A 1,007,995-nucleotide genomic window follows, 5' to 3' on the forward strand; every position below is an offset into this window, starting at 1 on the left:
ATTCATCCTAACAATTTTACAGCTGCGCTCCCTTGCTTATAGTGCATCTCTCTGCATGAGAAACCTCTTTTATCATCTTTGCCTCTTGCTCAATTGGTAATTCTCCTGCTGGGATGGGCAGGAGCACTCAGGCATTGCCAGGGTGGAGATTAGATTTTCACTTTGCACTATTCTGGTAGCTCAGAACATTTAACTCATGTGCTGATAATGCCATTATTTGTGTTTCACCTGCAAAGCCGGTTGGGAAGTCGAGTCCCCATCACTCAGCGTTGTAAAACACAGGCATAGAATCACAGAATCACAGAATGGTTTGGGTTGGAAAGGACCTGAAGATCATCCGGTTCCAAGCCCCTGCCATGGGCAGGGACACCTCACACTAAACCATGGCACCCAAGGCTTTGTCCAGCCTGGCCTTGAACACTGCCAGGGATGGAGCATTCACTACTTCTCTGGGCACCCTGTTCCAGCTCCTCACCACCCACACAATAAAGAACTTCTTCCTTAGATCTAACCTGAACTTCCCCTGCTTCAGTCTGAACCCATCACCCCTTGTCCCATCTCTACAACAGTCCCTGATGGAGAGTCCCTCTGCAGCATCCTTGTAGCCCCTTCAGACACTGGAAGCTGCTCTGAGGTCTCCATGCAGCTTCCCTTCTCCAGGTTGAGAAGATAAATATAAAGCATGATAAATAATCATATTTTACAGCTTGTCAAGGAAACCAGCACAATTTTAAAAGGAAAATTAGAATGTTTTCTTTAGCAGATTTTAGTGGAAAAGTCTTTTCCCCCCTGTTTTTAATCCCACAGTGTGGTTCACATTATCTATGGAATTCTCAGCTCTGCTGGGTTTTCAGAGATTTTGGTCAGTAGGGAGCGGTTCAGCTACTGGAAGCCAGGATCATCTTGAAGTGCTTTGCTGCATCAGAGCTCCCATTATCAAGATATTGGTCACACCAGCACTGAGATCCGGGAATATTTCTTGTTCAGAAAACACCATTTTGACTAAAATTGTTAACTTTGGGGTAATGCAGCTGCAGAAGGGAAATGTATGACAACTGGAGGCTGTGAAAACAGAGTGGGATCACCAAACACATCTGGAAATGCTTTAATTACTGCGCATTCAACTTTGAACTGCTTGGTTCCTATGTAAACACAAGGCTAGTAATTAAAATACAAGCTTTAGCTCATGTGGATTGCCATCTTTTCACTACTGATTTGGAGAAGGGAGGGAAAGAGAAGGGGTAATTTTATGTTTGTAGATTTGGAGGCCAAAAGGACTGTTTGATGTGACTGGATGTATAACAGAGCGCTCAATTCCACTCTGTTACTCCTCTTTTAAGCCCAAAACCTGGTGGTCACAAATGTATGTTTTCCTGAAGACATTTAATCTTGAGAGGAGAACATCGAGTAATGATGTTACACCTTGGAGAGCGGAGGGAATACTTGTTTAATGAGTTCTAAGAAAGCATAAAGATAATGTAAAGCTTTTCAAGTCCATCTTTTAAACAGTCCAAGGATGGATGACATTTCCATTTGATTTGCAATGAACCAGTTACAAAAAGCCATGGCTTTATCTGTAATGAATTGTATATTTCATTTAAGATGTGTTAATATAAAACTAATGGAGGTCCAAAGGAGATACAGTCAAAAAGCAGTTGACTTGGTAAATTATTCCAAGGAATTACTTCGAGTAAGCTTGAATTTGCCGACTTGCCATGAAATCTTGTGCACGTGGCTCAGGATGATAAATTAACTGCACTGTAAAACTGTTTTAAATACCTTTTTGATTGCATTAAGGAAGCTGCATGGTCATAGAAGGCTTTTTGCACAGTATTAGGGAGTGCCTCATCCACTGGCCATCATTTTGAGGGAGCAAGTCCTTTCTGTCTCTGGGTGGCTGGGTGGTCTGTGTGAAGGCAGAGCAGCTCTCCACAGTGCATGCTTCAGACCCCATCAGGCCACCTGTGGGCTGCGTGAAAGCAATGCCAAGCTGCAGATGATGTTATTGCAGAGCTTGCCCTGAAATGCTGCACGCTTTGGCTCTTCTGGATCTGCTTCTGTGCTCAGAAGATATCTCTGTGCTATGCTGGTGGAAGCTACACCACTGTCATAAACAGGGAAGTGCAGGTTAGATACAAGGTAGAAGTTCTTCCCTGTGAGGGTCCTGAGGCGATGGTACAACTTGAAGAAACTGTAATGCTCCATCCCTGGCAGTGTTCAAGGCCAGGTTGGACAGAGCCTTGGGTGCCATGGTTTAGTGTGAGGTGTCCCTGCCCATGGCAGGGGGTTGGAACTGGATGATCTTAAGGTCCTTTCCAACCCAAGCCATTCTATGATTCTATGATTCTATGATTCTATGCCTTTGGCTGGTTCACTGGGATGCTCACAATTGGGCTTGGCTGAAGAGAGCTCTGTGGTTATTTGAGATTAGACCAATCCCTCTTCTAAGTGTTTCTTCTCTGCTTGCTGTGGAAGATGTTCAAGTAGCTAATTATGACCCAATATATGGTTAAAATCCAGTGCATAAAGCGGGGGGATGCAAAGCTGGAGGGGGACTTTTTGTAAAAGCAAGCAGTGACAGCACTGGAGCCAGGCTGAGAGAGCTGGGCTGGGTCAGCCTGGAGAAGAGAAGGCTCCTGAAGGGGAGACCTGAGAGCAGCTCCAGTGCCTAAAGGGGCTGCAGGAAAGCTGGAGAGGGGCTTGGGACAAGGGCCTGTAGGGACAGGCCAAGGGGAATGGCTTTAACCTGCCCGAGGGGAGACTGAGCTGAGCTCTTAGGCAGAAGCTCTTCCCTGTGAGGGTGCTGAGGCGCTGGCACAGGGTGCCCAGAGAAGCTGTGGCTGCCCCATCCCTGGCAGTGTTCAAGGCCAGGTTGGACACAGGGGCTTGGAGCAAGCTGCTCTAGTGGAAGGTGTCCCTGCCCGTGGCAGGGGTTGGAACTGGATGGGCTTTAAGGTCCCTTCCAATCCCAAACAATCTGGGATTCTATGAATGTTATGTAAGGTAAATCAGATTCCTTATTGTTGAAGGTAACTCCATGGTTACACCATGACCCAGGTCGTCCATCTATGGCTAAACCCAAGGAAGCCTCAGGATGAGCAAAGTCTAATTCTATGCACAAAAGCAGCAAGTCTTTTAGGAATCAAATTGTCCTTGGAAAGCCAGGACTAAAGAAGCCAAGGAGCCTGGACTGACGACCTAGTGCTGCACTGTATTGCCGGTAGAGATGGAAAGAACCTGACTTCTGCATTTTCTCTTCTGACTGCCTTTAGTTTCCTGCCGGTTTCTAATGTAGAAAACTTGAAAATTTGGGGAAATGAAGAAAAACCACTTGGTGTGAAATATAACCTTCTGAATAAAACCTGGAAACTTTTAGAGTAACTATTATGACACTACTGCACCTTTTACTAATAAATATTCTGAATTATGTCAGTGTATATCAAAATGTATAATATTAGTAGTAATGATTTCCAGCAATTTTAGACTTTACTACTGGTACTTACAGAGCATTGTTATACTGAATTATACTGAATATATATAAAGGTGCCATTTTCCCCAAGCTTTCTTCCAGAGCGATGAAGATTTTCCTCCCCATTTGCATGACAATGTGAGAGGATGTAACCTTTCTTTTTTGCAAGTCAACAATATTGATGCTTCTTATTTTCAAGTTTGTAATTTCCCTACCTGTTTTATCAGGGTTTATAAAGATAAAACGTATGCAAGCGCTTCAGTCTGCAGCACCATTGCATGTGTGGGGTGTATCTGCATTATTGGGAAGTAAACAATTGGAAAGGAAAACAGTACAGATAAAACCAGAAGATTCCATTGTGCTGTTGGGCAAAACCCTCTGAAGTCCTGTGTTCTGCTTCCCTTGTCTCAAAACTGATTTACTACAGGTAGAAAAGGCAGAAAGGAGAGCAGTGAGGATCATAGAATCATAGAAAGGTTTGGGTTGGAAAGGACCTTAAGATCATCCAGTTCTAACCCCCTGCCATGGGCAGGGACACCTCACACTAAACCATGGCACCCAAGGCTCTGTCCAACCTGGCCTTGAACACTGCCAGGGATGGGGCATTTACCACTTCTTTGGGCAGCCCATTCCAGTGCCTCAGCACCCTTACAGTAAAGAACTTCTGCCTCATCTCCAACCTGAACTTCCCCTGTTTAAGTTTAAACCTGTTACCCTTGTCCTGTCACTACAGAGGATGATGAAAGGTATGGCATGGTTTCTGTATGAACAGCTGAGAAGGAAACAGGAGTCTATAAAATCATGAGTGACAAGGAGAAGCTAAATAGGGAATAGCTAATCGTGTTTTCCAATGCAAGAGTCATTACACTGGAATAACAGGAGCATTTTACTGTTTAAAATGAAATGAAAAGGAGCCAGATGAGGAATGTTATGTATAAGTTCACAGGTTCTAGCAAAAACCTGACTCTGGACATCTTATATTCACAGCACCAAAGGGACCGACTGATATCTCTTCTGTAATACAGAGGTTGCAGTTTCAGTGTCAGATGTAGGGTGTGAAGCAGAGGATCAACCAAGAAAACTGTTGATAGTTGATATGCTCCTGAGAGTATTTGATGAGGCTGTACTTGAAACTGATACAGGGATCAGTGTAATACAAGCATGTTTGATCAGAAAGAATCATCCTGTTTCAAAACCACCGTGGAATAAATTTACATCAGAGGGTGAGATGGAAACCATCACGGTTGGGATTGTGTGCTGGCCAGAGAGTTATACACCTAATTGGTATTTCCAGTTCCACTGTGGTAATTCATGGCAAATGGTCTGAAGATAACCACATTGGCTTCAGAGGTGCTGCGTCCTTTGAAATGCTTCAGAAAAACACAGGAATTTTAAGTGGATATACTCAAAGATTCTAAATAAGAGCCTAAAATGAACTTTTGAGGCCAAAAAATGAAAAATGAAACATAGAGAAAATTTTGAAATGTGTGAAATTTGATGAAAACTGCAGTGCGGACAAGAGCTTGTCCTGATCATAGAATCATAGAATAGTTTGGGTTGGAAAGGACCTTAAGATCATCCAGTTCCAACCCCCTGCCATGGGCAGGGACACCTCACACTAAACCATGGCACCCAAGGCTCTGTCCAACCTGGCCTTGAACACTGCCAGGGATGGAGCATTCAAAACTTCCCTGGGCAACCCATTCCAGTGCCTCACCACCCTCACAGGAAAGAATTTCCTCCTTATATCCAATCTAAACCTCCCCTGTTTCAGTTTAAACCCGTTACCCCTTGTCCTGTTACTACAGTCCCTGATGAAGAGTCCCTCCCCAGCAGCCCTACAGGCCCCCTTCAGACACTGGAAGCTGCTCTGAGGTCTCCACGCAGCTTCTCTTCTCCGGGCTGAACAGCTCCAACTTCCTCAGCCTGTCTCCATACAGGAGGTGCTCCAGCCCCTGATCATCCTTGTGGCCTCCTCTGGACTTGTTCCAACAGTTCCATGTCCTTTTTATGTTGAGGACACCAGAACTACAATCAGAACTTTTTCAAGTCATGTTCTACATACATGGATCAGTGACTGTCTCTTAGTTTTGCTTATTCACCATGCCCTAGGATTGCTTTAGTGGAAAATCTAACACCAAACCCATCATCACTCATGTTAGTCTGATATGTGCCAGATAGAAGAACCCAGCAATAATTACAAGCTTGAACAACCTGCTGGTTCAGTGGACAAGACTTCAAACATGTTGTATTTGCTCATGGATTTGAGTTCTTCTCTGCCCAAAACCATGCAGAAAGCCTATCTGCAAAGGTCGATGTCTGCAGTGTGGACCCCAAAATCTGATCAGAAGAACCCAGGGGTTCAAAACCCTGCAGCTGGTGAACACATTGGTGTTGCAGAGAGTCAGCTGGCTGCAGAGGATTAGGGAGATAGAAACTCCTAAGGAAGATTTGTGGAAGGACCTGAGTGCAGTTGCAAGCTATTCTGAGTAAGAGCAATAGGGTTATGAAACCTGCAGAAATAGCCCTAAAAGTAAAGTTAAAAATGAGAACGTTGCAGAGCTGTAAAGGAATGAGCGGAGAGACAGAGATGGATGGGCCTCTTAGAAGAGCAGCCAGCACACACAGTGCTTCTGGGAGCTCCTGAGAGACTCACCGAGTGCTGTTAAAACAGTTAAAGTGGAGCTGAATGTGGGTTTCTTTTTCCCTAAGTGCTGTAATACAAATTGCAATGTGAGCTAATTTGCTGCTAAAAAACAAGGGGTTGTGCTGTTACGAGGATATTGACTGTTTCCAGAACACGAAACAAGGTGATACTGCCCAGATATGCCCAAAAAAGCAGCTGGGAGGCTTCTGGAGTCGGGTTAATGTTTGGACCGCAACTTGACTTTTCTACTGCAAGTTCAGCATTAGGCTGCCCTCCTGATGGGACCCTTAGTGCCTTGGGCTCCTTCCTCCATCAAATCCATGGTCCAAAACTTTCCTTTTGAGCATCCCAGGCAGGACACGGCCTCTGGTTTCCTCTATTCTGGTTGCAAGTCATGTAATCCCACTGTAGGTGTCTGGAGTGGAGGTGCTACTGGTTCTTTTAGCTTACCTTTGCAGTCAGAGGACAGAAATATGCTGCTTTGGTGGTGTTCCTTTGCACATCTTGCTGCCCTGGCGTGATGCTGAGCTATATGGTGACAAGAAAATTGGTGCTGGACCCGATGTCACGTGAGAGAATGAGCACTGGTGTGGACAAGATGAGACCCACAAGACACAGACTATGAATTCTTGAGATAGGGGAATATCTTCTTAAGTGGGACAAGTCCTGTGAGCTCAGCCTGAGACTCACCATCTATGGATCTTCGCTTATCTACAGCCGTGGGTGGTAAGATACTTGCATGCTATTTCACCTCCTTCTTATTCATCTCCTTCTTCTTCACCTCTTGACAACATGCATGTGCTCTTCGCCTGCAAAAAGACACACATCACTCGAGGAAGAAGCTCAGGGATTCTCATCTGTGCACCCTCCTACCCCAAATTACTGTGGAGCAGTTTAGCACACTCCGTGCCCCATTAGATGTGCATTGATTATTTGGCTTTAGCACCATCAATATTCAGTCCATCAATGTGCAAATGCTTCCCTGGGAAATAAATATCCATAAATCATTTTGCTAAAACCTCCAACCAAAATAAGGGCAGATGATGCTGCTAAGTGAACTGTACAACTGATTGGAAGTAAGAGCTTCTGAAAGAGCTTCTTGATTGAGAATATATGTCTCATTAATCTTTTAAACAGAACAGTGTGAGCTGAGCACAAGAAGATAATGGAGTCCCTAGCAGCATCCTTGGCCCTGCCCTTAGGATGAGGGCTGCAGTGCTTGGGCCTCATTAAACAAGTCACTGAGGAGAAGGTGTCATTTTTTGGAGGTGCTTGAAGTACCAAAGGCTATGGTCATTGAGGAGCATGACTGCCTTGCAGGCAATGGGATGCAAGGTGGAGATCATCCTCTTGCCCTGCTTGGTTGCTTCTCTTTCTGTAGGTGGCTCTGCTCTTCACAGACTTGTGTTTTTGCTACTTAACCTCCCCTTACACCCCAAATCTGGCCCTGGCCTAAAGCTCCTCAGTATTAGGGGTAGTGACCTGAGGTTGAGTGATGATGTGGACCTTGTGCTGCACATCGAGCAGGGCTGGAGAAGTAGAGTATCCCTACTTCCAACATGCGGTGGTTGGTGCACCTTTCCAGAAAGACAGAGTTGCATTAGGTTCCTCTTCCAGTGGGTTTTGCATTTGGATTCTTCGCTGTCATCATTGTGCCAGGGTTAGTGGTCTCAGCACCTCTCACTGAGGTTGTTCCATGAGATGTGGGTGCATTGTGTTATCCAGCCTGAGCAAAAATGTGGATTAACCTGTAGCCTTGCACCAGGAGAGCTCCTGGAGAGCCAAGGGCCTGGGCTGTGCTTCAGCAAACATTACTCTGTTGTGTAGTGTTGTCTTCGCAGCAGAGACCACAACCAGGTCATCCCTCTTGGGGTGACTCTGGGTTCTTGATCACTCCTGGCTCTGAGTGTTTCAGCTGAAATCAGAAGTGAGATAAGCTCCATCCACAAAACATCCAGAAACCTGGTGTCTAGAATAGCCATTGAGGCACCACGGTTTGGATAGTGGGAGAGCAGAAGCTGGCTTACTACAGCTTGGATGAATAAATAGTAGCACTGCTGTGTATAAGAGAGGACACAGCATCCTCCCAGAATGTAAATACAAGCAGGGCTTGGCACTGTCATGGGAATGTTTAATTCCCTGGTGTAAGTAATGCGTCAGAGGTGTTTGGTGGTTTTATACTCCTTTCTCATCCTATTATAAGGCCAGGAACATTTCAGAACCACTTGGTCACCTTGTGACTATCTCTGTTGGCCATAAGCTCCCATGGCACTGCCAACAGCTCACAGGAGTCTTGGCAAACCAGACGACTTGCCTTTCATTCCCATTTACACCAATGAGTCATGTTATCTTTGGCTGGTTTGATCACTTTGATGTTTCTTCACTCAGGTCCTTGCACTCGATAGCCTAAATGTGGTATATACATCAAATTACTGACCTCTGTGCTTGGTTGTCCTTAACATGAATTCAGACATAAACACTTTACAGGTTAGTACAGAGCAAACAGAGCCAGGTTAGAAGAAGAGCTGAAGCTTTTCCTCTCTTCGTGTTTTTGAATTGTGGTTTAGCAAACTCAATTCTAATCCCTTTTGTAAAGCACGATGCCAATAGCAAAGTCCTTCTGAACTTTAATGACTATTTCCCATATACGACTGGGAAACTCCTGCTATTTCCACTTGAACAGGGAGTTTGGCAGCAGGCTTTGGTGGAAATAGATGAAATATTCTGATCATAACCAGCAAGGGATAAAATAAGGATCTTCTAAACCAGACTGAAAGCTGACTGCTCTGCAGTGCAGCCAAGAGGCTAATGTTTGATGAAGGTTGCCTGCAGTGCAAGCCTGTCGGGCTATCATTTCTTAAATCATAGTGGTTTGCTTGATTTTCTTTGGAGGGAAGAGAAGGGAATGTGTAAAATTAATGTCAGCAGACCCCTGGTCTCTACCAGCAGAATGGGTTGCAAAGTGCATCTTTGCCGTTCTCCATCTTCCCTCTGGAAATGGAAGATATTATTCTCCCTTTATTGCTGGAAAACCAGTTTATTTTGCAATTCATCACCAGAGTTTTTTTCCTCCCTTTACTTTTATTTTTATTGCCCTGTGATGGCACGTTGCAAAACCATAACATTGTCCCTTTGAGGCACTGTGGGGAAGGTCTAAGTGCCCCATGGGTATTTGTACATGGACATGTTTGCTATTCTGCAGGATTCCGCTCGTTACCACCATAAAGCATTTGACCCAACACCATTTCTTTCTTAAAAAAGCCTCTTTCAGTATTTTAGCCCTAAATGTGGCCCTGAATTTGCTGATGCCATCAATTACAGTTACAGATTGGGCCATGCTTCCAGTTCACGGCCTGTTGTGAGAGCCCTTAAAGGACCCAGGAGCAACTGGACAACGTGGTGTGTCCGGTAGATCAGTTTAAGTGTGATGGAGGACCTGTCTTCAGTCATGCTGCAGCACAGGGTGTTGAGCTTAAATGGAAAGGAAATAAGCAGAGACCAGACAGAAACGCTGGATCAAATCCTGCAGGTGATGAGGATTTACATCCATGGAGGAATTACACCACTGTGGGCTCTTCTCAACCCAGGCAGAAGAGTGCGTGGTTCCGCATCAGGATCAAAACATCATCTGGGGCTTTTCCACTGATTTCAGGAGATTTTAGATCATCATGGGGTTAAGATTGCATCCTCTTTGTGTCTGATGGAGATCACCTTCCGTTTTCATTCATGCCTGTTCCATCTTTCTTCCTAACTTCTCTTCCCCAGGCCGGGGATGTTAGGATGCAGGGAAGGGAAGGTCAGGGCACTTCAGCCTGCTGTAGAGTTGGCTGAAACTTGCCAGATTCAGAAAGAACATTCATAGATACTTCTCATTCAAGCCACAATCAGTGTAACAGCCAAAAAAAAGCCCCAACCCTGCAGATATCTAACATTTAACCATTCTTTCACCAGTTGTGAAGCCACTGAGATTTTGGGAATTCTCATCAGAAATTCTAAGGGAAAAAAAAGAGGAAGGGGGGGGGGGCTGTGATTTTGTGGGGATGCTCTCCTACCTCTGTACTTCCTGTTGTCTTAAGATCTTCTTTTTGTCTTAAGATCCTTGTTCGCTTCCTTACTGCGAGGGGAGATCTCAGCCCAATGGCATCAGATAGACCCTGACACTGCAAAGCCACACTCGGGCCATAAAGGCAAGGAGAAGGACAGTTGGTCTTGTTGTGGTCCTTCTCCCTTGTAAAAGCCTTATTTCTACTGATTTCATTGCTTTCTAAACCTTGTGGTTTGCTGGATGTGCAGGACAGGGTCTGCTGAGGACCTGCAGGCTCCACCTCATGTTCTCCTTGACCTCCTATGAGCCCTCTCACTGCACACCCTATCCTCCTCACCCAAGCCAGTTAGGCAGTAATACCTAGCACAACAGGATTTGGAAGGCTGCTGTACTAACAGCAACCACATAATTGCATTTGTTTGTCACAGATCTCCTTTTAGCTAGTTTTATTAAGGCTCTTGGGCTTAGGTGCTGATAAATTAACATAAATTGCCATCTTATTAATGGCTCCCACTCTAATCTTCCTTGAGATGAGAAAGATTGGGGTGAAAATTCTCAGCAGAAGTTGCATTTGCTGGCAGGTTGTTTTATTATTATCCTGGTGTGGTTGGCTTTACTTTCTGCCTTATTGTAATTAACTAACAGTGGAGAAAGTCAGCCTTGCTGTGTCACTTGCAATTGCTAGGGTCCAAGCTGCAGCTGTAATTTAGAGGGCTGGAATAATCACATAATTACTCTGCAGTGATTACGGGAGACTTGCATGGTCAGTGGATGAGAGAGATTAAGTGGCAGTGGGAAAAAAGATGCAGACATATGTTGCTAGTTAAGTAAACTGCTTTATATTAATCCGAGCCCACACAGGGAAAGTGCCATACTTATACCACAGGACTGGATGCACTAAATCCTTGTCCAGACTGCGGGGGGCATAAAGCCCTGGTGTCCTGGTTCCTGTGAGTGGGAAGATTAGTTTTAAAAGAGGAAAATAGGCAGTAGGAGGATTAAGTCCTGGAGGTAATCTGCTTTATTTTGCTTTGGCATTGCTAAAGCAGCCTTATATGCATTTTCCTTGGGATGGCAACTCAGATCTGGTGAGCAAATTGGTCTGGTCACCAGTGCAGCCTTAGCAGCCTTACATGCGTTTGCCTTGGGATGGCAACCCAAACGTGATGACTAATTTGGTCTGATGGCCAAATCATGTTGCTGTTTGCTGTAACAAGATACTTTAAATTAGTCCTGCATGCTTGACAAGGCAGGTTGGAGGGTTTTGAGCCAGAAGGGGGCTTCCCAAGTTGTTTCCCATGGGTAGGGAGAAAAGTGATTTATGGCTGTTCCTGATTCTCCATTAAAAGAAAGCCTGAACATTGAGGTTGTTTGTGTCAATGAAAAAAGGGATACTGGTGAGATTGCAAAGGGATGCTGCAGCCCTTCTTTCCCTGTGAGAAACTGTTAGGGGCATGTTTGTTCCCAGCCCAGCTGGGCAAATGGGTCCATCAAATCAAGGTGTGGTGTGGGCTCATCATTCCCATTTAGTTGTACTGGGGCTCATCCCCAGGTCTGATCCTGCATGCAAATGCATGTCTTAGCTGAATGGCTGTGTGGCAAGTTTAGGTCCAAGGTGGCCTTCGTGTCCAAAAGGCATTTACGGGCACAGTATTGAAGCTGTGTTCTCCAGACATCCTTGGCTGCTGCAGGGTAATGTAGCATAGAATCATAGAATAGTTAGGGTTGGAAAGGACCTTAAGATCATCTGGAATAGAATGGAATAGGGTAGAGCGGAGTGCGGTGGAGCGGAGTGGAGTAGAGTGGAGCAACATAGAGTAGATTAGAGTAGCGTAAAGTGGAATAGAGTATTTCAGTTTGAAGTGACCTACAGTGATAATCCAGTCCAACTGCCTGACCAATTCATGGCTGACCAAAGTTAAAGCATGTTATCAGGAGTATTGTTTGTCCAAACACCTCTTTAAACACAGACAGGCTTGGGACACCCCTCTAAAAAGCCTGAAGATGTGAAGCATCCCCTCCTGGCTCCTCTGCTCCTGAGATGATTTCCAGGAGGGTAAATCCAGTCGTGGAAGTGTCCAGCTGAAGCTGCCATCAGGGGTGACCTGGGAAAGCACTAGGACAGGGCTTCATTGAGTGTGGGATGTTCCAGCCACCACACAGAGGTGACCACTGGAGATGCTGACAAAGGCCGTGTTTCCCAAGGAGGTGCTTTATTGCTCTGCAAGTCTGGGGCAAAAAAGCTTCCAAAGAGATAAAAATCATGCTTTAAAACGTTGTTGGATGGGCTCCCTTGGTGTGGAAGGGAGGTTGTCTGAAATCTGCTTCCCAAACACTGCTGTGTTATCAGTTGCACGTGTACAGTGTACACGAGGTTAATAAAGACAGGATAGGAAGGGATTAGTAGCAGATTGCAAACAAGTTTGTGCTAAGTGGCTTGGGGTTCATCCTGTCCTGCTTCTAAATACTGATTTCTGCTGTTTTCACCTTCCAAAACACATAAACTGTTGATTTTGATTAGTAAATGAATTTATACAGATAAGCTTTAGCCATCTGCTAACAGGAAGGTGTGCTCCACCACCTCGTCCTTTGACATTCAGAACTGAACTTGTGGGGTTTAGTGCAGGGCGTCCATGCTGATGTGCATCTGAATGGCCAAACACCACCCCATTCCTAGGTATCCCATCCATGATATGAGAGTGTGTAGCACATTTCCCTGCTCTGAAAATCTATCCCAAGGCCTATAATTCATGCTTGTAATTCTTGACAATGAACATAGTACTACTATGCAGAAAAGGATGGAGAGAAGGGAAGGGCCCCTTAGTTCCCATTGCTTTGTCTCTCTTTCTGCAGATTCTCTGCAACCATTTAGATCTGGAGTAACTAATAATAGAAGAATAACTATATATAACTATATATAACTATATATAACTATATATAACTATATATAACTATTCCAGAAGAATAGAAGAGTAACTGATAACAGAAATCAACTAATGCTGCACTGGCACAGTTCATAGGGGGGAAAACAGCTGAATCTGAATCTTGGCTTGCAGTGATTTTCTTACTCGGTTTTCAATGAGAAAGGGGAGTTGCATCACATCTAATATTCAATGGGAAGCCTGAAAATACTCTTAAACTCCATATCAAGCCTTCTGCATGCCCTGGGCCCTGCTTGATTTGATTATCCAAATCCACCCAACCCTCAGCCACACAGTAGATGCAGAAGCAATTTAAGAGCTCATTACCTCTAATTTGTTTTTAATTCTTCTCTCTGAAACCCAGAGGGCTGCTAGCTGTTTCAGAGTGATTATGGGGGTCTGCCTCTGGTAAGTAAAACTCCTTGGATGGAGGCGGAAACTTATTTGTAGGACATGGAGGACATTTCATGCTACCGCTTCCAGACTGACCCCTTGCAGCATCCCATTCAGGTTGTGCCTATGCGAGATAACAGCAGCCAACAGCCTACAAGTAACTCAGGCATTTCCCATTTTATAAAGACATTTGGGGCCTATGAGGTTTTCTGTCCTTTGCAGAAAGGGATCTGATTGCTTTTGACCTCCTAACAGGCTTTCAGCACCTTTGTCTACTATGTGAAGGAAGACAAAGCATCAGTGACATGCAGGAGAGGGCCCTAGTTGACCAAATGATCCTCTTCTGATCATGAACTTGGGTCTTTCCCACTCCTAAGGTCACGGGAAGATCTTCACCTTTTAATACCTGTTCATGTGCAGGGTAGGGGGACGCTGCTCCTGCACTAAACTGATGCCTTTACACTCCTAAAATGGATCAGCATCCATTCTGCCCTGTGCTAAGGATAACACCACCATCCCCAGACACAAAGCTTGCTCTTTGCACAAGGCCATGGAAAGGGGCCCCAGACTGGTCCCATCCCTGTGAGAAATGGCTGGAGTCAATCTCCTCCTCTGGCATGGAGATGTTCTGACCCACATTGATGGACTCAGAACACTCAGAGGATACCATGAGCTGCATAGTCACAGCAGGTAATGGCACATCACCTCTCATCTTCTCTCTCTCACAGACCATCTGCTGTACTCTCAATATCCACCTCTGTGGTGCCATCAGGAGACTCTGGTAGCAGGGGCAAAGCAGACATCACTGAAAATGGGCTGGTGAAGCTGTAATGGGAGTAAAACCACGTCAATAAAACAGCAGGACCTGTAATAAGTGGGGAAATGTGTAGATTTCCTGTTGAAATGCAGCATTCCCTGCTTCCCCGCATCGCTTCTTCAAGTGCTAATGGCATCATCTGCCCTCTCTGCTCCTCACCTTAAGCTCCAATCCCCTTCTTAGAAACCTCTCCACTTGCTGTGAAAGCTGTGGATGGAAGCATCAGTTCACCTTCCCCAGCCAGGGGATCATTCCTGGGCTTAAAATACCAACTCCAACCCAATCCCTGATGGATGCCCTGGCACCGGTGCTGCCCACCCCAGGAGGTGGCAGCCTCGCACAGCGCAGGGCTCTGATCCCTGTTTAGGAAGGGTGTGAACTATTTCTCTGCAGATGTCTTTGGATCTGATTTTCTTTCTTTCCACCCTCTTTGTATTGGAACCATCTCTTTCCAGCCTTGCGTGTTTCCCAGAAAAATAAGACCTTGCAATCTTGTCTGCTTCCTGACTTAAAGCCTGCAGGGTAATGGGGTGGTTTTTTGCTGTTTCACAACAAAAAGAGAAAGAAAAAGAAGAAACTACATTACTGCTAAATGCTTCAAAGCTAATCTGAGGTCCCTGGTAAATAGAAATCATTAAAATCCAGCATGTTTTACAACAGAAAAGGTGAAGTGAATTTGCAGAGTGTGTGTTTTTCCTTCCCCCTGCTCATATTAAGGCTTGCTCATAATATTGAATGAGCCTTTTGGCCAAAGACGTGCTGAGCCTTGCCCCGTTGATCAGCAGGGATTAAAACAAGACACCTGGGACTGCTCACATGGAGGCAATGAAACAGGAATCCGAGGGCTCTGGAGAGCAATTTGGGAAGTTTCCTTTCTTACAACTAAGGCTGGGGCTGGATTTTCCCCAAATTTATTATTCTGCCTGGGAGAATATAAAATAATGAGACTCCTGCTGCTTCCTAGGGGAGACTCTTGAATTGCCTTTGAGACATCACTGTCAGCCTGAGGTTTGTTCCTGTCTGTTGCTGACCTGAATAAAGGGGCAAAGAAGAAAGCAAAGAGAATGGGTTTTGATGCTTTCTGGTGGGCAAAAATGACTTTCATGATTTATTTTAAGGGGGGGAGCTGTTTGTTGGTTGATACCGTGTAAGAAACGTCAGGATAATGGAGTTTGCTATGGAAAAACCTTTCTCTTTGCAAAATGAGAGGAGAGAAACGGGATTGCTCTGCAATCACAGAACAGCTGGGGTTGGAAAGGACCTTAAGATCTTTGAGTTCCAACAGCCCTTGATGGGGAAGGAATGCTATGAGGCTGGAAAAGCACAGGATGAGTTGCACTGAAGGGAACAAAAGCTGGATGATGAAAAGGAGAGAGCAGCTTTGGAGCAGGTAGGGGAGGAGAGCTGGGCTGTGAGATGCTGAGGTTTACAACAAGGAATGCAAACGCCAAGGAGGCGATAGGAAAAAATCTCACCAGTGTATTCCTTGGAGAAGGAAAACCAAAGCGTCCCATTAAGAGGGCTGGAAAATAATAAGGAAAAGCAGGTGCTGGCAGGACCCGGCTGAGGTTTTCCAGGATAAATGATTGCTGTGAGCTGGAAAGAGGAGAGAATTGAACATGAAGAGCACAGGGATAACTCCAACACTGTATTGTTAGCATGCTTACCTATAAAGCTGCCCTGTGCTGAACATGGACCTTTTGTGCCTCTGATGTTGCACCTTGGGCTTGCACCGCTGGGCTGCAAACACCAATGGTCCCTCAGGAAAGGCCATAATTCATGCATTTATGGCATACTGGGGGCTGCTCTGCAGAGCAGAGCTCTGCCTGCCTGCAGCTGGGCTTGCAGACAAGGTGGGAAGGACAGATGTGCCTCCGTGGTGGGCTTTTAATGGGGCCCTGTGCGCAAATTAACCCTGCCACACAGCCACTGACCCCCAACCGTGAGGAAGAAATGTGAGAGGTTTAGAAACCATCACTGCTGACAAGGTAAGTGAAATATCATACAATCATGGAACGGTTTGGGTTGGAAGGGGCCTTTAAACACCACCTAGCCATGGGCAGGGACATCTTCAACTGCATCAGGTTGCTCCGAGCTCCATCCAGCTTGATGTTGGATGTCTCCAGGGATGGGGCATCTACCCCATCAACCTCTGCCAGTGCCTCACCACCCTCATCATAAAAGTTTTCTTCCTTATAATAATGGCCCAACTTCTTTCATGCATTTCTGCTGGTCATTTGGTGTCTGGAGATCGCTCATCTTCCACCTTCGGTAGACCTGGAGGTTCAGGCACTTGCAGCTGCAGTTGTAGGAAATGCCACCCAAATCTGTCTGCTTTTGGGAAGCTGGTCCCTGGTGTTTGTGGTGGGAGGAAGTGTGCTGGGGGACACCAGAAATAAGCAGTGGTTTCAAAGGGGGTTAGGAGGGTGGATCACAGGCCAGGGATGAGCTAACAGACAATGGGAAAAGTTAAGAACAGAGTTCGCTGGGGACTCAGTGAAGGAAAACCCAAGGATAAATCCCCTGTGAGAGCTGCTTCCCAGCCTCTGTATCTCTCTGCTTGCAGGTGAACCTTTCCACTTTCATCCCATTGGGATACTCTTAGGAGCAAAACCTGCTATGAGGCTTGTAAAGGATGGATATCCAGGCTTTCTGCTGGATACCCATCTTTGTTATGGCTGGCACAGGGCTGTCACATCTCTCTCATCACCCTGGATCCTTTCTGAGCTGCTCTTTTATTTGCCAGAACAAAAAAAAGAGGTCTCATTTGAGGGCAGCTGGGGCCACCATCTGAAAATAGAAGGCCCCAGGGAGAAAGGAGAGCTCGTGCAGCCCTGTTTCACACAAAGGGGGAATAAACATATGGAATAGGTTAACAAGTGAGGTGGCTGAAGCCGCGCTATAAATAAGACTATAAATAAGTTCAAGAGGCACGTCGACAGGCTGCTGGGGAAGAAAAAATAGCTGGTGGGGAGGAAAGGATTGAGGATATTAGGATGGGGGTGGAGGGACCTGAAAGGCAAGTTTATGATAAAGGGAAAATAAGGTGGAGAAGCAGTCTGGTCACTTCTTGTTCCAGCTGTGCTGTGTGCTGGAGGAGAGAGCTATCTGAACCAACGTGTCCGAACCAGCAGTGATGGGTCTGTTCAGCATAAGGCAGGTTTTACCTATGAAACTGGAAGGTGTTGAAGAGAGTCGACAGGGTTGTGTAGGAAATTGGGTGTTACATGTCTTTGGAGCTGCTCTAAGGGGTGAATGCTCCATTCCTGGCAGTGTTCAAGGCCAGGTTTGATGGGGCTTGGAGCAACCTGCTCTAGTGAAAGGTGTCCCTGCCCATGGAACTGGATGAGCTTTAAGGTCCTTTCCAACCTGAACCGTTCTAGGATGCTACAATCCTATGTGTAGCAGATGTTTTTTGGTGGCCTTGGCCATCCAGCTCCTAGGGAATAAAGTGTGACCAGAGCCCACCAAAGCCACCCTTCTCCAAGATTTTAAGTAATCTTTTTTGCTGAGTAGCAGACGTCTTTAATAACTCTGCACTGGAAAACCCAAGTGCTTAAATCAAACAAGAGACATGCCCTGAGCTTTGCAAAGGAAGAGGTCTCTGAAATCCTCACATGGACCAGCATCCCCATGCTAAATGAGGGAAGCATCCAATGCTGTGGTACTCATAGATCCAGCCAAACTGATTGTATTAGACATAGCAGCCAGTCTTCTGATTGATATGGTGGGAAATGAGATGGGAATGTCCAGAGTGAGAAGCCAAGGTTTGTTAAACTGGGATTTTAAGTTATATTTAAGTGGTGGGTTGCAATTACAGGCAATGCAGCTGATAGCTTTAGGGGATTTCTGATGCTTCTCCCGACAAGAAACTCTTGATGTCTGCTCTAAACTGCTTGGAGCCTGGCACCATTCACCACAGCAAAGAGACATTAGATGCCCTGCATTGCTCTCTTTGAAAATGAAGCTCTCTTGCTACCCATATGAATGCTATGGAGATCTGCCCAGGTTGCAGAGGTGACAGAGCATCTTTGCTTCTGTTGGGTTGGCCCTTCTCTTCCACACCATGGACGTAACAGGCCTTTCCCTGTACATGTCCAAAAAGTAACCTAATGTGATGGTAACCTGTAGACATCACAGCCGAGTGAAAGCATCATGAGATGGTTCCTCAGAGTTAATTCATCCATTCATTATTAATGTGTGCCTGGAATTTCAATTTACTCTCATTATAATGTGATTGATGGTAAAGATCCAGCAGATTACAGTCACACAGCACCGGCTCTTTCTTTGTACTCAGCAGAATGAGCCAAGTGCTGCTTCATGGGCAGAATCACAGAATCCCAGACTGGTTTGGGTTGGAAGGGACCTTAAAGCTTCTCCAGCTCCAACCCCTGCCATGGGCAGGGACACCTTCCACTAGAGCAGCTTGCTCCAAGCCCCTGTGTCCAACCTGGCCTTGAACACTGCCAGGGATGGGGCAGCCACAGCTTCTCTGGGCACCCTGTGCCAGCGCCTCAGCACCCTCACAGGGAAGAGCTTCTGCCTTAGATGTAACCTAAATCTCCCCTGTTGAACCCGTCGCTCCTTGTCTTATCAGGCCTTTTACTTTGCTTTCTGTGCAAAAGTGGGACTTTGCGGGTCTCTCTCTCTAGTAACTGTCTTTCCTTTGCTTCTTTTAAAGCAAAAACTGCTGCTACTTTATTGCCATGCTGTAAATTGTCAACAATGGAGAGGAATAGAGAGAAAACGCACGAAAACTCACTACTGGGCTTGCACTTGTAATGCAGGCACAGTAAAGAGATGCTCAAGGGGGTGATGCTGACGCTCCGATGCCTGAAGCTGGCGATGAGGACTGCGCTATTAAATGGAGCAGTCCCACTATGCCACACGGTCACTACCACCCTTGTCCTCCTCCAAACACAGGCAGTGATTTCCCGTGTAGCCTGGCCAGGCTCCAAGCTATGCTCTGAGCCAAACCCTGGCCTGTAGTTATACAGGAGTTAAGGCCTCATTAGTTTCTTATTCCCATGTCAGCAGGCTGTTAGCAGGCTCTGAATTGGCCAGCCTGGAGGTGAGCCAGCCAGCAGCAGCACAGGGTCTGGTCCCCCACTGCAGGCATAGGGACTATTGGAGAGATGTGTTTCACACGTATCCCATGATACCAGTCCCAGCTCTTCTCCTCCCAGGGGATCCTGCTTGAGTTAAGTTGCGTAGTGGAGCATCCCAGGAGCTCCATTGCCAGACTCCACTGTTGATCCAGGCTCCTGGGGACACGTTTCTCCACCAGCTACTTTTCTCTTCATCTGTCCTCTGCTCTCCAAATCCCAAGGTGCCCTCATGCAGAATAAGTGCCTCTTGATTGCTTGGCTCCCCGGAGAGCTGTCTGTAATCCTGCGTGTTGTGTTGGATGGTGCTCTCCTCTCTGAAGCAAACATCTAAAGAGTTGGCTACCCTTTTCATCTCTAGAGCCAAATATTCAATGCTAAGTCAGTCAGCAGGGTCTAACCAGGTCTTCAGATCTTCTTCTGGCCAGCTCCAGCCGCAGATTGCAAAGAGCCACTCTTTTCATCTGGTACTAGATGCAAAATCCATTGGCGATGGGGTTTTTGGATGGGGGGGAGAAAGCGGTGTTGCAAATCATGCTGAAAATTCAAGCTGGCAGCAGAGCTCTGAAAATGCCTTTGAAAAGCTGAGCAAAACATTTATGTAAGGCTGTGTGGCCCATCCCTGGAGGAAGGAGAACGGCTGGTGTCCCAACACGACTGGGTTATTTCACCTGGCCCCTCTTGATCTCCTTCGGCCCTTAGATCTCCTCGGTAATAAGGTCCATATGTTTATTATCCTTCCAGTGTCAGAGACTCTCACACCGCACACTTCTACCTTGCGGTGTTTTCCCAGCGTGCAGCAGTTTGCTAGGAGGAATGTGAAGCCTTTTGATAGCTTCCAAAGGTGGCAATTAGATCACTACCTCCCAACTGCCTCTCGCAGTGAAAATAAACTCCCATTTCCTTTACTCTCCCTCATACCAACACTCAGGAATTTCTGAATGCTTCATGGCGTTCCCCAAATCTCTGTCCCCCCAGGGTGATTGCAGGGTGTCTGAGACAAGGTCATGGATCATATATACAGCTCTCTAGGTGAGACGTGGCCATTCTTTTGCAAAGCAAATCATCTCATTGCCCCTGATTTATAAACTATCCCCCTTGCAGCTCGACACTGTCTCAACCATTTCTTTTCTACACCATTAAAGATGGGAAAGGTTTTCTGCTCTGGGAAATCAACTGCTTTAGATGCTGTGCGAATAATATGGGTGTCTGGGTCCTTTACTTCCCTCTTTATTGTCTTTCCATTTCCCCATGGTTAAGCAGGAGATGGGATTGCTAAGCACTGCCTGGTCCTCTGTACATTACAGGTGCTGAGGTGGGTCTGTTAAAGATGGGAAATGAAGTTCAGAAATAGAGGGGCATTTTCCAGGCTGACTTTGGTGTCATCAAGGACTATTAACCAAGTGCCTCACTTAGGTAAAATTCCATCTCAGGACAGCAAGCTTTGACAGCCTTACCTTTTACTGTATCCCACCTTAAGGGTTATACTCTGCAAGGGTGTGAACTTACAAGGGTGTTTCTGGGTGTCTCAAGGCATTCAGTGCCATTCTCTGAGATGCTGTGAAAGGTCAGCAGAGATTACATCAGGCTTACCTCCAGGAAAAGAAAGAAATACAAAGACTGTAGGAGCTAAGCAGTTAAACGGGAGGAGAGAATCCGAAGGGCCTGTTTCAGGTTAGATATAAGGAAGTTCTCTACTGTGAGGGTGGTGAGGCACTGGAACAGGTTGCCAGACAAATGGTAAATGCTCCATCCCTGGCAGTGTTCAAGGCCAGGTTGGACAAAGCCTTGGGTGACATGGTCTGGTATGAGGCATCCCTGCCCATGGTAGGGGGTTGGAACTGGATGATCTTAAGGTCCTTTCCAACCCAAACCATTCTGTGAGTCTATGAAGAAGTTTTTCCAATCCCACTTAGAAAACTACAGTAATATTTTGGGGTAGGTGAAACAGAGACTTCATAGGAAGAAAATACACCACATACCGGGGAGAAACTATTCCTAGCCAGAAATCTTGAGCAGAGGGGATCAAGTACAGCATTTCAGAGTCAGAGGAAATTGCTGCTGAAAGCAAAGATATCAACAGTCTGTCTGAGTAGCCCTATGGATTACTGTTCATCCATGCTAACAACTTTGAACACGGAATTCAACGGGAATTTCCCCAGCAAGTGGCACTGCTTCCATATCCCTGCTGTCCGGCAGGAAACTCAATGGAGATTCGAGATGTTTGACATCTGAAACTTGAGTCATACAGAAGACCTAATGGCCTTCCAGATTCTCTGGCTACTTCTGTGACTTCAGGTAAGCCAAATTTTCATTAACTGTTTCTTTAGGCTCTTTACATGAGCTATCATGCTCTGAGATGGAAGCATTATCCCGATGCCTTCATTTTGAAGATCTGACCCATCTTCTTTCTTTAACAAAAGAAGAAGCTGCATAGTTGTCAAGATGATGAGCCCTACATTTGGGCAATTTCTGTCCTAATTCAAGAGGTTTTTGGTGGTTGTTCTCTGAATTTTTTACAGGTGGGTAGTAAATATACAGTTTTTCACTTCTTTCTTGAGTGTAGGAGCTCTAAGATCAGGATAAACGGCTTTCAATGTCTTGATAAGATGCTTTTTTTTATATATGATAATGAACTTTGGCCTCATACAAATGGAGGCCCCATGACCAAAAACGTGATAGATTTCCTTCTCCTCAAGTTATGACTGTTAATGAACCAACCTCGTGTTGGGTATAGCACCAAACCAGAAATTACATGCAATGGCATTGACTGGTTTGCTATTTCAATGGCAATTCTGATTTAGGCCCTTAGAAGGTCTTCTTTACTTTCATGCCCATAATATCCAATAGTAACATATCTCTACCACTTCCATGCTTAGGAAGGCTCTACTAAGGTAGAGCCGAACTCTTTGGGCAATGAGGTGATGAGGATCCCACTTAGAATTTAGTTTACCTCGACACACTTGTGAGGTGGGCTGATGCCAACCACATGAAGTTTAACCATGCCAAGTGCAAGGTCCTACACATGTGTCGGAGCAATCCCAGGCACAGCTACAGGTTGGGCAGAGAAGAGATTCGGAGCAGCCCAAGGAGAAGGACTTGGGGGTGTTGGTTGATGAGAAAATGAACATGAGCTGGCTTCAGTGTGTGCTTGCAGCCCAGAAAGCAACCGTATCCTGGGCTGCATCAAAAGGAGCGTGACCAGCAGGTCGAAGGAGGGGATCCTGCCCCTTTACTCTGCTCTGGTGAGACCTCACCTGGAGCATTGTGTGCAGTTCTGGTGTCCTCAACATAAAAAGGACATGGAACTGTTGGAACAAGTCCAGAGGAAGCCATGAGGATGATCAGGGGCTGGAGCACCTCCTGTATGGAGACAGGCTGAGAAAGTTGGAGCCACTCAGCCTGGAGAAGAGAAGCTGTGGGGAGACCTCAGAGCAGCTTCCAGTGTCTGAAGGGGGCTGCAAGGATGCTGGGGAGGGACTCTTCATTAGGGACTGTAGTGATAGGACAAGGGGTAACGGGTTCAAACTGAAACAGGGGAAGTTTAGATTGGATATAAGGAGGAAATTCTTTCCTGTGAGGGTGCTGAGGCAGTGGAATGGGTTGCCCAGGGAGGTTGTGAATGCTCCATCCCTGGCAGTGTTCAAGGCCAGGTTGGACAGAGCCTTGGGTGCCATGGTTTAGTGTGAGGTGTCCCTGCCCATGGCAGGGGAGTTGGAACTGGGTGATCTTAAGGCCCTTTCCAACCCTAGCTATTCTATTCCACTGTAGCACTCTTAAGCATTTATTTATGCCATCATGGAAAAGGAAATTTGTCTAACTCGAAGAGAATGTCTAGGGAAAGGACACGTTTCGTGTTTCAGGTGGATTCTGCATGTGGCTAAAAAATATTTGCTGACCTCAAGAAAATATATCTCATTGTCATTGCAATGACTCTGCAGGCCAAGGACCAGAGGAAGTGAGATGTGGCTTGTGCTGTTACAAAGGAACGTTTCATTACCCACTTACTGGAACTGATTTCCCAAAGACCAGCATCTTCACTGAATTGCACAAACAGGTATCTCCTACACTTGCACCTTCACTTCCAAAAGGAGTCTGGAATAAACCCAGTTCCCAAAAGTACAGATAGAAGCTCTGGATGCTCAGTCCCATACCTGATTTTATGCTTGAGGAATATTTCATTCTCCTCATGGACATTTTATATCCATGGAGTGTGGGTTTTCAGTGCTATAGCTGTAGGTGAACATTGATTTTGTTGTGCTCTCTAACAAGTTCTGGTGCTGGAATGGGTTGCTCAGGGAGGTTGTGAATGCTCCATCCCTGGCAGTGTTCAAGGCCAGGTTGGACGAGGCCTTGGGTGCCATGGTTTAGTGTGAGGTGTCCCTGCCCATGGCAGGGAGGGTGGAACTGGATGATCTTAAGGTCCTTTCTAACCCAAACCATTCTATGATTCTATGATTCTAAGTTGCATTAGTCCTGCACTTTGGAGAGGAAAAGTCCCAGATTAAAGTTGCTATAAGAAACTTCACCCATGCAACTTGTGTGCATATGGGCTTGTACACATTATGACTGTGTTTTCTCTCCTCAGTTAAAGCCTTCTTCCTTGGCATGAGAGATGACTGCAAAGGAGACACACAGGAGGGTGTGTGAATGCATGCTCGCAGTCAACTTGTTTTGTTGCTGTCTCACCATAGTGCATTCTGCCTTCACACACAAGGCTGTGTCTGTGCATAGAGAAAGTCAGCTGGCAAAGGGAGGAAAACCTAACCCTGCATAAAGACTTAAATGCTTCCTTGGAGCATGCCAGCTCCAAGCAAGCTGGCAAAGCTGCCCTCTCATTTTGGACTTTGGCATGCAAAGAGACGTCTCATTCCCTGCAAATGGAGAAGCTTTCCTTTGGTCTAGGTGTCAGTGGCATGGGAATGAATACATGGGATTGCTGTTTCCATTTGCTTGGGGATGTGCATGAAAACCTGAAACAACACCTGCTGACTGTCAAATATGAATGAACTTACTGGGGATAGGAAAGAAGTGGAAGAGAAGAGATCGACTCCTGCTTTTGCCCATATTTTGCCTTTGTCACTCATCTATTTGGTAGAATCATCAGCTGTCTGGGAGTCAGCCTGTTGCTTAGCAGCAGAACAGCTCTCCTGTTGCTCTGGAGGACTCTATCCAGGGACACCACAGAGGAAAGGATTGGGCCATCTTTGCTCTCAAACAGCAGGTTTCCTGTTTTTCCTTTATCCGTGAATTATAGCGGCAAATCATGTACAGAGAAAATACCTTGTTCCCCGGTAATTCAGTTTAAGGATGTATAAAACCAGTCTTGATGTCTTATTTAGAGTGCTGTGTTACTCACTGGATTTATCTGGCTCTTCTTGCTGCCAATGCTGTCATGCACAGATGTTTGCCCATTGAATAAGACATATGTACCCTTCTGGTTTGTTGATAGCCTCACGGATCAATAGCTGTCAGTGGATTATAGATAATCTGTGCCTTGCACTGTTGCTTGTGGAGGGGATGTGTGTGTGTGTGTGTGTGTCCAGAAATTCGCATAACACGATAAATAAGTAGGCATGTGGGTATTTGTTTTGCTCTGCATTGACATCCAGCTGAGACAGAGGTACTGCTTCATGGTTTACTGTGCAGCACTGGGTGATCAGCTGTGAGGATGGCACAGAAGATATAGTGCAGAGTTAAGTGCTACTTCTCAGAGCAGTGCTCCAAAGTCACTTACACCATCATCCTGTTCCTGAGCACCCCAGAACAGACATGTGTGCTTAACTGATTGCAAATCCTTCTGTGTCTTCATGGTCCTGTCTGGCCAAGCCCCATTTTGGAAGGTATACAAGCTTTCACTCAACACAGCTGGATCTAGCAGTTCAATAGCTGAAAGTAACTGATGCTTGAGCAGGTGATCTACAGGTGAATAGTTCAGGGAAGACACAAGACACATGGGACTGGATAGGAAGAGAAATTCAGCCTTCACAAAGTGACCAAGTCCTTATGAACACCACTAAAATCATGTCCTTTGTGCTCTGCTCTGTTCTACCACCTCCTCTTGGAAAACCTCATCCAGCTTCATCCAGTTGCCTTGTCCAGTGCAGCTGCTACAACTTCTGCTTGCAAATTCCTGTTGGCTGATCTCAGCATAAGAGATGCTCTTCCATGAGGTCTTGTGCCTGATGGCAGGACCACCACAGCTCTGATCACACCACCTCTGACTCCTGTTGTGGCCAAGCACCACACTGGCCCACAGTGTCTTCTTCAGCTCAGCTTCCCCTCCTGCTGAGTTCAGTGCCAGGAGAATTAGGGAATCCAGTGACTTGCCAACAGGTCTTTGAGCCTTCAGCACAGCTTAGCTGTGGATGCTGTCAACCGCATTTACCTTAGGGACCAAAAGTAACAGAGCCCTGGCCCAGCCTCAGCCCCTCCTCTGCATTGCAGCCCCATTGCAAGGAGCCAAAATCTGCTTCTCAGGTTCCCTGCTGTGTCCTGTGCCTGTTTCCTATCTACTCTCTGCATGTGACCTTCATCATTTGGAGCAGACCTTCATGGGCTGCCTCCCTGCTATCCCACCACTAATCCAGGAGCCAGTGCCAGCGCTGTGCTCCAGCTCGCATCAGTCCCAAAGTACCTCCAGTTGCCTTCCCTTGGAATAAGACCCCATGACCTCCTTTCTTCCACTTGACTTTTTAAATGCATGCCCCAGACTCATCATTGGTTTGGCTTTGCTGGCCAGCACACACCTTCATGTCAGCTGTGGTGCAGCAGAGCAGATAGGGGGTGAATTTAGACCTGGCATGCAACAGACGGGGTGGATGGTCACCAGCTTCTCTGGGATGTGTTGGCAACTGTTCAAGCAATTTCTTGCTCAATCTGGAAATACCTATCTATTGCTGTAAAGGTAATGGGTAATGTTAAGCAGCACAAAGGATAAATTCAAGGCCCAAATGGTTCCTGCGTCGTAAAGAGGTATTTTGAGCTCATGGCGCTAGATGTGACTGATGGCGCCCGCTTGAACTGATGCGTGTTTTGCTGCTGTACACCAAAGATCACCTCTTCCAGCTGGCACGGGGAGATCTGGCTGCGTTTCATCTGCTTCGCACCTCATCAGCGGCGAGGATGATGCTGGAACCAATTTAGGTGGTGATGTGGTAGACAGCGCGTGAGGCAGAGCAGGATGTTGGGAGTGGCTCCGCATCTGTCTCCCATCACGGGGTCTGGCTGGGATTTCTCAGCTGGCTGTGAGAAGAGCAAAGCTTAGGGAGTGAGGAGCACATGTGCCCTGAGTGCACAGACACAGCCAGCGAGCAGCCCTTAATGAGTGAGGTTATGGCATGAGGTTGCAATAGCTGGGTCTGTGTCACACGCTTGTAACATCTGGATTTGTTGCTTCAGCCCAGCAGAGCTTTAAACTCTTCCTGCAATGGTTAAAATGCACAAAATAGGGTGTGGAGCAGCTTAGTGTTTGGAAAGAAGTGTAAGGCTGGTTTATGGGTGAAAGGAGCCTTAGGAAAGCCAAAGCAGCATCATAACCCTATTCATAGTGTGGTGGATGTTGGAAGGGACCTCTGGAGGTCACCTGTCAACCCCTTCACACTCAAAGCAGGGTAATGCTTGCTTGTTGGACTGTAGCTTGCAGCCACTTTACTGGTTGTGCATGGTTGAGTTTCTGAATACTCCTTGCAGAATTCCTTCCATTGCTTGCCTCGTGTGCACGTCTTCTGTGAGAGCTGTTTGGGTTGAATTGTGCCAAACTGCAGAGTGGAGCCTTTCCTCCGCGCACCCTCTGCTCCATGGACAAATGCCTGGAAAACAGTCTGATTCAGAGCAGATTTCAAGCCTGTGGATCCGCAGAGGGATGGGGTTTATATCAGAGGGCTCTGATGCATAAGGGGAGATGGCACCTACGCACACAGAGATGGCTGAGCCACAGGAGGGCCAGCTCCTAAACTGGAGCAGATGCCACCCACTTGGCTTTGCCATCTATTCTGCTATCAGCAGCCCTTAGTTGAGCACATGGACACGGAGCAGCAGAGGTGAGCAGCTGGAGGAGGTAACATCAACAGCCATAACTCTGTCCACCACAACTGCAATAGCTTACAATGAGACCCGTTGAGCAATGCCCTTGGTTAGAGAGGGTCCTCTTGGACAGCCTAGGCTGAGATGGTTGGGGCAGGCTTTTACCCTCTTCTTCACAACAGTTTTTCCTGGCCTTTGCAAACTTTCCTCCAGCCCACACCCTGCTTAGAAACCCTCATCAATTCCTTTGCCCCCAGTTTAAATAACAACACAACCTTTCTGGTGGTTATCTGTGTCCTACCCAGCACCTCATCAACAGGGCATAGAGCTTATGTCTGCCTCACGTGGGCAGGCACCCTCTTTCTTTTGCAATCTATGAAAGGCTAACAGAAGAAAGCTGGTTGCTATCTGTTCTGTTGCTTAATCCTCAGTCTCCAATTCCCGCTATCAGCGCTATCAGTGAGACTTTTCTCTCTGCCACCATGTTGCAGAACGGCAGATAACATAATCCTAAATCCCAGGTACAATTTTGACCCTTCCGCCGTACCGACCTTATATTTGAAAGCAAAATCTCTTGCATCAGATGAATCACAGCTGGTAATATTCTTCTTCGGCCTCTATTTCCTTAGTATCAAGCCAAGCCCCATGTGCTTTCTGCTGTCTTATTTTCCTAAGCCATTTTCAGTTTTCATTTGAAAACGTCGTTTAATGTGGCCATGTGTGGAAGGCTTTCTGGTAAGAGGAATCAAAAACCCATTCACGATACATCTTTCCCTCCTGAAGAGCATTGATTTATGACTAAGAATTATTCTCGCTGCCCATAAAGTAATTTTTTCCAGCATGCTGGTTACACACAGGGTAAGATTAGTTCCAAATCCAGATAGCTGTGGGTTTATCAGGCCATCAAACATGCACATATGCTTAAAAATGATTCAGTGGCCATTTTTTTTCTGTTGCATACAGTAAATTCAATCAAATTCGTTACATTGTCTTGGCTTATTACTGATGGAGTTGGCACTGGGATGTGGTGCAGGGGCTGCACCTGTGTGGGTATTACCATGATCACCTGTGCTTGTCTTAGACAGAACTTTGTGTGCCTCTTGCCAAGCCATAGTAATATTATCTGGTTTATTTGATATTAACATACTCTCACAATCACAATGTCTGCTTTACTTGCACATAAAAATGTCTTCTAGGAAGATACTTTCATCCTTAATTACATTACAGTAAAAGCATGGGGTTCATAATGGCATTTCTTGGAATGGCCCAAGTTATTTGGATTTAAGCTGTATGGAATGTTATTGTGAGCCAAGCTCCAGACTCCTATGGGTATTCATGGCACATCTATTCATGGAAAGACTGTGACTGGACTCTGTGGGTTAATGCATTAAGTAGAAAGGTTTCCCTTTTTCCAGGGAACGAGCAACTGCAGCACTGGGTTTTCACGGAAGCAGTTGTAGCCTGGCTTGGAAATGGCAAGCATTATTGGCCTTTATGTGTATGTGGGTGTAAACCCTTTTCCCCACATCCTGAAAGTGTGTTTTATCTCCTCCAAGGTTAGGGCATGATCATTTTCCCCCCAACATCTCCAAGTTATCATACCCCTTTGACAGCGTGACTCCAGAGGCAGGAGCTAGAGGAAAATCCACACACATCACAGGATTAGGATTAAGGATCCTACCACCACGCTGTTACCTCTGAGCCCCCCTTGCCCCAGGCTGCTGCTCCTTAAACGGTTCATCCCATCTGCACAATGTGGGCTGCAAGGAGCTCAGCACATCCTGACTGCCGTGTTTCATCCTGGAAGTGCCAAGGACCTGACCTGTGTTGTATCCATTGTACCAAACAGAACAGGGGGAAAAACCTGAGAAACCCATTCCTTTCCCAAATGAACATGGATATCTGTGCAGTGTGACCTGTAAATTCAACAGTGATTTAGAGAAAACCTGGGCCTCTTATTCCTTAATGTGGCCACGTGCTGCTAATGGGGAGCTGTGCTCTGTACGTGCTGCAGTGCTTGATGGCACCTCCTGCTCCTGCAGCTTCCCAGTGTCAGTGGCTGCTGGAAAACCCTTTCTGAACCTTGAGCCAGCTCCATAAACTGGGAGCCAAATTTGGCTGCTTTAGGAAAAGCACCCAAAATGCCTTCTGCATCCTTCTCAGTATAGAATGCTTACTTACATAGTTTGAACCCATCTTTTGAGTGCAAATAAAGCACCAGGGCTAACCTAGAGCCAGGGTTTTCCAAACACGTTTCAGGTATTTCTAGTTTTGGGTACCTGATGTGCAGTCTCTGCGTGGACCAAAAGCTATTAGCATGTGCCAGGTTGTTCACACAAAGACCCCTAACATGGAATGGAAGGTCTTGCTGCCTGCTTCTCAAAAGGAGTTTGTCAGTAAATGCATAATACATGATTATACCCCCCCTACCTTCTCTTTTGGGTCCTTTAGTGTGGAATTAAACCAAGCCACACACAACAGCATCTCTCTGGGACATCATACTTAAACCTTATTATTTTCCCCTGTGGCAGCAGGAGAGGAAGAGGCAGCAACAACTGAGGACAGAGGAATCAGAGCAGCTGCAACAGGATAAAATCCAAGAAAACAGTGAATTTGGGTGGAATTTTCTCCCCTCCCCAGAGTCTGAATAGTTTTTCCACCCCACAAAAAACATTCATGGAAGCGAGGTGCTTTCCTCCCTGTTTAACTGCAACAAGGAGCATGCTGTGAATAAAAGGTGCTTCCAAAAGCATCTGGAAATATTTCCCACTCTGAGCAGAGACTGTGGCTCCTGCTGCGAATGCTTTGCAGCGTCCAAAGAAAGAGAGAGAAAATGTAGGGGAGAAGAAACTCAAATAGGGCATTTTCATGGCAGGTGGAGGAAACAAGGGCTGGATGCTGGGGAGCAGTGAGTGCCCCATGGTGATACTAGTGTATTGTGCTGTGAATGCAATGACACTGAACCTCTGTGATTTGTTCCCAGCTGTCCTGGGGGTTCCCATGATAGGAACTACCTAGTTAGGAGCAAAGCTTGGTCTGTGGAACCTCTTGCAATGGGGGTGATTCCCACCGGTTACCAGGTACCCTGGCTGGCAGCAGAGGGGATCACCCTGGCTTTTAGTCACCATTGGCTGGGTTGCCATTTCTATGATGCTCATTTATTGGTGATACCAGACTGTGGCCAGTGCACAAAGTGGACAACACCCTTCTGAAACGATGGTGAGGATCACTTTGGTGTGTATGATAGATTCCACATGCAAACCACCTCTGCCATGGGCCCCTTAGAACTGAAGATGCAGTGCGATCCTGGAAGTGTGCATTCCTAAGCAGGGAGTTTAGGAAGGGCTCTGTCTCTCTCCTGACCTCTTTTACTTTGAGGGGTGGAAGGATTTGTAGTCAGTGTGTGAAGCTGCAAGAACTTGGTGCTCAGTTGCCATGCTCTGACACAGCTTTTCTGTATGACCTTGGTCCAGTTCCTTGATCTCTTGGTTTTCAGTTTCCTATGGGAATATTAAGGTTTCCCTTACTTTGAGGATGTGCTTCGTATTGTCTGTGAGGGATGATGGCAGAAATAGATGATGCCTATTGGCACCTATGTGTGCTATAAACAGCTCTAAGCAAGATGCTTCTCCCTTTCCATTTGCAAGCACATACCTCACTCATGAAGCTTGCTGTTAGTCAGTCCTGCTTGCAGTGTTTTCTTAAGAGCTGGTAAATATGGCCATATAATGATGCCATTTTGACAGAACAGAAGCTGCACAACCCAACTGCAGACTCATCAGTGGGTCACAAATCTTGACCATGCGGGCACAGTTCATTTACCCCAAGTACTAGAGGTGCTCCAATATCATCTCGTGCTCCAATCCTTTCACTTGCTGCCCCTCTGACCAGGGTGTGTTGGGTGTATTGCTCATTGGTGGACAATGTCAGCTGAAGATCAGAGGGGTTTTTATGACTTGCTTCATAAAAGGCTGGGATTATCTGAGCTGAAGACAGAATAGCTCCTGTAACCTAATGGAGGCTGCTCAGAACAGGCTCTTCACTTCTGCTGGCTTCTTAGTGGCAAACTCCCAATGAGAGCCTCAGAGAGTGATATGTGGAGAATAGATAAAGACATAACAGGGCAGAGAAGAGAACCTGAAAGTTTTCTCATGCGGGTGTCTGTCTGTTGAGATGTATTTATTATCAGTTCCATATCATTTTATGTTTTCCAACGTTTTTCAGATATATGGGATGATATAAAAATATGGACTCTCACGATGGTGTTATAAATGATTGGAAATTACCATCTGGGAAGTTTGTCGTCTGTAATATATAACACAATGGAAGCATGTTGTGTGTATATATATATATACACAAAAATCTATATTAAAAAAAAAGTAAAATAATAAAAAAGCATCCCTTGTCAGAAGCAATCTGTTTTCTGGGAATATTCCGGGTATAAAGTGGAGATTTACAAACCCTGCAGCCTGTGCACAGAAAATGGATGAAAACATGAGCTGCTGGTTGGTGTTAAACTGCAGAGGCATTCCTGCAGCTCTCTGCATCCAAGCCATGTGTGCAGCGTGGATCACTTCCAGCCGGGGATCCAGCAGCGCTGCCTTCCTCCTTTCCAATACTTTGGAAGACTGCACTTCCCTGGTGGGGTTTGCATGGGGACAGATGTTTGTTAGTCAGCAATTGGCCTTGAGAGGCTTTGGACAGGATTATGCACCTTTTTGCTGTGCTTTTCCTTTTTCTCCCCAGATCCTAGGAAATAAATGGATTTAATTCAGATTGAGGATGGGAAGAGCTGCTGCTGCTCATCACAAAAGTGGATGTTTGCTTGTAACTCGATTTTTGACGAGCATCTATTTCAACACAATTGTGCATCCATGGGAATACAATTCACGTTTCTTGTGCTAAATAACCAGGCATCTGTCAGCTGAAATAAAACTGAGTGTGTTTGACTTAATAAGCAGCAGGCTGCTGTTGCTGGGACTTGCCACCTAGAGAAGCCGTGGCAAATGCTGTGCATTTGGCTATTGGTAACTGTTGATCTATGTGCCAATAGCAATAATAAGGATGACTGAACTGGCTCATGGAAAGATGAACAAATTCCCAGGCTTGGAACTAGATGATCTTAGGGTCCTTTCCAACCCAAACCATTCTATGATTTTATGATTCCATGACTTTGACCCTGGCTTTGGAAACAGGCGATATCTATCGTTCTGATGTTAGCCAGCACACAGAGGGCTGTGGAATGAGAGTCTAAAGGGCCAGAAGTGAGGCAAACCATGGCTCACATTGCATTTCTGTGAAGAATCGCCTATGGGAGTGTGGTGGTGGGAGAAACAGGCCCAGTGACCTCTCCAGAAAAAACTCACATGGGTAGCAGGCAGGGGCTTGGGATATGAACCTGCTTGTCTTGGCCTGAACAAATCAGAGCTGGTGAATCCCATTCACAAGCAAAGGAATGCCTAATATCTTAATTCAGTGGGCAGCCTCATGTGAGAGTCATTCTATTTTATGTCATCCTTGAACTATCCGTTTTTCTCAGTCCCTTCACCATCTGCTAGCCATTAATATCCCTTTGGAAAGCTAGGAATTTCTTTCCCCCCCCAAAGGCACATAAGTTTCCATTCTTCCTTGACTCTTCCCAAAGCCTCCAAGAAAATCTCTCCCAGCTACTTGCTAAAAACTACTTTTAGGGAATAGATTTGCTGCTGAAGGATAATTCAAGCTTTTCCTTCAATGCAGACACCTTCCGTGAGCCTCAGCATCAGTCTCTTCACTTGGGTGGAATAAGTGCGCAAGGCCAAGGTTCACCTCCAGCAGCTGGGGAGGGTGAGACTCATGGCAGTTAACAGCAACCACCATCAGCTTCACCTCCCTTCATAGTCACTGAAGAGAAAGAGTCACTTCTATGGTGTGTGGCGTTTGTCCTAATGCACCATCTGCCTTAGGATGAGATGGATCGTGGCCCAATGCTCTTGGTAGACTATAATGGGAGAGTAGCACAATTGAATGGATAGCGTGAGGTGTCCGTGCCCATGGCAGAGGGGTTGGAACTGGATGGTCTTAAGGTCCTAACCCTAACCCAACCCTAACTATCCTATGATTCTATGATAGTACCTGGTGGTGGACAGGATGGGCACCTCCTTTGATCACTTCTGCTGGAGGTGGAGCTATGTCTATTATATATCAGACAAAGAAAAGGATCAGTGAGAGATTTGGGTGGAAGTGGGCATGAAACTTCACCTATGCTCCTGGGTGGCTGGTGGCACAGTGACCTCAAGGCTGGAACAAAACCCCCATGCCAAATAAATACCTGAAAACGGACAAAGACTTTAATTGTGGGGCTGAGAGTGGATTCGTTCAATCCTTTTGAATTTACTAAAAATACACACAAACACTAATGGCCTCTTCAATGCTTAGGAAGATATTATCCTCAATGGACTTCTATCCTCACTGACCACCCTGTGCCTAAAATATCTTTGGTGTCATTGGCCAAAGGCAGACAATGCTGTCCAGGCTGCTTCTGTCTGAGCTAATAGACAACATGGGTACTCCTCTAGGGATTTCAGGTGGCAAAACTGTGAAATATTGAGTGAGACAAGGCCTGATTCTGTTTCAGAATAGTCCAAGGAAACACATCAAAACCAATGTTTGAAACGCCAGAGCTATGCCCTTTCATTACTGCTGTATTTTCAGCACACACTTCCCTGCTTTTTGTTACAGAAATAGTTTTGGGAGGGGGGAAAAAAAGGAGAAAACCCACAAAAGTCAAAAGCAGGAGGATTTGGTGCATCTTTATAAACCCCACATTGGTTCAATCTCATTGCCTTTCTTGTCTGGAGATGGAAAATGTTCTTGCAATTTCTAATCTTCCAATCTTCCCTCTGTGCAGAACGAGGGAAGGTGGAGGGAAGAAGGTGGGGAACGCATTGCTTGTAATGCCTAGCTGCTTGCATTAGATCATAGGCTAATTCCTAATCTTTGTGTTGCGCAGCCTTATTTACATTACATTATCATTTCATTTATGGGCCCCTCGGAGCTCTCCATCACTTTGGGGAGCTCTCTAAATTTGCCTTTCATCACGTATTAATGAGGTGTTAATAGCTCACCCAAGCCATTTTTGAGCAAATACCACATGATGTGTGTGTTCTGTGCAAACAGCCCTTGTGCTCTGCTAATATATGACTGGTGGGGACAAGGCGTATGCCACCTCACTGCTAATTTCTTCTTCCATATGCTTTGCTTGCACACAATGTCCCAAGCCCTTTGGAGGCCAATGTGGAGCTCTGCAGCAAACTGAACTCCTTGAAGGTCTATGTACTGTGTCTGGTGTTAAAGGGGAGGAGAATGAGACAGAGTCCTTGAGGATGGGGCAATTTCTAGAGGCTGGTCCAAGGCAGATGTGCTACATCTGCACACATCTGGCTTGCTGGGTGTCCATGTATCAGGTAGAGCGTTGCCTGCACTAGCAAGGGTGGTGGATGACCTCCTGCTGTCCAATTTGGTGGGGCTGAAGGTCTGAATCCTTGCCATGCTCTTCGGTGTGCTCAGGGAGTTGGGGATTTTTGACTTGCCTGTCCTTTAGCAGTCAATTCTGTCAGCGTGTTTGCTCCTGGTTATTGATTTCTGGTGTGAGCTTCCACCCAGACCAAGAGCACTTTTTCTTCTTTCTTTTTTTCTTTCTCTTTCAAATGACCATCAGGAATGGATTGGGCTGGGTAAAAAGAAAGATTTGAATTTATGAGCAACTTTATTCTTTGCTAATTATATATATATCTGTGTGCGTGTATATTGGTATATATATACACATTATACATATATGTGTGTGTATGTATAATATATTATATAGACTGTACATATATATAATACTATATATATTTTATATATATTTTTACCCCCTCCTAAAATGAGCAAGTTCCAGATGCAGTGGGAGAAATCCAAGGTGTTTTCACCTAGTAGTCAGGAAACATCAATTTTCCACATTCTTTTCCATGCTACAGTCTGCAGTTCAGCCAGGTTGGCTGAAAAGGAGCAAAAGGGTGAGGAAAGAATAAGAAACTACATAAAATCATAGAATCCCAGACTGGTTTGGCTTGGAAAGGATCTTAAAGCTCATCCAGTTCCAACCCCTGCCATGGTCAGGGAACTCTTCCACTGGAGCAGCTTGCTCCAAGCCCCTGTGTCCAACCTGGCCTTGAGCACTGCCAGGGATGGGGCAGCCACAGCTTCTCTGGGCACCCTGTGCCAGCGCCTCAGCGCCATCACAAGGAAGAACTTCTGTGTTACACACTCATGCAAGTGATGGGAAAAAGCGTGGTGATGTATCTTAAAACCAGGTTAATAACCAGCTTATTGACTGGTCCCTAAGAAATAGGTACCATGTAAGAAGGAGGATGCTAAAGCTTCTGCAGAAGGTTTTATTGTCCCTAAACCAGCCCTTCTGGAGCAATCCCCAGCATCCCCCTGTAGGACCTGTGCTACCCGTGTTACCTGTGTTACCTACAGGGAGCTGTGATAGCTAAAGTGGACACTCTTGTTCCGTATAATGGACCCTGATCACGTTGAATGACACTTTCCTGATGAGCAGACCTTGTTACCTTGTTCAACATTCACCATCCAGAGGACAGGGATGTGTTTCCGACAGCCTTTGCAGCCCTGCCTGGACCAGGCTGTGTTGTAAGACCCATCATGGAGCTCAGCTGAAGGGATGTGGTGCAGCCTTTCCTTAATGCACCTCCCATGAATTCTCTGGGATACGTGACAGGATGAGACCCTCTTACAGCTCACCTTTTAATAACAATGAAATCACTCAGTGGTGCACTTTATGTTAATTAATCATTGCACAACATAAAGGGATTGTATATCAGAGGAGTCACTAAAATGATAAGACTAATAAGAAGAGACCACAGGAAGATGGGGAATAACTGGAAGAAGTTTCACTGATATTTGCAGTCAAAAGAGATAGGAAACCATGGCTTATCTTGAATGGCCACGGGAGGGATGTTTTTTCTTCTTCCTGACAGCTGAAAATGAAGAGATTATGTCAAAACAGGCTATGCAGAATCTATCTCCAATAACTGGAGTTCTGGACACTTTCTGTAGGCTTCAACTATGCTATTTTTTTGCATTAAAATTATTTCAAAAAGGAGATTTATTTAGAGCCTTCATTTATTTTGGTTTCTTTTCTTTTTTATTATCAGGGCATTTTGGTCCATTGGCATAACAAATACTGAAAGTTAGGCTGGCAAACACTTAAAGGTCTCTTTTAAGAGAAGGAGTTAAGAGAAAGAGGAACGATTGCCCCTTTTTAATGAAAGGGGTAATAATTCCTCAAGAGCTGCTAATTCATGCCCCTTCCTAATGTTGTGAATAAATATTTTCATTCCCCAACAAGTGTTTTGTATAGAGTTTGCTGCTGGGAAGAGATTCCCAGCTAAGGTGGAGTGATTCCCATTGTCTTTGGTCTTGCATCAGGGCGTGAGGACCACGACTGCATGGGTCTTTCCAGTGGATCTTGGTGTAGAGCACCACTTGTTTGTGCTGGTATTGGTGGTTGTCCATCTCTTAGCACCAACATCCACTGCTGGGTCTTTGGGCATGGTGTGGAGCATCCTTGGAGTGCCAAGGAAATGACTTAGAAGGAAACACTAAGTGAGCCCCTTAGATTTGGACTGATGTGGAGCTCACAGGCGTTCAACATTTTCCATCTTTCAGTGTTTAAAGGGTCCCACAAAGAAGATGGAGACTCCCTTTTTACAAGGACTCACATAGAACAGACAAGGGGTGATGGGCACAAGTTCCTCCTGGGGACATCCCAGTTGAACACAACAGGAAAATTTTTCCCAATGAGAACAGCCATCCATTGGAATAATCTCCCCAGGGAAGTGGTGACTTCCCAACATTGGACACTGTTAAGGTTCATCTGGGCAGGGTACTGGGATATCTCGTTTGGGTCATGCTTTGCCAAGAAAGGTTGGGCCAGATGATCCTTAAGGTCCTTCCAACCTGGAATTCTGTGATCCTATGATTCTATGACTTGTTCTGTGCTCTCAGAGCATGCGTCATTGCGCATAGAGAGTGCAGACACTGAGCCATACATGGCAATCAGAGATACCCCAGCAAGTCCCCCAGCTTCAGTGCATGTGATGGTGAGCCAAGACCAGGAAAAGAGCTTGTCCCAAGGTAGACCCATAAAAGCCAGTGTGCTCTACCAGCCTCCTTTTGCAGGTAAGAGGCTGAAGCAGCCAGATAGCAACCACTGTTTAACCCAAGAATACCCTTGTCAAAGTGACATGCATGGCAACTGAAATGATTTGTGGATATGAGTTATGTTTGAATAGATTCAGTAAAAGATGCCAGGAAAAACTGTGGAAGTGTCAAAACATGCCTTCTTTCCCCTTTATGGATTGCTGAAAGTGCGTGTTTCACATTTTTAAGTGTTATTTAAAGAAAATCTCATTCCATAGCAGTCTTCTGGTTACAAAAATGGACCTAGGTAAAAGAAGAAAACTATTTAAAACATGCCCGAGTCATTCTGTATGAAACGAAAGGTGTGGAACGAGCTCTTTGTCACTGTGCAGCCGAAAAGCAGTTCAGATTCTCCCTTCCAGTTCTACCTGACCTCCTTTGTCCTCCACTCTCTTCATCAGAGCAGCTAGTGCACCAGGCAAGGGCTGCTACCGGAAGGCTAAAATTCAGCTCATCACTGTGGATGTGGGAGGTCACCTTCTCCAGCCTCTTTCCTCTATTCTAAGCCTTAGAAATTACCCAACATTAACATTTCATCAGTCGAGGGATTTGGATGGCAGCTTGCACAGTAGCTGCCTAAAAGCAGCATTGGCTGTGCTGCAAGCCAGCCCTTCCCAGGGTATTTTGGGTGCTGCTGCTGTGGTTCATTCAAGTGTTGGTTATGACTGTAAGGTCATGTACGCCACTGATGGGGACTCCAGTCCACCGTGTGCCTAGGAAGATGTAAATCCAACAGAGGCTGTGAAAAGAAGGAAAACTGAACAGGAATTAGGTCTTAAAGCACAAGGAAGAAAGTTTTGTAAGGAAGAATATGAACAAATATATATAAATAAGGGCGTAGCATGGTATTTCGTGGGCTTCTGACTTTGACAAAGTGTCAGTGGGGTGCTGGGAGATCACAGACACTGGTGGATGAGGGTTAGGGTTAAGGCTAGGGTTAGGGATAGAGTTAGGGTTAGGGTTAGGGTTAGGAGTGTGCACCAGTGGGTTCTTTATGTGTTTCAGCTAGAAATTTACATTTAGGAGGAAGGATTTGTCTGTCTAGAAGTAGTTTAATGTTGCCAGATGTAAAACCAGGACTGTTTTTAATGCCTTCCCAAGGGTTTTCATAGTCAAGTCTGCTTTGCCCTGCTCGATCATAGAACGCTTTAAAAGCATCCTTGGGCCCGGATCACTCTCTCGCACAGGTTCACGGCCAGAGCCTGAGCTTGTGCCTGCACAGATGGTATTGTTAGACATGCGAGAGGAGCACAGAGATAAAAGACAAGGAGGAAAGCGCGCTTCAGGAGTGTCAGCCCTCCAACTTTGAAGTGCCAGGGCACGTTTGCTGCAGTCGTTCCTCAAGGTCCCCATAGAATTGCTGAGAGGAAGAAAGCCGTGCTTCGAAAAGCTGCCAGATGACAAGACCCGGGGATGTAGGGCACTGAGCAATCAGGCGCTGCTTTGCTCGCTCAAAGGGTACCTGCAGGGAGGAGAGAGGGATGGGGCTGTGTGTGTGTCTTTGTGGGAGTAGGGAGGAGAGCAGGAAGGGGTGGAGAAGTCTCCTAAATGCTTGTAAATACCTGAAAATCCATCTTGTGGTTGCTCCTCTTAAACATACACACATTATATATAAATATATGCGTATTTTACATGTATATACACACATTATATATATACATTATATATACACATGTATAGATATATAGAGATAGAGATACAGATAGAGGTATATATAGATACAGATATAGGTATAGTTTGATATAGATATATAGAGATCTAGAGATAGATATATATAGATAAATATAGATAAAGATATATAGATGATATAGATATATGCATATATGTATGCATATACGTACACATATAGAGATAGGTATGCATATACTTACGTATATACAGATACATATGCATATACATACACATGTAGGTGCACATATACATATGCACATATATATACACATACATATACACACACACATAAATCTATTTCTATGTGAATATACTATCCCTTTTGAGTTGTGGGCTGTGAGCAACCCACCAAGCTCATGTAGCTTGATGTGCCTGGATGCTGTGTAAGTGTGAAGCTGCCCAAAGCCATGGGCATACAGGAGACCTTTCTTGGTGCTGTCGCACCAAATGCTAGGGGTGGCTCTTTCTGGTGTGACATCCAGAGGCAGGCAACCACTGGGAAGGGAGCCTGAGGGTTTGGAGGAGATGCAAAGCCATGCCCTTCTGCAGCATCCTCTTGACCCAACTTCTTGCCCCAAAACATGAGCATCCACCATAAACAGAGGAGGATGTTAGGTCTAGCACAGAACATGTCCAAGGTCCATCCTCTTATAGATGCTCTTTTAGAGTCCTGGACCAAAGCCTTGGCATGCCAAGTTCCATCAGTAACATCCAACTCTAGGAGCTGCATGAAAAAAACCCTTCTGTATCCTGGTGTCACCTCCCTGTTGGGCCCTGAAGGTCTCAGTAACAAGCTGGTGAGATCCTCAGGGTAGTAGCCCCCTTGGGCCACCCTTGGGACCTGCTCCTTGACCGTTCGTTCAAGGCTTGATGTACTTTCTACCTGCCCCAGGAATGCTTATCCTGGGCAGTATAAATACAGAGCTTTCTAGGTATAGAAATAGCTAACTCCTGACTGACCCTTAGTGATCTCTTTGCTCCAGTATCTCCTGCCATGAGCTTGTCTGTGGCTGGTTGATGGCCACATGCTGATGGGGACTGCCATGTGATGGATTTGGACATGTATTATGAGGTACCATGTGCTGGGTTTGGACATTTAATACAATGTGCTATTCGAGCATCTTCTGCAGCTGTCTGAAAACCAGAAACTCCTGATTATTGCTGCTGAGGAGCCCTTTGCTCCTCTTTATCAACTAGCTCCATCTTACAGCAAAGATTATACACAGTAAACCAAAACCAGCCACTTCTTACCCCAAGACTAAGGGCAGTTCTGAAATGCAGCAAACCCTGGTTTTCAGCCCCATCCTGCTGTGTAAAGAGCCTCCTCACCTCCAGTGATGAGAGACCACCAATGGGCAGCAGCGCTGTTCCCAGATGCTCTTTGATCCTCGCAGGCTGACATCACCCCTCCCTTTGAAATACTACTTTATCATGGGAATGTGGGACCAGCTCTAATTAAAACTGCCATGACTGAGATAGCAAAGTAAGGCAACGAGAGGAAAACTCAGCCCAGAAGAGGTCACACCAGCGAGAGGGTGGCACAAGGGCCTTTGAGTCACCCAGGACAAGCTATTTCATTATTTATCCCCCAACTGTGTGATCTCAGGCCAAGCATTTAACCTCAGTGCCCCACTAGTCCTGCTTGTGAAATGCAGGTAATATTTCCTATAGCTTTAAAGAGATTTCTAGGGGGAAATACAGCACAGGTGCAGAGCACAGTGAGTGTAAATGACCACAAAGTCCTTATTTCTTTATAAGCTTCATTTGAAAATCACTTTTCCTCTGTTTTTTTTCCATTAAAATCCAGGCCCACAGATTACATGGAAGAAGATTTGTAGAAGTGATTTCATCAGCTCCTTTCTGGCTGCATTGTGGGGTGTATTCACACAATCTTCCACCAGCCTGTGACCTGCCATGGCTTACTAACCCTCTGCCTTGATTATGTCTGCACTGCTGATGAGCAGTCCTGCTTGCTAGGGATGCTTTCCTACCAGGCTTGTCATGCTCTGGCTTCAGATTTAGACCTTGAGGGTTTTGGAGCTCAGATTGGTGGTGGATGGAAGGTGGATGATGAATGGTGGATGATGGGTGGTGGATGATGGATGGTGGATCATGGCCTCAGATTGCAGCAGGAGAGAGTTTTATTGGGTATTAGGAAAACTTTCTTCCCCAAAAAGGTGCTCAGGCATTGGAACAGGCTGCCCAGGGCAGTGCTGGAGTCACCATCCCTGGAGGTATTGAAAGCAAGTGTAGTGGTGCTGCTTAGGGGCATGGTGGACTTGGCAGTGCTGGGTTAACCACTGGACTTCAACTTAAAGGTCTTTTCTAAGCTGAACAATTCTATGATGAGGTTTGGTTATGGAAAACTAGAGGACACAGACAGAGAATAGCAGCATAATGATGAGCTAATGGTTTCATGTGCTCCTCTTGAAGGCAGAAATCAAAGCCATTGTGTGGTCCTGCGGGCTTGCAGCGTCTCACTTGTGGGACTGCCTTTGCTGAATGAGCTCACTGGGGTGACCTGAACGACTTCCCCTGCCCGAGCAACTGTGGGGTAAGAAAAGCTTGGGGTTAAAAACCTCCACTTTGTGTCTCAGGAGGTGGACTTGTAACTGCTCGAGCAGCCCGAGCAACGTGGCAGGCCCAGGTCCAAACTCGGAGCTGTGTTTTGGCTGCGGTTCTGTTTTATTTCATTCAGAGAGTGGGAGATAAACTGGTATTAAGCCCAAGCATGCTGGGTCGTGAACCACACAGATGCAGTGCTTGCCCTGTTCCTGCATTCCTCCTCATCCTTCACCAAATAAATCCTGACAAGGATGTGCTGGCAGGGCTGAGCCAGGCTTGTGTTTTACAGACAATATGCTGGAGGAGAAGGAGGTGTCAGGGCTTGTGGTTTGCATTGTGGGCTGGTGTTGGAGCAGAACCCAAGGAATGCTTTTACAGCATCCAAAATCACAGTAATTCCTGTGATTCCCTTGCCTGGGCTGCTGCCGTTTCAACAGGCTGAGGGACCTGGGGGGTTCAGTGTGGAGAAGAGAAGGCTCAGGGGGGACCTGATCGCTGCCTACAAGTGCCTGACAGGAGGATGGAGCCAGGAGGGGCTGGGCTCTGCTCCCAAGGAACAAGGGATGGGACAAGAGGAAACGGCCTCAAGCTGCACCAGGGCAGGTTTAGATGGAGCTGAGGAACAATTCCTGCCCCAGAGGGTGCTCAGGCATTGGAACAGGCTGCCCAGGGCAGGGCTGCAGTCACCGGCCCTGCAAGGGTTCACACCCCGTGGAGACGAGGCCTCAGTGCCATGGGGCAGTGGTGGCCTTGGCAGTGCTGGGAATGGTTGGACTGGATGAGCTTAAAGGGCTTTCCCAACCTGGTTGGTTCCATGGAAATTTCCCTACAAATGATCACCATGTAAAAACAATTTGTCCAACCCAGAACTGTTGTGTTTTGACAAAGACCCAGCTCCATTGTTTCAAAGGGACCCACGAAAAACCAGATAACTTTGTACAGCAGGTCACTCTTTGTGAAAGACTCCATCCCTGCTCTCAACAGTGACTCCACCTTTCTGCATCTCAAACCTGCATCTTTCTGGAGGAGAGCTGAAGGCATTGAGAGCATTAGATTGGAACCCTGGACTTTCTCCAGCCTGCAGGTGCAGCATTGTCCCATCCACACAGCGTGGTGCAGGGATGGCAGGATGACCCCACGCACCAACCAAGCTAAAAAGTCCTACAGGGACCAGCATTTCAAGTGGGCTGTGTGATGTGGTTTTGCCTCTAGGAAGGACCATCGGGCAACGCTTGGACCTGTGGGGATGACCCACCTGAAGCCGCATCGCTACTGTTCTGTATGCATCCATTTTTCCTATTGGAATATAATCACTATTCCTTATTGCTAGTATTTTCCAACTATATATGAGACGTGGCCTGTGGTTGAAGCACTGGTTGCTTTCGAGGAGGAATGCAGAAGAGGGCAAATCCTTCTGTGCTCCTATCTTATAAGCAAGGAGAGTGTCCTTGCAGTCTCCTAAAAGATAAGCCTCTGGCTACGGCCCCTGTTAAAACCATGATGTGATAAGTCTCCTCTGGCCTCTTGAACTGGCATGGCAGGGCTGCTCTCCCGAAAGCACTTGATTTACTACCCATAATATTGTGATTAAAACATTGCTCTTATCTGGCAGGACCACATGAGGCAGAGCCAAACCTGCTTCGCCGACAGCTTCCAATGTTGCTGTTTCCTTGGCTACCCTTGGGGATTAGTCCTTGGTCCAATGCATTTCAATGCAGTTATCAATGATTTAAAGCAGGGTCTTTGCCAATGATAAACGATGACGAGTGATGGACGGTGGGTACCGGTGAGGGCAGGTCACTGTCACAAGGTGATCTGAGTCCTCTGGCTAAGCACTGCCTGAGATACTGCCTGTGAATAACAGCGTGATGCAAGCCAATGCATCTACCTCGGAGCAAAGGCTGCAAATCAGACCCAGAGGAAAATGGAGGCTCAAGGGAAGACATCGAGTTTGCCCTGTAGTTATCCCAATAGGCATTTTCTAAGGCAAGAAAGGGGCCAACTTTGTCCTTCTTGGAGATAAAGATGTCCCGTGATCAAGGGAGAGAGGGACCCTGCCTTTATGCACAACTCTTGTGCTGAAGAAAGGGTGAGCAAACACGCCACTTAAAACTACCCAGCAGATGGAAAGTAGACTTTGTGCCATGAGGCTGAAGGAGTTTATCTTCCTTGGGGTAGCAAAGGGACAGCAAAGAGGGAACCTGGTCGGTGTCAAGGGGACATTTGTTCTGTGGGATGGCTGGAGGAGCTGCTCCAGGTCTGGTGGTTGGAAGTTGAAGGCTAAGCTTGGTTCTGAATCAAAGCATGCATTGCTGGTGAGAGGCCAATATCCCACCTGGAATGGCCAAAATCAGGCAGAAACCTTGGGGAAACCTCATACAGGATAAGACCCACCAGCAGTTGGACTCCTCTCACCTAACTTAACATGGATGCAATGAGAGCTGGTCCCTCTGTTTCGTGCCAAAGGAGGAGAGGTGTCATTTGTTTGCCCTATCACAGAGACCCACCTTCAGAGGAGAGGAATTACCCCCAGCAGTGCTTGCCTCTATTTTTTGTCCTAAAAGACCCAATTTCATGTGGTTTCAGAGAGCACAGCCGTGTCCTGACAGTAAATCTGGCTCCATCACCCAGTCCTATGCATTCTTTTGTAATAAAGAGGGGGAGATTTAGGCTGGATGTGAGGAAGAAATGCTCTACAATGAGGATGGTAAAACACTGGCACAGGTTTCCCAGAGAAGTGGTGGATGCTCCATCCCTGGAGACATTCAAGGCCAGGCTGGATGTGGTTCTGGGCAAGCTGGTCTAGTTGAAGGTGTCCCTGCTCATTGCAGGGGGTTGGAACTGGCTGAGCTTCTAAGGCCCCTTCCAACCCAAACCATTCTTCGATTCTATGGTCTTCCCCTTAGGTTGTCCCCAAGGGCCATGCAAGAATATTTTCCTCAATATGCCTCTAACCATGCTTTCTGAAGTTACTTTCAGTCTTTTCCTGAAGCATCAGAACAAGCCACCAGAGGAGCTGGACCAGGCAGCGTCAAGGATCACAAGAGGGTTTCCCTAGATCACTATGGCAAGTGCCGCAGCAGTTTTAATTCTCCCTCTGATGAACAAGGGTCAGATGCACACATCTCTGCTGGATATGTCACTAAATTCAATGATATCTTGATAGTTTTGCATTTCTAGGAGGATGACTTGATTTTTGTGGGCAATGTAGTTCATATTATGTAGTTACATATTACGGGGACTTCCACAGTGCCTTAAGGATGTTCTGAATCCCTGGCACTGCCTCCTGGAATCAGCAAAGCCCTGGGGTCATCCCTGATCCTGCACCCCATATATAGGCAGGGGATGTTCCTGAAGGTGTGATTTTGAGTAGTAGGGGGACATTTTGGTCAAGTCATAGAATCATAAACTCAGAATAGTGTCAGAAGGACCTTAAGATCATCCAGTTCCAACCCCCTGCCATGGGCAGGGACACCTCACACTAAACCATGGCACCCAAGGCTCTGTCCAACCTGGTCTTGAACACTGCCAGGGATGGAGCATTCACAACCTCCCTGGGCAACCCATTCCAGTGCCTCACCACCCTCACAGGAAAGAATTTCCTCCTTAGATCCAATCTAAACTTCCCCTGTTTAAGTTTTAACCCGTTACCCCTTGTCCTGTCACTACAGTCTCTAATGAAGAGTCCCTCCCCAGCATCCCTATAGGCCTCCTTCAGATACTGCAAGGCTGCTCTGAGGTCTCCACGCAGCTTCTCTTCTCCAGGCTGAACAGCCCCAACTTCCTCAGCCTGGCTCCATACAGGAGCTGCTCCAGCCCCTGATCATCCTCGTGGTCTCCTCTGGACTTGTTCCAACAGCTCCATGTCCTTTTTATGTTGAGGACACCAGAACTGCACACAATGCTCCAGGTGAGGTCTCAGGAGAGCAGAGCAGAGGGGCAGGATCACCTCCTTGGACCTGCTGGTCACGCTCCTTTTGATGTAGCCCAGGATACGGTTGCTTTCTGGGCTGCGAGCGCACACTGAAACCGGCTCATGTTCATTTTGTCATCAACCAACACCCCCAAGTCCTTCTCCACAGGGCTGTACCAGGTCCACCTCCCATGTAAGGACCAAACAGGTGAAGAAATTCAACATTTTCACAGGAAAAAAAGAGGAAAAAACCCACAATTTAAACACAAAATATTCTTTTATTTGTCACCGAAGGCTACACACGGTCACTTCTGTCTGTTTGCTTCCGTTGTTTTCTAGAAGGTATCTACATCTGCACGTATATACAGCCCGGTTGTATTTACACAAGTCAAGAAGACAGTCTTAGAAACACAAAGTGTCGAGAAAAAAAATTTCCTCAAGAAATTAGTTCCAGACTTCAGGAATTACACAGGGTAATGACAGGAGTCTTCAGTGCTGGCCTTACAGATGCAGCTGGGGTACAAAGTCCTTTGCCGGGCCGGAGCTGCATTGCAAGTCCTCACACATAATAAACCTTTTATTCTTTGAATAGAAAAAGTGTGATTCTTTGATTGATTATTGAAACAACATCCATGAACTGCCCAAAAGTTCTATTGGAAAGGTCTATTGAACAGTTTCTGAGGGAAAAAAGAATTATATATATATATATATGTATATATCCTTAGTTAATTTTCACTTGTGGTTTTCTATGCTCCATTGCCCAGAAAGCATCGACCTCTGGGATGGGAATTAACAGTTGAGCCATGTAATACTTTGTCAGGAGCACAAAGTTTTATGGCCATTAAAGGAAAGCAGGCAAGAGACACAAAAGGTTTCCCTCAGGTGGGCCAGGTTCTGGTATGTGGTGTCCCTGCCCATGGCAGGGGGTTGGAACTGGGTGAGCTTTAAGGTCCCTTCCAACTCAAACCATTCTATGATTCTATGAACCAAGGATGGAAGAGCCTCAGGGCCACCCCATGGCCCTTTATACAGGAGAGAAACAGGGATGCTGCATGTCCCCGTGGTGTCTGTTTAAAATCTGCTCGGCAGTCATCAGTAATTCTATTTAAATACACCCAAGAGATGAAAATAAACCCCACAAAAAAATGGTTTGTTTGGGTTTTATACAAAACTCATGAAAATCCTTTGGCGTACGGGGGGAATTCAGGTATCTATTTATTGATCGTAATAAAAAGCGATTATAATAAAAAGAGATGCTGAAAAACGTGCTGTCCTACTGAGGACTGTAAAAAAAAAGGGAGCAAAAGTGCCCCAAGCCATGACGATGGAGGATGCTGCTGGCCAAATGGGAGCCAGATTTTATCCCACCAAACCCCAGCCCCAGCACTGAGGCACAGCGTCCAGGTTTGGCAGTGCCACCAGAGCAAGAAGATAATGCTAATAAGAAATAACAAGCAAAGCAATCTTTTTAGCTCCATTATTAACATGGTATGCCTCCTCCCTGTTTAAAAAGTGGCCATAGGACTAAGCGAGGTCCCTGGCTCTGGTTTCAATTACACAGAGATGGAATCAGACCAGGCTGCTGTGCCGTTAATACAAGGGGGGCCCTCCCTCTAATATCATAAAATTGGATCCCAAAATCTCATGTAAAGAGCCTTGTCTTTGCATAATGGATTGGGCTGCCATCCATCACCGTGACACTTACAAGTCACAGCTGAAAAAGTCCTTTATTAAGGGTTTTTTATATATATATTTCCTTTAACAATTTTGATTGATTCTGGTTACGCTGCCTGTGTAATAGACCGAGCGGAATCTCACACCGATCCCCTACGCTCAATAAAGCAACTACAGATAGATTACAGAAATCCTTCACTGTTTCTAAGTTATGGCCAAATGGTGTCTCAGGGACTGCTCCCAATCATCTGTGTCTTTTAAACTCGAATCAAGCACCGGGGGCTTAGAACGACCTTTGTCTCATCGGCTCTCGCCTGGTGCTGTTTAGAGTTGTTGGCCCATTTTCAGCGTGGCTCTGATCAATAGCTGTGATGACAAAGATATGATGAGCTGCGTGATTCCCTCCGGTTACTGCTGCTTAATGATTTTTCCAAGCTCCAATCTTCAGTTGAAAGGGGAAAAAAACCTGAAATCAAATCAAGAGCTCGGAGGAAACAAACATTGAGGCATTTCTTGTGCCAAGTCAGTCTTGATCCTCTTCTCACAGGATGTCTACACAGGACATATTTTAGCTGCAGAGGCCTCATGGCACTGGTTCCTGTCTGGATGCCACAGAAAGTTGGTCCCATCACTGTTGCTCCTTCAAATAGAGGATGTTTTGGTACCAGCACCGGCTACAGAGGACTTGCGATGTTGGTCCTTGCCCATCGCTCACATTGAGAGCTTCAGCCCCTGCTCCAGACTGTTGGACTTTCTTCTCCAAGCTGTAAGACCTGGCCACAATGTTCCCACCATCCTTTGGACTGGAGACAAGCCCATTAGTTCATAGTAATTTAAGCTACACCTTTGCATCTTGCAGGGGAACTCATATTGGTGGAGGGGTGATTCCTCTTCTTGGGAGTCCAGAAAAATAGCTAACTTCTCAAAGTCAAGCCATAAAAGCACATGAGACCGCTTTGACATTACCCCTTAGAGATGGTCTGGCACGCAACTGGCCTCTGAAAGAGCATCTAGAACAACGGGATATGGGGTTAGTGACATGGGATTTCCACCCAGGACCTTCCAATCTTACAGAAGCAAGGATCTGCTACCCCTCTGCCCACGGGCAAAGGAAGAAGGGTCGGTCAGGCCTGGCTTGTGGACAGCAGAGTGCAGTCCCTCATGGATCTTTGTGTCCACAGCCCGTTCCTGCAGCTTCCACAGGAATGCCCTTGAGATCCGGTATTAAAATCATTTTTCACTAGCAAAAGGGTAAATTTAGGACTGAAAATACTTGTTTCTTCTCTAGCCATCAAGTGGAAAGCTTTCACCGAGGCTGAGGATTCAGGAACATAGGATCTGTCTTTGGACAAGTTTGTCCCCCGCACTAGACAGTCATCCCTTTCAACTTCTGGGGTTTGATAAAGAGAGGAGCAACACATACATATATATATATATACTTCTATATATATTTTTCCCCCTTTTTTGACATAATGTCCATAATTCCTGTGCTGGTGCAGATCCATGAGAAGACCTCCATGGACCTGTCAGGCAGATGGGTGCAGTCACATCCCACTGCTGCTTGAGGATGCTGACAAACACATTTCGAGCTGCCTTCACCATGGTGCACAGCGGGATGGCTCCCAGGTCTAGGAATGCCATACATGTACAATGGGACCAAAAGACTCTTGAAAACTGGGCGCACTCCCCAAAGTCATTATCTCATGTAATAACCTGAAGAGTCTGTGTAAGGCTGTAGAGGTGCCATCTCAGGCTGGCAGGGTTCCAGTAGGAATATTTCACACTCGAATCCCTTTCCTTGGCTGCGTGGAAAGGTGGCCCATTTACTTGTGCAGTACTCCTCTTAGCATTGTAACACATGGACAGGGAGGGATACAGAAGCACCACTTCTCTTCGGAGCCACTCAGAGTGTAAATGGGATGCACATCAAGCTCTTTCTGCATTGCAGGCCTCCACCAGGAGTTGATACCAGCTTCCCGCAGGTGTTTTCTGCTCCATGGATGCTGTTTTAGACATTCAAAGCCATTACAAAGTTGAGGTTCTGGGGGGGATTTGTCCCTGGTGTGACTCGGGAAGGGGAAAGCAGGGAGCTGGGTAGCCCTGGGATGAGGGTGCTGCCTCCTTCAAGTAGGTGGTGACTGCTGGTTCGGCTGACACTGCCCCTAATCCCCACTGGTGCATCCTCAGGGCAACCAAGGCTTGCCAAGAGTTTGATACCAGCATGGCAGGAGGTAAGGCCATGGCTTTTTAACCATCCCTGGCAGGCAGCTGCATGAAGCAACTGCTTCCTTTCCAAAGCCTAGGGCTGTCCCAGCCAATGCATCTCCTCCCAGCTGGCTCTACCAGAGCTGGATACCCTTTCCAGCTGCCTGCGAGATTCACTCCTGCCGAAGTAATAAAGGTTTCCTGCTGCAAGGGGTGGTTCAGAGCAGGGGCACAGAGCACCAGCAGCGTCACCCTTGCTGCAAGCAGGAGGGACCACCAGAAAATCAGGACCATACAGATGGGTACGGGGAGTGGGAACTGGAGGAAGAACAGTCTGTTGGGGGAATTTCCATCCCATCACCTTCCTCCTGGCAAGCACCCTGGAACAGACAAGCAAGGCAGACGGAGCTGGCGGACAGCATCTACGGGGAAACCAGGATAGCATGGGGCTGCCAACGTTTTGCTGCTTGAGGATCCGATGTCCAATGTGCACCCCTGCTTTATCCTGGGGGGTAGAGCCTGCAGAGCTGTGTTGGAGGATGCCAGTGGTGGGGACACGGGTGCATTGAAGGGCTCCGAGTAAGGAAACAGCCTTGGCATGGATTTGCACGTGTCCGGTTATCTCTCTGCAGAACTGGGAAGCCAAAACCAAAGCGGATGGAATAAAGAAAACAACAAATCAGGACTGAGATGTTCCCAGAGAGACACGGTGCGAGCTCCTAGAGCCGGGATACGTGCAGGTGGCAGTGTGATAGAGACGTCAGTTTGGGACCAGGGTTGGCCATCTCCAGCCGGAGCTCCAGCGAGATGCGGGGTGACAACCTCTGCCCGCAGGAATGGCCCTTGCTAGCACAGGAGTGGTTCAGGCAGGGAAGAGGATGCTAAACTCATCTCCTTGTTCCCTTGAATTTCAAGGACTCTTGCAAATACCAGAGCAGGGAGGTTTTGTGAATACAAATTACAAGAGCACGCTGAGTAACTCTGTCAGCAGTTTCGTGTTAAAGCACTCGGTCCCCTCTGCAGTGGGCATTTCCATTCAACCTCCCCCTCTCTTCACTGCTAACAGTCAACTGGGCTCTCTGTTTAACTTGAGCTCGGGTAAGAAACAGGGAGAGGATCGATTCCAACATTCTCCTTCTTGTCCCACCACGCACAAGCTGTTGCTACTTATTAAACATTTTAAAATCCCTGCTGCCAAAGTCCCCAGGAGATGTTTCTCTGCCATAGCCATAAAGGACTTTGCCAGCATGCTACTCAAAACTGTGTTTTCCAGCCAATAAATACAAGCTCCAGAATGAGGAAAAGCAGGGTTTGGCTCGCTCTCATTTTCAGTGGTATGTCACTGGGATACTCTAACTACTTTTAAATTCAAATCAGCTTCCTACAAATTAACTGCTTTTATCAGATACAGCACAGTGGACTGTTAAACACGTAGCCTCATGTACTGAAACACTATACATTTAATGAAGTTATGCCATTAGCAAATGTACAACATGGGTGCATTAAATCCACCTATAGAACAGCTCTACGTATGAGAGAGAGGATTGATTTTAGCTTTTCTCAATAGAGCAGGAGTCCCTTTCTTGGCTTTTACTAGGATTTTTTTTAACTAAAACCAGGATTTGCACACAAAAAAAAAAACCCAACCCAAAAGTATCTACTCTCATAATGAAAAAAAGACTGTTTTTTTTTCCTTTCTTTATTCCAGTTCAGGAAGGAAGAGAATCATCTTGCAAGTCAATATCATCAGCTCCTTTGCCTTTAGAATCTACTTCTGCTCAGCTGGAGCTCCCCCCCAAAAAAACCCCACTTTATGTCCCAAGTGAAATGGGAAAACTACTTGTAAGGTCTCTTTTGAGGCACATGATTCGGACGGTCACTTTCGGAGTATTGGAATCAGCGTTGTCTTCCATCTCCTTTCTTTCCAGGAAGAGTTCTCCAGCGCGCCGCGGGCTCCCTGTGTTTCGGGTGGAAGGCTATCGGCCCCTGCCCCATCTCAGAAAGGGTTAGGATGACACAAGTTAGCACAGACACCCATTTCGCACTTCACACCTAAAGGATGGACGTTGACGATTCCCCACTTCAAATTCCTCACATAGAGGTGTGTGTGGGGAAACTAAAAAACCCAACAAAAATAAGGACAAGAGACAGTAAATTTCACTGTGATCACACTACGGCAAAATATGCCTTCTGTTCATCGCAAAGAAACACGTGTGAAGGCCAAATTAAAGAGAGGGGAAAAAAAAGGGATGTTGCATGAGTTACAGTGCAACCGTGTTATTCCTTCTCTTTCTATTCTCCTTCCCTCCCCCCACCCCCCTGCCTTGTTCAGTTTAGAAAAAGGATTGAGTACAACACAGTCAGGTTAAGTGGCCACAAAAGAGTAGCTGTCTTTGGCAAGAAGTCACCTCATCGCCCCTCTCTGTCACCTTCTGCCCATCTCGCTCTGTCTCATGAAGTGGATGTTGTTGGCGCTGTCTGAGAGTTCGGGGTACTGCTCCACTGAGATCACGAAATAGCCATCGTAGCCCTGTACCCGGCCCGTGTTTAGCACTTGTTGCTTCTCCCCTTCTGTCCACGAGCGAACACCCTCCTCCCCATCCCGCAGTCTCTGCTGTTCCCGGGACCAAGCTTGGGCCACAGCGCGCTGTCGGGCCAGCTCCAGGACGCGGGTCTTCTCCTCGTCCAAGGTGGTCCCGTAGCGGGTGTTTAGACACAGCGCGCCGTACTGGAGCTGGATGTCCGTGTAACGTCTAGTCCTTCCATTCAGCACTGTGTTGATCTGGGACACCGTCACGTTCACGCCGTTCTCCAGGGTCCTCCGCCCGCCGCTGAGGCCCAAGATGGACAGGTCACCCTCCGACGGCCCTTGCTTAATGAAGTAGTGCGTGTCCACCCCGTCGATGGTGAAGTGCAAGTTCTCCAGGTAATGGGCGTTGTTTAGGATGGCCGCGATCCTCCTCCCATCCTCGTTGGCCACGCTGATGATGTCGGTGGCCACGCGCCCGTCCTTCATGGCGAACTTGACTCCTTTGCCGAAGATAGAGCCTCCAGAGGCAAAGTTCTTGTTCTTCTTGACCTGCCGGCACCCGGCGATGCTGGAGCTGTAGATCTGCTCGAAGCGCTCCAGAGTGACAAAGGCCTTCAGCTGCTTCTGCACTTCACACTGGACACCCAGAATTGACTGAGCAGGGAGAGAAAGGAGAGAAAGATGTGTTAGAAAGGCATTATGATGACCCAAAGGTATTATTAGCATGCTGGAGACCAGCAGGGCATCTTGGTGGGGAACATCTTCTCATCTAATGAGAAGCTCGGGGTTTTTTTCCCTTATCACACTTTTTCAGATGTTTAGTTCTTTTTAATGGAAGAGAGATTTTGTCAGGAACTCTTCGTCAGGGGCTGCAGTGATAGCACAAGGGGTGACGGGTTCAAACTGAAACAGGGGAAGTTCAGGTTAGATATAAGGAAGAAGTTCTTTGAGGGTGGTGAGGCACTGGCACAGAGTGCCCAAATAAATGGTAAATGCTCCATCCCTGGCAGTGTTCAAGGCCAGGATGGACAGAGCCTTGAGTGACATGGTCTAATGTAAGGCATCTCTGCCTGTGGCAGGATGGTTGGAACTGGATGATCTTAAGGTCATTTCCAACCCAAACCATTCTATGATTCTATGATTATCCCCCCTTCCTCTCATTGTTTCAAGAAACTGAACTGTATCTTATCTCAAATAATGATGTACAGGTGAAAAAGGTGTGAGGGTCACCATCTGGACAATGTAATTGCATTCTGCTTCAGTGTTCTTCACCTGCACATAAGAAATCATTCATGTTGTGGCCACAATGCTTTACAAAAGGCTTTCAGATTTTCTGTGAAAAAGTCTGGAAGTACTTGTAAATGTTCCCTCTATTTTCACTTTGTAACTCCTTATGCTACCTTCCAAAGCCCTGCATTACAGGTATGACCCTCAGAGTGGCCATAAACCTTCTAGATCTCATTTTGACCTGGCCAAAGCAGGTTTTTCAAGTCAAGGAAGACCCTAAATCCAAATCCTATTTCCTGTGAACCCTTTAGGATGTGTCAGGCTCCCTGAGCTAAGGCCAGCCACACCTGATGCTCGAGTTCTGGCTTACACTGAATCAAAACTGCAGAAGGACAACAGCGTGGATCATCTGCAGTCAGGTACAATACAAAGTTGCTTTTGCTGTTAGTGTATAATGGAGCCAGCACACAGCGAGTGAGCAGCTCATCATTACTGCAGAATGTCTTTGGAAATGCTCTCATCAATTCATGGCAGCTCCAGCTTCTCACAGACCCCTATTCATGAACAATCATTTCCTCAAATATCACAAAAGCAAGAGGATGCTAAGACAAAACTCTCCTGCCACTGCCAAAGACTCAGTTCGATAAGGGAATGAGATCCGGGATTAAAAACAGGCTAAAAAGAGAAGTTTGCTGCATTCCCAATTGTTTTGAGGGAATTTAACATCCATGAAGGATATTGCCTTAAACTGTCCACAAGGTAAAGGCTCAGGTGAGAACATTGCACCAGGGCAGGTTTAGATGGAGCTGAGGAACAATTCCTGCCCCAGAGGGTGCTCAGGCATTGGAACAGGCTGCCCAGGGCAGGGCTGCAGTCACCGGCCCTGCAAGTGTTCACACCCCGTGGAGATGAAGCCTCAGTGCCATGGGGCAGTGGTGGCCTTGGCAGTGCTGGGGAACGGTTGGACTGGATGAGCTTAAAGGGCTTTTCCAACCTGGTTGATTCTGTTACTCTAAGACAATTCAGATAAAGCAGGCATTTCAGTGTGCTCCTCCCAACTGAGACTTGTAGCATGGCATGGGAAAGGAAATAAACCCTCATTTCCACAGTGGCTATTTCCAGAGAAAGGTCTCAAAGCATTAAATAAAGAGAGGATTCAGCACTGCAGCTCACTCAGAGGTTTGCCATTGACTTTGCTATTCATTCAGGATGGATGCTAGCCTGGTTGGTACATGCTTTGATACTACAGGTATCACAGCCAAGAGCTGGGCCATGATCTACCTTACTCAAGCTCAATGACCTGGGACCTTCTGGCCTTAGGGAATTTTCAGTTTTCCATCTTATGGTATAATTCTACATAGCATTGAATTTCAGATATTTGCCCATTATAAAAGAAAACCTTATTATATTTTTATGTTATTTTATTATTTTATTTTATTTTATGTTTTTTATTTTATTTTATTTTATTAGAATTTATGACCCAATGATAGAATACTGGACCTTCCCCTGGTCTAGCTGCATACTGCTTTGTGATACTATATGAACTCATACAATTTCCACTACTTTACTGTTCATCCAGATGCCATTTAGAGAGAAAACAAACAGCACCCACCCTGCAACTGGCAGGACTTGGAAGTTTAAGGATTACACATGATCTAGATCATCTGTATTAGGCACTGCCGCCTCCTGCCTCAGGAGACACACACAGGGTACCAGGCTAACCGCCTTGTTGATGTCCTCCTGGTCTCCATTCAGGTTGTCTCCTTCTTTACACTGGGAATGCATTTCTCCTGCTGCATGTACAACTGTAGGACTGACACTGGCACTTCCTGGTGGCTAAAACCAATGGTTGACCAAAGCCACACAGTTGGGAATCTCTTGATTGGGCATGGAGGACCCAGTAGGTGGGAGATTTGTGAAGTTGAGAGCTTGAACCACCTTAGTTGTCAAAGAAACTGAGCAGTTACCTGCCCATGGCAGGGGGTTGGAACTGGATGATCTTAAGGTCATTTCCAACCCAAACCAGTCTGTGATTCTGTGATTCTATGAATCTGTAACTGGTGGACAGCCCTTTAAACGAGCCCCACTGACTGCATGAACTAGACACTGGAAGACTACAGTGGGGGCACACATATAGCACACACCTAGACATCTACATATCTAAGTCTTGCATTTGCTCGTAGCTCTTAACAGCTGACAATCTGAACAGTCCTTTGGGCTTCACTGACAAGTCACCTAAATGGCTGGTGTTGAACATTAACACTATGGGGAACCCTGCTGGGCCACCAATTGTTGCTCTAGAAGAGTGTAGATAATCCATGCTGTAGTTATGAGGAAGTCCAGGAATATGATATGAGGATATTGATATGAGGATAGATACGAGGAAACTCTAGGTTGCTGGATAGGGCTTTGAACAACCTGGTCTAATGAAAGGTGTCCTTGCCTGTGGCAGGAAAGTTGGATCTTCAAGGTCCCTTCCAACCCAAACCATTCTATGTTTCTATGATTCTATAATCTCAAATGGCATCAGCAGCTGAGTTCACTGTAGATCTCTGCTGGCTATAATAAGTGCTTGGATACCAAGTTCACAGGCAGAGACCTAAACTTAGGTGTCTTAATCAAGAACAAAATCACATCCAAAGGGTTTTCCACTGGGGACTGGTTATAGGCCTTCTGGGCTCTCCCCATTTTATATCACATTGGGAAGTAAGAAATCAGACACGTGCAAAGCTGTAATGCTGAACATCATCATCACTTAACTATTACAATAACTAACCACATCTCTATTATCTTGAAAATGAGGCCAGGATGACTTTGAAATGACTTTTTCACTGCATTTCTTTGATAAAAAGTATATCTGGAAACATCACCTTTTAAAAGGAAAAGCAAACACATCCAACTGAAACAATAAACCCAATAAATCGAGGCACACCAGTGTGCAGCTAGCTTGTGTGCTTTGCTGTGAATAGAAAGGGGGTGGAGGCAAACAGATTACATGTAGTTCAAAGAGGCAGTGTGTCCCTGACTTGGAAATTACCATTTCTGTTTCATTTTAGAACTCATTTTAACGAACTGGCAAGGAAAAGGAACAGAAAATGCTGCAATGGCATGTGGTACTCTCTAAAATAATGCTGCTGCTTTTAGCAAGGTATCTATAAAACCAGTTTTAGGGCAGGAAGCAGGGAACTCACAGTCATTTCAATGTTTGTTGCTAGATGTGAGTGACAAATATGCTGGGTTTGTTTTTCCTCACAGCCTTTTTTTAACCAGATGTCCTTAGGTGACATTTCACTTTATCTACTAACAACCCATTGGAGAGAAGGGAACGACCTTCATGAGTTGCTTGCTGCTGCACGGAACTCAAGAGAACAGCACATTACAGAGATCTCTGAATAGCCTCTTGCATTTCATTTTGCCAGCACCTCTTGAGGATTCAAAATACCATAGCCAGATAGCATCATCTGTTGTTTTTAAATACCGCCTTCCAGTGTGAGACTGAAAGCTTTAATTTCCCATCAAGGATCCAAGATGTGAAATAAGTGAACATGTTTCCAAGTTACTTTACATCCCTGTGCCGTTATACACAGATAGGTGTTTCTCTTGCCACCATATGGCTTACAACACAGAAAGCCACTTCTTTAAAAGACTTGGGAGTTATGATTTCTCTGAAATAAACTCCTTCCTATTTATCCCAACCTTTCTGTTAACAAAATCACTCTTTGGAAATCAGCTTCTTTGCTTCATTCAACCCGGCCATCACCTGAAGAGAGTGAAGGTTGGACTTGGTGATCTTAAAGGTCTATTCCAACCTAGCTGACTCTATGATTCTAAGATGAGTCCCCATTCAGATGGGGATCAATCACAGCAACCTATCAAGCACCCATCCATCAGCATGGCTGCACTTCGTGCTGAGGGGCAATGGGCTTGCTCAGGAACCTGCCAACCACGAAGTGGGACAATGGCAGTGAGCAACTGGCCAGCAAGGCCAGTGCTGCAGATGCTGCTTGATTAGCAATGAATGGAACACTCTTGGGCCTAGAGGACAGGTCTCTTCTCCATCTCTCCAGTGTACAGCTGCAAGGGGATAATGAAGTTGAGCTCATCAAGCAGGTTTCCATCTGTGGGGAAATAAGAGGATTTGCCTTCTTTTCTTGCTCATCTATTTTCATTAAGATTCAAGAGTTTAATGTCTTTGAGACTTAAACTCCCTTCCTTGCATTAGATCCAGTAAAAACTGGCTACTGCTTTTGCATAACATAACTAGGGGCTGATGGACAGAGGTGCAGACAGTGTGATGGCCCAATACCAGGACAAAGCACCCTCAGCATCAGGATGCCCACTCTGAATGATGAACACTGGCAGAGCCAGCCCCTCAAACAGCTTGTCCTTGGGAGAAGCTCTGCCAGAAAGCACAGCCCTGAAGCTCACTCCCTGCCTGAGCATCCCAGAGCTCCAAAATGCTGTTCCCTAAGGGGTACCAAAAGCTGCTCCTCCAGCACAGCCTGGAATGAGCACTGCAGAAAACAGAAGCCTTTCTGGAGGCGCAGTGCTCATGGGATGGGGAGAATAATACGATGTAGTTAACAATATAAGCTCCTGCACCAAACCACTCCTCCCTGCAAGTAGAGTTGTTCTAGCTCAAGCAATTACCTGTCAGTTCAACAAGAAAAAGAGAAGGGGGAAAATAAAGAGGGCAAAAAGAAGAAGAAGAGAAATTGGATTCAGGTACATCAGCTCCACAATGCGCCAGAGGTCACCCAGAATCCCCTGGTGCCAATAACACTGAACTTGTTCAACAAACAATTTAGTGACAGCCTCATGGTCACAGAGAAGAGGGCGGGGGGGGGGGGAAGTGCTGCCCAACAGAGTATTGGATTTTCAATGTCACTGCAGAGCTGCAGGGGGTTAGAGCACGGTTTATGGCACGCTGCCTCTTTCTGAGCTGGTGGATGCTCACGGTCAGAATTATCCCTCCCACCTTGCAGCCCTGGAAGGCAAGAACCAACAGTGTTTTGGATGGAGAAGCCAGGGCCCTGTGGCTACGCGCTCCGAAGAGAAACAACACAGCCATTTATGTGGAGTTAGTTGCTTTGCTGCTGTGCTCCTGTTATTCATTCCTCTCTGATAAAAGCTGGGCTACAGATCAGAGAAGCCAGTGGAGTAGCTCAAATTAACTATGGTTTATCTGCGTATGTGACCCAGAGAAACCTGGGATTGGAAGACATAGAATCATAGAATAGTTTGGGTTGGAAAGGACCTTAAGATCATCCAGTTCCAACCCCCCTGCCATGGGCAGGGACACCTCACCCTAAACCATATCACCCAAGGCTCTGTCCAACCTGGCCTTGAACACTGCCAGGGATGGAGCATTCATAACCTCCCTGGGCAACCCATTCCAGTGCCTCAGCACCCTCACAGGAAAGAATTTCCTCCTTAGATCCAATCTAAACTTCCCCTGTTTCAGTTTTAACCCGTTACCCCTTGTCCTGTCACTACAGTCCCTAATGAAGAGTCCCTCCCCAGCAGCCCTACAGGCCCCCTTCAGACACTGGAAGCTGCTCTGAGGTCTCCACACAGCTTCTCTTCTCCAGGCTGAACAGCTCCAACTTTCTCAGCCTGTCTCCATACAGGAGGTGCTCCAGCCCCTGAGCATCCTCGTGGCCTCCTCTGGACTTGTTCCAACAGTTCCATGTCCTTTTTATGTTGAGGACACCAGAATTGCACTCAGTACTCCAGGTGAGGTCTCACAAGAGCAGAGTAAAGGGGCAGGCTCACCTCCTTCGACCTGCATCTAGTGAACATCCCCGACTGCAAGGATGGGCACTGTTCTGTGCCTTGTGCAGGCTACTTTTAAATGACAAAAGATCTGCAGCTTACTCCATATGCTCTGGAAGATCATTTCACACTTTGATCAGTCTAAAAATATTGTTAATATTTCTAAATATTACTAACATTTATTAAAATAGTCTTAATATTTCTATTACATTTATCTATTTATCTATTTATCTATTTATCTATTTATATATATTATATAATAGATAATAATATATATTTATATATAATATTAATATTATCTAAAAATATTTCCTGTGCTCCCATTTACCTTTGTTTAATTCTGAATTTTCAAAAGTTTCTATTTTCCTCCACATGCTTCATCCATAAATACAGAGAGAAGCAGCAGGAAGGAGGGCTGGATCGTGTATGGAAGTGTGTATATATAGCTGGAAGGGCTGGGAGTGAACAGAACTTCCTGTGAAACATCAGTGTCGGCTGCACAGACAGGCTCAGGAACAAACATATTTTCAGGTATCATATTGTGAATGGGGTTATTTGATGCAAATACATGCTACGATATGCTGGGTGTGCCAGAAAGGAAGGGGATCCTGCTCTATTACATCTGAGAGCCACTTGCTATCACAGCATGATCCTGCAAGTGTAGTCTACATTAAAAATGCTCTTGTTTTGCTGCTGTCATAACACAGGGAAAGGGTATGAAACAGCCTGAAACGGTTAAAATCCACTTTCAACACTTGACTGTAAAAGTGACTCATCTGGAAGCCCCATGGCTGTGTAAAGCACTCTTTTAGCAAGCAGGTCCCTGCGTGGTCCTCACTGCAGCTTTTTGCTTTAAAAACCTGAAAGGGACATGGAGATTTCCTTTCTTTCTTATTGCTCATTCAGGCAGATTCATCTAAAATGGATGGATGGAAGGAGGGGGATCCTTGGTTTTATTCCCAGCTCAGCTGCCTGCATGAGCAAGCATCAGTCTTCATCTCAAGCTGTCAAGTTACTTGGCTATTCAATAAATCTAATAATAATAATAATAATAATAATAATAAACTAATGATAGAATAATGATATAGTAATAATGATAGCAACACCAATGATAACAATTTCTATAGCAGCTCTATGAGAGTTATTATCTACTGCATGTAATGATTCAGAGACAATCTTTTGTGCAATCTCTGAATGAGCTTTCCCCGTTTGCTTTCTCCTGTACAGCTTTGCCTGGGGAACCTGTGTCACATCAGAGAGGAGGAAAAATCCTCAGCCTATTTCTCATTACAGAAATAATCTCTATTAGCATCTTATTGTTTAATCCAAAGAAGTGAGAAGCAAAAGAGGAGTCTCTGAGCTCCAAAACGCAACTGAGTTCTTGTGGTGTTTTCAAGCATCAACTCAGCCATTGTAGCAAAAGGCACAGTTCTTTCTGTCCCCCTCTATTATAAAGTGATAAGGCTTAATATAAATCTCTTGTTGAAGTTGAAGCTGGTACATTCTAGCTTGTCCTCACCATAGCTATAAGGCTGAGTGCCAAGGATGGGCTGACACATGACTATTCTATTAATACTCAGTATCTTGTTCATACCTCTGAGTGGTTCGGGAAATGTGACACTGTATTTTTACCCTCCTGGTGTAATATGTGTACAAGACCTCAAGAATCTGCTGCAGGACAGTGAGATTTCGGTGAACTCGTAGATAAAGAGGCCAGGAGAACAGCTGGAATCATTTCCACTTCCTACTGTTATCATTTTATTATATGTTAAATGTTACATCCTGATCTCCCTATGCACATCGGTGCCTCGCTGCTCCCGTGATGTTTGAATACACAGCAAGCAGGAATTCAGTCTAACGAGGATCCAGACTAAATACAGGACGGCAACCCCAGAATAAACCAAGCTAGGAGATTAAAGAGTATCCTGAGGAGTAATTGACTTTTGCAAGGTCATACAACCCATAAGCAGCAGGGCAGGGAGTAACACAGGGCTCTCGGATCCTGACCCAGTGTGCAGACCTTTAACAACTCTGCCTCTATTTTTCAGCTAAGTAATTCCCAACAGGAAGAGAGGGGGAAATGATTGGGCTGGAAAAGCTTTCATTCTTGCCAATTTCATCATTGAATTTTGTGCAAGCCTCAACTGAACTGGCTTGTGATGCAGGCCTGTTCTTAAAGTGGGACATGATGACTTGGGATTAAACACCATCAGGTAAGATGAAAATTAACTCTCACCTAAAACTTCTTCCTGGTGAGACCCACTGCAATGCAGAACAGTTTCCTAGGCAAGTACTGTGACTTGTTTAAGACATTTTAAACCAGAGTGAATAAATTTCTAGCAAAAATATTCCATAGAAACTATTTCTGTATCAAGATTTGCTTTTTTTAAACTTCCAAGCATCCTTGGTGCAAAGGCATTTGAACTGAGCCTGCGATATGTGGTAACAGGGCCTCTTGTGGGAGGAAGAAACTGGAACACACCATTCAATTGAGCAACCACCAGAAAACATCACAGCAAAAACCACCATGGCAATAAGGACCATAAAATGTGATTATTCAGTCAGATTCCATTGCTGTAACGGGGACTGAAGCGCTTTTAATCTCCCAGTTCATCTGGGAGCACATGCTGCTAGAGGGTTTTTAATAAAGACTGCAACTGTATAGTTTGCTTATAAGGGTGTGAGGTAGAGTATGGAGTTGCATGGATCACCTTGCTATTGTCCCATTCCTGGGTTTTCATCTGTGTGTGGATTAGCTCATAGGATGGCTCCATCGCATCCATGTCTGGTTTGGGGTAGCCGGGGATAACGTTGTGTAGCTGGAACCCAAAGGTGAGCAGCCAACTGTTGACATCTGGAAGGGAAGAGAAGCATAAATAGATTACCTGATCTCTCCAGCAGCATTGCCCAGGAGAAGGCACAGAGCAGGACCCTGTGTTGATGGCACTGTAGCAGGACTGGCCAAAAAGATGAGTGTCTATTTACTGTGAAGAGCACAAATCTTAATGGTCTTTGAAAGAACCATGTGTCAAAGCGAGGCTTTCCACATCCAATCACAGTCCAATTCTGCATTTTCCAAGCATTGGCAGTGACCAAATGGCCCAAATCAAAGCCAATGCCACATCTAACCTTCAGCATCAGGGACCTGGCACTGCTCTAAGGTATGCAGGAGAAGCACAGGAGCACCACCGCAATAATGGAGGCTGAGATGCTCCAGCTGAATGGGAAGTGTTGTGCAGTCCTAAAGTCACCTCAGACACAATATTCCTCTTCTGATGACTCTCAAAGGGCCTGCAGGCTGAAGACTAAGTTTAGAGATATGTGAGCCAGAACAGTAGGACATCCATGACAAACATCAGAGCCATTTATCAGGTGCTCATGGACATATCCTCTGCTTTTTTCCATGGCTTTTCCACCTCAGTCCTGAGTTTCTTGGCATTTTTCATAAGAAGGTGTAGTTTGAGTATTAAAACAGTGTAAAGTCACATCATCTTTTACATTTAAAATCAGCCTCCACACTACCTGCAAGGTACATTACAGTGAAAATCAGTGTATATGCCCCATCCCTGGCAGTGTCCAAGGCCAGGTTGGACACAGGGGCTTGGAGCAAGCTGCTCTAGTGGAAGGGGTCCCTGCCTGTGGCAGGGGTTGGGACTGGATGAGCTTTAAGGTCCCTTCCAAACCAAGCCAAACCTATGAAGTTCAACTAATATGTGCTCCATGGGATCTTAAGTATTAGGATGTAACTGGGATTGGGCTGGTGCTGGATGTGCAAGAGGCTTGATTTTCATTTTGCTAAACAAAATAAACGTTAAAACAATCTGAAGAAGGGATTGATTTAAATAACCAAATATGCATCTTCTAATATTTCCTCCTTATTGCCCATGAGACTAAAGGAGTGTGTTGAAGAGCTGGTCAAGAAAGGACATTATGGATGAGAGCGGCAAATAAGGTGCTTCCAGATGACTGGAGAACCAGGAGCCAAACAAACACTCTATATCTGTTGCTTGTTTTCTTACAGGCCAAAACATTGCCATTGGGCAGATGCCCAAGAAGCCCTTGTGACGATCCATGTGGAAGGGGGAGGATTTCTGTAATAAAACCACTTCTGTTCATTCAATGTAGAGATTATTTCTGGAGTGTCTTCTGGAAACAGAGAGGTTGAGGGGGGAGGGAAAGAAATTAAAAGGCTCATTTGATTGTATTTCCTTGCTTAGTGCTAAGCCAGCCTGCTTCCAAATCCTTCTCATCTGAAATAGAATCATAGAACCATAGAATGGTTTGGGTTGGAAAGGACCTTAAGATCATCCAGTTCCAACACCTTGCCACGGGCAGGGACACCTCACACTAAACCATGTCACCCAAGGCTCTGTCCAGCCTGGCCTTGGGCACTGTCAGGGATGGAGCATTCACGGCTTCTCTGGACAACCCATTCCAGTGCCTCAGCAACCTCACAGTAAAGAACTTCTTCCTCAAATGAAGACCTGTGATGCACATATTGTAGACCTGGTGCTCAGTAAACCAGTGAAGGCTGGCATTGGTGCAGGAACCATTTCCCAAGCACTTCACAGCTGTTAAAAAGACCACACAGCAGTGATGCTGAACAGCCAAAACCCATGTAATGTGTCTGAAAGATTCAAGACAAGCCTTCTTTCTTTTGATACCAAACTGACTTTCAAAACATTTGCAAACAGGAGTTTGTTCTTTTTGGGAAGAAGTGTTGGACTCCCCGGAACACACACACAGAAAAAGAAGCTATCCCAAAACATGGGAGGAAGGTGTGGAGCTGAGAAACCAGAGGGGATAATATTAATTTGCCAAGAGGCAGTGACAAGTTTTTTGACAGAAAAGTGCATTTCACATCACTGAGGGGCTTTTTTCTTCAGCTACAGTAACCCTGCCAACACATTTCACAGCAAATTCATTTGAGGGCAAAGAAAAAAGAGTGCTTAATGCAGACACATGTAATGGAAATGTCAGTTCAATCCATCAGGATTGCTGAAGCTGGCAGCAAAGCTCTGTGCCATGAAGTGTACAATCACTAAAACACTAATGTTTAACAATGGGCCTCTCAAAACATAAATACCTGCTTCTCTGTTGTCCCCTCTACATGTGTCTTCAATTTGTACCTATGAGCTCAGAAACCTCATCACTGGAGAACACAGCATGTGCTGTTTGCCTTTGTCCTGGGTGCTGAGCTCCCATAAGGACATAAGGATCAGGATGGGGATGTAGGGTCAGAAAGTGGTTCCCTGGGCACATTTGGTTGTGATGACAAGGCCACTCTCGTCACAGGTCCTGCCCATGAGTTGCCTGAAAGCTTCAGCAGGAAGAAATGCCAGAGCAGCAGCTTTGCATCACGGCACTCATCCCATCTGGTCACCTGCTTCTTCCATGCACTGGGAGTGGAGAGACTTAAAAAGGGCATTTGAGCTCTGTACTCTTGAAAGAAAGAAAATGGAACTTTTAAGACCATGGAAAAATTATTCAGTGCATATACAATATCAAAGTATTGGGTTTAAACATCTTGATTTCATCATCAGAGCTGGGTGGGAACCTGCTCACCTGCACCAAGACAGGCCTGGAAATTTCCTCTTGTCTTAACTTGAGCAGGAAAACAAAACTCTGCTAATACATCCTGAAGGAACTGTTAACAACTAGTTCTGGTGTCCTCAACGTAAGAAGGACATGGAGCTGTTGGAGCAAGTCCAGAGGAGGCCACGAGGATGATCAGGGGCTGGAGCACCTCCTGTATGAAGACAGGCTGAGAGCACTGGGGCTGTTGAGCCTGGAGAAGAGAAGCTGCGTGGAGACCTCAGAGCAGCTTCCAGTGTCTGAAGGGGGCTACAAGGATGCTGGGGAGGGACTTTTTATCAGGGACTGAAGTGATAGGACAAGGGGAGATGGGTTAAAACTTAAACAGGGGAAGTTTAGGTTGGAGATAAGGAAGAAGTTTTTCTCTGTGAGGGTGCTGAGGCGCTGGCACAGGGTGCCCAGAGAAGATGTGAATGCTCCATCCCTGGCAGTGTTCAAGGCCAGGTTGGACAGAGCCTTGGGCAACATGGTCTGGTGTGAGATGTCCTTGCCCATGGCAGGGGGTTGGAACTGGATACTCTTAAGGTCCTTTCCAACCCAAACCATTCTATGATTCTATGATAGACAAGCTTAAGGCAACAACTGCAAATACTGATCTTCCATTTTGGTTTTGACTCCTTAATTTTTCCTTTCCACTTTTCAATCATTAGTTTACATGTAACTTGCAAAGGTTGAAAAACAAGAGGGAAGTTTTCTTTTAGGCTATGCTGGAATTTGTCATTGAGGCAATTCTGAGAGCTGTTTACAGCATTTCTGCTGAGAAATCGCTCAAGCTCAACCCCCTCCCATTAACAAATGCAGTTTTGACAAATAAGCATTTTCTGATAGAAGTTATCTCAAAGTATATTCCCTGACAGCCTTAATTATCAGAGTGAGGCCATCACACAGGATCTTTGTCTGCATCTTTTGGCATACTTCACTTCCCTCATGGCATCAACTTCTCAGCTCTGGAGAAAACAGCTTTTCATTAAAAAAAACCCAAAACAATCTAATCCTTATGATTATTGCAGAAGAACCTGGAAGCACAAATCCTAATGGCTGGAAAACCAAGTGGAACAGAGCAACCCAGGATTTATATCCTATAACATCTTAGCTTATTTTTTTTGCTATTGATCCAATCTCACAACTTAGGGGAACACAAATATTGTTGCATACGGGGAGGCTGTGATAGATGTATCCTGGGCTGCATCAAAAGGAGTGTGACCAGCAGGTCGAAGGAGGTGATCCTGCCCCTCTACCATGTTCTTATGAGACCCCACTTGGGAGCATTGTGTGCAGTTCTGGTGTCCTCAACATAAAAAGGACATGGAACTGTTGGAACAAGTCCAGAGGAGGCCACGAGGATGATCAGGGGCTGGAGCAGCTCCTGTATGAAGACAGGGTGAGGAAGTTGGGGCTGTTCAGCCTGGAGAAGAGAAGCTGCGTGGAGACCTCAGAGCAGCCTTTAACTGTATGAAGGGGGGCTATAGGGATGCTGGGGGGGGACTCTTCATTAGGGACTGTAGTGACAGGAGAAGGGGTGATGGGTTCAAACTGAAACAGGGGAAGTTTAGACTGTATTTAAGGAAGAAGTTCTTTACTTTGAGGGTGCTGAGGCTCTCTCACAAGTAGCATATCCAAAGAAGAGCAATGTATCTTGTGAAGGGTCTGGGGCACAAGTCCTGTGAAGAGGGAACTGGGGTTATTTAACCTGGAAAAAAGGAGGTTTAGGGGAGACCTTATCACCCTCTACAATTACCTGAAAGGAGGTTACAGTGAGGTGGGGGTTGGTCTCTTCTCCCATGTAACAGGCAGTAAGACAAGAGGAAATGGCCTCAAGCTGCACCAGGGCATGTTTAGACTGGAGATTAGACAGGGTTGTCAAGCAGGAACAGGAACAGGCTGCCCAGGGAAGTGGTGGAGTCACCATTCCTGGAAGTACTCAAAAATCATGTAGATATGGCACTCAGGGACATGGTTTAGTGGTGGCCTTGGCAGTGCTGGGTTAATGGTTGGACTCAATGATTTTAGTAGTCTTTTCCAACCTAAATGATATTACCATTCTAGGATGCTATGAATATACGAAGGACATTTAACCCACAGAATGATTTTCTGTATAAAACCCCCACACATAGAACTCATGTTATTGCCATTTAACAAAGTCCTGAGGAAGCAGTTCAGAACTTACGTCAAGCTGTGGGGTAGGTATGGCCTAAACGTGGCTTTTGAGTCTAACCCACCTGCATTTATTGACTTTTAGTAGAAACTGTTAAATCTGTGGGGCAGATTAACTATGATTAACTACATGGTTAGTGTAGGCTGACTGTAATAAAAGGTTTAAATTGCTGTTGTCATTCTGCTAAAACAAATCTGCATGTCATTTGTTTAGTTACAAATAGATCTCTAGCCAAAACTGTGCAAACAGAGCTGCCCCTCTACAAAGTGAAAGGTTATCAGCACATTAACTGGTAGCTAAACTTGGGATATCTGAGGGGGTGAAAATCTGGAAGCAAAATAAAGAGAACACCAAACAAAAGGAAAGGAAACAAGTTTGGGAATTACCATCTCCATCTATGCTAATGAATTAAAGATACTCTGGACATAGGCATCAACTGGCAAAGAAAAGCTTGCGCCCATTATATTAAACATTGGAAAACCTCATGGTGACCAGGATACTAAGAGGGAAGAAACCTGTTGTGTTGGTTTTGGCCAGGATAGAGTTAATTTTCTTCATGGTAGCTAGTATGGGGCTATGTTTTGGGTTTGTGCTGGAACGGGGTTGAGCACACAGGGATGTTTTCACTATTGCTGAGCAGTTCTTATACAAAGTCAAGGCCTTTTTGCTCCACCAGTGCGTGGGTTGGGGTGGGCACAAGGAGTTGCTTATGTGGCTCTTGCTTTGCTTATTAAACTGTCTTTATCCCAACCCATGAGTTTTCTCATTTTTACTCTTTCAGTTCTCTCCCCCATCCCACTGAGGGGACTGAGGAAGCAGCACTGTAGGGCTTAGCTGCTGGCAGGGGTTAAACCATGGCAAGCTCTAGAATACATTAATGAATTTAAATGTCTTACCTGTCATGTAGCATTTGATGTCCTGAGAGTTGCTAATGGGATTGTTGTTTTTGAACATATACAGGTTGAAAGGCATTATGTTATTGCTACTCAGATGCTTCCACATATCATGGTCTGGACTTGTCCAGCGACCCGCTAGCACATCATAGTCTCTCCGTCCCATGTGGATAAGCTTTGTGAGTGGGTCATACAGCCCTCCATGGTAGCCAATGATGATCTGGAAGTTGGGATTGGTGTCCATATAGATCTCCCCATATGCTGTGTACAGTATCTGCTTAATCATTAAGCCAGTCCCACTGAAGACAGCCAAAGGAGTGCCAATGTTATCACAAGCTATGTAGAATTCATCACCGCTGCTGAGCTCCATTGCAAAGAGGTGGCCTTGGAGGTCATAGTAGAGGGAGGTGATCTCGGAGCTCGAGTGGTTGTATAAGTGGGTGACCTTGGTTGGGTTGGTCAGGTCTGCGTAGAAGAACTGCAAGTGATGGCCATGGCTGGTTTTACTAGACACTCTCCTTCCTAGGCCATCGTAGCGGTATTTCACACTCCATCCACTGGCTTTATTGTAGGCTTTGATGAGCAGGCCAGCTGAATTGTACTCAAAAACGTCATTGCCCCTTTGCTTCAGGAAGCCGTCTTCATCCATTTTGTACTGCACATCCCCAAGTCTAGTAATCCTATCCCTGAGGTCGTACCTGAGCGGTGTAAGCCGGGCACTATTCCCTGGACTCAACAAATGGAGGTTTCCATTTAGGTCATAGCTGTAACGCCAGAGGGGTTTGTCATTGATAGACACTGTCTGCAACTGGCCATCAGCATCGTATTCGTATGAGTACCTTGTTGTGTTGGCATAAGGCCCAACCTTCAGCTCTTTCTTAACCACTCTCCCCATGTTGTCATACTGCACAGTCATCCAGTACATGAGAGACCGGAATATCTCGTACTGGACCTCCTTCATCCTGCCATAGGCATCAAAATGTTTAGTGTGAGTCATGACAGCAGTGGTAATAATCTGGTTGATATCGTAGTAGATGACTCCAAATTTACCAAACTGCTCAGTTTTGCCTGACACATCATCATACCTGTAGAGATCAATGGGTAAAGGTGTCTCGTTGATGACTGCTTGCATGCTGGTCACCCGAAAGCTGTTGTCATAGTTGTAGTCAAAGCGTGCATTCACCATGCCTTCCTCAGTGAAGCGGAAGATCTGCCGATCGATGAGGGGTCCTATCTGCCTGTATCTGATTGTACAGGTGAACCCTTCGTTCTGCAAGTTTATGGTCTTCAGCATGCCAGCAGTTTCATCGTAAGTGAAACTGATCTTGGTGGTGTCGTAGAGCATCTCGGCTAACTTGGACAACTTGCCGTACTTGTAGATGACCCGTCTCCCCGTGCCCAAGTACAACGTGTGGAGGAGCTGCTCATCCTCTGTGAAATCCTGAATGACCGAGGCGTTGCCTTCTGGTGGCCTGTAGATGTTCCTGTAGTAACCAATGGAACGAATGGTTTCTAAAGTCTGGCGAGCAACGTTGGGCATGGTCACCGATGACAACCGGTCGTTCTTATCGAACTCAAAGATATACTGCCTCTGGCTGTGAAGGAGCAGCACCATGGACTGGATGGGAGGGAGAAAAGCATAGGTTATCTTCCTGGTTTGCAGTCAAAATGCTACTAAACTCTTACAAAGCATGCAAAGTTCTCCAATCCAAAGAGTAGGGCGAGTGACATAAATCTCTGCACCCACAGGGTTAAATGGTGAGAGGTGTGCCCAGCACATCGAGGGTCCCCAAGTAGGAGTGGGTCACATAAAAAATGCACAGAGGAAGGTCTAAGTTCAGAATGCTCAGCTGTTTCAATCAATACCCTGCAGCTAATTCCCAAATTCCTCGTGCCAATAGCTTTTCCACACTAAATGAATAAAATTGGTAGAGCTACTTAAACAGTGCTTGAAAAAGCATCCCCTGACACCTTCCAATGCCTAATTAATTCACTGTGTCTCCATATCGTCTATTACTCTCTTACTCCAAACTTCTGCCTGCCTGCTTATTTCCTGTTCTGGGATTCTTTTTGCATATAACAAACAATCCACATGGATTGTATAATACAAAGAGCAAGTCAATATTTTCTGCTTTTTAAAAGTTACTTTTAAAAGTAAGTCCTTCCTTAAACTGTTGTAGGCATAGGCTCTACGCAAAACTCAGGAATAGAACATTCCAGCCCCAGGTATGCCACGTATGGATCTATAGAACACTGGGCAGTGTAATGATGAATGGTAATGCCCAGAAGGATTTAAGTCCCATGCCAACCTACAGAATGCAGACTACACACAATGCTGCAGTGTGCTACAGTAATCTGACTGGATTCATGCCTCAGACTTAATTACACGTATTTCCTACGAAGCAGGAATGGGCCCCTAGAAGAAGGCTACACGTCAGAGTGTACGGGTTGTTTTCACATGGAAAATCCTATTGGAAATTCCTACTGTTCACTCCTGTGACTTCAGCTGGAGATATTTTATATTGCAGCTGACTCAACAAAGGAATGTCGTGCTTAAAAATTCAAATGCCAAAGCTTCACAGCATTAAGACAAGAGCTCAGTGTGGCTGGGAAGAAAGTTCTCAGGCTGTTTTCAACTGCTCTTTGGTGGTCTGGCATCAAAGTCAATATGTGCACCTTAGAGCATAGGACCATAAGAACCATAAATTAGCTGGCGTGAAGGAGCACTGCTCTACTAAAGTCAAAGGAGTAAAGCCCATTTGCACCAAACACACCATCTCTAATTGATAAGAGGATTCTTACCTTCTCTAAGTAAGTGTAGCTCCATGATTTGCCATCAGCAAAGATCCTGGATGTAATCCTGCCAGACTGATCATACTCCATCCTTTCTGACATTGTGCCCCTCTGAATCCCTGCAATATGTCCTCCTGGGGAGTAGGTGACATTGACCCCATTCAGTCTGCTGCTGGGTGACCACAGGCTGGGCCTCCCTGCCTGGTCATAGAGGATGCGGAGCGTGAACTTGCGGTGGTCATCATAGATCTTCTCTGTCCTTGTCACACGGTCAAAGTCGAGGGACAGCAGGTTTCTGTTGTGAACCTACAGGATAAAGAGGGAGAATTAGGAAGCTGGAAAGAGTTCAAGTTACAAAGACCACCCTTTTCTTCACCAAATACCTCTTTAGACCATACTGGAGAGTACCCGTTTGTAATCCTACATTGCTTCTGTTGACTTCAGTGAGGAGTGAGGCAGAAAACCAGGGTAATTCTGAAACATCACCATGGTGAAGGAATATCGCTCATATCCCAAACCTAGGCTTAGAACTGCTACAGCAGGTGTGATTACAGCCCTACAGAAGACAGAGTGACAACTTGTTGCAAGGAATATTTGCGAAGTACTCTGCTTCTCAAACCTAGGTTATACAGTCTTGCTGCCATGCACATCAAAAATAATGCTTGTAGAAAGAAGATGTATGTTGTGTCAACATAGTAGAAATCAGAGTTTTTCTCTGAGTCTATATACTCAGAGAATATACTGCAGGCACTGGAGGTTGAGCCTTTCCCCTGAGATGAAGTATGGAGGCTTCGACCACTGTAGATGTTACACAGAGCGGGAGGTTTTGTGTGAGAGTTGCAGCTTTAGCTTCATTGTCCTGGGGTTATTCGGTGTTGCATAATTACACTCCTGTTCCCTCCACTGCCTCTGCATTTCCAAAGATCAAAGGTATCTACTTCAAAGCTAGGAGCAGGAATACATCCTCATTCAGGGACTGTAGCACAGAGCAACAGAAAAAGAACCTGATAATACAACTTGTGTGCAAGGAGATTCACAAAGGCACATTGCCACAGCAGCAAAGCACTGAGCAAGGATGAAAACCCCACATTCCCAGTACAAGCTTCCCAATGAAGAAAGCTGTTTTGCCATCCCACCACTTTTAAACCTCTTTCATTTGCTGAACCCCTCTTCTCTAGAAAGAGACTCTTCCTGGGTAAATTTCAAACTCCCTTTGCAGCCCTTTAGCTGCAGGCAATAAACCAGGGTTTGCTGCTTGCTGCAGGGTCTTCAGACCAAGTTATAACACTACCTTATGCCCCTCTGGATAAAGCCAACACTCCTGACCTGAGCACTGTTCTCAGCCCTGGTTTGGCTTTGATCTTGGCCATGGCTTTAGGGTGTATGATTGAATTCCCGCTATATTTTGAGGGATGAGGGAGTATCTGAGTGCTAAACAGCAAGAGAAAGGATGGGGTAGAATAAAGAAGGGATTCCTCGGCCCTGGAGGAACAGGAGAGGGAGAGGCAGGACCACTGCAGTGCTTTTGTGCTGCGTGGGTCCTTTCCAACCCTAACTGAAGCTTAGAGACACCACAACGTTGGAATTCAAAAGAAGGCACCTCAGGAGCTGGGGAATCAGTGCCCATGATGTAATTACAAGGATGATGTAAGAGGAGGCAAGTGCAACAGTGGTTTTCAATTAATGAAGAACAATGGTAAAAGGCAGGTATGAGTCAAGGGAAGAAGCGTTGTGGAAAACAGATAATGTTCTAATTAAATATGTGCAAAATAGAATGTACATTTGTGATGGAAGAAGGAATCAGCCAACAGCCCGCTGTAACAGGCGAGCTGGAAAATAACTACAAAGCTATCAAGACTCTAAGTACAGATGCACACATAGAGCTAAGAGCATTTTGTTCTCTCAGTCGGCTCTTGCTGCCATAAATAGGGTAACAGAAGTGGCAATGGTTTGCAAAAAAATCAAATCAGGAAGGAACAGCATCTCTGCCTTCCACCTCTTTGCAGAGCAGATCCAGCCCAGCAGCTGCAGTTTCTTCTGCTCCTGGTCTCTGCCAAGAGAGCTGGAGACAGCTCTTCCAGGGTTGGGATTGATGTCCAGGCTGAAAGTGGTCCCCTGACCTGTGTGCCAGCAGCAGTGCCATTCTCTGTGCTGGAAGGACCAAATAACAGGTCCTCGGATGGCTCTCCAGCTTAGTCCAAATCCCTGTATCCCATTACTGGTGCCCTAAGTCATCCCACTCTCCCCATGCTCTGGCAAGCGACTTCTGCAGGACTAGTTGGAACCAAACTTCCTTTCTGTGAGCTTTTAATGATTTGTATTCTCAAATATGGAACCCATCCTTGTTCAACGGCATGTCTTGAATAGAAGGGAATTTTCCACAGCAGAACTGAAAGGGCCGCGGGCTTCAGTCCAATAACCATGTGTTATGGTGAGCAGCTAAATAAGGTGATACATCCCCGAGTCCTTAACCTGGAACAGGGTCTGAAAAGCTCCTGCAAAAAGCTTTTGCCCCTCAGAGCATTTGACAAGGCTTGTGATCAGCACAGGATTGAGACAGGGAAAATCTAAATCCCCGGTTCACAGTGTATTTGACATCCCTCTATAATATACGAGAGACTAAATTTAACCCCAGACTCATGTTCCATAATACTTCATTCAATCCCTCAGCTTGCTTTGGGAAAGCAACAGCATAATCACACCACCATCTCTGAGTTCTCCAGTGTTTCCTAGGGAGCTCCTTTAGCTTAAATGATAATTAAACACCATGCCCTGATCTCCCTGGGAGCACAAGAGCACAGAAAGGGAAGCTTTCTCTTGCAAACACTCTGGCAACCTTCAGCAGAGGAGGGCAAACAATACTTCTGCAATGAGAGCTCCTGGAGCCAACAACATCCATGTGATAAATGGTTGCCTACAAAGCAATTTCCCCAGTGAATTGCTAAAGCTATTGAGGTGAGCATCTCCAGACCTCAACACCTTGTGGAGGTGATGCTGGGCTGTTCTCATTAGTCAACACACCAGGAGCAGTAGCAGCACATCCCTCCCTGGTCACGCTGGTCCTGGGGAGTGTCTGGTCTTGATGCTACCATTAACCTGCTGCCAAGGTCTTGGGAAAAACAAAGTGACTTACAACAGGAGTTTCCATGGTTAAGGGAATAAAAGAGCTGAGCCAGCAGCTCTCTTTTGGCTGTCCTGTTTGCTCCACTGTCAGAGATTACTTTATGTCCTTCTTCATTGAAAAACATCAAGTTTGTTTAAAAAGGAAGGAGTCTGTTCCTTGGAGCTGAATGCACTCACTGCAGATGGACTCTGTGTTGCTGTTGGCCAGTGATGGATTGAATTCATAGCCAGCCAGTTTATGGAGATGTCCCACTGCTGGGGACAGTGGATCAGAGCATCACAACTTTCCATAGGGTGTGTGGTATAGAAGAGAAAGGGTCTGCTTTAACATGTAAGAATAAGAATACCCCACAGCTGTGAGAGGAAGGGCCACAGCTCATAAGGTGTAGAACTGCTGGAATAAATCCAGAGGAGGTCATGAGGATGATCAGGGGCTGGAGCAGCTCCTGTATGGAGACAGGCTGAGAAAGTTGGGGCTGTTCAGACTGGAGAAGAGAAGCTGTGTGGAGACCTCAGAGCAGCTTCCAGGGTCTGAAGGGGGCCTATAGGGATGCTGGGGAGGGACTCTTCATTAGGGACTGGAGTGACAGGACAAGGGGTGATGGGTTAAAACTTAAACAGGGGAAGTTTAGATTTGATATAAGGAAGAAGTTCTTTATGTGAGGGTGCTGAGGCACTGGAATGGGTTGCCCAGGGAGGTTGTAATGCTCCATCCCTGTCAGTGTTCAAGGCCAGCTTGGACAGAGCCTTGGGTGCCATGGTTTAGTGTGAGGTGTCCCTGCCCATGGCAGGGGAATTGGAACTGGATGATCTTAAGGTCCTTTCCAACCCTAACTATTCTATGATTCTATGATTCTATGTGGATCCATGCGATGGCAGAACAAAGAATGTTGGTTTCAGGGAACTCCCTTTTCTATAGTGGCCAGATCCTGTTCTCATCTCAAAGGCTTCACAGAATGGTGCTGCAGCCTTTTTGGGTATGTTCTTTCCCCATGGAGCACCATGTCTTTGCTGCTGTCTCATGTGGGCAGTGGGGGTGAGGGGAGAGGGAAAGCAGTGATTTACTCACACATGGCTGAAAACGATAACATGTCCCCAGATGAACAAAAAACACGTTGAACTTAATTTCCCTCAGCTTCTCCCTTGCCAGGGAAAGCAGCAATTACTGGGAGGAGGGAAGGGGAGAACATGACACATTAAACGTCAGGCAATCCCCAGGGAGGCAATTAGCACCTTGCAGGTTTATGTCTTAGGGGTGCAGATGCTGCCATGCAGGTACAGACAAGCAGCTTAAAACATCTTGTACACCCTCAGCTATTTTGAACCCCTGAACAGAGCCATAACTGAGTCCTTCAACCATGTAAGATGCTCTTCTGCTTCACTAGAAGGGTCCCGATAGGCTCAAAATGTGAATAAATGCTGGCAGATTTATAGGGACATCATTAACCAGCCTGAAAACTCATTTTGCAATGCAGTTTGCAACTGCAGGACAATATTAAAGCAAAGACACATTCTGCTTTTGAATCTACTGTGAGAATTTGGGAAGATAAAACTGACATGGGCAGCTGAGCTGTGGCTAAGTGAATGGAAACTGCTTTGAACACCAAATAGCTGTGGCAGATTTCAGCAGGGTCACTCCTTTCAACAGAAAACCTGCCTGAAAATTCCATTCGTTTTTAAAATGAAATAATAAAATAGAATGAAAATACCCCAGACAAACCATTGCAAAGGGATCTGCAGGTACAGAGCAGTTCCCACTGAAGGACCAGCTTCAGTTTTCTTCTGATAGCAGAATAGAGCCTATTGAAACAAGGGGAAAAGAGCAGAGGCTGGGCTGGGGAGGGTGAAGAGCAACACTTGACAAGTGTGAGTGAGGAGAGGTGGGAGAAATCACACCAAGATGCCAGGGGTCACGCAGCAGGGAAGAGGGAGAGGTGAAGAGCAAGGACTGGGAAACATATATCGAGAAACCAGAGCATTAACCCTAACCATTCTACGATTAACATTTGCTGCAAAGCTGAAGTGCAACTGAATAGCTGCAATCCTTTTACAGTGGTGGCATTGCGCAGCACTAAGCATCTTTCCCCAAGGCTCTGAATTTGCCAGGTGCTGAGCAGCTTCCCAGGAACCGTTCACCAGCTCATGACTGAGACCAGCAAGGTGCAGGGTGAGTGCACAGGACAGGTTACGAGCCTTGCCAAGCAGTTAGCAGGGGGAGATCTTTAAAGAGCCCTGACAAGTCTGCGGTGCAGTGTGTGGAACAAGGTTTTCAAAACACATCAGTCTCAAGCACGGAAAGGGCCATTGGGTTGTAGCTGTTTGTAACACTTCACTTAGGGGAGCAATGACAATTGCAACGCACGGCCCTGAGAGCCCAAGTTCAACAGATCAGGAAGCATCAGGAATCTAGATATTATTCTGAGGCTTCCCTGGAAACATAATCACAGAATGGTTTGGGTTGGAAGGGACCCTAAAGCTCATCCAGCTCCAACCCCTGCCACAGGCAGGGACCCTTTCCACTAGAGCAGCTTGCTCCAAGAACCTGTGTCCAACTTGGCCTTGAACACTGCCAGGGATGGGGCAGCCACAGCTTCTCTGGGCACCCTGTGCCAGCGCCTCAGCACCCTCACAGGGAAGAGCTTCTGCCTAAGAGCTCAGCTCAGTCTCCCCTCGGGCAGGTTAAAGCCATTCCCCTTGGCCTTTCCCTACAGGCCCTTGTCCAAAGCCCCTCTCCAGCTTTCCTGCAGCCCCTTCAGGCACTGGAGCTGCTCTCAGGTCTCCCCTTCAGGAGCCTTCTCTTCTCCAGGCTGACCCAGCCCGGCTCTCTCAGCCTGTCCTCATATGCTTAGAAAACTTTTGGTGCTCAGGTCTATTACTGCCAGCAGCACGGATAGAAAATACCTGCACTAATTGATGCAGTATTTTGTAGTTATGATTGTCTCTCACTTGCTTAAACAGCCTATCATGATAGTTACACCTGTGATCACACATGGGAGGTCACACAATTCCAGTGATGCAAAGGACTTGTAGGCAAATCATCAATCCTACCTGTGACGGCCAAGAGAACATCAGCACAGATGTGTATATTCAAATCACAAAGGTTGTGTCACTGATAGTGAACAGCTAGTTCTGTGTTCTGCAGCCTCATCCCTATCGCAGACAACACAATCCCTGACCCTTTGTGTCAAGAGACTGAGAACTGCTGAGATGGGAAGCGCAATGCAAAACACTTCTCACTCACCCTCAGCCGACGTCCGAAGACGGTGACCTGCCCTCTCGCTTGCTCCTTCCTCTGCCTCCACTCCACGAGATTGAGGCCGTTGTCGATGGGCAGGGTGACGTTCCTCTTCCCCACCGTGGGGTTGACAGTGCCCGCCAGCAGATGTGGCTCGGTCTGCAGGGCCACCTCCATGCCGTTGGCGAGCATCAGTCTGAGAGAGCCATCGGCGCCAATGTAGTAGCTGTTTCGAACTTGGTCTGAAGACAGAAAAGAGATCTTTTGAAACCCAGTGATAGAGCCTCAGCTTTTCATTAGCCCCCTCAGTCAGGCTTCATCAGCATTTCTGATGGCTGTCACCAAATGCACCCTGTCACTCACCTGTCCCATTCACAGTGAACAGAACATTGGTTTCATCAGTGACGGACAATCTCTTTCATTCTGATGAGGTTCTGCACCTCAAAGCTTTGCAGAAAGGTCTTGCACGAGTTAAAAAAGGCACCGATATAAAATCCATGTAATACCCTAGCAAAGGACACAGCTTCAAACCTTTTCCTCTAGGCTAAACCACTGGGTGGGGGGATGCGCGCTTTAAATCACAGTCTGGATGAAAACTTTCCACGCTTTCATATCCTCAAGATCCCAATTCCACCACAAGAGATGAAAAAATGGGGCCACCTCCTTGTCTCACCAGTGACAGGAAATTGCACAGTGAGTTAATGCTCACCAGTTCCCCAAACAACAGCCAAACCCCTTTCACTTGGGAAAGCTTTCAGGAGGCAACCAAAGCCCTCGTGTTTAGAAAGAAAGCAGAGGCACTAAGCTCCCACACATCTCCATACGTCTGGCCTCTGCTAGCTCATGAGAGATCAGCAGCATTTGTAGCCAGGATTTGGGACTTCAGGAGTGGAAGAGGAGAACTTTATCCTTTCCACATCCTTCAGGAATGAGGCAGGCTGAAAGCGCATCCTTTGAATCCCCAGCTGGCATTTCCCTCTGCAGAGAGAAGGGTAAGAAAGCACAAGGCTTGCTCAGTGCAGAACAGCTTTAAAAGCACATTATACAAAGACTGCCTTATCTGAAGCTCCTCAAAAGATGGAAAATATTACCATTTCTGCCTCCCAGGCTTCCATAAATACCTAATTGTGAATAAAAACACCCATTAAAAATTCATGTCAATTGTTTTTCCATTCTGAAGCAAGTTGGGGTTTGTTCACTCCTTGCTCTGCCCCAGCACAGCAGGAAACGTGATCACAGTGGTATTATCATCTCTTGTCTGGACAAAATAGATCAGCAAAGAGCACAGTTTGGTATCATTAGGAAAGGAAATCTGAAACCAGTTGGTCTTTGCTTATAGTGAGTCTGATCCTGCTCCTGTTGTAGGCAGCTGGAGTCTTGCCACACTGATCTCAGCAGGATCACAACTCACTGTACATAGCAGTAATAGTGTCAATCTGCAGTGACACTGGATTTTGCCACTATAAACATACAGCAGTGACCCATAGTGTAGAGCCAAGTATTTTAGCTATGCCACTGAGTACTGAAGTTGATGGGTTTTCAACATAGACTCCAGCAGGATCAAACCCACTGCATGCTTGGCTCTGCAAACGGAGAGAAGGGGCTGTCACTCTTAGATGCTTGGTTTGTTGAGAAAGTGGCAGGAGATGTGCTTTAAATCAAATCAATGAAATATCTCTGCACAGTTAACATATTCCTCCCTCTGTCACCAGGAAGCAAGGGAAAGCATGAAGGCCACCATGAAATTCACTGAACATGTGATGCTCCCTTTGTGTCCCATAAGCAGCACAGAGGGGTTATGGTGGATTGTCACCAGCACTGTGGGGAATTTAAACCCTCCACTTCCAACATTTTCCCAAGAGAAGACTCTTCCCTGGCTTTGGAAGCAACTCCTCAAGGGCTACATGAAATCCAGGGGCCATTGGATGTTGTATTTTATGTTGCTTTGGCTCTAGGGCACTACTGCCTATTTTGGCTTTGAACAAATGCTCACTTTGTCATTAGTCCAGAGGACAAAATCCCACTGAGGTGTTGAGGTGCCTGCGAGCTGCAGAGGCTCCTAAATCCATCTGACAGGAATCTGTGACCTTCTGAAAATGCCTTCTCAGATCTCACCCATTCACAGTGTGATCCAGCATTCCTGAGAGGTTCACCGAGGATTTGGGAAAGCTAGACAGAGCCGAGTCCATAAGGAAAATGCACGAGCAAAGGGAATCTGCAACATGCATTTTGCTTGGAGAACAGTGGAGAGGGCAAGATGCTCACAGACCTTTAGAATGCCTCCAACTCCATCCCTGGAGAAGCACTTGGAAGGCAAATTACATTTCAGCTGTGCTTAATACACCCCTGGGCAACTCTTGTTTCAGTTTCTACAGCGCTGCCATGAACAAACAGCTACCCTAGTTTGGGAATTCACAGTCCCTAGTGCCTGTGGGAAAGCCAGCCTCAGCAGGTCACAGGCCACCTCTGCAGCGTTATCCAGACCTTCACTTTAAATGAGTTTCTTCAGATCCAAGCATTTCCATAACTGTGTACTTCTAAGGACAGTTGAGCTGTTTGTGATGCCACATGTCCTGATGGTAAGAGTGGCCCCGTGCTGGAGGGCAGCACAATGAGGTAATTGACTGTGGCACCATTATCTAACTGTGCCTTCAGCTCCGGGTGTATAAATCACATCACAGTCAATTATGTCACTAAAGAGCCCCCAACAGTGGGCTCTATTGCTTAATTAGGCTCTTGAGATGAAGCCAACCTCATGCCTGTGCAGTCGCCAGACGTTTCAATGTGAGTGGATGGATGGGGCAGGGTAGAGGTTGGATCTGCTTTGCAGGCTAGAAGTAAAGAGTAAGAAAGACACTGTGTTCCCTCCAGGAATAGTGAGGATGGTTTGAAGGGGTTGGCACCCTCCCAGCTGTCCTTTCCAGAGGCAGGAAAAGCAGTGTTCAGGCATAGGAGGTACTTGCTTTTAAGAAAAGACAAGGGGAGGGATATGCCAGTGATGTGGGAACAAATATGACTCTGGAACACATTGGTCTCACTTGGAGCACTTCATCCCTCATAAGGAGAAATGATGTTTGACACCCCACGGCCATTAGGCACAGGCTAAGAGTGAATGAGAGCTGGGGGGGTGAAGAAAGTGGAGTCTGAAAGTCTCCTTTTCTCCAGGCTCTGGGAACAGGAGTGATAGCTCACGCTGACCCTAAGGAGCCTACAGAACTTGCAGATCCAGGCTGGTGTGGTTTGTGCACTACAAATTCTGCTCCTACCAGTATTTCAGCACCTTTCCCCCCTGCTATCAATTCCTCTTTTATTTCCCATTTCAACACCTTTCCTTCACCTCATCAGTGCTCCGCTTCCCCACTTTACCATCACTGGTAGAACTGTGCTCATTTCCAACAGCCACAAACTGGTCCTATGAGTCCTACCCTGACTGCCCATCTCTGTTTCCTCCTTTGTGCCTCTGCACACCAGCCCTTCAGCTCAAACACAGACCTTCTGAGGACAGGGATGGGCATTTTCCTGGATGCTTCCTTAGGGATGCTTGAATAGCCAGGCAATAAGGAATCACAGAGATTCCAGCACCCAGCTAGAAGCCTGTTCCAGGAGAAGAGCTACTGCTAAGTTGGAAGCCATTAAGAGAATAAAGCAAAGGGGTTGGCTGAAAGTGCAGCTAGATTTATGCAATCCTTTTTGTTATAACAGGAATGGTGATGATGATGGAGGACTGTACTGCATGAGGGCTGCATGGCAAGGGGACCAGTTGAGAACGAAGCACAAAACAACTGCAGAGCAACCACAGAGTGAGGGAATGTGGCTAAATGTGTGAGTGGGCATCTGCAAGAGCATGTAGCGGTGCTAAGGATGCAGGTGAGTTTGGCATTATCAAGATGATGCCTGTTTCCTGATCACAGAATCCCAGACTGGTTTGGGTTGGAAGGGATCTTAAAGCTCATCCAGTTCCAGTCCCCTGCCACAGGCAGGGACCCCTTCCACTAGAGCAGCTTGCTCCAAGCCCCTGTGTCCAACCTGCCCTTGAACACTGCCAGGGTTGGGGCAGCCACAGCTTCTCTGGGCACCCTGTGCCAGCGCCTCAGCACCCCCACAGGGAAGAGCTTCTGCCCAAGAGCTCATCTCAGTCTCCCCTCGGGCAGGTTAAAGCCATTCCCCTTGGCCTGTCCCTACAGGCCCTTGTCCCAAGCCCCTCTCCAGCTTTCCTGCAGCCCCTTTAGGCACTGGAGCTGCTCTCAGGTCTCCCCTTCAGGAGCCTTCTCTTCTCCAGGCTGACCCAGCCCAGCTCTCTCAGCCTGGCTCCAGAGCAGAGCTGCTCCAGCCCTTGCAGCATCTCCGTGGCCTCCTTTGGGCTTGCTCCAACAGCTTCTTATCATTCTTATGTGGGGAATCCCAAGATGATGGATAATCCGTTGTTTCCAGCTTGGCTGGGAGGGCGACAGTGTCCCAACTCACCTTGGAGCAGGGTGTAGAAGGCTCCTGATGCTGACAAATTGGTTGTTATTGTAACATCATCCTTGCTGGAGGTTTCCACCTGGACGTGCACGGAGCTGTCTGTATCGCTGCGGAAGCTGCTCACTTGGCCAGTAGGGAAGGTCACGTTGGTGAGGCGGCCGAAGCTGTCGTACCTGAAAGGGAGGAAGGAGTGAAGTCAACAGCATCAACAGAGGAGTGGGATAAGGGAATCATGCTATAAACCAGACACCAAGTCTTGAAGTCTTCACCCAGATTTTTTCCCAGAGAAAAACACATTGTCACTGTCACACTGTGATGAATTTTTGGCTTCATGAGAAGAAAATCACAGCTTTTAGCTGAAGAAAATCAAGCACAGAACAGAAAATGACTAAATAAGCATTAGCTTCTATTTTAACAACATTTCTCCCTTCTCTGCACTGTGCTTCTTGTTTACAAGAGTAACTTTATTTCCTATCTATTGTGATGTGACTTATGGCAAAGCACTGGCCTGTGCACCCTGTCTAGCAAGAGCTAGGAGTTTATGGAGGACACCAACTGTTTTCTCTGGTTGTGTTCTGAGCTCTTCAGCATTTGTCCCCCTTATTTTAGAAACTAATATTAAAGTAGGAGCAAGAACCTGTCAGATTGGCCACATCAGACAGAGAACTGTCCTTTGTGGACATGGTGCAGAGCCCTGAGCACAGCTGATACCCCAGTGTCTGCCTTATACTGTTCCTAGCACCATCTAGAAGGGCTGACTTCAAAGTGTAAAACGGCAGCTCAGTTTTCACCCCTACTGTGTCCTTGGCTTTTCCAATGAGGGAATCAATATAAGCACCATCTGGGATGGTTTCTGTGATGCGGACACTCCTGTACCAGGACCCAGATGAAATAAGCTGCATACATTCAGGTCCCACAGCAGTTAACAAACTCGGGGGAAGTACTGAACAGCAAAAAGGAGGAGCAGAAACTTGTGTCTAGAGGCCTTCTGAGCCAACAGAGCCAACAGATCCTCCTGCCTCCCATTTGTGGCACTGCCAAAGTGTGCCTTTGGGTCACAGACTGAGCTCAGAGCAGAGGGCTGGCAAGGGACCTTTGCTGTGAGGCTGTTGTAGATGGAATTCGAGAAGAGCAGGATGCTCTACTGGCTTATCTCTGCAGAGCTGCTGGATCTTCAGATGAGACGGACCTTCATGGAAGGGATATTTATATAGTTTTGGAGAAACAGGAGAAGAATTCCAGCTAAAGCAATCAGTAATGAGTGTTTGACTTCTTCCATATCATTTAAGAATGATTTATATGATATATAAGAAGATCATATCAAGAAAACGTATCACTTGGGGATACCAAGTGACTGGTGGGTGAGCAGAGAGGACTCAATCTTCTGCAATACCCACTGGGGAGCCTTTGATAGAGCGCAGTGTCCAGTGAAGGCAGCAGTCCTCAGAATGATGAACTAATGTAAATGATACATTAGGGATACAAGGGAAGATGACACCCTGACAATGCTTGCTCTGAAGAGGATTATAATGAATCCCTCATCACATCTACTGAGGATGTGACAAGAAGTAATCAGCTTCAATGGAAACAAGGAAGATTCAGATCAGAAGCTGGAGAACATTTTCCAGGCCTCTGGTTGCTCCAAGCAATAGATGGAGCACTGGAAACCCCATTGCTCAATGGTTTTAAGGATAGAGGAGAGAAATGTGTTAAGGAGGGTCTGGGTATAGCTGGTCAGACTTTGGAGGGAGCAGATGGTTGAGGAACTCTTGATCCTCCTCTTCAGGATTACTCTGAGGTGGGGAATAAAACCCCAGCTAATAACAAAAACCCCTAAACAAACAAGGGAAGGGAAAAGGGAAATGGAAGGGAAAGGAAAAGGTGAAGAAGGGGAAAGAAATGCACTCTTGAACTGCAATCTGTGAGGGACTCAGGTGCAGCCATTGGACTGACTGCAATACACATGAAAAGAGATCCATCTCCTCTTCCATTCTCAATCCATTTCCAGATCCATACACAGTGCTGGTACTCTGCTTCCGACAATACATTGTCAGTGCCTTAGTGTGAGGAAGGGCTGGTTGAAAAAGTGATTTTTGCCCAATTTTAATACTTAGTGCATAGTGACTAAGGGGGTGAGCTCATTGCAAGTGTCTCCATCCTTTGGGTTTGGAGCTTTTCCTGCCCATTGGGCAGAAGGGGAGGTAGGAAGGTAGAAGAAAGCATCTGGCCCTCCATGGTGTCAGCCTATCAGTCAAAGGATTATCTAAGCATGGGGGACAGGGCAGCCTTGCCCTTTCCCTCCAAGCTCTTGGCAATCAATCAGCCACTTGTGCGATGGAAAAGAGGGAATGGGATGAATTCAGGACTGCATTGCAGGAGTTTGGCAGAGACCAGTTACAGCTTTTCCAAGCGTCCAGCAGCACATAGCTTGGATTCAAACTGAATCTCCTTGCAAGAGCCAGGACTAACGTGCTCTCAGCACCGAACGCTTTGCTCCATGCTTGTGGGTGTCCTGTTTGCACTGACATGGTATGTGCTTTGATTGTGCTTTCTCCACAGCCATCTGCACATCTCTTCCCAGAACAGTGAGTTTTAAACTGGAAACATCACAGGTGATGATATCTTTACCCCTTCTGCTGAAACAGGACACAAGGGACATGATTTAGTCTCTCCTTCAAGCTGAGAAAACATTGCTAAAGGTGTGCTGTGTAACACCCCAAATTCTTTCTACCATGACATTAAGAGTCCTATATATAAACCAGTCTGAACTGAAAAGGTTCACATGCTCCGAACGTTAAGGAGTATGGATATGAATTTGGCACCTTGGTGGTATCAGCAGGACTTATTTATCTTGCTCTATTTATACTTTAAATAATGAGCTGCTCCTGAAATGGAGCCTGATTCACCCCTTAAAGTCATAGCACAAAACCTGCATGTGCTGCACTGAAGTCTAAGGGCCGACTTTGGTGTAATTCAGGTGCAAGTGTGAAAGGAGGTCTGCGGATGAGGGAAAGAAGGAGAGCAACAGCCAGGATGGGGGCAGAGAGCTTGTCCATGGGAGCTATTTCATGTAAGTGTTGAGTCAATGCCTTGTGAGTCACGTTTTATCCTAACTGAATGACACTCAGCACCATGCTGAGAGTCACCAGAAACCCTGTACGCTATTCAAGCCCTCCTTTGGTGCTCCAAAGAAAGCCTCAAAAACCTGTGGATGCCCACTTTAACAGCCCCAGGCATGAAAGAGTGTGATGGTGCCTAGCCCTCTGCGCACACATTTCTCTTTTAAAGTCAAAATAACCAAGTACAATACATTTATTTTACACACTTCCATTTTTACAGCTGTACAACACTTACACTATAGGGAAGAACTTCACCAAGCAAGGACTTCCATTTGGGACTTTAGATCCTGAGAAGCAAGGCTCTTTTTGGGCCAGAACAGCCTGGAATGGTGTGCTGGAATTGGTTTAAGGTGTCTGCACATGTACCTTAGACTTTTGGCACCTATTTAGTCACCCCATTAGCCTCCATCACAAGTAACCTGGACCATCTGTGTTTTATGCCTTTGCAAGAGCTGCTGCCCCTCTGCCAAGCAGCGAAGAAGGGACTCGCTTTGCGGGTGACAGCTCCCCTATTTGCAGCTGCAAGGATGTCATATGTTACACAGGCAGGAATGGGAGAAGGCAGCACAACTGCAGTGTTCCCATTGCTGTTATTATTCTTATCTGGTGGCAGATGAAGTGTAAAACACCCATGTCCAGAGAAAAACCTCCTTTTAGCCAGCACAATGGAAAAGGAGCTGTGGGAAGCCAGGTAGCATGGATACACACAGCATTTTCCTCTTGGCAAGCAGCTCCTTTTCTCTTTCGCTCAGGACTGGAGCATTTCCCCCTTTTCCCTTCATTTAGATCACACAGCACATACCTGATATCGTCTGTCACATACCCCCAGTCTCTCTGGATGCTTGAAGGCTTGCACATCCCAAAGAGATAATGTGCTTCATGAGTTAAATGAGGTGGTTCCTTCTACCTCTGCTTTCAGCCCTGTAAAGGCATTTCTAGGGCACATTCTTAGCTTGGAAAGGCCAAGTGCCTGGCTCATATATAGCTGCAGGTGTGCCCTGGTATTTGCAGTGAGATAAATCTCTCCTAGTCACCTCATTTTGCAGCTAAGCTGCCTAGGCCTGTTTCCACCGTGTTGGGATTTAGGAGTTGGGCTGGTTTTCATCAGAGCCCAAGACTTCTGTGTTCTCCAAATGCTCTGAAAGCACCAGAATTAAGGAATATCTGAATCAGGGGAGCGCACGCAGCAGCCACTACGAGCAATGAATTCATCACCTGCTAACACAGCTGCTGCCTCCCATTCCAACCTGCTGCACAGGCTCAGCGCTTACCATTACAGTGGCAATTATTAGGCCAGCAAAGGAAGCAGTTGCCATCCATTGCCCATTGGAAACGTATTTAGCTAAGGTTCAATGCACAGAATTAAAATGGTATTCGGTGCTTATGAGCCCTAATTGTAAGCTTGTAAACATCCAGAGCTTTCATTTATCACATTACCATTGTGTAGAGACTTGGGTCTTGGGAATTAAAAGACAGCAATTCCAAGTACCATCTATTCAGAAATCAATTCCTTGCCTGAGTCTCTGGGTTTCTTCATTTTAGCTTTTTTTCCTATTTCATCAGCCTTTTAAGAGTACAAGATAAGAAAAACCCCACTATGATAATATTGCATTTAGTGCCAAAGTGTCCTTTGCAAACTCTATTTTGAATGTAATTATACAGATGTGCACCCACTGCCTCCTTACCCGTTTTCAAACGACATTACACACAGCACTAAGAATGAATCTATAACAGACAAATACACATGGAGGCAAAGTCCCTAATAACACAAGGCCAGGTTGCAGCCACCATCTATAGAATCTTCTGACTGCCCAGATGTGCTGAGGAAGATAGGAAGATCTCGCTCTAGCTTTTATGATACTTCTGGTTCCCTTGGGTCTTAACTAAACTCTGACACCACTAGGCATTCATTTCAGGCCAGGCCAATGGATCAAGACATGACCTCACAACTCAGTGAGAGTACTGGAGAGGTACTATTTTATCATGGCACTTACTGGAGTAACTTCCTCAGAAGAACAACAAGAATCTGATTATTTTATCATGAAGAAACTGTGGAGCAAAGAAATCTTGCTAAAAGGAAAGGGAGAGCCAAAGACAAAAGTGATTCTCATACCCCAGCCTGCTGCAGGAGCAGAAAGAGACCCTCACTTGAGTGACTAAACCAAGGACACCCCCAAAACTCAAGTGTTTGACTTGAGATATCATCAGGTGCTAAAGGGATGTTAGCAATGCAGTAAGCAAGCTTTTCTCAGTCAAGTGGTTGATCCTCTGAAGGCAATAAGGGTTATTTATCTCTGGGTTCCACTAAATGGGAACAAAATTCAAAGCCTTTATGTCAACCGCAAGGCAGACCGAGTCTGCACTCACCCCGTGGTAGATCCTGACCACAACACCCAGTTCTGCTACCCCAATTGCCCAGACCAAGACACTGGTTGGTGCACCAAACACCGCTGATGCTGGGGTGGGAGCTCTCTGAGTCCTGGGGGTCACTGGGAAGCCACCCAAGGTCCTCCTGCATGCTCAGTCCAGCTGGCTCCTACCTTGCACCCATTACAGTGTGTGAGGTTTGGCAGAGCTTGCTTCCCTGTAAAACAGCATGCCCTGTTACGGGTCAAAGCTCCCTTTATTGCCCATCTGAAGATCTGGCTCCACAAGACCCTTTGCCCTCCAGGCAGCTGTGAGCCACATCTTGGGCAGTCCATGAAAAGGTTTTGAGTTTCTGGGCTTGGCTGCAAGTGATGTGAAAGGATTTAATTCCATATGGGAGGAGGTGACCTTTGAAACTAATTGGGCACACAAAGGACCTAAGCAAAAAAGGCTTCATTTGGGCTCAATAATGCAGCAAAGGTTTGACTTGGGCTCAGGGGGAAACTGAATTACCATACAGTGATACCATCTCAATGAGCTAATCATGATAATTGCTGTGTTCTTGATTTAAACAAATACATTAATAAGAATTCCCAGACTCTGGAGCACACAAACAGCAACTGCTTAGGAACTTTGTGAGAGCCGGTAGCAATTTTATCAGGTCGAGTGAGAAAGCAGCAACAACAAAGACGCGAGTAGTCACATACCACCCTTTGTCTTTGACTTGAGGAGTGGAACAACAAGAAGCTGTTCCCCTGGCAGGGTTTCCAGATCAGCCTCCTCTGCTGCTGATTATCACTGTCACAAGTTCAATGGGAAGGCAAGGCTTTAATCCAGTCACTGGACAAGCTGAGCTGCATTGCATTAATTGACAGCAAATGTCAAGCTCTCTGCAGAGGCAGAGAAGGTCTCTATAATGCTAAAATCATCAAAGAAGTCCTAGATGGGCCTTTGGGGACAGGCTAATTACTGCAGGGAGCGAAGTTTCACTCTCAAGGAAAGGGAAACTTCACCATTATGCACTGAACCTTACTCAGCACTCAACCCAATAAAGCAGGATTGGTACAGCAAGCTTTGGTGTATGATGTGTGAAAGAAAAGCTGTGCTGTGAGCAAGTCTGCTGCTGCCTGCAGACAGCACTTATCTCCTTCCACTATGGAAATGAAGGGACAATGGGCCAGTCCAGCCTGAACCCTTGCAGGACCTGGATTCCCTGGTGTGCCCTAGAGATAGACCTCCAGTATCAGTGTATCCTGCCTCCTTCCCTTCTCTCCAGAATCACAGCAACATTCCCCTATGTCACAGCTCTTTGCAGCCTTATGATAAAGGCTGAGAACAACCCAGGTTGCTCAGATTGCTGCTCTAGGGGAAGGTGTCCCTGCCTGTGGTTGGAACTGGACGAGCTTTAAAGTCCCTTCAACCCAAACCATTCTAGGGTTCTATGATTCTATGAAATGCCCTGGTGAGAGCAACAAACAAAGGGGAAACAGAGATGCTGGATGTGTATACATGTAGAGTTGCCGCTCTTGCAACACCACTGCTCTTTCGTGTTGGATGTCTGGTTTATGGATGTGTGTGGACAGTCAGGTAAAGGTAAATCTTAGAAGCACGTTCTTCATGGGACCACTAGTGAAGTGTAAAATTGCCAGGTGATTTACCTTTACTCTTAAGTTCTTATACAGTGGTGTCCAGCTTGCCCTGACCCATAAACCACTATTATGTGCTGCGAAAAAGATGAAGTTTCTCCTCAGAATCAGATATGATGTCTTTATTTCTTGGCCATGAGCACAACAGAAATAGGAGCTTCACCTTTCCCCTCAGCCATGACTGAAAACCCTGAGGAGAGCACTTCCCAGCTGCTTGTGATTGGAACATTTACCTAAATCACTTAAACTTACAGTAGATTTCCTGATGTTCTGATACAGAAACCAATAAACTAAAGGCATTGAATGTTGATTTGGTTCACATCACCTTCTTCAGTTTCTTGGATACCAAGGAACTCAGATTCCACCCTGCCTTGCCTGCACTTATCCCTGCAATTTGTGTTTGACTCATGCAAATCTTCTATCTGGTAAAGAATATGTATTAAGAAAGGCCTCTAGAGCCATGATCTAAGATACTAAGATACTGCTTCTCATGCTTGGGCACTCCAATCTCAGCCTGAAAATATCCTGCCTTCCTATCAACTTGAGGTTCTCTGGGTTTGCCTTCCAGCCCCTTACCCTTCTCAAGCCTTTCTGTGCTAGGAATTCACTGTAGGTGACAGTTTTTTGCTGACATGCTGTGACCTAGACATTTTTCAGTCTTTTTCACATTAAGATATGCAGATCAAGCATCTTCCTCCCCACAAATGTATTTTGGTAGTGTTTTTCTGCACACACAGGTTGCCCAAGGAAGTTGTGAATGCTCCATCCCTGGCAGCGTTCAAGGCTAGGTTGGACAGAGCCTTGGGTTCCATGGTTTAGTGTGAGGTGTCCCTGCCCATGGCAGGGGGGTTGGAACTGGATGATCTTAAGGTCCTTTCCAACCCTAACTATTCTACGATTCACTGTGCTTCATAAACCACAACCATCAGAACTGACAGTATTAGTCTCATTGATGCTGTACAGGGATAAAATCAGCTTTCTACTACCCACTACAAGAAAAGCAGGATGAGTATATGTGTTTGTTTTATTTGTCCATCCAAGCAACAAGTTTGACGGATTTGCCATGGAATTATGCTGAGGATCACACTGAATGACTTGATGCTTTGCTCACTGCAACCTCTAGAGTCAATGCTCAGCGCAGTTCTTTAGATGTGGCCTGTTACATGTGCACCCTGGTACTAGAGGGTGTAAGAACATATTTTGTTTAAATGAAACCTACTTTATCAAGCAGTAGACGTCTCCAACCTTCATTTACTGATCTTTGCATTTTATTGGTCTGATTTTATATATTTTTCTCACATTACACGCAAAACCTGGGTAGAATCAATCTCTGCTGATTCACCTGAAACAATCCCATTGGATCATAGGAACCTAGAATGGTTTGGGTTGGAAGGGACCTTAAAGCTCATCCAGTTCCAGCCCCTGCCACGGGCAGGGACACCTTTCACTAGAGCAGGTTGCTCCAAGCCCCATCCAACCTGGCCTGGATGATTCCCTACTGATTACCTTTGAGAGCTATCACAGAGCAAGTTCTTGAGCCATTTGATGTGTACTTTTAACAGTGGAGAAGAGCAGGCTGATCTGCTTTCCAAGTCCCTAGTGGATAGGATAGGATAGGATAGGATAGGATAGGATAGGATAGGATAGGATAGGATGAATAGTGATGTTCTCCAGTTCAAGCAAGGAAGATTTAGACTGAGCAAGTAAAAAAGCTTTCTAGCAATAACAGTAAGATAAATACATTGCTATCAGTAGCAATATTTATGAGTAACTTAGATGACTTTGATAGGATCCATATGACCAAATCATAGACATCTGCAGTGTAAATATCTGTATCTGAGGTAATCATTCTGGACTACCTTTACAGAGAGAAACCTTCAGAATCCAACTCATGTCCTAAAGCAGATACCTGACATAACTCATAAGTAACACACCTTGAAAGTGCCTGCTTCTCTCCATTAGCTATAAAAGGAGGCTGAGGTAACATTCAGATATAGACTTCTGCCCTGTAGTTCTGTCAGGTTGCATCAGAATCTGTCAGGACGAGTTAGATGGAGATAACTGATCACAGGTTTGGATGAGGTATCTCTGAAGACACATTCCCAGATCTGATTTCAGTGATGCTGTGCTATCATCTAGTGCTGACTCGCTCTAGTCAAGATTTCCATAGCCCAACCACTGGAGAATACTGTCTTCCATTTAGCTCTAAAAAGCTTTCTTATGACTCTTCTGAAGTGCATTAAAGGACCACAATGATGACTTTCACAAATGCTCTATTTTGTTGGATAGCAAGAAATAATGGATCACTGTTATAAATATATCCACAGAAATAAGTTGGATTTTAGCTTCTGTCTCTTTTTATCTCCTTTATATTTTCAGTCACACTTTAAAAAGAAAAGATGATGTTTGAGGTATAAATCTGACCATTATTAGCTGTAATGTTTAGTTTGCTTTACTCTCCATGGCTACATCTGTTTTCAAGCACAGAAACTATTGGGTTCTTTGCAAAAAGACAATACAATACCTCCTTAATTCAGCACAATGGTCCTGGCATATAGCAGGCTTCCACTGCTATAGAGAAAAACACCCTATCTTTCCTCCCTAAAGCCCCCCTCAAGCAAATTCACTGTAAGAGATGGAAGGGTATTAACTTTGATTCACTGAGGAATATCGCTCTAGTAATTGCAAGCAGAACATTGATGGAATGCAAATAAACCTTTCAAAAGATTCATCACAGAGTTTCCATCAGTTCTTTTTTGAGGCAGGAGCACTAATGGTGAGTATTAAGCAAACTTTGCAACTGGGCCTGGAACATTTTAAAGGAAGACCCAAAGTATGTGCATGTCTAACATAGGAATATGTGGGTTTAGGCAGCTTTACTTCCCTCAGCCTCTTTATTTGACAGCTTTTTTCTTTGTAATCTTGGGAACTGTCTATTTAAGCCAAATTGGACTCTTACAATGGGTCTATTATGGTAGCTGAACACTTCCATGTACCCACTCAAACCATATGGGAAATTATGCACTAAAAGGAGTGTTTCAAAGAGGTTCGACTTGAAAACATAAATGAAACTGAGGAAGAGGGAGGTAAAAGGCTTCTCAGCAGCAGGATGAATTTGCAGAGCCTCCTTCTAGGTGCCCTTCATTCGGTTATCTATCTTTTTCCAATTTGAATCAGAAATGTGTTGCCTCCATGGTAGTTATAAGCAGGGAATTGCTAAGAGTAATATAGAGAAGTACAAATCTTCAAGCCACTGCCATCGCTGGGTTTTCAATACATCCCATCTTCTCTCTGCTCAAAAACCTCTTTGGGGCAGGGATGGTCTTGAACAGCTCTGAGGCTATTTTTAAAGCTTAGTGAGGCCAATGACAACAATAGAGATCAAGCAGCCCATTAATTACAGCCTCACTGTCTGAGCAAGCTGTCATTAGTCATTGCCAGTTGTCATTCTACATCAGCCCTTTTACCGAAGCTCAAAAAGGACACTACAGCATGGGAAGGAGGTGAAAAGCTGTGGAAAAAAGAGGATCTGATGGAACTTTGACACTTCCAAAGCTTTCAAAGCCAAGAAAAATTCTCTGACAGCAACCTAAATACCCAGGCCTGACTGCATGCAAGGAGAACCAGGTGTCCAAATGACTTAGCTGATTTAAAACTCAGCAGAAACTGCCTGACTCTTGACTTGATAGAGGGAGGTTATTCAAACTCTAATGTACTTCTTTCCAGTATTTAGTGTTTGATCCAATTTTCTCTGTTCTGGCCATTTTATTTGGACTATAATTCTGTCCAGGGAATTAAATTCTATCAACCTTTCATGGTTCAGAGAGCACAGAGTGAAGTCAGCAGCACAATATTCCTAATGTACTTACTCATAAAACGTTGTCCAACCATTTTCATTGCTTTTAGTGGCAAGGAGACCAGAGTTGCCGTGGTAAGTCATCATGGCCACTTCATGCCCCTGTGTTGTTACACTCTTGAGTGCGCTGTTGGTACCAATTGTCACCCAGTAGACTTGGCCATCAGGCACCACCAGCCAGAGGGGCATCCCTGTGGAATCTCTTCGGATATTGACCAAGTTGCCATTATTGTCAGTGATCAGGGTTATATCTCCATCTCCAGAGTAAGTAAAATTGTAAAGATAATCCCCAGTGGTAAGGCTCTGAGTATAAAGGTGCTTCCCACTGGTGTCAAACAAGTAGAGTTCCTGGTCTATAGGTGAGGATAACTCATATAGGTTTTGTGTGTTGAGGAACGGTTTGTTTTTCCGAATAAAGCGGATTCGGATATTCCCAAGATCAGCAACATAGAGCTCCCCATCCGCACACACGGCGAGGGAGGATGGCGCATTGAGTTTGGCATCCTTGGCATAGCCATCATCCCCCGAGAAGCAATCACAGTTAGCATCGTTCTTGCAGTCACAGCTGCTTGGTGCGCCGGCAACGAGGGATATCTCTCCGTTGGTGGTGACCTGCCTGATGCGGTTGATCTTCTTCTCATCAGTCTCAGCAATATACAGGACCCCGTTATGTGAGACAGCCAGGGCGGTGGCAGACTCCAGTGTGGCATGGATTGCCACCTTGCTAAGGAGGAAGTGATCCATGCCTGGCACTTGGCAGTGCATGGGCCTCCCTGCCACGATGCGTACTTGGTGGTTCTCAGATATCTGCAACACAACGTTATTGTCCAGGACGTAGAGTGAGTTATCCATTGGATTGACTGCCAGATCCGTGGGCCATTCCAGACGAACCTTAATGGCAAAACAACACAAGGAAATTACTATAGCAAGACCCGGCATCATTGTCATAAATCAATTGCAATGAGGATGTTTCAACATGGGTAAAAGAAACACAGCTGCTTGATATGGTGGCCGTAGGTGACACAACCCTGGTATGAGTGAGGGGTCTTAGCTCCCAGTCACATGTAGCAGACACCTATGGACACCCACACTCCACACTGCAGCAGTGGTGGGAGCAGGGTGATGGACAGAGGCAGACTCACCTCAGCTCTTTCTTCACCTTGGTATGAGGAGTCAGGGGCTGTGGAAGGGGCATCAGTGCCCAAAGAATGAAGAATTAAACCAGAAGATCTGAAGATTCATAGAACCATAGAGTTCCAGACTGGTTTGTGTTGGAAGGGACCTTAAAGCTCATCCAGCTCCAACCCCTGCCACAGGCAGGGACACCTTCCACTAGAGCAGCTTGCTCCAAGCCCCTGTGTCCAACCTGCCCTTGAACACTGCCACGGATGGGGCAGCCACAGCTTCTCTGGGCACCCTGTGCCAGCGCCTCAGCACCCTCACAGGGAAGAGCTTCTGCTTCAGAGCTCATCTCAGTCTCCCCTCTGGCAGGTTAAAGCCATTCCCCTTGGCCTGTCCCTACAGGCCCTTGTCCAAAGCCCCTCTCCAGCTTTCCTGCAGCCCCTTTAGGCACTGGAGCTGCTCTCAGGTCTCCCCTTCAGGAGCCTTCTCTTCTCCAGGAGGGGGATTCAAGGGGATTTCTCCTTTTCAAACAATGCTTCTTAAATTGGTGGAGCCTGGACCTGATAGCAAAGAGCCAGGACTGGGCATTTTGCTGTGTGAAGTGCTATGAAATCAATCAAACAAAAGAGCGATCCTTTTACTAAAGGATATTCCAGACAAGTGGCCAAGCTCCTCTGGGTAAATGACGGGGAGGGATAGACACAATAGGGGTAGCTGTGGCAGCATGTGTGTGCGCTGAGTTATAACCACAGATTTTCTTCTTGATGCTGCAAAAATGCAAAATAGCAATTCACAAGGAATTCAGACAATTTCAACTCAGGGATTAAAAACCTCCTGTCTTCAGAGTGGTTTGCACTTTGGTTTTAGCATAGTGGAAGAATGGGTTCAAGCAATAGTGACACATCACAGTCCTGTTGCCCAGTGAAGCTCTGAATGCTCCATCCCTGGCAGTGTTCAAGGCCAGGCTGGACAGAGGTTTGGGTGACACGGTCTAGTGTGAGGCATCCCTGCCCATGGCAAGGGGGTTGGAACTGGATGATTTTAAGGACCTTTCCAATCCAAACCATTCTATGGTTCTGTGATTCTATACTGACAACCCATATACACAAATAAACTGAAGAAGTGACTGGTAACACCATGAGTGAGTGAGCAATAGAAGGTCTCTAGCTCTACTTCTGCAGTATACCGTCTTTTCAAGTGAGACTAATCTTTTAGTCACCAAACCATAAGAAACAGTTAGCAACAGAATTCAGGGCAATTGAACTGTATTTGTTTTTATAAATACATGTAAATTGTGCATTTAAAAGTTATTTCATTTTACTTCATGTTTACATAGGAAAAAAGGAGTCAATATTGTGTTGACGGCAACCATGCAATGCTTATATGTTTTCCTAATGTTCCATCTTCCCCATGGTAGAGGTGTGGAGGGTAATTGAATGGAACAACTGACTGCACCCATGTGGTTTTAATCTGTACTCAACACCATAGAATAGAATCATAGACGAGTTTGGGCTGGAAGGAACCTTCAGAGTTCATTTAACCCAACTCCCCTGCATTGAGTGGGGATATCCTCAACTGGATCAGGCTGCCCAGAACCCCATCCAGCCTGGCCTTGAATGTCTCCAGGGATGGCGCATCCACCACCTCTCAGGGCAGCCTGTGCCAGTGTTTTACCAACCTCATTATAAAGAGTTTCTTCCTCGCACCCAGCCTGAATCTCCCTTCTTCTAGTTTAAAACCGTTCCATGGTGTGCTCTGGGATCTTGGCACGTTCAACATGGATGTGCAGCGCCAGGATCTCCCTGTTTCTTTGTTTCAGACATCCAGTTTGGAAGAATTTGTCATCCATCTCAGTTGCTGCTGCTTCTTATTTGTTTGAGGTGACTAAGTTTTGGGGGGGGGGGGGGGGTATTTTGCATCTATAAATATTATATTTGCAAGCTTCTTGGAAGAAGGAGGAGGAGGAGGTGGCAGCAGTCTCAGGTCCAGCAAACCATCTCTCAGTGTGATTTTACTTAAAACCAAGAACAAGAAGGGACCAGAGGAAGACAGGAGATTCCTACTTTTAAAGCCTGGAGTTGAACATCTCTGCCACAGCCATGTTTTACTTTTGATGCTTTTAGTCATGTTTGAATCCCTTTTCAAATTTTATTATATTTTTATTTAGTTTTATTTTATTCTACTTTATTCTATTCTGTTTTATTAGCATTGGACACAAGGTATTTAATCCATTGAGCCTTCCAATGGCAGGGCTTCCGAAGCTTGTTTTCACGGCTAAGCAGCTGCTGTGCTCTGCCTACTCTAGTTCTCTATTTGCACAATCTCCCTTTCCTCAGTTCCTGGCCTATTTTAACCCTTCCTGTAGTCAAACATCATAGCCTGTGGTTTTCTCTTTAATAATGCATGCCTCCATCCCTTCCAGTGGTCTTTAAGCTCCGCAGCCTTGAGTTAGCATCAAGAGCAGGGTTTATTCTGAACCGACAAGGGAATCTTCAATTTCTGAAAGACCATCCCTTGTCAACATTGGCAGCTAAATATTTCATGTCCTCATGTCCCAGGGAGCCTCAGCAACCTGACAGAAAAGACCCTTCTAGCCACTGCAAATGATGAAAAGCTACTTCTCAAGCTGCTTTTTGGTCTGGTTTTCTTTTGAAGTTAAACCTGGCTTGGGTGCATTTGTCCAGACCACCAGTGGTTAATCTGCCCATCTCGGGACAGGTTCATCTAAAATCAGCTCCTGTCATTTTATAAAGGGAAAAGAAAGTTTTTAGCTGGCACATTTTAGCTCATCTCAGAAGTATTTAAACATGACAGGCTGAGAAAGTTGGGGCTGTTCAGCCTGGAGAAGAGAAGCTGTGTGGAGATCTCAGAGCAGCTTCCAGTGTCTGAAGGGGGCTATAAGGGTGCTGGAGAGGGACTCTTCGTCAGGGACTGTAGTGATAGGACAAGGGGTGATGGGTTCAAACTGAAACAGGGGAAGTTTAGATTGGATATAAGGAAGAAGTTCTTTACTGCGAGGGTGGTGAGGCCCTGACATGGGTTACACAAAGAAGTAAATGCTCCATCCCTGGTTGGATGGAGTCTTGGGTGACATGGTCTAGTGTGAGGTGTCCCTGCCCATGGCAGAGGGGTTGGAACTGGATGATCTTAAGGTCCTTTCCAACCCAAACCATTCTATGATTCTATGGTTCTATGACTTTGTTATATATACATATATAAGCAATGTAACCTACTAGAAAATGGTTTTTAAAGCCTTAATCCTCAATGGTCTTGTGGTAACTGCCCTTGAAATTCAGCTAAAGAAAGTACTATGCCGGTAAGATGAGAAACATACTACAAGATGGCCTTCAACCAGCAAAATTTGCTTCTATAGAAGGCATGATGGCTTTTAAACTCATAATTTCAGCTTGTTCATAAATTGCGGGCAGTGGGAAACAGCTGCAAAGAAGCAAGAATAATCTGTTCAAATTAGAAGGAAAAACAAGAAGAACAGATTCCATATGGGAGCACAGAAATTATCTAGGTAGTTACAAAAAGGAAACCCCATTGACATCTATTGTGGCTGAATAACAGTACTTAGCCCTCCAGCTATGATCTGTATTTTCATAGGAGAGGGCAACATTCCTATAGCCAGGCAAACAACAAGTGGCACAAAGGTTTCAAAGGACACCATCTCTAAACTGGCACAATTTGACAGGTTGGCCAATGCCCCACCAAAGCAAGTGCTGGGCTGTAACAGATTTCTTTTCTGTGCCATGCAGAAGGAAAGCAATCATCAAACTGAGATTTTTATATTCTCTCTTTCTTTTTCTCTGCACCCCTAAGCAGCAGGACTTAAAAAGCCCAGCGTGATGGTGGCTGCAACCAATTTGCAATCTGATGCAATTCAAGATTCTTGTTTTCCTGCTGTTGCTAATTCTGGCACCACGGCCTCCAATCAGGATTTCCTAGATGTTAATTTCATTCAGGTCTAAAATTGTGCTGGGCCAAATTAGGATGGAGGGAAGCAAAGAAAAACACCCCATGGTTAGCTGAGTTGTAATAACAGAGCACGGCACACAGGGCTAGTAAAATGAGTACTGCTGTGCCTGGTCTTTTTAGCCTAAAGCAACTAGTTTCCTGAGAAGTGAGCCTAAGGGAACCTGCCTTCCCAGGAATCTGTGCCTCCTGTTCATTGGGAGTGCTGAAACAACTCTCTTCTGTGGCTGGGACATCTTTGAACCTCAGAGATGTCTGAGTTCACAGACATCATTAGGGTTGGAAAGGACCTCTGGAGATCATCTGGCCCAATCCAATGCCAAGGCAGGACTACCCAGAGCAGGTTACACAGGGATGCATCCATGGTAGGTTTTGAATGTCTCCAGAAAGAGAGACTCCACAATCCCCCTTGGACAGCCTGTTCCAGTGCTCTGCCACCCTCAGCATAAAGAAGTTCTTTCTCATAGAATCACAGAATGGTTTGGGTTGGAAAGGACCTTAAAATCATTCAGTTCCAACCCCCTGCACCTTAATAAGATCATTCATTTCCAAACCCCTGCCATGGGCCAGGACACCACACAGTAGACCATGTCACTCCATCATGTTGGGGCAAGAGCTTCTTGAGGTTTAGTTTATGGCCATTGCTCTTCATCCTGTCACTGGGCACCACTGAAAAGAGTCTGGCACCATCCTCTTGGTACCTGCTTTTGAGACATTTATATGCATTAATGAGATCCCCTCTCAGCCTTCTCTTCTCTAGACTAAACGGGCCCAGCTCCCAAAGTCTCTCCTCACAAGAGAGGTGTTCCAGACCCTGATCATCTTTGTGTTAGGTCAGTTATGTCTTTCTTTCAGTCTCCATAGGATCTTTCTTTTTCACCCAGTCATTTTCATACCATAAACTATGTAGAGATGTAATTCTCCTTGAGCCCTTCCCCCTTTGTCAAACATGGGGAGGCACAGACATGCAGATAGGGTGAAGGCATAGGCTCCTATTTCGTAGAAACCCAACCAAACCATCATCTTACCTGAGAAATGTCCATGACAGAGTCACAGCTGAGAGGCCGAGCAGAGGTCAAGTCATTGGAACCCAACACTGTTGAGATGATCCCATTCTGATCAATCCTCCTGATCATGGTGCCATCCACAAAGTAAATCAGCCCAAACTTGTCCACGGTGATGCCTGGGGAGGGCAAAAGCAAGACAGTCAGAGAGTAACAGCAACCTGACAATCATGGGATGAATAGAAGTTGGTGCCTGGTTTGACGTTCATGAAGCAGTAAGGTTGGGAGCAATGTATGTTATGGCATTCAAAAGGGATGAGATGAGAGTTGGACATGGGGGACTCCTGGTTATCAGGAACCATTCCATGGAAGGCACTTCCAACTGGCACGTGATGCCATTTAGAATTCCCTGTTCACTTGGAAAAGGGCATGGCATTTGGTGAACCACTGAAAGGAGAAGGTTTTCTAATAGCTATATGTCTTCCTAATAGCTGTATTAGAAAGTCTTATATTATATTAGTCTTACATGTTCAGAAACATGGTGCTATTGCTCATAGTATGACTGGTAAGCCATGCACATGAACATATTACACTGGTGAATCTTTCAGAAATGGTGATGAAAAAGGCTGTGAAAGACCCATCAGGTGAATCAAATTCCAGGCGGATAAATGTGGATTCCTGTAGTATTTCACCTATCTCTGAACACTGCTCAGTGATTCAGTTCATTGTCCAAACCTCCTTTGTAGACACACTCCCATCAGTGGGTTTGAGGTCTGCTGACAGCAGCCACGGGCTGCTGATCCTCAGTTCCTCACCTGTAGACATGTGTCATTTCACTTCCCCCTAAGCATCATTTCTCAAGTGCTTATCTTGGCACAACCTCCTTTAATCCTCTTTATCCCAGGCTAGCTACACTCTGCATCTTCCATCAGAGGCTTCCATAGTGCTTTACACTTATTAATTAGACCTCATAGCAGTGTATGAGTGTGATCATCCTAATTTTACATATCAGGAAAATAACAGATAAAGCCATTTGCACAAGGTCACAGAGAAAGTCCATGGCTAAGGAAGGAATAAAAAGTTAAGGGCCCCATTCACCTCTCTTTTATGCTAGTATAAATTAAAAATAACTCCACAGAAACTAATAGAGTCATCCATCTCATCTGCCCTGCGGAATTCTGCTCAGTGTAATGTTTGAGGGGCTTAAAGACATTAAAAGAGCTTAAAGGAACAGTAAAAGAATGTAGAAGCCTTTAACACGCTTTTCTATGCAAGCAAAAATTCTGCCTGGGATAGACACTCACCACTGGGATAGTGGTGAGGCACTGGAATGGGTTGCCCAGGGAAGCTGTGAATGCTCCATCCCTGGCAGTGTTCAAGGCCAGGTTGGACAGAGCCTTGGTGGCATGGTTTAGTGTGAGGTGTCCCTGCCCATGGCAGGGGAGTTGGAACTGGATGAGCTTAAGGTCCTTTCCAACCCTAACTATTCCATGATTCTATGAGAATATTGGGATCTTCCTGTTTGGTTTCTTTGGCTAGCAGGGTAGCAATCACTTGGCAAAAAGCAGACATCTGAATTGTGCATCCTAGTAAGCATCTGGAGCTTTTCCAATCAGTGGAGAGCAAGACCTACTTCTAGGGTGCAATTCCTATCACCCTACAGCAGATACCCAGAAGAGATTACATGAATCCTGCCAGAAACACCTTTTCCTCCCCACTGACTCTAAAAGGAGAGTAAAGCAAATACCTCTAAAGGGAATGTTTATACTGCAGGCAGATGAAATGAATCCTCACCCTAGTGTTTTTTTGGCTGTCATCACAGTGACATAAATGATGGGCACCCTGTTTCAGACAGAAAGCTTTGAGGCTCTTCCTGAGGAAGCAATGAGACTGTGTGTTTCTCCACAGCGCTGTTTTACAGCCAGATCCCCTTGTTTGAAACATTTACCCTCAGTCTCCATCCACTGTGAGCTCTGCTGTGAAGTACAGATGCAGCAGTTCACAGATCAAACATTTGAGAGTTACACGTGGCAGGGACTAATCCCCTGATTGCTTTGGCAATTAAAATCATGGCCTTCAGCCAGCGCTGTAACTATTGCATGGAGGTGGATGATACGTTGAAAAACATCACGTTTGGTCACACAGAAAGCCACAGAAGATGCCTGGAAGGAATGGCAGGGAAACCTTAGGACTAAGTCATTGTTTGGGACTAAAAACAAACTTCTCTGTTGAACTGAATAAAGGAAGGGATTCAGCCATGGTTGCAACCTCTGCATTCAAAGTCAATCAGGAGTCAGGAAAGTGCTGTTTCAGATCACTGAGTTGAATGGGAGCGGTGTATTTGACGCTAGGAGGTCAACCCAGCATTTTCCTTAGTTCTTCACAGCATCTCCCTGTCTGAAGGGCAGCATTTTGACCTGGGTTAGATATTGGACCATCAAAGAAGTGAGGTTTCAGAACAGCCTCTAGGGCAGTGAGGAAAATTACTTGCTGCTTTTAAGATGAAGTTCATTAATTTTGGAGGGGATTACATGGCAGGATTGCTGAGATAATGGATGACAGGACTAAATGACCCAAAAGATTGCTTCTGGTCCTACATTCCAATACCTGTGTTTAATTCACGCTGAGATAGGGCTGATCTTTGCAGGACCATGAAACAAGAACCTCGAGGAGGAGCAGAAAATACCTGTTGCACGTCTGAATGCTACCGGAGCACTGGCGGCCATTTATTCTCTCTATACAAAATAAACACATCAGTTGCATCTTAGCACTTTGCCTAAGGCTTGCAGAGGGATCTGGTGGTAAAGGCATCAATATCTCACTGGCATCCATGGCTTTCTGGAGGTTGTCTTCACCTGCCATGAGATCTGTCAGCACTGTGCCCCAGTTAGTGCCCTGTTCAACAAGCCATCCAGGATGTTGGCGCATGTCTCCTCTCATCGGTGTCTGCTGTTGAAGTGAAGGTTACTGCTCCTCTAAGTGAATGGCAAGTTCTTTAATGCTTGCTTGACAATCAGGAATGCAGTGGGGCTCTTTAAGCAGTATGGTAGCTGTGCTTTTTCAGAAGAGGCATGATGGAAGGTTTAGTTGATCTTAATTGGCTTTTGTCAAGCACAAGAAGCTCTCCCCCGTTCCTCAGTTCACGAGGAGTATTTTTCAGGGTGCCCGTCCATTACTCTGCGTGACAGGCCAAAAGCCAGTGAAGGGTGGCAGGCTGGATAATGTGATTTTAAATGAGGCAGAATTTTCTCTCTCAGCTAGTTCCATATGGATTGGATTGGACTTAGCAGCAGCGTGTGCTGACAGTCGATCAGGGTGCTCAGTGCTGGGGTCTGATGGCTGGTCTGATTAACCAGTTACAGCAATAATAGCCTGTACGTACTTTGGCTCTCCAGCCAGCCCTGATCAGTTGATAGAGGACAACTTTAGTTTGCATTCTAGCTTAGACAAAGAGCTGCACACCCAAAGAAGTGAAAGCGGGACAGCAAAGTTGCCACTTATCATCCTGCTCCAGGGCAATGTGCATGTGTTCTTATCACAGAGCACTCCTCTGCTTATCCCTCTTTCATGGAAGCTAAGCGATCTCAATTGCCTTGCATTTCCTAAGATGTTCTGCAGGGTAACAGCATTTGCACTCTGTCAAAGCCCGAAATTCCCATTTGCACGTGCTCCTCGCATGGCAACTGCTCCAATCCCTTCCTGACTTGAGCTGATTGCCTTGGAATCGAATCTAATTATGGAGAAGGAGCCCTGCTCTCCCACAGACAAGTGTCTTTGGATGGATGACTTCTACAGAGAGGGAAAGAAGCATCTCACAGCTTCTTTACAGCAGACTGCAGAGGTTAGATTGGACTTTTCTGTGTTTCCTCCCTGAAAATGGCACGGTTCCAGGACCAGGAGCTGGCTCCTGCAAATGGGCACAGAAATGGGTAATTCACGTTACGCACATCAAGCCAAAGGCCTTGGCTCACTTTGGCAGAAGGTTCCTCTCATGTCTCCATAGGAACATAAGGGAACTAAAGGATTTCAGCACATAGCTCTTAGTTTGATCTCACAGTTACTGAGAGAAAGCATCTGCTGCACTACCCAGGTAGTGTTGCAGATTCAAACTTCAAGCTCTGAGATGTGAAATACACACGTTCTAAGGTCATTCCGGCTCCTCTTGGAGAGATGGAGAGCCCATAAGGAACAAGGGTGCATCTCACCAGTGAGTTGTGCTGATAGGAAGTTGTGACGTGATGACATTAGCTTGAAACGTCAGGACCTTGTAGTGTGAGGAGGTGACAGCACAACGTCACACTGCAAATAACTACTGGGGGTTTGTTCTGGAAGATGAACTGCTGAAAGTGATGGCATTGCTCTACATAGATGCTGCTTAAAACCCCTTTTAAGTAAAAAAAATAGGTGCTAAAGGAATCTATATTTGGAGCTTTCTGGTCTGGCTGGCTGCTGAATGACTGAGTGATAAAATGCCAGCTGAAAATCAATGTCAATAAGTACAGAGGAATTGGCAGGGGATGGAGTAAGCCTAACTAGTCATATGCAATGACAAGCTGTAAAACAGCTCACAGGAAAAAAGATTTCGGACTGCCTATGAAAAGTTCTCTGCAAAGATCAGGTTTGTGCTCTGCAGTGGTCAAGGAGGCAGCTAGAAGACAGCAGTGGATTGGAGAGGAGAACAGAAATCTCTGTTCTGGCCTCAAAAAGACCATCCTTTTGCCTGCTGTGGCCAAACAACTTGTGGAAGTCATTAGCACAGGGTGCCTGGAGGAACAAAACTAGGTGTTGAGGGAGGTTTATAGACCTAATGATGGTGGCATCTAAGCACAGAGGTGCACCCTCTTCAGAAAGTCCCTTAAATGTTGATGAGTAGAATCTGGAGTGTTAGCAAGGAAAGACTATCACTGCTCCTTTCCCTATGTGCTTTTCCCAGCTACAGTGAGAGACAAGATGCTTTGTTCAATCAGCCTCTGGTCCTCCCTGACATTATTATTTGACAATAAAGCCCTTAACAGCTTGTGGAGGTGGAGTTTCTTCTTCTAATCCTGTCGAATTCATGACCACTTAGTGAACAACTGAGATTCTGTTTACACGTTCAGCAGGACACAGTGAAGGAAGCAATCTGTCCCCACACTAATTACTTCATTTTGCATTGTTTTCGTGGTGCTAAATGAATTAGACGTCCCCTCACATAGACACACACACACACACATCCCTTCTGAACTCTTCTTCCTATTGTGTCAGGCTTGTCACTGCAATCTCTCTTAATTGCAGGCTCCTTGGTAATTTCTCTGCCACAACATTTTCCCAAGGAGAACCACTGGTGAGTGCTCAGATGAAAACAAATGCTCTGACAAGCTGGAGTTTTAATTTTGCCTTTAGATTGCTTGTAGAAGAGGATCATTATTAGCAGATGATAATTAGAAAGTGGTAACACTTTAATTTGCAAGGATATATTGAAATTCATTAGCAGCTGCAAGCTTTGCTGTGCTTTGGGGCAAGTGAATTGAAAGTATCAGACCAGGTCCTAATAGCAATGAGAAATGACCCAACCAAACAGCTGCCACTACTATTTCATCTCTTGATTGACCTGGCCTGTATTTGTATAGCCTGGCTTTATCACAGAAGCCAAAGACAGGGGAAGGATGAAATTCCTGGGGTGGGCTCTATCCCTCCTAATATCTTGTCTAAGCTGATCATTTAAAGGCAGTTCTTTCTTGTGCAACAGAGAGAGAAGAACCTCAGCCCAGAAGGAACTTCTGAGAAATGTATGGATGGGACCCGGGATAATGGTTTTGAACTGAAAGAGGAGAGATTTAGACTGGCTAGAAAAAGGATTTTTATTGTTACAAGGGTGCTGAGGAGCTGGAACAGGGTGCCCGAAGAAGCTGTGGCTGCCCCATCCCTGGCAGTGTTCAAGGCCAGGTTGGAGCAAGCTGCTCTAGTGGAAGGTGTCCCTGCCCATGGCAGGGGGTTGGAACTGGATGAGCTTTAAGGTCCTTTCCAACCCAAACCCTTCTATGATTCTATGAGTCTATTTTATGTCCTTAAAATACAGAAGTAATTCTCTTCAGCCAAAAAATTATCTTTAGCCTTAAAAAGTAGAGTCCTGTGACAAGTGGTGAGACTTGAAGAACTGAACATTCCAAGTCCTTCCCTGGCCGGCTGATATCTCTATAGCTACAGAACAGTTCTCTAATCTCCTCTGAGCATTCACTTAGGATCATTTCTTCCCCCGCCAAGACAGGGAAGCAGAAGGTAACCTGAGGACTCCTGGTTACTTGTACAATGAAGCATTCCTATTTGGAGCTATTATGAAATACAGTCACACGAAGAAAGAGCATCTGATGGATTCTTCTGCCAGGATGAGCCACCGTGAAGGTACAAACAATGCTGACGTTACATTGTCAGTGTCATTTTTCACTGTTAATCATTTATTGAGGTGAATGGGAAGAGCTTCACACCTGCCAAAGCTTTTGCCTCAGCAGCCTTTGCAAACTCAGCCTGGAACCAGATCAGGGAATGCTATTTATGAATTTTCCATTGGCATTGCGGGCTTTCTGGATTATTATTTTCTTGTTACCATTTTGCTTCGTGTCGTTTCCTCTTTCACCCTCAATTTACTGCTGTTTTGTGGGATTTCAGAGCTGAGAGGAATGAATGCATGCGTTTTGCCGTTATACGATTGAGGTGGAAAGAACGGCCTCCTGAGAGCTTGAATTGCCAACAAGAAGGATTTCAGTGCTTTTCAGCACTGAAAGTTCAAAGCTTTCACTATGAACTCCAGAGCTCTGTTTGCTATAGCAAAGCAGAAACGTAACAAATAGAATCATAGAATGGTTTGGGTTGGAAAGGACCTTTAGATCATACAGTTCCAACCCCCTGCCATGGGCAGGGACACCTCACACTAAACCATGGCACCCAAGGCTCTGTCCAGCTTGGACTTGAACACTGCCAGGGATGGAGCATTCACAACTTCTTTGGGCACCCTGTGCCAGCACCTCAGCACCCTCACAGGGAAGAACTTCTTCCTTATATCTAACCTGAACTTCCCCTGTTTCAGTCTGAACCCATCACCCCTTGTCTTACTACAGTCCCTAATGAAGAGTCCCCCCCCCAGCATCCTTGTAGCCCCCTTCAGACACTGGAAGCTGCTATGAGGTCTCCATGCAGCTTCTCTTCTCCAGGATGAACAGCCCCTACTTTCTCAGCCTGGCTCCATACAGGAGGTGCTGCAGCCCCTGAGCATCCTCGTGGCCTCCTCTGGACTTGTTCCAACAGTTCCATGTCCTTTTTATGTTGAGGACACCAGAACTGCACACAATGCTCCAGGTGAGGTCTCACAAGAGCAGAGCAGAGGGGCAGGATCACCTCCTTCAACCTGCTGGTCACGCTCCTTTTGATGCAGCCCAGGATACGGTTGTTTTCTGGGCTGCAGGCGCACACTGAAGCCGGCTTAAAAGTCATCAAAACCTTGCAACATCCATCCATGTAGGGAAATAAATAATATTCCTCTTATCTTGCACAAGGGAGACTGGAGGAACAACAGAAGTTGTGGGGTGGTTTTTGCTCTGGTTGAACATGAAAGTGGTGCAGAAAATTGGATTACAGCTTTCTGGACCCCTTGAGCTCATGACTCATCTGCTGGGCTGCCCAAACCTCTCTGCCCAATTCACTTTATTTCCTTTTCACTCAGCCTCCTCATATCAGTGAGACAATTCCTACACTGCAACCTGACCACGGGTGGCTGTTCCCTTTCTATAGCTGTGCCTTCGGCAATACTTTATCCCAATACAATGGTCACCTCGCGGGTGTCTGGAGTGCTTGGAAGCCATGCTGGGACCTTTGAACATTACAAGGGAAGCAGTTTGGCTTTCAGTGTTTATTGGCACAAACCAGGTCTCCCAAGGTATATTTTGCTTCATCCTGCCAGGAAAAAAACAACATATAACCAAGAAAGAGATTACAACTAGAGCTGACACAAAAGGTTGCTAAATCAGTTTGGGTTTCTCCGGTTCAGTAATAATAATGTCATCTCTATGTCAAGAAAAATAACTTCCTGAGATTCATAGAATCATAGAAAGCTTTGGAAGTGTCAAAGTTCCATCAGATCCTCTTTTTTCCACAGCTTTTCACCTCCTTCCCATGCTGCAGTGTCCTTTTTTGGCTTCTTTTAAAGGGCTGATGTAGAATGACAACTGGCAATGACTAATGACAGCTTGCTCAGACAATGGGTCTGTAATTAATGGGCTGCTCGGGCTCTGTTGTTGGCATTGGCCTCACTAAGCTTTAAAAATAGCCTCAGAGCTGTTCAAGTCCATCCCTGCCCCAAAGAGGTTTTTGAGCAGAGAGAAGATGGGATGTATTGAAAACCCAGCGATGGCAGTGGCTTGAAGATTTGTACTTCTCTATATTACTCTTAGCAATTCCCTGCTTATAACTACCATTAATTATAGAATCTCAGACTGGTTTGGGTTGAAGGGACCTTAAAGCTCATCCAGCTCCAACCCCTGCCACGGGCAGGGACACCTTCCACTAGAGCAGCTTGCTCCAAGCCCCTGTGTCCAACCTGGCCTTGAACACTGCCAGGGTTGGGGCAGCCACAGCTTCTCTGGGCACCCTGTGCCAGCACCTCAGCACCCTCACAGGGAAGAGCTTCTGCCTAAGAGCTCATCTCAGTCTCCCCTCTGGCAGGTTAAAGCCATTCCTCTTGGCCTTTCCCTACAGGCCCTTGTCCCAAGCCCCTCTCCAGCTTTCCTGCAGCCCCTTTAGGCACTGGAGCTGCTCTAAGGCCTCCCCTTCAGGAGCCTTCTCTTCTCCAGGCTGACCCAGCCCAGCTCTCTCAGCCTGGCTCCAGAGCAGAGCCTAGCCAAGAACAGCAACAACAGCACAGCTGACTTCACCTTGCTGCTTTTTGTGAAATAACCTGTTAAAGATCCCCAGGTTTTGCTGAGGGGTTGCTTTACAAAGAAGCTGGGATAGGCTTGGAAACTGGGAGAGGGAAGATCCCACTCCCAGATGCAAGTCAAAAGGAAACCTGCAGCCCATTGATGGTGGAGCCAAGAACATCTAACTCCTTGCAATCCCAACAGCTATGCAGTAAGACATACAACAGGTGAAAATGCCAGATTCCTGACAGCATTCCTTGTCCCTCTTCACAAACACTGCAGAAGGTGTGTGTACTTACAGGGCTTCTACCTCATCTCTATTCCAAGGAGCTGTGGACAGCTGGGGGGAGCGACATCCTCCATATGCAGAGCTTGTTACCTTGAGACTGCCAGACTGAAGTCTTGGCTCCACGCAGGACTGCATATGTTTGGCTAAACCTGTTTTGCACAATTTAGTTCACAGTCATGAAGGCTGTGTGATGCTTTTATGCTGATGTGACTGTGCTTTTATCTCAGCTGAGAAGGCTAATCAGGAGCCAGGTGAAGTCATGATGAATTAAACCATTCCCGTATCAAAATCAGTGTCCACCCCCCACAGCTTTTAAGCTGGATGCTATGATATGTAATGTCAATGTATAAATCTCAGTATCTCTGAGCTGTATGATGGTTTTGCTGCTATTATATATAGTATATTATAATATACATCATATTCATTAAATAGATATATTTTATATTTGAAATATTATATATTATATATACATATGTACATTCTATATACATATATATACACACATATATATATCAATGCTTATAGAGCATTTACTTTTGTAAAGCCAAAAAAGTCTCAGTGAACTGAAGTGAACCCAGTCCAGATTGGGAAGGACCAAACACTGTTATTTGGTAAGGAGGAGTAGTGGCTAAATGGGTATCAAATTGATGGGTGGATTTATTCTATTGCCCTTTGGACACACGGCCATCATTACACCCCTCTGGTTTGGCACTCCCCCCAGCCACCTCAATAAGAAGAACCAGGACTGAGGGTGAGACATACCCGCTTATTTACAGAGGCAAGCCCTTAGGATGTGCTTGTGGGTTAACTGGGGAAGGTCTGCAATATCCAAGGGCATTGAAGAGGTCTCCAGCATCACTAAACAAGCCCCTTTGTAAAAGACCCCTTTAGAAAAGCCTGTGGAGAAGAAGCAGTCTCACCCCTGGGATTTGTAAGGGTAGCATCAGTGCCTTTGCCTCCATCTCCGCAGCGGGTATCATCAAACGGGAGGCACTGATCCCCAGTTCCAGCCAAGACCTCGGAATTCTTCACAATGTCTTTCACTGATGTGGTTGACTTGATTTTATAGATACGTCGGCTGTTGGTGTCGGAGAGGTAGATGGAGCCAGTGATTGGATCTGTGGTCAAGTAATACTTATGGGCTGGGCTGTGGCTGAAAAACAAGGGTTTGATGTTATTATTTCCTTGGATGATTTGTTTCTTTAAGTCAACAACAGGCAATGCAAGCACTTTAGAGGATAAAAATGCATAGGGCAGACAGACTGTGAAAGTGGAGCAGTGCTGTACTGGACAATGTTAGTGCACAGTGTGTTACAGCACAGGATCCTGAGCTAGAGCTGTCACCAGTCCCAGTGCCTGGGGTGATCTCTGGCATGGAGAGCAGCTATCAAAGGGAAAGGCTCACTGACTTTAGCTAAAATCATGCCAGGAACTACTAGAGGTTGAGTCCCAGTGCCTGAGATTGCTTAATTTACTTAATATAGACATAGTCCTGAAACTGGTGTTAGTGCAGTGCCAGAATGTGAAGGGAAAGCACAGTACATAGTACACTAGGGGCAGAAAACACAGGAAAAAATGAAGTTGAAAGCAAAAATCTACCCTCCCCAGGAAAACCCCAATGCGAAACCCAAACGCAAACTCCCCAGTATAAAGCACTTGAAGATACACTCTTCGAGATCACTGTGTCAAGGCTTATCCAATGCTACTGCTGACTCCAGCAAAGGCTCTAGAGTCCTGTCCTGCCCTTATGGGGGTTAGGGGAAGTCCTACCACTGAATTCAGCTGGACCTCAGTGAAGAGAGGAACAAAATGGTTCTTGGAGTGCCATACTTTGCCCTATACCAAACATGACCAAGGAGGAGAGCTGAGGAACCCTAACATCAGTATCCTGTTAAACCCCACTCACTCATTGCTGCCTTGAAAAGGAGAAAGGGTGGCTGAGAAAAAGGGCTGAGCAGACAGGAAAAGCTTTTAGCTCTATGACTACAACACTAAATGAGCCCAGGACTGAAGAAATGAATGAACTAGCACCACTTCATGGAGAGCATTCAATGGGACTGGCCAGGGAAACAACCAGATGAGTTCAGACACAGTTTTAATCATCGTCTTTCAAGGATTCTCTCTATAGTCTAATACTAAACTTATTAACTTCCTTTATTAGAAGTATTTACTACTAGTGTGTATTGAACTGCACCTCTTCTAAGCCTGAAACCAATGTATTAAACTTGTAACACCTGCTGCCTGAACACAGTTCTCCTTCCTGCTATGAAAGGCTAAATAGTAATTAGAACAAGGATGAAAAAGTCTCTCCTTTCCTCCAGAACACCTTCAAGCTGTCTAAACTCATCAGGTTCCATGAATTCATATTAATCATAGAGGCCATAGTTCACAATTTCCCACTTAGTGGAATTGTTCCAGGAGAAGCTGGTTAGAAACCTGAGTGTCGATCACAGTTGACTCCATCCCTCATAATAAGAATTTTCCTCTCTCTTTCAACTTTTCTGTTAGGAAAATTAACCCCTCTTCAGACACTATGAAATCATTCTCTGCTTAGAAAAGCTCTAAGTTGGTTCTCCATTTGAATTACTTAATACTTTTTTTTGGGGGGGGGGAAGCCTTTCTGATTTATTCCGGAGTATCCCTTGTGATTTATCCTATTAAAGCCTGAACGGATTTCACCTCCACAAATGACACTGATTCTTGCTAAATAAAATGCTCTGACCTTCAAGACAGCTCCAGCCTGACAGTTGAGTCTCCATCTGTATTCCTTCCCAATGACAGCAGGCTGGGAGGGTATTATTTCATTTACCTGCATGTCACTCACACTAAGCAAGTGGCTTCAACCCTGGTGGAAGAAGTTCCCTGTGGGAATCCATCATTCATTCTGATCAGGGCTTTGTGTTTTCTGCTGGCTGTCCTAACAGAGCCCAGCTGAACGTCAGGCAGCTTTTGAGCTGTTCATAATCTCTGTTTTGCATGAGAGGCGGGCAAGAGGAGGATGTTTTTAATGGCACTTTGCAATTCCTCAGCATCTTTGCACACACACAGCTTTCACCACATCTCAGAGCAGGCCATTTGCAGATGGAGAAAGGCAAATGACTTCCTTAAAGATGGAGAAAAATGGTGTCAGAACTGGAAGTTCCTGCTCCCCTCTCCTTTTTTGGGTTTAATAGCCTCACTCTGGTGCATTTTTTTATTGATTATAACCTTTTCTAATCCCAGCTCCTGTGTCGAATGGACACTGAAATAAATGCTGATTACTTTTAACCATGGATCAGAGAACCAGGTAAAAGCAAAGCATTCATCCAGCAGAGAAGCTGAATGGTACCAAATTTACTAAGTAAAAACCTGTCATGTTAAGGTCATACTTTGAGTTGCTGCTGGTAACCCAAGTGAAGTTTTATTAATGGGGTCCTGAATCCAGATGCTGCAAAAAGGTAGGTGTGACTTCAAAGTTCACAATCATTAAAACATTAGCTCTGACTGATTAAACCTTTCATCCTCTTCATAGCTGGATGCCACAGAGGCACACACACGTTGACTGGCAAACGTGCCTTGGAAGAGGTAGGGTAGGAACTGATTTTGGTTAACCTACCCATGGCATGGTAATACTCTTGGGTCACTTGGGTCTGGATTTCATCTGGCGAGTTGCAATTACCTTTCTAAACCTAATGTTATTCATGGTATGGGCACTCCCAACACACAAACTTTATCTTGGCTGCTGCATGGCTCTGTGTGAGCGATAGGAAGTGCTGGTTCAATGTTATTAGCTAGACTACTTATTTGTGCAAGCATGGCTTATCGTGGTGTCCTACACCTCACTCCATGTCTTTTGTGGGTATCCTGGGATAGCATAGGCAATGAAGTGCTTAACCTGGAATGCTTTGGGGAGGTAAAACACAAACCGTTAAGGATTGTCAAGCTGCCTCTGCCAACAGGTTTCAGCACTGGATTGGGAAGATGTCATGCTCTGCCCTTGTCCAAATTGCAGTGTTACACACTGCAGCTTTTGTTTAACACTTTCTTTGCGATGTGTCAGGATGAGAGATGCTAAATAAGTAATGTAAAGGTCCCAAACCGCTTCCCTTCACCTGTGATAATTCATGAGCACTGGAGATGGGAACGCTGGCACTTTGCTGTTTATTTAAAGCCACAATCAATAGGCAAATCCAAGTGGTAAATTGGACTGAACTGAACAACAAGTGAAACAAACCTGCCTGGGGCAAAGCAAGAAGAAGCAAAGAGAAGATTCTTTTCCCTTTCATCCTCTCTCATTGCTCAGTTAGATAACAGACCAAAACAAAAGACAGGGCTCCTTACTGTCCAGAAGACTTAATCAGGTACAGTATTTGTAGTCTTAGAATATACATCCCCCACATTGACATTGCCTCCACTAGCGGCTGTGGGTGCAGAGCTCATTACCCATTCAGAGTGTTCCTTTAGCAATGAAAGCTCTTTATAAGAAACCCTGAGGACTGCATTGATATTTGAAGCCCCTGAAGCAACAAACCCAAGTTGCAGGGTTCGGGAGGGCTGGTTCCTAGCCAAGAACAGATACTTTGGTGGGCATTAGTTGGCAATGATGGTGTAGTCGCTGGGAATGAGGACAGTTTCATAAGCAGAAGCTGTCCTGTAGCCCCAGGTGAACTGGAGGTGATACTGCTTCCTTGAATGATGTGATGTGCTGGGAAAACACAGGGAAATCTTCCAAGTCCACAGTGACCCCAGCTGTTTGGGGTTGTATGGGGTTACATGTATGTTCTCCCATACACTTGCCTTGTCCCCTTCCTTTCTTCATTCTCATTCTTTGGACAGGATAATGCCAGCACTATGGGGAGCTCTGCAGATATGTGAAGAGATTCAAACTCCATTTTAAAGAGCTTTACAGGATTCTTTACACACAGGCATAAGGAAGGACAGAGATGAGTGAATAGGCAGACACAGGACACTCACGGATTGCTTTTGGTATCATGTAATAGAGGCACAGGCTTTAAGCAAAGGTTGATAATATCCCCTTATTTTGGAGGAGTCTGAGGAAGGAACGTCCTGCTCCAGAGTGGGAAGCCAGTATTTAAGCAATAAAGATGAGAATAGGGAGATGATCCCTGCTTTCAGTAGGCTGGATATAATATGTCAGCACAGTGGACTGCACCTTTTTACTGGCTTCTATTCAATACCAGGGATTCATCTCACTGAGCTTTAGATAGGTATAGGGTGAATGCTAACATCTGAACTCACTGCCTTAAGTCCCTTTATAGGCAGTAGAGAGAAGCAGCATCATTAAGGGGGTGATTTGGATGACTTACTTTAAAACATTCATCCTACAAGACGAACTGCACCTTAGCTACCCAAATGCAACGGCATCTACCGCCTACTGTACAGGACAACTTCTGTTAATGGCACCAGTATGGCTCTGGCTTCCACAGACACCAAGGTTAGTTACCCATCACATCTGACCTGAATAAACCCCTGGGGCTTCATTGGCTCTGGTGTGCCTGTTTAAGGACACAAAACCACCTCTGTAAACGCCCTGAGCCTTGCTGCCCGCATGCATTTGCTGGTGACTGAAGAACCACCAAATTCCTGCAGCCAAGTGCTTTACGTTGAGCAGGGCTGTGTTTCCATGGCTCCATAGGAAGCACCCTGCAGCTCACAGACAGAGGATTTTATTATAGCTTGTGTGAGGTACTGGTCTTTTTCTTTTTCCCTGGGAGACATTCAATAGATTAATACATAAGGAGGCCACGCAGTGCAGTTGAGCTGAATTTACACTTGGCCTTTTAGTGTTTTCAGTCTGTGTGCGATGCCCAAAGCTCTTCTTAGTGTCACAGGCTGGATAATAAAACTTCATAGCGATGCCATAAGCCAACCCAGGGACTGCAAAGGACTTTTGATCTGATCCCAGAGCAGTTTTCTGAGATGCTTCTTTGCCTCTAATGGTAGATTTGTCTCCCTAAGGTATGAATGGAAACAAGAAAGGAAGAATCTAGTTAAGTGTGGCCACCTTTTGTGTATTTACAAGGCAGAAATGCCTCAGTGCCTCCCGTGTTCCTGCAGGGAAAAGATAATGAGAATTAACTGCAAAGTTTCATTTCCATGCTTGGAAAGAGTCATCAACTTCTCTAAGCCCATCTAGACAAGTCCATACACAGACACACTGGAGCTGGTTCCTATTCATCTAGCAGTGAATGCCAGATGGGTGCAAACTCGGGAGGCAGCACAATTTGGTGATGCTTTTTGGTCTAATGTCCCCAGTGTTCTACATACAGCTATGCTGGAGTTAGACCTTGGTGACCTATGCTGGACTGTACAGCCAAGCCTCTTAGCTGGTAGCTCCAGAGCCTCTGGAGATCAGGCTCACCACAGGCTATGCAGTGAGGAATTCTTTCCCTTGAAGTAAGGAAGCTTTTGCACATGGATTGCAGCTTTTCCAAGCCACTAGGATTCAGTCCTGTGGCTCTCACCCTTTGTCTGTCAATGGTGGAGCTCAGAGCACTAGAGCTAAGGATACACTGACTCATTTCCCTAAGGCTCAGGAGTGAAGAGGCTTCCTAACAGGAAGTATTATGGCAAATCATAGAATAGTTAGGGTTGGAAAGGACCTTAAGATCATCCAGTTCCAACCCCCCTGCCATGGGCAGGGACACCTCACACTGACACAGAAATGATGTCAGCTCTTAGGGATGACTCCCTTAATGCACTCACAGCTGGGAATATTTGATCTCCCCTCCTTCCTCCCTCACTGGTTCCCTTTGGATGCACTGGAGCAGGCATGTCTGGGCTTTCTATCATTTCATTCCTTAGTCTTTAGGAATTGCCTGAAGGCTGAAATCCTGCCAGCTTAGTAAGGCTCTAGTGGCATCTGCAGCCTTTGTGGCCAGTCCATACATCTTCACTCAGTTATTGCCTTCATATATAAAAATTCCTCTTGTAACAGGTATTTGGCTGCTGCTTTTTGCTGTCAGAGCAGGTGCAGGTTGGTGGCTGTGTATTTCTAGGGCGTTAAGGACACAACCTGGCTGTTCTAAAGAGAAATGAGTTTTTCTATTGCCTTCAAATGATGTGAAAGAGGGAGCCGGGGGGCTGGAACTCAGCCTGATGAAGACAAGTCAGTGCAAAGGTTCTGTGTACCGACCTCCCAGCCCTGCTAATAGATGCTTTGAGCCAGCCCATTATGCTGTGGAAGCTCAGCCCTTTATTAATGTTCTGGCAAGAAGACAAAACTCCAGTTTCTACTCCATTGCATTTCCAGACATGCAGATAAAATGAACGTTTCTGGGTTTGCATAGCCTCTATGAAGTCAAAGAAACTGCAAATAAAAAGCATGTAGCAAGAAAAATCCCAAATGCAAAAAGAAAACAGTATATATATATATGGTTTAGTTCATATATATATATAAAAGCATAAAATAACTCCAACTCCACAGTCTAAGTTTCTAATTTAGAAAGCAACCAGAGAGAAGGATGGGAAACTTGTCAGAGCCAGAGCAATCCTTGCAAACACAGAGAGTGACAGGAGGTTGACATCTTCCTGAATGCAACTGATTGGATCAAACCCACTGAAACTCCGGTGAACCCAAGTGACAAACATCCTTAGTGACAAAGCTCCGGTTTAGGAGTTTCTCTTCCATCTTGTTTTCTTGTCACTACTCCTTCTCTTTCTTTACCGCATCTCCTGGCTGAGGTTTTGAGTTGCACTGCCTCCAATCTGAGCCTGGCACACTCCGTGTGAAGGGCTCAGACTAACCAAAGTAACAAACACTTGCTTCCCTAGGTGGGTGGTGCTGGGGTAGATCTGACCCTCCTTTATGCCTGTTCAACTCCCCAAACCTCAAAAGAAAGGCATGTCACCATATAAGAATGATTTGCCCATCCTACCTATTCCAGTGATCTGTATCCTGACACTGTCCCCATTTCACTTTCTTGGCTAATTCCCACCCGTTTTTCCTTCCACCCTCCTCCTCTTGTTCCCCTTGTGTCTATACTTCCCCTGCCTACAGCTATAACAGCTCAAGCAGAAATCTGTGTGACTCTGCTCTGTGATTAATGGCTCCCAGTTCTGATGACTGATTGCCTATGCCAGTTTTAATCACGGCAGCTTCATTTGCTCTTGAATCATCTGGAAATGGCACTTGTGGATCACTGTGTAACAACATGCAACGAGACAGGGAGTGGCAGAAGAATTCTCTACTGGTTGGCTTACCTATGTCTGAAATCTTTATTTCTGACAGAAGACAGGAAAGCAGGGAATAGAAGAAAGAATGAGGCGTTAGCAGCTCAGTTCGATGCATTATTAGCAGATTGAAAACTTGACAGTAACTGTATCATACAATGCAATAATAAATAAAGACTTAGCTGGAATGACACTGATATATTTTATACTGGATATTACTTGGCAGTGAGCTCACTTATGTACCGCTGCATACCACAAAGGAAGTGTGATCTCACCTGCTTGGAGTTACTCACTTAGGACCAGGCAGAGTGGATCATTCAGAGCAGTACTGAGCACATGCAGATATATTTACAGGTTTTTCCACTCAGTCAAAGCAATACCTTGTGTGTGACAAAGGTAACTTTAGAGTTGCGCAGCTATGGGTGGCAGCTCATTGCCAAAATCTCATGAACTTTAGCCCAAACGACTGAACTAATGCTGAGCTGGGTATTTCTCATGGGTCTATTACATGCCCATCTGCTGTTACCTACAACCCACAGCGCGTTTGCTTTCCTCTCCACAAAGAACACTACACTCAGAAGATGCCCCCCCAAACAAAACCCAACACCCAGACAGTGAGGGTGTAAATCCACGAGGAGATGCTGATGTGAGAAGACACAAGCAAACTCTATGGCTTTCCTCCATAGCTCTCAGTCAGCTGGCATCTGAACCCACTTACTTTATGGCACACCAGAGTGAAGAAATGTTCATTAGATCCAGTAACCTAAGTGTCTGCACAGATGAAGCAGCAATTGCTCCGGCAGATTTAACTCTGTAGTGAATTTCACTCTGTGGCTCTGCACAAAAGCCAACAAGGCCACTCTGTCAAGGCTTCCAATTCTCTCTTGCCCAATGAGGAAATGCTATGCAAAACCTCCACTTGAGTCTGGTATTTCCACTGACAATGAAACAGGGATAGCGTTCTCAAACTTGTACTTCTGGGAATGAGATATTAATCCCACTCAGTTGCACTAGGATTTGGGTCCCAAATCACCTAGGCTCTTGTGGAAATCTCACCTTTGGTCATTACAGTAACATTTTGGCACTGGAAGAATATTACATTCTTTAACATGGATCAGGTCTGAAGGTTTATTGCAGCTTCCCACCTTACAAACATGAGAGTAACGATGTTCTCGTGTACCACAATGCAATAGCAAGAATCAGGTTCTTGCTTATTGACTCAAAAGGTATCCCAGGCCTCTGAGAGGTAAATGTCTCACTGTGGGCTTTCTAACTCAATGACAACTCCTGATTCCCTTATTGCCCTGTGAGCATACCAAGACAGCTATTCTGTATGTGCCAGCCTTGTGCTGACTGTTTGGACTTTGTTTTCTCATACACAGTGATCTAAGATTATGGTTCTGAGTGCCAAATAAGACCTTCAGCAAGGTCTAAGGACTCTGGAGTGTCTGTAAATGAGGGACTAGTGGGATCTTGCACCAGTTTTTATGCAGATCAGCTCTTTTTATATGTGGCCTTATGGAGCAAATGGAAATACAAAGCAATACTGTATAGGACACTGCTGCTCTAGGAAGCTGTGGAGTAAGCTTCTACATGGCAGTCCTTGCAGAAAAGAAGCCTTACTTTTGTCCTTAGTAAGCAGGACATTAAATGTGAGTCGAGCAGGGGGGTTCCTACTTTTGGGAACATTCTGATTTTCAGGCCAGGTCTTGAGAGGCAAACGGGAACATGAACCTTCCTACCATGCTAGCCTCATATCGACCTCTCAGGATGTTAGGCTGAGCCTTTCAAGCAGAGACAACACATTCAGAAACACTCATTTAACTCTACTGACTTTCCTGGAGTCAGTCATGTCCAGCCACACAGAGTCTAGAATCAGGCTCTGGTGCTTTGAAGTGGGTAATTGTATTTGTTATAGATAGATAGTAAAATTATCCCCAATGAAGTCAGTTTGCAATTTTCAGTCACCATCTATTTAATTTTGCCAGAACTTAATGCAAATCTTTATTTTTCCCTCTCCCTCCTTGTTTTTAATGGATGTTCCTTCCCCATCCTCCCTATTTCTCCTAGTATACGTATTTTCTCCTTTGTAATTTGGGGTTAAAAGGAGACACTTCACTTCCTTTCAGATGATCCACCTATATGTCCACCCTGACACTGCTGTTCAGGTAGGAACTGAGGGGGGCTGATGAATTTGTCCCCATGAAACACAACTAGAAAGACCCAGTCTGTGACTACTTTGAGTGACCATCCTGTCTTAATTATGAATGACCACCTGCCCTGATTAACCTCTACATATCATAATCGTGCTTTGGCCTTCCAAGTCATCTCATCATTTTAGGTCATCTCTGGGGCTGATTGTTAATGTTAAGGATTCCCACTGGTCTCTAGCTACACAAAAGGCAGACTTCAACACAGTTTGATTTAGCAGCACAATAATGTGCCAATATTTTTGGGGTGTGATATATTTCTGTGTTTCTGTGGTGTAAATCAAAGCAGAGTTGCAGAAGAGGCAAATCTGGACAGCTTCCTGCTTTCCTATGGGGTTTCTTTAAGAGTTTTGCTCATTTTCCTTTTGGATACATCAGATTTCTGCAGAACTTAAGGGCATAATTATAATGGGCACATTCAGTAGAGCATACCTCAGCTCCAGTATGTTGGTGACATTGCCAGAGGGAAAGATCCTTCGGATGTAGTTGAAATCTCCAACATAAAGACTTCCATCAGACCCACATGTTAGGGCAACAGGAGCCAGGAGTTTGTTCCCATCTGCAAGACCATTGCAGCTTGGACAAGAGATGCTACGTCTGCGGCCGTTGCCCATAATGCTTCCAATTACAGGCGGCTGCTGGGAGATAAACTGGTTTTCCCCATTTCCTTTATGCAAGATGCCTAAGGAGAGAAAACAGTAATGAGGACATTAAAGAGAGACAGGGAAACTGAGACCAAAGGGAGCACAAACTGGCAATCCCAGAAGGGGAATTTGTCATGTAGCAAAGGAGGTTTATCATCTATCATAGCGCTGTTTTGTGATGGTTTCAAATGAGGAGGCCCTTATCTGGAGTACCTTTTATAGACCCATTGCATTTTTGGCAGAACAAAAGTATTTTGGGAGAACAAGACTGCCTTTAACATTGAAGGAAATAGACTTTTCAGCATCTCATGACTTTATACCTGTCTTTTCTGTCCCTGCTTGCCCTGTAATTTGGAGCTTACCAGGTAAAAGGAAATCACAGAGCTCATGGAAAGATAAGGGACAGGAAGCGCATTCTCTAGAGAAATGTTTCATCTACAAAGCTTTAGAGAAGCTCTGCTGACATTCCCTGTAAGTGCAGTGTTTTCAGCAGCGATGTGGGCTGAATTAGATGTTTGCTCCCACATCACTGCTACCATCCAGAGGGACACAGTGCTTCTGTCTTTTAAACATGTTCTGATCACCCTCGGTCTTGAGCAGCCTTCAAGGACCCTAACACCTTCCACTTTCCCTTATGTCCCGTGAAGCCTCTCACTTCTGCAAGTACACTCGCACATTGGAGGATGTGTCTGGGTGGAATTATGCTCAATGGTATTATCTTAGGACTATTTTCCTGTTAATACCCTTCTTTTAAGACACGACAAAGTAAGACATGCCAACATTCTGGCCAGCTGCTTTTGCATTTACACACACCAAATTGCTTCTAAATGTAGGACAATACTAGAAATAATAAGTTGGGAAAATGTATGTGAGGGTATGTTTGTTGTTCAGATTTCTTTTCTTTCCTTTTCTTGAATTCTTAGTGATAAGCAGCAAGTAGGCCTTGCAACAGCACATAATTCCTGTCATGTGTTACAGACAACCTACCGCTCTGTATGTTGAGGGCATGGTGTTTATCCAGGGACCATCCTCCGAGTTTGGAAGCATCGATTTCATAACCCTGAAGCACGGCTGTCCTCTTCTCCCACAGGATCAAGTCAGGACAGGATTCATACTCATAACCTACTGAAACTAGGAACAAGAGAGAAACAAAAGACCCCCCAGATTAGTAACCCAGCAATGCACACAGAGTTTCAACTGAGAAGGCATAAGAGCATTTGTACAGGCAACTGCCAATTCCATTTAAATGTCCTCACCATAATGCAGAGTCCTAATAGTTTTCCCTTTAAAGGCCATCCTGCATTTATAAAGGTCAATGCAGTTGCAGGTGTTGGGTAAATGTGCTAAATATTAAAAAGGCACTGGTTTAGAGACATGTTTGAAACCAACAGGGATTGCAGAGTGTAAAGCACTGCCTGGACTCATGGGGAGCATTTTACTATCTACTATCTTTGATCAAAGTCTGCATGTCAGGCACTTGCTAAAAACCATGTCCTTTCTTGGAAAGTAAAGACTTCTCCAAACGGGTCACGGGGCAGCAAGTCCCTCAGAGGCAGCAGTCTTAGACCAGGCTGACTTGTGGTCATCATCAAAGTCAATAGCATTTGCTTGTCATGATGTCTCATCAGAACCTATAAAGAACACACTGGAGTTAAGAGTAAGATGTCAGTAAAAGGAAAATCGTGTTTTTGACAGGATAATGACCCCTTGATGATTTTCTCAGAAGCAGCAGGAGCAGTCTCATTGATCTGCTTTTCTTCTGCCCTACCTGATCTTTTCAGCACTAACAGCTGAAGCAGAGCAGAGCTGCAAGTCCTACACAATGAAAAGCAATTACATAGCTCATTTTTTATTACTAGACCAAAAAAAAAGGTCTGATTTTTACAAGTTTCTCAGCCTCCTTGAAAAGCGCTGAGCACTGAGTGAACTCAGGATCCCCCCCCAGACACAGCCCTTTACCAGATCAGACAGTATCACAGGAAGATGTAATTTAGGAAATGAAGGCTTGCTATTTTCCACTCTTCTAGTGAAGGACATCACTGAAAGCCTGAATGATGAAGTCCTCAGATGTGGTGGAGTATTCTCAGGCTGCAGAGCTACATCATGGAGCACGCCAGGACCCAATGCTGATTTTAAAGATGCAAACACAGCCTTTCAGGATATGCCACCAGCATGTTTCCCAGTGTGGACTCCCAACTGGATAAGGCTCAGCAGGTTGTATCATCCAGCCTGCTCAAGGTAGCTGAGCCTGAGTGAGAGGAAGGCACCCATTCTTCCTCCTAGAAAACAAGGCCCTCTAAGGCTCCTCTAAAAAGACTTATCTTCAGTTGGCTATGAGGCATCAGTCAACATCCCTTCTGTCAACAAGAGCTCTATTTGCTCATTTGGCATCTCTCCCATTTTGCTGGTACTGTCTTCTTGGCAGCCTGAAAGGTCCAGTCTAGACTATCAAAGACCTGTAAGTGAATGTCCTTTGGTTGCTGACCAGATGGGAAGCAATCACTGCAGAGCTGCATCACCCCTGCTCACTGTACTCAAGGTACACTCTTCTCTCCACCACATTCACACAGGGCTCACTGGCTGAGGTCTGAGATGGAAGCAGAAAGAGGAATGGAGTGTGTCTGCATTCATTCACAGCACAACTTCCTGCCCCACCATGGACTTCAGCTTCTGCCCCTGTAGAGTGGGTGGCAGGGGCCACAGTGCTTACAGCAATAAGCACATTGATTATGCAGAGCCTTCTTACTCTCTGCCTTGCAGCTTCTGACAGTCTTTTGCGGATGTAAATCAATGCACAAAGTATAAGAGCATCATGGTCCAGTTTGGGATAGTGTTCTTGAATGGGTAACAAAGAGGAAACTAAGATTAGAGCAATCCCGAAAGTCAGGCACAAGGAGGAATGAAGACAGGGCTCAGCTCTAGGCATTTCTCTCAAAGCAGTACTGACAGCTTTTGGCTATAGGTAACAGGTAGCCAAATGCCTCTAATCCCAGTTCATTCCTTCTGCATGAGTATGAGGGCAGCAGCTCAGGATGTATGTGCTGGGCCACGAGCCAGAGAACAGAGCAGTATTCATCTGCTTGGGGAAATGTGTGCTGTCTGAGCAGCTGGGCCCAGTCCTCTCCAAGGAAACAGCAGTGAACCGGGGGGGACCACTTCATGTGTTAGCAGGATGGACCGTACCGATCTGCTGATGATAGAATTACAGCTGGACGGGGACAACAAGGACTACAAGAAAAGCTTCTATAGGTATACTGGTAATAAAAAGAAGACTAAGGAAAATGTGGGCCCTGTCTGGAAGGACACGGGAGACCTGGTTACCTGGGACATGGACAAGGCTGAGGTACTCAACTTATTTGCCTCGGTCTTCACTAGCAAGTGCTCCAGTGACACTGCCCAAGTCACAAGAGGCAAAGGCAGGGATGGGGAGAATGAAGAGCTGCTGTATGAGATCAGGTTCAAGACCTTCTAAGGAACCTGAAAGTGCACAAGTCAATGGGGCCTGACAAGGTGCATCTGCAAGTCCTGAGGGAACCGGTGTATGTAGTTCCCAAGCCTCATCCATCAGATTTGAGAAGCTGTGACAGTCTGGGGAAGTTCCCACTGACTGGAAATGGGTAAATATAAACCCCATTTTTAAAAAGGAAGACTAGGGGGACTACAGGCTAGCCAGTCTCACCTCAGTGCCTGGCAAGATCATGGAGCAGATCCTCCTGGAAACTATGCTAAGGCACATGGAAAATAAGGAGGTGGGTGATGACAGCCTTGCTTCACTAAGGGCAAATTGTGCCTGACAAGGACAGGCAGACACTGGATGGAGCAGCCTGAGGAGAAGGACTTGGGGTGTTGGGTGAGAAGCTCCCCATGAACCATCTTCAATGTGCACTTGAGCCCAGAACCCCCCGTGTGTTGGGCTGCACCCCCAGAGTGTGAACAGCAGCTCAGGGAGGGGATCCTGACCCTCTGCTGTGCTCTGGGGAGAGACCCCCCCCCCTGCAGTCCTGATCCAGCTCTGGGGCAGCAGCACAAGAGGGATGTGGAGTTGACAGAGGAAGCCATGGAGATGCTGTGAGGGCTGGAGCAGCTCTGCTCTGGAGCCAGGCTGAGAGAGCTGGGCTGGGCAGCCTGGAGAAGAGAAGGCTCCTGAAGGGGAGACCTGAGAGCAGCTCCAGTGCCTAAACGGGCTGCAGGAAAGCTGGAGAGAGGCTTTGGGACAAGGGCCTGTAGGGACAGGCCAAGGGGAATGGCTTGAACCTGCCTGAGGGGAGACTGAGATGAGCTCTTAGGCAGAAGCTCTTCCCTGTGAGGGTGCTGAGGCGCTGGCACAGGGTGCCCAGAGAAGCTGTGGCTGCCCCATCCGTGGCAGTGTTCAAGGCCAGGTTGGACACAGGGGCTTGGAGCAAGCTGCTCTAGTGGAAGGTGTCCCTGCCGGTGGCAGGGGTTGGAACTGGATGAGCTTTGAGGTCCCTTCCAACACAAACCTATGATCAAGGACAAGGCCTGTGCATTGCCACCCAGCTGCTTCTAAAAAGAGCACAAAGCCCTGGGGTCACTTACCAAAGGCTTCTGAGAGCCCATACACCTTCTGGCTGTAGACGTCCGTCTTGTCCCAGATGAAGTAATAGGACAGGTCTGGTGCTGCTGCAAACCACTTTCTGAAGAGGCGTCCCTCAACGGCCACCATGAGGTGGACTTTCATGAGGTTGAAGGGGATGGTGGGGTGGGTCATGCTGATCCTCAGCACTGATTTGTAGCCAGCTGTGCGGCTGCTCAGGTAACTCACTTTTATTTTACTGCCGGAAACATTAATCTCCTCCTGTAGAGCCTGTGGAAAACCAATGCAGGAGGTGTTAAATCAGCAGCGAGCAGACAGGAAAAGGCAGGGAAGCTGCAATTTATCAAACACACCTTTACAACAGCTCTGGTAGACACGTCTAGAAAAGCAGCCCATTAGGCATCAAGTTTAAACCATATATGTAATTTATAGGATTAATTGTGGAAGCAAGGAATGCCCCACTCTTTCTCCATCTCTCTTACATGGGACAGAGAGGCCAAAGTATTTCATTGAAGTCATTATTCACAATGGGACTCACTGTCCAAAGGAATCCCAGCACCCATGGCTAAAGGACATTGGAGTCTGAGATAATCCCAGCCCATCAGTTTAGCTTCCATTTTCTGTCTTATTCTTCTAGGTTTCTATGGCTGCTAATTTTTGCCTCCTGGCTTCTTTTTTCCCAGTAAAACATCAAGCCCTACTTGCCCTGTATCCTTATGGATGTTCCCTGGCCCCGATCATAACCTACCATTCTCTCCATGTCATTGGTTAATCTTGCTTCCAACCTCCCTCCTCTGACTTGCCCATTTCTTCTTCTGACCCTGCTCCTCTCCTACCTCTGACCCTCTTTGCCTGATCTACCTCCAGCCTTTTCTTTCCTGTGTCCTGATCATTATTTTTTTACCTCATATTTGCTCCTGCTTACAGAATCATGGAATGGTTTGGGTTGGAAATGACCTTAAAATCATCCAGTTCAACCCCTGCCATGGGCAGGGACACCTCACACTAAACCATGGCACCCAAGTCTCTGTCCAACCTGGCCTTGAACACTGCCAGGGATGGAGCATTCACAACTTCCTTGGACAGCCTGTGCCAGTGTCTCATCACCCTCACAGGGAAGAACTTCTTCCTTATCTCCAGCCTGAACTTCCCCTCTTTCAGTTTGAACCCATCACCCCTTGTCCTATCACTACAGTCACTGATGAAGAGTCCCTCTCTGACATCCTGGTCCCTGCTTAAAATTCCTTCCCCTTTGACCTGTGTGATGAAGCTCTTGGCCTGACCTACCACCATCAGCCCCCTTCCCTTCCCTTGTTGCTTCCTTCCCTTTCCCAAATTCCTCTATATTCCAGGTGAGTTACTTCATTTTCTCCTCCAGCAATGAGTGTGGGTATATCTGCCTGACTGGGACAGTGATCTCACAGGTCTCTATTCCAGTACAGAGTTTCACAAGAGTGGACAAAGAGCAGGGGAAGTTCTGTCTGCCCCTATTCTGCTTTGAGAACGGAGAGGTCTCAGTAAAGATGGAATTCTCAGCTAATTTACTTGCTAAAGTACAACCACATCTTAAAACTTCCTACACTTGTAGCTGGAGCAGTGCAGGGAAACTTTCTGGAAGTCATCCCGGACCCCATGCAAACTACTGATAAAAAAGGACATTTCTGTCTCAAGTCTTAGGAGAAACATATTTAGTTGTCACTTCCCAGAAAATGCCACTCTTAGCTTAGCACCCAACATGGACATTGTCAGCACAAGCCAGGAACCTTTGGCAAAGTCTGAGAGATGAAGGCAGAAGCTTTGCAGTGAGCTGCAAAAGAAAACGTGGTCTAACTGGAAGGTCACAATTGGCACTGTTCCCTCCTGTACCACTTCTGAGATACTTTAGTGTGCTGGACCCTAAATGAGCTGTGAAAATACTTCCCTACAATTAATGGCTTCCATAATATTAAGGGCATGGAGGCTCGAAGGCACGTAGGTCAAGAGATCCAGCCAGCCAGCCAGCCACCCATCCTAGTGTTATCCAAGCTACATGGCTCCTATACTCAGCTCCTACATGGGAGCAGCAAACTGCCCTGGCATGACAAGTTGCTCATCCCTCACAGGTTTTCTGCTTAGTGTTATCAATACTGACAAATCTCGTTATCTGCCCCCTGAAAAGACCTCTTCAAAGCTATTACCCAAGGCCCAACACTTGTTCAAGGGATAACTTACACCTCGGAGTGCTGCAGCACTTGACAACCGGACACATCCAGAAGTTAAAGCACTATTCCACTGTGCTCATAAATATTTACTTCCCCATATGCAGCCTTTTCAATTTACATATCTCAGTGCTTAGGAGGCTCCAAAATGACAGAATTGGGAAAAACCCAGGATTTCTGAAGTGCATTTTATGAGCTCAGCAACAAGCTGGGCTGGGACCAACGTCAACCAGAGACCAACTGAGCCAAGCTGCAGTAAAGGTGGTCCCTTGTATCAAATCTGTCTTCATATGTAATCCCTCTAGGAAAAAGCCAGGCAGAAATAATTGTCATGGAGTTACTATTTGCAGTGTCTGGTTCAAATCCCTGTCAGATATAATTATTCCTTTCTGTCATGATCTGTCTCTGCTGTCTGCTAGTCCAAAGGAAGGGTCAGCACTGCAGTACCAAGGCGCTGAGCAGCACGAGGGGCTGTGTTTAAAGACTTGAAGAGAGGTTTCAAATGGTAATTCAGATTATCCAAAACGCATTTGTAGCTTGTAAGTAGTGATAAACTAGCAACAAAGCAGGGCGGTGGTGGGGAGAGTATAATCCAGTGGACATTGGTGGAAGAAGAGGGGAAGAAGAAGCTTTAAAATACTTGGAGTGCACCAAAAAGTAACAACAGCTGACTTGTGCCCTTATTTCTATTTGATAATTGCTGTTTGGCCCACATGGTGCATCTGGGGTCCTGGTGAAAGATAAGGGCTCCTGGAATTCATTGAAGCCTCACCAATATGATCTCTAAAAGTGGTCCTGCTACCAGGCTGGTCAGGAGAACTGGTTCTTCAGGCTTACTAGGGATCTTCACAACTTCCCCATTTCCATGTCCCCTTCACTGCTGGGTGTTGATCTATGGCTCTGTCAGTACCAATTCTTCCCCTCTTTGCATGAGACAACGTAGAAAATCTTAATTCTGTGTGTGGGTTACACATTTCTCTTACAGTTTCTCTTTGCCTGCCAGCAGACAAGGCAAGGAACAAGCTTTTCTTCTAGTATGATGCTCAGAAGGAATTGTGAGGCAGAAAAGCATTTAGGGTCTGATTCAGGGGCTTAACACAGACATGCAGCAGTTTCAAGGTGTTCTATGGTATCTAAAGCCTCTGCAAGGGGATGACAGATCTAACATGGAACTTCTTGAGATCTCTGTCTTTATGAAGCTACAGCCTGGAGGCCTGAAGGGACACATCAGAGCGTCTTAAATGGCACCAAATCTGCCTTTAGGCACCTGAATCAAACACTTAAAATGCGTTAGTTTGTCTTTTGATTGCATCCAGGTAGAGGATGCTATTTGTTGGAGTGCATGAAGCTTCTATGTGCCCACTTGTCAAAACCTCAGCCCTGCCATCTGCTTGGCACCTCCTCCCAGCCTTTTCCTCACACCTTTTGCACTTCACATTTCTCCACTGTGAACTGCCTATTATAAAATGCAGCTGCAGAAACTGTCATAGAGTCACAGAATCATTGAAGGGTTTGGGTTGGAAAGGACCTTAAAATCATCCAGTTCCAGCCCCCTGCCTTTCCACTAGACAAGGCTGCCCAAGGCCCATTCAGTTTGGCCTTGAACACTGCCAGGGATGATCATTTAGGTTATTTTTTATATATAGGAATGTAAAGTAGTCCATTTATGGACTGAAGTACTCTGCCATAAGTCAGATTGCATTGTATATGTTGTATACTTCTACACCACAAACTCTGTTAACCTTCAGCTTACATTTGAGGTCCAATACTACTTTACTGAGGTTTTGGCTCAATCATTTGGCTTGTGCAAAAAACACTGTTCATCATTCATGGGATTCATCATCTCTAAACTTGGCTAGGAGTCTCCTCTGAACTGTTCTTCTAGGGCTCTTCATGGCAAGCAGGCAGAGATAGGCTCTTCAGAAGGTTGATGTGGCAACATTAGCTTAAGAGTGGGGTTCAATCCAGTCTAAGGCATCTAAATTCAGATGCTGGCATGTAAGTGTGTGAAGTGATGTGGGCATGTAATCATCAAGTAGTGTCAATGGAGATCTAACTGATACCATGAGTGGGAACCAGACACCTTCAAAATGGTCAGCTTAGTTAGTCTATAGGCTGCATTAATGATATTGATTAGGTTTCTTACAGCTTTCATGGGAGCTTGGACACCTAGCACACATCCAGATGACAACACATGAGCACCTTATTTAGGTGCCATAGTCTCAAAATTACTCCCACTTAAGTCTTAATTAGATCCCATAACTACAGGTGTTTGGTGCAATTTGGGATGTCCAAGTTATCTGACATTCACAAGGGTTTGGCAGGTACAAAGCTGGTCACTGATAGGGGAAACATCCTGGATTGGCAGTTGGAGGCCAAGCAGTGTATCTGCAGGACATTTCAAATGGCACTAAACGTCTATGATGAGGGTCGTGAGTCGCTGGCACAGGTTGGATGCTCCATCCCTGGCAGTGTTCAAAGCCAGGTTGGATGAGGCTTGGAGCAAGCTGCTCTAGTGGAAGGTGTCCCTGCCCTGACAAGGGGTTGGAACTGGATGAGCTTTAAGGTCCCTTCAACCCAAACCATTCTGTGATACTTTGACATGCTGAATGCTGATATCTAAAACCCAGGGAAAAACATGCCAAAAAAGGAAAGGTGAAAGTGCTGTTGCATCCATGTATTCCAACACAGGAAGTGTTTATAAGGAAAATAATACTCTGCTCTCGTGAGACCTCACTTGGAGCATTGTGTGCAGTTCTGGTGTCCTCAACATAACAAGGACATGGAGCTGTTGGAACAAGTCCAGAGGAGGCCACAAGGATGATCAGGGGCTGGAGCAGCTCCTGTATGGAGACAGGCTAAGAAAGTTGGGGCTGTTCAGCCTGGAGAAGAGAAGCTGCGTGGAGACCTCACAGCAGCTTCCAGTGTCTGAAGGGGGCTACAAGGATGCTGGGGAGGGACTCTTCATTAGGGACTGTAGTGATAGGACAAGGGGTGATGGGTTCAAACTGAAACAGGGGAAGTTTAGATTGGATATAAGGAAGAAGTTCTTTACTGTGAGGGTGGTGAGGCACTGGGATGGGTTGCCCAGGGAAGTTGTGAATGCTCCATCCCTGGCAGTGTCCAAGGCCAGGTTGGACAGAGCCTTGGGTGCCATGGTTTAGTGTGAGGTGTCCCTGCCCATGGCAGGGGGGTTGGAACTGGATGATCTTAAGGTCCTTTCCAACCCAAACTGTTCTATGATTCTATGAAAATGGATAATTCAGTTGCTTGTCCTATTCAGTTTAAAACCTAACTTTCCATTTGGCAAAATACTTTGAATCCACAGCAGGTTGTTAAAAGTACTTTATCTGACTCACGCTTCCTTAAATAAGGAAAAAGGGGGATGAGGAATTAAAAGTAACACTCTTGCTTTGCTTCCAAATGCCAGGAAATGCAACCAAACCCTGGGTGCTCCGCAGGCTGGCTGTTGGCCAGCCATCTGCTGGCTGCTTGCACATCTCAGCAGCTTTGGAGAGTGAGGGGATTGCCTTCAAACCCTGAGGAAGTTCACACCCCATCCTCCACCGCTGAGCTCTGTAATGCCCAGTGCATGAAATCAGCCCCCCAACAGAAGAAAGGCACTAGAGTATAAGCAACCCATCAGTCAAAGGGCTGCCTGAAGGCTTGATGCGGGTCACACGAGGGTCCCAGCCCACCTCCTGCGGATGAGAGGTGAAAGCAAAGCAGAGCCAAACGAGGTTTTTGCTGTTGGCCACAGTGCTTTGCTTCCATCTCTGAGGGATGAGGGAAAATAAACCTTCTGTGTGTGCTTGTGAGTGAGTGCTCCTGGCAAACATCTGAAGACGGTGCAACAAACATGGAATGCTTTTTAGGAAAGCAAGGGAATACTTGTGTTTGTTTTGCTCAAAGAAAGCAAAAGCAGCACAGAAAGGAGATTATTTTCTCCTCGGTTCAGATGGTTCATACCTGGATTTCAGGAATAATAGGACCTTTCTCCGAGCAGGAACTCGCAAAAGCTGTTAGTGGAGATGGGGAGACCACAGGGTTGGGCCGGGCGAAGTTACTGAGGTCACAGCTTGGGATCTCATTCTCCTCGTGCCTCATGACGATGGTTTCCATCACGAAGAAGCGATCCCACGGCAGCCACAGCGTGTGCTCCTGGGTGATGAAGGGAGCCCGCTCAAAGTGCAGGATGATGGAGATCCCACCAATGGTCACGAGATCAAAGCTGTTTAAAGAGAGGGGATACGAAGTGAGCGTTCCATAACACTAGTTATGGCACCAGTTAGTACCATCCCGTCTGTCTGTAACAATTCCCTAGCAAGGATCCCCTGCAAAATCACTGCAAGAAGCATCAGCCACATCTCACAAGCCTAAAACCTGCAGCCCACAGGAGCTTTAGCTGAGTAAAAGCAAGCTGCAGAGGCAGGAGTACAAACTCAGCTTCTTCACATGTTGTCTTTGTGTATATTAAAACCATACCTATCCCTTTTTTGGAGACAAATGTTCATCCTTGTTAGTGCTTTTCTGGTGTTATTTGACCATACATTTGCTTTTCTTCTTTCTTTTTAAAGTATTTATCATCCAAACCCAGTCACAGATTGGATCAATTCCCATGATGAAGGAAACCATTTGGAAAGTGGTTTCTCTGACACACCACCATATAAATTGTCTTGGCATCACTGCTAACCTGAATAATACCTAATGCAACCCAGTAAACATGTGGAACCCAGGCATGGACTAAGCTCAGTGTACCAGGGAAAGAAATGAACACCATGCAGGCAGCCTCTGTACCATAGCACTCAGTGTTGCCTTTTGTGACTCTTAAGCGATGAGAACAGGGCAGATAATTCACTGCCTGTGGTCTGCAACTTCACCCTATGAAGGGCTTTTCTGCCTGTGTTAGCATTGGGTAAGGTTACGGCAGACCTCCAGCATGGTATGAAAGGATGTTACCCTGATAAAGAAAATAACTCAGCCCTTGGATGTAAAAATGTTGGGATAAGGGTTAGGGTTTTTGCTTCATTTTGCATTCAAACTCCCCATCTTGCCAGAGATGGAGATTGTCTGAATTACAAGATGCATCTAGTATGCATAGACTCAAAAAGGAGGTGTTAACTGAGAAAGGAAGGGATTTCACCACAATGTGAAGATCTCCCTGTTTTCTTCTTTGTTTTCCTTCTCAGTATCTACTCAGTGGCAATGCCAAATGCGTGTTCCAGGCAAAGAAAGTTTTCCCACCCTTGCTTCTCACTTTCGATGCTTGACGCTCATGTATGACAGTCACACAGCTTTGAAGCATGTGAACAGGCTTGCTGGCTTCAGCAGAGCTCCTCATGCACTTCAGTACCTCTCTGTGCATAGGAACTAGGATCTGAAAGCACTCTGAGTGCCCCAAGCCAGACTCAATGCACCTTGCAATCACAAGGTAAGAAAGAAGCTGAAAGAGGCATTCAAAGTCATTTTTAAATGAATTATGAACCTTTTAGATAGGCTGCAAAAATCCCAAAGGAGCAACAAGGGGTCTGAACTGTTTCTCAAACCCCAAATCTTTGTCAAACAATCATACAAGAAGAACCCATTTTTTGATGGCTGAGAGACTGAAGACCCATTTAGTAAATGTAACAATGAAAAGCAACTTATTCAGGAAACAATGTGCAATTGAGTCCAGGGGAGGGAGTGGAAAGCATTTGAAAAAGCTAAAGACATGTTTATTCTATCACTCAAGTGGGGGCATCAGCTTCCCAGACCTATGGAGCTTGGCTCGCAGCAGCCTGATGGAGGAACGTGCCGGTCCTTGCCAGCAAAGCTGCTCAGCATTTGTACTTTGATGAGAACATTTTTAACAGTCAATTAGCATTTGGCAAAGCCTTCAGCTGGGAGGGAGAAGCTTGCTCTGCAGGAATCCGGGCACTGAAAGGGGCAACGGGAGGGAAGAAACAAGCAGTACAAATGATGCTCAACAAGTTTTTAGGCAAGTGGGAAGAGGGTTTTTTATCTGGAAACGCCTCCCTTTACCTCCTTTGTGAGAGGTTCTTGGCTCTGTAGAGCCTAGGGCAGGGATGGGAACCTTCCTGGGGGGGAAATGACCTCGCATCTCCTGCATCCCCAAAGCAGGATGCAGAAGGGAAAGCACCACCTCCTCATCAGGCTCCAGCAGCTGTGAAAACAGACACAGGGCAGTGATTTTTTTAGCAGCCTCTGTTGTTATGAGCCTGTTGTTCCAGAGTCACAGGGTCCAGCTTTGAAGTTACCTTGATGAACTGAAGGAAAGCTTAAACCCCAAACCCAACAGAAAACCCCAAACTGAAAACACCTTCCTCCCAGCTTCCTTTAGTGCAATTCGATTCAACAAGAGCATCTTGGGATTGAAGGAATGAGATAATTTCATTTCTGGTTTTGCTGCCGATCTCTGATGTCTTTTTTATCGCTCTGGAAACAAATCACACTTGTTGTACAGTCATATTGGTCTGTTTTGCTTAAAAGACTCTGGAGAGACAGGCCAAAGAATGAGATTCTGTCTTTATTGACAAAGCAGGCTCAAAGAAATACACCCCACAGGAAAGCGTAACCCTTTCTCATCTCCTTGGCTCCAAAAGCTCATGGATTTGGTCTGAGTTTCAGCACGTGATGGCAGATGCACCACACTGAAAGAGTCTGGAGACTTTCCTGCTGTTATTAACACCGTGCCTATAGCCATGAGGACTTGCAGCCTTTATAAACTACCAAATTGAAATCAAATTTGATTCAGATTTCATCAAATTTGAAGCTTTATGTAAAAATATGGTTTAGAATCCAGTATGGATTAACTTCGCTTTACGGAGAAATGCATAAAACAGTGGTTTGAGAGTTGCCATTTTACCTTCATGCCTTGTTAATCTGACAAAAGGCTGTGTCCCAGTAATTAGGCTAAAATCATGTGCAAGCCTTGAATTTATCAAAGCTCAGACTAAGTAATATGACTTAAATAGGACCAGGATTAGGGGTTGTATGTGAGGACTGTAACAGGAGCAAAACCTACTTGCAGAGACCTGGAATGCAGTGAACCCACTTACAGGGGTGAAAAATGCAGTTCCCTCTAATTCTGAACCAGAAATTTTACTTATGATGCTCATTTTGAAATGTGGTCATGCCAAAAAAACCCACCCCAAAACCCCAAACCTGAAGCAATTAAATCAGTTTAGGAACCAATCTGTGCAATCTTTTAAACCCCCTTACTTTACAGCCACACTTACTGCCCTGCTATCAGTGAACTGACTTGCTAAATCAATTTAAGGTAACTCAGCACACGTTTTCAAGCATAGATATTCCTATAGTTAATATGCCAGATAATAAAGCCAGTGGGTTTAATCTCATAACCCTGGAACAAGGTAACTGCTTGCATGTGTGCTCCCATTTTTCCTCCAAACCAGAATGACACCGAAGAGGATCCAGGTGACCCCAAGTGACTGTGCACTGCTATGGGCTGGGGATGCATGGAGCCTGCTGCTGTAGCTCAGGTGAAACTCCTTCTTGCTTAAGAGCATCCCCTTCTTAAAACAAAGTGACTCCATCACATGAAAACTGCAGTGTGCAAAAGCTGATGAGAAGTCGTGCGTTTTGATGGGTTTCAGTTAATTTTCCGAGTAGAGCACAATAGTCACTGGAATAGCAATAATTCTTTACTTGATTTTGAAAGTGCTTTACAAATAGTATTTCATAAAGGCCATAACAATCAGTAAGGAAGACAAGTGAGTGTTATCTCCCTTTCACAGGCTGGTTGGCTAGCCTAGGAAGGTTAAGAGATGCATCTAATGCTCCTCGCTACATCAGCAGGATTAGAAAGGAGGGATGTCGACATCCTTTTCTGCCCTGACAGTTTTAGTGTGAATGCTCTTAAATACTCGAAGGCAATTTTTAGAAGACCTGGATTTTGGTGTTCTTTAAGAGAAAGGCTTTCACTTGTCCATTTATTACCTCCAAAGTACACTGTGTACTACAGAGGTAATGATTCCAGAAACTCAGCACTGCAACTGGACAACGCGTTGGATGTTGGTCATGCACCAGGTGTGCACAAGGACTCTGCAGAAGCAGACTGGTTGGAAAGGAAGGTGACTAAAGTGAGCTGACACCACGCAGTCTGAGCTTTGACTGACCACCGGCAGCTGCTGACAGAAATCCCAGCTTCAGGATGAATCCCTCTGCTGCAGGTTCCCTGCTCTAAGACAGCTGATACTGGTCATGTTCGTCATTCGGAGCTCAGTGTCTGTCAGCGACTGAGTCAGCAAACTGCAGCTCCTTGAAACTAATCTCATTTCTGGAGGCTGGCAGTCAGCCCCGAGGAACCAGAAGCCCACTGAAGACCGGTGGAGCATACAGCTGCTCCAGCTGCATCGCTTCCTGCCCTGCTCAGCTGGAGGCTGTGAAAGACGTGGCGTGAAAGAAACATCCCTAGTTTGAACTGCCAGGAGAATATAGAATCATAGAATCCTGAACTGGTTTGGGTTCCAGTTCCAACCCCTGCCACAGGCAGGGACCCCTTCCACTAGAGCAGCTTGCTCCAAGCCCCTGTGTCCAACCTGGCCTTGAACACTGCCACGGATGGGGCAGCCACAGCTTCTCTGGGCACCCTGTGCCAGTGCCTCAGCACTCTCACAGGGAAGAGCTTCTGCCCAAGAGCTCAGCTCAGTCTCCCCTCTGGCACGTTAAAGCCATTCCCCTTGGCCTGTCCCTACAGGCCCTTGTCCAAAGCCTCTCTCCAGCTTTCCTGCAGCCCCTTTAGGCACTGGAGCTGCTCTCAGGTCTCCCCTTCAGGAACCTTCTCTTCTCCAGGCTGACCCAGCCCAGCTCTCTCAGCCTGGCTCCAGAGCAGAGCTGCTCCAGCCCTTGCAGTGTCTCCATGGCCTCCTCTGGACTCACTCCAACAACTCCACATCCTTTTTATGTTGGGGACTGCAGAGACAGATGCAGTAGGGGGGATTTGCCTTTCACCACCCAGGAACTAGAAGGAAATTGTTATTCAAGTATTAGAAAGGTCTGGAGCTTGGACATCAGCACTCAGCTCCCTGCCCTGTCCGTGTTTAGCTTACTTGTATGTTTAAGATAAAGCCCCTCTGTGCTAGGCACAGCACAACTGCAAAGCAAAGAGGCATCCTTCTCCAAAGGAGACCACTAGTTTTCCTGGGATGACTCTTTATTCCCCGGATTTCATTGTCATGTCATCCCAGAGGTGGAGCATCACTCAGAAATCCTCCCAGTCACCATCAGTAGGTGCAAACACCGCTGAGCATGAACAAGGCAGCATTAAGCACACATTACTAGCATATGTTCCTCTCTTTCATTATAATTTTATCATCTTTGGCCAAATCAAACCTTTAATGAAGGTCATCGAATCACAGAATCATAGACTGGTTTGGGTTGGAAAGGACCTTAAGATCATCCAGCTCCAACCCCCTGCCATGGATCGGAGAGGTGCTAACATCTAAGTCCTCTCCCAAGTGCTGGTGGATAGTAGTGAATGCATAGAGCACGTGCAGCTAGATCCCTTTATGTTCCAGCTTTTGTTCTTAAAAGAAAGGGACCCAATTAGCACTGACAGACAAAAGATAAGATGAAAGACATTCCCAATTTGCAATGCTTTTGTTTTGGTTGAACGTGATTGCTCAGATTTTAAGCACTTGCCTCCAACACAATCGTAATCTTAATGACTTCTTCCTAATCATTTCAACATGAATTAGCAGGAATAGAGCTGTTGGGAGCAGGATACATCTTTTCTTTACAGGCACTGCATTGCCCATTTGTTGGCTAAAGATGCTTGGTGTTATCACCAGGTTAATAGTAATAATAATACAGGCTATTTCAGTTGGAAGGGTCCTATAATGATTTGACCAATTCAGGGCTGACCAAGTTAAAACATGTTACTAAGTCCAAATACCTCTTAAACAGACAGGCTTAGAGCATCAACTACCTCTCCAGAAAACCTGTTCCAGTGTTTGCCCACCCTCTTGGTAGAGAAATGTTTCCTTGTGTCCAGTCTAAACCATCCTCTGGAGCAGCTTTATATCATTACAACACTTCCTATCACTGGATACCAGGGATCAGCAGCTCTCTCTCCACTTCCCCTCCTCAGGAAGCTGTGAGAGCAATGAGGTCACCCCTCAGCCCCCATTTCTCCATCCTAGACAAACCCAAAGTCTTCAGCCACTCCCCACAGGACATTCCTGCCAGCCCTTTCACCAGCTTTGTTGCCCTCCTCTGGCTGCATTCATGGACCTTCACATCCTTCTTAAATGGTGGGGCCCAGAACTGCACACAGTGCTCAACGTGAGGCCACACCAGTGCTGAATACAGTGGGAATATCCCCTCATTGGCCACTTGGTTAAGCTGTGCTTGATGCACCCTAGGATGTGGTTTGCCCTCGTGGCTACCAGAGCACATTGCTGGATCCTACTGAGTCTGCTGCTGATCAGCATCCTCAGATCCCTTCCTGCACTGCTGCTCTCTGGCCATTCCCCTCCCAGTTTATACTCGTGCCTGCTATAACTCCATCATAGGTGAAGAATCTGGCCTTTTGACTTGTTAATGTCATCCCATTAGTCATAGTCCAATGCTCCAATCTACGCAGATCCCTCTGTGAGGTCTCTTGTCCCTCAAGAGAGGCAACACCACCTCCAGTTTGATATCAGCAAAGGTGCTGATGGTGCATTCAACTGCTGCATCCAGATCTTTCATAAATACATTGAACAGAACTGGTCCTAGATTGAACCCCGAGGTTCAAGGAACACCAGGAACACCACTCGTGACCGGTTGCCAGCCAGATGTAGCCCCATAACATCTTCAAAAGGCATCAGCAATAAACATGCTCTTGGAAGGAGTTTCTCTTTAGTGGTGATGACAATAATGCTGTAACTGCTGCTTGAACACTGTAAATCCTATAAAGACATCCTACCTGCCATCTTGTCTGCTGATTGTGTATCCAAACAGAGGATTGTTGACAAAGCTGATGTTCACTCCAACCAGAGGGGTCCCATCTGCCGTCATCACCTGGCCTCGAATCACACATGCGTGTCTGCAAGAAGAAAAACGATGAGAAATACTAAGTTTTTTTTGGCAAATTCAGGTTTTCCTCTACTTTTATGGCTGGAAATTCCTATGGATTAGAAAGCCCAGGCCTTTACGCTCTGGAAAGCCGGGAGACACGCTGTACCTCTTGACGGTGGGATGCTGCTCTTGGAGACTCTCAGGAGCTATGTATGAGCATTCAATACCTAAAATGAGGTTAATTTTTACCCTACTCCTTAAAAGCAACTGCTGCAGCACACACTTGATTAACTCTGGACTTCTGTAGGAGTCCCAACATGACACTGGAGTTTGCTACAACCAACGAAGTTTCTTGACAATATTGCCCTAATTAAAGGCAAAGCCCTTTTAAAGCCCAAGAGAATAGAAACCTACCAAGCACTTCATGGATATATTGAAGGCACAAAAGCCACAGGAGCATCCTGACCAAGGCTTGACAGCTCATTTCTTCCACACTTGGGAAAACCACGACAGATCATTTGCTAGGTTCAGACAGCTTCCTATGAACTGCTTGGGGAATGCTGACAGGAAGGGCTTTTTCTTCCCAAGTTTGGTAGACTGCACTGCTTTATGGGCTACAACTACTCCAATTACTCTATGCTCTGTAATGTGCTCTTTTATCTAAGGGTTTCAAGGATCTTTACAAACATTGATGAATACTGCAAGATGGGTATTTTGCAGAGAGAGGAAATAAAGCATGGTGATTTTCAGTTGTCCAAGGTCAGTCAGGAAATCTATAGTAAAGCCAAAGACAGATTTCCTAGGTTCTTATTCCAAAGTCTGTTTCCAGAGCTCTAAGTCATTGCTACTTCAGGAGCTTCCTACAAAGACAAAGCATCACATGTCCGGGAGAGCATCTGAACCCAGTTTTTAGCTGAAGGTAACTATTTCTCTGAGCAATACCAGCAAATTGTGGTGTCAGTGTGCCAACGGGAGCCAGTGAGTGATTCTCCCCACTGCTGTCCTGCTGGAGAGCAGGGATTGAAAGCCAGTGTTTCTACTGGTGCAGGACCAGATCTCAGCTAGAGTAAATCATCCCACCTGCACACGCTGTCTACCTGCTTGAAGTGAGAAATGTCACTTTACTGCTTCACCGAGGACGGTATATGCAGTGGTGTGTAAAGCTGGTTTCGTAAACATGAATCATCAGGGAAGATCAAGTGATTTTCTTAAATGCCACCTAAAAATCTAATATTGTATAATACAAGGAGATTAAGCTTAATTTTTGTTTAACAGTATTTGTATATTCCACAGCACAGGAAACCATTCGTCAGGGTGTCTTAAACAAAACTCCTACTGATCTAAGCACGGAGCTCCAATATTAACAAAACTACTCAAAGCGTTACCAGAATGTGACAGCAATCTAAATCACAACTGGATCCATACAATTATAGAATCCCAGAGTGGTTTGGGTTGGAAAGGACCTTAAAGCTCATCCAGCTCCAACCCCTGCCACGGGTAGGGACCCCTTCCACTAGAGCAGCTTGCTCCAAGCCCCTGTGTCCAACCTGCCCTTGAACACTGCCAGGGATGGGGCAGCCACAGCTTCTCTGGGCACCCTGTGCCAGCGCCTCAGCACCCTCACAGGGAAGAGCTGCTTCTTTATATCTAATTTAGATCTCCCCTGTTTAAGTTTGAACCCATTCCTTGTCCTATCGGTACAGTTTCTTATGAGGGGACTTGGAGCAAGCTGCTCTAGTGGAAGTTGTCCCTGCCCATGGCAGGGAATTGGAACTGGATGAGCTTTATGGTCCTTTCCAACCCTAATCATTCTGTGATTCTTTCTATGATTCTATACCCTTTTCCATCCTTAGAGAGACCTGAGGAAGGGTTGGAAACTGCTTTCTCTCAGCTCCTCATCAAATGGCTGCACGTTTGTGAAAGACAAGGAATCACAAGAAACAGGCTTTTCCTTGACTACTAAGTCTCAGGCACGAGGGACATGGTATTCTGGATGACTGACAGCATATTCAAGGCAACACTGGGACTATGAATGCTTTAGAATACTTGAGAGACCAGATCATACATTTTTGTGAACCCAAAAGGAACACTTCCACCTGGTATTTTCTCCTTCCAAGAGTTAAAAGCAAGCAAAGGAAAGAAACACAACATGTTGCAGGCGTCTCTCCTGCTGTCCTACACAAAACACATGTCCAAGCAGTTGCAAACTTCTAAGCAATACTTCAAGTACATTGGCCTAGATCCTCAGCTCACATTAATGGAGGAATGTGCTTTATATCAGCAAGCATCTGGTCCATTACATATCACAGACAACTATTTCTACAACAACAAGCACCAGCCCAACATGGACAAAGAAAGAGCTTCCCCTCACCTTGGCAGCTGCAACAAGTACATTTGAATTCCCACCTTCCAGGAGGAGACTCAGTTCCCATCTAGATGATGCTTCACAGCACCGTGCTCCAACTGCACAAGCACATCTACATGCTCCCTAACTCAGAGGACACTGGCATCTCTTCTTAGAGAAGCAAGCCCAGCTGCATCCAGCATTCCCACAAGGACTGTAACAATAGCTTTATTTACATGCTGGAAGGAAAGATGCTCCCACAAAGGGGACATCTCTCCCAAACCACAGTGATAAAACAAAACTGGAGCAACATGCACAGATCTGAATTCAGTTAAAAGCAGGTGGGGTGGAAACTGGAGGCAAACCACGCTCTCCCTGATTACAGCCTCAAATCTCCTCCTTCCTTGGGTGACAAAAGTTGCTCCATTTGGGAAAACGCAGTTAATACAGTGAGCTGGAAGCAGCTGGTTGCTCCAGTATCAACGTGTCCTTTCTGGAGGCAAGATCGACTATCCACAATGCACCAAGCCCCCCAGGAACCTGGTTAATGCTAATTTAGTCAGCCATTTCCTTCAGAAGACCTTGGTCTAAATGAAATTACACTACAAACAAGTGAAGTGGTGCTGCTAAGATGCTCAGATCCCAATACATTTACATAAAATTAGCTCTCATGTTAATAGAAGAGATTTATTCCATCAGTCCAGCCCTGCCAGTTCAGTGTTTTCTGCACTTCAACTGAATTTCTTGTAGCTGGAGCCTCATCTTCCCATTGAATTATTAACAGATTCCCCCTGTTGCTTCCATTTTTGGCCTTTTTTTAGGTTTGGTTTTGCTTCCCTCTCTGTTTTTACATAAGGCTGTGTGGATTCTTGCTTTAAAATGAAAAGCAGTTTGTTTTTTCCCTCTTCTTTAATTAGATTTTCCCTTTCTTTTATTTTCTTTCAATTTCTTCCATAAAAGCTCCCCTAAAAGACCAAACCCCCATTGCCAAAATGCTGTCTAGAACGTCACATATGGCTTATCAGGCAATTTTACACCATCACTTTGTGAAGTCATTCTTTATTCCCTAGAAAACGAAATTAAGTCTTCCTGGTAAGATCTGGGCCACAGTGGCAAAGCAGGCAGGGGTGCACCGGTGCCTCTACATTCCCATTGCTCAGATACAAAGGAAATTTGACAGGCTCTCAAGGAAATTCAAGCAGACAAAACCAGCTTTAGAACAGAAGCCAGAGGAGTAAATTCCCCAAAAGCCATTTCGCATTATGGGAGCACATTAAAGACTTGTCTTTAATACTGACTCTGATCCAATGTGTCATAACTTAGACATTGGCTCTTCCAATGTTTCTTATTCAGAGATGTTTTCTGTTGATACTGTGCTTGGCACTGAGAAACAGACTAAAATACTGCTTCTACTAAACATGTTTTACTGGGAAAAGAACATTCCATGCACCCTAAGCCCCTTTTGTTGCAAGAAATGTACATTCTTTCCTTGACTGAGGATAGGTACCATGGGAAATCTCGCCCCCATGAATTTCTGCATGCATACATCTCAAAGTATTTCCACCATAACTCATAATGCCTTCTCCTTTAAAGGTTTCAGATGTGTGGAGATGGCTGTCACGACTGCTGAGCCATCCTCAGCCAAGTTATTCATAATAAATATTTTCACTTGCCACTATAAATCTCTGCATCTCTTTGAACTTACCACTTCCATATTTTATTGGGGTGTGCATATATATATATGCACACATATATATAATGTATATATATATATGGAATTTATCCTTCTGCTCTGGATGAAACTTCAACAGAGCACCACAGAGTGAAAATCTAGAAAGCTACTACTCATTATTAATTAAATCAGATGATTTAATTTAAGCATTATTAATTAAATCAGATGATCTTACTTCCGTTTCTTTCTCTACTATGTGGACTTTCTATGTGACACTGGCCACGTCAGCTAGTCTGTATGTGTCTTTGTATTCCATCTGCAAAATAACAATCAAGGCACATCCCGTCCTTACAGAGACATTAGAAGGATACTTGCTGCATCCTGCTAATCCCTTACATAGGGATTTTTACACTCTCATGGCACTTCACCTGTGATATTATGCTCAGACACTTTGCTGGTAAGAGCCTACAAACAGAGTCGTTTGTTACAAACACAATCTCATGGCTTAAGCTGCTGTGACCTTTTTGCTTGATAACAACACAGGATGAAGCAAAATGTACCTCGTCCAGTTTGGGTTGAATGTCCCTGTCTCATGTTGAACAACCTCAGGGCAGGATGGTACTAGGATAGACAGAGAAATCGGTGGTGTGCCAGGTAAAAGTGAAGGGCAACATGATCAAACACATGGACACAGAGAGAATGCCTGAGCTGGCAGACGAAGGACAAAAGCAGAAGAGGAAACAGCAGAACATACAGACCTTCCACTTCATTGCTTCTGCAAGTGCTTCCCTCAAACCTTGTATGTAAAATAGCTCTGCCCACTTGCCTTTAACTGTGCTGAAAAACTTGAGAGTCTTTGCTTGAAATGAGTCAATCCTTATCAGGCTTCTTTAGTCCAGTAGGAAAAGCTTAAACTTGAAACCTACCTATTGGTCTTAGCTTCCATATGAATGAAAGAATCAAGGTTAGGAAAAGGCATGGAGAAGACCCTGCTGAAGAGTCCCTTGTTAAACAAGAAAGGCATGTGTATAACAAGAAAAAGAAAAGTCCAGACACAGAAAGAACCCCACACCAGCACAGTAGCACCAGTGAGTTACTGAAAGGGTTTGGCACATCAGCCTTCCAGTATCTGAAGGGGGCCTAAAAGGATGCTGGAGAGGAACTCTTCATCAGGGACTGTAGGGAAAGGACAAGGGGTGATGGGTTCAAACTGAAACAGGGGAAGTTCAGGTTGGAGATAAGGGAGAAGTTCTTTACTGTGAGGGTGCTGAGGCGCTGGCACAGGGTGCCCAGAGAAGCTGTGGCTGCCCCATCCCTGGCAGTGTTCAAGGCCAGGTTGGACACAGGGGCTCGGTGCAAGCTGCTCTAGTGGAAGGTGTCCCCCAAGCAGAGACTTCTAGAGTGGCCGTGACAGACACGGTTTGCAACAGATTCTGCCACTGAACTTTCTGAGCAGCTGATGAAGCGGGAGATGCAGGAGAAAAAGAGTGAGTGAGGAAGAGCAAAGTTTCCAAGAGCTCTGACCAGGCTCAATAAAAGAAAGTCAATTCTAAGCTGTTTGCAATGAGAAACAGTATCTGCTTTGTTTGTTTAACATACTCAGTGGAGCTATTTATACGGTCCCATCACTGAAGGGTCAGGAGATGCTGATGATTCTTTATGCAGGCATGGTCCTTACTGTTAACTTTTGCAGGAAGCCTTCTACAGTCGTTTAGATTTCCTACAACACACGCAGTAAAACCAACTGAATTAAATGCTTCAAAGAAAACCCATTACTGCCACTGTCTGAAGAAGGACAGGGGAAAAAGCAACATAATGCTTGCATACTTTTATGCATGTGGCTAATGAAGTCGGTATTTGAAGTCCAAGAGGAAAGCCCTTATTAATCAAGATTTAAAGTAACACCTCCAGATGCAGATTTTATTCTTGTTGTCTCTTTAAGATCTGGTTTAACCTGACAGCCACAAAACATCTGAAGATCTTCTTCAGCTGATGTTTTTAGTATCCATGAGAGAGTTTTTGTTGACCTGCTGTTATCCAGTTCCTCAAGCTCCCCACTTCATGCGTCTGATTCTGTTCTGTTCCATAAAGACTTGACTTACAAACTGATAGTTCTTAAACATCTCTTTTGGCATCATCTTTTTTTGACAATATTAGTGACAGCTACTTGTTCTTTCAAAGGAAAGGAAGGAATTGTTAGTGCATGACTGTTAGTAACAAAATGCAATACCCTTTGAGGACCACCTACAAGTTCTAGAAACCCCATGCTCAAACGAACATTGCCATCCCTGTTGGCTCCATTCCTGAGAGACTCGGGCCCTTGTTGCTTTGAAAACATCTCCCAGGATCTGAAGCCTTTTCACCTACTTGATGCATGTCCTTCTTCTCTTTATGAAAGCCCAATCTTCCTCTCTGATCTGCCAAGCAATCTGGCCACTGTTGGAAAGAGATGCCGCTGCTGCCATCCAAAACATCTTGGGTCTCTATGCCTCATTGACTCACTGTTTTTGCATCCCAAGATTTCTCAGTTGAGCTACAATGGGAAGGTGGTAGGATGAGGGATACAGGAGGGCTGGCCAGCAAATAGGACATGAAGAGGAAAAGACACTGATGCTGGTCTCTGGAGTTGTAAAACTGGCTCCAACTATACTACTTATTGACATGGTTTACTGGTGGACTTGGCAAGGGTGGGGAACAGTTGAACTTGATGATGTTAAAGGTCTTTTCCAACCTGGTTGATCCTATCATTCTATGATTTAGCTGAGAGTATTTATGAACAGTTTTATAGCAAATGCAATGCATTATAAAGATGGGCTGTGCTTTACTGCAAAGCCTTTTACACACAGAGTGGTTGACTAAGTAATGCTTCACAAGTTGACGGTTCCTTTACTCCACTACAACCAAAGAAACACTCTCTTGCTTTGCACCAGATCTCAAAGAAACAGAATCAAACACCTATGTTTTTAGGTCTGTAAAACCCAAGTCAAGCATTCAACAGTTCAGAAGGCGCAAGGTAATTTTCTCACCTAAGATTGAATTACACTCATTTCATAATTTGTCAGAAGTGATACCATAGCCATTATTTCTATGAGAGATAAAGACTTTATGGTGCAATAACTTTCAGAGATGAATAATGTATTCATGTCACTAAAAAATGTCTGCAGAACTTACCAGCTCTTGTATTACTATCGTATTTTACATCTGGTATTTACTTTGTCAGCTGTGACCACAGATTCAGCTCTGCAGAAGGCACAAAATAAAAGCAATTCCTTCCATTGAATTTGAGGCACCATGAAAGCAAAACTGAGCAGAACAGAAGGAAATCAAGGATAATACTAAAACAAGCTCTCTTTTGGATGATCGTAGGGTAAGTTCTTTAACTGTATATAAGCTCTCTGATAGCTCTGTAATGATCCAAAGCCATTAGGAAAAAAACGGTTCAATAAAATATAGAGATTTTATAATTGGGATTTTAAAACTGCTTTTTTATGTAGGAGGTTTTAACCAATTTAGCAAGCAAATGTCACACTCAAACGGCAGACTCCTCTTGATATACTGAAATGGCTGAAACCTGTACTTAGCAACCAGCACCTAGAAGGGACTGCCCCAAACCTGGTCTTGCTGCATCAGCGCAAAGCCAACAGGATCAGCTCACACCAGTTTCTCCTGCAATTCAATGTCACTGAATCATCATAGAATCCCAGACTGGTTTGGGTTGGAAGGGACCTTAACGCCCATCCAGTTTCAACTCTCTGCTGTGGGCAGGGACACCTTCCACTAGAGCAGCTTGCTCCAAGCCCCTGTGTCCAACCTGCCCTTGAACACTGCCAGGGATGGGGCAGCCACAGCTTCTCTGGGCACCCTGTGCCAGCGCCTCAGCACCCTCACAGGGAAGAGCTTCTGCCTAAGAGCTCATCTCAGTCTCCCCTCGGGCAGGTTAAAGCCATTCCCCTTGGCCTGTCCCTACATCCCTTGTCCAAAGCCCCTCTCCAGCTTTCCTGGAGCCCCTTTAGGCACTGGAGCTGCTCTCAGGTCTCCCCTTCAGGAGCCTTCCCTTCTCCAGGCTGACCCAGCCCAGCTCTCTCAGCCTGGCTCCATAGGAGAAGGAAAGGAGATTTTCAACTGAGCTGGCCAAGGGGTGCTCAAGCTCTCCAGTGGGGTCTGGGGTTAGGAAACCCCTGCAGAGGTGAGGCAGCAAAGAGCTCAGGGCAGAAAGCCCCCTCAACGTGCCACCTTCACTTCTCCCTCCTCCAGAGGACCTTCCTGCAGGCTTCCTTTAGGGACTTCATCCTCTCCTTTTGTGATTCAACAAAAGCCATGGTGCCACATGAACACCATTGTGACAGTGAGCCTGTATTTAATTTGAAGAAACCTTATGCAGCACTGAAATAATCAAATCTTTCCCTCGAATAGGACATGCAGTTTTTAGTGATGTTCCCTTACTGAATGGAGCCACTGACTCAGCTCTTAGTTATCACAGCAGACACGTCCATCAGTGAGTAACATACAACAATGGGCACGTGGGTGCTCTTTTTTCAGAGCAGTGTACCTTGAACATTGAATAATCATTAAGCAAATATCTATGCACCAGTTCCAAATGAACGCATCAGCATCGACACTGCAGTTCAGCTCCTAAACCCAAGCGTGCGTGTCAGCACCTGTGTAATGCAGGAGGTACTTACCTCACCAGGAGCTTTGATTTACTGCTTGGCAGGTCTGAAGGCTTGAGGTTTACCTTCTGCACTCTAAAAGAGCTCCTGGGTACACAGGTGTCACCTGAGACCTTTTAATCCCAGCTACAGGAAGATGGAGCATTTATATCAGCTGCTTTGCCTGATCCAAATCACATCAGGAAGGTTCTACTCAAGAGTTTGTGCTTGGTAATAAATAGCCAGGGTTTTCTTAATGCTGGTTAAAAGCTGGACCCCAGTTTTTCTAATGACTGTAAACAGAACCTCCTTCTACTGCCACTTGTGAAAGGGGAATCTAATTACATTATGATTACACAACTGTGTTATGGGAAAGAGCCAGTAAAAGTGGATAGGAGCTCTGGTTTGGTTCTGTGGCCAAGTGTTCCACAAAGAGGATGTAAGTAGCTGCATATATTATATTAGTTTATTATATGGAAATAATTCTATGCTCAACTTATAATCACTTTAACCTGATGTAATGCCATATTATATAGTTTAAAATCAAAAGAAAAAGGCTGAAAAAATAATTTATATATATATGCCCTGTACGCTGCAAATGTAAGTTTTTAAAGTCGGCTTTCTTATGCTAAAAAGGAATAGTGGAAGGTGTCCCTCCCCATGGCAGAGGGTTGGAACTGGATGAACTTTAAGGTCCCTTCCAACACAAACCAGTCTGAGATTCTATGCAAATCACACTTTTCTTGAAGGCCTGAAAGCCACCGGGACCTTCCCTTATTCTCTTAGTTTTTCTTTGGCTGCAATAAATACAATTTTGGATTTGATGGGCCTTGGGGTTGCTGCAGTTTGACAATAAAGCCCATCCATTTATTTATTTATAGTAAAAGAGTGTACTAACAGCATCTAACAGCACTGTGATTCCCTCCCCAGCTGGATTAGTAGAGTACTTTGTACAGCCCGGCACACAGTGGGGATGCAGGGACATGGAGCAACATAGAATCATAGAATAGTTAGAGTTGGAAAGGACCTTAAGTTCATCAAGTTCCAACCCCCCTGCCATGGGCAGGGGCACCTCACACTAAACCACGGTACCCAAGGCTTCGTCCAACCTGGTCTTGAACACTGCCAGGGATGGAACATTCACAACTTCCCTGGGCAACCCATTCCAGTGCCTCACCACCCTCACAGGAAAGAATTTCCTTCTTATATCCAATCTAAACTTCCCCTGTTTCAGTTAGAACCCATCACCCCTTGTCCTGTCACTACAGTCCCTAATGAAGAGTCCCTCTCCAGCATCCCTATAGGCCCCCTTCAGACACTGGAAGCTGCTGTGAGGTCTCCACGCAGCTTCTCTTCTCCAGGCTCAACAGCCCCAGATTTCTCAGCCTGTCTCCATACAGGAGCTGCTCCAGCCCCTGATCATCCTCATGGCTTCCTCTGGTCTTGTTCCAACAGTTCCATGTCCTTTTCTACGTTGAGGACACCAGAACTGCACACAATGCTGCAGGTGAGGTCTCACGAGAGCAGAGTAGAGGGGTAGGATCACCTCCTTTGACCTGCTGGTCATGCTTTTTACATATACATATGTTATGTACACAATGTGTCCCAAAAAGAAGGGGTATAAAACACATCTATTTACATTCTTTACCAAAAATGCCATTTCTGCACATGGTTTTCTTTAACTGTGCCAATACTTAATATAAAAGGCTTTGTGGAGCAGGACTTCAGCCTGTTCTTGCAATTTCCTGACACTGTCCCACAAGAGGGCACAAATATATCAGGTGTCCTACTTGAAAGTCAACAACTTGACACCACTGCAGCTTGTGCTGCTCCTTATGGTGATGGACAACTAAGGATGGCTTAAAAATACAAAGCAAACAGCAAGAGTAAGTGGTTTCAAAATCAATACAAGAACGATCAAGTAGCAGAAGAGTACTTGTTATCTGTTCATCAAAATGATGTGAAAAGACATTCTGTGCATCCAGAATTTAATTTAGCTACTTGCTTTATCGTCATAAACACTCATTTCAATATGGGCAATGATTATTTTTTCTTCCCAAACATGAATACTATATAATTGCTGGTATTTTGGAGGAGACAAGGTCTTTACCTTTATCCATCAGGGCAATTTATCATTGTCTTTCTTTTTCTTCTGCAGTAGGGAGAGAGCTTGTCAGCTCAGCTTGTTCTTAAAAAGCTGGAGTGTAATTCAATAATAAATTCACTCAAAGGCTAGCTGTCACGAGGCATTCTTTTATTTGTCCCCATTAGGTGATCTGCACTGCTGTTCTCTCTAAAGGGAAGCTAAGCTGTGTTTCTGAAGGCCACAAAATAGATTGCATAGAAATGCAGTCATCTCCTTCACGCTGCTGCTACTTCTGCTTTGGACATACAGGAACGCCAATGTGCTGTAGTTCACTCAGGGGTGATAACCAGGCAGCTAGGGCCTAGGAAAGCCCTGAGGAACAGGCTGGGGTTACTGGTCTGAATGAGGAGTGTGTCTGTGCCACAGGGGCTGTGTCTCTGCAGGACATCAGATGTGCAGGAGGCAGAGGTCCACGTCACCTCTGTGTTGCCTGCTCACGAGGGACTGCTCCCAGCAAGTGGCCTGGATTCAATTCCAGTCCTACTGCATGAGAGTGATGGCACTGGGACAGAAAGGTGTAGGGTGTTCCATGCCCAGCAATCTACAGTCCTACATCAAGAAGGAGATTCATGAATCAGCAGCAGTAATGGCAGGGTTATCCTAAGGCAGCGTGCTGGAATCCTTCATCAGAACAAAGTATTTTCTGCTTTCCTTCCTGTTGGGACAAGCTATTAAGCCAGCAGCTGGAAGAAGACATGGAAATGGCTGTTATCTTTATGGAGACACTGAGTAGTTCCATGGATAAGAGGCATACTATCACGTGTCTGTTGTAAAGGCAACTGGAGGAGATTCAACAGTGAGAACGCTACTGAACAAAGGGCATATCCACACATGCAAATACAATCAGTCTCATTTGCCCAGACTAACTGGGTCCTGGATGGTCCCAGCCCATGCTCCTCCACAGAACAGTCATTGTGTGACCTCTGCTGAAGCACTGTCATTTGCAGGGTGTCAGAGACATCTCTTCAGAGGTTCAGCTTCTAGGTGGTGAAATCAGATAACTGAAATTGCAAAGAGAAACCAAGTCCCTGCCCATGGCAGAGGGTTGGAACTGGATGACCTTAAAGTCCTTTCCAACCCAAACCATTCTATGATCCTATAGTCTATGATCTAAGTAAGCAGAAACCACTTGCAGTGGTTGAGTTTATCCAGACCCATAGGATCTTTAAGAACTAAGAGGAACTTACACCATGCTTTAAGATCCTCAAATGTCATTTTTAGGAACCCAACAGACTGGTAAGCCTGGAGCATGTGCTGTGGTTCTGTCTCAGGGGTAAAACACACCTCCTGTTGAGGTCCTTCAGTGCCATTTGCAACTGCTCTTGTGATGAGTCAAGATATTTAATGTGAGAGATGCAATACAATCATAGATTGAGGTGACATATTTGTAGACCATATTTAGTGATATACACCCTATGTTGGTATTTTAAGAATGGCAACCTCATAAATCATCCCTATCTGTATAATTCTTTGTGTTACCTTAATGGAGCAAGGAGCCCCATTTATTAGTTCCACTGCAGCTAATGAAAAGCAATCATTAAAACCTTTCCTACTGATCTGAATCTTCCCATTCCCTCCCTCTAGTAATCTGGATGCCAGATAAACATTTCTGGTAGCAGGTGCTCCTTTTGAATCCTGAATCTTCCTTTTAGCAGGACATCTACAGATGATTGGTAATTCTTTCCTACATAGAGATCTATCATCAGATCGGATGTAAATCCTGTAGCAGTTTATGTAACTCTATTTTATATTCAAAGCCTGATTTTACAGCAACAACATCACAACAACTGAAAGCAGAGAATTCACTGTGCCAACATTTAGTCCAGAGTCTGGACTCTTCAGCATCCAGAACCTGCAACCTTCAGAATTCTGATGAAGAAGAAGAGCTTGTGACATAATGAGGGTTTGGCCTTAGTCTGAATCACTGTTGTCAGCTTTCTTGGACCCTGAAGAGCTTGGCAGCAAGACAAATCAGGGAAACTATCACATCAAGCCAGCTCCCTGACCCTGGTGTGCTTCTAAGTGGCTCATGTCTGAGGTCAGCCTGTGGACCACCGGGGACAATGACATACAGGAGGTAGTACCCAAGGGATGCTGGAGATGTTCCTTCATGGAAAAGCACTAGGTCAGGCCCAGAAGAGCCTGAGAGACCTTCTGAGATTCAAGTGCTGAAATAAATACCCACACAAACATGAGGCTTGTACATTTTCAGTACCAACTTATTCAGTGCTGTGTGTGGGAAAGCTGAAAGTAAGCATTTAATGACTGGGTGGAATTCAATGGAGCCCAAATCTAAGAACCACCTCCTGGCTCAGGGTCATCACTTCTGAAAGGCAACAATCAGGGCCGACACTGAATGATCCAAGAATCTGACACCACAGGGTAGGTATTATGGCATCCTGCTACATGATTTTAAAGGGATGACCTCCCTGACAGCCAGGCATGTACTTAAATGGCTGAGATGCAGTCACAGAAGTGACCTGTGTAAGGCTCCTTTGCCACTTCCTATTGTTGATGGTGATTGCAGTGATAAAGAACGTCTCACTATTAAAACCAATCTATATTGGAGTTGGTTGCTTATAATGGAAATCACTCCAATAGCCCTCCCTAGTCTGTCAGATTGTCTTCAGTTCTTTCGAGGTCTCTACGAGTCACATTATAGATTGTAAATACCATTCTGGTTTCCCTATATTTTGGCTCTGCCAATGGAAGAGGGTATGCCATTACTGTTATGAGATACTTCTGGAAATTATCAGTCACTTGAACCAGAAAAGTCACCTTAAATGGGTGGCTTTCATGTCTTGAAATAAGAGAAAGAAGGAAAGATGCAACTGCCCATATGCATTGGGAGACACATCTTGTCTTAACTGCTGCCAGGACACTGCAGATGAGGAGACAGAATTCTTCAGATATCTACTTCCCTTAGACATCTTTTGGTGTTTTGGATCTTGCTGCCATTCCATGTCTTACAATGGCCACGTGGTTTACACCTTATCTCTTACTGAATCAAACCCCAAATTCACTCACCCTCCTTCAAAAGGATTGTCTCCTGGGATGACATGAGTGCTGTCCTTGCCGATCAGGAACTTGATTCGATCATAGAATGAATGCAAGCTCTGCTGCGACACGGGGGCTTGTGTCTCCTGGATGATATCCAGGGGGTCCGGGGAGCCCAGGCACAGCGCATTGATGTGACACAGCGGTTGCAAGCAGCAGTCTGGGTCCATGCAATCCACCAGGCCATCTGCAGAAAGGTAAGGAAGATTTTAGAGCAATGGTAAATAACAGTGGGTGTTGTAGACTTCAGGCTCCACCATCTCTTTCCAATGCACACAACAGAGAAATGTGAATTTACACCTTCACAGAGTAAAGCATGTTCCCTTAAAGTCCCAAATAAATCACAGGCACATTGCACCATACCATAGAATCCCAGACTCGTTTGGGTTGGAAGGGAGCTTAAAGTTCATCCAGTTCCAGCCCCCTACCACGGGCAGGGACACCTTCCACTGGAGCAGCTTGCTCCAAGCCCCTGTGTCCAACCTGGCCTTGAACACTGCCAGGGATGGGGCAGCCACAGCTTCTCTGGGCACCCTGTGCCAGTGCCTCAGCACGGTTGCAGTTGGAATAAAGAGTGATTAAAGCCATGGTATCTACCATTGCTACAGAGAGACCTATACATACAAACCCACTAAAGATTCTGGCTAGATAGATGAGAAAGTAAGGGAGATTTCTCTGGGAAGGTTTGATCTCTGTTGGCTTCTGTCACATTTATTCCATGCAGACACAGAGAAACAGATGACTTCATACTCTCAGGATATAAATCTTGTACTTTCAGCAGCACTAAATTAATAATAACAACAATAACAGCATTGGACACACGTGAGAAAAGCTCACTAAGTGTACTCCAGTAAAACAAGGGGTTTCATGTCTGTCAAGTATCAGATGCATAGACAGTAGCACTTCCCCTCCCAGCACCATAGCAGCATTCCCCAGTTCATTTTGAGATGCCACCGCTCATTGCCAACAGCTTAGTTAAAAGCAGTGACAGGAAAGGGATTCCAAAGAAAAGCTCAGAAGAAGTTTGATGAAGCATGGCATTTAGAAATAGAGGTTGTTAGCATGTAGTAGAGATGGACCTTTAAATCAGATAAGGGAACTGGACGGTTTTGTTCCGGGGTAATGGGATATGAAGCCCTTCACTTCCAACTCATCAGTTCAAGCAAGACAGTTTGACAGTGAATGGAAATTGTTACCATGTGGTGGCTGTTCGCATTGGCATGTTCACCTATGTGAAATGAGTGCTGGGTCTCAGTGTAGCTGCTGGGAGCTCTATGTATCAGAGAAACCACCTTTACACCCAGCATCCTACTAACCATGTCAGCACAGAGGCAAGAAACAAATGGGCTGAGATAGCAACACTGTCCTGAGAGGTAGGTTTGTCCTGAAGTGGGATGAGATTTAGAGTTGTCAGGATGATGTATTTTTAATTTCAAAGAAACAGTAAATTAAAGCAAGACAATTTGGCATTATTACAGGTTGGGAGCTTCAGTTTCATCCCAGTTACATCAGTATGAATTAGAGCTGCTTTCACTAATGTTCCTAACACTACTTTGAATTTACCCTAATATAAATAAAGATGGGAATCTGATCTGGTACTTATGATGGCTTATGTGCCATAGACTTAGATTCTGTTGAGTTATACCTGCTCCATTCTTGGAAGACTTTAGTGTTATAAAACAGCACTGGAACATCAGTTCATATAGTTACCCATACACCAAAAACTAAACTAAAAGCCTGTTCACTGATCCCAGAGCTTCCAGTCTATGTGGAGGTCAAAATGCAATGAATATCTGCTCCATGGAGTCATGTACACTCACACACAATGAGTAATTTTCACAAGTGCTCTACACCTGCTATTAATGACAATGGGAGCAGTGTTAGACCAGCAAAAGTGCTTTTGAAATCCCATCCGTTATCCTCACCTCTGTTCTGATACCTCTTTATAGCTCCCTGCAAAATTGCCCCCAAAGTTTCATCTTGGGCACAAAACCCACCCATCTGCCTTTCCTCTTGGTGACTGGGGATAATGAAATGGCTTTATTTGCCCATTAGAAATATGACTTGCTGCAGATGATTAGGCCAGTAGGATCCTGTAACGTCAAACCTCAGATGGAGTTTGAGAGAGCGTTCACAGAATGGAACCCAGCATAGATGTAATATACTTATCCATAGAAAAAGAAATGGAAAAGAAACAACAAACCAGCCCTGTTGTTGTATTGACTCCAGCTTCAAGCAAGATAAAATGTTGTCATTTTCTCCACACATTAATAACGTTTTCTAAGGCTACAGACACACAGTATACTGAGGGGATGGCAAACCAGCTGTACCATAGCTCTTCATTACCCTGCCTTTTATATTGGAAATGTGTTTTGGGACCTGAAGCTGCAAGACAGCAAGAAAACGTTGTCTTTGCAGGAAACAGGAGGTAAATGTTCGAAGAGCAGATGCACAGCACAAGGTTTTGTATAGGTGGGAATGCCGAAGGAATGTATAGGTGGGACTCATCTGAAGATAAGACTTTCAACTGATGTGTTTCAGGCCTGGAAGGAGTAAGTTCATAGAATCATAGAATGGTTTGGGTTGGAAAGGACCTTAAGATCATCCAGTTCCAACCCCCCTGCCATGGGCAGGGACACCTCACACTAATCCATGTCACTCAAGGCTCTGTCCAACCTGGCCTTGAACACTGCCAGGGATGGAGCATTCACCACTTCTCTGGGCACCCATTCCAGTGCCTCAGCGCCCTCACAGTAAAGAACTTCTTCCTTATGTCTAACCTGAACTTCCCCTGTTTCAGTTTGAACCCATCACCCCTTATCCTATCACTACAGTTCCTGATAATGAGTCCCTCTCCAGCATCCTTGTAACCTCCTTCAGATACTCTTGAGGGTAATTACACCAAAGAGGTTTGTCATGGACACAGGATCATAGAATCATAGAACAGTTAGGGTTGGAAATGACCTTAAGATCACCTAGTGTCTCCCCCTGCCATGGGCAGGGACATCTTAAAGTCATTAAGGTCCTCAAGAGCTCAAAAGGGGTTTAGCTATTCAACCCCCTCTAACACCAATAGCAGTTTCAGGGCAAAGCACTTCTTCAGCTTAGAAAATGTGAAGGCCATTTTTGTCTGAGCCATGTAGAACAGCAAGAGTTAAGCTACAAACCGGATCATAAATAGTGATGTCTCCATCTGAATATTGTTTTCTTCTTGTATGGTCCACAAGTGAAACAATTGGTGCCTTACAGTGAATTGTAAGGAGGTAGCCATGTAGAACAGCAAGAGTTAAGCTACAAACCGAATCATAAATAGTGATGTCTCCATCTGAATATTGTTTTCTTCTTGTATGGTCCACAAGTGAAACAATTGGTGCCTTACAGTGAATTGTAAGGAGGTAGCCACAGCTATGACTTCTCATGCCCTGAGATCTCTCGCTGGATGCATCAGAAGAGTGAGGATAAAGTGACATTAGTAAGAAGCTCCCTGCCCATGAAGAGTGAGTGTTCAGGGAGCTGCGTGGATTAATAGAAAATAACATCAGAGCAAAATAAACCTCCTGTTTTAATAGTCCAAATAGACAAAAACAAACATGGGAAGGAGAATACAGCAAGGTACGATCTCACAGAACAACATGAGGTCGCAATGCAAAACACCTTTGAAATGTATAAAGCATAAAGGTGAATTTTCCTTAGGAACCACTGCACATATTTCAGAGAGAGGTAACTGAAAGAGGTGAACGTGGACCACAGCTTCTGCACCCCAAGTTTTGCAGCAGCAAAGCCATAGAGGTCCACGATCCACGTGAGGATTCCTAACTCCGGTAGCTCCAAGAGTACAGATATACAGCACTGTAAGTTCTTAGTTATGGACACATTGATACAGCTCTGGGTTTTCAAAAGGGCAGCTCCCTTATGCTACTTACAGCCATAATATGTCCATGGCTCTTCAGAGCAGAGAACAAATGTGCTGCTGAAATATCTCCATGCAAGGTTTAAAGTCTTGCTTAGAGGGATTACAGTGATTCATATGCTTTAAGGTCAAACAGGCTACTATGATCAGCTTGTCTGACCTCTTATATACACAGGCTGTTCGTTTCTTTTCCCCCAAGAACTGAATGAAAGCCTGTCTTTTAGGAAGATGTCTCATATATCAAAGACAGCTGATTACAGTGAGTCCACCACTTCCTCTGGAAAGCTATTCAAATGCTTAATTACTGCTAGGAAACTGCATCTGATTTCAAGGTTGAATTTCGCTAACTCCAAGAGCCCACCACTGGAACTTGGTTTGCCTTTATCTGCAAGGTTACCGATGTTTTCTTCTGCCCTGCATGCTCAGATGTCTTTCCATGTGCAAGTCCCTCCGCACAGAGCAGCAACCCATTCCAAACCTTTCCTCTGAACAGCTGAGGAAGATTAAGCTTCCCATCATAAGGTCTATTTTCCAGTGGCTGGATATTGTGTGTACCATCCTTTGATCCCTTTCCAGTAATTTCACATCATTTGGGATGTGTGGGCACCAACACTGGACACAGAACTGTGGCAGCAGCAATACTGGGTACAGAAGAGAGAGATCACATCCCAACTTTGGGTGTTTTATAGTTCTAAGGTTCACCATAGCCTTTCAGCAACAGGCTTGCACTGAGAACTCATGTTGAGACAATGATCTCCAGTGACCTCTAAATCCTGTTCTGAGTCATTGCTTCTCAAGAGTCTCACACCCCATAAGCAGAACGTGCTTTCCTGGCTCTCAGGGGTATTATCTTGCATTTTGCTGCATTAAGACACATTAGGTTTGATTGTCACCTTGTCTTGATGTGAGTCAGGTCACTGTATCCCAATGATCCAGGTACACTGTTCACCACCGTATCAAGCTCTGGGTGACCTGAAGCTTTTGCCAAGAGACATTTAAACTACATTTAAAGATAATGCTGAAAATGCTGAATAGGGTTGGATACAACAACCAGTTCCAAGGAATCCCTTCAGAAACAATCGTGGGTGCCTTTCAGCTAACAAATTAATTTGAAGACCTGTCACTGAGCCAGATTTTAAACCACCTCTTGTGTTCCTTATTATTTCCATGGAATAAGAGTTTTCACATCTTTAGGATGCTTTATGCATCCTCTATAGACACACGTGTCCTTTAGGCAGTCCTGCCAAAAATAAAGCTCTTTTGTCACACTTTCTTTGTATAAAGCCATGAAATAAATACCTTCTGCAATCTCAGAGTTACCATGGGGTGAATCATATCAGTGCCTTGTGAAAAGGGAGCCATTGGCAAGACACTGCCGCATCTGGTAAATAATGGGATCAATGGTTTGCATCTTTCACCAAGACTCATGTCATCATAGAGTAAGGAATGCTGGATGGGTCCTCTGGAGGTCATCTTGTGAGCCCTGACTCATTCCCTTCAGACAGGGACAGACATGAAGGAGAAGGAGCTGGGCTCAGCAGGAAATGTTCCATTTCAGCCACTGAGGATAAAGCAGCTCCAATTTACTCAGACAACATTACTTTTTAGGGGAACAAGTCCACTTTGATCAGATAATCTGTGCTCTGTATTACAAGACAGTGAGGTTTACTTTGGGATTGTTGCATCTAGCTTGTATCTTGTGGATGAAATCATAGAATCCCAGACTGGTTTGTGTTGGAAGGGACCTTAAAGCTCATCCAGTTTCAACTCTCTGCTGTGGGCAGGGACCCCTTCCACTAGAGCAGCTTGCTCCAAGCCCCTGTGTCCAACCTGGCCTTGAACACTGCCAGGGATGGGGCAGCCACAGCTTCTCTGGGCACCCTGTGCCAGCGCCTCAGCAGCCACACAGGGAAGAACAGTTGCAAAGAGCTCTGAAGAGCCAAGAAAACCCAATGACATAACCATAATTCTCATTAAAGATCTGCATCTGCCAATGTATTTTCAGCCTGTTCTCTATACAAGCATTGCTTCACGGAATGGACTAAGCAATAGTTACCTGTGCCTTCTTGGAGTAGAACCTTGATCTTGGCTTTAAGATGACAGAAGGAAGATTTAGATTAGACATTAGGCAGAAGCTCTTCCCTGTGTGGGTGCTGAGGCGCTGGCACAGGGTGCCCAGAGAAGCTGTGGCTGCCCCATCCCTGGCAGTGTTCAAGGCCAGGTTGGACACAGGGGCTTGGAGCAAGCTGCCCCAGTGGAAGGGGTCCCTAGCAGGATCTGAGCCCCAAAACTGAGCCTGTTGCAGGTGTGTCATGGCAGAACAGGCTTGGTTTGGAAAGCACCACAGCTGCCTGGGGATCGGTTAAACGGGACATGCTCCTTCCCACCAGGGTACACAGGATGAGGCAGGCATTGAGTAACTAAAGGGGTTTGTGACTGTCTTCCTTGCCCATCAGCCTTTACACCCAGAAACTCCAGCTTCTATGAAAGCCTCTTTTGCTAGGAATGGTTTAAGATCCTAGCACACCCAACCAGCCACTAACTGACAGGAAAAACTGATAGGAAAATCTCCTACTGAACTCCTATTGCAGATCTCTTGGCTTACCTCTAAACTATGATGAAATGCATGATGCGTTCCCCCCTCAGAATCAAAACTATTTGTTGTGTTCACAGCCACTACTGTCCTGCAAAAGAACTACTCTTCAACATAATAGGGCTGCTGTCCCTGCATTCCTCAGCTTGCTGCTGCACTTGCTGGCTGCAAAGTGCTCATAAATCCCACTGCAGTCTCATTCCTCTTTCAAGCCCCATGTACTTCAGCTTCCGAGTCCCTCACCCACCACCACGCAGCAGCAGCAAGGTGTCAAGGCTGAGAGTTCTGCACAGCAGCAAAGGGCTGGTTTTGAGAGGCAACTTCTGCAAAAAAACAAGAGCAGCCAAGAGCTAATAAAATTTCAAATGAGCTGTGGCTTTTCCTGGCCCCACAATTGTGTTGCCTGATTTAATGGGCAGCATCTTAGACTGAATAATTGAGCATTGCTACAGAATTACGGATGCTGCGATAGAAATCCCTCATGCTAACAGCAACAACAGAATGCAAACAGTCTTCAGCCAGAGGTGTTATTACGTGTTTAAGCAGACTTTGGCAGGTGCTGCATGTCAAGTGTCAGGCTGGGGCAAGCAAGCCACAGGCAGGGATGGAGCTGTTGGTACACAGAGAGCATCCTGTGGACATGAGGAGCTGTGGACACACAGGCAGGCAGGAGGAGGTCAGTCTAAGGAGCCTTATTAGGGAAAATCTTGGATGACAAACTCAAGGAATGCTCCTGCTAAAGATCAGGAGACTTTTTGCTACTGACTGCAGGGGGAAGAGCCTCTGTGAGGAACTGTACAAGGCAAAGCAAAGCTAGAAAGAAAATCATAGAATCACAGAATAGTTAGGGCTGGAAAGGACCTTAACATCACCCAGTTCCAACCCCCTGCCATGGGCAGGACGCCTCACACTAGACCACAAAGGCTCTGCTCAGCCTGGCCTTGAACACTGCCAGGGATGGAGCATTTACCTGAATAATAAATAACAATAAAACCTTATTGTCTTTCACTGCCAGTGAAAGCATAAAATGCACCAATTGTACAATTAATTGTGTCTCACCTCATCCAGTTCTTATCTTTCATTTTCTGTGTCATTCACCAGACAACATTATCACTTTTTGTGGGGGCACTCCCTTGTTCTGTGATGTTTTTGGATGTATTACTGGGAGAGTTTGAATGGGAAGGGTTTAAAATCATTGAATCATAGAATCACAGAATGGTTTGGGTTGGAAAGGACCTTAAGATCATCCAGTTCCAACCCCCCTGCCACGGGCAGGGACACCTCACACTAAACCATGGCACCCAAGGCTCTGTCAAACCTGGTCTTGAACACTGCCAGGGATGGAGCATTTGCTACTTCTCTGGGCACCCTGTGCCAGTCCCTCAGCATTCTCACAGGGAAGAACTTCTTCCTTATATCCAACCTGAACTTCCCCGTTTCAGTTTGAACCCATCACCCCCTGTCCTATCACTATGGTCCCTCTCCAGCATCCTTGTAGGCCCCCTTCAGATACTGGAAGCTGCTCTGAGGTCTGATGAAGATGCTCAAAGGTAAAGCTAACAAAATGTTAGTCTTACCATAGAGAAAAACAGGTTTTACCCTTCCAGCTCTAGTCTAGACTCTGGTGAAACAGAGACTAAAGGAATGGCTCAGCGCTTCTGTACAAAAAGCAAGTTATTATTCAAAGGAATGCTTGTGCTGATGGAGCTTTACAGAAGTAATGATGCTGTGCCCCAAGCTGAGGACCGACACTCAATTCAATTAGGTTTGGGGAATATATAGGCTTTACTCCAGTGCTTCACAGAGAACAATTTTACCTAGTCAACAAAAGAGTTGTAGCTTTCGGCCCCACTGTAAGGAATCAAAGGGAAACCAGAGTAAGGAACAAAAGCCCTTGTGATCATGGGGCTGATTAATGTTCTCTTCGCTCTTTCTTATCCCACCTGCTCTGTTTTGATTTTGCCTGAATAAGGTTCTCCCTGGTTGTATCCTGCTTAAATGAGAGTGCTGGCTGCCTGGGAAAGGAATCACCCTCATGTCTTTCCCTAAGTGCTCAGCATATGTTTGCAAGTTCCAAATAATATAGTCAGATGTAATAGCAATCATGTATTTGAATTACAGGATTCCTTGGGCTTTAGTGCAGCAGCAGAGCTCTGCAGTGCCAGGCACTAGAGAAATACTCTGCAAAAGGTTTATACTAATCCAGAGCCACATTCTTGTTCAAAAAGCATCTGAAGTGAAGAAGAAGGGAAGTGGAAGGAGGAAATGACAGAAAACACACGATAATCACCACTAGTTGGGCATAAAGCAGAGCTATAATAACGTGTTTAGAGTCTACGAGTTCACAGCATCCTCCAGCTCATCACTGCTCTGGAGCATACAGTTGATGCAGCTGGCTTCTTGGGTTTCTTCCTTTCTCCAGGCAGGCTCTTAAAGGGAATTACACGTTGCACAGCCAGCAAAGCAGAGCAGAAAGCAGGAAACCGTTGTTTCAAATGAAATTCATGAAGCTGAGCAAGGCATGTGAGGGCCCTACCCAGCACAGAGGAGACAAGTGGGCGGCAAGTATAGGCTGCTTAACCTGGTCAATGGTCGTGCAATGGTTGTACCTGAATCTGAGCCAAAACACCTCTCAAAAGTGATTCCTCTGAGAGAAAGGGACTCAGAGCTTAGAAATGTTTAGTGAGAGCAATGGGTTCACACCCTCAGCAGCTGAGATATCCTCATCTCAAGGTCTCTCACTTTCCTGGCAAGTGCTAAGCTACTGCTGAAAAGACCACCCTACCCTACCATGGTTTCTATTGACTGAATCCAAGGCAATTCAAGCCATCATCTGAGCACAGCTTGGAAAGCGGGCTCAGATGGCTCAGCTATAGGCTTGTTTCTCAAATTCTGGTCAAGAGGAATCTGGTCATGCAGTCTACGCACCCTGAGATCATTCAGGGTGAAACCTTAGGTTTCTAAGGAGACTTTCTGCCCAAAGAGGTAAGAGTTTGCTTCGGGTGCTAAAGGAGGTCTGGTAGAGCTTCCCTGAGTTCCTCCTTTGAGCACTGGTGCCCAAACTCTGCTTATGCATCTTTTCAGGTGCAGAAATGCTTTGTGAAATGCATGTCCAAGCCCCTGTTTTCTGAAGGTGGTTCATGCCACCTTTTGTTACATCTCATACACCAGCACTGCCTCCTTCCCAGGAGTAACTTCCCTCAGTTCAGCAGACAGTGGTAGGGTTCTTACAACACAGAGGAGACTTTCATGGTTTCTTTCTTCATCTATTAATCAAAAGCATTTCATTAAGCACTAGTCAGAAGTACCAGGAACTGTCCCAAGCTGTAAAGACAACCCATAACCACTGCTTAGACCCTCAGATCACAACCCATCATCCTGTCTAATGGCACAACCAACTACACCTGCTTCTCGATGCTGTGACACATAGGTTCACACTACCCTCCTGACAGTGCTAACAGCCTGCAGCAGGTGATCCCCAAATGTTACTATCCAACAGAGAACCAGCAAGGAGCTGAACCTGAAAATGTGAACCAGTCATTTTGTTCTCTTGCTTGAAGAAAGGTTGAGCAACAGTCAGCATAAAACAGAGGAAGAGAAGCTGGGTGATTTATAACAAATTAAACCAGCTATCCAGTCTTCCCAGGTACAGCAGGCTTCGCAGTGCTTGCTGGTTCCTCCAAGATGCCCCTGCTGTTTGCCTGGCTCTATCTGTGATGGTAAATGCTAATTTATGATGGCTGTTTACCCAGGTGCATTCAGATCTCAACACATCCCTTTATACCTGTAGCTAGCACATTAATGCATCATTCTTTATGGTTTCGAGGAAGCAGGCAGCTCCCACACCATGCCCAGGAGACAATGCTCTCGGGCTATAAAAGCCTTGCAGTGTGAACAAAGAAAAGGAAGATACAAAAAGCAGCCCACCACCTTGCCTGCAGCTCCAGCAGTTGCACAGCCAAAGGTTTGCGTGCTGGGGTTCTCCTGGATTCTTTGCAAGTCCTTTTAGAATGCTGACATTACCCGCAGGTGTAACCCTAAGAACTGGCAAAGAGCAATGCAAGCTCCTGCCAACTCTCAAACATGTTATTTGGCGTGTGGTGGACAGATGGTGGACGCATGGGTGTTAAGAAGGCCAGTGAGCAGTGCCAGCACTTCTCTTGCCAAAGGATTTGAAATGGTGCTGACCCAAAGCATTGTGCAAGGCTTCACCTTCCTACAAGCACGACCTGATCCTTGAATGGGGCAAGTAAGACATGATGGACTCGTGAGTCCTGTAGGCCTGCATCCAGCTCTGGGGCAGCAGCACAAGAGGGATGTGGAGCTGTTGGAGCGACTCCAGAGGAGGCCACGGAGATGCTGCGAGGGCTGGAGCAGCTCTGCTCTGGAGCCAGGCTGAGAGAGCTGGGCTGGGTCAGCCTGGAGAAGAGAAGGCTCCTGAAGGGGAGACCTGAGAGCAGCTCCAGTGCCTAAAGGGGCTGCAGGAAAGCTGGAGAGGGGCTTGGGACAAGGGTCTGTAGGGACAGGCCGAGGGGGAATGGCTTGAACCTGCCCGAGGGGAGACTGAGATGAGCTCTTAGGCAGAAGCTCTTCCCTGTGAGGGTGCTGAGGCGCTGGCACAAGGTGCCCAGAGAAGCTGTGGCTGCCCCATCCCTGGCAGTGCTCAAAGCCAGGTTGGACACAGGGGCTTGGAGCAAGCTGCTCTAGTGGAAGGGGTCCCTGCTCATGGAAGGGGGCTGGAACTGGATGAACTTTAAGGTCCCTTCCAAGCCATGATTACTCTGTGGAGTTGTGCCAATGGGCTATGGTACAGTTAAACAAACTACATTGAATCCAGTCCTGAATTACATCATCCTTGAAGTGAGAGTTGGTTTTTAGTGGCAGCAATAATACTCAGGGCTGCAAGGAAAGGCCAAAATCCCTTGGGCAGTGCCATGGTGCCTCTGACCTGCTCACTGCTCCAGGGTTGGAAGATTAAGGCAGCATTTAGTTGTTCTGGCCCAGGAGGATGGAGAGAAGGAAAGCATCAGCACTGCTCCACTTGCTAGGTCTTGGGTAGCATCTGGTGGAGCACAGTCTAAACCTGCAAAGGCAAAATGGGCCTACGTGTACATTGGAACCCTGTGCTCATGCTAGGCTAAAAGCATTGCATGTAGCTGTGATGAATGAGATAGAAACTGAGGGGCAGAAGCCTCACTAGTACAATTCCTGCAGAAAAAGGGAACAGGATGGCTTATTTTCTTCACTCCCAAACAAAGATCTTTGACTAGGTGACAGAGAAATGAAGCTCCTATACTTCTATGTAATATACATTAGGATAGGCCAGCATTATTTGACTGGGAAGGTTATCTATTTATCATCTATCTCTCTATCCACCTATCTATCTATCCATCTACCTATCTACCTACCTATTTATCCATCCACCTGTCTATCTATCCAAATTATCCTGCATTAATCACTAATACAAGCCTTTGGATGTGTTTCAACTGGGAAGAGGCAGCAGAGAACAGCAGGCAACTGAACATCAACCTCCAATGAATCTGAAGTGTTAGATAGTAGCAGGAACATTCATATTCCAGACATATTTTTCACCTGAGAAAGACTCTTGCCTTTCACAAGTGTAGATTCACCAGAGGCAGAGTTTAGGAGTTATTCAGCAACTGGAATTGTTCAAAGCAGGAAATGAAGGATGCTGTCTGTTCCATCTCCCAAAGAACCAGCTTTACCCTACCTGGAAGAATTGGCTCCTCTGGAAAAGCCCAAAACAATAACAGAGGCCCTCAAGTGAAGTTCCTGTGTTGATCAGACAGAACCTTTAGACCAAAAGAGCAATTTGCTTTATACCTGTAATTCTCCCATGGTTTCAGGACATTCTAGCGTATCCAGACAGTGAAATGGGGAATTTCCAACTCTCTGGCTCTCAATATGGAGGGAATCAGACAGTTAGATAATTTCCCACGAGTAAAGACGGCTAACACAGCTTTGCTGTGAAGAATATCCTCTCCTCTTCTCCCCTGTTATTCCCATACACTATGTTCCTAAATGAAATGGAACCCATATATAGGCTATGGAATATCAGCTTCTTCTCGAGGCTTTGTCAAATGCCCGTAACTCCGCTTCTAGGACTTGTCACAGAGGATAATTTCCTTGGTCTTTTAAACCTTCAAACTTCTGATTCTTCAAGCACATGTCAGAGCACTCAGTGTGGGCTGAGAGCCCTGCTTTCAGGTAGCGAGTGTTTGCAGCCATGAATTAGAGAGGTTATTTTCTGCCAAAGAGAGGCAAGAACCACTTTTCTCAGCTTCTTTTAAGGAAACACCTCCCATTTCTGGTAATACAGGTGGCCTCATAGGTCAAACGTGCAAAATCCTCTCCTTTCACCCAGAGTGGTCAAGCTCTCTCACTGCACTGTTTTTCCTTGTCCGATACTGGATGATCACCTACACTCAGTTACCTGCTACAACTCCTTTCAAGTTGATGGGCTTTGTGTTTAAAAGTGTAAATAAAGTGGCCTTGGGTGTGAAACCTAAGTGCTGGCTTTGAGAAATGACACTGGTGTGTGAAGAGGGACCTGCTTTCCAAGACATCTCTTTTCTAAGCCGAACAGAGATTACGTTTCACTGCATCTCTGCCCCAGTGACTTGTGCTCAGCTTGTTATTGTTTGTCTGAGAAAGCTCCAGATTGAAGAGGCAAACACACCCTGTAATTTGGGACCCGTGTCCCTCAGGGTATGATTAGGCTGGGTTCATGAAAAAGATTCTGGCTTCAGCTCCCATTATCCTGAGGAATTTCCGGCTGCAGGGATCTTGATTAGCAGACACTCGATACCACAGTGCAGGAGCCAGCTTCCCATGAGCTCAGGCAGGGTGAAGCTCCCCCCATAGCTGTGTCTCAGCTTCAAGAGATGCTGCTCTGAGCAGAAAGTGACTCGAAGGGCAGCAGTCATCCACCAAAAGTAGGGACCTACAAGGTAATACCTGAAATAGCTCAGAGGGATGAATGCCCTAAATCTGTTCCTCTGTGCTGACAGTGACTAGCTCAGATGGTTGACTTCTAAAGCTTCATGAAAGGACTACCATCTCCACTGCCTGCATTCATGTGCATGCAAAGACAAATTTGGCAATAGCCCTGTAATCCTTTACAGGGAACCAAAAAAACCCACCTTTCTCCAGCCCTGAGCGTGCATCACTCCAGAAACTGTGACAGGATCCCTCAAGAGAGAGAAATTATAGTGCTCATACACATGCTACATGCTCTTTTAAGAGGCTCTTCAGGCCTCCATCTCTTCAGTGCGCTTTGAAGCACAGCAGTTTCTCAGGGTGTAATGTTCGTGGTGACAAAGTGGCTGCATTAAATATGGGCTCAGTTCTAAACACAGGTGACCAGTGTTGTTTGAGTTCCCTTTGGATAGCTGCTGTCACACATGAAACATATATATGCTCTACTAGAGAACCAAGTTAATGTGAAGGGGAAGCAAAAAGCCAGCTCGGGTACTCCAGGTTCCTCAGATGGTGCTGGACATAAGGCAACAGACATTAAGTTGGAACATGGAAAACTATTATTAGATATTAGGAGAATTATTACTATCAGGATGGCCATATACTAAAGCAGGTTGTGCAGAGAGGAGGCATATCCATCTTTGGAGGTGTTCAGCAGTTGACTGGACACCACCTTGAGCAACCTGATGTAATTAGAACTGTGTTGAGTGGGTGGGTAACTGGATAAGTGCTGGAGTTATCCAGTTATATATATAAATGGATATATATATATGGATGTTCTACAAATGTCTTTAGCTGTCTTGCTATAGAAATCAGCATAAAAACTAGGAAACAGGTCCAGAAGCAGCCTTTCTTCACAAGACCATGTAACTGTTCAAATCCCTGTGATACACAGGGAACTCAGGCTTCAGAGCAGAAATGCCTCACCACTGCTGATGCCCCTGCATCTCAGGGGTTGAAGTTCTAGATTTGAGCTCACAAATGATTGACAAAAATCAAGTCAAGAAGGTGTTTTCCACTGTTTCACTTTTCATCTGAGGAGAGTCCTTAGCAGTGATGTAGCAAAATCAAAGGAATGGTGTGTGATGGGTTATCTGTAAGCTGTAATGCACACCATGTACATGTACTAGTTTTAGTGTACTAAGAGTGAAGTCAACACTCATTTGTGGGCTCTGACACATGAAAAAGCTGTCACAAGGCAACTCATTACAACCTATCAGTTGCTTTGCATATACCACTGCTCCCCACGAGCTCATCAAATGCAAGTTAGCAGCTGATGTGCTCTAACTTGTAAACACATTGATGCCTTTTGTCTCTCCTGTCTACATCTGCTGTCCTGCAATGGCAAGGTGACAAACAGCTTGTTTCAAGGTGAAGGTAACCCGGTTCTAAAGTTAGCACCTTGAATCAGGAGATGGTGTTCCAGCAGCCTACTCAGAGTGTGGCCATGCTCTTTGTGATGTTATACAGTTGTGTTCTGCACTGCATGTTATTACTCCTTCCTTCTCTGTTTCTAAAAGCTCCACAGGATTTGTGTTGGCTATTTTTTTTCCATGGAAACTGGGATTATCCTTGGCTCTGTTTACCATATTTTTACACATCTGATGTGATGAACTTTATTGCTGCCCTGTGTCAGCTGCAAATAGGAAAGAGAAGTACCGTGATGCTCGGTTTCATGTGAGGCAAAAAGCAATCTTTGTTTTAGAGTGTGCACTCTTTGTATGGTTCTCCATTTTTTTCCCCATCTTTTCTAAAGGGATAATTTGGTCCATTTGCCATGCCAGATGTGCAGAAGTATTTTAAATGTTCAATCAGAATCCCAGTTGCTGTGAAGCAGATAATCACAGTCTTGGCTTGGCTATTTGTTGTAGCTGTACTGTTCTTGTGAATATGATAAAACAGAGGCTTGCAAAAGGCAGTCTCCACTTCACAGTCTGGGTCCTGGCCCAGACTTGTGGTTTACAAAGCCTTTTGCTGAGTGACAACAAAACAAATTATGCAGTCTCCCTTATGCCTTAAATTTAATATCTCATCTCCTGCCCTTTAATTCAAACCTTCACACTGCACCAGGTTTTCCTTTGTAATGAGATAACCCTGAATATTAAGTTTGCATTACGCAGAGCTATTATTCACATGTCTGACATCATTATATATGGAACTGTAATCAATAAAACATGGCTCAAGAGGGATTGGATGGCTTGTGGGCATGGGGATCAGTCACCAAAAGCCTCTAAGTTTCTGCAAAACATCCACCCCAAGTCCGTGGTGACTTACTGGGGAGCCTTGATGAAAACCTCAGGCAGTGAGGCCATTTGGACAGGCAGGGATGTAGGCTGTCTGAGGTGGTCCCATTGTATCACTGCTGAGCCACTCATCTGGGGTGGGGTGATGTGTACATAGCCTCTGCTTGCTCTCTGGTATATGGACTTGATTTGAGGATAAACAAACATCCCCCTTCAGCCCTGGCACCCCGGATCCATTCCATTTGAATTCAAATCCACTCTGGCTGAGTCAGCCTGGCAGGCTTCACTGTCTGCTCCCCACCAGCTGTCAAAACCCAATCTGCCCTGCAGCATCAAGCCCAGCTGACTGCTCACTGGATGAGCTCTGCAGGCTCTGTGGAGCCTGACACGTCGCATGTGCTCACATCCTACCTCCATCGTTGTCTTTCCCATCTCCACACGCCGTCTCCATGGAGGTGTCGCATCCCGCTCCTCTCCATCCCAGCTGGCAGACGCAGTGCCAGCCATTCATGTCCAGAGTGCATCTGCCGTTGCCGTTGCACAAGCCAGGGCATCCCTCTGCAAGGCAAAGAGCCACATGTTCAAATACACTGCAAAGACAAAGCAAACAGCCTGGAGAGGGGCTAAGTAAACAGCATTTTGCCTTTGCCTTCTGTTTGTTTTTTTCTCTGCTCTCACTTGGTGTCTTCCAACCTATCGGGATGGTGGTGACCACTCAATGAGCTGCTGCTGCTGCTGGCTCTCCCCGGAGGTCCTCACAGCACAGCCTCACTACTTAGACCAAAGGAATCATGGAATCATAGAGTGGTTTGGGTCAGAAAGGACCTTAAGATCAGCCAGTTCCAACCCCCTGCTATGGGCAGGTACACCTTCCACTAGAGCAGGTTACTCAGGCTCCAACCTGTCTCACCTGGAATGGTGAGCTTCTGGAAGGCAATGAGATTTTCTTGCTCCACTGGTTATAAAACCCACCTTGCTCTCTAAGCATTTGCTATAGAAGACCAAGAGTTGGGGTTACCTAAATTGCATGTGGGGTTAAAGCTCCCAGCACCCAGGGGGCTAAAGGAGCTGGCTCCCAGCAATACTGAGATCTCAGACTGGTGAGCAGTCAAAGCCAGCTGGAAAGGGAAGGCAGAAAACATTTGGAAAACACTCAGTTTCTCCACTGTAGTCATTTTGGGTGGGATTCATCTCGTCTGGTCACAATTAATCAATAACAGAGACACCCTCAACTCTCTGTAGTCAGCAGAGAAACAGATTGTCCCATGGCATCAGCCTCTTTGGATGTGTTGGATGCCAATACCAATGAGCTGAGGAAAACAGCCATTTCTCCCCAGTGACTAGAGAGAGCCCAGCACAGAGGCAGGCGCCTATTTTATGGGTGATAAAACTCAAGGGGGACGAATCCTATCTCCTAGTCTGCTCATGAAGGTTTGATTTCTCATCTGATGATCTCCTGCCGGAATCCTTGTCCTGTTTCTTTCCCCAGTAAGACAGCACTTTCCACAGTAAGCAGTGGTGGGAGGGAGGCTGCTTATACACTTCTGGGGGGTTTTTTACCTGCAGAGCTCAGAAATATTTACCAAGAAACCATCAGAAATGTAAGATGCATTTTACAGCTCAGGAAACTGAAGTGCAACGGAGCGAAGGTCACTCAGCAGGACTGATTATAGCAGGAACACAATTCAGTCTTCCTGAGCCCTGCTTTAAGGCACTCTCTATTTAGATGTGTTGTGCATCCTGCCACGTAGTTATGAGTTTCTCCAGCTTTGCAAGACAGGTTTTGCTTGTGAAAGTGTGTGAACAACACGGACTTCTCCTGTCCTAATGGGTTACAACATGATGATGAAGAGGCGTAGCATCTGGTTGACTGCCTGACACATGAGGGTCTGCCCATGGAAGTGGCGGGGCAGCATGTAGAGCACATCACATCATGGTGTGTCCTGCACTGGGGAAACACCATTCAGAAATTACTTGCAACTAAAGGACGGTTTCAGGGTGAATTTAACAGCTTTTCTAGGGGTGTTTTACTAACAAGTGACAGATTAACAGGAGGTAAATGGAAAAGGGAACAAAGGTGGTAAGGGAAAAGTCCTTTAAGAGGATCTTAAGTTTTTAATTTGCAAACATATTTGCTGTATTTGAGTATTTTCATTTCATTTTCAGTATTTCTATATTCATTTTTAAGTGTGTATTCTTGAGGGGCCACACAGTGTGTGGGTATGTGTGAGCATGCTTGCAGGTACTCTGATATTTATACACTATATTTGTATTTATACACTACAGGAGAGCTATTTATAGGTGAGGCTACTTGAAATTCTCCATTTTGATACCCTGCCTTCAGTTACTTACAGCAGTGCCAAACGTTTAACTATTTAATCTGATCTTTTTCTATACTAGAGTTAATTGATGTGTCTGTTGCCTTTCAGGACAAGCTTGTTTTGGAGAATGAGAGAGGAAGAATTATAGAATCCTAGAATGGTTGGAAAGGACCTTAAGACCATCTAATTCCAACCCTTTGCCATGGGCAGGGAGAAAAAGAAGTGTATTACTTCTTAAAGTAACCTGCTAAAATTACTTCGCTATGTAGGTAATCCCTCTTTGGACTAGATAAATACAGTTTGGATGGGACCATCCTTATGGTATCAATAGGACTTTTATCCCATCCTTATAAATCTGCCTAAATTTGCCTAGAGGAAAAACCTCTGAAGAAATCTCACTCCAAGGGTGTCCTGCATGGATCCATTAGAGCATCATCACTGAGCACACCTCATGTTTTACTGCTTGGACTCTTTATAACTCATCCTATAAAGTTCTTTTCTATGCAGCAGTTGTTCTGGAAACTCCTGGCAATGATGCTGTGGTGTTGACCTGGACAGGAGAGCAATGAGAAACATAGAGTTGAGGGATGAGAAGTTGAAGACACCACTGTAGGATAAGAAAACAAGGGTTGGATACCATTAGATTTTAACCCCAAAAGTATGTTTAATTCCTAAAGCAGGCTTTTTATTTTCTGCAATGGGAAGAAGATAGGTTTTAGAAGTTCCTGATGGGAGCTAAAGACAAAAAGTATCCTGGGTTTGGTTCTCCTGGGTTTGGTTCTCCTGGGTTTGGTTCCAAGCCACGCAGGAATAGATGGAAACCCAGAAATGGTTTAAGTTAGCCTATGAGGTTTCATATGATGACAATTCAGAAGGAAAAGTGGGATTCCATGGTATTGTTTTTCGTTTCAATTATATTTTGCATTTCCTAATCTTTGGAACAAAGATCTCAAAGGCAAAGATCTAACATTAGTAGACAGAAATGATACTGTAGTGATCGATCACTTGCTTGAGACTGATAAAAGCAAATGATCTTCAATTGTCTCATACGAAGAGTGCCCAGAAAGTACAAGGAAAAACTAATACAACTGTAAAAATCAGGAATTCATGGAATTTCATGTGCTCCACACTCCCAGACTTAGGAAAGGAGGAATTTGGAGTGGTAGAAAATAGCTGATATAATTTGGATGAGGCACCTTCTGCACCTGAGGAAATAAGAAACCTTGATGTGTACACTCTAGCACAGCAAAGACTGAAAAGGCTCTGATTGTGTTCCACAAATTCATGGCGTGGATAAAGAGTGAGAAGGGAAAACAGCTATTTAAGATAAAGAGAATAATGCTGGAATAAGAACAAACGAGCAGAAACCAAACATGAATAAATTCTGGCTTGAAAATAGAAAGTAAAATAAATAATCTGCCAGGATCAAAGGAATAAAGTTATGGAGTAGCTTCCCAGTAGGAGTACTAAGGAGAAGAACCCACACTTACCTATCCATAGAGTGTAGTGCATCTATACAAAGTTTTACACAAAGTGGTTACCCTTTACAGCAAAGACTGGACTCTAACTGAGGAGACCCCATTCAGTCCTATAACTATGAATTTTGTGTGCAATTCATTGTCTAAATGAGATGTGTTTGAGAGTATTTGAATGGACTTTCTTGGACTTGATCTGGACCTAGAGAAACAAAGTCAAGCATCCGAGAAAGCAGACAGGAAAAGCGTCAGTCAGGAGAGGAGAGACAGAAGAGAGGGGGTATCTCATGGAATTATGTATTCCCAAAGCATGCATTCCTCTTCTTGACTATTAATGGTATCCAGGGTGCTTGATGAGATACAAGCATCTAATGCTGTAGATATCTAAAGGAGGATAAGTCCCACTTGTAATTTCATACTCCACTGTCTGGGCATCTTTCAAGTCTAGAATGTAAATTTACCCATCCCACAAAGGAAAAAGACATCTCTGGTTCCTAATGAGATAAATCTCTTCCAAGGAGTCAGAAAGAGCTGCTTCCTAATGAGATAAACTCTTCTTCACATATTCATGACCATAAAAGTTTTCAGCAATTGACCATTCCATTACCAAGTATCAGTGATGTGAGGATTAAGCTGTACCTCTTCTATGTCATGGGTTTGATAGGAAAGAAGACAGTTTCCAGTAGTAATGAGAAAGGAAACCATTGATAGAAAACAACACAATTAACCAGCAGCTATATGAGTACCTTCAGAAAGGTAGATGGTAACATGGACATGTAAGCCAATGTATCTAGAAGAATGAACCTATATGTGCTGCCATTTTTTCACTGCATAAAGACTGCCCATCACTGACACTACAGCAGTAGGAACGTACAGTATTCCCCAGTCCACAAACAGTGCACTTCAAAGCACATGACAAAAAGACAACACAAATAAACTTGATCCTCTCTTTTCCCCCATGCTGGGGAATAAAGCAAAAAATCACCTTGTCTCCAAAGTGTTTCTGAGTACCAGCACAGTGGGATGGCTTAATCCTCACAGACTTACACCGCCATAATCTTGCAGCCCTGATTTCTCATAGCTAGAGGCACTAATGATTCATTATTCCTGTTTGTTAACTGTATTTGGGTGACTAAGGGAATTAAATACATGAATAGAGCTTTTTGAAGCAGTGCAGGGGGTACTCTTTATGTGGGTTTCCAATCGATGCACATGAAAGTGCTGCTGAAAGATGATTATAGTGGTGGACATTCCCAAGGATTTCAGGTCTGCCATAATACAGAGCAGGGAAGCAATATAGGAGTGATTTTTGAACTAGACAAGAAAAGAGTATCAGAGTCGAAGGAGACTGTCAGCAGAGTAAGAAATCATCCTGCCATTTTAAAGCTGTTGGCAAAATAATCTGCTCTTAATGATCTGTACAGTTAAGGCCTCTAATTAGTTCAATTATAAACAAGGTTCAATGGGATTTTCTTCAAACCAAGCCTCATTGCCACTTGAAATTGGACTTAAAAGATAAGGCTATTATCTTTCCTCCATCGTCACTAGGAAAGCACTGATGGATGCTCTAGCAAGTCCCAACAGACGGAGGTTGAGCTCCAAAACAGCTAGGACATGCCCGAATGCAACATGTGAGGACACAAACACTTGGAGCTTGAGGGAACAACAGTCAGGAAGTGACCTGCAGAAGTTCTGTAGGACTGAAGGGGAGGAGCAAAGATCAGCTGGTCCCTGCCAACAATGAGAAACGCAGGCAAGTGTCCTGAAAACACTCAACTCTTCAACTACCACTGTGTTATTTTGTGATGGTGGGAATCCAGAAACCCTTCATCAGATTCATCCTGTAAAATGAAGATTAACAAGTTACTTGCTCATATTGCTTTTAACTCCAAATGAGGGAATTGTCTGTGGTCAGGCCTTGGGTCCTCAGTGCTTCTCACACTTCAGAAGCTGCCCAAAGAAGCCACCCTGCAGCCATCCCTGAAGTCAGATGTTGGTTTTATTTCATAGAACTTTACATAGAATCATAGAATGGTTTGGGCTGGAAAGGACCTTAAGATCATCGAGTTCCAACCCCCCTGCTATGGGCAGGGACACCTCACACTAGACCATGTCACTCAAGGCTCTGTCCAACCTGGCCTTGAACACTGCCAAGGATGGAGCATTTACCACTTCTCTGGGCACCCTGTGCTAGTGCCTCAGCACCCTCACAGTAGAGAACTTCTTCCTTTTATCTAACCTGAACTTCCCCTGTTTCAGTTTGAACCCATCACCCCTTGTCCTGTCACTACAGGTCCTGATGAAGAGTCCCTCTCCATTCAGACTAGCTGTTTACATGCCTCACTGCAGGATTAATTTGGTTAAAATTTAACAGTGAGAATTGCTAAACATCAATAGAGATTAATTACATTGATGTACCATCAGCTTCAATGGTATTCTGGATGGAGAAACTCTCTCTAAAATCAGCGCCTTTTTAATAGCAGGCATCTCTTTTCATTCTAAGCATTATCAGTGTTAATTAGGCCTCAGTTTAGACAACTCCACTCCAGTTCTACTTAGAGCTTCTTGGTTTAATCACACTGAAGTTTGCTACTGAAACTTGCCCTCCAATGTAGAAATAATTCTGCATCTTCTCTGACTTAACTGGTTTACTGTACAGCTGTAGGAAGGATTCAGCAGTAAATCAGGCTCACCCTTGACAACGTGGGATTACTGGGAGGGGATTTCAACCAGAAAGATGTTAATAATTAAGAAAGCCAAAAGGCCATGAGTAATTTAAGTTTGAAATATGCAAACCATGCAGTTAGCCAAGTAAAAAACCATGTACTTTTAATGTTCCAGCTATTGCTAATCTTTCCAAAAGAGGCCACGCATGGAAAGAGACCATCTTTTGCTATTAGTATGTTACTTAACCTGTTACCCACTGAAATACTCACTAAATACAACATGTCTTTATTCTTGGGCATAAAGGTGAGTCAAAAGGCTATACAGAGTTAAAAATGACAGCAACAGAAGACTTAGTAAATAACAATTTGCCCACTGAATGGCAAATAAGTACTGAAGGTGCCTGGACCCAGGCTCTGTAGGTTGATTCCCTCTTTTCTATCCCTTTAGTGTTTATGTGCTACCTTTTGATTCAGCCTCCTCCAACACATGTTGAGATGAAAAGGAGTTGTCCTGGGGTTTTGAAATGCAAAACACTGGGATGTGCAACATTAATAGGAGTCTCTGATCCCACTCCCTAGTGATGGCTCTTATCTTCCTGTAAGGATGCCACCGCTATTACTTCATAAGGACACAACAAGTGACCCTCTTTCCTTGATATAAGAAGGAGAATATACTTTTTAATCCTAATTTAAATGAAGTCAAGCATGCTTTACTGATGATAAGCAATGGGAGAAAACTACCTACCACTTAACAATCCACTGATCTATAAACAGGAGTCCAAGGACAGCTACAAGTTGTTGCATTACACTGGACACAAAAGTCTCGTTATTTAAACTGTGGGTGTTTCCTTATCATTAATACTTGTTTGTCTGTTAAGAGCTTTTTCCTATTTGTGATTGTACCTGAACCTGCTTTTAAGCCTCAATGCAAACAAGAGAGAGAAACATTAGACTGTAAATTCATTCAGAGGAGTGAAGTCAATAGGGCAACCGTGTTTTCTTGTCACACCACAAGAGCCCTGTATGGCAGACACTTCATTTTAGCTGTTCACTGGACCAGTATTTTGGCATATCTGTCCTTCTTCATCAGCCTCTCATGGCTGCTGTTTCTGATTGCTCACAGCCTGAAAAGGAGGGTAATGCTATGGAAGAAACTGATTTGTTCAACCTGATTTCTTGGTTTGTTTAACCAGCAAACACAGGATGCTGCGCGGTGGCAGCGCTGTGTTGCTGTTAGTGTCAAATCAGCCATGTAGAAAGAGATCTGTGTCCAATTCCATCATCTTTCTTGTCAGATTGTTGTATTTAACTAGATGTTAAATTTCAGTGGGTTTAGAACATTAAATGCATTGGGGAACTATTTCTGTTTAAAAGTCCTAAATTCATTTAGCTCATTGCTTTGATTCATAACTGAGTTTTTGTGAGGGTAGAAGATGACTTCTATCCTGTAACAGTTCCTTTTCTTCCTCATTGACAAAAGATCTGGGTCCTAGACTTGCTTCACATCTATAAATAGGAACATAGGATTGGGTTTTGTTGTAGTGTACGCTAATGCAACATCAACCATAGGGTTGGATTTGGATTTCACTGTAGTGCACGTTAATGCAGTGTCACTGATTTCCATAGACTTTGTGGATTTATAGAACCAGAGGCTTTGAGGTCATAACAGTTGTGTATTAAGGACCAAAAATAGTAATATAGCATTACTCAAAGTTCCCATGGAAGACTTTGCAGTCATGGATCAAAAACACGGAGACTCCACACAGAAAGGGCACTCACCTGCTTCTTACAAAATGGATCATAGACATTGAATTAAACCCCATCACTGCACAGGGCTCCTGCTGTATTCACAGCCACTTTTGTTTCCTCCTGACTTGCCTTACCTGGGTAGGAGGGGTGAGGATGAGAGATGATTTGGAGGGGAGGGCAGGGACAGAGGGGATGGACAGGAACACTGATACGATGTTAACATGAGGGTCACAGCACTCACGGAGGTTAATTCCTACCTAAATGACTGGAAAGTTCACCCTTCCAGACATTAGGGAGCACTTTGGTGACAATGAGGAAGAGATGCAACCTCAACACAGCATGTTCACGGTGCATTTTTCAAACACAAAGACAATAGGAAAAATAGGAAGGAAGAGCATACCTTTCACTACCTTATCCAGATAGTGAGCTTGGGAGATAAAAGACAGGACATTTAAGGTAGGATTGAATAAGTGCATTGCGGCTTACTACGAGACTGTGCAGGTGCTAGAAAGGCAAAGGAGAGTTCGCTGTGATATGAAAAGAAAAACCTTAGATTATGAGGAGAGAAAAAAAAGGGAGAAGGGTGCAGCACAGCCCTCCTCAGACACAGAGCTCAGGGAGGCTGCATATAGGCATCCGTTCATCTTTGCTCGGCAAGGACAGGAAGAGAAACACGAAAGCTTTAGATATATACTTATGTCCTTATATATATGCTATATATATGTATAAATATATATATGGTAGAATATTGTAGTGCTCTGCCTCTGTTTTACTGCTTTTTGTTTCATCAGCAAAGCCAGAGTCGTTTGGAAGTGCTCCACCTCACCTGACTGTCTCATATCATTCCACACAGCTCTGTGATCTTAGCAGGCTGGGAAAGGCTTTTCCCTGGATCTTCCTAATGGTAATATATTGCATTTATCCAGCATCCTCTAGCCCCAGATCAAATTACTTCCCAAATATGAAATTAACCTCACGGCAGCTCTACCACATAGGGAAGTATTAATACAGTCATGCCAAGGAGGGCTAAAGAAAGAAAAAATGATAGCAATATATGTGGTGGGAGCAGTCATGTGCCCAATTCCCATGGAACGTTAATTTGGATAACCACCTTCTAATTGATTTTCTGGGGTCAAACACAAAGTTGGTGGCAAAGACATGAACAGAAGCCAGGATTCCTGCCTTGGAGAGCCCTCGGACATGCCTGCAGGTGGCACTTTCTGTCCTAGCAGCGTCTGGGCTTTATTAATAAATGAGAAGCTCCAAGTGTTGCATTTCTCTCTTTCATTACCTGTTTAAATGTTATATCCCTTGCCCTCTTGTCTGCTCCCTGGCATCTCTCTCTCAGTTGTGCCCTGGAACCCTCCTGAAGAGGTTTTTGTTTGAGATTCAGACTGCCCACCTGAGGTCACAGTCCTGGCAGGAATGATTTTCCCATCCTGTGAATCTAACAGATCCACCAAAGCACTATTGTAACAAGTGGAAAGGGCTCTGAGGATCAGAGCTAATCTAGTGCAGGGCAGTTATGAAGTTTGGGAATGAGATTAACTCATCACCCTGGTGTAGCAGTAGCGATGCAGGAAGCACAGCATCACCATCCACTTGGCTTCAGACACCAGCATGGGAATGTGTCTTTTGGGTTCTGACATCCACAGCAGCCCAACCTATAAGCTTGGGCAGTAGTCATGGTGCAGGTACCAGCAGAGGAGGCAGCTGCCAACCAGATGTGTCAGTTATATGTCAAGTTCTTTTGTAATCTGAAAAATAATGGGGACCTTCTATGGGAATATTCCATGGTAGCATGAATCGCTCTTCTCTACACATGCACAGTCTTGCTCCCATGCTATACTTCTGTCATTACTATCACAGTATCACAGAATGGTTTGGGTTGGAAGGGACTTTAAAGCTCATGCAGTTCCAATCCCCTGCCATGGGCAAAGACACCTTCCACTAGAGCAGCTTGCTCCAAGACCCTGTGTCCAACCTGGCCTACAATTATCTACAGATACTCCTTCGGAAAGGATGTAGGACATGTAGGGGCTCAGAAGAAAAGCTACTTTTCTAAGGTGCTCCCTGCACTTGAAGGCACTGCTCCACATCACCACCCCTCTCTAGAAGCCACTGTCATGGAATGGTTTGGGTTGGAATGGACCTTAAAGCTCATCCAGTTCCAACCCGTGACATGGGCAGGGACACATTCCACTAGTCCACGTTGTCCCTTCAGACCTGCTAAGGGGGGAGCACCTATGAGCATTTTCAGCCTGAAAGCCCTCCCATTTCAGCAGCCTGAGCTAACCTGGTTTGCTTGGCCTGAAAGTCCTTGTGAAGGGCAAAATGAGCATTTCTCTTGGCTCACAGAGAGGAAGGGAGGGAAGGGAGAAGAGGGATGTGCTGGGGACTTCTACCCCAGCACACTCTCTTCCTTCACTTTCCAACGATTCTTTTTCCCTTTGTCTTTCCTATGGGGTGAAGTGGACAAAGATTCAGTGAAATCCCTGGAGTTAAACTGAGATCACACAGATTTGAAGGAGAGGAGACAGTAGCCATTCATCACAGAACCACTGATGGCAGAAGACTTTTATGCCACAGAGGAAAAGCCTGTCTTTGAAGTTCACCTCTAATATTTACTGTCAAATATGCTGTCCAACTACTAAAGGCCAGATTGACTTCAGCTTGATGCAAAATCATGTTGGAACAAAGCACCAAGCACGTATTTTCCACTGACTGCTACAGCTGTGGCACTCTCTTGGCTCTTCCCATGGCTCTTCCCAAAGGCACGCATCTGAACTAGGTGGGGTGGGTGCCAGGGAGTCAAACACAGATCAGCTTCTGCTGTGGATGTGGCTGAGCACTGCTGAGAGCTGACTATCTGCTCTGTTGGGCAGCAAGAACCTTCACCAGACACTGGTGGCCTTATTTCACCTTGGGCTGCACATGGACTGAGCTGCTTTATGGATGTGTTGGAAAGCTGGGGAAAAGAGACCAGGATCCACCTGTACTGTGCCTTCTCTGCATTCCAGCTGCTCCAGCAGAAACCAAGAGGCACTGAACACAACCCAGCCTATTCAGGACATGTGTGGTTACTTATTCAAGGAGGCTGATGAAAAGCAAACTTAGAGGGGCAAATGTCTCAAAACCCAGAGTTTTGCTAAGGAGAACAACAAACAGCCCCATGGCATCATAAGCAGAAGCCCATGTGGGTCAGGCTGCCTCTCTAGGCACTTGTTATTCCACACATGAGCAGTGCCGGGCCCAGATTTGCAGAAGGAATTAAGCACATAGCCTTTGAGGAGATCAATGGGAATTAGGCACTGAGGTGCTCCGAAAATCCTGCTAGGTAGGCTGTTGTGTGTTTGGAGAAGTGACTGCTGGTCCCTCAGAGCTCTAGAGACTCTGCAGTACTGAGGTGCAGCACCTGATCTTCAAGTGATGGCTTTGGTCTTGTGCGCAGGATGTTCAAGGATGACGGACATCCCAACTCCAGCACACAGGGAAGCCCTCTCTGCCATTAGTTTGCTAAATAACCCTAATATTTAATCAAAGAATAAAGGCTTGTTGCTGGTAAAATATCATACAGAGAGATTCACATACCATTGGCATTGTCTATTAAACCCAGGAAATTTCCTGTGGTGCTGCCTATCAGTCCCATAGAGTAGCCTACCATGGAGCTAAGTTTAATTTGGCCTTTCAGAACCCACAGTAAGAGGGTTCATTTCACCTTTAAAGTCAATGCTCCTAAACCCAACTATTTTCTCTGGATGTGGTTCAGTCCACAGTAGGAGAAAGCTGAATTCTTGCCATGTTTCTAACTGGGAACAAAGTCGGGATCTGCTGGAGAGCCCATCATAGGCCTGTTGCATTGTGGCTGTTGTCATGTTTTGGGACTTTTTTCCTCTAAGAAAACAGTGTAAATCAATTGAACCATTCTTCAGGATTCCTGCAGTTAAATAACCAGCTTTCTGTTCTACTCTTTTGCCTGGATGTGTTAAGTTTGCTGAATTAGGATGATGAACGCAAGCTTCTGCATCAATTTCTTGGCTGGGAATTAGCTAGGGTACTTCTAATGAAATCCCTGAATCTGAGCAATCAAGCTATTGTACTTGGTGACACGAATCTTTGTATGAGCAAACAAAATTAATCCACTGGGATCAGAATTCCCTTGAACACCGTTAAGAAAGAGCCTCCTATAGCCTATAAAACAAAAGGATTTCTTACTCTCAAACATGCTCAGCAGGAAATGGAAGAAGTGTCTTTTACTTGTATCATCCATTTCTACCATGTTACCTGTACACATGGCAATGTTGTTAAAGCATCACTTCAGCAATGGGGTTTTATGCTTGTCAGTGCTAAAGCAAACCGGGCCATGACATAGACATTACTGTCAACAGAACAAGTTGCCATGCAAGGAAATTACACAAGGACAAGGGGAATGCTTTCCACATACTTAATGTAATTCCAAGTCAATGTCCTTTCATCTGTGCCAATATAACTAGCTTATTACTCCTGCTAAAGCTATTCAATTTTCTTGGATATTTATGACTTTGCCAAATCTCCTTTACATTCCACACATTTATCAATGAAATCTTCTGGAGGAAATACTGTTTGCAGCTTCAGAGGCATGAGACTATGGACAAATGTGTTGCTCAATCACCATGCAAGAAGATGAGGAGTGGAGGGAAGTGAAAAGAAATGGAATTGCTCCTTCACTTTAAGTATTAAAGAAGGATTCCTGTACCAAGGCAGCACTGCAACAGGAAGGCGGCACCACATCAAGCGATAGTGTGCACCAGCTAAATCTCGATGCTGACTGCATTGCAGTGCTGGCCTTTCCCACGATAACATGGGCTCTTCTTACTTAAAGTGAGGAACACTGCAAATAATGGGGTAAAGTGAATTACAATGAAGGATAAAATGTTGTTTTTTGAAAACAGCCTGGGTATATCAGCTGTGTCGAGAAATATCACGTACTGAACTAGCAACATGTTGGTTTTGCAGCAGAACTAATAAAATGGCACTGAGGGTATGAATCAGGCTTCTTTTTGTGCAGAAATGACTTTCACATCAAATTGTCCCCTGGAACCTGGGGCCTTTTTCTTTCTGTTAAAACCTTGTCATGAATCTGTGTTGCTTCCCAAATCGAAGTGCTTGAACACAAGGCTATAAAATAATATTCCAGAAACACGGGATTGTAATTAACACAGGACTGCTCTCTTTTCATTTTGAAGTCATTTAAGAAAGGGTGTTTTTAATCCCTTCCCCATGAAAAGAAATGAAAGCTGTGAGGGCCACAGCACAGAAAGCAGAATGTAATATCTAATGAGACAAAGGAAGTTTTAAGAGCTAGATATTTTTCATTACGGGATGCATGTGGAGGCCATAATGTGGTAGGGTGACATTAGCATAAATAAATGATAAGTAGAATTGAGCCACAGATATGGTGTGTATCATTACCCTAATGATGGAATTAACAAACTGTGATCAGGCTCCATTTCCTGTCTGTGCGTGTGTGTGCAAACTTACCTGGTGTTCAAGCAAAGTGATGTCTCCATGTAACTCGGTTGATAATCCACATGGATGACTATGCGGACATTCACCCAGGTATTGCTAGTGGTTAATTTTGATGTGGTGTGATTTATATGTATCATGGCAGAATGAAAGCAACAGAGAGGTAAATTTTCTTATCTTTAAATAAAATTGATTAAGCCAAAATGACCAGAGGAGAATTCTCACTCTTCTCAAGTCAACTGCTGCTTTTCAGATGCACAGAGGCATTATGGAGAGTAGAAGTGGATTCACTAATTTAGTTTGCCATTAACGCATTATAAATGGTGTCTGGGGAGTTTTAATGCTACTGATTTTATAGTATGACTATGGAGTGGGGACTTAAGGGGCTGAACGCATGAAAGTCAGAAAAAGGAAGAAGGAAAAATGCATCAAGTCATTAAGTGAGATGAAGGAGGAAGGTAAAGCCAAGCCAGTTCATTAATGATGCTGCGAATTGCTTAACATAGGAACTGCACCTCTTTGCATTATTTGAGGCATATTGGTGGCACCTTATGAATAATAATAACAGGCATGACACCAAGAGCTCAAGATAAGTGCAGGTGCATGAGGAATGCAGAACCAAAAGGGAGAAGGAAATGAAATGGTTAGAAAGGTAGCCAAGCAGACAAGGGATAAGCAAGACAGAGTTAAATACCAGCCAGAAGTCATCTGACTGCAGTTTCCTCTTTCGTACTGGCAAGCACAGTGGCAGTGCAAATCATGGAGCAAATAAAAGGGAAGAAAACTTTAAATGAGTCTGAAAATGCTGCCACCATAGCAGAGAGAAGTCTTAGAGGCCACAGAAAGACCTTTTGAAAGAGGCAAAGTGGGATGTGTTTAAAAGCATCCAGCTGACATTTGACAGCTCGTCTCTATGAGACCAAACACCGCAGAGGTGTACTTCATGTCTGACAATCAAATATATCTATATAGCCACATCATCAACAAATGAAAGGACATTTTGCCTTGTTCCCACATGGAAATGTATGATGTCAGAACTGGAAATCCAAGAACAAAGATGCTCATGCTACACTAAGTCACACATATTCAATTCAGCATGCGCCTTTTCTCCTCCCTGAGCATCAGTTACACTTTGAAAAGGAGTCGGTTTTTCTTTCTCCCTACCAATAGTGCAGTGCTCTCCGTTCCAGCCCGGGCTGCATTCACACTTGCCATCCCGGCATGTCCCGTGCTCATTGCAGCGTGGGTGACATGCTCGCTGGTCGCAGGCTGTGCCCATCCATCCCTCCTCGCAGCGGCAGGTGCCTCCGACACAAATGCCATGTCCTCCGCAGTCTGCTGCACAGATCTCTGTGGGAGAGGAGAGAAGAGAGAGGAGGGGATATGGGTGGAGAGAAGGGAAAAGGGGGGAAAATCCAGAGTGTTATTGTTAAGGAAAACAGCCACACTTCACTACCTCGCCTTATGGGGCAATGAAAGGAATTCCTGGAGCTCCCAACACTAATCCTTCCTGACAATAAGAATCTAATAAGTATATTACAATAAAAAAGAGATGGACACGGATTGCAGAGGTCTGCTGTGATTGATCCTCCTATTTGCTTTCTAATTCTCTGGCACTCCTTGAGCTTTTGTGATCACCAAATCCGAAGGGGAAGGCTCTTCCAAATAAGCAGAACAAAAGCCACATTTAATTAAAATCTGGTTAAGTGTGGAAACAATGTACTGATAAAAACTTTTGATGCTAAAGCTGAGTGTTGGCAAAGCCTGTTTAGGGCTTGTTAACTCACAGTTCTGGGGATGGGATTCATTAAAACCCTGCTTCTCTCAATACAGAATACTATTTCTACTGAGTCTGTATATCTGCAATGTCCCTGCTCTCCTATCACCCATTAAAAATCCCCCCTCAGGTACGTGGAGGTACCACCCTGCTCTTTTTGTGGGCTACACACACTGGACTTGATAGGATGGTGTTTGTTCCCAAGTCTTACTGGAGTTAACAGAAGCATGGAATCACAGCTGGATATTTCAGTACTTACCTCCTATAAAAGAGAAGAGCTAAAGGACATTGCCTTTTCAGAGGTGCTGGCTTTCATACCCTCCGTGAGCCCCACTGGGCATGGGACACAGGTATGCATGATTAGCTGAGACTAAGATTGGATTCAGCTGCACCTAGGCTCTATCAAGTGGCCTGATATCAAGCACTCTGAATCTCATCACTCAATGGAAGGGTCTCCCTTATCCTTTTCACCTTTGGTCTTTAAATAAATCATTTTATCATTGAACATAGAATCCCAGACTGGTTTGGGTTGGAAGGAACCTTAAAGCTCATCCAGTTCCAACCTCCTGCCACGGGCAGGGACCCCTTCCACTAGAGCAGCTTGCTCCAAGCCCCTGTGTTCAACCTGGCCTTGAACACTGCCAGGGATGGGGCAGCCGCAGCTTCTCTGGGCACCCTGTGCCAGCGCCTCAGCACCCTCACAGGGAAGAGCTTCTTCCTTGTATCCAATCTCAATGTCCCCTCTGGCAGCTATATCATATATCAATATTTTAAATCATATTAAAACTGCTCTTGCTGATACCTTTGATGTTCATTCACTCAGCAACCCTGAACAACTCATTTCACACCAGCTTTCCAGGGGTGCTGCTCTTCCCACCATCCATAAGCCCCAGTGGACATGAGGACACCTATGCATCATATTTTTGCTGAGCACTAGGGTTTTGGCTGCTGTTGGCATGAATTTGGGAGACTTCGGGTTTTCATCTGCACTGTATTCATGTGGAAAAAGTGAGACTTGGTGGAGAACAGGTACCCACGAGGCAGGTGTTAAAGTGCCTGTTACCACCACTACTATACAGGGCTGATTTCAAGGATAAAAATAAAACCAAATACTGATGTGGTGTTACACTGCATAGGAAGTGAAATGAATCTTCTCCAGGCTCATCCCTGGACTGCTCACCTTCATGTTCTTATAAACCATGACTGCACTGTCCTCAGAAGACAGGCAATTTAGACTGTATTTCAGACCATCAGGTCTTTCCTCTTCCTTCTGCCTGATGCTTCTAAATGTGATTGACCTTTCCTGAACGTTTTGGACTCAAGCCTTCTGCCTGACTGAGCCATTTCATAGATTTTACAGGGTAGGGACACAGTTCCCCTTGGGGAGAGTGGAGACAAGATGTGAATAGAAGAAATGGTGAGCAGAACTGGGCTGGAAGCCCAAGAAGAGGTACCAGGGTACTCTGCAGAGCACATTTTCTCTCTTTTCCCCCCATTATATACCTCCAGAATGAATATCTCGGGCACCAGCCCATCTCCAGTGCCTCTCTTTTTGCCTTTGAGCATATTAAGTGCAGGATTCAGAGGCTTGGGGTGGAAGGGGAACTGGTATTATACAAGACATTTACTCCAGGTCACTGACTGCACATAAAATATTCAGAACTACTCAGCCTGCATTAGCATCACACCTGACTGAAATTCAGCCTTACTCAAGCTGCATTTAGTCTTTTGCTAATTAACACCACCAGGAACAGGAAGCTTGGGCTGTTTGAGGACTTTTACACGCTCTTCATACAGGGCTGGAACATCCACTTCAGCTCCAGAAGGAAGGTTTTGCACCATAGAAGAGAGCTGCAAGATCTTTACACTTTATGCTGAAATGGATTCTTGCCTCCAAGGATGAGAGAGAGTTCTTTAGTTCTTTATTATCCTAGTAACTAAGATAATACTAATAGTAAAGCTTTGCATAGCTAGAAAACATCTTATTACCCAAAAGAGACACAAACACAACATCTGCTTCCTGCTTACTCTGCAGCTCAGGGTGGTGGAGCAGTTTCCAGTTGAACCCCATTTGTTGCAGTGTCTCAGACATTACCAAACCCTCTCAAACATTTAGCCCTATGTATTTAAATCTCTCATGAACAAATTTGGGAGCACAAATATGCTTAGGACACTCAGGATCTTGTCTGTCCCATTTAGAGTCAAACCTGAAAAAGCATTTGGGCACCTTGGGTGCTTAAACTGAGGCGCAAGGATGTGCAGATAACACTTGCTACTGAAACAGAACAGAATGTAATGTAAGTTGTACTGAAATCACACTATCAAACAGTTAAGACATGACCAAGGAAGGCCTCTTGAGTTGCTATCAGAAGTTTTTACTTTGCATCTGGCATGAAGACAGAGATTTTCACAGCTCCTAGATGCAAGGGAGGTAAAACCATACTACAGCGCCTGCTATGAACATCAGGAGCCCAGCCATGCGTGTTCATTACCCCTAGCCCAAACTAGTGAAGAGTTGTTGTAGCCTATGATGCTTCCTAGCAGTCTTTCACCATAGGGCAACCCAAGTGTTGGACTGAAACCACTCCTCTCTTATTGGTTTCCATCCTTTGTTCATGTGTTCAATCTGACACCTCTTCCCCCAGGCTGTACTGATGCTACCTGGCGTTGCCCCAGCCGAGATGCAGAACCTTGCAGGTAAAGTAAACAAGGCATAAAGAAGTCAATGGGGCTACAGGCACAGGACCTCCTTGATGTCCTGATAGCCAGTCTTGAGTCCTGTCTGTAAGACAAGGAGATGCAGCTCATAGTAGGTCAACCACAGGTTGGTGGTGGAGGCAAAAAAAGAGAAGACAAAAAGGAAGGTATTTTGAGGGATAGTCAGAAGCCTTCTTGGAGTTATTTAAAGGTGTGAAAGGAGGATAATGGAGTGACATTCAAAAACAGAGAAGAAAGGAAAAAGAAAGCACTTTCTGAAAGGCAGACTCTCATCTGAAAAGGGATGGAAAACCCACTGGGACATTTACATCTCAACTGCAACATTCCTCAGACAACACACTGCCAAGGAGCAGTTTTGCACACATAGGCGAAGGACATGCCCTGCACAATGTAAACCCGACAGAGCTTAGGCTAACCCAGAGCACTGGCAACATCTGGGGCTTCATCTCCCACCCAGCTGAGACCCCAGCCATACCCCTGGCTAGGCAAGAGAGTGCAGCCTCCAGGTTATGAATGTATAATTCATATATAATGGATAGGAAAGTGGTTTGGATTCCCAGGCCTCAAGAGCTGTAATAAAGACCCTCAGCTGTGAAAAACACTTGTGAAGCAAACTACTTACGACAGTCTCCCTAAAATGTAGTTTAATTATTTCTGACAGCGAACCAGGAGCCAGGAACTCTCAAATCTAAATCTTCCATTTAGCTGCCAGTTTAAAGATAGATGGGTACCATACAATTTAAATAGCCTTACAACACACATCCTGCTGCACGCCCTGGCCCATTATAACATGGTGCTCTTAAACGCTCACAGGTTTCTAATGGGTGATTAAATAGTCAGAGTAGCTTTTACTTTACTGCTGGCACTCAAAGAAATGATCAAAATGGATTTCAGATTAAGTTTCCACTTAAATACAGCTCTTTTTTCAGGCAGATCAAGACGATTTAAGGCTGATTTACAGAAAAGGGCAGGTGAATCGTTGTGTCCTCATTCAGTCCCAGGGACAGAATTTGCCACCTCTTGTCTTAACGACAAGCTGCGGTTTTGCCTTGGTACACTGCCCCATTCTGTTGTTAAAATCAGAGGACGTGATCAGCTCCCATCTGAGCTGCATGAGCAAACGAGACAGAAAGCTTTTAACTCTCCTATTACAGTATTCACAGCCTGGCCAGCTGCATTATATTGCTCCTGCCTATTTAAGCTTAGTTCGAATGCTGTGCTTGTGCAAAAAGGAACCTGCCTGGTAAATATTTTCACACCAGCTGTTCCCCAAAGGTGACTAAATATTTCCTTTCATCTTTAATCTCTTCCACTGTTTGTATGAACAGCTCAGCCATTCCTTATCCTTTCTTAGAGGTGCATTGTGCTTTACTACATCTCACCGTGCAGCTCTCCAGGCTGCCTGTAATTCCATGGAGGAAGGGGTTCTTCTGAGCAAATTTGGTGCTCAGTTCTAAGGGTTAATGTGAGGTTTACTGTCGTCAGAAGTTACAATCAGCCCCTCCAGCTCTGTGGGAAAATCCTGGACTTTGAGTAAATACCCTGTATTTTCCTCCCTGACAATTGCACTTCACAGAGGGCACTCTTGGATATGAATCATAGAATAGGTAGGGTTGGAAAGGGCCTTAAGATCATCCAGTTCCAATCCCACTGCCATGAGCAGGGACACCTCACACTAAACCATGGCACCCAAGGCTTCAATGTCAACTGATTCATGGATGCACAGTTTTAGCTAAGGAATGGAGTTCGTTTCTACTCTACCATCTGGGTTGTCACCATGTCTGGATTGGTGTCTTCCACTGCCTGGTTTCATCCCACTCTTACCTATGAAGAAGTACATTGAGCCCAGTTGCCCTGGGTCAAGGAGGAAAGAAAAGTGGCTCCAGAGGTGATTTACCTCACATGGAGAACTCCTGGAGCAGCCTGTGCTCAAGGCACTGTTGAGTTTTGGGTGATTCACCCATCTCAAATGCATCATTAACATTATCCTTCTAAAAAGATAATGCCATTTTAACAAGATTCTGGTTAATTTTCATGCAAATAATCCAAATAGAAGTGATTCATCATCAGTTTCGGGACCTGCTCTGTTTCATCACTGCTCACTCCTAATGGGAACCAGCCCTTGGGACCAGCCTCAGCTGCCTACTGGCTAGTTTCTTAGAGAAATGGCTTTTGGTTTTCATTACCTCCTCATGATCTGAGGGGAGATTTCCCTTTGGTCTGTAAAGGTTGCATCAGGCTCTCTTAAAAACCTTAACCCCCATGAAACCTACCCAAAATCTTGACCGCAGCTGTTGATGTGCCTTAACTTACCCATATTGCACTGTGTTGTTATATTATTCCACCTCCACCAGCACATTTCTGTCTGTTTTTTTTGTCACTGGTTAAGAATCTCAACTGTCCTAGGCCAAGATTATCCTTTCTGTTCTGTGTTTGCTCTGTGCCAGGTGTAACGAGGTCACAGTGCATTAAGAGCACTTTAGAAGTAAGAATACTAAAGCAATTACTCATACAACTAAACCCCTCGCACCTGATTCTTTCTTTCTCTTCCTTTTTTTGCATATCCTGCTAAAACCTGCCCCAAATCTGTCCCCTTGAGAAGAAAGAGTCTGCTATATTGCCTTTGATATTCCAGAAGAGGGAAAAGAAACCTATCAAACACTAGCCACCAGTGTAATGCTTTGTTCGTGGCCCTCTTTAATTGATGTAACAGACACGGTAGCTGCCAACATAGGAAGTGGCCTAAACCAGAATCTCCTATTATATTCACATAGCATTAAAGAATTGGGTTGGGAAAGGGATAATGATGTCAATTTGTGCTTCATTTATGGCAAATCCATTTTTACATGTTTACCCCTATCCCCTGAAAATCCTAAAATTGGCTTGACAACGGTTTAAAGCTTTCCAGCTTAGAGGAGAGCAATGCAGATGAACGTTTTCCTTTAGCATTCATGGGATGCAGAAGCAGAGATTTAGCTGCTTCTGACCTGCCTGCTAAATCCTTTAATAAATATGGATTTAGTGCTAAAATATAAGAGCAGGTGTGATTGCTGAGAGCTTCCTGAAAACTGGGGCAGTTCCAGTGACCTTCAGCATATTCATAGAGAATTTAATAATTAACAAGGTGTCTTAACTGAGGGTTTCCCATTTCAGGTCGCTTCATCTGAGCCACTTTCCAGCCTCAGACAGATCTTACAGGAAAAGAAGCAAGGAAAGAGGGACTGCACGGAGCTGAAAAGCTGAGTCTGGTGAGGAGCTAAAGCCTTGTTTTCGCAGCCTGAGTTTGCTTTAGAAGGGAAGCTATGGGGAAATCATCTAATATAAAGATATGGATGGAAAACCCAGAAGGTTCATGATTGGGATGATTTAGATAGCAGCAAAGTGCTAAATACATTCATAATAAAAGACATTTTGCAGTGTTATGAAACACATTTATGGGATTTGATAACTCATAAGTAGTGACATATGAACTCCTCTGCTGGAACTGAGGAAGACATAAAGCTCATTAGCTTTTAAACCCATCCTTTTTACACGTGTTCTAAGGAAAGGTTCAACCCTGGAGCAAGACAAAAGCTGAAAGGTGAGGTCTGAACTTGCTGTGCTTGCCAGTAACAAATCCGTAGCACAAAATCCTCTGAAAACCACCCTGTTTCAGTAGGGATTGGGGAACGGTTGTACAACTTGTGTCAGCATCATTAATTGAAGGTCATGTGTTTTTGCCATCAGAGATCACATCCTAAAAGCAAGGTCTCCGTAATTTAACACCTTTATACAAATAATTTGTTTGCCTATTTTTAAACCAGGCATGAATTAGGCAAATATTACTAAGGTAGAAATTTTTACTATTATTTATGCCAATAAATATAAAACCTGTTTGCTTTTAGGAGTGTAATCAACTGTCTGGTACTGAGACAACGGTCCACTCCACTCAAGGATCTCAATGCATATTATATAGCTCAGCAAACTGAATATCTCTGAAAGGTAATAGTTACTTATTTCCTTCTTATAGATGAGGAAATCAAGATTAAAAGATGCTCTCCAGGGACCGAAAAGGAATCCATCAGCTTTGCTAACATCATCAGGATGGACACTGACCTTCAACAATGGTTTTGAAATGTGACTCAACACTTGGTCCAGTATTTATAGGTGGCTATGGAGAAGATGGAGACTCCCATTTTACAAGGAGTTACATGGAAAAGACAGGTAATGGGTAGAATTTATTGCTGGGGAGATTCCAGTTGGACACAAGAAGAAAAGTTTTCCCAGTGAGAACAATCAGCCACTGCAATAAGCTCCCCAGGAAAATGGTGACTCCCCAGTGTTGAGTGGGCTGGACAGGGTGGTGGGCCATCCAGTCTAGGTCATGCTTTCCCAGGAAAGGTTGGACCAGATGATCCTTGAGGTCCCTTCCAACCTGGGATTTTCTGATCCTATGATAGGACACGTGAGTTTTCACCTACTGAAGTCCTGAGGAGCATCCCAGAGTGACTGCACTGGGGAATGCATATCCCGCATTACAGCATGACCCTGTTACAATGCCTCAGTTGGCCTATTTCTGATGTTGCCAGGCTTTGCAGAAGGACCACTGAGTAGAGGTCTTCAATTCATGTGCAGAAGGGACAACTCTGCACTTGCAGAAAAGGAGGGGTATGTGCAAAGGAGGCATAAAACGTGCATAACAGAAGAGGAGAGTTTTCACTCTGTGCAGTTGAGCTGGCTGAGCTGCCTATAACTATGAGAGGAGTTAGTGGAAATCCCTGATAAACGAAAGCACCCATCCCTGGCCCTCAACTAGACACAAAAGATTAACCCCACCTCAGCCCTTTCCCCCATTTTCCTTCTGCTGTTGAGTTCTTTGCTTGCATAAACAGCTTTGTGTTTAACTGAAAGGCTTCGGCAAATCCTCTGCTGGGTCTCATCTCTCTCTGGAGGTTCAGATCAGGAATGCAGATGGAGATGAAATGTTCACAGAGCAGCTGCTGAGCAGATCCAGGAGGTCTGTCCCATAACTGCCCTCAGCTCACTTTCCGTCTCTCAAATGAGTAAGGAAGGAGTTAGGTATAGTAAAATACTTCAGCTGATGTATGGCTGAGCCTCTTACTCTGTAAACATACTGCACCTACACAATGGGACTCTTGGGAGTTCTTGCTAGAAATAGGAACAGGAAGAACAGGAGCAGTCATTAGCCATCCCTGGGCTAATGGATCACAGCTCTCACCCAATCTGTGCAGCTGCGCTATGTACAGTGGTACAATTGGGATGTCTGTCAAAAGAAAGCTCTCTTCTGAGTGCAATTTCAGCTCGCTTCAGATTTGCATAAAGGTTTTCCAGCTCTTGTCTGAAAAGCTGTAACTCAGGGAGATGAAATTCCATTAAACTGGTCTGCTGCCTTTTACCAGCCTGTAGTTTCTACAATATTTATACCCTATTTTCATTCTTGCTTTAAATGCGTGGGACTGACCATCACACAGTGTCTAAAGAATCTCTTCTATAGCTGTGATTTACTTTTGTCCTCATGTCAATCTTCCCTTTATTTATTATTCTGAACTTTATTTTACACTGGCTCTTGCTGTGGAATGGCAGGACATGAAATGTCAGGGACGGATGGGCTTCAGCCTTGGCACTAGGATTTGCTGCATAAAAACAAATATCCCAATGTGCAGGATTAGATTTTTCTCTTTGATGCTTAATTGGATCTCTGTGCTTTCTGGGATGGGAGTTAGAGCTTCCCAGAGAAGAAACAATTCCTAATGTATTAAATGAAGTTCCTAACAAGGATTCTTCTTCTCTGGACTAATTTCCTTTCTGTGTCTATAAGGAGGAGATGATTTGACATTAGAAAAGCCTTTTGCTCGTGCTTACAGTCGTTAAAAAGAACTAATTTCTTTTCCAATCCTATACAGTTTGGTTTTGTCTAAAAGAAATTCAACAGAGCATTTACAAATGTGTCTGCTGCAGTAATCCCAAACTAGATTTGCTTGGGGTCCCCTTGCTCAGAGCTTGGCACTACTATATAGACAGCGCCACAATGGTTTCTGCTGTGGTTTAACCCCAGCTGGAAACTAAATACCACCCTGAACCAGGACAGTTTCATAGAACCATAGACTGGTTTGGGTTGAAAGGGACCTTAAAGCTCATCCAGCTCCAACCCCTGCCACGGGCAGGGACCCCTTCCACTAGAGCAGCTTGCTCCAAGCCCCTGTGTCCAACCTGGCCTTGAACACTGCCACGGATGGGGCAGCCACAGCTTCTCTGGGCACCCTGTGCCAGCGCCTCAGCACCCTCACAGGGAAGAGCTTCTGCCTAAGAGCTCATCTCAGCCTCCCCTCTGGCAGGTTCAAGCCATTCCCCCTGGCCTGTCCCTACAGGCCTTCGTCCCAAGCCCCTCTCCAGCTTTCCTGCAGCCCGTTTAGGCACTGGAGCTGCTCTCAGGTCTCCCCTTCAGGAGCCTTCTCTTCTCCAGGCTGACCCAGTCCAGCTCTCTCAGCCTGGCTCCATAGGAGTTTATTATATGCCTGCCTATCCACACAAACAGGACACAGCAGCAGCTGATCCAAAAGCTTTGCATTTGCTGTGCTGTCCATATGCTCAACACCAGGCTGGAAGGATCACTTGTACAGAACAGAAGCAAAGCTCTTTCCAAAGCCCTTTCAAACTTTCATCTGTCAAGATCATTAGGAAGGTGCTCATTGGTGCAAATTGTGACGATGGCTTTTAGACCATGAACACCTTGCAACTTGGAAGGGGGAAGAGAGGCTGCACTAAATCCAGCGCATCCACTTCAGACAGCTTATTAAATCAGGGGTTCCTGGCCTTCAGTAGACACCAACCCACAATATGTCAATCACTGCTCTTGTGCTATTCTTTATGTTACTCTGTTTTACTGACTCCTAGATTATTTCCCCTATTATTTCATCTCAGCCATTCTAAATTGGAATGAAAACATGATTTGATGATGCTGAAAACATCCAATAAACCTGTGCAGAAACTCTGATCACGATGAGCTCCAGTTAGAATGTAAGGTCACATTTGCAAGAGCAATCCATCACCAGTAGCATGGAATTGTGTGATTTCAAGTGGAGAAGCCATGACATCGAACCTAAGAGCATCCTTGCTGAGCTAAATTAGTGAGGTATGAGAGGACCATCTTGATCCAGCCTAGTTAAGGTAGATCACAGGCAGAGCCTGACCACACACAAGTATCCACCTTGATATTCCAGCAGTATCCTGGATAAAAGAGGGAATAGTCAGAACCCGAGGGCTAGACTCACAAAACATGGAGGATGTATACATAGTGTGAGCTGCTTAGAGACTGATGGGCCAAACTTACTGAACATCAGGTACTTCAGTTCAGAGGCTGCATTACTGCCACAGAGTAATTCTAAGCCTGCAGAAATACCCACTGATTCCTATGGCTTTACAGTCATGACCTATTCCATGCAATGACCATAATGTTTCAGATTCTCAGCTGGCTTTATTAAGAAACAGAAGATAACTGGTTCTATCTTAAGAGAATGTAAAGAACCAGTTCTCATCAGTCTTGCAGGACAGTAGTTTTATCCTCAGTGACAGCTGGATTACACTTACTATGCCAAAGAAGTGACTTAATGTTGTTTAAAAAGCAGCAATTTCCCAACAGATAGTGATTGCAGAGAAAAGGCTAAATGATGCCCAGCCCCCATGTTGGCATGATGTAAGGCCAGAAACTGTAATGACTCTTAAGGCTCCTTTATATAAAAGAAAAGTCAGAGAATTAGTCAAAATTTGCTCATCTGAGACTCATGAGCTTTTAGTGATACAATTGCTTAACCACTCTCAAAACACCGTTTTAATGGGAGCTGCTTAACCGTGGAATATTTATTGTGTTGTGGTGCTGTGAAAGATCTATTCTTCAAACTAGCCAAGTTAACATGAACCCCACATGGTCCAGTCCATCACTGTTGTTTTCAGTCAATAAAGTCCACAACACAAAGCACAACTGATCCAAACAAATACAGCTTCATGGTGGAACTGCTGAGGTCACATTTGGCGATAGATAGGGAGGAATACTGAACTAAAACAGGCTTGCTGGGAATTAGCCCTAATTGTTGGAGAAAACCAATAGGGAATGAAATAGTCCATCCATTGCCCATTGAGCGGGTCCATAAATTTGCACTGATGCTGGTACAGCTGATACAAGAGAAAGAAGATTTACTCATCACAGTTATGCCTAAAGGTCAGTGGAGACCAGCACTTGCTTCTTACACCACTGGACATATGCTATTCTCAGCCTGAGACATGACCTAATCAGACCCAACATCTTGTGATCTAATGGTCGAAGCCAGACTGATGAAATCACCATTTCCACTGGTTTTGGCCAAGTTTAAACAACAGCTAGAACACAAGCTTTCAGTCCATTCATCTTTCCCTTTGTCATTGTATGTGACCAAGACTGCATGGACTGCTGCAGAGAAGTGCCTTAAAGTAAGAACCTAAATTCATCCTGAAGCTGTCAGAAGTTTGATGGATCTCTGCTTGGCCAGGGCATGATTTCTCAGCTATCAGATTGGAAGTAGGGATCTGTATTTGAAATGGAAGTTGTATTTTCTATCTTAGTGTGAGTTTTCTCCCTGCCTTTAGTGTGCCCTTTCCATCTGCTGACCACAAAGATATTTGGACTTTAGAAGAATTGGACTCCTCACAGAAATAACAACAACTTATATCAACCATTACCCTTTTTCCTCCACCACACAAGGGTCTCCTTATAGGCATTTTCAATAAACAAAGGGCAAGGGAGTAAAAGGGTATTCAAATGAAAGCCTCCCTCAGTACTTTTACTTCAAATGTTTTGGCTGGTTTTAGTCTTTTATTGCATTTTTAATAAAAAGCTTAGAAGACCTTAAAGGATAAGTTCATCTTGGCAATGGGTAGGCTAAAATCTGCACTCACAATCCCAACTACATCAAAACCTTTATGTTTTGTACAGTGATAGTTCCTGTTAACACTGTTGACTCTCCAGGTTCGCTTATTCCTTCACAGTTCACAAAGCAGAGCCTGTGATAGCCTTGGGTAGCAGCGCTGGGCTGCATGTACTTTATTCCTGACCTGGTTTCAGGATGGTTCCCTAGGAGAGAAGTCTTCTCTCCACACAACCACACAAATAAAATGGGGAAGATCACAAGTTCACAGATCAGCAAGTTATGGCTCTGCGAGGCTGAGGATGAAATCCCTGCTGGTACAAAACATGTTTTGCCCTTCAACAACTGTTAAAGGACCAAGTTAAGGCCTTCAGGAGAGGTTTTGCAATTTAGTACTGAGCCAGGATGGGTTCTGATGGTACCTTCTGAAGCTGAGCTTTGAAGACCCTTTGCTCCCATAATTTCAATTGCTCCAGACTAGTGTTTCTCACTACATTGCAAGGGTACTGAGACAAACAAGCTACAAGCAGAAGGAAGATCATTCCAAGTGGCATTTGATTACAAGCTGTGCCAAATAACTTTTTCTTAGGTCCTTAAGATCTAAAATATATGGATTTTTATCAATTTCACGTGTTGTATCCTGAGATTTTGCTCTCTTGCTCTTCCCCATGTGTTTAAAGCTAAGAAAAAGACAAATCACTGAGTTCTTAGGCATTAAAGAAGGCTCTAGCCTGCAGTAAGGTACAAGTTGATATCACATAACCGATGATGTAGTATCCATCTTTTACAGAAACATTTTTACCCCTTAATGAAGAAAAGGATTGTTTAAAGGAGGAATTATATGAGCATTTTCCAAGGATGGATTTTTATCTTGGTGGCCTTGGGCATGACTTGACTTTAGGATGAAATTTTGTCCAGAGAAGCTGTGGCTGCCCCATCCGTGGCAGTGTTCAAGGCCAGGTTGGACACAGGGGCTTGGAGCAAGCTGCTCTAATGGAAGGTGTCCCTGCCCGTGGCAGGGGCTGGAGCTGGATGAGCTTTAAGGTCCCTTCCAACACAAACCAGTCTGGGATTCTATGTTGGTATAAATAGGATCAAGCTACCAGATTTCATGAGACGCAGCCATGCAAGCTTAGCCCCAGTCTCTGGTCAGGTTTGTTCTCTTTGCCTTTTCAAAATGTGGAATAAAACATCCTAACTTCTAATTTCTTTACTGAATCCCATCTTCCAGTCCCCAACTCCTATCATTAAAAGCACAGCCCATGATTTTATATCTCCGCTGCCAGTTCAGGACCACCATATACAAAGTCCTATTCTAATTACTGCTCTTCTCCAGTGTACTTTTAAGGGTCTGAAGCACTTCACTGGATGTCAACCATGCATAAAGTGAGTCATTAAAAATGAGTGATTGAGAAGGAATCCTTATCTGTATGCAGGTCAATGTACAACCACTGTCAACTGCCCAGAAAAAGTCAGTACACTTATTATACACAGAGCATAATTTCTATTGCTGCTTTGTATAATCAGCTTCCCAATGATACTAGTGAATATCATGCATGTCAAGATGTCAACTACCGAGCACAGAACAGGGTGAAAATCACTGATTTAAATTTGAGGAGAGGGAAGGGCAACACCAGATCACTTAATTCTTTCAAGAATGATTTTGCATCCAAGCATAATATTGTTTTGATATGCCTGGGATTGGACTGATGCATCAGGGAGATCCCTCTGGGAAACAGTGCATTCCCAAATTCAAATAACCTGACTCACCTCTTCATTTCCTTGCACTCAGCAAATATGTCTTATAGTGCATAGCTTGTTGCCTCTTGATTAGCCAGCAATACCTAGTCCAGTTTGAATAGGTCAAGAATGAGACTATATCACATAGTAAGTTCAATTTCACATTGCAGCACAGGCCATTCCCTTCTTGTCACTATACTCAGACAACAAGAGGTCAAGAGAGCTGCCCTGTAATGAGTTGCCAGAACTTGGAGAATGAAGTCCTTTGCTAGGGCTTATTAAGAGGTGAAGGGAGATAGGTCACCAAAACCCTGGGATACAGAGGATCTGTGATGGCAGACCCTGGAAAAACAGGGTTGGGATGGGTGTTTCATAGACTCATAGAATAGTTAGGGTTGGAAAGGACCTTAAGATCATCTAGTTCCAACCCCCAATTAATATAATAAGATAATATAATATTAATATAATAAGATAATCCTTAATTATATTTCTTGTACTGGGTTATAAAGGACCCTTTTATATTTGCTTGTGCAACAGTACTAAGATGTAAAAGGGAAGGGATTTAATTCTCCCATGGAGAAATCAAAACGCCCCTTTTGCTGCTCAGTACAGGATACCTCTGGACTTACCTCTGCAACTTGCTCCAAAAGGCTTTCTTTCTACTTAAGGATCTACCAAAAAAGAAGTGCATACTGAGGGAAACAGGATCCTAAGAAACTGAACTGTGCATGAAGAGGTGAAGCATGTTTAAGAAGCAGTGTTCCAGAGTGAAAATCTGAGGTAGTATGGCAGCAGCCCTGTGTCAGATATATCTCAGCCCTATCACCAGATATACTGGTAGCGGTTACACTTATAAAACAAACCCTCCCCAGTATCATTACTTCTTCCTGTAATGCAGTGCAGAGTAGAATTCACAAGAAATTGAATTGCCCAGATTTTCTACGCAGACACAGGCTAAGTGGAATGAAAAAAGACACCGTAAACAGGAAACAGGAATCTCTGTAATATTATCATCTTGTGAAAACTAAAGGGTTTATCAGCAATCTGTGCTCCTCTAAGGTTCCTTCTAAAGGCAGGTGAAATCTTAGCTTAGAAAGACTGAGTCTAAGGTTCAAAGATGGTCTGGTTTCACTTTCTACATATGACAATACACAGAGGTGAGGCACTGGCACAGGGTGCCCAGAGAAGCTGTGGCTGCCCCATCCCTGCCAGTATTCAGGAGCAAGTTGGACACGGGGGCTTGGAGCAAGCTGCTCTAGTGGAAGGTGTCCCTGCCCATGGCAGGGGGTTGGAGCTGGATGAGCTTTGAGGTCCCTTCCAACCCAAACCACTCTGGGATTCTATGATTCTATGATCCCATACAGACTGATACCTTCTAAATGAATACAGATTTCAGAGAGGCATTAATCTTGATCTGAAAGTGTTAAAAGATGGAATCTGGGTTTCCAGATGATTTTGTTCTTCTCAGCGTCTGCATCTCAATGTGGTTTACAAAAGGGGCTGTCCTTGACACTAGCCCACGCAGGCACAGTCCTAGAGATTTCACTGGGACTGAACATGGTCTTATTGCTTTGCTGAGTCGAGGTGGATTTATGCAAGTACTTGGCTCATTCATTTAATAATGCTTCCATTTGGTCCTGCTTCATAGGACAAGGAAAATCTGGCCCCTTTAGTCCCTTCTACAGTACCTCCATGCTGCATGGGCGGCAGTGCGTTGTTACATGTACTAAGATATTAGATTGGATATAAGGAAGAAATTCTTTCCTGTTAGGGTGCTGAGGCACTGGAATGGGTTGCCCAGGGAGGCTGTGAATGCTCCATCCCTGGCAGTGTTCAAGACCAGGTTGGATGAGGCCTTCGGTGATATGATTTAGTGTAAGGTGTCCCTGCCCATGGCAGGGGGGTTGGAACTGAAGGTCTTAAGGTCCTTTCCAACCCTAACTATTCTATGATTCTATGATTCTAACATGCTTGCTCACTCTATTTTCATCCTGCAAGAACAGCACCATGCATCCTGTGAGTAACTCTGTCTTTCAAACTAAGTCATCAATTCAGTGGAAAGGTCCAGGTTAGAAATGGAAGTTTACAAATCACCTCAGCTGTGGTTTTAGCTGTGAGGCACAATAACCTGAATGTTACAAGCAGCTCAGTGAGGAAAAAGGTCTTGGAATGATGCTCAAGTTTGTCTCAAATAACCTCGCAGTGCCAAAGAAACTTTGCACTAGATGGATTTATAAAAGCAGTATAAGGAAAGCTTATAAATCATCTGTACAGGAACCTGCAGGTTAACAAAGGGAAAGTGAATTCTGTTTGTGTGTGGAAATAAGCAGTTTCCCAAATCCACCCCTGCAATCCCCAAACCTCTGGATAAACTCAGAGTAATGACTCAATTATGAACTATGCTACAAAATCACTAGAAATACACTACTTTTCCCCTTATAGTGATCTTGTAAAGGAACTCATAGAGTATGGAACTGAAGATATCAATATGGGGAAGGGAAAAGCCTGACACTAAACTTATCCTCCTATCAACGCTGGATAGTTTCCCTCTCTACACCTGCAAAAGTTGTGATCAGCCTAGTTTTAGCCCCAGGCAAATAGGCCTCCTCTTTTGTTTATTCAGTTTTCATTTCCAAGAAGCTTTCTAACATCTAACCTGAATGATGATAGTCAAAAAGGTTTTCTTTTTATATCCTTTGTACCACTTTATTCACATTGCCCCATCCTTGGAAGTCACCCTCTTAGAATACTCGCAAGCAGTTAACCTGATTTTCTTTACACATGGTAGTAATTCCTTAGTGAAAATGCAGTTTATGTGATTTTTCCATTGTATGCAGCCTCCTAACAGGTGCTTTTTTTGGTCACTTTGCTCAAAATTAACCTCATTTCATTGCCTATACAGAGCTGCCCTGGATTTTTGGCCTAGTTCTACCCCAGCTGTGCAAGGTAAAGAAGCTGTTACTGCTGTAGTCTCTTGTTTGTGAGCACAAAAGCCAGAAGACTTATGTTCCATATGTTCTGAGTATTTAACATATTGTAGCATTTCTCAGTGTGGCCTCTAAAAACTAATTGCATTTGGAAGAAAAGGGTCCTGAATGTTTTTTTTTCTTTAGCCTTCATTTCAGATACCTGATGCAGGTTTTGAGCAAGATGAAGGAAGGTCACAGCTCCAAACCTACACAAAACTGCCCATAAGCATCTATCTACTTGGTAGGTGCTTGTATTATTAAATACTTCTAGCCTGTAGAAGTACCACTTACTATTTACTTGACAGGGGACAGTGCTACAGTCTTATATGAACCTCATGTGACACTCATCATCCTCTAGCTGAGCCTAGAAAAGCACAGCCTTTGAATTCCAAAGGGAAATGAAACTTGAAGGATTGCCATCTTCTCCTTCTTGTTTGCAGCCACCTAAGGAATATTTACTCATCTCCTAAATAGCAAACCAGACCCTTTGGTGGCTACTGGGATTCATCAAGAACTAACACCAGAACAAGCAGTTATATGTAGACCATCGATTACATTCATAGCAACATAATGAACAATAGCAAGCCTAGGTGGCTTTAATGGGGTTATTTATTATATTACTCTACGCTCAGCAATGGAAGCAGAATTATTTATGTAGTTGAGCTCTGGCATTTCTGCTTCCAGTCTTGCCTACATGTGCTTTACTGGAACACATTTATAGCACTTCTATAGCAGATCAAAGCCTGAATGTTTCACAGTTTAAAGCAAACAAGACCCAGCAGTAAGTCACTGCTGACGTTACCGATTGAGCAATCATGTCCAGTCCAGTTGGGATCGCAGCTGCAGAGTCCAGTATCCGGGAGGAAGGTCCCATGGCCGGAGCATTGGTCCAGACAAGTGGCTCTTGGGGTCTCACAGTTTGTTCCTCCCCAGCCCACTGAACAGTGACACTCTCCTCGCACGCACACGCCTCGTCCCGAGCAGGTAGGATCCATGCAGTCCACTATATGGGAGAAGAAAGAGGATACAGATAGGGAAAGCAAATGTGGATTTCATGAGAAAAAGCCATCAGACTGCCATCTACATAAAGCTACTTATGTATCTTTAGGTCCTTTCCAACACTAACAATTCTATGATTCTATATAGTATCTCAAGGCTCCAACCAGAAAGCAAAGCCCCATTGTGCACAAAGCAGATGCCTCATGCAAGAATCGTCGGACAGTTTGGGCTGCAGTGGACCTTCAAAGGTCATTTAGTCCAATTTCCCCTGCAAGAAGCAGGGACATCTTTAAGTAGAGCAAGAAGACAGTGTCCCAAAGAGGCAGTGAGACCTAAAACAGTGTCACGGAAAGCAGAGAAAAATTCAATTATTCAACTCTTTTATCCAGGCCTAAATAAATGATCCTCCTGGTAAGAACAGCCTAATATCAATTAAGAATAGAATAAGAGTAATATTCTCCTGCACACATATCGTGCCTCCATTTATTCCATTAGAATAACCTAAATTACTATTGCTAATGAATTCAAAGCTGAGCTCTAGTTTTTCCGAGAGAGAATTTTACACAAAGATTCAGCAGAAGTTAATGTCCTTATTCAGCAAAAGACATGCTGAAATTGAAGAGCGTGCTGAAATCTATACAGGTTTCACAGACACTTACATAAATTTCACATTAAATAGATCCTTTGAGAGTTTTCTGGAGTAGGAATTCAACAAAATCATATATTTTTAGTCCTGATGGTTTAATTTTTGACTTATTAATAATATTCTTTTATGTTCTGGTGGCTTCCCCACTCAAAGAGGCACCTTCCTACCAAGACTTGAGACCCTTCAGTTACAGGGTATCGCGATGCACACCGAAAGGCTGGATGTAGTGCTACCTGCTTCCTGAGTGATGTGTTTTGGAGACAGCTATCAGATAACCCTGCCCATGGGGGGATTTTCACCCAGCAATCAAAACCTATGACACCCAAGTAAAGGATTGGAGGAGTCAATCATCTCTTTGTATATAAAAGCTCATAGAACAGCCTAAAGAAATTCTCCCCACCTCTTGTAAGGGTGTGTGGCAGCACCCTGGGGACCAGTGACAAGTGTCTGGCTAAGCAGCAAAGTGAATGCTGTCCAGCTCCTAATAGAAAAGAGCAGAACACACCGCCACACACCCAGCAGGTCTGTGGTCTGTTTCTTCCCCTCGTATAAAAGCTAATCAGAATCCCAATGACCTGCTTAAGATCCAGAAACGTTAAAAGGAAACACAACAGCTGCTCAGGTAATTCCTTGGCTTCTCAAACCCTTCTCAGCCTGACAAGTAATGGCTCACCTATTACAATCCCAAGGCACGTGAGAGCTTTTGGGGTTTTGTTTGATTCCCAGAGCCCTGCTCACAGCTGAAGATTGTAAGAGGCTGGAAAGGATGAGTCTATAAATCTCCTTCGCTGTGAGTGAGCTGGGAGCTCGGGTGCCAATTTTAGCATGAGACCCTTGAAGCCCTGGCCCTGTTCTTTCTCAGCAGTAATAAGTATGAAAAGGACTAAGAGATGGACCAGCAGCCCTGTATACGTTCTCCACAGATGGTTTGAACATAGGGAACAAAGATCACAGGCTAACTGACAAGAGGCTACCTCCAGGCAATTAATCATCCCCTCTGAAGGTCAATTGGGAAAAAAGGTGAGTTTTACAGGGGCTCCATTGCAGGAGGCAGACAATCTGCTATCTCAGCTCGAACACAGGCGATTATAAGAGGGGAATGTGCATGTCAGAACCCCCCATTTATCATAATCCCAAGGCCATTTTTCATGTTGAAATGAGCCCTTTCAGAAAATGTCACACACAATGGTTACTTTAATCTCAGCCTCACTAGCTGTATCTCTTTAGGCTTTCTGCACCATCAGAAGGGCCCTGGGACAGGATTACAGGCTTCTGCTTTCTTCTTAATCAATTGCTTAGTGGATTTGGAGTACAAAGGTTTATTTTTAGGGAGTTCTGCTCGACAAATTTAGCTGCTCAGCTCTGGGAGGAGCAGAGATGGGGAGCAGGGCAGGAAAGTAGAGCTCACAAAATCTGGTACAGGTGGAGAAAGAAAAGAGTTTTGCATATATATCTGTGTTGCTGCTTGGAAAATGTCCCAAATGGTCTAATTCCTGCTTGGAAAATGCCCCATTTATAGTTCAGCCTTGTGCAGAATCTTTGCCAGGGAAGATAAATCATGCAGCAAGCCAAGGTTAGTGCCTCTTCTATGCTTTTCCCCAATATGCTTCATGCTTCATTGGTCACACAAGTTATTAGGGCCTATTCGGTACCCAAAGAGCAACTTCTCATTTTTCACTGCTTAAATTCGCTCCTTTCCCTTTAATGTTTCGCTGGCTTAGCCCATACCTTATAAAATATGAGCCAATAAACTAAGGAAGGAGGCAAAAGAAAAGCTCATGTAAGATTGTTGGCTGATGTTTTATAAACATTGCTGAACTTCTATAGAGAGGGGGGAGAAAGAAAAGACAGAAGAAACCCTGGAATGAAACCCCCATTATAAACACGGCCTAAGCAGTGAAGCTACAAGAACTGAGAAATAATAAACCCTAATCAATTCCAGATGGTTCTTCTTAGAGCAGAAATTAAAAAGTAAAAGCAATTTAAAAAATAGTATAAATCAACTTTTTTTTTCTTTTACTAGATCTGAAGATATTCATATATAAATGTCCTCAAGATTTCCCACGTGGCATATTTCATCCCCCCTCCCCTTCACAACACAATACAAATTATGCTTTGAGTATGAAAACCAAATGCATGCTTGGAAAAATACGAAAGAGATCATAAGAAAAATCATGTTCTCTTTGTTCTTCATTGGTTTTCAAGTTTTTACCTAGTGGGACTGACACTGTCCCCTCCAACATGAAATAACTGAGCAACGTCTGGCTTTTCTGCTTGAAATGGGAGCAGGGGAATAAAAGGTTCCTGTGAGAACCTTACTCTGATTTACACACTTTAAACACCTCTGGCTGGAGGCAAAATCAGATCGTTTCATTTCTGTTTAGCCAGTAAAGATAGGATCTAGTAAATAGGAAGATGCTTTAAAGATCCTTCAGTAGTCACCACCTTTGGGTTTCGCATGCCCCACGGCTTCATTGAATTGTGCTTTCTTTAGCCAAAATGAAGCTTTCTCAAGAGCTGGCTTATTGTTGCAAGAGCTGATACTGTCTTCATCTAACATTTACTGGCACTGAAGCTACGTTACATGGAGATGTCCCACTCCAATACGTTTAACACATCAAAAGGATTGATAGATGAGATGCCATTTGAACGTCTGAATCCAATTCAGCCTATTTTCATTGTCTGTGAAATAAAGCCACTCCAGATCAATCTTTATCCTGCTCACGAAGAACATCATAAGTTAATTCAAGTTCTTATACATGTATCGAGTCTATCTTAAATCTATGGGGTGGAGCAGAGCCTTTAGGTATGCATCTATAGAGGAATAATTTAAACGTAATTATTTATCAGGTCATCTGCATTGAATTTTAACAAGAGTTTTCAAAAGTATTGAACGTTATTCTTTAAATCAGGCACTTTTGGATGCATTTTTATAACTGTCCAAATGATTTGTGCACTCACAAAACACCACTTTTTCATTTAGCAATAAGAAGCAGTCACAGACTGGGGAAGATAAAGGTTTATGGTGGCAGGTGACTCCCTACACAAAAAAGATTGAAGATAAGTGCTAAAAGGCACTGTATTTCTGAGCCATAAATCTAAATGTAAATGAAAAATGTTTGGGGGCTAATGTGTGAAAAAAGCAATGGAAAAGCCATTAAAATAATATCTGATTTTGAAGCAGAATTTAATTCAAGTCCTGAGCATTTTTAAGCTTTTAAAGCTGACAAGAATCAGAGACTTTCTCTCACATGCCACCATTTTGGGGATAGAAGCAACTGAAATCGCTTGGCATAGCCCAGCAGAGAAGAAAGCACTGTAAAAGTAATTATACGTTTCAATGTGTAAATGGAAACGGTGCTTTAATACGAACATTTGAACATATGATTAGATGCTCTGGTCTTTCAACTCAATTTGTCTGTCTGAAGCACTTGATGGCTTTTCATCCAATTATTGGACAAATATGATAGCTAATGACAAGTTATGACAACATATCATTTTTAGGTTGCATCCATCTATTGTGGCTCTAAGGTGCCTATTACTGTTCTGTTTAAGCGCCAGTCCCATTCTGAATTGCCTCCATCCATGTAATTACGTGAAGGTAAAGGCTAATTGAATGTGTGGTGCAAATACCTTCTTCACAGCTTTCTCCTTTGTATCCTGGGTTGCAGATACAGGTCCCCATGATGCACGTGCCATGGTTATTGCAGGAGACATCGATGCACTGGTTGGTTGGGACATCACATTCTGCTCCCTTCCAGCCACTGTGGCACAGGCACCTTCCCTTCATGTACTGCCCGTTTCCACTGCACAGCACAGGGCAGGATGCTGGGGACAGATAATAAGACAACACATCAGAACACAACTGTACATGGCTATCAGTTCAACAAAGACCACAGGAGTTCAGAATGGGGCTGGAACGAGATGATCTTAAGATCTTTTCCAACCCGAACTATTCAATGATTCTATGATTCATATTCTTCATACACAGTTTTCAGTGGGGTATGTTGCTCTTTTCTTTGCCAAACCCGATTCTTTTATGGGGATGACATCCAGCTGTTGACTGTGTGCTCCTGTGACTGTTTAAACCAAACAAACAATGCTCTTGAATTAGAATGTCTCCTTGCTTTGTGTCTCATCCATTTTTTCACTAACTAGCCTCTTGTATTCTGACTTTTCAATGTACTGGTGTCTTCTTTCAGCAGCACCACTGACCTTAGCTTGCTTATCAGTAACTCTTAGCTGCTGCCAAACTTCATACTTCCCTTGACACTGCCTCTGCTGAACACAAATCACTCCCTTGTTCTGTCGGAATCCTCAGCATTACGGGTTCCAGTTGCTTTGCTCAGAGTCCAGAATGCCACGTTGAGACTGTTGCCCTGATTCACCTCTTGTCATGCCATAAACTACCAACTTTCTCCACCAAAAGAGTTGTCAAGCGTTGGAACAGGCTGCTCAGGGAAGTGGTGGAGTCACCATCCCTGGAGGTAGCTAAAAAGACATGTAGATGTGGCACTTAGGGACATGGTTTAGTGGTGGACTTTAGGGGTTAACAGAAGGCATCAAGGACTGGACCCTAGCCTCCCGGACCAAAGCTTGGGTAATGAGTGCTCTCTAAGCTTCCTTCATGTCCTCTCTGAAGATGCCTTCTCCCTTTTCCATCCTCCACCCTTTTCCATCCTTCACACCTGCCACTTTACACTCCTTTTGTCCTCTGCTCTGATTTTTCCAAGGAAGCTGCTGATTTCTGTCCCTCAGAAACAAAAGCTGCCCCTGTTCACTATCCCTTGACACTTCTTGCTTAAGCCCTGTTCCCTTCCATTTCATTTTGCTTCAACTCAGCTGCAAGGACATAGATTCAACACAGACTTCTCTTGTTCACTGTTGCCCATCAGCATTAGGTGAGAGAAGCTGAACTTGTCATCTGCCCCCCACAAAGGCAATTTGTGGATGTTTTTATGCAGGACAAATGTGAAAGGAATATTCCAGTCTTGTGTTTAATTCAACTGCATTAGGCATGTGATGAACGCAATGTACCTCTTTAGCTTCGTTTCTGACTCTGATTATACACAGGAAGAGGTATTAACATGGTTGGGGAACATTCCTCTCCTTCTCTTCCCATCTTTTCAGCTAGGGACTGCATAATGCACATCCAGTGTTGCTTCCATGTGTCCTTATAGTCAAGCTGGTTCGAGTGTAACAGAATTATAGCAACCTCACTGAAACACAAAGCACTGCCAGCTCTGTTAAGCCCATTTGATATGCAGGGAACTATATTTGCCTGACCAAGATAAAAGAGGTTTAGAAGATAAACGAGTTTGGCAACTGTTATTACTAAAGAGCCCTCTGTTCACTTTAAAGGAAGGACATTGCAGTGTTGCATTTCAAGTGCATCGTTTGCAGGGAGATATCTACCTATACAACACAAGACATCAGCTGCTTCAGATACCCTGTGTTTTGTGCATGGTTCACAGCAAACTCACTCTGTAATTTCACTTTTCAGCTTGCCTGATGGAATTTTCCTCCTGTCTGAGATTTCACATGCTCAGTAATGGACCTTGTTCTTTCAAGGCACTGGAAAAGGATCATATGCAGCTCTTTTCAGCAAGGAGAAAGAATAATTGCCTTTAAACAGTGGGAGAGTGCTGAGAAAGACTGAAATGTTTTCTGACAAGACAGCTGATCACTCAGTACAAGACCAGATAAATTGCTGGCCATCTGCAACAAGACTGGTGCTCTACAGAGTCCTCTATGGGGAACACCTTCAACAACCTGGGAAGTGCTGCTGCAAATGTCAAGGCAATGGCAAGAACAAAACCTCCTTTGTAGCACACCATAATGAATAAAGACAAAAGAGGTGTCTGGAGTTTTTCCACTGCTACTTGTGTGACTCTTTTCCATATATAAAAGATTTATAAGTATTGTTTGATCATTCAGATTCCAACAAACAAGATCCAAGATGCCGAAGTTATAGTCATTCCCTAGTGTGACTCATGGTAGTAGCAACCCAAACGCACTCCACTTTCCTGGTAAAGTTTAGCATCAGTGAGTAAGATCATTCCATTGTTTAATTTATACAGAACTTTATAACACCATCTCCCATGGAACCATAGAATTAACCAGGTTGGAAAAGACCTCTAAGATCAAGTCCAACCTTCACCCCACCACTGCCAAGTCCACCGCTAACCCGTGCCACTAAGGGCATTGAATACTAACAAAGGCCCATGAATACACCCCTGTGATTTGTTTTCATTTATTCAGTTTAAATTAATTGGTTAATAATACATTCATAATTAACCCTTATTAAAAGCAGAAGGGCTTTTTCTGCTCCACAGTCTCCCACTTATTTGGATGGTGAATCATGAGGCTGATTTGAAACAAAGGAACACCCAGGAAATCTATGACCTAGAAATCTTCACATGGGCACAGACCTGCTTATTTAAGGATTACTGCTCAGTACAAGGACCAATGTATTGCTGCAGATGGATACTGCATTACACATGCCACAGTTGCTGCCCTCTGAGGGATTATAGGTCAAATCCAGCATCTTAGATTCCCCTGAAACCAACAGGAAGCCAATGCTGGGGCCCTCCTATCTCATGCTCATGGGAAGATGAGCCTTTTAACAAGGCCACTGGGTGGAAATGCATATCCAAATAGCATTTTGACACTCTGGGTATTAATCTGTCTTCCTAAAGGTGGATCTGCACCCAGATGAGTCTGAACTAAAAGATATAGTAGAATAAAAGGTGTTCATATCAGCTGGAATAAAGACTGTAGTGAAATGGGACTTAGTTACTCACGTGGCTCAACTGAAGTGTGAGAAAGCTGGTTTATAACCCATGAAGGGATGTGAGCCCCTCTGAAAGTGAATTCAGAACAAAAGCTTATATATTCTGACTTGCAGCAAAGGAGCTTCTCTTTTACTGACTCTACAGGGAGCCTTGGGGGGAACAAGCCCTGAACTTCTGCCCCTATCTAAAGTTGGGAGGTATGAGCAGGAATATGCTGTGGGAGATGGGGGGAAAAATACCCCTCCTTTTGTCTCCAGCTCCAGGGATTTGAAAAGGAGCTTGGAAATGCAAACCAAGTGTAAGGAAATGCAAACCAAGTGTAACCTGAGTCAGCAAGAAGTTTGACAGATCAGCTCTCAGGGATGCAGACTGCCACATCCATCTTACTGGGCTGTGAACTTTGAAACACCTCTGGGGTTTTAGCCTGGACCAAAGTGGTTCAGCACAGAGCTCCCCTCCTGCCTGTGGGGTTTGCAGCCCTCCCTATCTCTGTCTTTTGGCTGGGCTACAGTGATTGACCCACGCTTGGCTGGAGGAGGAGAGGACATGGGGTTGGACAGAGTTTAGCTCTCCCTCTTGGGAAGGAGCCAGTCTGCCTTCCAAAGAAGTGATGGGCCGGGGTGAAGGCCTGACCTGTAGCCTCAGCAAAGCTCCTTGTGTGGGCATTAGCTTTTTACACTCCCTCCCTCCCCACATTTATAAATCTGGGACTGTTGGAGCCAAAACCCAAAAGGCCTCAAAAAGGTTGACGCGTTCTGGTATTTCCCACATGCAGCGTTTTGATTTCCTGGTCTGAAACGTGTTCTCACTCTTAGTACTTCAGTTTGGTTTTTAAATGTTTAAATAACCTAAAAGTCTTCAGGTCACACAGAACTCCTTCCAAAAACATTTATTAAAAGTACTTATCGCTTGAGCAGAAAAATGTTTTATATTGTTTTCTGGGGTAAGTCTCCTTCCCAGTTCTCCCAGTGTTTTCACTTTTGGCCAGAGTATCCAGTTTTTCCTGCCATTACCCCACTCCAAGCCCTACTTTACCCCTGCCCCACACCCCCCAGCCAGGCTGTCAGTGATCATTCAGAGCTCGGGCAGATTTGCAGGGCCTGCAGCAATGAAAAAGGCACTTGATTTTCATAGAGTCATAGAATCACAGCCTGGTTTTGGTTGTAGGGACCTTAAAGCTCATCCAGTTCCAACCCCTTGCCACGGGAAGGGCACCTTCCACTAGAGCAACTTGCTCCAAGCCCCTGTGTCCAACCTGGCCTTGAACGCTGCCAGGGATGGGGCAGGGACAACCCACAACTTCTCAGTGTCTTAGGAAGTATCATTATAGGGTTTGCCACACAGTGGTCACATGCTCTGCTGAACAAACAATAATGCCACATTTATAAGTCATGGGGTTGAAAGTCCCTTCCAGAGAGAAGATTCCCAGTATGACTCTTTGCCTGTCCGTACGCAGCTTGGGGTTGTATTGTTGCTAAGGTCACAGCAATCACCACCTAGTAGGAAACAAATCCACAGATCTGACCTGTTTCCATTGTACTGCAGCATCCCCAAGCAGGTTGTACAAGCATGAATATAACATCCACAAGAATTAACCAAAGGGGAGGGGGGAACAGTTAATCAAGTATAAATTCCTACCTCTGCCACAGTCAGGGCCCAGAAAGCCAAGGAAGCAATGGCAAGTCCCAGACACGCAGTCTCCATTCCCGTAGCAGTTACTGGGACAATTATCCACAGATTCTGGAAAACAGAGGAAAAATCAGATAATTCCTTAGGCAAGGGAAAACCTCTGAGCTTGGGAGGTTTTGGATGACAGGACAGCTGAAACTTCAAAGTAATCACTACACTTGGGGATGAAAGCATTAGTTTGAGCTTCACCAAAGACACTCAATCGTTGGCAGCAATGGATGGTTCCATTGTAACACATTAGTGAGGAGTGACTGCAAATCCCATGGTTAAATCACGGCTGCTCAGCACCCACCAGGCTTTGTCTTCACTCAGTACCTGAAAACTTCCACGTGTCATAGAATCATAGAATCATAGAATCATAGAATCATAGAATCATAGAATAGTTTGGGTTGGAAAGGACCTTAAGTTCATCCAGTTCCAACCCCCCTGCCATGGGCAGGGACACCTCACACTAAACCATGGCACCCAAGGCATGGCCTGGCCTTGAACACTGCCAGGGATGGAGCATTCACAACCTCCCTGGGCAACCCATTCCAGTGCCTCAGTACCCTCACAGGAAAGAATTTCCTCCTTATATCCAATCTAAACTTCCCCTGTTTAATTTTTAACCCGTTACCCCTTGTCCTATCACTACAGTCCCTAATGAAGAGTCCCTCCCCAGCATCCCTATAGGCCCCCTTCAGACACTGGAAGCTGCTCTGAGGACTCCACATAGCTTCTCTTCTCCAGGCTGAACAGCCCCAGGTTTCTCAGCCTGTCTCCATACAGGAGGTGCTCCAGTCCCCTGATCATCCTTGTGGCCTCCTCTGGACTTGTTCCAACAGTTCCATGTCCTTTTTATGTTGAGGACACCAGAACTGCACACAATGCTCCAGGTGAGGTCTCACGAGAGCAGAGCAGAGGGGCAGGATCCCCTCCTTCGACCTGCTGGTCACGCTCCTTTTGATGCAGCCCAGGATACGGTTGCTTTCTGGGCTGCGAGCGCACACTGAAGCCGGCTCATGTTCATTTTCTCATCAACCAACACCCCCAAGTCCTTCTCCGCAGGGCTGCTCTGAATCTCTTCTCTGCCCAACCTGTAGCTGTGCCTGGGATTGCTCCATCTTTTCCTGCTGCTTACTTATCCAGCTTTTCCCCCTCTTTGAATGGGTTGGAGAGAAGCAACACACACCGTTCTCACTGCAGAACATGCACCTTTGGTCTGATTTTGTTGAACTGGGTGAGTGAAAACGGGGCATTTATTTGTGCCAAGCAGAGCTGAGCTACAGTAGCAATGTTCCCTAGGAAGTTACTGAACAGAGACTCCTGGTTCACCCAGTCCTCCTGGAAGATTCTACCTCACCAAATACATTGTCATTTGTTCTGCAGTATTATACAAACAGCTATAATATTGCACGTTGGTGGAACAGGGATGGGACCATTCCACACTTCCTTCTGTTTCTAGTTATCATTTGAAATTCCCTGACTTTGGCAAAAACACTGGCTATTCATCTTTCCAAGGAAGTTAGCAGGTAAGCCCAATGTTATCTAGCACTTCTATTGTGAGGGCAGTTCAGAATACTGGGGCTAAATTATCTGTCGTAAGAGAAGAACACAAGCTGGTAAACATCAGCTATCAAAAAGAGCATGAAAATGATTTTACTTTCTTGACTAAACTATGACTGAAGACTGAGTAAATGTGAGTAGGGCTTGGAAAGGCGATGGAATACCACGGTTCATCCCACACTATTATTTCATATGTTCTTAGGGGGCGATGTGTACCAGATTCAAACTGGATTCAGTCGTACAGGAGAGGCACTGGTGGTATATCTGCTGTGGAGTGTGACCCATGTGCATAATGCCTGTGCTTTAGACTCCATGAGTCCTTGTGGTAGCAAAGATTTGTAACTCCCTACCGGCGCAAGTGAAGAGAAACAGCTGCAGCAGAGATGTGCAGATTAGTCTCTAATCACAACTGAAAGGAAGCCTGTTTCTGGATGGGTGTTCTCCCAGCGACACAGGTTTCGGAAGGACATTTTAAAGGATGTGGTGTAATTTCAGCGTTCCTAAAGGGCAACAGCGGTTTTAAAGGCTAAAACCAGTTTCAAGCATGTATGTTTTAAGCCTTGGCACCAGACATCTCATTATCAGATAGCTTCATGCAGCAAGGAAGCTACAAGGAAATGCTGTCAGTTTTCTAACACTTAAGCTCTCTAGTTAAGCAGAGATTCACTTTACGGTGTATGGAAATCCAATCACAGCATGCAGTCAACACCTGGGGCCTGAGCTGCCACCTTTATTCCAATCAAATCACAGCCATGCTTCCTAGAATAAACAGCAACTCAGGCCTTGTGCATTTACACTGACACTGAGTCAGTGTATACCAACACAGATTTAATACCAGGTCTCAACACAAATCTATGCTCTAAATGAGAAGTTAATGTTAGTCTGGATATTTATAAGCTTCAGAACTTTGTGATGGTTTAATTTTACTGCTGAAAACAAACGTTTTGATTTATGTGTTTTTGCATGCGTTTTTGCCTCTATTCATTTCTTATAATGCTTATATCCTTCTTGTCTTCAAGAAATAGATGCAGAAATGTAGAAAAAGAAGTTACTTATTTACACATATATAAAGACTGCAGAGTGGGAGCACTGTGAAACAAGATAATGAAAAGGGCAAGGAGATTTAAGAGCTCCTGCTGCTGCAAGAATCAGTTGTTTTCCTCTAATCCTCTCATCCTAGAATCATAGAATCATAGAATAGTTAGGGTGGGAAAGGACCTTAAGATCATCAAGTTCCAACCCCCCTGCCATGGGGAGACACCTCACACTAAACCATGGCACCCAAGGCCTCGTTTAACCTGGCCTCGAACCCTGCCAGGGATGGAGCATTCACAACCTCCCTGGGCAACCCATTCCAGTGCCTCATCACCCTCACAGGAAAGAATTTCCTCCTAATACCCGATCTAAACTTCCCCTGTTTAAGTTTTAACCCATTACCCCTTGTCCTATCACTACAGTGATATCCTAGGCACAACTCTAAGCTCCCTCTTCTTGTGCTGGTTCTGGCACTTGTCAGACCCTTCAATGAGCTGGTTAAGCTCAAAAGGTGGCAAAAAAACTTAATCCAGCAGAGAAAAAGCCTACAAGTGAGTTGTTTTCTATGGTGTGAAAACCGGGAACAGAAGGAGTAGGGCCTATTCAGTATCATAGATGTTGCATGCAACCTCACCATCACACTGCCACACTGAGCCTGGCCTGGGGTCTGAAAGCCTGTAGCAACACTGCATAAACGTAGAATCCTAGAGTAGTAAGGGTTGGAAGGGGCCTTAAAGCTCATCCAGTTCCAATGCCCTGCCATAGGCAGGGACACCTTCCACTAGAGCAGCTTGCTCCAAGCCCTGTCCAACCTGGCCTTTTCCATAAAGGAAGTGTTAAATGAATTTGCTTTTTTATCTTGTAAACTCCAGAGTTACTGAGAACAAAGCAGGTTTGGGACTTAGGCTTGTGATCAGCAAGACACAGAATCATAGAATCAGCCAGGCTGGGAAAGCCCTTTAAGCTCATCCAGTCCAACCATTCCCCAGCACTGCCAAGGCCACCACTGCCCCGTGGCACTGAGGCCTCGTCTCCACAGGGTGTGAACACTTGCAGGGCCGGTGACTGCAGCCCTGCCCTGGGCAGCCTGTTCCAATGCCTGAGCACCCTCTGGGGCAGGAATTGTTCCTCAGCTCCATCTAAACCTGCCCTGGTGCAGCTTGAGGCCGGTTCCTCTTGTCCCATCCCTTGTTCCTTGGGAGCAGAGCCCAGCCCCTCCTGGCTCCATCCTCCTGTCAGGCACTTGTAGGCAGTGATCAGGTCCCTCCTGAGCCTTCTCTTGTCCAGACTGACCCCCCCAGGTCCCTCAGCTGTTCCCCATCACACTTGGGCTCCAGGCCCTGCACCAGCTCCGTTGCCCTTCTCTGGCCCCTCTCCAGCACCTCAACCTGTATCCTCAGGTACCATCACAAACTGGAATTTCTTTCCATGTTGCAGACTGCAGGCATTACCAAGCTATATCCACTTAAGACTTCCCATAAAACCCCTGTCTTCATCCCAGGACTGAATTTCATTCCAGTGGTTATAGATTGTACCAGGAACAGCTGAGCTGATTTTCTGGCCCTTCTGGGATGCACATATAATGTGTCCACACATCCATGCACACTGCTCTAATACCTACATTTCAGACTAAGCAGGAGGAGGTGGGTGACTTGGCATAAGAAATTAGGGAGCCACGATGAGGGAATCCTGGAAAGAACAAAGGATCAAGTGGGCCAAGTCTTAGCATTTGGAAATTGCCTGATTATTATCCAGTGGGTCTTAGATGACACAAGAGAGCAAACTCTTTACCACTCAGGAAGCCCTAACTTAGTGGCACAAAGCAATTGTCTGCCATTAACGTCCACAGTCAACATTACTACAGAGGTGACAAACTCAAGCAGTACATAAAAGAGGTCACTGCAAGTTGGGACTAAGTTCTAGTCTCCTTTCTATAGCTAATTCTGCAAGCTGCACATGTAATCATAAGGATATTTTCCAATTTATACAGAATTCCATATGGCGTTTTATGAACAGTGCCATGGGAACTGTGCTAAAGGACCGTGAGGATGTGTTCTTTTGTTTTCCTTAATTGTTAAAGTTCATTGTGAGACCATGGTCAATCCTTGCTTAGAAAGAGATAGACATTCCCAGTTCTCAGCCTGACTCCCACAGCTTTCTCTTGGCTTCCAAATCTCTGAAGGGATCTGATTGACACCAGCTGGTAAGGGCAAAGATTATTCATTAGAGGGTCAGCCAATTAATAATGCATGATGTTTTCCCAGGGTTTTGCTATCGTGTCCAAAGAGAACACTGAAAATGCAGCTCCCCTGACACCTTTCAACAAGCAACAGCAGCAGGAGCAAAGCTCCTGAAAGCAAACAACTCCCGCTGGGAAAGACCTCCAAGACTCGAGGTGATGGGGCTTCTAATGGGGACTGCAGGAGCTTGTGTATGGGAGTAATTGTCCTGTCAGCTTCAGAATCTAATTAGCAACTGAGAAAACAAGGGATTTCCTGAATAACTGGTCTAAACACCCAGACATCATTTACTCCTCTGAGAGGAGGAAATGGCATAATGAGACACATGGTCTTCAGAGCCACACTGCCCACGTTGGAGAGTGGTATGGAAATGCCTTGTCTGACACAGCAGGTACTTCCTATGCTAGTCCAGCCCACCTCACTCAGGAAAAGAAGGATGTACAGAATTGATTCTATAATAGAAACACAGCCTGGTTTGTGTTGGAAGGGACCTTAAAGCTCATCCAGCTCCAACCCCTGCCACGGGCAGGGAACACCTTCCACTAGAGCAGCTTGCTCCAAGCCCCTGTGTCCAACCTGGCCTTGAACACTGCCAGGGATGGGGCAGCCACAGCTTCTCTGGGCACCCTGTGCCAGCACCTCAGCACCCTCACAGGGAAGAGCTTCTGCCTAAGAGCTCATCTCAGTCTCCCCTCTGGCAGGTTCAAGCCATTCCCCCTTGTCCTGTCCCTACAGGCCCTTGTCCAAAGCCCCTCTCCAGGTTTCTTACAGCCCCTTTAGGTACTGCATTCATAAAAATGAAAGATGGAAACCATTCATTAAGTGTGAAAGCCAAGGCTTCTCCAAGAACAAAACTCTTCTTCTGAAGCACTCTTTAAGCTCCTTCCCACCCAGAGCTTTAACTATCAAAGCAGAGAAAGAAACACATCATGCTCTGGAACAAACCTGCTTTACTTCATGCACCACATTGACTTACAGCTGCTGGGGATACTTTGAGATTTTGCCATTTGTCTCAAGGGACTCTTTTCAGTACAAGTAACCTCACAGCCGGTAGATTTTGAGGGAAACTTGGCTGAAACCTTTCCCTCATTGGTTGTTTTCCCACTGCAATCACTCCTTACCCTGAGAGAAGCTGTAAACTGGCACAGTCCTGCCCATACCCTCAATACGACTTCACACTACATTGTCTTTCACTTAAGAACATCACCGGGTTCAGTATGAGATTGCTAATTGTTCCCATTCCCAGTTTTTTTTTAGGCTGGCAACCTCAGGCATAGACAAATACACTGTTTGCTTCGCATCATGGATGTGACAGCAGCAAAGCTCCCAGGCTAATGGCCTGCTCAGGGGACCACTTTGCTGCTGACAAAAAGCCCTGCGAAAGCCAACTCTACTCTGGTGAGCTCTATAAAGATCCGACAGCCTGGCTTACAATTACCTCCATGAATCACCTTTATCCAGATGAAATGCAACAAATATATTAAGGAGGCAGACAAACTGTTAGACCCTTGATGGACTTCTTATATATATACTCACCATGTTTGCTGGTCAGCGGTGTAGCTACTCAACAGTATTTCCGCCTTATTTATCTACTATGCAACGTTCAACTTCATGGCTTGGTTCTCTGTCTTTGGGCCAGAGGCTGAGGCAGATGTTTGCCTGTCACCAAACTCTATTAAAGGCTGCAGTAACACAATTGTCTGTTAAAGATAAATATTTTATAGCCTGCACTTGCCACCAAGTATCATCATTCCCTGGGCATTTAGAGGCAACTATCTATTGGCAAGGCAAAAATAGTTCTCTAGCTGGCAACTGAAGGCAGCATCTTGCCTGGGAGTTAATAAGCACCAGGACTGCTTTCTAAGAACTCATTAAATGCCATTCATTGCAGTGTGGTTGGAGGAATTCAAATGTAACTGTTTCATTCCACAACCTCAAAGAGCTGTTCTGGAACTGGCAGTGTTTGGTGTCACAAACTTGTAGGAATAGCATTGCACTAGAAGAATCAATCAATTTCTGGAATGAATGATAGAATCATACAATTTCTAGAAGGTTTGTGTTGGAAGGGATCTTAAAGCTCATCCAGCTCCAACCCCTGCGACAGGCAGGGACCCCTTCCACTGGAGCAGCTTGCTCCAAGCCCCTGTGTCCAACCTGCCCTTGAACACTGCCAGGGATGGGGCAGCCACAGCTTCTCTGGGCACCCTGTGCCAGCACCTCAGCACCCTCACACGGAAGAGCTTGTGCCTAAGAGCTCAGCTCAGTCTCCCCTCGGGCAGGTTAAAGCCATTCCCCTTGGCCTGTCCCTACAGGCCCATGTCCCAAGCCCCTCTCCAGCTTTCCTGCAGCCCCTTCAGGCACTGGAGCTGCTCTCAGGTCTCCCCTTCAGGAGCCTTCTCTTCTCCAGGCTGCCCCAGCCCAGCTCTCTCAGCCTGGCTCCAGAGCAGAGCTGCTCCAGCCCTCGCAGCATCTCCATGGCCTCCTCTGGCCTCGCTCCAACAGCTCCACGTCCCTCTTGTGCTGTTGCCCCAGAGCTGGATCAGGGCTGCAGGGGGGATCTCCCCTTCACACAGCAGAGGGGCAGGATCCCCTCCCTGAGCTGCTGCTCATGCTCTGGGGGTGCAGCCCAGCACATGGGGGGGATTGGGTTCTGAGCTCAAGTGCGCACTGAAGCTGGGTCATGGGGAGCTTCTCCTTGACCAACACCTCCAATTACTTCACCTTCTTCTCTGCTGCTGCAACAGAGCAACCTTATCAAGCCATGGATTCTTTCTCCTAGACCCACTTTGTCCAGGATAAAGCTGCCACCTACAAGCTCATTGCAATAACATCTCTCTTTCACAGAGATGCCCCGGCTACGTTAGCAATAATTTCAATAGGAAGCCAGGCAGTAGAACATGAAAGGCAAAGATGACTCTGAAGCTCTGTGAACACATTTAATTTACTTCCCAGATGCAGAGCTTGCAGTCTTGTTTATGTTTCAAAGAAATGATGCGACTCAATTGAATTTCACTGCGGGATGGGTTGGATTCGAAGCCTTAGAGAGCTGTCACCTGCCCTTGTAATTGTGATAACAATGTCAAGGGAGACGTGGAGATGAGAGGGGATAAAACAGGTTTCAGGTATCTTGAAATCTCAGAGCTGATATTATGAGCCCAAAGAAAAGAAAGGGGGGAAAGATATCCTGGAAACAAAGGAAATGCGGAAATGCTGGATCTGGTATTCTTTTCCTCCTCCTCTTCCTTCCCCAGCTGAAGTTTGAAAGGACCGATTCCTTCTCATGGTACATCCTCACCTGCTGAGATTTCACTTTTTTCCTGCTTCATTTGTGTTTTATAAGGCTTTTACATTTCTAGCTCAAGTAATCCACACCTGGCAGCCAGGGATGTGAATGTCTTGACAGCATCATGGAAACTCAGTCATTATTTCTGAGTGCTCTTTCACAGTTTCCTCTTGTGCAGGGCACACAGTGAGATGCTGATGCTGTTAATGCCACTTGATGTTGTGCCAGGTTTTGATGGTTTCTTTCTGTTTCTGAAGGCTGGGAGGTCTGTTTTAATTAAAGATCCATGCATATAACCCTGTTTTGCTCTCATATCCCTGTGGAACTCTAATCTTCACATGCAGGTATATAAGGATGCTAAATTAGGAAAAGGCCACAGGCAGGCAGTCCCTTAAACAACTCCTGAAATTACTCCTGATTCTGGAAAATCAGAGTGAAATCACAGTATCCAATTGCGTGTTCCTCTCCCCACACCCTTTTCCTATGAGAACTTTAACAAAGAAGCAGTTTGCAATGGCAGATACCCCACATCTCCATCAGTGCTCTGACAGCAAATACCTGCTCCAGCCAACAGCGACTCCGGAGCCTGGATCACTTCAGCAGGTGATGGTGAAGCACAAAAGGTTTGGTGTTCAGGATCACTTTGGGTTACTTATTGAAATCATCAAGAGCTGCTGAGTCTGCCAAATTCGACAGCACATCATGTGAGTACATTTCCCCTCGAGATGCCTGTGCTTTCCCTTCTAGGCCTGGCTTGAGCTGTCTCTCCAGGTACAGGAATAGCTCGCAGCACAATAACGTTGCTCTTTCTCACACTGTTTCAAGCACATTGGACTCCAAGCATAGCTTGGAAATACCACAGAAACAGCTTTTTTTTTGTGCACTATTTTTGAACTTCTGTTCTACAGAAACAGGGACCAAGTGGGAATAGTTTGGGGAGAAAATAAAGAAAAGAACAAGACCGACCATTTCAGAAGCCTGGGCCACACTTGGTCTGAGTTTGGTTTGTCCTTTGAGAAGGAGCTGTATCTCATGGATTCATTCCCTTCTCCTACTGCTTCCTTTTTAAGAAGAAAACTGTTTAGTGTAGAACACCTTTTAATCTAAAGCTATTGGATGGTTGAAAGCACAAGGTGAAATGAGGTTTCAAAAGAATTTGGGCACTGGTCTATGGATGCTACCATTTAAGTTAATGGTACGACCTCCTTTGATTTCACCAGCATTTAGCAACCCCTGCTAATGTATTTCTGCTGCTCATAGGGATATACAGGGAACGCTGTTTTCTTCCCTGAGAATGTGAGCAATGCTAAAAGCATGAAAGGGTCTATGATATACAGTTCTTAAGGAACTGTACATTTACCATATGAAAAACTCTGTTCCAAATCACTTGAAAGGTGATCACAGGTTAGAACAAAGAAGCCAGGACTGATTTAAACAAAGAGTAGCTGTTGGGCTGAAGCCTTCTTCTTCCTTCGACCATGCAGCTTGTAAGCACAGTAATGTTTTAATCCTACACTTGTAACATACACGTGTACACATGTATGATATCTAGAAAGACACCTTGCAAACAGTTTTTCCTTTTTTTTGCAGCTGGAATGTTTTTAAACCTGAATTTCTCTCCCATAAATGAAATGCTCATATCCCCAATTTGCCCAAGGGATTGCAAGGAATTGGGCTCTTTTTTGTTGCTTCCCACTCTCATAAATTGTTACAAATCAATACAGGAAACAACAATTATTCAGCCTTCAGGGTTCAACTTCTGGAGCTGCACAAGCAAGCAGGAAGTTATTTCACATTCAGTACATTACAATCCTGTCCTTGTAGCTCAGGGCACGGCTAAGGCTGGCCTTGAGTTACATTTTAAATGATGTTGGGACTTGGTGTATTCCAGGGGTTAAAAGCAAACTATTCCTGCATACACACACACACAGAGGACCTCAAATATGATCTCATTTGGTCAGACAAATGCTATGAGACCTTGGTATCCTGGTTTGTTCTTCTTTCTTCTTCTTCTACTAGTGCTATTATTCTATTTTACCTTTAATTTCAACCATTAAACTGTTCTTATCCCAACCCTTTCTTCCAATTCTCCTCCCTATCCCACCACGGAGGGGTGAGCAGTGAGTGAGCAGCTGCATGGTCCTTAGTTGCTGCTTTGGCTTGAACCATGACACTTAGTAGTGTTATCATTTTGGATGCATTAAAGGTTATGTTTCCTTTTACACAAAGTCTTTAGTAAATAAATCCAGCCTGAAAAAAGAAGGATGTAGTGGCTGTAGTGGCTGATGTCTGAGGTTCAGTTAGGTGGGTGCCTAGTGCTATGGATGTGCTCTCAAGCTATGACACTTCATCTCCAGCCACTGCTACAAAAGGGCCTGAGTCTCCTCTAGGTTTTATGTCAGATCTGTCCCCATGTAGAGATGCCCTCTGGAGCATCTTAGGTGCTGATACACGCCTGTGCTCAGGCAACTGCACTGAGCTCTCAGTGGTCTCCAAGCAGGGTCAGGGAAGAAGCAAAACTTACAGCTCAGTTTGTGCCTCCAGCAGATTCACTGCACAAACTTAGTCAAATGATGCTCCTTCTCAGGGCCTCCAGCAGGCCCTCTAGAAATCACTTTAACGTCAGCTAGGTAACTTGTCCTGAGACTGTTGTAGCCCTTAGAAAATGCAAGCAGCCACACATCTACTACACAGACCAGCCATTATCATTTAAGAAGTCAACATATGCCAGGAGTTAATGTACAATGATGTCCTTCTCATCCCACTTGGAGAGATCGGTCCAGTAACTCCTGAGGTGCTGATGCTGTTGACTTCTGTAGTCTTGCCCAGGGAGGTTGTGAATGCTCCATCCCTGGCAGTGCTCAAGATCAGGTTGGACGAGGCCTTGGGTGATATGGTTTAGTGTGAGGTGTCCCTGCCCATGTCAGGGGGGTTGGAACTAGGCGATCTTAAGGTCCTTTCCAACCCTAACTATTCTATGATTCTGTGATTCTATATACTGTAATACAGCCTTTAGGAAATTGAGGCTTTAAAAAGGCTGTTTTAGTGCAGAAAGGGTTCTCCTTTTGTTTGCCAAAGTGACGAGTAATGAGTAACTCCCACAGCCTTCTTTCTGTGCTTTAGCAGGGGAGCACTCATGGAAAGAAAAATCTTGCAGAGAGCTGTTCTAGCAGCTCGGTGATACGACACAGGAATCCAACAAGCTGTGCTTACATCAGCCTGCAGTCTGGGAGCATGGAAAAGAGCTATATACCAAAGTGTAAAAACGAAAACCATATGCACAGTTTTACACGGCCCTCCAGAAGCCCTCCGACAGCACTCGATGTGTGTTATTAAGGCAGAATTCTGCTGCTCTGAAAATAGGGAACTGAAGGGGAAAAAAAACACACAGGGACAGAAATAATAGAAAGAAAGAAGAAAAGGCTTTAACTTCACTATTAAATAAACCTTTTCTTGACCCTAAAACTAAAGTAATTACCCCAATCAATAAACCTTTTGTACAAGCTCTGTCAGATCAAGAGAACTTGCCTGCCTGCACACAGCACACTGACAAGCGAGTTCAAGGCTCCCAGCCTGTCTAAGTACAGATGTAGGCAAAGCTTTTCAGGAAGACAAATCTACCTTGGTTTTTCTACCGCTTGAAAGCATGATCAAAACCAGACAAAACCTGGATTAAAGACATTCAGACGTCTGACTTCTACAGAGATGAATACTTGTTGGCATCCAAGCAGTGTTACAAACACCGCTTAATTTCTGTTGTAGAACAGTATAAATATGTGTGTGCTTGTCTATTTTTCACTTGTATTCACCAGATCGATTGAAAGAAGAACGTACATATAGAAATACTTTAAAAAATCAAGAAAAAGCTCAAGTGTAACATTAAATTATTCCATCTCTGCCTTAAAGCTGAGCTAGTTTTACAGTGTCATTTTCTATGGTTAGCTTCTACTCGCAGAGCCTCAATGAAGAGATATGCTCAATATGGAAAGAGCAGCCGTGGAAGTTTTTACAGCCAAGCATCTGACCTTTACAGGCTTCTTATTATTTAATTATCTTTGAGATGTGTCCCTAATTTCCCCTTTATTAGAGATGCCTGATGTCTTGAAAAGAAAAATCCTGAAATCATAATTTTGCCTGCCATTAGTGGCTCGGGAAGCAGGGTTACAGTGCAAGAATTGCTTCAGACACTTGGACAGAGAAAAAAGGTCATCAAAATAACATGTGGATTTGAAACAATTGCTCTGAGTTCAGGTTTCTTGGAACTGCTGCAGCTCCAGCAGAAGCAGGCAGAAAACTGCAGGTGACATTTAGGGAACAGTGTGTACTTCTTCCCCTCTATTATGCTCTGGGCAACAGCACAAGAGGGACGTGGAGCTGTTGGAGAGAGGCCAGAGGAGGCCACGGAGATGCTGCGAGGGCTGGAGCAGCTCTGCTCTGGAGCCAGGCTGAGAGAGCTGGGCTGGGGCAGCCTGGAGAAGAGAAGGCTCCTTAAGGGGAGACCTGAGAGCAGCTCCAGTGCCTAAAGGGGCTCCAGGAAAGCTGGAGAGGGGCTTTGGACAAGGGCCTGTAGGGGCAGGCCAAGGGGAATGGCTTGAACCTGCCCGAGGGGAGACTGAGATGAGCTCTTAGGCAGAAGCTCTTCCCTGTGAGGGTGCTGAGGCGCTGGCACAGGGTGCCCAGAGAAGCTGTGGCTGCCCCATCCCTGGCAGTGTTCAAGGCCAGGTTGGACACAGGGCCTTGGAGCAAGCTGCTCTAGTGGAAGGGGTCCCTGCCCGTGGCAGGGGTTGGAGCTGGATGGGCTTTAAGGTCCCTGCAGCCCAAACCAGTCTGGGATTCTGTGAGTCTATGACTGAAGCTGAAGGGATTTAAGTACCAGGAGTGACGCTTGATCTGTCAGGAGTTGTCTGCAAAGGCAGACAGGGAGATAAACTCCAGCACTGGAACATGTTCATCCATTGGCTCACTATGCTGCAAAGTTCATCAGCTTGGGGGAAAAGGTGGAAAGATTAAGGGCACGTTGATAAAGCTATTGTTGACTTCCAGGTGCTAAGGTTTTAAGGGCTGTATCACACATCATCAATGTTTTACCAAGAATAACAAAAATTCTTAAGGCAATGAGAGTGCAAACTGACATGGAAAGTTCCACCTCTGCACAGCTTTCCTGCCATTTCCACAGCTGGGCTCAGGCTCTATTTGCTTTTTATTAAGCCCTATAAAGCAAACAGATTAGATTTACACATAGGCTGGATGAAATAGTGAAATCTCACCACTACTACACCTGCTTGGAGAGGGGAATTCTTGCAGCTCATAGAAAGCTCAGACAAGAGGCAGCTCACCCCACATTTCTGCCTTTCCGGGTTGTGTCAGTTTAAAGCCATTCCCCTTTGTCTTGTCATTAAATACCCCTATCAAAAGCTCTTCTCCAGCTTTCTTGTAGCCCCCCTTTAGATATTTGAAGACTATTATAAGGTATCCCCCGAGGCTTCTCTTCTCCAGGCTGAACAACCCTGTTGATAGAGTTTAAGTTAGCCTACCCATAGGCAGCAAAAGGAAGGGAAGCAAATCTGAGCTACTCAGTCTCTTCCTTTTGCCTTTGCTGAGAACACACCAAACACAAAGGCATCTCCACTGGGAGCTAAAGAAGAGTCATTCTTGTCACCTTTCATACAAGGAGGTCTCTCAGTTCCATGCTTGCCTTTGTGCCCTGTAATTTCTCCTCTCCTTTCTAAGCTCAGTCCTCCTGTGAAGTGCTCCTCTGCTGGTGTCCTTCTGGTGGCTGTGAACTGCTGCCCTGGGGACTCTGTGGGGGTGGTTATATTTTAGGCTGTTGCAGGAAGGCAGCTTGCCTTTTGATGTATATTGCAAAGTGCTCGAGGAAATCACTCACACTCGTTTTCTTTATGGATAGGAGACAGGGCAGGAGGAATGAAGGTCTTTCCCTTCAACTAAAGCATTGTCTCTTGCCGAAGATCAAAGTGAGATAAACCCTTGAATCCCATCACTGGTGTTCCACACGTGTTTCCTAGCGCTTGCTGGGTGACACGCTGGTAAACAGAGGTGCTCTCCTTGGCACAGACAGATGACTTGACTTTGCCTTTTGATTTCTCAGTGGCCCTGCACCACCAAGCTTGCCTGAGCTCAGCAGTACCAGCTGCTGGAGCACGCTCTCTGACTCCAGAGGTGCCGTTTTTAGGCTCTCAGATGTTTCTTGCTTTTACCGAGCAGGTTTTTGGCCAATAGCTCTGTCTTGGATGTGCTGATTCCGGCTGATTCCTCAGCCTCCTATTGTGCCTCCCTTAGAGCAGATTGCTCTGAATGAATTACCACGCTCAGGCAGAGGTGAAGCCACAAGGTGCTTCTCAGGGAAGTGTTTCTATTAGGAAGCTCAGAGAGTGCCACCAATGTCATTGACAAAAAGGTTAATTTATTATTGAGAGACCCTGATTCTCCATTCCTTTCTAATGTCTTGCATTGGAGTTCAGAGGAATAGGATATAAAAATGCTATTAAAAACTGAGAATTTGCCCAGAATAGTCTCTTTTCCCCTCCACCTGAATTGCCTGTACTATGCAGAAGCTCTGACAGGCATTAGGACGCTGTATTCTTCCCAGGTTTATGGGCAGTGGCATGTCACATTTTGACACCACCTAACTCCTTAGTGATAATGATTCCAGCTCCTTTTAGCCAACAGCTTAAACTGCCAGCTCCTGACCTCAAAATCAGTGCTCATGTTCCTGGATTTAGTTATAGCTACATTGGATCCCAAAACTATGTGATGGACAGCCTCAGAATTTATGGAATTAAGTGTGTGTTATCAAACTGGGAATACAGATGGTCTTTTCCCAGTTTTCACCAGTTTTCTCTAGAATAATGGGAGCTAAACCATTCCAGACAAGCACTGCACAGTAATTGCAGTTGATATTGTCATACAGAGCCTGCAATGATTATACTGGCTCTGGAAAGCTCGGGCTGTTGGAACACAGCAGAGACACTTGGAAAAGCAGCACCCTTTCCATTCAGCGCCTTTAGTGAGGAAGTACTTCAGCAAGTACCTTACCCAGGTGAGTCCTCTCACAGGGGAGGTTTGCCTGAATGACTGCACAGTTTGGCTTTATGAACTTACTGTAATTACCATTATCAACCTGGTGCTCTCTATTACCCATGATTATTAATTAATGCTTAATGCATGTTCCCAGCAGTTCCATCACCCTCACAGCATCTCTGGGGAAATACCACTCTCCTCGGTTTTACATGGTGTGAGCAGCTGAAGCATGAGCCTAGGCTGGGTCAGGATTAGCACATCAATCAGAGTTCAAGAGGTCCAGGCTGCTGGTCCTCTTCTCACATCACCGGATCCTACTTCTTCCTGCATCACAGCTTGACATTTCAAACCCACTCTCACTGGAAGCCCTATGTCAGAGCAATAACAAAGGGAGATTTTCCTATGTGCTTCTGCCACAGGAATCAGTTTCAATGGCAGCTTGCTCCTGGCAGTCCGCACAACTCCTCTGCAGGTTCCTCACCCCACGCAGATAGTTCTAAGGCTCCCATCACACGTGGAGCTATTTGCCATTGCAGTTTTACACCCTGGTTTGTAAGCACCATGCCAGGTTGCTGCACCTTCTTCATTCTGGCACCAACAAAAATTATAGAACTATAGTCCTTTAATATTTATAGACTCAAAATCTAGCAACCATGACTTGCCAGCCCTCATGAATACACTCAGAAGGTCCATTCCAACCCTTCTGTGATTCTACGATCTAAACTCTTTACTTATCTCAAGTGAGTTTCAAAGTGTGCAGCTTATACCTAAACAGTTTCTCCTGTACATGACAGAGTTGTGTTGCTATACAGCTGTCAGTGGGCAAAGAGATTCACACATATGGGGCAAAGCTCTCTCCTGCACAGCAAAAGAAAACCTCCTTGTACTGAAACACGGAATGATCCCAAGTCAACTGGGGAGCTACAGTATATTTCATGGAATATATATCAAGGACTGTTCTGCTTATCATGTGGCCACGAAGGTAGAGCAGGGTATAAACAAATAACATGTGATTGCCTTAGAGTCAGTCTGATGTGCTTCTCACCCACACCATTCCCTATGGTTCAAAGGCAAATTAAGAATGGTTTGTCTTTTCTTTTTTCCCTGTGTTAGTGCAATGAGGAAAGTCTGGCTAAAACACTTAGCATCACAGTGAAAACAAGAACAAGTACCAAGTGTGCTTTAAAAGTGGGAGGGTTTTTGTCTGTGAGAGCCTGGCTGATTTTCCTGTGTGAAGTTCTGAACTACAGGCATTCTTACACAAGGAAAAGAAGGTCCCTTACAGAAGAGTATTTAGAGGTTCTTGTGAGCAGAAGGTGATCAGTGTAAGTGACAACTCCAGTCGCTAAAGGAAACTGAAAGTAAGCCAGCATTCAACAGAAAAGACTTCAATTTCCTAAGCCAACAGGCGACCATTTCTGCTGTTGCTTCGCTGCGAACAGGGCTGAACACATGCACTTGCAGGTTTTAAATTTAACACAGAGCATTATAACGGTGTTTCCACTTCTGCATTAGATAAACTTTAGTGCTCAAATGGAATATTGGGATCCTAATGACTTTGCTTTAATAAGACCTAAACTTTTAATTAACCTGCCAAGACAAATTACAGCCATAGCTTTTAGGTAACTATTGCAGACAGCTGAGACTCAACACCAATGCCTCTTCTGGGAGAGGGATTAATGGCAGCTTTGCAATGAGTCTGCTCTTTTCAAGCAAAGGGGCAAAAAAGAAGTCTATTAAACAATCAGTGTGGCTAGAAGAAAGCTGAGTGCTAGTTTTATGGAGCAATCTTTCAATTACAGCCAAATGAATTTGGGTATATGAACAGTTTCAGCAGGTCAGTCGAATTTAAAGCGAAGTATTATTGAATCAGAAACAGACTGATATTTATAGGGTGGAAGAAGCTCGGCTGTCAGGCAGCGCACAGGCTGCATCCTGGCCTCCTTAGCAACAAATCAGTGCCTGTGTGTTGAACTGACAGAGAGCACTTCTCTTCCACAGCAACTGAGAGACCTGGTTAGTTCATTTGTTCTTCTTAAGAAATCTCAGCTTCTTGCTTTTAGCAGGGAGAAATGGAGATTTCTGTTACTGTGGCTCCTGCTACCAAGCCTCACAGTGCTCTGTATTAGTTTTAACCCCAGTACGCTGCCTGAACTCCAGCTTCAGTAACTTTGGTGATGCTCGAAGGCAGGACTGTGTCACACAAAGCATGGTGATGCTCTTCTATCATTCCTATCCCTCTGCACAGAAAGAGGAAAAAAAGCCCAAACAAAAATAACTAAATGAAAAGATCAAAGAAAGAAAATGAAGCAGGGAATTTCAAGCTTGTAATCCATCTTTGGCACTGGGCAGACTCTTGTTATGGATATAGTTATTAAAAAGGCCTATAAAATACTTACGAGATATTTAAGGCCTAACAATATTCAGCTTATTGCTAAATACAATCTCCTACAAGCTATTCTTTCTGAAACCACACAAAGCCACCATGCAATTGAGTATGTGCGTTAATACCTGGCCCCGAGGCATATTTAGGAATTTAGGAATAATACAGGAAATCCTTACCAATAGCAGTAGTAAGAAAAGAAACCACTTCCGATTCCTTGCCATCGTTGTAGAAGGCTAAATGCCATATTCCTGAATCTAAATACTGGATAAACCCCGTCTCATGGCTGGACAAGGGCACAAAAGCTCTGTGTTGCCGCTGAGGTCCTTCTAAGCTTCTCGCCTCCTGTGTCAGTAGACGTCTTCCATCAAGGAGCTCGACAAAGTCAAACTGAAACATAAAGAAAGAGTGATGTTTGGGTGTGCTTCAGGCTTCCTCGAGCTTAGTTTCATGTTCTGGGTCTACAGAAGCAGCATAAACAAGTAACTCAGATCTGTTCCTGGCCTACCTGCGAGTACCCATTTTGGAAATAGCCAGTGTATGAATGTAATTACCTGAATCAAGAAATCATCTTTATTTAGAATGGGACATATTGACCTTATTGATGTGCTCTCATTCTGTACAAACACAGCAGGGAAACATGAGGTCCAGAGTCCTAAATTGCACTGTAAGTGTGATGATAAGATGCTTATTTGTTAGTCTCTCTGTGTCTTGGCTAACAAGGGAAATAGAAAAAGCCTAACCAGGTTCTTTGCCTCAATTGCTATGGGTCACCAAGGAAAAGTCAAGAAGTATTTGTATTAAATTCTGGTAGGGGTTTTGCAGGAGTATTTTGTTTAGCCAGAAAGGGTTTTCTTTCCTAAAGCAATAGCAAAAGTGGTTAAAGAATCATAGAAGATGAGATGGAAAAGAGATAAAGTAATATACAGAAGTCTCATTTAGGCAGTGGCTTTGGGAAGCTTTCCTCAAAAGGACACATCCATTTTTTTTGCCAGAGTAACTTCAGCAGAACACCTGCTTTGATTTTGCTATTAATGTTGCAACTACCTTTAGTTAGCCATTGAAACAACTTTCCAGAGACTTTCTGCAGTGATTGCATTTTGTCTGGTGACAAATTAATGGGACAGGTCTGATACAAGCTGAGCAGACAACACAAATGTTAAGTGAACCTCATCTAATCTGACTTTCAACGTGTAGTTAGGTGAACCGGACATCTTGTGAGCAGAATCCAGCAGCTGAGCACTTTTCTGCTCCTTGACTTCACCTGGGTTTGCCCCTCTCATCCAGTTGGTCAAATAAGGCTGTAGTTTTGGGCAGGAAGGAGGGAAAAAGACAAAAAGAAACACCTTATTTTTGTCACAGTATGCTTATTTTTGTCACAGTATATGTTTCTATGCTGAATAGTTGCTGAGTGTTGGCTTAATGGGCAGCAATATTTAGGCTTTCTGACTTTACCGTTGCAGTATGTGGGTGATTCTGTTACATTATTAAGGGCATCACCATTAGAGATGAAGGTGTCATTGTCCTGTTCTACTTGGTGCTTGTCAGGCCACCCCTGGAATACTGTGTTCAGTTTTGGTCCTGCTGCAGAAAAAAAGATGTGGATGGGGTGGAGAGCGTGCAGAGAAGGGCCACAAAGATGATTCAAGGGTTGGGCAGTGTGTGAGGAAAGGCTGAGAAAGCTGGGACCGTTCAGCCTTAGGGAAAGAAGGCTCAAGGAGACCTGATCCCCATGTGCCAGTGTTTAAAGGGTGGCTACAAAGAAGATGGAGACTTCATTTTTACAAGGAGTCCCATGGAAAAGACAGGTAATGGGTAGAATTTACTCCTGGGGAGACTCCAGTTGGACACAAGAAGAAATTTTTCCCAATGAGAACAATCAGCCATTGGAATAACTTCCCAGGGAAGTGGTGACTCCCTAATGTTGGACACTGTTAAGACTCAGCTGGACAGGGTGGTGGGGCATCATGTGTAGGTCATGCTTTGCCCAGAAAGGTTGGACCAGATGACCCTTGAGGTCCCTTCCAATCTGGGATTCTGTGATTCTACAAAATGTGGTGCTAAAGCAGCATTTGAGAACATAAAAGCCAGCACACCTGCAAAGGACACTCCTTTTGGAGGTCAAATCCAAGTTATCTTTGTCAGAGACAGAGTTTCTATTTTGAATAATGTAAATACACATCATAAAATGTACTAGTGAGAGATTGGTTTGAATGACACTTTGTGAGCCAGGTATTTGTAGCTATTGCCTAGGCTGCCTCCTCATCAGGCCTCAGTGTGGCTGTGACTGACAGCTCCATCCCTGGCAGTGTTCAAGGCCAGGTTGGACAGAGCCTTTGGTGATATGGTCCAGAGTGAGGCATCCCTGCCCATGGCAGGGGGTTGGAACTGGATGATCTTAAGGTTCTTTTCAACCCAAACCATTCTATGATTCTATGATTGTGCCTTATAAGCATCCATTTGTTGCTACATACTAGGTGTAGATGCTTAAAGCTTAGTGAGGTGAAAACAACTTCAAGGCACCCAGCTACGGTGAGCTGCTGTTGTTGCAGTCCAATTGGGGCCATGCTCTACCTGGGGCTTCCTGCCAAAAGCAAAAGTTCATTTTTATAACTATTTACAAGATGCTGCTGTGGATGTTGATGACTTTGCAAAGTTCCTGGTTACCAGTTGTAAATAGTAATTGAACCACAAATGGATTGTGCTTTATTGCATTTTAATACATTCAGCGATTTTTAATATGCAATTAGAATTATTGCAAGCAAGGAAGTCGTAGATAAAATACCACATTAATCAATTCCAATTGGACTAAGGGAAAAATGCCTCCCACAAGCTGTGATGGCCAATCCCTGAGATTCATGATTTACTAAAATTTGGCTTAGGTTAAAAAGAGCTTTAAATATTATTTGATCTAGAAAGATTAAATAAATAATAATAAACCTGTGTAACTTTTACTATGACTTGTTGAGAAGAATGAGAAGAAATGCCTGGAGTTAACAGTAAACTATTTCAGGCTTCTGCAGGCTCTCTTTCTAAGACTACAGAAAACTGGAGTTTGTATTTAATTCCTACTTATTAGTGTCCACGGTTGTTGGCAACATAGGCTAGAAGACAGGTCACCACAGGCAGAGAATGTTAGAGAATAGTTAGGGTTGGAAAGGACCTTAAGATCATCCAGTTCCAACCCCTTGCTATGGGCAGGGACACCTCACACTAAACAATGTCACCCGAGGCTCTGTCCAGTCTCACCATGAACACTGCCAGGGATGGAGCATTCACAACTTCCTGGGCAACCCATTCCAGTGCCTCACCACTCTCGCAGTAAAGAACTTCTTCCTTATATCCAATCTAAACTTCCCCTGTTTCAGTTTGAACCCGTTACCCCTTGTCCTGTCACTACAGTCCCTAATGAGGAGTCCCTCCCTAGGGACTTCATCTCCACCCAAGTTTTCCAGAGAGAATCTGGAATAGATTGCTGCTTTAGCATGGATAAATATGACTTTCAACAATCTAGGGATAACTTTTAACAATTTAGGAATAAATAGGACTTAACTATTTAGGAATATATGCCAAGGGTCTGCAGCCTTGGGATCAGTTCAAAGATCCTGACATAGAGAATATTAAGGCTCACACTATAGAAGATGGATTATCTAAGCAGAAGAAGTATCTAATTATCTAACACATAAGAAAACCTGATTATCAGCTAGAATTTTACTACTTGCCATCAACTAGATGATAGGCTGGGGGAAAATAATTGACCCTTTATTCAGTTCTTCCAAGGGCTGTATCACTGCTCTGATCATACATTTTGCCAAAGTCTTGTTTACGACATTCCTTACAAAACTTGGGAATACAAAACTCATTGGGTAGATTTATGAGGTGCAGCAGATACGGTGGAGTATGCAAGAGGAAAGATGAGATTTGTGTCAAGTGTATTAACTATAAGAGACAAGTTTACAATTTCAGCACAGAAAACAAGTTACCTATTTAATGACTCCTAAGACTAATAAATTACAGTGAGATAGAACGTCATATAAATAAATAGAGGAGAACAATGTTGTAATTGACAGCAGGTTTATAGAATAATAAATCTAGGGAAAGGGATCATTTAAAATCCCAAATTAAATATTAACAAATAATACATCAGTATTGATTCAGTATCTGCAGCTTCATTAAGTTATTTCATCAGAACAGGGTGGGATATGTGATCTGTTTCTCCAAGTGTACCATTGGTTTTTATTGTCCCTCTAGTTATCTTTGGTGATGTTTTGGTCCGGATGATGATTTTGTTATAGACTTGGCAACTCTCAGTTAGTGGTTACACAAAAAGCAGGGTTCTCAGCATGTGCATTGCCTCGTGCATCATGTCACATTGACAAACGTGTGGCATATCCCACATTCAACATCTCATTCTTAGCAGAAGCTTCAACTGATCCACAACCATGGTGTTTTAAGTGGGAAACATTGATAAATCACTCAGAATACCCCAGCAAAAATGAGGTTAAAGGGAAAAAATAAAGCAGCAATGGTGAGGTTGGCATGGGCTTCTTAACTGCTAAAAACTTTACTATGGTTGGGTTTAGTGCCCTGCTGCACTAAAAGGTTTTGCTTTAAGTTCAACAGACCTGAGGTTTAGGTGTTAAATTTCACACGTGTTATTTAAAGAACTAAAACTATTCATGTAAGAACTCCTGTTCCATAACAGAGAGTAATAATGATAATAAACAAGTAAAATCAACACAGACTTCTCTCTACAGTTAGTATGATGTGACCAAGACTTGAGTTTTGATTTAACTAATACAGGAGGTTTAAGTCTGAAGTGTTTGAATCTCCCTGTAAAAAGAGTCTGATGAAAACTGGGCAATAAGAGCACTGCTGTGTCACTGAATTTATGACCTGCTGATCCTACTGAAACGCTTGAATTCTGCAGAAAAGTAGGCAGAGAAAGTGTAGATTTATAACACCTCTTTGACATAAATAAGTTGCAGGTGTGTTAATATGTAGAAAATACCATATTACCCAGAAAGACTGTAATAAACATATTTGTTTGCTCAGGAAGAAAATAAAAGCAGGGTATTTCCATAAATCTTAAGCAGTTGTGTAGGTTTTTCAGTTAATAGCAGAGGGCAAGGGTAAGTTACAGCATTAATATAAACCTGGTGGTACTTTGATAACTTGCAAGTGGGAGTAAGATGCTTTGCATTGCCAGTGATGTATTAATCAATCTGGTGAAGAGCAGCTTAGAAACTGAACTGGGAAGTAGAGAACGTAATGTACAAAACCTTTATTTAAGGGTCTGGCTCTTCAGAGCTTTTCCCAGAATGGGATTTCTTGCCATGGCTTTTGCCAAGGTGTGTCAAGAAAACCAATGATATCTTGGTTGCTGTCTTAACTAAACTGGAGGCTTTCATAAGAACTCAGTTTTGTTTGGTTATACACCAGTTACTGGGCCCTGACCAATCTCAGTCTAATCTGGCAGTCGACATGCATGATGTGAAGGGTTGCCCAAGGCATTTCGGCACAGAAGACACAGTGAATCTTGGTCCCATGAGGGTGAACGACCGGGGTCTTCCTGCTCTTACCTTCAGAGGGCAAAGGCAGTGGCTGAAAGAGGGAGACAGACCTGAGATGCAACAAAGTGCTTAAGAGATGGGGGGGTTTGATGTAGTTTAAGTTTGGCTCCTGCTGCAAGGGTTCTGGATGGAAAAGGTGGTATCTCATGCTATCAGGAGCGACCAGTGACCACTAGCTCACAAACCTCTTTTCCTCCCCTGGCAGCTTGCTGCCTTAGGTAACTGCCTGCTTGCAAGTGCCTATAGCACATAGAGTTAACTCTGCAGTTGTCACTTGATTATCTTTCTCTAGACAGATGACATTTAACATCTTACAAGCATGCAACAAATTCTTGCAATAAACAGCTGAAATAAAACAATAAGCCATAAGGACACATAATTTACGACAATTATTAAATTGAAATCCCATTACCTGTGTATGTGATGGTGGGAGGCCTTTTCTGCCATAGATGCCAACCAGAGCAGCCTTTCCTAAAGACACATTGAATTTCAGATGCACTGGGTGGTCGATGAACACCTGAGATCTCCAAAAGATACCAGGAGGGATCTTCTGTGTGGCTCTTCTGCCAACATCAATTTCTCCAGAGTCTATAAAACTGTCGTCGGGAAAGAAACTACTGGGTTTTCCTGCCAAAACACAGGAACAAAAGCCTTGGATTAGCCTGAGATCCTAAAAGTAATCCAATCAGACTGGTATCTCTGACACTGATCTTGTAAAACAGTCAATTAGTGTCCTGAGGTCTTCAGGGTACTTTGTCTAGCCAATCCATATGATTATGGGAGGAAAACTGGCAGGGTTATTCCTGGCTTCGGGAACTGTTTGGTTTGAAAACATGGACATGGGAAGAGCAACCTGAAGAAAAATGGCTTTTTTGTTTCAATGGCAGCATCAGAGAGTGTGTAACTACATTGTGAAGAGAAGATAAATCATCTGACATTAAATCCTAAATGAATGTAAGTTCACGTTAAATTAGCAAAGAGAAGCGTAGTAAGTGTGAGGCAGACACATCACAGAATGGAATGGTAGTGTGGAGAACAGCAGCATGAACGATGCTAAGTGGGGAAAGGAAAATGTTTCTCTGTTAAAATCAACTCTTGACAGCGGTAACAGTATTTGAAATCTGCTCATCAGTCCAAAGGAAAAAGGACTGGGAAAAATGAAGGAAATCATACCCTGCACTTGAGTAGTGTCTACTAATAAATATAGAATCATGGAGTCACAGACTGGTTTGGGTTGGAAGGGACCTTAAAGCTCATCCAGTTCCAACCCCTGCCACGGGCAGGGACACCTTCCACTAGAGCAGCTTGCTCCAAGCCCCTGTGTCCAACCTGGCCTTGAACACTGCCAGGGATGGGGCAGCCACAGCTTCTCTGGGCACCCTGTGCCAGCGCCTCAGCACCCTCATAGTACAGAAATTCTTCCTAATGTCCAATCTAAATCTACCCAATGTCTAGTATAAATTTAGCCCTAATCTTATAATGATAAACATCTTCTTGTGCTTAGCCTCTGGAGCCCCAGCTTCTTCAAACTTTAAGCAGTGAAGCGAAAGTGGCTGAGAGGTTTGAATTGGGTTTCAATACAATCTGTGAAGCGTGCATCTTTTCAAACAACAAGCCAATGGAGGCTTCTGTTTCATAAAGCAACCACCAGGCTGGAGAGCCTGAGTCTGCAGATGGCAATCACTACATGCTGAGATGTCCAATGGAGTCAGCAGGGAGCTCAGCATCCCTTGAAACTCTGAGAGATTCCAGGTTAAAAATTCACACACTTGCAGTCCCCAAAACTGGTGGCTGCTTCAAAAACTCTGGACCCGAAAGGAGCCCAGGAAATGAGGGGCAGAATGAAAACTATAGTGCCAGTATGTTGCCTTTTCAGCCTTTGCTTCAATCAGTTGCCACAGCTTTACCTGCGTGGAGAAAGGCAATGATGCAGCAACCGCTTAGCAAAGAGCCTTTATTTAAAGACACTTCTAGTTAAGAAGTATGCAGAAGTGTCACCTGAAAGACTTTGGCTTTAGTAAGGAGAGAATCATGTCACCAACAAGGACTAATATTCATTTGAGGAATTCAAATTAATGTTATCTCCATCCATCACAGCACACAATTCTGTGTTTCACAGACTGAGCCATTCAAGCAAAATGAGGAGAAACCTTTCAGGTACATACAACCTTTTGCAGGACAGTCCCATTGTGAGATGGCTTTCTTACAGAATCTACATTTAGGGAATGGGAAACAAAATTATCTTTTCCCAAGCTGGATTCAGGTCAAATAATCTTAGAATTTACTTGGCGTGTTGAAAAGGTGAGCGGTAGAACAACCTTTCCGTTTACTGTTTCATATGAAAATATTACCTTTATATAAATTGAAATATAAATTTAATTATTATTATCCTAGAATCACAGAATGGTTTGGGTTGGAAAGGACCTTAAGATAATTCAGCTCCAACTCCCTGCCATGGGCAGGGGTGCCTCACACTAGACCATGTCACCCAAGGACCTGTCCAAAGTGGCCGTGAACACTGCCAGGGATGGATCCTTAAGCTTCTCCTTACACCATCCCAACATTAACTCTTCAGGAAAACCAGACATAAATTGTCTCTGAAATCCATATATAAATTATATGCATATTAACTGTTAACATAAGAAGTCTCTGAAGGTGTCTCTTTGTATCTTCTTTCTCTTTAGCAGAACTTTTGCTCTCAATAAGACTAACCCCTGATTTAAAGCCAGCAACTGCTTATGTACACCGCTGGAGTGGGGCTTGATGGCATGTTCATTTCTATGATATCTTGCGGCAAAAGTTGTATTCATAAAATCATGGAATGGTTTAGGTTGGAAAGGACCTTAAGATCATCCAGTTCCGACCCCTCTGCCTTGAGCAGTGACACCTCACACTAGACCATGTCACCCAAGACTTGTCATACCAGCATAGCCAAGATAGCAAAGAGTGTATGCACATTCATAGCCAAAAAAGCTGCTATTAATTTTATAAGATCCTCATTTACCTTTGTTTATCACATAAATGCAGAGGGAACATCACCTGACTTCTTGTCCTCTTTTAGTCAATGTGCATATTAATAGAGATAATCAGAAGTGGCTTAGGTAAATGGATGGTCTTTCTGAAACATTCTGTGCTGACAGAGTACAGTTGTAGGATGCAAATCAACAAGCTTGCTTCCAAAGGGGATTACTCTATCAGCTGGGCTGTTACGATTTATTTGGCATACTATAAATTATTTGCCACACTGTCAGGATTAAAGGAAACAGTTCCCATGTCTTCATGCAAAGTTTCTTATTCTATTATTTAAGATGAATAGACTGAGGATTGCATTAAAAAAGAGATAAAGGCATCCCATAGTTTGATCCAAATGAAGGCTTTATTTTTCTGATTATTACTGTCATGTTTTATAGATTCTTAGTAATTCAGATGAAAACCTAAAATATTTGATATGCAGCCTGAATGTTCATTAATAAAGATTGTACATTGGAGTGAACCAGGGAAGCTGAGGATTTAAGATGATAGATCATACAATCACAGAATGGTTTGGGTTGGAAGGGACCCTAAAGCTCATCCAGTTCTAAACCCCTGCCACGGGCAGGGACACCTTCCAGTAGAGCAGCTTGCTCCAAGCCCCTGTGTCCAACCTGGCTCTGATGGATGTTGCTGTGCAAGACATGGCCTGGAGGAAATCAGTGCAGTACGTGTCCTGCCTGTACAGAGAGCAGCACTTGCTCACGTGAGCAGAAATGCTTTTGTGATTGCACAAGATAATAACACAGAAATACTTCTTTGGACACACAATTACAAAGTTCATGTCTCCTCTTGTGGGCAATTCATGTCTGAGAAGCTGACATCCTCAGAGCTGTCACATCATGCTGCCAGCAATTGACATTTATCCTGACACAGAAGTCTAAAGAAAGGCTGAATTCATTCCCTAAAATCCATCCATGTTCCATCAGTTTTAGCCTATAGTAAGATAAGGCCCTATGGACAAGGCACTTCCCAAAGTACAATTAGAGCCAATTCAGCTTCTAATCAGAAATGAGGTTTTAATCAGAATATCTGACTCCTTAGAATTAACTTCAGGTCTGAATTCTTAATTGGGCTGTCAATTACTTTGCTCTTTCCACAAGTTACCTTGAACTTCTTAGTTGCCATAGCAACTATTCCTAATTTATTTGGATATCAAAATGAACAATTTCATTTCAGGCCTTGCTGAATCTGCTGGTATTTTTGACAGCAAGGTACCCTGACTCACCAAAACGCTTCAGAACATGCATTTCTCTGCCTTCAATTGCAGTTAATCACATGCTTAAATATAAGCATGTGCTTCAGTGCTTTGCTAAGGGATGGGCTTAAACACAGTACTGGAGCACAGGCACAGATGAGAAGGGATGACTTACTGGGAATTGGCAAGCCATTGGTAATGATTCATTCCAAGCAGCTGTAAGGATATTCGAACACATCCCAGCCTCTTTCACTGTGATCAAGAAGACTTTCAAATGTATTTCAATCCATTATACAACAAATTTAAATCACATGCATTTTGGTTTGGAACAGCAGCCGTGTAGCACTGCTAGCGCATTCAGGACAAGATACTGTCCTCTAAAACTTACTGATCTGTAGATTCATAGAATGGTTTGGGTTGGAAGAGACCTTAAAGCTCATCCAGTTCCAACCCCCTGCCACGGGCAGGGACCCCTTCCACTAGAGCAGCTTGCTCCAAGCCCCTGTGTCCAACCTGGCCTTGAACACTGCCAGGGATGGGGCAGCCACAGCTTCTCTGGGCACCCTGTGCCAGCGCCTCAGCACCCTCACAGGGAAGAGTTTCTGCCTAAGAGCTCATCTATAGCTATCCTCTTTCAGCAAAGATCCCCTAAGATCTATATGAAGCACTAACCTGAGGTATCTGCTAATGTTATAAGCAGGGTATTTCCCATATTTCTCTTTTAATAAAGCTTTCTGGAAGCAGTCAACACTTCTACTGCTGACACTGCAAGCACAGCTGGAAAAGAAATCAAGTGGAGGTCTTTCCATCACTTGGATGGCAGTTTTGTATACATCCATTTCTTCTCATTTTGACTTTTTAGAGTAAACGGACAGATCCAAACTAGATGTTGGGGAAATGAAACATATGGCAAGTTAGGGATAGGAAAAGGATCTGTTATGAAGTATTTTTGACTACAACAGCAGGGGCATCTGCAGCTTGATGCACTGTCTAGTCAGGCTTGCTGAGAATAGCCCACTTAGCTGATTTGTCCTTGTAGTAACTTGATGTCAGCCATCAGTTACTAGTAAATACACTGTTTTTAAAGGAACACACATAATTATGGCCTTTATTTGGACTCATAAAGACAGATAAGAACAAAAAATACTACTATTAATTTAAATGAAACATCAAAATATAGGCTCTCAGCCAAAGTCCAGGGAACTCTGCGTAAACTTTGGAGTGCAACGAGTTGCCAGAACAGTAGCATTCTTCTTATCTCTTACCCACAAAACTTCCTCCCCCAAAACAACTATCAAAAATAGCCAATGACTTCAATTTGACTGGACTCTGTTAACCTTGTATAGAGAAGCTCGACAGACAAAAGAGCTTTCTGAAAAACTGAGTTTCTCATTTTTCCAGCTCAGTCTTAGGAGGGATAAAACACCTCCCCTTTATGCTTGCAGGTACTGTTGGCAGTGCTGCCTCTATACAAAGCACAGTAAGACATAAAGCTGTTGGATAATGCACTGCAGAACTGAGGACCCATCACTTGCACTGATTTCAGTTACCATCACAAGCTGTCAACATCGTGATGCTTTGTGGAGACCAGGGCTTTTATCTGGCTACTTTTGCAAAGAGAGGTCCAACTCTGCGGTGCCAAAACCCATGCTGTAAAGTAAATATTCTGGTCTGCAAAACACATGGCACTAAATGGCAACGAATAGGCAAACTCAACATGCTTTACTAGTGTAGGGAGACTTGAGCCAGTGCTCAAGGAGTCATTAAATATTCAAGACACACGAGTATTACCATGAGAACAGCCACTCAAGGCAGGGTTTCACAATGACCTTCTGAAGCCTGTGAGATACGGTACAGATGGTTTCACTTTGGATTTGCGGTGAAGTTGCATATAGTTTTATGACATTAGTGGACATCAGAAGAGTATGAAACTTAGAGAACACAAGGAAACAAGACCGAAGACTACTAGTTCTAGACGCGAAAGACTGGAAAAAGCACCTGGTGATGGCAGCATTGAGGGTAATGGAACATGAGATTGGATGGCTGGAGTTCAGAGGCAGACAGAAGACTCACAACATGGACACACACCAACCATACCTTCACTGGTTCCTTTGCCTTTCCTGTCAGGTAACTCTAACCCTGTGCCCCCCGAAGGATATAAGGAGACGTCCGTTGGCACTGGCCAACTGCTGGCTGTGTCTTCCGTGATCTCATACATCTGCCCTTCCATCGGCTGCAGGTGCCAGTTTAGGCCAAACAGGTGCATGGCTGTGGTGAGCAATGAGAAAAGTCATCTTTTTCTGTTGGGGAGAGGTTCAGAACTATAGGGGCACTTTCTAAAGGCTCCACTTTGCCTTATGAGTGGTGATTGCTTTAGGATAAGAACGGCATTAATGTCATCAGACAGCCCCTGCTGCTTCTACCATACCAACTCCCTAGGTCTTTCCACCCACTTAAACTCATTTTAGATCACCTGTACCAATCCATTCTGCTGCTTCCAGTAGAACTCCTGACTCATGGCCTGTGTGAGGGAATAACCAGGCACAGTGTTTCAGAAAAGGGCTGGGGTGACAATGTGGTGAACACAGAAATACAAGGAGTAGTATTTAACAACATACCAATAAATGCCAGGAAACCACACTCTGGTTTATGCTACTGTATTCATAATGTATTATATAGATTCTTTTTCACTCCTTTGTGTTTTGTTTAAACCCACCAATTACACCCAGAAACACAGATATCTCTGACAGCTTTTCCTATATAAGACCAAATAAAAACTAAGGCAATTTAAGACCCAGCACCACAAATGCAAGCGACTACGACTGGGCGCTCCTTAGTACAACTCAGCTCCTCCTATTCAGATCAAAGGCACCTCCTCAGGGTTTGAAACCAAGCAGTGCCATTTAGCTTTGTGTGATACCAGGGCACAGCTCTCTGTCAAAGTCACCCAGTGCATATGTGAACAAAATTCCAGGAATTTCATAAAGGCAAGGGAAGTTAAGGAACAAGACAGGATACTTAAACGCAAACACATGGATGAGGAGTATGGAAAATCATATGCTTATACCACTCATAGCTGCCCCTTGAAAAGAAAAGCAAAAGAATGTGGCTTCCCATATCAATCCCCAACATAAACATTTCATACTCAATCAGGATCCAGTTTAGCTCCAGGCTCTGCACAGCCAAATGATCTGGTAGTTGCTACATTTGGAATGACATAGCTTTTTTAAGGGAATGCCTTGGTATTTTACACTCTAATTTCTCCAAGTAACTGTACAATGGCACAAGGATTGACAAGTAATCTGAGCAGTTCTCCACAAACAGCATGTTTAGGCAATTTTAGCAAAATCAGTGATTTTTTCCCCACTTTAATCTCAATTAGGTCATCTACCATTTACTAACAGGAATAAGGTTGTCTTTGCACTACTACATCACAAAACACAGTGAGAGCAAAACTCTCCTTCTACCACGTTAATAAAGTCTTAATCATTAGGAAAGAAAATACACTCCTAAGGCTTCCAACAGCAAGGAATCACAGTGAGGAAGGTCTCCTGAGGACCCACTCAAAACGTGAATGTTTTTATTCAGGTACACATTCCAAGAAGGAATGCCAGCAACACGACTGGTAACTCAACCAGGATACTTTAGGCATCTGAAAGTACATTTCCTTGGCAGAGAAACTGTGCAAGGGAAGAGAGGAAATCAGGCTGGAAACAAGGAATTTGCAGCAAGCATTTGGCACAGCTGTGCTTGCACAGTATCTTTGTGTTTATACGGCTCTCATCTGAGTGCCTGGGCACTTCAGAGCTATTGACCTCATGGAACCTCATCAGGTAGGAATCTGTTATTTCTCTTTCACTGCAAGTAAAAAGAGAACTACAGCAGATTAAAGGACTTGTTTGGGCATTAAAGTGTGATTGTGTGTTCATTCACTTAAGTTACTCCTTACTCACAGGTTCACAAGCCCTAACAGGCATTTCAGTTCTGGATGCTGCCTGAGAATGCCATCCAGGCTAGACCTCTCCAAGGACCAGAGTGTTACCTAGGTGCCACTGAATGTTTGTAATTCCAAGTGGAATGAAACGTGTACTGTTCACTCCTCCAAACCCAGGAAATCCCATACAGCAAGCAGCCTGGATGCCTCTTCAAACCCTAAGTGTTTAATCCCAACTTCGCCTACCAGTTCCAACTTCATATTCAATGATTTGCATTAACTTATACTGGGCACCACTGGTTCAGGCAAGAACCAAGCCAGTGGGCTCTTTGTTCTGTCCTTTGGATATCACAGTCTAAGTGCCACACAAACTCTTAGGAACACAATGAAAGGCCATTGTTTCCCTGGAAGGACACTGTTTCTTCTCTTCTCCTTAGGAGGACTTTGTTGCTTGTGGATCATTATTTACTGCAAGAAAATGAAGGTGAAGAACTCAGCATTGTTTTGGATGGGTTGGAAAGCTATAAGCATTTCTTCCAGGCATGTAAAATCCATTTAAAAACACCTGAGAGGAAATGTCTTATGAAGGGAATATCTTGCTTCAGTGTAATGACAGAACTGGTAGCTTGGAAGTGTGCTAAGGCTTTTTTTGACATTATCCATCCCCTTGAGCCACTGAATCAACCATTCAATACCACCATTCATTCCTGAACACCTGAATATTGTCTTACAATGTTCCAATATAGAAAATATGACAGAATAACCTGTAACATAGATACTGTGTTATCATACAGAGATAAAAAGACTTCATTAATACGTTAACTTTTGTCTTTGGTGAATAGATTTTGTCTAAGGCAAAAAGCTTCTTGTGTTCATTGATACCATCACCACATAGATCACAGAAGCAAAGAATCCCAGACTGGTTTGGGTTGGAAGGGACCTTAAAGCTCACCCAGTTCCAACCCCTGCCATGGGCAGGGACACCTTCCACTAGAGCAGCTTGCTCCAAGCCCCTGTGTCCAACCTGGCCTTGAACACTGCCAGGGATGGGGCAGCCACAGCTTCTCTGGGCACCCTGTGCCAGCGCCTCAGCGCCCTCACAGGGAAGAATTCCTTATATCAAATCTAAACCTACTCTCTTCAATGGGAACCATTATCCCTTCTCCTGTCACTACAGTTCCAGGTAGAAAGCCTCTCTCCATCATTCTTACAAGCTCCCTCTAAGCATTGGAAGGCTGTAAGAAGGTCACCAGTGATGACCCATGAGAGCTATGTGCACCATGCATGCAAAAGCACAAGCATCCGAGAAACAGAAATATATTTGAAAATCATTTTGGTTGCTAAGCGGCTTAAAAAGAGTTCAGAAAGGGGTGCAAAAGCCTGGAGCTAGTGTTTTATCCAGGACTTCTGATTTGACGTTTCTAACCACAAAAGCCTATAAATATTCCCACCCATAAAGCAAACAGGCATCATGCAATTTCTGCTGCAGGTAGGTGATATCCACAGGAGCCTCCCTGAAACAGGAACAAAGAGTTGGATTTACTGTGGAAACACACTCCAGTAGCAGGCAGTTGTTAGGAAGTCTGATCAAGTCTTTAATGTTAGTATCTTCCAAATAGCAGTGACAAGCTGATAGAATATTCATTCTTCTGCTTGCCCCCTCTAACTGCCACACTCATGCTAAAAAGTCAAGTAGTAACAGCACTGGATGTTTTGGGTCTCTACATCTCAGTGGGATGCGTGAAACTGTTGATGCACTCAGATGTTTAAAGGATTTAGGAGAGGTACAAATCAACCTTGTCCTGTGCTAAATTGATGCAAAGCTCTTCCTTGTGAGAAAGAAAGAAAGAAAAAGAAGACCATAATGAAGGAAAAACCCCGGAACAATGGATGAGAGGCACAATCATATACTTTGAAGTGTTAATGTTCCTGAAAGTAAAGTGAAGCTGTAAAAATAGTTTGAGATCCCTGATGTTCTCAGTCTCCAGGTCAATGGAACCCACTGTTGACATTTTCTCTGGCTTTCTCTCCCCCTCTTTGCTCAGCTAGATGGAGGATGTGGCTCACAAAGAGAAAATGCCTTCCTAAAAGCCCTTCTTGTCCTTCTCCCTCTCCCTCCCCAACGGGATGCTCAGCAGATACTCAGCTATTGAAGGCCCCCCACATATTAAAAGAGCACACTGCAATTAACAATCATTAAAGTGTTCCCTTTTGTAAAATACCATGTAGCTTTCACTGCCTGGGAAGCCTCCTGACATGCCCTTTGCAGTAGCTTTGCTTCTCTTTCCCATGGCTAATAAAACTCTTGTGTCTGACTTCTCTTGGAACGGAAACAAGACTTAGGGGAAGCCCTGCATGTGTCCTCTCTGGGCTGGTTCAGCACCAACAACTTAGATGATATAAAGGCACCTGGGGCCTCTGGCCCATTATACTCATGTTTTGACATTAAATCTTTGACTTTCACAACCTTTTAACTGTAGCTAAGGACTAGCAAAAAGTGCCCTAAAATTTGCTGTGCCCAATAACAGTTTTCCATGCAGAATAAACCACCTTATCCTCAGTCCTGCCTTCTTGGTGGGGAAAACAAGGAAGCCAAACTCCCACCCTTTCAGGATTTGGTTACTTTGCTGAGTTCAGCAGTTCAGTGTGATGTGGCTGTCCATTTGATGGACTCAGATTCACTTTAGCAAAGTGAATTTACCCACAGTTTAGCATCAGCTGAGCTGTTTAACCGCCCAAATAAATCAAAGCTCATCTCGGTGGAACCATGTATTCAGGGTAATGATTCTTGATGTTTTAATATATTATCTTTATGTGTATCACACTATTCTGACTCCATAGCTGCTTGTGGAGGCCATAAGCAACATCAGATAATGTTATTAAGCCAAATAAAGAGGAAAATTGTTTCCAAGTTTGTTTTGAAGAGACACAGGCTTTTGGATATCTTTGTATTATTGCCACTTGCTTATGACACAGCAAAACACTAAAGTCAAAACACTTTACTCAGCAAAGCGGAGAACAAAGAAACTGGTACAGCATTTAGGATGAAAAAGGACAAACAAAGGTAATAATTCACATAGTCAACAAAATGGACATCATTTGGGACAGGTTGATGGAACGAAAGAATTCACAGAGACAGACAGATGAATGTGATAGATCACAGGGAGAAGAAAAGATAAGACATGCTTACTGAAGCATGTGAGACCCCCAGAAACCACCCCCGTCAGCAGAACATTGGAAACCACACTGCTAGCCCTTTATTAGCTCGTTGCTTTGCAGCAAGATAAGTGTAATAAATAACCAAACTGATCAATTGTGATGCTTGAAATTAAGGCGATGGCTGAAGCCACTGGCTGCTTGGAGAGTCTTTGTTAAAGGCATTCTCATGGCAGTTCGCAGGCTCTCCTCTCCCCTATCCTGTCCTCTCCTGTTCTGTCCTCTCGTATCCTCCCCTATCCTCTCCTCTTCTCCCTTTTCCTACTGCAGCTGGCTCGGTGCTTTCTAAGGAATGAATAAAACAACAACAGTTTTACTATTGACAACTGAACTTGCCCTGAACAGTTTCTCAGAACTGGGAGCTCACCAAAGCACCAAGTTAAGCATCACCACTACAAGCACGGTGCAGAGTGACAGCATGTAGGAAAGACAAGTTCTTTGAGCTTCTCATCTGAAACACCTAGGAGTGTTTCCACTAAGAATGCTCCATGCGCTGAAACTATCTTTACCTAAGGATGTCTACAGGGCTGGAGCAGCTCTGCTCTGGAGCCAGGCTGAGAGAGCTGGGCTGAGTCAGCCTGGAGAAGAGAAGGCTCCTGAAGGGGAGACCTGAGAGCAGCTCCAGTGCCTAAAGGGGCTGCAGGAAAGCTGGAGAGGGGCTTTGGACAAGGGCCTGTAGGGCCAGGCCAAGGGGAATGGCTTTAACCTGCCCGAGGGGAGACTGAGCTGAGCTCTTAGGCAGAAGCTCTTCCCTATGAGGGTGCTGAGGCACTGGCACAGGGTGCCCAGAGAAGCTTTGGCTGCCCCATCCGTGGCAGTGTTCAAGGCCAGGCTGGACACAGGGGCTTGGAGCAAGCTGCTCTAGTGGAAGGGGTCCCTTCCCGTGGCAGGGGGGTGGAACTGGATGAGGTTTAAGGTCCCTTCCAACCCAAACCATTCGGTGATTCTGTGATCCTATTTCAGTACATTTTGCAGAAATAACACAGGAGAGTGCACAAGCTTTGGAAACACCAGATTCCTCTGCACAGTCACTGCACCCTCCTCAGCTCAGCTCTGCTAACACTGGGCTCTATGTGGAGAAGAGTTTACCTCCAAAAAAGCACCTCACTGCACTGGTGACAGCAGAGAGAAGGAACATCAGGAAAGAGTGAAGAAGAAAGTAAAAGGGGCTTGGAACAGGAAAAAGAGCTGGAGCTCAGTCAGTGGTTGAGAAGACATTTATACATCTTGTTCCTTTGCTCTGCCCTCGTTTTGTGCACTCATGTATAAGGCATGTGGTGGCTACATATTCCTCTTTAACCTTCAGCTTTGGCAGCAGACTTGTAATAACAGTCTTTAAAATGAGACCTGAGGTTTGTGTTTTCTCCTCCCTGAAAAAGAAGAAGCTAAATTCCACCAGTGAATTACTCAAGGCTAATTTTGACTCAAGGAAATGTATTGCCTTCCCTCCTGTCTCTGGAATCAACTCGCCTGTAATTATCTGGATAGCTGTGTCTCTCTACACTGAAACCAGACGATTTCTGTAGAAGTGGGAGAATTGGCTGTTGCAGAATTAATCATATTTCTGTGACATTCCACGTTATGAGAAAGAGCTTTTCAGCATGAAATAATCACTGGTTTGTCAATCCTCAATAAATCAAGGAAGATATTAAGAGAATGGAAACAGTAAAACAAACACTAAAAAAAAAAAGAGATATCAACCAGTTTGTTTTTCTCTTATACTTCTGTTCCATTTCAGTGCTAGACAAGGCTTCTGTGTCCCAGCATGGCAGAACATACCAATGCAGCTGAGGACTGAAGTGGCCCTATGGCCTGACTGATGTTGGAAGAGGGTAAAAGCAGTAAGCATGGATGCAGCACATTTTACCTGCACTCCTTGTCTATGTGGTCAAGTCCTGGACCAGATAGATTCAAGATGTTGTTTATCTAAGGGCAAGGGACACTCTGAGTGTTGCAGTTATTTAGCACCCAAGGATCTAACAAGTCCTCAAGTCAGAAACTGAAATATAGGATCCTGACTAAAGATCCCAATGGTTCTTAACATCATGAATTCATATCATTTAGACATACAGCTTGGATTTACACATACACCCCTGGCAGTGTTCAAGGCCAGGTTGGATGCGGCTTGGATCAACCTGGTCTAGTGGAAGGTGTCCATGCCTGTGGCAGGGGTTGGAACTGGATGGGTTTTAAGGTCCCTTCCAACTCAAGCCAGTTTGGGATTCTGTGGTGGGGTTTTAGGACCTTCAGAAAGACGTAGGTGCTTTCTCAGCCAGGTCAGTAAAGACACATGCTATGGAACCCCTCTAGTAATACCTGGGACCCTGCCTGCTGCCTGGCCAGACCTCCACATCCGGAGCTCAAACTACACATGTACCAGCAGCATTTCTTTCAGAGGTAATTCAGGCTTCCTCCTTCCCTCAGTCAGAATCACCAAGTACAAAAGAGGAATTCAAATTCCTACCTCTTAAAATTCTGCCATCAGAATGGGAACTGCCTCTGGGGAAAACAAAGCATTGTGGTAATCACCTAAAGTCCCGGCTGCAAATGCATTTACTTGCTTTGATTCGACACAAACCAGTTATTCTTTGACCCCTCCTGACTGCAGAGCTGTATCAAAGCTTTCCAAGACAGCAGCAGATGGTCTACCAAATAGTATTAGCTCCTTCTAAGGAGAACACTTTATATTTTAATTTAGTTCCCAATTGCTCTTAATAGGGAAGAAAAAAAAAAGAGAGCTTCCAGCTGAAGCATCACATTTCTTTGAAACCTTTAAGGAAGTGACTAGAAAGACACGTTATAAAACGAAGCAGTTCAACTCAATGTTTGTTCAATGCAAAGAGTCAGCACTTCCTATTCAATGTCTTCCTAATTACCCCTGGGGATCAAAGACTTTCAAGTGATTGCCTGTCCATTCAAACCGCTAATAAATGATCACCGGCCCCTCTAGTGATATAGCAGCTTGCTGGATGCTCCTCATTTCCTGCAGGAAAAGGGAAAACGCAGTTTTAAATGGGTAAATGTAAATATTTTTATGGGTATTTTAAGGGGCATTTCTAAGGGTCAACCTATAGCTAAAAACCAGACATAGAAATAGCATGGTTTATCCAAGGAACTGTCTGCTTAAATACAATCTGTCATTCCCTTCAGCATCTACACCACTATGAAAGCACAATAGGAGGTTGAAAGATGGACTTAAGCAACGCTTTGCTGCCACGAAGCAGCTTACTGCACTGAAGAGATGCACTTCAGCCCCACAGCTCTAGTAAATGTGGTGCAACACATGCTCAGGCCTCTCTCCCTAAAATAATATTTTCCCTTCTAGGCACCTTTTCTGGCAGAGACGATATCCTATAAATATTCGTGAGATCTTTCGTCAAGATCAAAGTCAATTATAAGATGGTCCCACTGTACCTCTAAATGGAGTTTTAATTTGTGTGTATAATATTAGAAATAATGGTGTTCCCATTGGGGTACTCACTTCAATTAGAGAAATGAGGACAGGCAGCAATACCACAGGGCCTCCTACCTTGCGTTGCAATTCCTACGTTTGTGGGCTAGTCTGGCATGGACAGTATAATTTGACAAAGGCCATTTCATTACACACATATAAAATGTAAAACCCTAATTCAAAGGGGTGTAATTTACATAGGTAAAAAAACAACCTCTCACATGCTTGCTTCCTTCTTGTCTCTACTAGATATAAGGAAGTAGCCTTCTACCTAGCAGCTGGAGAGGGGCTTTGGACAGGCCAAGGGGAATGGCTTTAACCTGCCAGAGGGGAGATTGAGATGAGCTCTTAGGCAGAAGCTCTTCCCTGTGAGGGTGCTGAGGCGCTGGCACAGGGTGCCCAGAGAAGCTGTGGCTGCCCCATCCCTGGCAGTGTTCAAGGCCAGGTTGGACACAGGGGCTTGGAGCAAGCTGCTCTAGTGGAAGATGTGCCTGCCTGTGGCAGGGGTTGGAACTGGATGAGCTTTAAGTCCCATTCAAACCCAAATCAGATTCTATGATACCAGAAAACCTGCTTTCCAAAATGAATATAAAGGGTTGCTTAAAGTCCAAGAAATGCATTTTGCTGTGCAAAAGTCACAGACAATGCCTGCTTTCATCTATCACCCCAGCACAACAGAGGTGGGATCAGTGTACAAATGCAGCATCCCAGTTTAAGGGTTAAGATCTAAGTAGAACGTGAAGTGAGAGCCTCTCAGAGGCTGCCTGCTCATCCCTCCTTCTGAACATGAACATGATTTTATTATAAGGACAAGTAAATTATTTGAGAGCACTGCTTGGGGTATAATCCTACCATCAGCTGAAAACTGCATTAGTGTTATTAGTCACCATGTACATTCTAATAGCACTGGAGCTCCAGCTGGGCTGTGCTAGTTGATGCAAGAAAAATGAACAAAATGACAAGCTCAGAATCCCTTGATGGCCAAAGCAGAGCTTTAACTTGAGCTTTATTTAGAGTAAATAAAACTCTAATAAAATAATAAATAAAATAGAAAATAGCAGATAATAAAATACTACTGTAATAGTAATAGAATAATAAAATAATGCTCAAATAAAAAAGTAAATAAAACTCTAATAACTGAATAAAACGAGTGCCTTTAAGTGTATGTTGGAAGAGCTGGAAATTGAGCATGAATTGACACACTTTATAGATCTGCACATGTATTCAGGAGCTTCTTATTGTTTTAACTGCATTGGATGACAAATACGTGGCTATTTGTTAAGCAGGGTAAGAATGTTTTACCTTATTTTTCTAATATTTCTTCACATAAACTTGAAATCCAAGAGATTTTCCCAACACTTCACTTGGAGATGGAAAAAATCCTTTATTTTCCTGTATAAAAGCTCAGCAAATGGATACAAAAGTACAGTCTGGGAAAGCTGTAAAGTGTGTGACACAGCAAATCATAGAATCATGGAATGGTTTGGGTTGGAAAGGACCTTAAGATCAGTCATTTCCAACCCTTTGCCATTGACAGGGACACCTCACACTAGACCATGTCACTCAAGGCTCTGTCCAACCTGGCCTTGAACACCGCCAGGGATGGAGCATTCACTTCTTTGGGTAACCTGTGCCAGGCTTCACCTTCTCACAAGGCAGAACTTCTGCCTAAGATGTAACCTGAGCTTCCCCTGTCCAAGTTTAAACCCTCACCCCTTGTCCTGTCACTACAGTCCCTAATGAAGAGTCCCTCCCCAGCATCCCTATAGCCCCCCTTCAGACACTGGAAGCTGCTCTGAGGTCTCCATGCAGCTTCTCTTCTCCAGGCTGAACAGCCCCAACTTTCTCAGCCTGTCTCCAAACGGGAGGTGTTCCAGCCCCTGATCATCCTCACGGCCTCCTCTGGACTTGCTCCAACAGCCCCATGTCCCTTGTATGTTGAGGACACCAGAACTGCACACAATACAATTAATGACACATGAATATTTTTCCTGTCCAGAGAAAATAGGCAAGATCCAGTACTGAAGTCTCAGGCAGTAGAAATCTAAGGGAATGGCTCAGATCAGTGTGAAAAGCTGTCTTCATAACTAAACAAAACCTGATGATTGTTCCCTTGGATTTAGGACTAAATCCAGCACTTAGATTAAGGCAAGTGCTGGCAAGTGCAACCCAGAATGTTCTCCTGTAAAGACCCACAGCCATCTTTATATTTAATTACACCTAAAAAAGGCTTTTGCTCAAGAAACTCCAAGTTCGCCAAGTCGAGCACTCAAAAGTGAGCAGAGAACAGTATTAAGATCGCTTGTATGATTTCAGAGCAGCCCCCCTATGCATATGTAATCTGTAATAGCCTTTAATTCCCTCATCACAGGCTATTTTTTTTCACTGGCCCAATGCTGAGCAGAACAATGGCACAGAAATTGCCACTCAACCCTGGCAGCTCCAGCATTGTCGCACATTCAATTGCTTTCTAGGGATGCCATATGTGCAGCCTGGTTGGTAGCAATAGGAGGGGGTTGGAAAGGGAAGGAATACACTCAGTGCAGACAATTTTGCTACTGCTGTCTGAATAGGTCCCTACTGAGCATGTGTGAACTTGGGTTTTCTAGTTTTGTGGCAGCCAGATCTGGGTGGATTTGGGATATGATAAAGGACATGGAGCTGTTGGAGCAAGTACAGAGGAGGCCGTGAGGACGATCAGAGGCTGGAGCACCTCCTGTATGAAGAGAGGTTGAGAATACTGGGGCTGTTCAGCCTGGAGAAGAGAAGCTGCGTGGAGACACCAGAGCAGTTTCCAGTGTCTGAAAGGGGCTACAAGGCTGCTGGAGAGGGACTCTTCATCAGGGACTGTAGTGATAGGACAAAGGGTGAAGGGCTGCCCAAAGAAGTGGTGAATGCTTCATCCCTGGCAGTGTTCAAGGCCAGATTAGACAGGGCTTTGGGCAACATGGCCTTGTGTGAGGGTTGGAACTGGATGATCTTAAGTTCCTTTCCAACCCCAACCATTCTATGAGTCTATGAGTCTGTAAAATAACAGTAGGGCCAACAGCAAAGTTGTGCATAAGCGAATGACCACAGAGGGATCCAGACCCCTACCCTCACAAGTCTATTTAGGGTTGTTCACTTGTAATTACTTGGGTCATGAGAATTTAGTTCCATCATTAAATGGGAGCGTATCAGTGTGCTTGCTCAGGGACCTAGGACACTGCCTTACCCCTTCATCCCCAAAGACCATGTTGATCGTAGTGAATCAAACAGTATCAAGCAGTGTAACTTGATAATCTATATAACTTACTTGTTAGAAAGGACTCTTCCAAGATTTTGGCTCTGCTCAGCCAATACCTTGTGAATTCCTGTGCACAATTCAGCTTGCAAGGAGCAGAGATTATTCACAATAGATAGTTTAAGTGTCATCATCAGTAACAATTGAACATTATAGAAATGCAACCACTCTGACCAGCTGGATGCCCACAGTGGTCCCATGTACATGTTTTACAACCTGAAGCAGTACGTGACACAGCTTTACTGGAGAAGGTGTACAAATATAAGTAACCACTAGGATTAATACTGTTTGGAATATCATTAGATTTTCTTAATAAAAAGCCTCACTAAGCCCTTTGGATGCTTGAATTCATTATCATTTCTACCAGAATTAAATAAGACCCTATTCCAATGATAGTTCAATCAGAGCTTCTTTTGAAATACTTAGTGCAAGCGTAGCCATGGTCCCTGCTAACAGCCTTGATGTGCTATGCTTTTTAAAGAGTCTCCACATAATGAAGTGATGCTACAGTTGTACAACACAAGCAAGGTGCAATGCTGCTGCTGTGTTATGTGCTACCATATTTGAAAACAGCTAACATATGCTGTTCTTATCATCTTTCTAGGCAAAAGCTTCTGGCTGCAATAAGGACAGGCTTGGAAGCTAAGGTATGATAAAATCAAATAAAGTGGAAGATAAAACCATAGAATCCCAGACTGGTTTGGGTTGGAAGGGACCTTAAAGCTCATCCAGTTCCAACCCCTGCCACAGGCAGGGACACCTTCCACTAGAGCAGCTTGCTCCAAGCCCCTGTGTCCAACCTGGCCTTGAACACTGCCAGGGATGGGGCAGCCACAGCTTCTCTGGGCACCCTGTGCCAGCGCCTCAGCACCCTCACAGGGAAGAGCTTCTGCCTAAGAGCTCAGCTCAGTCTCCCCTCGGGCAGGTTAAAGCCATTCCTCTTGGCCTGTCCCTACAGGCCCTTGTCCAAAGCCCCTCTCCAGCTTTCCTGCAGCCCCTTCAGGCACTGGAGCTGCTCTCAGGTCTCCCCTTCAGGAGCCTTCTCTTCTCCAGGCTGACCCAGCCCAGCTCTCTCAGCCTGGCTCCAGAGCAGAGCTGCTCCAGCCCTCACAGCATCTCCATGACCTCCTCTGGACTCTCTCCAACAGGTCCAATAGGAAAAGCTGGTGATGGTGGGAGAGGTTTTCATTTAAACACAGAGGTCCAATGACCTCTAACTACCTATTTACTGGGCATCACATTCTGATCACTCAAAGTGAACTATTTACGTGGTCCTTTTGGAGCTTTAAAGTTCCAGCATAAACAGCGGTGCTGAAATCCTGTCAGAGAGGGAAAGAGGGGATTGATTCTTTATTTTAAAGGTCATTTAGTACATTGCCTAAGTAGTATACTTCACACTACTTCTCTTAACACTATCAAGATGTATCTCTACCACATTGCTCAAGTTTAACTACAGGTAAAAACCTTAGAGAATGCATTGCTGCACATATCCAACAGAAATATAAGACCTGGCTGCAAAATAGGGTTTGAAGGCATCTTCTGATTTCCATAGAAAATGAAGGGAGAGAAACACTATAACTGAGGAATAGTTTTCACTGTCAGTAACATCCCTTTACTGAGCTTACTCATGACAAGTTACCCACAAAAATGTATGCCATTTAAAAACACTGAAAGAAAGCCCATTACAGGCAATGTTTCTCTGTCTCCACTTAGCTGCAATTAAATTTCACACTCATTAATGAAATAGAAACATGGACTCAAGGAAAACCCCTTCCCTTTCCTTTGGGGGGGGCTTATAGCAACTGATAAAAGCTTATAAAAGCTGAGAGCCCACATCTTACCATTTAATAAAAACAGATGGAATTACATTCATCCCTTCTTGTATTAAAGATTCTTATATTTAAGAAAGGATCAGGCATCTAAAGGGCTATGGGTGATATTATGTGACTAATTTGTGGTTTCTTCATAGAAACCCCAAGATCAGATGAAGCCCTCTGGATATACAGCCTCAACCTGCTTCCAACAGGTTAAAGACTCAGCCATATTGGTGGTCTACTTCTAAATGGAATTCTTTCAGTGATCCTCCAATGATGAAATAGGATCAGATTTTGACAAAGGGACCTCTTCATTCAGTGTCAAAATAGAACAATAAGAAGAAATAAAAAGGGAGCATATAAACTCCCAGAACAATAGGGAAACAGAGCGTAATCTATATCAGTCTGAGTTCATGCAGAGAACAGAAAGAAGCTGAGTACATGAAGAAAAAGATACATGCCTTGAAAAAACACAAAGACCAACAGAACATTTTTAGGGGTATTGAAACCTTGCAAACTGAGCAACATTAAGATATGGACTTGATGGAGATGGGACATTGTTAATAATTTATAGCAAAGGCTGAAGTGTTCAGTAAGAAGTTTTGTTCTGGATTTTGCAAACAATTACAATAACGTGACTGTTTCCTAAGAAATAAGTTGGTTTATTTTCCAGTCCATTGATAACCAAGAATTATATTAAAGTACATCTATTCAATGACAAACAGTTTGAAATCTGCAGGCTCATTTAACGTGTAGCCAGTAAATGAGACAGCAAAGAGGAATCTGACTCACTGATTAATACTGAAGCAGCTACCAAGAGATTAGAACTGGGTTAATGCTGTATAGAGATTTAAGAAGGGAAAAGAAGAGGACGCAAGTCAGAACAGGCAGCCTGACATCTATCATAGACATAATACAGAATTCAACTGATGAAGAATAAAGAAAGTGAACGCACGGTAACTCAGGTCCATATTGATTTACTGGTAAATAGATCTTAAGAAACAAAGTTACTCATTTTCTGACAATATGGCAGTTTAGCGAGACATTTGGTTTAATTTGGTAGGACTGTTGATTAAAGAAACAAGCACTTTCCAATGGTAACAAGTAAATGTATGGATTTGTAAAACTGAAAGATCTGAAAATCATCATTGCTGCTGAATAACCATCAAATGTTCAAATTCCTTGTGAAATTTAACAACCGACAGTCAGCCTGAAAGTATCCAGCCTTTACATCCATGTTCCATCAATGCGGATGACAAAGCATGCAGATGACTCAAAGACTATTCAAGTGACAAACACAACAATGAGGACAGAACAGATAAAACAGCTGGACAGCTACTAAGTTTGAGTTATCTGAACAAAATGTGCTTAAGGTTCAGACAAAAGGTGTCACAGGCCATCTCATACACTTAGGATCTAGAATGGTTTGGGTTGGAAGGGACCTTAAAGCTCATCTAGTTCCAATAAGGGATTGTAAGTTGTGCCCATGAAATGGGCCACTGGCAACTGGGAAGCAGAGAGTGAAAATCACTGCAGGAGCAAGCACAAGAATATAACAATATTGTTGTATAACAATCTCCAAATGTAATTCTTATAGCCACAAAGAGCTAATGAGATCCTTAACACATAGAAGTTGGGAAAAAGTGAACTGAAGTAAGTATGTGACTTACATATGAAAAATGGTAGATTAAGTGGTCTTCAGCGTCCTAAGAGGACAGCCTTCATGATGTGACAGTGCTTATAGCTTTTACCATTGAAAGTGAAGAGTCTTAAATAAAAGTGATGGGAATCTTCCTACTCCTTCCTTCTTCCAATAAGCACTGAATTAGCTCTTAAAAGACACAGCAGTGACCAGGCTCTATCAGTGTAGACTTTATCAGTGCAGACTTTCTGCTTTGCACTGATTTCAGAACATGTTGCAGTCAAACGGAATACATGAATATTAATATTTCCCAGTTTGCCCACACTGGGCAAAGTAATGTGTTCTGGCAGTGTCTCTCTTTCAATAGCATATGCATCATCATATATTTCTCCTACCCCAACAGCTTTTATGTCATGTTACAGATCTTATTTAGGCTGAAACAGTGAATGTTCTTTAATGGAGTTTATATGATGTGTTTTTTAACATCCAACCTGAATGTATTTATCTCCACAAGAATAACTTTAAAGTGGGATCTTACACTTTTATCACCTTTATTTTAAAGCTGTGGTTAAATCACTTGGACTTCCTTTACTCTAAACCATAAAGGCGCTATCCAAGCATACAATGCAAAATCCAAACCAACAAAAAAAACGATGCACACAATCCTTTAATAACACAAACAGCTCTTTGCAGGTGATGGAAAATCAGATCTGAGATATAATTCAAACCACCATGCACCTAAAGCTGCAATGCCAGACAACAAAGCGGAGGGAAATATAAGACTGAATATAGTCCGTCTTGGATTTAATATTGTGTCTTTCTCATCTCTCTGCTGATCACTATCATGTATACATGTACTGCATTAACAACTAAACACCTTTTCTTGGTCTTGTTGGGCAAAATGCGTATGTAACAATCCTTAATGTAGCTACAGTGAGCTGTACTTCAGGGATCTATCTGTGTTTCATGCAACACTGTGTATCTGTGAATGTCAGAACTGGGGCTGAGGCAAAAGGAGTGTGACCAGCAGGTTGAAAGAGGTGATCCTGCCCCTCTACTCTGCTCTCATGAGACCTCACCAGCAGTTCTGGTGTCCTCAACATAAAAAGGACATGGAGCTGTGGGAACAAGTCCAGAGGAGGTCACGAGGATGCTCAGGGGCTGGAGCAGCTCCTGTATGGAGACAGGCTGAGAAAGTTGGGGCTGTTCAGCCTGGAGACGAGAAGGCTGCGTGGAGACCTCAGAGCAGTTTCCAGTGTCTGAAGGGGGCTACAAGGATGCTGGGGAGGGACTCTTCATCAGGGACTGTAGTGACAGGACAACGGGTAACGGGTTCAAACTTAAAGAAGGGAAATTTAGGCTGGATATAAGGAGGAAATTCTTTCCTGTTAGGGTGGTGAGGCACTGGAATGGGTTGCCCAGGGAGGTTGTGAATGCCCTGGCAGTGTTCAAGACCAGGTTGGACAAGGGCTTGGGTGCCCTGATTTAGTGTGAGGTGTCCCTGCCCATGGCAGGGGGGTTGGAACTGGATGATCTTAAGGTCCTTTCCAACCCTAACTATTCTATGATTCTATGATTTGAGTGATTCATTGTGGATCTGACCTGGGAAAGCTTCTTTTGCCAGATTCCTGCCAGCAGCTTTCCCAAACTAAGTGCTACTCCAACCTCTTGTAAACTTTACCCACAGCAGCTGTCCTCACTTGTTCCTTAACAAGAGTGAAGTGTGACTGAGGCTAACACAAACCCTGCAATCTTCCCATCTCTCTGCTATGGAATAAATGATGCAAAAAAGATTCCTGCAACTCCATGCTCTTTTGAAGGATCAGCTGGATGTTCCCATTGATGGCTCCACTCCATGGGGCTGAGATTGTTTCAACATCTTTGCTTTCCTGAGGTAATACATAAGAGCCGAATTTGGAGCTCAACAATGAAAAAGACAAGACAATCATTCAGAACTGGACCGAAGGGTCAGCATCTGCCTGGATGTATATTCCGTCTTTAGTCAGGTCAATCTCCAGAGTCAGGAACATACAGGCAGACTTTTATAGCCCAGCTCTTGTTGCAGACACTGGGACCGATGCCACCAGCTCTGAGTGCATTTGAACCAGTGTTAAGGTAAACAGTGCATGTGCACACGAAGAATAAGGCCAGGATTTCCCAAATGTCACTGGGTGTAAAAGAGCTGGATGTCATTTAGCTCTAAGTGGCACTAACCATGCTTGTAGGCATTTGGTATAATCTGCCAGCTTTAGCAGTAAAAACCCCACATATTCTACCGTACAAGATCAAAATGATAGAGCTGGGTCATGATGATGGTCCCTCTCAATCAGTATCCTAAAATGTTATGTTTCACAAACATTTACAGTACATAAAATGAACTACTGATTATGCTAGCACCTTTCAGACTGGATCTGGCAGTTTTATAGATTAAGGGTAAAGTGAAGTAAATGAGACCCAAAAGTTACTGAGTGAACCATGTGAAGTAACTTTCTGAAGATGTGAAAGAACCTCAAAGCTCCTAGGTAACAGGCAGACTTCATAAAGGCTTTGCTAGAACACACTGTTTAGTTTCCATTCCTGCATTTCATCCAAGATAAGATGGAAGCAGGAAACTTTGACAGATCCTTGCAAATCAAAAGAGCAAAACAGAATTTTATTTGGGGCCAGAAAAGAAGTATTAAATAAGACAGAAAATGAAAGAAAGTTGCTGGCAGGGCAATAAACTGGTTCATATTTTAACTTGAACAAAAACCTTAATATCAAGGTATAAATGTAGGTTAATAGATATCACTCATGTTTAATAATTAAGCATCTGCAACTTTTCCTATTGATCTCAAGTGGCATGTAAATAGCATGGTAATTGGTGTACTACACATCCAGAGCTAACTGCTTGGATAGATAAGAGCTTTGGAGAGCTGCCTTAAATTGGGTTTATTCCATAGCATCAAAGAGTCACAGCCCAGCTCAGCTGAAGTTAGTTTTCAGGGTGATTCTTGGACAATAAAAAGAGAGACACTTTATAAACACATCATAGTCCTAGCACAGTTTTACTGTGAAAGCATTTTGCCTGTAGCAAGCAACGCTGTTCTTTAAGTGAAGCTGCATCTGTAGAGAGTTCAAATGAGCACAGAGCTGAAAAGGAGAGAGAGCTCTGACTCCAATCAAATGAATGACTGTTTTGGCTTCATAATATGTTTTCCAGCCCTAACCTTAATCTAAATCAAATGCCCATCTTTCTTGCTGTTTCTGCAGTGCGACCGCAACACATGCTTAAGTATAGGAAAATTGCAAGTGCCTAACTACATCAAACTGTACTTCCATCTCGTCTGGAATCTACATCAGGCAGTGGAGAATACCTTCTGTTTCAGCAGAAAGAAACTATTCTCCATCACTAATTCATTTAGAAACTATTCCATGGATCTAGCCAAACAGCTGCTGGGCATGGAGATCTGGACAACCAAACAGGTCTTTTCTGTTTCTAAACTTGGAATTCTTCCCCCCAAGCAGTACAGGAATGTCAGAGACTCTTTACAGTGCTGTGCTAGCTGGTCTGGCATCTACCACGTACAGAAATTCTGCTGGCAAACTATTTGGATAGCAACATCCCTCGGTGCATTATCTGTGCCATAAGACTCTCACTATATAGATTCATATAATCATAGAAAAGTTAGGGTTGGAAAGGACCTTAAGATCATCCAGTTCCAACCCCCTGCCATGGGCAGGGACACCTCACACTAAACCATATCACCCAAGGCTTCATCCAACCTGGGCTTGAACACTGCATGGATGGAGCATTCACAACCTCCCTGGGCAACCCATTCCAGTGCCTCACCACCCTAACAGGAAAGAATTTCCTCCTTATATCCAACCTAAACTTCCCCTGTTTAAGTTTGAACCCGTTACCCCTTGCCCTGTCACTACAGTCCCTGATGAAGAGTCCCTCTCCAGCATCCCTTTAGGCCCCCTTCAGATACTGGAAGGCTGCTATGAAGTCTCCACGCAGCTTCTCTTCTCCAGGCTGAACAGCCCCAACTTTCTCAGCCTGTCCTCATACGGGAGGTGCTACACACCATATCACATCCCAGCACAATGAAAATTGTCCTCGTTTAGCTGTCAGCTCAATGGACAGTCCTAAAATGGGGAATTTTAACTTTAAAGCAGTGTCTCTTCACAACCTCCTGCAACAGCAAATGTCCAGGTCAGTGACAAGCTGCTTAAAGAGGCTTTTCACTTCAGTGGTTCCACCATTTTAATGTCACAGTCCTCATCTGCCACTGCTTTTCCCTTTGGTGTCCTCACCCCATGAGACAAGCTTCCGTGGAGCTCATGAGATTTGCATAAGCTGCGTGTGTGCAAAACTTTGATGTGCATTGTCTTCACTGCTTCTGGATATAGGAAAAGGTGGCAACAAGTCAATCAAAAGCTGGTTAATTCAAATGAAGACCAGCTTTTGGTGTTTAATGCACCCTGTTCTATTTTGTTTGTCATTATCTCTCCAGACCAGTGACTCAGCCCTGTACAACTGTCAGCTTGATCACAGTGTTGACACATGATACCAGCCGTTCGGCTTCCACAGACTCTATTTATGCCTCCTGTCCTCTCCTTTCAAACAGCCCAGCAAGATGAATGAACCTCAGACTATGAAATACCATGAAAACTTTCACAACATAATGCAAACTCTGCCTTTTAGCCTTAAACCAGTGATGTAGCAAACTGAACTGGCTTCAGCAAAGAACTTCAGGAATGACCCAATGCCTTGTTGTTTCCATGCCTCAAGTGGTCGCCCACCACAGTTGTATTTGAGCATCTATCACACAGTAAGTATTGCTAATAGCAGAGTACTCTGTGCATTTCCTGATGTCTGTAGCTCCACACACTTGTATTGGTACAAGATCTACAATGGGTAGTTTTTAACGTTTAAACAGAGGACTAGGATGTGCCTGATGCTGTGAAAAGCACCCTGAAGCTCGAGACATTACTTCGAACTACTTCCATTAAGTGATCAGTGTACAGAAAAATAGAGTAAATGCCAAACCACTGCCATGGGATCTGATTCAAAGTCCATTCACTTAAATGGAAGCCTTTCCAATGACCCCACTTTGCTTTGGAGGATGAAAATGGTCATTACAAAGATAATTTCTATGGTTGTTTTAACTAACAAGAGGAGATGGAAAGTAGCCAAGTTCCCGACACTCATGAGCTGTTATATAGATTAGACTTCCTTACTCATGATTAAGTTATACCTTACCACTCAAACAGTCTCCATGGCATTGAAAAGAAAAAGATAATACTTAAATGAGGACAGGTATAGGATCATAATATCATAGATTAGTTTGGGTTGGAAAGGACCTTAAGATCATCCAGTTCCAACCCCCTGCCATGGACAGGGACACCTCACACTAGACCACTTCTCTCAATGCTCTGTCCAGCCTGGCCTTGAACACTGCCAGGGATGAAGCATTTACCATTTCTTTGGACAACCTGTTCCAGTGCCTCACCACCAGTAAAGAACTTCTTCCTTATATCTAACCTGAACTTCCCTGTTTAAGTTTAAACCCATTACCCCTTGTGCTATCACTACAGTCTCTGATCTGTAAGAATATTCAACTATGCAAATACAGAGGGGAAAAGAAGAAAAAACTGGAGGAAAACCAGTAACTTGCTTTGCAACTAGACCAGGTTATTCAAAGGAATGAACATATTCCACTTCAGAAGTGACAGTGTTTAAAGGAATGCAAAAGGCCTCAGCTTAACCTAGTGAAAGCAGAACCATTTTGACCCCCCGATTCAGTTGTTGTCTCCTGGTTTAGGTGATCCCATTCTCACGGGCGCCTTGACAGGATGTAGAAAATAATTACAAATGAAAAGGTTATTCATAATTTTTAAATGAGTTAATTAGTAAACCCCGCCAGAGTCACTCATTACAGTAATTAATAATTGATTATACTTGAAATTAAACACAATTTTTCATCAAAATCTAATTAAAGAGCTGCCTTTTCGCTTGTTGATTAGAACTCTGGATCTGGTAGAGACAATCTTGGCTAAATATGTTTATGCTGAAGTGAAGCATCGAGTTTGATTTTTAATAATTGATAGTTCCTTTAGAAATTAGTAATTATGACCCATAATTACAGCAGTTCAATCTGATCAGCATTCCTGGCTCCTTGCCAGCCATCCATGGAGCCCGGCAAAGGCCATGGAATTCATCTGGATTAAAAAACAGGACGGGAAAGCACTCAATGGACCTACCTTTTAACCACATTAACTGGGATTTTAAAGAGGAGCTTGAGCTTTTCAGGACTCTGGAAAAGGGGTTTGAGTTGGGGAATACCGAGTGGCATTCCAAACTCATCTCCATCTATCAAGCAGCACACATCTCCTCTGTCGGAATGAGCAGGCACAGCTACTTTGAGTTATAGCAATACCCCTCTGACACCCTGAGATAATGTCCAAAGGAGCCATGTTCAGGGCATAAGGAGAATAGGAGACAAATGAGAAAGGCGAGTCCAAATGTACATAGCAAATGATGAAAGTTGAGTGCATATTTCATCAAACTGCTGCTGATTTCAGCTTGCTTAATTAATCATTCCTGCTCCTCTTCCAGGAGCACATAAAAGTGGCTGGAGTAGGATGCAAGGCAGGAGTGGAAAAGTATCAGTCATTAAAGAAGTGTACATAAAAGGAACACAGGAATAGCGATCCTTTGTGGTGGTGCTAATTATACTCATGTGAAATGACAGCAAAAAAAATCTTTCGATCCAGGCTCAGATTTGTAATTCTAACCACAACCTTTTATAGATCATTAGTGTACAGGAAGTCAGAGTGAAATCAAAAAGGCTCATTTGTGCCCTGAGAAATGGACTTTTTTCTTACCCATGATCACATCTGTATGCGTCTGACAGCTAGAGTTTGAGCTACGGACAGTTTAAACATAAGTCTTGGAAGGGACCTTTGAGAGACATTTATAACACAAATATCACATCTAACTGAAGGCAAATTAACGGTAACACCCTGACTTTACAGGCTGAAAACCACAATTTTCACTTTGAACAGTTCAATTACTTTTCCAACAACCACCAAGAATGATGTTTTGCAATGAACACTGACAACCCTTATAAACCAAAGGAATTCAGGTCACGCAGAGCTCAAGAATAATCCCCGTTTCGCCACCCCAACTTCCCCTAGTCAAAAAAGGCTCCGTTGGACCCCAGGCTAAACTCAGTCCTTCTCCACCCTCACAGTCACCCTTGTGAATGTCAATATAGCATATGGTACCAAAAGATAGAATAAACCTGCATTTTTGTGTGTAAGCATCCTGGTTCTGACCCTGTCCCATCAAAGTCAATGGTGGAGAACACCCATGGACCTGGATGTGACTGGGACACAGACTTCACTGCCTGCTTTAATGGGTTCTGCTGGTGGATTTGTCCCACTCCAGGTACACTTTCCTCTATGTAATGGAATGTAACCAGTCCATGTCATTGAAGGGAGCACTCAGGTTTTACTAAGCTCCCCTGGCTCTATCCTCTTCATGACATATGTTAGGCTCTGTACCCTAGCATTGCAACCACAATTAAGCCAACAGAGGCCTTATTTCCCCATCCCTTTTTACCACAACCTAACCCTCTTCTTCCCAGCCATTAGTGCTATAGGTGGGTTTGTAGAAAAATGGAAGAAAAGCATAGTAATAACCAATAGAAATAAGCTTACCTATGAAATACGCCAGCAGGATCACCAGCGTGACTGAGATGACAATGGCACTCAGGGCAGCACATTTCCAGTTACAGTACTTATAGGGTTTCTTCAGGTTAAAGGCAGGCCTAGAGAAGGTACTTCTGGGAAGGGGCCTAGGGGGAGGTGAGTACACAGTGCTGGACGTCAAGGGATATCCCGGCGACGTTGTACAAAAAAGGGGAGAAGTGCCTCCAGGTTTGAACAGGAAGTGCCTGAGGGAAGAAAGACCAACAGCAAGTGACTCTTCACACCAGACGAAGCTGAGGGAGATGCGGGGTGGGAGGATGGCGACTGCTGCCGGGACTAGGAAAGCAGCTCCACACAATGCTGGCTACGGACATGGATGGCATGCACGGAAAGAGAAAGAATCCAAATGAAACTTGTCACACAGAGTAAAGGAAAACAAAAGAGAACGAAAAACCACAGTGCCAACAATGCCACAGAGAACTCTTCAAGGGCAGGAGTCCCCTCTGTGGAACAGCTGGCATTAGAGTGAGATGAATACCTCAAGCACAGCTACGACAGACTGGTGGCACGGGCCAGCTCACGTTCCCATAGAAATTCCCTATGGAGACTGAAGGGAAGCGTTGGTCGGATTAAAGAGGGGAGGGTGTTTACCAATTCATTGATCACTGCATGACAGCGTTTTTGGGGGATGGCATCGGTGAATGGAGATGGGGAAAGAGAGCTTAAGCCATTCCATAGCGCCCAAATTGTCACAGAGGGGAATATTCACACTGCCCCCGCTCGGCAAATTTAAGCGTGGGACAATGGCACGGCTAAAGGCATCAAAGCCCAGAATTCAAGTCCTGTGTGTGGCTAGTGGGGAGAGGCTCCTGCTGCAGAAAGCAGTCCAGAGCACCTCAGTTTGATGCCTGCCTTTAAAAAGTGTGAATAACTGTCAAAGGCAACAGCGTTTCCTGTCCAGTGACACGTTGGGAGGCACCGTATTTTGCCCATCATTACAATTGCAGCCTGAGAGCCAGCCTATGAGGACCTTGGGTGAGGCTCATGAAAGTCAGCACAAAAAGAACCCACTGCAGTCCATGAGCTCCTGAAATGAGATGTCCCAATGGGAGTTCTCTCCACAGGAATCCTAAATGAGAAACTCAATTTTGGTGGGACATCATGAAATACGAGGCATTCAAATCCCAGGTATGAAACTTGGGGAAACAGATCTGACTCGCCTATCACCATGCTGATGTGAAGCCAAAATGCAGCTTGTGAGGACTGAGGAACAGCCCCAGTGCAGTTTGCACATTCTGCTGTGGTTTACAGAGCCAGATTTGCAGGCAGCATAGATGCAATCAGCATGGATCCATGGGAGTCAGTTAAGCCAGTGGGTTATCCCAGATGAAGACGTGAGTCTAATTTTCCCCTCGAAGCCACTTGTCACAGGGGGAAATATCACATGCAGCAATATCACCATGCAGAAAAGCCACTGATTCATGCAAAATAAAGAAACACATAATTCTCCCAAATAGGTGTTTGTAGTATTCCAGCCATGGGTTTATTGGTACTCCAAGCATGACTGCTGAGCAGTAGAGAATGAGTCATTATTTCCACTAATGCTCTACATCAAAACATTCCTTTTACAAAGACTCAGGTACTATCCTGTGTTTCTGGAAAGTATTTAGGCACAGATGTATCTGTTCAGAGCAAAGAGGTACCTGCAGTGTTCAAGAACGTCAATTAGATCTTCAGTTAATGACAGCTACCAAATTAGAAAGTACCAGCACAACAAGGTCAATGGTTTTGGCACTAAGTGGCAAGTTAAAAGCTGCTTTTAACTTAGAAGTTAAGTGACCAAATGTTAGGTAAACATGCCAGAGTGGGTGGATAAGTCAAAAACAAAGGCTTGGCTTACACACACCACTAGCAGACACTTATGAGATAAGATATGTGGCAAATATCAGTTTAACAATGAAGCATCAGGCTGCTGGCACAATAATGGTTTAAGATTATTAAGGAAATTAACTTAATCTTAGTTTATATGGAACTCAAAATTGCTGTAGGTACTTCTTGCTAATGAAATCACTTTCAAAACAAGGGAAAAAAAGCAAGCAGCATGCTGTGGCTCACTAGCATATTAATGAATCTGCCATTAATATGGACAGGACACAATGCTCCAAGCCCCAGAACCTCAGTTTTAAAGCCACTTTGGAAGAGGCGAGCAATGGTGTTGCCCTTAAACATCATTGATATGACCAAATGCTTTCATGCAAGGATCATAATGACTGGACAGTAAACAGGAAGACCACGGAAGTGTCACATACCCATCATTGTAAGCACCATCATGTCGGGAGGAGGTGAGAATGTCCATCTCAATGAGGTTGTCCTGCAATGTCTCTAGGAATGTCTGCTTTGCTATGTTTCTACATACATATGGAAACATGAATGAAGCCAGTGAGTCATGCATATATGAAGTGTGATCTTATAAACCACAATGGTTATAGTGCAGTTGTGCATGGAATTAGAATGATGGACCATATATTTATATGTATAAGATGCTACACATATACATATATAGCTTCTAAGAGCGTTCACTTCTCCCTCTATACACTATATATATGCATATACACACATAAGCACACACGCCCACGTGCATGTGTAAAATAAGCTGATGTATTTGTTCATTTCACATTAGTTATTGCCAGTGACACACAAGACTGGATTCAGAAGAGCAGATTTCAACCCAGAAAACAGCTCTAACCTTGCGAAACTCCTGCATCCATCTTATTGTTCCTTTGAAAGAGCACAGCACAGCATTCATAGGCTACTGTGGTAGTACTTCCATCTAACATCCTCATGGATCTCCAGTGCAAATCTGACACTCCTTTGCTTAAGTTTCAGTTTTCCATTTGAGAACTTCAGAGTTCCAATTTGATTAATTTCTTTTCCATTGTGGAGCAATCATTTGCTCTTTAGAAGTTTCAAAATGCCCAAGATGAGCATTCCAAGTAAAAGTCTCTCAGTGATAAGCAGATAAAAGCTGGAAAATAGCTATGCTGTAACCCAAATTCCAGTATCAGAGTACTGGCTGTAATATGACTAATACAGGCAAGAGATATTTAGGGTCTGCAGGTGCAAAAGCCTGATTTTGGCTTTGCATACGACAGTGGCATTTTGCAATCCCTGGCCTCCCTGGCAGGTACTTTGATGAGTCACATTTCGGTCTATATATACTAACTGGATTTGTACTTTTGGAGGGGAATAGAAGGAACATAGAGAATTCAGTCAGCAGCACAGCTGGGAACAGACTGTGTCTTTTACACCTTCAGGCTTGTTTCTCAAGACCTGGCAAAAGAACATTCCTGGTTTTGCCCATGTCTGTTTTCAGCATCAAAACTGAACATAAGTCTGAATGTGAATCAATTCCCAGGCCGAAACTAGCACCAGGAACATAACAGCATTGTGACACTTTATCGCTTAGGCAGGATTAAATGCTTACAGGATAAAAGTGACGTGATGTGAACTCAAATGAGAACTCCTCTGTCAAAGAAACTGGATTCAGGTAACATGCTATACCAAGAGAAACCAGCCCTGTCACATTATACCAGCCTTGATACCATCTCTTCTAAATTATCCTCAACCTTCATTTTCATTTCTACCTCCTCCTCTTCCTGCTGCTAATGCCAGCACTTGGATAGCTCAACTCACTGCTTTTGGAGGCCTCTGGGCTGTTTTGACAGAATAGATCTATTCCTTGATCTGAAGGAAAGTAAAATGACTCCTATTTGTAGCTTTGGAGTAAAGTGGATCGACATGCATGAGCTGTGTGCCATAGCATTTGAGACATCAATCCATCCCCAAGTGTTTGCAGCTTCCTCACATTCCCTGGGAATGCAGGAATGGTTGGATGTTGAATTCAATGCAGAAAGAAGCAACATGTGTGCATGCACTGAGCATTGAATGGGTAAGAGGCAAGGCATCTAGCAACACACCCGTCAATACAAGTTCATCAGGAGTTAAAATCCATGTCAAGCCCGTTCCATGAATTTCAGTTGTCAATAAAACAGGGTTAGATAATCATATCATGTATGGTTTTGCAATAGAGAGGTCGCTGGGTCACCAGGGTGATGAATGTCCTCCTCTCTGAAGGCTGGGCAGAGTCTGCTCCCTTGGACATTACCTGTGAATGGCTGTCTAGTTACACAACACTCTCCCTTCTCATTATGAGCTGTAGTGGCAGAAGCTGACCTTACATGATTACCACATGAAATTCCCTGGGAATGGAAAGCTGTTGGCTTGTCAACTAGACGTCCATCTAGTTGGCATTTATTTGCCCCTGCAAGGTCAAGTGTAAAGGAACAGAAAGGAAGCTGCAGAAGAAGAAAGAATGAGGAATAAATATGGGAGGAGCTGACTTACCTGTCAGGAGTGACTGCTGAGCAAAGATCTTCTCATCAGAACCTTGGTAATATATTGTTTTTACAGCAACAAAAAAGGGAGCAGAGAGGAAAAGAAAGAGGAGAAACAGAAAAGGGAGTAAAGGGAAACTAATGAAAAGGAGGGACAGAAGAAGAGGGAATCTGCCTCTTGCAACACAAAAAGTTCTCAGATACAGGGATAGGCTGATGGTGGCAGTTGTGTACTTGTGCTCCACATCTTTGCTTGCCTTTCAGTGTGGGTATTTCCAGACAGTGATAAATCACCCTAAATTCCCAGTTCTGAGCACTGCCTGGAGCCCAGGGCAGTCAAAATGAGTGATAAAACTCTAACTGTAGGCACGTTGCACAGCCTGTGACAATCCCTGTTTAAAAGATGTAGCTTTTTCTTCATGTTTTCTCTGTTGACTAATATGGGATTTAAAAAGGAATGGATATTCAATGGAAATACAATTCCGTTTCTGACATGAGATTACTCTAATCTCCTATTGCTATACTTCAAAGGCCTTAATGCTTGGATTAATGTCTTATTTTTTTACATATTGGACATTTCATTCTCTTAGGTGAAGGTTCTCACAATGTTTGCAGCGGGGAAGGTCATCTTCATGGAAGAGATGGAACTTGGTATCCAAGTTTGCTAAACAGCTCTGAAGACTGTCTTTGGTGGCTATAAAATTCCACCTGAAGGAAATGGAAGACCTCTGCGTGCTGGAAGAGCAGGCTATGGAAGTGGAGATTTGTTACAGATTCACTGCTCAATACATACAGCCCAACCTCTTTGTATTGTGACACCATTAGAACACATTTTATGTTCTTAATATTGTCTCATGAGGGAAGAAAAGCCTGTCAGTCATGCTCTATAAACATACTCATTTGCTGTTTGGCATGAAATCAGACATTCTTTTCCAACATGATTGTTATCTGAAGGGACACTGGGCAAAGTGACACCATCAGTGTGTCTAAAGCCAAAGCAGTCTTGAATAGACCTGTTTTCTACCTAATGAATTAAAAATAGCTAATTTGAGGATCAGTTACAAATGTGACTAATTTGTGATGCAAGTGAAATCATCAGATGATGCAGAAGATCTCTTTCTGCACGTAGACCTCCAGCTGTGGTTAACAGCAATAATATGACCGACCCAACTTGTAGAATGAACACTCTGCTTCAGATCTTCATAAATTTATATCCACAATGATTTCATGGGAAGTCTTTAAGGATGTACTCACTCCAGTTTAACAGGAACAGTCCAAGACTACCCAGATAATTGCTCTGTCTATGAACTCCTGCATTTAGTAAGATGTGGTAAAGCTGTTTCTCCATCTCCCTCTCAAATCACCAACAGCATTGGACAAATGGGAGCAGGATATTTTCAGCAAAGAGCTTTTATCTATCTCTGACATTCCTCCACTGACCCAGCAGCAAGGACATTCCTTCTCAGTTGTAAGGTTCTGAGACACTCCACTCAGATGTGAGGATGCCTTGTCACTATTAAATCAGTGTATTACCTCTTTTCCAAAGAGTTCACAACCTGGTTTAGAAGAAGGCACAGGGTTTCCTCCACACTTTTAGATTATTCACAAAAGGGCTGCACGAGTGGGGCCTAAGTATTCCTTAATGTCTTTCTTTTTTCTTGTTTCTCAAAAGAAATAACACATAAAAATCAATGCTTGGGTATATATATTTAAGAGAGAGTAACACAATATAATTAGTGAAGCGGTTGCCAAATCACACTTGCAGTACTTGCTTATAATTTTGCCTTAATCTTTTGGATCCAGTTTTTAGATGAGCCTTTTTAATAAAGCAGCCGTGGAGAAATAAATTACCCTTCAATGCCATGAAATGTGATGTTGAGGTCTGCTTGGGAAGTTTCAGAGGGCCAGCAGGCATAGTTCATCCTCAGACGTGCTCATTCTTACAGACCACTTTCTTAGCAGGAGCTGGCAAAGCTGGTATATTTTGTCCCAGGATCTCAATGAGATTCCCACAGGCAGGGATGTGACAAATTCATGGCTCAGTTTTCACTTATTGTATGTTTGAGGCTGTCTAAAATCTTTCTTGTTGGTTTTAGAAGTTAAGACAAATGAGGGGAAAAAGGCAAATAAGGAAGTGCATTGTGTTTGGCTTTGAAGACTTCTCTCCAGACACCACGTATGGGGGCTCATGACTCCAGCATTTCCAGTGGTTTCTCAGTAGAAAAGCAAAGGGTGAAGCAAAAGCTCTGAAGGATGCCAAAACTGAGTTTCAAGTGGGACAGCAAGAAGTGGAGCACTCACCATCGGATAGGAGGACTGAGGCTAAGGGAGGATGACAGCTCCCTTTTCCAGAACCTACATAGGACCTAACAGAAGCGATGAACTAGAACAACTCCGTGCATCCCTGTTGTATCCTTCATGTGTGGCATAGGTGGAAAAGAACTGAAGAGCTAAATGGAAACACCACTAGTAGACTGATGCCCTGGTGAAAACTGGTGTTTCATGCTTGTTAGAGCAATGTTGTAGGGCACTAATGTTGCAGTCAGCCTCTCCTCATCAGGTAAAACAAGATCAAGCTCCTAAATGATGTACTACAGAAACACCTGCTTGATGAGGCACAGCTGGAGGGCTAAATCTTTTCAATGTATTGACTGATTTCAGTTTCTTAAATAGGATATTGATTTATCCTACCACATAGAAAGAAAAGACATTAAAGGAAAATAAAAGAAAGAAAACCAAGAACATTTTAATCTATGCTTCCCCATTTTAAATGAGGAAAATAACCTTATGAGCAGCTGTTAGAGACAACTTTTTTAGTTTAGGAAAGAAGAGCAATTTCCCCTTCTCCTAGTCCAAATAAAAAGACACAAGGAATAATAAATACAGCTCAAAATACATAAGCCAAACACCAGGTCATAAAGTGAATAGTTAGCTATACAGATGCAAGTGTTTTCCATGAAATCCTTAGCACACACAATCAGAACACAGTGAAGTACCAAAGAAAATGACTTACCTGGTCTCCAGTGGGATGTTGCTGTTGAGTAACCAGTTGTCCTGAGCATGGGCTGGCTCTTGAGCACTGGCTGGTTGCTCTCCAGAAAGAGAGTGGTCTGTAGGAGCTGGGCTAGGATTGCTGCGTGGAGTGAAGTTCCCTCTGTTTAGGGAATTGATGGAGGCCGCGTGGTGTTGATTTGGGGTGTGAGCATGAGATATTGGAGGTGGTGGAGTTCGGAGCCTCGAATGATTTTGAAGATTTGGAGGATGATCTAAAACATAAGGAAAATATCTTTAAGGCTCCTGATTCGAGTTGTTCCATACGGCGCTCATTTATGTGCAGGCACTTTAGGGAGGCTGGGATGCCACCTATCCTAAATCAAACTCAAACCTTGTTCCATATGCTCTAATGACATATGTATTGATCCCCCAGCCAGCTAGAAAAATTGTTGGCTTTCATGCCCAAAAGTTCTGAGAGCTTAAAGCACTCCAAACAGGCCGTCCTGACAGCCAAGTTAACTCCGATGAACAACCACAGGTTGCAAAGTGCAATCTATCTGTGACACTGATTTGTGATAAAGCCTGAAAAATACAAGCAGCCTGGATAGATTACACTTGAGAGCGAGGTTATGATGGATATACAGCTCCCAGTGAAGTTTGTGCTGCCAGCTTTACCCAAGAACTTTCAATAGTTAAGTCAACAACAAGACGGAGAACACATTAAATCATAGATGGGAGTTTAAGGAAAGCAATAAAACTGTGTCAGGGTTATACAATTTAACAACATCCAATAGTTTGTACTGTGAAGAGATGTACTCAAATGGAGTAAAAAATGCATGTGGCATAAAAACTTGAGGTGTCAGGAAAATGAAAAAACATATGGTGAAGAAAGATAGAAAGATCAGTAATAGGGCTATTTTGAGTAAAACTCCCAAGTATTTGTTAGCCAAGAGTCTGAGGGAAGGCAAACACTTAGGAAAGACCAACCCAGTGCTGGTTATATTGGCATTTTTATTCTTTTTTAACTAAAATCAAGGATTTTGTTTTTCCCATGTTTTCTGGAAATGAAGAAGAACTAAATTATTTGATGGAACTGGAGAGAGATGGACAGTTCAGCATACTCTGTATGGGACACGGATAACTTATTCCTGATTTTAGTAGGTTTCTGTTCCTAAGCCATTAATACATAACAGTTATCTGATGCCTTATCTGAAAAACAGTGTATCCTACCAATGTAATACCAGATTAGTGTATCTTGAAAAACTAACACTAACCTAGTGATACAACAAGAGGTGATGGGTTCAAACTCAGACAGGGAAGTTCAGGCTGGATATAAAGAAGTTCTTTACTGTGAGAGCTGTGAGGAAGTGGAACAGGCTACCCAGAGAAGTGGTAAATGCTCCATCCCTGGCAGTATTGAAGGCCAGACTGGACAGAGCCTTGGGTGACATGGTTTAGCGTGAGGTGTCCTTGCCCATGATGATCTTGTAGCTAGTCCAGCTCCAACTCCCTGCCACAGGCAGGGACCCCTTCCACTAGAGCAGCTTGCTCCAAGCCCCTGTGTCCAACCTGGCCTTGAACCCTGCCACGGATGGGGCAGCCACAGCTTCTCTGGGCACCCTGTGCCAGCGCCTCAGCACCCTCACAGGGAAGAGCTTCTGCCTTAGAGCTCAGCTCAGTCTCCCCTCGGGCAGGTTAAAGCCATTCCCCTTGGCCTGTCCCTACAGGCCCTTGTCCCAAGCCCCTCTCCAGCTTTCCTGCAGCCCCTTCAGGCACTGGAGCTGCTCTCAGGTCTCCCCTTCAGGAGCCTTCTCTTCTCCAGGCTGCCCCAGCCCAGCTCTCTCAGCCTGGCTCCAGAGCAGAGCTGCTCCAGCCCTCACAGCATCTCCATGGCCTCCTCTGCACTCGCTCCAGCAGCTCCATGTTCTAATAATGCTGCAGGCCCCAGAGTTGAATGGGAAAGTGTAAATCCTGCAATACGCAATGGGCACCCCAGGAAGTTCTCCTGATACGGGCTGACTTTCCCTAATGGAGACTGAGTCAGAGGCTGCTCCTAAAGATCTGCTATGTAAATCTCAATTTGCACCCTATTATTGCAGACACATTGCAGATCCTATTATGGATAATGCTTTCGAATCAAGCAAAAATGTGTCATTTTCATTCTCTATTTGCATACCGTCTGTGATTTCTTTGCTAAGTAAAGACAGCACATCTATCTTACTCTGGTCTATGTGCTTTTTCATGGGATTTTATAGCTTGTATTTCTTTTTTCTGACATTTAGGGAGCTTTTCCTCCCTGAATATTTTTAATGCCATTCATACACAAATTCTGAACACTTACATTGTGTCTGAGCACTTCTGAATTTCACATACCTGGACTGGGATTAGCAATTGTTTCCCTTCCATACCATCTCTTTTTCTTTCCTTCTTCTCAAGTTAAAGAACTTAATTTAAGGCCAGGTTGGACACAAGGGCTTGGAGCAACCTGCTCTAGTGGAAGGTGTCACTACCCATGGCAGGGGGTGGGAACTGGATGAGCTTTAAGGTCCCTTCCAACCCAAACCCATTGAAAATTACTGCAGCTGTGCAGGATTTTCTTGATGCAATAAAACTATCGAGGTTCTTATCCTCTGCAGCCACCAACGATCCGATGGGATTTGCAAAGGATAAGGGAAGCCTACAAAGCAAATTCTTTCTTGATTTCCTACAATTGCAACTGTCTCTTTATTTGCACACGCTCTTTGTAACTTGTTCCACAATGTTTGAATGATATAAAGTTTGTGGTTGTATTTCCCCACAGGAAGGAGAACCTTAAAGCTGGCTGCAGGGGCTCTCTTTCATCATGTATGTGCGTGAATCTCATACCATGGGAGATGCTTTGATTATTCTGCTATATATTCTATATAAATGGTCTGTATTTGTAGCTGCTCAGGCAGCACTGAATCTTTGCAGATCCCACCACATAGGTAGGATACAGGGGAGGTCAGATACAGCTTTCTACATCTAACAGCAAGCCTTTATTGGGACAAGAGTACCGGATTCAGGAGACTTTACAGAGGAGGAGGACATTGTGGTCACCACACATATTGTATTAGTTCCCAAAGACCTTTATTAACCAACTATAAGAAAGGTAACTGTGACTATGCCTGGCAGTGTCCAAGGCCAGGCTGGATGGGGCTTGGAGCAAGCTGCTCTGGTGGAAGGTGTCCCTGCCCATGGCAAGGGGTTGGAACTGGGTGAGGTTTAAGGTCCCTTCCAACCCAAACCAGTCTGGGATTCTGCGATTCTATTTGTAAGTTATCTTGGCTTACTCAAAAAGAGATGATTCTCAACATTTGCCTTCTTGCAGTTTCCCTCTTTGGTTTCCAAAAAGACATGGAGTTTATTATTCCCTCTCTACTTGTTGTTGGAAAGAAAACCCTGACATATACTATTCAGAAGGACCAACTAAGCTAACAGAGTAGTGAGGATTAAACCAAAGAACTTGTAAATTACTTCCTCCATGCCCCTCCAAATTTCTATGTCTCCAGAGTCGAGCAACACAGTTTAGGGGATGATTTTGGGACAACAAAAGAGATCTGTAAACAGCAAAGGAGCCCTCTCAGTCATAGACATGAGGTGCCACTGAAACAGAGTCCCAGAGATGAAGTTCAACTTGTAGAAGAAAGGCTGGCACTTTGGAAGTCTTAATAGCTCAAAACATAATGAACACCCCTGTAAGTCTCATTTTCTCTAACTTGTCTTCAAAGTGTGTCAAAGATGAAACATGTCAGGATTCAAACAATGACATATCGGAGATCTGACTGCGAAAACCACCAAGAGAAATCAAGTTGTCTTTGTGTTGCCTTTGTTTTGTTTGGTTCTTAACATTAAAATGTCATTGACTAACACTGGCTTGGTAACCACAGATAAAGCAGAGCTGAAAGACAACTCAGTTAATGAAGCTTGCACTTGGCACATAGTGGAGAGCCTTGACAGAATCCTGTGAATGAAGAATTGAGCAACTGTGAAGCATAAAAGCATTACCAATGAAGAGCTGAAATGACAACATCGGAATAAAAGGTCTGAACCCCATGTTCCTTTTCCTTCCCTCAATCTTTAATGAGTAGCACTGATTTGAAATTAGTCTATGTAACAGTTACACTTTCTGATTCATTAGCTTTGGGGATTGTGCTCAGGGCAAACCTCAGAGGGAAAAATAGGTTCTTATCCTTTTTAACCCCTTCTCCTGTTCCTTCACAAGTTTGTCATTTGTATGTCTGCTCATATTCAGACTGCCTGATGCCTGACTGGGTTAGGTACAGGAAAGATTTCTCTTTACTTACTGTAATAGTGCCAAGTGGAATGAATCACTCATTGCTCCCTTGAACTTAAACTCCACAGCAGTTGTGATGACTGACTTGGTGGTGTGGCTTTGGGCAGTTGTGTCTATACCCCCACACAGAGAAATCCCACCCGTTGAGAGGAAAAGATCTTATTTGAAGTAATGAACTCTGCATCCAACTGCCAGAGCAGCTCAGAGCCTTGCTTCAGCTCCAAGGCCATGCTACAGTGTGGTGCAGATGTACACTCACAGCCCTCCAGACAGCTGGAGCTGCTTTCAGCTCAGGAGGGACCTGATCGCTCCCTACAACTGCCTGACAGGGGGAAGGAGCCAGGAGGGGCTGGGCTCTGCTCCCAAGGAACAAGGGATGGGACAAGAGGAAATGGCCTCAAGCTGCACCAGGGCAGGTTTAGATGGAGCTGAGGAACAATTCCTGCCCCAGAGGGTGCTCAGGCATTGGAACAGGCTGCCCAGGGCAGGGCTGCAGTCACCGGCCCTGCAAGTGTTCACACCCCATGAAGACGAGGCCTCAGTGCCATGGGGCAGTGGTGGCCTCGGCAGTACTGGGAATGGTTGGACTGGGTGAGCTGAAAGGGCTTTTCCAACCTGGTTGGTTCTATGATTCTACGCTTCATCGGCTCCCTGTTCCTTTGGGTGTCAGTGGGTATGGAAGCTGGGGTGCCTTCACTCCTTGACATGATGAGCCACCTAAGGTCAGGTGGACTAGGAAATACTGAACTAGGTCTTCCCCAGCACCCTTGTAGGGGGACAGAGTTTGCTGTTAAAAGTGGCACTGCCTGCCTGAAGCAGGGGCCCTATCAGACACACAGTAAGCCAATGCCAGCATCTGCAAAATGAAAAGCCAGCAGAATATTTAACCCCCAAGTTAGCAAATAATGGAAAAATATGAGGAGAAAAATCAGAATGGGAGAACTGCTGTCTGCCCAGAGGGTACCTTGCTCCATCTCAGGGCTGTTATTGATATTCTCCATTCTAGAGGAGAACTTCCTCCTCCAAGGAATGCTACACTAGGTTGGTAGCAAAACAGTTGCAGAACATAAAAGTTGAAGTGAATTTTCATGACAACATTACCTACAGTTTCCCTGTGAATGTCTCCAGCCACTATCCGAGGCTAGTTTAGACACTGTTGGTAAAGCTACATATAGCAGGACCAGTGAAGAAAGACTGTAACTATCAAAATCCAAACTTGACCTCCAGCAGCATAAAATGTGTAAAGAATGCAATCATTCTTCATCCTACAAACAGACTGCAACCAGTAGCAAGTGGAAATGGGGAACCTAGAAACCATACAGCAGATAGAATCTCACCTTCTTACTGAGGTATACTGGGTGAGGCATCCCTGCACATAGCAGGGGGTTGGAACTGGGTGAGCTTTAAGGTCCCTTCCAACCCAAACCACTCTGTGATCCTATGAAGCACCTCTCTAACTGCCCATAACAACACTTCCTTGTCTTTACTGCTTATAAAACACAACAGATACACCAAATGAAGTCTGAACTAGCCACCTCCTCTGCATTCTTCCCATCAGATGTGTACATTACATGCAAACTTTCCTCTCAAGTGCCAAAGTACCTTTGCAAAAGCAGAATATTGACTGTGGGGTTTGAAATCAATGTTCTGTTTGATGCTGGGCTGTCAAGCTTTGCCTGTACATAGTCAACAAGAGCTCTGGGTGGTTGTGTTTTCATCAGTATGCATCTGATTGAATTGAATGCCCTACAAGAAATGCTTTTAAAAAGGTCCAGCTCACTGTCAAAGGATGATACGCAGTCTTTTAACCCATGGAGCTCATTATTTAACTTCATAAAAGGGAATCAGAGAGTAATAAAATCAAAGCAGAGTATTACTATTTAGAGTCTGAGAGTTTATGAAGAATCATTGCCTTAAACACAGGGGAAAGTGGAGAAAAAAGCCAGAATGTCAGGCAGAGTGTAAATGAATTACTTAGACTGAAATAACATATTTAAGTTCTTAAGTAAGTTACTAAAAACATGGGAAGTAGCCTCTACAGTGCCCAAGTAAGCAAATTTTCTTGCAGTCTTGCAGACTCCAGGTTTTTTGCTGGGCTTACTGAAAAGGAACACTGCAGGAAAACTGCAGCCTACCTCCTGAAGAACTGGGAGCGTGCAGCCCTCTCCTATATATGAGATGTAGGGGATTCTTTCTCTGACTGGGAGGGACTCTTCATTAGGGACTGTAGTGACAGGACAAGGGGTAACGAGTTCAAACTTAAACAGAGGAAGTTTAGGTTGGATATAAGGAAGAAGTTCTTTACTGTGAGGGTGCTGAGGCACTGGAATGGGTTGCCCAGGGAAGTTGTGAAAGCTCCATCCCTGGCAGTGCTCAAGGCCAGGCTGGAGGAAGCCTTGGGTGCTATGGTTTAGTGTGAGGTGTCCCTGGCCATGGCAGGGGGGTTGGAACTGTGTGATCTTAAGGCGTTTCCAACCCTGACTATTCTATGATTCTATGTAGCAAGTCAGTACTTCTGAAAATCACAGACTACTCGGAGTTGAAGGGACCTTCAAGCTCATCCAGTTCTGTGAAGGCTACTTTACAAACGTAAATACAACATTCTTGTGCTTTGCCCCAAGCATTTGATCCTTGGCATTTGGAATCATAGAATCCCAGAGTGGTTTGGGTTGGAAGGGATCTTAAAGCTCATCCAGTTCCAACCCCCTGCCACAGGCAGGGACACCTTCCACTAGAGCAGCTTGCTCCAAGCCCCTGTGTCCAACCTGCCCTTGAACACTGCCACGGATGGGGCAGCCACAGCTTCTCTGGGCACCCTGTGCCAGCGCCTCAGCACCCTCACAGGGAAGAGCTTCTGCCTAAGAGCTCATCTCAGTCTCCCCTCTGGCAGGTTAAAGCCATTCCCCTTGGCCTGGCCCTACAGGCCCTTGTCCCAAGCCCCTCTCCAGCTTTCCTGCAGCCCCTTCAGGCACTGGAGCTGCTCTCAGGTCTCCCCTTCAGGAGCCTTCTCTTCTCCAGGCTGCCCCAGCCCAGCTCTCTCAGCCTGGCTCCAGAGCAGAGCTGCTCCAGCCCTCGCAGCATCTCCGTGGCCTCCTCTGGCCTTGCTCCAACAGCTCCACGTCCTTATGTTGAGGACCCCTGATCTGAGAGCATGTGTGTCTTTTTTTTTTAAGTTATATATATATATATATATATATATAATTTATATATATATAAACCCTAAACGTCATTTGCAGTCAGCCAGGCTGACCCAGTGGCTGTGACTGGGCAGTGCCTCTGCCACTTGGATGATTACCCCTCACACGTCTCCTTTCAGTGGTGTCCAACTTGCACAGGCTCAGCACAAGCAGCTGGATGGCATCCCTCATGCATAAAAGGCCTGGAGGAATGGAAACAACTCAGATTTGCTGCCTCCCCACTGCACATTTAAGAACTACAACTGCTATTACACCTAAGGTTATCCTTGAAAGAAATGTGCCTTGTTTCTCTGATGTCTGCACTTCATTGACTTGAGGCACCGAGGAACTCTTTTGTACTGAGAGTTTCACTGGTTTCCCTGCACAATGCTGTCTCCAGTGTTTGTTGTGTGGTTCTTTCATGCAGTAGCATATGGAGACAAATACATAAGCAAACAGAAAACCGCACAGTTCAGCCTTGTGGCCAAACCAGACCTCATTAGCTGGTATGGTTACACTGGCAAGTCTCTGAAGTGTTTGTGTAAAGCAGCTCCCCAAACCAAAGTACTTCCACAAAAGGTGCCTTTGGCTGCTGTAACAGCAAATAAACTCAGGCTTTTGCCAACGCAGCTCTGTCAAATATTGGCTTTTTTTTTCATATACCTATATTGGAAAAGCTTTGAAATATAGATCTGAGTTTTGCTTGTTTCTCCCTAAAAATAATATGAACAGTCTCTATTGTGCTTACGTCCTTCAAAACTCTTGTCTAAACTGCAGCACTGCTCTGCCTTAGCTGCACACAAACAACAGGACTGACAAACCCCCAGCTCCACCAGCAAAGCTATTGACAGCAGCTGAGGAAATAGGTTTATATGAGTTTTACATTGCTGTTATCAGTGATGATACAGAGACTGTCCTTTTCCAAATACAAAGTGATGCAAGTTCTCTGCAGTATGAGTGTGTGACAGGACCAGGCACCAACTCTTAGGGAGAAAGACTGCTGCAAAAACATGTAAAGAATTTACTGTATTCAATCCTAGAATCCCAGATTGCTTGGGGTTGGAAGGGACCTTAAAGCTCATCCAGCTCCAACCCCTGCCACGGGCAGGGACCCCTTCCACTAGAGCAGCTTGCTCCAAGCCCCTGTGGCCAACTTGGCCTTGAACACTGCCAGGGATGGGGCAGCCACAGCTTCTCTGGGCACCCTGTGCCAGCGCCTCAGCACCCTCACAGGGAAGAGCTTCTGCCTAAGAGCTCAGCTCAGTCTCCCCTCTGGCAGGTTAAAGCCATTCAAAGTTAACTTGCAAGCTTTGGGTCTGGATTCTGATCTCTAAGGGGCATGTAATTCCCAAAGCCACCAGGGAGCTGAGGAACGGGTTTGTCCCTTTCCTTTTCATCTATACATATCCCAGGCTGGTGAATGAATCAGTCTCTGGAAACACACAATTCCATTCTTTCACAGCACAGTGCTTATGGAACATGCCATGATGTGGCGTAGCACAATGCCAACGAGCACTAATGATTGTAATTATTTACTCTACGGAAAGAAATGGGGAAATTCCACGTTGGCAGCAACAGAAATGAACTAATTCGAGTCCCTGCTGGCAAATGGAGATTTTTATCATGACTTTGGATCAACTTCTGCACATGGTGCTGCCCGGGTGCCACCAAACAGCAGCACAGAACCAGCTTGCCAGTTCTTCCCTTGTTGCCCCCTCATCCCCATCCTCTTTTTCATGTCTTTTTCTGCCTTTAAAGCTTTAACAAATCCAATTCTTTTAATTACTTCCAAAGCGCACCATGAGCTGGTGACAAGGCTGAGAACTGATGCCTGTCACAGTGATTAATGCCTGCACCCCCCGCCCCGGCTACAGAAGCTGCCTGATTTCATTTGGTAAAAACCATGGGTGCAGTTAAGTGTAAAATCTCTCTGCACAGGTGGAAAAACCTTATTCCCTTTGGCCCAGGGATGTGATTTGTGAGAGCGGGGTTCCACGACCTTTCCCTTCAGGTTCTAGTTGACATTCTGGGAAGCGCGATGGCAGGAGGCTGTGCTCCAAATAACTCGGAAGCAGACAGCAAACTTTTATGGTTTTATTAACACTTGAAGAGGCCACTAAAAGAAAATCAAAACGATGAATCTGTCAAGGCACCCCTCAGCAATGCAGTGCTTTGGTCACGGCGGAAGGGCAATGGAGTTTACCCAGTGTTTGTTTGTCTGTCTATCCATGACACCTCATCCCTTAATATCTTGTTACTAACAGTCCCTCTGGTAACACACTTCCAGGAGGAAATAGCCACGATGAGCCTTATTTGTGGTTAGGCTCATTGATCACATTCTTTTCTCGTTTTACTTCTATGTTTTGTGATATAAATCTCAAGCTTATAATGAATCATAGAATCCTAGAACCATAGAATCATAGAATCCTTGAATCCTTGAATCATTGAATCATAGAATCATAGAACAGTTAGCCTTGGAAAGGACCTTAAGATCATCTAGTTCCAATATCAACTATAAATAAACAGACACCACAATATTAACCGATTATAAAGACATTCCTATATGTTCTGATGATAGTTTTTTACCCTGTTATTCTGAAAGTACCTTTGTATAGCTCTCTGCCCTGTTATAGATGTGCACAAACTCATGCAGTGCTATAGAGACAGAACTAAGTTCCTCTACCAGGTGGTTTTGCCTTTACTGGCATCCTACATTAAAGTGATGCTTGCTGCCCATCAGCTTTCATCTTGAGAAAGGGCTAATTTAGAAGGAATAAATTAAAAGGGTTTTGGTAGAACACAAAGACTGCCCTGGCTTTCCTGAAACAAAATGCAAAAAGCAAGCTGTATCAGAATTATTCTTGATTATCCTAGTGCTTATTATCCTAGGAGAAGCTGAGGAAAATCATTGCACCACGTTATACAGCAGTTCTAATAAAGTGCAGAAGATAGAAAAAGGTGTGAAAGATGCATATCTATTTCTGCAGGTCATACTTTACAGACACAAGTCTACAAACTGCCCATGTGTGAAACTATCACTGTGTTATTGATAGCTTGAAATATGTCAATGGGGAGATCAGAGAATCACAGACTGTGTTGGAAAGCACATGAAAGCTCAAACAGTTCCAACCCATGCTATGGGCAGGGACACCTTCCACTAGAGCAGCTTGCTCCAAGCCCCTGTGTCCAACCTGGCCTTGAACACTGCCAGGGATGGGGCAGCCACAGCTTCTCTGGGCACCCTGTGCCAGTGCCTCAGCACCCTCACAGGGAAGAGCTTCTGTCTAAGAGCTCATCTCAGTCTCCCCTCGGGCAGGCTAAAGCCATTCCACCCCTGCTTTGTGTCTCCCCAGAGAGCAGCAGAGGGTGAGAACCCTATCCCTCGACCTGCTGCTCACGCTCTGGGGATGCACAAACAGCAGTTAGGGGCCTTTTCTCATTTATCCCAGCCAACGGCATCTGTGAACTTGAAAAGTTGTCCATGAATGTTTTAAACTGAAGCCCTGAACTAACAATATTGGTGCAGACCCCTGAATCCTGGTGCTTCACTCGTGTAATGATGAGCTTTGGAAATACACACTCCTAACAGTAACTGAAGTCCAATATTAGCAGAGGATCCCCTCAGCATGGGGCTGTTGAGGAGAGTGACAGTGCACTCAGATAACACTTTGGCACGAAGCGGGTGACTTTAAAGCTCAGATTATCATGGAAGATGAATTTTCTATGGTTCTTTTCATTACTTTCTCTAAGTGCTCTTGACATTCGTGAAGCAGTTCAGGAGAGCTTCCTAGGAAAGCTGTCAAAATAAAGTAATCACTTTCTTATGATATTGTTCAACAAAACGTGAGCAGGGCATGGTTTAGAAATGAAGATCAGCACCTTGTGGAGATGGGGCACACACGCATACACCTGCACATTACCCAGGGCTTTATCATTACAATAAAGCATAATATCATATGTGCGTTGTCAAAGACCTATAAGCGGTTGGTCTAGAAGGAGGATGTTATATGACCTTCGTGTATTCTGGCAATATACGTTTCAACTCTGTATGAAACCTGTGTGTCAAACATTGGTACTCAGTCACTGAGCAACAAAAACATTACATTGGCTTCATACTGGAAGCATTTGCTGTGACATTTATACCCCCTCTAACTTTTTTTAAACAGAACAAATCAAGTGGGGTATGGAGTCGTATTAAAATACTGCCTGGCTTTTTTAGGGTCAATCTTGTTAATAGTAGTTTACTGTGTGCCACAGGCACCGACTGGCACAACTCTGAGAGGGTGACAAAATGGTTGGCTTTAATTAAAGGGATGATCATAAAGATCTATTATATTATCTCTAAGTCAACTACATGGGATAAAGGTTTTTTTTTTGTTGGTTCCCTTTGTAGTCTCAGAGCTTCCCCTAACCTCCCAGCTGAATGATGTATGGTCTGGAACGGACCCATCATAAACCACAGGCTGTAAATTAAACAGTGGGATGAATAACTGGCTGGAGGGTTTTAGGAATGCTAACACAACACATGTGATTGAATCTACTGCATTTCTGAAAACAGGCTGAGAGAGCTGGGCTGGGTCAGCCTGGAGAAGAGAAGGCTCCTGAAGGGGAGACCGTAGAGCAGCTCCAGTGCCTAAAGGGGCTGCAGGAAACCTGGAGAGGGGCTTTGGGCAAGGGATGTAGGGACAAGACAATGTAGAATGGCTTTAACCTGCCCGAGGGGAGACTGAGATGAGCCCTTAGGCAGAAGCTCTTCCCTATGAGGGTGCTGAGGCGCTGGCACACGGTGCCCAGAGAAGCTGTGGCTGCCTCATCCCTGGCAGTGCTCAAGGCCAGGTTGGACACAGGGGCTTGGAGCAAGCTGCTCTAGTGGAAGGGGTCCCTGCCCGTGGCGTGGAATTGGAATTGCGTGAGCTTTAAGCTCCCCTCCAACCCAAACCAGTCTGGGATTCTATGATTTCTGAAGCAGAAGTACAATTACTTAATTACATGATTTAAATGAATAATGACTGGATATTTTTAGCGATTAGGCTTAAATTCCACACACTATTTTTATGCATAGAGCTTTAGATTACTTACTTTTATCCTAAAGGTTCCTAAAGCACTTCAGATGTATACCAGATACTATCCCAATTACAGGAAAGAATCATTTATCTCAGCACTGGAAGGCCATCACGCCTTCTGCCTCAAGGATGAAGCCCTGACTGCTGCAGACAACAGCAAAACTCAAAGACTTTAGTAAAGATGGAACTGTACAACTCCTCTTCTGCAAAAAAACACCTTAATACTTGAGGGGAACTTTAATAGTGGAAACCAGGCAGGACTTTCTTCATCCTTCACTTGCAGTGATCAAACCATGACAGGGACAGATCTGTGTTGGCCGGGAGGAATCCAGCAGCCTGGCTCCCTGGCAGCGTAACCATTGGGAAAGGAATGTGCAGAATCTCCCACAGCGATACCCTGCCCTTGATCTGCAGCAAACCTCCTGTATTGTCAATGCTCGCCTTGATCTGCAACTACCTCTTGATGTCAGCTGCAAGTTTTGTGCGCTGAGGGCAGTGTATGGCTCCTAAGGAAAGGTTTAGAGGCTGAGGATGCTCTGAGATTAATCAGCATTTGATGCCTCGCTGGAGAAAAACAAACGAGGAGGGTTTGTGGATACAGCAGTGAGGAATAAAACCCCATCACACTGAAAAATTACACATGAAGCCAGAGAAGAAGAGCAAGAGTAAGGCAGGGAAAGGTTAGCCTTGAAGAAAGGATCAATGAGAGAAGGATGAGGTTACCTTCATCTCTTCTACAGTTTTCCTTCGGAACTATCAGTTTTCATCCAGACCATCCCTGATCTTCCCCCATCAGCCAAATGTGAACTCCTGAATCCCTGCTAAACTGGGCTTAAACACAGATCTTATCAGCCATTTAAACCAGCAGGGTTGGAAGTAGATGCTCAAACTTCTCTGAACCTCTCTCCTACCTAAATCCAGCCTGGAAGATCCATAGACAAAGCACCAGACTGCTCCCTGAAGCTAACCCCCAGACTCAACTCTGATGGCATCTTCTGGCTCAAGAGATAAGCTGACCTCATAGTAAAACTCTGGGCAGCAGAGGATTTACACCTCCATGTCTTTAAATTCACAGTAGTAAAGCCATCAGTTACAACCCCCAAAAGCTTCTGTGTAGTTGTACAGTGTCTAGCGGAGGATTAAAGTGGTATTTGCCCTATTTGGGACATGATGCTTTTAAAACATGAAAGCCCCATAAATACTATTTTTTTATTGCATGGAAACTTTCAGCCGAGATTCTCCAAGTAATTTACAGCATTAATTAGTTAAGAGCATCTGATAACAGGGCTCCATATTAAGATTATTATGCCTATAATTAAAGGTAATGAAATGATGAAAGGACCTGTGCTCCATTTATACATTAAAATAGTGAATTCTGAAGTAACAAAAAGGTGGAGCACAAAGATTTGTGACTAAGTACACATCAACTTGTGCATTTCATTTCTCCAGGCCTCTAGCTAACAGTATGTGTGTGAGATATGAAAGACTTGGTAAAAGCTTTGCCTATGGTACAGAGATCAACACCAGAAAAGCAGCAAAAATATGAGACCAGTGAGAAACGCTGGGTCCTGTAGTGGCAATCAAGAGTGGATGGCTGAGCTCAAGTGTTTCAGGATTTCAAAAGGAAAGGGTTTGCATGGCACTGGGGGGAGTTTTTCAATGAGAAACAGCTTTATCCTGCCAGAGGGGAGACTGAGATGAGCTCTTAGGCAGAAGCTCTTCTCTATGAGGGTGCTGAGGCGCTGGCACAGGGTGCCCAGAGAAGCTGTGGCTGCCCCATCGGCGGCAGTGTTCAAGGCCAGGTTGGCCACAGGGGCTTGGAGCAAGCTGCTCTAATGGAAGGGGTCCCTGCCCGTGGCAGGGGTTGGAACTGTTTGAGCTTTCATGTGCTTTCCAACACAAACCAGTCTGGGATTCTGTGATTTTGATTCCATTCTTGATGGACACATGTTCAAGAATGGAGTGGTTTAGGCTGGAAAGGACCTTAAGATCATCCAGTTCCAACCCCCCTGCCATGGTCAGGGATGCCTCACACTAGACCATGTTGCCCAAGGCCCCATCCAACCTGGCCTTGAACACTGTCAGGGATGAAGCATTTACCACTTCTTTGGGCAACCTGCGCCAGGGCCTCACCACCCTTAGATGTAAACTGAGCTTCCCGTTTCAGTTTGAACCCATCACCCCTTGTCCTGTCACTGCAGTCCCTAATGAAGAGTCCCTCCCCACCATCCTTGTAGCCCCCTTCAGACACTGGAAGCTGCTCTGAGGTCTCCACGCAGCTTCTCTTCTCCAGGATGAACAGCCCCAACTTTCTCAGCCTGTCTCCATACAGGAGGTGCTCCAGCCCCCTGTCATCCTCGTGGCCTCCTCTGCACTTGCTCCAACAGTTCCATGTCCTTTTTATGTTGAGGACACCAGAACTCCACACAGTCATCTTTCTGTCTTGAAGGAAGCTCAGTTCTTTTTAGGAATCATTATCAAAGCTCCAGTGAAGTGACACATTACTTAAGCATCCTTCTGTGCAGAAAGAATCTTCTTTTTCTCGCTCCTTCGAAAAGACTTCAGGTCTCCATGAGATCATCCACAGAAGACAGCATACACCTTACGATGAGGGACTTCTCTAGTCAAACGGCTTTCAGATGGTGGTGAAAGGTGTCAAAGTTGTGGGTGGAACCCTGCGAGTCATCAAAGCTGCATACTTTGATGCCTATATTTTCTATACACATACTACAGCCACCAAAGTTTGGAGTAACTCTAGAATTCCCTCTGCAATCCAGCGGGAATCAATGGATTCCGAGGAATTACATTAGTTAGAAGTTTGTATCCCAACACCAATGTGTGATAATGAGCCATTCAGAACTGAAGGCTTGCAGATTCATCACACTTGTATCCAAATAAATCAAGACATTTTGATTCATCCTCTGCAGAAGCTGTCTCTGGCTCTCACTACAGGAAGCCTTCACTAGAGATCACCATCTCCAGCAGATCAAGCAAGGATCCATGCACATGTATCAATTTCTATCTCTTAGCTGAGAAACATTCTGCTGACTCCAAAAGGGTTTTTAAGTGCAAAGCATGCCAAGTGAACAGGTATGGAAGCAGAACAAAAGTTCTGGTTGACAAGGGACAGCTTTGTGGCTCAACTAATCAGCAGATGAAGACAAGGTAGATGTTAGCTGTGGAACGCTGGAAAGTCAGCATCTGGCACAACACAGAGTGGTTTTCTGTGGGAAAATGAAAGATTCCAGCTCGCCAATGAGCTGAAGAGCCTTTCATAAGCTTCCACACACTGTGCGTTTCTGCTACAGAACACAGCGATCTAAGCTGTGGTGCACAAAGCTTAATCTGATGCCAAATACACTGACCTAGGCAAAAGAGATTGCTACCAAAGGGTCCACGCTGTGGTGTGTGATGATGGGGTGCGATACTGGGCTGCTATCTACTGCTCAGATCTCAGGACCAGAAGTAATTGGGGTTTAGTTCTGAGCCAGTTATGCCAATGCAATTCCTCACAGCTCTAACAAAATACAGCCTGAGCCACAGGGTCCTTTGATCAGCAGCAAAGAGGAGAATCATAGAATCATAGAATAGTTAGGGTTGGAAAGGACCTTAAGATCATCCAGTTCCAACCCCCCTGCCGTGGGCAGGGACACCTTACACTAAATCATATCACCCAAGGCCTCGTCCAACCTGGTCTTGAACACTGCCAGGGATGGAGCATTCACAACGTCCCTGGGCAACCCATTCCAGTGCCTCACCACCCTAACAGGGAAGAATTTCTTCCTTATACCCAATCTAAACTTCCCCTGTTTAAGTTTGAACCCATTACCCCTTGTCCTATCACTACAGTCTCTAATGAACAGTCCCCTCCCAGCATCCCTATAGGCCCCCTTCAGATACTGGAAGGCTGCTATGAGGTCTCCATGCAGCTTCTCTTCTCCAGGATGAACAGCCCCAACTTTCTCAGCCTGTCTTCATACGGGAGATGCTCCAGTCCCTGAGCATCCTTGTGGCCCTCCTCTGGACTTGTTCCAACAGTGCCATGTCCTTTTTATGTTGAGGACACCAGAACTGGACACAATGCTCCAGGTGAGGTCTCACAAGAGCAGAGTAGAGGGGCTGGATCACCTCCTTCGACCTGCTGGTCACGCTCCTTTTGATGCAGCCCAGGATACGGTTGCTTTCTGGGTTGCAAGCGCACACTGAAGCCGGCTCATGTTCATTTTGTCATCAACCAACACCCCCAAGTCCTTCTCCACAGGGCTGCTCTGAATCTCTTCTCTGCCCAACCTGTAGCTGTGCCTGGGATTGCTCCGAGCCAGGTGTAGGACCTTGCACTTGTCATGGTTAAACCTCATGAGGCTGGCATCAGCCCACCTCACAAGCGTGTCAAGGTCCCTCTGGATGGCATTCCTTCCCTCCAGGGTATCAACCGAACCACACAGCTTGGTGTCATCGGCAAACTTGCTGAGGGCACACTCAATCCCACTGTCCATGTCAGCGACGAAGATGTTGAACAAGACCGGTCCCAACACCGATCCCTGAGGGACACCACTTGTTACTGGTCCTCAGCCGGACATTGAGCCATTGACCACAACTCTGTGTGCAGCCATCCAGCCAGTTCTTTATCCACCGAGTGGTCCATCCATCAAATTGATGTCGCTCCAATTTAGAGACAAGGGTGTTGTGTGGGACAGAGAATGTGCCTCTTTATATGGAAACATTGGGGTGGGAGGGGAAGGGAACAACTTCCTTGTAGGTTTCTTTCCTGTAGCTCTACAAATTGGATATAGATTGGATATAAGGAGGAAATTCTTTCCTGTTAGGGTGATGAGGCACTGGAATAGGTTGCCCAGGGAGGTTGTGAATGCTCCATCCCTGGCAGTGTTCAAGACCAGGTTGGACGAGGCCTTGCGTGATATGGTTTAGTGTGAGGTGTCCCTGCCCATGGCAGGGGGGTTGGAACTGGATGATCTTAAGGTCCTTTCCAATCCTAACTATTCTATGATTCTATGATTCTATGAAATGTACATACAACATTCTTCTGCTTCTCCCCAAGCATCTGCTTCTCAGCATTTAGAATCATAGGTGCCACAGAACCACAGAACATTTGGGGTTGGAAGGGACCTTAAAGCTCATCCAGCTCCAACCCCTGCCACGGGCAGGGACACCTTCCACTAGAGCAGCTTGCTCCAAGCCCCTGTGTCCAACCTGGCCTTGAGCACTGCCAGGGATGGGGCAGCCACAGCTTCTCTGAACACCCTGTACCAGCGCCTCAGCACCCTCACATGGAAGAGCTTCTGCCTAAGAGCTCATCTCAGTCTCCCCTCGGGCAGGTTCAAGCCATTCCCCTTGGCCTGGCCCTACAGGCCCTTGTCCCAAGCCCCTCTCCAGCTTTCCTGTAGCCCCTTTAGGCACTGGAGCTGCTCTAAGGTCTCCCCTTCAGGAGCCTTCTCTTCTCCAGGCTGACCCAGCCCAGCTCTCTCAGCCTGGCTCCAGAGCAGAGCTGCTCCAGCCCTCGCAGCATCTCCACGGACTCCTCTGGCCTTGCTTCAACAGCTCCACGTCCCTCTTGTGCTGTTCCCCAGAGCTGGATGCAGGACTGCAGGGGGGGGTCTCCCCAGAGCACAGCAGATGGGGAGAATTCCCTCCCTCAGCCCGCTGCTCACGCTCCAGGGTGCACCCCAGCACTTGATTGAAGGTCTACTCAGAAACTTCTCCAATACAATATGTAGAGGCAATAGTCAAGGCTGGATAAGTTAAGACTGGAAAGAGGAATCCAACAAGATGTAAAGGGTGAGAGAAAGGAAGTAGGTGGAATACCCAAAAAGTGCCATGCATGTAGAGCAAAGTGTGCCGAACTAACACGAGTATGTGAAACCATCAGTCTCAACTGTGTTAAGATATTATTGGTCAAACATCTGCTTCTACATCAGCATCCAGAAAAGAAGCATCTTAAGATGCTTCTTACTGCAGAAAGAATCGTGGGGTTTGTTGGCTGGTGGTTCTTTCCTTTCAGATGCTGATTTATGCTACACCTACTCTCCCTACTCCCACTAGTTCAAGTTTATGAATCAAATAACCTGACTGGTGAGTATTCATGGAGTAGTCATGTTCTCATCTTTTAGCATACTACTTCCTTTTCCCAATTCATGTCACTGAAGCTGTCAAGAAGAGAGAACTCTCTTGGTGAATCAGAATGAATGCAAAGGAGTAATGAACAACATATAAAGGACAAAGATCTTTGTACTCAGCCTCTCAGGGGCTGGAAGCAAGTTCAAGATAGCGACAGACTATCCCCAAAGATTTACACCTATAAGATATATGTAATAAACTCAGTACAAATGTGGAGTTTGAAGTTAGCACTTCATCAAAGGCTTAGCTTGGTTCTCACCAAAGAAGAGAATTAAAACTCCTGCTGCCCACATGAGTCTCTGGGTCTTTCCTGATAGATAAAAATTATTCATATTAGAGCCTGTCAATATGCTTAACCAGGAAAAGAAAAGGATATAGCATTCCTAGAGGAGCTCTAAACAACTTCATTATAAAGCTGTGAGGGAGTCACAATATATTATGAGGAACAAACGTAGTCTGCAGTGGGTTTTGAGTTCTTTCTACACCATTGACTTACCAGAGGAAAGTACTACTAATTACACCTACTTGCATTGATTTTTTTTCTGCTTCAGGATGGATTACCTTGTCCTGCCCTGAATGTAATGATTTAAATTAGAATGAAACCACAGTCTGATGGAGGTTGGAAGTTACCCTTGAAAGAAAGACATCAAACATCACATGAAAAAAATCCTCTTTCCCCATTAACTCCCCTTTCCAAAGAGGCTGAGTTTCAAGTGATGTGATTTTGCAAATACTCCAGTAACATAATATACCACACACTGCAGGAAATGCCAGATACATTTCTTGTGGCTAGATAAGGTTCAGTGATCCAGCTCTGGATCAGCTATGATCCTGTTTACACTAATGTAAATCCAATCTAAAGACCTCTGAAGCCAAGGAATTAGTTAGATCAGAATCTACTTCTCTACACTGTAAATGATTACATTCTTAGGCGCAGTCTTCTTATCTGTCTCTTCCTTTTCCGCTTCCGTACTCTCCAGTTTTGCTGGTGGGACCATGAGGATCATCTAAATGAAATGCGTATGCTCCAGGTCACTGAATACCTCCCAATCACTTCTACATCAAACCCACTCATTTGCAGCAGTGGTAGAAAAGATCAAACCTTTCTGCTGGTTCTTTTATTTGTGTTTCTTTCCTACTGTCCCCCTGAGAACTCCATAATTATGAGACAATTGCCATGGAAACATATTACACCCAAACGTAATCATAATTAAATCAGTGGCCAAATGTCTATCAGGTTCTTCATAAGAGTCAACTTCTTGCTCTACTCATACAAGATTGTATCTTACCCACCAGTCTGGGACTTTTGTCTGACCTGGTTGTTGTGAGGTCAAGCTGAGAGATGGATCTTAAAGTGAATTTCCTGACTATTAGGCAGGGTATCTGCTTCATCATTTACAGGCTATTACAGCAATTATAAGTCTCTTTTTGTTTTCCATCCCCCTGCTTTTCCTACCTGCTCTCCAAGTATTCAGAGATCATTCTGTGACACCCTTGCCGTTTTGTAAACAGTGACAAAACACTTCTCAATTCTTGGCTCTGTGTGCTTTGCACAGGCAGTTACAGTGCATCCTTTCCCATGCAATGCCTACTATTAATCTGTTAAAAATAGGTTGGGTTCAGATTTAAACAGGGGAGATTTAGGCTGGAGATAAGGGAGAAATTCTTTACTGTGACAGTGGTGAGGCACTGGAACACGTTGCTCAAGGAAGTTGTGGCTGCCCCATCCCTGGCAGTGTTCAAGGCCAGGTTGGACACAGGGGCTTGGAGCAAGCTGCTCTAGTGGAAGGTGTCCCTGCCCATGGCAGGGGTTTGGAACTGGATGAGCATTAAGGTCCCTTCCCATCCAAACCAGTCTGGGATTATAAAATCTGCAAACTTGACAACTTTCCATTCAGTTATAAGGCAGGTGCACACACAATCAAAAATTCCATGAAAAACAAGGACACTGCAATGAATGGTCCAATATGGATTTATAGCAACTGTCTCAGTGGGTCTTCATATGTAACCTGGCACAAAACAGGAGCATACTGAGGATCTGGGGGGAGCAAGTGAGGGAGACACTGTAAGAGTTTATTTAGATATTTAATAGAACATACATAAAATTAAAAGAAACAGATCTGATAATCAATACACAGCAGAACTGAACTTCCCCTGTTTCAGTTTGACCCCCATCACCCCTTGTCTTATCACTACAGTTCCTGAAGAAGAGTCCCTCTCCAGCATCCTTGTAGCCCCCTTCAGATACTGGAAGGCTGCTCTGAGGAACAAATGAGTAATAATGCTCAATACTGGAGGAAGGATAACATGAGCAAGTCCAGGCACTGCAGACCAGGGGCAGCCCTGACCTCACAACCCAAGTTGCCTTGCCTGACCTCAGACATAATTTTCCCTTTCTTTTCCATACATTTTTATTTTCTGCAGCCCCACCAGCTTAGGCATTACATAACGAGTGCTTTGAAAGCTCCTGAAATCTCCTTCCCTGCACATTATTTCCTTCATCTGCATGATCCTAGAGACACGTGTAAAACTCATGCCCTAGATTTTAATGATGGTGACCTTTGGGAGTTACAGTTGAGTCGATGCCATTTTAAACAAGAGCTTGCTACTGTAGGATATCTCTACAGCTGTAGTCAAGTGAAGGGGTGACAGGGCAATTACCAGTTATTTCCATGAAGAATCCTAGTATGAGGAAATGCAAGAACTTTTACAACACGAGAGCATGGATATGCCAAGAATTTGCATCACCAGAACAAGTGGAAGAGTTCTGTTTTTCACCAATTTCAGAGTCAGATGTGTTTGGTATAAAAACCAGAAGTATTCAATGTGTCTGAAGGAGGCTACAAGGATGCTGTAGAAGGACTCTTCATCACGGACTGTAGTGATAGGACAAGGGGTGATGGGTTCAAACTGAAATAGGGGAAGTTCAGGTTAGATGTAAGGAAGAAGTTCTTTACTGTGAGGGTGCTGAGGCGCTGGCACAGGGTGCCCAGACAAGTGGTAAATGCTCCTTCCCTGGCAGTGTTCAAGGCCAGGTTGGACAGAGCCTCGGGCAACATGGCCTAGTGTGAGGTGTGCCTGTTGAGGGTTGGAACTGGATGATCTTAAGGTTCTTTCCAACCCGTTCTATGATTCTATGAAACTGAAAATGTATTGCACTATGCACTATTCCATATGTTTGTGTTCTCTTGAAATTGGAAATGCTTTCACAAAATTGCTTTAAATTGCTATTTTGGCATGCTTGCAACAGTCTTCAGGTAAAAAGTAACACTGTGTTTATAGCTTCACAGGCCTAGTTTAGAAGTTGAACTTCACAAACCAGCTGATATAACCTGGACAGTGAGAGCTAAACGGGCTTATTTGAACGTCAGGTTATCACCACTAAAACCTCTGAAGCCAAATTGATGCAAATACTACGGATGTATGTGATTGGAATTTGGTTAATTCTTCTACTGAGGCACCCAAAGCCAGAGCAGAGTCTGCAGAAGCCTCAAGGTACCATCCTTTCCCTCTTGATCTTCTTCACCTCATCTGCCACTGGCTGATGACGGCCCTGAGGCACCCATCTCATAGCATTGAAGCTGCTCTCAGACTCAAACGCCTGCTCCTGTCTCTGGGGGAGGAACCAGTTTGCACAGGAATAGCAGAAAAAAACGCTCAGATTTCCATCTAAAGTAAGACAAAGTGTTTGAGGATGTATCAAGGTTTGGAAAGATTCAATAATGAGAATTGCTACATATGCCAGCGATTTTAGAACATAGAAAATTACCTCTGTGGCACTAAATATTTTAATCAACTTTTGATCCAGCATTCCAAGTCTCAAATGACAATGACAGGATTAATTTCAGCAGCCACTGACACACACTCTAAAAGGTAGGTCCTTGTGTAACAGCGTTTCTTAAAAACACCCCCAGTACAGCATGGACACACAGGGGAAACTACATTTGAAAACCAATCTGACAAGTGCTGCTGCAAGGTATTTCTCAGAGATGTTAAATGGGTCCACTCCTGCAGAGCTTGGCTTTTGTTTCAACATCCTTCTGCTACTGAGTGTCAATGCACAGACTAATTGCATGGTACTGTAGCAATTTTCACTGGAGCTATTTCACATGCTGCATCATATCTTATAGGAACTTGCATAGTTATTACTGGGTCTGGCCAGAGAAGTTGATGGGATAATGAAATCTGTGTGCAAGAGAATCTGATTTGAGGTACACTTAACATTAGTCTTGAATAAATCTGTCCACTTCAGCCTGGCACCGGTATAATTCAGATGTGAGTTAGATCTACACTGTGGATCCAGAAAACCACTCACTGCTGGAGGGAATCAGAATCATAGAATATTTAGGGCTGGAAAAGACCTTAAGATCATCCAGTTCCAACTCACCCTTACCCACCAGCAGCAGTCCTACTGCCAGCACTGTCCTGTCTCAGCCAGCTAGTGGGAAGATACACACACCTGTGGGAAGTGCTCAGATCCTACCTCACTGAGAGGGACCACAGGACTATCATGTACCAAGCAAGAAGCTCAGCCACACTGGTGATACTGGGCTATACTGGCTTGGAATCTCAAGGGCTTAGTGGCTGCAGTTAATCACAGTTCCTTAGGCTGTGGTGATGTTGATGGCTATATTGATGGGATGCTCTTGAGTGAGCTCATTTCCCCTTGCCTACAAAGCACAAGAAGGTTTACAGGCTGGACCTCCTCAAGGGCTAAAACAAGTCACCAGAAAATCCAAGCTGAGTTCCTACACAACTTCTAGTTAATCAGGATTACTAATTGAAAAGCCAAGGAACAGCCGTGGTGACATTAATACAGTCAGATGACTACATCAATGTTAGCCCTTTACAGACTAACCTCTAGTCTCAGCCAGTTCTCTAGGCTCCTTCTACAGATGGTGGAGAGACCTAAACATTAGGAGATGCTTTTATAAAATGACATGAACCACTCTGTGCTTTTTGATTACATAAATGACTTCCAACCCATAAACTTGGTGTTTATGGCTGTTTCTGTGTGTTTCGGAGGTTTTCACTTGGAGAAGGGCATAAACTATCTTCTTGCAGACAGATGGCTGAAATGCTTTTTCAGCAAGGCGGTGGGTTAACTAACCTGGGCAGGCACCCTGGAGCCATCCCAAGGACTGGAGCATTGGCAGGGGAAGGTGGCACTGAAGGTGGCATTACTGGAAGACCAGAAGTCTTACAGGGAACAGGCTAAAGGACAAGGGTTTGAGAGACATTTTGGGAAGCAAAGGAAGGAGTTAATGAAGAGCCAGCAATAAACAGCCTCAGCCACCAAAGTCTAAGCAAGCAAAAGGGAATTCACTGTGGGTTGAGGAGCCCAAACAAAAGAAAAAAAAGGGGAAAAGAGAAAAGGAAACAATAGGAAAGAGAAAAGGTAAAAAGGAGTAAAGCAAAGCAGCAAAGAACGCAGATGGAGCATTTGGTTGCAGGCACTGAAGGGTTCACGAAAGCTGTGCACGTGTAACCACAGGCAACCATTAGCCCTGACATCTGCACTGTCAGATTCCTGCTTTTTTGGAAGATAAATAACTTATTTTGAAGGGAATACTTCGAATAATAGTACAGATACTTCTGTAAATCATGGTCTTATTCCTCAGCTGTATTTCATCAACTTTACCTTATGTACCATCTTTCTATCATATGCCAGACACAATGTTCCTCCATCCTATTACCTTCTAACAACCACTCCTAAACTCAGCATTTCATAGCCCTCTAATTCTGCTGTCTTTCAACCCATCTATAAATGTCCAGTTCTACAGGCTAGTGGTTCTATTTCTATAATTGTCCCCAGCAGCTCTCAATGCCAATGCAAGGATAAACAGAGTGAAAAAGCCTCTCTCTATAGTGCTTCTTGAGCAGGCTTTCAGTGCTGTGTAGCCATCAAACTGAATCACTATTCTTATACTTGATGTATGTAACTCAATGCGTCGAGAACTAGGACAAGAGTGCCATCAATATGTGTTTTCTGTGGCTGTCTGGCCATCTTGCTTTTGAGGGAAGGAAATACCCACTGTATTTATTAAAGTTGACAGAATCATGGAATAGTTTGTGTTGGAAGGGACCTTAAAGTTCATCCAGCTCCAAACCCATGCCATGGGCAGGGACCCCTTCCACTAGAGCAGCTTGCTTCAAGCCCCTGTGTCCAACCTGCCCTTGAACACTGCCAGGGATGGGGCAGCCACAGCTTCCCTGGGCACCCTGTGCCAGCGCCTCAGCACCCTCACAGGGAAGAGCTTCTGCCTAAGAGCTCATCTCAGTCTCCCCTCTGGCAGGTTAAAGCCATTCCCCTTGGCCTGTGCCTACAGGCCCTTGGCCAAAGCCCCGCTCCAGGTTTCCTGTAGCTCCTTTAGGCACTGGAGCTGCTCTAAGGTCTCCCCAGAGCCTTCTCTTATCTTCAATGACAAAAGACCACAAACTCACATACAACCTAAGGTTAAGTACATGCTAAGCCTCACATAGGCTGGGTCTCTTATACTGACATACAGGACAAGTCAGGTCCTGCTGAAACTCCTGGGAAACAGGAGTGTCGATCAGTTCTGAGACTCAGGCTCTTCTGTGTCAAAAACTCCTGATGGAACAGGACTTGGGTTCAAATTCAAAGCAGAAAAAGATATAAAGTGTGCTTATGGGGTGTTTTTAATAGCACTTCTTGACCTGAAATGTCATTTTCATACTTCTCATTCACTGTTTACCTCATATCTAGATATTAAATCAGATAAACCGGTCCTAAATGTAGCCTTCCTTTTTCAATACTGATTCCAAAACTGGCATCATAGAATCACAGAATCACAGAATGGTTTGGGTTGGAAAGTACTTTAAGATCATCCAGTTCCAACCGCCCTGCCATGAGCTGGGACACCTCACACTAAAGCATGTCACCCAAGGCTCTGCCCAACCTGGCTTTGAACACTGCCAGGGATGGAGTATTTACCTCTTCCTTGGGCACCCTGTGTCAGAGCCTCACCACCCTCACAGTAAAGAACTTCTTCCTTATATCTAACTTGAACTTCCCCTGTTTCAGTTTGAACCCATCACCCCTTGTCCTATCTCTATAGTCCCTGACGAAGAGTCCCTTTGCAGCATCCTTTTAGAGAACTTTGGTCCTTGAGCAGCCCACCTTCTTACCATGTAAATCCATTATAGTATTTGGGCTAATCCTTTTATCAAAAGGATTCCTGGGAATACCAAGAGGCAGCTGCTTTTACTATGTCCTTGGTAGTGTCTGAAAACTGGATGTGTGGATATAAAGGAAGTAAAATTCACTCAGAGAGAGCCCCAAATAAAGCATAATCCCCCCTAATATCATTTCTGTAAGTCTGCAGAAGTAGGCCTAAGGTTCAGCAGATGTCCTAGAGCTTACAACTGTGACTCTTTGTTCCTCTTGCTTCAACAAGCATTTGATAAAGGAAAGATGAAGAGCAATGTTAATCCTGAATTTGTATCTCAAGACAGGCAGGGGTGAAAGGCAGAGGCAGAGATCTGGCTACAAGGTTACAAGAGAAAGAAATCCAAAGATACTCTTCAGGGGAATTACCTCCCATCTTACCTAAACAACTACTTTAATGCAAAGTCAAGGAAGAACTGGCCTTCCAGAAAGGTTTAAGTTGCATAAAAAGGGAGATATACAGACCCATTCAGCTGAATAAAAACCCAAGAATGAAGAAAGCAGCTTCTAAGTGTACAATGTACGGGCAGAAGTCATGGAATGGTATGAACAATTCCAGAGATTCCTGCAGGAATTTACATGTCAAAAGAGGTCTAAACAGAAACAAGGGCAGCCCAAATCCTCATCTCACCACTGACTGTGCTGGTTCTTGAAGTCCAAACCAAGTTATTTAACCCATATAAGCCTTTCCATGTGTGCAACAAGTTGGTAATATTTACCTCTGAAGGTCTTTGGGCTTAAAACATTACTGTTTGTAAGGACTTTGAAGATGAAGCATGTTATGTGATTGCTAAATATTTGTATTAGTAAAACCATGGCATATTGTTTTAGTTAAAGAAAACAGTATATCTTTATCTTAAGAAGCTTGTCAGTGCATAATGAACTGAGACTGTGATTGCTTAATACAGTTACTGCAGTTTCTAGTCTCAATGTTGTGTTTTTGTTGTTCACATTGCACTGATGTGTATTAAAATAACAAGATTATACTGTAAGATTGCTCTCCTCTTGAGACCCTTAGGAAATGAGGCTGTCTTAGGGACCACAGTATTTAAATAAATATAACTTTATGTATTAGTTTATAAGCATGGACTGGCATTTTTCTGCAGCTTCGGATGTGTTTTTAATGTTATCTAATTCCACATTATATTTAAAAGAAACTTCATTGCTTTGAACATTAAAAACGAGTACAGGAAGCAATCCTGCACTTGGACATGAAGGGACAGGTTCCATTTCATTTTTTCTCTCATGGAATGGTTTGGGTTGAAGGGACCTTAAAGCTCATCCAGTTCCAACCCCCTGCTGCGGGCAGGGCCACCTTCCACTAGAGCAGCTTGCTCCAAGCCCCATCCAACCCGGCCTTGAACACTGGCAGAGATGGGGCTGGAACCACTGGAGAGGGCTGTGTGAACACACTGATGGCAGCTGGGGCTCTCGGAACAGACAACACTATTTAGGTGCATCCAGAACTCAGTTAAATACAGTTGGAGTCAAATACTCAATTTCCTGGCTTAAACAACACTGTTACCATAGCCCTGAATTTGTCAGGGAGTGCAGAGTCATTATTCAAAGTGTCAGTGGTTTCCATACACTTCTGGGACGTATTCCACAGCTTTTTATTCTTGTGGAATTGAATTTACTTACACATGTACTCCCAAATGAGAACCACACATGCTCTGCTCAATGCAAAGGTTAGAGGAGCTGGTCCTCAGGATGTAAATACGGAAGCCTTGCACCTCCACTCATCTATGAACTTAGAACTATGTTTTGCTCTTGGTTTAGAAGCTTTTAAGGCTGCAAATAAATCTTGACCACCCTGACACAGCTCCCACTGCACAAGCCATTCATCTAGAATAAATTCAGCTGTCATTTTTTGGGACAAAGAAGCAGCAATGAAGCTGGTTCCATGTGAGGAAGGTGATTACTGAATCTGCTAAATGACAGTGATTAGATGCTCCTAAGAAACCTCAAGAAATCTCAAGCAACTTCTGAGGGGGGGGGGGAACTTCATCATTAAACATCTGCAGCCTCTTGCAGTTGATGTGATTTTTCTTTCCCTCCCCCCTTATAAAAAGCAAGCAGGTTCCCAAGAGACAAAAGACAGAGAAGGGAGTGTAAGTGGATCAAGGGGAGCCTTGGGAAAGCCTCAGACAATACAGCTGAATGTGGCATTAAATGGTTCATTTGGTGGTAAGTGATTAAAGGGAGAGGATTTCTTTATCATGGAAATGGCTCCTCTCTACTGCTGGACCGATGTGAAGCTCAGAGAACAGGATAACTGTGTTATAATGGTTTATAATACACTACTTCATGTTGGACTGTGAGGAACATTTGCATGAACACAGTCAGGCAAGGAATCCAAACAGCAATAGATTATGGTTTGGCAGGAATTATTCTCCTTGGTGTCAAAAGCTCACAACCCAGAACATGCTGCCAGGTTATACATCACCTTAGAGCAAAACATGTCAGTTTTAGACACCACACTGAGAAAACAAAGGCCCTTCATGGAATCCTGTTTTACTCCATTTCCAAGTGGAATTAAAATTAGACTGGCAATGGGAAAAACTATATGGCAATCATTGAGGGAATTGCACACCTGGATTTAAACCATTTAAATCCTTTAGAGCCCTAATTTATAGTTTACAATATAAGCTATGATGACAGTGAAGAAGGAAGGCCAACAGGCCAACCTGTCCAGTATATCAGCTAAGAGTTTCAGAGCAATCCTGTTTCCAAATCCATTTACTAATTCACTTGCCCTTAAACTAAGCTCTCACCATCTTATCTCAAAGGTCTGAATGAGGGGAGATTGAGATGAGCTCTTAGGCACAAGCTCTTCCCTGTGAGGGTGCTGAGGCGCTGGCACAGGGTGCCCAGGAAAGCTGTGGCTGCCCCATCCCTGGCAGTGCTCAAGGCCAGGTTGGACACAGGGCCTTGGAGCAAGCTGCTCTAGTGGAAGGGGTCCCTGTGCGTGGCAGGGGGTTGGAACTGGATGAACTTTTAAGGTCCCTTCCAACATGAACCAGTCTGGGATTCTGTGAAGTCTGTGAAGAAGGGCTGAAATGCCTTTAAAATCTCACTGATTGAACACACTTCAAACTTCCAAGTGAATAAAAGACAGTTTGCTATGGTTCCATAACCAGAACCTTGCATGGAACCAAAAGAGCAACACATTTAAATCCTAAAAATGCCAGAAAGTATCATTAAAAGATCATCCTTTTCTGCCTCAGCTTCCTAGACACTGGTGCAAGCATAACAAATGGTTATGGTTTCATTTTGCTGTGTAGCAAGGAGGACTTGAGAATCCACAGGGCCTCATCTGCTGTTCCTTAAGCAAACATCTAATGTAATTTTAAATCTCACTTCATCATTTTGATAGCTTCAAGCAAACCTCTCCTGTGTGCCAACCTTCCCTCTCAATGGCATCCAGTCAGTGTTACAGGACCGACAGGAGCAACTCTAAATCATCAGCTCCTCGATGGCTCTGATTTGTGACACAAGGTACACTTGGAGGGACGTAGCTCCTTGTTCTTGATCATTTGCTTTTAAGCAGCCCTTTGCAGTTTGCATATATGAAGGGCTGAAGATAGTTATTGTCACAGTGGTAAATGATACAGTTTAATGGTGTGCAGGGCTGAGTTTACAAAGATATTTAGGTGTGTGAAAGTGCAAGAGATGAATGATGAAGTCAGTGCTTTCAAAAGCATTGGAGGTGGGTTTTCTAGAAAGCCCTAGGCCCAAGTTAGGCTTTGTTTCCCAAAGTGTTCCATGATTTTAGTGTCTGAGTGTTCCCAAAAGTTACTGTGACTTAGGCTCGTGCATCACTTGGGCAGATCTGGAAACCACACCTTTAGTGTACGTGTACACATATACCCTTAGTAAAGTGTACAAAAGTGCCTGCACCGGTGAGGTACCTCTCTCTAAGTGTCAGGAGAGTGAGGCAAGTGCTTGCTAGGCACTTTTTGCAAATCCTCTGGGAATCTTTCTGCATTTTAATGTGTGTAAATAAATCTCACCTCATCCTTCAGTGTCCTTTAAAAGCTGCACTTGAGGATAACTCACACAAGGCCACTGTGTAAGTATTGATAAAGGCTGGATAATCAAATCTCCCAGTGATTACTGATATGGACTCACTGTTAAGGCTGGAGCAATGCCAGCTCCAACACTGCCTATCAGCATCAACAGCCCAGTTTGACCTACAAGTGTTCAAGCAGAGGACACAGACATCTAGAAGATGATCTGCAAAGAGAAGAGCTCTGCTAACAGAAGCACACTCAGTCAGCCCAATGGCTCTTGCCACTGTAATGTGAGGCACTGGTACAGGGTGTTCAGAGAAGCTGTGGCTGCCCCATCCCTGGCAGTGCTCAAGGCCAGGTTGGACACAGGGGCTTGGAGCAAGCTGCTCTAGTGGAAGGTGTCCCTGCCTGTGGCAGGGGGTTGGAACTGGGTGAGCTTTAAGGTCCCTTTCAAACTCTGCTATGAGTCTATGATTAAGTGAATAAAGCCATAAGCACCAACTGTCACTTGCTGCCAAAGGAGGTCTTAAGTTGTACCTTCCTGGGCACTGAGCTGGAGAAGAAAAGGCACCACGAGGGCAGCATTTACCTGATACTGGCATCCCCACTAGAAATGAACCACTCAGTCTTCCAGAGATTTCCATTCTTCTACAGCCACAATGAACTGGCCAGAAACCTCCTCCCTCCTAACTCTGATGGCACTTGTCTGAACACTGTTGCCTCTACACTAAATCTTCTTAAAGAGAAAGGAATAAAGTTCTGAACACTGAAAATGAGATGTTAAGGTTCAAAACCCTAGGAAAACTCTTCACTTTACCTCTTGCCAACTACATACCAGGAAGCCATGCTTACTATTTCTTCAGCAAATGAAGACTTACAGGCTCTGCATGGTCTGGAGAGGATTGAGTAGATAAAGGAGGGGGGCAAAACCTCACACATGCCTCATCAGTTCTCCCTGAAAAGAAAAAGTACCCAGCTAAGGCCCAGTTGGCCCCTGGGTCTTTTTCTGGGTTATCTGACACCCAAGTATGTGGCTTCAAGCAGCAAATGTGGAAGTCGAGAAACCTCCCCTGAGATGTGTTGCAGTCTAACACTGCAGCATGATGTTTGCTCAAAACTGACAAGCGAAGTCCCAGCCTCCTCTTTGCTTCCCTGCTACACACTTAAACAAACAGAGAACACAAGGGAATGTGCTGGGCAAAGCCAGTGTTGGCTTTGGGCCTTCAGTCATCAGAGGGTCCCTTTGCTTACAGAGACACAGTAGGGAACGAAGAAGGAAGAATTACAGGGGCAGAGGAATGATTATTGAAAGCATTCATCATGTTGTTTTATGGCAAAGCTGGTGCTGGCTCCAGTTCGGGGGGTGGAGGGGGAAGGATCTCTAAATTAAACTCACATGAGCCACTCTTGTTCATTCACATGGTTACATCGACTGCCCATTGGCAGGAAGCAGGACATTTGTAAATCCAAAGGAGAAAATCATGCCATCTTAGCACAGGTACGTTTTGCTGATGAAGGCTATTTATGGGAAAGAGTAATAACTAACAAAGCAGATGACAAGGTGGGGCAGGGCTTCAACTAAACCTCATGGAATTTCATTTCTGATTCCATCTGAGTTTCCAGTGCTTTATAACAACATAGCTGGGGTTCTATTGACCTGCGCAAAGGAGAAGCTAAACAGACTGTAATGGATAATTTCTTAATTACATGGTCTATCAGATGCAATGTTCTCCCCAGCAGCAAAATGTCCATTGACTTTTACAAAGTATGGCTGGACAGAGACAGAATTATAGCAATAACTCTGCCCTGACTCCCTGGGGGCAATGTCTTCCTTCTTTGGTTACCCAAACTTTGGGCTTTGTCTATTCTTAATGAAGACAAAAGGAATTCTGCTTCTGATGTAAACTTCAGAACACCACAACAGGAAGCACTGGACACGCTTTGATGTGGTTGTACACAGATCTCAGACAACAGCAAGTTTCATGGGTGGGAATCCTGGGCTGAGTTCAGACTTAGGCGTATTACTCAAGTGCTTAGAACTTCCTAGCAACAAATTTCAACCCCTTTATGCCTCAAAAAGCTATGAAATAAAGCAAAAATTGACACAAAATAGGAGCTAAGTAATCCCCTGTACTGGGCACCAATGAAACCACACCTCAAATCCTGTGTTCAGTTCTGGGCCCTCACTCCAAGAGAGACACTGAGGTGCAGGAGCAGGGCCACAGAAGGGCAATGGAGCTGGTGCAGGGCCTGGAGCACAAATGTGATGGGGAAGGGCTGAGGAACCTGGGGGGGACCTGATCACTGCCTACAACTGCCTGAGAGGAGGATGGAGCCAGGAGGGGCTGGGCTCTGCTCCCAAGGAACAAGGGATGAGACAAGAGGAACTGGCCTCAAGCTGCACCAGGGCAGGTTTAGATGGAGCTGAGGAACAATTCCTGCCCCAGAGGGTGCTCAGGCATTGGAACAGGCTGCCCAGGGCAGGGCTGCAGTCACCGTCCCTGCAAGTGTTCACACCCCGTGGAGACGGGGCCTCAGTGCCATGGGGCAGTGGTGGCCTTGGCAGTGCTGGGGAATGGTTGGACTGGATGTGCTTAAAGGGCTTTTCCAACCTGGTTGTTTCTATGATTCATTGACTCCCTGTCCCTTTGGGTGTCAGTGGAAGCTGAGCTGCCTTTCCTTGTTGTATTGGACTTGATGATCTTAAAGATCTTTTCCAACCTAGTTGATTCGATGCTGAATGCTTTTTTTCCACAGTGCTGTCATGCTATATGTTACCCCCTTTACTATGAAAGGAAGCATTTAGGGCATAGTAGGTATGGACACAGCTACCCACAGTACAGGCAGTGTGATGATAAGTGGGGGCCTATTACAGAGAATTCACAACTCACTAACTTGGGCTCCACGCGAGCGCTGCAGGATACACACCACAATCTGATCTCAGTGTTTGTCACTTGTCAAGAAATCGAGAACAAAAAGCCAATTAGTTGTGGTTTGCTTTCTTTTGTTTTGCTGCAAATAAAAGCTGAGCTATGATACAAAAAGAATTCCTGGTGTGTGTGTATGAGGCACGGAGAGGGAGGAAACCCATAAACAAACATTCTTACAGAAACTCAAATCATTGTACTTGCAAAACAAGGACAGCTGGGATGTATAATCCAGAGCATTAGAGAGACTGTATTTTATACAAGAGAAACTGTTCTGAAATCTCTACACTGCTCTCCTGAGACCTCACTTGCAGCACTGTGTGCAATTCTCGTGTCCTCAGCATCAAAGGGACATGGAGCTGTCGGAGCAACAGGCCTCCAGAGGAGACCACGAGGATGACCAGGGGCTGGAGCAGCTCCTGTATGAAGATAGACTGAGAAAGTTGGGGCTGTTCAGCCTGGAGAAGAGAATCTGCATGGAGACCTCAGAGCAGCTTCCAGTGTCTGAAGGGGGCCTATAGGGATGCTGGGGAGGGACTCTTCATTAGGGACTGTAGTGATAGGACAAGGGGTAACGGGTTCAAACTGAAACAAGGGAAGTCCAGGCTGGATCTAAGGAAAAAGTTCTTCCCTGTGAGGGTGCTGAGGCGCTGGTACAGGGTGCCCAGAGAAGCTGTGGCTGCCCCATCCCTGGCAGTGTTCAAGGCCAGGTTGGACACAGGGGCTTGGAGCAAGCTGCTCTAGTGGAAGGTGTCCCTGCCTGTGGCAGGGGTTGGAACTGGATGATCTTAAGGTCCCTCCAACCCCAACCATTCTGTGGTTCTATGATTCTGTGACTCCCCTGTCCTAGTTACATTCCTATTTCAGTAATTCTATTCCACTCCTCCAGGTTTTCCCTGTCTTTGCAACTGGCTGAAGTAGTCTTTGTCTTTCTTTTTTCCCCAATTTGTATTCAGAACTATTGGTTTACTGTTCAGTGGAGTGAAACATCGCAAGTCACTCAGGAGATGAGATTACAAAATCAGGTGGTTCTTTTATTTCCTAAGACCTACACATCTATGCAGTGCTGTTTCATGGTCTTAGGCAGCTGCAATGTATTTCACTGCAGAGGCACTTGAATGCTAGTGATGTGTCTCCAGTGTCTCTTCACCTGCTGCAGAACAAGGTGGGGAGGAGGAGGTACATATATTGTCACCAACCAGTTTGAGATCATCATCTCTAACCACCCTCACAGGAAAGAACTTCTTCCTTATTTCTAACTTGAACTTCCCTCATTTAAGTTTACACCCGTCACCCCTTGTCCTACCACTACAGTCCATGATGAAGAGTCCCTCTCAGAGGGATACTCACGTCAAGAGTCAATATTCATGTATTGCAAAGATGATAACAGATCTTTAAGGAACCACAAAGAAGTGGTTGAGATTTTGGGTTTGTGTCTCAGTCACCTGACACCATCCTGGAGCACTGACTGGCAATGAAAACTGATAGTTTAGTTCAAAAAGTCTCAGCAACAATCCGAACTGCTGAAGCATTCCTGGGTTTTTCGTTCCAGCATGAATCCAGTCCAAAATCTGATAGCACCAAGGAAGAGAATACATGACTAGTTTATTAGGGCAACCTGATTTAACTCAACAAATACTTCAACAGTGCTGCTAACAGTGAAGAGGCAGTATGCAATTTCCTAACCATTCTCTAGAGAGAAAAGCAATTGGGAAATTCAATTTCATCCCAATCTGGAATTTAGCAATAAGAAATGTATTTTTTGCATTCATAATTATTTTTGTGTAAGGAATTAGCCAATATCTACTTTAATAGCAATATGAATTTCCCATTCCTACTGATAGTGATGGGACTATTTTAAGTTCAGTGAGTGTTTTAATTCTCTTTTTGAGGCTCTATATTGAATGAGGAAATCCTGCTGCTTTTCCTGCTACCACAACTCTGTCTTTCAATGTGCTGTTCATGAACTACTGAAGCTTATTATGTTTAACTAATAAAATCATGCAAACCAAGAGAGTCATTCTGTACAAACACAGATTAAAGTTCTTTACCTAGAGCTGTGCTTAGGTCACTGCTAAGGGAGGATGAAGAGAACAGCCTGCGTGCACAGGGGAAAACACACTACTTGGTTAAGGACAACTCCCTTCCACGCTGCTGCCTTTTAAGCAGCAATGGGAATCAAGCAATGCTGATTTCTGAGTAAGAAAACATGTCCGAATTTGCTTTTGAGCACGAACAGAAATAATTAAAGTGGTCGCTCGAACAGGAAGCTGCATGAGAAAACAACTTTGCACTTTGGAGGACACACACTGCGTTTCTTGTTATGCCAATTTATTTTAATTAATCAAAAAACCTTTGTTTGAGGTATGAGCAATATGAGTGCTCAGCCTGTTGTTCTGCATCCCCTCGAAATGCCCCGAATGGCAATTCCAAAGCAGAGCGCATCTGGCTTAAGGAGGAATCTCCCCTTCTGTTACGTCGTTAAAAAGGAGCAATATAAATTCAATGGGCCGCATCTTTGTCCTTCCACTCACCTGGAGTAAAGCTGAGCGATGCTGGAGTTCACACAGCACTGAAATATGATTTAACCCTTTATGGAGTGTGAAGTGGACCTGGGGTGCTGATTGATGGAGCTGAACATGAGCCAGCATGTGCCTAGGTAGCCAAGAAGCCACCAGCATCCTGGCCTGTATCAGCACCAGTGTGGTAGCAGGACCAGGGCAGTTACTGTCGCCCTGTGCTGGGCACTGGTTAGGCCAGACCTTGAATCCTGTGTTCAGTTCTGGGGCCCTCATTCCAAGAGAGACATTGAGGTGCTGGAGCAGGGTCACAGAAGGGCAATGGAGCTGGTGTGGGGCCTGGAGCACAAGTGTGATGGGGAACGGCTGAGGGACTTGGGGGGTTCAGTCTGGACAAGAGAAGGCTCAGGGGGGACCTGATCACTCCCTACAAGTGCCTGACAGGAGGATGGAGCCAGGAGGGGCTGGGCTCTGCTCCCAAAGAACAAGGGATGGGACAAGAGGAAACGGCCTCAAGCTGCACCAGGGCAGGTTTAGATGGAGCTGAGGAACAATTCCTGCCCCAGAGGGTGCTCAGGCATTGGAACAGGCTGCCCAGGGCAGGGCTGCAGTCACCGCACCAGCCCTGCAGGTGTTCACACCCCATGGAGACAAGGCCTCAGTGCCATGGGGCAGTGGTGGCCTTGGCAGTGCTGGAAAACGGCTGGACTTGATGATCTGAAAGATCCTTTCCAGTCTGGATGATTCTGTGACTCTAAGTTGTGCTCATAGCATTGCAGGAGCAAATACCATCTTCTGTATTCCTCTTTTCGTGCTTCATTCAAATAATGAGCCTAACTGACCTGTCCTCAAAGCTGCCTTCCCTTACCTTGTCTACCCCGCCCCAAAGAGCTGGGCAAACCTTTTCCAAAGAGAAGTGAGCCTTCAAAAAGCATGTGATTGACATGAACTCTTAACAATGTCTCTTTATGAAGTTTTAAAATGTAATGAAATTTGTTACCATTTCAGGATTTTCAATATTAAAATTACTAAAATGTATTTTAACAACATACTTTGGATTTTATTCCTCTTTAGTTTGAATGTCTGTAGTTGTTTCATATTTAAACCTGTTTAAACGATATAAAGAACACTAGAAAATTTACTTTTCTTTTAGTTGGACTAAAGTTATTAGTAATTGGAACATTCCAGGGGCAGATATTCCAAAATAAGCACCAGATTTCTCCAGGGATAGCAAAGTCAAATATACTATTTGCTCTGACACATGCAAACTACTATAACTATCACCTGCACGTGTCAGTGCTACTACTAGTAGTGCTGTCACCTAACTGGAACTATTTGTCTTACCGGAAATACTACTGGGAAAGAAAAGCTGGGGAAGAAAAAGCAGTTTGACAGTTGCATAGCAACCAGAAAAAGTCAAGGTGGACATTCCCTGAGGATGAGTGTGCACAAACAGGGGCAGCCAGTAACTTGGCTGCAGATGAGGCCGTCGGGCAGCGCCATCCTGACCTTAGACCAGCTACAATCCAGCAGGCAGCGATTCCCGTTGCATGGCTCTGCGAGCTCTCTGCCAGTGCCTCTTGCGTGTGATCAGATCAGCTCCTGGCATCCAAATGGAATGAAAGCTTGCAGAACAAATAAGCAAGAACCCAAGTCAAACAGTATGTGTGAAATGGCAGCGTCAAGCAAGAAGTTTCTCCAGCCAAGGCAGTTTTGGTGCTCAAACAGTTCTATGGTACAGTGTGTAAGGAGCTGCTGTATGCTACAGACTGAGAGCAAGAAGTGACCCATACCAAACTGGGCTGCACCCCCAGAGAGTGAGCAGCAGGTCGAGGGAGGTGACTGTCCCCCTCTACTGTGCTCTGGGGAGACTCCCCCTGCAGCCCTGATCCAGCTCTGGGGCAACAGCACAAGAGGGACGTGTGGAGCTGTTGGAGTAAGTCCAGAGGAGGCCACGGAGATGCTGCGAGGGCTGGAGCAGCTCTGCTCTGGAGCCAGGCTGAGAGAGCTGGGCTGGGTCAGCCTGGAGAAGAGAAGGCTCCTGAAGGGGAGACCTGAGAGCAGCTCCAGTGCCTAAAGGGGCTGCAGGAAAGCTGGAGAGGGGCTTGGGACAAGGGCCTGTAGGGACAGGCCAAGGGGAATGGCTTTAACCTGCCAGAGGGGAGATTGAGATGAGCTCTTAGGCAGAAGCTCTTCCCTGTGAGGGCGCTGAGGCACTGGCACAGAGTGCCCAGAGAAGCTGTGGCTGCCCCATCCCTGGCAGTGTTCAAGGGCAGGTTGGACACAGGGGCTTGCAGCAAGCTGCTCTAGTGGAAGGGGTCCCTGCCTGTGGCAGGGGGTTGGAACTGGATGAGCTTTAAGATCCCTTCAACTCAAATCGTTCTGTGATCCTATGCTTCATAAAACCATCAGGAGAAGAGCCAACCTCTCCACGAGTTGCTTAAAAAAGACTTGAAAATACCTGAGCTTGCTTATTTTGCTCACCTTGGACTCCTGCTACAGTCACTGAGATCAATCCCTAAGTCATGGTCAATTGTGATTTACTCTGTGAAGTATCCTCCTGTTAACACATGAGAAACTGTGACTTGTAACCTCCACAACTATCACATGCTGCTGTGCCAGTGCCTACACTGCCCGGTGGGTTTCATGCATTATAACCATCATAAGTAAGGGTAGTTTATCATATAGAATTTACCATATATTTGCAGGAGAAGAAAAAAACCCTGTACATTAAAGGTGATGTAGACCAAGCCTTTCTTATAATTGCAAACCACTGAAGACCAAGAGACCAGAGAAGTGTAACCAAGGAGAAAAAATTGCCCATAATCTTTTATCCTCTCTCACAATAATCTTATTTTTTTTCTTCGATTTTTAACCTTCTCTATCACCACCAGCACTAAAAGCTGCTTTTCCCCCTCCTCCTTTTGCTGGAAGAACAAACAAACAGTTGCCATTTCAGTCAAAGCAATGTTATTCTTCCCCTGGCTGGCACTGGTTTCTGCTCACAGGGCGGTCAGTTCCTTTGGCTCCCATCCAGCACACTGAATAAACCGTTCTGGCAGTAAGTGCAACTGTTCGGGCTCAGAAATGAGAGCTTCAGACCTGTTTCCAACCTGAGCCCTTCCAATTTACAGCACTCCAACGCCACAGGAAGCACACCAGGCCAATCTGAAACTCGAATATAGTTGAAACAAAGCTTTCTTCCACACTCTTAGGTCTTTTTCTACCCTTTTCTTCCTCCTTTCCTTAATGTTTGCAGGTTGGAATTTAGTACTTTCTTTTTTTCTGCCCCAAGTTTGGCTTTTGCAACCAGTACTTCATCCAAGCGAGCCATTTCCTCCAAAATGCACTGACAGATCCTTGTAATCTGTTCTCTACTTCTCACTTCCCACCTTTTGCAAAGAGCACTTTGAGAGTTGAGAAGAAATCCCCTGAACTTACAAACCTCCTGTTTTTATATGCATGCAGTCACCCAGCGTGAGACTTTGGACTCTCATAGTGCAAAATGGAAAACACAAGGAAACTTGTAATACAGGAGAAACTATGGTTCAGTAAGTGCAAAGTTGGCTGGAAGGATTAAAACTGCAGGCAGAAGTATTTGAGTCCTCTTATGTTCTGCTCTCTGGCAGAGTAACAGCAGAATTCCACTTTACTGGGGTAAGGGATGGGGTGAAGAGATGCTTGTGAAAAGGGCAGCAGATCTAAATGCAAAGGTTTAGGATCTGCACCGAGTGCTGTGTTTCAGGTTATTTGCTCTTTCCTCCCCTCAACCTTCACACCATTAAAACTCCACCTCACCCCTCAGCCTCAAAATGAACAAACAAACAGGCATTGCTGAGTATCAGAACCCCTCAGTGGTGACATTCACTGTGGTGACACTTGAGCTGGGCCAGCAGAAACCACTCAGGCGGCTCACAGAGGGGATGCCAGAGTGACACATTAAGCACCAAAGTAATCCCCACGTTGTGTTTCTGCTGCACAGGTGTGTTCGGGGATTATCTTTCTGCCACGCAAGTCACTTATGCCAATCTCTACAGATCCTTTCTCTTTCCTTCAGTTCCTCAGTGGAGCTGAAATGAGCTTCTCCATGGCTACAGCGCCGAACAACTTCCAGGGAAATTAATACTGGGAAACTTCAAGTGTTATCATCAACTCCAGTGCACAGTAATTTATCAGACGTTGTAGCATGCAAACATCCTGCTCTCTTAGCATCTAAGATGAAAGTTACTACACTCTTTGAAGGGACCTTAAATATTGCCCCCTCCCAGAGCTCTGCAACGAACAATTTGAGGGAGAGAAATAAAACTGAAAGCTTTAAGACCACCTCAAAATCCTGTGCATAAATGTTACATTAATTCATGATGGAGACAAATAGTAAAAGAGATGCAAGGGCCCTGAGATGTGTTTGAAGCTGTGAGATAAAAGTTAGCATGTACAAACTCCCATTTCGAAGCAGAAGTAATTCGAAGAGGTTCTACTTAATGGACGGCACAGCAAATACGGGGTCTGGTTTCCAACAAAAAGTGACATGCAGTAAAATATTTAGGCAATCTTTTGAGGACTATATAGCATTTCATAAATTAAAGGGCATTAGTCAGCTTTGCACGTGACAGCAACCAAGCGGCAGTTCAGTCAGAGGGGAACTGTTTGTGTTTTAGCCCAAGATGGATTGGAGGAACTTCTGACATTGATATAAACCTTTCAAGAGTTTTTTTAGGGAGGAGAAATGGAAGACAAAGCAAACTGTTCTAAATAGGAGCTACTGCAATATTCAGCACAGGCTTAAATTCCCTGTTTACGAGTTAACGTGACTCAAAGCTAGAATGTGATTTTCAAATAGGTAGTTAAGTGCAAATTTCACATCTGTGTTTGAAAATTAGTGATTTCTCACTCCATTTGCAAACAGGGTATTTTATGCAGATCTAGATTGATGCATTACTTGGATATCTGTCTGAATTTGTGCGTTTTATATGAATTCCATGAAGGAACATCATGGTTATCTGTAAACTGCTCACACTAAGCCATTTTCAGCAGGTGAAATCAGGTTTAGGATGTCACCTGTTAGAAATCAATTGCACCAAAGCGCTTAATTGTGTTAAGTGTCTCTGTGTAGCTCTGGGGAGAGAACACAGTGTGATGGTTGTTACAGGAATGGGAGGATAAGGGGAGATGAATCCTGCTGTGCTGCTATTGCAGAATGCCTGGGTGACCTCAGGCTAGTCACTTGTGACCTCTGTAAAATGGAGATAATCACACTTATCTGATTCAAGGAGGTACCAAGAGACCTACTGTTTCCTAATTGCCTAGAGATATATACAGGAAAGGCACACTATAACTACTTCTGCTATTAAAAACAGCTCCATGGGTTAGGTTTCTGGAAATATCTCCTGGTGACACGATGGATTTTACCCATCTGTGTAAAAGTGTCAAGTACTGCTATTATTTTGACCTCATTGATAAAGAAAAGATGGGTGGTCTGGTAGACTGAAGTGCATTTTGGCTGGAAGCTATTACCCTTTGAGACGACCTCTTGTTTCAAGTTTCATTGGGGTATCAGAAAAGTTAGAGGCAGCACCAGTCAGGATTTCTGTAACTCACTCTTACAAAAACACTAAAATCTGCTTTATCTCCTCCAACTTGCTACTCCTCTGCATTAGTCGTAATGGTATTTTTCCTCATCAAACATAGGTTAATGGCAGGAAGAGATGTCAATCCCATTTGGTTTTACCTGACTTGTGTCTCTCTTTGGGTACTCATTGCATATGTGAAGCTGTACCAACTTGTCCCACGCTATTAGAGAGATGTAGAAAAAATGACTGCAATACAAAAAAGGGAAGCAAAACTGATGGTAATTTAAGAAGAAGGCTGAATTTAAAACCAAGATGCCTGAATGAGGAACTATATGGCTTGAGGTAGGATGTAGATCCTTTTGATAGCCTCATGTAGCCACTCATTTTTAGGGAGATAAGTGAAGGTGATTTGGGCAGGATTTATGTAAACTGAGTAGCAAGGAAAAGAGCTGATTTACATTAAAACATCACCCAAGCAACCATCAAGTGGTAGCAGTTTTACTATTGAAATGTGGCTCTGGAGAATTTGTTCAAAATCTCCACATCTGGCCAGGCAGGATAAGGCAAAGAAAGGCTCAGTGTGTAAGCATGAGTTTTAACCTGGAGTAATCTATGCTGATTTTCTTTTCACCAGAGCAATTTCATACCAGAAATACCTCTACAGAACCCAAGTATCTTCACCTCTGTCTAAAGTGCTTATTTACTACTGAGGATCCTTGTTTTACTCAGTGTGTTTGCCAGCATGAACCACTCTGTGATTTGTATCAGGAATGCCACCCTCACCCACATGTGCTTCAAGGCTTGACTAATACGTGAATCTTTATGCCATGCTCCTTATGAAATGCTGTGTCCTATCATGTTGCCACGATACTGCCACTAGATTTATAGCTATAACTAAATCATCTGATCATACCACTTCTGTGCTGTGCTTCTTCCATTACCACCTAATGTATCAAAAGCATCGATTTTACACTCGCGAGCTTTCCTACTGAAGCACTCCAAGGTCTTGCAGCACTTTATTACATCCCAAGCCCACTCCCAGAGCTGTCATGCTAATGAGGCATGTGGCACTGCTTTAATTTCCTTGCAGCAGGTCACAAAGCTCAATTCTCCCCTCATGTGGGAGAACCTGGAGTCCAATTCCTGAGCTGTCATGGCTGGCTGATTTTGAATAGTGCCTGTGATGACAGAGACTTGCCTCTCACTGGCCTCGCCACCACAAGGCTGAAAAGATATATGGCCATTTATGGGTTCAGAATGCTTTTCCCTATTTGCAGCGTGTTGTACTTGCTGAACGCCTAATATCCTGAGGTGTCCCAAATGCTGGAATTATAACCTGCTTAACCTCAATAATTCCGAGGGGCAGCTTTGTCTCTCTACAATACAGGTCTTATTTAGACAGGAAGAAAATGAAACACACTGGGATTAAGAGACTAAATTGGCAGGACATCTAGAAATACCCTGAAAACCTACAGAGATTTCAGGGAACAGAAAAGGCTCAGATTCTCCAGAAAGGAATAATATGTTTTAAGACAACAGCTAAAAATTGCCCGCAATTATGGGTCCCTTTCAACATGAGATATTCTGTGATTTCTATGAATTTACTGCCCTGCAAAGGGAAACGTTAGTTTCTTCAGTTAGGACAAGTAAGAAAGACAAGAAGTTACAACAAACTGACAGAAGGGAGACTGAGATGAGCTCTTAGGCAGAAGTTCTTCCCTGTGAGGGTGCCCAGAGGTTGGAGGTTGGACACAGGGGCTTGGAGCAACCTGCTCTAGTGGAAGGTGTCCCTGACCATGGCAGGGGACTGGAACCGGATGAGCTTTAAGGTCCCTACCAACCCAAACCAGTCTGGGATTCTGATTCTATGATTTGGGCTTCAGTAGTTTCAATAACATGGAGTCACTGGTCTGTCTTTTTGCTACACTTTCTTTGCATATGGAAAAGACTTCCCTTTATAGAAGCCAATTAATAGGCTTCCATTAATAGATCTAATTATTACATGCAAAGAGAAAAAGAGATGTATTATATCTTCCCTGCTAAAAGTTCAGGAAGACCTTGAAGCCATGTTACAAATAGGCTGCCTAAACCATCGCTTCCCTACAGAGATGTGAGCACATGTTGAACAACAGCAGTAAAGCCCTGAGGTACTGTGGATCAGCAGAATGGAATGAGAGCACAACATGATTTTTCATTTCCAGAATCTAAGTATCTCCAAAGCTTGTAAGAACCAAACAATGACTGTTAACTCCCATTTTATTCATGGAAGTCAGGCACCAGCATTGGGGTCACTTGGCCAAGGTCACAAACTGTCACCAGTCACCAGTTTTCTGCCTCCTACTTCCAGGCATGACTTCCTACAAATCACTGACCTTGTGGTAGAGGAGTCTGAGCTAATGCCACTCATGCATTTAAAACACTATACTAGCTATTCCATCTCTTTTGGGGTTTTTTTTTGATCACAATATGCATGGCAGGAATTAAACAAAACTTTAACCCTCAAAATTGCAGCCAGCAAAAATTAATTTTTATGTGGGATGTCTATACCGGGGCTTGTAGTCCTCAAAGGCTTAACCCAATTGACTCTTAAGGAACTGTGACAGTCTTTCATATAAAGCCCTCCAAGATCAAAGGCTTCTTCTGTACTATAACTGCCTATCACATCAGCTTTACTACCAAGCATGGGCACTAAGGGCTTGGTCCTGCTGTTAGACACATGGTTAAGGATTGCCCTCTCTTGAACAAAACAACCCTACTGCTTTGCACCCAGGTACACATGGGAAGTAACTTCAAAGGATGCACCGTGGTTCATAGACACACAGCAAGAAGCTGCACTATCCCCTCATGTCATGTTCCAAATATCATTTTTCAGAAGACTTGTGCTGTATCCACAGAAGGCACTTTTTCCTCTGAGTTCAAGCCTCAAACATTTTAACCCGATCCTTTCCTTTCTACTTGGAGCCTCAAAGTTTCCACCCACAACACCTAAAGCTATCACCACTTTAGTTGAAGAACTTGTTGGGGTCACAGGATGGTTTGAAAGCTGTGGTTGAGATTAATGGCGTTTACAATAAACACAGTGAATAATGCAAAGTGCAGAAACGATAGAGGAGGAAATGGGGGGAAACATCTTCTGAGGCTATGCAGTTATGGGATGTTTAGTTTGAAAGAACATGCAGGTCAGAGCGAGGCTTCTGGCATCTTTTCCCTTACAAATTAATCACTGCTTCAGAGTGACCAGCAAATTTCAGCTTATAAATAAAGTTCAAAGCCCCCAGGTCCTCATTTTGAAATGGAGACATATGGCTTGAAAACAGCTAATGGAACAAGCCTTCCCAAAAGTTTGAGCTCATTCCCAGCTGAGAGATCCATTTCACAGGAATAACACAACACAGCCTCGAGTACACGAGCATCAGACTTCCTTCCTGTATTTTAAAATACTTTGCACTTCCACACCAGCTTTTATCTGGTGCATGGAAAAAGTTCTAATGAACTTTAGCTATGAGTACACCAAGTGTATAAGACATACAAGCGTGCAGAAACTGAGAGCACACACATGCTCAAGAGATGATCCACACCCAGAAATAACAAGTTCAGTGCTGCCCCAGAAATCTCAAGAGACTTAAAAGACAGTATCGGCTTACTCTATGATGTCTACAAGTGATGGAGCCATGGGTCCCTTTGACTACTCGTTCACTGTAGTGTAAACCATGGCTAGCTCCAGTAATATTGTACAGATGAGGGAATAGCTTGGAAAGATGCTGAAGCCATTTACGTATCTTCCATTTACAATGGAGAAAGCTGAGGTTAAGTTTTTCAGCTGAGAAGCCTGTGGCAGAAACTAGAAGGCTGGATTTCTACTACTTGCTCCCGACTCTGGACAACTCTGCCTTCAATGTTTTGCTCTTCTAAAGCTGCCCAGAAGCATTCTTTCCACACTGAATCTGCTCCTTTTGGTTTTTTTTTTCATGTTAGTCACAAATCTCTCAGTATAAGCTGAGGTAGACCAAAACACTGGCAGTCCTGTAGTGAAAAAAGCATCTAATGGGCCATAAATTAATGTTTCATTTCCTTTAATAGTGTAATGATTAATTCCTCCTTCAGAGCAGGATTTTGTTGCACTACAAAGAGAGAAAGAGGGGGTTTTAACATCGAAAAGGATCAAAGGCAGAATGGTGCTATTTTTTGTTTGTGCTCTTATACCATCACTCTTCAAAGAGATTCTTCTCCCCAGTTTTGTAAAGAAAAAGGTAAAAGAAAAAACACCACAATCCATCTCAGATGAGACCTTGCACAGCTTGTCAAGTTGCAACCCACAGTGAATTTTTACTGCAGATATAAACCTCTGAAAGTAGGGGTTTCTAATGGAAATGCTGACATAACCTTAACTATACCAATGCTGCTGTAATGCTCAGGTTACCAGGAATATTTCTGCTGCCAATTCAGTTTAACAAGTCTGAATGCATATAATTTGTTCCAGTTGTCTTTCCTCAGAGTGGGGCTCCTTCGTGCACACTTTCCAATGTGGCTTGCATTAAAAGAAAGGGGAAAAAAAAACCCCAAACCTACTCCCATGTAAATTCATATACACACTGATAGGGTTTTATCACAGCTAAAAAGCTATAAATCTGCTTTAACTGATTCAGCGTGTTCCCTCCTGGCCTGGAAAGGTGACTTGTTTCACTGGTGCCCTTCACTGAATGTGACAATTGTTACCTTGCTTTGCTCTCTTTGGGATATTTAGTCTCTGCAAAAAGAAGCTCGACTTTCTGCATATCCACATTATCCACTCCTGACCAAACACCCTCCCTATGTGAGCCAGAAGGATTTCAGCTGGGTCAGGATTTGCCCTCTTTAGGAATCTAATCCAAATGCCTCCCACCCATATCAGCCATAAGAACCTAATCCAAATTATTTGCTTCTCACCTTGGCTCATCCTGAAGGCAAAAACCTAGCAGGTTAAACAAATACTCTCAAGGTGCAAAGTGAATTCATGGGGCAAGAGCTGAAGTGACAGCAAGGTAAGTGGGCACTTGTAGAGCTCCATGTCTTTCAAGAGGTCTGCAGCTTGCACACTAAAATCTTTCCTCCTGGTAGGAAGAACGAAATGGAAGGAAGCAAAACTCAACAGGATGGCTCCATCACTCAGTGCATAGGAGCAGGAATAACTCATGATCTGATCCTGCCTCGCATCTGCCGGTTTACTCAATCTTCAGGGTCTAAGAGGCAGTGGCTGATGCTTGGGAATTCAAAACCTGAACCTTGTTGCTGTCTTTACAGCACAGACTAATTTGGAAGAATGATTTGAGGACGCATTGTCCAATGTCAGTGAATTTTGGAATTGTTTCAGGGAGTTCAAGTAGATGGTAACTGTGAAAATGAAGCCAAAGTGACCAGACTGAGGCTCCCAAGTGGTCAGCCACAGCTCTCTGTACAATGAGTTGCAAAAGAAGGAATCTCCTCAGGATGATTCAGACCCAGATAGCCTGAAATGCCTCAAACTAAATTGAAAGCTTATGATTAATAAGTCTTTTGTTTAGTTTCCTGACTAAAATTAAAAGGGAGGAATTTAGGTCACAGTTTCTCAGGCTGAACTCTGAATGTGTTCCCAAATAAGAAGATGAATTCAGTGAAAACTTATGTAAAACTGGCTTTCAATGTACCATTTTTCCAAGCACCTCTCCTATAAAAATGTTCTTTTACTTAAAAGTGTTTTTAAAACTATTGTTAAATTAAACATTTTTTAAACCTTTCTTCTCTTTAGGATGGATTTGCCTCAACTTCTGAAATGTTGGGGCAGTTTTTATAGAGAACAGATTAATCCAAAGAATACGCTTGGAAAATGATTGGCTCTATCTTCCTATTCCTCAGTTTCCCTTCTGTAATTATGAATTACTATTATAAGTAACACTGAGTGCTAATGGACTCTGCTAATCTCTGATAATGGATGCAGAGATTAATTGTTATTCTTACTTAACACACTTACTTGAGTAGTAAAGAAAGAAGCAACAGAAAGCAGTGTGCAAGGACAAAACACAGCAAGAGAATAGACACTCCATCCACAAGCCTTTTTGGAAAGGAAAAAAAAAAAAGCCTTACATAAAAGAAAATCTAATTTAGTTGGGATTTATTATTAATTATTAGATGAACAAAATATCAATTATTAAGATTACATTATCAAAGGTTCTTTTGCTGTCCCCAGTCAGATCCCTGAAAATTCTCTACTTCTAAGAAGCCTTCTATGATACCATTCTTTCTTTGAAATGCTTTAACATTCAGTGTCTTTTGAGCTCCCTGCTGCAGCTTGATTTCTCTGGAACTGTCTCTGCCATCCCAGTGTTGTAAACACCTAACCCTCTGCTTGAGCAGGACTCCTGCAGGACAACCCACATGTCTGAAATTGTACCTGAAGATCAGAGGAGTGACTTCTGAAGCCAAGCAGTCTAAGTTCAGCCTTTCAGCTGGTCACACTAGGCTGCAGAATGAGTCTGAAAACAGCATTCCCTGTGTGGCAGCACACCAAGTACTGAGTACATACATAGACAAATTAAAAACTGAGCAGAATATGTCCTGTATTTCTGGAAGATGACTTCTTTTTAAATCCTGAAGAAACTCAGGGATAGCAGCCGTGGTGGCAGGGGAGCTGCTCAGTTACTCGCTGTAAGGTGGCAGAAATGCACAATTTGCATCAAATTAAACTATTTGATAAAAAACAGATAAGGCTATAGCAGTTTCTTCATATCTTCATAAATCTGAGCCAAATCATTCAATAAAAAGGTGGAAAGTTCTTTCTGAGGGATAGGAAAGGGAGGTGAATTGCAAATGGCGATTGTCTTTAACAGCACAACGCTGATCATTAAAGACAAAAAATAATAGAGAATAGGGCACATCCTTTAGGTCACAAATCAAGAAGTCTAAACTGGTCCTATTACTTAGAAATAAGAAGGAAGATCTTAGAGGAACATTCTGCTTTAAATTGCCCAGCACTCTAAACAAAGAAAAAGTGGCAAAGGCAGTACAGGAATCTGCATCAGCTCCTGACCATGGATTTTGCTGGCCAAGTGGCTCACTCGTGCAGATCCCACTAAGTAGAAGCAGCACATACTGTGTTTTTTCAGCTCCTGGGTTCAGATTGATCCTGATTTGGCCTATTTTCCACTGAAATCAAGGCTCTTACGGAAGTCACACTTGTCTTCTAGGTTTTAACCCTGGAATATTGATGTACTCAACACAGTTTTCCCTCCACCCATCCACTGAGAAAGCAATCTGTTCCTGAGGTGAGGGCTGCATTGTCCACGCTTCACACAACGCTGCACACTCCCCTTGGAATTCAAAGTCTAATCACACTGTGAAGCCTGCCTACCTCTCATCTCTCCCTCACTCTTTCCAGCAGCAGTGTCACTGTGGGTGACTGGCAGCATGACCCTCCACTGCTGCTTCTATTTGTGAATAAATGCCTTCAGTGGTAGAAAAGAAACAGGACCGGTTAATCAGTGGGGAGTTGTTGGAATAGGGATGTATTTGAGGGAGAAGCCAAAGAAATTGAGATATTGAGAAGTGGGTAATAAGGCTCCAAACTGTATTCATTCCTTTCTACAGACTTTAGTAGATATTACCTCCAGTGCCACCTAAGTACTTTCTAGGTCAGTTTTAGTTTAGTTTTAGAAGTGATTCTGGATTTTGTGATTCCCATCTCAGAGGTTATTTCAAATGTCTACATCCAGCCTTCCTGTCTGCCTGATACGAGTGACTTAGAGAAACACACCAGACCCCACAAAATGACAAAAGCACACTTCACACTGAGTGCCTGCTCACTGATGAAAGAGCTGGAAGAAGTCAGGCACTTCAGCTTTTACTACAAGGCAACACAGTGAGTGTTCTCAAAGGAATTTAGATGTCAGCTTTCACCAGATTTCATATATTTTTCAAAATCTGTTCTTTGTCACTCTGCACATCAGCTCCCCATGGGGATAACAGCCGTTTCCCTGCCTCACAGCTGTGCTAAGCAGAGATGTACCTGCTGACATCCCCGGTGCCACAGCTGGGGATGCTGAGGGAAGTGGACAGTGATGGGCAGATTGACATGCTCTCCCTAAATATCATTCCCTAAAGATATGCTCAATTTCTTTTTAACTTCTTTTTCATGTTATTTACTGGTTCAACCGGAACAGAGTTGCTGCCACCAAGCCAATCTTCAACCTCTACAACACTCCTTTTGGCTGGCACTCGACCTTTCCCAACCTTCAGCATCCTCCCTACAACCCCACTGGGTCGTGCTTCTCCTCCCAGGGCACTGTCGAAGACTACATAGAACAATGTTCTTATCCAGCACAGCATCCGGTAGTTTCTTAAAACAGATTAAAGATTGGATGCCTATAGACACTTCTGGCTTCTCATCAGTAACACACATATATACCTACATACCACTATATCCATATACTGACTGATGAGAAACCTGAGTAACTAATTTGTGTTTCTGAAAGTCCACCAAGGCAGCCCACTTTTCACATAGTGCTAAATCCTCAAATCAGGAGATTAAAAGGTTTCTGAACGGAAACATCCTGAAAAGTTTGAGAGTTGGGGTTGTTTAGCCTGGAGTAAGGAAAGCTCTGTATGACCTTTGAATACTTAAAGGGGGCTTATAGGGAAGATGGAGAGAGACTTTTGACAAGGGTCTGCAAAGACAGGACAAGGGGAATGGCTTTAACCTGCCAGAGGGAAGATTGAGATGAGCTCTTAGGCAGAAGCTCTTCCCTTGTGAGAGTGCTGAGGCGCTGGCACAGGGTGCCCAGAGAAGCTGTGGCTGCCCCATCCCTGGCAGTGTTCAAGGCCAGGTTGGACACAGGGGCTTGGAGCAAGCTGCTCTAGTGGAAGGGGTCCCTGCCAGTGGCAGGGGGTTGGAACTGGATGAGCTTTAAGGTCCTTTCAACCAAAACCAATCTGGGATTCTATGAAACTGAGAGATTCACATCCTAGTTACTTTGGGTAATTTTAGGTAACATAAATACTATTCCAGAGTTGACATATATAAAAACAAAAGTGAAAAGGTCCAAGTCTAAAAATTCCTTTTTTCCTTAAAATTAAGTACCTGCTGATAGTATAGGTGCAATAAAAGTTAGGGATTCCTTAATGCTCTAAATTACTTTTACTAAGTAAACACCAAACAATAGCTTGTAATACATCCAAAACTAAAAGCCTTAAGAGACTCCTGCATATTTAAATACTTACTAGTTTATGCCAGTTTTCATTTGAAAGTTTAGTTGGACATTTTTCCTGGAAGTGTAGAAATAATATTATGAATATTATTACCTTTCTGGAATGAAGGGAACTTAGATAAAGAATAGCCTACTGTATCTTCAAAAAGTAGCATGTTTCTTAAGTTCCAAGTGCGTTATATTTGCTATTTACATGGGGATTTGCAACAGCAGCACTGCTCCCTGGGTGTTACTTACTTTGGATGGACTTCTCTAAGGCTGAGTTTACACAGCTGTGGAAGGAAAACCTAGCCACAATCAATTAAAAAGTGCAACACAAATCCTTTGGACAGCATTCTCAGGCTGTCCTGCTGTTGAGACAGCTACTATTCTCCCAGAATGAGTGCTCTAACTGTATTAAACTTAGTCCTAACCAAAATAAGCTTTTACTAATTTTCACCATTTAAGGAACATAAAGACCTGCCTTTGTCATTTAAAGTTTAAGCTGACTAAGCCCCACAGAAACAGAACCTTAAGGAACTAAAGCAATTAAATCCATTTACAGAGGTCAGAAGAGCCTCTGGGTTTTAGACATGATGGGCTTGTATGGTCTGTGCTTCTTATTCGTGTGAACTCTCAGATTATGGGTTGGTAGGTGGCATTAATAAGTCACCTTTGTTTTCCTCCTGATAGTGGAGTGAGCCTGAGCTGATCCTAACAGTCACCAGTGTGCTGGCATTACCTGCACTCCTGATTACTGAACAACTACAATAAGCACACAAATGAGACCCCAGATGCCCTGTCTTTGTGTGGAACATATTTATTACCAACCTGCTGGATCCTACACACAAAGAAGGCCTCGGGGAATGTAGTATGTCTACAAACCAATGCAAAAAGCACTGAGGAAAAAAAGAGACAAATAACCAGGCAGCTGAAAAGCCTAAAAGTCTAACAAACTCACCAGTACATCAATAATACAATAATGTCATAAGCCCACGGTGGACTCTGAACAATGTTTTTTCTGTTGTTCAGCTAATTAGTAAAAGAAGAGATTAAGGTCTTTAATGCTTTCTCTTTCTTCCCTCTTTTACCTGGAGGGTGTGCATGTATCTGGACAAACATATTCCCGAAATGAGCAAAGTACATATGTTATGATGTTGAAAACGCAAGGTGGAGTGTGAGTTTGGCTTTATTTCCAGCAAGAGGGTCCTCTACATGATTTCAATGAACTGCGACTGCAAGGACTCAGATGTGCGTGTGTATATATGTGCGTGTGTGTGTGTGTGTGTGTGTGTGTGTGTGTGCTACAGGGTCGGAGGGGAAGGGGAAGGCTGCACAGAGGATATGAATTTTAAGCAGTTTCCTGAATGAATACAACACTGTATTTCTCCCTACTCTCCTTAGGATGACAATTCAGAGAGATAACCTTCTCCTTTGAAAAAACCCTGAAGGAAAAGTTTGTTTTTACCATAACAAATGCAACAGAAGAAAAGAAGAGGGAAGCTAGGAAAAGAGGGAGGGAGGGGAAGTTAGGGGAAACAAATTAAATGTCAAACTTTCTCTCCTTACTTGGAGATAACAGCATAAAAGGAAACCTTCTCAGAAGCTTAACATACATGCAGTTAAGCCATTGCCAGCTGCAGTAAACCTCTCTCTCACCTTTCTTTCTCTCTTTCAAGATATCTTTGAATGCCTTCTCCTTCATCATAAATCAGACGTGAGCAATTATCACTCCAGGCGAATGGCAGTGGCCTCAGTGGCCACTGCTATTCCACAGCTGTAGTCTGCACTTCCTCAGGTTACACTACCCTTGATGAAATTTCACATTTCTTTGCCAGCGAGTGCTAACCTCTCCATTTAGGACTCATTGTCTTTGCAGCAGAGACCTGTGAATCTCATTCCTCCTCTTGAAACTTGTTTTAGCAGCACTGTCCATCCATGGGGAGAGCTGAGCACCTTCAGCTCCCAATTAGGAGTCTTAGAGCATCCCGGAGCTCTGAGGGAGCACAACAGGGTTGTGCTGCCGCCTCAGATACTTACCCTGAAGGCATCTCTCAGAGCCTCTGAGGGAGATAGGGACGCAAACACCCTCCTGAGCACATAGTACTGATGCCACTGTCATAACTCTCAAAGAAACTGAGTTTTCACCATTCCCTTCTCCATCCACACACCCTCTGCTGACAGGTTTCTGACAGCAATAGGAGTCTCCTGGCTGCTTTCAGGTGCTCAAGGCCTGCAGTATTTTAGGCCCAACTGGCTGCCCTCCCCTCAACCATCACCACCCTCCTAGAGAAAGGGGATTTGGGGTCAGTTTTCCAGCCAGGAGTTAAAATTAAAGCTAAACAAAGCTCAAATCCCACCCCTGAAAAGGGAGAACACTCCAATCTCCGGCTCACATGAAGTTCCTGATCTCTACCCAGGTACCACAGTGGCTTATCCCTCACTAGCACCCAGCACAAACCTTTATGAGGTGAATCGCCCACCACCACCTTATCCCTCTCCACACATCTTAAAACTCAAGCCCCAAACCGGACCCCAAAGGGCACATCCGCACCCCCGAAAGGCAGTCAAGACAAGCAAGAAAAGTAGATATAGAATCACTCACCATTGGCGGCGACACAGAGGTTTCCAGAGCCACTTTTAACTAGGAATGAATTAGGGACAAACTCTTCCTCAGACTCAGAGTCCGCGGCCGGCTGGGCCGCGCCGTTGCCCAGCAACCGCCCCGGGCCCTCATTGGCCGGCGGCGTCGGGGGAGGGGAAGGGGACTGCTCGGGGGGGGTGGAAGAGGCGGACGAACACCGCAGGGGAGGACCTGCGGGCCACAAGCACACAGACACGGGCACACAGAGAGAAGAGGGAGGGGGACAAAACAACAATAAAACAACAGAATGAATAAAAATAAACGAAAAAGAACGACAAAACACAGAGAGACAAAGTTGAGCCGGGGCACGGGGGGAAGGCTGCACCACATCACCACCCGCACCACCACCACCACCCCCCCCCGGCGCCTGCCCCAATGGGGCAGCCCTGCCTGAGGGGCGGCAGACTGCACATAGCTGCTCGCGGGCGCTGAGGGGCTGGTGGTGTGAGCGTCCCTTAAAACTCATATCCAGCGGGGTTTGTTACGTGATTTTAGCGTTTTAGGGAGCCCCTGGTGCGAGATAAGCTTCTTGTCACAGGGTGGGCACGCAAAAGGGGCGCACAAAGTGGGCATTTAATCAACGAGGCAATGCGTCGATGCCGGGCTGCGTTTTACCTGAGTAAAAGTTCTGCCCGACGTATTGTGAGGTAAATTATTTCAGATTTCGTGTTAAAAGGGTAAAGCCCTTTTGGGGATTGGATTTAACCATCCCCTTATCGAGTTGACTTGATGCTTCCCTCACACAGGAGGGAGCCAGGCATCGCTATGTGGTGGTGAAGCGTGTCAGCGTGCCGACACACTGATACAGGGCAGCAGCAAAGCTCGGTGCGGAGTCACTTCGTCGATTAAATAGTGAGAAATGCAGCAAACTGGGCTCTTTCTTGGGTGATATTTTACATAAAGCTGCGCCTGATCGAGGAAAAGCTTCTACTGACTGCGAGTTGGATCAGGTACGTGGAAGTTAAGTAGATCCAGTTGAAAAACCAGAATGTAAATAATTAATACTTATCAGGGTCTTATTCCCCTCAGGTTTTTGCACAAAACTGGGAAATTGAAACCCCAAAACTGGTGAAAACAGACGTGGAGGTCAGGTATGTGCAGTGCCTCAATAAAAACAGGGGGAATGTGAACACAGACATAGTAGGTTAAATACAGGACAATGCATTTAAACATAAGCTTTTCCCCTTGTTACATTTGATCTGGAAGTCAGAATGATTAATCTCCCATATTTTCCCAAATGCTGAAACGTTATCATGCAAAACCGATCAAAATAAAAGACTTAAACAGCACAAGAAAACCAGCAAACTTAAAAAAAAAAAAAAAAGATTTGTTTCTGAAAAAAAAAACAACAACACGTTTTGAACATAGCACACAACATAGCTGTACAGTATTTCTTACCAAACATAACATAAACACTTTAGAGAAGGACACAAACCCAAAACAATACAGTGGGTTTAACATTTAAATCCCCCGGAGCTGGTTCTGCTGAGTTTCTTTTCACCTTGGTCATTGTTTTTTTCTCATGGTAAGCACTTGGATGTCATTCCCTGCATGTGCAGGTTTTATAAATTGCCGATTATAATCAGAGCAGGAATTGTGGCATTGGAGATAGAGATAATAAAGGGTTGTACCTGTGCTCCAAGACACAGTGACTGTGGTCACCCAAAGGAGGACACAGCCTCGGTAGAGAGCCTTGGCTTTCCTGCATGAACTGCTGTGTGTTTTGTTACCATTAGCAGTGGAGTTGTCTGGGTCTATTCTTTCTGACAACCCTCCAAACAAGAGAAGTTTCTCCTTCAGGAATGTGGCTTTTAAGGCATCTGCAGCCCCCTTCACACTCTCTGACCCTTTTTACGGTGCCAAGGTTATAACCTTCCCATTGTATTTAACTACCGGTAGGAGCTGGAGAGAAGACAGCAAAAAAAGAGCACGTGCAAGGGGATGAGCACTGCTTTCCCTGTCACAGACCCTGACATGAAAATGGAGATTCAGCCCTAACCCCAGTGTGCTCTTGAAGGAGCAAAGTCTCTGCATCTTGCTCTTTGTTGCAATGGAGATTTGATCAGCACTGATGTAATGAAGTTTAAATCATGACTTCGATTTGCTATGCTTTTGTCACAAAACAAGATAGGATGCATTTCTAATACTGTGTAGTCAGAGCTTGAATTCTAGCATAATGATGAATGAAATGGAAAGGAAGTGTTAAACTTGTATCTTCCTATAGATACATAGAGTTTCCTATCTTAACCCAAGAATCTATGATTCTATGCTCAGGTGTACTTTGGAAGTCGAGGACACAGTTTTACAGCCATTGAGAGAGACAAACTTGATTTTAAAGTATCATTTCAAGCCTTTGACTCATTTACCCAAAGACCAGTAAAAATGCATGAAAAGGAGGTTAATGATGTGACTACTCCTGACAAAAAAAGGTGTCTGGTGGATTACAGTGGACCCCCAATGCTCTCCCTGTGATTTGGTCAGGCTGCATGCTTGGCATATCTATACATAAAGCCTGAACATAAAGATCAGAAGCAGAATGAGCTGAATTTGGAATAATAATAATAAAAAAAGAAGTGAAATGTCAGTGCTTTTCTCAGCCATTTCCACATGGGTGCAGGTTGAGTTTTTTTTATGCGAGCTTCCTCATCAGAAGTATTGCAGTTTTGGAAAGGATAAAAGAAACCTCTTAAATGAAAACTTTGGATTTTAATCAGCTGCACCATTGCAGAGTGCACATGAGAGCTTCCCCTGGGACTTTATGGTTGTTACATGTACTTGCAGCAGCATGTGAGCTGACCTTTACAAGGGAAGGGTCCCTAGGAATTGTGTGTACTAACCACGTTCCCAGGGGCTGTGCTGCTGTGAAAAGCACTGGCATGTACCACTGTGCTCCCTGGAAAATTCCCTTTTGGGCATACAATTGGGGTGGATGCAACAGGAAATTTTGCAGAGGCAGCATATGGTTAAAATGCATGGGGAGAAAAGTGAGTCCAGAGGAGGCCACACAGATGCTGCGAGGGCTGGAGCAGCTCTACTCTGGAGCCAGGCTGAGAGAGCTGGGCTGCTTCAGCCTGGAGAAGAGAAAGCTCCTTAAGGGGAGACCTTAGAGCAGCTCCAGTGCCTAAAGGGGCTACAAGGAACCTGGAGGGGGGCTTTGGACAAGGGCCTGTAGGGACAGGCCAAGGGGAATGGCTTTAACCTGCCTGAGGGGAGACTGAGCTGAGCTCTTAGGCAGAAGCTCTTCCCTGTGAGGGTGCTGAGGCGCTGGCACAGGGTGCCCAGAGAAGCTGTGGCTGCCCCATCCGTGGCAGTGTTCAAGGCCAGGTTGGACACAGGGGCTTGAAGCAAGCTGCTCTAGTGGAAGAGGTCCCTGCCTGTGGCAGGAATGGTCTTTAAGGTCCCCTCCAATCCAAAGTGTTCTAGGATTCCTTTCTAACATGCAAGCAACTCTGTAAGATGGAGGTGTCTTATGTTGTGGATCCTTTCAGACACTTGCCTCTTTTTCTCTGCTTGGACAGAAACCCAGGAGTTAAATCTGACCTTTTCACAAAAAAATAAACTGAGAGACTGAAGATACAAGTTTGTATCCTTCTCAGACCAGTATCTCATTGTATTTGCTGCAGCAATAAATTCACTTGGAGTAATATCTCCAAGTGAAACGAGCACGATTCGGCCCGTAAACTTTCATTCCAGCTGCCAGAGCAAAATCTCTAATTGATTAGTACAAACTGAATTCACAGCACTAGTGGGTTGCTATGGAACCTGAGCAAGTAGGCCAAGTCACTTTGTGGTATGTGCTATTTCTCCTTCAAAAATACAAACCAGAAGGACCAGATAACGCATTCATTATGCACACTCTTGCAATTTGGAAGCTAACTCAAAGAAAAACAAAAAGGATTCCAAGCATGGGCCCCTTGGCATCAATTTGTAACAATCTTATATATCCGCTTGCAGTGAGCAGTCAAAATTGCGTTCTTTGGACTTGAGGCAGGAATAATATAAGTTGAATGTCTCTGTATGAGTGATACGTTACTTGCACATATTCAGAAGGAAAGAGAACATAAACTTGTATTTTATCTCTGCATCAGTATTTCAGATGAAGATCTAAAAAAATCAGGGGGAGATAAGTTAGAGTTTTTGTTAGATTTATGAAAATACTTGGGAAACACAAACTTGGGAAATAGCTTAACACAAAGAATCTGTTTCCCAGCTTAACAGAGGATCTCTGCAGAATGCAGGGAATGGCTTTAAATTTACAGAAGAGACAACCAGTGCAGACTCTAAATAGTTAGGGGAAAGTAAGACAAACAATAAACATGCCTTCACTTTCTGCTGCACATTTGGCTGTCATATTTCAGAACACTGTGTGTTTCTAGAATTACTCTGTCTCTTGCAGGATTTGGCCTTCAGAGATCAAGAGCTGATTTAAACCGGGTGTATTCATCTTGGTGTGAATAGAAGGGCTGCCAGGAATTCTGAACACTCGAGGATATACTTTTAAATGAAGGACAGTAAATTGTTTCATACATGATATTCAGTGGATTACACTCATATGTTTACAATTTGTCCCAGAAGGGGTGAAAAAGAGCAGATACACAAATGCAGATTTTTCACAGGACTCGTAGCACAAGACAACAGGATTTAATAGTGTTCAATACAGAATCATCATAAAAGCACAGAATGGTTTGGGTTGGAGGAGACCTTAAAGCTAACCAGTTCCAACCCCCTGCTGTGGGCAGGGACGCCTTCCACTAGAGCAGCTTGCTCCAAGCCCCTGTGTCCAGCCTGGCCTTGAACACTGCCAGGAATGGGGCAACCACAGCTGGCACCCTCTGCCAGTACCTCAGCACCCTCACAGGGAAGAACTTCCTAAAATCTAATACAAATCTCCCCTCAGTTTAAAGCCATTCCTCCTCGGCCTGTCCCTACAGGCCTTTGTCCAAAGCCCCTGTCAGCATTATACCCAGAATGGTATTATCTGCAATCAATAAATCATTAATATCAGCATTTCCCATAGTACCTCCTTTTGTTGAGCTTCAACCAAGAATCTTTAAGAGCTTGACAAGCATTGAATAGGTAAGATTTGAAATCCTGTTATCAGATCTATTGGGATCTGCTATCAGATAGGGCTGATCAAATTCAGTTGTCTGGGGTGCAGACTTACACTTCTGACAGATAAGGAAACTGAGTCACAGAGAAATAAGTCGAACGCAAATTCTCTTGTTTCCTGCACACTCTATCTCTGGCCACTGAAATAAGGCTGTTTGTCACACTCAGCTTTATTTTAAAATAGCAGAATTCTCAGCATGAAGGAAGGACAGGGGGAGGCAGAAGTGCTGCGATCGTGACTACCTCAGTGCAGCAACTGCAGCAGCTCTCATGTAAGACCATTAAGTCATACAACAGAAAATGCTTGGCCTTTGTACAACCTTAAAATCCAACAGCTGCTGGCACTGGTACTGGTGCACCAGTAATGGTAGGCACCAGCTCAAACCAAACACATTCCATACAGCTCTGGCCTTTAAAATGTTAGGCTCTGGAGTGCACTGTGGTTCAGAGGAAGGCTGTGGAAGTGATAGCAGCATGTGTTCTACAGTGTGTTGGCTGGGTGTATTATCCTGCCGAAGGAAAGTGAGTGTAAACAGATGCACTTCTCTTTCTGTGTTTTCCCCTCACTTTGCACAGTGGTTTTGAGTGATTTTTGACATCAAAAGTAATTTTATCGGTCTGTATTAAAACTGGAGCTAGTTTTGTGCTGGAGAAAGCCCCTGCTTACACAACAGGAACACTTACTTACCTCTGTCTGATCACAGAAATTAATAAATACATCTAAAGCTGAGGCAATTTTATCCTACAGTATGTCTGATGGATTAAACCCCAAAAGCATGAAGCAGTACTGAAGAGCTGAGATATTCCTGAGTCAAAGAGCTATATTTGAGAAGTGACAAGCAGGGAGGGCACCGAGACACTCCGGGCAGCGCCTCTGTGATGGACTATTGATGCATATGACCAGGTGGGAAGGGCAGTGCCCTGCCTGCATGGCAGTGTGCAGTTCCCCATGGCATATAAAAGGCAGTGATTTGCTCCACTATTATTTCAGGGCATCTGAGATCCTCCTGGGTTGAGGAGGGGAGTGAGAATGTCTGGTATTGTGCTTTGCAAGGTGAAGGAGAACATATTTGGACAAATCCAGACTATTGCAGAATCAGTTGGGATGAAAGGGGTCTTAAAGCTCATCCAGTTGCAACTCCCTGCCATGGGCAGGGACACCTTCTACTAGAGCACCTTGCTCCAAGCCCCTGTGTCCAAACTGGCCTTGAACACTGTCAGGGATGGGGCAGCCACAGCTTCTCTGGGCACCCTGTACCACTGCCTCAGCACCCTCGCAGGGAAGAGCTTCTGCCTAAGAGCTCATCTCAATCTCCCCTCTGGCAGGTTCAAGCCATTCCCCTTGGCCTGTCCCTACAGGCCCCTGTCCAAAGCCCCTCTCCAGGTTCCTTGTAGCCCCTTTAGGCACTGGAGCTGCTCTAAGGTCTCCCCTTCAGGAGCCTTCTCTTCTCCAGGCTGAAGCAGCCCAACTCTCTCAGCCTGGCTCCAGAGTAGAGCTGCTTCAGCCCTCGCAGCATCTCTGTGGCCTCTTCTGGACTTGCTCCAACAGCTCCGCGTCCCTCTTGTGCTGTTGCCCCAGAGCTGGATCAGGACTGCAGGAAGGGTGTCCCCAGAGCACAGCAGAGGGGGAGAATCCCCTTCCTCTACCCTGCTGCTCACGCTCTGGGGATGCAGCACAGCACACAGGGGGATTCTGGGCTCAAGTGCACACTGAAGCCAGATTATGGGGAGGTTCTCATTGAAGACTAATTGTGCTTGGAATTTCCCAGCCTAGGTGTAGTAGCTTGCACTTGGCCTTTTTGAACTTCATGAACTTCATTATCACACGGTAAAAGCCTGGTTTATCATCCAGGAGCTTCACTCCATCAGAGATGGAGAAAGGGGAATTTTCCTCAGGGATAAACAGTATTCATGCCTTTCCCGTGGATAGCATAAAACACCTCTGGAAAAAGAGCAACGTCCTCGGGCTGTCTGGCAGAACGAGTTGGTGAATCATGGGAATAAGGAATTGCGCAGATTTATTGCTGTTCTTTAACAATAGGTGGTCACAACTTTCCTAGTTCAACAGGGAATATATATCTTGTGTTTCAAATTGATTAAAAAAGCAGTCTTGGAAAACTACTTTTAGTTATTTATATTTCCTGACTTTCCACCTGCACTTATGTTGATTTTATTTAATTTCATTTTGTGTATTTGATTTATAGCTATGGAGCCAGAGGGGAAAATAAATGAAATAAAGGGGGCAAATGAATATCATCTTAACAAGAAAAACCTGGGCTGCTGCCATGTCACCAAAATGAAGAAATTAATAGTTGGGTCTCAAATATGAGAAATAATCACATGCCCTGGATGAAGAGTGGCATACTGGGGGAAAAAGGGCCATGAAAGGTTAAGAAGGAATGAATAAATTCACTTGGAGTATGAAGAACATATGTTAGGTGGACTTCACCTGCCTTGTGGGTGGTTTGTGTTCCTTCCCCTAACTGTGGGTTTTCCCTCCTCTGTGCTGTGAAGATGGGCAGTGATTGCCTCTATCTGTTTGCCAGGATGTGGAAGTCACGAAGTGACTGTTGGCAGGAACTCGGACACATGCCTGTTCATAAGGGAGAGACCATGGGCAGACCTTCTGTTAGTGGAAAACATCTAGAATGGCATTGGTTCTGTGAGGGAAGATGTGATGCTGGGATATATAAAAGCACCACAACTGTATGCCTGTATGATTGTATTTGGACTTGATGATCTTAAAGATCTTTTTCAACCTATTTGATTCTATGATTCTATGCCTATTTTCTGCCTCTGTCCCAGCACAGATAATGGACCATTTGGGCCCTACACTGTTATTCCCCAAACGAAGTAGAAGTTAGGAAGGGACAAAAATAACCCAGACCACAGCTCTCCTTTCCCCCACCTCCCAAGGTTACTAACCTGACCCAAAACAGCAGAAAACAATTATCCATTGAGCAAGATGGAGAGGAGCAGGGAGGAAATTGTTCCCTTCTGAAAGGCAGCTCCTCAGGGGCTCGGGGTGCTCTCAGGCAGCACAGCCACACTTGGAATGTTTTTTTTGCCAACACAAGAAAATAATACAGCAGATTTCAGAAAATTACATGGGCAATTGCCTGAGCCAGATACTCGCTTTGCTCATTTGTAGGCACAACAGTAGAAACAGATTGTGGAAGTTAGTTACACCAGTGTCTGCAACATCAGTCTCCAGCGCTGAGATCGTGCTGTTATTCAAAAGCACAAACAGGTAATGTAATTTCCAACTACAGGCGAGATTGCTTCTATCTCTTTCAAAATCAAAGGAGGAAGGATCAAGCAAGAAAGACTCTTCTGAGAGAGACAGTATAAACAATCCTAATCACCTCAGAATATTTATATAGTTCCTTGTGAAATATTTATGCAAATAATTCACCATCATCTCAAGTTTTGAAGGGAAATACAAGCCCCTAATTATGGATCAGCATTACAACAGCCTTTTGCAGCTTTACTCAACCCCAACTTGTAAAAGAATAATGTAATCAGTAGGCAGGCTGATGAGCTGCCCGTGAAGTGGCCTCTCTCAATCTGACATTAATGCTCTATCTGATCCGAGACACCTAATAGAAAGTATGAAGTTCTCTGCAGAAGATTACATGCAAATCTCCTAAAAGGTCCATTTTCCTGTATTTGAACACCAAACCATAGGCTTTGCAGAAATTGCTTTCTCTAAGCTTAACGCTAACATGAAGGTTTACACTAGCCTTGCAAAACTTTGCCAGACGGGCTTGGTGAAGGCAAAGCACCTTTTCATATTCCTGTTAGCCCAGCAGGAAAGAGTTGTTAAACATGGGCCACTGCAAGACTTTTTCACCTGCCCCAGCAAATAAAATTTACAGCTAAATCTTGCAGGGTGGTTGCCACTAATTCCCTAAAATTCACTGCTGAAATATGCCAGAGGAGGCAAAACTATGGAATGCTGGAAAACTACATGACATTAGAGCTCACCTACCAGGAGCAAAGCTAATTTGTCCTATAGCTACAGCACCAACAAAATCCGTAAGAGCAGCAAGTGATCAGTGATACTCTTTGTGACCTTCCTGGCCGGTGGGGATGGGTTTTACATTTATCATAGGTAAAACAATACGTGGTGAGGCACACCGTGCTGTTAAGAAGCAAAATGTGTTATTTCCCCCTGTTAACTCAACAGTCACAAACGAGCATCTCTTGAAAGGAATGAAAATTGCGGTTGTTAAATCCAGGACTTGTTTGGAGAAATGAGAGTTTAATGTGACATTGTGCAGCATAGTTACTATATGGTCTTCCTGCAATTGAGAAGTACAGCTTTACCTTCCAGAAGCCACTTACTCTGTCTCTAATTTCTGTTAGAATGTCTTATTTCTACTTTTTATAAGAACAGGTCATGATAAGACAAGGGGGAATGGCTTTAACCTGCCAAGAGGGAGTTTGAGCTGAGCTCTTAGGCAGAAGCTCTTCCCTGTGAGGGTGCTGAGGCGCTGGCACAGGGTGCCCAGAGAAGCTGTGGCTGCCCCATCCCTGTCAGTGTTCAAGGGCAGGTTGGACACATGGGCTTGGAGCAAGCTGCTCTAGTGGAAGGGGTCCCTGCCCATGGCAGGGAGTTGGAACTGGATGAGCTTTAAGGTCCCTTCCAACCAAAACCAGTCTGGGATTCCATGATTCATTGATTATACAGAGAACCTTGAGTGTTCCTAACTGAGGTGGGTAAGTGCAAGTTACATGAAGCTGGGCTTAATGCCTCAAACCTGCCCGGAGATAAAGCAACCTCACAGTGACATTTTTGGCAGTGATATTTTGGGTTTGTTTTGTAACAGCTAAGGCCTCATCATACATGCAGACTTAACACTTCCCTAGCAAGCTCATAGACAAAGTTACTGTGTAGTAGCAGCGGAAGCAGAGACTAAACACATAGGAAGCTGGAGATAAAAGTTGCAGAGAAGGAGAACTCTGAAGCAATGATATTTTATGTTTCTCTTGGGAAGAAATGTAGTCTGCGTAAGTAAGTGCAGCCCAAGGAAAACACAGGACTGCAGACCCCTGGAGCCTGACAGAGTGGTATCAAAGCTATACTGCAGTGAGAATCCAGCCCCATCTATCCATAAGCTCCCTGGAGAGGAAATTTGGGGTGAGAGGAATGTTGCTTGAATAAAGAGATTGTATCTGTTCCTGTTTTTGTTCCTAAAATTACTGTTGGCTTTAGATTTCTGCACTGCATAAAGGTAATGAACTTACTTGTTTAGCCTACACTTACTGGGACAATTTCCTCCTGATCCCATAATTTATCCCCATTAGGGTTGGATGCTTGCATCCCTAAAATTGTATGGAAGTCATTTTCCAGTGACTGTTATTTCTTACATTCTAGCCAATCTTCCTTAATTTTGGGAAGACCTTTTTTCCCCAGTGCATGATTTCAAACAAAGCCAACAGCCTCCCTTCAACATCTAAGAGTCATGGTTCAGAAGATCGTTTTCTTTCTTCAACTGAGAAAAGAGATCAAGGCAACCTAGTGCTAAAAGTCTTCTTAGATGGACTTCTAAAGGGATCTGATTAAGGAGAAAGGTTATTTTCCATATCAGTTCTTCTTGTGAGCCAGCCCTGGGAGTCTGGACTTGAAAACAGTAGGAAGTGTGAAGCTCCTACAGAAAAGGAGGCAGGAGGGCTGCACCAGGATGGTAGAATTCTTTCTGCACTCAGGCTGATGGTAGGTGTCATTCCTTTCCCTTTGAGTCTGAGAGAAATCTTCTATGTAACCTGGGAAAGAACTCTTCAAGCCTTTCTAGTCTGATGCTTGTGCATCGTATTCTCTTTTGGCATCCACCTCATGCAGGATGCATCTGAATCTTGTACATACCCTGTTCATTAAAAAATCAGGCTTATTCTGTATCCTCCAGTTATTTTGATGTTTTTTGTCTACTTATTCTGCAGGCATTTTGAGACATGGGCTGCTTCTCCTTACGTGCATGTGGAGCTAGCAAAGCAGCAGGACCTTATCCTGTGTTTGGCCATTAGGTGTTCCTGCAATGCAAGCTGTCAGAGTAGGGAAGTTGTGCTTGAGAAGCTGTTGTTATTTTAGAGAAGACCTGTTCACAATGTTCTATAGACTGAGGGAGACTGATAGCGTCCCCTTGCTGAGATCTGAGTCCAGGACAAGGTCTACATTTCCAGGGAGGTCCAAGTGAAGACCTCATGCTTACTGAAAAAGCTATGTAGATGTGTAGCCCTCATTGTTCTAATACAAATTTTCGCCTTTTAAACCTGAACTTGAGCTTTGTTCCTGGAAAACCTCCTGAATTCTTGCTGAGGCAAAGAGCCAAAATACAGGTATGTTTCTGCAGATAATGCTCTTCTCTCCAGTCAAAGACTGCCAGTCAGTGGTACTGACCAGGAGGGTAATGCAGCGATATCATAGTATTATGCCACAAACAAATTTGTTTTGGACCAAAAGCAGGGATTTGCTTTACATTTGTTTCAAGCTTAGAACAACATTATCAAAGAAAGAGCAACAGTGACCAACAAGAGAAAAGGAAATCGGTAGAGACAGAGTTTCAGGTTATTGAATGGCATTTCCAGTCCCCAAAGGGGAGCAATTTTTTGCCTCCAAAATAATAGAATTATATAATCATAGAATGGTTTGGGTTGAAAGGGACTTTAAAGCTCATCCAGTTCCAACCCCCTGCCACAGAACATGTCTTGCAGAAGACAACAAGCCAAGTTGGAAGTGCAATAACAAGACTTCAGGAAGTTTCAGAGCCATCACTGATGTTACTGTTTTGTTCTCAACAGCTTTGATTAACAGCTTTAAAGCTGCAATTTAAATACCTTAATCATTGCTTTACTGACTTCTGCCCTTGAAGAGAAAAATCTTTACCTTGATTTTTGTTCACTTCCCCACTCAGTGAAAAATGTGAGATTGTTCACATCACTATGCAAAGAAAGGTCCCAAATAAGAGAGATTCTCTGGCTAGAGGGGAGAAAATGATAATTCAAAACACAAAAAAGGCTCATGAGGATTATTTGTAAGAAAATAAATATTTCAGTAGTTTGGAGAATGATTCACAGCTGTGTGGGCTATAAAGAGTAGAGCTAAATACAGAGTAAAGTATACCCATGGCCTCATTCACTTAGCAGTGTCTCCGTCTCCCATTGCTCCAGCTTCTTGTTTTTCTGAGGGATAAAGGAATTGGTTATCTTCAAGAAAAAGCTGTTTCAGAAAGATGAGGGCAGTATTAGAAAATAATTCAGTGCTGAATTACGGCACCTGAACCCATGTGAAAATGTGCTACAGGCTTTGCCAGAACAGAACAAACTACTAGTCCACCTGATTTACCATCATTTCCCTGTTACTGGCTAATCCCAGCCATGCAGGGCTCCTATAAAGCAGTTCATTACACCCTATGGGATAGGAGGAAACCTTTTTATAATACTAATCATAATATGATAGTAATCAAAGTGAAGCAAGAAAGCAAGATGCCTAATAGTCCTTATTCTTTCCTGACTGCTGAAACCGTGCGTGCTATGCTTATTCCAGCTCATAAGACGTTATTTTTCTCTAAGGTGTTTGCCCCCAGACTAACATGCAACAGGTAGTTTCACATACTAACCATGAAATACTCCCCACTTTCCTTTTTTACATGTAATGGCTTTGATTGTGATAAAATGCTAATGGCAGCAAAAAATCCTTATAGTTTGAGTGACAAACAGCCCTTGTTGGTTATTTTGTCCATCTCTGAGGTAGTTGTTCACTATAGCTTTGAATTCCCTTGTATAACAAGTTTAATTCTGAATTCCCAATCAATTAGGCTGGGCAGTTAGTCCCCAGAGTTTCAGGGGGCTAATAAAACCCACTCTCATACGTGCTTATGTTATAGTGCACTGAACACTTTTCAGCATGCTGGTGAACAAAGTAACCCAGTGGTCTCTTATCTCTAATTTTGATGATTACCTGCCTGCCCTCTTTGACAGCCTTGACCTTCTGTACACTGCTCAACAGTTTATACAGCTATTTGCTTCTTACACTTCTTCCTGAAGAAAGATCCTGCTCTGCAAGCCCCATGCAGACCCAGCTGCCTTTCATCCAGTCCACGTGTGTCAGCCAAATGACTGGAGTGAAGCTCACGCTCAACAGCCCTTGAGGCACTTCTGCAGACGTTAACAGTGGTTCCACCATGCTTTAATGGGTAGCTCTGGCTTCAGTTTTGCCTTCATTTTTACCTTTTGGCTACCTCTACACACATTCTTATGAGCTGTGTTTTCCCCATACTCTTTTAAATTTTGATTGCAAAGAGGCTTTTTTACTCTCCTGGACCATTTTTTGAGCGATGCTTTTCATTTTAATGGAGAAACAAACCCCAAAACAATAAAACCCGCAACAGAAAAACTTGAAAAGTTTAAAAGTGGAAAAAAGCTTTTGAAAATGTATGACCTTTTGGTTCTATATATGATCAGCTGCCTTTTGTTCATAAAGTGTTAACAAGAGGGACAGCAAAATGAATGTAAAGGATGGTCAGCAAATTTGATCACTTCTAGGGCATACCCTGTCATGTAGGTTTCTGGGCTCATCAAGTGTCTTGCTACTTAACCTGCTGTTTTCCTGTTGTTTTTTTTTTACGTTAAAAAGAGCATTATCAGAGAGAGAAACCTGTGTTGGATAGCAAGAAACACTTTTTGGAGTGTACACTGGCATGAAGAGCCCGCTTAAATCCTCAAAAGGGCTAAAAGTAGCTAATCTCACCCAAACTGAATGGAGTCTAGAATCAAGATTTCCCACTTCTTGGAGGAAAGGCTCCAATTCCTAAATTATTTCAGAAGGGATGAGTGTTGTCATCACACATCCAGGCTCAGAAGATGGCTAGAAAGACTCAAAGGCTTCCTATTAGTTTCACTGGAAGACTAAAGATACTCATTTAGGAAAACACGCTGGAGACACCCAGGCCTCCTGTGCTGTCAAGGTGGGAAGGGATTCCATATGGTGGGTTGAATTCCTCTGCTTATATTCAGGGCCATCTGTCTCCTTCCACTTACACTTTCACACACAATGTATTAAAAGCAAAATGTAGATGCCTTTTCCATATAGACTGGATTTCTCCCAGTCTGCTGGGGGACCAAATTGTAGCAGGTTTCTTAAACTCTTAAGATATGTGATATGCATAAGATATGTGTATGCATAAAAGTCACAATTTGCAGACCTCTATCCTTAAAACTAAGAACATAAATTCATCTTTCCCTCATAGAATCATACAATCACAGAATGGTTTGGGTTAAAAAGGACATTAAAGTCCATCTAGTTTGACCCCCCTTGCCACGGGCAGGGACACCTTCCTCTAGATCAGGTTGCTCCAAGCCTGGCTTTGGACACTGCCAGGGATGGTGCATTTCCTTAGTTAAACTGAAGTGCTGAAGTCATTGAGCATTGATGCCCTGACAGCAAGCAGGTCAGGATGTTCTGGTTATGTTGGATCCTGATTCTTTTCATAGGTGCAGAGAACCCAGAGCTCTTGGTGAAGATGATAAATGGATTTTGGTGTGTGTCAGTTTGTATAATCCAACGAAGTTATGCTCACAAGTGAAGGCTTGAAATCGCTAATAGACATTATCATAAATATGGGTTATTTCCAGATATGTCTTAAACCTGCATCACAGATTTTGCACAGAAAGAATGAGTTGTATTTTTAGTGTTACTGGCTGAAATAAGCTGCTGTCTATTGCTGTGCCTTTGGGCATAAACTAACCCACCATACGCCCATGGGAAAACAACACACATTTGGAGATGCTTTAAGGAAAACAAAAGCTTGTTGTTCCCTGTCACAGGCTCAGTGTATACAGAAGCTACAGTAAAACTCATTTACATTTGGGATTCTAGCAATGGGCAGGTAAAGGCGCTCTTGACAATCTGTTTTGCATCTGAGGGTTCCTGAAGGGGTTCCTTATCTAAGGCTCTTTCAGAGGCAGTTCTGGTTGGATCTGTCTGCTGTTCCACAATGGGGTTTCTTTTTAACTTTCCTTTTTCATTTTCTTTCATGCTGAAGCTGATGCAAAGATAAATGTGAGAAGGCATGACATTTCCTTTTTGTTATATGCTTGTGATTTTTATTATGCGTGTCCCCAAAGGTAGCTAAAACCAGCACCTGGATCTATTTCAGTATTCTGGCCTTCCAGTCAATGAAAGCTCTGGAATCTGGGAGCAAAAGAACTACTTCATAGCCAAAGTGGCCATTCTGGTGTGAACATTAAAAGTCCTGACAGACACACACAAAAGGGTTCTGGTCACTGTTATTCCATGCCATTTATCCTGCAACAACCACATGCAGCCATACAGGCTCTGTTATAAACTCTAAGCAATTTCTCTCAACTTGCACTTAGCTGTGAAGTCTGCTGCTTCTATTTCAGATTCAAAGAAAGCTTGTCTACGTTTTCTGAGTACATCACTTCCAATAAAAGATACTACCAGTGCCTGTAAGTGTTTTCTTGACTGACTCCTCAGATTATCACACCTACAAAAATATGCCACAAGGCTGATATTTCGAGGTCTCAAATGGCATACAGATGCTCGCTGGCTCATTTTGAGAAGTAGTTTTCTACTACAATATAGGTTTTATAACTGTATTGGTAACAGTTATAATCATGTAAAGCTCTTCAGGTAGTAAACCACCACATTTGTCTTCATCCCCCCAGTTTTGGTGGAGAACACTCACATCCAGTAATAAAAGGATGTGAAAACCTGATGTGAATGACATGAAATAACCCTGTTATTTAAAATATAAGGGAAATATACCACAGGTCTCAGCACAGATAAAAAGAGACAGTTGGCAAGCTGAATGTGTCCATTTGTGGAAAGATCTGTACACAGATTTAATTTGCAGCCTTTGTGGTACTGCATCACTGATAGCATCCACATGAGCATGTAGGCAGGAGAAGCAAAGGCCATTTGGATGACTTTGAACGAATGGGGATCTGAAGACTGAAAACACAAAGAACACAGTGGCAGAGTGGGGAAGATCAGGAGCTGCTAGAGAAAGCTTGCAGGATATGGGGGAGAGACAAAAAGATGGGAGAGTTTTGTGTGGCACTGTGAAATATGATGTTCAGAAAGGGGATTGATGAAATAACAGTGATGAACTTGGCTATTGGGCTCAAAGGATGGGATGTGCAAATGATTTTCCATCGGGTCTACTCAGTAAAACATATACATCTAGTGTGAGGTGTCCCTGCCCATGACAGGGGGTTGGAATTGGATGATCTTCAGCTCCTTTCCAACCCAAACCATTCCATGATTCTATGTTCAGCAGGTGTGTCATGGAGTGAAAGCCTTCAACTAGTTTAAAGCTCAAAGAGGCATGGATTTTCCCTACCTGTGAAAACAACTCTTTAAGTCATTGACTTTTGCAGTTCCTCAAGAAACAGGTATATTTAACATAATTTCAAACCTGCATGGCCAGCACTGTACAAGTTATTTCTGGTTTTCTTAACATACAAATAATACAAGCTCTGCTCTTGCTGTGGGCAAAGGCCAGTTGGAGGAACAGGAAAGGTTTTATGATGTAATTCCATCCTTCATTCTTATTTGCTGTTTGGTGATGCTGTGGAGTCAGCCAAGAAATGGATCAATGAATATCTTCTTTACACTTCACATTTTATCCTTCCCCAGAGTACAAGGTGGCTGTTAAACCATGTAATGGAAAACTGGACTGAAGGAGTGTTTTCTGTACCCATCACTGTCAGAACTGGAATGATAGTTGATCATAGAATCCCAGACTGGTTTGGATTGGGAGGGACCTTAAAGCTCATCCAGTTCCAACCCCTGCCGCGGGCAGGGTCACCTTCCACTAGAGCAGCTTGCTCCAAGCCCCTGTGTCCAACCTGGCCTTGAACACTGCCAGGGATGGGGCAGCCACAGCTTCTCTGGACACCCTCTGCCAGCGCCTCAGCACCCTCACAGGGAAGAGCTTTTGCCTAAGAGCTCATCTCAATCTCCCCTCTGGCAGGTTAAAGCCATTCCCCCTTGTCCTGTCCTTACCTGCCTTTGTAAAATCCATATGTATTTCTTAGAGTGAACTTTCCTACCTACAAGTCTTTTCGCAAAGGCCAGAATTTTAACCACTGTCACCAGATAACATACATACTTTTTTCAAAGGTCAATCATAGATGCACTCATTCCACTCTATTATTCATAGTGCCTTCTACTTGATTTCTGCCAAGTTCAGACTCTGGGACAATCTTAGATGCTCAATGTGCTATTAACAAGTTGTGATCTTTTAAGAAAGGACAAAACCGGCTGTTGAGAGAGTTCACAGAAGCCTTAAATAAAAGGCAAAATAATGGGAAAAAGTTGTCAGGCAGGTCCCTTCCAACCCAAACCATTCTGTCATCTTATGATTTATAAGCAGCATGACAGAAATGTGCAGCTACAATGTGAGATTGATGGAATAGGCTTAGAAATGGTCTGTGAGACACTCAGAAGGAGATGAAGGCACACAAAACAGGCTTCAGACAGGTCATCTCTGGAAATGGAAAAGCCACATAGATATAAACAGGATGCTGCCTTGTAGCCACTTTCCCATGGTGTGTCCCCAGCCAAAAAGAAGTCCTTGGCTCTTTAGGATAGCCAAGGAATAGTCTCAGCAGCACAGACTAGTGCCATCACAAAGCCCTGATGCACTGTTGAATGACAGATACAAAACCTCAGGCTTTTCATGTCTCTAGAGAAGTACAGACCAGGCTGAGATTGAAATCCTTTAAGGTGTCCCTATGTACTTTTCTGGATAAGGGCTTGGGAGGGAGGTGGATTTCTGAAATCCACAGTTTGAGGTCCACCATTGACAAGTGTGAGCATCTGAGCTTTGCTTGCCATGTGCATAGAGTGTATCATGCCTCGACAGAGCTGATACCCAGGGTCATTTTCCACATGGAGCGATCTTATTGGTTTTAATTGAATTACTAATAGCATAAGGCACTATTTAATGAGACCCAGGGAAATAGGAGGTTGGAAATCCCTTGTGTCCCTGATCCTGTTGGCTGTGTTAATGTAGAGGTACGTTTATTCTGGGAACAACCCCAGTGAAATCAGTGCCATCCCTATAGATTAACTTTTTGCCCAGTCTGATTAAAAGAAGAAAAAATAGCTTCTTTGGATGAGAAAAGTGGCATAGAAGAATAACATTATTTTCATACCCTTTCTTATTAATATATTAAACCCCACATCATTCTTCAGGGCAAATGAAGCACACCAGTGCTCACATGACTGTAGGTCACAATCACCCATGCCATTCCCTCAGATAGATGGCTTTTACATGGTGTATCCTAGATGGCCAAAATATCAGGAGGGTAATTTGTCTCTGAATTATGGCTGTTAGTAATTAATCCTCCTTTGCTCTGGACTTGTGTGACCTTTATAAAGAAGCAGTTTGAATTAAAAGAAGAAGAAAGAAATAGGGGAAGAAATGAACCATCCCTCCACAAACAAATACACGTTTTGTCTTAAACTTGCAGCGGGAACTACAAAAAGACCCAAAAAGACCCCAGCAGACTTTAAATATAACCCAGAAGATGTATACTAACCAACTTCTGCTGTATTTGAGGATAAAAAGCTTTCCCATAGTGGCAGTGGGAAGCCTGTGACCTATCCAAGGCTTGCCAAAGCCAGGTCATCTCAGTGATAAACTGCTCACTCCTGCATTTCCATCTTGAAAAGCTTCCTGATGAAGTGAGAAGTAAAATGTCCGGCCTCTGTAGATAGGGTGTTTCTTAAAACCTTGATCAAAATCAAATGTCTCCTTTCCCTTTATTAGGAACGTTAAACAGAAGCAGCTGTGCTAGGGACATGTATGCTGTCAGTGTGACCAGAGCTGGTACCTGCTCACTGGTAATTACATAGCGATAGCTGTTGATCATGTAGAAAGTGAATCCAACACCTTGTGGGAAATACCTCTGAGGAAACAAAGAGTCCTGATGAAATGCTGCCCTGCTTTATTGGTGTGAGTGAATGCTAGTGTGCATAAAAATAAACGACTACCATGACAGATAAGAAACAGACACCGTTTTCGGGCAGATTTTGTGCAGGCTGTTTCAGGTGAGACATCTCTGCCTGTTTGTGTGATTGTCTTGTATGGTTTTAGCTTAGACCTTTCTTCCTGTTAAATGAAAGAGGAGAGACCTCTCTGAAACTGTCCCATGCAAGTAGAGAATGGCAACCTGATAGCTTAGTTGTTCCAAAAAACATAGGAGAATGAGCAGAGTGGTTTGTGGTGAAACCATCCCTGTGCTGGAGCTGCCTTGGGTTTCCTGGGGGTAGGCAATTTGGGTAAGTGAACAAGGCAATGAACAGGGGCATGGTGAAGTTTAGATGGAGAAAACCCTTTTCTGCACTATTTATGTTTTCTCATCTGCAAACCTGGGAGCTTATCTAAAGAACAGTGGTGACTTCTCTTTCAGATACAGCAATCTCTTCCGTCTCCGCTTCATTATATGTGGTTTTAAGCTCTAATTGAGACTGCCTTATCTATGTTATTCTTAGATGCCAGAAATTAATCCATAAGAGCTACAAGTTTATCTTCCTCCTTTCTAGCCACATCTCAACTCCAAAAAGCCCATGCCATCACCCTGCTTTGCCTCATTTATCAAAATAATATGACAGCTAATCCTTCTGGAAGAACATACCATGAGATACACAGGGCAGGACACCCACATTCCCTTGGCTCTTTTGAGAATTGGGGGCTGGGTGCCCATGCTACATCCCTGTGATGCCTATGGGGATTGGTTGGGTGGTTGGGACAACCGAACGGTAATAGAGTGTGATGGCCAGGTAGGGCAGAGCCTTGGGTGATATGGTCTAGTGTGAGGCATCCCTGCCCATGGCAGGTGTTGTTACTGGATGATCTTTAGGTCCTTTCTAACCCAAACTGTTCTATGATTCTATGGGAGGGATAGCAACCTGGTAGGACCCGAACCCACTCCAGATGCCCGTCTTAAAGCCTGTGCCTAGCAAGGATGCCCAGTGATGATCACCTCTCCAAGGGGCTCAGATGGTGTCCCCTAGTCCGTCACTATCACCATACCCTGTCCTGTTTAATGAATTAGTGCAAATCATCCCTTTTCAGAGCTGTCACCAGTCCTGCATTTACTGCATAAAGCCCATCCTCTCTCAGCACCTAGCATATTTAAACCCGAGTCAGATGCCCACATGGTAAATGATTATATTAAGTGTAAAGTTTCCCCTGGAGAACTAAGCCCTGTGTTTATTTGCAGAACAGGTGAGCTCTGCTATTAGGGTTAAATGTGAGGGAATGGGAGGTTTGCAGGAAAATGTTTAAGTAGTTCTGGTTCAGTGAGCGCAGATTCCTAGTAAGCACCATAAAGAGGTGGATAAAAGGTGCTGAAAGTTAACTGCTTGGCCAGGTTCAGGCACAACTTTAACCTCCTTTAGTAATTGCATTCTTAAGGATTTGTTTGGCTTTGTGAGTATAGAGTATATGAGTGAAGCAGGCTTTCCCTCTTGCTTAAGGAGAATGGTCACTTCAGGATTTTCTTATACAGACTTTTGAGGGGTTTTTTGGTCATGATAAATCTAGACAACCATGTCACCGTGATGTGGGTACATGCACGTACTGCATCCAGAGCTCAGATCAACTCTCCGGATACGAAAGGACCAATTCAAATGTCTCAAACCAATTTATTCCCAACACTTGTGATTTTCTAATTCAGTGTCACAGGGCATGATCCAAACCTATTAAAATATGCAGTCGTGACCCACTGAAGGATTGAGGTCGTCTAGAGAAATGGTTAAAAATCTTGTGTCAGGGAAGCTGTTCTATTGGCACAGTGGGGACCATGTGAACTTCAGCATAATCCAGGTCCTGAAGCACAAAAAGTGCTTTAAGATCAGTGAGTTGGACAATGTTGTTGATCCCTGGAGCAAAGAGGAAAGGTTTGAAGGAGCAACAGCTCTATGAACGGCCCAAACATGAATACTGAGTTGATGGTTCACAGAATCCAAGACATTAGAAATGGGAAAGACCTACAGGGGGATCCGTCATTATTCTGCTTCAGTTCTCTCTCCTGTGTTTCAAACTGGACACAGACTTCTCTGACCGAAATGTGGGGTTTAATATGTGCCTTGTACAATCAGTTTGATCTAGGGTCCTGAGTCAAGCTCTTGTGTTAGGGGGCCCAGAGCTGGATGCAGGACTGCAGGGGGGATGTCTCATGGGAAGGGAGTAGAGGAGGAGAATGTCCCTGCTCATTGCAGGGAGGTTGAACTAGGTGGTCTTTAAACACATCTTCCAATTCAAACCATTCAATGATTTCCGTGTTTCTCAAGATTCTGACTGTGTTATGGTAGCTGCATTCTTAGCCTGGCTTAAACCTGCACTGCTATCCAAACAGACCAATTTTGCTAGTGGATCCTAAGGCTGAGTATTCTCCCTGTTCTTCTCAGGATCTCAGGCTATGTCCATAAATATATTGACATAACCTTTTCCATAAGACCGGGGCTTGATCTGCCCATGCACCAAACCCATCAGAAGCAGTTTAGTCATGGACCTCTCTTTTACTGTTGTTAGCACTGTGGTATGTTGCTTCATGGCTTTAAGGTTTACAACAGACCTACATGAGACTGGCAAAGAACTGGGGTTGTGTGAGCTTATTCAACAACCCACTGTGATGTATTTACTATCTCTGAACCTGTTTAGATTTCCTTTGGATGGGAGCCCTTTGAGTGGGAGACACACTTGGAAAAGATACTGATTAGAAACTTGCTAAACAACCTAACAGATGACAAATGTCTCCAGCATTGAAAACTAGAGGTGAAAAAGACCATTTGCATCTTGTTTACCTCTTCCTACCTAAGCTTGGCTGTGACTCTATCCTCATATATTTTCATGTACTTTACTCTGATAGGCTTTAAATTACTCGAGTGATAAGGTCTATACACCATGCAATAAGCTCTACTGTAATTGCGGTGTTTTTTAAATGAGCATTTATATTCTAGATAGACTGATAATAAGACTATTAGTGATGTAGCTGAGGGGGTAGAACACTACTCACTTTTCATTAGGATGGCCTTTAGTCAGATGAGCTGTAATTCTCATTAGCAAAAGCAACAGAATGCTGTACACAAGGTACTTAAACACTACCATTAAAGAAAGCATCTATCCAAATTCTCCTGAAGTGTACATCAAAAGATGCTCCTGTTACTGTAGCTAATTTCTAGCAAAGGCTGGACTGATTGCTGAAGAATTGCACCTCACCTTGAAAATCATCTGCATAAAAAGCCAAGCTTCAGGGGACCAGCAGAAAAGATTTCATCAATCAGTTCTTTACTGTGAGGGTGGTGAGGCACTGGAATGGGTTGTCCAGGGAAGTTGTGAATGCTCCATCCCTGGTGGTGTTCAAGGCCAGGCTGGACATAGCCTTGCATGACATGGTTTAGTGTGGGGTGTCCCTGCCCATGGCAGGGGGTTGGAACTGGATGATCTTAAGGTCCCTAACTATTCTATGATTCTCTGATCAAAAGGATTAAAACCAGGAATAAGTTCTATCCAAGTATTTTCTTCTCTGTGCTAAGGATATTTCAGTAATAGTCACATTTCAGGCATCCGGGTTTTCACAGAAAGTTGCTGCTCTTTGATGAGAATCACAGAAATGACTTTAACATCATTCAGGCGGAGAGAAGTTCTCTTTTCTGAGATCTGGCTCTAACTCTGGTCACCAAGTGCTGCAGGCTAATGCCACCCATGAATTAGCAGTTATATCTGAGGGGGAATCAACCCAAACCAACGTGAATCCAGGTTATCCCACGTCTTCTGGCAAGCCACATATAATATTCAGCCCATACTATTGAAAGTGCTCTTCTAACTTTCTAATTTCAGGTATTTGACACTCAGCCTGAACTCACACCGGTGAATTCTTTGCATCACTTTCCAACCTGCACCACTGTGTCTGTTATCCGAGTTACTGTCACTACCTCTGTGAGCAGCACCAGGACCCATATGGCTGGATTTACTGCTTGACAGAACTGAATAAGCAGCACAATGCCCTCAAAATCACTCTTTCTCAGAATGATCCTGATGATTCCCATACACGTTGTAGCCAGTCCAACTGATCCAGACCTCCCTCCCATTAAGCAGTTCTCCCATCACTGAATATACTGTGCACGTACTTGAGCCTTTTTCCGTGGCAGACCTCTGAGCTGATCCCTGTGCAGCCTAACCCCTAGAATACATCTTGTGTGCTTCCTGAATGTTTCATGAATCCCACATTCAATCTGCAGGCTTTGAGGGGCCCTGGGGAGCTGACATATTTACCCTTCCACATCAGCACCACCGTTATCTTTCCTAAAGGAGGTACAGGAGCACCTTTGTTTTCCAAAATAGGTGTGGGCAAAGGAGAGACCATGGTCCTCACCAGTCACTCAGCTGCCACATCATCATTCTCCCCAAGTGCATTCCTTATGCCATTTATTAGCATTGCTAATACCCAGCACCTCATTTTTATGCTGCTAGCAGCGGTTGTGAAAGCCATACTGAACTTTCTAATCCATTTATCTATTAATTTATTATCTAATTAAGGCTCACAATGACAGTGCTATTTGTTTAAAAATGCCCTCCAACTAAAGCAATACAAAACACACATGCATTCAAATCAATTAAAGTGGTACTTGCTAATGTGTTCCTTAATCAGTTGGTAACTGTTCCACCAGCGTTTAAAGGAAGGCAGGATTCATTTTAACTTCATCATAATCGTGTGACCTACTTGCATGGTGCCAAACTAATACAAATGGATGTTACTGTCATGTCATAAGGGCACGGAATAGTGCCAGCCATGAATTTTGCAAGAGCCATCCTAGGAATAAAGCTTTAAAGGGCCTTAGAACATTAGTTTGAATGCACTCACTGAAAGGCAAGCAGGCAAAACAGAGATTTCTGAAGAGTGTACTGAAGTTTACATCATTCTTCATGCTATATCTTTGTGTGATTTTCTCTCCCATGAGCTGTGTCTTTTGCACAACAGCAGCAGAGACTAGTGCCACATAGAATCATAGAATAGTTCGGGTTGGAAAGGACCTTAAGACATGCCTCATGCTTCATGTTCATTACAGAGAAATAAATACACCAGTCTTCCTATGTTGCTTAAACAAAGCCTGACCTCATTCCTCAGCTACTGAGCTGTATCAGAGCCTTTCCACCATGGCATCCTGCTTAATACCTTAATGCCATTTGTTTCGGCCACCGACTCCAAAAGCAGTCATCCCTCTTGTTTGGATGCAGGATGTGCAGGCACTGCACATCCCAACCAGATGCAGAGGTTACACTGTGATCTCCCCTCCCAGTGCTGTGAGAGATCAAATCTGATTTGAACTGCTTACTGTGGCAGAGGTTTTCTGGGGCACAGCTGGAAGAGCTCTGCTTCCTCACCTCCCTCCCTGCCCCCAGAGCTTGCAGTAGTAACAGCACAGATTATCACGCTGGAGAGACTTGCTCCATTTGGTTATTTAGAAACATTATAAGAGCATCTTTCAAAGCCCACGGTAATGCACACTGACACCAAGGTCTGAAACGCAGATCCCCGTGGAATTCAGTCTGGAAATGCATGGAGGGACCTTCATTCAAACACAAGATTTGTGTTTGAATGTGATTAAGGACAACAAGTGCTGGTTTTCCCCTCCTGCATGAAGCATCACTTTTCCTTCTGCTGCTTATTTATAGTACTGTATAGGATATTTCTAAGATGAGGAAAGGCAGAAAAAGCCAGATTGAAGCTCCATATAGCTGTAGTTCCTTCAACTAAGAATGGCTAACATTTCTCAAGCAATTTACTTCTTGAAAAATGTGGTTTCTCTTCTCTTTTTAATACTAAACAAGTATCCATATGAAAAAGAATGTGATAAACAGGACATTTCTACTCACTGCAAGCCAACGTTTTAAAGCTTCAGAGACTGAAAGGACACAGCCATGTCTGGGATGGAAATCACTCGCTTTGCCTGAATCCTTGCCTACAAGGATGCTGGAGAGAGACTCTTCAGCAGGGACTGTAGTGACAGGACAAGGGGTGGTGGGTTCAAAGCTAAACAGGGGAAGTTCAGGTTGGATATAAGGAAGAAGTCCTTTACTGTGAGGGTAGTGAGGCACTGGAATGGGTTGCCCAAGGAAGTTGTGGATGCTCCATCCCTGGCCGTGTTCAAGGCCAGGATGGACAGAGCCTTGGGAGACATGGTCTAGTGTGAGGCATCCCTGCCCATGGCAGGGGGTTGGAACTGGATGATCTTAAGGTCCTTTCCAACCCGAACAGTTCTGTGATTCTATGATACTACTTTTACTTAAGCCTTATAAAAAGGGAAGCAATAAACCTGAAGAAACTTCCTTTCCTTTGCAAGGCAAAACAAGAGAGTGGGGGGAGAGCTCTCAGGATCTGATCTTGCTCCTTCTGAACTTCAGAGGAGACTGTGAGCTTCAAACCCTGGCTGCCTCCCAGTGCAAGTGTCAGCCCAGAGGCTTGCAAGCTGGTTTTCAAGTGACAGCCAAGCCACCTGAAGGGTTGCTCTGCTTTATCAGTTCAGTGGGGATTTGTTTGATCAGGTTTACTGGATGATGTCTCCTGGAGTGACAGCCGTGGGTCTGAGTAGCAGCTGTGTGTTCAATAAAGCACGTCCCACTCCCAGAGCTTATTTCTTTCCTTTTGTGCTTTATTTACCTTGGCTGACATTATGACACTCAATTAGTCTTAATATTGGAAATGTTTTCTGGATTAGAGATTCCTGTTTAATAAAGCCTGGGAGGAAGTGTGAGGTCTGATTAGTGATGCCTGATTCAAAGGAAAATAAACTCCCACAAACAGCCTACTGGCAGCTAACCCCCAATCCTGAATAATGCTGCAGTGGGAGAGGAAAACACCACTGCAAAGGGTTGGGATACAGCCTCTCAAATACCCTCGGTGACCAGGATGAACAGTGGCCATATAAGAAATCTCGTACTCATGTGGGTAACTGCTGGCAGCTTGAAGGTAAAGCTGCACTGCCTGTTTTTGGTAGCATGTAGCCAAGCCATGGCTGAGCTCTCCATGGCTCCTCTTTCTGCATCATGGTTCCCTGTCTCTGTTGGCTGAACTGCTCACTGCATTACTGAGATAGGTAAGCTCAAAATCAGGCAGAAAATAATCATTTAACTATTATCATGTCCCTTAGGATCTTTTCTACTGAAGGGAACTTGGGAGCATCAGTGCTGCCCTCAGCAGGGAGATCTCTGCTAAAGCTCCTCAGCAGAGGAAGAGGAGGAATTGCTGCTGGCCTGGTGGGCAAGGGCTTGGCAGCAGCACCATGAGCAGGGAGGACAGGACGAGGTGTAAGGAGAGCAGTTCATGAAGAGGATGGTGGCTGGACATTTGAAGGGATGGATGGAGAAGAGGCTGGGGTAAATGATGATGGAGAGCTCCTGCTAGAAAGGGCAGGGTCTCCCCAGGAAAGGAGGGATCTTTATGATCTCAGGCACCAGGACCTGAGCATTTCTGGGAACTCAGAAGTGGACCTTGTGGGTGCTACAACTCTGTCATGCCATGGAACAGTCAAAGGTATTGTCCTGTCTGGTTGCCAGTCACAGCTAAAAACAAACACAGGTCTATACTAGACTTAACCATTGGTGAATGAAAGCCAGAGAACACAACAGTATCCTGCAACCTGAAAGGGAGACCATGGCCAGGCCCATGGCTCTGCATGCAGGTTTGGTGTCAGTACAGCACACAGGTTTGCTCTGGAGGACAGCCTCAGGGATGACATATGTCAATCATAGAATCCCAGATTGGATTGTCTTGGAAGGGACCTTAAAGCTCACCCAGTTCCAGCCCTCTGCCACGGGCAGGGACACCTTCCACTAGAGCAGCTTGCTCCAAGCCCCTGTGTCCAACCTGGCCTTGAACACTGCCAGGGATGGGGCAGCCACAGCTTCTCTGGGCACCCTGTGCCAGCGCCTCAGCACCCTCACAGTAAAGAACTTCTTCCTTCTATCCAAGCTGAACTTCCCCTGTTTCAGTTTGAACCCATCACCCCTTGTCCTATCACTACAGTCCCTGACGAAGAGTCCCTCTCCAGCTCTCCAGCAGTAGCAGAGTGCAAACTTACTTGGGGAGGAGGAATTATGGAGGGTCACATTCTGCTCTCAAATATAGTAAAATAAACCAACTTTACACCACCGTTTAAATGTAATAATAATCATATATTAGTAGTTTAATTAATTTAATAATACACTGGGGAAAGGGTTGGTTGAAGACTTGCAAATAAATAATTGCAGTGGCACATCCTGCCTGTATTATGATCATTCTAAACATCCATTAATACACAATACCACATCTATTGATACACAGTTACCACTATATCAATATCTTCCTATATCAATATATAGGGTGAGGGAAGTGTGAGAGAATCCCTTTCTAATATTGCTGTGGGGTAACTGCTGACAGAGAAATCACTGACACTGAGTTTCTATACTGTAGATAATTCCAGGAATGTGCTATAAGGAAAGTAATGATCTCCTGTTGTTCAGTTTTCAATTTTCAATTAAATTTATAGTACAAGTGCTGCTGTGCTCTAGAGAAGCTGACATAAAACCAGGTTATTATGGGAAGTCCCTACAAAACATGCGGTTGGTATTGCTAATTCTGGTTTAAAACAACTATCTCCCTGCGCAATTATATTTCAATAGGCAAAAGGTTATCTCCATTGTAAAGATACAGAATGGGGAAAACACTCAAACTGTTGCAATGTTATCACTGGAATTTATCCTTCAGCTTGACTGTGTTCTCAGTTACATCAGACCAAATCTATTAAATATCAGTCAGGAATAGGTATTACTGAGAAGTTTTTAGATCTCAAGAATAGAAGGGGTTTTTCACCTACATTATGCTCAGTTTAAGAAAATAAACTAGAAACCAAATAAAAAGAGGTGAGAGAGAGCAGGAAAAATCTCCATGCTATGACCCAGCGCCCAGGATTTCTATTTGCTATAATTACTACTGGTATTGTTATTGAGTATCATCCTCAGTGCACCAAAACCCTTTTACTGTGAACTTGTGCAAGTCACCAGTCACCTATGATTCACTCGCCTCATCTATAAAGGGGAAATAAATGTCCTTCCCACAGCTGGGTCTTGTAAAGACACATTTGCAGGATTGGAACAAACACTATAAACTGGTTTCTGATTCAGGGATTTATAAACTGTAATGAAAAAAGGCTGAGTAATCACCAACAATCATATCACAGAATGGTTTGGGTTGGAAGGGAAATTAAAGATCATCCAGTTCCAACCCCTTTACTTTGGGGGGTGGAATATCTTATCTATATATTTTATATTCTAAATTATATATGATATACTATATACTGTATGCTATATGCTGTACACTGCATACTATATACTATGTACTGTATATTGTATACTGTATACTGTGTACTATATACTATGTACTAGATACTACATAATGAATAGATAATATATATAAAAGCATTATATGTTATATATATAAACTATGTTACATTATAAAGCTGATGTCTTATCTGAGATTCCCTTTGCGATCCTCCTAGTTGTGAGAAAGTGACAAATCATTTTCCCTGTGTTTCTGAGAGTCCAAATGAGCGTGGCTCTGTGTAAGAGTCACTTCTTTAACAGGCTCTTAAGCTTCCATTATGTCTTGCTCTGCTGAAATACTTTTGCTGCAGAACCAGACATCAAAGGCATAATGTAGCTCCGGACACTGGGGCTGCTTCACCAACTGCTGCTCTTAGGTTGTCTGTAACAGAGCAACATATTGGTTTCTTTTTATGAGATCCTGTAAAAGGAAAGCTGGTACTTAGGAAAAATGAGATGCTGCGAGGAATATATTGTCTGGATTAAGTTCACCTCCAATACTTATAATGTCAAGGAATCTCTACCAAGTTTCAGTATAAACACATTGTGTTTGTCTGGGGCAAATCCATCCCCCTTCATCCATGCAGTTTTCCAGAAGTTTTCTTATCTCTTGATGCCCAGACTGTGCTCACTTCTTTACAATAAAATAAAGACATTTGTTGGTTCTGACCCATTTCACTGCAAAAATACCTCCTGATGGGCAACATTCTTCTGAAAGGTGGTACCCTCTGCCTTGTTAACAAGCAATCCCTAAAGCAATGTTCACCCAACTGCTTTGATTGCCCTTGTGTCAAGGAACAGAGCACAGGACTCAGTTTTTGCTTAGTTTAGACTCAGAGGCAAAGCTAAAACCCGCTCACATCCCTTTTGTGAGGATTCGGTCAAATAAGCATCTCCCTGAGATGGAAGGGAAATGGATTGATAAGTAGCTCATCTCACAGCCCACTAACACTGCAGATGGTCACTGACCAGCTGTACAAGACGGGAACTTGGAAGTGACCAAGACATGCATTTTCTTGGAGCAGAGAATCAATAGCATGGGAAAAAAGGAAAACAAACAAGGAAAACAAGGCAGGCAGGCAAACAAGGCAGGCAGGCAGAAAGAGAAAGAGAGAAAGCGAGAAAGAAAAGGAAGAAAGGAAGAAAGGAAAGAAAGGGAAGAAAGGAAGGAAGAAAGGAAGAAAGAAAGGAAGCAAGAAAGCAAGAAGAAAGCAGGAAAGCAAGAAAGCTAGCTGATATGACAAGTTATGAGAGATTATTAGGAAGTAGCTCTGTACTTTGACAATTAATCTCAGTTATTAAGTTTTGGTCCATGCACCCAGTGTTTAGTTTTTGGTTTGGGTACATGTTTAGAGGGTGGAGGGAGGGAGAAGATTATGGAATCTTCAACCCAGAATGAGAAAAAGTGTTAATGGGAAAGATTACTGGCATATAATCCTTAACAAATGGCATAAAAGCATTAAATACCTGCATTGCTACTACGCCTGCCTGCAGAGATATGTCACTGCCAGAAATGTAGTTGCTCTTTCCATGGCCTCTGTAGCAGCAAGAAAAATTCAGACTGAAGCTGTTATTCTGTAAAGTCTCCTTGCAAATCCATCGGATTTTGCTCACAGGACCATAAAAATTGCCATGCTGGGTCAGATCAATGGTCCATATAATCCAGTATTCTTTCTCTGACAGTGACTAATACTATATGTTTTGGTACATCACAGGAAAATGTGAGAAACCTTTCCTGACCAATTACGGAACAACCTTCCCATAGAGAAAGGCTCATCCTTACCTCCGGCACAAAATAGAGTTTATTTGCTTGAAGCCTGAAGGATTTCTATTAACTCCTGTCTAACCTGGCCTTGGTTATATTCACTCTTCATATAAATACCTGTTCCTCCTTCAAATCTGATTAAGTTTCAGCTTAATGATATCGTGTTGCAGTGAATTTTACAGGTTCAATTGTCTTTAGAAATATATGCCCTCTATCACTCCTAAACTTACTGCCCTTCAGTTGAGCTGGATGGTTCTTGTTTTGATTTTATGAGTGGGAGTAAATAAGACTGCCAATTTACCTTCTCTGCAGTACTCAGGATGTAATATACTTCCACAAAACACCTTTTTATTCACCTTCTCTTTAAACTGACTGTTCCTGCTCTTGCCTTTGCAGTCTTCCTAACATATTGCGTGCTGTGGGAGACTTCTACCACCCTGAAACCCTTCTATTTCTTTCTATAGATAATGAGTTATTTATTTAGATCTGGTTTATTCTTTGCTGTGTTATTTAAAACCATAATGACTTTGGCACTGAAAATCTGCATTTCTGATTCAAAATGCCCTCAACCAGTCACCGTATTCCTACCAAGCTCCGGCCACTGCCACCGTGCACTAGTGTGCTATTTGTGGGATTATACTTACAATCCAGTTTCAGTATTCAAGCAGTGCACTCATGTTCCTAAATGCCATTCTGCACTGAGCACAGGGGCTCCCTGAACTGTTGTTCATAGCAGCCAACCATTTCTCCCCTGAAATCTCCCAGAATCTATCAATGTGCTTGACCCTCCAACCTCTGCATTTCCCCCGTGGTTCAGTTCTTCCCTGCACTGGAGATAGCTCTGGATTTCCTCCTTAGCACCTCTAACCCTGTCACTGCTCTTGTGTCACCTTCTCTCTTCACTGCTTTTCCATGTCAGTAAAAGCATATTAAATCCAGTCCATTCGTACTCCTTTTCCTTAGTATCACGTCAGAGACTTTTTATCTAAGTCCACATTAAATACAATCAACTGTCTCTTTATTCCCTTTTTTGCTAAGTTCAAAATAGACTGGAAAAGACTAACAGAGTGGAAAAACGTGTTTACATCTGTCCCGTCCTGTACATGGGGCTTATCTGTACTATTTAGAGCACTTCTTAACATCATTTCCCATTCTAGCAAACCGAATAAGGCTCATTGATCCACCATTCCGAGATCCCAGTCTCTCTTTTAAAGAAGCAAACAGAAGATGTTCAGCCCTCCAGTCCCCTAAGCTCAAGTAAGAAGGTTCCCTTTCCGTGACCAGCATCAGCTGTTTTTCCAATAGCAGTCAGACATAGAGCATTTCTCTGTTAGGAAAGTCATCCAGTGCACTTGATTTTAGCTATCTAGTCTCAGCAGCAAGACACAGTCTGTAATAGTAAGAACAGAAATACTGTAGAACCTTTAGAGTGTGAGTTGTTCTGCGGGGCTCTTGTTCTGGTGGCATAAATCACCCTCTAGAGATGCTGATCTCTTTCTGCTGAATACCAGGACTGCCTAGAGGACCAATGTAATGACTCAGTTCTGCCTGACTAAAGTTGCCTGAGATGGATCCTCCTCTAAGTGACCTGAGAATCTTTAATGTAATCCCTTTTTTATAGTCTGATATTCAGATTCAACTCTGATGCTACTTTTTAAATGTGTGAGGGACTGAAGGGCTCACAAGACTGACAATAGTCTATGGAAGCTGTTAAGAAATGAAACTCTTACTGGTTGACCAAGTGATGGAACAGATTGCCCAGAGAGTTTGTGAAGTCTTTATCCTTGGAGTTATTCAAAAGCCACCTGGTCATGGTCCTGGGTAGCCAGCTCTGGGGGCTTGGACCAGATGATCTACAAAGGCCCCTTCCAACCTCAACCACTCTATGAGTTTGAATTAAGCTATCTGTGATGGCACATTACATTGGTTTGTAGACTACTTTGTCAGTCCCACAGTAGGAAGAGCGAAGAACCTGCCAGCTTAACTCCATATCTCAGAGCCTAGTTAGCAGGGGTTGTTTGAGTCCTGAGATCTGCATTCATCCTCTCAGAAACACTGCCCAACTTGCTGCAGAAGGACAAAGGTTTTAAAAGTACCATGTTCTACTGTATGCAGTATATAGTCAGAGAGAGAGATTTACTCCAGGAAAGCATTTAGGACCCATTCTGTTTAAAGAACAAGTGTTGAACAATGGTGGTCTTTGCTATATATAAATGCATATGACGGCTAAATATCCTCATACCAGCTGTATAAATCTATATAAAGATTTTAAAGGCATTTGCTTTTGTTTCTCTATAAAAAAAAAGTTTAAAACTTAGTAAGGTGTTTCATTGACTGTGAATGTTAAGTCCCAGCAGTTAGAAACGTGGTGAGGAAATTGTGTTATGCGATGGGATGAGAAAAACCCCAAGCTGTATCTCTCAGGAGAAATCAATGTGCTAATGTCATAAAAAATACCTCCCAGCAAGATGTATTCAGAGTAGTATTAGCAGAAAAGTGAGCTTCTAATGGCCTTTATTGATTAAGGCAGAAGCAGCAGACGATTCTGAGGATACCACTATTGTACAAAACAACTGGAAGTACCTTCACCTTACTGTACTCTGAGCAGATTTAGTGAGGATGCCCCAAACTCAACATCCACAGAACTGCCACTGGGGTAACCATAGCCCTATGCTTCAGTGAGAAACTGATTTACCGAGCTTGAAAAGAGCTTCCCTGTAACCTTCTCTGAGATACTCCTCCCTCCTTTGTCCCCAAATCCAGCTTTTTTCCAAGGACAAACCCTCCTTTGTCCTGAGGAACAGCTGAGGGGCCTGGGGGGTTCAACCTGGAGAAAAGGCTCAGGGGGTCCTGATCGCTCCCTACAAGTGCCTGACAGGAGGATGGAGCCAGGAGGGGCTGGGCTCTGCTCCCAAGGAACAAGGGATGGGACAAGAGGAAACGGCCTCAAGCTGCACCAGGGCAGGTTTAGATGGAGCTGAGGAACAATTCCTGCCCCAGAGGGTGCTCAGGCATTGGAACAGGCTGCCCAGGGCAGGGCTGCAGTCACCGGCCCTGCAAGTGTTCACACCCCATGGAGACGAGGCCTCAGTGCCATGGGGCAGTGGTGGCCTTGGCAGTGCTGGGAATGGTTGGACTGGGTGAGCTGAAAGGGCTTTTCCAACCTGGTTGATTCTGTGATTCTCAAAGACTTCCTTAACCATCCTGTTCCCCTCGTTAGCATCCATCAGAAGTTTGTATGGGGGAATAAGGGCAGGAGTCCCTCTGAGGGACAGCAGCCCTAATGAATTATGCCATTCGTAAAGAAAAAGTGACTGCTTTGGGGAATGAATCCCCAGTGACTGCAGGACTCTCTCTAGGAGAGGACACAGAGTCAAATGTAGCTGAGTTATGGAGGCTTAATAGTGTGGCAACAGCTGAGCTGCTGTGACTCAGAAGGGTGTTGTGGGGGGGACAGTGTCATATGATGCATTGGCTGATCATAGAATCACAGAATGGTTTGGGTCGGAAAGGACCTTAAGATCATCCAGTTCCACACCCCCAGCCGTGGGCAGGGACACCTCACACTAGACCATGTCACCCAAGGCTTTGTCCAGCCAGGCCTTGAACACTGCCAGGGATGGAGCATTTACCACTTCTCTGGGCACCCTGTACCAGCGCCTCACCACCCTCACAGGGAAGAACTTCTTCCTTATATCCAGTGTAAACTTCCCCTGTTTAAGCTTAAACCCATTACCCCTTGTCCTATCACTACAGTCCCTAATGAAGAGTCCCTCTCCAGCATCCTTGTAGACTCCTTCAGACACTGGAAGCTGCTCTGAGGTCTCCATGCAGCTTCTCTTCTCCAGTCTGAACAGCCCCAACTTTCTCAGCCTGTCTCAGTACAGGAAGTATGATGCTGAGAGGGACAGAAATGTACTCAGGGCATCTGCCTCCCTGGTAAGCCTGTGCCTGTCTAGAGGCATGCTCCTAATTGTGAGATAGAAAACGTTGCTTTGCAATTCCTTCCTTATGTGAAAATCCTTTGTTTTGCAGGGAGTGAGCAAAGATAACAGTGCCCCAGCTGCACAATGCAAACTCATCCAGCTCTACCCATTCGCCAAGGGTTGACTGAGTGCCCACATCCTCCAGAATATCTCATGGTGGGCACAGACTGTGTCGGTGGCCTCTTGACTTGCTGCTGAGCTGCATTATTGAGATGAGAGCTGCTGAGAGCCATAGCCAACAGCATTAAGGGCCCTGCAGCTCATCTGAACACTGGCCACACAGTGCTGCAAATGGGCGAGGATGGACATTTTGGATAGAAGCCAGATCACCGTCAGTTCCAGCCAAGGAAACCAGTTTGTGACTATCCCTTTGGTGAGTGCACATTTATTTGGTGCAAGATTAACAAACCTAAAGTAAACAGACAAACAGGCTCTGGAGCAGTGTGAGGAGGTGGCAATAAAAAGGGATGATAAAGAGCATGAAAACATAATCTGCAGCCAGCCATAGAAATTCCCTACTCCCCAGGGGCTGTTTTACAGAACTGGTTCTCTCTCGCAAACTGTAAATAATGAAGGCAGGGTCTGTAGCAGGGTGCAGAAGCAGCTTAGGAGCTGATTGGAAAGAGGAAGGTGCTAAGCACTGCATGGAAGCGGAGAGCATCGCTGTTCCTCTGCTGCTCAAAGCACTGGAATCACCCCAAGCGATTGAGCCCTTGCCAAGTAATTCACCACTCTGTGAACAAGACCCTGCTTCTTGTTTGTGTTTGCTGATCTGATGCAGTTCCTAGTGCTTAGTGGTTTAACAGAACTCTTCAGGAGACACTCTATTTATCACTGATAAATCGCTGATGAAATCTAAGATTCAGTTATAAAGCGAGAGCTCAGCCACAGCTGTATGAAAGGCTTTCCTCTGGCTTAGAAATACACCAGTGAAGATACTCGATACGATAACCCTGCACAACCCCTGCACTGCTCAGTGTTTCTTTCAGGCTTTTGCTCTTAAGGCATAATTATTGTTTCTGGATAATGATTGAAAAGATCTGTAGGTTCATCCCATGCAAGACCAGCATCACCCCGTCCTCAACCAACTCTCTGCTCCTTTACACACAGAGTGAAGCAGCTGAACTCAGCAAAGAGCTTCTCTGTTCTAATAAGTTTTGTGTTTTCAACACTTCTGGTGCCATCACCTCCCTTGCATAAAGCACATCAGTGGCTGGATGCTTGGAGAAGTGGCTGTCTTAGTATGTTTCAGGGGTCCTTTCTGTCTTGTTCAAGCAGTGCCCTAAAAGCAGTGAATTCACACCCTTTTCTGTACAAAACCTTGGCAAGTCCCCTCATCTCACTGCACAGTGTGCTTCAGGTACAGGGATGGGGATGATTTCCTCTCCTTGCAGGTGTGGGTTGAGGATAAAGCCCATGAAAAACTTGGAAACATTCCTAAGAATTCCCCATCTGCCTTTGAACCAGGACCTCCACCTATTTTCTTATCAGCTGCTCAAGTAACAGATGGCATAAACAACTGCTTTGCAAGCTCTTTTTTGAGCTGCACTAGACACGGAACTAGAACGTGGAAACAGCCTAGTGTGAAGAAGACCACACTGCAAATCTTCTAGGTGATTTTCAAGGGTTTTTGGGTTTCCAACCCAAACCATTCTATGATTCCATGATTCTTCCTTTGTGTATATCCATTATTTCCCAATAATAGATACAGTGTTGATGCTCGCTCTGGATCGTGACCTCCACTACACTGATACAATGCAGCAACTCCATTGACTTTCTCATCTGTGTTGCCCATAAAGGTGCTGCAGTACAAAATGCTTTCTGCTCTGCATTCTGCTTTCATTTCCATGCATTTCTTGCCTGATACCAGAGTGGAAGTAACACCAGCATAGTTCAGCCTTCACCTCTTCTTGGCGTGATTTATGTACCTCATACAGCAGCTCTAGGACATATTATTCTCATGTATACTATGCTCCAGCATATTTTCTTCTCAAACTAACTTGATACCTCTAAACAGAAGCAACACTTGAGCAGAGACATGAAACAGAAGTTGAAACAGTGGGAAAAAAGTGATTGGGCACTGCTGCATTGAAAGGAAATCCCACATTAAGCCCATTTCCACTGTGATCCCTGTGAAGGGTACAGGCTCTACATCAGTGGGACACAAGGAGTTCTGTCGACATCAGTATACATGGTATTTGATTAAGAAATGCAAATGTATGGATGTTATTTATGGCTTGTGTAGGGGTGCTGGGGATCTGGTTGGACTGAAGGTTGGTGTGAAATGTGACACGAACCTGAATCTCACCTTCTCTAGTCAGCTACGTGCTAAAAATTGAAGATACATCATGGTTTGTCTAAGCTCTTTAACACTTAACAGTCTGGCTGTTCTTATAGGAAAGGGCATTTAATTGCAATGAGTAGTTTAGGAGTATTTTAATTCCAGTTAGTAGCTTAGGGTCATTTTAGTTGCAATTAGTAGTCTAGGGGTATTTCAGTTGCGATGTAGTGGGGAGCACTACCTCTACAATACAGTTTCATCAGTGTGGCATTACTTGAACAACAGGCCACGATTCTGATTGAGGTAAATCTGCTCCTAAACAAATAAAGCTAACTGACAACAGGGTACTCCTAAAGAAAGAAGCAAAAACCCAAGGAAGAGAGCTACCTGCTAAGCTAACTTACGTTGCTTAATAGAGGAAAAAGAAGGTAGACAGGGAATATGCAGTATTTCAATTGGGTAAACACTGGAGAGGGCAAAACAACTGAGCTAAAAGAGTTTTTTGGCACCGGAGGAAATTAGTGTAAAGTGGTATGAATAATTCGGAGGCTGAAAATGAAATGAATGTTTCTAAGCATCTGAAGAATGAAGCAACCGTTTCCAGTAAAAGCCATGGGAGCAAGGGTCTGATTTGGCTTCAAGGCAGAGTTTATTGCTGGCTATAAAGTGAGTCTGGCTTTGGTGAACCAGGAGGTACCTTTGGGTCTCAGGAATGACAGGGCATGGCTCCCAAAGATTTGGGAGTTTCCTTGTTGCACTGTCAATATAAAGAATATAGTCAAAGAGGGGGAAAAACAAAGAAGGAAAAGATGCAGGGAAGGATGGAGGGGAGGAAAGAGAAGAGAGAGAGCAACAGAGATGGGGGGGGGGGAGAAGAAAAGAGAAAGAAGGAAATAGAAGAAGAGAGAAAAAGAAGGAAGGAAGGGAGGAAGGGAGGAAGGAGGAAGGAAGGAGGAAGGAAGGAAGGAGAAAAAAGAAAAGAAAGAATGAAAGAGAAAGAAAGAGAAAGAAAGAAGAAAGAAAGAGAGTAAAGAGAAAGAGAAAAAAAAAGAGAGAACAAAAAGAGAAAGAAAGAAAAAGAAAGACAAAGAAAGAAAGAGAAATAAAGAAAAAGAAAGAAAAAAAAAGAGAAAGAGAAAGAAAGAAAAAAGAAAAAGAAAGAAAAAAAAAGGAAAAGAAAAGAAAAGAAAAGAAAAGAAAAGAAGAAAAGGAAAGAAAAGAAAAGAAAAGAAAAGAAAAGAAAAGAAAAGAAAAGAAAAGAAAAGAAAAGAAAAGAAAAAAGAGAGAAAAGGAGAGAGAAGTGTAATAACCTTTTAAACCAAAACCAGCTACACCTAAAGCCCAGATGATTTCAGAGAAACTGATTTACTTAAGCTTTCTAACGTTTCACATAATCAATTGCATCTCACCATTGCCCGACTATTGTTTAACATACAAGCGCAATATAGTTCCAGACCTTGCTTGGGGCAGGTAATGATGGTGTGTTTGTGTGGGATGGAGCAGTAATTCATTTCAGACACGGAGGTAATTCATTGCAGACACTCTTTAAGAGACTGGGGGTAGAAAATAAAATGACAGATGATTTTACAATAGTTCAGGATTATTTTTTTTTAACTGCTGACCCTGGAACTGGTAATAGCAGGAAATGGGAAGATTAGCATAAAGAATGGTCATTGATACTTGGGGTCTGATAGCCATTTCTGCTGAGCCCCTCTACTTACTTTGAAAGGAATGAAGCATTAAACGTAGGCAGGGCTTGCTTTCTTGCACATATATGGTATTACAGCTCTTATGGAAAGTGTAAAATGGGTGAACAGGAGTTATGCCAAAAGGTTTCACAGGAATAACTCTGAACTCACATAAAACACGACAGAGAATTAGATCTTTTCTGTTCTAAATTGAGTAAGACTTCTCAGAAACCTATAGAGAAGCCATCATTTTCCATTAGATTTATTTTTCCATGGGAGAAGAAAGGGTGGAATTTGTTTACTGTCTGCTTAGTAGCAGAAAGTGGTTGTGTGCAGTAAATGAAAAGAGCAGCTATTGATATCCAGACAAATAGTCTAAATATTACTGCAGAAAATAGGTTTTTCTGGGGAGGTCAGAGGTGGAAGTTAAGGGAGGGTACAGGGAATCCCCCCTAAATGTGGTAAGAACCAATATGACCCTTTAAGATGGGCCCTCAGAGCTTGTTTGCTTTATGGATAAGTGACCTTTAAAGAGTATTGTAGGGATCATGGTTTAGTAAGTGAGGTTCAGCTCTGCAGTGCAAAAGTTCCACCAGAATTACTCTGAATTAAAGGTGAACAGAGGTGGATTAGAGCCATTCACACCCCATCTGCTCAATTCAGCCACCAGATCTACCTCCCACCTCAAAGACTCCTGCAGCTTAACCTTGAGTCTGAAAAATCTGTGCCTTTCCCCTATCATCACTCTGAATCACTGGACAGTTTTAATGATGCAACAGGTAATCTACTGCCCTTTTACATAGCTTTGCAGGTTAAATATACTTGAAAGATGTCCTTAATAAGCTTGTATTCATTCCCTTCTTCTAACCGCTGGAACCTGGTGTGAAAAATGCCCAAGGAAGGATGGATGTGCCCTAATTTGGGGGAAATATCATCAATGGATGACACAGTCTGGATAAGTGTTAACAGTTGAGCTGAATCAAGCAGTTAACAAAATTGATGTGATTAATAACAACAATAGACAACTACTTGTGTGACTTTGGATCCTCAATGCTCTGAGTTCCTAAAGGAGCCAAGCTGAGGAGACACTCTGGAAGGAAATGGGAACTGGTGAAAATGGCCATTTTTCTTTTCCTGATAGCAATCTAGGAAACCCCTGCAGCATTCCCACCATAACGTGGAAAATAAAGCAGTCAGATGTCATACTGCTGTCTTAATTGTGGTAATCATGCATTGGTTCCAGACACAAAGAAGGATGCTGCTGGTCCTTCATTAAAGGGAGACTGAGTTTTATGAGACATAAAATGAGGAAACACAGTAATGTGAAGACTTCTAGGGTTTAATCGTGACTGACATGGAAGGTGAAGGTGTTCAGCCTGGACCAGGCTTTTTGTCAGGGAATAGTGGTGATGACAACCCACTTTGAACTGAGGATTCACCGCAGCATCCCTAGATGTGATGAATATGAGCTAGCTAGGACACCACTTAGGAAGGGACCATGCATGCAGCATGACAGATCTCCCAAGACACATGGCAAAACATGTGTGCAGAGGAAATTTCTCCCTTTTCTCATACACTGTTCACTTTAAAGCCCATTTCTGCAAACACTTGCTGCTTGACTTGCTTCCTGACACCACGAGGAGTCCCATTTAATTAACCTGGCAGCCTATGGTGGTGAAAATAGGCTGGGGCTTGTAAGTGTGGAGATTGACAGGCTCTGCAAGCTGCTGGGGTTTGCTCAGCTACAGACCTTATTGTTCCTCTATTATTTTGATCACACAATTCCAGCTTGTACATCCAGTGGCTGGCTGCAGCTGCAACGGTAGTTGAGGATGGGGAAAGGAGGGGGAATGGGACTGTTTGACATGGAGCATCAGCCGTTCACTCCCCCACGTCTGTGTTGTATTGGGTATTGAATTGCCTCTGGCTAATCACAAGCCTTCTGAACATTTTCCTCTGAGAAAACAGATGATCAAATGCAAGAAAGCCTACTCATTAAAACAAGTACTGGGAAGGTTTTGTTCTGTTCAGACCCATCCCTGTGTTTGAGTACCTAGAGAACCAAGTGCTCTTAGCTCAATAGCATCTGTTTACCATCAGCTTTGTCTGAAGCTTCTCTTCTTTTGTGTTTTTTTTTCCCAAGTTAATAAAAAAGGAGTTTGAAAACTGGTTCTGATTAAGCAGGTCAAACAGTGAAAACACTCTCTAAGGCCAGAATATTCCTGAAGATCCCATCACAGAGTAAAACAGAGCATGGAAATCACCCGAAGAGTAGCAGATCAAGGCAGACAGAAGTGGCTGACTGGATGCTACTGGGTTTGGAGATGCTGCAAATGGAGGTGCAACATTTATAGAATCATAGAATAGTTAGGGTTGGAAAGGACTTTAAGATCATCCAGTTCCAACCCTCCTGCCATAGGTAGGGACACCTCTCACTAAACCATGTCACCCAAGGGTGCATTAGGGCCTGGGGAGGGCAAATACAAATGACATATTGTTTAGCATACCAGAGTCAGGGTGGCTGCATTAGAAGTTGATTTTCTGCATTGCTTTCTGCCTGCTTGTCTTGTTGGGGCTGCACCATGCTCCTGTCTCCTCAAGTGAATGTGACACTGCTGTTTTAAATGATACTTACAGCAGTCACATCCTCTCACTAACCTTATCAACAGCTGAGACAGAGTGATGGGCACACAGTCAATTGCTATACACCATTTCCACGAGAGTATTTTCTTTCACACTGTTATTAAGAGAAATTGCCTATTACCAAAGTAGCTCGAAGGAAGGGGGGGGGAGAGAAAGGGGAGAAACGCATTTTCCATCGCAATGCAGTTGGGTTACATTATAATTGGCAGCACAGTGGGTATGGCACTCCCACCAGGTCCCTTAACCTGATTGAGTCTGTTCTTCGTGTGAGATGCTGCTATTTGTGCTGCTTCATGTGACTTTCTCTTTTAGCAGGGCTGTCCTTCCATTCCTTGCAGGAGATGGACAGCCAGGGGGAAGAAAGGCAGTTCCTGTCTCCTTTTACTGAAGTTAGTACCACTGCAGTAAACGTGATTCCTTCCTATGTGTTTGTGCACTTTTGTGGGTGCTGCAGGCTGAGACTGTAAATTCTAGCTATAAAAATAAAACATGATGCACAAAGCAGGTGAGACAGAGTGAGCTGTTCTCTTCTGGTATTTGGCTGTTTGGGTGGGTGTCCATGTTCAACAAGCTTGTCAGAGATGTGGGAAGCTTGCAGCTCCTACTGTGGGGTACAGGGGCAGTGTCCAGTGGTTTTGATGCTTGGAATCATGAGCAAAACTATATCTGTTTCACCCCACTGCGATTGGGGTGTCTTTTTGTTAGCCTCAAGGGAGGGATGTCTGTATCCCAGTGCCTACTGATGTGGACTAGCCCATAGCTGGCTCCTTATTCGTTGGGGACAGAGAAGACCTGAAGCCTTATGTAGTCCACCAAGAGCCTACCCACACTTTGCACCTCCTTGGCATGCCTGCCACATTGCCAGCTTGGTCTTGTCATGATTTTCAATGAATCCCAGACTGGTTTGGGTTGGAAGGGACCTTAAAGCTCATCCAGTTTCAACCCCCTGCCACAGGCAGGGACAGCTTCCACTAGAGCAGCTTGCTCCAAGCCCCTGTGTCCAACCTGGCCTTGAACACTGTCACGGATAGGGCAGCCACAGCTTCTCCGGGCACCCTGTGCCAGTGCCTCAGCACCCTCATTTTACAGAATCCCTTCCTGGAATTTCATCCATCTTTGGGTGTTTTACTCCAAACGGCCTCCTGTGTGCACTCTAGGCAGACCCTGCAGGGAAACATTCCTCAGACCAGCCCCATGAGCCATTTTTAGAGACAAGAAAGTTTGGCTCCCATCAAATCCCCAGGTTGCCCCTTTTACATTAAGTAGCCTGGAATTGCTTCTTTCTCCAGCATGAAGAAAGTAGCTTTCAAAGAAATACATGAAATAAAAGCTTCTTTCTCAGTATCTAATATAGTGCAGGTTTCTTCACTGAGTTAGTCTGCGAGGAGCCTCAGGTCCCAGAATCTTTATCAGCATCTGACCACAGCCAGAATGTGGCAATGCTGTGGATAAAGTGAAACACGGCTTTGAGAAATCATCAGATGCCTGGGCCAAGTTTTACAGAGAAATCTAATTCTCAGATTTAAGTATAAAAACTGAGTTTAATCCATTGCTGGCACAGACTCAGACCCAGGGCCCAGGGTAACACTTTCTATATTGCCGTACCTCCAACACACACACAGATTATTCCTCTTTATAAGTGCTGTGTATTTGAGAATTATTGGGAGCTACAGAAAAATGCGGAGGTTTATCTGCCACAAAAATGCCCTCAGCATTTCTGGGCAGCTTTGGGGACTTTTAAAGGAATTTCTTCCAAAAGTTAGTGTTGCTACTTAGGAACTGATTTTCATTTGTATCCATAGAGAAATACAGAGCCACCAGGAAGGATTTGTATTGAAATGCATAATGCTAGATCTATAGATACATAGCAGCCTTCCAGTATCTGAAAGGGGCCTACAAGGATGCTGGAGAGTGATTCTTCATTAGGGACTGTAATGGTAGGACAAGGGGTGATGGGTTCAAACTGAAACAGGGGAAGTTGAGGTTAGATCTGAGGAGGAAGTTCTTTACTGTGAGGGTGGTGAGGCACTGGAATGGGTTGCCCGAGGAAGTTGTGAATGCTCCATCCCTGGCTGTGTTCAAGGCCAGGTTGGACAGAGCCTTGAGTTTGGGTGCACACATGAAAGGGCACACTTTTGTTACAAGTATCTGATAGGAAAAGGTATATATTGACTAAAATCAAGTGGAAGTTTGGCTCAGTGGCTAAGGTTACCCATGCCCAATTCTCCTCCATGTCACATCCTCTGAATCCCAATTCCTCTTTTCCATGGTATTTCACACATGGAATTGACAGTTTCTCAGCATTGGTGAAGCCAGACTGAGCGGTATCATTATCTTGTTCTTACACACCAGGCCCCAGTCCTGCTTCCTACAAGATAATACCTACTGATGCCGGAGGCTCAGAGCAGGACCCAGCATGGGGCTGCTGTGCTTCTGCTGTGCAATTCTTGCTGCCAGGCCATCACAACACACATTTACGGCTAAATGTAGATATGAAATTGTACCTTGACATATGCATGAACACCTTTCTGTTTCTGTTAAGTCTTGAAGCTCACTGCTCGGATCATGTTCTATTAAAAAAGTTGAGTCTCGCAGACAAGGTATTTACTTGATCATTGACAGTTTGCATTAGCAGTTCAGGCAGCATAGGTAGCTTATAAACTGAAAGGATTGTAAAGCCTTGAAGAAGAGACAACCCAGCTGCCAAACACAGAGCCAGACTCCTGATGTTTTGTTTCTCCTGATCAGAAAATGTGCATTTATATTTGATTCTGACTTTGTTTGAGAACAACCAAGAGAAGCAAACTGCAAGCATGTGCTGGATGGTTTGGTAAACTGCTGTACTCATAGAATCCTAGAATCACAGCACATTTTGGGTTGGAAGGGACCTTACAGCTCATCCAGTTCCAACCCCCTGCCCCGGGCAGGGACACCTTCCACTAGAGCAGCTTGCTCCAAGCCCCTGTGTCCAACCTGGCCTTGAACATTGCCAGGGATGGGGCAGCCACAGCTTCTCTGGACACCCTGTGCCAGCGCCTCAGCACCCTCACAATAAAGAATGTCTTCCTTGTATCCAATCTAAATTGTCTTATCACTACAAGCCATTGTAAAAAGTCCCTCTCCACCTCTCCAGACTTCTTGGTGTTTGAATGGCTTCAACAGATCTCATCAGTTTGCTGCATGACATTTTACTCAACCCAAGGATGCTGAGATTGTTCTTAGAGTTTCAGGGAACTTTTCTCTCCATTACTTGTTTGTTTTGCCTTGGAAAAGACACTGCTTTTCCCATGCTTTCAAAGCAAAATATATTGATCACATCCGTGTGATTCCTGACCCAGACTGTGGCGCACAGGCTAAACCCAAGTGGCTGCTAACGATGAGCTGTGCATTAAGCCAGACCATAAAAACAAAACAACAAAACCCCCACCAGAACTCCCACTCTACAACAGAGACTCTTCGAGGCTCACGCTGACTTTGCCATTTAATTTGCCACTGGATAATTAGAGCCTCCTACGACGATTTTCACTTTGCAGAGAGGGAGATGGAGACCCTTCAGGACTCCCTTAGGAGCTGTTTTCTTGCCAGCATGGGGTGCAAGGGCTGGCAATTGACCACAGCAGATGCAAAGAGCACTTCTACCCACGGGTATAGCTGTGTTTATGCCTTTGATTTTTCCATGTGAGATAAGCTTATTTGTTAGCACGTTAGAAAAATACATCACACAGGTTTGAAGTGGTTGGAGAAGGGATTGTTTGTGATGTTTGTGGCCATCTGAGATTTCATACCCATTGCAGTGAAGGCTCATTTTTTAACCATGGACTCCTGTAAGCCTTGAATTTAGCCCTTTACTTTGTGGGCTCATGACATCTCTATGGAATGAAAACAAGTGTATTTTCCTGTATTGTGACAAGTTACAAAGATTGTTCTTGGCTCTTTACTCTGGTGAGTGGCAGGTTTAATTTCAAACAAAATCCTATTTCTGAGTTACACTGAAGGACACACATAGACCTGAACACCTTGATACAAATATAGAGATAGATCAGAGCAATGCCACCAGCTGCTATGCCTCTGTGTATAGAAATAACTCTTTACAATAAGGGTTAATTTTTTCTGAACCTATTTTCTGTTGGACACAAGCAAGTGATGGCTAAAGAGAAATCTGTGCATGCAGTAGACTGAACTACCCCTGCTTGTGGTTATTTTAATCCCCTTGATGAGATTTCTTTCCAATCCTATTCAATATATTACACATATATTATATGTAATACAATATATTACATCAAATATCACATTCCCTTCTTACTTAATGAACTGGCTAACATTGTTATTGTTAGAGAAAGTCCTTACATTGTGTGAGTCCTCCAGATCTCCTCTGTGGTACTTTATTTTGGACTAGGTTTTCCTGTATGTATCCCCATTTTATGCCAGCAATTAGAGTAGAAAATATGAATTTCATAATCCAACTTCACGTACGTATAGAATCATAGAATCACAGAATGGTTTGGGTTGGAAAAGACCTTAAGATCATCCAGTTCCAACCCCCTGCCATGGGCAGGGACGCCTCATGCTAGGGGGTTGGAACTGGATGAGCTTTAAGGTCCCTTCCAACACAAACCATTCTGTGATTCTGTGGTCCAAAACTAGCTTTAGCTCATGCTTTTAAGCTAGAGAAGCAAACTTTCTCCTTTCCTCTCCCATCTAATGGTCCAATATTAAAAGGATTAATTTCTCCACTTTTGCCAGGTACCTTATAACTAACACCATGTTGATATTTACCAGCTGTAACACAGAAGAGTAATTTCTGGCAGCTAATGCTTCTCTGCTATATGTCCCTGTCACTCTCCTCCTGCTCCAGGCAACTTTGTATGCATGAGATGACAGTGCTGTAAAGTCCATAGTCCTGAAAATCTCAATCTAGGCAATGATTCCTTAAAACTTTGGCACTTCTTTCAGGTGCCTGACTTTGTAGGAGTTTTTTGTTGGTTATCAGGAGAAAGACAGAAAATACATGCTTGGCAAGCTCAAAAATCACAAGGTAAAAAGGAAGAGGCAATCTGTATTGTCATTATGTTTGAGTCCCATGATTATAAAGTGAGTTTCATGACTTTTGAAAGGACATTCAAGGTATCTGAGTTTTGGTCTTTGGCAATGAAGGCAACAGTCATTTTAACCACTTGTTTGTGAAATAAGAGCAAGTTTCCCACCAGAATTTTCAACGTGTGGGTGGCAAAATTTCCTCTCCTTGAGGAGTTACGAGCTTCTAAGTTACTTCCAATCTATGCAATAGGCAAGAAAGTAAATCCAGTAATGCCTGCTGCTGTGTTCAGTGCTCCCATCCTCTTCCCTTGCAGTGCATAATTTAACATAAAGCTCCATCTACTACACAATGTAATCTGGCATGACAGGAAAGTGAACTGTAGGATGGCAGTTATATAGTAAAGGCTGAAAGAAGTATGTTTTTTACCCCCTGCAGGGTTCATGATACCATTTTTACTCTTCTGAGATGCTTGAAGTTCTCTTCTATAGAATGAGGCTGCAGTTTGTCTTCCCTAAGAGTGAAGGGCTGTGTTCCCCATGATGCCTTATGTGCCGTGTGGTGTGGAGGGAGAAAAATGACCCTGGTAGTTCTCAGCTCCCTCTGGTCAGCTGGCAGTGACTCTTGGAAACAAAGCACAGATCAGAAATGATGCAATGTGCTTTTTCCTTAGAGTGGCCAAATCATTTTGCAAAGACATAGGAGCCGGTTTTCCAACGGCACAAACTGTTCTTGTTTTACTAGAAGTGTAGCTACAGAGACCAGCATCAGGTGAGGATTTGGCCCCTTGTCCTACTAATCTTGGTTATGGGTTTCACTTTCCTCCCCCTTCCATCCTGACATGGGAATTTCACCATTTCTTTGAGTTAAAATTCTCTGATACATAGTGAGTGCTCAGACTACTCTCTCACAGGATTTGGGAAGTGCCACCTCTAACAGGGGATGATGACCTAAGTGATCATTTCTTGCTCTTCCCCCACTTTTCATAGCATCATATATCATAGAACAGTTTGGGTTGGAAGGGACTTTAAAGCTCATCCAGTTCCAACCCCCTGCCATGTGCAGGGACAATTTCCATTAGAGGAGGTTGCTCCAAGCCCATCCAACCTGGCCAAATTTGTTGACAGAGCAGATTTCCATTTAAAGCAAACCAGAATGGAAACATCTGCTTGATCTGGAACCTGTAGCAACAAAGAGAAAGCCATGGGCTAACAGTGCTGATACCGATCTGTGAGCTCCTGAGTGCACAATTCCCTGTTAAGTGCGCAAATGGATGCCCACAGTGATGAGCTCTGAGTTTTGGCTGTTGAGGATGCAAAGACCACTAGGATGGAAGGGAGAAGGAGGGAAAAAGCAATGTGAAACCCTCTATAAGGAGGTGGCTCAGAATCCCAGGGCAGAATGGAAACTGTTTGGATACAATCTCCTTGTGATTTTCCTGGGCTCAGGAGGAGGTGGATGTATTTTATGCCACTGTGTCGCAGCATCTCCAACTGGCTGTGACCTTTTAACAGTGAGCTGTTCTCAACTATATATATATATGTATACATATATACATGAGCATTGATCTACAGATTCTGAGGTAATTTGGGAAGTGCAATAAATATACCTAAGTGGAATATAAATTAATTCTTCTGACTCAGAAAAGTTAGTAACATATGGTTTGGAAATGACTGCACACCGTTAAGAAAAGTAAGTTCTCTGCTCCAGCCCTCCCACTTATCTTGCATGTAGAATTAGGGAAGACGGTGTTGTAAGCCAAGGACCTTGAACTGGTCCTCTGAGGTCAATGCAAAACCTCCTCTTAATGTTCATAAAGGAGTCAAATATTATGGAGTTCAATATATACTTAAACCAAGACATGTATTTGATTTGTTTCTGCACTTGGTAGCATCACCAGGGTGCTTGGGCTCAGCTCGTCTGATGTTGGCACCTATTAAAATACACACTTTAAAGGAAGGTGCTTGAATGGTTTTATAAACAACACGCCGGGCTGGCATCATTGAAATGTGATATGTGAACAAGGAAAGTACACAAAGCCCTGGAGTAGGTAGGATCAAATCACAGACAGCGTATTGTCTCTGTTTTCAAGTGTTCTGAAAGGGGCAAACCAACCAGGATGCTGGGCTAAGACTTTGATCCTATTTGTAACAGTGCTATGCTTTTAAGTCTCTTTTCTGAGTGGCAAACCACTCATGAGTTAAGAAAACACCACAGTGCAGTCCAGCATGAGAAAAAACCCACAAACCCACACACCCCACAAGAAGATATAAATAATTCCCTGCTGCAGAGAAAGGCTGCAGCGTTACAGGGTAAAGTTGATGAGAGAATTCAGTGGTCGCCTTTATAAATGCGGGCATGAAGGTTTTATCCGGTAGTAACAGTGGTGCTAACAAGAGCAAGTGCCTCTTGGGTGTGTTTCATGAGGCTAGAGAAGACTGTAAAAGGCCCTGCAGAGACCTGCAATGCTTTATTTAGAAGTCCCAGAATACAGCCCAGCAAATCTGGACTCTTGGAATAAAGATGTGTTAGATTAGAAGAGCTCCCAAGTCCCATACGAGACAAAGGGAACACATTCCATCAGTGTTCTTCCAAGGTATTGCAAGGACCTTGAAAGGCTGATGAGTAAAGAAAGCAAATGCAGTGAAAGGCCAGTGGTGGCTCTTTCACCATCATGTTATACTGAAAGGGAAGAAAAAAGCTCTAATGCAGAAGGGTCTCTAAGAACTCATCCCCATGGGATTGGGTGAGTTTTGTCTGGATAACTGAGCTTATGCAGCATCTCCTGCAGCAGGCAAGTGCCAGCACTCCAGCTTTGCAAACCAGGTAGGAAACCAAGGCACAGTGCTCCTAAAAGGCTTCAGTGAGGGACGACTGAGAAGTTAATGGCAGAATCAGGAACAAAATTCCCTTGTCCTGAGTTTTCATCACAAGACCCTATCCTATTTTCTTTCCTCTCACACAGACAAGGGTAGATACCACATTTTTACAAGGCATTTAGTCACATCGATGGCTAAAAACACAGAAAAAACCACCCCAAAAACAACAGCAAGGCTAAGGTGAGCCTTATGGATCTGAAACACTGTATGGCTCGGATTGATCTTCCCAGCTCCAGACATACCGTGAGCTGAAGTATCAGAAAAAGGGCAACATAACTTATTGTCACAACGTTTTAAATGAAGTGTGAGGTGTCCCTGCCCATGGCAGGGGGTTGGAACTGGATGATCTTAAGGTCCTTGCCAACCCAAACCATTCTATGATTTGATGTGGGCATTTTTGGAAAGACACCTCTGTAGCACAAAACATTGAGCACTTCTCTGCCAGCTCAACAATGTACTGAATGCAACTCTTCTAATCAGAAGATCATGGCTAATAGACTTGATAAAGAGGAATAAAAGAATCTCACTATTTATTTGTTTGCTTAATGATGCTTTCTCTGAAGGCTGGATTTTGCAGCTAGAGAGCAAACTCTCTGGGCTATGGATTGCCCTTTCTAACCGTGTGGAGCACACTCTGCACAGCAGGATCCTGGTAATTGCTTGAGGGCTTGAGGTGTTACTGAAGTAAAAGCCATCACTGAAGTGCCAAGCACAACAATTAACATTTGAATTATTTACACACTACAGGTGGTCTATCCATATGTATCTGTCCATACGCTTATACCCTGCTTGGTATGAAAGACTTAAATGTAGCTCTTTGGAAGTGGAAATTCTGCAGCCATGGAATAGGTTTGCACATGAGCTGAAATGGTGATTCACATTTGAAATGGAATTAGCTCTCGAGGAAATGAGGTATTGGCATTTAGGGTCACCTCGGCACTGTTAAAGCAGAAAATGATACACCATCACCCTCTATCCCACAGGCTGAAAGCCTTGATCCAGCATCCCTGTATCCAGCCTCTGGTTTCTGAGTGAGAAGATAAAGCTGCAAAAGAGCAAAGGTGGGAACGGAAGGAATGTCCAGCAAATTCACAGCCAAGGTGGTGTGTTGCCATTTTCAACCCCCTAGCAAACAAAATGTAGTGCAGCAAGAAAAAAAACTAATTGCTGTTGAGGGTAATTGTGCAGTGAAAAGCATTCAGCTGGTTCCACTTCAAGGGTTGTTAATCTGGGGGAGCAGGACAAGAAGTGTTTTCACCCTAATTGATAGATATTGCAATCTTTTGAGTATTGAAAGTATAGAGAGAAGCAAGGTCTATATGTCTGTGTTTGCAACACACGTCCATCATCCATCTGGGGTTTTGCCAGGCACCAATCACCATAGTAACCCCACAAATCCCTTAACGCTCCCTTGAAACCATCCGGATCTGCAGGAAAACCAATGAGCACAACCATTGCTTCCCAGCTCAGCTCATAGCGCCCTGCCTCATTAACCATCAGGTAATGACCAACCCGTAACTGCTTCCCCCCTTAAGGATATGGAGGTTGTTTCAAGCAGCTAAATACAGTGCTTGGAAACAACAACCCCACTGAAATGGCCTGTTAATGAATGATTTATTAGAGTGGTGGCAGCAGCTTTCCCTAGGATCATTTCTTAATTAACAACCATTAACTAGTTGATGTCTGTGTGAAAAAAGAAAGGGAAAAAAGGATCTAAATGCGTTGCTTATGGGGTGTGTTTTGTTTGCTTGCTTGTTTCTCCTAAGGTTTTAGAATCACAGAAGCATAGAATGGTTTGGGTTGGAAGGGACCTTGAAAGCTCATCTAGTTCAACCCCCAACAATGAGCAGGGACAACTTCAACTAGACCAGGCTGCTCAGATCCACAGCCAGCCTGGCTTTGAATGTCTCCATCCGTCTCCTCCTGGTCAACCTGTTTTACCACCCTCATTGGTCTGTTGATGTTCCCATTCTGCTTCCATACTGGAGCCGTCCTGACCCCGATCTGTCTCAACTACATGAGAAGTGATCTATGTTGTTTTCTTTACCCATGTTTTCATCCATGTCTCTGACAGAGCAGGAAATCACAGGCGGATTTCTGATAGAGAGACAGGACCCAGACTTTATCCAGGGGGTTTTGTCCATTAAGCAGCATTGGTGCTTAAGTTGCCACTGAATAAAGACGAGGAGAGAAGAAAATAGTGGGAAAGTTTCTCCACTATCTCAGGTTCAAGGCCTGGACCACCCCAGCAAGAGCTGGAAATGTAAATGAGGTTGTAGAAGGGGTTAAATATTCCCTGCAGAGATGAATCCAGCTTCAAACAGGAGCATCTTGTTAAAGACAAGTCTCTGTAAGAAGGTATCTGATTCAGCACTTAGATACCTTATGGGATAATTTGGATGACAGGCTTGGATGCTTAATGTAAGGTTCCAAATTCTGAGTATGCAGCATTAATAACCCCTGTTTGGAGCAGCTGAGAAAGGCTTTGAAGCACAGAAAAATTGGTGCTAGGTGAGGAGTTACTACATGTCAGCTGCTGCACAGGAATCTCCTGAAATCAATGCAACCCAGTTTAAAACTGAGATATCATCACAAACCTTATGTAGGCAGTTGTGAAACAAGAACAAACTACACTGAATTTACTCAGAGATGGGAAAGGGTGCAGGAATTAAATGGTTGCTTTGCCAGATTTCCATGAAAACACTGTTGGCATGAGAATCCTGTTCCACCAAGCATCTCCTGCCAGCTTGCCATCTGGCTGTGTTATCCCTGTCAGATATGCAATCATAGGTATTTTTGACCAGACTGATACATGTTTGTTTGTTTCTGATGGTGCCTGCAGGTGTCAGACCCACCAAGCTGAGAGGGGGAAGAGGGGTGGTCTTTGCGTTGCCAAGGCTGAACATCCTGTTTCACAGCTCCTCTTCTTCCAGAGGTCCTTCCTCTTACATGGAATATGATGGACCCACCAAGTTCATTCCTAGAGGAAATCATAAGCTGATCCACTATGCCATAAGGCATAAACCTTTGCTGAGGTCCAGTGGGAGCTCTGGAAGCATCTTTCTAGGGTTGCCTCTGATGTGATTGGAGGCCCAGTGACTGCAGCCTAATTTGAAGGGAGAGAGGATGCAGCTCTCTGGACAGTGCTGCAGAAAGCCAGGGGTGCCCTGATTGATAGACCATAGACCAGCACACTTCATTCTAGGCATAAAAAAAAAAGCCTAAACATATGCCTAAGTATAAATAGCCCAGACATCTGCATGATACCTGCTTACTTGTGTATCTGCTTATCCATCCCTATCAATATTGACCTGCTCTCTTCAGCCACTCCTCCCCACCACAAATCCCACTCAGGAAAACTGAAGAGTGGGCACAGTTATTGTGTGGGCACAGATTTAAGACTAGAAGGTCTAGTTTGCTGCCAGTATGCAACTGTTTGCGTTCCATCCTATGGAATGCTCTCATCTGCTGCTGTCTTTGGATTTGACCTGGAGAGCCATTCCTTGCCCAAGTTCCCTTCTCCTCCCCTAACCAAACCAGCCCTGCCAAAAGCCCTCAACCAGTGGTTTGCAACACAACAACAACAAAATACAACTGTGATGGGGGGAGAAAGGAGAAACCCTGCAAGTTTGGAAGAGAAGAGCAGCAACTGCAGTGTGAACTCAGTCTGCTCTTAATGGGAGGGGAAGAAAACCTGATTGCCTCTCACATCTACAAATGAAATGGGAATGCAAAGTGATGGGAAAAGCAGCCTTTGTGTGGTTGCTGGGACAGCCAGGAGCTTGTCCTGGAGGCATGGAATTGCCACTTAACTTTGCCTTGGGTTTCGTTGTCAAACACCAAAGCCCGTTGCTCCATGCTCCACAGCATCCCTTCTGCCATGGTTTCCTAACAGGGCCTGCTTCACATGCCCATCACCTTGCCTCTTGCTTCACCATGTGAAAACCAGGTTATTTATTTTCTCCTCTCTGAATTGCATTTTGGACTTTTATTCTTTTAGCTCTGAAAGTTACTGATCAAAGGAGCCACAGCAGAGAAAGATCCCTGTGCAGGGGCCACTAACAGCCACATCAATTTGCATGGCTGAGCATATTTCAAAGCACTTTGCTCTTGTTTGTATGTGGCACCTTGTACCAACCCTGGAGAGATGCGCAGAGAGAGACTTGCTGCAAAAAGGGAAATCTAAGAGTTGCTTTTTCTTCACTCCTTTTCCTGTTGTCCCATGGGTTGTGTCAGGTAGGAGCAGCTCTACAGCCCCTCACCCACACCATATGCAGCTTTAGTGCTTTGAAATGTGGATGCAAATGATTTTTCCAGGGTCATGTTGTGACATAGGGGCAAAGCAAGGAAGTAATTGAGAATTCCCGATACATCTTTCATGACCTAGGTGGAAAAAAATCCCCTCACTGCCTGGGAAAGGGCAAAAGGGGAGCTGAATTCCTCTTTATACCTAAGGGAGAAGAAAAGATCATAGAATCATAGCATCACAAAACAGTTAGGTTGGAAAGGAATTTAAGATCACCCTGTTCCAGCCTCTTGCCATGGGCTGGGATGCCTCATGTTAGTTCATGCTGCCCAAGGCTCCAGCCTGGCCTTGAATACTGCCAGGGATGGAGCATTCACCACTTCTTTGGGCAATGTGTTCCAGGACCTCACCACCCACACCGTAAAGAACTTCTTCCTTATATCTATACTGCACATGACAGGGTTGTTGAACCATGGGAACAGGGGGTCTGAAACTAGAAACACAGATGGAGTCCTCTGTATGCAGGGAAAGATGTTGGAGCTGGGAGAGCAATGCAGGATTCCCCTACCTAAAGGGCAGCAGGCTTTAGTGTAGGCTGGGGAACCTGGAATCTGTGAGGGAGGTTGTATGTGTGTGCACATGGGTTTTTGAGGTGACTCAGCCCTGCAGCATCAGCAGAGGGCTGGGAACAGCATGATTCTCTGCTTGTCTTCAGACACAGCCTAAGTCTGCTCAGCAGAAAACACTGATCTTGCTGTAACTGGCATTTTTTGACTTAAAATAATGCTTCTCCCCTTTTTATTTGGTCTTTGGGGGGTGAAACCAACTTCATTTCTTGCCTGGACCCAGCACAAGTGCAAAATACCAGTTTACATATGCTAATAGGATGAATTCTCAATGTGCTCCAGATGAGGTGAGCTTTGTAATACCAAAAAAATTCCATTTTCAAGGACATTGTAAAATCACTTCCCCTGTAATAATGAGAAAAGGCCGTAAATAAATTCTACTTCCCCATTCTTATCTGTCACTTTGCATAGAGTTAAGCAAATGCAAGGGTATCTGAAGCACAGCATTTACTAACTGTGAAAAACCAGTATAGACCTGAACCTAATTTCTGCTTCCTTCATCACCCTCACAAGCGCATGTGGATGTGGGGTTTTCTTGGCCACGTCAAATAACTTAGAAAATGCAATTCTTCATAGTTTTGGAAGTGCCTTCAACTTTTCAAAGCCTCTGATGTTAACTTCACAGCGAGTGCTTGCAACAAGCCTCAGCTTCCTCTGGCACTGATGAGATAATGACCAATTTAAGCAAAATGAATGAGAAAATTAAAATTAACAGTCCAGAAAACTCTGAATGATGAGGGAAGAGCCTCTGATGAGTTAGAAACATTCAGGCTTTTTTGAAGGATTATGGAGTATTTGCCCATGTGTATGTATGTGTATAAAAATTCATAGCTTTCTTCATAATAACCATTATCACTCGATAATCTTGGGACTATACAGACCCTATGCCATGTATTGGCAATAATCTCCTTTCTCTTTACGGTTGCACACTGGAATTACATTCATGCAGACACAGGGAAATTATTTACTTTGACTGAATGAATCCAACAATCTTCCATAGAAGTAAATGGTTTTCATTCCTTGTCATATTCTGACTCATGTTGGAGTCTGAGCAGGTTGAAGACAGGGTCATTGGATCTGTGACTAAATGCTCTGAAAGAACCTCTTTAAAGAGGCATAAGAGTGTCTAAGAGACAAATCACTATCTATTAAAATGCAGCTGCTTCTGGAGTTGGAGACCATGTCTAGAACAGAGAGTACTTGAGATTAGGATAAAAAGCCAAGAACAATAAATGCTCAGTGGAAAAGAAATGAAGAAACACTGAAACAACATAGGGCAACTGTCATCTACATTCTCACTTACTGCATCTATTGTCGCCTGAACTTTACTGGAGGACACAAGAAATATCCATCATTTTTGTTCCTGAGTTGTATCTAGGAATGTCAGATGAAGAGGATCACAGAATGTGCATATAATAAGCCTAGTTTACAGCTCCCCTATCAACTTAATAACAGGATGAACTGGGATGCCATCCAAGGCTCAAACACTCCTTGCAATTAAGCAGAGTTACCAGCTCCTAGAGGCGATGCCATGGCTTGAAAGCTGTTGTGGGGCTGTTAAAATAGATTTCTGACTCTAAAAAACTCTCAAACCCCCAAAACATAGAAAAAAAAAGGGAAAAAGGTGATTATCAAGCAGCCTTAGCAGATGTTTGTGAAAGCGTTCAGTTGCAGTCCCAGCCCTCAGATAGGGTTTGCCAACAATTGCTCAGAGGTTTAAGAATGCAGACTGAATCTGGACTAAGTCACAGTTACCTATGACTATGGAGGCAAATCATTCAAACGTGGTGTTTTCATCTTATTTCAACAAAAGGTAGTTTAGCCTCATGGAAGCTGGATGAATACAAACCTGCTACATGCTTTTTCCCTCCTCACCACCCCAGGTCTGTGAAACAGGTCTGAATTTACGAATCTTTCCTGTTCTTCCCTGTAATCTGCACTCCTCAGTCCAGATCCTCAGCTAATTTGCCAAAGCACAAAGTACCCCAAAAGCCATTGATTTAAAAAAGGCTCAGACTTTATTCTCTGGTTCTTTGCAGCATGAGAAACCATTTTTATATTGGTGCAACGTGAGTTAAAATTGTGCTAAAACACTCCTATATCAGACTGAACCTGATTTTCACTAATATACAGCTAGTTAAAGCAAACGGCACTGAAAAGCCTATATGAGTCTTTTAGGTTCCAGCTGGTAGCACCAGAAGAATCCTTCAGAAGTGAGGCTGCTTCCTATTCAATATTAACTTTACACATGGGAAGCCTGATCATGTGCCATTAAAGTCAATAGGATTTTTATCATTGACTGTAACGAGCAAACCATCAAAGTATATGTGTTCTTCTCTCCCCTCCACCCTGCTTCTGAGTTTCCCATAATCTTTCTTCAAATGACTTCTCTCTGATTTTCTGTCCTTTCTTTCCCCTTAAGTTTTTTGCCATCAATGCCCCACATGGAAAACCCAGAGGTTGAATAGGAACTGCTGCAATGCTGTGATTTACAACTGCAGCTGAAAGATCCTTTCCACGTTTCCAGGCAGAACTGGGTAGATTGTGGAGCTCTCAGCAGAGCGCCTTTGGAAGCTTGGTTTCCATTCAAATCAAATTGAAATGGGGCATGAACATGAGTGAAGGAGGAGCAATCAAACCCAATAGAACACAGCTGGAGAGGCCAGCTTGGCAAAATGCTGAAAATCCTACGCTCTTGATGATTAAATGAGCCATAAAGTCTTTTGGCATCTTCTAACATTATGCTCTGATGTCCTGATCTTGCAGAGGACTTCAGCTATGCCTAATTTTAATCTCTTGCTTATATCCCAATGAGATCAACAGGGTTTTGCTCCAGATTCATGCTATCTCATTAGAGGCACTTAACTGAAGCAGGGAAGGGAGGAGCAGTGGTCCTCATCTTCACTGGATAAGGGACAGACAGCTCCAGGAGGTCTTCTATGTTTTGCATTAGAACTGTTGAAATGCTTTAGATGGTGTGAATACTTATGAAAAACGATGATGATAAAGGACAAACCCAGATGATCTCAAACAACATCTCAGAACTTTCCTTCCTCTACTATTGTACAAGCATTAGATCCCAAAGTGCGTACAGACACCACTATGCCATGCACTCAGAACACTGCATCAGCACAGATAAAACACTGCAATATCAGATAGCTATATACAAAGAGATGGCATAATTCTAACATGAACCTGGTAAAAACTGTTTACAATCAAGGAAAATCAATGTTTTGGCACAGAAACAGAAAACTAGGAAACCAAGCATGCATGCAGCTTCATTTTCTTGCAGACTGTTCTTATCAGTGGAATGAAATGATCTAATTAGTTTATGGACAGGGTTTGTCCCTGAAGATCACAGCCTGGACTCGGGGGGGGGGGGGGGGGAGCCCATCTGAAAGCAGCTCATGTTTTTCATATGCTAAGTGTGTTCTGATATCTTTGAGATGAGTTATGCAAAGTAAAAATAATACTTAACGAAGTCTGATATCCACCCAAAACCTGGCTATGGTGGAGGAAATGAGGACAATCGGTTCCAAAGACTCTAAAAACAGTTTGCAGAGGGACTTGTATGGATGAAAAAGTAGCTAGACCCCTAAAGCTCTTATTTTTTTGGTATCCGGCTAACGATAAGACATACCTCTTTTTGGATCTGTGTTCTTGGGAAGACCCAACAACTCAGTTCTGCACTTATAAATGACCTCCATGTGCTCAAAAAGGGCAGCCAGAGGCCACATTTTTCTCGTTGTGTTGGAAAAAGCAGAGTTTGAACATGAGAACCCAACAGAAGGAGTGGAATTGTCTCTGTCTGCTTCTACCCCTTGCTCTCTTTTGTATTTCTCAATAGAGTTATCTTTATCACTCAATTAATGTGTCTAAATCTTCATTTCCTTATCTGTTCTCAACAGTGCTTCCCAAACAGTTCCAGGAACTGGAGAGGACAACTGGACCATTGTGTCACATCCTCTCTTAGCCTTGAAGGAAAAGGCAACAGAATAATTTCCAAAGTGAAGTAAGAACATCAGATTTGGGTTTTTTTTTCTTTCTTGAGATTTTCTTTTTGATTGTTCTAACTGGAACCTGACAATTGTTGTGGTGCAGTTCCTGGGCCATCATAACTCATGATGATGAATCAGTTCTCATTCTGATTTTGGCTTTCCAGGGTGATTTCTAAAGATGCTCTTTGCACTTGTGCATATCCCTCTTTTGTGCTTGCTTTCTACTGTCTTGTTCTGCCTGCACTCTGACAGATCAGGGTTGCAAAGGGGAAATTGGTATTTGTAGGGTATGGAGGGCACGGGATTGCATTAAATAGATTCAGGTTGCAGGGACAAATCTGGCATTATGGAAATCACTGGAAGTGGGATGAACCTTCACTAAATTCTCCAAGAACTGAAATTAAAGACGTTTGTGCTGTCCCTGATAAAATTAAGCAGCTAATCTCTGACCTGTAGATGACATGAACTTGCCTAGCCTGTTATCACTCGTGCTAGCATTTTACATAGTCAGAGTTCAACAATATGCATTCCATGTTTTCTAGCCACTCATATTTTGTATTTATAATGGCTTTTTTCATCCTAGCTTTCAAAGCCTTGACAAACACTGGCATTTTTAGCTTCACATCAATTCTTTGGGTATTATTAGACCAAATTTAACACTGAATAAAAGGAAATGCTGAACTCCAGAGCATCTAGTAAGTCAGCTTCACAGCTTGGATGAGACGGCAGGAGTCCTGACTACTAGGCTGTTATTCTAACCACTAAACCATCTTCACTTCTTTTGCCTTATGTCTTTTGGGAATCATCCATCAAATAACTTCCCTGCATTTCCTTTTATTGCTTCCCAGGTAATGTTATTGCTTTGAAAGTAACTAATTGTTGGTTGGGCTCTGCTCAGATGCAATTAAAAGGATATTCCACCCCCCCTCTTAAAATGCAGAGCATCTCTGAGATTCCTAATCATCTGAGTTTTATAACTCTGTTTTATTACTTTCCAAATATACAATGTTCATAAAAAAGGTAATTGGGTCTTTACAATAATGCCATTTCCTAATGTTCACCAATGAGGGAAAATTATCATCATGGAGCAGAATATTATGTTTTAATTGTTTTGCTCTCTTATCCCATGTCAAAAGTTTTGAGGGCAAACATTAGGTATAAATACTAAGCCACCACTACCAAACAAAATGGTTGGGATGATGACAATGATGCAGGGAGCATCAGTGATGAAGGGAGGAAGATAAAAATATAGAGACTGGGTAGCTTGAAATAATAGAGAAGGAATATGAAATAGTAAGTGTACAGATTTAAGTCTTATTAGGAAGGAAAACTGAGATCCATGCTTTTGCTTCAGTTCTTTAAACTACCTAGTGCATAGCAAGCAGTTCTGCCTAATGGAAGCACCTTAAAATCCTTCACTTTGTTCAGTCCTAGAGTAAGTTGTAAGCAGCTTTTACAACCAGCAAACACAAGGAGAAACACACTGGAGCAGGGGTGTTAGGTTGGGGTCCAGTAGTCAAAAGGTGTAAGAAGCAGAACATCAACGTGTTTACTGAAAGAAAAATATGACCATTTTTGGTGTCAGGCTTCAGGCTGAATTGCTTTTATTTTCAAAGCTGGAAGTAAGATTGAGCCTTTAAGGACCCAAACTGAGGCCATTTTTAGATATAGAAAGCCCTAATGAAGCCCCTGTTGCAGTTCCCCATGTGCGAGGTGGGGACAATAACCTCTTTCTCTGGCAAGCTCTGTAATTCCTTTAGGATAAGAATTGCTCCTTAACATGGAATGAGCAGCTTTTTGCCCAGCAGGGCTCTGACTTCTCATTGAATGGCTCGAATTTGCGGTGAGGCAAAAATACATAAACCCAAAATATAACAGCACTTGCATAGATGAATTTCAAGCCGCTTCTGAGTTTCCCTTGTCCCTGTATTCCCATGTTGAATGCAGAGACATCCTTTCTGTCTGGCAGTGCTTGCAATTAAAAAAGCCCTCTGCTCTCCTGCATGGGAAGAAAGCCTTCAGGTACGGCTTGTGTTTGATCCGTACCCACCGCCGTGCCTCGCAGGCCTGTGAACCTGGCAGTGTGTTAAACCAGGGGCTGCCGGTGTGAAGAAGTGACCTGTTTGACACAGGCATGTTATACGGGACACCGCAGGCGCTGGATGACACAGAAATGAAAGAGGAACGTGGGATTAAGAGGGATGTTCAAGGTCAGCAACTCTCATCCCTGAAATGTAAGAGGCATTGTCCCACACAAGCCTGCTCACAACGGTCTTAAATCTACTTATTTTCCTGTCTAATCTGACTGGAAAGAATTCCAGAACCCGTTCTCTAAACAGTTACAAAATTTCTCCTTTCCTGTCTACATTTATTTTTGGCCTATTTGTAGTCATCTGTTCTTGTGCCAACATCATCTTTTAGCTTAAAGACCTCTGCTCCCTCCCTGGTGTTTACCTGGCTCATGTATTTAGAGTCTGCAATCATATCCTTCCCCAGTCCTCGCTGTGATAGATGAAACCCAGATAGGCTTTGCAGTAACCCCAGGCTCCCCTGTGCCACAGCCATCCAAATTGCCATTTCTTTTGCAATGATTTCAGTTTAAACTCTGTTTTCTTGAACACATTCCTCAGAATATGGGTGGAGGGAAGAAAAAAGGGATAGAGTCAGTATTGCCATGAAGGAAATGAATGTCCATAAGGAAGAAGATATATGTGAAGTGGAACAAGAAGGGGCTAAATCAAGAGGAGAGCCCCCTGATGCCAAACCCACTACCTTTAAACACTTGTTCATGGCATACCTCCCTCATAGCAAAGGGTTATTAAGGTTTGAGACTCTTGGATCTCAAAAGCAGCCTTTCACCCTGTGATCTTCTAAGTCTCATCCAATTTGCTTATGAAATGAAAATCTAGCAGGAAGTGTTTGATGGCTGTGCATATTAATCTGTGCTAAAACAAGAGCTTTCATTATCATCTTCAGTGCTTGCTTTTCCCTTTTGCCACTGAGGTAGTGTGAAGGTTACAGTTAAGGTCAACCTCAGCCCATGTTTATTGGTTTATTCCCAGATTTTGAGTTATTGATATTGAGCTTGTCCAGGAAATCAGTGCAGTGCAGTGTAAGGCTAATTGATAGCCTGCTGCTCCTTTTGCATATTAAAAAGATAACCTTATAGAGTGCAATAAGGGCTTAAGGGAGGCCTTCAATGTCTTTCTACTACCCAGTCAAAGCTTCACAGACTCTCAGGCAGCTGGTTTCATTTATTTCTACACTGTCTTTTCCCTAAAGCTGTCTTTAATGGTCAAAGCAGGTTTCATTCTTTTCCCTTCTCATTTCTCCAGAATATGAAACAAATGCCCACCATGCAGATATTCCCCTGCTTGGATTTGTTCCATGCATATTGCTAGACTGTATTCCAGCTTGCTGGGTCCCAAATATAGACCCAACATCATGGCTTCATGGAATCAGCAGGGCTGTGAGCTCTGGCTGAATGCTGCTTCCCTTGACTATTGGTGATCTCACTTACTTGCCCTTTGCTTAAGGTTCACCTCAGCCCAGTATATAATGGACTCCTAGAATGGTTTGGGTTGGAAAGGACCTTAAGATCATACAGTTCCAGCCCCCCTGCCATGGGAAGAGATGCATCACACTAGACCATGTTGCCCAAGGCTCTGTCCAACCTGGCCTGTTAGCGATGGAGCATTTATCATTTCCTTGGACAACCTGTTTCAGTGCCTCAGCACCCTCACAGTAAAGAACTTCCTCCTTTTATCCCACCTGAACTTCCCCCATTTCAATTTAAACCCATTTTCCCCTGTCCTTTTTCAGAACACCCACAAATTCACCAAGACTTCGCTTTTTATACTCTTACCTGCCCGCATTGCCTCCTGCGCGTGTTTGGCTGCTGTGCGGCTCCCCTCCCTTCCCTGCCCTAATGTTGTTATAGGATATTGCTGTTTGCTGAGAAATGAAAGATGATATTTAAAAGGTTGCTAGTACCAGGTTGACTGCTGTTGAATTTCAGAGTCCCTGGTACAAATACTGAATTCTATTACTTTCATGGTAACGGCCTCCCCAAAGGATTCTCCTCTTGCCTCATATGCTCAGTCCCTGGTCAGTTCATATCGGATTGTTCATCTGTTAGATGTAATAATAGCATCGTGCTGCAGCTCTACAGTGCCTTTCATTTGATGTGTTTTACAGAGCCTGGGCAGCTGTTGTGGAGAAGCAGGTGGGAAGCTGAGTGCTGAGGCTCTTTCTAAAGTAATTTTGGTTGACATATATTTAGTGAACCCATCCTGCTTAAAGGATAAAGAGGTACCGGGTGTATTAGATATGTGTATATATACACACAGCTAAGTAAAATGACAGCGCTGGCACCCTTCTTCATCACCCCCCCTTCAGTTCCCAAAGTGCACCCACCATACTGATGCTTCAGGACCTGATTTTGGTAGTCTTGTGAGGACTACATATGATTCTATGACTCTATGACTGAGTGCATCTATCTAGACACAACTGGGGAATTTGGCTGTGGTTGCTGTTTAAATGTACTTTCAGTGAACCAAGACCAATGAGAAGAAGGATCCTGTTTGCTCAGAAATAAGTCACGAATGTGATGATTACAATGGCCGTGTTACTGGAAATGTAGAAGAAGGCGGCAACTGAAGCAAACAGGGGTGATCACATTTATCTACAAAAGAGATGTGCTTTTGGAAGGTAGAAAGTTATCTCAGAGAAGCATCCAGAGGCTCTGGATGTATCTGCTTTGCTTAGCACAGCGGAACTTGGGACAACTCTGAGTACTGGACTAACATACACATATGTGATATAGCACAGTGCCCTCCCAGAATGCTATCTGAGATCTTCAAAGTAAAACTAACTGATCATGGAATCATAAAATAATGGAATCATGGAATGGTTTGGGTTGGAAGGGACCTTACAGCTCATCCAGTTCCAACCCCTGCCACAGGCAGGGACCCCTTCCACTAGAGCAGCTTGCTCCAAGCCCCTGTGTCCAACCTGGCCTTGAACACTGCCAGGGATGGGGCAGCCACAGCTTCTCTGGGCACCCTGTGCCAGCGCCTCAGCACCCTCATGGTAAATAATTTGTTCCCTATGTCCAACTTCAATGCCCCACAGTTTAAGTTTGAACCCCGGGCAATAGTTGTGACTCTTACTCTGTTGTTCTGGTCCTACCAGCATCCTCTCATGGGCACTGGGTGCTGCAGTTCTCAGTAGCCCAAGACCAAAGGCACAAACACATCTTCAGTTTTTTCAAACCCCAAAAGGCAAGTTGATGTACTAAAAGGCAAATCCTGAAGCCTGAAGAGCTAGAAAGGGAATTCATATGAAATTTTGGTAGCTGTAACTTAACTACACTGGGAGGAGGGTTGGCTGAAGTTGTACCACCACAGTCCCTGCTATAAATGCAGTGGTCTCCAATGAAATGGTCTAATGAAGTGATTTCCCCTTCCCATACAGAAAAAGGCTATTTTTGACTAGTTTGTGATCCATCAGTAGGGAGTGATTCTTGGAGAGCCATTGCCTGTTCTGATTTCACAGTAATACAGGTGTGAGTGGCTGAGATGTGCTGGCCAGAGGGAAGGAGCAATAGAAAGTGAGAACGGTGGTGACCTTGTCACACACTGAATGGCAAATTCGTGCTTTCTAAATATAGCCTCTTGCCTTTCCCACAACACCAACCCGCACTGCAGCTTCAGGTGTGCCTGTACATCTCCTCTCAGTCACACAGACCCACTTGATTCAAACACAGTGCAATAAATCTGAAGTGACCTGCTCAGAAGTATATACAGGATGAAACCCAGACCAGTGTTACATGCTGACTGCTAACACTGAGCATTGTATTGTGCCTCTCAGATAATACGTGTTCTACAACACCTTCCCGAAACCCTTAGTACCCTGAAAAGGGCACGACTTTTATCATGTCTTAAAGAATTTAGGATGAACCTCAATTTTATGGCAGTGCTAAACACCAAGAGATTTGCCCCCAGGAATCCTAAAGCCACACAGGTAAGATGACCATAGAACCATAGAATGGTTTGGGTTGGAAAGGACCTTAAAACCATCTAGTTCCAATCCTCCTGCCATGGGCAGGGATGCCTCACACTAGACCATGGCAGCACTGGCACCAGGATTCAAGGGTTATTTTACAGTAGGGCTGCTCTTACTCCAGCTTCACTACTCCCAGTTGAAACACAGCTCTTCAGTGAAGACAGATGCTTAGAGCTTAAGACCCTTCTGTTGTATATGTGGGGGTGACCAGCGTGACTATACATTCACAGAAACAGATGGAACAGTTTATACTACAGTACTCATGAATATTTGGTTTGTATTTGAATGAAAGACTAACAGATGCAATGTGCTGTTTTATTTTTTAGGAAATATATGATTAGATACGGTTAATTTGCAGAGGGTAATGAGCTACATGCCCTTATTAAAAAGTCATATATTTATATACATGTCTAGCAGAAACATCTTTCTCTTATAAAAGGAAGTTCTCTGTTAAAAACAGAAAAGCTGACCTCTTTGGGTTTGTCTGTGGTTTACCTGCTCCTTCTTTTCAGCCACTGCACTCTGATGCATGAGAAACCCAGACAGGGGAATGCTGAAGGCTGAATTGCAACACTCCAGAAATGTGCTCTCTGCAGCTTGTTTGATGCTTTTCTCTTATGTGTATATGTATATATATATATAGATGGTTTTATTTGGGTTTGAGAACATCTCCAGGAAAATTGCATTTCATTCTCACCATGTTGACAAGGTCTTCGGCATCTGAAACTTGACTGGCCTTGGTATTTCAGTCGTCATATAATGAGACATTAGGTGAAGTATTACTAGGTGACACCTTCTTTAAGGCTGTCACTTACTTGAGCCTCAAGCAACTAACATGATGCTTTTGTTTTCATTAACAGCTACTTCAGAGTACTTTTTGTATGTGACAAAGAGCTGATATATGCATTACTTTACCCCTGAATTTAATAAATTAGATTCACCAACAAAACCCATAAACCTTTCTTTTCAGTCTCATACATTCATTGGGCTGACCATGTTAGATGTGTACACCATCACTTCTTAAGTGTTTCAGAGGGCTGGAGTCAGTAACATCAGATCAATTCCTATTCACTAAGGATCTCACTAGCACTTTGGGTAGACTTAGGGGACTGCGTATGACAGCCCTGGGCTCTAGCCCCACTCTTGCCAATGACAGAGCATGCAACATCAAGCAGACATAATTAAGATGGGTGGAAATACATCGCAGCAACCGCTTCTTCTTGCATCTGCCCATGCACGCACACACCTGAACATTGCCTCTTTGCAGCAGTTTCATGAGGTTTTACTTCTCTTAACTTTAAGCAGCAGGTAATTGCTACTCTAGGATGTGGATGCCTGTAGCATTAAGCATGGTATTCAGTTGGTTCAGTACCAGCTATAGGTTACTGATAAGAAAGACACCTTGGCACAAAACACTTGAGTCAGCCTTCCCATTAAAGCACTGTGAGGTTTTTAACATCCACGCAGAGCAGATGAAATGAAAGTCTCCTTCAAAGCAGTGACTGACAGTGCCCCGGCACTGTGTTTTCCTGTCCTGGTGGGATGAAAACCCACGCGGACTCTGCTGAGGAGTTCAGTCCAGTGGAAGTATGAGTCCCCCCAACAATTCACTTCTGCTCCAGGAACAGCCTTTGTGCCAATTCATTGAGCAGAAGGAACCTGGCCTTTATTGTGGGGTGCATTATCCGATTGGCTCTATCTCAAATAAATCACACCATCACACACCGCCATCTCCTTCAACCTACTTTTAGGGTAAAAACTCCATCAGCCAAGCTTACAGGCACTGAATTTGTGCAATGGCTAGCTTGCAAGGGGAAAAAAAAACAACACAAAATATACAAGAATTGGCATTTATATGAGAGATAGCTTCCTTTGTAGGACTGGCAAAGGAGGAAGGACTGTGATAAACATCATTACTAGCAAGTAATTTTCCCCCTTCTGATGCAGCTCTGCGATGAGTTTGTTATCTGGCTGAATTAAAGATCTCTTCAAGATGTTTCTAGTCCCCAAGAAAGGGAGAGACTAAGAGAGACTTCCCAATAATAATAAAGGGGGGAAAGTCAGGAGGGAGAAGATGTCTCTCTTGTTCCTCTAACACTTGACAAAGCACTTTTCCCCCCTGTTCCCAGCACTACTCTCCTAAGCAGTTTGGAAGGGAAATGAGTTTGCTTGCAGATATTTTTTGTTCTCTAGCTAGAGAAACAAACGCATTCACTGAATATAGCTCTGCCAAGAAAATAAGAACATGGGCAGGACTTTGAATGGAGTCACTGATGGGAATGAAGGAGAGGAACAGTTTGCTATCTGAATTGCTCATCAGGAAGAAATGAAGGTGAAGAAAGGGAGGGAGGAAATAGAGTTGTTTGAGTAAGGATACTGAATGCAAAATCTGAGTGGAAGAAAGAGTGAATGATGAGAAGAAGCTGGATGGGTCTGAGTCATGCAACAGATTTTGTTCTTCCCTGAAGCTGTGTTAAACAGACACTACAACAAACCACCTTGGAAGCCTTTCATGCCATAGGAAAATGACCCTGGGCAAGGTCATGCCTTCAACAGATGGGCAAAGCCAAGCTGTTCTGTTGTTCCCTCTCCTGCCCAAGTGGCTTGAGATCTCAGTGGTTTCAAGTGACACCTCTGAGGTTTTGTGGCACGTCATGAAGAGAATTACTTGCCTGTTTCCTAACTCCCTGCAGGGCTGCATAGGGCCTTGGCAAATCCTAATTCCTGGTCTTCCCATACCAGCTTCCCTAACACAGGGCTATTTTCTTAATACTGCCTGCTAATGACCTCCTGAATTCCATGTAATTCCTAACAGTCTTAAAAATAATAAGAGCCAAGTCACTAACCAGTTTTCAGACAGCATTTTTGCAAGTGGTAGGTATGTCTGCATACCTCACAACACACGTACAGTAAAGAATATGTTCATTTTTATGTTGGTTTTTTTCCCATCCTATTCCGGAATCTTAGGCTTATCTGGACTTGGAAATGTACCAGTGTAATTATTCCTGGAATATTGTTTGGAAATACTCATTTCAAAGTAACCCTCTACATGGAATCAGAATGATCAGATATTTGTGCCAAAAGAAAGGGTGCTGAAGTAATCATTTCATAAGAGCCCTATCAGTAAATTTCCAATTGGAGAGCAGCTCGTATGCACAGGAAGGAAGTAAACCCTATTGTCTCCCTCCTTCCTTACAGCCCTTGTTTTACAGCCGAATAAGCAAGAATGAGGCTGTAGATCTATGTCGTCTTCTTCTTAGAATCCAAAAGGCTTTACAGAGCCTTTTGGATGAGTTTCAACACCCTGTTCAAGTCCAAGGAGGAAATAAGCTCTTCCAGAAATCCACCAATCTTCCTTTTTTCTTCTTTGAGTCTGGCTGTAGCTCAAGGGAACCTTATGGACCATCTGTCCCCTCTATCCTCTCAACCCCCACATGCCGCCATTGATAAGACATCAATCTGTGAAGCAGCTCTGGGAGAGATTCTTTTAGTAGTTTCTCCAGGAAGGCATCTGAGTGATTCCTCTGCAGAATCTATCTGCTCTCTGTGTCTGCTGAGGAAAGGAGGTATTGACCTCTCCCCATCTCAGCTATGGTCTGGACATTCTTCTCTTGAAGGATGCAAATGTATTTGCAAAGGCTTTAGACAAAGGCAAGAATGAATTAAACAAACCCAATTCAGGGAGGACAGTGATAAACAGAGCATGGCTCATGAGAGTGTTCAAGGTTTGGAAAGCATTACTTACAGTGAGACACTCCAGAAGAAAAGAAGTAAAAGAAGGTTAAGGATTCAGTTCGTCACTGTCTATGGGCACATGAATCTGTTGGGGTACTGCTCAGGGGCAATAATAGATGCTAGGTGTCTTTGGGAACACTTCCTGAATATCTTCCCTTACCCTTTGCGCTCATGTGGGACCAAACCATAACCTGATGCTGAGAATACAAACCTCCATACCATTGACTGAGATAAAAACAATTGGGGGCTGCATTTGCTTCAGAGGCCAGACCGTGGCTCTTCCTAAAAGTATCCAAAAAAACAGGCTCCTGTTCTGAGGTGGTAAAACATCTCCCTGGGAAAAAACACTAATCCCTTCTCAAATACACCTTTGGAAACTGATCTTTTCCGTAGTCATGCTGCTTACAGAGAGAAATTAGTCTCAACTCTTCTATATCACAGCTGCTTTCACCCAGTTGTCCTGTTCCTTTTGTTTGTCTTCCAGCAAGACATCCGGGCCTGAGTTGAAAGACACCGAGAGATGCTGCTGAGAGGCTTCTTACCCCGACCCCATGACACTTTACAGAGCCAAGACCTCCAGGCTGTCATCCTGCTGCATACAATAGCTTTCCACTGCCATACAGCTGTAGATCATTGCATCTGCCTGCGCTCTACTGTGCCTGTTTAGGCCCTGTCCTTACAGCTTTTTATTTGTATTGCTTCACTACTCTATCTAGTTTTAGTTTCCATGCACATTATCAACTGTGATTTTAAGTTTTCCATTGGATAACTACTAAATGTTGAGAAGTATCATACTGAGTTCTAATACCTAAAGCCCAGATACCTCCCCTTTGGCTCCAGAAACTCTATCCAACAATTAATGTAGCAATATGTTTCTTTTCCACCCTTTCCCCTCTTTCTTTGGTCAAAACATCGCTAATTTTTGATCAAATAAGAATCTGGTTCATCCATTTATGCTAGAGGGGTAGGACTGTCCACTACTGTTTCACCAGTGCTCTGCTTCAGTTCATGCAAATCCCAAGGTCTAACAGGAGCAGGAAGAGGGGTCGTAACCCCAAATCCATATGGGAGCCAGCCTATTTGCTACCAGCTCACATGAAAGAAGATACCCCTCCACAGACAGGCATGACCCCCACCAAAGGGAGTTATGAAAATATCCCATTCAGCCTTAGTAGGAGCCATGGAGTTTTTGTGAGTTGATCTCTGCTTTCTGCTTTCTCCATTCACAGCCCCAAAAGAAGGAAAACAACCAAAGAAGGAAAACTTGGCATGATTTGAGATCAGAGAGCATACCAGCAGAAGGGGTCCTATGCAGATAGAATGACAAGGACTATCCACAGGGGACACCACACTTGATGGACAGTCAACAGCCAAACATGCAGGTAGGGCTGAGGGACACTGTGATTTCAGAGGGGACAAGGAGAATAGTTTGTCCAGCTGCTGTGTATCACATATTATATGGTTTAGACATATAATTTACAAACATATACATCTATATTCTGTTTGCATAAAGGTCTATGGCAACCTTTATCTAGATGCTTGAGCTAATGTCGTGCAGAACTCAGCACCTTGTAAACATGCAAGTAACCCTCTCCTCATCAACCGCACTGCTAACATGCTGAAAGACAGACACCTGATTTGCCTAAAAAGACCTGTTTTCTCTACAGCTCCATCAGGAGGCATTCCTCCAAGCCCTTTCCCTGTTCTTGTTTGTAGACTGATCCCATGCCAAGTTTTCTACTCTCCTGACACCAGGGAAAGTGTCTGCAATGCCCGAGGTCATCCCCTTCCTTTTCCTGAGAAGTGGCCCAAGATTAACACTCCTTCAGACTTCTACAAACACAGCACTCATTTCATGGCAGTCCCCCAACATAGCATGGGTCATATCATCAGTCTGGGAAGCAGGCTTCTTTAAGGAAAGCTGAAGGATGCATCAAGCAAACCACACATGCACTGCATTTACCCATCATGTCACCAAGAGGGAACACATATTAAGTGATGAGGAGGAGTAGAACCAGCTACAGGTAAAGTTTGCTTTGTTGAGCATTAATAAAACTAATGGGGTATGTTTATGTAGCACCTTTCATTCCAAATGATCAAGTGCCTTGCTAGCCTTAATCATTTCACCCATCACTGAACTGCAGACACCTCTGGGGTGGAACATTAACAGCTGCTCGGTAGAGCACAGCAGCAAAACAGAGCAATTTAATGGAGGAGAAACACCTCGTCCAGCTGCATGTGCAAAGGGAATTTTGTTAAGTGGAATGTAATTATCCAAAGCTGTGGTACCTAAGAGAGAGGGGGACATTTCCCTTCATGCTCTAATATGGGGCGACGGCTGCTTTTCCAGCCTCCAGGTTCCTGGGGAATCAGCATCACAGCCTGGCTCTGGGGTTGCATTTGAATCTCAATTTAATTTCCATCCTAAGGCTCCCAAAAGGAAAAGCATCTTGGAGATATTTTGTGGGATTCCAGATTCCCACTCTTTCAGCTGAGGATTAACAATGGCCTATTTCAAACATGTAAACCAACTAGAATGAAATGAAGGACGCGTCTACAGACAGAGGCTTGGTCCATTCACGTTCCTTATGTTATATGAGAGGGATAAATCATTGTCCCTAAGCTGTTCATGGCAGGGTGGCTTGAGCTAAAACGTAATAATGGCTTAAACCAGCAAACAGAGAGCCTTGATTTAAATAATCAGTTTTAATCTTGTTTTGCATGTGTGCTTTTCAGTTATTTTCTTCTAAAACTGGTTGATTCTCACTGATTGGTATAATTTGCTGCTTTATGCTAAATCAAAGAATATCCTATATCTATACATATTTATTTCGGCAATTATATAGTTTAGCATGCATTTATTCAGATTCCTACTTTTTACATTTTTTATGAAGAGAAAATGGTGAACAACAGATTTCTTATTCAGCACATGATTGCTGGAATTTTTTGGAGGGAGAGGGGTTGTTTTTCATTTATTTGGAATTCACAAGAAGCTGCATTTAAATGGAAACTGGAATTCAGTCATAATTTTACACACCCCCCCCCCCCTGAACTGAGTGTAATAAAAGTACTTGAACCTGATGGAGATAGGAGAAGAAAGTAAGTCTTGCACGGAAAATGAGCTGGTGTTAGCAAAGGCAGTGATAGCTGTCATTGGGGAACAGGAACAGGGGTGCATTTCTAAGAGAGTTCGGCAGTGATTCTTCCTGGCTGCCAATGCTGGCTTAAATAGCTCCTAGGGTATTTTTGTTATTCCACCTTCAGCCACTGGCCCTCACTTGACCCAAATCAAGAAGATCTTCTATTGGGTGGGATTTCTGCTACTCTGCCGTGGGACAACCTGTTTTCTGTGGGACAGCAGTGGTCGCATGGGATCTGTGAAATCAGAGCCCTGTGTGCTGACACCCTGTCATGAAGAAAGGATTTAAATCATGGAATCCCAGGCTGGTTCAGGTTGGAAGGGATCTTAAAGCTCATCCAGTTCCAACTCCTGCCATGGGCAGGGACACCTTCCACTAGATCAGCTTGCTCCAAGCCCCTGTGTCCAAGCTGGCCTTGAACACTGCCAGGGATGGGGCAGCCACAGCTTCTCTGGGCGCCCTGTGCCAGCGCCTCAGCACCCTCACAGGGAAGAGCTTCTGCCTAAGAGCTCATCTCAGCCTACCCTTTTTCAGTTTATTAGGTCTTTTCTCTGGTTTTGTTTATGCAGATCTTCCTCTCTCCTCCTTTTCAACTCTGCACATGCTCATTGAGCTACTTGAATAACTTGATGAGAAAAACATCTCCCTTCCCACCTGCAAAAGGTGCAATTGCTTTCAGAATATCATCTGGCACTTCCACAGACCGGCTCTAGGTTCTTGCTCATAACCTGCAGCCAATCGTTACTTTGACTTTCTTTAAGACTTTGACATAGCTCCTTGTAAATGATCTAAATACTACTTAAAAGTCTCTAACAGATTATTCTGATTTTAAGCCTTTGTCGAGGCTGCCATAAATTCCCATTTTGTTTAAACCACTTCTCCATTAAAAGAAGACATGTATTTAACTTAAACAATAAAGTTAACACTTCTATCTATCTCCCCCACTACAAAGCGACCGAACCAGGGCAGAAATCAAAGCACGTGTCTCTGAATGCAACAGAAAGCTGTCATTTTGATGAAGCAGTTTGCTTCTGAGTTTGCCACCGCTGAAGCTGGCTCTGGAAGCCCTGTAGCACTTCAGGGGGTCATTAAATACAGCAGCGAGAAGAGGGCTGTGCTCAGCATGAAAAGGTCTTGCCTACAGAGAGAGCTGCAGGAAGGGAAAACAGCCACTTGCCTGGGTGCTGCAACGGGAGAAAGACACATTTCAGTGCCTTTCACACTGTGTTCAGCAAGTGCCCTGGGCGCCTGTGACCATCAGAGGACCCAGGAAGCTCTTGTGATCTCCAGGAGAGGTTTTTGTATAATGGCTTATGCTGTATTGTTTGACGCTCACCATCTAGCAGCCCTGGCAGCAACAGCAACAACAGGAAGCAGGTCTTTTTCAGCCCCCAATATATACAGTGCCTGTTTGAGGGGCTGCCGAGGCCAGTATTTTAAACACTTCAGCGCTGAAAATTCACTTAAATATATTACTGGGTTGAACTGGTGTAGAGCTGCTTTGTCTGTTTATATTTGATGAGAAAATATTTGGGTTCACAACTTAAAAGGGGATAGAGAAATAAATAGAAATAACATCCTCATTTGTACAAAGGGAACTGAGATAAAGAAAGAGAAATGAAGTGAGACAGCCAAGGTTAAGCGCTGTCTGTAGGAGAGCCATGGATTAAATGCCTTGAGCTGCAGTCCAGTGCCCACCCAAAATCAGCCCTTCTGAGTCCCATAACATGCCTGCTCCCTAAATATCTTTGTATAACTTAGTTACTTGTGGCAAAGACTTCTTATTGACTGATTTTGGTTGAAAAATTTAAGCTTGTAAAATGTTTAATCTATGTGAACACCAGAGAGGAATTATTGTTTCCTCTTTATATACATATAAAGAGCCTAGAATGAAAGTTTTTAGGGGCAGTTCAAAGCACCACTGAAAACTTTGCAGAATTAGGGCAGAGCTGCATTTTCAATCACTGCCCTCAACTGAATAAAATGGCATTTTTGCTAAAAGTTAATCAAAAGCCTCTGAGAAATAAAGCAATGAGATTTTAATGAACAAAATTCTCATGGCAGAAACTGTGCTTTCCTTTATTTGGAGCTCAGCATGTACCTCTGGGCATGGGGAGGAAAACTAACATGCTTTTTTGCTCTCCCTTTGTTCTTGCTTATGGGTGGAGACACATCTTCACTGAAAAAGAAAAGCCAGAGGCCTCAAGGGGCATCGGAGACCAGACCAGATGTGAACTGAGTCTGGATGTAGAAGTGGATGTGGTGGTCCAAATGGGAATTCAGAAATACAGACATGTATCTGGAAATGCCAGACTATGAAGCAAGCCTGGTGCACCTTTTCCTTGTGTAGGAAATAATGCTGTGCCTCTTTGAAAGGCTGGGATGGTGTAATAATACGCCCTGCCCATTGTATGTTGGTGTAACCCCTCTGCAAATCCAGGATGAATCAGAAAACGGAGAAAAGGCAAAGGGAAGATAAGCTTTGGATCCCTGGGCTGTGTTTAACCTTCAAGCTTAACTCTGTGAGGCTGGGGTTCTTTGACCACAGTGATTGATATCAGATCGTTTTGAGCCTTTAGCCATCACCCTTTCATTGTCTGAATTTATTGTCCCCTCTAAATCCTTTGCTCTTCTGTGTGATGTTTCTCCTGAACCTATCCCAGGAGGGCTCCAAATGACCATCAAGCTGCAGGTCCATCCTGACCCAAGCACTGATGTCCACGCCAGCTCTGATGGCCCTCAGTGGCCTGACCATAATCCTCACTCCATGGCATTAGCCATTCCCCATTGGCAATGACACACAAATCCCACCCCAAAAACAGGCTGGAAGTCAAGTATTGCTATCAAAAGAGCAATAGGTCTTACACTGCTGAACCTAGCTGTATTCCCCTTAGGGTGTTTCACACAGAAAGAAGTTATTTATGGTACTCGGAAATAGTATAAAAAATGCACAGATTTACTTCCAGAACACTTGGGAGCTCACCAGCAATATTAATAAATGCAATTACTTTCCTTTAACAGAAATCTCCATGACAAGACAGTTTATAGAGGAGAAGGAAAGGACAAAAATTAACAGCATCATTGAAAAGACCAGCAAATTCTTACCTGTTAATGTCGCTTCTACATGCCCTCTCCCCCCATATCCAGGCTATTAATGAGTTTCTAGAGTTTGAGCATTTTTCCCTTGCTTAATGATTTCACCATTATCACAATAATAATAATGTGAAACCTACACACTAACCTATATTGAACTGCAGTTCATTACAGCAGAATAGCATTGTGAAGGGTTTTAATGTCAGCATCCTTTCAGACACAGATTACAGTAATACAGAAAATACATTCTCTATGGGACCTACCATATGGGAATAAAAATAATAAAAGAAGAAAATGGAAAGGCTTCTTTTTCTTTAGAGGCAAAGAGGCCAGTGTTGAGATAGATTAGCCCTAGAAATCAGTGGGAATTCTTTCAATGTGGAACAAAATGAAGATACTGATCACTAACACATCAACTGAAATACTAAATTTGGATTAATCCCATGTAACTTCACCTCCAAAATTGGGAGCACGGATGCCACTAGCTCCTTTTAGGTCCCTGGGGTGAACTAGATGCTACCAAAGGGATGATCAGCTCTCAAGAGGGTTGAATACTGCATGACAAACAGCGGCATATTCATCTGAAGGGCTATTTTACAGCCAGTGGCTGAATGTGGAGGCAGATTAAGAGTCTGTTGCCCCAACCCTATCAATTTGGTGAAGAAGGGAGGTGGTTCCTCACCTTTTCACTTTCAAGATGTGTCTCAGGGCTAATATCTAAAAAGGACAAAGAATATAAGAGGACAGAATATATGAGGAATCCATCATCAAGAATGTCAGTGGTTAGAAAGCAGGATCACAAGTAAGGAAGATATAACAGCCTTCAAGGGAGCCATTTTTCAGAGGAGAATGTGGTGTTTGGGATGGTCATGTACCTCAAGTCTCCTTTTTAGGACTAATATTCTTCATAGGAATATTAGTATCTTTACGGTCGGAGAGCCTGAAGGCACATTCCTTCCCCTGACCTTCACATTTCAAGTGATCACCAAGTCTCTGAACGCCTCTATAAGGTGGTTTCAGTCGACTGCAATATCCCAGGTACTGTTAAAATGGAGAATTTCTTGCAAATCCTATCTGGAAAGGAACAGTGTAAGAGTTTTGAGGAGCTCAAACAAGAAAAGGGAATAGTGAAAATTCCCTTCTGGATCTGCTACTCGTCTTTGTAGTTCTTCACTAACTTCTGCAGCTGATGATGGATCTTTAGTGGTATAGGGTTCTGGCTAATTTTTACTTCAAGCTGAAACATCTTGTTAATATTAAGGTTACAACTGATAGGAGGCAAGTGAAAGATGACAGCCAGCAGATGCCTGATCTTGACCAGGTAATTCCAATTTATTTTTGTCTTCCCCTACTCAAAAGGCATCAGGGAAACTGAATAAAGTAGAACTCACAGCACATTCCTTTTGCTTTTAATTTATTGTGAAGAATGTGTGTTTTGGGGAAAAAAACCTCTCCTTTCTGAATTCTCCAGAGCCTGATTATCACATTTTTACCTACATGGATTGCAGAAGAAGCATGTCTGAAGCACATTTACTGGAAGTACTTTATAAGGCACTATTTAATTCAAAGGGATAAAAAAATAGATGATGCTGCTGCAACCACGGTAATAATATTAACAAAGGAATGTATGAAGCCTGAAAGGAAATTACTCATCAAAACATGGTAATAAAAAGTCACCATGGATTATCAGCTGGGATATGAACAACTCATTTGTAATGCTAAGATTACACAGTAATTCTGACACTGCTAATTGCACTGATAGATTGGATTGTATTTTGGGCTAGTGATTTGGGTCAGCGTGATCTGGACAACAGGAAGGGGGATGTAAAGAAAACTGAGTAAAAATCCTTCCTATGCAGAGGGTCAGAGCTATTTAGGCAAACCTTGCAAGGCCCTTAGTAGCAAGTATAGGCAGCGTTAGGAGATGAGCTCTCAACAACTGAAGGAAAGAAGAGAAATACACTGAAATCATTACTGTTTGCCTATAGCTCCCCTCGCTATTGTAAAACAGCTCTGAGGAGGAAATATTTGGAAGAAGGTGATGAAACTCTGGACCATATGGCTTGATCATTGAGCCTGCTTTCAGATTTCATAAGAAGTCAAAATGGCTGCAAGAAATCAAGCTGCAAACAGCATGTTGTGGTGTAGTTAACCAAGAGTACTGGGATTTACACCACTCTGGTGTGCTGACTGCTTAGCAAAAGCAGTTACCACCGTACACCTAGGAGCTGATCACCACCATACACTTAGTACATGATCTAACACTGCTGATGGCAACAGGAGAATTCAAAGGCTTCAATGAGGTCTGTATCAGACACCACTGAATGGGTTTCACTCAGATTTTTAACTACCCAAGAGAAATAATATGATACAATTTCTTTGGTGTTCCTTGTTTGAAACACTTGTCTTTCATTATTTCCTGCTCTAATGTACCCCTCTGTTTCCAAATATCTTCTCTAAGCATTCAATTCTACCAAGTCCTAATTTCCTATGCAGTTTCTTAGGCACTCTTTCCAGCAGCAGTAAATGGCTTAAGCAGTGTGGAAGCAGAAAGCGTGGCACTTACTGCAAGAAATGCTCTTTAAATCATGTATTATGCCAATTAAAATGGCTCAGGGTTGGTTCTGTGATGGTAGAGCCGGCAGAGCTATCCTGGTTGCCAGTGTACTTCAGCTTTACAAAAGCCTATGAGGCAGTTTATTTGATGCAAAAGTTAACCACAACGTATCCGCTGCCTTTCTGGTCAGGTTGGTAAGGCTTGGAGAATGGTTTGTATATCGGGCTGGTTGTTTGCTTAACAGTTCTAAAACTCATTTAAATGCATCCCTGAACAGTAGTGACTTAAAGAAGAATTATTCCTCTCTGTAGGATGTGGGTCCAGCAAAGTAAAATGAATTGGTGCTCTTAATCTTGTCACCAGTGAGTAAGTGTCTGTACTGCTATAGTCACCATACCACTTTTGGCACTGACTGGTGATTTCAGAGGTGAAGCCAAAGACAAATGAACCTTGAGATTGAACTGCTCTTCCGAAACAGAGGTGACCAACAAACGCGTGGTGGGAGTGTTGGGGCTGATTGTATCTGCATCCACTTCATCGTTAAATGGGAGATTTGAGTCCAGCAGAGCCATTCTCACCCTTTCTGCACACATGAAATGCATGCAGAATTGTTTGCAGGGTATTTCCTACATTGAATGGTGAAGATGGAAAGAAGCAGCACAGCACAATTTGACAGCAAGGGTCCTGTAGCCTGAACCAGGGTGGTTAGAACAGGAATTTTAGCTCATGTCTACTAATGTCTCAGTCCACTAGATAAGAAAATGCCCACACTTCAGCAACACTTCTGCTGCAAGAATTTCTTTATACAATACATTACAATTGAGCATCTCCAGCTCGGTTGAACTGTCTTGAGCCATCTGATGTTATTCATCCTGCCTGTGAGATCCTTCTGGCCGCTTGATACTGCCCACATTCTTCCCAAGAAGAGATGATGACAGAGAGAAACATCAGCTCCACTCTGCACATGTACACAGCATAAATCACTGCTGACTTGTCCTCCTAATGAAGAAAACTGCTCTCCCTCTCTCCTGCTCTTTCTCATATTTAACCAACTATGTGCCTTAGTGGACATTAATACTAAGCCCAGATTAAAACTAAAGTGAATCCTTAGTTTGCCATAGCTATTTAGGAATAGGTGAAAGTTAAACAAGGTTGTTATCACATTGAATGTAGGGAAAAAAGAAGTTGGTTGGTTGGTTGTTTTCTTTGTGGGAAGGGATTCTGTATGGGAATATCTACATTTCCTGCCAATCTTTCATGTTTGGATCTATGTGGGGACTGCCAGCATGATTCATAACAGTTTGGGTGAGTCTGGTGTAAGATCTCCCTTACAGACCTAAAGGAAATACTCATAGGTGCTTAAACATAAACACTGTCCACCTTTACATCAGTACAAGAGTGTGAGGTGCTCAAAGCCCAGTCTGACCAGTTCTGCATGGCCCTGAAGTCAAAGAAAGCACAGCAATGCTGCAAACTATGGAAACTGGGGAAAGAGGGAGGCTTGTACACCTGACAGAGACAGAATTCAATATGGACCATTCTCAGCAGCTATTTGTCTAGTTTACACTTACAAACTTTTAGCACTGGAATTCCTCTGACTGTTTCCTCCAGTGCCTAACTACCTACAAACTGCTTACAAGGAGAGGAGGATCTAGGTGGCTTTGTTTAGCTGATAAAAGAGGTTGCTAAAGGGAGACCTCACTGCTGTCTTTTAACTCTTTCAGGTATGGTGATATGCAGGAGGTGGAGTCAGAATGTCCTCTGAGATCCTCAGGGAGTGGATGACAGTTGTGGCAGTGGAAATTCTGACTGCCTATTAGGAAAATAGCTGTTCTCAACAAGCATGGTCAGCACCAGAACCAGGACATAGAGGTGGTGGCCTCTCCATCCTGGGAGATACGGTGTAACTGAACAAGGCCCTGAGCAACCTTATCTGACCTCAGTTATCCCTGCTGTAAGCAGGAGACTGGATCAGAGACCTCAGCTATGCCTTCCAACATAAATTATTCTGTGGTCCTGTTTTTTTGCAGTACTTCTACTTCATATCTTTATGAGTATTTTGCTTTTAGTTTGTGACTGAACTGCTGCAAAGTAACTCAGTTTCTGGAAGACTATTACCTTGTTCTCCTTCATTGTGCTCTTCTCTATATTAAGCAGTTGCTGGCTCAGTACCATGCCTCTTCAGGGTTGCTTAAGGTAATGCCAGTTAACTCCAGGCTCAGATCCAAATGACCACCCACTTCAGGAACTTCTTTTCCTTCAATCAGTCTTACTGAGAAACAGTATGATCTAGTGTAAGAAAGAGGTTCTCCGAATACCATTGCTACTCTTCCAGGAACCAAACTCCCTGTGTGTGGGTCCAAACTGCTAATGGGAGTTCACACTATCAGCTTAACTTAGATGGTCATATTGCAGGATAACCTCTTTGAAGTGACTGCTATATTGGCAGCAGAGAGTGATTGTATGATCCTCAGACAAGGTGCAGTAACTTGAGTTGTTCCCTCTGTCCCCTTATTCTGCAAAGAGACCATCCAGGTTGAGCAAAAAGCACTGTCCAATGGAGGAGAAACCATTGGGGCTGTTTGGGTGTGCAGGATCTGAGCTCAGGGCAATACCAGCGTTATAACTAAAGCTAACTCTTCAGTGAAAACAAATTCTTAACCTAGTAAGAGTATTCAACCTCCTGGAAGGCCTGGGAATAGTTTAGATAAAGTAGCGCATGGCTTTTCATGCCAGCTGCCTATACAGGTGATTTATGGACTGTAATATGCCATGGAACCAGAGCACTTCATTGGGTTCCTTAAAGACAGAGGGGTGGATTGTGGTTGCACTTACTGAGCAGTGTATCTGTTCCTTCAAGGCATCACTACTCCTGAAATAAAAGCAAACCTGCTTTTTGAGGGAGCCAGACCTCTCATTTTCTAAGAACAATAAATGTCTTGGTAGAATCGTGCTTTGACAGCTTTGGATTTACAAACATCAGAAGTAAATTCTGATTATTTATTTTGGATAAATAATGAAGAGCATAAAAATTGCTGACGTTAACCTTCATTGGAAAAGTTGGTTTAATGGGCCCCATAAAATCTTCTATTGATGGCAGGTTCATAAAGCTCCATATTGACTTCAGCTAAAGGCTATAACTTCTATCAATACTGTCAACAATTAATATTGACTAATAAAAGTATCCTGTAAACTGAGTCATAGCATTATGTTACTTTATGCTGCCATTAGCAAAACTTCATGTCTTCTTGAAAACATTTCTCCTATAAATCTGGGATTTCTCAGAATAGCCTGTGTAATAGCTATAGCGGGGAGCCCAGTGTAACTGCTTACGTGCAGAGGGAGGAAACACAGGGCAACCTTTGTGTTTGCTAAACCAAGCTTCTGAGAGGATCTCAGGCTTCATTTGCTCCATCAGCAGGTTTCAGGATGGGAGAGGTTGATGTGAAAAGGTTTCTCACACCTTTATCTGTGCCAAATTACAAACCAAAAATGTCCACATTTTGTTTGCATTTACGACTTTTCCTTATTCCTTCTTCTCTTCCCCCCCATGGACCGTTGTTTCGATACATTTATACCACTGTTTCAACTGCAATCCCTATATTGGAATGATGTCTTTTCAGCTCTGGGCAGCTTTTCCTGACCTGAACCTGGCTGATGTCTCTGACATCTACCCAGGGATGTTTAAGCACCAGATGGAGATCCCAAACAACATAGTTTGAATCATATTTTCCCTCAAGTTCCACCTCCTCTTTTATTGTCAATATAAACGATACAACTACATACTGGACATCACCATTCCAGATTATACTTGCGCTACACAGACTGCATTTTTTAGTATGATTTAGCCTTTCTCATTCCAAACACTCAACATCTAAGACTGCAAATGCCTTGGCCCCAAAGAAACTCCTGCTCCATTTGTAAAGCACTTAAAAACCCTTCACATAGGTTCTCCACCTTTCTGTCTTCCCTTTTCTAATTGCTATGAAACAGTGGTTCAACTGATGGTTAGAGTGTCATTGAATTTAAGGAAAGAGGAATTGAAGGTTGACTCAATCCTGACAGGAGTACCGCTGCCTCTGTTTTTACTTTCAGTAAAGCCTTTCAAGGTTTGTGCTGTTGCTAATGTGTTGTTGCTAACGTAATTTCATTTGTAAGTGATATGTAGGTACAAAGTTACATTTGCACGTGTAGAGATAGCATTACGGAAAACAGCGATAAAGACTCCAGCAGCTAAAGTAATTCTTCCCTCTTAAGAAAAATGCTTTTCTTAGTTGGCATGGAAAGAAAAATGTATGGGATAGGATCACAGCTGCTCATACACCACCATGGACAGCACAAGAGAGAGCTTCGGATACAGGCGAATGGGATGGATGTGCAAGGTGTTTGTATTTGATTTGTTTTATAGTGATTTCTTGGGAATGTGCAAAACTCTATTTGACCATGATGATCCCTTTGGGTTTTTATCCAGCCGCAAGGCTTGCAAGAAAAACAATACCATCTTGGCAATGTCTGTCTGTTCAAATGGGGGCAACCCTGGAAGACCCTACCCAAAGTAAAAAAAAAACTGCAAAGATAATTTAAAAAGACTCTTCTGTGCATCCTTTAAACAGCAAGGCCGTTTGTCTTTGAACTTTGCCTAATATATCATTATCTCTGAGCAGAAACTTATTAAGCTTCTACTGTAATTTTGTTGGGAGTTAAACATAAAATCATGTGGGTGGTGTATGTCTCACCATGTCACGGCTTCCCAAGGAAAAGTTATTATCATTTGTCACTGTAATACTGTGGCAAAAAGCATAAAGAGAACAAGCAACACAGTCATTTCACATCAGCTTTCTGCGCTGAGCTCCAGCTCCCAATGACTTGTATGCAGCGGCTATATTAAGAAGCAGGCTGTGCCATAATTGAATTAAAGGTGCAAAGGCATATAGGGCTGTGTGAACTCCCAGGTCAAGCTGCAATTGAATCAAAACCCTCTCTCCTCTCCTACACTGCTTAGCAGAACTGCTGACCCAAAGGTTCGCAGACCTACGAAACGCAGGCAGGAGTCCCCACAGCTGGAGACACAAAGTTAGAGAGATAAAAAATCTGTGACCTTCAGCTTTTATTTCACACGAAGAAAGAGGCTTCTAAAAATATTTCACCATCGTTTCCCTTCAGAGAGCAGTCAGTTGATTTGCATAAATGAAACGGCTCCTGTCAAGGAACCAGCAAGGAAAAGAAGGAAATTATCTGCCCCAAAAATCTGTAGCAAAGATAAGAGCAGCATCGGCCAGAGGAGGGGAGATTTAAATGCTTTTTTGTCTGAAAGGTCGCTACAAAAAGCAGGGAGAGCATTACAGCCACTTAATGATCTCTGTCGCTGTGATAAATAAGCAGGATCTTATCCAGCAGTTTATTAACAAACACTCCATAGGACAGTACAAAAGGCCACGACATGGGGCTATTAGAAGAGTGTTTTCACTGAGTCTGATTAATAAAACCCAACATGAAACCTAAGGAAGATTAAAGTGGAGTGGTAAGAAGAGGCATTCCCGGTAGAGCCTGAGGCTGACATCGCATGTGCTGTCACCACTTACCAGTTTCAGTGTTTTCATGCTCCGTGTCAGTGAGGGTGAGGTTGGAGTTGGCCCGGCTGGACAAGCAGGAGCTGCGTCCAGACTTGGTGTTGCGTCCCCAGAGCCTCACAGGGTGCTCGGGTGACATGACCACGTCTGCCTCTGTGTCGGCATCCGAGCCGGTGCTGATGGAGTAGCCACAGTGCGGCAGCCCAATATCAGTCCGGTACAAAGTCCCATGTGTGGGTGTCACATCTTCAAGACCCAGCTCTCGCAATGAGAAGTTGGCTCCTGCGAGGAAACACAGCAACCTGGTTACTCTTGAATAGGGGATGGGTTCATGTCACCCAAGTCAAGGGCAGAATCATTCAATCTCTGTCTTCAAGTGGGGCACAGTATTTCCTGTGTCCTATATAACATAGAATCACAGAATGGTTTGGGTTGGAAAGGACCTTAAAGCTCCACAGGCAGGTACATCTTCCACTAGACCAGGTCCCTCAAAGCCTCACCCAACCTGGCCTTGAATACCAAAGATTGAACAATATCGTACCAAAGATTCCCCTCTTTTGTGGTCTTGCTTAGTGCGAGGCCAAGTGACCATGCCAAGACCAAAAATCAGCTGGATTCCTGCTTCTGGAACCTGACAAAAACACAGAGCATGTTCAATGAAATCATCAAATTTGAAAGCAAAGACAAACGGAGGAATGGTGGAATTATTTATGAGAGGCAAAAAGTAATCTTCTCAGGAGAGAAGCAAAATGAGGCATGCAGTGATCAAAAGTCCTACCATACACTTGGCAACTTTACTGCAATAGGAAATTCGAGTGAATTCTGCTCATTGAAACCCCTGAAATTACATACTGGGGATTTAAATTTCCTTTGGCAATCTCACTTTCCCCTTGCTGACCACTCACAACTTGACTCAGTTTAGCTATTCATTCTGACAGTCACAGCAGAGGTTATTTGGCTGTGAATACATGTAATTGCTGACTAAAAATACAACCTGAAGAATGACTCTTGAGTGAGTTCATGCCTAGTTACCTGCAGAACTTCAGAATCAGAGCAAATCAACGTGAAAAAGGCTTGAATCATTATCACACTTTGGAAAGTTGCGCAATGGGGAGAGCAATGAGCAGCTCCACTTTAAGCCACATTTATTTATCAATTCATGCTTTTGTTTTTCAGCCCTGAATGTCTTTAAAAGAGTTTGGTCACCCCTGAACGCCTTTAGTGGCTCTGTGCATTTATATGGCACAATGCACCCGTGATCCCGTTACACTATGCCTTGATGGGGTGGATTAAGGAACTGAGCAGTGTTTGCAGCATAGACATGCTTCAAGGGGACAAAGCCAAATGAGATCTCCAGCAAGGTTTGGGCCCAAACCTACGTTTGACCACTGAAGTTCATGTCTACTCATTATTGACATCTGTTTGTCAGGTCTGGACCTCGAGGTTGTATCCAAAATGGAGTTATGATTCTCTCCCTTCCCAAAACTACACAATCATGTGGCTCTCCTCACATTTCCTTTTGCTGATGTTGAATATCACACAGTTCAAAATGTGTATCCAATAGAAACAGGCGGATTTATACTTTTCCAGAGTCTGGTTTAGCACTTGAGGAAACACCCTGGCTTTTTCCTGAGCCCTGCTGTGAGAAGAAGGTCTGTATTATAGCACACATGCATTGAATGACCAGCTGGCCCAAAGTAGATGCTATTTTACTACACTTTTTCTTCTAGTTGACTTTGCAGCTCATAGCGAACAGGGAGAAGGTGTTTGAAAGCAAGATGAATAATGGAGCTACATTTCCATGTAAAGCTCAGAGAAAGAGCTGTTTGCCATCAGGAAGAAATAAGCAATGCTCAGCTGGTTCCAGATCTACAGCTGATAATACTCAAACCATCTAAAGCTTTCGTGAACTTCACACCTTTTTAATTGACTGAACAAAACTAAAGCTTTCACACAGAATGGGCAGATAAGGTTGCTTAGGGCTCACACCTCCATCAAACCCCAGGGCCTGGCTTGGGAAGCACAATGCAAGCTTGTGGCAAATTAATCCATTTAACTTGATTGCACAATGGTCTGAGAGAGTGTCCTCTGCCACTCCATGGCATGAGGTAGCAAATGAACTTGACCTAAGTTATTAACTCGAGGAAGCAGTATCTCCCCAGAGACCTCATTCCTCAGCCCCAGTTTTGACTTTTGTGCAAGGCCAGGATAGTTTTTCAACCATCCTCCATGCAGTACTGTAAAAGGTCATCTTCTGGTTTTGCTTGTGTGTTTGAGTCACCGCTGGCGAGTTCCACCTTCCCGTGAAACAAGCCACATCATCAGACACGTCAATGTGCAGCATGACTGATGCTCACCAGTTACAGCAGCTCATAAATTATGAAAAATGACTGCTACAATTAACTGAAAATCAAATTTATTTGCAATAAACAGCAGGAGATGCATCGATTTTCATATTCTATGCCCACCGTTGCCTTTTAAGCTGGAAGAACTTAAGTCAATAAAAGGAAGATAATAAATATCTGAGACTTTTTAATTCAGATCTGGTCTATTTTTTCCTGTGCTGACTTGCACGTTTGCTGGCACTCTCACTTGAGCTAAAACCATTTAAATGCTGACTTGTTTATTTACTGAATTTATTTGGTCAATTTGAAATGTTTCCCCCTCTTCTGCCTCCCAAACCAATGCAGGAGAGAAATTCACTTTGCCTTGCTGATGTCAAGCAGGCTAATGAGGTTTGGTTTCAGGTGGCATGAGGCCAAGTAGCACCACAAACTGAGGTGCATTCATGGCTTTCTGCCAGTGGAAAATGTGGCACAGAAAGTCTGCTAAAGCTCTTCAGGCCAGTTTTGAGGATAAACTGGGAGAAAACTATAAATTGAAGAATATGTGGGTGATAAATCAGAAGCAGAACTGGTGCCCTGACATTGCTAATCTTAATCTCCTCTCAGTTAATTTCAGCCATTTAGATCAGTGGTTTTTACTATTTCTTAGTACCCTACACAATTTTCCTAGGGAAATATGAACTTGTTTACGGCAAATTTATACTCCCTGTCAACAGACTGGCTTAATCTTATTTATCTTTTGTGGGCTTTGGAGGAGAAGTCTGTGGACCTGCATGGCTCATAGACCTTCAGGTTGAAAACCGCTGACCTATACTAATTCACATCTATCCTGCACAGTGAATATATTGTATGAAGTGATCAAACTCAATGACCTAAAAGGTTTCCTTTTCTTTATAACTTCATAGATTCCTTAGTGAGGATGAAGTGTTTCAGAGTTGCTAAGAGGAAAACTCCTTTTATGATGCCAAAGTATTACTTACAACACATATTGGCCCTTTTGTTTATTATTGCTTGTTGCAGTTATCCTGAAACACAAACACCAAAGCCATGTGCACAAAGATACTGCTGCAAGTCATTTTGCTTGTGCGTGCCTTCGAGATGAGTCTTGCACCAAAACTACAAGTGAATGGTGTTTGAAGAGTGAAATTAAGCAGCCCCCAAGTTAAATGAGTGCAGTTATATGCATTCCTTTTGGACAATCAGCTTCTCCAAGCTGCATGGAGAAGCCTGGGTCAGCTATTTTATGTTCATTGTCTGGAATGCTGCCTACTCGATTTGACTCACTTTGCCACTTTGTGCTTTTTTTGATAGACTTCTAAAAATAATTTATGTGAAGCTCTGCTTGGTTTCTGAACTAAGACACTTGTGTCTCTACAGGAAAATGAAGATGAGACTATAGCAGGGGCCAGAAATCTGCCTCACGTAGGCAACAGCAGCAGTGAAAATATAACTGCATTGACATCAGGGTAGCAATAAAAAGCAGCCTATCTGGAATCTCTTTTAGGACTGTGGAGCCCATGCTGACCCTTGAACCTCTACATCTTCATAGCTACTGTGACCCAAATTCACTAAATGGACTCCTGTAAGTCATAAAAATGCTTCTTTCCCACTCTTCTAAAACTGAAGCATGTTCCCATCTCAAATTGACGGCCTGCAAGCCATGTACAATGGTGGTTCTTTCCATCTGCATCTTCCTTCTTCCATGTTCCTTAGGTTTTGCTGTAGCACAGATGATGGACAGTGTGGACTGGCACTCTTCCCTTCATTGCCTTCTGCCTTGGCATCCTTGCTGACTTCCTTCATGACATAGTGAAATGGTCTCCTGAGCAGGCAGGGACTTTCCACACCACGTCATTAGCGTGCAGCATGTGCACAGAGGGTCAGGTCTCATACTGAGAAGTGGCAAAGGGCTGTTGGAGGCAGAAAGACTAAGGCACAGAAAATGTGACTTAGTAGATGTTAATGTTCACAGACTAGTGGTATCCCGCTGAATGATATTGGTTTGCACGCATCCCATGTATGTGCAATATATGAAGATGTTTCTTTGTTCTCTCTTTCCTTATATCTTGCTTTTGGGATCAGAGTCCTTCAAAGGTAGCCTCCCACCCAACCCCAGATTAACTCATGCTCTTGCAGCAGCATCTGCTAAAATGGACTCACCTGCTCGGCAGAATTCATCAGCCTCCTGGTGAACCATGTCTTTGACCCTGTTGCTGTAGGTCAACCTGGAGTCTTGATCATAAGCCTTCAGAGTCTCGCTGGAGCTGTAGGACTTCTGTGGGACCTTGCTGTCCTCGCTTTCGGCTGAAGAGCTGGTGTAGCGGCGCTCCGTGTCACGGCGCCGAGTCAGAGATCGATACGGCTTCCTTTCTTTTACATCCATGGCACCCTGGTCTGAGTATTCAACATTAAAATAATGACGTCTGTGTGGTGGGCAGATTGGAATAACCTGGAAGAGACAAGAAAAGAAATAGAATCATAGAATCGTGGAGTATGGGTTGGAAGGGAGTTTCAAAGGTCATCTCGTCCAACCCCCCTGCATTGAACAGAACATCTTCAACTAGATCAGGTTGCCTGGAACCACTTCCAGCCTTAAGGATCTTTGGGCACCGGAAGGCTAATGTGCCTACTTAGAATAGAATAGTTAGGGTTGGAAAGGACCTTAAGATCGTCCAGTTCCAACCCCCCTGCCATGGGCAGGAACACCTCGCACTAGACCGTCTCACCCAAGGCTTCATCCAACCTGGCCTTGAACACTGCCAGGGACGGAGCGCTCACAGCCTTCCTGGGCAACCCATACCAGTGCCTCACCACCCTAACAGGAAAGAATTTCTTCCTTATATCCAATTTAAACACCCTTTCACTGAACAAAAGAGATGTAACTTAATGGACTGCAGGAAAACCCTCCTTAGAACAATTGCCAGTGAAAAGAAAGTCTCAATTATGTGTGACTCATTTAACGGTTGCCACAGCTAGCAGGACACATACAAGTGGCAACCCGCATCTGTCTGAACTGGGCATGCACTTGGGGATTTGAAACTGATTGTGATTTTCCTTGTCTTCTTTCCGCAGGAAGTGATTCAGACACCTCCAGGAGTCACGTATTTGTTCCATCAGTCACCTAATCTCTGGGAAATCAGGATGTGCTGAAATGTCTCCATTTGGGCAGCCAGAGAATGTTGGAAAAATGCTGTCTTCTGGTTTTAAAAGCGACAGATAGATTGAGAGGTCAAAATGAATGAATGAAAGAATGGGACAGTGTAAGAAGGCAAAAGGGAAGGGAGACAAAGAAAAGAATGAAGGGGTGAGATATGAATGGAAATCATATGATAATGTCTTCTTATTCAGAGGGTTCATCTTTACTAAGCTAGAAATATATTAGAACTTAAGCAGAGTTGAGAAAGTATAAATAAATGGTAGTGCTCTGCTTCATGTAACAGCATGAGCTGGGATTTAAGCCTGTTGGAAAACCAAAGTATATCTATGCACCAGTATGCAAACAGACATATTTGCAGACAGAGCAAATATAGAAAATATTAGAAATAAAACATATATTCAAAGTCTTTTTGTCAAAATTATTAAGAAATTGTCTTTTCCCTTTATTATATGCAGCAGAAACGAAGAAAAAGTCACTTGCAGCAAGATGGTAAAATATGTTTTTGACTATCTAAACTGGTTTATACTGGTAAAACCCACAAACCAAACATTGAAATCTGCAATTACAGGATGAGTTTCTCAGGAACTGTGTCCTTCTGACCACTAAAGGACAGAAACTGAGACTCTAAATGCCATACCATGGTATTGTTATTTATTGCCAGTACTTAAAATCAGAGAAGATCAGAAAACACCTATCAGTTCTTGGTTGTTTTCATAGCAAATACGTATGGAAATGTGTTGGCAAGGACTGAATTGCATTGTGTTGGCATTTCTCTCTTGAAAGGCTGAATCCTGAACTCACTAATAAAATCTTGCTGCTCTATGGTTCTTTAGATCCCAGCCTCAGATGCTGTGCCCTGGGTTTGTGTTGCAGCACAACACAGCTATGGTGCAGTAGTCGAGGATGGATGCGCTGTGAGCTCTGCAGGTGGGTTTAGAGGGATGTGGTGTAACAGCATTTGTGGCTGTCAAAACTGTGAGCCTGATGGAAGACTCTTTGCACAGTTTCTGGTAACCTACAAATCATAAAACTAATGCAGAAGCTTGAAAACAGCGTTTTATTACTAATTCCTCATTTGTTCTCTGGCACAGGCATAACTAAGCAAATTCTTGAGCTGAAGAAAGACTATAGGAGAGAGCAAGAGCTGCTGCATGTCTGTGGATACACCTGCATCTGGTTAAAGAAAAAGGGGGTCCCACTCCTATTTTGGCAGGCACTTTGCTAAGACAGGTTTTGCCCCTTTAACTTCCCAAATGAACTTTGCAATGACAGAATCCCAGTTCCAAAGACTTTTACAGTTTCTGTGGCACTCTTCCCGGAAATTAAGACGCTACCTAAAAAAAAATCCACTTAATGCTCTCTCAATCTATTCCAGTGATGGCAGCAGACCAAGTTCACACTTTCTATTTGTCAGCAAAAGGCATAGAAACTACTGAACACAAATGGATGAGGAAAGTGGGGGGGAAAAGGTTGGAGCGTCTTATAATTGAGCTATGTTTAAGTTATCCGCAGAGATTTGAGTACCACTTTGATTTTAAACACATGTTTAAACCCACCAAACTCACTGACTTCAATCCATTCATGTAAGTTCAATACCAATGGGATTACTCACCGGCCAAAATTTACACGCGTTAAATGTTTTGCAGAGGTAAGGCCTGAGAGGTGCAAAAACTAAAGGCTGAATGTGGAAGCAGTAGTGAAGGAAGTGGTTTTATGCTAAGCAGCAGTAGTAGTGTGCAAGAGATCTGCTGAATATTGGTAGCTATTTTGCTGTATTGAATCAAACATATTGGCAATTTCACACTGGAGAGAGAGAAAAGGAACAGAGCATCTGATTGCTTTTCAGTGCACTGTCTTCCTCCCTTAAACCAAAATCAAAGCTTTTTTTGGCTTGAAAAACTGTGACTTTTTTTTTTACAACTGTTATTGAATTGGTTTGTCTCCTTTATACCTTCTCTGTTTGTGCGAAACCCTCAAAAGGAGCAGGTTTGTTAGACCTTTTAATAAAACACCTTAAAATAGGCTCCTTCACAATGGCGTTGTAGTAAGACCTGTTATAATGAACACTGAAATTGTGGTTTATTGTCACGGGGAATGGAGATAGCAAAATGTGAGTGAGAAGTGGTTACTATATAAGAAAGAAATAGGGAAAGGTGGCTTCAATCTGCTCACGAGTATTGCAACTCCTACCAAGGGCCAGTCATTTAAAACCCCTCTACTGGGAGGGGCACACAAGCCAAGAAAACCTTTCTGCACAGTTAGAGCCACAGGGTACAAACAGGGTCTGTAATTACCATTAGTAACCTTGCAACATAGGAAATGGCCAAAAAACCCATCAGGAAATTGACTGAATTCCCACCAGATGAAGGTTTTTCTTTTTGTAAAGAAAGGTGCTGAAAATCTGAAATTCCTCCTACAGTTCATCAAAAATAGCCCTGTAAATTTGCACCATTCACATCCACATTCCTCTATAGCAGTGCTTCAATTCCCAAGTCATTCGTATCTTTGTAAGTTTAACTCTCCTTAGCCCTTTTCTTTCTCTGTCTCTCGCCACTTGGCTTGACTTTTCAACAAGAAAGGTTACCCCAAAACACATGAAGCATTTTTTTTATTGTTCTTTTTTATTTAAAGAAGGAACCATTGCATTCAACTGACTTAAGTAAGTTTCCAGCACCTCTCCATGGACGTGCAGTTCTTGTCATTTCATTTTTATGGCCCAATTCCCAGACGGTTTCGATACCTCGCCTTCAATAGAGTTTTGTTGTCAGGGAATTTGCCTCACAGTGTTTCTGTGATAGATTATTATTCTTCTATCTGCTACTCCTTGTGTCTTGATTTCACTTCTGCTACAATTTCACCCGTGCCATCAACACCTCACATTTTTCCTGAGTTCTCTGGCACACGGTGAATACAAAGAATCACACTCGTCTCAGTTACATACTCAACCACCGGCTTCTTTCCGCCTCTAGCTCGTGATTGCTCCTCATAATTTTAAAAGCTTCCATAAACTTGCTGTATATAAAAAGCCAAAGCTTCTAATATTGTCCTTTCCATCACTCCTCCCTCCACAAAAGCACAGAAGCCTTCTGGGCTGAAAACTTAAGACTCAAATGCACTTGATTTTAGGCTCTTTAATGTGTTTTGTATAGATATAACATGATCTCAGCCTCTAGGCAATGCAGAGGATTAGTGCCCTATACCTGGAAGTGTTCAAGAGCAGGTTGGACAGGGCTTTGGGAAACATGGTCTACTGGAAGATGTCCCTGCCCGTGGCAGGGGTTCGAACTGGATGAGCTTTAAGGTCCCTTCCAACCCAGACTGTTTTGTGATCATGCTCTGAACCATTTCTATTTAGGACGAACTTTCTTGTCCTACAATACAGTGTTTCTGGCTCGGTTTGATTCTTTCATCATACTGCTGTCTGCATAACATATAAAATTTCACCTTATTTTTTTACTCCAGGCCAGTTAATGGCAATAGCCATTCTTACTTCTGTCAGCCCTCTGAGTGTATGATCCCAGCTGGACCACAAGCTGGTTTGGAGTATGATCCACAACAGAAGGATCCTCCAGGCTTTATTTATTCAACTCAGGAAAATTCCACTGACTCCACAAAGTGTTCTTCACACGCTAAAGCCTGTAAAATCAGACTCCTTAACATAGTTATATTTTTAAGAGGTGATGGACTCTTCTTGCATCCTTGCATATATGTCAAGAAGCGGAACAAAGAAATGAGATTTCTAGTTCTGGTGCAGCAGTGCAGTAAACACAACGCTTATTTGCAGCTCTTTTTATGTTGCTTTTGCTTTGGTTGGCTCCCAAATAATCCTTTTTTATTATGTTTTATCCTTTCTGTCTATCCTCCTCATTCTCGGTTCTGTTGCTTTTTTGTTGCTCTTTGGAGCTTTGATTAACCACACCAGCTTTGTGGTGCAGAATCACACTCAATGAATGGCAAGGGGAGTGATTTATTTTCTGAGTCACTGCTCAAAAGACAAACTTCCATCAATCAAAAAGCAGACAAGAGAGTATGACACCACAAAGAGATATGCTAGGAGGTGCTTACAGCAAAAGGGACAGGTGGTCTTTGATAGCTGACTTACATTGCAGGTCGCTAATCACAGAGATTAGCAGCAAGGTGATAGACAGTGCCTGTTCTGGAAGGCAGCATGTCACATCATCCAATTTTCTGTCAAAATGTGAGGGTTTAAATGGTAGAGATAGCTTTATGTGTTTCCTATATAGTTATGGCAATAGGATGATGAGAAACCTGTAAAAGTGAAATACATTGTCTGCATGCCCATGTGAATCCTTGGTGGGTTGATTCAGTTCACCTTTGCGCTGGAATAAGCTATGCGACTTCCCACAGTCATCTGTTTTCCTCCACAAAACTGCCTATGCAAAAATGGCATCGTCTTACTTGGCAGGGCCTGCTTTTTGTCTTCTTAAAGTAGATCTTCTCATTCCACTGCTTAAGGCAATTTTTACCCCCCTTATTTTTTATTGCTGCTGCCCTTTGTAGAATGACTACAGCCACGGAATACTGAGCAGCAAGCTGGATTTTATTTTCCCTCCTTTGAGCTCCACAAATCAAATCATTAACTAAGACCTAATGCTGGTAAATAGTGAGCAAGTATCCTTTTCTTCACTTTATAGAGGAAAAGCTGAGGCGTGGGAAGTCAAAGTGACTTGCTTAAGGTGGTACAAGAAGAAAACAACACAACCGAGGGCAGACTCCTGATCTCCCAAGCTCAGTCTGCTCCTGAGCCCTAGTTTTGTTGAGAATCAAGTCACATAAGCACAGCAGAATACTTAATTTAAGAATTCTTGGCCAATGCATGTCTGAAATCTTTGTGTGAGAGGAGTCGTATGAACCTCAGGTATTATTAACAAGATGCTCTTTCATGTTTGGATAGTGCCCTTCCGTCAGAAAGACTGTGGAGCATGTACAATTGCAATTGTGTCTGACCAGTGAAGTCCCATGGTGAATGATGAAAACCCCACTCAAACTCAAAAGAAAAGAGAGATTTTTGCCATGTATACATTAATCTTCTCCAAAACATCACTGGATATTGAGGTCAGACCAGAAATGTTATTTCAGAAATTAGCTCCAACTCAGGACCCAAAGCAGCAGCTGAAGATGTCATGAGTTCAGATGCTTAAATGACTTTGTGGCTCTGGCTATCACTTGACATTTAACATCTTATTTGAAATAACACAGCCCACTGTGACAGTCCCACCACACTTTCATAAGGATGCAAATGCCTGCTTCAAGGCTTCATATTCTGGTTTCATGACACAAAATGCTGAACCTGAGAAATCTTATTTGGTCATTTCTCTTTGTCCAGAAAAATCTGTGCTATTGCCTGGCATTCCACACCTGGTCTAAAGCACAAAGCCAGCAGAAATGTAGCGTTGAATCTTCTGATATATTCAGCAAATATTTAAGCATGTACTTAGGGGTGATTCAAACCAAATTTGTATTGCCAGGTGATCAGAGGCTGCGATGATGTGATCTTAGCAAATACCCGACCACGGCTTAAACAGTGTGATGTTATTTACCAGGTTTCTGGGAGATTCTTCTATAACATAAAAGACTGCTCTGTTCTTTATTAAACTTTAAGCTTCAGATTTATAACAGAGGTTCAAATCCCAGGAGGTCTTTCTAGGAAATAAATTAAGCTGTAGGTATAACATCCTCTCACATTTTTGGCAAAGGCTTTGGAAAGAAGCAGGCACAAGAGAGAAGAATGAAGAGTCGAGTTAACACTGTTTGGCTTCAACCCAGTGCTTAAAGAAACTAACAAAAACTCCCTTTTCTGATCTGAACCACTAAGCCTTTCTTTCTACTGGTAGGAGACTTGCTAAGAAATTGGTGACGTCCTGGCCAAAAGATGTGGTTTTGTGACCTTTCCGTGAATAAATCTAAAACTGCAATACAATGAGGCTGGAGGCCCAGGAAAGCTTGAAACAGTAGTTGAGATTTGAAGGATGGTGGGAAAACATGAAGAGGGCTGGAATGCAATTATCTCTGGTTTGCAAACCCCTAAGTCTTTCCTCATGGGCTGCAGCCTTCAGCCTATGTTAGGGGAAGATTTGGGGGCCAGAAGTTTAAGAAGCTTGCAAATAGTTTTTGACTGGTATAAGCAGTTTGCAGCTGCAGTCGTCAGAACCCTCCAGTGCCTTCCCCAAAATGGAAATTGCTTTGGGAACAATCTAGTCTTTATATTAAAATACTCTTTATGAGTCTATCAGCCATTCTTGGACGAAGTGGGTTTTCTTCAAACCTCAGTTTAATAGATAATGCATAAGGGTATTTAAATAATAAATGCCAGAAGAGCCAGCCTGACAATGTAGACTGATTTAGGTTCAGCCTGCAAATTGTTCCTGACTCGCTATGTCAGACTCAAAGTTTAGGTGTGTGGTGTGCCAGACTTCCATAAGCTGTGCAAAACCAGCTTGTGTATCGACGAGTCCCAGGGTGAGAAAGACCTGCATGGCATCACATGCAGGCAGTCACTGAATGAATCCCACTAAAGCATTCCCATTCTTCCTCCATCACATGCCATCTGCTAATTTGTGCTGCTTCCTGGAATATGGGAGACTAATATTTAAGCCCTTAATCTGAATTTTATAGGATGAAGTCTTGAATGTGTCTCAGAGGTATCTAGGCGAAAGCCCTAAGCTTCCTCAGTCTGTCTGGGGGACTCTTTACTTTTCCCTCCAAAACCCAAAATCAGAGTCTGTTTTCTATCTGAAAAACAACAAAATGTCTTTGATCTTCTCTAGTCATCTCCTAAACAATAAGAAAAGGCTGGTACAGGGCTCATTCAGGGTGGTAAGCTTTGTACCCACTCTTGGGTAAGCTCTCTAGCTAATTCTTAGTGGTCTTCTGTGGCCTACAGGCAACCTTTATAATAAAAGGGTGGCCCATATGAAAACGTAGCAAGAATCCCCAGACAAATCCCATGCACACCTTGTGCCATTCAACCTCTTTATCCCACCATTTGGCGAGGGAATTCCCACACTTAGGTACACTCCTCTGTCCCTGCTTCTTTGCCAAGTAAACTGAACAAGGAACCTACATCTTTTTGTTATCCCTGTACTCAGTGCAGTCATAAGCAATGTTTGCATTTCTATGAGCTTCTAGGAACTATAGGAAGAAACAATGGCTTTTCTCTGCATATGGGTGTACAAAGCAGAACTAGCAATCATGGTAAGGATTCAGATCAACTGAACTCATTTTTACACAGGAAAACTTTATGCAGGGTTGTGCATTAACTGCTCAAATAGCTGACTATACTCAACAACTTCATGCCTGTTGTCTATATCTAGTTGATCATCCTATGAAGTGCTCCTGAAATCATGCAAAGCAGAATGATTATACTGCTCAAGGACCATCAAGCTCTATATCCTGTCTCCCAGTGGTGAGTGCTTTGGAAAAGAAGAAGGGGAGAGTAGTTGGGAACAGTGATTTAAGGAATAAGGTTGGTTGTTGCCCCCAGTACACTTCCAGAAGTTCAGCAAATTTCTTAGCAAGACCATTGGATTTGACAGGCCTTCATGGTCCTGTCCTATGAGACTTTGTCTAACCCCATTTGACTCTTAAATGCTTTTGGCCTTTGTCAAATCCTGTGAGTAGTCCCCCAGTGTGATTATGTGTTGTGTGAAAAAGCACACAGCCCTTGCCATAAGATCAAGGCTTTGAACTCGTACCCACTCTCAGATGTACCTTATTCATCACTATTATACATTATTTCTGATCTTATGGGAGAGAAACAAATGTAGGCTGGGATTCTTTTAGGAAAGAAGGCATGTCTGCCTTTTCTCCCTGCAGTCAGCACTGCAGGCTCTAATCCTGCCCGCAAACACACTGACGCTACCAGGAGTGACTGTGTTTGCTGCAGGAAAGCTAAGAAAGAGAAAACTGTTGGTAGATAAAGTTTAAAGCATAAACCTTGTCATGTGTCTGTATCCCTCAGTAAAATCATCACGTTGGTGTGCACCTTGGATGTGAAATACAGTTCAGTGCACATCTGTTCTCTACCCTTTGGATGCAACTCAGTGTCTGCGCTGCTCACAGGGTGGCAGCTTGAATTGAAGGAGATTTGTAATGGGTTTTGGGGTTTTTGTTTGGCTTGGCTGTGAAAGTAATAGAATAAGAGTTCATGCTTGCATTGGCTTTTACTACTGCAATCGAACGTCAGAGGATGCCTTAGGCTCAACTGAGTTTGGAGGAATAGACTCAAATGCGTGCTCAAAAAGCATTGCTAGGAAGAGATTCATTTTGTATGTGCCTATTTATTAACACCATTTATACAGCCAATCTGCAGAACAATATGATGGGAAACTTTCTGCACCAAAGGGAAGCTCTTGCCTAATCAGGTAGGACAAACAGCATACGGAAATGTATTGCCATCACTCTTCTGCAGGCAAAGGCACGTGTCCTGTCCAGATTACAGGACCCAAGCGAGTAACACCCCAAAATCCTGCAGGATTAGTCATAGACAACCTGTCCTTGTCTTACTACAGTATCATGTGTAAAATTGCCCCTGCTCTTGTCACAGATGCTGTGGTACTGGGCAATCTGTCCTCACTTTGCTTCAGCAGGGAAAGAAGCCAGCCTGTTTTCTTGTTCTGATAAAATCCCCCAAAGAGTAAAACTTTAAACTCAGTTTATTAAAATATGAATTATCTGTAGAAAGGCTGCAAAGTCCCATGAATTGATTTCTGATTGTCTGTGGACTTATTTTAGGACTTCTCTGTGAGATAATCAGAGTGCATTGAGAGATGCTAGCGATTGATTAATCAGTATAACCCCTACTGCGTCCAATGTTTAACTTTCAATTACACATCAAGCTTATGCAGTAGGCAGTGTATTTTTCTTAGGTAAAATGCTATGGGGAGAAAATAGAGATAAAAATAGTAAATTAGAAATAGAAAATAATCACCATTTCATTTTTTTCTTAAACAAAGGGCTCCCTCATTGCAATAACAAGGAAGGGTATCACCTCTAAGAACATTCTAAGCAGATGCAATCCCTCTTATGAAGAAAACTCTATCCGACATCCCCACAAATCCACTGTCTGCTTGACACAGGCTACACTCTGTCAAGAGGACTTACATCTGGTTGCAGCTCGGCACTGACATGTACAGGGTATGAACTTCCAAAATAGACTTTGATGAACTCTTCCAGATGTACAAATGCTGCAGGGCTGCAAGATGATAGGGCAAGGGGCAATGGGTTCAAGCTTAAACAGGGGAGATTTAGGTTACCTATAGGGAAGAAATTCTTCCCTGTGAGGGTGCTGAGGTGCTGGCACAGGGTGCCCAGAGGAGCTGTGGCTGCCCCATCCCTGGCAGTGTTCAAGGCCAGGTTGAACACAGGGGCTTGGAGCAAGCTGCTCTAGTGGAAGGGGTCCCTGGCAACAGAAACGTTCTATGATTTTATGTATTAAGAGAGGATGGCTTAATAAGGTAATGGCAAGTGGTACTGTAGCTCAGGTAAAAGCATAAACCACTGCATTTATACTCTCCTTGCGAAATTCTGCTTTCCTACTTGCTCAAAACATCAGAATAACAGCAGGGTTTATTTTTATTTACTTCTGGCCTTTTTACCACCAAGGTAAAATTGAGATTCTGATTTTATGTTTCAATTGTAAATCTACATGGCAGGGTGAGCAGGCCGCCCATATACATACAATTTGTTTCACCTAAATTTGGATCTAAGTCTTGCAAACATCTACAGCCAGTCGCACTTGATTCCTTCTACAATCACTGAAGAAACAAAGGCATTTCTAGGGCAAGATTCATTAAAAACTATTTCAGATGTCTATTACAGACATAGGTAGAATGTTACCTGCAAATAACTCTTTCTCTAGTGACTCCAAGGGGACCCTAGGTTGAGAGCACAGACAGACAGACAGGGAGGTGACCTGAACAAGCTCACACAGGAAAGTCAATGGCCAAGACTGCACAAACCCCAGCTCCTGTTTGCACTTCAGAAGCCTGTTACTGGAGTTTTTGGATTCTGTACCAGTATTCATGAAAGCCTTTCACATTTTCAGTAGACAAAATGCTAGGTAAGAGATTAAATGATTTATCTAAATCCAAACTGGAAACTAGAGTATTAGTATTAAGACCACTTATTTAGTGACCAAGTGATAAGTCATTCAGTTTTCGACAGGAAAATGTCTTGTATTTGCCTTTTTTTGTGGCAAAACAGAATTACTTATTAAGTAATTCTTGCAATGAAGGGAAAGTTTATGTGTCATTTAATGAAACAAGTGGAAAGGCTCACTGTTCTGCTGAAGGAGAGCTTCCTGCCATGCCCAGGAATCCAGCCTGAGGAATATGCAGCAAAAAGACCTTGTGGGGAGAAAAAGGAAAGGGCAGGCGAGGAGGCAATTGAAGATGTAAATGGCTCTTCTTAGCCATACCTTTAATGACTACTTAGACCAAAGATTAGAAGTAATTGAACTAGCTCTCAGTCAACAAAAGATGCAAATAGATCGTAAAGCAGAGTAGGATTACATTAATTTACACTAAAGCAAGAGTAATTAGTCAGTGTTTGTGCAGTGCTTGGAAAGCAGAAAATGCTATATAAATGTTAATTATTACTATTTGTTTCAAATAGGTGCAATAAACACAGTCTTTTATATGTCTTAGGAGGGAAAAGACAACAATGGAAAACTCAGTAATGGGGCTCCAGCATTTAACTGAGACATAGCAAAGCACATTGGGAAAGACACACAGGTCTTATTCAGTTGCTATCTTTGAAGAGTGAACGTTTCATTTAAAGTCATAAGATGACTTTCTATCTCTGGAAAGCCTGTTTTATGGAAAATGAAAACCAACAATCCCTCACCCAAAACACCAGGGCAAGATGCTTATCATGAAGCCACTCCTTCTGCAGTGTACTGTGTGTATTTCTGACCTTGCACAAGGTTAAAAGACAAGAGAATTTAAGAGATGGAGGCCATGAGTTAATCATCTTCGTTTGGACCATGCAATCCTTCCTGAGATGAAGAGATAGCAATGTCTTCGGCACAGAAGCGAGAGTCTGGGAAACAGCACTGGTTTCCCTTATGCTTAGCTGTGCCACTAATTTATTGTGTGATCCTGGACAAAGCATTTAACCTTTTGGGCCCATTTTATGAAAAACAGATATAACCGTTCTCAGCTGTTTCACAGCCAAGGAAAAGGGTCCTGTTTGATGCTTTTAAACATGTCATTTCAATGAATAATCTAGGAGATATGTATCGTTATTAAGAAGATGACCAAGGGAGTCTAGGAGTCTAACAAGAAACTTATTAGGTGAGATCATACAGTTTTGGGATGGATTCTGGGCCGTGACATGCTAATGATTTGCAAAGATTATTAAGCTCGTCAGAATCATGGACATAAAAGAAGTAAAATGCTTATCTGCTTTTTTGCAGTAAGTTCTTGACCCAATTTCCTTCCTACCTTGGCAAACACTTGCAGGGAAGAATGATAAATAGCAGAGGTCTGACCACTTTGTATGGTTTAGAAATCACAAAGGATAATTCAATTAAAAAAGCAATTTATATGAGAGAAATATTTTGCCAGGATATGAGTTTACAGGAACCTATATTTAGTGCTCGTGACTTTCAAAGCAGTACACAAATGTTAATTTATTAGATAACAATTATATCTGTAAAGAAGGAAGTGGTACAGATGGAGACAGAGGAGACGGCAACATCCCCTCAGCCATGAGCTCCTGAAGCCCAATGTTTCATTGTACATATCATTGCCCAAGTGAAGCCGGATCAATGCTTAACATCTGTTGGATGCAGAAATCAGCAGGCAATCCAATTGCCAAGAATCCTTTAAACATAAGTTTGGTTTTAGCAAAGTTCAGGCTCCTGGGCTTGTAAATGTCAACCTCGGTGGAGGGATGGTTCCACGTTTCAACGTTTCTGGTGACAAACCCAGCTTGAGATGTTCCCTCCTGCCAGGGCTCAGCCACCCTGCTGCTCTCTGCCTCCCTGGGGATACTGATGCAGCTGTTTGTAAAAGCACACCATAAGCAGATCAGTGAAATGGTCTGGAAATGAAAAGGAAAAAAGAGCCCTTATCTGCCAAATCCTTACCTTCTTATTGTGTAAATCTACTCCAACTTTAATAGGGCTAGGTCAAAATCAATCTGGTTATGCAGTGGGCTTTCACAAGTATATAGGGATGCTGGGGAGGGACTCTTCATTAGGGACTGTAGTGACAGGACAAGGGGTAACAAGTTCAAACTGAAACAGGGGAAGTTTAGATTGGATATAATGAAGAAGTTCTTTATGTGAGGGTGGTGAGGCACTGGAATGGGTTGCCCAGGGAGGTTGTGAATGCTCCATCCCTGGCAGTGTTCAAGGCCAGGTTGGACAGAGCCTTGGGCAACATGGTCTAGTGTGAGATGTCCCAGCCCATGGCAGGGGGTTGGAACTGGATGATCTTAAGGTCCTTTCTAACCCAAACTATTCTATGATTCTATGATTCTAAGTAGTTGCACCGGCTCAGGCAAGAGGGCAATACACTGGGATGGGAAGGAAAACAGATTAGGAAACATTCTTCCATCTAAACTGGAAGATGGATCTATATCCAGTTTAGGTCATGGCATGCAATATCACACCTGATCTGAAAAATCTGTGTTTCTAACCAGTTTTCAAGCAGTAGAACATGGGGTTTCTAATAACCCTTCTAATACATCTTTTCCAGCTCTGGCCCCTACCACTCGGGATCAGACGCACATTTTATGACTCTGAGAGATAATATCGCTCCATTTCTGCCAAGAGATCTGCTGCTCATGGAAGCTGCCTTGCTGAAACCCCTCTGCTTCATGTCCACACCTCATCCATTTCTCCTTGCTTAGAGACTGAAGTTTCCCTGTTTTAATTGGAATTTCTGTTAACACTTTATTGTCTCTGCCATGGTTTTACCTCTCTTGAAAACTGAAGACAAATTGAAAACTGTTGAAACAGTCCAATGCAGTCAGCATTTTCTTCCTCTTTCTCTTCCCTTTTGTTTCTGTAGCAATTCTTGGTATCCCATATAGGAGAAATGGATGTAAAGCAAAACCAAAGACAGATTTGCTCTTCCCTGCCTCTGAAGGTTCTGCTTTGTAAATCATGTTTTAAGATACTTTATATTTTAAGATATTCAACAAAGCTGTTCAACAAAACACCTTTCTGCCCCTGTATTTCTGACCGCTGACGAGTGAATTTGTTGTGTCATCTCCTGACTGGCATTGGGTTTTACATCAGCAATGGCTTTTGTGAACTGTGCATCTGATCCAGAGCCCATTAAATTACATGGAAATATTTTCCATTCATTTCACCTGGGGAGTAAAATGGGGCTTTATAAGCTCAGCTCCCTGCAAAAAACCTTTTAACGTTCACATATATGGTATGGGCTGCACTGCATCATATTTCAGCCTTCAAAAGTGTCAGTGCCAGGGATGAAAGGGTATAAAATTAAGCAATTGGAGTCTTTTGGAAATCTTCTTTCCAGAGTGAACTAAAATGAGCCTATGAAGAACCACAGAAGAAAGAACATGGTCACAGATGTAGTCTGTGACCTTTGGAACCTCTGGTTTGCAAGGATTCCTCCCCAAGGACCTGCAAGGGGGCCTGGGTTTGATGAAGAAGGTATTATTTCCAAAGTTAGGCTCCTTTCTAGCATTACGAGGACAGTGTCTGCTATAATTCAGGCATGTTTGAAGTTTCATTCCATAATTATATGTAGCTGGGGCCTGGGGCAGCCTGGTGCTCAAGCTGTCACTAAACACATTCAATGCCATGTGGGGTCATTAGGTTTACAAATAGGTTGAACCTAAACACTGGGGCCTGTGCATTTAAGCTGATTCCTTGGGTAGGTAAAGAGGTATTTGTGTTTTCACCTAGCTTGAGTGATACCAGCACCTGCCACTTGCTCTGAACAGAGCAGTTAACCCGTAACTCCGTCAACTCCCGTTGATGGAAAGCAAAGCGGATGAATTAATGGCTCCCCTGAGAGGAGTGAACGAGAAGACTCATGTAAACAAACACCTCACAAAATACAACTGTATTAATGGGAATGGGAATGACAGAGAAAACACCTCTCCTCATCCTTGATAAGGCACAGCAGGCTGGAGGCAAACAGCCACAGTGATGCTAAAGGTGGGGAACATACGCCAGCCACTTCGCAGCTCGTGCAGTGGCAATTAGTGCATCCCCAAAGCAGATGAAAGTCTTTTGGTCCTGCTAATGGCTGGGATGACTTTGCAGCTCTCTTGAAGCCTACAGATGTGTAAATACAACGCTTGCCCCTCTTTTTGGGCACACATGCTGGCAGATGCGCCCTACACGCAGTAATTAAAAAAGAAAGGAGGTGGAATATGTGATCCTTTTAAAAACCTGGTTTGCTCTTAGGGAAATACAGAGGCTGATCCATGCTCCTTGGCTTCTTCCCTCATCTGAGGGTGGGTTCAGTATCTTCAGCTGCTCGGTCCCAGATGTACTGGGGATGTGATGCTGGGACATTAACTGAAAAGAATTTGATTATTTCTTCTGTAAAGGGATATTATAGAGACACTTAAATATCCTGGTGATGGCAGTTTTATAAAGAGCCAAATCTATAGGTCAGTCATAGAATCATAGAATAGTTAGGGTTGGAAAGGACCTTAAGATCATCCAGTTCCAACCTCCTGCCATGGGCAGGGACACCTCAAACTAAACCATGTCACCCAGGTCTTCATCCAACCTGACCTTGAACACCGCCAGGGATGGAGCATTTACAACCTCCCTGGGCAACCCATTCCAGCGCCTCATCGTTTGGGCACTAGTCTGGACATGGATCTAATTAACAGACATTTTTCCACTCCTCATCTCTATGGTTTTCCTCTCTCAAATCTCCTTCTCCCTTTCTCCCTCTGATGGGAAACTCTGAATTTTACTTGCTTTTCCTATGACTGCTTTCAAACGGCCCTGGGCACACAGAGTTTGTGCACCTCACAGCCTTCCAAGGCAGGGAAATGTTTGCCTGGACACAAAATGAAAGCAAAGACCTTTGCCTATCTCACTCTGCCTGCTCATTTTTACCCACGTGTGTCTTCTTCCTTGAGATGATATCAGCATCTGTGGGACTCTCATCTGGTATAAAATGAGTGCAGAATTGGAAATCAATCAAGTGCATCCAATGTGGTTCACTGCCTTATGGTGCGTTGGGGAAGCAGGATCCACTGCTGGCCAAAGATATGGTCTGAGGGAGGATTTATGAGAGACAATAATGCTGTGTTTAGGGTAAAGGCAGGTCCCACATCCCTGTCACCCTGCTGTCCTGCTCAGGACTGCACCGTAACTCCCATTTGCTCTGCATCCCCAGATGCTGCAACATCTGGATGGGGAGGTTGTGAAGATTTTAGCCAGATTGGAGGCTCTTAAGTGTGGTTTTGCCTCCCTTGCACCTCAGCTCATCCAGGAATGTGGAGGAAAAGCCTGTAGCTGGGCTTTCTCAGCTGAGCAGAGCTCGTGTTAGGCCAAAATTGTAATTCAGGGAAGGATCTGTGTAAGGAGGGATGAGTACAGCATCAAAGCAAGGAGCTGTAAATGGAAATCTTATTCACATGTGTTTTACCTCCTACCCTGGCATTGTTCAGTGCCTGTGCATTGGCTTGGACTGAAGCCAATGAGTCAAACAACATTCTCCGTGTAATTATATGCTTAATGGAAACAAGCAGAGGTCTCAATGGCCTAGATTTGGAGATGATTGTTTCTTAAGTAGTTGCCTCTGAGGATAAGGGGTGGGGGGAACATGCAGAAGCCAAGGGGGGTGAAGTGTTGTTGGAAAGGCACCAATCATGGTGGGAAAACATGGTCTAGGGGCTCTGCTCTGCTCCCCAGCCAACTCTAATGGCAATCAGCAGTTGCTTTGGCACCTCTTTGGGTGGTAAATAAAAAGCAAGAAGTTGCAGCAAAAGGTCATCTTGCCCTGTTGAGAACCTGCCATCCTGAGCTCTGAAAGCAGGTGGTCACATTGGTGCCAAAAGCAGTGACCTGGAGTGCAACGGGGCTGACCTGGCTGGACCTGTGGTGACAGGGGGTATTTCCACATAACCTTTTCTTCTACAGGTTAATGGTCCTATAAGGGCAGGAGCAATAAATAAATGAATGTGCCTACCATGGAGCCTCATTACTGTGAAGCCCAGCATTACAACCCAGTTTATTTACCCTATATAAGCTGGGTTGGCATGAGGATGGCAGGCGTGAGCATCCTTCCACCTTCCCTTCCACTATCTCTGATGCAGCAACAGCAGGAGAGGAGGCAGAACGCTGGGCTTGGTATTGGTTTAAACCCCTGATTTAATGCTGCTGTGCAAAGCTACTCTCGATAGAAGGGCTCTGCACAAATGTTTGGGGAAGGGGTGTTAGGATCACAGACAGACACCACTGAGATCCTGGCCTAAGGCAAACACGCCTGTAGCTCTCTTGCTTCAAGCTTTTCAGCTCAAATTAGCTGATCCATATCAAAGTGGGCAGCTATTTTCATGGGGGAAAGAGCAGAGAAGGTGCATACCACATATCTGACTCCAGGATTTTGGGAACAAGGTAAATGTGAAGGGGAAAGGGCAGAAGCAATGGTCAGGACCCCAGTATTGGGTTCAGGCTCAGGGCAAAGTTTTCTCCTATAGGACTACAGAGGTAAAAACACTCCAGGAGAGTACTTGAGCAGTATTAACTGTGTCAATATTAGTTGCTACTCTCTCTGTATCCCTTCCTTAGCTAACAGATCCCACCCCTTTCCTGCCCTGTTTTTGCATTTTATAAACCAGTACAAGAACTACAGCAGCTTTCCAGTTGGCCCAGGGTTTATATAGGCTAAGGACGAAATCAAAGCATTTCACTAAGATAAGAAATGGCCTTGGTAATTTGTAAGTTTGGAAACATGTATTTAAACTTTCTTCATTAAAGCAAGCAAACAAACATGCAAACAAGCAAACAGCAACAAAAGCTGTAAATGCCTCTGATGGTTACATTTATTGCTAAACAGGAATACTAATAATGTATTGGTCCTCAACCAGATTTTACACCAGTCTAATCTGGGAACGGCTCAACTAAAATCAGAGACACAAAAGAGATATCTACACTAGTAAACTGAATATTTTATTACAGTAAATAACAGTCTGGGACTGTTCCCTGGTACTGAGGCCAACTGGCATGGAGAACCCTTCATCTATATAATAAATCTTCCTAGCATCCAAAACAGGGTGACTGGAGTCTTCTACATTTTGGGTCTGCTCTCTGGCCCATGCTAATGCCTAAGCCCTGCTTAGAAATTGTTTGGCCCAGGTTACCTCTATTAACTGTTGTTTAGCTGTTATTTATCAATATAAATCGTAACTCCCTGGTATTGTTTCATCTACTACCATAAACAGAGCCAAACCCACAGCTGGCCAAGCTGTAAGGAAATAGGTTCCTCCATATTCACAGTAGTTTTCAGACTGTTTTGTAAAAGAAAATGTGCTTCTTATTTTGATTGCAAATTAATTACACAAGCCATGAAATCAGTGTGATATCCTGCTCTTTAACCCATGCTAGCAGTGCATTGCAGAGACCTAGGAAGAGCTAGGTGGTGGTAGGCTCACAGGCTTGAACGGAACAATAACTGGGACCTTGGATTTGGTTTTTAAGGAAATCCCTGCTCCTTCCCTTTCCTCCCAAGGTTTTTGAACAATGTAATTTTTCTCAGCATTGAATTTAATGTTCTTTCTTCCTCCTCTTTCTTTTAAGAGTAAAAAGAACAAATGAAATGAAATGGATGTTTCATTAGAAGTCCATTGATAGAGCAGATATCATTTAGAGCAGGTTGTCTAGGAGTGAAGGAGCATGAGTCAGAGAAGATATATTGCCAAGTTGTCCCCCCAATCCCTAATCTCTGGTTTCAAGCTATTACATGGAGCCCTACAAATCAGCAAACAATAGGAACAATAATGAAAGGGCATTTAAGAAAGAAAGATGTCATTTGGGGGGGATTACGGAACGCGAATGCTGTCTCTCCCAGCTCTTGGCAAAGAATGAATTGGAACCGCGTTGTCGCCAAATCAAATATTCCTAAAGCACCCCTAGGGATTGTTTTGCAATTCTGTTAATATTTTAAAAGCATCCCTTGATCTCACCCATGCCTGCCTGCAGCTATGATTTCATTACGTGCTGAAACAGATGTCTTTTCTCTCTCCCTTCTCCCCTCTTTCTCCTCAAGTTTTCACCTTAGTACGGTGCATTATGAACAACTGATGCCGAGGCCCATGAGCACATGGGATCCACCAGGAGACAGAACACTTTAATGCTGCCATGCTTGCAGGACTGGCCTTTTCACCAACACCAGCCCGCCATCAGTGTAAGAAAGGCCTTGGAAGAGAAACAAGATAAAAACGTAACCAAAGAAACAGAAACTTTCCCTCAGAGCCACAGGCAGTGCAGTGCCGTGATTGTTCAAAGCAGCTTGGTGGCCTGATTCTGAAATCACATCTGCAAGCAGAATTCCCAGCATATATTGCCTGTACATTACCCATAACTCTCTTTTTTGAGTGAAAGCTGAATGAAAGCCAATGAACAAATGAAGGCCTGGGTTCTTTGTACACTTTGCTATGAAAAAACACTTAGCAGAGGCCTAACAGGATCAAGGCTATCTACCTCAGCAGTATTTATGCTGCTGTTTATCTTCTGCATGGCTGACATAAAGGTGGGGTCTCCCTGAAGGTCAGGGCTGTGATTTTGCTTGACATCCGTAAAGTGCCATCCATCAAGTGAATAAATCATGAACCACAAGATGATAGAAAGTATGGCCAAAGCAGGTCAAATGCTCTGGCTCTGGCCAAAGAACAGGCAGCTGAGCAGCGCTATTCCTAGCAATGACCCATGCTCCTACCTATCCGTCACCATAAAAAAGGATTTGCTTGTTCTCTGGCTAAGCTCTTTCTATTTAGGAGTTTCTATTTGTTTTCATCAATTCTGTGGTTCTCAGAAGCAGGTATCACACCAAGGTGAACAGAAAGCTAGAATGATTAGAGGACTGTGCACTCATTAGTAATAGAAGTTTCCATGTCAAACCCTGTTATGAATAAAAATGATTTTCCCGTAAAAAAAGCCTATGAAATGACCACAGATGGTGTGTTGGAAAGCAGAGCCCCAGTTACAGCTGGGGAAGCAGAGGCAAAGAGGAAGAAAACCAAGGGACAAACCCATGTGGTGAATCACTCGATGCCTCAGCTGGCAGCAGAACCAGGAACTGAACAGAGATGTTCTGTTTCCTGGTCCAGATCTAGTGTAAGTCTTGCAGTCAGGCCAGTCTCAACTCTGAGATGTTTATGCTCTTCTGCCACTGCGGGGGAAGCATTATCTGCTGGAGAGCACATTTTCATCCCAAACTTGTAAGCTTAACAAGTTCCCCTGCCACATGGCTTGGCTTCTTTCCTGCCTAGTTCAGTGTATTCAAATATGCAGATGCTTCAATGAACTCAGGAATGGATATTTCAGTGGTGACTTCACATATTCCTTCTGAATTTGACTATTAAGCCATTTTCTTTCTTCAACTGTCTTTTAAATAGAACAGAGCTGGATGTTGGACATTTTATCTGTATCACTTGTAAGGCCTCATTTAATATGTAGACTGCAGGCAGCAACTGTCAGACATATGTTTCACCTCTCTAGAAAGACACCAGTTTGACAGCAAAGGGCTGGGCAACTTCCTAAGTAGAAAGCAGCCTGATTCACAGAGGGAAATAACTGCTGCGAGTTCAGATCTGATTAGCTCTAAAGACTATCTGAAGACCAATCTTGCCTCTGAGAGGCACCTGCATACACTAGGTTGTGGGGATCCTGCACGTGTGGTTATGTTCTACAGTTCTGTTATGGAGGACGCTGTGGTCCAAGAGCAATGCCTAAAGGCCCTGCCTGCAGGACTCAAATCTCAGCAGGAAACATTTTCATATCATTTAAGGAGAGAAGTCTATGCAAAGGGAGGTTGCTCATCTGGCAGGCATGGAGAAATGAGAAGGTAACAGTAATAACCAGGGGAAGCTAAAGGGAAACCTTCAATAAATGTGGACTCTTTACAGCAACCACGGAGTTACCTTCTCTAATCAAGAGAATCAGCCTCCAGAACAACAAAAGGAGCAAACGGGACTTGAAGGTATGGAGAAGCTTAAAAAAATAGTGTGCTCCAGTATCTGATATGTAAACAGGATTAAATTCAATGCTGGAGCTGTAAGAGGGCATCAAGATTGCCCAAATGAAGGAACAGACTGGCATGGTGGGAGAAACACAGAGCTATGTATCAGGAGCGCTTGTGTCTTTAAGGTTCAAGCAGCTTGAGGCTGGCAAGCCCTAACAACCACTTGCGAGCTGCCTGATAAATGGGTCAGATGTGTTCTGTCACGCTTGGCTGGGGATGCTGGCCATGAAACAGAGAGGGGGATTTGTGTGGAGTAGAAGGTCCATGTAGCCCATGCTGTTTATGTCATTGCCCTGTGAGTCATTGCTGGAGATAAGAAATAGGACCTTGAAGAAGAGCCTGGAAGACTGTGCAGTGGAGATAATCAGTCTATGCCTGCTGCAATGTGATGCTCTTCAAGCTTCCCTTGCATTGTGACCTGAGCTGCTGAAATGCATGTCAAAGAGTGACAACATGGTACTAGCGTAATGATCTTCTTAATTATAGCAGAAATATTGCAGATGCTTTCTTATTGCCTTAAAACAATAGCAGCAATGAAAGGTAGCTTTGTTCTGTTTGCTGAAGGTTGGGAGGAAGATGCACATATTCCAGAATTTATTTTGGGAGTAGAAGAAACACATTAAGGAGACTGTCTAATGGCATATTAGAAACTCTGAAGTAAGGGGAAGTTGCCTTAATCTTTGTTGCCTTGTCCCGGATCAGTAAATGTTGACCTGGTCCAGCTCAATTAAGCAATCCCAGTGCAGGACATGTAAATCCAGACCCGATTATTAATAGAATTAAAATGGTTTCACTTTGTCTCTATAGCTCAATACCTGCAAACAGCTGCCTGAAATTCTCCTTTTACCTTCCACACCTGTAAAACAGGAGGTAATCTTAAAAGCAGACAAAGACAAGGACTGCTCATTCCTGTGTACGTGCTCCCCAGTGCAGAACACAGGCCATGGTTATTCTTTTTCTCCATGAATTGTTCCCTGCCTTTCTCTCTCCCAAAGACAGCTGCAATACCAAAGACAACATCTCCACACTTCCTGCACTGTTGCTTGTTGATGGGTATGATTTCTGTTATGAGAAATGTGAGCATTAATCCCTTCAGGCTACACCAAGGTCTCTTGGCTCTTAGCAAATGTCCCAGCTGGTCCACAACTCCCCAGCATTTTCAGACTAAACTTGATGGGGTTTGTTCCCTGTATTTCATTCCAACATCAGAGCCAAGCTGTAGGACACCAGCAATTGTAACAGTGGTGGTGTTGCTTCCTACACTTGATGTGAGGTATTCCTGGGAAAGCAGATGGGGAAGGCAGAGTGTGCCCTTCTATTCAATTGTTAGACCTGGTGGCATCACTCTATGGTTTCATCACTACCTCCTACAGCAGTGAAGTGTGTGTCTCTACATGACTCTGCTACGAGCAGGCTTAGAGTGTGACATGTATCCTTAGGTGCTTGCCAAAAGTATATCAGTATGCTGAAGAGAGTGTGTGCAGAGGAAAGCTTAAAGGGAGCAGATAAGAAAACCTGTTCTATTAAACACCATGCAATAAGTGGCAAGCAATAGAGACAAAGGGGTTGTAATACTGAAGAAATCTGAAGGATTGAAGCATCAAGGCAGAAAGGGAATGGATATCAGTGCTACTAATTAATTCAGAAGAAGAAAATTTCATTAAGAAGAAGGAAATTTCTGATTCATATAATGAAATATTTTCCTAATGATTAGATCAAGGAAGTAGAATAAAATAATAATAATAATTTAAAAATCAAACTTCTGAAACTAGACTTCCCAAAGCACTACAGACACAGGCTGTTGCGGATAAATGAGCAGCCCCATGTTGGATTGGGAATAGAATAGCTTGGGAAATTCTTTTCCACTTCTTAAGTTTATTATACTGTATAGTTCACAATCTGGACCAATGATTGCAAAAGCCTGTCTGGGTTTCTCAGTACCCTAAACCAGGCAGCTTGGGTCTGCTCCCAACCACTTTGCCACCACCCTGTATTGTCAGGGAAAAAGAAAGCAAGCTGTTTCCATTTAATGGTGATCCATGCCCGTATCACAACGCTGTGGTACCCTCCACACAATCAGAATGCGATTCACTGACCCAAAGAAAACTTGAACTCATTGCCTGGGTGTCAGAAGATCAATTCTCTGTAAGGAAAACCTCTGGAGCTGCAGACGTGCTGTACGAGCCTCCTCCCCTCCTCAAACATCTGCTTGTTATTTGTATGGAGTGTGGGCTAGATTCCTTACTCAATGGCAATTCCCAGCAGTTTGTAATGGGCCCTAAATAATCCTTAACTTATCACAACAGCTGCTGGAAGGCGGCCCAGGAGGGCGGTTGAGATGATAGTTTGACTGAAGGCAGGAGATGCTTCTCATAGCAGCTTTGACGGAGAGGAGGATCAGAGCCACCAAGTAACATCACTAAGCTCCGAAATATCCCAGTGTTCTTGTCTTTGTGAGGCATATCCATTGGAGATCTGGAAGCCGTCAGCTTTTTCCAGCTTTGTAGTACCCTCAGGGAGGAAACAAATACTCTGCTGACTATGAAGATGTGCAGCTACAACTGCAGTAATCCAATAGGAACAGTGAATCAGGAAGAACAGACCTACCACTACAGACAGGACACCAGAATGGAGAGGCTTATAATTGGCAGATGTGCACTGCTTAGCATCAGTGAAGACAAGGAAACTTCACATTCGTGAGCATTAATGTGGACTTCATCTGATCTACAGTATGTCTGCGCCTTAAACTTCCTCTAGAGCACAGCTGGGTGTTAATCCCCTTTTCATGTTATACCCCTCCCTGGCAATGAATACACTTGTCAATTAAAATATGTTCTTTGAAGTTATTTCAAGCTTTCCAGAGTAAAGAACTGTGAAGTCTCAATATGACCCACAATTAATTAGGAAGGGACAAATTTGATCTCGTTTATGGGAGCGTAAATGTGTTGTAACTCTATTCCCAGCCTAGCAAGAGAAGCCATTTACTCTTGGTTGTTAATTTTTGTTAATAACCTTTGGCCAGGAAAAGGTTTACCCTTCAGCTGGTGCTCTGTGGACTCCATCTTCCTGTGGATTTCAGTGTTGCATAGCTACAAATACTTTCTTTTAAATGAACTCACCCTCGAGACAAGTTATCCGGATGACACAACATGGAATCTGCTGGCATATTTACAAAAGGAATGAAAATCTATCCTGTTTACTCTCTGTCTTTTGAAGTGTTTAATCTCTAGACATCTCTGACCTCACCTGCACTAAACATTTTTGGTGGGAGATGGACACAGAGTTGAAAATCCCATGTCCTTATATTCTGATTTGTGCTTATATTACATATGCCATGCCACCAATTAGCTGTTTATATCATGCCTTTTGTTGTTCGTATCAATTGTTCGTATCTGGTATCTATTTGCTGTATGTTGTTATTTAAAATGATCATGACTGTACGTGGTGTCTCTTGGAGAAGAGCGCGACATTGAAAGTGGTTCTTCAACTGCATGACAGGTCTCACAGTGGACTGGTGACAGTCACAAAGTGCAGCTCAGCATCAGATGGATCAGCCTCTGCCACATGAGTTGAAGATACAATTCCTCAGATACAAGCCAGCAACTGGAAAGATTCATGATCGTTTCCAGTTAAGTAGTGATGGCAACCAGATCCTCCACACTTGGCTACGGATGGAGTTCGCATGTGGAAGGTCTAAATGTGGCATGGAAATTTGGCATGAGCAATTAAACATACCTCTTGACAAGCTTGCTAGCGTGTCACTGAGAAGACCTGGAGATCATCCCAAGGCCAGGTTGGATGGGGCTTGGAGCAACCTGGTCTAGTGGAAGGTACCCCTGCCCATGGCAGGGAGTTGGAACTAGATGAGCTTTAAGGTCCCTTCCACCCCAAACAATGCTGTGATTCTACGATCATTTGAAGAAAAGAGTGTAAGAGATTGTCCTCTAAACTGGTAAAAAAGGGAGAACAAAGTTCAGTCTGATGTTCAAACTAGTTTCATTACATATTTGAGACGTCTCCAGTCATTGGAAAAGCTGGGAAGGTGCTGGGAGAACAGGGAGGAGAGCAAAGCTGTGCAGCTGGTGTTGGCAAACACAAATGGAAAGCCATTGCCTACCATTCCCATCTGATAGAGTTTTACATCATTGTACAAAAGAAAATAAGCACAGCAGAGGGAAAGTAATAAAAAAGAGTTGATAGTATTTTACAGTAGAAGTTCAATAGTACAGCACTGCTCTTTCAACAATATAGAAAGAAAAACAGTAAGAAATCACCAGCTGAGTGTTTGGACATATTCCTTGACTATTTCATTAATCCACCTTCATTTATTTTTAGCTTGATAGTGTGATCCACAGCAGTTGATTAAACTGTAGAGAGCAGTAATTTATTCAGCTAATGCGAAGTAAATGAAAGACAAGCACATGTTACATGAGTCTTGCAAAACTTGATATAATAATCCCAAACTCTGTGTGCCTTCTTCAAAACATTAATGAAGTATCATCACACTTCCATATTGAACTACCACCAGGTATTATTGTCAAGACAAGGAAATGAAAAGGATTAGATCAGTGATCTCCTTAGGAATATATCTGGAAAACAAAGTGTCAAGAACCCTTGTTCACCTTTGTATTAATCCTGGTTTTATGCAATTACATTTTGTCGCTTTAAGAAGGCTGTGAACATAAATGATTTCATTTGGCATTCCTGTTGCTTTCATCACTGCGTTTTAGTGCAGTGAAACTGTAAGTTAAAAAACCTCAAACATGTACAAGAAAATGAAAACCAATAAACCTCTTTTGCTATCTACTTCTCTGAGTGACACTCTTGAATATTTTAATGCTATTTACTGATGTGGAGTTCATTCCACCAGTGTAAATGCAGGCAGGATCAGGCCCCCTGTTAGAGGATGTTTGTGTGTATTAGTTTTTAAGTGGAAGCTGGTGGAAGAAAAAAAATCAGTCCATTGGGTGACTTCAGATTTATTTCCAATGGGCCTCAGCACTTCAAAGTGCTTCTAAAATCATATTAACTGAAACTCAAGTAGAACCCTGTTGAGTACACTTGTGCTGCGGCAGCTACAATTGCAAGGCTTGAAGAACTGTGTTTCACAGACATACATACACAGCCTTGATGTTTCTAGTGCCCATGTAACGTTCTCCCTCTGTCTCCCTGCATGGTTTCCTTCTCTTCACCCATTTTTCTTATTGTATTTTGTTTTATTACGAGGGAGAGGGGAGGGCAAGCACAGCAGGTGACTCTTAGAGCTGCAACGTGAAGACACAAATCTCAGAGGTGGTCAAGGCTCAAAGCCTTGCTGGGAAGCCTGTGTCTTTTGGCTTCTGCTCTCTATTATTTCTTGATGAGCACTCATCAATATTGCCTCTGAGAAAAGAAAAGAAGAAGGAGAAAGGGGAAATGAGGCTCTGATCTTTATGTTGTCTGGTGGGCTAGCTCACTAAATGGCATCTTACATGGCAAGTCCCGTTATTAGAGATGCAATAACTTCTTTGTGGTATTTCTAAAGGAGCAATACACTATCAACATCAGTTTTCTGTAATGTAACAACCGCACTTCTGAAACCCAAGATCTGCTCTTTGGACCTTCTTAAAGCCTGTTTTTATTCTTCCCCTGCCATCAGCTCTTCCTAACGAAGGCCCTATTTAAATCCTTTTCCTGACTCAGTATGCGTTTTTATATATTCTTTCATTACCTAGCTTAACTTGCCTTGAGAAAGGGTTTCAAGGATGGGCACCCAGGTATAGGTGGGTACTTCACTCTACCACTGCCCTGATGTTTGACCTTGTGCAAATCAACAGAGAATGGATACTGTTAAAAAGCTGTATTTGCCAATATTTAATAGTGCATGCTATATAAATATCACTCTAACTGCTGCTCGCTGCCAGGGGAATAGTCTGTTTAAACTATATCCAAGTAGCAATAATGAAGTGGACAAGAACTTCCTCAAGTTTGAAGAACAATACAAAACCAAAATGGGGGGGGGGAGAAAAAAGGTAGGGAAACAATCCGGAGAGATCAGGGTCAGACATGAGTCTCAGAAAGTTGCAGCAGAGGTTAAACAGGTCCATTTCAATGAAGGGCAACCTCCAAAAGTTTGGAAAACTGTATGTCAGGCCATAAATTTGTATTTGGAAATATGATAAGTGAGAGACTTCAAATATCAAACTACCATGCAGATTACTAAACCACAGGCAGCAAAGTGAAGAGCTAGAATGCACTGTGCTCAGGAACTGTGTGTGGGTTTTTAGCAGAGCAAATTCCCAAGATGTGAGACTGCAAAACACTGTAGCAGCTGGATCTTCACTGAAGGAGAAGCCTAAAATTAGCTGAGACATCAGACTTTGTGAGATGCTGAGGCTCTCTCCAGTTCCCATCCATCTGAGAAGCTGTTTCCCTGGCCACAGAATGAGATCTGAGCACCGGCCTTAGTGAACCCCCGATTCCCAAAGCAAAAAGAAAAGCAGGGGAAATGGTGAACTATGAAGTAGATGGAAAACAAATTCACTTAGAAACCCCAGGCACAGATCTGATCACTCCTTTGGAGGAAAGACAGCATCCTGGCAAAACAAACTCTGCAGGGTTTGCGAAGCTTTTGTTCTGTTACGTACAACTTAATTGTTGGTTTTGCCTCTAACTTGCATTTCTGAGTCACTTGTTTTTAATTAGGCCTCTAATTGCCACATTTTCTGGGATCTTGCTATTGTGTCCCTGAAAACACCATCTCTGTTCAGCATTTACTTTCTACTGTTCTTACCCTGAAGAAAAAGCTGTGCTGTGGATGTATCCAACTCCACCTCTTTCTGCCTTGAGTAGGGGAACTGACTGTTGAGTGTGAACTGAGCACAACCCATTCTGTCTCCTTTTGGGATTATATATCATCCTTTCTAAAGGTATCTCTTGGCCAGATCCCAGTCTCCTAGGGTCCGATATACCAATCAGTGCAGACATTTACAGCAATCTTGAATCACAGAAAGGTATGGAAAAGCAGAGGATTTATTTGACAAAAGAGCCAGGTGCATTGGAGCTAATTCCCTACTAGTACACTATTATAGTCATGGCTTCTGGCAGGGATAGGCAGTTTTCATTCCCCTTGGGAGATAAGTGGAAGCTTTACCATCAAATGCTGCAAAAACAAGGCAATGAACGCACCAAAGATGCACACTTTGGAAGCAATCCTGCCTCCTTTCCTACTATCCTGCAGCAGCTCAGAGCTGCACGTCGTCCCCTGGAGAATGACTGCCCATTGCTAGCACCCTGTGCAATCTTATCACAACATCCCAGCCCTGAATGCTGCGGACCATTCTGATCCAAACACAGCCTCGGGTTGCTAACAGGACAAAAAGCAGCTGTGAAAGGGGAAAACCCAACATAAAAAGCTATGCTGGAGGAAAACAGAATTTGTGATCTGGTCTCTTCTGTGTATGGATGTAGGCTGGCTTGGATTTGCACACCGGCAAAACCAACAGCAACAGATAGGTCAGGGGAGCGAACATGCTGTAAGGGAGCACAAAAATAGGTGCATTGTTTTCCTCTGGCAGCACTTTGCAGCCACATCACTGTAGAGTACATGATCCTGTGGAGCACAAAGCAGTAGAGATTTGGGTCCCAGGAGCCCAGGGCTGGGAGAGGACCTTTATCTGGTCTGTAGATGGATGAAACACAGCATGGAAGAATAGAAAACACAGCAAAGCACAAGAACAAACTTAGTTGTGCTTAGACAAAGGGCTTGTGGTTGCTTCCTTCTCACCTTCTCTCTCATGGCTGCATGGCAAGCAAAAACAGTCGTGGCTATAAATAGAGCCAACAAGGAAGGAGGACATATCCTGCATCATTCATGAACATGAGTCTCAGACATTCTGCCAGAGCATAACTTAAACATTTACTTACATCAAAGTGGAGCACGATCAAAAACTGCAGGCTTCCCTCAAGGCTTTCATTCAAAAGAGAAATAGAAAGAGAAATGCACTGTACTTCTGTTACTAGATGCATTGTATAAATGAAAATTAGTGTAAACAGTCTGGAGATAACTAAATATTAAACGCACACAATTTATATAGCTTGAAGGAAAACAGTAATTGGTTAAGCTCATGAGAGAGCTAAAACTCTATATTCTATTGTTTCTTTAACAAACACAAAAAGAACTGGGTAAAAAGGAGCTACAGCACGATTGCTAGGTCATCATTATCACCCTGAATACCAGAAGGGACTGCCTTCATGTCTAGACCCCTACAGTCACAGGCAATTATACCAAATGCTAAGACCCACCTAAATTAAGGCACTTGGGTTGATGTATCTGTCTTTCCGCCAGGGATCAGCATAACCCACATCAGATGCAGCAACCCCACCCTGAAGATGTCTGATTTGGCAGGAAGGCTCCTAATGCAAACACCGAGTTACTCAGCAACAAAGCCAAGCCCTTGCCCACACCACATCCACTCGCACACACCAAGCACAGGTCGTAAGTCACTCCTCCAGACAGTGTAACAATGCAAAGGCCTTTAGTACCTATAACCACAAGAGGTAAAATCTACACTGGGCCACAAATAAAAGCCAGGGCAGACTAAGGGCATGGCCAGTGTTGTAAATCCCCTGTAAGGGTGGGAAATATCTTGTGCAAATGCCTCAATGGACCACCATCCCTCTCAGAAAAGCTTTGTCATCCCTGCTAATATTGCCCAAGGAGAATTCTTTCCCAATCCCTAATCTGGAAGACTCAGCATCCCTGGCACATCAGCCTGCATTGCTAAAGCTGCAATCTCCAGTCAATCAGTTAATGCAGTTAATGAGAGATGCACCGCAAACTTAAGGAGAGCCCAGCGGACTTCCTTTTCTCCCTGGGGTGCTCCTGTCTACAGCCTTGCACAGTTTTCATGTCTGAATGCAAACCTCTTCCTACTTATCTTATGTGTTCTTCAAGGGAAAATATAAGTTTGTACAGCGCTGAGCATGTCCAGGCTTTGGTGCAACTCTAATGCTTATCTACTAGGTTTTTAGCAAAAATTCCCACTGACTCCAGCAGGAACTTGAAGCAGAACAATAATTTCATCATGAAATAGGCAGCTGAAGTCAGACTTAGACAGGTTTTAAATGTTTATAATTAGAGGAGCTTTTGGGTATGATGGGTGAAGATATGGGTAGATCTCTGATTCCTGAGTCAGCTCTCTACCTTTCTGATACAAACTCAGTTGCGTGCAGCTCCTTGGATGCGTGATTTTTGTTCTTTTCCAGATGAGGATTAAAGTCTCACTAAAATTGTCTGTTTTTTTTGTGAACTTTAAAGAACCATAAGTATCCTTCTAGTAAAAATATTTTTCCCTATGTTTGGTAAAAAATTCCCATCTCTAGCCATTTCTTTTTTACTTGTAAACCTTCTCACCTCCAAGCTATGGCAGGTCAACAACAGTCAACGATCTCTCTCAGTCAGTATAATACATATAAGAACAGACCTTACGGCTATAGGTCTAGCCAAAAATACCATCTTCTTCAAAGAGACAGCATTCAGCCTTATTGTAAATGATTCTTGCTGATGGTCGGTGTAGGCTTGTTTGCACTGCACTATCAGGTCACTGTGCAACCAGACACTCATCACGTATTTGCAAATCCCTGATGGAATTTGCCACTGCTCCCCATTTAAATGGCTCGGTCTATCAGGTCATAAGGACCAGAATTTGCCCTGATGGCAAAAATGGAAAGGAATGCACTTAATATGCTAGTATAATACAATATAGGCCAGAAAATAACAAATACTATGATTATCTCTACATTGTGTATGAGACCTAGAGAAATTAATTAGGTTGTCTTCAAAGTAACAAGTAAAGCTTATTACTTCAAATACCTTCCTCTACTTGATTTTCCCCTTTAAATCTGTATTTTACACCTACCTATAGAGAGAGAAACATTATTTTTAATATTAAAGCAATTATCCAGTAAACTCCAGCTGGTCCTACTCAACAATAAAACTAAACCAGAACATAAATTGCTTGCATGTGTTAAATTGGAATACATCTGCTCATATTTTGGTGTTACAGTAGCTTTCTCAGGGTTTCTAAGCTCCAGCATTGTTGTTACCCGGCAAAAATAGAATAATCTAGTTCAACAATTTAAGAATATTGAGGGTTCTCTTGCCTTTTAAAGAATGTCTCCTCATGAACCTATAGCTCCATATAAATACGTACAAGTAGCAGGGATGAAAAGGTGTCTGCCCAATGGAAACGGAGGTCTAAATTTAGACTGAGTTAGTATTGGAATTGAAGGTTGGACAATAGGAAAAAAGATGGGAATTGTGCAGGGAAATAGAAGTTAAAGGAATGGACAAGGAAGCTGCAAAGTTGTGCAGTTTTGAAGGTGCATTTAAAGCACACTGGAAGTCATTAAATGTCATTTCACGGAAGGGGAGGAAGACTGCACCAAAGTCAACCTCACCAACCAAACAACTTCCTATGTTTGAGGAATTTTGCTTTCAGTCCTATCTTCTCCAGTGAATCTCTGCCTGAAGTTTAATCATGCCCTCTCACAATTACTCATTCTGTATCAGTAACACTCGAAGAGTTGGGCCATGTTTGTTCAAACCTGTAACTTTATTTATGTTTTCTTATCTCATCTGGCTGAAAGAACATTGAACTCCACAAAAAGCGAGCCAATACCATATTTTCTGTGCCATATAATTATTATTCCACATTCAATTTTCTTTCCTTATTACAGATGCATTTTACAACGTGTATAATTAGATACAAATAAAAATCCAATTGGATCAATACCAAAAACATATTTTCCAGTTAATTGTACCAATAATTCTCCTTTGCTTTCTCTATGTCAGTGGGTACCTGAAAAAAACAACTAATGCAATTTTTGCTGCGGGACTAAATTGACTTCCAAAGCTGGGGAGTTTTCAGTGAAAATGTGATTTTAGGAATGACTGAATAAATTATCCATTGTTATTTAAAAATTAAGCTTCCTCATATGAAGCTTAACCAAGCCCTGCCTATAACTGCTTGCTTCTAAAAGAATATGATGATCGTAGAAAGGTGCTGATAAATCACAGCCTGTTTTCTTTTCCATCGCGATGCCGTTACTCACCCATATTTATAACATGCCACTGACTGAAGTGTGCATGTTTATGGGCTCTCTGGAAAAGTCTGATAAGGGCAGTGATTGGTGGTGGGCTACACTCCAAACGTCTGCTGCTCCAACTTCCTTTCCCCACCGATGCTGGAGCAGAGCGTTCTGCATCCTTCAGCAGCTCATTTGCTGCGCTCTCCTTGAGCGGCGTGGCAGCGGGTGCCAAAGGAATGCAAAGTCATGCTCCTGTGCGCTGCCCCTCGGCTTCTTTATTTGCTTTGCACTCTTCTACCTGAATGCATAAGAAAAGGCTCTTTTAAAGACCTTTCCCTCCCTGCCTGCTCATAGCAGGAGCCTGCTGCGTGGCAGTGCTACTCTAATTTAAGCTGGTGGGAGGGTGTACTCGATGGTTGCACCAGGTGCTGGGTTGCAGGGGTCTCCTCATTGCCACGTTCTGAAAAGCTTCATTATTCCTTCCCCTTCCTCCAGTGCTCACTCCCCCTGCCTTTGGCATGGTGATGCTTTAATTGCAGCCCAGGCTTAACTCAAATTCATCCTGAAAGCATTTTTAGCCTGTTCCAGAGCTGCTTTTCAGTTATGAGGGCTGGATGGTAGCTTCAGTGGCACATGTATATATATCTCCAGCTTAGCAAAACAGTAAGAAAAGGTTTCGTTGTGCTTTCAAAGCTTTGCTATTAAACTTCAGCTTCTGCCAGTGCCACAGGAATTTTTCCAGAGTATGATATAGCCTAAATAGCTTTTCCACTGATGGCTAATATGGAGGGGAAATAATTGTCGGGGATTCAGTCATTATAACTTCAACATCAGGATATTGTGTTGGGTCTGCAACAGACAACCAGCCCAAAACTTAGGTCAGTGCTGCCAAAGTTTGGAAAGCTGGACCGAGAGCTGAAACAAAAGCCATGCTGGTATTCTGCTCTGCTGATAATGTCCTTCCATCAGTTGCGTGGCCCTGAAACAACCTCATCAGACGGTCGTTTGTCAAAACCAAACTTAGAGCCATCTACCATATGTAATTTACAGCCGTGGCTTGACAACATACTGCAGTTATCCCCAGCAGACACAACTGTTTACATTTTATACACATAATTGGGTCTGGTTCAGTAACATTTTTCATTGGTGTGTCTGCCAAAATTATTAAGCTATTAGTACACGCTGAATGGGTGCCAAGCCAAATATTTGCCAATAAAAATGGCCTTATCTGTATAAATGCCAAAAAGGTTTGTGTTTTTTGGTGTGCATGGGTATTTTTAAGACTCTACTCCATATAGATATACGGATATGTAAATGTTTAACAAAGCTATGACTTGACATTGATGTAGAGTATTAGATCAAGATAACCCAGCATTTGGATGCGGTTCATTGGATGGGGTTCATGTCTCGTCTGCCACATTTTCTGCTGTGGCTGTAGAGGAGATATGCAGTGTCCAGTGGTAAAGCCCATGGAGAAATCTTCCTAAATCACTTCCTAGCAAGGTGTGGAGGACTAAGCACCATATCCATGCAGAACTTGTATTCAACTTGTATTGAGGGAGAGGGATCCTTAAGCTGGCATCCAGCCCCAGCATGCAACACTCAGCCCACCCTTTGAACACAATCCTGCAACACTACTCAGTTCATGTCATCGTAGCCACTCTGGCACCCATCCTTCTGTGTCAGTCCCCAAAATGGGTGTTTAAATTCACATCCCATCTTCACTACCTACATGGAATTACAGAAGCTCAGCAAGTTGGATTTATATGAGGGTTTTTTTTTAACATGGAGTTTTGGCAATCTTAATGTGTGTTGCTTTCGTGACTGGTCACAGGGATCAACAGAAAAAGAGCAATTTTGTTACTGGGAGTTAAGACTTCTTCTTCAGTACTATCTGCAGCTTCAACACCGATAAAGGGAAATGCTTCCTCCAAAGCACTTACCCACACTGCATCGCAGCTTCCCAACTGAAGAGGAGGTGTGCTGTGTTATTTAAAAATGCTTCTTTTTAAATCTTGGGGAGAGGAAAATAGTTCGTAAGCGGCAACTCTTCAGGAAAATTCTCTCCCACCTCCTCAGGAAATAGGCTGCTTGCTGTCATGTTCTCAGCTCTTCTTGTTCAGAGCATCAAAATGTGGGTTCCTCAAACCCTTCAATTCCTCAAGTGCTCACCTTCCCCATACCCCATCCATGGGAAGCAAGCAATGACCTCAACTCCCACAAACCTAAATAGGAGTCAACGTGGCTTAAATTTATGAGGAACAGGGCTGATTATTAGTAGTGAGGATAAAGAGCAATGCTAAGATAAAGAGCAAAGGCAGAAGCTTTACTCTTTAATGTAATTGGACATCAAACATGGACACTTGTATTTATTTTGGTTAGAAGATACATAATCAACAGAAGAAAGGTAGACTGCAGAGCCCACAAATCTGTGTGACACAATGATAACACCAGACCTCAATGAAGAGGGTGCACATTTTCCACCCCTATTAAAATGTCTGCAATACAGCTATCTAAATGGTTTTTACAGGTGCAATTCATCTTATCCTAATGTACACATATAAAATACATCAGCTAAAGAGCTCTGCAGAATTCTCTTTCCCTTCATGGACTGTAGATGAAGTCCAGGGTGGCTATAGCCAAAATGTTATATTGGGTCTGGCTGAGATGGAGTTAAGTTTCCCCATAGCAGCCGTGCTTTGTATTGGTAGCTAAAAAGGTGTTGATAGCACACCAATGACCTGGCTCCACAGCATCAAGGCTGCCTCTCCAACATCCCCCCTCACCAGTAGAGTGGAAGTGGGAAAGGTCTTGGGAGGGGACACAGCCAGGACCCCAACTGACCAAAGGGATATTTCATACCATATGACATGGTCTCAGCAATAAAAGCTAAGGGAAAAGATGAGGTGGGGTGGGATGTTTGTTACTTGTGTTTGTCTTCCAGAGCAACCACTACACACACAATTGTATGAAATACAAGACTTTAATTCCTCTGTGTTTTTAAAGAGCACACTGAGAAAAGCACAAGTTCCCATAACATCACATTATGGCATTTTTCCTGCTTTTTCTTTTAGTTTTTAATCTACTTTTTAAGACAATTTACACTGAGTTGCGTCAGTTCTCCTCTCTTTGGATGATATCCCCTTAAAGCCATCAGGCATGAAAGGATAACAAGTCAGCTTTGATCTCACCTTCCCTGTGTTTGAAATACAGCCTTTATCTTAATGTCCTCAAGTTGTTTCTCCCGCTATGATTAATACACCCATTAGCCATCACTTACTTAAAGGTTTTTTTTTTCAATCAATCAATGTGCAACACTCATCAAGAAGCCTTGAGGTAAAATTTAAGCTATTTTTCCATATGGTAACCAAGAGGCAGCATTGCTGCAGCACTGGCTGTGCATCTGTACAGTGTAAGGTGTGTAGCTGCACAGTAAGTAGCTTACACAAAGTGCAAGACTGCCTTGGGGAATGCAAAGAACAGTTGGACTCAATGAACTTAAGGGTCTTTTCTAACCTAGTTGATTCTGTGCTTCTATGAAGACACCATGGCACTGTTGCATTGCCTTTGGGCAATGTAGGGTTCAGCTTCATCTCACCTTCATCGGGCTGATGCGTCTAGGTGAGAAGATGGTTTGACCTGGATTTTCCTGCATTCCCTTTAATTGGTGCAGACAGAATGGAAGCTCCTGAGGGTTGTTTCCTCATTAAGACCCATGCATTTCCTATGGAGCTGTTGGAGGAAAGGGGATTCATCCCATGAGACAGATGCCCCTTGCTAGTTTTGTAGACTCTCCTTGTGTACAGAAATCAGACAGAAAGTTATGCTTCTGTGCTCAATTTAGCCACCCTGTTTTAAATGTTCACTGAAGGTGAGAAGAACTGGCCATTAAAAACGTCTTTTTCTTTCTGAAATTTATAAGAGGCACTGAAGGGTTTTTAGGTGAGATGAATACTGCCTCAAATAGGATTAAGTGGGTGATTCCAAGCTGTAACTCTTCTATTCATTATTTTACTGTATTGTGAAAATGTAAATTCCTTTCTTTCTCTCATCAGAAAAAGGGTTATTAAAATCCTATGAAAAAAAGGAATGGTTATAAAAATTCCATGAAACAAAGAACATGGGGCAGTTTTGCTGGAAGGGACTGCCCTGGCATTGCTCTCCTATGCATTACATCCCGACTCCTTCTCTTGCTCAGTTCCCAAGGGCTATGCAGCTGCTCTGAGAAAGAAGACACCACCCTCCATGCAAGGGATGGCAATCCCTTATCACTTCCACCTTTCCACCCCAACAGCTGCTGACCATGAAGGGAGCAACCCTCGGAAAGGAGCTGCCTTTATTTTATCGTAGCTTTTTTAACATCAGTAAGGGATAAAGCCCTCCACCTGCCATTGCACGGCTGAGTTTCTAATCTCTGGTGCCAGCACAGCTGCTGGCAGCCCACCCTCAAGCAAGGGAAAGTGGAGTCAGGCACACATGGGGCAGGATGGCTGCACTGATGTGATGTGACACACACATGTCCCCACAGCACCGGTAGGGATACCCCCAGTTGTTAAGTGCTGAGCAGAATTCCTTACTTCACCCATGGTAGCAGCTCTGGACTGTATTCAGCGTGCTGGAAACTGGAGTCAAAGTTATTTCACTTGGTTTTCCTATGGGAATACATGGTCAGGAGATTTTAGTTTTATTTTTAATGATCAGCCGTAAGGAGGTGGCAACTAATCCCTAGGGATAACTCCACATGTCACTGCTGGCTCCAGCTATTGATAAAAGACTGATAAAGGAAACAGAATATGACCCTGCTCCACAGGCTCTGGAGCCAGTGATAATCTGATAATGAGTGCTACTTGTTCGGTGCTTTTCCATGTGTTTCCCTTGATTTAGGGTCCAGGCCCTAAATACCAATTTGTCCCCATTATCAGCAAAACTGTTTGCAAGGCCTTTTGGAAACCAAGCAAGCAAACCCTTCCAGACCCCTCTTGCAGTTCTGGTTTTCCTGGCCGGAGCTCATTTGTCTGCAGCACATTCAGGTGACAAGCCCGAGAGAAAAGTCACCTTCAGCTTCAGCACAAAGCCAGGCACCAAATGGACTCAGAAGGTGCTGCACATCCACCACGTTTTGATGATTACCAGGGGCCAATACACTCCTGACAATTAAGCCTGAAATATTGTGACAGCCACCACTGGAGACTGAGCAAGGGGCGGCGGGAGCTGAATGCCTGAGTATCAGAAGTGAAGGTAAAGAGCCAGAACTGTGGGGGCTGCCAGTGGTTAGATCATTTTACAGTTGAAAGCAGGGAGATAGGTGCTTAACTGCAGACACCAGCTGGAAAATGACTTCAGTTTTCTTATCTGTAGAACAGGTCTAATTCTATTTGCCTTCGTCCAGGAGAGCACAATGCGTTTGGTTTGCTAATGCCTTTGGGTGCTTCAGGCTCCTGAAGCCTCAGTGCTCAAGGGCTGCGAGTACAGGTCCACCCTGCCATATACATATATGCATCCGATCCATACAAGAAGATAATGCCAGGTTAGAGGGGAAAAGCAAGTTTCTTGAATTAAGGTGTAGTGGAGATCAAAAGTATTTCATAGGATCATAGAATAGTTTGGGTTGGAAAGGATCTTAAGATCATCCAGGTCCAACCCTCTGCCATGGGCAGGGACATCTTACCCTAGACCATGTCACCCAAGGCTTTTCAAATGCCCAAGAGCATTTCAAATGAGGCATCAAACCACTGCATTTGGTTTGGTTATGAAAATCCCAAGGAATCTTTAACGGGAATTAAAGTATTGAAGCTATCCCTTGACTTAATTATAAATTTGTTCATTATTTATGCAATATTCTGGCCTACCTACAGCTTTCATTTGTGCATGTGGTTCTTCACTTAAAAGCGTGATTTTCTTCAGGGTGTGTTGTAGAGCTCTCCCAACATAGGTCCATTTTAATAACGGGTGCAACCACACATGTCAAGATATTGGGATGGTCTCAGGTTCATCTAACACATCTGTTTGTAAAGAACTCTCAGGCTGGTTGAACAGTCATGGATAAAGATAGATGTTTCAGGTTCTAGGATATGCTCCATGAAGCCAAATGTAGCTCAGAAAAACATAAACCTAGCCACCAATGCGTGTACTGGTTTTGTCTGGGATAGAGTTAAGTCTTTCTGTAGTTGCTGGTATGGTGCTACGCTTGTCTACCCAAGTAACCATTATGTGAGTGGTTGTGTGTGGGTTAGCTGCCTACTATGGCTAAACTATGTCAATGGGATAACCTTGAAAATGCCATGCTTCAAAATAACTGTAATTTCAATCTTTAAAAACCATAAGGACACCAAACCTTGTCTTACAGTCAGGAACATAGTCACTGCGACAGTGGAGGGATTTATAACCCATGACACTTGTTATCTGATGTCCTTACCTGTGTCGGCGTGCGAACATGTTCCCATTATTGCTTACTAAGATATGCCTTCCTTTGGGTTCTTATTATATGTATATACACACACGTATCTGCTGAGAGGAAGGGGAATTTCCAAAGTTCTGAGTATCATAGAGTGCTTTAGGTTGAAGGGAACCTTTGGAGGCTATCCAGCTCACAGCAGGACCAAGTCTGAAGTTGGATCTAATTGGGGAATTAGATCAAGTTTTTAATATCTCCAAGGATGGAGTTTCCTTCTATGCCAGTATCTGACTAAACTCATTGTGAAAATTATTTTCCTAATCTCTAAACAAAATTATCCCGCTGCAGCATGGACCTGAATGAATGTTGGGATTCCTCTAGGACATTGTGAGAGTGCAAGTCTCCTCTTCAGACCACACTCCCCACTTGCAAAGTAGAAATAACATTTCTTAACAGATGCATTTTTCTGTCCTTTCCATCCATATAGAAGAAAACTGGGGATGGAAAGTTCAGCATTTAGTGCAAACAGTCTCTGGCATAATTCACACTAACAAATAATTCCACACTGAAAATGCTAAGTGATCATGGTGGCGAGAAATCTATAATGGAAGCATGTTTTAGATGGTTTTGCTTCCATTAAATTTGGCTACTGGAAACCCTCAGAAATTTAACAGTACATTCAAATCCACCAGGACAAAACTCATCTTGAGTTTTGAGAGAAGGTTTTAGGTATATTTTTAGTACAACCTAGTTTCCACATCAGATAAAAGCCCCTCAGAAATCACTTATGTCTCCACACTGAAATAACTTCCAAATGCCACACACGAAGCTCTCCACCATCATTAACTGGTGTGCAGTGTTGATTTTCACGCTGCAAAATTGAATGAAAACAGGAGTTTATCAGTGAGATGCTGAAATAGCCTTGAATATGGGGAAGTGAATGAGTATAATTGCTGATGGGTTCTTTTTATTATCAAGAAGTCTGATTATAGCTTTGTAGACTTAAATTATGGCAAATCTAGGACAAGATCAATTTAGTATCTAGGCAAATATTTATATGAGGCTGGAGATTGGCACATATTGATCTGTTTATAAGAAGCATAATTCTGTCTGCACAATGCATTGGCATTGAACAATTCCCTTTCCACTATGCTCTTCCTCAACAGCAAGGAGCTGCAAGTCATGAAGAAAGTCAAATCCCAGCCGAATAGAGCTGTGAAGCCAAGCCAGTGGTGAAGGACCACCCTTTAGATGGAGACTGATTCATGCCAGGGTATGTATTGTAGATAAATTAATAACCAGCTCATGTAGTAAGTTCAAAATCCTGCTTGAAGGGAAAGAAAGCATTCAGAATGTCTATAAGAGCCCAATTTGTCAGGTTGGCAGTTGGCCATGGGTAACATCACCCAGGGCTGAGCATCAGCCGCCCCATCCCGCGTCTCCCAGCATTCATGAGAGGTCGCCTTGATACAAAGTAGAAAAGCGTTTCTAACTTGTGGGATGAAGAAGGATCCTTGTGAAATGATGACCCTTCCCAACAAAGGCTGCTTTTGTCGGAGGGAAAGGCGGGTGTGGGGGCAGGGAAGAGAAGAGGCCGGATTACCTTTTGTTGCGTTTGACAGTTGAAAAGGCCCTGGTGAATAATTATCCTTAAAACTAACAAACAAGGAGAAAGCAAAAAAAAAAGGCAGAAAAAAAGAGAAGAACCCCCCCCCTTGACCCCTCCCCCCTGCACAATGGGTCCCTTTGACATAAACCCAAAATAAAAATAACTTGTAGCAGGAAAAATAATAACTTAATTTGACTTTCCTTTCTGCTTTTGGCAAGTGCGCGCACACACAGACACAGAGATATAATTGGAAGGCTCCCAGTGTCACATTCATCTTAAACTTTCCGAGGCTGGTTCCATTCGGCAGCAAATCTGCAATAAAGAATCATGGGGAGCTACAGCAGCAAAAAGCACACCCTTGCTTGAAGGCCCCATTGTTTTAGGCACAAAAGAATAATTCCTGGTGAGCAGCAGTTGTCATCTGTTTTGCATACCCCTTATTCTACTCTTAATTGGCATTATGTGGAAACTTATCTAGAAGGCCATGGGAACCAAAAGGCATCCCTTGCCTACTCCTGCTTTGAACAAGCAGAACCCAATTAAAGTACAATTATCTCTCTTTTGCTATTAGCATCCTCATCTAACAGACGCTGAGAAGCGTTATTAGTCTGGGAGCTGCTACCTTTTCTTATGAAAATTCTTGTAAAGGTCATAAATAAACTAAAGGAGGCACAAGTGGTGCAGGCTTTGGTGAGCCAAAGCGCAGTGTTTTTCTAAAGCATTTGATCTGGGTCTGTGGATGGTTTTCTAAATACATTTCTGTTCACCAGGGAGTAACTGACCTAAGATTCAAAATGCACTCGTGGAGTTTGGATGCAAGCCTAGAAAAATCAATGAGATGGCCAAAGGAGAGCAAAAAAAGACACAGGTGTCTTCCCAGAAAGCCCAAGCTGTCTCAGAAAGCCAGGATCTTGACAGTTCCACCACTGCTCCTCTGGCATGACTATGGGAAAACAGCGCAGGGAAATGGAAAGATCCCGTTTCAAATTAGGGCCCAGGGTCAACTCCCATATCTGTATCCTGCTGCTGAATATTGCAAAGGAAAGACATGAGTTCCTGCAGCCCCTATATCCATACGGACCTTCAGCAATCCAAGATGGCCATGACTTGGAGAAGGTTCCAATTACATCCCTGTGGCAGTGTTCAAGGCCAGGTTGGATGGAGTCTTGGGTGGCATGATTTAGTGGGGTTGGAACTGGATGATCTTAAGGTCCTTTCAAACCCTAACTATTCTGTGATTCTGTAATTCTACATCACCCTTGGGTTTGTATTGCTGGGGGGAGGGATTTGACGCAACCTTTGAGGTGTCCTTGGAGAATGAACATCCACTGCTCATCCCAGTTACATATGTGCCTGGCTTTTACAGACTTCAAAGATAGCTCTGCATACTTTCCGTATTAGAAGCTATCCCCAAGTTAGCAAACATTTGCACTACCACTCATCCTGTCTCATCAGCAGCTACTAAGAATATGCATGTGTCAGGAAACGTCACGCATTTTATCGCTTCAGCAAGTCACGCCATCACAAAGCAGCACATGTCCCAGTCAGATCCCTCAGTATTCCCCCTGGATGTAACTATAGGTTTTAAAAAATAAAGCAAGGAAACAAAGTCCTTTTTAATTTTCCTTTTGGATATTCTACTGCTTTCTTTTCAAGATGTGTCAGGTCCAGCTAACATATTTCAGTGACGAAGTATCCAATCTGCCAATGCAGAAACCAGAGTACCCCTCTTAGAGGTGCCCCAGAGGTGCCTGTCTGCTGCCCCACAGTATTGTCAGCAGTCTATTCAGTCATTTTGTATTGTCAGTTGAGTTCATTTCCAAAGTTCATTCCAGTTAGAATCATGGAATGGTTTGCGTTGGAAGGAACCTTATGATCATCTAGGGAACACCAGAACTGCACACAGTACTCCAAGTGGGATCTCACAAGAGCAGAGGGGCAGGATCACCACCTTCAACCTGCCTGTCATGCTCCTTTGTTATAGACTAGAACATGACTGGCAAAATACTTCACAGAATAATGCCTGCTAGGATGGTTTTCAGGATGCCATCAGCTCTTTGACCTCCCACAGCTGATCTCCTGCTTTCTTCCCTGGCAAGCTCAATGCTACAGCTACATAATTCTGCCCAAACAGAAAACAATGCCATTGAATATGTGCTATTGCTGTTGTCATTGCACGCATGCTTTGTGCTTTTACCACTGTTGGCCAGTGCAGTGGGAGGGAGAAAGACACTGTCCTCTGTCCAAGAGCCTCCTGGAACAGAGGAAGCTGCTGCAGACTCTCTAAACAAGCAGGACAGTTGCAAACAAGGAAAGCAATCCCACTTGTACACCTCTCAATGGGTTTGTTCTATGATTTTTTTGAGTTTTTGATAGTGGAGTGTGCTTGCTATGCTTAAAGAGATCAGAAGAGGTTCAAACAAGGGGGAACAGCATGGAGATGATGCCAAATGCATTTAAGTGTAAAGACACAAGATTTCCTCTGTGCCCCCCATCATGTAAGACCCAGAGGCTGCTCTGAGAGCGGTGGAGTAGAATGAGCAAATCCCTTACTCCCAGCACAAAGATGAAACCTGGAGGGAGACAGCTGCAGTGGAAAGGATCGAAACGAATGTCAAGCAGTTGATGAGATTTTGGTTCAGATTTTGATGAGATTTATTGCTGCAAATGTTTTCCCTGGCAAATGTCACACCATTAAAATGCAAAAAAATACCCCCAATAGAATTAAGAAAATGAAGTGAAACTCAGAAACTCTGTCCAGATAAATGACAGATTCAGATTCAGTCCTCAGGCTCTCAGGGTCATGGATGGCCTCCTCTGTAAGCAAGCGTGCAGGAGAAGTGCTAAAGAGTCCTTTCACCTCATCAAGGCCACCGCCTGTGGCTGCAGAGCACACATCGAGAGCCAGGACATTCTGCCAGCATCCTTCATGGTGTGGCTGGCTCCATCTGGGAATACCACATGGAGCACATCCTGCAGCTGAGCACTGCCCAGCACAGCTGCAGCATTTTTTACACATGGTCTAATATGCGTGAATTAAGATCCTGTATAAAATAAGCAAGATATTCTGCATCTGCCTGTTGAAGAAGCATCTTAGGGAGGCCCTCCTGTTCTGTCCTTGATGGGACTGCCAGAAGAAGACTCCTTAGTGCCTTGTAATTACATTTAGGAGTGCCAGTTCCTTAGCACAGTGAAAATGGAGGATTCCAGGTGAATTGTGCCTTGAACAGGGCAGCAACTCTGCATGAGTCTAGCCAAGCTATATCTTATTTTCCCAAAAGGACTGAATGCTCTGTAGATCGAATGCATGCCTTAGGCATGCATCCGCGCCTTCTATTTAGCAATCTCTAGAGAAAACAAATTGTTTCCATCATGCAGGGATAAAGAAACCTCCTCGAGCCAGATGTCCAGCTCAGACAAACACTTCTCACCCTTTGGATGCTCTGTTCTTGCGCTGCTGTTCTCATAGGCACCTGTATTTCTTGCTTCAGATTTGGCAGACCCTTGCGAAGGCTGCAAGGTACTGTTACCTGTTTCTAATGAGCTGAGTGGTAAATCAGAGGTGCTGAACTCTGTATTAAAATCTAATGTACTTCTCTTTCCCAACAAGGCCACATTAGGTTAATATACTGCTAATAGCAAGTGTTCAGGATAAGACTTTCAGCTGAATCAGGCTGTCCTTTCCTGCTAACAGGTTAAGCGTGATAAAACGTTTGCTTCTTTGCCTAAACCAGATAAGAGCCATGTCCACTTGGCATCCAGAGCAGAAAAGCAAACTAGACTTCATTTAGCAACACAGGGAGAAAGGTGACTGCTTCAAAGGCACATAAACCTCACCACGTTTATGATTGCCCATTATTATCACTGGTAACACTATGCTGTTATTACAGAACAGAGTCAGGGGAAGGATTTCACCTGTTGAAGCGTAGTTTAAATTGCCTTCCTTATTTAAGCTTGTCCTTCATGTTAGGATTTAATAGGAGTCCTCACAGGAGCTAAACACATGCTGAACAGTTTTGCAGCAGCGGTACTCAAGGGTGCTTTCTTGTACCAGGTGAAGACAGATCCTATAACTCACTTTCATTTGTTTTTCCATACTTCTGTGTTTTGGGTTATCCTGTTGCATGAGAGATGAATGCCCCTGCTCACCTTCCTGTTTGTTTTGCCTTGTGATATGCCCAGTGAGAAAGCACACAAAAACCCAAATGTCCCCAGCAGCAGAATCAAGGATAGAGTCAGAGTTGAAAAATTAGCACCGAAATTAGATGGAAAAGCTCTGCTTTTTTTCATGTAGAAACATTTAATGCTTTCTTAAGGAACAGAAACCAATGCTTAAGCGTCCCAAAGTGAATTTCACTCCTTCTCTCCATCATCCTCCCCACCCTCTCAGTCAAAAATCAGAGTCTGTATATTAAAACAATTCTACTTTGGGACAGCCAGAGCTTTTGAAAGCTTTACCATTAGCACATACAAGCCAAAGTAAACTGGGATGCAAACCCCTGGATGCAGAGCTCCATATCAGCTCTCCATACCATGGCTGTGGGTGACCAACCAGGGTTTGCACAGTCTATAAGGGTGACACATGCTGCTCAATTAGAGCTGCAAAACGAGGAGTGTCAAGGAGTTTTGGCTGCATTACAGTGGGGTTCAGACTTGCTTCTGACAGTACTACAGTGCTAATAGGAGCTACATATCTGCTGCAAGGGGGAAATGGTATGCAGAGGTGGAGAGGGAGCAGAGGATGTAGCAGCTGCCACTGCAGCATCTGGACTGTCCGGTGTCACTGTCTGTGGCTGTAGGACTTCTGATGTACCGGTTGCATTGGCCCTGTAGAAATCATAGCATATTAGGAAAAATCCTTCACTGAAATGATGGTCAGGCTTTGGAACAGGTTGCCCAGGGCAGTGTTGGAATCAACATCCCTGAAGCGTCCACAACCCGTGCAGATGAGACCCTTTGTGACATAGTTTAGTGATGTACTTGGCAGTCTTGGACTTGATGATCTTAAAGGTCTTTTCCAACCTAGCTGATTCTATGATTCTATGGTACTGGCTGCATTGGCCCCATGTGTGGCTCTGTTAGATCTGTCTACAATATATGTTATGAGGTCCTGCAGAGATCCATAAGGAAACCTTGAAAGAAACTCAAGACCCTGAAAGCAGCAAAACTGTGTTAGAACATCCAGAGGAGGTGAGTGGTATGTGTACAAGCTGTTGCACTGTGCAGGCTGTGGGCTAAGCCTATGTCATTAACACTCTCCAAATAGCACGTGCTTTTCAGAAGGAAGATGCTATGGTATTTTTGTGCATTATTAAACCTACAAGGAGATAAGCAATAAGTATCCCTAAGGGGAGATTTCTCCGAGATACTCCACATCTGCAGCTAAAGGCGTTTCCACTGCTATGAAGTTACCTCTTCTTTCCAAACAGAGTAATGATGGGATCTTTGTTATGACACTGCTGTTGTGTATCAGTTCTTTGGAGGGTGTGAGATCACATCTCCTGCATGTCACAACAGGAGGAACAAAACCTAGGCTGAAAATAGCTTTCTGCAGCAAAGCAAAAGAAAAACAGAGTCTGATGCGTCCAAGAAATGCAGCTGCAATTTACTCATAAACAGGGGGGGGAAATGATTGACTGACAATGTACAAACAGTTCCCATATTAAACTTCTGATTTCATACTGGTTTCTACGCCCACCCTTCCATGCACCCCACAGCCAAGTTGCTAATTACATCCTTCCTATTGTTTTGCCAATTCCTCCTCTGGCAGACAATGGGAAGGGAGAGGATTATGGAGACTGATGCACTTGACAGCAGAAATAAATAAGCAAATGAATACATAAATAAATAAAAAAATAATGCCTCCACTAGTCGCAAAGACGAGCCTATTTCATCCTTCCTCCAGTGTCTTGAGCCAAACTTGAAGGGTTATCTAGGAAAAAACCATGATGATCTGGTGCCTCAGAGAATAAGTATCAATTAATTCTTAATTAACATGGCATGACAGATTGATTTGAATAAAAAGAACCTTTTAAATGAATGTCTTTCTATGTTGCGGGTTGAAACAAGATGCCTTGTGGGATAATGAGCAGCTCCCTGTTATAATATACCATCTCTAGCACTGTAGCACCTGGAGGCTTTAAGTGCATCACTAGCCCAACATGTTTGATGCTGTATAAATATGCAGTTGGTAAAGATGCTTATCTTGGATTTGTAGTGCAAACAAGAAGATAGGCTATGGAGATCCTGTGACAGGTCAATCAAGTCTAAGAAAACAGGGAACTTAAGGAAACCTGAAAAGAGTAGCAGTTTCTAATTAGCTGGAAAAAGGGATTTTGTACAACACCTCATCCCCCAAACTTACCTATCTAAAGTGTTTGTAAATGTCTCAAAATAATTAGGAGCTGCCTTATTGGGTTTAACAGGAAAATAGGTAGGAAAAGGGTGCACAGGTTGCATCAGAATGGCATGAAAGCCAACAAAAGCAGCCAGTGTTTTCAAGGTGGGGAAACTAATGCCAGCCAGCTAACGCTATCTTTCCTCACCTGAGTAAAAATAGTCTGATCAGCAATGAACCACAGTTTCCACTGAGAGCTGCAAGTGAGCAGCAACTCTGAAGATCAGCCTGTTTCCAGATCAGCACTGGCTGCTCCAAAGCAAAGATGCTGGCTAAAAAGCACCCTGAGAAATACTTTACCTACCCTGAGGCATTTTGTTCCTTTTAAGGAGACAGTAAAATTACAGCCTCTACTGTTTGTACTGTTCATATTCACTTTCATTGCCTTTTGCAAACTTGATTCAGCAGTTTAACACAGTGTACTTGGGAGGCGGTTACAATGGACCTCTTGAGATGGAGACATTGATTGCCACACGTGGCTGACTCCACTGCCCAGTTATACATAACTGAGTTAAAAATCTGTGTTTCCATAGGAAATCATAGAATCACAGAAGGGTTTGGGTTGGAAAGGACCTTAAGATCATCCAGTTCCAACCTCCCTGCCATGGGCAAGGATACCTTACACTAGACCCTGTCACCCAAGGCTCTGTCCAACCTGGCCTCGAACACTTCCAGGGATGAAGCATTTATCAATTAACTAATTAATTAATTAATTGATTTGGGGTCTGTTCTTGACTGTCTGATCCTTTGTCACTAATCAGACCATCTAGCAGCAAAAAGGCCAGTAAATGCATTGAAGTTAAGCAAAACTGAGTAGCAATCTTCTTTTCAAGCAAAACTTCTCCAGGTTATGTTGACAAGTAAGAATTCACCTTCAATAAAAAGCCATCTAGATGTGCCCTGTGAACTTATCCATCTCTTAGTAAAGACAGCTTGTCATGTTCAGTTCAGCAATTTGGGGAGTTTTATTTTAGAGATTTCCTCTCCTTTTCCTCACTCCGCTCAGTTTGCTGTGGGCTGTCACCTCATTATACTCTTACCACTTCCCATGAAAAGCTGACTTTGAAAACACTTCTTTTCCTGACTATTTTTCACCTCCTTCTTTTTTTTTTCCTTTGATGCACAGTTTTTATCCTGCAGTGAGATCTTTCTCAGGGATCAACTTTATGAATCCTGGCTACAGGCATAACACTTCAGCTCACACCAGCCCTAATACTTCCAAGCAGCCAAACCCCAACACACTGTATATTTCATTGGAGGAGGCTAAATATGCATATATGTGTATATATATACAAACATATATGTATATATAAGTATATATATCATATATATGTGTATATACATATAGGAGACAGGGTCTGACTAACCAATGGATTGATACTGATGATTGCTATTATGGAAAGAAGCTATTTAACTCCTTATAGCAGCAAGTGGTTTCTCCCCAGAGAGTAAGGAACAAACTCCTGGACATAACCTTGCTTTGGGAACTGCCCCTTACTCTTTATGTGAGTATCTGTACAGCCCTGGTGATTAAAACACTGGTGTTCACTACTTCCATCCTATCTTGCAAGTCAACATGATTCTGCTTCAATTTCATTTAAATATCACTTTATGTTCAAGGCTATGAGTTTTATAATTCACTTGACCATGCTCATCGTTTTAGTATTAACAGGCATTTCATTCTCTCCCTTCATCATTCATGTCAAAACTTTCCAGGTTGAGGTGAACATTTCCTACTTCTTTACACAAGCCTGTAGGTGCCCCAGCTCCCCTCTGTAGTGCTAGGTGCTGTATGTGCTAGCCCTCACCTGTAGTGCTAGGTGTATGCACACCTTCAGGTGAAAAGCTCTTAAAATCAGAATAAAGAAGGTAAGTATCAAAGAGATAACTTTGCACCCATGTTACAGATGAGAAACGAGGGCTTTAAATGAGGACATTAATTCCTGAAATCATCCCATCTAGCTTTGGACAACAGTTATGCATAATTCAGACATCTAGTTGCCCTAGAGAGTAGTCTACAAGTAAAAAGAGAGCAAGAGAGAGACAGACTTCTCTGCGAGCAATTCATGTGCTTTATGGACTAAATCTTATAGAGAGATCCAGTGTTCTCTCACTGTCTGTACAGGAAGACTGGATTAGTCAACACTTCATTTAGGTCTCAGAATCCATTATCAAAATATCCACACATCCAGCAATTTCCTCACCCATTGAAGTTTCCTGGGGAAAAGTCTGACTGCATCATCTTTCCCTACTGCTAATTCATGCTCTACTTCAGTTCTGCCTATTTCCCATTTAAAATCCACCCTTGTTTTCTAGCCTAAATGTAGTTTCTGATAACTTTGTACCATTTTGACTCTGTCCTTGGGGGCTCCCTGGTCTCTTGCTGTCTCTATCTCTTTCTATGTACAGGATCTTACCAGTCTCATTCAGGTGGAAATTGTCTAACATTAGATTTGGAGTAGTCAGAATGGATTTATGAAGAAGAAATCATGCTTGACCATCTGACTGGCCTCTGGCTGGACATTGTGCTGCTGAGGCCAGTCACTGGTGATGTACTTGAGGGGTTGATACTAGGTCCAGTAGTATTAAGCCTCTCATTAATGGGGCTTGGATGAGGCAGAGTGCACCTTGAGCAAATATCCAGATGATACAACTCTAGAAGAAGTCGCTGATACACCAGAAGGTTTCACTGCTGCTCAGAGGGACATGGACAGGCTGGAGAAACGAACCCACAGAAACCTCCTTATGTTCAACAAAGGAAAACACCAAATCCTGTCCCTGGAATGGAATAAACTCAGGCACCACTTCAGGCTGGGGACAACTGTCTGAAAAGCAGCTTGGCAAAGAAGGACCCGATAAGGCTCCTGGTAGACATCAAGAGCCAGCAGTGGGCTCTTGAGGTGAAAAAGCTCAACAGTGTCCTGGGCTATATTGGGCAGAGCATTGACAGCAAGTTGAGGGAGAGGATGCTCAACCCTCAGTGGGACGCATCAGGGAGCTGGGTCCCTTTCTGGGCTCCCTAGTACAAAAGAGACATGGACATACTGGACCAAGATGCATGGAGGGCTATGATGCTCTTTAAGGGACTGGAGTATCTTAATAGGAGAAGAAGATGAGAGAGCTGGGAGTTTTATTAATATACATAAAACCTGATGGACAGCGTCATGAAGATGGAGACAGATGTTTCTTGTGGACTTGGCAATCCTGGGGTAACAATCTTTTCCAACCTAGCCGATTCTATGATGCTATGATTCAGTGGTGCAGAGCAATAGGACAAAAGGCTATGGGCACGATCCAAAATATGTGGAATTGCATCTGAACATTAGTAAAACCTTATTTGCACTGAGGGTGGTCAAACATTGGAACAAGTCACTCAGAGTGGAGTCCCACTCGTTGAGCTGCTAAAACTTCAGCTGGACGCAGCAGTCTCAACATAGCTTTCTGTTCATCTGAGGAGTGCCAGCCATAATCTCCAAGCAGCAAGCAGCCTTCCTTCTCTGTCACTGTGGATAATGCCACCATCCGGCCATATGCCCAGAACCTTGTTATCAGCTTCAACTCATACTTCTCTCTCAGATGCCACTTCACAGTTACACCCAAGCCTTGCAGAGCAATTCTGTATAACACAATTCAGGTAACACCTTTCTTGTCTATTTACCCATCTAGGTAAATCTCTTCTCTCAGGCTTTATCAGGCTGTATCTCAGGCTTTTATTGAACATCTTAATTACTGCAGAATCACTTTCATTTTTCATAGATGTAAATTTGCCCTGATGATATTCCCTGGACACAAAGGCCATTTTTCCAGATATAGCCTTGATTCCCCTTCCCCATTCATATCAAAACTAGGCCGTCTGCATCCAATCAAGCCACACAACCATTTTCCACAGTCCATGTGCTGGACTTTTAAATGAGTGCTTTTGTATTTTCTTCCATGCTGTTCCCCATAAATATCTACAAAATAACCTTGTTATTCTCTTCCTTTCTCTGCAGTAACACCTAGAAAGCAGGGACAAGGGCCAGGTCGCAGATGCTCTATTAGCATTGCCCGTCATATCGACTAGCACTTTCTTATTACATCCGTGGGTCTTCATCTGTCTGTCACTATCCATGGCTTCTTGATTTGTACTTAGATGTAAGTCATTTCATGCAGAGAATGTCTATGTTTCTAGAGTGCCTGGCACAGTAAAAAGGAGTCCTTGACTGGCACTGTAATGCAAATCGTCATTGTCAGATAATAAGAATAAACACAGATTAATAGTAGATGTGTTCTAAAGAAATCACTGAAATTCCAATTAGAAATACGTGCACAAGAAATATTACAACTGCCATAATTTGATTTTAAACAACAAAATATCATTAATACATCCCAGATACTGGAATTAGTACTTACTTTTTGTAGCAACCGTCTTAGAAAGATCTAGGAATAATCCATCAAATACTTCTTGTAGGATACAGTTCTAACCTGGACGTGTTATTCTCAGTCTACCTGCAAAAAGACAGAGACACACACACACAAATTAAATCAGTGTTTTCTTTAGTGATTTGTAACTTATTTGGTGTCCAAAATGGATTAAAAGCACCTGCTAACAGGTAGACAAGGCACATAAACCAGTCATCTATGCACATGTTGTTCGAGTGTAATATTGCATCAGTGTTGTACCAGGGTATACTTAGCCATCCCATGGAAATAAATGTATGTGTTAAATACAAAGTAAGGCTTTCTGTACAGCACATAGAATTAAATGCCTGCCCTTGGTTAACTATGCAAACATCCATCCCTTTGCCAAAAGAGTAATTTATCAGTTCCTCAGCTGTAGTTTCAAAGGTTTCCGCTTAACGTGGTAGTTCTTCCTTTCCTGTTGTGTGACTTTGCAGTCCTCAGAAGGTGAAAGGATTATTTTATTTATATGATTATCCCAAATATTTCCTTCCTTAAATCCTTCACCTTTATCAGAGTGAAATGACTGGGATCTTACACAGATGCTTCTCATCGTTTCTACTCACATCAGTAAATTCTGTCTTTTCCAAGTTGCTTGTGGTATTGAAAAGCCCCAATTTAAAAGCAAAGATTTTGACAAGATTGTGACAAACTTGTCACAAGCAGGAGGTTCAAAGAAAGTATAGCACAGCATTGGGGCTCCTCTTCTCTTACACCTCTTATTAGTCTATTAACCTCAAGTTCCCTCTCTTAGGTCCTTTCTGTGTTTCAGGAAGACAAAGTCCGATAGGGACTGGGGAGGTGGAGAAGAGACCACAGCAACTGCATGTGTGTAGTTTCACTGAAAGCCACATTTATCAGGGCCAGCAGCTTTCCCAGGCTACCCATTTTGCTTGATATTCATCTATTTTACATGCACTCTGGTGCACAAGGTCTTGCAGAATTGGAATAAAATAAGGAATGTGAATGAAGTGAACACACTATTATAGAGGTGGGCTTCCATGTCCTTCCTTGGCAACCTGTTTCTGCATATATGGTCTGAAACTCCATTGACCTTTTAATCTTGCCAGTTGTAAATGAATTTTGAATCCAAGCTGTCCACTGGAAAGGTGCAAAGGTCACCTTTAAATAGCTTCTCTGCTACATTGCCCTTTACTCCATGGTCCACATCCTCTGGCTTCCTCCCATTAATTCTGCTTCTTGAACAACTCTGCTTTCACTGATTGTGTCCTTATACAGATTATTTCTTCCCCACGTGTTTTGCGGAGCTGCATCTCATTTTGGCATTTCCTGCTTAAGGTTTCTAATCTCTCTATCTTCACTGATTTATGCAGTGCCTCCCAATTTGGATCATCTGTGATTTTAATTAACATGTACTCTTCCTGTCTTTTGGCTAATGAATGAAGATGTTTAAAGAAGACTGGACTCAAGACTGCTCCCTGATGTTCCCCCAGCTAGAAAACTCATGCGATTCAACACATTTCCATTTATTATCTCACTTTGCTAATGGCCCTGTGGATGGTTTTTAATCAACATCACAGGGTCCTTATCTAAGCCAATCTGAATTAATTTTGTGAGTATCCTCCCTCGCTGGTGTGCACTTCAACAAGAGGGAAAACAAAAGAACAAGAGGCCATTGCTCACCAAAAGGCTTTTCTGGGAGATTTGAAAATGAGGAGGAGGTGAGAATAAATGGTTCATTCTCCTCTCTCAGGACTCTGGTACACTCATGGTCCCCCACTGCCATAATATCTATACTTCTCTTAATTTTTAATGTATGTATTTTTAAACTACTTGTCAAGGTAGGGAAATGCTATTATTTCCACTTTTATGAATAAACTCCAGCACAGAGAGAATAAGGAGGTGGCCAGCTCTGCACTTTTAGCAGTCATGGTTACAAATTGAGAGGTTATGGTTGTTTTTGCATTTTCACCTCTGTGGATGCCTGCCTCTGTATCTCTGGGATGACTGAGCAAATGCACCATCAAAGGGATTTAATTTCATCTTTAAAACACAAAATAAATTAAGAAATAATGAAATCCATGCTTATGTCAGTATGCACATATCTATATCATGAAGACAGGCTGAGAAAGTTGGAGCTGTTCAGGGTGGAGAAGAGAAGCTGTATGAAGACCTCAGAGCAGCTTCCGGTGTCTGAAGGGGGCTATAAGGATGCTGGAGAGGGACTCTTCATTAGCGACTGTAGTGATAGGAAAAGGGGTGATGGGTTCAAGCTTGAACAGGGGAAGTTTAGGCTGGATATAAGGAAGAACTTCTTTACTGTGAGGGTGGTGAGGCCGTGGACCAGGTTGCCCAGAGAAGTGGTAAATGCCCCAATCCCTGGCAGCGTTCAAGGCCATGTTGGACAGAGCCTTGAGTGACATGGTCTAGTGTGAGGTGTCCCATTCTATGATCCTATGATTCTATGACCTGAATACCATTTTGAAAGACTGAGAGAAACTAGATGCAAAACGATGCCAAAACCAGTGAGCATCAGGCACCCAGAGCCCATAAATGCTTAATCCAGATCACAGGATATAGATTAAGACATAGAATGATATCCGCTGTAGATCTGCAAGTTATTTGGACACTTCCTTCTCTCTCAGTTGGGTGTTGAGATATTTCTGAAGACCTGGACCAAAATGCTTTCCATACTTTACACGAAGTTTGCACTGGGTTTGAACCCAGATCTGCCAAGCTTAAAATGTGCTCCCCACCTAAGGACGTCTCTCCTTTCCTATCAAGAGGATAATAATGTCATGTGATGGACATTTAAGCTCCAGTCAGTTTTATGACTACATTCTTTTGTTCCCCAGAAAATAGGATCTCACCCTGTCCACATGCACAACTCCCTCCACTGTCACCTCCCAATAAACAGTTTTAATGTGGCATTCACATTCCTTTTGGATGAAAATAAAAGGCCCCTTTCTGCTACAGGGCAAAGGATTAGGAAAGGCATTTGCAGTATGGACTTAACTTTATGGGGGTTACTTGTTTTCTGACATATTAACTGATGTTTCTGAATCAGCTCTGAACTATCCTAAAAACTTCAAGTTATGTGGGGTTTTTTTAATAAATTCCAGCAAGATTAAGAAAAAAAAGAGACAATTATGCCCTTTTCCCTCCCACCCCCCTCAAAATCAAAACTCATGGGGGAAAAAAAGAGAAGGAAGGAAAAAGAAGGAAAAGGACCAAATTTTTCCAGGAGCACCAGCAGCCATAAAGAAACTAATCATGAGCTAACAAATGATCTAAGGGAGCACAGAGGGAGGTAAAAGCATGAAGAAGACAATTAGGAAAACATTTGCAGGAGCAAACTTTATAAATACTCATTATAGTTTTTAAACACATGTCCAAATGAATAGGTGTTCTTGCTTCTGCCTTTTCCACTAATACATTTAGTGCAAAGACACAGAGGACTAAATGTTTGTCACCAATATCCTCCTCATGTGAGGAAATAATTACACAGTTTTTTTCTCTCTACAGTTTTAAACACAGCCAGGTTGGAAATGAATTGCCTTCGACTTGCTAAAAATAAGCATAAGAAACTTAATCTGAGTCCACCGCCGGTGCAATTTATACCATACACAACTTCAGTGAGGTGTAATTAGCAGTGCATTGCAGTAATTTATTATTGGTTTAAACAGCCTGAACAATCAGGACCTTCCAGCAAAATGGGAATATAGGAAGCTATGTGCCAGACATATTATTCTGGTTTATATTAATTCAGTTATTTTACCTTCGGTGCACATTCATCTATCCATACAATGCGAATGCTCCATTGAGAAGGATGCTGAATATTGAACCTTTGGCTCAATATGAAGTATGAACTCTGAAGCATAGCTGCAATAATACTTCCATTTGCATTATGATGATTAACATTCCTCTGAATAGGAAGCATCCAGTAATATTAATTGCAGAAAGAGTGAGATTCCAATTGTCATAAATCACTGTGCAGTGTAAAGCAAGCTCTCCAAAAACCTTATAGAAAAAAATAGGTTTTGTGTGGGTTTTAGAGTTAATTTCAACCTCATTTTCACCAGGCTTTCCCATTTGTGTCTGTTGACAAGACAGTAATTATGCTTTTCTCTTGATTAACACATACTTTTCAGTAAGGTCCCAAGCAGTTTTCACATGAAAGGCTGAATTCAACAGACCATGGTTTTTCTCATTACAGACTTAGCATTCACCCGTAGTTAATTTATCTCACAGATACTTCCTGTCTCATAGGAAGAAGGGTGGCCTTGACGCTAATGCTCTTGATTTGATCAGAAGTTTTCTCCACAGCAGTTGAAATGAATGCCTTTTCAAATATGATGATTATTGAATTCATTTAAAGAGTGAAAATAGAGGGGTAATGGTCGAATGGTATACAGTTTCTGTCCTTAAAGCTAAGGGAGATTGCACCTTACTCAAAACAATACCATCTCTAAATCTATACACACTTATCAAATCTTTATCTATATATTTATATCTTTGTATCAAGTCGACATTTCCCCCTTCATTACCATTTCTTTCCTCAACACTGAGCAAAATTGGCAATATTCATTGATGAATCAAAGCGAGCAACTTTGACATTTGGTACATCAGCTTTCATTCGTAACAGGCATACGATGCAGTGATTTATTTTGATGTATCACATTGTACCCTAAAGAGCATCCAAAAATAAAAATGCTTTCATTATAAGTGTTGTAAAAACCAGGGATCTGTATCAGGGACTACACACAAGGAGAGAATGATTTCTTGCCACCTGTGCTCTTTAATGCAGACTTTTGATGGTTGGATTGTTTTGGGGGTTGCTTGCTTGGGGGCTTTTTGGATATGTTATTTCCAAATGTATCATATATTCAAAAAGCAACTGAGGGGTCTAAGCAGTGTTCAGCCCTGGAAATAGCAGAGTTTTTCCTGGTAGCATGCTGCTTTGGGCCATCCCTGATTAACTCACAGTAGGTGAGATGCCCCTAAATTACTGCGGTACCAATTGAATTCCTAATGACAGTGTCCACTTTGCAACAACACCCCCCCTGAGATGGCAGTAATTAGTGCCATGCTCAACAGCACAAGAAATGGTCATAGATGACCTTGCTGCTGCTGGGAGGCTGAGGGAAGGAAGTAGATCGTAGACATGTTCTCACCAAAGATGTTAAGCCTAACTATGCATTTCTGGCCAGGAATACTGTATTCCCCATCTCTGTGCCTGATCTGAGGATGCTGCAAAGCAGTTAGACATGTTCTGTAGTCCACTTCATCCCCAAATAATGTTTTTAGCAGACGTTTACCATTAAGTCAAAGTTTAAGTCTTGCTGGTGTCAGCAGAGCTTCAATCTGTGCCTGAAGTCAAGTTCCTTCAGGGTGCCACAGCCAAATGGGGAGAGTCTGATGAGTTTGAGACACTCATGACCAGGATTAAATAAATAGATACATGCATAAACTGGTCACTGCTGTATGCTTCTCTCCATCTCTTTCTCCATTATCACCCTCTGCTGCAAGCAATGACTGGGGGTTTGCTGTCTAACACAGCAGCTAAGCAGGGTGAGGTGGGAAGCGGAGACAGCACATGTGGAAATGAGATGAAAATAATCCTCCCAAAAGAAGCCATGCTCACGGGATAACCTGTCATTATTTTGCTCCCCCATGGAGAACAGAAAGACATGGCTGATGTATTCAGAGATCATAGGCGTGTTCCAAAAGGCAGCAAATGAATGCAGAACAGAGTCTGCATTGGGTTCAGCAAAGTCAAAGGACATTTTTTCTCTAAAGCAGCACATTCCTTTGCAAGGACTGAAGCCCAACCACCACCACCTTTCTACAGCTACCTGAAAGGAGGTTGTAAAGAGATGAGGTCAGTCTCTTCTCCCAAGGAACAAGTGACAGGACAAGAGGAAATGGCCTCAAGCTGCACCAGGGGAGGTTTAGGTTGGATATTAAGAATTTTTTTGCCCCAAAAGGTTTGCCAAGCACTGGACCAGTCTGCCCAGGGCAGTGGTGGAGTCACCATCTCTGGAGCTATCGGAAAGACATGTAGATGTGGCAATTAGGGACATGGTTTAGTGCTGGACTTGGCAGTGCTGGGTTAACAGTTGGACTCAATGATCTTAAAGGTTTTTTCCAACTTAAATGATTCTTTTATTCTATAAACATGCTCCAGACCTGCACGTCGTCTCTTTTGATACCAACTTGACACCCCATGTAGAAACATTTATTGGCTTCAGCCTAATGTTTCATTGCTGACAATTAGTCATGATCTTCATCCACACAATGAGCCCTTGGTGGGGAATACATGTGGAAGATGGAGTTTAGAAAGGTAGGAGGAGATCCTTCATAACCAAACTGTATAACAGCTTACGAGATTTGCAAGGAAAGCCATCATCCCCAGACACTGATTCAGCAGGGAAAGAGTTAAAGCTTATTATCCATCCTTTTTCTGGGTAAAAAGGAAATAAGGGTAGACCATTAGAGGGAGGATGGAGAGTGCATCACTCTGGGGGAGGAACTACAGTAGCACTTAAGCCTGGAGAGCTACTCTTTCCCTAAGCACCTCTTTCTGCTCACACATCAAGTCAATTTTGAATCTCCTCAGCCAGGACAGCTCCCATCGAGTGTTTTGCACATCCTAATTGGTTCCAATTGTGTCCTAGGGGCCATTTCACAGCATTTTACCTCTGCTGTTATGTGGGTTTTTTAAGAAGGGTGAGGCTGGGTTTTAAGCAGTTTATAGAATCAGAAAAAAGCTGCACAGTGGAGGCTTCTCAGAATTAAGATAATTTTCTCAGTGTGTAACAATTTCAGTTGAAAAAATGGATTTCTGGGAAACGGCAGCACAAGTGAAGGATGGGGAATGTGTCCTGTTGAGCTCCAGCAGAATTATATTTTAAAGTTCATCAAAGAATTACTGCCCTGTGCCTTTTGTGGACCAAGCTCTTCTTCCTCCCTTGCTACCAGATCACCAGGTATGCTTTGTTCAAGAAGTCGACTTCAACATTCTACTCTTAAATCTGCCATATCTAAGTCTCATTTGCTTATATATATTTTGGTCATCACAGATTTAACCCAGCTAACTTTATATGTCTACATATTAATTATTAAGGATCTATCAATCTAGACTCACTTAGATGTCTAGTTTTTAGTTGCATAAATCAACAGTTAATGAGTCTCACCCCAAGTTGTTTTCTCACTGCAAATGAGTACCTTTCCTTCCAGCCAATAATTGTAATGTTGCCTTGATAAAGGCTAAGCAGCATTTCAGTAATGACTCTGTTCAAAACATCATTACAGTTGACCACAGTAATAAACCTCTTAATAACTTGTTTTACCAAGCCAGGAGAACTCAACAGAATATCCAGTTTTGGCCAACTGGAACAAAGAAACAGGGCACCTTCATCAGCCTGAAGTGCAGTGACCTCCTTTGAGTCGCTTCTTCTGTGGGAATTCAGTTCACTGAACATAGATTTCACATGGGCTGGGCAATTGTACCAGCACACAACAGCTTCTCTCTCACAGTTAAAGTTGCTCCTATACTTGCAGGGTTTAAAATTAATACACCCATCCGATCAGGTCTTGCAAAGCAGTTTAGAAAGCATACGTAAAACCTTTCTTTGGATCTTACCATTAAATTTGTTTTGAAATGCTCATAATCCATATCATTAAATTCAAAGCATTAAAATATGACTTTGTGCAACACCTCCAAAATAAATATTTTCCTGGACTACTGTGAAAGAAAGAAAAGAAAATGTCTTTTTTTGGCTTCTGGATCATTTTTTCAGCTACTCCTTTTTCAGTAGGAAACTGTTTTTTCTGTTGGGTTCATTTCATAAGTAAAAACATTTCTTCTGGCTTCTTCGAACTATATATTAAAAATGTCCTTGTAGAAGAAAGGATTTCTGTATTGCCTACAAAAGCATCACAGTGTGTATCCCAGTTCACAAGAGATACATCTATAATTGTTGCTCAATTGTTGTCCCTCTAACGGCTTCAGGTCTTTCAGCACAGACTTGACCAACAATAAAACATAATCTCACCATCAATACGCTTTCCGTTAATGCTGTTGAATGGAAGCAGCAATCTTCCCCTTTATCCGGTGCTGATCTATAATCCAAACCCCCTTCAAATGCTTTGCAAGGAAGGGTAATTGCTGCCTCTATTTTTTTTTGCCAGCGGATAGGTAAGCTGACATTGAGAAGTTTACAGGAGCACAGGTGTTGAGCTCAAGGATGGAAACCTTGACCCTAATAAAGGCTCTCAGTTGCGGACTGAGCTATGTGGAGTCCTCATTTCTTGTAGGCTATAAACACTCCTGACTATCACCTTATACATGCTATCTGGTCATTCTGTAGATTATTTGTACAGCTGAACTTTGACATAATTTTGTTTGAAAATGATGAGGAAAATTGCAACTTCCTTGCAGTGTTTTTATCCCATTTGCCACAGATAACACACGAAATCACCAATGAGACATTTGTGTTTTCATATTTCTTAAGAGCAGAATAAGCATAAGAAATGCCAGGCACCAATGATTAACAAGATTTACAAAGCAAAAGCTCCTAGTATAACCATTGGAACAAATTAATGGTACATGAAATAGGTATTAAATAATCTTTTAACATCTTTTTAAAAGCTGTTTTGTTCAGAAATTAAAACATAATGTAGCTGCTGGAGTGGATCAACAGGTAGATTGGGTTAGATAGTTCTGCACTGCTTGAAGGCACATTGTGCCTGAAACGTGCTGCTGAACCCACTCCTTAGTTTGTAATTGATTTACTGGTGTAAATCAACTGGTTGTTGCATTAGTAAGCCCAGTACTACGTGAACAGAGGGCAAGGACATTGTTCCTGAAGCTCAGTGCTTCTGGTTTGGGAGGATGCGCTCCTCACCATTGTCCCCTTGCTTTCTGGGGGTCTAATGCTGCTGGGGAGGTGTTGAGAAAGGAGTGAAGTTATTGTGGACCATGTAGGGACATCACATACTATCCCCTGTGCCTCTGTGGCAGCTTTTCTCCTCCAGCTCCCAGCTCCAGATCCCAATGGGATCACACCCTAACACATGACCAGTCCAAAGAGGTCATGGATAGTAGTGGTTCCCCTGGGACTAACCAAGGGTGCTTCTGACCTTGAGAGATGCCACCACAACCTGAGGCATATTCTGGGCTGGGAGGTCTGACACAATACTAAAGAAAGAGCTGCACCTTTCCAAACCAGCAACAAGAGGCTGTGTTGGATGTCCTAGCACATCCCAGATGGACCAAATCTTTGCCCCATCAGAGAACACATTCATAACTGTATCCTTTCTTTGCATCCCATCCCACTCTATGTCTACCCCATTGCTGCATGCTTAGTAGCCTGTCCTGCTGGCTATAATGCTGAGGCAAATGTAGGCATGCTGAGATGCCCTCTCTGGAAACCAGGGAAGAATTTGCCTCCTGCATTTAGGTGGCATATTGACATTTGAATGGCTTTAACGAGGGTTCCCACTGCAAAGGAGCAATCAAGGGTAGAGCTATGAAAAGGTTTCCATTTATGATGACAGGAGAGGTCTGTGGCCTCTGAATGCCCTTCTGTGCCTTCATTCCTTGTCCTGAAAGCCCCGGGTGAATAATTCAGATACTTCTGGAAAGTTCCAGGAATGAGGTGGTATTAAAAAAGTCAAAGCGTACACTTTAGTTATGTGGCTGGACATGCACATACAAATACATCTACATGTATCTACATAAACATGTATATACACAAGTAGTGAAATTTGCTATTATCAAAAGAACTACAAATACCAAGTGAGAGCTGCACAGCTGGAGACAGATTGACATATTGTACTGTGCTGTAATGACTCAGCACAGGAGTATTTAATTTCCTCCCAGAGGCAAAACGTCTCTCCTTCTCCACTGGAACGAACGGGGTGGCTGAGCAGCCTTTGCTTTTCAGTGATTGCATACTACGATACAAAGGGTTATAATTTAATGAGGAAGATGCTGTGGATCAGAATTGCAGCATTTTTCTTGATTTCCCTTAGAATAAGAGCAAAACAGGGCATTCAGGTATTAGCTATGCAGAATAACCCAAACCTCTGCACATTCACACCCAAATGAAAAGATCCCATTCTCTGCCAGAAACAACTTCTGTGTCATGGGAAAAGCCCCATCATAAACCTTTGTTTTAGACCTTTCTACTCAGTCCCTTAATAAAATGAGAACACACCCTCTGCCGAGTGCTGGGACTGCAAGAAGGAACCTGTTTAATGAGATGCCTCAACAGCCTCTCCACCAGACATGTCACAAGTATCTCTACAGCTGTGATTGTACCAGGAATAGTTCACTGGATCACTTTCTATAACCAGCCTCATTATCCTCCAACCCCTGCCCAGTTCATAATTTCTATAAAAATAACATTTCAATGTTCATAGAAAATCTGGAATTCTCTGATGGCAACAGCCACCCTCTCCAGGGTACCCCCTCAGGACAACACAATGAGCATTAAGGTTCGAATCTGAGATACTCTTCCTCATTTCATTATTTAATACACCTCACGGAGGGCTTGAAGCTAATGCTATCACCTTGAGCAGACTGATTGGATCTTTCCCTGCACAACAGAAGTTGAATAAAAGCAGAGGGCCCTCATGCATCCCCCTTGCCCACGCTGCATCTCTGCTCCCAGCCTTTCTGTCCCTCCTGACAACGCTGTGTACAGTGCACTGGCATTTTCCTGCCTATCACTAGATCTCCATCATTCTGTGAATGGGAACGACATTCCTTCACAGACCTACTTTTGTAAAGCAAACCTATATCCATAGGAGCAATTAACCCCCTGCTGTGAGTTTAGACACGCCAGCTCTACTGCAGCTGCTCTCTGTTGCCGGCACTAAATTTTCCTCAGTAGTGGATCAACGTGTTTAAACACTTTGATCTTCTTTATATCAGCAAAAAGATTTGAAAGCCTCCTGGATGAACAAGTTTTGTTGCGGGTACAACTCCATCTCACCCACCATTTCAACACTGACCTCAAACTTTTGTGCTTTATTTACTGGAGAGGCATCGTCTTTTGAAATGGCTTCTCACATCCTCTCAGAAAGACTTTCCCCCTCCTCAACACTGAGCTTAAGTAACGGTACTTCAAACAGCAGATAAGAGGCACAAAGGGGACTCAGTCTTATACACAGCAATTCAGAATCATCTTAATCTCCGTCACGCACTTTCTGATTTTCTGATTTTCTTTTTAATCTCCCGCAGCACAGTGTGCACCAAGCACAGCTGAGAACTTGCTATTTAAGCTGCCTGATTACTGTTACACTGTGAAAGCTTAACTAAGGTTTAGAATACATGAGCACAAATAAACTGAAGCGACGGAACACGCATCTCGGATGTGGGTACGGTTAGGGAGATGATGGGAGATAAGAGCTAGTGTCACCATCCTCTTGCTGATTCGTTGAGGCTTACCTCTCAAGGAGTGACAACTATGAGTGATGTGAAACTGATGAGTAGGAAAAAGCATGGGGTGACTGTCAGGCTTATTCCTTCAACCACTGCAGGATTACTGGTGTTCGTACTTTAATTCTCTGCCCCTTTGCACACCGTGGGGTTGGAACAGTGCGGGAATGGGGCATCCAACTCATATTAATGAAATTACTTCTCTGAGATTTGGACTGTTTTACCCCAAACTGACCTAATTTACTGTTGTGTAAAATATCACCTCCTGTGATAAAGGCAAGAGAGTTACACTGCTCAATAGAGCAGATGGGGGGGGGGGATATGAAGGAGAGACCTTATTGTGGCCTTTCACTTCTCAAAGAAGGTTTATAAGGAAGATGGGGACAGACCTTTTAGCAGGGCTTGTAGCAATAAGACAAAGAGTAATGGTTTTAAACTGAAAGAGGGGAGATTCAGTATAGCTATAAAGAAGAAATGTTTTAGGATGAGGGTAGCGAGACATTGGCACAGGGTGCCCAGAGAAGCTGCGGCTGCCCCATCCCTGGCAGTGCTCAAGGCCACGTTGGATGGGGCTTGGAGTAAGCTCCCCTAGTGGAAGGTGACCCTGCCCGTGGCAGGGGGCTGGAACTGCATGAGCTTTACAGTCCCTTCCAACCCAAACCATTCTGTAATTCTATGATCCTATATTGAACCTAGAGAGTTTGACATTACAACTTTCTGGATGTTAGGAGCAAATTAATAGGGCTGGACTCTTATCAAAATACTCAGAAATGCAGGCAAGGCATTTTCCCTCACCCCAGTACTTGGTGCTGGCAGTGGCGCAGAGCTCAGGAATAAACAGCACCATTAGAGAGGGTTTTTGCACAAAGATTTGCTCACGAGGTGTGATTTTAATACCACAAGCAATCAGAAGAGCTGATGGAGAGACAGATAACTGAGTCAATACTCAGGTGAAGGTTATTTCTGCTGTGGTTTGAGTGCTCCCACCCTGCACCGGCTGGTTTTATTACGCAGGTGGATGGAATGCGCTCTGCTCCATTTCCAAGGGAGCCACACAAGCCCGACGTAAATCAGTCAGCAAGTACCTTGAACCGCACATATTAGGAATGCAAGTGAGAGGAATTCCAACATGAAGCGTGTTTAGACAAAGAAGCAATTATGGCATGAGAGAAAAGGAGTGCAAAAACTTCATCTGGAACCAGGGACGGAGCACGGTAGCTCAGGGAGGTGGAAAGTCTGATTCTGTATTTATACAGCCTCGTAAATGGGGTGACTTTAATCTCGTGAATATGACATAGCAATATCTATTGGAAGTGAATGTCACAGACTGGTTCCCAGAAAGGATTTTGGAGACTGGTCTTCTAATATTCATACAGTTCAGAGAGCTGGATTCTGGTCTCATTTACAAAGGGTCTGCCCAGGTGTGCTTTTATGGATGTCAATGGAGTTACACAGTGCAATGCAGAATTGAGTAAAATAGTAGCTAAATACCTTGTACTTTCATTGCAGAAGAAGGAGGAGAGAACAAAGTGGTTCATATCACTGCATGCTGCAAGTTTGACCATAAAACCCCATTCCCAGTGGCTCAGCACCTGTTTAGATAAATGGCTTACTTGAAATCCACAATACGGTAGAGCTTGCACATTTATCCATATGGCACTAACATGAACTGCCAGCTGTGGCCAGGCATCCAATATGTTCTCTCTCCATCTATGACATATGAAACCATATGGAATCATCTATCCATTAGGAAGAGATCATTTTCAGACAGGAAGGCTTCCTGACACAATTATTAGCTGTGGCGTTCTTGACCAGGAACAGGCTGAAATAGGCAGGAAACAAAAAGGGGCTTATGTTGTCTTAAGAGGTCATGTGAAGAATTTTCTGTTCTTAAATCATCTTTCAAGCTGGTCCATTTTGCCAAAAGAGAGTGCCTTTTATCTCTCAGCTTCATGTCATTCCACTGCATGGGTTGCTGTTCTCTCAACCCATCCCTGTGATGAGTGATCATGGTGCATGAGGGCTACTGCTCTCCCCTGAGTTCGGGTTTGATTTGGGCCAGCAGACAGGTACGTGACTTGCCGGGAACAATCTGGTTTAGGAGCAACTGCTGCAAATGCTATTCACAAGCAAGTGGTCCCAGAACTGGGACTCAACTGTATTTCCTTCCTAAGTGATGTGCTCTTTGCACATGCTGTTGGTTTCAAGCTGAACCACAGCTAAACACTGTATATCAGCATAAAATCAAAGGAAAACAGTGACAAACCAGAGTCATTGGCTGAATTTAATAATATCTTTATTGAGACAGAAAATCCTATTAAGGCAGTTCGCCTGCTCTCCATCTGGAATAACTCAATTACTCTTGATTTGCACCAATGCAAATGAGATGAGAATCTGCCCCCAGAACACTTGCTAGCTATGCTCATTGACATGATCAGAAGTACAGTGTTGCCTATAATCAGCCCTGGTTTACCTCTAATGGATATAAGCAGAGACAAGAGCCTCAGGCATTTCAAGCTCTGTAGTGAACAGCCCGTCCCTGTGTGCCAGTAGAGTATGCAGATGATGTGCCGAGAATCTGGGAAGCTTCTTTTGGAAACTGTGTGACCCAAAATGAGTTTAAAATCCAGACATGTTTCTTAAAAGTAGCACTCAGATATTGGACCTCTCCCCCCACATGCATTGTACCTCTCCTAAACTTAAATGAGGGAGACTTAGGATGGATAGAAGGAAGAAGTTCTTTGTGACGGTGGTAAGGCGCTGGCACAGGGTGCCCAGAGAAGCTGTGACCGCCCCATCCCTGGCAGTGTTCAAGGCCAGGTTGGACAGTCTTGGAACAACCTGCTCTAGAGGAAGGTGCTCCTGCCCATGGCAGGGGGCTGGAAGTGGGTGAGCTTTAAGGTCCCTTCCAATACAACCCATTCAGTATCTCAAAAGACAGTTGCCCAAAGTGCAGACTTTGTAAAGTAATCACTTGCTATCTCCTGTTTAACACAGCAATGTCCCATCTCCAGTCCTTTTTTTCCCCTTAGTAGCTGGTCACTACTGGAAGGATCTAGTTAACAAGTTTTGTACTGCCTCTTGTCATATCGTATTCTGGAAAAGACAGATTGATGACTGCTTGCAGTCCACCACAGCCCACAGTTAGGGCAGTAAATGGGAAGCCAGGAAAAAAGACAAAATATGTTTCTTTAAAAAGTAAACTTCACAACAGTAGGAGGGTCTCTGCAACTGTCCAACTCTTTGAGTATTTTCCATACCCAAATAGTGGCATTCACACAGTATTTCCTTTCTTGTCAGCTGCGCTGGTTTCTATAGTCATAGACCTAGAAGTGCCCACTGTTCACTGTGATGGTTATAGAGCATCAGTGAGAAAACACCAACCAAGGGCCTTTGTAAGCAGACTAGGATTTACTCACACCAGAACAGGGCAATTTAACATGTAGTGAGTTGAGTTTTCAGGCAACTTTTTCCTGGCTGGATGGCCCTATGCAGAAGGTGACTATGACAGACACAGCGAGAATTCATGTACACTTCAGAATATTTTAGGCACCCAATTACATGCAACACAAAACACATGAGGTGGGGAACCTAAATCCTCTGCCTACTTAATGCAGGCATTGCCAGATAAACTAACATTTAGCTAACATTAAAAGTCAGACGGCGTGAATAAACCAGTAATTGCCCACTTTGCTGACAAAATCAACAAGGAGGAAATAAGAATCAGTCTTGCCTAGAGAAAGAGCCCTCACTGGGAAGCAGGATACATGGATTTGTTTCCTATCTATATCAAATGACCTCCATATGTTGATCTTTCCAGGGACATCAGCCCATAGTTTTCTACTACTACTTTGCTGGCACTCCAGCTAATAAAGGATGCTGTTGTCCATCTACTAGTCACAAGCGGTTGTACCAGCATTTTTATGCCCATGACCAGAGACATTTCTGTGATGAATCTGACATTGTGATAATCATTCTCCCACTTATGATTTGCCTTTCTTTGGTCCTGTAACTGCTTATACTTCATGTCTTTATCACGCATACCTGACCTATTTTGAAACACCACATGCAATCATCCCGCCACAGGAGCAGTTTAGCTCAATGCCATGCCACACCATACACTGATAGATCCACCCATTGCTTCCCACCTTTAAACCCATAGCAGGAATTTCCTTACTTGTATTTGTACCAGCTACCAAGTCAACATATCACTTTAGCTCTGACATCTCTGCTTTAGACTACAATCTGGATGAGATAGCTTCCTAAGTCTACAGAGTTTATTAAGACTGAAGAGATCATAATCAATCAGGAAGTGATAAAACAAGCTAATCCATACCTTCAATGCATCTATATGTACAGACAGGGGGTTTAAAACACACATACCCATAAAAACATTTCATATAGCTGTCAAAACTTTGTAAATCCGTGTTTGCAGCTTTCATAATATATTTGAACAAAACACCCAGAAATTCCTCAAAATTTAGAGGTTGCTGCTCAAACCTGACATTTTGGCTAGGAATTAGTAGGATTATTTGCTTTGTTCAGTCTTTCCCTATGCTTCTTACTGCAAACAACTGCTATGCCATCAGTGCCAACCTAAAAGAGATTATCCTAAGACCACAGTTGATGGTAACAGAATTTATCTCAAGCACTGTGGATACATGAAGCACTAACAAAGCCCATGTACTGCACAGACTGGCTACTAGTCTTAAGTAATCTGTTCTACAAGTTGCCAGCCCAGTTGTAGGAGCAGCAAGCTCCAGAGCTGCCCATCAGCCCTTCTCAGAGCCACTGCATTGAAATCCTAGAGACAAGGCCATCAGAAGCTGACTGCTTTAGTATTTGTCACACTGAGCCTTGAAGAAAATTAGGCAGGAGTGTTCATTTTCACACTTTCTCAAGTACCTCTTGTCACAAGTTGAAGTGACCTTGCAGAATGTCGCAGAAACTATAACTGTAACAGGACCTGAATTCCTTCTTATTTCTCTTTTAGTTAGTGATTGGGAAGAACACGTCCAAGACACTCTTCAAGGCAAATCAGGCCATAAATGCTGTTTCAGGCTGCAAAACTAAGGTGCAAGGCAGCTACTTTTTGAGAAGCCCCTGGCACATTAACTCCCCAGAGCTGAAGATGAGAAACCAGACCTTTGACAGCTGGGGCCTAATTAGAATTACCCTGGCTTTTCATTAACTTCCGTAGAGCTGCATTGACACTGTTAGGGAATTAGAGTGAAGACTAGTTTGTCTCCTCCTGTAGCAGGCAAATGCCAGCCCAGACCCATGGATGAGACACGCACCTTGTCCATTCAACAGATTTTTGACTCATTTATGCCTCTGACTCCTTTCCCACTTGTAGCCTACTGAGATGTGATGCTTTCTGGAGCAGGGTCTATTTTATATGTATCTACCTATGGACTGATGTTGCCTGAAACTCTAGCAGCAATAAACTGCCCCAGCTGCATTAAAGTGTAAATACTGTAAATGACAGGAAAACGTTACATCTGCATCATATATTTCCTGTTTGGGAAGGGGAATAAGCTGCAGAAGTAAAAGGCAGGTTTGCTGTAATGCAATACTAGGGCTTGTAACAGTATAGTTATTTTAGTGGGATATTTATATTCTCAACTGACATACTGCTAAAACCTTCTTCCAGTGCTCACCCAGTCTGTGCTGGAGCAGAATCCCTCACAATGCTGCTGCAATCCTGACTGGTACCTGTGGATGTTACTGTAATGCAAATAATGAATAATAAGAAGTAATAATTGGACATGAACTGCCTGCACTGTGCTGTCATGGGCAGGCAATACAAATTACTTGCAGAAATTTTTCCTGCTCCCCTCTATTCTGCTCTAGGTGACAAGCTGTATGTTAACTTTTCCTTCACTGCTGGCAATGAAAATGTGCATATGTGGCAGCTAGTAACTCAAGCTTCCCACGGGGACAGTCAATCCTCTGCTCCTTGGTCCTGCGCTTAGTTCCCTCAGTCACTTTTCCCCTATGGATCCAGTAATAGAGCAGGAGAAGACATGCCAGAAAGAGAATGAGAGCAATAATTAACCACAAGGAATGGAGAAACAGGACTGGTTAGAAAGAGCAGGAAACAATGGCATGTCAAACAGCAAAACATCAGCGCTTAATGGCTTAAACAAGGAACATGAAAGCCTTGTTCTTTCTTGTCCAGTGACACAGGAGCCTCTCTATCCACAGAAATATCTCTCCGTTAAAGGATAACATTAAACAATCCAATCTTTAATAAGCCACTGGAAGCCCAGAGGCATAAGACAGACCCCCTTTGTTTATCGCAGACCTTACATGCTCAGAGGTCTTCAGATGAATGAGGTGCCAGACAGCAGTCTGGGAAGGCTGGGGGTGTTAACTCAACACCCTCCATCAGCTTCACAGAGCCATCAGACTCCACCCTGGCTTTCCCACAGTGGCTGAGGATAATGAGGAAATTATTCCAAAACTACAAGAAGTCTAAAACAATCCTGCTTCTATCTGAAAGTCAGGGTTTATCCCATGTATTTACTATAGGAGTGACATGCTGAGAGAAAATCTTAGCTTTGATGACTTCAACAGATCTCCAAGAGTCACACACTTGCCTAAGTAGGGCTATCTAGTCATGTCTGAGACCTCCCGAGGTATCCCACAGCTTCTTGCCCATCTCATGCAAGCCTTTTGGAATACCTTGCAGTGCCTCATACAGCGCTGAGCACCTATGTTGAGGTACCTGCATTGCTCTTCATCTTGTAATGGGCTACGATTTCACCTTAAGGCTACTTCGTGATGATTTAGAGTTTGCAGAAAGCTTCCTTTTCTTGCTTGATCACAACAGTAGTTAGTCCTCAGAGGACAAAACACTGCAGAGGCAGGATGACAATACGTGACAAGCATTGAGCTTGTTTACCCTCTCTGGCTTGCAGCATGGGGAGCAGATAGAATCACAGAATGGTCAGGGCTGGAAAGGACCTTAAGATCATCCAGTTAAAACCACCCTGCCATGGGCAGGGACACCTCACACTAAACCATGGCACCCAAGGCTCTGTCCAACTTGGCCTTGAACACTGCCAGGGATGGAGCATTCACAACTTCAGCAGGCACCCTGTGCCAATGCCTCACCACTCTCACAAGAAAGAACTTCTTCCTTATATCCAACCTGAACTTCCCCTGTTTCAGTTTGAACCCATCACCCCTTGTCCTATTGCTACAGTCCCTGATGAAGAGTCCCTCCCCAGCACCCTTGTAGATCATGCATTTCAACCCACAACAAGTGTTAGAACTAAAGAACTTAGGTCTGGATGTCAGGTGTTTAAGGTTTTTCTTATTTGTAGGTTGAAGATTCAAAACTATAACCTTCAGTAGGGATTTGCCTAATGCCTCATACAAAGGACATTGCCTTTTGCTCTGATAGGAGTTCTATACATGCATGACAGTGTTAGCTTCCCCATTTGCACCACTGGGACACCAACTCTGCATTAACTTCATTGCAAACGTTAGATGTAGCTGCAGAGGCAGTTTTAAGACTTGGAACTTTTGAAGATCCATCCAAATCCTTGATTAATACAAGGAACTCCCTGTTCAATGTTTCTCTTTCAGCAGCAAACTAACACAGTGGGGGGAAATGAGGCTTCTGTGCTTTGCATGAGATCTGGGCTGGCAGGTTCTGCTCAAGGTTTTCTTCACATCAAGCTCCAAGCACAGGCACCTGGGAGTCGCTTGACTCCCAGACTTGGTCAGACTCATGGCAACTTCCCAAGCACTCCTATATGCTTGTTCTAAGAAAAGAGACCCAGCACTATCTTTAAAACTGAAGCAACCCAGAGCTCTGTCCCGTTAGCTCCACTGGAGATAAGCTCAAAAGCACTTTGGCAAGGAACGTGTATCTGACACCTTTCCCTTCCGTGATGCCTCTCCAAGTAGACTCCTAAGCTGAACTGCAGTCTTTGATAGGACACTTAGTAAAGCAGATGGGGGTTTGGGAATGTATCTGCCAAAAATTGGCCTGGTTGATAATGCACATTGTACTCAGAAATCTCCTTTGAGCATCCTCTTCATTAAGCTAGATGATTCCCTATGAGAAGGGTAATCTAAAAAGGTGTCGAGGCACATGCAAATAAGTGAGTGAATCCATGCACAAAGTGCAGCCCCTCTCTGAAAGGTGCTATGGAGAATGAAATGCACGTGAGCTGTATGAAAATCCCTCATTTGCACCAGGACAAGAGCGTGTAACAGCCTCCTTTGCTCTTCCTCACTCCTCACGCTTGTAGAATAAAGGCTCCCTAAATCTTTAAAGATGCCAGCATGGTGTTTACACCTTGCTACAAAGAGCAGCAGGGTTTTGATCAGGAAAATCTTCTTTGAGGTGAAATAAGCACGTGAAGGGGAGAGAGAAGACAGGTTGAGTGTAGCTGCAATAGAAAGAGATACTGTGATTTTTTTCATGAACTTATGAGTTCATGTAATTATGAGTAATTATGAGTTAATTTATGAGACTTTAAAGAAGAAAATCCCTAGTGTAGGATGAACTAGTCCCTAGTGTAGGATGAACTTACTCAGGTTACCCCTCTTTGTATTTTCCCCTTGTGACAGACCCCTTAGGTGGATTTTCCAGGCACATGGAGCTGGGTGCTTTTTGGCATCATGGGAAGGGAAGGGTTAAAACCAGAGATGTTCCACATTTGCAGTGCTTCTCTAAGCCTCTGCATGCACACAAACAAGAGACACTGCTGCCTTTTAGGTTAAGAAAGATAAAATCAGGTCACTTAAGATAGGGAGAAGAAGGAATAAAACAAAACCAGAGCTCAGAAATCACCACTAAGGGGACATTCCCTACATGTAAGGGTAACGCAAAAGGAGAAGTGATATTCCTGCAGTCAGACTCCACTTCTTGCACCCCCTCTGTTGCCATGAGAATGTCTTTTTATCTCTGCCTTTGTTTCCCCACCTACAAAAGGGGTCAGTACTCACATAATCACTTTGCAAAGTGCACAGGAAGATTAGCTGCCTGTTATTTGTCATATAAACAGAGCTGTGAAAGCGGGAAGGAGCATTTTTAATAAATAGCTCATTACAATTTGACTTCAGTTTTTCCCAGCAAGGTCAATCAAGGTTTGTTTTTCAGCCAAAAAGAAAGTGCAGACCCTTTAACCATCTCGTCGCTGATGGGTTGTCTTTACCTAAAGTGACTTCCACATAGTACACGCTTTTATAGCACATGCTTCTCTTGGCCAGTGATGTACATGAGTCACAGTGGAACAATAACAGATTGATTTGTATTTTAATAATCTGACCTTGTTTTAGCTGGGCAGGCAATGGCAGTCTGCATCCTGGCATGCTGCAGATACAACAGGTTATGGATCCTGGTTAGACTGCTGTGACTATTGAGTGACTTCACACTTCTACCTCAGAAACAGAGATCCAAATAACTTTAAGCAATTTGGAGTATTTCAATAACATGCAAGTGGCTTCAGCTTTGCTCTTTAGCTTTTAACCTGCACAAGCTTGAGTGGTTTTGTGCCCTTTACAGCCAAAGGACCAGGGCAAATTTCTGTTCCAGCATACCCAAAGCTATTTTATTTGTTCTAATCAGATTGACCTGGATTCACTTGGCTTCCTCCAAGCAAAATTCCCTGCACTGCTCAAGACAAAAAAAATAAAACCCTCAACATATCTGCCAGATGCAGTGACCCTCAGCTAAAATAAAATATTTTCATCAGCATATTATGGTATTTCTTCAGTTGATTTGCTTTTGTCTCCTAAAAGCCTGCAGGACACAAAGACAGAACTAACTTTTCTCCCCGTCACAATGCTCAGTGATAACATTAGCTGACCCACTTCAGGGCTGCAATGAGTTATGCTATTAAATGACTGAAGGCAAATTGATGCTTCTGTCTTCTCATGACCTAAGTCTTGATGCATATGAAAAGAAATTACTTCTTTTTATCATTATGAGGGCTTGCCATTTACCAAAGAGTGCTTTCTAGGGAGAAGGAAGCTGCCATATGACCTGTGTGAAGTTGGTAAATAGTAATTTAGGCAATTTACTTTGCTTCCCCTGGACTTGCTCCAGCAAGTCCACATCCTTCTTATGTTGGGGGCCCCAGAGATGAATGCAGTACCCCAGGTGGGGAGCTCAGACATTAGCTTGAGTTAGTCTTGTCATCAGATCTTACTGGGCTTCAAAGTTAATGGTTGCAAATGTGCTGCTTTGAGAAAATGAAGATGTAGTCGAGTAAACCTATCTGTTCCCCCTTGAAGTCTAGAGAGATACTTGTCTGATATGAGATGAAGAGAAAAATGAGGATGAAAGGCAACTGGTTTTGGACTCATTTTAAAGAGGCTTCCTCATTCAGTCATGAAATATTCTGATTATTCACTGCAGGGTTGGTTCAGATCGGGATCCATGAAACGGATGGTCTCCATTCACTGCTGACTTGTAAATGAAGGGTCCACTGCATGCTGGCATTTAGTTTGGCAAAATAGAAGGAAGGGAAGGGCATCAGCTTGGTTAAACTCATTATCAGTCCACTGTTGATATGGTTAATTGATGATGATGACTTTGTTTCTGCGACAGAAGGCAGTTCATGCCAACAGAGGGTTATAATACAGAGAGCAAGATTTCCCAGATCAAAATAGGTAAGTACTTATTTTGAATATCAAGCTGGGCAAAAGGTATGGGGAACTCCATGGGCTGGGAACTCCAACAATCAGGATGGGATTGCACTATGAACTATGTGCTGGGCAGGTATTACATAAAATCATAGAATCACAGAATGGTTTGGGTTGGAAAGGACCTTAAGCTCATCCCATTCCAGCCCCCTACCACAGGCAGGAATAGCTTCTACTAGAGCAGGTTGCTCCAAGCCCTGTCCAATCTGCCTTTGAACACTGCCAGGGATGGAGCATTCACAACTTCCTTGAACATCCTGTTTCAGTGCCTCAACACCCTCACAGAAAAGAACTTCTTCCTTATATCTAACCAGAATCTCCCCTGTTTGAGTTATAACCCATTACCCCTTGTCCTTTTGCTGCAGTTGCTGATAAAGAGAATAGTGATCTTGATCATTAAGGACTCACTTATGTTTAAGACATCTTTATGTGTGTTTAAGAGCAGGTACATAAATAAAACACCTCCACATTGTGGACAGATTGCATGCGCACATTTAATTCTATTATGTCTACACTTTCTTCACAATTGCTGTTATACAGCCCATTGATAGGATTTTAAAATTTAATCCCCCAGACCCTTAAATCCAAAAAGTACTTTCTAAATAACATATTGCCAATACTGATCTGAATTAAGACCATCCTGTAAATGCTGTGCCATGCAATTGATTTGGCTTTGCAGCATTTAGTTTATTTTTCTTTTCTTTTTATTCTTCCCAGATGATATAAACCGATAACTGCCTTTCTTATTTCGGTCCTCAATTGAGGAACAGGAGTAATACCTCTGAGGGAGGAAACGAACACTGTTAAGCAGTTTAAGAACACAATTCTAGCTTTGTGAAAGCAATGCTAGTAACAGTTTACAGTGCTGGAGTGCCTTTCGTTACAGAAGATCCTGAAGATCTTTACAGATTGCGATTGGTGGAGAAGTGTCATACAGCAATCTGACTAACACTGGCAACTCCGTACGAACACTTAGCAACAAGACAGTGAGGTCTATGGAAAAGGCTCTGTTAAAGTGCACTGAGTGAAATATAGCCATCATCCTAAAATTAACTCATTTTTTTAATGCACATGAGATAGATGGAATATCCAGTTTGTCCAATGAAGTGATTTTCATTTCTTCAGCAGATAAAAAATGACTACTCTTTATAAATTTTTGTAATTTGCTAAATTTTGATGATTTGGTCATTTTTCTTCAAAAGCCCAGTTTCAGTTGTGAGCCTTAATTTTCTAATTGACAATCAAATAGAAAACCATCAAGCAAAGCTGGTGATACATGGTCACCAGGTCTATGAGTTGGTCATTCTTATTTCTAAACAAAAAGACTTCAAACTTTCTTTGCAAAGAAACTCATAGAATCACAGAATGGTTTGGGTTGGAAAAGGCCTTAGAGTTCATCCAGTTCCAACCCCCTGCCATGGGCAGGGACACCTCACGCTAAACCATGTCACCCAAGGCTCTGTCCAACCTGGCCTTGAGCACTGCAGGGATGGAGCATTCACAACTTCCCTGGGCAACCCATTCCAGTGCCTCAGCACCCTAACAGGAAAGAACTTCCTTTTATCTAAACTGAACTTCCCCTGTTTGAACCCATCACCCCTTGTCCTGTCACTACAGTCCCTAATGAAGAGTCCCTCTCCAGCATCTTTCTAGCCCCTTTCAGATACTGAAAGTCTTAGGTTACAAACTTGCTTAAGATTATTCATAATATAATTGCCCCTAATGTTTAAAACCTCTAAATGAATAGAGGCTTTTTAACCTACACCGTTTTAGTGGGATTTTCCCCTAAGCAGTCTTTCATAGGTCTGCTTTAGGTCTGCTTAACACAATATTCCTGCCCTTTATTTTCGGAACATCAGGTGAATCCCAAACTTATTACATATCTGCACGGTGCTTCTTGCTTCAGGACAGGGGGAGCATGTCTGAACAGAGCCTGCGCTCTGCTTCAACACTTCTTGGTATGCACAGGTGGCACATGAGATGTTGATCATTTGTTGCTTTAGCTGTAGAGAAGAGCCAGGCGTGGAGGAAACTGTGACTCAGAGATGAACACTCTGAAGTACTTCTTGGCTTCTTTAAGGCTGCTATAACCGAGCCATGATGCAGAGCCCTTGCTGAGGGCTGTACACTCAGTTGGGTCATGCTTTCACGCTTGGTGGATGCCAGTACAAACCCACTGAGTCAGTGAGTCAACGAGAGGATTCTGACTTGCACTAAGTGTGGCCCAGGCTCTTCCAAGTGAATGCAAGTCTTGTCCCAGGCGTCACAGTTTGTTCCAGGACACAGCAAACCTGGTCAACAAAGCTGGTGCAGGGCCTGGAGCACAAGTGTGATGGGGAACTGCTGAGGGACCTGGGGGGTTCAGTGTGGAGAAGAGAAGGCTCAGGGGGGACCTGATCGCTGCCTACAAGTGCCTGAGAGGAGGATGGAGCCAGGAGGGGCTGGGCTCTGCTCCCAAGGAACAAGGGATGGGACAAGAGGAAACGGCCTCAAGCTGCACCAGGGCAGGTTTAGATGGAGCTGAGGAACAATTCCTGCCCCAGAGGGTGCTCAGGCATTGGAACAGGCTGCCCAGGGCAGGGCTGCAGTCATCGGCCCTGCAAGGGTTCACACCCCGTGGAGACGAGGCCTCAGTGCCATGGGGCAGTGGTGGTGGCCATTGGGGAACGGTTGGACTTGGTGACCTTAAAGGGCTTTTCCAACCTGGCTGGTTCTGTGATTCTGTGATTCTATCTACACTCTACCAGGAGTCAGGGACTGAGCTCCAACACTGGCTCCCCAGCTGCTGGCACTGTTTGGCTGCTGTTGCTCCATAGATGTGTTTTGGACCATTCCTGATGGATGTTCTCAAAGCAAATCACCTGTGGATGGAGCAGCAATGAGGATGTGAGCTTCTTTCCCTTGTTCTCCAGGTGATAGATAAGTCCCTATTTTACGTTTTAACAGCATAGCACTGCTGTAGAGATCACAGACAAGCCATGTTCTTCCAAGGGGGCTTTCCCTGAGCATGCGTTTCTCAGTGTCATCCTTTCTTCTGATCACATTTATGTTTTCTTTCCCTTTTTTTAATGCATATCCTACAGAAGCTTCACTGCTGACCTACTTTTTAAAATGCATCACAGAAACTCCTGGCTCTTTGAATGTTTTCACACAGGATTTATATCGCAAAGGTTAGTCCAAGCAGGTAACGCACCAAAGCAAACATTTGCTATAGTGCGTGTGAAATGAAAAAAATAACAATAATACACAGATTGTGTCAGACTTGTGAATAATACAAGCAGTGAGCTGAGTTGTGTCAAAGTGTAAACCAAGCAATTCGTTTTAGCCATGCAAATCTGTAGCCGGCCTGAAGTCTCAATCACAAAGCTTTTCCTGCACTGTTACAGAGAAGACCTTCCTTTCACTGCAGAGTGATAAAGAGGCACTAAGCCCTGCTCTGTCGTTAGTCACAAGTCATTTTAATGTGGGTCTGTAACATCATGAAAGATGACCTGCAAAAGGCAAGTGGCAGGCTATAATTCTGTGCCTTGGAAGGTAACACTGGGGTCTACTAGCCGATAACTGACTTTCCTGTTATACACTTAGCATCTGTAACACTTTCAGACCTTCAGTGGGTCCTTGCTAGATGCGTGTCTGTTAATCCCTGCAACAGGGACAGAGCAGTAAGATATCCATAGTGCGGAAACACAGAGAAGCTGTGGCTGCCCCATCCCTGGCAGTGTTCAAGACCAGGTTGGACAGGGCTTGGAGCAAGCTGCTCTAGTGGAAGGTGTCCCGCCTGTGGCAGGAGGTTGGAACTGGATGAGCTTAAGATCCCTTCCAACCCAAACCGTTCTATGATTCTATGAAATGGCTGTCCCTTCCTGTCTGACAGCAGAAGCAAAAAACATGCAGCTATGAGCCCAATTCCAGTTGCCAGTCATTATCATTCTATTACCTGATACAAGCTCTACCTGGCCCCAAAACTGACTGGGATCCTGTTGTAGAAACACAGTATAAGATTTTGTGTCTTCCCTGAAGAATTTATAACCTGATCAGGCAAAAGGCTGGAAAAGTATCTGGGAAATTCCACATTTGTTCCCTGTTTTCACACACCTCCCTAAGCGCTGACAAGTGGCTACTGTCAGAGGCAGATAAGAGGGTAGATGGACCTTTGGTTTGCCTGGTCTGAGTGCTAAGAGCAAAGAGCAAATCCATGCACTTAGGATTCAACTCATTTTGCCAGAGCTGGGTCAACAGCCAAAGAGGGCAGAGCGCTCAGGGGCTGCAACCTGGAGCCCAGCCTGGGAACTGCTGCAGTGCATCCAGATGGGTCTCCTCCTTCTCCCTGGAATCTTGACAACCAAATAAGGCTTTTATGTGCTTTCTTTAAGAAGGGTTTTCCAGTCTGTGGCAGGAGCATAGATCCAGACATCGCCTGGGCTGCTTCCATTGCTGCTCCTACTCTTTTGACATCGCAGAGTGGCTGTGAAAGCCAGGCTGGTTAACACGGATAAAGAACCGATCCTCATGTACCTACACAGAGCAAGCAGTGATAGGTTCACATACCTGTTCCTGTTACATCCCACTTGAGGAGTCTGATATTTACCTCTGTGTGATGAGACAGCCTTTAAAGCAGTGCTGCTGAAATCAGACTGTGGACTGCTCCTCTACAGGCACAGGGATTTAAGCAGGGAAGAAGAACCACCGGGGTAGGCTGAGAAGACAAATACAGCTGGGAATGTTTGTACTGCTCCCTGTTAGCCTGGAGGAAGATAGAACCAGTGTAGGAACATAAGCCTGTGGCATTACTCAGTGCAAGAAAAGCATGAACACATAAATCTTTGGGTTTATCCTCCTTTGATGCCTTGATGAGGGGTGTCTCCCACCTGTGATTCCTAGTTTGCGCTGTAATCCTCACCTGCCTTCGTCTGTATATTTTGGATGCAGATTTGAAAGTTGTGATGGTATGTGGTTTTCAGTAGAGTTTCCCCAGCCATACCTAGAAGGTAATGTGGCTCTGGTTTATTTTGTAAATGTGATACATCATCCTTTCCTAAAGCAACTAGATGTGGGGCTTTTTGGAGGGCAGAGAGGGAAGGAGCAGACAAAAGAGATGGGAAGGTTTACAAAAATCTGTATTAATAATTCCTAAAATCCACTAGATATATGGACATATTTTCTCATTCCTTTACTGTATAATGAACTGAGACTGATTTTCATCTCATCACTCATTTAGGATGTCGAATATGTGATGAATCGCAGAGCGTAAGTTTTGTTACTCTTATTTGCTATTACTAAACTGGGTTCCACCAAAGCAAGCTGATGGAGATAAAAAAATGTGTCCAGCCACAGTTTGGGTTGTGAACTAGACCATGAAATTATAAATAATAGTCATGTCTTCAACAAGACAGTGAAAATATGCCTGTAAAATAGTTCACTTTTGGGCCAGAGCTAAACTTGATCATCTGAATGTCATTTAGAAGAGCTTCATGTGAATGCCTGTATGTGAAAAAGAACTGGAAGGTGCCATCACATCTGTCCTCTTGGAATCAGGTACCCTTAAATGCCTGTGAAGAAATTCAGCTATTTGAAATCATGATACCAAACTGAAAAACATCCTTTCATCGTGAATGCAAGAATCAATATTGATCCCCTTTGCCATGTGGTAGCAGATTTCAAGGTCAGTCTCTCATTGGCAATGTGGAGCCAGGATGCAGGCTGCAGTGAAAGCCTTTTATTTCCATTTTTCCTATTAATCTGGAGTATAATCTGTATGAGCTATATCCTGGCAATTCCCTCTTTCCCAGTCAACTCACATAGCACAGTCCTGAAACTTATATACTTTCTCCCTTGATTTTTACCCCCTTTAAAATGTCCCATCTCCATTTATCTTTCTTCCCAGTCCCTTCTCCTTTAAACTCGGAAATTCCTTCACTTAAAATATGGCTCTTGATAACATTTCTGCCACAACTATCCAAGATTTTGGAATTCAGGTTCAGTCCACCAGTGGGAAAGATTATTTCTCAGTGCTGCAGGCCAAAATAAGGAAAATATACTTGTACCCACAGAGTACAGTGCAGAGCCTTATTTGTATTATCTACTGTACATATCTACTTCAACCTTTCCAGCCACCGATGTGTTTTATTATTGCCAAATGGCAAACTAAGTCCTAGTTTCTGAAGAGAGGTTCCTCACAAAGTCAGTAAGAAGAGGAATCACAAAACCTAATTTGGGCTGCCTTATTCTCATAAGACAGAGCTCACTAGGAAAACCAGGAAGTTTCAGGGACTTCCAGATTCTTCTTGTGCTGTTCACTTGTACTCCAAAAGAATAAATTCACATGAACTAACATATTGCATCTGTAGAATTCTTTAAAGCAATATATAGAATCATAGAGTAGTTAAGGTTGGAAAGAACATTAAGGTCATCCAGTTCCAACCCCCTGCCATGGGAGGAGATGTCTCAGACTATCTTTGATTTAAATGCATTATTTGGGGAGTTTGTAATGAATTGATTATTTACTTAGGAAAAAATAATGTCTTTAGACAAGATGTCACTTGTTGCAATGAAACAGTGGCAATTTGTCTGCCTTCACATGTCCTTTGTCTTCTAGAACTATGTGGTCCGAGAAGCTCTGCTCTCTTTAGGGGAACCAAACAGTGGGAATCACTTTGTTCTGCGACACAGGGCTACTGCCTTGTGCTTTTGAAGATGTGGTGGCCTCAATTCAAGCATGTCTGAAGGACATTTCTGGAGGCATGAGTGAAAAAAACACTTTCTTTCTAACTGAACTTTTTAACGACACATGGATGTTGAGCAGGCAACAAGACAAAGGAAGGCACTGGACACTGGGTATGTCATTGTGTAATGCATATTGGCATAATTCGATATAAGTATGCATTTGCACATAGAAGGATGTTTATAAACTTTTTATATAATGCTCTCTGTACAGCAGTTGTCTATGTACAGAAATATGCTCAGAAATATGTATTTATATACATATAAATAGAGAATGATTTTACGTTTTTAATCTATGCCATGTTGCCATGATGTAGTTGCAACGCCTCAAATCCCTTTTGTCGCTAGCATAAAACCCCAGCATTTAGCTAATGCTAAACTGAATGGCCAAAATCATTTGCCAGGATAAACATATGTCTTCATAAAACAGGTTTGTAGGTACAGCTAAACTAGCAAATCTGTCCCTGCACAGACCATGCTTATGGCCTCAAAGGGAAAACAAGCGCCATGGATGCCTCTAAATTTGTATCATGTATAAGTGTATTTTCTTTCCCTTCTAGATGAGGAGCCACATGGAAAAAACTCAGTCACAGCTTTTGAGAGGTACTTAAGAGGTTGTACATACCCATTCACTTTAATTCCCATTTACTTTAGTAAGAATGCAGATTTCAGCTCTGAAATTCTATCCTGCATTTCCAAAGCACCATGAGTTTTTCATAAAGCAAGGCTTATTCCTTAGGATAACAGTTAAACCCAAGGAGAGGCATTTCAAGACCCTTGGAAATGTGGAAAACAATCTACAGCTAAGAGCTACTACCTTAGGAGGAACACTTCTTTCTCTTGACCAGGATGGCTTTGACTATCAAGAGAAGATCACTATGAGAATCCTGAATGCTTTTAAGCAACTCTCTCCAGCTGCACAGGAGAGGGCACTTACATGTCATTCATGGTACTCAGTGTCATGTATTGCCCTTGAGTACAGCTCTCGGTGCTCAGGGGCAGGAGGGTTCTCCTGCAATCTACACAGGAGAGCAAGCAAAAATAGAGTGACAAAATACTTTGCTCAAGGTCACTCTTGCAGGTTGAGACTCAAAATTAGAGTGTTAAACTCTCTGTGCTTGTACCCTAGACAAGAACAGCTTTCAGAATTCACTGAAGCCCCTTGCTAAGCAAGAGAACACAAGAACAGCCTTGTTTCCACTTAAAATCTCAACCTGGCCAATGTGCAGCAGTTAGGTTCAAAGATGCAGCCAAGCTCTGAGCCTTCCCCACTACCTGGTGCATGATTAACAGGTCACCTATGAATGCTTCATCAAACTTTTCTTTTATTCTGAAATGAATTTCAGGTTTGATTTCATTTTCTTAGAACATCCTCATTCTCAACATAGAATCATAGAACCATAGAATAGTTAGGCTTATAAAAGACCTTAAGATCATTTAGTTCCAAACCCCCTGCCATGGGCAGGGACACCTCACACTAAACCATCTCACCCAAGGCTCTGTCCAACCTGGCCTTGAACACCACCAGGGATGGAGCATTCACAACTTCCCTGGGCAACCCATTCCAGTGCCTCAACATCCTTACAGTAAAGAATTTCTTCCTTATATCCAATCTAAACTTCCCCTGTTCCAGTTTGAACCCATTACCCCTTGTCCTGTCACTACAGTCCCTAATGAAGAGTCCCTCCCCAGCATCCTTATAAGCTCCCTTCAGACACTGGAAGGCTGCTATGAGGTCTCCATGCAGCTTCTCTTCTCCAGGCTGAACAGACCCAACTTTCTCAGCCTGGCTCCATACAGGAGGTGCTCCAGCCCCTGATCATCCTCGTGGCCTCCTCTGGACTTGTTCCAACAGTTCCATGTCCTTTTTATGTTGAGGACACCAGAACTGCACACAACACTCCAAAACGTATCTAAACATACCCTTGTTGCCAATGAAGCCACTAAAAGAAAAGCTTATTAGCTATTTCTTAATTTGGAGCAATGAACCTATTGAAGTTCTCAATGAAGTTTAGTGTTTGTTGCTTTCAGCAGAGCTTATTGCTCATGAGAAACACAACAGAGTGACAAAGCCATAAGGAAGTTAATAGATTTGTCTGGAGTCCCTTATTGTACAACAGCAGAGACAAGGATACCACCTAAAATCTCCTGATCTTCACATCACCAAGGTCTATATAATAACCCACATACCCTCTTGGGATGAGGACCATGCAGGACATGTCCCTTGATGAACAGGGAACAAAGAGCTGCGAGTTCTTGTAAGGTCTCTTGCCAGACCCACATAGCCTCAACCTATCTAAGGCAAGCTCTGAGGTCCCTCACTAAGGTATGCAACCCCACTTGGGCTCCCCAGCCAACTCACCCTCTGCCACAAAGCTCTTTCTCTGTTGCTCCCATCCTTCATACAACAGAATTCATTTCCCCGTTTGGTATTTTATTTTGATGTTCCAGGCATAAAAAAGTAAATGGTTCCCTCAAGCCATTTCCTCTCTATGAAACTGTGAAATAGCTTTGCAATTTTGGAGCAGTTTAAAATGCATTGTTATATTGAGAAAGAAGGGGGGGGGGGGGAACTTTTTTCTAACTTTGAGTACTGAATGCTATAGGAAAAGCAGATTGAAATTCTTCAAATAAGGATTTCATAGCCTCTGCAGTTATCGAGGCGGATGGCTCCCCATTTGCATACTGCCATCTGTATAAAAGAAATGAGACTCCATGGTTTTATTATAATTATATAGCTCAGGTTTTAGTATTAATAAGCCTATTGTTATCATCAGTGCCTTTTGCAAAAACCTCCCCTTTTTCTGTCATACAAACTGAAATTCATTTTTAAGGCACGTACTAAAAAAGTAAATCCTTTCCAAAGACTCTCCTTGGTTTGTTGCTCAGCGCTGAACTAGTTTGCTGGAGATTAGCACCAAGGACTGGGTTTGATCATTGGGTTTTTCACTACTCCCTTGCTTGCTGCTCAGGATGTGCAGTGCCTTATTTAACATTCAGGGAAAGGAGATGCATACTTTAAAGATGGTATCAGTGCCATTTTCTGGGGGACTTCAGGCAGCTCCGAGGTGCCTGGGTTGATGTTCTGTGAAAATGGAGCATCCTTCATTGAACCAGGAAAGAAGGTGACTGATAATTAAGGTGAAAATGCTGCTCTCCTGTCTATGCTGCAGAACTCTTATCAGACGTGTGAACTCTTATCAGGCGCCCACTTATCTCTCCTCCTGTGCATCCTGCAATGGAATCCCACACCAAACTCCCACTGAGATCAATGGGAGCTCTATTCCCATTGACGTGAAAGCACAGTAGCTGCTGGAGTCTCCTGAGTGCGGCTCTGCAAGCACAATGTGGTCTTAGGGACATGGTAGACAGATAGGAAATGTAAAAGGAAAAATCAATGGCTTTTGTGGCTGACACAATATATATGTTGTTCATATACAGCAAAGGTGTCATGGCCAGAAGGAGAAGCTAAGGCTTCGGAGAAGGAGAATGCTTCAGCTTCGGATATTCACAGGGATACCTTCTGCTGGAGTGAAAAAAAGTTTTTCTCCCAGGGTAGAAGACTGTAAAGAAACCTGTGGCTCTGTTTCAGAGACTTTTTGCATGGGAAAAACATAAGCCTAACTTTTTCAAGCAGATAATACAAGGGAGCTTTGTGGAGAAGGTCACAGTCATAAAAGCAGTGGTTTATCTAAGCTAAATCTCTGCATGTCAGTCACTTCAACTTCAGAAATATCAGCAGGTCCTATTTGGCATCTCTGTGGTTGATCTCAATCCATTTCTTATGGGCACAGTGATAGAAGTGGGTCTACAGGGAGAGATTGGAGAAGGACAGATATTTGAGGTATCTGGGGGAGGCAGGCGGAGGCTTTGAACACCACAAGAGGTTTGAGCATCAGGTGGTGTGAAAGGGAGCTGTCAAAAGAGATAAAAGGTGGATGAAGGAGAATGGGAGAGAGATGTTTTACAGCTAAACAACAGGGAAATCTCTGCAGTGGGCAGAAAACACACGTATATAATAGGGCAGGTAAGAGGATACTGTAATCAAGGGAGGAGACACTGAAATATTATGGCAACTTTCCTAAAAGTATCAAGCCCAGAAGAAGCTAATTCTGAGCATATGGTTGAATGAAACTTTGATAATACCCTTTTGTTTGGATTTTACCCTGAGATATCACTTGTAGGCTTCTGGATCCTCTGAATGCTCCATCCCTGGCAGTGTTCCATCCCTGGTTGGACAGCGCCTTGGGTGCCATGGTTTAGTGTGAGGTGTCCCTGCCCGCGGCAGGAGGTTCAAACTGGATGACTTTAAGGTGCTTTCCAACCCAAACCATTCTGTGATTCTATGATTCTATGAATTGCACATAAGCCTTGAAATCAGGCACAAGTTTAGGAAATGCAGGCCTTAACCCTTTTCAGTTGATATAAACCCAATCTTTAAACCACTGAACCACAGGTATATTTTTGAAGAGCTGTAATGTAGGAGTTATTAGACATGTGACTCTTTTACACTGTTTTTCATGGCAACCACATGACTACAACAATGCCTGATGCTTGAAGATATTACCACTGAGATTTACTCCTCTCCACAAAAACAGTTCTGGCTCATTCTTCACCTACCATGAAAAAGACTTCATGTCTAGATTTATCATCTCTCTGTGTAGATGTCAGCTTGCATTATCCTGACAGAATACAAAAATCTTGAACACATAGCCTCTAGTAAAGAATTCACAGACTCCCAATGTGGGATGGATTAAGCATCATAATAGCCAAACCAAACAGTTTCCTAGGGGGTTCATATAAAGTCTGTCAAACATGTTCCATAGCTCTGAGAAGAAAACCAAATGCAAATGTAAATCACCTCTAGGAAAAGCAACTTCTTCGAGGTGTCCAAATGCACTAAATCAATGGATTTATTTTCATTTAGGCAGAGTCCACAAGCTTTCACCACCTACAGGACCACGAGATGAGGGAGAGGGCTGACTGTGTTTGGCATGTTTGTATCAGAAGCTCCCAAGGCAGTTTACTAAACTGGAGGGACTTTAATAAAGAATCAACTCAGCTGAAAGAACTTGAGCAAGGGGAAAAATAGGATTAAGGTTTTGTCCACTGCTGAAGAAACTCCACCTTCCATAATCACATTTTGGGAATTATGTGTTTGACTCAGTGTGAACACTTGGACCCACGCTGGCATCCAAAATAAACTACACTTATTGGCTACATGCTCTGGAAGACTTAGCCAAAATGAACACCAGACATAGCAACTTAACTACAAGTTGTATTGGAAGAATCTGGACTTACAATACTGTTGACTCTCTCAGGAAGCTCAGGTATGGCAAGCTGGATTACTGAAGAAACTGTGCACAGCAGGATAAAGAAGACATTATTCCCTGTCATGTTTCTCAGACACACGTAAATCAACAAATTCCTTCCAGTAACAAAGAAAAGAGATGAATACTGTTAAGAGTTCTTGATCAGCAGTTCCTGTGTCCCTGCTTTCAAAGGTCTGTTCCTTCATTACAAGGATAGGACGAGAGATAATGGGTTCAAACTGAAAGAGGGGAAGTTTAGGTTAGATATAAGGAAGAAGTTCTTTACTGTAAGGGTGCTGAGGCACTGGAATGGGTTGCCCAGGGAAGCTGTGAATGCTCCATCCCTAGCAGTGTTCAAGGCCAGGTTGAACAGAGCCTTGGGTGCCATGGTTTAGTGTGAGGTGTCCCTGCCCATGGCAGGGGGGTTGGAACTGGATGATCTTAAGGTCCTTTCCAACCCTAACCGTTCTATGATTCTATGATTACAGGGTTAACTTGTATCACAAAGAATTATCCATGGTATGGAATGAAATATATCTTTTAGCAGAGGAATTATCAAGAGACTGTAAAGCTTCTTTACTGTCTGAAAGCAGAAGCTAAATAAACTCAGACTCAATTTATTGTAGAACAGTGACAATAGTTAGGAACTTGACAAAAGTTCCAGTGGAGTACTAATAATGCCAGTTTTTGGCAGTGGATGAGAAATTCGCCACCGCACAAATACATAGTATGTGGTAGTTCAGAAAGGAAGCTGCTCAGGGAAGTGCTGTAGCTCTTGTGACAAAACACATGTCAATGGTGTGCTCCTCTGGTTTTCTGGACTATAAGTCCTTTAGCTTGAGCAAGTCTATCAAGCAGAGAGCTTCTGTTCACACTCACCATTTGTTAGACCTTGAGACAACCTTTATGCTCCCTTCCATCTCTTAACTTGTCTTCGGCTGAGGACTCTTCTGGGGACACTATGTCTGTATATGTGTCTACACCACAGAGGTGTGCTCCCGTTTGAGGTGGTCTATCTAACTATTGCTGTAATTTCAGTGGAATCCATTAGTAACACCTTTTTTTTCCTGTTCCTCCTCTCACTGGTATCTCTCAACAACTTTCCCTATGTTAGTTAATGCAGAAAATGAGATTACACTATCTGCTACAGTTGATATGCTCAGACAGCATGCTGCCCATGTTATCGGTGTCACTCTCCACCATCCTCCCTCATACTTGCTAACTTAAACCTTTCAAAACCACTAGCCAGCTAATCCTAATCTCTCACAAATCCTTTGTTAATCCTTCCTCACTTGTGGCCTGATCAGTTCTTACTGAAGCCAGTGGGAATCTGGCTCAAAAAGGACATGAATTTATGGCCACGATTCCCAGGCAGTGTTCAGATGTAGAGGCAAAATAGATCTAATTCTTGCCAAACAGAATTTCAGTGAAATGGATAGACCAGGTTGTTTGTTAAGTCCTAGAGGATTAATGAAACAATTGTTCATAGTGGGTGCTTTATAATATACCATTGTACGTAACAGTGCTTTTCTGGATTAGGGGAATAAATTCTCTATGAAATGTCTTATGCTATCAGGATGGTATAGCTGGGACATGAGATGTGCAGGTACAGTATAACTCTTTGTTATAAGAATGACACAGCTGGCCCTGGAATGCACATCTGTATAATCAGAATCCTATGGTAACTCATAATTTGGTAGTTTAATTTCCTTTTCTAACCTGTTTTTCTCTGTAGATTTTTAGCAAATATTTTTTTCTGGTTTTAAATTTCAGAAGTGTTTTCAAATTCTCAGATTTATTTGTTGCTGTTTTTATTCTTCACCTTCCAGTAGCCTCTAGGAAGAGCAAACTGGAATCAAGGCTTTCTTACTTTATATGCTGGACATACAAATATTACCCAAAATATTTCTGCAAACATTATGTACTGGCTGGATCAGAGAGGAGATTACACAAACACAGGAGAAAGAAGGGTGAAAATGAGGGAGTGAGATCACAAAATGAGAAACTGATCTGGCATAGAGTTTCAATTTACTTTTCCATGCATTAATGTGAAAAGATGTTATTAACAGTCACAAAAACCTCTGCTCTGAGAGCTGTCACATTGCTTTATTCAAGAGCGCAGTTGGTACCGTAAATCTGAGTGAAAGTCCAAGGTGAAGGGCAGCCCCAACTTCTTTCACTTTGGAGTTAATACTTTTGTAATATATAAATCATATCAGTGTGCCTAAAGACTACAATCTCCTTTTTTCTTTTTTATAGATAGGAAGAAAATGCACGAGTTAAATGATTTAGCCAGGGCCACACAGGGACCATGGTGGTGAAAGTAGGATTCGAGTGCCTTATCCTAAAGCTAGTTCTTTATATTATGAAATAATACAATACACAAACAATCAGTGGGGAGCTACCCATAACAATTAAAAGTCAGTCATGCTTGCCAAAGCAATTGACACTCCACATTTTGCAGAGCAGGGAGACTCTTTTAGGCATATGTGTTCACTTGCTAACTCATAGAACTTGTAAAACACAAATATTCCCTGTAATGTGCCGTGGTATTTCTCACTCACAGGTTTTTTGTTTCAACGAAGTAACATTTCATATGAATCACTGGAGGAGTAATTAAATGTGACTGAGAAGAAATCCTTGTGGTTTGGGTAAGTATTACCTTCATTTTACAGAGGGGGAAACTGAGGAATAGAAAAATTAAGTGCTAACCCCCATTAAGAAAAACATGGAATACTCAGATCTAGGAAAAAAACCTACTTAACTCTTTTCCTCAAGTACTGTGCTTGTAGCAGATGTGTGACTGTAGTATAACTGACAAAAGACTTCTAAATAAAAGGACCAATGACAGTACTTTCCTCTTGATTAAAAGTCTAGTATTCCTTTATTGAAAGTCTACTGAAGTATAATTCGGTTTTTACAGGAATTATGGCAGCTGCTGTTTTACTAAAGAAATCCTTACTATAGGACTTTTTAAAGCATCCTGTAAGATTCCATACAAGAGTTATGACTTCATGTGTACTCCAGAAAAGTATTTATTAAAAACTACAAAAGTAAAAGCACAGAAAGCAAGCAACATCGTATTAAATTCAGCTGATGTTTCCTACATGTGATGAATTGCCAGAAATCCAGGAAACCTCTTTCTTAAACTCTCCCATGAGAAGGGATCCAGACAGGAAACATCTCTTCCTCTGTTGTATGCGTTCCCAATGAATTAGCATTAAGCCCTTTTCTGTCCTTCCCCATACTGCTGGGTTCACTTCATAGGAATGGCACCTTGCTCTCGCCTCCTTATGTTGTAATGATCGGTCTTGACAAGGGTTTTCAAGGCGGGGGGAGCAGTCATAGCTACAGGCAAAATCACAGCTTCTGTACTTCATGCTTGTCAATAGCTGTTTTAGTTTGCATTGCCATACTAATGTGCCTTACAAATATTCCCCAAGGCTCTACACACCACCACGTTGCTGTTGTCTTATTCATCAATACAGTCAAAACAGAAGCAGATGCTGTCAGTTAAGGTCAAGATGTGCTCCTTCCAGATTTCTTTAGGGAAAAGGCCTCCATCCCATCTTATAAAAGAAGGAAATATTCTGTGTTCATTTAATAAGTAACTCTCGGGGCTCAAGAGTTCTATGATGACCCAAATAATTAACCTTACTGATGTATGGAGATTTATCCTTCATGACATCCTCTCTACTCTGCCCATTTTACTTCCTCTTTTCTCACAGTGTTTTAGTGCTGGCACCCAAGCGTCCACGCTGCCTGCAGACCATGCTGTATGAGGTGGCATCTAACGGGATAGGAAATGACAGCCCAGTCTTCATCCCAAATGAATGGAAACTCTAGTGAAAGACTGGAGTGTGAAAGCTTTGGGGAAGGATGGCTCCTACTTATCTACAGGATGGATGAGGATGGAGGTGCTGCTGGCTGGAGCTTTCCCAGCATTTCCTGCATTTCAAACGCCATCACTTGAGACATTTCTGAAAGTGCTTACACAATTTAGCTGATCAGGTTTTACCCTAAAGCAGTACACTCACTTGGGACTGGCTTTTAAACCAAACTTGATTTCCTTTCAGCTTGAAAATACATCCCATTTTATACCAACAAATACAGGCCCCAAATCCCCACCTCTCTTTAACTAAGTCCTTTGAAAATCTTGCTATGAGCTTCATACTGGAAATCAGTGACTTTGAACATTATGGTCAGTGTGTTTCTATTTAAGCACTGATGTGGGATTGATTCGGAAACCAAGGGGAGCCAAACGCTTCAAAATATAGCTCCAGGGAAGAGTCATTTTTCACAAAGTCCTTGGCTTTTCTGCTAAGAATAGCGACAAAGCAGACATTTGGCATGTGCATGGATTTCTGCCTTACGTGCACTTGTGTTTGTGCAGACCTGATGGCCTTGCCCAGAGATGTTGTCTTCTCAGAGCTTACCCTCGTGCCTCTTCATAAGGAAGCTTGCTTTATGAGTAACCCCTCTTGCTGCATCATCTACCACCACCAAACTTACTCCTGGGCAAATCATGTCAGGTTGGACAGGACCTTGAGCAACCTAGTCAAGTGGAAGGTGTCCTTGTGCATGGAAATAGATGATTTTAAGGTCCTTTCTAACCCAAACCATTCTATGATTCTATGTTATTTTATGGAGAAATTCTACCGCAGCGGATTATTACTTGTCTTTAAATATACCTCAGCAGTTGTAAATTAGCAACTTGTCAACAACTTCACGTAGTATCAGTAACACACGCAGCGTAGTTTGATGGTCCCTGTCTCAAAGCACAGGGAACACATTTACGGTCCTCAAATTGCTATGTGCATACACCTAAAGGAATGGCTTGCTCTTATTCTAATACTAGTCCTCTTCTGCGAAAGACACAGCATGTCAGAGGAGTGAGACGGCTGCCTACGCAGCCAGAGACACAGTGATTGTCTGAAGACTTTAATAAAAGTGGCAGCAATAAGAAAGAAGTAAAATATAGCCTCCGTTCTTCATGCAAGCCTTGTTTGATAAAATCTGTTGTCATTCAGGAAGCATACAAATCACAAACACAACATGCTGAGCATGCAGAGTGGGGCAGACTTATCTGCAGAGCAATAGGGGCTGCAGACCTCCGATAGCATTGCCTGGCCCTCTTTTCATAAAGGAAGAACTATCCTGCCCCACTCCTTCCTTTGCTGCTCGCAGTCATGTAAGTCTGATTTGATAAACTGCCCTCTTCAGGATACCTGATTTCAGGAAGTGCTTGCTCAAAGTTTTCCCTTCAAACTCTGATTTCCTTGTGTCTGGCATGACCTCATCTTGATGAGGATTATTAGGCCATGCAGAGAAGTTTGGTACTCACCTTGCTGCAAGTTCTCTCATTGTGCAGAGATAAGATGCTCATCATTCTTGTTTGAGAGCAAACTTTTGCCAAGTGTTCATGCACAAAAAACATTAATGTTCACCCCCTTTTGTGTCATGTATTTAACCATATGACTTTAAGAAACCAACCTCACCTTCCTAAAACTCTTTGCATGGATGGCTGTCAGCCCACTGCCCTATGGATAACAAGAACTGTTAAGAAAATAGAGCCACCACAGCCACATCTTACATGGGGAGTGCACACCACACTGTGAACAGTGGGAATGGTAACCTCTACAATTGCATTCCAACAAAGAGCCATCTTAAAGCCAACTCATACAGATGTGTTTGGCTCCAAGGAAGCTTACAATGCTCATTCTTAACCTAAAGAACTGCAACATACTCCAGAAAGCAAAAGTGGAATCAAAATATGTATTTGATTTAGTATGAAGTGGGGGTAGGAAAAAGAATGTGAAACTTTCCATTGCCTTGTTAAACTCTCCTTCTTGAAGCTGTTTATGTTCAAATGAAACACTTGCCAGTTTAGCTAAGCTGATAGCTTCAGAGCCAAATGTGTTGGGTTCTAGTGCCATCAAGAAGGACAGATTATAGAGCTGCTGCTCATTTATGTGTTTGTTCTGATGAAATACAGACATTTATCTCTGTGGAAAGCGTAAAACAATTGCATCATTTTCCACTGCAAATTGAATCAATGCACCCAGCGGCTGCTGAGCTAGGAGCAGAGCTGAACACTGTGTGCTGTGCTATGCAGCTGCTCTGATGGTAGGATGCACTTTGCATTCAGTGCCTTTGATGCAGAGGGTTGGCCAATGTACGACCCCCCTGTACATTGGTCAACCCTTTGTATCACTTTCACCTTTCAAGTCCATTCTCAAGCCTCTTTTAGCAACAGAAAACTTGAATGTGGGGTGCTTTTCTCCTGAAACCCTCCACTTATGAGCCTGAGGGCTTCATACTGGTGGTCCTTTGTCCAAGTATGAATTGCTGGGGAAGATTACCGCTCCCCCATGCAAAATACAGATCCCACCTGGAACTTCTCCCAGCGCTTAAGAGACATTTGCCTCTGGGATTTTCACTCAGGTCATCTCTCCTTACAGACCATCAAACACTGCTCCATTCTCTTGTCAAGACCCCACACAGCGGGAGCCATTTGGTAAAAAATCATAGCCGTTTATGCAAACAAAGAAGACAAGGACACTTCCTTTGAGAGCTCATGGCCCCCAGGCAAGTCTATATGTCTGGAATCACCTATCAGAGTGTAATCACTACCATAAACAAAGAAGACTGCTCCAGAGAGTACAGCTTTGTGCGGGGAAGGAAGCAAGTGCTATGATACATATGGTAGAACTGCCAAAAAGCTGTGCAGAGAAGCCACAAATATTAGCTATAAATAGGTTCTAAACAATATTCCCATGGTATGATTATTAACTATTACCTATATCACTAATGTTCTCGGGGTCCCCAGGGAAGAACATCCAGGTGGATTACAAGCAGGGTATTATCCTGCCTGGTTTCCATCTGCCACCCCAGAGGGTGATGGATGACTTACAAATCCTATGTCACAGGTATCATTTTGAGGTGGAAAGCTCAGATACTTCTGGACTTCTACAAAAGCTGCAGATAACCATGCTTATGCACCTGAATCACACCTGGTACCTCTGCAAAAATGAGAGACCCCTTACAATGAGGAACCCTACCATTGACAAATTATATGTCAAGAGGTAAGAGATGAACGTAGGCAGGAAGAAGGGAGAGCACAAGAAAATGCTGACACTCTAGCACAGCGCTCCTATCACAGCTGGCCACAATTGGCTGATGGCTGGGACTTCTTTAGCATCCAGTGAAGGATGTCAACAAAAAGTATCTCAAGTAGGACTGTAATGCAGTTGCACTTGTATTGAAGGGCAAAGAGACCATCATCAGTGGAAGAAAGCGTGGAGGTGTCTGCTGCACTGCTATGAGGACATTCACAAATGAGATAACGGTTGAGATAAGGACAGGGAGAGATCACTCACCAGCTACTATCTCGGGCAAAACATACTTGATGTGGGGAAATTAGTTTAATTTATTACCAGAGTAGGGTAATGAGAAATAAAACCAAATTCTAAAGCACCTTTCCTTCAACCCCTCATTTCTTCCCAGGCTCAACAGGGGTTGCGGTCAGTTTATCACATCACCTCTGCTGCTCCTTCCTCCTCAGGGGAGGACTCCTCCCACTCTTTCCCTGCTCCAGTGTGGACTCCTCTCTCCATGGGGCCACAGGTTGCTACCACTGTCACTGACGGGCTCAGCTTTGGCCAGAGGTGAGTCTGTCTTGGAGATGACTGGCATTAGCTCTGTCATACATGGGGGAAATTTCTAGCAGCTTCTTACAGAAGCCACTTCTGTAGTCCAAAACCTTGCCATGCAAACCCAAACAGACTCTAAACAGCATTACTGGTGCCAAATATACAAACCCATAGGAAAGATAGTGTTTTCCATGAAGGTGAATAGAAATATGGAGAAGATGCCTCTGTGGTATAGAGTACAGCAGAAAAGGAGAAAGCTGGCATAAGGAAGGATCAAAGAAAGCCAAGATTTGCAAAAGTGGTTGGTGTTTGTAAGGCCTTAGGATTTAGCTGCTCCAGCTAATATGCTTCCAAAGGGGGCTGATAATGTGAAGCATTCATTGCCATAAGCCTGCTTCAAGTTAGTCACTTGTAACACCAGGAGCTGAAGATCTTACACTTCTAAAGTATTAGACTTCCAGAAATTAATCTTCATCTAGCACTAATGATGCTCAATACTGGTTCTTAAAACTCCACACATCAAGAGTTCACAGTCATGTTCTCTGCAGGTTTTTCTAGCTATTATAAGAAAAACACTGAAGTAAAGTGAAAATATGCTTTGAAAGAAGCAGCATTTGTGGGGAGAGACTTTATCTTCTATTAGTCCGACAGATAAACTTGCAGAAAATGATTGAGATTTTAGGCACGTGCTCAGGCTTGAAGCAGGAGCAAGAAAATTCAAGCTAAATCAAAACTGAGAATAATTGCTCCAAAGTTGCCATTCTACAATACTTTGTCTTTGGCAAAGACTTTGTGCTGGCAGGCACTCGGTCCTGCTGGACCCCCACTACTCTCCATTCCCTGAGTCAGGACAATGCCACCATCTGTATGACCGTGATTTAAAGGAGTGTATTCAACAATGCTGATTTAAGTTTTGTTTCCTTTTCTCTTTTCCATATCTGAATTGTTTGAGTGTCTGAATGCACAACATGACCTACCAACAGCGTAACAAAACAGGTCATCATACTCCACAGAATAAATGAGAAGATGGGGATAAGAATTTCTTAAGTGGCTTTAGTGCCAAAGGCAACATGCTGGGTTATTACACACAAGTTTAATTAATCTGTGTCACACAATTAGAAAATTCAAGAGAAAAAAGATTGCCAGTGCCTTTGGACTGGCAGCTGCTGGCCAAACCAGAAATGATTTGCCTTGATATAAGACAAACAAGGATTCATTTAGTTATCCAAGGGACTAGTTTTAGGATTGTATTGCACTTCATTGAAAACATTTATTCTATTCACCTGTGTCCTGCATTGAAATATGCTTCGCAAGATGACAGTTCCAGGTCATTCACCAGTGCATCAGTAGGGCTTTGTTGCTCACTTCTACTTATGGGCAACAGTATGAAGCCCTTACTGTCTGTCAAACAGCCCATATAGCAGAATCTACCTGGCTCTGCTGCTGCTGCTGCTTTTTCTCCCCTTAGACTGCCACAGGCTACAGACAGATGAAACAGGAAATATTATAGCCTTTCAAAAGGCCAGTGTAACTCTTAAGGGGAAATTATCCTTTGATTGTACAAGAGAGATTCCTGAACACAGCTGATATTAGGAAACACCCATGTAACACTACCTTCAATAAAGAGGCACAACAAAACATAAGTGTTTCTCAAGTCAAAAGAATGAAAACTGGCAGCTTTGCACGGCTGCTTGGCAAGGAATACGAGTGCTCTAAAGTGGCTGGTTAAACGCTAGAATTATAATGGGAACTGGAAATGGAAAAGTCTGGAAACCTTCTAACTTTGGAGGTTGAGAGCTATTTTCTGTTTCTCCTGGCCGGTGTATAATGAGACACTATTGCTGCTCTCTGTGGCTGTTCTTTTGCATAAATACATGCCAGAAATAGGAGCAGACAGCTGCAGAAAAATCCATCAAGGGCTGTTAAACACAAAGATACCACCTCTGGCTCAAGTAGTCCCAGAATAGCAGATTGCTGGGAGCTGGGAGGAGGCCCAGGGAAATTGCACCATGTGTCCATTCTGCATCCGCATCTCTCTACGACAGAGGTCGGGTACCATGCTGGCAACTTCTCTCCTTACCCAGCACAGCTCTTTATATGCTCTGGTGTTAAATGAGCACCTTGTGATATTGCATTCACTGGGTGCATTTTGAAACAGACGTTTCACAAAGATGCTTTCATGAATGATTTTGGGCCAGTTCAAGCGGCTTTCAGACAAAAGACACCTCCATATTCAGTGAAATTTACCCTTTGTAAAGTCTTACAGGCTGTTGTCTCTTATTTCACATTAAATCCCCACCAAATGTGGTTATTCAGTCAGAGGATGGATTCCATTGAAAGATACAGGTCCTAAATAAAGTCTTTTAATGTGTAAAGGTATTTGCATGTTGGGAAGAGAAACCTCTTTCAGGTTACAAATTACCCATCTTTTTTGCTGTGAGGATTCAGGGCTCAGCTCTCACCTCATACCCCACACTTAACCAAGCATTTAAGCAAGTCCCTGTAGTCTGTTCAGAAAAGAAAGTAAAATAAAGCAGATCTATCGTATTTAGACAACAGAACACTAATTTTTGCTTTTGCTTTTCCACATGTGAGAAAAAGCCTGAAAAGAATTTGTTCTCCAACCTGGGAGTGAAAAATCTCCGCTTTTGAGCAAAAGCCAATCTCAGAAAGTTCCATTTGATGCAATGATCTTTTCAGAGACTGTAACCAGAAGGGAAAAGCAAAGAATTGTAAAGAAGAATCATCTGTAACCTGAAATGTAACAGTGGGCCTTGACGGGAAAATGTGGCTTCTATATTCGCACATGTACATACACACATGTATGCAATAACGTGCCAAAGTTACTCAGAAAATAAAAAGATCAACGCATAAAGATGAAAAGGAAGAATTTTAGAATATAGTAGTGGGGGGAATAAAAAACAGAAGTATTTATCATGCCATCATCTAACCATCATCTTTTAGAACTCTCATCACATACCAAACACAGCTGGTGGACCTCGTCAGGTCAGCGGTCCCAAAAGACAGAGTTTGGGGATGTTTGTAATCTAATAGGAGGCCTGTTAGTTTTGGGCACCCCAACCCTATTGAGTTTAGGCTGTATTTGGGACATTCAAGAGCTATAAGCTCTTTTAATGTCCAGCTGCAGGTGTCAGTGAGAAAGCTCTGTCCATTTATTTCTCTTTTAGAAACTTATGTGATAGTTTTGTCAAATCCAGTGACATTTTCAAAGTTGAATAGAGTCAGAACAATAGACTTTTGGAGTCCATAAAGCGGCTGCCATATGGGAAAAGTTAAAAAAGAAATAGGCCCACATATAAGACAGCATGAGAAATGATGGCTTTGCTTGGCCTGGGCAGTGCTGGTCCTCTCCTCGAAGGATTTCCAGCTTCCTGAGCAATCAATCCAAGCACTAAATTTGCCGCTTCTTGTCTTTGTTAAAGAAAATCTACCAATAAATCCCCATCAGAGTTTGTGTAACCCAGATCAGTCAGTTACTGCTCTCTCCCTCAGCATTCACAGCTTAACCAGCTGGCTCTCACGCTGCCAGGCACGGAACTTGTTAGGCACCAGCAGCCAATGCAAGTTGCTTTCGTGTTGCATTTCTAGGAGCAGAAGCACTGTAAAAGCTCCCAGAATGTACTTTTTTTGTGTAAGAACAAATAAGCAAGAAAGACCCAAAGTAATTTGTTTTCTTTTATGCTAAACAGGAAGATATATGGGAAGAGGAGAACTGCTTATTAATCCCAACCAAACAGTCAACTCCAGCTGAGCAAACTCTGCCATTTGGTAGAGCGCATTTCTTAATCAGGAAAACATATGGGGAGGCAGTTTTCAGCATCTGAGACAGGAGCATTTGCAAATGCTTTCCAATTGGTGCAGACAGGAAAGACAGCACAGTTTGCATTAAAAGTAATAAAAAAAAAAAGGAAATATTTTTGCTTTTTCCCTTGCACGAACAAATTAATGTTAAGGGAATTCAACAGCTTCCTTGTATTGTCATGAGTGCAGCAGAACTGGTAAAGACGGCTCAATTACAGAAATAAGAAAGTTGTATACAAGGCGAAAACCAAATGAAGCAAAACTAACCCATGCTTCTGTTCTGCTCATCCACCCACCCACCCCAGGAATGTATGTCAAGAAAACAGCTCAAAATCTGGAATCTATTGTCAGGGAAAAGAAGCAGAAAACCACTCAAAGTAGCCCAATAAATGGCAAAAACAACTCCTTGAAAGGCAACTTGCTGTGTTTTCATAGAATTCCAGACTGGTTTGGATTGGAGGGGAGCTTAAAGCTCATCCAGCTCCAACCCCTGCCACGGGCAGGGACACCTTCCACTAGAGCAGCTTGCTCCAAACCCCTGTGTCCAACCTGGCCTTGAACACTGCCAGGGATGGGGCAGCCACAGCTTCTCTGGGCACCCTGTGCCAGTGCCTCAGCACCCTCACAGGGAAGAGCTTCTTCCTTATACCTAGTCTAAATCTACCCTTTTTTAGTTTAAAACCATTCCCCATTGCCCTGTAGCCACAGGCCCTACTAAAAAGCCTATCCGCATGTTTTTGGCAGCAGGTTTATCTAGACAGAGCCATTTTTCCTCCCTCATGAAGCAGAAACAAATGTTCAAGAGCAGTGGTTTTGGACACATTGTGGTGAAGACACAATCTCTCAGAAGAAAACACGATCTCTTTAACATTTCTGATCATGTATGTGATGAGCATTAAGGCCAACAGCTCTTGCCTGTGATTGACGAGGTTATGAGTGGTTGAAGCAAATGCTATGTTGCTGATGTATTTTGGCAGAATGATTCCTCTGTGCTCTCTGTAGCTCAAAATGCACCATAAGAGCCCCAGAACTTACAGTCAGAGAAACAAGAAGACCCTGCAGGCCAATAAATATATGCAGGAGTGATCTCCTCAAGTTACGTAGCAAGGGCCAGTCATCATAGTCCTGTAGTACATTACACGGGGGGAGTATATGGAGAAGTGGTGGAGTCATCATCACTGGAAGTGTTTGAAAAACATGTAGATGAAGCTGTCAGTGACATGGGTTAGTGGTGGCATTGGCAGTGCTTGGGGTAAAAGTTGGACCTGATAATCTAAAGGTCTTTTCCAGCCTACCTGATTCTATGACATTTAAATACATGACATTTCTGGGATGTAAAGTAGTCAGGGATGGGAATTTAACTCTGAAATTTCAGCACTATATGCTTATCAGCTTTTTTGTTGTTACCTATCAATATTCAGTTCTTCAGCAAATTGTATATATCAAAAGAAACACATGTGCAAAGCCTTTATTAGAAGAGGCACAGATATAAGGCAGCTTATAAAGATATATGGAAACTGATGCTTAGCACCTCAAGAGATTCCTGTGATGAAGGGATGCTTGTCATTAATCTAATCATAAATGGAAAACCCTGAAGGTGAAACTGAGTGACTAACTGGAAATGCCCTTCACCAGGCAAGGGTAGCAGGTAGGTACCTAGAATCTGCAGAGAGGCCTTGACTCTTGGATTTATATGTAATAAAACTGTATATACAGCATTAATAAAAATCCAAAGTATGAATTGTAATGAATTCATACACTCCTCTGTAAAAGCAGCTGAATTACTCGTTATTTTACCTCATCCAGGGAAGTTGTGTGATCTGACCTTCCCACAACGATATCATTCTCTTTATATGCTTGCTTACCAGTAGAAAAACATATGCTGTAAGAAAGCCCCAGCCTGCCTTCCTTTCCCAATAGTGTAGGATCAAGAGTAACCACCTGCAGAGAAGTAATGGCCAGACCCCACTGTGAAAGTGAGATGAGTGAGGCCAGATGGATACCCAACACCACGGTGGTCACCAGAGGGATGAGGACGACACCAGAAGAAAGAAGGCTTTGCTGATCTCGCCATGAAGTAACTGCAGGGAATTCTTCACCTTCTTGAGGCGCAGCACCAACATCTGTTTGTCACTGATATTAATACAGCAGCTCACAGTCATGACTGAATTAGACGGTCCCTTCAGGAGTCTGTGAAAACAGCCAAAAGCAGTAGCTGGCACTGCAAGGTGGTGAGAAATGGAATGCAGAAGGTAAGAAATATCCCTAGCCATTGACAAGACAAATGATGTTGAACAAAGTGGGAGCTACCTTCAAGCAAAGGTCATAAAAATGCAATCACAGACCCTGAAAAAAGCAAGTTCAGATGTCGTGGAGGAAAAAAAAACACCATGACAAACCTGCTACCTGCCAACACGACACTCCAAGCTTGATCAGGTGAGCCTCCTCCAGCAGCAAAGCTATGTTTTGCTTTTATTTGTTACAGGAACACACAGCACCCTGTTATTATAATAATATAATGATAATGGAGTTATTCTCTACTATTAGAGGGTGTTATTCTGCCCTGGTGAGACCACATCTGGAGTATGTGTCCAGTTCTGGGCTCCTCAGTTTAAGAAAGAAAAGGAACTACTGAAGAGGGTCCAATGGACAGCTATGAAGATGATTAGGGCATCTCTACGAGGAAAGGCTGAGAGAGCTGGGCCTGTTTAGCCTGGAGGGCTGAAGATCCCTTGAGAGGGGATCTTATCAATACATACAAATATCTTAAGAGGCAGCACCAAGAGTATGGGGCCAGACTCTCTTCAGTGGTACCCAGCAACAAGATAAGGGACAACAGACACAAAATGAAACATAAGAGTTCCATCTGAATATGAGGAAAAACCTTTTTGCTTTGAGGGTGACAGAGCACTGGAACAGGCTGCCCATAGAGATTGTGGGTTGTGGAGTCTCCTTCTGTGGAGATATTCAAAACCTATTTGGACGTGATCATGTGCAATCTGCTCTAAGTGAAGCTGTTTAACAGGGGGGTTGGACTAGATGATTTCCAGAGGTCCCTTCCAACCTCAGCTATACTGTGGTTCTGTGATTCTGGTTTCTGACCATTTTAAAGCATAGGTTTTAAAGGACATTATCCATCTATATTCAGTTGTAATGTTCAGAAAACTACAAGCTTTGTGGGTTTTGACAAGATTAATCTATCCTATCTTTAGACATCTACAAAGTACATCTCCACATCTGAGCTGGTCCTTTGATATTCACTTTAGAGCTATGGAAGGTGCTTCTGGGGCATGATTCATCCCATCCAAAGGTAGACATCTAAAACAGGTCAAAGAAATCACACCTGAAAGATGTCTACTTTGCCCCTCCATTGACTGCCGGAGCTTAGCCGAGGAGCTCACATGCAGAAAACTACACTGAAATGTCAGAAGCAGGAGGAGGCAAATCCCACCCTGAAATTAATCTCTCCCAAGAGCTGTCAGAGCTCTTCACTGAAACTCTTTGAGGCAAGGAATTATTTAGACTGCAAAGCATTAGGGGGGCTCTTTCTCTTTGCCTGAGAAGTTATTGACATATCGGAAACTCAGTTTCAGTGAAAGTCTTTGCACACTGTAGTGATGCTACCTGGTGGGAGTTTCGCATGAGTCCTGTTTAGAAGAAAGAAGGAACACAGTCTGCTGCTTGTTGCTAAACACGGTGCCACTCTCCAGTATGCAAAATCCCTTAGCTAATGAGTCTGTTTCTCATCTCAATGGCCCTAATGCAGTGAGAAGTGATACCACCAAAATCTACGCAATTATATTGGTCTAAACTTGAGAGAAAGTAAACCTAGAATCAGATCTGTTCTATTTCACTTTGATTTCTCAGTTTTTCCCTATGTTAATCTCTCAAAATGGGTGATCCTGCTCCTCTACTTTGCTCTTGTGAGACCTCACTTGGAACATTGTGTGCAGTTCTGGTGTCCTCAACATAAAAAGGACATGGAACTGTTGGAACAAGTCCAGAGGAGGCCACGAGGATGATCAGGGGCTGGAGCAGCTCCTGTATGGAGACAGGCTGAGAAAGTTGGGGCTGTTCAGCCTGGAGAAGAGAAGCTGCATGGAGACCTCAGAGCAGCTTCCAGTGTCTGAAGGGGGCCTACAAGGATGCTGGGGGGGGGACTCTTCATTAGGAACTGTAGTGACAGGACAAGGGGTGATGGGTTCAAACTTAAACAGGGGAAGTTTAGATTGGATATAAGGAAGAAATTCTTTACTGTAAGGGTGGTGAGGCACTGGAATGGGTTGCCCAGGGAGGTTGTGAATGCTCCACCCCTGGCAGAGTTCAAGGCCAGGTTGGACAAAGCCTTGAATGACATGGTTTAGTGTGGGGTTTCCCTGCCCATGGCAGGGGGTTTGAAACCGGATGATTTTAAGGTCCTTTATAAGCCTAACTATTCTATGATTCTATGACATGCAGGAGTGAAATCCTACAAAATGTCATCTTTGATGGTCATTTAATTCTGACAGTTGTGACTTGGTACCCTCTGCCTCTCATTTGTACATTTAAAACATATTTTTATATGTTTTATATGTTTTCGTATTCGGTTCCCCTCTAGTGAAATTCTCTTGCTAAAGGAGATTCAATCACTGTTGTTAGCTTGGGCTCACAACCTCATCGCATGGAAAGATACAATTGTTTAGATAAATGCAGTGAGAGAATCAAATAAAACTTAAAGTGAATGCAAATTCTTAAAAAAATTAAAATACTTTTAATAAAAATCCTTCATCTTGCTTGTTTGAAGGTTTTTTTGTCCTTTTAGTGGGGTGAACATTTTGGACTAAGAACTTCAGCTATTAAGCATTTCAAAAGGTAAAAAAAAATCTAAACCAGCTTATAAGAATTCCTAAAAGTAATAATTTTACTAGCTGCTTTTACGCATAACACACAGCAGGAGCATCACCATTTCTTTGCTCTTCCATGATGCAAGTCAGTAAGAGCATTTCCAAGCTGTCTGGTTCTGCATTTCAGGCTTTACATCAGGGTTTCTCTGTCTACAGTGGAGATTTTTACAGAGCATTGCCTCTTCCTCAGCCCACTCACCTTATCAGTGTGTGGCTGAATCATGATGGTGAATGGAGTTCTTGTGGGAAGCTCAAAGACCAGCTGCCCTCATGTGCTGGGTGGCATGTGGGGACATGGGGTCTTGACTGCTTTGGGGGAACCCAGTGGCAGTGCTGGGTCCATACCTGCACTGTTCCATCTCCCATAGGTAGAGAGCCTGATCTCCTTGAGTGTTTCAGAGCAACCCTCAAGTAACAGGGTCCTTTTGGGGAGGCAGGACCACTGGGTTGTGGTGATGCAGCATCTTTTCATGCTAGTCAAACAAAGATGCTCTGCTGTCTGTGGGATGATAGGTCTTCCACACATCAGTGAAGAATAAACCCACGTGCAATGGCAGCTTGCTGATAGCTGTCATGGCAAGGTAGAAACTGGAGATCTGTTGTACCCTAATACTAATATATGATACTTTCCATCCAGATGGCATGTTACCGCAGTGTTACACAAGGGAGCATGTTCACATGCCCTAATGACGTCAGGGAAACAAGAATGCAAAAAATGAAGCAAACTTCCATACTTCAGAGTCCCAAGCTCAGCAGTGTCCCTGTGCATGTGTGTGTGTGTGTGTACACACACACAAATACCCAAAGAGGCCGGATAGGGTAAATGATATTTTAAAGAATATAAAGCATTACCAGCTTCTAATCCTCCAGAGCACTAAATATAGCTCATATTTAACAACTCTGGCTCAAAACTGGCTGAGCTCTGGGAAAGACACCTGTTGATTTCACACTGGATATAGATCAAGCTCCCCATAGAGGAATGCAATTTGTCTCATTAGAGGATGTTTACATTTAATTAGGTGACTGTATTCTTTATTGTGTGCTAATTTTCCCTGTTCTTGTCGTTAGTATTTACATTTACAATAGCCGTGAACGCTTCAATAACACCAGAAAAATTCCCAATGGGAGTTTATTAGAATATTCTTCCTTAAGCAAAACTAAACCAAACCCAACAAAGTCGTTCCAAAGCCATCAATTACACAGGCTGCTCTTTGTGAGAGGCGTTTCCAAACTCAACATCTCGAACAACTTTGTTCTACTGTTGTGACTTACGTTCACAGATTCTGTGAGGTCTAAGTGAAGCAGAAGGATTAATTGCATACAGATGCTTTCCTATTTTTGCTTGCCACTGGTTTTTATTACTCTTTTCTGTGTGTGTTTTTTTTTAAACAAAGTCAATAAAAGGAATTTACATTATACTAAGAAAGTTAAATGCAACCTGTAAGAAGTAATTACAGGCACAAAACATATGGAAATGCCATCCCTTGTTTTGGTTCTATTTGCACATAATATATGCAGATCAAGTCGTGATTAGCAGACAGGAAGCACAGTCTGTGATTATGCAGGTTTTGGTAATTGAATCCACCAAGGATAATGATGCTGACCTTCCCATTCAAAAATAAACTAGGCATTCAAGTTTTAAGTGGTTTGCATTAATTCTAATTGTATAGACATGTCTAGCCAGAGCTGCTGCTGGGAGGACATGGGACAGGTAAATAATAAGTGTTTTATTAACAACAACTAAAGCAATGCTGTTTACAGCAATGGTGTTTGCACCATGTAAAACTGAAAGATGAGTATCTAGGCACCATCATTTTCACTGAGGTACACATGCCCATGCTGCATCAGTCACAACGAGAATTTACCCAGCAGGGTCTATGATTACAGAATCTACTGCTTGCAAGCCCACACAGAAGGAACTACTGCCTAGTTAATTCATGAGAGATCCAGTTTCTTTCCCCATCTATTATCCTTCCATCGTTCAAGGAAGATAGGGTTCCAAAAGGTTGGAAATTTAATGGAATTTGTATAGATAAATGCAGTATTTATCCTGAAGACATGGCACGGTTTGAACTGCCTACCAAACAGCAGGCTGTTGGGGATATTTGTATTTTCTCTCAAGGTGGCTTGCTTTTGCAGAGTTATTAACTTGGTTCTACTACTACAGCTCAAGAGCAGAGGCTATTTGTCATGCAGAAACAGACCACTGGTGTGTTAAATCTGATATTTTACCTCCACTACAAGGTGACCCAGTTCTGTTAGTCCAGGGAACCCACCCCCAAGTCCATCTGTGATGCTCTTTCCTAAGCCCTGAAGGCAAAGTTGCCTCAATCCAAAGCCTGCAGCATAGTTCTACTTATTGTACCACCAAGTCTCTATTTCCCAGTGGGTAGTGTGATAAATTTTTCAGGGAACAGAGGAGAAAAGCAAAGACCAGCGGCTTAGAGAAAGCTGTATGGCCCCCTGTTCTGAGGGATACAGCAAAAACATGCTGCTGATTGGGACAGAAGTAATGGATATGGCCTCCTATCTGTTGTCTCTGCTAGAACTATTGTCTGTCTAGAGTTATATGGTTTTTCTTCTGGAAAACATAAAAACATTAAGGGGTTTTACTTTTCTCTTACATTTCTGATGTGTGTCAGCCCCAGTCAGACATGGGATTCAGTTGCCTGGCTCAGGTCTGGAAATTGCAGATGTTTCCATGTTGCTTGAACAGATCAGCTCTGTGGTGCAGGCACGGGAAACAAGCATTTCCCCATGGAAATGCCAGACTTACACGTGTTCCATTGCCTGAGGCTGTAAAAGCAGTATACCCGATGCCTGCTGCAAGCACCAGGCACACACAGGACTCACCTGGGAAGGTCTCCAGCATGTGTACTGCAAGTCCAATGTGTTCAGTAAGCATTAGGCTTATTGTATGTGTGCTTTAAAGCTCTGCAAAAGCATTTATGCCTAGACAATGGCAACAAGAAATATTGCAGCTTAATTTCTGCTTTCTTTTACCCCCGATCCAAATAAAACTAAGCCACTGACTGATTTCCACCTGGCCCTTAAAGCTGATGACTGGTGTTTGTAGAAATAGCTCAGGGACTGAAGCACTCCAAACTCTGGGATTTTGGTTTCAGTCATGGTAGATGTGTTCCAGATCTGCAAACAACTGTGGTACCACCAGGGCAGACCAACAGCATCATCTCTGCTAGGACACACAGATGGGGATGATTATTCATTGGTGATTATAGAATCATAGAACAGCTCGTGTTAGAAAGGACCTTAAAGCTCATTCAATTCCAGACCCCTGCCATGGGCAGGGACCCCTTCCACTAGAGCAGCTTGCTCCAAGCCCCTGTGTCCAACCTGGCCTTGAACACTGCCAGGGATGGGGCAGCCACAGCTTCTCCGGGCACCCTGTGCCAGTGCCTCAGCACCCTCCCAGGGAAGAGCTTCTGCCTAAGAGCTCATCCCAATCTCCTATCTTTAAAGCCATTCGCCCTTGTCCTGTCACTGCATGCCCTTGTAAAAAGTCCCTCTCCAGAATTCCTGAAGGCCCTTTTTAGGTATTGTAAGATTGCACAGACCAAGAAGCTCCCAGCAGTAGTAAGAAATGTGGATGGCTGCTCTATGGCAGACCACCAAGCTGAACGGGGTGTGCTTAGAATCTAAATTACTGGGAAACAGATAGCTGAATCACATGGAAGCTCTGCAACTGCACTGGAATTAAGTTATACGCTTAAATTTTGCATGTGTTATAAATCGGCAATATGTAATTCACAGGCTTTCACCTCTAGGTCGCTATCATATTGCTCCATTATTTTTTATGCACAAACAGGAAAACATTATGTAGTCCTCACTTAGAGTCTATTTATGTCTCAACAACACTCTGAGAGTATGTCCAATACCATTTTTTCAGCTCATTAGAATAACTGCAGGAGGGAACCCTGGTAGTTTGGGGTTTGTAAGGTGATGCAGAGGTCAAATCCATCCCAGGATCACTGTAACCAGAAGCTTTTATTAGTTACTTCCCACTTTCTGCTGTCTATGATATGGATTAATGATCTCAGTCCAAGTCCAAGTGGTTAGATATGTCTATCATACATCCTTCACATGGGAAGTAGGTAAAGAAAGCATAAAGATCACTTGCTTGTCCAGAAAAAGAACTCCAACATCCTGTATCTTTGAGCACAGAAGTCAAGCCTTCAGCCTAGATAATAGCCTTTTGGCCTTTCAGACAACAGAAAAGACCTTTATAGACTACTCCTTTCTCTCTTATCCCATCTCCAGGCTCCTGCATACAAACAGATTTAAGAACAACATCTCAACTCAAAGGCCAAAAAGAGCTTGTGAGAAACTGTATGGGCACACAATGAGCTTTTCACTGGCTGTATAACATTTCCTCTTCTCCTTTGCCTCTAAACACCAGGTTCTGCTTCCAAGGAAATTAAAGAGCAATGTAGGAGGGATGGGAGCTTGAATCCTGTGGATAAAAAGCAGTGATGACAGCAGCGAGAGCTCTGGCTAAGACATTGAACTGGCTCGTTACGTGTAATGTTGGTAAAGATAAAGGGATGTGGCAGAAGCAGTAGGACAGCTCTTCACATCCACCACTGTAGGAAAGAAGCACACAGGCTCTACCAGCCCACATCACTTGTGATCAGCCTCAGCTTCTCTTTCATGAAAAAGGTCATTGAATCTGCTGTATCATCTCTAGCAATAGGAAGGAGACACAAGGACCAGAATTAGAGATGTTCCTTTCCCTTACCCAGACTTTCTTGTCTACAGAAAGATAGGCTAAAAGGAAATTTGAGTCATGACCTTCTTGCTTAGTGAAAGACCCCTGGGATCAGCTGTTAGAGGCAGCTTTGCTCTTTTCAAGGGTGATGAGCACCCAGAGTGACTGCTTGTGATAATCAAACCAGAAATGAAGAGAAATAGCCACATGGAATCCCCTCCTGTTGCAGATGGACACCATAGGGCGCACAGACAGCCCTGGATCAAGCTGATAATAGTCTGCTCCTGTTCATAGATGAAGGAAAATGAGTCTCAGATTACCAAACCTGTCCCTGGGTTTTGATGCTATCATTCACACTGCTGTTATCCAGCCTCAAAGTCACAACAGGGGCAAGCAGTGTGGCACCAAGGAGGGACAACATGGTTCATAAGAGCACATGCAGGCAAAAAACAGGAAAGAAAAGCACATCCTTTCTTATATCCACTGTACAGTTTATTTAGTATCATGATCCTTATTTTCCTATGGTATCAAATCACACAGGGCCCAAAATATTCCTTAAGTTAATAAGTGGTGAAGGCAAACACAAAAGCTACAACTATTCCATTAAATTAAACAGGGTCAGGGTTTGGGCTTGAGAACTCGAGTGTGACTGCCCACATTGTTTAATTTCAGCACCCTTTCTAGTTCAGGTTTGGTCCATAATAATAGGCAATCTCATAGACAAAGGCCAGACATATTTCGGGGGATATATGAGCCAGCAAATAAAGCCAGTAATAACGTGAGAAGATGACAAAATGCATAGCAGACCTATGGAGCCCTTGACTTCACTTTCTTCTCATCATCTAAATAGCTTGATGCTTGCTCTTTCCAAGCCTCTTTCTCTAAATGACACTATTGAGGCATTCAAGGATCAGAGCGAGGGACAGTGAACTGGAACCCACAATATTAATTATGGCTCTGACACTGGTTACTGAAGAGACCCTTGGCAATTCACAACATTTCTGTGTTAAGTGAGAGAAGACGACGATGGCAAATCCTTACCACACGTCAGGAGGGAGAGACTTAATTAATTAATGCCCAGAAAGTGCTTTGGAGATTAAGTGTGCAACTCCTGATGTCATGAGAGCTAAATATTATCGCTGAACTCAGATTCATACATAAGGGCAGAGGTTCCCAGAAAGAGAAGCATCAAGGGTGGGAAGCAAAGACTTCTCTTATAGAAAAATACTCCATGTAATTAATGCTGTAGCCCTTTCCCAACAGCCACATGGTTGTTTTCGTCTAGGTACAAGGTTAAAAGCCTTTCTGCTAAAGCCCAGGAATTTATCTGGCTTTAGGGATATGATATGAACCGCAATCTTCCCCCAAAGAGCTCTCATTATTAGTGGGAGTATATGTGTAGTTAACTGATTCATTAGGTGTAGGCATCACTACATGGAGTTAGCGTTTTCTCTCTCTGGATCTTCTGAAGATCAGTCTTTGGCTGACAGCTAAAGTAATGCTGTTATATATGCACAGTAGACACCATCTCTGATCAATTCTTATTCTCTTGCTTTTCTATATGGTACAGTCAGAAAACTGAGTTCAGCTCAAAAGTGACGGAAGTAGGGCCATAAAGGAGGAAATATGGGGGGATCCAAAGGGAGAGCTACCAGAGGCTAAAATGAAACTCCAGCAGTCAAAGGCAAGGCTCTTGCCCACAGCAAAAAGCATCTGACAGTTCTTTTATTTAGTGCTTTATATTTCCCAATCTTTCTGGAAAATGAGCTATTTCAAAGATCTACCTTCTCAAACAGGTCAGTTCTTCCCCTGGTAGAAAAGGAGGCAGTGATGTGCTACTGCATAGGTGGCCACAGAAGAGAACTCACTGTGAGGAGTGGGATGAGCTTACATAACAACATACAGAGGAGGGCATGGGTCTTTCATCACTGAAGCTAATATGAATTTTACCACAGACTCTGAAAACAAGACACAGAATTGCCATACTCTGATTCTCAGATATTCACGGATTTTAAAGGACCTTCACAACCACTGTTTTGCATTCCTGCATAACAGCTTTGAACTAGATCCTATCTTTTAAGAAGATATCCTATCTCAATTTTAAAATCCCCAGTTATTTGCAGGATGAAATACAACCCTTGAAAAATTGGTACCTAATTTCAAGGATGAGGCTGTCTAGGTTCAGGCCACATCAAGATGTTCTCAGCTCTTTTCAACAGATTAAAGAGCCATTCACAATGTTTATTTTATGAAAAAGTACATGTAAGGACCTAATCAAGTCTCTTTCTACTTTAACTCAAACCATATTTATGGTATTCTGAAATCTTCCATTACGTTCATGTTTCTTAATTGCTTAATCATACTTTGGAATTTTGCCTGAACCATCCCCAGGTTTTTAACATCTCCTTCAACACCACATGTAATATTCCGGTAGCAGCCTCATCAGTGCAAAACACAAAGGTGATACATTTAGTTTTACTCAAGATCCCCCAAAAGCCACTTATTATCTACTTCCTGATTAGCGGCACTGATGTTCAGTGAGTGATAAACTGGGAGCCCTTAAACACATCTCTGAATCACTGCCTCTGAAAATAGAATAAATCTGTGGCCTCTGTTCCTACACGTTTGACTTTACCTTTGTCTCATACCCTGCTATCAAGCAGTCCAGATTGTTCTGTATCAGTGATCAGTCCTATTCATGATTTATCACTCCCTCAAACTGTGAAATTTGAAGACTTTACCAGTAATGAGTACATCTTCTTCCATGTTGTTCTTAGAAATACCGTACCAAACAGCGGAAGCTCAGCAAACCACGTGTGCTAGGCCCTCTAGAAGCAGCCCTGCTTGATGTTCCCATTCACAAACTCATTTTCAGACCTAATATTCAGTCAGGTTTTATCCTCATAATAAGTTCTGGCTTGAGTTTGTATCATTCTGGTTTCTTAATCAACATGTCATGCAGCACAAAGTCAAGCCTTATAGAAGTCTAAGTTTATTACATCAAAACTATTACCTTTCTATACTAAAATTGTAATCTCATAAAAAAGACATCACGATGATTTGACAAGATATATAGTTTTTTTCACAAAATTACATTGATTGGCATTAATTACATTACTCTCCTGTATGTCTTTACTATTTGAGAGCTACATCAGCCATTCCATTATTTTGTCTGGGATCAATGTCAATCTGACAAGGCTGTAATTACCTGGGTTGTTCCATTTACCCTTTTAAAACATTGGTACAATGCTAGGCTTCTGTAAGCTTTGTTAAGGATGGAGGGTTTTAGGAGAGTTTTCACATAATCTCTGCCCATTTTGACATCTCGAGGCCATGGCAGAGACTGATGCCTTTATGGGTGAAGTTCCCATTACGATAATTATTACTTTAGCTCTTCCAGGCTTGCAGAGATTAAAAGGTCAGCATTACTCTCCAGAACCCCAACTCTAAGCAAGTCTGTATGAGGAGTTCAGAACCATGCGAAATCTCATGCACTGAGAATGATGTTGCTCTGATACCACATCACAAGCTTCGGTCACTGTGTTCCCCAGCACTTCCCCTGTAGGCATCCGTGTCTCATTGTGCGGTTCTCTTTCCCATTCTCTGGCCCCACACATTTCTGTGTGGGTCATGAGCTAGTTGTGTGTGAAATCACCAGTGAAGAGAGGTCTCCAGGCCTGCACTGCCAGTGATGTATGGCCAGTTAAGCCATAACTGGTCAAGCCAAGTGCCAGCATGGGAGAGATTAGGCTGAGATAGCAAAGAGAAGGGTGAATTCATCACATTTCCTAGATCTTTTTGTTGGAAGGGCTTATAAAAAGTCCTCTGAGCAGCATTCAAAGTTTTATTTGCAGTGAAGAATTGAGGCTTTTAGTTTATCTTTTCTGTTGCTCCAAAGGAACTAAGCTGCTGTTACAAACTCAAGGCTGAGGTATAGACTCGTATCCTACCAAGATACTGCTACTCCCATCAGGAGGAACCAGCCTTGGCAGCAACTGAAAGGTTTCCCTGTAGCATGAAGAGAAAATCTGGGCAAAATCAGTGTTACCAAATCCAGCTGTATCAGACTTAGCTTTAAAACTGTGGCCAAGTTCATGCTTGGCCGAAACAGGCACTAATTCAACACCTCAGTTTACCCAAATCTCACATGAACATTTCTCCCATTCAAAGACTGACCTGAAGAAGGGAAGCTGTGCTGTGCCTCTCTGGCACACAGCAGCTTGTGAGAGTGATTCACAGTTGCATAAGGCTGTGTTCCTAAGACACAAAGGTCAAGACGCTTCCTTCAAACCTGCAGAAACAGGTCCTTTTTCACACCTCTTGTAGCTGGAGGTTTGCAGCACATCAGATGTGCTCCCTAGGAGAGCAGAGATTATGTCTGGCCATGACATCTGCTCTGGTCTGTAACCAAGGTCTCAGCTTTCCAGATCAGTTCTTTTTATTCTGCTCTATTATTAGGGCAAACTTTAAAATACCTGCTTTATTAATTTGCTTAACTTATCAGAAATGGATCAGACTGTATAAAGCTACAAAAAGAACAGGTCATCAGCTACAAGTTCATAGACAATACATCCATCCATGTATACAGTTATTTCATATACCAAGACAACAATGCAGAGAGTTGTGTTCAGTGCATGATATGCAGTTTATATTTCAAAACAGTATGCTCTGAAGCTGAGCTTCACCCATGCTACTCACTGTGATGCTCCTTATATCAGCATTTATCCATCCCCCCAAAATGTGGGAAAACCCACTTTCTTGTGAATAATATGTACCCTGAAACTACTCCACCTACTTGATGATGTAGAAAACAAAGACAACAAAGAGGGAAAGAACAAGGAGAAAGCATGTCCTGTGCACAATTAAATATGACCATACTGCTTATAATTTAATTAAGACACTTTAATGTGCTCCTGTGTTCCTGTTGCCTAGTACCTGCGCTTAGGCAGTGGTTAATTAAACATGCAGCTTAGCACTGGTGACTGCATCGCACACTTCTCATGACTCCTGTTAAAATGGTATTTGTGACTCAAACAGAAAAAAGTAATTTGTTCAGTTTTCTCATCTCATGTAAGTGTGGGGAGCTGTAATCAATCCAAGGCGGTGCGATGTTTATGGGGTTTAATACTGGATAAGACCAAGAAGAAATAAGTGTACGCAGAAAATACAAGGTGGTTCTTTGGGGATCAGCCATGTAGGGAGAGAATAGACTGCAGTGCTCTATCTCATTTTTGTGTGAATGCAAAATAAAAAAGAAATGTTGAAATACGTCTAGGTTAGAAATGAAACATCCCCTTCATAATTCATAAATGAATACTTCTTTGTCTGCCGAGGACATTTTAAATACTGTTTGGATTGTCTGCTGTGTTTGGTGGTTTGGTTTTTCTTCGCGTGGGGATGGCACCTGGAATGACTAAATACATGTAGCTGAATTCACAATGTAAATAAAGATCCATCACTTCTGACAGATCCAGAAGCTTCCAATTTTCCTCTTTGCTTCTTCCCCATGAGCAAACACAGGCTCAAGCCTGGTGTGTATGAATAAGTAAGTGAACTATTAGACAGTGTATAGATAGCTTACCTGGTGTTGAGCTTGTAATTACACTGTGAACACTTATGCCTAGCAGCATCTTCACAAGCTTCCCTATACAGTCTTCTAGGATGCTTATTGACACGATACCATCAAGAAGAGTCTTTGGAATGCATCTCATTATAATGTATAGAAAGATTATTGCAAGATGATTCACTTAAGTGGCCACATATTCAATCCCAGGCAATTAACTGCTCAACACAGTCAATTATGTAATAATAAAACTGGACCCTTCAAGACTTCAAACTAAATTAAAGGGTCTCCTGCCGAACAAACAGAGTGGCCATAAAACTCTCTGCAACTTAACTCTGTTAGAGGAGTCTAAACATTTCCTGAGTCCATTTGGAATATAGATTTTTTCTTTTCTTCCCAAATGACCACAGGAAACAGGTTATATCATTTTAATTATTGCTGATGCTGCTCAGAGGTTCTGAGGGCAAGCCAATAACTCTGAAAACAGGTCTCTTCTGATACGGAGTTCCTCTTCAGCAGACATTCTATTCCCACACTTAAACCTTCCATCTACCTTACACACTGCCTTTTTTAGGGATGCCTTGAATATAGTGCCCAAAACAGTAATTCTCCCCCTTCTCCCCTGTTAGTCCTCCCCCTATTGTTAACTACAAAGTCCAGATTGTGAGACTCACAGGCTAATGGAATGTCTAATGCAGAGCAGCTGTACATTTTTAATGCAAAAGGGGGAAAATAAAGGCAGCATATGGTTTTATGTAATCTTCCTATGAATTTTTAACTGAGCGTCCTAATTCATGTCAGACAGAAAGAGCTTTTTTACTGGTCCTGTGTGGTTAGAGCCTGCTAGCATGAAGCATGTAGTACTTTAAAGCCACGGTTAGTGCAGGTGCAGTAGATACTGGTGTGGATGGCACTTGGTTTGTACTGATGGCTTTAAATATCACAATTCAGTGGCTGAAGCAACAAAGGGGTGTTAGAGCAAGAGGGATGAATCAGTGTCCTTTGGACATAGATGTTCTTGAGGGTTCTGTGGCATCCTGTATAAGTATTATGAAAACACCACCTGAGCATCTACTGGTAGATAAGTAAACTGGATGGTAGACCAGTCACAACGTGGGAGCAGGCTTTATAATATCCTTGTTCAGTTTTGAGCCTTCTACAAAGAAGTTGTGGATCACCTGGAATGATTCCAGAAGATAGAAAATTGCCAGAAATGAATGCACTGTAATGTATTGTAGGATGAAATACATACAAGGTTAGCACAAAAAAAACAAATGAATAATTTCTCATTCACATCCATTGAGCCAGGAGAATAAATAGCTATGTAAAATAAAGCAAAAAAGACATTAAGTGACATTAAGAGCGTGCTGTTTTTTGCTGGAATAAAGTTAATTTCCTTCATAGTAGCTGGTATGGGCTGTTTTGGATTTATGCTGGGAACAGTGCTGATCACACAGGGATGTTTTAGCTGTAGCTGAGCAGCACTTACACAGAGTCAAGGCCTTTTCTGCTCCTCACAGCACTCCACCAGTGAGTGGGCTGGGGTGCACAAGGAGCTGGGAGGGGACACAGCCAGGACAGCTGCTCCCAACTGATTTAAGGGATATCCCATACCATATGGCATATGTTCAGCATATAAGCTGAGGAAAGATAAAGGAAGGGGGGATGCTGGGAGTGATGGTGTTTGTCTTCCCAAATCACGGTTATGTGTGATGAAGCCTGACATGGAGATGGCTGAACACCTGCCTGATCATGGGGAATGGTGAATTAATTCTTGGTTTGCTTTTTCTTGTGTGTGGCTTTTACTTTAATTATTAAACTGTCTTTATCTCAACCCATGAGTTTTCCCACTTTTACCCTTCCGGTTCTCTCTCCTCCATCCCACCAGGGGAGAATGAGTGAGTGGCTGTGGGGGGCTTAGTTGCTGGCTGGGGTCAAACCACAACAAAGAAGAACTTTCTATGGGTAAAGAAAATACTGACATAGATGTTCTAGGAGCCTGTGGAGTCTCCATCAAAGGAAGTCTTCAAAAGAAATTATGGAAACATGTGCCAGAAATGACAGAGATGCAGTTGATCCTGCCTTGGGGTCTTTTGAGCCCCTTCCAAACTTATGTTCTTATGATTCCTTCATTATTAACTGCCAGCATGGATGTACCCTCTGCAGCCTCAGAGCTGATGAATACAGATTCCTCTGTCACTTAGCTACCACCCTCTAAATGTCCCTGCATTAAACTGACCTCTCGCATTCATCCGTTTTCTTTGCTTTCAACTTCCTTCCTTCCCTAGCTTGTTGCTCACTCATTTCTTCTAATGCTACATTTAAGACCTCCCTGCTTCACCTTCTCCTTTTTCGCTGGCCAGAGTGGCTGCCCTCCCTCTTTAACACGTTAGCTCTGCTTTTTCAGCAATCAGTGGTACCCAAAAGTGTTTTAGAAAGGAGGCCATTTTACAGGTGAAGAAACTGAATCACAGAGAGAGAAGTAACTTGCTAGATAGCCAGCAAAGAAGCCAGGCTCCCATGCCACGAAATCTAGCAGGCAATACTTCTTCCGTTGTTTTCCATTAAGGGTGACCTGCAGTAATTTTCTTCTCAGACAAATGGACAGAAGAGCTGAGAATAGAGGGTGAGAAAACCTCAGGAAGACATGAAGACACCATTTGCGGTGGTGTTGCCATCCAATAGGCTTGTCACCTTCCATAATTGCAATTATAGGCCCAACAAATGCCATATTTTCTTACACAATGCGCTCTCCTTACATCCATGCATCTTCAGGTGTTATCAGTTTCATTAAATGGGGAAAAAAGAACCCAAAACCAGCCAACCAACCAAACCAATGAAAAAGTGTGAAAGTTTTTCTCCTTGACAAATTGTCCCAGAATTAAGCCATGTTTTCAAGCTAGTTCTTTGTGACTAGAAAAACCTTTCCCTTTTTAAACAAATGGTGAGATCTTTGTCTAATTACCTGACCCTGGGAGCTGAAGAATCCCAAATACGGTTGGACTTGCAATAAGATTGTTAGCATTTTCAGTATTAACACCATTCCTCTGAAAAGAGCGTGGTGTCACATTTCCACCCTCAAATGATCTCATTTCATAATTAGCGTTTGTCTTGTATCACTTATATCACGTTCATTATGTAAATGTCTATGCAAAAAAACAACACTGGAGAGATTTGGTCCTGATTTGCATCCAAAGATGGGTTATCTGGAGCTCTTTTCACTAGTGTTATCTGCAAACACATATGGGGAGGTCTCCTGTGATCTCTCCAGCATTGTGCTCTACACCCCAAGCACCTTGATTTTTTCCCTCATGGGGCTTTATTTGTTTTTACCATTAGAGTGAATCATAATCCAATATCAAGATCTATACATGGATACTTAAGTTATAAATGCATATGAGGATGTGGCCCCATGCAATTATGCCTGAAGGGAAAGATAGCTATTACTGACTTAGCTCTAAGAACTGGATTGCATTGTGAAGGCTTTGCTGCTCTTACCAGTATCTTGTCATGGGGCTTAAAATGGGCTCGATTCTTTGCTACAGTGATGTAAGTCTGGCTCTAATGCAGTAAAGTCAGTAAACTCTGCAGTTATTCTGCACTTACTTAGAGGAGAATGACATTTGCCATATAGCCCTGGGCCTCACTCAGCCAGAGGGTGTCAGGAATTTAGAGACAAGAAGCAAAAGGAAGCAATTAACAGGCAGGCTGCTGTACTTGGAAGCTATCGGCATGGTTGCTCAGAGAAAGAAATGTATAACGATCCAGTATGACTGATCCAAAGGCTGAGTTTAAAGACTTATCCAAAGGCATATAAAACCAATCAGAACACATCCATTCTTGCCTTGCGCATTTAGCGGTGATTTCTTTATCTCTGACTTTAAGGTCCTATGAACATGACATTATGAAAATCACATTTCTTAGGGCTTTTATTTTAGAGAGGGTAAAGAGTCAGATAAATTCTGTCCTCCCTTTATGAGGAAAATGAAGACTTGTCTTTCATGGGGCAGTGTAGTCACTGAGAAAAAAAAAGAATTCATGAGAGTATCCACTATTACAAATTCAACCATTACAAATTTGCCTACCGTAAATGCAGTGATATTGGGAAAAAACCTCCAAACCAACCAGATTTGCTATGGAAAGGGACAGAGCTTTACTTCTCCTCCCAAACCACCTTTACATGGTCTAAAAGCATATTTCAATTATTGGAGGACAAGGCTGTATGCTGACCTCACCTGCGCACCCTCTGCCACTCACTGACTTTTCTAGTTATTTTACCTTGCCATCACTTCTTCCCCTCATATGAAATGGTCTACTATTCCTTATTTATATTTAAAGCACTTTGAGATGCTTAGGAGGTGCAGTTCGAGTTGTAAGCAGCATTCACAACTGAATCACAGCAGTGGGTAAATAAAGCCCTTTATATCATTTTTAGGTTTGATGTAATACTGTTTCTTGTGAAATGTGTTTTCAGTGCACAACCCTCCCTACACACACCTCTTCTGCAGCATGCCTTTCTGTTGCAGATTTTCTCTTTCACTCACAGCTCTTCCAGTGCTGGCCATGCAAGTGAACAACTGTGTGCCACAGAGATCTGAGAACTGCAGGATGCAGCACAGATCACAGTGGAAGACTTTGCCTCTTAGATGCTAACAAAAAAACTATAGAAACAATAGCAATAATAAAACAGAAGTATCTGGAAAACCCTATACCTTGATGAAAGTTGCCATTATTTTTTAATAGGAATGATAAACCTATTGGGATTACCCTGAAAATGCTTCTCAGCTAAAATTAAAGTGCATTCATTTTTGCATACTATGAGTATGATAGTTTACTGATTGTGCACCTTTAGCTTCTGGATCAGTGAATAATTGGTTCAAGTTATGGCAGGAATTCATTCATCCTTGATATCTGAATGAATAAGGGATTAAAAACTCCAAAGATTTCCTGCAGGAAGGGAGTCTTCTCTCCCAAGACTGCATTTGTCAAAGTTCCATTGTCTGTTTTTAGCCCTGCTCTGATGACCCACAGAAGACCATGAGGAGAACAGCTTTCTGCAACCTTTGCTGCATTCATAACCACAAGTCTCATGAAGCCTAAGATATATTAGAACAGCAGGAGTTCATTAAATGTGGTCAGTATCGTAGCACTTTATTCACAGGAATGTGTAAGGATTCACTAATGAGGAATGACTTCCAAAGGTAAATATACAGAATATGGCTATATGATGACAAAGAAGGTGCCTAAAGAGCACACAGGCTTTGGGAGATGTCAGCATCTTTTCGATGAGGGAGCTATTTAAAATGGTACAAAACACTTGTAACGTGGGGACGTATTTCAGATATGGAAATCCTAGGGTTATTAGGCGAGGAAGCCACCAAAATACTGATGATAAAATGGTTTATCCAAAAAAAGGTGCCGTGTCAGTAGATTCAGCTTCTCAGGGCACATTGACAGAGAACAGAAACTGTCTTCATTAGTGAAACCTGCCTTTCTGTCTTTAAGTCAAGGATGTCATTCAGCGAATGTCATTCAGGCATCCAAGTGGGTTTCCAAAGAGTTCTTCATTTCTTTTCCCTTTGTTTATGTTTATTTGCTGTCTGTGCTCGCAGCAACAGTGCAGAGAGCTGGATGCACACCCACATGGCAGCAGTTAAACACTCCCTTGCTAGTGCTAAAGATATGTCACTGATCCCATAAACAACAGTCCTACTCTTCCCATCCTTTTAGTTTTAATGGTCAGCAGGGATTTTAGAGAGATATGACCTATCTGTCAAGCAAAGAACATCAGACTCTTTTCTAGTACTCATCTCAAATACCATTTGAACCTAGAAGCCTTGAATCCCTGGTGGAACTCATTGCTGCAGGAATCCAGAAGATTTGAAATGGAGTAGTTTGGAACTGTTGGCAACTTTTGCTACCAAAGCCACCACCATCTTCCTAAGTCCAAGCATCTAAAAATCATGAACTAGATCTTCAAATACACTGAGTGTCTTAAATTCTTTTGTTGCCAATCTGGATTTTTAATCATTTCATCTTTTTATGGCCCAGTAGCATAATCTGTTTCTATTAGAACTGACAGTGACAGCTAATTTGTGGTTGTCTAAGTCATGCCAGCTGATTAGTTTGGGATTCCTTTGAAGCATCTTGTGTTTTTCACTTCTAGGGTCAGGATAGTTAAAGGGATCAACTTTGAAAATTCATCCTTGATATTTGGTTTGGGGGCTTTATTTTCAGTTTTTACACATAGGTATATATTGGGAAAAGGCAGGATGTGGGTAAAATGGGATCATTTTTTAACTTTCAGTCATTAAATTCCAGAGTGTATATACAGGATCTTGTGAGCAGATACGATACTGCTGTGCCTACAGAACTCAACTCCAGGTCAAAAAGTGTGACTCTATTGGCAGGGTTACAACTGTGTTTTAATATATCCCATTAATACCCAGCTTACTAGTATGGGTTTGGCCACATGTTATATGGTGTCACAGCTTCTGCTTGGCTTGGCAATGCAGACCCCAGGAGCACACACCAGCACACAGTATACCATAATGCAAAGAGAATTACAACCTTCTCCACTGGCAAGTGGAACTGGCACCAGAGTGTATTTGGAAGCTTTATGCTTCCCAAATGACAGAAAAAGAGGAGTCATCTCTTCTACATACAGAGAACACCAGAAGGCACACAATAACATGCAATGATGGGTACTCATCCCTTTGGAAAAGAGAATAATAATAGTTCCAAAATCAAGGGATAACCAAGGAAAAAAAAACACTGAAAGAAGAGCAAAAGCAAAGAGGATCCTACAGATTCAGAGTCCAGAAGAGTACGTTTGTGTTTATCCACTCACTGTGGGGTTTAAATGGCCTGCTACATTGCAGCATGTCCAACTGGCATGTCTCTGAACGCTAAGCACGTGCGTTGGCTGCAGGGCACACGGATTTCACTGCAAGATTTTTACCCATGAAGTTGGAAGGCTGTTTGTGTGCACATTTCAACCCCAAAAGTAACCTAAACTTTTTCAAACATCAGATAGTCAATCATACAGATAACAATTTCAAGCCTGAGGAGAAGGTTAAGGGTCACTTTTGGCTTTTTTGGGCTGCCAGCAGAGAACAAATATGACTTTCTCTGAACTGGCGTGTTTTCCTATAATGAGTCCTGGTGCTTTTTCTTGACTAACTGGACTGTGACCCCTAAGCCAGCGCTTTGTGCTTAGAAATGCACAGAAAATGGCCTGCATAATGCTGCAAAGAGTTGGGAAATTACAGATTGTTATCAATAATTAGTATGATTTTTTGCCATTTACCTAACAAAAAAGACAGAGAGGCTGGGTCAGTGGCAGCGGTTCAGGCTTGTCACTTTTCATCAGCTTAAGTGCTGAGAGCAGATGTGAATCAGGTTACAGCTAAAAGCTTTATACACCAGTATTCACAGCCAAGAGTGCATCAGCCGTGAGCATTTGGTTAACTTTTGTGTGTTACGATTCCTAAAAGGGGAAGGTTCTTGATGACTAAGAATCCATTTGAAGTAATGAGAGCTCACTTGGAGCTAACAGGCTCAACTTCGTTAAGTAGTGCATGCAAATAACCTGGATCATGCTGCAAGCTATGCCAACAACTCAATAGCATCCAATGCAGATATCCACATGCTACAGCAAACTTCAACACACAGCATCATGCAGCTCATATGAACATTTTCATCCTCTTTTTAAGCAGACAAGTCACATTTGTTGGTATTAATATCCAATAGATGACTATCTAATATATATAACACTCAGAAAAACCTGTGCGTGCTTAGGGAAGGGCTCTTAAAATAGACTCTACACTTCTTTTTCCAAGCTAGCTCTTATAAATTTCCTGTCTCCATCTAACTGCTCAGTTAGCTGAAAAAAAGCAATCATGTTAAGAAGATAAAGCCATTTTGTGGCTTCTGGGATGCAAGCTCCCATTTTGCATTTGAAAGTGTTTGGAGACTGCAGGAACATCAATCTGCTTGCTTGCCAGAGTAAAAGCAGCTCAAAATCCCTTATTAGAAGTCTTCTGTGTCATTCCCCTAAGTTTGCTGCACTGTTTTAGGGCAGCAGAGAGGCACTAGCCAAAGCCCTCTAAGTTTTGGTAACTAGATGACCTAATTTTAACCATAATCTGGCATGGGGATGTGTGGATACATAAATCATGAGTCCAACACAACAATACCAAACATTTTATCAACTAGTTAAACGAGTCTGAAAAGTGTCATCATTTTTAAAGTGTTTCAAGACAAGTCATGTGAATCTGGGCCTTGATCTGGCTAAACTGTATCAGAATGAGCATATGGCTGGTATGTCCTTTCCACCATACACTAAATCATCCAGTCTGTGCACTGATTTGCAGAAGGGTAAAGAATAAATAGGATGTTTTTCTTTGTAAAACAATATGCAGTCTGTATTAGCAGCTATGTTTTAGATAGTTCCTGACTGCAGCTGTCAAGCAAGAAATGCAAATAACAACTCTACACTGGTTTAAAAGTAGCAGCTTTCTAAAACCCTGTTGTTTGCGTAGTTTCCATGTTTCTTGTCTTTTAGGAACTATCTCACCATGAGAAAAATGTCAATTGTCTTCCTGTGCAAATCTAGGATTAATGATGTAGTGAACAGATGCACAGCAGAAGCCACAGACAGCAACATTTTTATGCCCAACACAATAGGTTGTAGGTAGGGTTTGAGGCCACAAGGATAGGAGAAGGAGATAAGGTTTCAAGAACCAGCCTAACGGTTCTAAACGTGATTGACAATCTGCTGTCCTCACCATGTGAAAACCTGGGTAATGATGAAGACACACATATATGTGCACAAATGCACACACAAAAATGCAAAGAAACAAAGCAGAATAGTTGGGTCTGTTGTGAAAATGCTAACAATGGCAATCACCATCAAATCTGCTAATGCTGTAGAGAAGCTTGGTAGATCCCAGGTAATCCGAATGTGAGCAAAGGCAGTAGGGGAAGGTTAACAGCATCAAAGGCTAATTTTCAGATAAACCATCAAATAGGACAGTGCCAAAAATCACTGCTCTTCACGATTTGCAGGTGCACTGACCACCAGGTGGAGTCAAGGAAGAGTAGTTAGGGCCTGTCATGGGATATAAATCATTTTATTTTGTTCTGAAGTGTGTAGCTGCTGTTGTTTCAGCTCTGGTAGAAGCAAAGGTGGGTTAAGGTCCGGAGTCAGACACCTGGAATTAGACCTCTACATGAGAGGCAGTGTGCCTGTCCACAATTCAATTACAGTCAGAGGAGACCTAATCAGCACAGTCAGTAGAGTCTAGAAAGCCATTTTGCTGGTCAAATGTGGGTGTCTACTTCAGGGTCAGGTAAAGAGCCCTCTAGATTCCATCGCCTGCATTGAATAGATCAAGTTTAAAGGGAGCTTTGCCATCTACCTCACAACTCAATTCGCAAGACACCAAAATTCATGTGGTTGAACATTCAGATGAATCCTGCTCAGTGCTTATTTTATTATATCTTCATTTATTTTGATTTAAGCAATTCCCAGATCATCTGCATGGATGTGAGTATTAAGACAAAGCAATGAAAGATCTCAGTCACAGCATGTCTATGACCTTATAGCAGCCTTCCACTACCTAAAGGGGAAAAGATGGGGAGGGGGCTCTTTATGAGGGAGTGCAGTAACAGGACAAGGGGTAACAGTTTTAACCTGCCAGAGGGGAGACTGAGATGAGCTCTTAGGCAGAAGCTCTCCCCTGGGAGGGTGCTAAGGCGCTGGCACAGGGTGCCCAGAGAAGCTGTGGCTGCCCCATCCCTGGCAGTGTTCAAGGCCAGGTTGGACACAGGGGCTTGGAGCAAGCTGCTCTAGTGGAAGGGGTCCCTGCCTGTGGCAGGGGTTGGAGCTGGATGAGCTTTAAGGTCCCTTCCAACCCAAACCATTCTGTGATTCTATAGTTCTATGATTTACCTAAGGTAGCATTCTCCCTGTGATACAGGTGGTCTATCAACATTACAAGGCAGCCAAAAACTGCACACTGCTTTGATTGATTGCTGCGCAACTGAAGGTTTTCAGAAGGATAATAAGCAACACATTCTTCCCATACTGAAAAAACATTTCTCCCCTTTCTACATTCCCCTCATCCTGATAATGCTTACATTCTCCTTCAAACCCATCTTCCAGTTTATCACAGTTTAATGAAATTCCTCCCATGCATACTTACAAATACAGAGATAAGATGGTAAACCAAGGCCAGCACAATGAAAGTGGAGTACTGAAATACAAGTACCTCTCCAAAACTTGCAGCAAACATGTAACACAATCAACAAAACCCACCTTAAAACAATCTAAACACTGTATTGTACGTGAAGGGTTGTTTTGTTTAGTTGCCTTTTTCTTTTCAGGGAAATCATGTTTGTAAAAAACAAAAGGCATCAACTGCTGCCAAACGTTATTCAAAATAACCTGAACTCACAGCTTTTCATCTCTCCTCACCTTGAATCAGAAAAATCTCAAGTGAGAGCATATTACGCCCAAACAGATTGCTTGACCTCCTCTAGAACAGTCCACCAGAAGGAAATGAATGGCAATTATCTTTAGTTCTTACAAAAGCTTATGCTGTCCTTGGACAAAGTGTGAGCAAGGAAGCATTATGGGCAATGAAACTGTTTGTTTCTGGAGAGTCTCTGGGCCAATGCATTTTATCACTGATTGCAAGGAACCAAAGGCAGCATTTTTACCAAAGACAAAAAGGACCAAAATTTGGGCAGAAACTTGTCATTGTATTGACACTTTAAATCATGTGATGTGCCAAATTCTATGTTGCAATCAAAACTAAAGAATGAATTCCCACACCACCACATCCTACCACCTCCTACTGGTAGAAGTAGCTCCTATGAGCCCCATCCTATTGTTACATAGACTGTGAACAAATCATAGAATCAAAAAATGGTTTGGGTTGGAAAGGACCTTAAGATCATCCAGTTCCAACCCCCTGCCATGGGCAAGGATGCCTCGCATTAGACCATGTCACCCAAGACTCCATCCAGCCTGACCTTGAACACTGACAGGGATGGAGCATTTACGATTTCTTTTGGGCAACCTGTGCCAGTGCCTCACCACCATCACAGTAAAGAACTTCTTCCTTATCTCCAACCTGAACTTCCCCTGTTCCAGTTTAAACCCACCACCCCTTGTCCTATTGCTACAGTCCCTAATGAAGAGTCCCTCTGCTGGATCCTTGTAGCCCCCTCCAGACGCTGGAAGCTGCTCTGAGGTCTCCACACAGCTTCTCTTCTCCAAACTGAACAGCCCCAACTTTCTCAGCCTGTTTTTGTATGGGAGGTGCTCCAGCCCCTGATCATCCTCGTGGCCTCCTCTGGACTTGCTCCAACAGCTCCATGCCTTTCTTATGTTGGGGACACCAATAATTGAGAGAGAGAGAGACGAAATCGCATGTGCTCCTGGATACAAACCTGCATTCAAATCACTAAAAAAATAAAACAGAACAGCCTTCCCCAGCTGATCGTTTTTGTATCCTATTTCTTCCAAGGTGCTTTCATAAAGGAGGTCAAATATTCCCCTTTTGGTACGAGATGGAGCCCGTTAAACCTGGCGAGTTGTAAAACAACAGCAATGACATTGTCAGCTCTAGCAATCAGCTTGCAAAAACCCAACTTTCTTCATAGCATCAATTCCGATGGTTTTAACAACCGTGTTGTTTTCCCACTGACATCAGTGTATGCTGGGGAGGAAAAAAAGAGCACAAGTGGGCGAACTTAGGCCTGTTTTGCAGAACAACACCACAGAGTATAAGAGACTGCACATGTCTGTCTGACTAAGTAATTTCCCACCTGTCACAGGAGAGAGTCAAATCCAGTGCTTAAATCCTTGATATGCCCCAAGGTTCCATCATTTCATCTCTCCTGAAACACCAATTGTTTCCTTTCTCATTAATTGTCCTTAATGCAGAGAGTTTGCAATTAAACTGGGAGTAGTGTTACACTCCTTACTTTGTGATACGAGCCTCCAAAGATTAATAGATTGCTCGTAATTCCTCAATTGCCGTCTGTGTTCTATTATGCTCTCGTCATTTGTTCTGGTTGTGAAACCAAAACAGAAAGTGTCTTACAGAGAGCAGCAGTAGCTATCTGGGTCCCTTGGGGAGCTGTTTTGATGGAAAAACAGCCAAACTCTGCTTGAATGCAATGACAAACCCAAAGTGAGTGCATGGAAACCTACAGCTCCATGGAGGATGCCATCCAAATTTCAGTTCCATTTATTAACTCCTGAACAATGCAATCCAGGTGTCTTTCTGCATGATCAACTTTGTGTGCTTTGACCCTAGTGAGGGTTTTTTTTTTTGTGGTGTTAAAAAAGAGACTATGAAAACCCCCACAGTTTTAGGAAAACCTGGATTTTAAAGCTAAGTCTTCTGCAGAGACAATAGGGAAAACATTAACTGGAATATATTTTCTTAAATAAGGCTTATTGTGTCATTAACCTGTGATATTTACTACCCTGCTTTTATCATTCTCATTTCATATTTGCACTTGGTAACTGCCATGCAGATGTCCTTGCAACCAAGCTAAGATTGAGTATCTGCTCTTAAATTTTACTTTTCTTAGGAAAAAGTAAAGTTTTTATCACAATCTTGTCACCAAAAAAAAAAGGCTTTACTTGGATGTTAATGAAGATAATCCATTGTGTAACAGCCTCGGGTTGGAAAATAATTCCCTCCTATACAGAAGCTAATCTATAATCATCTACATTAATTGCCATGTAACTTCTAAATAAGCATTCGGCAATGGTGCATAGCCTAAGACATAGAATGAGATGGGTTGAGCCTGACCTAGTAATTCCTGTCATGTGAAAGGGGACTCAACAACTGTAAGTATAGAAGAAGTAAATAGTCAAACACCTGGAAGCTTACCAAAATGAAGTAAGTCCTGCTCTTCACACACCAGCACTTTCTACAACAAATACATAAATACATAGAAAGTACAAGGAGTCATAAATTGCCTGAAAGAGAGCACTTAGCATCCAGCCTTTAGCTATAGGTTTATCTGCAGCTCAGACCAGTGGTATCTCAGCCTAGATGGACAGTTAATGGAAGGTATCACTCCTGCTAAGTTCAGATCAGGTGTTACAGCCCCAACAATGTCCAACATGGCCAGTGTACACCTCCAAGGCTCTGCAAGATTATAGCTGTCTGTTGTAGTTCATGATCACTGATGTTCTTTATAAAAAAGATGGAGAGAGACTTTTTTGCCAAGGTCTGAAGTGAAAGAACAAGGGGCAATGGGTTTAAATTGAAAGAGGGAAGGTTTAGACTAGATATAAGAAAGAAATTCTTCCTTGTGAGGGTGCTGAGGCGCTGGCACAGGGTGCCCAGAGAATCTGTGGCTGCCCCATCCCTGGCAGTGTTCAAGGCCAGGTTGGACAGGACTTGGAGCAACCTGCCCTAGCGGAAGGTGACCCTGCCCATAGCAGGGGGTTGGAACTGGGTGAACTTTGACAGTCACCTCCAACCAAACCTTTCTATTATTCTATAGAATTAAGGTATTGATTTAATTTCTAGCTTAACTATCAGTTAGGTGAGGGAGGAAAAGACAATGTAAACTATGTATGTTATGTGGCCACTCTTAACATTTTTTGGGTGGTCGGATATGTAAAGAACTTCCAAACAAACAGATAAAAACAAGTATGCTATCAATGCAGAATTCAGACAAGAGGAAAAATATATCTTGATATATAATCCTATATATAATGTGGCCAAATACTTCTGAACTTCAGCACGCACTGAGGATGTCTGAAGTACCACTTCATAACAGTGCATGTCCTCTGTACATCTAGAAGAAACAGGCATGCAGTAAATGCTATAAAGGAAGTCAGACATCAGCTAAAGGAATAGGCAGCTGTGGTGTGTTGCCCCTGGCTAGATATCAGGTGCCCACTAAGCCACTCTAACACTCTCCTCCTTAGAAGGGGGGAGAAAACAAGATGGGAAAAGGCTCATCGGTCAATATAAGGGCAATTAAATACAGCAAAAGCAAAGACCAAGCATTGGAAGCAAAGGAAAACAAAAGGTCTATACTCTACTTCCCATTAGCAGGCAATGTCCAGCCACTTCCTGGGAAGTAGGGCTTCAGTATGGGTAGTGGTTGCTCCAGAACACAAACATCATAATAACAAATGTGCCTCCTCCTTTCTCTTAGCTTTTATTGCTGAGCAGACATCATATGGTGTGGAATATCCCTTTGGTCAGTTGCTGTCAGCTGTCCTGGCTGTGCCTCCTCTCAACATCTTGCCCACCTCCAGGCTACTGGTGAGGGGAAATGCTGAAGAGACATCCTTGATGCTGTGCGAGCACTGTGCTATCAACACCTTTCTAGCTGCCAATACAAAGCACGGCTGCTATAGGGAAACTTAACTCCATCTCAGCCAGACCCAGTACAGTGTTCTGACTTTTTACTTCTGATATTTTGAGTTTTGGCCCATCTCAATTAAAATTGGTTAGAAGTCAATTTCACAGCTGTTGGGTTTTAAGATCTCACAAAAATGATAATTCACTGTGAGGCAATAATTTACTTCAGTGCAGCCATTCCCAGGATAAAGCTAACACATTTTAAGACTCCCTCTCTCACTCCCTCCCTTATATCTATCCTTTTGTAAGCCAGGGAAAGGACAATGATCTTTCTTCTTGAAAAGAGTGGGGAGGAAGAAGGAGATTACAGGTACGTTTAACTCACCCACAGACACATCTCACTGCTGATAAGGTGAACAGGAGCAGTCCATGCCTTGTCTGCTGGGATCTGAACCCCCCTGTGCTTTACTTTCCCTACACTCAATATTGCCAGTAATGACATCCCATGGGAAGACATAGCCTAAATTCAAGTCATTCCAAGACTGGAGCTAGCAAGGCTTTTTAATATGAAATCACCTTTGTCTTGGTTAAAACAATTGGACTATATTTACATTTAGAAACCTATCCTAAGCACCCTCCTGAGGGATCAGAACAAGATCAGTTCTTTGGTGGGATTTGTTTTTCAAGTTAAGGTTGAAAAACTTGTGCTGGAAACCTTAGACGGGTCTTCAAGTGGATAATTAAACCAGACTGTCCCCAAGAGGGGTGGCCTTTAGTGAAAGCTGGTTGCCAGTACATGTCTGCTTAATAGATTGTATGTTATTTCTTCCAGGTTTATTTGGCTTGTCTTTGAGTGTGTGGAACTGAAAGTAAATTGGGTAATAGGCATTATCTAAAGCTATATGGACTTCGATGGCTCATGTAGATAAAGATGATGGGGCAAATGAGCACACAGTCCTGGACTGCCAAAACCAGCCTGGGGCTGCCGCCAGACATTACATTCAGTAGTGTGATGCAGAGCACCTCCGAAATGCAGTCAGGAGAGGGATGCCATAGGGCTTGGTTTGCTTCAGTGAGGAATATAGGAAGATTTGGCCACATCCAGCAGGATTCATACATCTCTTCAGAGCGAATCAAAGTCCAGCATTGAAAAACTAGAGCACTGAAACACTTAGCCAGTATATTACTGACTTCTGGTAAATTTTAAGCCTATCTTCCCTTTGGGACAAATTTCAGTTTATTTGTATAGCAAGTATCAAAATGATGCCTTGATCTCAATTAGTTGCTAATCTTATATGAATGCTCATCTTTCATAACCGTAGTCTACAGAGACCTGACAAAGGGCTAGGTAAAAGAGAATCTGGATTTAGTTCAATCCTGATGAAACTGTGTTTGTAATACCAGGTCTAAACATCATTCAAGTTTACCTTTCCTCTCCTGAAGACCATGCTTTCAACAGTAATGAATTAACACAGCTCCCACAAAGCCTGTGGGATTATGTATGTACAGAACTAACTGATATTTGAAGCACATTCATTTTCTTCAACATTATTTTCACGTTTTCCCTGGTGACTGGCTTCTGCTCATTTTTACCTAAGTTATTAAAGTAGATCATATACCATCTGCCTTCAGCCTTACTCTCCATTACGTGCACTTGACATGGTTAGGTCTGAAGAGGTCTACGACTGTAATTAACATATTCCCAGTAATCTACCCAACATGGAGACAGCCTTTGTTTTATTATGTGCGTGTTCTGTGCATCAAAGTATGTTTTGCTGCAAATTATCAATTACTGTATCCCAGTGTAGCACTTGCAAAGTACTTTTAGATGGTGAGGCATGAGCGCCACTGCAGAAGCATTTCTCCTTTACTCCTGTTGTGGATGAATATGCGTTAACTGTAGACCACTGCTAAATTAAAGAGAAAAAGCCATTTCAAAGAGTCAAACATCTGCCCAATTCCAAAGGGCAGCACCAGAGCACTTAAACAAAAACACAGCAGGGAATTTAATCATGAGAAAACTGAAGCGAAAGAAGATTTTGTATGAGCACAGCTAGTTTTAGTTCTTTCATGGCAAAAATAAAGGGGTCAGAGAGATCAAGAGGTCACCCATTCATGGGCTAAAAAAAAAAAAAAAGGAAAGAACAAAAAGGACTTTTCTGTAGTTGACTATGCAGTGTTAGGAAATGTCCAGAGCAGGGTTTCCCCACCCTGTATTCTACCCACCTTGAAGAAGAAAGAAAACAAAATCCTTGGGCTTCAACCTCCCAGCCGGCTTTTATCATAATCCATATTATTCGCAAAATAGACTGGAGGTGACTTATGTGGTGACCTCTCACCACAATTCAAAACGAGTCTTAATGAACTAGGGTAATTCATTCCTCCGGCAGAGCTTATGAGATAAGGCAAGACTGCACTGGTGGGCTCAGCAGACTGAAATGTTAATCTTTTGTAGTCTTTGCTCCAGAGGACCCCCAGGTCAAATCCTGGTGCTGCCGAGAAGTAGCAGCGCCTTTGTTTGGAGTTGGAGAAGCGTGGTTCTTGATTTCAGTGTTGCCATTCACTTGGAGAATGTAGTGTGTGTGTGTGTAAGTAAAAACAGCCCGTAAAGTTATTTATAACCATACAACAGTACTATCTGCTGAAAGGCAGAGAACAAAGGCTGGGGGGGAGAAAAGGGGGAGTTTAAGGAGGCTGAAATGTAAAAAGACAATAGGGCTGTGCTCCCAACCCACATTTGTTGTCATTGTCCTCTCCGGGTCATTAAAAATCCACTGTGCTCTTGCTTCAGGAGTTAACTGGGAAGAAACCGCAAGTGAACTGGCTTTGGTTATTCATTACAAAACAGGAATGTATTCCTTTTTATCCTCCAGCAGGAAGATAAAGCAGTGGCAGCAGAAAAGTATGATTTACCTTGCGAAATGTGATAACATGTAAACATCTCATTCTCTCTCTTCCCTGCTTCTATACAAGCTAGCTGCATCTCCGCTCCAGTGTGTAGAGGAATCACTGGTATTCCTTGCTTCAAATCAGTAAAAAAAGATATTGAGAAAGAAAAGGATGTGTTTTAAGTTGCAGTGGAAAAATATGGAGAGGGGAATTGAAGTGCCCAGATCCCAAGTTTCTACCCTAATCTTCCTGGTTGTTCCTTTCTTTCTCTTGGCTCTGGCAGCATTTGCCAGGCAGTAAGACCAGTAAGAAAATCCTTGGATATCTGATCCAAAAGCAAGAGTGAAAAAGGGAGAGTTAGAAACTGATTGTGAATAAACTAATCCAGAAAACATAGCAGGGAAAAGTCTAAGAGACTTACTAAGAAAAAGACAGTGGACATAGAGTTAAAAAAGGAAACAAAACTGATTAAATTGTTTGCCATTCCCTATATTTTTCAAGAACATAGCAAGGTAGATGCACACAGGGAACAGCTTTTTTATACAGTAACAGCAGACTGGAAAATTATATTTGGGTGGGGAAAATATACCTGAGAACTACTCATAACTATCCTGACCACAGTAAGCTCATCCTGAATGTGGTGCATCAGTGGCCAGCAGAGACCAGCCTCCTGGCCAGGTCCAGGACCAGAGGACCAGAGGAGCTGGGATGTTGGGCTGCAATTGTCCCCAGTGAAATGCGTTTGTGTGGTGGGAGAGAATTCAAACTACTTAGACACATCTGAATTTATTAGCTACACCTGGACTTCTCCTTTTTTGTGATCAGGGTTGATGAAGAAAGACCACTTCTGAGATCCTCTCAGTATTTTCTGACTTAAAGCTTTCCTTTTTTTCCCAGTTCTTCCTCTTCCCATGTTGAACTTGAGACTGTTTGGGATGATGAGCCACCCTAAACACAATTAACTACCATGGAAACTATTCAGTTTTCAGCTGAATGTGATCAACACACTTGCACATTCTGATTGTTGTTGTTATTATTACTATTAAATTTTTAGAAGTAGACTCTGACTAATGCACTTCTATGTGTGGATGTTTTACAGAATGCAAAGACCCATTTTCCCCTTGGCTTCAGTTATAATGTTGCCTTTCTCACCTTGAGTTGATTTCTGCAAACGGGAAAGGAGAGAAAAGCTGTTGCTTCCAGCCAGGAGAGAATTCTGGAATGGGGTTTGAACAGGGTTAAGTGCCACACTGCATCAGAGCCAACAAGACTCTTCTCAGCTGAAACCTCAGTGAATAAGCATGCGGTCTCACACAGATGCTTCCATTGGGTAACTGAGGGGAGCAGGTATAAGAACCATGAGAGAGGCACAGGCATCCCAAATAAAAGTGCCTTCAAATTTAATGTCAATCATCTGCAGTTGGTACATCCTGCAAACACTGTTCCCTTGCATACATCCATGAGAGCTGCTTGTGCCAGTGGCAAATAGAACCAAGCTTCTTAATAATGGGTAATGGATTCAAACTTAAACAGGGGAAGTTTAGGTTAAATATAAGGAAGAAGTTCTTTACTGTGAGGGTGGTGAGGCACTGGAACAAAGAAGTGAGAAATGATGCATCCCTGTCAGTGTTCAAAGCTGGATTGGACGGAGTCTTGGGTGACATGGTGTAGGTGTCCCTGCCCATGGTAGGGGGGTTGGAACCAGATGATCTTAAGGTCCTTTCCAACCCAAACCATTCTATGATTCTATGATTCTATTTGGTTTTTCCCCCTTTTTATTATTTCTGTCTGTACTCACTTGCAAAACTCACAGGCTTCTTCTCAAGCCTGATCCTGCAACCAGCTCCTGAATGGAAACCCAATTTCAGGAATCGCAGTTGAGTGCCCATATTAAGAAGGTTCCTCCCTTTACTTCTGGGTAATTAAAGCTACTCATGGATAGATTTTGTGCAGCAACAAGGAGGCATAGTTTCAACAAGCAGATGATTATTTTCTTTTGCAGCCAAGCATTTGAAGAATATTTCTACTGTGAAAGCAATTCGTGTCAATTCAAGCTAGTCATGAGTTTGAAGAACACTGCCGCTCCAAAGGATGCATTCCTATAAAATTATAGGGAAAGAATGTTCTTCTTCTTTGTTTTTATTACCTTCCAAAAATTGGGTCTGTAATGACTTAAAAAGAAAAAAAAAGAAAGACAGTGGAGCAATATACTTGCAGAGCTCAAATAAAATATACAGCTATGTTATCTCAGAGTAATGCCCTATAATTATATCCATTTCTTTATTTCCTACAAGTCTGTGTATTACAATCCACTAAACCAAAAGGCCAGATCACTCTGCTGCCTTGATCCCTTGCAGTCTATTTAGGCAAGGGTGAAATGAATTGAAATTCAGTGGCGATGTGCTGATTTACAAGCAGAGGATCTTTCTCAGAGTACCATAAAAGTCGCTTTTGCTTTTGAATGGATGAGTGGTTAGATTTAGATTAGAGAACTTCTATAAGCACAAAAAGATAAACAGTTCCCATAGCCTTTTCTCAGATCATAAAAAATAATCGGATGCGGGGTTAGCTTTCTAAAAAGAACAATCTACAGAAGGAAAAATAAAGGAGCATCTTAAGCCGCTGTCACCGCGCTCTAAAGTCCCTGCACAATAGGTTCACTTCAGAGTGAAACCAGTTCTCCTTTTGGTTCATTTGCTGACATTGTCTGATGGGCAGCTTTGCTCTTTGCCAATAACGGCTCAGAAATCCTGAGTGAAAGGTTCAGAGCTGGATGGAGGAGACAGTCATTCATCCATCCCATGATCACAAAATTCACTGAAAGCCAGGGTGTGAGAAGGGCTGATTGCTCCCAGAACAAGTGCCTGAACTTGGGCCCCTAGAAGTATGTAACCAGAAATTTGCCTAAAGGGTCTTGTTCCTGTTTGTCTTTTACGCTTCCTTCTGTCTCTGAAAGGGATTCTCTTAATGAAAGACTGCTCTCTGCCACCATTCCCCTTCAGGTGAACCTTTATGCCCTTTAAGCAACATTGACTAAAGACCAGAAAGTCAAATAAAAAGAATGAAAAGGGAAAACACCTCTGGCAGGAAGTCTTGGATATCCAGGAGAGCAAACCTGGGTCTCATTCACTGATCAGTTTTTGGAAACACAAGACAGTGCCCTTAAACTCCCCTGAAGCATCACATTTAACATTGCCTGACCAACACATAGAGGAAGGTGCTAGAAGCTGCCTTGACAGGGATGAAGTAGTGACCTGAGAAGCAGCTATCTCCATATACCAGGTCTTTGTGTGAGCAGAGACCTCACACCACACATGAGTATCACGCTTGCTGACCCCAGCAGTAAGATGCTGTCTGTGACTCTATGCCCACCTGGCTACTTTTCCTTTGCGTAAGTGCCTTAATAGGAGACACTCCTCCTGGCAGAAAGGTAGCGTGGATGTAGGGGGCTTGGACCATAGAGATCGTGAAGTGAGGTCAGGTCAAAATGTTGTCACCAAAGATGGGATTGGAAAACAAAAGCTTTGAGCTTTACATCTATTTTGCTATTCATACCTAAGGTCCCATCTCAGTCAAAACAGCAACAACCACCACAAATCAACCAAGTTTCTGTTGACTTAAGGCTAATAAAGAGACAAGGAAAGTGAGCAGAACTTGGTCTTACCGTGTCCAATTGACTGACCTTACTAGAAAAATCATGTTTTGTCCTCTATCAACAGTGCAGGGATCAGCTAGGAATGATGAGCCAAGAGCTCTACATTCCATGAAGAGCCAATATTATGTGAAAGGTTTTCACTACAGAACTACAGAGCTGGGCCTTTCTGCTTGATATTCTGATCTCAGACTTCTCAGCTTTAGCATTTCTATGACACAGTCTCAGCCAAGGTATGAGAGGGAGTAACTGTTAACCTATTGTACCACTGCTCTCCTTGAAGACAAGATAACCAGGGCAAAATGTTCCCTTCCTCCCTCAGGTCTCCCCCCACCGAACTGAGGATCCAGTCCTGTGTGTTCCCTTGCTCACTAAATTGGCACTTAAAGGAAGACACTGAAACATGGTCACCTCTGGTGATCCGCCTTCTGCACAGTGATGAAGTCATCAGGGGGCCACTAGATAAGCCAGCTAAAGAGGGTCAAGAAAGCTGTCCCTTACTTGATAGCAGGATCTTAATAGCTTTCTAAAAACAGTGGGCCATCAAGTACCAAGACAATTTAATTTCATTTCTCAGCTGGAAAATAAGTGCAGAAGCTGCTTTCATTCAGAGAAGAGAGGAAAAAGGAGAACTCCTCTGCCCACTGATTCAGTTGTTCACTCATTTCCTGTGCTTGCTTCGACGTACAGCAAGCTGCAAAATTTCAGAAAACTTCCTGAGCCAATACATGGTGACATATTCCTCTACCATCAGTACTTTCCTTGACACTTCTCTGTGTGGTGCTTGGATATCTTCTGATGCTATAGGAAATGTCTAGATAATATTCACGGATGATAGTCATCTCTAGGCTGTATTTCTGCTGCTCTACCTAGTAGTCATACAGCTAATAGCATTGACATGTGGAGCTGGGCAACTGTGTCTCCTCAAGCTTTTGCAGAAGTCCTGTGCTGAATTAGCTTTCCAATTTGGTGTACTATTCAATAAAGTAAGAACAACTCATAGCGTGTCAGTCTCTTGCAGACTTGGACACACAGTGGCAGACTCGCTGTAAAAGCCTATTCTGTAGTGAACAGTTAAAAAACAATGACAATGGTCCAGCTTTTCCCAGCTTCTTCAGAAATGGTTCAGGCCATGCATTGATTTTGTCATTAACTGGATTGAAATTATATTTCATCATGCAAACAGCAGTGTTGGAAGTTTTGCATGAAGTTGAGGCTGGGGGTGTGTGTGTGTTTGTGTAGCATTTAGCAAGTTGCCAAATGACATAGGTGAAGCAGAGATTTGTTTCCTGCTTTGCTCAGCACCCATCACAGTAGGTCTGCAGTCCCAGAGCACAACTACAGGAAAGATCCCAGCCACGGGGCTCCCCACAGCAAAGCCACTGATTGCTGTGAGATTAATGTGGATTGGCAGCAGAGCAACAGTCTGGAGTGCAAAAAGCAAACCTGAGATTTATCTGCTGAATTTGGAATAGGTTGTATACAGTGACTTACAGTAGTATTTGAAGCATCTTTTGCTCCAGTGATGAAGTTTAGAGCTTTAGAGCTTTAGAATAGTTAGGGTTGGAAAGGACCTTAAGATCATCCAGTTCCAACCCCCTGCCATGCGCAGGGACACCTCACACTAAACCATGTCACCCAAGGCTCTGTCCAACCTGGCCTTGAACACCACCAGAGATGGAGCATTCACAACTTCCCTGAGCAATCCATTCCAGTGCCTCACCACCCTTTACACTAGGAACTTCTTCCTTATATCCAATCTAAACTTCCCCTGTTTAACTTGGACCAATGCTTTAGTATACCTACAGCTCTTCAGCCATGCATACTAGACTTAGTAAGCTAAAGGCATGCCTTTAAGTCTACAACTGCATGAATAAGACTCATGCCTGGGATGCATGGCATTTAAGCACAAGAAATGGTTCTTACTTGCTTCGATGTTTTGATTAGTCAGTGAATGTCTATGCAGTAATCAAAAACCTGAAATGAATCAGTTATTAAGGTGATCAGAATTGTCCCTTCCAGTTCTCTAATCTACAACACATGCTTTTTAAAATCACTGAGTGGGAACACTCCCAGATAAGCAAAGACAGCCTGGAAATCCCTTAAACCATTCCCACCAATTTACTGGCAAAGTCTTTTATATTCTGGGCAACTTTGCAGGCAGAAATCTCATCAAGGTACCAAATTAAGCTGTCATGCTGCTCTGTGACTCCTGAACTACTGGCACACCCTGGCTGTAGTGCATGTTATTAATAACGCTAAGTTGTCAGAAAAACAGTTTCCAGGTTATATCGTGAAGGCATCCAATTGGTAACAATGAATGGCAGATTCCCGTTAAAGTTGAGGAAATAATTGGATGTGTCACACAATGATGCAAAATATAGAGACGGCCAAGATAAAGACCAAGTTTTGGCACAGCGGTACCCTGCTAAGACCCTTCTCAAAAGCCAAACCAAAGTATTTGCAGACGATCTTAAGCATCCAAAAGCTTCGTTTTCCAGGCAGGAATTAGTTGCAGGCAGCGTAGCAGGAGAATGAATAAATAATGTGGGTCTCAGTTGATTGCTATCGTTAATCTATAATAACTAGCTAACCAAACATGAAGTAAAGGTTAAACTTCCAGAGGTGTTGAGATATTATCGATAGGTTCGCATGACCGAATTAACACCATCAAGCTGATACCTTAGATCCCCCTCTTTAACCTTTGGAGAAACAGCACTGCTAGGGCATGATTCCTCACATCTTAAAGGCAACATCTGCAATAGTTAACAGTGCCTCTTCCTTAGCACTGAGCATAAATGGAGCACAAGGTGCCTGGCTTAGACGGGGACATCTAAGTTTAAGCAAGATGAGTCCCAGCCTTTGAGAATGAAGGCCACATAAGATGTAGTTCACTCAGAAAGACGAGTGAAAGGATGCACTACATATGTACCAGGTGGGTAAATTTGATAGCCAAACTGTCCCAGACTATGACTTCACCCTCAGCAGTCACAGCTTCATGAGCAAGAATAGCGAAAAATACCCCACATAAAGCACTGTTTGAATTGCTTCTGTTTATTGCTTATCTTATTAAACCAAGCAGTTCTGCATACTAAGGTGCAACCTAAAGCCATTTGGGACCTGCCTTTTAGGCACTCTCCAGGGACAGGGCAAACTCTTGGGATTTGAGCATCTCCTGAGGTAAGTACTGAACAGGGTGCCTACATCCCATGAGTGCACCATCACTTCTAGTTTGAGAGCAGAAAGGGATTTAAGCGGTACCCAAACGTATCCATATCACTGTGCAGCAGTGTGATTTTCACTTAGTGCCTCAACTCATCATCTGCAGAATGATTCAGGGATGCACAGGCTCTAAGGCCAGAGGGATCTCTCACCAGCCCTTCTCAACACACAGACAAAGCAGCTATTCTCAGGAGGTGGATTAAGCTTTTTTGAAAGATAGCTAATCTTGTTTTAAAGAACCAGAATGATGATGAGTCTGCACTTCTCCTGGTAAAGGTGTTGCAATGCTTAATTACCCTCACGGCTAGAAAATAGCACATTCCTTCAAGGTTGAATTTGTTTAACTTCAGTCTTCCAGCCAATGAATTGCGTTGTGCCTTAGTCTGCAAGACCAAAAAGACCTCCCTGTCTCAAAGTTTATCTAGGCATTCGTGCCTCAATACTGAAGCCAAGTTTCTGTCAATCTGTCCTTTGATAAACTGCAGGCAGTGAACTCCTTAACCTCCACATCACACAGGCTGCCTCCCTGGGTCTGAGTTTTGAGCTGCCTCTCAATTCTCTGAAGATCTCCTCCGTTGCTCTCCAATTTGATGGAGGAGAACGACTGTGCAGCACCCTGAGCTTGAGGCACACACGTGAGGAATCATGTGGGTCCTGTAAGGTTTGATCCTCAACAGGCAAAATGGGAACTAAACTCGGTGGCTGGGTTTCACTTGCTGTCTTGACTCTCCTCTGTCTCCATCCAGTCTTCATCAGGGCTTGCCCTTCTCTAGTAGAATCACACCTGTTTTAGGGTAGATGACAGGCAGAGAGAGCTGGGCTAGTTCAGCCTGGAGAAGAGCAGGCTCCTTAAAGGGAGACCTTAGAGCAGCTCCAGTGCCTAAAGGGACTCCAGGAAAGCTGGAGAGGGGCTTTGGACAAGGGCCTGTAGGGACAGGCCAAGGAGAATGGTTTTAACCTGCCAGAGGGGAGATTGAGATGAGCTCTTAGGCAGAAGCTCTTCCCTGTGAGGGTGCTGAGGTGGTGGCACAGGGTGCCCAGAGAAGCTGTGGCTGCCCCATCCCTGGCAGTTTTCAAGGCCAGGTTGGACACAGGGGCTTGGAGCAAGCTGCTCTAGTGGAAGGGGTCCCTCCTCATTGCAGGGGAAAGTTAGACTAGACGACCTTTAAAGGTCCCTTCCAACCCAAACCCTTCCATAATTGTATAAGGTGGAAAAAAGGCAGGTTTTTGCATGTGAAGGGGGTGCCTGTTCTAGCATTTTTGCCACTCACTTGAGCAAGGAGAAGGGGGGAAAGAAAAGAAAAAACAGCCCTGTAGATTCATCATTTCAGGTGAGATTTCATCTGCAAAATCTGCACAGCAGCAATTCCCAGGAAGCGCTGGCGGCAACACAAACCTGACTGGGGCTCTGCAACTCTAATCAGCTCCACGATGCTGTGGGCAATGCTGCAAGCGCCTTGCCTTGCAGGAGGAAGGCCATGAAAGTGATGGATGATTCCCCAACTGCTCCTACATGCACTGCAAGAAAGGCAGGAAACAGGTTCTGAGCAGGGGAGGGATGCAAAAGGAGACAGTGGATAAATATATAAATAAAACCTGAGGAAGGCAGGCTGAGGGAATGATAACCAAGTGGGGTTATGGGCTGTAACTTGGAGAAGAATGCTGTCAAGTTGTGACATGAATAGACATAGATGTGCAAAAGATGAAAGGGGGAAGGGAGAAGACAGAAAATATTAAGATGACAGTGGAAATGGAGGAAAAAAAAGAAGAAATAAATACCTGGGTAGCAGAAATAGTGGGTTTTGTAAAAAAAAGATACCACTATAAATTCTGGATATCCGGATTTGGTAAGAACAGTCTCATTCCCATCAGACAATATGAAACTAAGGGCTGGTAAAAAGGGATACTTAAGAAGAAGATCTAGGTTCTCTCTTTCCTCTGACAATGCCTCTGCTGCTATGCAGTCATGGACAAGCTATTCTAATGCTGGGAGTTTCATTTCTGTTTTGCATAAGAACAACAGTGTCAGGCACACCAAGCAGTTTATAGACATGACTTATGTCCACACAGTGTCATTTTGAAAGCACCTTACAATTATGGGGTTATTTAGCATCACAACACTGTGAATAAATTGTTGGGTTTAGAAACAGGGAAAGCAAGGCACAAGAAATGTAAGATCAGAGCTCTGGCATCCACACACATGTTAAAATCAATAGCTCAAGGCTCCTAATTTAGACTGGGTGCCTGATTGTTCAGCAGTTCAGTGCAATAATGTGGAAATCCCTAAAGTGGGATTCCTGCTCCACTTTAGAAAATGCCAAGGATGTAAAATGTGAATTTCTGTAGTTCTAATGCAAGTGATCATAGTCTGACACTGCATCTTTCTTAGCTCTGTCAATACCCATTGCCTCTTGTGAAGCTGAACCAGCTTGGATTTCAGCTGCAAGCCTCCCTCCAGTGCTCCCAAAGCTCACTGGCCTCAGTGACCCCAAAAAGCCAGCACTCCATGTTCATGTTTCCCAGACTACCAGCATCCTGTCCCCTCCTATGAGCAGTTCTGGCCTCTTTCATCTGCTTGGAGTCTTTCTGTAGATGTTTCCTGCTGGGGTGGATTGAATACCACATGCAGAACAGCAAAACGTGGCTAAGGCAGGAGGCAAGAGTCCCGTTGCATGTGCTTCAAAGCAAGAAGGTTTTCTGCCTCCCACCAACCACCTGCAGCTCAAGAACTGGTTCAGGGCCAAACCTGACCTAAAAAGCCTGTCCTCAACCTCTTTCTTGCTCATGGGCATAAAAGCTGCCCATGAGGACTAACACAAGTTAACACAGGTCATCTAACCTAGGTCAAGTGTATTTATGGCATCATTTCTCCCTGATAATTTAGCAAGCTTGCTAAAATACAGTGTGGTTGAGCTCACTGTACATGCAAATGTATGATGGAAAGGCACTGAGCAAGCTGTTAAACAGAGATCCCAATTATGAGCACTGGGATATCATCTCTAATAAGGCTGGAAGCAAGTGGCCTCCCTTCGCCTTGCCACTCACCTCAGACCAAAGTACCAGCCTTTGTGTACACACACACTGGGCACCACTCATCTTAATGACACAGATGATGAAAATTTATGCTGCTCTCAGGTAATGTGTATTAATACGGTTTTATCTGCTGCAAATAAATGGCACTTTACCATCTTTTTTTAGTGTTTTCAAAAGTTCTTCCATAAAAAAAAACACTGGCTTGATTTACTGGCATTAGATAAAGAAAAGATCTGGAGAAGCATCTATCTATCCTTCCATCCATCCATCATTAGATGTAATTTAATACTTAATGACATTTGTGATCATCATGCCATGCTTGTAATTGAAAATGAATAATTGAAATTCCAATTACCACAGGGGTCAACGTAAGGGGAATACGTATAGTAACTTGCTAGGCAATAGCCTAAATTTGCAGTCATGTTAGGACTGCAAACAATATGTCTCATTCTTCAATTATTTATTGGGGAACGTAGTCTTAATTTCTCTTGGCTATTTCTGTGAACAGTCAGGGCATTGTCCTGAAAGGCAGAAAACCCAGACCTCCTCATGCTCATTCAGCATCTACCTGGAGAGTCCTGGATCACCATGCCTGTGGGGCTCCCCACTGACATTTATCCTTACCAGTTACACCCAACAGACCAAATCCATTTCAACACAGACCAACCATCTTTCAGCATGGGGGAAATGGCAAGAAAGTATAGAGCTGCCCAAGATGAAGAATAGATGGTGGAGCTAACCCTAAATAATCGATCCTGGGCTTCAAACAACTTCCAGTGGCAAATCATCAACATAAAAAAGAGCCTCATTTTCAGGCCATTAGCTGCTTGTAGCTCAAGGAACTTTTCTGGCTCTCTCAGAAATTTGATCCCCTAATGACTGCAGAAAGGGCATCAGGACAGAAAATAATTACAGTCTGTCAGACAGTCTGGCATTCAACCTTCCACATGGTCCAGCAGACGGTGTCAAAGCTTTGACCTCAAGGGGCTTTAAAGCACGTTGTCAGAAAATACTCATCTAAATGGTCTACAGAGCATCCTACAGCTGATCAATGTCTTAAGCGAGCAATACTTAGCAGCTGGAATGTGTTTGATTAGTACATCTAACCCCTGATTGATTGGTATTCTAAATAATTAATTGCCTTGTTCGTGGGGGAACAAAATAAAACTTTAATAAGTGACAAGGATCTTAGTGTCTCTGTAGCAGGCTACAGGGATGTTGGCTCTGCTTTTCCCTGGTAGCTTCAAATTCGCTTAGGAAACCACCTGTATTTCCACCCAGAGCTGCAGAATTTCACTGCTTTCCTAATACCCAAGGATTTGGCTCAGTGGCCATTACTTCACTTCCAGGAATTTTACATATTCTTTTCACTTATCTTTTAATCCAGCTGATGGAGAGGGACTCTTCATCAGGGACTGGAGTGATGGGACAAGGGGTAATAGGTTCAAACTGAAATAGGGGAATATATAAGGAAGATATAAAGAAGAAGTTCTGTGAGGGTGTTGAGGCAATGGAACGGGTTGCCCAAAGAAATGGTAAATGCTCCATCCCTGGCAGTGTTCAAGGCCAGGGTGAACAGTCTTGGGTGACATAGTCTAATGTGAGGTGTCCCTGCCCATGGCAGGAGGTTGAAACTGGATATCTTAAGGTCCTTTCCAACCCTAACTATTCTGTGATTTTATGATTCTATGATCTTTTTACAAAGGTGCAAAGTTTTCAGGCATTAAACCCTGAACATATGACTTTTAGCTATGAATACAACTAATATTCATTCTGCTTTTTAGACTAGGCTGCTGATCATCCCACATTAGACATCTGTGTATAAATTAGTCTTCCTTGGCTTTTCATTGCACCCACTGGAAACTGATACCTCCAGAAGGTGACTCATCTGGTCTGTCTTAAGATACATCTCTTTTAAGTGGGTTTGTGCGGTGACTCCTACCCAACATGTAGGACTCTATGTGCCCAAACAAATCACACACTGCCTTCAATCAAGGAACTGTGGAGTGACTCTGATCCAGGTTCACAAGTAGAAAGAGATATGCAGCCTCTCTTAACCAGATCTAAAGTCCTTCGTTAATAAAATCTGGAGGGACTCATTATTTCTGCAAGCATAGAAATGCGGGCACAACCTGTCCTGAACTGCAAACTAGCAGGACTGGAACAACCTATATCCCTTCTACAGAGATACCAGGATGAAGGGCAACAGATAATCATACCATGGTGTAGTCCTCACCCATCCTGAAATGTCCTTCTGGCCATGTCCATCACTTTCTAGAAGGTAAAAGGAATGGAATATCTGACAGAGTTAGCTGGGAAAGACTCATCTGAGCTTGGAAATTGCTCTCCTGTGATTAAGCTTCTCCCTTCTCTTCTCCCTCCACCTGCAGTGACCCAATTCCAACTTTAATCCAGTGCACAGTGTCTCACCAAGACCGAGATTCATCTTTGCAGTAAACAGATATTTCACAAATATTCCTAAATTTCTGTGTCCCAGGACATTCTCAAGTGCTTTTCCCCATATGGCACTCAGTTAACCCTGTCGGCCTTGGATTTGAGCACCAGAAGGTCAATCAGTCCAGCTGGGCTCTCAGGTCCTGAATTGTTTTAGATGAAGAAGAACAAGCCCCTCAAGAATCTACCAACATCCTTTTCTCTTGGCACACCAATGCCACCATAGGAGACACACCATGGCCAGGCTAAGTGCTGGCCAGTCCTGCCTATTGAGCCAGCCCCTTCCACTGCAGGTCCACGGCATGGAAGAAGCTTTGTTATATTGCAATCTCAACTTTAAAATCTCTTGGAATATAAATAGTAATGTGTTAAAACCATCTTTGCGTTGTTTGAGCCTGTGCTTTTTTCAGTCAGCACTACCACACTGCCACTCAGGTCACAATGTTGTTACTAGTGTCAGATTTATAAGGACCATCAGTGGGTGAAGTATCCTTGGAGAGGCTTTTTAAACAAACCTGATTTCAGCTTATGGAACCAGACCACCATTATGTCTCTCACCAACCAAAGAATGGGTGTTTATACAAGAGGAGGCCATGGATCAGAGGCAGAGAGCAGAAGCACAGACAGTGCAAATCAATATTTTTAGATAGTTTACTGTTAAATAAACTGTAAGACCAGGCCCAGCTGGTTTGCATCAGCTCCACCACCCTTAGTATCAATGGAAGGGCAGTTCAGTTGTATTGGAGTTACGGATCTCAGCATAGTTACAGATAAACTCCAAACAGTTACTCATTAAGAATTTGGAAAGGGTATTCAGCTCCTTGGCTTACAAATAAAGGAACTAAATAGTAATTCAGAGATGAGGGTGAGATCCCCTTTGAGTAATCAAGGACTGCTGAGTGTCAAACCAGTCACAGGATAGGAAAGGCTGAGAAAGTTGGGGCTGTTCAGCCTGGAGAAGAGAAGCTGTGTGGAGACCTGAGGAGAGCTCCCAGTGTCTGAAGGAGGCTACAAGGATGCTGAAGAGGGACTCTTTATTAGGGACTGTAGAGATAGGACAAGGGGTGATGGGTTTCAACTTAAAACAGGGGAAGTTCAGGTTAGATTTAAGGAAGAACTTTACTGTGAAGGTGGTGAGGCACTGGCACAGGGTGCCCAAAGCATCACTAAATGCTGCATCCCTGGCAGTGTTCAGCGCTAGGTTGGACAGAGCCCTGGGTGGCATGGTCTAGTGTGAGGCAGCCCTGCCCATGGGAAGAGGGTGGGAACTGAATGATCTTAAGGTCCCTACCAACCCAGACCATTCTATGATTCTGTGATCGAGGAAAGCAGTTTCTCCATCTCTACATGCTCAACTCAGGGTCCTGCTTTCTGCGTGCAGACTCACATCCCTCCTATGCACAGCAAATGCCAAGAGGCAAAAAGCTTGGTAGCAGAGAAATAGAAACAGATGCCACCCTGTTAGCTGGCAAATTTAGGCAATTTTTTCCTACACTGCTGGAAGGTTGGCTGTAACGAAGTGGTGCGGTGGATGAGTTGTCTTCACTCTGCTGTGGAGGGCAAAGGAATTTGAGTCCAGCCACAAGAAAAATGCAAAATAAAGCTCCTGCCAGCCTCGGCAGCAGCAATAGCATCAGGGTTGTTCACCTGTTTCCTTGTGAGTCATGTCCAACTTTTGAACATGCATTTCCATGTGTATCCAACACAGCCTGAGGTGGGAACTAATGAGAGGCCTGGTTTTGACATGTGTTGATATACACAGCGCAGTTGCCTAGCACAGATGCTGCTTTGCACGTATTTCTGCGCACTGGGTTTGTAAGTTAACGGGGGCTCTGGCTCAACAACGCTCACTTGGGATCTCCCCACTTCAGGCTCTGCATTCTGCCAATACCCTCCACAGCTTTCATGAATACATTAAATAGCTATAGGTCATCTACCTTCTGGGAGGATTACTCCAAGCCTTGTCTGATAACACAGCCAAAGAATTATAAAAGCTCAATCTTTTTAACCACTGAAGCTTACAATGAGCCTTTTTGTCACCTCTTAGCTCTCACGTCTTCTTCCTCCCTTCCTAGCTCTCCCATACAACTTTGTAAGGTTTAACTTTTTATTTACTTTTTCCCTTATTGAAATAGCCAGAATTGATTTTGGTTTTTTACTAATTAAGACACAGAAACTCAAAGAAACAATCAAGTTACCTGAAAGCTAAATAGTATAAATAGTTCCACTCTCCCCTGAAAGCCAAAACATGGGGTTTAATTGTCTTCTAAATCATAACGGTAAATGTTGAATCATAAGCTCGATTACACATCAAATTCAATGGGAATTTGGTTACATCACCTCACTTCTCAAAAACATAGAAAGGATATCCCTGCCCACGGCAGGGGGTTTGGAACCAGATAATCTTAAGGTCCTTTCCAACCCTAACTATTCTATGGTTCTATGATATGTGTCTGATGGCTGCATTTTTATTATTATTAGGAGAATATGTTTGTGCTACCACAGAATACTAAATTCCTGATGGGAATTACTATTAGTCCTACTCCAACTCTTATGCAGCAAGCATTCTCCACATCCATCTGTAATAAGATACAGTCTTACACCACTTATTTGAATTTAATAATCAACCTTTATTCCCCAACAGACACCTTATTGACTTCTGTTCTGCTGGCTTTTTGTCATTGCTGTCTTCACTGTCTTTCGATTTCCAAGTATTTCCTATGTATTTTCAGGGCAGCATTCCCATATAGAGGACCTCACTCATGCAGTCATTCCAACAAGTTCATGCATGAGAAAACATTCTGGCTCAAGTTTAAGATAAAGTAGTAACATAAGTCACTGCAAAATTAAAACAAATACCAAACACTATCATTTGTGTTTGATCTTAGCTCTGTAATGGATGTTACAGCCATTGGTTTATGCTGCTAAAGGAGTTTTGCAAGACTGGCTTTGTTTCCCTTTTTGATTCATAAGCTGAATCCCCCAGAATCAAACAGAAGCAGGTATATCTTGGGCTGACTTGAACGAGCTTTCTTACTGCTTTTCTTTTCACTAACAAAACAGCTACAGAATTGAACAAAAGAGAGGAAACAAAGGAGTGGGATCAACTGAAACATTTTACTTGGACTGATGTATCATGTTTTCCTTTCTGGAAGTTGGAGTTTTCCTTCTTGCTTTTACATTTTATTTCTTTAGGCCAACAGGCTTAAACCAACAGCTTCTACCAAGCCACTGAAATCTTTCATGTCAATGTTTTTCTAGTTTTTATTTTCTCTTCTCTGGGGGAGAGAGCTGCTAAAATATATGGATGTCACACCGCACTATGCGGCAAACACACTGCTCTGAAATACTATACCCAATTCTATTTATATGGCCATTTAACCGTAACATCAGACATACCATCAGCTGTAGCAAGGAATTAAGACTCAAACAGACTCAGTAAAAACTTATCCTGTCTATCTGTTGGCAGAGAAAGAATGAACTTATGGTAAGAAAGTCTCCTTCCTCTGCAAGAGCCATTGCCAACCTTTACTCTTCTGTGACCGCCTATGGATTTTTCACTGCACCAAGGACCAATGTGTCATGTCTATAAGTCCACTAAAAATGTATTTATATGTTTGCTTTGTTACCTTTTGAGTTCATGCAGAGAATTTACAGAGTCGCAGTTGTCTCCGCTCACATTTGTGGCCTAAGAACTGAAATTAATTGGTTCATCTCAACTTGAGGTTCATAGGTTGGCTGGCCCTCCTCAACCTGCATATCTATAACCTTTCAGTAACTCTCCCTTTGCTCTTCCAAGCCATGGACAATGGTGCAGTGCCCTGTTCCCCACTCTTTAATGCAGTAACGTACTGACCTTAACTTTCACAAAAGGAATAGAAGACCTAGGTTCAAAACTTGCTTCTGCAGAGGTGAGAAAGGATTTCTGCTAAACTCTGCCCTACTGAGTGATCTCAGAACCAGTTTCAAGGCTGTGTAGAAGGGGATGCTCTTTTTCCTCCTTACTGAAGCTTTTCACCTTTGCAGGCAAGAATGCAAGGCAGCCACGCTACCTGCAAGAACGGGATCACCACCTTGTAGCTTAGCAGTGAGAAGACCAATTGGCAGCACTGATTTCTCACCCAAGGTCTTTTCTGCACAGTGGGGAGAGATTCCATTCAGATAGGAAAGGAACACATATAACTTTTGTCATCGCCAGTGGGGGCTGGAACTAGATGATCTTAAGGTCCTTTCCAACCCTAGCTATTATATGATTCTATGATGTCCATGCAAACTTGTCACCCAGTGCTCCTTTTTCAATCCTCAGAGTGAAGCGAACAATTTTAAGGCAAGTGTTATGTGGTTTTATTGTAGGTGTGCCTTTTAAAATGAAAAGATTGCACCCTGGATGTGCTTGTTTCTCTCCACTGACTAAAAAAACAGTGTGTGGTGACTGTCTAGCTGTGAATATTTACATTTGATCAGATGCACCTAATCCAGGCTGGTTTTTCTGTATACTTTGTCATCTTCTTTTCCAAACAATACTTGCATTTTGCTAAGAAACCTCTTTCATACTATCTCAAAACACAACTTCGATAAAACCCAGGATGAAAAACAAAATCAAATTAAAACCTCCTGGTTTTAGACGTTCATGTCCCAGAATAGACCCTGAAATCTAACCTCTGCTATTTGGGCAGCCAGAGGGAGAAACAGACTATAAACAAAACTGAAACAGATTTTATTGGTTTTTCCCCATACAGGCTAAGCCACATGCAAAATCCAAATCAAACACAGAATATCAATAACTAACAACAAGTCAAGTGCATTTTCAAATGAATTCTCTCTCCGTGGTCTAAGGCGTTCCTGCAGTAAGTCAGATTAAGAAAGATACCTGCAAGTTATGCTTTGAAGTGGATTATGCCCATTTATGGATCCATTTCAATATGTTTTCATACTGATGATCTCCATGGAATAAAGAAAGTTATATTACCCAACAGTTGTCCAGGGACTGTTGCCTCTGCATCATAATGGCAAAATGTTTTCTCTCACAAAAAATAACAGCTAACCTGAGGCTCCTATTCTTACTGCAACACTTAACATCTTTTCCTTGAACTTTGTATTCACATTTCCAGCTGACTGATCCACCACACCAGGGCTCTGAGGCCAGAAGTAGACCCGCAATTGGGGTTTAACCTAGCAAGTTTTGGCAAAAGCTGAGGGCAAGCCAGGGTTACACAAGGAGATACTATGAGCTACTCTACACACAGGGTAGGATTCATTTCTCATTAAACTCTTGATGTCGAGGACACCTTCACGTGAGCTCCTGTTAGTGCTGATGGAAAAAACCTACTGCTACCACTGGCTCCCTCCAGCTGGGATGAACTCCAATGTAGGAGTGCTTTGTAGGATACAGCCAAGCTAATACAGTTGCTGCAACATGATTGTTTTGTGTTCCAAATATATCCTCTCTGTGCAAGGAGATGCTTGAACTGGTGTGGCTCCTTCCTCTGTTTAAAAACAGCTAACAGTGAATAACTCAAGATGCCATGAAGACTCAGCTTATAGCTGTGAATCACAGATCCCTCCAAAACTGCTTGGATGGAAAACTCCTGAAGTATTTCACTACAGTCCCAGACTCTGTTTATACTCTGTGCTGCTTCTGTGTCTTGCGTTTTAACTTCCCTGGAATTTTTCATACAAGTAAATATCAGGAGGAAAGGACAATTCAATTTACATTTGGTGGGGTTCAAAGTCACTGTAATTGAATGATAATTTGCCATGAAGCATGGATGTGAGTCCTCATGTTTGCCTCTTGACCTAAAAGGATACGGCTAGTGGAAATGTCTAGCAGATAATTACTGCTAGGCTAACCCTGAGGCTTGGCCATTATTCACAGGTCAATCTCTCCAAGATAATTCCCAGGATAATACTACTGAGGAACACACTCCCCCTGCATAATGGAACACCTGCCTCTGTCATGAGAGCCCCGGGATGCAGAGCTGAGCTTTACCTTTGGTCTTTTCATTAAGCTTTCTTGTCTGGAAAAGGATGGAACCAGCAAAAGGGAAGAATAAGGGAAAAGTCACCTTGCAGTAGAAAACCTGGAGTTTTTATTTTCATTACTTATCAAGGCTATGACTTCTTATAGCATGTGCAAAGACAAGGAACACATATTCTCAGGTCATGTAGCAGGGTTGAGAGTTGCTGTTAGAGAAAGGAAAGGGACGGGTTTGAATATACAAAATATTTGCTATCCCAAAAGCATGAACTAATGGGCCTTGCTAGCCTATCATCCTCTTCTGTGCACAGGATTGTGCACATCTTTCACCATCAAAGACAACACATCTTTTAGAGTACTTACAACACTGTGAGGAGACAAACCCTGGGTGTTTCTATTTATATCCTACTGCTTTGAATGCCAGAAAGCCATTTGTCCTTATAAATTCAACTGCGGATGACCAAGAACAAAGATAAACATGTTGAAAAGCGATCTCAGAAGATCACTTAAAGTCATTGTTTTGTCCTCTTTTTGTCAAATATACTACCAGGACCTAGGGGCAGCAATCAGATATATGCTGTGTTTCAGGCAGGGTCAGGATGCTCCCTTGGCTTCTACAACACTGCAAGGCACATGAGTATGTGCACAGGACAGACCAGGTCAGAATCATGTGTGGGGGTGCTCTCAGTCTGCTTTATTCCCTTCATAGTAGTGTAGAGCCATAAAAGATCTCTAGAGGTCATCTAGTCCATCCCCTTGCCCCAGGGCAGGCTTAACTACAGGGAGGTCACGCCTGACAGATGTTTGTTTAACTTGCTCTCATAGTGATGGAAACTCCACAACCACTGAAGATAATCTGTGCCTGGTTTTTAGTGTCCTCATCACTAGAAATCTTTCCTTCCCAGTGTTATAAATCCTCCCTTGCTGTTGTAAGACAAGAAACAGTAATGATCAACATCAGGAAGATGTACAAGGAGGGGTAAAGTTAATACCCAAGGCAGAGAAAGGGGAATGCAAGAAAAAACCTACAAGGGTCCAATAGGTTGATCTGCACTAGTTCATTTTGCAGCTCTGAAAGTAGCACTAAAGGGGAAAGTTTAGTGGTCCCAGTGCCAGCAATAAGAATAATAATTATTAATAATAATGCATCTGGTCAAAGAGTTACATAGTAAGGTTACATGATTAGTCTGATCAGCAACACAGAGAGGGGATAGGAAAAGGCATGTAAGGGTCTTAATTAATGCCACTTACAATGTTATTAATAATATATGATTAACTGTTTAAATATTAAAATATTTTATTACTTTCTTTTATTTTGCCATATTGCACAGAAGGCAAAAACATCATCTCTGCCTATAATAGCTTTTATGTAAATGTTACTGGTACATTTTCAACCCTGTATTGGAAGACCTAGATCTTGAATGTTCTGATTTACAATTTTATATAACTCTTTAATTCCATTTGTGTTATGTCTTTCAGCTCCTTAGCTGAAAGTATTGGAAGTATCATATATATTAGTATATATTAATTAGTGGGGTTTGTGTATTGTTTATTGTTTTGCTTCCAATTTGTTTAGAACATAGATCTGAATGAACTGGTTTGTTCTGGAGTAGCAATGTAGCACGGAACAACTCCAAAAGATGCTGGTTTCAATTGGAAACAGTTGGGAAAGGGGAAATCAGCTGTCAGTCTCAACTTACTACTACTGTAACTGGAAACAACTTTACAAGTACATTTGGTTAATTCATATTACTTTGCCAACACTTTGAAGTTACACTTTCCTCCCTCACTTCTTAAGTCAGCAAGAAACGGTTATTAAAGGCATCTCTTAAAAGAAATGAAACTGTCAAGATGTGGCTTTGAAATCTTTGAAAAGATGCCTGTAACGTATAATGCGCTATAAGCGCGTCTATTAAATCATAGCTTTTGCGGTTCTAACACAGAAATACAGGGAAAGAATTCTTTTCACATTGGATCAGTAGCTACACTGTAATAGGAAACACTTGGGCTGAAGGTAAAAATTGGCTAGAGTATGCTCCTTCCCATCTGCTTGTTATCCTCAGTTGTAGGAGCAGAGCAGGTGACCCATAAATATGGGGGGCTTTAAATGACAGCTTTTTGTTTGTGACTGTGTCATGATGAAGGGTCTTGTTTTAACTTTGTAGAGATACTCTTCAGGAATTCAACAGATACTGTTCAGGAATTCAACAGATACTGTTCAGGAATTCAACATTCAATAGCAGCTGTTAGTAAAGAAAAAAGTGATGCTGAGAGAAAATGAAATGATTTTCCCAAGTTAGAAAAGAAAAAGTGTTTTAAAACTTAAGAATTTGCTGGGCATTGTGGTACTAGAAAATGAGAAACAGACTGAAATCAATAGAGGAATTGATCAATTAACTTCCCCTGTCCCAGGTAAATGAAATGCAAAGAGAAGTAAAAGTACTGGGAAAGATAATGAAGAGAAAAATCTGTTTGGGTGCACAAATAAATCCAAGAGGAGGAGACAGACACCAGAGCACGGTCTATTTAGTATTGAAAGGCACAAACCAAGGACTGAAATGTAAAGCTAAACAAATTCACACCAGAAGACAGATACAGATGCTGATTGCACTTAACCACTTAAGTACAGTTGCGACAGGCACAGGGGGGATCTCCATCTCTGAATGTGCTCAGTGGGTCTCTGGAAGATAAGAGTTGCCCACGCAGGAGTTCCTGGGCTCCAACTGGGAATGAGTGAAATTCCATCATCCCCATTAAATGGGAGGTCAAGGTGGAAGAGCTAATGGTTTCTCTGACCTCAAAAATTCTTTGAAATTATGAAACCATTAGATTAGGTTGCTGATTTAATTATCTGGGTCATTTGGAGTTGTGGGGTTTTTTATATAGGCTTTTAAATTTAATATATTGCTTAGTATAGTTGGAGTAGATACAATAATTAACCTTTAGTTATTTTTTCAAGACATAACACAGCTTCTCCTTTAGAGAAGAAGAAGAAGGCATTTTTGTGCATCTTAAGTGCCAGTTGGCATTCAGTAACTACAATGTGAAAAAAACCCCTTCGAAATCCCTTAATGCCATTCTCTACACTGCGTCTTCTTTTAAATATTTTGTCATCAAGAACATTAGTGAATTGCTTAATCAATTAAATATTTGTTAATTAAGAGCAATAAAGAAAAAATCAACTTATGTAATTATAAGTGAATGAAAAACAATAGAATTATTATTAATACTAAAGACTGGCATTCTTCCCAGAGCTGTAAGTTTCATTTTACTTGCCTTTTTAAACCTAAATTCCTTCTCTGCAGTCCATCCAGCAAAATTCTTGGGGCTTGTTTTGTCACCAGGGGCTTTGAGGATGCGGGAGAAGTGGAAGGCTTTTGCAGAGATGTGCCTTGTAGCCTAACCAAATGAATGCAATGATTCAAAATTCTTTAAATCCAGGTTCTAGCAGAGATGTTACACAACAACAAAGGAAAAACGAAATTAAAGCAACTTTTTAAGGAATCTCCAAGAGATTTGACCTGAGATTGCATTTAAGTATGATCTACTGAACCTTTAGGGCAGATCTGGTTGCATATAAGCTTCACTGAAATAAAAAATACAACCAATATATGAAATTAAGACTTATTTCTTGACTTCAAGGTTGCTCAGTTACAGGGTTTTAGTCTATCCCATCAAACAGCTCTTTAAGTCAAACAGAATCCAAATCACCCTCATTTTCATGACCATCCAGGACAGTTCACTGTTGAGAATTGATTTGTTAGCGCAAAATGAAGGCGTGATTCGAATAATGATATCGAGTCTGCTCAGTGCTGCTCCGTGATGGAACAGCGTCTGATTTGTCAATATTCCCTTCTTGTGCTGGCCTGTGCTCACCTTAGCCCACATGTAAACCAGAAGGTTAGAGAAGATCAACAGCACTACTCTTACTTGAGAATGAAGAGGCAGTAACAGAAACCGAGAGTGCCCAGACTGCATGAGTGTGTCACTGCAAGTCATTAGCCTGAACACCTCTCTCACAGCACTGTTTCATCAGGGATCATTTTCTATCACCAGTGCTGCTATACTGATTCCACACCTTCATAAAGGAAGGGCTGTGGGCAACTGAAGGAGCAAGATGTTGGCTCCAAAGAGATTTGATTAGTCAAGTGGCTGGGAGAAAAGGTCAACGACATGGATAGCCAGTCTTAACACAGGTTTAACTGAGATCCTGTTACACAAAAGGTGAAGGTATGTGTTCCACTGTTTTATTTTGGCACAACCCATATATTTATTAATAAAAAAACAGTTGCAGAATGTGGGAAGAAATTTTTTCCTTTGGCCCCCAAAATCAGGCTCTCATAGTACCTATCTTCTCCTTACAATCTCTCTCATTTCAGCTCTGGCCTTGCTGTCTTTGCTGTTTCCTTTTCTTTTGTTTGCTCACTTCTCTCTAACCCTTTTATTCTGTGCTGTTCCTCCTGCTCAAATGTATTTTTTCATCTTTCGTTTTATAAATTCAGCTGTCTTAAGTCTCCCTGTTTCATTTTCTGGTGGCCGGCAGTGCTGGGGATCTGGTGCCTTTCACTTTGCTCCCTGCCTGTCAGCAGTACTAACATATGAAGCTTGATGAAATAAAAACAAACTTGCTGATAGGCCTGACCAGGCTGTGCTTTGATGCAATTAAATACTAATTCAGATTCAGATTTGTGACGGTTTGCAACCAATCAAATCCCAAGGCCACTTTGTCCTTTAGATACAGTTATATAGCGCTGTCCTTAACAGCAGCAGAAAAGGCATGTGGCTGTATGTATTTCCATGATGAATCATAGAATCATAAAATAGTTAGGATTGGAAAGGACCTTAAGATCATCTAGTTCCACCCCCCCCTGCCATAATGAAAGTTATTTTGTCTTCCTAAAAGCATCTCAGTCTCTCAAGGGGTCTGCTAGGAGACCTCCAGAGACAGTGGTGCTCTGCTGTAGCCCAAATACTCATCCTGAACCCTGAAAGACCTAACACTTTGTTTATTTCTTTTTCTAAAACAATTAGCTGTGGTTTTAAATGATTATAAAATGCTTGTGGAGCTGCAGCTCCCTGGTGGGATGACAGAACTGCATATTCCCATCACTGCTTTCCTGCATCATGCAGAACTATTGTTTCAGGCTTTTACAATCCAAGACAGTATTTCTTTACCTACATACCTTGGTCAATTTTGCAGGCAGTTAGTTACCTGTATGGCCACACTTATACAGAACCCAGTTTTCAGTTAAACCCTTTAAAAGTGTCATAACCCTCTGCACCTTATTCCTCTGTTGTAACAGGGAAGCATAGCAGGGGTTGCATAAGGAGTACATGGAGCACTGGCAATTTATTCCCACTAGGAAGAGATGCATGTCTTCACCTACAGTGGTACAAGGGAAGTATCACACCTTTGAAGTGTGTCAAGATCAGACATCAGTCAAGATGCTCTAACCTTGGTCTCACCTAGATATTTTCCTGCTCAAAACACCACAGAATACTCCATTTGTTTTACAACAAAGTCTACGAATCAGTAGGACTTTTTAGGGCCACTGTGAATATGCCAGTCTCGATTCCATCTTGGTATTGAAAAGTTTAACATCTGAGTGACTGTTAGAAAAAAAAACAGGTTCTAATTTTCACTCTGATCTTTTCTAATTTTTTTTTAAAATTTATTTAAATATTTTGTCACAAGCTTTGAGTCAAACCAGATTTTTTCCCATGGAAATTTCTGCCTTCCTGACCCTCTCTGTTGAACAAAGACTGATGATTCCTGGTTAACCATCGCTAAACAGAGACCCATGATTCCTGGCTAACTATCCCTGCTCATGCTTAAACAGGACAAAATCTTAAGCTTTTCTTTGTTCTTGGTTTGTGTATGCTTGTGTATTTGCGCATGTTTTTAAAGACCTTCATGTTCATTCACATCCCTACTCACGAACAAGGAGAAGACAAAACACAGACTTCAGAAGCTGAGACCCTCCCGTCAAAATAGCTGTCCATGCTCTCATATGCAACCTTACACTGCAGCAAAAACATGCAGGTTTTCTGTGTGCTGACCCCATCCTTCAGTCTGGCTCCTTGTGTATCAATATCACAGCAATCAACGTGCCATATATCACTCCACAGATCCTGAAGAAAGACAGCTGCTCAATGTCAGTGTTCACCTCCTGAGTTAAAAAACACATTTGGGGAGTTATTATTATTTCATAAATATGGTTTATTAATCCGGCAGGCTGTAATGTTTGAATTGAAAATGAATCCTCCTGTCTCACATGACTATTGATGGAAAATGCCATCATCAAAGATCCTGTTGGATGGTAAGTAAATTGTTTTCTTGTGCATAATAATTATTCTGCCAGAGAAGATGCTCAGCAATCCTCTGGATACACACATACTTTCACTTATTGCTACAACAGCCTGCTTGATGTATTTAAACTGAATCCTTATGAACTCCTACTGAAGTTGTGTACCGATGGTTTTAAATAGCAGCTACAGGCAGCCATGTAGCAGTGTGAGCATAACTGAGTATCATGAAGTACAAGAAGTCCCAGATAATTAAACCCTAAATGAAGCATACCTGTTTACAGGAACACCAGCACATGTAAAATAGCTTAGTATTTCACAATACAGTGAAATGGAAATGAATGGCAAAGTCAATAGAAATATTGACTTTTATACATGTTCCAAGCCTGATCTTTGAAAAGCAGTGAGCATATCACTAAAACATTTCTACTAAATCCTTGAAAACTGCTAGGAATGCCATAACTATTTAACAGAAAGGGAACATCAAATGTCCAAAGGTTAAATATTTGCTTATTTAGGGGTTGATTACTGTAGAAAAAAGGCAAATCAATAGTCAGACGATTGTAGAGTTTGTAGCATCCTGCATATATCTTGACAACTTATTAGAAACAGGGTATATATGATTTCAAATAGCATTCTCTCAATGTACTCCAGGATTTTTTTTGCATATACTTTTTGAACCTTTTCTCATGCTTTTGCCCCTTGCACCTATTAATATAGAATTTGCAATTTATTTGTCTTTATCAGCAGAGAAACTCGAGGATTGAAAGGGAAGAGTTCCACAGTATCCTAGTTAAGATACAGCTTGGGATTTGTTTGTGTCCTTCCAGACAGATGCCAATTAAAATAAAGGTGGGGGGGAAGGTATAACAATAGCAAGGTATTGATTGACAAGTGCTATCGAACGAGTCTTCCTTCAAATATTTTATGAAAAGAATTCTGGATTTCATTAAATTCTGTTTTCAATAGCCATCTCTACTCAAACGAATGCATTCAGAGGAATTAACTGTTTCTGTCCTGCAGATCACGTACCATGTTCAGAGTTCAGTTTCTCGTGGCAGGAGGCCTCTTTCCCTCTTGCCCTATCTGCAATAGGAAGATAAGAGGCAGGTGGAAAGGTCATGCATCCTTATTATATGCAAAGAGCAAAAGTATTTGTAGAGGGCTGGGTGCATTTTTAAAGACCAGCTTAAAATATGTAATTGCTTTATCTGCTGATACACTGAGGATTGTGCTATCGAGGCCACACAGGTGGGGAAAAAGAACACTCAGAAAAATGCTTAAATACCTATTTTGCAAGCTGCACAGTGAGCCTTCTCACTGTGTAAACTTCCTTAACTCCTTCTACAGGCATGAAACTTCAAATTACTCCTATCAGCTGAAGGCCACCAAAGAGCAATGGAAGGTGACATAGCAGAAGATTGAGGCTCCCACAACCCTTTGGCACAAACACCCTTCATCCCCAGTTTGTGCATGTTTTACTAATATATGGTGATAGGGACTCATGCAACAAGCAGGGATTTGGAGAGGAAGAAGAAAACTTTTCATACAGATGTAATAGTTGCAGCCACCAAAAATGGCACAGATGTAGATACAGAGAGGACAAGACAATGTGCAATTCTCTACAGAGCAGTAGTCAAGAGATGACCAGTCTGTCTACCTAGGTACAACTGCAGCAAAACCTGAAGAGAAAATACAATATAAGTATCCTACTGTTGTGAGGGTTGAAGAGGCTGAAATTGCTATTCTGGCTCAATGTAGAGTTACCTGTGAGGACATGATAGGTATTATGGATATTATAGGTCTTCTACTCAAACCTCAGCCATGATACACACTCTCTTGACTTCCTACCTGCAATCATGCCTGCTTGTAATACAGAAACAAGGACACAAGTGCAAACATTTGTTTCTCGACTCATACTACAGGTAGGAAAAGCAAGCAAGGATAAAGGAATGGAACTAAGTGGAGATGAGAAAGGTGGGAGCAGAGGAAAGGAAAATCCTGATGAGTATGTTAATGGTGTCTGTATGGCCTATTTGTTGGCTGGCAGTCTGTGTTGAAGCAAATCACAATGCATTCTGATTAGGAAAATTCAAGAATGGGAGAAGCTACTTGGCCCATATCTTGACCACTCAGGCAGTCTGGATTTGGCTGTGGTGTCCATCATATTGCTGTTATAAGCAACCTGAGTCAAGGACCCAGAAGGATTAACCTTCTCCTTTACAGGGATATTATGAAGTGGCTGATAACAGTTCACTTTACTGTTAACGTACAGCAACCGCACTGGTATTGGATATGAAGGGAACTCACAAGGATGGAAAAGCCACCAGCCAGGAATCTCATCCCACTTCTCTGCATGGGGATATCTAGTACAGAACAGGCAGTGCTAAATCCCCACCGTAAGAGTGATGACATGGAGAAAGGAAACTTCAGCTAATGTTTATCTGAAGCTAAATGTGAGTGTCAGAAAATTCAGCCAACCTCCCCTCACACTCTTTCCAGGACTTGTCAGAGAAGGTGGATTTGCCCACTCTAAGAAGTAGATAAACAGAGAAACTCCTTTTCCCACTAAGACACCTGTAGTTACAGATGTACCTTTTGATAAAGACAAAGATGTGCTTCCCAGCTTTGTCTTTGAACTTTCCTTTTTTATGGGTTTCATTCCTAGAACCACAAAATAATTCATGTTTGACCAGGACTGCTCGAGATCTGTAGTCAAGCCCCTGTCTCCGTCTCAAAAGCGGATCCACTTAGATTAGGTGTTTCAAGAGCTTGTCCTACTCTTTGGGTGGAGATTACCCGGTAATCTGTTCAAACATCTGATCATCTTCATGTGGAAAAAGGTCAAACCCCCCTGTTTGATAGCTGTTATTTTTTAACCACTTTGCACCTATTAAACAACCTATTCTCTCGTAGACTGGCAATGGTAGTGACTTCAAACCTGAAGCTACCACTTCAGGTAACTACCTTGTTAATTCCATTATAAATATCGAATTTCTAAAGACATTTTTGGTTTCTAGCAGTGCTCTATGCCTCACTTCACATAATGTAGTTATCCCAACAGGTTTATGTCTGACGAAAATAATTACTATGCACATCTGCAAATATGCTTTTATGCTTGTTCCACCTCTAAAAACAGAATCAGCTTTATTTGACAGTCTTGTGGTGTTCTATCCTTTTCACAAATCCTTCTGATATATCATCATGCAGCAATGCCAACCATGCATTATAGAAATGATCCATGTCTGATGAAAGGGGTAGTGTACTAATATATTTTGAACTAAAGAACAGGGTGCTGGAAATCAGTGTGTGTAGTGGAGGCTGAAAGGGTCTGAGTACATCACCTATTCACATCCTGGGCCCATTTTCTGGGAAGAGTGATCATTTGACCTCTCCTTAACAAAAGAAACCAAGACACTTCCCACAAACAGCGCTTGTACTGGCTCATGGAAAATACTCCTACTTAGACATATTCTCCTCACAGAAATTCAGCTGTGTCAAGAGCTCCAACAGCTTGAGAAGAACTGTTAATAAACACGATCAGTTATGGCTGCTGGTTCTTGTCTTCATCAACCCCCCCCACTTGTAGTAAGCAACAGATTTCACTTTTATAGGAGGTCTTTCAACCTCAGGGTCTTTGAGAACATAGCACCAGCAAAACAATAGCCTTGATTCAGTAGATGCCTTACAGGGATTCCATGTGTGTTTATTATGGAAGCTCAATGTGCCTAGTGTGCAACCAAAGATTATTTTTCTTCCAAAGGCCAAGCTTGCTTGGAATTCTGTTAATTAAATGCACTGTAGAAATGTCAGCCTTTACCCTTCTATATATATAGCATCCTTTGTCCTTCACATAATGATTTTAAAGTGTTCTTCAGACATCATTTGATAGAATAATAAGATATTATTATTGAATCTTTGTGTCTCCTATTGTCCCAGGAGCACTGACCTTGCTTTCCCAATGCATAGGTCTGTCTACCAGGCTAATCATAATGATATCTGAGTACCTCAGAGTTGATGCTTATATGGCAACGATTCTGCAGGAGCTTGACATCAGCCAGAGGTAGTGATAAGCTCCATTTATTGCTCCTGTGCATTTCTGTAATGTTATAAGTTTATTTCAAATGTAAATCCCCACCCTGGTGACATGTGGGGAGATGCATGCATGGTTCAGGTAACTCAAATTCCCACCGGTTGTCAGAGTTCCACATAGAGGTAAGCAGTAGATGCGATTTACAATGAGAAAGCATCCACGGGGAACCAAGATGAATGAATCCCCCATTCACTCTTTTCCAGCAGATATGTAGCACTGATTAATGTCTTTGAACTACTGAATCACTATGGAAATAACCCTTCATTTATGCCCTTCACTTTCCTTCGCCAGGACAAGGTATTAACACTGTATGTTTTAGCCATGGAAATCAGATACTAACACATCTTCCCACCAGTATTATTTTGTTTTCCTTGACTGGTATTTTGTATAGACATACCTATAAATACCCATGCACACAGCAGGGTATATGCAATACATCTGGCAGGGAATGGTTACCCCCGGCACTGTACCGATTCTTAATATAATCTTGGCTTGTTTCCATAGCTGTCAAAAAGTCTAGGTTAGCTTGATAGGTCCCTTAAAAAGCACAGTTTGTGGCAATTGAGTTTTTATTGCTATTTTTAAGAAAGTCCTGACACTTAGGAGGGTTTTCTCCTCCAGGAATGAGATATTTTAATAGCTGCTGAGCAAATTATGATAAAATAGCTCTTATCTGGAGATATGAGATATTTAATGGCATCATCAACATCCTTTGCATATCTGCATATCTGAGAAAACGTCCAAATTTTACCACTCAGAAGCTTTTAATTTCTTTTCTTTTCTTTTCTAAAAGGGAATCTGAGTGCTCAAGCATCACCTCACCACACTCTTCATTTGTCCTGAAAAACCTTGTTTTTCTCCCCTAACACAGCAGAGATGCCTAGGCTATGGTTTCTTTTATTGAAATCTCTCAGTGAATCCCCAAAACAAAAGGAAGCTTGATATAATGACATTACTGCTATACCAATCTCTACCAAATCAGTCATCTACAGGCAGAAATCTAAACATTCCTTAAATACATTTATTTTAATAAAGACATATCAAGAGAAATCCGCCTGTCACTGTTACAGTGATTTGCCCAAAGCTGAAAGAATTCAGCCTAGTCTCATTACTATATAAACACAATAACCTGAAATATGCAGTTATAGCCTGGACCAAGGGAGGATTACAAACATAGGCTTATTGTTTAAAACCAAGTGAGAATCACTACATCCATGAAACATAAAGTTATACTTGGAACCCTATCCAAGTAAAGACATTATCCTGCTCTGGATTTCAAAACCAGAAATGCCGTAGGACTTTTAGCTTTATCTTCACAAGTCAGGCCATTACTTTACAGCTCTTCCTGATTTGGTTTTGCATTTTGAAGTACGGAGTTCCTGACTTGAAGTTGTAGAAATAAATTTAATTGTATTTCTAAATCTTTATCTATAGCTACTTAAAGTCTGGGTATATGTGACACTTTAAGAACATTTCAGATTTCCATTAATTTTCTTTTGCTCCCTTTGAAATACTTTGGGATGTGCACTCATTCGTAAAATTGAGGTAGAGGATTCTGTGGCTGACAAGTTTTATTTATTATTTGTTAAGCACAAATGTCTCACAGGGCATATTACAGTTCTAACAGGCATCTTGTGCAGCATCATCAGATGAGTCAGAAGAAGTAGATCCACATGATGTTGTAAAATCGGAGTGGTTAAGCTCATTCAGCAAAAGTGTTGGTGTAGGTCAAGATAAAGTTGTCAGTTTGGAAGTCAACATACAGTTTATATTTGTTGGGGGAAAAAAGTGTTATCTTTGCTTGCATTGGGAGTGTGGAAGACTTAAAAAGTGAGTATTGGTAAGATATTTGGTGAGCTGGAGTTGCTGGTGAAACAGAGAATGGAGGGTCTGTAGTAAATAGTACATTATGCTAAGTGGTATACAAGCTGCCATGAAATTATATTTAGGTTATTTCTTATATTTCAAATGAACTTCCAGAACAGCACATTAACATTGACAATGTCATTTGTTCAGGCTTCAGGAACTTGGGATCATTTCTCGTCTTGATTCAATCACTTTGGTTAAATCTCTTGTTAACAATGCAGAAAAGAATGGATTTTCCAAGTGATCACTATTTATTAGACAATAAATTTAAAATGACAGTGTAAATATAATTTCATGGTTTGTGCTCTTTCCATTTCTTTAAAGAAAAAACAAGGATGGAATCAAGAGACAAATAACGATGCTTTAAAATATCACGAGGAATAGCTTGATTTATCAGCTCCACTTAAGTATAAACACACATTGAAAGAAAATGACAAATGCATAAATCCCACACCCATGATAAAGTTTTACTTTTCTCTAATTTTTGCAAATACATTTAAAAAAAAATGATAGTGTACTTACATATTTCAGATCCTCATCTGTCTAAGAATAGAAAGCACTCAAGTCATGTGTCAATAACTCAGGCGGTCTCTTCTCAATCCCCTTTTTGTGTTCACCATCCACAAAAATCAGTGCGCCACTGCAATGGTCCAGCCATTCTCACTACAGAAAAGGAGCCAGGTTTTGTGTGTCAGAAAAGACTGGCATGGATTTGTAGAGGTTGTTTGCATGGCAGCTGTCAGGATTGTCCATGTAGGATCCTTCATAAGTTTAAAGACCCACATTCACCCTGTCTGGGAGCACTTAACTAAAGTACCTACATCAGAAGCATGTTCTCCCCAGGCTACCATTTCATCAGGCAGCAACTGGTATCTGTCTTCATGTCTGTATTGATAGGGAGAAATGTCTATCTACCTTCATATCTACAGGACAGCCATGCCCAAGCTGCCTTCCCATGCTTTGATATCCCCAGGAACCTGGGCAACCAGAACAGAGTTAGGGCACGTTCCAGGCTAGCTCCTACTCAAAGATATACAGGGCATGCCACCATCCATGGGTGGCTTTACAGTTTAGATATGGTCTCAAAGGCTAAATAAGGAGTAACTATACACCAGATATGAGTAATATTAAATTGGAACTAAGTTACTATGCACACATACTTAAATATGAAGAAAGAGAAAGTATGTTTTTTCATGGGACAAATCTTTAACAACAGTTGTTTTCTTCCTTTCTAGACTTCATGCATAATGCTGGCTATAAAACATATTTACTTATTTTAAGATACCATTAAAATATTGAAGTTTTTCTAGACTTATATTGGTCTTCTTTAAGAAATTAGAGGAGAGAGACTCCTGTTTCAGACACCTGGATAAATCCAGTTGTTTCAATATGCATAAAAAATGACTCTCAGTCCCATGGTCCATATTGTGCAGACACACTTTACATTTAATTTCGTAATATCCTGAGCATTTGAGGGGGGATATTTAATGGGGACTTGACACCAATCCTCAATTTTGTAGGCACTTAAATCTCTATATAAGTTTACTGGAAGGTATATTTGGTAATGTCACGCCGTTTAATGACAATGATCACAGGTGCAATGTGTGGTGCAGCAATGAAAACGAGCCAGTATATGATCTTGCCAAAGGCCAACAGCTTCTGATAGATCACAATTAGCATGGCCCTCAGTGTTATTCAAAAATACCCTTGAAAAACAGGGACTGCAGATGTGAGACACAACACAGAAAACCTCTACACACAAAACTGCCCAGTGCCGCTGGAGATGCCCTAGTTATTCTGACTGCCATCCAGAAAGGCATGGTTTTCCTGCACATCCTGCATCATCTTTGCCAGTCTCTTAGATAGGTTTGGGCATCAAGAATGGCTTTGGGCATCTCAAATTAAGTTTATTATAAAATTAATCACACACTAAATCACAAGTTATGCAGTGATAAGAGTGATCTTGAGATCCTCCCTTAGTATTGCTACTCCCCATCTATAACGCCAGCACACCACCCCTTTCCACAAGTACCGCTTCAGGGAATGGGTGGCATATCAAAATGCCACCACTTTCATGCTATATGCTGTTTATGCACAAGCACACATGTTGTATAAGGGCTTGGTTGTTTTTCTGGTTTTCTTTTTTTTTTTTCTTTTAATTAATATTCTTGCTTTTTTGTAAAAATTAAAGCAATTCCAAAAAGCCATTATGTTTTGATTGTTAGGAGCTGACATAAATGGATTCCAGTAGAGATAATGCTGTAAATGTTGATCATGTTACAAGTTGGCCCACCTACTGTCGCTTCAGGAAGCAGAGGTTTAAATATAAATCTCCTATTTTTAACAGAGTTAATATTAGAATTGAAGGAGGAGATGTTCAGCTGGGGTAAATAGTAGCTTCACTGATCTAAGTGCCACTATGCTGATTTACAGCAGCAACAGAACTGTCAGAAGCAGTGTATCTTCTCTCCACCAACAGCTCCATTAACGTATTTATAATATGAATTCTCTAAGGAAAAGAAAAATCATAACAAAAAGAAAAGATGAGATTATTCAAAGGTATCTGGTGAGCCATGACAAATTTCTGTGAGTAAATGAATGGAAATATGTGCCTTAGTATGTGTCTTAGTCCACTAGATTGCTTCAAATCCCTGCGCCAAAATCTGCATGTTAAATCACAGTTTTGCTTACAATGAGCAGTATATTCCAGCTATAATTAAAATAAAGAAAATTGGTTCTGGATACCTCCTGATAATAAAAATTATGTTAAAAAAAAAAAGGACAACAAGCCAACAAATGAAACCCCAAAGTATTAAATTAAAGTATTTTCTATCTACTCCAAGCATTAATTTATGTTTTCTTTTCGAAGTTGCATTTCCTGGACTACTGTAAGTAAGATTATTATAAAAAATAAGACCAGAACTGTCAGATTTTGTTACCAGATTTGAAATAGGAAAAAAAATCCATATTTGGAAGAACAATAAAAAGAACAAAAACTCCGTGATGTTTAAAACTCACAGTTGTAAGTACCTTAATTTACCTTGAGTTATTAAATATTCTAGTGTTAGGTATTAATTTGGTGTGTCTCCTCCACAGTGCTTGGGCTTTATAATACTATCTAAACAAAATTACAAAAATCTAATCAGTTTAACCCAAAAGGAATTTCGCTTCTTCTCAAAAACTCCAACTAAAGGAGCCGAAGTTGTGTTTTCTTTTTAAATGACTTTCTCTGCCTTTAGCTTAGGTGTTTAAAGGCTCCATAACGAAGCAAAGCACAGAGGGCTGAGACTATGGGCTTTAGGGAGATTAAGGGCTGCAGAGCTGTTCACTTTATCTTACATTAACCTGCCCAAGAAAGCAATTCCCTCTATAGCCCCTATGCCCAATCCCCATAAGTGGAGACATATGGCAGTTCTGTGATACAGAGAACACACTGTGGTAGTTTTATTGATACTGGGACTGCTTCGTAGCCAGTGTAAGTCTTCTCTGCTCAGGTATGAATTGATCCCATTGACTCTTGGCAAAGGGAGACTAGCCATAAAGGTTAATATTGCCCTTGAAATATTCCAGTCCAATTCCTGCTCTGAACTGCCCTCCAGAGGAGCCTTTCTCCACTGACTCCAGGGAGATTTGGTGATTAAATTTAAGTGATTAAATTTAAGCTGGATCCTCTGCCGATTTGGTGGGATCGATTTGCAATTGAATTCTTTGGTCTTTGTGAAAAGCTGGTCCTTTTCTGAACTCTCAGAAACCCATCAGAAGTAGCAACAAAAGTGGTGCAAGCTGTGCATGGCCACCACTGCCTTCTCATCTGGTACAATGTCAAGATGAGCAGTCTCTCCCTACCTCACACTTCTGCCTGTCCGTTATCTAACCTAGAATGGTAGCCATTAAAACATTTCAAAACCCAGATTCCAACTTTTCCACATCGAATTAACATGAAATTGCTGGTTAACATGGACTACCCTGATTGGGAGAGCTGCTATGTGCCTTGGAAAGACCTTGTAAAAGGGGTTTTCAGCTCAGATTCTTGGCTAAAGGATGAAAGGCATTGGCTATGTGGCACAACATTGCACGCACACAAGCACACAGCACTCGTTTCACATTTTCTCCTTCCCTCCTCAGATTTCTCTCCTCCAGCCACCAGCTTCTCAGCTAACCTTGAAACTGCAGGGAATTTCATTCTGTGGCTTGTGTTTCCTCCAAAGCAGAACTACAGGGCCTCAGTCCCTCCCTAGAAATTATGTCTCCTGGAGTCATTATTCCCTCTCGGCCTCAGACCACTTCCTGCAATTTCAGAACCACTGAAAACATCAGTTTCAAATGAGTGATTAACCCATGAAGGTTAAACCAGCCTGCATCCACAAGTGTTCCTTAGACGTGCATTCCTTTTCTCCTCTCCCTGAACTTTGGTTGAAATAAGACCAAAGAGATTCTTCCTCAGATAGGTTTTAGCCCATTTTAGAGCTGATTGTCTTATTGGTCATTGTTTTCTTTCACCTCCAGCTTTCTGCTGTAAACTACTATTTAGCAAACCAGCCTTCCTGAAGAATCCTGGTGACCTGTAAAAGCTAAAATGTTAGCGATCGAAACCCTTGGGTATATCCACAAATGACTGAGTAAGGCTGGAGGCACAATGCCAGATGAAGAGACGACAGACCCATTTATCATCAGTAGGAACAGGCACATTAATTGGCCACGATACAAGTCCCGTCCTCCAGGATTAACAAAAATCTTCTTGATCCTGAATATACCACCAGAACATCCTTTATTAAATAAGATGAATAGTACTGAGGCCAAGGGTTGCCCTGCTTCAGCTGAGAAAGCTCAATTATTTATGGATACTTCACTCGCTAAGACACCAACAGGTTACCAAGCCTTGTAAAGAGAGCTTTTTGGTCTATTGAATAAAGGTTATTATCCTACACATATGCATCTTCTGTACCTTCAACAGCAGAGAATTGGAATCATTTGAGTTTTATAAAGCTTCTGGTCTGGGGGATGATGGTTGAACTTTGGAACAGACTACACAGAGAGGCTGTGGAGTCTCCAACCTTGGCAATACTCAAAACCCAATTGGAGACGGCCCTGAGGTGTTGTAGCTGACCCTACTTTGAGCAGTGTGGGTTGGACTAGGTGATCTTGAAGGTCCCTTCCAGCCTCTGTCATATTCTGTGGTTATGAATCCTGAAGACAAAGCCACACAAACATATTCCCAGGTTTCTGTCCTTGCACTGTTCTTCCATGCACTCACACAAAAGCCAAAATACTCATAACTGGCCACTGTTGCCATCTGCCTTTAACACAGAAAGAGAAATCTCATCTTGAGAGACTCTGATACCAATTTTCTTGTGTACTCCCCAACTGGGCATGTGAAAAAGGAACCAGTGGCCTTTGCTTGGTGTTGTACCTGCAGAATTCCCTGCAGGTAAGTGAACTTGGCTGCAAAATGGGAACTACGTGACCCTATCAGGCACAGCTGCCATGCAAATATTGAGTATTATTCCAGGCACACTGGAGTAATGGTTTCGTGTGTCTTTTCTTTCACCTTGGTAACTCCAGGTGCAGTGATATAATCCAATAGCTGTGCGTAATGATGGAGAAAGTAAACCACTGGTAATTTTAGGGGAGAATCAACCACAGATTGCAAGCAGTGGAAACTAAATGCTTCGTTCAAGTGTGGTTTTCACCTACTTCTACTTCTGTTGGCAATGAAAGACCTATTTCATTGGAGGAGCTCAAAAGTAATACTTCAATATTTCTTGAAAGGACCAGCTGGGCCAGGTCCATTTTGACAGCGCCAATGAGGTTTTGCACTTACACACAGTTTCTGCTTGGTACCCATGTAGTTCTACCATGGCTGCAGTAATACATATAGATGTTGATGTTATTGACCCCCCTCCTTGCTGACTATTTATGGCCATGACATTATGAGTTGATCCTATTGTAAACTGGTTGATGAGAAACTCAATGTGAGCTGGCAGTGTGTGGTCACAGCCCAGAAAGCAACCGTATCCTGGGCTGCATCAAAAGCAGCGTGACCAGCAGGTCGAAGGAGATGATCCAGCCCCTCTACTCTGCTCTTGTGAGACCTCACCTGGAGCATTGTGTGCAGTTCTGGTGTCCTCAACATGAAAAGGACATGGAACTGTTGGAACAAGTCCAGAGGAGGCCATGAGGATGATCAGGGGACTGGAGCACCTCCCGTACGAAGATAGGCTGAGAAAGTTGGGGCTTGAGGACATTTTTTCCCCAGAATGTTAGAAAATTTCCTCTATGCTTGGAATGAAGCATTTTGTTTGCACACAACACACACTACTGGGGAATTTTCAGTGCTGCCACTATGTCAGGCTGGCATGCATGGTTTATACCTGCCCAGCCAAAGGAACTGGCAGATGGTTGGTGACAAAAGGAGCATCCCATGGAGCTGCTGGAGAACCATCTCAACAGATCCAAGATTTCAGAGCCTGAAAGACTCTGTGCAACAGCCCAACCGTAGCAGTGCTCAGCATTCAGCCAGAAGCAAGGCAGGTGCTTAAAACCTTTGCCAGGACTCAGTGAGCTCAAAAGCGCTTAGTCTTCAAGCCAGAAATAAATCCAGCAAATGGATGTGGATGCTCCTTCAAAGAGATCTAAGGGCAACTGCCTTGTGTAGGACAATATCTGTAACCTTGTCTCTATGACTTTTTGATCGCAAGAGCACAGACCTCTCCAAAACCGTCCCTTTCAGGACTCAAAGTAGGACAGCCTGTGAGAACAAAGCGGGACAATGAGGATGCACATCAAATGGAGTGGTAGCTCAAAGAGAAGGAGATGTGCTACCCAGCAGGTCTCCTTTGAGCATGGCTCTTCGGGACCACAGCATTTGCCACCCCACAGCTTTTGGTGCCAGGGGTCATCTTATAAGAGACAAGCAGCCATTTATTTTTCAGTGCCGCATAAACACATGAGATATAACCCTAGCTGATGAGGTTATGGAAAAGGGAGTCAAGACTGTTGAGCTCAGTATGTTCGACTTGTCAGACCTGGATCAGTCCTTCTCCCTGCTTGACAGCTCCATATTTCATGTCATCCTACCTCTAGCAGGCAAGTGACATATTTGGAGTTCTGTCTCCCATCTGAACTTGCTAAAGCAAAATGTCATTTTCTACATCTTTCCTTCTTCAATTTGGTGGGAGACAGAGGAAGAAGGATACAGGTTTTAAACAACACTGTTCATTTATCTTCTTAAATCCTTTTCCCTGTGAACTTTCCCAGTGCATGCCTCTGCTCCTGCTCAAAATATCCCATCCTGCAACTGCACAATATTGACATGATTCACAGTTCTTGTAAAGCAATGCTGAACCTGTCCAGAATATGTTCAGCCTCCTCCTTTCTACAAAAGAAATGAACTGTAGCAAAGATCACTGCAGCTAATCTGTCTTTGGACTCAGGAAGATTCTTCTGTGCCTCTGCATTTCAGAAGATGACCTTTATCAGATGTAAAGCCTACAAATATGTTTTGGCTGTGTAGGGCAGGCTACAGATATAGGGTTTGATGTATAAATGTAACAGCTCTTCTCCTATCATACATCAGCCAGTACTGCACAAATGCAGCGTCACAGAAAGAAAAGCATAAAGTAGAGGGAACAAACATAAAAAACTAGTTTATAACTTGCCAATGGAGAAGAGGAGCCCAAGTAAAACAATTTATACTGAAGGTCCAATGGAGTACCGTGGAGTTTCTCTCCCTAGAGGACTCAAGGGAAGCCAGGAACAATATTATCTCTCTAAATGCAAACATTGTTTGAGAGAGACGGTGCTTCTGTGATCAGGGCAGCAAGAACAAGAGAGCTCTTTGCTGAATATGCAACTGGGCTTACTGGTATAGGAAGCATTGTACACACAGGTGCCACAGGGCATGAGCAGGAGAACCTGAGACCTGCTTCAGCCTTCCCATAAAGCAGACTAAGTTCATTCATCAAACCTGAGATTTCAGGGCTCAAAGTTCAAAAAAAGCTACCAGAGCTGAAGTCATTCCCCTCCTTCCCTTTTTTTCTGGTCCCTTCCAAAACCAGCCCCACTATATGCTTTTTTCTTCCCGATTGACTGAAATCACCTGGGGGTCAATTATCTTTCTGGGATGGAAACCATATGCCATTTCATGTTCTTGCATAAGGTTAAGCTGCATATGATGAAACCAATCAATTAAATCTTGCGGGAAAAGAAGGGAGGATGAAGCCTGGCCAGGAGTTCACATTCTCATTTAGTGACAACCTAATCTAAGGATCAGACCATACCAAAATTCACTCGCCTACAAAGAAATACAGGCGAGAAAGTGCTGCCTGTGTCATAAAATGAAGCTGGGGAACATTAAAGCAGGGAATATTCATGAAAACAAGATGGGGACATGCACTGCCTAAGACTGGTAAGATTTTAGAGAGTGGCGTCCCTGCCCATTGAAAGGGGGTTGGAATTGGATGATCTTCAGGTCCTTTCCAATCCAAACCATTCTATGATCCTATGATTTGGGCTATTGAAAGGTTTTAAAACCCCAAGTTTTCTGGGTGTTTTTTGTTGTTGTTGTATGCAGCCTGCAGACTGCTTTAAACACAGCAGATACCCTGCTGACGTGTATTCATAGAATCCAGCTTCCTATGTGGGTCTATGCTTGTCGCTTCACTTTAGTCCAGGAACAGTCTCCTAAAATGCTAGTCTGAATTTCCAATCTAGCTGGCATGTGAGGTTGGTTCTTATCATTGCGGATGGTTTTGCTTCCAGCTAGAATATAGATTTTTTTGTGCTGGTCTGGCAGGGATAAAAGGGAAGAAGGGAAAACAGATGTGGAAGTTCTGAATCGAGTCTCACACTGGTAAAATTCCATGCACACAAAAAATTTCAAGTGGAAATTAAATCTACAACCACACACAAGCGACTCAAGTGCGACTCAGGCTAAGGCCTGTTTACAAATATATTCTTGACAACCCCTAAGCCAATAACTTTGTTTCCCGCATCACTTAATTTCCTTGTCAAAGAGCAACTTTCTCTGCCAGTGGAAACGAGTAACTCTGAGAACCGCTCCATCCACAGCTCTGAAGGGCTTAGGTTGAATCTGGGGTAGCATTTCGGTGCACTTACACTTCCTCAACATCTAGCATTTGGAAAGTGTGTTACTGAAAAGAAATAGGCATAAACACACACAGATGTCTACTGTTCTGGCTTCAAATAACCCTTGTGGAGAAAGAGGGGTGTATATATATACGGGTGTGCACGTGTGTGGGCATGCATGGGAAAGCAAAGCAAGCTTTACTTTTAATCTGGAGCCCACCTAAACAAAGATCCTAATGTTATCCCCTGGAATGAGGTAAGAAATATGATCATTTAGTTCCAAGACCTGCCTTAAACTACAGTTTTTGTAGCCCTGAATGAGCAGCAGCCAAAGTAAGAGAGATCAGATGAACTGCATTTAGAACTGGTGCAGTGAACTGGTACAAGGGGAAAGTGCTTTTAGTGATCAATATGAAAACAGGGGGCTTTCATCTAACCACGGTGAGGATGGCAAAGAGGAATTTGGGCAATATAATATGGGATAAAAGGGTAGATAGGCTCTTATTTCAATCTAAAGACTTAATGATGCTTATTAAAAGGTTGTTACTTGGTTTCATGGAAGAATTATGGCCCTCTACTTCTCTCCTTAGAATGAATGACCTGACAGAGAAAGGCAAGTATTTTTAAGTCCTCGGTCCTTGTTAAAGAGGTGCTTTTCTCATTTCTCTGTACCTTTGCCAAGAGATCAGCTCATGCAAGCAAGCAATTCACACGGATGGTTTCTATTTGAAGGCCACTGCCTCTTGCCGTGCGCAATGCTATTCATCAGGCAGCACATTGATACAACAGCACTTGGGTAATAAGTTATTATGATTTGATTCACATAACAGTTGTTAATATTTGGGTCAACTTTACCAATAAGTGAGAGCTCTGAAATAACAAAACTGGCCTTATGCTTGAGAAAATGCTTTGGGCCAAAGTCAAGTCTGGAGGAGACACATTGAAGTCAATGAGCCTCCAGCAGGTGAGCTGGGCTGCATGTTTCTGCTGGGCAAACCTTTTCACCATTGCAGCACTTCATTATAGCTGTCATTTTCTTTATGAGTTATTGCCTTCTTGTCAGATTTACCTCCCCTTCCATTTGAAAACAGTCATCTGGGGAATAGGCCAGCAACAAAACAAAACCTCCTGTAGGTTAATGTAGCAGTGACAACAGAAAAGCGAGCCTACCTCTCAAACCAGGGGGCTGAACCACATGGCACTTGCTCAGCTACAAGGATCCAATCTGTCTGTATCTGAATATAACAGGCAGCACTGCTTTTCTGGCTCTGGATATCAACAAAGTGTTTTGAACTAGATTTTTTTAGACTACTTAGTGTGTTTCAAAGCCTTATAGTTCTTCATCAGTGACCAAGAAAGACAATTCAGATGGATTATTGTCTCATAAAAAATAAAATCTATTAATCAGCTCTTCAATTCATGTTAGGAAATCCCATATGGCATTTAAATAGAAGTATACAAGGTGCTGGCATTCCAAACCACCCTTCTTGTTAGATGAATTCATACCACCATCATAAGCTGTCCTTTTGTGGGATAAAGAGCTATCCTCTCACTTATTGTAGAACAAATCATGGAAGATTAGATAAAATAGCCATCTAAAATAAGATAAACTGGGCCAAACCTATGAAAAGCCATGTTACTCCTGTATTCCACCTGAAAGTGTTTGATCTTACGTGTGAAATGTAACTTCTGAGCTAACTAAATCTAACTAGTATCCAGAGGAAGCCTCCGGATTTCAATCCTCTTGGATTTCAATCCAAGATGTAGATTGAAAAACCTTGCAAATTGTAAAATGAGGGAAATATTTTTAAGTTAAATATTTTCAGACATACAGAACATGTGAGAACCTTCCTTTAAAAATTAACATGGCGTGGAATCGAGCCACGGCCAAATGAATTAAATTAAAGAGCCTTTCTTCTGCTGCCTTCCTTGAACAGTCATTTATGAACCAGAAAGTAAATGTACAAAGGATCTTAAATCACAGACAATCACCCCGGAAAAACTTTTACACTCACTTCACACTACAAAACAATTTAAAACAGAACAACAGAAACAGGAGATCAAGTCCAACTTTACTGGAACAAATTGTGCTTTGAATGATGCTGGTGTGATGCCACTGATGTCAATGGGATATGACCTTTGCAACTAATGAAAGAGGTTCACTAAATTCACCCTCGTGAGCTTAGCTGCAGAGCCAATTTGCACATCCTATGCACAGCCTCTTGCTCCCTCTCTTAGGAGAAGTAAAGAATTTTCACTTAAATTATAAGCTAATTAATGTGAGAGACACCAGAAACTGTAGGCCAGGTCTACATGAAAACTGATATAATGACTTAAAGTCCTTTCACTGTGAGATGTCTTTGCAATGGAGCAGATTTACTACAAGGTGTAGAGGATTGGCAAGCGTTTTAGAGTGTTGCCCAGTGAGCCCTAGGTATTGCTTGTGTGACTGCAGAGCAGCCATGGAGTAGACACTCATCCTTGACCTCCTTCCCATCCAGATCACATCTGATCCCAGCCCTACTTACAATAGAGGGCTGAAGAAATTCCTGAGATGCTCACACTTACAATTTATGGTGTGGCAGACATTCACCTGACAATTCTGTCAAACACACATTTGGGAAATGATTACAGGAATGAGTTTGTTTATTCTTTAAGAAACAGACTCAGTTAACAAGGGGAAGGAGGGGGAAGGAGGGAGGCAGTGAAAATAACAAAGAATTAATGTAACTATCATTACCCATAAATATTAAAGCAGATTAACAGATTATGAGATAAAAAAGCAAATGGAGCTTCCACAGTTTAAGGTTCTAATAGCGTTAAGGTTCTATTTCCTGTCAACTCGTTATAAGTTAATTGCCATTAATTTTTCATAGCTAAATAGCGGAAGAAATGAGATTCCTGTATTCCTGGCCATACACTCGAGCTGTGAAGGGAGTCCAATGTGAATGGAATGTGGTGAAAAAGCCTCATCACAAGATAATTGAAATTATAGCAGGAAAAGGCTTACTAATCTATACCCTTGCCACTGCAAATTCTTCTCTACAATGGAATATATGATGAAGCATCTCTCTCAAAAGAGGTTTAAAAGCTAACTCAGTGATTTAGAATTTTTTGCTATTATGTGGATAAATTATTTTTTAAGTGAAACCTCTATCCATGTAGCCTTTAAGTACCATATGCTATATACCTATACATGATTAGAAATGTATTACCTATTAGAAAGGCATTTGAGCTCCATGCAAGTGACAGAGCTTACCCCTTCTTTTCAACGCAAACAGCTCACTGCTTCCTTCCCATTTTTACATTGATGCTGTTTTGTTCAGTTAATAATGAGGAGCTTGTTCAAACCATCTTCCTTAGATATCTGACTTGGGAATCTTGAATACTTTTCTCACTGGCTACTTATGGAGCTTTGGGGTCTGACAGACCCTTATAGGATAGCAGTCTAAATCAGCCTTTTCTACCCTGATCTTGATGCCACAAGAAATATGTTAAAAGATCTGGTATTCACAAAGCCTTTTGCATATTCAAAGCTTTTTCTGGAACACTGCATCACTACTACATCATCAACAAAATAACAAAGATGCAGGGTTTCCAATAGTGTAGGTAGGAGTGAACAAGCCTATTCAGTGCCAGGATACATATTAACCTATTCTGCTGAAAAAAGGGTATGTATAGTCTATCAGATAAAAGGCTGCAGTCAATTCATCAACCTTGAATCTTAGAGTCATAGAGTGATTTGGATTGGAAGGGACCTTAAGATCATCTACTTCCAACCCCCTGCCACAGGCAGGGACACCTTCCACTAAACCAGGTTGCTCCAAGCCCCATCCAACCTGGCCTTGAACACTGCAAGGTCATCATGATACATTCAATACAACTAGCAATAAAGCAGTGACTCTTGCAGGATACCATATAGTGCATCAAGTGCACAAAACATACAATCTGAAAACGTAGGTTATTGAATTTCATTTAATTTTAATAAAAAAGTTACTTGTAACAATATCACAACAAATTACTCTCAGATTAAAGTTTTTATGCTGTCATCCCCTTTTAATTATATAAATGTCTTCCACCGTATACTGCAGAAAACTGTTCAAGTCACACTGGAGCAAGAACTTCTTCCTGCTTTGCAGTTCAGATTTCCTTTTGTTTGACATAATCCCATCATGCCTGTCTTTGTCACCTTGGGATAACAGAAGCAATCTTTTCCCTTTATCCTCCGAGTGCATGACTTTCTTTTTCCTACCAAGTCAGGTTGTTCAGCCCCTTAATGATTTTTGCTGCTGTTCTCGGAATTCCCTTCAATTTGTCAACATCCATCACTAGATTCAAGGTGCAATCTCATCTCTGCCGTATAGCAGGAAAATCACCTCCCTGTGGACAAAGGAATGAAGACTCTGCACGTACAGACCGAAATGAAACCATCCCCTTATGTCATCCTCTAGCTTTCCAGCATGCATATATATTATTTGCTGACTGCTAAAACCCCAAGGTCCCTTCGACATTTCTGCTTTCCAGGTATCTTTGTCTGACTTAATAACTGTGCTTTAGATTATTTCCCTCTCAGATTTATTAGCCTACATTTTTCTAGGTCAAAAATCATTTTGTTACTTCAAGCACGTATTTCTGACATGTCCCATTCTCCTTGTACTATTTCCTAGTAATTAAACATAGCTTACTATTTTGAGGCAGAAGTTGGAAGGCCCTCATTAAGATTTGAGTAACAATTGATCAGCATAGGTCAGTCTTTTTATCTTTTCATGGCTTGCCTTGATCCTACTGAGTGCTACACCCTCGTTCACTGCTAGGACACTCATATTTTTATCCATGTGATTGACTGTACAGGTGACAAAAGGCAACCCTGGAACTCTTCTCTTATCCTTGGATGATGTCCAGAAAGAAAAATGCAACCGTCCTACCTAACTTTTGGTATCTATCATGTTGACAGTCCACACCTGAACCAGTGCAAGCTCTCCTAGAATCAATGGAATGAAAAAGTGGACATAGACTCATAGAACAGTTAGGCTTGGAAAGGACCTTAAGATCATCTAGTTCCAACCCTTCTGCCATGGGCAGGGATACCACATGCTAAAACAGGTCACCCAAGACTCTGTCCTACTTGGCATTGAACACTACCAGGGATGGAGCATTCACAACTTCTCTGGACAACCTGTTCCAGTGCCTCCCCACCCTCACAGTAAAGAACTTCTTCCTTATATCTAACACGTTCAAGTTACAATTAGTCTTCCCCTGAAATAAGCGTTAAGACCGTGCTTAACAAACTAAACCCTCAGAGTGCTTATTTCTTTTCAGTGGCCATGGAGACAACCCAATAGACCTAGCTGTGCATATGTAAACAGCTACAGGCAACTGCAGACCATTGCAGACATCTCTGACTGGCTTCAGGATTTACACTTTCATTTTTCTCTAACTACTAAAATGTAAAAGCATAAAAGCTTCTTTAGATTCTTTTCTCTTTTTTTCCACATCATAAAGCTTTTCCTCTGTGTAAGTTCGGAGTGGTTTTGATAATCCATGTTTAACAGTGGGTTTTACCCAGCAGATGTCTATGCAGTTTAAGTACTATATGAATACCCTATCCTATATTCAGCTTTTGAATAAGTGGTCTAAGGAATTTATATTTTCTTTCATTTCAAGCCCTGCAACAGATGCCTGCTGATGTCTTTCATCCTTTGTAATTGAATCTAAAGTATTCCACTATTCTACTATTCATTATCAAATTGTATCCATCTCAGTGGCATTGCAAACACATAAAACTATGCATGATTTCAGTGAACACTGGTAATGAAAAAGAAAAATAGAAGCAACACAAATAAATAAACCAACCCTCATATATTTACTGCCTTTAAAAACTCTATTATGTGGGATGTATTTCTCTCTAGGGTATAAACATTGGTTTCCAAGTGTTTCTTGCCTTACTTCATTAAGAATAGTTCAGATAGGTTACAACAACTATAACTGCATCAGTCAACAGGTCCACAAATTTTCAACTTCATCAATCTATTTCAAACTTCAGAGTTGAAGGTGAAATCTGAAATGACAGCCAGGCTTCTAGAGCACTGCCATGACAGGATCCCTGAACCCCGTTAAACCTGCCAAATATGAAGATACTTGCCCACCATACGATACTGTACATTAAGTTTATTTCAACAAGAGAAATCTCTTTAAGTTTTATTATAGGAATAACTATGAGTTTTATTGTTTATTTAACAACATGGAACATTCCATAAAGATCAGAAACCTTAATTACAACCCTCTACCTAATCCTCCAGGGAATTCATTGGAATGGCATATTGAACTCTTTATTCTGGTTCTAGGCATGGCTCGTCTGTTTTCCATTGCCATTTTCCACCCATACTTTTTAGAAGGAATCAAATCCAATGTATTAAGTACCCCCACAAGCCAGTGGGATCCTGTTTTCTCACTAGCCTCAAACATTTACGTTTGCTTGGTAAGCTGCACGTATTTTTAACATCTAAAATGCTTTTTTGTACAAATTGTGGTGATAGTAATAAATAACGTGATATATGGTGTTAAAATGAGCAATGACTATGCAGAAACAACACCTTATTCAACAGGTTTGTTCCCTCCTCTTACACTGTGTTTCTATTGATTTCAGCGATACTCTTTATTGCATAGCTGTCCCTGCAGTTCCAACATGGATGCAAACAAGAGTCTCTTCCTGTGCATGCCTCCTCAAAGCAACTGTTAATTATGCTCCAAGTAATTACACCTTTATAAACTAGTCTGCAGTGCAGGGGGTTGAATATCTATAATTTCAAGAGGAAGTATTTACCCAGGGATAATCAGGGAGAAATTATCCCTTTAAATCAACAGAAAGGATGGAAGAATCATGTTTGACTGTGAGATAACCTGCCCTGCTTAAAAAGAAGCCCCTAATGCAGAGTGTATGAGCCTGCACTAGACTGACCTTCGAAATGAAAGGTATAGAACCAAATGAAAGCAGCGGTTTTTGTGTTGTGTGTTTAATTGCAATTGCGAAGCAATATTAATGGCAGACAAAGGCATCCAGATGCAGGTCAGAACATCTCGTTGAATTAATTAACAGTAGAATTACTGATAGTACCTTAGAAACAATGATTTTATTACTGGAAGTGACCACTCTGTAGGAAACTACTGTAATAGTTTAACATTTTCCGCGTGAAAGCAAATCCCAGAACCTGTCCATTGGTGGTGCACTTTGGGTGGTGCAGGCACTCAGTCAGCCTTAGGAGAGCTTAATAAAGGGACAAGTGTTTCCAGACTTTGGCTTTTTCTCAAGGAGTGAACATCATGGGAGACCAGAAGGAAGGCTGGGATGTCCCCCAGGACTAAGACACTGTTTGGATCCGTGGAAAGGATTCATGTTGTGGGGTGACATGGCCTTGTGCAAGTGAAACATCTAGTAACATCAGTGTGATATGTGAGATATCATCCCACAGAAGAAACTTGGATCATATTTCTGATATAAGAAGAAAAGTGTTTCAGAAGAAAGGATAATACATGAAGATCAGTGCTTTTAATATTACAATAATTAAACCAACGGATGTACTTGCATTCTTTTACTGGACAGCAAAATATGCTCGTTATTGATAGATTTTGGTTAATAAATATGTGTATTTAGGCAATATTTTTCTCTCAGGTACAAAATCTAAATAGAGTTCATCCTGAGTAGTCAAGATTAGAGAAAAATCTTGAATACTAAAGACTAGATGCCTGCGGTTATCACGGGTGGTCCTAGGAAGCTTTAGAGCCATGATTGTGCAGCCTTTAATTTAGATTAATATGGATCTTAACTAGTATTGCTTCTTCATATATTAATAAGAAAATTCCTCTTCCAAGTACTGGTTTCTCAGCTTTTAGCTGACGAGTTGACAAAAATCCTTTATTTTCCCAAAAGAAGGTGTCAAATCATAGGTGATTCTGGATGAAGCGCAGCATAGAGGAGAACATAGCACTATGAGACAATAAAGAAAGAATATTCTATCCAATTCAAAGCAGGAATGAAAGCATAAGGGTAGTTTTGGGTTGTGTTTGAATGTTCCCACCTCACAGGTTAAAAATAGAATTGGCTTAAACCTGCATTCTGTTTTCCAAATATAATTGATAAAAAATGAGTCATTTTTCAATATTTATTGCCATTTTTCCATGGCTTTTTTTTCAAGCAAACCAGAAAGGAAATAAAAGAAAAAGAAGAAATAATTAACCCAGCAACACAGATTTTTGGACCTCCTGCAGCTAACTGACAAAAACTGAAATAAATTGGGATGCCAAGCAATAAAGCCAATAATATCAGTAATTATTTTAACAGACATGATGAAGCAGACTTGCAAGTGGGTGTCTGTTGCCATTTCAAAACCACAAAAAAGCAGGCTGCCAATACTGCTAAGTGAGAGGAAACAAATACACATGCAACTTCTCAGCACTGAGTAGTAACTGGTATTTATTGCATTTAAGATCATTTTATCTGACTTTTCATTTAATTTTACTTTGCTCCTCATAGAGTGCATTCTATTAAATATTTACTATCTTGGTTAGGATGTCAGGCACACTTTAGTGTCTTATTAGATTACTGCACAGTAGTTCATGTAGGAATTATTTGGGGCTGCTGAAGGTGGAGAATTAAATGCAGTGGAGTGAAATTAGAAAATGAAGAAGTAGAGGCAGTTAATCTAGGCATATCCAGAAAACTGTAAAACATTTCCCAGGGAAGAACTAGATCTTTCCTTCCTTCAGATTCTTTCAAATAGATGAGGTGGGCTGAAAACAGCTGCTTAATAATAAATATTTCTGCAAAGAAAATAAATCACAGTCTTGGTTGACTCGAAGCACAATGCTACCCTGCATAAGCAGTGTACTGGGAGTCAGAAGAGATATTCCCAGCTCTGCCACTGACTTCCTGCAAGTTTGCTGATACCAATCTTGGTTGGCTTACCTCAGCAACTTCAGTTTCTCTTAAGACTCTTGCAGTCTTAAGTCTCTCAAAGTGAAGTTTAACTCCAACTTGGTCTTGTCATTGCTGCAATACAATGTCATTGTTATTAGCTGCAGTACAAATAATAAACAACTGGTGCATTTTATAGCAATGCTCATGCTCTTCATCCTGTACTATATCTTTTTTACAGGACATGAACCTGTTAAAACAAGTCCAGAGGAGGGCCATGTCAGCAAAGGGAACATTTAGATTAAATATAAGTAAGAAATTCTTCACTTGAGGGTGGTGAGGCACTGGAATATGTTGGATGCTGCTTGGAGCAACCTGGTCCAGCAACTAGGCACAGAGAATCTGTGGCTGCTGCATCCCTGGCAGTGTCCAAGGCCAGGCTGGACGGGGCTCGGAGCAACCTGGTTTAGTAGAAGGTGCCCCTGCCTATGGCAGGGGTTTGGAACTAAATGAGATTTAAGGTCCTTTCCAACCCAAAATGTAAGACCCGAAAAGTAGAGCTTTCTATAAACAAGCATTGAAAAATCACCCTCAGAAAATTATCTTCTTTCTATTAGTAATACAGGAAACCCAAGTGATTCCCCTAGGAATGATTGTAATAGGTTGGTCCAGTAACTCATCAAGACAAGTGACCAACATAGACTTCTAGAAAAACAGGTAGGCAAGCATACTGAGAGTTAAGTCACCAAATATTTTCCCAGACTCTAATAAATTGGGACCTCTTCAGTCAGAGAAAGATGTTGTGATTAATACCTTTCAAGAGATGTTTCACCATGATGTTGTTTATTTAAAACAGCCACAACCAGCTAGAAACCTGATCTTTAGGTGACTAAAGTCAGCAAGAAGCAGTTCATTCTGTAACCCCTGTATTTTACCACAGGTTTTCTTCTTATTCCTGGCGGTATTGGATGTTCTCCTTTTTTTCCACAGGAGAAGATAGCTAGGATGCCACAAGAGCCATCAGCCTGAATTCTATTCAGTAGCCTCTGGAAGGCAGGAGGGTGGGATATCTCCCTGGGAGAGACTAGATCAAGTGCTCAGATTACTTGCTGGGAGAGTAACTGAAGATTAAAGGCTGGAGGAAGAACTGAAGGATAGAGGGAATGAAAAAAAGATGTGATTCCTTTCTACCCAGCAAGCAACCTTCCTTTCCAGCTGCGGCTTGGAGCCAGGACTCTCTTCCAAGTGCCCCTCTGAACTTGGTCCACCACACTTCCCAGGTGGTTAATCTCATTAAACTGCTTCTAATATTCCATTGAAAATTGATAGCTTGTTCTGCTGATCTATAAACTCCTGCTCCATGCAGTAGCTGTCGTTTCAATCATGGGTTGGAGGCTTTCCCAATTTTCAACTTCTAAAATCTACCCAGTTGTCATATAACTCCTATTTTCTCCCACAGTTGCTTACAATAGACCTGGTTTATACTTGTTTATTTTGATTTATTTTAAATAAATGTGGATTTATTTTGATCCCAATGGATCACTGTCATGATATAATATCTTCGAAATAGCAACCACAATCCCATATATCATCATGAAACCACTCAGAAGATAGCAATGCAGCTCTTCTGTTTTTCCGTGATAACTGGACCAATTCTCTTTGTATATTCTCCCAAATTCAGCATCATTTTCCCTCTGATCATACAAAAACAATAGGGAAGGTCTGTTGGAGAACAAGAGAAAGGTTGGATTTTCAGTGCCAATAAGCAATCAAAGTTTCATGATGAGGATCACAACTGTGTAACCACCCCATAAACTTTCTACAGTTATTCTGGGGGAGAGAGAATGGGATTTCCTTTTCTATTTTCCTTTACTATTTCAGATCAAGGTTAATAGAAATCAATAGAAAATACGTCCTTGTGCTTGTAACAGAAGATGAGATCTCCACTGGATATTCTACCAAGATGTTTGATCAGCTACCAGTTTTCTCATACAAAGGTGATAGTCAGTGCCATGTTTCTGGGTGGATCAACCCCTGCAGACCTTGCACATAAGCCATCTAGAAGGAACTTGGGATGAAGTACCAGTTGATGTTGATCTTGTGATCTTGTTGCACAGATTTATGATACTTTTGGTCAAATACCTACTTGATGGGCTGAATTCTGAGCAGGGCAGGCTGAGAGTCTTAGTGCTGAAGACCAAGAATGTCTGTTAGTGAATACTTCCAGGGGAAGCTCCTGACAGAACTCAAGGAAAAAGCACGTTGTGGAGACTAAAAGCAATAGATAGGAGTAATGAGAGGAAAAAAGTGAGATGCCAAAGGCAAGAAAAAGGAAGAAAAGCAATAGTTTTCAACTGCCAAAATGCCCAATCAGCTGTAGTCCGCAGCTCTGTCAGATACTTTAAATCCACGTCTAGTGTCAAAGCTGAAGTGGAATCTGCTCAGTGCTCAGCATTAGTTTTCATTAAAGAAAGTGGCTGCTGGAAGTATAAGTTGAGCAGGGAGAGGATCGAGGAAAGCTCAGAGAGAAAGAGGGAGAGCTAGAAAACCATAGGCTTGATTTTCCTCTCACTTAAAGCAGTTAAACTTGTTGAATGAGCTGATTTCAGAACAGCTACCTCACATTTAGGTCAGTATGAGACCATGCGACCCAGTGTGTCCCAGAGGGATATATTTTTTATGTACCATCCTTGTATTCTTTGTTAGCCGTTTTCATAGTTGACAGAAAAAAATACAATAAGGAAAGTAAATACATTGCTTTATAAAAATAAGATTTAAAAAATAGAGCAAATAACATGTTTCCCCAGAGTTTGCATTCACAGATTACTTATGGTGGCATAATAAAGACTTGTGAATTTGGATCAGTGTTATATATAAGTGATAACACAGTAATAAGTATGTCTATTAACAGGTCGCTCCCCAAAAAACATTAATTCTCTATATAATGTAGAGAGGATGACTGTCAAATTTCCCATTTTGCCTTATCTAACAAGAAATGTCTATGTATTTGCAATAGAGAGGCCCAGAGAGAATCATCAATTTAGAGGTAAATGTTATAAGGTTGGATAACCCAGCTGTATGAGTTTTAAGGGCAAACATTTTGTATGATGCTGTGCTTATTGAGTAGCCACATAGTCTGCAATCTTAAAGGAGGTTCTGTTTACATGTGAAAGCATGAAAATGACTATCAGGGAAAAATATGTATATATAAAAACATAGTGTTGCCTGGCTCTTGACAGTTGAGGCTATGGACAATATATTACATACAGATGTACATTTTGTAATGCTTTCATTTAAAAGGTTTAAGCTGTTTCCAAGGGGACTGCTCCAGCTCCCAGACAAACAGCCGCTTGACAGCTCTCCTAGTGCTCAAAGCTCTCATGCAATTTTGTTCAATACACAAAGTGCCAGACTGAAGGAAATTGCTGTTCCTCATCTGATGTTAAGTGATTGGCTTTCTATCTTCATTAAATGTGTGCTATTCGATGCCTCAAAGACATTTTACCTTGTCCTAGAACGTGAACTTTAGCAGCTTTGTGAAATACCCAGAAGGGCTCTGTGGAAATAAGAAGAAAAATCCTAAAGTCCTGCCTGCCTATGCCCTTGGCCCTATTAAATCGATTAGAGCTTGGACAGATCAGACGTTGTCTCACTAGATGTACTGAGTTGCTCTTAAAAGTTGGGTTTCTGAATTCAAATGAGATTTTATTCCCAAAGACCCCAATCTCATCTGCAAAGGTGAAATGGGAATGGAGAAAAAGCAAAGGGTGGAAAAGAAAGGGAGATTTTGGCTGGGGAGGGAGGGAGGGAAGAGATTTCTATGTGACTGATGACAAAATTGAGGTAGTACCAGGGAAGCATCAGTGGTGGTTGTGACTATAGATATCTCTGTGCTGGCTGAAGTGCCAGGTGCCCTCCCTCTTATTTAATTCTGATGAGAATTATGGTACTTAGTTTCATTAAAAATGGGTTTCAGCCAGAATATCTGAAACCACCCACTGATTCCCTGGGCATGGTGGGATATGAGGCATCTTTCTGGATCAGCCTTTGACCAGGCATGACAAAGAAAGAGAGATTTGTCCCTCAATAGCCATTACAGAAATGAGAACCCTTTTATTTATTCTTTTCCCCTCCATTTTGGTAATAACAAAGAGTTGCTGCACCTCTCAAAGCTTGAAAACATGACTGTGCTGTTGAAAGCCACTATAATGAGATCTCTGTTTGAGAGTCAGGTCTGATCAAATAATAGACCTTCCCTGTTTGTGTTTAGGGATGGGTAAACAACCTCAAAGTGAATCCTAACCAGAAGAAATTGCACGAGCTTCTCACATTTGTGCAGCTGGTTTGTTCCAGTCTGTGGCTGGACCTAGGTCTGATACAAAGGCACTAGTCATTTATGAAGAAAGGTGACTATTTACCCTGCTGACAATTCAGCATGCTAGAGAAAGACTGAAAAAGGCAAGATCATTATGCCTTGTGGTGAATATAATCACCTTTGAAAGACTGGATGGATGGTGGCATTATGAGTTTTTATCCACTTCTTCCTATACTCCCCAAACAGTAAATGCCTGTGTGTAAAAGGGATGTAACAGCCAAAGTACCATTACTGGGAAAACAGGCCCTTTGGGCAGCATGAGGAATAGCCTGCTCTAGACAAGTATGAGGGGACAAATTTGCACTGAAAAATCCCAGGGACAGAGTGCTGCCAGCATCCTCATGGAAATGACAGAGCAGCTTCCAGGTGGGAATAGTCCCCATAATGCTTTATGACCCATTACAGAAAGGAAGATTCACATATATGTTGGTGCACAAAAATCCTCTCCGTCCTCTGACAACATTCCAGCCTGCATAGTCTACATGAGCCGAGCACAATCTACATCAGCCATAATGAACTCACAAGCTGTAGAGCTCTTCCAGCCCAGGAATGAGGTTAACATTCTCTGGAGGCCTTCTGCACATTTGAAGACCTTTCCAGGTGGCTCCTCATGATTTATCAAAGTCAATAGCTCAAAATCCAGCTGAATCTTGGCATTGGAGGATTCTGTGGGACAAGTTCCTCTCACCCTAACCCTAAACACTTAACTGAGCTGATAGATCAAAAACATTCGGGGAATGAAAATAACCCACTGTCAGATGAAGGTGTTTCTGTCCACTGACTAAAAAAGCAGTCTAGAACAATTGAACTTTTAACATAATTGCTAGTTAGAAGCCAAAATTTAGACAGAGTTAATCCTAATTCTTCCCCTTGCTAGATTTCCTGCAAGATATCAACCACTGTACTTCTGAAGCCTTCTATAAACCTCTAGTACCCTCAGCTGATCTACCTCATGGCGTACTCATGAAATCAGAAAACCAGTCATCAAATATCCTGCTTCTTTTAAAATGAAAATAGCAGTGAAAATGCACTGAATGTTCAGTTTAATCATTCTCAAGTTCAGCAAAAGCCGTATGATCTAAGAGAGCAGGTAACAGTGCCCATGAAATGTTCTCAACAGGGGCCCAACAATTATTTGCAAAGAGGAAAACTGACTTTTCTCCTTTTTCTTTTTACTAAAAAATGATAAATCAAATAAAGAGTTGAGAGTTTTTTATTTAGATTTCAGATCCCTAGTAGAATAAATACAGAAAACTGAGATTTAGCAGCTTGAGAGTCTTCCGTATTCGGTGCTGCATAGGGATTGGCTACAGGAGAACCTACAGAAAAAAAGAATGATGCTTTCCCAACACGAGTTGCACAGGAATGGGATAAACAACCAATCTGCTTGGAAACACAGTTCCAGCAGCAGTTGTGTGCCATTATGAATGTACAATCCTATCTTTATATTCCACATGCGGATATAAATTGCCAGCCTTGCTCTGCACTTACCAATATGTCATACCTGTGAAATATTTTATTATATAAACAAAACAATGTTTCAATTTATATGGGCCAGTATTTCTATGCAGATCTGACATCAAAAGGGGTGCTATGCTGCAGCATTATTATATCATCTCTCAAGAAGCTCAACCAGTGTCTGCACACAGAGCTGGGAGACAGCCCCTTGCACCCTTGTCTTGAGACAAAAAGCAAGGCATTTATTCCTTCTCCCTGTGTCCCTGTTATTAAATGAGGAAAACATCTGTTTCTTCCACGGAGTGGCAAATGTTTGTAAAGTTTTCAAAAGACTACATGAAATTATTAATGAAGAACATAAATATTAACGGCTTGATTCAACATAGCAATCATCTGTCTTCCTTCAAGACTTTTTGCTGTTCTCCATCATCACAATATCTGGAAAGAAGAATAAAATCCCACATAATATTTCATGAGCAACCAAGAGCCACAGAAAAATTCTGGGACTTCATGGTGCTGCTGTGGCCTCTCTCTCTCTGACAATAATTCTTAGGTTTTAGAAAGGCGAATTTTCCTTCTTTTGCTCTTGCTTTGATTTGTGGTTTTGATGGTTGATTGATTTTACCGTGCAACTGATTTTATTTCCCCGTTATTTGATTTACTGCAGACACAATTGTGAGGGGTAGAGGGCATGTCCATGTTCTGAACAAACTTCATGTTCTGCTGGAAGGATTTTTTTCCCCATGTGAACATAGGACATTTATAATGTGCAGGTAACTGTAGTTTTCCATTGGTCAAGACTTTGCATTGGTATGATGGGGAAATTGCCACAGTTATCAACAGCAATGCAAAACCCAAAGATAGAGAAATTATTTATCAAATGGAACAGATTACAATGAATTCCACTAGAAACAATGCTGTAAAAGAACTGTAAAATAGTGCTGAATATAACCCTTGTTTCTTCACTTGCTCAGTACTAACCTGTATGAGGTTGGGAAGATATCCCCAAGGTTTTGCCCTGTCTATGCTGATGGAGGAGGTGACATCTGAACTCTGCTTATCCCAGTTGTGAGGGCTGGACATGGGGATGCTGCTCTCACATGGCTGAATTAGGCCATCTTCAGAGGTGATTTAAATGCACAAAACACATTCATGAGCACTGAGGCCAACTGGCATGGAGCAGTGAGTGTCTAAGCTAGTAAACTCCAAAACAACACATATGCATAAAAAGAGCCTTGTGGGAGTGATCTCTGTTATTTTCTAATTCCTGCTCCAGACTCAGGAGTTATCTGGGAGAGCACTACTTGATGCAGGCAAACACCATGTCACAGATGCTTCTAACAGTGCATCACAAGAGATTATTGTATTCTAGTGCCTAGGACTGTTCCCAGACACTGTTTAATTTACTTGCTGGAGATAGTCTTAATGTTCCCATCAGTGAGATGAGCTTAAACATCTACTGTAGAGCAAGAAATTATTCAATACGTGCCCTGATTATGCCAGTGCAGGATGGGCTGGGAATATTAAAGTAGTTGCCAACCAGTAATGCCCCTTTTTTAATTATTGAGAACAACTCTGCTGTTGTCACTGCTAAAAGATGAAGGCTTGGCAGAGAAAATTGAGATTAAAACCCCACCACCACCATCATCAAAACCAACAGGGGATTTGGAATCACCAGGTGTTTCTTTCCAGATGTTCTCTCTGATGATACCGTTGAGTGGATTAAACCAGAGCCAGAGGATAAATGTGGAAGCTACTGTTCTGTACCAATGCTTATCTGCACCTTTTTAGTACAAACAGCACAATTCAAGCAGAGGAGGTTAATGATTTCCCACACAATGTAATCTAGTTTATAGATCTGTATAAAGGTTTTATGGCAACACTTGATTATGTGATGTCCCAAATGATTTATCAGAGAAGCTGATGTAAAAGACCAGCAAGAAATGCTGGGGAATTAACTATCTAATTCTTTCTGGGAAATAAACAAACACTCAGAGCCCTCAGGAAACTTGAAAGCCGTCTGGTGCAGAAAACAACTTGTAATTTGTTTGCCTTTGATGACTCTCCTTAGTCGCAGGTAATAGTGATAAATTCACAACTTGTGACAAGTAAAAAGAGGAGTGGGAAAGGCTCAGCACACATTAAAGTCATTTAAACACGCACAGAATACGGTGTCTACAAAGCAGGTTTGCCTCACAGTGCTTTACTGCTGGTAGTGGGGAGGGGGAAAGGAAAAGCAGGCTGCACAATGGACTTTGAAACAGCTGCTGAAATAGCAAAAGACGAGGAACAGAATGGCAAATAAAAAATGAAGATTAGCTGAGAGAAGTGTATCGTCCAAATTCCATTTTCCTTATGTCACCACAAAAGGCCATTAATCAGGACCATCCCCACTACACAGGTTACCAGAACACAAACTGCATCTGTAGTGATTTCACCCTATGTGACCAACATACAATGCTGTGTTCAGAGCAAGAGCTTCAGCCGTCACAAGTCATCAGCTGTGATTGTGAATGAGTAGTTCTCCTCCCTGCTAATAAGCTTCTAAGGATGAAGCCATATGGCAAAGATGGTCCATAGCTCAGGACACTCCTCTTTCAAGCACCCCAGCAAACCAGTGATGATCCTCTGCTCTGCTGCCTGGACAAGAGAAGTAGTAACAGATTCATCCTGAACTGTAAGCACTTACAAGTATCTGAATGAGAAGTGCAGAGGTCCAGGTAGCTCCAGAGAGAAACATAGCTCATGTGAGATGATGAAAGCTCAGTTAACTACCTTTTTTTTTAGCTTTGGTATCCATTGCTCTAGTTTTTAAAATCTTATTCTCTGTAAAAACAGAAACAATCATACTTTTCTTAAAACAAAAAAAAAAGTGAAAGTTCCAAGAATAAACAATGAAACAACTTAAAATTCTATTTCTATCCTGACAATGCACATGATGGCACATCTTTTACTAGTCCAGGAGAGCCACTATTAAAAAGATAGTGGCATATTGTTCTCTGCCCAATTCCATACTTCCTACATATATTCCGGGGACTATCTACCATTGAAAGAGCAAACAAATGAGCACAAAAGCAACAGAGTATGGTCTAGGATCTGACCTTTTATGTCAGACATTTTTATAAGTGACCACTTGCAAAGTAAAGCAATATTCCTACAAGAATCAGAAATGCTTTTAGGCAAAGGATTTATAAATAAGGCTGAATGCCTGACTATTGGGTGATGTAAGTGTGCTAGAAGACCCATCAGTTTATTGCTTGAAGCCATTTCGAGATGAGGATCTATTTCTGACTTAAAAGGCCAAAAGTGGTATACATACTGGCATACAGTCACTAAAGACAGTTCTTGCACAAAGGGTACTCATTGAACCCAGAAGATTTTATCTAACTCAGCAAAGTTCTATTGAGGTAGTGGCTTCATAGTTTTGGTCACCAGAAGCTACAACTACTCTGGATAAATTAAAGAGTGCCAAACCATGAGCATTCACCTGTGATTGTCCCCACTGTAAAACTGCTGATCTGGCTCCTGGCAGAGCTTTGATCCAGCACTTACTTTTGGGGAATATTTCAGGCTTGCATGGGCAAGGGGGCATTCCTGAGAGGGTGTGTGCAAAGGTTTAACTCTGAAAGAGAGTTTAGAAATAAATTCCCAAATACAAGTTATCAGAAGTAATTCTTTTGAGTATATCTGTGCTGGTAGAGGTAACCTCTTTGTAATAGCTGGTATGGGGCTATGGTTTGGATTAGTACTGGAAACAGTGATGATAACACAGGGATGCTTTCACTATTGCTGAGCAGCTCTCTGACCCCAAATGACCCAAGGGATATCCCACACCATAGGATATCAGCTCAGCATATAAAGCTGGGGGAAGAAGAAAGAAGGATGGATGTTGGGAGTGATGATGTTTGTCTTCCCAAGTCACTGTTGTGTGTGACGAAGCCTGTCCAGGAGATGGCTGAACACCTGCCTGACATGAGACGTGAGGGATGGATCCTTTGTTTTGTTTTTCTTGTGCACACTGCTTTTGCTTATTAAACTGTTTTTATCTCACTTTTACCCTTCCAATTCTCTCTCCTATCCCATTGAGGGGAGTGATAGAGCAGCTGTGTCATGTTTTGTTGCCAGCTGGGGTTAAACCATGACAATACACTCTGATTTAATCTTCATGAGAGAAAAGTAAGACAACCAAATCGGACTCCAAGAGGAAGTGCATTGCCTTGGTCATTATTAATGCCTGAGAGATAAAGAAAGGGATATTCACTGGAATGTTTCCAACTCAATAAATTGTAGGACAAGTACAGCTCAAGAGCAGAAGTCGGCGTAATCAACAATAACTTGCAATATTAAACTTTTAAATGCCCAACAGTAGTGGAAATGAAACCCACCCAAAGCTGTTATGAAGAAAGGAGCCAATGCTTGACATCAGCCATTACTGCCTCTTATCTTTCAGCAAGCAGTTCATATAAACAAGAAGTCCCAGAGGTTGAGGTCTGTAGGACTTCAGAGTACGAGATCTTCCTGAAAGAACTGCAAAAAAGTGATCCAGGGATATTCAGCCTACCCCAGTAGGACAAGGTGTGTGTGTCAGCAGCATCACTTTTCTTAGAAACCCAGTAGAAGAAGGCAAAGGCACTTTGCTTTTGCCCTCACATGAAAGCAATCTGTTCATGTATCATAGCAAAGGCTGCTTATAAAAACTACCATAACCATAGGATAATAGAATTGCTTTGGTTGGGAAGGACCTTTAAAGGTCAAACCACTCTTTAATGAGTAGGAACATCTCCAACTAGACCAGGTTGCTGAAAGTCCCATCCAACCTGGCCTTGAACACTGCCAGGGATGGGGCATCTACCACCTCTCTGGGCAACCTGGTCATTCATTATAAAAAATTTCTTCCTTATATCTAGTCAGAATCTAACTTGTTTTAGTTTAAAGCCATTACACCTTGTCCTATCACAACAGGCCTTTGTAAAAATCCCCTCTCCTTTCTCGTCAGACCCTTTAGGCATTGGAGTTGCTCTAAGGTCTCCTTGGAGCCTTCTCTTTTCCAGGCTAAACAGGACCAGCTCTCCTTGTCTTCATAGGAGAGATGCTCCAGCCCTCACAGCATTTTTGTGTGGACTCCTCTGGACCCACTGCAACAGGTCCTTGTCCTTTCTAAATGAATAACATCTCTGCAATATGTCTACAGCTGATGCAGTATTATATTCTTGGCTATGAACTGTGATCTCACGGCTGTAGTTCTAGAAAAGGTAGAAGGTGAATCTGTAGCAGGACTTAAAGAGATTAAATAGGTGACAAAAATGGTTTTAATCAATCCTTAATGAGAAAATATTTGTTTAGCAGCTGCTCAAAGAAATACCCTTGGAAACTTAAGCGTTTTGTTGGAGATCACAGACCAAATTGTGTATCTTCAAAACATTTCCAAAATCCATTTTGAATTTATGTGCTTTTGTATGTATTTATGTACACAAACACATACACATATTCTTATATGTACAGATATAAATAGTAGGAAAAGGCTGCTTAACTTAATGCTGTGAATGATACTTCGTGTTTACAAAAGACAAGAATTTGTGGCTCAAACTTGGAATAAAGCCATACTGGTTCAGTGTAAATTAATAGTTACGTGCCAAGAGATAGTTGGTCTGCAATGATGTTTGCAGTGGTTTATTGCCTGGATTAATTAATGATAATGGTTAAGAGAATGATAATCTACCGGCTTCCAAGGGAGAATTGGGCAGACGTCCCTGCTCAATGGAGTGTTAGAAGATTTGAAATATGTGAGGCACCAGAGGCTACGGGGAAGGTTTCTACATGTCAATGCTCAAGCTGCCCAGTCCTGGAAATGGGTAAGTAGAAGGTTTTCTGGACCTTAAATGGATATGATTGCTTCATAATCTACTTTTATTCTTCTGTGATTTCTGGAAGTTTAAGGTTCTTCAGAAAGCTATGTAAATCTTTTTTTTTCTCTTACTTTTTAATGCATTTCGACTATGTTTGAGGTTTAGTTGTCATTTTCTGTTTCAATCAGTTATGTACAGAACCAGTTATTTCAAGTGCTTGCCTAAAGTATCACTACATAACAACCATTTGCATTCTCCTAATACATTTAAATTCTTTATCAAGCTGAATATCTTGAATTTCAAAACAGCACTGGATATACTCTATGACAAAGCAAATCCATTTATTTTCCTTTCTGAATGACGGCAAACTTTTCACTTAAGATTCCTGCTTCTTGGAAACATACCTGCATTACCGAGGAAAGCAACCATTCATGGACTCAAGTATTTGAAGTCTTTGAGCCACAGATAAAAACAAGCGTATTATGAATAAAGGCTCCAAAATTATGGAATGGGATAGCAAAAACACTTACCATTCTGTTTATATTGTGTGACAACACTAACTTAGCAGAAAAATAACACTCCCTTAAACATTTATTAGAGGGAAAGTTTTCTGCTCTTGAGGTTTGATCCACTTCATGACAACAACTCCGCACAACTCTGCATCTTTAATCTGGGAAGTATGAGCCAGGTGTGGAGCTTGTTTCTTGGCATGGACTTTTATGTTGATAAGTTCTCTCTATTTTTAATTTATTTCCTCCTAGCAGCTGGTGCAGTAGATTTGTAAACCATTCCTGTAACTTCCTTGGATGAAAACCTTACACCCCTTCAAGGACACCCACAAGTCATGTATTGACTTGACAGGGGAGGCTGTCAGCTTCTTGATAGTACTTTCAGTCCCTTTAGTTTTATCCTCTGAGAAACAGCCTTTGTTATCCAAGAGAGGCTGTTCAGTTCATGTTATGACTGGCACTGATTCAGGCACTGCTCTTCTTTTCCCTGACACTAGCTGGTTTACATATCTGCCCACCCTTTCAGAAGCAAGGTCTGCAAACACAGCCTGAAAATTACTGTGCTAATCACATATACACATTATTTAAGGCCAGAAGAGTTTGCTAGAACATTTTGTTTGACTACATGTTATAAGCCATAACACCTAAACATTAAACACCATATTAGTTCCAAACCTTTCTTTTGGCTAAACTGTGTAGATCTGGATTCACCCTACATAACACAAGGCACCCAATAAATGCTCATCTTTGATCCTTCTTGGGCTAGGGTCTATAGAGAGAAAGAAAGCCTCAAGAGAACAAATAAGGCCAGGATATGAGCTGTCCTGTGGAAAAATTCCTTATCATAGACATAAGGATGCAAACTTGTAGAAAATGCCTTGTAAAATATGACCCTGTGGCTACTCACAGAAATAAAACAACATCAAAGGAATTAGGAAATACATAGAGAACAAAAAGAAAAGTATTATTATGTCATTATATAAAGTCACATTGTGTCCAATCCTCACGTGTAGAACACAGATGTATGAACAGTAGAGCTTTCTATGCCAAAAATATGTGGAAACCAGAAATCATAAGGGAAATGCAGATGATCAAAAGTATAGGCAAGCTTGCACATTAGGAACAACTAAATATACTGAGGCTCTTCATCTTGCTAGAGACAGCTGCAAAAGACTATGATTGAGACACATTCAGGATGTTTTCATGGTTCCCTTCAATACTAGAGCTAGCAAACAGCAAATGAAGCCAGGAGGCAGGTTGAAACCAAAAGGAGGGCATTTGTGTGCACGTAGCAATGCAGCACAGCATGTAGTTGTGCTGTGGAACTGGGAAGTCTATTAAGGTGAAATAAGGAGCATTTATAATCTAACACTTCAGTCCTCCAGAAGTTTTTAAACAAATCTCACTGTTTAACTACCGTGCTTCCTAAATAGGAAACCATGTGGTTATTTGAATTGTGCAGGAAGCCTGAATGACAAAAAGTGAGAGGGAAAAACTCACTGACGTGCAGCTATTGCAGCTCCCAGAACAGACGCTGTGTACACACAAAATAGCAGCTCAGGAGCGGCGATGCCTGGTGTTGGGCAAAGCAACATCTGTCTGAGAAAAAACATCTGGACTGCTGCAGCATTCAGTGAGAAGCAAAGTTTATCTGGAAGATTTTCCCTGGGGACCTGGCAAAAAAATGCTTGTTATGTAGAGTTGTTTCTTTAGCAGTCCTGTATAACTGTACCTGTAATTACAAGGGTACTTCAAAGTGGCTATTGTAGATGCCTTTTCAGGGAGCTCTGCCATTAGCATCACATCAACAGTATTCAGAACACTTCCAAAAGCCTTTCGAGGGCCCGCCCCAGAGAGACCCTCACACTTTCTCAGCATCTGAGAGTTTGGATTCGGTCTCAGACATTCTCTGCTGCACTTGAGCACATTAAAATACCATACAAAGATGTAAGCCCAACCTCCAGGTGTTCGTCAGCAGCCTGGTTGAGCTATCTCATAAATTCAGAGTAGGGGGAGGCTGGAAGATGCTGTCTTCAGCTGGCAGATCTGAATGTCACGATGAAAGGGACATATGTTAGAGAAGATCACAGACTGTTCTAACCTGTACCTGCAACTGGATCCAGGAAAAAATGTGCCTCTTTTTGCTTTTAGAGAACTGTCTTTGTGCCAAGAGGCACATACCAGAACTATAGCAGTTGTAACTCATTTCATATAAGCAAATTCTGCCTGGTTTGAAAGAATACAGTTGCTCCACGGCTGTGAAACACAACCTTTGTAAATTCAATCAACATGTTTTAAAACATATAGTGACATGAAAAAGGAAATTACTGGCTTTAGGGTATGTGAAGCATTGCAACCCTGTAATGTTTAAGAGCAGACAGGGAAGAAGAATAGCTAAAGCGAATGCATCAGCAGATGGCTTATTTGTGCTCATCAGCTAGTGGTGATGGGCATGATCCTTCCCTGCACGCTTGCAGGTGGAAGAAGAGAGGTGGCCTATAACATAAACGGTGCTGGAACCAAAAACTGCAGTTCTGATATGAGTTGCAATGTTTTCATCACCATATTGCATCAGTAAAGATGCTGGATTGCAGCAAGACTTGAATAGACTGTGATAATTCTGTAGCTCTCAGCAACTTCACTTAGTGATTGAACAGCTCTCCTGCTTTTGATCATCAACAGATGAGGGCTGCCTGCCTAAGCAGGGAGACCATGCTTTTCATATCGACCATGGTATCTGCTGAGATCAAACAGCAGAGTCACCTTTCAGATCTACCATCAGGCATCCAAGGTCATTCTTGGTATGACAAAAAATGGCGTGCGTGCCTCGTAATGGGGGATTTAAATTCATCCAGCAGGAAGTAAATAAGATACATTCAAACTATGTACCAACATTTCTATGGTACAGCCTATGGGGAGTCCAGTCGTACTCCATGCTCCACAAATGCTCACCAAGACACAAGACATATTGGTGAGCCTACACCATCTGTAAAAGAGAAGCAAAGTTTCACAACCTTTTTGATGTGTAACACAGAGGCCACAGTCCATATGCACAGCAACTACTCTAAATCCCTCTTTCATGTTGCAACTACAGCAGTAAGCAATTCAGATCATGACTGCTCAAAACATCCAGACCCCAACCCATCCTATCCACTGAAAGAAGAAATCATGACACCCAGATTAAACATAGATAGCAAGCTGTCTGATCTCATACAAATGAATGAGTCTTACATGATTTAAAATGGCTTCCTGAGTTGTGATCAGGAATTAGCAGTCTTGTTTAAGCTAGAAAAAGATCCAACAAAAAACCATCAAAACCTAACTACACATCTCTGTTAAAAGTTGTCTCACATGGGTCACCTTGAAAAACTGGAAATACGTATTTGACTCAATATATATTAGACTCAAATATATAACAGGCTCAAGTGGTTAACCTAGAGACACACAGGAAATCAGTTGCAAAGCAGCGCCTCAGACACAGGGGCAATCTTCCCATCTACCTACAAACAGTAATTAAGATGCCCAGACACGTGAAGAAATGTTTTTTCTCAATCCCATTAAAATTCACCCGTTACCAGGAACGCACTCTGTTAAATGCATGGCTTGCTCTGTTATGCTGTTGCATTTTACCTGGAATACTTAATTGTTTCCGAAGAATAGCAAATGGTTAACAGCTCTCTGAACAGGGGCTGTGAGCTCGCTCCTGTAAATCACTGCAGTTCCACTGGCTGCATTTACCGACTGAAGATCTGGCTTTCCAAAAAAAAAACCCCAAGGAAAATAAGAAATACATGCACAGGAAAAGCAGATAAGCTTTACACATCCTAAAAGGCAAATGTGAAACCAGTGAGTGAAGCAGCGACTAAGCTACAAAGAGGAAGCTGTCTGCTCCAAGAGAGAGTGCAAAGTAACTCGGAGGCGTCAAAATACACAGGTATAACGATACAGCTTACTCAGGTTAATGGCCTGATATTATCACTGCTGAGGCCTGGAAAACCATTGCCTCGACATCCGTTGCTGGCAGTGTTGATACAACCTCCACAGGGCTGGGGCTAGGGGTAAGTTCTGGGGCTCTGCATGCCAGGCTGATGAAAGAAGGGAAACCCTATTTCAGTGTTTAAAGAATGGAGAGGCTTTTGGTGCAGGAGGTCAGACAGGTACACGGGTAAGTTGCTGTATAGGAGTAAGCTCAAAAAGGACTACTTAAATGAAAACCAGATAAGGGCCTGGAACAAGATCCCACAGTCTATCAATGCCCTGGGATAGTGTAAGAGAGACACATGGGAACTCAGACATAAGGAGAGCAGGGTTTTTTTGCAGTGTTGACAATAAATATGTTTGTTCTATGGTGGAATAAAAAAAAAAAGCACCCTTGGAACAAAAAGGCCTTGCAGGCTGATACAGGAAGAAAAGCCTGTTTGTGGTGAATACAATGGAGAATTTGTTCACGCCAGTGTAAACCCATCACTTGAAAGCTGAAGTTGGTGTTTTGTCTCTGTTCACTCCAAGATATCGAGTCAACCAAATTGGGCATTTAATCCCTCCATTGCTGGGGAAATCCATCTACCTGCCCTCTCATGAAAACCAGGAAAACTGATTGCTGAGGGTGTATTTCCAGAAGACTTAGGCTTGGCAGGTACTGGATGTGTGCAGCACCCCACCAATGACCAACTGCGTCTTGCAAACCTTCTGTCATCTCTCACAAGAAAGCTGCTCTATACCTGGTCCTCCAGGAGTGTTTTCTTCATTTCAGGCTAAATCCCTAGCTAGAAACAGAGTTTATAAGTCCCTCTCTAACATACTTTTAGGGTGTTTCAATTTTTAAAGAGCTTTCGAGTACAAAAACCTTTTCGTGACATAGGGCACAATGAAGCACCAAGACCTAGATGCAAAGTGAATCAAAAATTACAATCTGGACGAAGAAGAAAAATGGCCAGTCTATTCTGAATACTCTACTTCCATGCAAATTTCAGGTGAAGATTAAGGAAAGAGGTAAAGGATGTGCTTTTACTTTGGGCAGACCGCAAATCGGCACCAGGATCAACAGCAAAAGCATGAGAGAAATCTGGCTGAAATCACTACTTATGCTGACAGCTACATGCAGACTGTAGTTTGCTGCTGGAGCTGAGCTTTCCTGGGTTGGAGGGACAGAAAAGAAGGTCTTTGAATTGAGACAAAGTTCTCAGACAAGTACCCAAGATCTTATTCCCGACTTACTACAAGCTTAGTATCTGCTCCTTTGCAATCAGTTGAGCATTCTCAATTCTCCATCTCTGAAGGGGTTACTGCCTGCTTTCCAGGAAATGAACTGGGGCTTAAATAATCCACTGAGTTGAATAATTTAGGTGTCTAGAAGGAAAGCTCAGCTTCCAGGTGTTATTTTAAAATTAATAAAGCAGTGCAGGTATTGAAGGAGCAGCAGAAGCAATAACCCCATTCAGACGCCTTGATTTTGAGCTGAAGGAATTCACAGATTTCAAAGCTCAAAAGGACCTGATCTCCCAGATACCAAACTGAAGTTTCTACCATAGTATTCATCAGACCTAATTCCAAACCTGATAGTACTCTATACCCAAGATCTTTACATGTTGCATGCAGTCTACATGGGCACTGTTTCTCAATGGGCAGCCAAGAGGCCATGTCTATCTCCCATGAGATAATGTTCAAAACAGCCCCCCCAGTCTGGCTTGTACAAAGCCTCCCCTTTAATATTAAGGTGCTGAGCATTGCATCAAGTATTCCCAGAAGGGCAGAGCTGCTAGAATCGGGCTTCACTGCCAACCCTAATGAGCCAGGCAGGCATTACTCCACTGAACTTTTACTATCTTATGGTCATCTTCCTTAATAATACATCCAGAGAAATGTGGGTGTCAGAGATGGGATGAGAGGCAGGTGATATTGGTTGCAAGGCAGGAGGGATCAGGAGAAGCCCAGGTAAACAGGAGGTCAGGACATGAGTGCACGGCTTTACGGGTGTATGGCTGATGGATAGACTCAGAATGGAGAATAAAGGATGCAATGTGGCTGTGGGAGATCAGAGACCTGGAAGAGGAAACCTTCACAGGAAGACAGCTGCCAAAAGAAGTGATCTCAGAGGACTGACTAATAGCAGATTCGGGGGACAAAAGGTAATGATACCATATCATATCATATAATATCAATCATGATCAACCATATCGTATCATGAATGATTTGGGTAGGAAGGGACCTTAAGGATCATCTAGTTCAAATCCCCCTGCCACTGACAGGACACCTAGGCCTTCTGATCTGACACGTTGGGAAAACAAGAGGCAGATGTAATGGTGCAAATAGGAGTGAGGAGGGGAGAGGAAGAAAACAAAGTCCTTGAAGAAAGAAAGGCGTAGGAATAAATTTTAAGCCAATGTGCAAATAGTAATAGATAATAATAGTACTTAAATCTTATTTGAGATCTTGTGCTTTTGCTGGAGGAACAAGAAACTTTAGGCTCAGGAGAAGAAGATGGGCCTGTTTATGATAGGAAAATCCCTGTGTAAAGGCACAGCAGGGTCTTTCAGCTTGGGTTAGATTTATATCCTATACAAAGACATATCTCAAAATAACTCCTATATAAGAATACCAAACTATCATGTGCTTTATGTTGTGCAAACTCAGTAAGAAACAAGCACAGGGATCAGAGCAGCTCCTGCCTACATCAGCATTGCTACTGTTTTCGGGTCCTGGGGAAGGACCAGAGCTCCAAAGAAGCTGCCTGAGGTGCAGTACATGAAGGACGCAGCATTATCCGTTCTTGTCTCTTTGCCCAGAATCACATTCATCTTTCATAATCAGCAAGACAGCAGCAAAAGTGTCTGGCATAGCACCACGCTTCAATTTTTCTTCTTTTAATTGTGCTCTGTCCCATGGCATGGATCAACGAGCAAACAACAACATGCAGAAAAGAAACCAAGAGCTAGTCACAGGCCTGGCTGGGGACATTCACTTCCCGAGAGCTGGGAGCAGAGCCAGATCCACCTGAATGTGGGACTTGCTAAGGGAGGTGGGAGCGGTGTTGGGTTTTTGTAAATAACCCCAAAAGAGGCCCAAAACCTGAAATCTGAAAGAAACAATCTTTCAATTTCACACAGTGGGCCATAAAAGTCCACATGGAGAAGCTGATACAACTCTGAGCCGGCACCACACATCACTTCATCCTCCATCACGGCCGCCGCAGCAAGAGATTTACAAGAGCAGAGCAAGGCCAGGTTTCATATTTTTACACCCTAAGAAAAGAATTCTGTGGTTTAACCGAAATGGCTTTTCTGACATGTCATTTCTTAATTCCCACTTGTTCCTGCCCTCCACCCCTCTTCTCCCACCGCCCAAAATCAGGCTGTTCCCATGAACAGCTTGCATGTTTCAATGTGATCTTAACTTGGGTTCCCAAATGGTGTGGAGTCTCTTTCTCTGTCTCTCCCCAGCATAAGCATGCTCTACAACAGTGTTGACGCTGAACCTGCTTTCCTGCGTGCAGGCTGTTGATGCCTGCTCAGCCATTTTCTAACGAGGCACTGACTTCTCACACATCAGCGAGACGTGAGGAAGAAAACATCATGCCCTGTGGTTAAACTCACACAGTGAGCAAGACGGCAGCAAGGAGACAAAAAGATGTGTCCTTGGCATCGACTTCCCCAAAAGCTCCAGTAACCCTCCAGCAAACCCTGTGACAGCAGAGATGTCATCCCAGGGTGATGTCAGAGGCCAGATCACAGTGCTGATCTTATTTACTACAGGGAATGGAGGCAAACAGAACCTATAAGCATGGTTCATCCACACAGCATCCTGAGATAAGCAACCATAGCGAAGCAAGATGATCAGAGGGCTGAAGCATCTCTCTTATGGAGACAAGCTGAGTCTTCTCCTGGAGAAGAGAAGGCTCTGGAGAGACCTTAGAGCAGCTCTCAGGGCCTAAAGGAGCTACAAGAAACCTAGAGAGGAGCTTTGGACAAGGGGCTGTAGGGACAGAACATGGGGGAATGGCTTTAACCTGCCAGAGGGGAGACTGAGATGAGCTCTTAGGCAGAAGCTCTTCCCTGTGAGGGTGCTGAGGCGCTGGCACAGGGTGCCCAGAGAAGCTGTGGCTGCCCCATCCCTGGCAGTGTTCAAGGGCAGGTTGGACACAGGGCCTTGGAGCAAGCTGCTCTAGTGGAAGGTGTCCCTGCCTGTGTCAGGGGTTGGAGCTGGAGGAGCTTTAAGGTCCCTTCCAACCCAAACCTGTCTGGGATTCCATGTTTCTGTGAATATATAACTTGCCTATTGCACTTTTCCTCCATGAATGTCAGGAAACTTAAAAAGGCTTTCAAATATGGTTATCCCCATATTAAACAGTGATCAGGTGATGCATGTTGAAGTGAAGTGAGTTCACCAAGGTCATGCAGCAATTGCAAAGCTAGGAATGGCCAACACCTTCAAGAAAAGCTCCCACTCAGCAACCATCATCAACATCAACAACCAGATATTTTTGCAGTGCTCTTATTCATGAGACAGGATACTTCGAGGTTCCCTTGCTCTCCTCAATATGCATGGAAAGCTGTTTAAAGGTACAGGATGTGATGCAACAAGGCACCATTCCAGATCTGGATGGGACAATCATTCCTTATGCTGAGAATGGAGAACAGGGAGGGGATGCCTACCTAGCTGAAGGAGCTCAACTCAAGTAAGAAGAAACCAACCTGGAAGATCTGCAAAAGCACAGACATGTTTTTATCTAACATAGCAAAACTCATCTACCATTCTCCTGTTGCCAACTGACTGGTTTTGGCTGGGATAGAGTTAATTTTCTTTCTAGTAGCTGGTACAGTGCTGTGTTTTAACTCTAGCCTGAGAATAAGGTTGACATGGCAATACTATATGAGTGGTGGTGGTGTTATTCCTTCTGTGAAGAAGATATTTCTCCTATATGGCCTAGTTTCCTGCATCACACTCCATTTAGGCCTAAACCCATAGTTTGCCCAGAAACTTTGTCTGATCTTGATGAAGTTTCTCTTACCAGTGTGTTATGCATTTATTAAGATAAACCAATGCTCCATAGATATATTTCAATGCATTTTTTCCATGCTGCTTGGAATTATGGCTTGTTCTCTGGTGACAGATAAGATCACTTGCCTACTTTTATTACACAACAGTTATGATCTGCTGGTAACATCTAGATTTATGTATAATAAAGCAGGGCACTTTCACACAGGCAAGGCTGACTTTAGCAAAAAACTCTCTTTTCCATGCAACAAGTCCTTATTATCCATCAGGGTGTACTTCAGGATCTGCCAGTGTATTTAGACATAGTCTGTTGTTTGGGACAGTGGGGGATGAAAACACTATTTCAGGATAGTTGACACTTTGTCAATGTAACTGATGGCAGTAGATGGCTTTTTTCTGTATTTTTGGATAGACTTGGGATATAAATATTTGAAAAATGAACAACAAGAGACATTTGGTGAACTGGGAGTTGATACTGCAAAAAGAGCAGTGTCAGGAACTGGGTCCATAGCTTTCGGGGGACTCTGTGTCTTCTGCAATGAAATTTGGCTTCTTGCCTCTTCCCTTGAACTTTTCATCTATACAGTGATAAGCTTGTGCTACTACCTCCTGACACAAGGAGAAAGATTGTAGCTCTCTCCAGATGAGATGGCAATGCTGCACTAAATGACTGTCGGATGCTCTCATACAGGAGTAGCCTAGCAGAAAGCTTCCATCTGATTTTTCCTGCTAGAAAACACAGCAAATAATAACCCTATCTATTTTGCAGCTTTATCATTGCAAGCCGTGATTCTGTGAAATTCCCCAAGAAGACAATGCCTGGTTTAACAAAGGATTTTTTAAGAAGAACAGGGATACTGTAGGGGATACACGAGAGCCAACCCTTTGCCTCACTCTGGGTAAGCAAGGAGCAGAAGGTGAAGTATGATCTGTCCTTTATGGTTCCTTCTGATGGAGATGATTTCAAACTGTAAACAGAGAGAAAAGAGGGTAGGAAACCAAAGAGTTGGCTCCTTCATTCTCTCACTGTGTGTAATGATATTCATTTAGTTGTCCCACTTGCACATTACTTGTCGATTAGAGCTGACCTACGTAAGTTCTCCCTGTACTAGGGAGAATACTAGGCAGGAGAATTTCTCATTCTGTCTCCAAACTCCCAATGTAACAAGGCAGGATGTTGTCAAGACAGTTGCTAAGTTTCACCCGTAAGGTGACTGCACTACAGAGCATGGCACATTATACATTCATAGCTGGCGATGTCTGTAAAACACGACAGGTTGCAGACGGGATTGTACGGATGCAAGCTCACAGTCATCATATCCAGGGTACCAGTTCCCTGTCCTACTTAGCATTTGCCTGCTGATGGCTCCATGGGTTGTCATTTAAAAAAGAAATGAAGGACCCTCATCAAACTATTCCTCTACTTCCATCTATCCAGAGGCATCGGGAAAAATCCAGATCTGCAGAGAGCAATTTAAGCCTGTTTTTCTGATATTGAACTAGCAGCTCTGTATTACACACAGTCATTTAGTCTGGGGAGGTGAATGTGTGGTCAAGTAAGGCTGAATAATCCCTGCTTGATTTATGTAAGAAAGTTATTTTGTTAATTCCTCTGTTTAATCCTGACTCTTTCCCTGCAAATGACAACACTATTATTAATGCTAATTACTCTAGGCCAAGTAATATGATCATCCTAGAAGGAATGGCTTTGATGTATGCTAGTGACATCCAATGTGTGGTGCAAAATTGCTCTGTTACTACTCAATAAAATTATATTTGTGATGATTAAACACAGAAACTGGAACTCCAGTCCCATTAAGTTAATGGCAAAACTCCCAGTAACTAGAATGGGACGAGGATTGTTCAGTTTTACATAAATCCACTGATTTCACTATTTTTCACATCTGAGTAAGCAGGAGAAAATGAGGTTGTGCCACTTCCACTGCCAAAGAGGCTTTTATCCCTTTTTATCCCTGTCTTCTCTGACCTTAGTTTTAAAAGTCATACCTCTGTCTTTTTCACCCCATCATTGAGCCACAGTGCTCAAGACATGAGAACATGCATGTACCACATTACTTAAGTGACAAAAAACTCTGCTTCAGGTTCTTATGCTGGGTCAGAACTTTCTCCTGCTTGTTTGACTTTATACTGTTCTTAAATATCATAAATAGATTAAGCCAACTCTGAGCCAGAACAGGAGCATCCACACTCCTTTTACATTGGTTTAAAGAAATCTGTGCATCTTAACCTCAAAAATTTAGGGGCACACATTAACCAATTTTTTTTTTAACAGACATAATTTGAAGACTTGTTTATTTGGCATTCAAAGAATCCACTATTGAGACTGGAAAAAGAGGTTTAATGAGAAAAAAATGGTTCAATAAAATCAGTTCCATGGGTCCCTTTGGTTGGATAAAATCACCTCCATTTCTACTCAAGCCATTCTATCACTATAAAATATCTGGAAATCCCAACTGAATCATAGAATCATAGAATAGTTAGGGTTGGAAAGGACTTTAAGATCATCCAGTTCCAAGCCCCCTGACATGGGCAGGAACAGCACACGCTAAACCATGTTACCTAAGACTCCATCCAACTTGGCCTTGAACACTGCCAGGGATGGAGCATTCACAACTTCTTTGGGCAACCCATTCCAGTGCCTCATCACCCTCACAGCAGAGAACTTTTTCCTTATATCCAACCTGTTTAAGTTTGAACCTGTAAACTAGTGTCTCTGCACTAGTGCAGGTCAACTCTTTGGTCAACGCACAAGGAATGTAACTCAGCTGGGATGCCCTTATCATTCCTTATGTACCTTGAATAACCCCTCATGTGTTAACAGTAAGTCTAATGTATGCAGTAGGTATCACGCTTACTGGACAAATCTAAATATCAAGAGCTCAGTGTTTACAGATACTTCAGTCCTATGATACATGGACTTCCCATAAACACCAGGTATGACCAGTAAGCATGAAATGGGTGGGTTGAGTTTCCACACTGTGTGCAGGCCATCTGTATAGACTAAAAATACCCTAGAGAGGAAGTTTAGCCTTGAGCAAACTTTCACATTAACCAGCACAGCTCTAAACACAGCCACCTCTTTGCTCTGCCTATAAAGTTTGCCTGACACTTTCTGTTGCATAGTGTATAAGTAATGTCGTGCTTCTATTCCCTGTCCGCATTGATCCACACTGACCTTTACAACTTCATCTTGGATGACCCTGCAGTTGAAGGTAAGACCTGTCTGCAGAAGAGCTAAGGAGCCAGAGCATAAAGCAACGTTTTATTATGTTGTGACTACCACCGTAACCTGCCTGGGTGCTTTCATTGAGTTATTCACAGCTCAGGTAGGGTTTTCTTACCTGAGAGGTCACAACAGAACTGGAATCACTTCATACAGCATTCTCTTTATCTTCCTTCCTACATCAATTCCTCCAAATCCTTTATCCTCTCTGAAAGGAGATTATTGGGTGCTTCATCTAGTTTATTTTAATTACCATAACATTTAAAGAAGATACATGATTCCTTTAATCCAAAAGGCTAATGAATCATTTTTAATCATACAAAAATGCCATGTCCTGTAGCAGTAAACAGCCTAAAGAAAATAGTAGGAGTTGGAACGCATATGCTTTCTTGCTCTTTCTGTAGCATGAAGTAAATGCATCAGCCTGCTGCTGGCTCCTGACTGCATGTGCCTTTCTTAACTTCAGAGAAGCAAACGCTTTCTCCTCCACTCCTTCTCTCTTTGTCCTTTGATTGCACATTCCAGATGGGTTCGGTAGCCAGTAATTACTTTTATAACTAGAACTCACTTGCAGTGCATCAGGTTAATGTTAATGGCATTCTGTACAGACACTCATAATCTTCTCTCTGTTTTCTAACTTCTCTCCTGTCCCAATGTAATCATATTTTCTTAATGCTAACCAAACAGTGATCTCTTATCTTCCTTCTGGTTTTGACAGCGGTATGTGGGGAGGAACAATTTACATTTTTCCAGGCTCTCTCCCCCTCCTTCGCTCTGTTTATTAAATCTGTATCTGTTATTTTTATGTCTTAATGCCAATGGATTTTCCTTTTAATTACAGCAATCTGATTTCAGTTTATTTAAATGCTGATTTATGTTTATGCTATCCCCTGGTATCAATTTCATTCCAACAAGATCCCAGTGTAACTTAATTACTTGTAGTCTTGTCATTCCAAGCTAATGCTAATTAAAACAGTTTTATTACTGCAAGGTATTAAAGATTAACCCCTCCACTGGTCTATAGGAAATGAAGTAATAAAGTCAAGGTGAGGAAAGAGAAGGCTTACAAAACCAGAGAAAAGAGTACACAAAAATGGCCACTACATCTGCTTCTTTCTATCATCCAATGGGATGCAATTGTCCAAGGTTCACAGCGTGGCTGCATTGCAATGTAGGCATTGAGATGCCTACATTCCAGTGTAGGCATTGAGATGTGCTTATCCCCCATTATATCCATCTCCCCTTTTTCAACCCTCTCTGTGGTCAAGAGATGCAAAAGTTGGAGATGATGTTAATCATATGATTATGTGTTTCTGTGTACATCTACCAGCCTCTCCTCTCTATGTCCCCCTGTGTCCCTCTTCCTCTTCCCCTGTCTTTACCTCTCCATGCCTACTCTTAGTTGCCTCTCTCCTGCTTTCAAGCTCTTCTTCATCACACATCCCACTCTGCCATTCTCTGAAAGCACACACTTACCCACAATCAAATAAAAACACTGGTTTCATCCAGTCGTCTTCCTTCTGTGCCTAGAGTGGATGGGGATCTTTGTCCACACCTTGCCCACTCCTGCCTCTTGTTTCCAGGAGAGATGGAACTGCAGCACTAATCAGCCTAAGCTTTTCATAGCAAGTGCTTTGCGACCAAAGAGATGAATCCTAGACCATATGTACCGAGCAATAACAGAATGTATTGCTGTGAGTCTTCAAGCAAACTAGAGAAGTTAGTAGAACTGTAAAGCACCATCTGAGTGCAATTATGTCCTGTGCGATGCTTGCAAACTTTACTTGTCACTACAGCACTCCCTGTAAATCCCTCTGACTGCAGTGCAGTCAATGCACAGGCTGTGCCTCCCCAAAATCCCATCCCATCTCACACACAGCTTTATTTCCTTACTACCTTACTGCAAAGTTCACATTTGCAGAAATGGCAATAAACTAACCCAATTATTTGAAGAGATTCCCTGAATCCTTATTCTTTGATATTAAAATAACTCATACATCTCTCCAGGTATATATATCTATGCACATGCATGCAAATGGGTACAGTATTGTACTCGGGTGTTTGGTTTTCCAGCACAGTTTTTCGGTTGGTTGCCAAGTAACTGGAACACTTTCGATACCTATGTGCGGAAGACGTACTTAATTGTTTTTCACGTGCACCCAAATTAGGAGACAGTGAAGGCTAGTGCGGGCTTTTTTCCCTGCTGATGAGTAAGTGACATCTGTGGGAACACAGAAAGCTACAGAGTGTGTCTGTCTGGGCTAATTGATTTATACAACGTGCCGACAGACAGATGTGAGCAAACACTCCCGACAAACAACATGATTATAAATTAGCTTCTTTTTATAGGAGGTAGGCTAAAAAACACACAGCGAGGATAAGTAATGGGTGCAGGAGACGTGTTATTTGTTTTCTGCACCCAGTGAAGCACAGCAATTGTACTCCTGTTCTGTGGGCTGGTTTTCCATCAGGGGCTGGGAGTAAGCGAGAAGAAGCTGGAGAATGAGGATGGTTTCTACAAAGCAGAAAGCATATTGCAGTATTCCAGGGAAAGCAAGCTGCTAGGCAAGATGTAAATATGACCTCTCTTGAGCTCTCTTTTTGAACTTGTGTTTTTTAGCTGAAGGAAGTGGATAGGTTGTGCTGTTATTGAGGAATTTCAGTGCTGTCTTGCTTAACAAAATTCCCTCCTACGCAGCCTGAGAAACTCAATTGCAGAATATGTGCTTTAGAGGAGAAAGGGAGTGTGAATTTCATCACATTTCTTTGATAAGTGAATAAAGTTGTGCAATTCCTCTGAATTGTCTTTTAAGTCAATGGACTCTTCTGGTTTCCCCATGAGAAGAAAAGAGAGTGTGAAGCAGGGGTGAGACCACGAGACAACCAAAGTTCTGTATGTGGTTATGTGGATGCTGAGAGCACTCTTCAAATGAACCAAGGCTTTCTGCAGTGCCCCCCAAAAAATTGAACCAGAAAACCTCTCTAGACCTATGTTATTTCTGAAAATCAGTTTCATACTACTGTCTAAATGAGAATTTAAATTCATTTCCCCATATATAAGCAGGAGTAAATAAGAAATAGAATTGAAATTAACTGGGTTCAAAGCAATGGGTGAAATAAAATAAAATGAAGAAAAATAAACCTGGCAACAGAAGACAGAAATTCCAAACTTTTCCTGTACTATCTGTAATCATTGGTAAAGCAAGTGGAGAAATTAAAAATGAAGGTAAGGAAAAATCTTCTTATCATCCCTCAAACTCCCACTATCCCCATCCGCACCCCACCTGGGTTCTGCTGGTCGTATTGACGAGCACGTGGCAGCAGCAGCAACAGGGAACAGTAGAGAGGAGTATGCTGTGCATGCATGCATTTTATACAGAGGGAGGGCTCGCTGTCCATCATCCCAGCTCCAGAGGGAGATGCAGTCCTAAATCTTTCCTCTCTGATGCTTTCCACTACAATGCAGAGAAATCTCAGACAGAGAGAGAGTGCTAAGTGCACAGGCACAAGCACCGAAACAGGGGGGATAAATCATTACTTGTCAGTATTAAGATTTACAGCCATCAAGGTCTGCTGTGAGTGTGGGAGCTGAGCACAGGCAGCAGATGATGCTGCTTCTTAGCTAAGGCACAGCCTTCCTTGATTACCTGGCCCTGAACAGGCAGACGATAGGGAGAAGGACAAGGAATGCTCCTGCTACTCATCTCTTGGGGTGCTGCCCTTGTTCATAGCTATGTGCAAGGAAGTTCGAGCAGCAGCACTTTGCCCCTGAGCTGGGTAGGGCAGTGACTAGCCAGCAGAATCTGGGGGGTCAGTGAGGGATTTTCACGACAAGAGAGCTGAATGCAATCAAGAAGAGGTATCTGAAACACTCCCCACTGCTGTGGTTTCTGGGAGCAGAAGGCAGTAGATATAGAGACAGACCCTTGCATGCAGAGGCAGGGGTTCATAGGGTTTACCCTGCTGAAGTCAGTGGTGCAATGAGGTTTAGAACTGGGGGTCCTGCTACCCTTAGTGGCATTCAGCCACAATCAGGAGGCGCAAATGCAAGCAAATTCTTCCTCCAGGTCCCAAAGCTCATGTGGATGCAGATGCTTGAAGTCCTGGCAGACACAACATGTCAGTGGGGCACAGAACACCAAGCAGTCCCTGGAAGATGATGCTAATTATTCTTGTCATTAAGAGCAGCAGGAAATGAGTCTTTGAGAGCAGCCTGTCTCACATACACACATGCACGCGTGCACTCATGCACAAGCCAAGGCAGGCTTTAGGATACAAGGCTGTTGCTCAGCGTAAAGGAAACTAAGTCAATATTATCTTTTAATAACAAATCCGAAAGGAGGCAAGCTGTCCCAAAGAATGAGCCAACAGAAAACATGATTCACAGGAATATGACAGATCAAGGGGCCTCAGCTGAAAAATTAGCATGTGCAAATATTTGGGCTGATGAGATTTAAATTGGAGAGACCATATTAGCAAGTGACATCCCAAACTTGAGTTATATAAAAAAGAACCTCCCCCAACGCAGGACTTGTTTCCCCTGTCTTGTTTTCTTGCACTTAAAGGAGAATGTTTTTTCCTTCATGCTACGAGAAACAACCCTTTTTTTCCCCATCCACATGCTTGCTTCTCACTTTTCTGGTGACTGCTCCGAGTTTAATAAGGTGCTGTCAGACATGTGCAGTCAAAGCTCAGGGCTGTGTTGCTGTTTTCCCTTGTACTTGCACAGTGCAATTCCAGTGGTGTCACTCCTGCAAGGCATGATGCAACCCCTCACAGAAACGATGTAAGACAAAAGCAAGGTGTTTATGGAGCACTGAAGCATCCCTCCCCTGCTGTGGGACATATGTGAGAGGAGAACAAAGATCTCATGTAGTCCCTCTTCATCTTAAACTCACCTGGGCTCTTCCAAAGTGCTTCCTGAATAAACAGGATAGGAAGGACTATGTCCTATACACGTGGAAAGTGCACAATTTATCCCTTATTTTTACCTTTCTAGATTTTCATTTTCCATGCTTTTGCATGTAAAATGGAATAAGTGCTAGGATCATCTTGAATGGAAGCCAAAGCAGGAAATGCAACACAGTGAGAGAAATAAATTGTTTACTTTGTTCTGCTTTGATTTGGTTCTTGATCCCAAGGAGGGAGAAGATGAAGCACAAGCCAAGTTCTTATGTGGCCACCTTGACTTTGTCTTTTTCCCTTTAATGCCACCAGAGCAGGGAATGGAGAGAAGCGAAGCTGGTAATTCCTGTGCTCCCGTGTAGGGTTACTGCATGATTTCTGAACTAAAGACCATGTCATTAGCCTGCTACATGAGTAGCATGACATGAGTTAGAGGAAGGCACTTGCTTTTGTATTTATTATGCTTATCTCAATTGCTATTCACAGTCTTTAAGCCTTCTCCGGCTGCCATTTTGTGCTGATCACTGTGCTAGACAGAAGAAGAGCTTATGAGCATATGGAAGCATTTGGCTGCTCACCCATTCTCAGGGTTTCACCCACTTCTCATTGACTTTCAATGGCATCTGGACAACTAAAGGCCACAGGCATCATTCAGAGCCTCAGCTGGGTTACCCCAAAGTATGAAGGCTACTTTACAGTCTAACCACACAAAACTGCAGGTTCCCTGCCTCCAGACACTCACACCCACTGTTAAATGCATATCCTGAAGTATGGCAAGAAGTCAAGCAAGGCAGAGAGGTTATGACAAGTCTAAGGCTTGCTGCGATGCTTTGGGAAGAGCTGGGCTAGTACCAGGAACATCTATCATCCCTCTTGCAGTGACCATCACCAGACATAGCAGCAAAGGTGCTGAGCAGCCTGTGCTTTGAGATGCAGGAATTATTTCATGCTCTGCCACTGATGTCCAGCAGAGTTTGTAATGTCACTTAATCTCTGCACCATTTTTCTCTCTTAGCTCACAAAGTACTGGGAACAGCAAACGGCTCCAGTTACCCACATGCAACGGGAGCTCATCTTTGAGGCACTGTTTGGAATCAGAAATGGAACAAGTCTACGAGAAATAACAGCAGCAAAGTATTTCTGTGCCCTGGGAAGGACTCATTTACACTCTGTAAGCTGACGGTACCCACTTAACTGACCTGTGGAAGTGGCTGGCCTTGATTTTGGCAAGCTTGTTTCCTTCATAGCCCCATGGTTTCCGCACAGCAGAGGAAATGCTTTTTGAACAAGATGATCCAGAACACAGGAAAGCAGCATGTTGCATAAACAACTTTCTGAAACAGGATAGAAATCTCTCTCCTCTATCCCAAAAAGCAGCAAGACCACTGCAGAGGTCGGAATAGCCAGGGCTGTAAGAGGCTTCTAAAAATCTATGTGCTGCTGTTGAATTGCTTTGCCCTTGTCTCCTGAGCTTCCCAGGTAATAGTATTCAATCTTGAGTTTTATGAAGATGAGCCCGATGGTCTGCAGCATTTCTGCCCATAGTCTGAAACGCTGCTCAGGATGTCTTTAAAGATTTAAAAGGAATTCAGCTTTAGCCTTGCTTGTGTGTGATTCTGTTTTTTTCGAAACCACAAAACTGCTGAGAGGTTTTAATACCATTTCTGTTTTCTCCCGTCAAAGATTACGGATAGACTCATCACCTAATTATTTTGTCTCCATCTTGCAAACAAGATCTGGAGAATAAGATAGCAAAGGACATATCTCTGCTTGCATCTTGCAACATGCGTCCACTGACAAAAAAATTGTACATAACAAAATTCCATTTCAATTTCCTGTAACAGGGCACCCAGTGAAAGGGAAAAGAGGAGACACTGTTAGACATAGGCTGTACTGTGCTGTGAATGTCTGTAAAATGGAAACTTTCTGCTTACATTTGAAATAGAATCATAGAATCACAGAATGGTTTGGGTTGGAAGGGACCTTAAGATCATGTAGTTCCAAACCCCAGCCATGGGCAGGGATGCTTCACACTAGACCATGTTGCCCAAGGTTCCATCCAACCTGGCCTTGAACACTGCCAGGCATGGAGCATTTACCATTTCTTTAGGCAACCTGTGCCAGTGCCTCATCACCCTCAATACAAACAGAACAAAAGTTCACACTAAAATATCCACAGAAGTTATTTAATCTTTCCCTGTAATACACAAAAGCCAGATTTTTTAATTCTAAAAATCTGATGAATAAGTTGACTATAAAGCAGTAAGAAAAGGTTCTTCGGATGATTTTGTTTATTACATCTTTCTTTTCCAAGTTCAATCAAACCCAAAGAAAGTAAACATGAAAACGGGCACATTGTGTTAAGTTTTAATAACCATCTGGTTACTTTTAAAGAAAGTTATGAAAAATACTTGCTTAGCGTATCATTTTAGTTGTCTGTGCTCCTTCAAGAGCAGCTGCAACAATAATGTACCTGCTTCATGGTCAGAAAATAACCCTCTGCAAACCTGATGCAGTGTATTTTTTCCCTTCATTTCATAGGCTGGAAACCATCAGCTTGTGAGAACCTCTATGAAGATCACAGGTTTAAGGCAGATATTTATTTTTTAGGTAAATTAACCTTTTTTTATATATTTATTTTTAAATTGGTTTATTTTTTTAGGCTCTTCAGATACGTGGTTCCTGGACTGTCTAAAGAGATCAATGATAACACCCTGTGGTTGGCAGCAGAAAGATGGGAAATATTCTAAAGGGAACAAAATGCTTCCCCTATTCAAATGTTAAATAAGGCAATTACCATATTGAAAGTTAGATTTTCTACTACTGCAGGTTGCATATATATGGAAAAGTGGGGCAAAATATAAAATCACTCTTATTAGACATGCAGCCTGAGGACAAGACTGTTTTAAGAAACATCATGAGATCCTGGAGGTCTACAAAACCAGATAATGCATGAGGAACCCAAATCACAGGCACTTTAGAGTCTACTTAATAGTTTGGTTTTCCTATATAGTAAATACTCTCCCTTAAATGTATGGCTTCTAATAGAAAAGCACAAATGGCCTCCTTTGATTTTGCAGCTTTAAGACTTGGAAACAAGAAAGCATCTGAACCTTGATGCGGGAAGACACAAGCAGTCATACTGATTTCAAAGGAAATCTCTCAATGTTAGGGCATCCTTAAGGCCTTAAAGACATCAGTGGGATTTCAGCACACATTTAAAGTTAATCATGTGCTTATGCATCCTTTCTGAAGTGGGCCCAACAGCCCAATTGAGTCTTTCAGCATGTCTTCAATCCGTACAGACCTCAGGATGTGGTTTCCTATTTTATTCATTCCTTAACATCTTTCCTTGAGATTTAGGCAGCAATGTGTGTGTTACTATTGAATTAGAGCAGGATGAGAGATCACCCACTTTGGAAAAACCATGAGTTCCTGGTGCCTGGCTGTGTTGGGACCTGGGGCTTTCTGCTATCCTGGATATCCCTCTATAAAGAGGATGTAGAGGCATTGGAGCAGCCTGTCTGATGCTCTCTGTGAGCATCTCCAGCTGCATGGACCTCAAATCTGTGCAACAACCAATCGCTTTTGCCTTTTCTTTATATAAAGTCTATACAATGAAAAGGGTTTCTGAGTCAATGGTGTTCCTGTAGCTTTTCCTCAAACTATTTTTTTTGGTTCTGCTTATATATTTTAAGTTGAAATGCAATTTCATTAAATGTACAGGTGAGCTGCCACAGTCTAATGAGGGAAATACCTTTCCATACTTTTACTCACCATTTCACCTGAAGATGATACCTTTCAAGGCTGAAATGCATCAAAGGAAAAGGTGATGGGGAAGCCAGCTGCTTCCACTGCTTGCTGTCAAACCAGCAAGAAGTGAAATGAGCTGTCAGGGCACAAAGGAAATGCAAGAGGGAGGCATGCAGCTCCATGCCTACAGTTCCTAGTGCTTGTTCTCCCCCGAGCCTCAGGAAGGTGTTATGATGGTGCAATATGTGGCAATAATGATAACGATGGACTCTCTGGTGCTCTGAACGCAACACCAAAAGGCAAAGCTTTATCTTTAGTGGTGACAATACAAAACCTCATCTATGCACAAGAGAACCAAGCCCCCGGATCTGTCTTACTAGTGCTGGGTCATCTCCTGTCCCGTGGTGGGATTGAGTGCAGTACAGCACCTTCATGGACAATAAGACCAGCTGCAGGTTTAATTAATAGTGATATACTTGACACAAAGGCCACCGACCTTTGCCCACCCAGCTCCCAAGGCCACAATTAATATTGTCCTTGCTGCTCTGAGGACTCCCTCTTCAGCTTAGAAGACAGATCCCTTCTCCTCAAGACAAGCTTCCTTGCTTGCTTAATATCCCTTGTTCACCAGCAAAGCGCTTCAGTGCTAAAGTAAAATTGATAGTAGAAGCATTAAAGGTAAATCTGATCATCTGTAAATGTACTAAAGGAGCGGTTTAAAGCAAGGTGCACATCACCCCCAAAGATGCAAGGAAGCGTGCATTCCTGCTTTAAAATCAAGGGAAATAAGGAGAGAAGGTTAAGATGAAAAATAAAGCTAAAAGGAATGAGTTCTAATTATTTTTTCTCCCCAGGAAATCACTACCTGGAAATCTCAGGGACAACGCAGCCACTTGAGTAATGAATAACGTAGACTGGTTTAAATGCAGTGGAATTGCTCTCTCCTCAGCTTTCTTTTAATCTTTTGTGGCACTACAAGGGGCCTTACAAGAGGTGGCCCTGTGACATGCTAATCTACCAGTCCTCCAGCAGCTAGGCTTAATCAGTCAGTACGAGCTGAAGCCACTATTTGCAGCAGATTTTCAAACAGGAACCTCCAATTCCCTTTCTGATGGCTAAACACTTGTTTTTACATCTGTTGAATTAGCCATAAGGGGGAAAAAGCGCCACCCAACAAACAACACTCACCACAAACAACTTAAATGACTAAATCCACATTGCTAATAATTCCCTAATTGCTAACCTACAAGTCCATAACAGTCCTGATTGCCGACTGTCACTCAGGTTGTTTCATAAATGCATGTTGATTTTGAAATTGTAATGATGCTGAATTAGTAAATGGATGGGGCAGAATGGTTTTGTGAGTCAGGGGCCCTACATTATGAATGAAAAGGTTTCCCATCTGTGTAGCTTCTGGGATCTCTAAACATTTAAACAAAAAGTAATTCACCGTCACTCAGAACGCTCTGGGAAGTAATCAGACATTTGCATTGCGCTGAAGTTAAAACCACAGCATTAACACAAACCTGATGGCTTGCCTCCTGCCACCAGGTTCACTGCAGCACGAGGCAGCATTAAGGCCGGAAAGCTGATTTCAATAGAAACTGATAGAAACCCATTTTTCTGTAGGGCTGTGTCTCTGTAATTAATTACCAGTGTGTCTAGAAAGGTGCAGACTCCAGCTGGAGGCACAGTTTCAGCTCTCCTGAGGTTACACTCTGCTGTGTTGCAAGTGGTGAGCTATTACTAAGCCCCTCTTACTTAGGTTGTCCATAGGGTCACCTTCACCTCAGGACCTGAACAATCTTTGGGACTGCTCTCTGACTGAGAAGAGAAGCGGTAGCAAGGGCACAGAGAAAAAGAGAAACGTAATGCATATAAGAGCAGCAGTGGGATCACATTAACCTTATTTTGAAGAAATTAACCTAAAAATAAGCTTTGTGTTCTATTTGTGCATGTCACAAATCTTGGCATTTTCCATTTTTTTCTATTTTCTAATAGTGCAACCAGTCTGCAAGCCAGGAAGTGCGGTCTTTGCCAATGGACACCTGTGATTGGGAAAGTGTCACTGATTAGACTTCACTGCAGCAACAGGGATTTAATGTATTTCTCCCTTGCTGTAGAGAGCTTTCAAGAGAACTGGAAAAAAAAAGCTTTAAACACTTTCAATTTCTTTAATCAAATGATACTATAGAAACCAGGACAAAGTGTGCACAGTCCAAAATTGATTTTCCTTTAATGAATAAAAAAATAAGCCAGTGGAGAGCACACCTTCAAGGAACCAGCTTGACATTACCTAAAATGATATTACAGAGAGGACAACTGAATTCTGGCTTTAGTTTGCTTATCTATACATCGACCATTTGACCATCTTCACATCTCACAGAGGTGAAGGAACTCCAGTGGGACAAAATCAAGTTATATGCACCAGCAATGCATCCAAGCAGTCATGTTATTATTTAACCATCTGGGTTTAGAGATCATTGTCCCAATGTCCAGGTGTGCTTTTGGCCAACCTGTTATAGATGGGAAAATGGATTTCCATATGTAAAGGGTTGACCTGAAGCTCCTCAGTAGAAGATATTTATGGGGTTAAAAGTCTCCTTGTCAGGAGAAGCTAACAGCTGATGAATATATTAGCTCAACTCCATGCCAGCTCCCTCCTGACTATGCAAAGAGGATACCCAAGATGGGAATCAATTACCCCTCGTTCATGTGCTGCTAAATATTCAGATCCCGTTGGTGCATCTCCTACTGTTTGGCTCCAGTTCCCTTGCAGGTTAGCAAGGAAATCAGATGCAAATCACATAGGTGATTCCTCTGCGGGAGGACGGAGCTGAGGCTGCCAAGGAGGAGGCAGGCTGCCTTTGTGTTTTTCAGAGTCACATAGCACTTAGCCACACGGTTCCCATTGACTTTCAAATGGGGAATATGTAGATGTGAGTCAGAGTTATGGAAATGTAGCCTTTCACTGTATCATTAGGTTTTTGTTTCCACATGACAGAAACTCATGATTTATTTTGAATATTTAAAGTGTGTCAGTGCAGCTTTCTTCTGGGGGGGTTGTTTTGGCGACTGACATAAGCAATCACTACAGTATTGGCAGTGAGGCACTAAGAAGCTAACACAGATGAAGAACATTGTAGAGGGGCCTATTTTGCATCTCCTCTAATCTAATTGCAACATATGTAGTGTCCTTATAATTGTAGGGCAGGAATATGGAGGTGGTCACCTGGGTTGTGTTCCTCCCTGCTGAACAAATCAATTAGTCTGCATGCTACATCTGTACAGCAGAAATAATACCTTAATCACATGGATGTTTTAAGCCTTTGTCAAGGCCTTAATAGAGCTCTGATATTTTGGGGTTCATTACAACATACTATCTAAGCCATATACAGATATCAGCAAGCTTGCGACTATTAAAGTTTCATTGCTCACACCATCCCACCAAGTATCTTTTACTGGTATCCTGGCTGCCACGTATGTCTGTGGTTCAAGACTGGGCTATGTGGGACACAGTCTGCAGGGTTTTCTGTCTTCTTGTTAACACTAATAAAACTAGAAATTAACTCCACTGAAAGCAAGGCTACAGCCAGCTTCAAACTGAGCCGCAGAGATGGAGGCTGTTGCAATATCTCTTATTTTTTATCTACTCAAAGTCTTATGCAATCCTGAACATTTAGATTTAGCAGAATCCCTCACCTGATGGTTTGATTTATCTTGCTCGAGCCTGCAAAGCAGTTGAGCTACTTAGCAACTCAGCTGAGATTACTCCTGAAAAGCACAGGCTGGTGTGCCTCCCTGAATCACGGCCTTACTACAAGAACTACAGGGGCCACCACATGATCTGGCCCATGAGCTAAGAGAGATGATTTCTCTTAACTAAGTTTTTCTCAAAGGGAAATTAATATTTGTGTTTTTTACCAGTTGTATTAGACTTTGATTCGTTGAAGACATAATGATATCTACCTATAAATGACCCACTCACAAGTACCTATCTATATGTTATTTTACTATTCAGGACACTTCATGGGAGCCTTTGTGCAGAACTAGAAATTCCTGGCCTCATCCTTCTCTCAATTAAGTAAACATAAATCATGAACAACGTCACTGAAACCAGTGGAATTTCAGTGATGCAAAACTGATGGGGACAGGCAAGAAGGCCTTTGAATTTCATAGCTCTGTCTTTAATGCGCTCAGGGCAGGAGCCTTCAGCACACAGCCCCTCCCTGCTACATTCCAACAGGAGTCTGAATTTCCATTTACAAAACATAGGGTTAAAAGAACTAAAAGAAAGGTTTTTTTTTCTTGGAGCAGTGCTAAATACTCATAAATACAGCACATAACACACTCTTCCCAGTATGCATCTATTAAACAGAGACCAAAGGATGATCTGCTGCTACATGGCCAGGACAGCTTGAAAACAAAGAAGTGTGCCCAATAATTTACTCCACATCTTGTCCAAGTTTACAGAAGCACTCGAGTTGGGACAGATATTTCTGGCAGTAACTCAGTAGTGCTAAACTCTGGAAAAGCAGCTGAGTGAAATGGTTTGCAGAGAAAACAGGCAGGTTTTTCCCAATCTGAGCTATTACCTGATCCGTCTGGTCAAAAGGCTTGGGACAGGCTATGAAAAGAGAGTGAGATTACAGAAGAGGGATGAAATTAATACAGTCTGCTTGTCAGGAGGATCCCCCTTCCTCCCTGAAGCCTTTGCAAAAGCAACAATTTGTGATGACATTGAGCTGCCTTTTCGGAGGATCTTGTATTTCTTGGCTTCACAGGTTCCCAGATGCTTTTGTCTGGCATTAATATCTGTGATGACTGAGTCTCTTGCCCTAATAAGATATCATGGAGGTGGAAAAGAATTTCTGTCACTGCTGCAAGAAGCAAGCTTTATGTTCGGATCCTGGAAATTCAGCTCTCTCTTATCCTCCTGCAGCAATAGGGGAAGATTGAATATGTGCATGCAGGAGGCTGGAAGGTAGAGAGAAAGGGGGCCTGGAAGAAGTGGATGCACAGCCCCTGTTCCCACATGTGCCTGAGCCTCGAGGTGTTTATTATCACTACTATCACTAAAAAGGCTTTTCCAACCATGTTTTCACCAGGTTTTTTTCACTTCTCTCTCTTCATATTTTGTAATTTCTGCTAATTCCTCTCCTAAGGATACAACCGGGAAGTTCTCATAGGCAATCCTTTCGGAAAAAGTAAAATATGGGCATGTTGGCAGCAGTTTTGGTCATTGAGAACCAAAGGTGCTGAAACAGAAGGAAGGAAAGGGAAGAACCAGTTTTCAGGCTTGGAAATGCTAGAAACATAATCAAAGGGTTTGCAGGCACATAACCCAACTCCGTCATTGTGTATGTGTTTTGTTATCCCAAACTGGAGAGGAAGATGAACCCAGTGTTTGCAATCTGGCCTTGCAGGTGCAGTCTGAAAGTTTCATCCCTGTGATCGCCAATTGCTTTTCATCCCCTCTTTCAGGCTTTATCCTCCCCTTTCCCTGACGATGACAAATGGGGGCACAAAGAAATAGGGAAGAACAGAGTGAAGTGCTTCTCTCTAGCAGCCACTCGAACTTCGAGCAGAACACTAAAAGAAGCAGTGCGAAAGAACAGAGGCTTTTTTTTTTCCCCCCACTTGCTCCTTGTTAAGCTTCACAGCTCAACAAGTGCCCTACTTTGACAGAGAAAAAGGAACAAAAATAACCACTCACTTCTCCAACTCACTAATTAACCTTTTTTTACCCCTTTCTTTCCCTGTCTACATTTCCCTTTAGTGTTCTCTTTCCCTTTTCTGCCTTTTGTGAGATAAAATGGTGGAAGATGAGACAAAATGGCAGAGGGATAAACTGCCAGTAATTGGCAATGTTTCCAAGAACAGCACGTCCAGAGTATATGCAAAGGTGCTGCCTCTTTACTTAGATCATCCCCTTGACAGCAGGACAGGATAGACAAAATCAAACCAATGTTCAGAGATTTTCAGCTGCAGATCTCGAGTTTTGGCAAGCTTCTTTATTCTTTCTGGGGGGATATTTTTTCCAAATGGGAAAGCAAAGGGACAGGGAATTTGAGAACATATGGTGATAGAATAATAAACTGATAAACAGACTCCTTGCAGGCTGTGTCCTTTGTTGAACCCAAAAAAGAAATTAACAGTAATAGATTCACTATGATAATGATAGATATAGGACATTGTTTCAGAGAGCCAAAGAGCCACTGGAAGCGCCCTCAGCCTCCTTCTGTCAGAGCTGATGTACAATGGTAAAGTTCACTTAAGACACATAAATCAAAATGCAGCGCTGAGATTTGTCATTTTGCTGCCCGGTTTGTTCCCACTGACTCCTGTTGAGCTAAGCTTCTGGAGATCCAACAAATCATGGAAAAGACAGGTCAAAACTCAGTTTTACCACCAAAATATGTCCCTTCTCTGCAGATGTTTCTTTCAGTTCTAAATATGAATCTATAAAGATGATAACAAATACCAGAAGCTCCTTGTTTACTGAGATATTCTGACCCTGAGGCCATCATCGTAACCATGTTAATCTAAACTTTGGAAATATATTACGTGTTAAATTTAGCTAAGAACAAAATAATGAGCACTATCCCAGCAAGTATTTGGTTACCTCCTCATCTGTATACCATGAGGGGACACATGGAAGAAGATCTGTTGCTGAACAAGTTACTTTCTTTTATTACACCAGTTGCCAGCACCCCTGAAGTTCAGAAAAATTAAAAAATGGGAAAAGTAATTAAAGCATGCTAGGCCTAATTACTTTCCTGCCTGTTTCAGCACTGTTTTCTGGGAGAGAAATCATAGTACTTCAAACCCCCATGTCTGCTTAGGAGCTGCAATCCCCAAGCCTTCTGCTGAGTAGAAAGCTGGAATCATCTCTTGTCAACTGGACAGCCTCGTGCTTTCATCAAGAAACTTGACATTTTCCATAGCCAGCTCCACATGGAACTCCTTCCACAGGATACCATTGAGACCCAGGGATTTGAAGAGGAAAATCAAAATGAGTATTTATGTTCTCGACATATTGAGGATGTTGCGAGTTGGATGCTGGTTGCTGAAGGATGCTGAGAATATTTAAACTTAGAGGGTATATAGTCAGAAATAAACAAGATTGTTGGAAGGCAGAGGGTGGCTCATGCTTTAACAGTTCCTGTAACTACCTCTGGTTAGTTTAGAGGTATATGGGTTGATATAGAAAGGATCGGGAATCATAGGTGAGGTGAGTGAATCTAGGGTGGTGAGGCACTGGAATGGGTTTGCCCAATGAAGTTGTGAATGCTCCATCCCTGGCAGTGTTCAAGGCCAAGTTGGATGGAGTCTTAGGTGACATGGCTTAGCATGTGGTGTCCCTGCCCATGGCAGGGGGGTTGGAACAAGATGATCTTAAGGTCCTTTCCAACCCAAACCATTCTATGATTCTATAATTAAGAAAACAAAGGAAAAAAAGACCTGACAAGCAGTGAGGAAAAGGGAAAATCCAAAAGGAAAGAAAAACAGTGGCAAAAAAAAAAAACAAACAAAAAAAAAAACAGAGAAAATGAGCTTAAAATGTCAATAAGGTAAAGAACAGCAAACATGCAGAGTAGAAGAAATGCCTACTGGATTGGGGGTTTGGAGGTTTTTAGTTTGGTTTTGTTTGGTTTGAGGTTTTTTGTTGTTTTGGGTTTGTTTTGTTTTTTTTTTTGTCCCTGAAACAAAAAGAGAATTGAAGCCAAGAAAAGAAAAGAAAAAGAGTGACTGGAATAAGGGAAAATGAATGTTTCAGAAGTACTTTTTTTCCCATTACTCGGTGCTCATCCAGCCACATCTGGAATAGTGCATCCAGCTGGGCCCCTAACAAAAGAAGGCTGTTGACAAACTTCAGGGAGTCCAGCATAGGCCACCAAGGTGGTCAGGAGGTTGGAACACACGATGTACAAGAAAAGGCTGAGAGAGCTGCGTTTGTTCAGCCTGGTTACTCAGCAGGGACTTCATAGCAGCCTTACAACACCTCCGAGCAAGTTATTAAGAAGATGGAGCCAAGCAGAGGTACATGACATGGAAGGATCCATCTGTATAAAAGGAAAAAAAGAAAATCTGGAATGAAATATTCAAGCCCAGATAAATAGTGGGACTTCCATCCTTTGGGATTTTGATGGCCCAACTTGGAGAAAGCCCTCAGCAATCTGGTCTGAATTCAATGCTGACCCAGCTGTGAGCAGGAGGTTGGGCTAGAGAACTCTTGAGGTCCCTTCCAACCTACATGACCCTCCGATTCTATGATAACCTCAGCAAAGACATTTTAGATTGAGTAGTCTGGGAGATGGAAGGGGCAAAAGTTGGAGAGAAAAGCTGTAGTTACTGAAATATAGGAGAATCGGAGCACAGGCGAAAATAAATTAAATGTTTGGAAAAGAAAGAAAAGATTTTGAAGACTATAAAGGATGGAGAAGGATATCGGACTAGTCAGAATTACAATCAGTTATTCTGTTCTTTTTGGAGTAAAGAATAAAGTGTTAGGTCAAAAGTTGGCAAGGTCATACGCATGTTTTCCTTTGCTTTTACCTTTTAAATGACCACGGAGGGATAGAATCCCCAGGAAGTAATTCTTTCTTATGCCCCCCTTTCTACCTTACCCAAATAATTTGGGTGCATATTTGGGTTTGAAACAAGTTAGCATACTTTGCACATAGATTTTAATGGGAATAGTTTATACAGATGAAATCTTTTTTGTTGTTATCCTTCCATAGAGCACATATACTACATTGATGAGTGGTGGTCTCTTGTGTCTTCAGGCCTGCCATTAGTCTTTGTTATATGTGAAATAGGTAATAAAAGAAGCTGCAAGATGTAGTTGAAATGTTTGGATGGGTTGTAACCAAAGTTTGGGCAATACCTACTTAGCACAGACCAGACCTGCTAAAGGTGTTACCACAATACTATAAGCATTGGTTTGATAACAGGCAACAGTTATAGTCCTTTTTGCATTGAGGTCACATTCTGATTTCTTTATCAATCTCTGCACTTGAGTCCTCATCAAGTCTCACTGCTCCACAGGGAACATTTGTAGATCAAGGTTCTGGATAAGAAAAACTTGAAATCCCTGAAGGCAAAGGGAGATCCACCTATGCCAGTAAATGATAGTGTGTTTGACGTTTAAAGAGAAAGTATGGCTCGCACATATTACAAGATGGTAGCAGCTCTGCAAAACAAAATTGCTGTGATACTTCATTTTGCATGGCCTACTCTGTGTGTCCAATGGGCTAGTGAAGTCCTGGAGTTTCATTCCTTGGGGCAAAAAACTCAATCACTAAATTTGATGCTGTGGCTCCTTTGCAAGACTTTCTATTACAGTTACTTTGCTGTACAACTAAGAAATGAAATCAGGGACAAAAGATGGTACTTCCCACTCTCTGCTGGACCTCCTCAGACCACTCCATGCATCCTGCTTCATCTTAGCCCTTCTTTCCTCTGCCATCGGTTAGTTACAATGAACCTATTAACAAGATTGTGCTCACACAGAGAGCTTGTGAACCTTTAACGGGACCCATTGACTAGCTTGAATAAAACATCCATAAATTTGGATTCCTGAGTTCTCTGCAGCAGATTTGATCTTTTCAAGATCCACAATGCCCTGAAAACGATTTTGAGGCAAATTCCTGGCTGAAGAATCATGGTGTCATACTTGTAAGCATAATATGCAATGATATATTGTAATTCTAATGATAAAGAGCTAATGGCCTTCCCCAATACTTCTTAATTTTGTACAGCCCTAGAGAAGCTCAAATATTCTTCCCAAGAAAATAAAGGCATCCTCCTATACATGCTAAAGAAAATCCCACGCATTCACTGACAAGCTCCCAATGATGTACTGATTATGAGCAAATGGGAGCACAGGGAACTATGGAGAGGCATCCACAGCCCTATTACCAGTCTGCAAGTCTTTATTTAATTTGCTTTGCTGAGATGAAGAGTCTAGTCTAAGTGATGTGCTTTCCATGGTATTTAAGTCCATACTCCCAAGTCATGATAGAAGGAGTTGCCACTGTTTCCTCAAGGGCAAGTGATCAGAGGCTGTAGATATCAGTAAATATTTGTACAATTGAGTAGACTCACACTGCTTTGACAGGAGATGCCCTAAGAAGAACTTGTCACACTAAGACATAGATCCGCCATATTTCTGATGCCTTTAAATTCAAGATCTCTCTAAGAGGTAGGACCTAGAGGCCATCTGCATTTTTGAAGACTTTCCCATATAAAGTTATTTCTAGGGATGCAAAGAACCTGGAAAGGAACACAGAGCCTTTAGTGCAGAGAAAACCTTTTCCTGGGATTGCCTCCACTTACACTTTATAGTAGGTAGTTATTATAGAGATTTAGTTATCCTACAGGCTCCAAATCTTACCCAAATGTGGACAGCGCTGACAGTTTGCCGGAAGCCAGATAGTGACAGAAAAATCAGGACAGGGTATTCTGTGCTTCTAAAACATACAGGGGTGATTTGCTGGAGACACTCCATTTCAGTACCCCTTCTGACAGCCACCTTCATCTTTAACTTGTGAAGCTGAATAAAGAGGAAATGTTGCCTCCTGGGGTACATAGTCTACATGACTTGCTCAAACACCACTGAAAGCTCCAGGGCCCAAAATGTCTCATGACGGGCTGGGGAGCGCATGCAGCCACAACTGCTGCTCTGTTCCACACCTTGCAGCAGGAAACATTTGCTGTTCCAGAATGAAAACCAGCCACAGTTAAAAAAAGAAAAACCTCACAAGCAAAGGACACAGGGAATTAAAATTAACTCAGCTGCTTCATTTGGCATGTGAGATTCCAAGGGATCAAGAGGAATTATATGAGAAAAATGCACAGGAGACATACTGTGGATTGCCGTTCATTATCAAATTAGCACCTTTTATATCATGTTTCAATCTCCTCTCAGGCTTTGCTTTGTAATGCATGTGATTAGAAGTGAATTAATAATAGCAATAATGTGCCAGAGAGTCCATTTTTAGTGACTCCTTAAAAACAAAAATGGAAAAGGCATTTTTACAATCTCTTTAAAGAATACTTCAGTAAGTGGAGGGAGGTATACTAGAGACACAAAACTCCATGCCCATGCAAACACAGTGCAAGCACACAATTTCCACGCCTCTGCCTTTAATTGCATCTGAAAGTCATTGTTCCCCAAACAAAAGAAGTCGTGGGGCGAGCGTTTCATGTTCCATTGTGTCTTTATCAGCTTCCATCACTCAATATGAAGGAGGCATCCAAGTCAGTGGTGCCAAAAGATTTGCTAGTTTCCTACTGGTCTATCTTCTAAGGTATTCTTTTTCCCAACTAATTTTAGCCATTCATTAATATTCCCCTGCCTCACAATATGATGCATTCACATGGTGCTTTTTCTCTGATGACCTTAAATTCTTTAAGCAGTTTATTTTACATCACTGTGTTGCAGAGGAGATGCTCTGCAGAAGACACAGAGTCAGACAAGTGGATTGCTCGAAGTCTGAAGTAAATATCTGAGCCAGTAATAATAATAATAATTATTATTATTAATTATTATTATTGTTATTGGAAGGTGTAACTGTGTGCATTTTATTTCTATCCTCCATTGTGCAGAAACACGAGATAAATGGATAGCGTAACATTTGAAAGAACTATCTTCATCCCTAAGAAAGTTCTGGGTTGTTTTTGTGTTTTACCAAAATGAGTCAGACAAAAAGCCTTCTAGAAGGTAGACTAGCAAGGAAAAGCAATACTTATCATCTCATTGCTGTTGTTTGAAATGTATTGGGCACTATAGGGAATAGTGCTTCTTCCTATAAATGAGAAAACAGAAGATATCAGACAGAACAAAGTTATGTATGAATAAATCATACATGCATGTGTGATTTGATTTCCACCATGGCTTCAGTTGAAGGAAAATATTCATTTTCCTCTTCTTTTCAAGTTCTGTCTTCAGCCCTCATTTTTTAACATATAAAGAGAAAGAAAGAAGAGAAATAAGTTTATGATGTCCTCCCCACACGTGTGGATACTGAGCTCAGAAAGGAAGGTGACAAAATGAGCTACACTGATACCCTTTAACATAGCTAAGTGTTCCAAAGTTTAGTAGATATCTGGATTTAGCAGAGCTTGGTGATGGATAGAATAATTAGGATTTGTGATAAACACAAAATGCACACAAAACAGTCCCAGTTAAATCCCATCTGTCCCCTTCAGCCATGCAGATGTCACATTTTGTTTTCAAGCAGGCTGGTGACACTGCCCAGTATTGCCCCTCTGCCTCAGCACCTCCCCCTTGTCTTTCAGCATCAGTCTCCATGGGAAATCTAAGCAGAGAGTGAAAAGAGCTAATCAGGAGCAAGAGGAAGGGACATCAGATATTCTGTGATGTGCACCAAAAAGGATTACTTTCCTTCCTTTGTTTCACAGAAATAGGAATTATAACTCTTAATGATATATAATTTTAACTGTTATATGTATATTATAAATATATATAACTATATATAAAAATAATATATATAAAAGTTATATAAATAACTTTATATGTATTATAAATGATAATAATTATAACTGTTAATGATATTATAACTGACTATAACTGATAGACCAACCTTTTTTGCTTTTGGTTCTCTTATTTGCTTTTCGATTGAAAACTTCTAGGACATTGCTGTGGAGCACAAATACATGACGCTGCTAGGATTATCCTTCAACTTTCTAGGAAAGGTCAGTCAGAAAGAGAGGTCCTGGGACAGGCAAATTGGACCTTTGCAACATCTAATTAAGGCTACATTTGCATATTGATTTCAAGGTTGACTACCTTTACCCATTGACTCAGTATGGACCATATGTAAGCAGTAGCAGGATATTAAATGTGTTCTCACCCTATGTAGACCTGTTGTACTTGTTCCTTTTCCTAGAACATCTTCTATTCAGAGAGTTGAGGCATTATCATTAGAAACAATGCCTTTCAGTTGCTCTTTTGCTGTATGAAGACAACCTACATTCAGAAAGTAAAGAGCCATATAGGATTAAAGATGGGTTTGTGCTGGTTTTTCTCCCTGCTTAGCACAGCACTTACTGCCTTTCAGAAGAAGATCTCTTTTCTTCATCATCCCCAGAAATAAAGTGAAGGTGCTTTTCATTTGGCCCTTCTCACTTTCCAGGCTTCTCATTGCTTGAACTAATGTTCTCCTCCCCAGTCCTCGCATTTTAAAGAGTTGGAATGTCACATAAGAACTTTGAGAAACATTCTGGTTTGAACAGAAATCCTCCTCCCTCTATTGCTGTGAACATTCACAAACAAGAAAAAAAATAACTCTTTCTCCCTTTGCTTTGTTTTTTCTTTTCCAAGCTTCACTGCTTATTCTTTAATCACGCATACAGTGAACACAATTGTCAATTCCAGACTAGAGAGGACAGCTTAACACAGATTTTTTCTACATGATAGTGCTTTCGTTTCCTGAAGTCTCCTAAGTGCAAGTCTATTAAATTTGCCATTTTAAATGCTATTCTTCATATGTGCAAATAGAAAAAGAAAGTACGCACATACTAAATGAAAGTGCGTCCATACTAAATGTGCAAATGCAAACCAGATGATTGCTACCATAAGCATGACATGCACATAAATAAAACTGCATCTTGAAAATACATTTAAAAATAAAACAACAACTAAAAAGCATTTCCATTTAAAAAGGAACTGAGCCAAGAATAGACATAAGGAAACAACAATATTGCACTGAAACCTGCTCTAACACTGCTCTGAATCCCAATACTTTCCTGCTTTATGGGATCACCCCCATACATAGAAATGAAAGAGAAAAAAAGAATCTCTTTACTTGTTCATTTTCCTTCCTAAGCGTCTTCCCCAGAGCTGTGAAAAGGAGAGGCGAGGCAATATGTAACAAACTACAGTTCTGCTTTCCACACACGCCTTGCCAGAGCGTGGTGTTGGGTCCATAAACAATTCTGTGTTCAAGCACTTAACTAACAAAACCACAGTGATGGGTGGGCATTCGCTCCTGGCTCTACAGGCTTTCACGTGCTGGGAATGGGGGAGAAGGATGCTGTCTCAGGGTACCACAGTACCACCACACCACTGGTACCCAATCTGGCATCGTTCCCACTGAAAAACTGCTTTGCCTTCTAGAGAGAGAAAGGCCAAAGATTTTGGTCCCTTCCCAGTGGGACAAGTTGAGTCTTGGAGCTTCTTCATTCTTGTTTAGGTCTCCAGACCTGAGGCACACATGAAAGTTTGCCAAAGGAACAGACTAAGGGGAAGTGAAACTTTAATGTCTCCAAAAACACCCTGGTTTTTATCCTTCTTCTATACAGACAAGCAGAACAATAAAAAAGATAAAGACTTTCCAGGCATTACAGACATGGTGGCTCATACTTATCAGTTTGTTCCTCGCTGCCTGTGCACCTCAGCAGCTCTGGCCCATGTGTGTAGGGTCCTATGATTCTTGTCTTTTATGTACAAATTCTATTGTACAAATGCAATGAGATTCCCCAGGCGGCTCATTTTAAGGAATTACTGCATTTTTTAAGCAGTTAAGTCACTTGGTCTTCAAGGTCTAACGCTGTGCCTTGTGACACACCGTGTAAAGCCTCTCAGTAAAAGCTGGAAACAGTACCATGTCCTAGCACTTCCATGATGGGGAATGGAACCTTTGAAGTTCCTTTGCCAACCGGCTTTCATAGAAATGCAATCTTCAGTCCCTTCGCACTAGTTTTGGATCCCTACCATTCTTCTCAGCCATCTTTATGTCTCCTCTTCCCTGTGTGCTAAGCATTTTCCCCACTGTCTCCAGAAACCTGCCTCTTTCTCTCTTTCACTCACCATCATACCACTTCTCCCCAAGCTTATGCTGCTAATAAGGGAACAATCTTCCCAAGCTGGAGATGTCCCAGTTTATTCCCCATTTATGGAGACACCTCTCCTACCTTCTTTTCTTTGGTCCTGTTGCCTATCTTTCTATATCTTCTCTCTTTCCTTTCCCCAATACATACATATTAATTAACCCCTCTTATTCCCACCCTTTCAAAACCCTTTCAGAATTCATGCTGGGAATCTGATAAGTGCTTATTTATTGCCAAGCCTGCAGACAAAGTGGAAGTGGCCTGAATGAACAGACACTGGGCAAGTCCTTGATGGCAAGCCATGGGATAACTGTGCGACTCATTTAGGAAAATCACTGGGGATGCTTCCTAATGAGACGAGATATATTTTATCCTGGTATAAAAATATATCCTTATAATTTCTTTGAGAAGATAGCCGAGGATCTGCCACTCCAGGATCTATCTGTCCCTGAGAAAAAAATGCTGAATATAACTAAAAAATTCACCATCATCCCACAGATTTTCAAAACGCCCTGGTTTGCATTTTGCATCTTTAATGTAGATGTAAAGAGGACTAAATTCTGTATACTTTAGTACCAGCAAATTAAACACTCAATTCAGAGTTTTATCTTCTTCTCTCTTTCTTCTTTTATTTTTTCCCCCTAAAGATTATATGCAGCACTTAAACCTTCTTGTGAGATAATCAGACTTTTTGGTATTATTATTATTTATGTATAACTGTTATCTGAAATTAGGAAGCAAACAGAAGCTGCTCTGCTGGCTCAGCAAGCTGAGGGGCTGCTGTTATAGATTGGTTTGCACTCCAGGGACTGGAGTCTGATCTCCTTCCCACATAACCTATTTGGGTAGAAAAATCACAACCACTATAATGAGTAGCATCTTTATCTCCATGTGTCAGCTCAGAGGGTGCTCTTCTGGGAGAAAATTAAATGTGACCTTCCACTGTTGATGTGACACAAACACACATACATTGCACAAGCTTCTGGATCAATGGCTGTTGCTTGCAGCTCTCTGATGTGAAGTGCTCCTTAAGAAGGATACAAGCCCCAGCACTTTACTTTGCATATCCAACATTGTATTTGAGAGATTTTTGGAAGTGAACTGAATATGACAAACATTTTTGGATATATTCTGCTCAGCACAAACTGGGTGAAACTCTGCTAACTTCAGTGTTGCCTCTGGGCTTAAGATGTGATGATGATAGCAGCATTTAGTTCCCATTTTCTATGGTAATAAAGCGGTTTGTTAACTACAACGTCATGTGCTGCTCTACTCCTAGAACTACCATATAACTGAAGTTCACAGATGTCCCAGCAACCACACTGTGCAAGATAACAGTATTCATTATGTGGATATAAATCAGATAATTCTTCTGAAGTCAACAAAAATTTGCAGAAGCATGAAAGAGACCTTGGTCCAAACCACTGGAGATCCAGCCCCCACCTCTGCCTCTGTTCCCCTCTCTTCTCATTTCATCCCTGGGTTTGTTTACTGGTTTTGGCTGGGAGAAAGCCAATTTTCTTCATAATAGTTTGTTTCAGATTTGTGACCAAAGCAGTGTTGATAAACAGTGTTTACTTACTGCTGAGCAGCACTTGCACAGAGCCAAGGCCTCTTCTGGTCCTAGTACCACTCCACCAACGAGTGGGCTGGGGATGCACAAGGAGTCAGGACAGCTGACCCCAGATGACCCGAAGGATATTCCATGTACTGTATGATGTCATGCTCAGTAAATAGAGCTGGGGCAAGAGGAAGGAAGGGAGGTTGTTGGGAGTGATGGTGTTTGTCTTCCCAAGTCCCCATTACATGTGATGGGGCTGTCCTGGAGAGGGCTGAACACCTGCCTGACCATAGGAAGTGACAAATGAATCCCTTGTTTCGCTTTGTTGGCATGCACAGCTTGTGCTTTACCTGCTAAATTGTCTTTGTCTCAACCCATGGGATTTCTCACTTTTACCCTTCCAGTTCTCTCCCCCATTCCATTCATGGGGGGATTAAGCTGTGGGGACGTTAGCTGTCTACTGGGGTTAAACTACAACAGCTTGATAGACAGAATTATTTTTCCTGCGTAAGAAGGTCCTATAGACCTACCATACATTACAAACCTTTTCTTTGTAACCTTAACCCTTATGGCCATTATAGTACAAACACTGAACCATCCTAAGGACTTCCTTTAACCAAAGGTAAATACCTGGTCCACTATATGGCCTTCTACCTGCATGAGGCAGAGCCACCCTGTGAAGAAATGGTGGCATTTCTGTTTCTCACAAATCTGCCCACAAACAGGGGACAGAGACAAAACAGAACAGCGATGGTCATTGACTTGATAGCATGTCCTCAATAAAACTCTCTTTCCCCTCATCTTTAAGAGAAGAGCTCCTCTGACTCTGAAGCCTGTTTCTCATTTGCTATAGCAGACTCATAACTGCATGAGAGACTGTATTGCATTGTTTATCATGGATGGGTCTGTATGGATCAAAACTAAATTTCCAGGGTATAGGAATTTGCCACTTGATAATACTACTGAGAGTGAACATATAATTCCTGTGATGTCAGCGGAGTCATACTAGCCTACGACTGGACTAATGGGAGTGAAAACCCATCCCATGGGTAAAGATAAAAAGATATATAGCATTAAATAAAAATAGAATAGCTACTTCAGCCTTGGGCAATATGTTGGGTAATAGCCTTTACTATTACTTTTACTCATGAGAAATTTTACACAAGGAGGAAAGGCTAAATTTCATGTGGAAGTATCAATTCCTGGGACAAAGGAAAATGACAAAGATAGAGGCAATGACAAATATGGCTGAAGGTATCACAGAGAAACAATTGCTTTTCACATTAACCACCCCCTTTTGAAATTGCCAGTGACATTCTGTTACAGAAAAACCGGGTGTTTCTAAAATCAACGTATGAGGCATTTTGGGTCCAAATTTGTGAGAGTCCCTTAGAAAGGGAGGAAACTCTTGTATCATTCTTCATTAATTCTTCACTTCCTTAAGTGCTTTGGGAATTATCTGTTAAAACAAGAATGCAGTGAAGGAAAACTAAAAGAATGTGTGTAAATACATAAAGTTGGCCCTTCATCAACACAGCCTGGAGTGTGATAAGGACAGCTTTGTGCAAGGAACAGGTATTTTATGATGTCACAATTACTGGTTCGATAGTCAATTGTCAGGGGTTTCAAGCTGCAATGAAAGCTATTGCTTGCCAACCCAAACACTAAGAAATAAGGCCTTGAAGACTGCTGCATCCATGAGTTACCATTACCTGTATCTCATGTAGCTCATGAACCAATGATCTGCTAAATGTTGCAGAGCCCAGCAGTTTTCTGGAAGTGAATAAATAACGTGGTCTCATAACACTGAGTTTGCAGCTGCCACCTCAGCTCCCCAAAAGCCCATCCATTCCCATAAAGCCAAAGCCCTTGTCTCACTCTCTCCCTGCCAGAAAATGAAACGTTGCTTATCTCTGCCTTAATTGGGAGGACTGAAATGGGAACAGATGGGAATACAAATTGGGCAGGACTGGTGCTAGGAGCAGATCAGAGGCTCAGCTTCCATTTCAGTAACAATAAAGAGAAAAGCTAACACGGCTTTCCTTCTTCCTTACTTCTTCCTTTGTTTGGTCATATGGATTTGTTGTTTTCTTCTTCTTCAAACAAAAGACATCTCTGTTTGATGTGAAGGCTGGGCCAAGTCAAAAAACTAAGAGAGCACTTGAGGCTGAAAGAAACAAATCTGGTGCATAATGGGACCCAAGTGTTTGTACTGAGATTTCTCCAGATTAACAATGGATCACAAGATTCAGATTAAATAAATGTTATGTGCTCATATCTGTGCCTTCTTCACTCCGAAACACTCAAAACCGGGAAAGAACCATCTTTTTATTTCCAGAGTTAGCCATTTTTAGCAGACTTACTTCACTTTTGTATCTATTCATAAATTTCTGTTCAACCTAGATACAGTAGCAGGCACATTAATCTCTGCTGCTTTGCATTCTCTATCATCTCTCTTCACATACAGCGTATATAGGGATGTAATGTGCTATCAAATTATAAGAGATTTGTATTCATGTTGTACAGACACAGATTAATATGGAATATTTAAAATGCCAAACAATGCAGATGATTCTAAGAAAACTTGCTTTTTCACATGTTCAGTTTCATTAGACTCATATTTAGGGCATGTGAGTACCTGTGATCGAGTTCTTGATAAGCAAAAATAAACCCCTCCAAAAACCCAAACAAACCCCAAAACTGCAATGGCTCTGGCAATCAAAGCTCTGCTCAGGGAATGTGGTTGTCACTGTATCTAAAACGTGCGCAGGATAAAGAACACCTCTATCCACATGGGAGATTGTAAGAATGAGGTGCTGAATATCAAAATACATATATGTTATACATGCAGAAGTTATGCAGATAAGAGGGACCACTAGCCAGACCTTTCATGTAATACACAATGGAGTATGTAGCTGAGTTAATTCCAGCTTGAACAAAAGCATATACTAAAACACAACAAAGCACAGCGTATTCCATGTCTAGAGAACCATTCTACTCCTCCTCAAGTTGTCCCCTTCATAGTAAATAATACGTAGCTTGCCTACTTTGCCTAGCTTCAGCTTCCTGACATTTCTTACTGATGCATCTTTGCTGCATATATGCAGAAGAGCCCTCTCCCAGTGAATTTCTGTTGCTCTGCAAGTAGTCAAAATGATTATACCAGTCCTTAACTTGCACTGTAAGGAGCTAAACAACTGGACTTTTTCCTGTTGTTCACTGTATGATCTGTTACCAAGCATTTAGTCATTCTTTTATGTGTTCTCTGAATTTTCTCTAGCTTATCAACATCCTTTCTCTATCACTGATTCCAAACTAAAGAAGTATCTCAACAGCAGTTAACCCATGCCAAATACTGAGATGGGCTCACTATGCTTACATGAAACTCCCCTGTTCATGCACACAAATAACAGTTCCCATTACACTGAAAGCTCCTTTTTTACCTAATTATCAATCATGCCAGACAAGTGTTTTGCAGTCTCTGAGTGCCTGGATAGAGTATCCCCAATGACAAGCATGCCTTGCTTTCTCTTTTCTTTGATATATGAGTTTATGTTTCACTACATTAAAGAGGAGATTGCTTTCCTGTATGTAGCTTACCAAGATACTTAGATCTCCGTCAGCATCTCTTACTCTTTTATTACCAACTCCCCCAACTTTTAGATCACCTGCAAACTGTTGGTAACGGCAGTATTTTTTATCCTGGGTCACTGAAAAACATGGGTAGCAATGTAAATCATAATCCTGTAAGAAGTCAGCTGGAAAGACACATAAGGAAGTAAAAATACCCATAATAACTTATGGAGAGAGACTTCACACTGTACTGGAACAATTCCATTTATGAATAAAACTTTAGTCAGAAATAGCCCTTCTTATACAGATAGGGATTGGATGTCGTTGCATCCAGTATACTTTATGAAGGATAAAAACCATATTGACTTAATGTGTTGGGGTTATTAAGAGTCAGCTGACGCCTGCAGATAACTAAAGACAAGTAACAGGAATACTGAAACCATTATACACTTACTCATCTCACAGAGGGGTTTTTAACCTCCTAGTTTTCTTCTTACATAGCTTGATTACTAAAGCAGTTTTCCCATTACCATAAATCCTTGGCAATACTGGATACTGTGGCAATTCTGAAACTACACCCTTTCCTGTAAAACATTTTTGCAGACTCTTTTTTTCTTGGTTGAAATATACTCAATGTCCTCCTGCAAAATACTACTTGGCAGTGCCTCTGTCTTTGTCTCTGACATTCAGTCACTGTTTCTCAAGTGGGAAATAATATGCCTTGGAGTTATTAATAATCGTATGGAACTTTTTCAGAGAGTAGTTGGGGTGTGAAGAATATGTACCAAGGACATCCACGTCATTCTGATGCCTTCCTATCTAGATGTTATCTACCTTATCAGTTATAAAGTATTTCTAATTAGGACTATCAGGATACAGAGCCAATAACAAGAAATGACAAGCAGCTACAAGAGACTTTGAGCACCTAGAATTTGACAGGGCTTTCCTTACAAAGTGTGTGTCTGCTTTATTTTGCATATAAGAAAAACTACAGTGCGTGGTCCCACCTGCCTGTCCTACATTAATGTTGAGAATATAAACTGACCTGAATTGCTGGCAAGAACCTGATTAGCATGGCTACAGTGTGAGCAGTGCTTCCAACGTGATAATTTATTAGCTAGAAATCCCTGGGCCTTGGCCAATGCAAGCTTCCAGCCAAGGAGACCTGAAGAAGAAAGGAAGTTAACTCACAGGATGTTCTGACTCTTAGCATGATGAGTTTTGACAGGGAACCTTCCTTCACCCTATTACCTGTAAGTTGAATAGGAGGAGGAGAAAAGAGATTTGATACCTGTAGGGCTGCAGTGGTTATTTTGATTTCTATTAGTAAGCAGCTCCCTGGTGACCACAAGGTAATAGTCCCCATCAAGAGCTCCTGCTCTGTCCTTTATCAAAGACAAAAGTGGCATCTACTTTTGGATAGGTTCACTAAATTTTGGCATGTTTGCCTCAGGGGGATTTTCTAATCTATCTTCATCGTATCTCCCAGCGCAGCTTGTAAGAAAAGATGGAGGTTTCTTGTGTTAGCCTTTTCTAAATATATTTCCCTACTCTTTTCCTCTTCTCCGGATGGTTCCCCAAAAGGATGCCTAAACTAACAGTAATAGTTATGAGCAAGGTTTGAAAATATATAGGCTTTATCAATTTATTTGGGGATCATCCCATCCCTATGCTTCCCTCTGTTTCAGTTTGAAGAGATGCTCTTCTTTTCACATGGATGAATCTGAGTCATCCTGCATGGCCCTTTTAAGTGTTATGTGACTTGTGTGGCTTTAGTACATCAGTTGCGGAAACCAATCTGAAGTTAAAGGAAACATTTAGACTTGAGAAGTCTTTCTTCACCTCACTGAACCTACTTCTCCCAACACCCTCACTCGGAAAGGCAGAAAGCAAAGTGATACTTCACCAAACATTTAAGATAACTCTATGTTTTGATATTGTTCTTCACATAGTCCTTTTGTAAAACCAATGAGGACAAATTAAGGCAACAAAGGGGCTTGGTTTCACCTAGAAACTAAGGCATTTTCTCTATTTGCACTCCAATTAGTCTGCTTCATTTGGCATTTTCTGTCTCCATCCCAGTTTTCCTGTGTAGAAAACACCCAAGTCATTGCTGATAAAACAAGCTGGAAAGTTAATGGTATTGTTACCACCTATCAACATATAAGAGGACTATATGTAAACTGACTTAATGCCGTAGATACATAACACTCTGCTAATGTTGGATCTGAGCTAATTTTGAAATATTATTTCTCTTTTAAGATAATACTTGAGATGAGAAAATGGAAAATTCAATAAGCAAGGGCAGTAACCTAGGGTGATTTTGTACTCAGGTCTCTTTTGCCTTTTTTTACGCACTTACTGTCCTTTTTCCTCACTTCATATAATTTTTTCCCTTTCCTAAGACACAGAATTATAGAATCACAAAAGAATAAAACAGTTTGGTTTGGAAGGGACCTTAAAGCTCATCCAGTTCCAAGCGCCTGCCATGGGCAGGGACACCTTCCACTAGAGCAGCTTGCTCCAAGCCCCTGTGTCCAACTTGGCCTTGAACACTGCCAGGGATGGGGCAGCCACAGCTTCTCTGGGCACCCTGCGCCAGCACCTCAGCACCCTTATAGTAAATAATTTCTTCCTCATATTTGTCTAAATCTTTCGTCTTTAATTTAAAACCATTGCCCCTTGTCCTATCGCTACAGGCCCTATGAAAAACATCTATCGTCTCCATCTTTCTTATAAGTCCACTTTAAGCACTGAAAGGCCACCATCAGGTTTCCCTGGAAGGAATTTTTCCAGGCTGAACAACCCCAACCCTAAAATTATCAGTCTCTGATCCACGTAGGATCTGCAGACAGAAAATACACAAGTGTTGTCAGAATGTCCCAGGATTCAGCTCTTTTGGTGCAATATAGAATTCAGCTAGTTTTCAAATCTGACATTTGGAACAATGCGCTAAACACAGCACGTTATAGAAATGCTGGTTCCTCCAGGCTCTTAACAGATAAATGGCTAACCATTTCCAAGCGGAAGCAACAAATCACTATCTCATAGAGAACACTGGGTTTGTAATTGAGAAGATCTGGCAAATTCAGACAGCATTTTGTGCACGTGCTTGAAGAAACAGACACGTTTACAATCTGGCCTGCAATTGTCTTCTAGGATAGCATTGAAAGGATCAAAGTAAACATAAGTAGGAACCTAATAAAATTAAATGCCCAAAAGACAGGTCAACCAGTTTTCTACTTCCCAGCTTGACTGCAAATGTAATTTCCATTCAAACAATTTTGCATCAAGAATGATGCGCTGAATCTCTGTGTTGCCAGGACACTGCAGTGATTTATTAAAGGAAGAAAGGATGAGAGATGGATTTGCCAGGACACCAAAATGATTTGGCAAAGAGGAAATAGCTAGGAAGTTATTAGAAAACTTTTTCTATGCGCAGATAAATTAAGATGAAAATGCAAGTGGCTTCTCCTGGGTCAGAAAACAGAGCTACAAACAGATCCCCTCCTTTAACCTGCTTAATAAGGTCAAACTGTCTCTTGAACGACCACAGACAATGGTATGCGGTTTAATCAGCACAGTCAGAACTTCTTTATGTTTATCTTTCAAGTTTCAGGTACAGCTGGTGCTGAAGCATAAGGAACTGGAAAAGGAAGGCTGCAAATCATGTCCTTTAATGATGCGGTGAGGAGGGGATGCCTACAATGACCAAGAAACAGTGACAGAAAAAGGATCAGCTAACTTGCCCTGTGGAACGCAATCTGCCTGCTGGGGGTTGTTCAGTGCCCTCCCAAGCTGTCTAGCACATATGCTGTAAAAACAAGTGTCAGCTAATGGAGCGTGCCCTTATGCTCAAAGAGAGAGCAAAGTGCATTGTGCTGCTTGTCCCTGTAGAATCAGGCTCTGTACAGTTGGAGACCAACAGCTCCAGACAGGCTGTGCTGAGTGTCCATCAGGTGTTAACTTTCAATATCAATCTGTCACTGCTCCTTTGTTTTCCCTCGAAGGTGGTCCATCTGGTTGAGGGTTGTTATTCCAAAATGAAACTTTCTTGAGTGTTCTCACTTATTAAAGGATAATGTCTATTCTCTTCTTGAGTAGCCTGTATCAAAATTGATCACAATCAAATTTCTCACTTATATGATAGGCAGAAGAAAGGTAACCTTGGAGGGAATGAATCAACTTGATAACAGATAACCTTACAAAGCATTCCTCCAAGAAATCAGCCTGAAATCTACACCATAGGCAAAGGGTTAAAATCAGAGATGAATTACATTAAACTCTCCTTGTTTGTCATCCCAGATGCAAGAATCATAAAATCATAGAATCGTAGAGTGGTTAGGGTTGGAAAGGACCTTAAGATCATCCAGTTCCAACCCCCTGCCATGGGCAGGAACACCTCACACTAGACCATGCCACCCAAGGCTCTGTCCAACTTGGCCTTGAACACTGCCAGGGATGGGGCATTCACTACTTCTCTGGGCAACCCATTCCCATTCCTCACCACCCTCACAGTAAAGAACTTCCTCCTTATGTCTAACCTGAACTTTTCTTGTTTCAGTTTTAACCCACTTCACCTTCTCCTATCACTACAATCTTTTAGTGAGTTACTTAGTAAGACAGGAATAATAGAGCCTGGTCAAACTCCACCAAGCAAAGAAGTCTAACAAACAAAAAACATCATTTGTGGCAATTTTCCTGAAGTTTCGGGATGACTCCCATGAAACCCCACAGGTGAAATGATCTAACAGAAATGACAAACTGCTTTGAAAATGAAAAGAACACATGTCACACCAACCATGGGTAGAAAACAGGACCCAAAATGCCTCACCTCCTCCTGCTCTGGCAGAGAAGTGGTTAATTGCCATATTTGGTGAAAAATGTATTTAAAAGCATAAAATTGGAGGTTTAATTATATTTGGTATGTGCTTCTGGCAGGGCTTCATGAAATGATCAACAATTATCTTTCTCATCCATCAAGTGCTTAGGGATCACATAAGGACAGGGAAGTGGAATACGAAGTCTGTTGTGCCAAAAACACAAAATGTGTTGTTTCTCTTGTAGCTTTCTTCATTTTTTCCCCCATATTTTCCATGCACATCATTCAGATTAAAACATTTCTTTTCAGCATAGCTACTTTCCCACTTATCTGGAAGCAATCAACTCCACAAAACCTTTCCAACATCAAACTGGTTACAGGAAGGCGCAAGTTTGTTAGGACACAGTGAAGTTTCATTGTAAACCAAGAACAAATTAACGCGTTCCCATTTAACTTCAGCACTTGATTAACCCAAAATGAATAAAAGAATGCTGTTCATTGACATGCAAAACCATCTTTGTTATATTGTTACTCATAAAACTTCATATGCAATGGCACAACTGTGCCAAAACATTCAGACAACAAAAACCAGCTTAATTTCCGAGATTTACACATGTTCCTGAAAGGCTGAGATATTTCATGCCTACAACCAAACTTTAATTAGAGCTAAAATTACAATACAATGCATCCCATCAAAGCAGGCATGCTATTTATACTGCATATTTAACTCTTTGGTCGTCAGGTGCTCTGTACATAGAGATCACTAACATCCTATTTAGCTAAGAAATTCATCGCTGGGTGCTTAGAACACAGCTGGAGGGAGAAGCACAATATGCCATGCTGTAAATGCCGCTGGAGAGATGTGTAGCTCATGAACGGTGCTTTCATGAATACAACTTGCACGCTTACCTATTTACATTCTGATTGTTTCTCTTTGAGATACTCTGCCTATTTGTGAAGGACAAACAGTAGAAATGCTGTTGCTGCAAACGTGGATGCATTTAATGGGGAAAAAAACATTACTTTCAGGAAAGGCTGGGATTTCTGTGGGATTCTACAAAAGCCTAAGTATTTGGCACGTGTATAGAAGGCTCAGCAGAGCAGTTATTTGCTGGTTATTATGGGGCGATGTTTGGAGTCTTAGCTTGAGGACTAAGAGTTGTCTAAATTCCAACACATAACATGCACAGTTTTAGTTAACAACAGGGGATCACACCAGTTACAGCCTGACCATCACAACTGAAGCACAACTCTGCCTACTATCAGCATCCAAAACTGGACTTCCAAGAAAAGAGGCAAGGTAATGGAAACGTTCCCTACTGCTACACATTGAGTGGTCCCAGCAAGCACAAAAAGAAAGTCAGTGCTTGCAAGCCACTTGGGAATTCATCTTTGTCCAGGTTTTACTGAAGACCCTCCTCAGATAGATGAAGCAGTGCTTGAAGTCTGTCTGCCACCAATTACCCTCTTCCAAAGCAATTAATTCAGGTCCTTTATACTTAGTTGTGATGAAACTGTACACAAAGGCACGCAAAGAACGTTGCACACAATGTAGAGGTGATACAGAGCACTATAATGTGGAACCTATAGCAAATATTTTGACCTGAGGAGCCAGCTTTCACTAGCCATGTCAGATATGTTATTACCACTGCTTAGGTTTAAGGATCTCAAGATTATGTCAGCTGGTACCACTCAGATAATAATGATGGGATGCTTTGAGAACAAACCTTTATCTTCTGTTTTTAAGGACGGAATAATCCAATGGCAATTCCAAAAAGTAAAAATTACATGATCTGACTGCTCCAAAGAGCTACTTTCAAAAGTCAGATGCATTGCTCATGGAAAGCTGGAATAACAGCAAGGAGAAAACTGTGAAATATCCAGTATCTCTGATGGAAAAACAAATATCGCTTTATAGACAACAGAGGCACGCGGCATGATCCCGATCTATAGGTTTCCTTTCAAAGCTGGATATCTACTTTCAGATATCCACTAAAAGCCCACACGTTAATTACAAAAGGAAAAAGATAAGAGTTCTAATCATTTAATTCTTTTGTTCCAGGTATTTCATGGCTGTCAGTCTGAAATTCTGAAAGATGCCCACACTGAAGATATCCCTATAAACAGGATAACTTGGGATTTAGGGAAAAAAAGAAAAGAGAGGAAAAATAAAGAAAAAGTATATTTCCCCCACATATGGTTCTAACAGATGTGGTTTTAAATTACCGTTGGGACATAATAATGTTTTTTGAATAGACTGCATGTTAAATAGTTGGCTCCTCCTATGTGACAGACATTAGCGCTCAGTGGTTTAAGCAGAAAACTCCCCATTTGTGCCTTTAGCTGGCATGTACTTCATTTTCAGCCCACGCTGGTCAGTATGATTTAATACCTTGGCCTGATGTCCCTCTCACCAGCAAGAGAAAAGATAAAATAGGATTAAAAGAAATAAAACAAGACAAAACCAGGCAACATCTCCCCCCCTCAGCAGACAATGCCAGGCTGCCTGCATTGTTCCTTACACAACTCCTGCATCCCTGCAACTCACTGGAGAGGACAGCTAAGGAAGGAAAACATTAAATTATTCAAAGCCACTAGCATCAAGTCTGATGTAGGTATAAAAATAGTTACAAAACACCACTCTGCATGTTTTCGTTAGAGGAACTTTGGCTTACTGGGAAACATCAAGAAACCCCCAAACCTATCAGCCTCCCAGCCTCGTACGCGCAATTAGTGTGGCAGTCGAGATGACATCCATTTCCAAACCAGCCTCCACATTCTTGTTTCTGCACTGGGACAAAGTTCTACAGCAGGAGTAGAAAAAGTCTGATCCAGAGCCTATTAGAACCAACAGGAGCTTTTGAATTAACAGCGATGCTCCTTGGATCTGGTCCTGGTTTAGGTTAAAGTGTTGCGGTGATTTGGGGAGTGAAGCGAGATTTGGTGTGACCGGCTTTTGTTGTCTCCAAAAACCTCTGTTGCTGGGAATGTCCACTTCCAAACACTCCGTCTGAGACAGCAGTGCCTATTTTAGAAGGAGGCCTTCATGAAATATGCAAGGAAACATGATGCGAGGTGAGGTACCATGTAGCCTGAGTAAAGTAAACTCACGGGATTTTCATTTGAACAGAGGGGAGGAGCGAGAAATAAGCAGGAGTATTCACAGGTGAAGAATATGTGTGTCCCACACGTACATATTTGATCAGCAGGTTTGCTGGCGTTGGGTACAGGGAAATCACATAATTTTTGGCCTTCCATGCTCTGAAAGAGGGGAAAAATATCCAAAGAAAAAGAAAAACCATGAAACCATCTTCACTGTACAGAGCACAACACAGCAGCAGCTGCAGCAATCCAGCTCTAGCACCGAAAGAGCTGGCACAGGTCCCTACGTTCCTGGTATTCCTCCATTTCCTCATGCCCAATGCTGCCTCTCCCACCTTTCTTCCCTTGTTTCTGTTTTTGCTATCCCCTTCTTTCCTGTTACCACCTTCTCAACTATAAACTTGCTGTCTGATAATCTTAGAAGACCCAAAAACCCAAAATAAGAAGGCAAAATAAATAAATGCATAGAATTCAACAAAACATTAATTATGCAGAAGGTATAAAATAATACAAAACTAAGTGGTGCAGGTGTACAATAACGTTGCTCTCCAGAGCCCATGATCAGCAGTGTTTGGCACAAAGAGCCACAAAACAGATGACATTTTAAAGCATGAGGGGCATGCAGGGATGTAAGCAATGGTTTGTAGCTCCTATATGAGTCATTTGTGCATCTTTTCAATCCCAAATAATATTGTGAGCAGCACCAGCAATAACAAGCTATTAAAACCCAAGCCCTGAAGAAACCTCTATTCAGGTAGACCCAAATGCCTGTCAATAAACAGGGCTTTTGGTGACAGACAGATGCCTTTGTCTGCTCACACCTTGCAAGATAAAAGCAAACCCAGGAGAGTATCAGAAGTTTCCAAATCCTAGACATCTTTGCAGGGCATCATGAACATGGAGTTTTGGATAGGAAGGAGTGAAATTTAGGAGATGGAGATGCAGGGAAACATGTCAGGCTTTTTGAAGATGGCCCTTAAGCTGTCCCTTGGTTCAGGTGCTCCAGCGTGGATGAAGCAAAGGGCGTAATCTGCTGTTTGAGGGAAGAGAGTGCTCACTAGAAAGAAGCCTAAGAAAAAAGACTCAAATGCTGTCGATGAGAAGCAAGAACATTTGAGCCACAGGTAACTTCACAGTCAGATGTCACAAGAAAGGCAGGCTGGTTGTTCTTGCTTGATATTAAGTGTGTTTTGTTGCTTGTATTTTTGTTCAGATTATCCCCAGGACAAGAATAAAAGTCAAAGTGAGAGCCTTTTTCATTGCTGGGCTTTCTAATTCCCTCTCGAAGCCTCCAATCATTACACCACAACCTACTCTCCCAGTGATGAGTAACTAGCTGGGTGATAAAAACATCAGATGAAATTCAGTATCAATAAAAGCAAAGTAATGCATAAAAGGGAAAACCAATTCTAACAATGCATACACAATGTGGGCTCTAAATTAACTGTTGCCACACAGGAAGGTGGCTGGGGAATCACGATGGGATGCCCTCTACAAATAATGGCTCTCTGCTCGTGCCAGTCAAATGTGAAGGGAAAACCTTGGGATATGCTAGGAAAACAATAGACAACAAAAGAAGAAAAATATAACAGGATGATGGAATACAAGCTGATGCATCTTAATGCCACATGCAATTTTGGTCAACCCACCTCTAAAACATACAATAGAATTAACAAAGTCAGAGGGAAAAGGGTACAAAGATTACTGGGAACATGGAAAGACTTTTGCAGGAAAGATGAAGTACAATAGGGATTTTCAGCTTGGAAAAGAACAACAAAAAGAGGGAGGAACAGACCCCTATTAAATCATGATGCCTATAACTCACAAAGTAACAGTCACCTAATGAAATTACCAAACTGTGAGTTTAAAGCAGAAAAAAATTAAGGCTTTTCCATGCACTGTATAATTCTAAATCTTGAAACTTTTTGTTCTGGCCATCACAGCTACACACTGGGTTCAAAAAGAATCCAGCAAATTCTTAGAGGTCAATTGCTGCAGTGCCTGCTGAGCAGGACAGGATGCTTCAAAAGACTGAAGATACAAGTATATAATGAAAAAGTGCACTTTGTATTTTAATATGAATAAAATTAGGCTTCATATAAGCACGATAAAACTGCTGTAAACACTTGGTAACCCAGGAAAACATCTCCTGGTTAACAAGACTAGCATAGAAACTCACCTTCCATAAAGTGGTTTGTGCCTCCTTCTTTCTCCCTTCTCCTTGGCATATGCTCCCACCACATTGACTCAATGTAAGTCAATAACTCAGCAGAAAAAAAACCCGAAAGAGAGAGCCAATTTTCTCCTCTGTTGATTAATTAAACCATCACACATGTCTGAAGGAGTAGAAGGACAGAAGCTGAGGACAGGGGACATTACAAAGGAATGAGAGGCAGAGCGCAAAACCCCTCTCCTTCTGTGGCAATGGGTCCTGAGGTTGGCTCTGACATGAAACTCCAGCCTTAGCAGCCAGTTGTGATGATGATAATAAAAGGAAAAGCTGATCAGATACAAAATGAACTCATCTGCTCATGCAGTTTAAGGGTTCTCCTCCTCCCTTGCCTTGTTTTTTTGGCTGTGATGCTCAATAACAGTTCATGTTACAACAGAACGTTGTTATACTAAACCAGAATCCTTCCATCAGAAGGACCATTAACCCAAAAGGTAGGAATTTGTGCGACTGCCCTGTCAAAGCAACATCTCCAGAGATCTCGTTGGTTTTCATCCCATTCTACAAATCCTGCAGTGTTGTAGCACTTTGATGTGGCTGTGTGGGATTCTCATTAATTGTATTCCCTTTCGTTTCCAGGAAGCTGGAGATTTCATCATCTGCTAACATATGCTGAAACGCATGTGCCAGTTTTATAATAAATTCCCCAATATATAAAAATATCTCTAAAACACACAAACACCAAATTAGTTTGTAACAAAAATCTCCAGTTCTTTGTTTATTAGGGAAAGGCAGAGTCGGGAGTACTGTCAACGATGGGAAGAGCGAGGCAGCTTTAATAATACAACAGCATTTGCAGTTTCTCATAACTATACTAAGCAAATTGTTTGAGCTGAAAATTTCCATGCCAGCTGTCTGCCTCGGGCTGAAGTTTTTTGGAGAAAATCAGTCAAAACAGTTCAGCAGATTCTGAGAACAAGGCTAGGGAAAAAATATGTTGTTTTACCCATGTTCAGAACATGCCTTTAGCCTTCTCTCTAAAACCTCCTCTGGGATCTTTAGGAGAAGGACTTGAAATTTGCCTGGGAAAGAATTGGTTTTCGTTTCATGAATTTTGTGTGAATTTGTGTGAATTTGGCCAAGTTTAGAGATCTTTGATAAAAACACGGTTGCTACATGCTCCTGGGTGCATTTGTACACATTTGCCAGCTTCCATCACTTAAATTTCTACCTGTGTGGGACTAAACAAGATGCTTTGTGCTGTGGGGTGCGCTAGTCTGCATCGAGTGTCAGAACTGAAATCAGGGACACTCTTTAGAGCTCGGCATGATCTTCAGCCGGAAGGAGATGAATGTTGTTGGGATGCAAGACCTGAAGAGCACGGATTAGGAGAATGGGATAACAGAATAGAGCTGGAAGAAGCAGGAGATGAGGAGAGGACCAGATTAAGTGGGAAGGACCAGGATGGATCTATTTAGGGGAGCAGAGTACTCTATTAAACCAAGCAATGACACTTACAAACACCAAAATGATGCAATGAGAAAAAGCATTTGCAAGACTTAAAAGAAAGCAATTCCAACAAAGATCAGACTAACAGACCAGTAATAAGATTTAAAAGTATATATCAGAGACCCAGAATTTGACAATGAATATTGTCTTCATCAAGTGCCCTGTCTGCCTTCATTACGATGGAGTCATTATTCAACAAATCCGTCTTTTATCCAAGCCAGCCTGGAGATGAAACAGTGAGAACAAGGAGTATAAAATGAGGTTTATGATCCCTGTCTCACTCATTGCAGAGCTGGAAGGTTTGCAGTGACTAAGCAGAGGGCTGAAGAATGAGAACAAATGTGCTTCAAATTAAGCAGCCAACCATGGCCCAGCACTGTGGGCAATGTTGGGCAAGCCACTTCGACCCAGCATTTCATAGCTGTGCCAAAGCTAAGTGTGTTGCAACCTCTGGATGATCGTCTTGATAGCTCAGAGTCTGATGTGTCAAACGCCCACAACTGCAATTAAAGGTTGTGTGAACTTCTCTTTGCTTCAGCACCGTAAGTAACCCCTGATCACAGCTCTGTCTGCAGGAATGCATCTTGATATCGGCTCTTGAGATTCTTCTCTGCTTTCTAACACAAAAATCTATGCCAGCACCAAAAAGCTGATCACACCTTAACCCCAGCTGCACAAAGGGCAAGTTCCTAGAAACAGCAGCATTTGCTTGTTCCTGGCTGGCAGGATACGCTAAGCCCAACCAGCCACTGCTGTGTGTATCAACAAGCAGGAAGCAAATTCCAACGTCTTTCATACTCCATCATTTTTTCCAACCACTTCTAACAGTTCCTTCTGAAGGCTTTTTGATTGACCAGACTTTCCCTTCCTATTAATTACATTACATAGGTGGGGATAAAATGGTTTTCAGCATCCAAAGACTCAGAGGCAGATCAAAAGGATTTAGCAGAATATTGAAATCTATTCCATCATAAAATGTGGGTGTCCAGTTCATTTAGAACTTTGGGCTACTGAAGTCCAGGAAACCAGTGCAAGAAATGACTTGGTGGCCTCTAGGACTCTGTTTTCACATGGACAGATAGCATTTGACAGATAGCTCAGGAATTGAATCCTGTCTTCTCTTTCCCTCCGCACAGCACAATAAAGAAGACCAAAACTGACTTTATGCACAGACCCAACCAGAAAGCACAGCCCTAGACTGAAAGTTTTAGGCAATCTTAAGATTTTCTATGCACTTACTGCAATTTCAGGAGGAGAGGACAAAACCTGTGAGTCCCTATTGCATACAGAACACAAGGTTGAATTAACACTGAAATAGGACTTAACCCTTCTGTTCTCTAATCTTTGATTTTTTAACTTATCAGCCTCCAAGATACTTTGAAGACACATGAGCAGGAGAAAGTTACAGGTTCTACTCAGTGTTTAAAGAGAAAACTGCACTGAATAATCACCTAAAACCTAAATCAACAGGCAGAGAGACATCTCCTGCCTTTATGTTTGCGGTTGCTGCCTGGGTAACACATCTGCCACTGGTACCTTACCGGTAGGTATGATGTTGAAGCATGATTCTGGAATGCAGTGGTTTTTCTAGTCTGTTACAAATGCCACTTCACTAAAGCCTGAGGAGGTATGAGTGAAATCTAATTGAATCATGCCCATTTAAACGGACTGATAAATGCGGTTCAGCAAGCTCCTCTACGTAAATCGACCACCATCAACTTCTCTTTCCTTCTTCTTCTCTCCCCCCCCCCACCTCACTTTTTAAAGGAACAAGGATGTGTCACATTGTAGAAAGCAAGTCTTATTTGGAAATGGAAACTTAACTGCCAGCCCTGTTTCATTTCATAGTGCATTTTCCTCCTCCTGCCTGCCAACGCACTGGAAGGACATGGATTTCTGTGTCTGCTGCTTTCACGGACATCCTTACATTGAGAAGATCACCTCTGCTGATATCCAGGACAATATGCGACAAGTTTGAATCCCCGTACAGCACAAACAGCTTAGCTCACAGCAGTCTGGTATAAAGGCATAAGGGTTTTGGTGAGTAAGGCTCAAGCTTTCCAGAAACTTGAACTTTCTGTAAGAAGCGTTTGTCAATCCACACAGCCAAGGAAATGCGCCTTCCTATTCAGATTGCAACTCTGCCTTGAAAGATGCTCCAGGAAGAGTGATTCAGGACAGCTGGCAAAGAAAAGAGCCCTCCAAAAACATGTTTCTAGGAAAATCATTTGACTGTCAGAGCAGCAACAGTGAAATGACATAGAGGAATGTAAATCATATACTTATCCCTGAGATAAAGGTAAGTCCTGTAGCCACACTACAGCACCACCCCTCAATCTGTGCTGGTATAGTTAAGACATACAATTTCTCCATCATTCTTTTTCCTTTTAATCTACAGCAAAGAGGAAATACATGTTTATAATTTCAAAACTATGTAATTACAAGACTTTTTCTCTGAAACACATTGGTCAAGGGTCCATGGATACCCAGCTCACTGGCAAGTGGTGCACGTTACTCTGCCAGAGTGCCCAGCAATGCAAATGTCAGCTCAAAGTAGAAACAGAGTATTTTAGCTTTTAGTTACAATAAGGTATGCTGATAGACCTTGCAACAGGGAAGGTAACAGCCAGTCTTTAAATGTGAATTGACATTGATTTACAGAGTTTCATTTCTTTGAATCAAGCCCGAGAGTTTCAAGATGCTTCACTTTTTGATGTTACAATTACACATTTCTTACACAGAAAAGATTGCTTTATAAAAGAAAAAAATAAAGTCTCAAGTGCCTATGGAGATCAGATAAAAGGAGAAAGTGATGTTAAAGAAGATATCAAATGAGCAAGTTTTTGTCTCTTCATCTTAATAATTCTTCCCCCCCCCCCCAGTGTTTAAAACTGCCTTGATTTGAAATCCTAATAAGAAATCACATATGCCATATAACTACACCATTTGTAACTTTTGATCTGGAAACATCAAGTTACGTAAGATCATGCTTCTGTTCCTTGCAAAGGATGTGATTCTGTCAGAGAATGAACCAGTGAAGCGGGAACTTGAACAGAACTGGAAATGACTTTCCCAGGGAAAAAAAAAAAAGGTAGTTTTGCTTCAGCTTCTCAGCTATTTTGAAGTGCCAGAACTCAATGTTTTGTTCTGCTGAGCAGAGAAATGGTAAACTACCAGGTTAAAAATAATCAGAGCGCGCTCTTAATTGGAATAATGTACATGTTGTACAGGGAATGAAATAACATTTTAGTTATTGTGCACACCAGGAAACCAATCAAATGAAATAAAAGCAAAAAAGGATTCCTCACTTTGTAAAACAAAAGAGAACATTTTTCCCTTGCCAGTGTACTATCTGCTCACCCAAACAAAAGGAAAGCATCTCATTTAAATGAGTCAAGGAAAAGAATTAAGCTACAAGGACTTTAAGAAAATACAGTCTTCCCAGTGCAAATCTCACTCCTTCCGCGGACCCACTGAAACCGGAGCCATGTCTCCCTTCTTCCACACTTGTAGTAAAATAAAACACTGCGGGGGGTATCTCCCTCCCTCCCCAGCTAAAACCAGACAGAGCAGCTTTACCCTCTTCTCTCAGCAATTTTTCCCCTACCCTTTCAAATCAGGAAGGCAAGTTCTCTCCAGAAAAGCCTTTCTAAGCCAGGACCCCTTGCTAATGAAAAAGGAAACTACAAAGTTAACTTGTGCACCTCCGTTGTCCTTTTCCCCCTTCCCTTGCCAAAGACCAGCCTATGACCCTCTTTCCACACCAAAGACCCTCTTTCTCCACCAAAGCATGGTATTTTTAGTCTTCTGATCATAGATATAAATGACAGATAAATTGAAAATCCCTGCTTGTAAAGATGTGCACATGCAGACGCACGTATGTACAGGAGGGGAGGTGAAGCACAGAGGCAAGAGTCCCTGCAGGGATACAGCACATCTCAGTGCAGTGGCAGTAATCCCCAGTTTTGGTTATTTTTTTGGGGGGAAATAGGGGAAAAACTGAAGCAGATTGTCTGCAAAGGCACCTCCTGTCCTGTCCTTACCCCAGCTTGGGGGTACAGCCCCCTTCCTAGCATGGTCCAGTGCAGAGCATCTCAGGGGGGATGTACAACCAGGTGGCATTTTCCCATGCCCGAACACACACCATGACCTCATGCTCCCTTCCCCATCCCCAAACCTGCTGGAAACCTGCACAGACCCTAATTTTCCTTGCCCATGCCCTGACTCGAGAGTCACATTCGGAGGGGATCACAGCAGCAAGCAACCCTCATGGCCACAAACCAGCCTGCACCAGCAAGGACTGATCCAGCAGCATGGCATAAGCTGGGAGCTGGGAATATAGCAGGAAAGGGCAGCTCGCAATGGCCACAAAGCAGCAAATTCCTACAGCCTTGTCATACAGGCAGAGCCAAGCAAGCTGCTTTTGAAGGCTCGTCTCACTGCACACCAGTGCAAGAGATGCATCTTCCTGCCTTTATGGCTCCCACCGCACACACCCCCTGCTAAATATACATATATATATATGCACGCTCCTTGTTTTTTCCACCAAAGCCTATAAAAGTGCTACAGGCTGAGACACTAAGGGGGAGGCACCTGGCTCTGAAGAGGCCAATGAAACAAATTAAATACAAATCACTGGCTCAGCCCCAGCTTTCCCCAGCAAACCAGGGGATGCTGGGGTTTGTGATGGACGATACTCTGCCCAAGCTAGAACCAGAGTGTGGCTGGCATAGTATATAGGCGGTAAACCTTGGGTAGTGCAGGCACATATGGTGCACATGTTGGGAGCAGAGCACTTTCCATAGGAGGGGAGGGGCCACTCTACTAGTAAACAGTTTTATTAGGGTCAGTGAAGCAGGGAGAAAAAGGGCTGGGATAGACTGGGAGCTGCTGTGCTCCCCTACCCAACTCCCATGCCCTAGAGCAGGGAGCAGCACAGTGACAACCGACCAAGCTACAGCATAAGTTCACCTATAAGAAGTGCAGGGGCAACTTCCAACTTCAAAGCTTTGCTCTCATTTGAAGAGTCCCTCCCTTCAAAAAGGGCTTTTATGGGGAAAACAATTAAAAAGTAGAAGAAATGCTGCTATAAACTTGAGACTTCTCTTAAGAAAGTTAAGGAGGAAGATGGGGGGCAGATTATCTGATAGTTTGATGCAGGGTTTTGGTGTTTGGTGTTTTTTGTTTTAATTATATAGAACTGAACTTTCCTCTAAGAGCCATGAGTAAACGCATCCAAGAGGCAGAAAGGTCTTGTCTATCTACTCAGTATTGGTCTAGCTCTGTTTTGGCTGTATGAAAAATGCCTTTCAGACTGTGGATCCCATCAGACTGTGGCATAAATATGGTTTTGGGGTTGGTTTTTTTTTTTCCTGTATCATGTGCTTACACGGTTGTAACCACTGCACATCTCTAAGCATGGCCATGGTAAGGAAGAGTAAATACACAGTGCCTCGTGAATACTTTAAAAAGGGGGTTTTAATTATTATATTTTAAAGATTTGGCATTCCTCAACTACTACTTATTTCAAAGCAAAATATTTCAGATATTCTAGACCAATTTTATATACCTATCTATTGCTCTAAATCAAAACAGCTACTAAGAAATAAATGCCCTTTGCTAGAGCTTTTTTTTTACTTTCAACAGCCCCAAATTTGTATTTGGAAATGCAAATTGCTGGGAACACAAGCAGAAGTCTGAACACTGCATTTCTCCCAGGCGCTCCAGCATCTTTCCTCCACTAATTTCCTACACTGTTTGGGGGAGAGCTTTTAACACGGGCAGGGCATGGCTGGAAGCAGTGCTTTAACATTTAATGCCTAAGAAACCCAATTGCCACTCAAGTTGCAGCCAAGCGCATTTTTGCTTATGTTTTCTTGGAGGCAAACCCACCCTTTCGTGTGGAAAATGGGAGACCCCTTCCCCACATCCCCGTCTCTATCGCAGATCCAAATGTAAACATACACACACACACTCCCACCACGCACCACCCTGCAGCAGGACATGGGGACGGGGCGGCGGGGGGGTCAGACAGAGCAAAAGGAGCCTTATGCGTATAAGGAATACTGAGGCACTTTTTGGTTTATTATTATTTCCCCCCCCCCCCCCCCCCCCCCCCCCCGCTTTTACTATTACATAAATAACACCGACTGATCTTAAAGCTGCATCCTTGCTCCAGTGCCACCGAATCTGCACCGCTGCCTTTCCCCTATGCACAGCCCCGGGTGCGGAGGGAAGGATTTGGATGGGAGAAGCCACCCCAAACATACCCCGGAGCAAGGTCTTGTCAGTCTGAAGGGTGCCTGGTCCCCACCACCCCAGGCAGGAGCCTCCAGCAGCAGCATCTTTGCCTCCTGCGGAATTGCTGCGAACTGTGTGGCGGAGGGAGCAGCAAGGGCTGGGATGCGAGGGGAGGAAAGCAAAGGGATGGTGGGGAGGGAAAAACCCAGGGATTCGGGGAGCTTCTCCCCAGCCCGTGTGCCCGTCTGTTTGGTGGGAAGAGGGAAAGGGGGGAAGGGAAAACTGGAGGGAGGCGATCGCACAAACGCACTTTTTCAGAGCAAAAAAGCAAAGCTTACCATGTCTGCAGGCTTCCCCGCACCGAAATGCCACTTATGTGTCCAGCGATCCCAAAGTGGGCAACTACAGGCAGGCAGCGGAGCTCATCTCAGCTCGGCGATGCGCCGCGGCCACCCCCAGCAATAAAAACCCCAATGAAATTAAAAATAATAATAATAATAGCAATAAAAAATTAAAAGGAGCGGGTCCAGCTTCTTTCCTGGCAGGAATCGTCCCTGGTAGGACTGCCCAAAATAAGCAGCTGCAATCCAAAGGCTTTATTTAAAGCTTTCCCCCCCTCCTCCTCCTCCTTCTCCTTGCCTCGCTCGCTCTCTCCCTCTCTCTGTTACACACAGAGAGAAAGAGAGACACACACAGGTTACATGAATGGGCGGCAGGAGCCGGCGCTCCCGGGCTGGGAATGACAGGCGCACATGCGGCCCCGCTGCTCCGCACCGCCCCGCTCCGCACCGCACCGCACGGGGGTGGTCCGGGCAAGGGGATGGCGTGCGGAAGGGATGGGCATTGGGTGGGAGGGCGTATGGAATAGGGAATAGGGGCATGGGCACAGGCATGGGGCAGGGGAGGGCATAGGCATGGGTACGGCACGGGATGGGCATGGGCTTGGGGATGGACATGGGCATAGCATAGGCATAGGACAGGAGAGGACAGGCAGGGGCATGTCATGGATATGAGCAGGAGATGGGCATGGGCATGGCACAGGGAAAGACACAGGCATGTGAATGGCATGGATATGGGGCAGAGATGGGCATGGGGCAGGGGAGGACAGGCATGGACATGGCATGGATACGGGGAGGAGATAAGCATGGGCATGGGGCATGGGAGACCATAGGCAAGGGCATGGCATGGACTTGGGGAGGAGGTGGGCAGGGGTACAGGCATGGACATGGCAGAGGCATGGGGCAGGGAGGATATAGGCATTAGCATTGCACGGGCATGGGAGGGGGCGATGGGCATAGGCATGGGAGGACATAGACATGGGTATGACATAGACATGGGTATGATTACAGCACAGGCATGGGACAGGAGGACAGGCATGAGCATTGTATAGCCATGGCATTTGCATGGGGCAGTGGAGGACATAGGCATGGGCATGACACAGATATGGGGAAGAGCAGGGTGTGGGCATGGTGTGGGCATGGCTTGGACATGGGGAGAGAATGGGCATAAGGAAAGCATAAGATCAATGTAGAGAAGGGAAGGTCATATGGAAGGGATGGGCATGGCCTAGGCATGGGGATGGGATGGACACAGGCATAGGCACGGGAATGGGCATGGGATGGAAAGGAAGTGGACATGGACTTGGTGTGGGGAGGGGATGGGCATGGGCGTGACATGGGCATATACATAGCTATGGGAATAGTGATGAGATAGGCTGGGTGTGGACATAAGCATTAGAAGGGAATAAGGAGGAGTGAGGATACGCTTGGATATTCAATAGATATGGGTTGGGCTTGGGCATGAGTTGACCATAGGCATGGAATCTGCATGGGGATGAGATAGGTTGGACACTGGATTCAGCATTTGAATGGGATGGAGAGAAGGATGGAAATGACAATAGGATGGAGAGCTGCCTTGGGTGGTGCCTTCATATCCTGGCTTGGAGGAGCCTCTCCCTCTTCTTGGGGATATGTGATATGAAAGGGAAGGAAAACTCTGCTCCTCCCTTGCCCCTAGTTAGGCAACTTGCACAATGTGCTGCTCTTGGGGTTAGAAAGGATCAGGCACAGCAGTGACAGGAGGCCTTATTATTATTATTATTATTATTATTAATGATTGTGTATTTGATAATTGTGTTGTTTGAGAACTAAAATCAAATCCACAGGAAGAAGGCCTGAAAGATTTCAGATGCATAATTTATCATTACTTCGTTTGGGAGCTAGATCAATGATACCAGTTGCAGCCTTTGAAATATTTGTGAGGCTTTGAGTTTGTTTTGCTTTAAACTGTAGTGACAGGAAACCAGAGCTATTTAATGCTGCTGTTCACCTTGGTCTGAAGTCAGAAAGGGTTACGGTGTTGCTAAGGATTAGGCCCTGCTCCTGCTTCATTGCCTGACCTTGGGCAAGTCCTGCATAGCTTATCATCTCTTGTTGCCATTTACACTTATTTGTTCATTCACCAAATAATTCCCCTTTTCTCTTTCAAGCCCCTCCTCATAATTTACTCTTACAAAACTTTTTAGCAACAGCCTCTCCATGGCTTCTGTTGGCTCCACAAATCTCAGAGCAATACTGGATAAGGTCCTAAAACTGCGCTGTAAGAAGAGTGCTGAGCATAACGGACTGCAGTACTTCATGCAGCACTTTGAGCTACATGGGAGCTGTCCTCTTCGTGCCATACTTTTAAATCAGCCAGGTGCAAGCTTGCTATGTTCTGCCTTTATTTCCCTCCCTAAAATTTCCATGCTTTCGGGAAAGCAAAAGGTAAGATTGTGTTTTATTCCAAACCTAGATATCAGGTTAAAAAGGCACACAGCAAATCAGAACATAATCTTAAACAGCAGAGCTCTCGACATAAAGGTCTGCTTTGCAAAATAGCTGCTGCTGTTCACTTGTTTTTTGCAGTCATACATATTAAAAATGAAATAAATTTGCATTAGCCTTATTGCTTCTGGAATATATTCCACATCAGGAATCTAAGACTCTAGACAAAGGTAATTTAGGTCTCTAGAAGGGCAAAGTTTAATTGAGAAATACATATATTGTTAGGAATAGACCTCATCCAAATTCAATGGTAATTGTATAAGCCTTTCGAAAATCGTACAGTATGCAAGCTTCCAAAATTTCTGAACAAGAAACATTTCCATTTAAATGCCAAGAAGCAATTTTCCCTCTCTTGTTCAATACTAAATCAGTCACATGAGCAGTTTGCATTTGATTTGAGAAAGGAAATGGAACATCTTCACTTCCAATTGCATATAACTTCTGCTTTTTCTTGTTCTTAGTGCTCTTACTTGCTTGCGGCACTTTCCTGCAGTTTGGAAATGCTTCCATTCAATCCGCCTGTTCACTTCAGCCATTTATGTACTTGTTTTTTAAACTCCAGCAACATTATTATAAGTAAATGAGCAAATCCAAAGTGTGGAGGAGAATGCTGTTTCTTTGAATTCCGGTTGGTAAACCTGAGCGTAACAGATCAGCACTGTTTGTGTAATTGGCCTTTCCCTGTTAACTGAACTAGACAATGATGCTCTTGGAATAAGGGAAAGAAAAAGAAGAACAATAGTAATTTAATGGCAGAAAAAAACCCAACTTTGCTTAGGAAAATCCCCTTGCTTCAATTCACAGTGAATTACTACGGGTGCAGAAGCGTGCTGCATACCAATTCGGAGTACATATTATGAAGACGTACATTGTCAACGTTCAGCAGCCTGCCATATGATGCCTGTGTCCTGCACCACAGCAGCTTTGCATGGTTGAAATGCTCTTTGTGAACAGAGACTATTAAGTCAAACTCTCTTCCAAACAGTGTTTCTGCAGAATTTGTATAGAGGCTACATCTGTGGAACAAGCAGCTGATTGAAAAGACTAATGCATGAGCCTATTAGACCTTGTGCGCTAGGGAAAGCAAGGAGAGCAAGTCCTGGAGCTGCTGCTCAAATTAGGACTTAATAGTCCTGATGTCGGGTTTTGTTTCCATGCTGACATTTGCTCCAACAATGAAAACACCTATGGTAAAGTCCCCATTCATCAAGCAAAAAAAAAAAAAGTAGCAACATCTGCTGTGGTCAAAGGTTCCTTGCTGAAGAAGCTGAGCAGCAGAAGTGCCTTTGGTTGGTTAGGTAAGCCCTTTGCTAAGAGGTGCTGCAGTAGTTGACAGCCACTGCTAAAGAGATTCTTTTTTCCCCTACTTCCAGGAGAGTAATCCAGAGGGAAAAACTCATATATTTTAATCAATGGAAGTGAAACCATTTGCCTTTCAGAGACTATAAAATAATACACACCCCAGGGTTCAATGCTCTTTTCTTCTCCTCCAGAACATTCTTAAGGGGAAATCACTCTTTTCTTGATGAATGTGCAATTCAAATGTGGAAATATGCCATTCTTCATGCTTTCTCCATAGGGAGCAAAATGATTTCTGTAATTAAACCCTTTTTGCCAGCATTTCCTGATGAGAATAGCTTTTTTTTTCTTTCATAGACAAGGGGAAAAGCCAGGTACAAAAGGGTTTGCAAAACCAGGTCTGGAGTGTTTGACCTTTAAGCCTCTATTTGAATTGGTCATTTTGGTTTAAAGGTGCATGAGGATGAGGCATGTGAGTAAGGGCTAAAAGCTTAAGATTTCAGTCAGGCACTGCTGAAAGGATATGGCTGCAGGACAAAGGAAGATTATGGGTACCAGTGTTAGTCTAGCTATTAGGGATGGTGTCAGCACTGAAAACACACAGCCCAGTCTTCAGCACAATTTTAGTAGACCCAAGTGTGTAGCCAGGGTCCCTGTTGGGCTCATACTGAAGCGTGTACCATGGTATCAGTGCTGCACTGGTTCCCATGGTAGCTAGATTGAATAAATCCAGCTCCTCTGATATATGTTAGGTTGTGATGGGCAGTGTAGACAAAACTGGAGTTAGAAAAGTTAAGCAGATGTGTGAACTTTTACAAGATTGGGATCTGAAGTCCATCACAAGTCCCTTGTTGCTCTAGAGTGGACCATGTAATACAAAGACATTATCTGTATGGGACAGAGCTTTTAGCCACCTGCATAGTAGAGGAGTGAAACCTCATTCCTGAATGATAGGTGGCAGGGCAAAGATAGACGCAGATCTGAATCCTGAAGTTTCCACTCTGAGTTATGCTCATGTCTTTCTGCCAAAGCTCTTGAGCAGGATGGTGGGGCAGAAATCACAGGAGCTCTCTATAAAGAACAGGATTTCCCTCCTCTTCCTCCCCTTTCCATGGATGCCTACAGAGTAAATCAGCCTGCACTGACTCAGAGAGACATCTCCACTGCTGGTACCATCAGGTGGACTCCAGAGTGGGGACGGAAAAGCGTTACCATGTATAAGGGTCCTTCCTTTTTTAGCTGATTTTCAGCAGGATGCTAAAAGCTGGAGAGGATCCTTCTATTTTAACTGTGGCTTTCTTAGCGTCTCAGTGGCTTTCAGGGCTTAAGGAGGACAGAGCTGAACACCTACCCACAGTACTGGCTCTTATACCCTCCCTTTCCTTGTTTGCAAAGTACCAGTGCCTGTTGTCATACCTGAGAAAGCAGCAGAGGCATACAATGGAGCTGAATCTGCTCCTCCTGCTTACTCAGGAAAAGTTCCCATCAAGTGGATTGGACATTTGCCTGAGCGAGTGTTGCAGGATTCGGCCCATATGCTTCTCAGTTCTTCTATTTGCATAGTGCGGAATATGCTTACAGTACAGTGCCAGTAAAACAAAACTATATACAGTAAGCACAGAAAAATCAAGAGCACAGTTAAGACCATTTGCAAACAGCAGCTGAGCTCTGCAGCTGACATCCAGGCTTAGAGCCCTGTCAGAGACCATGCTCTGTGGTGGGTAATATGTACAAGATGATTATTTATAGGCAATTAAGTGGAAGGTCCTGTAAGTGCATAAGTCTCTATTCTCCTTTCCCTAAGCGTATTATTGTCTTTTTTTCCCTATGCATTATTTATATTTTAACTCTGCAAAGGTGTCCTTTTGTTTTTTTAAACTAAGGAAAGCATTCCAGGAGACTGCTTTCGTGGAAAACAGTTGTTCTTCAAGTAAGTGCTCTGGTATTGTGAAAATGTGCTGCTTACACCGTGCGCAGCCAACTTCAAATGAGGTATTGTTTCATTCATTCTAATGAAGTAGAATGACCCTTTTGTCCCAGGAAATTCCACTGATGTCTTATGAAGTAGGAAGGTCTTCATCAAGAAGGTTCAGATCATATCCAGAAGAGTATAAATTGTTCAGAGGATCAGATTGCACCTTTTCATGGACAGATTTTCCCCTCTAAAAATCTAAAGTATTTGTTTTTTTTTTTAATCCAGGAGATAGGATAGAACATTTCTTAATCCACAGTACATGATAAAACAGCCACGAACAACTGTAATATAATACATCTTCAATACAATTGACCATAAGCATATTAGAAGAACCTCCAACAAATAATTAACCCATTGCTACACAGTGACTTCACATCCAATTTTGCTCACCTCACCATAAAAAATGGATGGAATAGATGACTTTTACACTTTTGTTGTTAATGAAATGTTCAGGATTTGATATAGAAACCTGGCTACCAAGGTAATAGGCACATATAAGAACCTGTTTAGAATAGCTGTGTGAATGGGAATTGCTGTTAAAGTGCAATGACATGCTGTAGTGTATCAAACAATATTTGAAATCAAATAAAACTTGGAAGGCCAATCTGGACTCACATTCAAGCCATAATCTCATTGTGAAGGAGACCTTTTCTGATGAAATCTGCTGTTATAGACAACTGTGTAGTATTTCCTTATTCTCTGATAAGGCCACCTATCTTGGTTAAATGGCTTTAAATGACTCACTCTAGATTTCTGCCAGTGCAATAGCAAAATTAACAGTCCCATTCCTGTGCTAGATGCTCTTGGGAAATGAAAAGCCAGTTGTCCCACTCATAGACAATCCTCGTCTTAGTAAAAGAACAGTTCTGAACTGGAGACATCTCTTTTCCCCTTTAAAGCATGACCTCTGAGACAGCAGAATAAAGCCCCCACTTCCCCAGCACCTTCACTTCAGGCATTTCTTTCCATGCTTTGAACCAACTGACCTTTGAGATGGCAAAGTAAGCACATTATTATATGATTACAGAGGGAAAAGGTGAACTTGTGGTGCCACACAGCAAATCTGAGCACTATTACTGGCTCTGATACACATTTTCATCCCTAGTTAATCTCCAGGGCTCAACCAATAGCCTATCCCTTACCAGACAAGCAAATAGCACCAACACTTCCTCTGTCCCCTCTCTGGGCTCCATCCATCAGCAGACATGCTGCCATCCAAGAACAGGGAGCAAGCAGGCTCTGCTTCTGCTTTCTGCTCTGTCCTCCAGATAAATTGTGTTAGTTTACTGGCAAAATCTAGTTTGTATTATTATTTGCACTTTAGAGTCAATATGGATATGGAAGAATGAGCTGAAATATATGCCTTGTGCATCATTAATAACAGCGTGGCCTCTCCGTAGCTACATGACAATTCCCAAACACTTTATTTAAGAGTAAGCAATTTATCATGTCTGCTCTATCATGAACAAGTAGTTCAGTATCCCCAATTTACAAGGAGCGCTATTCTTTGTGCCTATTTGTATTACTTAAATCAAGACAGACCAACAGTCTGAGTGCTAGCTTTCAACTCGGAAAACCCAGGTTCAGTTCCCTGGTGCAGCAAAAAATTATCTAGGCTTCGGTTTCCTCTATATAATATACAGATAAAAACACTTCCTCACTTTATCAGATGTTGTGAGGATAAATGCATTACAGACTGAGTCCCACCAGTATTACAATAGCCATAATTATCTCAAATAGATACATGTAGTGCAAGTACAGCGATATTTAATACATACCCTATGTATATAAACCATGAGTCAGGGCTGATACAAACACAAACTATGCTAAGGAGTTAAAAATGGTGCTTACTTGCATGTTCTTCCCTGGCTGATGCTCCATTAAAGTTTGTATATCAGAGGCCAGCTTCAGCTCTCAGTAGTGATGGAGCATGTCTGCTAAAGTCAGTGTTTTGATCCCGGTCTTATACTCCCGTGGGCAGGAGCCCATTGTCTGGGCTGAGACACTCAATCTGGAAGAGAAAGAACAAAAGGGCTCCAGTGTGTAAAGTCATTCATTACAATCTGGAATGAACAAGGAAATCATTGGGGTTGCTGGAGGTTAAGCAAGGGCAGAAACTGGTCTTTTATCATTAAAATGCCATAGGGAAAAAAAAAAAAGAAAAGAAATGAAAGCAACAGATTTAATCCTGCACATCTCTACTCACATCTCTTGCCTTTATTCATTGCAAGGGGTCACAAAGAAACAGGCATGTACATTTGCAGGACCAGATGCAAAATTCATTTATAACAGAATTTCATAAGCAAGCAACTTCTTTTTTTCCTAGGATGGAGCTCCAATGAGATTTTGATACGACCTTTATGTACTTTCAGACAAAAATAAGATTATTTGGATTGCTATCCTCCGTAAGTAAATTTTCTACAGTAACTCGGCACTCAGAGACATGAGAATATCCCTTAGAAGTCAGTGAGTATTTCTGAAGATTGGACCTGATGGGTTTTTTTTAAGAGGAACTTTTGCAGTGAAGGAAGAGAAAGAGGGAATGATTACAAAGCTTTCTGCACTGAAGGCACAACGGATTACTGGAAAATGAGGAGTGAAAGTTGTTCTGAAGTGCTCCAGCAGTGCTTATTTTATACTATTGGAGACCTTAGCTGTGGTGACTTTCTGCATGGCATCAAAAGCATGAGATGTTTTCATAGATATCCTACAAGTCAAAATAAAACTGAGTAACACCATTTCAGTCAAAAATGCAGGTAATAGCATCACTTTCTATAACTTTTTTTACTTTCTCCATTTCAGGGTGCCCCACACTGCAGTCAGTGCCTACAGAGAAGCTTCCAGTCTACAGACAAAGGACAAGGGGTAATGGGTTCAAACTTGAACAGGGGAAGTTTAGATTGGATATAAGGAGGAAATTCTTTCCTGTTAGGGTGGTGAGGCACTGGAATAGTTTGCCAAGGGAGGCTGTGAATGCTCCACCCCTGGCAGTGTTCAAGACCAGGTTGGACGAGGCCTTGGGTGAGATGGTTTAGTGTGAGGTGTCCCTGCTCATGGCAGGGGGGTTGGAACTGGATGATCTAAAGGTCCTTTCCAACCTTAACTATTCTATGATTCTATGAACACAGCGGTGAGGACAACTCGAAGTATTCCTGCTGATCAACACTTGCAGCAGGAATTTGGGCTCAACCAAAAGTTACACCTGCTTTCCTGGGAGAAATCTGATAACCACTAGAGGCAGGTTTTGCTCTCATATCAGCTCTGCACGTGATAATTATCCCAACTATGGTATTTCACCTTTCTCTTCCTTTGCACTCCCCACATGCCCTAGGATGCTGTAAAGGAGGGATGCCATAAAAGTGTCCCTGCCCATGGTAGGGGGATTGGAACTAGATGATCTTAAGATCCTTTCCAACCATAACTACTCTATGATTCTGTAAAATATATCATCTGCATCTAAGAGGCTGTATAAGTGCTTGATCCTATAGACTTTGACTCAATCATGAGTCTAACAGGGACCAAACAGTCCAAAAACTACACCACTGCTACTGAACTCCAGTGAGGGGTTGCAGAGGTTGGATTTTTGCTGTAGCACTTTTACATCTAGTGACTATAGCTTTAGAAAGTGATGTTTAATTGGTGGCTTCAAGATTCAGTAGTCAGTAGCTTTTAAAAAAGGTCTTTTCTCTTGTTTGAAATCCCCAGATATAGGCTACGTTGCCTGTTAGGCTTGATCATCCCTGATCCAGCCATTTTCAGAGTGCAACTGGGTCAGAGGACGGGCTCAGTCATTTGCAAGATGAGGGACTACAGTCTTAATATGCTATTTAATTTATCCTGTTGGGCTGGGTAAAGAAAACCATCAGAAAAAGCTTTCATGAGCCTATTGGGTTGGATTAAGAAAAGCCACAAGGATGCTTTTAAATGACAATACACAAAGGGGTAATAGAGCTAGTGACAAATCTGCCTTCTTTTCCCTTTCCCTCTTGAATGAGTAGCTAGCACAGTTTGCTGTGAATCTGCCAAAGACAGAACAGGACTGAAACTCACACCTTCAAAACAAAATGAGGCACTTCACTTACTTTTCCTCTACATCTCTTTGCAGAAGCGCCTGACACATGACATCTGTTAATGAGGGTCATAATCCTCCCCACCCTATAACTCCATCCTAGTAGTGCTGAGACCTAACAGCCTCTTTTCCTGAGGAAATAAAGCTTTTATAGGAATGCTGTCTGTCCATCTGGCTCCCCATCTGTCAATCCTGCACCCAGGAATATACTCAGAACCTGGTGGCTAATTTCACCCTGTTCTCTAGAGGGGTGAAAGCTTAAAAGCTATAAATATCCCACATGTTTTATAGGAGTCAGTGGCGTGGGAGACGACGACAAAGCACAGCTTGGTTGAGTGAGAGGTGGTGGTGTAAGCTCGTTAGCTAATTGCATTGCTCGGGCTGCCAGCTGGCCAGTCAGCACATGCAAACTGGCCAGCTCATCTACCTGTTAGGGACTTCTTGGATGTGCACACAATGCAGCTGGCCAGGAGAGGAGAGGGAACCTTTCTAGAGGCAGTATTAAGGAGGTGATCCTGACCTTTTTACTCTGCCCTTGTTAGATTCTACTTGCAGCACTGTGTGCAGTTCTGGTGTCCTCAGCATAAGAAGGACATGGAGCTGTTGGAGCAAGTCCAGAGGAGGCCACGAGGATGATCAGGGGCTGGAGCAGCTCCTGTATGAAGACAGGCTGAGGAAGTTGGGGCTGTTCAGCCTGGAGAAGAGAAGGCTGCGTGGAGACCTCAGAGCAGCTTCCAGTGTGTGAAGAGGGCTACAAGGATGCTGAAGAGGGACCTTCATTAGGGACTGTAGTGACAGGACAAGGAGTGATGGGTTAAAACTGAAACAGGGGAAGTTCAGGTTAGATATAAGGAAGAAATTCTTTACTATAAGAGTGGTGAGGCACTAGAATGGGTTGCCCAGGGAAGCTGTGAATGCTCCATCCCTGGCAATGTTGAAGGCCAGGTTGGACAGAGCCTTGGGTGACATGGTTTAGATGTGAGGTACCCCTGCCCATGGCAGGGGGGTTGGAACTGGATGATCTTAAGGTCCATTCCAACCCTAACTATTCTATGATTCTATGATCTTAAGGTCCTTTCCAACCCAAACCACTCTGTGATTCTATCATGTATGAGCAAGGGTAGACAAAAAATGGAAATGAAGGCCATGTTGAGGGCTGAGGTCAAACAGAATATTCTGTTACTGAAGTGGAGAAGCAAAGGAAGGAAGCAGTGAACTATTTTGGTGGGGAGGGATCTGTGATTTAAATTGCTAATGGAGAGACTTAGTTGTTCTAACTCCTGGGTTGGAGTTAGCTTCTCTAATAAGGACTTTCCTTCTCTTTTATCTTCAGAGCCTAAGAACAATCAACCTGGTTAAATGTAAAAGTCCTCCTAATCCTATACCTTGTTTCTGATGCTTACCAATAGGGAAAGGTTAAGGAAAAGCAGAAAAGCAGGACACAGGCAGAGAGCAACCTACAGAAGGAGACTTATTACTCCCTCTCCAAATAAACAGAGGCACCAGAAGACAAACTGGGTTAGGTTTCAAAAGTTCAATTTAAAATCCTCTTAGTAAAGGCATGCAGTAAATTTGCCACAGTGTCAAAGTCAGAGCATTCAGTTTCCAAATCTCTTGTGTGGGAATTTCCCTGGGAAACTGGGATGCATAAGTGGGAGCGGAGCTGCTCTGCTTACCTCTGCATTCAGGAGTGAATTACTACCCACGAACCAACAGAGGGGAATGAAAACATACTTCTGCCTGGGTTCTACCTCTGATTAAGCAGATCCCTTTACCACTCCTCTTTCAAACACATTTTGGCATTATTTAATACCTTTCCGCTCCTAGAACACGTGGTTTCCCTCCATTTTCTCCCCTTCCTTACCCTTTACATGTCCTTCTGTATTTAATGCACACTCACACATAGCATAAAAGATAAAGTACAATCATTCAGGACAGACACCTAAAAAATCAGCTGAATTCAGGATTTCCAGTGTTAGACAATAAAGCGCCCGAGTTAACCTTCTGATAAAATATGTGGTAAGCAAACCCTATGATCTACAGAGATAGCTTAAGCTTCTGCAGTGCTAATTGCTATTACAACCTTAAGCTAATATTTGAGCCTTTCTTTTGAGCAAGGATGTGTAACAATTAGATTACAGGATTTGGGGCATTACAAAGATAGATAAAAGCAGCAGTTTCGTCATGCTATGTGGTATTTTGTTTACATAGAGATAATAGCAGTGCTAATAATAATAATATTAATAGTAACTATTCTATTTAGGTCCAAATTCTCATTTCAGGTGCATCAGAGCAGATCTGGAAAAACCTTTCGCCTGCAAGAGAACTATCCAGAATTTTTTGGGATGAAGCATGCAGATCTCTAGCCAGGGACTATTTTGCAGTCCCTTAAGAGCCCAGCATGGTGTACGATGAGCTCTAGCTACTCACAGTAGTAAATAGTGACCCAACACTTCTGAAACAGGGCCCAAGCTTGGATATTTTACTGTACTTCTGTCCTGAGTATCAGTGAGAGCTCTGACAGCATCTACTGCATCCTGCTCTTGATGACTGCATGACAACTCCAGCAATGAAAGGGACCTCTGCTTTTTTGCTAAGATCTTTATGCTTTCCTCGTTCCCCCTACCAAACGTATGTGCATGTGTAAAAACACAATATGCTTGAATACAGTGATCATGCATAGCATGGAGAAAATACAAACAACACTAGACTACAGAAACCACAGGAAAAAAACAGTTCACTATATAGTGTCATGCCAGATTTAATACATGTTTTGCTTTAGCATGCTTGGCTCAACATCTCTAAAACTTTCTGCAGTGTATTAAAGAGAAAAGGCATCTTCTGGTGCATATTTTTAGGGCATGTTTTTCTCTTTCACACAGTTTTTTGTTTCTTCTCCAAGGCACCCGAGGGGAAAAGAATCACTGCATGTCCATAACAACAGCCAGCTCTTCTGATGGACCACAGAATTCCTTGCCTCAGAGAAAATTCAACTTACACAAATGAGCATTTGGCCCCTGAAATTTTCTTGCTGCTAAGATCCTGGAAAATGAATTCCAAACGCCCCCATTGCCAAAAACCAGATACTGAGATTTTCCTCTACTTTAGATACTAAAATCAAAGTTCCTGACTAGAAGAGTTTTTCAAGTATATACCACTAATGTCCTGCAAGTCAGAACTGGTTACTCAAAGCAAAGCAAATAAGTGTATCCACTCAGGAATATTGAAAGTGCTATTACAGCATTAAAAATAAACATATCTACTAGTAGTGGGTTTAAAGCAACTCCCAGCAGCTGAAAATCTGGTCCCATCGTCACACACAGCAAACAAGCAAAGCAATTTAATAGAAAAAGACAAGTTTCCTTGTATTAGCAAGCCCTCATTCCACTTTCAGTCTATCATAAATACATAGGAAACCTAAAAGCAGGCATGTAGACAGATAGAATGATGATTTTTCTTACCCACAGGCACCAAGGTCCTTTAAGAGAACTGCATCCTGCAGACTGCCGATAGTTGCTTGAAAACTTGAAAAGCAGGTTTTAAGCAAAAACTCTTTTGAGAATTAAATCCAGACTCGAAAGGCCCAAAGCATCACTCAACACAGCCCGTTTAATTTATTCAACTAAAAGCCACACAGCTCAAGGACAGGTAAGTAGGTAAATAAGCCATCGTCAGCCCCTTCTTGGCATAGAAAGGTGCCATGAAAAGCCTGCCTTGAAGTAGATCTCTGTGTAGGAAATGAGGAAGCCTCCGGTATAGACATTTGGTTTATTTTCTCTGAGCATGGCACAAGGGAGCATGCAGTGGCTCAACCTGTTGTAATCAAACATGCGGGTTGCTAGTTGTTGCGATGATGTTGCAGCAGCCTCTTCATTAAGGAGGCTGCGTCTTTAGCAGCCACGATTAATTTCCTACATATGAAATCAAGACGTTGCCAGTGCTTCTGTTGATCTCTGTTGTTCTTTTATCCCCCTTCACCATCTTTTTTCCCCTTTCTTTCTTGTAGTGAGCAGGAAGGGGTGCAGTGAAGGAAAGATAGGTACTTTAGGATAGCATTTCTGATTTACTGAGCTCACAATCCTTTTGCTACTTGATTTCACTTTAATGGGATCATCTTGTTACCCACCTATAAAGCTCAGCGTGGAAAATCCATGCATCCAAAAGGTTGAAAGCTGGAGGCAAAACTTGCCTCCCTGCAGCTGTAGATGGGGTGAGGGAGAGATAAAGTTATTTGGTTGCTTTGCAAACAGTATTAAGGTAGTTCAGGGACGTGTAGGTTAAAGACATCTTCCAGCAGGCTTCTGCTCTTTCTAAAGGCAGAGAAGCTAAGGGAAGAGCCAAATATACTTAAAAGATGTATGACTATCAAAGAGAAGTGGTCAAAGGATGTCTATCATGTGAGGTACGAGTGCATTTTTTGCATGGTTTGTTGGCATGTGTGTGTATTTGTGTACATCCAAAGGGGACCCTGTTGTGACAGAAAGATGTGAGTATGACAAGCAAAAGGAGAGCGAAAAACCTCACAACTATGTGTCTGGGCAGCCTTCAGCTCTGTGTTGGTGTGTACGAATACGAGTGTACATCCAGATGTGGATTTACTTGTAGGTAGGGCTGGGACCTCCTGTACAAGCCCAAGCCATTTCAGTGGTGTCCCTGTCATGTCTGGAGAGGGGTTTCAGGCAACCCCAGCTTAAAGTAGCCTTTGTAATATAATAGTAAAACCTTACACTTCAAAACAAAACTGCATTTGGAACCCTGCTGCACCTGTGTTTCCAAGCACTTGCTCTGAGACTTAAAATACAGTGTCTATATAAATCTTATTGCATGGGGGATGTATGCGAGGGTTAGCATGGTGACACCTCACTTCTTGCTCTGGCTAAGACCATTGTGGAGAGGAAGCAAAGGGGATTAAATCAGCCATTCGTGCTGGCAGGGGGAAATTGCAGCTCTGCAAACACAAGACCTGACATCTTTCCCGGCTGCTTTGCTCTGTGTGTGTGTACCACTTCCCTCTGCTGGAGGCAGCCCAGACTGTTACCTGTTTCCCTCCAGCCGAGGATATTTCTATAAGGTACCGCAAATGCTCTAACCCCTCTCATCCAGCACAGCAGCAATAATAAAGTGGCCATGAATCATTTCAGTAGCTTTCATTTATATACAAATCTCAGTGCTAGCTGTGGGGTGGAACAGGACGGCTCTTACAGGACTAGAGCAAAGAGATGTGTGCTGCAGGGATTGTTTAAGCTGACACGTTTTAGAAGGAGCCAGAATACCACAGCCGGGATATGTAACACTTCTTAAAAGAAGAATGAAGTGTCTGATTGCTCACGGCTTTGCCCAGCCACGCTCATCCCCCATGCCACCAACACTCTTCACAGCATCAGTCAGGCTTTTTTAATACACTGACATCCATATAACCATGCACTGATAAAGCTTGGTTTGAGGCTTGTGCAAGATCTCAGGTCAAGGCAGCGTGTGTGGGGCTGAATAAATTAGTGGATGGAAAAAGAATCTGCAAGCCATCTTCCCCGCTCCCCTCTTGCATCATCTTCAGGCATTAAAATGCCTAGTGTGAAACTGTATAGCTATTAGGTTTCCCCATCTAATCCCTTACTTATAGATTGTAAACATCAGTGGTTTTATGACCAAGGTCAGCAGGAGGCTGGAGGAATTTATAGCCTAGATGGAAGTAAATTTTTTTTTTCTATCTGAAGTATGTAGAATATTTCCTAATATTTAAGTGGTTGTATTTTCCCTTAGATAAATGTTCTTGACTTGCTCCACTATCCCTGTGGGATAACAAGGTCAGGTCTGACGGAACTTTGAGTAACCTGGTCAAGTGGAAGGTGAACCTGCCCATGTCAGAGGGCTGGAACTGAATGAGCTTTAAGGTCCCTTCCAACCCAAACCATTCTATGATTCACAACAGCATACACAGTTGAAAAGTGTTTATTGCAAAGATATTATCTGTTAGAAAATACAGAAACAAAATCAGGTTTATGTTTTTTGCACAAACCTTTCTTGTTTAGCTACCAGCTTCCCCAAATATACTGATTTTTCTAAAGGATATGAACTATCCCTAGCTTTCCTGCAATCTTAATGGCATGGATGCTACCTCCTCAGTCATATCTACCCACACCACCTTGAAACAAGGCTGGGTCTGTGCTTCACATTGCAGCTTCAATTGTAAATCCAGCCTCAGTAAAACATGCCCCCGTCCCCTATTTTGTATGGGAAACAGGGAGTGAAGGAATATGAAGAGATTGCCTAATTTCACTGGTTATGTGTTTATTTTTAAGGGGAGAGGGAAGGCATTTGCCTCACAAACTGCATTATGATACCCACCTAAACCACCAGAGATGCTTGTTGCAAACAGGCTGCCCTGTCTAAATGAAGCTATCCAGATTCTTTGTTAAATAAGCAGTCCAACAAACCTGAAAACAAAAAGGTAACAAGTTTTCTGTGCCTCATATGTATGCATCTACACTAGCGTTTTGCTTTGCATCAGGAGAGTGCTACTGCAGCAAATCTGTTGATGGTCCTCACTCACTGGTTTGCACCTCAGAGTTGCCTTGGAGCAAGCTGGATCCCTTTCACATAGAAGTGAAGGGAAAGATGGGCTTCAGACGTTCACATAATGTGTTTCAGCCACTAATGGGCATTTACCCTACGGGACTAGAGTAGAGCTAGCTCAAAGCAGCACACCAAAATAGTTATAATAGGGGTGTCAGGTCTTCAGAATAAACTCCTTCAGTCTCTGAATCTGCTCCTGTTGTGCTTTCCTATGTTCAGCTGTAGCTCACAAGACCAGAATTCAAAGTGCTCCTCTTCACCCAAGTACAAATATCAAGGAAGCCATGTGATAAAAATCAAAGTGACAGCCTTAGGGACATACAAAAGGTGATCTAGGCAAGGTCAGCCCAAAGGCATCCCAGGTTGTGTCCACAGAAACGTTTCTACAGAGATTAGAGGGTTAAACTAGTCTGATAGATCTCGTTATGTTGATGGAAGATGACAGCTGAGAGGGACTATAGCTGTGGTATATCAAGATATTCCTATATGTCAAGGAAGAATTCCTCCTGAAGATCTATGACACAGACAAGAGGTTTCATAGAAAAGTTATCAAATGGAACTGGAAACATGAGGGAAAGGAGATGACGATCTGTGTAAAGCACTGCCCCTGCAGTTGCATGCTTTGCACTTGAATTTCAGGTGAGTTATTAGCTCACATTTGAAAATAATGACTAAATTTATCCCACGTACAGCTGCATGAAGTCAAATGAATTACAGAAATGAGGTTAGTCTGCAGTGGCCATTGGGAATAAGGAGAATTAGGCTTCCACTTATTGTGTCAAATTGATGACAACCTCCATAGGCATTTCTTTATTTGTATTAAAAAAAAAAAAAAAAAAAAGAAGAAAAAAAATGGAAAAAAACAGAATAAAAAGAAGGAAAAGAAAAAGAGAAAAAGAGGGGAAAAACCTCCCAAACCAGAGAAAAAGGTAGCCAGACTGTTAAGAGATAGATTAAACACACTGTTGCCTGAATGGGCCCTATAAGGATGCTGGGGAGGGACTCTTCATTAGGGACTGTAGGGATAGGACAAGGGGTGATGGGTTAAAACTGCAACAGGGGAAGTTTAGATTGGATATAAGGAAGAAGTTCTTTACTGTAAGGGTGGTGAGGCACTGGAATGGGTTGCCCAGGGAGGCTGTGAATGCTCCATCCCTGGCGGTGTTCAAGACAAGGCTGGACAGAGCCTTGGGTGACATGGTTTTGTGTGAGGTGTCCCTGCCCATGGCAGGGGGGTTGGAACTGACTGATCTTAAGGTCCTTTCCAACCCTAACTATTCCATGATTCTATGAATAGGAAACAACAGATTTTCTTCTTTCTTCATTTTTCCTGATAAAGAAATTCTGATTTTCTTACTTCAAGCAAGGAAAAAATAACTAAATGATAAAACATACTGATAACAGTACAGACACTTTATTTGCAATAGCATTTGGTCTATGTCTAATATCCTGATCACCTACCAGTGTATGCATTAATCTGGCAATGAATGTACTGGAAATGATACTGGCATTTAAATCTCTTTAACTAACTTTTCAAATTGTTTCCATCTGTTTTTCAAGCATTCACTGTCATTACTGTTCTCCTTTGACCAGGCAAAATAACAGGCATATAAATAAAAGTAGAAAGGGAATACACTTCAATGGTGACTTCACAGAATGGTTTGTGTTGGAAGGGACCTTAAAGCTTGTCCAGTCCCAACCCCCTGCCACAGGCAGGGACCCCTTCCACTGGAGCAGCTTGCTCCAAGCCCCTGTGTCCAACCTGGCCTTGAACACTGCCAGGGATGGGGCAGCCACAGCTTCTCTGGGCACCCTGTGCCAGTGCCTCAGCACCCTCACAGGGAAGAGCTTCTGCCTAAGAGCTCATCTCAATTCCTCCTCTGTCAGGTTAAAGCCATTCCCCTTGCAAAGGGAATGAAAAAGAAAATGCTATTCCCTGTCATTAGAGTGACTGCCTTCAATAGGCCGAGACTGAACAGGGACAACAGCGGAGAGAGAGACCTAAGGCAAAGCAAGACCTGTACCAGGAGCTTCCTAGGGATTGGCACATTTGGCTGAGAACAGAGTTTGGCAGGGTTACAACCAGTCCATCATCCTGCTGGAGAAAGAATGAGGCCATGAGGCTGATTAGGGAGGAAACACTGACCTTAATTTTGTGTCCAAAGTTGCTGTTCCTTCCTTAAGTTGATTTGAAAGAAAAACAAAATTAAAAAAAAGCAATGAAAAGCAAAACATCTACATTTTGTATAAGTGTAATTACAAAATAATATAGCATATGTTTACCATATGCCAATATTGTATATGTCAATGCACAGTTTAAATGGTACTGTAGTCTACCCTTACAATGAGTTACAATGCTCACAGTGGTCTGAACAGATGATGCTGCAGTGAAGCTTCATTCCTCAGACAAGGCACTTCTAAGCTTGTTTCTCTCATCCAGATAAGTTAGTTACACATATTTTCTGAACCTTTCACAGTTCTTCGACATCCTCTGCTAGAAAGAAGGTTAATTCTGCTGAAGTATTTAATACCAGAAGTTTTCTCATCCCTAGGAGAAAAGGGGTTTCACAAGACTGCAGCATTTGACCAACTGCTTCGTAAAGTTCTATCACACCTGCAAACTGTGGAGCTGAGCATGGACTTCATCATTCTTGTAGATTTTGGCTTTATATAGTAAAATACATAAAGGTCTCTCCAGAGGTGTCCCTGCTCAGGGCTAGGCTTTTCCTGAAGCTTTTTCCTATTCATCTGTGCCTTGTGCTTTGCTCTGTACAAATGTTTGCCATGATTTGTAAGCAATCTATGCAGAGGTAGGCCCAGCTGAGAATTATTATTACATTCAGACAGCTTTATGCATTGACAGAAGATAAAATACACACATCTCCTTAATGCTATATACACACTTTCTCTATGTATAGTATTAAAGCGTCCTTACTGACATTCTAACCATAGGATCAGTATCTTGCATTTATATTTATACCTTTTCTCCTTCTTTAGACCTACCACAGTAGTATTCAGAGTGAATCAAGGCAGCTTTGTTTAGTTTTGTTCCAGACTATATAGTTTCTAACGTTGCAGGGACACTGCAGTTCAGAGCATAATAACTCTTCAGACCAGGAGTTTGGACAACTGCTACTGAGTGCGCTCAAGTCTTCTTAACTTCTTTGTAAACTAAGGGGAGCAGTGATTTGTAAAGCTGCCTTGAGATCTGTTGCAGGTAGATGCCAAGTGTGACTATAAATATAACTTGGACAGCTTAAGGGGCCAGAGCCAAGCTCTTTCAGAAGCACAACTTTAAACTAAGGATGCTGAAAATCTCAGGCTCCCTATCTAAGCTAGAATGCTTTCAAAGGTTGCCAGATCGTTAGCATTGAATTCAGTGAGGTAATTCAAGAAGGAAGGGCCATGGCCAAGCTCTCTTTGGCCACTAAAATCAGGCAGATTGATATTAAGAATATAAAAACTGAGATTGTTAGAAGACTGCATTCTTCATCTAGTAGAATCATAGAATAGAATCATGGAATAGTTAGGGTTGGAAAGGACCTTAAGATCAGCCAGTTCCAACCCCCCTGCCATGGGCAGGGACACCTCACACTAAACCATCTCACCCAAGGCTTTCTCCAACCTTGTCTTGAACACTGCCAGGGATGGAGCATTCACAACCTCCCTGGGCAACCCATTCCAGTGCCTCACCACCCTCACAGGAAAGAATTTCCTGCTTATATCCAAGGATAGTAGAGACCTAGAGCTTCCACAAGGGTTTTGGGCCAATAATAAAATGAAGAGTAAATATGTGCTTTTACACAAAGAAATAGTCCAGTTTGTTTTCTTTCTTTCCATCACCACTGATTTCTGATTGGAAAGCCCAGAATATGTGTTAGCTGATGCAGTTCTGCTAAAGCAAAGTCACTGCAGGCCATTGTGAGGCCCATACTTAGGGCTCAGTGACCGGTGGGTCAGTGCTGTTAATACGAATTTCTTTGCTGATGCAGCCATAGTGTTAAATGACAAGGATGACAGTATTGCTAATTTATTAAGGCACTGAAAAGAGAACTAACCCATAATTTTGTTATGTTTTCAGGGCTTGACTTTTGTTCTAAATGTCAACAGGGTTTGCAAATGCCATGCAAGTCTCCCTTAGGACTTGGCTCAAGTTCACATGCAGATACTTCTGAGGATGCCTTGGATTCATGAACTTAAGAAACTCAGCTTAAATAGAAGAAGGGGAAAAGAGCCTTGATAGATTATGTGTAAACACTGTATAACTTCTATGTGTTTGTGCATATATGCACACATATGTGCACAAACACACACATACTTCTACACACATGCATACTATGCATGCTGGATCTCAGAATAAACTCATTGGTGAGTTTAAACTAGCCATAAGTATAATTTTCTAATTTGCCTCCTTGGATTGTATTTCTGGCTGTTTTACTTGATTTTCCCCATTTCCTATTTAATTAACATTTAAAATGAATGGAGATGTTGAAAATTTCTTGGAATGATAGCCCTGGAAGCTGTCTCTTCAAAAGAAATAGCATATAAGCACTGGGAGAGGAAAGTCCTATAGACTTTATATAGACTATATACTTATATACTATATCGTATGTATACTATAAACTATAGACAATATATTTTATATAGTCTAGTCTATATAGACTATAAAAACCTCAGCCTTTTCCTGTTGGGAAATACTTATACATGTGAAAGACCCAATGACACAAAAGTTCTTATGCAGATCCCTCTGGGGCATGGCAGTGCTGAATTGCTTGGCAGGGGAGAATGGAAAAATCTGTGGAAAGACCTGCCTTTGCACTTGCTCATGCAAACAGAGGGCCTGTGTAGATCCTCACTGTGTGAAGATCTGGAAGGCAAAAGATCTTGACAAAAATGTAAGGTATTTTAGACATTAATAAATTCCTGAATGTGTGGATAATGTAGAAATGTTTGAAGAAGAGAGATGCTTGAAAGAGAACTTCTCTGAAGATCTGTTCTTTTGGTAGCATCCTCAGATAAATTTCCTTGACAGGGAGACCCTGATAAAATTTGAGTGAAAAGGTAAAAGAAGATGAGAAATAGCAGAAATAGTTTAAGAATCAAGCAAACATAGAGGTGAAGAGCATTAAATAGATGGGAAGGTCTGTGAACTTTGTAGGAGCAGTAGAAGCACGGTGCCTCTTATGGATCCACAGGGTCTTTGTTAGGCTACCAAAAATAGAAAATGGTTTGGTGGAGGGCTGGAGCACCTTTCCTACAAATTGAGGCTGAGAGGGTTGAAGTTACTCAGCCTGGAGAGAAGGCTCTGGGGAGACCTTATTGTGGCCTTTCAGCTCTTGAAGGAGGCTTATAAGAAGGATGGAAGAAGACTTCTTACCAGGGCTTATAGCGATAGGATGAGGGGTAAAGGTTTTAAGCTAAAAGAAAGTTGGGTTAGACTGGACGTTAGGAGGAAATTCTTTACGATGAGGGTGGTGAGACACTGGCACAGGGTGCCCAGAGAAGCTGTGGCTGCCCCATTCCTGGCAGTGTTCAAGGCCAGGTTGGACACAGGGGCTTGGAGCAAGCTGCTCTAGTGGAAGGTGTCCCTGCCCGTGGCAGGGGATTGGAAATGGATGAGCTTTAAAGAGGTCCCTTCCAAACCAAACTATTTTATTATTTTATGATTCTATTATTTTATTATTTCTATCAAAGATTTAGGACACAAACTGAGCAGTAGCCATTCTTCCTTTGGAACGGAACACAGTAATTCTCTTCCAGGCTAAACTCTAGTTTCCCTTCGTTTCCATTATACCAAAACTTTGCATGTTGCCCAGATCTCCAATGTGTCAGAACATTCAATACATAAAAGCATTCCACCTGTTCCTATTGAATTTGAATCATAAAACTTTAATTTTCCCCCATGCATAGACAGTAGAGTGATTGTTTCTCTGCCATTTCTCTCCTGTCTCTTGACTCATCATTGGAAATGATATGGATCAGGAACCTTATTTCACAGAAAACAAGCAGGGTACCAATATTTAGGAATTTGCTAGTCTGCCTGTTTGACCGTGTAAAATAAATTACACCTACACCCACCTCTTCACACAAGCAGTAAGTTGGTTGATTTACTTCATTAAGGAAAAGAAAAAAGAAGGAAATGTGTTCTGGCCAAACTGCAATTCCTAGTGCTAAGAGTGGCTTTATCGCAGAAATAAACATTTATGCACTGCATGAGGAGCAGTCAATGGCATGACATGAGGTTAAACAAGAACAAAATGCATATTTTTGAGGACAGTTTCCTTACATCTTCAAAGTGAAACCAAGGATGGACAGAGAATGTTTGTACCACTGTCTTTCTCCCTTCCCTTGCTCTTTACTTAGAAATGTATAAAAGATAAAGTTATCTTGCACTTACACCTACATCTGAACTTAAAATAGAGATGTGCCTGAACAAAGCATGGGAGGCTCGGTTCTTCATAGAGGTTGAGACTATTAATGTTCAATGTAATCTGCAGTATCTGACCAACATAGCAAACTTCCTAGTACCTCAGTTGGTTTGGCAGCTCTGCCTTGTCATCACTTCTCTGCCAGATCAGGTAAATGGCTGTTATACACATTAAGAAATCAATGATATGTTCTTGTATTAATAATGTTAAAAAGATTAATGTGACCACACACACACATAAAATCCTCCTCCAATTATGATATTGGAGATAAAACATCATTTATGTTCGTGAAAACTAAGCCTTACTATCCACCACCCACCACCACCCTCTAGCTTAATCTCTTCCACTGTTCAGTTGTCATGCCAAGCATTCCTTATCCCCTTATCATAAAGTAGTGAGCACGTAGACTTATTTGAAGCCGACATCAATGCTGGTCTTTTTTGGCACCATACTGAGGGTGGTATGGAGTTAAAAAGCTGCTGGCAATTACCTTTCCTTTCTGACTGAACATCACTTGAACACATGATATGCGTTGCAGCACGCAGGACGTTTGACATCCCAAATCTTTCATTGTCAAAGCAGGATCATCAGTAGCTGATCCCACAGCTACAATGGCTTCATTCCTTGCAAACTTGCTAGCAGCTATTGTGTTTTTCAGATTTATGCTGTTACAGGGTTTCAAGGTTGTCTTCTGAATGTCAGCATCAAAGATGAAGCTGATTTTTATTCCCATATTTTGGGCTTTTGAGTTAAATACCCATTTCTGAAATGTCTTTCGGAGGCTTCCCTCACTAATGAGTGTTTTCAGAAATAAATGTTGGCTGTCACCAAACCCAAAATTGTTTAGCATTCCTGTTTCATTTCCTGTCATTTTGTAAACTCTTTTGAAATCAGCCATTCAAAATAGTAAACAGATGTTCTAATAACAATTAACAAGGATTTCTGCAAGTAGGGGCACTAACAAAGCCTGCAAACCTACGGGGCTCTGCTCTACTCTATCTACAGGCTCTCTCCACTACAACAGCCCTATTTTTTTTCCTTCCTTCCTGATTTCCCTATGATCTCAGCTCTCACTTCCCAAGCCTGCAGATATCCTGTAGATAATCACTTCCCCTTGGTACCCTCCATGCCTCCAGGCTCTTTTCTAAGTCTAGCAATTACCAGCTGGCAAAAGGCACCACATGCTGTGGTTGGTTCCATAATGTACATGTGATAACTGGCTGGTCAGTACGTATAGTGTCAGACCAAGCAGACAAAAAGTCCTATCGCTGCCTTTCTAAGCTGAGGGTTGCTCCCAGGTTTGGAGGGTATTAATTTCAGCCTTTTCCTCCTCCTCTCCTATTCATTTTCATGAAACTTAGCAGTATCTCATTATATTTTCTTGGAGACCTTGTCCAACATGATTAATGTAACAATGATTTCAATTTTGAGTAAGGGGACTGATAAACAGATGCACAGACAACTGTATAAGGCTTCAGAGTGAAAATTAGACTGTCATAAAGCTTATACTCTAACCAGCTCAGGAGACATGGTATTTGTTCATGAATTCTACTTCATGGCATCACCTCATCAGAGAGATAAATATTATTGTCCTTAGTTTATAAATGGGTCAATAGAGGCAAGAATTGGTTAGGAGAGTTCCCAAAGTTCTAGATCAAGTCTGTGGCAGGGACAAGACATTGTACTTAACTGGGTCTTTAGTAAAGGTGTGGCTTTGCCATGAAGTAGGACTAGGAATAAAGTTGCAAACCATGGAGAACCTTTTGGGACAGCTGGCGTGTCCTGATGTATTGGATCCTTGGCCCATCCCTCTTACAGGCTGTAGGTACTGTCACCTAAGCTGCAGTCCCTGCATGGGGAGAGGCGTAGAAAGAGATAAAAGACACAGATGACATTTGCAGGCTCACTAGGTTTCTGAAGGTTAAATTTTCTGCCCCCATCTCACCAGCTCTTGGCCCCTCACATTTGTCTTGTGTGCTCTCAGCAGCCCATCTTCAGATTCTGCCACTGGCTTGCAGCACAGTTCCTTTTGTTCCTCAGGGCTTCTCGTGCACTGATACTGGCTATGCCCAGCTTTCTCCTGTGACTACTGAGACTGCCTTTGCACCACCTCCTCTCAAGTTCAGATCCTCTCCATCAAGAGAGGATTAATCTCTGTTAACCCTTTCCTCTCTCGAAGCAGGTGACAGCTCCCTGCTGCAGGACTCCCCCAAGGGACATGAGACTTGGATGAAAATGGAATAATCCTCAGGAGCCCTAATATGAAATTCTGCTCCTCAGTGAAGTCAACAGCAAAAGGTTATTCCTTGACTCTTTCCATCATCCCATGATTCCTGTTGCTGGGAAGGGAAAGGAAAAGCAAACGGGAAAGGGAAAGGGCAAGAGCAAGGGAAAGAGAAAGAGAAAAGGAAAGGGAAAGGGAGAAGGAGAGAAAAGGGGAGAAGGAGGGAAGGGAAGGGAAGGGAAGGGAAGGGAAGGGAAGGGAAGGGAAGGGAAGGGAAGGGAAGGGAAGGGAAGGGAAGGAAAAAAGGGAAGGGAAGGGAAAGGAAAAAAGGGAAGGGAAGGGAAAGGAAAAAAGGGAAGGGAAGGGAAAGGAAAAAAGGGAAGGGAAGGGAAAGGAAAACAGGGAAGGGAAGGGAAAGGAAAAAGGGAAGGGAAAGGAAAAAAGGAAAGGAAGGGAAGGGAAGGGAAAGGAAAAAGGGAAGGGAAGAAAAGGGAAAAAGGGAAGGGAAAGGAAAGGAAAAAGGGAAGGGAAGGGAAAGGAAAAAGGGAACGGAAGGGAAGGGAAAGGAAAAAGAAAAGGGAGTTATTTATCTCTGCTTTTCTATCTAACTCAATGAGCTTTGTTGCTCATTGATGAATCAGAGATGAAAACAATAATAATCTTATTAGTTACCTACAGGAACCCGGATTCAGTTTCTTTCTATCATGATGACTTCTGTGTGACCCTGGGCTAGCTGTTTCCTCATCTTAAAAAGTAATGCAGAAACATATTATTTCATTGTTGGCTGAAATAAATCATTAGCTCCTCAGACAAGCCTTGTTTGTCACTATAGCCATGTATGCACATACGGTCCTGATCTCAACTGACATCTCTAGGTGCTAATGCAATGCAAAGACTGCAATCAAAACTTTGCAGTCAACTGTGCTAAGTCAATCATTTTGTGCAAAATAAAAGCTTTGAGAATCCCATGACAAGTAAATAAATAGATAAATAACCAGCAAACCCACCACATTTCAGATCATGTTTTGGACAGGAACAAGAATTCAGTAATGGTGTGAATAGCAGCTCTCAGTTCTCCCTTGAAATCACTGCCTTCCTGCACTTCGCTTTTTATGACTGAAGCACAGCAACAATGTACTAAAAATAAAATGTATTTTCACCCAAGCATCTTGCCACGGGAGGATTCGAGCCATTTATGAGATGTGATAATCTCCTAACTACTTTTCTCAATTAAAGAGCAAGCTCCCTACTCTTCTGTAAGGAGGATTTAGCTCACAGAGCTGGCTGAGGTTGAAGCAGGAGCCTGCCACATCCAATTCACTTCAGGTTTTTCTTGACCAGCAATTCTTAAGTGCCTCAGGGCAGCCTGATTTGGCTATCGGGAGCTTTGTATATGTTCACTGTACTTCCTGATAATCCACATTCTAACACTTTGACAATGAAAACTCATGGTTGCCATGGATTTGCTGTGACCTGTTGCCAAATACAACTGCTGGCCGGCAATTTTTGATGAAATCTCATTTTCTGTCCTTCATGTGAGAATATGAATTTTTCAAATCTGGTGCCAGTCACAAAAAAAACACACCAGCCCCAGCCTAAACTTGTGTCAGAAAAGAAGCAATTGGCTGCTGCTATGTGGTTGTGAAGCAGAAAGTCATTCACCCCAGAAGACCTGGCTGCTTGATGACCAATGAGGTCCTCTTGCAGCTGTATAAATAATGGAATACTCAGTTGGCCAAGAAAGAGACAAGCTCTTTAGCTGCATGGTTAAAAACTAACTTGGGACGTAAGAAATCTGTGCACTGAAATCCTGGCTCCAATAAGCATGTATTTATTCACACAAAGCGCTTGGGCACTAAAGGGTGAGGGAGATACCTCTGGGAGACCCAGGAGGATCTTGATGTCCAGAGTGCCTTTTTTGAGCATCAAATCATAGAATCATAGAATCATAGTATCATAGAATGGTTTCGGCTGGAAAGGACCTTAAGATCATGCAGTTCCAACCCCCCTGCCATGGGCAGGGACACCTCGCACTAGACCATGTCACCCAAGGCTCTATCCAACCTGGCCTTGAACACTGCCAGGGATGGAGCATTCACAACTTCCCTAGGCAACCCATTCCAGTGCCTCACCACCCTTACAGTATGCACATGATCTTTTTCCTCCTCTTCTAAAGAGAGCTTGGTTTGTCTTTGCTATGGATTTTTTGTGGGGACAGGAGCACCGTTTCCAAACCCACCCAACATTATGTGGCATCCACCACCACAGAAGCAGACACTCAAATGCAAATGGTGCCTGTAAAGTATAAACTGAACTTTGCTAAGCAGAATTAATCCAATTAATCATAGGCCAGAACTTCGTTAAAGAAAAAGGAAGCCTTACAGTGTGCTGTGAGAGCTGCCAGCTCCTGGGATTTGCAGTGGTCCCACAGGAGCAGTGTGTTACCCTGCTTCTGCAATAGCGATGTTGAACACAGAGCTTTAAACAGGACCAATAGTGCTGTCATTCAGAGGGTCATATTTGTCTCAGATATGTGTAAGTTAACTCAGACTCCTCAAGAGTTCTTTGCTTTGTGGAAGCCTTTTGGTAAAGCAGGGTTGAAATTCCCTGAGGATGGACTGTTTTGAAGTTTTCCAGGTCTTCCTGCCCCCAGTCTTCTATAGGAGATAGGTTTCATCATAGACATCTCTCACTCGCTCCACCTCCTTTAATCATGGTGAGAGCTGTCGCACATGTACACATAAATATACAAATAAATGGTAGGTATACACATAATGAAATATTCTGACCTTCCCAGATGTAATTGCCTTTAAATGAACATCCCTCGACTTTCAACAGTTTATTCTTTTCCACTGACCATATTGAGAGCTTCAGTGGTTATTCTTGCAGGTATAAATATTCTACTTTAAACAGCCTTGGCTTTTTCAGACTGGACAGATGGATTGTGTATGGACCCAGAGAGGCAATGATCTTTCAACAATGCTATTTGCATAGGTGGTAACAAGCCAGGTTGGCTTGAGGAAGGTGGAATTCACACTGTTGCTCTCCTGATAGGTATCACTGTGGATGCCTGCCTGTTAACATGCTGTGAATGGTTGCATATGCGCTTTCCGACAAAGAGGACTCCATGCCATAATACCTTTGCCAGGAGAGTCTCTTACTGCCTAGCTCAAATGATTCTGGATTTCAACCCAGCTTTGCTGCTGTGCAATGCAGAGGTATTCACATATATAATCCCTCCCTCAAACTCCCAACCTATACAGACACTTAGAGAGATAGGCAAACTTTATAAACAGAAAACAGATCAACTGATTTGGCTCAAGTCAGCAGAGTACACCAGGTAGTTAAAAAAAAAAGGGGTTAATTCTTCATTTGTGAACTTTTTGGCTTCTTCTCAGGTTTAGGACCAGGCCTGCCAAGTTTCTCATGAAGGATGGTTTGGACATTATTCAGGAATCCTCCTGAAACACCATATACCAAAACCCACATTCCACATCCTAGTCAGTTTTGCAGACTCAGGATGCCTTAGAAGAGCCTTTCCTCTCTGAGATAAATCCAGCAAGCAATTACTATGAGATATATTTTTATCCTGGCAGAAGCAGTGGTGACTTCAAGTACCTGAGGATTTAAGGGACTTGCATTTTGGGCCGGATTTTAAACCAGTTTTACTTGCTGGAGAGCATACTGCTTCTCTGCTCTGTCCATACCCAGTAATTCTTGTCTCTTTTGAAGAAGGCTTGGATATGAAAAAGTGAAAAATACAGTACAATATAGAATGTTTGTTTCCAGGGATGGGGCATTGAACACCTTGCTGGGCATCGTGTGCCAGTGTTTCACAACCCTGATTGTAAAAACTCTTGCTTATATGTATCCAAATCTACCCTCTTTTAGTCTAAAACCATTATCCCTTCTCCTATTGCAATGGGCCCCACTGAAAGCTGTCCCCACCTTTCTTATAAGCCCCTGTAAGTACTGAAAGGTCTCCCCTTCAGGAGCCTTCTCTTCTCCAGGCTGACCCAGCCCAGCTCTCTCAGCCTGGCTCCAGAGCAGAGCTGCTCCAGCCCTCGCAGCATCTCTATGGTCTTCTCTGGACTTGCTCCAACAGCTCCAAGTCCCTCTTGTGCTGTTGCCTCAGAGCTGGATCAGGACTGCAGGGGGGGTCTCCCCACAGCACAGCAGAGGGGCAGGATCCACTCATGCTCTGGGGGTGAAGCCCAGTACACAGGGGGGTTCTGTGCTCAAGCGTACACTGAAGCCAGGTCATGGGGAGCTTTTCCCGCACCAATACCCCCAAGTTGTTCTCTTCTGGGCTGCTCTCAATCCCTTCACTCCCCAGCCTGTACTGATACTGGGGGCTGCCCTGACCCATGTGTAGGACCTTGCACTTGGCCTTGCTGACCTTCAGCCTGGAGAAGAGAAGCTGCGTGGAGACCTCATAGCAGCCTTCCAGTACCTGAAGGGGGCCTATAGGGATGCTGGGGAGGGGACTCTTCATTAGAGACTGTAGTGATAGGACAAGGAGTAACGGGTTAAAACTTAAACAGGGGAAGTTTAGATTGGATATAAGGAGGAAGTTCTTTACTGTGAGGGTGGTGAGGCACTGGAATGGGTTGCCCAGGGAGGCTGTGAATGCTCCATCCCTGGCAGTGTTCAAGGCCAGGCTGGACAGAGCCTTGAGTGACATGGTTTAGTGTGAGGTGTCCCTGCCCGTGGCAGGGGGGTTGGAACTGGATGATCTTAAGGTCCTTTCCAACCCTAACTATTGTATGATTCTATGAGGTTAGCACAGGTCCACTTCTCGACTTTACCCAGGTCCCTCTGGATCCCATCCCTTCCCTTCAACGTGTCAACCGCACCACACAGCTTTCTGTTGTTGGCAAACTTGATGAGGGTGTGCTTGATCCCACTGTCTGGTGGGGTGTAAACTTTCTTAATTCTTCTAATTCTATGTTGGGTTGAAAATCTGTTCTAAATTCAGATAACATTAATTATGGTTTGATGGAGCATTGAAGTGGGAGGGGCCAACCATAAGGTGCTATTTAATCCATCCCATGTCCGAGCCATGCCTCTGTGATTCCACAGATATGCTTTCTTAGCTCCCAGAATCACACTTTACCTCTTTAGGGAAATTTCCCATTGTTTATCTACACTTAGCTTATAAAGTTTTATTAAACCAGACCTTTTCACCTAGATATTTGTTTTGTTGTATTGTCCATAGCGATCATGGTCAGTATGGATTCAAGTCCTCATTGCAGCAATATTTTCATTAAGAAATTATAAGCCCTCACTTCTCTTGGCTGAACACATCCCACTTCTTCAACTTTCCTTCATGCACTTCTTTACTGCTCATGAAAATGTATGGTTTGCCCAGCTAGCCAAGTTATATCTACTAAGGTGATAATCAGGAGTAATTCATGCCCCTGACGTGCCCATCTGTCTGGATACACATCCCAATCTGAATTTTTTTCACTGTAGTATATTGGAAATTTAAACCCAAACTTGCTACGATCTTCAGACACAGACAGGCAGAACTGTTCCCTGTAATAGTGCAGCAAATTTCTCCCCTGTGGGCTCTTCACACTTGCCCTTCTTATTTCAGAGTATGCAAGAAGATTAGTTTGAGTTCTACAAATCTATCACTTTTTCTACATGTTTGATAGATCTCTGTGCTTAGTGTGTACTAAGAAGTACAGAAGCTTTCCTTCCAATACCTAAAGGGGCCAACAAGAAATCTGGAGAGGGACTTTTTGTAGGGACTGGAGGGATAGGACAAGGCGGAATGGCTTTAAACTAGATTTGATATTAGTAAGTTTTTCACTATGAGGGTGCTGAGGCGCTGGCACAGGGTGCCCAGAGAAGCTGTGGCTGCCCCATCCCTGGCAGTGTTCAAGGCCAGGTTGGACACAGAGGCTTGGATCAAGCTGCTCTAGTGGAAAGCATCCCTGCCTGTGACAGGCGAGTGGAACTGAATGAGCTTTGAAGGTCCCAAGACATAACCACTGCCAATCTTCATGTGGAAACTCTCACTAACAAAAAAATTCTTCTAGCACATCCACTCCTGTTGCAGTTTCATCTAAGCTTAGCTTTGTTAAAAGACTGATTTCTCAGAACCTTTCAGAAGCCTTACTGAAGCTGAGGAAGATGGTTTACGCTGGGAATTTATCATGGTCCCAGAATTATCGAAGATAACTATTAACAGAGCACTTCTGTTGATTTCTTAAATATTCCATGAGGAACTACGTCAGACTCTGCTGATTTCAAAACATCTAACTGTTCTAAAGAATTCTTTACCATTTCTTCCTTGTTTCGCTGTTGCTTCTCACTCTTTCAACCCTGGTATTAATTTTGTTAGTCATCCAATCACAGTTAATCTTTCTAGGGAAGACTAAGGCAAAAAGGCATTAAATGCTTCAGCCCCATCATCAGTTATTTTCTTTCTTTGTCCATTGAGTAATGGCCCTGCACTTATATTTCTTTCAGTGACAGAATTGCTTTAGGCAGCTCCCAGCCCCTCCTCCTCCTCCTTTTCCCTTGCCATCCCTCTTTCCCTTGCTTTGCCGCTCATTTGTGCCAGTACAACAGTTTGCAGAACCGCATGGTGAATAAATTAACTGATTCAAGTAAAAAATAAACATGTTTTGATGGGTTATTCCTTCATGCTCTGTACTTCCTTTTCTTATTATTACTAATGCACCTACCCAATATGCTTTTATACTGCTGTAAATCCTTTGCATAACAGCCTGTCCTGTCGTTGTCCCAATGGGCTTGTGCTTATATTATTTCCCACTGATGTGACCTACCTTCCAGTTTCTCTGTCATTTTTCCCCTGAATTTCATATAATGGAGATGATCATACATCAAACAAGCTCTTACTAACCTTCCAGTACCTTCAATATGATCATTCGAGCCCCAGAGTTGTCTCAGTCAGCTTTTGAGAACTCCTTCCCCCTAGATTAGCTTCCCATGAGTACCAGTTCACTGAATTGATTGATGTCTCCTATCTTCAATCCTCTTTGCTTTCACTTTCTGATTCTCTCTTATTCATCCCAGGAATCAGGCTATTCACCCTCTTTTCAGTGTCTTCCTATTTGATTTTCTCAACCAATTCACACCTAATGGTCAGAAGAGAACATACAAGAGCTGCTTCTCACTCTAATCCTCCCAACTTCTGGGAGCAAGAGGCAGCTCCCAGAGCAACCCAAGAATTTGCTGTTCTTGTGTTTCTGTCTTTGCTGACATTTGGTGTCAACGTACCCCACTGACAAGAGCCCCTGGCCTCTGAATTATTCCAATAGCTATTCAGGGCATTCTTCTCAATTGCACTCCTCACCAGCCCACCCCACCACTCTGCTGCCTTCCCTTCTACATCAGCAAGATGGTTTCAGAAAGTCTATCCCACAGTGAATTCTTGCTCTCAAAGCGAATGGTATAGCCTTGACCCATAAGCCACATCTTCTCTTTCCCACTGCCCTCTCTGAACAAGCCATACCTTTTTACATCAATATTCCAGTCATGTGAATTAACCTAGCCAACCTCTGCTGAGCCAATTAAGACATTCTAATTATGTATCAAGATTCCCAGTTCCTCTGGCTTGTTCCCCGTACATCTTACCTTGGTGTATAGCTATTTAAAATGTTCAGAAGCTTGACCCAGTGGTTTTTGTTTCATCACCCCTTTGTCCTTTTATGTTTACACTCTTTAATTCCTGACAAATTTAAGTTCACCCATATCACCTGCATTCATAATTGGCAAACAAATTATTGAGCCATACATATCACTATTGAGGTAAATAATACGCAAATATTGCACTATTAAAGCACTAAAACATTCTTAAGCACTTAAATTTTACAAAGGAAGGTATTTTCTGTGAAATAGCACTACAGCTACTGGATGCGTTAATAACGTTAAAACGAGAATGAGTGAGACAGATAAGTATTAGTCAGTGGAAACAAAATAATCCCCAAATAAAAATCAGACAGAGCTGGAATGAGTCATGCAGATGATTTCTCATTAATAGGGAAATTTTCCATATCATGTCAGGCCATCCCTACACCTTATCCTCACCCTAGGCTATCACACTGCTAGGCATTACTTTAATCAGGAATAGGTATTTTTTTTGTCTTGGAGAATATATTTATAAATCATTCTGAGTAGCCAAATTCCACAGGACTTGTGACTGCTGACAAAGCAGCCTCTCCCTCTGTTTCCTACATTAAATATAAAAACTTCCATTGCTTTCTTTCATGCAAATCACTACCTGTACTTATGCACGTACATACTCAGGCACACAGATACGCAGCCAGCAGATCAGCTATAGCTCCCTGGAAGCTGCAACGAGGCAAAAGAAGGAAAAAGATGCCATGTTCATCTATAAAAAATGGCCACATTACTTTGCAGCTGTAATAACAAATGATAATATTTTACTTAATATTTCCATAGCACTTTCCATCTATCATGGACTTATATGTTGGCAGCAACTTTCTGTGCCTCTATGTTTTTTCTTGCTGGCATTCTCCACTGCAGGAACCCACTATGCCTTTAATCCTAAACATCTTAAGTGTCCTTTGGTCTCCTGGAGCACGTGGTATTGGTCATTATAATAAATAAGTTCCTACTGCGTCCACTGTTATCCTACAGAAATGCTACTGATCTGAATCAGGCTATAAAATCTGGGTTAGAACAAATATATCAATAATGCAGATTTCAGTTTTCCTGTGCTGCAGGTCTCCACTGAATTAGAGAGGATGTCATTATACTCATTTTACATATGCAAAACAGAGAGGAAATCCCAAAGAAATCAAGTCCCAGTGATCTCAGTTTGTGAGTATTCAGTCTGTAAATCTTTGAGGCTGATGATCCTTACATTTCATTGAAAAGACCTCTTAATCTTACACCATGCAGTCAAAAGGTAAAACATTGAAGACTGGAATTGCACAAATCACCTAGTTGTAAGGAACAGACTAACTGTGAGTGTAAAGGCTTTTTTTTTTTTGTCAGGCAGTATAGACAGGCATATCCAATGGGAGACTGAGGTCTTAAGAATCCATCATCTACAGACAAGCCCTGAGCCTCTAAAATCAGGCTGCTTGGTGAAATACCTGGAGATAAGCAGGGTGGATCCATCCTTACATGACTCATGCAGACAGGGCAGCAAAGCCAGGTCTAGAAACTGCCTTTTGGCTCCTTGCCCACCATTGTAATGATCACACTGTGTTTCCAGCAGAACAAAGCCTGTGTGATGGACCTGCATGACAGGTATTCACAGCACCTCCCAAACTATTGCCAATCACTAACACGATTTACTATGTACCACTCCTACCAATAAGCACCTTCCTTATAGTCCTAATTGCAAACATCATTTAAAAATGTGTTCAAATATACAGTAGAGAAATAAGCAGTCTCAGGGGGCAGCTGCCCTTAAATTATGATCCCCATCACGTGAAAGTGGATGTTTCATCTCCCATAGGAATAGTGAAGTATCACAGTATTAATAAAATAAGGCCTGCTCACAGCAGATGCAGGCAGATCTTTCAGCCCACTCTCTGTGATAATAGATGTAGTAACGTTTTGACTACCGCCTCGTGTTTACTGTGGGTGTTAGCTGAGACATTTCCATGTAAATAAAACATTTATCAAGCTCACAAAAAAATGTCTGCAGAGTAATTATTGCACAAGAATGGTGAGCACTGGAGAAGCAAGGCTCATTCACCCATTCCAGCTACCTGCTTAGGCTTGTTGCAAAGAAGGATGCTGCATTCACAGATGTTGGAATCAGGTCAGGTCTCCTGTGTAGAAGCTGTGTGGGCCAAGGAATAAGGCTTGGCATCAGGAGACCTGGCTCCTATTTGCATAGCTTCTGCTGAGTTACTATGTGGCCTTGAGCAACTCACTTTGCTGCTCCATGATGCTGCTTCCCACCCATCTGTAAAATAGGGTTAATGATACTTACCAGCCTTTGCAAAGTACTTTTGTGATGAAGGGATGAAAATTACGGTGACTGCCAATGGTTTTCACTCTCTCTATGGAGAGAAGCTCCTTTTTTTCCAGGAGTATAAACCCAAGCACGTTTTCTGCTAGTTGTAGAGTTTAAGCTTTCATTTGCATTGATGGTAGCACCCTTTCCTACAATTTTTCATATATATGATGTGCAACATCCGAGACTGAGAATCTCTGGGGGTGGATACTATAAAGCCTTATAGCAATAATGGGCAACAGAGCTTACAATACAGAGATATCAAAACAGAGTAGTACAAAACAAGTGCTCTCTACAGGAACTGAGGGCAATAAGAGGTTGAGTTGCCTCACCAAGGTCAGAAGAATATGTTTAAGAAGCTTTGATGAAGTTCACATCTCCCATCTCCAGGTTAGTGAATTAGCCACAAGCACTTCCTTCCTGTCTGCAATAACATCCCTTTGGATTAATAATAGACATTGCCAGGAGATTTTTCCTTGTGATTTAGTTTTCATTTTCAGAGTATTCACGCTCCCCAGATAACTCTTTTTCCTACAGAATGATCACTGACAACATGCAGTAGTGGGGTAAGTACCTGAAGTCTCTTAGTTACTGGAAAAGAAGGGCTTCAGAAACCTTACCTTATTAGCACATTAATTGCAGCTGTCACAGACAGCAATTATTTGCTCAATTTTCCTCAAATTCATCATTTACTTAAAAAAACAAAACCAAACCCAAAACCGCAGTAATGAATATTCAGAGTATCCTGGCACTTGAAATCCTGTTCTCACTTCGTAGCTGGCTGTGGCTTCCTCCTGTCTGAATACCTTGCACACCTTTCAGGCATGTATGACTGACAGCTGTCCTGCATGCATAGCAAAATGAAGTTTAGTCCCCTGTATCACAGACAAATGCACTCTGGCAGCCTCTTCTGTTCCTCACACTACCCCAACAGTGAGTGGGCTGAGGATGCACAAGGGCTTGGGAGGGGACACAGATGGGACAGCTGACCCCAACTGACTCAAGGGATATTTCATATTACATGGCATCACGCTTAACATATAAAGCTGGGGGAAGAATGGAGGATTCCTTGTTTTACTTTGCTTGTGTGTGTGGCTTTTGTTGCCTATTAAATTGCCTTTATCTCAAAACGAGGTTTTTCTCTTTTAGCCTTCTGATTCTCTCCCTTACCCCACTGGGGGAAGTGAGCACCTTCTGTATGGGGCTTCATTACTGGCTGGGGTTAAACCACCACATTGCACAATGAAAATCAACTACAACTTTGGTCTTGCAGCAGTAGGAGGGGGAAATATTGCAAGCAATTCCTGTGAATATGACTTTCCTTTAGCAATATCAACTAAGAAAGGTCAGAAAACCATGTTCCTTAGCTTTGGTGTTTTGCTAACTGCAGCTTTAAAAGCTGCTTGCCCTCATATACTCCATCGAGGATGGAGAGTGCAGTCCAGGAGAACTACATCATCGCTGGGAAACAGGTCATTCCTTCAGACCAAAGGGACCTCAGTTCTGAAAACCACTGTCAGAAGCCTAACGGCAGCTCTTAACAAACTCCATAAGGCACCCTTGATGTATGTGTGTGCATACACACGCACATATATATGAATGAGCAATATTACAGCCTTTACATTGAGAAACAATGAGTTCAGGAGTTCACGGATTAGGCTGTAAACACTGAAGGGAGGGATGAATGTGTGCTCATCACTGGGGTGCCGAGAAAGCCATGTTCTTTGTCCACTTGCGTCAGGACGTAAAAGCGCAGGCAACGTTAACTGAGCTGTTACAGCACACTCAAAAGCAATTTGCTATGATGGAATATTTAGTATTATTATTTAGATTAGTGCATTTTATCACTAGATGGTGCTTTTATGACCATCTAATGCACCCTTCTACGTGTCACCTGACAATTCTGTAGCGTCATACCTAAACGGCTAAGTATAACATATCTTTTAGAGAGGCATCACATCTTGATTTAGAGCCTTCATGTCATGGAAAATCTAACATCTCCATTGTAAATTGTTCCCAAGATTCATTACTCTTGTTGCTAAAATTTGCACCTTATCTTTAGTTTGAATCTGTCTGGCTTTGACTTCCAGTCACTGGATCTTGTTATACCATTGTCTGAGAGATGAAAGAGCCACATCCTATTGAAAACAGTCTTCCTGTGTAGGTACTTACACAGTGTCAGCAAGTCTCCTCTTAACCTTCTTTCCAACAAGCTAAGTACACTCAGTGTCAAATTATTCATTCTTTCTTGAGATGGGAAGATTGATGGTACCAAACTCAGGCAACTACCTGTGCCTACTTGCCTACTTGCTGAGCATCCCTCTGTAATCAGTGGAGGCTCCTCAGAAAGCAGTTTAAGTAACATCAAATGTGAATATGCCCTGAAGGTGTCTGCCTCTCTCTGGTATCTATTTCACCATTTTAGGGCCACTATGACCTTCCCTTGGATGCCTCATCGCAGTGACTGAAGTTTGGTGAAATTTCCAGCCTTTAAATCATCTTTTATCTCTTCCTGAAATCTTTTCTATTTTGCTCAACAATGTTTTGCAAGGATAGACATGAGAAGTGGAGACACATGTCAGCCCCAGCTCCCCTCAGTATCCTCATATATGATTAGTGATGCCTCCATCGCCCTGTTCAACTTGCCTCCATTTGACCAAGAGCAAAATCAGCCTTGTCTCTTAGCCATTAGCTCCGCATTCACAGTTCATATTCAGTACATTGTCTGCAATGACCTTTCAGGTTTTTTTCAGAGCTTCTGCTTTCTCGAATACAGTCCCACATCCCCTAAGGCTCAGAGATACAGAATTTTCAATTTGGGCTTATATTAAAATAGATTTGTAGTGTACTCAGAGCTGCCAATCAGGATCAGGGCCTCACCATGCAAACACACAGTGAGAGACAGTCCCTGCCCTGAAGAATTTACACTCTAAATTAGACAAGACAGATAGTAGTACTGCGGGGGGGTGCTTAAATGGAGACACTGAAAAGTGAAGGCCACAAAGAGATTTGAGGTTTCCCAGACCTTCCTACCTGCACTAGCTTATCAAAGGAATGCATTAGACTCGTTTTGCTGATACCCATTGCACAACTCCATCTCCTCATCCTTCTTGCTGCAGCCCTGCATGGCTGTGTAGGGCTCCTATTACTTCACCAGCTCTGTCTGACAGACCCATATACAACAGGAGGTTAAACATATTTCACAGAAGCATGCATTGTATGGGCTGCAGGAAACCCAAGTGGCAAGAGTACAGCCAAGATGAAGCTTCCTGACAAGCCTTCTCCCAGGCACAGACAGTTCATGGTTGTGGCCAAGGCCAAACCAGGGCTCAGCAACCCCTAGTAACAATGTCCAGCTCTGCAGTGGCTTGTTTCACAGAATCATAACATGGTTTGGGTTGGAAGGGACCTTAAAAAATCAACTAATTCTGACCCCCTTGTCATAAGCACCTTCCCCTGGCCAGGAGGTTTTCTTTGCTGTTAGTGTTCAACAGAATCAGAAACCAGGTGAGGGTAAATTTATCTTTTGAGGAGCAAAGCAAATGCACATTATGAAGTTCCACATGCTGGAGCTGGTGCACCTTCCTTCTCAAACTCTTCATGATGCCTTTATGTCCACACAAGTTTTCTACAGACTCATTCACCCCAACTCTTTGCAACAGAAAGAAGGACTTTGAAATGTATTCTAGAGACATAATTGAGCTTTTGGTATTAATCTATCTCTAAGCACAGGCTTTCAAGCTGCATAGTTTGCAGCCCTACAGTAAGAGGTGCAGACATCAGACAACCATTTGGAATGGAAGGGAGTCATGGGGGGCACTGGCTTTCATGAGTTTTTGAGCCATCTTGCTTTGAGCAGCTATGCAGCTTGTGGACATATGAACAAGCTGGAGGTAGGATTTGCATGGTATAGTCTTCCATAGATCCATTCTGCTTCAGTTAAAGCCCATGTAATATTTTCTGCCTTTACCAATGGAAGGAAGATTTGACCTTTGTTTTAGTCTTCCATTTTTCTGTCATTGCCCAATTTTTATTCCTCTGTAGGTTAAGCTAGTAAGAAAACAAAATGAAGCGAAACAAAACAAAACTGGTTTGGCAATCAATTCCAGCCACTGAATGAGCAGTAAAGTACTTTCTTGGGAAGAAAATAATTTAATAAGGGTGTTAAAACACACTGTAAAATCATTTATAGAAAATAACATAGCATTTGGAAATGGATTCTCTATGGTGAGAGCCTGCAAGTCACTTCTCACACGTCTGTGAGAGCTGAAGACAATCAAAGCTTAATCCTGCATTAACCAAAGTCAAGAGCAGTAACCCAAAGCATTCAGCACATTCTAGCAGGTATTCAGCTCCAGCCCTGCTGGTCTCTGTGTATCACTCTAGTTTATAGCAAACCACGTCCTGCTCAATCATGCTAAACATGTCCTTGCCTTTCACATGTCCTAGCACTGACTAGATTTTCAACATAACATTGGAATAAACTGGCTAAATATAAAAGTATAAAGTATAAAGATATATAGACTTTTAGTATAAAAGACTTGCTTTCCTTTGTAACAATTATTCTCAGTTGCTCCAGATTGGGTTCAGGATCTATGTTGATCTTGTCCCTATGCCATCATCAAAACTGTAAGGTTGAGATGAAGAATGAGAAAAAGCCAAATCAGAAAGAAGCATAAAAGTGAAACAGGGATCTGATGGGGCTGGGACAACAGCAACTAGGGTCTGTCAAGGGTAGATAGGGTGAACATGGGCCATAATACATGGCATTAAGGTTGGAGGCACCAGGCACTGGGTGGGAAAATGGCAGCTAACACCTTGACCTATAGAAGGATATAAATACCAGTTAATTAACTTTCCTCAAGGACAAAAGGACAAAACTGCTGAACACCTCAGAAAAAAACATAGGCAAATTAATTTCTTTGCTTCTAGTCAATAAGCCACAAAAAGATGAAAATTATATTTATGTGTATATGTTTGTTATAATTATTTATACATACAAACGAATCATAAGGATAAAAGAATCTGAGCACTCCCCACCTATTACATGAAATCAGGAGTCAATAAATAAATCCCCTACCAATAAAACCTATGTACTTAATGAATACTAAATAAAAGAGACAATAAATGTCTCACAGGCAACCTTCATGTTGGATTTTCTATGCTTTTCAGTGTTTGACTTTGAATCATTGATAACTTTGTGCCAGGTTGGATTGGGATGTATTCTGTTTTTTCTGGTAGCAATGTCATCTTTCTGAATAAAGTCCTGCTTTGCCCTGTGCTACTCTTGGGGAGAAAAAAGAGAACAGAGATAAAACGAGATGTGCTGGGTCCTAATCTGATTGCTTAACATGTTTTTTGGAAGATGCTCTGATACTGTGATGATTCAAGCTAAATGAGAACTTGCATATAAGTGCAACTGAGCCTCAGTTTGTCACTAATGAACTTCAATTAACTCACACTGGGCCTGAGCCCGGTAGCACTGGGCACTTTTACCTACCACAGAAGGCAACGATAAGACACGAGTATGCTGATCTCCCTGTGGATCCAAGATATGGTACCACTTGCAGGGAAAATTACATTAGCTGCTCACTGTGCTTCGAATTTTAATGGTTCATAAGCAACGAGAAATTGCCACATTGTAAATTTGGAATACATGACAGAAATAAGACAGACTTACAGGGGATGCTCCCTGAGCTCTCAGCTGAGTTACACTTTATTAATATCCTGCTTTCTCTTTGTTTACAGCACCAATTGGTTTTATGAGTGGGTAAAATGCATTTGTTCATTTGTTTTGGTTTAGGAAATAGAAAGAAAGAAAATAAGGAAGCAAGAAAAAAAAAAGGAAAAAAGGGAATCTCTCTACTGCTTTCCTCTTCTTCCTTCTCAGATCTCACACACATGCAACAGGAAGAGTTATATTAGTGACAATGCAAGTGTCACTAAACATAGTTGTTGCTAGAAAGGTCCTAACATTGTTTCCTTGGCGACGTGTCTAGGTACCATGGTGATGAGCGTGGTTGTGTCCTGAATGGGGACATCCACCCTTTGCTTTTTGCTTTGGATTTCCTCTTGCTGCTACCTATCTACGTACCTACCTGCTATAGGAGTTCTATAGCAGAGACAGGACTGCATAGAGGACCGCAGGCCATTTGGCTGATGGCACACACACACTCTCCTGTCCTCATTATACACACATGCTCTTAGGCAAAACGTTCCCTCTTAGCAGGGAGTTAGTCCTTGCTCCATGACCTCTCTGCAGTGAGTCTACCAGTTAGTGTAAAAGTGAACCTGTGTTACCATTACAATGTGTGGATCCTTCTCTGGTGCCCTGCAGGTGATGAAAAGACTTCAAAACCTCCATGACGTGAACATCCCTTTATCATGCTGTGCTTGTAAGAGAGGTAAGTTGTACATATAAACTCTCAAGTAAGTTACTTGAGCTACCTAGGTGAGCAGTTGTTAAGTCTGATGAATATGGTTAATACATGGTGAAACTATGCTGACTGTCTTAAATCACTTTCCTGTCATTTACATGCCTTAGCCTAGCTTCAAGGAGGATCTGTTCCATGATCATCCCAGGCAGAGAAGTGAGGCTGGTAGGTTCATGGTTCTCAAGGTCTTTCTTTCTACCCTGTTTAGAAATGGGCGCTGTGTTTCCCTTTTCCCAGTCCCTGGGGACTTCACTTCACTGCCATCACTTTTCTTTAACACTGTAAAGAGGATTTGAGATTGTCCTCTGCATCCTGGGAACCCACATTCACACCACCTACACTAACATACATAGCCAGAAGTGCAGGCAAATGCTTACACACAACTGCTTCTCAAGTATACGCACCTCTAAATGAAAGGGGTGAAAGTATGATGCATTACATCCAGAGCAATACATTTCCCTCTGTCTTACTGCTGAGCTCCATGCTCAGAGACGTAGTAATATTATACACACAGCTTACGAGATGTGCACACTAATATTACAGCTGCCACTTCGAAGGGTAGTGAGGAGGGAGTAACAAATGCTGCATTGTCAGTCTGCAACAATAAAGAATCATTTTCATTCCTTGTGCACAAGAGCTCCAATTATAATCTAATTCAATTCAGATTAACTGTGCTTTGATGGCATTTCCATTACATAAAAAATAAATTTATTAGCCAAGTATAATGTGTTTTGACTATAGTTCTAATGCTAATAAGAAGGCTCTTTAACTGCTTTAATGCTGCATTTTAACTACAGTTATAAGCTATTTCTTCAAAATTTATAATCAGGGTGTGCAAATATTACACTGGAAACTCACAGAAAAGGAAATTATCAGGATTTACAGGTGAGCTGTTGCTAAATGCTTATAATCCCCTGGGTTTAAATCCCACCCGTTAAGAATTTCCATAACAGGCTTTCGTCAAATTCTCTTTCCAGGTGCTTTGTCCAGGGCTAATGGCATGGTCTAGTGAAAGGTGGAAAACGTGATAGGATCAAATGAATGTAGCTTTATCTAAGGATTGTTAATGACTCATTTCGGGTCTATCTAAACCACAGGCACCTAATCTAATTATAGCACTAGTGCTGTGTCTTTATGCTTTGTGAATGATCTCAATACCTTTTGTACTGCCAGCCTCTCCAGCAATCCTCATCTTCTCCCTGAGTTGCTAATAGGTTTGTCTTCTGCTCATTGGCCCTATTTTAATTTCTCTTCTTGGGTTTTAAGGACAAAGTGCTCACCATTGCCCTCTCTATGCAATGCACAGATGGAAGGAGGCTCATAACTAATTTGCCGTTCTGATGAGTGAAGCACATATCTGTTTACACCCAGAGGTTTAGGTGATGTTTTTGAGCTATTACAAGTGGGAACACAAAGTAATCTTCCTTCCTTCCTAAAGAAATCAGGAAGTTGGATCAGCTCTGTGTCACTTAGCTGGTCTCCAAACCATCATTTGCCTCTTGGCAGACTGTGCACAGGATGCTGGCATGGAGTCTTGTTTACCAAAATATGAGGGGCTCTATACAGCTAGAATAAACTGTGAAAATATATACTATAAGGGAACACGCCCAGTACACACTCACCCCATTTACTGCAGGGAAGACCTACCCTGACCATCCATCTCAAGAGAAATGATAACTTTTGTATAGCTTGCAATGGAATTGAAATGGCCACTGCTTGGGCAGCTTGCTTTAGTGAAGAAACAGTTGTCTTGGAAGAAGCTAGTTCCCCCAGCTCTGGAAACACTCAGAAATGGATGAAGGAACAGATGGAAAATTCTAATTACTCCCAATTTATATCTATGGAAGCTCTATTTTAATTACATTCCACAGTGACAGAAAACCAGACCCCTGCTGTACTTATGAATTACTTTCTATTCAAATTTACTTCTCATTGATGCTATTAGTTTATGTGAACAGAAAGTAACGTTTGATTTCCTTTTCTCTTTTACAATTCTTTTCAGAACAAAACCACTTTCATTGGCAAATCATCATTGAATTAAATTATATGGGGGGGGGATAACAAAAACCCCACTGAAGAAGAGCCGCCAGGTTTTGCAGTAATATTTTCCAAAAGGAGGGCGAAGACAAATGCCAAAGAAAATTTGGGACATTAGTCAGCCTTCTCCAATTATTTATGATGAGCAATTTATCCCCTCTTTTTAATACTCTTATGGGAAAAATGCATTTTCCACAAACAGATCAACAATTTAATATTTATTTTTTTCCCTCAGCTTAAATCTTCTTTTTATTGCTTAGCTCACATCTGTAGACAATATATCTAAGCCCCTGAATTTGTCATTTTCTTTGCAAGTGCAGTTGCTTACACGGATAAAAGATTTATTATAGCAATCTGAAAGATCAAGAAACAACAAGATCTAATGACTGGACTTTAAAGCTGAATTAATTGACTCTGGATATGCTGTGTACTTTCTTTTCTTCTTTTTTGGTGCAGTAAGGGCTATTAGTCATTGGGATAACTTATCTAGAGATAAGACAGCCTGTCTATCACTGAAATCTCTGAGACACGACTTTCTAAAATACATATTTCAGTTAAATCAGAAGATGGGAGTTACCTCTTAAATTCCATGCCTTTTTTCTTGGAGAATGTGAGATTCTATGAGCTTAATGTGCCTTTTTGGTTTTAAAATTGACAAAGTATTTACTTCGGAGTTGATCTGTACTTGCCACCTAGGCCAAGCATTAGTGAAAAAGCAGACAAGCAGATGCAAGCATCACCATGGGGCAGAAAACTGCAGTCTTCATGTTAAGTACTTCAGCCAGAGCCTCAAAATGCTGACCAGAAAGCTGAGGGCAACCTGCAGTTCTAAAACAGCAGCTCGAGTGACAATTTGAAGGCCAACAACCAACACTGGGATGAAATATCACCACTCATAAGGAAGGTTACAGCTGGTGAAAATGTGCTCAAGTCATTTGCTCATTTCTAACCTGTAAATCAGACATAAATTTGCAATTGATACATAACAGGAAGGGAAAAGATCAAACAAAACCCCAACCCTAAAAAGAGACTATTAAAACTTTATTCCAGAGTGCATTAACGGAATCGCCACCATGCTTCTGTGTAAGGTGGTAACAACCTCCCCTTTGTGCCTACTGCTAGTGACACAACATCTGGAGAGGTGTTCAGTTGAAACACCTCATTATCAGAAAAAGCTGGAGGCACTTCAGAGGCATCCACTCAAACAATTAAAGAGGTAGGAGGACTGATCTGGGAGGAAACAGCCTCTGAATAACTTGGGAAAGTGATGACTAAGGCGCTGTGTTGGCTCTTTGTGACTTTTATGGGAGGTTTTGCAGAGGTTTCAGTGGGATCTTGATGAAGGACAAAGATATGCTAATCAATGGCAAATGTTCAAAATGTGCGAAAAAGAGGAGGAAAAGGAATATTTAGACTATGCACAGGGTTGAAATGAGGTAGAATTAGAAGGTAAAAAATAGAAGCAAACTTTCTGAAAGCACCAGAATTTACAACAGATAAAAGGATGAAGACAAAATGGGTGGAACAATCCCACAGAGCAGAATATGCTTTTTGATGACTTTCAGCTAACTTCACTCCTGGAAAAAGTACTAGGAATTGACATGACATAGAGTTCCAACCTGTTCAGTGGAAAAAGTGCCATGCCAGTTCTCACGTTTTGCCTCTTTATCACCCACTGTTTCAGTACTCCTATCCAAAATACTACAAATACTTAAATTATGAATAACGAGGAGTCATCATAAGGAAATCTATTGGGGTATTTCTTTCCATTGAGATTAATTATCCTTATTTTTTCTCTCATTCTCTCTTATTTGTGTCTCTTTTTTTTTCCCATTGGTTTGGCTTTGTTTGCTTATTTTGTTGTTTTTGTTTTGGTTTTTTTTGTCTGGAGGGTCAGCACTGCAAGAAAAATGACCAAGTCTAAAAAGAGGCAGTTGTTATCAGCTTAATGATCAGTGAGTAACTGAAACCTGTAAGGACCTAATGGCTCTTGGTTCAACAAGAGTCAATGACTACTGCAGGTACAAAGCCTTTCTCAGCACTGATCCTTATTTATACAATTCAGGAAAACCCTGCATGCAGGAGAAAGCATGTTAATGGAAATAAGGTATTTATGGTCTTGAGAGGCTGCTGTTCCGTGGAAGACTGTAAGTAAAGCCTCAAGTTTTCTTCTGACTTTGCAGCTGTTGCAAATGATACAGAACATTGACATTGCATACAGAAATATTTTAATAGCTTTAATTATAATAGAGAAATATGTTGATTTCCTTTTATATGCATCTTCCCTCTTTCAGCACTTAGCCTTCCTTTCGTCCTTGGTGGAGGTGTTGGATAATGCATGTAATGTATTAAAGCGCTTCTTTCCAAAGAAAGACAAGGAGGAGAATGCATGCAGAAGGAAAGAGAAAAATGGTGAGGCATAGAAAAATAGTAAGAACTGAATAACAAATTACAAGAATCTTCTAAAATCATTTTATAGAACGTAAAAAAGATAAAATTATTTTATAGGACGGATAGGACATAGTCATTTCCGTACTGATATCAAAACAGTCCAACTGTATAGGTTTCATTAGCCCCTAAACAAGGAGTAATGATTAAGCAATTAGAGTCTGACAATGTAACAGCACCTATGCCAACTTAGCACAGCTGCTGTGGACCTCTCTCTGTTTCATGTCAACCAAACAATACAGTCTTATTGGCACATTTATACAAATGATGCATCAGGCTCTCTACTCCAAACAAGTGGTGGTCTTCTCCATGCGTGATTCTCTAAAACCAGCAAGCACTTAACCCCACTGTACACTTGCTATATGTCCTGCTGCATCTACATATCCTACAGCATATACGAGCTTTCCAATCCTACGCCTCCAAAAGGAATTCTGCTGCACCATAAGTAAGAGAAGACTCTGTAAGTGATGAACAGCCATGGTCTTCTGGAAACTCTGGTGCATCATCACAAGCACTTTCTTTTGTGCCATAGGCCAAGGACTCTGCAGAATGAGCAAAGATGGGCTTTTACTCTGAAAACACCAGCTGTGCAGAAACAGGATGCACTGAGGAGGAAAAGGAAGACTTGCATCCCCCTAGACTCAGGTGCCAGCATGGGCTGTCACTTCATAGAGCAGGAAAGTACTTAGCACAGGGCCTGTGACAGGCTTTATATTGCCTGGAATGGGAGCTTACACAGCAGACCAATAGCATGAGAAATGGGCTGCGGAGAAACCAGAAGGAAGAACAGACTAGAGTGTGCTGAGCAAACAAAGAGAAAATCATGTAATCGGGGAGGAAAGGTATGGCCCTTGGCAAGACCTCTGGTAGTAAAATCTATGTTAACAATATCACCTTGTAAATTTGTTGAGTGCATGTAACTCTGCTTCCTCTGGATAATATTTTTTATGATGAAAAAAGCCTTCCTCACAAGATAAATATATTTCAAGGGAAGTTGGAGTGGAGTTTTAACAGATCACACTTACACTTCTATAAAAATAAAAGAAATGAAACATTCAAACATTGCTTGGGGTACAAATGAGAAATTTGTGGCCTGCTGCAAGTCTTTTTATTTTCTTTCCCAAATTAACAACAAGGAGGCCAGCTCTGTTTGCTTTCCTGACATTATAGCCAAGGAACATTTCTTTTCATGCAGGTTGGCTGTGGCTCGGGGGGATATTAAACCATTTGCATTAATAATAATCAAGGCTATCTACCATCAAAACAAGCCGTAGACTCGACAGTCTGATTACATCATTTGAGGGAGAGGAAATGAAGTTTAGCGTTAGTTTAAACATAGCAAAATGAATTTAAGAAGTTGCTAAAATAACATTAAAATTCATCTCCAACTCATTCAGTTTCATTATGGATAAGAATCAGCAGGCTAAGAGAGAGGCAAGGTCTTAGATACCCTGACCATTGTGAGTATTTTGTTAAGAGTGACTCATTTAATAAGAAGTGTATTTCAATTCAGACCAATGCAAGGTCCTCCATCTAGGAACCAGGGATACAGACCATACTTGAAACACAGGGATATGCTATGTTGAAAAATGACCTAAGGCTTCCTAGCCAACCAACCAGAAAACCAAACCCCAAATGTTAAAACCATGTGGTGCTGTAACAAAGAATGCAAAGTCTTTGGGTGCTGATGCATCAAGTTAGAATACAGACACGCTGATAGTGATAGGACTTTTGAGGATTTTTCCTGGACTGTTTAAAGCAATCACACTTCCCAAAAAGATATCAATTAAGAAAGATTTTGGAAATTACCTGAAAAGGATAATCTAGGTTAGGGAAGTGCACTTCTATTGGGGAATCATAGTTTCACAATCTCTTTAGCGCATTTGTAGACAACTGAGGGTTGACCTGGTTATAGTTTATATGCATTTAGAGAAGGAAGAGCTTTCTGCCTGTAAACTGATCTTTAATTTCATAGAATCATGCAATCATAGAATCATTTAGGTTGGAAAATACCTTTAAGATCATTGAGTCCAACCGCTAACTCAGCACTGCCAAGCCCGCCATTAAAGCATGTCCCTAAGTCCCATAACTACACAATGTACAATTAGACAATGAATCAGGGATGGTCTTTGATCTATGGAACACTCAGGTTAGTTCTTTTCAGGAAATATGAGCACCACATCTATTCATCTTTTAAATACTTCAGGGATGGTGACTCAATCCCCTGGGCAGCCTGTTCCAGTGCTTGACAACCCTTTTGGGTAAGAATTTTTTCCTAATATCCAATCTAAACCTCCCCTGGTGCAACTTGGTGCATTTCCTCTTTCCTGTCACTTGTTACTTGGGAGAAGAGGCCAGCCCCCTGCTTGCTACAACTTCCTTTCAGGTAGTTGTAGAGAGGGATGACGTCTCTCCTGAGCCTCCTTTAGACACCTGAGGTGAGACCTTATTTAGTAGAAATGAAAACAAAGTGGACCAGCCAGTGTTTGGAATATGAAACTAGATAAATTCAGACTAAACCATTAACTCAATAAGCTTCTCAAAGAGGAGCTATCTAGATTTCATGCTACTTCTTCATCAGTTAAATTTTTAAAGATTGAGCTGCAGTATACCTATTTGAAATGTAAAAGACTTGCAGCAGAGGCTGCAGAACTGACACAGAAATTACTAAATGCTGTGCTGCAGGACAACACAAAACTGAACATTTTGTTCAGATATATCTGAACATTAGATCCCCTATAGACAACTATATCACTGAAGGATGGATGGAGCAGGGAGGAACTGAGGGTATCCTTGCTTTGAAGCTCTGGCAGACCATTCATTCCCCCAGCACAAGACTGTGCCTGTTCCAGTGCCTTGCCTGGGGTCCTCCCATGTCACACAAGTCTTAGGGAGGAGATGCTCAGCTCTTCCACTACCCACATGGTGGGTGACTGCCCTTTGTCTTCACATCCTGACTTTCCCTGTTGGAAAGTCAGAGCACAGGATCATACTGATCCTCATTCACGAGTTTTGCACCTTTAAAAGTTACAATTACCCTGCTTTTCCATTTACTCAGATATGGACTGGTTTATACTTCATGATTCAGTCCAGACTAGAAAAACACATCTATTCAGAAAGCTACCCAATGTACTGATGCTCACTTTTTTCATCATCAAACATTTAGCACTGACAGGGATTAGTACATTTTGAAAACGTGTTGTTTAGCTATAGCAGATAACACATGCACAAATAATACAATTTTTCACCTTTAGTCTGTAAAAAGTGGTGATTAGAAATATGTTCATTATCTGCTGCACTCAGATGGTTTCTGTAGTCTAGAAGAAAGCCCATCTCAAGCTCCATTCACAGAATGAACTTTAGAGAAGCATAGAAATTATGCCAGATTTTACATCGTCATTATTCTTACATGCTGAGGTACCCAAACCAAATCCGGTTGTTGCTAAAATCTCTGACAAACACAGCTACTCTCAACAATTCTGGATGTTTGTGATTATGGAGTTTTCAGTATTATCAGAAATATTTCAAGTGTAAACCTTTTTTGTTTTTTTCTCCACTATTTGGAAAACAAAAAGGAAAATAAAGATTTGTCTTGCAGAATCATAGAATCACAGAATGGTTTGGGTTGGAAAGGACCTTAAGATCATGCAGTTCCAACACCCCTACCATGGGCAGGGATGCCTCACACTCGACCTTCTCACTGAGGACTCCATCCAGGCTGGCCTTGAACACTGCCAGGGATGGAGCATTTGCCACTTCTTTGAGCAACCTTTTCCAGTGCCTCACCACCCTCACAGTATGTATGTATATGTGTTTGCATGTGCACGTGCATGAATATATATATATATGTACATGCATATAATTTCACTTTTTGCTTCTTATATTTCCTATAATGATATCTCTCCTATATAGATTTTTTCAGGTTTGTAACTGACTATTAGTAATGTTAAAATAATCCATTACTTCATTCATCCATTGTGACAAAAGCAAGTTTTACTGAGTAGTGATGTGTGATCTTTTATTCTTGCTGGATAGAAGAAAAATGCTCAGACAAAAGCTTAAACAACTCTCTAAGTATGAATAGATTATTTTGGTATGTCATAATAGGTGCATTATGCAACCAGAAGTGATTATGAACCAGCAAAAAGTTTTTATCCACTTCAGTTAATCCTCAGTGATTCATTTGATTAGATTTGAGTTTCCTTGTTTTGATTTGTTAAAACCAGATTCAACAGTGATGGGTATGTTTTAAAAACAGAATAGCAAAAGAAGGATTGACGTTGTATGTATAAAGAACCTGTAGCAGTTTCAAATACTACAAACAGGCTTTGAGGAGATCCATTGGAAATGCTTTTAAGAATGAACAAATATGTCAATGTTTTTTTGTTGCAGACATAAGCCACTGCATTCAAATGAAAGACTATTATTTTACAAGAAGAAAACAGCACAAAAGATTTTGACCTTCCAGGGGACACAGAATCACCCTGGGATTTCCAGGTCAGCTGCAACCTGACTCCCTCTCAGAGATTCAAGATGGTACAATCATCATCTTTATAACTTTTACCTACATCTGCACTTCAAAAAAGTGATGATCTATCAGCTTTCTGCTCAGTCACATAAACTGAATGCCTTTGCATTCTTTCACACTTGGCTCTGAATGGAAAAGCTGTTCTGCTTCTATACCTGCTGTATATTTTACAAGTAACTGCTGTTTTCCTTTTTGTTGAGTATGTATATACAGATGCGTTACAAGACTATGCGTGTGTATATGTACACCATCAAAATTCATGTATTTTGTAGGTATTCAAAGGATTCTTCCGTCAGCTCTCTGAAAGGACCCTGCATAAATCAAAGAAGTCACTAAAAGAGGGTGGTGAAGGATCCCAGGTTGTAAACCACCCACTGTTCCTCACCAAGGGCATAAAACTTGTTAGAGCCAAGTGGAAAACTTCACTCTAGCAAATCTCCTGCATAAAAGAATTGTATCAATAGAGGGGAATCTAAGATGAAATGGACAATATACCCAGGTGAATCCTTTGGGCATATTGTCCATTCTCAGGCATTACTAAGTAGCTACTGCTGCTGTGACTGAGCCTATGGGCATTGCCTGATGGGACTGAAAATGATAAAAACTGGGGTATTTTCTACTACCTGGTTCTCTTGTTGATTTCATTCACCACTTGTTCCTTAATTTCATGCACTGACATTGCTGCTTCCATAAATTATCACATTTTATGGTTATATTGCTAGCAAAATAAACTTTGATGACATATTTAAAAGATGTCAAGGCTATGAAAATGAGTTTGTGTTTGCAGAATATCTCTGAGCTGTAGTATTTGCAATAGATTGCAGCCAAAGGTGGGAAAAAAAAAAACCAAGTGTTTAAATAAAAGTGACACAGCAAAGGTTATTCTGGCCACATATACCCACAGACACATGCAAAAATGACCTTGAAACACATCCCATCTGTCAGGTCTCTCCATCTGACTGAAGCAGGGAGTTGCTTTGCAGCCAACCCATGCTAAATAGAATGAATTCAATAGAAAAAAAAAAAAAGAACGTGGCAGGCAGCTTCTTGTCAGTCTAACTAATTAAAATAAAGCAAACAGATGGACAAGCAATGACTCTTATTTGGGCACTCGCAATGAGAAGGCATTGTTGTAATTGTCTTCGGATGTAAAAAGGAGTGCCCTTACAGATCAGTTTCCAGGTTCTAGATGTTAAGGCTTGACCTGTGTTTCTGTTTGTCCCCCTGCAAGACACACACACAAAACCACATGCATACATTGCTTTTATACTGAATTCTGCCTTGCAATGCATGAGTAGGGGTCTAAGTGGCTCTTGGAGAAATGGGAGAGGAAAGGGTAAGAGAAACAAGAGCCCACAGGTCTGATTTAATCATGCCGCTGCTCTTAATCTTTTGTAATCCTCAGTTTACATATTCAGCTTTTGCACTACTGAATTATTACCACATCAGCGGTGACTGAGGGAGGGTTGCAAAGAGGGAGGGTGATTGCTTCTCAGGACCAGTGAGCCTTAAAGTGGGAAAATGAAAGAGGAGAGGGAGTTGCGATGCTTAAACCTTGCTCTGAGACAAGAGTGAAACTGCATGCAACAGGCAGCACACATGAAACAACACGAGCTGAAATGAGATGCTACTGGGGAAGGCTCTGTGTGCTTCAAGTTGGTGCAACCAGATCCTGCAGCTGATTTTAAAGATGAAAAGAGAAGGGAGAAGGAAGGGGATAGTCTATACCAGGAAATGATGATGATTGCTTTACTTGCAGCAGCTTGGACAGAGTTAAGGGGGGCTAAGTGAAGTGGAAGTTACAGGAGCTGGAGTGGAAAGGTGGTAGTTGAGTGTTGACCATACAATGAAACCTGGTTACTACTTTGTCATAGCAGGATGAGCCCTTATTCCATCGCATTGACATGAGAAGAATCAGACACAACCATGGATAGAAATATTCCACATAAGAAATAATAACTGAAATAATGGAAACAAATGCTTTACAGTGCATTTTTTTTTTCAGTATTCTGTCCATATAAACATACAAATAAATTACCTTATTTGAACTTTTGGCATCTCAATTAAAGACTTTACAGTGCAAGACATCAGTTCTACAAAGAGTCACAAACATGTCATGCCATAATGTTTGTAGGGCTTTATTCAGTGCGCAGCAACAAGCATGTGTTTAAGCCTTTCCAGGGCAGGGAGCTAGCAATCCTAGCAACTCCAGAACTGATGAGCTGAACTGCCAAAGTCATGAGATTTGGCCTGGAAGTTATTAACATTTTCTGCGTGAGCCTCCAATATTCTGCTTTTTGAACAGCCTTTTCTGACTTTGAGCATACGAGCCAACTCACAACAGTTCCTAGTGAACAAGGCCAGCTTTCTACTCTCTTTGGGAGCCCTCACTAGAAGAACCAGCTGGGACTAAATCACAGAAAGCTGCCAGATGGTGTAGCCACCTTCTCCACTCCAACTGAAATGCCCAATGAGAAATAATTATGTACTTCTGTAGCCTGCTATCTGCCAGCCCACTGGTACTGCAGCAGCTTGCTATGCATCCTCCTTCCCTCCACCATTTCAGTTTCAGCCTTTATCATTCCCTATGTCAATTAATTTTCCATTCCTCACCTTCGCATATCCTGCATTTCAAGCCTGATACCAGCAAGAATAAGGAGTTAAGTTTGGAAGGAGCTGGAAGACAAGAACCTCCAACTAAATAGGATTTACCCTGGGCTCCTGGATACCTCCAGCTCATGCCTCGTTTTCTGTGCTAATACCATCACCTACTCTGTCTGCTTTACTCATCCCAAACCTTCCTGGTAGTCCTGGAAAGGGAAGGGGGAAGAGGCAGCCTTCTCCTTACAACTGCTCTGCAAATACTTGCAGTATGGTTAACTCTGAGTATTCTAGAATAATTAATTACTCTGCTGAGGATATTAAAAATAAATTAAAAGGGTCATATTTTCAAATATCCCTTTTATACATAACCAGAATTGCCGGTCTTCAGCTGAAGTTGTAATTTCTGAAGGTGTAAATTTCAACAAAAATGGTGATCAAATAAAGCAGAAGATTTCAATAGAGTCATGACAGTTACAGTGAATCTCTTGCCTGTGAAATCTCGTACACAAGTATTAATTTAGGCAGATCAATGATTTTCAACACTGGTCCACAGACCACAAAGGGATCTGTAGACAAGTTCTAACAGATCTGCATAAGGAAACTGAGAGAAAACAAGTGTAATGTAAATAGGTGACATCTCTTAGAGAGGAATATCTCCAACTGAAGAGGTTAATGATTCTTAACTAAAACAAACTTAAAAATCACTGGAATTGATTATTTTCTCCTTTACAGTCTCCCTGAATATATTTTATTCTTAAACAACAACAACACAATCCCAGCAACCATATTTCAGGGGAAATCTGAAACCCAGATGTCCTGGTCCTGCTCCCAGTTATTTGAGTGTTAAGATGAGAAACAACTTCATGAATGCCAATGCAGTTCCAATCAGCATCAGCACTCTCATCTGTGGAGAGCAGAGCATACCAGAATCAATAACTGCAAACCTTGGAGTCTTATCAGTTGTATCATTAGGAAATCCAAACTGTGAAATCCTTAGTCTGCTCCTCCTTCAGCAAAGTTCTTCCTGACTCGCATGGGACTTAAGGGCTGCGTTTGAACATCAAGGTTTGACCCGTCCTCAGGGTCTCCCCAGAGCCCTTGAACAACTCTACCGATGGGCTTTTCAGGATTATAACAGTTCTGTGATTCATTCTGTAGATCACACCCTCCCATAGAGCCCTGGATCTGACTCAAAATCTGCCTTTTCCTCTAAAAGTCCACAGACAAATCGTCTATCTTTAGGAACTGATGAGTGCGTTAACAAACCTCCCCAGGACTACTGCAGACCTTTCCATCTCTTTTTCAGATGTGACTCTGCTGCACTCTCTAACCTAAACAGAGAGCTAGCTGTGCATTAAATATACATATATATAAGGTGCACAAAACCTCCTTCCCAAACCTACTAAAACAAAACTGTCTCCTGCACATCAAATGCTCCCACTTTTCAAGGGGAGTGGTGATGGGAAAAATGACAGGGAGAACAGATCTGGATGTGACAGATGTTAGTCATACTGCTTAATGCGCTACTGGAAAGCACTCAGATCGTGCAGTGATAAAGGCTGGGTATGCAGCAGAGCAGAACATAATTTGTTCTTTTCCCACCATGTTTTGGAGTCCACATCCTTTGCTCTCTCTCAAGCATGATGATCAGCTTTTTCTCTCATTAGGTCCAAATGTGATTTGACAAACATTCACACTTACTGATTTCATTCATTCACTCAGCTGAATACACAGGGCTAGGGAAATCATCCTTGGTGGCCCAAAATACACTTCAGTTTGCATATATGAAAACCCTAAAAGCTCGCAATTCCCACTAGACTATAAATGCACTGAATAACAAAACAACCTCACCTCTACTTTCTGCTCTTTCTGCTCTCCTCCATGCTTTAGATGCTTGCTGTTCTTGATTATTTTACTAGTTATTCAGCACAGTCAAGGTACTCAGCTTAACAAGGCACAAATACAACTGCTAATCCTGAAAGAGCTTAGTAAAAACAAGGATTACACATTGCTACAGCTCTCCTGACTTATGACAGCTCCCTGCTTTTCTGTCTTGTGCCATGTCCTGAGTAATTAGTGAAGACAAGGTGCCACTTTCAACACTAATTGCATCATTACATGGTCTAACAAAGACTTTTTCACCAATGGCGCACATTTTACAGGGCTGACTATGTAATCACTGAGAGAAAAAAAACCCACCCCCAATAGCCTCAGTCAGACAAAACCATTTTTAATAAGGCTGAATTTTCAACTCGGTGATTTACATTTCTTTCACACCACATTTATTCCTGACGGATTTGTTGTAAGGCGATCAATGGCAATATTTTTTGTTCTTTGAATGTCTTTAAATTAAAGTCGTATCCTCTGCTCCTATTACCCCTTTTTTATGAGTGCTTCTCATCACTAAATCTCCAAGTACTTCACAAAAAAAAAAATGTGTAAGAATCATTAGAGGTGTTTTATGGACAGGGAAGGTGAGGCAAAGGGTGTGAACCAAGTGAAACCTTGGATCATTGCACTACATGATCAGCCAGAAAAAATCAGCTATAGAAATAGCTCAAGTAATAATAAATACCATTATGCTATGATTAGTTTTGAATGAACTAACTCATCAGCTTACTCTCAAGTTACATTTCCGTCCCCTGGCAATAAAGGTAATGATTATACTCAGTGTTAGCATCACTTAAAGGAAGAAAATCTTTAGTTAATACCAGGCTTTATGTATAAATTCATGTTGAGCAAGTAAAATAACAAGGTATTCGTTTCAGTATCACTAATGGGACATGCTAATTTGAGATAAAAGGGTGGTAACTCCTGTTCCGAGCATTGTGCAGCAATAGTAGCTTGTTCTGGATTTATATTACTTTAATATTTTATTTATTTTATTTTATTCTATTTTATATTTTATTTTATGAATTTATTTTAATTTAGTTTTACTCTGGTTTGGTTTTTTTGTTGTTTTGTCCTTCTTTTAATTATTTTGGTGTGCTACTATATTTAAACAGCTTCACATGCACAGGGTTTTATTTAGCAAATGTAACACTGACATAATCATACCACAGGGCCATCTTTAAGACAAAACTGAGTTAAAAAAGAAGCCCAGTTCTCCTTTACCATTAGCTATCATGAATTTGTGTCTTAAAATAGCTCCGTGGAGCTCAGCCTTCCCTTCAAACCCTGAAAACACACAACAGAATATACCCGCAGACAAACGAAAGGCAGATTCAACAAAGGCTGGGCAAAAAAAGAGAGGTACCAGCATTGTAAATCTAACATGACATTTGAAAACATCCCTCGTTTCTGCTCATTTTTGCAGGAGCTCCTCCTGCCTCTTTTGCCCTTTATTTATTCAGCCTGCAAAGATCTTTTTTTTTCAGGTCAAGGGCCATGTTTTATTCTCATTGCTTAACATAAGAAGGACCCAATTCAAGGCATGTTTCTAGTGTAAAGGAAATGATAAACACTGCCTGTATTAAAAGGAGTGTATTTTCAGCAGGAAGTGCTGACAGTAACAGAGCTGCTCCATTATCTGTACTTCTGATTAAACCATCAGCAACTCGTTCTGCAGTGTGTGTGAATGTGCTACTTGAGAAACAGCATAGAAGGAATCAATTTTGGAGTCCCAAGCAAAGAGGTTGCTGTATTTTGGCATAAGAGATAGATCTCTAAACACCCAATTGAATTCCCACGTCTGCATCTCCTGTTAGCCAGCATGGACCAGCAGAAGAGGAGCCAGTGCCAACCCTGGGTCACCCAACACCGCAATCTTGCTGTTGCACTGCAGTTGATGGTTTGTGTCACCCAATGCCTCACCTGGATCTGCCTTGGGAAGCTACATTAAGACACATCCTGCAGCCTTACCACCTCACAGTTAAATGAAGAGGACAAAGCCCAAGACAGGAAGAGAAAATGAGACAACCTGGACTCTTCAGCAGCCAAAAAAGGCTGACGCAGCCTTTATCTGAGGCTTGAGCTGCTGAAAGCAAGAGCTGCCGCAGAAGGAAACAAGGACAAGCCACATTTGGGATTGCTCCAGAAATTCTTATTAAAACCTGTGCAGCACAACGTGCAGGAAAGCAGAAAGCAGGAGGCAAGTCAGTCTCCTGTCATGGGTTAAAAAAAGAGTTGCAAAGGAAAGGAGAAACACTTCGGGATCAGAGGGAAAAGATACAGTGAGCAAATAGCAGACAACTTTATGTATATCAAGGGCTAAACTAAACTCTTCTTTTGCTTTATCTACTGATTTTAGTGGGGGGAGAGAATTCCTAAGTCTTTGTTTTGTTGTTCTTTCCACAGTGAAAAAGAAAAATTAGAGAAAGTGAGAGAGGCTTCTTGCTCAGGATTAATTATTGAGTGTTCCAGAGCTTTATGATATATTTATATACTCCCCAGAGCGAGGCAAGCTCTCTCTCTCCCTCTTTCTGTTTTACTGTGTCATCTCCAGCCCAGCGCTTTTCACTCAAATACTACTAGACCCTATGTGGTACCAAAGACATGGAGGTGCTGGGGGGAAATGCTGGGGGGGGGCACACAGCTCCTGTTAGTGCTGCTCCTTCTAAGGGCTTCCTGAGACCTCCTTCAGACAGCTTTGTTCTCAGGCATTGAGCAACATAGCTTAAGAGGCATGCAGTCATTCCAAAGTCGAGTATTTAAACTTTCAGTTCACCTAGAAATAGGTTTTGCTGCCATAATTATTACCTTCTGCCACAGAATTTGATTATCTATGCATCTTTTCCACACAGTTTGCTTTTTCTTTTATCTTAACCCTCCTTCCCACTACAGTGTAAGAAGCAGAACTTGATTAAAATGTGCTTGAAGTTTGAAATGAGGATAGCAGGAGGGTTTTGATTAATACCTGCCAGAGGAGAATTGATTTTATTAGATGTGAGTGCTGCTGCTGGACAGCTCACATGACCCAGAGGATGGTGCAGATTACAGTCAATGGGCAAAAAGCGAGGAGTAGGGTCACAAGCTCTGATGTTTGCCACTGTTAATGAGCACTTTGGTGGTACGCTGCCACTTGAAAGCCCTAAGCAAACATTAATTAACACATTCATTAATGGTCCTCCACTTGCAGAGACAGGGAAAGAGATGAAGAAGGTGAAGTGTTGGCCCTGTTGACCTCAGTAATGGTTAAGATATTTTTGTGAAGCCAGAAATTCACCCCAGAGTGGTTTTCTATAGACTACACTGAAAACAGCTCACATGAAAAGCATCCTTGTTTTTCCACCATTGTTATGCTGGTGATAATGAATCCCCTGGTTTACATGGTCACTCAGTCAATTAGAGCATCTAGAGATATGTCTATATAAATGCTCTAGATGTTTGATTTACCTCTGGAGCTTGGGATGGCAGTGGAAAAAATGAAGAAATACAATTTTGGGATGAAGATGCTGTGATCTGTTTCCTTGCTCTATGCTTGGTGCCGTGTACAAGAAATACCTTAACTCTTTTTCTTCATTCTTTGACAGGCTGAGAAAGTTGGGGCTGTTCAGCCTGGAGAAGAGAAGGCTGTGTGGAGACCTCAGAGCAGCTTCCAGTATCTGAAGGGGGCCTCTGAGGATGCTCGGAGGGACTCTTCATTAGGGACTGCAGTGACAGGACAAGGGGGAACAGGGGAAGTTTAGCTTGGATATAAGGAAGAAGTTCTTTACTGTGAGGGTGGTGAGGCACTGGAATGGTTTGCCCAGGGAAGTTGTGGATGCTCCATCCCTGGTGGTGTTCAAGGCCAGGTTGGAGGAGGCCTTGGGTGACATGGTTTAGTGTGAGGTGTCCTTGCCCATGACAGGGCGGTTGGAACTGGCTGATCTTAAGGTCCTTTCCAACCCTAAGTATTCTATGATTCTATGATTCAAATTGGCATGAAAGCAGTGAAGAAATATCTCTGACACATTGGGCTACAGGTCTTTGTTTGCAGTATTTCCCCTTGTCAAAAAATGTCTTGAATAATTGCATTTTACAAAATAGTGACATGCGGAGTTCACGCTGTTTGTATGTGAAATCACTGCTGGTCCTTTAATATGGACACAAACTGTAGTGACAGTACAGGGATATGTTACAATCTATTGAACAAATGGCATGAATTTCAAAGTTAAATGATAAAGCATTTACACAAGGGATAACAGCTTTGTTGATCTACCAAAACAAGCACAGTTTACAAGTTATTTAACTTTTGCATATAAAGGTAGGGAAGCTCTTGTACTCTGCTATCTAAAGAATATAGCTACGGTTACGGAGAAGGAATGTTATCTCAAACACAAACTTCTACAGTGTGTAGATGCCTTCACCTGAATTAGCCAACTTGGGCTTCTCTTGTACTTCTCTGATTTCATGTAGAGGAAATAAACCTTCAGAAACAGAATCCCTTAATCTTAAAACAAACTTCTGAAACAAGTTAGATGAATCTTATCTTGTGTTTCTTGACTCGGTCTGGGGGAAGTCCAGTCAACCAGCTTACATACAGTCACCTGCCTACACTGTAGATACCTAAAGTTAGTGGAGGCAAATCTTATTATGCCTCATAGCTTATGATACTTCCCCAGCAGCGTCTCAAGTCAACAGACCTAATGTCTTTGGAAATACTTATCAGAGAAATAGTCTAATCCAAAATGGCCAATGCAGTGAGATAGTTTCATACAGACAACCACTCAGTCCAATCTTAGATACCATCCTATGGAGTTACATTTCTCTCTGACTAGATAAGATACTTAAATTTCATGTGGCTAGAGACAGGGGAAAAAAAAATCCCCCAAGGCTGAATGCCTTCCTGTGGTTCAGTGAACCAACAACTGTTTTCAGTTTAAGTCTATCTCACAATGTGTGAGGCGTGTGGAACAGTTTAGCTTTATCCTTGCTACACCCTGCCTCTCTCACAAAGGAACTTGCACTACTTGAGGTGATGTTTTCCGAACACTGGGGAACTGGGATGTCTCAGTTTTCAGGACTTGGATACCTGAAGAGGGTGAACCCCTCTTTGGTCCTGATAAAATGTACTGGTAGTTATAAAATTTTTTGGTCGGAGCACTCAAAATAACTAGTTGGTTTGGAAATGCTTACAGATACCTGGAACAACATTAAACCCCACAACTCCCTGTAAACATATCAACACTCCAGTTACATCTGTTACATGTCAGCATTTTAAATTCATTCAGTTTTCAGACTCATGGCTGTATACTGACTTAAAGACACGTTTCTTTCTAAGTGTGTTTAACGTCTACAGAAATATTCTCAGCACAGACAGGAGAGGGAAATATTTTTAGTTATCATAAAATCAGCATCTGAAGCCTGGTATCCCACATAGGAACAAATCCAGGGGAACGTGTGAGGTCAAATGGGGTAAAATAGGACCATGCTCCAAAAAGCACTCCTGAGAGGCCATCACTAGCTGTGATAAGGAGCATTAATCTTTATATTAATTTTGCAACAGTGCTTCAAGAATTCCCTACTGCCCTCACACTTCCTTCTCAGCCTGCTTTCACCTTCTGCCAGCTGGATCTTGATGCAAGATTGAATTTAGAGCTTTGGTCTCTTAGTTTTGTCAGCCTCTGGTATTTCATTTGTCATCAGAAATCCCTTGCAAATCAAGCAAAGGAAGCTGCATTTGTCTTGCTGCAGGCAAGCAATGAAAAGCATTTTATAATGAACCGGCAGGTTGGTCCCCACTTGTGTCTATTAACCAGCTGGGATCAGGTTCAGACTCCACAGTACCATGCAACAGTGAATGTCCCTAACTCAGCTGTTACAACACACCAGATTAGCGCTGCACGCTCCAATCCAGCTCAGAGCAAACCTTTACCATGTGCTCCTTTATATACCATACTCTTTCAAGGGCAATATCATGAAGATTCTACTCATTCAAGTAAGAACAAACTTGCTGCTACTTCAGTTTAACTTCCAGGAGTCTGAATGTTTATGGTAGAGGACAAGACTGTATTCAGCTACAGGTCACAACGGTAATCCCTTTTCATACTTTTCATATAGGAGGAGCACATCTATCTCCCATTCTGATCCAGCTTCAAAAGCAATGTAATGTCAGTATTTCATTCCTGATAATTGTTTTCTTAATCACTGGGTTTTGCTAAGATGACCTCCTGGAGCTTTGCTTTGTTTTTGTGTTTGCTCAGTCTCCAGCAACACAGCTTGTCACCTAGCTGTATTTAGTCAGGCACGTCTCTAACTCCACTGTCAGTAGGCTTAATGGAAGTGACCCATTCTCCTTCCAATGATAATTCTGGAGTGGATCCAACTCATGGAAGGACCAGCTTCTGACTCTCTTTCTTTTCCCCCCGGATAGATTCCTTTTCCCATCAGAATTCTACAGTTTTGTGTTTCATTCAGTACTTCAGCTCAGTGACTACTGGGACTAGAGTAAAAAAGTAATCAGCATAAGAAGAAACATCAAACCCTAAGTACCACAAATAAAGTGAGTTTTCTGAGAAGAATTAACAACTAACTGCGCTGTTTTTTCCGCTATTAGCTTTTCAAAGCTTCTATCTGTCTTAAAAATACCTCAAACAATGCCAGGCAGAGTTCAACCCACAATAACACAATCCACAACTCTGAGGCAGAAGAGGCTTGCAGGAGCCAAAAAGAAAGCCTGATGGAAGATTTCATATCCTGGCTCTTGGGCATGTCACGGCTAGCCTGAGCCAATATGAGGCTGAGATTTGGTGCCAAAACTGTCTCCAATGCTTTAATACCTCAGTTATTTCTTTGGCTGTAGACAAGTGGATTAGCAAGGGTGATGTCCAACTTCAGCCTGGTTCAGCAAGGGGGAAACTTGGGTTAAATGACTTTCTTAGCTTGTGGGAAACAGAAATCATACATCTGTGGAGTGACCCGAGTACAGACAAGTCTGTTGAAGGTGTAATACATCTCCCTGCTGAAGGTAGACCAATAGGCTGGAAGGAAGCTAGTTTTGGATGGCCAGAGGTAAAGCACATCACTCAGTGACAGGAACACCTTGTGGGAGAGAGAAGCCCATATTTCCAGGTTTTTATCTGGTGTTATGAGTCACATTGATGCATTTCTGGCTGTACTACATGTATAAAATAGACTTATTACTGTGGGTGCAGCACAGTGCTGGAACAGAGAGAGAAACCTCAGATTTGGTGCAGTTTCCCAAGTCAGGTTTCCCTGTGTCACTCTCCTTTGTGCAGCGTAGACAGCTTGTCATTTGATTTGATTCCTGGATGACTTGAAGGGATGTCAGCACTAAAATTCAGTGTAAGGTAGGTATTAGGTGCCTGAATCTTTGCTGGATGTAATCCTCTAGGCTTCACCTCTGATCATCCAACGTATGATAATATACTGAAAGAGGAACTGAGTGAACTTCCCAGTGTCTAACAAGGAGGCTGCAGCAGGAAGAGATTTAGGTGTTGCTCACTGTTATTTTCATGAATAGGCTACAGAGCTCTACCTCTTCATGAAGCTGAATATGACACAATAGCCACATAGGTTATGCAAAATGACACAAATTCAGAAAGAAAAACACTGATTTTTGTTTCAAAACAAAAATTATAATACAGATATGCCCAGTGCACTACAAAATAGGAATGATTTGATTTTGTTCTCTTGCATAGATAAATATGGAGAAAGATTAACAAGATAATGTAAATATAAGGAATAGGTTAATATATTCAGATCCACTGCCCTGGTTTGTGGGTCCTTTGGATTTCAACCTAGGCTGATGGCTTTTTTATCATTCCAAAATTTTCACAGCTGAGATTTTTTTCCCAGTCACAGTGCTCCAAACATTATTTTAATCAGGAACGCTTGATTCCATCCTTCCAAAGTGGAAACAGCGGTGGAATTCAATACACACCATTGGCTCATGGAAATTATTATTCTTTGTCAGCAATTTTAAACTGATTGTTAGGGAAGGCTGAATAATATTTGTGCTGGGGTTCTGTGAATCAGGGTGACACAGCATTAACACTAACTATGCTGATACCAAGGGTCAGTCATCCCCTATTGCCAATGAAAGGCTTGTGTAAAGACCAAGAACAGAGTATTATCCAAAAAAAGCACAAATCTATCTTGTCAGTTACCCCAATTTTGGAAAGCACTTTCACCTTTACAATCACAGCTTTTCTATTCTTCATCTTTCTTTTTATGCCTTTCTTCTCATTCTCTTTATCCATCTCCTCTTTTTTTGTACTTTCACACTTCTTTATTACAGCAACTCCTAGTTTCCCATCTTGGGCTTTATCTTTACCCCATAAAAGATCAATTTCATATGAATGATTATATGAGAAAGTCTTAGACTCTAGCACAGCACCAAAAAGAAGAGAGGTGCACATATCCCAAAGACATAAGTTTAGACTGCTGATTCAGTAAAAGAAACTCTGAGTTTTGGGAAGCTATTTAGGAAGCTCTGTGCATTTGGGAAGTTTCTTTTCCCAACTAAAGAATATACTTCAGGTATTTAAAACCCATAAGAAAATCATCTCTTAGATTCTGCCAAATCTGAATGTGCATAAACAGACGAAGCAGAATGAAATCAGCCCTCAGGAAGGATGTTTAACACCTCTGTTCTTCATATCATCTTGTCTCTCCTCAATCCAGGCAAACTGCAAAAACTCACTGCCAACCTTACAGGACTCTTATGCATCTGCGTTTATCCAAGCATCTTGCAGAAATGATCTTCACAACAGCTGGGTGCTGTAGGCACACAACTACTCCTTGTTTTACAACTGGGAAACTGAGTCATGGTGAAACTAAGTGACTTGGCCAGAAGTCACGCAGGGAAAACAGTGGCAGAGCCAAGTGTAAACCTGATGGTCTCGACTCTGTCTCTATTGTGAATCAATTGATTATGTTTTCTCTATCTCTGTCATTCTACAAGGACACTCTAAACATGTTGAATTATGTTTTGACACTTTTGAAACATGACTTTTTTTACTAAGTTCTTATATATTCAATTTATACCATCTGTAGAAATTCTCAAAGCTGCAGTTTAACTTGGCTTTTGTTGTATTGCACTGAAATAGAGAAGCTTTAATGAAACTCATATTCCATCCCCTTCATAGTGAAGAATGAATCTTACTTTACAGTACAACAATTAATATTGATTATATTACTTGAAAATGTAGGACACTGCACATATATATATTTATTTTCCATGAATCAGTGTTCTTAGCAAGGACTTCTATTTATTATAGCTGCTGATATGATCAAAGAAGTGAATCTTTAAAGTAAATAGCTCAAAGTATGAAATTAAATATCAAGATTCATTCTTCTTAGAGGAATGACACTTCTATCTATACAGCAGAGAGTGGAGAGAAAATCTTTGGTAAGAATAGCTCTCAGTGAAGGGTACAATTTGGAATATGGCATAAAAGATTTAATTCTTTGCTAAATGTGTGAGTCTGGGCAAATTATAGAGTCTCCCTGTTTCTCAATTAGCCAAATGCAAGTGATGTCTCACAGTAACTCTTTACTTTAGAGGGAGGCACTGCCAATTTACTCAAGAAATTTATGCTAAGTGTATGTAGCATACTCATTCTCACCCTGAGGAGGTTGCTTCTGGTGCAACAAGGGACAAGGCTGAAGGTTCTGGAAGATGCCAGGGAGTGCACAAACAGAAGTGAAGGGTCCTACAGGTGTCTGATGCTGATGAGTTGAGTCAGCCTCAGCCCATTTTCCATCTCAGCATCAACATTGAAAGGCACCTGCTCAGTTCACTTGTTGCTGTCACAGATTGTCTGTGCTACTTCTCCTCTCCCTCGAGTTTTTGTGCTACTTCTTTCCATATCACTCCATTTCCTTGACCTTGTCATCCTGCTGTATTGTGAACTGCACGTTTCTATAAAGCAGAACCAGCCATAGGGGCCTGTGTTAAGTGCATGAGCTTGGAAGAAGCTCAGAGTCCCTCAGAAGTCAGTGAAGCTGTACCAAATTACTGTCTACAGGGATTTTGTGGCATGGATGTACATACAATGAGGTTGGTTTTTTTATTAGCTCTACAGTTTGACTGCATTTTGGTGGTGTCAACAATCCACACCCAATTCATAACAACATAATGACTGCATTTCAGACTGCCAGTGGTGTTTGAGATAATGTGATTTAATTTCACGGTGCTTTCATATCATGCACTTACAGAATACAGACCAGTAAACAATTTTAATTGTGCTCCAAGGAAGCCATGATAGGTGATGTACTAATCTACAAAGATTAAATAATAAAACCTCAGATTTAATCATTGTTTTTCTTATGGCTAGAAAAAAGAACCAGCTTGGTGAAATTAATGAGGTACACATACAGCTTGGTCCTCTAATAGCAGTGAAGCAAGCCACCATTGCATCAAAGCATAATGGGACTGGTGTAACAAAGGACAGGGCTTCTATCTGCTTCTAGGAAAACCATGCTTTTGACAGAGCCAAGTTGATGTTGCCACCATCAAGTAGATGATGCTACCAAAACAAGCAGTTTAGATACTGTCCGGAAGAGATCAGTATTGAATAGATGCTTGCAATCAACAGAATCACCTTTCTGCTGGTAGAGGCAGACAGCATTTGCCAAATGACGCAATAATCCAGACAGCTGAAACTCCAGCACAATAGCCATGAAACCATCCCATTTCTCTGTAAATCGAGTAAGAGAGTGTTAGGAGACAGGTTTAAAAGAAAGGTGGGGGCAGGAGGGAGAGAGCATTCCTCCCAACAACTCAGATTTCATAGATCAGAGCCAAAAGAAGCAGGAGGTTTCTGGCTACGCTGCATTTAGATCAAAGACTCTGTTATAGCTTATATGATTAATGAAAGATGAACAGCATTCCAAAGATTAACACTTTTAATTCCTGAGAGAGTAGCAGTTATCTATGTGGGCAGACTGACCCCTAATCTGTGACTTAGTGCTGGACCGTGCCACTCTCATGTTTCCTCTCTTTCCCTTCTCCACCACTACCTTCACGTCGGCAACTGAAAGATGACATTGAGTAGGTGGGTTCAGCCCGGGGAGATAAAAACAATGTGGAAAGATGGAGATTGGGAGCTTATCAGCCGAACAGGACACAGGATATAAAAAGTAATCAACTTAAAGCTCTTATCAAAATGTCTCCTGGGAAGAGTTTTTCCTTAAAAAAAAATAATCTGTCATTGCTCTGGAAAAAATCTAGGATTATTTTAAAGCAATTTCATCTGATATACTCTGTGTGGGGGTGTGTGTGTTGCCTGAAGAACACACATGCTTTGTAATTTGAGGTGTTTTAAGCCAAGGGAATCAAGTTATCGCGTACAAAAGGAGTATATTTATAAGAGGAACCCAGACATGACATTTTCTGTCTTATTTAAAAAGTGAATGGGAAAGCACTGAAAAGGAACGCACGCGCTGCAATATGTTAAGAACTTAAAGAATTAACAAAATATTTAGACAAATTACATATAATTATGTGCTAAGACAAAATAGCTGCTTGTAAGATCCTCCCTACCAGGATTCTATAGGGCTTCATTTGCAGAAGTGCTGCTTTGAAAAGGTTTTGAAATCTTACAGAGAATCCCATAATCTGATTATAGCAAACAACTTCTAAAGGGGGATGTGTTTGGATTTGTGTGGTTGCTGGATTCAGCTTTCAGGATTAATAACTTTCAGTTGACATGCCTATTCTAGTATGCATCCAACCTCCTCTACAGCTAAGAAACCAAGCTTCCTAATCTATCAAATATCATCCCACTCATCTGAACAGTCTCCTTTTTATCAGGGGTGTGGGAATAAATAAAATAGGTGATATTATTTCATACACTTTTTTCCAGCTATCAAAGGAAATAAACACTTCTACATTAGCTTGGAGTTGTTGTTATTTTTTTTTTTTTTTGTTTCTAAATTAAGAAGCTATGTTGTGAATGCTCCATCCCTGGCAGTGTTCAAGGCCAGGTCAGATGGAGTCTTGGGTGACATGGTCTAGTGTGTGCTGTCCTTGCCCATGGCAGGGGGGATTGAACTAGATATCTTAAGGTCCTTTCTAACCCTAACTATTCTATGGTTCTATGCGTGTGCTAGTTTTAGCATGAAAGTAAAATACTTCTTAAGCAGATGGATAATACGTGAGCACTAAAATCATAGAATCATACACAAAAGAGTGATAATAAATATAAAAACATAGTAAAGAGCCGCTATCACGGGGAAAATATTGCACTAAAGCCATAGAGATACTTTCAACAGTGAGACCTTGATTCCACCCTGATTTCATCATGACATTTGGCATAACATGCTTGAGGATGGGTTGAAGGCAAATTAGGCTTTATGCCACATTTGTACTCCAGCAATTCGTTTGGTTGCCAGCATAAATTAGAGCGGCCTTAGGGCTGCTCCAGTTTATACTTAGCTTCCTATGCCCAGATTCCAGACTGTGTTGTGGTTCAGGTTCTGTGCTGGCCAAAAACCCCCTGTGCATTGGAAACCCACCAACAACATAACAAAGTACGTTAGGTTTTTTTTCAGTACTTAAATGAGCTCCTTATTTCAGAGAGGTCTCTCAGCTGGTTACCCCAAGTAATCATCTCACTAGAGATGGACAGACCTCCAGCTGCCCCTTCAACTCTTCCAGAAGTCCATTTCTTTAGGTCACAGAAGGTATTTGCCAACACATATCACAGCTTCCCCTGGCTTTTACTTACACACAATGAGAGGTTCATTCAGGCTTGAATTCTGCAGTAGGTGTGTCCTTAATATTCAATTGCTTATGAATATTTAAAGGTAATAAATGTCAAATTAAATATTTAACGATCTTGTTTACACTTAAAAGACCTTGAGAACGATCAGGAAGAAGCCAATCTAAATTGGCCAGTTATTGAGCTCCGAGGAACATCTCCCACAGTTTATGTTGCTCCGGAGCACGTTCCCTGTAATAGCAATGGTGGCTGACTTAAAAGAGGCAGGCACACTGATGTGCCTACACTTACAGGCAACAAAATATCTGTGCTTGGGCCTATCCCAATGCATCCAGTTGAGGCGGGTTCAAACTGAAACAGGGATAGTTCAGGTTAGATACAAGGAAGAAGTTCTTTACTGTGAGGGTGGTGAGGCACTGGCACAAGGTGCCCAAAGAAGTGACAAATGCTCAATCCTTGGCAGTGCTCAAGGCCAGGTTGGACAGAGCCTTGGGTGACATGGTCTAGTGAGAGGTGTCCCTGCCCATGGCAGGGGGTTGGAACTGGATGATCTTAAGGTCCTTTTGAACCCTAACTATTCTATGATTCAACGATTCTATGACCCTGAAATAATGATGCAAGAACTGGATAACAACTTCTATGGTTCTTCTCTTACTTTTTTTTGTAGAAGCTCCAGGATTACTTTATGACCTCCTGACACATTGAGGTGTATGTAGTAGATTTTCAGTAATTTAAAATAAATTCGCTTGCTTGAACTACCCATTTCTAGAATGCTTCATCATGGTCAACTTGGGTCTAAACTGCAGAGCATAGCTATGGAGAAGAAACCCTCCCCATCTCCACTGTGGAGACACAGACACCTAGAAGAAGGTATTTTTACAAGCAGCTGCCTTATTATACACTATATTTTTTAAAAAGTGAGAGTTCAGGCCTCATTACTGCAAACTGTGGAAACAATATCCATAATCTCAACTATTAAGGAACAGGAAAAGAAAGTTAATTACGGACAATTACAGTTGCTTTCACCTTGGTTTGCTTTAATGAACTACAAGAGTTTAATTCTGTACAGAGGTGAATAGACTTGAGACAAACTTAAGAGTGACCTGTGAGACTCCAGAGTGAGAGGTGGTGTAGGGGAGAGCAAAGGTGGCATCTGAAATCGTGGTGAGGGAGCATATTGTTTCTTAGCTTCTTCACATCTGGTCCCTTTTCCACTCATTTCTATATTGGCTTAAATTATTGTTTTCTTGCATTTGCTTGAAAACCAGCCAAGCTTTTTAAACTGTGCCAGAGAAATATCCTTTTCATATTTGATCTTTCTTATGGCTTTGGGTTTTTAGGTTTAAATGAAGCCAACAAAAGATAAGCAGGTATTCAACTCAGAGCCACTCATCCTATTCACACACCCCATTATGGCATTTGCCTCCAGACTAATCAAGTTACTCCTGTTTTGCCAGTCAAAGCCGAAGGTGAACCAAAGTCTCACTTCATTTAATTGAACCCTGCTTACGCTGTTCAACAAGAATTCAGACACTTGATTTGTTATCACATTATTCCTGTATTACAACCACCTTAAAGTTCACATACGGGTTGAGGATCCAGAATCCTAGACATTTCCCAAATGCATAATAAAAGGATAGTTTCATGATTCAAGAGCTTATTTTTACAAGTGAGATCTCTAGAGGACAGCAATGCTGATCTTTCTGGGCTTCCCTCTGTTGAGGCTTTGCTGGTGGAACAGTCCGTAACTGCTCCTTTCTCTTTCTTGCTTGTTTTACTTTATCTAAAGTAAGTGCAAGTTTTCCTTTGTGCCTGTAGGAAACCTTTCACTGACCCATTTCCTGCACCAAGCAAACAGACATCAGCTTACAATTGGGTGAATTAGCCACAGGAGAGAAAGCAAACTTTAAAATAATTGCTCTTTTTCCTCCTTTATATCAACATTTTTTTTTTTTTCCTGCAACAAACCACCTGGCTCCAAATATTTGCTTTCAAATCACCCAAATCCAAACCTCACCAGAGAGCAGAGCCTGAAAGGTCCCATAACGAAAAGCTGCTTGTCACATCAGAAGTGCTCAAACCCTATTCAAAAGGATGAGATCGGCAAAGCATACCCCCATACTGTGCATCATTCGGCTGGGAAAGGGAGCCCCCCTGCAGCTCAGAGCTAAGGAAGCAGGGATTTTACTCTTTAAACCACATGAAGTATACAGAGAGAAAGCGGGAGGGAGTGAGGGGAAACTAGTGCTGATCAGAGGAGATACTAATGGAACAGAAGAGTTTGAAGATGTCTGATCTCTTCTCTGCCTTGACTGCAGACAAACTCTCAGATGAATTATGAAACACGCAGCCCTATCATGCCCCCCTGAAAGTTCAAGGAACAGCACAGTTGTATACTCTTCATGGGGTACTCTGCCAATCTGCTACTTATTTTCCACCTACTTCACAGAAAAAAAGGTATTTCATATGTTTTCCTTAGAAAATATGTTCCTGTTTCTACCAGTTTTCCTCCAATGTGCTCAGGGCAAGGATGGATATAATATATTCTTTGGCTTTCTGCACTGTTGTAGGGATGCTACCAGCAATTGCTATACTGGAAGCTCTGCTTCAAGCTAAAATCCCAAGAAGGTTTATCTCCACCCTGCTGTGGGAGTCATCTCACCTCACTTCAACTCATCTGCAGTGTAGATATCTGCACACAAGATAGTTTTCACCTTCTCCTCTTTACAGTCAGAGGAAAGAGTAAGTCCTCCTAGGGAATGATTAATTTGACTGATTTCAAATAGCTACCTAATGGTGAGATAATTAGGCCTTAGAAAAGCCTAATTATTTCTGTTGACTCTAAAGGGAAACTTGAAGATTGCTAGACCTACAGAAACTGCCTCTGGCTCAGGTATTTCCTGAGCTACAGATCATTGGGAGCTGTAGGAAAGACGGCCCCATGCTTGCCTTGTCCTTTTGCTTCTCCCTCAGCACCCGGCATCTACTGCTGGTTACGGGCCAAATGGTTTTGCAGTCAAATTAGAATTTCACTAAATTGTGTAACCCTTCTAGAGCACTCTCAACCTTGCCTCTATCCATGACATGCAGTGAAGGAACTACAAGAACATCTTCAAACAAGTCCAGATTCTTTCCCTCTGGGGAGCTGCACAAGTCCAGGCAAGGCAGGAAGCAATAATCTTTCCTTTAGGGCAGAAGGGAAGGATGCAAATCTGCTTTTGGGATGCAGTCTTGTGTAGCAGTGCAGATATCCTCTGTGGTCACACTGTGTACGTGGGAAGCAGGGTCTAAAGGCATGCACAGACCTATCTTCATGAAAGCTCTTCAGAGGGGCAGGTAGGCTGGGGCTTCCTACCTGCCTGGCTTTCCAATGGACTAACACAAATAGACCATTTATCCTTCAGATTGCTTCTGCCCATAACAGTGGGGTTGAAACTAGATGATCATTATAGTCCTTTCCACTCCTCACTATTCTATGATTCTTTGGCTACCAAGACCAGGCCTCTGGGAACAAAATGGAAAGGTTTTTATTGACTTCCAGTAGTGGATTGACTTTAGTTTGCCAACATATGCCCACCAAGTTGTCTTCTCACTCCTCCTCAGCAAAACAGGAAGAAAACAATGAAAAGCTCATGGACTGAGGTTAAGACAGGGAGATCATTCGTTGAGCACCTTCACAGGCAAAGCAGACTTCACTTGGGGAAACTAGGCTAATTTATTGTTAACTAATAACAGAGTAGGATAATAAGAAATAAAAACAAACCTAAAAACACCTTTTACTCACCCATTCCTTCTTCCCTGGCTCAACTTCCCCCTTTTACCTCCCCAGTGAGCAGTTCAGAAGGATGAGTGTTGCAGTCAGTCCGTACACTTCAACTGAGCAGCTCCTTCTCTCTTATGCTCTCTCCCTGCTCCAGTGTGGGGTCCCTCCCATGGGAGACAGCCCTCCATTAACTTCTCCAATGAGTCCTTCCCATGGGCTGCAGTTCTTCATGAACTGCTCCAGCATGGGTCCCTTCCGTGGTGTGCATCCTTCAGGAACGGACTGCTCCTGCATGGGTTGGTCTGTCATGGACCACAAATCCTGCCAGAAAACCTACTCCTTCTGGCCTCCTCTTCATGGACCACACTTTCTGACAGAAGATTGCTCCAGAAGAGGCTCTTCACAGGCTGCAGTGTAGGTAGCTTTTCCAGTATGGTCCTCCATGGGCTGTAGAGGGACAACCTGCTTCATCATGGGATGCAAGTGCAACTCTGCTCCAGTGCCCAGAGCATCTCCTTCCACTCCTTTTTCACTGGCTTTGAAGTGCGCAGAATTGTTTCTCTCACCTTTTTCTCATTCCCTTCTCTCTCAGTTACTGAATAACATTTCTTACCTGTTCTTCCATGTTACCACAGAGGCACCACCACCATTACTCATTTGTTCAGCTTTGGGGAGTGGTGAGTCCATGTTGTAGTCTGTTGAAACTAAGCTCATGAAGGTGGCAGCTCCTGGTGTCTTCCCACAGAAGCCACCCCTGTAATTGCCCTGCTATCAATTTAACCCCAATACACTTTGAAAGGGCCGGGATATCTCTCTCTGTCTCCCCCAATATTTGACATTCAAGCGATGTATTTTTCTATCTATTTATCTTCACTTTCCTGCAGTCCAGACTCTCCTCTTGGGCATATTTTCCTTATTCCTCATAACCTCAATTTAAGGCTATGGCAATTAGCCACAGGTGCAAAGAGAGCAGTTTCACACTTCCAACTGCAAAGAAGAAAGTGATAAATTCAGTTTCCAGGTCTCTCTGTAATGTGCCTTTTAGGCTTCTTGTCAGGGCAATACCTCATCAGTGCTGGTCCCTTTGCTACTGTCAGTTATTTCAGGAATGCTACAGAATTAATGAGGCTAATGGGTTTTGTTTGGTTTTTTGGTTATTTTTTCTGTGTGTTTTCTTTTTTAAAGTCTGATTTGTTTAGAGGTGCTTTCTAACCCTCATAGCTCCCATTACACAGTTCCTATTACATAGCCTAACTGCCTATGGCCTTCTTATGAAAAAGAATAATTTGGGAAGCAGATCTATGCCATCAACCTCCCCTCTGAGGAAGGTAAATGGGAAATCTAAGTGATGCTTTTTCAGAAGCACTTCAATGTGGAAATCTTAATATGTGAATTAACAGACTGGGTTAATATGGATTTCACAGTGGCTACAAGAAAGTCACAGATGTAACTTCGTGTCTTTAACCCTATTCCTGTCATTCTTGATGGATCGTGAAATAATTTTGCTTTAACTGTGCTTTTCATGCCTCCATCTTCTATATATACATCAAATTTATTTGCATATGCATATAGATTCATATATAAATTAACAGAAGCTTGAATATTTGAATGCCTCTAAACAACATAATCCCAGAAGAAAAAAACATGATGTTACTGCTGACTTCTTCACTTTTCTTCCTCTATTCTCCTATGCTGTTAGAAAATTCATCCAATAATTTCAGTGTATGATGAATTTTCAGTAGACAAGACTGTATGGACTAGGAAGGGCATGGACTATCTGTTCTATTGAGCATTAGTGATGCTAAGGAAGTACTGTGAGGAAGTCAGGGTTTTCCTTATCCATACACCTATCCTTAGAATTAGTGACAGGTTTGATTTTGAAAGGCTGCTACCTTGACATCTTTTTATAGTGTTGCATTTGTCATCTGTGTCATAGAATCCTCAAGAGAAACTTCACTAGAAGCCACTAAAACTGCTTTCCCAGCAGAAGGAAGGGAGGATTTTTTGGAGCTGGAAGAAGGAAAGTAACCAGAGCTTGAATTAGGGTCCTTGTTCTCCACCCAGGACAAGCAGTGATGGGTTTAAACTGAAACAGGGGAAGTTCAGGTTAGATATAAGGAAGAAGTTCTTTACTGTGAGGGTGGTGAGGCACTGGAACGGGTTGCCCAGAGAAGTGGTAAATGCTTCACCCCTGGTGGTGTTCAAGGCTGGGTTGGACGAGGCCTTGGGTGATATGGTCTAGTGTGAGGTGTCCCTGCCCATGGCAGGGAGTTGGAATGGGGTAATCTTAAGGTCCTTTCCAACCCAAACCATTCTATGATTCTATGTCTGTATGAGATACAAAAACTTTTATTAACATGAACTCTGATAGATGTAGTCAATGTTAATAACAGACAATAATTTTTAATGTTTGCTTCTTAACATGACAGCAGAGAAGAACATATTCTAGGAGACTTAGGCTAAAGCAGACACAACCACTCCTGCCTACAATTATGCACAAGCACAGACGCAAGCATATAAAACTGCTAAATCTTCCAGAAAAGTAAGCTGATTCTTTATATCAGACCTCTAGCCTGACTCTCATCCCATATTTTCTTTATCTTTGTATAGAAAAGTATCTATCTTTCTTGTAGAAAGTAGCACGTTGCTATAGAGGTCCATTATATGATTAAAGCCACAATAATACGAAAAAAAGAACACTTCCTTCCAGTTCAATGCACAATGAAATACCTCATAGTATATATACACACACAAATAAACTTATAGTGCCTCATAAAAATGAAATACAGACAAGTAATGAAGAAGTTGGGCAACACTCCCACCAGCCATAGGCAGTGAGGGACAGCTTCCTGCATTATCATGTAAGGGCTACATAGCTACAGACCCATCTTACTTAGTTTTGAGCTGCATTTACTGCTGGAAAAGGTGAACCATCCACATTCCAAAGTCAGTGTTAGCTCCCCTCGTAAGATCTTCCATGAGAAGGTCTTTCTGCTCACAAATAGGAGACCCTCCCAGATCTGTGTTTTGGGTTATGTGCCAGTAAATTCACCTGACTAAGCACTTAAGACTCCATAGAGTTCAGCCAAAAATACCATTTGGATACAGTATTTTCCAAACTATCATTCTATTCAAATTCCTGTTCTAACCTTCCTAAGATACAATTACAGTTGTAAGAGTGGGATTACTGTGCAGACAGATTGTCATTTTAACCACTGGACTATCAATCTGCTATGAGTGGATATCAACTGTCCTACCAAGACAGATTTACCACAGTGGCTAGGAACAGAGCTGCACCAAGAAAAGTCTTAAGGAAAATGATGCTGGTGCAGGCATGTAGGTGCATGTAAGTGCACTTGTAGTTTAGAAAATAAATTTCTTCGTTTCTTGATGTGAATTTTATATAAGGGATAACAGAAGAGAAACAGAAAAAAAAAAAAAAGCCAAGCAGGATGTTGAGAAATTCCAACAAGGACAGTTTGGAGACTGAAACATTCCGAGGGATGCAAATATACTATGAGAGGCTGTTTTCTGCAAGTCTCCCAAACCAAGATATTTTTATGTTATCTTCACCAATTTTAGCTGACTGCTAATCTGGGATGCAGCCAGAATTTAATTTTCTTTCTCTTGTGCCTACTAAACACTTGCTTATTTAGTTAAAATGCAAATATTGTTAAGAACACTTTACCAGATGCTTCCCTGGTTCAAAACACAATTGCCTTTGGAGGCTGTATTGGGTCTTTTTATCCTGCTCATGGTAGTTTAGACAACCTATGTAATAGTAGTTAAATGCTTGAAGCTTCACTTCTAAGTTATATGCTCCAGGTCAAGTGTATCCCAAGAGATCTTGCCTAGGAAATCAAGGCTAAAAATATAAATACTGTAATCTAAAATAATATAAAGAGAACCTTACTGAGAACACAGTGTAAATCACAGCCTGGAACAATACACAGAGTTCATTCTCGTGTTATTCGTGCTTTTCCATCTGTAAAGGCAAATGAAAGGAGATGTCTGCACAGACCTTTGGATATGCAGGTCCCATCTAAAAACTATTGTAAGTTTTCTAACAAGTATAAGGAACTAAAATGGGCATTTCTGTGCCGCCTCAATCAGCTCGTTCCACTACACTGATCCCTGAACAGAAAGCATTGCTCTGGAGAATATTCATGCCAAGGGGTGACTACTTGCAAGTCTAATGAAACATCTTAATACTTCATCAAGGGAGGAGAAGGGAACCACAGAAATGTCACTGTCAAGAATTATCTCTTTCTCTTTACATGTTATCTTTATGCTGAATTTTTAAGGGTCATGAGGAGGTCTGCCAATTCAGCTGCTGAATTATACTGAGATCTGATGTGTCTATCAATACACTTTCATATTAGCAGTGGACTGACAAGACAATGAAATGGTCTATCTTTTACTAGAGCTTCGCAAATGAAGCAGGTTGAGACAACATCTCCTCTTGAACTTCAGAGCCCCAATCTCTGTTTCTGCTCTCATTTTTACTGCATAAGTGAGTTTTGTGGTGAAAAGGGCTTACATGACCAGTCTGAACCACCTTATGCATTAGCAACGTACTTGGGATATCAAAATACCTGAGAAATTCTCCATGACCTGTTGGTAGCCTATGAACTAGCTTCTGAGGCAAGGAAGCAGTGTCATTTCCCTTCTACAAATAAGAGGGCTATATAACTGAGAATTCTAGCTATTAGCTAAAAACCACACCAGTCTGATTAGGAAGAGGAGAACTGGACCTGTGCTTGTAAAGGTACATATATACATACTTGCATATATGTACATGTGTACGTACCTGTACCTATGTCACTAAACCAATGATTTCTCAGTCTCTGCATGTGTATATTAGTTATTCTTCAGTGAAGGTTTAATTACCCTAATTCCTGTAAGACAGGATAGGCTGAGAAAGTTGGGGCTGTTCAGCCTGGAGAAGAGAAGGCTGCATGGAGACCTCATAGCAGCTTCCAGTATCTGAAGGGGGCCTATAGGGATGTTGGGGTGGGACTCTTCATTAGGGACTGTAGTGACAGGACAAGGGGTAATGGGTTCAAACTTAAACAGGGGAAGTTTAGATTGGATATAAGGAAGAAGTTCTTTACTGTAAGGGTGTTGAGACACTGGAATGGGCTGCCCAGGGAAGCTGTGAATACTCCATCCCTGGCAGTGCTCAAAGCCAGGTGCCATGGTTTAGTGTGAGGTGTCCCTGCCCATGGCAGGGGGGTTGGAACTGGAACTTCTTAAGGTCCTTTCCAGCCCTAACTCTTTTATGATTCTATGAGTCTATCCTACATGTAGCCACTACGGGATAAGAAGCAGACCAGATCTCCATCCTTGAAATTTAGGTAAATTATGGTAGCTTGTAGTCCTTGTTTTCAGATATGTATCTAATGGAAATATGCAAACAATAATGACTGCCCTCTCCACCTCCGGCTCTTCCGTACACATTTCACACCTCCATATTTCAACCTGAAAGATTACCAATTGCATTTTCTTAAAGTCCAGAGTTCCAGACTGCTCATAAGATCTACACTGTTAAAGGATTTTAAGTTTTACCTTGTATTTCCTTAAAGAACTGCCCTGACAACATGAATCTTTTTTACACTGTTAAACAAAATATGCCCATAGTTGGAACTGCATGATCTGTAGTGATGTCCTGAAGATGAAGACTCTGAGTCCTGCACTTTGAATCTGACACAGGCTTTGCCTTAAAGTAATGAGACCAAAGCAAAACCGATTTGTAGTTCCTATTATTGGTTCTACCCAGGAATCAAAGGATTGAATCCCTCCACTGTATTTCTTAGAAGGAAGGCAGCAACAATGCTGACCATGACTCCCTAAAGCTGGAGGTCTTGTTAGCAGTAATGTGCAGCTGTGCTCCCAGTGGATGCCTCCACCCTGGTCCAGCAAGATCCCAAGTGCAAGTCCACACTTAACTGCTGAGGCACTACTAGATTTATTGTCATAACCAGAAGCAGGTGCTCTGCAATGAATAAACATTGCTGTGGCTCTGTCACTTTCTGATTGCACCAGTTAGCAGATAGACATACAAATTTGGGTTGGCACCCGCTACTGCACTATTTCCATCCTTGTTTTCCCAAAGAAAACTGAGTTTTGCTTGATCTACACCAGTGGGTGTGTGTACGAGCAGAATAAGACCCACAAAACTCTTCTGTAAGGCAACGCAAGTGCAAGCAAAGATAATGGCTTGCACAGCCCTGCAAAACATCAGCTTAGATTGTTCAAAATACAAATAAACTCAAGCAAGTTCAAGCAATTAGCTTGGCACAACTCTGAAATGTGTTTAATGGCTGAGTGATCAAAAGGGCTTCCATCAACTTTAGCTGAATCAAACTGGCAACTAAATCTTTCCTTACACGTAATTTTCCGAAGTCTGAAGTGACAAATTGGACTGAACTCAATTAAAGCAGCAGGTTCTATGCATTTAATTGCAAGCAGTGTCTATGATTGTGAAGGAATCCAATTCAGAATGAAAACACAGATGTGGCTGCACCACAGCTCTGTGAAACACAAAGAGGCAAAAGCAAGTTCAATCAGGAAAAAGTTACAGGCAACGTAAAAATGAGGTATTCTGCCATACTTCTGGAGCACTAGCTGTAGGCAAGTATTAAAGTATAAAACTGGGAAATGTTTACGTAGCCATAGCACTGCCGTCCGAAAAATGTGATGAGAAAAAGCAACTCAGTATTTGTAAAGCAGTTTGACTGTGGAAAGTGCATGAAAATACTAATGGTATTTCCAATTACTATGCAATGACACTCTACTTCAGAGAATTAATTGTATCATCGGTTAGAATGTATGAAAAGAAAAAGTTTGTGCTAAAAAATGGTAATTAAAGAATGACTTTGTAATAGGACACTCAGTCATTATGGGGGAAGTGCATAGAGGGGTAAATTTAGTATTGAGTCCTTCAGTGCACACACATGGCTCCCATTGATATTAATGGGAGCCATACACACTTTCAAGGGCAGGTTTCAACCAAGAAAGCTAAAAAGGAAGCAAATAGAGCAGATCCAGTTATTCCTAAAATTGACCCAGGCAAGCAAGACATGTGCTAGTATTTTAAAGCCTGCACTCAGTGAAAATTAAAGTTGTTAAATAAGCAATGGAATCGATTTTAAGCAATTGCAGTGTGTATTTATGGAAACAGCACCTCCATCAAATATCTAAACAACTAAAAAGGAAACCTATTACTGTTTAATTTTGGTCCTTGGAAGAAGATGATTTCCATAGTAAGGCAAGTGTGAGAATCATTTTAAAGTCTCAGTGGGGAATTTCTGTACAGTCTATGAGTTCTGTTTGAAATGGGGAGCTTTTTATATGTATCTGTGTCAAACTGCAGACCCAATTTTGGATGTGGGTTTTTTTTTTCTCCTTCCACATCATGGTTGGGGGTGAATTGTAGAGACTGTTGTGAAGGATTAACCCATCAAAAAGACTAGAAAGATTAAACAAAAAAGGAAAAGAAAAAAGAGCAAAACCCCAAAGACGATATGGTTAAAGACGCAAGGTGAAAAAACCTATTTGAACTGAAAAGATATCCCTCAGAAAGCTGAATGAAACCTTCCAAAAAAGGAAACAGAACTAGTTAAATATAAAAGCAAAATACAGCAGGAAAAAAAGGGGGAAAAATCATTTTGAAGAAGATATTGATAAAGCCATAAAAATGGAAACCTTTTTCCACAGGACCAGAATACAGAAACCTGCCAGAGAGTTTGCAGGACTGAGATGATCAAAAAGTAAAAGGATCATAGAGAGAAGATAGGGATATAGAAGAAAAGAGATTTCCTCCATGATCAGTATCGATATGTTTAGGGAGATTCTCCCACCAGAAATTTTCCTTAAAAAGAGGAGAATTCAAAGACGTGTTTCAAACTGGAGTATCAGTAGGAAACTTTTAAGAGTGGAATTGATAGAATTAACAGTATTGAACTGCCAGGACCAGATGGTATTCACCCAACAGTTCCCAAAGAACTCAAGTATGAAATTGCTCAACTATTAATTACGCTGAGTAATCTTTTACTTAATGCAGAGTGCTCACTGCAAGAATGGGATGCCGATGTGGAAAAACAAAACAAAAAGATGGAAAAGAAATAAGGTATTGGAAACCACAGAACAATAAAATCACAGGGGTCAATTGATAGAATCACAGAATCATAGAATGGTTTGGGTTGGAAAGGACCTTAAATTCATCTAGTTCCAACCCCCCTGTCATGAGCAGAGACACCTCACACTAGACCAGGTTGCCCTGTCCAGCCTGTCCTGGAACACTGCCAGGGATGGAGCGTTTATCGCTTCCTTGGGCACCCTGTGCCAATGCCTCACCACCTTCACAGTAAAGAACTTCATCCTTATCTCCAACCTGAACTTCCCCTGTTTCAGTTTAAACCCATTACTCCTTGTCCTATCACTACAGTCCCTGATGAAGAGTCCCTCCCCAGCATCCTGGTAGGCCGCTTAAATTTACAATAAAAAATGGAAATGGGTGACATATGGAAAATGAGAGAAAATGGAAAAGGACATTTTTTTTCAGGGAAATTTTGCCTTCTGGATCTCTAAGAGCTCTTGGGTTTTTTTGTAAGTGCTTTTTAAACACAAGTTTTTATTACATTTGCCCTCCTGGCAATAAGGGTAGAGGACAGTGAGAGAAGAGTAATCTGCTGCAGAGGAAGGGACATATCCACAGGAAAGGAGGATGTGGCTTTCCACGGTAGGAAGAAGCAGGCAGTGACAGAGTGAGGTTTTGTTATCGTCCACACTTGTAGGTAGCTCTGTGATCTCTAGGAAGACCTTGATAACTTGACTGAAAGGTACAAAGCAAGTGGACTTCATGAGGTATCTATATACATAATGTGCTCATACGGGTGAGGAGCCAACATAGTCTTGTACGACTATGTACTCTATCAGCATATAATTACACTTAATGCTTTTAATACTATGGTGACTTTTTCTTTTTTAGATGTCTTTGATGAGAAAATTTCACAAGGATCAATGATGCTGAATAAAGAGAACACAAACCTGGCCACTCATGGCACTTCATATCCCCTGTGCTTACCTGGCACCTGCAATTGCTGTACTAAGGAAGTTGGAAGGTATATCTATGCTTATTCCCTTTAATATCTATTCATGAATTTCATATAAATTTCTCCAGTCCTTTTTTGATCCTGCTGCTGCTATCTGTCTCCACCACCACCCATGAAGAAAGCTGGTATAACTTGCTGCCCAGAGGCTCAAGAAGGGCTTTTATCTGTGCTCCATCCATCTTCAGCATGCCCTGGCTAAGTGTCCCCCAGTTCTTGTATTGCTAGGTTGCAGCACTTCTAAATTCACTTTACTTACTGTCTTCTTGGCTTCAAGAAGTCACTTAGTCCCTGAGATCATTTTAGCTGTCCTTTGCTGTTTCTAGTCCACTTCTACTGTACCCTTCTTGACCAGGAGAAATGAGACCTGTGCACAGTATCCACATTGTGGGCATAAGCAGCTTTAGAAAGGAGCAAAATATTACCCTCTCTCTTCTCTTTATCCCTTTCCTGATGACACAGAAGATTTTATTGACTTTTTGGGGTGTCACTACACGGTGAAATGATTATTTCAGGGAAACATCAATAGTGACTCCAAGATTTCCTTCTTGCAACTGCCTTTTCTCAGTTCAGCATCATGTTTCTGTGTGTGTCAGACTATTTTCTCCAGATTCATTCATTACCTTGAGTTTTTATTTACATAGGAGCTCATCTGCCAACTTTCAGCCCCTTTGCTCAGTTAGGTTCTAAAGCTGCCGTATTTGACTACCCAACAGAGCTTAAGATAATTTGTAAGCATAAAGATTTCACTATTCTTTGCTTTCTCAAGGGTGCTGATGACAACTGTCAAATAAAACTGATGCTTACACCAGTCCTGCGGGCATCCCAGCGCTGAATCTTCTACATCCTGAAAAAAAGCTAATAAAACTTTGCTTTCTACCCTTTAGTTAGCTTTCAGAAATTCTTTCCTCCATTCCCATAGCAACTCACTTTCTTTAGAGTTTTTTTTTATTTATTTTCTCTTCCAAATCTAAATATGTTATGACCACTCTATTCTTTTTTACTGAGGTCCTTACAAATTCATGGTTAAATTCTAGCATGCAGTAAGACAGAATTTCCCTTTACATAAGCCATGCTAATTCTTTCCCAGCAGGTGATGCTTATCTGTATGCTCAGATTTTATTCTTCATTTTGAAAATAGCATCTTACTAGAGACAGAGGTCAGACTTATCAGTCTGTGGTTTCCAGGATCTCTTCTAGAGCTATTTATCTAGATGGATGCTATGTTTGCAACTCAGCAGTCAACTCTTGAGAATAGTTACTTGTAAAGAGAGATAATGGTCATCAACTGGAAGATGGATGCTGGAAGAGATGTCATTGAGAGGAAAGAATGGTATAGAACTCTGTAAAATGTGGATTATCATGGAGAAGGTAGGGATACCTATAATACTTAATAGTTCAAGAGGTACAGGACAACACACAAAATGTATTCTTAAATGCAGTCTCTCCCCAACCAGACAATCTCAGGAGTGCACTCAAGATCTGCTACTCAAAGAAGAGCTACAGGCATAAGATGCCTCCCTTTTCCTCATAAAGTCAATGTGCATGTTTCATCATGTGGGTGACAGGATGAACACTTTCACTGGGACAGAGATATATGGAATAGGAAAAGAAGGGGGAAAAAGGTAGGATAAGGGTGAAAAACTTCTTTTCCCAGAGGGTCACTGGGAACTGTTGCACTATGCAGGGAATCTGCACCATAAAAGCATTCCTGGGTCCCCAGCCCAGGGACAACGTTGAGGCTCCAGGCTAAAAGTTGATGGTTAGCAGTAAAGTGTAATCTAAAGAGAACTCAAAACAAAGTACACAAAAAGATCCACCTCAGATATTTATGACATGAGGAAACTACAGACTTGGTGATAAACTAGTCAGCCTGTTACACTGTGATATAAAAGAAATAATAGTTGCACTGAAAGAATGGTGGTATTGTTATTTGATTATTATTGTTTTTGATCCTTTAGTAATTTAGATGCAACACAAGCTTGCTACTGGAAATCAATTTTTTTGGATTGATTAGACACAAACCATAGTTCTGCTATTTCAAACCATTTCAGATTAGCAGTATGACCCTTAATGAGTCATAAAACATGACCTTTATTTTATCTCTCTTGTAGTAGCTGAAAACTCCTTGATTGGATAAAGACTGCAATGCTTTTTACGACTTTATGACAACTAAACCAGTCCTAAATCTGAAGTAGTTTGTTTATCACTTATTTGGTGCACCTGTGAAATTTCCTTGTCAACAGTTTCTGCTTCAAAAGATGATACTAGATCTTAGTTGTGAATTTAGATATAGCTCATCTCCGAAGAAGATTATATTCAGAACTGAGGACACTTTACGTCTGAATAAGAGTTTCCACATGGGGCTTTAAGACACTTGAACTGTGATGCTCTAAGTTTACACCTCCAATTAATTTGAATTAATTTTCCTAAGTGTGTAGATGTCAGCTGGCTCCAGAACGCTAGATATAAACAACTTCACACTCTGGCAAAGCCTAGATGTAAACTTGACAGCTTGGATTCATTTCTATTGACTTGAAGCCAGGACTTGAAACAGACAGAGCAAATTAATGTGTGAAATACCCTTAACCAGTATTTCAGATTTCTGAGAAACAAGTTTTACCAAATACTGCTTGAGAAAGTCTGAACCCTATTTCAACAGTTTTCATGTTTTAATAAGGTTTATCTAAGCTCAGACTCTGGAAACTTTGAAGTTTGCTGTCTCCTGATAAAACTTGTTTCATTCCGTATCTACACAATTCTGTAGCTTAAATGGGCTTGGCACACTTCACATTGGCTAATGCTGTATTAAAGAACTGTATATGGCACAAAAATGTCAAAGGCAGCTTTAAAATGTAATGAAAATGCTCTGAATGGAGACTTGGAAAAAGATTCTTTTGCTCTTACATATTGGTACATGTATTACTGAACCAAGAGATATCAGAGCTTTGATCTTACATGCACCTAAAAATACCCAACTTCAATAGAGAACTCAAACAATTCTTTTCCCTCACAATGAACCCATATGTTCTTTGAGCACAAAAGAAAATTAGCTTTTACTGCTCAAAATGAAATGCTGGAGAACAAGCCAAATATAGGTCATTCTTAGCAGGGTTGTCATCCTGTTAGATAACATACAGCTAAGAAAGATCAGGTCCGGGCAGCATGCACATGGATGACAGCCAGAGGGTTGAAGAAAGCTTTCATTTGGTAAACAAATTGGAAGTGAACCAAGCAATGTAACCAAGTATTGAACTGGACCCTTCCAGTGATGAAATGCAACTTCTCACTACAGAATCAGGGAAGAATATCATGACAACTCATGGCCACTAATGATGTCATAGCACTTGTCCAAGAAGAGTTTTGTTACTCCTGGCACCCAGATAAATTCTAGTTTCAGTAATGATATTCTACTGACCTACATTTCCCTTCAGTGTGAGCTGACTGAGGCTTTTCATCCGTTTGTGTCTCTGTGACAAGTTCATTATTGCTGTGTGTTGACAAACAGATGCTACTTTCTACCAGGAGTGCACACTGCACATACCCCACAATAGCTGTGATAGCTGCGCAATAAGCTGCAGAACAACGGCAGTGAAATGTGTGCCTCTGCACCCTTCTCAGCCCATAATGTCTTTTGTTACACCTGTATGGCATAATGTGGACAAAATCCATGTAAGTGACCTGCTGGGTCACTGTCGTATGGAAACAACCCCATTACATTTAAAATGGCAGCAAGAAGAGCCTGTATTGTTCATTATCATGTATTTTGTGTATGAATTCCTGCATGTATCTTAAACACAGGACAACAATTTTGCCTTTAAAAACAGTACTTTCACATGTATTTTCTACACAGGTAAATAAAGGCACAAAGAGCTTCCAGCATCAGCTCACTGTTACACTCCCATACGTTTCAAGCCAGTCCAACAGCTAGGGTCTGACACAACAGACCACAGCCCCCTGTAGTCATTGCCTGTGAAAGTGGTTTGAAATGGGCAACAAACTGATTGCCAAGACAAAGGTGAAGAAAGGTACTTGCAGTGGCTTGAGTGTAATGAAGCATTACCAGGTAAGAATAAGTAAGAATATAGAAAGAATAGGGAAGGCAGGAGACAAGAAAGATGAAAAAGAGGGCAAGGGGGTCTAATGAAAGCTTAATGGGCTTGTGCTGGTGAGTGGTGTTTCTCTGTCACAGCAATCCTCGGTGTGAAGCAGCAAGACTTTTCTCGCTGTAGGTAATCGTGCCAGGGAGAGCACATAATAAATAGGAATAGACAAGGCTGTATGCGTTCACAATAAAGCCTCATTCTTTAATTTCCCCTTTGTGGAAAACAGCAACTCAGAAACTAATCTAAACTTCTGGACGGGCTGAGTTTGAACACCAGGAGTACTCCCTGTTAACGTGGAGCATGGAGCCACAGGGGTTTGGATGGCTCAGCAACACGATGCAGAATCTCCTCCTTCTCTGTCAAGAGTTAAACATCTCTGCTGGTTGAGGTGGTCCCAGGTGGTTACTGTTAACGGGGTGTTTGGAGGCTGACACAAAATTAATTCATCATCCTAAACCAACAGCAGGTCAATCGAATGCCTCTCTCCCATGGTGAATGATGCAAGACATTTTAGAAGGAAAAAAATAAAAGGGATATGGAGCACCTGTCTCTATTGCAAAAAACAATGTCTCTTGTGGGACGTTTTCAGTGCCAAACGTCCACATTTTCCACACGTGCAGGCTTGGAAAGAGGCTTCAGCTTACAGTGGTGCCACAGCCAAGGAAGGGGGAAGAAGGGAAGAAGAAATAAAATGGGATAAAGATAAACGTGGAGGTAACTCAGGAGGATGCAGCAAACAGCCAGGTTTTCTACCACTGATCCCTTGGTTTAGTTGAGGTATGTTTCCATTTGAGCTGCACTCCAGAGTGTGACCTGCCTGCTCCTATTACATCGGTTTCTTCTAGGGAAATGAAATATTAGCCTATTTTCTTAACTTCTGTATTAAGAAGACAAGTTAATTTTTCACCCCTCTGGTGAATTATTGTATGTCGATTTATATGAGAGATGTCCCAGGAGTGAGAAAATGAGTCATAACTCATGGGAGGTGAAGCTACAAGTGAGTAATGAAGAATATGAAGATCATTCTTTCCCCACAGTGCCTGAACAAGCTTGTTCTGCAATTAGAAGGGCAGGGAATAGGTAAATACACAGCTGAGCTACGAGTCATCTCTGTATGCTGTGATCTTTGGGAAAAAGTCTTACGAAGTTTATTTTTGTTGGAAATGAACATCTGCAGCTATAAAAATACATTAAAACCCTTCACTTCCTACCTAAGAGCTTCATTAAACTGCCAGGCAATGGAGCAGCTCTTACAGAAGAGTTTCCTGAAGACATGACTGAGCTCTGTTCCTCCCCGTCGCTGCATGCCCACCACCTCTTCCTTGCAAGGTTCAGAAAAGGTTTACTCTGCAAAACCAGTTTACAAGAAGACCATTGAAAAAGGTCTCCAAGCCCTTGCTATTACGGGTGTGACCTGCGTGGTACACATGGAATGGAAACACATTTTTAAATGCCCTGACCTGCCTTACTTCTCCATCATCTGCCCTCAGGCTGCCTATTTTCACTGCCTCAAATATCTTCCTTACCAATCTAGTTGCTTGTAGCACATAGCAGTCAGGTTCTGACCAGTTCTTGCTGAATGTTTAAGTCTACAATACACAAAGATACTTTTTCAAGATCCCCACATTTCAGCCCAGCTCCTAGTTGCAATGTGCAATGCTGTAAAGAGGAGTCTTGGTCATAGAGCCACAGAATCACAGAATAGTTAGGGTTAGAACAGACCTTAAGGTCATTTAGTTCCAAGTCCCCTGCAATAGGCAGGGATGCCTCACACTAAACCATGTCACCCAAGGCTCTGTCCAACCTGGCCTTGAACACCGCCAGGGATGGAGCATTTATTACTTCTTTGGGCAACCTGTTCCAGTGCCTCATCACCCTCACAGTAAAGAATTTTTTCCTTATATCCAACCTGAACTTCCCCTGTTTCAGTTTAAACCCCTCACCCTTGTCCTATCACTACAGTCCCTGATGAAGAGTCCCTCTCCAGCATCCTTGTAGGCGTCCTTCAGATACTGCAAGGTTGCTCTGAGGTCACCTTCTCAGCATGCCATTTGTTTTAGCATGAGTAGAGGTATGACAGCTTATGCACCAAACCTGGTCTCTCATGGAAACACAGTGTTAGTCTCATGAATCAGATTTTAGTGGAAAAAACATCTGAAGTGAATTTTGGGACCTACAGATGAAGTGGGAAGTCCTTGTGTGGACAGCATCTCATGCTGCAGAGTAAGAAGCAGTGGAAACCCTCAGGAACAGCATCTGTAAGGTGTATTCCCCTAGGTCACCAGACATCTGCAAGATTTGCTTTTTGATGTTTTTTGATGGTTTTTTTTTGCAGTTATGTTGACATCTGGTGAAATTATCTTCTGACCAGGCCAAGGTAACCTCAAGGGCATCTAGTTTTCTTGCTGTTACAGTGTCTGGGATGAAAACTCTGTGATCCCTGAAATTCAAATATCCCTGAACACTTGGAGAAATGTGGCTCCAGTTATCTTCAGTTTCCACACTGTTGAAGCTTCTAAAGAGACTTTTTGCTACCTTCATTGCTGTACTGGCTATATAGTTTACCATAAAACTCAAGGAAAGATGCAGATGCAAATGGCCACTGAAGCCGGTCATCTGCAGAGTCAGATCATCTTCAGAACTGAATCCAAACAACCCCATCTGCTCAGCCCATTAGATGCTGTTTTATGCACCACCCTACAGTTGACTATTGGAACAGGAGAAGAAAAAGGAACAATAATAACACCTTCTGAAAGACAAGCCCCAGACTGGCAACAAAAGCTAGAAACCTCACATCTGCCATCACCATCTAAATGCATGGTTTTGTCCTTTGTGCTGGGAAAAGCCAGCAGCAGCTCTCCCCTTGCTCCGTGACTATGGAATTAAACAAATTAGAAAAGGGACCTCTCTAAATCAATCTAAAAATTGCTATCGAAGTTCTGGAAGCAGATGTGAAGTGCAAAACTTGACACCATCAAGTGTACAAGGGTTTGTTCATTCTAATGATGCCTGGGGGATTCGTCCTCAGTATTTGTAAAGGTGCCTGAACACACTTTAAATGGCAACATTTCAACATCATTGATTACCCAAGCAGTTTCCTTCTCCTCTAATAGATCAGACGCTTGGTACATTTTGGAGACATGAACAAGTAATACATGAGAGTTGTTTTTACCCTTGCTCTGCAGAGTTGGACTAAATCTGTGCTAATACATATGCACTTGGACGTTCTATCTTATACCTGCTCACACAGACGATGCCTGAAGGTCATACATGGACCCTATAATTTCTCAGATACATATTGTTTGCTAAACACATTTTTCTTATTATGTACCACTGATTCCAGTTACATTCCCCACCAATTGCCCCCTGAGGTTAACACATACAGTAAGAATCACCTACTTACAGTAACTTGAATTTTGAAGGCTCCTAACAGCAGCTTCCACCTGACCTTATGCTCCTATCTGTACAATCAGTTCTTCTAAAAGTCATGCTTTTCACTTTCAAACAGCCATATTTTAACCCTGCATCTGAAAATAATGCAAACAAAAAGGTCAAGAACAAGCAAAGCCTCATCTCTTCTTTAGTAGGGTCATCATACCTAGCTCAGAAGTCACACACAGTAATACTTGTAGCTCATGCTGGGGGAGGGTTGTATTAAAATATCAAATTATACAAAATAGAATGTTCCAATTATTCAAAATTAAAAATAGGATAAAGAATTCCACTGTACCCATCTTTTGAAATGAATTTATGCATCAGGAAACATATGTGTATTTCATTGAGGGAAAAATTAAAGTTCCTCTAAGAACATTACATATGCAGATTTTTTTAGGATATGACCTAGCCAAAACCTGTAATGGCTACTCATGTTTCATGGAGTACCCTGTAATTGTGGAGGTTGGTTGTTTTGTTGGGGGATATTTCCTGAATCTCTAGTGAATGACAAATTCCAGCACCCTGGAAATGAAGCCTTGCAAAATCATAGGAAAACAGAGTACTCTGAGGAACAATTTTGTCCAGCTTTAGCAGCCAGCAAACCACTCCAAGCCAGAACACAATGCATGCTGTCATCTTAGTTATTAAGCAATCTAAATTGGGGAAAGATATTGTGAATGTCTGACTAGTATGAAATTTTCACTCTTACTTTTGTGCTATCTCAAGCATGAGACAAGATTTCATTTATTCACCGAGAAGTAATAAGATGCAAATTCTGCTAGTCTTTCCCTATCAGTTAGTTTCTAACTTATTCTCCCAAGTGTATTTTCTAATTTCTAATATGGGGTTGACCTAAAATCACAGCCTTCCTCTCAGCAGGGGGATTTTTAGGGCATCACTCTATTACATAGCTGTTTATTTGCATGAAACCTATCAAGATTTATACTTCATCTCTCTGCCAAACTTGTCTCAGTTAAGTCAGTCCGTTCTGAGGCTGCTAGAAGCCAGACTTAAGGAAGGAGCTGACATGCAGTGTGACTATAGCAGACTCATTCCTGAAAAACAAGACTTAAACTCCCCCTTAGCCTGCAGACACTGTCTGGTTTACATCATGATGCTCTGAATTACCTCATTAGTGCGTAGGATGCAGTGACACCGAGATGGTGCTTCCTGCCCCAGAGAGATTACCAGGGGCCCAGTATGAGTGCAACTAGTTGAAATGTTATGGTTTATGTTATAAAGGAGGTAAGACTTAAGGCTTTGGCACATGAAGGAGTTATGGGAGCATAGTAGGTTACTGTCTCTTAGATAAGATGTATTTTTGGATGGTCAGAGCCCATGTACATGCTCCTAACCCGTCCCCGTCACAAGCTAATGTGACTTAGCTTAAAGCTCTTTCAATGAAGTTTAAGCTTCAATGCATTACATCACTTTCAGGGTGGGCCAGGAGCATGCCCCACAACTGTTCCTGTGGCTCACAGTTGGGGGTGATTTGTTAAACCATGGCAAAGCAGCTGCAGAGATGTGAGTCCACAGCCTGTGATCTAACAGCAGTACAGCCCATGAATCAAGGCTCTGCACGGACGCATAAAGGGAATGGAATAATAGAGCAACAGGGTGACCAGCCATGCTTTGCTGGTGTCACAGCTCTTCCCTTTCATTTTGGTTTTAATATGGATGACTGGAGTATTTTTTCCAGCAGGATTCGGTTTTTAATACACTCTTGCTAGGCAGCATGAGCTCCTCATGCAGATGCACTTCAGCTGATTTAACCACTGTTAGCATCTGTTTTGCTTGGTTGGGGCTTTTGCTTACCTTTGTCAAAGCAATTCAAGCAAGGGTTAAAATGTCCCTATATGCATCTGGTCTGCACTACTGGGCTAGCTCATTTTCACATTGATTCAGTTAAACCAAAACAAGTTTTCTGGTCTTTACAAGACCTTAACTAATGGAATATACATGTTACTGAGACTATACAGTTTTACTTCTACTTTGCAGATTAGAGCCACACTTTCTATAGCCAAAGGACTGCATATACTGTACGATACTATTTAGCACTTATTTTTTCTTCTCTATTTTTCTAAATGAAAGTCACCTTGGGACATGAAGGAGGTAAATATACACTGAACAGTAATAGACACTAATTCAGTCCCTTCTTTCGTCTTTTTAAGCACTCATAGCATCTATACTAGATTCAGAGGGCTGCAGACACAGCTAAAAACTCCATGGGAGGATAGGTATGGTCTAAATGGATTGTCAAGGAATTCAGCTTCTATATGGGAATAGCTTAGATCTGCTCAGATGAATCATTCTTGGAGTTAATCTTCCCACACACCTTTCCCTCTCCTTGCAAACAGCTCTTTTTTATTAAATAAGTAGTTTATTTCATAACCACTGTTGCTGATTGAGGTGATGCTTTACTGGCTAAAAAACAGTTGTGCCTAATCCACATAGAGTAGATAAGGTCAAAAGCTTTAAAGTTTGTACTGTTTTATTAGAAATAAAATCAAATCCATATGTGTGGAAGAATTTACTGAGGACACTGCAAAGGTATTTCACTGTAAAAACATAATCAACATAATATGACCATCCTCTGTGTTTTACTCAGAACTTAGCATCTATAAATGCTCATGAGAAGGTACCCGTCTTCTGCTTAATTATACTAGTCACATACAGAGAAAAGAAAGAAAAAACTTAAAGAAATCTTATTATTATATGTATCCAAGTCAATGAAGATAAAGTTAATCAGGATTCATTAATCCTACAGTTCTGTGCCTCACTCCTGTGTAGATGGGAGAAAGACAATATATCTGACTGATGATGCAAATTCAGATGTGATAAACCATGCAGAGAGGAGAAGAATGGGAAGTGTTTGGTGAACCTTACTAATGTGGGGCTTTTTGGGGAATGATGTGAAATTAAAGAAAGAGTCTGGAAAGTGGTATCCTACTGAGCAACATTTCAACAAGAGAAAATGTGCACAACGAGGAGCTAACTGTCTATACAGGCCATTTGTCATGAAAAGAGAGAGTCCCATCAAATTTAATAAGGCTAGAAGGAATAGAAATCTCTAGAAGAGATTAAGACAAAATTAAGACAGCAGACTTTAAGAGATAGAATAACTTTACATGAAAAACTGAGATCCTTTCTGTGCAATTTTCAGTTGGTCAAAGGAATTTAATAAAGATTACATACTTCAACGAAGATTTCTGTAAGGAAGCTTAACTTTCTATAAGAAAGTTAGCATTCTCTTGTTATTGTCCATACTGTGTTTCCATAGAGGTTAAGGGAACACGATTGTTAAGATAAGTGGAAATGTAATTGTGTGGCTTTGCAAAGTAATTAGATGTAGCTCACATACACAATGTAGTTGCATTGTGTAAGCAAAGCCTTGCATATACAGCATTTACAGAACAGAGAGAAAACAAATTTGCATTCTGTGCCTTTAACACCCTACCCTGCAAATGCAGATAACTATGGTAAACAGGACAAAGTCAAAGGTTTGGCTGGTGAGGAAATTAGGCAGAGAAGGGTGCAAGCTTAAATGGAATGAGTATTGCTGCAGTCACCTCTTTCATTAAGCAGGATAAATCAACTCCCTGCATCTATCCCAGAGCCCATTGGCTGGCTACTTGGTAATCTTTTCCCTAATGTTTTTTTTGGCATCATGTATGTTGACTTCCTAAACTTTTTGTCCAACAGCAAAAAGGATGTGGAAAAATCCCCACCACTTTTATGCTAACGAAAGGTATCCTTAGGTAACCCATTCTTATTCTCTGTGTTTTTCCAGTCTTACTTAGATTATAGAATTATTGAATTAGGAAATAAAAATGTTCAGGAGGTATCAAATACCTTACATCGTAGCTGGTATCTTTATTTCCCTTGACGTAATAGGAGCAACTTCTGTGTTTCAGTTGGTATTACATTAGTTACTTTCAGGTTCATCAACTTTCTATAAGTTGAATAACCCACATTTAACACTTAAATTATGAAACGCCTTCTGCCTGAATTTCTCAGGATCGGGAAGGGGATTTGGTTACCTGCAGTGCTTCTTATTGTTATACTAGAGTCATCCACAGGAAAAAAAAAGCAGCAAAAAACCCCAAGTGGACACCAATAATCTACAGACTTTGTAGTTCTAATTCCCACCAGAAACAGAATCATAGAATCAATGAGGTTGGAAAAGACCTTTAAGACCATCAAGTCCAACCATTACCCCAGGACTGCCAAGACCACCCTATCGTGGCTGAACCCAGGACACACCCCTAAACCATGAGTTTGAAAACAATAGGAAAAATCAATATTAGAAGCAGCAATTACTATATCAGCATAGCCTTTTTCTGAATGAACTTCATACCACCTCATGGCAACGGGATGTATCAGCTGTGTAAGTCAAAATATCTACAATATTAGCCTCCAGCTGTGCAGACAGAAGAGGCAGGTGCAAAATTAGTAAGGCCTGATAATATGAGTAGTGCCAAAAATGAATCACAGTCTGCATATGTTGCGTGACTTGCCCAGCTAATTATACTGGCATTCAATAGCACTACCTAGCTAAGAACCTGTCAACATTTCTTCCAGAATAAAACTTATTTGCAGGATTTTATAACATAGCTGTAAGGAAATCAATTCTAGGCTGAATCTTGACACACGCAGCTAAGTATTTAAGAGGTATTGGTTTCTACCAAACAACAGGCAAACTGCACTCAGCATTTAAAGAGTCAATAGCGGCCAACACAGCAAGATTAGAATAACGGAACATTTCTTTCTATTTACAGCAGGAGATAACTGCATTAACTCAGCTATCTTATGGGGATTTTTAATGAAGGAAAGCATCAGGTAAATAAAATAGTTTTCATAGACCATTTTTTATTTGTATGATAAGTAAACACCACTTTACATATATATATATATATATATATATATAAAACACAGAATCACAGAATAGCCACGGTTGGAAAGGACTTTAAGATCATCCAGTTCCAACATCCTGCCATGGGCAGGGACACCTCACACTAAACCGTGTCACCCAAGGCTCCGTCCAACCTGGCCTTGAACACTGCCATGAATGGAGCATTCACAGCTTCTCTGGGCAACCCATTCTGGTGCCTCATCACCGTCACAGTAAAGAACTTCATCCTCATATCTAACCTGAACTTCCCCTGTTTAAGTTTAACCCCATTACCCCTCGCCCTATCCCTACAGTCCCTGATGAAGAGAATACACGCACACACATATATACTTAATCATTTAATATTTCCTAGATGCAGGTAAACAAATTAATCTAGATCATTCTTCATTCTCCTGCTTTTTCCTTTCTCCACATCTCGCCCCATATCCTGGCTTTAATTTTTCTAATCTAATAACAAAACATGGTATATAAAGTGCTGGTTAATGTGCTGGCAAAATGATGCTGAAGTTAGGCTCACAAAGTTAAATTTCAGAATTCATGTCTTGCTGATAAAAAAGCTTTAGCCTGGAAGAAAACACCAAGTGCAGACCGTATCATCCTCTTGTTGCTACCAATCTGTTCAAATCTACATCTATAAGCACTTAAGGCAAATGCCAAGTTAGGAAAAAGCAAGTGAAAACAGCAATGTTTCAGACACGTGATAATGAAGAGCTATGAAAGAAAATGTTAGCTGGTTTAGTAACAGGTGCTGTCCCTGTGCTGCTTTACATTTCAGAAGCTTAACTCTTAATTTATCTCTCAGTGGTACTCATGCTATTTATTGAACAAATTTGTATTTCTATATGCTCAGGACATTTATTAGTTGCATTTTTCATGGAAAGCAAAGCAAGGGAGCCTTGTTACTCTGATGTTCAGTACCAACCACCGGAAAAAAGAGATATCATCTTTTACATGATTTTGAAGTGACAGTCAGTGATGTCTGCTTATCTATATTCATGCCTGTTCCTAACAATGTATTTTTCAGTGATTTCCATTATTTACATTCATTATTTTTTGAGTGTAACAGCATTCCCTTTTAATTTTCTGTGGCAGTAATTTCCAGTGCCATGAATTTATTCACTAGGAAATGAATTGAAGATCTCATGCCTTGAACTCTTGCTTTGCAGAGACAGCAAGACCCCTTTCCATCTGGAATAGTCCTTGCAGTATGCAGAACACATTCTTATTGTGCAAAGAAAAACAGCGTTAATTTTTACATATGGCTTCATGCAATGGCAGAAACGGAAACACACCCCAGGTATTAATTCTGAGAACAGCATTTACAGGTTACCTTTCTCAGTAAATGGTATTTGCTAGAGTTGGATGAAAAAGCATCACAGTTTTTTGACAAATCACATTGGAAATCTTTATTTTTCAGGGACTCACCGACTTTTCAACGACAGGAAATCCAAAATAGGCTTCACTTTGCAAAGCTGAAAATGCATTTCCCTATTTATCTTTCTTATTCCCCTTGCTTGTTCTCTTGTAAGTGCATAGAATCAGATAACAAGCATTCAAACTTTGACCTTGAGTAAGTGTCACCTTTAAGAAAGTAATGCTACCAGCTCAAATTAATAAGACGTTCATTGTAGGATCTGAATGTAACCTTTTCTCTAAGTTTCTAAAAAAGGAACCAACAACGCAAATGTCTCAGACTTGCAAATTTCCTTAAGGTTTTTGAACAATTTTATCTCTTCAAGAAACATTCCTCAGACGTTCCATCAGTTTTACCCCCTGGCTCCCTGGAGATTGAAGAGCTAATTGTTATTTGCACTTTCAGCAAGGCTTGTACTGTTCTCCTGGCATCATAGTCGCGAAGTCTTATTACATTTCTTGTTCTTCTTTTCTCTGAGACTATCCCAATGGTCCCCAATGGGCGGGTAATGAATGATAATACACTCCGGTTGCAGCCAGCTTGTGCATTTATATATACATATTTAGAAGACAGCTTGCAGTACAGAAGATTTAATAACATTCACAATGCGCTGGCTTCTTCTTTGACCCATGACCTTGAGAAAGAGTTACCTTCAAAACTGTATTCCTAACTCTTCCTGTCTCTATTCTTCCATAACTTCTGCTCAAACACGCAGAAACAAGAAGCGTTCAAAGTCAAGGTTGATGACAAATGTTAGAGATTTTCAATCAACTTGGCTGTAATGTCTCAAAGAATGAAACAATTCCCCGCTATAAAGGCCTTTAATGTTTTTCAGGGAGTGAACCACAGTTACATAAAAAAAATTGAAGGAATTTTGGCTAGAGTTCCTGGAGAATAGGTATGTTTTAGTGTCTACACTTTAGCTGTGGATGCCTTTAATTTTCAGAATACCAGTTATTTATAAAATACAATACTTTTACAAATAAGAAAATCATCTGGAATACATAGCAGCAATAATAGAGAGTTTACATGACTGCTTTCTTTGAATTAAGTATATCCAAAATTGCAGAATAGCTAAAGCTGTCATACAGAGAGTGATATTTTTGCCCCCCTCTTCCTGTATTGGTCCTATTTCCACCTATAAACTGTGTTTTACCATTCCCACTGCTGTGCTTTAAGGACTTCTAGGGGAAATTAACATTTTTTTTTTGCCTGAGCAGGAGGATCCTGAGCTGTCATCTTCTGTCTTTTGCCAGAGACAGAATACAGGGCTAAAGGAAAAGATGGCTCTACCCCATATGGTCATTCTTATAATGATCTAACTGGGCTGGAAACATTCAGTAAACCTTTCTGGGTAAAGAAGACTTACTTTTAACCTTGGTCATATGAGTCATGTAGTTTTTATCACTCCCCTGATGCAGCTGTATCAGCAGAAGCAGCAGGGTCCAGGGGGTGGATAAGCAGTGATTAAGGGAAGAGGAGGAAGCTATAAGGGTGTGAGGGTATAGAAATGTCTCAACCTTCAACATTAAGTCATGGCTTCCTCATATAAAATGCTTCATGGCCCAAAAATCACAGTCTTGCTCCATCCCAGTTCTGCTACAGCTTTGCATTTCTCTACTATGGTAAAGCACTTCTGTTCCATGCATCACCAGCTGTGACGGCAATTGGGATGGATGAACAGATTTTAGAAAACAAATCAATGAAAACCATTTTTGCTGGGCTTTTTCTCTTTTGGTTTTGTCACTAAATGGGAAGCACGGTTGGGTTCCCACTTAGAGCAGCCCCACAGTGGTTTTGGCACAGCTGATGGGATTATATGCCTCACTGAGTACATGGGGAATACGTTAAGATCATACTGAGAACCCTTTGAAAGGTGAAACCTGCCATGTACATCTACCCTTGAACAAGCTCATTTACTTCTACAACCAAAACCATCCTCATCAGCTGTTTTACAAGTTGAGAGATTTCCTATTCATGGAAGAAGCCCAAGGATTTCTCTTTCAATTGGGTAGGAGTCATGTCTATCTCACCAAAAGATAATGGAAAATCATATGCTTCTGATTACTAAAAAGGCTAGATAAATTTTACTTGCTAACTGCCCTGTCCCTCCAACCTCTGACTCCATAGTGACAGGCTCTTTGCATTCAGGCATCAGCCTCTGATCGCATCAGCTAACTGAAGAGCAAAAAATAAAGCAGCATCTGGCAAATTTCAATTATTCTATAATAAAATCCTTATAATGACCATTAGCCAGAGCTGCAACTGGCTACATAGAAGCCAGTTTTGGTTTGTATGTGCTCTGTTTGAATTCAGACCTGACCTACAAGCACAACACTGGAGACAGAGGAGGGAATTCACCTCATCTAACTTCAGCACTAAAATTCAGTAGCAGAGTAGGACACTTGACTGTAAGTTTTTACTGTTGTATGGGGAATTTAAGCTCACTGTACTCAGTGAAGACATACAGCTGAATTAGGCTGCTCAAGATTTCCCATGCCATACAACATGTCCTGCTGTGCACACCGAGGGTTTGTGGACATGCCACAGGCCTTATAGAAGTGCTGTGTCTGCTGGAGGAGCAGTTGGAAGCCAAATGAGACTCTCAAGGGTATCACAGACAGTGTGAGATCTCTACATGCAGGGCTGAATGAAGCCTTTAATGATACTCTACAAGCAGCAATGCAAGTATATTTGTTTTAAACTGGAGCTGAGTCACACCCTAAATATCTGCAAAAGAAGTCTATATATCTCAAATATGAGCATATGCTGAGATTTGTCTAGGTTTGAAACACAGGGACAACATGTCAATAGACTTCACCAAAGGCAAGATCAATGAAAACATTTCTGCAGCTTTATAAAGTGGAATTAGCACAATGTAAAGATTTCTCCTCTCATTTCTGTCTGGTCCAGCAACACAAACCTATTATGAAGCTTTTTCATAACATTTCTCATTCTGGTCTAAATACTTTAGCCATGGCATCACAACTCTTAAAGCAGAACAGGCTCAACATTACTCCCTCCTCACACATAAAAGGTCCAGTATATTCATCATTGCACTTGAGTCATTTCTTGGTACCTATTATTTAAAGATTCTGCTCTTTGACCACTCTATTCTTCATGCAATCAAGAAACCTTTTGCTAGCACAATATCTATGGCTTTATATAATGAAGCCCTATCCAGACAAGCCAACATATTAGACCTCTTTTACTGCAGCTGCAGTAAACTGGACACAGAATGTAAAACACTGGCAACTTCCCAACATTGGGGAAAAAAAAGGCTATTTTGCGTGTCCAACTTAACATGCTTACAAAGATCTAAAATTGAGAGAATGGGTGGATATACTATTGGTTTTTGGAAGACGGACACTCTAAAATATCCCAGGCTGAGCGTCAGATGTGAATTGTCAGTTCCTTTTTCTGTTTCATCCCAATTATAATGCTATGTGAAATCTAGGGCATTTGGATAATATCTGGACATCTATACATTCAACTAACGGAGCATTAACCACACCAGGTGCTTCATTTAGTAAGACATGGCCCTACTAAGGCTGAGCCTACTTTCTGACATTGTACAAAATGAAAGGCTCATATATAAGAAGTTGAGGCTGAGCAGTTGTGGGAGAAGGAAGGGGATGCATCATACACAAAGGCTTTCCAGCAGTAAGCATCTGTCTGCTATCTGCTTGTTTCCACTGAACTGTGTTTCAGGGAACAGACCCAATTACCCTCCCTAACCACAGACCTCTAGTCATGCGAGTGAAAGTGGAGACATGAACTGATTCAGTCATGGTGGGAAACAAAGATTTCTGTTGTATTTATACATTTTGTATGTGATTCTGCCTTTTCCTACATGGGTGGGGAGGGCTTGTAATGGAAGAATGAACTCCTAACATGAGCACTTGAAGGATTACATATGGTGACATTGAGAAATGTAGTTTACAGTTCCCCTACTATCTTTATAATCTTTTCAGTATAAATCCAGGAAAATAGTTGCATAGATGGAAGCATCAGTTCTCAACATACACTTTGGGATCAAGGGGATATATCAGATTCCTTGTGGTCTGTGGTTTTGATGTATTACCTTGAGGACTGTGGTCTAAAGGCATTTTTATATCTTACTTCTTGAAACAGGGGTTCTTTTCCTTAGTCACACAACCCTTAAAAAGCTAGATGGGTAGTTTACTCCAACGATAAATGTGGTAGGTGACTTAAATGTGTCACCCATAAACGCAATGGACCATGTATGACCAAGCTGACTAAAAGACAGGATATTAGGCTGGAAAATGAATCAGAGTATTAAGGAAAGGCATTCTCTATGACTTAGGAGGAAAAGATGACCTTACTTAGTGCAGTGCAAACTATATGTGGTCATAAGTTTTACTGTATTTGACTGTTCCTACCTTAATACAACGTTGAAAGATCTGCTGTGCTGGAATCACTCTTGTTAATATCTGTGTTTCAGAACTGCCTCAATGAATGAGATGCTGTACACAAACTCAACTCCTGCCTTAAAATGTAATTAAAGATAGAACGAACAAGGAGTACAAGAGATTTTTCTGTCCAATTCTCTGATCCATTTTTCTTCCCTGTTCATGTTAGGAGACCAGCATCATATGTTTGGATAGTTATGGCACTAATAGTTTTCTATGCATGTCACATGAGAACTGGGAGCTGTGAGGTCATGTGTTTCCCTGGGCTATCTGCCCAAAAGTTCAAAGCCCATGTATGAAGAGGATGTGAGAGGCTACCACGCTTTCTCACAGACAGTCGAATCATCAGGAGATGGTATTAGGAGCTCTATTCAGGAACCACTCATCCCCAGAGAAGCTGTGGCTGCCCATTCCTGGGCAGCGTTCAAGGCCCAGTTGGATGGGGCTTGAAGCAACCTGTTCTAGTAGAAGGTGTCCCTGCCCAAGGCAGGAGGTTGGAACTGGATGAGCTTTAAGGTCCCTTCCAACCCAAAATATTTAACAATTCTATTATTCTAGGATTCTTGGCACATGATCAAAACCCCACCCAACCTGGCCTTGACTTCCAGGGATGTCCTCCTAAACATAATACATCAGACACAAAAGTAGCATTTTTGATTCTTTTTGTAAGGCACAGGTTTTCCCTCCCTTTACAATCACCAATGCATCATTCAGCTTTGACCTGACATTCTTAGTGCCAAAAAGCCAAAGTGTCTCTTAACTCTCACTTTTTATATAAGGACAAATCTCCACACAGCATGAAGATGAGCTTCTTTTAGCTACATTTGTCATGCTAACAGCCTGCCTATTCCCAGGAATACACCTCTTAAAACTCTTCTCAATTCTAGGCTTCAACAAAGGTAGTTTTATTGAGAACATCATTAAGTTGTACTTTCATCCTTATATTATTTTCCTCTACACTAATATGACATTTTTTCCTATTTTTATTTACACGTACAGTCAAGATACGTATGCCTCTAAGGAATACAAGCTTTCAGTCACAATTAGCTTATTTACCCTTTTAATACCTGTAGCTCTTCTATTAAGGTTTGCAGAATGCTTCTATCAGCAGAATGACTTCTGTATTAGCATCCGTCTTTAAAAGTTTTATATATCCAATGCAATTTCTGCAGTTGATTCAACTTGTGTCACAGCTCTATCTACATCTTTAGAGGGCACAACCTTAATATTGTGCTGTCTGCAGCCAAGTGCAGTGATGGTGCTTGAAACTTTCCAAAATTAGCAAAATCTGCTACACTTTATTCTATTTCTCCAAGCAAGCCACCTGACACAGCCTTAGCTTGTGCTGGTCTTCAGCACTTGCTCCATGTGCTGGTTTTGTTTGTCTCTACATTTCCCACTATTTTCCATCCCTTAACAATACCGATTCTCATCCACATTCATAATACTATCACCAATAACCTCCATATGCTTCCTTCTAAACTGAGTCACTTCTTTTTCTTGGAAAATTAACACAGTCTCTTGTAGCCGTTTCTAAGTGGTTTTGTTCAATTCGTAATCTAGTCTTTCATGAGAGGACCAATCAAAAACCTGCAATACAGGCTCCTCAGCTTTATCTTTAACAGGTTTATTTAAACAAGCTCACACTCCTTTTAAAATCATTTGAAATATTTCATATTTACATAGAGTATGATGCATCCTTTTCACTTCTGAAGTGAAATAGACTATTTTCATAGGTAATAGTTGAATCAGAAGGATGCCAGCAAACTCAATTTGGAAAGACACACCCTTCTGAATCGTTTTTACTGTAGGCAGTGATTGCTTGTAGGCAGTGTTTGTGGACTAAAAATTCCACGTATTTCTATCAGTTTCTGTATTTCTAGACAGTTTTAGTTCAGGTTCATGCAATTATAGAACACTTTGAAGTCAGGTCAGGTTGCTCAGATCTTACTGAGCTTTAAATATCTGAGAGGTTGGTGATTCCACGACACATTGGGTATGAGTCAATGGTGTGTTCTTGTAGTGAAGAAAACCAATTCTGGTTCCTTATGGGCTCTTTTCCTATATTTCACTATCTTCATGGTGCAAAACTTTTTCCTTATATCTCATCATAATTGCCCCTGTTGAAATTTGCTTCCATAGACTCTGATCCTAATGCTCCAAGAAGCTCTATCTCCTATAAATCTGTCCTATTAAGTGCTTTCACAGAGCTGTAAGATAGCTCTTTTGCCTTATCTTTTTAAGGCTGAACAAACTCAGTTCTCTTGAGATCTTCTTGTATCTCATGTCCTTCAGCCGCCTAAACTTCTGTGTGGCCTCCACTGGAATCATTCCACCATGTCCATGTGTTTCTTGTATTGCAGACCCCCAAACAGGACACACAGTTCCAAAAGAGGGCCTACAGGTATTGAATGGGAGGAACCTCCCTCTATCTACTGACAACATTACTGTTAATACAGCTCAATATGCTATTGGTTTTCTTCACTATGAGAACACACCATTGACTCACACTCAAAGTGTCATCCACCACGAAGGTTCTTTTCTGCAAAGCTACCTTCTACTCAGTGTGTACTGTTGTTCTGGTCACCTCTGAAACTCAGGGCAGTCCCCCATGGGTTCCTGCTAACTAATTGTCCAAACAAGCCCAAATCTGCTATACTGAAGTCCTGAGCTGTGATTCTGCCATTTGTCTTGCTTGCTTATCTGAATATGGATGGTTTTGCCAAAGCTGACATCGATTCTCATGTCCATTAGTGAATTCATTCTTTTTGGTGAAAAGCACACCCAGCAGTGTCTCCCCTAGTCAGATATCTGCATTCTGAAAGCCTCCTATATTTCAAATGGATCCAGCTAACCCTTCTAAGCAATGTCAGGATGATTGACTAGGACCAGTGATGCTTCTTCCATGTGTCTAAAAAAAGTTTCATCTACTCCTTCTTTGTGATCAGATGATCTGGAGCAGGTGTCCTCCATGATATCACCACTGCTGGTCTTTCCTCTGATTCTTTCCCATAAGCTCCTAATCCTCTTGTCACAAATTCTGTGGCAAAGTTCTGTGCATTCAATCTACTTTTCAGAATGAGGATAGTGTGACACCTTTTCCTTGTCTTTCTGCCTCTCCTTTTAGGAAGGTGCTATCCACCCATTTCAGTTCTCCAGCCGTAACGCCTACCCTCCCACCAACCCCTTCTCCCCACTTGTGAGGTCATAGCCCTTCAGCTTGCAGCCTAGTAACTCCTGTTGTTTCCTATGTTTCACGGGTTCACGTACAGGCATCCGAGATGAATCCATCATTGAACTTTTCTAAGTGAAGTGTGAGACCCATGACTTCAGGCTGCCCCTTGGAGCTTCCCTACACCTCTACTCCTCATCAGTCTGGGGTCATCACCCTCTCACACATTCCTCTTGGATCTCTCCTCATTTGATCAACCAGCCAGCTGGCACAGATGCTTTTGCTGCTTGAGTTTATCAGATGGATCCCACCTCTCCCCAGAAGTTCTTTTTCCTCCAGAAGGATCCCATAATAATTGAGCTAAAGTCCTGCCTGAAACACCAGCTCTATAACCAGAAACTTAGTTCTCCTCTTGATTAACATGTCTAAAGAGAGGAACCTCAGGCCCTCATGCTCCCTCCTTGAGGATTGTAGTTACTCTTTATGCATTCACAGTCACTTGATACTTAGCAGTATCAGCCCAAGTGGATGAGCAGCAATGGGCAATAATTTAAGGTCTGGATGGATTTCAGCAGCGTCACAGATTCAAGCCTCAACAGGTGATGAGCCTCCTGAGACAAGAAGTCTGGTTGGCAGATGAGTGTTTCTGTCTTCTGTATAAGTCTGTAGCCATGACCATCCGCTCTTTCTTCTAAATGCCAACATGTGGATCACTGTCTGCTGGCCCAGATGCCTCCCCTGAGGGAGCTTGCTCCTCCTCACTTGTTACAGGCACATCTGCAAGTACACATCTGACATCTGCAGGCATTTAATTACTAAAACCCACAAACTTTCATCCTTCAACCTGACAGTCTCAATTCTCCTCTCATTTAGACATAGTCTCTAACTTTCCCTCCTTCCAAGCAATACGAGATTTCCATCCTGACTCTCCAAGGTCTTTGCAAACAATCTGTTATACATTTTGCCCTCCTTGATACTACACAGTCTGCTCAGCTCACCTTGTTCAATAATCCTTTTACCTCTTAGCTCGCTGCCTCAACCAGAGCTCATCTCCCACTTACAAGACTGAGACCCTGCAAAGCGCTGTGCCAGCTGGACCATTCCCTGTGACATCTCATCACCTCCAACAGTTCAGCATCCTCCTGAGCAGTTCTCTCTTTCACAGCTTTGTTTGTGTAAACTACTGTGTATTTCTATACCTTAATCTACCTGTATTTGGCAGATAAACAGCTTGTGGTACAGGAGACACCTCCTTGACAGCTATATTAGGTTCTCTTGTAGAAAGGACTTTGTTTTGATTTTTCTTATTTAGTGATATCCAGGAAGCCACAACACCCCTACTGGGATATGGGGATTTTCCATGTTATAATTTGTTAGCAGTAGTCCAGAAACAAGTGATGTGATCTGTCAGGGCATAACTCTCAGAAACTTCAAAAGAGTGCAGAATAAATCAGATTCCCTCTTGTAATTACATGGTATTGGTGTGCCATGCTCTGTTCTGATGATAGTTAAAGTCCTTTAAACATAAAATGGTCTGGGGTACAATCAACACAGGTTCCCCCTGTCCCCTATGTGTCTTGGGAGAGCATTTAAGATCTTCTGTTTTCCTTTTCCTTTGATGACTAAAATTTCAGTCAACAATAGGAGCAGATGAAAATTCCCACAGCCCACAGCTGTTCATATTTGCAAGACTTAAAGCACAGTGCAGACTGTACCTGATGAACTGCCTGACACTGACAGTGTTAGATAGCATCTTATATTTTGGATTACGGGCTGATGAGCTATGACTCATCAGCTTATTTTGTTGATTATAATTTCACTACTACCTTCTGCTTCCCCAGCTGTTGTATTCACTGGTAGTTGCTTACTTTTGACTTTAAACACTTTGGGGCATGAAGTACTTTTCAGGTACTGTTATATAATATGGGTCCAATCTGTTTGACAAGTTACGGGCACAAGTCACTCCTGGGGAGATTCCGGTTGGATACAAAAGGGAAATTATTCACCGTGAGAACAAGCAGCCATTGGAATAATCTCCCTAGGGAAGTGGTGGGCTCCCCAACCTCGGACGTTGTTAAGATCCAGCCTGACAGTGTGCTGTGCCATCTAGTCCAGGTCATGCTTTGCCAAAATAGGTTGGACCTTTGCCAATATAGGTTGATCCTTGAGGTCCTCTCCAACCTGTGATTCTGTGATTCTAAAAAGATACTCTCTTTGTTTATGTAGCAGAAGATAAGTGATTATATTAATACCTAATGTTGCATGTTAGTTGTCCTCAAAAATCTGTATTTACATTTATTATTTACTGAAGGACCTGTCTCCTGAAAACATGTTTTAAAATAACCTTGGATCTTGCAGAGGGTAAGACCTTGATCTCATGAAGTCCCTCAGTAGTTTGAGACTGCAGGTATTTCAGGTTGAAATGGAATGGCCTAAAGCCCAACACAACTCCTAACACGTTTAATGAAGGGTGGAGGCCAAGGAAATCAGAGAATGCAGAACCAATTATTTCTAATGATAAAATGGTTTGGGTTGGAAGGGCCCTTAAGGCTCATCCAGTTCCAACCCACAGCCCTCTGCCACAGGCAGAGACACCTTCCACAAGAGCAGAATGCTCCAAGCCCTGTCCAACCTGGCCTTGAACACTGCCAGGGATGGGGCAGCCACAGCTTCTCTGGGCACCCTGTGCCAGCGCCTCAGCACCCTCACAGGAAAGAGCTTCTGCCTAAGAGTTGATCTAAATCTTCCTTCTAAGTTTAATGAGGTGCAACACTGCAGAGCACACAAAAATCTCAAGTGCATTCACGTACAAATGAGTTTTAAAAGCCAGGATTTCAAAACAACACAAGCATTTCAATAATAAATTCTGGAGTGCACTTTTCTAAATATGCAGCTTATATTTCCATGTCCCTTTCATCCTTTCAGGACTATGAACTTGGTTCACTCTCCTCTTACTTTCCCTTACCCATTTTTACCTCAAGTTCTTTATAATTTTCTGGGCATTATTGTGGATCCATACTTTATAAACTTTACATGTCAGTTTTCTACCATTGTCCTTCTCTCCATCTGATTTAAAGCTCTATTGCTACTCTTATCTCTTCTAAATATCCATAATGCACAGTAACTTTTATGCCTCAGGGCTTTTAAGCCTTCTATTTAAATAACTTTCTGGCGATGGACTTGGTTACTGGAAGGCTTGGACTTAAAAAGATGCACTTTCCTGTCAGAGCAGCAAGGTTGAGTACAACTAGGCTGACGCTCTTAGCGCTCTAAAACTGATCTCACTAATTGATGACCTAATATTCCATCACATTTTCCAGAGCATGTTTCCAGTCAAATATCAGACACAGTCAAAGTTCATCTTAGGCTTATCAAGCTGAAGCATGCCCTACTAGGATCACATTCTGCATGCACGGAAATTACTTACTGTGGTTCTCATCAGCCCATGTTGCACGTACCTACAGGGTCATCAGTGATATAAATAAATATTATATGGAATATGCTTAATGGTCACAAACATTCATATTCCAGTGATATTACACTGTTTATGAAAATATTCACAGTTACATTAGAGATATTGAAACTAGGAAAAGGTTATACACTAAATGTAAGTCAATAGCTAACTGGTGGGAATTTAATTTGCTTAATAGGTTATTCCATGATTGAAGATTATACATTGCTGATATTTTTAATGTCTAGTATTAGCCATGAAAACAGCTGATACTGGCCACTGCTGCAGAAAAGAAATAAAGTACTGGGTAAAACAGATCAATGATCTTATTCAATGCACTTAACCTTATATAAAACTATGTACTGAGGTGCTCTTCTGAATCATATTAAAAAGGAACATGGTTGCCTTAGTATTATAATGGCAAGTGATATATTTTGTAATGGACAAAATCTTCTTGCTATCTACCATTTTACAGAACATTATGAAAGAATAAAGTATGACAGGAATTAGTGGGGGTTTTTTGGTCGAAACTGTAACACTGGTTTGGAATGACAATCTGCCTTCCTAAACTCCATCTGGAGTTTTCCCTGAATAAATATTCCTTCCTTCTCAAATTTGTGAACTAAATTATTCAATGATACTGCTTTGTGATGTTAAACAGCTGTTGTGTTTCACCCCTAAAATTTCATTTCATTGATGGGTGAGGCAATTCTTTCATTTGAGTAGTATCTAAAAGATGTCATCGGTGCCTTGAATTAAATGGAGTCTATGCATACAAGAAAATACTATATATTTTATCACCTGTAATGAAAGTAAGGTCTTTGTAGATGACAGATATTATTAATCCCATAGACACCACTGAAAAGGTTTTTAATATAACAGTGTTCTGGAAAAGATTAAACCAAAATTAACCATACAACAATCTGAGTTGCCCAAGTGAGCAGCTATCACACAGCACATACAGGACAATCAGATGATCCAGTCCAGTCAGTATGGGTGCATGAATGGCAGATCCTGCTTGACTAACCTGATCTCCTACTATAGCAAGGTGACTCAGTGGATGAAACAAAGGTTGTGGATGTTGTCTACTTAGACTTTAGGAAAGCCTTATGGCATTGCCTCCCATAGCATTCATAGGGGGGTTCCCTGCCCATGGCAGGGGGGTTGGAACTAAATGATTTTAAGATCCTTTCCAACCCTAATATTCTATGATTCTCCTGGAATAACTGGCTGCTCATGGCTTGGACGGGTGTACTCTCTGGGTAAAAAACAGACTGAATGGCTGGTCCTTACAAGTAGTGATGAATGGAGTTAAATCCAGTGGGTGGTCAGTCACAAGTGTGTGCTTAGCACTGGTGAGGCTGCACCTTGAATACTGTGTTCAGTTTTGGCCCTTTCACTCCAAGAAAGCCATTACAGTGCTGGAGCAGGTCTCAAGAAGAGCAATAAAGCTGATGAAGGGCCTGGAACACAAGTGTGATGAGGAGTGACCGAGGGGCCTGGGGGGGTTTAGTATGGAGAAGGCTCAGCGGGGACCTTATCACTCTCTACAGCTACCTGAAAGGAGGTTGTAGTGAGGTAGGGGTTGGTCTCCTTTTCCAAGTAACAAGCGATAGGATGGAATGAAATGGCCACAAGTTGCACCAGAGAAGGTTTAGATTGGATATTAGGATTTTTTCCCCCAGAATGGTGGTCAAGCATTGGGACAGGCTACCCAGGGCAGTGGTAGAGTCACCATCTCTGGAGGTATTTAAAAGTCCTGTAGATGCGGTGCTTAGTGACTTCGCTTAGTGGTGCACTTGTACTAGGTTAACGGTTGGACTTCATGATCTTAAAGGTCATTTCCAACCTAAATGATTCTATGATTTTATGATCCTAGAGATACAAGTTAAGCTGTTTTACTGGGAAACCACCTGATTTTATATATTGATGAGATATTTCATACAGGCATATTTTGCCCTCAGCCACTCATCCATAATTGAAACTGATTTCAATAGAAATTGTGAATGCATATTTGGTTGCTTTTACTGAAGCAGCACTCTTGCAGAGGTTTCTATAGAGATTCCACAGCCAGATTTGCCTTTAACATTAAAATCCCCATTTTACACTTGAATTGACAATTTTAGCTTCCATACCTGACAAAGTCATCCAGAGGGAAATAAAATCTCCCACGAAGAGCTGGAGCCTGGCAGAGTATCCTAGAAAGAGTATCAGCTTGCTCTGTTCCTACACCCTTTCCCAGGCATCTGCTCCAGGCCACTTTCAGAGTCAGGATGCTGGGACAGAGTGACCTTCATTCTAACCTGATAAAACCTTTCTTATTTTGGCAGGCAATGAAGGTTTCTTCAGATGAGTATATTCCTTTAAACATAACACTCTCCTTCCTTTGGTAAACTTCAATTTGTCACTCTCAGTTTCTTATTCTATGGACCATGAGCCACCATAATCAAGAAGGACCTCCTTTCCCAAATAAAACACAGATAAAAGATCTTTACACCATTGTCAGACCATACCCACTGATGTTTTTCTACTGTCCTTTCCCTAATCTACCTTTTAATACATACAGACCACTCCCAGTCCACATTGACAGAGTATCCATTATCAAGTTAAAGATGTGGGGCTGTAACTTTTCATCTCAGCACATTCTTCACCTCTCCAAGCTTACAACTGGGGACACCAGAGTGAAGTAACATACAGGACTGCAGTCTTAATTACAGGAATTGTACAAAAAGAGAAAACAGGCTGAAAATGAACCAAACTCTAACTTCACATGTCTCAATTTAAACTCTTCTTAAAGCAATTTTGGCCTAGCACAGAGATGAAATGTAAAACTGAAAGAAATACTTCTCTGTTCTTGCTGTTTGATGGTCTCTTAGCTATGCATTTTCTTTGAACAAGATCAGTTAAAACCACCCAGTCTGACTTTCTCCACTTACTCCAGCATTGGATACTATCCCCAGGTCCCACTCCACTCCCTGTGCGTTATTATGGTGTGTTTTTACTGTATGTTCTCTGAAAGCTGAACTCAGTAATAGTGGACTTAGTGAGACCTCACCACCTGAGTATTTCTTTGACATTACTCTAGGTCTGAATAGAATCAAGCTATCCACTGTGACGCCTATCCCTTTATAATTGCACCTCAAACTCAATCCACAGTGGAACACAACAGGTCATTTGAGATGGAATGTTGACAGCCCATGGCTTAATAAGTTCTGCGGGTTCTGCAAAAATAAAGACAAAGACTTTCTATGAGCTCGACATATTAAACAATTAAGAATGCTCTGAGAATGCCCCTTGATAGTGCAAGTAGCATGACTAAGCCAAGAACTCACAGCTGGAGAACCCTTACCTGTCTAAAACAGTCCACTGAAGGCTATCACCATATCAAAAGATATATTTCAAATCTATTCATTATCAAGATTTCAATTCTCTTTTATGTTTTGAATTGCTCAATATGGTATTACCTAGACCACTACAGATATACATAAGTTTACTAATGAAAATTGGACAACTTGTGTATTTACTGTAGTGGTCTCTGACCTCTCACTCTGCAAGTATCATCTTAGATAATAAAGTCCATTTAATAACATTTATCGTGTGAATTTAGATATTTTGTTCCAAACCCTGTCCTTACAAGAACATCCTCCTATCAGCCACTGAAGACCAATGTCTTATCTAATTCTATCCATTCACTTCCTTAACTTTAAGCAATTTTTGATTGACATTCAAACTAGATCACATTTTAAGATCTACCATGTTTCATACATCCCTTTCTAGTAAGGATGGTAGATTATATCTGACAGTCAGTTGATTTAGCACTTGAACTTAACTCAATAATCATAAGCAACTGTGCTATTGCAACCTATTTGTATATGGAATATTCTACGTTCCTGAGTTCCACAACAGCATCATCAGACATGCTGGAACTTTATTGCCAAAGGTCAAATGTCTTGTTACAGTCAACTGCTGGATCTGGGCTACCATGGGCTACTTTGATGGAATTTGAACAGAAAAAAGTCTAGCCTGAAATATAACCAGGGTCAGAGTGAATTTCTGATATTTGCTATAATTGATCTTAGGTTCAGGATTTGTATAGGTCAAAGAACAATGAAGGGAACCCATCACAGTTTTCTCATTTTGCTTACATTTATTGTTCCTCACAAGATATGCACACTGCAAAGTCCTAATATTAAATCTGGCTTCTCCTAAACACGATAGCTTCAGTGACAAGAAGGACAAGGCGTTAAGATCTGTCCACGTAAAACTTTCAGTCAGTGATCATACCAGATGATTTGGTCTCCAGGATATCCACTAATTAGATACTTGATGACTGCTGGCCATGAAAATTAGGCAAGATGTGAAGCATGACTACTATATTCTCCTATTCACTGTAAGCTACTGCTTTGTTTGAATTGTTTCTACTTTAAGAAAGGAGGTTAACCTGTGTTCTTTCTTGGATTTTTCTTCAGTATTCCAGCACTGTTTCAGTGACAGGAATTACCTTTTAGCTAAAACTCACAATGCACTCTCCTACTTTTTAGCTTTTGGACTCACGATACACTTTCCTACTTCTTGTCTTTTATGGCAGCATCATTACATGCCTGTATCTAGCTGTTGGCTTTGAAGTCAAGCAGGACCCCAGAACTACTCAAGACAGGAAATGAGATCCCCTGCTTTGTCAGAATAGAAAGGAAAGGAAACAAAATTAACTACAGTTCTGTGCCTAGACACCATTATATTACACTCAGGAAGGTTCAGACAGTGAATATAATATACTATCTATCAGGCAAGTAAAAGGAATGGAAATCAGGTTTACTGTGTTCTCTGTTGTTTCCAGTAGCACTGATGTTGAAGATGCTGATGGAAACTTTAAGTTTCTCTGTGCCTTGGTCTATCCATTTCTGTTTTCAAATATCTGAAAACTTTATATTCAAGCCACATAATTGTAACCTAGGGACTATTATTAAACATGGCATTTACTTAGACACGTTGCTGTAGTCCTCAAGCAGCTCCAAGCTGAATTCCCCTTCACATCCTAGTGAGTCTTTCTTTTCAACTTCTAATGACTCTGAAAGAGTCATGCATAATAAATACATGATTCACAGACAGCTATTTAGCCTGCTGTCTAACAAATCTCTAATTTGTTATCTAGTAAATATAGTAACACTTAAAATACAGAGACTTAATCAATGGATCTCTCTCCCTTTCTCACGTATTTGGAATACACAAAGCATGATAGACTGCTGCTATCCATGGACTGGCTACCTCTGATTAGAGTATATATATACATGAATCATCATTAAACAAATGTACAAAGAGTGCTAAAATGCTGAAGCAATCAGCCATCTGAACATATTATTAGCTTTCCTCTTCCTTCCTCCTCCCCTGTAATGTCCTATGACTGTCCCCCAAAAGGGAAAAAAGGGAGCCCGTTATCTACAACAAAAACCTCGATATAGGCCAGATTTCAGTGTGTGATCCTTTCTTTTATAACAGGTAACCCTATTTCAGGTTGGCAGGACAGAGCACCACGCAGTAGGTATAAATACTGTAATTATCTGACGAAGACATTGTGGGTTACAAGGTAAAAGTGGGAAGCTACAAGAGCTAATTACCCCAGATGGGGGTAATTGAAGGTGATCTAGTCTGTGTGTAGAATTCAACAGAAATAGTCTTCTATACTCCTGAAAAAGTATTAGAAAACACAAAATATGTTTCATTTTGGGGACTGGTCATAACTTCTAGTGGTCCCTTTCAACCTCAACCATCCTGTGACCTATGTGGTAGCATCTTCCTTGAGTTTCCAGTGATAGGCTGTGAGTCTATCACTACGGTAAATTCTGATACAATCTGGATACCAAAATCAAGAAATCTTAACCCTGCAGATTCTGACTACCTTTACCAATGTGTTTCTTCAGTAGGAATTGTGCTGATCTCTGCTTGTGGTAAAGAAGACACTGTATAGCACTTGATAAAGCACATTAAAATTAGAACATGCTGCCTTCCGTGGATGATAGAGATGTTCTTAAGGTTGATATTTTTATCTCACTATTTGGTTTCATTACACTGAATAGATCATCTCCAGGGGAGTGGTTTTACACAGCTCAGAAATATCTGGTTTCAGGAGTACATGTGAATATTTTGTAGGGTTTTAATCTGCATGGGTCTGTGATCCTTCCCCTCTGCTTTGTTTGAACTTTGGAACTGAAAATAAGAAAACTTGTCAAAGCCTTTGTTTTGCCTGGCGTCACGTCAAACCCATGTAGAATTCTGCATTCAGTATCTCTTTTCATAAGATGACCTGGGTTTCATGAAGTTAAAAAGATTTGTCAGCTTTCAGAAGATGTGCAGCTAAGATACGAGTTTGCAATTATATCTGAAACATGAAGTCAGTTGGGCTCACGTTTCATTGAAAACATGATTCTCAGCATTGTGTCGTTTTGCCAAAGAACGCTACAAACGGTCTGTTTGAGATTAAAAAGTAAACCAAAACAAATGGAATGAAAATTCCCATACAACTACGCTGCCTAATCAAACTCTTTTTCTCAGTGCTGTTTTTACCAGGACTCTCAAAATGCTCAAAAGCTTTCTACAATGACACCAGTCACTCTTCAGCAGTCAATTATTCACCATTATCATTCAAATCACTGGAGAAGGCTAATTATTGTGGGGAAAAATGTAATTAAGCTAAAAAAAAAACAACCCCCAAAAACCACTCAAAACAAACCAGGCAACCCTTTCCACTGCTTGTTTTTTGGGTATTAGGATAAGGAATAATGATAGATTGGGTAAGCATCTAGGAAACACTATGATCACTTGAACTGAACTCCCAGAGAGACTTCTTTTTTTCAAATAAATGTTAAAAAATGGGGTTTGGTTGCAAATATTTCAGGTGTTTTATTTTTTTTTGTGTTGGTTTATGTTCTATTGTTTGGGTATTTTTCAGCTCTTAAGAGAAGCTAGGGAGGGAAATCTCTCCTAGTTTTATTATAAATAAATTATTTTATGATAAAAGCATAAATTTCATTGAAATGCGTAAGATAGCAAAGCGATAGAGTGAATGGTGACAAGTATTCTGAAGTGGACTATAAAGGTTCAAAGCAGTAAGGAGGAATTTTGTGTTTATTGCGTGCTACCAAAGAGCAAAGGGCTGTTTGCTTGCCTGTATGTTTTTTCAGGGTTTATATAAATGTCTTTAGGATAAATTCAAGTCTACCTATAATTGATATAACCCAGAATTCCTACATTTGGAGAAGTTCATTAGTTATATTTAACAGGAAGAGAAGCTTAATAAGATTGTTTATTACATGGACACTAAGAAGTTTTCCTGAAGTGGAGCGCAGCTATAAACAATGAAGTGTTTTAATGTTGATGTGGTGAGATTAGAAAGCTGTTAGTGAAATCCCCATTTTAGAGTATTTTGTGTACTCTGTTCTGAATTCTGTGTGGTGGGAATCTCTATACCCCAGAGAAAACTGGTTAGTTTACAGACATATATATTTATAACACAAGCACACCCATATATACCTTTATGTATCAGTTTTCTGATAAAAGAAGGCCAAACTAGAATGCAAATATAACTTTTGGCATAGAGATGATGTCAACCCAAACAGACTAAAATGACTTGATGATTTTCCAAGTACAAATTTACATATAAAAAGAAAAAAGTAGTTGGAATTCTACATTTGCTAACTGGAGACCATTTTACCTCAGAGGGAAGAGAAACTCTTGAGTACCTGTTTGGACAATGCTCTTGTCCAAATTTTTATCATTAGGAGAAACTAAATGAGACTTTACTTTGGTCATGCAAAAAGATCTATCTTCTGTTTTGCCTTTTACCTGATGAGTAGGTTGCAAATTCTGTATCCAGTTGACTTAAAATAGTAAGAAACCACTAACACGATTTAAAGGTAGAATGCAATGCTGTTTCTTATCAGGAAACTTGTTTTGGGTTGATTTAAAGTCTGTCTGTTTTAGCAACTGTGATAGAGAGTTGTGTCTGACATCCATCCTATCATGCAGTTCCTTATTGCCACTAAAGAGACCTTTCTTCATCAATGGATGTGTGATACAACCCTTACTGGTGTATGTTTTGTTCAGGTATACAGCAAGGTACAGGGTTTCCAGTGTTCAGCCTTTTATTCCTTTCTGTGAAAAACAGTTTACAGAAAAACAAACACACACCAACAGAACCCAAGCCCCAAAATTACTTCCCCTGGTTTAGACAAAAGGAAAAGAGAGAAAAGGTCATATTCATTTTTCTTTGAAAGGGTTTAATGTGGTTTCAGGCAATTCCTTCCCACTGTAAAAATGGATTATGAAATTCAATGTTGGGAGTGATTTGTAAGAATCAGCCTGCTTTCTTCAGCACCCTTGAATCACAAGATGAAAACAACAAATGACTTGCAATGAGGAGGAGTAATTGTGGATGTTCCACTTCATCCACACTAGATGTTAATTGTAAATCCTCTCTTTGATAGCAAGTGTCTGATCCAGCATTGACTGAAGTCCATGGAAGAGCTGCCATTGACTTCAGATGTTATTAAACCAACATATAGATGCAGCATATGGTAAGGAATGAGTATACTTCAGATACCAGTTTTATATTAACCTTAGGAAGATAATTAGCCTTTTCACTCCCATGCCTGCGATGACAAAAACAAGGGATTTGAATCAATTTTCCTGCATTAGAAATGCCATTTCTTCTAGTCTTAATTACAGTCAGGAGAGGAAACATGCTGTCCTATTCCCAGTTTCTTTCTCTGATTTACTATTTTCTCACAAAAATACATTGGTGTGTTTCACCTTGGTTTATCTGTTATTTAAGGAATGACACACCATTCTCTTACACACCTTATGTGCAAGTGTCATGAAATCTTTGCCGAAAATCCTACTTAAATGTAATACAAGAAAATAAGCCTCCTTGGAACTGTCCCAGCATTATGTCAAAATCAGAGCATAGCTGAGGAGAAGGGTGTTGTGTATGTGAAGGAGAAACTACACTTTTGGCTTTTTTTCCCTCTGTATTACTTACTCACAGGAAAACACACATGCACAAACACAGACTTGGGAGGGCATCACAAAGGAAGCAGGAGAACTTATGTTTGATATAAGCATCTCGGCAAAACCTAACCAATTCAAAGTAATTTGAAATGGCAAAAAAAGAAAGCCCCATGATATAGTCAAACCCCTCTTTGGTAGGTCCATTCCAGACCATAGGTAAAATCAAGGGAAAAACTATTAGGCAGCAAACCCCTAAATGCAAATTGGCTGATACTGAGTTACTTAAATAGAGCTTTTAAAGTACTTTTTTTTCCCCTCTTTAATATCAATTTCACTCAGAAGCACAGAATGTAGAGAATTCTTCCTGACCTCAGTGTTAGGGATAAAAATTGGTTTGCTGCAGACAGTAATTAGACAAAGAATCATTAGAAAAATCCTGCTGTAAACTGTATGCTTACTGGAGGAACAGTCAAAGAGCTTCTACAGTGCTTTGCAGAATTGCTATTTCCTTTTCCTTTTGAAAACACATTACCCATTTTCTTCATCCATCCATCAAAAAGATTCCCATGCACTTACTGAGTGGATGTTTACTATAGTCTGCCAAACCTCAGCGCTCAGCTCATGGGAAGTAGACATTTGCTTGCGGAATGTGAGGATGCTCAAGTGATGATGGGCTCTTGACATAGGGATATAAGGTAGTGATATGCTTTGTCAAAGCATCCCATAAATATAATGCTATAAGCAAGTGAGCACTGCCTTAGTAGGAGAATTAAGAAATGACCCTACACAATTTTTCCTTGATTCTGGACTTCTAGTGCAAGTACATAATTTTGGCTGAATTGCACAATAAAAATACATTGATTTATTCAAACTTTTACTTTCCAAACCCCAAAGCACTTTATGAGCTGTGCAACATACACGGGAGCACTTTCATTTATGACTAAATGCAGCAATCTCTGCAGTGGAGCTCTGCATCTGTTAATTAAGGTACATGTGTAGCCCAAATTTCTTTTTACAATACCCTCGTGTGCCATCTCCTTACCTCAGGCTGGGAACTAAGGTAGTGAGGTGGCCATTAATCTCCACAGGCTCAGAATTAAACCCAGAGAGATTACGAAACTAGATTAAATCTATACTGAGATCTCAAGGCAGTGCAAATAGTAGACACATGTCAAAGTCCTGTAGTGAGAAGACTCCTTTTCCCTATCAAAACACCGAAAAGGTGCTGGTGAGTGGCATTAAGCTTCCAATCTGCAACAACGATCTGCTTTATTCTGCTAGGAGATAAGAGTGACATTTAGCCTCTGAAAATGTTCATTGAGTACTAGGGAGGTAAGGTTTTTCAAGCATCATAATTGATAGATTTGTAATTAACAAGCTATGCAGCAGGAAGAAAATCATTACATGATGACTCGATTACAAACCCCGTCCTTTCATCCTGATGCTTGTGATTTCGCAATGGCTCTGATTGTAGCTTCTCTGCCATTTACATATCTTCCTAACCATTTGAGGTGCATGCTGATTTCATGTTTTCTCTCATTTTGATGTGTTGCAGGTGCTTGTCAGTGACTACCAGAATTTCTATTACAGTCAGCTTTTATTTTACTGGAATATTTGTGCAGAATAATACAACACTGGAGCATGACATGATTCCATCTTAACCCTCCTATGTGGAAAGACTTACAGAAGGCATTGAATGGACTATACAAGAGAGGAGTTCTGGTCTGACTGTTACAGGTAGATGGTGGGGGGTAGATCTTTTACTGCAAACAGCATATGGGAGAGAATTTAAGAGTGGTTTTGCATCCATTTATATTCAGCAGGCTATCTATGCATATGATTAATGTTGCCTCCCCTCTTCCTCAGTTGCTGCCTTCACCTCCTGATTAACACCAATCCAGTATCTTGTCACCACTGAGGCAACAGCGGGACTTCAGTATGACAGATGCCCTCATGGCAAGCACACTCAAGACTGACTGGAGCTAAAAGCCCAGTCTGTAAAGTTAGGAAGTGTTGACAGCTGTGGAAAGGTATCATAGGGTACCATGTGCTATTAGGTTATTCGATCTTGTGCTTTGAGGTAAGATTTTGGGCTGATGACTTAGGACTATTACTCCAACTCATTCTTTGTCAGGTTTCTTCACTTTGTGGAACCTGGGTTTCTTCACCAACACTTCTTTACCAAGATCAAAATATCCAACCATTTGATGTATGAAACCTTATTAATTCAGGTGTTTGTAGAAATTTAGGACCTTTCCATGACATTACTCGTATAAAATGACTAGCAGTCGTGTAAGCGTATTTTCATGAAACAGCAGTACAGCAAGCATCACATACTATTTATTTTAATGGTACTTTCAGCTTATGTTCCATTCACTTATTTCTATTCCTTATTTTATGGTTCAGTTCTGCAATGACAAATAGAGAGGCAAATCACTCAGACAGAAATCGGACAGAATGATCCATTTAGATCTTCTTTTGGGACAGAAGAACTTGGTACAGAGTGATGATAAGTGGGCATTCATGTAGTATAAAAGAAACTATATAAAAGAAATGCTTCACTATCACTGAAAAAAGATTTCGTGTGTTCAAAAATGTGACTGCCCAGCTTATATCATATAATAAAAAATGTTGCTAGCATAAGCTTCACTTTAGAGGAGTCATGAAAGCATTCCGATCCCCCTTTTCCTACCTTTTGACTAATAACATTGAACAAAGTGTGAATTATCAGCCCTCAGCACTATATTTTGTTGTTTTCCTCAGTCCTGGAAGGGTCTTTCGATAGCAACAGAGCTCTGACTTTGAGAAGGAATGAGATTAAAGTCAACTTCAGCCATCTTAAATTCTAATATGTGGTTGATCTATATGGGAGGATCACAGTAAATTATTACATATGGATTATGCCACTGTATACCATAGCCAATGATACATGGTACCATTCTTCCTTTTTCACCTTTCTCTTGAGGCTGGGAGAGATCTGTACTTATTTTTCCATGTGTGATGGCTAGCTACACAGCCACTGGTTTGACACACAGGTATAGTTATAAATTTGATGAGCATTTTTAATCTATCCATCCATCCACAAATCAGTTTGGTTACCCTAGTGAGGACACCTGCTTTACAAAGACTGGCATTATCCAATTTTCATTTTCAGACAAAAACATGTCTTTTAGGATATTTGAAGATTTTTCTCATGCATCAATAACAAATGTCATTCAAATCAGCAGTTCAAATCAGCTATCACTTCTAGGAATATTAGTATTTTATTATTTTTTCTCTTTTATTGTGCTTTGTGGCCATAATGAAGAGGGAATTTAGTTATAATTATGTAATTTGTATTATTAGCCAAGTAGAAGGCAACAAAAGTTCATATTTCAAATGTAAACCCCACCTCCATATATTACATATAATACTTAAAATTCTTTTATTTCAGTAAGGATAAGAGATATATTAGAAATGTGGCTTCTTTGTAAGAAATCACATAATTTGAAAGGATTATATGTTTTTTCCTGAAGAAACTCTGTGATACAAAAATAAACCTTTGCTTTTTTATGCTCTACATTAATAACTGCACCTAGAAAGAACACAAACAGTTGTGGTAGCCTATACATCATACAAACTCATTTATAAACAAATCTAACTTCATATATGGGAATTATGACAAAAGGGAGGTCTTTTGCAAGATAACTCATTTTTATAGAGGGAATAGCTCAGATGCACTTGACAGGTTCTTGAAAACAACAGAATCAGGCTTTGTCCACCAGCTTAACAGGGATTTTTGGCAAGCCTAGCATTGTAATTCACAAGGGCCAGCTACTCCCTCTGCCACATGCGCTACACAACAGTAAATGAATTAGGGATGGCTTTTATTTGCAGGAATCAATGACAGTGCCAGGACCACTGAATCTTTAAAAAGAAGAAAAACCAGGGTTCGTTGTGTGCCCCTACTTTAACGTGCTGACGTGCCAGCATCACTTTAACAGCTTAACAAAAATAATGTTAACAGCTATTGAACCTGCCTTTTACATGTTCAGCGATACATTTTCAACCACCCACTCCTAGTATCCCCCCTTTATTTGCTTACAGGATTTAGCCCTGCACACATATAGTAAATTTGATAGACAACTTATGCTGGATTCATTCCCTAACAGGGTATTGCATCAGCCAGCCAGATTCAGAGTGTCTGCTGCCCTGCATCTCACAAGGAAATATACCCATAGAGATACTTCCACAGACTATGCACCCCATCATGTCTTGAAGCAACCTTTCTGTCCTTCCTACTCATTTGACTGACCCACACTCATCATTTTCTTGTCATTCCCCTTTGTCTCCCTGTAGGTACTTCCCTCTGGAGCTAATGTCCCTTTGAAAATATTACTGTCTTTAAGTCTGAGCCTAAAATGCTGTGTATGAGGGGGTTCACTGCTATCTTCAAGTGTGCATTCATAGACTATCTTATTATCAACAGCAACAATACATTATTTCTCCCCTTCCTATTGTTCTCACCATTTAGCTGTATTTTTCAAGAGGCTCAGCCTTATTAAGTACTCAGTTTTTATTACAAATAAGGCTTAACTTGAAGATACTGCCACTCATCTCAGTGCTTCGGGCTCTATCCTCTGAGGCAGAAAAGCATCATAGTACCATTGAACAATGAACTTCAAGCACTGAGTATGAGTGTCTTGTTGAATGCCACAGATCTCTGAAAGAACATGCTTAATACTCCTGGTACATGACCTCTGCTTTTGCAGTCAGAAGAAGTTTGACTTCTTTTTTTCCCTGTCTAATATTACAAAGGTAAGGAAATAAGAAGATGAGGTAAATTACACATTTATGCTCATCTCCATCTTCCACAAGGAATCTGAGAGGTACTTAAAACGCAATTATTTGGTTCAGATATTCTGTCTAGGAAAATGTTTCCACAAGCGTTTTACAGACTTACTGTAAGTAATACAATCACACCCTTCAATCATAAATAAGCAAGGAGAAGCAGGAGAGAGAGAACTGAGGCATAAGCAAAGATCTGAAGCCTGGTGCTAAATCTACAAGACAGCAGAATGCAGAGTGGCTGTTCTAGGTGACAGACGAGAAACCAGGTCTACCAAGGATGGCAAGGATGAATGAGGGAGTGGAGAAGCTGGAAGTGAGAGACAAAGCCAATGCAGGAGGTTCTATTTTCTTTTAATTATGTGGGGTTTTATTTTTGGTGGTGGTAATTGTGCAGGTTTTTGTACCTTTTAGGAATATCACGAACATGCAAGACAACATATTTTTGTCACATGGTGAAGGTGGATCATTTCATAGCAACAATAAATGTTTTGAGTGCACTCTAGTGCATATTTTTTGCTATATAGAATGAAAACAAGGATCAGCAGACCACAGCTGGAGATATAGGGACAAACTTTCATGCTTTTGTTTGATCCTGAATGGTGGTCTCCAGAGAGCTGCCTCTTATTGTGGTTTTAGTGACAGAGATGGGTGAAGAATCTCTGGAGAAGGAGGTGGAGAAAATGGGTAGCTGTTCTAGGGTGAGACCTAAGGGAAGCACAAAGACTTGTGTAGGGGAAGTATAGGTGTGCATAAATACAACACTTATCCTCCTTGTGCCAACTCAAGCCTGATGATCATTACTAAAGAAAAGCTATATAAATACATACATTGCCAATATCAAAGGCTCATCTAGATCTATCCAAAAGTGATCCTTGTTCAGAGGCCAACAGAAGCATAAAAGCTCATATTAGGTTTTCCCAGCCTCCAGATGAGAATAGCTGTATGCAAACTGCCTGTGGTCCCAGATGCATAACAAATCCTTTGTAAGAGCTATATGTAATTATCCTTTCTTATTTTAAGCTGAGTCAATGGCACCCTGTCTATAAGTCTGCTAGAGCAACCTGGTTACAGCAGGGACTGTCTTGGCCCGATTTCACCCTTTTACCTAACCATAAAATGTGCCAAACTCGATTCTGGTGACTATTGTATGTAAGGATTTTGAGATGCTTGCCTTCATCAAAAAGTAAAATACTAAGATCAAGGTTTGGTATTGGATTGAACTATTGAGAAGGCTGAAAATGTCATGAAAGTATCTTACAGGCTTCTGGCCACAGATGGCTCATATAGTCCATCACTTTTCCTTGGATGACACCCATTTCTATATCTTCCTTGACTTACTCTTCTACCCTTCAGTTTCCCATTTATCTGTGTGTCTCAGTTCTGTCAATCTCTTGCCTACACCATAACTTTTTCCTACTGAATCCTTCAAAGCCTGAAGGCATAATATGGATAGAGTTATTGCTGTCCAGTGTCTCTGATGTCTCTAGCTCTGTGATTGTTATTCTTCACTTTGCTTTCAGAGATGGAAATTCCAAGATTTGCCCTTGACTCTGAGGTTGTTTTTTCCTCTCACAGCTTTTCAGCCTCTTTCCATGCACAGAGCTTTCTCTGGAGTGCTGCCAGAAGTTATCTTTATCCCATCACCCTCCTGCTGTTGCCAAAACCCTTACTCATATGCCAATTGCAATTCAATCATTTATAATTTCTCTTAATTTTTTATACATTGCAATTTACAGGGTGATGCCAAGCTACTGTCAAAGAACATCCATTTCCAAACCATAAGTGACATCAATGCTATTCCCACTGTTTTGCTGTCATATAATGACCAGACTGTCCCCTGACTAGAATCCAGGAACCAGACACAAGTGTTAGAGGAAATGAAAGAAACTTTAAAATCAAATACTAAACTAGTGGACTTTCAGATGTCAGGGTCTCTGTTCCATAACTGCAAGTTTCTACCTTATCTATAAACTAGTTGTCTTGGAGATCACCAAGTCTTAGCCAGCTTGGGTCCCTATCTCCTTTTAAAAGCCATTTTCACTTTAAATGTATATATTGCAGTTTAAAACCACAACAAAAGGTTTCCATAAGCTGAAAATAAAAGAATTAAAAATAACAATGCCTGATTCAGAAGTCATCCCAGTGTCTGATGCTTCCTGCCACCTGGTGGAAAGGTTTGTTAGTTGCACTTTTGGTTGAGTTCCTTAAAGGATTTCTGGGGGAATTGACAGGTTTTTGAATGTGCAGTGCAGCCCAGAAAGGTTAGGTACAACCAACTATCTGAGTTACCTTCGAGACCATAGCAGTGGAACCCCAGAACAGCAGACTGGGAAATCTGCCCGAGGTCAAGGGACACTGATGTATACTCACAGTAGGCTTCATGGTGCCAATGCTACCCTAAAGCCTGGTTTGTCTTAAAGATGGCTTAAGCCTGTTTCCATGAGTCAGTCACTACATTTTAGGCTTACTATAAGATCTGTTATGTGCTCATTTAAAACAGATTGTCCTGTGGCTGTTTAAATTGCGACAGCAGTGGGTGTTACGTCCTCATTGATTTTCACACTGTTGTTTGCTCTGTTTGTGCCCTATTCCATAAAATGGGCAGTGTGGCAATGCAAATGAAGGTCCTTTTCAGTGTACACTGTATATTCTCTTTTGTGCTTGCTCCACACTGAATATCATGGTGAACAACTGCTATGCAAAGATGCTACGTAAAGATAAAGGTCTATTGAGAATGAAGGTCACGCTCCACCTTCAAGTTAACTTCAGGCCTTCAGGCAGATGAGGGGCTTAGAGATTACAGGCTCTAGTTACTATGTTTCATTATGCCTAAAAAAAGGTTTTGTAGCTGATTGTGAACCATACAGATATGAGAAGTCATATGAGAGATACAGCTTGAGGCAAGGGCATTTTTAGTTTCTGGATTGTGGTAAGGACATTTTTAGCAACATGCTAAAGATACAGATTCTGCATTTTATCCAGTGGCTCCTGAAGGTAAAACATAGCAGCTATTGTAAGAGCAGATACTGAAAGTCAAGACCGACATTTCCCAGGCAAGTATTCCCTCTCTTTGGGATGCAAAGCTATGCTTCATCTTGTCTTCTTTTATTTGACCTATTGCATTCCTGATTGCAGTGTGGTACAGACTAAAACCAGCAATAGACATTTATCTTTTCCCACCTCAGTTCCAATCTCAGTTTTATCTCTAACCTATAATTATTTCTCCCTTTTGGACTGCAAACACTTGGGATTTATTCTGGAAAGGAGCTACCTAAGCCATGATGAAAAAGATGAGAAACACCTCACCCTACTACAACTGCCACCAACGACAGTGACACTAATGACTACTACTACTACTAAAAGTTTCTTGTTCTTGTGTCTAAATCACTAGAAAACATGGTGCTTTTGATTTGCAGTAACTGAAGAAAGCTGTTGAACTGCCTAAACTTGAGATATTTAGACAGAGCAGGGGACTTAGGACTCCTTACAGAGCAGCTCTAGGTAGCTACTAAACTTTATTGACTTCCAGAATTGCACTTCAGATGACATTATGAGCACTCAAAATCAACTTGCTGGAGCCAGTAACAAAGTTTTTAAGCATTAAAACATGGATAGACCTAGGAATCTTAAAATAAATCTGCTTGCACTAGGACCTATGAAAATTACACACCTGAATCCCATGGAAGATGCGAGTTGAAAGCTGTGCTTGAATAGCAGAACTGGATCCTGGCCCAAGTTTCAGGCCAGAGACATAACAAGATATCTCCCTCCCCAGATACTTTTTGAGGTGAAGACATCCGAAGTCTGTCACAACACTGCAACCCTTAAGTTAAAAGTAAGGCTTTTTTTAATGTTGCGCCCACTCAAACGTCAATCAGGAAGCCTCTATCATCCTACACTGAAAAGAGGTGGCATGCAGCAGTGCCTCCGATAAAGGGTTGTTCATTTCTTCAGCACGTTTCCTTGATTGTGAACAAACAAAAAACCTTTTCTAACTTCCCGATTTGTACTTCAATTAAAATTGCCCTCTTCAGCCAGTGAATGTTGAAATATTTGTGACATTATCCATGCTACAAAGTGAATCTCCCCAGTCTTGAATGCTCCTCCCCTGTGATAAATGCCATCTATGCTTCCTTTCTATTTTAATTTGGGGGGAAAGAAAAAGGAGAAAAGAAACTGCTGGCAAAAAATAATCCACACCTAATTTGCAGATATCAAATATCAGCTAAACAGAATTATTTCCTTTGTCATCACAAAAGGATAAAAGTCTATATGAATAAACAGTGTAAAGTAAAATTTCTTTCAAATGTCCCAAAGTTCACTTAGTCTAAGCTGTCCCTACAATTATATTTGTTATTGATGTTTAAGATAATTACCAGAAAATAAATTGAAAAGAAAGCAGGAACACACAAATAATAATAGAATCATAAAATAGGTAGGGTTGGGAAAGACCTTAAGGTCATCTAGTTCCCACCCTCCTGCCATGGACAGGGATGCCTCACACTCGACTATGTTGTCCAAGGCTCTGTTTAACCTGGCCTTGAGCACTGCAAGGGATGGGGCATTCACAGCTTCCATGAGCAACCTATTCCGGTGCCTCACAGTAAAGAATTTCTTCCTTATATCCAACCTGAACTTCCCATGTTTAAATCTGAACCCATCACCCCTTGTCCTATCACTACAAGAGAAATAAATTCATCCTGATACAAGTTCCATGACTTTTTTTTGTTGGCTAGTGTGATTCTCTATTTGCTTGCCTCTTGATTCAACCTTACTTAGGAAATGGCCTAAATTATTCCTTTTACTTATTAGATTTATCAGTTAGATGCTACATTTAATATGATTTGCTTGTTTGTTTCAGTAGACTCGGAGGTTTTAGGGAAAATGCAATGGAAGCCCTGCATGCCTGAAAATGGCAAGATCTATAGATCAATAAGTAGATTGTGTTCAACTGGACCTCTCAGTCACTGACAGCAGGTAAGTGTCCTGCAGACTGAGGTCTTGGGAGTGCAAGTTTTCGCCTTTATTCTTTCTAGATGGACAGTTTCCCCATAGAAAGAGCTGTGTGTATCATCACTGGAAAAATCAAAAGCTTCAGGTAAACACAGAGGGATTTCCCCTCATCTTTATCATGATTGCAGAGGTACAAATTTATAGCAAGATTTTCACAGCAGTGTACCTTCAGTACACAAATGGGAAACTCTCCAGAAAATGAAATGGGGGAGATGCCTGCTGCAAATGGAAGTTTTCAGAGGTATGTATTGGTTTCTATTGACTTTGTGAAGTAGTTAAACTCTGCAGGAGAACTGGGTTGTTGCTTCATCTGTGTAAGAGTTATCGAAAGTTCAGATGAACCTCTGAATTTTTACATGATAAAGGAAAAGAAAAGAGAAGAGACACAAGAAGCAGGAATATAGAGAATGTGTCTTAAACAGGAAAGAGCAGGAAATAAAGTTGCTTGGCAGGTGGCTGCTTTACTTACGCAGGAAGGCAACAGCTGTAGAACCAGGCTGCTTATTAAGCTGTACCTAAGACTGTTCTGTTAAAGCTAAAGCAAAGCTCGACACGACTTAGATCTTAGATTGTGCATGCAATGACAGAAATCATGAAGCAAAAGATAGCAGAAGAAATGTGCTTGATCTTCAGGAATGATGAATAACAACAAAACAGACACACAGACTTACGCGTTTAAGTCAGTGTGAGTACCTGCACCTTGAAGAGTTAAGAAAAGGGTTAGTTTTGGGGAAATCTGAAGATATTGACCTCCTAAAGAAGAAGAAAACAAAAGGGATGAAGAACAGGCAAAATGAAAGCAGGAAAATGCAGAACTGAAGACAAAATCCAAGTTAATTTTATTAGAACTACCTTGGCATTCCATTTTCATCTCGACCACGTATTAGGCACTAGGCTAAAGGAAAGTGGTTTTGATCTTTTAAAAATTAGCTGAGCTTTTATGCTATTCTACCCATGGTTAAATCTAAGTTATACACTAAATATATTAACTTAAACTTTGTAAACTACTCTCCCTTTTCTCCTTTGTACAGGATCTGTCAACACTCATATCTGTGCTATCTACCAAACACATACAGAAATGTCTATCAGCTCAGCCTGGGGCCACAAAATGCAGCTTGATACAGTTTTGACAGTCTAACAACTGTTCTACCTCTTCCCTGATGCCCTTCTGGAAAGGCCTATGCTAGTGTGCACCTGTTATGGCCAACCTCCCACTGTCCACCACCAGTCAAACAAATGTCTGAAACTGGGAGCATTTTCAAATACAATTCAATGACACAACAGGGGGAAATAGAAAGAGACTTGAATTTTCTTCTTTATTTATGAGCATTATTTGGATACTTAAAGTTGCTCTGAATTGGTAAAACTTTGGATATATATGCATTCAAAAATACATTAGCTGTCTTTCAGTGATGAGCAACAGACTTTCACATCTGGGTCTTATGGAAGGCCAAATTTGTGTCTCTGGCTGATGTGACTGATGTGTTTGTGCATGCTGTGTTCTGAATTAGACACCTGTTAGAGTCAGCAGGGTGACATCCTCTGACCTTGAGTAGATTGACTTAAATTGACTTTACTTATATACTTATGGATATATAGAAAAGGGGGAGAGAAAATTCATTTATATTATGTAAAAAGAGACAAGTTAAGTCCTCAAGCACAGTGTTTGCTCAGGAAAAGTAGTATTATTTGTAAAACATGAGTATTTTGAACAAGTATTCTTTTTCTAACTACTGAGCACAAAGACCAATAACCTTGCATAGTTCATAATGCTGATGCTTTTGAGACTGTGCTCTTTCTGTCTTGGTCTCTGGTCTCACACAGACAACCTGAAGCAGCAGTGAAATACAGTCAAGTCAATGGTCATAGCTAGTCAATTCCATTTTGCATTGTTCTCAGACTAAATAATATGCAGTCCAAGCAATGAAGAATCACATCCTTTTCCTGTATGAAAACCCTAACAGATTAAAGCTCAGGAGTGACATTAACAAATGTTGACCATGTAGTAATGTTTGCCAGTAGTAAGTTGAGTTTCACCTACTGTTGTGAAGCTGTACCTATGGGAGACAACTACTTGGAGAAACGCTTTTATTTATGTTGCATTGCATAGGGTCTAACCCAGCAAGGAAATGACAGCAAATGCTACTGCAGCATAAGTTACTACACTACAGTATATAAAGTGTTAATGCATTTATATATCTTAAGGGCACCGTATGATTCTCTTTATCCATAGGTACTACTTAATAATCAGGCCTGCCTAGTGTCATAGGCTAATCTTGTTCCATACCTCACATCACCTGCACCTATGAAAGTGATCCAGGGTGACTGAAAGACAAGAATCCCTCTCCTCATTAAGTTTTCTTTCACTTAAGTGTCTTTTAATCCACTGAAAGACTTCTCCTTACCCTGTGGAGATTTATTCTTTCAGAGACTTCCTGCTAAAGAAGTATCAAAGCAAGTTATGTCCATTGAGTCACCTTTATGTACTGTTTTATTAACATTTTCAAGGAATCTGAACAGGTCAGAGGGGTGCTATTTTTCTTTGAAGAGCTTATGACCCTATTCTCCAAGCATCGTACTACTTTCTCCTTAATTAAGCCCCTACTGCTTCCTTGTCCTTTTTATTTCCAATTTACACTTTAGCTGAGTTAGTTTATGTTCCAATATATTCACAGGTAGGACTTCCAAATCTTTAAAACAAGCTCCGTGGTTTGCTTTCGTTTCCTCACCCAAAGACAGGACACAATATATATGCATTAACAACGGAAAAAATCTAATTTCACAGCAGGGAAATTCAAGCTTAAAAAGAATTATTGGCTTGGCTAATTTTCCTACTGAGATTCACTGTGTTCACTGGGGAAACCTGACTTCAATAGATTCATAGAAAGGATGTCTGGAGGGGACTTCTGGAGTTCTCTGGTTTGTGTTCCTGCTTAAAGCATTGCCAGTGTCCCCATTACTAGGTATGGCCCACCCCATGACTTTGTTTAGGAGAGTCTTGAAGATCTCCAGGAGTGGAGATTCCACAGCCTCTGTGGTCAACCTGTTGCAGTGCTACCTTCTCAGTGATGTTATTACCTTTTTTCACTCATGTCTGATCTGAACCTCTAAAGTCACAGCATGTGGTCATTGCTCCTTGTTTTGCCATCTTTCACTTCCAAGAAGAGTTTAGCTTGATTTTCTCTGAAACCCCTCTCTATGTAGTTCTTGGCTGCTATTAGATTGACCTGATTGCCTCTATTTTCTAGACTAAACAAGCCCAGTGGACCTACGGACCACCCATGTGCCCCTAAACTCTGTTGCACTTTGCAGATGTTCTCTATGTTATTTTTGAGTTGGACTGAGTACTCCATGTGGAATCTCACCAGTGCTGGGAAGAGAAAGGTAGCTTACTCTGCTCTGCCCCCTATGCTTTTCAGTAGCCCCATTTGCAGCCCATCCAGTTCCTGGTAAGAGCGCATTCAGTAGCATATTTTCTACCCTGGAGACCATTGTAATCACCAAACCTTTTTCATCAGGGCTCTTACTCTGCTAGACACTTCCCATCCTGTGCTGATGGCTTAGGATTATTCTGCCATAGGTGTAGAACTTTCCACTTTTCCTTGCTGAATCTAACAATGTCCTTGTTATAGCATACCTTAAGTTTGTCTAGGTGACTGTGGATGGAAGCTCTGCCATTTGCTGTAAGTCAGTCTCAAGGTACATTTGATCCTTGTCTAGGTCTTTGATGAAGATGCTGAACAATATGACGCTGAACCTCCATTCTCTGAGTCTGGTGATCCAGCTAGCTTTTTCCCCCACCTTACAGTCTGTTCACCCACCTTGTATTTCCTTAGCTTCCAAATGAAAATACCCTGGGAAACAACATAAGAGAAAGCTTTTCATTTGCATACCTGAAATAAAACTGAGTTCAAAATGAGACTGGTTCCTTGCATCACTTCCTACAAACCTCGGTAGCTGACATTTCTTTTTGTTACATTTTCTCAGGAGACCATTAACTATATGCCTCAGTTTAATACTTTGAAGAGTACCAAGATAAATCTGTATCTATTTCTGCTGAGAATCAGGTCCTACCCACCAGAGTTCTTGGGCTTTTCTTACTCACTAACTCCTGTGTGATGATTTACACAAGTTTCTCAGTGAGCAATGGGGCTAATGAAGCTTATATTCCTATAAATGTGTGCCCAGTAACTCTCAATATGCCAACACCTCAGCTGCTTTCCTACCCCTTTCAGAGTATTGCAGGATGCAGAGTTTCAGTTCCTCACAGCATCCTTGGTTTCTTCTCACCAAGATGAAAACTCCCTTTCCCTTCCCATGTTAAAGGGACAGGAAGCAAGTTCTGTGACTAGTTCAGATACCTGCTTGTAGGTGAGTCTCCACACTGGACATGTAACAGATATCCCAGAGCTTTCCTTTGGTAAGGACTTTTGTGAAGTTTCCTTTCTATACCCAGACACCAGTTTTCACTGAAGCTTAAAACTTGGTATCTATGTCTTCTGCTGTATAGATCCTGTATAGACTGGGTTATACAGGATGTTGGGAGTGATGGGAGATACAAATAGGGAAATACAATAAAACTTATTCCTCTAAGTAACCGCACTGAAATGCTTTTAAGCTGCTACTCCCCTAGAAAAAGAAAAATCAGCAGTTGACTAAATTATGTCTATTAGGGGGTTGTCTTTTTTTTTTTTCCTCGTAATTTAAACCTAATACAATCCATTTCTGCTTAAACATCAGAGTCCTACCCATTAATCTAGACAAAAAACATTTGCACCACATTTTGCTTGCTCTCTCTCTTATATCTCTGACCTTGAAACTGTAAGCTTATCATGGAAGGCAGGCAGACACTGATTCTGATTTTCTGCAATACTGGACAAAGTACTATTTATGCTGAACACTAAATCCTCCCTTCAAATGTTAGGCCACATTGATCCTAAATTGTGTTACCCTTGTTTCAGGAGACTGTGCGGTTTTCTTCAAGTGAATGCGATTTTTACAGGAAAAAGAGACCAACACCAAATATCTGACACCAAACCAGATTTTTCCAGGACCATTTATCCAATCACAAATGTTAGCAGATATCAAACCCATTTTGATGAGCTGCCTAGCATGTAATAGCTAAGAAACCAAAGCCTTCCCTCATTCTCTATCAAACTAAAAGCATGGTTATATGGTCTCTATACAATGCAATCTCTTCACCTTTTTCTATGTATATAAAGTGAAGTAAAGGCATGTAAAGGACAAGACTTGAGTCCCTAATACCTTGAATAACGATACTGGGGGAAGAAAATCTTGCTGCTGGTATATAAGCTCCTCAAAACTTATTGTTCCAATCTTGTTTCAGTTCCTAAACATGCATTTTGCTTACATAGCTTCCCTATTTCTGCACACAGACCCACAGAACCCCAGTCCAAGCCACTGGTAGCATTATGTCTGACAGCTGGAGCAGTTTTGTATTCCAGCATTTGCAAGTGAAAAGTAGTGAGTGTAATTAGTAAGAAAGATACTTAGCAAATGCCCGTACATTCATAATCCTATGCAAGCACCAAGATGACTGCATCCCCACAGTAGCTCTGATGACTTTCATATACTTAGAATGGATTTAGCTCATCAAGAGAAATGCTAGACATGTCTCACTCTTTAAATATATTCATTTCCCTTTGAAATTGATTTAATGAGGAGGCTGATTTAGCCTATACAATCAACAGAATAAGACATTCAAAATGCATATTATATTACATTATATATATATGCACGTACAAGCAGATACAGAGCTATATTTGGGTATAAGCGTATATATAGACAAACTGATTCTGCTCCATTGGCTTTTCTGATCATCTTTCTACAGAAGACAGTTAAAACAAGTCCCTTCATTCCCTAAAAAAAAACCCTGGAATATGGCTTCCCTATTAATTGTTTATAGCACCCAAGGCCCTGAAAGTTAACAGGGATTTCTGTATTAAAAAGGAACTCTGCAGTCTTTTCTAAGAGGATAGTTGTGCTGTAGCTATTGTCTACTTAGTAGACACTATATTATAAAGACACTCTCACCAAACAACTAAAATAAGTACTGTCCAATTGATTTCACCTATTGACACATCCCTTTCTGTATTTGAGAGAAAAGGTTAGGGTCTAATGCAATGTGTCTACAGGGTATTTAGAAACTGCCTAGATTTTAGAGGCAATTGGAGCAATTTGTTTTATGCTCGCTCACTTTTGCATTTTACTTACTAAGACTGAATGATTTTAATTTCTTTCCAGGGGAATAAGAGATCTGTAACAGTAACAGAAGCAAACCAGTTTCAATTCCATAATTACCAGATAGTAAAATGGGCAGGAGGGAAGTTTGGGAAGTATTTGTTTGAGGCAGAGTGTGCCGATTAAGTCAGAACACAATTGCTGAGAGGCATTAGCTACTTTCTATGGGCCACGTGCAATTTTTATGCAGAAGATGTGCAAAATGCAATTTTTCATATTGTGACCATACAAATCACCTTTGTAAGCAATTCATTATCTCTATTCTCACATTTTGCATAAGTCATCTCTTATTTGCAACACTCGTTTACATGTGATAACCTAAAAAAAGCATAATCTAATACCCAAGAACTGTAGTCACCACATGACTGCTTTCCATTCCTGTTCCATTCACTGTTTTTAATAGCAACATGCCTAGAAATGTGGAGAGGGGAATGATAACTGCCTGCAGCTATTTAAAAGGGTTTAGTTTAAAAAAAAGGGGAAGAATTAACTTAGCATAATAATGGGTATGGCTCTGAGTTATGGGATAAAATTGAGAAATAGAAGATAATGGTTGAGTGTTGAGAGAAGTGGGAAAAGAAGACAAAGAGGAAAGAGTGAGACCTATTAATCTATAGAGTAATCTCCAAAGGGGAATAATATAAGCCCCATTTCTTGACATTTAAAAGTAGCCTGAACAAAAAGTGATTAAATGTACATGAGGGAACAATACTGCATTATCAAAAAGAATAACGAAGTGATCTAACAGAGCTTTGCTGCCGGAGTGTCCACTGATACACAGCGATAAAGATCTCTTTTGATGAAAAAACAGGACAGTTAGGACTTGTTAGCTCTGATCAGAGGTTTAGACCTGTCATTCTAATGAAAAATATTCTAGCCTTCCCCTGCTCCCTTCTTAAACCCTTTCCTTTCCTCTAGCACATCAGTGTCTGCTGTGTGATGAGCTTCATCATACTGCATCAGGAATAGAAGAAAGAAACCCATAACACTGGGGAGTCAACAGCTTCAACCATCCCTCTGATGGATTATGGTACTATAAGAAAGCCTGCAGATGGTAAAGCAGCATTGATGACTGTACTATTAAAACTTTCTCAATGTATTTATTGCATAAAGTCATAATGGACATTAGGCTCAACATGAGCTAGAAATGTGTCCTTCCAGCTTCCTGACTACATTGGAAGTGCCATGAGCGGGTTGAGGGACATGATCCATCCCCTTTGCTCAACAATGGTGAAGACACATCTTGAGTGCGCATTCAGGTCTGGGCATGCCAGTAAGAAAGAGGCAAGGATATATTAGAGTGAGTCCAGCAAAGAGCGATGAAGGTGATTAAGGTATTGGACAACGTGATGTATGAGGAGAGGTTGAAAGACCTGGGACTGTTCAGCCTGGAGAAGAGACAGCTCAGGGGAATCTTAATATGTATAAATAGCTGACTGGGTGAGGAGGGAAGAAGATGGAGTTAAGAAGAGATGAGACTCTTCTCATTATCTCCTACTGAAAGGAGGAAGAGCAAAACTGAAACCAAACAATTCCATTTAAACACAAGAAAACACCATTTTCATTGTGACAGTGGTTGAACGCTGGCACAGGTTGCACAGAGCAGTTGTGGCATGTTCAGCCTCGGAAATAATCAAACCTGGACTGGACACAGGTCCTGAGCAACCTGCTCTGGCCATCCTTGCTTTGAGCAATATGGTTGGACTGTATCATCTCCAGCAGTTACTCCCAACCTCAGCAATTCATGATTTCATGGTTCAAATAAGCCATATTTGAGTTGTTGAGAAAAGAAGTTTCCTTGCAGAGTGTTATTCACCAGAGGAACTGTGAAGTTCTCCTTTTCACTTTGCACTGCAAGCAGCTCTAACTTACCAGCTATAAGACATTTATAGTGTGTTGTCATTTTGAGCAACTATTCGAAATTTGTACGAGATTGATATGTAAAATATGTTTCTCTCCACAATCTTCTCAGAGAAATGCAGATGGATATATTCAGTATCCTAGACATGTTTTTTTTTCCAATGGAAAGAGTGAAACATCATTTCTGCCTTACTTCTGGGTGATATAGTTGATAGAATCTAAGACATTTCGAACAACAACAAAAGGTAGTGAAATATAGATTTCTTGTTAACAGTCTTTCTTATAAACAGACGTGATTTTGTATCCAAGATTTGCAGACACTGACCTGTAGCCAAGGTTTAGCCCTTATCCCTTCCTAAGGCAGCATCCTTAGACATGTAACTTCATATGAAAGAGGGGCAGGGCTATAGGGATGCTAACACAGGGAACTTTTACCACTGCCACAGATCAAGGCAGTTACTGCAGTGAATTGAATACAGTTGATTTAATTTTAGCCCCCATGGGCTTAGGTTCACATCTTTTTCACCAGTTCAAAGAAATACCTAGGCTGAATAGCCCACCCACATTTTTATTTTAATTATTACTATTATTTTGAGTTTTTAAAGAAAAAATTTCTCTATTGCACCCATCATCTAGAATAACTAAAATCACCATATAACTCTGATTCAATAACAAGTTTTTGGTAGATTTGGTTTTATGCCCACAGCTGGTTTGGTTTGCTTAGAGAGCTGCATTCATAACTACATATTAAGGACAGAAAGAAAAGGGGATACAGAGACAGACATGCAGGTGTTCACACATGGCATGCACACGAATTAGAGTCAAAAGAGAAAACAAGCACCTTATCCAATAATAGCAACTATGTATATTTTGGTAAGGAGATAGGTCTCTTAAAAAGAGGTCTGCAACAGGATAATGACTTCACAAAACGTGACTGACAGTTACTGCACTACCTCTTTAATCATGTTCTTATTTCTATCAGGAATGCGTTATACTTTCATCATGTTTCAAACACACATTAGAGCTGAATGTGCTACTGAAGTTTCAAAGGAATGAATAAACATTGTGTAGAGCTAAATGGGCTCATATGTTTAGTGAACACATGAAAAAAAGGACCATGCTGTACCATACAGTCATACCACTAGAAAGAGCTGCTTTATCTGCTGTAGCTGGTGTTCCCAGAAACAGCCTGTCTTGTAAGTGACATTTTACATTGAATTTATTACTTATGGGCTTCTGTGCTGAATACAGAATCGCAGAATCATAGAACAGTTTGGGTTAGAAAGGACCTTAAGATCATCTAGTGCCAACCCCCCTGCCATGGGCAGGGACACCTCACACTAAACCATGGCACCCAAGGCTCTGTCCAAACTGGCCTTGAACAGTGCCAGGGATGGAGCATTCACAGCTTCCCTGGGCAACCCATTCCAGTGCCTCACCACCCTCACAGTAAACAATTTCCTCCTTATATCCAATCTAAACTTCCCCTGTTTCAGTTTTAACCCATTACCCCTTGTCCTATCACTACAGTCCCTAGTGAAGAGTCCCTCTCCAGCATCCTTATAGGCCCCCTTCAGGTACTGGAAGGCTGCTATGAGGTCTCCATGCAGCTTCTCCTCTCCAGGCTGAACAGCCCCAACTTTCTCAGTCTGTCTCCATACAGGAGCTGCTCCAGCCCCTGATCATCCTCATGGCCTCCTCTGGACTTGGTTCTCTAAGTATGAAGCAGGGTTACATCAGGCACATGTGCATTAGATGCTCCCCAAATGTCCAGTCCAACTTCTATAGCAGACAGAGGAGCCTTGAGACTTTTTACTTTCATTTTCTACAGTGGAACTGTTTTCAGCTCACCAATTCTACCACTTGTGTTTTATCTGCTACCCAGAGTTTCTTTTCCTGCATTGAAGATACTACAGAGCCCTCATTGGAACTAGGATTTCAAGTCCTTCAGTTAGAACTGGGAACATAAATATATTTGTGGGTTTGGGTTAATAATATTTCTGAATTTTGGCATTTAAAATTAAAGCAAAGCCAAATACCATTATTCTAAAACCACAGAAATGTACATGAAAATCATCTAAACAACTACTTGCCCCAGCTTGGGGGGTGTGTGTGTTTGTGAATACTTAAACTGATACTACAAGTGATGCCTCTTCACAATACACTAAAAATTAGCATATGAGGTGTTAATGATTCCCCAGTGACAGATTTAATTGAACATCCAGCAAGAATTCACAGCAGAGTAGAACTTGCCATGATTGGCTTTGATGATCACAGTGAAATAAGAACTGTTGAAGCTTGAAGATTGGATTGAATTTTAGGAATTTTGTATTTTAAAAGAAGTCAGTTTAATTGGGAAGGGGTTATCTTGTAGGTGGGCTCTTGTATTCAGTTACACTGGTTCTGTCTGCAATATAATATGGAACTATAATTCCAAACTATAGTTTGGAACTTGATGATCTTAAGGTCCTTTCCATCCCTATTCTACTATTCTATGATTTGCAGTCCTGGTCTCCATGATCTCCAGGCTATAGGCGGCACTTAAATTTATTCCCCATCTGTACACTCATACATTCTTTCAAAGCAAGGTAGGAACATGGAAAGAAGTTTGTGTATCCAGGTCCCATCCCTACAGGGATTTAGGCTATGAACAACAATGCAGCTATTAAAGATAAGAACAAATAAGAGAAATTCTGAGGAGGTTGTTCATCATGAAACTCTCTTTAAGAATGTTATTCATCATCCTCTGTCAAAGGGCCTAGAGTAATGGCAAAAAAAATACCTTCAACCTTAAAACAATTTATTCAAATGCAATCACTGCACAAAAGTGTGTTTTAGCTATATGGGAAATTGAAAAGGCCCACATCATTACAATGATAGAAGACAAAATATGAAACATGTCTGTGCTTTACAAAGATTAATTTGCACACTTTCAGAACATTTGTGTATATGAATGTCATGTCCCTGTCCATGGCAGGGGGGTTGGAACTAGGTGATCTTAAGACCCTTTCCAACCCTAACTATTCAATGATTCTATGGTTTGACCCCAGCCAGCAACTAAGCACCACACAACGGCTTGCTTATCCCCAGCCTCACTCCAGCAGTATGGAGAGAAGAGAATTGGAAAGGTAAGAGACAGAAATCTTGTGGGTTGAGATAAGAACATCTTAATAATTGAAATAAAATATTGTACAACAATTATAATGAACAGGAAAATAACAAGGAATGAGAATTAAAACCCAAGAAAAATAAATGATGCAAATGAAGACAATTTCTTACCATCAACTGACTCACTCCCTATCGATCCCCCAGCAGCAGCCTCCCTGGTCTATCTCCCCCCAGCTTTACATGCTGAGCATGACCTCATGTGGTTATGACATCATATGGTTTGGAATATCCCTGTGGTCAGTGGGGGTCAGCTGTCCTTCCTGTATCCCCTCCCAATTCCTTGCATACCTCCAGCCCACTCTCTGGTGGGGTGGTGTAAGGAGTAGAAAAAGCCTTGACGTTGTGTAAGCACTGCCCAGCAATAAGGAGAGTATCCCCGTGTGATTAACATTGTTTTCAACACAAACCCCCCAGAAGCCCCATTCCAGCTACTGTGAAGAAAATGAACTCTACTCCAGCCAAAGGCAGAAGAGTCAGTGAAATAAGATCTGTAACTTTGGGAAGATGCAGTACATTTTTCATAGGTAATACAGTGTCTCAGTTTCAAAGCATAAAATTCAAATCAAGTGTAGTTATGGCATTCTGGCCTGTGCTTATGCTAGAAAATAATTCTCCCTCTGAATCTTATTATAAATAGGAAGCTTTGGAGATTGTGATCTTTGCCAATGTGTTCTAATAGGAAATGAAGAAAATTGAGTGTTTCAAAAGAAGGGCAATCTTAATTTCTACAGTGGAGATTGAGTGTCTGTCATACCACAGGTATGAAAACACCGCAGATCCATCATGGCATTTTGAACTCATCCCCCAGTAAGCTCCTAATCTCACGCAATTTGCAGTTCAGGGACTTCTGAGACCTTTCTGCTCCTGCAAGCATGGTCAAAGATGTCTCAGAAGAATTAGGACAATCTGGTAATATCTTTGGAGGTTATCAAGAGACAAATGTAATTTTCTCCCTGTGCTCTGAATTTCGAAAGAGAAAAGCTTGTGTTAGAAGGTTCATATTTAGTAATTTTAAAAAATCATTATAATTAATCCCATAAATCATAAGGAAAATGAAAACTCGCATCCTTTTCACGCTAAAGAAAACCAGTTCATATATGGTCTTGAAGGTACCATTTTCTCTCACCACATCATTCCTTATTTAGCATACTTATGAATGTAACTAGACCAGCTGGCCAAATGTAATAGTAAGTACTCTCTTCCTGATAATTTCCTCCTTCTTTCCACTTTTGCCTGCCAGTAGCTTATGGATTTCTTAATTTTAATTTTCAGCTAATAATAATCACAAAAAAATATAGTAAATAAAACTTGTATGACTATGTTGGTTACAGTATTCATTTAGGCAGCAATCAAAACAAACAGCATGCATCTGTTCACCAGCAGGATATATCTTTCTTATGCATTTTCCAGAGGAATATATTTCCCGCTACACATGAAAATAACTGTAATATATACTGGTTTTTAAAAGTCTACTTTAAATTAGCACATTAAATAGAGCTCAACAGCTTTGATTTTTGTTTCTGGAGGTCCATAAGCTTAGTGAGTGGATCAGAGACACAATGTAGAAGATAGTAGGAAGTAGGCATGTAGAAGATATAGTAGGAGTGTAGAAGATATATGAAGATGTGGTAAGCACACACAACTGTATAAAATGTCTTGTGTGCCTCGTTTCAGCATATGCAGAAATCCTCCTCTCCCTCCCCAAACTCCAGTTTTGAACAAAGTTCTTTTAGCCATGTTTAAAGGCATGAAAAATTATAGGTAAAGCAATCAGTATTTTGTATACAATGCCTACAATCTAACTACACAACCATAGTTTAGTGTGAAACAGATTGGTCTTTCTCTATGTGATTAGATTTCTTTTTCAGACCTCAAGCGTTGGCTGCAATTTGCAGACACGTAAAAGTGTAGAAGCACGTCATATATAAATTAGTAAAGCCACGAAATAACAGGCCCATTTGGAACTCTTTCATTCTTACCAATCACCAATCTGAAACCTCCCATCTAGGAGATGTACAGGAGTTCAAGCAGCATATTACTCTGTATAAACACCTTTTTACTACACTCTGACAGCTTTTGACAAATGTAACACAGAGCAAAATCATTTGCAATGACTGCATCTGCCTTTTTAGAATCCCTGATTAGAACTGCAAAGATTGGGTATTTATTTAAAAGTCAAGACTACGTTCAGCAGATTTTGTGAAGTGTGAACAGTGAAGTCACTTCAATGCCATCTAAGTAGAATTCAAGCAGTTTCTACTTTCCTAACCTACACCTTTGGTATTTTATCTTATTCCCAAAGAACATTTGGCAAGTAACTTGTGGTAACAAACCCTTGTGAATTAATTCACAGCATCACCTCTGAAATAATGTGCTGGCTTGTTTTGCCTGGGTAATGTTGTTACACCCTGACTGTATAACAATGCTTAGGATCACTTGGATTGTGAATACTTCAATCAGTGCACGTGATTAAATATTTATTCTGAACTTAGTAGCTGACTGAACATTTCTTCCCATGCTACCTCAACACAAAACTTCTTGGGTCCTCCTGGTGCTGAAAAAAGGTAAAATACTTGTACTGGTTGGCCAGCTCTAGTACTCAGTCTAGATCAGTCTAGATCATTCAGGGTGATGATGATGAAATTAGTGAGTCAGTTACAGAGAAAAAAAGAATGGATTCACACTCCCAACCTTTGACATAAAGCTAAGCATAAAGATGTCTCTACTAAAACCAATGAACCAAGTTTTCTGTGAACCAGCTGGTTTTCTCTGTGTAAGGTCTCAACTAGGTGCTCTCTTGCCAATAACCATAGAATCATGGAATGGTCTGGGTTTCAAAGGACCTTAAGGTCTTCCAGTCCCAACCCCCTGCCATGCACTAGACCATGTTGCCCAAGGCTCTGTCCAGCATGACCTTGAACACTGCCAGGGATGGAGCATTTACCACTTCTTTGGGCAACCTGCTCCAGAGCCTCACCACCCTCACAGTAAAGAACTTCTTCCTTATATCTAACCTGAACTTCCCTTGTTTAAGTTTAAACCCATAATCGTTATCAACATCTGATGAGCAACCAATTCTAGAAATAAAAACTTCAGGCTCTTTGAAATTAGGTTACTGAGAGATGCAAGCAACGCAGCTTTTATCCAGGCCACTAGTGTTAACCTAGTTCTCTTGCTTATTCCTTTTACCTACTATTTTCAAAAGGTACCTTAAAGTACAAGAAACAAATCATATTATCTGATTCAATATTCTCAGTCAAGTTGCTGTTAGAGACACAACAACAGAATTATCTCCATTATCTGCTAATTTAATCATATTGACCTCCTTTCCCTCTGCTTCTTGCTAAGGACTCTACCATTTAGTAGTTTGCCTGAGCAGATAGATGCCTGTGCCTCCTATGCAACACTTCCCAGCTTCAGGGCTACACCTCCCTGAGATGATTCCCTATTATCTTTTCCCAGAAGACCATTTCCTTCACAGCCTTAAGATGTTTTTGTGATGCAGGATTCCTGAGGAATTCTATACTACCTGCAACACCCGCATCCCTCAAACTATGGTATGCAGAAACACAAACCCTTATTCATTATCACCAAAGTCAGCACCTTTATCTTTGGACCCTGCTCTTCCATATGTTTCACAGCACTCACTGCAGTAAACAGGAGCAGTTTCTCCTCTCCTCTCCTACCTGAGAACAGAAAGTCGCCTTTTACTAATTTTTTTCTTTCTGGAAAGGATGAAACTTTTTCTAATTACCTGGGGTGTGATCCTGTAATCAAAGTCACACATGTTACAGGACAGATAAGAAAAAGCCATGGGCTTAATGAAGAGGAAGAAAACTTGGCTAGAACATGGAACTGAAAGGCAGGAGGTTTGGGATTTATTCCCATCGTTACTATTCGCTTTTACATGATCACTGTCAAGTCATTTAACCTCTGTACCTCAAGCTCCTCTATATACAGCACAAAAAAAGAATTAAAAAGAACATTCGCTGTTCCAGTTGGCTATTTCATGGAGTGAGGCCTAATTAAACCCAGTAATGTGTTTTGAGATCCTTGGATAAAAGGTACTATAAAATGCCCCAACTATTAATTGCTTTCCACTCCCTAGTAGGTTTTAAGTCACATATCTCTCAGAATCACGGATCTCTATTAAACAAAGATTGCTAACAGTGTGCAATCCTGCAGCTGTTGGCTTTTTAATTTCAGAAACAGATGTCTTGTGAGATAGAGCCATCCTTGCTTATGATCTAACCTAAAATCTCAGCTAATACCTTCAAACTTCTGAACAAGAAGGGAAACAACATGCTGCTAACCCACGTTCATATTTTTCTCCACATTCTTCTGGCTTTCTGTATTAAGTCTACCACCTTAGAATATATGCTTCTGCTGAGGTGGATTAAATCTAATCTAAAGTAGGGGAGGTTTTATTTGTTTTGTTTTCCTCACATTCTGGCTAGAGAATCTTCAGGAGGAGATGGAGTGTGTATTGTATAACACCTTCTACTTCTCAGATTACCAAACTGACATGCTTCACAGAATCAGCACAGTCTTGCATGAATCCCAAGCAGTCAGATAGTTTCTTCTAAGCATGTGCATGGATGTGAACCACTATGTAACACAATCACCTCTCCTTTGGTTACCCTTTCTTCCTATAGGGTTACAACGGACAAAACACCACATAGTGGCCCAAAACCTGGGTTAAACTTCTCCTTAAATGACTGCTTGATTTCTTGCTACTCTGGCAAAACCTGACCTATTTGATTATCAAGAGAACCACGAAATCTATAGACTGTCACCTTACCCGCAACTTCCTAGACACTGCTGGAAGGTATCTGCTTAATCCTCTATTGCTTTGGGCTGAATGAACAGTTGCTTCTCAAGAAGGCCCAAACACAAATCCAAACACACCTTTAAAGAAACGACCATCCTGGCATTGTACCATACACCCGTCATCCCAGACTGACAACAGCTGGGTTTTTTAATACATAACACATGTCCAAGAACAGTGTAGCTTGGCAAAAATATTCCACAGAACTATACAAAAGTCCAATATTCTTCAAGCTGAATTAAAACTCTTTGATGAGCTGGATTTGTGTAATGAAACATGAAGGCAGAAGGTAGAAGAAACGTCTCTTTGAAAATAGGCAAACCACACTGTTGCTCAGTTTTGAAGCCAGCATTGATACTGTGAGCCCCCTTTAGCTACCTGAGCACAATTTATAAACATGTTTTGGCTAAGATATTGCTACAGAGACATGCAGCATTGCTTTAGGTGGTATCTTTCATCTTCCCCAGTAACCCCAACTAAAGAAACACAACTTGCACTTTGTGTAGGTGTACAGCAAGCAGGACACATCACTTGTCTGTAGTATGAGGATGTGCAATGCCAAAGCCAGAAAGAACTTCCCAGCTTGATCTAAACAACTGCACTGGTATTGCAAGGAAGATGCAAAAAGTCAAGTTCCAAGTACATTTTCATGTAAAATGGATTTATACAGGTGATTCTGGGCTGGAGAAAGAGACTGTTCATCACTAGGCAGCAATCGTCCATAGAGCCATGTCAGAAAAACATCAATGATGATGAATGCAACTTTTTTACAGTAAAACTGCATTTTTAAACATTTCCAGGGATAAATTATACCTTTTTCTCCAGCAAAAGCAGGATTAATCACTTCCCCTCGACCTGGGGTCTGCTATAAAATAGGAACCAGCTTGTAGCATTCAAACATAGGTGAGAGTTGCCAGCCTCTGCCCTGGGCTGTATTTAACTCTTTATTTATTGAAAATGCTCCAGCTGCAGCTGGAATCTCTCTGTTCAATATTTATTATTTTTTAAACCATAAGGAAATGGGAATGCTAAAACCATTTTTGATCAACGGATTCAGCCTTGAAAGGTTTCAAGGTGTGGCTGACTGCCATTTCTGCAGAGTGACTCTTTTAACTCCACTCTCCCATCGTTAGCAGCTCAAACAAATGTTTTCTGGAAGGAAATCTGAACTTTCAGTTTCTTTGTCAGCACTACTGCTACGGTTTCAATCCTCAGACAGTGAAACACCAGAACACGATACATATGCAATCCTGCAACTGCCACTACATAATGTAATAGTAATATTTTCAAGGTTACAAGTCCTATTTCAGTGTTTTATTTCAAGCTGTTCCCAGTAATTACATAGTAGAGCACCTGTGCTGCATGAGCATCAAGGCTTTTAAGGCCAGAAATTTTACAGACAGAAAGAACACTTACTTTTACCTTAAATTGATTTCATTTTTTTTCATTCAAACAATCCATCAGAACAGTCAACACCCAGATTTGTGAGTATGTTTAGACATGAGAAGGAGAAAATTAAAAGGTGACTTATACAGCAGCAGCTCTAATTGGCATTATTCAAGCTGGTGAAGTACAGATAAAGAGCACAGAAATGAAAAGCTGGAGCTCAGTTCCAAAGAGCCCTTTTCAAGAGGTTTCAGATTCTACTAATCATATAGAAAAGGACTATTATAACTACTTATATTTCCATATAATTGAGATATACAGAGAAGTATGTCATTTGTCAATTCACGCACCTAACAGTAAGGCATATAAACAACAAGATTTACTAAAGAGTTTATGATTCCTAGTGTGTGGAAGCAGCTGCTACTTCTTGTAATTGATCTACTGAGCTCATCATAGTTTTCTTCCCAGTCACTAATTTCTTGTCTATCCCAAACAATATTATGCCCACACATGTAGTACAGTTGCTGTGTATGTTCATCACAGCTATTTTGTAGTATGCTCAGACGCCTTCAGATCCCCAGTATGGCAGTGTTTTGCTGCTAAAAGCATCAGTCTGCAACCTAAGTCAGTTGATATATCTAGTCTCATAATGAATGCAATACAGGGGCTGTTGATTTTGAATGGGGTATCTGAGTCACACTGTTTTAGAGGAAACAGGGTAACTGGATATTGTCTTTATATTTTTTACACATTGAGACTGCAGTTTGAGTTTTATGACTGTAAATGAGAGTGTCTGGTCAGGGATTCAGCTTCCACCAAGGTTGATACTGCCTCTTCCTAATTTAGACAACTTCCAGGTTGATACTGCCTCTTCCTAATTTAGACAATAAAGACTTTACCTGGTGAAAACTGCATTGGTTGCTCACTATAACATACATACAGACGTGTGTTTATCCACTCTCTGTCTCCCAACCCTTTCTCATATCCCCTCACCTCCTTTCTACACAACCGTTTTCTTTAAGGACAGCAATTTTACATCTAATTGATGCTCCAGATCCAGGGGCAGCCAATTAGGGACAAATAGGGCTAGTAGAGAACCCAGGGGACAACCAAATCCAGAAGTTTATTCCAACATTATACCTGACAGAAGTTTCTTCAGCCTATTCTGAAAGTCCTTCAGTGAACATCTCCAGAACACATCCAAGCTGTTGACCCCAACACCTTATTTTCCCAACCTGGCCAAGCTTTCTGTCGCTACCTAAGTTTAGTTTAAATTCCCTACCTTTCAATCTGTCTAGTATGAATCCAGCAGAAAGAGACAATATCTACTTCTTTTTCTAACAGCCTATTATGTATTTGAAGCTCATCAATCCCCTTTCACCATAAACCATCTCAAGCACTTCTCCCTTTCTTTTAGGTCTTATTCATGAACCTCTCATAGCTCACCCTTGTTTTGTCTCTGAGGTCTATGTCCAGCTGGTCCATAGCTTTCCTGAAATGTCCCAGGGTGAACATTCCCTGAGGTTGTACCAATACCAAGCAGAGCAGAAGGATTATTTAGCAGCTTGCAGGCTGTACTTTAATTCACTGTAAAAGGACATTTGTCCTTTTTATGGAAACCTACTATTCTTCATTCATATTCACCTGTGGCATTTTATAAGCCCCTGCTAGGGAGACTGGACACAGGGTTCCCTCTGTAAAATCAGTCATGATTCCCCAAGTGAGCTTCGGTTTTGACCAGCATGTGAAAATCTGTGCCCTCCAGTGATCAAAGCAGTCAGTGATCACACAGACTTCTGAGAGCAAGTCAGACTCTAAAACAAAAGCCTTTAAAGGAAAATTTGAAAACGACAGGACAAATCATATGCACACCTATGGTATTAGGTACCTAATTATCTCCCACAGTTGGACCCTAACCTTGCTAAAGAAATCCCTCTTTCTTTTTTCTTGTTCCTCATCTTCCCTCAGCATCTTTAGAGTTCAGTTGCTCTTGTCCATTCTATAGTAAATCATGCTATTTGTCTTGAAGATTAAGTACCTTCACGTGTGTACATCATCTAAAGTTTTCTGATCATTACACCTATCACCTAACTACAAAGGCTCAGAGACCCTTAGAATAAGTGACTTCGGAAGGGACCTCTGAGTGCCTAGTCCAATCCTTGCCCAAAAGCAAGTCTAAGTGGATGAGGTTGCTGTGGGACTTGTCCAGTTGAGTTTCAAACAATATCTGTGGAAATAAACGCCCTTCTGTTAAGTAAAAGTTTGGACCCCTTCCTCCTGGTACATATCCAGGTGACATGTGAAAATACAGTGCAAAGGCATCTTATCTCTCCTTCATAAAGACTTAACAGAAAAAAAAACCCCACTTGTTTTAAACTAGTGACATTCCAAAGTGGCAAGTTTTTCCGGGGCTAACATCAAATAAGATGTCTTTTTTATAGGTAGAACATGTACCTCCTTACAGAGCAACCTGGCAAGTCAAATCTGGTGATTTCACCTTGAGTTCTGCTGTTTTAAAGCCATAACTCTTTGCCTCATCATCAGATACAAAATCCCTAACAATGTTTGAAAGGCGGATTTTACCCCCAGTTGATGGAAGCAGCAATCAGCACTGAGGACAGTATTGGAAATGCAAGAGTTAAAGCAGCTCCATTAGAAACTAAAGTTATGTTTTACATTATTTCATTTTTGTTAAGTTTTTTTTTTCTTTTTAAGAAATAAGTCTTATGAGCCTTAATGGGTTTTAGTCATTCTTAACAGCTACCTAATGAGCTCTCCAATTATGTAAAGAAGAGCAATTCAGTTCTACATTACTGTATCCCCTCACAGAAACCCAGTTCTTCCTCTTCAGAAATGACTCATGCAAGGTCATACAATAAACCAGAGGCAGGAATAGGACTAGAGCGCAGGTGTTCCTTAGTAGCAACCTTATAAGTAATACTTTAATTGAGGTGTGATTGTCTTAATACTATTTAAATGCTTTTAATATCTGACACACATTTATCAGCTACAGATACAAACTGCACTCATGTTTATAGCCCCACGCTTTTTGGCGTCGCAACAAACCAAAAGCACATCAGTAAATACCAATAAATTACGTACCAGTAAATTAGAGTAAATACAACCCCCAAACTAAGAAAGAGCAAGAAGCTTTCTGACTCCTTCAGAAGCCCATGAAACTGATTTTTCCACATTTCTTATGATGGAGCATCTGTAGATAAAACAACCTCCAGAACATCATGATGCACAGAGGCACAAAATAAAACTGAAAACATGTCTCTGAAGGGAGGGAGGAAACACAATCTAATAATACTGAAGTTATTTGGTAAAGGCAAAGGGAACTGTAAATATTTAAAACATCCTTTGTTTTCAGTAAATAGGTAATTGAACATGATCGAAGCCTTCCTTTGCATAGCTTGACATGAAACATTGAAAAAGTGAAAAAAGAACATACAAGTGGCTTACCAGAAAGCCTGTTTGCTAGGTTGGTATTTCATCCAATACTTGTATGACACTCTGTCTCCAACAGAATCCATATACTATTACCAGGGTCCTATACAAAGATAAAGACAAAACACACTGTCATTCTTTGAGGAACGATGCAAATAAGAAATACAAGTAGAATACTAGTTAGAAATATTGTATGTTCCTAAAATTTCATACCATATCTACTAGAAGAGTGTAGCTGCTATTATAAAGAATTTCAGCTAAGATAAGTATTGGGAGAAATTACATTTGAAAATAACATAGCAAGTTACTGACAGATGGGTAGGTTTTATTTCATCAAAAATAGTTGATAATTCTATATTATAAAAAAAAATACATTCATGCTATGAAATGGATAAAAACCACGTTGTATCCATCTACTTGAATGCAGAGATGTTTCTGGTACTGTTTAAAAATTGAATGTCAATCTTACAAGAAAGCTGAAAATTAGTTGAGAAAGAAAAAGAGTAACTTGTGCTGCTCTACTTTACCTCCTTAAAGCTTAGTCTCAGCTAGCTATTAGACTCTACTCTGAAGCTGGTATTTAAGGAGCAGCACCTCTAAAGCAAATCACCTGTGGGGATGCTCCTCCCTTCACACAGGTTGTTTAAATGGTCGGTTCAGAGTGAACTACCAGCTAGTTAGTTTAGACAGCATGAATCCTAGCCAGAAGGTGCAGGGAAAATAAGAAGAACAGAAATATAGAAATGAAATTGTCCATTTTAATCACAGCAATGTTTAACTGTCTCCGATTCCTGCAGTCTGCAATGTGGCAGTGGTTCAGTAGGCAGACTCCTTGCTTGAAGTTCTGCTCTCAGATGAGAACTCAGGCTTTAATACAATTAACTCTCCCTGAACAGAACCATGACTTTAGGATCAGAAAAGTGCTGCAGATTAGACTTCAGGCACCTTTCTGATGCTCTCCACTGAGCTAATGAGAGAAGTAAATGGCCCAACTGTAAGACTGCTGTTTCAGCATGCACAGACCCTTATTCAAGACCCCTATTTGAATGCACTTTTCATATCTTAAACGTTAGTAGGACACATAAAGCTCAATGTTTATAAAAGAAACTGCCGTATATGCAGGGTACAACATAAATATTTTACAAGTGTGCAGAACCTGCTAAAAAAGACCTCTCACTTTTAGGAATGCATCCTTCCCACCAATAACCACCTCAGTGCCTGTAACCACTTCATGTAAAAGCAATAATCTTGCCAAATACGAGATGGTTGCTGAGATACAGCCTGATCTGCCCAACAAAGAGCAAATGTTTCAATCTGCTTTTAGTGAGTCCATCAGCATCCCTCATCCTAAACGCTCTTTAAGAGTATTTTCCCTCTTAATACACACCAATTAGAAGCAGGAAAAGCAGATGGACAAAATAAATTAGAGACTGCATACCAGCAATGCCTCAGATCAGCACCATTGGCAGATCTAAGCAGCACCAGCCAGTCAGTAGTCAGGAGAAGTATATACATGTTTTTTCCTCCATTCCTTTCCAGAACAAAACTGGGGAGGCACTGCAACTGTTGGAATATTCAGTTTGCAGGGCTGAAGAAAGCAGAAACATGGTCAGGGATGCACAAAACTTGCAGATAATATTTTGATTCCTTGATCTTTAGATTGGGTATAAGGAGGAAATTCTTTCCTGTTAGGGTGGTGAGGCACTGGAATGGGTTGCCCAGGGAGGTTGTGAATGCTCCATCCCTGGCAGTGTTCAAGGCCAGGTTGGACAGAGCCTTGGGTGACATGGTTTAGTGTGAAGTGCTCCTGCCCATGGCAGGGGGCTTGGAACTGGATGATCTTAAGGTCCTTTCCAACCATAACTATTCTATGTTTCTATGATCCCGCAAACACAATGAACACTTCAAACTTCCAGTGAAGAGATGGGCTTTCATTCTCTGCACTAATTATAGTTGCATGGTATGGAGATCTTACACATATGTTTTCCTCATATACATTGCTGAAAAGGTCCAGCTGTCACCAGCCAGTAGAAGATCTAAAGCTACCAGGTTTTCTAGGCTGATAAAGGCAAGTAGAACATCTTGCATAGTATAGTTGCTAGGAAGAAATTGGTACAATGACTTGTGGAAAAACAGGAGCAACTGCACAGCAAGAACCTTTTAATCACAAAGGATCAGGATAGTCATTCCTTGTAGTTGTCCATCCCTAAACACCCTATGCCAGGTAGACTGGCAACCTGGCTTTCAGCATTTGCATTGATGTGTAACATGGCATCTATGCCATCATCAAAATAAGTCCTAATGATTTTTAGGTTGGTTTGGTTGGTTGGGTTGGGTTTGGTTGGTTAGTGTTTTATGGTGATGGCTCCAGATCCTCCATGGTGTTGTCATTAATGGACAGCAATCCTAGTCTGCAACACAGTGTCATGGACTGCACACCTTGGTGACACTGGGGCACAGGAGTTGGGTTGGTAACTGGTGAGGAGCAAAATATCTTGTACAAGAGGAATAAAATGCTCAAACACTAAAATTATACCCAATCCCAATAAGTCCTCTGCAGGTTTATCTTTATGAGAGAATCACCTTGGAGAAAGCTGGAAAAAGCAGAGCAAACCAGTATTTGAAGTCATATCCAGGCAATTTATTCAGAACCTTTGAACCAAGCAGTAGAGTGGCATTCAGGCCTTGCCCATGACTGAATTCAAATGAATGCCTAGATGAATGAAATCTATCAAAATACATATTGATCCAGCTTCTTGAACTGAGTAAAGAGTGCAGTTCTGCCTCCTCTGTGATGCCGCCTTGAATGAGTCTCATACTTGACCTTTATTCCCTTACCTAAGAAAATGAAAGAGCTTATATAGAACAAACGATAAGTACTGAGAAATGTGAGGAATTTGTTCCTCCTGTGCTGGCTGGAAAGTGCAAAAAGGCTCACAATCCTTGCATAAAAAAGTATGCATCACTTTGGCCATAAGAACTTGATGAAGCAAGTGCACAGAGGGAATGTGGAAGATAAAGAAAGAAAGGAGGGAAAAATTATAGACGTGAGTGGTGGAGCAGACTCACTGCAATGGTACAGGCTGAGTACTGTCTATACTCAAGCCAAAAAGGACTTCATAAGGCAAGAAGTAATGGCAATCAGCTTTAGACAGAGGAGAAGAATGGAAGATGAAAAGCAACCAGAATAAGACAGATTTCAAATTAATGAGGATAGCTCATTCCCCTCCCTTCCCTGAGACAGTATGGTAAGGCATGCATCCAGCACAAATCGAAAGGAATAAGACACACCAAGGCCCTTTTAAAGATGTCCCTTTATCAGGCAGCCTGTGACATGTATTATGGAATAAAATGGGACATTAGGGATACCTTATACATTAGAATGTCTGAAGCTTTGCTGAAGCAGTTGACGTGCCTCTGTTTCTAGAAATTAATCAAACAAGAAGTACAAACTTCATCAACCCCAAATTAGCTATTGAAAGATCTAAATGCCCAGTTTCATTACTGAACCAAACAAACAGATCCACCTCTACAGATCTCGAATGCTACGCTTTGCTTTATATATTTAAAAATGACCTAAACAAGGTACAAAATGCTGAGACAACTGAATGCTGAGTGGAACAAGAGAGATCTCTGCCACTGCAGAGCAGTTAAACGTATAAGTGTGCCTGTAAGGTTTTGTTAGGTTTTGTCTTTTTCATTATGCACTTCAAATTGAAGACAAATCACAGACCACAAATAGGCACAAGTTATCTATCAGCCCCTTTACGTTTTCATACAATATTTGTATTGCAGCAGGGTTTTTTTTCCCTGTTGCACTACTATAAACTCTAAATACTACATGCTCCATCTAATTGGCACAGCTGCTTTTCGCATGTAAAAAGTCAAGCGTTTTGCAGTTCAGCATTGAGTATCAAACATGTCACAGGTATTGTAAGGTACCATTTGTTTCCAACCTGAATTGCATAAGTGGGTAACACAGTCCCCGCACAACTTGCGGCTTTGTGCTTTCGTAGTCATCCTGAATGTCTTTTATTTATGATAAATAATTCTTGTTAGTGTTTCCACCGTTGCTGGAGGGTTTCCTACCTCTTTATATTCTACTTTTCTTGCCAGTCTAAGAGATTTATTCAAGAGATTTATCTTGTGATTACATTACTTTTGCACCTTAGACCTCGCATTGGTGACTATATTTTATGGTTGGGCCAGTATTAAGTAGATGGGGTTTTACTTGGGATAAATATGTGTCAAAAACTGTTTGCCAGAGCTCTGGGAAAGCCTTGTACGTGGGAACCTGTGCCACATATTGCAAAAGGATGGATTCATGCAATTCAAGCATTCCCAGTGATCCACTTTGGTTAAAAATAACTTTTTGCAGCATTTGAGCTTTTTCAGGCTTGCACAAATCTGGGAATTAAAGAACTGTGGAAATATCATATCATTGCATATAACACCATTTGAATTAAAGTCCTGCTGTGTTAGGCATTGCTCACAAATTACATCCAGATTGCCCTTTAGCCTTAATTGCTCTCAGTTTTTATTTATAGGTTTAAAAGAAGAGACAATCAACCATACTAAGTTCTAGTCTTCTTTAATAATTACTTACAGATACATCCCACTGAGAACAAAACTAGCTGCCATTTTCCATTATCTATTGCAATCATTCACAAAAGAATACAAAGACACCCTCCTAAAATAGTACCTCTAACCCTCAGAGCAAGTGGAGATTTGCACCAAAAGCTTAAAGTAAAAACTAATGCTACCAACTGGAGTCCAGAAAGGGGTGGAAGTGAGTTTTAAGTTGTATCTAAGCAATAAAATCACAACTTTTGCCATGAATTTGAATAGTTACAGCAACATAACTACAAGAAACCTCAAGATTTGTCGTACGGAGCATGTTTATTGATTGTTTTGCACTAAAATGTCACAACTTACAGGCAGTGCTCTGCTGAAGATGTCTTGTTTTGCCATGTGGACAGGAACAGAAGGTAGAGCAGGGTTGGGAAGATGGGCAGGTAAGTCTGCATAATGGTATCATCACTAAAAGAATTTTTTCTTGAAGTAAAAAGTCAACAACATGTGACTTCAGAGGGTCTAAAAGGCAGTTCAGTTGACTGGCCGGTGAAGACTGCCCAGTTGCCTTAGCATACTGGTCCTCTGACATGAGAAACATAACAGAGTAAACCAACTGGCCTTCAGCTGCTGTTCCTAAACAGCAAGTCTCTCAAAGATGCTGCTTCATAACTCCCAACATCACGTAAATGGCCTGAATATACCTGCAGTACTTCTGGAATGGCAGTGTTCGGAACTCTGTATCATAGAATCATAAAATGGTTTGGGCTGTAAGGGTCTTTAAAGATCATCTAGTTCCAAACACCCTTCCAAACACCTTCCACTACAGCATATTGCTTAATATCATGCCCTAAATGTCTATTTTATGGAACGCTAAATAGTCATTTAGAATGTCTGCATTTATTAGAGGTAAGAACCAGATGCCCAGCCATCAGTAGATACGAGATGTCCAACTATATTCTGCTTGGCTTCCACATATTGCTCCAGAAAGCTGTAGGCCCTGGATACAGTTAGGTGAGTCAAATGGGGCTAGAAAGCTGGATTTAGGCAACTGAACTGAACCACTGATCTCCTCTACATTTGGAGCTTAGACATATAGCTCACAAAAAGGTACTAACAAGTAGGCAAATGATCTGATATATAGGTATATAAACATACAACTAAATCACACTTAGAGAGCTTGACTCAGGTTTGACTTAATAAAAACACCTAGAATCAACTGAGAGATTTAGAGTACCTAAATTGCAGATACCACATGGGACCTACAGAAAAACATCCTCCTGGAAAGGCAGCTGAGGACCAAGGTATCTCACATGGTCAAGACATCGTTAGACAGCTACATCAAAGATGTGCCCTAAAACCAAAAAAGATGATTTCCACACTTTGAAAAGTCTTTATTGACAAAACAGCTGAGCTTAAAGGACAAAGAGGAACAACATATTTCCTTTCCTACAGGGAGTCCATGATGGTGACTGCAAAAAAGGCACTTCTTTTTGCAGATTTTAAGCATTTATTGGACAGGCATTGGCCTGCCTTTCATGATGATGGACAGACTGTATTTCTCCTTCCTGAACCAAGAAAAAAAACAAACAACTTGGTGGAGGAAACCAAGTAGGATGTTAGGGATGTTGCTTTCCAAAGAAATAAGATGGTGTTGATCAGAGATCAGAAACTGCCTAAAGGTATGGTGAAACTGCTGGTTTTGCTGAGTTTGCAACATGCTGAAAAGCTTTCCGAGGGAGCCTTAATTTGGAGGACCATGCTAGATTTGCTGCATGTCCTGTTTGATACCTGCATGTATCATTTTTAAAGATATATCAGACTTTTATAGTGTTTATCTAGGATGGGGTTAACAGCCTCAGGTATCAAGATGACTCAGGATTTACAGGTGCTGTTGCAATGTATAACACTTTCAACTATTCATAGTGACTAATTAGAGAAATCAGAAAACTATTGCAAGCAGGATCTGTGTGTGGTTACACAGGAAGCTAGAGAGATCTCTTCTATGCCAAAGCCAAGCTAATGTACCTTTGAGCAACATTGGAGATAGAGCTGATACTTGACAAGTCAGGCCTGCCTGCGGAAGATGTCAGTTCTCATTTTCCTTCCTGTAACCTTTACATAAAAATAAGTGACATTCTGGCTTGTACCAGAATCTCTAATGAAACTGAAAGGCTGTTGAAATAATTACCTGACAAATCAACATGTGTATATATATAGAGAGAGCATTCTCCTGCACCTTCTCACTTAGGCACCTAATTTCTCCTATCCTTTTTGTTATTTAATCATAGACATGGAAGAGGGAAAAAAAAGAAGACAGATTAGGAGTACAGCATGAAAGACATTAGAGCTTTAAGGCAGATGTAATGAAATGAAAATCTGGGCTTAAATTCCCTCCTTCCACACAGTTATCTATTGTCGTTCAGGTTATTCTAGGGACCCAGGACACGAGCACTTTGATTCCTCCTTAGATCTTTTGGCTGACAAAGGAAATATTAGAACTCTATGTACTTTAAAATGAATTTATATTTGCATCCATTTTGCCTGTGTATTACAGGAAGTGCGACATGAAATAGCAGCCACTGTTAAAGACCCTAGCAATAGGTATTTACACATATTACTTTCATATCTCTCACAGAGGGATATTCACAAAGGCTAACTTCAAACTTGGACAGCTAATTTCCCCGGGCTTCCATTACAGTCAGTTCAGGGAAGGAATCCTTCAGAGAATGGTTCAGATTAGGAGACTAACTTCTGTTAGTTTTTCTGACTGTCCCCCAAAGAGTATCATTTTATGACTAATTGACGTCCTCAGTCAATTCTCTTGCAAACATTTACCTCAAACATACAGACAGCAAGAAATTGGTCTCTTGCTGGCATTCCCAGTGCTCTTTCACAGTAGCATCCATTCCTTTCAGTTATTACAGTTATATTGCAACATGCCACTTTAACAGCAGGGTTACTGTATTAAGCAGTACTCAGTTCCTGAATCATCACTGCATCACTTCTTTACAGCATCACTGTATTGAAATGTCATACCATGCTCTATGTACTTGTCTAGATGGCCCATATTTGGAGATTTCTATGTCCAGCCAAAGGCCAGGTTAAGGATGATGCTTCTTGAGCTAAACTACATGGAAGACAAGATCTTAAATAGCCACATTAAAAGGGGACTGGACAACTCTAAAAGCCAAACTCTTACACATCCACATGGAGAAACAAAGAAGTGTATCTTCTTTGGATAATCCTTAGGAAGGTGAAGAACAACACACCTGTACTCTGTGAAACCCCTTCACTGTGCTGTTGCTGTTTCTTTGTATGAAAAAGAAGTTTTCTCCTTGGAGTCTCATATAGCATGGTAAAATGCTCCTGACCCCACCTCTGCTGTGACATCTCAAAGCCTGTTATCTAGTAATGTGACGAATCATGTATTCATTTCCAGCATTTATCAATGCTTTAAACAGAAAGGCTTGAGCTCCTTGACAGCGGCTCAGATATTCTTATGACTGTTGTACAGATTTTAAAGGAAGAGAGGGACTGACAAACTGCATGTGGTGGTGTATCTGGTCACTGTAATGATTGAGTTATGTATTACTAACTGGCACTGCTAGGATCAGTTACACCAAACCATACATAATATGTATTTACTGGCAGATAGTTTCTAGTTTTCAATAGTTAGAAACTTGTCACTCATGCTGCAAAGAGAAGGAAAGCAAATTTCTTATGTGCTACATATTTACAAAAGGAAATCCAAAGTCTTATATTTCTTAATATTCTAATTTTTTTTTGTTGTTGTTTTCTGTATTATTTCTCTGCAAAAAGACTAAAGCTCCGTAGTTTATGTCTGTATGAAAAATAGCCAAAAAGTCCAATTTCTGAGTTGGAAGAAATGGCAACCTAAAGACTTTAGGTATTTGGAAATATTAGGAGAAGGATTCTTATGAACACAGTGGAAACTGAACTGAAACTTATTGCAGCAATTTTATATCTGTCTCTGGGCATCTTTGCATTTTTTATCATCCCAAGCATTGAAAGTGGGAAAAGAATAAAAGAGTGTTATTGCAAAATGAGATTATGTCCAATCCATGAAAAACAGCTCTGGATTTCTGAGTAGGATAACTGTGCGAAGTCTACAGCGGTGTGGTTTTCAGCTCAAAAGCTCTTTAATCACTGCTCACAAATGCTTGAAATGGCAAAAGTTTTATAATGGTTTAAAGCCATAAAGATATTGGGTTTTCTATAAGTCTTATTTCCAAGTTTTCAGTCTAAAGGAGGCTTATTTCTACTTTTAACAAGGAGGGACAGCAGAGACCCTGGAGAGAGATTCATCACACCTAAGTCAGACATCTGCATCTGAGCTAGTCACCCTAGGCTCCCTTTCCAGTCAAGAAGAACGAATAGCACTGTTACAGTATGAGACATCTGTCTCCTTTAGACCTCTTCTTCAAGATGAAATGTTTTTCACCCTAAAATCCACTGTTCCTCTTCTTTGGTTTTAACTGGAGTCTGATTAACTAGCTCAGATAGCAGATGTTTAATACTGGATGTGGAAATACTACTTCTGCTTTGTCCAAACCCTTCCAGAGTGGGCATGGTGTACATGTATATATGGGCTATATTCCTCAGTATCAGCTGCCACACTAACATATAGTAAAGTATCACTGAAGTCGAAATATCTCGTAACATTTAAGAGAAGCAAGGATGTTGAGTTCAATGCAACTAAGTGCTTAACAATAATATTTAGCTAAATAAATGAAAGTAATTTTTCTTGTCATATTTACTAATGGTTTTGATGAACAGACACTGAGGGGACTTGATCCTTTACAGTATTTTGGAGATCTCATTTAATGGATGAGAAATATCTACTCTTAAGTAGGGGATATATGTCAAGAGTCCTAATGTTTATCCCTCAGTAGCTGCTTTCACATCTATAACTCACAGTGAGGAGATTTTCCTTCTCCCTGTTTTGCATGACCTTGGTGGTTCAACCCTATCGAACACAGGTGAGCTCCTAACATGTCTTGTAACTCTTACAGACACTGTTATTCTCCTTCTAGACTCCTCACAATTACATTTATTGTTAAGAAATGCTGGTTTACATCCAAGCCTACATGAAGCATAAAAGATTGTGCCTTCGATAAATAAGAAAAATGCTTCTTGAAGAAGCATCTGTAAAAAGTACCTTTTATGATTTACCTAAATAGTAACTAAACTATAAGCAGATTCAGGAAACCCCCTCAGCTGAAAAGTTATATGCATCAGTTCCTGTAGCTACAAAATGGACCTAAAGAAGATTGACATTTCCGTGTGCAGGTGAGTCTCTAAACTCTCTACCCTCTCTGAGAAAAATTAGGGGTGAGGAAATTAAGTGGGCAGAATGTTTATGCATCGATTGAACTGAACTAAAAAATGCTGTACTGTATTCTTAAACAGAAAGGTTACAATGGATCCTGATGGATATTCTTGTAGGATGAAAAGACCTACCATCTCTTTTACTCTTTCACCCAGACACTGTAAATAAAAAGCAAGGAAAACATCTCATTTCTAATTCCATTGATTCAGTCTTGGACTGTGTATTCATCCATCATTTCCAACACTAACCTCATGAGTGCTCCTTCTTTTTTTCTTTTAAGATTAGATACATTAACAAAGAAAGGAAGAAGAAAAAAATTCAGGCTTACTGATCCTGGCTTTGTAATAAAACCCTCAATCATTACTTTCTGTGTCAAATCTACCGTTTCCAATCACATCTTTTTTCCTCAACTGGAAAAAAGGAAAACATGGCAGGGATTACAGTCAAAGATATAGCAACAGTGTCCAGAGCTAAATTCAGCAATGAATCAAGTGGCAGTGGGAAACGAATGTTAATGTTTTTCTCCATTCATCCTCTGTATTGTGAAGACTCGTATATCTCTCTTACAGTCTAGAGAGTCATTACAAGAACAGACTTAATTCTAGTGTTCCAGATAACTGTGTTGGAAAACAGACTCTGCAGGGTAGAGATGTGTCACCTCTTTTGTGTGGTACACTTTGTCTTATGCTGGTGATCTTACACAAAACTGTTGCTGCTGTCTCATTATGTGCAGCATTATGGGGAGTTTCTGCATAATGTAAAGAAATGTTTTCAACATTTGCCTAGTCTTCATAGACCATTAAAATACAGTCTGATCTCTAGGCATGTACATAAAAACTTCAGTCAATAATTCCTGTATCAGATTTACAACTTCTGTTTGAACTATCACAAACTTAATTGATGGACAGCCAGTTTCAACTTCGGAACTTCACGTGGTGAGGAATCCACCATACACCTAAGAAAGATTTTCCAACGCATAAATTGCTTTATTTAGTTTATGTACCTCATTTCTACTCTGGGTTTACCTAGTATCAGCTTCTACCCTCTGAAACTCATTATGAATTTCCAGTAAATTAAAAAGCCATTACCATCAGATGGCTTTCCTCACTTAAGTGCTTGTAAACCATGATGAAATCACCTCTTAAACTTCATTACAAAACAAATTGATTGAGAATGTTTACTATATCTACTTAAAATACATTAACTGCTTGTTGAAGTTATTAGGTAGCAAATATACCAGCATGCTCTCTAAAAACTTTCATAACCTCTCTAGTGCATCATAAACCCAATATTCATGAATGGCATTTCTTTCTTGGAACACAGGATAACCCAGAGTAAAAACAGAAATGTGCACTGAAATGCTCACACACCTTGTCCATGTATACAGGGATTTTCTCATAGCCTGCACTATGTTTCAGAACAGAAAGACATGGTTTTACATTCTTCAGCTGTAAAATTCTTCCTCTTTCTCCCTACAGAGCCTAATGGATTGTTTACCAAAACTCCCTCATGCACCAGTTCTTGTCTTGTAAGTATGGAAGCTGTTAGGATATCTCTCAGAGTTTCTAAAATATGCTCTGTAAATCCTGTCTGTGGCTCCCTTCCAGCTACTAATGTTCGATCTTCTGTTAATAAGGGAATTTCCCCTTCTAGTTTCATAGATAAGAACATATCACCTAAATACTAAGGGTTTGACACATCCATATAAGACAAGAATCCAGTTCCTCCATGTTGCAAATTGTTATCCTCTCGTTATCCAAAGCAAGTCAGATATATAAATCTTTGCTGTTTTTTTCTCTTATGAACTTAGTCAGAACCACAACGTTAAACAGTTAGCTAAGAGCTACAGTTAACTTCAATAAGCACTATAGACTCCTTCAGCTCACTCTTAATCCATAAATTGTTGCAAAACTTGTTATTCTGGAATGTATCCTCCAGCAAGAACATGATTTAAGAATGAAAAATAGGTGTCACGAGTTCTGAGATCAATTCATGGCAGCAACAACATATTCCAGCCTTGAATGGTGTTCAGCTAAGGCTACCCATTGCTTTCAATGGCTGTTACTGCGTTTGTTGTATACCTGATTTGGATTGATCGGGTTTGGACTGTAACAATTCTTTTAGATGTATCTATAGCAGTATTTTGTGCCACTTTCTATAAGAAATGAGATGATCAATATATCTTTCTCCTTTATGCTGGTATAGCACAATGACAGCTAAGTCATAACAGTCATGGTTTGCTGTTAGCTATTGCTGAATATTATAAACCTATAACTCTATGGTTAATGTTGTACATCTATGAAAGAAGCTTAATTATGGGCAGTCCTGGTTAATTTCTATGGGTTGAGAATGTCAGGTCTGAAAAAAAGGCAAGTTCCATAATCCAGAAACTATTTTCATTTTAGCACTTTATCATCATTCAGTATGTTTTAGGATGGATCAGAAATATGAAACCAGAATTGCACCAGCCCTTGCCTTGTTTCCAGAGTGGAGGTGGCACAGTGCAGGTTTCACACTGGTGCAGTTGTATCAGGGTTTGAGGTTCCTAAGTTCACAGGTAGAAAATAACTTGCCCGTCAATGTGTAGTGCTGTCTTGGTATTTTGGTATACAGGTAGTGCTTATTCTGTATGTTTGGATAAGGTAACATCTTCAAGTCCTCCTTCAAACTTCCTGGAGATTTCAAAAGTTGTGTTATGATGCCATGGGTTGATGACATTTCACAGCTAAATGGGGTGGATTAGATTTGTATAGGGGTATTCAGTATATTCACTTTGTTCCTCATCCTTGCTTTAGATTTATTTACTAGGTTATTACGTGGTACATCTATTCATGCAGACATAAGAATGGTAGCACAAATAGTTACTTGTGCAGATTTGACTTGCCAATCTCTCTTGCTTCCTGTATTCTTTTCTTTTTCCTAGTATTTTTATTTCTTTTATCTATTTCTCTTGACACAGCTCCAGCTACTTCTCTCAGCTTCTAAGTCCCAAAGCTACCATCTGGCCTGTATCTTGGAAAAGCTGTTCTCATGTAGAATCCCCCTTATTTGACACTCCAGCTAAGGCTTCTTATACTCCCCACTCCTACTATCCTAGGCATGCTAATAAAAAACAACAACAAATACTACTAAAGGAAACTGAAGTGAAACTTCTATGGCAGGAAATAATTCATGCCAATGATGCTGAACAAATTTGAATTCACTTCAAATACTAACAATCTGCTTACTTGGAATAAAGAAAACCAAAACCTAACCAAAACCAACCCACTCAGCCCCAAATACCAAAAATCCCACCTAATGTGATTCTGCAGCAGATAACATGGCAAGAAATACTCTCTCCATCATGACACTACAATACTTTAGCTGACATCCTACTTGCTGCTGTTATACTACTATAGAGAATGACAAAAAGACCAGTCAGCTTTTCAATTTCTTACAGGATACAATAAAGCTCATGAATTTTTCTTTAGAATATTTGTACCTTTATTGTGGCGTACCAAAATATCACCTTAGCTTCATTTTTTATCCTTATTTTAAGAACAGTGAATGAATCACTTCTTAGAATGCAATATACTATAGTAGCTGTAGAAATTTCCCTGAATTAAACACTTTCCAGATCTGATTTGCAGAACTCATACCCTGAACTTTGATTTGTCAAGAGCTAACTGCACAGCAGTACAATAGCAAGCAGGGGCAGAGCAGCAAATCACACTAATTCAATTGTGACAGAGACTGGTTGAAAGAAAAAAGACTCTCACAAATTGAAATTTCATGTCAGAAATAAGTTTCACAGAATTCTGCAAGAAGGAACCAAATCTAAACACTAAGTGAAACTTGAGGGGGGAAAAAAGGAGGATTGAGTGCTTCTTACTCTAGCATTTTACTATAGATTTTTTTTTAATAGTCTTGAATGCTCTACTGGTTAAAATCATAGAGTAATAGAATCATAGAATGCCAGGTTGGAAGGGACCTCAAGGATCATCTGGCCCAACATCTCTTGGCAAAGGATAACCTAAACGAAATGGACCAGCACCCTTAACAGTGTCCAGTCTTAACAGTGTGCAACACTAGGGATTCACTGCTTCCCTGGGGAGATCATTCCAATGGGTGATTGGTCTCACTGTGAAAAATTTTCCCCTTGTGTCCTGTTAGAATCTCTCAAAGACTAACTTGTCCCAAACACCCTTCGTCTTCTCCATGTGACTCCTTGTAAGAAGGGGGTCCCCATCTTCTTTGTAGCCACCCTTTAAACCCTGGCACATGGGGATAAGGTCTCCCCAAGAGCATTGTTTTATCTAGGCTGAACAAACCCGACTCTCTCTTTCCTCACATCTGGGACAACCTGGCCCTTCTCTGGACAGTCTCTAGCCTGTCCAAACCTGTTTTTGTACAATGGGAACCAAATTAAAATTAGAAGATTAGAAGACATGAGGAGAGGCTGAGAAAACTGGATTTCCTCAATGTGGATAATAGAAAAGCAAAAGGAGACCTTATTGTTGTTTAAAACTACCTAATCAGAAAGTATAAAGTGGATGAAACCAGACACTTCTTAGCAATACAAAGCAGAATAACAAATGGTAAAGGATAAGCTGCAGCATGGGAAAGTATGATTATATATTAGGAGAAACATTCATAAGAAATGTAATAAAAAGCTAGAGAGGGTGGCACGAGGAGGCTGGCAGTCTCCATTCTTGATACGTTAAAAAAAGAATGGAAAAGACTCCAAGAAATCTGATGTAACATGGCCCTGCTTTGAGGTGCAGACTGGACAAAATGTTCTCCAGAGGTCCTTTATGTCTTAGAATCATAGAATCATAGAATAGTTAGGGCTGGAAAGGACCTTAAGATCATCCAGTTCCAACCCCCCTGCCATAGGCAGGGACACCTCACACTAAACCATGTCACCCAAGACTCCGTCCAACCTGGCCTTGAACACTGCCAGGGATGGAGCATTCACAGCTTCCCCGGACAACCCATTCCAGTGCCTCACCACCCTTACAGTAAAGAATTTCTTCCTTATAGCCAATCTAAACCTTCCCTGTTTAATTTTTAACCCATTACCCCTTGTCCCATTACTACAGTACCTAGTGAAGAACCCCTCCCCAGCATCCTTATAGACCCCCTTCAGACACTGGAAGCTGCTCTGAGGTCTCCACGCGGCCTTCTCTTCTCCAGGCAGAACAACCCCAGCTTTCTCAGCCTGTCTTCATATGGAAGGTGCTCCAATCTTAAATCACTCTACGATATGACATCATGTCAGAGTGATTTAAAGTCTAAAAAACTACTGTCGTTCTTCTTGTCTTATAAATTCTTCTTCTGCTTTAGTTATAATTTCTGGATATTCTTGTTGGCAATAAATGCAGCTCAATTCTGTCTCCAGTCATTTGATAACAGAATTCTATTTATATCAAGAACAAGTTTTCCCTTGGATGTTCAATCTGATATCCCATTAAACATCCAAATGGCTATTTGATTTACCTGATTTCATTTCCCAGTGTTTTGTTGTTTTTTTTTCTATGGCAGAAATTCTATTTTTTGTTTGAGTTCTTCCATGTTGCTCAACTCTTCTAAGTCTTTACTTCTGCAGTATTCAGTGTGAGAATAGTGGTATACTCTACATTTAAGATGGGACAGAACTGATATGTAGAATGGCATAATCTATGCCTTGCTGTTGTCTATTAAATTCCTTATTTATTCAGAAATCTTTTGCTTTCTAACAGCAGCAGCACTTTAAGCAAAAGGTGTTATGCATAAATATACTATACATAATTAAAATACATTAAGGCTGGATTTCTAAGAGTAGAGACTTTCATTAAGGATAACAGGCGATAAGGGCAGTGGGGGGGGTGGGAGTAAGATCTCAATTGCAAGGTCCATCTGTTACCTACAGGAAAAACAACATCACTTTCCCTTGGAAATAATTCCTGGCTCAGAAACTGGGTGCAAAACCACAGCATAGTCTGTGCTAACTGAGGGTTATTTCTGCTTAGTATGAAGATGTATGAATATAAATCTGACTTGACTGCTTGGGCTTTAGTGGTGATCCTGTTTCTAGCCTAAATGAGAAATGTTATTCTGTGGCTATTCTGTTCTTGTCTCCAATATTTTAATTTTTCCTAGACTATAATTATTATATTTCTATTAATCCCATTAGGAATCCATTTTGTGAAGAAAAGACAAGGTACAAGTCTTAATATTTTACACAGTAGTTTGAATTTTCAAGAGACTTTGAGTCCTCATCACCACCAGCTGAACTACATTTGTTTTTTGTGAGCTCCTTGAGGTTGGTCCCACCTCCACCTAGAAGACAGTTATATATTGCATAGATTTTGACACCCCAGAAACTACTTATTGAATCAACTCATTTTTCCTAATGGTCTGAGCTCTGCAGTTCACAGGTTTATATGAAAGAGTTTTGGGGAGATTGTCAAGTAAATTAATCACATTTACTTGACCATGGTCTTGGTAACTACAACTACCTTTGCTGGGTTAATTCCCAAAGGTCTAGCATTCCTGTTGGGTCACCTCTGTGAGCTCCACATGTGAGGCTCACCAAAATAAGGAGTGCAATGCAATTATCCAGAAACAAGACCCACCTGAGCTGTTGTGCCCTTGTACCATGGTGCAACACGAATAGTTTCCAGCCTGAGTTTTGAAAGTGGGATTACCTTACTCAGCCCACTGCTATATGCAAGGAAAAACATAAATCGAGAACACGAGACATGAAGCCCTGTTATCTTGTTCCCCCCTCTGAAACCGCTCATGGGTTGGAAAAACAAGGCTAAAATTGTTCAGTGGATTTTTCCTGAAGGTAGATTTGAGTCTGTTATGGCAAATTTTATGCATTTTTATGTGTATGTACATATGCATAATATTTATGTTTCTTAAAGTGTTTTTTCTACAGATTACACAAAGTAACGCAATTTTTTTTGCATGAGGGCACAATATTGCAGAGAATCATAGAATCATAAAATAGTTAGGGTTGGAAAGGACCTTAAGATCATCTATTTCCAACCCCCTGCCATGGGCAGGGACACCTTACACTAAACCATGCCACCTAAGGCTCTGTCTAACCTGGCCTTGAACACTTCCAGGGATGGAGCATTCACAACCTCCCTGGGCAACCCATTCCAGTGCCTCAACACCCTCACAGTCAAGAACTTCTTCCTTATATCCAATCTAAACTTCCCCTGTATAAGTTTTAACCCGTCACGCCTTGTCCTATCACTACAGTCTCTAATGAAGAGTCCCCTCCCAGCATCTCTATAGGCCCCTTTCAGATACTGGAAGGCTGCTCTGAGGTCTCCACGCAGCTTTCTCTTCTCCAGACTGAACAGCCCCAACTTTCTCAGTCTGTCTCCATACAGGAGCTGCTCCAGCCCCTGATCATCCTCGTGGCCTCCTCTGGACTTGTTCCAACAGTTCCATGTCCTTTTTATGTTGAGGACACCAGAACTGCACACAATACTCCAGGTGAGGTCTCACAAGAGCAGAGCAGGGCTACTCTGAATCTCTTCTTTGCCCAACTTGTAGCTGTGCCTGGGATTGCTCCGAATTTAACACAGAAAGTGACTATTAGTACGATGTCATGGTTTATTGACAAGCACAATCATTTGCAATTTACTAAAGCGAGGTCAGCTCAAACTTTACATTGCTTTTCCTAGAAAATGCCACAAGGTGAGAAAGTCTAACAAAACGTCTCTGTTGATTTTATAGCCATGCTCTCATAGAAGAAAAGGCAATTAAGCACTCAGTGCAAAATGTTACCATAAATTCATATGTAGGTTTTCTGCTCATTGAGAAGTATTGAAGAACGATTTGATTCCCAAGTAGTAAACTTCCATTTGTCGTTATAATCAGGTGATCATGTCCACATAGTAACAAATCCACACACAGTATTTTAGCATAAATACACCTAAAGGTATTTAGGGAAGAAAACATTGCCTTGTTTCATTGAAGCTCACAACAGGTAAACACATGCAAAGGCTATAAAAAAATATAGCTGTCCTTTGCTCTTCTCCCTCTCATTTGGGTCAAACTGTGGTCATCTCCTCCAGACTAATATCTTTATTTGTTTCAGATGTCTACCAGGAATATTCTGGTGCATTAAATTACCAAGTTTGAATATTTTAAGTAGTTGAGTCCCTTTGGCTGGGGTGCTGTTAATGACCATATGTCGTGGTTTAACCCCTGTCAATAACTAAGTACCAGGCAGCTGCTCACTCGTGCTCTCCAAAATCGAGTGGGAGGAGAACGAGAAAAAGGTAAAACCCACAAGTTGAGGTAAGAAGAGCTTAAAAATTGAAATAAAGTTAAATAATAATATAATAATAACAACAACAAAAATAATGATAGGAAAAAGAGAGGAATAAACCCCAAGAAAGACAAGTGATGCACAATACAATTGCTCATCACTCACTGACAAATACCCAGCCTGTTCCCAAGCAGCAATCAGCACCTCCAAGCCAACTCCCCCTAGTTTATATACTGGGTATGATGCACTGTGGTATGGAATACCTCTTTGGCTAGTTTGGGTCAGGTGTCCAGTCCCTGCTGCCTTCTGGCTTCTTCCACCCCTCTTCACTGGCAGAGAGTGCAACTTAAAAGTTCTTGATCAGGGTAAGTGCTACTGAGCAACAACTAAAACATCAGTGTGTTATCTGCATTGTTCTCAAACTAAAGCCAAAACACAGCACTGCACCACCTACAAGGAAGAAAATTATCCCAGCCAAAACAAAGACACCATACATTATGTAGTTGGTGATGAGAAGCACACAAAGTTACTTTAAATAATCTCAAAGTGACAAAAAAAGGAGGTATCAAGACAGCTTTTGAGGAAACGTGGAGAACCCTGCTCTAATCATGTTGATCTTGAAGTGGCCATTACAGACACAACCACAGGACAAGATGGAGAGACAGTGGGTTTTTATCTGGACAAACAGGCATAAGTCTGAGTCTGTCATTTCTCAGCAAATTCATGTTTAAATGTAGAAGGAAAGAAGAGACAAAACGTTGGGAATTAAAAACTAACCACTCAGCAATGTGGTGAGCATTAGGTAAAGACCAATCGAGCAAACAAGTACTTTGCTGAAGGGGGAATTAAAACTGAACATCAAAAGAAAGAGAAGAAACAAGTAAGTGGAGGTGTATCACAATAAAGAAGATGAACACATTGCAATTAAATGCTGAGTATAAAAACTCAGAGATGAAGCTTCTGCCCCCAAATAAGAGTTCACATGCACATTCATAGAGGAAACAGTTTTTAATGAGAAATTCCTTCAACTCCTTTCATTAGGAAATGAGAAGTTTAATTAGAGGAGTATTTGGTGATATTTTTTCTTCTCTCCCTCCCTTCAGTTATTCAGCCCCACTCATGCCACATTCCACTTTTGCAATTGGTGAATTTTCTGATTTATCATAAAAGGAGCAAGACACCAAGTCTTGCTAACAGAAGAAAACTGAGAGGATTAAAGTAGAAAGGAACTTTGCTAATATGGAGGGAAATAGTAGGAAAGAGTTAATAAAAATTCACACAAAAGAGGAGAAAGCACAGGAGTGGGAAAACAGCGAGGATCAGAACCCTAGCATGTTCAAGGGCTAATAAGCAAGATTCCTCCTCAGTTTTGGGAGGTTTTGGTGAGGTTTGGTTTGGTTTGTGTTTTTTTTTTTCCCCAAGGTTTCTGTTTGCAGAGGACACATATGCTAAAATATATATTTTTTAAAGGTCATTGTTTGATATTTTCACAGGAAAAAAAATGTAAAAGAAGTGAAAATATAATTTTTGAGCTGGAAAGGGCTACTTGGGTCAGTGATCAGAGAGTGAACATATGATAATGCAGCAAATAAGCCAAGAAGTCAGAGCCAGACCACTATTATTTCTACATTAAAGGCTCAGATATCCAGCAAGCAACATTTGTAAACAGTATATTGAAATGCAATACAGGCTGCTGTACATGATGAACTCTGTTTTCTCTCTTCTCTCCAGGCTTTATCTTACACATTTCCAACTAAAACAGAGAAAGGTAGTCCACAGAAGACCCCAAGAGAAAGCCAGCTGTGGTATGTGCACAGTGACTCTGATCACACTGAAGATTGCAACTCAGCAGCTAATGTAAAGGTTGGGAGGCACTATTCAAAGGGGTGGTAGGGTTTGAATAAAGTTTAAATCAATTTATATATGGTATTTTGAATTAATCTTTATAAACTGATTATAGAATGATGAATCCAGGCTGAAAGAAAAAGGGACACTCTACAAGCATTAGAGGAAAAAGAGAGTGATTTGCAGTTATGTTGATCTGTTTATGATTCTGAATTAAAATATTATTTATAAGGCAATAGTAGCCAATGACCATTTTTTCTCCCTGTAAAAAGTGTTGAAATACACAAGACAAAAGAAGCATCTGCCGTCTCAGCCAGATGATTTCTGAGTTCCTAATCTAATCCTGCTCACTGAATTCCTATAGCGTCTGCATAGGAAGAGGTCAAAGTATCAGGAATACCTCTGTGTCTTATAAAGAGAAAAAAACTGGATGAGCAATTACTGCAACTGATATTTCAAATTGTTTAGTCAATTATAAGTCCTGTGTCTATTATAACAAGTTGGGTTCAAATAAAAAAGTCACAATACTTAAGTAAACAACCCAGAATAACTTTAAAACTCATTACCAGAGCTGTCTTTCAAACTCCAAACTCCCAACTCTTCATCTACCCATTGGAACTGCAACAGCCCTAACTGGCTACGTGCATAGTTTTGACTAAAATAGCAGCATTTGTGCAGTATTTCAGGAAAGGATGCACAGCTTTTTGGGGGAAACAAATGAATTATGCATCTTAAATATCAACAAATATTTATACAGCTAACAATCTGCAGCTTAAGTGGTCTCTAGAAATTTAAAGAAAGGGCATATTGTAGTACTCCATGATAAACTCAATAATAATTAGAATTCCTACCAGGCTGTTAGCTAATGCAGACATATTAAAGCATATTTTTAGCTGAGCTTATTATGTTCTAATAAAATTTAAAGAAGCATAGCTGAAGGGGAAGAAGTAACAGCATCTGGTCTATTACCAGCTCTGCATTCTGCTGTGCCATTTAGACACTGCCAGTGTGTATGTTTTTGAAATGCTGAAATAAAGTCCTAGTTTGAGCCACTATTACTGCTTTACAAATAATCTGTGCATAATCCTCTGCTTTTAACTTCTGTGATGTAGCTTTCCTGGAGGGATGCAGTCCTGAAAGTAGCATCCTAAACTATGGACCCAGCTCACAAGTGTAATGGCATTCAATCCTTATGGCAGCCTGCTCATAGAATCAGGGAATCACAGAATTGCAGAATCATGGAATAGTTAGGGTTGGAAAGGACCTTAAGATCATCCAGGTCCAACCCGCCTGCCATGGGCAAGGACGCCTCACACTAAACCATGTCACTCAAAACCAGCTTCCACCACGCATACTCCTGAGCATAGCTACAGTGCTCTCTCTGATGTCCAGGCTCATTAAAGCAGATTTTAATTTATTTAATTTATTTAATAATTGTTTTTTTACATCTAACCTCTAACTGCTGCATGAGTGATGTCCATTTCATGGCCGGGAATCTCTGCTGCTCAATAGAGGTGGTACAAATGTTAAATGGATGTTGACTAGTTTTGAAGTTACAGATGAAGGGGGCCTATAGGGATGCTGGAGAGGGACTCTTCATTAGGGACTGTAGTGACAGGACAAGGGGTAACGGGTTCAAACTTCAACAGGGGAAGTTTAGGTTGGATATAAGGAGGAAGTTCTTTCTTGTTAAGGTGGTGAGGCACTGGAATAGGTTGCCCAGGGAAGTTGTGAATGCTCCATCCCTGGCAGTGTTCAAAGCCAGGCTGGACAGAGCCCTGGGTGAAATGGTTTAGTGTGAGGTGTCCCTGCCCATGGCAGGGGGTTTGGAACTGGATGATCTTAAGGTCCTTTCCAACCCAAACTATTCTATGATTCTATGTTCCTTCTGTGGTAAGTAGTATGGATTGCTCTGGAGGACATCAGATCTCAAGGCAAAGAAGAATCTGAGGTTTTACATAGGATTTTAAGGAATTATTGTTGCAGTGAAAAACAATTCTTAAACAGAAAAGTCACTTGCACACTTTAACTCCTCCCTTTACACCTGCTTGCAAGCTGATAGAGTCAGGGAGTCTCTCCAGTGGCACATCTAAATTATGACGGGCTTATTTTGCTGTGCATCACTGGTGCCTGACAAGGTGTGAGATCTGAGGGCACGCTGGCTTGTGGAGCATGTTGAGTGCCTCGGATGGTGTCATTCAGACACCTTGAGGACTGTCTCCCCTGGGTTATTTCACAGAAATGATGTTATAATCTGAGAAGTTGTTCCACCAGGTTTGATTTCCTTTAGGAATCAGGAAGAAACAGAATTTAGTTGACTTCAGGGTTTCATGTTCTCACGTAAGGACAGCAGAAGAAAACAGCAGTCCTAGTACTATTTACTGAGTATGGCTTGATTTAGGCAGCAAGATGATATGGGAAGAGGTCTAAATCACTTCTGGGAAAGCACATGCAGAGAAATCACTTTAATGATATGTGAAGCATTAAAAATAAATATTTTATATCACTTTTTTATTTTTAATAATGTCAATTATACTTAATCTACGGTGTACATCTATTAATGCAGCCCTTTTCCCTCTAGGGATTTCAGTACATGAGCATCTTTTATTACTATGTAATTTGTATGTAATAGAAAAAAGAAAGAGGAAGCAAAAGGAAGACAAAGGAAGGGAAGGTATTGAACAAGGCACCACCAAAGCAAATCTGGGAATACCATTAGTTATGAGAATGACTGCCCATTACAGGCTGCCCATGGGGACACAAAACAAATGCACAAAGGTGGATTAGTGGGAGAGCTGCTTGTCAGTGCAGGGCCAGGATAAAACTTGTTAAGCTCTCCTCATAAGACTGTTTTGAAAGCCTGACCAAGCAAAGCATCCTAAACCATCATTAATGCAATTAAATAAGAGTCTAGCAGGAATGTGATCCATGTCATAATGCAACTAACAGATGCCTAGAGACAAGAGACTTTTTAAGTCAGAAAATAAATGAGAAGGTTATTGATGACTCCCTTCTGTCTAGAGAAATGATCTTCAACATCTTTAAGTTTCAGCATGATACTCATTTTTCCAGCAGGGATATTCTAACTTAGGATATAAGTTTCTATATATTAACTTACAGTAAAGTTCAATGCCAATAGGCTTTTTAATTGCCTTTCATAAGGGCTTTCATAGGAGTGATCCCAGGAGACCCTCAAGAGCACAGGATGAAGAGCATTAAGGTAGTGCTGCCTGCCCACAGATGACACTAAAAGAGCAAATATCCCAAATAATAAATCCATGAAAGATTACACCACGTTTACAGTTTCTTAGTATCATTACACTGCTGCTCAATGCAAGAAAGTAATTCCACAACTGTTAGCTCTTAAGTAAGAGCACCTCTTCCAAGAAGCTGTAGCTTTCCTTCACCCTTCCTCCTCCTGTGTTGATTTCTCCCTATGCTCACTACCCACTTTCAGTGGTGCTTTGTTTCACAGCAGGCACAGCTTCTAATTGCTTAAACCAGAAATATCTACTTTTTCATATTAAATGCTTATATATTAGGACAAAAAATTATTATAGTTGTTTAGTGGAAAATTTGAACTCAGTCTCTCTGAGGCTTCGCAAGGTGACAAGTAATAGAGGTATAAATTATTATGGAAAGGGACTCTTCATCAGGGATTGCAGTGATAGGACAAAAGGTGATGGGTTCAAACTGAAACAAGGGAAGTTCAGGTTAGATATAAGGAAGAAGTTCTTTACTCTGAGGGTGGTGAGGCACTGGCACAGGGTGCCCAGAGAAGTGATAGACGCTCCATACCTGGCTGTGCTCAAGGCCACGTTGGACAGAGTCTTGTGTGACACGGTGTAGTGTGAGGCATCCTTGCTGTTGGCAGGGGGTTGGAACTGGATGATATTAAGATCCTTTCCAACCCAAACCATTCTATGATTCTATGTTTTTGTATTTTTCAAATGTTTATGTAGAGTATTTAGAATTTACAGTGTACTTTATAAACAAGTTTAGGGTTTACACTCATATTTTTTGTCTATTCTACATATTTATACAATTTCTATAATACCTCAGGGTCTCAAAGCCCTTTGAAGTATTTCATAGAATCATAGAACACATAAAAGCCTTATCTTGGTGAGACAGGAGAAGAAAACAATAGTGTTATTATATTTAGGTAACAAAGGAGGATCAGAAGTCCAAACTCTTCTGACGCAGATATCTAAATCTCAGTTGCAATTCTGTGCATCTGCATCTGTAAGTATCTAGTAAAGCAAGTGGAGGCTTATGTTTTTAGGGTATCTGAACAGCAGACTATGCACCTCTGAGCTTGAGTTGGTTTATATCTATGATGCCCACCGATTTCACAGACCAGGGCTGCTCAAAATATGCCACCAAAGCTGTCTTTGTAGCTCAAATTTCCTAACAGCTTTACAAAAAACAGCTCTTTTTGGCATTTTATAGACTGTTGAAGTCTTTAAATAGTTAACACTATTTTCCTGCTTTCTCTACGGCTGGACGGCATCTCCTAGTACAATACTAGCTGTTGCTCGAATGGGCTTATTTATCTTTGTCTGAAGACATTTTTAACCAGTCTCTGAACTGAAGAGATTCAAAGAACATCATTTTCCCCTGCATGCTAATTAGCTTGATAATTTTGTTTATTTAAGCTTATTAAGGAACCTGGTAAATTAATACATGGCATCATAATATATCTTTCAGGTTTCCCACAGCTGATTACTCACAAGGTTGTTTAACAGCGCAGCGTGGCTCACCGAACGATAGTCTTGTGGGATTTGCAAATCACTGAAGGAGCAGGTTTTTTTGCACAAGTTGTATCTATGGCTCACTGAATTGTGTGCGAAGTAAGGTGTTAATTGTGTCAATAAACAGAACCAAAGTGCCTTTCACAGGCCCCATGATAACCACTTTTGCCTCAGCTGGGGTTCCTCAAATGTTCTTAGGCTGTATTTTTCCACAGTTGACTTGTACCACACAGTTGGTGTTTGTCCCTGAGTCATGCACCAAGAGAACTGGAACTGCCGGTGAGACAGCCACAAGGCCTATTCTGCACCCGGCATAGAGGGAATGTCAAAAGAAAACCAGTCAGTTATTCCCACAGACCACCAATCAGCAGTAAAATGGCATTTTCATCAATAACAACATAACCTTTTTGCATCCATGCAAAACCCACCTTCATTGCAAATTCAGTTGCCTCTGCTATTCCTTGTTAAAATAGTTTTAAAACTGTAAAATTAGATTCCAATTTGCACAGGCTTGGACTTATGATGGGGAGAAAGGCAAAAGGATACAGGCAGCTCTACATTTATGTGAGTTTTATGAGGAGTTCCTCCTGAAATGAACTCTGAAGTAATCTGCGTTTTGCATTATTCTCATTAGCAGTCCATTACAGTTTCAGCTACTTCCAAGATCTTCCATAACTGGTTGTATTGAATCAAGGATGTATTTCAGAAGAGCTTAACTTTATATTTTAGGATTTTAGGGAAAGCACTCTAATAAATGGGAAGTGAATGGAAATACTGTTGGTTATTGTAAGTAACACCCTAAATACTCGCAAAGGTCATTTTTTGGTCCCTTATTACACAGTGATTACCGCAAAATTGCACTGCACCTCCTCCGTTTATAGCTGGTTAGATGACATTGACTTAAAACACATATGTAGCAGCAAAGTTTGCAAACCTTTATGGAGGAAAAATATATTCACTGCTAATCGAGTGTTAAATAAGAGCTAAATTATTCTCAGTCATCAGCATAAAGCAGAGATTAATAAACCAGGTGAATCGAATATGAGATGAAGAGGCCACTACAATCCTGTAACAAGTGGTGCTCCTCAGGAGTCAGTATTGGGACTGGTGCTGTTCAACGTCTTTGTCAGTGACATGGACAAGTGTCATTGAGTGCACCCTCATCAAGTTTGCTGATGACTCCAAGCTGTGTGGTATGGTCAACATGTTAGAGGGAAGGGATGAGATCCAGAAGGACATTGACACACTTAAGAGTTGGGACAATGCCAACCTCATGAAGTTCAACAAGGCCAAGTGCAAGGTCCTACACCGGGGTCGGGACAACCCCAGGCACAGCTACAGGTTGGGTGGAGAAGAGATTCAGAGCAGCCCTGTGGAGAAGGATTTGGGGGTGTTGGGTGAGGAGAAGCTCCCCATGACTCAACAATGAGCTCTTGCAGCCCAGAAAAACAACCAGGTTCTGGGCTACACCCCCAGAGCATGAGCAGCAGGTGAAGGGAGAGGATCTTCCCCCTCTGCTGCACTCTGGGGAGGCCCCCCCCTGCAGTCCTGATCCAGTTCTGGGGCAGCAGCACAAGAGGGACGTGGAGCTGTTGGAGCGACTCCAGACGAGGTCATGGAGGTGATCAGAGGAAATTCTTTACTGTGAGAGTGCTGAGGCACTGGCACAGGGTGCCCAGAGAAGCTGTGGCTGCCCCATCCCTGGCAGTGTTCAAGGCCAGGTTGGATGGGGCTTGGAGCAACTTGCTATAGTGGAAGGTGTGCCTGCCCATGGCAGGGGGTTGGAACTGAATGAGCTTTAAGGTCCCTTCCAAGCCAAATTATTCTCAGATTCTATAAAATGTCAGTCAAAAAGTTATTTTATTTTGTTAAATTTATGTTTTACTTTATTTTATTAAATTTATGTTTTATTATATTTTATTAAATTGAAGTAAATTATTTTTTTATTAAATTGACGTTTAATCATTTAGGAAAAGAAGGCAGTGCGATTATCCTGGAGCCCAGAATATTTGCCCATGTCTGAACCTGGGCTGAAGTTAAATGGTTACACAAAGCCCTGACTGCCTAGGTTTAATGGTGACCATGGTCCTCTCTGACCTTTCAGATGACTTCCACAGCTCACTTCCAACTGCTCCTCCTTTGAACTGCTGATGCTGTGACAGGAGTGGGAATGACCCACATTTAAAATCTTGGTTTCTATGCAACTGGTTTTGCACAGATTTACCTTTTTTATTTCTGTTATAATCCCCCTTCAGTCTTTTTGCTAATATTACCCATCAGTTATCACCTAGTAGAGAACCTGTGTCAGTCCTCCCAGCATGAAAACATAATAGCTTTTCAGCATGGCTTCTCCCATGTCAGAACAAAAAGGTATTAATCTGTTAAAAATACAGTCAATTGGAAAGCTGGTTGGCTATTTTGAGTTCACTTTGTTGGGTTTTTTCTTTCCTAATGTTACACAAGTCAGGGAAGAAGTCATGGTTTAATTCTTTCTGGATTACACTCTAATCAGGACTTGTTTAAATTGCTCCCATGTGGAACAATAATCCATAAACAAAGAAAGAGAGGAGTTGAGCTTGCATTTCAAGGACAGCCCTCTACTACTTTGAAAATCAAGGTAAAAAACCCAACTCTGTTTTTCTTTCCATCAATAGGAAAGCTTGCAACATACCTAAGCAATGTACAAACTGTAGAAAGTGTTCAAATTGCATTAGGAGCATTACACTGAAGCAAAAAGAGAACTGTGGTGGGTTTTTTACTTCCTCCTTCACCTATAAGGAAAGCTTGCTATATATGTTCTAAAGAAGAACTTGCATAGAAAAAAATCTATTCAAATGGTAATATGAATAACACGTTAATAGAGAATTCACTTTCCATGTGTTCACAGAAATAAACCAGCTGCCTTCACTAGAAATGGATGGGGCTTATTGTTAATCTATCTTGATTCAGAAAATCCTGACATTTCCCTCATGGTAGAATTTCAAATATATACAGTGGGAAAAAAGGAAATAAAAAGAAAACAAAAACTTTTTATGCAAAATATCTGATTTAAAGAACTTAGAAATTCCTTTTCTTTTCTTCTAAAACCTGCTCCTCAGATTACAGAACTGATTATTTAATGCAGCTCTAGACACCTGATGATATTTAATATAGCAGAAAACATTTGTGTTCTGCTCAAAAAGAGAAGTCATCTCCATGTGGGTTTGAAGACAAATACCAGTCAACTTGACAGGCAGAAACAAACACATGCTATGCTGTATGCTAATGTGTCCTAATTCCCTCTTCATCTGCAATGATGGATATTCAAAAGATCACTGAAATCTATACTGTTCTTTAATGATGAACGTAGGTCTTAGGTTATTGCAAAAGTGTGCACTTCAGCAACAGGTACATTCAGTAAACTGATAAAAATAAAGGATGAATTTTAAGTTGTTCGGATTATATGCAGTCTGTTCCATTTTATATAATGTTGTGAGTTTACCGAATGCAATAAGCAGCGTATACTGCTCAGTAATTCTTATTTTCCCTTTGAGTGAGTTGCTATGATATTAGCAATTTCTATGTATTCACATTCTAGCACACTCTGAAGGTATCAGCATACAAAATTAACTCAAAAGTATAAACTAAATGCATCTATAAACCATACACACCCTGGGAAAAAAACAACAGAGGTTGAGAAACCAGATACTAAGAGACATTTACATCATAATAGAGACTAACACTGAGATTCGGCTCCTAATGAACACCACTGGCATTCTGTCAATGACTTTTTTAAGAACAGGACTTTGCATAAGAAAGACACCATTGTATGGCCACTCACTATAATCTGCATAAACACCCCATAAAAATCACTCTAGTAATATCTTCATTGAGTCACTTCTCATTATGCTGGAGTATAATCTTTAAATCCAATTTGGGCATAATGTTGTTAGAATTATAGATTCAATTCCAGGTTAAATATGGTTTATTTGTTTCTAATTTGAATATGTGTACTTTCAACTACTTGATCCACCTGGCATGAGAAACCTTCCACGGTCTTACACCGCAATTACTCTCTTTTTTATATTCTCTAGAATATATTTGCTAAAGGAGATGGCTCAGTGTAAATCAACTTCTTTTCCACCGTAAGGCTGATTCTTAATTGTATTATATATCCCTTTCAACAGTTGGGCAACACAAAGGGATTTTAAGGATAATGAGCATCCTTATGGTCTCCCTCAACGCAAGTTAGAAAAAATTCACAAGTAATACTGTTTATCCATGTTAATGAAATCCTTAGTGGGTTTGGGTAGGAAAGCTCACCCTTCCTTCTCCTGTATACCAGAGAGCCATTCCCATGCTAAGGAGATCCAGAAAAATAGCATTACATGCAGTTGCAGGTCTCAGTATAAGCCATTCTTCACAACACCTCTCCTAAGGTTATGTGCAGTGGATATAACTGCATTTGAGCCAGTAACCCCTGACTGTGTTTCCCATCAGCAAGAAAACCAGACCCTACTAAAGTGCAATTCATCTATCCCAAAGTAGGCATCTGAACTCAGACAGATGAACTGTCCCCTAAATGCACCTCTATCGACTATAAATGGAAGCCAGGGCAATAATCTCAGACAGAGACATCTATAGAGGGGATGCATACAGTTATGTCAAATTAATTCCACCCTCACTGTACTGCTTTTGAAGAGAAAGATTAGTTTAGTAAACAATATCCTGAACACATTTCTAAGGTTGAGAACAAGGATGTTTAATCAAGAGTCCCTGCTCCTTGAGGAAACAAATGAAAGCCCTTGTTTCTCAACAGATCCTATTGAGAGAATAGGACATTTCAGGCTTTGGACAGGGAATTCACAATGACATAAAGGGTCAACATGATAATATGCCTGGATGTTCTATTTTTTTCTGTGTGAAATTCTATGGAATTATCAGAATTATTAAAAATGTGGTAAACTCACTAAAGAGCATTTTTTTCTTTATTTAGGATTCCTTTAGCATTAGTAATGATTAGATTCAGTTAACGAGGTATAAATACAGATGAAATACCTAGGTATTTAGGATTCTAAGTGGCTTGCTTTAATCACTGGGTTTCTTTTTGGGTTTGTTTTTTTTTTTCCCCAGAAAATCTGTTTTCATAGATATAAACTTTTGCTTAGATACAAACATCCCATGTCAAAATCATACAGAAATCATAGTTTAGTTGTGGTTCGCTTTTAGATTTTCAATGTTTCATTTTCATTTTAGGAGTCCATTATTCAGAGTTAATTTATGCAACTAGGTTTTAAGGTATTTTTTCCAAGGTAATGCAATGAACAAACTGAAGGAAATACTTTTTCCTCACAGGGCCAGTATAATGCATGTATTAGGTATATTTAGACTTATTGCAAGATCTATTTAAAACAATAGCAACTTTTTATAATCAGCATGTTAGCTTAGAATCACACAAAGAAGCACAGCATCACTTGGGATAGAATAGATATTCTAATTACAGCTCTTTCTTTCTATCCAGCTTTATCCTTTATATCTGAATCACAACAAATACAGTATTGCCTGTGAACCTATACAAAGTAATTGAACAACAGATACAGAACTAAAATAATAAATAAATTATAAAACCCCTCCACAATCCCAAACAAAAAACAAATAGGGATTTGTTAGAGATATTTTTCATCATACTTAGATGTTATTTTTGATGAGGTTGATTGATAGAGAAATATTGTTAATTTAAAATATTGGACTTCTACAGGACATTTGACCTGGTATTGTGAGAGACTCCGTTTCATAAATTCAGATCACAAAAACTCCAAAACAATAAAAAATACGTGACCTATAATATGCACATTATGTTAAAAACTGCCTAAACTATAACTCAGAAAACATCATTACTAATATCGAATCGTATATGAGTACCTGCGTTTCCCTTGGGCTCAAGAGAAGACTTTGTTGCTCTGTGTTACTTGGAGATGTTAAGAATGTCTGGGAAAATAATTTTATCACTGGGAAAAATCTGGTGGTGACATGATAGGAGGAAAAGTGATTAATGAGAAACAATATAGTTTGGTTTCAGTGAAACAGTATCTATTTCAATATGGCCAAGGTCCACGTATATAGGAATCAAGAATGTATGCTACAATAATGTTATGGGTTTGCTAGTGACTCGGAAAAGTACTTAGGGCCATAGAGGATAATCAACTCATAATGAGATCCCAGGCGACACTGCAGTCAAAAGTAATAATGGATAGAAATATGGAATAGTGAGTAGGAGTTGTGAAATTATAATACATATGCATTTGACAATAATGAAACCATTCAGGGAATAATTTGTCCATTTCTGGCATCAGTGCATTAAGAGAGATGCTAAAAACCTGGAAATAATTGTAAGGGGAGCAGAGGAAGTGACTAAAACCTGGATAGCAGCATGGTGTCCTGGGGCACAAGAAGTACTCCATCTTTTCAGGGAGAAACCTACTTAGAGACATGTGATAGTGTCTCTAAGTATCCAAGCAGACCATGAAAATTCAACAAAGGTATTTCCAATCTAGAACAGCAAAGCAAAACACAACCAATATTGAAAAGCCAACATGAGTTAAATTCAGCAAGAAAAAGGAAAAAATAATGAAGAAGATTAATTGGTAGAATCACTTTTTCACTTTCATGGTGAAGTTTCCATCATTAGAAACTATAAAGTCAGGATATTTGGTTCATAAGACACCTTTATTTCAACTCTGGCTATTGTACTTTAGAAAGAAATTAGCTCATGCCACTGCTATGCACTAATTTCGTGAACTTGTCATCAAATAAATTATCTTAAACACACCAAAATCTGTGAATAGTATTTACTGATACTGTTCTGGCACTTCCAGATTTAATTTGGAAGATTGACTCTCATTGTGAACAAAAAAAAATCCTTTGGACTTTTATTAAAGACTCCATCTTACAGCTTATATATGCTTAAGTTATTATGATTATTTGGAGGTCGAAGTCTCAGCTGCAGGCATGAGTTGATCTTACAGATGCTGCACATGTGAAAGATGCTGCACACATCAAACGGAGAGGACGGCAAATCCACACATGCTCTCAGCTTGGAGGGTGAAAAATGTGAGCAGCTCTGGTCCTGATGCCACTGAGAGGAAACCCTGCCTAAGCCTAGTCCTTTTAACAAGAGTATTAATGTGGAAACTACTGTGTGGAATAGCAAATCAGCAGGTTTTGACACAGACCTCAATAATCTAGGAAGACCCTGAAGATAGTGACTTTACTGAAAAAACTGACACCTGATTCCCCTTACTATAAGAGTCATTAAGAACCAGCACTTTTGACTATGGCAGACACAAATGTCTTCTGCTTTCACCAACTGGGTTGCAGAGTCCGTCCCCTTTGTAGGAGCCCACAGTCTACAATAAAGAGAATGATAGCAAATTCAGCTTTGAAGGACAAGTTGTGAATGCTCCCTCCCTGACAGTGTTCAAGGCCAGGTTGGACAGGGCCTTGGGTGACATGGTTTAGCATGAGGTGTCCCTGCCCATGGCAGGAGGGTTGGACATAGATGATCTTAAGGTCCTTTCCAACCCTAACTATTCTATGATTCTAAAACCTTGGCCATTTGGAAAGACCAGTCTGATTTCACAAGGTATTATTCTACTCCTTGCTTGCTACACCAGTGGTTTTGTTTCCAATGCCTTTCCCCAGGAGGCTGAGCCTGAATTGTATTCCAGGGGCAATCCAGAAACGAAAAGGCAAGTTGGGTCTTATTTTTGAAAATTAACATTTAACTTTAATTGCTCTTTCTCACAGCACTTTGGAAATTATTCCTCTGTGCAAACTGAACGAGAAGGGAAAAGGTCACGTTCAATTGTAAAAATCCCTGAACTTTAGCTCTAGTTTACCACCTTGTCTTCATCTTAAGAAACAACAATAAAACCCAAACAAACCTTGTCTTCATGCCTGCTTTACATTAGAACATTACAAGGGAAGTTATAATGTTGTCTGTTGCCCTGCTGAAAAGAAAAATAACCAATTTACTCTTGTGTGGTTCAGGAGAAAATAGCCTTGAGAAAATGTTATTGATGTAGTGTATTTATGTAGGGTTGCAAGACAAATTATGCCGTCAGCAAATAAGGTCAGAGTAGCAGAGTGAATTACTGGCAAAAATAGGTTGCTTGCAAAGGACAAAGGTTGTTTTAACTGCATATAAACCTTGAAGCCAGATGAGAAGAAAAAATAAGACTCAGTGTAGAATTTGGTATTTTAAAGCTGCACAAAACTCAAAATGAGTTTTTTTTGTGGATAACTACTACCTGTTTTGGAAGGATGAAGGGGGCTGCATGCTAGAATATCTGCCTGTTATTATTGGGAGCCAGTTTTAGGACCTCCTGTGGAGTACAGCACAGCTGCTTCAGTCAGTAGTCTTTGGACCCTGCTTCAGAAAGGAAAATACCACACATAGGGATCTGCTCCTAATGCTTTCTCATGCTGTCCTAAAGAAGTTCATGTCGTTTTCTACAGCAGGGAAGAAGGAACACATTAACAGACGCCAACCAACCTGCTTAACCACAAGTATACACAGGAGTACACTGTATAGAAGAGCACACTATTTAGTTTTTAACGAAGTAGAATTTGGTTTCACAGTTCTGGGTGCTGTCTGTAATTCCTCATCTGTCTGAAACACGTTTAACACAGGTTCTGCTTTATCCAGGACTGGTGACTGCCAGAAACTGGCAATTTATTCCTAGGACACTTCAAGTTTTACAGTTGCTCATAAAAATGAGCTTTGAAGGTTTCTTTCTGAACCAGTTCTGGGCTAGACAAATTACAACATCAGTTCTTTAAGAATTGTCTCATTAGTGTGATAAATAAGCTTTAAATACAGCAACATTAGGCATGTCAATATTGCTTTGCAGTTGTAATTGGCATTACCTGCATTATTTAAACAAGCAAGCACATGGCTAGATACACCATGGACATTAGTTGCTCTCATGCTGCGCATTTCATACTTGCCATTGGTGACAATGCAACTTTTTGGAGAAGAGATCAGAGTGGACATCTTCTCTTTTTTAGAGGTGCCCTAACTGCTGGGATAGATCAACGCACAGGATAAGTGCACAGGTATAGCCAAACCTAAGGCTGTACTTACACCCCTTATGCTGCCTAAAGACCATCTTGCCCATGGTGAACGGCAGCTCAAGAGGATTTATCCTGAAGAGGGTGAATTGGCCCAGAACAGAACCTGGGAATGAGCTATCATCATTATGAAGGTCCCCACGTCAAGTTCAGTTCTAAGACCATCCCTGAGTGGCAGCATACCCTATGGCTGTGTGTGTACAGCTGTTCCACTACACCCGGTCTTGACCCCTCACATGTTATGATCTCTTCTGCTCTCAGCATGGTCCCATTCAATCATCCCAGGCAACAACTAAGCATTGCTCATGGTCAAGTACAGTCCAAGGACTGGGTCTGTTTGGCAGTTTGGATAACAGCTTATTTTCAGGGCTTAGGAGCCTTGCTTGAACTGGGCTGCATCTGAGCCTAGGTGGGGTGATGTGATGAGACCTAGCTGGTGAGACCCTGCCCTGCTGCCTCTGAGTGACACTGTGTCTTCAAGCACTCCAAGAGCCACCAATCCTCTTGCCCCCAACTCCCACAGTGCATGGCCATAGTCTTAGAGGGCAGTTTGGAAACATAATCAATTAACAGCTATTCTTTCCAAATAAGAATTATCCCCTTTGAAACCTTTAAATACTTGAACCAATCTCTCATGACTGTAAATCCTACAATATAGTCACCAATGTGAAACTGACAGTTACAACTGCTTCCTCGCGCTTTACATTGCTCATATTTAGCCTTCCAAGACTTTGTAATTTCACCTCTTACTTCTTGGGCACATAGAAAACATTGTCACTTCTGCTTTCCCAAATGTTACTCACCAGATAATAGGAAAGAACATTTGTGTCCTGTTAGAGGTGTAAGAAAAAAATTGTGTGAAACAGGTTTCTACAAGAAGAAAGTAGAAGAGGACTTTAAACAGCATGATTGGGAAGGAATTATCTTCTACAGGAGGTAGATGCTCCGATATATATACTTCATTATTATAATAAAGGAAATAGAGCCGGACAGTTCTGTTGTGGATCACTGGTTAAAGTAATAGCCTGTGAGACTAGATTTCTTGATCATTATCCTGCTCCATCAGCAGTTTCTAGATTAGTGGCATGTAAGCTCTTTTTGAACCCAATTCTAACATCTTTTAAGGATGTTTTACACAGATGTAACTCAATTGATTCTAATGGAGTCACTTTCACTTTACATCAATGCAAGTGAAATCAGGATATGATTGCAGTCTCAGTTAACTCTCCTACTAAATAGAATCAGTCTATTGATTAGGGCTAGGGGAGAGTTTAGAGCTGGAATTTGCATTCTCTTTTCATCAAATACAGCTTCTTTAATTAAAAAAAATGGCAGGAGACATGACATTGCTGTTGTTTGATAGGATATGGCTTAAAAAATAATGTGTTGGACTCTTGAACTGACAAAATGGATCATTTTGGGTATCCAGACTGCATCCCATTTAATTGCCTGCCTTTAATTTGGGTCCACTTGTGATGACATGGACCTGGTAGGTTGGATAGGTTTCTCCTTGAATGCAGAGGTAAATGGTGTCAGACCACACAGCACTGGCCACCATCGCACAGTACACAGGGGAGCTCTGCAATATGTTGAGTAGCTGCTATGTTAATCCTGTCTGGAAGACAGAGTTAACAGGCAATCCAAATTAAAATGCAAATGCAGCTGAAACAAAACATTCTGTAACAGTTAAACGTAAATTGAATGTTTTAATTCAGTAATACCATCTATTGCCTTTCAATATGAATTCAGTTCTGCAGATTGCAAAAGACAATAGAAAGCAAACTGCTTATGGGACACAGAACAAATGCAGTGCTATCTTCTAGAGGTTTCTTCCTTAAATCCACTGCCTAAAAAAATCCTTAACATCTTCCTCACTCCATAATTTCCTCATATATATACGCTATTGACTTCCAACTGTGATTATTAATTTAATGTCTATGTTGTAAAATGCCATTGCTTTTGAAACAGAAGCATGCTGCCTGGCCAGTGAGGACCAGTGTCTGATAAAGCAGGGGATGCCAAAGAAACAGATGACTGCCGAGCCCATGCTGCAGCTCCTGCTCTCTGTGGGATGCTTGTTTAAATTGTTTCTGTAAATCTGAATTAAACCTATAGGTTGCCAGAGGATCCATCAGCCAAAGGACTCAAAACTGCTCTGGGGAGGAGGAAAGAAAGGTGGATGGAGGAGCAGACTGATTCCAGAGCAGTCAAAGAAATGGCAGGAAATTGCATATTTACAAATTGTGATATATGTTGTCTTTTAACTTTGTGTTCCTTGAGAATTCTTTCTCTTTTTTACATCTTTTTTTTTTGGTTTGTTTGTTTCAGTTCCCATTTCAAGATGAGAACAAACAATGAAATATCAAAATATTCCTCAAGGGAACAAGTTTAATATTATTTCAATCTCTAATGCTTATTTACTTTACAGAGCTATTTTGAGACTCAGTTTAGGTCTAAAAATATTAAGAAATCTTTGGGTAAAAAGGGCTTAAGAATTGCTAAGCCTGAATTTTATTACAGCCTCCACTAAATATCAGTTGTTCATGTTCACCCTTCTAGCTTTCTTGAATGTTCTTAAGACTTATTTCTATCATGTTTCTATACCCTTTAGGCTTCATGTTTGCTTCAGAAGTGTTATATATATTGTGATGGAGAACCTGGCTTTTCTGGAGGAAAAGGCAGTCAAGGAAGGAAGTGGACTTGAGCTTTTCACTGTGGTTGTGCATCTCCTGCAGCGTGCTGCTATCGCGGGTATGTGTCTGCGTCTGCCCCAGCCTCAAGCGTGTTGCATGGCTGCAACTCAGCCACACCAGGTAAAGCTCATCATAGAATCATAGAATGGTTAGGATTGAAAAGGACCTTAAGATCATTGAGTTCAAGCCCCCCACCATGGGCTGGGATGCCTTGCTCTAGACCATGTCAACCAAGACTCCATCCATTGTGGCCTTGAACACTGCCAGGGATGGAGCATTTACCACTCCATTGGGCAGTCTGTGCCAGTGTTGCAGAGCGGAGAAACCTGCCCTTGTCAAAACATATTTCTGAGACAAATAGGAGTTAATAGAGCAAGAAAAACTAACACAACATGTGCTGTGTTTGGCTTGTTTGCAGATACCTAAAATATAAGTCTGCAGTTTTCTGCCTGGAATGCTCTGTGTTGGTTTTTCTTCTTTTAACTTCCCTAAGCAAGCTACAAGTTTTTACATCTCCACCTCAGCTGCAGGAAGAGTTGGAAGCAGTTCAGATTTCACTCTTCATGCTAAAGAAGAAAGGACAAGCCTGCATATCTCAACGTGAAAGGAGCTATCTCATTTGCATTCTTAGTTATAAGAACTTGTCGCTGTGGTATATAAAAGCAGCATTTAATATATTTACTCTCCATGGGAGTAGATAAGTACTTTATCCCTGTTTTACATATGGCAAAGGGAAAACAGACAGACTGGAAGCTAGAGATTCAAAATTTCAAATGACTAATTCTCAGAAAGCCGAGCTCAGGTGTCTGCTAAAATTAGCCTTGTTTAGGTTTATTATTATCATTATCATTATTATGATGATAATGACTGGACACCTGCTCAAGCAGCAGGTTAAATTGTATTAGTCAGTCTAAATATACACAGAAAATAAAATCAGCTTCTGACTGCAGTGCTTATCATCTCAGGATGAAACAAGAAACCAAACTGAGATGTGGACGGACTGAGGAGCTACAGAGGAGTGAGAGGCACAACTACACAATGTTTCCAACCCAACATTCCCAACAGGCATCACAGATATTTTAGGAGCTATTTGTGCAATTGATCTAAGATTCCTAGTATATTAAATATATTTATATCTTTATTGATGGGTGTATATATACATAAAAATATGCATAATGCAATTTTGCAGAGGTTTGCAAGAAGCTCTTTCCACTTGTGCTGAACAGCAGATGAAAACCATAAAGGTGCTTTGTTGAAAGTATGTCACGTAACTGCTGAAGGCTGGAGCAAGTCCGGAGAAGGCCACAAGGATGCTCGGGGGCTGGAGCACCTCCTATAAAGACAGACTGACAACATTGGGGCTGTTCAGCGTGGAGAAGAGAAGCTGCGTGGAGACCTCAGAGCAGCTTCCAGTGTCTGAAGGGGGCTACAAGGATGCTGGGGAGGGACTCTTCATCAGGGACTGTAGTGATAGGACAAGGGCTGATGGGTTCAAAATGTAACAGGGGAAGTTCAGGTTAGATATAAGGAAGAAGTTCTTTACTGTAAGGGTGGTGAGGCACTGGAACAGGTTACCCAAAGAAGTGGTAAATGCTCCATCCCTAGCAGTGTTCAAGGCCAGGTTGGACAGTCTTGGGTGACATGGTCTAGTGTGAGGCATTCTTGCCCATGGCAGGGGGTTGGAACTGGATGATCTTAAGGTCCTTTCCAACCCTAATTATTCTACGATTCTGTGCTCTCTAGCTGGTAAATAAGAGACGTGAGTAGGCAACAGGTCATACAGATTCTTGAATCTGAAGACTGACAGCTTTGTTCAATGCTATGCAGAAACAAATGAAAGAGTATCTGTAAGAGAACTGAGACTATCAGAAAAAATACCCCAAAACATTTCAGGAGAAGGCTAAGTGAAACAACATCTTTAAAAGCAAAATTTATCAGATGGTACTTAACAAGACCAAAAACGTGGCTATCAAATTATTAAGCTGTGACATGAAATCAGCAGGCAGAATTCAACCAATGTGAATGGAAGATGCTGAAAAAGGCCTAGGGGTTGTTGTTCACACCAGGCTGAGCATGAGTCAGTGTGTTTGCACCAGGAATACAGCCAAACTGCATCACTGGGCTCCATTAGATCAGGAAATTAAAATAAATTAGTATCTTCACTTATTCCCAGTGAGGCCACACCTATAATGGGTCCAGTTTGTGACTTCCTCAATTCAAGCAATAAAACTGGATGGGGATGGGATGCTGTGGTGACCTCCCAAGATTATTACTGGCCAGCGCAAATGAGTTATAAGAAAAGTTTGAGAGAACTAGGCTTGTTTAATCTGACAAAGAGGAAGCAGTAGCAAGGTTTAATAGCAGCCTACAGCTTTTGAAAAGGGATGGGGAAAAATAAGTAGTTACCCAGGGTGAATATGGAAAGCAAATCCTTGGAGATTTTCTAGACTTGCCTAAAGTCATGGCTGACTTGATCTGATGTTGGTGATAGACCCAGTCTGGATGGGAAGTTCAACCAGTAAACTCCAGAGGTCTCCTCCAGACAGCATTTCTAGGAATACAGAGCAGCAGCTATTTTGCTGCCAGTAGCTCATCTTTTGCAGGGAGCCAGAGAAAGTTGTCTGACCTGGACATCTGCATGTAGGAACAGTTCTGATTAAGGGCTAAAAAATATGAGAACCGTAGGACTGGGATTTATTAGAAGATTCTAAACCATCACTTGGTCACATAGTATTCATGTGTTTAAAGGCCAAGTTACTGCTGTGCCACAAAATCCCACAGTAGCATTACTATTGAAATGGCTATCAGGTATGTGTAAAGTCAACAGAGAAAGTGCATGGGCTTCTAAAGACAGTGGTAGCCACCTAACTACTATGAGTTCCTGACCAGTTCCATCTATCAATAGAATGTAAAAAGAAGACCATATGTGCTCCTGCACAAGTCTAAAATATTGGAGAACTGCACAGTGCAGGGAACTTAGACCTGCATTGACTTGAAGTGGAAGTTTGGGATATTGAGTACTCGTAAGAGCAAGCGATGAAGAAGTTAATTCTTTATGTCTAGGAGTTTTAAAACATGACTGAACATCTTTGTGGGAGATATTAATGAGGCACACTATTAGTGACATGTTTACTGGGGAAAATGGACATAGAGGGGGCATCTTATGATGTTTTCTTCAGGGTTTATGTGTGTGCACAACTTCTGGGGACATGTCTAATCTAACGTAATAGCATCGGTTAGCCATGCAGGCCTATTCAAGATCTGGCTGCTAGCTTTTAAGTCATTTCCACTCAGTGGCAAACTATACATAAAGAAAGTGAAAAAGTGGAGCACAGAACTTCAAAATGAAACCTCAACAATGTGAGAACAATCCTCTGACATAAAGCTGAAGTTTGGCTTCCTGCATCGCCCAAAGAGCACGATGGCCTCTCAGACATCTCTTTCCCCAGAGGCACAGGTTTCAATTTGCACCAAGATTCCAGAAAATTCAGTGAAGTATCACAAAGCTACTAAATCCTCTGGGGCTTAACCAGGCCTCAGTTTAACACCCATTGGGTACAGGGAGAAAGAAAGTGATAATTAAAAGAGAATGTGGGAAAGCAATAGACATCTATTTGAAATGGTGCCTGATGCTAGGAAAAGAGGTGTGTTAATGGCCAAAGTAATATATGAAATCCCAGCAATGGTAATAATATTCTTCACCTTCTGGTGAAGGTACCCTTAAAGGACAGCTCTCATCCATAACTGAATGGAATGATTAACCTCTAATGCCAATTACCAATGTTAATTAGCACAGTCCTTAAAAATCTGTTCCTTGAAAGCCCTTTAGATGGTGTAACATGCCAATGCTTCCTAAAGCAATCACCCTCTGTTCAGTGCTGGCATTGCCAGGAAGAGATAGAGCAGCAGCTCTGTAGGTGCAACCTCTTGCTAGCAATTAATCAAAGGTTGGTAAGAGGTAAGGAAAGGCCTTTTCACATAATAATAGCAACAGCATTAATAATAACCATGATGGGGATAATGACGGTGGTGATGAGAGATGTACTAAACCACAGGAAAAAGGTTCAAGTAATGAAATATGCCAAAGCAGTAACATATAAAGTGAAGGAAATTACAGGAACTAGTTGAGGTGGCAAAACCATCTAGGCAACTGTCCTGGGTTCAGCAGTAGCAGTCATTTTTTCTCCTTCTTGGTAGCTGGTGTAGTGCAGTGTTTTGACTTTCAGCTCGGGAACAGAGCTGATAACAAGGATGTTTTGGTTTGGCCAAGGACTTTGTGAGCCTCATGCTCTGCCAGGGAGGAGGGGAAGCTGGGAGGAAGCAGGGACAGGACACCTGACCCAAACTGACCAAAGAGGTATTCCATACCACAGCACGTCATGCCCAGGATGTAACTGGGAGTTAGCCGGAAGGGCTGGGAGACTGCAGGGTTGGAGGAGGTATCGGTCGGTGCTTGGTCGGGGGCTGGGGGGCCGAGTTATCGGTTGGTTGGTGGTGAGGTGTTGTATTCTGTTCCCTTGTTATTTCCATTATCATTGTTATTATTGGTAGTAGCAGTAGTGATTTGTGTCATACCTTAGTTACTAAACTGTTTTTATCTCAACCCGTGGGAGTTGCATTCTTTTTGATTCTCCTCTCCGTCCCTCCGGGAGCAGGGGGAGGGAAAGAAGGGGGGAAGTGAGCGAATGAGTTACCTGACTGGGTTTAAACCACGGCAGCAACAAACTACTTCACCAAATTTAGACTTCAGGAATGGCTTCTCAGTCTTGAACCATTTCTTCATGCATACTGCTGGCTTCAGTGGAGGGTTTATGTATCCTTGTGGGCATGTTTCTTGCAGGTGTCTATAGATGCTGTATTTCTGTTCAGAGAAGTGACAGTCATGTTTGGTATATTGAATAGTTCAGGGATGAGTCAGTTTTACAGTACTCGTGCTATTGAATTGCACACCCAGGCAAACATTTCTCCTACACTTTATGGATGTGGCAAACTAACTTTGCTAATGCCAGCACTGTAAGTGGGATGCCTCCAGGAAGCACCACACTTGCTGTGTGCACACAGATTGCATGGTTGAGCTCTACACAGTAAGAACAGCTTAGGCAGATCTTCAGTGGACTGCCAGACACCTGCAAAGCCTTATTACGTGTGAAAAATGGGATGCTCTTTCAGGTTTGAAATTTGTCTCGGAGACAGAAGAGGACTTGCCCATCAAAACATGAATGCTTGCAGTCTATATTTGCGTTTCTGAGCCCTTGACTTCTGCATGTTTATGATTTAAAATGAAAACCAGGAATAGCTTGGGTTTCATTTTAATTTTAATTCTTATTTTATTTTACTTTTCAATTTTAATTGCCTGGAAAAAACAATTGCTATAGAAGTGCTCAGATACTCGTAAACTATGAGTACAGAAGTACCGATAAAGAATAATAGGTTTAGTTGATGAAATCTTATATTTAACTAAAGATAGACATAGGTGCGAAGAAAACAGAGAACAGAGAAGCTATTTTATGAGAAGGGACTAAACCAGTATATTTGCTTAATAAGATGAAAGTAGATATGGGATATGATAGCTACATATACAAAATATCCTTTCCCCTTCTTGTTCTTTATAATTATTCAAGCAAAATACAATCCTAAAACAAATAAACTGGTTATCAACATCTTTGGAGTGGACACTAGTCAGATATTTATTGGTTGAGGAGTAAGGTATCATAATAGATCTCCAATGGAAAGACTAAAAAAGGGAACAGAAACTAACAATGAACTCAGATCTTTAGGAGTGAGTGAGTACACTGCAAAATCCAAAGCAACTCCAGGAAGGAACTTTACCACTGTGACAGGACATCCCTTTCTATATTCTGTCAATTTGTTGTCAAATCCTGGGATCTCCAAGGAATTAGCTTTTCTGGTTTGATGTGCTCCAGTTTGAGGTTGAGCTAGACCAGGGAGAGATCTAGTTTTAAGCATAACACCAGAAAGCAGCCAACAGTCTATGGGGACCTGCAGAATCTGGGTAGGCTTAGCTCTGCTATCATGTTTTCTTCTGTCCCTTGGATGGCTGATGGATGACCTTATTGGTCTTCTTTTCAAGACAGTGTCATTCAAAAGTATTCTATTTAGGAAATACTTTTTCCAAAAGTGGCAGTGCTTATAACTACTGAACTTTCCAAGTGCTTCCCCTTTGCTGTCGTTAGTTTCTGCTCTCTTTTTTCTCATCTTTAATATGATACCAAGAACCTCATACTTTCAGGACTTGTTTTTCAGATAAAGTTCATATAGCAGTGCCTAAAGCCTGGAAGCTCTTCAGATCTCACCAGCTGAGATTTCTCTTGGCATTATACCATCCCTCGCTGGCACACAGTCAATGAACCCTGCTAATATACCATCAATCCTGTCTGGCCCTGGAGAAAGGAGAGTGCCGGGACTTGGCCAGAATACTACTGTGTTTGGCTTATTCCCAACTGGAGTTGTTTAAATCAGTCCCCAGGCTGCTTTAACGCATGCCAAAGACAGCTTGAAAATCAGTGAGCTGACTCCCTGAGCCACCCCATTTCCTGCACCTTCTGTGCCCGATGGTCTCTGGGCACATCAGGCAACAGGGACCAGGCAGCTCCTCTGATCCACTGCCACTGACAAACTTCAATACCATCAAAGCTTCCCTGCATAGCTATCACGCTCTCAAGTAGCTAAAGTATTACTGCATACATGAGTAGATTGAATTCTACAGTGAAGGAAACAGGGTTGAAAGTTTCAGATATGCAAAACACTATCTTTATACCATTATGCTTTAGAGTGCTGTGAAATGAAATTGTACCCTGAGCTCTGCACACTGCTGGTGCATATGTGTGTAGATCAGCCAAAATCTCCCCATTCTTCAGATGCATTGCCACTCAGTGATTTCTCTCTTCCTGCAATGAAATAGAGGTGTGTGTATTCCCTTCTGTAAGTTCCCTATTTTTCCACAGTTACTGTGGAATCTAAGCAAATCCAGCCTGTGGAGTTTGAATCTTGTTCCTTGTAACCCTCGTTTGATAGAGATCTTTTTAAAAGGTACAGAACAAGAGTATAAAGCTGTTTTTCCTGTCTGTGAGCGTTTTACACTCCCTGTGCACTCTCCACATGATTGTAAGCGGTGGCATAAGGCAACAAGGTGTCTTGGCTGAGACTTAGCAACAGAATATATTTAAAAGTCATTCATTCCCCTCCACTAAACTCAGCTGATTTATTCCTTAGATCTCCTGAAATCAATATGAAGAGGCTATCTTTTAAGTGGAAAAAGTTCTTTTTTCAGACACCGAGCCATCACCATGACAGTGTCCATTTTCCATGCTCAGCTGAATCCGTACATGCCTGCATGGCAGCTTCCCTGACTTAACACGGGCAGGGAACGTGCACTTAGCATTGTTGGGAATGGTTATTCTGAACACCATTGCAGGGGTTTTTATTGCCAAAGAACACGGGAGGGCTTGTTTTTCCTGAAGTTCAACTTGCCACTGAGCTCAGGGATTAACCTTACTTTGTGAGCGGATTTTGGCAGCTGTAACTGGTAATTCTGCAGCTTTTGTGGTTTCGGGTTTGTTGGGTTTACTTCTGGTTTGGGGTTCGTTTTCTTTTTTTAACAAATCCACAGCAGTTTCTTTCTTGGTCTAATTCAGGCCTGGTCTTATGAAAACAATCTATTTAAAGATAGCACCATGGTGTGTTAAATAATAGGGCTGGATATGTTAAGAGCTGTCTAGCATTGTGATATATGAGGAGAGGCTGAGAGAGTTGGGTTTGTTCGGCCTAGAGGAAAGAAGGCTCAGGGGAGACATCCCCATGTTCTAATATTTAAAGGGTGGCTACAAAGAAGATGGGGACTCTGCAGACCCAGAGACCATAAACCTGCCAGGGCACGGACCTTGTCTTCTCCTATTTGCTTTTTCAAATTCTGAACACGTATAATATTAGGACTAAAGAGTGGCTTTGACCAAATGCTATTCGATATTCGACAAAGTATTCTACTTAAAAACTATTACAAAATGTTTATCAATTTCTCATTCATTACATATCTGTGCCTTTATTATGTTATATATTTTTTTCTATTAACCTGCCTTTTTTTTCCTCCTTTGATTCCTCCACTTGCAAGAAACACTCCTGAGCTTTGACCACAGTTCACCTTTGAATCCTTGGGTGAACCATTTGCCCTGCACACATCTTCAACACAGGTATACCCTGAATGCTTCGACACAATAGCACTTTCTAGAAGGACAAATAAGGTAACAGACAAATATTTAAAGAGGGTTAATCAAACACATGGGCATTTGTGTCTTAATAACCTAAGCCCTAATTCAGTGTTGGCACAGCTTTATGTATTTACATACCACTATCTCCACATGATAACAGCAAACTGTTGCCAAAACTGCAGCTTGTTCTAGTGGAAGGTGTTCCTGCCCATGGCAGGGGGCTGGAACTGAATGAGCTTTAAGGTCCCTTCCAACCCAGACCATTCTATTATTCTATGATTCGATGATACATATTACTCTGCTTTTGCTATCTGTGCAACCCTGAAATTCCTCATATTGTTATCTGGGGAGAGGAGTCAGGATAAGCCTGGCTGTGTGCATACCTTAACAGACACAGTCAAAACAACGTCAGGATCTGCAGGGTGAGCAAGAGGAATAATTATGCAATCATACATAAATACATCGCTTTCAGTACAAAGGAGTTTCTTCTCTGGGTCAGACCAGTGACTCACTATATACAGAATGCAGTCGCTGGCAATAGCAGGCACACACTGCTCTTGAGGAAAATATAAGAGCTCTTTCACAGTATAATTCCCTTTATTCTAACAGATAATGCATAAGCTTTTACACTAAAGCAGAAGTTTTGTATCCAAAAAGAAGGGAGGTGTGCACGCACCTTGGTCTCCTTCCAGAACTCATTCAGACTGTGGCTTAGGCATGCACCCAGCCATGAAGCCAGGCTTCATACCAAGTCCCAAAGGTGTTCTGCTGGCAATGTGCTTCACAGGCCACATATCCTCCTTCTACCACATGCTCTCTGCATCCTTTTCATTTCTTAGTTTTCTCCCTTATTCTTTCTTGTGTGCTAAGACACTTTGAAGCATGTTTTACCTTCCCTGTGCCATTCATTGTTTTATGCTTGCAGCCAGTATTGTACATCTCTGAAAACATAGCCTACCAAGCCCTGCCATTTCACAAGTCTTGAAGTTTTCACATCCAAATCACATAGTTAAAGTTTACTTACACTGTGCTTTTAAATCACAAACCAGGTGAGGTGGGTGAAAGCATCCATGCAGCATAGGAAACAATAAGAAATTGCCTCTTGTGAATAAATAAATATAGCCACGAAGTGTGGCTGTGTTTCTTTGCAAAGAAAAAGGCCTCAGAAAAACATGGGTTTGTGGGAGTTAGAGTCACGCAATCCACATCTGGCATTTGATGGATTATCTATTAAGCTTGTTTGAGTAAATATGATAAATTGTGTTTAAGAACTCCTTCCAAAACTACTTCTACTTGAAATAGAAAATAGGAAGAGACAGCAACCAAAAGCTGAAACTATTCTGTTTTGGCAGCCATGAAGTCAGAAGACTTGTGAGCAAAAGCCATCAGAAAAGGAACATAAAACATGGGAAGGCAGCAATCATCTTACAAAGCTGCTGTTGTGACCTGGAATATAGCGTGGTCAACCATGGGCTGCACAAGCAGCGGCGCTTTGAGTGCCACAGGCAGGCATTTGGGTAGCACTGTGGAGTACCATACAGGAAAAAAGAAATGCAGGCTGCAAACAGAGCATTGTGAGAGAAGAAAGAATGATTCAGCAGAAAACCCAGATGGAGGGGTTTTCTTCTTATTCAGCAAGGTCTTTTAAAATAAATTAATAGGTAAATGGAAATAAAACATATAGAAGGAAGCTGGGCAAGGTAAAGCAGGCTGTCTGCTTCAACTCCCTGTTTCATCACACACACTCTGCATGTGAGTAGGTCAGTATTGAAAGGTTGGGCAAAGGTATGTCTCGTAAGAAGCAAAGCACTTCTGTTTGAAAAGCTGTGCAAAGACAGGCTACCATGAATCCAACCTTGGCAGAATGCAGGCTAAAGCGGACTTGCTTTCAAATACTGCTTTTGGGGTTTTACTTATGGCTTCTAAGGCTATTGCTGGGACCCTTCAAAGCTTTTTGGCACTGGTTCATAGCCTGAACAGGATCCCTCAGGCTACTTTATGAGCTCCCTGCTGGGGACATTGGTTGTCACCAGCCATTTTCTCCAATGAAACAACAGTGATGTTCTCTGGGACCTTCCCTACATCTCCTTGTACTATCATCTCCTCAATCAAACACATGGTGCTCACTGGTGATACAAAACTAGGCTACAAGGAGGGTGTCAGCTGCTTGAATTTTGAGGAGAGACAAAGGTAAAATAGGTCCTAAAATTACTAACCCAGAAATATCAGGTCTGTCTGCTGCTAGCTAACCTGTCACCCATACAGACTGGAAAGTTATAATGCCAGTAACACAGGCTGTAGATCAGACACATTACATGTAAAACCTAGTAACACCAATGAGCTGTCTAGATCAGATATTCTTTCCCATCAAGGTAATAATAGCCTGCATTTCATGGGACATTCACTGCAATTTCCATTTACTGAATTTTAATGTCCCTCCTGCATTGTGCTTTTCTTATGACTACATCCTAAATTCTTGCTTGAATCTGTGTGGTTTGGTACTTCACTTGCATAGATTTTCTGCCAGCTTTCTTTTCTGATTGTACGTGATATTCATTTGATGAGGTTTCCCATGTTTCTGAAAGCCAGGAACATCAAAACCCACCTTGATTCTTTGCAATATAGCAGAATCTTGAACAGATAATAACGAGATATCTCATCATTATAAGAAAAAGAGAGAGGGAATTCCCTTACTCATTCGAAAGCCTCTGGACCACCCTATCCAAACAGAATTGCTGGCCAAAACTCACAAGAAAAGGAAAGAGAGGTAAGAAATCTCTGAAAGGTTTTCCAAGGTGGATTCAAGCAGTTTCCTTGAGGCTCTAGGGTTAATATGTGTTACTAAAGGTCTGGTCAAGTCCTCTGCATGAATTGTCCCTGCCTGTTGCTGGTTGTGTCCCTAGATGATTAAATCACTTCACTGCTCCAGTTGACCGGGCAGCTTTATAGATGCAGCTGGAAACCCCAATACCGGAAAGGTACCAGCACACTCTATCTCAAGTCAAATATTAAGTATGTACTATGGGCCCCAAGGTGCTGAAATAAATGCATACTCAAACACCATCCTGAAGATGCTCAGCGGATGGTTGAAGAGCTCATTCCTGTGGTCAGAGAACTTGGCTGAGGCTTTATGAGCAAGCAGTAGGCAGGGTGAGGGCTATCATCAGTGGAAGGCTCACCTCATCCATCTCCTGTGACACTGTGTTCATTTATCTTCAAAAAGAAAAGCAAGATCAAGTTGCAGAGAGTCCTTAAATCACACTGCTTTTTGGACTAGCCTTCACCAGGGCGCATAAATGGGCTCTGTTTGTGTTGGTCCCATTCAGAATGCATGCAAAGACACCCATGCTAGTATCTATTCCGTACCAGTACATATTCATGCAGAGCACTGTAGCTAAAGCTTTTTCTGTGCCAAACTGACATGGGAAGACTGTATTAGCAGTGAGGGGCAGCAGGCACCTTCCAGATAGTTATTGTCACTTGTTTCTCTGCTCAGTGAGATTCTCATACCAGTGGTCTGTCTGCAGCCTCAGATGTTGCCTGGCTTTCCAGGAATAAGGCATTTTTCATCCTGAATCCCCCTTATCACTGCTGCTCATTCAGCCGCATAATCCTCTCCTGTTTTGCCTTGTACTCGCAACCAGCAACCGGCAATCTGCAGCTGGTCCCAGACTAAGCCTTTCTCAAGTATTATCAGGGTATTTCTTTTGGCAGCTGGCAGGCATGGGGAAGGGAGGCAGCATAGCTTTGCAAATGCTGCGTAACACAGCATCCCAGGTCCAAAGCGGGTGGCAACGCTGCAGCAGTGCTCCCTGTCACGCTTGCTGCAGCAGAAGAAGTCAGGGAAGTTCCATGTGGTGCAAGGAATCAAATACATTAAAAAAAAAAAACTAAAATAAAAATAAAAATAAAAAATAAAATAACATAAAATAAAATAAAATAAAATAAAATATAATGCTTCCTGATAATGGGAGCAAGCGTGAGAAAGGTGATGCTCTGATAAGGCATGAGTCACATAAAGTGAAGCTGAAATCTCTGGGACTGAATGACAATGCCCATACTGCATTCAACATTGTTCTTAACAAAATGTCTCAAAACACACTAGTGTAAAAAGAAAACCTTTTTTTCCTCCTCTCTCTTTGACATGTTGAAATAACACGTTGATGCAAGAAACATCAGTGCCTTGTTACACTGATGGCCACTGAGTAGGAAGCAGCTACTTCATCTATGCTTGTCATGGTGCAATTTGGTGATACAGGAATCTTTTTGCCTGTTTTTATGTTATTTTAATAGTGTATTGGCAATAAAACAAGTTATCCCTTTTCCATAAGGGTTGATACATGAGAGAGTTAATAAACAAATGACAGTATTACTGGTGTAACATATCACAGATTCACAGATTCACCTATAATCATATCTCTAAAAGGAGACATTAAGGTTAGTGTAATTCACTAAAGGGTCTCCATTGCTCACACCCTCCCTCAGGCGTGTGCTGCCAAGCTTTACTTTCACATGCAGCCATTTTAAACTCTCCCCTGTGTAAGGACATGAGAAACCCATACTGGGAATAACTGCCAAGTTGCCAGAAACCAGATGGTGCCCTTGCACCCTGTTACAGGTAGCCTTAATCCTTAGCAACACATCCTCTCTCTCATGGAGAGGTCAAAGCATGCACACAACTGTTGTGTCTCCATCTTCCCCTGCAAATGTTGGCCAGAGAGTTATCCTGGAGCCAATAAAAGCAACATGGGAAATATTAGGTGTTTTGGAAGTTATCCATAACACAAGATCTTTTCTTGCAGCACAATGTCAAAATCTCAGGCTCTCAGTATTAAATCTTATCCAAAAGATAAGGGGAGCCCTTGCCAGGGCAGAGTAATACAAGTCAGCTGAAAAAGCTGAGATGTGATTCTGGTATTACTTGAATTTCAGTTTCCTATAATTTCTATCCCCCTCTTAACTGTTTTTGATAAGTTTGTGCACTGATTTTTTTTTTTTTTCTTTTTTCTCTCTACCCGTCTCTCCTCCCATTCAACCAGCAAAATTAATCACTAACACTTAGAGTTTTATGAGTTTATGACTTCCTGATGGAGGGGAAGCCTTGCAGCAATAAATTCCACAAGAAGGACCAAACATGACCAGTACTGGTTTTCAATCAGAAGCTGGTCACTGCTTCATGAAAACTTTCCATAGTCATCCCACATCAATCACGCCTTTTCCTACTTTCCCTGTACCCAGCTAACACTGCTTGGTCTGCACAGAGCTGCTTCACAGCATCTGTTCTCATCTCTGTTCCCATTATATGTTTAATCTTTGCCTTTCCTAATCACCCATGTTCTCTAAACAAGGATGCATTTTTACTCTATAAATACCTCTCTGGTAAGATCTTCCTCTCAAAACACAGAAACACAAGGGTGGGAAAGGAGAGGGCATTTTTGTCATGGCTTTAACAGCACACGATGTCTCTTATCTCTGGGAAGGTGCAAGAGCCAAGATTTGGGGCAGAACACTGAGGAAGGTGGTTTGAGCAAGTCTAAGGGAGGTAACTTGTAAGAAAGCTCTTGTAAGTGTGCTAGCTGCGTGCTAGCCACTGAGGCATAGCAAGGCAATCCATCAAGGGGTTAGGTTTACCATTGGACTCAATGATCTTGAAGGTCTTTTCCAATTTAAATGATTCTATGATTCTATAATGCAGAAGAAACCTCCAGCTGGAAGCAAAGGAAGTGGTCTATAGTGTTAAACATTGTAGAGCACAAAAAAAAAAAAAAAAAAAGAGGAAAAGAAATATTTCTTGTCCCGTGTTGAATACATGTGAATTAAATTAAAAAAAAAAAAAAAAAAAAAAGGAAAAATATATTAATTTTTAATGTAAAAACCAATAACAGGACAAGCAATGACATCACCTGCATCTAGGATCATCCACTAGGTTACACAGAGCACTTTGGGAGGTGGAAGCAAATAGTTTCTTGTAAATTAGGCAGCAGTTGGTGCCCACACAGCCTCATGAATTTAATAGAAACACACTACAGATGTTCCAAAAGAGGTTAATTAAGCATTTTATTCAGGGATTACAGAGTTCAAACAAAACACGTACCAAGCTTTAAATATACATGGAACTTCGCGGAAGTTGGGCTTAATTTACTATAGGTTTTGTTTCTCTGCCAGGCAAAAAAGGAAAAGCTGAAATGCAGAAATGAGATACAGCCTGTTTATAAGTAATAAAGATAATTATGTGGTGTGAATGCAGTCATCCATATTACAGTGAGAGGAAAACAGACACCTAGAATAAAGAAAACCCTTTGGAGTTTTAACTCACAGCCTCAACCCAAGGCAGATGATTTATCTCCCAGGATACCCATTCTGCTGACACTCTATGGGGATCTGAAACTAAGTACTGCAAGTGTTAAATTAGCTAAAAACAGGAGAGGGAGAAATTTTCTCTGCGTAAAATGACACATGAGCTACCAGAACACCCTAAGAATCATGCAGCGTAGTCACATCTGAGGGACTCGAGTGACTCAAACTAGTAATTTCACAGTTTGCATCAACAGCTCTATGGCAATGTAAGCTCTAATCAGTTATTTTAATCCTTCAATATTAATTATAAAAGCTGTTCACAAAAGAAAGCAGGAATGTATTATGCATTTTTTTCATGTTGAGGTTCAATGTTTGAATAATTAACCATGCAAAGTTATGGTCAATTATATACACGGGGGTGAGGCAGGAGGAAGTCGTCGCACTTGTTCTTGTCGTGAGTAAAACTCATTAAGCCAGAAGGTCTGATACTGTTCCTTTTCACTAATTTGGCTTGATCTGCTGCAGTGACACTATTCTGTCATGTAAATTCTGCATGGCATAATTAACTGTGTACATTTTTAATAAGCAAGGATGCACTTTTCTACATCAGGCTTTGAGTCTCTAGAAGATTTATAAAGTCATTTGGTTTTAAATAATGGTGGAGCAAGGAAATATAAGTTCTGGGACTTACAGACGGTTTTCATGGTGTTATTGTACTGTATACATTACAGCTTCTATAACCCTGTCTATATAGAATCATAGAATAATTAGGGTTGGAAAGGACCTTAAGATCATCTTGTTCCAACCCCCCTGCCATGGGAAGGGACACCTCACACTAAACCATGCCACTCAAGGCTCTGTCCAACCTGGCCTTGAACACTGACAGGGATGGGACATTTACCACTTCTCTGGGCACCCTGTGCCAGTGTCTCACCACCCTCACAGTAAAGAAATTCCTAGGTCTAACCTGAACTTCCCCTGTTTCAGTTTGAACCCATTCCCCTTTGTCCTGTTGCTACAGTCTCCTATGAAGAGTCCCTGTCTGGGATCCTTGTATATGTGCAAGTATAAAAGAGAAAAACTAGCTATTACACACATTCCCTGAAAGCATTCTGCTCAGAATCACCTTGTTAACTCACTAAATGAAAACAAATTAAACCTATTATGGAAACTTTCTAAGGAGATAAGTTTTTCCCTGGATTCTTCCAATAATAAACAGAAGAAATAAAAATTCATGAAACCACACCACCATATTTACTGAAAGTTTCCAGATTAAAAGGTTTCTGAGAGCTGAAAGATTTTATTTTGACTGTTGAATGCTTTCTGGCACCAAGCACTTAAACTTATTTCCTTGTTTGCTGGTTTGCAGAAGGTGTGTGTAGTATTTACTTTTTAATACAGTTTATGTCAGCTGAAGAAAACCATTTAAGCACCATTTTTACTCAGGAACATCCTGAAGGAATGGTTTAAATTGGTATTTTTGCTATGTATAGACTCAACTGCTATTTTTTAATCTATTGTTTGCTCAAGGATTTCAATAAGACTTTGCACGCATCTCTTAAGTCTCTTAGTGAGTGCTCTTGGGTGAGCAGGCAGGTAGCATCAGAGGAGTTTTGTGCATGAGGAATCAAAGCAGAAAGAAGATAAATCAGCGAAGCTGTCCATGGCACAGGCAGGATGGCAATCGGGTCTAGTGAGCACCTATCCTGCGGCTCAAAGGAATAGCAATCTGGTTTAAGTATTTCATTCAGGAAGAGTCATTTTCCAGACAGAGCAAAGCTTGGAAAACCACTGGAGTTCCCAGGCCACTTCTTGCAAAGCCTGTGTTTTAATTAACATTTAGCTAAGGGAACTCGTGCAAGTATTTTTACGGGCATAGCTAAAATCCTCTTGCCTGATGACTGACGATATTGCATCCCTCTTCAGCAGATGGATTAAATGGGAGGTATACTGGGATTCAAATGACTATCCTGGCTTCAGAGTGTTAACTATTTCATACCTAATATAGATTATACTGCTTCACTTCCCACTGTCTTTATTACAGAAAGCAGTAGGTGGATATAGAGCATTTATCTGGGGGAAGAGCTCTGAATGAATAGGTAATGTGAAGAGGTACAACCAAAAACATTGATCCTGCTGGATCTGTCCCCTGCAGCCTGTATTCCTAAATATAGGATGGTAACACTACAGGGACTGGCTGATATTCAAACTTTAATACCAACTTCTCCAAGATTATAATGTTATTAATGGATTAAAGACTAAAAGCTACCTACAAAAGGGGAAGGCAATATTTTTTCTGAAGTTACTTACTTGTTTCTGCCAAAATCTAACCTCACCCAATCCAAAAACTCTAAAAAAGTTGATTTTCGGGTTTTTTTTAAATGCTCTTTTCCAACATTAAAACAATATGCTTTGACTTTCCAGTTCCAGAAGCTGTTTCTTGCCAAAATTCAGCTCAGTTTTTTAAAGAGAGTTTAAAAAAGGGTTAAGAGAAGCTTGAAATGAAAGGTGATGTGACTGGTCAAAGAAAAAGATGTTTTTCTGCCTGACATGTTTCTTCTCAACTTATTGGAACCACCAATGAACCAAATCTGCATTTTATTAATAAACAGATCTACTCTACAAAATGCATAGTCTTTAAATATCAAAGGGCTGATTCTGGCAAGTTACAGAAGCATGTAATAGCCCATTGACTTTAGCAGGATTTGGCAGCATCCAGTGTCCGACTGGAGGACCAAAAGAGTGAGATAAAGTGTTTGGGGAGGAGGTCACACATGGAGAGGGATGCTATTTATTTATTTATGTTTAAACTGACCTGCGGGAAAACTTCATATTCTGAGAAATCTGACTGTGGCCTTTGATCATGGCATTTAAAACTAAAATATACTGGGAAAACGTAATACAGGGATCATTCCTGTAGTAGGAGCTCAGGAGGATGAGGTAGAAGACTTTTCTTGCTTTGCTTTCTAAACCACTGTATGCCATACACAAATTAAATAAAGCAATCCTTTTCATCTATTCATGTCATTGTTCCTACCATCATCAAATTGAGCAACATCCAGGAATACAACAATTGATGATGGTTCAGCTTCGTAAGCGAAGATTTGGGAAGGGCTTTAACCACGCTTACTACAAGCACAATGACCAAGGGCATGTGGCATATGCAAATCTGGTTGGAAAAGGGTGCTTAGGCAAACAGAGAGCGTCCAACCAGGACTGTCATCTCCTGAGTAATCTCGAGCTACCCATGCACTGGTCCGCCTGCATGCAAGGTTGGATATGCAGCTTCACATGCACCTTGTCACCTACCTTTTCGACCATCACCTGTCCATACAGACAAGTGACAGTAAGCCCTACCAGCCTGAGCAGTAGATTTTTTAGGTGAGGCACAGCGTGCACAGACCTGGTCCCACCCTTTACATCTGAGGTTTAACTACCACGGTCTATCTAGCTAGGATGGTGACAGCAAAGTCGGCAGGTCATAGTTTTATGTAAGAGTGTCCTTCTCTTAGATGGAAGACCATACAAAGCTAGACGAGCTCCATCAGCCCAGGTTTGAAGATAGTAGTTCTCCTTCTCCTATGAGGAAGGTGTGTCTTTGTTAATGAAGACTGAGGAAGGGCTTTAACCCACACATTCTGAACAAGACTGTAGTTTCCTGGGTCAATCTCAAGCAACCGCCATCGTGAGCCCACCGAGGCACCGGCAGCACTGTGGTATTGCTACATCTAGGCAGGATTCTGACTTAGAGGTGTCAGTCATAAGCCCACAGATGGTAGCCTCGCGCCAGTGGCTCCTCAGCCAAGCGCACATACCTGGGGTCTGAACCTGCAGTTCCTCTCGTACTGAGCAGGATTACTATTGCAACAACACATCACCAGTAGGGTAAAACTAACCTGTCTCACAACGGTCTAAGCCCAGCACATGTTCCCTATTAGTGGGTGAACAATCCAATGCTTGGTGAATTCTATTTCACAATGATAGGAAGAGCTGACATCAAAGGATCAAAAAGCAACGTCGCTGTGAATGCTTGGCCGCCACAAGCCAGTTATCCCTGTGGTAACTTTTCTGACACCTCCTGCTTAAAATCCAAAAAGCCAGAAGGATCTTGAGGCCCCGCTTTCACGGTCTATATTCATACTGAAAATCAAGATCAAGCGAGCTTTTGCCCTTCTGCTCCACAGGAGGTTTCCGTCCTCCCTGAGCTCTCCTTAGAGCACCTGCATTACACTTTGACAGAGTGTACTGCCCCAGTCAAACTCCCCACCTGCCACTGTCCCTGGAGTGGCTCGCCCCCCCACCCCACCAAGTAAGTGAAAAAAATAAGACTGGTATCTCTGGTTTCATGACTGATATCTGCATGTGATACAAAGTCCGCCTTTGTATAAGGAATCAGCATCTTCATGAGACAATTCTTCCAATTGAATGTAGAAACCCTATGAAATGCACCTTTCATTGTTAATTGTGCTGATGTAATTTACTCAGCTGAAGTCAACATGAAGTATCACTGTCTTATACATGTCAACCATAGGAATGCTTTGCCAAGTCAGTAAAATCGTTATATAGACCATTAATGCATTCCATCTATGTATAATCAACAGTGTCGTACTCTGTCATGATAAAACAACATGGTCTTCCTCTGAATAAATCAAGGTATTCCAGGAGAAGGATGCTTTTGCCAGCAAAACCTGTGGCTGCTGATGGTGCTTCTGGCCTTGCAGTTGTGTCAATCAGGGACTGAACACCTTGGGCATCCTTGTCAGACACAACTATGCTGACAGCAATCTGCAGCTCACAAATGACTTGCAAGATAGAAATAACTTCATTAGATGTGCTATAGCCCCAAGCAGAAGTTGTTTCTGTGTTGGATAATTCCCATTGCCATCTAACTTGGCCTGCTGACCCCAAGTGCTTAGAATCCTGGAGAACTGCCCTGGTTCCTCTGCCCTAAACCCAGCTCCACAACATGGCATTAATAAATACCTCTACAGAGATGGTCATAGAAGTCCCTTTAAATCTACCCAGCTACAATTTCTTGTACCTGTGCCAAACCCTGCTGCTTAACGAGATGTAAAAAGGCACAAGTAAAACAATATAATTGAATTAAATATAGGAAAGGATTAGGTTGAATACATGGGAAAACTTCCTAGTGGCAAGAAGCTGACTCAGAGAGGTTGCACATGGGTGTAGAGTTTGAGGCACTGGAGAACTGGGTCCTCAGGTACAAGAAAATAGAAGAGGGCAAAATAAAGTCAAGTCTAATTAGCTTAGAGATTCACATGGGAAGCAGCCATATGGGTCTGTGCAGCTACAGCTCTTTGAAGTGAATTAATTGCTTTGACCTGGTGCTGATTACAGCTTTTAGAGATGGTAGAATAAGTCTGGCTTTTGGGGAAGTGACTTAAGCGAGGAAAATGCAGAACCCTGAAAAATTGAGTGCACACAAGAGTCACAGGGCAGAGAGTGACTTTAAATCCTCAATACAAAGCACCTTCAATAATTCAGTAATTAGGGTGGATGGTGATATATAATCTGGCCTCCTACCTCAGTTATCTAACCTACCTCTAGCCATAGCATCCCAGTTCTGAATGATGCTGCAACTGCTGTGTCATCAAGGACTTAACTATACTTAATCTTTACAAACGTATCACTAAATTAAACCTTCATACGACTATGTAACTCTTTATTTGCTTCAAATAAAGACACACTGCCTCTGTAATGAAGACTGCCGCAGTTTTATGTAGTGATGCTTAGTTTATGGTATGATTATTATTCTTACTCCCAGCTCTGCCCAGTATCAATTCTTCTTGGCCAGACTGAGATTTATGCAAAATAATCCAGGGCCAATCTTCTCACCAAATTTACTCCTCCTCAGTTGCTGGGGTTGTTCTACTGTTGTACCTAGCAAAATCAGGAGTGGATCATACGTTAATGGGAACAAGAAGTGTTATTTCAACTTAAAACCAACACATTGGCAAATCTGCTACTGCATCAGGCTGTCTGAGACTAGCTTAGTGATTTCTTTTAGGAACTATAGGGAACACAGTGATTCCCGTTAGCATTTGATCAAGATGAAAAAGGAATTATAAAGAGTTTTCCTGGATGTTTTTACCAGGTGCCCATTTTTTTCCCAGGGAACGAACCCTACTATATAAGGGCATATTCACTATAATCTTTTGCAAAAGCACATCTGAGGAAGGGAAAATGTACTATTAAAAGCTTAACATTTGCACTTGCTTTCATGCATATTTAAGGTTTGAACTAATCTTGAGCACAGCCCAATTCTGTGGTTAATTTGGTGGATAATAATATATTTTCTTCAAGAGCCTGTTATGTACGCCAGGTAAGAACACTTAGCTTTTCTGTTGTGCCATAAGACTCTCAAAATCTGATTCTCAGACCTGATTCCTCACTGGTTTCAGCTTGATTTGGGAACATCCAGATCAGGAGAGATTTCTTAATCCAGCTGCAGCCTCTTCTAATTCTCTTAATCTGGCATCTTCTAATTCAGAGTTTCATAGAAGTACCTTATTAATAGGTGATACTTTAAGGATGCTGCTGCATACGAAGTGCACTTCTCAGTTTACCATTTCTAGGAAATCATACTTGGAACACCATACGCATTAATAAAAATATCATCTCAAAATGGATTGATTTAACATTCCTTCTCATCCATACTTCTTTTCTCTTATCTATTTCTACTGTCAGATGCATGGCACAACAGGGCTGTCTTCCACTTCCCAGTGAAATGAGGTCCCAAATTCAATGGGGTCCCTGATATTGCTGGTGTAAAAATCACATGTAAATAGTAAAATACAGACTCAGGGAGGTGAGGAGGCCGCTTTCTGCCACAACAGAAGTCAGATTCATTCCACAATGAAACCTGGGTGGGCTCCCAGGACATGATTCCTGTAGCTGCAGTGCATTAAGTCATGCACCCAAACTCCTTAAATCATATTTTTTTCTCCATTACAGGCAGGGCGATAAAATCCCAAATCTTGATGTTAATGTTTAATAACCCATGTGGTTTCTTTTCTTACTATAAATTTTTGTTGGGGATTATTGTGGTTGTTTGGGTTTTTGGTTGGTTGGTTGGGTGGGTTTTCTTGTCACTGATACTCTATTAAGAACTTCACTTCTGTGAAGAAAAAACCCAAAACCAAAATAAACAAGAAAAAGTAGAAACTGGAAATGCATTTACTTTCAATAAAGACTATTCATCTAAATCCTTTATCTGGAACTAAGTAAGGTGGAAGACCAGGCAGCAGTTCATGAGTTACAAGTAAGACAGAGACTTGACATATCCCAGGGCACGTGTACCTTCAAAACCTACCACAAATTCCATGTATCTATTGAGCGAAAGGTGTATAAACACTGTATTATTCCACTAATTTACCTGTTTATTGTGCTATTGAGACTATAGTAGACTGTGACATTTTTCAGTTAATTCCCACAGTGTCTAGTCCTAATGCATACCCTACAAAAGAAAAAACACTTGTCTGTTTTTTCCCTTGTTGCTTACTTTTGCAGCAATCAGTACATTTCTAAGGTTTGGGTTCCAATTCTGTAATTCCCATGACTGCTCTTATTTCATGCCCACCTGCTTTTGGCAGATCATCCAGCGCTGTTTCCACAGAGCTTTTATGATATATGGAAGAAATACTTGAGAGTGTTGCAAGCCACAGAGAGTATAAAGAATATTGAAGGTCACACAATTATAAAGGGTAAGAGCAGCTAGCACCTAAATCAAGCAAGGACCTGGGTCTACAGAGCTTCTCTTCTGGGCTCAGCTGAATCCAGCCTTCAGCAGGACCAGACCTGATGCAATCAATAACAGCGCTGGGAGACAAAGGATTGCATAGGATAGGAGCTTCATGGCACATGTGGGAGAAGGATGTGACATCCATTATTCAGATACTTGTCCTTGCTCTTTCTTAGTGGCCACTTTGGTGTTTGTCAAATTGCTGCAGTCACTGTGGCTGCTGTAATAAAGTGGTAACTGCCAGAAAGAAGGAGCTGAATTGTTCAGGTTGCAAGGCTATGTTTGTATGGTTGTCATAACCAACAGTAAAAGGGCTATTAATGCAAGTCCATCATGTATCTACTAGCAGAGGACTTGGTTTTACAGCCCATGCTGGTAAACCATCACTATTACTGACTTAGTTAGACTACCGTCCATTCATATTGTCAATCTGCTGTTTAACTATATGATCTCTGTTGAAATAACAAATGTAAACCAGGAAGACATTTCAGTGATATGTATAACAGGACCATAGAGGGCGAAGATAAGTGCAAAATGAAAAGTAACCTCACTGAACACTTATAAGTGGGCAGTAAAAGGGCTTCTTCTTATAAATTGCTAAGAGTTAGAGACAGCTATTTGTCCAAGCTAACCACTATAAAAAAATGAAGCTTGTTTAAATATAGCGTAAGTGGTGGGGGGAAAGCCTGGCTGAGACATACCACCCCAGACATGGATATACCAGTCTTCTCCCTAGGGAAGAAAGCCAATGTTTAAACTTAACATTCTGCTAGTAATTTAATGGAAAATCATAAAGAAAGAAAAAAAAATCCTTTGTGCTATTTAGGGCAAAGAGCCAAGTCTTTATTTAAAAGGAAATACATAACAATTGTAATTCACAGGAGGTTGTTTTTATATACTTGTTCAATACAATGCCTAAAGCAGCCCTCAGAAACAAAAGAATGAAAATCACCCTTAACTGTTTTTAGAGCTTGTTGTCTTCTTTCTTCTCTTTCTCTGAGAATGAGATACTCCTAATTCTGCAGTAGGGAACTAATCCAGAAACCTATTATAGAGTGAGAGCCCTTCCATTGACTCCCACTAGGCACTGGGAAGGTGGATCTGGTCCTCAGTTCCATGAATCCAAGAGTATTGTCCAGCTGTAGCATCCACCACACAATGAATCCCATCGTGTCAGACAAGTACCCGTGTTTGCTCTTTAAAGCAAATGCATCATAATCAACAAGAAATCCCCCATTAAACACTGAGACATGCATTAAACCCTCTCTTGGGCCAAAAGCATTGCTGTTCTTTATGTGGAAGACTCAACCACCAGTACGGGTTCAGATGTGCAACCTGCTTCATTTGGAAGGGATAATCCAAGCCTTTCATGACAAAAACACTACATAAATTGAAATACTTCCACTATTGCTATATCTTATAAGCGAGGTAACTGCTGACCCAAAACTTCTGCCTTGCAAGCCACCCTGAACAAAGGAACCCAGTAAACATCATGCAGCTTCCAAAGACCACCTATATCAATATCCCCTTCTTTAACTGTGGGTCATTCAAACACAGTGGAAAGTAAAGATGCAATTGGCAATTGCTAGCAAGTATAGGCAGACACCCTGTGTGGCACTTTCTTACCTTCCTGGTGAATTCCCCCCCCACAGTGGTTAAGGCCTGACTTCATTAAATTGGAGTGCAAAAACAAAGAAGACAAAATCCATGTAATTAAAAAAAACAAAACCAAACCGTGCACTTGCTTCAGGGAGTGATTTGAACTATCCTTGTTCTCACTGAGACAAATGGAAGAAGAAAATCTCAGATTCAGGAAGAATCAACAAAACAGCCTCTGTGAAATCTCCGCACCATCAGTCAGCTGCTGTAGTCCATCTCTCCATCGGATTTATGTCTGCCATCCACCCCGTGTTCAGAAGTGTTATCTAGTTCCCTTTTGGCAAAATTCCAGAGCACAGCAAAGAAAATGCTTCAACAGATGGAGAAAAAAGATATCTCCTCATCTGCAGGAAGCATTTTCGCTCACTGATAGTAAAGAACTAAAAAAAAAAGTTTTGTAGAATAAAGCACAAGAGTTAGTGGTGAAGGATAAGGAAGAATAAAACCTACCAAGAGGACTTGTTTCTTAGTGAGATTTTGTTGGGGTTTTGCTGTTTGTTATCGGTACATATGACTTCTTGCTTTACAAAAGATGTGATCAGCAGATACAAATAATTTATACTGAGTGCTTAATGGATGACTGGAGCTTTTTATTTATGGACTTTACAGCAATTAAGAAAACAACCGTTAGTTAGCTAATGTCTTTAGCAGGCTTAGGCAGTTAATATCCAGCCTTATTAGACTTGGTACTGTAGGTTGAGCCTTGAGTTCTGCAGTGAAACACAGAAGTGGCTACAAGGAGTTCATTCCAGCTAACAGTGACTTAGAGCCACTGCTCTAAGACTTTGGGGACTTCAGAAAAGCTTATTTACCAGGCATTTTATTAAGCCTGAAGACCAGTTTTATGCTTTTGAAACTGAAAATTATGAGTTTGGATAACAACAACCACAACCTCTTGTTGGATAACAAGAGGTGTAAAGAAACACCTCTTCCAGCCTGGCAGAAGTAGGCCTATCAACCCTCAAACCTCTGCTGTGAGAGTGTACAGGTTCACGAAGCCTGATTTTCTGCTCAGCAGTAGCCAGCTCACACCATGCCCCGAGGAACTGTGGAGTGGAGACTCCCTTGCTTGCTCCATTTCTTATCTGTTCTTCACACAACCTAAGCCACAATGGTGGAGAATGAGTCTTTAACTCATCTTCTCCAACCAAGGCCAGAAAAGACTGTTTTTTTCTTTTATCTAGACATATTGTGCTAAATAAATATAATTGGCCATAAACAGATAATGCATGGTAAAAGACTCTTTGCACTTACTACAACAGTAATGATGACATGGCTCAACACTGACTAGAGACTTGCAGACTTCATTTTTTTTAGCACAGTGTTTCCTTCAAGTTCTCTGCTCTTTGTCCTTCACACCCTTCCCAGACCTTGCCCCAGTAATACACTGAGGAGGAATTTGCAGACCCAAGCTCTAGGCCTTTATTTATCAGACTAAAAAAGAGAAAACTTGCACCAAAATATTCCAGATTAATCTTTCTGCATCTGGGCAATCAGATTAATGTCAGGTTACAAGACTGTGTCAGAACAGAAAGGGAGAAGACACAGCTCACGGAACAAACAAGACCACCTATTTCAATATTAGCATCTCCTTTTCCCTGATGCTTTTTTTTTTGTCATCTCTTTGTATCTATCTTGATCTTGGATATTGGTTTTGATTATTCATTTTAATCATTTTGTATCAATAGAGTGGCTCTTATTTTCCCTTTCGTTATTTATATGAATAGCTCTCTGAGTTGCTGTGGATGGTGCATAGTATATATTGCAGCCTATTGCAAGGACAGAAAATAACACTGAAAATTTGAGCAGATGTCTCACTGGTTTTATTGGTAGCTTGAAAAAATGTTACTAGTCTTAGTTTTTCTTCTTTCTTATTATATATGAAATTACAGAAATCAGTAATACAGTATTCAGGTTGTATGGAAGACAAACCGAGCCCTTCAATTCAAAAAAACACTGCATGCACTCAGACATTTGTTATGTTTCTTCAGGTTCTGCTATGCTCTTTGAAAGCTGCTTTCCTGTTCAGTCCAAGCATGAGACAGGACTTAGGTCTACACTGCATTGCATTCTCCATAGGTTGTAGGAAACATTAAACCTCAGATGGCCCACATATGTCTTTGAGTCTGAATTTTATGGGTTTAGTAGTTGTTACTGTTGGATTCCCTAGAGTTGCAGCAATAATTCTGCTCCACTGGACTAGGCATCATCTCAAACCCATGGCTACGCTTTAAATTTAGAGCACTGGGCTGTCGGATGTAGAAGGCAGGATTAAACAAAGTTCTGCAGCATTGCTCCTATATCTTTTTATGGAGGCGCTCTGCTGTTATTCTTTTACATTAAAAATGGCCAAAAGAATTTTCTTTCCTCTTTTTGGCTCATGAATCACTGGAACCTAGGACTTAAAGAGTTAAGCAGCCATTCATGAACACGTTTTCTGAGTGTACTAATTTGAGTTGCAAATGACACAAAACTCTTCCTTTGTTTTTAAAATATTTCTCTGTATCTAAACCCAATAAATTTGGAGGAAAATAAACAAGACTTTCTTTACTGACTGTGTAAGTAAGTAATTATGAGATAGAAAATATTTTATGAAGTGAATGGAAGATACATTATTTTACTTACTTAAGCCTTTTTCAGGGAAAAAGCTAAATACCTACTGTTGGGAAAAAAAGGCTTTCCAGATCTTGTATAGCACTGCATGCGGTTAACCAGTAAGTCTTTATACATAACTACAATGTGATTCTGATTCCTTTATTTATTTAGTGCTTCTAGATACCTTTGTAATAAATAATGATAATAATAGTCTTGGTCACGCACTATTGAAGTTAACGGTACAGATCCCATTACTGTTAATAGCAAAAAATCAGGCTTTCTACTGTTTCCACTGGACAAAAAAAAAAAAAAAAAAAAAGAAAAGAGATATAAAATTACTTTTAGGAAGAAACTGGCATATGATATTTCAAAACCAGGATTTCCCATTTCATAATGTCTGTATTATTTATCTATGCGTTTACACGTACTTCCGTCCCTAACCAGAAATAATTACATTTTCTTCTTTTATGATGTATCCAAGATAAACATGTTTGCTCTAATCAAAAAAACATATTTCTATACAGTCCTAGAAGTCATTTTTTCCTTCTAGTCTCCAAAAAATAGTGATCATTAGCACTCATTTTATTTCTTCTGAATAAATTATTCAGCTCTTATTTACTAGATTATTAAATTTTAATTGTTCTATTGCATTTCCTCAAATGTAAACAAACCTGTGTGAGAACAAAACACGGCTTAATTATGGCAGCTTCAATCACTCAACAAAAGAGAGATTTCAGAGAGGAATTTTTAGATTGCCTAACTCTTCCCTAAGGGCAAACTCAGGTTCCTCAGAGATATTGCCTACCCCATTTTATTACATACCCACAAAGGTAAATTTTCTAAAGAAGATCTTACAAAAGAAAACATTTAAACTCTTTTTTTTCAGTGAAGATAATTACATATTAGTAGAATTTGCCTTTGTTTAGCGCTGCCCAAAAACCTGCCTTGAAAGTGATGAGACATTCATGCGGGTCTTTATCAGAAGGAAAGAACACACCAAAAATAACCCCAAAATGCTGTAACAGACTGGCTTGCACTGGCTGATGTGGATTTTGACTGGTGTTTCCACTTGTGTACATCACTGTCTGAGGATAAAAAACTATGGCTTGCAAACCGCACCACTCCTTTACAGTGACGGCAGTAGGATATCCCAGCAATGTGGGAATAGAAATGATCACCAGGCTTGCACAGGAACAGAAAATAGCTGTGTTTTGGCTTTGACAACCACTGAATGTGTGCAGACCTCATATGCTCCTTGATATAAAAACCGAAGTCACAGCATAGTAAGGACTGGCTGTATTGACACCATATCCAACATACAAAATCCATTTGCATGCTGGAACAAAGCACAGGTTACACTCACAGGGCTTATTGTAAGGTAAAGCCTTACATAGGTATCCTACACCCAGCAAACCAAGCCAGCATTTCACCCCAACTCACATAACACATGGCTGTGAGCTTTCCAGCCAAGATGGTGCATGCAAGTGGTCATGCAGCCCTGCAAGATGAAGCAATCATTTATTTATTCTTGCATTGCTTCCAGTAACAATACTCTAATAACTGAGGATTAAAACTTGGTCCCAACTATAGCTGGTGAGGGAAACCTCTGCCTACCCCAGTGGGGTCAATCATGCTAGCACAGCACTCTCCAATGGTGGAACACGAGCCAGCAGAAGCCTGGGTTTGGCTTAGGTGAGTAATTACAGCATGTGCTTCAATGGGTAAGTCCTCTGAAAGCATTAAACACAACAGAGAGGCCACAGTGGGACTCATTAGTGAGTCACAGAACTCAATCAGTGTGTTCTAACAGTTCCTGGGCTGGCTTGGCCCACAGGAGGAACTGTCATGCAGCTCTTGATGGCATGCCTGTAGAAGTCTCACTTGTATTGACTACCAATGACTCAGGGCCCTGGGGTGTTGACAGGTCAGTTGGAATTTTTTGGTATAAATGTTGAGAAACATGGGGAAAATAGATGAATACTTCAGAGACAGAGAAGGAGGGTTGTATATCTGAAGAAAATGAACAGAGTGCTACTGGAACAGGGACGCCAGCCCCTTCAACATTGTTTTTCGCTTAGTGAGTTATACTCCCATTTCATATGCCTCAAATTATCCACAATGGAGCAAATTTTTGCTCATATTTAGCAATGACTGTAGAAGGAAGAAAAAAGCCAAAGATGCTGTCAGCAAAATCCAGCTGTAATCTTGCAATCACAGCTTCTCAGAAGTAGTCTCTTGTACTATCGGAAAATACATGTGTGGTCTGATCGTAGCCAGAATGTTTGTCTGGAATTTCTCCACTGTTCTCATCCATGGCTAATGTTTATGACTGCTTTTGCACAGCCTTGGGGGCCCTCTGTCCTACCAAGTATGCCTTTTTCGTGATGATAAGCTAAAGGACTCTAGCTGTAACCAAGTGATTTGGTATTCCACTTTACTACTGGTGTGCAATACATTTCTGATAAAGAAAACACACCTGATGTGCAGCCAAAACTTGTATTCCTTGAATCTGTTGAAGAAACAGCAGAAGACTAACAGAGCTGCAGATAACTGTCTGCTCAGCATTCAAACCTCAGTGAATACATGACTGCAATTCTGTGTCATTCTGATCTGCCTTTGTCACTCACCTGCATCAAAGAAAAGGTCTGGAGAAAAATGATATACTTCAGGGCTGGATGCTCAGGTACAAGCTAAGAGACAACACATGGATCCAAGTGAGGCCTAAATGCTGCAAAGTATTTAGCAGAAATAATCTAACAAGAGCTACCGAGAGTATCCAGGAGCTGCAGGAGCCCTTGGGTGAGTCTGAAAGCAGATTACTGCCACTGTGATCTATTCCAGTCTGTGAATATGCAAGTTAAAGTAAAAATGTCAATTAAAAAACGATTTGTAGCCCCTCACTACACAGCATCACTTGCTATTCTTCTTTGGATCACCAAGAAAATACAAGAAATGAGAAGAAGCACTAGAATTAAGATCAGTTTGTGGGGCTTGGTCTAGTTTGTCATTTTCCTAAGGACTGGGGGAAATAAGGTGAGGCCCTTAGAAAGCAGAGTGACCTACAACCATCAGTGGCATCACTTCTAAAATAATTAAGTATCCACAAATGTCCCTGCATCGCCATGGACACTGCTGTTGTGCTTAAGACCCCGGGGCCATAAGATGTGAATATAACCGCATAAAAGGTTAGTTCAAACACTGGGAAACCAAATCATCTTCTTTTGCTAAGCAGTGTACCAGGGCTAAACATGAGGTCTGTGCTGTCAGTTGAACTTTGAAGTTTCCATCTAGTCTTGGGCAAGGCAAATTTTTAGTGGCAACTTCACAGCTAATAAACGGCTAAGAAGCAGAGCTCTAATTATATATATATTATATGTAACATGTGCAGGACGTTCAAATCTAGATAAGAAATATTCATTTCAGCCCCTTTACCAGCCTGAAGTAATCTAAATAGCTGTTCTCTGCCTGCTGTATTTGCAAATCTAAACACACAGCACCAGTACATGGGGTCTGAATTGCATCTGAAGAAGAACGCAAATCTGATCGCAGGCCTTAACCCCTTCTGTAATTTCATTTTGGAGTCGGGAATTTGTGTCTGGACAATTCCAATTACAAATGACCTTTCCCTGAAACTCTTCTCCCAGTCATTTAAATAAGAATGGCTCTAAAATTCAAGAAATAAACAGAGCTGCATGACTGCTGCATTTCTGAGGCTTAGTAATTGACAACAATCCAAAAGCTAAAATGAGAGCAGAGTTTAAAGATTAAGAATTAAAGAATTAAAAAGAAAATTAATTTCCCCTAAGTATTTTACTATTTAAATGCATATTATATCATTGTATTATATTAATATGGTATTATTATCATAAGTAATATTTATAATATGAAAATAGAAAAATACGTATATATGCATAATATATATTGGATATACTACATATAGTATTATATCATGAAAATATGATATTAGTATTATTAAATACTGTAAAACATTATAAAGTTTATAAATAATATTTACAGATAAACAGAAAAAATCCTAATAACTAAATCAAACTTTAACCAAATTCACAAATGTTTCTTCCTTCCAAAGTTCTATTTTCAAAGTAATCTCATACTGCTCAACGATATTGCCTAGAGCTGGCCATGTGCACCTGCCAGACTGGCATTTTTATGTTAAAGCATGCAATTTTAATCCCATGTGCTCGGTAACGCTGAACTCAGGCCATAATTTATGTTGCTAATAATGCTCTCCTGTAAATAAAAAACAATACAAGGTGAGGCTGAAGGAAAGGTCTGGTTGTCAGATGCCACCGCAGCGAGCGGAGTTTGACAGCAGGGAGCACGGGGGGAAGAGGAAAGAGCCGGCTGTTATGAAGTGTTATGCTCCTCCATGAAAGGTGGAAGACAGACCAACTCCTGCAGTATCAGCTATTTCCCTCCAGCCAGGCTGCTTCTCCTTGCACTGTGACACGGAGACGGGAAGTAATGTCGTTTCTTTGCCGACTGAAAGCTCAACAGGGCAGGGACTGTCTTGTCATTTGTGCTCATCCGGCACTCAGCACAACAGAGGCTTGATAGAGACTGCGGCCTCGGGACACTGCAAGCAATCATATAAATAGCTCCACATGCACAGGGAAGCCTAGCTGGAAAGTTTAATTGCTGTGACAGTACCAACATCTGCTTGGGTAAAAGCCTACTTAGATTCCAGCACTGCTTTAGCAGTCTGGGGCTATTCTCCTTGTACACTGGCACCTAAAGTATATTTTACATGGGGTAAAAAAAACCCAACCCCTGCTGTCAAGTATTTCAGCTTTGCTGCTATCCAACACTTTATTCTAGGCACACATTTTTAAGTGCAGCTGGGGCTAAGCAACCAGCAAATGTGATTACTGCGAGCGTACAATGCCTGACATCCTTTATGCGCTTGATTCTTGACTCAACACAGTGGGGTCTAATGGGAGCTGTGAGGCTAATGCCCTGTGTGGCAGGTTGAGAGCATGGCTCTGAAAATTAACATGGAGGCTTTCCATCTGCATATGGCTGCTTTACCGACAATGATAGTGATGGGTGATGGGTAGCACAGGGAAAGATCAGACCGTGGCACAGGCAGACACCTGTGACACCAGCACAGAGCTTCTCAAGGACTTCAGATGTTGGGAAGAGGACTAAAAGCCTGACTTAGTTTCTCAAGAAATAAATTTAATATCTTTAAGAAAATCACTGATTTAAAAAGGAGGTGATAGAGAATTATCATAACAAAAGAAGTTTTGCTTTTATGCATCACAAAAAGGATGCCTGTGGGGGTAAAACAATACACTGGGAGCTAGAAGATTTATTCTCTGGGATTTCCACAGGTTCTCTTAGCAACCTTAAGGACAGGCACATTTCTTCCCTCTCACCCTCCTGCAAGATGCAGTTAAATCACAAATTCTTCAGGGAAAGTGTGATCCCTTGTTATGTGTCTGATACAGTGGCACGCTGGCCCATGAACATATGCTCGTATTTTTAATATCTCCACTGTGAGATTTGTTGTTAGAATGGCTCGGTGAGAACATAATGCTTGCACTGTGTGTGTGGGGGTCAGAGTCGATAATTTTAATAGGCCCTCCTGAACATGAAATATATTCTCAAACAAAAACACAGAGATAGAGGCAGCAATTATTTTCATAATGAGAATTGGTAATTGTATGGACAGTGTGGAGCAAAAATAAATGAGAGCTGGGGACTAATAGCAGGCTTCTGTAACACTGAGAGGAAAAACATTTCTGTAAACAGAATTAGGGCTGCTAATACTTTGTATTCACACAACATTTCTCAGAGCTGTTGCCTCCATCAGGAGCAAGCAGGGAACAGAGGTGAAGTGGTTGCCCAAGGCCATGCAGTGATGCACTAAGTGAGGGCTGCTGGACCATCTCTACCATCTTGCCTGATCCCATCAGACCTCTGGCATACCTGGAAGTGTCAACATGCACAGCACCAACGAAATGCCACTCTCCTGACCCACACTGATCCTGGGTGACACCGTGGGTACCTCTGACAGTCACTTTCTCCCCCATCAGTGCAGACTGGCAGCAAGGCTCTCTAGCTCCTGCAGGACCCATTTCAGGTGGGGGGGAGATCAGGTCAGGGCAGATTGGACAGGGAGCTTTAAATCAGGCATGTGGACTTGGCAGTCCTGGGCTTGATCCTAAAGGTCTTTTCTAACCCAGTTGACCCTATGATCCGATGATTCCTATGTGATGACATTTACCTAGAGCTCCGCCTTGTCTCTGAATGCATCCCTTTGACAAACCCTCTCTCAGAAGTTGCCAACACTGGTATGCACTTGGGGGGCACGAGGGCGTGATTGTTCATGTCAGCATGTAAAGAAATAAGAGAATGAGTCAATGCCCTATTTATTTTCTTGCTCTTTCTTATGTGTTAACTGAGTATACACTGGCTTCTTTTGCTTGGAAAGCTTGTTGCTTCTGTGATTTTGGGTAATTGTTTGCCTTTACTTGGTAGACACACACATCCTCACTGGGTAGTTTTCCACTTAACCTCACTGTCTACTTGAGACCAATTCACAGGCACTATGTACAGAATCTATATGGCCAGGAGCCAAGTTCCAAGGAGATGTAAATAAGGAGAGTAGCAATTTATATGAGCAGATTATCTGTTATGGCACTGAGTTTCTCCTTCCTCCTGTCCCTGATACAGGATGCTCTGTCTACCACATGCAATAACGGTAAAACGCTGGTAAAATTAAAGGCCCATTCTAGTAACCTTTTACAGTCTGATTTACTAATTGGGCCACAGGACTCACAAAACTGTGATTCAACCTCAAATCCTAATTATCTGGCACTTAAATCCCAAATTAAAGACCTAATGAAGATGACTGGAGTCTTAGGGGGATGTGATTCTCTCCTGTCATTTTAAGGTGACAGACTTTTCATATACTGTATGTACAAAAATGGGAAGAAGATGACAGGAGCAATTTTGCTTCCTTGCTATTAACATTCATGACACCCATGCTATCCAGGAAAAGAAATAAAAAGAAGAGAAAAAGAATTATACTACAATAGCGATGTTTTGGCAGTCTGCGAACAACTGCACTTATAAAGGGCTATTAATAGATTAAGATCGTGTCTACTGTACTCCCAACAGTTACCTAAGGATCTTGAAGTGTACTCGTAATAATAGCAATGCTCAGTACTTAAAGTTTTACATCTCCAAAGTACTGTACAAACATTAACTAATTGATCATCAGAGCCAGAGTGATCTGACAACATTAATCAGAAATACCTTTTGAAAACCAAACTAACCCTGTATTTCAGTTGTTCAGGTGGCAGATCTATTCTGTGGAGGGCCCTATGCTCTGGAAGCTGAGTGCCTTTTGTACTGCAAAATTAAGTGCTACAAAAAGCACTTGTCATGGGTGCTCTATCTTAGAATCATAGCATCATTGAATAGTTAGGGTTGGAAAGGACCTTAAGATCATCCAGTTCCAACCCCCTGCCATGGGCAGGGACACCTCACACTAAACCATGGCACCCAAGGCTCTGTCCAACCTGGCCTTGAACACTGACAGGGATGGAGCATTCACAACCTCCCTGGGCAACCCATTCCAGTGCCTCACCACCCTTACAGTAAAGAACTTCTTCCTTAAATCCAATCTAAACTTCCCCTATTCAAGTTTGAACTCATCACCCCTTGTCCTATCACTACAGTCCCTAATGAAGAGTCCCTCCCCAGCACCCTTGCAGCCCCCTTCAGACACTGGAAAGCTGCTCTGAGGTCTCCACGCAGCTTCTCTTCTCCAGGCTGAACAGCTCCAACTTTCCCATCCTGTCTTCATATGGGAGGGGCTCCAGTCCCCAGATCAAATGATGAGAAAATGCATCCATATAAATCTATAGTAAAGATAACACTGACAAAAATTTATATAGTGTGAGGCCTGGCAATTCTTGCTTTGTAGATGCCCATCCTTCAGTTGTACCCTTAGATGACTGCATTGTACAAAAAGAACAAAATTCTTCACTAGTTGGTACCTTTCTATCTTCAAACCAATTCCTTTTGATTATGAAAATGAAGTTGACCTGGAAATAAGAAATATCTATTTCTTGTTTTTTTGACTTTTGATGGATCATGGTCTCATTTCACTGCGATGCCAGAGGGAGGCAACTCTCAGTTTGCTTTGTGCAGTTAATAACATTTCCGTGGTTGTGGAGGTGTCTTTTTTAGCACAAGACCAAGCTGTTGTGTCTGCCTCCCCATACCAACACTGATGTAAAGGACTGCCCCAGGAACTATTTGTAGTTGCTGAAATAGGTTATGTATCCTAAACAACACAGGGAACAAACTACAAAGTTCTAACCACTATTTATTAATGCTGAACTTAGTAACGACTCGTAATACACATACACACATGATCACACTCTCTGTCCTCTGCAGCCCACTGAAAGGATAATATTAACAAATAGAAGATCAAGGTCACCAGAGAATTTTAGTTGCTTGTGTTGTCTTAAATAAACATGTGTATACAGGTCTTTAGTTATGTGATCATGTAGTATTTTTCTGGATGATCTGGTCTCATGTGGTCCAGAAACGCAACAATACAGTATGCTGTTTCCTCTTATGCAGTGTGTGGCGTTTTAAGCTTGGGTTTGTTCTGTTATTCCTGAACGTTATCTAGCCAAATTTTCCTGTTGATTTCCATATGGGATTTTCTGCTAAGTGCTTCAAAAATATTAATGAACTCCAGCTGTATTCCAGTGCAGGGTGGAGGGTGAGAACAGAATAAAATGATTTAAGGTTACTTGTGCATTCAACCACTGCATGCCTGAATTTGTAATCTTATTATAATGATGTTTTTAGGGAGAAGTTTCTCATTTCGTTTGCTAGATGTTCAAGAATGAAATTGATAAAACCCCAAATTTCATTCCTTGGGACAGTATTAAAACCTACAGGATACATTGGTAGGACTGGAAACTTCAGTTACATTTCACACACTCCTGTCACTAAAACAAGGGATAACTGCAATAGGAGAGAAGCTTCTCTCAAGGGGGGGTTGGCACACATTTTGCAAGCCCCATGAGGCTTTATGCTGCAAATGTGGCTTGCAGAGTTCCCACTGGTGGAGACTGCAGGATGTGAAAAGGAAGGAGCAATATGCTAGTACATCAACTGCTGAGGGGTGTGCAGACTATCAGTGTGGGCTGATAGTACCAAGCACTGATGATTTCCCATTCAGACAACAGCATTACTATGAGTGGGTTGGCTGTATGGCCAAAAATATCAGCTTTTCTGAACTGATGTTTATTTTTCTATTTTTCTCTATCTATTATGACTCCAGCAATACAAGGATCTTGTTCCAGTCTTTCCTAGTGCTGCTCCCAGACCTCCAGCCCAGAGAGGCTGTCTCCCCCTTCTGTTTTCAGCCTTGTACTTTCTCCCTTTCTTACTCAATTTCAGTATACCCTCTTAAATTCTCTTCCCAACCCCACACCCCATAACTCCAGATTTGCTGTCACACACTTCTCGTTAGTGTTAATCCTGTTCAACCATTTTTATTCTCCCAGTTCAACATATTTCCTCTTGCTTATTATGTGACCTCAGTTTCCTCACCACACCCTGGACCCACAGTGTTGTTATGCCCTTCTCCTCAGTCCCACATCTCTACGATGCACACAGTACCAAGCTCCATTACCTCCCTTACCTGTCAATCTACACTCTCCACCTCCCATTTTCAGGTCCTTTCTTTGTGCTTTAATTCCCTAAACTGTCCACTTTCCAATCTGTTTTTGAATCAAATAAATATCTTTTCCTTCCAGCTTGGCTACTGATAGAGAGAAAGCTTTTCAATTGGTTAAACAGCCTGTATCATACCAGATTAGGAAAAGATGGACATGTCCTTAGAAGACTATCTAACTTACACCTCAAGGGTGGTGGAAATTCAGAGTACGCTTGCTCTATGTTATATGCAAGATGAAAATCTCCTAGGGTTGACTCTAGAACTGAAAGCAGTAGAACAGCATTAGCAAGGTTCTGATATGGAGGTTACGCTGAATTGTTTCATTATAAGTAATATTTCCACCACTTGTTTTCTCCCCAACTAACTCAGAGCTTAGGTTACCCCAATGCATCATTGAATCACCATGTTCAGATTTGCCCTCAACATTCAGAGGAGTTTGAGCTATATATTACAACAGCCAAGGGAATGGAGAGACACCCAATGAAGGTTCTTGGCTCCTCAAAGGATTATATAACTTTCAAATTACTTGTTTTAAGTTAAAGTTAACTTTTAAGCATCTGTTTTATAATGTCTTGGTATATACTTGCATACTAATGCCACAAAGAAAGAAACAGTGCCCAAAGACTTGGAGTCAGTAGGAATTATTAGACATCTCATGAAGGTCTCTCTTCCTCAATATGTAGCCAAATAAACAGTGATATTTAAATAGGCTTCCAAGATCTGAGCGTCTCCTATGGAGCACATCCAAATCTCCCAAGTCTGCAGAAATCTCAGGAGAAACTGAAATTCCGCACAATTGTGTGAATCCCAGCTCAAGTAATACAAGATGAATTAGCTTTACTTCTCCTCTACTCCCAGATATGGAGTCTGAGAGTTTCTTCATCAGGGACCATAGTGATAGGACAAGGGGTGATGGGTTCAAACTGAAACAGGGGAAGTTCAGATTAGATATATGGAAGAAGTTCTTTACTGTGAAGGTGGTGAGGTGCTGAACATGTTGCCCAGAGAAGTGATAAATGCCTCATGGCAGTGCTCAAGGTGAGGTTGGACGAGGCCTTGGGTGATATGGTTTACTGTGAGGTGTCCCTGCCCATGCAGGGGGCTGGAACTGGATGACCTTAAGGTCCTTTTGAACCCAAACCATTCTATGATTAAATGAAAATGAAATGAAAAACTTTCTACTAGAAGCAAGGGGTGGCTGTATGTCTGAAACACCCTTGGTGAGGCTATTCCTTATTTAAATACGTATTTTCTCCATCTCCTGGGTATCATCTATGTATCACTTGCAAATTCTGGTTTGACTCTATGAACTCTCTGCATTTTTGTACCTTTGTGCTACCTTTTGGTGTTTTTGTCAGACGAAGTCACATCAAGTCTGTAGCTGAAGGAGGAAATGAATACAGATCTGAAGGCCAGGTCAAACCCCTTTCCATTAGACAGCCTCTCCACACACTGCCAGTAAAAACGGATTTCTTTTCCCTGATGCAGTGTCAAAATACAGGTCACTTCAATGAAGCAAACCCAAAACTTTGTGGTTTTAACTTCCAAATTTCTCACTTTTCAGAAATGAAATGGACACTATAAAACTATTTTGTTTACAATCCTGCAACATAGGGTAAAAAACAGTGAATTTTTACAGAGAAAGAACAATGCAACACAGCACCTTTTTACTTGATGTAGTCAAATGATTAGCTGGCCCTAAATCTCAGAGTCTGGCATGTATACAAAAAGCAACACACAACCAAAAAAAAGCACCTCAAATCAAAAAAATCCAACCCCAAAACTGCAGAGAAACAATTATTTTCCTAGGAAATAGTCTTCCTGCCAGACAAATCTTTCTGTATAAGTAACTCCTGGTTTTAGGGATAAGAAACTCTAGGACAAAAAGAAAACAAGCACTATCTCTTTTGGTTTTTTACTCTGGAAAACATATTTTTCTCTGAATACTTCGTGTACCCATTTAGTATAATGTTTTACTAACTCTTTCAACTAATTCTTTCTTCTTCCTCTCCCTTCATTCCTTCCTTCCTTTGAAGCACATTTCCAGTTGGTGGGTAATTGTAAAGAGCATATTAGGCACAAGCTTGCAGTGGCAGCACAAAATACCTGGGTAATTTCAGGAAAGTTTACCTTCACATTCTAAAGGAGCAGCATTGTGATGCAGAAAACTGCCTCACATAAATTCCTATTTCTTCTCTATAGCCAATGCAGACACAGAAGCAAATGTATTTTAAATGGGGTTGTTTCCAAGCTGCTATAATACATATTTTATTGTGGTTTCCACTGTAGAAAATGCTGAGAATGGAACAAAGCAAGGGACTGGCAGTGCAGGAGCACTCTGGTTTTCTGCCCTGTTAAGGAGAGGTCTGAGGTGACCAGTATAAGGCTGGGAGTAAGGAATTGCAAGCTGGCTTTTGTGCTGATTTCCTTGAGGCTTTAGGCAGGAAACAGGTTTCATTTTTTGCCTTAATTACTCTTACTTGTAAAATAAGCATGAGAACTTTTTTTCTGCTTTAGAGGCCAGATATGAGGGATAAGACCGAAGACTAAAGATTGAAAAGCTGAGACTGAAGATACAGAAACAAGAAATATCACTCTCCTGCCTCAAGCATCCTATTCCGCTCTTTGTATGTTTGAAAATCAGCTTTGATAATTTCAAAGCTCATATCGCAACACAGGCTGCACTTATCACAATGCTGTCTTAAGAGATGCTGAGATTTGAAGGCGCAGTTCATGGCTGGGCTCCTAGTGACCAAGAGGAGCAACTCTCAGACCTCATGATCCCACCAGGATCTTTTCCAGTGAACTGAACCACATGCTCTATTTCCAGCATGTGTGAAGTACACAGCTCTGGTGAACACCATTTCTCCTAATCTTCTGTTAGGGACCCTGTTAAAACACTGTGGCTCTTTGTAAAATATTTGCTGTGTTTCGGCTGTTATAGTAACTAAGTAAATCAAATCTCTGTTCTTGGATGCTTTCCCTCTCTCTATCCCAAACTACTCTTTCAACTCACTCTCCCTTAAGGATCCTATTTCAGTGTTAGTATTTTATGCATTTAACTATGATAAATAAAGAACATAAACATGGAACATGAATGCATTCCTGCAGGATAAAACGGCACTATGAAACCCCAATTTTGTTTTCATTTTGACAAATTATTTCTTACGAGAATAAAAGGTGTACCTAAGGAAATGCCTGCCAGTCAAAAGTTTAAATGAAAAACAGAGCAGGAAAACATGCAAAGCTTTAAATTTCTAACTAACTTCACCCAAAAGACACCTTGGGGAAGTTAAAGTAAGACTGGTCTGTACCCATTAAAAGATGCACATGTAACCTTTGATTTCTTTCTTTGCAGAGGACTTGGAGACGATAGGAAGAAGATGTTAAGAAAATGGGATTACACCAGCCATAAAGGGACTGAGGAAGAATTTAGTCACTGGAAACACTTGTTTTTTGGTGCAAGATGTTTCAAGTGGTCTGAATCTAGTAAACTTAATGCATTGAAAAAGCTTCAAAATAGTAACTGCTGCTATATTTGAAGATTTTATTCTGGATACAAGAGGAAAATAAAACCTGTAGAAAATACCCAGAACACTTTACATACTGCATAGCAGGTAAGGAACAGAGAAAGGTCTCTATAGCCTTGTTCTTCATTCCCTGTGACCTAAAAAAAGCTCTTGTCTGTCTGGTGGAAGATTTCCACTCCTTTGAAGGTATGGTAAAGCCTGGACTTTCAGTTCAGGTCTAATGCCAGTGTGAGATGCTAATGCCATCTGATGCTTCACTCTGCCTATTTCATGCCTTCCCTCCATCGCTTCAGAGATGAGGAAGTCAAGAAGGTGAGCAGCTGGTAGTAACAGCCAAGCTCATATTCCAGAGTACAGCACCATTTTTATCATGCCATAGACTTGTTCTAACAAGGGCAGAAAAACCCCCTCAGATATTATGAACTTTGAATAACAAAGCACCACCTAGGACTCTGTAACTAATACTAAAGCCGAATGGAGACCTTGCGTTTTACATTATAAACTGGTACAAATGATGCCACTTATAGCACTATGGCAGGCTTCAGCAGGAGGCTTACAAATGCCACTTGTAATTAATAAAAACTCCAGTCTCAAATACATTTCACAGTTTATTCCTGGGGAGAAGTACTTTGCACTTTCTGAACTTTGAGGCTGATGGGCTGAGTACACAATTGGTACAGTTTCTTTTCAAGTGGATAATCCAGTACGTGGCTGAGCAAATGACAAACCAGATGCAGAATGAAAGGTACCCCTTGGGGCTTGGAGAACTGGAGAAACAATGGAATCTGCAGGACATTTCTAGTGAATCAAACCCTTGTTCTCCTCCACAAAGGAGTAGGGAAAAAAAACCAACACGGTGACACATAAAACATGTGGCAACAAATTGATGGCAACTTCTACAAAATGGGAACATGAACTACGTGGCATGTGGATAAAAGAGAATGCATCTGCAAAACATGTGAGGGAAATTGTGAATATAATTCTAGCAATTATGATTATAGCATTGTATACGCTACTGCACTTAATTACAATTCTCTGTTCTTTTCATGCTATGGAAATGGACTAAATGGACTACAAAATATATCTCAAAAGACAAGCAATCCGTGGCATGAATAGGAACGTCCTTTATCTTAATACAATGAGGCCTACATTTCACAAACATGGCAGCATCTCTGTGATAATTCTTCAGAGCAGGATTTTGATTGCAAAATGAACATTGTGGAAAAAAATTAGCAGCCTTTATTATTTCATCTGTGAACATGAATAGGATTATTAGGAGTATTAAGAAGAGGTTTGTTGTGTTTTATAAGAGTAGTTTACTTAGGAGTTACATTAAAATGGAAATTCTTCGTATTCCTAAAAAAAAACACTATGTTATTTTATTGAAAGAAGGTTGATTTTAAAACAAATAATCTTCATTTGCAAGCTTAGTGCTTTCCTCATTTTTCTCCATTGAAATGAGGTGTGCAAGCAGTGTAATACACACACGCCCACTTAAAACAACAGTCCTAATCATTAATCTTTAACTATGAACCAGCACAGCTCATCTGTACAAATATTTTGCACGGAGTGAATTCTGTTTAGGAACATTGGTTCAGAAGGGATCCCTCAGGGAACTGAATTAGTTTTCAGGGGTGTTTTTTCTGTATACATTTAAAAATGTACACTCATGCTTTAAGTGACCATTTCAGGCAGTTCAAATGCTCCGCTGAATTAAATGAGCCGGTGCAGATTGACGGGACCTGAAGAAGTAAGCCATTATACTTACTAATAGGGGAGTTATACGCAAGCATGCTGTTGTATGGTATAAGGCTTTCAGTGGCACGGATTTGGGACAATGGCATACTTGGGAATAGTAAAGCTGAGAGTTACATGATTCTCTGTAAAGACGCACTGATAAACCTTGACAGTTCACTGCGCCATCATGTATACTACAAGCCCCATTCATTTTATAGGGTTTTTGTGAGTGTTTAAGAGTGCAATGAGTTGGATAACTTGTCTCCAAATAACTTAGGTATTTCAGATGTGTGTTCAGAGTCGAAGACTTCGCTGGATAGGAAAGCTGCTAGAGGCTGTCAGGGCTGTGCCATGTATCTCCAGAGTCAGGGAATGTGTTGGTGAGCCTGAATGACTCCAATTTGGGTGGGAGTAGACTGAACAGGGAAATGGGTGAGGGCTGATGGAAAAGTACACTGAAACTGAACCCTGAAATTTCAGCAATGGCAGAAGAAACTACAGTATTGGTACACCTCTGGGCAAATAGAAAGACTGTAAAGGTATATGTGTGCGTTTGGCATGTAGGGAAAATCAGAAGATCCAAGACTATGAGTTGGGAAGGAAGAAAGCACCAGGAAGTGTCAAAATTTGGACAGTTTGGTTTAATCTAAAGGGGAATCCCAAAAAGGGAGTGACTATTGAGAGGGGAGAGGCCGTTATGAGCAGGGTGGAGAAAACACACATCTTGGAGAAGATGGATGCAATTGCAGGAGCATATCAGCCTAAACCCATACTGACCATATTGGCCATTCTCAGACTTGTCACCCAGGAGCACTCAAGAAAGTGAAGAAACTGAGCCAGAGATATTCACATAAATGTGCTTATTATGTCATTGAATCATGATTTTACATGTTGTGTTTTTTTTTTTTTCCTACTCAGAAAGGCTTATGAAGACTGCAGGAAGTTATTTACTATCAAGTGAACTTTCCTTCAAGTTTCATTCCAAAGCAGCACACTTGCCTCCTACTAAAAGCAGCTTAAACTAACGGGACTTCACTGAGCTCTATAACATTCTTGAGGGCCATGAAGAACTGGGATCATGCTTTTTGAAGGACAAGATGCAAGGGTACCAAAACCAGCAAGGAACAGTTTCCTAACACTGCTGGAGCATCCTGGGCTTGTGAATACCCAGGTCTAGTGAACTACCAATCATCACATCTGGACAGCTTGTTCAGTGCCCAGTCAGCAAAAGCTCTATGTGGGCTGTGTCTGAGTTGGGAAAAAACTGGGCTAAATTTATTTCTTAAACACTTCATTTTCACTATAAATCCAAATTCTGGATTGTCTGCAGAGTTCAGCTGGACTCTGGTTTACACCATCTATTTGGTTTGACTCAATTTATACCATCTACTGTAATTCATTGATAAAGCTGATACTCCTGTATATGACATATAATAGAAGAACCCTTCTCCTGGTTGAACACAAGCTAATTTAGACCATTTCAAATCTCCAATATTTACACCAAAGAATTAATTAATACAGAGATTTCCCACTTACCACTTGTTGTTTATTTATCAGCACTTTCTTCCTTAGTTTTCTCCTCCAGACACCTCACATATGAACAAACTGATCCATGTTGCTATAACTCATACAAAAGCTAACACCCTTGCTTGAGGTCGTCTAACTGAGCATTTCATCCCCTACTGCCTTCCACAATGCTTTTGTCTAGACTTAGAAACCCTACCTATGCTAACTGAGATTGATTTACCTAGTCTGGCCAAGCTGTACAGGTCTCAATCTCAAATTTGATCTCTTTCTGTCTGTATTTTCTTGGATTCATCTTAACCCTCTCTCTGTAACTCAGATACCCATATTTCACTACTGAAGAGCAGAACTCCAGAATCTACTACACCTTTTCCAGTGTTTGATTAAACTTGTATTTCACCAACAGTGTAGGAAGGACTGCATTGCTCTCCAAAGGTTTCTTCTTTCTGTGCATTTTGACAGTATTCTTTTCAAAAAGAGAAAATTCATCCTCTGCAGCACTTAGTCCTTGATAATAAACAAAAGAAAGTGCCTTTTTCTTTTTTTTTTGCTATGGACAGCCACAACTAGGAAAAGGCTGACTCCCAAAAAGTTACTTTGAGCACCTATAACAAGATTACAATAATTTAATTAAAACCCATTTAAAACCCCTAATATTTATTATTAGCTTGTGTATTTCCTATTTTATAGGCTTTTATTTTTATGGCAAGGATCCAGTCATTAGAGATCTGTGGAACTTGATACATATACAAGCAAAGAAATGCATTTGCAAGCTTTGTTTAAAGAGAGAATTGTCAGAAATGTCAGAGCATAACATTTCACAAAAAGAGAAAGAATAACTTTGTTTTTAATGATATAGTGCTTCTCTTCCTTTTTAATATAGTAAAGACTACATTACCCGTTTTGGAGGGTAAAAGGGGAAAGAGGACTACACTTCAAAATCGTGGGTCTGTGTAATGTCATCGCTGCCAAGAGATTAAGAAGTAAAATCAATATGTCAGTGTTCATCCAGTGCAACACTACCCCTACCCACAAAGAAAAAGAATTTAACTAGTTTTGAATGAGTAACAGTGCATAAAATGGGACTTCTGAACACAAACATTTTTCTAAAGACTTTCTGGGACTACTCTGTAAACTTAACTGGGTAGTATCCTTATATCTGAATTCATGAGTTAAAGACATAGAACCCTTACAAACACAGTAATGTCAACTAAAACAGAATCAGCCATGTCAATACAAAGGGTAAATTCCACTAGTTCTTACTTCTGAAGAGCTCCTGATATCTCAATATCATCCTTGTTCACTCTGAAATCAGTGGAATTTAAGAGGCATGGAAAGTCAAAACTAAGCATTTCTTACTGTTTTCTGGTTAGGAATTACAACAAGTAACACACACACAGCTTATACATCTTTAAATCAGGACTTTCTAGTCTGAAAGTCAAACACAGGTGTTCTAAAAATAATGATACTATAGTTACCTGGGGGATTCAACCCAAGGGGGATCAATTTTATTGTAAAGATCATGCTTTTAATCCACCTCTACCTGAGTGCCAGATGGTCAAACCAAAGAATCAACACATTAAGCAGATGGACCTGGTATCTGATTCCCAATTACTAGAGTTACTTCAGGAGGAAGGTTACTTCTACTGATCAGAGAAAATTATTTCTCCCTAGATGGTGGCAAAAATTTGCCCATTCTCCTCTTTCAGTATTAAAGGCTCCCACTTATCTTTCAAAGTTAGGCAGTAGCATTATAAAGATTTGATCTAAGGCTCACAGAAGGTACTTATTGAGGTCGGCAGGTGTTGGACCAAGCCTTAACCTTGGATGATAAATACTTAGGGATAAGAAGTAGTTAAGGTATGCAAGCCAGGTGACTAGGCTCTGCCCTAAGGTTGAACATAAAAAAAAGCACACTGGACATGACACAAAAAAATCATGGAAATAACAAATTACATAGCAAGAACTTGCAGGGGTGGATGGATTGCATGGGTTGTTAAAGGCGACTTCAGTAAAGAGGCAGCTAAAAACCACAAATACATGAACAGGGGTGCTGAGGGCTTTTTGGGAAGCAGAGTTGTGTGAGGGCTACACATAGTGCCCACATAGCAGCACTAAGAGCAGATAGGGATGACATTATGTGAGTAACGATACTAGAAATATCATATTTGAGTTCAGATTTAGAAAAACTAGGACCAAAACTAGATGCAGATTATTTGCAAAGAGGAAAGGTCAGAGAAAAGGTTGATGGGGGAAGAACCAGCCATCAATGTTGTTGAAATCTTTGCAATGTTTTTCTGTTCCTGTTTCTGCAGGTGTTGGTAAAGGTGTGGTTTCCTGTTTGTGCTGATCTGAACGACCAGCTGTGGTCATACCCAATGTGTGCATTGGCATTATGCATTCAGCCCTGCTCATGGCTGGACCCCAAAATGGGAAAATCAGCATCCTCGCATCCAGCAGTCCAGGAGAGCAGGAATCCTAGGGTCTTACAGACCAGCAGATGTGTCTTTCCTTTAACAAAAGTGTCAAAAGTATTTAAAATAATCTTAGTAGATAATATAGGACAATAGAGCTGAAAACAATAGAGCTTTATGAAAAACAATAAAGCTCTATTAAACCTTGTTCAGGCTTCTACACATAACCATGCATTAGTTACCAGCTGTACATAACTATTTAGTCAAAGTATCTATTTCAGTGACAATTCCCCATCAAAGGGATAAATAGAAGCATTGTTGTGATGGATTCAACAAGTTGGCTCTGTAGATTTCTGCGAAGCCAGAGGTTAAAAGTGGGTATTGTTCTGAATGTAGTTCATGCCTTCCCAAAGCTAGCACAATCAAACTGGATTCCCAAGTCCCTTCCCCCTTCGGTTGTGCTCGTGACATTTGTATTAATTCACAGCCTAGAAACAAAGACTGTTTGTCTTGTTACCCAGATAAAATAAATAAATACCCCCCAATATTCTATTTTTTATCTATATATCTATATATCCATATATTTATACAGATATATATTTGTATCTATATATCTATATAGATATAGAAATTATGTGTATGTATATAAACCTCTATATAGTCTATGTCAAACCAAAATGCATACTTCTTGTCAAGTAATAATTATTTCTTTTGAAAACAGCATTCAGGCCAGAAGAAAACATTTAACTGAAAATTGTACCTTTCAGTCTAGTGTTGTTCCACCCTTACAAATCCTGTTCCTATTTTTAAATCTTTAATTTCTGAGATAGAATTCTAATTGCAAAACAAACCATTGAAAAAAAACCCCTAGTAATGAACATCAGTCCTTGGATCTTTTAAAGGTTTTTCTCTTTCTGTTTTTGACTGTGGTAATTCCTTCAAATTGTGAATCTCATGAATAGAATCATCACAGAATAGTTAGGGTCAGAAAGGACCTTAAGATCATGTCATTCCAACACCCTGCCATAGGCAGGGACACCTCACACTAGACCATGTTGCCCCAGGCTCTGTCAAACCTGGCCTTGAACACTGCCAGGGATGGAGCATTTAGCACTTCGCTGGGCAGCCTGTGCCAGGGCCTTACCACTCTCACAGTAAAGAACTTCCTTATATGTAACCTGAACTTCCCCTGTTTCAGTTTGAACCCATCACCCCTTCTCCTATCACTACAGTCCCTGATGAGAAGAATATAGTCTCAGTCCCTTACAAATTATGTATCCCCACTCACAAATCTCTCTATAACCTCAAAAACCCCTCCATCTGTACCACCTGTTTATCTGTAATCTTTGCATCTACATCTTTGTTCCCCTACAATTACCAACAGGCGAATGAAGACGCAAACTTCCATGACTGTTGGGTAGCACAGATCGTTTAACATCAGGCGGATGCATGTTACATGCTTTGGGGATTTGTATAAATAGCAATGAAATTTTACTCTCCAGCCCAAATGCTGAACCTGGTCCCATTGTAATTAAATCCAACCTTTTGGTTGTTCAAACAGTTCAGGTTTCTAAACTACATCAGTTTCACGGACTGATATTTCTGTTCAATGACCAGGTTTAGACAGGCAGTAACTGCTGCTTCTCTTTGTCCTCAGGGACTGCTTTAGTTTCATACAAATATGGCCTGTGAAAGTAAAGAAACCTTTTTGCCAGAAAAGGCTGGAGAAAGTCAATTCCCGTGTGTAAATAAAAGGTAAAGACTAAGTTATTTAGTTTTTTTGAGGAACAGTTGCATCTGTTTCACGTGCATCTTCCAGCAGAGATAATGTTAAATGAAAGCACTTGGCAACTTTGACAATGATATTAGTTATAAAATGCTGCAACACAAACACAATAGGTTGGAAAATCTGAAAGGAAATTGCCATAATCAAGAATGGAAGAAAAACACTTTTTGCATTGCAGATGTGTATTTTCTTTGGCTAAATATCCTACTGAAATTGTCTTAGCTCAGTAGCCAGTGCCAGTTTATTTGTATTAAAAGGAAGGAAATAAAGAATATAAGTAGTAAAATAACATAATTTGTCTTTAAAAGCAAACTACTTTAAAATTGAAATAATTAAGACTTTTCTTACAGAGAATAACTGGAGAAGCAGTGAGGGTACAGGGCAATGCTACAGCTTCATGACCAAGGCAGCATCACCTCGCAGATTTACTGCACCACACTCCAAGCAGATAGACGAGAAATGCAAACGGCTTTTTAGGTGAGCAGGTGAGACATGACATTGACCAGACACTTCAAAGATGGTTTACAAAAAGAGAGAGGATTGGTATGACCTTTTCATGACTCTCATGTTATTTATTCTGTAACAACAGGTTAGTGATTCCCTATGGCAACCACCCCAGATTGGGTCAGGAGTACCCATGGCTCCCGAGAGACTCACCTGAAATAACCCCTCTTTCTATGTAATCATTCACTGTATCTCAGATTGGTGTTACGACTATGAGGGAGACTATAGAATAAATATGATAGAAGCATCATTGCTTATACCTTCATTCACAACCAGACCTGTCTTCTTGGGATACATGGGAAGGCAAAAGAGATCAAGAGCTGACAGGCAAAGGAAGGGGAGACAGGGAGCAAAACCAGCGGAGTGACAAATGAACATATTTATAGTGGCTCTGTGGCTTTGTGCTTCAGGGGGGCAATTCTCTCTGTGGGTCTGGAAAGTGTCTTTGATGAGTCCCAGAGCCAGCCAGGGCTTGGAGTTGGGCCTGTCTGCACCTCCTCCTTAAAGAGAGGGCCCCCAAAAATGCCAAAAGGTCAACCTAGGGCTAAGTTCTATAAGGTTGTAAGGGAGATCCTCAAAACTTTGAAAAACAGAGAAGCCACTGCACTTGTTTAGTAAAAAAGTAAGAAGGTCTGAAATAAATCCCCTCCCCATCCAGTTTCTCTCCTAAGAGTTCCCTTTCTTCCCACCTTCCCTCTACAAGCTCTGGATCAAGAGTCTTCTTTCCATCACCCCAACCCTTTGTTGTGTCTTTGCCCCACTGGCTCCCAGTGCTTGCAGCAGCTTATCCCTCTCCCCATTTGCCCCATCCTGCTCTGTTGCTCTTGTGAAAGAAGTAACCTTATCTCAGTCTAGAAAGCAGCATCCTCCTGTCCTGCACCCCATCTATGTTCAGTCAAAGGACATAACAGACATTAAACACTGGCCTCCAACAGCTTCTGCAGGGATTCGCGACAGGATGCTAGGCAGCAGATGCCTTCCTATATAGTCACAGGGAAGACATGACACAGGACACCCTGACCCCTATAGAACAGGGCCAGAGTCAAGCTGGGATACACTGCACAGCTAACGTATCACCAGACACCTATACCTAGGTAACTAAATCCTTCCCTTCTGTCTTTGATTAAGCAATACAAGTGTAGCATTTTCTCTCCCTACATTTGCTTTACCCAGTTGATTGAAGTTGAATAAAAAGAGGTTCAGTCTGTGGATTTTATTTTCTTGGTCATTTGCACGGGTTTTTCTGCAGTGTTAATGCATTTTTAGAAACTGTTGTTGCAGAGCATGCCCAGAGATGTGACCATCCCTGTGTATTTTATTTTAACAATTTGCAAGGTAGAAAAGACTTCTTCAGTTGTACACTCTGCCTCCACAAGGTATTTGGCAGTGCAGACTCTAGCACCAAGAAGCCTCTTACCACAAGAGCAACGCCTATCAGCAATGAATCATAAGAGGCAGTAAGGTAGGTTGTCCAACTCTGGTATTGTGGTTTAAGTGCAGTCAGTAACCCACGCAGCCCACTCGCTCACTCCCCCTTTTTCTTCCACCCCCCCCCCCCCCCCCCCCCCCCCCCCCCCGCTCCTGGAGGGATGGGGAGGAGAATCTAAAGAATATAACTCCAACGGGTTGAGATAAGAACAGTCCAGTAACTGAGGTATAACACAAACCACTACTGCTACCACCAATAATAATAATGATAAGGAAAATAGCAAGGTGAAGAGAATACAATACCACCTGTTGATATCCAGCCTGACCAAGCAGTGAACTAGCCCTTCGGGGTAACTCTCAGTTTACATCCTGGGCTTGATGTGCTATGGTATGGAACACCTCTTTGGCTAGTTTGGGTCAGGTGTCCTGTCACTGCTTCCCCCAAGCTTCCCCCTGGCAGAGCATGAGACTCAGAAAGTCCTTGGTCAGACTAAACATTTGAGCAGTAACTAAAAACATTGGCGCTACCAGCGCTGTTCCCAGGCTGAAAGTCAAAACCACAGCACTGCACCAGCTACTAAGAAGGAGAAAAATGACTGCTACTGATGAACCCAGGACATCAGGATACAAATTAAGATAATCATAAAAGGTTTTTGTCTTTTTCCATGCATGGATAAATCCATCCATGGGCATATTCACATCATTCACTGCTCTGAATATGCCCCAGCCAGAAGGAGTTGCTAAAGTCATTGTTACTAGGTTAGATTTTCTATCTATCACAGGCCACAAGATGTCACCTAATGCACTTCTAGATTAATCAAGTCATCGAGTCATAAAGTAACAGATAAGTTGTTTGGGGAAATTCAACCAAAATACATGCCATTGCATATGGGGAGAGAGGACAGTTCTATATTCCTCAAATCCAGCTGGAGTCCAAAGCCATCTGATAAGACTGTTGCAATACTGCAAGTACTATAAAACTCATAATGACATAATTTCCTGGTTTAACCCTCACTCTTAAAGGAAGGTAGTAACTGAGTATGCTCTGAAAGCCTGCATTTCTCTGCACACAGTAGCATATGTGTATAGTAAGTATGTGAGAAACCTCAAATGTCTCTCTCAGAAACTTTTTGCATGAACATTCAGCCATAAGACATGGACAAAAGAGAGTGGGCTTTATATGAGAGGTAAAGTATGATTGCAAGTTGCTTGTATGATGGTACAAAACCCTTATTAGTTTGGGGGTTTTTGGGGTTTCTTCTTCCCACCCTTTGCAAATACAGGCTTCTCATCATTCAGATCATAAATTCTGTTGTCAATAAGGATGCTGTTACATCACTGGATTGGAAAGGGGAAGGATTCAATTGCCTAAATACTGAAGTGGTGCTTTAGGTATGCCAGGGTACCCAAAATGTTCCCATGAAGTTGGTAGATACAACTGTGTGTCTTCTGGAGCAGCAACTCGAGACCAAATGGGATATCCCAGGGAATTTTAAAGACTACTAGACAACTAAGTTTAAGCAACTGAATCCCATCCTGTGGGACATGGGTGAGAAAGCTGCAAAATGCTTTGGCTAGCTGTAAAACTCTCCTTAGCACAAGCAATAATTTAACACTTCTTTTTGGAAGATATTTAAAACTTAAAGCAGATGAGGGTGGGTTTTTTGTTTGCTTTTCTTTTATTATCAATAATCATGTCTAGAAAATGTAGGCTGAATTCTCTTCTTCATGGAAAGAGACACTCTCTTCCAGGAGGTGAATCAGTACTGTTAAGATTAAATTTGTTCTCTGAAAGGAGTCAAGGCTGGCAATATTACCAAATGAAATGCTGCAGGCAATGCCAACAGCAAAGTTCTGTGAATTCAAGACTTCGTGTTTCACCAAATTTCATTAAAAAGTAGGACTGGAGGTAACAGGCTAAAGCATCCATTTCTTCTTCTCAGAGAGAAGATGCTGTGAGAGAAATAGGATAATACTAGTGGAGCATTTCATCCATTGTTGGTTTTGTGCATTTCAGAAAAGGCTGCCGTCTTTCTTTTCTTCCAACTGAAGGAATTGTATACAGTTCTGGTGTCCTCAACATAAAAAAGGACATGGAACTGTTGGAACAAGTCCAGAGGAGGCCACGAGGATGATCAGGGGACTGGAGCAGCTCCTGTATGAAGACAGGCTGAGGAAGTTGGGGCTGTTCAGCCTGGAGAAGAGAAGGCTGCGTGGAGACCTCAGAGCAGCCTTCCAGTATCTGAAGGGGGCCTATAGGGATGCTGGAGAGGGACTCTTCGTTAGGGGCTGTAGTGCTAGGGCAAGGGGTAACAGGTTAAAACATAAACAGGGGAAGTTTAGGTTGGATATAAAGAAGAAGTTCTTTACTGTGAGGGTGCTGAGGCACTGGAATGGGTTGCCCAAGGAAGCTGTGAATGCTCCATCTGTGGCACTGTTCAAGGCCAGGTTGGGCAGAGACTTGGGTGACATGGTTTAGTGTGAGGTGTCCCTGCCCTTGGCAGGGGGTTGGAACTGAATGATCTTAAGGTCCTTTATAACCCAAAACAGTCTGTGATTCTATGATTCTATGATTCCATGAACAATTCTGGTCATTCTCTCCCCCCTCCATTCTTGAAATGTGCTCTGGGAATATATCAGTAATTCCCACATTTGCCAAGCAGATATTTTTGCTGCAGAACAACAAAGAATCACATAGTGGGGGCAGGAGTGCTTCACTGATATTTAAAAGGAAATCTATGAAAATATATTAAATGGATAAATAGAACTTTTCTGAAATTGGTGATAACTATACATTTTGCCTGGTAAATAGTAATATACCTGCAATGCCTGGACACAATGCTCTTAGGCAAAACAAGCCATTAATTGGTAGAATGCTGGTAGCTGTATTAAACATTTTGTTGTTATTAAAGAGTCTTTATGAAATTGTCCTCAGTGAATATAGAAATCCAAATAAAATCAAATGTTTCAGACAGAAAATTCATGCTCAGCTTGCAGCTTGATTAACTGCATTTTGGTAAAGGACCAACACACTCAGAAGAGCATCTTTTTACCCTTCTCCTCCCTACCTGTCTTTGTCAGTGAATAAAAGCCATAGTTTTGTTTTTCAATACACAGAATAGCCAAAGTATCGCTGTTACAGCAGAATTACCACAAAGGAACTGTGCAGTTGACCTGCATATGCACAGCAAATCCATAGTTATCTTGTTATATCAGACATGAGATTTTCCCAGTTTTCCCAGGTACAAATGTAAGAGTAATCATGGACAGATTGAATACATTCTGTTTCCTAGGGACTTCTCTTCTGTAGTCCACATGGCACAGTGCAAGGTGGAACCACAAGCTACTGCGTGATCTTCTAATTTATGGCTAGAACAGTGGCATGTGAAGGTTAGCACATAATGTCATCAGCCCTGTGGTGGTAGTTTTGATATAGAACCATTAAGAACTGAATAATAATGGTAAATGATTTCATTTTAGTCAGTACTTAGTAACAGCTCATCTGTGCTAAGCAAAGTCTGAATAGATGACCCTGCAGCATGAGACATGTTTTTCTGGTCTGTTCCACAGTCCATCCTGATCAGAAACTGGAAACGTTTCCTTGTTCGTATTTTTGTTCCCATTGCAGAAATATTAAATGCCCATCTGTAACTTTTCCACAGTATAAACTCACTTAATTACTTCTGAATAAGAAATCACTACCCTTGAAGCTTAATGAGATGTTTTACAGACCACAATTGCAGTGTGTTCGTTTTGGTAAGGAAGACAGAAAGCACTGTAAAACTGAAGGTAAAATTAGACTTCAGACATACTGAACAGTTCAGTTTGGGTTATTGAAGATGAAAGGTTGAGGCTGCAGTCCTCTGTTTGTGTCCATCTGGGATGTGTCTGCACCTTAACTGGTGCAAAAGCTCTTCTTTTTTTCACTGGGGATTTTTCTATGTTGTGATTCATCTGACCTTTTTTGTATGTCTGAGATAAGATGAACCAAACCCTCACATGCTGTGAAATGAGCCTAATGCAACCATTGCAGGTGCACACACCCACACTCTGAGTCTCTGTGTTAGCTGTGTGAATCCCTTCCCCTGCAATAGCTTTACTTGCTGGTGACCCTGTTCCAAAATCCACTATGGCATCTCTAATGTCCCAGCTGACCTGAGCCTACAGTAACAGCTAGATGTGTCTGATGATAGAGGACCAAGTCTTCTCTTGTTTCCTCTTCTTGATCACTTAGTGGCAGATTTGCACTTTCAGTTTTCCCCCTTCTTTTACTTTTCCCTGGTGTCTTTGAACACAGGGGCTGTCCCTTCTATTGTCGCATGACAGAAAATAAGAGCTGAAGAATGTAAAAATACACTTAGCAGACGAATCACTAGAGTTTTTCAATTTACCTAAGGGTGAAGCTCTGGACTCAGAGTAAGGAAATGTGGATTTGCATCTCTCAGGTTTTCTTTTGACCAATAGTTCTTTCAGCACATTGGAAGGAGATGTGCCCATTTCACTCATTTCTGCAATAAGCACATGAGAAATAAAATTAAGAAGCAGAAACCTGCTTCTTGAGTACTGCAACTTTTCTAGGTACAGATCCTAGACTAGATGCTAACCCCCCACCCAGACTGTCAGACACATTGACATAGGAGATTTTGCTCTTTACATACAAACTAGAATTCTCAAAGGAACACATTTGACTGCATCTCTTTTTCAGACATTTTGTAAGGGCCTGTAGGGACAGAACAAGGGGGAATGGCTTTAAAGTGACAGAGGGGAGACTGAGATGAGCTCTTAGGCAGAAGCTCTTCCCTGTGAGGGTGCTGAGGCACTGGCACAGGGTGCCCAGAGAAGCTGTGGCTGCCCCATCCCTGGCAGTGTTCAAGGCCAGGTTGGACACAGGGGCTTGGAGCAAGCTGCTCTAGTGGAAGGTGTCCCTGCCTGTGGCAGGGGGTTGGAACTGGGTGACCTTTAAGGTCCCTCCCAGTCCAACCAATTCTATGATTCTGTGTTATGATGCTATGATTCTGGGTTATGGCTTTTCATGGTACCAAAGGGAGCTGTCACTTCTGGAAGGCTCAGTGCTCATCACTACAGCAAAAAATCAGGAAAACTTATCCAAATTACATAACTGTATGGACGTAAAGTGACTTAAAGTAAGATAAATTACATCCACATTGGTTTTCTAATAATATGTATTTACATTGCTTCGTTAAACCATTAAAAATTAATTTGGAATTAATTTCCTGCAATCTCCTGTGCAAACAAATTCTCACGGAAAGAGGTGATTGCATCTCTTTGGGCTGGCATAGATCTAATCTCTCTGCCTTGATATTTAGCATGCAGTCATTCATGACATGAAGAACTTTAAAAAGATTCATGTAGAAAAGCAGTGAAGACAATAGATTTATCTTCCTGTGCTATGAATAAAAGTCATATCGCAGTGCTTGCCATAATTCAGTAAGTACCTCCTAAGTCTTACAAAGAGGTAGCACGGCCATGGCCCATCTCTACCCATGCTCTAATACAAAGCATTTAAAGGTCATTTAGAGGAACTAGCCTAGGGTCTGTCCTATGCTAAGTTTACTCAAACTTTTTACTATTCTTAGTAACATCAAAACAGATTCTAGCCTTGAAACAGTTCTGTTTCCCATAGGCAGTAGGTGGAGGCAGTTTATTTTTGTCTGAACCTAGCAGCAGATGCACTGTATTAATTAGAATTTGGAATCATAACCACCTGGCCACACAGTTTTTGGTCTGCCTATAAATAAGCAATGTGTGCTTGCCTCTGCACTCTGTACTGTAAAACATACACAAGCAAGGGATTTAAGCAAGGAAGAACTGTAGCTAAATGGCGAGTAGCCAACAGGTCACAGGCAAAGCAGAGTTGCTCAGAGACTTGAAAGGAGGACAAAGAACCTGACCAGGTGTAAATTACAGCCATAGGTATGGGGCAAATGAAGGCAGAAGGCCAAAGAGCTGGGAACTGAAAGAGTTGAAGTAAGAGGTGATGAAAACCTGTACAACAGCACAAGTTTTAAAGCAGGGAAAGACAGATCTGAACAGGGGCTTGGGCTTGCACATTTGATAGGAAGGTCAATGGTAAAAGAAGTCAAATGAAAGGCTTTTTTTTTTTTGTTTTTCAAATGAAATTTTTTTTTTCCTTCCTTCCATCCTCCTTTCTTCCCTCCCTTTTTCTCCCTCCCTTCTTTCCTTTCTTCCTTTCCTCCTTTTCTCGTTCCTTCCTTCTTCCCTTCCTCTCTTTCATCCTTCCTTCCATTGTAAGAGGATGTAGAGCTTCAGCTGCCTTACCTCTATCAGGCTATTGATTTCAGCAACCCTTATGCAAAATAAAGTTGGGTGAAGCAGGTCATCCAGAGTGCACTTTTCAGGTGATGGACAGGCAATTTTCAATGGCAGAACGAGTCTACTGTATTGTCTATGTCTTTGACTGAAGCAGTGATGATGTTTCCTAAGATGCCTCTCTCTCCTTATAGAAGTGCCCTTGCAGGCAGCAGAGCAGAGGACCTGGCTTGGGCACCACATTCGGTTCTCTTTGGCTTGCTGTCCATTTGCAGCACACCTGGATGCTTTTCACCCTTCACTGGCTTTGATGATTCCCAGTTCCCTTTTTTCTGTTCTTTCTATATATCCTCCAAAGGACCCTCCTCACTCTGGATCAGATGATGCATTTTTTAGGGTCCAGTCTCCATTAGCCTCCTTCCAGATATACAGAAGACATTTTTGATACCCTACCACACAGCCAGTTTAGCTGATGAAACGCTCTACTTCCCTACAAATCCCTTATGATTTTACCACTTATGACTTTGCCATTGAGCCTGCTGAGAAAGAGACCTCAAGAAATTGCCCATTGCAGACTGACCAAGAAACAAAATATTTCCTTGTGTCATCCCGTCTCTTTGCATAAGGCTGTTTTCTCCTGCCTTATGCTTTGCATACAGGCTCTCAGGGACAGAGGCTGTCATTTTAATCCAACACAATAGTTCATGATGAGACTTTAGGCACCACAGTAATATAAACTGCAGTAATAAAATAAATATGATGGCTTTTCCTAAGGAGTGGCTTGAGAAGAACTACCTGGTCTCTTCACTTATCTGGACCTCTTGTTCAAGGTCAAAGAGGTTAAAAAGCAAAGCTTTCTCAGTGAAATCTCTCAACCTTTCCTCACCCAAGTCATTTCTGCAAGTACTTTTTATTGTTACTTGTCACATTACAGTTCCACACAGTTAAAAAATAGCGTAGAAGCTACAGTTATTATAGTTATTAACATTTTATGGCCTTGTTATTCATACCTTAAGCTCCTTAAAATGAAGTGGTGCATTTTAAGAGAGCAGCATGTATTTAATTGATTCCACTGTAAAAAGGTTGCCCTACTTCAGTGATTTCCAATCTTTTTCCTTGGGTTTTGCCACTATTAATGATGGCAATGTGAATTTTTATCTCTTTAAGAAAAATGGTACAAAACAGTTCACATTTTCTTATTGTGCTGTATATCTGTGTTTAGCTTGAACATTTTCCCTTCTTTCATAATCAAACACCATGGAAATATCTGCAGTGCTCTGAGCTACCTGTTCATGCACATATCTCCCTCTGCAGAGCAGTGTCTTGGATTCATTGGCAGTATAACTAATCTTGAATTATAGACATTTGCTATGGTGTAAGCACATATTCTTGGAGAGCTATGAGCAAGTTTCTGATGTCTATGAGAGAAGTTTATCTCACCTAACTTTAGATGCCTGTAGAGTAGATACTTATATTTGCAGTAACTTCTTTAAAATCCACTTCCAATCACCATAGAGAAACAGGACTGCTCACTTGAGCAATCTTAGGCATATACTGCACCATAAGATCAGTCTTTCTATATAAAGCCCCCTTTTTCTCTCTTGGTTGAGTGGGAATTATAGAGTAAAATAGGGAGATGAGGTCCCACTTGGCACTTGTGTGGTGGCAGCTATTTGAGTCCCAAACTCTAAATATATAGCACACATTTCCTTTCTGTGTTGTACATTGTCTCTATCAAGAGATGGGCACAAACTGTCTCTAAGCGCTTATATGAGGCAAGCACAGTGGTCTTTATTCACCACAGGGGATTGTAGTCATTGAAACATAAACCTAAAAGAATTCTGGTCACTCTGGAGTACAGAAAAACAGCTTCCTTATCTTTCCTGACTGAAAGAACTTCCAACACCTGCATCTGGATGATGAAGCTTATATTTCAATGAGGTCAGGAAGGTCGGAACCAAGAGAATGAAAAAAAAAACCCCATAGGCAATTAAATTACAGAACAGTGATAAAGTCAAAGTAGTATATGTTCACATTATCTTACCCTGACTACATGAGTCATTGCAATTTGGATGCTTCAGAGTCCTGGCAAAGACTGATGGAATAGGAAACGGCCACTCATAAATTCATTGTCATAAAAGAGGGTAATGAGAAAGAAAAGCAGTACAAATGTAAACCATTCTTCTCTACATCACATACCCATACACCTGGCACATTTCTGCTCTGCTGGCAGCTTCTGCTCTGGAAAGAGTCAGAAGCTGAATGTGGTATGCCCATTGCCAAACGCACTGAAAAGGACAGAGGTGTACAGTAACTTATACAGCACAAAGCAGAGTGCCAGGACAGTGTCTGGAAGGTCACATAACATCTGCCTGTGTTTCAGTTAATCTGAACCCCCAAAAGGCGCTTAAAGTATGTATTTTATTTTTTTACTTTTCTATTTTTAAGTCTTAAAAAAAAAAAAAGGAAAAGTGGAAACCGTACAAAACTCAGTAATTGTGATGACACAACAAAATAGGATACAACTTTGCTGGAGCACTGATCTGAAAACCTCAAGATATTTTCAAATACAGACAAATTCTCTTTGCAAGAAGATGGATTTTTTTTTTTTTCTCCTTATTTTACACAGACACACAAAACAAAACAGGAATAAAAAGAGACTGCAGTATCTGAGTTGTGCTGCATTTCTAGACCTGAGCTGAGTAACCTGTTGATTTGACTTGCTCAGTCAAAATCAAAGAAAGAAAACTCACCTAAGTAGTCTTCTCCTGAGCTTCCTAACATAATGAATAGTTAAAAAAGGGATACAAAAAACCATGAGGAACATTATAAAGAACCTGGAGTATTTAGATTACAAGATCATAGAATAGTTTGGGTTGGAAAGGACCTTTAAACATCATCTAATTCAACCCCCCTTTAATGAACAGGGACATATTCAACTAGACCAGGTTGCTCAGAGCCCCATCCAACCCAACCTTGAATGTTTCTAGGGATGGGAAGCATCCAATATCTTATAGCTGTTCTTCTTTGACTACCTCTGCTTATTAAATGAAGAATCTGTATACTGATTATAGGCTTAATATCGTTGCCTACATAAGATGGTAGTGAGAGATTCACAGCTGAAGGCATTGAGAGTTATAAGAGAGATGCATGCTGACTACTAGTTTAGTCTTCTCTTTCCACTATCTGCTTGGATATCGGACTGTTCCCTTCAGTCTTCTCAAATGTGGGGCTCAGCCTTTGGCGAACAATCGCTGTCAATGTTACTGAACCATCATGCATGGAGAAACAGACTTGAAGCATCATAAGCAAGTTACTTGGTAGTTAGAAGCCAGTAGTGGAAGAAGCTCTTCTCAGTGTTTGGTCCTCCATGTGGTCCTCTCCACAACTGCAAAATCAATCTCCTTAAAATGTTCATGTTGCTGAAACTAACCTAAATTCAGCATTATAGTATGCACCACAGATGACAGAGCTGCAAAACTGGTGGTGACTTCTGTGGTGGGAATTCATTGCACTTGATTTTATCCAACTGAAAGTCAGATTTCTATCCCCACCAGGGGAATAGAAGATCCATTTCCGGGCCTCTTGCTGCAGGTAATACTCCCTTTTCATGATTACTGCCATTAATCCTGGAGTCGATCCCTTCCTAGTAATGAAATGATCACTATAACAGTTCTTTTGGCCTTTGTGGGGCAAACATGAACAGACCTGAATTCTTGCACAGATTAAATAGGGGGCTAGCTAAAGGATGACTTGGATTACCAAAGGTAGATAAAATGAAGTCATCTCAGAGGTGTCAATGTTCAAGAGTGTCTCTGTCCTTCAGCTTAAATAAGAATGTAATCCCATTAATCTTTTCCCATAAACTATTCCTCCTGGCCCTCACATTTTTCATCTGTTCTTCTTTGCTGTTCTTGATTTGCTCTTACTTTATGTGAAAAAGTGAATAAGGAAGGCCACATTTTTTACTAATAGCTTCAAGAAAATATTTTTTTTTCAAATGCTATAATATAGAATATAATGAGATTGAAAATTCACATAATTTCTCCATACTTTTTTCCTCTTACTTTTCATTGGAGCATTTCATGTATACAAACTACTTTATTTCTTCTCCCAAAATGCAAGTCTTATTGTTTGCTGGTTTCTGCCTGTGCTTCAAAACCCTTCTTTTCTCTCTATTTCTTTTTGTTTGTTTGTTTTTCACAACTTTCTCCAAATCTGTGCACTTAATCCTTGTTCACCATCAGTAATGAACATGTTAATTAAAATATTGAAACACTTTTGAGCTTTTTGACACCTCTGCTCTATCCAGTATGTACTGCTACTGACTTTGATACTAACAAACATCTGCTGTTAAGTGGCTGATCATAGCTTGGAGAAGTGTAATCTTCACTGGGTAAGAAACTGCCTGAATGGCTGGGTCCAAGGAGTGGTGGTGAATGGAGTTATATCCAGTGAGTGGCCGGTCACAAGAGGTGTTCCCCATGGCTCAGTACTGGGGCCAGATGTGTTTAATATCTCTGTTGGTGATCTAGACAAGAACATTGAGTGCACCCTCAGAAAATTTGCGGACAACTCCAATTTGGGGGGGGGGGGGGGATGTTGATCAGCCTGAGGATAAGAAGGTTCTGCAGAGGGATCTGAACATGCTGAATCGATGAGGTGAGGCCAATGGTATGAGATTCAACAAGGCAAAGTGCCTGGTCCTGTATTTGGGTCACAACAACCCCATGCAGCACGACAGCCTTGGGGAAGAGTGGTTGGGAAGATGCCTGGTAGAAAAGAACCTGGGGGTGCTGACTGACAGAGCTGAACATGATCTGGCTTGTGCCCAGGCAACCAGTGGCATTCTGGTCTGTATCAGCACCAGTGTGGCAGCAGGACCAGGGCAGTGATTGTCCCCCTGTACTGAGCACTGGTGAGGCCACGTCTTGAATCGTGTCTTCAGTTTTGGGTACCTTACTGCAAGAGAGATATTGAGGTGCTGGAGTGGGGCCAGAGGAGAGTGGCAAAGATTGTGAAGGAGTCTGAGAAGGAACGGCTGAGGGAGCTGGTGTTGCCAAGCACTGGAACAGGCTGCCCATGGAAGTGATAGGGTCACTGCTCCCAGATGTATTGAAAAGATGTGTAAATGTGATGATTACGTACATGGTGTAGTGGCAAACTTGGCAGTGCAGGGTTAACAGTTGGACCTGATGAGATTACAGGTCTTTTCCAACCTAAATGATTCAATGCTTATAAACATACTATTTTTACAATAGCTGACGTTTTGTATTATTCACACACTTGTAGTTTTTACAGGAAAAGTTAAATAATTTAACATTATTTTACCACTTGCGCCCTTTCCCTCAAAATAAACAAACTGAAAGGATTAACTCCAACTGAAGTATATTTGTGTATTCCTGATTCTTCTGCGAGGCTATTGCATGAGCACACGGGGGTCAAAGAAGAGAGCTGCTAGGAAGAAAGGAAGCGTCTGCCAAATATTGTTGAGCAATGTATTAGCATTATTGAAATTCCTTTTAAAGAGCAGTCCTTCCCCCCACAGTTCCTTATGACAGGTGTCAGTTGATGAAGAGATGACTGCGGGGGTGGGTGTTCTTATCTAAAAGGATTTTAAATAATGTTACTGACATTATTTGAATCAAAATTACTGCCTAAGTAATGCTATAAGGGAGTTTTGTCTTTTAAAGGGTATTCAATTACATTGCATTGCTCAGTAGCCTCGCCTTTCAAACTCCCTTCTTCCCTGTGTGGGACTTAGGTGTTTCCTGAGGTATACGATGCCGTAATGGCTTTCAATCGGTCACCGCTATTAATCAGACATTTCACAAACATTGGTCTAAGGAGACACAAGTGAGCTTCAAGGGCTTGAAGCGCAGACTTGGTTTGCTGTGAACCTGTGGCAGTCTGTTTTGCAGCTACGGAGTGATGGGGTCCTGAGGCACTGGGTATGAGTGATTTGGTTTACACTGTGCTTTAAGAACAGCTGAAATACAGCAGAGGATTTCTAGCATTGTAGCTCTGCTCTGTGCTCTTTCTCCCCGTTTTGCTTTCTGATCTATTTAAAAAGAAGAAAAAGTGTTTTTCAGTCTCTCTGTGTGAGTGGCCTCCTTTGAAGTAGAACTAATAGCATGGTTTTGCCTTAAACTGGCTTTAAAAGTAGGAATAATAAATCCATGATGCATCTATTGAACTTATTTGTGCATATCTTTTGAGATGTCAACAAAGAGGCTGGCAGAGTTTTAAAGAGTGGCAGATGATGCGTTGCAGGGAAAGTTTACATTTTAATAACTGTGTCCAAAACTGGCTGCTGTTGTTGATAAACACAAGAATTGTGCTCTTCTCAATACGTTACAAGGAATAATTAGCAGCTGAAATGAGGAAACTAAGAATATGATTTCTTTTAATTCTTTGTCTGACTCTACTGGTAACTCATTATAGAGTAGCTATATAATGGAATTGATTAGCTTTTGTTCCCATAACCTCTGTGAACTGATGAAGCAGTGTTAGAGGTGCTTGCAGGATGACTCCAAGTTTAAAATATCTTTCCTAATAAGGGTTTTCAAAATTAGAAACGCTGTGAATTGTGGGTCTTTTTCAGAAATTATTCCCCATATGTATCCAGGAAAATAAGCATTAACTAGTTCTACACTGAAAAAATGTCGACAGAGTACAATAGTCCTGTGAGTATAGGGTTATCAGATAATATCAACTAATATGCAACCCATGTAGTCATATAACTATAAGGGTTTGTGACTGAACAGCTGTTAGCTGAACATTTGGTGAATGTCAGTATATATAGATGTAACCCACAAACCACCACGAAAGTTAAATAAAATACGACCCCAATAATAAAAAAAAAACAGAGAATTATTAAAAATGTAAATGTTTGTTTGTTTTTTAAAGTTTCCCTTGTAAAATCTCAGCTCTCTAGAGTAAATTTCCTGGATATATAGAAGAATCCTCCAACCCCTCAAAAGAGAATTGTATTCATTATGTATTTCTTTATTCCATATTGAATGAATCTGGGAATTAAAAAAAGCTATTAGTACACTTGCTTTTCCATAAGCTGAAATTCAGGGAGGTTTAGAGATGCCCTTCAACCTCTTCATGTTATTTGGGCTATCCTGGCTGACTACATAAGGAGATCAAAAAATATTTCTACATATTTTGTGTGATTTAGAGATTTCATTTTTAATACATATGCAAATATTTATCATATAAATGTGGAGGAAAAAGAAAATCCTAGAGCTGTTGTGATTTTCAGTTAGATAAATAACCACATAGGCAGGTAAATATGCTATGAAGTGGCCAAAAACGTAAGGCGGTCAACAAAGCAATAAGCAGAATCTGGAGCCATTTGAAAGGAGCAGGCCTAATACCTGTTTTTATTCTGTTTCTGCAGAAAGGTCCATAGGCAGTAAGGTTTTCTATTGATAAAATGAGCTGAAGAGAAGCTGCACGGAGACCTCAGAGCAGCCTTGCATTACCTGAAGGGGGCCTACAAGGATGCTGGAGAAGGACTCTTTGTTAGGGACTGTAGTGGTAGGAGAAGGGGTAATGGGTTCAAACTTAAACAATGGAAGTTCAGGTTAGATATAAGGAAGAAGTTCTTTACTGTGAGGGTGGTGAGGTGCTGGCACAGGTTTCCCAAGGAAGCTGTAAATGCCCCATCCCTGGCAGTGTTCAAGGCCAGGCCGGACAGAGACTTGGGAGACATGGTCTAGAGTGAGGAGACCTGATCACGGCAGAGGGTTGAAACTGGATGATCTTAAGGTCCTTTCCAACCCAAACCATTCTATGATTCTGTGATCAAAGCATACTCTAAAATGTAGAACTATTTTGGATAATTTTACTTCACCTCTTCATCCTCACTAATAGCTGTTTATATAGAAGCCTATGTTTGTGAGATTGTCTTCAGAAATGATGAAAAAGACATGATCTCTGACTTAAAGAAACAAGAATCATAACAAGAGATGAAGGAAAGTGGGTGGGAGGAAGAAGGTTTATAACAAGTAGAGGTAATTAGGTGATAATTGCATATAGATTTCAGCATTTAAACTTCGAATCAGGACAGAGAGGAGTAGAGGAGTGCTAAAAATTACAGCTCTGGAGAAGGCATCTGAAAACGGGGAGAGTTAACTCCCAGCTCAACAGAAATGAGTGAGATATGAAAGCGTATATTGGAAAAAAGTGGAAGACTTGGGATAGTGAGTTTCCAATAGTCTGCACATCTCAGTAGGCCAGAAAATTGTCTAAAGACTGGGGTAAAAGATGCAATTTCAGATCTTTAAGTCTTTACTCCACTCCACTGCTTGTGTTTACATGTCTTGCTTGGTATCTAGTGCCTGGAATTGCAAGAGATTGACAGCAAGGCAGTGTTCAGTCTGTGGGGCTGTGATAATTCATGCATTCTTGACTGCAGCAGATCCCAAAGAATACAAGGATGTTAAATAGTCTTCCCTGAAATCTGTCCTGGGACCCACACCAACCTGTCCTCCACACCACCTTTCTGCAGAGGAAGTTGTTAGGAAGAGATCAGCTGAAATGTTAAGATTTCAGTCAGAGTAAATGTGGAAAAAGGTTTAGGAATGCATAATGGAGAGGAATCTCTGGTCAGTGCATCCAGCCCTCTGCACACTCTATTTCAGAAGATCCCTATTGTGAAAATAAGCTACATCTTAAAATTAGCTCAGAAGTTATTTCTCCCCTACTGCTTTGGCTCTAGACTTTCTCTAGTGTTCAGGGTATTTTCATACTTGTTACTGAAAACACATTTACAGTTTATGACCCATTTGACCTCGTGGCTCTAGCTCTATTTCTTCTCTGATACTTTCCCATCCAGAGTATTTATAAAGAGAAACCATAAACTTATTTCTTTGCTTTCAAAGTAGTCTCGTTGTGCACCAGACTATGCACATGCTCCTGCTCAAGTTCATATTTGCAGGTAAGGGGTTTTCTTCTGTAGCACAAACACTTTCTTACCATTGCAACTCATACCTCCCTCTAACTATCACATTATTCACCCTATCTTCTTGCACTTCTAGCACCTGAAAATCTTTTCCGTGCTCTCCCACAAAAGAATGCAGTTATGGTGACATGTGCATTTTTCACCTATACACTGCACTGCCGTTTTTTATTGCATATATTGCTGAATGGAAGAAAATAACGTACTGCCTCAGCTAGTTACTTATCTCCCCCATGTATCAAGATGAACCATATATGCATCTGTTGCTCCCTTGGCTGTTGGTGAACTCTGCTCATCAAAGCAATTCATATATAAGGCTGCGAATACCCTCGAGATTCTCCTTTTAGGTGCCTCAGCAACTGATGGAATCAGTTTTGATTCTTTATGCGTAAACCATAGAGCAAAAAACCATTTCATTGGAGATGAAAAGGTTGACTAAGCTTCCAGAAAACATCAGCACTGGACTGAACCACATGCTGACCACATCAAGAGATTTCCTTGTTTGATCAAAACTTTCCATAATAAACAAAAAAGGATTTGTAGCGATAACCCCCATATAAAAATGAACTTATCAACAGAACTTTTTCCATCTATTAACTGCTAAACACTCAGATATTCTAATGCTGGTAAACAAAACAAAGACCACAGAACAATAATATAGACTCTATTCACTTGAGAACTCACAATATTTCTCTTTTTCAGATCATAGAACCATAGAATAGTTAGGGTTGGAAAGGGCCTTGAGACCAGTGCATTTTATTTCACAAGCAGCATGAACATGAATATTATTGTAGTCCCTGACATTTGCAGTGATGTCCAAAATGGATATTTATTAAAATGAAAATAAAGCTTCTCTGGAGTCCAGTTGGTGTTTATTAAGCTCTTCCTTTGAAAAAAAGAAATACTTGGACATTTTCTTGTTTTTGCAAGATGAAGTAGAATGAAGATATGTAGCCAAGCAGGAAGCAAAGAGAAAAGAAAATCAGAAATTCTTATATTAAACCAAAATTAAATGGATTTTTTTCTAATTTTTTTTTTCCTTTTTTATTAAACCAAGATTTTTTCTTTGAACTGAGGTGATATTTGGAATGAATTTCAGGGATTTTTTAAGTGCTGTGTATCTTTCTTTGATTATTCTTAACAGAAGATGTCAAAGTAAATAACTAATCAGTAATGATCATGTGGAAGTCACTGCCACAGCCAAGCACTTAGAGGGATTCCTAAGGACGTGCACTGTGTTGTAGGCATTCAGTGTTGGAAGAATCTATAGTGTGCACATATGTTTGCAAGAATGGGTGGTAAAAATGGATCATGCTGCCTGGAACCTAACAAAATAATTGAAAGATAAGAGCAATATAGCTCCCTTCCTGCCTCACATTGCAGGGACAGCAAGTAGAGACCTACACTTGATGTGTACAGATGTTAATGCCCACAGCTGGGGATTAGGGAACTGTAGGTACTGGTGTGGGTACCAGTACATGTGTACCAGTACGTGGGTACCCTCAGGGGTACAGGCATCACATCTCCAACAGGAGGGGTGTGAAAATAGGGGAAACAGCTCTGAGAAGAAGGATGTGTGCTTGTAACCCCCACATCCTGGTGGGAGTTGTGTGCATTCAGCTCTGTGTCTTTAAGGCTGCACGTGGGTGTGATTACAACCTTTGGAGATTAGTATAGGAGGATGACTTGACAAGAATAGGAGTTCATTATAATTTTGCAAGTGTCTAGTATTGTGGTTTGTTTTACACTGTCTGTATAGCTCACTGATTGCAACATAATGATGTGTTGTTAATGAATCGACGTACCTTCTTGATACTGAATTGATTTAAACCACATGAATTGAGGTTTTTTTTTTCCCCCCTGCCACACCTAGGAATGGAGGCACTGATTTAAGAGACAATAATGAGCCAATTTTAGGAAAAAAAAAAAAAACTTAAAGGGAACTTCTCATAAAAATATAAATTTATTTATTATTTATTTATTATGGTTTATAGTCATGGAACTCATTTCCAAAGTAATACCCTATGACAGGATGCTTCCAAACATTTTCAACTCAGCTAAAACAACAAGCCTCTTAGAAGCACTGGGTTTGTATGATCAATCCATGAGTCAAATTTGCATGTGCAAATCAGGAAACTTTAGGGCAAGTTTAGATTGGATATAAGGAGGAAGTTCTTTACTGTAAGGGTGGTGAGGCTGGAATGGTTTGCCCAGGGAAGTTGTGAATGCTCCATCCCTGGTGGTGTTCAAGGCCAGGCTGGACAGAACCTTGGGTGACATGGTTTAGTGTGAGGTGTCTCTGCCCACGGCAGGGGGTTTGGAACTGGATGATCTTAAGGTCCTTTCCAACCCTAACTATTCTATGGTTCTATGATTCTAAGTGGCTTCCCCAGGACATTTCTAGCTCAATATCACAGCAGCAACTTCAGATTTTAAAGCATTCAAGTGAGCGTCTGCCCTTCTTTGGTCTATTACCCTGGCCTCCTAGCTGCAGAAATTCAGACCAGATTCTGGACCAATAATCCATTTCATGATTTTAAGTTTATTTCCAGTTGAACTTCAGAAGCATATATGGCACAAAGGATACTTAGTAGAGACTGACAAAAAGACACTGATAAATATGAACAAAAACTTCTCTATGATGTTTTTCTTCACATAAAGTAAATGAAGGCATAAAGCTGTGAGATAGATACACACAGAGTGGACTATGCAGTAGGTATAAGAATGAAAAGGACAGCGAGAGGTGGTGGTGCTGTCAGAGGAGAGCTGTGGGAAATAAATAACCATAAGTATGAAAATACATATATTGGAGAGAGAGAGAGTAAAAGAAGCTGAGAATTCACAAGTATACCAGAACACCCACTGAGTTTGTTTTGAACTAATCCAATCCAGTTTTATTCTTATTTTATTTTCTTCTTTTGGTCTGAAAACTCTAACCACTGATTCTCTCCTGCTGGTTTCTATGTCTCTTTTAGCTCCTTTAAAAAAAACTAATCAAAGAATTACAGCACAGCACCATCTATGGTTGCTAAAAGTCCTCGGAACCATAGCATTAGAGACACTGGAATGTATTTGAGAAGAAAATGAGTTTTTACTTAAAAAAAATACATCAAAGAAGAGCTGAGGGAGCAGTAACAGGGGTGATGGGGAGTCTTATGTATAAATCCTGGGTTCCAAAATTATCCTCTGATGTTGTTGGGGCCACATTCCAGGAAGGTGAGATAGAACTTCACAAAACCTGTAACCAAGTGCAGTTTATTTAAAGAAAAGGAGGATGACAATAATTCACAGGCACAGGGGAAGAGTGAATGCAGTACTAGTACGAGCAGTCTCGTAGCTACAACAGATGATCAGCAGTCAAGATAGCATTTCACTGCATCACCTCAGAAAAAGATAACCTTGCAACCTCTGGCTATAAGCAGAGATCCTCTATATTTTTGGACACTTCAGTGGGAACATTAACTTCTTAGGAGAAAGGTTATTCATATGCAACACATTCATCGTATGCAATAAGCTCAGAAATGATCAGACCAAAGCATTAGTTTACCTGAAAAGTAAAAAGCAACAGTTTCTGAAACACGAGAATAATATTCTTGGCCAAGTCCTTCCTATGTGACACACTCTTTTCTGCCTTTCCCTTTTCTCCTTAACCTTTTTATTCATGTCTCTAAGAGGATGTATACGTGACATGCCCAATATACCTTTCGTAGTAGTTGTTAGCTTTAAAAAAGACCTAATTCTGCTCTCGCACAAGGAGTTGTTTCTTGGTTCACTGATTTACACCTGCTTTGCTTCAATGTGAGGGGAAGGAGTTTTAATTTGCTTCTCAGATACTGAGAACTTCTACAGAGACAATAACAAACTCCTGCAATAAGGGTCTACGCGAGACAGACAGACGAGATGTCAATCTGCAGATCCTGGCAGAGGAGGTTGCCATGGAATCACAGATATTTCCTAGATGTGAAAAATGCTATTTTGATGTCTCTTGAATTGGATAAGGAAATATTTGTCAGTAAGGCTGCGATTTACTTCATCAAGGTTTAGCTTTCTAAAGTTAGGCATTATTCAGGTCCTGCCTATGGTTAGTAGGAATACAGGAGGCATCCTCAGAAGGTCTGGTCGCACTCATTATGGTGAATAGTCGGGTTAGAATGGTTTTCTAAGTAGCATCTCTCTCCTGAGTACTGAAAGAACCCCAGCTTAGCCTACATACCTAATTTTTACAGTGAAATGGATTTCGTATTTCACCTTATTTTAAGAGGGACTTAAGTAGCTTTGTACATTCTTAACCTCTGAAAGCTAAACTACAGCAACATGGACTTTGTTGGGTCTCAGATAATCCATTTGAGGACAGAATCCACTCATTAGTGACCTGGGGGGGGACTCCAGGCTTAAACAACCTGTGTGAAAAGTAAAGCATCTCAAGACTGACACAGGATTGTAAAAAACTGCAACTCCCCTCCCCAAAGTGTGACAGGATTGGGGTAAAATGTTCTCTTACACTATGTTGAAAATGTTATTTCCAGAGAACTCACAGTCATCCTGAAAAATGAATCAGATTCCAAACACTAGAATGGCAAACCACTATCTCTTTCTATTTAGGGCTATATTAATAACATGCTTTAGCATCAGATCAGATTTCAGCCAATTGTTCTAACTGTAGCTCACCTCAGAGGCAACTAAAGTTTGTCATAGAAGTATGGGTTCAGTTTCAGGAACCCCAGAGCACGACTGCTATAGTTTAGATGTAGAGAAAAATATTTGACTCCTTTTGATCAGCCTAAAAATACAGAAAAATCCAGGGAAAGTGACAGCCTTGTTCATCAAACAAAGACACACAATCTTCATTTCAGTTAACGATGCCAAGTAATGGCATGCCGAAGATCATTTCAGTGACATCGAAAGAAGAGAGAGAATACTTCTATTGTTAATTACAACAATTAATTTCTGATGGATAGAACATTTAATGGAACAAAATAATTACAGGAGGATTGCCTAACTTAGTTGTTTGATTGTTCACAGTTTTGAGAGAGGAGCTTCTCTACTCTGCACAGTGCACAGTCCTGCTCCCATGCATTTCCAAGCTTTGATAGTGAAGCTGAACACATTGGGGATTTGGTTCTCCTGAGGTACTTGAGAAACAGGAAAGTTCTCCTGAATCAGTAGCTAGGTAAAATAACAAGTGAGTTTCTGAGCTTCTCAACCACTACAAGATGGGAAATTCCCAGTTGGAAAACAGCCTCTTGCAGTGGGAGGACCCTTTGAGATCCAGCAGTAAATAAGGCTGTACAAAACATCTGCTGAGTTATAGCTTCAGTCTGGAAGGAAAAAGAAATTCAATAGTATATTTCTGTGGGCTATCTTCTCATAAGTTGTGAATACTCCATCCTTGGCAGTGTTCAAGGCCAGGTTGGATGGAGCCTTGGGTGACATGGTTTAGTGTGTGCTGTCCCTGCCCATGGCAGGGGGGTTGGAACTGGATGATCTTAAGGTCCTTTCTGACACAAACTATTCTATGATTCTATGATTCTATAAGAAATAGCAGAGAAAACTAGGTGCCCTCTCACCAATAATCACAGTCACCCAATTAAACAGAGGCAAAGTCTAGAAAGTGTATTCTACAAAAGTGAAAATCACGTTGTGTTTATTTAACTTTGAAGCTTTTAGATGGCTAAGCTTGACATAAAAAAAGACATAAAAACAAAAATCAAAGGAAACCAAGTAGCTAGAGAACACCAGGGAACACAGTGAAATCCTTTCTGAACAAGTGATTATCAAATTACAGACCTGTCACTGCAGTTTCCTGCAAAGGGTCAGCACCTTCTCTTGTTCCTGACAGACAAAGAAAGTGTGACAGGCTTGATCAATATTTCAGTTGACTAAACAGCTGGCTAATAACAGGACTTATGACAGACAAAGGTTTGTTTCAAGACAATAAAATAAATGTCTTCTCAAAGGTGTGGTTTAGTTTCTGTTTTCTGCTTTCCTTTTCTTGCTTGTTGAAAAGCTTTGCATTAATCTGAATTTTCCCTCTTCGAGCTTGAGATTTGTGTGCTCAAAAACAAAATTGCAAAGAAGCTAAGATGTGGAAGAAAAATAATCAGAAGGCCATGTAAATTAAAACAAGAACATTTTCAGTTATCTGTCAGTTTTTAAAGGACAACTATGTTGAAAGGGGATGTTAGCACATTAAAAGCATTCTCATGTCACTCTCATCTGATGAGCCCTCTCTGCATCTGACTCATACCAAGGAAAGCCTGGGGGTTGCAAGGCCAAGCAGGCAGGTCTGTCTGGCAGAAGAGAAGACACTAAATTGTATTCCTTCCATTACTGCTGTCTGAATTACAGTTGATGAAACTCCATAGAAACTTGAGGACTTTTACAATACTTCTAAATCTTGCAGTGACTTTTCTTAACCTAGCAGCAGCATCCTTTAGAAACCCAATCCCTTTCCTTTGGGTTCCTTAGGAACCTCCCATGGATGTGAATTTCAATGCAAGGCAAATGCAATGGAGTCTGACCATGAAACTTTGTTCCTTTGAAGAAAACTATATTGAGGGAAACAAATGTTGCCCTCGTTGTCAGGGCTCCCAAAATGGAAACGTATGAGTGCATCAATGGTGCACCACAAAAAGAGGCGCACTGAGAACAAAAGCAGAGCAGGCCTCGATATTATCCTAAATTCTGCCTTTGCAAACTATTTCCCTTAACTGCTGTCCTCACCAGCATTTGTTCTTGGGTCAGTCACAGCTGGATTTAGAGGACAGCATCAGAGCTCCAGCCTATTCTGCCACACACAAAGAATTCTGAAAAGGATTATATTGCAGATTTCTCCTTCTGTATAGTCATAACATTTAAAATACCATTAAACCTTTGCTTTTGCTGCTCTGTGGGTTCCTGTACCCTACAGCTTACCACATTTCAGAGTCTGCAGGGGTTCATATTGTACTCCAAGCTTTGTGTAATGTTGTAATGTTTCTATAAAGCTATTATGTGGAAGAATGTTGCAAGCTTTGTTTCTTATTTTTCTGTGGCAGTTTTGTGTGACACTTATTTATACACCTTGTTATGTATTGTAGTCCTTAGTGATCATTTTTCATTGTGATCTAACTTGTCTGGTATTCTTTCCCTAAAGGCCCTAAACACAGTGGTTCTATATGTTCTTAAGGCTTTAAAGCCGAGCAGTTCTGATACTGCATTCAGCAGCTAAATCTTTCCACTTGAGCTATCATCTTTGTGTGCAGAGTGCCAGCTGTGGCTGATACAACCCAGCACTTCATGTGACAGAAGATGCACTTCTGGAAAGAAGAACCACCCCAAAGTATGCCTCTTGGCAATGACACACGTGGATCCGGGTGAACACATTAGGTCCATGAAAGGACTGATGTGGCATAGTGTTCAAATAGAAGATTGGTCCCATTCTTAAACATCTGAGTCCAAGCTTGCTATAAGTAGATGGAGTATTACCTTAACAAGTACCTTTCCAAGATGTCCACTATATATTCCTTCTTTTTCTTTTTTTTTACCATATGTTATGATGCTAAGCACCTCCTGACATGCTGATGCTGGGGTGAAGGAAGAGAGCTGGGAAGGAAGAGAAAAACTGCAGTTTACATTTCAGTGGCTTCTGTTTGTGTTTATGTTCCCACCCCCCATGGACTTTACTTAATGCCCTGAGAAAGCTTTTATCAAGCCAGAAGAATGCCAACCCCAGCGGGTTATGGTAGGGCTTACGCTGTTTGATTCAGACTCTCATGCTGATTCAAATTACTTTCTACCACACATCAAAGAAACATCCAAAATTTGGCATGTTCAGATTACTGCACTATTTCTGGGTGTTGTTTATTGCCATTGAACACTCAAAGTCTTCAGGCTCAATTAGTTGTTTCATTTTATAAGTCTTTATCATCCGTGTATTTAAGAATTCATCCCTCCCTCCTTGTAGATTCTGAATGCTGTTTTCACCAAGGCTCCTTCTGAAGTTTACACTCTTAAACAGCCCAAATGAGCGTGGCTTTCTATGAGGCAAATCCCTCAGAGGATGCTAAAGTCTTCTGATATTCACTAGACCTCAAACAGGTGTTGTGGAACATCTCCTTGAAAACCAGTCTGCCTCAACTGCCATTTATTCTGCCTAACTTTGGTCATAAAAAAATTGGGCAGCTAATATAACTGAATTGCTTAAATTCCCTGTAAATGCAATGAAGAGATAGAGGCATCGGTACTGAGCAATTCATTCCTTTCAAGGGTAGATGTCTGCGATACATAGGATGGATTGCCCATGGAGATGCTACATCCTCTGTGTTGGCTGTAGATAATTACCTTTGATGAGTTACTTTCACATGCATAAAATTAGAGGATGTGATGATGGAATGACCTGGCACAACAATGGCTCCCAGTACAGGCTATTTTTTAAACCTACGAACATTTTGTTGTACAAATGCTGAGATATAAACATGAAACGTTAGAAATGACAGTATTATTTAAATACTTCAGGTTTTTTCAGACCACTTGAAAACACCAAACAGTTGTTTTTTCCTTTAAGTCTTTTTTTCTGTTGTTTTATTTCTTTTTATGTTGATGGGTTTGGTTTTGCTTTGTCTTTTTAAAACTTGAGGCTGATTTAAAGCTCATCAGAACAAACAGACTGGATCCAACATCTACATCTCCAGGCCTACATTACTCACAGAGGACTGTTAAAACACAGAATGGCAAGACCTTGAGTGAGGTAGAGCTCTGGGAAGGATCTGCTACATGTTGTCTTTGAAATGAGCATTCAGAAAACAACACAAAGACCTTGGTACTTTAAAGGAACTTTTAAAATGTGAAAAACCTAGCAGAACAGTGAGGTTTAGAAACAGAAATGACGCATAAAAAAGAAATGGCTTGAATGTAAGTCTCCTCTCTGCTCATTGTGCCCTCTCATCCCTTTACCCTTATAGAATGATAGAATAGTTAGTGTTGGAAAGGACCTCAAGATCGTTCAGTTCCAACCCCCCTGCCACAGGCAGGTACACCTCACACTAAACCATGTCACCCAAGGCTCTGTCCAACCTGGCCTTGAGCACTGCCAGGGATGGAGCATTCACAGCTTCCCTGGGCAACCCATTCCAGTGCCTCACCACCCTAACAGGAAAGAATTTCTTCCTCATATCCAACCTAAACTTCCCCTGTTTAAATTTTAACCCGTTACCCCTTGTCCTATCCCTACAGTCCCTAATGAAGAGTCCCTCTCCAGCATCCCTATAGGCCCCCTTCAGATACTGGAAGGCTGCTCTGAGGTCTCCACGCAGCTTCTCTTCTCCAGGCTGAACAGCCCCAACTTTCTCAGCCTGTCTCCATACAGGAGGTGCCCCAGTCCCCTGCTTATTATCAAACAATATCTGATTTTGTGCCATTTAATAATATACAACAATCTCCAATACAATCCCCTCAAGGCCAGAGGGCCACAAATGCCCCCTTCTTTTTGTGGGACAGAAGAAGATGGGAACCCCATCTCAGGTTAAGTTAATAGAGCACTTGGTGTTCCCCAGGGTTTCCAAAGTATGACCCTTCCCAGTGCTGTTGGCATTTCATCTCATTTAGAAGGTATGGCTACTACTAAGGAAAACACATCTAGTAAAACCCCTTTAAATGAATATTATTGACCTGCGGAATACTATTACCTTAATCTCACCCAGTAATAGGCACAGTTCAGAATTTGTTGAGCATTTGTTTGATTTTTGAAGAAAATAAATGCTGATTTCTTGTCTTCTGCTGCCAATGACAGTCCAATTGAAAGAAAAGTAATGGCAGTATAAAATAGATGTATAATGGTTAAAAAATAACCATAGTGTGAGTACATGAAAGCCCTGTCTTGCCTGTCTGAAATGCAGATTCAGAGACTCCAGGGAATCCCCACCAATTAAGAATCCCAGCAGAACTAAGGAGGAAAGTTAGTGTTTGTCACAGACCTAGCTGAGCTGTACGAAAACTATAAGGAAAGAATAAGAGAATGAAAAGGGGACAGCATCCTCACATAACCACAGATATCAGGATTTTTCTGTCCTTTAGGTAGTTGAATTATGTTTGCTTTGAATGATTTCCATATCAAGAAACTTCTGAAGCCCCTGCCTGCTTCTGATTCCAAACTGACAGCATTCTCAAGGATTTCACTACATTTTGCTGGTTGTGTTAGCCTGTATCTCCTGGCCCCAGTGCAAAGGCACGTATTTGGCTTTGTGATGAATTGGGATGATGTGAACTGCCTGGCATATGATCTAAAACACAGTCTGTGATGAATGCATGGGTATCAAATAGTCTATGACAGATGTGAAGTAACTGACAGGGTGAAAAAGATGTTCCATATCACAAGAGAAGATTCTGCATTATTTTTCCTTTTATGTTTTCATATCCCATCTTCAGAATCTCATGTTTCTCATTGGATAGTTGATGCCATATTTGGGTACTAGCAAAAGGCAAGAAGGAAGAATGTCACTGATGAAGGGAATCTGTTCTGAATACAGACCTGGTGCTAGCAGGCAGCAGTAAAGGGTATGTTTGTTCAGTATCAGAGTGGGAGAGTGGGTTTTATGAATGACTGCAAAAAGCCAAGTAACCTCTCTGAGAGAAAAAATAATCTGAAACATTCATAATAGAGAACCCTAAGAGAGACTTTTTAGCTGCTGTGGGGTGGCAGAGAAACATTAACAGTGCTCAAAGCATTGAATGACTGTTCACATTTGTAAAGTTTATTCTCCAAGGTTAAACTTTAGACTTTCTTAAGAGTCCATAAAATATGCACCTGTTTACTCAGAGAAATAATGTAATGGAACAAATATTAAGACTATTAATGCAATGATTCTTATTTAAGAAAAAAAGTGCTTCGCCAGTTTTGTTCTTTTAAAGATGATGTTTGTCTATATTTACTTCAAGTACAATGTAATCACATAACTTCAGCACTTGTTGTCCAGAGCCCCTGGTGTTAGGTGAGACACAGACAAAAGACTTGGTAAATACCTTAGCTTTTCTGTGCTTCTATTTTTTCCTGAGCAACAGCAATTTCTTACCTTCCTAGTAGGATGCTGTGAGTAATAACTAACAAATGCCTGCAAGGTTCTAAGAACTTTAATCCCATTTACCGGAGAGGTCAAACTCTTGTTCTTCCAGGAGGAAACAAAGATTTTATAACATGAAAAAAATGAGGCTTGTTCCAGTGTATGCATTAGGCCTGAGGAGAGACAGATATCCTTCCGAACTCATGGCAAAGAGCTGTAATGTGTGGTAGGTAATTTGATACATCTTTATGTGAATTAAGACCATGCAGTTTTTTGTTTCTAAACAATTTGTTATTCAAACCCATGCTTTTTTGCAAGACTATGCATGTCTATGTATCTCCCCTCCAAGACAATTAAATAAAATAAGCTAAGGCTTAAAGGTGTTTCTGCTGTCAGTGAGGTCCACTTTATTTCTTGGAGAAAACAACCTTGTCTGTCAAACTATCTTAGAAAACAGAACAAACACAGAAATGTATATGTATATATATATACACACACATATATATATATAAAAGATCCATGAGTCACATATAAGTGCTGTTATTTAGACTGTAGGTATGTCTGGATGCACACTGGTGTTTTGAAGACCTCTGAACTATAATACGGTGGTGTTATTCAGGTGCAGCCTTCATTCGTGCACCCTATAACTTCACTCTTCCTGCTAACCAGTTCCAACATTTTTAGAGGGACAATAAAAAAAGGTCCAAGAGGGTCATATGAGAGTGTTTTGTTTATTAGCTCTGGGATAGAAACCAGTCCTCTCTCATAACCCCTTATAATGGTAAAATAGAAAAAAGGTTGGTTGTGACGCAGGTAAAGAATACAAACAACTGACTATGTGACAGTCAAAAGCTTAGTAGTGATAGTGCCTGTTGATCAGGAGACTCTGAAAGAAGAAAGTGTCCCAGGTCGTGCAACTTTTGCCCATACGCCCAACTCAAGAAAATCCCTCCAAGGCCCCTAATGAACTTAATACACTCAAGCTACATAGGAGCTACATGCAACCTAACACAATAATTAGGTTACACAACACTTATAAAAGTAATACTTAATCTAAGCTCCCTGAAAGCACACTGGTAAGACTGTATTATTTCTTAGGTATTTGGAACAGTTGTTGTATCCTGTCATCTCATCATTTTGGGTTATTTTCGGTTGCATACAGGACATCAGAAGTGAAGGGTAAAAACCCAATCTAAAAGCAGTGTATTCTCTTCCATTGTTGTCGTATCACATTGTGTCATTTAATTTGATATTTAGAGTTGTCACATCACATTATACTGTAGGTCAATAAATGGTAATGTGATGGGACACACCAGATACAGATAGCAGGAGCCCAATCGGAATTCATTTGCGTATCCTCATCAACTTCATTAGCTGGTTGATATCTCAATATGATCACAGTAGTTTTCAGAAAAACAGAACTATTTTGTCTAAGTACATGTAGTCTAAGTGGGAGTACTGAGAAGTTCATGACCAAAGGGAGATTTAGACTACAAATATTACAAATGTTAGTTTTAGAAAAGCATATATAAATATATTGTGCACACACACACATGTAAAATGCTGAATCTTATGCTGTGAGAGAAATTTCTTAAATAATACTGGCCCTAAGATAGCTTATCATGTTCAGTAACTCCAATAGCTTTTAGCTTAGGAAATAGTTTTCTATTAGTCTTATCAGTGGATCCCTATCAAAGTAGATGGAAAAGACAAATATGAGAAGAGTAACTATAAACGCATTGAGATTTTTAAAGTAATCTGACATTTTAAAATCCATTGATAGGCTGGGTAATATATCTGTTGTGTTGTAGTTGTTGTTGGGTTTGGCTTTGTTTCCTTTACTTTTAGGGGTCTTTTAATAAACATGAAGTTTTAATGTGCCCATCTCATGACTAGTATTTCTGATACATATATGAAAACTTCTTATGTGACAGCTCCCTACTATGGCTTAAATACTGAAGACAATCTTATGTCCAGAGAGTTTAAATCCCTTCTGAATGCTGAGCTGGCAATCAAGATCCAGAAGATCCTTGAAACATTTAAGTACACGTTTAACTTCCAAAGAAAAACTTACATCACTGTACATGTGGCATAAATGGCACCATTTCCCTTGAGAGATTTCTGAAGCAAGTAATATCCATCAGCAAAGAGTAATTGTGAATCAGATCTTCTAACAAAGCTGATGGGAATTCAGAGAAGACATTAAGGATACAGAAAGCGGCTAGAGATGATTCACATAAATGGAAAACATGTCAGATACAGGCTAATTTATGCAAGGTTTTAAGCTATCGTTAACAATCGCGGATGGGGTTACAAGGTCAGATTTAGGTTTTCCTAAGCACTAAGACTTTAGGATCTTCTTCCCACCAAATTACAAACATTTGATGTTTAGCCAAATTACAGTTTCAAATTTTATGTTGGATGATACAGCAATGCATGCAAACTTCTCCACATAAAGCATCTGGAACTGTAGAGCCATAATCTTGGTTCAGTTCTATAATTTACCATTAAATTAACAATGAGAGTAATTGGAGAATACTGCTGTTTCACTCATGTTTAATGTAGTTTTAAGGTTAGTTTAAGTCTGGGTCTCTTGGAATATTGTTTCAGATGTGTAAGATCTGTCCTGTCTGCAATTATTTTTTAGTAAAACAAAAAAAAAAACAACAAAAAACCTCTAAAACCCAGCTTCTGTCTGGAACTTTATTTAGCTACTGCATAACCTGATATTATATATATAATATAAACCCCCATGCCAGAGGGGTTGGAACTAGATGATCTTAGGGTCCTTTCCAACCCTAGCTATTCTATAATTCTATGATTCTATGATTCTATGTATGTCAAGTTGACTTTAACTTGAGACATTGTGGAAATTTAAGCATGTTTTGAGCTTAATTTTTATCCTGCCCACTGCCTTTCTAACCTGGAGAGTGTTAATAATGATGTGCCTTCAATGGAGCTCTTTTCAATACATGCTAGTCCTGAGCAGCTTCTTTACTATCCTATAGAGTAGCATTGATAAAGTACCCCAGCATGATAAAATGGTGCCCTCTTTAACACCCTCCCTGCTGGATGGGGATTCTGGCTCTAGGGCTTTGCATTCATGGTTGACTAAGGTCAACTTTCAGCAGAAACAAAGCAGACTTCCCACCCAACATAGATCTCCAACCTCCTAGGTTACCTTTTCCCCTCTAGATTATTGGGGGGGGGGAATCACCTGAATAAAAGCAATTGTTACTTGTTCTAGACTTGATGCTATTTTATTTGGTTTAGCCATCTCTTCAGTGAGTCCTGGTGCCTCTCTGCCTCAACATTGTGTTGCAAGTCTACAGTGCAGGAGAGAAAATGTGATCAATGTAGGAGTGATCTGTTCTGTGCCTCTGTACCACATAATGGCTTCTGACAGAGCTTGGTACCTGCTGTAGAGCAGGGTTTTGTTTCTTTCTATTTTTCTCTTATTTCTTTTCAGTCTTTTTATGTGTATAAGGGTGTCCTCAGGCCCCACTTTAGTTGCAAGTTTTTCAACCCACTGATACAGGTGCTTACGCACATACCTGCATCAGCTTTGAGGTGGATCAGGTACTGCAGCAAAACAGAAACACCCACTCCACCCCCAAAGCTGTGCTGAGGTGCCCGAAGCAGGATTGCTTTACATGTGGCTTCAATTGTCAGCAAAATGACAAGAGGCTTTGTCATCTTTCTTGAGCAAGTTATTGGTGACTAATGGTCCTCTTGATAATCACTGAAATACTGCACCAAAATAATTTTGCTATTCATTTGTCAGATCTGAGTATTCTTCTGAGTCATGAGGCAAATTAATTTTATTTGAACATCGATTAATAAAACAAGGAGGAGGGAAAAGAGATTTAAGCTTCATAAAAGACCTCATTAGCCTATTAATATAACTGTAAATAGATATTTTTCCCATCTTGTTTAAATTTGTTATAAGGATTCTATAAGAAGAGAGTTTATGTTGAAAAAAACCCACCAAACACCAGTCTTCTTGTGGAAATCTCTGTCTTTCTCTCTTTCTTTTAATTCCTTCTGCCTGCCTGTCTTCCTTCGATGCACCTTCTTTCTCCCCACCCTTCTCCCAGTCTCCCTCCTTCCTTCTTTGTCTCTTTCCCTCTATCCCTCTTTCTCCTTTTCTTCCTTTCTTCCTAGACTATTCCTGTGGATTGTATGAGTTACTCTAGACACTCTTGGGTACCATATCTGGCTGCCTCATTGAGGGGGTACTGAGGAGCTACTATGGGGGCACTGTTCAAGAAAACAAGCAGGAGTTGAAGGTATCCTACTCTCCACAGCCAGTGTCAACAGGCAGGTATGAATGCTTCAATAAGTAGCTATGCTGCATAGCACATTCAGTGTGGATATATACAGCCAGCCCTCAAAATGTCCTCATCACACTGAGCTCTGCTATTTCTCAGCAGCAGCTGCTCTACCCCATGTCCTGCTGCTTTTCTCTCATCCTGTATCCCAATTGCACACCTGCAAGTGATGTTTGTAAATAAAAATTACCCCAAAGGCTCCTAACCTGCCCTGTAAATATGGAATTTCCAGTCTGGATGTGTAACTCCTGGTTCCTCAGCTCTAGTAATGGGGTTGCCTCTTAAAGGGCTAGAGGAGAAGCGGATCTTGCAATAAAGGAGGGAGCTTTTGTCTGTGCTACATATCTTAGACCCAATTAACTGCATGGCAAGCACACCTTGCTTTATCAGATGTGTCTGTTCCTGCTGCCCAAGAGCTCTCAGGGATAATTGACTCTGGCACTTCTATTACTACCCAGAAACACAAGGGCATATTTTTTACAGTCACTCAGGCAGTAGTTTGAGAACGGTTTTCCTACAGGATATTGCTTACACTACCTATTTGTGCCTTCAATGAGACTGTGCAGACTTGGCACTCTCATACCACAGTGATGAGCGCAACATAAAAGTGATAGATTCAGAATGCCTTTTATTGCAACTTTTTTATTTTTTTATGTCTGTCTGTGCTCTGTGTTTGGTCAATGAAACAGCCTTTAAATTACAGAAATTCCTAATACACCAGCATCAAGAAAGAAGGGATCTGTTATCTTCTTCCTTTCTTTTTATTCTCTGTAATTTTTTTACTTGTAACTAAAGATGGAATAGAACAAGCTCTGCAGTTACAAAATGGCATAGATTTCACAAAGAAATAAATACAATTACATATGTGCATTCATAGAACCATAGAATAGTTAGGGTTGGAAAGGACCTTAAGATTATCAAGTTCCAACCCCCTTGCATGGGCAGGGAGGGACACCTCACACTAAACCATGTCACCCAAGGCTCTGTCCAACCTGGCCTTGAACACTGCCAGGGATGGAGCATTCACAACTTCCCTGGGCAACCCATTCCAGTGCCTCACCACCCTCACAGCAAAGAACTTCTTCCTTATATCAAACCTGAACTTCCCCTGTTTCAGTTTGAACCCATCACCCCTTGTCCTATCACTACAGTCCCTGATGAAGAGTCCCTCTCCAGCATCTTTCATGAGTGGTTTCATCACAGAAAACCTGTGGCATGCAGAGATAAAAAAATACACACAAAGCCTATACATTGAGAGTTATCATTCCTGGTTGCCGTGTCCAGCTGGGTGATTGTACACAGAGAAATGATTGTGCTTTGAGGATTCAAGTAAAGGGGAAGAATTGGAAGAAATGTACTTTCAGTGATTTTGTATAGATAAGTGTCCCATCATGTACTTAATTTTCCTTACAGTTCCTTAAGACACAGAACTTATGAATATAAATTTTATCAGTGGGTTTTCCATGAAGTAGAGGAAAGAAGAAATAGCAACATTATACTTGAGAAATTAAAACCTACAGAAGAAAAATATTTTCCAAGGCCGATAGTCCAAATATTCACAAAGTTCTTATCCAATTTCAACTGGAAATCTACATACAGTCAATGAACTGCATATGTGTCCACAAAACCTCACTTATACTGAGTTTCTCCTATTAAGTGTAGGCATGAGCCTGTTTGCTCATAAATAATTGAATCTGGGTTAAATTTACTGCAGGAAGAATGTGACCATGCTGATAGATTTAGTCCTTGCTGAGATCTGCTGCCGTGTGCCATTTGAGTTTAGCACAGACTGCTCATTCAATACTTCAGCTTGAGTGGGTGAGTTCAGACACTTGGAAAACAGATTTGTTTGGGACTGGGAGGAATTTGGCTAGTGGACATGGCCACTGACTCCTCATTTTTAGTTGCCCAAAAAAGCCTGAGCAATAACTAACCTTTGTAAACACCTCTGGATGAAGCAAGCCCTTTTTGTAGGTCGGAACTAGATGACCTTAAGGTCCTTTCCAACCCTAAATATTCTATGATTCTGTAATTCTACGATTCTCTGATTCTATGAAACAAGCTCTTTAAGTATTTCAACAGCATAAAAATCACAAGACACTTGAAAACATTGGTCCATCTCAGAAAGATGGACTAAAGGCTGCTTTTTTTGTACTGGTCTTGCAGTGATTTGAAATGTGGGATGAGGTCAGAGGCACATGGAAGATATTATAAACCGCTTATTTGAGTAGGTGCTTCACTATGACTTGGGCTAATTCTTTGAAGCTTATGGTTCCCCTGCTGTCTTAACCTTACAGACTATTTTGTCTCTACCTGTTGTGCCTCATAGGGTATGACAGATGATAGCATCAGTATTGCCAGGGAAATTGGGCCATAAGAGAAGCTGTGGACGGAGAGCATGGGCAGCAACACAATGCTATAAAAAGCATCCTCATCTTGTTTTTTCCTCCCTCCCACCATCCCTGAACTCTGACACCCACACACAAGCCTGCTGAGCAGGGATCAAAGGAAGAAAATCTCTGCTAACTGTGAGACATGTGAAAATTACACATGCACAGCCAAGTACTCATTTTGTATGTTTTTTTTTTTGGTAATATTGAAGGCATTTATGTCTGTTGATAATTAGAGATGTTTATGACATGCATTAATAGTAACACTGCACACTGCCTCTTTGGAAACATGTGATTTCATGTTAATGGCGCGAGTTTGCTAACAATTTACAGGCAGACACTTACGACTCTAATACGCCACTTACTCATTTGTTCTTCATATTTTTAATTTCATGTATATCCCTGCCTGAGCTCCAGAAATGACTTACTCCATCACCCACGCAGCTTCTCCTACTTAAAGATGTAAATGGGTCCCAATTGTACAAGATATTTAGCATATGCTTAAATTTAAGCAGATGAATTCTCCCACTGAGGTAAATGGGACTGCATACTTAGAGTCAGGCTCACATTGGAATTACTCATTCAGAGACAAAAAAAAAAAAACATATTTGGCTTCCTGATGCTTGCACAGTCCAATGTTACCCCAGAAATTTGTTGTGATTTGTGACTGAGTAGCATGGTTTCTTGTAAATCCTCTATTGAACAGTTATCCTGCTAGGTTCCCTCTGTTGTCTCCTTTGCTGAGGTGTCAAGCTTTGTGTTTGCCTGCTTGCAAGTGTTTTATCTAAAGCAGCTCTGAGTGAAGAATCATTCCCAGACTGGCACCCAGCTGCAGGAGCATGGCATTAGCTGCTGTTACTACAGGTGTTATCCTCAATGTGCCATGCACATTACAGCGTGGTTTTTACACAGTGAAGTGCAATCTATCAAAACAGTGTTTTTCTCTGCTTTTCACACTTTTCCTCCAAGCAGTGGATGCTTTGGATGATGGTTTTAAGAACAGTGAGGTCAGCAATGCAGTCTGGGTGTATCTTAAGTGCTCTGTACACAAACACACCTAAGGTTTGAAAAATGCAGTCAGACGACACAATCCTTATTTTGGGAAACGTGACCCCAAACTGTGTTCTAATTCCCCACAGACTTACCCTTTTAGGAAACCTGAGTCTGTTCAGAGACCTAGCGAGAAAGAGCTCCCCTATTACCCTTAATGTTTGCTCCCTGAGGATCAAAGCATTTATACACCATCTCATACAACTCTCATAATACAGAAAGATTTTGAAAAAACCCTGGTCATTTATTCACAACTTCAAATCCAAAATATAATCCGAACATTTGAAAGGCTATTTGTCTAACCCTTCTATTTTTTCCTTTATACATTTCAGTTCTATTCTCCTTGCTTTTTATAGAGTAGGGAATTCTCTTTTGTTGTGTTTTTATATAGGACAGATAATAGGAGCTCTCTTTTAAAAAGGAGCTCTCTCTTCCATATACTATCATAATACTTGGGTCTTTTAAACATGAACTGAAAACAATTACAGCAGCACATACTTTTTATTTTTTCACAGCTTTTCGCATGTGCTTCTGGAGTGCTATGCAGAACTGATTCTTACTATAATATTCACAAAATGATGTTTCTTAATGTATCTGTCTGCTAAAAAAAGTCTCTGATAAAAGCAAATGATTTAACATCTCTAAGGAGAAAAAAAATATGAATTTCACAATGTCTGGATCTATTAAAAACAAATTTTCATTGGAAAAAAAAAGAAGATATCTTGGAGGTAATGATAGCAGATAAGGAGGAAGGATTATCAGGTAATATATTCATGTCTGAAAGCATCAGTTCTTGTTTTATTTCTGCAGATAATCTTTTATATGAAATAGTATTTCAGTCATTTTACATTTTCTTTTGAATTGGCTCCCAAAGAATATCAACCAAGTAAAAACAATGGCATTCTTCAAACTACTCCATGTGCTGAGTGGCGCTGGAAACTAGACAGAAAAAGGACCAGGTTTTGCCCAATGGGAAACTCTACCGTTAAAGCAGATGTTTGGAAGGGCAAGCTTATTTAGAATAGCAGTCACCAATCCCTCCGAACGCCACAGTGAAATCCCACAGCCCAAAGACAGACAGGCAGGCATGGAAACAGGGTAAACAGAGGAAACAAAACATGATTGAAGAAAGCCTCATTTTAACAACCGATAGCCATGGAATGGAAGCTCTGTGGAAATTGAGGGTGTCAAGCATATCTGAGGTTGACATTTTTGAAAGTCAAATGGCTGATTGTAATCACACTTCACTCTGAAAATCAATCTCTCCTCTTAATCAATTGAGCACGTTTCATTTAATATACGTGCAGATGGACACAGTTCAAACTCACAGTGGGACGAATTGTGTAATAGTAATATGTTCAATATCTGGACAAATGCCTATCTGATGTATGAAAACATCACCTAGTGTGCTGTCTCCAGGTTCAGATTTCAGCAGAAAGGCATAAATGTAAGTGTCAATAATATTGCTTTTTTACTTACGTATATCCAAAGTGATCATTCATCACAACAGCAGAGAATATGTTATTCCTTTACCACATATATTCTCTGGAAACACTCTGCTTAGCTGGTGAAGAATTCAGAGTCTGTATTTATTGTTCCAGATAGCCATTTCTTTACAGCAAATGGATTCTGGGAGAACACCTCCTTAGGATTTAACTACTGGCTGCAGGTGACTGAGAAATAGGATGATGCATCTTTTTGAGTACTTCACCTGCCATAAACAACCTTCAGATCTGTAGCTAGAAACTATTATCTTAGTGCATTTGATTTACAGAGCTATTAGAACTGGTTCAGTATTTAGCAGGAGGCCCCCCTTGCAGTACAGGAACCTGCTTCACCCCCCTCACATTGATCAGAAAGAGCTAATAGTGATTGCAGTGCCCATGTAGTGACTTGGAGGATGGTGTGATCAAACTCTGAGGAGACGATGGGCTCACGATCTGTGCCCTTTCATTCTCCTACTCCTGTCAATGAAACGCACGTTTTGGTAAAGTATATTCTATTTTTTGTACATAATAGGTGCTAAAAGTGGGCATGAACTACAGTGCAATGGTGATTAGCAGCCTGCAGCTCATTCACACAGCACACAATCCCTATTCTTCCTCCTTAGAAAAGAAAGTTAAAGCGTCTGATTTATCCGCAGGTTACGACTTGCAGCTGCTACAGGCACAGCCCACCCACCGAAATCAGTATGAACGTAACGTGTCAGGTTTGCAAGAACAAAACCTACAAATTGGCCTTTATGGGTGGTTCTTTCTTGATTGTGTTGTCCTCATACATAACCAGCCACGGCTTTGAAATGAAAAACACAGATAAAGGAAAGCATCCCGCTCATTATAGGCATTTAAATAAATGCTTTAACTACCCATATCCACTGACAAAAACTCTAATCAATTAATGGATTCTTATTCCAGTTCTATGTCACTATATCCCTTGGCAGTAGATCATTAGTCCTGCTGAAAGCTACATTGAACAGCTCTGTTGTGATCAGATGCAACTGAACTCTAGCACTTGTGGGATATGCAAGCCAATAAATACAATAAGTGAGAGATCTATACCCAAAATATTTGTCTACTCAACTCCAGAAATGCCTGAACACAGCCTAAAATTTTGGAGAATCATGTATATAAAGAACCAGAGACTAAAAACTATTAGAAAATGTCAGAATAACTAATGTGAGAGAAGGAAAGATTTTTGGGGTGAAGAAATGTGGTTTTCCAAGGCATTGATTCTGGGTTTCATTCTATCTGCACATTTCTGCTTGCACTGCACATAGAATCAGTGGTCAAATATCTCCCGAAAATGAATGTTAAAATTGTACAGGGAACCATAATGATAAACACACAAATATATTTGTGGTTGAATAGATTGTGCCTCTTTGCTGTCAACCATGAAAGCAAAGCCCTATGACTGATTTAATAAATCTCTGCTAGGCATCTAGCAGGGTATTTGAGGCTTGCTTTTGTATACAGACAGGAAAAAAATCCCCTAACTATATCTGAAAAAATATGTGAGTAAACTCATCTACTGGAGGATACTATTATATGAATGGAAAAAGAAGATAAATTTGTCCGATAAAATATTTATTGAGACTTTTAAAAAATGTTATTTTCAGCCTGACCAAAGGAGATCATAACTAAAGTGTGTACAGCTGAGACATAATGAAATGGCTTTTGTTAGATATCCAAAACATATACAAACTTATTAATATTTTATAGTCCCACTATGACATTTCAAGAGATCAGACTGAGTGCCTTGCACAGTATTGAGTGTACTGCAAGAACAAACACAGAGCAAAGGAAAAATGCACTAAAGAAACCAGAAAAAGTTCCTTAAGTCAAAATACTGTAGCTCTTCTATTGATTGGTTTTGTGCAAATGCACAGAAAAGAAGACAATATTTAAATGGAGATGTCAAGCAAAGTTTATCATGTTTCAAAGGAGGACAGTACCTGATCCTAGTGAAGATTGACATAAGCTTGAATATGTAATCTAAATCAGTTCATTCTTTCGTAATAAGAGTAAACTGCATCAGAAACAATAAGAAAGATTTCCCTACTCTATTGTAATAGAACTTCGTAATGTGTCTTTTAAATGAAATAATAGCTGAGCTTTCAGTAACATGAAACTAAATAGCTATAGGATGGATCTCTTGTATTATCCTACTGGCTAGACAGCACAAAGAATTTCTCAGTGCATACTGATGAACTCTGATTCAGGTGTGATCAAGACTCAGCTGCTTTTGTGGAATCATGCATTCTTAAGAAGGTTTAAAAAGTAATTTTTTATATACATGAATAAAAAAGAGAGTCTGATGAGAAAATAACAGAAGCCATGATAGGTGGCTTCTTCTGCTTTAAGAAAGAAGAACATTAGTATTCTACTAATAGATAAAATGTCACCCGAAAGTTCACCTTTCTTCATAATACTGTAATTAGTATTTCATATACTATAATTTTACTCTTGATGAGATAAGCACTTTCTGAGAAAATTTCAATATCTATATTGCTAGTGCTGGGGAAAAAAGCAATTTAAAGTGACAAATTTTAATACCTAATGGAGGTCCGAACCTTCTGATATAGTGGCATGAATATCAAATATTTTGGGTACCTTCAAGGTTTTAGTGACTTTATAGCACTGCAAACAGCCTTTTCTAATCTTCCTCTAGTTTCCTTATTTCCTTTTGTCAAAGTCATCCTCCTGCTTGGCTCAGCTTTTGCAGAAAGAATTCTATTTTCTTTACCCTACTCTGAAAGACTGTCAGTTTTGTTCTCATCTAAAGAAATCTGAGAAAGCCACTCAGAGCCTCCTTTCATCAGCAGGTGTCAACTGAGCAGAAAGAAAATGCTTCAGAAAACCTTCAAAAATCCAGAGTGCATATTTGTGTAAGAAGTTGCAGCCAAAGACAATGCTACATATTTCCTCTTATCTTGGTGACATGTAGGGACTTGTGTCTGTAATTCCCAGACAGGCTAATTCTGTTCCCACATCCCATCTCATAAGGACTGAACCATACCCTAAAGCATTTTAAAAAGACTTGGCTTACTTTGGTACTTTGCAAGGCCTAATTATGTTGCCACAAATTTAAAGACAAAATGGGGGGAGAAAAAAGAATAGTAAATATACTCTTATTATGTATATATATGTATATTTAAAACATGTTAGAAATGAGAAAAGTATTATTACTTCACCTTCGAAAAAATCCCGCAAGGCATCCAGGAGCCATTCAAACATTTCATGGGACTGGATTCTGTTACAGATCAATCCCAACTTACCAAAAGGAAAATAAAAGCTCTTCAAATGTTCCAGTTAAATCTGTTTTAGCTTAACCTGAGACAAGCTTCTGGGTTTTATGTCCAAACGAAACGGGTGCTTTTTGACTGAGATTATTATGAGGTTCGTCATTGGTTCAAAGCCAAAAACTAAAGCTAACAGGTGTTCACCTCCATGACTCGAAGGCAAGCTACATTCTTGCTTTGTCACAATGAAGATAAATTCCCAGATTTTACAGCACTGGAGTGGCAAATCTCAGATCTTTGCTCTCGTGAAATACAAAACAGAGACAGAAACAGGCACTTTCTTGCTGGCTAGGCATATCAGTTGTATTTTACACGGGAAAATGCGATTTTTGACTCCACTCCAGAAACAGCTACCACCCCCATGATGGGTGCTGGGGGAAAAAGTGTTTCTCTAAAGGGGTAAAATGGGGACAAAAGTCACATTCTTTGCTCTGAAAACTGGGCTACATTCCTACCACTGCAGAACAAGCTCATTTATTTTCCATGTGAGTCTTTGCAGGGGTACAGTTGGCCAGCAGTGGGGAGCAAAGGGGTAACGCCTTAGGGACACGAAGTGATAATCTACCAAACTGGGCAAATCTGGGTTGTACAACATGAGTAAGAAGGGTGCTAGAGTACCGAGAGATCCCAAAGACTTTGTGCCAAAAATCCTGTTGCCAGTGTAGCCCAGAGGAAGTTTGCCAGCTGGCTTCAGTGAAACCTGCATGGACGATTTTGCTCAGCTCGCTAAAATACGTTATAATAAAGATGATGTGGACATTTAAAATGCTTCCTGACATGACTTGTAAAACTCAGATAGCAATGTGATAGGAAAATTATTATCATAGAAGTGGTAAATGCTCCATCCCTGGCAGTGTTCAAGACCAGGCTGGACGGAGTCTTGAGTGATGTGGTCTAGTGTGAGGTGTTCCTGCCCATGGCACAGGGAGTTAGAAGTGGATGATCTTAAGGCCCTTTCCAACCCAAACCATTCTATGACTCTATATACTATATGATAATAGTATTATATGAAACTTGCACAAGTTTAGTGACAATTTGAGCTGACCTAAACTTCCTAAACTCACATTTGTTTGCATGTTTCTTTAAGGAGAAATTATGTACAACATATTAAAGAAACTGATATCAAAGACTATCAAAAATACCTCTCTACAAATATGACTTATTTTAAAAGTCATCTAACAGGCAAAAAAAAAATAAATAAAATGGAGACACATTTTCTTTTTACATATCAAACATCCCTGGAACTGCATGTCCTTGCAACTGCTTAGGAAACAGCTTTAAGCCTAGACAGGAAATTAGTTATGGCACTTGGCTAAAACTGGCCCACATGTTTTGACAAAAATACTACTGAAAAAATTAGCTATTTAAATTCTTTGTGAATGCAGATAATAAAAAGTAGCCATTTCAGGAACATTTACTTTATTTTGGAATTTAAAAAAAAAGACAAGTTATATAATACATTAATATCGTGAGTCACTTGCCTAGATGAACAACTCCAGAGTGGGGGCTTGTTGAACAACTCCAGAGTGGGGGCTTGTTGCATATGTGGGAGGCCCCTGAGCCATGGATGAACCCCTCTATAGATAGACAGGAGCAGCCACATGTTCACAAGACCTGCTCTTCATGAGAGACTTCAACCACCCTGATAACTGTTAGAGGGACAGCATAGAAGGACATAAGCAACCAAGAGGTTCCTGAAATGCATTGATGATTACCGTCTCCTCCAAGCAATAGAAGAGACAATGAGGAAAGGTGCTGTGCTGGACCTTGTTCACACCAACAAGGAGGAGCTGGTAGGAAACATGAAGCTCAAGGGCAGCCTTGGTTGCAATGACCATGAAATGTCAAGTTCAAGATCTTTAGTGCAGAGAGGAGAGTGCAGAGCAAGCTTACTACTCCAGACTTTGGAGGGAAGAGGTAAAGTGAAGGAGGAACACAAAATCCCAGCCCAATCCAGGCTGGGCATCTCTCACGCCGGGCTTGATATAGAAAGAGGGATATAGTTATAAAATATTGCTAACTGTAGTTCTATCTGAAGCAACCTCTTTCCTTGTCTTCATTACATTTTAAACTCAAGGTAACCAGCAACTGCAAAGACTGAGTCTCCTAGTTGAGCTTAGGAGAAACTACAAATTCACAGCTCAGCTTTCAGATGCTAAGAGCTACCCTCAGCTTGAAGTCACAAAAATAAGAAGTCCAAGAAGGATAAAACTTCAATTTCACAGAGAGAGGTGGTTTTAATTGTTGCAAACCCGCCTATAACTATGACCATACCACAGATACCTGCATGTAAATACACGCCATATAGAAACATGTGCCATGCCAAGTACACAAAAATAGCACCCTATTACCACTGCAGAACAGCACATCCCCTGCTTTGTGTGAATATTGCCTGTGTATAGGACGTGCATAAACTTGCACTGTTACTTTTACATTAAAAAAAAAAACAACAAAACCACCAACCCATAATAAGATGACAAAGAAAAATAAATTACAAAGACATAATTTTAGTAAGTTCTTGACAAGCACTTAATGTCTTCCAGTCAGGCAAGAACAGAAAATATGTTAGTTGCTTTTTAAACTATTATTCCAATAAAAAGTAATTATAGTGATTAATTGCATAATGATTACTGTAATCACAGCCTATTCTTAGTTGATTAAGAAAGACAGAAGCAGCTCACAGAAAGCTTTCCACTAAAACTATCTGTGATTATTTTATTTGCCCCTTTGCTAATTTTCTTATCAAACCCCATGAATGGCAATATTGCACAGACGACCTTGCCAGCTGCTTTGAGACTAATCCACTGTCCATCGATAAAAACTCCCTTTATGACACTGACAAATGTGTTAAGTGCTATTATGGAAGCAAGAAATTATTTGATCTATTACATATTTTTTCCTGCTTTTTAATGGAGTATGTCTGCTTCACTAGAAGATTTTGAAAGAATCTGCATGTACTTTTAAATACATATAATTTTTAGCATAATGCATACATCAAAACTAGTGTATGAACACTCTGCAAAGATGAGTGGGGTGACAGATGCTGGATTTTACTGGGGGTATGTGAAAATCTTGGATGCTGGGGAAAACCTTCACATTTCTATCAGATTGGATGGAGTTGTCAAGAGCGACTCCATTTAAGACTGCTCTGTCATGTTGTTCTGCCTCACAGCCCATTGGGACATTGGCTTTTGTTAATTTGGTGTGTAATGAGATCAAATACTACTGTGACAGTCAGCATCACAAAACCCTAAATAGAGAGGCTGAGTGATGGACAGAGATCTCAAAATATTATCTACTTTTGACTTTCATTGGAAAATTGGAAGAGGAAAGCAGCTAATAGACAAGGCAGTTTCTTTAGTTAAAACTTGTCAACTGCAGGAAGACTCAATAATACATAAGACCCATCCATGATCTTGGTGTTGCTACATTCTTTTGTTCATTGTACATGAGATTTTTTGGGCATGGAAGTACAGAATGCAGACATACTCCAAGGTTAAATGGGTGGGGTGTTTGAAAACCTTCGTGACAAAGGTCTTAAAAAGGCTGGAGATGCAAAACAGAGAAGGACTTCTGATATAGGAGGACCATACTGCCTACTAAGGAATCAGGTAATTCTTTGGTGTGATTTAGCAACACGAACTTGACTCTCTAAAAGCCCTCCTGAGCTAAGGATACAGCTCAGATGCATCAGCATCAGCAACACAACAAGATCCCCTGTGAAATTGTCCAAAGATGCTCCCCTAAGATGACCCAAGTCTGTAACAAGTACAAAATGAACTCATCCCTCCTAAGTCTCATCCCAACCTTTCAACCAAGAGTGTCAGGTGTCCTCTCCAGTTCAAGACAAGCTATCAGGCTTTCTCCAACTTTCGCTATGCTGACTACAGATAATAATGCTGAAGTCTGTTCAGATAAATGTCAGTGCACAGATTACAGCTATTACAAAGGGAAAGCACTTTCTTTTGTATAATTCCTCCACCTGGTGGCCAGGTCAGGCATTTGGCTGCTCCAGGTACTGGACACAGGCTATTTCCAAGCTCAGTCACACTTGCCTTTGTTACTGAAGGTGCTTGCAATTAAGGTGGTCAAACAGGTAAAGTTCAAAAGTTATTATTGACCTAGGGGTCAGACTTTTTGATTTCTGGAACTGGACAGACAGCCCCCATTTGGCTAGATCTGTGCTTTACTGCTACAGAACAGCATCATCCAGAAATGATTTAGCTTTTGTTTTCCCTAATTTTCTTCAAAAGTAAAATCCTTTACAAAAAGAGACCTCTTGTGAAAAATACCACATTTCAATTTTAAAGGAAATATATCATGGTTTGCAATTGTCAAAATGCCCTATTTTGACATTTGAAAATGAAAAGAAACTTTGAAAGGTCACCATCAAAACAAAATGCTTACAAATTTTGAAATGTATTCTTAACGTGATTTCATCCAAAGGGTTCTTTTTTTGTTGTTTTGTCTCTTGGGTTTTGTCTCCTCCTTATTTTCTAGACATTCAGTACCAGAACATCTGTAAAGGAGAGACATATTTAGACATCCTGTAGACTTTTCAAATGTACCGGGATGCAGAACTGCTTTCATAGCTAATGAGAGCAAGGAGCTTCTTTACATCCTACATCTCTAAATCCTGAAAGTACTTGGAAAACAGAAGACCTGCTTCCCACCTGGCACTCGTGCGTATATTTTTATGGCCCTCTTGATTCGAAAGACATGCAATTATCACAACTGCATCTTATTATAAATTCATACACACATTAGAGGTGCATTTCTCTCTGTCTCACTCTTTTTCCTTTGGCTGTAGCTTTTCAGTTTGTTCTCTATTACTTTACGATTCCACTGAATATATCTTTTGCAGGGAGGATATATTGAACCTGTCAAGTTTATTTAAAGAAAAGTTAAACTGGGGAAAAATCAGGAGTATGTTGCCTGGTCAGGGATGGTAAGGTATTCAAGACAAGGCCTTGCTCCACTTAGCAGACTACAAATCCTCCAGATGTCGAGGGAAGCACAGAAAAGCAGATGATAAATGGCAAGTGAGAAACTGTACATTGATAAATGAGACTGCAAAGGAAGAATACATCTCCTGCAAATCCTTCATTGTTGCCTGCAACTCTGCTGAATTGCAGAGTGTTATTTATATAATCAAACCTGCCAGTAATCAGTCAACGAGAGGCATGGTCCTACATTTGTATGACTCCAGAAAGTGAAAGCAAATTGTAACAGAGAACAGGGGAAATAATCAGGTTGTTCCCATCCCCCAGCAGAGGTACTTGTTCCCTGTCAACTGTGGACTGAGTGTCCTTTAGGGAACAGACAGGAATGATAAACTCTGGGATGAAAACAATCAAGGGGCAGGTGTTTTGAAGACTCCAGTGCCAGCCGCCTGTTGTTGTACTGTTGTATGTTATTGAAGAAATGAGTCAAAGACTTTGATTCTTCTGTAATTATATACTTGTCATTACTTGTTGTGTGGTCTATAGAAGGAAGTCATGCCACAGATGGGGTAGAAACAGGTTGCAAGAATTGGGCTGTCTTTCAGCACCCTTCAATGAGGCTTCTCTATTAATTTAGTCCCTGGACACAATAGCATTTGAGTGTTGAAGAGGCAGTAACCAGAGAGGTGCACCATGACTTAAGGAAATTGGATTCTTGCATGGAATTTGTGTATGTTTTTTAGCGAACACCCCCTCTTTGGATCCAAAATCTGCCTCCACTTAAACATAGTTTGAGTGTAACTTTGCCATTGATAAGCATGTTTTTTCACCAATAGATTGATCCGGCCCCTGAAATAGGTAAGTTATGGAGTTATAGAAGTATTTTGTATTGGAAGGGGCCATTTTGGTACAGGCTCATTTATACTGATATAAGTATAGCCTCACTTGCATGACTGAAAGGCTTGAGTTATATGGGATAGAAAAAGAAGTTTAACCAGGATACAGACAGCTTTATTCTATTGCTTATAGATATCTCTACCCACAGCCGCTCCATACTGAATGCATCCAACTGATGCATTGTATGGGGAATGCATCCAACTGATGATAATTGTATGGGGACCACATGAAAATCTCAGGTGCTATAGGGCCAAGCCAAATACATGAGTGAACATGAAACCACAAAACCCAAGTGAGTGGAAAGTTTTCCATGAATTCCATTGCCACTGCTGAAAAGTGGACAGGGACAAAAATTATTTTCTTTCCATGTGCACCTATTCACCAGTCATACTGATATTTATATAGATGTATGAGCTATGCTTCATAATATGATACCTTTAGGTCTCAAAAACTGAATGATATGGCTCCTTGTTTGTAATCCTGTTGCTGAAAGACCTTCAACTTGCCATACAGAATGTGCTTTCATTCTTCTATAATTCAATTTTAAATACCTTCAGAGGCACATAATATGCAAATCTGAAGCATCACATTGATTTACATTGTAATTGTTCCATTACTGATTATAATGTAAGTTGGGTGTCCATGAGTGTTTGTTCTTATTAGGTAGAAATTCTGCAAAATAGGCTGCCATTGCCTTACTTCTGAAGCTCTTATTTCAGTATGAATGGAAGAATCGTAACACCCCATCCATATTGTAAGATATTGAAAAGGATTCTGGGGATAGTGTTATTTCTTAGAGGTTTATTACTAGGCAAAAAAACCCAAACACAAAATAACAAAACCCCCACCTCATCTATTCATGACTTCATGACTACAATAGTGAATATTAAAATACTAATGATATGGTTCATGTCATGAAAATTTATAATAGCAACAAAGCTATGGAAAAAATTTCATCTAATCTAGGTCTAACTAGTTCTGACATTGCCTCCTACATTAATCTAGGAAAATATGTTTGGAATGAGATTTTTTCTCTTTGTCTCTTTGCTCTTTCTTCTGCTGATTTTCTGCCTTTCTTTCCCCTCAGTGAATGCAAGACCGTTCAATAACATTACAAATGGACCAAAAATAGGCAATGTATTTGGCAGCCATTCTGGGTTTAGATTCCCAAATCAAGAAATAAGTGAAAAAGGAGACAGAAAGAAACAGTGAAGATTTAGGAAATTATTAACACAGATTAAGGGAAAAGATTTTTACTTTGATATTGGTGGTATACTCAAGAGAAAGTAACAGCAAAGGCAGAATAGTTCAGAACTTCTGGTTTTAATTTGATAAGTTTGAAGGTAAATTTTATTTTTAAGCTGTGTGAAACACAACAGAAGCCTCTTACTGTGTTCATCTTTCATTCATATTCACATTCCTATTTGAGGGTCAGGTGGAAATGAATAAAGCTTAGATCTCTCGGTTTCTGTATTGAGGCACAACGCAATGATGAGTTTGATCTTTGGAGGATGACCTCTGAACCATTCTGAATAATGATTCAAAGACTGAGTCCCTTGCAGTCTCAGCCAATTCCTTTGATTTTTGTGTGTCTTGAAGATTAATAGTTACTATCTGTACATTTTCATAGAATCATAGAATGGAATAATATTGGTTGGAAAAGACCCTTAAGATCATGGAGTCTAACTGCTAATCTAACATTGCAAAGGCCACCACTAGACCATGTTCCTAAGCACCACATCTACATGTCTTTTGAACACCTCCAGGGACGGTGACTCAACTACTTCCCTGGGAGCCTTTTCCATTGCTTGACAACCCCAGTTCCCTCCGCTAGTCCTCATAAGAGTTTGGCTGTAGACACTTCACCAGCTTTGTTGCTTTTCTTCAGACATGCCCCAGCACCTCAATGTCTTCCTTTCCCCCTGTAAGTGTCCCAAAACTAAACACATTTTTATATGAAATAAATGTGTCTGTGTCTATAGGTATGCTTATATGCAAATAAATCTGCGTTTCTACACTCTCATTGTTTAAAAAACAGCTATAATTAGAAAGTATAAATCCTTAACCAGGTAAACTATAATCACATGCTAGCAACTCATGTCAGACTTCTGTAGCTCAGCTAATAAGGCTTAAATGTTACATTTATTTTTGTTGGATTCCCTTTCAATCAGGATCATGCCTGTAAAAAAAATGCTGACTTGTCTCAGGGCTTGAATAAAGCTCCACTCATAGAAAAGGAAAACAACTTCCCCAGTTTATGATGGAGAACGGGGTTTCCCTGGGATATTTGTGCTCGGAATATGCAATTCTATTCCATGTATCTTCATTTCTTTGTGAATTAGCAATGGACTTTGCTGGGGGTTTTCTGCTCTATTTTAACATCAAGCATTTTTTCTGTCACTTTATTTTTCCCTTTCTTTTAGAGAGCAGGGTCCCCAGAGGACATGATCCTCAAGAGCTAATCTGAATAATGGAGAAAAGAAAGGAAAAGACAAATTCCCACAGTACTTTAAATGTCCATATGCTTCACACAGTCTGCTCTTTGGGTTTGCTTTAAGATAGTGGTAATTCGTTACAAATATATGTGATGATAAGAGCAATTAGTCTGAATAGAAGAGGCCTCTCCAAGTCACTCCTGCCTCTCGCTGCATTCGTTTGTGTTTATGTAAGCAAAAAAATGGCATGCATTATCTTTTTATGAGCCTTGCGATTTATTCTGTTTTGTTGTCAGACCTTTGGGAATGCATTCTATAAACTTTATTGAGACAAAATATCTAGAGGCGTTTGCATATTTGTGAGCTCAGCACAATATTACTTTTTAATGCTCTTTTGACTTTGCATGGAGAAAATGGAGTAAGAGAATGTAAAACAGCAATATTTCAGGTGTTGGGATTTTTTATTATCTGCTTTTTTTTTTGTTCCTCGAGGTTAAAAACAAATAAAGACTCAATCATTTAAGTGTAATAAACACAGAAATCTCATAGTTTAACTTCTGCCTATTTCTGTGGCTAAAAAATCAAGTTACTAATCAAGGCCTCCATTCAATAAAATAATAAGGATACCGCTAGCCCAAGTATGTATTTAAGTATGAGGTTATGCCATATTTCTTGAATTGGACTTTATAACACACATATGTTTTCAATAAAAATCTTGATTTTTTTTGTTGTGGTTTTAATTCTATTTGTTCTATCTGATATTTACCGGAATTTCCGTGAGTACATCTGCAGTACTGTGTTCAGTTATGCACAATATTCACAAGTCCAGCAGCAGACTATGAAGATGGTCCAGGGCTGGAGCATGTGTGAGGTACAAGCAAGCAGAGCCAGAAAGAATTGGCTTTGGACAGACTTAGAAAGAGAAGGTGGTCTCTAGCTACCTATTGGGAGGGTTAAGAGAAAATGTAGCTATGACCTTCTTAGAAGCATGCATAAGGACAAGAAGATTCAGCAAGGGAAAATCTCATTAGATATAAAGCAAAATCTATTCCCTGGTAGACAAACATTGAAAAAGGTGTCCAGAAAAGCTGTGGTTTCTCAGCCCCTAGGAATAAGGTCTTTATCTATCTGATCTACTTGACCCTGTTCTGATCAGAATATTGGACTGCATAGCATCCAAAGGTCCCTTGTAACTTAAATTACTCTAAGAGCCTGTGAATACATGTATTTCTATTGACTTTCAGTAGCACATAATTTACCCTTGTGCTTTTGACAGTCTCAGCCTTAAATAGTGACTAGAAATCTTATAAAATTGACATAAATTCATGTATTGATTACAGCAAGGTTAAGGTAATATATCATGCCCCCTTAATTGATGGAATATTAAAGTCTTTTTTTAAAGTAGATCTTAAATTATCTGTACTCATTTTATTTTAGATACTTTATTTACATGAGTGGTTTATCATTGTCAGAAGAACAGGCCTGGACTGTCAGGTTTAGATATCAAGCATAATTAAACATGTATTTGGTTTATATCCGTTCTTTGCACTTCAGTCTATGCTGACATCTCAGAACCCTCCAAGGATGTCAAGGCTTTAAACAAGGGAAGATTTGTCTTTTCTGGTTTCTTTCAAAGGACAGCATTGGGAAATGAGTCAAAATAGAGTCAAAGTCCCACTGGCTTCCATCTTTCTCTTCCCTTCACCTTATTTCTCTGTCATGATTTGTTCCTTTTTTTACCTGAATTGTCCTTAGAAAACTAGAACTTATGAGCACGTTAATATTTACTGAAAGCATCCTCCTATCATAAAGAAACTTGCGATAGAATGGAGAATGAGAAGTTACAGCTATTATTTCAACTTCTTATAGAAAGATTTCTAACCTGTTGCATTTCCCTTCCCCAGTAAATCACTTGATGTTGAAATAACACCTTCATTGACAGCTTGGGTACTTGGGTAAGTGACACAAAGCATCCTCTCTCCATGGTGTAAAGGTTCCCCTGAAAAATTCTAAAGAAATACGGAGGCTTTTTTCTCTGTTTGTTGTTCTAAAGGAGCTTAATGACTTTCCTACTCTCTCCATAGCAAAGAAGGGATGTATTTGGCTGCACTGACACCCTTCTCTTGCCCCAATTTACCAAAAAGGTTGACTTAACAGATGGGTATTCCTTTAGTTGTGACACTGGACCATGTTGTGACAGAAGTTGTTCACTTGTTGCAAACTTATTTCATTATGCACACTGAGGAAATTTAAAGCAAAAATTAAATGAGCAGTTTCTCAATTTAGGCCCTAATTCAGCAGTGCAGTAAATGCATACATCATCATTATTCAAGAAAACATGTAAAGAATGTGCTGATGGATGTGCTTATTATGAAAGACAAGCTGTAAAGCTGAACAGCTCATATTTGGAGAACCATGTCCCCACAGACCTCAAATGTTAATGTCAAGTGTACACTGACATCGTAGGAAACTGCAATAGATGTGTAACTTTGCAAATGTTCATAAACCCTAGAATGGTTTGGACTTTGTTATTTATCCCTGGATTTTGTGGAGGGTAGAAACACATACGAGAGAAGCAGTAACACGCTGGAGCTTGCTGCCAGAGGAGATTGTGGAGACACAGAGAACCAGGAGGTTCAAAAAGGATTAGAGAAATTAGGAAGACGAATTAGATGAGACAAATTAGATAATAAATGGGCAAAGTCAATACTACACTACTGAGTGACTGACAAATAAAGAAGACTCAGTGTAAAGGGATTTTGATGAACTGTAAGTTTGAGTGAGCAGAAACGTTGTGGAGTTTGACAAGGAGAAAAGTCCTGCACATGAGCAGAATAAAGCCATTTATCATTACAGCTGGCAAACAACAAGCTGAACAGGAGTTCTGCTGGAAAGGACCTGGGTGGATGCTGAGTTTAGCAGAAGCCAGGAACACTGTCTGTGAATAAGGCATGCTCCATATTTATATGCAGTAGGAGGAGCATGGCCAGAAGACTGAGAACTGGCATTCATCTCCTCACCAGTGCAGATGAAGTTACAGTTGAAACAGTGTTCAGTCTCAGACCCCTCAAATTCAAGGAGAATGTGGAGAAACCAGAGGCAGCAGAGAGTGACCAATGTGATTAATGTCCTGGAGTACACCGGAATAGATGGTACAAGCGAGATGCAGGTGGTTTATGTGACAAAGATGAGGGAAAGAAGTCATCTAATGACATCCTGCAATTACTTCAAGAAGAGTTACAAAACTGATGGAGTCCAATTCCTATTAACAAGTGGAATGGACACAAACTGTGGCTTCAGAGGTTCAGGCTAGATGTTACAAAGAGAAGGCTGCACAGCACTGGAGCAGGAGGAAGAGAGGCAGTGAAATCTTCATCCTCTGAAGACTCCATTTACTATATGCCTATATATATATATAATCATATTTATGCTTATATAAAAATCACATTATGCCTATATATAAAAGCATATTTATGTAGATATAAAACCATATTTATAAAAACATATTTAATCATAATTATGCATATTTATAAAATCAGTGTTACTGCTTCTCTTCCACATCTGATGAGAGTCAAACACATTTGGAAGAAGATATTGCTGCCTTAAAGCTTATTCTGCTAAGGCTCCCTTGGTCTTTATAACATGTGAAGGAAAGTGAAATCCACAGTATTTGCCCAAAGCAACATTCAGCTCAGGCCTAATGACATCACATAGGAAAAGTCATCATCATAACACAGGCTTCTTCTTTGCGTACTGATGCCACTCCTTACAGTGTACTGATGCATTATATGTAGCCAATGTGGAAATGAAACATAATAGTCTCCCAAGCAAAGCTTGAAGAAAATACATTCGCAAAGGACTTTGAGGAAGTCAGGTTATGGAGATCTAATGTAATTAGCTATAATGCATACATACATAGAATCATAGAATCATAGAATATTAAGGTTGGAAAGGACCTTAAGATCATCCAGTTCCAATCCCCTTACCATGGGCAGGGACACCTCACACTAAACCATGTCACCCAAGGCTCTGTCCAACCTGGCCTTGAACACCACCAGGGATGGAGCATTCACAACTTCCCTGGGCAACCCATTCCAGTGCCTCATCACCCTTACTGTAAATATCACATAAAATAATACATACAATCATCTATACTATTTAAACTATCGGAAGCAAAAAAACTTCTGTAATGTGTTTTCTTGCATTATCTCTACTTACAGAGGGTCCAGAACCATCATGAGCAGAACAAAGTGTTCAGGCTTACAAACTTCTGTAAGACCCTGTATCCACACTGTGTCCTTAGGTTATCCCAGATGCAACCTATCAGAATAACTATAAAAGAATCTAAAGATTTTTGCTTTGACTTAAGGGATGGTGACAGAAGTCTTGGAAAACTCAAGAGTCTTTGCAAATGATGGATTTGCTGTGTATCTTTGATTTTTAGTTGATATATCCTTTCTGTCCATTAACCTCCTTCCTTCTCCCCTTGAAGGATTGCCATGGTCCCTTGCTGCTGATCTGGCATTCCATACAAGATGAGTGCATCAGTACAAAACAGAATGGAGCTTAATCTACTATTTGCAGATAAAAATGATTCTATTCCACAAGTAAATCACCATTACAATAGAGGTTCAATACACTTATTAAGCAACACTAGCCCAGGGCTTTGAGCATTCAGGTATAATGCTATCAGCCTGATTGCCTAGGGAGTACAAATATATTAACAACTAATAGGGCTATTGACCTCCTGTCCCAGGAATGAAATAATTCCAATTCTTCAATTCTGCTCTAATTGTCATAATTAAGAACTCTTTTCCTCCTTCCTTGACATTCACAGGGAGCACATGTACGTACCGAAGAGAAAGACATGTACATACTTGCTTGGTAAAGCTGGATGGGTAATAATAAGAATACAGCAAGTTGGCAACTGGTATGCAATGAGTAGTTCACCAATATATTTCTTCATAGAAGAAATTAAGAAGTTCCTTGCCTGCTTTATCTGTGGTGATACGCTGCTGCCCTCATGCAAGTGCTTACTCCTGTTGCGCTGACAAAAATACCTGTGGATCCTACAAGGTAATATGGGCCAAAGAAAGGACTCATGTAATGTAAAACATTATTTTTATACTTTTATTTTTTTCCTTTTAGGTTTTACTCATTTTCATTAGCTGGACCTGATTTACAAGATTTAAAAACACAATTTAAAAGGTATAAAAAGAATCTGACATGCTAGTTATAAACTACAAATACATGTCTGCTGTTTGCCATATTGGTTTTGATCAAGATATGACTTGCTTCAGTTTCAGGGTTAGGATAAATATATGGAGATGTTTATATGCATTTTATATATATAATAAACCACACTCTTTCTTCCTTGGTTATTCCTTATTATTTAACTTCATAAAGTAAAACAGACCCATTTTTTATGAACTATATGAACTATTCTATCTTGACAATAAACTGCAGAGTCCTTTTAAAGAAGATGTTAATCACAGGTCATCTTCCAATGTGCTTATTAAGGTTTTCTAACAGCCACCTTCACAGCTGACTTCACAATTTTCTCCTGTATTATGCCACAGGCTGGATTTGGCTTGGAACTTCCCAGCAGAACCTGAGAATAAGACTTTTTTCATAGGTAGGCTTTTTAACTGCAGGAATGGTTTTCCATGTCTGGAAAGAATTGACCCATTTGTCACCTCATTTTTCCATGCAGCTAATGGATTTATACATTCACAAAAACCCTGAACAAACCAGAAACTTCACAATGATGGATGAAAGGCAGGTTTACATGGGTGCTCCCTCCTGACCATTTCTTTCAGAGAAATCTTCCCATTTGAAAGAAAAGGGCAAGAGAAGAGAGAATGCAATTGAAAGAAGTTCCTTTCCTCCAAGCTGGAAATCATAGAATTATAGAGCAAAAACATTAGCCTAGAGTAGTCTTATAATTACCACTTTATTTGAGATACCCTTCAGCCTCATTCGAGAGATGTCTCCTATTATGATTACTGTCACCCACTGGCCATTTCCAGTGTCCAAGAGAGTTTTGAAGCCAAAAGTGGGATATTCAGATGTAGAAGAATGTTGCTGAAGAAACCTAGACACCTGCTATGGTGATGATAAAGACATATAATCCTGTCCAGTTATAAATAACTAGATAATTTATCATGTTTTAAATAGGCAGGAGTAGATAAACTTGAATCAGGAGGATGGCTGAGAGCTAAGAAATAAGAAAGGTGGTTTTCCGTCTTTTCTGATTTATTCCTTTATTTTAATGGGCCAGGTAACATATAACATGGTAGAGGCAACACCTCTGAGCAGGACCTCAATGATGGAGGTGAAGCCAGTTTTGTCTCGTAGTTTACCAAATCTCAAAGTTGATGAATGGGGATTGATTTATTAAGTCACCCAGTCTGTTCTCCAGTACTTCACAGTTAGTTCCAACAGTGTTTCTGTGTGCCTAATGGATAAATACAGTTCAGTGACGTTTATTCATGAAACAGAAAGTAAGCTCAGCATTTTTATTCCAAGTAGTATGTGAAAAACTCCTGCATAACAGAATTCAGATTTTATTTGGCAGGAACAGGACCCAAGAGGACTCATTTGCTAACCTTTGTAGCACACCCTCTCTTTCACACAAGTGACAGGAATGAGATAGTTAATGCAATCCTTGCTTTATGCTGAAAAATAGCAGCATTTTTAACAATGCACAAAGGGCCAATTTCAATCACAACTGCATGTCCCAGACCAGCACGTATTATACAATAAAGATTGATTTTAAAAGTTTTAGAAGTCTATATTTTTGGAACAGGAAAGAAGAAACAATCAAAACCCAAATCTAAAAATAACTGCATTTTCTGGGTATGTGCAGACACAACAAGAGTCGTGGGGTGCAAGTTTATCAGTTGCTGTGTTTTCCTTCCTTTGGTGTAAAAGGTGTCAAACAAAAAGAAGACAATTACAGACTTGAATGTTTATCCTCAAAATGGACACTCTTGAGTGAATGTAAAATGATTGAAAAGACGATATATAAACTGTTTAAATTTAAAGATTGTTGTTTGTTTTTTTTTTTTCTAAGAGTAGAGGAATGGAATAACTAAAATATAGCAAAAAATCTGTCTCAGTTTGTGGAGTTATTTTTAAAGCATGTAAACATTTCAGGGTCTGCTACACTGAAAATAAAACTCTCAGAGGACAAACACTAGATCATTATGTAAAATAAGGTACTGAGAAACATCAGAGAAGAACAAGTGGGAAACACATTAACAACATGAAAAAGAAAGCCCCTTTTTATCTCATTTCTTTGCTTTCAATACTTAATGAAATAATTTTTCCCTTCAGATCTGCAAACCAAAGGGATTTCAATAAGTTCTGGATCTCTATAGTTTCAGGTGTGTTGTGTGAATAAATAGAATCATAGAATCATAGAATCATGGAATGGTTTGGGTTGGAAAGGACCTTAAGATCATCTAATAACAAACCCCTTCTATGAGCAGGGACACCTCACACTAAACAATGTCACTCTAGAATCTGAAGTGTAGGTTTAGGATACCTGTAAGTACCATTTTGTATTTCTAATTCTTGGTTTTATTGATCAGTAACCGTGAAACAATCAAAATAATGATAAGGACTTATTACCTAACCAGCAAATTCTTAAGTATTGTATCGCTTTACGAAGTATTTTAAGGCCATAAAGGGATGGAGTAGAAATGAAACTTGTGATTCTTTCTCCTTTTCTAATCATCACGAACTCTCAAATTTTAACCATATGGTTATTTGGAGAGAGGACACATTTGATCATCATCTCTTCTTTGTTCCTCAAGTGGAAGCAGCATTTTTATTGCCTCCAGAGCCTTCCTCTTCATGCTTATACACAATAAAAAGACCATTATTTTTCATGCTCTATGACATGTAGCACGCTTTATACAACAGCCATATCATCTAACTTTGGTCTGCAAAGAACAGTGTGACCAAATCAGAGAGCAGAGTATACCTACAGCAAGTATACTTCAAATTTATCTTGAGAAGGAGACACTTGACAGCAAAGTAAGGTCATTGGAGAAAACAAGAAGTTTCTACATGTTGGTTGTGTTACTTATTTTAAATACCATATTGCTTGTAATAATGTTAGTCCCATCAATTACAATATTAGTAAGGACTGAGGATATGTTCTTGCACTGCTGTTAGGGACTTATCAAGCATACTTAGCAGAACACATAGCTTAAGTCAGACAGACAATAACCAGACAATTCCTCAAAAGAATGCAAATTAGGAAATAATTCTGGAAATCCAGACATATAAAACCCTCACTGACATTACAGCTCCTGGATTTAATCCAACCCAGTAAGAATATCACCCATTCATCCCCAAAGAACACGGAGAAAGAGATTTGGACGTAAGTTTTTGCTGTTCTTGCAAGTAAGAATGAGTATGGGAGCTGATGAGTGTGGAAAGTTCAGGGAGCTGCCCCAAATATGTTACTTTTTCATCTTGCATGGTAGACCTTAGTTCAATACACAGTCAGAACACTGTGCTGAAGGATGTTCTGGGACACCTGAGCTAGGACAAGAGATGTTGACTTACTCCTTTAACTTGTTTTATTTATCCTATTCCCTTTTATTTCCTTTTATTCTGCCCTCCACCACCAATAGGTTGGAAAGGACTCTGAGCAAGTAAAAGGGATCACCAAGAAGACAGAGAAACATCTTGCATATAGGAAGCTAGACTCCAGGAGAAGTCCTTCATCCATCCTTCAGGCCAGCTGGCTGTGTGTCACTCAATCACCTGGACTGTCAAATATATAGGCAGCCCAAAGCATCCCTTAGTGATTTTTAGTGCAATGTGATAATTGCCTCATTTCTGGACAACTTGTTCTGGAAATCTTTGGAAGGGTTTTAAAAACAGAAGGGGATTAGATATAGATGTAGATATAGATATATAGATATATTTTAAAGAATATTTTTAAACAGGGTTTTTTTTCTGTTTTGCCAGAAACAAAATGTAGAGAAGAGACATCCCAGTATGCAGTGGAAGAAACAGCAATCAAAATGTGTGGAATTCTTGTTTTACAAGAGAGTGTGCATAGGCCCCCTCAGCCAATTTAAGGGGTGTAGTCTACAGTTTGGAATCCTGAATAAAAGGAGAATTAAATAACATATTCAGTTTCAGACACCCATTTATGGTGTAACACTGAATAATATTTTTTGTTGTATGTGTTGACATCTATTTGACATATGGAGATACGTTTATATACATTTGTTATTCATCACTGCAAAAGATAGTTGCGTACATTTGAATAAAAGAAATACACAAACCAATTTCCACTTAAAATAGTTTTAAGTGGGATTTTGCATCTTTTTGGTGTCTTTTGTATTAATAACCCAGTGGTAAAACTAGTAAATCTACAGCTGTAAACAATGTATTTTTTGTTCTCATCCATACTGAAAGGAACACAATGGAGGAAATAATGTAGGAATATAATTCTTGTTTCAGTCATGGAGTTACACTGAGAAAATACAAGAATTTCTTGTTTGGGCATTAAGTATTCTTATCCTGTCAATCTTCTGGAAATGAAAAAGGTGTGCAATAGGTGTTAGAAATTAAAGCCATTTCATATAATTATTGAATGTGCCACTCCATTCTGAGAAGGGTGCAGCATTAAATGGGCTTTGTTTGATATTAATCAAACTTTCCTACCTGAAATACTTTCTAAATCCAATGGCTCCAGCCTGCACAAGTTCAGCTGTCATTCAAATTCAGTCTATGGGAAGATATGTCTCTATTTTTTTTGACTATATGATTACTGTATATGGAACAAGAGAAAGTTTCACGGAAATAAAATGTAATTAAATGAGATGAAAGATGGAATAAAGCTGTTGGAGAGAATAAAGGTATATCATTCAATACCTCATATGTTCTCTGTCATGGAAACTCTGCATTTGAAAGAAAAATGATGATTTACTAAGAGTTACATTCTTCATTTGCTAAAGCAGCATTGTACTCTTACTGTGCATGCCATATAGATGAAACTCAGCAAAAGGAGAAAACAAACGGGAACAAAAGTTTCAGTGGCAGAATCTCTTCTATATTGCTTTAATAGGACATTGCATAAAGGTCTGCATTGCAGAAGATCAGTGTCCTTTACAAAAATCAAGCATCTGAAAATGTGAAGAGGTTGCTATAAATCACCTGCTTTTCACTGAAGGCAAGTTTTCACAGGAAAGAAAATGTTAATAATGCAAGTGAAGTGGATTTTGTTGATTTACATCCTTTGAGAATCACAAAGAAACAGATTATGGCAACGGCATTGCCATACATACCACAGGGAATTTTTCCTTCACTTTCTATTTTTTCCCATCCCAGTGAAACTAAGCAAAAATCTGCTAATTTTCTTTCCCTGACTGAAAGCAAGTGTAAGGACAAGATGAAACAAATACAATATAGATTTGAGTTGCCTTTTCCTGCAGAAGGAGAGAAAAATTCTTTTCCTACTTAGTGGTCTAAAATCAACCTGACACTCCTGGGGTGGGGTGCGTGAATAAATCATCTCATGCCCATAGAAATAGAGCACATAAAAATGAAGCACATATAAACGAAGCAAATGAAAGAACAAGTGTGCACTCTGTCCTTCAGTTGCAGAGGTAAAGATAATGGACTGCATGCTATTTCTTTGTGGTTCTCCTCCATTTCAGAGTTCATATCCTTTTACCCGGCTCTGTGCTCTCTAAAATCATTTTAATGCATCAAATTGCTGTTCTTTGTCTGTAAGTTGCTTAGGGACAACTGAGATCATAGCACCTTCATTAGTGCTACTCCCTACAGCATACAAGGTCCAGCTCATGGAATGCAGAAATGACCAGTCCCCCTCCACCCATACTCACAGCATGGCTCAAATTTTTATATTAAAGTTCCATTTATAAAATTAATTAAAGTTATAACTCTAGCACAGGAAATTGAGGATGTTAATAAAAGAGATGGCTGGAGAAATTCCATGCAAATAGTTTTCTCTTATTCAGTACTATTCAGAGAAAAACAGTTAAATGTGAAATAATATCAACTTGGACAAAATTGTATTGTATGGTAGTGTACAGGAAATAAATCACTTAAAAATGTTATAATAAGACTTTTGATTTCTTGGAACAAAGAACTTTCATAATTTAAAAGCTTTTTTTTTTTTAGGATGAATATTGTATTACAAATGAAGAAATATTAAAAATATGAAATATCAAAATGGAATTATTAAACCAATCTGTTAAATCTATAAAGGGAATTCTACTCTAACTTCAGTTGAAAGTATTTTGATATCTTAACATTCTACTACTGAACAGAAATCCATCCTTTCACCTTGCTTAGATGTCTTCATTCTAACTTAACCGTATGAACATATGGAAAACATAGTATATACCCTGATTACATTACACCTGTTAGTAGGATTCCTTGTCCTGGAAGTTTATTCTCCTCCTGATATTTTCTTCATAGTCTCCACAACTTTTTGGTCATCTCACTGGCTCCCCTTGTCTTTCCATCCCTGCTCTTTTGCCTGTTTACTGCTCTTTTTAACACCGTCATTCCACTTGTGTTTCATTTTGTGAAGGTATTTTCCAAATAAGTGTAAAATTAATGCAAGCAGAATTATGGCATTTTGCCATACTTATGCCTTGGGCGATGTGGTCTAGTGGAAGGTGTCCCTGCCCATGGGAGGCAGTTGGAACTGGATGAGTTTTAAGGTGCTTTCCGGCCCAAACTAGTCTGTGATCCTGTAATTGTATATAATATTCCACATCTTCCATTAACCTTTTTCCTGCTCTTCTGTTTAGATTGTGAGAAACTTAGGGCATGAACGGAAATCTTCCTGTCTTACCAGTGCCCAGGACAGCAGAGGTATACATTTGTCTGGTTGCTCCAAAAGTTGTTGTGTAGCAAATATAGTAATAAATAACAACATCACTCTACACCATTTTATCATTACCTAGAGAAGATCATTACCTAGAGCAGTAATTTTATTCACATTTTTAAGACAAAGTTTCTAAGAAATCCTTTCTTCCTTTTAGAATTAAAATTCCCAATCCAAAAATACAAATTCATGGTAAGCAATAAGACAACTGCAAAAGAATAAAAGCTTTGATTTACTCACAGGTGAAATTTTCATGTCTATATTTGCTTATGTTTCGTTTTAATTGCATTGTTCTTGTATGACTCCTCCAGTTTTCAAACCTAATATTCCTCCAAATTCTGCAGCAACTCTGCAGACTGACTATCCCAATAGATACGTTGTCATAATGGGATTAACAGCCTTTCCCCTCTGTCACACCAGTTCAAACACAGCTAAGGTCAATAATGACAAAATGTGGTCATCATTTTCTAATAGCTTTGGTTTAAATTAAGTGAGTCAGTGGTCCCAAGGCAGTTCCCATCAGTAGAGTGAGCATATAAATACAGTGAACATCACTGCTGTCACTCTCAGGAGACAAAAGTATGAGTGGACTGATATAAGGAATAACTTGCTCCTTTACTTCGCTAAGCAAGCTCTCCAGGTGCGGAGCAAGGTATGGAGCAAACGGAGAGCAATGTCTCTTGTCCACTTGTGCTTAAATCCCTCTGTGAAGAAGCTCAGTTTTCATTACACAGATGTGACAACTTAAAACTTTTCACAGGGAAAAGAGATCAGAAGGGAAATAACAGGTAAACCAATCCATGAAGTGTTACTTCATTTTTCTGGTTATTAAAAAAGACGTATCTTTGTAGACTGGTTAATTCTGTGTTTGTACATGGAAACTTGAGACAAGTCCTTGCCAGAAAGTTCAACCGTGGGACTGAAATGCCAAAAGCCTAACAAGTGTTTGGATCTCTGGTTACAGGCTGAGTTTACTCCTAGCAGAAATTAAATATGCCTTTAAAAAAACCTTTACTATGAAAAATTGACTGTGGAGATCAGAACATAGAATAAATATTATTCTGGGGCACTTTCTCAAATTACCATTAGAAGATAATGGGAGTAAAACAACCAACCTAGAAAAGATATTATTTCCCTTTGGACAGCAATCTGGCTTTTTATTCTCCTTTGATCACAGCCCACTTTACATGTACAGAGTATATGCCTGGACTGGGGACAGGAATCTTTCCATCAGTCATAATTCTCTCACTATTTAAGGCATGGGAATGTCAAACTGAGAGTTACAACTGCTATGGAGGTATCACCATAACAAAAAGACTTCTCTTATTTAACTGTTACGTGTGGTTTGGTGGGAGTAGTTGGTCTTACCCAAAGGGAATCAATAGGTAAGGTGATAAAATGCAAAATGTCTAATCTGATCTGTCCTTTGTGAAATATCTGCTTTTCTTAACATAGGAAGTGAAATAGATGTAATTGTGGCTTCAGTGAAGTGCGTCATAAACCGTTATATGTGTAATTGATGTAGAAATTGGAAGAAATTAAAAGGTAAGCAAAGGGCTTAATAAAGACAATTTGGGAGAGAAAACAAGAAAGAATGTCCAGAACTGCCTGAAAAAAGCTTTGTTAATGATCTTGGCACCAGAGGTTAAATGTGAGCTCACAGAATTTACTGCTGATTCAAAGCTGGACAGTAGTGCACAAACAAAATCTAAGTATCATGAGAGAATTATTAGAATAAAGGAGGAAAAAAATAGAAATGAAACGAAATTTAGGATGCCAAATAGCCAGGAATAAGTAATCAAAATTTCTTGAATGAACTAGAAGCTTTTTGCTTAGAAATGGCACAAGAAAACCTTAGTTTTTAGCAGACTAAAATGCTTGCCTTATTTTATCAAGCTAAGTAGAGAATGACTAGGGAATATGATTTCTTTTTATAAAGGCATCATGAGCAAAAAATAATTATCTCAGCTGAAGTGAGGCTGGTTAAAGAAAAAAAAACATAAATTCCCCATAAATTTGGGTGTATTCAGTTTTTTTTTTCTTTTTTTGTTTGGTTGTTTCTTTTAATTTAATATACTGTCATGGTTTTGGCTGGGATAGAGTTCATTTTCTTCCTAGTAGCTGGTGCAATGCTGTGGTCTGGATTTAGCCTGAGAATAATGTTAACACATCAGTGTTTTAGTTGTTGTTCAGTAGCAATTATCCTGATCAAGAAGCTCTCCATCTCTCATGCTCTGTCAGTGAGGAGGGGCACAAGAAGCTGGGAAGGAGCAGAGACAGGACACCTGATCCACACTAACCAAAAAGGTATTCCATACCATAGAACGTCATACTCAGTATGGGGGCAGTTGTCTGGGAGGCACCAATGATTGCTCAGGTACAGGCCAGGTATCTGTCAGAAGGTGGTGAGCAATTGTATTGTGCATCATTTGTCTTCTTGGGGTTTACTCCTCTCTTTCTTTTTCCCTTTAATTACATTATTATTACTATTATTATTAGTATTAATAATAGTATTAACTTTATTTTAACCATTAAACTGTTTTTATCTCAACCCACAGGGCTTCACCTTTTTTAATTCTCTTCCCCATCCCACCAGTGGTGGGGCACTGGGCAAGCAAGAAGCTGCATGGTATTTAAGTTGCTGGCTGGCGTTAAACCACAACAGGTTGCTACGCTAATTTAGTAATACAGAAAGGACACTAATAAATGCACTTTTTAAGACTAACACTGCAGCAGATACATATTCTGTTGCTATTTCTGCCTCTGAAATGCATATTCATCATGTTTTAAGACTCGCTTTATTTCCCACCATGTAGATGCACTTAATTAAAATACCTAATTTAAAGAGACTCATAGTTTACTAATATTTTATGCATATTAATATTAATGTGGGAGCTTAAATTTATGGAAAAAAAAAAATCAACTCAGAAAAGTTTGGGAAGCAGTGATTGCACAAGGGACTAACCACTTCAGATGATCTTTTCAGCTGCAAAACACTGGTCGTACCAAAAACCTGTTTACGAAACACTGAGATCACTATCCTGTGACGTAGTGTTTTCATATGTACCTTGGGCTAATATACAAAATTAAAACCTCTTTTTAAAATATCTTCAAATATTATTTTTACAGGTTTGTTATCTTTCCTATATTCAAAAGAAGGGGGTGTTGAGGTATAGATATTCCCCTGCAAGTAAATCTATTCCTTCCTATCTTAATCTTTCCAAAACCTTATCTTTTTATTTCACATTAATAGCAGCTCTTAAAAAAAACAACTCAGGGATTTATTTTTTTTTTTTCAATTTTTATGAATTCTCAGACCTATTTGGCAATATAAAGTAAACAGACATGGATAATATAACTACTGATGCTGTTTTCCAGATGATTCAACTGCAGGGAGAAGTCTCATGGGAGACAGCATTTACATACAGTGATGACTATGATAAATATTTTCTTGTTTTGGTTTAATAACATAGTAATTTCTGTATTTCACAGGGATACCTGAAAGAAGATGATGATTGGTACAGCATTATTGCCTTGTTCTGTATATCCTTGATCTTAAAGGATAAATGTCCCTTGAAAGGTGATTGAATGAAGAATCATTAATGGAAGTTATGAGAGCTAATCAGACTGTCAGTCTGCATTTTTTGGTGTCCAGAAAATGAAAAGCAAGCAAGACACTTACTAGAACAAGTGAGACATGCTTTTTACTGTGATAAAGATGCAATCCAATACAAATCTACTGAATGTCATCTTCTCTTGGAGTCAGAATGACATCTCTATTCTCTGCACTTTTAATCCTGAGGCACCTCACAGCAGCAACTGTCAAACTTGTGCTAATTCAAAAAAAGCCCTGGAGGTGAAAACGTTTGACAGCCTCTCTCACTTATCCAAATGAAAAATCAGGTTATTTCCCTTCACCAACCTTTTTGTCCACTTCTGTACACACTTCTGTCAATTTGGCTGTCATTTTCTTTGTCATTGATTCCCCCTAATTTTTCAAATTTAAGATTCTTTTTCCTCTGCCATTAGTGATTCAAATATAATTATCTATAGTGCAACACAAGACAAGGTGTGAATCACTTTGCACAAAATGTGAAAGTACCTTATTTTAAAGCTGTAGATCTCATTGAAAAAGAAGAAAACAGCCTCAATCCTAGCTCTGTTTTGCAGGAGGTCTCCCTGTTTCCTGAATACGTTAATTTACATAATTAACATTACACTTAAAGTCAAGCAAAGATTAAGTAGATTTGTTATTGCCAGAGAAAATGAGAAACAATCTTCAAGAGCTTGGCTGGTCTCAGGTTCTAATTCATTCTGTACTGGGTCTCTATTAGCTATTATAAAGGCATGAAATCTGGGCTAGTCCTTTAAATATCATGCATTTATGGTCATTTTGCACCTCTGTTGCTATGAACATAGTTAATTTCATAGCAGAAATTAAATATGCAGAATAATTGCTTAATCACTCTAAAGGATTTAAGGTCATCAAGTCACAAGATCATGCCTTTCGTAAATTACAAGTCATTGGGTCTCACTCAAAGACCCAGAGACTCTCATTACAGAGAAGTTTGTCAGTGTCACGTAATGTGGGATGACATGGAAAGCCCCAAGCAAATTTTAACCAAATTAGTGTGGCTGTGACATGTGGTGCAAACATTCTAAGGTGGGTCCCAAAACCACTGCATATGCAATGAACCCTAAGTGAAAAGTCTGTCATCAAAAAGATATTGGCATACAGCTGCAGTCCTGTATTTGGAGATGGCTTAGGCATCACAGCAGTGCAGCATGTGTGCAGCCTCATATTCTTCTTCTCATGGACCAGGTCTGAGCAGGCACAGAACAAGAAAGGCCAAACTACCACCTATTCTTAAGGCCCCTGTCATGGCTGGGATATGATTTGAATAGGTGCTTAGGTAACAGTCATACAGTCATATCTCAAAGTTCCACAATTGAACAATTAAATTACTTTATATCGAAATCACTTAATTTATCAATAAAAATAATTGCTTTAAGAAGTCTGAAAACAACGTGAGGCCTGGAAAGGAAACAAATTTTTGTGTTTCTCTTGCATCTTAATCAAAAAATCAAGATTCAGTAGGACAAATTTGGCCAAGTTCCCCAGCTACTGAGTGAAGTCTGACAACTCAGACAGATATAGTTGTATGTATGCATAAGACTTAAGGGAGAATCTCATATCTAAGACATCCTTGTTGGGGATGATAAGATAGAAGCAAACTGCATACATTTTCACAAACCCTACTGGTTTCTTTTTCTTTTATGAGTAATTTTTGTCATAGCCTAACTAGATTGACTATGGAGGAATGAACTAATTATTAACACAGCTTCACATTATTATTTTCAGAAGATCCTTTAAAGAACTTTCATTCACAGATCAGTGACATCAAAAGAAGTGAGATTATCCATGAAACACAATGAGCTCTGGATCATATTCCATGTGTACAATCTTGTTTGTAAGGTTGATATTAAGCTGTGAAGAGCAGGACTAAATTCACCATCTTAGAGCCAGTAGGTTATCTCCAAAAGGATGTCATGGCTCTGATTCATTCATGAAACAAGGTTCACACAATCTGTTATGTATTACAGTTTGCCTGGCTAGGTTTTCTTGTTTGTATCATGGCCAAGACATTTCAGTGTTCCTGTTCCTTTGAGACCCTCTGTTTAAGATATGAGTGATTTCTAATCCAGATAGTTATTACTGTAATTAATCAATTGCCAATCATCTATTAATAAACCCACCACTGAAAGTCTTGGTCTAGGGGTCAGGATTAACTTTGCATCTTGCATTTTGCTCCTCTGGACCTACCACAGGAAATAAACGGGGATAAGAGAAGCAGGGTAAGAGTTTTCTGTAGCCATCTCATTCCAGGCAACCTTCCACCAAGGAAATGATATATTTTGTTGGTCGAAGTGAAATTCATAGTGCACAAGGGAATGTCTCCATTGGGCAACCTGGTTCTCTTTCACTGACACAGTTATTTACCTTCCGTTTGTTGTTTCCAAGTGAAGGATGAATTAATATTCTCACCCTTTAAAACAGACTGCTGAGAAGATGCATCATTCTGCATAGATGATTCTTGCCTTTGGAAATCAAACTGGTTTATAAGGAGGAGTTCTAAAACAAATCATCTTTCCTGTGTGTGAGGCTGTATGTGCAATGCATTCATGGCACTGAGCAGTGTACTAACATTTATGTCACATTTTAACTCTCTTTTTAACTGCCGGAACCATAACACTCCTTGATTCACTGCCATTCTTATATTTCAAGGAGTAGTAGAGTCCTTGAGGAGACCATTCAGGCTGAGCCCTTGTGCAGAGGAGCAGCATTACTGCACATCATCCTGCACCTGCAACCTTAATATCCTCTTCTTGACGTCAAGGCGATTACCCATTCTGTGTATATGAAAATCCATGAGGATTTATCATTTGCCTGGAAATGTATGTTTTGGCCTAGGATAACTAAGCACAGAATCTTGATTTTTTTTTTTCCCAGAATAACACGATTTGAAGAACAACTAAGACAAATAGTACTGATTTTCTCATTTTATTTTATAAATACCTCACAAATGTCACATTCCTGATCTGCATGTACTATCAGTTTTGAAATTCAAATGATAGAACTCATAGAAGAATAAAAAAACCACCCTAATTCTACTCAATACACAAGTCTAATATCACCCCAGCTACCAAAGGCTGATAGAATTTAAATTTTTCTGCATAATTTTGTTATTTCATTCCTCTGCCAAATTTGCACAGAGAGAGTAGAAGCAAAGCTGTCAAACTCCTTCTTCAGCACTGGCAACCAAACTGGGACCAGAGCCCAAGTAATGTCACAGCACTTACAACTGGGACCATAAATCCAAGATGAATTTGATTGTAGAAGTGAGGTTAACTGCCAGAAGGGCAACTGCAACTCGAGAGTAAAACTGAGGTATCACCATACAAGGGATGTTTTACATTTTCTTCGTTTGAGGTGTCATGTGGATATGTTGACAGATAACCTGGAGCTGTGATAAGAAGTATTTATTTGACCATTTAGAAGTCACTAACATCCTTGCGTCACACGTTGCTGTTTCTTACATATTGTTATAGATGTATTCTTCACAATTCCTGGCGAAACAGTACTTCATAATCTTGATTTGGTAACTAAAATCTCAAATAATGGAAAAGAATTGCCAGGTTTCTAAGGATCTTTCCCAACATCACAGTGTCCACAGTCTTACAAGGGTAATACTATGAACTTTCACTGAATTTAGGATCTTACGTTAGTTATTTGCCTAAGCAACACCTAAGTCTTGCCAGTTGAACCATCTTTTCAGAATAACTGAGGTAGAATTTAAATGATAAATGGTAGATTTGAGAAAAAGACTTCAAGCGCAATGAGAAAAATGATTTAATAGCACTAAAATAAGGGGGAAGCTTGTCATTGTCTTGCTTCTGGTATAACAGAGGCAGTAGGTTTTAGTGAAGTAGTCCAGACTAGAAACATCACAATAGCTTATATTACTTCACTGTGAACATTTCTATCAACACAGCTTACTCAGTTTATGAATACAACAGGGCCCTGTATTCTCGATATTGCCTACATTATAACGACAGTGCAAAACAATATATTTTGCCTAAAGTCTTCTCACTCTTCTTAGCTAAATCTTCCAGATCTTTCAGATCTTCTGGAATTATGAGATATAATGTGTTTAAAATAAAGATCGTCCATTTCAGTGAAGTCGTCTGTGCCAAGCACTCTCCATTCTAAAGCTGATTTGCTGATCAACTGTATAAAATAATTACTGGTTTTGTAGCATGTTTTAGTTTTCTTTCAGGCAGTTTGGATATTCATTGCCAAAGAAGCTGCTTAAAACTACAGAATCCTTATGGGGTTTATTCACCACTAAGTCTTATTTTCTCAAGTAAATTAATGATTTGCTATTCCTAGAGACTTTACTGTGCTTATCACTGCATTAACTTGAATCCAAAAAAATCACACTAAGCCATTTTTCAACCCCTGACAAAAATAGCCTAGAGACATTCTGGTGAATGAAGGTCTTGAGGGAGAAAAGGCAAGTATATTTTGAATAATGGACATGTACTCAGTTAGCTTCCGGTATAACTGTCAGAGGTTACTGCTAGCATTCAGAATCAGCCCTCCTTTTTACAGACAATTGTGAGAACATAGTGAGAGATGACGTTGAGCAGATCCGCATAAAGAAATGCCGTGTTTAGCTGTTAAGATTTTTGACTTCGTTGTGAAAATTGCCTGGGTATCAATTCACATTGGCATTGTGTAGCTGACACTTGGGAGATTGGTTTAAGAAATCCAGCAAATGCTTTCACCAGGCAAGAAAGAAACATCTCAGAGATCTGTCTCTGATGGAGGAGAGAGTGCAAATGAGAGAAAAGGTTTTGTGATGTACAGGTATTCACTTAATAAAGCCAGAACCTGGAAAAAAGGCAAAACTGAAGGACAGTGTTGAGCAACTATCAGCCAAAAACAAAAAGAAAGAAAAAGGTATGTTTTTTTCCACAGAAAAGGAATATTGTATCCTCTTTTTTTCTTCCATGATGTAGCAGTTAAAAGTCACACTAAACCAGATCTCTGGCAGTCTAATACAGTTGGAGATAGTTTTCCAATAGAAACCAGCTTTGTGATGGATATTAACAAGAGTCAAAGAGCTGAAGTGGGAAGAACAGGTGGTTTGAAGGCCATGTCTTTAATTTAAAGATTCCTAGGGAAAAAAAAAGTCTTTGATCAGCTGATCTTTGATTTCATACAGCCCCCATCTGTCAACATCCTCCTTCTTGCTTGGTTGGTCAAATACATTTCCAATTTGCGGCGCAGATTAAATGGGCAGGTTCACTTTAACCACCACAAAATCCATCACGTGTGGACTGAAGCACTGGGGCCACAGCTGCTGTTATTTGTTCTGAGGGACAGCACAAAGATGCTTGCCATACGGACACTGAGCACAACGGCGGTACCCTGTTGCCAGAGTACCATCTGAATTAAATAACTACAAAAAAGCAACCACAAGACATTGAGTCCTGAGGGATTTGGCAAGAAACTGATGCTGGGTAAAGACTTTTAAAGTTTTTAAATAACATTTTCCTCTCCACATACTTTTACCTCCCCTCTTGCGTTTCATCTAACAGGCCTAGGGATACTGAAAGCTCCTTGTAGCAAAAACTCTTGCTACATGTGTGTTCGATGGGTGGTACAACACCTTGTTTCTCTGGGCTGTACTGTAATGGGAAGATTAGTTCCTGAGCTACCACATGTCAGACAGAGTGAAATAAGCAGCACCTCATACAGACTAGCAACGATACGCAAATTTCAAGACATGTGGACAGCTACAAAGTCATAAGATTGGCATAACATCGAAAAAGAGGTGACTGCAACTTGGACTTCACCTACTGCATTCATGCAGAGATTGTGATGCATGCTCTGAGCACAAGCTGAAAAACATCAAAGAAAAGGTCAGAGAAGCACTTGAAAATAAGGAGGAAAAAAAGCCACCAGTGCTTCTGGCACCTCTGGAATATTTCCCTGAAACATTTAATAAGCAGCAATAATTAGGAGTTAAATATTTTGATGTAATGCAACAGACAACAGGACAAATGCATCTTCACTCGAATGTTCTTACAATTGTCTTGTAGGGATCCTGCCTAATTTGCTGCTTAGTAATTCCCAAACATCCAATGACAGCAAGATTTATTTCCTGTGTTACAACTTCCTTGAATTGTAGCTAGGAAGAGCAGCTGGGTCTAAGGAACTTGTCAAATTTGAAAATTACATTGTCCTGCATGAGGAGAAATAACAGCTTGAGAAAGTTGGGGCTGTTCAGCCTGGAGAAGAGAAGCTGCGTGGAGACCTCAGAGCAGCTTCCAGTGTCTGAGGGGGTCTAAAAGGATGCTGGAGAGGGCCTCTTCATTAGGGACTCTATTGATAGGACAAGGGATGATGGGTTCAAACTGAAACAGGGGAAGTTCAAGTTAGAAATAAGGAAGATGTTCTTTATTGTGAGGGTGGTGAGGGGCTGGCACAGCCTTCTCAAAGAAGTGGTAGATGCTGAGACAAGGGGGAGAGCAAAATTACAAAATGAAATATATAAACCTTTAGAATCAGTTTTAAGTAATGTTAAGTTTAATGGCTTTGTAACAGTAGCAATGGAAAATTACTGAGGTGCATGATACACAGAAAAAATGTAGACTACAGCTAGAGAACATACTGAGAATTCTTGTACGAGATAAATCATTATAGTCGATATAGTTTTAAGAAAAACAGTCTAGAAGAACAGGACACAGGGATAAGGAGTATCTGGGAATGGCAGGTGTCCAGGCTGGGCTACAGTTAAACTAACTGATAAGTAGGAGGACAGGAGGATTATTATGTCTCTGGTGCTAATGAACCAATTAAGTTGGTATAAGCATCTACTGTGCATGCTCCAAAGGCGGCCAGAAGTGATGAAGATTGTTGGAAGAAGTAAACGACCCTCAGAGACCACCACCACAATTCTGTATGCATGCCGGGAACTTTCTGGAAAATTATGTAATCCATATGTAACCTCATGAATATGTATGCATGCCCAGGGACTATATAAGGACGGCTTGTGTAGCAATAAGGGGACACACATTAGGAGGAGCTATCCCCCGTGTCTCCTGACGCCGCAATAAAGAAAGCTTGTCAGCTTGAAGACTTTGTTGGCAAGTTTGTTTCTGGAGTTTTCTCCAAATCAATGCCCCATCCATGGCAGTGTTCAAGGCCAGGTTGGATGGAGTCTTGGATGACATGGTCTAGTGTGAGTCTAGGTTGTTGGAACTGGATCATCATAAGGTCCTTTCCAACCCTAACTATTCCATGATTCTATGTTTAATAATATCCCTGATTCTTCTGTTCTTTATCATGTTTTCTTTCTTTTGGCTATTGTAGTCAATAAAATGAAAATATAACCAAAATCCACTGAAATGAAAACAAATTACAGAGGTGACTGTGAACAAATACTGTAATTCAGATTTATTTTAGTATATGATATGGTTGTTTTCTTTTTTTCATGAGATATACAATAACTTTTCATGTGGATCTGGTTTCAACAATGTAGTTTGGATATACTGCAAGAATGACTGAGGAGATTAAATGTATTCTATCCCTCAAATCAAATTAAATGTATTCAGAAATTAAGACCGAAAAAATAATAATCATGTATTCTGAGAATCTAACTGGAACACTGAAAAATGAAATGGTCTAATTCATGTGTCTCTTACGGTTTGTAGCATTTAATGTTTCCCTTCCAAGTTAATTAGTGGTATTTGGAATAGAATACAATTAGAAATACAACCTAAAATGCAAAGAAAGGCCCATATGATTGCTTTACAATTCAGAGAATTATCTGTATAATCCCTTGTCTATTTTCACCCTTGTGGCTTGGTAAATAATTTCTTTGTCATTTCATACACATGCCCTGATTAACAAAGGATTGATTATTTCCTAAAACAGTTTTGTAATTAATACCAAAGTCACATCCCATCCCCCTTGTTGATCCTTGCCTCTACATGTTTCTGATAAAATATAATTGTCTTAATTCTCTCTGGATTGATTAGGTATAATGTTCAAAGGGGAATCTACTTTATTACTGACCTAACATACCTTTGTTAATAAGAATTTTTTTACTCTGCACTTCAAAGATGAAAGTTTCTTAATTAACAGCAGAAGCTTTACTGAACCTAGTCTATTACAGTCACATTGCCTTTTCCTGGGGCTCTATTATTTTCTTTATTAACAAAATCCATTTGAGATAAAGGCTTGAAAATAATATTTAGACACAATGAAAAGCACACCACCTAATACCACTCATACTTTTAAAATCAAAGTTTAAGAACTAGAGGTTTGATGTAATGAAGAACATTTCAAATCTGTTCTTGGAGTGGAGTTCACCACTTAACTTCCATTTGGAGGATTTAAATGGGACTTGAGTGGTGCACATGCCTCCAGATCTGCAGGGGGCAAATTTCACCCTTAATCAAGGCAGTTTTCACTACGCTATATGAAAAGTGATATTTGCTACCTCTGAAAATTTCTCTCATTTTTGTTTTCCTCAATAATGTGCTATTTTTAAGGTTACATTTCTGGTAGTCAAGGTCAAGAAAAAGTATTTGCCAGGAATAAAACTATGCTGTAACCATTTAAGCTATTGTAGTTTAACAGTCAAAACATTTCATAGTATGCCACAATATTTTGTATAATCCACCAACATGGAAAATCTGCCCAGAAGCCCTATAAATAACTTATATTTATCCATATTGATATTTGCTTGGCTATTTGTGGTATCTGAAGATTACATAAGCATTAATGGCCCATATTTAACTACTGCTACTTTAGTATTGTCAACGCCCACTATAAAATACGAAGAGAAATAAAAGCCAAATGATGCTCCTTATGATCATCTGTTGACATAGGAATATTTGATTTAAGTGCATCAGCAACACACATTCACTCTGAAACAAACTACTGAAAAACTGAAGCCTGGGGAATCACAGAAACATAGAATAGTTTGGTTGGAAAGGACCTTAAGATCATCTAGTTCCAACCCTTAATAGACATGAAGTAAAGTTCTCAGAGGTAATACCTGTTTTCCAATACACAATATTGGCAGCTCTACTCATTGACATTAATATTAATTAGATGTGCAAAAGATTGCAAGGAGCATTAGCCATCACTGTGCCATTGAAGCCATCCTAAATTTGATGACTGACACTAACCTGTACATCTCAGAACTTGGTTGAATTATGATCTCCCATTTTGATATGCAAATATGAGGGAGAGAAACCTGAAATCCTCAGGACTGAAGTAGTTAAGTGTTTAGTAATTTTATTCTGATACTGTTGAAAGAGTTGCCAACAGGTTTTAAAAAGTTGTCCTTCTGGGAACATAAAGAAGAGAGAGCTGTTTGAAAATGGATTTTTATTAGTTTAGAAAGACGACTATTGAGCTTCCCTGAGAGAACTGAACAGATTCTTTATTGCTGAACATTTCTATGAAATACTACATTTTTTATACATTTTTTTCCTTTTTTTTTTACTTGAAGAGCATTAAAAAGCAAGGAAAGAATAAAACAAATATTCGCTGAAAGGAGCTGTAATGTACTGGTTATGACATTAACTGTATATTTCATAACTAGGAATGCATGTTAGATATCTACAAAAATCAAAAGAAATTTTGGAAAATTGAAGACATTTGGAATGCCAGTGAACTCGATCAGAAAAATGAAATAAAATGTATAAAACTTCCTCTGGTTTTGGAAAAGGAAAATATTTTGAGAGTATTAAAGATACAGATGGATGCATTATTCATATGTAGTTTGGTCACAGGATTTGCCTTCTTTTATCTCTTGGAGTACATGATAGCACAGAAAATCACTTTGTTTTGTTTTTTCTTCTTCTTCTTCCAGGGTTTTGAATTTCAACTACCTCTATATCACCGGTGTATTTTAATTTAGACAACACACGAACAAAGTGGAAAAAGTTTGGGGAGGCAACACCTCAACAAAAAAGAAACTGGAGGTTAAGAAAGATACCCAATGTTGTGGTTTAAACTCTATCAGCCACGCAGTCTCACTCACTCACTCCCCCCCTTCTTCCCTCCCCCCTGCTCCTCGAGAGATGGGGAGGAGAATCGAAAGAATTTAACTCCCAAGGGCTGAGATAAGAACAGTCCAGTAACTAAGGTATAACACAAATCACTGCTGCTACCACCAATAATAATAATAAGGGAAATAACAAGGGAAGAGAATATGATACCACCTGTTGACCAAGCCCAACCCAGCAGTGAGTGCCCTTCCGGGTAACTCTCAGTTACATCCTGGGCATGATGTGCTGTGGTATGGAACACCTTTTTGTCTAGTTTGGGTCAGGTGTCCTGTCTCTGCTTCATCCCGGCTTCTCCTCCTCCCTGGCAGAGCATGAGACTCAGAAAGTCCTTGGTCAGACTAAACATTTGAGCAGTAACTAAAAACATTGGCGTTATCAACACTGTTCCCAGGCTGAAAGTCAAAACCACAGAATTGCACCAGCTACTAAGAAGGAGAAAAAATAACTGCTACTGCTGAACCCAGGACAGCCAAGTACAAAGGTATGCTGTCACACATAGAGAAAAGTAACTTCAGACCATAAACAAATTCAGAAGGGTTATAACTAGATGACATGAAACAAGTTCAAGTCCAGGCAATGGCTTTATAGTTGCCTGGTCTGCTATATCAAGTTGTGATCGTGAGTTCGAAGAAAACGTTAAAACACTTAGATAGTATCCAGAAGAAAAAAAACCAAAGGAATTTATCTCTAAATTGGAGAAACAACAATTTGATAGGTGGACCACTCAGTGGATAAAGAACTGGCTGGCTGGCTGCACACAAAGAGTTGTGGTCAATGGCTCAATGTCCGGCTGGAGGCCAGTAATGAGTGGTGTCCCTCAGGGATCGGTGTTGGTACCGGCCTTGTTCAACATCTTCGTTGCTGACCTGGACAGTGGGATTGAGTGCGCCCTCAGCAAGTTTGCCGATGACACCGAGCTGTGTGGTTCGGTTGATACCCTGGAGGGAAGGAATGCCGTCCAGAGGGACCTTGACACACTTGTGAGGTGGGCTGATGCCAACCTCATGAAGTTTAACCATGCCAAGTGCAAGGTCCTACACCTGGGTCAGAACAATCCCAGGCACAGCTACAGGCTGGGGAGAGAAGAGATTCAGAGCAGCCCTGTGGAGAAGGACTTGGGGGTGTTGGTCGATGGGAAAAAGAACACAAGACAGCTTCAGTGTGCGCTTGCAGCCCAGAAAGCCACCTGTATCCTGGGCTGCATCAAAAGGAGCGTGACCAGCAGGTCAAAGGAGGTGATCATGCCCCTCTACTCTGCTCTCGTGAGACCTCACCTGGAGTATTGTGTGCAGTTCTGGTGTCCTCAACATAAAAAGGACATGGAACTGTTGGAACAAGTCCAGAGGAGGCCCATGAGGATGATCAGGGGATTGAAGCACCTCCTGTATGAAGACAGGCTGAGGAAGTTGGGGCTGTTCAGCCTGGAGAAGAGAAGGCTGCGTGGAGACCTCATAGCAGCCTTCCAGTATCTGAAGGAGGCCTATAAGGATGCTGAGAGGGGACTCTTCATTACGGACTGTAGTCACAGGACAAGGGGTGATGGGTTAAAACTTAAACAGGGGAAGTTTAGACTGGATATAAGGAGGAAATTCTTTACTGTGAGGGTGGTGAGGCACTGGAATGGGTTGCCCAGGGAAGCTGTGAATGCTGGCGGTGTTCAAGGCCAGGTTGGGCAGAGCCTTGGGTGACATAGTTTAATGTGAGGTGTTCCTGCACATGGCAGGGGGTTGGAACTGAATGATCTTAAGGTCCTTTCCAACCCTAACTATTCTATGATTTTATGAATAAAAACCTTGTCTCCAAAAATCAGCATGCTTGAGTCTATGTAAGGAAAACCTGCATAGAGACATCTGAATGATCTTCATATACTTTAAAGGCTCCACAGAAAAACAGATAATAAAATATTCTGAATACCTACTGGGAAGAGAAGTGCTGCAATGGGGTTAAACTGCAACAGAGGTGGTCTAGGTCAGGTAGCACGAAGAAATCTTTCTAATGATGAGAATAATTAAACATTGACATCTCCAAGGAAGGTAATAATCGAATTCCTACCACTTGAGTTTTCAAGACAGGATAAAAAGGTAGCAGATGTCAACAGGTCAGTATGACTCTACCCTGCGGCCACGGAGATCAAATGATTATTGGAGTCTTCTTCTACATGTATCCGAACTCGACTAATCTAGGACATTACCCCTGTAACTTTATAGGCATCATTTTTTGTGAAGATGCTCATTAACAACCTCAAAACACAGGATGTGAAACTATTTCTGTTGCTGAGAGACAGCTAGACAATAATGTCTCCTTTTATGAATCTCTTCAGGCAGTGACAGAAAGGTAAGGACACTGCAGACAGTAGCAGTAGTGCAATTTTCTTAGGTTTCTGGAAAGACAGAAAACCAGAATGTATGTTTTTCTTGCCTTGAAACCATTCATCAGCCAGTGGCTGTACAGAAGATGATCTACTCTTAGATGTGATGAGAAACTGAATTGAAAATAATCTTCCATTGTGTTTTCTCTACAGGAACAATTGAATACAATTAGTGCAGTGCATGTGCCAAGGCCAAGGGATACTATCTGATGGCCTCAGTAGAAAAGGGAAGGTCACCAAGAAGAGAAACTGTTAAAAAATGCTGAAGTCAGGATCATCAGCATTACTCCTTACTAGGTTTATAATTTGGAACTATTCATCGGTCATGTTGGTATTCAGGCTTTTGACCAAGAACTCTGCCATAAATTAAGAAAGATATATGTTGCTGGAATCTAATTTTAAAAGATATTAACAGCCAAAGGTTGTTGCTGTCTGCTCAACAACTGTAGGAGAGCAGAATGTAATTCACTTGCTGTGAGTAATTCATCATAGGAACAATATTACACGTTACAAAAAGATGAAATAGGTTTTCAGGTACAAAACACAGAATTTCAAAACTTAAGACTCAAAAGTTTATTTGAGCTTAACAGGTCATAGAGACATGAAAAATACCTATTTATTACCAGTTTGATTCAATGCCTTTTCAAGGAGTTGTAAATACTTCATCTCAGGCTCAACTATGACAGACAAAATCTCTTTCCATACTGAGAATGGCAATGCTACTATTGCTTTCAGTCCCTTCAGGTCAAGTCCAAACGTGACTGCATTTGTTTTACATGTTGAGGTGGGTTTTATCTTGCTTAATTTCAAGTTTATAATACAATTCCTAAGCCCCTAATTCCACAATTTAGTCAGTGGTGGAATAATCTACACAGTAAATGGAGTCCAGAGAGAGATTCAGCTGATTTACTAGTGGGCGCTTGATTTGGTTGCTCTATAGCAGTACCTTATAACAGCAGTACCATTTAAGATGGCTTGGGGTGTCTCAAGCAGTACTATTTGAGATGCCTTGGGATGTCCCATCTGACCTCCACCTGCAAGTCCAGAAAGGCAGGGTCTTCTCTTCATGGCCGTGACCTCTCTAAATATCTTGAATAGCCTAGAGTATCTCCAAGTGCCTATATGTAAGCAACTGAACTGAGTATCAGGTGTTCAGTTTATGGAAACGTCTCTGAAGTCAACTGACTAGGCCTCCACTGTTCGTAATGGAAGATTAGACACCTGTCTTCTCTTCAGGCACCTCTACTGCTGGAATCCAAGTATAGATGAAATAATTTTCACATGTTGTGCATTAATTCTAACCTCCAAATGGCTGTTAACATTTTTCCTGGAAGTCCTTCTATTTTTACCACCCCTCCCCACCCCAGGTCAGTATAGGCTAAAACTGTTGACCCTGTGAGCACATTGAAAACCCCTTGATTAAGGCTTTTGCCTTAGGGGAGAAGCAGGTTATTGGGCAAGGGCTATATTATATTGTGCAGCTGAGTCTCTTTCAATTTACTTTTACATCAGTCAACCATTACTCGTTGCTCTTAATAACTTTCATGTGCACCAAGAGAGATTTTGATGAGCATAATTCTTAAAAAAATAATAACAGTGAAGTGAAATAAATAAAGAATTAAATGAATGAGGATGTCATGCTGAAAATGATCTATTGAGGATGGCGTATACCATAATGGGAAAATCAGATACTGATTTCTTATATTGTTAAAACAAAATGACTCCTCCCCAGTCATGTAAAGTAATCTGAGGCTTCAGAAGCCTGAACTTAACATGTGAGGTTTCCTTTATTAACATTTAGGTTGAATAAGAGAAAATCTTTCCACTGTGTCCTGGGTTCAGCAGTAGCAGTCATGTTTTTTCCTTTGTGTTAACTGGTGCAGTGCTGTGTTTTGACTTCTAGTTTGAGAAAAAACATGACTGCTACTGCTGAACCCAGGACACACTGATGAGTCAGTAGCATCCTCTCAGTCAACAGGCATAGTAAGAGTCCTGTCACAAAGATTATCACAAGAATTGTTGCAAAGATTACTTAAAATTGTGTCATGCTAAGCACTGCTGAATGTACTACACGGAAAAAGTGTGTACCAATGAATAATGATAATCTCTTTTTCAGGTAAGTGTCATTCTCTCAGTACTCAAACACATGAACACGCTTAACCTTCTGTGGCCTCAATAACCTCACTGAGATTCATCCCATATGTAAATGTTTCCAAGATCAAAGAATAATTATTTTAAGTTGAAAAACTGAGAACAAGACAATGATAAAACATAAACAAGAAATGGGGGCAAAGGAAGGAAACATTACAAAACAAAGATGTTATGTGTTTGGCATCAGTTCATACATGTCTTTGTGATTCATTCATTTTATAAGCATATTCATCTTCATATAAACATAGTTTTTCCTTAAGCAGAATATATTTGAACTGCTTTTGGTATGTGACAGTTAATATTAAAACATGATTGTTGTAGCTTCAAACTATTTAATAGCAATTCTTGTCTGACATTATTGTCATACTCCTGTTCACCCTATGGACTTCATTATTTACCATCTAATTTTTCACTCTATCTTTTTACAGCTTCACTTGTGAACAACAGTTCTTACATATTCCTCTTTCTGTCTTGCCCCTATGATTTTTTTCCCATTCATTCATATGTAAGATAAGAAACTGAGCAAAACAGAAAAAGCAGTGTGTGAAAGTTACTGTGTCCTAAGAGGAGAACCAAAGTGTACCGATACAGAGGTAGGTATAAGGATTCAAGATATATATGCACATAAATGATCATTGTACAGAAATACAAGTACTCACACAAAGAAGAACACTCCTTACATTATTTTCAACATCACATTGCAAATGTGTATATGCATATACTATATAAATATTTTAAGATATTACTTTGGTGATATGCGAAAACTCCATTTCAACAGTAAGGGAAGAATCGACTCCTTTGAATTTCTAGTCTGCCTTCTGGAAACAATTATTTCCAGCATGTACAGACAATAATGGGACTCAAGCACTGAGTGGTATGCCACATTGTACAAGACAGTATGATAATGTACATCACCCTGTGCATTCTCTTCTTAATTATTAGTATTGCACATTACAACCGGGTCATATAATTTTCTAATGATGGTAGAGCCAGGAAGGGGAGATAGCAAACATAAAAAGTCTCGATATTCTGTAGATGTCTCATAAAACAGTATATACATGTATTACAAATCACAATTTTAAGATTTATTTCTAGTTTTATCTTCTTTGTGGATTAACAGTGTTCAAATCTTTTATAGATTTATGATTCACACATATTGAAACAGTCTGAAGAGGCAACAAAACCCTTAAAGAATCACCCATACAGTAACCATTTCCCCAATTTGACACAGTCTCTTTTACAAAAGCCATTATATATGTCAAACATCTGTTCTTTCATTCCATCTTCAATCCCAGCTGCTCTGTGTTAAGGAAGAGTCTATGAACTGAATCTACACCTACAGTTTCTTGAAAATTAAAATGTTATGCTTCATATGCTATGGGTATCAATGGCATCTTTCTGAGAGGTTAACGGGACTACTAAAATGAGACTCCTCATAACTGTTAATGCATTAAAGAGGAGAAATATTTAGTACCATAGTGCAACAGAAGCGCATACATACTATATACCAGATTTTGTCTTCAAATGACCAGAAAAGGCTCAAATACAATAGAGTTCCAAAATACAGCAACAATTTGCACAGCTGTTCATTTTCTAAAGGACCGCATAGCGCAGGATAACCGAGGTGAAGAAAGGCTAGAACATTTGTACCATTGACACTGGATGGCAGGCCAATGCCTCAGAAACCCCCTTGAAGTTGATGTCAAGGCAGTTTTCTGTGATACATGTGGTGTATGAGGTAGTCACATTAAGTGAGGTAATGTCTAGAATCCAAGTCTACCATTTCTGGGCACTCAACTGCTGTATGATAAAATGGAAATCACATAGCAAGCTTTTTAAACTTCCTCAGTGGCCTGGGAATTAGAAAACTACTTGCCCACCCAATATGAACTTGCAAGAGCCCTGCAGGCAGAAAACAAGCATTTTGAAGCACTCAAGATAAGTTACCAATAAAGTAGAATATTAAAAGAAGGTATGTGCATTAGATTTAGACACATTTGAAGTTAGGTAGCCCTAGAAAGTGAGTGAACTGGACTGGCTGCTGATTGCTGGTACCCTTAGGTACCCTTTTGTGGGGACTGAGGTGCAAAGAACCTTCTTGGAAGAGTACAGGAAGAGGAAATCCTACCTGCCCAAGCTGATAGAACCCACTGATGGGATGAGTGGCTCAGGTGATAAGGGGAAAGCAATGGATATGGTTTCTCTTCACTTTTGTGAAGTTTTCTGCCCTATCTCACACAGCATCTTTATGGACAAACTGAGGATGTACAGCCTAGAAAACTGAAGACTAAATGAATTGCCAGGCTCAACAGGAAGGGACTTCAGTGGACCAAAGACCGCTGGAGCCCAGTCACCAGTAGTGAACCCCAGAGGTGAATAACAGGGTCAGTACCATTTAATACTTTCATTAATGATCTGGACTTTGAGACAGGCTGAAGAAATGGGCAAAAAAGGATCTCATGAAGGTCCATAAAAGGAAATGCCAAGTCCTATACCTGGAAAGAAATAATATTAGGCACCAAGAGAGGCTGGAAGCCAAGTGGACGTAGAGCAGCTTTGCAGAAGTGGACCTGGTGGTACTGATAGATACCAAGTTAAGCATAAGCCAGCAATGAACCCTGGTGAGAAAGAGAACCAAAAGCCTCCTGGGCTGGACCAGAAGGAGCATTTCCAGCAAGTGGAGGGAGATTACATTTCCTCTTTGTGCAGCCCTAGTGAGAGATATCTGGAGGGCTGCGTCCAGAATTGGCTGAACTTTTTACTGTGATGGTGATCCACCACTGGAACAGAAGGTTGTGGTTTCCATTCTTTGAGACATCCAAAAGACAATTTCTTAGACACAGCCTTGGGTATCCTGCTTTACATGATTTCCTTTAGTAAGGAAATGTACCATAGACTTCCTGAGGTACTTTCCAAAAAGTCTGTGATATTATGTTCAGCTTTTTCCCTGTCCTGATTCAGATTAATTTCTGGAATAAATTCAAATGAGTGAGAAGGTTTTATCTTAACATTCAAGAAGTAAAGCATCAAAGGCTCCAGAGACTGAGAAATGCAATACAAGGTGAAAGGCACTCTGGAATCTAGATTTTGTAAAGACTCTTATGCTGAGACTGAAAGCACATGAAGAAGTATTGGTAGGTCTTTGCATTCCACAAACAAATTATGCTGTTACACCCACCATCTAATTCTTACCCAAATCTTATTTTACGATTCAGGATCCATTGAAAGTCTGGTAACAGTTTCCAGGAAATATCCTCTATTTTATATTTGCTGCACTACATCAAATGGATGAGCAGTTCCATAGACACTTATTAAGAGCCAGGCACTGAATAACACCAAAAGTAGAAATAATTGTTAGCAGAGTCCTTGATATATTGCTTCAGGAAATAATCATTTGTTACGTCAATCATTCCACATGCCATCAGCCAGTATCTCAAAGGTTTCTCCATAATTGTTAGGGAGGCTGAAATCACCCATAATCACAATCTTACCCGTCTCCCTTATCTGATCATATAGTATTTCATTCTCCTGCCTTTCCTGTCATGTTAGTCTCTTGCAGACCCCTGCTATTAGGCCTTAAAACACTATCTATGAGCTCAATCCAATTGATTCTCTGGAGTTACAGTTCTTTTATGTGCCTTTTATTTCTTCACAGAGAAGGGCAAATCTTCTATTTCACATCTTTTCTTTGAAACATCCTATAATCATCTATTCAACATTAAACTTTGTTTTCAGGGGAAAAAAAATCCCTAAAAAAGAAAAAAACCCAAGGCTCTCTCTGTACTGTCCTTTCCATGCATTTTCAGGCATATAAATTGTTAATAAACTGCTACTCGTTAAAACATGTTTACGTCAGCAGTTTACTTTTGCATTTTAACATGTTCCACATCATGCAGTTTTAGCTTGATTCCATAAGCTGAGGCATTAATGGGATATATACATGCGTATGTGTGCTTGTCTGTGTGTCTGCATGTTTACACAACTGTATGTCAATTTGTCTTCCAACTGTTTTGGGCCATCTTTCTGATTTCAAAGTGAGTTCAACAGTTATAAAGGGATCTGAAAAAAAAGAGTTTTCTTTACATTTCAGGAATCATGGAATCATAGAACCATTTGGGTTGGAAAGACCCTTAAGATCACCCAGTTCCAACCCCCCCTGCATGGGCAGGGACCCCTCACATTAGACCAAGTCACCCAAGGTTCTGTCCAACCTGGCCTTGAACACCGCTAGGGAGATATCTTTTCTAATGCTTCTACTCAAAGTTGCATAAGCTTAACCTACAACATAACAAAGAATCTACAAATGGGAGATACCATGGAAACCTGCACTAAATTCTGCTGCCAGCACTTAATACTTCTGAGTTAGTTATCATACTTTGCTTTATTTTCATTACCAGATTTCACTCTTTTTCCTCTTTCCCTTCATTTTTTGCTAAAAATTGATTGAAAAGAAATGTAAAGAACATTGTAACAAAAATGTTAAGTATGTTTTCCCCAGGACTTTCTAAGGGAAAAAGCCAAGAAAACAACAGATTCTTTTTCATACCCCCTTATCCCACTGTCGCTGTTTTTCAGTTTCTTTCTGTCAAGGACACAGACAGTCCTTTCTGATGCTGGCAGCTTTTAAGCTGCATGCAAACAGTGCAATGCGATTGCTGAGGGAGGGTATGGCAAAGCACTGCCAATCACTTTAAGTTCATATCAGTTATATGCTTTAGATACTGTCAGAAAGCAGTAATCTAACACAAAGATAATGTCATTTTAGGTACACTTGGACTGTAGTAATTGATCTCCTCTTAGCATATAGATCTATAAGCAGAAAAGATATAAATTGCATTTGTTGTCTCCTGCATTCTTTTGAGAGATCGCATACTACAGATGATCTTAAGGCCCTTTCCAACCTTAACTAGCCTATCATTCTGTGATTCTATATGTGAAGCTAACACAATTGTCATGGCACACAGCTGAGGTTTCTCCCTTGAAGGCACCTCTTGGTGCTCCACTGGCTCCTCAGACCTTCTCTGGAGTCCTTCAAAGACATGCAAAACAGCAATGTATGCATGGAGACCTGATGTGGTGCTGGGGGAGTCAGTTTGTTTCTGAAACAGCACAGAAAGATTTTCAAAGTGCTGTCTATACTCAGATACCCTGTTCTCAGTTATTTCATCCACCTCTTGCTACAATGCACCTTGTGTGCTGAGTGCCTTGGGTCAGCTTTAAATCCGGGACTTCTATCTATCATGCATGGTGTACATACTCTTCCAGGTAATTCAGTCCCATAGTGTGTGAATGTCTGCTCAAGTCAGCCTAAGGCTATTACATGGAATTTAAATCTAGAGATAAACAAGACAGAGACACAGGCAGAGGAGAGGGTGCCTAGTTTAGGTTTTCCATAGATTTGTGATAATCTCTGAGTTTGGTCATAAAACACTGCATTTAAAGAATTCAGTTGAGATTTTACATTGCTACGTGCCTGCTTTTCCTTTTGTTTGCCATATCAACTATCTGACCAAGGCACATGACCTAATCTGTTCAATAACTACTTGGATGAACTTACCATCCTCATATTCAACACCTTCAAGAGGAACTGTTTACCTTTGCTTAAGTAAAACTAAACCCTTTTGTCTCTTGAAAGGTATCAAATAAATTATAAATCACTAGAATGCTGAGATTCTCTTTCTCCTGTGGCTCCTTCATCTGTTGCTATGAGAAAAATAAACAATGAGCAACTTGAACCTGATATAGTTCCTCCAGTCTTGGAAAAATCCAAAAAGCCCAGAATTACATACAGATTAATTATTAAAAGTAATACTATACAGTACTGTCATAGAATCATGGAATGGTTTGGGCTGGAAGAAACCCAAAAGCTCATCCAGTTCCAAGCCCCTGCCATGGGCAGGGACACCTCTCACTACAGCAGGCTGCTCCAAGCCCCTGTGTCCAACCTGGCCTTGAACACTGCCAGGGATGGGGCAGCCACAGCTTCTCTGGGCACCCTGTGCCAGCGCCTCAGCACCCTCACATGGAAGAACTTCTGCCTAAGAGCTCATCTCAATCTCCCCTCTGGCAGGTTAAAGCCATTCCCCTTTGTCCTATCACTACGTACTGTAGAATATTTTTCAGACAAAACATGTCTTGAAAAGCTTTTGGAAGTTGTACCACTCACCTTAGAGATCCAAATAATAGCAGTTGAAAGGAGAGAGCAAAAGAGCAAGAGATAACAAGTGAATAATAAAAGTTTCAGACAGAGTTTACGTAAGGATGGAAAAGCAGGGTATGATGCAAGGAGCATTTGAAACAACTGGAGCAACAAAACGTAGAGGCAAACTCTAGAAAGACACCAGAGGCAGACACCACAGAGATGATAAAGGGCAGACACTTGGGGGAACAATGCTAAAGTACTCTGATATCAATAAAAAGTTAGACTGTTCCCTATGGGCTTGCTCTTTTAACAGTGCTGGAAATGTGCAAGTAGTTTTGTTGGAAGAATATGTCACCTAAATGGTAAATATTTTAAGTATTCCTCCAAATTGTAACATTTTCCCATAGTAATACAGAATTATGGGGAGCTTTCTTACAGAAAGAAAAAAACCATGAAACCTGTTGAAATCCAGATTTTTGCTAAACATTTTTAATTTACTCAGCTTGTAGTAATGCAATAAAAATTAGTTCCGCATGCTGTGAAATTTATGAGGACCAGGATAAAAGCCATCTCACCTAAATCATGCAACCACAGCAGAGATTCTGACATCTGAGCTAGCCACCAAGAGGTCTTTTTATAGTCACTGAAGAGAAACAGACAATTTTGGGTCATGATTCATCTCTCTCTGGCCATCTAAAATAGGTCAGACGAATGGTGCCCTGAACTGATTGATTGTTTTTGCTCATACAGAGGACAGTTTATTTGGACTTCAGCACCTACACTAAAAAGATCTGCAGGTAGATGAGCTTAAATTTCTCTTAGGCATCACATGCTACATGAATTGCTTGTTTCCCTCATTATATACTCCCTGAGACAGCAGAATTTCTAGGGGGCTGTCTCATGTTTGAATGCACATTTGGGCAGGATTCAAGGAATAACAAGGGAAAAACGTGTCTTGGATGAGTTCTAGTACTGTTTTTAACATGGTTTTCAATGCAAAAAAGGTTGCTTGACTCACACATGGGCTTGATGAACTGTCTACATATCTGAAATTTTAATGTTAATCAAACTGCTTTCCTATCACAATACAATATCTGATCATTGCAGAGCCTAATTTGACATCTGTCTAACTCTGCTGACAGTCACAGCTCTGGAGTTAACAGCGGGGTGCACGAGAAAAGACCCATTAGGTAGGATAAAATAATTACTGATGACAGACATTTTCATTTTAGTCTGTGGCCTGTTGCCTTGGTACTGATTTTCTCAGGTTCAGTTGTCAATTAATAAAATAAGGGGGGTTTGGGGTGCTTTTAAGATAGTTTGAATGGTTTAAATTACATTTACTTCCTTAGGTTTCCACAGTGACAATAAACGGAATAGTCTTGATAAAATCTCTTTTTAAAAGGATTGGATACTTTTAATCCTGAGACTGCTTGAACAGACTTCATTATAATTTGTCTTATATTCATTAGGTATGTGTGGTAAAGGGAATACTGGCGTTCAGAAGCTACATCTGAAATGATTTAATCAAACCTTAAGACAAGGATTTCTGACAAAATAGATTTGCCTTTTCAGGTATGGACTGTTATACTCTCTACTTGCATACAGGAAAGTGCTTTGGGATGTTGGTCTCGTTGCATATAAATACATAATAGCTAATGATAAAGCTAGACATTACAGCATCCATGAACCCAAGACCTCTTTTATGTCAGTCTCCACATCTTCCTATCACTATACGGTTAAGCTCTGACAGACAGGCTGCACAATCCAAAACAATAATCCAAAATGATGCTGTGCATATTAAGAGCATTTATTGATCATTAGATGCATACAATGACCTAGGTAAGAGTCCTGTTCTAAAGTGTTTGATGTTGTAGCCAGAGTTACTTGGGGTGATCTGTGCCTTTCTTTGTGTGGCACACAAAGGGAAGTAATTTGTGGAGTGGGTATATTTCAGTGCTCTTCTTCCTTCAAGTTAACCATTCAGAGAGGAGTATTCATTCAGTCCATACCTATATTGAGCAAATATCCTTAAGGATAAAATTATAAACCCCTGCTTGGAATGTGGAAAGCACTACCTTGTCTGCTGTCAGTGAGGACACGAGATAGGCTTCATCCTGATTCATCTTCAACATATCACCAGTGAACATCAAATTAAGGTCATAGAGAGAAGATTTAGCTAGAATTCTGGTATTTATCAACAGGCAATTCAGCTTCTACTGCAGAGAAACTAATGCCACATGTAGGCATAACTACCACTAGACTCTCAGTTTGACTTTTCAGAGAGAACATTATGGATTTTGTGATTTAAATTTCCTCTGACATTTTTTATTACATGGTTTTGAAAAAAAAAAATGCCAAAAGGTAAGAAGAGAACAATGAGCAGTGTCAGAAAAATGGAGGATGTCAGGAAAGAGGCAGTGCTTTGGGTTTAAAGGGGAAAAAAATCTCCGCCACTTTCCGTATTAGAATGGTGTGCATTAAATGTTACTTAAGGGGAAAGTAAACAAGGTTTCTCAGCTATTATTAAGGCTGCAAGACAGAGCAACTGATAATGATGGCAAACTTAATTCTGTGTTTCAATTCACTGAATCAGACAGGGACCCTCCTGTCATCATGTAAAAAATGTCTATGTGACAGTTAATTGACAGTGGTCTTACTGCTTCTCAGAGGAAAAAAGAAGTCATTGGAATCCCTCATAATGAAATGTGTTAGGCAACCTAAATGTACTGATTGCTACCATCTTCCCCTACAACTGATTATATTTGTGGGATTGTTTGAATATGGCTTATAATGAGAAATCAACTCAACCCTGACAACAGAAAGACATTAGTTTCTCTTTAGTTAACCTTTGAATGTTTTGAATTATTACATAGAGAGATATTCAATTGTCATGCATGCAGGTCAGATCCTTGCTTTTCTTATTTTGTCAGTCGTTTCCAGTGAATCAACTTTATACCTATTGGGTTTCTTAAACTACTGTGGGAATAATTAAATCAAACTGTCTCCCTGTCTCCTCCCATGCAGGACTGTGTAACAAAAGTGTGTTTGCTGTATAATCCATATTATTTCCAAAGCTACTTTAAGCAATGCAATTCTGCACAGAGGGTTTCTTAGAAGTGTTTTTCAAGCCCTTCCGACTTTCCGTAGGAAAGTAATGTATTTTATAACGTGTATCAATGCATATCTGGTATTTCAATATATAAACAGAAGCTTTGTTGTGGATGTTACCTCACTACCCAGTTTTCAAAAGACAGCTGCTTTGTAATTTGAGGTTTTGTGCATTTCACAGGCTAGAAGTATGAAGCTATTGTAAAACTAGATGTATGGATTTCTCCCTGGAATCTCTGATTTTTCAAGGCTATGAAAACCTTTCAAAAAATACACCTCTTATTTAACCAAGCCTTTAAAGAACACCTTCTCAATAACAAAAATATAACAAAACATAAATTGCACGGATTACACACAATCTTTTTTAATTCACGCTTTAGGGTCACTTTAACTACCAGGTAATACCAAAATCTGACAGATGCTTTTGTAATATACTGGCCTCGACATCAGAGCAATGTGGGAGTCTATCACTTCAGTCAGAGGTAGACACCTCAAGACGAGAGTTGCAGCAGAGATTTACTGTTCTTATCTAGAAATCTGCTGTTGATGTTGTAGTACCTCCACAGAACTGTTAGTTTTGTTCCAGTTTAATAGCATCAATGCATGAATTTTAAGGCTGAGGACATTAGAGTGGCTTAACTGCTTAACTGAGAGAATATATATTAGGTCCACCTCTTAAAACTGAGCGATAATATGGAAGAAAGAGAAGAAAAATTGAAAAGGATGTTCAGATGTAATTTATTTCAAATACCTTGACAATTCAATTTTATTTTGTCATTGTTCTCAAACCACTCACTGAAAGCTTTTGTCTATATTTCTAATGTTATTATCAGTTTTAAAAGAACAAGCAGAAGCTATAATGTTGTGTGATCATATGTTCTGAAGAATTTTCTTATCTGGGTGGGAGTAGAAAGACAAACTAATGACTGAGTTGTGGTAGTCTCCTTCACCAGGAGTTACAGTGGTAGTCAAATAGAACATATGCCAATAAGAAAGATCTTTTTCATTACTGAATATGACAATTTCTTATCCTTGTTTTTATTACTGCTGTAGTAGCTTAGTGTTTCATTGAACACCCATGTAAACTTATTGAATAAATAATAATCAGCCAATCTGCAAGTCAATTTAAAGTATAAGATGGTAAACTTCCATACTGGGTCCCAAATCCTCCCTGCAACAAGAAGAAAACTCAAATCCAACTTTATTAAAACAGAACTACCTCTCATAGCAACGCTAGTGGGTGCAATTGTAATATTATATTAACGAGCTGTGGGAATTGATGTTTTTAGGATTCCTATCCTCTCAGCTTTGATCCATTAGTGGGTATGGATTCAGTGGGAGTTAGCACAATTGGAAAAAGCTTCCTAAGTGGAAAATTGATCCTGGTAAGTGCTAGCTTACTTGCTTGACACATTAATGTTCCCTGGTTTAGTGCTTTGAACTTTTGCTCTGTGATAATACAAGTCAAAGTCCCACTTGGGATGTTGAACTTTCAGTAAAGACTTAGAGTGAGCGTGAGGGATCTGTCATTCCTTTACATTTTAATTAAAAGGCAAAGCTGAAGCTAATGGAGAAAATATAATGAAATTATCGTGATCATCATCTACCTCTGGATCTAACTAGGAAATAGACCTTTTCTGTCACTTAGTCAAGGGAATGGTTGGCTAGGGAGTTAAAACAGGCGCTGACAAGTATTGAAAGGTGCTACATCCAAAGTCTGAGCTTTTTAGTCACTGTCTCCCTTTTTGCCAAGAAAAAATAAATCCAATGACTTTGAACAGTTTGCACCTCGAGCACTGATTAATCAGATAGAATATAAATAAAATGAAATAAATTGTTAGTTTCAAGAGCACCTTCCAGACTAATTAAATGATTCCCATAGAACTTCTGGGACATGGGCAATTAAGTGATTTCCCCAATAGATAATTTGGAAAAGTTGAGTAGAGGCAAGAAGTAGGAAAAGGCACCCAGGGAATCAATGCTAATGATAATGTGGAACTTCCTCAGGCCCCATCCTGTGCTTAGATTACTTGAGTGATACTGAATCTACAGAGAAAAACTGCATTTACCTAGGTTATTAAACAAGCCATCTACCAGGAGGAAAATAATACCCCTCAAACCCCATTTCTAAACTCAGTATAACACATAATTTAGCCCTGTAATAGGAGAATGTTTTGAACCCCATTTGAGGTTAGTATTGATCACCGCGCAGGTATCACTTGTAATTTAACACAGAAGCACAAGACACATTGTGTGCCTGCACAAGCTTTCAAATATGGATTCATATGAAGATCTATGGGTATGAAAATTTTCTGCTTAAAAATATTACACAAATTTGAGGACAAAAAGTTACAAAGGTTCCAAATTACTTTACAAGATCAATTTGAACTTTTGTTTTCCAGTTGTTAAGGAATGCACCATAAATCACCAAGGTTCCAGTTTGCTTTGCAGACTCTTTAAGTCTGGATAAGCCTTTGACCTTCTGGATGTTTGTCCAAGCTGAGCTTGGGTTTTCTATACCTCATAGACGTGCTACTGCATGAAAAGGAAATAGATTTTGAATCTATTGGCCACTGCAAGCTTGTATTTCTATGTGTAAAATGGTCAATGTTGAATGATTACAACTTAGTAACATAAGCACTGGTACCTTTTCTTATCTTCCTAGAAAGATGACGAGAGCAAATGAAAATAATTACGTGCAATTAATATTGTGCACAGCATTTGGTGTATCATCAATTCCAAAAAGACAAATAAATCCCTCATGGATTTGAAGGCTTAGCCTTGTTTTTAATGTCAATTTTTTGTCTTAAATAATGTCTTTCAGCAGACAGACATAACTGTTGATGTGCTGCTCTCCTCACAACTGCTTTTCCTACACTGAAGCCAAGAGCTCAGAAACAGGCTCTAATTAGATTTCTTTCATATTTATAGCCACTTTCCAGAGTTGTCTCATCTGATAATCTGTTGCCAAGCTCATAAAATTCATTTGACTCCCATTGCTCTAGAAATTGGTGGATATTGTAAACAAAAATGACAAACTAGTCGGATCCCAGGAAAAATGTCTGAGCAAAAAGACTGGGGGAGGAAAATCAACTAAAATAAGTCTCTTCCTTCCTTTATTTTAACATTAGATCCTAGGGCAATATGAGTTCAATCATGCTACCAGTTGTGTGGAAGGGCTGGAAGCAGCACCATGTGCTGTGGGACTAACCTGTAGCTATCAGCTCCTTGGTCACAGCAGCTTGGCATTGCCTGATTTTCAGCCTGTGTGAAATCTCATCAAATTCAATGAGAAATGGTCCACAATTACATGGACCACTGCCTCAACACTAAAACTGGCTTCCTGCTACCAATCAAGACCTCTTCCGGAGCGTCGCCCATTTGACATACATAAATACCCAGGATTATCACCCAGTTTAGGCAGCTCAACTTTATCTAGTATTTATTATCAAGCTTTTGGGGAGCATGGGGAAGAGTTTGCTCCAATAACTTCAGAGATCCTGTTAAAGAGAGACAATTTACTAAATGTTTAATCCGTAACTGCTCAGCAGAATATAGTTGTACCTTTAAGTCTATGATCAAAACTAAACTAGTATTTATAACTTTTGCTAAACTGTTCTAAGATTGGATATATAACTAGTGTTCAATGCCCAGGTAAATACTTCCTCAACCAAAACCCTCTGGTGCTGTTTACAGTGATACTTAGGCAAAGCCTACTTTGCCTCAGGTGGTACCTATCTGAAAAATTAACTGGGTTCCCAAACAGTGGATTTAGGACCTCCCAAAGGAGAACTGGTCCCACAGCATTATGAATCGTGATCAGACACATCCTTTCATTCCTCCTTTTCATCCCAGAAACTTAACTCAGGCCCTTGCTATTGCCTGTTTAAGTGAAATAAAATGAATAAATAACAGAAAACAATCTGGAAGCCCTCTGCCCTCCGCTCCCAACTAATATTTGCTCACATTATCTGACAGAAAGGCCAAATAGAGAGAAAATGAATTCCTGGTATCTGATAAGTAAGTGGGATTTATTTACACAAATTTGTTTAATTCTGATCTCCTGCTTGTCTGCTGGTTCATCTGCTCTATTTCACTCATTTCATGCAGCAGAGGGTTTTTCAATTATAAATCTGGGCAGCACAGTGTATTTGAGCATTCTGTCAGCTTGATTTGTTTTTACGCCCATAATGAATTTTAAACTCTCTCCTCAAAAGTCATCACGTATGATTTGGAAATAGAACTTCTCTGGGTTGTTTTCTTTTGCTGGGATTACAAATAACCGGAAAACTGGGAAAAGTCTGAAGATAACTAAATCAACCATACAGGAGCTGGTGATGAATCCCAATAGACTGAGAAGAGTAAGGAGCCCCTTCTCATGCTCTTTATTTTACTCTCTGTCCTCAGTCTCCTCCTTCTCTTTCGTATCTAATCCATTTTATCTATTAACCCGTCTTTGATCATTGCTTATATGCTATGTTGCATGTGGCATTTGCTGCTTGTAGCACTCTGTGAGAAGGTAAGCAACACTTAGCTTAAATAGTCACAAACTGAGCCTGATGATTTCAGTCAATGGAAACCAGGCTACAATCACAAAAGGCAGCAAAATCACCCTTGGGAAAGAGCAGGGCAAAGTGTCTACAGCTTTGACTGGATAAAGGGGCCTCATCTAGGATGCAGCTACCCCAAGCTGAGAAGGGAATAACATCAGGACAGTTTCTCCTGGAGAAGACCAGGATTGGGCTCTCCAAAGGAAACGGGAATATTTTCCCATGTCCTTTCTCTCAAGCTTCAGGAAGAATGGAAAGTACATGTATGTATAAATACGTACTGTTGTAGGACTATTCCCTAAGTAAGGATTACTCAAGATCTAGAGATGTATTTACAATGTATGTCAAAAATCTGTCAAAGAACTGAAGCAAAGAGCTTCATCAACAGCAAATAATTAAAACACAGCTTCTAAGCAATATTTATGCTGCTTCTGAAGTCTTTTAGCTTCCTGTGCAAACCTCAATGGTACCTTATAAGCACACAATCTCCTCAAATAAATACCGAAATCCTTTGTCTATGTAATATTTCTCTCACAAGCCTTCTATAGGATGAAGGCTAAGAGAATGAAATACTAGTGAATATGCAGGACAACCTGACCCGTTAAATCCCACACTGGCAATCTGACAATGTCCTCGTGTTCCCTGCACCTGACAAACAAGGATGTGTTTTTCTAGCTAGACCTGTTAAATGTGTTGACGACCTTAAGCAGCAGAAAACACACTGCTGTTTTGAACGCTGGGACATTCCCAGGACAATTGCCACTAAGTGGCTAGCAACCTGAATGTCAGGACAAGTCTGTAAGAAATCAGAGATCAGCAAACATTCAATACTTACTGGCTGGGAAATGGATAGCTGAGAGCTTTGAGAAATCAGGTAATTCACCAGAACTACTCTCTTGTCAATAAAAAAGTACTTATGATGACAAGATACTTTGCTACACTCTAATACTATCATACCTTTAGCATTAGGTTTGCTTAAGGCTTGGGTAGCAGAGGGGCTACAAGGATGGTTTCTGTGTGACAGAAACTTCCCCCATGTCCAATAGAACCAATGCTAGCTGGATCCAAGAGGAACCCACTAGTGGCCAAGGCTGAGCCCATCAGTACCAGTAATAGTGCCCCGGGGATATGATGTTTAAGATGGAAAAAAATGCACAAAAAGCTGTAGCTGGAGAAAGGAGTGAGACTACATGGGAGAAATAACCTGCAGACACCAAGGTCAGTGAAGAAGAAAGGAGGAGGTGCTCCAAGCACCTGAGCAGAGATTCCTCTGCAGCCCGTGGTGCAGCCCACGGTGAGGCAGGCTGTGCCCCTGCAGCCCCCAGAGGTCCACAGTGGAGCAGATCTCCACCCAGCCCATGGAAAGGACCCATGCTGGAGCAGCCTGTTCCAGAAGGATGCAGCCCATGGAAGGGACCCACACTGGAGTAGTCCATGAAAAACTGCAGCCCATGAGAAGGACTCACATTTGAGGACTTCATGGAGGACTGTCTCCTGTGGCCCCACCCTGGAGCAGTGGAAGAGTGTGAGGAGTCATCCCATGAGGAGGAAGGAGAAGCAGAGACAACATGTGATGAACCAACCACAGCCCCCATTCCCTGTATCCCATGCCACTAGAGGGGAGGAGGTAGAGTGCTTGGGGTGAATTACGCCCAGAAAGAAGGGAGGGGTGGGAAGAACGTGTTTTTAAGACTTGCTTTTTATATCTCCTTATGTTACTCTGATTTGATAGTTAATAAATTAAACTAATTTGCACAAACAGAGGCTGTTTTGCCTATGATGGTATTTAGTGAGTGATCTCTCCCTGTCCTTATCTCAATCCATGAGCCTCTCCTTATATTTTCTCTCCCCTATCTAGCTGAGGAAGGAAGTGGCTTTAGTGGGCAACTGGCATCCAGCCAGGCTCAACCCACCACAGTTGGTCAAAAATCATAGAAACATAGAATAGTTAGGGTTGGAAAGGACCTCAAGATCATCCAGTTCCAACACTCTTGCCATGGGCAGGGACATCTCACACTAAACAATCTCACCCAAGGCTCTGTCCCACCTGGCCTTGAACACTGCCAGGAATGGAGCATTCACAACTTCCTTGGGCAGCCCATTCCAGTGCCTCACCGCCCTTACAGTAAAGAGCTTTTTCTTATATCCAATCTAAACTTCCCCTGTTTAAGTTTTAACCCATTATCCCTTGTCCTATCACTACAGTCCCTAATGAAGAGTCCCTCTCCAGCATCCCTATAGGCCCCCTTCAGATACTGGAAGCTGCTATGAGGTCTCCACGCAGCCTTCTCTTCTCCAGGCTCAACAGCCCCAACTTCCTCAGCCTGTCTTCATACAGGAGCTGCTCCAGCTCCTGATCATCCTCGTGGCCTCCTCTGGACTTATTCCAACAGTTCCATGTCCTTTTTATGTTGAGGACACCAGAACTGCACACAATGCTCCAGGTGAGGTCTCACCAGAGCAGAGTAAAGGGGCAGGATCCCCTCCTTTGACCTGCTGGTCACGCTCCTTTTGATGCAGCCCAGGATACGCTTGCTTTCTGGGCTGCGAGCTCACACTGAAGCTGTCTCATGTTCATTTTCTCATCGACCAGCAGCCCCAAGTTCTTCTCCACAGGGCTGAAAAAATAAGTAGCTTCTCTCTTCATTGTGACAGAGGTAACAGCAGTCTACTCAAATCTGGACATATTTTAGTGGTTTACTGCATACATCCTAAAAATACTGACATATTTCAATCTCTGTCTTTCCATATAACTTTGAGTTTCTGAATGTGCATATGAATAATTGAAAACAAGCTCTGCAGATTACTGAGCTCTGAAGGCTTTATTTTATTTTCCTGAGTTGAGTCACTACTTTAGCCTTTATAGGAGTTCTCAATATCATTCTTATTGTAACCATGCAAAGACTTTGCTGTCTCTCTGATGAGCTTTGCTCATGTTATGATCCTTCCTGCCCTCTTGTCACTAACCCATCATGCTTCTTTCTTGCTGCTCCAATTAAAGCAATGGCCACAGGGAAATAAGGGAAACCAGTGCTCCTTGGAGTGTTGGAGGAAGGGAGAAAGGCAGGAAATTTGGACTGAGGAGCTCTGTGATGCCCAGATTCCACTACAAACAGCAGAAAGGAGCTTGCCCTCTTCTTCTAGGGCAACACTTGCTGGGACTTTGGTTTAAGGTTCTGGAAGTGTGGGCAGCACAGTGAGTTAACATGTCCTGACTGCTACATCACAGATGCCCTCCAGCTAAGCCAGGAAAGAAAACATTACAGAGACATGTCCACCTTGAGTCCGTGCCACTTTTCACAAAGGAGAAAAGAAGGCTCCTTTCACAGCCTGAAAATCCCTGGATTGCCAAAAGACCATAGGTGGCTTAACTGATAACATTAGGTGATTAATTTTTAGGTACAGTTACCTGACTGGAATCCCACTGCTACCAAATGAGCAAACTCAGGTCAAGAGAGGACGGTGTGAGTGAAGGCCTGTTTCAACAGACCCTTGTTTGCATACAGGACTTTCATTTACCTTGAGAACAGATGAAAGGAGCACGTTTTAAGCCTGCCAGAGGAAGAAAGGGCCTGTCAGCAAATGTGCAAATAAAAGCTTAGATGCATCCTGACAGCAAGAGATAAGTGACCTTGTCACTCTTTGATTTTTTTTTCACTAATAAAATACATTTCAAATATATTCAGGATAGAAGCACTTATTCTGTAGGACAAGATAGCACTCTACCTGCAAAAACAAATATAGGACTTCTATGATGATATTGAAGTATCCCTTATAGATGCATTAACACATGGACGAAAGGTAGATGGATCGACCCCTCCAAAAAATGAATTGGTACAAGGTAATCAGGAGGCCCCCAAAATACAATATAACTGAGCCAACCAACATGGGGCAAGGTGCTTAGATGAGAAACAAGACACAGCTCAGGACAGGAACAAGGTTTGCAAAACATCCAGGGATGCAGTAAGACGAATAGAAGCAGAAAATTCACTTTATAACACAGAATAAGCCTTCCCCTCCCATTCTCCAAGGCTTTCAACTCCAAGACAGATCCCCAAATTTTTCTCTTTGTGAGCATTGTTCAAATGAAAAATTCCTTCATTTGGTCCTTATTTCCTTAGCTGCCCAGTTGCAAGTGTGCTTTGACAGGTACTCTAGCTCTGCTCAACATGTGTCCAAAGTGCTAATATCATTTTTTTCTGGACAACTTGTGGGAATAGGGGTCAATGAACCATCTGATAAAACCTGGCATGAAGTATACATTCAATCCATTTAGCGCCTTATTTTACAGAAGAACTAGCTTTTGAATGCATGTAGACACCAGTCTGTACTTTGGGTAAGTTTCCTGCTTTAATATTCATACATTAAGATGGAAATGATATTTTAATTAAAATGTTAGTTTGATCTTACCTAAGTTGGTAAATGCAGCTACTGCTCCATCACTTCATGGTACGATTTTGTTCCCAAACTATTAAAATTAAAAAATGTGAATATTTTTATGAATTAAAATTTAACTCGTTAAATTGCTCAGGCAGCTCTGAGGTGGGATTTGCTGGTTTTCTTATTAGGCTTGCCTTCTATTTGGCTATTTAACTATCACTATGATGCTGGGCTGTAGTTCACACCAAAACTCATCTGGTAAACACTAGAAGTCTCCACAGATGTTTGCACCAGAGCTAATAATCATGTTCAACACCTTTTATGATTAGGAGAGAGAAGCAGGCACTTGAATGGCATGACTCTTCACATCCAGAACAGGGCAGCCATAAGAGATCCTATTTCTGTTCGTTACACTGAAAAGGGCTCAGCTGCAGACATCCACGTTGTTGACATCTAAGAGTAACTGAATAATCCATGAGCTCCCCTTCAGCAGAGACACTATGGCCTGCAGAAATGACTTTAACATCTTTTACCATTTTCCCAAATGATGAAATTAAGACCTGATTTAGGTCAAATCAAAGGTCCAGTTGGATCCATATTCTTCTTTATGACCTGAATACTTTTATTGCTTTCTATGCATATCTGTTAGTTTTGAAGTTAAAGAGTTCCTAAAGTATAAAGCTGTTGGAACTTCCACAGCTGAAATGTCTTCAATGAATGTAGTCAAGAAGATAAATGTTTTAGTCTTAAATGGAGAGTATGGATTCGTTTTTCTTATCTCTGTTACTGAAAGTGCTATAAGCGGATTTTCCAGAATGGTGCTATAAAAACAAAAGTTGATTGATTAATTCAAAGCCTACAGCTAGGAAATGTTTTCCAGGAATACTTAAAGGAAATGCATGATGGTCTATGAATAGCAGCAATTTAATGCATGAAAAATGATGGCCAAATTTACAGGGATCTGATACACTCGGTTATGCCAGTGACAGATATGATAAAATGGTAACATTTTTCTATAGTCATTCCTTCCTGCTATGCTGAATCAGAAGATGAAGGTATCAGAACTGCAGACTGCCTCAGTGAGATTCCCTAATTATACCTTTCAAATGTTTAAGTCTATAGAACCATGTGAGTGTGTGTGCAAAACTACATGAAAAGGTTGACTTCAGCTTGCAGCAAACTCACTAAAAACCAGCCCCACTAAAAGGAAAGTATCTATCAGTCTACTATTTGTCACTACAGTATTTTTGCCAAAGCTTAATGAAAGCAAGGAAAGTTTGTCTTTTGATTTCAGAGCTCTTTGAAACAGGGTGTATCTTTTCCTAAAACAATCAGCGCCTAAACAAAACAAGAGAGGAGTGTTACTGGTTTCGTGGTTTATACTTAAGTGGTAGGTTAGAAATGAAATGCTAACAGAACAAGAAACTTCAGGGAGTTTACCTAGGCAAAAAATGACAAGGATAATGCAAAAACCTCCCTGAATTGTTCTCTTCCTGGTGTTGTCGTGCCTCCTAGGATATTGTTCCTGTAGCTGTATTTTTTACTCTTCTACCAATCTATATACTTCAGTTGGCAGGTTTAGATATGCCCACCATTCGTTATTCTCCTGAATCATAATAACTTGCTTCTAATGTAAAAGGTTGTCCCTTTTGGCCTTGCTGAGCTATAAAAGAAGCACAACTCCTGGCTCACTGACTTCACCCTCCCACTATCAAAAGCACAACTTATTTTTGAGGTCTTTTAGAAATATACTGAACTTGGTTTAATTCTGTCCAGTGATAATACTACAGCTCCAGAACCTCAGCCTTCTAAAGGTTAGACATCATCTTTTAATTGCCAGCTTAAATATATTAATGATCAATTTATACCAAGATATTTTTTGTGTCAGTTAAACAGACCCTTTTCCTTCCTAACATAAACACATTCTTTGATGTATTGAAAAGTTCATAGCACTAGTCTGGTTATCTGAACTCAGACTTATGGGCATACTGTAATGAATATAATTATATTCCAAATATTTGTAATGCATGAGGGAATATTCACTACCATTTACAGTGAACAGAGAAATGAGAATGTTTTTAGTCAAATCCCATGTGCTTACCGTAGAAGAATATATATATATATATATGTATTAAATCAAAACTCCAGGAGAAAGAGAAAAAAAAACCACAAAAATGAAGCCATTTATTCTTTAGTGTACTTCACTCCACAGGAAAACTCTTTGTCAGGCTTATTGATATGGGTGAATAAAGGTTTAAGAACAAACACTGTCTTCTGGTATGACATTATTTCATGGTTAGTTAACAACATGATGGGCATTGAGGAAACACTAGGATATACAGCCATCTAAAAATGTACCTACAAATACATAATACAGTTCTCTTCCCCATCTTCATATTCTTTTCTTATTTATGCCATAGTTTTTTTTTTTTCTTTACTTTCTTGGTAGTGCTGTAGATGTCTGGATATGAAACAGGATTTTTTTATTTCCCTTTTTATGATAAACTGTGCTAACTTTAAGCTGATGTTTGTCATAATGAGGAATAGGAAATCACTCCTTCTTCTTACTGGTATTACTGCAATTCTTTGAATTACTGTCCGTTCCTGAGGCAATGTGTCTTAATCTGATTATTTAAAATGACACCATTAGGTGTGAATGTATAGGCTCAGGAAATGAAAGGATGTACAACATGTCATGATTAGACTTTCAGATGCTCCTGGCAACATGCAGGTTTAAAACCTTTTGCATCTTTCCCTTCACAGATATAGTGCAATTCTCCTGGAGTCCAATGTAACAGATGCTTAACACAGATGTCTTAGGCTACTTTTATAAAAAGAAAATCCATGACAATATAAAACAGAAAATCCATGATAATAAAGCAGAAATCAGAACCTTAAAATATCTACTGAAAGTCTGATTTTGGTAATAGTAAAGATGACACTTCAGTGAGGCTCATTCTGAAAATACTGCTGACCATGTTAACCACAATTACTTCACTCTTTCCCACTCCCCTCCTATGCATGTTTCATTTGATGCACCTATAACCTCTGGTTTAGGCTATGAAGACTTTCTAGACAAGGGTAGTACTTTGTTTTATGTACATGCCCTGGGCTGAGCTGTAACAGCTATTTTAGCACTTAGAATTTTGGGGGGATATAACAGGAAGCATGAGGAAGAACCTTTCTGAAAATGAGGTATCAGACTTGGCTTTTCCTTGTGCTATAGATCTGAAAACAAAAAATGCACTGAGAATACAAAAACCTGAGTTGTTTCACAACCATTGCACGTACATATTTCTTGCACAGCCATGCTGGACTGCTTGGATCATGGGTCAGGTGTCAATGGCTATAAGAAAAAAGAGCAGAGAGGCTGTTACAGGGGGAAAAACTGGCTTTTGGCACCCATTCACTTTGTAAATCTTTGATAGAATAGATGATATTCATGGCCTTGGTGCTAATGCTTGCTCTTTGCTGCGCTGACTGCATACTGAAAGGTATGAGTTAGTTTAAGCTTGTCAAGTTGTTCCCTCTACAGAAAACAAAGCAAAGAAATGCAATTTACTTCATCTTAGGTATCTCAAGTAAGAGAAGAAGAATACTAGCCTTAGTTTTTAACTCAGAAAGCAGAGAAAGTCAGGAATACTGCACTAGACATTTTATCAACCGCAGATCTAAACGATACCTTTATTATTTATGGCCAAAATTTTATTATAGATATATATATATACACACATATATATTTATTTCAAGTTAGACATTGTTTATAAGTTATTAACATATTATTAATAGCTTAGCTGTTGTCTTTAAAGAATTCTCAAGTTAGCTGGTGTAATGATGCTGTGTAAGATTTGTACACAAAGTAAAGCTAAGAGCAGAAAAATTGCTCTTAACCAGGTCTCGTGCTTTATTGTCATGCAAGGTAAAGCTTAGAAGCTACAAGGTTAATTACTATAATTTGGAAAAAGACAGTATAGGTAAAATGCAGATGCTGTAATATCTATGTAATTAACTTGTAATTGCAGCATAATTGCACAGTGGTTTTGCTTTGCAGTAGATTGCTAAGCTGAATTTATACAGTTACTTATGATTGGGTTAATTATACAGATTTTGACATCATACTAAATTTAGTTTTGTGACAAACTTCCTTCAAATTATCAAATAGGGAGTGCATATTCTTTTCCATTTCCTCCTCAGAACATTTAACTGTATTTGCATGTCCCATGTAGACAGCATGCACAAGTTGCAGTAAGTTAAACATGGATCCTAAGAGGTTTTACTTTATACATTATGCATGATTTCTCATAGCATACCACTCATACAAAATACGTATCACTTGGGCTGATAAAGCTGTAAGCAAAAGAAGGAAGACTAAAACCTACAGGCAAAAAATATTGCCATGAAATGCAATTAACTACACAACAGAAATAATAATCAAGTCACTTCAGAGAAATAGCAGAAGTGACAATCACCCAGTGTCTCATGTGCTCTGATACCCAGATACAGAGACTGATGGACAGCTGCATCACTACTTGTACTATCACTTGTACTACAGAGGAAACAAACCCTCCTAAGCATTTTCTCTTAATGTAATAGTCATCTCAGGGGTAAGGGTAAGGAGAAAAGAGCATGCTATCCCTTGAGCAAATAACAAAACCTACAAGTTGGCTTCAGAAGCTTAGCAAAATGCTGGAACAGCTAAGGAGAAGTTTTAGTGTTAATTCATATTTTATTCATGCAACTACTTGTTTATTCAACATTTTGGGCTAAATATTCTTTTCCTCTCTGTGGAGTGATAAAGCTGCTTCTGATCAGAGTAAGGAAGTCTTCTGTCATGATTGTGTTGAGTCCTAAAACTGAGCTCCTTCAAAAACAGCTGACAAAGCAATTCCCCAAGATGTTCAGCAGGTCACAGTGTTGTGCCTTTAACTTTAGGGCTCAGGTTAATTAGAGAAATATAGACATCTGAGGGCATGTGATGCTCACCTGCAAGACTCTCTGGCTTGTGTCAATGCAGCAACGAGTAAGCATAAGCACCAGAGCCATGAATATCTATTCCATTAACCTGAATGTGCTCAGACTATCCTTGGGAAGAGGCCAGTTAGCATTAAACCACCTGCTGCATTGCATTAAACCTAGTTAGCCTCCTGCATCCACACTGCATGCTGGGAACCATCCTTAGCTGTGCTAATTCCCCAATACTGCCTGAAAGTTGTTTGACAGAGTGTGATTTGGTCAGCACAAAACTAACCAGCGTGTGCTAATTCTTCCCATTGTTATTATATGCATAATATATAGTAGACACTACAATACTATTTATTGACACAGTAAATCATAGAATCATAGAACAGTTAGGGTATTCTATCTTATAAAGAAATTCCATGTTCTGGGGTACAAAGCCAACAGTGTAAGTGTGATATGCAGTCTTAGTTAGTTATAACTAAGGAAACAATTCTTTAACACTTTCTTTGGTAGAAACTGAAATGCCTAACAATGAACAGCTCAAGGAGGTATTTGCGTAGGATATTCACTCATCAAATAATGGAACTCTCAAATTCAGCACCAACATACTCAAACAGACTAAGTCATCTGTGCAAATCATGTAATCTGGCACTTAACAAAAGCTGAGATTTGCAAATTGTGTTTTTTTTTTCTAGAATACTAAGTGCATCTGCAGCAGCAGTGAGAGTCTGGTGGGTGCCAATGGCATTGGTGCACAGGGAAACTCATGATGCAGTTTGAGCCAGCAGCATTGGCAAGGTATTGGCATCATGAGGTTTTAATAGTAATAGTCCACACAAAAAAAAATAAGAAGAAAAAACCAGGGCGAAAGCTCAGTGGAGACTCCTATGCATTTTAATTACTGTACCCAGGGTTTCCATCTAAAGTTTCCATAGGAACCCAGTGCAAAAGCAGCATTATTTATCACGTTTGAGCCCACTATGAAGCTGAGCTTGTACTTTTAGCTATCTTGAAGTTAACTTTGGAAATACCTTGGTTTGGAGGAAGCAAGGCCCCCTGAAACACTCCATCTGTCAGAGTGAATATATAGGTCCTCTTTGCTATCATTTAAGTATTTTAAAGAAGAAAGAAATCTGAAAATCAGAAACTTATGAAAAAGCTGCCCTTTGAAGAAAGGAAAATGCAGATAGATAAGACATTATTGCCGAACAAACTGCATTCGTGAGCAGCACTGTAACTGATGTCTCCTTTTAAGTGCAGTCATCACCTTCTCCTGTCACATCACACAGACACAAGGAAATAAACAGGCATTAGAAACCTGATTTTCTATCCGGCAGTAATAACGTTAGCCACCTTTAAACATTTTCTCTTTCATAGAAGAAGATTCAGTACATTCTTATAACTTTTTACCCGAATTGAAATTCTATAAAACAGGGCTCCATTTGCCCAAAAGAAGTAGCAATATCTATTAAATATCTATTAGACTAGGATGCTGCTGAAATTCAGAGGCAAGAAGTGGCATCATTTGACCTACAGCTCAATAATGTCCTAGCAGTTAGACACTCAATTATCCTGCTTAACTGTATCATAGCAAGAATTTACCAAGCACACCATGAAAATATCATGATGAAGCCGCATATTGAAAATACCCAAATTCTTGACAGGAAAATAGGATGCGAAAGCATCAGAAAAAGATGATATTACATCCTAACCTAAGGATCTGTCCCAGCATACCTTATTTAACTAACTTTACAGACTTAATCATAGAATAGCTAGTATTGGAAAGGACCTTAAGATCGTCTAATTCAACCCCTCGCCATGGGCAGGGACTCTTCACATGAAACCATGTCACCCAAGGCTCTGACCAACCTGGCCTTGAACACTGCCAGGGATGGAGCATTTGTACTTCATAAATACAAATGTAGCAAAAGGGCTGTTATCTTCAGCTAATTCCCTTTCCTTTTTTTTTTTTTTATCCTTTTTTTTTTCTTCTGTGTGCACACACACACGATGGGTTCGGTTCCAGATATTGATCTGATACTGCCACTCTCCATATCTTCTTAAGTATAGAAAATGACAACTAAAAAGCTACCATTAGAACTAAACAGCGTATGAACAAACCTCATGAAGAGAAGCACAACAAAAATTCCCTTAGAAAGTACACTCAGAAGGCTTTTGAATTGCATGTACAACAATGGAACAAATGAGAACATAGCACATCTTTGTTAATATAATCAAGTCTCTTATCTGTGCAAAATTTCATATAAAATTCAAGGGAGACAATGACATTGCACATATACTGTGATTTGATGTAATATCTGAGATGCACCTAGTACAACATACCAATTATCATAATGAAGGTTTTTTTATATCTATATTATTTATAATGCTACTGCTGCATAATGAATGTAGGAAGCTAGAAAGGACTAACTAGGTCATAAAGTGCAATTCTAGATACTATCAGAAAATCACGATGTAGATGTTTCACAGTGGAAGAAATGACAGACTGCTACAGTGAGGCTGATAAACAAAGCAGTCAGCTGGATAGGTGATCTGCTGGCTGCTGTGACATGCTCTCTGATTTTATCACACCACCAATAAACAAGGTTGTTTTTCTGGGGAGATGACTTACTTTAGCTCAGTTTTAAATGCCATACAGCTAGTTCATTGCCCTGCCATAGCTGAAATCACCGTTTCTGCTAATAGCCACCAAATTAAGTAACAAAAAAGAAAAAAAAAAAAAAACAAAAAACAAATGAAAAGGCCCATCATAAACCCCAAAACCTTCAGTTATCCTATTTGGAAGTTGGCTGCCATCCATCAAACTGCGGCTCACTAGTCCCTCCTTATTCAGCAAGAAACAGAAAGATAAGTTTGAGTGCCTTACAATGTGCTTAAAGGATTGCTGAACAAGGGATTGGCTTGATTGCCTCCCTTAATGCTTTTCTGAAGTGGCCTGGATAGATTCAGGTATTTTAACACACTGAAGGCCTGACCTTCTCTGGCCACTTCAGAAAGAGACCAAGGAAGCCAGTTTTTTTGTACAAGACCACAGAAGTTAAATCTGGCTTCCAGTCATGCAAAAGCCAGTTCTCCAAAACCGGTCATCTTCGAGGGCATCTCGATACCTCTTTAACTGCAAAAGCATCACTTGTAACCAATACAGAAAAAGGAAACATGACCATTCAGGCCTGTTGTTAAACTCATTTTTGAATGGAGTTGAATGTTGAATAAACACTGTTCAAAGAGAGATTTTTCTTAATTCTGACTAGATATAAAGAAAAAAAATGATATATTTGTTATGGAAAGGATGCTGCCTGCAGCTCAATTTCGGTCAAACTAGCTTGTTTTGCCAAAACTTCTTGTTTAATTTCTGTTTCATTCAGTACTGTATACATTTTAACTCTTCCCAGAAATTTATGTTCCCCCCTTAATGCATAAAACTATCTTGAAGCCAAAATAAATATGTTTTTTCTAAGCTTCTGGGTTTCAAATAAAGAGTACTTTCTCGTAGAAAATGGTTCCATCTATATTTTCTTTGCCAAATCATCACAATTTCATCAGTATGCTATATTGGTAGCCTGGTGTGGGAAGGACCGCAGCTCCATACAGGGTCCATTCCCTTTGGGTCACGATTAGCCTTTGGAAAAGCTTTGAAAAAGCAGCTGCTTAATTTCACAGGGCACAATGACCACAAATGTTGTTGGCCCTAACGTGGGGAGTACATTCAGAGGAGACTTCTTGCATCAGGGAAATAAAATCCATAACATGACCCTAGATAATACCAATATGAGAACAACTTCTACTTGATAAATAGATAATGATTACAGAAAGATAGCTTATTGTACAGCAAACAAAACTGTGCTGAACTGTTATATATAAACTAAAGAAAGTTCTTGCTCAGATAAAACATAGACAAAGCCAGAAGACAGCCTGAAGACATGAGTTTTATTGTTACTGGGTTCCAAATATCAAACAGGCTGTGGTTTAGAATGATTTTACAGAACTGCAGGGGATCACCTCTGGAGAAAGGTATCCTTGAATTACTTGTGCATCTGATAGGTTCCTTTCCTCATTTGCATTGCCCATTCTGTCAGTGGCCATGTTCTTAGGAAGAACTACAGACATCTCTGAAGTGTAACATGGTTTGTTTTGTAATGGACCAGATGGCATCCAGTGACAGATACATTCAAGCAATGCATTCCCAGAAGAGGACACTTCTGTTCCTCTGACAGTACCTGAATGACATACACTATCCATAGCTTCATTAAAACATCCAGAGAACCTCTAGCAGTTGAATGCAAAACTGTTTGTTTCTGTTCCGTAAGAAAAAAAAGTCATTTAGTGGTGTTTTCTTTTTTTTTTTTTTTGTTATTTTATTAGTTTTTTTTGTTGTTGTTTTGTTTGTTTGTTTTGATTTGGGTTTGTTGTCATTTTCATCTTAAAAGGGAAGAGGATAAAAAGATTCTTGGTCATTTCCCTGGAAAGGGCACCTGTAAAGTCACGTCTTCCATCAATCCCAATCAGCCTGGATGTATTGTACTACAACTAAGCTTTATTTGGTGATCCAACCTTTATCTTAAAACAATCAGGTGTTATGATTACATGTGTACTATATTTAGTGACATCTGATTAGGATCTCAGTGAACAGGCTGTGTTTTCTTGTCTTGCCTTGCCTCGCCTCTAGCAAAAATCAAAGCGCTGTCATTCACAGTTACAGTTGGGATTCAGGATTTTTAGAAGCCTGGCAATAAAACATATTGAGGCTTGAATACATTCCTTCCATTTGTGGCTGAATGCCTTCTAATCATAAAAAATCCTCTAAATAGTCTCTACCAGAATAAAATAGGGTTTTGTTTAAAGTCCGAAATGGTTTTTATTTTGGGAATCGTGTGTTATTTTAGTTCCATAGTTCTGATCCTGTTCCATATTCAGAAGCAATTTATTTCTTAAGGAAGGTCTAACTTAAGCTCAGGGTTTAAGAAAATAATCAGCTGCAGTTTGTATGATTCTGCTGAATGCTATTTCAGGTGGGCAGGCAGGGACTGTGCTCAAACCCCGGAGGTTACAGCCATTTTATAGAGATTACTTTTTAACCACTCTTTGAAAGCAGCATTTTATAAATCTCTGATATTTCACTAGTTCACCCAGCTAACAAGAAAGATTTTGTTTCTGCAAAAAGGAAATTGTTCCAATTCTCATCCTATAATTAAAACCACATTTTGTTCTGTTCTCAGACTTTCAGAGGGTCTCATTCTGTGTCCCATTAAATATGAGGTTGCAAACTTAGCCTTCTGTCTCTTCCATGATAATACCAGTTTGCCATTCAAACTTCTACAGTAAGAGCCAGAAGTTACTCGCATGTTACTTGAAAGAAATAAAGTAGCATGTGTTAGAAATAGTGGATTTAAATCTATGCTTAATTTTAGTAACCTAAGTCCAATAAGTTGAGAGTAAATTGGTGTGAAGATTGTATAATGAACATAAAAACCAGGCAGAATGATGCTTTGATATGTTTACACTCAAAGCAACATTTTCAGTTTCACACATTACTTGTACATTACCAGATATCACAATGCTGTGAAGAACAGATAATTCAGAAGCTGTGGATATAGTTCAACAAGGAATGACAGTTTGTTTTCTCACACAGAAATACAGAAACGTTATCTAAAATGTAGGCATATGCTTTGAAATACAGAGTAATAGAAAAAGATTCTCAGCACCTGCTAACAACTGTTGGGATGCTTGGGTTAGATCTTGGATATAATCTGTCAATTTTCATCAGTCAAGTTAGCTTAAACTTCAAGGTGTAATGAAATGTGATCAACAAAATTAAATACAGTAACATAATATAGCAGCAAAAATTTCTTTATGATAGTGGGTAAAGAAACTGCAGTTTTGGTTTAACTCAGAAAATATTTCTTAATATTTGGAGTATTTTTAGGATACAACATGGTCTTTGCTGAAGGTTTTTGGCTGTTCTCATACAAATTTAAAATGGCATGACTAGGGCATTTTGAGCTGTTGAATTACTGAGGATTTAATTTGCAATTAAATAAGGAAAAAGAAACTGATCATCTCCAACTTTGTGTAAAAATTGCGTTCCACCATCCTATTAATACAGATTGCAGCCTACAGACCATATAGAGGTGCATAGTATTGCTCATATTTAAACACATTTACACCTACGTAAACCTAGATAGTTTTGTTAGAGATTTTAATTGAACAAGGATGACAGATTTCTTGACCAGACTTTCACAAAAACTTCATTATTTTATTGTGAAGCCAAAACTTTAATGAACTTGTGCCCTGACATCCCCTAATACAGTAATGAGAACCATGCTAACACCACCCAGAGAAGTTGATCCCAGACAACCGCAGCCAGAAAAACAGAGCTCCCTCTAATTCAGCTGTAAAAAGATTAAATCTACAAGATTCACCTCAAAACAGGTAAGTCTTTTGTGTGATAGAAATAACCTGTTCAGTTTTGGTCACATCTTGCTTATCTCCAGATATTGTTCAGTAAGTACCACTGATGTTTTATTACTATGTCTATGTATATTTGCGTACAATACTTAAAACGTTTCTTTAGGACATGTGAACAGCGTTTCAGTTGTATAATCATTGCTTAATAATCACCTGCTTTTCTGATCAGTAAATAAGTGACTGATGTAAAGAAAAACAACACTCCTACATCTTTTCTCTCATACCAGTGCACTGCAATCTGTGGCTGTGATGAGTTATACAGAAGACTGAGCAGGCTGTTAACTAGCTCCATGCTACACATGCTGGTGGTAATCTCACCACACAAAGCGTAAGAGGTTGGTAAATCCGTTTGTTTCTGAGTGCTGGACTCCCATCAATCCTGTCCTTATCTTAGATTTAATCATCTGATTAGATTCAAAATGCTGCTTACAGAGAGGATCAGCAAAAGCGCTTACGAGAGATAGCCAGCTCTGCTCGTGCTGGGTTTTGTTAGTATTTGTGCACTTCACTCCTTTAAAATACTCCAACTTTATGTTTGTGACTCCATGCCTCTGGAAAGAAGTGAATAATTTTGTCTTGACACATGAACATTACCTATTCAAATCTAAGATATACAAGAAAATGCACCTCAGTGGAAAACGATGCAACCTAGAGATCAATGCTTAAATTAGTTGTCGGGTAGAGGGACCAAAAGCTTGTAAATCCCATGAGTCTTCTTTTCTCAGAGTGGGAGTTGAGGGTCCTAGGTTATATAGCTGTTTTCGAATTTCATGACATCTATAGACTGTTCAAAATCCAGATTTAGATCCTCAGGCCTTACAATTCCTGCAGGGTGAATTTCCTTATAAAGAAAAGGAATTGTTTTCTGTAGAAACGCAATCTCTTCCCGCAGGCTGGTACAATTTAAATCTACGATGCATCTCTAACAGCAAACCAAAGAAGCCCACAGGTGCTGTTTTAGCTAAATAAGCTGCTGTAACAACAAACTCCTTATTGCATTAAAAAATGCAGCAAACTACCTTGAGTTTATAAATGAAATATAAATACAGAAAGAGAATCTCAGAGACCACTTCTTGAGATGTGAGATGCTGCAAGACTATGAAATTGTATAAAATTTGATGTTTTCTCTTTCTTACCTTAATTATAGCTTTCCATTGATGGCCCAGAAGCAAAGAACATCCCTTGTTTCAAAGCGAAGGAATATATCCATCCTAAGAGAAGAAAAAAGGAAAAAATTGGGAAAAGGCCTGGCTCCTGTTCAGAGCCAGAGGAAAGGATGTTTAATTGTATGTGCTATGAGTAAATCATAGTTATATGAAGCATTTAATGAGTTAAACTGAGAAGCAAATGCAACAGGACTGAATACTCTCCGTGTGTCACTGATTCAAACAGCTTTTAGAACATCACCATCCTTTTACATCATTCATTTATACAGCAGATTTCTGGCCTGCTATTCACATGCCATAACAGTACAATTATTTTAAACATAGTGTATTGCACTATAAAAGAAATTGATATATTTGCCTATGATGAGGTCCACGAGACTCTATTCCTTAGCCAAAATATAGAATTAGTGTTATATACACTCAAAGGAAAATGCTGGTCCATGTATACATAACTATTAAAACATGTATCTTTAAATATGAATGTTCACCTTTGCTATCCATCCCATTTCCACCAGGCCAGCAAAGATCCTCCATCACTTAGGGGTGTAATACTTAGCATTCACCACACACCACACCAGGCCAGCAAAGATCCTCCATCACTTAGGGGTGTAATACTTGGCATTCACCACACACAAACATGTATTACACACATACATATAGTTATAAATGTATACATACATTTAAGATGGCAATACAGAAAGGAAGGAAATGTAAAGCTGAAATATTTATTTCAAGCAGGGATCTTTCTGATATTATTGCACCTTCACAAACTGCCAAACCACTGTAGCAGGTGGCCTTGTTACAAGAACAGAAAGGGAGATCTGATGCATTGTTTTCACAAATCTTTTTGGTTATATATATGAGTGTAAGGAGGGTGGAATATAGATGATTTTCCACCTTGTTTTGTATCTGCTGGACAGATATACAACAAGGAGCAATCAGTTGCTGGCTCTAGAACCACAGGGGTGAAGAGGACAGAAGAGGACAACAAACTCGCCTGCCTACAGGCTCACCTGCTTTTAACACTTAGTCCCATATTCTGGCTAACTGCATTATAAACACACTGATTTTTTTCTCTTTTGTGGAGCAGAAGAGTATTTGCTGTTTTCCCTGAAATTCTCAGAGCAGAACCAAGTCCTTTAGTTTTGGCTATTTATGGAGTCAACATCATAGGAGCACTTATTTCCTATGAAGTCTTAGAAATCATATTAGGTTATCTGCTGTCATTTATGGCTGAAATAGGAGGTTTTGGTGCTGCTGACTCTAAACCTACATCTGATGTGGGACGTGGCCTTAAACCTAACCATCGCAGTGCCTGAGTTTTAGTGCTTATCTAGAAATAAGCCAGTCCTCCCAGTAGTTTAGGCTCAGTCGCCACCTTCATAGCAATGCTGGACACACAACATAAATTCACAGGTAAAGACTTCTTGGAGTGGCTGGCTCCACCTCGTTCTGCCCGTTTCCCAGCTGTCTGCTTTAAGCAGCAGGCTACTGAAACCCAGCAGTGACAGTATAAAAATGCCCCAAAGACAAACTGCCTGAAAAAAGCAGCAGCTGCAGTTTAAAGTGACAATATTTGTCACTGAAGTTATGTCGATTGTCCTTCACACTTAAAGGGACGAGCCTATGTGTTGCCTTTGCTTTCAAGAGGAGGGTGATGAAGGAAAAAAAAAGACAAACCTGTAAAAACATGTGTCTAGAGAAATAGATTTCCTTTATGGAAAAATTGCAAATATTTTTTTTCTCCTTATAATTTTACTTATTTGACATTCTTATTCTGAGTTCTTTGTATTTGCACTGCATGTATGAATCATGACTGTGTCAAGTGAGTACTTCTGACTCAGATTAGTAGTCTGAAGATTAGGGTTGGCTGAGTAGAGTTGGAAAAAGAGAAACCCTGATATAGTCACATGCTAAGATACTACTAATACATAGTAGATACCAATACATACTAATACATAGCAAATACTAATACACAGTAATAGACAGTAGATACCAATACATCCCCATAGAATCTTTCTGCATTTGGCTCAATTTTCCTCCTACTAGCATTTGCACGGTTACTGACTTCTTTTATTCATTACCTGAAAAGATGCAATGTAACATTCAGGAAAATATGTAAGCCAGAAAGCCATCTCACTAGAATGTATTATTTATCTTGCTCTAACACAAATCCTAAACAAGAACAAGGATAGGAACACACACTTAGGAATGTGATAGAGTTATAACAATTTCATGAGTTACAGTTTATCAGTGGAGTTGCTATGAATTACTGTTTGCATAATTTTCAGCTCCCCTCTCCTTGCAGGTTAATGTAAAACTTCAAATGTGAGAGAGGATGCTTTAACTAAACCAGCTTGACTTTGAACATAGTATGCCTATGGTGAATATGCTGGCAGTTATGATGGCTTCGCTAAGAGAAAGGTGTGTTTTGTTAAGACAAAGTAACTGAAGCCTGCAACTAAAGGGAACAGCATGGATTTTTCCATCATGGATTTCCGTGAAACTACTCCAGCTTGCACTAATACGAAAGAATGGGCTGAAAATGACTTATGAAATCAAGGGGGTTTTCCTTCTTTAATTTCTACCATTACATTTTCTTCTCTTTAATTTCTGCTACTCTGACAGTGCTTTCCTCTTTCTACTTGCTCTTAAAAGTTGACCTTAGTTGCTTCTTGCACTGCAGGGACTACACAGCTGTGCACCAGTTTAATGTTAATGAGTAAAAGGCTCTATTTAACAATAATTAAATGGGCACATGCAATTGATGAGCACTTGGGGGAAGAATGCAGTTCTTTAACTCAGAGAAAAATCAAACCCTTGACCTGGGTTTGGATCAGGAAAAGCTGAAAACTAAATTGAGAAATAAATTTCTATCAGAGCAGCTCAGGAGAAAAAAAAAAAAAACCAAACCCTAAAAAATTAAAAAATTAAATAGAATAATTTTGAAAACCTCTGCCTAAACTTCTTGTTTTACCTGCAACTATGGAGTCCTTCCTGGAACACAAGATAGTGCTTCCAGGATTTGCATTCACACAGTATATCAGAGTTAAAGAAGAGATGAAACTAAGAACAAACATGGAAGGGTAACCCTATTTTTACAAGGAACAGCTACTAAATTCAATTGTCCAGAAAAGTGGCAAACTCCTATACCCTGCTTCTGATCTCATTCTAGCCTCCTTGCTTCTTCTGATCATTTTCAACATTCTCTTAGAGTAGGCCTTTCACTTGTGAGGCATTTTGTCATGTAATAAAGAGCAATTACCAAGTAAATCATGGTGAGACTGAACCAAGCAAACTGGACTTGGGTCATTCCTCTTCTTTCCCCCAGGTAAACTTCTTGTAGGGCACAAAGAAGTGACTCTGCTGGTATGTCTTTAACTTCCTTTGTACAACGGTAAAATATATGAATTGCCTTAATACTGAGTACTACAAATCAGAGATCATAAGGTACTCACTCAATGTAGACTGCAGTACCTATCTGATCTCATGAGCCCTGTAATATAGATACTTGTGAGAAAAAGGAAGAAGAAAATGTGTTATGTTTCATGCTGTATGTGTGAAGTTTTCAGTTGATGATCTCTTCCCACAACTCCCAGATCACACTTTTTCAGAGCAGTGGAAACCTTTAATTTACAGACAAACTGTGCCTGCCATAAGACCTTTGCACATAAGGTCTTAGTGCAAAGCAAAAGCTCCAGCATTGAACAAGTGCCAGGGACGGTCTACCTCAGGTTTCTCACTGTGGCTTCAACCATGGTTGATGATGAACCTTCCTAAATGTATGAGTTAGAAGGGGTAAAATCCAGTCTTCTCATCATCAGCCCATGGTACAGTACATCACTGCAGCTCCATGACTAGAAATCTTCAACACCATGGCAAATTAGTTCAAACAGTATTTCAGGTTCTTTCCCTATAAGCCTTAGCTATGTAGGTTCTTTCTCCATAAGCCAACCAGCTCTATAAGAGAAGCCTTGAAGACATTCAAGGTGCCATTTTTTTTTTGCATCATGATATTGGATAAATGGCAAATACCAGCCCCAGGAAACCACAGTGTTTGTAAGAAACACCTTTCTCCCAGTCTGCTTTCCACTTTTTTTGCCCTAATTCTCTTTGGAAAGTTGAATAAGAAGAAGCAACTTTCTCTTGCTAAGCCATATGTTTAAGTTAGAGCCCATCTAGTTTTCTGTTCTCTCTGCTATGATGTTTTCAGATTGACAGACTGGAAATAAAATTAAAATGGATCACTATAGAACACCCAATGTTATTTGGCCCATAATGCAGGTTAAAAATACCTTAACTTTAGATCTGATTATTAAGTACACTAAAATCATCTGTTTAATAAACTTCCCTTTGCAATTATTTTTCTTCATAGTCAGATGAACATTTGGCATTACACTGCATTTCTCCATTACATTACATTCTTGCTGCTCCAGTTTAGTCACAATCATTAGCGGATAAACCCTATTACAGATGCTGCTATAAGCATCTCAGTGCTGAAGCTGGGAATCTAGGTCAATTTTTTCACTCAAAAGTGAATCAAATTTCTTTCTGATGATATTGGAAAGTGTGATAAGGAAAAACTCTAGTCCATACCTTGGTAAACTTCAACAGACTCCTAAACCTTGATCAGCATTACTAACCCATAGCATGAAATCACACACTTCTGTGTGCAGCAACTACTAATAAATGTTCATCCAGCTAATGCATCATTACAGGTTGTGGCTTATCAACTCTAGGAACAACATGCCACTCTCATTTATGTCTGTGTACTTCCAAACTCTTTCATCTCTATGACCAGGCAGGAATGTGAGACAGAATTCAGTCCCATGAGTCTATTTCACAGGGGAATTACATAAGTAAATGAATATCACTGAAAACACAGATTAAAAGAATCTGAAATGAGGTGTTAAAAACCCGCTGCTCTCCTGTGCAGTTTCAGCAGCTTCCCTCTATTAGACTCTTGGTCTGAATATCTTAACAAAAATAGCATTCCTATGAGGTCGCTGTGATTCTAGACATGAAATCACTATCTAGGGTTCATAGTGCCTTATGGAGGGCTGCAGAATAACTTCTGGGTTTCACTAATTTCATTTAATACTACTATCTTGTTAAAAAGCTTGATGAACTGTACAGGCCAGCACTGTTCTGCCTTACATTTACAACTTTTTAATCCTTGGCCAGTCCATAGGATCAAACAGATGCATATAAAACCTTTGCTATTACTCAAAATGAAGACAGGTTACACATTCGGAATTACTGATACATCTGATGCTGTCTAGATTATAGGATAATCTGGTCAAGTGGCTTGGTTTTCCCCTATTTCTGCCCTTATTGATGGTACAAGGAGCACAATACCACTGTACTTTGGCTTCTTTCTTAGTAGAATGGGTAGAAAGCAATCTCCCTGCTATCCCTTGTGCCATTCTTTGAGGTCTTCTGATGAAAAGTACTAAAATAAGCACTATGTATTATTCATATATTAATTCACTCTGGCATATTGGTTTCATTTAAGTGCACTGGGAAATCAACATCAAAGAAATACAGAGTTACACACAGTGAATACACTTGGTGGTGGAGCAGGCCAGGCTTGACACAGCTCTGAAAAGCAAATAAAAACTGAGCATAGAAACTCTGTCATCTCCTTGTGACCAGAAAAAGAACAAATAAAAGGCCTTATAATAATTTTTCTACAGCTTTTGAGACAGTCTTGTGCAGCTTAGTAGCAAATTAGACTCTATTAATAGTATTTTGTATGGCAGCCCAAAATATGTATGGAAATAAATGAATTAAGAAAGTGATGGTCCTGGAGAAAACATTCAGTGATTAAGAGCACATGGCTTCCTTGGCTTTTAGCCTGAGTTTTTAGGGGCACTTACATGCTGCTTTTCTCTTTCAGTCTTCAAAATATCTTCAGTGGGACACCCAAAAACTGACTACTTCAAAGCCCCACATCACTTCTGATGGAACAAACTTACAACATAAGAATTTAAAAAAAACCTCTTTCTTATTAATTCACTGGGGTTTCTCTTTAGAAGTATTTATTTCACCATATAAAAAAAAAAATGTATTTATAAAGTAATATTTCTTTTGTTTTTCCTCATGTCTCTCCATCACTTTGAAAGACTTCTTTCATATACACATATAAAATGAAACATTCTGAACTCTGGGGCTAAAAGCAGAAATTCACCAGGCGGCATTGAGCTATTCCCCAAAATTTTATAGCATAATTTCCTATAGTGAACGTTGAAGCTTAAACTCTTGATTCCATAAACAAAGTGCAGTATATGTGCACTGAGGGAAGACAATTCATAGTCATTTTGTCAGCAAGATTGTTACAGTAAAGACCTAAGCAACACTTCATCTACCTGTCACTTGTCTTGAAAGGGCAGATTACTTTTTCTTCAATCTTGGCACATCCAATTAAGGTAGACTTACAAGCCAGGCAGGTGCAAAGTGCAAGCCAGCACTTGTTCACATTAGCAATTATCAATGGAAAAAATACATAAGTGCTGAGGCTTGGCACAACAGTTACCCTGGCAACCGTTAGCACTCAGAGCCTCAGCAGAGACTAACATGACAGTTTGACATCTTTTCCCACAAAAAAAAAAGGATGATTGCGTTCTCTCTTTCTCGCTGTGATTTTCTTTTCCCCTTCCTCTCTTTCCATGTTGTTTCTCCAAAGCTCTCAGCAGTGACCCTGCCTGTTTAACTCTCATTGCTCACCTATCACTGTGTAGGGCGCTGAACTGAACTACCCTCCTCTGCCAGCCATTAGAGCATCCTCTGTGGAAACCAAGCATGTTTACTGTTTACCTGGCCAAGCCTGAAGAGCAGGAAGGAAGGGTAGAGAAGCTGCACTGACTCAAGATAACCACAGACCTGCTGGCTAAGATGAGTTCACCCAATGTTATCCTTCTTTTATGCTGGAATATCTAGTAGGGCACACCATTCATCTGTGGCAACTTGCCTTAAGATATTGGCCCTCTGGCTTATGCATGGACCTTTGCAAACACTTCTCTCTCTTTACTCACTAACTTCTCAAACAGAAAGAGAAATTCAACCAGAAGCTGAATATGTTTACTTTGTGTATAGAGGAAAAAAGAAATCATCATTTCCACCAAGAAATCCAGTCCAAGCAAGCTCTGCAGAAAGTACAACTTCGGAATATAATCATAGAATCATAGAATAGTTAGGGTTGGAAAGAACCTTAAAATCATCTAGTTCTAACCCCCCTGCCGCGGGCAGGGACACCGCACACTAAACCATGTCACCCAAGGCTCTGTCCAGCCTGGCCTTGAACATTGCCAGGGATGGAGCATTCACAGTTTCACTGGGCAGCCTATTCCAGTGCCTCACCACCCTCACAGCAAAGAACTTCTTATATCCAATCTAAACTTCCCCTGTATAAGTTTGAACCCGTTACCCATTGTCCTGTCACCATAGTCCCTGATGAAGAGTCCCCTCCCAGCATCCCTATAGGCCCCCTTCAGATACTGGAAGCTGCTCTGAGGTCTCCACACAGCTTCTCTTCTCCAGGCTGAGCAGCCCCAACTTTTTCAGCCTATCTTCATACGGGAGGTGCTCCAGTCCCCTGCTCATCCTCGTGGCCTCCTCTGGACTTGTTCCAACAGTTCCATGTCCTTTTTACGTTGAGGACACCAGAACTGCACACAATACTCCAGGTGAGGTCTCACAAGAGCAGAGCAGAGGGGCAGGATCACCTCCTTTGACCTGCTGGTCACGCTCCTTTTGATGCAGCCCAGGATACGGTTGGCTTTCTGTGCTGCGAGCGCACACTGCTGCCACATGTTAGGTTTCTCATTGACCAGCACCCCGAAGTCCTTTTCTGCAGGGCAGAGCAGAGCCTGCCTTTCAATAAATAGCCTTTGTGGACAGAAGAGCTTGAAAAAGGCTCCGAATCATTTTGGAATAGGCTTTGCCCTGGGGGATGCTTGTGGACTAAGTTGTTTTAATTGGTTGACTCTGTTAGCTATCAATTCTATTGTCATTTTTATGTCAACTAGATCTAAAGATTGATATGCCTACATCAATATTTTGTTATTTAATGACTGTTTCAGTTAAGGTTTACCTGAATTGCCCATTGCTGCTGCTTGGGAGCTATTTCTATATGTTCCAGTTGAAGGATGCCTACAAGGAAGACGAAGACTCCTTTTTTACGAGAGATCACATGGAAAAGACAAGTGGTGATGGGCACAAGTTACTCCTGGGGAGGTTCCAACTGGACACAGGAGGAAAATTTTTCCCAATGAGGAAATTCAGCCATTGGGATAATCTCCCCAGGGAAGTAGCGGGCTCCCCAGTGTTGGACACTGTGAATATTGGGCTGGACAGGGTGCTGGGACATCTAGTCTAAGTCATGCTTTGCCTAAAGATATTGAACCAGATGATCCTTGAGGTCCCTTCTAAGCTGGTATTCTATGATTCTATGATTCTTTTTATTTGTTTTTAATGTTCCTTTTCTAGGCAGTCTTTTGACAGCCACTGTTTTTCTTCAGTCTTACTTTCTTTTTATTTTTTTTCCACATCTTTCAATTTTAGAAAGATAAAATCTTACAGATCTGGATCTCTCTTTTATTTTCAGTGGTTTATTTTCTCCCCTCTTCCTCCTTTGATGTATGTCGTTCTTGTCCTTCAGCTTACCGTGTTGTCACTCACTGTCATCTCCAAATGGAGAAAAGTGGAAGGACTTGGGATAGTTGTCTTCTTTTCTGAGTGAAGGGAGACAGCACTTGAGAAGCTGGGCATACAAGAAAGGTTTCATGGTGAAATTGAGCTGTTGGTCTGTTCCTTACTCTTTGATTCTAGACAAACTGAACACATACTCTCAAAGATATGCACAAAATCAAAGTAAACATCTCCCAGTGTTTACAAGAAAATTCTGCATTTGCTTATTATTGCATATGCTGCAACCTTAGACCTCACAGAGAGGAGGCTTTGGCTTTGGAATAACATTGACCTGAAAACTCAAGATGCAGAGCCAAATCTTACTGCTTAAGTTCCTGTGATCTGCTCCCACTAGCAAACAGAATCCAAGCTTTAATTCTGTCAGCAGGATGAAGGCATACTGAAGAAAGGTAATAAACCATTCTAAAACATTAAACAATCTTTCACAGCTAGGAAGTCTGACAATTTTGACCAGCATTCAATTTAATGGAATGTTTCTAATCATGAACAAGAAACAAAGTCATACTTCCTCTGGTACAGTCGCATTGATTAGAAAGGTGAACCAATAAACATGACTACTTTCAGATTCTGGGGCCAGCAGTACCCTGTTCCTCTCCCTGCTCTTCTGTGGCTTGCATTGCAATCAATTCCACCACAACATAATTTAATTTAAAATCATGATTCTATAAGTACTTCAGAAGCAGTTACAGCCATTCAGTCAGAGAAAGGTCATGTTAACATAAATATTGAAAAGAATGATAATTACTTAAGAAAACCAGCAAAACACATTAAAGAGAAATGAAGCACTTTTTAAATGTTAACATCTTCATTCAGAAATGTTTGCATTGCATTTGATGGTTCCATTTTCAATGAGCATTCCAATGAAAAAAATAAATTACTGAACAAAATTATGGAAGAGAATTACAACTAAAAATGACTTTGTGGATGTTTCACCATCTTGAGAGAAAATGAATTGTCTGAACCGCATTCGATGCAACTGAATTCAAATGGTCCAAGCATGACTTGCTGCAGAGTAAAGCAAAGTACTCTTTTATTAAGAGGAAAACACTATCTTTTGGTGATCATTCATAATTTAAAATTTGGGGCGTTTGAAGTAGTTACAACAAATCTAATTGTTTCTCTAAATTTTCCAACCTGTGTCAGATTGGATAAAGGTAAGAATACCATAGCAACATTACCAACCCCATAGCCTGAAATACACTGTTACTGCTTCTCATAGTATTGTTTTCCATGTAATCCAGACTTGATATCAAGAAACACACGCTTAATGGCACATTCAAAACTCCCAAACAGGCTAAGCTTGTTGTTGTTGTTTCAGGGTGACTTCCACCTTACAGTATATGCTTTTCAAGTTTAATTTTGATGGTTTTATCTTAATTAAACACATTACAAGAAACCTTAGTACTTTTGTCATGTATTTCTGGTTTTACACATACTGAGTTCATTTTTCTTCTCACTTATAGCTGTTGCCATTTGTATACATTCACTTTTAAGAGCAGTTTTAGAGTAAAAACCCTAAAATTGCCTCCCAGGAAAATGTGAATTGTTCCAGTTAGGTTTGTAATCTACCAAGACACCACAACCAAAGTCAGAGTGCAACACTACTGCAGCAGTAGCACCACAGTTGTCGAAACAAGGTCATTGTTATACAGCTAAACAGGGGTGAAAAAGTAAAAGGACAGACAGAAACACAGAACAATAAAGAAGTGGGCTTGTAACTTAACTTTTCGTGTTCTTTTATTCTTGGTGTATTTGCCACAATATAAAGCCATCCAGTTTAACCTGCACAAATATCAGGGCAAGGAAATACTTCTGGGTTTGTGTAGTTTTGAGTCAAAAGGAAGGGGTGATTGGTAACACAGAAGTCAGATATCAGGAAGAAGTGGTTAAGAAATCGTGCGAAGAAAGTTTAACTAAGAATTCCTTCCTTAATTACAACCTCCTACACCCTTCTTTAAAATGCAAATGCATCTACTAAAGTCAATTTACTTCCAAAGGGCTGTCAGGTGAGACCACCCTTATTTGCCGGGACCTGGGAACCTGAATTTTAAAGGAAAAAAGCAGAAGGAATTTCAGAGAGCTTGGAGCTTTAAGTGTATATAAAATAGCCTGACAAAAATGTGTTCCTGTGGTTTTTCATTCCCAGGGGTCAGGCTCTCTTGCTCTCATGCAGCATGTCTGCCAACAATGTAATGTCAGCAGACATCAGTATGGGCATCACAACAGGAGCATGAGAGTTGCTTGCCAGTTGTTGTAAACAGCAGGGCTGTGATACTAGCAAGCAAAATCCCAGTTATCAGAAAGTCCAGCTACCAGTAACGATCCTTCTCTCTAAGCTCTTACATCCAAATTTTATCAAAAAAGGACAGACAAAAGGTGCACAAAATTATAATGAAGACATGGAGCAGCAGCAGAAGCAATAAAAGCCTTATCAAAAGTGTGGCTGTATTTTTCCCCAAGCAAAAAGCTGATTTGGGGTTTGACCAGATTATGTCTCATGACAACGCAACTAAAGCCATAAAGGTTAGCAAAAAATGTACTTCTACTTTTCAACTGAAATCAATTCAATTTGGGATGGAATTGATCCCAGATTCAATCCCAAATTTCTCAGCTCTGCTGATACTGGGAAATAGGGTATGTCTGTCTCTGGGAAAAACTGGAAAAGCAGAACTTGATAGGAAACAGTGTTTAAAAACAAGATGTAAAGCAATTATTCCTTGATAACGTACACAAAACATGGGAAAAAACTTTTCCTGGTCTATGTTCTGGCCCTTTCTATAAACCTCTCTGGGGGAGAGGCCACAGCTTCCCAAGCAACCTAGTCTTGTGTTTTGCTTTCCTGTCAGATATGTCTCCCAGAAGTTTCACCTAGACCTGTCTGATGCAAAGAACCCTTTGCTTCTTACTTTATTCATTGAGGACAAAGAGAATGTTTTACTCCTTTTCCCTTTGAAGGTCTTTTCTGAATATTTGGAGATGATTACCCTGTCTTCCTTCAGTCTTTCTCATCTCTAGACTAAACAGTCTCAGCTCTTTCAGGGATTACACTGATTTCATAATGTCTGGTTGCTGTTTTTGGAATTTGAACGAACTCAACAGATGTATAATGATACTAGGCTGACCCAACAAAGTCTTTGAAATGTAAATATGCTTTACACACTAGTATTTGTTGATTCTTGCAGAGGAAATTCCTGTTGACTAATACTGATAAAAATAGCAAAGAACAAATGGTGTGAACTGACATGAGTAACGCTGGTCAGTAGCTTATCATATTAACTTAGTGAATCAGAACTATTTTTACTACATGTCAGAGGTCAACTCTTTGGGTGCTATCATTCCTTAGCTCAACAACATTTGATGGCCAATATATATGCAATGTTCAAAAAAGGAACTACTCTAGGTCTCCCTTTCATGTGTTCATCTATTTCTGGTATGACAGCAATCATAAAAACTCCTGAAGAAAAGATTTGTCAATGGCATCTAATTCCCTCCTGAGAACTGGCTTGGAGTGATGATATAGACCCTTAAAACCTTAGCTTTTACGCTCATTTTAATATCAGGATTTGGTGTCTGCACAAGCCATTTGATATGGGGAAGAAGTCTTTTTCCAAGGGGATTGACTATGCACACAACAACTTAAATCTGTGAAAATGAATCAACTGAGTCAGCTGCCGATGACTGCAAAAATGGTCTGGATGTTTTATACTGTTACCTTTTCAAGCAGGAGCTTGAAATTAGGAGAATTATAGCAAAACTGTCATTGAGGAGAGATCGACTGCCTGGAATTTGCAACGCAAACCTATTCTTATCCCTTATGCAGGAGAAAGATAAGTGTGTGCGTGGAGGGAAAATTAACGGCCATAAGAGTTCTCTCCCAGTTGCAGTTTCATCTTATTTATTGTTGCTATTTATTTATATATATATATTTAAAAGCTTAAATGATTTGTTAGCTATGCATCAAGCTAACCCATATAAATGCATGTTTTATTGCAACTGCTACAGCTTTTAATATTCTTTATTATTATCCTTTTAGCACCCAGAAACTAGTACCATGCTTTAAGACTTCACTATGCAAGACTCTGTATGAGCCAGAGAAAGGCAGATTCTGCCCCACAGGGCTCAGAATATAGGATTTTGAAAAGATGAGGCATGTGAGCAGACATCAAGAGGGACCGGGTGAGGTGACAAGGTGATGTAAAAGTCAGTATGTTTACTTGAAGAAGCAAACTTTGCAGCAGAAATAGGAGAGTCAGTGCAGAATAGAGTACAGGGAGAGGTCTGTCTCTTCTGCTGCTTCTTTGTGCTTTGTGTCACA

The 1,007,995-nt window shown here is 42.0% G+C and overlaps 1 protein-coding gene and 1 long non-coding RNA gene across 12 annotated transcripts; one reads left to right on the forward strand and one right to left on the reverse strand.

Moving 5' to 3' along the window:
* Nucleotides 1-46,074: 46,074 nt before the first annotated feature.
* On the reverse strand, nucleotides 46,075-801,305 carry TENM4 (teneurin transmembrane protein 4). 11 transcript variants are annotated; one of them, XM_057408504.1, is made up of 35 exons: nucleotides 801,216-801,305; nucleotides 663,527-663,686; nucleotides 567,181-567,321; nucleotides 458,012-458,107; nucleotides 406,937-407,225; nucleotides 402,444-402,713; nucleotides 320,577-320,786; nucleotides 267,890-268,142; nucleotides 262,792-262,890; nucleotides 260,492-260,727; nucleotides 237,539-237,709; nucleotides 231,626-231,840; nucleotides 225,820-226,030; nucleotides 208,063-208,164; nucleotides 203,264-203,458; nucleotides 198,788-198,988; nucleotides 181,049-181,234; nucleotides 174,780-174,806; nucleotides 166,580-166,726; nucleotides 150,394-150,610; nucleotides 136,464-136,583; nucleotides 129,503-129,764; nucleotides 123,338-123,605; nucleotides 119,768-119,911; nucleotides 118,569-118,818; nucleotides 115,957-115,977; nucleotides 108,675-108,907; nucleotides 98,602-98,756; nucleotides 92,487-93,364; nucleotides 81,486-81,658; nucleotides 77,028-77,263; nucleotides 70,673-70,969; nucleotides 67,874-69,488; nucleotides 61,939-62,081; nucleotides 46,075-52,879 (listed from the first exon to the last, which is right to left on the reverse strand). In XM_057408504.1, the coding sequence occupies exons 5-35, from the start codon at nucleotides 407,157-407,159 to the stop codon at nucleotides 52,121-52,123; spliced, it is 8,517 nt and encodes a 2,838-aa protein (XP_057264487.1). In that variant the 5' UTR covers nucleotides 407,160-407,225; nucleotides 458,012-458,107; nucleotides 567,181-567,321; nucleotides 663,527-663,686; nucleotides 801,216-801,305; the 3' UTR covers nucleotides 46,075-52,120. The 11 variants fall into 11 exon arrangements, with proteins under 11 accessions (XP_057264487.1, XP_057264486.1, XP_057264489.1 ...); XM_057408503.1 differs by lacking the exons at nucleotides 663,527-663,686; nucleotides 801,216-801,305 and adding an exon at nucleotides 655,915-656,317; XM_057408506.1 differs by lacking the exons at nucleotides 567,181-567,321; nucleotides 663,527-663,686; nucleotides 801,216-801,305 and adding an exon at nucleotides 655,915-656,317.
* Nucleotides 321,028-328,980, forward strand: LOC130598783 (uncharacterized). The gene is made up of 3 exons (XR_008972072.1): nucleotides 321,028-321,065; nucleotides 321,362-321,565; nucleotides 328,876-328,980. It is a non-coding gene; the product is annotated as an uncharacterized LOC130598783 (long non-coding RNA).
* Nucleotides 801,306-1,007,995: the final 206,690 nt, after the last annotated feature.

This window comes from Pezoporus wallicus, unplaced genomic scaffold (genome assembly GCF_028554395.1).
Source record: "Pezoporus wallicus isolate ANWC-B61680 ecotype Strahan unplaced genomic scaffold, APGP_CSIRO_Pwel_v1 contig_7461, whole genome shotgun sequence".
Taxonomy (NCBI): Eukaryota; Metazoa; Chordata; class Aves; order Psittaciformes; family Psittacidae; genus Pezoporus; species Pezoporus wallicus.

What these genes read in the sequence shown, in the direction of transcription:
- TENM4 (XM_057408504.1), bottom strand. Translation starts at nt 407,159, where the DNA reads ATGGATGTAAAAGAAAGGAAGCCGTATCGATCTCTGACTCGGCGCCGT. An exon ending in CCTGCTGGCGTATTTCATAG is followed by an intron (nt 237,710 to 260,491) that starts GTAAGCTTATTT and finishes TGCTCACCACAG; the next exon opens with CCATGCACCTGTTTGGCCTA. An exon ending in TACCCTTACAAATCCCAGGG is followed by an intron (nt 98,757 to 108,674) that starts GTGAGACTGCTT and finishes TGCCCTCCCCAG; the next exon opens with GCATCACCGTGGACAAGTTT.